Source organism: Podarcis gaigeae, assembly GCF_964106915.1.
Source record: "Podarcis gaigeae genome assembly, chromosome: 14".
NCBI lineage: Eukaryota > Metazoa > Chordata > Lepidosauria > Squamata > Lacertidae > Podarcis > Podarcis gaigeae.
The window spans coordinates 49,532,232-50,546,361 of record NC_139690.1 but is presented as its reverse complement, the minus strand read 5'-3'; the positions used below and the strand labels follow the sequence as shown (position 1 = coordinate 50,546,361).

Sequence of the window (1,014,130 nt, the reverse complement as noted above, 5' to 3'; positions counted from 1 at the left end):
AGCCATTCCCGCAGGTGGCTGGCTTCCATGAACGTGGGGCTCTCTCGTTCTCACCGGGGTCGCCCTGCGACCGAAGGCCGGTTCCCACAACCATGTCGGCCAGTGACAGCTGGGCAGGCTCAAGGAGTTTTGGCACCCGAGGTGGGAAACACATCTTGTGCCTCCCACCCAGCACGATGTGTGGGAGAGATCTATAATAAGAACAGCCTAGATATTGGTGAGCATCACTGCAAATGGACTGATCTGTCCCATCATAGAAGAAGAGGAGGAGTTTGGATTTGATATCCTGCTTTATCACTACTCTAAGGAGTCTCAAGGGACGCGGGTGGTGCTGTGGGTTAAACCACAGAGCCTAGGACTTGCCGATCAGAAGGTTGGCGGTTTGAATCCCCACAACAGGGTGAGCTCCCTTTGCTCAATCCCTGCTCCTGCCAACCTAGCAGTTCGAAAGCACGTCAAAGTGCAAGTAGATAAATAGGTGCCGCTCCGGCGGGAAGGTAAACGGCGTTTCCGTGCGCTGCTCTGGTTCACCAGAAGCGGCTTAGTCATGCTGGCCACGTGACCCAGAAGCTGTATGCCAGCTCCCTCGGCCAATAAAGCGAGATGAGCGCCACAACCTCAGAGTCGGCCATGACTGGACCTAATGGTCAGGGGTCCCTTTACCTTTAAGGAGTCTCAAAGCGGTTCACAATCTCCTTTCCCTCCCCCCCCCACAGCAAACACTCTGTGAGGTGAGTGAGGCTGAGAAACTTCAGAGAAGTGTGACTGGCCCAAGGTCACCCAGCAGCTGCAGGTGGAGGAGCGGGGAATCGAACCCACTTCACCAGATTACGAGTCCACAGCTCTTAACCACTACACCACACTGGCTCACAGGAACATAGCAGTGTGCTTTATGCTCAGTCAGGGAAGTGGTCCATCCAGTTCAGAGCTGTCCACACCAGGAAGGGGAAGCTCAGGCCCAGGGGCTGGATGTGGCCCTCCAGGGCTCTTTATCTGGCCCTTGGGAGCCTCTCCAGGCAGTGCGGTTGCTTGAAGAAGGCTGGAAACTGTTGCAAGGGAACAACAAATGTTTATCTGGTTTTACAGGGGAAGGAACCTTGTTTAGGATGAATCTCCCAGCTTTGACGGCTTCCTGCTCTGCTCAGGTATCTCCCAGGCATTGTTGGGTGGTGATGGAAGGCGAGTGGCAACTTCTGGGCAACCAAGGAAGAGTCTGTTGGCACTTTAAGCACTCCAGTTACAAGAAAGGAGATTCCGACTGAACATCAGCAAGGGCTTGCTGGTGGTAAGAGTTGTTCAACAGACAACCTCAGAAAGTGGTGGACTCTCCTTCCTTGGAGGTTTCTAAGCAGAGGTTGGATGGCCATCTGTCATGGATGCTTTAGTTGAGATTCCTGCATTGCAGGGGGTTGGACTAGATGACCTTTGGGTACCTTCCAACTCTACAATTCTAATTCTATGATTGCATGATAGGTCTCTGAGCACAGGTGTCATATGGTGACAAGACCTCACCCCTTTCAGCAATTGTGCTGCAGCATTCTGCATTAACTGCAGCTTCTGGATCAAGCCCAAGGGAAGCCCCACATAGAACATACTGTACTGTCGTAATCCAGCCTTGAAGTAACCAGTGCAACTAGCTACTGTGGCCAGGCTTCCCAGGTGCAGGAATCTTTCCATTTCTTCTTCCCTCAGTGGGCTCCTGTTCTTCCATAATTCTCAGAGGCTAAACAATGGGGTGGCTTTCCTTTATTAGACTGCGTGGGCACTGCTGAGTACGTTCGAAGCACATTTCTCCCCTCAAAGAATTCTGGGTGCTGTGGTTTGTTAAAGGCTGCTGCGAATTGGAACTACAGCGCCCAGAATTCTTTGAGGGAAATAATGGCTTTGAATGTGCTTTGAAGGTACAGTGAAGGTACGCAGCCTCATGTGTCAGGCTGAGTTAATTGAGATCAGTGAATGACTGTGTAAAAGAGGAGAAGGAAGGAAGGAAGGAAGGAAGGAAGGAAGGAAGGAAGGAAGGAAGGAAGGAAGGAAGGATCTATTCCTTTATCCCTGCAATTCATCTTTTGCTTCTTCAACCCACAATAAGCAAAACCCCACTCTCCGCCAGTGAAAGGAAGCTGATTTCTTCCCTTTATTTCTGTCTCCTTCCCCACTTTCTCTTCACCCCCTTAGGAAGCCACTTGCTTGAGACTAATTCAATTTTCTGCCCAGGGAAAGAAAGACAAGACGAGAAGTGAGTTAAATTCCTGACGTCAGGACACGGATGAAGAAGGAGCCGTGTTAACCGGTGCCGGGAACACCCCCCTTCCAGCTTAACAAAACCGTTTGATTCTCTCCCCTCTTGTTAAGGGGGAGGGTGAAAGGAGGGGATATTTATTCTGCCCCTTTCTAAGGGTTTCCCTTTCAGGTCACCAAGCGCCCCTTTGCATGGGGGACGGAACCCCACCCCGCCCTTCGCTGGTCTTTTGTGCCAGCGGCAGCTGGTAGGTGGCGAAAGGGACATGGCATTGTCCTCAGACACACTTTAACATTTCTTTACAGAACTGGGTAAAAGGCAGAGGGTTGGAGGGGGGAGGAACAGCCCCCCCTCACCTTGCCCTCATTCAAGGGGGAGTTTTATAAGAAGCAAAGGAATGAGGCTGGGGGGCAACATGTCACAAAAAGACTGTGTGTGTGTGTGTGTGTGTGTGTGTTGCTTCTTTCTGTTTGGACTGGGGTTTTTCGGAGAGCAGATGGTGCTGAGGATGTGAGGATGGGATGGGCGAAATTATTTCATTCACAGGAGGCCTTGCTTTGAGCAACCCCTTGAAGAAAGGCGGGGGGGCGGAGGAAGGCCAGAGCCCCATAAATGAAGAGCTTGGGGAGCTGTTCCTTCCAAAAACCAACAAAGGAAGCTCTTTTCTCTTCAGTCGCCCACCACTCAGCCTCTCATTCGTTCATCGCCACATGTGTGAGCGTTGCTCAGTTTGAGCCGCAAGGCTGGGACCCAGGTTTCCTCAGCGGAGATGTTAAGTCAGAGAGAGGCAAAAAGCTTCTCCCCCCGTCAGACGCTTCGCAAGCTCTGGATTCAGTTGCATCTGTGAAGTCTTCGCTTCCCAAAAGACGTAGGCCCGAGCCGGACCTCTGTTGGGTTGGCTGACGACAGGGTTGTTGCTGGACTCTGGGCCCCATCATCATGCCCGACCATTGGCCACATGGCCAGAGGTGAATTGGAGATGGGACGACGCCTGGGGGGACACCAATCCCCCATGTTGAGTCTAGCCTAGCAGTGCCCCTTGGAATTGGTGGGGCGGAATACTGGTGGGGCCCAGCAATAGGTGGCTCCAGAGCCAATGGTTGGTGGCCACTGGAACTGGTAGGGCAGAAGGCAGGGAGTCGGACAGTAGGTGGCGCCCTAGCCAATAGCAGAGCTGCCTAATTCTAGTTTTGTCCCCATTGCCCTCCCTGCTCACTTCTTCAGGGTCAACACTGAGACTAAGGAGGAGGAGGAGGGAGCAGACAGCCAAGGATACGCCCTGGGCTGATTGTAAGAAAAAAGGCAGGCATATGGAATGGCCAAGAGCAGACGGAGGGCTTATCCACACTTACCTGTCCTCTGCTCTTTCGAGGCACAGTCTGCAGTGCAAAGCTCTGTGCCCAAACATCCATGGTTTTGCTCCAGAGCTTTCCCCGCAAAACATTACGAGCTTTAAAGCAAATGTCAGTCTGCACAAAACCCAAATTGACATTTGCTCTGATTCAGCTTTAAAGAGCGGGTTTTCACTGGGGGGCTGGGACCCCGCCACCACTCGCAATCAAAGCTCTGCCTGGAAAAAGCAGGGCCAAAGGATCAGCCCTGAGGCTGGTAGATCAGTGCCCCATGTGCCCCAAAGCCTAGCCTCCATTGCTCCAACCCAGGTTTCCCCAAACTTGGGTCTCCAGCTGTTTTTGGACTACAGTTCCCATCATCCCTGAACACTGGTCCTGCTAGCTAAGGATGATGGGAGTTGTAGTCCAGAAACAACTGGAGAGCCAAGCTTGGGAAACCCCGGGCCAGCCTAATGTTGTCTGTTTCAGCCTTCCCCAATCTGCTGCCCACCAGATGTTGCTGGACTGCACCTCCTGCTCATCTTTGACCTCTGGTCGATCTTCTATTCTATTATGTCAGGAGTGCTCTGATGGTGTTTCCTGCTTGGCAGGGGGTTGGACTCGATGGCCCTTGTGGTCTCTTCCAACTCTAGGATTCTATGATTCTATGATTCTATGATTCTAATGTTGTTCGATGATATCAGGAGGGCCAGAGGTTCTCCATACCTGGCTCACACCCTGGTTAAGTAAAAGACCATGTCTATTTGAAATATACTCGGAGTCGAGAGTGGATTTCATGCTCTTTATTCAGCTCATAGTGGTAAGGAGGAATGTAAATTCCCCCAAAATATCTGCATTATATACATTATTTACACAATGGGCCCCACGTGATTGGCTAATTCCGGGATTCTCCTGTAGGCCAATCAGGTTGTGGATTCACTTCCACCTGGAGCTGGATTGGGTGGCTCCTGTGGACCAATCATACTGCTGTATTGTTCTAGGACCAATCAGACTGCTGCATTCTGAATCCTATTGTTCTAGGACCAATCAGACTGCTGCATTCTGAATCCTATTGTTCTAGGACCAATCAGACTGCTGCATTCTGGATCCTATTGTTCTAGGACCAATCAGACTGCTGCATTCTGAATCCTATTGTTCTAGGACCAATCAGACTGCTGCATTTTGGATCCTATTGTTCTAGGACCAATCAGACTGCTGCATTTTGGATCCTATTCAACTCAGTACATAACACTATTCCAGCCCAAATTTCAAAAGGGTTGCTGGGCATCACCCACACCCAACACATTTAAAGCACCTGGTTCTGGCAGCCCCTCTCCAGGGCTTCAGGCAGACCCAGCCCTACTTGTAGACAGCAGGAATTGAACCCAGAACCTTGTGCATGCAGAGCAGATTCTCTCCCACTGAGCTGCACGAACCTTTCTCCTTCTTTTCTTGCCGCCTTGCATGACAGGTTGACGGCAAAGTTCATCTGACAGCTTGTGTTTTTATTTTGCCTATGCCTAAACTCAGATGCAAGCAGGACTCAAATTTCTGTTTCCCATTAGCCTTTCCCCTAGTTCTCACAAGCCACCGTCCGGTCAAACCTTTCTATTTAAAAACCCAGCACCATGCCTGGCCGTCCATTGAGCGCTAGGACAGGCGAAAGTATAAATATTTGCCGGAGCTATTCTTAGAGCAGGAGTGTGCATGCAATCACAGTTGCCGTCTCCCGACCACTTGCAGTTGCAGCCTCTCTGCCACTTTGCTTCCGAAGGTCTATTGCTCTGACGCCGCGACAATCTTACATTTTTTTTGGTTGCTTACCATAAAAATGTCTCAAAGCGACACACAATCGTAAAAGCACATGGAAAACAAAAATCTAAAAATGCATTAAAAAATGAAACATTAATGCACTAACAGTGTTTTGTGGAAAACAGCACTTTCATGGAATCATAGAAGTGTAAGGGACCCCCAAGAGTATGCCCTGCGGAGGACCTTAAGGTCCACAAATGGCAACATTTTGGAGGTCCCAGGTCGCTAGGTGGTTACATTGGTCTCAACTAGGGCCTTTTCAGTACTGGCCCCGACTTGGTGGAACGCTCTGTCACAAGAGACTAGGGCCCTGTGGGACTTGACATCTTTCTGCAGGGCCTGCAAGACAGAGCTGTTCCGCCTGGCCTTTGGTTTGGACTCAGTCTGACCCTTATGTTTCCCTCCCCTTATGGTCTTGATCTATTGGCTACTTTTAAAACTAGACTGCATTTTAAATTGCATTTTAACCTGTATTTTAAATTGGTCCCCCCCCCATTATGTTTTTACTGTGATTTTATTGGTGTTAGCCACCCTGAGCCCGGCTCTGGCCGGGGAGGGCGGGGTATAAATGGCCATTCAAGTTCTACTTAAAAACCTCCAAGGAAGGAGAGTATTTGGCTCATGTTTTACTGGAACTTCTTCGGTATGAGATTCTAAGGTGGGATGGAGTAGACTAAATTAAAGCAATCAAAACAATTTTTTTGTTAAGTTGTGGGTGAACATATCAGACGACACAGCGATTTTTCAAACAGCTCTTGTTTATTCAGAGGCCAGAACAGAACTGACTGAAGGGCTCAGTCAGCCTGCTTATATAGAGCTCCAGTACAACGTTACTGTAGCAACTTTCTAAAACTATCCAGTCACTGAACGTCACTTTCGATCCTTCATTTGCATAAAAACTATCCAATCACTGAACGTCACTTTCGATCCTTCATTTGCATAACTATCTACAGTATCCCCCTGCTGGCCCAGGATGAGAACTTCAGTACATAACAATTTTGCAGGAAGGTTCCTGAGATCAAGGAGAAGGGTTTTGTCCATGGCTGTGCAAACACACTCGCTTGTACCTCATCTAGTGTTCTTCTGCAGCTGGTTTGGGAAGAGGTACAGAATCGACATTCGCCTTAATCCATATCTAACCCGTATCTGTCCTTTTCTTTACAAAATACTGGTGTGTTTTTACTCCAAATGAGCTTTGATCCTCAGCGATGCATTTGGAGACAGCTGGATATCATTCTTAGTGCGTGACAAAACAATATCCGAGTTGTGATAAATGTTTGGCCAGCATATTGCTCTTGTTAAGACAGCCATGCTTGAGAAAACCTCGGAGGAAGGTATTTCTCTTTCTGAGCTCCTGCAGCTAATGATTTTCCTGGAGCAGAGACAGAATTTATGAAATCACAGGCGTCGTGGGGCGGGGTGGCGCAACACATCTTCAGCCCTGTTGCTTTCCAGCACTGACAAGGGACGTCCCCACGAATGCATGCAATATTTCTGTTGCCATCAGAGCAAAGGAGAAACCCAAAGCCCTTTGCTCTGCCAAACTTTAGCACATTATCCTGCAGAAGACATTCCAGCCTCTCCCTAATATGCTGCTGGAAGAAATCCATTTTAACCAAAAGAAAACATGCGGTTGATCCATGACCTGGAAGTCTGGATATTGGACCAGATATTGGATACCAATACAGTGGTACCTCAGGTTACATACTGTCAGAGCTGCCCGAAGTCCCAGCTCACAGAGGACCAACGCCAGGTCGTTGTTATATACAAAAGTCTTTATTGAAGTTCAGTCTCTATTTCAAAACCGTGGCGCGCAGCTCTACGTCTTAAACCCTAGACCGCCGAAGCTCCGTCTGAATCTCCTCCCCTCTGACACCAGTTTAAGACTCTAGCCCTGCTCCACCTCTTCCTCTGCTCTCTCCTCCTCTGGGTCCTCCTGTCCGCTGGGGCATTCCCCTTTCTGGACTCTTCTGACGCTGAGTCCCCCGACTCCTCCCCCTGCCTCCGGCGGGCTTTAGGACCTGGTTCCCAATCCGGGTTCTCTGCTGTCCCGCGCGCCTGTACATTTGAACTTGGCGCTCGCGCCAACCCAGTGACCTTCCTCCTGACCGTTACACTGCTTTTGTCGCTGCTTCCCTCTTCCGGGAGGCTAGCTGGACCTGACCTCCCCTCCGTTCCCTGACTCTCCGATGGAGGCGTGGTCAGCCCTAACTCATCTTCTCTCCCTGCTGGGGAAGACGCTGGCCCCGATACCTGGGACTCTTCCCCCCCACTACGCTCTGGTGGGGAAGCTGGTCCTGATCTCCAACTGCTGCTCTGGGAGTCCCCGCTGGCCCCTTGCTTCTGGAGTGTCCCCCTTGGGCCCCCCCTTGCTCTGGCCACCGGCGCCTCCTTCTGTGAATCTTCTGATTTGCTGAAGAGGCTCATGGAATCTCTTGGGCCACTGTCATCTTCTCCTACGCTGCCCTCAGATTCTTCCCCTTCGCTCTCCATTTCCTCTCTTCCCTGTGCCTCTGCTCCTGAGCCCCTGACACATACGCTTCAGGTTACATACGCTTCAGGTTACAGACTCCGCTAACCCAGAAATAGTACCTCAGGTTAAGAACTTTGCTTCAGGATGAGAACAGAAATCGTGCAGCAGTGGCGCAGCAGCAGCAGGAGGCCCCATTAGCTAAAGTGGTGCTTCAGGTTAAGAACGTACCTCCAGAACAAATTAAGTTCTTAACCCGAGGTACCACTGTATATCCAGGACAAATTCATGGGCAACCAAGGAGAAGCTCGACCTGGGACCTATATAAACCATGTGTGCATGTGGAAACTGTCCCAGTTGATGAGTGTTAGTCCCATTCTGCCTGGTCCCCTCCTCTGTTGACTCAGCTATACAGCTGCAAGCAAAACGTTTTAAATGTGTTGTTAAGTGCAATATACAAAGGTGACAGTAGATGGCAACAGAGAGCTATGCCAAATCCAATGTATATTTCAAAACGCTTTTTTTATAAAAGCATTTTCACAGGGGTTTTTTTATATGTGTAGATTCCACCTGTGTCGCTGTCACTACTTCCCCCTGGGTCATCCATCTCTTCGTCACTGTTGCGGCTGCAGATCAGTCAGAAGGCAGAACGTAAGATGAGCCTGGGGTTGGATCAGGCCAGTGGTCCACCTAGTCCAGCATCCTGTTCTCACAGTGGCCAGCCCAAGGGGAAACCCACAAGCAGGACTCGAACCAAGCTCCCTCTTCCCTCCTGTGGTTTCCAGAAACTGGTATTCAGAAACATTGGCTGCTTCTGGAGGCAGAGCATAGCCATGGTTGCTAGTAGCCATCAATACCTCTCTCCATGAATTTGCCTAATTCTCTTTTAAAGCTACACAATTGGTGCCCATCATTGCGTCCTGTGGGTGTGAGTTCCATAGTTTAACTATGTGCTGTGTGAAGAAGTCCTATCCTTTATCTCCTCTGAATCTTCAATGTTCAGCTGCATTGGATGTTGCAAAAGGGGTAGGGGGGAAAAACGTTCCTCTACCCATTGTCTCCGTGCTGTGCATAATTCTATGAATTTCTAGCATGACATCACTTGCTCACCTTTTCTCTGAGCTAAAAAGCCCCAAACGCTTTTCGTCTGGTCCCTGCCTCTATATTCACCATCCCGTTCTTTGCCAGCATCCTTCTCTCCCTCACTGCGCAGGCAGGTCGGAAGGCAGAAGGAGAGACGTATCCTTTGCCAAGCAGAATGTCGTGCCAGGAACCTCCTTTCGCCAGTCTGCCCTTGGCACCGGCGGGGTCAGCGCTAGGAGGGCGCCAGCAACCCTGTCCTGCCCCGAGGTGGGTGCTGTGCCTTGCCCTTCCTCTCCCCATCCTCTTCCTTCCTTTCCTACAGTTCTGGACAAGCTTTCAGGAACAGGAAACACCCTTTTCCTGCTTGGCACCCCACACGTGACACCGCCTGCCGGGAGCCTGGTGTTGTGTCGCTGCCGTTTTCCGGCTACTTGACCACAGAAAGGTCACCTTGGCCCAGGGGTGGGGTGTGTGTGTGTGTGTGTGTGTGTGTGTGTGTGCAACACACACTCAACCACATTTTAAAGCTCAAAAGCGCCTGTTGAAACAGAAGAGTGTGATGAACCTTATATGAGCTTCTGTTTTTATTATTTATCGATATTTAAATGAATGTTTTACTGACGGCTTCTCTGTTTCTTCCAATATATTTCTTTAGGGTTTTTTGTTTTGTTTTAAACATCCTATATGCATTTTTATTTCTAATGCTCTCCCTGTGTTTTATGGAAACCACACAGGGATTCTGCATATTAAGTGGGATGCAAATAATATTAATGATGAATGTTGCAGCAAACAATAGCTGCAATCGTTTCCATGCTCATTTAGGGCTCTTCTATACTTCCACTTGTACTGTGACTAGAAAGCATGGATCTGAGCAGTTTTCTGCTTGACCCATGCTTTCTAGGCATGGGTTTGAGTGGTTTTCCTCCTGCCCCAGTCCTTTTCTAGTGAAAATCCCCTCTTTAGCTTTAAATCAGTGCAAACATCAAACCCAAATGGCTGTTTGTTCCGATTGAGCACTAAAGATCAGGTTTCCCCAGGGGAAAGTGTCGGGGAAAGCGGAAGTCTGGGTGAGCCCTTAGTGAGTCCTGCCAAACAAATCGGGGCTTTCATCCCAAGCAAAGAGTAGGCGACCGGGGCTGCGAAGGCATGTTTGCATCGTGAAGTGTGTTGCACTTGAACGGCAGTGATGAACTTTCCAGACTGTGTGAAATGCACCCTGCAGCAAAACTGGATTGCCGGAGGGAAGACAGCTTTTCCACATGAGAAGTCCTGATGTGGTCCTGAAATATACTCGGAGTCGAGAGTGGATTTCATGCTCTCTATTCAGCTCATAGAGGTGAGGAGGAATGGAAGTTCCGCCAGAATGTCTGCTTTATATACATTATTTACACAATGGGCCCCACGTGATTGGCTAATACCGGGATTCTCCTGTAGGCCAATCAGGTTCTGGATTCACTTCCACCTGGAGCTAGATTGCGTGGTTCCTGTGGAGCAATCAGACTGCTGCATTCTGGGTTCTAGGTGTTCTAGGACCAATCAGACTGCTGCATTCTGAATCCTATTGTTCTAGGACCAATCAGTCTGCTGCATTTTGGATCCTATTCAACTCAGTACATAACAGGTCCCCAGGTACCTACTGGACCCTGCTCAGTGCTGTGAAGAGGAAGAGAAGGAGCACACTTCTCTCGCCCAACTAGCAGACTGCAGAGGAGAAGTAGCAAATGTCTCAGAGCCCACCCAGTCCCTGACACTTTTCTTCTTCTGAGAGCCAATTGTTGCTGGTTTCTCAGGTAAACTGATGGAGTGGCCTGCATCCCTTCCCTTCCTCCCTCTGCTGCCGTCTGATGCATCAGTGCTGCCAGGGCCACAGTGTTTGTCCCCAATGGGTCTAGTGCCTTTGCTGGTATCCTGGATGGCTCCTGGCACTCAGAGTTCTCAGGCAGGGCCAAAGGGGGTCTTTCGCATCACCTGGAGCCTGGAATCCTGTTAGCCAGAGGTACTAAGGATTGAAAGTGCAAGCAGGAAATGTGCTGTGTCCTCCACCACAAACACACACACCCAAATGTGGGGGCTGGGGGACTGCAGAGGGGCAGCGTGTGGGGAGATGGGCTTCTGCAATATATTTGCCTTGCAAATATTATTCATTCACATGCCTCATCCAATATTCGTGTGGGAGACGTTTACATTTCAAGATGTTGGAGCCTCAACTTTTTTTGAACAATGGCCGGGCAAAGAATTTGCAAAAAGGAAAGGAAAAGAAAATGCTTATGATCAGAAAACACAAAATATGAGAGAGAGAGAGAGAGAGAGAGAGAGAGAGAGAGAGAGAGAGAGAGAGGAGAGGAGAGGAAACTTTGGCTCATGTTTTCTAAGATGCCGAGAGAGAAAAAGCGCACATATTTGGCTGACGTAGCGGCCAACAATTTTCCCAGTGGAGAGATAAGAAGTGACAGAGAGGGAGAGAGGGAGAGAAATATTACAAATATAGATCTTCCCAAGTTGATCGGGAGTCATCTCTGGGGGTGGGAGACATACTTTAAAAATAGAGTCACTCTGGAGCTGCTCCAATAGGCAATCCATCAAGCAGCAAATTAAAAACAATAACTGCTGCCCCAGCTGCCTAAATAAAAAGTCCTGATCTGCCTGGATTTTATTTTGCTTCTGTCCCCACACAAACAAACTCCTACTTGCCCTGTGTGAGCATAAAGGATTTGAATGAAGAGTCCCAGTTTCACCCTGATAGAAGAATGGTTTAGAGACATGAAGGAATTCTACGTCTCATGAGCTGTTCAGTGTTTCAAGCATGCTTCTTCTCTGGCCAAACACAAAATTAATCCCCCCACCCAACTCTCAGAAACCAGGAGTGGGAAACCCCAGGCCTGCAGGCCAAATGTGGCCCTTCAGTTCTCTTGAAGCGGCCTCTAGGACTCTCCCCAATCCACACACCCCACAGGTCTTTCTTTGACCCCCACTCTTGCTTGTCTGGATATTGCCATCAATGACACTTCCATAAATACAGCAGAATTTAGAACAACTATGGTGCTTGTTTAGATGGGATGCGGGTGGCACTGTGGGTTAAACCACAGAGCCTGGGGCTTGCCGATCAGAAGGTCGGCGGTTCAAATCCCCACGACGGGGTGAGCTCCCGTTGCTCGGTCCCTGCTCCTGCCAACCTAGCAGTTCAAAAGCCGTCAAAGTGCAAGCAGATAAATAGGTACCACTCCGGCGGGAAGGTAAACGGCGTTTCCTTGCGCTGTTTTTGTTCGCCAGAAGCGGCTTAGTCATGCTGGCCACATGACCAGCTGTACGCCGGCTCCCTCGGCCAGTAAAGCGACTGGACCGAATGGTATGGGGTCCCTTTACCTTTACCTTTACCTTTACCTTTACCTTTACCTATGGTGCTTGTTTCTGTGTTACTTGCAAGCTGTTTATTTTTTTTCTGGAAGAAAAGAACACAGAAACGAGCACAACATTTGCGCTATATTCCAGTGCATTTATAGAAGTGCCTTTTATGCCATGTGACAGCTCAAATACAACATGGAAATTAACAGTAAGAGCTCATCCACACTTCTCCTTGACTCATATTTTGATTGTATTATGTACTGATTAATTCTCCCAGGTCCAAGAGCTTTTCCCGTTGTTCTGCAGCTGGGTCTTGCAAAAATTTGATCTTAACCGCTGAACCGGATCTTATTTGACGTGCAGAAAACCCAAAGAGAGATTTTGCTTAACTGAGCTTCGATCCGGCGGCTAAGATCGGGTTTTCACAAGGCACAGCTGCAGAACAAGGAGAAAAGTTCTTGGACGTGGGGGAATTAATCAGTACACAATACGATCAAAATAGAGATCCAGCAAAAGTGCGGGTGTGTCGTCAGGGAAACGTCGGGAAAATGGGATAAACTGCTGTGTTAGGGGTTACAAGGACGGCTACTTGACGCAACCACTTATCTACAATACAGTGGAACCTCAGTTCTCGAACGTAATCCATCCCGGAAGACCGTTCGACTTCCGAAACATTCGACAACCAAGGCGCAATTGCTGGTCGGCAAAATCCATTGAAAAAATGGAGAATTCGACTTCTGAGGCATGTTCAAAAATGGAAGCATTCACTTCTGGCTTGTCGGTGTTTGAAAGGCGAAGTGTTCAACTTCTGAAGCGTTCGAAAAATGAGGTTCCACTGTACTTACCTCCGCCTGTTCCCTAGAATCTGCTGCCTGAGGCAGCTGTCTTGCTGGTGCAGTGCCGGCCCTTCCATTAGGCAGCTGCCTCGGGCAGCAGAGGCTGAGGTGTGGCAGCAAGGTGTGCAGAGCTCACATGCCTTGCATTGCCTTGTTGTGAGTGTTCAAATAAGAGTCAACAGCCAGTGCGGCCAACTCCTGAATGGAGAGGCAGGCACCACCTCATCCTTTGCCTCGGGCAGCAAAATGCCTTAGACTGGCCTTGTGCCAGTGACCTGGCATCTGTTAGGTACCCAACACATGGGGCAGATGGGTGAGGATGCTTGACCAGCTCAAGGCAGGATTGTGAGTGGAGAATAGAAACCAGGCCCTGCCCCGTTTCTCCTCCATCCCATTCCCTCCCCATCACAGACACACAAATACCATGCAGGGTCTGAGGAAGCACAAGGCGTCGCTTAGCTCTGGCGCAGAGGCAGCCGCACGGCTGCAGGGCATGTCCTGTTATCCACAACTTCCTTCTAATAACAGTAATAATCATAACCATAATTTTTCAAAAGGCCAAGCGGGGGATATGCTTACGGCGGAGGGCATACTCGCTGCCCTCTTTTTCATCAAGGAAATTGAACAGAACAGAGTCCATCATCCTCTCGGAGCCGCTCCAGGAGGAAAAGGAGCAGCGGAAAGAATCAATCTCTCCCCACAATAGGGCACTGAGGGGGAGATAAGGCTTCTGCAAACCTTGCCAACCAAACGCCGCCCAGGATTCATGCCACAAACCACCCGCACAGTGGCTGGCACCCCCCAGAGAGAGAGACACTGTGTGTTTTCATGCCCCGATGGGGCAGACCTAAACTATTCTGAACCCCTTCAGAAATAATAATAATAATAATAATAATAATAATAATAATTTATTCATTTATACATACCCCACCCATCTGGCTGGGTCTCCCCAGCCACCCTGGGTACCTCGGGTTAAATACTTAATTTGTTTCAGAGGTCCGTTCTTAACCTGAAACTGTTCTTAACCTGAAGCACCACTTTAGCTAATGGGGCCTCCCGCTGCCACTGTGCTGCCAGAGCACGATTTCTGTTCTCATCCTGAAGCAAAGTTCTTAACCTGAGGTAATATTTCAAGGTTAGCGGAGTCTGTAACCTGAAGCGTATGTAACCTGATGTACCACTGTATTAAAATACAGCAGTCTGTTAAACATTAAAAGCTTCCCTAAACAGGGCTGCCTTCAGATGCCACCAGAAGGCCTTTGGAAGCAAGTCCGTTGGCTAGCCACTTAGCTCAGCTTTAGAGTTTCCAGGTCCTGGAGCATCTCAGAGCCTGAGACCTGGGGGTGTTCCCTGGTGAGGTCATGGATGTGAGTCCTGGAGACGGAGGTTAATTGGGAGAGGGAAGTGAAGGAGGGGAGACTCCCTTGGAGTGTCTCTGCCATAACTTGCCCATGTTGGGCAAAAAGATTTCTGCGTTGCAAGAATTTGGACTAGATGACACTAATTGTCCCTTCCAACTCTACGATTCTATGACGCTTGCAAGCCACACACACAGTCTTCTTAATAATTTTTATTGTTATTAAAGGTTCTCTCGCCCACCTGGAGATTCAAGGTGTCCATTTGCCACCCACAGAGGGCCAGACAAACCTGAAGGCTTCAGCTCAGATGTGGATGTCTGGTAACCCTAGTATTACCTGCATGGACTGGCAATGGCTCTCCAAGGTTTTGTGCTTCGGTCTGTCCCAGCCCTAACTGGAGATTCCTGGGACGTTTTGCAATGCAAAGCGGGTACCCTTGGGCCGCAGCACATTCCATACCTTCAACCCTGCAACAAAAAACGCCCCAGTGTTTGCATATTTTGTATCGGGTCTAGTGTCCACACGCAACAGAACGAGGTGGTAAATCGGATCGCTCCACTTCAGGGTGCAGGGTGTGCGTGTGCCAGTTCGGTTCGTTCCCCATATCGATACTCCATGCAAACTGAAACAACAACAACAGCTTTTAAGGGAGAAAGGTTCTGTTCTCCTGGTTTTATACCAATAGGGAGATTTTTTTCTGCAAGAAAGCATTTCAAACTGTGGTTTTCTGACCTGCAGTTTGAAACGAAACAGTCCTCTAACACCCAAGCATCTGCCACCTGAGGCAGCCCCTTTGGTGTGAATCCCTTTGGAATAACCTCTTTGGGACTGACTCTGCCCCCAGGGCAAGCAGGCTTTATACAGCTGCCTTGGCAAGGAGTGCATGCCTAGCTGCCAATGCTGCCCGCCTGTCCAGGGTCCTGGTCCAGAGATCCAACAGAGGCCAGGTGTCCCACTTTACACAGGAGAGTAGTTTTTGGAAGGGCTGTCCAAGCCCAGTCTAGTTTGAAGACCAGGGCTGTCTTCAGCAGATGCGGCGTCGGGGTGCAAATATCCACCCAGTGCCCCCAAATCACCGCGGATAGTGTTGCACTGCCAGCCATTGGGGGGCACAACTCTCCCCTATGCCACCGCAGGAGATCAATCCCCACAGAGGCCTGGGAGTGAAGTTGCGCCCCTCCCAAGCCTCCTCGGGAGGAGAGCGATCCCCGCAGAAGCTTGGGAGGGAAGCTGCATGCCCGCCAGCCTTATGGTTGGTGGGGCACAGCTGGCGGGTGTGCAGGGAAAGGGGAGGCTGCTGGCTAAGCCGCACAGCTCCCCCACTTGCTGGGGCGCCCCTGAGAGGCTGGCGCCCTGGCGCGATGCACCACTAAGCCTTATGGGAAAGACGGCTCTGTTGAAGACAAAGAAGGAAGACCTTGAAGAATGCCAGTCTGCAGTGAGCCCCTGAACAGCAGACTGAGCAAGTCTGTCAATCACCTGCTCATGCAGTCTCCCGCAGACGGGTGAGGTGGAGAATGATAGCCATCACTTCTAAATCTGCATTCAAACATGCAAAACAGGACGTTCAAATTTTATGCAAAACTGTGTCTTTTTCAGTGATGGATAAATGGCCACCCTAGGCCCTTTCTACTTCCATCTTGTGTTTGCCTAGTTGTGGCCATTCAGCAGTCGTCAAGAAGCACTCTGTGCGTGCTCAGAGGCGCACTATTTTATCAACAGTAGAACGTCCAACCTTTCTTTATTTGCCGCCAACAGACGATTATGACATTTTATAACAATGGACAAAAACACATATGAATGCCACCAAGGAACACTCTTCCCATCTGTGATTCCCCAGGGATTGGTGTAGAGCAGAGCACAGACATTGCAGACAGTAGTTAATGGGATCATCTCAATAGATGGTCCTGGTTGTGGGCAGGTTCTCAATCTGGTTCCCCCCCCCCCCCGGCGTGGGTGAAGCTATCACGCACGCCGGGTTGCACCACAATCACCCAGGGCTATTGCCCAATCATGTCATGGGGTGATAGTGGGGGAAAGTATAAAAGCAGCAGTGCAATGTGTGCCAGGCTCCTGCTTTGCGCTGCTGAACACCCGCCCACCCTCCCTTTCATTTAGATCCTTTGGCCTTGCTTTGGACTTTGGTTGGTTGCCCGGCTTGAGTCGGGGGCTGGGTAGTATTTTTTCCCATTTGGCAAATTTGCACAGGCCACTTGGTTTTTGCCTACCTCTTAGCAATCGTCACAACTTTGTAAGGTTTGGCAGTTAGGCATTGGCTAATGGTGAACAGGGGAGGGGAGGTCGGCCATCGCCTGCCCCTCCAGTTTCAAGGGTATTCCATTAAAGGAATCCGGGGCCTGGTTCCTGTCTGAAGTACACTTGAGGGTGAGGGCCATGCCAGGCCTCTGGGAACACCAGGGGAGATGCAGGCAGGTTCCCCCAATTTCCCTTTGGGTGGTTTACCCTTACAGACTTCCTGCAAAGGGGGCAGGAGTCAGATATAGTCTTGCCTAAGCCAATACCGCTGTCATTCCTGTAATCAATAAAGTTGTGGCCAAATTTTTTGCCCCAAAACCTTAAACAAAATATCTGTGTCCCTGTGAATTTATTTATCCTAATGGGGGGGGGGTTTGGCTTGAGGGTCTTGCCACACAATTGATAGCCTTCTCCTCCATGAATTTGCCCAGTCCTCTTCTAAAGCCATCTGAGTTCGTGGCCATCACTGGGTCCTGTGGAAGTGAGTTCCGCCGTTTAAGTCTGTGTTCCTTCCACCTTAAGCCTGGTTGCTGAAGCAACTGCAGTTCCTTGCCTGGCTTCAGGGCGGAGGGGAGCTTTTGCACAACAGCATCACACACCTCCCTTGGGAAAGGTTCCTGTTTGGAGGAAGAGAAGAGACACAGGCCCAGCCCATCAGCAGCCTGGGCTGTTGACTTTGCTAATAGAAACCCTCTGTGTAAACACGGAGGGAATCTAACAGAGATCAGAGCCCTTTTCTCTTTCAAGAAAATTAAACATTTCAAACATTTTGGAACACACGCCCACACACCCCTGAACAGTAATTAACTTCTTCCTGTTCTGTACGCAGCACAGTTTCCAAAAACAGAGCAAGATGGATTATTTTTCAAAGGAAGTGTTATTGAAAAGCTCTTCTGTTGTGTCCTAAGGAGAGGGGAAACAATCACGGTGACCTTGGAAGTGTGGGCTGGGGACATGGGCATTCATCCTGGATACCCAAAGCCCTCCATCCAACCCAAGGGACAGAGAGGCCTAGCATAAACTGGGTGTGGATCTGGACAGCGGGGTGGCTATTGCCCTATGAGGTCCAAGCCCCAAATCTCTTTCGAGGCACCAAACGTGTCTAGACTGGCCCCCAGGATTCAGTCATTGCAGTTGGGCGTGGGAGAGGTGCCTTCATCAAAACAAGCAGCGGTGAGAGAACTTCTGGCAAGCTGTTGCAGGATGAGACAAGGGTGCCCTTTTCCTGGAGAACATCAGTGAGGTACCACCTCACTCTCTGGCGTGTTGCCCGACTGGTTTTAGAGGAATCACAAGTTGGGCCTACAAAATGTCACCGCGCAGACTGCTCCTGTGCCTGAATCTCCAAACGGCGAGAGATTCCAGGGGTTCCAAGCCCTTTACCAGGTTCGGTTTCCTTAACGCAAAGGTCAGAGGAGATGGTGGTGCCGTTAGGACATGTGGTTTTATTTACACTGGTGTACAACCTGAGCACAGGGACACGGGTGGCGCTGTGGTCTAAACCACAGAGCCTAGGGCTTGCCGATCAGAAGGTCGGTGGTTCAAATCCCTGTGGCGGGGTGAGTTCCCGTTGCTCAGTCCCAGCTCCTGCCAACCTAGCAGTTCAAAAGCACGTCAAGTGCAAGTAGATAAATAGGTATCGCTCCGGTGGGAAGGTAAATGGTGTTTCTGTGTGCTGCTCTGGTTCACCAGAAGTGGCCCTTCTGTTCCTCCTCCCGCTTCCCAGGAGAGGCGCTTCTGCCAACCTAGCAGTTCAAAAGCACGTCAAGTGCAAGTAGATAAATAGGTACCACTCCGGTGGGGAGGTAAATGGTGTTTCTGTGTGCTGCTCTGGTTCACCAGAAGTGGCCCTTCCATTCCTCCTCCCACTTCCCAGGAGAGGCGCTTAGCTGAAGGGGCGCTGCGCAGCTGTCCCTCTCTGCGCAGCGCCTCTCCTTGTCCTCATACGACGCCTGCACACTGTACAGGACTCTCCATGCATACTTCTCCATGCAGCACGTGGTTAAACTGTGGAACTCACTTCCACAGGATGGACAAATTCATGGAGGAGAAGGCTTTCAATGGCTATTAGCCATGACGGCTCTGCTCTGCCTCCATGGTCAGAGACAGAAATACTTCTGAATCCCATTCTCTGGAAGCCACAGGAGGGGAGAGCGGCTTTTGTGCTCAAATCCTGCTTGCTGGCTCTTCATAGGCATCAGTTTGGCCACTGTGAGAACAGGGATCTGGACTAGGTGGGCTATTGGTCTGATCCAGCAGGCTCTTCTTACATTTGTTATGTTCTTAGGTCAAAAGAGGAGAGTGGTTTGCATAAAATTTGCATCTATATGCAAATTTAGAATGGCTGTACTTTAAGTAGAAACACAAAACATCTCACTCTACAGGTGACCAGGTGCTCAGTCATGATAGGCAACTTTGGGACTCCCACCCCCCCTCCCCTTCATAGGCTTATACATGGGATGCAGGTGGCACTGTGGTCTAAACCACTGAGCCTCTTGGGCTTGTGGATCAGAAGGTTGGCGGTTCGAATCCCTGCAATAGAGTGAGCTCCTGTTGCTCTGTCCCAGCTCCTGCCAACCTAGCAGTTCAAAGGCAAATCAGTGCAAGTTCAGTGGTGCCTCGCAAGACGAAATTAATTCGTTCTGCGAGTTTTTTCATCTTGCGAATTTTTCGTCTTGCGAAACACGGATTCCCATAGGATTAACGGTTTTAAGAAAAAGGAAACAAACTTGCAAGACGTTTCCGTCTTGCGAAGCAAGCCCATAGGGAAATTCATCTTGCGAAGCAACTCAAAAAATGAAAAACTCTTTCGTCTTGCGAGTTTTTTGTCTTACGAGGCATTCGTCTTGTGAGGTACCACTGTAGATAAATAGGTACTGCGGCAGTGGGAAGATAAATGGCCAGAAGTGGTTTAGTCCTGCTGGCCACATGACCCGGAAAGTGGTCTGTGGACAAACATCGGCTCCCTCGGACTGAAAGCGAGATGAGCGCCGCAACCCCATAGTCACCTTTGACTGGACTTAACCATCCAGGGATCCTTTACCTTTTTTTTTTTTTTTTAACCTTCATTGGCTTATTAAAATACTTCAGATTGGTGGATTTAGCTTTGATTCCTGCATTGTAGGGGGTTGGACTAGATGACCCTTGGCTCCCTTTCAACTCTACAATTCTATGGTTCTATAACTCCTTTGAACAGATGGCTGTCCCCTGACGCCTCCTTCAAATAGAGGAGTGCCTTTGAGAAAGCGGGAGATCTGGCCACCCTAAATCAGAACTGTGGAGCTGGAATAGAAACTGTATGCAAGGGAACTTATTCCGCAAGTAGAAAGTGTGCTCGGAGTTTCTCCCAAGAGCTTTGTCGCCTTGGCCCTTTGTCCCAGTTCCTCCTCCTGGTCTGGATGGAGGAGGTTCTTGGAATGCTTTCTTGTCTCTCCAGCCCAGTCTGCCGCTCTTTTGAATAACCAGAGCCGCTGGCTGGGCCACGCTAATCCCACTGTTTCAAATTACAAAGCTGCCAGAGTCCCACGGAGCCACCTCCGATCGTGCCAGGCAGCTTTGAAATCTAGAAATCTTTCCAGGAAGACTCCTTCCCCCCCCCCCCTCCTCCTTTTAAGAAAGAAAGAAAGAAAAGCTGGACTCTTTCCCAGCAGGCAAAAGTGCCCACCGAGGAGGCTGAACTCAAAGCAGAGGAGAAAAAGGCATCTCTCTTCCGCCTGGTTTCTGGGGCAACAGGAGGGAATGGAGATTTTCCTAGTTTGGACCTTAAGGAGTTCCTGAAGCTCATTCACAGAATTAATGGTTTGAGCTCCTTGCTGAGCTCAGCGTTCACAGTTCTTTCATTCAGAGCAGGGTGGTTGCCGTTCTTTTTTGAGTTCTTGGGAACTGGCTGGTTCTCTGGGTCCTGGCCGGGCAGCCAAGACCATCCAATATCCTGGCAGCGGATGGTCAGGTTCTGTAAGGAAATTGGCATCACCTGGCAGGAAGGATTTCACGTGGCTCAGGTGATCTGGGTTCACAGTGATGGTTCCCGGTGCCTGGAGAATATCAGTGCTTACTAGCTGTAATCAGTGGTGTAGTGTGGGGGTTGCAGGGGGGCCGGCAGCACCGGGCGCAACATCTGGGGGTTAGGGTTAGGGGGCGCAAATCCACGGATTAGGGGGCGCAAATCCACGGGTTAGGGGGCGCAAATCCATGGGTTAGGGGGCGCAAATTACTTGCCTTGCCCCGGGTGCTGACAACCCACGCTACACCACTGGCTGTAATGGCTGTGCTTTGCCACCCAACCTGCTTCTGGGCTTCCCATTGGAGAAGTGACCATTGGGTTGGTCACTGTGAGAACAGGATGCTGGACTAGATGGACCACTGGCCTGATCCAACCACAGGGCTCATCTTTTAAATAATATTTTAATAATATTCCATTTTATAATGAGAGAACAGTTATGACAACAGAAACAAGCTAAAAGGTGAACAACAATACTGTAAGACAGGCACATAGAATTAGTATTTGCACATGAGTTAACATAGCAGTCCAAGTAAAGGTGATCAACTTTCTCAGATCATCAAGCCATAGTTCCAGATTTCCCAGGCTTGTGACAAGAGTCTTGAAAATGATGGTTCTGTTGTATATGTCAAAAATCATATAAGAAGTATCTGGAGCTTCTAGTCCAGGGGTCAGCAACCTTTTTCACCCGTGGGCCAGTTCACCACCTCTCAGACCATGTTTTAAATAAGACTATATTTTGAATTAAAAAAAAAATGAATGAATTCCTATGCCCCACAAATAACCCAGAGATGCATTTTAAATAAAAGCACACATTCTACTCATGTAAAAACAAGCTAATTCTTGGACCGTATGCGGGCCAGATTGAGAAGGCGATTGGGCCGGATCTGGCCCACAGACCTTAGGTTGCCTACCCCTGTTCTAGTCCTTGTCGAAATCTCAAATTGTGTATGATTTTCTCCATTGTACCTATATTCCAGAGTGAGAGATACCAGTTACTCAGTGTTAGATTTTTGCACTGTTTTCCATTGAGTTGCAATTACCAGTCCTGCTGCCAAGGTCATATATATGACCAATTCTTTCTACAGTACATTTACAATGGTATCATCAAAAATATAGAGCAACATTAATTTTGGACACCGTACAATAGTTTCTTTAGTAATATTTATCATTTCTGTCACACGTAAATTCCAAAAATATCACACCAGCTGACATTCCCACCATAAATGATAATGTGTACCAAGTTTATTGCAACCAATTTTATTAGGTGATATAGAAGAAAACATTTTTTACTTTTGCAAAGGAGTGCAGTACCACCTGTATAATAATCTGATGGAGTTTTCCCTTAGAAAACTGGAAACAGAATTTAAAGGTCGCGGTTCCCAAATTTTATTCCAGTGCTTGGGAAGAACGTGTGTGCCAACATCAGCAGGGCTATTCTTATATTTTTTATGCTACTATGCGATGTCTACACTGGCTCAGAGAATGGAAGATGGCAGGGTCCCCAAGGAAGTGTTCTGGTTTAAAGCACCAGGCCTGCTGGCACACCAACTATGCATTACAGAGATGTTTGCAAACATGACATGAAGACTGGCAATGTTGTGTGGGCTGCAGCACCTGGAGAGAGACAGCCAGGTTGTGCATCCATAGCAACCCAGATGCCTTCACCTGCCCCAGCTGCAACAAAACATATCTCTCCCATATTGGTTTCTACAGCCACAGTGTGGGGTCAGAAATGATTAGTGATCTGTTTTTATATAAAATAACCAGCTTCTGTATAAAATTGTGCTTGCTGTCTCTGTTTTCCTGCTGGAGTACCTATCAAGTGTTATGCTAAAGAAAGCTAGTTTGCAGTCCATCAACCTGGTCTTTTGAAGTTGAATCTCTTCCTTTGTCTATTTGTTAGGGACTCCTTAATTACCTCTTATCAGCTCTTGCTTGGAATGTGTTAAGGAGGCATTTTATTGCTCAAGGCCTGTAGAGTGAAAGATTTACAATCCGAGATAACAAAAAGAAATAGCAGGTGCTACTTTGGGGACTCTGCGCATGTTCTGGAGCCTATTAGGACATCATTAATATTAGAAGACACACCCAGGGCAGGGCTAAGGCTAATCTAAATGAACATGCTATGTGTGTGCTCCACTCCTTCACATGCCAAGCAGTAAGACATGAAATGGGTATTCTGGGAAATCTTTAAGCTGTAAGTCTCAGTGGCGTAGCATGGGGGGTGCAGGGGGGCCAGCCGCACTGGGCGCAACATCTGGGAGTTAGGGTTAGGGGGCACAAATCCACGGGTTAGGGGGCGCAAATCCACAGGTTAGGGGGTGCAAATTACTTGCCTTGCCCCGGGTGCTGCCAACCCACGCTACGCCACTGGTAAGTCTTAACCTATCGGAATGCAGACGGAAGAAAGGAGGAGAGAGGGGAAAATGAATGTTTTCCTTCCCTTTCTTTGGAGATATTTGTGCGCTTTGTTCAATTGAATAAACACAAGTATTTTGGATCTCCTGTCTACAGGCTCTTATTAGCTCTTATTAGCAGCGCCTGGGACAATAAAAAGGTCTGATTAGCAGACCCAACAACAGCAGGTCCTGCATTCATCCAAAGCCACACACCTCCTGAGAAAGACGGACGCCAATCAACAATTATGGGAGAAACCCTTCATTGCTTGAGACCCTGTCAGTCAGGGTAGACCAGTCTCCTCCAGCCTAGTGCCCTAGGGATGTTTTGGACTACAATTCCCATCATGCATGATCGTTTGCTGTTCTGGAGATCTAGGGCAGGCTGCTAGTATTGCCTGGTATCATTTATCTCTCTCCAGAAGCCTGTCTCTGGGGGAGGCAAGCTCTCAGCCCTACAAGTGGATGATGCCCTCTTACCTACTAGCAAGGAATCCTGCCTTTGCAATCTTCTCACTCCCCACCCCATCCCTTTGGGGTCGCCCTCCACTAAACCTCAAAGGACCAGAGCCCAAGTGGATGGGGGTCAGCAGCACCCAAAGGCCTGTTGAGCATTTTGCATGCATGACAAAAGACTGGAAAACTATTAGAGCGTGTGGGACCCGGTGGGAAGGTGAAAGGAGAAATGATCTTATGATGCTCAGGCCCAGCACTAATGCCCCAAAGCAGATTAATGGCTCTGGAAGCTTTGAAGAAGAGAAAAAGGAGAGGGGACGCTAATTGGAGAGTTATGCATGAAGGGAAGAGGGAGCAGAGTGCATATAATCCTTCCTCATCCTCCAGCCAAGAAACAGAAGCTCTTGTCTTCAGTCACTTGCCTGGCTAATAAAGGGACAGGGAAGAAATTTGGTTCCGTTCTCCTGTTAAAGCGAGCTAACCTGATTAGGGCTTTCCAAAACAATGCACAGACCAAAATGCAGCGAAGATCTTTCAGAATTCTCCGTGTTTCTGGACATTTCTCTAATGCAGCAAAAATGTATGCAAAGCAGCATAGATTTGGGGGGATGGGTGTGAAATGCAAGTAATGGGCAAAAATAATGTGCAAAATGCATTATATTAGGAAAGGTTTCTTGTAAAAATGTGTGCATTAGGGACAGCCACAGAGAGAATGTGCACAGTGGAATAAATTTGCACGTTTTGGGACTTCACAGACTGATGTGGCAAAGTGGAGAATTGGGTTTAAGAAGGGGAAAGCAGAAATGGAGAGAAGCAAACCATTTATTACTCATTCTTCTCCCAAATGCTAATGGTGGTAGACACGGTCCTCCCCCTCCTCATTTAATTCTCACAGCAATCCTGTGAGGGAGGTCAGGCTGAGAGAAGACTGGCCCCCAAGGTCACCCAGCAAGGTTCACTGCAAAATGGGGATTTAGTCTCCAGATTTAGACCCTAGTCTCCAGCACTCTGGGACGCGGGTGGCACTGTGGGTTAAACCACAGTGCCTAGGACTTGCCGATCAGAAGGTCGGCAGTTCGAACCCCCACGACGGGGTGAGCTCCCGTTACTCAGTCCCTGCTCCTGCCAATCTAGCAAGTCGAAAGCACGTCAAAGTGCAAGTAGATAAATAGGTACTGCTCCAGCGGGAAGGTAAGTGAGGCTGAAAGACTGTGACTGGTTCAAGGTCACCCAATGAGCTTCAAGGGTAAGTGGGGATTTGAACCCTGGTTTCCCATGTCCTAGTCTGACACTCTAGCCACTATGCCATGCTGAGTCTTCATGGGAAGATTTGCCCATCCATGCTGCCCAATGCTCTAGAGAAGCGAGGGATGTTCCAGTCTCTGCTAGTGCTCTAACTTGACCTGTAAGGAGCCTGTAACTTTGCATATTTCCTGTTTTAGGGGGTGTGCTTATGAACATTCCACACCCATTCTTGGTGTGTTCCATTCTCACAAACTCTCCCAGACCAACACAGGGACCAGCCTAGGGGTTTCATAGGTAGACTCTAGATACCCCATTGCGGGATGCAGGTGGCGCTGCAGTCTAAACCAGTGAGCCCCTTGGGCTTGCCAGTCAGAAGATTGGCGGTTTGAATCTGCACGACGGGGTGAGCTCCTATTGCTCTGCCCCAGCTCCTGCCAACCTAGCAGTTGGAAAGCAGGCCAAAAAAGTGCAAGTACAGTGGAACCTCGGGTTACAGATGCCTCAGGTTACAGACACTTCAGGTTACAGACTCCGCTAACCCAGAAATAGTACCTCGGGTTAAGAACTTTGCTTCAGTATGAGAACAGAAATCGTGCAGCGGCAGCGGGAGGCCCCATTAGCTAAAGTGGTGCTTCAGGTTAAGAACAGTTTCAGGTTATGAACAGACCTCCAGAATGAATTAAGTTATTAACCCGAGGTACCACTGTAGATAAATAGGTACCACTGCAGCGGGAAGGTAAACAGCATTTCCGTGCGCTCTGGTTTCCATCACGGTGTCTCGTTGCGCCAGAAGCGGTTTAGTCCTGCTGGCCACATGACCCGGAAAGCTGTCTTTGGACAAACGCCGGCTCCCTCGGCCTGAAAGTGAGATGAGTGCCGCAACCCCATAGTCGCCTTAACTGTCCAGGGGTCCTTTACCTTTTTTTACCTAAATACCCCGTTATAGGATCTGGCCTCTTCAGCCCCTTTCTTCTTGACCCAGTCTATTGTAATTGATCTCTGTTTGCCCAGATGAAACCAGAAGAGCAAATTAAGTCATCGCCATGAAATTCAAACCCCACCACCTCTCTCCCCAGGCTCAGTAGCAATACTGGAATTCTCCTGTTTGATGGCTTTAAAGGCTGGGATGCCTGGAGAAGCCTTTAAGCCCATCTCTGACAACTTCCTTGGCTTTAATTTAATTACCAGCCCTTTTCTTATCTTAATCACCCTGCCTCTGTTTATAAACAGAGCAGGGACTCTCTGTGCCGCCCTCTCCCACAGGACTGCAACCTGAGAGAAGCTCCGCCATCTGCAAAACTCATTACTTTCGAAGTCACGCTGGCTGCTCTTCATAAATCCAGGGATGCCTGCAGATAAATCAGCAGGAAGGTCAGTCAGGGAGCCCCGTCTTGTGGTGTAAGAAGAGTACCCCTGTGAGCTTTCTATGTTTATGTTTATCCTGAAAAAACAACAACACACCATTTCTAAAATAATCCACTTCACCAGGTTACGGTTTTATCTGTGTATAAATAAAACCATATATCCCAAATACGCCATCATCTCCATTGGCCTGCCTTCCAAGGAAACCAAACTGTGTGCAACTGCAGAGTCTCTTGTTGTTCAGAGTCTGGGGTTGCACTTAACAAGATAACTGGATGTCTATACAACTATTTGGAGAACACTTTGTGAATATCCAGCTTCAAAATAGGTTGTCGATCTGAAATGGGACTGTTGCAGTTGGAGAAGAGAGCAGCTTTGTTGTTGTTGTTGTTTAGGCATTTAGTCATGTCGGACTCTTCGTGACCCCATGGACCAGAGCACGCCAGGCACTTCTGTCTTCCACTGCCTCCTGCAGTTTGGTCAAACTCATGCTGGTAGCTTCAAGAACACTATCCAACCATCTCATCCTCTGTCGTCCCCTTCTCCTTGTGCCCTCCATCTTTCCCAACATCAGGGTCTTTTCCAGGGAGTCTTCTCTTCTCATGAGGTGGCCAAAGTCTCAGCTTCCAGATCTGTCCTTCCAGTGAGCACTCAGGGCTGATTTCCTTCAGAATGGATGCGTTTGATCTTCTTGCAGTCCATGGGACTCTCAAGAGTCTCCTCCAGCACCAGAATTCAAAAGCATCAATTCTTCGGCGATCAGCCTTCTTTATGGTACAAGAGAGCAGCTAACCATGAATTTTTTTGGCTCCCCTTTTGCCCCTCAAAAAATGCTGATCTCAATTAACCCTAAGCGCCCACTTTGCAGAATGTCAAGGATGGTGGTATGTCAAGATTCGCTTGTCTCACGTCCGCCCTGAAGATGGTCACGCCTTGTTAGCTGGCCAAAGCTCCCCCGGAGAGGGGACTCAGGAGAGGGGTGTACAAGCCAGACCTAGACAGCCGCAGCTGGATGACACATGACATCTCTCGCTGACAGGCGGCTCGGCCCCCACAGTGATGCAGATTAAATGGTAACCTGGGAGACTAGCTCAAAAAACCTCTGGGAATCAATAGCATTCACATGAGAAAAGAGTGGGGGGCGGGGGAATGTGAGACCCAAAGATGCATTGGTTCAAAATGTCTCTCTGTAATGTTGATGTATTGGCCCAGCGTGGCAGGAAAGATGATGATGATGATGATGATGATGATGATGATGATGATGATGATTATACTTTCCCTCCCCTTAAATAATGTCAATCATTTTATCTGTCAAATTGCTTCCAGGACGAAGTCACCGTTATGAAACCCTGAGAGATCTAGTTAATATGCTTCCGGAAAGACATTCATTTATTGATTTACTGATCACATGTCATAGAATCATAGAGTTGGAAGGGGCCACAAGGATCATCTAGTCCAACCCTCTGCAATGATGGAATCTTTCAACAAACGTGGGACTCGAACCCACAACCCCTGAGATTAAGAGTCTCACACTCTAGTGACTGAATAATAATAATAATAATAATAATAATAATAATAATAATAATAATAATTTATTTATACCCTGCCCATCTGGCTGAGTTTCCCCAGTCACTCTGGGCTGCTCCCAATTGAGTGTTAAAAACAATACAGCATTAAATATTAAAAACTTCCCTAAACAGGGCTGCCTTCAGATGTCTTTTAAAGATAAGATAGCTGCTTATTTCCTTGACATCTGATGGGAGGGCATTCCACAGGGCAGGAGCCACTACTGAGAAGGCCCTCTGTCTGGTTCCCTGTAACCTCACTTCTCGCAGCAAGGGAACCGCCAGAAGGCCCTCAGCGCTGGACCTCAGTGGGCTGAATGATGGGGGTGGAGATGCTCCTTCAGGTATACAGGACTGAGGCAGTTTAGGGCTTTAAAGGTCAGCACCAACACATTGAATTGGGCTCAGAAACGTACTGGGAGCCAATGCAGATCTCTCAGAACCGGTGTTATGTGGTCCCAGCAGCCACTCCCAGTCACCAGTTTAGCTGCCGCATTCTGGATTAATTGCAGTTTCCGGGTCACCTTCAAAGGTAGCCCCACGTAAAGCACATTGCAGTAGTCCAAGTGGGAGATAACCATAGCATGCGCCACTCTGGCAAGACAGTCCACAGGCAGATAGGGTCTCAGCCTGTGCACCAGATGGAGCTGGTAGACAGCTGCCCTGGACACAGAATTGACCTGCGTCTCCATGGACAGCTGTGAGTCCAAAATGACTCCCAGGCTGCACACCTGGTCCTTCAGGGACACAGTTACCCCATTCAAGTCCTATTATAACCACTTTTTCCTCCCAAGAGCTTGAGGTGGTGTGCACGGTTCTCCTCTCATTTAATCTACACAACAACCCTGTGAGGTAGGTAAGGCTGTGACTGACTCCAAAGTCACCCAGTGATTTTCATGGCTGAGTGGGGATTTGAACCCTGGTCTCCCAGGACCTAGCCTGACTAACCACACCACCACCCTGGCTCCCATGACATCATGCATTCGCAAGGTGCCCAGATGCCCAGCACAGCTAATGGAGCTGGGAGGGTATGGCAACAGTGAGGCCAAAAATCCTTGGAAGGGGAAGCATGGTCAGATATTTAGCTTGGCCTAAACCTTTGGAAACCAAACATGCCTTCAACTGCTGGCAACGGGTTACCTGTCAACAGGATCCAGGATGTGTCTATAGATAGATAGTTAGATATATTGGGCTCCCAGACAAATCTGGCCAGCAGCCAGAAGGAAGGGAAGAAGAAAAATCCCAGGCAAATTAATCTACATCCTTGGGTTTCTGGGCCAAAATCTCGGCCTCCAGTCCCAAATGGAGTTTGGCATTAGCCTCCTCCTGATTATATTAATTGGAGTCTCTTACCATATCGTTGGCAGATTAAGGGAACCCATTTCCACTTGTGGTGGGCCTGTACCAGATTTTTGGGGAGACAGTACAGTGGTACCTCGGTTTACGAACTTAATCCGTTCCAGAAGTCTGTTCTTAAACTGAAACTGTTCTTAAACTGAGGCGCGCTTTCCCTAATGAGGCCTCCTGCCGTTGGTGCCCTTCCACCGTTCAGATTCCATTCTTAGACCAAGGTAAATTTCGGAAACCGAGACACTGCTTCTGGTTTTGTGTAGTTTGTAAACCGAATTGTTCCTAAACAGGGCTGTTCTTAAACCGAGGTACCACTGTATTTACCCATGTTAGTCAAATCACACAGCAACCAGACCCCTTGTTATCTCTTCTTTGTTTTGACAGACATTCTTTGACCCACCGAGATCTGATCATTACATGACTGCCTGGAGCCCGTCTAGAAATTGGGTGTCATTGGAAACTTCTGAAGGGTCTTTTAGTTAAATTTTGGTTTGCTCAGATCAGGCAACCAGCTATGAAGGATGAATTGACTCAGGGATGCAGCCCAGCCAGGGGAGAGAAAAAAGTAAGCAGTGCCATTCCAGTTTGTTTCTGATATAAATCTGAATGATGCATCCATTTTACCGCCAGCTTGACTTCAGTTCATTCTTTTAATGCAGCTTAATTGATGGTTCCTTTATAGAATGCTTTCAGGATTGTTCACAGGCACTTATCGTGTTCTGCATTACTCAGTGCGACTACAATGCTATGGTTTGCTGTGTTTTCTTTCCTTTTTTTACAGTTTGCTGATTTTAATCCTGTTATGTTAAAAATCCCAATAAAAATTTACTTACAAAAAAGGGAACCGAACATTAGCCCTTTTTGAGCAAAGGAACATGACAACCAATGAATGGTATTCAATACCAACAGAGGAATTTCACTATCACATATAATGATAGCTTTGAGAGGAAGAGGCCATCTCTCACACTGGGGAGATATCCCACCCCACCCCCCTCATTCCTTGTGCCTGCTTCTGAACCCACATTCTTGTGGCCGATGCTGGGAAGGTTGAACGAGGACGTGGAAAGCTTCCTGTAAAATAGAAATCTAAGCAACAGCCCTCCCTGCAAAAATAAAAAGAGTCAGGACACCAGGCATGCTAAATGCATTAATATTTGCAGAGTTCAGTATTTGCAAAGCCAGTTCTTTGCGGCCTTGTTGTGAGGCTAGGGGGAAACTAGCACATCTGAAACTCAAACGCATAATGAGCAATGCATTTATTGTTATTATTGATTTCTCTTTTTCCTCACCCTAAACTGTCTTCTTTTTTTGGAAAAGGAATTTCCAGATCTTCACTGGAATATGGACAGCCTCTATTTGAGAATCCCAGTGTGGTGGTGAAGATGCCAGCCAACTCCCAAGGAAGCCACTTGTTGACCGTTCCTTTCAGACATCTTTGGGAGCGACCCAGCAACGAATTAAAAGTTTCCTGGCATGACTGAGAAGAACAGAGTGTCCTTACTAGCATCCAAGGATGTTCCTGAACTTTTGGCATACAGAAAACGCATTCATGGGGGTGATGCTCAATGCAAGGACCCAGGTGGGAGACACCAGCATGCTTGTCTTTTACCCCTGATTTGGCACTGGGGAGCCCTCCAGGAAGCTGAAAATTACATAAACGAAAATGAAATTGCATCAGTAATTAGAGAGAGTTAAAAGCCAACCTAATGGGCGCATAGGTGCCAACTTCCTGGGGACCTCGGTGCTCGAGCACCCACAAAATTCCCATGAAGGGGCTGGGCACCCACAAATTTCGGTGCCAGGGCCATGCACGCTGCATGGCACCCACGACCCCAGGACCAAGTTGGCTCTCCTGAATGGATGCAGAAGAGCAAGGGTAGACAACCCTCTGTAGGCTGCGTATGACAAGAAAAAGCCATTGTAAGTGGCCTGCCAGTTTATCTCCTGGTCCTGTTGGGAGATAAAGCCCTCTGCCTGCTTCTTAGGGGGAGCAGAGAATTAGAACTGAACTGAATATTGTGAGGGATCCATCTTTAAGCTAAGAGCTGCTTTCTCTAACTTAGTGTCCTCCAGATGTTTTGGACTACAATTCCAAACCAACTGGGAGGTACCAGACTAAGGAAGGCTGTTGAAGAACTTCAAGGGTCTTCCCCCTTTCTTCTTCTTCTTTAAATGCTTTAGCCTGCTGTCTAACCAAGCAATTGCTCAACAGGCAGGGAGTTCCACAAGGAGATGTGCAGCTGCAGTCCTCAAGAAGAAGAAGAAGAGTTTGGATTTGATATCCCGCCTTTCACTCCCTTTAAGGAGTCTCAAAGCGGCTAACATTCTCCTTTCCCTTCCTCCCAAACAACAAACACTCTGTGAGGTGAGTGGGGCTGAGAGACTTCAGAGAAGTGTGACTGGTCCAAGGTCACCCAGCAGCTGCATGTGGAGGAGCGGAGACTCGAACCCGGTTCTCCAGATTACGAGACTACTGCTCTTAACCACTACACCACACTGGCTCTCAAACCCACATACCAGGGAGTAGAACACAATTAAGGCTGCTTACAAATGCAATAGGACTTTCTTTGAATGCAGTGGGACTTCCTTCGGCTCAGACAGGGTTCGGATTGTGCTGTTAGCCATGTGCCTAGCATGTGAGAAGCTTTCTCCCTCAAAGCCGTTGCCAACAATGATCTGCAATGGTGCTCATCTGAAGCACATCATCCCTGGAAACGCGGCGGCAAAAATTTAGGTTGGCGACAAATGCACAAACCGGCTTGCACGTCGGGTGGTCTTTGGAAAGCTCTTCTGCTTTAAATTTCCCAGACATATGTGTGGAAGAATCGCCTTCACGGTTCTGTAGGCCATCCAGCTGTTTCGTCCAGCCAGAAAGCTTTCTCTCCTTCTGCTTCCCCACCTTCTGTTTCGCTCCTTCGCCCCCACCCCATCTTCCATCCCTCCCTGAACTCCAACCAGGCCAAGCAGACTGCCTGCCAATCACACCATGTGGGGTGCTTCTTAAATGTGTGTCCCATCACTCCTTGGAACCGAACATAAATCCTTCAAAGCTCATTTCCTGAGTGATGTCGGGATTTGAACCCAGAGCTCCAGAGGTGACGCTCCAGTGCATTAAACCCGGCAGGAAGCCCTCTTCAACCCATTTCAACTGTAAGAAATAAATCTCAATCCAATTCTGTGAACTGTTCCAGATGTGTGTCTTCCCCCCCAAAAACCTCATTACTATCCAGCCACCTCCATGGACGTGAGTCTGGGGCTCCAAGTCCTGTTTGCAGGATTCCCAGAGGCATCCGGTCACCCCCCTGAGAAGCAAGACTTCACACCAGATGGACCTTTGGGGCTCTCCTGGCGTTCTCATGTTCCACCAACACAATCAACAGCGTGATGTGTATCTTAGCCGGTGCCAGGGCTGTTACGCTCCAGGCGAGGACCAACCTTTCGAGACAAAACCTGAAACCCTCCGATGATATCCTGGTCTTTGACTTGCACATCCCTGTTCCCGGGAGGGGGAGGCAGGAGAGAGAAAAGGAGCGATGGGTGTTGACAGAGGGGTTTTCACCTGCAGCCACTTTCCCAGGTGGTTCTGTTGGCCCTGAGGTCACTGTGTCAACAGCCAGGGATGGAAGGCTCCTTTGTAGGTAAACAGCATTAGAGTATATACCTCGTTTCCTGGCAGACAGGCAGGGAGGGGGGTGAAGACGGATTATGCATGAATTAGAGACTGGCAGAGGAGCTCAAGCAATTTGTGTCAAACTTGTATTGGCGTTAAAACGATTATGCTTACTAGGGTGGCCTTTTGCTTTGCGTTACACCAACACCACACATCTATTTTTATTTATTTTATTTTTTTGAAATATATTTTTATTAAGATTTACATAACACACTTAAATTCAAACACATCATTCACCTCTTCATTTAGGATCCTCTGAATCCTTTCACTTCCCTCCAGTGGCATAGCAACATCTGGGGGTTAGGGTTAGGGGGCGCAAATCCACGGGTTAGGGGGCGCAAATTACTTGCCTTGCCCCAGGTGCTGACAACCCACGCTACGCCACTGCTTCCCTCTGCCCTTCCATGGACACCATTGTCAATCTCCCCCCGCCAACTGTTTATCTTATTTTTTCTAATTTGTTAAAAGAATAATAAACCATTTCTCCATAGTTTTTCGTACTTTACAAGCATTACTCAGATCCTGCCAAAGGGTTTTTAGTTGCTTACTGTGTTCTCTTAAATACATTATAATTTTCCCCATTCCTTCTTAAAATTATTCTCTTCCTAGTTTCTAATTTTCCCACTCAGTTTTGCCATTTCGGCGTAGTCCATCATCTTCATCAGAACTTTCTTTCCATCTCTGTGCCAGTAGTATCCTCACTGCTGTCGTCACATATATTTAAAGCACTCTTATACTACTTTAAGAGTCCTGTCCCATATAACCCTGGGAACTGCAGTTTATTCAGGGTGCTGAGAATTGGTGCTCTCTAAATTTTCAGCACCCTTATCAAGGTATATTTCCCACAGTTCTATGGGGAGGACTGTTCAAATGGCACAAGAGTGCTTTAAATGTGTGGTGTGCAGGATTTTATCACATGTGGTGGAATTGTAAATTTATTAAAAATTATTGGGATATGATTTATAATGAGATGAAAAAAATGTTTAAAATAACTTTTGTAAAAACAACAACCGAGAAGCCTTTTTATTAGGTATTATAGGACAAGCTTTGCCAAAGGAGTTGAAGAACTTATTTATGTATGCCTTGACTTGATTCTATTAGGCCAAAGATGGAAAGATGATAAAATACAAACGAAGGAGGACTGGCAAGCCAAAATGATGGAATACGCAGAAATGGCAAAACTGACAGAAAGACTAAGAAACAGAGACAATAGAGACTTTTAAAAAGATTGGGAACTATACATGTTGTATGAGCAGAAATATTGTAAAGAAATGAATTTAACTGGCAGGGTTTGATTAAACACTTACAATCACCAAAAAAAGGAAGGTATAAGATACAGAACAATGTTCTGAAGACAATTAAGTAAAAGAGAAATTATATGGTAATGATATAAAATGATAGTAATGAGAATATATGTAGATAAAAGACTATGAAATTAAGATATAGTAATGTAAGCAGTACTATTATATTTACAAAGAGCCAGAGAAATTTAAATTGTAAAACTTAATAAAAATAAATAAAAATGTGTGGTGTGCATGTAACCCTGATTTATGGAAGATAGTCCTCTGTTTGTGGTGCTGCCTGGTCCAGGCCAACCTAAAGATAGAGAACCCTCAACAGTGAGCAGCCATAGGAAGTCACAGTCCTCTTGACTACGATGGGACACACTGCATTTCTATTCAAATCATAGTTGCTCTTTCTAACTTGGTGTCTAAATAAAACAAATTAGGACATGCAAATTCTGTGCAGACCTGCATCCTTCTTTGCAAGTTTCAGGAGCTCAGCAGGGATTTGAAACCCGAGTTTCTTCAGCCCTAGCCCAACATTCTAACCACTACGCAACACTGCTTTTCGATGCCCACAAATTGCAACCCACAAGCAAATTTGTATGGGGTCCTTAAATGCAAGGACCCCTAAAACTGAATTTACTGGTGCATTGCTGTCGCTGTCTTAAGAGACAAAAATTAGACAGAGAGAAAAATAGTAAAATTAGATGGGTTGCTGCAGCGAGGTTCATTCTCCCAAAAGCTATGTATTTGTTTATTTGATGATATTTTGTAGCTGCTTCTCTGGGCAAGCCAAATGCCCCCCCCCCAGTGGCGTAGCGTGGGGGGTGCAGGGGGGGCCGGCCGCACCAGGCGCAACATCTGGGGGTTAGGGTTAGGGGGCGCAAATCCACGGGTTAGGGGGTGCAAATTACTTGCCTTGCCCCGGGTGCTGACAACCCACGCTACGCCACAGCCCCCCCCCCATTTATACCACCATGAGGACGCCTGAATGCTACCTCCGGGGGCACAATATTTAAGTAGCATGCCCGGCGGTTAAGGATTTGCTTTCTTTCCCTTCTTCTCACGCGAATCCTTAATCTACAAGATTACGGGACAGTCTCTAATGACAGTGCAGTGACTGGAAAGACTGACAGATCTGAAACCCGCAAAGGATGAATCATCTTCAGAATATAATAATTACAGTTAACTATAGGCCTGAAAAGTCACAGATCCTCTTTGCAAACACTCAGCAGGGATGCAAACAGGATTTCCTGAGCTGGGTACAGCCCACCCGCTGCAATCTATTGGAAATAACTGGTGCTGATGTACATATACTAACTTAGCCTAGCCTACCTCACAGGGCTGTTGCAAATAATAGAAGGCAGGAGGAGAGGAAATCAAACACATCCTTGAGCTGCTGGGTACAAAAGCAATATATGTCACACGGCACACAGTTAACTTAAACTATGGAACACAATCTGATGGGAGGCAGGGATGACCACCAATTTGAATGGCTTTAAAAGAATCGTATAATTATAGTGGTACCTCAGGTTACATACGCTTCAGGTTACATACATTTCAGGTTACAGACTCTGCTAACCCAGAAATATTACCTTGGGTTAAGAACTTTGCTTCAGGATGAGAACAGAAATTGCGCGGGGGTGGCGCGGCGGCGGCAGCAGGAGGCCCTATTAGCTAAAGTAGTGCTTCAAGTTAAGAACAGTTTCAGGTTAAGAACGGACCTCTGGAACGGGACTATATGGAACTGGCGGAAATGACTGGCAGAATCCGAGACCAGGGAGAAGAGTCGGTAGAAGAAGATTGGAAGAAATTTAAAGACTATCCACAGAAACACTGTAAAATTAAGGAATGCTAAAGGATGTTGGAATTATGTAACGTGGTTTTTGCAGTAATGCTATATCGGGTTAAGGAAGAATGGATTGTTAACAGGCCAGAATGTAAAGTTACAATATATTAAGATAAATTAGTAAGATAAAAACAAGAATGGAAAGGATTTGCTGAAATAATTAATTGAGCTAATATACAAAAAAGGGAGGTGTGAGGAGGTCAAGGAAACAAGTAAATGAAAGACAAGACATGGAAAGATGGGTTTTTAAAAATTGTTTTTACTTTTTCTGTACTTTGTATTTTCTGTTTTTCTTTTTTATTTTTGTAATCTTTTTGAAACTTTAATAAATATTATTTTTTTAAAAAAAGAACGGACCTCTGGAACGAATTAAGTACTTAACCCAAGATACAACTGTATAGAGTTGGTTATGAGCTGCAAGGGTCATCTAGTCCAACCCCCTGTTGGGGCAGGAACCTTTTTGCCCATCATGGGGCTGGAACCCATGAAATTAAGAGTCTCATGCTCTACCGACTGAGCTAAAGAGGATTAAACAAATCCATGTAGGAGAAAGGCTAGTATCAATGGCTACTCGAAACTGTGGCTATGCTCTCCTCCGCAGTTGGAGGCAATGATGATAATAGCAACAATTTTCTTATTTATACCCCACCCATCTGGCTGGGTTTCCCCAGCCACTCTGGGCATCTTACAGCACGTATAAAAACATAGTAAAGCATCAGACTTTATAAACTTCCCAATACAGGGCTGCCTTCATATGTCTTCTAAAAGATGTGTAGTTCTTTATCTTATTGATGTCCGATGGGAGGGTGCCAATGCCAAGAAGGCCCTCTGCCTGGTAGTATGCTTCTGAATACTAGTTCTTGGAAACTGTAGGAAGGGAAATTGCTATTATGCTCCTGTCCTGCTCACTGCAAGGGCTGGCCACTGTGAGAACAGGATGCTGGGTTAGGTATATATATATAAGAAGCAGGCTCTTCTTATACCATTAACAGATCATGTAAGAGCAGCCGGAAAAGCAGCCTCCTTGCTTTAACTGCAAGGTTTCGTAGCCCTGGCCTTTACAGCAAAATATCAAAACAAACACACAAAGCGTATGCTGGCCTTGATCCACAACAAGCAAAGTTTCAGAAATTTGGTGTCTGAATTGCCAACTGTCAGCTTAGCGAACCTCACAGGGCAGTTGTGAAAGGGCTCCAGTGTTCCTCAAACTTGGGGCTCCAGCTGTTGTTGGACTACAACTCCCATCATCCTTAGTTAGCAGAACCAGTGGCCAGGGTTGATGGGAGTTGTAGTCCAACAACAGCTGGGGACCCAAGTTTGAGAAACAAACCATCCCAGTATTCTCCTCCTGAGAGCTTAGTGATTAAACATCCCTAGAAAATGCTGCTGCCCGAGTGACAAAACTTTAGAGTTATCAGCACATTTTGTTTCATAACTTTCTTTAGAAATGTCCAATAGATTTACTTTTTTAATTTTATTTTAAAGAAAGCCAAGAGACTGACATGGGGCCTGATACATGTGTACCCCTGTACCCCAATCAGCAGCCCTGACACACAACATCCTGTGTACCTGAAGGAACGTCTAACCCCCATTGTTCAGTCCGGACACTGAGATCCAGTGCTGAGGGCCTTCTGGCAGTTCCCTCATTGCGAGAAATGAGGTTACAGGGAACCAGACAGAGGGCCTTCTCGGTAGTGGCACCTGCCCTGTGGAACGCTCTCCCATCAGATGTCAAGGAAATAAGCAGCTATCTTATCTTTAAAAGATATATGAAGGCAGCCCTGTTTAGGGAAGTTTTTAATATTTAATATTTAATATTTAATGCTGTATTTTTTTTAACACTTGATTGGGAGCCGCCCAGAGTGGGGCTCTGGGGAAACTCATCTCTACCCCTCCTCTCTTTCGTTTAGTTGGTACTGTTGTTACAGAAAAGATACCAGGGACTGAGCCGCTTTTGGAGACAAATGACCTGGCCACATCTGCAGAACAATGCAAACACAGTGGTAAAACATTTTCAAACAGAGACCTGTGCTAACAGGTGCACCTCTGTTTGCCCACCTGTAGATTCTTCCTCGTGTTGTTTATCTTTACAATGTTTTATTCCATGAGGAAAGGGAGGGGGGAATGTAAATATGATAAAAAGATTAGACAAACACAGTGCTGAGGGGACCTGGGATTAGCAACAGAGTCTCCAGCTGCTTAGTTGGTTAAGCTTAGTGGGGATCACCAAATGCTATGTGCATGGGAAATCCAGGGTTAGCCCTGCCCCCATCCCAATTTGCTTTCACACCTGAAGGTGTATGTGGGCTGTTGGCATCCGTCTGTCTCAGGAGACAATGGAGGAGTGCCGTATTAGGAGTGAAGTCAAACTGTTGGAGAGTTACAGCGCCTGCTGTGGCTGTAGAGACCGATATGGAAGAGACAGCAGCTGGGGCACAAGAAGGCGTCCAATTTTGTTGCACGGCAGTTCTTCTCTCTGCGCTCCTCCTAGCGGTCTGTCCCCTTCTGGCCACTGCTATGGATGCACAGCCTGACTGCCTGTCTCCAGGCTCTGCGGTCCTCTGCAAGGGGTTCCCACAGGTGGGGTTCATGTTGCCAGCCTTCAGGTCACACTTGCAGACATCTTTGTAACATAGAGTTGCATGGGGCGGGGGAATAAATACAAGAACCTGCAGACTTCGGTGGTTTTAAAGCAGGATTAGGCAAATTCACAAACGAGGTCATTAATGGCTCTTAGGCAGCTTTGCCAAGTGGAGCCCCCTTGTCCAGGAACAGTGTACCACAGAATAATAGTGCATGGGTAGAACTATTCAGCAGGAGAATGCTGGGTGCACAGCTACATGGGCCTTCAATCTGATCTTGCTGGGCTACATTTAAATCAGGAATGGGGAACCTGATGCCCTTCAGATGCCAATGGAGTACAGTGGTACCTCGGGTTACATACGCTTCAGGTTACATACAGGGTGAGTTCCTGTTGCTCCGTCCCAGCTCCTGCCAACCTAGCAGTTTGAAAGCATGCCAAAAAAGTGCAAGTACAGTGGTACCTCGGTTTACAGACGCTTCAGGTTACAGGAGGTTAAGGGGTGATATGATAGCCATATTCAAATATATAAAAGGATGTCACATAGAGGAGGGAGAAAGGTTGTTTTCTGCTGCTCCAGAGAAGCGGGCACGGAGCAATGGTTCCAAACTACAAGAAAAAGGATTCCACCTAAACATTAGGAAGAACTTCCTGACAGTAAGAGCTGTTCAACAGTGGAATTTGCTGCCAAGGAGTGTGGTGGAGTCTCCTTCTTTGGAGGTCTTTAAGCAGAGGCTTGACAACCATATGTCAGGAGTGCTCGGATGGTGTTTCCTGCTTGGCAGGGGGTTGGACTCGATGGCCCTTGTGGTCTCTTCCAACTCTATGATTCTATGATTCTATGAACCCAGAAATAGTACCTCGGGTTGAGAACTTTGCTTCAGGATGAGAACAGAAATCGTGCAGCGGCAGCGGGAGGCCCCATTAGCTAAAGTGGTGCTTCAGGTTAAGAACAGTTTCAGGTTAAGAACAGACCTTCAGAACGAATTAAGTTCTTAACCCGAGGTACCGCTGTATGACTCTCATCATCCCATCATACTTGGTGGGGATCAGCAGCAACATCTGGAAGGCCACAGTTGTTCCCAGTTCTAAGCCCTTATGCAGTTTGGCTCTCAATTGACTTCTGGAAGCACTGATAACAATTTTCAAGAGGTGGAGGAGTCGGCTATTGATGACTGGTTGGAGGCCAGCAATGTTTCTGAATACCTGTCGCTGGAAACCACAGGGCTAGCAATACACTTGTGCTTGAATCCTGGTTGCATTGGAGAAATTGGAAGGATCTCAAAAGAGAAGATAGACAGGGACTGGAAGGTGTTTAAAGGATACTTGCAAAACTATATTGAAAAATCAGAACTCCTATTAGAATAAACAAGTTCCGTTATAAATACTAAATAAGATGGATAACAATGTGTAACAGAAAAAGAAGCAGAAAACGGGTTTAAATGTTTGTGAAAGAAAGTAACAGAAGTGGAAAGAAATTGCAGTTGAGTAAATTGGAAGTCTAACACAAGGGTGGGGTGAGGGGTAAGGGATGATGGTGGGAAAAAGTAGTATCTGTGGGACTGAGTGTGGGTATGTATGAATATTTTAAAGGATTGTATGAAATGTATGTTTGTATATTCGTAACATGTGTGTATTAATGCTGAATAATAATAATAATAATAATAATAATAATAATAATAATAATAATAATCCTGCTTGCAAATTTCCCACAGGCATCTGGTTGGCTGAGAAAACAGGATGCTGGACTATGTGGGCCATGGGCCTGATTCCATAGGCTCTTGTTATGGTGTGGGTTTAAAGATGTGTTCCAGCCTTTCCCAGAATGTGGTTTCTACAAGGACTGTTCTTCTGGAACTGTTGCAAGCTTCCCCCTCACTTCCCCAGGGATAAGGCCTATTCAGGCCTGGTGGAGCAGAGGCAATAAGATGTCAAAGCCCTTTGGGAAACCCCACAAAGGACACCACAATGACTTCCTTGTTGAAACTCTTATGAGAATTCTCCAGCAGCCCAGGACTTTCCTTATGTTGGCCTATGGCGCCACCTGCCATTCAGAACGGGCACCACAACTAAATCTTACCTGGTGGCGTTGTGCATGACCGTATCTCATTTAAAGCAGAATCCTATCACTTTAACAAGGGGTCAGCAAGGTTTATCTTGCCTGGGCCGGATCGGTCCCATGGAGATCCCTCCGTGGGCCGGATCGTGTGCGCATGTGAGTGTGCGCACCCGTGATTTTTGGCGTCTGCGTCTGTGCGCCTGCAATTTTCAGTGCCTGTGCAGACGTGATTTCCGGCACTGAGGAAGCGAGTCCCCATGCGGCGCTGCACCAGTTTAGCGCAGCATGCAAGTGGGCATCTCAAATTGGGCGGCTCTTGGGCTGGTCAAACGACCTCCCTGGGACACTTCCAGCCCATGGGCCTTGGTTTGCTGACCCCTGACTTCAACAGTCATGGTTGACCCAGAAACAATTATGGGAAGCGTAGTTTAAAAGGTGCTGAGAAACATTAAAAAGGTAAAGGTAAAGGTATCCCTGACCATTAGGTCCAGTCACGGACGACTCTGGGGTTGCAGCGCTCATCTCGCTTTATTGGCCGAGGGAGCCGGCGTACAGCTTCCGGGTCATGTGGCCAGCATGACTAAGCCACTTCTGGCGAACCAGAGCAGCGCACGGAAATGCCGTTTACCTTCCCACCAGAGCAGTACCTATTTATCTACTTGCACTTTGACGTGCTTTCAAACTGCTAGGTGGGCAGGAGCAGGGACCAAGCAATGGGAGCTCACCCCGTCAAGGGGATTCGAACTGCCAACCTTCTGATCAGCAAGTCCTAGGCTCTGTGGTTTAGACCACAGTGCCACCTGCTTCCCTCTGAGAAACAGTAGGAGCCCCGTATCTCTCTCGCAGAACTACAGTTCCCAGAGGGGTTCAACCATTAATCCCCTTTCCCGAGGAAATCCAAGAACTGAGAGACCTCCTAAATCCTCTCAGCACCCTTTACAAACTACAGTTCCCAGGACTCTCTGAGAGAAGCCATAACTATCTGAAGTGGAATGACAGTAAGGTAAAGGTAAAGGGACCCTGACCATTAGGTCCAGTTGTGACCGACTCTGGGGTTGCGGTGCTCATCTTGCTTTATTGGCCAAGGGAGCGGGTGTACAGCTTCCGGGTCATGTGGCCAGCATGACAAAGCCACTTCTGGCAAACCAGAGCAACACACGGAAACGCTGTTTACCTTCCCACTCTAGTGGTACCTATTTATCTACTTGCACTTTGAGGTGCTTTCGAACTGCTAGGTGGGCAGGAGCAGGGACCGAGCAACGGGAGCTCACCCCGTCGTGGGGATTCGAACTGCCAACCTTCTGATCGGCAAGTCCTAGGCTCTGTGGTTTAACCCACAGCGCCACCCGCGTCCCACGGAATGACAGTGCTTCAGCTTAATAGTTGGATGGGACCTAGCCAGCTTCCTTCTCCCCATTGTTGTTGTTGGCATTTGTCTCGAGAGACAACGGAGTGTGCGTCCGGGGGGTGAAGTAAAACTGCTGTGCTAACAGCACCAAAGTGACCTCTCCGGGGTGCAAGCCTGGGCTGTGTGTCTGGAGATCCTGGGCTGCCCAGATGACCTCCTCTCTGCCTCACTGATGTGGTCCAAAGGAAAGCAGAGCAAGATGTTTGGCACCAGATCGGCTGCAGGAGTTGCCGGAAGGAGGAGTACAAGGCACCATCCAACCGTCTTAGGGTCAGAGTTGTCCTTCATGGGCTACCTTCCCAGGTAGATGAGCCCCATCTGCCCTAGAATGGTTGTTGTGGCTTTGAAAGGGCTCTGCTCCCCAAATGGGCTCTGCTGAGATTTTGATCAGTGTATGGTCCTCTTATCAATTTGTTTGTTTGTTTAGTCTTAGAAAGGTAAAAGGTAAAGGACTCCTGGACGGTTATGTCCTGTCAAAGGCAACTATGGGGTTGTGGCACTCATTTTGCTTTCAGGCCAAGGGAGCAGGCGTTTGTCCACAGACAGATTTCCAGGTCATGTGGCCAACATGACTAAACTTCTTCTGGAGCAACGGAACACCAGAGTGCACGGAAACACCGTTTACCTTCCCGCCAGAGTGGTACTTATTTACCTACTTGCACTGGTGTGCTTTCGAACTGCTAGGTTGGCAGGAGCTGGGACAGAGCAACGGGAGCTCACTCTGTCACGGGGATTTGAACCGCCAACCTTCTGATCAGCAAGCCCAAGAGGCTCAGTGGTTTAGACCACAGCGCCACTCATGCAATGTTAGACTACGGCCTCGGGGACCAAAGGTCAAACCCCCACTTAGCCATGAAACTCCCTGGGTGACCTTGCACCAGACACTCACCCTCAGCCTAACCAAACTCACAGGACTGTCTTGAGGCTACAAAGGGGAGATGCCATCTGCAAAGTTGATGAGCACCCCAATGTTGTTTTAAGTTAACACAACATGCAATGCCAAACCAAGTACTGAAACATCCACACCCCTTCCTTCCACCTCCAACACTTTCTTCTGCACACAAAATAACAATGAACTCATAATTCAAGGAAACATGACCTCTCCATATTGCAAAAGATTAGTCTGAAGCCAGTTCTGTCCAGCGGCCATATTACATCACTTGGCCCTCTTAAGTGATGTTCCCAATACATTTTTTGATGGAAATTGCTCTTTAAAAATAAACAAATGCCAATTTAACTTATTTTCATCACATTTATTTGTTCTGATGCGTTCAGACTCCCCTTCTGACAAAGCGAGCCTTGTTTGTTTTTCTTTCTGCGCTGAAATCTTCCAAGGCCCTTGTTTTGCTGATGTTTCCCCTGGCTGTGATTCTGAGATTTTGGCAGCAAAGCTATATAACAAGAAGAGAAGGTTTTCAGCTGGCAGCGTTGCATCATGGGTAACGAGTACACCACAAGGGCATTTAGGCACAGACTGAGATATTGCATTTAGAAGCGGGGACACTTCTGTCCTTAGCATTTCAGCAACTTGGCTGCTGTCCAGAGCATCGCTTTGCACCATGCGGTGCTTTGGCAGGGAAAATGGAAGCACCGCTCTCATTGCAACTGCCCTGTTCCAAGTTCTTTGCTGCCCTGAAGTGTATTGCCACTCTGGGCTCCTGCAGGATGAGCAGGAATGAATTAAATGTGTCGTGCTGCTGCATGAACTGCTTGGGGGCAGCGAGAGAGAAGGGGAGGGAGCCACAGGTTAAAAGGGCAGCGTGACATTGCCACAGGGATCATCTTTGGAAAATGGAAAACAAACAGAGCTGCTTTAGACATGTGTGGGGTGCCTAAATTATACCAGCCTCTCTACGCCTGATTTGCTACCAGGCCAAGTTCAGGGAGTTGTTGGCGCTAACATATAAAGCCCTTTGCAGCTCAATAACAGGTTCCCTTGTCCCTGGTAAACGGCCTTGGCCCAGGATACCCGAAGGAGCGTCTCCACTCCCATCAATTTGCCCGGACCCTGAGGCCCAGCTCCGAGGACCTTCTGGCGGTTCCCTCCCTGCGAAAAGTGAGGTTACAGGGAACCAGGCAGAGGGCTTTCTCGGTGGTGGCGCCTGCTCTGTGGAATGCCTACCCACCAACTACCTGACTTTTAGAAGACATCTGAAGGCAGCCCTGTTTAGGGAAGTTTGTAATGTTTGATGTTTTATCGTGTTTTTATTATTTTGTTGGGAGCCGCCCAGAGTGGCTGGGGAGACCGGGACAGATGGGCAGGGTATAAGTAATAGATTATATTATTGTTGTTGTTCTACACCAGCAGTTCTCAACCTGTGGGTCCCCAGATGTTGGACTACAACTCCCATCATCCCTGAGCTCTGGCCTTGCTAGCTAGGGATGATGGGAGTTGTAGTTCAACAACATCTGGGGACCCACAGGTTGAGAACAGCTTGAGAAAGGCTGTTCTACACCCTTTAGTAGATTGCTGCAGCTGGCCAAGCATCAATCTGAAAACTAGCTCTTTTGAACCAGGCAGAGGGCCTGCTCGGTAGTTGGGTAGGGAATCAGGCAGAGGGCCTTCTCGGTAGTGGCGACCTCCCTGTGGAACGCCCTCCCACCAGATGTCAAAGAGAACAACTACCAGACTTTCAGAAGACATCTGAAGGCAGCCCTGTTTAGGGAAGCTTTTAATGTTTGATGGATTACAGTATTTTAATGCTTTTTTGGAAGCTGCCCAGAGTGGCAGGGGAAGCCCAGCCAGATGGGCGGGGGATAAATAATAAATTATTATTATTTTGCTCTACCCATCTTTACAAAACTCAGGCATGTCTACAGTGCCCCACCACCAACAAGCTGGGCATCATGGATGCCTGCGGGAACGGGTACCAGTCGCTGGATGCCATGGGAGGAGAGAGGGCTCGTGTGCTCAGGTGCTGCTTGCTGGTTTCCCACAGTCATTATTTGGTCTTCCACTGTGAGAACAGGATGCTGGACTGCTGGGATCACTGACCAGATATAGCAGGCTCTTCTTACATTCTTATGGGGTGATGGGAGAGGTGTTCCACCCACTCCAGACGAACCATAACCCCCCATTTTCCAGCTTTCATTAAGGAGGAGAGAGAATACACCACTTAGAAAAGCATTTACAGCTTTGAGTTTTCAGTGCATGCCCTCCGCATATCTAACGGGAAGCGTCAATACCACCCCTGTGTACCAAAGACTCTGGATCTGTTAGTCGGGAGAAACGGAGGACATTCAACACTATTTGTTACAATGCCCTTTATATACATCTTCTAGACAAAAATTCCTCAATTACATCCTTTGCTCTCTCTTTCCAGCTGACCACCCCTTGAGCAAATCTCTATTTTGCTGGCTGGCAATAATGGATTTATGACTGCACGGGTTGCAAAAATTGCCTTGGCTGCAAGTAAATTAAGAGCTAGGCACCAAGACAAGTATCATAAGGGGGAGTGTGCGATGTGGAGTGCTTAACTTATGCAAGAGTGATTTTTGCATTTTTGTATGTTTGCTTTGCTGCTGCTGCTGTTCGCTTTTAAATCAATTATTTGTGTCCTACGCATTGGGACCAATTGGGACGGCTTATAGCTTTTAGCAATAAGGATTCATTCAAGGAGAGAGTTTCTAGCATTTGTAGAACCCGAGGTACAAGGCAAAATGTACCTGCATTATTCTTTTCAAAAAGTATTGTGAGAAGCTAGCCTGCTCCCCTGAACACACTTACAGTGTTTGACTTTGCTGCCTTTCCCAGCTAGAAAAATTCCAGCGGACACTCACAGCTGAACAGTTGCAGCGAAAGATGGTGCGCCCCTTTATTCCCATTCCACAACACTGATTTGTATTAAATATTTTAATATATTAATATTCTCTCTTTCTCGTGCTCTCTTTTAATTTAAAAAATGCATTAATAAAAAGCACCCGAAAGAATACAGCTGGTGGAGTGGACAAGCTTATATCCTAACAGAAAAAAAGGTACATTTCATAAAATGAATCGGAACGAGAGGAAGGGGAAAGTCTTCCTGCAATGGGAGATTCCATGCGTCCGAGCAATGGGGTGGTTTTGTTTTTTTAAAAAAAGACTATAGAAAAAAGTTGCACTTGTGTTATGTCAACGGAAGGGCTCTGGAAAAAGAAGAGGAGATATTTTGGTATTTCAAATGCTCTCTTTCCCTCCGTTCTGCCTCGCTCAGTTCTGAAGCAAGCTTTCTGGCTTGGGGTAACCGAAAAGGACGAAGTCCGCTTCGTACAGCTTGTACAGCTGCCGCCTCCAGGCCACGGGGATTTTGGCAAACCAGTCGTCCTCCCAGCTGCTGGCTGTCCGGTTCCGGTAGCTGGGAGGGAAGCGAAGAAGGTGTTCCACCTTCAGGAGCTGCAGCAGGTGAGCTGCATCCTCATCCAAAGTCTCCAGCTTGCCCACAAAGTCGTACTCGATCTGGCACGGGTGGCAGAGGCGGTACACCTGCCTCCAATGCTCGTTGAACGGGGCCAGCTTCTCGGTCCGGGGGTCCAGAAGGTACTGGATGAAGTCCGAGAAGGAGACCCTGAGGCCCGCCTCGAAGGCGTCACTCACCGAGGTCGGCAGGCTGGTGTGGTTGGAGTAAAGTTTCAGCATCGGGATGGCAAACCGGCGGTAGAACTCCTCGTTCTCCAGCTCGAACTTGCTGCGGAAGGCCGAGATGAGCCTCACGAAAGGGTCTCGGACGAAGAGGAACTTGGTGTACTTCTTCAGCTTGATCTTCATGAGGTGGCGAGAGAACTTGCCATAGCGGCGCCAGAACTTGTTGAAGGTGAAGTGGGTGCTGGTGTTGTGGACGTGCTCGCGGGGGATGTCCAAGGGGTCTGCGTACGGCACGCCCTGGTCCATCAGGCTCTCACTCAGCACGATCATCACCCGCTTCCAGTTGGTGCAGGCCACTTTGGGGACGTAGCAGTAGATGACGCCGTGGCGGTCATCCACGATGAGGTGGTTCAGCTCATAGTTGGGGATGTCGTCAAAGGAGCGCTCCTTGGTGGGGAAGGCGAAGCTGGAGTTGGCGCACAGCTCCCTCAGCGTCCGGCGCCGCTCCGCCTGCAGTTGCTCCTGGTCCAAGATCTCGCCAGCGTCACGAGTGGACCAGTCGTAGCCCCTCACGTTCTCCTCCAAGTTGCCGGCGACGGGCCTCGCGGAGGCATGCGGGGCAGGCGGCTCTGTCTTCTGACCGAGACCCACATCGCGTTTCAGGTCAGAGCTCAGGAGCTTCTCCAAGAACTCGTCAACGTCCGACATCGAGTCTTGGCCTCCGTCCTTGGACACGGTGGGGAGGACCCCGTGAGGCCTGGAGAAGGTCGTGTGCAAGTAGAAGTGGGCCGTCCCCACGTTGTCCCAGTAGACAATGATCAGCAGGATCATGAAGATGGAGCCCAGCACCACCGAGAGGCGGAAGAGGCGTGCTTTGGTCATTCTGGCCGGAGGCGTCGGCAGTGGCTACCTCATGCCGCGCTCACCTCCAGCTCTGCTGGAAATATCTGAGAGCCAGCATGGTGGTTTGAGGACAGTGGGGAACCTGTAAGGAAGTCAAATACAAGGTTAGTCTCCTTCTCCACACAAGATGGTCAGAAAGACAGAACGGAAGAGGCGAGCGGCTGCAGTGGGGAGGGGCCATTCAAAATGAAGTACCCAAATTGGAAATATGGGAGGGTGATTCAAGGAAGCCGAAGAGAGATCCCCCCCTTCTTCCCCCGCCTTATACTGTATTCAACACTAATGTCTCACAACAATTGCAACTAAATTGTTTTTTTTTATATAATATTTTTTATTAGTTTTATGAAATACAGAAAAAAGAACAAAGAACATATTATGAAAGTAGAAAAAGAAAGTTACAAATTTTTCTTACTCTTTTTTCCAAATCTGTTGGACTTCCCCACGTCCTCCCAACCCTGCATTCTCTGTGATGCATAACGTCTGCAATTTGTTAACTTGTTTCAATACTTATTGTATCTTCCTTTTTATCATGTTACCCAATTTCAAATAAATTATGACCCAAATCATGTACGTTTTCATTTTAACACAATAAAGTTGTTTCATTATTCTATCTCTGACTCCTTGTACCTTAATTTGCATTTCTTTAATTTAACATTACTGAAGCTAGAATTTCCTAGAAGGTGAGTTTTTTCATACAACTTATAATGTTTTTCCAAATAGTCTTTAAATTTTCTCCAATCCTCCTCGAATGTTTCTTCTCCCAAGTCTCGGATTCTGCCAGTCATTTCGGCCAGTTCCATATAGTCCATCAACTGCGTGTGCCATTCCTCCAGTGTGGGTAAATCTTGTGTCTTCCAATATTTTGCAATCAGGATCCTTGCTGCTGTAGTAGCATACATAAAAAAGGTTCTGTCCTTCTTAAGCACTCTCTGGTCCACCATGCCCAGGAGGAAGGCCTCTGGTTTCTTAGGTAGGGTAAATCTAAATACCTTTTTTAGTTCATTATGGATCATTTCCCAAAAGGCCTTCACTTTCGGGCAGGTCCACCAGAGGTGAAAAAATGTCCCTTCCGCCTCTTTACATTTCCAGCATTTATTATCAGACAGGTGATATATCTTAGCAAGCTTGACTGGGGTCATGTACCACCGGTATATCATTTTTATAATGTTTTCCTTCAAGGCACTACATGCCGTAAATTTCATTCCGGTGTTCCATAACCTTTCCCAGTCTTCAAACATAATGTTATGCCCCAAATCCTGCGCCCACTTTATCATGGCGGATTTGACTGTCTCATCCTGAGTATTCCATTTAAGCAGCAGGTTATACATTCTCGAAAGTAGTTTACTTTTTGGTTCTAACAATTCTGTCTCTAGTTTCGATTTTTCCACCTGGAATCCAACCTTCTTGTCTACTTTAAAGACCTCTTGAATTTGTGCATAATGCAACCAATCTCGCACCTTGTTTTTTAGTTTTTCCAAGCTCTGCAACCTCCAATTGTCTCCAATCTTTTCAATAATTTCCTCATATTTAGGCCAATTGGCTTCCATATTAGGTCTCTTACGTGCCTTGGCCTCCACCGGTGAGAGCCACCTCGGAGTCTTACTCTCCAATAAGTCTTTATATTTTGTCCAGACCATTAAAATTGCTCTCCTGACAATGTGGTTTTTAAACAGTTTATGCACTTTGACCTTGTCATACCACAAATATGCATGCCACCCAAAGGCGTTATCAAACCCTTCCAGATCTAGGACATCAGTGTTTTCCAGTAAAATCCAATCTTTCAACCAGCAGAAGGCTGCCGATTCGTAATATAACCTCAAGTCTGGCAGGGCAAATCCCCCTCTTTCTTTCGCATCAGTTAGTATCTTAAACTTTATTCGGGGCTTTTTGCCCTGCCAAACAAACTTAGAGATATCCTTCTGCCACCTTCCAAAGCATTCCACCTTGTCCACGATCTGTAGGGTCTGAAACAAAAATAACATTTTTGGCAATACATTCATCTTTATAGCTGCTATTCGGCCCAACAAGGAAAGTTTCAATCTTGACCATGTTTCCAAATCTCTTTTGATTTCTGACCAACATTTCTCATAGTTGTCCTTAAACAGATTCAAATTTTTGGAGGTCAGATACACCCCTAGGTATTTTACTTTTTTAACCACATTTAATTCTGTTTCTTTCACAAACTCATCTGTTTCTGTACTTGTCAAATTTTTTGCTATAACCTTAGTTTTTTGCTTGTTCAGCTTAAATCCCGCCACCCGACCAAAGTCCGAAATTAATTCTAACACTCTTTTAGTACTAGAGACAGGCTCCTGCAGTGTTAATACCAGGTCATCTGCAAATGCTTTCAATTTATATTGTTTCACTCCGACCTCAATTCCCTGTACCAACCGGTCCTTTCTAATCATGTTCAATAGCACCTCCAGAACTGAAATGAACAATAGGGGGGATAGGGGGCACCCCTGCCGTGTCCCTTTTTCAATTTTAAACTCCTCTGTCACCACATTGTTTACTATCAATTTCGCTTTTTGTTCTGAATATATTGCTTCTATTCCATTTTCAAACCCCCGCCCCACTCTCATCCCTTCCAAATTTTTCTTCATAAACATCCAGGAAATATTGTCAAAGGCTTTCTCCGCATCAATAAAGATTAGCACCGCTCTAGTGTTTAGCTTTGTTTGTAAAAGCTCCAAAATGTCAATAATGTTTCTTGTGTTGCCAAACAAATGCCTACCAGGGAGAAAGCCAGCCTGGTCCTTATGGATCACTTCATTAAGCACTTTTTTAAACCTACTTGCCAAAATGTCTGCAAAAATTTTGTAATCCACATTTAGGAGTGAGATGGGGCGGTAGTTCTTAAGCTGAGTCTTTTCAGTTTCTAGTTTGGGTATCAATGTGATGAAAGCTTCTTTCCACGTTTCCGGTGCCTTCCTCCCCTCCATAATCTGGTTACAAACCTCCAACAAAGGTTGTATCAAATAGTCCTTCAAAACCTTATAGTATTTGGAGGTAAGTCCGTCGGGGCCTGGAGATTTGCCTAATTGGAGGTTCTGAATGGCGCTTTCAATTTCTTGCTGAGTGATATTACTATTCAGGGTTGTTCTCATTTCCTGAGGTATTTTCTGTAATCCGTTGGTTTTAAGAAATTGGTCCACCTCCGAATCTTTCTGTGGCCCTTGTGAATAAAGCTCTTTGAAGTATCTCTGGAAGCACTTTCTAATTTCCTCGGGTTTCTGTACCATTCTCCCTTCAATCTCTAGATTTGTAACTGTATTAAGTTTTTGTCTCTTTTTCAACTGCCATGCTAGCAGTTTCCCACACTTATTTGCTGATTCAAAAGATCTTTGTTTCATTTGTTTAATTCTCCATTCCACCTCTTGATTTATCAATTTCAAATATTATGCTTGGAAAAATTTCACTTCTCTCAGCACTTCCTTCGACTTGGGCCTGGATCTTAGTTTTTTTTCTCCATCTCTTATTTTTTCCAATATCTTCTCCTTCTTTTCATTCCAGAGTTTTTTCTTGATCGTGTTTTGTTGTATTAGAAACCCTCTCATGACTGCTTTACTTGCGTCCCAGATTATTCTTTTTTCCACGGTGGTATTTAAATTTATCTCAAAATAGTCCTTTAAAGTTTTTTGGGCCTTCTTGACAATCTTCTCATCCCTTAGTAGGGTGTCATTCATTTTCCATCTGAAGGATCCGGTTGTATTTAGTCTAAGTTCCATTTTCAAAGCATTATGGTCGGAGCAGGTTTTTGGGCAGTTTTCTTACAATTTACAACAATTGCAACTAAATTGTAAGAAAACTGTACAACCTGAAAAAACAGACAAGGCATGTACTTTTGTAAACCAAGGAAATCTTGTGTGTGTGTGTACACACACACACACACACACACACACACACACTAAAAAGGAAGCTAAAGAGTATAATTCATACAATACAGTGGTACCCCTGGTTACGTACTTAATTCACTCTGGAGGTCCGTTCTTAACCTGAAACTGTTCTTAACCTGAGGTACCACTTTAGCTAATGGGGCCTCCTGCTGGTGCTGATTTCTGTTCTCATCCTGAAGCAAAGTTCTTAACCCGAGGTACCACTGTATATGGAAGATTCCCTTACCCATATTTGCCCACTTGACAGCTCCAAAAAAGACCTCTTTCGCATTTGTAAGAAAATCACCTTTTAGTGTGGCAGCCCTCACACTTTGGAACTCCCTGCCAATTGACGTCAGCCAGGAGCCTTCACTGTGCTTTTCAGCACCCTGCCCTTTGCCTTGGGGCCAATCAGCATCTAAAGCAGCGGTTCTCAACCTGTGAGTCCCCAGATGTTGTTGGACTACAACTCCCATCACCCCTGGCTAGCAAGGCCAGAGCTCAGGGATGATGGGAGTTGTAGTCCAACAACATCTGGGGACTCACAGGTTGAGAACCGCTGCTTTAGATGCTGACTGGCCCAAAGGCAAGGGCCAGGGAGTGTGTGCCCCCTACGGTGACTCTTAACCTCAGGGTTATAGGTTCAAATCCTATGATGGGGAAAAGCTTCCTGCATTCCAGGGGGTTGGACTAGATGATCCTGGTGGCCCCTTCCAACTCTGCAATACTATGGTTCTTCCTAAGATGATGCTGGATTCCAACTCCCATCAACCCCAGCAAAGCATGACCAATGGTCAGGGACGATGGGAGCTGGGGTTCGGCAACATCGGGAAGGCCAATGGTTAGTCATCCCTGTTCCAACAGACAATCAGGTGTGATGGACAAGCAACTTGCCATTACTACTGATTTCCCTTCAAACACGTAGCCACAACTGCATATGTCTGGGTTTTTAAATGTCTGTTTTAAGAGGAATTCTCGCCTTGCGCAAGACAAGACAGAGGCCCCAGGGGTTTGGTAGCACTTTCCATCAGGGGATGGAAACTTTTAATTCTGTCAAAAGCCACATTCCCTCAGGGTAAGCACTCAGAGGCCAAAGGCCAGCAATGGATGGAGCAAGAGAAACAAGAGTCCTGGGTTACTAAAGACCTCTCTGTTATAATTTCCACCATGGCTACTTCAGAATAGAATGCCCAATGCTATACCGGTCTACTCAGAAGTAAGCCCCACTGAGTTTAACTTTCAAGGCTACTTTCAAATAAGTGCACTGGGTTTTATTTTAGTAAAGCAGACCAATACAGCTAGAGGTCTGAGAAGCAAGTGAAAGTAACACCTTTCTGGCTTTGGTGTGCTACATACACAAACATATATACATAGCTGGCAGAAGTCTACCAATTTGCTCTCAGATAGCTCGTGGGAGGGGATTTTTTTTATTTTTTATTGTCAACCATGCAATTATAAGCTATACAACCAGGGAAAGGTTTTAAAAGAAACCACCCATTTATTTTTATCAGATAAATTATGGCCCATCCGTCCAATAATTGTCCTGAAACTACAACAGAAAGAGGGGAAGACACACTTTAAAAACTGCAGAAAATGAACAGGAAGGAAGGAACTCTGAAGAATAGGGCAGCTTCAGGAGTCACCGGAGGCCGTATTGAGTGCCCAGCCTAGAACATGTCCCAGATACCCCTGCAATGGGGAGGGACCACAGGCCAGTGGTTTAGCACGTGACCAGCTTACAGAAGGTCAAGACTTCCACTTCCAGTTAAGAGAACCTCAAGCCGCAGCCTGATGGGCTAGAGAGCCACTGCCAGCCAGAGGAGGCAATACTGAAGTACAGTGGTGCCTCGCAAGACGAAAAGAATCCGTTCCGCGAGTCTCTTCGTCTTGCGGTTTTTTCGTCTTGCGAAGCAAGCCCATTAGCGGATTAGCGCTATTAGCGGCTTAGGGGCTTAGCGGGTCAGCTGATAAGCAGCTTAGCGGCTTAGCGGGTCAGCTGATAAGCGGCTTAGTGGATCAGCTGTTAAGCGGCTTAGCGGATCAGCTGTTAAGCGGCTTAGCGGATCAGCTGTTAAGCGGCTTAGCGGATCAGCTGTTAAGCGGCTTAGCGGATCAGCTGATAAGCGGCTTAGTGGTTTAGAAAAAGGGGGGGGAGGAAAAAACCCCGCAGGAACTCGCAAGACATTTTCGTCTTGCGAAGCAAGCCCATAGGAAATTCGTTTTGCGAAGCACCTCCAAAACGGAAAACCCTTTCGTTTAGCGGGTTTTCCGTCTTGCGAGGCGTCCGTCTTGCGGGGCCCCACTGTAAATGGACACATCATCTGACCTGGTATGTGGCAGCTTCTTCTATTCATCAGGAGCATCCGTCGTAATGCTTTATGTTCTGCATGCAGGTGGTCCCAGGTTCAATCGCTGGCATCTCCAGAAAGGATGAGGAACCAGGAAAGACTTCTCTGCCCGGGAGATTAGCTGCGGAACAGATAATATTGGGATAAAGGGATCAAGGGTCACCCTGAGTATAAAGCAGTGTTCCGAGTTCCTAACGTACAAGGGCTGGTGTGAAACTGTATCCCTGAAGTCTTTGTTTGTTTTTCAAATTTTATTTATACTTTCCAAGTTTATACCTTTCACTAATACTACAATCATTTTAACATTTCAAAACTTGACTTCCTTCCTTCCCCCTCTTTCTGCGGTTTCTTAAATTTATTTTTAATATCCTCTGCATATGCAAATTAACTTAATTTGCTCATTTACTCATCTACTTTAAAGATATACTTTTATAAAACTGCAGGTTATTACAATAATCCTGCCAATGATCTTATCTGTAAATATTCGATAAACCATTTCCATTCTTTTATTTTAAAAAGTTTGTTATCTTGATTTCTTATTCTTCCGGTAAATTTCGCCATTTCTGTGTATGCCATTCTGAAGGTATTTTTTGGCTTGATAACCAAAGTATTCCATGTTTTTCTTAAACAAGCAAACAAACAAACCCTCTATTTTTTCCAAGGAGTTGAGAATGAGCTCACAGTTCACCCCACTTTTCTCATCATAACCAACAACCCTATGGGTTTGGCTGGGCTGAGAGTTAGCGGTTGGCACAAGACCAACAAGCCAGTTTGAACCCAGCCTAAATCCAGCTCACTAACCACTATTGCTGGCTCTTTATGCAACGGTGCCAGAGGAAGGATGGGAGAGCAATTAGAGTTTGGTTAAGTATATAAATCTGCATAAGAAGAGCTGGCTGGATCAGGCCAATGGCTCACCTTGTCCAGCATCCTGTTCTCACAGTGGCCATTCAGATTTCCCCTGGGAAACCAACAAACAGGATCAGAGCACAGAATCGCTCTCTTCTCCTGTGTTTCCCAGCAACCATCATCCATATGCATTGCTACTCCCAGTAACGAAGGAAGAATATATAGACACACGGCCTCTAGCCATTGACAGCCCACAAATATGTCAATATTGTTGTTGTTATTAATATGCCACCCATCTAACTGGGTTGCTCCAACCACTCTGGGTTGGCTTCCAACAAGTTAAAACATTAAGCACAGCAAAATGCCAAACATTGAAAACTTCTCTACACAGGGCTGCCTTCAGACGTCTTCTAAAAGTCAAAGCTTCTTTTAAAGCCATCCAAGTTGGTGGTCAACACGGTCAAAACTGTGGGAGGGAGTTCCACAGTTTAACTATGCGCAGCGCGAAGATGGACTTTTATTAAAACCTGCCCTGGATCTTCGAGCATTCGGCTTCAATGGATGCCCGCAAATTCAAGCGTTACGAGAGAGGAAGAGAAGAGCTTTTGATACCGTGCCACGCACAATTTTATAAACTCCAACTCCTCCGACTCTCATTTCCTCTAGAAAAGCCCCAAAATACTGCAACCATCCCCCAAGGGGGGGGTTCCCTCCACCCACTTGGCCATTTTGCTTGCCCTTTCATGCCCTCGCTGCTGGTCCTTTCGGCACGCAACGTTTTCGAGGCGAGAGCCCCATTTAAACAGCGATGGTGCAGCTCCCCAAGGCAAAAGGAGGGGGGGAGGCAGCTGACGTAACCTTTTTCGGTCTCTGGAAAACGTGGCAGGTTGGGGGGGGCAAGGAGACCTCTGGAACAAGCAGCCCTCCTCTATAGACACTGACCGTTGTCCTTCGCAACCGAGCCGCTCCCTTGCAAAGCCCTTATGAAAAGGAGAGAGCAGCAACTTTTTCCAGCGTCGCCTCCGCCTGACAGACCTCTTTTACAAGCCTGTCTGCACATGTGCCTCTGCCAGCTGCTAGGAAGGGAGGGGCGCCATCAGCTGACTCTCAGGAGCAATGCCGAAAAACAAATGCCGTTTTAAAGTTGTGCAGCTGTTCTGGAATGAGAGGATGGGGCAGAGGCAAGTAGGAGCTCTCCGCACAACCCCGCCCCCATGGTTAGGGGTGGAATTTTTGTTTTTTATTAGTTTTTCCTTTATTACTCACAGGTATTTTTTTACATCATGACTTGACTTCTTACAATTATACATATTCTTGTATAATTAGGTAGTCTCCTAATCTGGGGAACCGGGTTCGCGTCTCCGCTCCTCCACATGCAGCTGCTGGGCGACCTTGGGCCAGTCACACTTCTCTGAAGTCTCTCAGCCTCACTCACCTCACAGAGTGTTTGTTGTGGGGGAGGAAGGGAAAGGAGATTGTTAGCCGCTTTGAGACTCCTTAAAGGGAGTGAAAGGCGGGATATCAAATCCAAACTCCTCTTCTTCTGGCTTCCGAGGTCACCCCAGTGAGCTTCGTGGCTGAGCGGGGGATTTGAACTCAGGTCTTACTCTGACAATCTAACCACTATGCTCCATTGTTTGTGGTTTAGTCATTTAGTCGTGTCCGACTCTTCGTGACCCCATGGGCCAGAGCACGCCAGGCACTCCTGTCTTCCACTGCCTCTTGGTCAAACTCATGCTGGCAGCTTTGAAAACACTGTCCAACCATCTCGTCCTCTGTTGTCCCCTTCTCCTTGTGCCCTCCATCTTTCCCAACATCAGGGTCTTTTCCAGGGAGTCTTCTCTTCTCATGAGGTGGCCAAAGTATTGGAGCCTCAGCTTCAGGATCTGTCCTTCCAGTGAGCACTCAGGGCTGATTTCCTTCAGAATGGAGAGGTTTGATCTTCTTGCAGTCCATGGGACTCTCAAGAGTCTCCTCCAGCACCAGAATTCAAAAGCATCAATTCTTCAGCGATCAGCCTTCTTAACGTCCAGCTCTCACTTCCATACATCACTACTGGGCCACATGTTAGGGTATTCTCTTCCTAACCAGCTACCTCTCTCCCCGCCACTCCTCCCTTCTTGAATTGTTAAATAAAAAGTCAGCTTCCTAATGTTTTTTGCCCTCCATGTTGCTGCAAGAGAGAAGCATCTCCCTTCTCCTCTCACGCAACTATTATTATTATCTTTATTAATATTATTATTATTAACAGTATATCCAAAGACCACAGGGCGGTTCATAACATAAAAATACCAAAGAGAACACAAAACACATCGTGAAATAAAAACAAACCAGGAACTGTGCTCCCAGGACCCAAGTTCCTCCTGTAAGATCTTCTGCGACGGGGGCTCTTACAAGGACTTTATGTTTCCTGTTCAGTGCAGTTTTTTTCTTTAATTGCCAGTTTCTATTTCTCTTTGTGTGTGCCTTACTTCTTCAATAAATATACTTTAACTGGAGCCCTGGAGCTGGCTACATTCCTTTGCAGAGCCCCAGACTTACCCACACTCAACTACTCCACCCAGACCAAGCATTAAACACAGCTTAAAACCTCTAAAAGGTCTGTTCTTCTCCATAAATTGTCCATTGCAAATCTGAACCATCCACTTTCCCCCTGGCATCTGGGATAGACTCTCCATCTGAAACCCTGAAGAACAGCTGCCAGTCAGTGTAGACAATACTGTGCTAGATGCACCAAGGATCTGACTTGGAAGAAGGCAGTTTCCTACGTTGCTCTTAATACCCAAGAGTACAAAATGTGCTCTGATGATGCTTAGCCAGTCCTCTGGAAGGGACAGATGAGAGAGCAAGAACGTCAGAAGAGACCTTCTGGATCAGGCCAATGACCCGTCTAGTCCAGCATCCTGTTCTCACAGTGGCCAACCAAATGCCTGTGGGAAAGCAGAGAGCAGGAGCAAATCTCCTCCGGTGGCAACCTGCAGTTAGTAGCATTTACAGTTTCTAACTCTGAAGGCAGAGCGTACCTCTCAAGGCTAGTAGTAGCCAATGATAGACTCCACCTCCATGAATGTGTCTAATCTGCTTTTAAAGCCATCCAAGTTGGTGGTCATCACTCCCTCCCGAGGAAGTGAGTTCCACAGTTTAACCATGCACTGAGCAATGAAGCGTTTTCTTTGATCCATCCTGAATCTTCCAACATTCAACATCATTGGACACCAAGCGTTAGGTGTTGTTGTTTAGTCGTTTAGTCGTGTACGACTCTTCGTGACCCCATCATTTGACTCTCCTAACCCCATCATTTCTATTGTCTTTTTCCTGAAAGTCCAAGAAACATTATCAAAAGCCTTCTCTGCGTCAATAAACATCACAGCCGCTTGCTTTTCGTTCCTGGCCTCCAGATACTCTATTATGTCTGTTATATTCCTTATATTATCTTTCATCTGTCGACCAGGTAGAAAGACAGCTTGATATGTATGTTATTGATATGAGATGTGTGGGATGTAAACACAGGAGCAGTCAATGACAACATTCCTAGAGTGTACATGTTAGAACATGGGGAGGGATGTCTGTCCAGCAAGCAGGTAAACTTCCTGGGGACGGACTTCCTCCGCATGTGACCAGAGGTGGGTGTGGCCTCACCTGTGCAGGTAAATGATAAAAGCACAGGGCAGGCAGCCATTCTCTCTTGCCTCTTGCCTCTCTGCCATCTTCATCTTCTGAAGGAGCAACATGCCCTCTTGGCTCTCAGCCAAGAGAGGACAGTACTATCTTCCTATAAGATAGTTTCTAAGTGTATGTAACCTTTTTAAGCCTGCCTACCTTCTGGGATCATATTGTGAACAGAACGTGAGTAAACTCTTTTATACTTTTATAAAGACTGTGTCGTGTCTTGTATTTTAAGAGGGAACAAAGGGGAAATTACCAGAGTAATTATTATAGAGGTTCTAGCGAACCTGTGCAAGCGTTACCGTTGCGTACTTAAAGGGGAATGTCTATAAACTCTGCTGATATTTTGGGAACTTGTTAGTACAAGTTGGATAAGGATATTGTCAGGACTGCCGCTAGGTCCCAGCTCACAGAGGACCAACGCCCAGTGGATATTATATACAAAAGTCTTTATTGAAGTTTAGTTTCCATTTCCAAGCTCTGGGCGCGCAGGCCCACGTCTTAACGCTAGACCGGCTAAGTCCCCTCTGACTCACTGCTCCACCCACACCAGTTTAAGATTCTAGCCCGGCTCCACCTCTTGCGCTGCTCTTTCCTGCGTTGGGTCCTTCTGCCCTCTGGGGTTCCCTCCTTCCTGGACTCCTCTGACGCGGAGCCTCCTGAGTCTTGCCCCTCCCTCCGGCGGGCTTTAGGACCTGGCTCCCTTCCCGGGCTCCCCGCTGTGCCGCGCTCCTGTACATTTGAACTTGGCGCGCGCGCCCAGCCGGTGACTTTCCTTCTGACCGTTTCCCCGCTTCCTGATGTGGGTGTTGCCAAACCTGACTCCTCTCCTCCCTCTGGTGGTGAGGACACTGGTCCCGACTCCTGGGACTCCCCCTCCCCACTGCGCTCTGGTGGAGACGCTGGCCCTGATCTCCAGCTGCTGTTCAGGGACTCCCCGCTGGCCCCTCCCTCTTGAGGTTTCTCCCTTGGAATCTCCCTTGCTCTGGCCACCGGCGCTCCCTTCTGTGAGTCCTCCGATTCGCTAGAGAGGCTTGTGGAATAACTCTGGCCACTGTCACTGCCTGCGCCCCCCTCGTACTCCTCCTCCTCACTCTCCATTTGCTCCCCCTCCTGTGTCTCTCCTTCTGAACCCCTGACAGATATAATTAGTCAATATATCCTCTCCTGCACCCCAGAACATTCCCACAAGATGTTTGTAATGATGGAAAAGAAAATTAATTTTAAAAAATTAGAAAAAAGAAAAAAGAAAGCCAGCTTGATCTTGGTGAATTAGGTCTTTTAGTACTGCTTTTAATCGATTTGCCAATATATTGGCAAATAATTTATAATCATTATTTAATAGTGAGATCAGCCTATAATTTCTAACGAAAAGTAAATCTGCTCAGTGGGCACAGTCAATCTGGTTTTTCTTGGCTAAGAACTTTGGTTCACTTGCCTCGGAAGACACTGGGGGAACATGATGAATGACTCAGGAGAGGCCAAGCAAAAAACATTGAACCTGAGGAGGGGCTGAAAGAGGAGGTTTGCAGGCCACTGTCAACAGACAAACAGACCATAAACTGTTCCCCACTCTGTGCAAACACCAGTGAGCAAATGAGCCTTATTGCATTTGGTGGTGCAGGCTTTCTGGAAAGTTTTGAACCAGGATTCCCCCCCCCCCCCAATCATATAAATCAACTGGAACCTGAATCTGTTTTGCACCTATCCTTTCTGCTTGTCATTTCAAAACTATTACAGATTGCAGTCTTTTACATCACACTCAGCTTCTTCTCTCTCCTTTCATTTTCTAGTTACAGGTAGGTAGCCGTTTTGGTCTGCCATAGTCGAAACAAAATAAAATAATTCCTTCCAGTAGCACCGTAAAGGTAAAGGTACCCCTGACCTTAGGTCCAGTCGCGAATGACTCTGGAGTTGCGGCACTCATCTTGCTTTACTGGCCGAGGGAGCTGGCGTTTGTTCACAGACAGCTTCCGGGTCATGTGGCCAGCATGACTAAGCCGCTTCTGGCGAACCAGAGCAGCGCACAGAAACACGTTTACCTTCCCGCCGGAGCGGTACCTATTTATCTACTTGCACTTTGACATGCTTTTGAACTGCTAGGTGGGCAGGAGCAGGGACCGAGCAACGGGAGCTCAACCCGTTGTGGGGATTCGAACTGCCGACCTTCTGATCAACAAACCCTAGGCTCTGTGGTTTAGACCACAGCACCACCTGCTGTCAATCACCCATTCCCACCACCCTTCTGAGTGATACCCCTCCCCACCCTCTCACTATATATAAGGGTCTTCTGACTTCTGTTTCAGTGTATCTGAAGACGTGTGCATTCACAAGAAAGCTCATTGCAATAACAAACTTAGTTGGTCTCTAAGGTGCTACTGGAAGGAATTTTTTTATTTTGTCTTGCCTTTTCTGTTTTATTTTCTGTTTTTATTCTTCCATTTATACCCCCATCATTCTTCCAAGGAGGCATATACGGTTTTCCCCTCCCCATTTTATCTTCACAACAACCCTGAAAGGTAGCCATGGCTGAGAAATGATGACTCACTCAAGGTCACAGAATCATAGAATCATAGAGTTGGAAGAGACCACAAGGGCCATCGAGTCCAACCCCCTGCCAAGCAGGAAACACCATCAGAGCACTCCTGACATATGGTTGTCACGCCTCTGCTTAAAGACCTCCAAAGAAGGAGACTCCACCACACTCCTTGGCAGCAAATTCCACCAGGTCACCAAGTTGGCTTCAAGGCTGAATAGAGATTTGAACCCAAGTCTCCCAGCTGTCTAGACCAACCATTGCACCACACTGGTTACATAAGAAAGATGTTCTACATGTTTCTAGCCTCTTGAACTTAAAAATCTGCCTCTACATTGGGACATTTGAATTGCTTCCAATAAAGGCATTGCACCACTCAGACTTTTGGATTAAAACTTTTAAGAAGTGCTGCATGCCAATTTTACATGCTGGATAAAATCTTGAAAAAGTTCTCTCCCTAGCCAGAAAAAATGATTGATGGGGCTGTCAATAAATGTGCTTAAATGTGATTTAAAACATTATAATGAAACCTATTCACGCAATCACTTGGAAGTTACTGGGATATTTGTTCACATAGTATGAGACAGAAACCCAAATATATACATGGAAGGCATCTTAGCATGCCTAAATACTTTTGCGTGCTTTCAAGTCACATGAAAGAAGTCACAGACAACTTTAAAACAGTTCAGATCCAGATGCTAAATCATTCTTGTGTCTACTGTGGATTTAACAACATCATCCATTGCATCAGGGTTTCATTCACAGACCCACCTTCTAATGTGTATATTCCACTATCGGTCTGAAATTAATTTCCTTTCTGCATACGACATATCACAAACAGGCCAGACTCTATATGCAAGAGAGTACACAAATCTGACACCATCAATATCCATAAATCCAAACACATCAACCTCCCAGGCCACTGTATAACTAAAGTGGTCATCCTTGAACCAATGAACTTCAAAGGGAGATTAAAACCCGAACTAAGATTTGTCAAGATCATGGGTAGGCAAACTATGGCCCATGGGCCGGATCCGGCCCAATCGCCTTCGAAATCCGGCCAGCAGACGGTCTGGGAATCAGCGTGATTTTACATGAGTAGAATGTGTCCTTTTATTTAAAATGCATCCCTGGGTTATTTGGGGGGCATAGGAATTCGTTCATTTCCCCCCAAAAAATATAGTCCAGTCCCCCACAAGGTCTGAGAGACAGTGGACCGGCCCCCTGCTGAATAAGTTTGCTCGTGGGCTGAATCAACAGCTTGGATTTTTATTATGCTCTCTGTGCTTATTGGCTTATCGATGCAAGGACGCTTGTGCTATCGACACCAGTGCTCTGCAAATTATCTACTACCAACATTTTGCAAAATTGCCACTGTTAGTGGTTGTCACAGATGGTACAATCCGCATTTCATTCTCCTCTTATCTCGCAGCTTACAATTCCTCTCCCGCCAAGTGTAACACAGGATAACAAGTCATGCACTGAACTGTTGACTCCATGAAAGCTCATCCCATAATATGCTACCCCTGAGCACTTTGTTGTAGTAAAATGAATGTCCTTAAGGGACCGCAAAACACTTTTTCAATTTTTGTTATTTATTATGTCACTAATGAATTTTAGGCAACAATTCATGGAAATGTTTCCACAGAAAAATTCCACAGTCATACAAATTTTCCACTCCGTAGTCACTGGCTGCATTTATGTTTACGGACAAGGCCTGCCAATATGCTTGCCTTCCAAATTTTGTAGGACTTCAGCTCCCAGAAGCCCCAGCAGCCAATAGCCAAGAATGATGGAACTTGCAGTCCAATAATATCCCAAGGGCACCGACTGCTTTACAGTTATAGCTACAGATTTACTACTTCTTTCTTTATCTCAACTTTCAGCCGGACACTGTAGTATAAACACCGAGAATTGAGAAACACTGGCCTGCGAGCGCTCCAATTGGAGAACAGCCTTTACCAAAGGTGTCATGGGCTTTAAAGAAACTTGAACTCAGGACGCAAGGGAGAAACGTGCTAAGAGGAAGGCACGCTTGGCAAACCCTCACTGTGATCAACTCCTGCCCGGAAACATATGTCCCCACTGCGGAAGGACATGTGGATCCAGAATTGGCCTCCACAGCCACTTACGGACTCACTGTTAAAACTGTGTATCTGAAGAAGTGTGCATGCACACGAAAGCTCATACCAAGAACTGACTTAGTTGGTCTTTAAGGTGCTACTGGAAGGAATTTTTTTGTTTTGTTTTGACTATGGCAGACCAACACAGCTACCTATCTGTAACTGTTAAAACAGTGTTTATAGAAGACAATCTTACTTGACTACAAGGGATCGTCAAAGAAGACAGCTATAGGTACAGATTTATCTTTCTTTATCTCACATTTCAGTCGGACAGTGACCTATAATGCAGCTCACGGCTGAAATCAACAATACTGTAATAAGAGCACAGTGGTACCTCTGGTTGCGAACGGGATCCGTTCCGGAGGCCCGTTTGCAACATGAAAAGAGTGCAACCAGCAGTGGCGCGTCTGCGCACACGCGGGTTGCGATTCGCCACTTCTGCGCATGCGTGTGATGTCATTTTGCGCTTCTGCGCATGCGGCAAAACCCGGAAGTAACCCTTTCCGGTACTTCTGGGTCGCTGCGGGACGTAACCTGAAAGAACGTAACATGAGGTATGACTGTACAATATTTTAAATTATTGTGTATCTTGTGTGTTGTTGTTGTTTTATTAGGGCCAGCATTCTGTCCTCATAGTGGCCAATCAGATGTCCTAAGGCCAACTCTTCCTTCCTGTGGTTTCGACCAACTGGCATTCAGAAGCATCGCTGCCTCCAGAATATGTCATAATAGGAACACATTCTTTCTTTTCTTCAAGGAAGTTGTCTGTGCAACCTAGATATGGGGGCTGTTATGTACTCTGCCCAGGAGAAGCAGCGTTAACCTTCTGGTTTCTGCACCCCATATCACAACTCTTTCATCCAAGCGTGGAGGAAACACTTCTGCAAGTTCCCCCTTTTCACTTCCCCTAAGTAACTGCAGCAACCTCACTCCATCCCAAGTTTCACAACCTGCCCTACTAAAAGAGTCAAGCTACAAGATAAATATCCAAGTAATAGCTCGTTTGGTAAAGAAATGGACTTTTAATCTCAGGATTGTGTGGGATCGAGCCCCACATTGGACAATAAATGGCCCTTGTGGTCCCTTCCAGCTCTACAATTCTATGATTCTAAATTAAATGCGTAGTGTCAAAATTCAGAGCCTGTTGCTTGATCCTGGTCAGAGCCTCCTGGATCAGACTCTAGTCATTTTGCAAATGCAAATGTGAACTTATGAATCATAGAAGTGTGGAGTTTGAAGGAACCCCAACGGTCATCTAGCCCAAGCCCTTGCAATGCAGGAATCTTAGCTAGACCATTTAAGGATCTCATTTTCAAACTACAAGTCCCAGAATTCTTTGGGGGAAGTCCTGATTAATTGAAGTGGTATCATAGTGCTTCAAATGCACAGTGTGAATGTGACCAGTGGACTAATACTGTACAGTGGTACCTCTAGTTGCGAATGGGATCCGTTCCAGAGCCCCGTTCGCAACATGAGCAGAACGCAACCCGCGTCTGTGCATGCCGTGATTCGCTGCTTCTGCGCATGACATCATTTTGAGCGTCTGTGCATGCGCGAGCAGTTAAACCCAGAAGTAACCCATTCCGTTACTTCCGGGTCACTGCGGGATGTATCCTGAAAGAACGTAACCTGAACCGAAGCGAACGTAACAAGAGGTATGACTGTACATGCTTCTTTAAAAAATAATAATAATCAATGGGATTATTACAACCATGTTAATTTACAGGCCACCTTGAAACCACTGCCCTGCTACGAGCTCTCATGCAACACCCCTGGCAGCATCTGGAATGAGTGATGTTCATCATTCCACCATCTATCAGTTTCTTAGACATTAGAAGCCACAGCCTGGAGCTAATGTCGCAACTTTCCATGTTGAGCTCCTTGCTACAGCAAAACTCTTTTCAGCCTCTGCATGACAAGCAATTCCAAGAAAGTGCGGGGTTACGTCCGCTCATCAGACTCGTTGCCCACCCAGAGTTTTTGCTCATCAGTGTTTGAAATTAGCTGGGCACCAGTTGCATTTTGCAACAGGTGACCGGCCTTTTGCGAGGAAGTGGAGGTGTCTGGTCGCCAGGTTTGGCTGGCTGGTGTGGCTGCGGTGCTGCACCACTCAGCTGGTCTGTTGGGCAGCACAGCCCCAAAAGATACGCTTCTTTTGGTGCTGCGCTGCCCCGCAAACCAGCTGATTCACGTGGCAGCACAGCATCCAAAGACGTGTGTCTTTGGGTGCCGCACTTCCCCACAGACCTTCGTAATCCTGCACACACACAAAATGGGTGTATCCTTGTGGCAGCCATAACCTAGATTTAAGGTGCCATTTGGCTCCTAGATTTTATAGCTGTTTCTAACACTGGCTCAGATACACCGAGTTAGAATATGCAGTCCCTGGTAGCCACATGGGAGCTGCACGGGTTTATTGAGGGTCCACATGGCAGATGGAGAGGGAAACTGCAGGATGCTAAACTCTGTTTCCGACACCTCTCACTTGGAAGCAAATTGAGAGTGGGGGAAGCCCTTTCCCCCTGAGCACATAAGAGGTATTACTGCTTACGCACCAGTTCTCATTTTAACACTCCTAATTTCACATTCTCATTGATTTTCAGTCCGACTCAGAGGAGATAGCTAGGCAGATGCCTGAGTCAGCTTTGGCTATTGCTAACCACAAAAGGATTTCTAGGCCTACCAGAACAAAAAAGAAAAAGGGGAAGGGGGATATTTCTCCATAAGACACCAACTGCCGACAAGTGGAACAAGCGCCACCAGCACCAAGGAACCAGCCACCAAGCCTGAACTTCATAAACAGGTTGGAAGCATCCACCCCCAGCACAATTCAAAGTGGGACCCACCACAATCGAACCTACAGCCAGCCGCTCTTACTCTAGAAAGACCCCGAACAAACTCCCAAGCCTCCCTCATTCTATGGAAACAGCCCCTAGCTTCCAAAAGCCCCCAACTTCGCATAGCATGCTAAGTTAGCTGGGCTTATAAATGTTCAATTAAATGAGTCGAGAGCCAAGCAAAGTTTCACAGGGAGCACTGTGCTGCACACCAGGGTTGGAGAAATCTGAGGTCTGGGGACAGGTGCGGCCCTCCAGGGCTTCCTATGTGGCCCCCGGGACTCTTCCCAGTACATACCTTGCACTAACCCTGCTCCACACCTGGTTGGCTGGGGTCCTTGAATTTGCCTGTCTCAATGGAGATACATGTGCACAGGAATCTGTGGGTTTTGTGCCCTGCCCAATTTTGTTTCCTCTGGCCCCGCCCACCACTGGCATGTGACCACCAGGAGGCTGTCCATTAGGGAATGCTGCCCTGGGGTGAATGGAGACGCCCCACCCTGCTGCCCACTGTGTCGTCTCTCAGAAATGCTGCTCTGTCACAGTGAATCTGGGTTATCATTTACAGTGGTACCTCAGGTTACATACGCTTCAGGTTACAGACTCCACTAACCCAGAAATTGTGCTTCAGGTTAAGAACTTTGCTTCAGGATGAGAACAGAAATCGCACAACAGCAGCAGGAGGCCCCATTAGCTAAAGTGGTGCTTCAGGTTAAGAACAGTTTCAGGTTAAGTAAAGACCTCCAGAACGAAGTCCTTAACCTGAGGTACCACTGTATTGTGTTCTGGTGTTGTAACCCACCCTGTGACCTCAGAATTAAGGGCAGCTAATTAATAAGAATGATAATGATAATAATCAAATATTAACAGTTGTCTATATCAGGGGTGAGCAGACTTCGGGTTTGTGGGGATCTACTTTGCTTTTTACAAGCACCCCAATATTCACTACACAGAGCCAGGTGCAAAAGCCTTAGAATCAGAGAACAGAGAGTAAATTTCACTGTTAGAGAACCGGAAGTAATAAAATGTTGCTGATCTACTTTGAATCAGTCAGAGGCCCTGTACACACCACACACCTGCCCCCCTAATAATGGGAACTGTAGTTTACCTCCTCACAGATCTACAATTCCCAGCACTCTTGTCAAACTATAGTTTCCAGGCACTAATTGGATGTGTTGTCTGCTTTAAACATATGATATGCTCACAGATATCTTTGATCCTAATCTAACATCTGGGGGACGAAGCTGTTTATGAGTCTTAAAGTAATAACAATAAAAGACCACTCCTAACTTCATGTGGTACAATGCAGTCGCATTTCCCATTAAAAAAACAGAAGGAAAACTAGAACCAGCAAACTAGAAGCGAAGTCCACAGAAACCAAAGCACAAAGCCAGCACCAGGTGCTGCTTCTGCCCATCGCCGGCTGCTATCTAAGTGTGTCCACAGGTGTCTGTTCGGCTACCTGGCAACTTGCAAAGGCGACCTGAGCGGGGGAAGAAATGATGCCCCGTCTTCCTTTTGAGCGCAGATATCAACCGAGAACGAAGTGACCGCGATAATAAAAAAAATCCGAATTAAAACAAGGAGGTCTTTCCTCCTAATCCCGAAGACTCAGACGGGTCTTTCGCAAACGCGCTTCGGCGCGGGAGGAAATCCTCTCCCGCCCCATCGCGGCGCGCGACTCGGGCAGCCTCTCCAAGTCCCGGGGGGCGAGACGAGGAGAAGCAGCACCCCCTCGCCACCCCTGGCGCGCGGCGTGACCTTCGGCAGCCCTCTGGGGACGGGGAGCCGGGCCCGTCCCGCGGAACCCGGCCGGCTGCCGTGCGCCTCCTGCCCCGTTGCGCACGGGCTGGACGGAGACGCGCGCCCTCCTCCTGGTCACCGGGCAGCCCCGCGCATCCACGTGGGTGAGAGCTCGGGGCCGGGGGAGTTGGGGGGCAGCAGCATCTCTCCGCTCAGCCCACCCGCGCCCCACCCCGGAAAAGAAAAGCCCGGTGGCTCCTCCATCCAGCCGGCATTACGCGCAGCGCCCACCCGGATCAGTTGCCCCACCAGCGCGCCCCGCCGCGCCCAGCGCCGCCTACGGCTCCCCCGAGCGCCGGTGCCCATCTCACCTCCTGCCCGGTGCCGCTGGGCCAGCGGAACCTCCCGCCGCCGAGGCGCCTCCCTGCCTGCCTCCCTCCCTGGGCCAGCCAGCCAGACAGCGCGCCCGCCCGCCCGGCAGCCGCTCCACCTCCGGCTCGGCCGGCGCCGCCCCGTCTCGCGAGAAGGCCGGCCCGGGGGGGGGCTCCGAGCGAGCAACGGAGCGCAGGCGCCTGGCAGCCCCTCCCAGCCGAACAGGGGGCGCCTCGCCGGCCTTGGATCGCGCGCGCCGGGGGACGGGGCGAACCTACGCGTCACCGGAGGATCCCCGCATGGAAATCGAGGGTTGGAGAGGAAGGAAGGGGCTTGGAAGAGGCGGAGGCGGACGAGTCCGGATGATGAGGGTTTATTGCGGGATCGATGCTGCTCTGTCGTTTTGCAGCGTCCGCATGAAGCAACTGGCAGCATCAAGATGCCAACGCGTGTTCCATATTAAACCAGTTTAACACTTTTTGCAGAAAATGCAGCAAGGGCGCTGCCATGCCTGAGTGTATTGAGGGGGGCAGGATCTTACGCGACATTTTTTATACCTCTTGATTGTAGAAAACCTTTACAAACTACTGGCCTGTAACACCGCGTTCTCCCGTGCAATTCACATTTACTCTTTCTAGGAGAAATTCAATGTATGTGTGTGTGCGTGTTTTAAAAAATGTTGCAGCTTCATTAACTATGAACCCCAAAACCTGGGATCCCTCCGAAACTGGTGCCAAAGTTTAGTACTGTAATCATTTTCTTATCTAATCCAAACTGATGCCACACTTTGGCAGAAGTTTTGCAGTGGGGGGATCAGACAACGTTGGGTTTTTGGGTGACCCTGTGGCCACCATGTTTGACTGTCTCTTGCTCTGATTTATTTATAAATGATTTACAAATGTTTGGGGTGGGGCTCCTCCAGAGGGTACCATGGCAAACCATCTCCCAGAGTCTGCGAAACCAGCAAAGGGCACCGTGCTCCCCTAAATTCCATCGTTCTCACTTTCTCTGGAAAGTGCTTGCTTTGCACAAGCCCCCCCCCCCCCAATTCTGGCACTATGGATTGTCTTTAGGCGGGTTTCTTATGTGGAAATGCCTTTCCAAGCATGAGGGCAGAACCACTTGGTTTGACTCAGGTCATGATCTCCAGCCAGAGGGAGAAGCAGCTCATTTGCCTTTGCTTCTACAGTTTCATCCCAGCGATAAATTCTACTGTAAAGAGGGGTTTTTTTTGGGGGGGGGTGTCAGTCTGGAGGATACCTGGGGTCCCTTCCAATCCTGCTTGTAATCTAGTGGAAGAGGCTTCTGAACCAGCCAAAGCAGTTCCTCTGTTAAGGGTATGTGTGCTGATCCTGGGGGGAAGGTTACCGTTGGCGTAGTCAAAGTCCGGTCCTGGGTCACTAGCCTGGAATCAGTTCACAAGGAGCGGGACGAGGTCTGAAGCAGGAAGACGGGCGGGGACAGGAGCACTGGAGAGTCAGGTCTGGGTCCGGGCAGGAACAGGTACTCAACAACGACGTTGCTCCCACAACCTGGGACCGGGCTGACTGGCCTTTATCTTCTCTGAGGCCAGGGGCGGTCCTGGCCCCCAGGAGACCCGCCTCTCCTGGCCTTAAGGCGAGCACTCCTCCCGGGACAAACCAGTTCCCTTCACCTCTCTGCCCTGAGTCTCTGCAGTTCAGGAGAGGCTGAAGGGTTACTGGGCCCAGGGGGAGACTCACCTGCAGGCACTGAGTCCTCAACCACCTCTGGAGCCAGAGTGGAATCACCTGGTGTCTGCTCCTGAGGATCCGACACAGGTGCAGGCGCTTCCGAATCAAGGCCCTGCCCCAGTTCAGCTGGCCCTGGAGGCGGGGACTCCTGTGCAGGCTGGGATTCCTCTGGTTCAGCCTCTGAATCGGAATCCCAGGCCATCACACCATGGCTTTGGCCCATAAGTACTGCCATTTACATATCCAAAGAGGTTCACAGAGAAAATGGGCAGGGCTTTCTCCATCTCAAATGGCTGGATGCCACATCATCCTAGGATGGAGAACAAGAGATGAAGAGCAGCTGTGTCTATGAGAGTTGTGCGTGTGAGTCTTGGGCTGATACTTGAAGCTGCAGACACAGACACAGCTGCCTCTTAATGGGCACAAGATTAGAAACCTAATGAGGGAGCAAGATCTGTTGAGGTGTTAATGCTCTGAGCACCTCCATCCTATGCCCAGGTTGTGTAAATAAAACCACCGTATCCTAAAGACATCACAGTCTCTGGTGACCCTCAGTCCAATGAAACTGAACCCTGGGTAAGCGTAGGCACCTCTGATGTTTCTCACCGCTCAGAGATTGGGGTGGCACAGTGTAAAGAAATCAAAGTGTTATGGGAGGATATCTATATAGAATTGGAAAAAATGTTAAAAACATTCTTTAATAAAAAAAACAGAAGCTTTCCGTTTGGGAATTACAGATTTGGACATTCCCAAAAAGGAAAGGGTGCTCATCGTGGCAAACTGGAAGAGTGACAATGTCCCATCAAGATTAGAATGGATACAAAAATTGGCTGAATATGCAGAATTAGAGAGCTTGTCAGAAAAAATAGAAAATAAACCAATACAGGTATTTATATCAAAATGGGAAGTCTTCAAAATTTATCTGAGAAATAATAAGTCCATCGCAGCATTCGAATAATTTCAGTAGCAGTTCTAAGTATGATGTAAAATTTAAGATAGACTAAAGATTATTAAACTTTAATTTAACTTGTTATGTCGTGGCAGTATACAACGGATGTGAAATTGAAGTAAGGAGTAGGTGGGAAGTTGGGTCTATAGAAAAAAACCATTTTTACTTGAAGGTTTTGAGATGATTAGTTGATGTATTGATGTTTTTTTTGTTTTGTGTTTATGGGTATTTTTTCTTTTTGGTGTGCTAGAGTGAACAGTAAAAAAAGAGAGAGAGAGAAAGAGATTGGGGTATCATGCAACAATGCAAAAACGCCCTCCTCTTCTCCAGGCACCCACACCTTATCTCCTGCACATCAGAGTTCCTCCTCTCCCTTCACCACCATGTGAAGTCCAAATGATCTAAAGCCTTTGTGAAAATGTTTTGACAGGGGCGCAGGCTGCATGATGTAAACCCATCATCGGTCCAAGCCGCTTGGACTCTGGCCATGGGGGATGAAGGGCTCTTCTGTTAGGCCTTGTTGGCTGAGTCCTCTCTTCACCCTGCAGAGCTCCAAAAAGTTCTCTCTCCCCCCACACACCTCCCTCCCGCCTCCTGGGAGAGCTCAAATCGTCTTCTGTAATTCCTCCACATCTCTTTCATGCTTCAGAGACTTCCTAACTGAATCGAGGTTGTTTTCCCTCACGGCTGGCTTCCTCTCTCCCCGTTCTCTGACCAAGCAAGCGAGAGAGCAGAGGAAATTCCCTTCTTGTGTTGCAGGAGGAGGTCTGCATGTTTCAGGCCTGACAGCTGCAACCAGCGAACCAGAGCAGTGCTTTAAAAGCCTGCTGGTTTGGGGAATGTTTGCAGGATGTATTACCCGAACTGTGTGTAAACAGACATATTTGACTGCAAAAATAAAAATAAGTGGCCAAGACTAGAGAAGGAAGGAGGAGGAGGTGAATATGCCGGGCAGTGTGAATCACAGCTGTCAACCTTCCCTTTTTTTGCAGGAAATTCCCTTATTCCAGCACCGTTTCCCACTGCTATCCCGGATTGTTAGATATCCCGTAGACTGTCCCCAGGACCAGTGAGGCTGCTGATCCCTTATTTTCAGATCTGAAAGTTGACAGCTATGGTGTGAATATGGAGGGAATTTTTGCTTTTCTTAATGTTATGCTATGAAAATCCTAATAATTTTTTTTTTAAAAAATGCAATTTTGCATGTGTGCTCGAATGTGCTCCATGTCCTGATTGTGTTTATTTATCATCTTGCAAAATTTATAGACGGCACACATAATGTAGCAGAGCGGTTTACAAATAACCAAAGCTGATGCGAAATGTAAACCATGATGAATACACCTTTAAGTAAAAGCCCAATGCTACAAGATGATCTCTGGGCAATAATCTAAAAATTCATTCTCGGCATCCACAAATGCCAATATCTTAAATACATGTTATGCCAAGTAGAACCCGTCTGCATCTGGGTGGCAAGAGAGGAGCCTTCTCCCATCTTCCGTTAGCCTTTATTTTGTCTTTGCTGGATTCCTCGAGTTGGGGACTTGCTGCTGCTGCTGCTTTTTCTGCCCACTGGTGTTTTCTGCCGGCCCTGGGTGCAAAAGCAGATGGCTATTGGGAGAAATCTCCTGATCCTGAACCAGAGGCTGCTCAGCTATTGCTTATTTCCCTAGTACCAACCACCCCAAGCCCTAGGTTCTGCCTGAGAGTTCCTGCTGATGGTCTGCCTAGAAGGCAAGGCAGTGACCCAAGGTAGGGCATTCTCTGTGGTGGCACCCTGTTAAGGGAACTCCCTCCTGAAGGAGGCAGGGCAATCCAACACACTAATTAGGTGGAAGGGGAAAAGGTTCCAGACCTTTGGATCCTGATGCTGATGGTTTGTGCAGTTTGGAGTTTTATGCCCTGCCCATTCATAGTCCCCCATACTGACCTTTGACCCGCTTCTGGAGAATCTGACCTCGCATTTGACCTGCGTTGCTCTGCTGAATGGTGCTGGGGCCAGCGCTGCTGATAGCCAGAATCTGCAAGGGGTTTTCTTCTGGAGAGGAACAGGAAGAGGAGGGAGAGTAAATGCAGAAACGAAAGCGCCCATCACTAATTTATTACAGTCATACCTTGGGTTTCAGACGCTTCAAGTTGCGTGTTTTCGGGTTATGGACCGCCGAAACCCGAAAGGACCGGAATGGGTTACTTCTGGGTTTTGGCGGTCACGCATGCGCAGAAGCGCCAAATTGCAACCTGCACGTGCACAGATGCACAGACACGGGTTGCAAACGCTGCAGGTTGCGAACGTGCATCCCGCACGGGTCACATTCGCAACCTGAGCGTCCACTGTACTATGCTATATCTTTCCTCCAAGGAGGCTCAAGATGGCAAGCATGTTTCTTCCCCCCCCTCCTCATTTTTTCCTTACGACCCTGTGAGGTAGGTTAGGCTGAGAAATGATGGCTTGCCTATTTTTTTTTGTGTGTGTGTGTGTGTGTGTATTGTGGGGATGAAGAGTAACTTCATCAAATCCATTGGGGTTTACTTCTGAGTAGACCTGCCTAGACCAACGTCAAGAGACCCATCGGGGGACGGTTTACCTGTTTCTTGGCCAACAGAGAATTTGATTTTTGTGGCAGCTGGAAGGATATGGGGAAGGCTGCTCATGACGACATCGGGTGACTTGATTTTGGGCAGCTGAACATCTGGTCCATCACCTGCATGGCTGGAGGGAACCCGGTGCTTTACTTGGGGAGCCTGCGGGACAGGACAAGGAGGTGGGGAGGTGGGGAGAAAGTTGTATCTCAGGCAGGGGGCTTTTCCAACACCAGCAGTGTGATCTTTTTAAAAATGAAAAACTAGGACTGAACATGGCTCCTTCAGCCTGTCAGACATTTGCTCTGCCATTGAGCCATTAAGTCAGGGCTGTGGAACCTATGACCCTCCACATATTCCTTTATTTATATACAAAAAATATTTATAGACCACTAGTGTTTCCATTCGCTGCTCTGATTTCCCCAAAAGCGGCTTAGTCATGCTGGCCACATGACCCAGAATAACTGTTTCCGGACAAACGCCGGCTCCCTTGGCCTATAGAGCGAGATGAGTGCCGCAACCCCAGAGTCGTCTGCGACTGGACTTAACTGTCAGGGGTCCTTTACCTTTAGTATTGCATAAAAAAAATCACGGTGCACATCTACGAAAATACATAAAACCTTACAGCAAAAACATGTTAAAAAGTTAGAAAAGCAAAAATCAAGTACCCATTGTGGAAGGATGTATTCTTAATTGCCTGCACAGGCCTGGCAGAACAGAAATGTTTTCAGCAGGCGTTTAAAACTTGAAATGCAAAACATCTGCAGAATCTGCAGCAGCCTCAGCAGACCGCGAGTTCCCTACTCTGCAATTTAAACAGTAGAGTTCCTTGTCCTTTCCCCTTGTTAATACAGTCGTACCTTGATTTTCAAACAGTTTAGTTCTCGAGCATTTAGGCTCCCAAATGCCACAAACTCCAAAGTGACTGTTCTGGTTTGTGAACTACTTTTGGGAGCCAAACATACGACGGGGCTTCTGATTGGCTGCAGGACCTTCCTGCAGCCAATCGGAAACCGTGCTTTGGTTTCTAAACGTTTTGGAAGTCAAACGGACTTCCGGAACGGATTTAGAAGACATCTAAAGGCACACCTGTTTAGGGAAGCTTTTAATGTTTAATAGATTATTGTATTTTAGTGTTTTGTTGGAAGCCACCCAGAGTAGCTGGGGGGACCCAGCCAGATGGGCAGAGTATAAATAATTTATTATTATTATTGTTGTTGTTGTTATTCCATAAACGACTGTAGAAGAATTGGTGCAAAAGAGTAACAACAACAGCAAGAAAAGAACTGCGCAACGAATTGGAAGCACGTGCATGTGCTTCAGTGCGTAATTTATGCATGTTGCAGAATCTCGCTTTTCGTGGCACAGAATTTGGCCTGTGTGAAGCAAAATGCTGGTGGCTGTTGTAGCAGTGCAGAGTACACAGCAACTGGAACGATCCCTAGCAGACACTATTTAGATACTGCTCTCCCCCTTTGCCTCGTTTTCTATTGAATGGACCTGTGAATACACACATTTTCCCCCAGAGCAGACATACCCTGGGAGAGGTAGGGTCAAGAGAGCGCGATCTCTTCTTCCCGGCTTTCCATTCCAAGAGCTGCTTCTTCTGAGCCTTGTGCTGTGGCCGTTTTTCTCTCTGGGGCTCCATGCTGAGGCCATGGACGCTCTCCGTATCCTTCAAGAGGTGCCCTGGAGGGGAGCTGGGATGCAGCTCCAGAGTCCCTTCCTCAAAACCATGAACGGAAGAGACCTCTCCACTGGGGTCTCTGTCCTGAGCTCGGGAACGGCGACGGGCAGCAATCAGAGCAATCCGTCTGGTGCCCTCAGCAATCTCCCTCAAAGCTTCCTGGCTCAGAGAGCTGCTGGAGATGTCCTCGTCGGACTTTTTGAAACCGGAGTCACGGGAAGGAGGGGTCTGCAGCTTGGAGGCCACCTTTCGCAAAGGGATGCCTGAGGTCACCTTCTAGAAACCAAAGCAAGCAACACTCAGCATTTGCTCTCTCTGTGTTTATTACTTAGCAAATATTTTAATGCAAAAGGCAGCTCTGCTGCAACACTGAGCTCAGTAGCTCAACAGTGCCATCTAGGCTGCAGTACCGCCCTGCCTAAGCACCTGGTCAGCTGACCCTTCAGGGCCAATCCCTGTCCACTAGGCCCTATAAAAAGGCTTAGCTTCAGGGCTTGCTCCTCATCCCAAGCAACTTGTCTCTGGTGTGAGGACTTTGCCTAAGGTCCTCTTCCCTTGGGTCTTGACCCCTGTTGGGCTTTGACCGTGCTTCTCTGAGGCTTCAGCCTTGCCTGTTTTGGACCATACGCCTGCTCCCCCTGAGCCCTGAAGCACAAGAACATGGGAGAGTTTGGCCACTGCATCAGACCAAAGACCTACCAAGTCCGGCATGATTTAGCAGGAGCCAGACGATGCTGCTGAGCTTTTGGCAGGAAGTAGAATAGCATCCGTTTCTAGAATCCAGATAACATGCAGCTCACCAAGTGGGAACTGCCTCTGTCCCCCAGACCCAAATGTTTATGTGTTAAGGATTGACCTCCATCCCATTCCCTCCTGCTCATGACTATCCTGCAGCAACTGGGGCAGAGAGAGAAGGATACAGAAGCACCACATCTGATCCCTAAAGAAGAGAGACAGACGACAGGGAAGGAAATAAAATAGCTGGAGCACAATTTAGAACAATGTTCTATGTCACTCTCCACCCACATGCTCCTGAACTCCGAGTCCCACCATCTTGGACCATTGGCCATGATGGCTGGGACAGATGGGAGTTTGAGTTTGCAACATCCGGAAGGCTACAGGCTCCCCATCCCTGATGCAGAAGTGACTAAGTAATCCATGAGGGCCGTAATCCAGCCAGAATATCAGTGGACTGGATCCTCTATGCCTGGAGAAAGTGCAAAGGTGTTCCATTGAGTTAAAAAATATAGTCAATATTTAATTTTCAAGGGGAAGCGGAAAAAAGAGAAACTGAACAGGGGAAAAAGAAGAGGGAAATATTTTGCTAAACAGAGAATTGTAGAGTTGGAAAAGACTACAAGGGTCATTTAGTCCAACTCCATGCAATGCAAGAATATTGCCCCCATGTGGGACTCAAACCTATGGTGCTGAAATTAAGAGTCTCATGCTCTACTGACCAAGCTATCCAGTTACATGTTGTGAAGTTGCCCTGTTCAAAAAAGGGGGTTAAATGAAATATGGCTATTTGAGAGTAAGCAGCCATTGTGAAAACCTAGAAGCAGGGCCTGAGGACAACAGCCCTCTCTCTTTGTTGCGCCCCAGGGACTAGAACCTTGGTAATGCTGGCTGCCCAGAGCCTGACAGGTTGCCCAATGTTCTCTTGCAGTCTAACCTCCCAAGGGTTGTTGTCAGTGCTATGAAAGGGAGAGGATGATGTTGACCAACTGACCTGTTGGCGAACAGGAGTTCTTAGCAAGTCGGCCAAAGCAGGGGTGTGGCTCCAGTCATGGCTCCTTTTGGCCGGGGTGTTTTTAGACGATCTGTAGCTGTCGCTAAGAACATCGAGAGAAGAGAGAGGGAGAGATGGACAGCCAGGAAACCCAACCCCTCTGACTCATTAAGCAGACAACACTGGATGAGCCCAGGCAAAATCAGATGGAAAACAGGGAATTGGCCATTTCTGCGAGTGGAGTGGCCGTTGTGTTAGAAGAGCCCCAGGCCCTTCCCAGAGGGAGGTGTTTGACTGCAAGAGTGCAGTGGGGGGAGGACCAGAGAGGGCTTTGTAAAGAATGCAAGTACCTGTCCGATTCCACAACAATGGGGGGTAGCTCAATTTTTGACCCCCAAACAAAATCTTTCTTGTGCTCCAGCAATCCTTTTTGGTTCTCTTCTTTGTTTAGTTCCAGCGGCTGAACCTTATCATGAGCAGAGCCATCCTATCAGGGAAGGAAGACAAGAGGGGGAAATCTCTATCACCCGGTGGATATGCACTCTAGAATCGACTACCTTCCCATCACAGATTTTAGCTGGGTGGATAGTTGCTTCCGTCTTTTGTTATTTTGTGCAATTGTACTCATTCCACATCTGCCTATTCCATAGTTCTGTCTTTCATCTTTTAATTTTCACCTGTTGTTATAACCCCTCTCTCTGTTTTATATACGTTGCAAAATGAAATATAAAAAATCTTATTGTTTGCTTCTTCAGACAACTTCCCTGGCAACTGTAGTTGTTCTAGAACAGGAAACCACTCAGAGCATTTTTCCCCCCTGGCCCTCTAAGAGCCCATCCTATTTTAGCAGCAAAAAGAGGGAGGAATAAAATAGACAATGTGCTGGCATAGGCCCAGGGGCGTCTCAACCCAGGCTGGCAGCCTGATAATGTGGCAAATCGCTGATCATCAGATAGACAGACAGGAAAAGGGGCAGCCACACCCACAAATGGCGTACAGCTGCCAGAAGGCTGGTCAAGGCTGATCCTTCACACTAGGGCAGGGAGATTGTGATCTACTCACAGAATGAAAAACTGGCAGTGATCTACCCATGGCAGGGCAGGTCAAAGAAGTTTCTGAGCTTTTTTTTTAAAGAGGGAAGACATTATTGTCTACCTTTGGGGGGGGTTCAGGTCAAAGTTGTTGAGCTTTTATTAGGGAGGAAGGTCAAAATTGTCAACCATTTTTTAGGGGGGACAGTGATGACACAGACAAAAATTACCCCACGATCGGCTTCTAACAACTGGTGCTCAACCACTCGACCTGTTGGATATTCATGTACCAGGGCATGTCATTTCAGGGGTGGAACTTAATTTTTTTAAATTTCTTCAGTAGGGGGTCTTAAAAAAATGCTCTCGGGTGTGAAGAATTCAAATCTGCTCTTGTTCTTGTGAATGGACAACATTTAGCTTGGTAAGTCTATGTTTGATGGAGAAGCACAGAAACTGCTTTCGGAAAACAAAAGGATTTTAATTTCACCTTCTGATAATGTCAGGCAATGCTAAATAATAACAAATGAATTAACAATATAACTGACAGTACAGTCGTACCTTGGTTTTTGAACAGCTTAGTTCTCGAACGTTTTGGCTCCCAAACATCGCAAACCTGGAAGTGACTGTTCCGGTTTGCTAACTATTTTTTGAAGCCGAACGTCCAATGGGGCTTCCACAGCTTCTGATTGGCTGCAGGAGCTTCCTGCAGACAATCAGAAGCCGCACTTTGGTTTTCAAACTTTTTGGAAGCCGAATGGACTTTCGAAACAGATTCCGTTCAACTTTGAAGGTGTGACCATACCAGGCAATCATTTTCAGTTATTTTAATGCAATGTTTCACACATTTTACTTACCAAGCAAAAGTAATTTAATCAGAATATCTTCTGAGTTCCCGATTCATGCTACAAGTTTTTAGCACCCCTCCTTTTTGGAATTTGAAAGCTGGAAAATCCAGCATGCCCTACCTTTGCACTGCCTGGCCCCAGGTTAATAATAAATAATAATAAATTTTTATTTATACCCTGCCCTTCCCGGTTCAGAAAACTGGGCTCAGGGCGGCTAACAACAAATATAAAACACTTAATTGATGCAACAAAAAACAGCTTAAAATACAGTATAAAAAGTGAATAACAATAAATTCAGAATTCAAAAATCAATTTAGGGGGAAATCCATCCAATAAACATTAGATGATCACCAGGGCTAGCTGGCTAAATTAGTCCTATTTGGGCCAGTGAGGAGACCAGGGGAGAATTAGCTATGGGATCCCAGAGCGGGTAAGGGGGAGGGAAGAGAAGGGAAATAAAAGATCAGGCTGAATTCAAATTAAAGGCCAGGCGGAATAGCTCTGTCTTACACAAAGGAGATTAAATCCTGTAGGGACCTAGTCTTATGGGACAGAGCATTCCACCAGGTCGGAGCCATCACTGAAAAGGCCCTGGCCCTGGTGGAGGATAGTCTGACTTCCTTAGGGCTCGTGACCTCTAAACTATGGTTATTCATGGACCTCAAGGTCCTCTGCGGGGCAGACCAGGAGAGGCGGTCCTGTAAATATGAGGGCCCTAAGCCACAAAGGGCTTTAAAGGTCAAAACCAGCACCTTGAACCTGACCCTATACTCCACTGGGAGCCAGTGCAATTGGTAAAGCACTGGGTGAATATGCTCCCATGGCAGAGACCCTGTGAGGAGCCTTGCTGCAGCATTCTGCTCCTGCTGGAGTTTCTGGGACAGTTTCAAGGGCAGCCCCACGTTTTGTTTTCCCTTCCTCCCTAGAGAACAGTGAGGTATGGGGAAGGACCATGGCTCAATGGTAGAACATCTGCTTTGCACTCAGGTTCATTCCCTTGGCATTTTTAGTTTGGGGCTGGGGGAGCCTCCTGCCTGGAGATCTGCTGCCAGTCAGTGCAGACAGTACTAAGCCAGATGGACCAATGGTCCTGTCCCTGTTGAGGACAACTTCCTAAGTCCCTGTTCCTATTTCGAAAAAAGGGAGGATAGTTCTGCCTCACCTGGAGCGCTCCAGACATCAGTGAGTGAAGTGCCAGAAGCCGGCGCAGGGTCCCTTCCTCCAACTCACGGATATGCAGCTGGTACAGTTTTCCCAGTGGCTCTGGAACGGGGATGTTGTGGTCTGGAGAAAAGGAGGGAAGTTTACACAAGTGAGGGCACAAAAACAGATGGGTTGCGTGGAGCTGAGTTTGTACAGCCTGGAGAAGGGAAGACGGAGAGGTGATGTGACACCCATTTCCAAATATCTGTATTCCAGTATCCCTGAAGGAGCGTCTCCACCCCCATCATTCTGCCTGGACACTGAGGTCCAGCTCGTGACATTTAGAAGACATCTGAAGGCAGCCCTGTTTACGGAAGTTTTTAATGTGTGACATTTTAATGTATTTTTAATCCTTGTTGGAAGCCACCCAAAGTGGCTGGGGAAACTCAGCCAGATGGGCAGGGTACAAATAAATAATAATTATTATTATTATTATTATTATTATTATTATTATTATCTGAAGGGCTGCCTCATGGAAGACGCTTGTTTGCTCTGGTTAAGAGGGAAACATTTTCACAGAAGGGACCCGTTCCTCAGGTGGCAAACAGCTGTCCTCTTCTGCTGAGGGTGAAGAGCCCTTGGATGGGGACGGCATGGGCACCAGCGTGGAAGAAAGATGGGCAATCAATGTAAGATAGCAACAAATACCCCATTGGGTCCTTCCAGAGGGGAGGCTTAATTCTGCAGACAAATGAGGTATCACAAATGGACCATTGGCAACATTTTCTTTCTTTCTTTCTTTCTTTCTTAAATTTTGTTTATGCTTTTCAGGTTTATACATTTCATTCATTTTAAAACCATTTTAACGTTTCAAAACTCGACTTCCTTCCCCCTCTTTCTGCAGTTCCAAAAAATTATTTTCAATATCTTCTGCATATCCAAATTCACTTAATTTGCTCATTTATTTATCTACTTTAAAACTCTTATAAAACCTCAGGTTATTACAATGATCCTGCCAATGTTCTTATCTGTTTACAATTTATCTGTAAATATTCAATAAACCATTTCCATTCTTTTATCAAATATTTGTTAAAACACACAGAGGTTGGAGGGCCACCTGTCAGGAATGCTTTGAGATTCCTGCATTGCAGAGGGCTGGACTAGATGCCACTAGGGGTCCCTTCCAACTCTACAGTTCCGTGGTTCTATCTATGGCACCCCAGGACTGCCCACAACCTCTCTAAAACACAACAGTGACCAGGGCTGGGCAAGTGCCTCCTCCTTGTGTGGTCTTTCCTAGAAACCTCTGTCTTGGGTGTGCCTGGAATCTGGTCCAACAGGTAAGGGCCCCGCCCACTTTGGCCTCTGGCTCCGCCCACTCACCCCTTATCAGCTGCTGCTGCTGCTGAATTATCTCTTGGCAGAGGTGCCTGTGCTGCTGGTGGCTGTGGAGGACCAAGTCCTTCTGGCACAGCAGGGTCTCCTTGCGCAAGGCGTTGGCCTGCAGCTCAGTCTTCCCGACTTCCAGCTCGTGGGCTTTGCAAAGGAGCCTCAGGACTTCCCTCTGGTCCTCACTGGTGATTTGCTCAGGCAGCAGCTTCTCCATCTGCAAAACCTTCTTTTTGGCATTTGCCAGGCGCTGCTCCAGGTCGGCCTAAGTTAGGAAGGGGAGAGGTGCCGTGGAAAGAAGAATGGCAGACAAAATTAATGGACTACACAGAATTGGATAAAATGACAGGAAGGATTTGAAACCTGCGGGACCAGAGATTTACAGAAGATTGGAAGAAATATATGAACTGTTTGAAGAGCAACTGTAATCAACAAATTACGCTAGTAGGACTACAAGTTTTGTAAGGAGAAATATATGAAATATTGCAAAGAAGAGAAAGACATGAGTTATGAGATTTAAATGTAATTAGTGAAAGTAAGAAATGTACATTAACTGAAAATACTAGAAAATGTTCAGATGTGATTGATGGAAATAAAAAAAATGTACAGTGGTGCCTCGCAAGATGAAATTAATTCGTTCTGCAAGTTTTTCCGTCTAGCGAATTTTTCGTCTTGTGAAGCACGGCTATTAGTGGCTTAGCGGCTTAGCGGCAAGACGTTTTCGTCTTGCAAAGCAAGCCCATAGGGAAATTTGTCTTGCGAAGCACCTCAAAAACGGAAAACTCTTTTGTTTAGCGGGTTTTTCGTCTTGCGAGGCATTCATCTGGCTGGGTACCACTGTATAAGATATAAAAGCATGTTTAATAATTGTCGAAAATGTTATGTTAAAAAACTAATAATTTTTTTAAAAAAGGAAGGGGAGAGGTGACCCCCGCCATGAGTCAGGCTCCTAAATAAGCCCACATAAGAAGAGCCTGGGGGATCAGGTCAGCGACCCATTTATTTTATTATTATTATTAGTAGTAGTAGTAGTAGTAGTAGTAGTAATTCAACATATTAGTCACTTGTGACCAAAATACCTCCAAGTGACTTACAGCAAAGAAAAATATACAATACTGTATATAATACTAAGGGGGAAAGGGAGGAGATCATATAATATGTTGACATTTCATATAATATGGCATTTATGGACGAACAAAAAGAAAATACTAGCCGTATAAATAATACAAACAACATTAAGAATACTCAGGAAGCAAAGCAATACTCTGACCCTCTAATTAGCAACTAAATGAAACCTCAGCCAGCACCAGCATCATCATTACTACCATGATTATTGTTGCTATTATTAAAATTTGCATCCTGTCTCATACCTGCAGATCTCAGGGCAATTCACAACACAAAATCACTATACACACACACACACACACACACAAACAGAAAATATGTAAGAAAAACAAGAGCAACCCAATAACGTGCCCCCCTTCCGAAACACATGTAAAAGGGTTATGAAGCACCTGTCCCGAATCTGGGACCTGGGAGAAACCAGGATTCAAATCCCCACTTGGTCATGAAGCTTGCTGGGTGACCTTGGGCCAGGCATGCTTTCTCTCTCAGCTCAGTCTACCTCACAGGGTTGTTGTGCGAATTAAACGAGGAGCGGGACACCGTATCTGGCAAAGCAGAACTTCCAAGGTCTAAGCGTGGACTCTAGCACAGTGAGGTTCCAGGAGCATCCTGTAATGGTTGTAAGGGGGTTACTTGTGCGTAAGTTGCCTGCAGTTTTAGTTAGATTGCCTGGCCAACCATGCTTTGGCTGACAGCTCACACTCCGTGGCCGGTCAGTCACTTGCAGAATCCGTCAGTGGGCGTTTCTTGAACCTCTTCCAGCATTAGAGCTGTTTGACGCCAAGTCTCCTCCTACTTTCCCTGCGCGGAACTCGTCTGCGCAAGTAAGGGGAAGGCAGAGGCGTGCCCACGCTCTCCCCACTAGTCTCAGGTGAAGAGTCTTGGAGCCCTGTCTCCAATTCCTCCATCTCCCTCTCTTCTCTACTGGTGTTACACTGAATTCCTTCCCCCCTGCTGGTCCCGTCTCCGGCATCGCTCTGGAGCCCTGCCTCCGCCTCTCACTCTGATGTCAGTTCCCTGACACATTCCTAATTAAAAAGCTCATTTCCAGACATGCATATCTTTTTAAATAATAATAATAATCTTGTTTTTCAGCCTCAGGTTTGGCCCATCACGAAACAACAAGAACACGGCTTTCATAGAGAGATGGAGTGCATTACCTTCAAGACAGCTGTTTTCCGCTGCTCAGATAAGAACATGCTGATCTCCTCCTTGGCTACCACGACTTCGTGAGGCTCTGGTGAATCTTCTTCTTGCTCTGCCTCCTCCATGGCTTCCTCGTCTTTCGCACCCACCTGCTGCTTGCTGGGATACCTGTCAGCCTGGTGGGCCTTTTCTTGTTCCCAGCTACAAACAAAGGACAGGTAGATTAAGGTTGTTTACACCTTGGCAAGGCCTATTAGTGTATAAAACTCTGAACAACTTGGGACCAGTTTACCTGCGGGATCGCATTGCCCCATATCTGCCCCCTTGAACGCTTCCATCTGTGGAACCGGGAGCTACAGAACACCAGTTCTGGATTTGTAAGGAATCAATCTTTAAGTGTGGCAGGAGCACGTAACTTTGGAACTCTCTGCCTGTTGACATCGGGAGGCCCTCTTTTTGGTGCTTGCCAGGAAAAAATAACATTTTTTCTTTAGACAAGCCAGCTCAGACATGTTGGTGTGTGTTTTAATCCATTTTTGAGCTTATTGGTAATTTTAATTTTTTAAAATAGTTTTAAAATAGTTGTTTTCAATCACTTTTATTAATAATGTGATTGTTTTAATATCTTTATAAACTGCTTTCAGGTTTGTTTGTTGTTGTTTTTTTAAAAAAGATCAAGCAGCGCATAGATGTTTAATTAAATAAATATATTTTTTTTCTCCTGGCATGATTATTATCAAGACTACCAGTAATTGGGCAGCTTCCTTTATCAGAGGCCACCGTGCCCTCTAGTGGTCACCCAAGAACTTTCACAACCCCTGGAACTGCTGTTATAAAGACAAGGTGGTAGCAGCAGGGATGGGGTGGGATCGGGGGGGGGGGGTTGCACTTTGGGAGCCAGGGATTAAATCTTGCTGCCTTCACTGTGTAACCTTGTTCCTTGCTTGGGAACAGGATCACGTAGCCAGTGCAGAATTGAACCCTGTCCTCCTACCCACTAGCTGATGTCGCCAGTGACTTCAGCTGATGTGTGTGGTCTGGGGAAAATGGCCTTGTGGATTAATTGAATCCCTTGAAGGGCCAAAAACAGCCTGCAGTGCCTGGTTCAAGCAGGAGCCCTGAAGCTGCCCTTCCATAGTGAGCACCTGGGAAGCACACCGCTCACCAATTCCCAGCTTTGCCCAATAACCTTAGAATCATAGAATCATAGAGTTGGAAGAGACCACAAGGGCCATCGAGTCCAACCCCCTGCCAAGCAGGAAACACCATCAGAGCACTCCTGACATATGGTTGTCAAGTCTCTGCTTAAAGACCTCCAAAGAAGGAGACTCCACCACACTCCTTGGCAGCAAATTCCACTGTCGAACAGCTCTTACTGTCAAGAAGTTCTTCCTAATGCTTAGGTGGAATCTTCTTTCTTGTAGTTTGGAACCATTGCTCCGTGTCCGCTTCTCTGGAGCAGCAGAAAACAACCTTTCTCCCTCCTCTACCTTGAGACTGTATTTCCCTCAAATTATTACCTACTATATATTAAGGAAAGAGGGGCACGGGTAGCGCTGTGGTCTAAACTACAGAGCCTAGGGCTTGCTGATCAGAAGGTTAGATGTTCAAATCCCCACGACAGGGTGAGGTCCCGTTGCTCAGTCCCTGCTCCTGCCAACCTAGCAGTTCGAAAGCACGTCAAAGTGCAAGTAGATAAATAGGTACTGCTCTGGCGGGAAGCTAAATGGCGTTTCCGTGCACTGCTCTGGTTCGCCAGAAGCGGCTTAGTCATGCTGGCCACATGACCTGGAAGCTGTACGTTGGCTCCCTCGGCCAATAAAGTGAGATGAGCGCCGCAACCCCAGAGTCGTTCGTGACTGGACCTAACGGTCAGGGGTCCCTTTACCTTTTTATATATTAACGAAAGCTCTCTGTTTCCCAGTTTGCTGGGCATTTGGTACAACAGGTAAGGACATTTGGACATTGCTTCCTATATTTATATCTATAATAATAATAATAATTTATTATTTATACACCACCCATTTTGCATGACGGTTCCTAAGATGAGGGAGCAAGTTTTTTGTCCATGTTTGGATACCACAGAGTGCCATTTCGAATTAAGATGTTGGACCGCACCTTTCAAAACCACAATGAATTTAACCACCTGCGCTGATTTTTTATTATTATTATTTTGGTTCCTCAGAATTCCTGAACAACGGCAGGCATGAGCCTGCTAGTAGTAACAGTTTCTATATTTGTACCTGAATAAATAAAAAATTGTCCAGTAGCACCTTAGAGACCAACTAAGTTTGTTCTGGGTGTAAGCTTTCATGTGCATGCATCTGAAGAAGTGTTGGTCTCTAATAATAATAATTTATTATTTATACCCCGCCAAACTGGCTGGGTTTCCACAGCCACTCTGGGCAGCTTCCTCTGAATACTAAAAACAATACAGCATCAGACATTAAAAACTTCCCTAGACAGTTGTCTTTTAAAAGTAAAATAGTTGTTTATTGTCTTGACATCTGCTGGGAGGGCAGGTGCCACTACCAAGAAGGCCCTCTGCCCGGTGCTCTAAGGTGCTACTGGACAATTTTTTAATTTTTTTATTCCGACTGCGTCAGGCCAACACAGCTACGTACCTAAATCTATATTTACATCTGTTGATATAAATTAGCACCGGCCAATTTTATGCAGATCTCTCTCTCTCTCTCTCTCTCTCTCTCTCTCTCTGGGTAGAAGTAGCCACCCTTCTTAGGTGCATCGTTAATACCACCCAGTTCTTTTCACCTTAGAGGACCCCCCCCCCCGAAAAAAAGCAAAGTTGCCCATCAGTCCCTCAGCTCACTCGGCAATCGTTAGCAGATGCCTGGAGGTGTCTACATGCAGCTCCATGTCTGTCTTCTCCAGCTCCATCAGGCTGTGTCTCATGTCCATCTGCTCCTTGAAAGCCCCGACCAGCTGTTCCCGCAACTTGTTCATTTGCTGACGGCTGTACTCTCCAGGGTCGTGGGAAGCCTCCGCTGTGGGAAAACAAGAGCACAGGCACTTTCCCACCTCTGCTTCCACCCCCTTTTCTTTTTTAAGGGTGTTTCTAGCACCCAGGGCAGAGAGGAGCAAGCCGCAAGCCTTCCAGATGTTGCTGCCCTACGACTCCTGTCATTCCTGGACCTTGGCCATTGGCCAAACACAAGTGTCCCTGAGACTCTGGAGAGGTCGTGGGGACCCCATGTCCTCCTGCACTGCTCCTTCTACTGACAACTGTGCTAAACCTTTATCAAGCCCCTCTTACTAAACCGGCCAGGAGGATCAGAAACGTCGTACGTTCCTTTTAATCCTTGCAGATCAAAGAGCATCTATCACTCTCAGGGTGGCCATGTTCTGTGCTGAAGCAGGCAAAATCTGCCAGGACCCAAAATCATGGAATTTCTCTCTTTGGAGTTGGTGACAGGACTAAAACTTTTTTTTTAAAATGGTGCCTGTTTTATTTCACTCATTAGCTGGGATTCCTGCCTTGTAGGGGCTTGGTCAAGATGATCCTTTGAGTTCCTTCCAATTCTACAATTCTATGATTCACTGCCACATTTAGTTGTTTTATTTTATTATTATTATTCCCTATTATAGACACATCTGCTTCTTATTCTTTTCTTAATCCTGGTCATTGCCTCACCCGTAGTTTTAACATGAATAGAAGTTATAAATATTGCAGCTGTTGTATAAGGGATTATTATGATGACTGGAATGTAACTGAAATCATGAAGATTTTGGAACACAGAAATAAAGAAAATAATCAAACCATCAATTCCAGCATGTGGGGGCTCACCTTATCTAAATGATATAATTTGGTATTTGAATGATTGATGTTACTGATTGCATTATAAATTGGTATTGTTATAATGAGGCTATTATTGGATTATAATTGAAAATTAATAAAATTATTGTCACAAAATGCTGGTCATTGAACATGACAATAAATGTTTGGTTTGGTTTGATCACTGGCCACATGGTCTAGGGCTGTTGGGAGCTGGAATCCGACAACAATCTGTAGGACCAGTGAAAGAGCCAAGGGCGTGAGGGAATTTGCCGCAACCCATCCATGTGGGACGTACAACTCTCATCATTCCTGACCATTGCTGCCTGGTACTGATGGGAGGTGGCGTCTGATAACATCTGGAGTGCCACAGTTTTCTCCACCCCAGGCTTAGGGTGCAACTCTGGGCATCCTAGAAGCAAGCCCTACTGGACAGAGCAAGACAGTGAAGAGGACAACCCAACCACCTCCATCTCCTCTGCCTTGGACATCTTTGACTGCAGGACTAAGAAGACGCTTCTCCCTCTCTTGATTTTCCAGCTTCGCCTTCAAGCATTCGATCTGCCGGCGCAGGTCCGAAATGATGCTGGTGTATTGTGCAATGTGGTATGAGACGTTGAGGAAGTTGCGCTTCACCTGCCGGGGCAGAGAACACCTGGTGATGCAATCAGTTTTAATAACAACAACAACAACAATTTATTATTTGTACCCCGCCCATCTGGCTGGGCTTCCCCAGCCACTCTGGGAGGCTTCCAACAAGGATTAAAAATACATTAAAATGTCACACATTAAAAACTTCCCTGAACAGGGCTGCCTTCAGATGTCTTCTAAATGTCAGATAGTTATTTATCTCTTTGACATCTGATGGGAGGGTGCTCCACAGGGCGGGCGCCACTACCGAGAAGGCCCTCTGCCTGGTTCCCTGTAACCTCACTTCTCATAATGAGGGAACCGCCAGAAGGCCCTCGGCGCTGGACCTCAGCATCCAGGCTGAACGATGGGGGTGGAGATGCTCCTTCAGGTCTACTGGGCCAAGGCCGTTTAGGGCTTTAAAGGTCAACACCAACACTTTGATTTGTGCTTGGAAACATACTGGGAGCCAATGTACCGTAGGTCTTTAAAATACTACCTGATGCAAACAGCACCTGTGAATGAAGAATTATCACTTCTACTGAAAATCAAGTACAGTTGTACCTTGGTTGACAATGCATTCCGGGAGTCCGTTCGACTCCTTGAACCTGCAGCGCCACCCGCGTCCCTTTTACAGGAGATAACACAGCTCAAACCCCATATAAGTTGCCTTTTGTAGCAGCCAAGCTTGTAATAGCAAGATACTGGAAGAATTCAGGAGTTGCTTCTTTGACAAACTGGTACGATAAAAGAACGGCAAATAGCACTCGTGGAAAACCAATAAAATCAACTCAAGGTTTGAAGAACAGACTCTTTTCCAGCTGATTGGTACAGCTTTATTATGTACACAGCTGAAAAGGAAAACAGAGGACTCACCTCACATTTGTAAAACCTTTTGGGCGCCATAAATTGTGTACTGCCTTCTATACAAATGGTTGTCTGGAATAGACGCTAATCATGTCATTTGGATGTAATTTTGGATGTGTTGCCGACACTCTTATCTTCTGGGCGAAGGTGGGGCATTTTATTTCGTGTGCACATGGTGTTGCAATGTGTTGTAAGAATCTAATAATCAATAAGTCGTTTTTAGAAGCAGGAAGCAGAACAGAGCACCTTACCCTAGTTTTGATGTTTTTTGCTCGATAGGCGTAGATCAAGGTGGTCCGAGATTCTTCAAAGGAGGTGCTGGCCGGGCTGACGTGAGCAATCATCACCGTCCTGCTGTTACCTCCCAGCGAGTCCTACATGGGTGACATTTCCATTTATAGCTGGCTAGTAATGGCTGGCCAAGCTCAGCTCTCTGAAAGCAGTGCTATTAAAGACTCTCATATATAAGCAATAATCTGCTACATTCCTGAAGTATTCCTGGTATGCCTTGTGGAGGACCTTAGGGTCCACAAATGACAACATTTTGGAGGTCCCAAGTCGCAAGGTGGTTAGATTGGTCTCAACTAGGGCCAGGGCCTTTTCAGTACTGGCCCCGACTTGGTGGAACGCTCTGTCACAACGCCCTAGTCTCTTGACTAGGGATCTGCGGGACTTTTGAGATGCCTCCGTCGCCTGGATTCATTCTGCCAGTGGCTCTCAAAGGGTGTGGCAAGAGAGGATGGCGACTGTGGTGGGGAGATTCAAGGGCAATCAAAGAAACATTTAAGTGCAGTACAGTATCCAATTTTTTTTTTGTTATTTGCAGAATACTCAAAGATATTCAATATGAAACATCGGGAAAGAGAAAATCTTCTTTGTGTTGATGAAGAGATCAGAGTTTGTTTGTCTCAAATCAGACCTAACATAAATGAGATCACACAGCATAAGCAAGCTCTCGTTGAGCCTGTACACATACTTCAGGTACCTATGTAACAGGCTTGTTTATAATTATATTTGGGGAATGATTCATGTTCTTATGCAGCTGCATTCTTTTATACTTTCTAGATGTCCCCTTACCATGTTATAAAGTAGTTGTGATCTTTGTTCTAAATCAAGCACTGCTTTTCGTTCTCCAGTGTATTCTTTACCAATAGAAAATTCTGCGTGGTGCAAGCCGATTTTTATTCAGAAAGCCTGGCCCAGAGAAAAAAGTTTGAGAATGGACTTTCTAATTCCCCCAAGCAGGAAAGCGGCAGTACCTTCAGCAAACGCGTGAGCTTGCTGTCTCGGAAATTGACGTACTGGTTCCGACTGGCCCCCTTTTCACTCAGCGCATTGATGCAGTTTCCCAAGGCGAGCAGCGACCGATTGATATGGGCCCCCTCCTTCATTCGCTGGCCCCGGTTCTGTGTCTGTGAAGGATGCAGCGGGTCAGTTGTTTTCAATGGGGAAAAGAAGGGATTTTCAGATAGCTCAGCCAGCAGAGCATGAGACTCTTAATCTCAGGCTACTGAGTTCGAGCCCCACATTGGGCAAAAGAGTTCTGCCTTTCAGGGGGGTTAGACTAGATGAGCCTCGGGGTCCCGGGTCCCTTCCAACCCTATATTTCAATGGCTTCCAAGCCAGAAGCAGAGTCATTACAGTTGGGAGGTGAACAGATTGGAGGGTGGGTGGGAGGTTGAAATAAAAAAATAAGGTCTCATATATATAATAAATGTTCATAAATGTACCAAGCAGACACGTACATAAATATATAAATCACATGTCTGAAGCAGCACGGGAAAACAGCCTGGAAACCATTTTGACTCCCAAACTGACCAAATGATTTCTCTGCAAGGTCAAGGAAAATGGAAAAGCCTCCCCATTGTCTTTTCATTCACAAATCCTGTCTGAAGGGTATGCCTGTGTATTAATAGGGTGAGCCTGTGACCTGGCTCAGGAGCTAAGTATTTATCATTACAAAAGACTGGCCAGGCTCCCTGGGGTATCCAATCAAGTAAGCATTAACAGGTAAACTGACAGACAGGAGGTAAACAATGCACTCAGATTTCTGTTGTAGACCACCCCTTTCTGTGATGTATGTATGATGTTTCTGGGGGTGGGCTTGGACTCCAGGGCTGGCAATTTAAAATGTCTATATAAGGGCGGAGACACCTGGGTTCTGGGTCCTCCTCCTTCTCCTGCGTGTGAAGGGGGCACCCTGTTGCAACAGTTTAATAAAGATCAGGCTTACTAGCTGCTTTGCTTCTCAATATTCTCTGGTTGGCCTCCGATTGATGGAGAACCTGCAAAGGGCTCTATAAGGCTCTTGTGTTCCCCATAAGGGAATAAGGGCAGGTTTTTGTTTATTACAAGGTAGAGGAGGGAATAGTCAAGGTCACCTGGGCTGCTCTTTCCGATCCGGCCAGGTCCACCATGAAAAGCTTTCCCACCCTCACTTCCTCGTTGATGTCCTTCACCCGACTCGTCTGCTTCACCAGCACTTGCAGGACTGCATGGGACCGCGAAGAGGTCTTGTTCGCTGCCGTAGGCTCCTGAGTCCGTTCCTTGTTCCCTTTCGTCAACAGCTGCATGATCTAGCAAAAGCCATATGAGTGGGGAGACGGAGGGCCAGGATCAGCCATGGATCAGGTCAGGAACTTGTACAACCATGTTTTTTGGAGTGAGCAAATTTGGAAAGAAGGGGGGGCTCGTAGTTCTTGGAGATTCCTATTCCGTCACCCACCCTGGGCTACAATTCTCAGAATTCCCTGTGGAGAGGGATTGATTGTTCAGTGTGGTGTGGTGGTTCAGAGCGGTGGACTCGTAATCTGGTGAACCGGGTTTGATTCCCCACTCCTCCACCTGCAGCTGCTGGGTGACCTTGGGCCACTCACACGTCTCTGAAGTCTCTCAGCCTCACTCACCTCACAGAGTGTTTGTTGTGGGGGAGGAAGGGAAAGGATATTGTGAGCTGCTTTGAGACTCCTTAGGGTAGTGATAAAGCAGGATATCAAGTCCAAACTCCTCTTCTTCTTCTTCAACCACTCCGAGAATTGTAGCTCTAGCATTCTTCCCTCCCCCACTGAAGGCCAGTCCAATTTACCTCCTGTGCATTAGTGGTGGAGACTTCCGTTATCCCTGCAATCTGAATGCTCCCCTTGGAGTCCTCTCTCAGCTCGAGAAATCCCGAAGACGGGTTCAGAAGGTCTCGGATGACTTCGTTATAAATCTTCGAAAAGGGAAAGGAAGGGCAACAAAGGAGAGAGATGGGTTTAGGGCAGAGAGAGTCCAGTTCCAATGGAGTCTCTCCAGTCCTGTAGCCTTGGGGGCTCACTGCACGAGGCAGCTGGGGGTCCCCACTTGCAGCCTAAGTAGGTACAGGGGTAACCTAAAATGCATCCCTGGTGTTGTTGCTGAGAAGGGCTGGAGACCATTTGTATTTTCCATCCATAAGTGATGCCACTTAGAACATAGGAAGCTTCTACTGAGTCAGACCACTGGCTCATCTAGCTCAGTACAGTGGTACCTCAGGTTAAGTACTTAATTCGTCCCGGAGGTCCGTTCTTAACCTGAAACTGTTCTTAACCTGAAGCACCACTTTAGCTAATGGGGCCTCCTGCTGCCACCGCACCACCAGAACCCGATTTCTGTTTTGATCCTGAAGCAAAGTTCTCAACCTGAAGCACTATTTCTGGGTTAGCAGAGTGTGTAACCTGAAGCATATGTAACCTGAAGCATATGTAACCCGAGGTACCACTGTACAGTCATACTTCGGGTTGAGAACGTGATCCATGTGGGAGGCACGTTCGCAACCTGCAGCATTCACAACCTGCAGTGCCACGTCTGCGCACGCGCATGATGTCATTTTGTGCTTCTGCGCATGCGCAAGTGGCGAAGCCCAGAATTAACCCATTCTGGTACTTCCAGGCTCAGCGCAGTCTGCAACCCAAAAACCCGCAACCCGCAGCGTTCGCAACCCAAGGTATGACTGTATTGTCTACACCAGGTTTCCTCAACCTCAGCTCTCCAGATCTTTTGGCCTACAACTCCCATGATCCCTAGCTAGCAGGACCAGTGGTCAGTGATGATGGGAATTGTAGTCTCAAAACATCTGGAGGGCCGAGGTTGCCTATGCCTGATCTACACTGACTGGTAGCCTTTCTCCTAGATTTCCTGCAGGAGTCTCTTGAGATGCTGGGGGTGGAACCTGGGACCTTCTGGAAGTCGGGCAGGTGAGCCACGGCCCCTCATTTGCCAGCAGGTGTCTCCACCCCCAAGTTGAACCCGAAGTCAACCTGGAGCCCCTTCTGCCTCAGATCTACCTCTGACAGCTCACAGCCCAGCCATCTCACCTCCAGGTACGACATGCAGACGGAATAATCCATGTCCCCACTGGTGGCTTCTATAGCTCTGAAGAGGTCGTTGAGGGTGCGGATATAAATGCCGGGTTCGGAATCGGTCCCCAGCATAGTGTAGGTTTTCCCAGCACCTGGTTAAAAACACAGGGGAGTTGGGGGAGGGATGTAAGAAAGTCAAACATTTTGGAAATGACTCTTATTCCCAACTTGCAAGTCTTTGATGCAGCCCACAAACTGAGAGGCTCAATCCACTCCCAATCCACTCCTCAAAATGAATCCCTAGCATTTTGTTTTTTTAAAAAATATATTTTATTAAATTTCAAGAAAAAGGAAAAAATTTAACATATACACTCCAATACCTATTGATTGATTGATTGATTGATTGGTCAACTTCCCACCTCGTCTTCCATGGTAATTTTGTTTGCTGCCCTTTTGCTGCACCCTGTCATAACAATATTACAGTACAGAGGTACCTTGGTTCTCAAACATCTTGGTACTCAAACAACTTGGAACCCAAACACTGCAAACCCGGAAGTAAGTGTTGCAGTTTGCAAACTTTTTTCGGAAGCCAAACATGCTCAGTTTTGAGTGTTACACTTCTGATTTGAGTGCCACACTCCGGCCTGAGTGTTTTTAACCACGTACCTTCTTGTTGTTCTCATTTGTGCTGCTAACAGTATATCAGGTTTGTTGCCTTTTATGAAATATCATCGTTTTTAATATTTCAAATATTCTTTCCACCTGAGCACAATTTATGATAGTCATTGTTTTCTTATTGTTTCCATTTTTCTGCATGGTCTGAGGGAACAAACTCTTCTGTGCTCTTGATCTAAATCAGCTGTTTGGTTACTTCTTAGATTTTATTTCAAGTTGAGAGGCTTTCTGTATTAATTCTCCTCTCAAACCTCCTTTAGAATCTTCCCCTATATCAGCTGGATCTCATCCAGGGTTATGACTAAATGGGGGGGGGGGGTGGAAGAATACCTTGCAATCTTTTAGCCATTGCCCAACCATGCCCACCTCTGACACCAACATCGCGTATCTCATCCTCCACTTTACCTGTGGGGCCATATGCAAAAATGGTAGTGTTGTAGCCAGAAATGACTCCTTCGACGAGATTTTTTGTTGTGGATAGGTACACTTCCTCCTAGGAACGATAAGGAGCAGCAGATCAAGCTTTCAGATCGAGCTTAATCATAGCTGTCAACTTACAGATTTGAAAATAAGTGACCAGCACCCTCGAAAATAAGGGATCAGCAGCTAAAATAAGGGATTTCCAAGCACAGTTATGTTCAACCTCTGAGCCCCTCTGAGCCAAAGGCAGAAAGCCCAGCCAGCAGCCAAACGAAGCCTCAAGTGGTGGTTCCCACAGCGCAGCAACCCGGCAAAGGGGATACAGCAAGGAAAACCACCGTCACCTCTCTGCTGGGAAGCACTGAGCAAAAGCGAGTTCCCAGGCAATGCGGCCAATTTGATCAGCACAAGGCGTGCAAGCTCCACCCCCCAGTCGTTTTTAGACTCCTTATTGGGTGAGCAACGCAGCCAAGCAACACAGTTGGAGCCTCCCTCCTCCCTGGCTGGCAGGGAGGGAGGGACAGGAGCTGCTTCCTTTGAAATCCGGGAAATTTAAGGGACATCATCAATAAGGGACAGCAGCGGGACACAGCGCTGGGATAAGGGACTTTCCCACCAAATAAGGGACGGTTGACAGCTATGAGCTTAATGCAGAAGTGGGGAATCTGTGGATCTTCAGATGATGCTGGACTCCAACTCCCATCGTTCTGTGTGCTGGGAACTGGAGTCCAGTAACACTTGAATACCAAGTGGGTTGCAATAATACTGTCAGGTGTGCGTGCAGGAGCCAGGCCCTGTGACCAGGACTGGGGCCTTCCTAAGTTTGTGAGGTGAGGCCAATTGGTAACTCACAGCTCCTGGTGGCAAGAGCTGGGAAGGGATATAAGGGCAGCATTTCCCTTCAGCTCTTTGCCACAGCAACACATTCCCTGCCTTGCTGCATTTGGTTCCTTGACTCCTTGCTCCTTGCTCCCTTGACTCATGACTCCTTGCATCCTGACCCTCGGACCCTTGGCTTCTTGACTCCCAGCTCTCTGACCCTCGGACTCTTGGCTTCCCAACTCCTGGCTTCTGGACTCCCGTTCCTGCTCCCACCCTGCCATCTTGCCCCTGGTCCCGACGTCCCCAGCCGGGACTTCAATCGCTCATGAACCGGACCATGACAAATACTTTGACACAGAACCTGCAGGCCACACACTGCCTTGTCATGCAGGTGAGGAGGAAGGCCAAAATTTGGCACCTGACCACCTTGCAGCCCTCTCACTGTCTTCCCAAAACTTTGGGAAGGAGGCTCAAGGCTCTGTAGGGTCCTAGAGGCCTCCCACCTCCTTCCCAAAGCTAGGAAAGTACAAACTAAGGTTTGGGAAGATGGGAGGAAGATTCTAGGGCCCTGCCTGAGCCCTCACACCTGCTCCCCAAAGCCCTACGAAGGGGGGCGGGGATACAAAATTATACAACCTGGCCTAACAGGGCAAGTTTCAGATCAGCACATTCATCTGTAGAACAAACCTGTAGAACGAACAGGCAAGGAAAATATGACCTCATTCGTTCCCCAAGGAGACCTCCAGGTCTCAACTCTGCTTCAGGCTTAGAATTTGGTAATGCCGTCCCCAGTGAGTTAGACAGAAGATTCAGGATGAATACAAACAGATCTTGCTAAGAGAAACTGCTCAGAGCAAATGTACAAGGGAGATGGAGGTAGAGAGATCCTTCCCCACAAATACCTCTCTGTTTTAAAATTAGAATTCAGAAAGCTATTTCTCAGAAACATAGAACTGCAGAGCCAACTTCCTGCAATGCTTCTAACACGTTTGCTTGCTTGCTTGTTTATTGTGTCATAAAATTTATACACTGCTTGGTTGGGGGGAGGGGAAAACAACCCTCAGATTCATTCACAAAAAGTTAAAACAATAACATCAAGCAAAAAAGACCAAAATATTATAAAACATACAAAATGTTTAACTAAAGCAGGTTAAAATTCACATCAGCATTTTTAATCCTTTGGCTTGTTTTTGTCTAAACAAGAATGTTTTTTATCAGGCTCCAAAAATAATGCAGTGAAGGAACCTGGCTGATATCAAGAGGCAGGGAGTTTCAAAGTGTAGCTGCTGAAGCAGCACAGATTTGTTTTAGATCAATAGACACAGTGCAGGATTACCCAGCAGGCAGACTAGGCACGTGCTCAGGACACCAGCGAAACAGGGATACACATTTATAAAAGCTTTTTTATTATTATTAAAAATAAATGGGCAATTGATATTTCAATGAAAATAATCAATGGAGTCATCTTAGGAAGGATCAGAAGTTTGTTAGATTTCCTTACACTGCTCTCCACACTCTTCCCCAACTTCTCTGTTCCCTTTCTATTACTTATACCCGCTTAAACCAGGGGGGTTTCCCACTAATGTAGATTGGATTCCTGTCATGTGTTGCACGTCATATACATGCACGTATGTTTCAGCACACATGTAAGTTTTGTGCGATTTCAAAAAATAAAATTTCATTTGACAGTTTGGCATTTTGCTTTGAATTACATATGGTAATCATTTCAGTGCTCTGGGCCTCTAAAGTTCATTATTATTATTATTATTATTATTATTATTATTATTATTATTATTTATTTATTTATACAACAAGAAAAAAAACACAAAAAACACAAATACCAAATTACACACAAATTACAAAAATAACCATAGACACATAATTTTCTTGGCAAACAATAAAACCTCTAAAGTTCTTAATTGGATTTTATACCTTGCCCTCTGTCTCCGGTGGCAAAACGCCTTTGTCCCGGCCCTGCCTATGGCATCCAGGTTGCTTAAGAGATGGGTGGGAAATCTAATTTTACCTGGGTTGCCCTGTGGCAAAACACCATGTCAAAGATGAATGCCTTCTCCCGGGACCTGTTGGCTCGCAAAACGTCATCTGGGTCTTCCATTGGATCCATCAAAACCACCATCTGTTATGGAGAAATGGATTCACACCTTGAGTTTGGGCAAGTATAGTGATGGTGCCAGTTTAGAGCCAAACCAGCTGTTAACTTCAAGCACTGAATCTGGCGCTCCCAGGATAGCACTGGATACAGGCTAAGTCTCCAGTGTAGAACCATCCCCTTTTGTTGTCATATGCCTATTAATGCTTATGAAAAGCCGTCTTCACCAATCTGATAGGAGGTGCTATCCAAAACTTATCAAGGACATCAAGTTGGTGAACACTGGCCAAAAGCAATAGCTTGCCCGAACAGTCACAGCCATTTACCACATTTCCAGTTTAAGTGCCTAATACTCGGTGGCGCTGCGGATTAAACCACAGAGCCTAGGACTTGCTGATCAGAAGGTCGGCAGTTCGAATCCCCGTGATGGGGTGAGCTCCCATTGCTCGGTCCCTGCTACTGCCAACCTAGCAGTTCGAAAGCACATCAAAGTGCAAGTAGACGGCGTTTCTGTGCGCTGCTCTGGTTCACCAGAAGCGGCTTAGTCATGCTGGCCACATGACCCGGAAGCTGTACGCCGGCTCCCTCGGCCAATAAAGCGAGATGAGCGCCGCAACCCCAGAGTCAGCCACGACTGGACCTAATGGTCAGGGGTCCCTTTACCTTTACCTTTACCCTTGGGTGGAATTAGTAGCTTGGTACTGGGTTCAAAATGTTTCCATGAAAGAAGTATGCATTGTGAACCCCAAAGAGGTAATTTTTGCATATTACTTCCCTTTAGAATGGACACCTTGTCCTAAAGAGGTAAGAAATGGTTGCAAAATCTCAAAAGCTGGAGCACTGCTTAGAAGAACTGGGGTGGAGAGCCATGACACAAATGCGCACAAAAGTTGCACATGCTAATTTATATAGCTGCACATTTAGTCAGCTTTCAGGGGGTGGAACACACAGGCTCCTTGTCAGGGCTTACTCTTAGCTATTGGGTACTGTTGAAAATAAAGTAAAAAAAAGGGTTTTTTGGGGGGAGATCAAGAGATGAAGACCTGATGTAAAAAACCCTTCAAAGAACCCTATCTCAGTGTCTTCATAATGCAATGTGTGAAGGATTAAATGCTTTAAGCAAGGGTGCTTGGAATTATAATACTACAAGCAACCCCATTCTCAGGGATTCGGTTTCCTTTGAATGAAGGTCACAGGAGACTGCAGTGCCTTTAGGATATATGGTTTTTTATATATACAACCTGAGCATAGGATGGAGAGGGGCTCACAGCATTAACACTGCAACTGATCTCGCCTCCCCATCCCATTAAGTTTCCAGGGAATTCCAGGACAGAGCAAACATGTCTTTGTCTCTCCAGCTTTTAGCCAGCTCACTCAGACAGCAACTCCAACTTGGGCTTTGGGTGATGTGGCATCCGGTCAGGTAAGAAAAGGCCCACACATTTGTCTCTGTGGCAAGCTTTTTAGACATATAAATCACAGGCCAGCCAAAACCATTCCATTTACAAAGGAACTGATTTGGTGGGTTTCCTCTTATGGATTCTGTCACACATACAAAGGACCACAGATGTGGAAGGGACACATAATATCATCCAGACTGACCCTCACTTCCCAGATTCTTAATAATTCAGTTAGGGGCCGCCTAACAACTTTCCACACACCCTTTACAAACGGCCTTGGTCCAGTATACCTGAAGGAGCATCTCCACCCCCATCGTTCTGCCCGGACACTGAGGTCCAGCACTGAGGGCCTTCTGGCGGGTCCCTCGCTGCAAGAAGTGAGGTTACAGGGAACAGGGCAGAGGGCCTTCTCAGTAGTGGCACCCGCTCTGTGGAACGCACTCCCACCAGATGTCAAGGAAATAAACAACTATCTGACTTTTAGAAAACATCTAAAAGCAGCCCTGTTTAGGGAAGTTTTAAATGTATGATGTCTTATAATGTTTTTAATATTCTTTTGTGAGCCGCTCAGAGTAGCTGGGGAAACTCAGTCAGATGGGTGGGGTTTAAATAAAATTAATAATAATAATAATAATAATAATAATAATAATAATAATAATAATTCTCAGAATTCTTTGGAGGGAGCCATGACTCTTGCCGTCTTTAAAATGCATGGCGTGAACGTGACCTTGGTCCCATGCATAGTTGAAAATAGAAGTTTGAGTTCTTAAATGGAAAGTTAAAGTTACTTTGGATTCTTCTGGGAGTAAATTTCCCCCATGCTGAAGGAAAAATATATTCCTTTCTCTCCGCTGAAAAAACATCAGGAGAAGCCACATTCAGCCTCAAGGGACTGCTTCAAGGAACCATTTGCCCCAATGCTCCAGAGAAAGTTTGGCAGCAACTTGGATAAATGCACAATTAGGGAATTGTTTGCAATAGATTAGAAACTATATGCCCTTCTGAAAAGGAAACAAATTAGAGCACAGATGCCAAGCAGCAATGAAAACATGGAAAGAAGCAAGACAGCAGCCACCAAATTATTTATTAATTTCATTTATATGCCACTTTTTCTCCAAGAGTCAAGATGGCATACTTGGTTTCCCCACTCCTCATTTAATCCCCAAAACAACCCTGAGAGGGAGATTAGGCTGTGAGGCAGCGACTAGCCCTAAGTCCTGGCTGAGTGGGGGATTTGAACTCCCACATCCTAGTCCAACACTCTAACTGGTACACCACACTGGCTCTGAATATCGGTACTGTGTTAGGATGTTGGTCTTGTCGCTAATCATTTGCACAGTTAACAGCTATGTGTATGTCTCAATGGGCACCAGTGGGTAGAAGACGTTTCTTCAATGGTTTTTGATGGCCGATCGAAAGGTCGGCGGTTCGAATCCCTGCGGCGGGGTGCGCTCCCGCTGCTCGGTCCCAGCGCCTGCCAACCTAGCAGTTCGAAAGCACCTCCGGGTGCAAGTAGATAAATAGGGACCGCTTACCAGCGGGAAGGTAAACGGCGTTTCCGTGTGCGGCTCTGGCTCGCCAGAGCAGCGATGTCACGCTGGCCACGTGACCCGGAAGTGTCTCCGGACAGCGCTGGCCCCTGGCCTCTTGAGTGAGATGGGCACACAACCCCAGAGTCTGTCAAGACTGGCCCGTACGGGCAGGGGTACCTTTACCTTTACCTTTAGCAACTAGCAGCAATGCATGCCAGCTAGTCTTAGTGCGGACTGAAATCAGTGTTCTGCACCTAGAATGTAGCCAGTGAAAGAGACAAAAGTATGAATGTTTGCATGTGTGTGCAAGGTTCAAGGGGTAGTCTGTTCATGCATTGATAGACCAATAGTGTTTGAAAGACTAAGACTGAATTTCCATTGGTTCCTCCAAAATTAATTTAACAGACATAACAGGAACACTCTGCAACAACCACTCCCTGGATTTTGGACCATCTGGGACTTAAGCTGATGCTGATTTTGCGGCAGATGATGCTGATCATTTATTGCTGATGATTCCTCTTTGATTTCAGGCTGCTTTTATTGCATTTTGTAATATTGTATTTTGCATTGTGTATTCTGAGTTGTGAGTTACCTTGTGTTGCTATCTTGGAAGAAGGGCAGGCTGGAGAAAGGGTGCAATAACTAATAAACGGAGGAACACACATACACACACCACATGATTTTACTGGAGGCATATGAATTCCTGCATAAGAAATTCTGCAACCAGAAAATTGCAATCTCGGTTTGCAAATATGCATGCATTTCTAAATGTGATGTTCTTAAAAGAGAGCGTCATGGTTAGTGTTGGACTGGGACTGTGGAGGGCCAGGTTCAAATCTCAACCCAGTTAAGAAGCTGCCTTTGTTTCCTTGGGCCAGTCACTTCTGTTTAGCTTTACCTACTTCACAGGGTAAAAAAAAAATGGAGGGGAGTGTGGCTGTGTATACTGCCCTGATCTTCTTGGATAAAGAGTGGGATACAAATTTAATAAGCAAAATATTCTTCTCAGCCCTACCTGGAGATGCCAGGGGTTGAATCTGGGGCTATTTAATAACGTAAGAGTCAGGTTGGTGGATCAGGCCAAAGACCCATCTAGTACATACAGCATTCTGTTTCCATTGGTGTTCCAAACAGGGGGCATTTCATCTCTGTTTGGAGAAGTAATGCCAAACGGGTGCTTTGCCACTGGGCTATGGTTCTTCCCATCCAACCCGCAGCTACCTGCCCATCCTCTCACCTGGTCACCTAATCTGTGAGCTATAATGTTTGCTCCTTCCTCCACCTCAGCTGCGTTGATGGGACGGATCCGGAGAGCTACCTGCAGGCAGAAACAAGAATTGGGTTTCCTGTAACACACGAACTGTCAAGTTACTCAGGCTAGCAGACTAAGTAAAAGGAAACCCGCAATTTGAGGACTGTGCATCATCACCACCACCATATTATTATTATTATTATTATTACCATCACCATCATCAACATATATTATTATTATTATTATTATTATTATTATTATTATTATTATTATTAACTAATTAAATTTATACATCACCCATCATCCAAAGATCTCAGGGCAGTTCACAAGATAAAAATACAGGATAAAAGCACAAATGAATAGTCAGAGCAAAAAAAACAAAACAACTTCCCCTCCCACAATCACATTTAAAAGGCCATGGAAGCTTAATCAGCCAAAGGCCTGGTTGAAGAAGCACGTTTAACACATATACAGTGTTAAAAGGCATTAGCCATAAATAATTCTGCACAGTCTTGTTTACTTAGAAGTGGAGTTTCTTGTTGGGAAGAAAAAGAGATCCTGCATGAAGCAAACTAGTGTATCAGGGCAAAGACCAGACTAGTAACTTTTCCCTTGACTCGTCAGCATGAAGGGGATTTTAATTGTATGGCGCAGGATTCCATTATGTGAGCCCCTTTAAAGTGAAATGTTCACAGCCCAGGCAGTATTACCACCTCTGTGAAGGTAAAATACTAAGGAAAATGGAGCAGGAAAATGAGTGTTTTTCAAAGTAAGGCGTTTTGAGCAATACAAATATCCAAGCAATAACACGATGACAAGCCACTCTTGTGCATATCTGGACTGTTTTGAGCACCACACTTTTAGGGTTGCCATACAGAATTTCCCACATGTATGGATTTAACCAGTGAAATTAGCGTCTGGAGCAAAATACGGCAACCCTACACACTTTCAGTGATATGCAGTACATTCAGTGCCAGTTTTATGGTCTGCAGCTTGCTCTTCTCTTCTTGCACAATTTCCCCCTGTACTAATTTTGTGCTGGGGTAAATATGTGTGGTTGGTGGTGCCACATTTTGGAAAGAGAAACAGTCTGGATGTAGAGAGCAACTGTCCCAACCCACCCGTGTTTGTCTGAAGTCACTAGAAATACATCACTACTACAGAGACTGGCCTTAACTTCACTTCTCTGTTTGTCTCTCCCTTATTGGATCTAATAAATCTTTGCAAAATCCAGAAGGGTGGAAGAGAACAAAATGTGAAAAGCAGTGGACATGTTCAGATCAGGGAATTGACTTTAGCTCTTGGCTGGATTGTCATCAAGTTGGGAATATGCCAGAGATTGGCCCTGGAGCTGCAAGCGCCGTTCCTACAGGGAACAGAACTATTTTCACAACAACAAGCCTTGATTAGCTGTTGCTTCATGAGAAGAGGCCTTGAGAGCTAGAATTTCTTTGAGGGCTGTTTACCCGGCTCCTTTGTGCAATACCCCAAACTGCCAGGGCATTCAGATGAAATGGCACATAACCAGGAAATCCTACTGCCTTTCAGATTTTTCTTTTTAATACTTCAGGTATGAAACAAATATTTTTGAATGATAGCAGAGTTTGATGGACTCTTTCAAGCAACCCCTCTCCCAGCAACGTAAGAAATTGCACCTTACAATGGATTTATTATTTAAATGTGTTTGCATACACCTGAATATAATAAACACCAGATCACACATGTATTAACTATCCCTGGGATATGTAAAACGGTGTGGCTGTATCTGAGCATGAGGGAAGTGCTCGTTCTCTCTGCAGAAGGATCTCTTGAATTTGGGGGTGGGACAGATCTTCCAATCCTATGAGCTCTACAAGAGCTGTTGGGTCAGTGGTAGAGAATCTTGGTATACCTGCAGATGATCCCAGGTCCAGTCCCCGGAATCACCAAGTGGGGCTAGGAATTTGCTTGAGTTCCTAGAGAGCTTCTGCCAGACAGTGTAAGTAATACTGAACAAGATGGACCAAGGCAGATTCTTACAAGACCAAAACACCTGGAAGGCTGGAGAGAGCCAGTGTGGTGTACTAGTTAAGGATGTTGGATTAGGATCTAGGAGACCAGGGTTCAAATCCCCACTTGGGCACAAAACTCACCAGGCATGACTGTGGAACAGTCACAGCCTCTCAGCCTAACCTACCTCACAGGGTTGTTGTGAAGATAAAATGGGGAGAAAGAGAACCATGTACTCCACTTTGAATTCTATGGAGGAGAAAAGATGGAATATAAATGCAACAAATAGAAGTCTGCTCTCAAACCAATCGAAGATTTATCAATTCCCTCTCTTTCACCCAAAGAATTGTACATCACTTATTTATACATTTAAAAAGCAGTGACATCACTTTGCCAACAAAGGTCTGTATAGTTAAAGCTATGATTTTCCCAGTAGTGATGTATGGAAGTGAGAGCTGGACCATAAAGAAGGCTGATCGCCAAAGAATTGATGCTTTTGAATTCTGGTGCTGGAGGAGACTCTTGAGAGTCCCATGGACTGCAAGAAGATCAAACCTCTCCATTCTGAAGGAAATCAGCCCTGAGTGCTCACTGGAAGGACAGATCCTGAAGCTGAGGCTCCAAGACTTTGGCCACCTCATGAGAAGAGAAGACTCCCTGGAAAAGACGCTGATGTTGGGAAAGATGGAGGGCACAAGAAGAAGGGGACGACAGAGGACGAGATGGTTGGACAGTGTTCTCGAAGCTACAAACATGAGTCTGACCAAACTGGGGGAGGCAGTGGAAGACAGGAGGGCCTGGCATGTTCTGGTCCATGGGGTCACGAAGAGTCGGACACAACTAAATAACAAATTACATCTGACTCAGTACAAGGAAACTTCTTAAATTCCCATTTTTTTTTCTAAAAAGAGAGATCTAAAGGGGCCAACGAGTTGCAAAAGCTGCTGTTGCTGCCAAGACTCACCACCAACTGCTCCTCTGCCCTCAAATCCTTCATGGTAGCTGAGCTGGGGGTGTTTGTAGCAGTAGCAGAACCCCTGGCAACCCTCCTCTCTGCAGGGCTGGGCGATCTGGGTGATGAGATACCCATCGCGTCAACCAAAGAGACTCACTCAGAGCAACTCACAAAGGCAGTTGCTCTGCTGGCTTGGCACAGCTTAGAGCTGCCAGGTGAAAAAGCTACCATTTCCCCACGGGTAGCAGGTGGTGACATCAATGGAGGGAGTAGAAACAGAAGGTACACACAGCTGCCGGAGAGAGAAGCAGCAGCCGGCAGAGATTGAGATTCACAATTGCATTCCACTTTCCCATTTGAATTCAGGGTGATATACGCGGCCCTATTTTTATCCTTGTCACAACCACCCTATGCAAAAAGGTTGTTACAAGAATGTGACTTCATGGAACACTATGTTTACATCAAAATGTGTCATTTCCCCCCAAATCCACTGGTGACAAATATGCTTATTCAGAAGTCTTGAGTATATAAAACTGGTGCTCAGAAAGCAAAATGGGAAACTAAGTTATTACTTCTCCCAAATCACATCGTAGGAGTAAATTGGGGCCTTGAGTTCCTGCATGTTTTTGTCAAGTTAGGCAGCTCATTTAGGAAGTGGAAATGTGTACCATTTTGGGTGGGGTGGGGGAAAGAGATGACTTTGGGTCACCTCTTATGTCATTTACAGCCTTATTTCTTCCATGGAAATCAATCTTCCATAAAGCTATTCAAAGGCTTATTAACAAACCTGCTTGGCATTGTTGCACTAGCGGATTTTTAATGTCTCTGAGTAATCCCAATTTGTAAGCAAAATGTGCTACCTTCTTTGGAGTGCAGACAAAGGAACGGCATGTTTTAATGTCACCCTGCTCCCTGAAATATATCTTGATGTAGACAAGTGCAGACACAGGAATGCTGTACTATCCATTTACCTTTCTCGAAATATGTGGATCAGTGCCAAGATTACTGCACTAACTTCAAAGCTGTTTGTGCAGCAGAAGGAATTCTATAATCATTACCTATTATAATGCCACAATGTGTTTGATATATTGGAGGTCAACCACCTTTTAGTTTCCAATGGAAGATGCTCCTTTATGGTTCAAGAGTTCCTCTTTTCCATTTACTACTACAAGGCACTGTGCTCTGACCTGCCTCTCTATACCTGGCCCAGGATGGGGCCTGACAGGCTTCACAAGAACTGCTGCTGGAATATTTTGGGAGTTTTGTCGGGAGTTTTTGCTGTTACTGATAATTTTTTGCAACTTTATTTTTATGTGGAAATTGTTCAGTTTGGTTATGTAAATTTTTGATGTGTTTTATTTATTCCTATGACTACTTTGCTATGTTTGTAACTATGTAAATCTTTTCGTATTGTAAGCCGCCTTGAGCACTGTTTTAACTGTGGAAAGGCGGCATACAAATAAAATGACGACGATGATGCTCAGATGGAGCTGATCTTAGCAGCTCTTAGGTACAGCTTTGCCTTCCTCTTCAAAGTAGGCAACAAATGGCCCCCTACATTGGTCTAATACTCAAACAGCACTTTTGTTTTTGGGTTTTTTTTAATAGACTCAAGCTGTTTGCAAATAAAACCCCCAGTGCATCTGATTTTGTTGCTGCAGAGACCATGTACCTTGAGATTATGTATCTGTAACTCACTTATTGGTGGTCGGGCATGGAGGAAGCATATGAAATCAAATGAATGTAAATTCAATTTGCAGATAGCAAGATGTTACTTGCTACAGGCAAACGCCACAAGAATGAGTCTGAAAGTGAGAAAGCTTCATATAACACAGCCCTCTTTATTAAGCATACAGGTTTGCTTTATTTCCAATGTTCAACCTGGGAGAGCTCCAGTCACAATCTGAATGGAGGAGGGTAGAGCCCACTGTAGTGCTGCTTCCGCAAATTAAAGCACATAGTATGAAGTACAGTTTTTTCGGTGATCTTCCCCAACCTGAAACCAACTTCCACCTGTGTGGTTTGGGCACAGGAACAGTCTTCAGCAAACAGAAGCATCATGAGTTTGTGGCAAGACACTGAAAGTTGCGCCAAGGCTGCAGTTGTAAGGGCCACAGTTCCACGTTGCTCAGCTGAGAGCAGCACTGCTGGAGTGTCAAGCAGCAAATACTGGTGGTAGATTTTTTTCAAAATTAAACTAAACCCTCCCCCAATAAAGGATAAAAATTTAAAAGCAGTGCCTTTCGAGTGACCCCACGGTAGGCAGTGGGGACTAGAAGGCACTACAATGTGTCAGAATGAACGAATCCTGCGCATTCACCGTCCAGAGAGAGAATATGGATTTTAAAAAAGTCCAAAGTTGTGTAGACCTTCTGGAAATGAACAAATCCCTCCTCAGTACGAGATATGGTGGTGCTGCAAAGGAAGAGAAGGTGGTAACTCTCAGTCTCCAGGATTTCAACAAAGCTTCCCCTCCCTACCACCCCAAGTACACAATGTGAATGGGTTTTACCACGGCTTTCGGACTACTCTGGCTCTGCAACTGTAATAATTTCTTCATTGATAAAAAATTCAACAGTTTCCTCCTCCCAGTCATCCACATTGCTGTCCAGCTCATCTGTGTCCACTCCTGTAAAGAGAGAAAAAGTTTTAGACCTGGATGATTTCAAGGCAGCATTATGCTGGCTCCATAATGAAACAGAATCTTAGCTGTGTTGGAACAGAGCTACAGCTGCCATCTCATTCAAACCAACTAGTTCTGCCACGTATCAACTTTTTTGTTATATTTTTCGCTCTATAAGACGCACCAGACCACAAGACGCACCTAGTTTTTGGAGGAGGAAAACAAGAAAAAAAAAATATTCTGAATCTCAGAAGCCAGAACAGAAAGAGGGATCGCTGCGCAGTGAAAGCAGCAATCCCCCTTGCTGTTCTGGCTTCTGGGATAGCTGCACAGCCTGCATTCACTCCATAAGACGCACACACATTTCCCCTTACTTTTTAGGAGGAAAAAAGTGAGTCTTATAGAGCAAAAAATACGGTAATTATTTTGCTTATCATTTATTTTGTTAAGGTAAGCCCAACACTATTTCAGTAACAGTTCTGCCAATATTTTTCCCTAACAGAGACTTGCCTTCATGTGGCTGCTGAGTTCACTGCAGCTTACTCTCCGGTAAACATGCACAGGATTGCAGCCCAAGACAATGAATGCTTGGAAAGCCAACTCACCTCCGCGGAGCTCCAACCGCTCATTCCTCTGCTCCATGTACAGCTCTTGTGCCATCTTGCGGTATTTTTTGAACTCCTCCATCATTGTTCGCCTTCTATCTACCAGTTCCTATAGAAAACAAGAGGTTGCTATTAAACCTTCAATCAAAATGCAGCTAGAAACCTCCCCAGGAGTAATCAAGATGGGGAGAGAAGCTGGACTTTCCAAGGCTTTGATCCCAAACATGCTTACTTAAAATTACCAAAGAGACTTATTTCCATGTAAATATGGGAAGGACTGGGGTGACAAAATACCTTTCACTAGTGCAAACAGACGGCTTCGCTTTGCGAAATTCATTGCATCAAGATCTGGGCCAAATGATGCCACAAGGAGGAAAAGGCATTTACGGACATTTCCCCACACTGAATACTGCTAAAGGTTCCATATTCTCCAGCAGAAGAATTAAGAGTTCTCAATTACTGACTTCCCTGCTCCAATATTGCAGTGTGCTCCAACCTCCCTGTCCCAGCACTCCCTTATTGTACAACGTTCCTGCCAGAAGCAGCTTTGGAAAATTAATCCAAGGGTTCTAGATCTGGAAATAGGTGTCTGAACTCAAAACCAAAGCACCAAGAGATCAAAAGGTAGCTTACCTTTGAGGCTTTAGACTGGCTCAGGCGATCTTTCTGTTCAAATATTTTGGAGTATCTCTTCAGATCTTTCTTGATTTGCTGTTTCAAGAAATAAGTGTTATATATTGTATTTTTAAATGATTTTATGTTATTATTGAGCAAAATCTGCCATTTCATATAGCCCCAGCATATTTTGAGAAGAAAAAGTGGACTAAGCAGGATGTCAAAGACATGCCTTTCGAATACCGTGCACAGGATACTACAGCAATCCATCAGACATGCTTAGTTCTACAGTGGTATTCCACTTAGTTTTACTCAATGGTAGACTCAATAAAACTAATGAACATAACTAATACAAGTTTATTCATTTCAATGGGTCTGAGTAAAAGGTAGTTGACTACATTCCATGAATAGCAAGACAGCATTATGGCCCTAAGTCTTTCTCTGGCTTGGATAATTCCCCAAACTCCCCAAATCCCCTCCCCCAAGCCACTTACTTGTAACCTGCTCTGGGAGCAAGTATCCCTTCTTCAGCAGCTAAAGTGCAGCGACCCAGACAACAGTAATTGAGAAACAGGTTTTTCCCAAGACTACTTAATGTTGGTAAACTGGGAAAAGTACACTTCCCAAGAGCTGTAGGCAGCACACCAGGAATCAGAATGGGGCTGGATCAACAAATGTCATGCTCCCAATGTAATCAGGGGAATGAGGTCCACTTCAGTGGGAAAGGGATAAACTCAGCTGGGCTCGCTGGAGGCAATTGCAAATTGAACTGGGGGAGTGGTTTGCGGACATGGCAAGCTGCTAGGTTAAGCCACTGACCCATGTATTGCAATACTGACTACTTTGACTGGCAGCAGCTCTCCAGGATCTCAGAGATTTTTCTCATCACCTACCACCTGAACATTTAACTGGAGATGTCAGGGATTGAACTTGAGATCAGACACACATAAAGTACCTGATCTAATGCTGACCTATGTCTCTTCCTTATCCCCAGCTTGTGGTGAGCTTCAACTGTTGTCTCTGTTATAATTCCCGAAGCATTAGAGCTGTTTTCCTAATACCGAGCTTCCTTCTCTTAATATCAACCCAAAAAGTTACACCAAACCTCCCACCGTAAAGGACACCATACCTTTATTTGATCCTGGGTGAGCAACGTAGGTGGCCTGGGTCTCCAAAGTAACTGGCAGAACCGGTCTTTATTATTCTTCTGTAGGAGGCGACCCTGGAAAGTCCACAGCCAATAGGCGTTGTCCACCTAGAAAGAGAGTTCAGTGAAGTTGTGTCACATGTGGTGCAGCATTCTTCGCACCCAGCCGCTCACTTTGTAGTCCTAAAAAGCTGAAAGCGTTCAAATTCCCTTCCGTGGTGTTGTGAAAGGATTTCTAATGACCATCAACTGATGCCTTAACTTGCATATGGCAAATGTTTACTATAAAGATCTGAATTACATATAAACAAGGTACCAACACAGAAAGCCAAGCACCAGAGTAACTAAGGTATCTCACTGTTTTAGGAGCACACATTAAGTAGTTGAGTACACATTGGAAGTCCCACAATTATCTCCTCCCCTTTACCCAAGCCTCTTCTACAATTAAGAGCAGAACCAATGCACCGGGCCTACCAAGGCATGAGAATGACAAGAAATAATGAGCAATGCTATTAATGATGATATTAATAGGTAAAAGGTATCCAAGCTAAAACAAATACAACACAAGGCCTCTTAACAGGCTCAAGATGGATAAGGGTAAGGGGTGGGGAAGTATTGATAATACCTTGTGACTCCACCAAGAGACAGAAGTCACCAAATAGCGGCCTGTGGGGTCCCATTCAACATCTGAGGCTGTGTAGTGCTCAGCAATGTTCATCATGGTGCAGTCAGATGTATCAACGAAAGCTAAGGCACCATTCATGCTGCATAGAAAAATAATTAGAATATTTTATATATTACATGCAGGCAACTTTTAAGCTGTGAAACAATCGAACAAACATTTCTTTGGAAACTGGGTATGAGTCAGGTGCCATCATCTAAAAGCTGAGAAGTTGGATATGAAACAGTCTTCATAAAGTCCTTTGTCTGGGAGAGGGCACAAGTTTCCTTTATATTAAGGTAAACTAACCTGCCGATCACTCTTACTCTGTAGGATGAAATAAAACTCTACAGAACCATTTCAAATTAAACAGAGCTCTGTGTGGTTTTTGCTCCAGTGGACCAAGATGGCACCCTCTAAGGAACCTGTTTTAAGAACCAACTTTTTTAAAAAAAGCTTCTGTTACTCAAGATATGCTTGCCAAGAAACAGTACTCACCTCCTGAGACCAGCCAACACCACAAATTGCCCTTGAGGACTCCAGAATATCGTGTTTGCCTGCTGCTTGTCAAACATTTCTGAAATAAGATTTAAATACATGAGACAAATATCCTTGCTTTATAAGGTTGATATTATGCCTTTGCAATGAAGATTTTAGCCTTACAAAACAAAGTAATCAAAATATTCATGCCCCCGTTAATGCTGCCTCCTGAGTGTTGACAAGACCAGGAATAACTAGGATACACAATCTCATTCATATAAGAAGCCTTACTTAGCATCAATAAGCTTTTACAGCAGATCTGCAGTCACAAAAATGACCAAGTGCTGCATTGTCCAAGTTTCAATAGTTGAGAAATCCAAGAGGTCTTGCAAGACAAAGATATTTGGCCAAAATGAAGTTCAAATGAATTTTAAAACAGATTGTAACAACACACAGAGAACTCCTCAAACCCCAAGCCCATGCACAGCCTCTTGAATTCTACTTACTAATGAGCTCTATTTTCCCATTGTTTTTCACATGGTAGAAAGAGCACGATATTCGTGGTGGCTCTCCATGCAACACAGCAAACTTGCTTCCATTTGGCTCCCAAGCAAACGCTATGATGCTTTCTGCAAGAGATGAAGACCTACATTAAACCTGTAAAATTAGCCAGATCCTCTCTGAAAAGCCTTCCAATTCATGCGGGTCTCCTAGACATTCAAAATGCTGCTGTCCAGCAGCATTCCTGATCAGGCTGGTAGTCTCTGGGATATTTTCAGAGGACTCTAAAATGATAATCATGGGTGAGTTCAATATCCATGCGGAGGCTGCTCTTGGGCCAGCTAGAGAATTCAGACTCCATGACAAACACGGGTCTCTTTCAGATGGACTTTGGTCCAACACACCAGTCAAGGCACTCTCTTGATGTGTCTTTACCCCAAGTGATATGAAGGATGGACTGAAGATGGGGGAACACAATGCACTTCCTTGTGATGGTCAGACCATTATCAGGTTAAGTTTTGACTGGGGGTGGCAGGTCCCCACTGCAGGAGGGCCATGTGGATGGCCCACCCTCTAGACTGATGGAACCAGATGTGTTTCTCAATGCTCTGGGGGATTTTCCAGCGGAGAAAGCTGGTGATCCTGCCTACCTATAAAATGGCGATATGAAATGCAAAGTTGCCATGATCACTCATGAGCAGGCATGGGCAAACTCGGCCCTCCATATGTTGTGGGACTACAGCTCCCATCATCCCTAGCTAACAGGACCAGTGGTCAGGGATGATGGGAATTGTAGTCCCAAAACATCTGGAGGGCCAAGTTTGCCTATGCCTGCTCATGAGCATCCTCTCTGGTGTTGTAGAGCCTGAACAGCTCCTTGGTACTCTGAAGAATGTTGGACTGTGAAACAGGCCAGAGGAAGACTGGAGCGCAGGTGGTGCAAATCTTGCTCTGAAGCTGACCCAACACCGGTAAGAACACATAACCGTGCCTGCCATGTGGCAGTGTGGTCTCGCATTGCATCCCCTAGAGTGGAGGGACCTCTAGAACTTTCTAAGACCCATCATGACCAATTGGCTGCACGCTTGAGAAGAGCCTCGACTTTGGAGTGATCTTGACTCCGCACCTGTTGCAGCTCTGCTTGATAGTGTCATTATCGGGGGTGTTTTGTGGGATCAGTTTCACCTTATGCAATCAGCTGGTGTGACAAGCTGCTGGCGGCAATGCGCACCACCCCATTTCCCCTCGACTGTAGTCACTCTTGGCTTATCAAATCTAGTCCAGGAGGGCTGACTGGTTAGGTCCAGAGTGTGGTTAAAGCTTCACTGCATGAGGGGATGTTCCCTGCTGCATTGAAAGAGGCGGTGGTGTGGCTGCTCGTAAGGAAACTGGTTCTGGACCCTTTGGATTGGAACAACTATCAACCACTTGCAAATACCCCCTTTGGGAAAAGGTGGTGAAGAGGGCTGTGGTGGGGCAGCTGCAAGCGGTCGCCCTGATGGATGACCTTTACAAAGAGCAGAATGGGGCAGTGTGACCTTGCTCCTGCTTCTTGATTTCTCGTAGGCATTTGATGCCATCAACCATGGTAGTCTCCTGGACTGCCTCCAGGAAACGGGAACTGCAGGCACTGTGGTTCTGATCCTAGAACAGTGGTTCTGATCCTAGCTTCAGAGAGTAGCATTGGAAGAATACATTTCAGCACCCTGGTGGCTACATTATGTGGTGTTTCACTTCTGTTATATTTCATATGCTATAAACTCTAAATTAGATATACACTGAAGGACAAAAAGTAGTGCATAGAGAGCTGAAGCTGTGTGAAATGTGTCCTTTACCTTTCATTTCTACCACATCAACAGGAACCTGCTTCTCTCTCATGCGAAAGATTTCAAAGTTGGTCACTACACCCTGCAGGTGGGGAGAAAAAAGGTGATGTGGGCATGTCATCTACTCAGGTAGGGACTTGAGATGATGTGCATTTAATACAAAGCAGAAGTAGCTGGCCTGCTGCTGTTTAGGGTGCCTAAAATCTCATAACTTAGAGCAAGATGCACTACTGTTATTTAATACAAAGTGTCTTGCAGCACTTTAGAATTAGTCTTTAAGGAGCCACAAGTCTCTTGCAGCAAAGAAGAACCAAAATAAGGCTAGCCTTCCAGACACTGTTATTTATTCTCTTCTACAAGGCTGAACTGCAAAGTATTCAACTGAAATACATATTAGACAAGGCTATTATGGAGTAAACCAGTCAGAGTAAGATACAGCCATCTCCAGGCACACATGACATCAACTCTGAAGAATGGAACTATTTGCACTCAGGAGGGGGGTGGGGACACACAGGAGACTGTGTGGAAAACAGGTCCATGCCTGATGGGATAGCTTCATTTTAATCTCAACCCCTGTAATTGTAAACATGAGTCATTTTCTATTCAGGAGGTTTTATAGCAGCATGTGAACTACCTATATTTAGAATAAAATTCTTGGATTCTTTAATATGTTCTCTGGTAATCCTTGCAGTTCTGTGCTAAGAGTTCATTAAAAAGCTTTCGCCCAGTGCAGGAACTGGCAGTCCGTAGTTAAAGAGCAATGGGGCTTACACAGAGTGCAAACAGAAAGGAGGGAATAGACAGAAACACAAACCATGCAACTTATATGTGAGGAGATCAGGCACCATGAAGCTGCTGCAGGTGGAGGAATAATAATAATAATAATAATAATAATAATAATAACAATAATAATAATAATAATAATTTATTTACACCCAGACCATCTGGCTGGGTTTCCCCAGCCACTCTTTGAGCAAGAATGCTTCAATCAAAAACAGAAAAGGCTTTCAAGTGTTCTCTTAGCTTTGATAATATAAAGGTTGGGATTTCAAAATCAGAGAGTTTAACAGTTCTGTAAGGAAGCTTTGGAGCCACGTACCTGTGTGCCTTTGGGGGTCCTGTCTACTTTCACACAGAGATAATCCCCATTCTTTTGCCAATGTAGCTTGCAGTCCACCACATTGAAGAGATTCCGCACTCTGATTTCCTGTCTGGAGGGCAGCTGCATCAACGTCACCCTTGCTGGTATATCTTTGTCTTCAGGCACCCAAAAAGCAATTATGTTGCCACCTGGAGACCAGGAGAAGTCTCTGAGGGATGGTAAACAGAACATGCAACCATTTAGTAGTTTAAGGCACATTTTTTTAAATAAAAAACACATACATCACATGAGCCAAATGAAATCTATTTCTCACACTTTGGAAAAGGAGAGGGAGCCACTGTGAGGAGGACAATTATATATCGCAGGCAAAAATAACAGTAGCAGCAGTAGCAGCAAGGAGAGTAAGATCTAAAGAAAAATACTCACTTGATCCCATTGATTTTTAAACTTTTCTTGTCCAACAGACCCATTGACTAGAAAGAGAGAACATAAAGTCAAAATGATTCTAGTACACACCTATCTATCTCAATTTAAGTTTATAACATTTATGTTAAAGCTTATAGTCTACTTCTCTGCCTAAGAGAGCCCCCCAATGTGATGTAAAACAAACCATAAAAACATTGTGAAACTATAAACATAACAATCAACGAAGAAGAAAATAACATCTTAACATAAACACAAGGACAAGAAACAGAAATGGGGAATCACTTTAATACTTAAGACATGTAAAAAAACAACAACAAAAGCCTTAAGTGGTCTTTATTGGACATAAAAGGGCCAATACACCTTTTCCTCACTTTTGTTGGGGAAAGAATACTATGAACAAACAGTATTTCAAAAAGCTTAACGGACAGCTACAAGAAGGCTGTCCCACAAGTAATTGTGGTGGTTTCTGGAGGTTTTGTGTGAGAGAGAAAATGCAACCTCTGTCCAACATTTGAAGCCAAACTAGCAACATCTTTTAGGTTGCATTAGTGGGTGATGTGCAAACACTGCAGTCAGAATGGGTATGGGATGAATGCTTGCACATCGCCCACTAAGTTTATATTCTTATTAGCGGTATACCTTTTGGCACATTTTGACTGCGAATAGGCACGTTACAGAATCTATCATATTACATCAGAAAGGAAGGGAGACTTACAGGTGTTTCATAGATGCTAAGAGTGTCAGATGTCATCCGAGCAAAGAATTTACCATCATGACTCCACCTAAGCAAAGAATTTCAAGAAATCAGATATGTTTCTCTTTCCCATTACAAAACCATGTTTGCTTGTTTTTTTTTTAAAAAAAGCAATTTGTTAACCATCTGCCCAACCTACTTAAAAATGGGCCAGTGGGCTGAGCTTTCACAGTGGAATCCGCGCTTCTTCTGTCCAGTTAGGGTATCCCAGATAATGATCGCTTGAGGGTCATCCTGGGTGTCCATTAGAGGGCTGAAGGTGACCAGGTACCTTCACAAAGAAGAATAGATCAATTATACAAACATAAAAGCTGTGGTCTAATGTCAAGTTTAAACATTTGAGTTGCTTTGAAATTCATTAGAGGGGCATGTTTTATCTTTCTTAGTTTCTGTTCCCAGAAGACAACTTCACAGGGGGGAAGCATACTTTCAAAACTGCAATGCTTAGCAGACGTTTTGTAAGACAGCAAAGCACATCTTGATGTATGGTGAAGAATCAAGAAAGTTTTTTCCATTAAAATGCAGATTTTGTGTTTTACATGGTGCATCCAAGATACTGTATTCTTGTTGCCAGGGCCTTGTCACTCAAGCAGTACTCAACTTTGCCAAATTCCAGAATTAAAATAACAAAACACTGGTCAGTTTCATAACAGCTATTTAGAGTTCCTTGGACTGCAGAAAAGCAGGCAATAGAAAGACAAATAAGTGAGTGAATGGCAGAGCCCTCAAAAACATCAGCATCTAACATCCTGTCTCCCCCTTTTAAGGTTTATGCATTAATCATATGTGGTATGATAGTGGTTTGTAGCACAAAGGCTTCAAATATAACATTCCCAACAGCTTCAACCCTTCAGCAAACAAATGTGATTCAACACAAACCACAACACAAATGTCTGTGACCAATTATGTTCTCACCTCAAAGCCAACAAAAGGCAGGAAGTCTTAGCTAGTTCAAGGAACTGAAGAGGCAACCAAGAGTTTGGGGTGGAGGTACACCTGAGCTTTCCAAACTTTTCATGTTGGCGACATACTTTTTGGAAATGCAACTTTTTGCAACACAGTAATTCACTTTTCCTAGCAAACTGGAGGTTAAACTAGCCCCTTTCCAGCCCCAGGAGGAGAGTGGGGAGCAGTCACACAACACACAGTTTGGAGAGCTCTGCACTACACTATCAACTATGATAGGTCTAGGAAGCTGCTTCTAGACCACTTGGAATTCTCATAGAACAAGAGTTGAACTCTCTAAATGGCAGAACTGTTTTGAATCATGCTATATAAAAGACCTAGTTGCTAGCTAGAAAGAAAAACAGACAAATACAGACAGACAGAGAGAGAGAATTGGGAGCAAAAGGCCTTGAAGAGTCCCTGCCTCTCCAGGAGCCAGGAATGTATGTAGAAAAGAGGTAGAAGACAAGGGTGAGCCATAACACCTTCCCTTCCGTGCTAGGAGGCCGAGTGAGGAAGCATTCTGTGAGACAGGGGGCCCTCACTCAACGACGTTTTCCCCAAACTATTTCACACAAGCTATGCCAAGAAAGCATGAGCATGAGAACCTTCACAACAAGAAAAAATAGCTGCAGTTTGATATTTCATACCCTGCAAATTCTGCTTGCTGAAAGTCTAGAAACGTATTAATAAATTTAGCCAATGTTTCCACCAAGGGGCTATGGAAACTGCTCAGACCTGACTGGTCCTGAATGAAAAGATCTCTTGAAGACTGAGCTACAAGTGCAAACAACAACAAACAGATCTAATGTAATCTACTCATACATTAACATATCCTGCACAGAGTCTCCTTTGGCTGTGCCTGTCACCTGAGGGTCTTCTTGGAGGTGTTGCTTCAACTGTGATGTGAAATGTTCTTCCCAGAGTGGTTAGCCTGATATGTACTTTATTCTCTTTTCATTTCAGGCAATGTTTTGTACTACTTCCATGATCCTTTAAGTTTTAGTTTAGTGTTTTGTTTGTAGTTGCACGTTGTTTTATTCTATCTTGAAAACCATAACAGGAATATGGTTGAAATGTGGTATAACAGCCCCCAATAGGTAAATCAATAAATAGAATGCGTAACTGTAACAGGCAATATATTTTATACACCCGATTCCCACAGTAACACCACCAACTAATTTCATACACTACCTTTCGCAAGGTGAGAAGTCAATGAGTTGCACCCCCTGGTGGCTGAACTTCTGAATCTGCTTGAATTTCTCTCCACCCCACAAAGCAATGCCCCTCATATGGAATGTAGCCAGATAGGTACCCTTCGGAGACCAGCGTACATAGGTTTCTGTCCATCGCTACAAGGGGGAAAGTGCATAGCATAACCATTTGAATCCTATTTCATTTGCATATTGGTGCACAAAAACTTATCTGGGATTAATCCCTTACTCTGGTGCATGACATCTAACTTCAATCGACCTCTAAATTTATTTGTGGCCCACAGCATTCTAAAAACAGAAATCTCATATGTGAATATGGTCAACTGGTAGCCATGTAACTGATGTGATTCACTAATGTATTGAATAGCTATTACGTTCATTGAATCATTTGCTAACTGAATGTTTAGTCACATTATATATTTTATTTCCTTTTTACAGACACTGCACAAAAAACTGCTCTCAGTAAAGAGATACTTCCTAGGGACACTCACAGCTCTCTCCTCAATTGTGACAGGATCCTTAACATCATTCCAGTAAATAGAGGTTCTGTCTCCAGATTCAAAGATCACACTGTACTGATCTCTACAATCTGGGTCTTCCAACCAGTAGCGCAAATTCCCCTGGAAAAGTCAAAAGGAAAACAGTTTAAGAAGATAGGACCTATAAAAAAATACTATTTGGTCTTTATTTGAGACAGGGTTATTTGAGACAGGGTTAATAACGATGGGAGGGGACGCAGGTGGCACTGTGGGTTAAAGCCTCAGCGCCTAGGACTTGCCGATCGAAAGGTCGGCGGTTCGAATCCCTGCAGCGGGGTGCGCTCCCGCTGCTCGGTCCCAGCGCCTGCCAACCTAGCAGTTCGAAAGCACCCCCAGGTGCAAGTAGATAAATAGGGACCGCTTACCAGCGGGAAGGTAAACGGCGTTTCCGTGTGCGGCTCTGGCTCGCCAGAGCAGCGATGTCACGCTGGCCACGTGACCCGGAAGTGTCTCCGGACAGCGCTGGCCCCTGGCCTCTTAAGTGAGATGGGCGCACAACCCCAGAGTCTGTCAAGACTGGCCCGTACGGGCAGGGGTACCTTTACCTTTACCTTTACCTTTAATAACGATGGAAAAGCTAATATAAAAGCTCAACTTGCTGGACACAACATTTCCTGAGTATTATACTGAATTTGTGAAATTTGGAGAACATCCAGATCTGAATTCTGACACACCTAGATGGGCTTTGTGAACTTCCCATGGTTCCAAGACACAACAGTGAAAGCCAAAATTCACCATATTCATCTGCATTTGTTGAAAGACATAAAACTGCAGACGTTCACTGTAACACGGGCAAATGTTATATCAGGATCATTGACAAAAGTTTGCAAACACTTAACATTTTTACAGGCAAGATTATTTTGCATCTTGCAGTCATATATACAAATATTTATTTTTTAAAAAGAACACTGGGATGCTCAGATTTCAGTAAGTATCTGATTGCCTGTCACAGTGTATCATTCACATTTCAAGCTGAGCTGTGGGGGTATTCTTTAACAACCTACAGTATTAGGAGTTCATGACCCGCAATGGAGGGATTCCAAGCCTGCGCAGGTACAAACTTAGTATTGCCTCTTGATGGACACAGTTATCTTTAAAGTCTATACATGCATCTGAAAACTCACCAGGTCTTTAAATGGCTGCTTTTCTGGGATTTCCCACTCATCACTGATTGTCATGTATCTGAAAATGTGATTCAGTCAGTTATACTTCTTTGTATTTCAAACAGTCAATCTTTTCTGCTTTTAAGAAATGACGATACTCACTTGTCAAAGTCAGTGAAAAGGTTGACCCTGAAAGTGTGCTGCTTGTCTAGCTTGTAGCCATCTGCATTTTTAATGGCATCTGAAGCATGAGTTGGAGACATGTACTCCAGGAAAATATACCTGCAGTAAAACATCTAGTTAGTTATTGCTGACAACTTAATTTGAAATTGCCCAAAGAGCTGATACATGAAATGAAAGGCCCAATGCTCTGGATTCAGCCGTACCTCAACAGTGACATCAGCTACACTTCAACTCAACGGAATTCAACACCAACTGTTTCCCTAAAGTCATATTTCAGGCTTGTTTATATAATTGTGCCAAATGCTATGTGACACTGTGCAATGAGTGAAAGTTGGGCCTGCAGCTGCTGCCCTGAGAATTATCTCTGTGCAAGAATCCCTCATGCGTGGCATACACCATTTTAAGGGCAGGATCAAGGTGCATTTTTTTTTCAATTTGCATTGTCTCAGAGACAATGGCAACAGCTGAAAAATAGAGCTATGGCTCCATATGTTTGCCACATTAGCATATAATGTACCATCTGGAAAGAGGGGAGACACAAAAGGGAAAATGAATGAGGGGGGAAAGGCTGGTAGATGATTCTGAATGTCAGGCATTTCAATGCACAAGAAAGCAAGATCTCTGATGCTCTTGATCTGGCGACTAGTGACAGGCAGATTTTGTACCTGCTGGTGGTTCATTTGGAGGGGTGAAACCACCCTGCAGACCCTGGCTAATCTTAACCTCCCTCCTCTACTTGATAATGTCAGTACTTAATTTACAAAAACTTATTCTTCTACGAAATGTTTGTTTAATTTCACAGAGAACTTACTTTTATCAGGCAACTCCCCATAGCTTAATTTCGAAAAGTATTATCTGTCCATGGGTAATGCAGTGCCGTAGCTACGGGGGGGGGGGGGCACTCTAGGTGAAGCCTCCAGAGGGGGTAACTGCGTGTGTTTGTGTGCATGTATGCAAATGTGCGTGGGGGATGCCAAACTGGGTGACCCGGGTGTAATAAAGCTAGTTTCGCCCCTGAGTAATAATTCATAGCATGTGCCCACTGTTGGCAAAACAGTTCTTATATGTTGCAAGTTCATTGAAACTTCAGTCCCATATCTCACTGGAAACCCATAATCATAGAGCAGGGATGTCCAACCAGTAGATCGTGATCTACCCCGGTAGATTCCCGGCTGATCAAGGTAGGTTGCAGGATCCTTATTGTGTACAAAAAGTGGGAAAAGCTAAAAAAAACTCAGTGCAATCCTTCCCCCTAAAAGCTCATCATCTTTGGGTACTTCCCTCCTAAAAAAAGCTGCGCAATTCTGGACACCCCCCCCCATGCACGCTCCTCCCCCCCTCCAATGACAACGGATGGATCACTGCCAGTTTTCTTTTTAAACTGGGAGTAGATCACATTCTCTTGGGAGTTGGAGATGCCTGTCATAGAGGATCTGACATTTTCATTTTCAGCCACCGTGTTCACTGTGGTGACTGCATCAATAACCTCTGGTAAGTATGACAAGTGACCAACTAGGCTTCCTTTCAAATTTGAAGCTGCTGAGGTATGCTGGGGTGCCCTAACAATTGTGTGGCAATCCCCACAGGCTCCTCGGCTAAAGGCTGTTTGCCTGCTTGGTAGCGTAGCACCTGGTGTAACTCACCTACCCAAGAAAGCATACCTTCCTTTCCTCACAGGAAAAGGTAGTGACAAGTTTTCTAGGGAGAGGCAGCTTTTCAAGATCTGGCCATGCTGGCGTTCAGGGCACCATCCACCATGTAGTGGCCAAGCTAGTAGTTTCCCTACCTTCCCTTTCCTACTGGAAAGGTGGGGGGGGACCTCATTGGAGAGGGAAGGATTGGTCAATTAGTTTTTAGGCTGGCTAGCAATGACAGCTAAAAAAGACAGCCACTCACCCTTTAGTCTGCCCATCAGCTTCTGGGTAAAACTCATTGGTAATTTTTCCAAACTTTGAGAAAATCTTGTGGATAACATTCTTCAGTTTCTCAAGTCGGTCTGGTCCAACCTGAGGAACATTATCCACCACAATCACTGAATCGATTCCATCAGCCTCCTGTGGACGTTCTTGCAGAATATCTCCAAGTAATTCTGTGGAAAAGATAAGTATGCGAATGAGAGAGACAGCAAAGCCTACAATTTATTTACAAGATAAAAGAAAACTAATTGGGATATTCTAGGTTTGGTTAGCCATGTGTTTGGTAAAGGCTGAAAGCAGAAGTGCAAACTCCATATTGGAATCAGTCTTCTGTATTTTAGCTATAGAAACTAATAGACCTTTAGCATAAGGATCACAGAATTGCAGAGTTGGAAGGGACCTGGAGGTCCCTTCTAGCCCAACTCCCTGCAATGCAGGAATATGCAGCTGACTGAACCTTCAACCTTGGCATTATCACCAACCGAGCTATCCTGCTGCTAGAAACATACTGAGTAAACAAAGTAATTTGTTACATGCTTTTCTAAACTTCATTCTCTACTTTGCTGCGTCAAGAGCTCATTCTCACTGCCTTTTGTATAATAAGGATTTGCTTAGAAGAACAGTCACCCATCTGTAGACCATTTAGGGGCAAGCTGTTCTTCCCAGTGGCTGCCTCTCTCCTTGAAGTCTGCCACTTAAACCAGGACAAGCAGCCACCACAATGCTAAGCTGTTTTTCTTCCACTATCCACATTTTTATGGAGCTTGCAAACTCAGTTCTCTATATTCTGATGGGGGGGGGGATCTACTGGGGCAGAATGATGCTATTACAAATGTTGGCTGCTATCCTTCCACACCACTACAAAAAATTAACAAAGTAACCTGGCACATCCAGTCTTTCTCCAAACTGAACGCTTTGAACATCGAACATGGCTTTATTTATAATTATAAAGATGCTACAAACCCTTTAATTATAGCAGTTTAACAAGTTTTCCATGGGTTCAAAGAAGCCTTTGTTCTAATCACAGAGCAAATCAAGACAAGTGCAAGTCTTCATCCTCTAGTCTATAAATTTGTATGCCCCTACCACAATCTTTCCCTTTACAATAAAAGAAATTCACTTATAAAGCATTAGCCTCTAACACAGTATTTACTATCAGGGCTGCTGAATGACCAAAACAACCAACAAAATACCTTATTTACTCAAATCTACTGCTCACTTTTTTTGGCCAAATTATGTTGTAAAAATCAAGGTGTGCATTAGATTCGATGGCACATTTACATTCGCCAGCAAATAATTTTTTTTGGTTTCAAGGTTCTGAAAATTGAGGTGTGCATTAGATTCGATGACGCATTAGACTTAAGTAAATACAGTATTCTAACATACTGATGATTTATACAATCATGGCTTAAAACTAGTTATCACTAAGAATATTTTATTCTGCACTTACATGCGATAGACTTCCAATTTAAAATGGCCTTTTGAAACCTACTTTTCACTTTATTTTTAAAAAGTGTCAGGGACAAATGCCCTTCTCTATGTCCTCCCTAGAGTAGAAGCACATTTCAGTGTGATAACCAGGCAGTCCTCCTCAGCAGCTGCAGCTAGATAATCAAACACTTTGTCTCCTATTTTTAGTCAATTAAAGACAATTTATTTACAATCTCTTGTACGCGGCAGATAATGTTTCTATACTTCATTTCAACTGCTGATCCCACCTCCTTGCTTGGTTATTTTATGTTTTTATAAAATTTTAAACATTGTAAATCATCTCAAATGGTACTTCTGTGTGAGTAAAAATAAAGAAACAGCATATTTTAAACAACACAAGCATTTGAGAGTTTTAAGATTGGAAATCTCTTTATAGATTCTATCAATGCCAATGAGACTTAGAACAGGCAAACTCACCTGTTAAGACAACTTTACACATATGGCTGTCTAAAGCTGTCTAAAACAGATAAACTAAGAAGCTGCCTTATAATCTAGCTAAATAAGGTCTATCCATCAACAGACAACAGGTCTCCAGGGTTACAGGCAGGTGTCTCTCCCAGGCCTACCTGGAGATAACAGATAGTGCATCACTAAAAACTACAGTTGCTAGGAATCATAAGAATACCAGAAGTGCCCTGCTGGATCAGACCAAAGTCCCGTCTAGTACAGCATTCTGTTCCCACAGTTGCCAAACAGATGCTTCCAGGAAGCCAAGCAAGACCCGAGCACAAAGGCCTTCTCATGCTATCCTGACGCATACTGAACACAAAGCCCTGCATGTAATGGGGCAATATATCTTTGCACCACAATCCGGAGAAAAGACACAGGAGAGGGCTAGTGCCCTGCTGTGAGATTTACAGATACCGGTACATCTGGCTCAACACAGTTGAGAAACAGGATGCTGGGCAAAGTGGGCCTTGCCGTCCAATCCACCAAAGTGCCTTGCATATTCTTCAGTCTGATAGACCAGGACCTTCTAGAACAGCCCTTCTCCACACTGGTTCCCCAAATGATGTTGGACTATGACTCTCATTATCCCCAATGAGAAGGGCCAGCAGTCAGGGATGATGGGAGTTGGAATACACTCCCCATTTAATTCCCCCAAAGTCCTGAGACCTGTGCAAAGCTTCATGGCCAATTGGCAGGATTTAAACCTTGGCCTCCTAGGCCCTAGTCCAACACTCTATAACCACTATGCCACACTGGCTCTTTAAACCCTTTGTTTGATGGGAGCTGGAGTAGGCGAACAAGATGGCGAAGTGACCCCCTCACTTTTCCCTGTTCTATCTCAGAAGGACTATGCTGGAAGCTTGTCTTATGGCCAGGCCACAAAGTCATCTTGCTCACTATGGTCTACACCAGTGCTGCTCAACATGGACTGGTCCCAGACCTTGTCAACTTCACTACAGCGAAGGTGCTGCTCCCTGGCACGCTAGTGGTGGGGACTGCCAAACCACCACATCCCACAGCTTGAGGTACTACTCTGCACCAGTATTCTTCAACGCAGGATCCTCAGGCGCCCTTGAAACTTCGGTGGCTGTCACCCTCAGCCAACTCACATCTGTGGTCAAGGATGATGGCAGCTTTAGTCCCAACACCTGGGGACCCCCTCCCCCAGGTTGAAGAATACTGGCCTAGACTCACCCATGACACTGTCTCCACCATTTCAGGCAGTGGGATGTGACAGGCCCTTCCAGGGGACCTTCTGCAAGCAAAGCAGAGGCGCTGCCACCCCTTCCCAAATGGCCACACCGACCCTCCCCCCCTTTCTTTTAAGGATCAGAAGGCTCTCTCCCCCCACCCCCACAAATGTCCATATATTACCTGTCAGCTTCTTCGAGTTCTTCTCTGGGGGGAAAGGCTACATACAAAATTACACATAACAATAAAAGCAATATTTATTTCTACCCCACTCTCCAGGCGGCTTACAAACACGTGTCGAGGAAGGGCGGAAGAGGCTCGCCGCCAGGCCTCTCCCTCCTCCTCCCTCGGCCCACCCACCTTCCTCGTCGATGTCGTCCACGAAGTCCTCGGGGTCGCTGAACGAGATGCCCTCATCCTCCTCTTCCTCCTTGCCGCTTCCCTCCTCCTCCTCCTCCTCCTCGTCCTTGCTGGGCTTCTCGGCCTTTTCCTCCTCCTTCTCCTCGGCCTCCTCCTGCTGCTCCTCTTTCTTCGCCTCGCCGCCTTCGGATCCCTCCTGGTCCCCCTCGGGCTTCTCGGAACCCCCTTCGGCCGGAGCAGAGGCAGGGGCTTCGGGGGATTTCTCCCGCTCCGGCGGCTCCTCGGCGGCGGCTACAGCGGCAACCTCGGGCGACTCCTGAGGAGGCGAAGGCGGCCCAGCGGCCGGAGGGGGAGACGGTTGCGGCTGCTCCCGACGCTCTCCAGCGGCCTCCTCGTCCTCGCCGGCGCTGCTGCTTCGCGGCTTCTCCTCCTCCGCCTCCTCCTCGCCGCCGCCTTTTTCGGGCTCGGGCTCCTTCTTCCCCTCAGGCTCCTCCGCGGAAGGCCCGTCCGGCAGCTCGGCCTCCGAGTCGCCGCTGCTGCTGCCGCCGCCTCTTTCTCCTCCTCCGCCGCCGGGCTCCCCTCCTCCGGGCCCCTGGTCCTGGGCGGGCAGAGCGGCGGGGGTCTCGGCGGCCGCCGGGCTCTCCTGGGTCTCCTGCATGGGGGGCTGCGCGGCCTTCCCGCTCGCCTCACACGCGCGGCGCACGAACAGGCAAGGCGGCGCGCTGGGCCGAAAAGGGGGAGGGAGGGGCCACGGAGCGCGCAGGCGCGCGCGCAGGGGAGGCGCCCTCTCGCCGGGCCATGTGCGCGAGAGCGGACCCGGCGGCCAGTCTCGCGAGAGGGGCCAGGGACCAACTCGGCAGAGGAGGGGGGAGGAACGGATTCCAAAAGCGGTGTCTTACTGCGTTGTATATGTTAATCTCCTATGTTAATGGGCTAGGACAGGGTTTGAGATCGGTTAGCGCCCAGTTATGCTTTCCCCCTAGGAATTGGGCGTTTCGGTCTTGAGGTACGCTCGCTTCACACCCCACCCCCTCGTTAGAACAATCCTGGTGGTTAAGTCCAACATGGCGGCTCGAGGCCCCGCATTAAGCCCGCCCTTAGGTGGGGTCGGATGGACCATCCCAGAGGGAGGGCGGAGGTGGAAGTAGTGTCGTGAATAGCGGTATCGTCACCGCGTACTTCTACTCATATTATTATTGTCGAAATATATATTTTTATCCTCCTATTTTAAATTCTAGCCTATATTAATCGTAAGCTGTCACTGTGGAGGAGATAGTAGCAAAGGGGAATCAAGCACCCCTTCAAAAATGACCGAAATGGGTCCAACTGGCGAGTCATCCTCCTGCCAGGCGCGTGAGCTGTACTAAGTCTTTCCGCAAAAAAGGGGGACGGTCTGAGCATGTCAAATGGACACATAGTGGGAAGCCTAAGAATAGGGAGGTGCAATTGATCTAAATAATTTTTTGTTATTAAGTTTATTAGTCGCTTTTTTCCCCTAATGCAACCCAAACCAACTTACGGCAACATCCCTTATCACAATAAAAAGATATACATAAACTACAAATCGTGTTCGGTTTTTTTTTTTTTTTTTTTTTTTTTTAATTTCCTTCGCTATTAATGAGCGCTGCGGCTTAACGAGCCCTGCCATAATCAGCTTCTCCGCCGCCGCTTAACTGTCAGCACGATCTCTCCAGTGCCGGATTTACGTATAAGCTAAACAAGCTGTAGCTTAGGGCCCCACTCTCTCTGGCCCCCCCCCCAAAAAAAAAAATAAAGGGGAAAAAACTTATGGCACATTTCCAAAATATTTCACTATTAATATACTTTTTAATTGTATTTCAGTTCAACAATTACTTTGATAAAATACATATTTTGTTATGTGCAAATGGCTTTAGATGCCTATTAGGTTCATAAATTAGCATATGGCATATATTCAACACAAAAAACAGCGACCATTTGTTGTTGACAAAGGGCAGCTGGAGATATAAAGGGCCCCATTACCTTCAGTAGCTTAGGGCCTCATCAAACCTAAATCCGACCCTGAATGCTCCTGAAGAGGACCTGCAATAAATGCCAAAGGGAAATGGATCCTCACGTGCGATGAATTGGGCCCTCTCCAGATTTGTGTTTTCTTTGCAAGTGAATTCTGTGGCATTTCCTTGGTGCACGCTGCATTCTTAACCATGCATTTAAAGCCAATGGTAGCAGTTCGAAAGCACGTCAAAGTGCAAGTAGATAAATAGGTACCGCTCCGGCGGGAAAGTAAATGGTGTTTCCATGCGCTGCTCTGGTTTGCCAGAAGCGGCTTAGTCATGCTGGCCACATGACCCGGAAGCTGTCTGCGGACAAACGCCGGCTCCCTCGGCCTGTAAAGCGAGATGGGCGCCGCAACCCCAGAGTCAGTCACGACTGGACCTAATGGTCAGGGGTCCCTTTACCTTTACCTAATACCACTTCAAACAGGCATGGCTTACCCCCCAAATTTTTTAGGAAATGTAGTTTGTTCAGGGCGCTGAGAGTGGTTAGGATACCCCAATTCCCCTCACAGCGCTACAGTTCCCATACATGTCTCTCCTTCCATTCTATCCTCACAACAATCCTATGTGATAGGTAAGTATGTCACGCACCTTATTTCCCCCCCTACCCCGTTTCTGTTTTCCTGTTAAAGGGTAAAGGGACCACTGACCGTTAGGTCCAGTCATGACCGACTCTGGGGTTGTGGCGCTCATCTTGCTTTATTGGCCAAGGGACCCGGCGTACAACTTCCAGGTCATGTGGCCAGCATGACTAAGCCACTTATGGCGAAACCAGAGCAGCGCATGGAAACGCGTTCACTTCCCGCAAGTTAATAAAAACACAGGGGCATTGCCCATGAGAGACCAGTGTACCAACTTGGGTACAGGGAACTTGCCTCTGATACATACAGTAAGTGACTTGGTACAGATTCAGAGCATAAGAGGGAATATTCTTCCTGTCCCCTGTCCATTGTTTATGGTGTGCTATACTTTTATATGGGACGAGTGGCGCTGTAGGTTAAACCACAGAGCCTAGGGCTTGCTGATCAGAAGGTCGGCGGTTCGAATCCCTGCGACGGGGTAAGCTCCCGGTGCTCGGTCCCTGCTCCTGTCAATCTAGCAGTTCGAAAGCACGTCAAAGTGCAAGTAGATAAATAGGTACTGCTCCGGTGGGAAGGTAAACGGTGTTTCCGCGCGCTGTTCTGGTTTGCCAGAAGCGGCTTAGTCATGCTGGCCACATGACCCGGAAGCTGTACGCCGGCTCCCTCGGCCAATAAAGCAAGATGTGTGCCGCAACCCCAGAGTTGTCTGCGACTGGACCTAATGGTCAGTGGTCGCTTTACCTTTACCTTTATACTTTTATATTGATCTGCTTTGTGCTACAAGTCTGCAAGCTGCACTGATGTTTTGCAAAGCTGATACTTCCTTTTACCTTTTTCTATGCTGAGATAAATTTTCACAAAGATATTTAAAAATAATTTACCCGTAAACTGTAATAATAATCCCTTTCACTTGCCTGGATGGGGGATGGAGAGGTGTGTATTTGTTTGTGCATAGGAACCTCTGACTTATGTGTATCTGCCATGTAGCTTACTGCACAAAGGCAAGGGCCACATCCATTGCTTGTCCACTAACATGTAATCCCTTGTTGCTAACAAGACAGGGCCGGCCCATCCATGAAGCAAGGTGAGGCAACCGCCTTGGGTGGCAGGATCTACAGAGTGGCCAATGTGGCCTCCAAGGAATGTGTTGCCTGATGCTGCTGTTGCAGTGACAGCATGGCTGCAGTGGTCTCGGAGACCAGAACTGCTGGCAGCCACCTCCAATTCTGCCTCTTGGTGAATAGGAGATCCTGCTGGTCTCCTCTCCCCCCTAGAGAGGAAATGGTGGGGGTTACCTCCTGGGGTCTGCATTCATCCGGTGCAATTCAGAGCGGGGCCTTTTCCTATCCTGCAACAGCCTTTGATTCCCACTTCTGTAATGATGTAGAAATGCATTACCCGCCTTGTTCTTGATGCTGATCTTCATCATCATCACCACCACCATTTTATCTGTATGCCGCCTTTCCATAGTTAAAACAATGCTCAAGGCAGCCTACAACATGACAAGATTTACATAAGTTCCAACATAACAAAAGTCATAAGCAATAAATAAAACACATCAAAAAGGACACAACCTGGTACCAAATAGTATGGGAAACAGCCATACTAGAAAAATCAACCAATAAACTGAAACTGACACGGGGACAAATAGAAGAAGACACCTTCACCCCTGTATGGCTCCCCTTAGAATCATAGAATCATAGAGTTGGAAGAGACCACAAGGGCCATCGAGTCCAACCCCCTGCCAAGCAGGAAACACCATCAGAGCACTCCTGACATATGGTTGTCAAGCCTCTGCTTAAAGACCTCCAAAGAAGGAGACTCCACCACACTCCTTGGCAGCAAATTCCACTGTCGAACAGCTCTTACTGTCAGGAAGTTCTTCCTAATGTTTAGGTGGAATCTTCTTTCTTGTAGTTTGGATCCATTGCTCCGTGTCCGCTTCTCTGGAGCAGCAGAAAACAACCTTTCTCCCTCCTCTATGTGACATCCTTTTATATATTTGAACATGGCTATCATATCACCCCTTAACCTCCTCTTCTCCAGGCTAAACATGCCCAGCTCCCTTAGCCGTTCCTCATAAGGCATCGTTTCCAGGCCTTTGACTGTTTTGGTTGCCCTCTGGACACGTTCCACTTTGTCAGTGTCCTTCTTGAACACCTTTATCACATACACAGCCCAAGAAGACAATGACAAAAATCCACCAACAGCATACAAATCAATACAAATCAATATGGCTAACCTGATCCAAAACACCCACCCACCCCACTCACACATGAAAACAAAGACCACCACAGCCAACCACAAATGAATAACCACACCCTAAGCCAACCCCAACCTCTCTCACCACCAAAGGAACACAAAGAACCTGTACAAGCAACGCTGACACAAAACCCTACATAATAGTAAGTAAAATAGAAACATTGCCACCCGACCCCACCCCCACCCATCTTCCCCCCCCCACCTCTTTCCCCCTTTTCTTCCCAATGTTTCAACAAATAAAACTGATTTATAAAAATGTTACATGGGGGGGGGGGGACGAGAGAGAGAGACATTGCACACTTTTGTAAATCAAGAAAATCTTTAATAATAATAAAAAAACATAAAAAGTACACAACCAAATGGAAAGCAATTTCCACATAAATCATAAAATCTAAAACTAAAAATACAACATTAATATCAATAACAATTTAAAATGACATAGATAAATCGTAAAACAATTAAAAAAGGGAGCCCTCTCTGTCAAGCAGCAGCAGCAGCCCTTTATGGAGCCTGCCAGGCCCTGCCCCAAGCCAGGTGGAGAGAGGGAGGGCACTTCCACTTTTCTTCACGTATCCCTTCTTCCTTTGTGGGGGAGGCACCATTTTTTGGTTCGCCTCAGGTGCCAACATGTATTGGGCTGACCGTGGTCGCTGGCAGGATGTAGAACTGTCACCTCCATCCAATGCCACTCATTACGTATCACAATAAGGTTAATATGTCAGTGAAATTTCTCCCGTCGCTCCTTCTTCATACCTGGAAAGTTTTATCAGAATCCTGTTGTGCTCACCTTGAAGCTGTTAAAAGTACATAATTGTGGAATATAACAATAACAATAATGATTAATAATAGCATGCAACTGTAAAGTGCTCATGGTTACCCTGGATTTAAAATGTGCTCTGTGCATTCTTTAGGGAGGCTTCAGTCTGGATAGTTTCTTTTGGGTTCTTCTTGGTTCCAATACGTAAATCCCAACGTGAAAAGTTATCTGGAAGTCCTGCTCTGTGAGCCCTGAAGTCTCCAGTCTATGAGAATTTGAGTGGGGTTGTTATTATTTAAAAAACATTATTTGTATTAAACATTTCAGAGTTACAAAACAAAGGCGGAGATAATGAACACTTAATGAGCTCTCTTGGGTATTGTTTTCTGCAGTGCAGCAGTTTAAGGCAATGCAGATCACAGGCTGCAGTCAACTGTGTTGTCAAGGCAGGACTTTGGAGCAGAGATCCAGGGCCCCACTCAGCCCCATAGGGCTGTCTTACCATATTTTTAAGTAACTGAAGTACTTAAAACACTGACAACTAAATGAGGTGTCCCTGTAAGACCATTTTAAGTACATGGACTGATATACACTGTTAATATCAATCAGGACCCCAAGAACTGTTATCGTATTCCCACTCTCAGATAAGGCCTGTGAATCCAGAGTCAGAGAATTACCTGTGCCATCTTATAGATAGACCAACTTCTTGGGGCTGCTGGGAGTTTAGCAGAACTTACTTCCAAGGAAGAACTGAAAAAAATTGAATATGGAAAAAGGATGGGCAACATACAGTATAGAGAACTACTGGACTTCACAGACACAAGCCTGAAGAAGATGGAAGAAGTTGGTAACCAGGTGACAGACTGGTTGCAATCATACCGTCAATTGAATGAAATAATTAAAGTTGATAATGTGGTTTTATAGAACAGACCTCAGAATTTGAGGAAGATTTGATAGATAATAATGAGAAGTTAATTTCTAAAATGTGCAAGTTATTATTAGAATAGGAGACAAAGGATAGCATGGTGAAAACAGCAATGATCAACTGGGCTAGAGATGTGGGCCACAATAGAGTTAGATTTGTGGGGAAAGCTGTGGGAAACAGGATTAAAATTCACAGTCTGATATGCTCTTAAGGAAAATTATTGGTAAATGATTTACAGATGGTACTTGATGTCAAATAAATTAGCGAAAATGTGTAAGTCACAATCGGGTAAATGTTGTAAGAGCAAAGCTACAGATGGAACTTTTTACCATATGTGGTGGACCTTCAGAGTAGTTAAAGAATAATGGTAAATGATATATAATGAATTAAAAAAAATATTTCAGAAGAGCTTTCCCAAGAGGCTAGAGGCCTTTCTGTTAGGAATAATGAGGTCCGAGGTACCAAGTAAACAAATAAATTTATTTGTGTATACCACTTCAGCAGCGAGAATCCTATATGCACACAGATGGAGAGAGGAGATAGTACAGTGGTACCTCAGGTTACAGACGCTTCAGGTTACAGACGCTTCAGGTTACAGATGCTTCAGGTATCAGACTCTGCTAACCCATAAATAGTACCTCAGGTTAAGAACTTTGCTTCAGGATGAGAACAGAAATCGCGTGGCAGCAGCGGGAGGCCCCATTAGCTAAAGTGGTACCTCAGGTTAAGAACAGTTTCAGGTTAAGAACGGACCTCCAGAACGAATTAAGTCCTTAACCCGAGGTACCACTAAACCTACAAAGGAAGAGTGGCAGATGAAATTGATGGAATATGCAGAATTAGCAAATTTAACCAGCAAAATTAGAGAGGAAGAAGAGAAAAGTTTTTAAGAGGAATGGAAGCCGATATGGATTAAGCTCAGCAGTTATAGCTTATAATGAGAAGAATTTGAACGTTTAAATAGTTAGAAAAAATAGAATATGCAGCAGGAATGGGAAACTTTAGGGAGCCATGGAAGGATAGACGGGATCTTGGTGGAATAGAATTAAGGATTGATGTAATGTATCTATTTTTTCTTTCATTTTTTTCTTTTATTCTTCAGCTCTGTATTTTGTACTTTTATAAATTCAATAATGATGATGATGATGATGATGTGTATTTAGGCACTAGCAGGTGGTAACATTTTGACTTGGTGCTGCTGCAGTTTTTAAGCCCCATTACAAGGTGGCTTGTAACGTGCCATGACACATGTGCAGAGTGAAAAGATCAGGCTTTGAGGCAAACAGATCTGCAAGACTTTGAACAGTTGGTTGTTTCCCCTCATCCCTGTTCTTCTCGTTGGGAGAGATGCTCCCTTCAGCAGGCCATGGCTGCAGCTGAGGAGAGACTATTGCTTCACATTTTCAGCACCAAGCCGTGCACTGCAAGGGTGAGGGGTGAGAGACTCGGTGTTGCCCAGCAGGTAATGGCTTTTCCCACCTGCGCTGCCCCACCTTCAGCCAGAGGAACCTTCAGAAGAGAGCTGCTGCCATGGGCATTATGCGGATGTGCATTTTAATGAGCTAAACGGAGCAATTATGAGTCATGGGGATGTGGGGAGTGTGCATGAATTAAACAATACTTAATTCAATTTTTTGGCAGCTGTTTTGTTAATGTTGCTAATATTTTATAGATTATGAACGCTGCACTGATTTGTTAATCACATAACATGACTTTTGCTTTAATTGTGATGTCTAGCTTATTTTTCAGTTGGTGCTTTGTTAACGGTGTTTTAGAGATTGCTTTGCAATTGCTTCGCTGACGATTTTTTAATCAGTCTACATAATTTATACCGTATTACACTGCTGGATGAACAGCTCAGTAGGTAGAGACTCTTAACCTCAGGGTCCTATATTCGACAATGTTGGGCAAAAGATTCCTGCATTGCAGGGGGTTGGGCTAGATGACCAGGGGGTCCCCTCCCAATTTTATAGTTCTACGATCTATGCATTTGTGATGTGCTATCATGCTGTTGTTGCTTATTGTTTGTAAGCTGAGAAAGTGAATGAATCTTTGTGTCAGCCATCTGTCATAGCAATAAAACAAAAATACGATATAAAAAGAATCGAAATAAAAAATAAATTGTATAAAATACATTTTAGGGTTCTGAATCAATAGTCAAATAGTGGATCTTATTCTGATTGCCCCAGCAAAAAACCCTGCAACCTTGTAAGCTGCTTTGGGATTCATTGGGATGAAAAGCGGCATAAAAATATAATTAATGAACCTAAGGCATTTTCCCCCCTGCCAAAACTCCTTCCCGGCACCTCTCAGGTGGGCACCATTGCCATTCTCGGAGAACAAGGGAGGCGTTCATGGTGAGTTCCGGCACCTCTTTTTCTAGAACAGCCCCGAACAGATAGGTAGCCGAATAACAGATAGGTAGCCGTGTTGGTCTGCCATAGTCAAAACAAAATAAAAAAATTCCTTCCAGTAGCACCTTAAAGACCAACTAAGTTAGTTCTTGGTATGAGCTTTCGTGTGCATGCACACTTCTTCAGATACATATATACATACATACACATTCTTCAGATACATATATACATACATATACATGTATCTGAAGAAGTGTGCATGCACACGAAAGCTCATACCAAGAACTAACTTAGTTGGTCTTTAAGGTGCTACTGGAAGGAATTTTTTTATTTTGTTTTGAGCCCCGAATAAATCAATCCAATAAATAAAGTATGCTCTGCTGTTCTCGGACGTGCGACACGTGCGCCGGCCAGGAAGCTGGGCAGCAACTGCTGCTGCTTCTTTCTCCGTCCGCAGGGAGTCCTGCGCGCCGCAGTGGACCGAGCCCCCCGCTCCCGTTTTCAGAACCCCCCGGACGCGCGTCTGGCCCGCTGCACGTCTGAACGCAGGCTCGGGAAAAGGCGCGGCGGGGCTCGGCTCCAGCAGCAACCAGCCCCTTCTCCCCTGCGCGCTCCTCTTCGCCTCGTCCCGGGCAGCAGCAGCAGCCAGCGAGCCTCTCGCCCGCCCCGGCGCCGCCTCCCCGGCCGAGGGGGAGCGAAGGCGGGCGGGAGGAAGGGGAGGGCGCCAGGAAGGGTCCCGAGGCCGCCGCCGCCGCCTCCTCCTCCTCACATGACTGCTGAGAGAGAAGGAGGCGAGCCATGGACGAGGAGCCGCCCGCCGCGGGAACGGGGACAGCCGGAGGGACCTCAGGTGCGAGTTGCGCTGAGGGGAGTCCAGGGCCGCGCGAGGGGCAAGCGCGGGCCGTTAGCTCTTTCCTGTTTTCCTGCACCGCTGAGGTATTATTGCGGCGGCGGCTGCACCTCTTGTCGGGGAAGGGGCTGAGGCACCGGGAGGACCTCGTGAGGGCGTCCGCCGCCCCGGCACCTACTTCGCCGACAAGCCCCCACCCCTGGGCGCCCTCCGCGGCATTTCCACGCCGCGCTTTCGCCGCTCTCTGAGAAAGTACAGCGGTAGTCCTTGCATTATATAGATAGAGATATATAGCCTTGCAGTTGGCGGAGTCGGGAGAAGAGGGCAAAGGAAGCCTTTCTTCCTCCGCGCAGTGCCTTGTTAATCTGCGGAACTCGCTCCCGCAGGGCCAGCGGCGGCCGCCCAACTTGGGTGCCTTTCAAAGGGGAGTAGACGAATTCCTCGGAGGAAGAAGAGGAGAGGGCGATGGGTGGCTACTGGCGGGATGGCTTTGCTCCGCCTGAACAGTTGGAGGCAGCGATGCTTCTGAAATGACCAGTTGCTGGAAACTACAGGAAGGGGAAGACGGCATACATTATTATTATTAAAACAAAATTAAAAAATTCCTTCCAGTAGCACCTTAAAGACCAAATAAGTTAGTTCTTGGTATGAGCTTTCGTGTGCATGCACACTTCTTCAGATACCATACAGTACAGTATTACCGAACAAAGGCTAATTTGTTCAGATATCGTATCTGAAGAAGTGTGCATGCACACGAAAGCTCATACCAAGAACTAACTTAGTTGGTCTTTAAGGTGCTACTAGAAGGAATTTTGTTTTGACTATGGCAGACCAACACGGCTACCTACCTGTAACTGGAATTATTATTATTATTACCGTATTATTATTATTACCGTATTATTATTATTATTATTATTATTATTATTATTATTTATACATGCTATTGGGGGCAGAAAAGCACTGCTTGTGAGAATTATGTAAGGAACAGTGGCAATTCATAAACGGTTCTTGATGGCCTTGGGAAGACAAGGAGCACCCATGCTAAAAATTTTTCTTGTCTTAGTTCAGCCCCTTTATGTATTGTCATGCGGCAGTTTCACATTTTAGAACCCCTAAAGCTACTGTGGGAAATAGTCGTTTATGAATAGTTTATTTGAAACAGTTGTGGTTATTAATCTACATAGAAGTATTTATATATGTCACTTTATTTCTACGTGGCTATCCTCTCTGCGATATTATTTCTTTAACTTCTGAGAGCAATCCTTTCTTTTTAGGGTTACTCAGGCCCACTGAGTTCAATGGGGTTTACCGCTATGCAAGTGTACATTAGTTTGCTGCAGCAAAAGAAGTTGTGTGTTAACCTTATGGCTAGCAAATTAGCCTTCGTTCGGTAATACTGTACATTCTTCTACAGGTACCACAAGATACTTCGTAGTATTTCTATACTATGGCATGGGAAATAGTTGTTTTGAAATAGCTTAGGTCATGGTGGAGTCTCCTTCTTTGGAGGTCTTTAAGCAGAGGTTTGACAACCATATGTCAGGAGTGCTCTGATGGTGTTTCCTGCTTGGCAGGGGGTTGGACTCGGTGGCCCTTGTGGTCTCTTCCAACTCTATGATTCTATGATTCTATTCTATGATTCTATTCTATGATTCTATTCTGCTCTGGTCAGACCTCACCTGGAGTACTGTGTCCAGTTCTGGGCACCACAGTTCAAGAAGGTCACTGACAAACTGGAACGTGTCCTGAGAAGGGCAACCAAAATGGTCAAAGGCCTGGAAACGATGCCTTATGAGGAACGGCTAAGGGAGCTGGGCATGTTTAGCCTGGAGAAGAGGAGGTTAAGGGGTGATATGATAGCCATGTTCAAATATATAAAAGGATGTCACATAGAGGAGGGAGAAAGGTTGTTTTCTGCTGCTCCAGAGAAGCGGACACAGAGCAATGGTTCCAAACTACAAGAAAGAAGATTCCACCTAAACATTAGGAAGAACTTCCTGACAGTAAGAGCTGTTTGACAGTGGAATTTGCTGCCAAGGAGTGTGGTGGAGTCTCCTTCTTTGGAGGTCTTTAAGCAGAGGCTTGACAACCATAGGTCAGGAGTGCTCTGATGGTGTTTCCTGCTTGGCAGGGGGTTGGACTCGATGGCCCTTGTGGTCTCTTCCAACTCTAGGATTCTATGATTCTATGTTATTTTTTATTATTTTATTTGAATTAGTAGTATTTCTATAACTACAGTACTGTGGGAATCAGTCTTTTAGCAATAGTTCCTCTGAAAAAGTTATTCTGCTTAATGTGGAAGTAGAATCTGACGCTGCTTCTTTTGAAATAGTATTTCTAGCAAATGTGGAAGTCTTTGTAATCTGCTTCATTCATGGAAAAGGCCTGGTAAAACCCAAGCAGGTTTTGAGATAAACATTTAACAGTACAGTTTTTATAGGCCGCCTGACAATGCTTAATGTTCACTTGTGTGAATAATGCCGGCGCTGTGGGGGGACGCAGGTGGCGCTGTGGGTTAAAGTCTCAGTGCATAGGACTTGCCAATCGAAAGGTCGGCGGTTCGAATCGCTGCGGCGGGGTGTGCTCCCGCTGCTCGGTCCCAGCGCCTGCCAACCTAGCAGTTCGAAAGGACCTCCGGGTGCAAGTAGATAAATAGGGACCGCTTACCAGCGGGAAGGTAAACGGCGTTTCCGTGTGCGGCTCTGGCTCTGGCTCTGGCCAGAGCAGCGATGTCACGCTGGCCACGTGACCCGGAAGTGTCTCCGGACAGCGCTGGCCCCCGGCCTCTTGAGTGAGATGGGCGCACAACCCCAGAGTCTGTCAAGACTGGCCCGTATGGGCAGGGGTACCTTTACCTTTACGTTACGCTAATTTCCGTATCTTCAGCTGCACATATTATTCTGTTAGCACCAAAGTGATGAAATGTGCCTTAGGAGCCTACTTAGCAATATGCTTTTGCAGCTTCGTAGGTCAGATAACTGAGATGTTTATATGCTGAGGAAAATGGATGTCATTGATGGAGGAAGAAGGTGTGTAGCTTGTTAGCAGAGCATTTGTTTTGCATGCAGAAAGTCCCAGGTTCAGTTCCTGGCATCTCCAGATAGGGTTGGGAAATTTCGCTGTTTGAAATGCCGGAAAGCCTCTGCCAGTCAATATAGATGGGGCTTCCCCCCCCCCCAGCTGGAACTTGCCGGAACTAAGTGGACGCCACTGCCATTATAAGAGAACAAGGGAGGCATTCGTGGTGAGTTCAGGCACCTCTTTTTCTAGAAGAATGGTGCTGAATATAGACAATATTCAATTAGATGGACCAATGTGGTCTGACAGCATCCTATGTTTGTTCCCCAAAATTGTTTGGTCAAAGGCTGGAAATAACAGAATTGTAGAGTTGGGCCATCTAGTCCAACCCCCTGCAATGCAGGAATCTCAGCTAAAGCATCCATGACAAATGGCCAGCCAACCTCTGATTACAAATCTCCAAGGAAGGAGAGTCCACAACTTCCTGAGACAGTCTGTTCCACTGTCAAACAGCTCTTACTGTCAGAAACTTTCTGCTGATGTTTAGTCAGAATCTCCTTTCTTGTAACTTGAAGCCATGGGTTCAAGTCATACCCTCCAGAGTAGGAGAAAACAAGCTTGTTCCCTCTTCCATGTGGCAGCCCTTGAGATATTTGAAGATGGCTATCGTATCTCTTCTCAGTCTCCTCTTTTCCAGGCTAAACATACCCAGCTCCCTCAACCGTTCCTTATAAGGCTTGGTTTCCAGACCCTTGATCATTTTGGTTGCTCTCCTCTGCACACCTTGTCCACATCCCTCTTAAGTTGTGGTACCCAGTGGCGTAGCGTGGGTTGTCAGCACCCGGGGCAAGGCAAGTAATTTGCGCCCCCTAACCCGTGGATTTTAGTAGGGGCAGAGAGCTGCGAGTGCGAGCGCCCCCCCCCGATGTTGTGCCCGGTGCGGCCGGCCCCCCCCTGCACCCCCCACGCTACGCCACTGGTGGTACCCAGAATTGGATACAGTATTCCAGGTGTCATCTGACCAAGGCATAATATAGTGGTACTAACGTCCCTTGATCTGGACACTATACTTTGGTTGATGCAGCCTAGAATAGCATTAGCAAATACATTTGAGGAAAATATATGAAAGTTCCAGGAGGATGGAGCAACTAGCACTGAAAGTGTGCTCAACAGCATGCAAGCCCAAGTGACTCAACATGATTTTCAGATGCGTTTTACTGATTGCTCTGCCCGCCTTTTGTGTGAAATTAGAAGAGAGAAGGAATTCTTGATTTGAATTGTTTCGAAATGCTTATTTCTTGTAAAACAGATTCATCCCTCTATCTGTTGAATGGCCTTTAATGTCCATACACGCAGCACCAAAAGATAATATTCTGCTCATGTATGCTGAAATCCATATCTTTTCTTACCTCCTGACTCTCTATGAATCAGCTTCCAGTATCTTGCATCATGCAGGCACAATCCTATGCTGACAGAGCAATCCAAGCATACTTGCTTACTCAAAAGGAAGTCATAATGAGTCCAGCGGGTTTTACTTCTTAGTAAGTGTGTAATAGGGGATGCGGGTGGCGCTGTGGGTAAAACCTCAGCGCCTAGGACTTGCCGATTGCATGGTCGGCGGTTCGAATCCCCGCGGCGGGGTGCGCTCCCGTCGTCCGGTCCCAGCGCCTGCCAACCTAGCAGTTTGAAAGCACCCCCGGGTGCAAGTAGATAAATAGGGACCGCTTACCAGCGGGAAGGTAAACGGCGTTCCGTGTGCTGTTCTGGTGCCAGTTCGCCAGAGCAGCTTCGTCAAGCTGGCCACGTGACCCGGAAGTGTCTGCGGACAGTGCTGGCTCCCAGCCTCTAGAGTGAAATGAGCGCACAATCCTAGAGTCTGGCAAGACTGGCCCATACGGGCAGGGGCACCTTTACGTTTTTTAAGTGTGTAATACCATTTCTTAAAGGAAGGATTTGCATCCTTTTCATTCATTATTACGTTGAAGTTGGTAAAGTTACTGTGTCGTTCCACCCTTCTTCCAAGGATTTCTGAGATGCATCCATGGTTCTGCTCATCCTCTTATTCTCACAGCAACCCTGTGGGAGGAGGTTAGCATGTGACTGCGTGAGCTTCACTTCAGCAGGGATTTGAACCCAAGTCTTCCAAGTCCTAATCCGGCACTCTATGCACTATGCCATACTGGCTATAATTTCTTAAACTGTTTTCACAATCTGTATGCCGAATCCTTGGCAACAATTCTCTCTGTTCAATTTTACGATGCAAATTTGTAAGTGGAAAATAGAAGTGAAGGAGAGTTGCTTAAGGCCACCCAGTTAATTTATGGCTGTCATGAGATTGGACCAAGGTCTTCCTAGTCTTGATTTCTACATTGGCTATTAAAAATGGCTTGGCCAAACAGAATATTCCGAATAATCCAGCTGTTTCATATTGAAGGTTGTTTTTGGCAGAGGGAGTGTGTGATTTTCCTGGCGTGAGGGGAAGTGAAGAATTGCAGAAGTGAGACAGTATGTGTCACTTAGTGAAACTCCATGTAAACTTGTAGGCGGTAGTTTTGCCTTCTGGTGAATTCTAGCAATGCTGATGTGGTTGGGGGTTTCCGGGGGGCGGGGGGGGAACCCCCCCCACAAAACCCCCTAACCCTTTCATAGGAGTAAGTTATTGATGGACAGTTGTACATCTTCCTACGGGATTGTTTACTTCTGGTTGAAAGTTGCTTTGAGAGCTTTTTTTTAAAAGGAAGCAGGATTTTAAAAATGATAATCTGGTGAATACTTAATTGAGAGTAAACTGTGCTGATTTCTTTGGAACTCACCACCATGTAATCCTGATTATAGCCTCTGTCAATAGATAGAAAGTCACGAGCTGGAAATCTATCTCTAGAATAAGATAGGGAAGAAGGAGGAAAGGAAAGGCTGATGAATGATCCTTCATTATTATGTTCAGATCCTTGGCTCCAAATTGGCAGGGAAACATCTGGTTTTGCTAAGGGGAAATCTAGACTCGCTGCATTATTTGGACCCAGAGTCCCCACCCCCCATAGGTCACGGCTTGAGATAGTAAGGATGAAACCTTGTCTGTTCTTCCTGGTGGACTAGTCACATTGCTTCCTGAGGAATTCCCCCCACTTCCCATGCTCTTTGGGATTGTTGATTTGCTGAGGTTGCTATTATGATGCCCATTTTCTATTTTACGGTACCCTTGAATATTTGCGTCTTGGAAAGAGTTTGGGAAATGCAGCAGCAGTCGTTTAGACAAACAGTTTTGTCCGGACCCCGAACCCTAAGATAATTATGTGTTATGCTTGCTTTTATGCTTGCGTAGGTTCTGTCAGGCTCTGTGCCAGATAGCTGGAAAACAGAGTGACGCTTCTCAAAAGCATCTTGACCCAAACTAGCTTTCCCTTATAACTGAAATTAGTTTTTCCTTTTAATATTGTGTATAAAACTGATGCAGCCTAGCAGTGTACTGTTGTGGGGCGTGCATGCGACGGGGATGAAGTATCTCAGCATCATGAACAACAGCTAAATTTGTTGATCCTCCTGTTCATTGAGCCTTGGTGGGTAGCTCTGAAAGACAGGGCCTTCTGCGTTGTGACACCATTGGATTAGAATTCCCTCGGTGGTGGGTGTACTTGGCTCCATCTTGTCACCATTTGGTCAAGATGGGGCAGTTTTGAGAGGTCTTGGTTGACTCAGGCTTGTGATGATGGTGTGCTTTTACAATTGTGCTTCTGTGTAATTTGGTCGTTGTTTATATGAACATTCATTCATTCTTTTAAATTGTTGAGCTAAATCATAAATGGAGGAATCTTACTTTTTCAGTAACTTGCTGTAGATTTTAATTGTATCATTGTAAAATATTTCGAACATATAATATGTATGGCAGTTGATTATTCTGCCAGTTTGTTTTAATCATATTTTGAGTGGCCCATTTATTACTGTACTACTGTATGACTCCTTGGCTTCCACCCGCACTGTGCCAGGAAGATTTTGGGCATCACATGGCAGGACAGAATCTCAAACAAAGATGTTGTTTCCCAAGCCCACAATCCAAGCATGTTCACACTCCTGTCTCAGTGACGTCTACGCTGGCTAGGTCATGTTCACAGAATGGAAGGTGGCAGCTCTATGGGAAGCTGGTTTTTGGTACTAGGCCTGTCGGCAGACCAACTCTGTGTTACAAAGATCATGACATGAATGCTGGCCACATTAACCTTGCCATGTGGAAATCCCTTGCAGATGACCTCTGTGCCCGGAGACAGTTGGTCAGGTTGTGTATCCACAGCAGTGACTGGAGGAGAAATGACCACAGGGAGGAGTGCAGAAAGAAGAAATGCCATAGTACCCCTGCTTCAACACAACTGGACACCTTCCTCTGCCCCAGCTGCAACAAAACATGTCTTTCCCATATTGGTCTCTAAAGCCACAGCAGGTGCTGCAACTCTTCAACTGTTTGACTTCATCCCTGAAGGTTCGCTCCTCCATTGTCTCCCGAGACAGACAGATGCCAAACAACCTTATGACTCTGGCTAAGCACTTGAGAGCAGGATAAATGTAAATGGGTTCTCCTTAGGATTCTTTTAAATTTTTGTGTTAGCCGACTTGGAATTAAGCAGCAAAAGTTGTACACTCATCCCAAGCTTTGCATGATGGTATAGAGGTAGAAGAATGGGGAGAGGAAAACGGTCTGGGTCAGCATTGGTCTAAAACCTATTTGGCATTGAGGAGCTTAAGAAGACGTTTGGGGTGGAGGCTAAAAGCCTGGTGAGCAAGGATGTATTACAGTGACAGCTTGGAGGAAAAATAAGCCGTTGACTAGGAAACCATGTAGACGAGGTAGTTGTCTATGCACAATGTCATTGCACTGATATCATAGTCATTTTGGATAAATGGGATGCTGAAGAGGATTGGTCTTGGGGAAGAAAATGCTTGCTCAACTTTCTTGTTTGTTTTTCACGCTGGGATGGCTCACACAAAGGGATCCTAGTGTTCCCAAATTGATCTATCAATTTATGTTGCACCATGTATTATTGCAGGCATATGCCTATGCCTGTATTATTGCATCAAAGGAGCGGTGTTGGCAGCAGCAGGGATAGTAGGAGTTGGTGCTATTCACGTCTTCTGTTGATTTTGAAGTCTGCACCAGCAGTAGCGCTATAGGCCAATTTTATCTGGTAGGCAGCAGATGACAGTTCTTAACCTAGTTTTCTGCAATCTTTGGATAAGCTTCAAGGTAAGGTGGTGTTTGGATTTGGAGGGAGGGCTCAGGATTGTGAAGATTTATTGAAACCTGACCTCCTCTTGAGTATGGCATTGGTGTTTCTCCTCTCAAAGTTGTGCAATACAAAGATAGACAGCAGGAAACGTAGGGCTGTTTGGGGTGCGATGTTTTGTATTTGCCTGTTTTTATTTTATTGTCTACTACCATGACACTGTTTGAATGAGCTGGCGGTTTGGAAATACTCTTACAAATAAATAACTAGGAAGGCATGTGCGCAGAAACAAGTATAAAACTGTCAGAAAAGTCAGACATAGGCCTGACCTTTGAAGCTTCCAGAGCAGCTCTCACAAGATATATGTGCTTGTAGAAGATAAGTATAAAGCGTAGTGTTGGAACAAGAACGTGCTCTGACTAGGATTATCTTGATTTCACTCGCTTCCTCTCTTGGCTTCAGTCATCGTGAATTCCATCAATAGCTCCACAAGAACCATTCACAGCTCTATTTATTTATAATTGCTTGAAATGGAAAATGCAAGCCACAGTTTCACTAGTGTGTATATATTTGCGTTACAATTAATTGCATTGTGTGATTATTGTGTGACATCTATTGTGCGACGATTCCTTTGGCCATAGGAGGTGCTGAGTAGCGTTGTGTTTTAACACAACGGCCGTGTTGTCCAAGGTCTCCAAAAATGAAAGGGGCCTGCCATTGCGCCAGTCAAAGTACATGCAGCCTGCGATGTGCTCACATGGAGATAGTGCTTTTCAGAAGGAAGCAGTTGTATGTCATCCAGTTCATTGAGGTTTTTGCAACTTAAATAAATAACTCTGCCTGGTTTTGGAAACAACAGTTCATACCAATGGTCTGAGAGCACTGTCCATCCTGGTCTTCTTGGCTGGTGATCCCGGGTTTGTTCGCCACTGATCTTTGCCAGCCGGATGATAGATGTGCTTCTGAAGAGCTTCAGAGGACATTGTCCTCCAGACTTGCCATTCATTCCCTGGCAGTGGACTTCTCTTGATGTTATTCCACAACACGTCAATTGACTCCCTTGAGGGGCTGCTTTGTGAGTTGTGTACTTGGCAAAGGGATTAGTCTTGGCATCAAAGCCTGAACTTCATACTCAATGACTTTGTACTAGGAACTGTACCGCCGGATATAGTAAATATTTGATGTAATAATGAAGAGGCAACTTGTTTATTTATTTCTGTCCCCCCCCCCCCCCGTTGTGGCCTATGTAAACTTGGCCTTGATATTGAAGACTCCCAAGTACAGATAACAGTTCTGGACATGAGCATTCAAAAGGAAAGACTGCTTAGAGTCATATGATCCGCCTGGCAGCTGGTATTATGCTTCATTATCTCAGCATTTTCTGTATTCTAGAGCCAGCAGGACAGATTTAAAGTGCACTCACTCTCTTTCTTTTGCAGGCATATCTAATCTTTAACAACCATTCTGTTGTTTATTAGCTATCTAATGCTGATGAGGCTCACAGTGCAGTGGAAGAAAGCTGCCCAGGTAGTAGATAAAACTACATTATTTCTTTGAACGGCTTCCAGTTAGATTCACTTCTTATCTAGCTTTGGACAAACAAGGATGGATGTGTATTTAGGTGATATGCCTGTGCCAGAAAAATACTGAAAGGTGAAAATATGGTGTCAGGTTTTTTTTGGTGTGTGTGTTTTTTGGTAAATGGCAGCAAGTGTTAAAAGAACTTCATAGCAGAAATGCACTGGTGTGGGCCTGACCATTGAGCTGGTGATTTCCCTGCCTTTTAGCTAGGAATGAAATGTTGAGTTGACATGAAAACCAGTACTTGGTGTTGGTGCTGACCTTTAAAGCCCTAAACGGCACAGTATACAGTGGTGCCCCACAAGACGAACGCCTCAGAAGACGAAAAACTCGCTAGACGAAGGAGCTTTTCGTTTTCTTAGCCGCTTCGCAAGACGCATTTCCCTATGGGCTTGCTTCGCAAAACGAAGCTTGCCCCGCAAGCTCCGGGGATAGCGGGGAAGCGCAGCGCGTCTTCCCCGCTGTCCCCGGACCTCTTTTGAAGCAAGGGGCGGCGGGGAGAAGATCGCTTCTCCCCATTGCCAGCCCCGCAATCTCCGGGGACAGCGCGTGCGCCTTCCCCTCTGTTGCTGGACCTGTTTAAAGCAAGGGGCGGCAACGGGGAGAAGCGATCTTCTCCCCTCCGCCCCTTGCTTCAAAAGAGGGGACAGAGGGGAAGGCGCACGCGCCTTCCCCTCTCTCCCCGGACCCCTTTTGAACCAAGGGGCGGCAACGGGGAGAAGCGATTCTCCCCGCTGCCCCTTCCCTTGCTTTAAAACAGGTCCGGGGACAGAGGGGAAGGCGCGCGGCACTTCCCCTCTGTCCCCGGACGGTCTCCATAGGAACGCATTGATTGATTTTCAATGCATTCCTATGGGAAACCATGCTTCGCAAGACGAAAAACTCGCAAGAAGAAAAAACTTGCGGAACGAATTAATTTCGTCTTGTGAGGCACCACTGTATCTGAAGGAGCGTCTCCACTCCCATCGTTCAGCCCAGACACTGAGGTCCAGCTCTGAGGGCCTTCTGGCAGTTCTCTCCCTGTGAGAAGTGAGGTTACAGGGAACCAGGCAAAGGGCCTTCTTGGTAGTGGCCCCCTCCCTATGGAAAGCCCTCCCATCAGATGTCAAGGGAAAAAACAACTACTGTATCTGACTTTTAGAAGATATCTGAAGGCAGCCCTTAGGGAAGTTTTTAATGTTTGATGTTTTATCGTGTTTTTAATATTCTGTTGGGGAGACCCAGCCAGATGGACGAGGTATAAATAATAATAATAATAATAATAATAATAAGATTATTCAAAAGCACGTCCTAATTTCTTCATTGGTTATCGGGTTGTAACCTAAATCAGTTAGATAAATGGATTAAAAACATAACTTTCAAATCAGAAGCTGCTTCCAATTAATAGATCAGTAGAACATACTTTAAAAAATGCTTAGAAAAATTGCAGGTGTGAAGTCCCATCTTAAGAGCTCTTCTGTGAGTGAGAGAGAATGGGAATGCTGTTTCTTAGGGCATCGTTACTGTAAAAAGAGCTGTGCTTCAGCTAAAAGCAAAGGTTGGCTTTTTTTCTTCCTCACAGCTTTTGTTTTTCTTGTGAGCAAATTCGTGCAGTTCTTTGGGTTGCAATCCTGCGTGCACCTCTGTGGGAGCAAGCCCCATCAAACATGGTAGAACTTGGGTCTGACTACACATTGAATTGTGCCATTGATTAATTCACAGACCAAAAAAATCAGTCCAATTATTTGATTAACATTTGTGTAATTGGTGACAAATCTGCTTCAACAAATTAATAGATATGTGCACTATCAAGACCTGATAATACGTTGGCAAAAGTAGAGGGGCCGCAACATTTCTATGAACAAAAGCATCAGTTGCTCAGAAGAAAGGATGTGTCAGTTCCTCTTGTGACAATATGTCGGAGCAGTTGTATTTGGCGAGGGTGGTGAGGGTGCCCATCAATCTTGGCTTTGTCGAGGCATAGCCCAGGGGTGAAGGCATTTGCTTTGTGGGCAGAAGGTCCCAAGTTCAACCCCCTGGCATCTCTAGGTGGTCTGGGAATGCCCTGTCTGAAACCCTGGACAGCTGCTGCCAGTCAGTCAGAGACAGTTAGATGGGCTGGTGCTTTGCCTTCTGTATATGGCAGCTTCCTGGGGTGCTGTAAGTAATAGATGTTATCGATAGATTGAAGTACACTCTCCTTCTTTGCATACAATGCCGTATTCAGCTTCAAGGCAGGGTGGATAAAAATGAATGATTTAAAAAAAAAAATCAGAATTTTTTTTAATTAAATAGGATTTTTAAAAATTTAAATCAGATTTTTTTCAATTTAAATTTGATTTTTAAAATCAAATGCTTTTGGAGGAAAAATCTTTCCAAAGATAGTTTTCTATTTAGGTTACATTATAGTCCAAAGGCTATTTCATCAGGAAATAAGGATTTGTTTTAAGTTTTTCATGTGTGCTAAAACCCTTAAGGTTTTTTCTTTTTTGTTTGAAAAAGTTGTTCAACCACGTCAGTTAACAAACATGGATACATATCCTATAATGTTATTGTTTCAGTTAAATAAATTGTTTAAATTGTTACTAAGGAAATGATTTTTCTCCTTCCAATAAAGTGCAGCAGAAAAGTTGTCCGAATATAAACAGTTAACTTATTAAACCTAACAATGATTCCATAATTATCTATGTATTTCTAATAGTATAACCAGTTCAGTAATTTTGATATGAACTACCGTACTCTGAAAATTTATTATTCCAAAAATGAAAACTTCATCTGGTTGTAAATATTAAGATTTCACCAGCAAGAATGAATCTTTCTGTAAAAAAAAAAAAAAAAGATTTAAATCAAGTCTTACTGACTAGTGATTTAAATAGATTTGATTAAAATCAAATCCACCCTGATTCAAGGTGCGAGAGTGTTAATAGATCAAGGCATCCAGTACCTGTTCATGTGAGAACTTCTCCTACCTGAGTGGCTTATGTATCATCACTGGATGAATCTGATGGCATGCCTTGGAAGATGGCCTGAGGGTCACGAGCAGGAGAGGCAGATTGGGTGTGATGAGGAAAAGCATTTGGGTGGAGCAGAAAAGCTCAGGGTTGTGGAAGAAGACAAAACCACAAGTATCTAAGTAAGCTTGCATTTCTTAGGCATGTTTGAAGCTGAAGGAGAATTAAGGTTTTAACGTTTGGGAGGCACGAAGAGTTGTTGCTTGGGAGAAGAAGAAGAAGAAGAGTTTGGATTTGATATCCCGCCTTTCACTCCCTTTTAAGGAGTCTCAAAGCGGCTAACATTCTCCTTTCCCTTCCTTCCCCACAACAAACACTCTGTGAGGTGAGTGGGGCTGAGAGACTTCAAAGTAGTGTGACTGGCCCAAGGTCACCCAGCAGCTGCATGTGGAGGAGCGGAGACTCGAACCCGGTTCCCCAGATTACGAGACTACCGCTCTTAACCACTACACCACACTGGTTGTTGCTTGGGGTTTTTCTAAAGGAAAGGCATATTGCAAATGCATCTCTGGTCCGTGGATCCAGCAAGTGTTAACATCTGATCAAGCCAGGCTAGCTACCACCCGCCTGGGTGATGGGCCATTAAGATAACAAAGGAAAGGGAGCACTGTGTCAGATGACAAATGGGGGGAGCCCTCCCTTGACTTGCAGACAGTGAGAAGGACAAAAGCTAGAATTCAGAGTAGGGTTTTGGGGCTGTGGTGTCAACTAGAGGCAAAGCAGCAAGCTGGGGAGAGAGTCAGAGAGCAATGTTTGATTTCTGTTTGAATCCGAGGCTGTTCCTATGAGAGAAGCAAGACCCCTTCAGGGTGTTAATGCTGTGAACCTCTCCATTGTAGGCTCATGTTGTATATGCAGTGGTACCTATGGATGCCCCGTTCGCATCCTGAGCAGAACCCGCGTCTGCGTGGGTCGTGATCCGCCGCTTCTGCGCATGCGTGTGACGTCATTTTGAGCATCTGCGCATGTGCGAGTGGCGAAACCTGAAGTCACCCATTCCGTTACTTCCGGGTCGCCACGGAACGCAACTTTAACCCAAGGTATGACTGTAAGTGTAAATAAACTTATATCATAAAGTCACCACCATCTTGTTGTTAGCCGCTCTGAGCCCGGCTTTGGCTGGGGAGGGCGGGATATAAATAATTTTTTTTTATTTTTATTTTATTATTATTATTATTATTATTATTATTATTATTTATCATCATCATCTCGGCTGTGCCTCATCTCCAAAAGAAAACAAACCCTGGGCAATTGCCTGGAACCCCTGGAATCTTGCCCTGCTCAGAGATCGGGGTGACATGCAACAGTATGAATGAGTCACAAGCAAAATGAAATGGCTGTGAGAAATTGGGGCTCTACGCAGTGATAGTAATTTTGTGAGAACAGTATTGGGGAGGAACACAAATAAAGACTACCTGTTGGGGTGTATGTGTCCCCCTTTGCTGCAGAAGCACGAATCTGTGCCGGACGTTGCCTTACCCTTTCCTTTCCCCCTTGCACCTTTGCTAGGCCAACTCATTTGTGCCACCTGTCATGTAGGTGGAAGAACAAGGACTGGAGATCTTGGGAGATTTGAGAGGCATTGCTATCAGCTTTGAGTTGCAGTGTGCTCAGTTCATCACTTCACTTGCCATTATTCCAGGACTCTGATAACTTCCAGGAATCTCGATGTGGCGTTGAATACATTTGCTTTCTGTCCGGAAGGGCTCCTTGCTTACAGCTTGCCCGATCAGCATCCTGAACAATGCAGGCTGAACATAGAAGCAATATAGCTTTGCAGTTGTGACTTTCTGAAGATGGTGTATGTATGGAGAGCACGAAGCCTTAAATTGTACCGGTGGCCTGGTGCAGTGCCTAAGAGTTCTGGCTGTGTGAGTGAGAAGTCCGATGTTTACACTAGGGGTGGGAAACCTTTTTCCGGCCAAGGGCTGCACGCTCATCTGGGCAACCACCCAGGGGCCACATGCCAGGGGTTGGCGTGGCCAGATGCAAAAGGGGGAGGGTCAATGAATGTTAATTAGGGGTGACATATGTCCAGAACTTAGGGACGCAGGTGGCGCTGTGGGTTAAAGCCTCAGCGCCTAGGACTTGCCGATCGAAAGGTCGGCGGTTCGAATCCCTGTGGCGGGGTGCGCTCCCGCTGCTCGGTCCCAGCGCCTGCCAACCTAGCAGTTCGAAAGCACCTCCGGGTGCAAGTAGATAAATAGGGACCGCTTACCAGCGGAAAGGTAAACGGCGTTTCCGTGTGCGGCTCTGGCTCGCCAGAGCAGCGATGTCACGCTGGCCACGTGACCCGGAAGTGTCTCCGGACAGCGCTGGCCCCTGGCCTCTTAAGTGAGATGGGCGCACAACCCCAGAGTCTGTCAAGACTGGCCCGTACGGGCAGGGGTACCTTTACCTTTACCTTTTATGTCCAGAACTTACCGGACGTAGCTGGAATACGGCTGTCGGAAACAGTAAACATTGTCGGAGTCCAAGGGCATATGCAGAGGCATTCGAGGAGAGTGTGAAGCAGGCACAGGCAAACTCGGCCGTCCAGATGTTTTGGGACTACAACTCCCATCATCCCTGATTACTGGTCCTGTTAGGGATGATGGGAGTTGTAGTCCCAAAACATCTGGAGGGCCGAGTTTGCCTATGCCTGGTGTGAAGGGATATGGCCTTGGGAAAGAGAGAGGTCAGGGGAGGGGGTGCAGCCTAGGAAGAATCTTAGGGCTAGATAAAGAGGACTAGACCAGTGTTCCCCATCCCCGTTACAGCTTTCCTTAACTCTGCCAGCCTTCATTTTTTACAGCATAAGGAGACTAACTAGTGATGATCTTACAGGATTCGAATAGCTTCACTCCTTTTCACTGCCTCTGAAACTTTGCTATGCTTGTTTGGTGTTCTGCAGAAAGTTTGGGGGGAAAATACAGTAGGATCCCTTGTCTGGCAAGGTCCCCTTACTCCCCCCCCCCCCCGTATATCATGGCTCAAATTCACTGCACGGATGCTGTTTGCCCATATACCCATCTTTTGTATCTGGGCTTGACATTGGAAGGCACATTTAGCCAGTAGCTTGCGAGTTGCTCTCCTGGTCTGCATTGCTGGATACAGGGACTTCAGAATCAGGAATAAGCCTGTGCTCTGTCTGAAAGGCAAAACATCCGCTGTGCTCCATTGACACAGGGTTCCTGAAGGGAGACCTTGCATTCCAGGGATTCTCCTGCAATAAGAAACAACCTTTTAAAAAGGAGGTTGAAACTAGCAACACTCCACAGCAGAGCAAGTGCATTCACCGTGGTGGCCCCTGAGTCACAGAAACACCTGCCTTCTCCGATGCACCAGAGTTGGGTGCTAGGTCACTTGTAAAAGCTTCTCTCCTTAGACAACCTGCTTTCATTTTATTGAACCTTTTTATTGGCCGTTGTTGGGTTTTTCTGTTTCTTGTCACCTTGCGTTGTGATTTCAGCTGCTGCATCTTGCCTTGAGAATTTCGGATTGAAAGCTAGCCCAAGCGTTAATAATTAATTAATTAATTAATTAATTATACCCCGCCCATCTGGCTGGGTTTCCCCAGCCACTTATAAATGAATGATACGGATCATGGGTAGGCAAACTAAGGCCCAGGTGCCGGATCCAGCCCAATCACCTTCTAAATTCAGCCTGTGGACGGTCCGGGAATCAGCGTGTTTTTACATGAGTAGAATGTGTGCTTTTATTTAAAATACATCTCCGGGTTATTTGTGGGGCATAGGAATTCGTTCATCCCCCCCCCTTCAAAATATAGTCTGGCCCCCCACAAGGTCTGAGGGACAGTGGACTGGCCCCCTGCTGAAAAAGTTTGCTGACCCCTGATATGGATAAACTCACCTCCCTAAGGGGGGCCAGGAGAGGATGAAGCGGAGATTATTAATTAGGCTGCATTAGTCTTGGTGACATAGTCAAACCAGGGCAGAGGAAACCCTCTTACCTTGGTCTAACTGAGGGTTTGGCTCTCCCACTGCCCTCCCTGGCTTTCCAAGCTGCATGAAATGAAGTGCCTTCCCTTGCTTTGGGGAACTGTTTTAGGATGCTCATTCACAGCCCAGAGAGTTCAAATAGGAGTGCCTTTCCTTCCACAAGCTGTTGTCCTTAGCAGGATCCAAGAATGCTGGGACTCGCTCAGATTCTTGTCTTAGCGGGAGCAAACCAGGCAGGAAATACCGGCCTCTTGGCTGGCTTGCAGCATAAGAGTTTTTGGCACGCGTCCAAGAAGAGCAGCCAGCTTCTTGCTTAGGTGTGAAATTAGGGATCTCCCAGAGTGTTGCAGGGAAGGATTTGCTGAGTCTTCCCTGCCTGCCCAGCTGCTTCGGAAGGTTGTTCCTGGCTTCTGCTTCGGGGACAGAGGAAGAAATCAGAAGCCCGGGCTGTTGCTCTCGCAGCGTTTTCCTCTTTTGATTCTCCTCTTTCTTCTAGACTCTGCAAAACCTTCGAGTGATCTGAAGGAGCCGGAAGAGTCTCTGATGCAGACTCCCCAGGGGAACCCACTGGTGCTTCCCCACACCCTCCCAGAGCTGTTGAGCAAGGACACGGTGCAAGTGGAGCTGATTCCTGAGAAAAAGGGTCTCTTCCTGAAGCATGTGGAATACGAAGTTTCCAGTAAGGTAATGAATGCCACTCGCTGGTGAACCGAAGAAGAAAGAGTGGGGAATCCTTTCCCTGCATTAGTTTCTGTGTTGGGCTGTCACCTGCTTGAAAAGTCATGGGAGGTGGAACATGTCGTTCCAAAGGGTTGGGGGTGACTGCTTCCTTTGTTTTGAGATAATGCACCAGTGTAGCAGGAACCATTTTGAAAGAGGAATTCCCTCCTGTCAATAGAAGAGTTGAGGTGATGAAGAATACTCAAAGATATTTCATCCATGCCTTGCTTGTCAATTCCCAGAGGTGTCTGGTTGACCATAGTTTGCTGGCCTACTTGGTCCTTTGGTCTAATCCAGCCTTTCTCAGCCTGTGGGTCCCCAGATGTTGTTGAACTACAACTCCCATCACCCCTAGCTAGCAAGGCCAGAGCTCAGGGATGATGGGAGTTGTAGTCCAACAATATCTGGGGACCCACAGGTTGAAAACCGCTGGTCTAATCCGTCAGGGACTCTTGCTAAAAGGGAATTAAATGTTTGAATGTCTTGGAGCACTAGCTGCTGGGGAGCCAACAGTAAGGAACAGTTATTTCCTTTGAGCTCTGCATTTCTTGCAGGCATCTGGCTTGACATTTCTGGAAGTAGAATGCTGGGCTAGATGAACTTTTGGTCTAGGTTCTTCTCATGCAGAAATGCAGTGCGCCTGCTGAAGCACTGAAAGGGTTTCCTCCCTCTTTTTCTTCTGTAGCGTTTCAGGTGCTCAGTGTACAGGCGGTACAATGACTTTGTGGTCTTCCATGAGATGCTTCTTCAGAAGTTCCCCTACCGTATGGTTCCTGCTCTTCCCCCCAAAAGAATGCTAGGAGGTACGTCTTGGGCTACTGAGATGAGATGCGCTTGAGGAGGGATGGTCAGAGTAGCACAGGCTCAGAGGCTCTGCAGCAACAACATTATTCCAATTCAATTCAATTCAGACATCACATCAAAGGGTAGTTCGTGGTAACCAAAGCTAAGAACCTACACAGTGGCTTGAGTTTCCAGGTGTATATTAGGCAAACCATGGTTTGGAGCTGGTTGTGGGATTTCCTTTTCCATCTGCTCAGCACTTCTCTTAATAAATCCATGCCTGCCTCCATGGTGTAAGCCAGCCTTTTCAGATTTTTTAGAAATCTGTCAGTGGTTTGTGAATTCAGACGTAATAGCAAACTGTGAGGATAACTTCGGGTGGAAAGCCCAACCATGGTTTGGCATTATGTGTGAATTCAGCCATCATGTCTGGAGGGGAAGCTAAACCAGCAGTAGAGACCAGCAACTGGCAGGCAAACACAATGCCGTAATTTTGTCCAAGTTCAAAAGCATCTTTTGCCTCCGGGGTGACTCAGATGTTTCTGTGCTACAGATCCCATCGTCTCTGATCATTAGCCATGATGGCTGGTGCTGATGGGAGTTGTGGTATGCTAGATTTTGCTGAACCACATGTTAGCTCCCTCTGAGCTATATTCTTCGGATTGTCTAGGAAATCCTATATTGAGAGAACTCCAGTTTTAACAATCACTTATGCGGATGAAAAACACATTCTTAAGAGTACTCAATTTGCATGATTTGTTCCGAACCCAGAGTTTGTGTTTTACATGATTTTCTGCCCCCAACTTCTTACTGTTTTGATAAGAACGCTGTATGCTTGAGAACATGAGAAGGAGGAAGACTTCTATGAAGAGCAAGGAAGGTCTTCATGCTCCATTTTGGAGTCTCTAACTGTGTACACACTTTACCTTCAAAGCACATTCGAAGGATATTTTCTCCCTCAAAGTATTCTGGGCCCTGTAGTTTATCCCTCATAGAGTTACAGTTCCCAGCGACCTTAAGCAAATTTGTTTTATGTCTAAACAGAGGTGGTAGAGGAGGTTCTTGGGGCTGGAGGTTTATTTTTTTTATCCTGCACCGTGTTCCTTCTCAAAGCTGACCGAGAATTTATCGAGACGAGGCGACGCGCATTGAAGCGCTTCATTAACCTGGTGGCTCGGCATCCTCCGTTCTCAGAAGATGTGCTTTTGAAGCTCTTCCTCTCCTTCAGCGGGTCGGTGAGTACAATGAAGCTGAACAATGAAAGATTCAGGGTTAAACTATGGAACGCTGTCCTGCAGGAGGCAGGACCAGACAAATTCATGGAGGAGAGGGCTGCTGATGGCTATTAGCCAGGATGGCTATGCTCTGCCTCTTATGGTCAGAGGCAGTAGTGCTTCTGAATACCATTTGTTGAAAACCAAATAATGGGCGACTGATCATATAACACCGGTTTTGAAAGACCTACATTGGCTCCCAGTATGTTTCCGAGCACAATTCAAAGTGTTGGTGCTGACCTTTAAAGCCCTAAATGGCCTCGGTCCAGTATATCTGAAGGAGCGTCTCCTCCCCCATCGTTCTGCCCGGACACTGAGGTCCAGCTCCGAGGGCCTTCTGGCGGTTCCCTCACTGCGAGAGGCCAAGTTACAGGGAACCAGGCAAAGGGCCTTCTCGGTAGTGGCGCCCGCCCTGTGGAACGCCCTCCCATCAGATGTCAAAGCGATAAACACCTACCTGACATTCAGAAGACATCTGAAGGCAGCCCTGTTCAGGGAAGTTTTTAATATGTGACATTTTTGTGTATCTTTCATCTTTGTTGGAAGCCGCCCAGAGTGGCTGGGGAAACCCAGCCAGATGGGCGGGGTACAAATAATAAATTATTATTATTATTATTATTACTTGTGCTCGGTTCCCGCTTGCCGGTTTCCTAACAAGCATCTGGTTGGCCACTGTGAGAACAGGATGCTAGACTGTGTGGGCCATATTGGCCTGATCCAGCAGGCACTTCTTATGCTCTTACTCCTGAGTAGTGCATTACAGTGTATGTTGGATGCATCTGTTCTGTGTGGACTAGGAAACTGCTCTGACTAACCTTTGTCTAGTTGCAAGTACCGTATTGGCCCGAATATAAGCCGCACCTTTAAAATTCAAGGGGGGGGGGGGAGGAGAAAAAAAGACAATACCTGAATACAAGCCACTCCCTTATAATTCCACATGCACTTACACCTGTTCCGTTTTACCGTATGTCTGTTTCAGCAGCGATACCGTAAAAGCCCATTTTTGTAAGGTCATGAATTTAAGCCGCACTTTTTACTTTTCACGGTCAGAATTTGGGGGCGGGGGGGGATGTGTGGCTTCTATTCAGGCCAATACGGTATAATATTGCTAACCAAAGGGAATATAGAATAATCTTCCTTATAGCAAAGGTGCTTCTGGATTTGGGCCATTTATATGGTGATTCAGATCTGATTTTCCCCCCTGGTATGTGCATTTGGCATGTTAGCTTCTACACCTTTTCAGTCAAAATGTTCATTGCTAATCTGCCGCTTGCTGTCCACACCAATGGACAGAGTTTGATGGGATATATCTGGACTGTGTGTCTCCTCCACTCACCCAAACTACCTTTTCCATTCTGGACATGTGCACATGCATTTAAAAAACAAATTCCCAGGAAGTATGTACAAGCAAACATTGCCAGTCCTACCTAGCTATTCATCATGTTTCACAACGTGCAAAATGGAGGCTTGTGCTTTGGAGGGTTGTTTGTTAAGAGTTGGTGGTGTGCACATTCCCTAAAGGAGTTAGCCAGCATTATGGCAGAATTAAAATGACTTTGAAAATGGCAGAAGGGATGAGTGCAGGGGACAGAGCAGTCTTTGCCAGCCTGCTGCTCTCCAGAAATTTTGGACTGCGACTCACATCGGCTTTAGCCGGAGAGCACCGGGTTCCTGGAAACTAGGACAGAGGGGCCCTGAGGTCTGTGATGGAATCTTGTCTATGGGTTCTATGAGGAATGCATTTTTTATTTTTAATAATGGTTCTATCCAAGACATTCCAAAGATTCCAGAACAATAGAGTGGAGATGCTGTTGCACATTTCCAGATTTCTGTTTTGGCAACCTGGAGGGCTGGAAAAATGCTTTTAAAGGGGAGCTAAGATTGTCCACAAGGTCAGCTTTGCAGCAAAATCCATGGCTTATATGAAATAGAGGCACTCTCGATGGCATGTCTCTTGCATTGATCACTTTGGATTGTTTCCAACTAAGTCCTGCCTAGAGTAGATCCATTAAAATTACAGATCCTAAGATAACCATGACCACTAAATTCAGTGGGTCGGTACTGAATGGGACTAATACTGGATACAACCCTTTTGAGCTTCATTAAAATACCTTTCAGAGGGTCTCATAGTTTTAAAGTTGACAGTTCTTTGTATCCTCCAGTAGTTGTTTGGAGTGATTTCTAAAAACCCTTTTGTGTATCCCATTCAGTCTGCCTTAAAATGCTTGCCCCTTCTCTCAAACCCTCTAGCAATGAACAGACCACACACTGTTAAGTAACTTTAAAAGCCTTACTAAATCCAAAGGTCTGATTCATGCATTGTTCTACGCAGCAGTAAGGAGAACACAGGTAGTTTACTCATGGGTGCAAAATACAAAATATAGTTTCAAACATGTGGGCTGATGTTTGAGCATGTTCAGACATGTCCATCCTGGTCAGTTAGATGGCATGGAGAGAGTAAGATTAAAAGGCAGAGAAACAGCTTCACTTCCTCCCTCAGGAAGATAAGGGGGCATGACCTACAGTGGTGCCCCGCAAGACGAACGCCTCGCAAGACGAAAAACCCGCTAGACGAAAGGGTTTTCCGTTTTGGAGGCGCTTCGCAAAACGAATTTCCCTATGGGGTTGCTTCGCAAGACGAAAAAAATCTTGCATCCCCCCGCGGGTTTTTTTCGCTTTTTTCGCCCTTTTCTTAAGCTGCTAAGCCGCTTATCAGCTGTTCCGCTGATAAGCCGCTTAACAGCTGATCGCTGGAAGCTGCTTGACAGCTGTAGCGCTAATCCGCTAAGCTGTCAATAGGCTTGCTTCGCAAGACGAAAAAACCGCTAGACGAAGAGAATCGCGGAACGGATTATTTTCGTCTTGCGAGGCACCACTGTAGTTGAGTCTAGGAAGAGACCTCTCTGATCTTTTTTTAAAAAAATAATTTTGCATTTTCTATTTTATATAAACAAGCAAAATAAAAACATAAACATATAATCCCCTTTGACTCCCCCCTCCATTATAGATCTTAATATAATGATTGTTCCCTTTGCATCTCTTTCATAACTCTATTCTTATAAATCCTTTATCATTCCATAGTTCAAATTTTTGCTACAAGTTTTCTGTCAATCCTACCAATGTGTGTAATTGTTTACAATAGTTTTTCAAATAGATTATAAATTTTCCCTATTTTTTATTAAAGACCTCCTCTTCCTGGTTTCTAATTCTTCCTGTAAGTTTTGCCATATAGGCATAGTTCATCCATTTTATCTGCCACTCTCCTTTGGTCAGAGTTGTACAGTCTTTCCATTTCTTGGCTGACAGAATCTGCGCAGCCGTAGTCACGTACATGAATAGTTTCATTTGGTCCTTTGGGATCTCTGGTCCTGTAATGCCTAAAAAAGGGCTTTTGTTTTCTTAGGTTATTTTCAACACCCACCCCCCCAATTCATTATATATCATTTCCCAGAAGTCTTTTATCATCTTACATGGCCACCACATGTGATCAAAAGTACCCTCTTTCTCTTTACATTTCCAGCATGTTTTAGACTTTGTTTTATACATTTTAGCTAATTTACTAGGAGTAAAATACCAATGATGCATCATTTTCGTATAATTCTCCTTCAAAGTGTAACATGAGACCTCTCTGATCTTAACCCTTTCATGCACTAACTAGCAGTTATACATAGTTATGCTTGACTGCAATGTCCCACATGAAGGCCTTTCCTGTTATTGGATATTCAAACGTATTGTTGTGCCAGAGCATAGAAGGTTCACTCTTGAAGAAGCCAGACTGGAATTGGAGTGCTCTAAGATAACAGTGCTGTGGAGTTCAGCAGGAATCTGGCGAAATAGTTGATTTGGGAAGAGGGTGTTTTGCAAGCATAGCCAGTGCCAATACTTTGCAAGGTCAGATTGCAGCCTGTCTCTTACGGTGGAGGGAGCAGGGAAGCGCTGCAGGTTTCCTTCCCGGAACTATCTCGGTGCTGGCCTTGCTTGGCAGCGTTGCTTTTGGTGTGTCAGCTTGCCCCCCTCCCCCACAAGAGGCAATTAACGGTTGGGACACATGTTTGCTTTGCCTAGAGAAGCAAAACACACTGGCGTGTTCAATAAGGTTGTGCAGTCACAAGACACGGACTGAGGGTAAGTCACCTGATAACACAAACACACACACTCTCTCCCTCCCTCCCTCTGAAACAAAATCTGTTTCCATTGCTTTTCCAGGATGTGCAGAACAAGCTGAGGGAGTTGGTCCAGGGTGTGGGAGACGAATTCATGACTTGCAAGCTCGCAACTCAGGCCAAGGTATTTTGTCTCATGTAGCTGGAAAGTCTCCTACCTGCTTGGAAACAGCAGCGGTTTTGTTTGAGCAGGAAGCTCCCAAAGGCTTCTTTTGTAACAGCAAAGAGAGGCGCTGGCTGCAATTGCGCTCATTTAGGCTGCTTCGATCCCACTGACTTTGGCATTTCAGGAGCTCAGCCGTGTGTGGAAGGCTCACACCCACTGTTTGCAGCTGACTCCTGGCTCTGATTGGGTGAAAGGGGAGGAGGAAAATGGTGGTCCAACAATATTTATTAACTATGTAGCACCTGCACTTACACAGTGTACAAGAATATATTAACAACAGACTCTGCTTGCAGTTTTGCAATCTACAGCGCACTTTCTAGCAGCTAGAGATAATTAGCTGGTTGTCTTTGTAAAGGGGGGGGGGAAGTGTCTGTAATGGCGCCATCTGCTGGATCAGAGCGATCACTACAAGGTGGACTACTTTTTCCAGTTAACATTTAGGGCAGGCATAGGCAAACTCGGCCCTCCAGATGTTTTGGGACTACAATTCCCATCACCCCTGACCACTGGTCCTGTTAGCTAGGGATGATGGGAGTTGGAGGGCCGAGTTTGCCTGTGCCTGATTTAGGACCAAGCTATAAATGTGGAATGTGTTTGGTTGGATCTCCTGTCTCCTTAAATGCATTCTAAAAGGAGCTGTGTTGTGGAGCGATGGGGAGCAGATTGCATTACGGCTATTGCAGCACAAGAGAGGGGGTGCTTAATCCTCATGGCTGTAGCACTTTCCCCAAGGACAATTTTTTTTACTGCCCTTTTTAGTACCGTATATACCTGAGGGTGGTTTGCCCTCTTAGGGATAACATACAGGTTCACATATGTTATCGCACGTATGGACCTGTGTGTTTTCTCCACTGGGGTACCTAGTAGGCTGCTAGCCACGGTGGCTGTGGTCTGCCTCCACAGAGGCAGGAATGTTTCTGAATACCAGTTGCTGGAAACCACCAGGTGTGCTGCTGTGCCCAGGTCCTGCTTTTGGGCTTCCGATAGGCACCTGGTTGGCCCCTGTGAGAACAGGATGCTGGACTAGGTGGATCACTGGCCTCATCCAGCAGCCTATTCTTATGTTCTTACAGGAGCTAGAGGAGTCCAGTTGGCATCAGGAAAATGGCACGGGGTAGGGAGGATTAACCTTGCCCTCCCCAGTTCTGCATTCTTGATACAATTGGGGCCCTGCTGCTCACTTTTAAGAAGATGGGAAACCCAGTTGCAGATCTCCCACCTTGCCTTGTTTGGTTGTCTGGCTTCACGAACCCCAGCTCTATTGCAACCCTGGAAAATTTTGCAAGAAATCATCACTTGGGCAACACACCCGCCCATTTTTTTGATTCCTGCTCCACCTTCTTGGAAAAAAAGTTGGATGCTTTTCACCCTTTTGTGATCCATGTATTGGTAGAGCCCCAGCTTAACTTTCCACACCTCCCTATGTTTGCGACACTGGTAGCTGGGTGTGTGAGCGTCTGCTTGTAATTCTCTGCTTATCGGAAAAGTGGGTCGTGTGCAGTTGCAAAGAGATTCCTAATTGACATACATGCTGTCTGAGCTTGTAGGCAACTTTTCTCTCTCTCTGTGAAGCTCTTTTGTAGGACCGGTTGTGAACTAATTTGTGTTCCACTCTAGGATTTCCTGCCAGCTGACATCCAGGTCCAGTTCGCTGCCAGCAGGGAGCTGATCCGAAACATCTACAACAGCTTTTACAAACTGCGGGATCGAACGGAGAGGATAGCCTCCCGAGCAGTTGACAATGCCTCAGACCTCCTTTTGTTCGGGAAGGAACTAAGGTGAACTGGATTCGACTGAACTATCTCTTTTCCAACCTCAAATGCAGGATAAACTAGATGAGATGATGGAGATCTGTCCAGTCACTTTTTACATGATGACAAATTGCAGCTGTCGAGGGGCCCTGATCTGTTTTGGGACTGTGGTGCTGTGGGATGGGAGAGTAACTATTCCCCTTTGCACTGTTTTTCTGAAACAAATCACATCTCCCCATCACCCTCACCCAAAACCTGTTTGTTCCCTTAAGCTCTGTACACAAAGGTGTTCCCTGAGTGCATGAATGCTTCCCCAAATGGGGCAGATAGCAACTTCTTTAGAGGGTGGGACTGGAGTCATAGAAACTTGGGGAAATGCTGCAGAGAGAGAAGGTGTTGCTTTCCTTCCTCTGTGCTGCTGCCCTGATCCACATCATGTGCCCCACTGCTTCTGTTTGCCAGCGTTTGAAGAAATTCCACAACAGGTGACCTTTATCTCATCTGGTTTGATTCTTAGTGGCAGAGGCGCGATACCTTTTTGCAAGAACTGTGTGTCTGTGTGAGCTCACAGTCCTGTTCCATGCGGAACTTTGGAGCTAGTCTCCCACCTTTTCTGATGGAACATGAATAATCTGAAGAAAGGTGTGCTTCCTGATCATTCCATGCGCCCTAAAAAGGCTAGGACAACTTGAGTTTAATATACACAGAGCTACCAGGGAAGACTGGAGAGTGAAATTGAAATATGTGGCTGCCCTCAGTGTGGCCACACGGGGCACTCCCTGCACCAATTGATTTAAGTCTTTCTTTCTGCTGGCTGCTATGTGTTGCCCTATGTTAGATCTGAACAAGCCTTAATTTTGCAGATGGGTACAATCACTGGCGGAGAAAAGGGGTGTGGTGGGTGCGGCCCGCCTCAGGTGTCATCCCTGAGGGGGGGGTGACATTGCCGCTTTGCCCCCCTGGGCCGCTTGCAGCACCCCCCTGGCACACTCGCCATGGGTGGCAACCCCCTGGGATGCTTGCTGCTCGTGGCACCTCCTCCCAGGTGCACAGCATGAGCGCCGCTCCAGGTGCTGAAGCAGCCAGCTCTGCCTCTGGGTACAATGACCAAGGCTGTGTGAACATTGTGATTCTGTGATAGCACTGTCCAAGCACAGGATTTGATGGTGGGTGCAGAATTTGGAATCTGCTTTCATTTTGTTTAAAGCAAGTTTTTAGCACCTGGGGGTGGGGTTGCAATGATGTGCTTGGAAGTGTGTAAACAAATTAATCTTTACACATTTTGCTCAGTTTGCAAAATGTGTGCAAGTGGCAGGATCCTGTTTACGTTATTGCAAATTTTTTGTTTTCATTTTTGATCCAGATCACAGGCAACTCTGACAATGATCACTGATCACTTTATCCTCTGTAGCTGTCAGCTGCAGAAGAAGAGGGTGTGCACTGGGGGTGGGGTTGGGGGAAGGGGCTTGAGTTGCAAAGCATAATCAGGGTCTAGTTAAAGAAGAAAACAGAGCTGTCCTTTGGGACAGGGGACCCTTGGGCAGCCTGTGGGCTTTGTGGAAGTCTCTTCCTAGACCCTCTTGCATGCTTCTTTTCTTCCTGTAGTGCTCTGGGCTCCGACACAACCCCACTCCCTTCCTGGGCTTCTTTGAACAATAGTGCTTGGGGAAACCTCAAACAGGCCCTGAAAGGCCTTTCTGTCGAATTTGCACTGCTGGCTGACAAAGCTGTTCAACAGGTGAGCTCCTGCTGCTTCTTCCTTGAAGAAAACGGGCTTTGTGGTTGTGCCTCTTTTTCCCCATAGCACTCCCCCCGCCCCAATAACAAAATTCAGGGCCCTGCAGGATCAGACCTGCAAACAGCCATGTTTCTGGTTCATAGGGATACTGGTTTTCATCTGGAGGGGTAAGAAGCAAGTAGCACAGCCCAGACAGGTTCTAAAAGGCCAGTGGCCCAGAGAAAGGAAAATGAGGCACGGGAGTCATAACTTGAACTCCACACCCACCCAGATTTGCGTACCTGACACTTCTCCATCTCCTTGAGAAAAGGAGGAGGATCTGTGCCCTTCTGTGACCTATACATCACTGGAAGGAACCCGACCTAAATTCTCCACGCCTTGCTGAGTTTGCAGCACTGTGGTGGCTTGGTGCATGTGCATGAATATGTTTAAGGGGGAAGGTGCTGATTATTTGAAGAGTGGTCTTGGCACACATGCTCTCTCTTCTCAATCACTCCTTTTTCTCTCTGAACTTGGGGACACTTTGCTCCTCTCTCTTTCTGCTGTGAAGAGTCATCTGTTTGTCTTGACAGCCATCTGAAGCTCCTGTAGAGCGGCCAGCCTGGCTGTCAAATGCCTTAGAGTGGGGATTGCAGTCGGAGGGTGTGGTTATTATATAAGGCCGGGTGTGCCCCTGGTGGCTCCTCAAACCATCCGATTCTGCCTGGCTGAACACAACAGTTTTCAGTCATTATTGGTGTGGCGCTGCAGAGTGGCAGTGGTCTGCCAGGTCATCCTCTTTGCAGCCCTGGTGGCTTAAAGAGCAAAGCACCGAACCCTGTTTCCAGATTCCCAGTCGGAGCCTCCTGGCTCATCACTTCCCTTTCTCAGGCCCTGCTTAGATGGACAGCCTTGGCATCTAAGTCTGTTAGTCCAGGGCACTCCCACTGTAGGTCTTTGAGACTGGAGATGTTGGGACAAGAGACTTGGAAATGTCTTTTCCCATGTTCTGTGCCTGGATGGACTGCAGCCCAAGTCCACCCTGTTTCTTTCACTCATTTGCCCTTCTGCTTTCTAGGGTAAACAGGAAGAGAATGATGTGGTGGAGAAGCTGAACCTTTTCCTGGACTTGCTCCAGTCCTATAAAGTAAGCCCTGCTTTCTCTCTGCCAGTGTGTGAGTGAATGGCTCAGAAACAGCTGTGTGTGCTTCCTTGAGGGTGTTACACGAGGCTTAATGGAAAACTATCCAAGGAATGAGTTGGGAGGCCAAACTAGACATTTGGGAGGTTCTGGTGGCAAGTTGGGCCTTTTTCAGGGCTGTGGGCTGGCCCTGGGAGGTGGAGCAGGGTAGGAAATACGGCCAAGGTTATTTTCAGTTTCAGATCATCTCAGTTTAGTGCTACGTTCAAAACCAGGAATCCTGGTTTACATAAACTATGGTTAGTTGCTAAACAAGCCATCTTCAAACCATAAATTATGATGATGTCTTGTTTTAACTAAAAGTTGTCTGTTTTAAACAAGGGTTCCTGGTCTGCATGCAACATTAAACTGCGGTTCTTTGAAGCTGAAAGTAATCTCTGTTTTGCTCTGGGTCAGAGGCTTGTCTAAGTATTGCAAAGCCATGGTTTAGTGTAACATGTGAACCAGCCCCTTATCCTACTCACATCCATGTATCCTAAGATTTTGTATTGCATTTGTATGATGTATTTTAACTTCCTGTGGTGTTTTAATTCACTATGGGAGCCAATTATGTCTGATAAGTGGGGTAGTACGTCCCCCCTATTACAGATGGGGGGGGGGGGATAGAGGCTGAGAAAAGGTGTGTTGCTTAAGGCCCACATAGTGAAATTGTGGCAAATATGAGATCTGAATGAAAAGCTTCCCAGCTCAAGGGATCTGTTTCATTCTGATATTGGGAAGTGATACAGGTAACCATTCAGACTGTGCTGGCGGAGAAGAAACTCTGCTGTGCTCATTATTTTCCTCCCAGTGTGCTCATTATTATTGCCCTTGACAACCTCCTGTGTCTCCAAATGCTACCTGCTATTTAACAAACCTTTTTTTTAAAAAAAAAAAAGATTGTAATTCTTTTTAACTTCTTTGAATTGACTGCAGCATAAAAATAATAATAATAATTTCTTGGAGCAAGATGGGCCAAGATGGTCTTTTTGCAAATCTTTTTATTAAGCATTTTAGATATATGGCACGAAACACAGAGCATAAAATACAAAACACACACACACACACACACACACTGCTGGCAGCGAACAGTTTCCTGCAGTGCATTTAAAATGCAAACTGGAGAGTCAAGCAGTAAAAGCCAAGTGGTGGTAAAACTCAATATCTACAGACCAAAAGCCTTTTTGAAGCAGGGAGGTCTGTATGCTGCAGTGGAAGGAGGCCACCCTGAAAGATGGCATCTCTGGGTGCATTCGCAGAAAAAGCCCTCTCCATTGTTCCAACCAAACAAGGGTTTGGGATGGATGAGGTCTTCTGAATCCTTTAATATATGGGCGGGCTTATATTAGCATTGCAGAACCTTTTATTTCTTTTCTTTTTTTTAATGTTCTGTGGTTCTCCCCCCCCCCATTTTTATTTTTTATTTTGACAAAATAATAATCATAAATAAATAAGAACAAAAATTTTCACCCCGCCACTGAGACCATTCCATTGTAACTATCTAACCTCCCAAAATTTCAACACCTCTTGTGATGGTTTGATCCCTTTCTGTTTTAACAGTACAAATTCTAAAAACACCTTCTATATCTCCTCGAAATCATTTCTCCTGTGTATTCCCCATCTTACCTTAATGGCACATGCTAATTCATCATTAATAGCTATAGCCCACACCTCTTTATACCACTGTTATGTGGATCTGAGCTGTATAGAAAGCATCCTCTTTTATAGGATGACCTGACTTTCCTCTCTGCGATGTAGGATCTTTGCGAGCGGCACGAGAAGGGAGTTCTGCACAAGCACCAGAGAGCCTTGCATAAATATAGCATGATGAAGAGGCAGATGATGAGTGCCACAGTGCAGAACAAAGAGCCAGAGTCTGTGGAGCAGCTGGAATCCCGAATAGTGGAGGTACAATCTCCTGCTTCTTCTCCCATTGTACAGTGGTACCTCGCATTAGGTTATATACGCTTCAGGTTACAGACTCCCCTAACCCAGAAATAGTGCTTCAGGTTGAGAACTTTGCTTCAGGATGAGAACAGAAATCGTGCTCCGGCGGTGCGGCGGCAGCAGGAGGCCCCATTAGCTATAGTGGTGCTTCAGGTTAAGAACAGTTTCAGGTTAAGTACGGACCTCCGGAATGAATTAAGTACTTAACCTGAGGTACCACTGTATGTACTTTCTAAGCATTCAGGGCTTTGTGCATTCTGTCCAGACAAGTATCTCGCCCACCTGGCTGTGGGCAGTGCCTTGTGAAACTCCTGCTAGTCAAGATTTCCAATGGTTCAGAGTGGTTTTGGGTTTTAGGCACCTTCAGTATCTGTGCAAAATAGGGTAATACTGGTGGGCTGGGTGAAAACAAAGACACACTCTGAGTAGTGTAGAGTTACCTCTTTGATTTAGTTGTGGATTGTGTGTTCTGACCATAACAATGCCCAGAGTGGTATACATGTGACACGTTAAGAAAGGAAAATGGTAAAACCATCTAAAACTCCTGCTAAAGTCTCTAAGAACACCCAGGAATCAAGCATTCCCAGGTTAACCAAAACCAAACAGGTAAAACCAAAAAGTAAACTGGATCTGACAATTGACTGCATGCATTTGCTTCCCCTTCATGGATCACTGCCTTGCCGTGGCGAAGGGGCTTGAAGAACTCAGAGAAGCTATGAACTATGCCGAGCAGGGCACCCAAGATGAACAGGTCATAGTGGAGAGTTTTGACCAAACGTGATCCACCTGGAGGAGGAACCGGCAAGCCACTCCAGTATCCCTGCCAAGAAAACTCCATGGACAAAGACAACAGGCATATAAAAGATATGACGCTGGAAGATGAGCCCCTCAGGTCGGAAGGCGTCCAACATGCTACTGGGGAAGAGCGGAGGGCAAGTACAAGTAGATCCAGAGCTGATGAAGCGGCTGGGCCAAAGCCGAAAGGACGCTCAGTTGCGGATATGCCTGGAAGCGAAAGGAAAGTCCAGTGCTGTAAAGAAAAATATTGCATAGGAACCTGGAATGTAAGAACCATGAACCTGGGTAAGTTGGAGGTGGTCAAAAATGAGATGGTAAGAATAAATATTGACATCCTGGGCATCAGTGAACTAAAATGGACGGGAATGGGTGAATTCAGTTCGGATGACCATCATATCTACTACTGTGGGCAAGAAACCCGTAAAAGAAATGGAGTGGCCCTCATAGTCAACAAAAGAGTGGCGAAAGCTGTACTGGGATGCAATCTCAAAAATGATAGAATGATCTCGATACGAATCCAAGGCAGACCTTTTAACATCACAGTAATCCAAGTTTATGCACCAACTACTTGTGCTGAAGAAACTGAAATTGACCAATTCTATGAAGACTTACAAGACCTTATAGAAGTGACACCAAAGAAGGATGTTCTTCTCATTATAGGGGATTGGAATGCTAAAGTAGGGAGTCAAGAGATAAAAGGAACAACTGGCAAGTTTGGCCTTGGAGATCAAAACGAAGCAGGGCAAAGGCTAATAGAGTTCTGTCAAGAGAACAAGCTGGTCATCACAAACACGCTTTTCCAACAACACAAGAGACGACTCTACACATGGACATCACCAGTTGGGCAGCATCGAAATCAGATTGATTATATTCTCTGCAGCCAAAGATGGAGAAGCTCTATACAGTCAGCAAAAACAAGACCTGGAGCTGACTGTGGCTCAGATCATCAGCTTCTTATAGCAAAATTCAAGCTTAAACTGAAGAAAGTAGGAAAAACCACTGGGCCGGTAAGATACAATCTAAGTCAAATCCCTTATGAATACACAGTGGAAGTGAGGAACAGGTTTAAGGATTTAGATTTGGTGGACAGAATGCCTGAAGAACTATGGATGGAGGCTCGTAACATTATACAGGAGGCAGCAACGAAAACCATCCCAATGAAAAGGAAATGCAAGAAAGCAAAGTGGCTGTCCAAGGAGGCCTTACAAATAGCGGGGGAGAGAAGGCAAGCAAAATACGAGGGAGATGGTGAAAGATACAGGAAATTGAATGCAGACTTCCAAAGAATAGCAAGGAGAGACAAGAAGAACTTCTTAAACGAGCAATGCAAAGAAATAGAGGAAAGCAATAGAATGGGAAGAACCAGAGATCTGTTCAAGAAAATTGGAGATATGAAAGGAACATTTCGTACAAAGATTTCCATAATAAAGGACAAAAGTGGAAAGGACCTAACAGAAGCAGAAGACATCAAGAAGAGGTGGCATGAATACACAGAGGAATTATACCAGAAAGAAATGGATGTCTCGTATACCCCAGGTAGTGTGGTTGCTGACCTTGAGCCAGACATCCTGGAAAGTGAAGTCAAATGGGCCTTAGAAAGCACTGCAAATAACAAGGCCAGTGGAAGTGATGGTATTCCAGCTGAACTATTTAAAATTTTAAAAGATGATGCTGTTAAGGTGCTACACTCAATATGCCAGCAAGTTTGGAAAACTCAGCAGTGGCCAGAAGATTGGAGAAGATCAGTCTACATCCCAATCCCAAAGAAGGGCAGTGCCAAAGAATGCTCCAACTACCGCACAATTGCACTCATTTCACACGCTAGCAAGGTTATGCTTAAAATTCTACAAGGAAGGCTCAAGCAGTATGTGGACCGAGAACTCCCAGAAGTGCAAGCTGGATTTAGAAGAGGCAGAGGAACCAGAGACCAAATTGCAAACATGCGCTGGATTATGGAGAAAGCTAGAGAGTTCCAGAAAGACATCTACTTCTGCTTCATTGACTATGCAAAAGCCTTTGACTGTGTCGGCCACAGCAAACTATGGCAAGTTCTTAAAGAAATGGGAGTGCCAGATCACCTCATCTGTCTCCTGAGAAATCTCTATGTGGGACAAGAAGCTACAGTTAGAACTGGATATGGAACAACTGATTGGTTCAAAATTGGGAAAGGAGTACGACAAGGCTGTATTTTGTCTCCCTGCTTATTTAACTTATATGCAGAATTCATCATGCGAAAGGCTGGGCTGGATGAATCCCTAGCCGGAATTAAGATTGCCGGAAGAAATATCAACAACCTCAGATATGCAGATGACACAACCTTGATGGCAGAAAGTGAGGAGGAATTAAAGAACCTTTTAATGAGGGTGAAAGAGGAGAGCGCAAAATATGGTCTGAAGCTCAACATCAAAAAAACGAAGATCATGGCCACTGGTCCCATCACCTCCTGGCAAATAGAAGGGGAAGAAATGGAGGTAGTGAGAGATTTTACTTTCTTGGGCTCAATGATCACTGCAGATGGTGACAGCAGCCACGAAATTAAAAGACGCCTGCTTCTTGGGAGAAGGGCAATGACAGGCCTAGACAGCATCTTGAGAAGTAGAGACATTACCTTGCCAACAAAGGTTCGTATAGTTAAAGCTATGGTTTTCCCAGTAGTGATGTATGTGAGAGCTGGACCATAAAGAAGGCTGATCGCCGAAGAATTGATGCTTTTGAATTATGGTGCTGGAGGAGACTCTTGAGAGTCCCATGGACTGCAAGAAGATCAAACCTCTCCATACTGAAGGAAATCAACCCTGAGTGCTCACTGGAAGGACAGATTGTGAAGCTGAGGCTCCAGTACTTTGGCCACCTCATGAGAAGAGAAGACTCCCTGGAGAAGACCCTGATGTTGGGAAAGATGGAGGGCACAAGGAGAAGGGGACGGCAGAGGACGAGATGGTTGGATAGTGTTTTTGAGGTTACCAGCATGAGTTTGACCAAACTGCGGGAGGCAGTGGAGGACAGAGGTGCCTGGCGTTCTCTGGTCCATGGGGTCACGAAGAGTCGGACACGACTAAACGACTAAACAAACAACAACAACAACATTTGCTCACAAGGCCAGGTTGTAGTTTGGTGGAAAGCCAGAAAAGATGGGGCTAAGCAGGCTCCTGTTGACAGAGCACCACCAAAGAGAAAGCACTTTGTAAAAGACGAGACGTGGAGCTTTGTCCCTAAAAGACATAGAGAGTCTCATAGGGGATTAGGTGCTCCTACAGTCCGGATCTGGGGAGCCTGGGAAGAACAGGAAGCTGCTTCAGCAGAGCAAGGAAGGGGATAATAGGCTTTGTATGGCCTGACCTGATCAAGAAAAAAAGCCATCTGCTTTTTTCTTGCTGCCCCCTGCACTCTCAGTTATGTTTGTATCCTGCTGTATATGTGAGTCACTGACTGGTTGGGTAATAACAGCCTCCCCTTGTTGATAATGACTTGCTGCCTCATCTTTGTGGTTGCTTACAAACCTCTGGGGCTCTTGCTGTTGTGGGTGCTCAAGCTCCAGAAACAGGGGAGCTTAAATCGCCCCATTCTAGCATGAGAGACAACTGTTGAGTTACATATATTGCATCCATCCTGCCCTCTGTGTCTGCTTCAGGAGCATCCCACCAATCTCTCCTCTTCTTTTAACAGCAAGAGAACGCTATTCTGACTATGGAGCTGCGGAATTACTTCTCTCTGTATTGTCTGCACCAAGAGACCCAACTGATCCACATTTACCTTCCTCTAACATCTCACATCTTGGGGGCTTTTGTCAATTCACAGATCCAAGGTCACAAGGAGGTGAGCGCTTTAAAAAATAATTGCCGTTACAGTCGTACCTTGGATCCTGAACGCCTTTGTACATGGACGTTTTGGCTCCCGAACGCTGCAAACCCGGAAGTGAGTGTTCCGGTTTGCGAATGTTCTTTGGAACCCCATCATCCGATGTGGCTGGCGCAGCTTCCGATTGGCTGCAGGACCTTCCTGCAGCCAATCAGAAGCTGCACTTTGGTTTCCGAACGGACTTCCGAACAGACTTCCGGAACGAATTTCATTTGACTTCCAAGATACGATTGTACAGTGGTACCTCGGGTTACATACACTTTAGGTTACAGACTCCGCTAACCCAGAAATAGTACCTCGGGTTAAGAACTTTGCTTCAGGATCAGAACAGAAATCATGCTCCAGCTGCATGGCAGCAGCAGGAGGCCCCATTAGCTAAAGTGGTGCTTCAGGTTAAGAACAGTTTCAGGTCAATTACGGACCTCCAGAACGAATTAAGTATTTAACCCGAGGTACCACTGTATTACTTATTCAGTGGTTTCTCACAGAAGCCCAGGATGGGAAAACAAAACAGCACAATTTTTAAAAAATATTTGCAGCCTAGCTGTATATCTTTCTGTGTCTATATAAATAGATACTTGATGGGCGATCGTTCCTTTCAGCTTCTGCCAGTTTGGTTTTTTTAAGTGTCCCCCGTGAGAATTCCCAGTTCTTTTTGGGTTTGGTGAAGGCAGAATTCTCTCTAAGCCAGTGTGTATTTATTAATGAATGAATGGGACCTGCAACCCAGTGCTGCAGAGTAGAGAGTTCCTTGTTCTGGGTTTTTGCCAGTCAGCCAGGATACTCCACTCCCACCCCCTCCACAACATTTTCCATCTCTCTCTCCATATTGCTGTTTCCAAAAGAGCAATTTACCAGTGGCAACAAGTGGGTTGCTTTGAAGCAGCACAAGGCTTGAAAAAGTCGGGGGTTCAGTCTTCTGTAAAAGTTTGGCTTACTCTTGAGGCATGCTTCCCACAACGCTGCCTTGGGTGCAGCCCCTCAAGAACCTCGCTGACTTGCCTGAATGCCAAATTGTGCCCTTCTCTCCTCTTCTCCGTAGTATGCCCCATGGAGGACCTTAAGGTCCATAAATAGCAACACCCTAGGGGTCCCGGGCCCTAAGGAAGTCAGATTAGCCTCAACCAGAGCCAGGGCCTCTTCAACACTGGCCCCGGCCTAGTGGAACACTATGTCTCATGAGACTAGGGCCCTGCATGATCTGATTTCTTTCTGCAGGGCCTGTAAGACAGAGTTGTTCCGCCTGGCCTTTGGCTTGGAGTCAATCTGATTCTCTCCCCCTTTTTTCCTTTCTCCTCCTGTGATGAGGCTGTATTTTAATGTTGTATTTTAATCTTGTTTTTAAGTTGTATTAATTCAACTTGTTTTTATTTTTGGTTGTTAGCCGCCCTGAGCCCGGCCTTGGCTGGGGAGGGCAAGGTATAAATAAAATTTATTATTATTATTATTATTCTCCTCCCTTTTTTTAAAAATAATTTTTTATTAATTTTCCACACAAATAAAAACAAAACAGTCAACACACACAAACAAACACCAACATATAAACATGTATAATTTCAAATCTTTTTTTTTTTCATAACCTTACTTCTCGGACTTCCCCCTCCCTCCCATTCTCTGCTTCCCTATTTTAAATGTATCTTCAACAACCCTTCAGATCGGTTAATTAATCACTTATTGTCTTTTTAAATTTCTTCTGGTAATTAATCTATCAGTCAATTACAGCTGTAATTCCATATTTTCCTTTACCTTGACATTTTAACATTCATCAATATTACAACGGTTCTTAAGATATACTTTAAACTTCTTCCAATCTTCTTCCACCGTCTCTTTTTCTTGGTCACGAATTCTGCCAGTCATCTCTGCCAGTCCCATATAGTCAATCACCTTCGCCTGCCATTCTTCCAGCGTGGGTAGTTCTTGTGTCTTCCAATACTTTGCTAGGAGAATCCTTGCTGCTGTGGTGGCATACATAAAGAACGTCCTATCCTTCCTTGGCACCAATTGGCCGACCATGCCCAGGAGAAATGCCTCTGGTTTCTTATGGAAAGTACATTTAAGTACCTTTTTAATTTCATTATAAATCATTTCCCAGAAGGCCTTAATCCTCGGGCAAGTCCACCAAAGGTGATAGAAGGTACCTTCAGTCTCATTGCATTTCCAACATTTATTATTGGGCAAATGATAGATTTTTGCAAGCTTGACTGGGGTCATGTACCACCTATAAATCATAATCATAATCATATTCTCCTCCCTTTAGATGAGCAAAGTCTGGAACGAACTGAAGCCGAAGCTGAGCTGCCTTTTCTCCGGATCAAGCAACTTGTCAGCTCTACCCTTGTCCTCCCAGGAAGTCAACTTCTTTCCTAGTTAATGCCTTTGGACTGTGGGGCGTGGCAGGGAGCGAAAGGGAGGAGCTTGTTCTCCTGCGCATACGAATGTCGAGAAGTCTCCTCCCATTGGCTATATTAGTCCTTGTTGTTTCGTTTTGCTGCTTTGAGCTGCTCCATGATATATGGGCTGCCGGGAAATGTGACAGTGCCTAGAGCGAGAATGAGCAAGTTCAAACGGTTGTTATCTCCGCTTCATCAGTTTTGCTTGTGCGCACAGCCCCTTCGTGCGACTGATCAAACACAGCAGTGACTCTTTCACTCACTTGTTTCCCATTCATCCGAACCAGGAAGCTGTGGTTAGCAGCTTTGGAATAAGCCACAATAGTAAACCATGGTGTGATGTTGCCTTAATGTACCGGCCTGCTCTGAAGCTGTTGACCATACCGTAGTTTGCCAGTTTGGGTGAAATGGGAAAATCACATTAATGGAAGACTTCCTGACTTGCTCAAGTAGAAGGAGGCACAACAAGGCTGTTTGTTAGCCAAAAGGCTTATTCAGATCTTGGTATTAAGCAGAGAGTTGAGAGTCAGTCTCTCGCCTTTTATATTGTTTTTGAAGGACTTTGGGGCAACGATGAATTTCTTTGCTCCAAAAGCTTTGGTTTTATTCTCTACTAGGAGCCTTCTGTTGCTGATACACTCTTCAATTTGAATATTTTTGGAGTTTATTGATTGGCCCTAGGAAAGCAACTCTTTTGCAAAGTAACTATCCTCAAAGGATTCTTGTGAGTTTTTATTTTATTTTATTTTATTTTAAAGGGAGGAATCAGCGCTCAGTGGTTACAGCTCCCAGATCCAGGGCTTGCCCATTAGAAGGCTCATGCAGCAGGTGAAGGTTGGGGAGGGTCCTTCTCTGCCTGAGTCTCTAGAGGGCCACTGTCTGCCAGACAAGACAGGACTGGGCTAGATGGGCAATAGCCTGATCTGGTATAAGGCAGCTTCATGTGCCTTGCTTGATATGTTCCTGAGAATGTAGGTGGCAAATGTGAGGGTGAGCAGAGTGCCATGGGCCAAATCTGTCCCCCAATGGGTTGCTACCCAATCGCCTGGCCAAAGACACAAAGGCTGTGTACATGCTCCTATTTACTCTGCATCAAGTGTGCTCCTACAGTGTGTTTGGGAAGTGGTGAGCATGCAATGTGAGCCACAAGCCATATCTACGGCCATCTGCCATGGATGCTTTAGTTGAGATTCCTGCATTGCAGGGGGTCAGACTAAAGGACCTTTGGGGTTCCCTTCCAACTCTACAATTCTACGATCCGTTCATTCCTTATAGAGTACTGCAATTTGGTGCATTTCCCTCCAATCCGGCTTCAATTTGAATTGAGAAAAGGACAATTGAGTTGTTTTTTAAGCCGGTATCATATACACAGTCACAATGTGCAGAAAGGGAGCTGCGTCTGTGGCATTAGGGCATCCCAGCAGTTCATACCTTTGCCACCTCCCACTTCTTAAAAGTGGTTCTCCAGCAAAACCAACTGCTGGCCAGGGACCAAAGGGACAGTTGAAATTAGACCTTTTGTAGCAGAAAACTTCTTTTGCATATGCTTCTGTTCCAGCGTGGTGTGCTGTCAGTGATGTACACACGCAAGGAAGCTGTATCCTTTTCTGGGTAAACATCCTCTCCAAAATATATCAAATGCAAATGGTGAAAACCAGGACAGGAAGATGTAATGTGGAATATCTACATTAAAAGCCGTCTTTAGAAAGCTATGCAGAATATAAGAATAATTTGTATATCAAATACACACTTATTTCCAAATGGGACTAATGAAGTCAAAAAAGAATTTAGCATTCCACAAAGGAATGAGGCACAGATTTCAAAGTTGCTAAACTGAGATAGTATCAAATACTACTCAACCAAGTATAATGTCTTAAGGATGAATTAAAGAGAAAATCAACAATGAATTGAGCAAGCAAATATATTAACTTCGCACACTTTAGTGTTTGCTATTTTACTGGCTGGGAGATTTATTAGTCCGATTTAGAGATAAAGATAAATACATTTTAATATATTCTGAACTGCTTTCTGATATGGTCTGTTAATTCAGATATCTTTATATTTTTCACTGGTATGCATTTCATATATTTTATCTGTTTGGCTGTGTTTTGTCTCCCACATTTTCGGTGCTTTAAAAAAAATTATCGCACTGCAGTATGGAAGTATGCAGCCATCAGCCGTTTTTCAGAAGCAGGGCATGGGGATCACATTGGAAGTAGCCACATTATTTCCAGCTTCAAAAGGTGTGTGAAGCATTTGCTTCATTCTTCCCTTTAGAATTGCAAGATACTTGTGGTTGAGGAGGAGGGTGTAATGGTTGTCCCTCACTGCCAGATACATTGGCAGGAGGCTGTATCCTTATCAATAGATCCCAGTACAGAATGCAATGAAAGCCCCTCTATCTGAATTTCTAACCCAGCTCTCCTTCCATTTGATGTAATGGCGGCTTGTTTCAATTACTGGGGAAGATGGATCTTAACTTTGACATTCAAAGGGGCCTCCTCCTCTCCAGGGTCAGGCTCTGGAAAACAACCACCGCCCCCCCCCCCAAGTTTGCAGCAGGAATGGTGTCTATGATGTCACCAGGATAACTTCCCTTTAATCCACACAGTGCGTAGCAGGTGAGGGAAGGCAAAGGATAAATGTGTAGCCAGGTTAATGGTACAGTGGTACCTCTGGTTACATACGCTTCAGGTTACAGACTCCGCTAACCCAGAAATACCTCGAGTTAAGAACTTTGCTTCAGGATGAGAACAGAAATTGTGCTCCAGTGGTGCAGCGGCAGCAGCAGGCCCCATTAGCTAAAGTGGTGCTTCAGGTTAAGGACAGTTTCAGGTTAAGAACAGACCTCCAGAACGAATTAAGTTCTTAACCCGAGGTACCACTGTATTGTGCTGGGTTTTTTTTTAATTACGAGACTAAAAAGCAGGCAGCCCCACTGTAGCATTGGGGGTGGGATTAAACTAGTGGGTGAAACATTGTTGGATTGACTGGTCTGCAATCTTGCAAATTGCAGAACCAGATTCATACTGCAGGTGGACATTCTGTTGTGACTTTTTGTGCTAGATCTGCCTTCGTTGAGGGATGTGTGTGTTTCATAGATAAAATATATAAAAGGAGGGAGGTCCTGGCTCCCTCTCCACAGGCTTCTTTGCCTTCTTGGGACCACTTTTTAAAACAAATCTACATGTGCCTTAAGAGTACACTTGCCTCAATGTAAATATAGGTCTGTTAGTTTTTGAAGCACACGTTTTGCTCTTTATGACTGGAGGAATCAGGAGCATTTTCTCCAGACTTCCCTCCTTTCCTTGCCTTGTCCCCCCCCCCCCCCCCGAGGGGCAACCTCCTGGTTTCTCCTCCTTTAAATAGCTATCAGAAGCTGCAGGCCTCTCCCCGATGCAGGGAATAGCTCTGACCAACACAAGGACCTCATCTGTGTCCAACTCTGGTGTAGAGATATTTCACCTGCTTAGGACCAAACCGATGGCTCAGGTAGGCCTTGGGGCTTTCTCCTTGCCTATAAGTTAAGGGCTACTTGTGCTGGCAGGGCCTGTTTTCCAAAACATCCAAAGGGCACCAGGTTGGTCATGCCTGGTTTAAGCACGCTGCCTAGGGGGACTCGGGCTGCAAACCAGCCTGAAGGCCTGCAAAGTGCACATTTCTACTTTTCTTTGCAGAAAAACTGACCTGCCTTTTCTTTTATATGTTAAAATAGTATATTTTTGAAAGAGTTTATAATGCAAATTAAAAGTATTAATCTTATTTCTTCAAGCTTGAGCAGCCAGCAAGGTTTTGTTTTGTGTGTTGGTAACAAAAGAGGGCAGGCATAAGCTGCCCATAGTGCCTTCCCCTGGGGGGCTTCGCCTTCTTCAGGAGGACCAAACTGGCTTAATTGTGCATGCGCCCCATGAAATGGATGTTTTCGCAGCATCCGAAAAGCCAGCTGCTTCTTCTATTCCATTTTATACTCAAGTCCCTTTTGAACTTGGTGGGACTTGCTTCCCAGTGAGCACAGGAGTGCGTGGCTCTGAACGTACATGTTTACTCTGAAGTAAACCCCACCAAAATCAGTGTGGTTTACTCATTCATGTGCACATAACTTTATGGCATTAATGGGTGACTGAAACAAACGCCTTTAATGTGGTTTTAGTTTTCCTCCAGCTTTGCCTAGTCAAAGGATAGCTGCCTAAAACTTCTAGTCCAAGGCTCTTGTTGGACAGAAAATCTAGTCTCTACTTGGAGAGCAGTTTTTTATGTGTTCACTCTTTTGGGGAAGCCACGTCCATGTAAGAAATGAGAATAGCTCTGCAGTGTGTAAATGTCTTAAGCCTTAAAGGGAAGTTATATTTCAACGGCAAAACTCTGAATGCCAGGTGGAACAACTGGCAAACTCTCAACTCTTTAACCTCTCCCCTCCCCTTTAGAAACCGCCAGTTGATAAGGGGTGCTTTTCTTCCCAGTATTTTTGAAATTTGCAAGCTTCATGTCTCCTTCTCACTTTGCATAGTGTTTTTTGTTTTGTTTTTTAAAAAATAAAGCACTTTATCAAACTGCAGGAATTGGAGAACGTCTTACTACAGCTGATAAACTAAAAAAAATGTTTACAGATTTTATGACTTTCCAAAAAAAAAAAAAGAAGAATCTATCAAATGTTACAGAAATGTGTGTTTGTGAATGATGTATGAAACTTGTATAAAAAAAATTAAAAGTTTATTTCAGTTGCAAATTTATTACTGTCTTTGAGATCGTGTCAGGGTGCTTAGTTACTCAAGCCTCTTGATGTGTGACTGGTTATTTCTTGGCTGCGTGTGGAGCAATGAACACTCAAACTGAGGAGATTGAATGACAGACATTTAAAACCGAAGAAATAAAAGGGCACATTAAGACTGACGTATTCTCACTGGCTTTTAGTTATGATAAGAGGGATCTCCCTTGGGCTGTTTGCCCTCTTAGATTTTCTTTCCTTAAGCCTATTCTTCTACAAATGATGGGAGACCCCCCCCCAAGCCTAAAGATAGCTTCCTCTTTGCATGTGGATGGCACATTTTGGTTCTATGCAGATTACCATATAGAACTGGGATTGCTATTAGAATATCTACATCCCCACATGTTCAGAAGCAAGATGCTAGTGAATACTAGTCACTAAGAGTGGGAGAAGGCTGGGTGTCTTTTATGCACTGCTAGCAGGAGCACTGCTAGTGCTCACTGGAAGGACAGATCCTGAAGCTGAGGCTTCAATACTTTGGCCACCTCATGAGAAGAGAAGACTCCCTGGAAAAGACCCTGATGTTGGGAAAGATGGAGGGCACAAGGAGAAGGGGAGGACAGAGGACGAGATGGTGGGACGGTGTTCTCAAAGCTACCAGCATGAGTTTGACCAAACTGCGGGAGGCAGTGGAAGACAGGAGTGCCTGGCGTGCTGTGGTCCAGGGGGTCACGAAGAGTCAGATACGACTAAACAACAACAACAAAGTAGGTGTTTTGAAATCCTCTAGTTGGCCACACTGAGAAAAACAGTATATTGGGACTTTTATTTTTAACACGAACTACACCTGGAAATGCCTCATGCCCTGCAGCGACTCACTAGTTTCTCTCCTGCTTGCCATTACAGTCAATAAAACTTCTGCATAGAAGTGGTCGCCTTTGGGATGTGTAGCTTCTGTCCATAACCACTACCGGGAAGGAGAAAAAAGCTAAGCCACTAACGTGCAACCAGTTTAACATCTACTCAAGAACGGAGGAGCTGGACCCTAAACACAATACAGAAAGACAACACTATTTAAAGAAGGCACTAACCCGGCTTTTGCTGCAAAGTGAAATTGTTGGCCTATGTGTTGAAATAGGAACAGTCAGCAGTTAGACAGTTGTGCATGCCTAAGAAGTGTTGCCCTATGTCTCCTGCAAGAGAGCAGCTGCCCTGCTTTGTCGCTAGCCTCGCACTTGCCGGAGAGAGTTGTTTCCTTCGTCGTGGAGCTGATGGAAAGGGTCATTTGTGTCAAGTTCTTAACTGCTTGGTTCTCGGCCAATATGGCCAATGGTTCACATCTCAACTGTGAAGTGCTTAACGTCCTTGGCCTGCTCTTATATCTTCTCCACTTCTTTCAGGGTGTATTCTAAGATAGTGTCCTGCCCCTGGAACTTAAAGTAGCCAAGGAACTTCTTCTTCTGGAGCAGAAGAGGAAACCAGTAGATATCATCTGGCCACATGTTCTTGAAAGGCACCTGGTCCAGGTCAAACCATTGTGGACGCATTTCTGCAGGGAAGCGGGAACATGCACACAAGGGAAGAAGGATTAAGGACCAAAACAGATCTTCTTTAAATTATTTTTGGTCTCTGCACTCACCCCACGTCTGCTAAGTTTGTGGATTGATGAAAAAACTTTCACCAGAAACAAAGATGAAGCAAAGGAAAATTGTATGCACACACCAGGGGACATGCTACATCTCTCTCAAACCGCTTTCTACAAAATATCGGATCCTGGTGTTCAAGTTGGTTGGCCTCTAGAAAGGACCTCCCCTTCCCTCCTGTGGTTCCACCAACTGGCATTCAGAAGCACTTACTACCTCCGACCTCGGAGACAGAACACAGCTATGATGGTTTGTAGCCACTCCTCCCACACTACACAGTCTGCAATAGCATTAAATGAGGTGTGCTCATTTAATGCATGATGCAGCCTTACTCCTCACAAGTTCTAGCCAAATAATTACGTGAGCTGGTTGGGTGATGGAAAGATGAAACCATCCTGTGTCCCCGGTAACCCTGGCGGTGGGTGGAAGGAATTCTTTATCTGAAAGATCCAGCACTTCATGCTTGTAAGATTGGGGAACAGTAGAAAGGAATTAAACGGACAAGTATTCCTATGACTTTTCCACTCCCAACCACATTCCTACCCTCGCTTTCCGTGGGGTCTCCTTGAAAACTGTCGGTGCGGAAAATATGGACTTCCATCAGCTCAGTGTTGCCCACAAACTCAAAAGTTATCTGTCCCATCTTCTGCAAGGTGTCCACCATCAGTCCACTCTCTTCCTGTAGCTCCCTGAATATAGCAAGGTTAATTTTGCAGTAAGAGTGCATGAGCTAATTGATGCTTCTGTTTTCCAGAAAAAAAGACTTCCCCAACAATAATGACACAGATCTCATTGAAAAACAGTGGGGCATTTGGCCTGGATTCTTGCACTTGACTTCACCTGATTATACCAATGCCAATATACCGTATTGGCCCTAATATAAGACGCACCCGCAAATAAGCTGCACCCTGAATTTTAAAGGCTTATTTGTGGGTATGGCCGGCCTCCTGGCACTCCCACCCTGAATGGGGTATGGGGGGGCGCCCAGTTCCGAGCGTGCTGTGCACCTGCCTCCCGGCACTACTTCCCCAAGCCAGTCTGGCACCCAGTTTTGAGCATGCTGTACACCCGCCTCCCGCCACTACTGCCCTGAACGGGGGGCAGCCAGTGCAGGCTTGGGGAGGTAGTGCCGGGAGGTGGCCGTGCAGCTTTGCCGGCGGCCTCCCCCCGACAGCTCGGGGGAGGCTTAGGAGCGGCGTGCCATTGCCCCACACTCCCAGGCTGCTTCCAGGGGTGGGGGCAGAAAGCTGTGCCGCTTTGGTGGCGGATATAAGCCGCACTTTAACTTTTCCCTGTCGGAATTTGGAGGAAAAGTGTGGCTTATATTCGGGCTAATACGGTACAACAAAGCCAGCTACTGTAAGCATACTTAAGAGCTGGTTCAGATGCTATTTGGCATTATATGGGAAAGCCTGGTGTGAGTTTTAGAATCATGTGCTCTTGCCTTATGCCCATGCCAGTGGGTATCTATCACTGTGTTGCCCATACTTTGGAAGCAGGCATTAATTGCAGTTTAAACTGTTTACTTTGTACCTGATGCTGGCAGATGGTTGTTTCTCAGCTCCCCTATTATTCTTCCAACTGAGAGAGAATTGCTAATACTCTGAAAGCCTGTGGATGTTTAGCTGATGCTGTTAATGAGACCTGTCTTTAGCTATGAGTAATGTGTGCTGTTGGATATTTCTGGCTTTCACTCCCCATCAAGGATAATGGGAACCCTGGGCAGGGTTTTCAGCATCACTCTGGCACCTCTCTGATAGCTTCCATTTTTCAGAATTATCCCTTTGATTTAATGTTTTGGCTAGTTTTAGAAAACCTTCCTGGAACGTGGTGGCAGCCTCTAAAAGAAGGCATTTCCCTCACAACAGAGTGAAAGCTTTGCCATATAACACCGGTCTTGAAAGACCTACATTGGCTCCCAGTACGTTTCCGAGCACAATTCAAAGTGTTGGTGCTGACCTTTAAAGCCCTAAACGGCCTTGGTCCAGTATATCTGAAGGAGCGTCTCCACCCCCATCATTCTGCCCGGACGCTGAGGTCCAGCGCCGAGGGCCTTCTGGCAGTTCCCTCATTGCGAGAAGCAAAGCTACAGGGAACCAGGCAGAGGGCCTTCTCGGTAGTGGCGCCCGTCCTGTGGAACGCCCTTCCAGCAGATGTTAAAGCGCTAAACAACTACCTGATATTCAGAAGACATCTTAAGGGAAGTTTTTAACGTGTGATATTTTACTGTATTTTTGCTTTCTATGGAAGCCGCCCAGAGTGGCTGGGGAGGCCCAGCCAGATGGGCGGGGTATAAATAAATTATTATTATTATTATTATTATTATTATTATTATTATTATTATGTACACTGCAGCAATTAGGAAGAAGAAGAAGAGGAGGAGGAGGAGGAAGAGGAGTTTGGACTTGATATCCTGCCCTTCACTCCCCTTAAGGAGTCTCAAAGCAGCTAACCATCTCCTTTCCCCTCCTCCCCCACAGCAAACATTCTGTGAGGTGAGTGAGGCTGAGAGACTTCAGAGAAGTGTGACTAGTCCCCAGGTATGGAGGCTGATCTTATTGACAAGTAACATATTTTTATTAGAAGCTCAGCAATTCCACATTTGAATTCTTTGAAAAAATTTGGGTTAATGCCAGCTGGACCCAGCAATTTGTCAGTTTTTATTTTGTCTGTAAGGCCTAGAAATTCATCTCTCATCATCACCATTATCTGCGTCAGTTCCTCAGGCTATCCCTGAAGGAAGGAATTTTAATACATAAGGATATAAATGTTTGTTTTATACATTAAAATGTATATTTTTAAATGTTATTGTTTATATGACTGAATGTCTGTATTTTCTGTAAATAATATTTAAAACATGCCTATAATGAATAAACAATCTATTACAGGCACTAGGAAGACCTGTGTTGGCCTGGTGTCATTTCAATCTTACCTTTTTGCTGCCTGCTCAACTGTCTCGCCAGGCTGCACCTTCCCTCCAAATCCATTCCAGAGCCCAGCCCCAAATCCGCGTTTTTTCATGCCCAGCAAGACTCGCCGTGGTTGCACCACCAGGACCAGAGTGAATACTTTTGTTGTCAGCATGCTTTAAGCTCTACAAAGGCAAGGAGACCAGCAGCAGATCATGTGTGCTCAGAATCAATGATGCTTAGCAGACTACAACAGCTAGCAGATTTAACAACAGGTGTGGAAGGCGCAGTGGAGTCACCGCTCTTCAGAAGCCCACATAAAGCCAATGCGGTATGCTTGTCAAAGTGCTGGACTGGAGGATTAGGGTTCAAATCACCCAGCTCTTACCTTTTGTCAGTTTCTCAGCCTAACCTACCCCACAGGGTAGTTGTGGAAAATAAATGCAGGCTTATTGGCCAATTTATTCACCACACCAATCTATATATCACAAAATCATCATTATTATTTGTTAAACTTTATTAGTTGCTTGCCAGCCAAAAAGTCTCCAAAAGATGTACACTGAAATATAACATAACTACATTATACCATAGAAAGGGAGGGGAATCATGTCACTATTTGCATATAAGGCCCATAACAACTTGGGACCAGTTTACCTGTGAGATCACTTTACCCTACATGTGCCCACTTGACTGCTTCGATAGACGGAATTGGCACTACTACAGGTGCCATACAATACCCATTCTGCATTTTGCAAGAACTCAATTGCTTAGTACGGCGGCACTTGCACTTCAGAACGGCCTATTAGATCAAGCAGAAGCCTTCACCCTACTATTTTCAGCGCCTGTTAAAAACCTTCTTGTTTCAACAAGCTGATCCAGACGTTAAGAAAGTTGAGGTAATTTTAATCGGTTTAAGTATTAAACCTTTGTATGTTTTAAAGTAGGGTTGTGAATTTTTCTTGATTGTTTTGCCTTTCGTGAAGCACTTTGAGGCTTTTTCTTTTTCTTAAAGCAAGCGGTGTATTACATTTTATGAAATAAATAAACAGATAAATAAATAGCATATTAATATTCCATGCATAGGAGCCAACGACCTAGGGGTTGAGGCCCCTTTGCCCCTCCCAATAAAATATTTCAGGGGCTGGGCCCCCCCAAAGTTGATGGGCATTGCCATTCAAATGGTGTGCATGTGCCATGTCACATGCTCAATTATGTGGGGGTGGGGCTTACCTCCCGCCAATATTTTATTCAAGTTGGCATCCCTGATGCCATGCAACATATTGGAGAAACAAGGCCCACCCCCCCAGTCTCCCCCAATAGTAATAAAAAACATTAGCGGTGCACAAACAATAAAGGAAACAATAAGCAAAATAATGCTCCCCCCCAACTACCAAATAATATGAAGCTACTTCGAGGATGTATTGGCTGCCCTAAAGAAGCTGTTGCCCTAAGAGGGGATTGAGGAATATCGCATCCTTTAAATAATAATAATAATAATAATAATAATAATTTTTAATTTATACCCCGCCCATCTGGCTGGGTTTCCCCAGCCATTCTGGGCGGCTTCCAACAAAATATTAAAATACAATGGTCTGTTAAACATTAAAAGCTTTAAAACATAGTTTTTCCTACCAGGCCAAAGATCCCTGTGGCAGCTTCTCCAGCAAGGCGGGAAAATGCAACCCGGCGAGCAGGCGGGGACCCTCTCGAGGCGGTGCTTGCTAAGGAGGAAGAGGAAGAGCCTGCTCAGAAGGAGAAAAAGAAATGATATATTTCTCTCTCTCTCTCTTTCAGCCCCGGTGCCAATGTGCGGCGGAACCCAGCGTACGAGGCGCCGTTCCCCGGAGGGAGCGTCCCAGGTTGGTGCAACACCCAAATGCGTCCCCTCTCTAAGAAGCGGCCCTCGCGGAGGGAGAAGTCATGAGCCGGTAAGCAGCGGGAAGCGAGGCCAGACTCCCGAGAGCAGCGAGCGGCTCTTTTCCGGTCCGGGACCGGGGTGCTGCATCCTGAGAACCCGCTCAGGGCGGCCGGCCGGGCGGGCGAAGGGTTGCCAGGCGGCGACCCGCCTCCCCTTGACCCCTCCGGGAGGGCAGCCTCAGCGCCCGCTTCCTCTCGCCGCCTTCCCTTTCTCTGCACCGCAGCTTCACGCGGCTAAAGTTGCCTTGGTCGGCCGCTTGTGTGAAGTTGTTGCTTGGGTTTGCACGTGGTGGAGTGGAAAACATTCGCCCTGTGACTCATAGGATCATAGGATTGTGCGAGTTTGGAAGGGACCCCCAGGGTCATCTAGTCCAACCCCCTGCGATGCAGGAACCTTTTGTTCGAACCCGCGACCCTGAGATTAGGAGTCTCGTGCTCTAGCAACTGAGCTTTGCTCTTGGGTAGGCCTCCCCAAACTCGGCCCTCCAGATGTTTTGGGACAACTCCCATCATCCCTAGCTAACAGGACCAGTGGTCAGGGATGATAGGAATTGTAGTCCCAAAACTTCTGGAGGGCCGAATTTGGGGGAGCCTGCTCTTGGGGATAGCACTTGTTTGTGTTGCAAGAGGGACCGTTTGGGGGGAAAGGCATCAAATCAGCTCCCTCCCCCACCATGTTCCTCTCTCCTCTAAGGTGCTGTCTGCAGTTTCCATAAGTATTTAAACCATACTTTGCCAGCCCGGTGACCTCCAAATGTTTTGAACTACAACTCCCATCAGCCCCAGCGATCCACCTTAAGTAGGTGGCCCCTCAAACTGGCGGTGTTAAAAGGAATAATGTGAGTTAAAAGGTGGGGATTCTACCCCCCCCCCCCATCTGAAATTATAGCTGCCTTATTATCAAATTGACAAGCTTCTGCCCCTTTAAGATCAGTTTAACTTCCAGAAAGGCTGCAACCAAAGCTTTCTCCATCCCTGTACCTACTTGCTGGGAGTAGCTTCAACTGTTTGTTGTGTAGGATTGGGACTGCAGTATTCCAACTATGTCTGAGAAATTCTGGACATATGGCAGCCCTATTGTTGTGCAGCTTCTAAAGTTATGGGACCGCCTGCGCATAAAGGATTATATACTCCATCTCGCCACACTATCAGAATGTTGACCTGAAAAAGTTAGCCTGATAAAACAGTAGTAATCAGGAAGTTTATACACAGGGGGTGTTGGGACTCCACATAAAATGATCAGTGATAATGCTACCAGTGTGAGGCAGAACAGCAAGAGCCAGAGTTTAATCTAGGAAGCCTGGCTTCTGGTCCTTCCTCTGCTATGGGTTCATTGTGTCACCACAATGCTGAGCAGACCTGGACAAGTCTGTGTCAGCTGCATTTCTCTTCTGTAAATTGGGAAGAAATAGTGGCAGGTTTCACAGGGTATGGGTGTTTGTGGGGGGGAATGTTCTTTAATGAATGTAAACTGCTAAATTGATTGTTTTTAATAAACACTAGCCACCTAAGTACAGGGGCTGGGAGAGGTCTTCTAAAAGTATGTTGGACATTCAAGGTGCTAGGCTATTTTTCCCTTTTCAAAACTATGCTGTATTAGGTCATTTTTACTAGAAATGTGATTTGAAAACTACCTGAATTCAGCATTTTGTTTTAAACTCGGCTGACCTTACTTGATTATCAAAGCCATTTCAGTATGGTTTTCAATCTTACTGAAATCTTTGTCACAATTTTATATCTTGATCAAAGCCATAAAACATAACTTGTAGTTGGGGGAATGTGTACATTAAAAGTACAACACTTTGCAAATTAAGATTGCAATCTTACATCCTGATCCTATGCAGAGTTAGGGGGCAACAAAGTTACCCTGATCGACTATGGGGTGGCATAGCCATTGTCACATCCATAGTCCTGCTACTTGCACCAGCCAGGATAGAAGGGTGGTGGGAAATGGGTTAAAATTCAGTGGGTCCTGTGCCAGCCCAGCTCCACACCCTCCCTGCCACCAAAGTTTCCTATTTTCTAGTCTTCCTCTAGCAACTTCGGCCCACCTTTTTGTTGGGCTCACTGGCAGGGGCACTGCCTTCCCTCCTGTGCCACTCAACGCATGTCACAGGAGCATACTGATGTGCCGTGCGGATTCTCCATGGCATGCGCATGCCACCACGTCAAAATGGGGAGGGGGGAGAGACCCCTTCATTGAAAATTTGGGGAGTCCTGGGCCCTGCCAGCCCTGCATAGATTGCACCTATGCCGCTAAGATGCTCCTTGCTGGCAGAGGCCAGTGGATCCTGCCAGGGATGAGCAGAAGGACACCTCATTCTCATGCAAACCCCTTCCAGCATGGTGGATTTGGGGGTTGGATTACAGAAGTGCATTTATTTTAGAAAGAGAAATTGGGAAGGGTGCTGATAATCCAGACAATCAGGTGCCAAATTCTAGATTCGGGTCCATAGTCATCAGATGGGTTGTGCCCATTGAGCAGTAGAATAATTTGCCCTTCCCTCCCCAATAGATACTGGAAAATGCCAAATCTTTTGCTTCAGCACCAGAGGATCCACACTACTGTACAGTTTCTGAAAAGCAAAACGGGAGCAGAGCATCGTTGGCTGGAGCGGCATTTCAGTGACCCTTATGTGAAGAAGGCCAAGAAGGAGCACTATCGTTGCCGGAGTGTCTACAAACTGCTTGAAGTAGATGACAAATACCGCATCCTTTGCCCTGGGCTGCGTGTGATAGACTGTGGCACGGCCCCTGGTGCTTGGGCTCAGGTTGCAGTCCAGAGAGTCAATGCTACGGGTTCTAGTGAGTGCATTTAGAACAGGAGCAGAGCACATGCGGCTCTACAGAGGTTGCTGAACTACAATGCCCATGACATCCGATCATTGTGATGCTGTCTGGGGTTGATGGGTATTGGAATCGAGCAGCACCTGAAAGACTGGACGTTTCCCATTCCTGAATTAAAATTATAGGTGGTCATAGCCACTGCTGACCTGCCTTGTAATCTGTGACTCATTTCCACATTTAGTATAAGTGCTGTGGGGCAGATGTGTCACAACAGTGTGGACACCTGGCTTTATCACTTTTAATTCCAAATAAAGCCACAAGTATTTAACCCTCATCGTTTTGCGATTTTTTAAAATGTCCAAGCAGTGTCTTTTGAATCCTTGGAGACTGGAAAATGTTTCCCCAAGAAATGAGGCTGCAGGACTTATTTTGTCTCCTTCAGGACCTATGACCCTCCTTATGTGGCTGATCTGGTCAATGCATGGATACCCCCTAAAGTCCCATGTTGGAAGAGAGGCAGGCTATAAATTAAATGAATATATATTCATTACTTGTTTCCTCCACCACCTTTGTTTCTAGTTGTCCTTTCCCATAGTTTATTTTAGCCTGTAATCTCTGTAGGAGTAGGGACCTGTCGTTATGTTTGTGTGGTTTTGTGCTTGTGAAAGCTCCCCATAAGATGTCATGATGGTCCTATAGCTTCTTGTCTATTTATAGCCATCTATCTTTAGCTAAATAAATAAACAATGTGACACATGATACTTGGCTAGGAACACTCCCCCTTCTCCCCCTTGTCTTTTATAAATGCTGTTTCCATCCTTGCCAGGGAATTAATTTACTATCATGGGTTCTCTCTCTGGAAAACGAAGGCGAGGGTTGTCTCGGAGGAACTTGGTTTAATTCATTAATGTCAGTAAAAGTGCTCTGAAAGGGGAAAATGTTGTTGCTGGCTGACTCTTGAGTGGCTTGACGACAATACGAGACAGTGATAGATGAGGATGATTTCTGAAATATTGATCTTTACAGAAAGGCTTGCTTCTCAAATAGCTTGTTATGGGGAGGCTTGCTAAAAATATCGTTTATGGGCTGGAATGGATTCTTGTGCCAGGCGTGGGTGAGGCTGACAGAACTTAGTCAGCATCTGTGTAGGAAGGTTGTGGATAGTGAATGCAATGAAACTTTCTAAGGCAAGTTGAGAAGGAGGTATTCATTCCCTGGTCTCTCCCAAGTCCTAGTCTGACACTTCAACCATTGCCTCCCACTGGATAGATTGCACATTTAAAAACTGCCTTCTTAGTTTGACACTTCTGTTTTCTAGATCCAGATGCCCCAATCGGCTTTGTTCTTGGAGTTGACCTCCTTCATGTTTTCCCTCTGGAAGGAGCAGTCCTCTTACCTCGCGCTGACATCACAGATCCAATGACCCAAAAGAAAATCCTTGAAGTGCTCCCTAAAGGGATGGTGGATGTTATCCTGAGCGACATGGCACCCAATGCTACTGGTATCCGTCAACTAGATCATCATAAGCTGATCCATCTCTGCTTGTCTCTTTTGGATCTGGCTCAGCACATTTTGGAACCTGGAGGAACCATGCTCTGCAAGTACTGGGACGGAGGGGAGAGCCATCTCCTGCAAAAGAGACTGATGCAAGACTTCCAGGAGGTGAAGACCTTAAAACTCCAAGCCAGTAGGAAGGAATCTGCCGAGAGATATTACCTGGCGAAATCATACAAAGGAGCGGCCCACAGGGCATCAAAAACATGAGCCACTGTGTGCGTGCTTTGTGTGGTACATTTGATGAAAGCTGCAGAATTGGTTTTAGTTGGCAGAGAGCTGTAAATCCAGAGTTTTTGAAAAACAAAGAGCATCTTTGGAGGGATGTGGACCTCATTTGCCAGCTATTGCAACAGATCTTCTTCCCTTTGAAATAACCAGGAAATATGATTGAAGGGTGGTATATTTTTTTTTTATAATAACTAAATAAAATCTAGAGGTCATTAAGAGCCCAGTTCAGCTTAACAACACACAAAATAGCACCAAGTGTTCGATAGATATTAGCCAGCTAGGAACACCAGGGTTTCAGGCAAGAGTTCTTTCCAGACCTACCTGGAGACACCTAAGACCTTCTGCATTCAAAGTAACTGTTCTGCCTCTGGATTGTGCCCCTTCCCCGCTTATTTATTTAAAATTGGAACATGGAGACATATCAGTTGACAGATGTTTCCTCTGAAATAACTTTTTTTTCTTAAGTGCCATTTGTACGAAGTGTAAAGCTTATCAATGCAACGATGCTGCACTCTACAGTTATGCAACTTTTAATAATACATTTTTTTAAAAAAACATCCATGCCGAGATAGACCTTGTGTCATGTCAAACCCATCAGCTGCTTGTTCTCATCCTGCTTCCCTTTCCTTCAGATGGGGATGTTCAGAGGACACACTGAGGAACTTATTTGGGGAGGAGCACTAGAGGTTTAGCAAACCCATGTTGAAATGTGGTGGTTCACAGATCTTTTCAGAGGAAAAGGAATTGTAATCCTGACTGTGAGGCTGCCCTGCAAACAGGCTGGGGCAGAGAGGTCCTTAATTTGCAGCCTTTACTCCAAGAGGGGAAAGCTTTTTCAGGCCTGTGACCAACGCTCCCTCTTTCCACACAATTGTCTTTCATCTTCTGGTTTGGAGGAGAGGGGAGAAGGCTGCCATCAAGGTTGGAGTGGGCCCAATGGTTGCTAGTTGCTACAGATGACAGGAAAGCAGCCATTGCATGGGGTTGGCATTAATCAATTTTGGTTGCTTGGATATGGGCAGTGAGAAGAAAGTGATCTGCCAAAATCTCGTGTGTTCCTATCCTGACATGAGCGCAGGAAAACAACAATTACGCTCCTCTGGTGCGAAGTCATGGAGGGACGTCTTGCTGTCATGAAGCTCCAGTTTAAAGGACCAGGTAGAAGGTGAGAGGATAGACCAGCAACATCTCTCCCTCTGTCGAACGATCAGAATGTCTTGCCTGTGATAACCTTTATTAAAATTTATGGATTTCTTCAGTGTGCAGAGTTCTCTGTATTTCTCTATGGCCTCCAAAGCCACCTTACAGTACTTAATGCCCCTCTACCCACCCATCTCACTTCCTTGCTTCTTACCATTCCTTCTATTTTTAATTAATTTAATTAACAACAGAAGAAGAGCCTGCTGGATCAGGCCAGTGGCCCATTTAGTCCGGCATCCTGTTCTCACAGTGGCCCAAGTTCAAGAGCTCTCTCCCCTCCTGGGGTTTCCAGCAACTGCCTCTGGCAGTGGAGGCAGAGCATACCCATCATGGCTTGGAGCCATTGACAGCCTTCTCCATGAATCTGTCTAATCCTCTTAAAGCCATCCAGGTTGGCAGGCATTGCTTGCTCACTGTGGCAGCGAGTTCCATAGTTTATTCTTCGGCATCATGAACAAGTCCTTGGTGAACTGAGCCTTGGTGAAGACTTGGCGTTTTTATCCCCAAAAAACTTTTTGATTCAGTTTCCACTGAAATGAGGCTGCATTTTAATGTTTTAATGTATTTTAATCTTGTTTTTTAAGCTGTATTTCATTCAATTGTTTTTATATTTGATGTTAGATGCCCTGAGCCCGGTCTTGGCTGGGGAGGGCAGGGTATAAATAAAATTTTATTATTATTATTATTATTCATTTGCGCTGATTCTTCCAGCATTCGGCTTCATTGAATATCTGCAAATTCTAGTGTTACAAGACAGGGAATCTTTTCCTCTGTCCGCTTTCTACATGCCACACATAATTTTAAAAAGAAAGCCCTTCCTAACGCAGCACATAATCTATGAGCCTTGCTCCCACAGGAAGCAGTGATTGCCACCAACTTGGACACTTTTAAGACTATTGGGCAAATTCATGAAGAAAGATGATAATCATAATAATTTATTGAAATTATATACCACCCTTCATTCGAAAATCACAGGGCATTTCACAACACAAAAATACAGGATGAGAACACATGATACATAATAAGAGCAAGAACAAAAACAAACCAGGAACTCCCCTCCCACAGACACATTTAAAAGGCCGTAGAATGTTTAATCAGCCCAAGGCCTGGTTGAAGAGGAACACTTTTGCCAGGTGCATAAATATACGTAATAAGCTGCCAGATATACCTCCCTGGGAAGAGCATTCCACAAACGGAGCCACCACAGAAATGGCCTGTTCTTGTGTTCCTCCCCTCTGGACCTCTGATAAGCCATTAGTTGCCATGGTGGCTGTGTTCAAATGCTGTGTTGTGTGTTTGCAGATAGCTCAGTTGGTAGAGCATGAGACTCTTCATCTCAGGGTATGTGGGGCAAAAAGGTCCCTGCGTTGCGGCATGTGTGGACTAGATGACCCTCGGGGTCCCTTGCAACTCCACAATTCTAGGATTCCACCTCCATATTGGGAGGCAGTAAATGCTTCTGGGTACCAGTTGCTGGAGACCACAGGAGGGGAGCGGTGCTTTTGTCCTGCTCCCTAGAAGAGACATCTGGTTGGCCACCGTGAAGACAGGATGCTGAACCAGACGAGACCTCTTGGTGGACCTGATCCAGCAGAATGCGCTATATTATTCTCACGTTCTCATCATGGCTTGACAGTGTTTACTCAAGGGGAGGTGAAGCACCTCAGGGCTGTGGCCAGGGCCGGATTTAGGTTTGATGAGGCCCTAAGCTACTGAAGGTAATGAGGCTCTTTATATATAAACGGCCTCGGCCCAGTATTCCTGAAGAAGCATCTCCACCCCCATCTTTCAGCCTGGATGCTGAAGTCCAGCGCCGAGGGCCTTCTGGCAGTTCCCTCATTACGAGAAGCAAAGCTACAGGGAACCAGGCAGAGGGCCTTCTTGGTGGTGGCGCCCGCCCTGTGGAACGCCCTCCCACTAGATGTCAAAGAGATAAACAACTACCTAACATTTAGAAGACATCTGAAGGCAGCCCTGTTCAGGGAAGTTTTTAATGTGTGACATTTTAATGTCTTTTTCATCTTTGTTGGAAGCTGCCCAGAGTGGCTGGGGAAACCCAGCCAGATGGGCAGGGTACAAACAACAACAACATGTCCAGCTGTCCTTAGTTAACAACAAATTGTCGCTGGTTTTTTGTGTCCAATAGATGCTATATGGTAATTTATAGACCTAATAGGTATCTAAAGCCATTTGCACATAACAAAATATGTATTTTATCAAAGTAATTGTTGAACTGAAATGCAATTAAGAAGAAGTATATTAATAGTGAAATACAATTAAGAAGAACTATATTTTTTGGGGGGGGGCAAGAGAGTGGGGCCCTAAGCTATAGCTTGTTAAGCTTATACGTAAATCCGGCACTGCGGCCGCTGCGCGCTTACATCAAACCAGGCGGGCGAGCGGGCAGCGGGGATGCGCGCACATTCCCGACACGACGGCGGGAAGAGAAGCATGGGGGTTAATACTCGCTGAATTACGGTAGGAGGAGGGGCGAAAGCGAAGGACCGGAGGAGAGAGAGAGAGCGGGAGCAAGCAAGCAACCGAGCGCTGGGCGCGCGCGATAATATCGCGAGAGCTTCGCGGGGAAGTCTCGCAACATCTCGGCGCCCGGGCTGAGGAGGGAGATCCAAGCGGGGAAGAGAGTCGAAAGCGGCGGCCGCTTGGCGTCGGCGAGCGCGAGGGGGACATGGCCGGCTGGGGAGAAGGGTGAGTAGGCGAGGCCGGGAGCAGAGACCAGAGGGCCCCGGGCCCGGTCAGCTGGCCCCGGAGCGCCTCCCTGGCCGCGGGCGCGGAGGGTCCCCCTGAGGTAAAACTCGCCGCTGGCGACGGAGCGCTGCCGGTTCCCTCTCCGGCCGCCGTTGTGTGAGGGAAGAGACGCGCCGCCTTTCTACGAGGCGAGGTTCATCCCGCGGGGGGGGGGGAGGGAGGGGTTCGTGCCTGTCTGTAACTCTCGCACGACGCTTCCGAGGGCAACCTGGAATGAGAGAGAGAGAGAGAGAGAGAGAGAGAGAGAGAGAGAGAGTGCTCCGAGGCATGTTCAGAGTGCGCTTCTCCTCATCGAGAGCGGGAGTTTTCCCGAGCCTCGACTTATCACGAGAATGAGTTGCTGTCCAGAAACTTCAGCGCCGCCCCCAGGCTTGGTTTCTGTGGTAAAATCGAGAGTGCCTCTGGGCATGTTCAGAGCGCGCTTCGCCTCATCGAGGGTGCTCGAGAGGTGGACGCCTCCCGCCCCTTCGCTTTCCCACCCTGCTCCCTCCCGGAGAACTTTTCCGTCTCGAAAGTTGTCATGTTTCTGGTCAAATGTTTATAGATGTAGAAAATTTCCAAGATCACGACTCATGAGCATGTCTAGAGTGCTGCTGCCTTCCCTCCTCAGCTGTTCAAAGGACCTCTTTTGTCCTCATGCAATCCAGTAGGCTGATAAGGAGCAACTACTCTTGGGTTGTATTCTTTACAAGGCTTGCAGCAGAATTTATTTTTACAGAAAATCTTTATTATTTACAAAAAACTACACTGGTCAAATAAAACAACTTAATTCCTTCTCTAGCCATCCGGCTCTGAGACTCAATTGCTGACTCATTTACAACTCTGTTCATTTACATACTGACTGACCTTTATTGACCACATGCCCTTATTAAAGGCACCTGTTGCTGGGGAGATTTTCCTCTCCTCAGAGTGAGGGTGGGATGTAGGACTCCCCCCCCCCTAAATCCTTAACATAATCTTTGGGGATATGGTTACAGGGTGGAAACAAAGATAAGACAGGGATAAAGCACATTGGCAACAGATATGTATGGCATGTGTGGTGTCCAGCTGTAACAAATAGCAAAAAATATAGGAAGGTGCTTTATACCAGGCCAGGGATAAATTGTCATTTTTAGTAACATGGCTCCCCAGTACTGATGCTTCTTTCTCATCAACCCATTACCTGAGCTGTGGGCTGTTTAGCACATTAAAAATTAATATATTCTTAATTTCATTTGTACAGTGGTACCTCGGGTTACAGATGCTTCAGGTTAAGTGATTTCGGGTTGTGCACTGCGCCAAACCCGGAAGTACTGGAACGGGTTACTTCCGGGTTTCAGCACTTGTGCATGCGCAGAAGCACTGAATCACGACCCGCACGTGCGCAGACGTGGTGCTGCGGGTTGTGAACATGCCTCCCGCACGGATCACATTCACAACCCGAGGTTCCAGTGTATGCTGCTTTACAATATACACACATGCAGATCGTGTTTAAAAACAACCTATGACAAAGAAGGCAGGAATACACCCCAAATCAACTATGACAAAAATAATTTCATAAGAACATACAAAAACAACATTTCAGTTCTGTAGATATAACAAGATTACATTAACAACATTGGAAAACTACTGACAAGAGAGCTTGGCAGTTTCACCTTGGTCCTGGAAACCTCCCTTCCCATGATGTTGCCCACAGTCCCTGTCCTGCAAAAGATACTTATGGTTGCCCTCCTCTGCACACATTCCAGCTTGTCAGTATCCTACAGTACTCCAGATGTGGTCTGACCAAGGCAGAATAGAGTGGTACTCTGATCTGGACACTATACTTCTGTTGATGCAGCCTAGAATAGCAATAAATTTTTTTGCTGCTGCATCACACTATTGACTCATGTTAAGACCCCTAGATCCTTTTACATGTACTGCTGGCAATCCAGGCATCCCCCATTTTATATTTGTGCATCTGGCTCCTACTGCCTAAATGTAGACCCTTACATTTGTCCCTATTGAAATTCAATTTTTAAAAAAGTTTTGGCCCAGTTCTCCAGTCTGTTTAGGTCATATTCAATCCTGATTCTGTTTTCTGTGGCAATAGCTCCCAGTTTGGTGTCTTCTGCAAAATTGTTGAGCATCCCCTCCATTTCTTTATCCAAGTTGTTTACAAAGATGTTGAACAACAACGGGCCCAGGACAGAACCCTGTGGTATCCCATTTACCACTTTTTTTCAGGATGATGAGGAACCATTAGTGAGCACACTTTGGGTTTGGTCAGTCAACCAGCTACAAATCCACCTATCAGTTTACCTTATCCAGCCTATATTTTATCAGCTTTTCCAGAAGAATACCATGGGGACTTTGTTAAAAGCCTTACTGAAATCTAGATACACTACATCCACAACATTCATCTTATCCAGCAAGCTTGTAAGTCTATCAGTAAAGGAATTGAGATTTGTCTGGTATTACTTGTTTTTGAGAAACCCATGTTGGGTCTTAGTAAACACAACATACTTTTCTAACTGCTCACAGAGTGACTTATTTAATTATTGGTTCTAGGACCTTTCCTGGTACTGACATCAAGTTGACTGGTTGGTAGTTACCTGGGTCTTCCCGCCCCCCTTTTGGAGGATGGGGGCATTTGCCACTTACAGTCTGCAAGGACCTTACCTGTTCTCCAAGAATTCTCAAAGATTATAGACAGGCTCTGAGATTACATACATCCATAAACTCCCATCCATCTTGGATTCCCTTCTCTTTTAAGTATTTCTGACCATAGGATCCCATCCAGTTTCTTAAGCTTTTTGAAGACAGCCTTAAAGTCCAGAGTGCATTTCTGATTACACTCAGCTTTCCCTTGTCTCATGAACCCCAAGAGGGCATTATTGTTTCCTCCCAAATTTCCCAGTACTTCCACTTCATTGATTAGTTGCTTCTTGTTTGTTAAGACCAGGTCCAAGATAGATGATCCCCTTGTTGCTTCTTCCACCATCTGAGAAATGAAATTGTCAGTGAGGCAATTGAGGAATTTGTTGGATCTTACATTCTTGGCAGAGTTGGCGTTCCAACAGATATCAGGGAGGGAAGCTGAAGTCTCCTGTGACTACTATATCTCTCCTTTTTGAATATTTTGTAATCTGCTCTAGGAAGGCATCATCCGAGTCTTTAGTCTGGTTAGAAAGGTTATAGCAGACACCCACATTGATGCTAAGTCTTTGTAAGAGACTTTTAATGACTTCAGCAACTGCTGCAAATAGACTGGAAGATGGTTCAAGTTGTAGGAGAGGATAGGTTTTGCTTTTAAGAGGAGGCTGAAAAAATTATGTTTTCAACTTTCTAGATGCTGTATTCAAATTATTACATGCACACATCAACTTTGTTGGTAGCAGCTCTATTTATGACTGAAGAAGATTCTTAAGTGCAAGAACAAATTCTTATTTGCTTATTTAGTTTTATGCAGTCCTCTTGTATTCACCTGGTAGGCATAGATGGCCAGGAATTCAATGTAGAATGAGCAGGTTGGTAGAGGAGGGACAGGTTTTTGTGCTAGCAAAGGAGGGGAAAGAGCCCTATCATTTATAACCAGCATGGAAATCAATCTGGCTGACACCACTTTGTGTAATACAAACTTTTAAAAATGTATTAATTTACTGTAATCCACCTACACAGCAGGGACTTCCGTTCCTCTGGAGCAATCATGCAATGCAGATGAGTAACTTTTGAAGACTGATTTACGAGGCTGATCTTAGATATCTCCTTTGGCTCCCTCTTCATCTTGTGATCTTCTGAACTACCTTGCATAGGACAGTTATTTAAAACACTGAAGCACATTTGCAACAAAACCACTTACCTCTATTCCACTGTTTTTCAGTATTGTGTCTTTGGGGAGCACTCTACATCAATTTTCTTGCCACTCTTGTGTAATCCACTCTTGTGTAGTCCACAAACCTTGGCTTTACTGATTAGCCAGCCAGTACTTAAAATTACTGCTGACCCTGTCCACTTAATAGAGGAAGAACCTGATGGATGGGAGATTGTGATCCTTTTTCTGCTGGCTTTGAAGAGTATAGAGGTAGTGTTAGAGACTTGCACTCTTTCTGCAGATGCCCTGTGGGAAATGAAAGAAGCTTCTGGTATGTGAAGAGGACTATGGAAGTGGGAAGGTCTTTCACATATGTGCTTCTCTAATAGAGACAAGAAATGGCTTATGGCTTTCTTGCTGCATCACTGTCTCCAAGGGCATTTTGTTTTGTTTTGCATGGTGCTTTTACATCTCTATCAAATATATATCCCACTCTTCCTCTCAAAGGAGCCTAGGACAGAAAACAACAAGCACATTAAAGAGTAATTGATCTTTTCATTGAGGAATCCCAGGGTTTCCTGAAACATGATATCTCTGTTCTGCTCAAATGATTCACATCCTCTTCCTTACATCAGCTTCACATATTATGGGGATCATGTATTTTCCAGAATTTGACCTGTTGTGCTGTTGGCAAAGATGAAGTGTAAAGGGGAAATGTGCATCCTCAACATTTTTGATAGCTTGTGTTCAGCTGCTGCAAAAGTTCATACTGCAAGGACATTTTGTTCGAGTATTAATAGTGCTTTAGTGTCAATGGGAAAGTCTGGACTATTCATCTCTGTGTTATGTTTTTATTCCATCCCTTTCTTCAAGGAATGACTGTCCCAAGGTGACTCTGAGATCTTCTTAACTGAGCAGGGTTTCAAACATGTGCCTCCCCAGATCTACTCTTAAGCACTACCCCAATTGTTTTCAGACTTTCTCCCTTGTTGTCATTTGAAAATCGGCAGGGCTATTGGTGGACCATGTAATTATTCTATAAGTCAAAACATATAACTTGTATTTTAACAACTTTCTTTCTCCAGTACCGGCATAATCATCAAAATCAACACTGTGAACAGTCATGAGCCCTAGGCAATTGTTTAATATTATCAAATGCTTAATGCTACCACATATTAGCCTGTTTAATAATCAGCCCTGGTCAAAATGGCCTCAAGCTTTGTTGTCAGAAAAAAATAATTGGAGTGCAGGACCAGGTACCAGTATTCTTGACTTTTCCGCAACCTTTCCATGGATCACATGAATGGAGCTCATGGACCATAGTTTGAGACCTGTACCACACCAGCTCTCATTCACTTTATGTTATCTGGGAAGTGGTTCATTTATTGGGTAGTGGTGGTTTGGATATAACTAGTTGCACATTGAGATTTGTCTATGATCTTATGTCTGCAGAGGTCCGGTGCACGTGGATGAGGAGGAAGGAAATACAGTGGTCTTCTCTATTCTAAAATCATTCAACAACTACTTGTCACATCCTGTGGAAGATACATCTGAATTGGCTACCACACAAGTACCTCAAGGTTCTCTGCAGATGCAGTATGAGCAGATGATGAAGGTGAGACTTCCTTAAATTCATTTGTTCTTCCGTAGTTACAATGAGCAGGCAAAGCAGTCACCTTCACTGTCAGAGCCTGATCGGAGTAGTATACTAAATCAGCTTTCCCCTGACCTGATGGCCTCCAAGTGTTGGCCAAAGTGGATGGGAATTTTGGTCAAAACGTCTGGAGGGCACCAGGCTGAGTAAGGCTACTCTTAAATGAATGACATGTGCCAGAATGCTTAAGTTAGCAAGAACATCAGGATTTCCTAGACAAATGGAAATTTCATTCATGACTAAGTTAAAACATGGAGGGGGAGGGGGAATAGAGACCATTGCTTTTGAATTTTTTCTTCAGTTCTTATCCTACCATTCCTCCAAGTTGTGTTGGACAGTGTGTATGGTCTCTGTTTAGAATCTCCGGTGAGATTCCCACCCTGGGAGTTGCTCTCAAAACCAGTCACCACACAGAAGCAGAGAAAGGTTCAGATAGTTTACTGTTATAGAATATAAGGCTCAGTTAACTGATCTGAGTTTTGTTTGTTTTTTGTTACCTAGTTTATTAATTTTTTAAAATATGATAATAAAAAGAAATGATGTCATGCAGTCAAAAGTGTTTGTGATTACATCACAACATAGATCCATGAAGTTATTTTATTTACTTAGGTTTTGGCCCTACTTTTTATCATAGAAATCTAAAGCAGCTCATCATGAATATTGCAAAAAAATAATAATGATGCAAATAAGCTTTTTTAAAAATGTAGATGACAACTCTTCACAGTTTGCTGCTATTGCTGCATGTTCTTTTTAAAGAGCATTTTGTCTTCCAGTATCTATTCTGCCAGATGCTATTTGTAGAATACTGTGCCCCTCTCTTTTGAACTGTTTTTACTACATTTTTTCAGCAGTGGAGGTAGTTTTTCTCTTATGTGCAAATCATAAGTATTTGATATAGGCCTTATTATTCATGCTAATGCATATTAGGATGACTTGGATAGAAACCAAAGGCTTCTGCGAAGTTGGTATGCTATCTCTGCACTGTGGAGAGTTCTTACTTGAGCCCACTTGTACATCTGAAGAATAATTTTCTAGTTGGTATGAGGAAACATTTTTATTTATTTATTTAGAGGGCAGAAATAAAACAATGTAGAATAATTGTCAATAATAGATAAAATCAGGAAATAATAAAAGCAAGTATATATAACTAAATTATGTGTCTGGAATACATTTTCTGAAATAAAGTTTTAAGCATGTGTCTAAGACAGCATAGTGAGGGCGCCTTTCTAATGTTAATAGGGGGCCTTGGGAGGAAGGAATGAGAAATCTTACTCTTTTCTTTCCAGTCTCTCATTTGCTTATGTTTGGATGTTTAAAAAGTTATTTTTGTGGAATTCAGCATAGTGCTAAGGCAATTGTTCCACCAGTGCAGGGATTTCTGCTTGCACAGTGTTGTTCCTGAATCTGTTGCACATTTGTGGACGGTGTATGCGAGAGCATGGGTGGATGGGAAGTCCTGTTACACAAGTGGAAATCCCTATTCTGATGGAACGTTGTTGGAATTGCACCCTTAACCCTTTGCCATAGCTTCGTCATGTATAAGATGGTTGTAAGACCTATTTGGTTTCCTTTGACTAAAATGTTTCAAGTTTTAAAAAAGGGCTTTCTGTGACCTCCCATCCAAAGGTGTAATCATGTCCACACATTCTTTGCTTCTGGTTTGTTATACTGGGCTCTTCCTTCAGGCAGAAGTTAGGGGGCACAGGGAAGTGACAAAACATGCAGAATTCCTAAAATGCTTAGAGTGCCTTCAGTAGAACGCTTTGTGCTGCTGCTTATATTTATTTTTTCTTTCCTCATCAGCGTGAAGATCAGGCTGGGCAAATACGTTCAGAGGCACAGTTTTTGCAAATGGAGCGGGAGAAAATGCAAATGGAACTGAGTCACAAAAGGGCTCGAATTGAGCTTGAGAAGGAGGCTAATGCAAATGCAAGAAATTTTGAGGTTAGTTTGCTAGTAATACACCGTTGATTAGTAGAGACATCAACCAGAGCCTCTTTTAGACCACCTCATGATTGAATTGGTTTGATGGTAAATTTCTAGGACCTTGTGATCATGTTGTTAATGCACAGGAGAGTTGTGTGGCTTCTTTTAGAAGCATTTAAAATGGGGGTGGGTAACTGGATCTTGTGGGCAGGCTGAATACTTTCCTTTCCCACCTCTTGCAGGTTGCTCACCTGTTAAATACCATGGCATTACAGTGACATTAGGTGATCGTTTTTTGCCCTCACAGTCAGCTGATAGTTGGGTCTTCAAAGCCCTGTGCACCAGTTTTAAGCGTAAGAAAAAGTGGCCTTCACCAGCCTGGTGCCTGTATGGAGCTAATGGGAGTTGTAGTCCAAAATATCTCCATTTTGGACTACAACTCCCATTAGCTCCATACAGCATGGCCATGCTGGTTGGGGTGAATGAGAATTTTAGCCCAAAACATCTGAAGGGTATTAGCTTGGTGAAAGCTAATGTAGAAGATAGTGAATTGAATTGGGGAAACCAGATTCAAATCTCTCTTTAGCCATAAATTCACTGGGTAAGCTCTTAACCTTGTTTGCCTCACAAAGCTTTTGAGGACAGAATGGGATAATCTCATGTGTGCCATTTTGAGCTCAATGGATGAAATTCAGGATACAAGATTGATAAATCTAGCATGTGAAACGGAAACTGTGCTGTGCTATGTGGCTAGCTCTGCCTTCTAGGTTTATGCCACAAGGAGGATGCACTTTATCCTGTAAAGCACTTCAAGAATTCAGAGGCTTTTATTAAATCTTCACATAACAACATATGCAGGGAGATGGATCTCTATTGTAACTCAGAAAAAATGAGGAGGAAGTTCCTAGTTCCACCTCGAGTCAAGTGATTTTGTGGATTATTCCGGTGTCACTTCAACCCCAAAATCTAGCTGAGTCAGTCTCAGAAACACTTAAAACCCTGAAATGTAAAGGGAGCAGCACTAATCCAACAGTGTGGTAATTACCTTGCTCAGATTCTGCATTTCGGAAGTGATGTGGATAAAGGGTTTAGGAACCTCATACTGCTTTGCATAATCCTTGCTTAGTATGTAAATCCGTAGCTTGTTTTGCTTTGATTAGCAGAGCAATTTGCTACACGTTTTCCAATAAGAGTGAATTAATTTGAGTTGGAAGCAAGTGGAAACTGGACTGGAAATGCTTTGAGAGTTCAGAAAAAGGAAGAGAAGGAATGGAGGAGAATTGGGCAGGGGAAATTCAATACAGCAGTGTGTATTGTACTATTTTATACTTTTCCAGTGAAATATTTTGGTCACAGAGTAGAATGATTTAAATCACCAAGGAAAAAGGTCAATTTAAGTCAAATTTCCTGTAGCTATTACTTCATATATTTCATAAACTTCATACATTTCTAAACAGAGGTGCAAATCAGACCACAAAACTATGTTAATTTACAACTAAACAGAAGTATTATTTACACCATGGACTGGAACCTTTTTATGTTGGGTGGTGCTGGTGGTTTGTATCAGGAAGTGTGGAGCCAAAGCGTGCAGTGATTCTCCCTCCCCCCTCCTCTCAATCTCTTGTTTCTTCCCCTTTCCCAAGTCTAATTGCCACATGGTAGACAATTTGGGTGGGTGATGAGCAGAACATGGGAAGGGAAGAGTTGTTAACCCATCACTCTCTAGCTCCTCCCCAACCCCCGAATGTGGTATTTAGACTTAGCTAAAACCCTAATTGCTGATGGGGAGCTAGGTCCAAGGAGGAAATGCTGTGGTTTGAACCCATTTGTTCCTTGGTTTACAGGCAGACTTTGCCTCTCTTTGTCACATTATATATATTTTTCATGGTTTCCTTGAATGTCTCTAAAATATTTCCATATAGGGTCTTCATTATATGGTCCATTACAGTGGGCAAGCACCTATGGCAGTTTCTGCCGTGGTGCAAGGGGTGCCACAGCAATGCTGTATACCAGTGTGTGAGAGCCCCATTCTCGAATTAATAGCATTGGCAAAGGGCAATGAAATTCCCAGGATGTTTTACAGAAAATGCAGAAAACCATAAAATAACAATACTAATAACACAAACTGAAAAGACTAAAAACCTTGGTGAAATAAAATGTTCTTTGTTGGGTGCCAAAATGATGTTGGCATGTCCAATTACTTTTCAGGCTTGATTTTTATATGGCGATGTGTGAATTTGGGAATTTGACCATTTCTCAGTTAAATCCATTGAGAGTCATTCAGTGATGGCTAGTCACCGTACAAGGGGCAAATTCTGAATCACTTTTTGCCTGCTTATTATTGTTCCTTCATTTGGCTGCTGAGTGTGTTGCTGTGGTTGCATTAAGTAAATTGGGAAGATCTATGGGAGCAGATCTGTAACTGTGTCATGAATGTTGCTCTGTGAGCAGTAACTAGAAAATGTGATAGTGATGGAAGGAAAAATACTGGAAATCAGTATGCAAACCATTTCCATTTGGAGTAAACCAAATGCAGGAGATGAGTTTCTAAGTGAGATGGTTTATGTCATCCTAGCATTGAAGAGCGTGCTATACTTCCGGGTTAGCGCCATCGTCTAATGGCGGATTCCCTCCGAGCTCCGGAGGGAATCGGCTCAGTGGGGGTCGGGTCCTGCCGTGGCGGCGACGCGGGGACCCCTAGAAACCACAGGCGTGGAAGCCTGTGGACTTGGTGACTCGGCGGGCACCATTTGCGCCCCCCCGACCAGCGAAGGAGCCTTTTTAAAGGCTACGAAACCAGGGACGGGAAGCGGCGTGGTGCTGAGAGTTGACTGCTTCCCCTACTGAGTGCAGCCGCATGCCATGGACGGAGAGCGCTGACTTCTTCCTTTGAACATTTGGATCAAAAGTAACAGCCCGTGAGTGATACGGAAATTGGACTTATAAAAGGTAAAAAAAATTCTTGGATTTGGCACGAACGGGGAAGGCGCAAAGAGGAAGTCCGTCTCCCCGCCTTGTAAACATCTTAAAACAAGGACTAGATAACTAAGGTTGAGAGAATATCTTTCTTTTAGTGGATTAAAGCAAGTAATTTCATGTTTTGGCAGTAAAAAGTGATCTGGCTGGAGGATAAAAGTTAATTTTGAGAGTGGAAGAGTCACCCCCCCCCCCTCAGGACCCGGGAGTGATCCGGGAGAGAGCCTGTTGGAGAGATACAGAAAATTTTGACAGCTGTCAAATTAGCTGTCAAAGTTGGGGAATAAAAAGAGAACTTTGTTTCTAGTGCCTTTGCTGGTTAGATTTGTTACAATTTGGATACAAATTCTTGAAAACAAAGAAGAACAAGTTATTTTGACTTTTGGGTTGGAACTGGAAGGAATACTAAGTAACCATAATCCAAATCCCTCTAGAGGGGGTTCTGGGACATTACAAGAACGGCTGAATTACAAGTGGATTACAATTACAATGGCCATTACAAGTGGAAAAATACTGACTGAATTGAACAGGACTTTCTCCTGGGAAAGTTACAAGAACAAAGTGATGTTTTGGCTACAGGAGTTATAACACTGAATGAAATAGTAAACAAATTTACTGAATTTGGAAGGGACTTGTCTCAAGTCTTTGCAACTGAACAAAAAGTCCTTGTAGCTGAACAAAAGGCTTTTGCAGCTGAACAAGAAAAGAAATTTGAGAAAGTGGAAAAAGAGATGTATGATGATCTGGAGGGAAAGGAAGCAGGAGCTATAATGCTGCGGAAGATTAAGGAGAGCCAGAAGCCTGTTAAGATGGATGTAAAGGAAAATAAGATCTGGAGGATGAAAATCTAGTTTGAATCGAAGAATGAAGAATTGAGAGATCTCCTTATGTGGGGATCTGAAGACCTATGGATTACAAATTTGACCACGGTGGAAGTTGGAGCTTTTGGGACATTTGGACTCAAAAAAAGTAATATACAAGATTTGGGCTCCATTCCTAAATATGGAGGTTTGGCTGGAAGAAAAATGGACATTATGGGGACAGAGCTTCTCTGAGACTTGGTGTCTAATATAAAGGACTATCAAAAAAACCAGCAGAGAGGAACTGAGAGAGAATTAAGGGCCTCAGACGTGAGATCTCCAGGCTGATAGCAGTTGGATTGATGAACATTTGTTGGGGATCAAAACCGGGAAAGGGGGGGGGGTGAGGATTGGGAATCCAAAGGGTATACAATTATATCATGTTTTTAGTTTTTCTTGTGGGGGTTTGTTATCAGTATAAAAATTGGGGAATTCGTGGAAGGGAATTGAGGTCAACCTTAGAAAAAGATTTCAAGAGTGATGCTTATAAGTCAAAATTGGTTATATAAAATGAACGAAATATAATAATGAATTAAATATAATAAGGTTAAAAAAATATGGATAAGAACTTGTTGAACAAAAAATTGGAATTGGAATGCAAGGAGGGGAGGCATGGGGAAGTCATGGAAATAAGTTATTGAAAATAAGGTTTGTAATTGATTGGTTTTTTTGTTTTTTAAATCTTTTTCTACTTTTTTGTCTTTTTTTCTTTTTTTGTACCTTTTTCTTTTTTCTTTCTTTTTTCTTGGAAAATTTCAATAAATATCTTTTTTTAAAAAATGAAGCTCGTGCTATAAACCAAAACCCTGTTCAGACTGATGCGCTTGTGAGCACCGTGTCTTTGAGCAGTGCAAGCCATGCTGTCAAGTCTGACAATATATGAATATCCCATTTGCCTCCAATTTATTGTAAACATTTTGATTCAACATCTGTTGAAAACATATGGTGCAGCCATGCCCCAAAGATTACCGTATTTTTCGTCCCATAGGACGCTCCGTCCCATAGGACGCACCTACTTTTTTTGGGGGGGGGGGAAATAAAGGAAATTTTTTTTCCTTTATTCCCCCCCCCCCCCAAACCAGGTCGGGGAACAGGGGGATGGCGGCGCTGCACCTCCCCGCTGTCCCCCGAGCTTGTGGGGCTGGCCGATGTCTGTCCGGCGCGCGGGGCGCTCTGCTTCAGGGCGCCCTGCCCGCCGGGCGGCAGGCTGCTATCCGCAGGGTGGGGAGCCCTGCGGGGAACTCCTGCAGGGCTCCCCACGCTGCGGATGTCTGTCCGGCGCGCGGGGTGCTCTGCTTCAGGGCGCCCCGCCCGCCGGGCGGCAGGCTGCGGATACCTGCGCGAAGCACGGGGCGTCCTCCAAGGGGCGCCCCATGCTCCGCGCTGCCGGCTGCCGCCCGCAAGCCATGCGCACCCGGGGGGAGTTCCCCCCGGGCGCGCAAGGCTTGCGGACACCTGCGCGAAGCACGCGGCGTCCTCCAAAGGGCGCCCCTTGCTCTGCGCTGCAGGCTGCCGCCCGCAAGCCTTGCGTGCCTGGGGGGGAGTTCCCTCGGGCACACAAGTCTTGCAGATAGCTTCCTGGAGCATGGAGAGCGAGAGGTGTTGGTGCGCACCAACGCCTCTCGCTCTCCAGGCTTCAGCGAAAGCCTGCATTCGCCCCATAGGACGCACACACATTTCCCCTTCATTTTTGGAGGGGAAAAAGTGCGTCCTATAGGGCGAAAAATATGGTACTTCTGTGATGCACTAGACATTCATAACCAGGATGGATTAAAAAGCAATAATTTTAAAAACCAAAGCCAACATTGATCAAATTCTAAAATTTCAACTCTGTCCTGTGCCAATGCTGTAATTCGGGAGGGGAGAAAATCTGTAAAGTGTCAGACATGTTCAGTGGCTGCAGAATAGAAATAGGTTGCATGGAGACTGTCCACTAAGTTCACAAAGGTTCTATTTCACTAGTGAAATGGATGAAAAGGCTTGGGAAGACTTTGCTTGGTGGAGATGCCAGCAATATATTACTGTAGTTATTTGATGCAAGGTTCTTTGAAGTTTTTTTCTGTTTTTCCTCTCTTTCTAGCGGGAGGCTGACCATAACAAAGAGCTCCTCAAGCGTATAAAGCAGTGTCAGGAAAGAGAAACTGAGACCGAAAATAAGCTTCAAGAACAAATTGAGATTAACAAATCCTGTCAGAAGCACACAGAGTCTCTGAATAGGAAGTTGCAGGAGAAGGAGAACAAGCTTGCTGAAGCTAATGAAGTAAGAAAAAAGCAGTTTATTATTTGATTCCATACTATATGTACTTTCCAATCGTCCATGAATATTAATAAATAGCTTTGTTGCAGCAGTTGTGATGCACAGTGGAATGGTGATACGCACATTCTGCTCATAGTACTCAATTTCTTAATGGATGATAATGGTGTTTATGTTTGAAGGAGAATGTGGGTATTGATAAATATTGAAGTGTTTCTACAAAAGTCTTCCTCAGCCTGGTGCTTTCTAGATGTTGCTGGGTTCAAATGTCTCTCAGCCCCAGCAAGCAGGATTAATGGTCAGGAATGATGGGAGTTGTAGTCGAGAAACAACTAGAGGGCACCAGGTTGGGAAAGGCTTTCTAGAGGAAGCATTTTTCAAAGCCAAGATGGCAAAGGAATCTGAATTTTGCATTGTTGATGTTGGTATCTTGTCTGTTTTGAGATACAGTGGAAGTGTGCAGCATCAGATGTAAAGTCAAACCATTGGACAGCTATGGTGCCTGCTGTGGCTGTAGAAACCAATACGGGTGAGACATGTTTTATTGCAGCTGGGGCAGATGAAGGTGTCTGGTATTGCTTCTACGGATGCACCATGCTGTTTCTTCTCTCTGTGCTCCTCCCAGTGGTAATTTCTCCTCTGGTCACTGATGTGGATACATGATATGACTGATTGTCTCCAAGCACTGCAGTCGTCTGTAAGGAATTCCCATATGACGTGGTCAATGTTGTCTATGAAGGAGGTGTATAAGTGGTGTCTGCTTTCAGCATGTCTCCTGCAGCTGGTGCAATGAGAAAATGATGTTGATTGTTGACCTCTGAGCTCTAAAGCTGCATTGTGACTCGGGATAGACCCTGCCAGTGAGTGACTGTAATCTGTTGAGAACTGCACGGGCGAAGGCTTTTCCCACAGTACTCAGCAGTGGGATTCCATGGTAGTTACTACAGTCATGGCAGTCACCTTTGTTCTTATAAAGGGTAACAATGCTGGATTCGCACATGTCTTGTGGCACAGATCCTGCTTCCCAGCACTGCAAGAGAAGGCTGTGGAGGTGCGTCATGAGGGAGGAGTTGAGGCTGGCTTTCAGCACTTCTGTTGGAATTCTGTCCTGTCCTGGGGCTTTACCACATGCCTGGGAGTTGATGGCATTCTTCAGCTCATTAAGTGGGGGAGGGACATCCAGCTGTTCCAAGGCAGGCAGAGTCTGGATACTGTTGATTGCTGTGTCAGAGACTGTGTTTGAGTACAGTTTTTGATAGTGCTCTGCCTGTTACTTCATCTGCTTGCTGCAATCTCTTATGATCTCTGCAGACAAGGTTTTGAGTGGTGCAGTTTTTCTGCCTGTAGGTCCAAAGCCTTCTAGTCTTTGCATATTTTGTGAGTATTGCTGCTTTAGCCAGTAGTCATGGACACATTGGCAATCTGCTGGGCATCACTCCTTGCTTTTCTCAGTGCAGCAAGTGTCTCCCTGCAGGGTGCACACTTGTAGTTCACAAGAGACTCTTACTTCGTGGCCTTAACAGGCTCCGTGTCCTTAATGCCGGCCTCAAACCAGTTGGGTATCTGCTGCTCTCAAAGGTAGCAAGGGAATATGGATTTTGCATTGTTATCAAACAGCAGTAAGGTAATTGGGAGGTGTAGTGAAGGGCATAATAATACAATAGGGCCCCAGGAAGTAATGAGTAGTTTAGGTTATTCTTGGTCAGTTACTGCTGTGGTATCAGTCACTGCAGCGAGATTTTAGGGCCAAATTATTTCTGTTTTTTTCTGGCATCTCCAATATGATCTGTTCTGTGTAATTTTTAACGCAGCAGCTGTTTCTGAAACTGTGATGTCCCTCCCAAGAGTGTGCATACCTAACTGAATATTTAGGAAATTATAATGTCATAAATTTAGTACAAGAGCTAATCTTGGAGAAAAGGGCTGTGTAGGCATAGAATATGGAAGAGGGCAAGAGAGGAGAGACATTCAAGGCACAAGAAGTGATCGTTCATAAGAGTGACTAAGTTAGTCTTTGCCAACCTGTGCCTTCCACAAGTTCTGGATGGCTATGCTGACTGGGGCTGCTGGGAGTTGGAATTCAAAAAATCAGGAGGACCCCAGATTGGTGAAGACTGGACTAAGTAATTGTTATTTTTATAATCAAGCAATAGCCTAATGATAAGCTGATGTCCTTTCCCCCCTGCATCTAACCTAGTTCTGGTAACTCTGAATTGTACAACTTTATTGAAAAGTTAACACTGCCATTGTTACTTGTCTGTTGGGAAAATTGATGCAGTTTTGAAATTCCACTGCAGAGAAAATATTCATAAGGTGCTGATGGAACAATTTGCATCCCTCTGATGCATCCTAGTGTAGATAGACATTCTAACTTTGAAACTTGCTATTTGCATGCCAGCGTGAAGTTACTTGCTTAATGGGTGGTGACAATTAGGGTGACAGATAAGAGAGCAAAGAGTTGCTTTTGCCTTTCTGAGGTAACTTTTTAAAGGTCTGATTTCATGTATTATTGGTTCTTCACATTTAATCAGTAGTGTTTGATCAGAGGTGGTTCATTGTCCTTGACATCTAGGTCCAACCATATATTTGTGTATTCATTCTTTCTCTCTCAGACAATTAGTGTGTTGAAAGGAAAGATATCGGAGTTGCAGTGGAACTTAACAAATCAGGAGATGAAAATGAAAACCTGTGAATCGCAGAAGCAGGAGCTGACTGAACAGCTGGATGTACTACAAAAGTGAGTAGGGGATTAACAACTGCCAGGAAATAAAACCTTTAGTCTTTGGCAGCTGGTGTCACTCAGGAAGGGAAAGTTTCAACAGCTTTTGATTTTTGCTGTTCAAAGAGCTTCTTTGATCAGGATGTGTACTGCTGAAAACTTGATAAATGGGGAGTGGGGGAAATAACAAAATAAAAAGTAGATAAAGTAATTTTATGGAAAATAAATAAATAAATCTTAAAATATTTCCCATTTCTCTTGTGCAGGAGATGGGAAAACACTGAGGATTGGAGGAGGCTAATTAACTTTTCAGTCTTTTATTAAAACCTGTAACTATCATTGATGAGGCAGGGTTGGTTATAATTCCTCCCCTCAGTTCTGTGTTGTAACACTGATTTTGGGCATAACTTTTGAAGCAGCATTTATGTAATAACAACATGAGTTGTTTGGTGGCCAAATAATTGGAGTACGGAAATAACAAGTGATTTGCGGGATTTGTTACTTGGGTAAGAATATTCAGTGCATAGTCTAAATTTTCTGCAAAGGAAAAAAGATGTCCGCAGCTACAATCAGATGGATGCTTAATTACTATTGAATTCAGTGAGACTTACCTCTGAATATAGGATTGCATTACAAGCAATGGTATCATGATAGCAGTTTTTGGAAAATACTGGCAAAATGCCACTGGTGTATTGGGTTGCATTTGGTCTCTGAATATGTCCTTGCTGTTTCAGTACAGCAGTGTGTACTAAGAGGGCAATAGCCCATGCTTCAGCAAGGAGATAGAGCTATACAGTCGTACCTTGGTTCTTGAACTGAATCTGTTCCGGAAGTCCATTCGACTTCTGAAAACATTCGAAAACCAAGGTGCGGTTTCCGATTGGCTGCATTCAATCGGAAGCTGCAGAAGCCCCGTTGGATGTTCAGCTTCCAAAAAAAGTTTGCAAACTGGAACACTTACTTCTGGGTTTGCAGCGTTTGGGAGCCAAAAAGTTCAAGTCACAAGGTGTTCGAGAACCAAGGTACGACTGTAGTGGGGGAGAATGAAGTCTCTTCCCTAATGAATTCTGGACAGGCCCTTTGCAATGTGATTGTCTTTGGGATGGGAACCCAGTATGAAGGGAAGAACAGACCTGTAGGTTGGACACTGCTTTGGAGACAGGCAATACCCATGTCTCTTGGTTACTTGGGACTCCTTGAGCATGACAGGATAGACAGGAGAACACATTGAAGTGGAAGTTTAATGTGACCAAGAGATCTAATGTGCATATCATAGAATTGTCAAGTTGGAAGGGACTCCAAGGGCCATCTAGTCCCACCTCCTGCAGTGCAGGAATCTTTTGCCCATTGTGGTGATGAATGGTCTGGAAGTGAATAAGTAAAGTGCTGCAGGACAGGTGCAATCCAATGGTGAGTGGTTGACAGTGGGTTCAAAATAGACACCAGGAAGTATTTCTGTTGATGGGCACAAGCTTTTAGAAAGGATTTGGCAAGGTTTGTCAAGGCCTATTAGCTAGTATGGTTAAAAAATGAAACCTCTTGAGGCAGAGACAATGGATGGGAGTTAACTAACAAGTCCCATCAGTGCAAGCCCTGGTTAAGGTTTTCACTTGTGCATCAGGGTTTTCCCTTCCTCTCTCTACTGGCATGCTCTGAAATTGACTGGAGGTGTGTGTTTGTCAGGAGAACGGTGTATGAGGGGCAGGAGGGGGTTCTTTGATTCTATCTGGCAAGCCACAATGCTTGTGCTGACAGGATGCTTACCATAACAGAATGTTGAATTCTAACAGTATTTATTTCTTTTTATTGTTTTTAAATAATTTGCCTCTTAATAACACAATATGGTGAAGAGTAGTATATAAATGTTTTACAGTATTTACAAATTGCACACATACTAAACACTACAAAACTATAAATGTTGCAAAAATGATAAAAGTCATTGAAAAACTTTTCTTAAAAGCTGTAGATTAAGTCAAAATAGACAAATGAAGCACCAAAAGCAGTTAAACCTGACAAGACTTGGTGCCAGGTGGATAGACCTAATCAATTCTAGAGATGAGTGGGATGACTGTCTCCATCACAGCCTGCTTGTTTGCTTCCCAGCAATGCTGTTGAAACCAATGCCAGGCTACAAAGCACTTTGCTTATAGCAACTTCAAAATGTTTTGCTTCTAGTGGGAATGGTTCTATAAGTGACTCATATGTCTTGTATCTTCTCTATGTCACTATTGTGATTTATATACCCTCTGCCTAGTAATGAGATACATGATTACCCACCATGGCTAGAAATTCCTGTCTGTCTTTCAGAGGTAGGCACATATAAACATAATTGTTGACTCAGGAGAGATTTTGATGGGGGAAGTAAACTTGACTTAAAATTGTAAAAATTAAGAAATAGCTTTTGCAAGCATGTGTAACAGTTTTGTTCAGCATGTAGTGAAGCATAACCATGGATGGATGATGAACAGGATGCTTCCAAGGTATGTTTTTGTGCTTTCAAATGTTCCTCTTTGTTTTAAATACATATCTTTATGTCCACATACAATAGAAAATGGAGAGAGGCCAGTCAACAAATTCAGTCTCTGCATGCAAAGGAAGCACTGATTGCTGAGAAGGAGCAGAAAGTTCAGGTGAGAGCTTCTCCTTTTTAACAGTGTGAAGTTATCTCTTTACTCTACAAAACTATTCTTAGGAAAGCTCAGAACCCCTCTATTACCACCTTGTGACTGAAAAATATAAACAGAAATCATGGAAACTCTTCATGGAAACAAAAGTTGCACAAAACATTTAATTTGTACCAAACTGGCCACAAAAGGCACTTGCAATCATGTATTGTTTGTTTGGATTAACAGTGAAGTTAATGTTAAAATGACTGCAGAGATTTCACACATGTCATGTCTTCTAACTTAGCCTTTCTGATGGTTCTCTTGGTCCTTTACTTTCCAGGACCTGGAGCAAAAGCTCGCGTTGCAAGAACAAGATGCTTTAATTGTGAAGAACATGAAGATGGAGTTGGCACAATTTCCCAAAATGGAGCGGGAGCTGCGGGAGCTCAGGGAGGAGAATGCTTACCTTAGGTCAGAGGACAGCAGTTGTGCACAGTGGGAAAGATGTGCACCTTTCACTTGCTCCTGCCCACCTGTGGCAGCTTCTGCACTGAGGCTGTAAACTCCCCTTTTCCGATCTTGATGCCCTGTCTTCAGTATTCACAACTGATTCTCAACAGTCCTCTTTCTCTACACCTGCATTATAGCTGTGTGCTCATTTTGGCTCTGCAGCATTGTAGTTGTTACATTTAATAAAGAATAAAAAATGGGTTGACATTTGCTTTGCAAAAAGCAACTAGTGTTAATATCTTAATAGTGTGTTTCCCCTTCTTTCCCCAGGGAAATAAAAGAAAACAATGGATTGCTCAAAGAGGAGGTAGAAGGTCTCCAGAGGAAACTAGTGCGCTATGAAAAGGTCCAGGCAGAAATGGTAGCCTTGGAATTGGAGAAGGAGGTAAGGTCACAGTAACGCAACCTGTATAGGTGGGGTTGGTCCTTCTGCCCCTAGTTGCAAATTATTTTTCTAATAAGAACATAGAGGTAGCATCTGTCAGATCTCTAGGCCTGTTAGGCTAATGTAAGAATTAGTATTGTGTTTGTGTTTAAAAAAAAATCTGTGAAAAGCTCTGATCTCCATGGTGGCAGCTTCTGTTTTAAGCCTGCCTGCATTGTCTTCTGGAATACAAGAGTTGAACAGGGACAGTAGCACTTGATGGACATTTAAAGGCTTCTGTTTACATTTGGGTTGTAATTGCTATGCATGGGACTAAACACAGTATGGGATCAATACATTGCTTTTTTGTCTTGGTGTGAAAATAGTTGTTTGAGCCTCGAGCTGCAGTGGTGTTGTTAATTATTGCAAATCCAGTCTATTCAGTTGCCTGGACTAGAAGGAAATAGAGACCGGAGGTAAATTCTCTTGAAGGAAGAACCAGAGCTAGCAAGCACAGCTGACTTGAGATGTTGGGAATATGGATAACTTAATTAATATAGGATCAAAGATAGGTGCTGTAGAACAGAATTTCACTATTAATTTCTCACACAATGCTACTTGCGGTACAAATAAATTGTATTCAAGTTTGGGACATTTTACCCTCTTACCCTTTCCCGCTACAATTGTAACATGTTTTGGCATGCACTTACCATAACAAGTTTTGCAAAACAAGCAAGCGAGGGGTAGATTGTTGCCAAGTACAGTATGTGCTATTGAGAGCCAGTGTGGTGTAGTGGTTAAGAGCGGTGGACTCGTAATCTGGTGAACTGGGTTCTATTCCCCGCTCCTCCACATGCAGCTGCTGGGTGACCTTGGGCCAGTCACACTTCTCTGAAGTCTCTCAGCCCCACTCACCTCACAGAGTGTTTGTTGTGGGGGAGGAAGGGAAAGGAGAATGTTAGCCGCTTTAAGACTCCTTCGGGTAGTGATAAAGCGGGATATCAAATCCAAACTCTTCTATTTATGCTTAGGTAGTATAGTTTTGGTATGTGTTGATAAATATTTTTAAAAACAAATTACTAAACCTAAGAGGGATGAATTTAAATTTTTAACACTGCAGATGTTCAGATATAGATGTTTTGGTTTTTGTTTTAATTCAAATTCTTTTGTTACTTGTTTCAGAGACTTCAGGGAAAGCTGAATACTTGGGAGAAACTGGACCAGAGCACTGGCTTAGATATCAAGTAAGTAGAAACTGACAGTAACAATCTGAGCACCAATGTTCTTGTTTGTGCAGGACATTTTAGGATAGTCCATTATTCCTTCTTTTCACTATAAGAAACCTATTTTTTTTAAGGCAGATTCGTGCTTTGTTTAATGTAGGATGTCTCTGAAAATTCACTGGTCTTTCAATTAATCTACCACAAATATACAAAAAGGAGAGTAAATGCAGTATTCATTATAAAACACAATTCAAAACGGTTCGAAACAAGCCTGGGGAACTTGTCACAAAGGAAGGGGAAGTCGTGGGGCAAGGCACCATGCACCTGCACATAAATAAGGAATCAAACAAGCAAAGACTTTACCATGCCTTTTTGAGTTGTTGATTAATCTACCAGCCAGTGTGGTGTAGTGGTTAAGAGCGGCAGTCACATAATCTGGGGAACCGGGTTCGTGTCTCCGCTCCTCCACATGCAGCTGCTGGGTGACCTTGGGCCAGTCACACTTCTGTGAAGTCTCTCAGCCCCACTCACCCCACAGAGTGTTTGTTGTGGGGGAGGAAGGGAAAGGAGGTTGTTAGCCGCTTTGAGACTCCTGAAGGGGAGTGAAAGGCGGGATATCAAATCCAAACTCCTCCTCTTCTTCTTCTTCTTCTTCTTCTTCTTCTTCTTCTTCTTCTTCATTTGCCATAGTTTAGTTTAGTTCTTAGCTCTAGATGTTTTGCTTGACTCCTGGTGAAGTGGAAGTATTTTCTGTGACAATTATCTGATGTTCAAGGAGTTGCATTTACTACTTTTTTGTGACTAAATTTTCTACTAGTCCTGCAGTAGCTCCCACCCCCATTATGGAATGCTCTCCCCAAGATGCTTTCTTGGTCTTGGGTTAATATGTTTTTGTTCTTGGGTGTTTGGCTAATACTAATAGAGCTTTTTGTTGGTAGATGGCTTCTGCATTTTAGCCTGGTGTTTGTTGCTTAGATTTGTTAGAAGGCTGAGAGACCTTTGAATTTCTTCCTTCTGGTCCTCATCTGTTTAAATTTGCTGCTTTGTGGGACTATGAGTGTTGGTTCAGCTGCAGCCATCTGAACAACAACACACCTTGACCACTCTCTCCTTCCTCTTATACACCATAAGCTTTATTACTTCTGTTCTCAAATGTGGCTTTTCATTTCGTTGTTCTCTTTCACCATTGTCACTTACTAATCGCAGAATATTCTTCTTAATACCAGTTAATTGGGTTTTTTTTACTGACCTTTCACCATAAAGTCCTGTCACCCCCCAACATATGAAGTCCTACTAAGTGGAGAACCATTGAAATTAATGGACCTAAGCTTGTCCATTAACTTCAGAAGGTCTCCTTTTAGTAGGACTAGCATTGGATACAACTCAATATCAAAATCGGTTAAAACAATTTACAATAAGAAGAATATGGTTTGTCCTAAAAATATAAAAGTGGATGCTGGAGGCATCTCTGTGGAAAGGGAATCCCAGAATATAGGATAATGGTCCCAAATGTGGCTTTACCCTTCTAAGTGGAGGTTTCCATCTTCTTAATTGATAAGTATCAACTTATGTAGTGACCTGCCCTAATGAACAAGGCTTTTAATGGGTAATTGGAACCAAAAGATATTAGTAGGTGACATGGTGTCTTTGTTAGAGAGCCAAATCAAATTATTGTCTGCTGTCCTTCCTTTGCTTTTCGGTTGTGTACTGGGGAGGGGGGATCAACCATACTACGGTGCTACTCGTATTGTCTTATGGTGGACTCTGCTTCCTTGGGGTTTTTAAGCAGAGGTTGGGTGGCCATCTGCCATGTATGATTTAGTTGAGATTCCTACAATTCAAGGGGTTAGACTAAAGACCCTTGGGGTCCCTTCCAATTCTGCAATTCTATGGTTCTACAAACTAAATAAAAATCAGTTATATGCAGGCACCTCAAGATTCTCATACAGAAAATAAGAAGCCATGGGACATGTTTTTGTGGGTGTGTTCACTTTTTTGATCTCCTACCATTGTGTACAGAGTCAGCTAAGGAAAAGTATTCTGTGCTATTGTTGATGCTTTCCAAATAAGGATGAATGTTGCTTGTTGGAATGGTATAGTACAAGGATGTCCCAACTCCTAAGAGACTGCGGTCTACTCACAAAACAAAAAAGTGGCAGTGATCTACCTGTTCAGGTTACAGTCTGAGAAGACTGTTGCTTTGTGTGTATTGGTATGGATAGTAAAAAAATTCACTGATAAAATCTGAGTCTTCAGCAAATTGCTTTGATGTCACAGGTGCTAGGCCTTGGAAGGCTCAAATTTCTCCTGACTGGTAGTTTCTACTGCCTTTTATCAACGTCCAGCTTGGGTTACTCTTGCAAAGGTCAATTATGCAACATGCACAATTTTAATGGCCGTTTACTTTTTATTGCAATGCAAATTAAGTCAGCACCCACTAGATGGCACATTTCCTCCAACAGGACCAGGAAACCCATTTCTTGCTACATTGTGTTTTCCTCTGATACCCAGCCAGGGGAGAAGACAAAAATCTACAGGTGGCCAGCCTTCCTATCATGCAGGAAATTGACCAATGAGAACAGCTTCCTGGCTTAGCCTTCGAAGGAATGTGAACTGTTTTGTGCTGGTCTTGGAGAGTTTTATCTCTATGGTGCACTGACTTGTGTATGTTTGTGAACCTGTAATTGTACATTTTTGCTGATGTGAATCAATGGACGAAAAAAAGTCCTGTTTTGTCATCTCTCTTCTTAAGTAATGTTTAGCTGTAGAAAACCATGAGCATGGTCTGAAGGGAACTTTGCTGAAGCCTAGCAGAGCTGGATTGGATCAATGCTTAGATGGGAGAATCCTATCTATGCTGCCTTGAGTTCCAACATGGAAGATGGAAAAGTGTGGTGTGTCATCACCACATTTTGTGTTTTCCTTCTTGTGTAACAGCAGCCCAGATCAGTGGCACACTGAAACTTGCATTATTATGTTAAATAATTTTGTTTTACTATACTTACTGGGAGTGAGACTTGTGGAGGGTACTCTTGCATTTGTATCCTCCTTGTGAGTTTTTCATGGACACCTAGTTAGCCACTGTGAGAACAGAATGCTGGTCTTGATAAATCTTTGGTATGATCCAGCAGAGATCTTCTTAGGTTCACTGATTTCAGGATCAGTCACACATTGGCTGCAAGTGAAAGAAGCTTCCTAATTGCAATTAATCATGTGCGGCTTTGTCCATGGTATGTTGTCTTGTTGCTTTTGCTACATCAAGTGAAAGAGAGTGCAACTTTCCTGCCTCTCCCCACCCACCACCCCGCTCATGCCAACCTGGCCTTCGTTGTGCCAGGATGTACAATTATAATCACTTTCTCTCTTTTTTGGAAGAGAAGAAGGTGCAGCATTCTGAGGAGTTGTGGCCATGGTGCCTGACTTTGAGGCTGGTAGAATGTTTCATTTATTTAAAGGGGGGGGGCAGAATTAATGTGCTTTTTTGTGAATGACCCTTTATAAAGCAAAAGGCCTGCTGTTAAAATGAAATCCATTCTCTGTCATTATAGTTGCCTTCGTATTCTTCTCGGCAGATAAAGATCACAGCAGCTACCACTGAGATTACAATCACATTTCCATTTGCACTTCTTGACTTAACAATGTCAATTGGAGAAGGGAGCTGGTGCACTCTATATTCCAGCCATCCTGCCCATGGTTTTGATGCACTCAGGAGTAGCTCAGCAGGAGAGGCAGCCTTGCAGGAATAGTAATGACCTAACAGAGCATTTGACAACCTGGTGCCTTGAGAAAACTTTATGGCCCACAACTTCAAGCCCCAGCCAGCACATCTGGAGGACACTAGATTAGCATAGGTTGGCCTAACTTGTCCAGCTTTGCTTCAAATGATATGGACAATGTGGCTCATTATGCAAGTTTACAGCAGAAACAGAAGTGCCAGTATTATTGCAGGGGGCAAAATGTCAGAACCTGACTGGTTTGAGATCTCACGCACACACTTTCACGCCTTACAGCTACAAATTCAAATAATTTAAACTTGAATTTTGTAAGCCAAACTGGGAGGTAGTTTGAAGGGGGAGGTAGAAATCCTAATAATATTGCTACTATTAGCAATAATAAAAATAACTACTAATACAAAAATAAACTAAACAGTTGCTAAGGCCTATAAAAATACAAGATGAGCACTTCTGGATCAGGCCAAAGGCCCACCTTGTGCAACATTCTGATCTCACAGTGGCCAACATGGTGCCTCTGAGAAGCTCACAAGCCGAACATGAGTTCAGGAACCCTCTCCCCACTTGTGTTCTTCAGCAACTGGTATTCAGAGACATACTGTTTCTGCTACTAAAGGTAATATAATTGCCATGACTAGTAGCCTTGACATCCTTCTCAGCTGTGGATTTGTCTATTCCCCGTTTAAAGCCAACCAAGTTGGTGTCCATCACTATATTTTGTGGTAGTGAATTCCACTGTGCTGCATGAAAAAGGACTTCTGTGGTGGTTGTGATTTTGTGGTGGTAGTGATTCCCCCAATTCAGTATAAGGTTCAAGAAATGAACTTTCATCCTTTTTTGCTGTATCACGAGAGAGGTTGTTCAGTGGCTAGCTAGAGCCAAGAGATCTTTTACCCAGTCATCTGTGATTGGGGTTCTTGTGGAGAATTTTGTTACATAGTTTTGAGTGGCTAGAGCAGAGAAAGCAGAGACAGACTACATTAATGGGGTTTAGAAATGATTGAAAAGTAGCCATGACCAAAGATGATGTATAATGTTTAGGATACATGAGTAAGTTGTCTTTAGCAGCCACTTTAAAAATAAAATAAAATTGCCCAATCAACTGTGTCCTCTAGGTGGCTCACAACTCAAAATGAATGAAATGCAAAAACAGCATTTCTTCCCACTGCTACTGCTGTCACCACCCTTCTACAAACTATAGTATTAATCTCAATATTTTGAGTGAACTGCTCAACTCCTTTAAAATACTCAATTTGTGGGAAGTGCGGCTTCTCATGGCATAGGATGGCAACATTCATTTTTTCTTTCCCCCCATATTTTATTTATTTGCTTTTCTGATAAGATTCCATATCAACAAAATATGAACAAAAATAATACAATAAGGAAAAATTTCTGAAATAAAGAAAAGGTATCTTTTTTTAAGAATGGCAACATTCAGTTCACTAGTCACATATTTCTCTTAATTCAGGTAGGTAGCTGTGTTGGTCTGATGCAGTCGAAATAAATGAAAAAATGAAAAAATTATCCAGTAGTACCTTAGAGACAATTTTTTAGTTTTTTAATATATTTCTCTTAAGGCATATTTAAGTGACTCATGAACTTTAGTTATAATTGCATCCCAGTCTCCATCTGCAGCAATCCCAGGGTTCATTTAAAAGTTTGCAGTTCTCCTGATTACTAATGGCAAAATATATTTTTAAAAAGCCGAAGCACCATAAATAAATAACACCATAAAATAAATAAATAAATAAATAAATAAATGAGACAAAAGCTAATTATGATTCAATACATTTATGAAGCGCATCTGTTTGGATTTCCAATACCTGATTCAGATTTTCCACATTTGAGGGAAGCAACTTTAGATGCAGTGCAGTGTGCCTATTAGCTGGAGTTTGGCATGTGTCAGTTTTGTGAAAATGCTATGCTAGACAGCTAAAATTTCCTAAACCAACTGCCATCTCTCAATCCAGCTGTGAATGTTTTTAATATTCTGTTCTGAAGAAATTACTTGCCTATAGTCCGCTGTCTGGATTTTCTGAATTTTCTGTGAAGCTTTTAAGACTGCCTAGATTGAAGGAATGTTGGAAGGCTTTTGAGATGTTGACCAGGCTATGCAGGGCATACAGGAACAGGAAGAGGGTGATGATGGCTGACAGCTCCAAGATATGAGGACTTTTATAGTCCCTGTAATTTTTCAGTGGTTTGCTGTGATTTATGAGCTGTAAAAAGATTGTAACTTCATGGTGGTTGTTCACAAGCTTCCCTATGTAAAACAAGCTGTCACATCACAGTGGGGATTTTCTGAATATAGAAAGGAAAAAATAAATATTAAAGAGGAACACAGCTATTCTTTGCTTTTGTCTTTTGCCGCTTGTCAGAACACTTGCAGAATAAGGGCTTGCCTTGTCTATTTCATAATTTTTAGTTATGACCTAAATCATCTTCTGTGAAGGAATAAAGGTAGAGTTTGTGGACTAGGTTGAGAGAAAGGGGTTTGGACAGCCACCATATTTTGACAGTGCTCTTCATATCTACCATGCAGTATTTCCAGCTGATGCTATCACTTGATATCGGGGAGCGAGGTTCAGTAATAACTATTACCAGTGTAGTTTGACATGCTGAAGTATGTCCCCAAGCTCTGTCAAGAACTGCAGGAAGCAACAGCCCTGAAGTGGAAGGGGGGGGGGGGGAGCAAAAGAGGAATCTGAATAAATTGCTGAAGTTGGTGCTGTTTGGTTGGAACTAGGAACAGAGCCTCTTCTGCCAACCGTGATGCATATGTGGACAAGTAGCAGGAAAGCCAGTCTTTCAGATATGATGCCTCTTGCAGCCCAGAGGATCCTCTAAATTGGAACCAGCCACAGGTCATGTTTCAATTCCTGACATCTGACTCATGGCTATTGTACTGAAGCAGAGCCTCAACATACAAAGGAAGTATCTCTGAATTCTGAATTCCTCCATTCTGTTTTTTTAAAAAAATATTTTTTATTAATTTTCCAACACAAATTAGAAACAAAACAACACACATACATAAACAAACAAGAACATATAAACATGTATAATTTCAAAAACTCTTTTTCCTAAACCTTATTTCTCGGAGTTCCCCTTACCTCCCCTTTTCTGCATCCCTGTTTTAAATTTCTTCAGCAACTCTTCACACCAATTAATTAGTCACTTATTTTCTTTTTACACTTCTTCTCATACATAATCAATTACAGCTGTAATTCTATATTTTCCTTTCCTTTGACATTTTAGCACTCATCAATTTTACAACAATTTTTGAGCTGAATTCCTCCATTCTGAAGGAAATCAGCCCTGAGTGCTCACTGGAAGGACAGACTGTGAAGCTGAGGCTCCAATACTTTGGCCACCTCATGAGAAGAGAAGACTCCCTGGAAAAGACCCTGATGTTGGGAAAGATGGAGGGCACAAGGAGAAGGGGGCGACAGAGGATGAGATGGTTGGATAGTGTTTTCGAGGTTACCAGCATGAGTTTGACCAAACTGCGGGAGGCAGTAGAGGACAGAGGTGCCTGGCGTTCTCTGGTCCATGGGGTCACGAAGAGTCGGACACAACTAAACGACTAAACAACAACAACAACATCTCTGAATTTACCAGTGCCAGAGATTCAGCCATGAGGGCCAGTCCTGTTGATGTCCTTCTTGTCAGAGGCACCTGAGAGTTGACATCAGAATTCTGGACCAGGCATAGCAAGGCAGCTCTTACATTCTTGTGCTTTATTTCCAGCAAGTGGGCTGTAATAAGAGTAGCCCTTTTTTCTTGCAAGTGTGAAGTGACCCTTGAAAAATGCAAATAGCTTGAACCTGAGTGCTCAATATGCTGTGAAGAAGAGAGTTCCAGTGTGTACTCTTTTTCCATAAAAAAACACTTCTAGGCAAACAGTCATGCCTAATGTAACTACAGTGGAATTATCATTTAAATAGCAGAGGCTAATCAGCAGAAGGACGGAGTGCTGCTGTCAGAAGGCTCAAATGCTCACATCTTATTTTTATTCAGCCTGTCTCTTTTTGACATATCTCCAAACACAATAACTGCCAAAGTCTTGGAGTAATTTATAATTTTAAGTTTCCCTATTTCCATTTAATTGTCCTTCATTTCATTTCTGTGCTGGTGTGTGTGTAACCATTAAGTGCTGAGAAATTGATTGGAATTTACTAGGGCCCAATTTAAGGGCCCAGTTCTGTTCTTTGTGCCAGTTGATGCTGAGAGATTATAGCTTGTAGATCAAATTGAATGTAGTTCAGTTGTGTTCACACCACTTTGGAAAATATGGATTTGCTCATGGCACCATTAACATATTTAACCATTCTGCAGAAACAAGCATGCACAATCACTGTAGGAGAAGTCTGGAATTCTCTTTCCCTTTTCCCCTCTGGTAAATGTTTATGGGTTCTATGGGGGATTCAAATCTGCTTTAGTAACTATGAATATAGAACCAAGGTGTGGTGGTAGCGAATAAATGGAAACTTTAAAAGGATTTGATCTTGTGTATATGGTGCAGGTTCACTCTTTTATTGTGCTATTTTATCAAACACCTTTATTGCAGTGTTCCGATTTATAATCTTTGACAGAAGTATTTTTTTAAAGTAAAGTACCAATGACCTCTGAAATACAAAGGTTTGGCTTAACGCTTTAAATTGTAAATTTACCTTACACTCACACCTTCTGGCTTCTTTCCCTACTATTTGATCCTCTGTTTGGTGTTCTTTTGGCTATGTGCAGTGTGCAGGTTTGTTGGCTTCCTTCTCTTTGAGAAATACTGGAAAAGGTTTGCAGGCTGGGAAGACGTTTCTCCTTGAAGTTAGGAAGCTACATGAAAGCTGGCACAGGACTGGGTCATTTGGGGAATTCTTGAAATTTGTGAAGACTTAGGTTTTAAAAGCAAAAATTGGAGGTGATTGAATTTGTACATTCAGCAGAAACACTGGAAATGGTTCTTAGTAGCAAGTTTTAAACTGCTGACCTAGAAGGTTAAAAATGAAAGAGTCGGTGCTTCTTCATTTCTTTTTTTCCTTTTTGTAAACAAGGCATTTTGATGAACTTTGTAGAGATTGGAGCCAAACTCCCCACCTCCAAGCTGGATTGAACTTAACCTTCTTGGGGCACAATACTTCCCAGGACAATTTCACACATTATGCAACAGTGAACTCCTGTTTGCTACTATGCATGCATGCACTCAACTGTGGCTCCTTGCATCTGTCTTCATTGCAGCAACTGTTGGGACATCCACCCATGCATGAACTGCTTTTTTTTAGGGAGGATATCTGAAGAACTGAGTCAAACAGTGGTGACCAGATGAAGTTCTCGAGCAGGGGTGACCAATATGGCCCCCTTCAGATGTTGGAGGACAAAAATTTCTATCAACCCCAGTTGACATGACCAATTGTCAGGGATGATGAGAGTTGTAGTCCAACAATGTCTGAAGGGTGTGCCATTGACTACCCCTGTTCTAGGGGCTAATTGAAAAAAGGGTTACAGTGGAAGCCAGGAAATTGCAAGTCAGTTGGCTTGAATTGCTAGAAAGCATTATTGAAGGTAGAATTATTAAACATGTAGATAAACAACCCTAGGTAAGTAAGAATAGAGATCATCACCAACCTTTTTAAGTTCTTTGAGAGTGTCAACAAGCTTATAGATAGAGGTGGGAAGATCTGGTTGACATGTTATAATTTAGATCGGAAAGTCGGCAGTTCAAATCCCTGCGATGGAGTGAGTTCCCGTTGCTCTGTCCCAGCTCCTGCCAACCTAGTAGTTTGAAAGCATGCCAGTGCAAGTAGATAAATAAGTACTGCTGTGGCAGGAAGGTAAACGGTGTGTCCGTGTTCTCTGGCACTTGTCATGGTCCTCCATGCACCAGAAGCAGTCTAGTCATGCTGGCGACATGACCTGGAATGCTGTTTGTGGACAAACGCCGGCTCCCTCGGCCCGAAAGCGAGATCAGCGCCGCAACCCCATAGTCACCTTGGACTGGACTTAACTGTCCAGGGGTCCTTTACCTTTACCTTTTTACCTTACTTTAGAATTCGAAAAAGCTTTGACAATAGTCCTTTACCACAGGCTTCTGTGTAAACTTAGCAGTCATGAGATAAGAAGACATGGTGTTTTATGGATCAGTGATTGTTTAAAGAACAGTCAGCCATCGTTTAAAGAGCATGAAGCAGAGGGGTAGAAGTAAATGGACAGTTCTTGAAAAAGAGTGAAATAAGCAGTGTACTTTCCTCCGGAACATGCACTGTGACTGTTGCTATTTAACATTTCCATAAATTACAGTGGAACCTTTGTTCTCGAACTTAATCCATTCCGGGAGTCTGTTTGATTCTCGAAACTGTTCAAAAACCAAGGTGCAGCTTCCAATTGGCTGCAGAATCTTCCTGCACTCAACCAGAAGCTGCGTTGGACATTTGGCTGCTGAAACGCGTTCACATATCAGAACGATTACTTCTGGGTTTATGGCGTTCAGGTGCCAATTTGTTTGGGAGTGAAGCTGTTCCGAAAACAAGGTAACACTGCATCAGCAATTAGGATAAGCAGTGAAGTGATCAAGTTCGTTGATGACACAAACATGAGAAAACTCAACTTCTGAAGAGCTCCATAATGGTGAATGGGCAACAGAAAGGCAAATCGGGTTCCATGTAGGTAACTGCAAAATGATTCACATTTAGGTAGAAGATTCTGACTTCACATGACAGGGCCTGAACTGAAGACAACAAACAAGTCAAGAAATGTATCTTGGGGTCATGAAAGTTAGCTCACTGAAATCATGGGCTCAATGTGGTAGCTGTAGAAAAGGAAAAACTATTTTAGGGATTGTGAAAAGGGATTAAAATGTGACGGTCAATATTGTGATCTTCTTAAATATTTAACAGCATTTGGAATATTGTATTGGGTACGGCTGTGATTGTCTGCTCTCAGGTAAAGTTTTCTAAAGCTTGAAAAGGGCATCCAACATCACCAGGGGGTTGAAGCATTTTCTCTCTGAAGAAGGGCCAAAGCAGGGGTCCTTAGCCCAGGGTCCATTGATGGGGTTCAGAGGGTCTGTGAATTGGGGGTGGGGTGGGGAAGAATATTTCCAATTCAGTAAAATAAATTGCATGCAAAATTAAGTGTGTATGTGTTTGTGTGCATTTTTCTGGCGAGGTGTCCATAGATTTCATCAGATTCTCAAAGGGGTTTGTGTCTCCAAAATGATTATGAATCACTAGGCTACAATGTTTGGGTCTTTTTTCATTTCAAAAAGAACCTCCCACAACCCATAGTTTTCTTAGCTATAAGATGCTTGGATGATTACAGGGGGATTAGTCAAAGTAATGGAGGACATATCTATAAATGGCTATTGCCCAGCTTAGCTAAATGGCACCTTTCATTCAGAGGCAGTCTGCCTTTGAATGCTAGTTGCTGGTATCAACAACAGGGGATGGGTTGCTTCCTTCATGCCATTTTGCTGGGTGCTGTGGGAAAGCAGGTTCTGAACTAAATAGGCTCACTGCTAAGACTGCCTGACTGATATGGGAGTTCGTAAGCACTTAACATTTCACATTTATGCTTAATGCTTTTAAGTGTATATTTAAGGTCTAGATGTTCATGTAGAAATGCAGTGAATGTAAATAGATATGGAGAGTACAAACATGCATTTAATTATTTTCTTTGAAGTTGGAACTTAATGGAAAAGCATGATGCTTACTAATGTGCTTGAATTTCTCAAGCCTTTTCTGTTGTAGCCAATATATTCTGTTCTAAGTATTTAGTAGCATATATTAATGAATTCTGGATCAGCTGCACTTGAAGACATTTCATTCTACTTTCACTTAATGAAGAAAAATGTCAAGAGTCATCTGGTGCTCTTTCGTCCCTTTGCTATGTGTTTTCTGTAGAGCAGCCTGTCTTGTGTGTGTGACACGTTTGTCTATCAGCTTGTCTGAGAGGCTGGCACTGGAGAATGCCATTGCTTTTGCTCATCGGTGTACCTGGAAAGCCAGTAATGAGAGGCATTTCCTGGGGGAAAGTACATGCTAACTGTCTGCAGCATTCTGCTTAGTAGTTCAAATAATGTAGAAAAAATTCCATTAGCACACTCTTCTTATAGTACTTCTAGAAATGCATTGTTTCATAGCATTAATTAGTAACGTAATGAATGAATACATTAAGGCTGTGTTTGTATGTCATAGTAAACCATAGTTACTTATTGTTTTTTTGTGAACGCTCCCTTACTGCAAGTGGGAACAACAAACCATAGTCCTTGGCTTAGTGCCATGTCCAAATTGGGGGTCGTGGTTTACTGCTCCTGATAGGAGTAAAGTAGGGGCCATCTCTGGGTTCACTGTAATCCATTAACTATGGTTTACTTCAGCCACCCCCAATCCAATGTCCTTCAGATGTTTTGACAACAACTTCTCTCAGCCCCAGCCAGCACAGCAGTGTGAACTAGGCCTATGAATCAAATTGGACAACCAGAATGAATACAATATCAGTCTTACCTAAAACCAAAGTTGTAATTTAAACCCTCCACCCTCTACTGGTGACTACTCTAGAATGTGTACATATTTATAAACAACTTTTCAGGCATGCTAAAATTAGTTAGTAGAAAACTACTATTTTTTTCTTAATATCCAAGTAAAGTAAGGGAAGTGTGTTCTACTGTCATGTATAAAGCATCAATAGAGAAGAATTCCAATTAAAATAATTTCTAAGTAAATACTTGAATTTGTTTGAATATTACATTAAACCCAAGATAAGTCACATTATTTTTTCTTCCCAATCAAATGTATTTCAGTTCAACTACTTTTGGCTAGAAAGCTTTTGAAATACATATGCAACATGCAAAAATTAAGGCAACATACTTCTTAGTATGCTAAATTTGATCTCGCTCTGTTTAGGGCAGTCGAAAGTTTTCCTGGAAAACATGTTTCAGAAGTCTTATTTTTAATTCTATAAGACTTCTGACTACATATTCAGTTGCAAATTTGTCTTCTCTTTCTTTAGAAATGACCCCCCCTTTTTCTCATTTGTGCACAATGTTTGATTGCTCAAAGCACAGCTTAGAATTTAAGCCATGATTAGCACAAGCTGTGGTTTGACCGAATGTCTGAATTGACCCTCTGTTTTATTCTCCAGCATTTGCAACACGGGGATAACAGTACCGGTCTGCCTTATGCAGCAGTTTAATTGATTTTGAGTTGATGTGTGTGGAGTGCTTTGTACAATGCAAAGTGCTATGTAAATGAAGATGATTATGGTGGTGATTCCTGGAGGACTGCGTCTGTCTTTTTGCTCTTTACTCCTGCTCCAGAAATAGCTTTGTTTCCTCTCTGTGGTAGCTCTGGATTCCTTTGTGTGGGTTTTTTCCCCTTTTTTCTGACTACTATCTCCTGGGCGACTTTAAGAAGCTTGCCCAAAGAGGTAATGCAGGCCATGCTATCACATCTGCTCTCCATAAGTTGTTGCTCCTTAGAAGCAGCTTGAGGGCTGGTTACCTTCCTGTTGTAGAAGACTTCAGATTTCCCCCCTGCCTGAACAATAAGCTTTGAATCTGTTTGTACAGTAATGAACTGCTTTTGTTTCTTTCAGAAAAGTGTTTTGCTGTCTGGAATGCTTCCATTTACAGAAAACCCTTGCCAAATTAATTTTATTTAATTATCTCCTAGGGCTAAACTTGAATAAATTTTGTGTTAAATTTGCCGTTTCTCTCTCCTCTGAATGAAATGGAGTTAATATCCTTGTTAATATCTGATTAAAACTAAAATTGAGTTTTTTGAAGTCTGATTATCCCATGAAATGGAATTTTTAAACCTAATTATGAATGGATTTGCATACATTTTTCAGCACCATTCAAAAGAGAGTTGAAATAAATTTATTAATGAAATCCTTTTCCTCTGTCTCTTTGGCGGATGATGTGATTGCAGGCGGATGGTGTATGTGGGGAAAGAGTGGTGAAAAGAGAAACCCTCTTCTCTCCCCCTTCTCCCCTGTAAAAAAACAAAACAAAAACAAACCACAACTGAGGAGTCCTGAGCTAGCCTTTTCAAAAAATACTTTTCTCTGCCATCCAACTAGTGTAGGTAATCGATAGAGTTTCTGAGGCTGACTATAAGCATGAACAGTGTTGCTTCTTTTGTATGTTTTATACTTGCTGAAAGGAGCATAATGGAAATACTTTTTAATTAAAACTCTTAGTTTCTTTAAACTCCCCCCAGTATGATAGTAAGGATTCATGTTTTCTCAATAGAGCTTTTCAGACCATACCTATATAATGAAAAAGCACTTTACCTGAGTAAAGTGGTTGGATTCTGCTTATCTCTAGCAGTGTGCCCATTGATCATAAGTGCCCTGCAGAAGTAGCTGGAACATCTGAGTGTGGGGCTCAAAGTTGTTTAATGGCTTCATTTCAGAGAGCAGCTGTTTTCATTTTATTGTGCAAGAAGAAGACCTACTCCTTTGACAACTTAGACACATGCTTTTGCACTCAGATATATTTGCCATTCTGTAGGATATCGCATTAGAAAGGACCACAGCTCCATGACAGAGCACCTGCTTTTTTTGCAGAAGTTTTATTGTTCAGTCCAAAACATGTCCAGGAAGGGATGGGAATGTCCACTCCCTGAGACCCTGGAAAGCTGCTGCCTGTCATCATGGACAATTCTTAGCTAAATAGTATTATGGCCTGATCTGTGTTCCTATCATTCTTTGTCCTCTATAAGTAACATTCAGATGACCACAGTGTTCTGTAAACAAAGCATAATATATGAGAGACACCTTTTCATAGAATCATATAATTGAAGAGTTAGAAGGAACTCCAAGGGTCATCTAGTTCAACCCCCTGCACTGCAGGAATTGGAACTCAATCATACATGACAGATGGCCATCCAAACTCTTCTTAAACACCACCAAGGAAGGAGAGTCCACCACCTCTCGATAAGGAGAGCAGCACCACAGTGCGGTTGAACTTTTCAAGGCAAAGGAAGTAGAGTAGACAAACATATGATTTGGTTCTCCAATGAAATCACTGTGTCACCTACTGATTTTTGTTTGTTGGTTTGTTTCAATTACCCATTTAAAGATTGCTCATTCTGGGAGGACACTGCATAAATTGATGCTTACCAAATTAAAAGATGGAAACCTTCACCTAGATGGGGGAAGCCACATTTGGGACCACTACCCTAAATTCTGGAACTCTCTTCCGACAGAGGTGCCTCCATAATCAGCACTTCATAGCTCCCACTAATTCATTGTGAAGCAATCAAATTCTAATTGAGTTTCAACAAAAAGTGATAAGTCAAAGTAAAACATGGTCCTGTTTGTGTTTTTCAGATGCACCCAGCATTTTAAAAAGCTATAGCTATGTTGCTGTGGCATATGTATTTAGGCAATTAAAGTTATCAAAACTTCATTTCCAGGAGCCAAGCTGAGGAGATGTCAGCATGCCTGACAGTGATCCACCCCAGATCTTAATTCTAGATAGAGGAGCAGTGGTAAAGATGCAGGGAGCTGTAATTGTGTTTGGCTGATTTGAGCTCTGTGCCAGATTCAGGCAACTAAACAAATGTACCAGTTTGTTAGGGCATGAGCTGGCAAAGGAGAATAGTATGCCACTGTTTACAGCTTTAATGTGATTACTCTCCAGCAGTTTCACTTTCTATAAATGAATCTTCAAGTCTGTTTCAATTTCTTTCTGAATTATTCATTATTTATGGATGATAGTGCTTCTTCTTAAGGGTTTATTATATCCACTTAGCACTGAATGCCTTTGGCACACAGATACTCATTCTTTACCACTTGTTCTAATGTCCATCACTCCTTTGGATGCGGAAGCTTTCACACTATGTACACAGCATTAGAGCATACTTAACTAAAAGATCAAGTTGTTATGGGGTGGTTTCTTCTCTTGCAGGGGGAGAGAGAATGTAAAATTAAAGTAACTGCATATTTATGAAATGTAGGGTATTTATTGCCTTTGTAGAATGGGCAGCATACTCTGTTGGAACAGGAAGAGCTCTGCAAATTCTGCAGCTGGGAATTCTCCAGAGGATTAATACACAGGCTTTGGTGTCCGTAGCATATGGAAGTCTTATACCTTTTATAGAAAGGGTGACGTATGGTGGCTGGTTTTAAATTATTAACATGACTTGGGATTTTCTACTCTTATTTGTGTATACCCTGACATTGATGTATATGATCATAGAATCATGGAATTGTAGAGTTGGAAGGGGCCCCAAGGTTATCTAGTCCAACCCTCTGCAATGCAGAAATCTCAGCTAAAGCATGCTTGACCAATTGGCCATCCAACCTTTGCTTAAAAACATCCAAGAAGGAGAGTCCACTACCTTCCGAGGGAGTCCATTCCACTGTTGAACAGCTCTTACTGTCAAAAAGGTTCTTTTTGATGTTTAGCTGGACTCTCCTTTCTTGTAACTTGGTTTGAGTTCTTAACTCCAGAGTAGGAGAAAACAACCTTGCTCCATCTTCAATGTGACACCCCATAAGATATTTGAAGATGGTTATCATATCTCCTCTCAGTCTCCTCTTTTCCAGGCTAGACATTTTCCAGCTCCTTCAACCGTTCCTCATAAAGCTTGGTTTCCAGATGCTTGATCATCTTGGTTGCTCCTCATCTACACATCTTCCAGCTTGTAAACATCATTCTTAAATTGTGGTGCCCAGAATTGGATACAGTATTCCAGGTGTGGTCTGACCAAGGCAGAATAGAATGGTACTGTTACTTCCCTTTGATCTGGATACTATAAATCTGTTGATGCAGCCTAGAATAACATTAGCTTTTTTTGCTGCTGCATCACACCGTTGGCTCATGTTAAGCTTGTGATCTGCCAAGACCCCTATATTATTTTCACATGTACTGTTAGTAAGCCAGGTGTCACCCATCCTATATTTGTGCATCTGGTTCTTCCTACCCTAAGTGCAGAACCTTACAATTTGACATTCATTTTGTTAGTTTGAAACCAGCTCTCCAATCTGTTAAGGTTACTTTGAATTCTGAATCTGTCTTCTCTGGAATTAGCTACCCCTCCCAGTTTGGTGTTATCTGCGATTTTGATGAGCACTCCCTCAATTCCTTCATCCAAGTTGTTTATAAAAATGTTGAACAACAATGGGCCCAGGACAGAACCCTTTGGCACCCCACTTGTCACTTTTTTTCAGGATGATTAGTGACCATTAGTGAGCTACAAATCCATCTAACAGTTTCCTCGTTCAGCCTGCATGTTACCAGCTTCTTCATAATATCATGGGGGAATCTGTCAAAAGCCTTTCTGACATGAAGATACACTATGTTCACAGCATTCCCCTGATCCACAAAGCTTTTAGCTCTGTCAAAACATGTGAGATTCATCTGGCATGACTTGTTTTGAGAAACCCATTCTGGGTCTTAGTAATCACAGCATCCTTTTTAAGTTTTCACAGACTGTTTGTTCTAGGACCTTTATTGGTATTGATGTCAAGCTCACCAGTTGGTAGTTGCCTGTGTCTTCTTTTTTCCTTTTTTGAAGATAGGGACAGCATTTGCCCAGTCTGCAGGGACCTAACCTGTTCTCCAAGAATTCCCAAAGATTATAGACAAAAGCTCTTGGGATTACATCCTCAAGCTTGGGCATTCCATGTCAAGTGATCCAGTGACTTTTACCTTACCATTTTATATCGTTTTCAGTTTCAGTTTCCTAAAGGTAGTATAAGAAAAGGTTCCAGATCTTAGGTTTTTTTAAATTATACCATTCTGTTTTTGAGTTATGAGGGTTGAAATTTCAAAAATATATATGACAAATTTGGCCTTAAAATCTCAACCCAGAACTGAGATATTTCAAAACCAAAAATACCAATCTCTTCAAAACGTCATGGGCTTTAATATGATGGATTTTTTTTGAAATATTAGAGTTACAAAATTTTTAATTTTAAAAAGTGATATAAAATCAATATGACTAAAAGTCTCTCCCCCATTGTATTAATTATTTAATATTCCTGCAAAATTTCATCTTGGGATCTCAGTGGGATCACTTTTTTTAAAAAAAAAAAACCCATACATGTCAGCCATGGGTTCTATTTAGGATAAATGGGTCTTCTTGGGGAACACGGAAAGCTGCCTAGTATCAAGTCAGATGCATATTATCTGCTGTGACTGGGGGCAGCTCTCCAGAGTCTCAGGCAGAGGCCTTTTCTATCACCTGCTATCTGGTCCTTTTCAGCTTTAGATGCTAGGAATAGAGCTTGAAACATTTTGAATGCAGTGCACATATTCTACCATTCCTCCCTCCTCACTCAGTGATCCACTTAACACAACTGAGCTGGTGAAAACTATGTTTAACCTGTCTGCTTGACTGCCATTTATTTTGTCCAGTCAGGCGAGTCTTTAAGCAAAACAGAAAAATGTGCCATTGGTGGTAAAGTCAACCAGTTGGAGAGTGACAGCGCTTGTTGTCGCTGTAGAGACCAATATGGGAGAGAGATGTTTTATTGCAGCTGGGACAGATGAAGCCATTCAGTTTCACTGCTACAGATGCACCATGGCTTTACTTCTCACTGCCTTCTCCCAGTGGCCATTTTTTGGCCACTGCTGTGAATATACAACCTGATTGTGTATCTCCAGGCACTGCTGTCATCTGCAAGGGATTCCTGTAGCCGGGTTAATGTTGCCAGCCTTCATGCCACATTTGCAGACACCTTTATAAAGCAGAATTGGTCTGCCAACAGACCCGGTGCCTGAAACAAGCTCCCCGCAGAGCACGTCCTTGGGGATCTTACCATCTTGCATTCTGTATACATGGCCAAGCCAGTGTAGATGTCGTTGCTGTGACAAAAGTGTGAACATGCTGAGAATGTGGGCTTGGAAGAGCACATCTTTGTTTGAGTCTCGGTCCTGCCATATGATGCCCAAAATCTTCCCGACACGGTACACATGGAAGGCCAATATTGAGGCGTTTCTCCTGGTGGATGTAAGTTGCCTACGAATCATTTCTATAAAACAGTTTTAAGTCTGTAGGAAAGCATAGAAAGGAGCTTTGGTTGATTTTCAGGTTAGTCACGGGGAAGGGCTGTAGCTGACTGGTAGAGCGTGCAGAAGATCTCAGGTTCAGTCTGTGGCTTATCCAGATGGGGCTGGAAAAGTCTCTGGTCTGAAATGCTGGAGAGCAGTTGCCAGGCAGTGTATACAGTACTGAGCTGGATAAATCAATGATTGGACTTGATATAAGGCAGCAGCCTCATGTTCCATGTAGCTTGTCTGCTCTGGCCTAATCACAGACACAGTCCATTTGAATTGCAAAATCCAGCAAACTCTACAATTCTACGACTCTTTGATTCTAAACTGAGAAGGTAGTTAATTTAGGGACCATCTATTGTACTGTGATACTTGCAGGAGTTCTTGTGGTTCATTTTGTACTTTTAGATCCGAAGCACTGATAGTTGACCTATTAATGAGTTTCCATGAGGCTTTTGACCTGAGCTGTAATTTGTTCTTGTTTTTAAACATTCTGAGGGTTTTTTATTTAAAAAAATATGCTTAAAAACCCACAGAGAATTAATGCATTTGTTTAAAGTTCTGAAAACCTTTTCCTAGCTAAACAGTTCAAAGAGTGCATCTTGCTAATCAGAGGAATATTCTTGCATCCCTGGGGTGGTCACACTGGTTTAATTGGAGCTTGGGCTGCTTTGAAGTCCTCTTAATCCTCCCTGAGCTGGAGAAGGGGGTTTGAAGGCAGTGACTGTAAATCTGAAATTTCTTCATTTTATTTACATGTGTCTGGGGATCCGTATAATTCATTTTTCGTGAAGTTCTTAAGCTGAGTTGCTAGGTTGTGGACAGCTGAATGAGACAGGCAGAGACAGAAGACAGAGGATGGCAAAGTATGCCTCTGTGTGTGTGTTGCATTTAAATTAAGTACAGCACCTGACCTGTGTGTTTATAACAAGCAAATAGGCCTGCCAGCCAGTTAAAGAATTTTTAGTTGATTACTGATTAATTAAAATATATTTACATATTTTAAATCTTAATATAAGATTCAAGTCTTTTAAAATAAGGCTGCTATAGAAAGACAGTCTATTATATTGTGCATGTAAGGTGTTGGTTCTAAGTTTATGTAAGTGCATATAAATATAAATTTCAGGTAGGATCCAGAAGTTAATTACTAAAGTGTCCCATTGATTTCAGTGGAATCAGAGGTGTAACTAAGTTCCTCTGGATTCAACTGTCAGGGTCTAAATTGGTTATATCCAGGTAGACTTTCCAGGAAAAATAATTTATCAGCAGTATCAGATGTAGGGATGGGTAGAATTTCCTTGGCTTCCATTGGATTGGCCCTGAAATGAGCCAAACAATTTAAATAGCTGGATAGCCAAGTCAGTCTGGACAGCTCAACAAAATATCCCTTAGCAGAGCAATGAAGAAATCTCTCTCTAGCTTTGATAGGGGATGATTTGATGATTTGCTTACCGAAAAACTGGAGGTGGGAGCCAAACCTACCCTGTACCAAGGATCTTAATTGTCAGAGGCTTTTGGCCTGCATGCTAAATATTTCAGGGGGCAACTTTTTCAAACTAGCCTCCTAGCAAAGACATAGAGAAGTTGTCCCTGAAAAAACCCAGGCTGTGGAGTGGGTGAGGAAGCTTATCCCTGCTTCCCAATGAGGGACCCCTGACCTAATAGTTTCCACTGTGAGCATAGTCCTACTCTTCCTAGGGTCAGCTTTGTCTCAGGAATTAATTTGCAGCTACAATTTTTAATCCAAAGAATTTAGAGACTTGCATTGCTTGCCTCTCTTTTATGGTAAGCTGAGTCCCAAAGATTGTTTCTAAGGTTGAGCCTTTAAACCACAGGAAACTAGGATCCTGATTTACAGATTATTTTTAACTGACAATGGGTGGTAGGTGGTATTGTGGATCATATTTTGTTTGTGCATGTGTGGTTTGTTAGAACCAGGAGTTAGAAAATTTTCTGCAATTTCATAAGTATCAGTGAGATATGGAGAATTTTACCTTCCTATTCTTTATGAATGAATAATTTGTTTATATGTGGAAGCTCAGAGAGGTGTATAGCAGGCCTGCTGCAACAGACAGGAGCGTGAGAGCAAGGCAAGCATGCCCTCTGTCACCCCAAATTGGGTCAGCCCAATTTCTGTGAGTTCTGGTATTGTGCAACAACAAAGTAATTAAAGTGCATCCCTGTGCGTAAGCTTTTGCTACAAATTGAGCTTGTACGCACATGTACTTGCATCATTAAGAGCTGAGGGGTCAGTCTTTCTATTCATTCCTAGCAATTTATATTTGTACTGAATTAATTGGAATAAACGTGATTTCCCAGATGTCTCCATAAGGCCAGATAAAAAAGTTCTTTTCCCAATAGACACTGCTCTGAGGTTGCACGCATTGACTGTTTGTGTGATTTGGGGGTCACCTGTTGGCTACTAGTGAAATCCACCCTCAAATCAGAACAGAGTCAATGGTACAGGAAATATGTGTTATGATTTCTTGCTCAAGCTAATGCAGCAGAATGCATCTGTCAGGATTTTGTTTGTTTTTGTAAATTTTTAATAGTAACCTCAAACAAATCTCAAGCAGAGGGAAAGAGGAGAAGCAAAGTGCTACAAGAAGAAGTCAGTTCTGCTTGTTTAATCTGATACTTTACTTCTTGCTGTCCTTACTAGATAGGTACCACTATTGGAACGAGTAATTGCTGATTTGGATATGAGACTGGAAATTCTTTCTTTTGTTGTTTACTGCTGTGAAAATCTCAAAATCAATAGCCTTATCGCATGGAGGTCCATGACTTCTAACTTGAAAATAAAAAAATATCAATTTTTATGATTTTTTTTTGCTGGTGAGGGGGCGTTCTGGTGATGTTATACTATACAGTGTTTAAAGTTGCAGTCCTCTTGAACTCCTGGCTTTATTCTTGCCCAACTCATAGACGACAGTCTTATATGTGCTCCCTGGTATATGTATACAATGTTACTCCATTGCCACTGAACCAAAATTGTGATTTTGAGTGGATGTTTAAATAAATATTAATTTTTTCAAAACTAAAGGATTTATCATGTAAACCAGGACTAAAACATATGATGGCAACATCATATTAGCATGTATATACATTTATCCAATAATCAACCTTTGGTTGCTCGTTTTATATGGAGTAATACTCATATTATTCATCATAAGCTTATGTAATTAAGGAAAAAGCAGGCACAGAAGCTATAAGGCCAGAAATATTAATACCACCTATAAAGTTAATTAAAGACATTATTATACTTTAAAACAAAATGAAGCCACAAGATCTGCCACATATGCTAGTTAAAACAAAACAATTTAGGGAAAAATAATCTGGGAAGAATAATGCAGGTTGCTGATGAACATTTAGGTACTAAAAGGGTAAAAAGACCAATCACCATTCAAGATTAAGTGTCATTCCCACATTTGAACCGCCAATAATTGGACTACAAATAACAAAAAGTCTTGGAATTTGGGTGTGTAGGAGGTTGCTTCTTTGACAAAGACAGCAATAAGATGCCTCTGTGTGTGGAAACATACCCTGTGCATATAAGAATATGCTACTTGGCAGATTGTATCCATTATAGTTTTTTACTTTTCTTTAGAATAAAAATAAATTCAGATCCTACTTGTTGAACTGAAAATTACCGGTATCTGAGTTCATGTTTTAGGTGATTCTCCGCTGAATCTATATAAATACTAGATTGTCCATACTGGGATCTAGCATATGGAAAGTTTGTTTGGTCTGAAATCTGCTGGGCTGCATTTTGCATATTGTGTTTGCAAAGAATATAATATTTCAAATACATATTGCAATGTTTACGCTATGTGAACTCTGATTATTTCCCTTAAATCTAGAGAAAGCTCCTGATTTTCCACTGGAATGATCTTTACATGTGTTTATTTCCTTTCTGCTACATTAAGTACCTACTCAATTAACAGCTATTAAATTATTTTTATTTGTTTAATGGATTTGTGGGCTAACTTTTAAGAAATTCATGGCATCGGTATCTAAGTAACCCCTTCATCAGTAGTGACGTTCTCATATTGCAGATAGGGTGCTGAGGTTTAGTGTTGCATGCCCAGGGCCACTAAATAAGTATATGACCAAGGTCAGGTCTGAATGAGGATTATCTAGCTCACGGGCTTTATGCTATGCAATGTTTTAAAAGCTAGTTCCATAAAAAAGAGGAGCAATTATGATTGGGACTGCTTGCCGCCAAGTTAACTTCTCATTCGTTTTGAGTAGTTTTAAATTTCCAAAAATCATCTTTAAATTATTCCAATTCAAATTATCTACACTTCAAAGAAATTCAAAGAGCTTTGCTTTAAGAGTGATTTTTGTCTTTTTTGTGCCTTAAACTCGTGCTGGGTTAATGTGTACCTTCAGGGCAGAATCTTTTCCTCTGAATTCTAAATGCTGGTTATTTCTATTCAGATAATGAATAGTGTTTGCTGGAAGGCTTATTCTCCAAGTAGAAAAATGCCATCTGTACTTGAGCTCCTTTCAGTTGGCTCAGAAAGAGGTAGGCAGAAGCTGTATTTGGTAAAGCCTTGTATATAAGCTTCCAAAGTTACTAGCCTACAAAATTTTTACTAGTCTCCTGGGGGCTGGCAGAGAAGTTATATAGCTCAGAGCTTATGCTGGGCATAAGCGAGTGGGCTTCTCTTCTCTGGCAGCCTGCTTAGTTTCTATTCTAGCTTCAGAGGAAGAATGGAGCACTGTGGATATTGTAGGTTTTGTTTTTTTCTTTGTAAGCAGCTTTGACACACACATGCAAAGTGGGGTATAAATTCAGTTACAGTGGTACAGTGGTACCTCGGGTTACATACGCTTCAGGTTACATATGCTTCAGGTTACAGACTCCGCTAACCCAGATATAGTACCTTGGGTTAAGAACTTTGCTTCAGGATGAGAATAGAAATCGCGCAGCGGTGGCGCAGCAGCAGCGGGAAGCCCCATTAGCTAAAGTGGTGCTTCAGGTTAAGAACAGTTTCAGGTTAAGAACAGACCTCCAGAACGAATTAAGTACGTAACCAGAGGTACCACTGTACCTCTGGATACGCACACCTCTGGTTGTGTACGCAGCAAACCCTGAAGTATTTTTCCGGATTTTGCCGCATGCACAGAAGCAATCCAGAAGCAATCCTCCGGTTGCGGAAACCTCGGGATCTGACCGGGGCTCTGGAACAGATCCTGTCCACCCAGCTTAGTACTACTGTCCACCCGTTGGGCCACCCAGCTTAGTACTACTGGCAGTGGCTCTCCCTGCCACACAAACAAACAAACAAACAAACAAACAAACAAACAAACAGCTAGTAGCCATTAATGGATTTGAAAGACAAATTCATGGAGATAAAGCTGTCTTAGTTGGTGACCATCACAACATGCTGTGATTGGGAATCCCATAGTTTAACTATGTACTGTGTGAAGAAGCATTTCCTTTTATCTGCCTTGAATCTCCCAGTGTTCAGCTTTGTTGAATGACCCCAGGTTCTAAGAACCAGCAGTTCTTGCAGCATAGGAATCTGTCGTTATGCCTTGTCAGAGTATTTTTAAAAATGCATTGTTTCATAATATTAGTTAATATTATAAAAAAATGAATACTGTAGATGTCAAATTGGGAAGCTGGAATGGCTTGCTAGTCAAATGTAAAATCAAAGTTATAATTAACTTTTTTTCTGAAGACTATTCCCAGGGAGTGCATATGCAAGCAGCTCTTCAGGCATGTTAAAATTAATACGATAACAGTTTTCAGTGTCTTCATCACTCCACACCCCCAGTCTAAATTATGTAAAGGAAGTTCATGCTATTGAGTTGTTACATCTTGAAATATTTATAGATGTTCTAATAAAAATAAATCCTAACTAAAGCTTTGCATTCTTTGAATATAACCTTTAAACTACCCTTTGTGTACTTGATTTCCCTCCCCCCTTACAAAGTACCGTATTTTTCGCTCTATAAGACGCACCAGACCACAAGACGCACCTAGATTTTGGAGGAGGAAAACAAGAAAAAAAATATTCTGAATCTCAGAAGCCAGTGAAGCACAGTGAAAGCAGCAATCCCTCTTGCTGTTCTGGCTTCTGGGATAACTGCGCAGCCTGCATTCGCTCCATAAGACGCACACACATTTCCCCTTACTTTTTAGGAGGGAAAAAGTGAGTCTTATAGAACATAAAATACGGTAGTTCAGTTCAATTACTTTTGGCCATTGGTAGTGGTGGGAGAAATTGAGATGTTGATTCAGCACAAAACATTGACAATGACATACTTTTTCGGTTTATTAACATGTAAGTGAAATAAACATGACAAATGAGATCTCAGTTAATTTAGGGCAGCCAAAAACCTTCTGGAAAATCCATATTACATTTTTTGTTGCAACAAACTAACACAACTGCTCTTTCTGCAAGTTTTTATTAGGGTCCTAATCTGTCAGCCAGTTAAACAATTCAGTTTAAGCCTTGGTAATCAGATAAATGTATCTGCTTATCACTGCAAAGTCTGTATACTGGATTATTAAAACATATTCCTGCCCTTGCCAAGCTGCTGCTTCTTCTTCTTCTTCTTCTTCTTCTTCTTCTTCTTCTTCTTCTTCTTCGTCTTCGTCTTCGTCTTCGTCTTCGTCTTCTTCTATCACTTGTAGCTGAGTAAGATTGTCTTTCATGAACACGGTCTGAACAGTGGGTCTGTAAGTGACTGTGGAGTAAGATTGGTAGTACGATAGCTTTGTAAACAAGCATTTTGGTTTCCCTACAAATGTCCTGGTCTTCAAACACTCTGTATTTCAATTGGGAGAAAGCTGCACTCGCAGAGCTCAGGCGATGCTGGATTTTGGCATCAGTGTCGGCCCTTGTGGAAAGACAACTGCCCAGGTGGGAGAAGTGATCAATACTTTCCACCGTTACACCATTGAGTTTGATTTGTGGTGCTGCAGACGGGTTGCTTTGTTCTTGTTGGTGCAGCACTCTGGTCTTTTGAATGTTGAACAATTGGCCAAGCTTTTTGTAAGCTACCGCGAAGATATTTAGGATGGCTTGGAGGTCATACTCTGAGTGTTCACACATTATGTTGTCATCAGCATACTGAAGCTCTATGACGGAAGTTGTGGTAACCTTACTCTTTGTTTTCAGCCTACTCACATTAAAGAGGTTTCCATCTGTTTGATACATGATTTCTACTCTGGTGGGGAGTTTCCCTTTGACAAAGTGTAGGGTCATGGCAATGAAAATAATTAGAGTTGGAGGGTTAACACAACCCTGTTTAACACCTGATTCCACTGTGAATGGTTCACTTTGAGAGCCATTGTTATCTGCAATTGTTCCTGTCATATTATCATGGAGGAGCCAAAGGATGTTCACAAATTTATCTGGGCAGCTGATTTTCAGAAGGACAGTCCACAGGGCATACAGTTTATAGTGTTGAAGGCCTTAGTCAGGTCAATAAACACCATATACAGGGCTTGGTTTTGCTCTCTGCATTTTTCTTGGAGCTGTCGAGCTGTGAAAATCATGTCCACTGTCCCTCTAGATAGGTCAAAAATCATTTTGAAATTCAGGAAGGGTAGCCTCAGATATTGTTAGGAGACGGTTTGCTAAGATCCTTGCAAGAATTTTGACTGCCTCAGCTAATAAAGAGATGCCTGGATAGTTTCCACAACCATTCTGTCACCTTTTAAAAAGAGATTGATAATTCTGGTATCCCTAAAGTCTACTGGGATCTCCTTTCTCTCCCAGATTTTTTCAATGAGCTTGTGCAGTTGTCGTATAAATTCAACTTCACCCACTTTGAAGACTTCGGCAGGTATCTCATTAGGTTCACTGGCTTTGTTGTTTTTATTCGGTTAACTCTCCCAGATTTGGAGATACTGCAAGCTCATCTCTAATTCGCTTTTGTGGAATTTGTGAGAGGACCTCAGCTACGGGGGAGTTGCGTTAAGGAGATGTTGGTAATGTTCTTTCCAGCACAGTGCAATAGCTTTATCTTTTAAAAGTGTGGTACTATCTGTTGAGAGCTGGACCATAAAGAAGGCTGATTGCTGAAGAATTGATGCTTTTGAATTATGGTGCTGGAGGAGACTCTTGAGAGTCCCATGGACTGCAAGAAGATCAAACCTATCCATTCTGAAGGAAATCAGCCCTGAGTGCTCACTGGAAGGACAGATCCTGAAGCTGAGGCTCCAATACTTTGGCCACCTCATGAGAAGAGAAGAGAAGACTCCCTGGAAAAGACCCTGATGCTGGGAAAGATGGAGGGCACAAGGAGAAGGGGACGACAGAGGACAAGATGGATGGACAGTGTTCTTGAAGCTACCAGCAAAAGTTTGACCAAACTGTGGGAGGCAGTGGAAGACAGGAGTGCTTGGCGTGCTCTGGTCCATGGGGTCACGAAGAGTAAGACAAGACTAAACGACTAAACAACAGCAACAACAGCAACAACAACAACAACAACAACAACAACAACAACAACAACAACTGTCTTTTGAGCGTAGGGGACATATGTCATGATATATTGGCCCATAGATGGTCTTTGTGGTGTTAAAGAAACTCTGTGTATCATGAGGTGCTGGATCTCTTGAGCTTTTTTTTATCCACCAGGTGTTCTTTAGATCTCTAGTTCTTTGAACCTCAGCCTTAGCATTGGCATAGGTTTTTTTCTTAGTGCACATTTTCTACTTCTTTGCCAGATCTGAAAGGCCTTTCTTTACTTGCCAGTAATGTGTTCTATCTCACTGTCATTCTCATCAAACCACTCCTGGTGTTTCTTGATCCAATAGTTTGTTCACAGGCTGCAATAATGGATGTTTTTAGCTTGTTCCAGTGTTCCTCAGTGTTGTCAGGGAACTCTGAAAGCAGATGGTTCTTAAAAGTCATTTGGAAGCAATACCGCTTAACAGGATCTTGAAGGCCTTGAGTGTTCATTTTGCGCCTTGGTTTTTTTCCTTGAAGCCTGCGTTCAGGTATAATCTTGATAGTCATTGTGGAGCGTATTAATTGGTGACCTGTCCAGCAGTCATTGGCACTTGTCATAGCTCTGGTAAGGAGCACATCATGACGATCTTCAGCTCGGACAATTGCATAGTCTAAGAGGTGCCAGTGGTTTGACTGAGGGTGCCTCCATGATGTTTTCAATTTATTTTGTTGTTGAAAGAGTGTGTTGATAATAATAAGGTTGTGTGCTGCACATATAGTCAAAAGTAAGATATCTTTAAAATAATTGCATACATATCTGTCTATCTCTTTGCTGAACACTGTGCTGCAATTGACTTTTGCATATGTAGAAAATGGGCTCTCTTTGCCTGTGTGTCTGTTTCCAGTGTGCCTTCAGCTAACATTTTTAATTAGATATACTTGAATCCCTGCACTTCTGACCCTTGAGTTGGAGAAACACAATTTGACGAAGGCAATTAAATCTCTCCAACCTTCCTTTATCCTCTTTCACTTAAATTATTTCATTCCTATTATGCTCCATCTGTTAATTATACACCCGTATTCAGTTTTTAATGCTTAAGTCCATAACATAATGGTCAAGAATTATTTCCTGTCTTGTAAAGGAAAGGCCTCAGGAAAGGGTTGTATGGAGGGGATGCATGTCTGTTGAAAGGTTTGTTAATTGCCTTCTCTTGCCATGATTGGGATGGACTAGCTTAGTACCATTCGGAGACAGTAGCACAAGGAAGAGATGCACTATTAGGAAGGTGACAGCTCTCCTACCTTGGCAGCAATGTGGAGCTGAGAAGAAATTAGAGTCCCTCAAGTGAAGTCTTGCTGCATCTGCTGCTACTTCTTCCCTTTATCCTGGGCTAGCCTAGAAGGGCTACAGGGCAGCATGGGGAAATAATTCTACCAACTCCACAGAGAGTGGAAACGGGCCTGTTAGACTGACTAGGATGTGAGCCTCACCAGGGAGAGGAAGTAGAACTGACTCTTTTGTCCCAAAATGCAAAAAAGAGGCAGGCGTATACATTGAGTTACATAGACTTTCACATAACAGGTAGCAATTTTTGAGAGACTTTCTGTTGATATTATTTGCTTTCAGCTTATACCTCTCAAGGTAGTATATCCAGCAAGGCTTTGAGTCCTGTATATAAAAATAATCCAGCTGGTGTGAGTTTCCTACTCCCATCTGAGGGAGACTGTTGAATGTGTCTGTGGGAGACAAGATGGTGATGTGGTCTTGAAGTGCTACATGTGATCCATTTAGTGGGAGAAAGCAGAAGAATGCAGGTAGATGAGCCTTTTTAAAACTAGTTGATATATTTTTTCTCTCAACTGTTTTCTAGCAGAAATGGCAAGCATGTTATCAAATCACACCTTTAGAAACAAAATTTCTATATTGACATTCTGGGAATAAAAAGAGTGCATTGAAGAAGAGAGAGAGGAACAAATTCTAAGAAAGATACTTTTGTTTCAAATTTCTCCTGTGAGAAGTTTGCTTTTTTACTAGCTTTTTCATTTTCAATACTGGTTTTTATTTCCTTCATTTGTTGTAGAAATTGTCTAGTACTTGGCAACAAAAATATTTTTCTCCAGTTATCTGCTGGAATGAACACTTTCCAGTTATTGTCTGTTCTTGTCCCTTCTATTAGTTTTTAAAAATCCTACTTGGCTTCATGCACCTTTTTCTGGTCTTTGATTCGACAGAGGGCAGTGCTGTACAGTGCACAGAAATCTGCTTGAAACCCAAAGGCTGCGTTGCTCTAATTCACCAGTTAAATTATACTAATTCAGGACCTTATTGAGTTTTAGAAACATATGGAACATTTTTTGCACTCTCGTCTGCTGGCTCAAATCTTTGGTGAAAATACCTGTATACACTTACTGAAAGTTAACTAAACATATACCATCTTCCGGTTTATTGGTACTTTTAGAAAAGATTAAAAATAACTATTAAAAAGTGCTTTGCCTGTTTGCCTGCATGTGTTTGTGGCCTGTTGATCAGCATATGTGGATGGTAGGGAAAGATCAAATATATTTCAATATGCAGAAAGTTCTCTGTCTGCTTGACTAGAGATAATTCATACTACAGAAGACCAGACAAGATGCAATTTACAAGCATGTATTAGTAGGTACAGTGCATTTCAAATAGTATTGAACACATAAACCACTGACATAACAATATTTGCTTTTGTCCAGCAGAAACAAAAGCACATGTGACTGACATATTTGGTATTAAATGAGATGTGATGAACCACCTAATGCATGGATAGCCAATCTGGCACAGTCCAAGTTAACAGGCACTCTTTCAAGTGGCTGGATTCTGTGGGGTTTCCTTATGCTGGTGCTAGCATGTCCATGGAAGTGGAGTCAAGGCCTGCTCAGCAGTATACTCTCAGTTACCTCCCCAGAAGCAGGAGGCTCTCCACCTGCAAGAGGAGGCTCCAGGGATGCCTTCATGGCAGGAGATGTTAGACTAAAGGGTGTCAGATGTTGTAGAGACGCTGTATTCCTCAGACAACCTGCTGTCTGGATCTCCATTCCTCAGACTGCTGAACCCTTCCCAGTATCAGACACTTATTGGGGCCCAACTCCACCTCCCCCATCCTACTAGGATGTTCCTCAGGATCCTCCAGTTCCAACTTGAAGCTCCTTCCATTCCTTCTTGGGAATCTGACCATTCCCTCCATGACTCTTCCATGGGGTTCATGGAAATATTTAGAATCTTTCTAGGATATGAAACAATGTTTTTACCCTTAGTATATCTGGTAGCCTTTAACTGTGAATGTTGTGTCCTCCAATTACTTAGGAGCCCTGATGATCTCTCCAGGCACATCATTGCCCTGCAGCAACGTGAACTTGTTCTGAAAGAACAGAATTCTGCCATCTCGAGCAGGTATGGCTGTCAACAGACTGTCTATTTTACTTGTTATGTATAAGAAGAAATGGCATGAATTTTGGCCAAAATCCACCGAAACTTGCTGCCACTTTTGTGTGTGAGTGTGTGTGTGTGTGAGAGAGAGAGAGAGAGAGGGAGGGAGGGAGGGAGGGAGGGAGGGTGTCCATACCATTGCAATTTTCAGATGAGACTGAAAGTCATTGGACATGCAGGATTTCTGAATGGTTTGAGTTCTTCTCGTGTTTGGGAAATAATTAATGGCCAAGTTTTACAAAACTCTTTTTTGGCTTGCAGTCAAGCATCCTTTTTGTTCACTAGGTCAGTATGCGTGTGCCTGGCAGCTGTGAGGTTACTGATAAAAAAATAAATGGTGTACTTTTCTGTGGGCATGTATATTTTTTGCTCTGGTTCATGAGTTACTTTTAATTGTAGGAATACTTCATTTCGATATGTGGCATGAATGAGGAAGCTGCTTGATATTCCCACTCTTTATATTGAGAACCCTTTACATTATGAAAGTTCCTGACCACATAGTTCATCTTGGGTCTGTTACTTGAAATCAGTGCAGAATTATCAAAATGCTGCCAATAGAACTGATGGGGATGTTTCTTAGTCTGCTTGTTTAAACACATGTTTTTACAGCAGTTTGCATTGTCTTTCCTGTGAAACTAGACAATAATCACATTGAACTATAAAGCTTTGCTGTTAGCCAGTAGGAAGAGACCCAGGCAAAGTTGTTCTAGATAAATGTGGTGCAAGTAAATGTCCATATTGCACTTTCCAGATTTAGAGTGAAAGCAATTCTATTATGTTTCTATTAGCTCAGTCTGAATTCACCTACTAGCTATTTGCAGATTCCTGTCAAAGAAATATCACAAATGAAGGGGGCTTTGTGATGGGATGCTGTAATTACAAAAGTGTCATTTTTGAGATCTGAGTTTGTTTGATATGTAAGCAATTGATGCTGGAGGTTAGGATGCAAATTATGTAATGTCAACACATTTTACCAAATTTGTGTATGCTTTTACATTTTCAGTAAAAAAAGAAAAAGAAAGTGATATATCTTAAGAGAGTTTACATGTTTCTTTGTTAGGATGAGTTCAGGTAGCAGTCCTGCTCTTTACCTTGTTGCATTGGAGAAATGCATTTTTCCATTGAGAGTCTAAGAATAAGCATTGGTGTTCTGGTCCATGTGCAGCTGATTCCCAGGAAAATTTCATTTTCTGGTGGTAGGCTGCAGTGATGTCTATTCTTCTTATTCTCCCCACCCTGGGGAGTCTGCCAGGGCTGATTACCCCCACACCAGCCCTTTGTTAAAAACAATGCTGTAACAAAGTTTTTAAAAAATCACCTAGGTTTCTGCTGCTTTGCATTTATCAAACATTTTAGTTTGTTCTTTATAAGTGTTGTGCCCAAAGCAGTCAGGCAGAGGTTGTTTTTCAGCAGCGGTTAAATGCACTTCCCTGAGTCTCTGCATATTCTATGCTACCTCCTAAGGGTCTCTTATAAATTCTGGTTGATTATTGCCTTTTCCCTGTAACCTCTTGCTAATGGCAAACAAATTCAAGCTGGGCAGTAAAAGCTTAAAGTGTGTTTTATTAAGAGCAGCTAAAACTGCTTAGCCAGTTGTTAAAATTGCTAGCCAAAGTGTAAAATTCAGTGATGCAGCCAAGATTAACCTTTTCTTCATGCTTGATATCAAGAGTCTTGAGAAGCATGTTTTGCTTAGTATCTTAAAAGAAATAAAAATAATTGACTGTGTATATATTTTTTAATGGGTGTGGATCATGATCCCACACAGAGAAAATGTTGTTATTTCATTTATTAATTGCCTGGGCTGATGTTTTTGTTGACAGAACAGTTTTATGTAAGTATCTCTTCATGCTGGACACAGTCATGCACTAATTTTTATGCAAGGAGGGGAAACAAAAAATGATCAAGATACCCTTTTGAGTACAAAGAGACCAGTAACTGCCACTGACGTAAAAGCTCTTTCAAGTTAAAACTTTCATGTTCTCCAAGACACTATAATTAGTTCAGATTCCAAGTGTCAAGTTCTCCTTTTAGCTGCAATATTTTATTCTGCCTTAAGTGACATTTGAATGCCTGTATTTTAACTCTTCCATTGTTTCCAAATTCCCAGGAGAACTTCCTGTGCTGCTTAAGAGCAAATCTAATCACATAGTGCCCAGTGAATAATGGAATCACAGAACTGTAGAGTTGGAAGGGACCATGAGGGTCTTCTAGTCCAATCCTCTGCAATGCAGGGATCTTTTGCCTAATGGGGGCTCGAACCCATGACCCTAAGAGCTATCCACAGAACTGATAGGATGAGATGAGATGGAGAAGAAAGAAATGGCTTATAATAGTTTCTAAAACATTTATTATTTACTGTAGTTTTCACTCTATAAGACGCACCAGACCATGGCGCACCTAGGTTTTGGAGGAGGACAACAAGAAAAAAAAAATCTGAATCCCAGAAGCCAGAACAGCAAGAGGGATCGCTGTGCGAAGCCTTTTCAGGGCAGCGGGATGAACCCTAACCCTAACCCTAACCCTAACCCTAACCCTAACCCTAACCCTAACCCTAACTGTGCAGCGGTCCCTCTTGCTGTTCTGGCTTCTGGGAAAAGCCCCCAAGAGCCGTGCTCCCTTTAAAGAGCACGCGGAGTGTGAGTACGGCTCTTGGGGGCTTTTCCCTGAGGAGGGAGAAGGGCAGCCCGTCAGTCCCTTCTCCCACCTTGCAGAAAAGCCCCCAAGAGCGGCACACATGCTAGGTGCGGCTCTTTAAAGAGCATGCGGCTCTTGCTAGCTTTTGCGGGAGGTGGGGGAAGGGACAGAGGGCAGCCCGTGACTCCCTTCCACCACCCCCCTGGAAAAGCTCCCAAGAGCTGCGTGGAGCTCTTGGGCGCTTTTCCCCGAGGAAAAAGTGCGTCTTATGGAGCGAAAAATACGATACTACTGAAATGCATTGGCAACAGTGGGTAACAGTTGTGATCATGATGGTTTCAGCTATTTATTATGTAGCCATCTTGAAGTGTAATGGCTTTGTTTAATGGCAAGATTATGGGTCCAACTGTTGAAGCTTGTAGGTTTAAGTTCTAACTGAGAACAATGTTGAAACTTGGCTTGATAATAGGAAAGCTATGAAGACATAAGCAAGATGCGGCTTATTTCTCAACGCTGTAGATTGCCTTCTATGATGGGGAGGTGTAGATTTCTTTCAGTAGATGGGGATTAGTTTGCAAGTGTTCTGTGGGGCCTTCAGAATGGTGTTAATGGCTTGTTTTGCCTGCCTGTAGTTTTGTTTACCTGGATGTGTATTCCTAAAGTGTTTTTTACCTTTTAAAGCCCTTAAACATTTGGTTGGGAGTACTTAATACAAAAGACCCTTCTCCAGGTACCCCAACACCTGAGATTAAGCTGATATTGACAGGCTAGAGACAGAGACCCTTCTATAGTAGTGCCCAAACTGAGTCCAAATTCCTCCCATAACCACAAAGCTTATTGGGCTTAATTCAAGTCCCTGTGGCATCTCCTATATTCATAATGTTTGGAACACCCACCAGTGGATGTAGTTTACCAAACTTATTTTCACTCCTTGTTTCAGATGGGTAATGCACTGTCTTTTGCTTACAACCTCCCCCCCCCCCCAACCATGAAATGGAAATATGGCTGAACATGTTAGTACTGGTCTTGCTACCCCCCTGCCCACACCGTGCTTTCATTGCATTGGCTTTAGCTACCAGAATGATAGGTGAATTTGATGCTGTCATACTGTTCTTCTTTTGGCTGTATTTAAAATGAACATTTAACTTACTTAGCATGGCTAGCAGGTGGTCTGAGCTGTTTTGGCATTCTTAGGTGGGAAAGGCTTCTGCTTAAAAAGTTCCTTGCTGTTCTAAGTGCAACATGCACTGGCTTGACACAGATAGTTTTGAATGAAATTATGTTCTCCTCTGTTTCTTCCCATGTAATTCTCTTTCTTTCATTGCCCTGATCTTTTATTGTTGAGCAGCCACTTGCAATAAGTAGGCTAATTGTTATTAATTCTCAGGTGGTTATATAAAGACTAGCTCTCATACCGATTGTCTGTGCAGAACACAACAGAGGAGAGGCTTATATATAAATATGCAGTTCTTTAAAAAAAACAGGATGGAAATATGCTCATAAATGTGAAGCTTTGATTCTAGCTTCTCTGTAAGTTTTGTCCAGAAGCCTAGGAAGGTGCAGTTTTCTAAGCTAAATTTATAGTGAAGTTTCTTTAAAGCTGCAGATAAGTTTTAGATCTTCCAAATTAGGCCCATGGTTTTGGGTATTTAGCTGCAGCTAATAAAAGTTTGTTCCCAGACATTTGAGAAGCCTGGATAGATGGACAGACTCTTCCATACTAAGTCCGGCACTTATTTCCAAATCCATGCTACTTTATTACAAGCCAGCTGTCTCTCATCTTCCCTCCAGGAATGTTGCAGCCTCTCCACCATTTTTACCTTGTGTGTTGCTAGCAACTTGATGCCTTCCTTAGACCTTTGGACATTGCTACCATACATCGCCTCATATGAACTTCAGCCCACAATTTATACCAAAAACACTTTAGAGAGCCATGCTACTAACCTCCTATGCAAGGAGCTGATTTTTAAAAAATTTTTTAACAGTGAAAGCCCAATAGGAAATTGTGCTGCATTAAAAGTCATGTCGCGGGACGCTGGTGGCGCTGTGATCTAAACCACTGAGCCTCTTGAGCTTGCTGATCAGAAGGTCGGCAGTTTGAATCCCCGCGACGGGGTGAGCTCCCGTTGCTCAGTCCCAGCTCCTGTTGACCTAGCAGTTCGAAAGCACACCAAAAAGTACAAGTAGATAAATAGGTACCGCTCCATTGGGAAGGTAAACAGTGTTTCTGTGCGCTACTCTGGTTTCGGTGTTCCGTTGCACCAGAAGCGTCTTAGTCATGCTGGCCACATGACCCAGAAAAACTGTCTGTGGACAAACACCGGCTCCCTCGGCCTGTAAAGCAAGATGAGTGCTGCAACCCCAGAATCGTCTGCGACTGGACTTAACTGTCAGGGGTCCTTTACCTTTAGAAGTCATGTCAGAGATATTCTATTGACTGTTAGTTCCCAAACAGCATGGTGACTGGAAAAGGTTAACTGAAAAATTTACATATAAATCTAGGCTTTAGAAAAATATAGTTAAGCTGGACTCATTTTATTGCACTTGATTTCCATTTATGTCTTATATTGGGGATTGGCAGCCTTTTGCCCTACAAATGATGCTGGACTACAACTTCTGTTATCTCAAATGATTGGCTCAACTGGTTGGGGCTGATGGAACCATTTTATTTATTAAATTTCTATCCAAGTTTTCTTGCAGCAAATAGCAGGATAGCAGAATACAATTTTAAAATAAAGAAAAACATCAAAAAACTTATAGAAACATTTTTAAAGCATTCAAATACCCTAATTTCAAAGATGCTAGGAAATTTGACAGATCTTTCACCCATCCTATGCCTTGGTAAATAACATCTGGAGGATCACAGGTTCCCTATTCCTGTCTAATGTAAGCTGTCACAGACCCACAAAACAACTTCCATTCTGTTATATGTCTTTGGAAAGATCAGTTGGCTATGTCAGTTGAGGAGAATCATAACTTATAGTTGCACATTTTCTGGTTCAGAAGTGTTATGGGGTTCTGCTTATGGCATCTTTTATTTTTGGATTAACACATCCCTATCATGTGTATGTACTAGGACGCGGGTGGCGCTGTGGGTAAAACCTCAGCGCCTAGGACTTGCCGATCGCATGGTCGGCGGTTCAAATCCCCGCGGCGGGGTGAGCTCTCGTCGTTCGGTCCCAGCTCCTGCCCACCTAGCAGTTCAAAAGCACCCTTAAGTGCAAGTAGATAAATAGGTACCGCTTTATAGCGGGAAGGTAAATGGTGTTCCGTGTGCTGCTCTGGTGCTGGTTCGCTGGAGCAGCTTCGTCACACTGGCCACGTGACCCGGAAGTGTCTGTGGACAGCGCTGGCTCCCGGCCTCTAGAGTGAGATGAGCGCACAACCCTAGAGTCTGTCAAGACTGGCCCGTACGGGCAGGGGTACCTTTACCTTTACTATCATGTGTATGTAGTGTGTGTGTGTATGTGTATGCATACATACATTTCTGTTTTTTACCAGTATTTATACTTCGATAGGAATGAAATCCTGTGTGCACTGTGGCATTGAATCAACTGTGTGTAAAATTTCTCCAGCAAAAAAAAAATGTTCTACTAACTTGCTATAAAGGATTCATTGTCAGAAGTTTCATTAGGAAAAAGTCTTGTTTTTAGCTGTGTGTGGCAAAAAACTCAAATTGTCGAAAGTTGCAGAACAGCTCTCTGCTGCTCTGAAACGTAAATGACTAATGTGCATATTTTATTTCAGCATCTGGGCCTGAAAAGTTGCATACCAAATTTTGTTTGATTTGATCAACAATGGCTGAAAATTGGGATTTATCATGGAAATGCTGACAGATATGAACATGTGTCAACTAAGCGTGTGCCTGACAAACCTTCTTATTGTATGGTGCTGGTGGTGAAATGTTAATTTTTTGCTGCTTTAATTGCATTTTTTCTTTGCTCAATCTAGTCTTTTCAAAGTCTGGCTGTTTGGTTGCACTTCAGCTTTGTACTAATTTTTCCTCGAGTATGCAGAAAACTTGTCAGGTGCCTGTGCTGCTTTTTGAGCAGAAGAGTTTCCTAAAAGCTCTGGATTACCTTTCTTAGTATACAAGGATGAAAAAAGCAGCAGCTGCACTAGCAAGTCCATATTTTGCTGCAGTAATGTGTTCCTGACAGAAGATGGTGCCTTCAGCCTTCACTCAGATTCTTCCTAGTCGTCTTCCACCACTCTTTTTTTTATTTTAAAAAACATTTTGTGCTGCACAGCCAGAATGCTGTCACTAGGATTATAAATTCTGAAGCCAATTAGATAAAAAAATGTTACAACTGAAAGCGAAGAAGCTAAAAGCTGGTGAATATCTTCATGTTAGTGTGCCAGCCTTGGAGAGCAGTTTCTAAGGAGCACTCAGACGTGAGCTTTCTCCACTGCTTTCAAACATACTTTTGCACAACATAGATCTGAAGCATCTGCCGAATTAACTGTGTGAGGGAACTTGGAGTAAGGCGTGATGATTTAAGGGTTTTATTAGATTCCATAGGACAGTAGCTTGGACAACTGATTTAATTAATTTAGAGAACTTTTATAGACCACTTAATCAGAAAAGTAAGCAGTGTAAATAATATGGCTACCGATAAAATGCAGATAAAATCAGCAAAACTGTAAAAACAGCAACAACTAGTATACATAAATAATTTTCAATAAAACACAATCTGCAAAACTTGTTAAAACAAATATATATCTAAATTATATGTCTGAGTATGTCTAAACCACTGAGCCTCCTGGGCTTGCCGATCAGAAGGTTGGCGGTTCAAATCCCCACGGCGGGGTGAGCTCCTGTTGCTCGGTTCCAGCTCCTGCCAACCTAGCAGTTTGAAAGCACGCCAAAAAGTGCAAGTAGATAAATAGGTACTGGTTTCGGTGTTCTGTTGCGCCAGAAGCGGCTTAGTCATGCTGGCCACATGACCCAGAAAAAACTGTCTGTGGACAAACACTGGCTCCCTTGGCCTGTAAAGCAAGATGAGCGCCGCAACCCCAGAGTCGTCTGCGACTGGACTTAACTGTCAGGGGTCCTTTACCCTTACCTTTTAGACTTACTGAACTAAAAGTTTACTGCAGATGTCTAAAACAGGTCTAAAACAGTACAGCAAGGGTGCCTGCCTAATGTCAATAGGCAGAGAGTTCCAAAGCATAACTGGAGCTGCTACACTGAAAGATTGACTCCTTGCCAATGCCGAACAATATATAGCAGTTTCACAGTTCCATAGATGGAAGCCATTAAATAGGTATATATGGGGCAGTCTCTCAAGTGAACTGGTCCCAAGCCACTAAAGACTTTATATATGAATACTAAAAGCCTGAACTTGCCCCCAAAATCAGGTAGGTAGCTCTGTGTGTTTGATGCAGTAGAAATATATACAAAAAAATTAAAAAAAATTGTCCAGTAGCACCTTAGAGACCAGCTAAGATTGTTCTTGGTATGAGCTTTTGTGTGCATGCACACTTCTTCAGATACACTCAAATACACTCAGATACACTTTTGCCCCAAAAAGAAAGTGGTATCCAGTACAAATATTTGAGCAGAGATGTAATATGCTGACAGGAGATTTCACTCTTGGCAGCAACTGTTGTGCAGCATTTTTCATTAACTGCAAGGTAAGTCTTACATAGAGCACATTGCAGCAATTCAGTATTCACATTACTGATAGCTGGACTACTATAGTCAAGCTATGATGGTCCAGGAATAGTTGATGAAGCTAGTAAAGATGTTCCTAGCTCTGAGGGCCTCCAATGACAAAGCTGCATTTAGGAGCAACCCAGGTTGCATACTTGCTCAGAGGGAATGCAACCCCTTCCAGGGCAGGTAGTTGGCCTGTTTCTCAGACACATGAGCCACTCAGGCACAGCACTTGCTAGCTAAACCAGCCTTTGACTGTGCCCACCTGACATTTTCAAGAGGAGGAGTGGGAGAAGAGACCCCCCAGCAAAGCTGACCTTGGTCCCATGAAGAGTGTTTTTTAAAATTTCCCTCCAAAGTGAGAGGCATAAAAGCAGAATCATACTACGCTGTAGTACAGTAATGTGGGTTCCTTATGACCATTTACATCTGGCTAGCTTGTGAGAGTTTACTGACCTCGTGTATCATTAGAGATTGGAGTAATATTTTACGTAAACAGAATTCCACTCCATTAATATTATGCTGACTTGCTAGGTTCTTACACATTCTCTCTCTCTCTCTCTCTCTCTCTCTCTCTCTCTCTCTCTGTAAATAATTTACATATTCATGCTTCTCTAAGTTTTGCTAAAGCAGGTGGAAATGGATACAATACAATACAAATATTTACTGAGATAAAAGAAGAATCAAATTCCTTTTGGTGCAGTAAACTTCAGAGTAGCTCTTTCTTGCTTAGCCAAGGATTTTGCAATATTTATAAAAAATAAAACCAAAGTTTTTTCTCTCTTTTAGCACATGCACTTGAGAAACATTATATACAGTTTGCGGTCAACCCACAATTTGACGACATAAATTAAGCTGGGGAAAATAACTAAAGATGTGAAGAGAATATGTTCAAGTTAATGTTAATAATTTTCATTATTAGCACCTGTGCAATATTTGCTTAAGAACAAAAGAAGAAACCTCTGTATCATACCAAAGGCCATCCTGTTTTCACAGTGGGAAGGCCACAAACAGGAGCTGTGTGCAATAGAACTTCTTACTTGTGATTCCCAGTACTGTAACTGGTATTTAGCGACAAACTGCCTCTGATGGAAGGTACAGTGGTACCTCTGGTTAAGAACTTAATTTGTTCCAGAGGTCCGTTCTTAACCTGAATCTGTTCTTAACCTGAGGTACCACTTTAGCTAATGGGGCCTCCCGCCACCACTGCATGATTTCTATTTTGGAGCAAAGTTCTTAACCCGAGGTACTATTTCTGGGTTAGCGGTGTCTGTAACCTGAGGTGTCTGTAACCTGAAGCGTTTGTAGCCCAAGGTACCACTGTAATATGCAGCAATGACTACTAGCTATTGATTGATACTCCCCTTTAAAGCTGTCCTAATTGTTGCCAATCACTACATCTTTGGGTGGCAATTTTTCTGTGCACTGTGCGAAGAAGTACTTCCTTTTGTTTGTCCTGGTTCTAAACACAGCTGGTCATGCTCATTTAAGTTATTTTCTTGAGACTTTGGGTCTGTATGTTTTTGTAGCAATGAATAAGGACTGTTCTGCTGGATCATATGTGCTGAACACTTCGGAAGCATGAAACCTCTAAATTCTTCCAGCCTGATGTAAATAGCTGGTTTTCTGTATTGGACTTGTCAACAGAGCAAAATATGCTACTTGATGTTGCACTTCAGAATCAAACTGTATCCTGCTCCAGTTCTTATTTCTGTTAGGATATGGCTGCTTATGGCACCAGCCTGGTCCTTTCCTAGTTTTGGTATGCCAGTTGATTGACCACTCAGATTTTGTCCATTGTTCAAATGCTTCTAACATTAATTTATTAAAGCTGAACCAAAGAGGCAAGCTTATGCTAACTCTAATAAAATCAAGATGGTCACTCTGTTATGAAACAATGGCATTAAATTCCAATCATGTTGGAGCAAGTGATCTTTCATTCAGTTATTCCCCCCCGCCCCGTTGTGATGTGTTATTAAGCTCCTACCTTCTGTATCTCATGGTTGTAATTATACAAACTTCCTCACCCTCCTTGTTAGTAGTTTGGATAGGGACATACCTGTGAAAGATAAATATTTATTACAAACAGGCAAAGAGTTGACAAAGGGTAACAATTCATTGCTGTTTTTGATTATTAACAATGTGACAGCATTACAGAGAATTTAAAAAGACCTTCCCATGTGTGACTTTGTGTGAAACACTGCATTGGAGCAATAATTTTATATGAGAAGCCCAGATGAAATGACAGAATAGGTGTACTAAGGTTCCAGCATGGAATGAAGAAATCGGTTTTATTGATTTAGAATAATTTCCAGAACATGCATTTGATTATTGCAAAGCACTTTCAGCTCAGTTGCTTAGTGCTTTGTGGGTTTTCTGGAAATGTACCTTTTGAGAAGGGTTTTCAGGATAATTCATTCCTGGTCTTCATCATTTTGGTGCAGTGCATCCAAGGATAAACATGCTCAGCTAAAAGAAACCATTTTATGTCTTTGAAACTTGTGAAAATAGTATTTATATTATGCACCACGTACATAATTCTAAAGGTCAGGTGCTTTTTCACATGAGTGCTATTTCTCTTTCCCATCAGAGAAGGCCCATTGTGATTCACTAGTTCTAGAAGTAACATGTTTTGCAGCTTAAAACAAAGAGGAGAAGCAGAGATTTTGACAGTGGTTATTCTGTCATAGGCAGACCTTAGTTTAGGGTTAGCCAGTGTTGTTGAACTCTAGCTCCCATCATCCAGCATGCTTAGCAGTTGGGGATGATGGGTGTTGTACAGTGGTACCTTGGGTTACAAACACCTCGGGTTACAGACTCCGCTAACCTAGAAGTAGTACCTTGGGTTAAGAACTTTACCTCAGGATGAGAACAGAAATCATGCGCCAGCAGCGTGGTGGCAGCGGGAGGCCCTATTAGCTAAAGTGGTACCTCAGGTTGAGAATAGTTTCAGGTTAAGAATGGACCTCCAGAACAAATTAAGTTTGTAATCAGAGGTACCACTTTAGTTCTGGAGGGCACCACATGGGCTACTAGTGACACTTTTAATCTCTTGATTATCCTTTGTCCTAGCAGTTATTGGCTCACTGGGTAAAACGAAGGGGATAGCAGACATTTTTGTCTTGTCCCTCTAGGTAACTTAAATATACTTGATGAAATGCCATTCATGAAAACCTCTGCTTTGGGATCAGTATAAATCAGGCACCCCCAAACTTGGCCCTCCAGATGTTTTGGGACTATAACTCCCATCATCCCTAGCTAACAGGGCCAGTGGTCAGGGATGATGGGAATTGTAGTTCCAAAACATCTGGAGGGCCAAGTTTGGAGATGCCTGGTACAAATAGTTTGGACCCTAGTTGTGAATTTCTTTCACCATCTTTCATTTGGAAGCCAGCTAATTCACATTCTTTCCTCTCCCCACTCCCCGGCTGTTCTAGTCTTACCCCTAGGGTGAGCAAGCCTAACTATAGTAGCCCAGAGGGAATTCCTTTGCCCTCATCACACCCTGAAGCTGTGGCAGAGCTCTTGCTCTTCTCCACAGATGGGACTAGTTGGTCAAACATTCTGGCTCCTCAACAAGCTGCTGTTCACTGCTTTTTGTATAAAACAAAGAAGACCTCTGCTCTGAGAAGTTGGGCAGTATTGTGTGAATAGTACACAAAACTTTCCCATCAAAATACAGCAGTGTAGGCCTGTATACTGTATTTTTTTTTTCCTATTGTACTTTTCAGTAGCCATACTGTGTTACAGTTTTCATTATACCACTAGGTTAGGCCAAGAGAGAATGACTTAAGCAAGGCAACCCTGTGAATTTTGTGGATTTGAAATTAATATGCCTTCACTCCACTCCAGTGTTTCTTGTGCTCTATATCACAGTCTAGAAAGAAGGGATCTCTGTGCAAGTATCTTGGGAAGCAATGAGATGGTGCTTATCCTAACAGTGCTTGGCATTGGAGCAAGGTATTGCTGCCCTTGTCCACTAGTATGAGATCTGTGATTCATGTTACAAATAAGCTTACATAAAGGCACAGGTCAGCTTGAGTAGCTTAGCCTTCATACAACAGAAGAATTGAAGTTCTGTGACTCTTGTTATTCCTTCATATCCAGTATGTATGGATAGGAATTATGTACTGTACTTGAATCCATAACTCTTGTTTCCTTCAGGTAAGAGTTGCCACTTGAAACCATAATAGAATGTTAGGGTCTGATTACACAGGTCAATATTTTTATTTGCCTAGACCATCTGTGCGTTGTCTTCCTATTTTCATTGTGCCTAGAACCACGTGCATGGGCTGAGTTTCCCTTTAGAGATATCTGCAGTTGCTTGTGGAGGGATCACCTTGCTCCAGGGATAGACTGCAGTCCAGTGCAGCGTACATAATCATACTGTACTGCATAGCCAGCCACTTTCCTTGTCAACAGTAGGACTGCAGTGGTGAAACTAAACAGGGCCAACGGCACGTGTTGCTTCCTTACACATATGTAAACATTGTCATTGGATACTGACCAACATTTCTGTACCTTGTAGGGCTTGGAGGATTCTTGACCAAACTACTGATCTTGTAAATGATGATGATTGATGATGATTTATATACTGCCCTATACCGGGGAGTCTCAGGGCGGTACTGTATTTTTCGCTCTATAAGATGCATTTTTTCCCTCCTAAAAAGTAAGGGGAAATGTGCATGCGTCTTATGGAGCGAATGCAGGCTGCACAGCTATCGCTGAAGCCAGAAGAGCAAGAGGGATCGCTGCGCACTGATCCCTCTAGCTCTTCTGGCTTGAGGGATAGCCATGCAAAGCCTCTTGAGTGCAGCAGGAGCACTCCTACCTCTTCTCCCAAGAGGATTTGCATTGCTTTCTTGTTTTCCTCCTCTAAAAACTAGGTGCGTCTTATGGTTGGGTGCGTCTTATAGAGCGAAAAATACTTTCCGCTCTGCTAATTGTTAGCGTGATGCTAGGTGATTTCTCCCCTTCATGGATCACTGCCTTGCCGTGGCGAGGCTCAATGATCACTGCAGCAGCCACGAAATTAAAAGACGCCTGCTTCTTGGGAGAAGGGCAATGACAGGCCTAGACAGCATCTTGAGAAGTAGGGACATCACCTTGCCAACAAAGGTTCGTATAGTTAAAGCTATGGTTTTCCCAGTAGTGATGTATGGAAGTGAGAGCTGGACCATAAAGAAGGCTGATCGCCGAAGAATTGATGCTTTTGAATTATGGTGCTGGAGGAGACTCTTGAGAGTCCCATGGACTGCAAGAAGATCAAACCTCTCCATACTGAAGGAAATCAACCCTGAGTGCTCACTGGAAGGACAGATTGTGAAGCTGAGGCTCCAGTACTTTGGCCACCTCATGAGAAGAGAAGACTCCCTGGAGAAGACCCTGATGTTGGGAAAGATGGAGGGCACAAGGAGAAGGGGACGGCAGAGGATGAGATGCTTGGATAGTGTTTTCGAGGTTACCAGCATGAGTTTGGCCAAACTGCGGGAGGCAGTGGAGGACAGAGGTGCCTGGCGTTCTCTGGTCCATGGGGTCACGAAGAGTCGGACACGACTAAACGACTAAACAACAACAACAACAAGGTGATTTCTCCCTCCACCTGGGAGAGGAGGAAGGCAAGTGAGCTGAATTGGCTGGTGAACTTGAACTGCCTCAAAAGAAAACAAATATTGAGAGCCACTGATCTCTGGCAGCCTTCAAAATGGACAGCTCCCAACAGCTGCTGCCAACACAGCCATGCTGATGCATACAGATGGGAGTTTTAGTCTACAACATCTGATGGGCACTAGGTTGGCTAAGACTGGTTTAGAGGGATAAATCCAGGGAGGAGGGACCGTGACTTTGCCATTTTACATTATTTTGATTGCTGTTATATTTATTGCATGTATTCTTTACATTAATATGCTGTTCAGTTCTCTGGAGGCCGTTGATCCAAAACACAGTATATAAATAAACCATAACAACTTCCACTGTAGCACCAAGAGGATAGTATTTTCCACTTAAGAACAGGATTTTCCTTCCATAAAACATAAAATGGTTTGCATAGCAGCAGCAGAAGTGATTCATGCAATTTGGCAATGTAATCATATGTCAGTTTGGTTTTCATGATGCTTTTTCTTTGCATTGCAAAACACTTGTTTATTGTGTGCAAAGAAGGGCTTGGGTGTAAATGTGGAAGCACAGAATAATGACAGAGGAGATTTAAAAGTAGTGGGGTAGAAAACAAAAATAGAGACATTACTAAGCTATGGACATCACTGCAAACCAGCCAACACTGAGAAAAGACATGGTAGAGGGCAATTTATAAAAGAATGCATGAATATTTGAGATCACTATTCAAGAAACAGTTTTCAGAATCAACAAGTAAGAGAACAATGTTTTCTGTCTCCTGAGGCATAGTATGTGGGTAGTAATTGTAGTTTGACTTTAAAATTGCCTCAAATTTCCTTTTGTTTTGCAATCTGTCCAGCTTATCATATATGGACCCAGGAAAGAAGCAAGAGGAAATATTTAAGACTTCTTCATTTCTGTGCTCTGCTGACTTTATTGCCCTCCCATATTTTCTAGCAGTAAACGTTACAAACTTTATTACATTTAAACCAGTTTTAATATAGTTGATCATAAAAAGCTAAGGAACAGAAGGGTCTGTCCATTGCAGAGGTGTACACTCTGAGCTGCTGCTCCCGAGTCACTGAAATAGCTACTTTTTATATCCTGAAGGATAAACATGTAGATAAATCACTTGACTACAAAGATGGCAAAAGGTCTAGAAAACAATCCTATGTGGAAATGCAAAGGGAACGTAGTATGATTAGCCCTGGAGAAAAGAAGATTATGGAGAAAATGCTGACAGCTTTAAAATAACTCAAAGTATATGGAGAAAAACAATTGCTCTTCAACTGTGAACAGGATGGGGTGGGGGAGAAACTATTTTTAAATTGCAGGGAGGTAAAATCTGGAAGAGTTAACACTAGACATCTCCCTTCTCTAGAGTTTTTGAAAAACAGCTTTACTAGGGTTATTGAAAAACAGTTTAACAGTGACACAGCATATCCTGATAGGGTTGTAAGGATTGAGGGGTCCAGATTCAATCCAAGTTCTTCGGATTGGAAGGTTGCCATCAGCACCTATGGCTTTAAGGTTCAAGGGCAAACCTTGCTGGTTAATCAGACCCTTAGGAAATTTCAGGAAACAAGATCCAACTTCTTGCTCTCCCTCCTGAAACCTTCAGTACAATAAAAGATGTAGATGGTTGATAATTGTGATCCAAGCAGTCTGAGGCACTGGATTTGGACCCCCCAAAATTCTAAATAATCCACACTGAAGTGTAGAACAGGCATCCCCAAACTCGGCCCTCCAGATGTTTTGGGACTGCAACTCCCATCATCCCTAGCTAACAGGACCAGTGGTCAGGGATGATGGGAATTGTAGTCTCAAAAACATCTGAAGGACTGAGTTTGCCTATGCCTGGTGTAGAATATAGATTTATTTGAAACTACTAAAGTAGTTACCCTGTTACCCAATGAGAATAAATGATTTTGAGGAAAAGGTCAGATAAAGCTTTAGGAACATTTGGGGGGAAATGCACACACAGAGAATAAGAAAGCTATACTTTACTGTCACTCTCTGACCCTCCAAAGAGAAATGTCTTGATGAGTCTGTCGAGGAATCAAGTCTCAAGGAAACAATATACAAATACTGGGAGGCTACCAACAGACCCACAGGGGCTTTCAGCTACTTTTATTAATTTAATGGCCTTTATACTTTTCTGGCCTAGTAACATCATTTTCTGTTGTCACAATAAAAAGCTCCTTGGCTTCACAAGTCTCAATCACAAAGCTCCTTGGCTGCAACTTTTCACAGCCCAAGTGGGGTGAAAAAGCAGCCCCATGACAGCCCAGCTGCAGAGTGTTCCTCAAATTAGTGGAATGTTCAGTCTGGGCTTGGGACACTGAAGGCAGCCGCAAGCTAAGCAGGTGTTGTAAATCGTGGGCCTGCTCGCAGTTACTGGGGGAGAAAGGTGTTTTCTCATAGCCCAGGTCTACCCAGAAGTCCAAGCTTTTCACACAGACCAAAGTTTTACCCAAAGGTTCTCCAATTTAACCCATGTCCAAAGTATGAAACACAAAACCCCAAGTTCTACATAGGCATGGTGCCGTATCCCAAAGTTCTGACAGGAGTGTTTTCTTCTGAGCCAATGCAGTGCTATCCAGCTCTTGATGAACTACAACTCAGTCTTGACCGGTATGACTCGTGGTCAGGGTTAATGGGACTTGAAGTATGGCACCTAAAACCAAGATGCTACTGTAGCAGACACTTTTTCTTCCTTGGATACAACACATGGTTGGTTTAGGCATCTAGCACATTTTTGTTTCCCTAGGATACATTTGTATTATCACTTGCTTAAACGTTGTTGTTGAAAAGTAGGTAGGCTATTGGAATGGAGGAACAGTTGAATGGTGACACTGGGTCATATTTCTGTGTGGCTTTTTAATTAGAACTACTTGGGATTTTTGGATATAATATTTTGCATGATGAGAACATTTCAGCGTTCATTACAAAGAAGACACTGCAAGTGTATAAAGACATTGCATTCTCCAGCCATCAAGCACAATCATATAAAACATGATTTTAAGATTGAGAAGTTAGCGACAGAAGTGTCCTGCAGAATAGGATGCAACCACAGGTGAAAAGTAGACCTTCTTCACACAATAAGAATTAAACTAATCTTGCTACCTGTAGGCAGTTTTTCCTCCCATTGTGATTGTTCTGTGGCTTGATCCAAAGAGTAAGAAATCAAAATGACAAAAACAGTACCATTGTCTGAACCACCATCTATTTCTTGAGGACCACGCAAATTTATACTGCTGGGTAATTCAAATGCTTGCATATCTATTTATCAGCAGAAGGTACTGTAATAAAAATAATAAAAGATGTTACAGTAGCTACCACCTAGCCATTGGTCATTGTCCTGAAAGGAAATTGTTCTGTACCCCTTTATGGCTATTTTTGAATAAATATTTTATTCCATTTTGTGGAAACTGCATTTTGTGATTAAGCCATAGAAGTCTTCTAAATAAATAAATTACATACTCTGCAGACAAGGCCTTGGAACAGATAATTAAAAACAAAACATGGTTCCTATGAATGAAGATTGTGGTTCATTTAGTTACTTCAACAGCTTGTTTTTGGTGATCTCTGATGGCAGCACTTATTTGACCTGCCGGAGCTTTGAGATTAGAACCCTGTTATGTTCAGTTTGTATTCTCCAACTGCTAACTCTTGCCAGGTAGTTTTATCACAGTTTATCCACAAAGCATTAAGAACAAATCTGCGATGCCCCAGAACTTGCAAACAGCTGCTTATCTAACGAACATTTTCCAGTGTTGCACCTACTTTGTCTCCTGTTTTACATTCACACAACAATGTTAATACCTTGGATAGATAAAAAGAAAGCAACTAGATAATGAGAAAAGTTGTTAATGGATAGTGTTTTGTTGCAATACTGAACATCCCTAAAGAATTTCAACACTAAAAAGTAATGCAGTCTTTAAAAATAAAATAAATTGCCAAAGAGCAGCAGCAACAAAAAATTAAATGAAGAAGGAAAAAACCAAAAATAGAATACTAGAACAAATTCAAACACCACGCAATGCCAACAGTGATAATTGTAAAACCGAACAAATTTGACACTGATGTTGTGAATCACTCTTTCCAAATTATTACTGTATTCCAGTTCCTAATACAGTGGTACCTTGGGTTGCATATGCTTCAGGTTACATACACTTCAGGTTGCAGACTCCGCTAACCCAGAAATAGTACCTCGGGTTAAGAACTTTGCTTCAGGATGAGAACAGAAATTGCCCGGCAGCGCGGCAGCAGCGGGAGGCCCCATTAGCTAAAGTGGTGCTTCAGGTTAAGAACAGTTTCAGATTAAGAACGGACCTCCGGAATGAATTAAGTATGTAACCAGAGGTACTACTGTAAGTAAAAAGGGGTGCCGCTTTTACACCAATAAATGCATTTTGATCTTTAAAGTTTATGTAATGTAAGGTAATGAAATGAAATGTGGACTATTAATAAATATAGAATCTTTATAAAAGGATTAATGTTATATCAGCTCTATGGAAGGGTCATTTAGAAGGGTAAATTTAGAAATTACCGTATTTGTGTCCTCCAATTCACCACTGACACCAGCTCTATTTGACTCACAATTTTATAGAAACGAAAGAATAACCAAATTTACAGCATGACAGCTATCAGAAACGGATGGACTTGTGACCTGGGTTAATGATAGCAAAGTTAAAATAGTTAGCAAGTTGAAAGAGAAAAATGCCGAAGACAAAGAAAACTCTTTTTGTATTTGAATATTTTCAAATAATATACTTTTTAAATAGTTGGTTAAGAAATCCGTAAGGAAGGTTGAGACAGACAAACAAATTTGCAAAGCTGCTATGGAACAATCCAGGTAAGATGCTGTCTCAAATACAGCATACCAAATAAAAATACTTGAGGAAATAAAGGATCGGATTATACTTCAGAATTGAAGAAAACGTTGGGATAAATAATACCAGAAGAAACACATGGGTAGATTTGGAATAAGATGAATAGGAAAGTTGAGTCTATGTCTTTAATAGAAAACTTGATAAAGCATTGGACAGTGTGGTATGAGACTCCTTTGAGATTATCTATGATCTCTGGAAACTGCAACAACAGGGAGAATGGAAAGGAATAGGCAGATTTTATACATTGTATAAAAATGTTTATCAAGCTATGGGAATCAGCAATTTGTTAGCAAAATAGCATTGACTTGGTGGGAAAGCAAAAGGAAAGCAAAAGCTGAACCAGTTTGAGCAGACATGGAAATGACAGCATGTAAACCCTTGCCTTTGCTGCAAGGGGAAGGGAACTTTTTCAGCCTGAGGGCCCTATTTCCTTCTGAGAAGCCTTCTGGGGGCCACATGGCAGTGGTAAGGGGGGGGCAAAGGCAAAAGTGAGTGGAGCAAGAAACTTAAATTTCACCTTTGTACAGTACACTAGTGTTCTAAACATGCTCATACATCACTCTGTACCCCCACTCAGGCAAGCAAGAGGCATTAATGATTAAAGGACACATTCAAGTCAGGCAAACGCTGGTTTGGAGTTTGAATCAGGGTCATTGAGGGGGCGTGGTCTGGAGGGAGATGGTGTGGCCTTGGAGGCTTTCCAGGCCTGAGGTTCCCCATCCTTGCTTTACTGTCATGTTCAAATTGATTTATGCATTTTATGTTGGTTTAGCTCCCCGTCACTGTACATAAGTAAGGATGCATGTACAAGATCCAGAATTTTAAAGCTCATGGCAAGTAATGCTTTTTTCAATATATATCATAACACTGGATAATTATATGTAATTATGTGTAATCTCCTCTTTTGCATTCATAATAATATTTGAATTCAATGAAATAAAGAAATGTATTAGAATTCATATAATCATAACAATGGCAGTAAAAACTACAGCCAGCAAGAATAACATTGTTAAAATCATTTCCAACCAGTGAAACAATGGGATAATAAATAGTACAATAATTTAAGTAGTGTGTCTGTTAATGTAGTTTTTAAAGTTTGTTTTCTCATTTGGTTAGCCATGTATTCTAGCTTTTTCTTCATCATTTCCTGTCATGTGTTACTTTAACTTCCCCTCTCTGCATCGATCAAGTAATACATTGAAAGCATTGCATCTGATACTGTCTTTCAAATACTGATGACATATTCCTAGTTTAGCTGTTCGGATGAGCCATTCAGTCACTTCAGAGCTCCACTGCTTATGAACTGCCTTATCCTACAGGAGCCAGAAGTTATTGTAAGGCAATTCATTCCTTTTCTGCACTCAGCATAGACTCAGACACAAATCTCAACAAGCGATTCCAGTATAGCAGCAGGAACAGAGGTTTTCATGAGGCTGCGGTCATTCAGTCAGTGTTTAACTCTTTTAACACTCTGCTGTCCTGCCTGTCAGATACATTTTCCTTGTTTTGAATTGCAGATAGCTTCGGTTCTCCTTGTTCAAAAGGGTCTAGGAAGATTTTTAGCATTGCATCCAGCTCATTGATGAGTTGCCTAATTCCCTGCCAGTGATCCTATGGCCAAAGACCAAATCTAGAAAAACCTCATATTTGGGATGATAGTATTAAAAGTTAGGAAAGAGGACAAGATGTGATAGAACAGAAGAAAGGCAAAAGAAACAGCTGGCAATTAACTGCACAGCATCTGCATATGAAAACCTTTTGCATTTCATTAGTAGTAATTGGTGTATCTCATCAATGCATGTGGTGATTCTACAGTTTTAAAGCAAGCAAAATCTCTTCTTTGAAAGCTTCCAGTTTAAAAACTTGAGACATGCTGAACAATGTGGATATACAACTTATTATTTATTTACCATTTTGTTCCTTTTTTTGTTCCACATGCACAAATATTCTTAGGAGTGCATCTTGAATTTTGGTCCATGAATTTGCCCCATGCAGAACGTTATCTGCTACTTTTATGCTCTCCTAACCTGTGTAAAAAGTGGAGGTTTCCCATTGAAAGTGGAATTATTACCTGAAGGTCTGTATCTGGTGTAGAGGTTTCAGCATGTGAAGTGACCTCACTGGAGAGACATTGGTGATAGTCAGCTCAGCTCAGGAGTTCTTTTGAATGCCACCTGATATTTTTCTTGACTTGGTCAAAAATTGGATCTAACTTTCCTGAGAATTTTATATGAAAAACAGTATGCCCCACAAGGAGGTACACCTCCTCCCAACTTACCTTTTTTATTTTATTTTTACTTGTGATGACCCTTCCCTCAGTTTTCAGTTAGGTGTGTCTATCTCCATGTGTTCCTCCTTGTCTCCTTTCTCCCATCTTGGCATGATTCAGTGGACTCAAGGGCATCCTGATCAAATTTGCAGATAACACCAAACTGGGAGGGGTGGCTAACACCCCAGAGGACAGGATCACACTTCAAAACGACCTTGACAGATTAGAGAACTGGGCCAAAACAAACAAGATGAATTTTAACAGGGAGAAATGTAAAGTATTGCACTTGGGCAAAAAAAATGAGAGGCACAAATACAAGATGGGTGACACCTGGCTTGAGAGCAGTACATGTGAAAAGGATCTAGGAGTCTTGGTTGACCACAAACTTGACATGAGCCAACAGTGTGACGCGGCAGCTAAAAAGGCCAATGCAATTCTGGGCTGCATCAATAGGAGTATAGCATCTAGATCAAGGGAAGTAATAGTGCCACTGTATTCTGCTCTGGTCAGACCTCACCTGGAGTACTGTGTCCAGTTCTGGGCACCACAGTTCAAGAAAGACACTGACAAACTGGAACGTGTCCATAGGAGGGCAACCAAAATGGTCAAAGGCCTGGAAACGATGCCTTATGAGGAACGGCTAAGGGAGCTGGGCATGTTTAGCCTGGAGAAGAGGAGGTTAAGGGGTGATATGATAGCCATGTTCAAATATATAAAAGGATGTCACATAGAGGAGGGAGAAAAGTTGTTTTCTGCTGCTCCAGAGAAGCGGACACGGAGCAATGGATCCAAAGTACAAGAAAGAAGATTCCACCTAAACATTAGGAAGAACTTCCTGACAGTAAGAGCTGTTCGGCAGTGGAATTTGCTGCCAAGGAGTGTGGTGGAGTCTCCTTCTTTGGAGGTCTTTAAGCAGAGGCTTGACAACCATATGTCAGGAGTGCTCTGATGGTGTTTCCTGCTTGGCAGGGGGTTGGACTCGATGGCCCTTGTGGTCTCTTCCAACTCTATGATTCTGTGATTCTATGATTCAGTGCTCAAGCAATTAATGATTTTGCATTAGGACTCTAAGGAGCTCTGAAACACTGGGCAGGATTCACCTAACCAGTCCTGGTCATGAAAGCCCTGTGCAAGGACTTCTGCTTGTGCAATGGACTCCCCTCTTGTTTCCCTGCCCACCCTCCTAATATTCTTTAGAGGGTCTCTTCTCCAGAGTAGCTGGAAGTGGGGAGGCAGAAAAAGGTCCTCCTTTCCTTCAACTTTATAGTTTTAATCTGAAATCGTAGGTGCAGTACTGCACCAAGATATCAGAAACTGCTTGTGCTAATTAAATCCCCTGTTGCAAAATGTGCCTAGAACAATGAGAGTTTTGAACAATGCATTCTGGGTAGCAGATAAAAGATTTCTGGTTGAGACTTTTGGTGTGTGTGTACCGATTTAGTCTTGCACACCTGTCTGTAGAAAGTTTTTTCATCAGACTTTTTTTTTTTTTTTGCTTCTGTTACCAGTTCTTCATCTGGTAGGTTGTGATCCCAGTTTGACTGAACTCAGGATATGACTGAACTTAAGGTGGATTGCGCTCGTAACATATCATCACTATAAAAAGAGTGAAAAGGAGATTTAGCAGGAAAATTCTTGATGTCTGTAGTTTTGAAAAAATGCATAGTCCAAAAAATTATAGTCCAATGTTGGAACTAAAGGTTGAAGACCTTGCTAGTCTAGATGTGTCCTGACCTTCACTTTGCAAAGCAAACAGTGTTAATCTCTGTCTTACTTATTTGTTGAGCCTTCCAGAATTAGTTGCAGCCCTCCAGTGTTGCCATTGTAGTCACAACTTCTTAATTCCCTTTGCTTATGCTCTCTTTTAGCTCACCCTCTTTTTGAGCTGCAGATTTGACTTCTGTGTAATGAATGGGTGTCTGTTTCTCAGCTTCATGTTTGTGATGCTGCTCCATAAATGTGTTAAGAAATTAATTTGGAGTTTAGTTTAGCATCCTTCTTTCAGGGATTTATGCTTCGGAGCTCAAGGGCAAGACTGTTCTCCCAAAGGGATGATGGTTAGGAATTACTGATGAGAACTGAATATGAACTTTTGTTTTCTCTCCTGATTTGGTTCTAGAGATTTGGAGGAACAACAAGAGACAAGAATAGCCCTCTCAGTAGCTCTGGATCCTAGTTGTCACCCTCTGATTTCTATGTTGTCTACTTCTGTAAATCCTTAGGAAACCTTCGTGCTCTGTAACTTGTATTGGCCTACCATTGCATTTCACTTTCTAAGGCCAGCAATTCCATCTTCGATTGCCCAATGTCATAATCAAAGTAGAATATAAGGCATTCCATATTTGCCATCAAGAAAAGGTAGAAAAGAAAATGGCCACAGGGCAAGCATCAACCAGTAGTTAGAGGATAATTAGGTTTTTTTTTTAATAGAAAAAAATGTTCTTAGGGTGACTGAACAAATTGGGCACTTACTTGATTTCTTTAAACTTGTTATTTGTTACTTTTCAAGCTGGCATGTGTTGACTTTCTATCTGTGCTTGAATGTTTATGTTGCCTCTTCACTAGGATGTTCAGTTTCCTTATTTTTGTTTACTTCAAGCCTTAGTTATCTCTGTGTTGCACAACTTATAAAGAGGTTAGGAGAAAATTGTCCTAAATGAAGGCTGGCTAGGGGGGGACACCTTTTGAAATATTCCTCTTCCCCCCTGCAGATTAAAGGCTTTCAGCTTTATTTCTTTTCATCTGTCCTACTTTATAAATGAGTTTTCTGCAGGACATCCAGGTGCTTGAACTGGCATTTAATCACATTTTGGTTGCTGTGGTTTCTGGCTGAAATGTAAGCACACATTATTCTCTGTAAAGGAAAAGCTGAAAGGCATCTCAGGAACAGAAGGACTACATCAAATGGCCGAAGAATAGGTAGACGGGTTTCAGCAAAGAGTCCAGAGCCTAAGAAGGTCGTCTTGGCTGTCCAACAAATCTTTCAAAGTGTGAAAATCCTCTCAAGGCAAATCTTCAGCATAAGTATGCCTTTTTTAAAAAGGCTTAAAAGTCATGTTGTTGGAAAACATTCCAGTATCCCTAGGAAATCCACTCCCACCTTTGTGTGGCATGTGTACAACATGGAAGGCAAGATTAATTGCTTTGTTAATGGCATTTCCATGCATACCTGTTGCAGCTAGAGCAGCTTTTCAGATGGAGTTGACAATGTGCCCTGTTTTTCGTTTGTTGCAAGCAGATATCCCATTGCTTGCTTTCTTGTATGTGACTCAGTCAGTGAGATGAAGGCAGCTAGTTTTGCTTGGTCTGTATATTTCGGGTAGTCCAAGCTAGCCTGCCTGCCTGCCTGCCTGCCTGCCTGCCTGCCCGCCTGCCTGCCTGCCTGCCTACCTACCTACCTACCTACCTACCTACCTACCTACCTTCCTTTATATGCTGCTTGATTGTAGAAAAAAACTTCAAAAGTGGTTGGGATGCTTGAATCGTCAAATATGGGCAGCAAAGCAAATGCAAACTGCACAATGTGCTCTTGACTTGTATTATTTTAGTCTGATGCAGGTGCCAGTGGTGAGAGTGCAAAAAGGGGTGCTTGTTTGCCAGAAAACGACAAGGTGCAACTGCACTCATTCTTTTTCAGAACCACAAGTCTGCACCATTAAGCCTTGAATAATGTGGGTGTTAAACCATACAATTCAGTTGACAACCTGAAGTTATAACTAGTAGCCTCTTTTCATTTCAGATAGACTCCCCACAAGCCTTGCAGCATATATCACAATCCCTGCCTTTTGTTCTTTAAATGACTTATCTCATACACCTAGAGACTGTCTCACAAGAACATAAGAAGAAGCTGCTTGATAAAGCCAATGGCTTATCTAATCCAGCATGATGTTCTTACAGTGGCCAACCAGATACCTGTGGGAAATCCACAATTAGGGTTTGAACACAAAAGCACTCTTCCCTCCTGTGTCTCCTCACATATCCTTGACAATTTCTGAAAACTACTGAGGGCATACTCTTACTGTGATACCTCTTATGCAACAAGTACAGGCAAGGCACTCACAAAAACATTTTTGATTCTCTGTTCCCCCTGTTATGAAGTTTGGTCCAAACTCAGACTTGCCCAGTTCAGATCCTGATTACTACAGTGCTTTCATAATACAAAACCAACCTTTTTCAGTTGCCTTGATGCCCATGGTTAAATCACGAGAGTGAAATTTCAGTTTATTTCATGATTTTAATCTGTTATGCTAAAGATGTATACAGTGGTACCTGGTTATGAACGCTTCAGATTACGAGCTCCGTTAACCTGAAAGTAGCTGCTCCTGGTTGCAAGCTTTGCCCCAGGATGTGAACAAAAATTGCGTGCCTCTGGCGTGCACACAGTGGGAAGCCCCCTTAGCGAAAGCGCACCTAAGGATAAGAAGGGTTTCAGCTTAAGAACGGACCCCTGGAACGAATTAAGTTCGTAACCAGAGGTACCACTGTGTGTGTGTGTGTGTGTGTGTGTGTGTGTGTTTATTTATTTACCTGCCCTGGGCCATCAAGATTTCATTCCATTCACTTTTGCCAGCAAGTATGTTGGGGATGGGGAACCTGAAGCACTCCAGAAGTTGTAATAGAATCTAGAGGGCCACAGGCTCCTCATTCATGCTTTACAACATGCTGCTCTAGATGACCACACAAGGTTGGCCAGTGGGAACTCTGGAATTACTATTCTATACATTCCTGATTGTGCTCGATGCTGATTCGTTTTAGCAGCATAAAGATGTTGTAAATTCACCTTTTAATGGAATGTGACTGCTGTGCTTGCTACTCTGCCCTGTGTTAATTGCGCTGACTCTGGAAACAAAGAGATCCTGGCTAATTCTAAGGTTTTGCTTATAGGTTTTTGTTTGCTCCTGAACTGCAAACAGATTTGCTTCCTCTGTGGAGACAGTGAGGTGCTTGATTGATCTGCTAGTTGCAGGGACACACAACCAAGGGAATCTATTGATTGTACACAGCCAGCTGAACCTATTCTGTAATGCATTTAATTGTCCTTCATCAGAATGCATGTTACCTTGCCTGTTTTCTCTTTAGGAGGGGATTTGCTGAGTGTCTATTTAGTATTTTTTCTTTATTGCTGATGCAAATCTAATGTCTGAGAGTAGTCATTCTCTCTAACCCAGAGAAAATGTAGGGATTTTATTCTCTAGAAAGCAATTTAAAGACTTCTCTCTTGTGCAAGAGGATTTATTTTTTAAACAAACATAACTATGCTTTGCATACCATTTTAAAAATTGGCTCTTGGGGATTGGGACTTTCTCCCTCTTAGCAGCCAGTTTTATTATTACAACTAAAACAAAAGTTGAATAAACCTAGTCTTAAAGAGGTGCTTCTTTTGCAAACAATTATTTTTAAAAAAATCAACATTAAAAAATCTAAGCAGTGTATAATACACACTAAAATATAATATATGAGCATGGTATATCATTAAGCACATCATAAGAAGATTTACACTCACATGTAATAACAGAAATATTAGAGTTATTTTGATGATACCAGGGGCTGCCATCCCTGCTCACTCCACTTTCCAAGTTCGCCACACTCCACAGCCCCTTGCCTTCCCCATCCTTTCACAGTGCCTTCAACTCCCATCTCCACCCCCTCTTCAACCCCATGCCTCATCTTCCCCTCACACATTGCGCCAAATGTTCCCCTTCTCCTCACTGCTCATTCCAACCCCCTTCCTTTACAGATTACACAAAACCTTCTGTCCTTTGCTTCAGCAGTCAGGCTGGGAAAGAGAAGGTTGGATCAGTGTGGATGGGCATGAGATCAGGCCTTCCCACTCTCCCCCTGCTACTACCACTGTGATAAGCTAGAGAAGGAAGGCTGCATTTCCCCCTTCTCCCACAGCAGCCTGTGGTGTGGCAGCAATGGGAAGAGTGGTGCAGCTGATGCACTTGCCTCTGGTTACCTCCTCACCCTCAAGGTTGCTCACCTGCTGAGGCAGATCCCCACCTATTTTCCAGCTTTGTTGCTGCTGTCTTTTTCCTCAGTCTTCTTGACAGCTGAGGCCAAAATGGTGGTGCAGTGGCAGGAGAGCAGGATGGCTACTGGGGAGCTGCCCTGGCCTCAATATTGCCGTGCAGGTTGTTTGGGCTGCCCACCAGCTATGCCCCTTCTTGTTGACCTCCCTGCTGTTCTCTCATCCCATTGTAGTTGGTGTGGCCATGAAAACTGCAGCAAATCATTTTTTTGGCTCTGTATATATATAAAGAAATTCTGATCTATGATTCAGTGTAATAATTGCATTTCTGAACCTTTATGATGGATGCAAATGGATACACCAACAAAATATTAAGGATGGGGTACAATATCCTCTTATTGGCTTGCTTCTAAAATATTTATACTATTTTTATTTTGTTTAACAGTCATCCAGTAACAATCACTGTCTTGGTGACAGGGTTGGGTTAACCAGTAAATTCTATGCTCTGCTGGTGTTTCCTAAACTTGGGTCTCCAGCCATTTTTGGACTATAATTCCCACCATCCCAACCTTTGATGCTCTCCTGCTTTCTGTTAAAGTGTTGCGCAGTGCTATTTTTCTAGAGAAAGTGGTGCCATGAACTCACCCTTTTTCTCTTATAATGTCAATGGCGCCCACCTAAGAGGTACCAAAATTGAGTTCTGAGTGAAAAAAGGGCCTTGTATTAGAATAGTAGTTCATCCAAACTTTTGATGCTCTCCTGCTCCCTGTTAAAATGGCCTAGCCTCAAATTCCTTGCAGTTTGCCCTTTGAGCATTTGGATGACATTTGCCTTATACCAAAAGCATAAGCTAGACCCTTTTCTCTTATATTGAGACACTGAGTGCCCTTGATACATGTTGTTGGAAAATTTCTCTTTGGATATGCAGGTTCTGTGGCAATTCCAGCAGTGGAATGGAAAGAAGCAGTTTTTAGATAAGTGTCCAGTTTTTTATCTTTGAAATTCAATTCAGCTGTGAGTGTTATGGATAGATAACTTTGAAAACAAGGGGATATGTCCTTTTCCCATCTTCCCTCAAGAGACTGTTGAACGTGTTCTTAAGACAACATACTTCTAAGCGAGCCCGTCTGCAGGACTTGAGATTTCATATTGCTGTTTAGCTTTTTGATTAAAACAACATGTCTTGCCACTGAAATATGTAACAGAGGGATGCTTTAGTTTGTTTGAAAAAGCTGCCTGTTGTTACTTTGAAGTGTGTGGGTTCTGGCAGGCTGTGGTACCACTTTCAACTCCTATAACTTTTAATGCAAGGCCACAACAGTTAGAGACCTCATGAAGCATGATTCCAAGAAACGTATTCCTAGCTCTTCTGCCTGACGTATTTCCTTCTCATTAAGGAATTAGAGATTGAAAGAAATAAGTGAGCTTGCCACTTCCACCCCTAGGCTCACTAAACAAGGAAATGCCCAGGGGGAGGGGTATAGAGCACTGGCTTCTGGACTTGGGCTCTTTGTGACAGGTTGCTGCTCAAGGATCTGGAGAGTCTCTGCCATTCAGAAGAAACAGTACTGGGCTAGATGGCTAAAAGGTCGGACCTGGTATGAGAAAACCTATTATATACTGGTCCAAACTCTTGTCTTCTTTGCAGAATCAAGATTCCTAGCAGTGGCTCAAATGAGTGGGACAGAGTTGCATTGTTGAACTGTGTGGGAATTGAGTAGACCATGGGGAACTTTAGTTTTGAGATGGACTGAACAGTTTTTCTGGTAGGGGACAGGTGATATTAGGTGGCAAGTTTTCCATATAATTGTGTGGATTGGAAAAACCTCTAATCCTGAGTGATTTGGTCATAATAAAAAATTTTATTTATATCCCGCCCTCCCCAGCTGAAGCCGGGCTCAGGGCGGCTAACAACACTAAAATAGTGCAACATTATAAAAACATTATAAAAATTAATTAAAATCAAAATTGATGGCAACCATAAACTAAAGTTTTGTAAAGATTGCCAAAGGAGGGAGTCAGACTACTCCCTGACCAAAGGCCTGGTGGAACAGCTCTGTCTTGCAGGCCCTGCGGAAAGATGTCAAGTCCTGCAGGGCCCTTGTCTCTTGTGACAGCGTTCCACCAGGTTGGAGCCGCAGCTGAAAAAGCCCTGGCTCTAGTTGAGGCCAGCCTAACTTCTCTGTGGCCTGGGACCTTCAAGATGTTTTTATTTGAAGACCGTAAGTTCCTCAGTGGGGCATAACAGATCTTGGAATAGCTTTGCTGAAGATGGCAAATTCTAATTCTAATAATAATAATAATAATAATAATAATAATAATAATAATAATAATAATTATTTATACCTCTCCCATCTGGCTGAGCTTTCCCAGCCAATCTGGGCAGCTTCCAACAAAATATTAAAATACAGTAATGCATCAAACATTAAAAGCTTCCCTAAACAAAGTAGTGCATCATAGTACTGTTTATATGGTTGAAACAGTTTCTCAGACATAATGAAGATCTGATGGTTCTCTTATAACACCCCTGTTATATTGCTTGTGACAATGGAATTTTCATGTAAGTATAACATACAGTAGGGGACTTTGCCCACTGTCAGTTATAGCTCTTGCTCTTCTTGATATGATATACAATCATGGGGAAAAGAAAGTGCACCCTCTTTGAATTCTGTAGTTTTACATATGAAGACATAATAACAATAATTTGTTCCTTAGCAGGTCTTGTTGTTGTTGTTTAGTCGTTTAGTCGTGTCCGACTCTTCGTGACCCCATGGACCAGAGAACGCCAGGCACCTCTGTCCTCCACTGCCTTCCGCAGTTTGGTCAAACTCATGCTGGTAACCTCGAAAACACTATCCAACCATCTCGTCCTCTGCCGTCCCCTTCTCCTTGTGCCCTCCATCTTTCCCAACATCAGGGTCTTCTCCAGGGAGTCTTCTCTTCTCATGAGGTGGCCAAAGTCTTGGAGCCTCAGCTTCACGATCTGTCCTTCCAGTGAGCACTCAGGGTTGATTTCCTTCAGTATGGAGAGGTTTGATCTTCTTGCAGTCCATGGGACTCTCAAGAGTCTCCTCCAGCACCATAATTCAGGTCTTAAAATTAAGTAAAGACAGCCTCAGATGAACAATAACACATGGCATATTACACTGTGTCATTATTAACAAAAATAAAGTCAAAATGGAAAAGTTGTATGTGAAAAACTAAGTACACCTTATGATTCAATAGCTTGTAGAACCACCTTTAGCAGCAATAACATGAAGCAGTTGTTCACTATAGGACTTTATCTGTCTCTCATATCATTGTGGAGGAATTTTGGCCCATTCTTCTTTACAACTTTGCTTCAGTTCATTGAGGTTTGCTGGCATTTCTTTATGCGCAGCTCTCTTAAGGTCCCACACAGCATTTCAATTGGGTTGAGGTCTGGATTTTGACTGGGTCATTGTAACACCTTGATTCTGTTCTTTTTCAGCAATTCTGTTGTAGATGTGCTGGTGTTCTTGGGATCCTTGTCCTATTGCATGACCCAATTTCAGCCAAGCTTCTGCTGTTGGGCAGATGACCACACATTTGACTGTACAGTGGTACCTCGGGTTAAGAACTTAATTCATTCCGCAGGTCTGTTCTTAACCTGAAACTGTTCTTAACCTGAAGCACCACTTTAGCTAATGGGGCCTCGCGCTGCCGGAGCACGATTTCTGTTCTTATCCTGAAACAAAGTTCTTAACCCGAGGTAATATTTCTGGGTTAGCGGAGTCTGTAACCTGAAGCATATGTAACCTGAAGCATATGTAACCCGAGGTACCACTGTTGAATACTTTGGTGTACAGAGGAGTTCATGGTTGACTCAATGACTGCAAGGTTCCCAGGTTCTGTGGCTGCAAAACAAACCCAAATCATCACCCTTCCACCACCGTGCTTAACAGTTGTGCTGACATGCTGTGTTTGGTTTTAGTTGTGCTGACATGCTGTGTTTGGTTTTAGTTGTGCTGACATGCTGTGTTTTAGCCAAACATCTCCACTTTGGTCTCATCTATCCAAAGGACATTGTTTCAGAAGTCTTGTGATTTGTTCAGATGCAACTTTGCAAACCAAAGCTGTGCTGCTATGTTCTTTTTAGAGAAACAAGGCTTTCTCCTGGAAACCCTTACAAACAAACCATACTTGGTTCTGTCTTTTTCTAATAGTACTGTAATGAAAATAAATAAATAAATAAATAAATAAATAAATAAATAAATAAATAAATTTTTATACCCCGCCCATCCACTCTGGGCAGATCCCAACGGCTCCTCCCCGGCTCCTCCCAACACCCTGATGTCATGTGCACAATGTTGGCTCCCCAATCACCCTTGCAAACTGGGGTCTCTGGTTAGGGGAACCCTGTTCCCCTCACAGAGTTCCATGGGAAGACAGATGAACTGGTAAACCACTCTGGGAGCTAAAGTTCTGTAAAGGGAATAGGGATCTTCTAACAACTCACTATGGGACGCAGGTGGCGCTGTGGGTTAAAGCCTCAGCGCCTAGGACTTGCCGATCGAAAGGTCGGCAGTTCGAATCCCTGCGGCGGGGTGCGCTCCCGCTGCTCGGTCCCAGCGCCTGCCAACCTAGCAGTTCGAAAGCACCTCCGGGTGCAAGTAGATAAATAGGGACCGCTTACCAGCGGGAAGGTAAACGGTGTTTCCGTGTGCGGCTCTGGCTCGCCAGAGCAGCGATGTCACGCTGGCCACGTGACCCGGAAGTGTCTCCGGACAGCGCTGGCCCCTGGCCTCTTGAGTGAGATGGGCGCACAACCCCAGAGTCTGTCAAGACTGGCCCGTACGGGCACGGGTACCTTTACTTTACCTTTAACAACTCACTGCACCTATAACAAACTACAAACAACTGTATAAAGTAGTGTGATACTATTGTGATACTATTTTAGCTGTACAGTGCAGATAAGGCCTATGTCTATATATGAGAAGGCAAACATATTGTACAGTTGGGCTGTCCAGTGATCTCTTGGTTGCTCTGCAAATACTTGCTCTATATTATTTAGCCTTTAATTAACAATGAAATGGATGGAGGCTCCCCTGAATACTGCTGTGGTTATGTTTCATCCTCTAAAAAAGAAAAAAACAGCAGAACAAGTGCTTATGGTCTATTTACCTAGAGAGATCCTTTTCCTTTTGCCCCTGAGGGATAGTGGTGATTTGGCTATGGAAGAATTGTCAGGAGTAAATGAAATACTGTAGGAGTGGAAATCTGCCTGCTCAGCATGAGGTGATGTTTCTTTGCAAAAATACCACCTAGTTACAAGGAATGTAAGATTTCTACCTTTTAGTGTGGGGAAATACATGGTTGTTCCTTGTCAGCCACTTAACAATCTGCAGAGAAGGGTATGAAACCAACTATTAGTTTTATTATGATTATTATTTTGTCTTGATTGGTACATTTGTTGAGACCCAAGGGAAATAGCTGGCTGGTTAGGTGTGTTCCCTGTGTTTTGTTCTGAGGTGCTCTTTGCTACATGTCGTTCAATGATATTGAGGGGAAAGCGGCGTAATTACATAGTAAGGAAAGCTCTATATGTAGCCTAGTATTTGGAAGACTATATATCTACAGTAAATTAAATTCTGTAGGTTGCAGAAGCTCTTTCTTTTTTTCAAAAAGGGATCAATGGAAAAGGCAGTTCTTGGGATAATCTGGACCTCTCAAGTTGTTGCAGAGGGAATGATCTGTAGTTTATCTGAACATAATATTGTTGTCATGTGCACCAAACTTGTCTGGTATTTAGTGTGCAGCACCTATATACAAATACAGGTCAGACATGCAAGGCACCCAGAGGTATGGTCCAAAAATCACTTGAGCTAGCTAGGCATTTTTCCTGTTTGCGCATCTAAAGGTCAAGCCCTTACATGCTTCTATATCTTTCCTTTTACACAAGTCTCTGTTCTCTCTTTGATTCCCTCTTAAGCTTGCCTTACAGCATGATTATAATATGATTAAAATTATTATATCAGAATCATAATTATATGAAAACAAAATGGTGCCTATGTGGTTCAGGATGGCGTTTGTCTTACTTTAACAAAGTTAAAATTGGATAGGTTTAATTGGCTTTTAAATAAATGCAATTAATTGTTACTATTTTGGGTTTTATTGTGTCATTATCTTCCTTAGTGGGTCATGCAAACAGTTATTGTGAATAATGCTTTTTATTATGGTAAGGGTCACTAGGGAAGAGTTATTGCATGAAAGGAGGAGGTGACCTGAAAAAGTTGGGGAACCACTGCTTTAGAGTATAACTGGAGGAGGAGGGGAGAGGATGACCCTAAGACTCACTGCAACTCCTTCCTTTTTATGTAGGAACAAGCTCAGTCTGTTTTTCTTCTTGAACTTAAACAGCATAGGGATATGTCCTTTCTCAAACAATGAAATACCTTGTGTTGCGCAGAGCTAAATATGTGAAAGTAAAGTAGGGAGTTATCTTGCTTCCTATAGAGCAGATATGTAGAATCTTTGGCCCTCCGGATGTTGCTGAACTACAACTCCTACCATGTTGCTGGATGGTTTCATGGGAGCCGATTGGAGCTAAATCCTTCGAAGATAGAGGTCCTCTGGCTGGGTCGGGATGAGGGACCAACTCCCTTCTCTTGTGGGGGCCCAGTTAGTGTCAGTGCCTTCTGTTAAGAGCTTGGGTGTAATCCTTGACATCTTGCTTTCCACAGAGGCGCAGGTTACAGCAACAGCTAAGGCGACATTTTTCCACCTTCGCCACATTAAGCAGTTGATCCCTTACCTTTCCCGCCCCAATCTGGCCACAGTGATCCATGGCAGTGGTCACCTCCAGGCTTGACTACTGTAATTCGCTCTGTGCGGGGCTGCCCTTGAAACTGTTGCAGAAACTCGAGCAGGTGCAGAATGCTGCAGCAAGGCTCCTTACGGGGTCCCTGCCATGGGAGCATATTCACTCAGTGCATTACCAGTTGCAATGGCTCCCAGTGGAGTATAGGGTCAGGTTCAAGGTGCTGGTTTTGACCTTTAAAGCCCTTTGTTGCTTAGGGCCCTCGTATTTACGGGACTGCCTCTCCTGGTATGCCCTGCAGAGGACCTTGAGGTCCATGAATAACCATAGTTTAGAGGTCCCGGGCCCTAAGGAAGTCAGACTATCCTCCACCAGGGCCAGGGCCTTTTCAGTGATGGCTCTGACCTGGTGGAATGCTCTGTCCCATGAAACTTGGGCCCTACAGGATTTAACCTCCTTTTGCCGGGCCTTTAAGACAGAGCAATTCCATCTGGCCTTTAATTTGAATTCAGCCTGATCTTTTATTTCCCTTCTCCCCCCGCCCTTCCCTTTTATGAAGATCACCCGCTCTGGGACCCCACAGCTAATTCTCCCCTGGCCTCCACGCTGGCCCAAGTAGGACTAATTCAGCCAGCTAGTCCTGGTGACTGTCTAATGTTTATTGGATGGATTTCCCCCAAATTGATTTTTGAACTTTGAATTGTATTGTTATTCATGTTTTTATACTGTATTTTATGCTGCTTCTATGTTGTATTACAATTAAGTGTTTTAAATTTGTTGTTAGCTGCCCTGAGCCCGGTTTTCTGAACCGGGTAGGGCGGGGTATAAATAAAATTATTTTATTTTATTATTATTATTATTATTATTATTATTATTATTATTATTATTAACAACCCTAGCAAGTATGGCCAATGGCCCGGGTTGATGGAAGTTGCAGTTCAGAAACATTTGGACGGTGACAGATCTCCCACGACTGCTAGAAAAGGAGTAGCTTTCCTACCTCTACCGGAAAACAGGGAAATGAAACTGAATATACTTGAGAGAATTCCTTCTTAAGAGCAGTGCCACCACTTGCTTTTTAAAATAGTAAACAGAGATGTCCTTTTTACACATTGACTATTATTCTCTCATTAAGAAAATAGAACCTAGCTGGATTGGCACATACCCACCCAGTGTCCAGCAATGGCTATCCAGATTTATTTGGGAAGCTTACAAACATTTAAAGCCCACATTTAATTTAACTAGTTTCTATCTTACTAGTAACTTTGTACCTTTCTTACCATATTCTCACACTATGTTATTTACCTCTCTATTTGGCTACATTGATTTATGTTGCCCTTTCAGCTGCTTCGATTTTACACCGTAGAAGTTTGATTTGTAACCTCAACTGGTTCTTTAAACACTTCTAACCTTCTCACTGTTTGTTTCTCATGCATATTACTATTGAGCTTTACACACTGTCTTTTAGGGTTTAGAAAATAACCCTATTTCTTTAGTTCTTGCAGTGCTTTTCGTCATTGATCTTTTGACATTTCGTAGTTCTTGCGCTATGTCCTATCCGTTACTGTAAGATTTCAGCATTGCTGCTCTGAAAACCAGGTTTATATTAAAAATTTAAAAGGGACGTGGGTGGCGCTGTGGGTAAAACCTCAGTGCCTAGGACTTGCCGATCGCATGGTTGGCGGGGTGCGCTCCCGTCGTTTGGTCCCAGCGCCTGCCAACCTAGCAGTTCGAAAGCACCCCCGGGTGCAAGTAGATAAATAGGGACCGCTTACAAGCGGGAAGGTAAACGGCGTTCCGTGTGCTGCGCTGGCTCGCCAGATGCAGCTTGTCACGCTGGCCACGTGACCCGAAGTGTCTGCGGACAGCGCTGGCTCCTGGCCTATAGAGTGAGATGAGTGCACAACCCTAGAGTCTGGCAAGACTGGCCCGAATGGGCAGGGGTACCTTTACCTTTACCTTTACCTTTATGCATTTATTTTGGATTTACAGTCGAATGTGTTGGCTGCTGCTCTACCTTCACTTTCATCATATGGACTCTCTGCCAATACTTCCATTTGTAAAAGGTTTTTTTAAATCCATAGTTTGTTTTGTTTATCTAAGGAATTAAAATGAGAACACAGATAGTAAGAGTCTACCCCAAAATGTTTTTCAATCAGGATGGAACTTTTCGTTCTTGCCTAAAGTACATCTGTCATTGGTTCCATGTTAGGAAAGAGTTCAAAGATAGATCTGCCAGTATAGCAATGCCTTTATACAAATCTGTGGTGTGACCACACTTAAGAGCACTGTTTTATAGACCCATGGTGTGAAATTGGCTTTTTCTCCTAAGCTGTTTTTAAACACAGTCTGTTTGCATTCAGGTATTTAGCTGTGTTGGTCTGGTCCAGTTGAAATAAATAAATAAATAAATAAATAAATAAATAAATAAATAAATAAATAAATTTCCAGTAGCACCTTAAAGGTAAAGGGGTAAAGGGACCCCTGACCATTAGGTCCAGTTGCGGATGACTCTGGGGTTGCAGCGCTCATCTTGCTTTATTGGCCGTGGGAGCCGGCGTACAGCTTCCGGGTCATGTGGCCAGCATGACTAAGCCGCTTCTGGCAAACCAGAGCAGCGCATGGAAACGCCGTTTACCTTCCTGCCGGAGCAGTACCTATTTATCTGCTTGCAGTTTGACGTGCTTTCGAACTGCTAGGTTGGCAGGAGCAGGGACCGAACAACGGGAGCTTACCCCTTCGTGGGGATTCGAACCGCCGACCTTCTGATCGGCAAGTCCTAGGCTCTGTGGTTTAACCCACAGCGCCACTCGCGTCCCCTAGTAGCACCTTAGAGACCAACTTAAGTTTGTTCTGGGTGCAAGCTTTCGTGTGCATACAGAAGTGGTGCTGAAAACAGCCCCCTTTTTCTCTTAGAAAAGATACATTAATATCTGCTATCACTTGGTCTTATTTACATATTACCTCTGTGTTTATATGTTTTTTTTAGGTCCCTGAAGCTTTCAGTGTTTAAGTTGATCTGTATTTGAAAGAGTCAATCAATATTACTTGCAATGAGTAAGCAGCTGTCATGGTCTGATGACTCATTGATTTTAATACAATTTGTTCCTTAGTCACCTGTTGATCATTCCTTATGATCATCAAGTAATATGTTCTGTGAAAAATCTTACTTAAGTGCACTGCATTACATTATTGCAAATTTGAATACTATATACTTCCCTCTGAAATGTATTGAAGTATAGAACTTAGGAACTTTATACAAAGCTTTCCTTCCAAATTCACCAAGGAAAGCTGTAAGAAATATTGCAATTTTTTTTGCAGAATTGTTAGGTGAGTTCCTGTTTTGTTTTGTTTTTTAACACAGAAGCTCTCAATTGGCATGAAGGTGCTATTTTTTGCTCTTGGTGGACTTTGATAAATAACACGTTTACCTTTAAGTTTCGTGGCTTCTGTGGCTTGATACTGTATCCAAGCAATTATTTTGTTTTATTATTATATATTTATTTATTTATACCCCACATTTTCCCCTGAAGGGATAAGAACAAGAATCAGTAAAACTATAGAAAAATAAATCACTAAAATACAATTAAACAATGCTAGAATTAAAACTATATACATATATAAAATCTGTTTAAGACATACCAATAATCACAGTTTTGTACCTTACTATTTAATAAAATAAATGCTTCTAAGAATTCTGGTTAATTTCAAACACAGCACAGAAACTTCGTGACAGCTACAGTTTTGCTTGTTTATTCTCATTTTTATTAATAGAGGTGATTATTTTGAAAAAGGTTTGTTGGGAAATCCTTCGTGTATCTTTCTTTCTTTATACCTTGAATGTGTTCACTTAGCAAAATATATTTAGTCTTTGTTGTGGAACATCTGAAAAGGGGTATGTGGTTTTGTGTGTCCATGTTGTTTTTTTTTAAAGAGAATCCTAATGCTAAAAAAAATAAAAAATAAAGTGATGGATTACTTTGAACACTGCCTTTCCTGGTAATCAAGTGTTTACAGAAAGATGCTTTGTTCAGACCCTTTCCTGCAGCTCTGTATGCTTAAACAAAGAGCTTTTAGATTTAAACACAGCTGTTCATTTGAAAATGAAAAATCAAATTAAGCGGAACCAGCTTTTGAAAGTTAATGCTGTATAGCGACTGAAACAAAAGAAGAAATAGTGTTGTATGTTTCACTTAAATAACTTCATTTTTAAAAAGTTTTTCAAAGAAAAAAGTATGGTTTCAAAGATGCTCATCTCTCACATTATCCCCCAATAGAACATCTGTGCTCATTCTGATGCAGATGAATGACAGGAATTAAACTAAAACCGTTGAACTGCTCTTTTTAACATAATTATACCTTGTTCGTTTTGGAGACACAATGCAGGGATGAAATGCCAATTAAGACCGGTATGTTAATGAGATTGAGACTGAATAGTGGATTAGTGTGGACACAAATCCAACTGGAATTGATTTGATATAATCCCTGAAGTTCATTCTGTTTTAATAGAAATGTTATCACATATTTGAATGTCTCCAGTGGTGGAGTTTAGAAAAAATAAATATGGACCTGTTTTGATTTGTTTTTTGTTACATATAATGCTAGTACAATTCTAGTATAAATTGGATGGACATAGTTGAATTATTTGCAATGTTCATTTGAAAGAATGCATTCAGTATGTGGCAGAGCTTTTTCCCATCTGTCCATTCAGAATACCCCTTTCAATGCTCCTATGATTGATACACACTATAGCTGCCTAGGACTCAGACTGGAAAAAGGAAGCTTCTGAATTGCCTTCAATTTCTTTTTCATGATAATGCTGTCTAAGAATTGAGAATCCATTCTTATAATGTCAAGATAACAGAAATATGCATTTAATAAAAATGGCCTATAATCAATGCGTGCACTTCTCAGTGTAATTGTAATTTTTGATTGTTTCATCCCCAAATACTCCAGTACAACCATGTATTTGGTTTTTCATTTTAAAATATGCACAATTTGACCCTTCTTTGAGTTGCGGTGGGTGGGTAGGCTCATTCTTTTAACGCTAAACCATGGCTTAGCATTAGATCCAAATGGTGACATTGCCTACTCTTGGCAGCAGCTCTGCAGGGTTTAAAACTGGAGTTTTTCCCGTCCCTAACTGGAGATGCCAGGAATTGAACAAGAAATTGTGTTCATGTAATGCATTCAAATGTGGCTGATTGCATGATCAATATGGCCAGATCTTGTACAACAACTCAAAGACGCCAAAGCATTATTCAGGCAATGGGTCTGTATATTAAAGACCAGGTGACTACTAGGTTTGTATACAAATCCATTGATACAGAAGATTTTGAAAGATGAATGTCCAACTTAAGTTAGAGCTTTCCTGCTGGGCCTTATGGATATACAACTAGAAATAAAATATAGAAGACTATGGCAATATATGACCACAGTGTTGAGATTGTTATATGCACAGAGATGGAAGGATTGTTTAATACCTACTATGGAATAATGGTTATTGAAATTAATGGATTTGGCTGAGATGGCAAAGTTGATGTGTTTAATTAGAGAAAAGTCACTGTTGACATTTATTAATTATTGGAAACCCCTTATGGACTTTCTGTGTAACTAGGAAAATGAGCTTGTGGTATAAAGGTTTGGGGACTGGGGGGGGGGGAGAGAAGATTGGTTTATTGGAAGTAGAAGAGTTTAATGTTATTAGAAAGTAAGAATTTTATACTTTTTTAAAGAGCTTGATATTTGATATTTATCTTTGTAGAGTATTTTTTCATTGTTCAATCAATCAATCAGTCAATCAATCAATCAATCAATCAAGAGGACTTTATATGAAGTCACAGCGTGGTGCAGGAAGTGGACTTTGACCCTCCTCAGATATCTCTACGTGCTGAACAGAACCATATGTGTGATATAGAAATGATGATAGTACAGTGGTGCCCCGCAAGATGAACGCCTCGCAAGACGAAAAACCCGCTAGACGAAAGGGTTTTCCGTTTTTGGAGGCGCTTCGCTAAACGAATTTCTCTATGGGGTTGCTTTGCAAGACGAAAAAATCTTGCAAGTTCCCGTGTTTTTTTCTCGCTTTTTTCTGCCCTTTCCCTAAGCGCTAAGCCGCTTCTCAGCTGTTCCGCTGATAAGCCGCTTCTCAGCAGATCGCTAAAAGCCGCTAGACCGCTAATAGCGCTAATCCGCTAAGCTGTCAATGGGCTTGCTTCGCAAGACGAAAAAACCGCTAGACGAAGAGAATCACGGAACGGATTAATTTCGTCTTGCGAGGCACCACTGTAGAAACTTGGGTAATGTCTCCAGTTGCCAGATCAGCACCAATTTCTTGCAAATGTTGTTGTTGTTGTTAGAAGCAGGAGGAGGAGGAGGATCAACTTTTTCTCCAAACGTTGATGTAGTCTACATGTTAGGTTCAAATTTTAATAGCATTTGTGGTTTTTCCTCATGTGGGGCAACCATGAGCAGAATGGTAACTGGGTGCAGTTTCTGGATATCTAATTTTGTTTTATGCTTTTACATTAATTTATGCTTAATTTATGGAAACTGCTATCTCAGCATCTGTATGTTTTTAATACAGGCCGCCTCACTTCTGTACATTTTGGCTTGCAAGAGAAGAATACAAGGATCGTTTGTTGTGTGTTAGTGTAAAACTTGTTATTTGGTTTAGAATTGAGCAAGGAATACACTAGTTTATCAGGAGACATCAATTAACAAAGTTAAGGAGAGGGAAGGAGTGCCAAGTTATAAAATGTAACTTTTCTCTTTCATGTTTCTATAAGCAGGCTGCAGCTATGAACTCCATGTTTCTGTCTTACTCCCTTATATTTCTGTGAAGTCACATGTGAAACTTACTGTGTGACCTTTAGAGTGGAGTCAGTCCCTCTAGTCTTAGATGCTCATACTGATTTGCCTTGGAATGGTTCCTGCTACCAGCTCTTGTTCACCTTTCCCTAGAGGATATCAGTACCAAAATCTGTTCTTTAAAGAGAGCAGGAAAAAATTGAATGCTTTTGTAATCCCAGATTCACTGTGAGTTGCTTTGTCTGTCTTGAATGCAAGGCATATAATTTTCAGAGAGAGGACCTGCTTTTGAACAGCTGGGGTTAAATTACTGTGCTGTTGGCTAGTGAGGCACTGTTACATGTGGTGTTTTTTGTCACCTTTCACTTAAAATCAGATTGTCTTTACAGTATTAGCTTCAAAACAGGTTTTTGGTAATCGAAGCACAGTAGCTTTAATAACAGACATTGCCTGTACAGTTGGTCTGTGGAAACTGTGGTCGTTCCTTACATGGCTGGGGATGCTTCACTCCAGGCATCTGGTTAGATAAATCCCAGTCTTTATCTCTAACTATCTAGACACCAGCTGCATATTTCCATCTCTGTTTCTACTTTTCTTGACTATATGGCAAATAATTTTTACAGGGTGGTTTCTCAGCACCGAGCACCCCCTTCCCCCTGTGTTTTGAGTTTTGTCTGTAGACAGTACTGCAGGATATGAGCACTACTTGCTAATTACTACTGTGGTGTCTGTTTGTGTTAGTGCGATTTCCATGTGTGAACTCAGCCCTGTACATTGTGTGGCATTATTTTAAAATTGTGTTGCAAGCAATTTGACATGAAATAAAGAATTACGGAAAGAAACCAATGTTTCCTTACTGTGAACTTCTGTTCCTGGTGGCACATGGAGGACATTCCTCTCCTGAGGACCTCCCTCATGCTGAGACAGGCAGGATCCAATCTTCAATCTTCCCCAGTGGGAAGGAGGGGTCATCCTGCCCTCCACCCAGACTGGCAGTGCAAAAACACAGTGTAATGAGCACTGTGAGGGGTTGCAGGCGCCAGGCCCTAGCTATGCTGACCTTATACGAATCAGGTGCAACCCGTGTAAGCATGATTGGATTGCCTCTTCTCCCGCTACCCCTGTGGATTCATGTTGGCTACTTGGGCTGTCTTTGCTACCAGCGCCACTGCCTGTACCCCGGTCCTGGTGTTCCTGCCCAGGACTCTTGCATCTCACACCCAGGAATTACTCATCTGGGGAACCCAACTGTAATTCAGAAAGTAGTAGCTGTAGAATGTGCAATGAACTACATACATCACTAAGTATGAAGCTGCCAATAGGACACCTCACTAACTCCATTATCTAATACACTGCCAGAAACCCTAGAATTCTTGCCAAAATTCCCACCAGACAGCTGATCTTGAAGAGACGAGAGGGCTGTCCTCCATGTGCCACTGGGAACAGAGATTCATGGTAAGGAAAATCTATTTTTTCTCTAGTGCCACATGGAGGGCAGTCCTCACCTCAGGATACAGCAAAGCAGTTCAGTTCTTGGGAGGCTTCATGTGGAAACCACTTTCCACAGTATCTTATGCCCTAAATCTGCATCTCCAGAAGGAAAAAGGTTTTGGGCAGAGAGACATCAGCACTATGCTTTATGAAAAAGCAATTTCACCTTTGGATAGAAGGCTGGGTCTGGAGAGAGTGCTACTTTTTTATTATTAAATACCCCTAACTGCAGGTTTGAGGACAAGGTCCCCCCTGGCTGAAGTGATTGACATTAGAAACTACATTTTTAATGTAAATGCTTCAAGGAAAATGTGGCCAATAAGTACTGTCAGAACTTGGTTCAAATTCCACATAGGAAACCTATGGACTATTGCTGAATTTCTCTGAACTACTCGTTTAAGGAAATGCTTACAAGGGTGAGTACATAAGACATAATTTCCCGTGTTCCCCAAAGTTCTTGACCTCTAATGGTGCTGGTACTAAGACTAACTCCAGCATGTCTGTGATGTCCCTGGATGCTGGATTCTGGCCACAACTCCTGCACCAATCCAGAAACACTCCATGTGGACCCATAAGCCCTATGTTAGTGATGCCAATAGAGCTCCAGAACCAACTTGGAGAGCCCCAGTGTTTAGTTTCCTTCTTGTCAACTGGAAGAAGCCTGGGTGAGGATGGAGGACCTCCTCCACGAATTTATGTAAATTTGGCAAGATACTACCTCCTATCCTCAGTTTCCCATCTGTATAATAGCAATTTCTACATCCTACCTCGCAGGAGTATTGTAAATAAACAATAGTAAAGTATTCAACAGATGCACTATGCGAGAATTGTACCCCTGACTGATTTCACATTACAGCAGTAATCAAAGTGATTTATGGGAAATATTTTCTAGAAAAATAGTGCTAGGCTTAGCTAGCGATTTGAGCAAAGTAGTCCTTGCAGTCCCCAGAGACTCACCTTCACACTGTGAACTCGCTTGACAAGTTGACTTTTTTGTTTTAATTTTTATCATTGATGTTACAGCTGTGTTATTAACGGATTCTCATTTACACATGTCAGAGGAGGAGAAAAATCACCTAATTAAATGCTTTCCCCATAAGGAGAAGGGGAGGGATGTGGGCTGCCAATTTATTCTCTACTCCTTTCTCTTTCCCCTACCCCACTTAAATGTGTGATTTACAACCACCTGTCAGATATGAGCTGTAAGAATCATTTTCTAATTACCATGATTTCTACCATGCCTACTTTGAATTGTTGGAGTTTTTCTGTTCCTTTTAAATTAGGAAAAGATTCCATTACAGCATTGCTTCATTTTCAGTGGCTCCAGTAAGAGCCTGCATCTTTTCAGTTTGTAATTGATATTCAATATACGTTATTAATGGCTCATGGGCAAAGAACATGGGCAAAGAAAGCAAGTAAACACACTAATTTCAGTAACTTAACAACAATCACAATAAAGAAGAAGGGACAAGCAGTAATAACTGCCTGTGTTGGGGCTGCAGTATTGAAGTTGTTCATCTTCTGAAGCCTCTTTTGGATTGATTGTGAAGCTTCTGCTTTCATTTTTCTGAAGAGGACAGTATGCCCCTCCTCTAACTTGATGGTTTCCCCTTAAATCAGAAGCCGCCCACAGTTTTCCTTTTCAGTTGACCGTTGCTTGCTTAGGTTTTTATATTCAATTCTCCTGTTCTCTTAATCTCTATGGCCTGTGGTTGTTTCTGTGGAATTTGTGATGCCAAGTCCATGACTTAGTAGATTTTTGGAAGAGAGAACTCAGGGCATACTTAGAACATAGCCTTTATAGGCAATGAGTAAAGGTGGCCACAGTTCATCATTTACTATTCTATTTTGTACAGATAACGTTGTAAAGCATACTGTGTCAAATAATGCAGTGACTAGTCCCCAGAGGTAGTAGTTCTTGATCAAGGATTTATTGAAGTTGGGCAATAGGGGCAGTACAGGATTCCTACTGGTGTACCGACCTCCCCGCTGCACCAAGGATTCCCTGCCCGAGCTGCTTCAGGTCGTGGCGGATATGCTCCTGGAGACACCTAGCTTGGTTGTCCTGGGGGATTTTAACATCCATGCCGACACGACCTTACAAGGGGCCGCTCGGGACTTCGTGGAAAGCATGGCCTCCATGGGGCTGTCCCTGAATAAGTCTGGCCCAACTCATAGCCACGGACATGCCTTAGACTTGGTGTTTACCTCTACGGATGTTGGTGATCTGACATTAACTAAAAGCGAAACAAAAGAAGTGCCATGGTCAGATCACTTCCTGGTGCAACTGGACTTCTCCACAACCCTTCCCCTCCGCAGGGAGGTGGGACCGATTCGGATGGTCCGCCCCCGCCACTTAATGGATCCAATTGGCTTCCAGAGAGTGGTAGGGGATGCTTTATCCCAAGTTGATGGCCTTTCAGCTGATTCCCTGGTGGCACGCTGGAATGCGGAGTTAACCAGGGCTATTGACTGTCTGGCTCCGAAGCGCCCTCTCCGATTGCATGGAGCCCGGACAGCCCCGTGGTTTTCCCCGGAGCTGAGGGTGATGAAACAATCGTTGAAACGGCTAGAGCGCCGGTGGCGGAAAATTCATTCTGAATCAGACCGGACACGGATTAGAGCTCAACGTCGAGCCTACCAAGTGGCAATGGCGACGGCGAAGAGGGCCTTCTTCGACGCCTCCATTGCATCTGCAGAAAACAGCAGCAGGAGACTTTTTCAGGTGGTTCGCAATCTATCAGAACCACCTGTACCACCGGGGCCTGGTAGGGACCCCAAGATCTCCTGCAATGCTTTTGCAAAGTTTTTTGCAGATAAAATCGCTCAGATTCAGAAGGAGGACTCCACTGTGGGAGCAGGGCCAGGGCGGGAGAGTGCTAGAGTTCTGTCTGGTCCTGTTACATGGGATCAATTCCAATCTGTTACCTCCGAGGATGTGGACAGGCTGCTTGGACGAGTGAAACCGACCACCTGTCTCCTTGATCCTTGCCCATCCTGGCTGATAAAAGCGAGCCGGGAAGGGCTGGGCGATGGGCTCTGCGGGGAGGTGAATGCTTCCCTCTGTGAGGGAGCCTTCCCAGACCCGCTGAAAGAGGCGGTCATTAAACCGCTTCTTAAAAAAACATCTTTAGACCCAGCCAATTTGGCCAACTATCGCCCAGTCTCAAATCTGCCATTCTTGGGCAAGGTGATTGAGCGGGTGGTTGCTGAACAACTCCAAGCACGCCTGGAGGAAACGGACCATTTGGATCCCTTCCAATCGGGATTCAGGCCTCACCATGGGACTGAAACTGCCTTGGTCGCGCTGGTTGATGATCTCCGGCGGGCTAGGGACAAAGGTGAGAGCTGTTTCCTAGTTCTGCTGGATCTCTCAGCGGCCTTTGACACCATTGACCATAACATCCTTCTGGACCGTCTAGAGGGGCTGGGAGCTGGGGGCACTGTCATACAGTGGTTCCGCTCCTTCCTCCTGGGCTGTGTCCAGAAAGTGGTGGTGGGGGGTGAGTGTTCAGACCCCTGGGCTCTCACTTGTGGGGTGCCTCAGGGTTCTGTCCTCTCCCCCATGCTTTTTAATATCTATATGAAGCCGCTGGGAGAGATCATCAGGGGGTTTGGACTGGGTGTTCATCAGTATGCAGATGACACCCAGCTCTACCTCTCCTTTAAATCAGAACCAGTGAAGGCGGTGAAGGTCCTGTGTGAGTGCCTGGAGGCGGTTGGAGGTTGGATGGCGGCTAACAGATTGAGGTTGAATCCTGACAAGACAGAAGTACTGTTTTTGGGGGACAGGAGGCGGGCAGGTGTGGAGGATTCCCTGGTCCTGAATGGGGTAACTGTGCCCCTGAAGGACCAGGTGCGCAGCCTGGGAGTCATTTTGGACTCACAGCTGTCCATGGAGGCGCAGGTTAACTCTGTGTCCAGGGCAGCTGTCTACCAGCTCCACCTGGTACGCAGGCTAAGACCCTACCTCCCCGCGGACTGTCTCGCCAGAGTGGTGCATGCTCAAGTTATCTCACGCTTGGACTACTGCAACGCGCTCTACGTGGGGCTACCTTTGAAGGTGACCCGGAAACTGCAATTAATCCAGAATGCGGCAGCTAGACTGGTGACTGGGAGTGGCCGCCGGGACCACATAACACCGGTTCTGAGAGATCTGCATTGGCTCCCAGTACGTTTCCGAGCTCGATTCAAAGTGTTGGTGCTGACCTTTAAAGCCCTAAACGGCTTCGGTCCTGTATACCTGAAGGAGCGTCTCCACCCCCATCGTTCAGCCCGGACACTGAGATCCAGCGCCGAGGGCCTTCTGGCGGTTCCCTCATTGCGAGAAGTGAGGCTACAGGGAACCAGACAGAGGGCCTTCTCGGTAGTGGCGCCCGCCCTGTGGAACGCCCTCCCATCAGATGTCAAAGAGATAAAGAATTACCTGACGTTCAGAAGACATCTTAAGGCAGCCCTGTTCAGGGAAGTTTTTAATATGTAATGCTGTACTGTTTTTAACACTGATTGGGAGCCGCCCAGAGTGGCTGGGGAAACTCAGCCAGATGGGCGGGGTATAAATAATAAATTATTATTATTATTATTATTATTATTATTATTATTATTATTATTGAATAGCAGATCAGTAATAGGTACAGTCGGACCTTGGTTGATGAATGACTTGTGAGTCGAACATTTTGACTCCCGAACGCCGTAAATCTGGAAGTGAGTGTTCCAGTTTGTGAATGTTCTTTGGAACCTGACCATCTGATGTGGCTTCTGTGGCTTCCAATTGGCTGCAGGAGCTTCCTGCAGCCAATTGGAAGCCACGACTTGGTTACTGAACATTTTGGAAGTCGAACAGACTTATGGAACGGATTCTGTTTGGCTTCCGAGGTACAATTGTATTGGTTTTGAGATGGGAGGAGGAGAACAGAGAGATGCTGCATTGTATCAATCATTACTGATACTCAGGGTGGAGCTATTGAAATTAATAGATGTGACTGACAAAGGTTAATTGATTTCAGTGTGTCTACTCTGAACAAAACTTTGCTGGATTTGACTGGTTTCAGCACTGGCATATTTGTCACTGAGGTTTTGAAAACACTTGTATTTTAATTGAGAGGCAAAATGCATTTATTGATAGTAGCTCTTGCAAAGGAGAACTTCCAACCCATGGAGCTTTCTTTGCTGTGAACTTGCTGTTTTTGTTTTGGCCGCAAAACAACTGGTGACATGTGGGTATTTAAAATGTATTTTCTTTTCTTGTTTACACTCTGCCCTATTTACCTATTAAGTGGTGATTGTGTGTTGTTGCAAAGGCAGTCAAGTGTAAATTTCATTTAATGCTACTCTTAGAGGTGGATTTACACATCTGCAAGTATTTGTTGACTTGACACAGGAGCGTGAGGATCGATAGGTAGAGTTGAAATATGTGGTCTTGATGTTCCCTGTTGATTACAGAACCATTTCAATTTCTACTGCTTACCCTTGTGCCCTCTGGTAACAGTTGCCATAATTCCAATTTTGTGTTTATATTTTGAAAGATTTTTTTTACTCCAAAGGAGAGCCGGATTTAGGTGGGTTATTGGTAATGGCAGTAACAGGATTATTTTTCCTGAAGTATTTGTTAGCCTTGCAGATTCTGAAGATTCAAAAGATGTTGTTGAATATAAAACTAAACTAGACAATTTGCACAGACTTTGATAATGGAGTGAATAAACAACGTAAGACACTATCGTAATGTTCATAAACAAAACACTGGCCATATTCAGACATCATGCTAAATCATAGTTAGCATAAGAAGAACTTAATTATCGGTTATATCCAATGTTAGTCCTACTCAGAGGAGACCCATTAAAATCAATAGACATGGCTATCTTAGGCCCAGTTATTTCATGGGTCTATTAGTTAGATACAACTCTAGGTGATCCTCAGTTTGTGTGCTTCTCACCTCTTCCAACCCAGATGTGAGAAGTTCTGAAGCTTTTACTCCTTTAACTTACACATGTAGCATGTTGTATTGTTGAAACTGACAAATTTTGGTTAATGTTACCTGTGGTTTTCAAACAACATGCTGGAGGGTCCCCATGTGGTGCTTTACAGATATTTTGGACTCCAGCTCTCTCTCATCTGCCAATGTGGTCAGTGGTGAAGTATAATGGGGTTTATACCTCAAAACGTCTAGAGAGCACCAGATTATGCTACCCAAACCTGGGCAATAAAAAGGACTAGCTGAATTATTCATAATTTTGATACAAAATGCTTATGGCATTAGTGAAGAGCCCTGTCAGGCTAGGCCCATGTAGTCCAGGATTCTGTTCTCCCTGGGAAGCCCACAAGTGACTGGTGATCCCCACCGACTGATAATCAGAGGCAGAGTGCCAGTATTATAGTCACAATGACAGTAGACGTTGTTAGCCCTATCCTACATAAATACTAAAACATGAATAGAAATTAAATTATACTTTGTTAGTTTCTAGGACAATAAAATAGATGATGAAACAAAATACTAAAAAAACCTGAAAAAAGGAACAAGCTAAGATCAAATATGATTATAAACCCAAAAATTGCTTGCAAAAAAATCCTGAAGCCAACTCCCAGTAGACCATGTTCTTGGGGATCCTGTCATCTTCCATTCTGTGGACATAACCAAGCCAGTATAGACATCACTGAAACAGGAATGTGAACATGTTGGGAATGTGGGCTTGGGAAAGCACATCTTTGTTTGAGACTCTGTCCTGACATGTGATGCCCAAAATCTTCCTGATACACCATATGTAGAAGGCACTCCTGGCGGGTGTAGTGATCTAATTGGGTGTTCATGGTTCTGTATTGGCATTTAATTTTTGCTGCATAATACTGTATCACTTTTAGAAATTTTAAACTAGTGCATGAATGCAAAGGCAAATTTCTATTTCTACAACACCTTAGGATTGAATTCATCCTGCCCAACCTTCTGTCACCCAGCTGCTTGCCTCCTTACTGTGATTTTAATTCACAAACTGTTCAAATAATCTGTCATCCTTCAAAGGAACCTTAGCACTTAACAGCTCTTCTGTATGTTAAACTTCCATGGAAGTTTTCAATTAAAACAAACCTTTTTAGAGCTCACACTGTTTATATATAAAGAAACTTATCACCATAAAAAAATCCCAGGAGGGAAGCTGAAAAATGCAGTAAAATCTTTGCACTGTTTAATGGTTATCACCCTTGGGTATCTTGTAGGTTTCAACTAATGAAATGTGAGTATGAATTTCATTTCCTTCCCCGAAAAAGTCAGGCTGAATCTATTTTTTCCTGCCTCTTTGCTTGTATTGTTGCCCATAGAAAGTGTTGAAATCATTGCCCATACAACCTTTTGTAAGTATATTGGATGGCTTTATTCCCCCCTTATCATATACCATTCTGGTTTTCTCTATCCCACATCCAAGAGGTTTTCTGGTGAAGGAGATGGTGCTTTTATGGACAGTAGCATCAGACATGCCCCCCATTCTAACCTGGTACTGTACCAAGTATCCAGGTGAGTACAGCTGGATAAGTTCAGGTCCATCCAACTCCCTCACACAAGTCTTGGTAATACATGCCAGATCAGTCCATTTATCCGTGATCAAGTTGTGGATGAGCATGATCTGACATTCAATAACAACACTACCAAACCAGAGAGCTCAGCAGATATGCTACCAGTACCTTCCAGAGGAGTGGGAAGGTTTGTATAAGGAATAGAGATCAAACATCTAGGCCTCTGCCCCAGATGGTAGTCAGCCTTCCCTACCAACCATCACTGAGATTGGAGCAGCACTTTGCAACTCCTTGCTACCTTCCTGCCCACCCAGACACATTTGAGCCCCATCATCCATCACCATATGCAGGTAGGTGATTAGGGCCACAAACAATAAACCAAAGCCCAGTAGTCAGGAGGAAGATAGTACGCCCACTTCCAATTCTCTTCCCGCTACCTTTTGCTCAGGGAACACTACCAGACTACCCCTCTAAAAGGCTCTCCCAGACCTGTTCCCCACAGTACCTGACCTACAATTCTATACCTTTACTGACAATGGAAAGGGAACCCAAAGCAGTGAATCCCTTTGGTGTTGCCCCCTTCAGGGACAAACTTACCACCTACAGCAGAGCCTTTTCTTAATGCAAGGAAGCACCTGTACCACACTTCACATCTGAGGCATTACTAAGAATTTAGGAAGCTGCCTTGCTCCAGCTGGCACATCTCGTTCAGTATTATCTAGGCTGACTAGTAGCAGCTCCTAGAAAAGACACTGTGTCACACCAGTGTCTTTTCTAGCCTTAGCTGGGTATGACAAGCTTTTAGTCTGGGGTCTTCTGCATACAAAGCATATCTCAATCAATAACTGAGCTACAGCAGCCTGGAGAATCATCCTGTGTAAGGACAGATAAATAAACACCACACATATACTCACACTTTACTAAAGCTCTGATCTTTTCACCCAAAAGGTTGTACAGAGAGATAATAGATTGGAGAAGGTAGGATTGGATCTTTATCTTTACTTGAGCCCCTGTTCATACATGAAAATGGCTTTGGGTCAGTCACTTGTCTTTCAGCCTACCCCTACCCCACAGGATGGTTGTGAAGATAAAATGGGATAACCCCAAACATGCAGCAAAACGGCCTTACTGTTTTAATCTGTTTCATTGCAACGCTAAACATTTGCAAGTCACCCAGGGAACCTGTTGAAGAGTGGTGTACAAATCAAATCAATAAATAAAATGAAGAGTAGAGTAGAAATGTGGAAAATAGTGTCTGTCCAAATCAATTGCTGCATGCGTTGCTAGACCAGATAGATGAAGAATAGTTCTTCTTGTCACATAAAGAAAAAATAGTTATACCTGCCACCTGCTGCTCCCATCACTGCCACCTTCTCTCCTGTCCAATAAATCACCATCATTGTGTACCCTTTGTCTCACAGATTCCAGTGTTATAATGAGGAATACCCAGCTGCTCATCTATAACTTAGGAACAGTACTACTAACCTTCTTTGACTAATCTCATTTGTCTTCCCATATCTGAAATAAAAGACATTCTTCCCCCTTCCTCAAGCTGACTGTCAACATAGCAGGCTGTTTCCCATTAATTTGTTTGTGTGTGTCTGTGCTGGTGTTGCAAATATTAAGAGCTGAGAGAGAGAGAGAAACCAGTTCCAGTCCCCAGCATAGCACTGGGATTGTACCCTTTCAGAATATGGGGGAAAGTTTCATGTTTGAATGCCCCTTCTCCATAAATCTACATATTAAAAATACAGAAATTAGTGAGAGACTTGGGTAGAATTCTTCTCCTTGGCTTTTCACTTGTTGCTGTCTTGTTAAATAATAAAAAATCAAAAATATATACAAGGAAAGATTCAGATATGAGACTCTTCCCTTGCATTTTTAAATGGAACCTTTCTCCCTTTGATGCATAGGAAGATTTAGGGGTGTATTGGGGTGTGGGATTTACATGTGATCTCTATGTGAATGCCAAAATAATGTATAACAGTAGAATAGTATTTTCTAACCTCGTTCTGCTATGAGGCCTGGGCTGATGGGAATGTTTAAAACACCTGGGAGACACTGGGTTGAGGAAGGCTGTACTAGAACCTGCCCTTCCTCCAAAACATGGGGCAAATTTCTGTCCATAATTTTGAGGCCATTTATTGGTCTCAGAAATCGGATTAAGATCCTCTTCATAACGAAGTGGGCAGTCAAGCAACCTTTCTTTACTTGCAAAAGATTGCTAATTTGCAAACCTTGAGCTGAAAGATGCATATTTCTCTATCTGAATAACACAGCACTGGGCTACTGTGGTTCAGTAAGGGCTTATCTATTATTTTAACACACAAACGTGTCACTCAAACTTCTTGTTTGGAGCAGCAGGCCGCTTAAAACACATGCCCCAAATATACTGCTAGTTTTTCACTGATGCCGTGAAACTCTCAGGAAAAAATGGTTTCAGATGTGTCTTATAATGAAGGACCTGGTGTTCTAATGGGATTGTGGTTTGTTTGCTTTTCTAAAACATGAGTGTTTCTCTCTCCCCACACCTCCCAAACATAGCTGACCACTCAAGAGTTTCCTGAGGCTCTTTCCTGCTGTACCATTACTTTACTGTTCTAAAACTGTTGAGAATAACAGCAATTAAATGAGGCAAAATCAATTTCTCTGTTTGCACATTTCAGCAGGGAGTCTCATGAAAGTGACTACACATCACTCAGGCTACTGTATTGGATTTGTTTCCTTCTCTTTCTCTCCCAGCCCCTCCCCTTTTCTTTCTTTCTTTCCTTCCTTCCGTCCTTCTATGCTGGTGATCAGGATTTGGCTGATGTTTCTAGTTAAAACCTGAGGGTTGGATCCAACTAAGAGCTACTCAGACTAGATCCACTGAAATTATGTTAGCCATGCATATTAGTTTTGATGGCTCTACTTTGAGTAGGGCTACCAATGGCTACAACCCAGAATATGGTTGGAGAGAGAGAGGCTCTAGCATCTTCACTAAAATGAACAATTTTTTATTTTTATTTTTAGAAATTGTTTATATAAACACACATGATATTTAACTTAAGAAACTCATGACTAATACATGCAAAAAAGGAAATTGATTGTTACTGTGAATTTCTATTTGTAGATTAGGTTGGATGACATTCTGTGAATAGGATGATACCTCCCTCTGGTCTTCATATGCAGGGTCTTCAAAGTCTCTTGCCTCTTCTTCCTGCGGGAGGAGTCATCCCACCCTCCGGATCAAACTGGCAGAGCAGAAACAACTCTTCCCTCTCCCGCAGTGCAGGAACTAAAAAAAAAAGAAAGAAAGAAAAAAGAAGTAATCTGTGTTTGGACCTTAGGCTTAGTGGCAGGGTATGGCTCATGAAGCCTCCGTTTGACCCTTGGGGCTTTCTTCAGGCAGCCCCTTCCCAAACTACTGGCCTTGTGTCACACCGTTCTTGCAGCTTTCAGTATAACTTGAGTTGCATCTTCACAGCCGTCCAAGAAGATGCAAATCAGTTTCACCCTTCTGACAAAGATATTCAAATTCCTGCTCCTGGGATTTCATAACTTTTTCTTGGGCCCTCTAGACTTTATCGTGATAAAGGCAGCAGTTGTGAGAGCAGCTGTGGCATACAGGCCAACACCTTATCAGATGCTCTGCATAGCAACATTATGTATTCCTAATGTGTTTTTACTCCGTCTTTTTATTAGAAGTGGAAGCCGTACTTGGTTTTCCTAATGTCAGTTCATAACTTCTATCATTTCCATCTTGGGCACCAGCTATTTGTTCTTCATTTTCATTAGCATAGAAACTTACATCATTTCATGTATTAAAGCATTCTGCTTCTTTCTCTGCTTATATTCAGCAAGCTGCCTTCTCTCGTCTTCTTGCTGCTTCCACTTCTTGACTTGTCTTATGTTCAGGCATATATAATGTAACTGCAAATATTTGGCAATCATTTTTAATGATTTCTATGTACTTTACCACACATTTTTCCATGGAAAAAGTAAGACAAGTTTAAAATTATTGGAAATTCTGCAAAAACACATAAAAGTCAATATTTTTATGTAGTTATTTACCAACCAAAATGACAATATCTTTTGAATTCTTGGGTCATGTTGCAGCTTTTTAGGACCCCTCATTTTTGGAATTAAAAAGCTGAAAAATTCAACACACACTATTCTCCATCCCTAGTTTAGATAGTACAGTTCTTGCTGAGGTAAAACTATTGCAAAGAGTCTGTTAGCTCTTTGTCTTGTGGACGGGGAACCTGTGGACCTCCAAATGTTCCTGGGCTACAACTCCCATCTCCTCTGATCATGGGCCAAGCAGTCCTGGTTTGTCTCCAAGTTTGGGGCAATTAATTTTTGTTATGGTGTAATGTCATTGTAGATGCGTGTGTGGGGTATTTGTTTGATGGAAGTAACTAGTTGTTTTTTTCTTTTTTGTTAGCTCATTATTTCATATTTAGCAATAAGAACCACATTTAATCTCAAACTTCCCTTTGCTGTCTTTGTAGATGGTAAATTGTTTTGTAGATTCATAACACAGAAAATACAAGGCCCCCACATTTATATTCGTGCAGATGTTTCAAAAACAAAATCCCTGCTGAATATACATCCATCTGGCCAAACATATTTTGAAAGTTGAGACGAGGTGCACTCTGACCTGCATTTTTGCTTATTACCAATGTATTGCTAACATATATGAATATGGGATACCTGCAGTGTTTGAGTGTTAATCTTGCAGACAGATGGTATACTTTAAAGACATTTTCAGCAAAGCAATTGTATAGATAGATGCTTTCCCCATTATAATTAGCATGATTCTCTTGCCTGGTTCATACAAAAAACCTTTTCTTATCTGTAATCCAGAATTAGACAAACCTTGGCTTGCTCTTCTTGCAATTGCTGTATTAAATGCAATTGTTAAGACTGGATCATGAGTCCTCTGTAGATGTCATAGAGGTTGGATGGTTGGATCCTGAGAAGGAATGGGAAGAGCTCAGGGAGTTGGACTTGGAGGACCTGGGAAGCGTCCTAGAAGGATGGAGGAGGTGTAATTGGGACCCCAAGAAGTGTCTGAGCTTGAGGAGGAAGCTAGTAGTTGAGGGAGTGGAGTACTGGATCCAAGGGAGGGACCAAGCAGGTTGGCAGCAGCGTGTTCTCCTGTGAATGGGAAACAGCTAGTCGGAAACCTCCTGCTGTGGAACTGCCCTGGAACCTCCTGCCAAGGAGGAGCCTCTTCTTCCACACAAGACAACTGAGTAAATCAGAAGCTGAGCCGGCACTGACTTCAACTCCAAGGACACTGAGATGTCAGTGCAAGTATGAACAAACCTCACAAGTTCAGCTCACTTGAATAAGTGCCCGTTTACTTGCCCAATCCCAAAACTCTGGTTGCTTGCTGTGCTGTGACTACCCTATCCTCCAAAATGTCTTAACTTGCATTTAGCCATGTATCTTTACCTCTTATGCACCTACTGTACCTTGTTACCTGTGCCTTGCCCAAGTACAAGTATGATTTATGTGGTGTTAAAGATTTTGGAAGAAACCAAACTGGGAATTTGATTTTTTCCTCCGCTGCCATTATTGAGGGGAATCATACTAGTGATGATGTCACCAAAGGCCAAAGGCCACTTCTTGTAGCCATAATACTAACAAGAGAGATATGATCTGCATGAAGGTCACTTGTCACTTCTTAGACTTTTTCTTCCTTTTACATGCTTTTCCTTTGCAAATGTAGTGGAATTAGTTTCAATCTTTTAAGTTGGGGATGGGGAAGTTGTGGGCCTCCAGATGTTGGACTCCCAACTTCTCTCATGCTTCCTATTGACCATGCTGGCTAGAGCTGATGGAAGTTTGAGTCCAACAACATACAGAGGGCACAAGGTTGGAAAAAGGTGCTCTCTGCAGTCTCCTTTCCCCTGACCAGTTAGCAGCTTCCTAGTGGTTGCTTGTTTCTTTAGCTGAAAGTCCTTCCCCTAACTTATCTGGTTCCAGGGGAAATATTGCTGCAGGCAAGTGGAAGTCTCACATTCCTTTTACATGACCACACATCTTCAGGTTGGCTTGACAGCATATTTCTGTATATTCGAAGATAGCTTCCCCCTCTGATGTGAGCCTAGTTAGTGGGAGTGATTTGTTAGTGGGAATGATTTGACTTAGAGAGCAGCCTGGAGTGGGTAATTGCAAGGCTGTGTGTAGATTGTTCCTATTGTACCCTGTGTTGGTAATTTCCTTATTTGTTTTTATAGTATGGCGTTGAGAAGTCACAGGTCTTTTCTTTCCTCTATCATGAGGGCTAGAAACTGCTACAAAAAAAAAGTAAAGAAAAAAGCTGGCTTACTTAGGCATTCATCTAATAGCAGACATACAAAACAAACAGACAGCAATTATTGTGAGACTGGCAACAAAATCACTAGAGTCGATGGCTCTAATTAAGTCCCTAAGGGAATTGGTCAGGAGGAGAGCCAACATCTCCAATGAAAAGAACTGTATTGCAATATTTAATTGCCTCAATTACTGTGTTGTTAGCAATAAGGATAGATTTCTTAATTTATCTTAAATGATAAAATTGTACTTTCATATGTGTTGATTCTTGTGGAAGTTTATATTTAGGAAACAGGACCCATAATAGTGAGTATTTTATAAACAAATGCTTTACAGTCTAAACAGTTTGTGTATTCTTATGTGGAACACAAATGCAAAATTATTTAAATCTGATGTGAAGTCTGATGATTTAAACTCTCTTAAGTAATAAAAATAATGCTAACAGTAGCAAGGATTTGGAAAGTCTAAACATTCCAGTAGTGAGCCTGTAAAGTATCCAGTGTTGTTGTTGTTTAGTCGTTTAGTCGTGTCTGACTCTTCGTGACCCCATGGGCCAGAGCATGCCAGGCACTTCTGTCTTCCACTGCCTCCCGCAGTTTGGTCAAACTCATGCTGGTAGCTTCGAGAACACTATCCAACCATCTCGTCCTCTGTCATCCCCTTCTCCTTGTGCCCTCCATCTTTCCCAACACCAGGGTCTTTTCCAGGGAGTCTTCTCTTCTCATGAGGTGGCCAAAGTATTGGAGCCTCAGCTTCACAATCTGTCCTTCCAGTGAGCAAAAAGTATCCAGTACATTGCTGGATTTATTGAGATTTGAATACCTCTGTGTAACTTCGGATAGTCCTCCATGCTTCTGGAAACAGAAAAGCCCATGGGGACTATATTGCCAAGAATGCACAGAGAAGTGCAACTGCCATACTTAAATATCTTAGGACCCGCAGCCCTTAAACTGTTTGAAACAAAGTCAGTTGCTCAGCTTTTATATGGATCCCAACTAGGCCCCTTCACTAATCTCACATCACTGGAACTAGTACAATCTAAGTTCCTAAGATCAGTTCTTCAAGTGCCAAAATATGTTTCTAAGGCCACCTTACGTCTTGAGACAGGTGTTGTAAGAGCAGAGGCTAGGGTGTGGATGGCCATACTTAATTTCTGGCTTAGACTATCCTTTTATCCACATGGCCTTGCCTGACTAATTATAAAGGATGACTTTCAAAGAACATGGAAATGAGCAGTGGTAGACAAAATGTTAATTCTAAGTCTTACCCCACAGCTTTTACTTAGCATGGGCCATGCTATGAACAGGTCAGAGAAACCATTAAACAGTGTATGGTTGATATAGAATGTCAGTCAGATATAACCAGGTCCTCCAATTACATTACCAGTGAAACCTCACCTCCCCAATGGCATATTTAACTAATCTGGAAATACCAAAACAGCGAAGAGCTTTCATTCTTGCTTGTTGCCAGGCTCTCCCTTCAGCCATCCAGGAAGGTCGTTTCAGAAAGACACCTTATGAGGGGGCGGGGGGGGGGGAATGCCTCTGTGGCTCTGGGCACATAGAAACAATTGAACATGTTTTTCTCCACTGCCAGTATTACACAAACATATGTGCTAGGTTTATCCTGCCAATAATACCTGAATTTCCAGGACACACAGGGTAACTCTGTATCTCCTTACTGCTCCAAAATATAAATCCTGATACAACATATTCAGTTGCCAGATATTATTCTGCTCTAGTTGACATATGTCAAAGGATAGTATGTGCCACACAGCAGGTCTAAAACTGAAGATTTGATTTACATGATTTATGTGCTTTTATCTTATGCTGGTCTAATGCAACTGAGAGTATGAGTATGTGCACCCTCTACGTCTGCAGTTGCCCTATTGTCTATCTAGCATGTTTTATTTATGTATGGAGGTGCTTTTATCTTATGCTGGTCTATGACCGTAATAAAGATTTGGATTGGATCTGTGTAACTTCTATTGGCAATCTTACTTTATTTCAATAAAAGGTAATTTTTTGCAAAGATAAAGTTGAAATGCAGAAGGCAGTGGTATCTCTCTGCCCTCTTTCTTCCAGCCCTGCTTATACCATTTAAACACTTTTGAATTTTTATTTTATTTGTTGTTGTTGAGCTTTGTGGGACGCCAATGTGTGTGTGAGTGTGTTGAGGAATTTTGAAAGCGTGAAATTTTTCAGTAGGTGGAATTTCACATATTAGTTGCAGCTCTACTCATGAAGGAAATGGTTGCTTTTGGTCCATGTACTGCCCTGCATACATGAGCAGAACTGAGAAGCAGGAGCCAAGACACAGAAGTACCCTAACAAAAACCACAGCTTGCAGGCACTTCCTTAGAAGAGGCATTCTGTCTTCTGGTTTTCACATAGCATAGGGTTCCCCTAAAGTGCCTTTGGAAGTTTGTCTGAAATACAGCTTGCAGTTGGTCCAAAATAGAGCTACAATATTATTAACTTGGGACGGTGCATCCACTATATGCCATCATTAGCTTTATCAACTATTTCAACAATCTATGTGATTTTAAATTGTGTGTGGTGGGGTATTGCTTTTTTTGCTATTACTGTAAGTTATTTATCTTTGTGTTTTTATACTGTAAACTGCCCTGTGATCCTCTGATGAAGAGTGGTATATAAATATAACAACAACAACGGTCAGCTGTACTACTTCTAAATCCATTACTGGGTCCTATATGAAGTGCTCATTTTAACCTCTAAAGACTTTAGTGGCTTGGGATGAGGTTATCTGAAAGACTTCTTTCTTTCACATATGCCTGCCTAAAAAGCTTAAGGTCCTTTTTAGAAGCTGTGTCCCTCCACCAAGTGAAGTGAGGCTAGTGACCACCAGAGGGAGGGCATTTGTAATAGCAGCACCCCAGCTGTGTAATATCCTCCACAGCAAGGCTGTGGACTGTCTTTATGGGTCCCCCTGCCCCCCGTATACTGTAGAGACCTTTTAATCCACCCCAGCCATTTAAACAACTTGGTAAGGGGTGGTGGTAAAAAACTCCAAAAGAAAACAGTTCTCAAAGTTAGAGCTTTGTGTATGAATAAACAATACTTTAAAAGGAGAAAAGCATGCACTCTTTGTTTTATAGATGATATTACAAACATTACATCAGACCCCTGTCTTAGAAAAGGCATTTGGATATAAACAAAATAATTGATGCTTTGAGCAGTCTTCTGTGCTGCCTGCAGCTCTACCTTGCTTTGTGCTCCACCCTCAGTTTAACTAAAGAGATTCTAACAGATCAGTACAGTAAGCCCACAAGTTACACAGGTATTGTGTTTTGGGGACCGCCCCACAACCAAAATGGCATATAGTCAAAACACATTTGTGGGTAAGATTGCCGAAGTCCTTCTCCCCAGACACCCACCCCCTTTCCACCCCTCATTCATTCATTTGCCATGTATGTAAAGCTGAATATGCACAAGTTAAATGTGTGTAAATTGTGGGCTTATTGTATTGGCTGCCAACTGCTGGAGAGTGCTGTACTACTGATCTTTTTGTGATCTCTCCATCAACATCTGGTTAGTCACTGTGGGAACAAGATGCTGACATAGGCGCCGACTCCATGGGGCCTGAGGGGGCCCGAGCCCCCTCAAAAATTCGTTTGGGGGGGCTCTGCCCCCCCAATAATTTAAGAAAATTATTACCGTATTTTTCCTTCTATAACACACAGACTTTTTCTCCTAAAAAGGAAGGGGAAATGTCTGTGTGTGTTATTGAGCGAATGTGTGGTCCCTGGAGCCAATTGGTGCAAGGGGAGGCAAAAAAAAGCAGGCAAAAATCAAATCGCGCTCTCCTAGAAGGGAAATCTGAAAAGAGGAAGCGGCTGCTTTCCGGCATTCTGCCTCAGGGTCTTACTGCCCACCCTGCTCTGTTTCCTTGCTGTGTTTGCTCAAACGGAACAAAGAGCAGGGAAAGCCCCTCCCCTCCAGGCAGAGGGAAAGCAGAGTGTGTCTCTGTGCTCTGTGCAGGAGGGAGAGAGAGAGAGCGAGAGAGAGCGCGCGAGCTGGCTGACTTGGGTGGGTAGGTGAGGGAAAACTTTTGCCTTCCTTTCCTCCCTCCCGTTATACCCCTCTCCTGCATTCTTAGCCAGCTGCTTCTCTACACACCCCTCTCCTGCTCCTTGTCCCTTCTGTGTTTTTCCTTCCCTCCCCACTTAAAATGTGGTTAAAAAGCATGGATCCACATGGATCCTCAGGATCTTTGCATTGGGTCAGCCCAAATTCACCATCAGATCACATAGCATGTCCATGGCTACAGCCTGCCCCCCAAAAATCACGCACCCACTGTTGCCTGGGGCTGCAATGGTGCAAAAATGTGGTTAAAAAGCATGGATCCACATGGATCCTCAGGATCTTTGCATTGGGTCATCCCAAATTCACCATCAGAGCACATAGCATGTCCATGGCTACAGCCTGCCCCCGCAAAATCACGCACCCACTGTTGCCTGGGGCTGCAATGGTGCAGAAATGTGGTTAAAAAGCATGGATCCACATGGATCCTTAGGATCTTTGCATTGGGTCAGCCCAAATTCACCATCAGAGCACATAGCATGTCCATGGCTACAGCCTGCCCCCCAAAAATCACGCACCCACTGTTGCCTGGGGCTGCAATGGTGCAAAAACGTGGTTACAAAACATGGATCCTCAGGATCTTTGCATTGGGTCAGCCCAAATTCACCATCAGAGCACATAGCATGTCCATGGCTACAGCCTGCCCCCCAAAAATCACGCACCCACTGTTGCCTGGGGCTGCAATGGTGCAAAAATGTGGTTAAAAAGCATGGATCCACATGGATCCTAAGGATCTTTGCATTGGGTCAGCCCAAATTCACCATCAGATCACATAGCATGTCCATAGCTACAGCCTGCCCCCCAAAAATCACGCACCCACTGTTGCCTGGGGCTGCAGTGGTGCAAAAACGTGGTTACAAAACATGGATCCACATGGATCCTCAGGATCTTTGCATTGGGTCAGCCCAAATTCACCATCAGAGCACATAGCATGTCCATGGCTACAGCCTGCCCCCCCAAAATCACGCACCCACTGTTGCCTGGGGCTGCAATGGTGCAAAAACATGGTTACAAAACATGGATCCACATGGATCCTCAGGATTTTTGCATTGGGTCACCCCAAATTCACCATCAGATCACATGTCTGTGGCCACAGCATGAAGCACAAAAATGATACATCCACTGTTTCATTCAGAATGTTTTTTTCCCTTGTTTTCCTCCTCTAAAAACGATGTGCGTGTTATGGTCAGGTGCGTGTTATAGAGCGAAAAATACGGTAGTTATATTATGCTTTGTAAAATCACAAAATTATGTTGGTATTTTTTATTTTCCTTGTTTGATGATAGTTACCTTTTAAAATACATTCAGTAATGAGTTAAAACAAATAATTATTACGGTAGTAAAAGAGGCGGCTCGAGTAGTTTTGCTCGGTGCGTGCGACTGGCCCAGCCCCTCTTTCCTTTTCCTCTCTTCTGCTCTCCCGCCGGGCGCCTGAGGGAGAGTTACTTAGCGGTTCTGAGGAGCCGCTGTTGTTTCGGCAGGGGAAAAACCGCCTGCGAACCGCCGAGCTCCCTCTCTCTTTCCAGCCTCTCTCTCTCTCTCTCTCTCTCTCTCTCTCTCTCTCTCTCTGGCCAAGGAGGAGGAGAAGCCCTTCAGCCAGTCTATGGCCGAGTGGCGGAGGTTCATCTACAACCCCAACAGCGGCGAGTTCCTGGGGCGAACGGCCAAGAGCTGGGGTGAGGAGGGCGAGTGAGCGAGCAAGCGGGGAAGGGAGGGGAGGGGGCGGCCGGCACGAGGGGCGGTGGGAGGCGAGGCGCGGCGGGCACTTGCCTTGCCCACCACGCATCTCTCTCCTTCTCGGTCTCTCTCCCTCCCTCAGCTGGCGAGGGGGCCACGAGGCGGGTGGCAGCAGCAGCAACGGGCCGGGAGCGGCTCTTAGAAAACTTCCCGGGGCAGGACCCCGGTATGGGCCCCCCCAATATTTTTTATCAGTCGGCGCCCCTGGATGCTGAACTAGATAGGTCTTTGCTCTATTCTAGCAGGTCTCTTTGCATTCTTATAGAGCTGTTTTTATATATTTCCTTGCTTGAGCTTTGCATATTAAGTCAACAGATCTTGCCACAATAGAACCCCTGCTTCTTAAGCTGAGGGAGCCTGTATTTCTGTTAGCTCCTGAAAAGAATAAGTGTTTGCATATTGGATTTGTTTAGTGTGTTTCCATACTGTGTAAGCAGAAAATACGCCTATCATTTTTATATAGAACTAGCCATGCCTTTTTAAAGGTCACTCCTATCTCAGTCAGTTCTTAAAGTTCAGGAGGAAATAAACTGCTTAGGGTTGGCATTTTCAAGTCAAGTGTCAACTTTCTGAGCCCCAAGCCAAGGAACACAGATGAGAGAGAACAGGAGATTAATAAACCAGCTGCATGACTGATGGATCTAATGATTGGTGTGTAGGAACATACCCTTGGTCTTTTGTGTTTTTCTCCTGTGTGGGAGAGATTTGGAGGCTCCACTTTTCACTTTGCAAGCCTTTTGTATCACCTGTTTCCTTACTCATTAGTCTGCTGATGCAAGCATAAGATTTGTCACTGCTGATAAGGAATGTTTCATGACAATGTCACTATGTGTAGTCCTTTAACCACATGGCATGTGGTTAGTAAAGGTAAAGGTACCCCTGCCCATATGGGCCAGTCTTGCCAGACTCTAGGGTTGTGCGCTCATCTCACTCTATAGGCCGGGAGCCAGCGCTGTCCGCAGACACTTCCGAGTCACATGGCCAGCTTGACAAGCTGCATCTGGCGAGCCAGCGCAACACACGGAACGCCCTTTACCTTCCCGCTGGTAAGCGGTCCCTACTTGCACCCGGGGGTGCTTCCGAACTGCTAGGTGGCAGGTGCTGGGACCAAACGACGGGAGCGCACCCCGCCGCGGGGATTCGAACCACCGACCATGCGATCGGCAAGTCCTAGGTTAGTGGTTAGTAGGTAGGGCAAAAAAACAACAACACACCTAGTAGTTTGGGAGGCACTGGAGTAGGAAAACTGCCAAGGTGGACTTGGACACCAACTGCATTGACTTCTCTTTTGTATGTGGGGGGGACAGGAAGATCAATAAGGAAATAAACAGAAAGAATGGGCTTTATTAATCGGCTGTTTTGGAGGCAGCAGGGAAGATTATAATGGAACACAGGTGCTGATCGAAAGGAGCACTGAGCTTAAGCTATCTACTGTTGGCTGCTGAAGTGTTTGTATTGATTGTGGGAGATGTAGGGTACAGCAGTATCAGACCTGCTAATTGGGATCTGGGGTTGCCTCAGGGACAGGAAGAAACATGGGTTTCTGTTGTCACAGTTTTCTTCTTTTGCCTGGCTTCATATGTACCACTCTGGGGTTGCTCAGCAATGGGCATGGACTGAGAGGCCGTCCGCTCTTGAATATCCAGATTTGATAACTTGGGTCATGCTGCAGCCTCTCAGCTCCTTGGTGATATGTGAAGCATATTCAGGGGGTGTGCACTCCCCAGGCACATTTGCAATATATGCTGTAGAAGGGTCATTTAAAGATACTAGAAAAGTCTTCTGCCTCTTATAATATAAACTGCCCAAAAGATTACAGTCCAGGTACATGCACATTAAGTCAGTCGTAAGTCAGATATAAAAATCTAGCATTTATAAATGCTATATGCTTATCTAGAAATATTTTCTCCTGTAGGGAGGAAAGGATCCTATTGTGGGTTGTCTCCACTCACTCCACTCTGCCAGCACAAACCTAGTTATTAGTTATATAAAAGTTTAAAGGTATTTTAAAGAGAAAAAGAAAGGCTTGTGGCATCTATTTGCAAAGAGTTTTACCACCTATGTAAGACAACCCTTTTTGTTCTATATAGAAGTGTATGCACATATGTGTGTTCTTGTGCTTGCTTGTTTGCTTGCTCCTATGTGCACATATGCATTGGTGTGCGTGTTGATCTGTAGAAATGTGGGCCATCTCAAAATGAATTGCAGATTATTGTGATTCAGAATGGCCTCCTTCAGTGAGATTGTGTTGCTTTTTAATCCCAGTATATTCGACCAAAGTCTATGAAAGGGTGGGAGTAGCAATTTACTCCTCCTGTCCCCTCCCCTAAGTTACCAGTTACCTTTACAGATAGGTAGCCGTGTTGGTCTGCCATAGTCAAAACAAAAAAAAAATTCCTTCCAGTAGCACCTTAAAGACCAACTAAGTCAGTTCTTGGTATGAGCTTTCGTGTGCATGCACACTATCTGAAGAATCTGAAGTATCTGGAGGCGGCGCGAACGGTAATGGCTGCCCTTTCCTAACCGGGAGAGGGAAGCTCCGCTGGAAAAGGGTCGTCCGCTACGGCGAAGCGGAGACCCATTTTGGAAAACCGCAGGCAGCGGAAGCCTGCGGTCTCGGGACCCGGCGGGCGCCAGGAGCAACCCCCGAAACGTTGAGGGAACCCCGTAAGGGGCTCCGGATCGCAGAGGGGGCAGCGGCGCTGTGGGTCTATGCGCATTCAGCGGAGCGAAGCCGCGCTGCTGTTGCCGGTGAGCGCCGACCTTTCTTCCTGCAACACAAGATTCTAAAACGCAACAACCCGTGAGTAACTGAGGACTTTACTAAATTTTGGGACTAAAAATACTGAAAACAAGCTGAAAGCGGAGTGACGAGGAAAAGGAAGTCCGTCTTCCGCAGCCATTGACTTTTAAAGCAAAGAGCAGGAGGAGTGGAGGCACAGAGAGAACTTTTGACAGCTCAGATTGAGCACCCGCAGAAATTACTTTCAATTCCCTTAAAGACTGTAAGTAACTGATTTTTGGACTTTTATCAGGACTTATATATCCTCTTCTTTGTGGATTACAACTTTACTTAAGAAGCCCAGGTGTCAGAACTGCCTGAGCAGTAGAACTGTCAGACTGCAAATTTGGATACATTGTGTTTAAACTTTGAGACAGTTTGAGGGAGTTCAGAATGGTTACGTTCTTGCACTATGGAACTCCAGTAAGCACAACTTGAAATATTGTGGCAAACTTAAAACCAACTCTGCTAAAGCTACTTTTGTGAAGATCCCTAAGTATTGGTTCAGATTTTGTATGATTGGAATGGACTCTTCTTCTTAGGACATTTTATGCTCCCCCTAGAGGATTGAGGATTTATAACAAAAACATTGTTTTACTTTCTATTTCCCGGCCCTCTGTTTGACTGCTACCACCTGGGCCGTAGCTTTCTCATGGGAACAACTCAGCTTGACCTTGACTGCTAGATAACTTTGGAATGAGTGGCGCAAAAAGAAAGGGATTAAGAACTAGACAAACAACTCTGACAACCTTAACTGCAGCCTCACAAACACGCAGATCATCTGTGCCTACTCTGCCCTCGGAGGAAAAAGCTACCTCCCTGTCACAGGCAGGGGAGGGAGAAACTGAGGAATTACAACTAGAAGAGATGGCCTCAGGAGGATCTGGTTCTGTATTAGAGAGAATTCTTGAGAAATTGGAGTCTTTGGACAGGAAAGTTGACCAACAAACTGCGAAAATTGACCTTAATACAGAAACTTTAAACAAATTAGCTGGGCAAGTTGCACAGAATGCACAAGCAATCGGACAACTGAAGGAGGCTGCAGGTGAAAATCAGAAACTGGCCGAAGAGACCAGCCAAAGAGTGGGAGAGTTGGAAAAAGAAGTAAGGCCGCTCAGCAAGCAGGTTGGGGAACACCAGACCTACCTCTCTATGTTGGAACTTCGGAACAGGGAGACTAACTTAAGGATAAGATCGATACCAGAAGTGGAAGAAGGCAATCTAGCTGAGTTTTTGACCAAAGAATTCTCCAAGTTCTGGGGTCTAGAGGAGGAAGACTTTAAAATTGTGTCAGCCTTCAGACTTGGAAGACTCATAAAGAGAGAGAAGCCCAGAGACTGTTTGATTACGTTGAGATCAAAGGAGGAAAGGGACAAGATTTTGGGCCTGCACTACGGAAGATCCCTGAACATTTCGGACAAAAGAATTGAGATTTTTAAGGACATTCCTAAACAGCTGTTGGACCTCAGATCTGAATATTTGGACTTAGTAAAACTGCTGAGAAGCAACTCAATCATCTTTAGGTGGGACTTTCCCCAAGGATTATCCTTTACCTTTAGAGGGAAGAAGATTAAAATTAGAACTTTGGAAGATAGGGATAAGTTTTTGACTGCCTACGGAGAGGACCTTCATAAAGGACTTGAACTACCCTCAGGGCCTGAACCACCACAGGTACCTGTACCACAGAACCCTGAAGACTCACAGAACAAAACACCATCCCAAGGAAATTAAACAGATCCATCCAGGATGTCTCTGCAACTTTTAAGCTGGAACATAAATGGCTGTAACAGCCCGGAAAAAAGGAAGAAAATCTTTCACATATTAAAAAAGGAGCAACTAGACATTACTTGTCTACAAGAAACACATGTGACTAGGCTCCACAGAAAAATATTGGTAAATAAAAGGCTAGGCCAAGAATTTATATCTTCGGATTCAGTTAAGAAGAGAGGAGTGGTGATATATGCAAAGGAGAGCCTCTCACCAAAATTTCTATTTAAAGATGAACATGGAAGAATTTTGGCAATTGAAATACAGCACCAAGGAGAGAAAATTTTGATATTAGGAATCTACGCTCCAAATGAAGGGAAATCAGAATTTTACAAGAAGTTGCATGAGATTATGCTGGACTATCTGGACTATGATAACATCATCATGATGGGAAATATGAATGGGATCGTTTCAACGAACATGGATAGGTCACAAAGCCAAAAGGTTACTAAAGATGGCAGACTACCAAAGACCTTTTTCGAAATGACAGACAACATGGACTGGATTGATATATGGAGGACAAAGAACCCCTTGGGGAAAGAAGGAACATTTTTCTCTGAAGCCCAACTGACTTGGACAAGAATTGACCAAATATGGATTTCTAGAGGTCTGGCTCCTAAGGTTAGGAAAGTGGAAATCTGCCCAAAGACCTGCTCCGATCATAACGCGTTGAAAATGGACATGACACTATTACCAACCGGCTCCTTCAGATGGAAGATGAATGACAACTTGTTTAGAGATCAGGAGACTATTAAGAAGGCCAAAAAAACAATAAAGGACTACTTTGAGATAAATTTGAACACTGCAGTGGAAAAAAGAACAATCTGGGACGCAAGCAAAGCTGTGATGAGAGGGTTCTTGATACAACAGAACGCCATAAAGAAAAGACTACAAAATGAGAAAAAGGATAAGATTTTGGGGAAAATCAAAGAGTTAGAGAAGAAACTAAGAGTAAACCCGAAGTCACAGCCGATCTTGAGAGAAATTAAACTTCATCAGGCACAATATTCCAAACTGATAAATCAGGAAATAGAATGGAAGATTAAATTAATGAAACAAAAAACATTTGAATCGGCTAATAAATGTGGGAAACTGCTGGCTTGGCAGTTGAAGAAGAGACAAAAGTTGAACATAGTAACAAATTTGGAAATAGAAGGAAGATATACTCAGAACCCGGTGGAAATTAGAAAATGTTTCCAGAAATATTTTAAGAAATTATACACTCAAGGGCCACAAAATGAGGAAGAGATTGCAAAATTTTTGGAGAAAAATGGACTTAAAAAACTATCACAAGAAAATAGATCACTCCTGAATAGTAAAATAACACGATTAGAGATAGAACATGCCATTCAGAATATGAAGCTGGGCAAGTCTCCAGGGCCAGATGGCTTGACCTCCAAGTACTATAAGACATTAAGTGACTATTTGATTCAACCACTGATGGAGGTCAGCAATGAAATTATGGAGGGAAAGAAGGCGCCTGAATCGTGGAAGGAAGCTTTCATCACATTGATACCAAAATCAGAAACTGAAAAGACACAACTTAAGAACTACCGTCCCATTTCCCTTTTAAATGTGGATTATAAAATATTTGCTGACGTTTTGGCAGGAAGACTCAAAAGAGTTTTAAATGAGATAATTCATAAAGACCAGGCAGGCTTTCTCCCAGGAAGACACTTGTTTGCTAATACAAGGAACATTATTGACATTTTGGAATTTTTGCAAACAAATATTAACACTAAAGCAGTTTTAATTTTTATAGACGCGGAGAAGGCCTTCGATAACATCTCTTGGAAATTTATGAAGGGGAATTTAAAAGAAATGGGAGTGGGGCGGGGTTTTGAAAATGGGATTGATGCGATTTACTCAGAACAAAAGGCAAAACTGATAGTTAACAATGTGGTTACAGAAGAGTTTAAGATTGAAAAAGGGACACGACAAGGCTGCCCGATTTCCCCCTTGTTGTTTATTTCTGTCCTGGAGGTGCTCTTGAACTTGATTAGAGGGGACCGGTTGGTGCAAGGGATTCAGATCGGAGCGAAACAATATAAACTTAAAGCTTTTGCAGATGACCTTGTTTTGACATTGCAAGAGCCAGAATCTAGCACAAAAAGAGTGTTACAATTGATTCAGGACTTTGGTCGGGTAGCGGGCTTCAAACTAAATAAACAGAAAACTAAGGTGTTGGGAAAAAACTTGACAGATGCAGAGTCAGAACGGTTTCAGAGAGAAACAGAACTAACTGTGGTTAAAAAAGTAAAGTACCTAGGGGTAAACATAACAGCAAAAAATCTGAGTCTATTTAAGGACAATTATGAAAAATGTTGGTCTGAAATTAAGAGAGACTTGGACAGTTGGTCAAAATTGAAGCTTTCTTTGCTAGGCCGAATTGCTGCTATTAAGATGAATGTATTGCCTAAGATGTTGTTTTTGTTTCAAACATTGCAAATTGTGGACAAGACGGAGTGTTTCAGGAAGTGGCAGAGAGATATTTCTAAATTTGTCTGGCAGGGCAAAAAGCCCAGAATTAAGTTTAAGATATTAACTGATGCGAAAGAAAGAGGGGGCTTTGCCCTGCCAGACTTAAGGTTGTACTATGAAGCCGCAGCTTTCTGCTGGCTAAAAGACTGGCTACTTCTAGAGGACACTGATGTTTTAGATCTGGAAGGTTTTAACAATGCATTTGGTTGGCATGCATACTTATGGTATGATAAAGTTAAGATCAATAAGGCCTTTAAGAATCATATTGTCAGGAAAGCAGTGTTTAATGTCTGGACAAAATACAAAGACCTATTGGAAAATAAAACTCCAATATGGCTATCACCTCTGGAGGCCAAGGCCCGAAAAAGACCCAATATGGAGGCCAAATGGCCGAAATATTGGGAAATAATAGAGAAAGAGGGTAATAATTGGAAATTGCAGAGTTTGGAAAAAATGAAAGACAAAGTGCGAGACTGGTTACACTACGCTCAGATCCAAGAAATTTTTAAAAACGATAAAAAGTTAGGATTCCAGGTGGAGAAATCGAAGTTGGAAACAGAACTGTTAGAACCTAAGACCAAAGTACTCTCAAGAATGTATAACTTGCTGTTGAAATGGAATACACAAGATGAAACGGTTAAGTCGGCCATGATAAAGTGGGCACAGGATATTGGGCATAATATTATGTTTGAGGATTGGGAAAGGTTGTGGACCACGGGGATGAACTTCACGGCATGTAATGCTCTGAAGGAAAATGTAATGAAAATGATATATAGGTGGTACATGACCCCAGTTAAACTTGCCAAAATATGCCATGTGCCAGACAATAAATGTTGGAAATGTAAGGAAAATGAAGGAACATTCTTTCACCTCTGGTGGACTTGTCCCAGGGTGAAGGTCTTCTGGGAAATGATATATAATGAGCTGAAAAAGGTATTTAAGTATACCTTCCTTAAGAAACCAGAGGCCTTCCTCTTGGGCATTGTCGGCCAGATGGTGCCAAAGAAGGATCGAACATTCTTTTTGTACGCAACAGCAGCAGCAAGGATACTTATCGCTAAGAAGTGGAAAACTCAAGATCTACCCACGCTGGAAGAATGGCAGATGCAGCTGATGGACTATATGCAACTGGCTGAGATGACTGGCAGAATTCGAGACCTGGGAGAAGAGAGGGTTGAAGAAGATTGGAGGAAATTTAAGACTTATTTACAAAAATATTGTGATTTGGTGGAAAGTTAAGTAGGATGTTTGATCATAAATAATTGGCCACCACAAAATCGGATTGGAATGGGATGTAAAGTGAGATTAAAAGAAATAAATTTGCAGAGGACTATATTTAAATAAGCGGTTATAAAATTTGCAAACTAGATGATAAATTGCATGGAAAAAATTTATGATGATGAAAATGGCAGCGGGAGATGTGAGGAAGTCCAAAGAAGTTATGAAACTCTGTTGAGATAAAAGCAAGGTTGTTTATTGTCTTTGTACTCTATTCTGTAAAAACCCCTAATAAAAATTTTATTAAAAAAAAAGACTTAGTTGGTCTTTAAGGTGATACTGGAAGGAATTTTTTTTGTTTTACCAGTTACCTGTTATTTTAACCACTGAGTTTAAAAGTGCCGCAGTCTTCTTGACTATATGCAAGAGGGGGAAAGCACTAATATTAGCACATTAAGAAAACTTGGAAATATATACTCTAATGACATAAATTCATTTTGTATATTGGTTGTTGTTAAATTAAAAAAAGGAGGAAAATGCCACAATCTGGCATAGAATCATAGAATCATAGAGTTGGAAGAGACCACAAGGGCCATCGAGTCCAACCCCCTGCCAAGCAGGAAATGTATTACATATTATGTGTAACATTAAATAAAATGAGGGAAAGCATTATCTTTCAGCACCCCAAAATTGAACTAGTGTCCCAGTAACAAAGAATGTTGGACAGTCCTGAACAGCTAAGTGTCAGGCTGCATAAATGTATGTTTTTATTATATTTGTACCATATACAGGCAACTCCCCATTTACACAGGGGTTGTGTTTTGAGGCATCGTGTTTCATCAGGACATGAGTAAGCCCGCCCCATTCTGCCCACTTCTGGTGCTGAAAATGGCACACACATCAGAGGTCACACACAAATGAGGAGTTGCCTGCACCCACTTTTTCCCTTACAATAACCTTGTCAGGTAAAGCTAGGTTGCAAGCATGGCAATTTGCCAAAGGTCACATTGGGGGCTTCATGGTTTAAAATGGAAGCTTGAATTCAAGTTCCTCAAGTTTGTAGTCTGACATTCTAACCCAGCGCTTTCCAAACTTTTCATATTGGTGACATACTTTTTAGAGGTGCATCATTTCACAGCAGAGTAATTCAGTTTTACTAGGAAACTGGAGGTTAAACTTACCCTTCTCCATTCCTGGGAGGAGCACAGGGAATGTTTGTGCGACACACCTACACACTGTAGCTGACACACTAATGTGTCGCAACACACAGTTTGGTAAACTCAGCTCTAGCCTCTGTACTATACAGACTCTTGTTCAGAAGGTTGTCTTCTAATTTTGAGTGTCTGTGTGCAAGTTGAAATGTTTCCTATTGGAAATATCATAATAATGCTGGGTGAGATTTATTTTTGTGACATATTTTCCCCCTTCCCTTATTGAATTAGGTGGCTCTTTCCCTCCCAATCATATGTTTGCATTCTCATCCTGCTTGCTCATTTTCTACTGCCTGTTTTCACTGTTGCTATCATTTGTGAGGAATCATCTGTTAGAAATTCTGAGGTTGGTACAACAACTGTGTCTAGTATCCAGAGACTAAAGGCTGCAGTGTAGTTACTGAGTTGAAACAATATCATTTTATTCAGGGTCAGTGAAGAGGCATCTCACAGATTGATTGATTTCTTCTCTCTCTCTCTCTTTCTCTCTTTCTCTCTTTCTCTCTTTCTCTCTCCCCCTCTCCCAATTGCAAAGGACTAGCATTTTGTGAAATAAAAACACACAGATCATAAAACTGGGTGACCAGCAATGTGTAATGCTCATTTCCTGCTGGAGGACAGTAATATGCATTCAAAATTAAGTCTGATTGAAAAAGGTCAGCTCAGACAGTCCTGTGGAGTATTCATAAAGCAGTAATGAGTCATGATTCTGTGAGGGCTTTTTGTCACTAAAGTACCGTGCTGGTTTTAAGGTTTTGGGGTTAATGGTTTTTTTGTTGTAAGTTCTTAACATTTTTCTATTACTACTTTAAAAAAAAAATAAGTTATTGTCCTCTTGTCAGGAGCATTGCAACAAGCCTCACTGACAATCTTCCATTCAGCAGTGTTAAATCTCTCCTTTTTTTGCAGCCGCTTTCCTGAACGCCAATGTAAATGCAGTCTCAAGGCTTTTACAGTACCAGTGAGGTGTCACAGCTGCTCTTGTCCCTTGTCTCCCAGAAGCTTCTTGTACTCTCCTTTCCTTTGCTTAAACACTGTGGAGCTGAACTGCATACCTGACTGCTCAATCTTGAAAACAGCTTTTATTTCAGATTTGGCACTTGTGTTGCTGTGTGTTGTGTCCTGAAGCATGATTTCTGCTGTCTGACCTAGTGACATGAGCTAGGTAACCTGGTTACCAGCCCCGGGCCTGCAACAATGACAGGGGAGTTCTCCAGTCTTGATTTCTGCAAATACTTTTATGCATATATCAAAACAAAATGAAGCCTTTTATGTCATCGTCCCAGTCCCATGGAATGTTCTGCCAAGAGAGATTCAGGGGGTGCCTTCTGTTTCAACCTTCAAATGCCTGCTGAAAACTATGCCAGGCTTTATGTAGGCAATTACAAATACATAGTTAGTTGATGGGCTTTGATCTTAATTTTTTATGTATTTTGTTCAATATAGATACTGTTGTAAATCACTCTGATATTTTTTGTGATATAGCATTTATTTTTGTAATTAATTAATTAATTAATTAATTAATTAATTAATGTCTAGTCTGATAGCCATGTTGAAAGATATACAGTACTGGCATTCTGTGGGTGAGAATAACTTGTAGAATTTACCTTCTGGATGTCTCAGACAACAGAGAGAGCACAGTGGGTTGAAGAGATGGGCAGTTTTCTTGAAGTCTGCTAGGGAGGGAAAGGGGCACAGAGGCTTCTGAGAAAGACAGGATACTAACTCAGATCCTGCATCTGGAGAAGCAAGGTGGTTGGACAGAAGGCTGAAGGGCCACAGACAGCTTATGAAAATTATGACTTACAATGTGGGTTTGAACTCTAGTGCAGAAGTGGAGAACTTGTAGCTCTCAGATACTGTTGGATTCTCAACTCTCATCAGCCTCAGCCAAGCATTGCCAGTGGTGAGGGATGATGGAAGTTGTAGTCTATACATATCTGGAGGGCCACATGCTCTACATCCCTGCTATAATTGATGCATGGTTTTAGGGTACACTGTTTGTTTGTCCCCACTGTTTATTCTATGGTTGTTCCTAGTACCTTGTGGAGGGCACACTATTAAGCGAATAGCTATATTTTCAAAGTGTTCTGCAGCAGGAACAGACAACAGCTAGGAGGTAATGGTATGAGAAGGGATTGTGTGCTTCCATGTTGTGCCTAGGCATCAAAACTCATTCCTGAAGTGCACAACAGTGTGATTGCAGGTAAGGAACTAATGGGGTAAATTGGATTATTTATTATGGTTTGGATTGAGTTGAAATAGTGGAGGACAATTTTTCTCTCTTTCTCACTTCAAGGTCAGATGAGAGTATTTACTATTCTCTCTGTTTATCTGTGGATGCAAATTGAATTTGGTGATTCAAATTGATGAAATGTTAGAAATAAAAAACTCATCAGAGGCGACACGGAGAGAAATTACTGGGTTGAAATGGCTAGTGGGTTCACCATTCCATGTCCTGGCCTCTCCTTTGATTAGTAATTATTTCAATCTCCCCCCCTTCCATTTCATTCTCAGTTTTGTTTCAGTTGTTTTGATTTCTGTTTTTCAAGGGGGAAAATGTAATGACACTCTGAAGCATTTAGATTTGGAATTGGATGGTTGCAATAGCCAGCTGCAGGCAGGCAGCTCAGACTTCAACCTGAGGGAGGCACTGTTCAACTTTCACTTTTATAAGTTGATTTTCACTTATTAGCATCTGCGTTCAGGCTTATAAGTCTGCCATAGTAAGCTGATGAACTTTCGGGTCCCTTCCCTCAACTGAAAGCAGGAGAATGTGAGTCATATTTTGCAGCTGATATTGGAAGAGGGACCATAGCTCAATGACAGAGCAATGCTTTGTGTGTAGAAAGTCTCTGGTTCAGTCATTGGCATCTTTATATGTAGCTGGTGATGGATAAACAAAAAGCACTTCTGCCTGAGAACCTGGAAAGCTGCTGCCAGTCAGAGTAGAGAATATTGGCCTAGATGGACAAATAATCTCACCATTTATAAAGCTGCTTCCTATATTAATCACAGATCAACACTCCAAATGCTTAATTATTCAAAACTTTTTGTCCAAGTGCTTGACATTCACAACTTACTGTACATTTCCTTGTATTAGACAAGGTTTTTTTTACTCCAAAATAAAGTAAAAAGTGGGGTGGGTGGGTGATCTTATACATGGGTAGTGCAGAGGGGGGACAGGTGATTGGTTGCATCTGCGAGCAGGATCTAGCGATTGGGTGGGTGAAAGGTGTCTGCTGCAAGGGTTGCTTTGTTTTGGCTGCTGCTTTGTCAAGTGGGTGGGTTATTTGTGGATGTGTCAAAGGCTGCTTTGGCAATTTGGCTTGCGTCACTTGTGATTGTTAGCGTTTGCCAGTTGGGTGAGTGATATTCGGTTCGGCATCCTCCCCCCTGCCCCCCCAAAATTGCTCAACAACTGTGGGCAATCCTTCGCAAAAAGAAGCTCAAGAACCCTGTGCCATCTCCCCCCATTTTCTTAAATTTGAGCCCCAAATTGGGCTGCATATTCTGCCCTTCCTCCCAGAAGAGCCCAGGGCAGCAAACAAGTGACAAAACAGTAAAAATATATTTAAAACAATTCCAATTTTGTGCAACCTTCTTGGTGTGTGTTCTACTATTTTATGACTGTCATTTATAGAAGTCCCTTCTGATCTGCTAACCCTGGCATTAACACCCCCACACCAGATTTTTTGTTGTTGCTGTGCAACTCTCACTGTGCCCTTTTGCACTTTTTCCATTATCATCCGTACAATAAGACAGTCACCTCAATTGCTGTTATAACAAGTAGTTAAGCAGAACAGGGATTTGTTTTTGTTTTTAGTCATTACTTTCAGTGACACCCATTGCTCTGTCTATGGAGTGGTGGGTTACTTAAAAGAAAATTATAGTAGATTGTTATGTATTTGATAGCCTGCAGTGACTTCTGTAATTTTTTTGAGGTGTGAGGGAAACTATTAAAACGCACGTAATAGCCTCTCTATTCATTATGTCACTCATTGTCCTTGGAAAGACTGAGGACTTCTTGAAAGTGGAGTTTTATCATTAAGATTATATTAAAGTGGCCTGGAGAAAGGGAAGAGCATAGCATTAAAAGAGATACTCAGCTTGGAGCACAAAGAACCTTCATTCAATAGACTTGGGGCAGTGTGGAGCATTAATAGACTGATAAACAGAAATGGCTTTTCCTCTTTAAGGCCAGGAATATGTACTTTGAACTTGCAAAGATTTCTGGAAATGCCAGTGCTCTCATAGTTCAATGCATCCCTCAGATGTGAGGTTTAATTTTTTATGAGTTTTGAAAAAGAAAGAAAGGAAAGGTTTGGATCATGTGATGCATTGGACTTAAAAGAGCCAGGCGTTTATCCAGCAAGGGTGTGGAGGGTTATGTCTCCTCTGGGCAGTGACATACTGGATTGCTATAACTACTGTAAGCTTGCTGGTTTTCAATATGATGAAAATAATTAATCTAACTGCTTTTGCTTAGCAGCTAACCTGGGGACTTCTGCTGCGCCTGGTTCTTCCTTTCTGAAATTTAGGCAGTAGAAAGACCCATAGTTCTGGGTGGAAGAGGAGTGAAGCGTATTGAGCTAGGCAGCAGACCGCCCAGTTGTCATAATGTGGAGTGTAATTGGATGACAGTCAATGGGAACAGGCAGAAAGGACTTAATGATAAATATTTTATTATTTTAAATCAGAACCAGTTAAGGCAGTGAAGTTCCTGTGTGAGTGTCTGGAGGCGGTTGGAGGATGGATGGTGGCTAACGGATTGTCCCTTGCTGCGACAAGTGAGGTTACAGGAGACCAGGCAGAGGGCCTTCTCAGTAGTGGCACCTGCCCTGTGGAACGCCCTCCCAGCAGATGTCAAGGCAATAAGCAACTATTTTACTTTTAAAAGACAACTGAAGGCAACCCTGTTTAGGGAAGTTTTTAATGTTTGATGCTGTATTGTTTTTAATATTTGGTTGGAAGCCACCCCGAGTGGCTGGGGAAACGCAGCCAGAAGGGCGGGGTATAAATTTATGATGATGATGATGATGATGATGATGATGATTATACTTTCATGGAGCAATAACAAGTGTTGTCAAAGCGATTGAAAAAGCACCCAAATGTAATTGCATTTGATTGACTCTAATCAACTTTGGCAATTTTTCTAAACTGAAATGTAGAAAGGAAAATACATATGAAAACATTGTAACATTATCATTTTTGGAAACTCTGTTTCTACACTAAGCTGGGGAACAGAATGTATTATTTATGATGAGGGTCACCAACCTCATGCCCACAAAAGCTTTCATTGGCACACTGCCAGGGACACCATACTTTGAGCTTGCTTTCTTTTTTTTAAGCAAGTCTCCAGCCCACTTATAAAGAAAGTTATGAAGCAAAATGTTCAGGTACCCTTCTACATCCTGGCTTCTGTCACCTGTCAGTTTGCAAATGAATGAAGTCAAAGCTGTGATTGATAAGTGAGTTGTTTGAACACTGGTCAATAGGAATCTCTGGGGTCCTAAAGAACTGCTGTTTTTCCCTTTAGTTCACTTTTCCTGCCTCTGTCTTATATTATTGTCCTTTGATCCACCCATTTGCTGCTATATAATATTAATAATAATAAATTTTATTTATATCCCGCCCTCCCCAGCCGAAGCCGGGCTCAGGGCGGCTAACAAGAATCAAATAATCCCACATTCTAAAAACATTTCATTATAAAAATTAATTAAAATCAAATTGATGGCAACCGTTAAGCAAAATTCTGAGCAGATTGCCAGAGGAGGGAGTCAGGCTGCGCCCTGACCAAAGGCCTGGTGGAACAGCTCTGTCTTGCAGGCCCTGCGGAAAGATGTCAGGTCACGCAGGGCCCTGGTCTCTTGTGACAGAGCGTTCCACCAGATTGGAGCCGCAGCCGAGAAAGCCCTGGATCTAGCTGAGGCCAGCCTAACCTCTCTCTGGCCTGGGACCTTCAAGATGTTTTTATTTGCAGACCGTAGGTTCCTCTGTGGGACATACCAGGAGAGGCGGTCCCGTAGGTATGAGGGTCCTGGGCCATATAGGGCTTTAAAGGTTAAAACCAGCACCTTAAACCTGATCCTGTACTCCACCGGGAGCCAGTATAGTACCAGATGAATGTGATCTCGCAGCGAAGACCCCATAAGGAGTCTCGCCATGGCATTCTGACCCCGCTGGTCTTAGCACTGGGGTGCTTAGTGCTAAGATAGGAGGTAAGAGATCTCTCTGGCTACTTTTTAAAGAGGACCTCTTTTTAAAGAGGACCTATTTAAAGAGGAGCCAGTGTGGTGTAGTGGCTAAGAGCGGCAGTCACCTAATCTGGGGAACCGGGTTCGCGTCTCTGCTCCTCCACATGCAGCTGCTGGGTGACCTTGGGCCAGTCACACTTCTTTGAAGTCTCTCAGCCCCACTCACCTCACAGAGTGTTTGTTGTGGGGGAGGAAGGGAAAGGAGATTGTTAGCCGCTTTGAGACTCCTGAAGGGGAGTGAAAGGCGGGATATCAAATCCAAACTCTTCTTCTTCTTCTTCTTCTAAAGAGCAGCCAGAGGGATCTTTTATCTCCCTAAGGGCTTATCTCTGATCTTAGCATTGTGGTGGTTAATGCTGAAATGATAGATAAAAGATCACTTTGACTGTTCTGATCTTCCTGATCGGGAGATAATGCACTCTGTCTGCTCTTCAGAGATTCTTCTCTAAAGAGCAGTGACTTTTGTTTCATGAGCAGGCCATAAGACAAAGCTTTGTAGGCTGAATGGCCACTTTCCATCTTTTCATTGGCTGGGTCTTTAGTGCAGAACACGGGTTAGCCACCTTTGCTCTTAAACCAGTTAAGTTTAAGACGGGTGTTGTTTCTTTAACAATTTATGCCAATTATTTTAACTCCCACATAATTGAAACAGCATAAGTAAAATAAAATGGCACCGGCTCAACTGCTGTGGCTTCAGTGTGGATCATGGCCTGCCAATTCTATGTCCTCTCATTTTGCCAACTAGAATGAAAATTAATTGGAAGTCCAATTTTGTTTTCAGCTCTATGCATTTTTTCTCAGTTGTATCATCTAACAGCTAGTTTATCCAAGAATGACCATGCATAAAATTGGGTCTTTTCATCTGTGTTTTGATATCTTAGCAGTTGGAAGGGGGAGAAAAACCATCTCTTCCCCCTTTTGAGAGTCTTTTTTTTTCTTTCTTTTTTTGAAATTCTGGTATTCATAATAGTTTCTTAAAAGAAGATGTACATGCTACTCTATGGCAAAGGTTTCATTTTCTGTGTAACTAATTAATTAAAACAGAAAAGGGGGCAGGGGCATAGTGATGTTCCGGTTATTAAATTAGCCATTTTCTGCAGTAGATTTATAGTCTTTATGATTAACTTTCCCACCTGGATATGACAATGGAAATAATCTATTTTACACTCTATTAAATTGGTATATGAATAGCTTCAAATTGAACTGGAACTTTCATATACATCTTTGATTCATTGAAAGATTTAAGATGTAAATATGGATCAGATGGCGGATGGAGGAGGATTTGATTGACATTCCTGGTCAGTACATGCTTAGTTTCCTATGATAACAAAAAAACAGGCCTGGAAAGAGAAAAATTATTCAGTCATATTAGAGTTGTGTTTCGGTTTGTCAGAGATACATACATACATAGTTTAGACAGAAATATCTTGTTGTAAAGAAACATATGGTTATTTATATTTATTTATTTAAAAACATTCTGCTTTTCACCATCTAAAACAATCAAAATATACAACATAAAAATTAAAACATAAATTAAATATTATAAGTTTTAAATATCAGAATTTTAAACAATATTATGAGAAAAATTTCAGGTAACACACATTATTTTCCCCAGCATGCTTGGGCACTGATAGAAAGTGTGATGTTTTAATTTTCATTCATAAATGCTATGGTTCTGAGATCTCCGGTATAGAAGGTCCTCCTCACACAACTATTTGAAGTGTCTTGTGGGCATGGCTATGTTAGAAGAGAAAATACTGGAGCCACATAACAATATATTCTATTAATGGGTCTCCAAAGCCCTTTTGTACACACCCAAATAAAAGTGGGATGCAAAGGTTTAATAATAACATTATGTGAATGTGCAATGCAACAATATGCTTACGAACAACTCTTTGCCTGGTTTCTGGTGGCAAGTGAGAGTGGTTAGGGAATGAAGTTTAGAAGGGAGTTGTAAGTGGTCAGTCCCATTTTAAATGCTTTTATCCCCTGCCAATTGCAGTAAACAGCCAAGCATCAGGTTGATAGAAGTTCAATGTCGGTAATTTTGTCTTTCCTAGTGCTAGACTATTAGAGAAGGCACGGAAGCAACTGCAAGAAGAGTTGCTGAAGACCCAGAGCCAGCTACTGGAGGAGAAGAAAAAACGTGAGCAGCACGAATCTATGGCCAGGTGCTTGCAAAAACGAGTGCAGCTGCTTATAAAGGTATGGCACCTGTATGGATCTTGTTTTTGCTCTCCATTTACTTGTTGGGAAGTCCAGAAAAGGATGAGGTTGCTACTCCTTTCTTTTATTTAGTTTTAGTTAGCTGTGCGCTTATGAAAATGTGAGAAACTCTCCTACGTTTAATGATAAATCATTATTCCAAGGCAGATCACAGAAGTATAAAATAACAATAAAGCCACAAAATCAAAGTGTATTTAAATACATTGACTTCTGTAAAGATAGGTGTGATGTAAGGTTAGCATCCTATGCACCTGTATCCATAAGTTGAGTTCAGTGGGACTTACTCCTAGGTAAGTTTTTCTAAGATTGCAGTCTAAAGCTTTTATGTATTTACTGTACTTACCTACTTGTAGCCTGTTCCATCCCAATGGCTCAGGTTAGTTACTTACGCTAAAACTAATGTCATCAGGGCGGTGTGTGTGTGATCTATCACAGGTGATGTAGAGATGATCAAATTCATTGTTTATCGTTAACTTCTGAATCTTGGTTTTGGGTTTGGATGTGACCTGAAACTATGGTTAACCGTGGCTTTCTCATGCACATGTTTTGCTCATGCACAAAGGGAGGAGCAAAGTGATTAAAAAGAAGAAGAGGAAATGCCAATAATTACAGCAAATCACCATCAATTCACTTTGCAAATACAGCAACCTTCAGTACAGGGATCGTAAATTAAACATATAAGTTAATAAAAGTTGTGCAGGTGTCTAAATAGGTATGTGTCAGGATGCTGTCAGTGGCTCCCGGCTGATTGCCCAGGAAAGTATAATGACAAGGAAAGGTTTCTTACCATCTTCTTTTTATTTCAATATTTACAGAGAGATGCTATAGAAACCAGCCTCTTGGATAATGGCATTGTCCTGAGTGAATCTCCACCCCCTGTCTCTTCCACATTCTTATTCGTCACTTCTATGGGTACTGCTACGTGCCCTCTGTCTTTGAGCTCTTTGCTCACCTACTTTCAAGGTTCTGGGAGATGGAGGGTCTGGGATGCTTTCTAATGACACTGTGTCAGTCAGCTGCTGTTCCGCTTCTGCCTCCTCCTCCTCTCCCATTATTTCCCAACTTTTCCCCTCATCTGCCTCTGAGCTGTGACCTCTCACAAACCACTGTTGTAAATCTATACTGTCTTCCTCTTCCTCCTCCCTGGAAGGTTCAGGATGGGGAGGCAGTTTCAATCATTCCTCCTCTGCCCAGTTCCTGATAGTATCCACATGAGATTGATGCATATATGAAATATAGGTAGGTAGCCGTGTTGGTCTGCCGTAGTCGAAACAAAATAAAAAAATTCCTTCCAGTAGCATCTTAGAGACCAACTAAGTTTGTTAAGAGATCCTTATTCAAGCAGTTGAAGAAGTGTGCATGCACACGAAAGCTCATACCAATAACAAACTTAGGTGGTGCTACTGAAAGGATTTTTTAAATTTTATATGAAATACTGGCATCTTCACCGCTTACACACATTCTACTTGCATGCAACCGCTGTATGATGCGGCAAAATAAATTAATAATTAGAATCGTATCAGGAAATGGCAGGAGAGAGCTGAAGAGTTATTGTGGCTCACGAGGAGACCCTCCCCAGAGCCCGAAGAGGATGTCTGTGAGGGTAGAAGAAGCCTCAAAGAGACTGCCATCGGAAAGGGGGAGGGAGGCATGGGAATACAGAGAGCCAACCACACTTCTGAGGAGCAGCTCCTCCTCCAATGGTGCCAAAAGCCACACCTCCAGTGGAGCAGAGGGGGAAGGGGAAAGCCGGGCGAGGGGAGGGCTCAAAGATGTGACTGAGAGCCCAAGCCCCTCACCTAGCCTGCCCGGCCAGGAAACAGTCACACCGTTTCCATCGCCTAGTTTATGCAGAGGGGTGAAACATAAGGAAGGGAGGCAGAGATTTGGGGTGTCTAAGTTCTTATGCTAAGGGGGGGACCGGAAGGGGCCACTCCCGGAATCTGCAAGTGACTGAGACAGACATGAACTTTCTGATTCTGCACTGTAAATAGTTTACACAAATAAAAACCTGCTAAAGACAGGTTGGGGTCCTGCCTGGTTACTCGTGAGCAACCAACACACCGCCTGACAGAACCTTTTAAAACTGCACTGATTTTAACAACTGACATCAAAATTGCACTGATTTTTTGTTTGTTTGTTTCTTAGAATTTGTGTGTAGAGCCAAATATGAGGTTCTAGCATTATACTGTATAAATGAAATGGGCATTTATTTTCTAATTAGTTAAAGGAAAACATACTTTAGTAGCTGTGATTCCAGAAGATACTAAATGACACACAGGGGAGAAAAGTAGTCAAACAATGCAGAGACTACAGATGTTGATATGCCAGTGACCTCAATCTACCAGCAGTCTTTGTAATCTATATCTGTGATTTTTTCATCTCTGTCTTTCTAAAAGCACGCACCTGACATCTTGTTCAGATATTGGTTTTATCTTCTTTGCAATATAGGAGGATTCAAATGACAAGCTGACATGGGGGGTTGATTTAAATCTGATTGCATGAAGACTCTTTGGAGAGTTGTTTGTGTACTGGCTCACCACACAGAAGTTAACAGTTTTTATCATAGAGTTGCAAACCATCCATCTGTGACATAGATGTAGACCAGGGGTCTGCAACCTTTAAGACAAAAAGAGCCACTTGGACCCATTTCCGAAGAAGAAAAAAAACTGGGAGCCGCAAAACCATTGCGACATTTAAAACAAATATATCTCCAGAGCCGCGATCTGACAGCGGGTGGGAAGGTGACGTCGGGACAGTGCGTGACTAACGCACGCACCGCCCCCATGCGACATCACAGCCAGTACAGCGCCCGTCACAGTGGGGAGTGTCAGGGCGCACAATGCGCCTCCTCCCCTCGCTAGTATCCGCCCCGGAGCCGCGGCAAAGGTGTAAAAGAGCCACATGCGGCTCCGGAGCCGCGGGTTGCAGACCCCTGATGTAGACAGACTGTAACATCAGTGTTGTGAACTACTAAACATATCTTGAATTCTATGCAGTCCGCATTAAAATATCCACTCCATCAGTGGTCATTTTATTCCACCTTTTCAACTGATACATATAATGAAATATGGGATAAGTACATAAACACTGTTTTCTTGGCACAGCTTGCTATAACCCTAGGACAAAGGTTTTCATTTTAATTAAAATAAAATGATCATATAGTTTGATATTAAATTGAGCAAATATATCACCTGTTAAAAATAATAACTTTACACTGAAAGCTTTATAACCCAGACTGATATTTAATGATCTAATTAGTAGCTTCTCTGGTAGACTGTGTTGCTGTGAGTATCACTGAAAATGGAAAAGGGGAGGGAAAAATAAGAAACTTGATTGTCCTTGGCCAGGCATAGGCAAACTCGGCCCTCCAGATGTTTTGGAACTATAACTCCCATCACCCCTAGCTAACAGGACCAGTGGTCAGGGATGATGGGAGTTGGAGTCCCAAAACATCTGGAGGGCCAAGTTTGCCTGTGCCTGTCCTTGGCTCCTTCAGAATAATATAGTGAATCTTGTAAACACAGAAATGCATACTTGGAAGAAACTGTCTTATTCATGGATAGTGATGCATTTCTAAGCCATCAAGCTTTCGTTGAGGATAAGGCTATTAATGGCTACTAGTCAGAGAAGCTATATACTAATTTTGGAACCAGCATTGCTTTAGATACACTGTACAAAAGGTGTATAGATGCATGTTAGAATACACCAAGTAGTCAAGCAACCAGTTCCCCAAAGTGGTCAGCCAAAGCATGCCTAATTATCTTCTCACTTCTCCCTGTGGCAGAATATTCCATTTGATAATTATGCATTGTGTGCAGAAGCATTTCATTTTATCTGTCTGAACCTACTGCCAATCACTTTTCTTCATGAATAGAATGAAATTGAATTAATTTTAACTTTTGCCTCCACTTTTAACAACAAGGAGACTTAAAGCAATTTAAAAACACAATATACAGCAATATCACCATATTAAAATGCAACTAATAGAGCTAAAAGAAATTGGAACCAGCAACAGAAGAATAAGTAAGATAAGCTGAACAACTGATGAAACAGGAATGCCTGAAGGCAAATAGCTAGGGAGCCAACCGGGCTTCCCAAGGAAAGGAGATCCATAACCTTGGTGCCACTGCCAGGAGATTTGATCCTTAGGCATTGGAGGGTGGAAGAAAATGTAGCTGCAAAGATACTCTCACTTGATTTCTTTCCCATATTTCAAAGACTCTTCATTGTGGATTGTTTTAAATTAGCTTTATAGTTGTGTCCATTGCTAAGACTATGGGGAATTTAATATGGGGAAAGACCATAGCTTAGTGGTGAGTAGGCTGAAAGCAAAGAGTGAGGTTACCACAACTTCCATCATAGAGCTTTAGTATGCTGATGACAATGTAGTGTGTGCACACTCAGAGGATGACCTCCAAACCATCCTGGATATATTCGCAGAAGCTTACAGAAAGCTTGGCTTATTGTTCAACATTCAAAAGACCGGAGTGCTACACCAACAAGCACAAAACAACCCGTCTGCAGCACCACAAATCAAACTCAATGGTGTAACTTTCGAAAGTGTTGAACACTTCTCCTACCTGGGCAGTTATCTTTCCACAAGGGCCGACACTGATGCCGAAATCCACAATCGCCTTGGCTCTGTGAGTGCAGCTTTCTCCCAATTGAAGTGCAGAGTGTTTGAGGGCCAGGACATTTGTAGGGAAACCAAAATGCTTGTTTACAAAGCTATTGCATTACCAACCTTACTGTATGCTTGTGAAACATGGACTACTTATAAATGCTATCTCCAACTCCTTGAAAGATTCCATCAATGGTGTCTCCGAAAATTTTTATACATCACTTGGGAAGACAGACAAACTAATACCAGTGTACTGGAAGAAGCAAAAATCACCAGTGTCGAAGCAATGATTCTTCAACATTAGCTTCATTGGACTGGTCATGTTGTGCAGATGCCTGATTATCATCTTCCAAAGCAACTACTCTATTCCAAACTTAAAAATGGAAAGCATAGAAGAAGAAGAAGAAGAAGAAGAAGAAGAAGAAGAAGAGGAGGAGGAGGAGGAGTTTGGATTTGATATCCCGCTTTATCACTACCCAAAGGAGTCTCAAAGCGGCTAACATTCTCCTTTTCCTTCCTCCCCCACAACAAACACTCTGTGAGGTGAGTGGGGCTGAGAGACTTCAGAGAAGTGTGACTGGCCCAAGGTCACCCAGCAGCTGCATGTGGAGGAGCGGGGACGTGAACCCGGTTCCCCAGATTACAAGTCCACTGCTCTTAACCACTACACCACACTGGCTCTCATAATGCTGGTGATCAACAAAAGAAGTTTAAAGACTCTCTCAAGGCAAATCTAAAAAAAATGTAGTATAAATACTGACAGTTGGGAAACACTGGCCTGTGAGCGCTCCAATTGAAAAACAGCCTTTACCAAAGGTGTCGTGGACTTTTAAGACACTCGAACTCAAGATGAAAGGAAGAAATGTGATAAGAGGAAGCCACGTTTGGCAAACCCTCACTGTGATCAACTCCTGCTCAGAAACCTATGTCCCCACTGTGGAAGGACGTGTGGATTCAGAACTGGCCTCCACAGTCACTTACAAACTCACTGTTAAAGTCCATGTTCAGACAATTTGTCTCAGCTACGAGTGATTGCCAAAGAGGAAGAGTGTTGGAACACATGCTTTGCATAGAAAAGGTTCCAAGTACAAATCCCTCATGTCTCCTGGTTGGGTTGGGAAAGATTTCTGCCTTAAACCCTAGACAACTTCTGCCTGCCAGCATGAGTGATACTAAGTTAGAAGGACCCATGGTCTGATTTGGTATAGGATAGCGTCTTATATTCTGTGTTCCTAGGACAGCACATTCTTCATCTGGAAAACAAATGCTGAAATGGCTCAGTCATTTCTGGGGGCAGGGAGGTTATTCTTGTTGCAGGGTTTTACAACACTAGTGTGAAATCTTCAGTCAAGTTTGAGTGATTCTGCTTGTGGCAGGGGGAAGGTTTTCACATGCAAATCTTGGCTGTCACAGTTGCACATTTAATGAACATTAAGGTTATCAGTCATTTATATGTGCACTGCAAATCAGGAGGCAGCCTGTAGGGAGGAAATTGTTTTAATTAAGACTAGGTTGAGCACCTTGAGGTATTTGATCCCTGGCTGTTTCAAAGTGCCAGTGCTGATAGAGAAGGAACTAACAAATAGAGAATTAGTCTATTATCCAAAGTCCCACCTAGACACAGTCAGTTACAGTTAAGGAGGAATATGTTTCTCTCTGTGGTTCATGTTCTAAAGGAATACTTTTTTTTACATTAAAAAACAGAAAACCCATTTAACTTCAAGAAGTAGTGCATACACACTTTTTTCTTTCTGTCCACGTTTACTGAGCTTGTTTTATAACCTAACAACACCAAATGGAGAGCATTCAGGGTTTCTGCTGGTCACTTTCCTGCCATTTGCCATTTAAATAGTTCTAGCTCACTATGAATCATGCTCTCAGAGCGGGGCTAATTCCTGGTTTGAGAACCCAGACAGGGTGCTATCCTGTGGGCACTATTTTATATTGATGGACTCCTGAAGTTACTTGGCAGTAATGGTGACAGCTGTTCTCCAAGGGTGGATAGGAGCTTCTATTTTAATTTCCCACAATGCTCTGAAGTACCAAACATTGTGTCAATCCTGGCTATTTTGGGAAATTAAAGAGAGACTCACAGACTTAGTTACCTGATGTGGATGGCATATTGGACCCCTGGCTGCTGCCCCAGGATACCATGAGATGACACCAGACCTGTCTGTATTAGTGGCAGTCATCTTGCTCTTATACAACCAGCATTTTGGCAAACAAATAAGCTTTCAGTTGTTGCTGAATTTAGGTCAGGTAATAATAAGAATTCTGGAGCAATTAACAGTGCATCAAGTTCTGTTAAGCCAAACTGGTTAACACTTCTGGACTTGTGTTTTTGATAAACATGACATTTTGCCTGATATTGTAGTTACTGGCTGTATTTGTATGCCATGCTAAACTATAGTTTAGTGAGAAATGCATGAACTGAATTGAGCTGCAATGAGCTTTAAGCAACCACACTCCTTTTTGCTTCTGATTTTCATTATCCACAACTTGCGTATTGTCTGGACCCAGAACTATTGTTAATATTATGGTTCATTTAAACAAGCCAACTTCAGCTGGCACAAGTCTCTATTAAGCAGAAGTGGAAGTTTCCAAAGTCCTCCTCCTTAGCCGATAATGTGGCCAGTGTTTGTTGTAAAGCTGATACCCAATTCTGGTAGATACTCTTTCAAAAACTGAGATGTTAGTCTGTTGCTTGTAAGTATTCTATTTCAATGATAAGTTTTTATAACCAGACAAGAAAGTAAATTCCTTTTAGCTGTGCTGAACCAAAAACATTGTTTGTAATCTGGCCCAGCAATAAGCATGACATAATGTATTTTCCACTTTCTTGAAAATCAGGACAACAAATACACTGGTCAACCAACTGTAGCAGCTTATTTATGCTGAGTATCTGGAAGGCATCTTCTCAACTGCCAATGCTAATTGTATGAATAACCCTTCCAGAGCCTAGAGCTGAAAACATTATCAGAAAATGGTGTTGCAGTATTGAAACTGCTCCTTAAACATGGTTTCTTAAACACTGAGAAGAAAAAATACAAAAATATACTGGATATTAGAGTTGTGTTTTTCTCCCCAGGTAGATTGCATAGCAGATTCTTGTTTTGAAATGTAGGGTGGGGAGAACCTTGTCATGGGAGCGGCCTTGAATGAGTTCAGTGAATTAGAGTTTTACATTTAAAGCTGAAATGGGTTTCTCAAACTGACGCTCCTAGAACCTGCACCATTTCCATGGACTGATAAGGAATTCCCCAGAGGTTAGATTAGGTAGCAATCTTATAGATTTTTGACCACCCTGCCTTGTATTGGCAGAACAGCTCAGGGTGGAAGCATTTTTTGCTGGTTTTCGTGCCTTGTGCAGAACTTGTGTCGAACATGGCCAATGCTATGCACATCACTATCTTGTGTCACTTGTGTCTTTCCATCTAAGAGAATTATGGACATTGCATACAATTAAGTCTTTCTGCATAATATGTTGCACTCCCCAACCCAAATGTAACAGCTGCAAGGCTCATTCTTAATGGCCTTTTTTGCAATCTCCATTCTTGCCAGTACCTTTTCTATTAAAGCTGTGATGAGAATTGCTCAGCACTCCAAATGTAATATTGCTGTCATTTTATATTGTGACAGGATAACTTATGCTGATTGATGGTGTGTTTCATCATTATATTCATCACGAGACATTACTTGCCTGCTTGACATTTAGAAACCTCATGTTTGGAATGTGCAGTTTTATTTTGAGACCTTTATTAAACAACTCAAGTCTAAGAGTTTAATTGTTACTGATAGCTAAGAGTATAATTACCTTGGTGAAATATCATGACTATATTAAGCAAATGGAGATTGGCTTTCCAGACTTAGGTGAACACAAAACCATTTTTCTTGTTTGATATTGGCTGTTTTGAGAGAGAGTCTAATACCATTCTCAAGTGCAGTTTGCAGCATGTCTTTAAGGAAAATGAGCAATGAGATTTAAAAGGGCTGTGTTCCAGGAAGAAGTTGTTGCAATTTGAATTTAATACTTGGGAAGTTTACAAAGCTAAATGTAATTAGGACTGTTCTTCAAAGGGAAGCAAAATATTATAAATAGAGGCATGGTTCCAGACCTCTGTATTTCTGGATAGTGGATATGGAAACATGTCCCCCTCCCCTGCTTTTTATTACTTGCATAAATGGCTGGTGTCCTGGCTCATTCCGTGAGCAACAGAGGCAATGCCACTCTTGGCTCTGTTAAGCCCATGCTAAAGTCTTAAGGGTTGCACATACACATAAGTGGCTGTGCTACTGAACTGCAGGTAAATGAATGGTATTGAATTCTATTTTCCAATTTTAGTGGGGAGTGCTTAGGTTGGTTGGTGCTTAGCAGGAGTGATCCTGCACTGTACAGTGGTGCCCCGCAAGACGAATGCCTCGCAAGACGGAAAACTCGCTAGACGAAAGAGTTTTCCTTTTTGGAGGTGCTTCGCAAAACGAATTTCCTATGGGCTTGCTTCGCAAGACGAAAATGTCTTGCGAGTTCCTGCGGGTTTTTCCCCCTTTCCCCCCTTTTCTAAGCCGCTTATCCGCTAAGCCGCTAATAGCGCTAATAGCGCTAATCCGCTAAGCCGCTAATGGGCTTGCTTCGCAAGACGAAAAATCCGCTAGACGAAGAGACTCGCAGAACGGATTCTTTTCGTCTTGCGAGGCACCACTGTATTGGTCATAGTCCATGTGTTTGTAAACCACATTTCCTACAAATAAATTTGTGCTTTGCAGACTCTTCTTTGGGTGCCTGATAAAATAGTGACTAGATTGTTCAAACTGCTGTTTAGCTTTGTTTCCTCTGGGTTGGTTTTAAAGCCTGCTTGTAAAGATGAATTTAGAAATGAGGCAGCAGAGTTGAGGAAAATAGGAAAGCAAGCATGGCCTCTTCCGCTCCCAGTTTGGGCACCTGTACTAAAAATCCTTGGAAAAGTCATTCTAAAGTCTCAGCTGAAAGAGCAAAGCAAAACTGTGAAAGTTTTAAAAGGCTTTTTAAAATTAAGGTTGAGCAGGGATTAGAGCAAGTGAAGCCACGTGGCTCGCAGGAATCAAACACTTGTGAGTCAGGGCAGCAGAGCCTCCAAGGAGAGATGTATCTCTGTGTGCACATGCCCTGAATCTGCATGCTGGACCCAGGAGGCTCTTGCAAAAGGCGTTATAGTGGCAGTGAATGACCTTTTGGGTTCTTTGCTTTTTAAAGGCAAAGTGTCTCCTTTTCCTTTTCCTCCAGCTTTCACGTTATCTGTTAACATCAATTTATGGCTAAGGTGTTTTAATACCCGAGTGATAGGAGCCATTTATGTAGCATTAAATAAAAATAAATACTGTGGTCCACCCTGCAGGGCTTCTTCAGGGCCTTAAGAGTAGTTCTTCATCCAGAATGGCTAATGGATTCTGCTTTCTCCTGAGCAAAGGGACATTAATATCTTGCTCACTGCTAGAAGGTTAGTTTATGAAAATTAGGAATACATGAACAAGAGAGAGATTTATTTGACCTTCATTATCTATATCTCTCCTGGGAAGCACAATCTTCTGAGGTTCCAGAAGCTAGAATATTTTATATCCAGTAAAGAGAAACCAGATTATTCCAACGTTATGGCTCAGAATTTCAACATACCAGAGTCAGGTAATTCAGAGTAAAGCACTTTATGCATCTGTTCTACTCTATGGCTTGTCACAGTAGAACACTCATACTTCATACTGTCACAGCGGTGTGTGTCTGTGTCTGTGTGTGTGTAAAAGAAGATACTTCTCCAGTGAAATTATTGGTGGTAGAGGAGGAAGAGTCATAGCTGAGGAAAATGGAAGCGAATAAGACACAAAGTGACAGGGGATGTTGGTATTCATACTAGTGGGTGGAAGGTATTCAGACAGACCTGATATGAATTACTGGGTAATTTGTGACTTTGTGGCCTAAACTAAAATTCCTCCACTAGTTGGCTTTGAGTTAGCTCAGATGTAGTTTCTGCGGGCATGTGTAAGGGTGAAGATGAGGATGTGTCATAAGAAGAGGTTGCAATTCCTTGTTTGGAATGACATAGTTCAGTTTCTGGCTGTGAGAGAGAATCGAGTTCCTTGCTTGGGGCTGCAAAGCGAATTAGACCTGAATTTTGCATCTGAGGACTTGGAGGCAAATATATATATTTATCTATATTTAATCCATATATGGAGTGGGATCAACTATGCAGAATGGCTTCATTCAAAACCTTTATCATATGTACCAATAATGGAGAACTGAGGGTGCCGCCAGATGTTTTTGGGCTTACAGCTCAAATAGCTCCAGTTGCTGTGGTTGATGGAAGTTGTGGGCTAGCAACATCTGGATGGCCACAATGGCCACTGATTCGACCATCCCTGACATATATACTTCTCTCATTTTGGACCCCACTTGCTATTACAATGGTACCTCAGGTTAGAAGCATCTCGGGTTACAAACACCTCAGGTTACAAACACCGGGTTACAGACTCTGCTAACCCAGAAGTAGTACCTTGGGTTAAGAACTTTGCCCCAGGATGAGAACAGAAATTGCACGCCAGCGGGACAGTGGCAGCATTAGCTAAAGTGGTACGTCAGGTTAAGAATGGTTTCAGGTTAAGAACAGACCTCTGGAATGAATTAAGTTTGTAACCAGAGGTACAACTGTATTGATTTCTGTGCATTTGAAAGGCACAGCACTTTAAATTGCACAGAAGCTGTGCGTTCCTTTAAAGGAGGAACACATAAAGGACAATCAAATAAGTTATTTATTCAAGACCCATAGCCTTCATACAAGCTTTTGGAGGGTTTGCACAAATAGTGCAGGAGTGGACATCTGGTGACTCAAGAAGTCTCTCTCCCTGCCCTCTTAAAATTGTTCTTCACATGATTTACCTGTTTTTGGGTTTCTGTGTCTTAATTTTGAGTGGTGTTGTAGCTTGCAAATGAAATGTTTTTTAAAATAAAGTACTGCTTTATGATTTGGCATGGGAGAAGCATTTCCCTTCATTTATTTTGCAAATGCTGGATGCCAAAATTTTGCAGAACACTTTCCAGCCTGTCAGTAAAATCTGGCTGGCCACCAGGTACTAGCACTACAGTCCCAGGAGCGGCACAGTTCTGTGAACAATTTCTTGTGTATTTTCTTTCCATGTTAGCAGTTGGGGCATTTATGTTAAATTTGGATTATAATGGATTTAAGTGAGGGAAGCACCCATATGCTTGCATTGTCACCACATTCACATTTCCCCACAGGAATTAGTGGTGGCCTCATGGCAAAAATGCAGCACTTGATATGCTATTGCAAATGGGAGCAGAAGGAACTTTTCACCTCTGGGGACCCCTATAATATAGATAATGTCATAATGATGGGAATTTTGCCAGTTGTACATAGAATAGAATAATCACCAGAAAATTCCTGCATATGAAAAATGAAAAGTTGAACTAGCCCCATATTGCTTTCCCAGAGTCAAGTGGTATTATGGTCATTCTACATATTCTTGGATATAGACTATGGGGTCAGAACATCAGTATGCTTTTTATAGCCACCCAGAGTGGCTGGGGCAACTGTCAGATTGACTGCAAATAAAAAAAAATATCATCACTATCATCATCAGGCTGGCAGGAGAGGCCAGACCAAACCTATGCTTGTTTCTACTGCAGCAGAACATCACCGCTTATTAGAGCAGAGAGAGGTAGGCCAAATCCAGCACACTTGGTTTTTCAGCAGTCATCTTTTTCTATAAGATGATCCTTATATTTACTATAGTTCTGTATTGATTTTTTGTAATTAACTTAGGCACTGGTGGTTTCTTAGCTCCCCCGAGCGTGTTAGTGGAAAGGCAGAACATAAATGTTTTTTTGTTTTCAAATGGGTGTACTGTACCTGGTAACTCCTCTGGCTCTTTTTTTTTACTTCAGAATGTATCTCTAGGTAGATGTTCATATATTTCCTTCCATACCATTATACACACACACACACAGAGAGAGAGAGAGAGAGAGAGAGAGAGAGAGAGAGAGAGAGAATGCGTGCAAAGAGGGAACAGAAAAAGCCCCATCATTTTTGTTATTCTGAAATGCCATTTGCAAAGTTATTAGGCTGACCTTGTTGAAAATATTATTGCATTATTCTTCTGTGAGAGCAACTTGTAACTCAGTGGCAAGGGAAGGGAAAGCAATTTCAGGATTACAACAAAATCAAAACAAAATACCTTTTTTATGCTGCTCCTCTAGAAAGATGCTTATTAAGATAGCGTCTGTGGAAGCTTGGTATGATGAACAGATGCCTGTGACCTGCCTAAGGCGTAGTTTAGAACAAATTTGGATGGGTGGTAGGGGCAAATTGTGACCTTTTTTGTGTTAAGTGAACATGAAAGCAAGTATTGGCATTGCTAACACACCCCTCCCCTTGCCTGCAAGCTGCTGAGTATGTATAGGAGCATATCATTGCTGTTTGGAAATGTTATATTCTGATTTCCTCTAAATCCGGGGAAGGGTGACCTGTGGCCATCTGCAGGACTGGCTTTGGATAAATAGCACACTTGGTGAGGAGTGCCTTTGGTGCTCCCCCACCCCTGCTCAACATTGCAGGACCACTCAGAGGGTTTAGATGTTGGGGCCCTGCTGCTACTTCCTACAAAGACCCATGCATGAGGGCCACATGCAAAACTTACTGTTCCCACTCTAAATTCCCATAGGCTCCATGTGAGAATTCTTGCTTGCAGCTCATCCTTGCCTTGGAATCAAGTAGAACTATGGATGTGTTTCATTTTTTTTCTTACATAGTGATAAGGGAATAGGGAAAGGGTTATGCCTATTCTGAGTACCTCCTTCAAATTCCCAAACCTTTCTGACAGAGCTTCTTTCTGCTTCTGTGTGTTCATGTCTTCTGCTTCGCAAGAAGCGTCAGCTGGAATATAAGGACTAGATTCATATGTTGAGTGCAGTAGTCAAGAAGAAATATTCAAATAGGAGTTCTACATACTTGTTAATGCTGCTCATGTTTGAATTGAGGAGCAATTCAAGCAGCTTGAATCTCACAAAAACACATGTACAGTAGATTCTTTCACAGCCTTAAAAATTTGCCAGAAGAGATGCTTTCTGTCCACTCTATAGAACTACACAGAGGCCTCACCAATGGCAGCCACTCCAACCTCAATAGTGCAGATTTTTGTGATGAGCTGGGCAATCTCCATCACATTCACCACAAGATGCCCTGCAGTACATTGATAATAAACATAATGTCTGATGTTATCTCACATATCTGGGTAGCTACGACTTCTGCGGACACTTCCATTTGCAGTTGCCAGTTGTGAGCATAGCTGCTCAAAATTGAAGCCCAGGGCACTTGCAGTCTCCCAAAGCAGATGAGAGGCCCACATCACTTGCTGTCCTGTCCATAGAGGCTCCACTCTGCTGCAGCTTGCACAAGCTAAACCTGAAAAAGTCACATTAACTATCATAGCTTTTATTTTTAATGTTTTGTAGCGGTTCCTATCTTTCGGTAAGCATTCTTTATTTTAGAATATCCATTATTTTTATCTATAAAAACAATAAAGGGAAGTTATGAATAAAAAAGTATCCAGCTGAGCTTTTACAGCTTATGGCTTTATTTTATTTTCATTTATATGGTGCTTACAGCATTTATAGCATTTGAAGTGCTAAGTACTCAGTAACCTTGTCTCATAGTAAAGCTATGTCCCACTGGGTTTCACCTAGTGCAGATGCACTAAAAGCTCACAGACACTTGCTCTCTGCCACCCTAGCTCACTGGATTTGGATTTGGATTTGATATCCCGCCTTTCACTCCCTTTAAGGAGTCTCAAAGCGGCTAACATTCTCCTTTCCCTTCCTCCCCCACAACAAACACTCTGTGAGGTGAGTGGGGCTGAGAGACTTCAAGGAAGTGTGACTGGCCCAAGGTCACCCAGCAGCTGCAGGTGGAGGAGCGGAGACGCGAACCCGGTTCCCCAGGATTACGAGACTACCGCTCTTAACCACTACACCACACTGGCTCTCTGCAGACAGTGTATTAAAAACAGAGCTTCAGCTCAGCTTGCACCCCAGGTTATCCCCTCACTGGCCCATCCTTACAGCTGCCCTCGTCTGTCCAGATGTTTCTGGGCTCCAACTCCCACCATCCTCAGGCAGCTTGGCCAGTTGTCAGGAGGGGGGAAGTTGAGAGGCCAGAGGTTCCTTATCCTAGTTTGAAGCAGAAGCATTGTTTTAAGAAACAAACAACTTTCAAGAAATCATTTGTACCTACTTGGAGAACAACAAGATGTATAGCCAGCAATTGTGACTTGCCTTGTTTCAGTAGTTGTGTATGCAGTGTTACCTTTAAAGAGAGTCTTTGCTGTAAGGAGATGTTCCTGCCTCTATACATATTTTGATACATTTGAGGTCAGGAAAGCAATCCTAAAAGGGTATTTATCTGCAAGATACATAGAAGATAACAAGGTTCAGCCACTCTGCACAGCTCTGCCCCCCCACCCGCCTTGCTGGAGTAGCCATGAATGCTTTTCATGATCCTTGACCAGGCCCAAGGTCAGGGCTTGTGTGGATGCAGGATAAAAGCAGAGACCAATAGAGAGAACGTGAAGAGGTGTATATCCAAAGACGGATATGAGGAGAAGAAGTGTGATCCAAGTCAGTAATTGAGAACATACAAAATTGCTCCATATTAATTATGTGCCATTCTGACTGACCGTGAGTGACTCTTCAGGGGCAGGCACGGTTCTTTTCCAGACCAGCTTTCTGATAGCTTTTTGATTTGATCTATCAGGGATTGAACCTGGGACCCTTTGCATTCAAAGCAAGTGCTCTACCAAATAAGCAGGGCATTTGTGGTGGAAAGCACTATATACAAATCTTAAAATAAATCAGCTGTAGGCCCTCCCTTATGCTCATGGCCAACCCAAGGCATTTTGCTGCCTGAGGCAAAGGACAAGATGGCACCGCCACCGTGGAGAGTAGCTGAACGGACTAGTTGCTATTTCATTTCTGGCAATGGGATAGTGTCCTCCACACTCCTGAAGGCAACAGACTAGTTACAGACATGGAAGCCAGACCAGGAGGGTATTGGATCCAACATTTAGACCATTTGGCAAAGGAACATGTATACATTTCTGTCAATAAGCACTTATATGCCAGTGCCTAATGCATTCCTTCATCATATGTTCTAGGAGCCATTGTTCTTTCCCTTTGCTTTGTGCTTAGCAAGTTAGCTTTTCAAACTCTTCTGGAGTTCCTTACAACTGTATCTGGGATATGATAAAAATAATACACGGGGGGGCTGGTAAAATAGTTCTTTATACCTGATTAAAATATTTTATTGATCAGTCAGCTAGTGCTACCTTTAACATTTAAAGACTTGTAACAGCCTGCATTTTAATAGCTCCTGTATAGATTAAAGCAATCCTTCTATTGTGGATGCAGAGCCAGAAGTTCAGAAGCCTAACTGAAGCTTTGGTTTTTGTCTTCTAAGGAACTGGTATCATTGCTGCCAATGATAAACAGGATCCAGAATGATGCCTGGCTTCAATAGATTCTAGATGAAGCAGTTTAATCTCACTGATGTCAGTAACCTCAATCTCTCTCCTGATTTACTGCAACTCACATAGATTCCTACCCCTTGAAAATTTGGTTGAGTTGCTTTGCTCCCTCACATGACCGTATGTTCCCCCGTGTGAAGCTCACCCTGTGTTCCTTGAGCCTTTAAGGCCTTGGGGGGGGGGGGCAAGTGACTTGGTGGATGTTCTGAGAAGGGGATAACCTGTTAGTGCTGTTCATGTGGGCCTTGTTCAGCACTTTGTGCAGTTTGACTTTGCAGGGGCAGCAATAACCAGTTGGGCATAGGGTCAGGGTCAGCTTTTGGTGCAATACCACTGGTATTTTGGTTCAATACCATTGTATTGCTTCCTTGCCAATAGCCTAAGAATGCTGCTGCTATTAATAATATTGTATCAAACTAAGTTATGCACATAGGACGTGGGTGGCACTGTGGGTTAAACCACAGAGCCTAGGACTTGCTGATCATAAGGTTGGCAGTTTGAATCCCCGCGATGGGTTGAGCTCCTGTTGCTTGGTCCCTGCTCCTGCCAACCTAGCAGTACGAAAGCACGTCAAAGTGCAAGTAGATAAATAGGTACCGCTCCGGCGGAAAGGTAAACGGCGTTTCCATGCGCTGCTCTGGTTCACCAGAAGCGGCTTAGTCATGCTGGCCACATGACCCGGAAGCTGTATGCCGGCTCCCTCGGCCAGTAAAGCGAGATGAGTGCCGCAACCCCAGAGTCGGTCACGACTGGACCTAATGGTCAGTGGTCCCTTTACCTTTACCTTTACCTTTACCTAAGTTATGCACAAAATAGACCAACTGGAATTAGTTGCATCTTGGTTAGTCCTGTCCATTAATTCGGATAGGTCTACTCTGAATAAAACTTATTTGTATACAACCCACTATCATCAACATCCTTTTGTGATCCTTACATAATATATCTGCCAGCAAGGATCGTTTACAGTTGGTCATTATACCCATAACTGCAGATGTGGGTAGGCGGGGCTGAGAGATGGCAGCGTGTGTGTGTGGGGAGAGAGAGAGAGAGAGAGAGAGAGAGAGAGAGAGAGAGAGTGTTTGTCTTAAAGCTGTATAGCAGTTAAATCCAAGAGGTATGTAGGCTTTGTATAAATTGCTTACAGATATAAAATCTCATGTATGCTTCATTATGGTGTAAATCCATTCTCATTCTTTGAGCTTTTCAAACCAATTTTCCTAATGATCCAGTAAAACATAGTGGTCTGTGATGGAAATGGCTTATGGCCTTCAGCTTTTATTTAAATGGTGGTAATTGGGTGATTGTTGCTTTCCAATTATTTTGATATAGCTGCTGTATTTAACGTTCAATTGCATCTTTTGTTGGCCTCTCAGCTAACCTAAATCTTGGGTTCCTTTAGAGCTGTCAAATTAAAAGGTTTATCTGTTGCCATAGCTTAATTTCTCAAAGAGGTCTGTTACTTTTCTCTTTTGATATCCCTGTAATAAGCTTTTATTGGTTTCGGTTCAGGCTGTGTTCTGTGATGGAGTGTCCCAAGGAGATGACAGCTTGTTAATTTTCTGCTTCTTTCTTTCCTTTTTTAAAAGACAGCAAAACCTGAAGAATTCTGTTAACCTTAAGAGAAGGTTTAGATTGTAGAGTTGGAAGGGCCATCAAGGGTAATCTAGTCCAACCCCCTGCAATGCAGGAATCTCAACTAAAGCAGCCATGACAGATAGCCATCCAACCTCTGCTTAAAACCCTCCAAGGAAAGCGAGCCCACAACCTCCCGAGGGAGCCTGTTCCACTGTCAAATAGGTCTTACTGTCAGGAAGTTCTTCCTAATGTTTCGTTAGAATCTCATTTCTTGTAACTTGAAGTCATAGGTTCGGGTCCTTGCTTCTGGAGCAGAAGAAAACAAGTCTCCTCCATCTTCCATTTGACAGCCTTCAGATATTGGAAGATGGCTTTCATATATCCTCTGTCTCCCTCTCTAGGCTTAGCATACCCAGCTCCCTCAACCATTCCTTATATGGCTTGGTTTTCAGACCCTTGATCATCTTGGTCACCCTCCTCTGCTCATGTTCCAGCTTGTCAACGTCCTCCCTAAATTGAGGTACCCAGAACTGGGCACAGTACTCCAGGTGTTATCTGACAAAGGCAGAATATGGTTGTTCTATTACTTCCCTTAATTGGGACACTGTACTTTGGTTGATGCAACCTAGAAGAGTATTAGCTTTTTTGCTGCTGCATCACACTGTTGATTCACTTTAAGCTTGTGGTCCACCGAGACCTTCTCAATCCTTTTCACATGTACTGCTAGGAAGCCAGGTGTTCCCCATCTTACATTTGTGTGCCTGGTTCTTCTTGCCTAAGTGCAGAACCACACATTTGTCCCTATTGAAATTCATTCTTTTTAGTTTTGGCCCAGTTCTCCAATCTGCTAAACTCATCTTGAATCCCAGTTCTGTCTTCTGTGGCATTAGCTACCTCTCTCAGTTTGGTGTCATCTACAATTTTTCCCGCCTGGTAGATTTTATATACTTGGATCGTCCTCCTTGATATTTGTTAGGTGGGAAATGCTCCTTCAGATCGGAAGAGCTATGGAATGACCAATAAGTGCATGGAATCTGATATTTATACCTGATCTTAAGTATTTTAGTTCTATTTGCTGTCAAAGCATGTTTCTAGCTCTTCATATTAGGGGTGTTGGTGAAGATTCAGAAATCAATACTTGGCTGTCTAAAAATTCTACTAGTCAGGGGCTTAGATGTTGTTGGCTTGCTCAACATCCTATACAGTACTCTTATCTCTCCATCTACCCTTGCATTTGTCATTATCTATCTCTGCTCTTGCTGCCCAGCTCTGAGCTCTCTGCATTTCCTTTGTCACCCAAGAGCCAAAAAGTAGTCCTTTACATGCTTGTTTAGTACATTGCTTTGAAAGAGTTGAAGGAACAAGACAACACTTGTTCATTCCTGTTCTTCATAGATTGTTGGGCAAGCACAATCAAGGCAGTGTTTTCTGACCAACCTTCAAGGGACAAAGCCAACACTATATGTTTCTATGCAAGTACAGTCTGGGGCTATGGGTAACTGGAAGAGCTCACTGATGGTTGCACTAAAGCACAAAAGATATTGTCTTAAAAGAATGTTTGCCTTCCACACTGGAAATTACCTGTCTGTGTGATGGTGGGGTCCAGGGGCAAAGGAAAAGTGGCTGGCAAGGACAGAGCTGTTCTTGCACATTTCACCTGCTTGTTTCCCAGCCAGACTCAGAATAATGATACGCTTGATCAGGCCAGATGGCAGTCAAGGACAGCATTTAATAGAAGAGAGATGTCTAAATATTGTATCCAAGGTTGGGTTGTTCATTCTTTTTCCTCATTTTGTCCTGGCGCAGATGATACTGAGGGACCTCCTAAGAAGATCTTGTGTGGAAAACTGTCAGAGCAGATTGCTGTATGGATTTGCAGAGGATTAAAGTTAATTAAAGAACTCTTCCTTACTTCCATTTCCTCCTATCTGCGAGCTATTTACATGCTAATGTAGGGCCTGCCAGGGAGAATAGGAGAGGTGTCAGCGCTGGGCATATTATCATACAAGGAAACAGTAGAAACTAATGAGATATTTTATATATATATATATATATATATATATATATATATATATATATATATAAAATCTCCACAGCACTGTACTTTTTCCATATTTTCTGGAGTGTGTGAGCTGACTGAATATAATTCACACCATTTAGGGTTGCACCTTGCACCGCATAATAATTTCTTACATTATACACGGTAGTATCTTAACACCAGGAATTTCATAAATAAAGAGAATGAAATAAAGGAGGAAAAATAATCATTTTTGAAATGCAAAACTTTTCACAAGTGATAGGCATTCTCCTTCCCCAAAAAAATTTAATATCAGTTTTAATGTTCCATTTCTTTTTATCATGTAAGCTGCTTTGTGTGTCCCCGGGTAGAAAAGTGGGGTAAATATAACAAGTCAAGTCAATATGATTGCCAGACTTCCTGTTGGAACTGGACCTGCTGATCCTACCTTTTCATTAGCATTATTAATTGTAAATGCACTGGAAGGAAAGAAAGCAAAAGGATGTGGGAGTTTTCAACTCTCTGCTGAATATTTTTTTAAATGGTTTTAAAGGGGAGATACAGGGAGGAATATTTTTTAAAAAAATGACACACACACACACATATATATGGGGTAAAATGCATGTTTGGGTTAAAGTGGGCTTTGAGTTTGAAAAGGTTGAAGATATCTGTTGCAAATGATTTGCACTTGAGCAGATTGTATCATAAACTCCAGGAGACAACTCCTCAACTCCTCCATGTCCCTGGTACTGGGATTGCCTTTCCTATATCTTTGTTGCACTAGGGAGAAAGGTCCCAGTATTGCAGTGAGCTGTGTCTACATCACCTATTAGTGTGGCTTTTTTGGAAGATACTTACTGTTAAAAGAACAATCTCTTGTTTACTGTGACAGGAAAATGTCCTCTGGAGTGCTTTTGAAACTTGAAAGCCAGCTTGTAAACAAGGCAGAGATGTAGACTCCTACCTAAGGAGATTGCTTTCCAAGTATAGATAGGAACAACTGTTGTCTGAAAATTCTCAGGTCCATCTGTGCAGGTTAAAAAAAATGCATTAAGACTTTTTAAACAGATGTGAGAAAAGAGATGAGAGAAGAACCCTGGGATTTTGGTATGTGTGCTTTTTTCTGTAGTCACTACTAAATTCTTTGCTCAGGCAGGCTAAAAAGACTTAATACAATCAGAATAACCAGTCTGAGGCTGAATTCTTCCCTGATGTGGATGCATCAGGGATCCATTTAATCCCAAGTGTCTGAAATGTGCTAAAGGAGGTGACCTGGGTCTGCTGAGGAAGCAGCATTTTTAAAGGATTTTACAGACTCAGTACTAGTTAATTTTGGAGAGAGATCTGTGTGGCCTGAAGGGAGTTTAAAATGTATTGATGGAAGAGGATAGGGAAACGTACAGGGATGGTTAAGATGAAGGTGTGAATGTATAAAGACTGTACAAAGACTTTGCATGTTATACTTCATGGATCAGTATGATGTAGAGAGGAGTGGTTGGTGTGAACAGATGGGTTATTTGAAAATGGGTCAGATACACAACTTGGATAAGTCTCCCAGAAATTTTCAGGCTTCGCAATAGGATGGAGTCCCAGCAGATATACGGACATGCAAACACACACACTCACCCATCCACTGGCTATGCCCCAAACAAAGGAACTGGTAATCTACAGGAATGCTAGGAGAAGGATTGTGTAAAGGGATCTAATTCCATTAAACTCCTGAATGGAGTTACCATATTTTTCGCTCTATAACACGCACCTGACCATAACACGCACATTGTTTTTAGAGGAGGAAAACAAGGGAAAAAACATTCTGAATGAAACAGTGGATGTATCATTTTTGGGCTTCATGCTGTGGCCACAGACATGTGATCTGATGGTGAATTTGGGGTGACCCAATGCAAGGATCCTGAGAATCCCTGTGGATCCATGCTTTTTAATCACGTTTTTGCACCATTGCAGCCCCAGGCAACAGTGGGTTCGTGATTTTTTTGGTGCAGGCTGTAGCCATGGACATGCTATGTGATCTGATGGTGAATTTGGGGTGACCCAATGCAAAGATCCTGAGGATCCATGTGGATCCATGCTTTTTAACCACATTTTTGCACCATTGCAGCCCCAGGCAACAGTGGGTGCATGATTTTGGGGGGGCAGGCTGTAGCCATGGACATGCTATGTGATCTGATGGTGAATTTGGGGTGACCCAATGCAAGGATCCTGAGAATCCCTGTGGATCCATGCTTTTTAACCACATTTTTGCACCATTGCAGCCCCAGGCAACAGTGGGTGCGTGATTTTTTGGTGCAGGCTGTAGCCATGGACATGCTATGTGATCTGATGGTGAATTTGGGGTGACCCAATGCAAAGATCCTGAGAATCCCTGTGGATCTATGCTTTTTAACCACGTTTTTGCACCATTGCAGCCCCATGCAACAGTGGGTGCGTGATTTTGGGGGGGCAGGCTGTAGCCATGGACATGCTATGTGATCTGATGGTGAATTTGGGGTGACCCAATGCAAGGATCCTGAGAATCCCTGTGGATCCATGCTTTTTAATCACGTTTTTGCACCATTGCAGCCCCAGGCAACAGTGGGTTCGTGATTTTTTTGGTGCAGGCTGTAGCCATGGACATGCTATGTGATCTGATGGTGAATTTGGGGTGACCCAATGCAAAGATCCTGAGGATCCATGTGGATCCATGCTTTTTAACCACATTTTTGCACCATTGCAGCCCCAGGCAACAGTGGGTGCGTGATTTTTGGGGGGCAGGCTGTAGCCATGGACATGCTATGTGATCTGATGGTGAATTTGGGGTGACCCAATGCAAAGATCCTGAGGATCTATGCTTTGTAACCACATTTTAAGTGGGGAGGGAAGGAAAAACACAGAAGGGACAAGGAGCAGGAGAGGGGTGTGCAGAGAAGCAGCTGGCTAAGAATGCAGGAGAGGGGTAGGGAGCAAAGGAAGGCAAAAGTTTTCCCCCACCCAAGCCAGCCAGCCAACCATCTCTCTCTCTCTCTCTCTCTCTCTCTCTCTCTCTCTCTCTCTCTCTCTCTCTCCCCCCCTCCCTGCCTCCCTCCCTCGCTCCCTCCCCCCCCTCTCTCTCCCTCTCCCCCAGCAGCACCGGAGCTTGCCTGGAGGGAAGGGGCTTTCCCTGCTCTTTGTTCCGTTTCAGCAAACACAGCAAGGAAACAGAGAAGGGTGGGCAGTAAGACCCTGAGGCAGAATGCAGGAAAGCAGCCCGCTTCTCTGTGCAGCGTGCAGCCCCGCGATTTGATTTTTGCTTGATTTTTCGGCTCCAGGGACCACACATTCGCTCTATAACATGCACAGACATTTCCCCTTCCTTTTTAGGAGAAAAAATCTGCGTGTTATAGAGCGAAATTTACGGTACTTCTTTTCAAACTACTTGAATTGGGCTTTAGTAGGTTTTCGTCTTCTTGCCCCTCATCCCCAAGCCATCCCACACTTGTTCTACACAGCAGTTGTTCTTCATAATTACTCATGCTTCAGAGTGACATGAGGCCTTTTTCAGCACCTCTGTTTTATGTACAGGAACAAGACATTGAGCATTTTAAGATGAGAACAGATCAGAAATTGTCTCAAACCTACTCAGACTGTTGGCCCATCTCACTCAGTGTTATCTACACCAGGAGTGGGGAATCTTTTTCATCCCTTGTGAGGGCATGCCAGTAGTGAGTGGACCCAAAGGCAAAAGTGGGCAAAGAAACAGATGTAAGTCTTACCTTTGTCCAGTGGTACCTCGGGTTACAGATGTTTTAGGTTACATACGCTTTGGGTTACAGACTCCGCTAACCCAGAAATATTACCTCGGGTTAAGAACTTTGCTTCAGGATGAAAACAGAAATTGTGCTCTGGTGGCACGGCAGCAGCAGGAGGCCCCATTAGCTAAAGTGGTGCTTCAGATTAAGAACAGTTTCAGGTTAAGAATGGACCTCCGGAACGAATTAAGTACTTAACCCGAGGTTCTATTGTATAGTAGACTACAGATTACCTATGCAAAAGACAGTTTCCTAACTTCCCAACCATACATCCTTCCAGCTGGCCAAGCAAGAGGCATGTCACAGTTTAAGGTTCAAAAGCATTGGAGGAGGGCAGAGAGCAGGGCCTAGGGAGGGGCATGGCCTACGAGAGAGGTCTGCAGAACTTCCCCACTCCTGGTCTACAATGATGGGCAATGGCTTCCTGTCACTGTCACAGCACTATGTGTAGATGCCACAGTTTGAATCTGAGACCTTCTGCATGTATTCTGCCATTGAGCTATTGGGCTTATTTGTGTTCTCTCTCATTTATTCCAACCAAATATTAATATTTTCATAATGGGAGTTTTTTTTCTTATTTCACTATTAGTTTTTGACAAAACCTGAGATTTTCACTTTGCCCCTTAAGCCACAGCAGGAGAGGAGGAACACCTTTGAGTCTGTGAATTACAGACGACCAATTTTCTAACTGAGTCTATTGTGAGTTACTGAATGACTGTAGGGAATGTGTGGTGGGGTATATATAATTGAGCCGGGGCCAACTGTAGGCAATTCCATTTGTTTTTCTCCTTCCCCGTTGAGTAGTCTTAAGTAACAAAATTCTCTCTGTCTCATAAACTCTCCCTGCACATTTTAATTTTTAATAAACTTTGCCCAAGTAGGATTTAAAGCTTATCTTAAAAGACATATTTAGAGTGCTGCCATGGTAAAGTGATTTGTGTGTGTGTGTGAGGGGGAAATACATACAGCTGAAAATAGGCTATTTCTGCTTGCCTGCTCCAAACTGCGGCAAGAGTTTTCAAAACAGGATGACTTGTCAAGGCAGATGCTGTGCAAGCCCATAATTATTAATTAATAATCGGGACTTGTGGCTCTTGGACTGCCAGAGACGGATTTTGTTGCATCTGAGAGCTCTGTGGGGATGAATCAGTGAGGCAGCCAAACTGCATTGATGTGCGGCAATGGCGGGAGGAGGGAAGGGGAGGGAAGAGAGAGCAGATGCTGTTGAAACAGCAGAGATGAGTTGGAAAGGGTAATCTGGAAGCATGGTGCGGGCAGGTGTTCTATGGGTTGAAAGGAGGAGGGCCATGTTGGTGGAAAAAACGAAGCTTCTACAGCAGGCATTACAGAAGGGCAGCATGTGAGTTAGGTGCAGACATGATTCACAGTAAGTGGCTTCTCCACTTGAAAGTTCTAGGGGCCCTGCCTGGTGCTCCTGTAGGAAGTTCCAACCCAATTGTCTGCAGTGACCTTTGGTATCCACAAGTGAACAAAGCCCACACTTAAATGGTAATACAGTGGTGCCTCGCAAGACGAAAAGAATCCGTTCCGCGATTCTCTTCGTCTAGCGGTTTTTTCGTCTTGCGAAGCAAGCCCATTGACAGCTTAGCGGATTAGCGCTACAGTAGTCTAGTGGCTTTTTGTGATCAGCTGTTAAGCGGCTTATCAGAGGATCAGCTGTTAAGCGGCTTAGCGGCTTAGGAAAAGAGGGGGGGGAGCGGAAAAAACCCGCGGGAACTCGCAAGATTTTTTCGTCTTGCGAAGCAACCCCATAGGGAAATTCGTGTTGCGAAGTGCCTCCAAAATGGAAAACCCTTTCGTCTAGTGGGTTTTCCGTCTTGCGAGGCGTTCATCTTGCGGGGCACCACTGTATCTCTCTTTTGGATTTGTATGTAAGCATATGTATCTATCTGTAATTCTATCTCTGACCAAGTGCATGCACTCCTTAGCTATGATGCTCCAACTGGTAGGTGGTCCCCCTTGATTATAGACTATAACTATTTCTAGTTCTGTGGTCTTTGTGAGCATAGAGACTGGACATCCATATGTTAAAGTACGACTGACCAGCCCCTACACCACTGCTGTCACATAGGCACAGACAGCTGAATAGTGTGTATGTGTCATGTCTCTGAATGGGATGCTAAGGGCCTTCTCCCTATCCAAATTTCACTCTGGATTTTGGAATTTCAAATTATTGGATCTTCAGTGCATTAGCAACCTACCATTCTTCTTCTATTCCGATTTCCTGCCTTTGTTCAGGCGGTACATTGGCGGTTTGTAAATGGTTACCAGTGCACATGAGGGCACATGGACATTGATTAAATTACCACACACGGACAAGAAATCTTGATGTGATAGCGCAATTGCATTAAGATCCCCATTTTGTGTGCAGTTTTAATCAAGAGTGCATTGTTAATGTGTAAGTAGGGAATACACATGAACTGAATACTGCTCATGTTCTGATTCCAAAATTATTTTTAGTACTTCTCCAAATTAAAACAGAAGGCAGGCAGAATGCGATGCAGAGTACAGCCAACCCATGGAACAATAATGGAGTGAAATAGGGGACATCAGCACATTCCTAATTTGTGGCATGTTGGACATCTGACTCCCATCAGCCCCAGCCAACATGGCCAGTGGTCAGGGATCATGGAAGTTGGAATCCAATGACATCTGGAGGGCACCAAGTTAGAGAAGGTTAGTCCAGAGGCAAAAACAGCCTTGAGGCATGAGATGGCATGCACATACTGTACTGTACATTGCAATAGTGCTGTTAAATAGTTGTGTCACATCTTTGCCAAAATGTTGACCACCATTGTCCCAAATGAGGTACCAATTTATTAATGCAGTGTGAGGTACAATACATCAAACTGGAAGAGTGAAGAGGGAAAGAGTGAGTTATTGTGTTCTGTTCCTGGCCTGAGTGAGGAGAGTCTAAAAATGTTACAACTGCTGAGGGTATAAACAGGACATTCCACAAATCTGTTGTTTATCAGCAGCTATGAGAGAGCCTGTAATGAATTCAAAATAATTAACCTTAAGTGCATGAATGGCAAAGGGAAAATTTAGTGTATCTGTTTAAAATATTGTTGAAATGATTCCGGCAATTTATTATCTAGCAGCTCACTCTGTGTTTTGTTCTGCCAGCAGTTAATCATGGACAGTATAGCTCCCAAACAGAAGTTCTTGGTTAGTTCTGCAGAAGAGATGAGAAGACAGCCTGTTATTAGGACAGGTGGTCTAAAGTTCTAAGCCTGGGACAATCAACATGGTGTGTGTCCCCCCCCCCCCATGTTGTTTGGCTATAATTTCTTTGAGCCCCAGCAAGCATGGCCAGTTGTCAAAGATGATGGGACTTGCAGTCCAGGAACATTAAGAGGGCACCATGTTGGCGGCTACTACTCCCAAGTTTTATTACACAATGGGTGAAGTGCATTTATATCTTCTCCTATGTTTTCCCCCTCATAGACTACCTGGAACACTAGCTTGTCTAGGCATCTACTTTGAATACTGATTAGGGAGGTGTATGTGAAAGACATCTAGTCTCATACACCTTCCAGGCACATGATTATTCTTGAGGGGCATCTGTATTAAGAGGTTAGAACACTAGCTACAATAAACATTCTTACACACACCTTTCTGCAATTCCTTCTTGAATTGTATCCAAGAGCCTTTTAACCTTTTTATATCGTGAACCACCCTGATATCTGGTGGTCTATAAATCAAATCAAATCAAATCAAATCAATAAATAAAAACATTGCTGTGAATCAGGCAACCTCCCTGCAATTAAAAATTCCCCCCTTCCCTCCACTGAAAACGGCAATGTTGCCCCAAATACAGTTCTGTTTCTTTCCAAGTAATTTTAATTCATTGGGTTTTTTAAAAAATGTATCTTTAAACTATATGTTTTATTGGAAGCTATAACTATTGCCTTTTCTATTTGTCTTTTGTTCTTATTCATCAGGGAACACTGTAAAGGAAAATCCAGTAGTAGTTCTTCGCAGTGTGATTTAAAGTGTTTTCTGCTTTCCCCCATTCCATCTCTCCCTTCCTCAGTAAATTGCAATAGCTTAAATGAGAGACTATGGTATGGTATAGTTTAAGAAGCGGGGAAAGATATATTAAAAGATTAGTCATAATATGGCTGACTGATACAGTCCACATAACTGGGAGTTGCACAATCCCAAGGAGAGGCAAGTGACATGCACTTCTCTGGTAAGAAGTGATCCTCCTGAGACAGGAAAGGCTGCATGTTTAGAAGGGATTTTTAAGCAGATGGGAACTTACTGCAAAGTGAAGTTATGTGTTGGGGGGAAAGGGTGGAATGGCCGCACAGCCTCTTATATCCTTGAAAGTAGGTCCACAATAGCTAGTTACCATCATTGTAAAGAAATTATACAGTGGTACCTCGGGTTAAGAACTTAATTTGTTCCGGAGATCCGTACTTAACCTGGAACTGTTCTTAACCTGAAGCACCACTTTAGCTAATGGGGGCTCCTGCTGCTGCTGCTGTGCCGCCGCTGCACGATTTCTGTTCTCATCCTGAAGCAAAGTTCTTAACCCGAGTTACTATTTCTGGGTTAGCGGAGTCTGTAACCTGAAGCGTCTGTAATCCGAAGAGTCTGTAACCCGAGGTACCACTGTATTTGCTTTTTTGATAGACTATCAACCACAAAACTGAACAGTTACATGAAAAGGCAGAAAAACAAAAACAGGATAAATTGAGATGAATTGAGTTTCCTGCTTGGCAGGGGGTTGGACTCGATAGCCCTTGTGGTCTATTCCAACTCTATGATTCTATTCTATGAGTTGTGGTTCTTCACTTGGTTCTCTGTAGCATTTCCCGGCTGGCTCACTTGCCACCCAACAAACTAGGATGACCATTTTTTTGTGGCCTAGGAACTTAATGATGGCAGTAGATGAAGTAATTGAGATTTTGTTTAGTATCATGTATTTAGACACATCCGCCTTTAATCTATGATGCCCTTTACATTGCCTATTATGGGAGCTTCTAAGACTCAAGAAAAAAAATGGAAATAAGCAAACTCCTGTTCTCCTAGATCAGAGCTTTCCAAACTGTGTCGTGATATGTTAGTGTGTCGGCTGCAGTGTGTTAGGTATGTTGCACGAACAGTCTCTGTGCTCCTCCTGGGGCTGAAAAAAGTTAGTTTAACCTCCAGTTTGCTAGTAAAACTGAATTACTGTGTCATGAAATGATGCATGTCCGAAAAGTGTGTCACCAAGTTGAAAAGTTTGGAAAGCTCTTCCTAGATAATGTTATTGACATCCCTCTGGTGAACAGAGAAACTTATAAGAAGGTTTGTGATGTAAACTGAGTTAACTTTTCCTGTTAATGACTTTCAATCTCCGATAATTTTTGCCCATACTAAACACTGCACATTATGGAACAAATAGCATTATCTTATGTTTAAAGATTGAATCTAAATCTCTTAAATTCTCTGGAATGTGTGTTAATGTGAGAATTTATAAGGGTGGGAGTTTTGTCCAAAATATCTGAAGGGTACCAGGTTGTTGAAGGGTGTGCTGGTGAGTGAAAGAGTAGACCATCACTAACACCAGCATTAGGTCTTTCTTGGACTCAGTCCTCTGAGCATGCTTCATGATGCCATTTCATGTTGCATGAAGAGTGAGTCCTGATTTCTATACAATAGTTTTCCTCCTGCAGACGGTGAGCTTCTAGTTTAAGAAACTTCTCACCAGTCCTCTAGTGAAAGGGGTGATTGATTCCTAGGACTGATGTATTCAGCAGGTAGATGAAAAGTTTGGTGGTTTGGGAAGAGCACTGAGATAAGTGTAGGATGTAAGGGTGAATGGGAACATTTATTGCAAAAACAATTGCTTCTCCATTTGAAGTTTGCCTTGAGTTCTAAAGTGATTGTGAGGTTCAGAATAGCTTTGGGTAGAAAATTCCCCATGTGGGGATCCTTGTATCTCCATCCCCCCCCCCCTCCGCCCATGCACAAACCCATGTCAATCTGCCAGAGTCTTGCAGTAGCAATCCTCTCTGGTACCATGGCTTGCTTCCCATCTTTCTCTTTCTCAGGGCTTTAAGCCACCAGGGCGTGTGCATTTCAGTGTTAATTTGTCCCAGTTCGCAGCAACAGCATCATTAGTGGAATAATGTGGCTGCTGTAATTACTGTGGGATTTGTATGCAGCAGCGCACTATTTCATTGTGGCAACCCTTACTCTTTAATCTGCATGGGCCATCTGGTTTATTTCTTAACTAAAAGTTGTGTGTTTCATTGCTGTTGCGGTAAGAACGGTTACTCAAGCGGAAAAGAGCAGCACCACCCCCCGTTTGATAGGCCTTTCTCATTTTCTCAGTAAGACTTTTTCTGGTTTATACTGTGCAGCTGAGTTGTGCCTATGTCTGGCCATTGCTTCTGTTTCAGTGACATTTTGAAAGTGTGTGATTGAGTTTCAGCATCTTTGGCAGTGGTTTACAGACACTTGAGAAAGTGCTTCTAGATGTTAGGGCAAAGTACAAGGGAACTCTGTCATTTTACCTTAAGCTCCTGCCTCATCATAGAGCCATTAAAGTGGTGTACTGTACTATGAAACATCAAAATGAAGTTAAGAATTAATTTAAATAATATGCACTATTAAGCCCAAGAACCACAAGTTACATGGCTAGTCGTAGTACTTGTAATTTTCTTTTTATTTTACAACTTTAATAATTTTTGTGTGGGCATATAAATAAAACTGAAAATACAAAAACAAAATAAGAACACATAATATAAACTTGGAATGCAAAATACGTGTACATAGATGATTATAAGAAACCACAATACTACAAACTAATTGCATCATATAGCAAAACATAATCCTTAAAAGAAGATATACCCACACCAGTGCAGTTTATGCCTGCCCTATAATAGTACTGGTGAATATTATTGAACTGAATCCAGACACTCGTTTCAAAAATGCTTCCTTATAATTCCTACCTTTATTCTATAAATCTGGTCTGAAATCTTGACCATAGCACCCAAGTACCATGGAGGGTTAAGCTGCTCAACTCTATATCATTTCATGGGGGCTTGTGTGGGATACACCTGGTTCCCCTGGGTTTTAAAATATGCAGATTTTACCTCCAGTAGCACCCCTCCCCCCAAAATCACTGCCATCTTGCATTTGTGCTGTCCATGTGCTACATGACTAATAAATGCACCTGGCAGATCCTGTGAGCTTGCTTGTCGATCCTGCTGAATCTGAGAAAAGTAGGATCAATAGCACTCTAAATGTAGCTGTCAGAGCCAGGAATGTCTGGCCAGTGATGGGCCCGTTTGCTTGGAGCAGCTGGTTATGTGTAATTCTGAAATGGCAGGGCAGCAGCCAGAAAAGATGAGAGGATTACTCTGGAGTAACAGCCTTGAACAGATAAATGTGACCCTTCATGCATCTTATTGTACTGTATTAGAGAACTGCAAGGGGAATGGAGCCAGCATGTTCTTGTCCGATAGCATGGGAGTAATGTCTGTTCTGTATAGCGTATTCATGAGGAGTGGAGTGCTGGTCTCTCAGCTGGATGCTTCTGTTGAATAATCACAGCTGTCTAGTTCGCTTGATACATAGTATTTCTCTGTATTACTTGTTTAGAAAATAAACTTTGAAAGTCTTGATAGTTGATTTTAGAATCTGTTTGTTTATCCACATGTGGCTCTGAAGCAGATGTTTTGCCACAGGCAAGCTCTTTGTTTCCTCATGGCTTTGCATGAGCTCTGGTTGCATCTTGGGTCCTGAAATGCGCATCCACAGATCACAGCTCGCTCAGCCCTGAAAAAAGCTGCAGAGCCCTGAACTGCTTTTAAAAAATACATTTCTTCCCAGCAGCCCTCAGTCTTTTCTTTGCAGTAGGGCAGGAAGTCTCCTTTTCATCAGTAATGACCCATATTCACCGATTGCTAATTTATTCATATCTCCAGTGTTCCTGTAGTATATTGAGTAGGAATTGTTGAACACCAAGCTGTTGAGCTTGGACTCCACACACATTATGGACTATTGTCATGTAATCTCTGTGTTCATTTGATGGCAAACCCTATTTCAAGCCATACATACTGTATTTTTCACCCCATAGGGCGCACCTAGTTTTTTTGGGGTGGGGGAAATAAAGGAAAAAAAAATATTTACCCCCCAGGCCCGGGGCTGGGTCAGGGGAAGCCCGAGCTTCCCCCGACCCCAGCCTCCAGAACAGGCTGCTATCCGCAAGCCTAGGGAGCCCGGCGGGAAGTCGCGCCAGGCTCCCTAGGGTTGCAGAGAGCTGCGCGAAGCCTGGGCGCACTCTTCAGCCCGCCCCAGGCTTCAGAATGCAGGCAGCTCTGCGCAACCCTTGGGAGACCGGCGCGAAGTCACGCCAGTCTCCCAAGGGTTCCGCAGAGCTTCCTGAAGCCTGGAGAGCGAGAGGGGTCGGTGCGAAAGCCTGTGTTCTCCCCATAGGATGCACACACATTTCCCCTTCATTTTTGGAGGGGAAAAAGTGTGTCCTATAGGGCGAAAAATACAGTACATTTCTGTGGCAGGTGGGAGGGAAAAAAAACGATGATCTGGATGGTTTAGGAGCCCACACTTGTTATGTTTGTTGGAAATTTGCAAAAACAAAACCTGTGACTGTAAGAGAATTTGCAGCTACTATATTTTTAATGCCTCAAACAATGATAGTAACGATGTTGTGAACACATCACATAATCTCCTTAGGGGAGGGGGGAAGTAAAGGGATTTGTTCTTTTGCCATGCATAGGCAGTGCTGAATCCTATTTAAATAGTTTAAAATGCCTGAGGAGTGTATCTGATTATGGACAAAATGTGAAGACCTCCGCTATGAAGTTCACTAGGTGAACTTGAATCTAGTCACTGTTTCTCAGCCCAACCTGCCTCACAGGGTAGTTGTGAGGATAAAGTGAGTAGTTGTGAGGATCAAGTGATGCTTATTACCTCGAGCTCATTGGAAGAAGGTGGGATATAAATGTAAAATAAAGATCTCGTTCATGCATTATGTTCCTGAGTTAAATTTTTCCCTGAAATTAATGACTGTGTGTTTTAAAATATGTTTCATAATATTTTAACCTGCCAAGAACCTTAACTGCGGGGTAAGTCTATTTTGAAATAGACACAAAGGTTGGGCAGCAGAATATAGATCATGTAAGTGTGATTATTGGAGTAGACTTACATTTGTTCTAATTTTCTTTCTACTCCATTTTCTCTGAGCCGATATTTTTTGTTATTTTAGCATTAAATGAGTTAATATTGACTCTGCAGGCTTTATGAACAATTTGGGGTGAGTGCTGAGGGAATCCTATTATGGAGGTCTTTGTGAGACCAAGCATCAATAATTGGCTAATTTTGAAATGCCAGTGCCTCTTGGAAATTAAGTTGTATTGGAAAATGATTGTGCTAAACAACTGAGTAACACTTACTCATTTTTTTCTTGTTCTGCTTCCAGGTGGAAGGTTTCAGAGTAGGGATTCAGTGCACTGATTGAGAAACTCAGATTTTGATGATCTCCAAACCGATCCCCATTTAACCCAAATTATAGATCAGGGAAGCACATTTAATTGCTTGTACTTTTTCTCTCCCACTTTCAGTTTAGGACAAAAGCTGAGAGTGTGTAGTCAGAAGGTTAATTTCTTGTTCATATTAAATGAGATGCTGTATTTCTGCCGTCTTGTAGAATTCTCCCTTTCTACCTGTACTGTCTGCCTAAATTGGTCCAATATAGCAATCTCACTGATAAGAACTAAGCTGATGGGTTTCATTTTCATGTGATCTTAACACATCTGATTGATAAACATATCCAACTAGCAAATCAGGATCTGGAGTTGTCCATAGTGGGTGCTGGAATACTGGATCAGCAAAAGAGATCTCTGAACACACCCAGTATTCAAATAATTTCTAGGCCAGCATCATCATCATTTTTTACACATTTTTATGACCTGAAGAGGGAAAGAACATCTGATTGTTCTGAGTGCTGCAGACATTCCTGTGGGGAAGGTTCGGTCTGTTCATTTTGTGTACATCCAGTGTACTGTAATGCACTCAGTAATGTTATCACATGGAGGTGGGCATTCTGCCAGCCTTTTTCCTCAGTTCAGCTTCTGCTTGCACCTCACATATGGGATGGTAGGCAGGGAGAGATGCTGTTTTTTTCTGTTTGTTCTCGTCTATAAACAACCCCTCCCCCCTTTGCTGTCGCTGTTCTACACTGTTTTTCAAACTCCCTTGTTCTTGTGACATAGTTTTACATTTCATGAGGCAGATGGCCTATGAGGCTCATTTCTTGCGTGGATCTCTGGGGCCCATATTGTGGTTCAAGGAGTTCTTATTCAGCTAGCCAGTCTGGAGGGTGGGATAACCCTTCCCCCTGGAAGACTCTGAATTCTGCCCTTTTCAGCTCGAAGTAGAATCTACCCCAGTGAGAGGAATGCTACCCCCCCCCCAAGAAAACTGGGAACAGAAATCCTCTTTTTTTTCTTAGATTGCTGACTCACCTAACTGTGTTATCCTTGGCAAAGACTACACAAGTTGACTTTATCAAATAATTGAATATTAAGTGCAACCAGTAGTACAAAGTTATGCCCTGGGAGTATGTTAGTGCATGAACAAGATACATTTCTATTGTGTCAATTTATGTTGAGGTCTCCATTTACAAAATTGTTGTGTGAATCATCATTCTCCACATTGTCCATGGGAGAATGCATACATACACAATTTACATGAATTATTCCTGGTTTTTATTTTATTTTATTTTATTTTATTTTATTTTAGCTAGGCACATATCCAAAACTTTACCAGAATGAGTAGTAGTAATTAAAGTGGCATTCAGCATCATCTGGTATGTATGAATTTGTATCTGCTAATGTAGGTCCCATAGCTCTGCTATTAATTTATTTATGTCATAAAATGTATACACTTCTTGATTGTAAAAAACAAACAAAAACAAAAAAGAACAACTCCAAAAACCTCAAAGCTGTTTACAAAAGATAAAACAGGAAAATCAAGGGGGAAAAATACAACCCTACTTTTAAACATACAAAAGTTAAAGTACTTGAATAGATTAAAATTACCTCAACTTTCTAATCATCTGTGTAAGCTTGTCTAATCAGAAATGTTTTTAGCAGGCGCTGAAATGAATGCACTGAAGGTGCCTGCTAAAATTTAGTTGAATACACAATACAAGAAAACAGTGGGTATGAGCGCTTATAATTTTGCATTATGTTTTTAATTAAAACCAGGCCTGGTTGCTTTGTTTTTATACTTTTTCATTGTAATGCCCTGAAGGATTTTAAAATGGTACATGTTCATGCAAATATTTTCTCCTTTCTTCTTCGCCTAAATTTATTTTTCCACTTATTTTAACAAAGCTTCACTTTCAGCCTGGTTACAGTGGTGGCTGGCAGGAAGTGCTTTGGCACCATTGTTGGGCGAGCTTGACCATAGTACTAAAGGGGTCATGTGGCTGACTTTCCTATGAGTTTCCTTGGTGCAGCACAATTGTATTAACAGGAATAATGCCTTTCTCAAAGCACATGGAAAATGGTTAGAATTAGTGATGCCCCTGGAAGGTGGTCATTATGCTTGGGATGGCTCCTCTCACAGGCTGTGCAGGCAGTCATTGTTTAGATGAGCTCATCTGTGGGGGTGTCAGGATGCTTGTGTCGCTGGAGCATTGGAGCACTTTCCCCAGAAGGCATTCACATGTCTAAATGGAACTTACATATGGCTAGGCAACAGTCAGCACTGGATGGGATGGAGATTGCTCTTCACTGACATTCTGAAGCCTTTGCTCATGCCAAAACCCATGACCCTGCCTGGAAAGTAGCCAGTGGCTCAAGTCTTCTGTGTGAAGAGCAGGGGAACTCAGCCTGGAGCCAAATGTAGCTCTCCAGCCTTTTCTGTCTGCCCCTTAGGAATCTCCTCTGCCACACTTCCTTTCCCCATGCCGCATCCCTCACCATCACTACTTTTCCTGAGTGGTTTTGCCTGGCTGGAATAGGGTAGTGCTTCTTTGTTGCCTGATTGGAGAGGGGTGTGCATGTATGGATATAAATTAGCCTGTTGCACAAAGGTAAAATTTACATTTGTTGTCTTATCCAGTGTTGCCTCTGGCTCCACCCATCACTATCATGGCCCCCAGAATGTTGCCTAGATGGGAATGTGGCCCTCAGACTAAAGGTGCCTGACTCTTTTTTCTGTCAATATGAAGTAGTTCTTTTAAAGTTTTGTTGGAGTTTTCAAAGTCCGCTTCTGTTCCTGTTCCTTGTGTGGATAATAGCACCTCTTTCTTGATCTTCTTCCACAGCAGGTTAGATAGCAATACCTGGCCAACTGAAGATGTTTCATAGGCTTCAGACTTTTGTGATCTGCTTTGTTTTTTATTAGAACTATGAGAACCATAGTTCTCATGAGCACTTTGAATTAAGCAATTCTGAGCTCAGGAGGTTGTTTTGAGTACCAAAACGGAACTGAGCACATAGTCCTTCCACGCACAAATCCAGTCCTGATTTCTCCCCCACCTTCTGCCTCTTCATTTCAGTGGTAGAGGTGATGAGCCATTTTGTTGTTGCCTCTGTTAAAAATAAGGAGTGGAAAATCTTTGCTGATCTACTCTTAAGTCACCAAGAGTTCCTGTTCTATCTATCCCACATTCCTACTATAGAAGGGTAGGGAGAGAGAGACTACAGAACTTTGATTTATTGTGGACTCTGGAGGAAGAATGGAGCTTAATGGCAGCATTTATAAAACAAATTCCCCTTAGCCAGGCAAGCTTTTTCAAGATGGATATGTTAAATTATGGGGAGGGTGTGTGTTTTAAAATAAATTGGCCTATTTTGTTCGTAGGCATATGATTTCCCCCCCTGACCATTATGTTCTCTCTCTTTCTCTTAAACTGGGTACATTGAATGTAAATAACTCATCTGTCACCACTTCCTGTTGAAAAGCTATTATGCTTTAAGGGTTGTTGTAGCAGAGATCAGGTCCTACTTCAGAGGATGGAAAGGTGGGCTCACATCCCAAGTGGCTAAGAGTGATCACTCTGAGATGTCTGTGCCACTTGGATCAGATAGACTACCTGACCGGGGAGGTGGGGGGATAAGGAAGGGGGGAGTTTGATCGAAAGAGTCTATTTTTAAATTAAAGTCCCAGTGTAAACAGAATTAGCTTATGCCAAAGAGGAACTTGATATGTGCGGGAGAAGAAACAAATGGGGTAGACAGGTCTGAATGACTAATAAAGGTAGGGGTTAATGGAACAAAACACAGTACATTAACTTTATTTCTCACATCAGTGTGGGTAACATTAAAAGAAAAAAAAAGTCTTCCCTGAAAAGCACACATACAGCTGAAGCCAGAGAACTATAGGAAGGAATTTTTTTGAAGAAGCAACAGAATCTTGTAGCATATAGGATGTGTCACATTTCATGTTGCTGCATTCCGTTGCAAGGCCCTATATTATATAACAAAGTTTCCTTTACTTTGGGGAAAGACATTCCACAGACTGACTTAACAAGGAGAGCACCCTGCTTCCTTCTGCTCTCTGACATCCTCGGGATGTAACAGCTTTAACATCCGCTTGATACAAGACTCCTAACTGAAGAGTTTGGTGGTTTCTCATCCTTTTTTGGTTGGAGAACCCCTGTAGCATGTTATGATATCCTGCAGAACTCCTCTTATTCCTCGCTCCCAAAGTAAAACAAATCAAGTAAATTGGTGGTAAGTAACCTAAATAAAATATACATCGCTTGTTTTGTTGTAACACTCACAAAAGCTGGTTTGAACATTCAGCATTGAAAGGTTGAGGGCCACAAGAGGCATTATGGGCCTAGATATGACCATGTACTACCCATGAAGTGGAGGTTGTTTATCAGTGGGAGAGGGGGAAATGGGGTTCTTGTTATAAAACTCCACAGAATCCCTAAGAGATATCTGTGGATCAGTTACAGATAGGTAGCCGTGTTGGTCTGCCATAGTCAAAACAAAAAAAATTCCTTCCAGTAGCACCTTAAAGACCAACTAAGTTAGTTCTTGGTATGAGCTTTCGTGTGCATGCACACTTCTTCAGATACACTGAAACAGAAGTTTCATATGTATACACTGAAACAGAAGTTTCATATGTATATCTCATTATACATGACAAAGCCATTTTTCACCTTTTCACCCCTTGCTTCTTCCTGTAAGACCTATTGCAGTCATTAAGAGTCGTCAACAGGCTCATCACAGCTATCTGCCAATCACCCATTCCCACCACCCTTCTGAGTAATACCCCTCCCCACCTTCTCACTATATAGAAGGGTCTGGAAACTTCTGTTTCAGTGTATCTGAAGAAGTGTGCATGCACACGAAAGCTCATACCAACAACTAACTTAGTTGGTCTTTAAGGTGCTACTGGAAGGATTTTTTTTTGTTTTAGATATCTGTGGAACTGTGGTTGAAAAATGCTGTTGACATTCCCCTCTCTGTTTTTAGCAGGCTTCTCATCTTTGGACCACAACTCTTCTCCTGCTGTCTCCTGTGACTGGTGGCCACTTAGGGACTTTATGAGCTAGTTGGGAGGAGCTAGTTGGAACGCAGGTGGCGCTGTGGGTTAAAGCCTCAGCGCCTAGGGCTTGCGGATCGAAAGGTCGGCGGTTCGAATCCCTGCGGCGGGGTGCGCTCCCGCTGCTCGGTCCCAGCGCCTGCCAACCTAGCAGTTCGAAAGCACCTCCGGGTGCAAGTAGATAAATAGGGACCGCTTTCTAGCGGGAAGGTAAACGGCGTTTCCGTGTGCAGCTCTGGCTCGCCAGAGCAGCGATGTCACACTGGCCACGTGACCCGGAAGTGTCTCCGGACAGCGCTGGCCCCCGGCCTCTTGAGTGAGATGGGCGCACAACCCCAGAGTCTGTCAAGACTGGCCCGTACGGGCAGGGGTACCTTTACCTTTACCTGGGAGGAATATATCAATGTATTTATTTAAGCATTTTTGTTCCACCTTTCATGTGGTACCCCCAGGTATAAACATATTAAGCAATATAATACAGTAAAAATCCACACAACGATCAAACATATCAGTTATCTTGGGCAAAATAAAACATGATACCATATACTGGAATAAAACATCAGCAAAAGTTGGGAAGCAGAGGGATGTCTACATGAGGCACCAACATTGCAGTAGAGTTGGCATCTGCCTTACTGAAGGGGGAAATTGTTCTATTGGGTGGGTGCCACCACAGAGAAGGCCTTCCTCTTGGTTACTGCCAAGTCCACCTCTCTGAAGTCTGGCACAACCAAGAGGGCCACCTTAGCTAATCATAATGAATATGTCCCATTTTATTCAGGACAGTCACTCAGGAGTAACAGGATGTGCTGCAGATATTATTTTTTAAAGCAGTTTTACCATCTAGTCTCTTGTTGAAAATCTCTCATTTGGGCTAATTGGACTTACTTGGTAATCTGAGACGGGGAGGTGAGGGAGAAAATTATTTTCTTGATTTCCTACTAATGAAACCATCTATTAATATTCTCTTTAAATCATTGTTAATTAAGCAAAATGCAAGTTTAATGCTAGGAACAGGACTGCTTCACACTGTGAAACAGGCACTGGGTGGAAAATAGTTTTACAGTTGTTCTTTCCAAAGTGGTGCTTTCGGCTTCTGCGTCTGCTGAAGTCAGAGAGCAAGTGAGCTGTGTGTTTGTTTTTGGATTAATAGTTGAAGTTCACTCATGTGGAAATAAAGCAGATTTAACTGTGACTAGAATTTGTCATTAAAAAGTCATTATGGAAGCCGACCAGTAAAGTTCCTTCTCTTTTACCGTTAATGACAAAACAATCTCTCTCTTAACAAAAAAAAAGGAAAAGAGGAAAACACTATATTTTCACTTGGAAAATGGTGCAGAAGACATAATATAATTGAACTGTGGTGAAGTGAGTCAGTTTGGGAGATTTATTGATCAATAATGTAGACAATTACAGCTTGTTTATAAAAGGAAAAGCCCCTCCTTGGCCCTGGAAACAACACTGAGACTTTAATAATGATAACTCTGGCATCTAGCTTCAACCGATAAAAGTCAATTGGAAGATATAGGATTTCAATAAAATTATGACACTAGATAAACCTGCCCCAGGAACAAATTTCCCCCGGGCATCTGACTTTAGTTAGATTTGTAACTTCAATTTTGTTTTCATTGATTGTGTGTGTGTGCCCGTGTGCGTGTGTGTTAGTGTTACAACTAATTAGAAAGTTACTGTCAAATAGCACATGTCTTTGAAGTATTTAAATGCAGATCCAAGAATAGGGGCAAGATTCAGTTAAAAGACTAGGTGACTGTGTTTGATAGGTATAAAATTATGAAACAAACAAACAGAAATACATGGCACTTTGTTACGGGATGGGCAAGGGTGGGGAGTCTTAGGTATGTCACTTTGAGAAATCTTTTTTAAAAAAGGATTTGGGAGCGATAGTTGATTTTTATAACTTACTGCTTCTCCTTTTGAGAGAAAACACATATAGGTGACTTGTGGAAGGGTTGTAGGTAAGTTGTAGAGCACGTGAATTTCACGCAGGTGGTCCCAAGCCAATCCCTGGCACCTGTGCTTGAAAACCTGCAGAGCTGCTTCTAGTCAGTGTAGATAAGCTAGATGCTGGCTTTTCGAAGAGTGCAAGGAGACAAGAGAAGGAGAACCTTCTTCTTCCAACCTCACCCATACTGGAAGGGTCAAAGGGCTCCACATGCATGCTGCCAGCAAACTTTTGCAGGAGAGAAGAGCATCCAGCCAGGGCTAGGAGGTTGAAGGGAAATAAGTGCCATCTTAATCCAAACTTGACACCCATATTCACCACATCCTGTTGGCTCTACATTGTTATGGAGGATGGTGTGGTCTGTGCTGTTCTACCTGTTGCATCAAGGGCCTGATGATTGGGGTGCTGTGCTGAAAGAGGTGCTGTCATGAAAAGGATACTTGGAAAGGTGGCTAACCTGGTGCTTTGAACCCTGCCCGCCCAAAGTGTGCGTGTGTTTTTAAAATATTTTATTTGTTTATTTGGAATAATTTAGAAGCTTCTTAATCAAATAAGCCATAAGCAGTGTACATGAAACTAAAACAATTATAAATATAGAAATAAGATTAGCATTAAAAAATAAATAAAAAACAGGATTATATACCGTATTTATCTGTCTATAAGACGCCCACATGTATAAGACGCCTCCTATTTTTCGGACTCCGATTTAAGGAAATGGGGGGAGATGGCCCCCATGTATAAGACACCCCCAAATATTGGACATTATTTTTTAGGGAAAAAACCCTAGTCTTATACACGGAAAAATACGGTATTTTTTGTAGATGCCTTGATAAGCTTACTGAAACAGAAATGCTTTAACAGGCATCTGAAACAGCATAATGAGGGTCCCTGTCTAATATCAGTAGGCAAGGCACAGGTGTTGCCACACTGGAAGATTGACTTCTCACAGATGGTACTTGCAAGAGTTCAAGTTCTACAGACCGAAGCAATTTTCTTAAGGTTACCTGGTCCCAAATTGATAAGGGCTTTATATACAAATAATAAGTAGCCAGTGGTAGAACTGAGGAGTTGCACCACAGCTTTCTGTGTAGTTTTTGGGCCAACTGCAGGGGAAGCTCCATGTGGAATGTATTGCAGTAATGCAATCTTCAAGTTATGAACACCTGGACTTACATAAGACCAAAGGCTTGTCTAGTCCAGCATCTTTCCTAACAGTGACCAAGCGAATCGGAAACCCGCAAGCAGAGCATGAGCACACCAACACCCTTTCTGATGCCTTTTGCTGTGCTTTTATTTTAGAGTGTCACCTTCAGGTTAATTGCAGCAATCCATGACCCTTATAGGACCCCCCTTTTTTAATCAGAATCCCAATTTTCATCTGGTTGCTAAGACACATCTAGAGAAGCAGGTTTTGGACTGCTAGTTTGAGAGAGCAGCACTAGCTAGCATGGAGTTGTACCTCAATAACACTTGAACATTTGTATCAAATCAAAAGTTAGCCAAGAGACATTACACCGTAAATGAATGATAGCCCTTTTATTTGTTTGATAGCTTATAATAAAGGCTTGTCAATTCCTCCAAGTGTCTGCAAAGGGACTATCAAGTATTTGATTTCAGAAAACAATATATTTTGAATATATCCCTGAAGCCTGCAGGCTTGAGATCTTATGGTATAATCAGGAGTTGGTAGGTGCCCACACTAAGTAGGCCATGTTGAACTGCCTTCCCTATGCATAGTTTCCTTTTTGCCAACACTTTGAAGCAAAGGGAGTAGTTGGTGATGCCATTTCGTCTAGTCCACTGTGAAAGGCGTCTCCTTTCCTGTCCTCCTTCATTAACTCAGTTTCTCTAGCCCGAAGCTGTCCTTTGGTTCCACTGATGAGCCATCTCCAGCATTTCCAGATTGACCTTTCCATACCAAGAGTGTTTTGAACACATCAGCAACATTTCTAGCAGGTATTTCCACCTTGCTTTTCACACCGCCTCGAGTTTATATGCTCTTCCTCAGCCTTTCTCAGACACCAGGCTATTAAGCACCTGACATTTTGACAGCCAAGTTGGAGGCGCCCCAGAGTCCATATGCCTAAAAGTGTGTGTTCAGGGTTATATGCTGGCCTCATAAGTACTATTTCTGAAGTGCAACTCTTTTTAAGGGGGTGGGGGACAGCAGTTCCTTTTGAGATCCTGTCTTGTATGGACAAAATACGTCAACAAGTTCTCCTGTGAAGCTTCACCCCCCGAGAGAAGGTTTATGGGCAGCGTTTTCCAGTGCTGCTCAGTTAGCAAGCATTGACATATTTATGCCAACAATCTATAGGACTATAGTGAGAGGAGAGAGTTTAGATAATAAAAACCTTTCCTGGAATTTAGTAGTGTATCCATTTATTTTACTGTAGCCAGTGAGCTGTGGAGGTCCATCACAACTTCCTGCCATGTGCACAAGGAGTTGTGAGGATACCCTGTTAATGAGTGTTAATTTGAGTGTGGGTACAACCAGTGAATCAGCTAAATCTGTAAGGTGAAAGCACTCCAAACAAATTATTAAATAAGCTCTGAGTCTGCAAAAATCTCTCTTGTTGTGCGTGTGTACTATCAAATTGTGAGTGGGATGACTTAGTACTCACAGTTAGTCTTTATCGTCAGATACAGTCTCACTGGATGCTGTGCAGGAGTTCATTTTAGCTTTTGGTTTCAGAGTAGCATGTTGCTGCTTTTCTGGGCAGTCGTAGTCACATAGGCCAAATAGTTTCCAAGAAGTTATTTCTGTTTGAGCTCTGAGCCTTTTTCTACTGTCACTATGTATTTGTAGCATGGAAGAGGTTGCCCGCATATCCCTTTGCAATCTCCTTGCTTCTCTAGCTAAACAGTTTATTTAATGCAAATGTGTTCCTCTATTTCAATATATTTGTTTAATTATAATTGTTAATACTGGTGAGAATGGAATGCAACAGAACTGAACAGTGGGAAAATGGCCTAGTCTCCAAGGAGGAACGGGAATAAATTATACCAGCTTCAACGCAGCCTGAATTTATTAATTAAATTTGTATATTGTCCTTCATCCGAAGATCACAGGGTGGTTTACAACATAAAAATAATGAATGGAAGTCATAAAAAGCTAATTGTGTTTGCTTTCCTTTTTGTCCATTTCAACAGGCACGTGATGGAATGAGAGGAATTCTGGATTCCTATGACAGTGAGTTGAACCCATCAGAACACACTCCTCAGCTGAACTTCCGTGTGCGGGAGGCAGAGGACATGGTACAAAAAATGCAAGTGCACTGTGGTGAAATGGAGGTAATGTGGAGTCACTATATTCAGTTGCTCTTTCTGCATCAGTTCTCCATCTGTAAAGGGGAAGAATACAGTAGTGACCTACCTCACAGGGTGGTTGTGTCCATCAATGGCTGACATCAATAAGGCTCCAGCATGTGGATAGGGAGCATGGCAATGAATACCAGTTGCCGGAAACTAAATGTAAAGGAGGGCTGTTGCTTTCATTCTCTTGCAACTAGAGGCAGTGTCCTGGCTGCTGCCTCAAAACACACAGGCAGAGTTTCTTACATACAGTGGTACCTCTGGATGCGAACGGGATCCGTTCCGGAGCCCTGTTCGCATCCAGAAGTGAACGCAACCCTCATCCGTGCGTGTGACATCATTTCGACCGTCTGTGCATGCGCGAGCGGTGAAACCCTGATGTAACACACTCCGTTACTTCTGCATCGCCGCAACGCGCAACCCAAAAATACTTATCCCGAAGCTACTTCAACCCGAGGTATGGCTGTATAAGGTAGAAAGAGATCCTTATTCAAGCAGTTGAAGAAGTGTGTATGCACACGAAATCTCATACCAATAACAAACTTAGTTGGTTTCTAAGGTGCTACTGGAAGGAATGTTTTTATTTTGTTTCTTATTGAATTAATGGGCTAGACTCAGCAGCACACATAAGGCTCAAGCTGGCGCAAGATGTTAATAACTGGATGGAAGTGACAAAGATATCTCAACAAGTTTCCATGCCCAGCCCACCAAGCTTTTAAAGACTATGTGTGGTGCACTCCCTTGCAACATTTACTCGCCCTGCAAGGAATATCAGGATTGCAGATGTGCCGTCTTTCAGGTTGAGTGGGTCTGCTCCCTTGCATGAAGGTGGTGCCTGTTTCTAGATGACAAGATTGCACCCTCATATTTTGGATCCTATCCAGTTCAGTTCTATTTCCCCACTCAGCTGCTCAAAATACCCCCCACCCCAAACTCTCTGCAGGGGCTCTCTGCTCTGCTGGAAAGTTGGGGAGGAGAAATGGCATCTTTGTAAGGAGAGAGGGGATCCCGGCCTCCTCCATTTCAGGTTCCCATCATTCAGCATGCCCGCTTTCCTCCTCCTCCTCCTATGTCAGAGATTATCAACTCAAGCTGGATCCCAACAATGCGGTGAGGCACTTGACAGGCATCTGCTTGGCCACTGTGGGAATTGGGGTCTTTGGTTTGATCCAGGTGGGTTCGTTTGTTCTGAACATTTAAAATAATAATTGGAAAAAATGTTAAAATATTTAAAGCTGGTATGCATAAACTATATAGTATAAATTTGCCCAAAACAGATCAATATATTTTGGAGAGGGATTGGAGAAAGGTAGATATATTTATCAGTGTGCTCTACTTGTTCTGTAGTTATGAGTCTATACAATGATTTACTTTGAATAGACGCAAATTAGCAAAGGTTTTACTCAGTCTTCTGGGGGCTGGGGCAGAGAGATGAATCAGTGCAGTTTCAGTTTCTGCTTTGAAGATTGCCTTTTAAAGCAACTTATCATAGATTTCCCCTGCAGTGCATACTTTATTTAGTTTTTCATAGTTATCCAACTGTTACTTATTGGGGTGGCTTTAATACCTCTATTCATACAATCTTGGTAAGGTGAATTGAATGTTCGGCTTCCAGGTTTCATTGTTAGCCTTCCACATTTCACACCTTTTTGCTTAAGGGAAAATCTCCTTTTCTGTCTTCTTTGTTTTGGCACTGGTCTGTTCAGTCTTTTCTGAAGGAAGCATGTGGAGAAAAATATTTTTTTTAAATAAGAAATGCTTTTAAAAATTCAATTGAATCTAGCAGCTGCTCTCTGTTAGACAGAACAATACCAGATGATAATGAGCTGCTGGTTGCTGATACAATATGGTGATGATGGTGGGGGAACTGTGTGGGAGCAGTAGGGAGTCTGGGCATTTGTTCCCAACATCCAGTATCCAGCAAATGGAAAACTCTTATTTACCTATAGGGTGTGCTGTAACACAGACAACAGAAATCTCAAACAGATGATTTCCAAAATGTCATATTTACTCCTTTGCCATAGTCCAGCTACCCTCTTACCTAACTTGGACTCATTCTAAGCCAATTGATTTCCCTTCAAGCCTTTTTTGAGCAAATGTTTCATTGAACACAATTGCTGCCTTTCAAACTTCTCTGTCTTCCTTTCTGTCACTTTCCCCAAATTTATGTTCAAATAAATAACGACTTCATTTGCTCCCTGATTTATTTTTCTACCTTTGTATAAAAAATCTTGTTCTCTGCATAATGTGATGCCATGAGTTCCCTTGAGGAATATGGTAGGTGGAACCATATTCATTTAAGTTGGTATGGGAACATGTGGCGCTCCATATGTTGTTGGACTGCAACTCCCATTGTCCCTGACTTATGGCCACATTGGCTGTGGCTGATAGTTGGAGTTCAATAACATATGGAGGGGCGCAGGCTCCCCATTCCAAATTTAAGTAATTTAGATATTTTCAAATATAAAAGCTAACAGACACACCAGCTTCCCAATAGATGTTATTCTCCTGATGGAGATTTCATGATGACCTTTGTGCAAATAGAGCTCTGGACCTAAGGATTTAATGAACAAGGGCTTATGCCAGCGTGGTCAGCCAAGGCACCTGTGATGATACTGGTTGTATTTGTGCTCCGTTGACACTGAGTACGCTCTTCACAAGCAGGCTTTACTCCTTGACGTAAGTTCCTGACAATTGTTTTGAGAGAGCACTGTTAAATTTAGGCTTGGGAAGGTTAGCACCAGTAACGCAGCATCATAAATGTAACTCCATTAATAGTCTTTTCATTACAACACATTTGGCTCGGCAGGAAACATTAATGAAGAGAGATTTGCCAGGGAGACTCATGCTGACACCTTCAATAGCCCACAACATCCTTTTATATCGAGAGATTTATACTATCTAGGAGCTCCATATGTACTCTAATCAGTTATACAGGCCCAGCAGTTTTCACACATCAAATGCCATATGTTCTAGTTTTGTTTTCCCATTTTTGGGGGGAGGGGGGTTTGAGTGTCCTGAAAACTTATCAGCCAAGTATTCTCCCCCCTTTCCAGCCCCTAATAACTGTGGCACATCTGCTGATCCTGGCATCTGGGCACTGCCAGTGCTTGCAGTAATCACAATGAAATAGATCTCCATGAAGTGTTAAGCCTCTTCTCCTGTTGGTATTCAGAATTTACACATGGAGATGATAAAGTATTTATCTGGGCAGTTTACAGCTTTTTTCACATTAGGAGCCTGCCTGCCAGTCATTGCCGAACACATTTGCAGCACCTTGTTTCTCCTTGTCCTCCTCCTGTTATTTTCTGCCCTTCCTCCCAAAGGAACCATTTTTCTTTTCTCAGATTTCTTCTTAGGCAAATCTTGGTATATAAATCAACTATCAAATTCCATGCAGCCTATCTTTGCATTGTATGAACCATAACGGGGGACTCATCCATTCATTAGTTGGTATTCATTAGTTGGTATTCATTAGTTGCTTTTCAGGGCTAAGCCCTCACAAACCAACCTCTAAGGAGAAATAAAACATAGAAACTGTGGTAGAATGTGAAGCACTGCGTGGACACAGACAAATAGTAGCAATACAGATACAGATCACCAAAGTTCAGGTGTTCACGCCTGAAATAAAACACATAAAAAGCAGATACATATATGAAACAGAATTCTGACAGTACCCTTTAGCTTGAGCAGCCTCTGACTAGAAAGGTTTGATTATTCAGTTATTCTTAGCATATTTAATTGTATTATACAAAGCTGTGGTGGTTTGTGTAAATGTGGGAAGCTGCATGGTTCCCCCCTGCCCCTTTTAAACAATAAAACCTAAACAGTGGTACAGCTTAGCGTAGTTCTCCTTGATAGCAATTCCAAATTTTAAGTGTCCTGGGCCTGGCCTATATTCTGCACAGCTAAGATTCATGAGGTTGTGAGTGAGTGAGGCCCTAAAAGTAGATCACAATACTCAAACATGTTTATATTGGAGGCTGTACTGGAGATACTCTGGTCCCAAGTTGCTTGGGTGGTAAAGATCAAAATCAGCACCCTGAAGAATCAAATTGGCACTGTAAAATGAGAGTAATCTAAGGTTCTGCAGAAAGAACTAGATGCACAATTATAAGATGGGGAACAACTGGCTTACTAGCAGTACATGCGAAAAGGATCTAGGGATCTTTGTGAACCACAAGCTTAACATGAGTCAACAGTGTGATGCCGCAGCCAGAAAAAGGTAATGCTATTCTAGGCTGCATCAACAGAAGCAAAGTGTCAAAATCAAGGGAAGTATTAGTACCACTCTATTCTGCCTTGGTCAGACCACACCTGGAATACTGTGTCCAATTCTGGGCACCACAGTTTAAGAAGGACGTTGACAACCAAGGTGATCAAGGGTCTGGGAACCAAGCCTTATGAGGAATGGTTGCAGGAGCTGGGTATGTTTAGCCTGGAAAAGAGGTGCTTGAGAGGAGATATGATAGCCATCTTCCAATATCTGAAGGGGTTTCACATGGAAGAGGGAACAAGCTTGCTTTCTCCTGCCCCAGAAGCAAGGACCCGGACCCATGGCTTCAAGTTACAAGAAAGGAGATTCCCACTAAACATCAGGAAGAGCTTCCTGATGGTAAGAGCTCTTCAACAGTGGAACGGTCTCTCTTGGGAGGTTGTGGACTCTCCTTCCTTGGAGCTTTTAAAGCAGAGGTTGGGGGGTTGAACTAGATGACCCTTGGGATACCTTCCAGCTTAAGATTCTATGACCAGCTTAAGATTCTATGACCAGAGTCTAGTAGTTCCAGTTGAAACCCAGGCAGCTACATTTTAGGCCAGCATAAGTTTTTGAGTTGTCTTCAGTGGCAGCTCTACTTTCAGGTTTCTTTGCTCACCCAGCAACTGATTTGGCAACAGTACATTTGCCATGTGTGGTGAATCATAGAATAGAATCATAGAATCATAGAAGAGTTGGAAGAGACCACAAGGGCCATCGGGTCCAACCCCCAGCCAAGCAGGAAACACAATCAGAGCACTCCTGACATATGGTTGTCAAGCCTCTGCTTAAAGACCTCCAAAGAAGGAGACTCCACCACACTCCTTGGCAGCAAATTCCACTGTCGAACAGCTCTTACTGTCAGGAAGTTCTTCCTAATGTTTAGGTGGAATCTTCTTTCTTGTAGTTTGGAACCATTGCTCCGTGTCCGCTTCTCTGGAGCAGCAGAAAACAACCTTTCTCCCTCCTCTATGTGACATCCTTTTATATATTTGAACATGGCTATCATATCACCCCTTAACCTCCTCTTCTCCAGGCTAAACATGCCCTTAGCCGTTCCTCATAAGGCATCGTTTCCAGGCCTTTGACCATTTTGGTTGCCCTCCTCTGGACACGTTCCAGTTTGTCAGTGTCCTTCTTGAACTGTGGTGCCCAGAACTGGACACAGTACTCCAGGTGAGGTCTGACCAGAGCAGAATACAGTGGCACTATTACTTCCCTTGATCTAGATGCTATACTCCTATTGATGCAGCCCAGATTTGCATTGGCTTTTATAGCTGCCGCGTCACACTGTTGCCTTATGTCAAGTTTATAGTCAACCAAGACTCCTAGATCCTTTTCACATGTACTGCTCTCAAACCAGGTGTCACCCATCTTGTATTTGTGCCTCTCATTTTTTTTGCCCAAGTGCAATACTTTACATTTCTCCCTGTTAAAGTTCATCTTGTTTGTTTTGGCCCAGTTCTCTAATCTGTCAAGGTCGTTTTGAAGTGTGATCCTGTCCTCTGGGGTGTTAGCCACCCCTCCCAGTTTGGTGTCATCTGCAAATTTGATCAGGATGCCCTGATGCTTCAGCAGGGCCTCTGGCTAATTTAAACACATGCTTATCTAGAAGAGGGTTTTAATGTGTATTTTCCCTCCACCCCCCTTTTCAACCTCCCTAGTGGTTTTGTTCTCAGTGGATCCTCCTGCTGGGGTTAAAAGTCTCTCAGAAATGATTGTCTTAACTGCCTTTCCTATGGGTTATTTGACTTTAAGACTAAATAACAGCACTTAGTTGTGTTGCACTTCTTACCATCCATTCTCAAACCCCTTTTGGTGCCTCTTTTGAAATGTTAAACGTGTCCCCTGCTTAAAGTGGTCTTGTCAGCAGTAACACTGGTGCATGTCAGCATTTGTAGAAGTTTTTTTTCCTCTTTCCCCCCCCAACCTGGGAGTTCGGCTCAACTCCTTAAGTCTACCTGACTGTGGGAGACTAGCAGATGATAACAGAGCCTGGCTTCTATAGAGGATTTAAAATTGGGTTCTTTTCCAAGGAAGGCTTGGAAGGAGGAGATAACTAATGTTCATTTACTATTCATTCACATTTTGTCACAAGGGGAGACGCAATTTCAGTGTGGAGGCTGAGTGCTTGAATGTGGCTGTGTTGGAGAGTGTTGCCATCTGTATCTGGTGATAGACTACTGACAATATAGATGCATTTCCATAAGGGAGGTAGGAGGCTTATTAGTCATGACTGCAAGTCTTCAGCCGGTCCCCACAAGATGGCAGCAAAGAAAGACTTCTCACTGAGAGAGCTGCCTTTTCATTTTGCATGACTTGTGCTTAGTTATAAATAGGTAGGTGTATGAGAATTCTACGGGATGCAAATAGTCTTGTAACCAGAAGACTCTTTTCCATGTTACGCATTAGAGCAGAGTTGGTCAGTTGACTTCAGCTTGTGGGGCCAAATGTTACCCAGCCAAACTTTTCAAGGGTTCTCTACCTGGCCAAAGTGTTGACATTTTCTCTACTGTCCTGAGCACTTTGGCTAGGGAGGATTCTGGTTTTTTTTAAAATAGAATTAGCTGGCCTCCCTCGATCCCACAAGCATATCATACATGAAAACGGGACAGCCTTGTAACACCTTGTTGTCATGCCAAGGACTGCTTCCCAAGTCTTCTCTCTTCCTTGCTACACATTGGTGAAAGTTCTGCTGCATCTGCTGTGTGCTGTATTACATTTACTCTGCAACAGCCTGTCCACTGATTTAAAAGGGTGCGATTATCCTTTTGGTTAAAAAGTGCAAAATGTACACTTAGCAGCTGCAGCGTATTAAACTGTATCTATGCCGAGGGCCTTCTGGTGGTTCCCTCATTGCGAGAAGTGAGGTTACAGGGAACCAGACAGAGGGCCTTCTCGGTACTGGCACCCGCCCTGTGGAACGCCCTTCCCTCAGATGTGAGAGAAATAAGTAGCTATCTACATCTGAAGGCAGCCCAGTTTAGGGAAGTTTTTAATAGTTGATGCTGTATTGTTTTTAACATTTGATTGGAAGCCGCCCAGAGTGGTTGGGGAAACTCAGCCAGATGGACGGGATATAAATATATTATTATTATTATTATTATTATTATTATTATTATTATTATTATTATTATTACTACTACTACTACTACTACCACTACTACTACCACTACTACTACTACTACTACTATTTGTACATAAGAGCAAAAATACATTACATTTCATCCCTTTCTCAAATAATTAACCTCCAGAAACCCCAGGGAGGCAGTTAAACCCTGAATAATGACAACTGTAGCATCACTTGTGTAAAAAAATCAGTCTTTATCATGGAAGCATCTACACTTTGGAACTTCCTTCCCACTGACATCCGGCAGGGACATCTGCTGCAGTCTTTTTTGGTGCCTGCTTAAAACATTTTTGTTTACACAAGCCTATCCAGACATGTAGATGTTAACATGTTTTTATCTTTTGCTGTTAAAATTAATTATCTTTTATTTTTTTTAATTACTTGTTTCTAACTGATTTTTATTTATAATGTTAATATTTCTTTTAAGCCACTTAGAGAATTTGCTACATAAAAATCTTGTTAAAATAAACAAAAAATAAAATACAAGTTAACAACACTTTTGCAGGCAGGACATCCTCCCCAAAAATAGGGACAATAATTTATTGGGAGAGTGACCAGAAGGACAAGGCTGTCCTTGTTAAACAGGGCCAATGGGAGTGCATACCTTTTTGGATAGAGGTGCCTGATCAAAGTTGTTTGGCGTATAACAGTGGATGTCAGCAGGTTGCCCTGAGGATGCTCTGTGACTATTGTACCTGCTGGTTGCGACTGAAGGGAGTTGTAGCCCATAACATCTGGAGAGCACTATTTTTCTTAGCTCTGGCATATAAACTTCATGGAAATAGGGGTGTGTGTGTGTGTGTGTGCGTGTGTGTAGGGGGCGGAGATATCAGGAGAGAGATATATATAAGGGGAGATGAAAGCAAGTAGACAAGAAACCTGTCAGCATTGGGCATGGTCTCCAAGAGCCAGAGTTCATTAAGAGAGTGACATTCTCAGTGAAAAGAGGAATACAGAATATTATTTCATACAGATCACATTAATGCCTTGCACATTAATGCCTTGCAGAGGGCTACTGTTTGATGAGCTGTGTGTAGCAAATGTTGGCAAAGGGTTCTGCACTCATAAGTTTCTCTCTGTGCATAATAGAGAGAGGGGCTTCCTGCCTCTTGGTTACCAGTTGTCCATTAGAGAAAAAGAGCGAGAGCGAGAGCTGTGAGTACAATTCATTTTTAACTGAACTCTTGTGTGCTTGCTGTGACTAAACACTAACTCGAAAGTTCCATCCCAGAACTCTGTGTCTATATAAGCCAGTTTCTCTGAATCACTGAGGATTAGCTAGTTGTTCTTCAACTGATAGGTCAAATCGATCATGCCTAGATCTCAACTGGGTCAGAGGGGTATCTTCACCAATTACTATTTTTTTATTTTTTGCTTATTTAGGAAATTAATCATAGGAAGAGAGGATAAAGAGATGGTGTGTGTATGAATGAGGCCCCCAAAGTAGCCCTTGTGAGACCATGGTATCCTCAGACACATCTATTGGCACACACCCCTTCCATATTTTTAAGTTGATGGTTTTTTGGGGAGGCGAGGGTTGGCTCTGTTTTGTGAGTATTGCCTGATATTTTGTTGGCCTTTCTCAGTCTTCTCCCTTCCCCCGAAACACTCTGTTTTGGGGTTACACTGCCTACCACTGGTGGGGATACTCTTATCTGTAGCGACCGCCTGCTTGCTGATTAACCAAGTGCATTGGGGTGCTCATTGCAGAGGCAGATTTAGGGGAACACAACCAGTTCAGTTGCACTGGGCACAGACCCTCTTGAGTGCCACAACTATGATGTTGACTGGAAGGCAAGAGGTGTCTGTGTGTCTGTGTCTTTGTGTGTGTGTGTCTTTGTGTGAATTTTGTCACACAGGGTGTCACTGAAATTCAAGACTCTAAGGCAGGGGTCAGCAAACTTTTTCAGCAGGGGGCCGGTTCACTGTCCCTCAAACCTTGTGGGGGGCCAGACTGTATTTGGGGGAAAATAATGAACTGAATTCCTATGCCCCACAAAGAACCCAGAGATGCATTTTAAATAAAAGGACACATTCTACTCATGTAAAAACACTCTGATTCCTGGACCATCTGTGGGCCAGATTTAGAAGGCGATTGGGCCGGATATGCCCCCGGGCCTTTGTTTGCCTACCCATGCCCTAAGGCAGTGGTGTCCAAACTTTTTTCAGAGAGGGCCAGATTTGGTGAAGTGAAGGGCTGTAAGGGCCAACCAAAGTTGCTGACCTTTTTTTAGGATTGAATTAAAGTTGTTGAGCTTATTCTAGGAGCTTTACCTCAGAAAATAAACTCCCGCAGGCCCTGGATTAAACGGGACGGATTAGGCCCCGAAACGGACTTTGGACATGCCTGACCTAAAGTCTACCCCTGCCTCATTCCTGCCCCCTCAGTAGGTTGTGGGTTTGGATTACTCTACCTGTCATAAATCCTCCCGGGTAGCGTGTAAACAGGAACTTGTCAAAGCACTATGCCCATGTCTAAATTTGAGTATTTCCCTTTATTGTGGGAAATTGAAGAGAAGGCTTACTCGTGCTCTGAGATGCGGAGAATATTTTTTAAAAAGCAAATCTGTTTTCTAGCGCCTTGTGCCTAAACCACCAGCAAACATTAAATTGTAGATTAATATCTATGCCATTCCATAAAAACATAACAGGGTCTCAGGGAATTTGTCTGGCTCTATTCAGTTCTTTGGGTTTTGCCACTTATCCTTTTGGCTTAATCAGTGTTAAAGTCAAACAAGCTTTGGTTGCTGCAAAAGCTTTTTAGCAAACAGAAAGGCTTGTGGTTTAGAGCAAATCGGCAGTCATTCTGCAGACGCGGCAATGCAGTTTCTCAAATTTTATTTTATGCTAAATAAAACAAGTAGTACTATTGAATGGTGCATGTGCTGTGAATATTACTTTGATAACAGCAGGAAAGAGATGGGTTGCGTGAGACTTCAGGTTTGCACATAGTACAGATTTACATGTTTAATTTATTCAGATGAGTGTTCACACCATCGTAAATAGAGCATTGTGATGCTAGGCCTGTCTGTCTGTCTCTCTGTGATCACTCGTGGCCGAGTAAGATTGTCTTCTGTGAACGCAGTCTTAGCTGTGTGTCCGTAAATGACTGTGGAGGCCAATTCTGGATCTGCACATTTTTCCACAGTGGGAACATAGGTTTCTGGACGGGAGGTGATCACAATGAGGATTTTCGAAATGGGCTAAGGCATCCCATAGAGGACACTAGCCTGGAAGTACAGGTGTATTATGTCAGGTGGCCCAAAGCTTGGACTGCATCTGTCCACTCCTTCTCCCAAGCTCTTTATCTGGGTCACCACTGGATATAGTCCCCCTGTCATGAAGATTTTATTTATTCATATCCTGGCCTTCCTCATAAAGAAATTGAAGGCGGCAAACACCAACAAGCTAGATATTTTTATTTTATTTAGTTTTGTTTCAACACCCATTTAAAAAACCACTAAGAACATGACATTTACAAACAATCACAACTAACATTTTTAAGATTGCAGGTTAAAATGCAATAATTTTAAGTTCTTCTTGATGTTAATAAGAAGGGAGATGAATGTACCTTACTGAAGAGGGCAGGGAGCCACCACCAAGAAGACCCTGCCATGCCAACCAGGCAGCAGCCAGCAATATATGATATGGGGTTTCCCAAACTCATTTTGGGATACAGGGGCATATATACTTCAGTTGTTTAGCTTTCTCTTTCAGCTTTTGTTTTCAGACTTTCAAGGGAGTAAGCAACTGGGAGTTAGTAACCAACTTTAGCCCTGTAACTGATACAGTCATAAGTAAACGCGAAGCTGTGGTGTGTACAATGCATAGTTAACCCAGGGGAGTTATCCCAGGAGAAGTGCAGGTCTGATTTTAATATAAATGGGAGTTAAATTAAAATATTATTTGTGCATGAGGAACTTATAATAAATTCATTGTAGTAACCTTGGTTTATGTAAGGCATATCTGTGAGGTTCCGCTGTAACGAAACACACGTGAAGTAAGAAGCATGGCACAGACATAAAGGACATAGTAGTAGTAGTAAGTAGTAAGTAGTAGTAGTAGTAGTTGTTGTTGTTGTTGTTTACCCTGCCCATCTGGCTGGGTTTCCTCAGCCACTCTGGGCGCCTTACAGCATATCTAAAAGTATAATAAAAACATCAAGTTTTAGAAACCTCTCAGTACAGGGCTGTCTTCAGATTTCTTCTAAAAGTTGTGTAATTCTTTATCTGCTTGACATCTGAAAGGGAGGGTGTTCCACAAGGCGGGCACCACTACCGAGAAGGCGCTCTGCCTGGTTCCCTGTATCTTCGCTTCTCACAGTGAGGGAACCAGCAGCAGACTCTTGGAGGAGGACCTCAGTGTTTGGGCTGAGTAATGGGGGTGGAGATGCTCCTTCAGGTATACTGGGCCGATCAGCTCCAACACTTTGAATTGTGCTTGGAAACGTACTGGGAGCCAGTGAAGATCCTTTAGGACTGGTGTTATATGTGTGCAATGGGAGTGAGTTATTTAATCAAAAAGTTAACATAAGAGTTATATTTTATACTTAACAAAATTATAAAGGTGGTGACATATGCATAAATGGGAAAACCCAAATTTTATTTTATTTAAGTAGCATAGTATGTGGGGGCTTCAGTCTTTCTAGATCTAGAATTTCTCTGATTCATATTTCTGTGAGTGAAGGCAGAATTGTGCCCAATGAGAGATAGCAATGATATTTATTTTCTGTAATTCAAGCACAATGCTTTAGAATTCATTTCTGTCTGCCCCTCTCTCACATGCACATCTTGGATAGTAAAAGGGATACTTCTGAATCTATAAGAAGTCAAAGTTCATAACATCCTTCATAAAGTTCATTACCACTTCACAACAGCTCCTTGATTTCACATTCTCTGTATATTATTGTTCTTAAGGTCAGCAGTAGTTTCCATTTACCAGAGCGCTAAGCTTCACTTGCTCTTGGAATTTATTTCCATGCCTGAGTGTGGGAAGGATCAAGGGTGGAAAAGAGATCACCTCCCAAGATGTATCCTCATGTTCTCAACCAGGCTGTGATGTTCTTAAGAGTTGCTTTATGGCATATATCCAGAAATATATATTAGCCTCTTAGGTACATTAGCCTGTTTACCTTTGGCTGTTAATTATGTCTCTGAAACAGGCAGCCTTCAAGTTTGAAGTCCTTTTTCTTTGACTTCTATGTTTAGACACCTTAATGAAGAGAATAAATGTGAAAAGTGGAGACTTGAAAATATTTAAAGCATAATGCATTTGCTTCTCTCATTTACTTTGTAGTAGATTTTATTGTCTGTCTGCTCAGAGAATGTAATAGAGAATGCAGTGGAGAATATAAAACTCACAACTTGATTGACAGGACCCAGCTTCTCGTTGACAGATCCTCATCATGTGTGATTGGGTTGTTGGCTTCAGGTAATTGGCATGCAGAAAACGGTGTGATAGAGTTTTGCTGAGCTTCCTTCAGTGACACATGGATATTATTGACTTGATGATGCATTTCTTTGGGGTTGCCTTATCAGTGCTTTCAATGTAGATCCAATAAGATAGCCTTGCAAGCTGCAGGACATTGTGTGAAAACTGTGAGGACATCAGAAACAGCTTCAACATATTGGGAAATACACCAGATCCATTCCCTCCCTCCCACCCAAAATCTATTTGTTTGTTGTTTCATCTTCTTCCAAGGAATGGAGAGTGATGTGTATGGTTTCCCTTACATCCTCACACCAGTCTAGTATGGTAGGCTAGGCTGAAAGATGGTGACTTGGCCCCATGAATTTCATGACAGGGGAGAAATGAATCTGGATTTCCCTGGTTGTAGTCCAGCTCTCTAATAGAGTCTTGTCTACTACAACATGCCTATTTTGGTTTGTGTGTTTTTCTTCTGCTTGGAAAAGGAGTTACTTGTACCCACAGGTAAGCCTTGTCTATACATGAAACACTACAAGTGATTGTACACAACCTTGCCTGCTTAGGAAAAAATACTGAGAATCCAGAACTACTTTTGTAGAACTTGTATCTTTCTCCAAAATCGGCACCTGTGTCAGTCTTTCCAGTGCAGAATTTTTAGATGTAGTTTCTGACAGAGTTGAATGCAACATGAGAAACATCCCATGACCCTGCTAGTCCCGAGTCTGTCTTCTCCTTTGTGCCAGTCCTCTAGACACAACTTTATGTCAGCTCCATCAAAGTGCTGGTCTCGAGTCAGGCTACTCTCTTTTCACAAATCAAAGTATGGGATCACAGCTTAATTCAACCTCTTATCTCATGGAGCACTTCACCGTGGCAGAATTCTAATTTCCAAGGCACCTGGTATTGTGTTATGCCTGATAATGCCACTAAGCTTAGACTGAGAATGTGTCTATTTACTGGTGCCCTGCATTATAACTAGCCCTTCCATTTTTTCTTTCAGAGCATTTAAAACCATATTACCCCATTTTCAATATCTTTTGCAGCTTCAGACAGAGGTGTGCACGTTTGATTTGCACCCTTCTAGCAATGTTCTCTTTCCCAGCCGAACTCTCCCCCCTCGCCCCCAAAGGTTGTTTTAGCTCAGTAGCACCCTCACCTTCTTTTCTAGCTCAGTCCTTCTTAATGTGCTTTCGTCTCTCCATTCTGTTTCCCTGTTTCCTATTTATAGACTAACTTGCTTCAGCGGCAGTCAATTAGAACAGCAGTGAATCCTTTAAAAGGAGGATGCCAGGAGGGAATATATTTGTTGATTTGCTTGCTCCCGGGGAATCAGATTGATAGTTTAGTTGAAGCCCTTGCAGCACATTAAAAATTCTCTTGGGTTTTGTTGATTTTTGAAATACATTTTCATATATTAGGAAACAAAAAGAGGGGGAACACTTCATTTCCATGCAGTGCAGAATGCAAAAATATCAAGAGGCAAGTAGTGGGGTTCTTGTTTTTCTTGGAGCCTTTAACATAACATAAAAAATCTTGAGGAAACTTACTGGTTTGTTTCCTATTCATTCATTTATTTTTACATTAGTATCTCACTTTTGACAAGTTAACAAAGTACTCCCAACATTAATGCAGTTCTTTTGCATTTAAAATCTTTAAATGCAAAGCTAAAATCAGAAAAGAAAATGGGAGGTTAGATGGGTGGAAAAGTGGAGAGCTGGTTGAAAAGCAGAATTATAAAAGATAAAGCACAGCAAAGGGGTGATGGTGTGTATGACTAATATAGTTTCTATTGAGTTGCATCTCCTTGTTATAATTTTATGAAAGTGTAGTCTATAAATATTTATATAAATAAATATCATCTTCCTACCCGTCCTGTTTATTGTTGCTGGTGGTTATGTTGGAATTATTTTCCTCTTTTCCTTCAACGAGCTCCTTCCCATTTCATCCATCATTAAGAAACAATTAGGTCACCCATTGAGCTTCGGGATTTGAACCTGTTTCTCCCAGATCTTAGTCCAGTACTCTAATCACTATGCCATATGGGCTCCAGGCGCCTTCTAGGAATCTCAGATCTAGTTTTTATCACTATAATATTAATGTTTCCGTTTATATACCACTTACAGTCTGAAAGATCTTAAAGCAGTTTACAATATACACACTCATAATATGTGTGTATATACATACATATATAAACACACCCACACACCAATAACACTATGTCAAATGAATCACATAACAAAGTACATAAACAGTATCAGAGTGTTACAAGGCAGTATAATGCAGTTTTTCAAACAACACAACATTCATGCAATGTAACTCCATCTGTTTCACACAGCCACTACAACCATTCACTACTTCGAGCATTACCTTTGCTCATACATCATTTATTGTTAATAATGACAAAAAATAATAATAATTGTCGCTCTATAAAATATGAGTGGGTATCATGTCTCTGGAGAGTTTATGATCTAAAATTTGACAAAGAGGAAACAACAGCATAAGGGTCAGAATATATAGGCAGGAATAAATGGGAATTTATTTGAGTTAAGCATCCTCAGGCTTGGTTACAGTAGGATGGCGTGGAGTGCCTATAATCCTCCACATAGTGCTTGGCCCCAGTTCCCATAACCGCTGGCTGTATTGGCAAGAGCTGATGGGAACAGGAGTTCCAAAAGGAATGTTACAAGTTCAGTAGGGCATGGAACTAAGATGTTTTATCAAGCAAAGGTTTCACATAAAAGGTAGGTTTAAAGAAGGAATTGAAAGAGAGCTAGCTTCATATAGACTTAAGAGTCGGACAGGGAGAAATGGTTGAGCTGTTTGAGGGAGCATGAGACTTGTGGACAGCTAAAGGGGATGGAATTGAATGGCATATACAGGAGTGAAGAAATAGAGGGACAAGGCCATGGAGTTTGTGCTGTATCAATGAATGAATGAATGAATAGGAAGCCAGTGTAGGAATTTAAAGAGGGATGGAGCATGTCTGAGTAACGAGAAGTTGAAGCCAAGTCTACATACTTGTTCACCTGTGTTGATGATGCCATTTATAGGAGGTTAGGATAGATGTTTGGTCCTGGGCATGGATATGTGGAGTTGTAGCAAGTGATAGTCCTACTCAGAGTTGACCTATCAAAATTATAATGCACATGACTAAGTCCTACTTTTGCTTTTCTTTACTGTTCAGTTCTCTGGTTAGCCCTCTTCATATCCATTTATGCCAAGGGAAGAGGAAAAGAGATGGTAGGCTGTTAATAGAAAAGTTACATAGTGAAGGACATACAGTGAACCGAGTGGGATGCCCTTGTTCTTGCATGCTAAGCATGTAAATTGCCAGCTGTGATTTGTGTGTGTATGCATGATGAGAAGAATTTTGTGTCCGGTATGGGGGGGGGGGGCAGTGCTTTAGCATCAAGCTTCTTGAGTCCCAAGGATGTCAAATGACTCCCTTGGAGTCCATCAGTATCAGAGGTTCACTCAGCCGTGACTGCAAGATGCTGTCCTAGCTGCCTTGCAACTCCAACAGCAGCTGGCTTGGCAGAGTTTCATCAGTCATGTTGCCTTTTTCTGTCAAGGAGAGAGCTGCAACCCGACAGTTTTGCTTGGCAGCATGCTAGCTCCCCAGAGGCAACAGTGCCATTGGCTTGGAATAGGGGCACCATACAAAATAAGTGTGTGTTTACAGAAAGCATAGTATTCCCAGGAGACTCTTGCTGATCCTTTTGATCTTTGTATTTTGTCTTCTGTGTAGCCAAGGCTTCTGAAGGAAAACAAGAAGGAAGAAATGAGCAGGCTGTAGTGCTGGGACTTGCTCTCTTTCCTCCCCCAATGAGATTTAGAATCTGTATTTTCTTCTGCAATAAAGAGTGTGTGTGAAAGTAGAAACCCAGAAACACCTGAGTTGCACCTCTGTACCTTTCTGCTGGAAGGTGAAGCAACCTTTCCTTCTTGAACCCAGGAGATGGGCAGATGCAGCCCATGAGTAGGAAGTTTGTTCGTTTGCTTGTTAACAGTTACACCCACTCTTTCAATCATATTTATCAGGTTGGCTCGCGATAAAATAACAAGCACATAAAAATAAACAGATGGTGATAAAAATAAGCTAAAACAGCAAAACTGTAAAAGCAAGATAAAAAAATATTATGCAGCAGAATCCAAGAGATCAGCAAAAAATCTAAAGCCTGGATTATTATTTTTAAAGTCTTCGCTTGAAAGGGTGAATACCTGGTGAGCCTATCTGGAAACAGTGTTCAAAATCAGGACACCACTACTGAAAAGGCCCTTTCCTCAGTGATCCTGGAGGACAGACATGAGACTGGGATTGCCGCTCCCTCTGCCAGGACAGGGTTCACTTTAATGATCCTCCTGGGCCAAGGGCCATTGTAGTCTCCCCAGACCAGCTTTGGTCGAGGGCAGCTGAGCTGGAGCTCTGTTGGAGCTCTGCATGAGCAGCACTTTCACTTCTACTTTTTTTGGGTGGGGGATCTATTTCCTTCTCCCCTTCCTTCTCCTTCTCCTCCTCCTTCCTGCAAGCTCAGCCCCTTGGACACCTGGAAAAAGCACAGGCTCCCAGCCAAAACCTGTGCAGGAGCATGCAAAAGTTGTGAGATGGGCACTGATCGTGACCACTTGGCAAACAAGCTGGTGCAATTGCTCCTTATATTTGCAGACAGACACTTTGAAGTCATGCGGCCAGGAAAAAACAGTTGGAGAGCTTGCAAAGGCCTCAGCGGGGGACAAGCCGCAGCACAAGTTTCTCACCTTTCAACCCTTTCAGGGCAACTCTAAACTGCTTTTCCTTTTTGAACATATTCCAGATGTGCTGGAAGACCTTATTTGGCTTTCATGGTGACATAGGCTAGGACAAGTAGACTGGAATTTTGGTGTTCCGTGTGAAATCTGTGTGGATGTGTATTTGTAGTATTACCGTTACTCATCCAGAATTGGGGAGGCAAAAAGATGTACAAAACTGAAACCAGAGCCCAGTATGGTTAGCCAAGTAAGAGAGATATTATGGGTCTAGTGATATCCCTGGTTTCTAAGGTACACAGGAAACTGCCCTAAACTGAGTCTGTTTTAAGTCGGTTTTATCTACACTGACTAGTAGTGGCTCTTCAGGATTTCAGATGAGGTCTTTTAAAGACCTACCTGGAAATGCCCGTGGAACCTAGGGCTTTTTGTATCCAAAACATGTACTCTACCACTGAACCACAGCTCATTCAAAGTCACTTGAATGGCAGATGTGCCTGGAAGATCTCAGGGTCACGAATGCAGGATGTTCAGTTTGTACCACCATCTCCAGTCCTAAATATGTATGTTTTTGACATCACAAGAACCTTGAAGTTTCATGCTTATTGAAGCTCTCTGTGCAGTGAATTTCAATTTTATGTCCCTGACTCAGCTTGGCTTTTGTGGCAGCCATGTATGTAGTTATGGGTGGGATCTTCCCTCTTCTCTGTATGGTTATTGCAAGGAGGCCAGCATGCTTCATACCAGGCATGTTTTCAAAGTTAGCACCTGAAGCAAGCAAGCAATTAAATCAAATCAAATTAAATTAAAGAGAAAACATCTCTCCTATTTCTCACTTATATGATACATTATCAGGGATCCATAACATTCTCGGTTCCTTAAAGTAATATGGAAAACATTTGTCTAATATTCTCTGTTTTTCCAGTTGACTTTCTGAGGAAGTCTGAGAGTTAAGTAATAGGTTCAAAGTGCAGTCATCAATTGATGAGTTGACATGGATTGCTGAATTTATCAGCATCTACCCTTTGGGGGTATTTGTCAATGATGGGAAAAGACGATGTTCTGTCCGTGACTGCCACAAGACTATTGATGCTCAGAATTCACACATCCAGGTTGGCATCCATGTGTCTCAAGAGACAATGGAGTGTGCCTCTGAGAGTGAAGCCAAACTGCTGTGGCCGCAGAGACTGGTAACTCATAACTGCTGCCTTCCACATTGCTTTTGCTGCAGTAGCAGCACCAAAGCGACCTCTCTGGAGCACAGGCCTGGGCAAGAAGCATGGAGGTCCTGGGCTGCCCAGATGACAAGACTTCCTTCTTGGTCTTGCTGATATGGTCCAGAGGAAAGTAGACCAAGACATTTGGCATCAGCTTGGCTGCAGCAGTTGCTGGAAGGAGGCATACAAGGTGTCATCCAGGTAATAACTCCAATTTCTACATGAGTAATGTCATATGTGAATCCATTCTGATCATTTCCAACCTGTAGCTTTAAAATCAACATCAGCTAAACATGCTAGTGCTGTTCCACAGGATGTATTCACTCATACTGTTTTACTTCTGAATCTTTCTTCTATTTAATTAAAGGTACTGGGTAATTTTTTTTGTGACGTGTGGTACGAAAAGGCTAATTCGGTAGCTTTCCCTATTGAAATTTATTTGGCATAGTACTATAAATTGGCATGTTTTACTGGTGGAAATTACTATTCGTACCAGCCTTCACAATATTTTAATACACTGAATTGTACTATGCAAATAAACTGAAGTCTAGCAGTGCAACTGTTGGAACATACTTTTGTCACAATACTTTCCACCCACACAATCGAGCTTTTCGCAGCTGTTTGAAATCAATTCTGAAAATACCACATACAAGAAGGTGAATACATTTTTTAGTGTCTTTTAAAAATGTTATATTGGCACCTTTTTCAAATACAAGACTTGTATTTTTTTAAATGATATTTATTAAGTTTTCCAATTTAACAATCCAATAAAAACCACATTAAATCATTCCAAATTATAATACAACAAAACAGCCGAATAATCATGCCAAATTATGTATCTTTGGGTGACTTCCCATGCTCTGAAATTCCTTTAACAAATTAAGCCATTCCTTCCTTGATTTTAGCTGGAACCCTAGATTAGCAGAACTACTTTTGCTTTTCTTATAAGAAAATGAGAGAGAATGGCGCAGCTATATCACCTTCACTGGTTTGTCCAGGGTTCTATTTTTTTCCATAGAGGACAGCAAATGTAGATGTATTCTTTGAGCAGGTGGTTCAGCTGTGATTGTATTATGCTCAACACAGGTATGAACCTAGCTAGACAATGTTGCTGTTTCCCCCAAGTCAAAAGATTTGTGATTGTTTCAGAGTGGTTGCAAGATAAAAAGAAAAGGAAATAAAAGTTTTTTGGATTTCATAGCAAACAGCCACTTGCTTAGCCTTATTGAGGTTCCATGTTTTTGAAACAAGATGCTGAAATAGGATTGGCTTGTGATTTCTCCAGTATAATTTTGTGAGATGCCTTTTTTTATTGAAAATGTAGAGACTAAGAAGTGACTCCGAGATATTGATGAAACTTGACTGAGCTTCATTTCAAAAACCAGGGATTCATATTGGGTCTGTGACCTTGTAGGTAAAGAGGCCAATAATCACCCAAATTGACTTGCTAGGTCTGTATACAGCTGTCTTATTAAGAGGAGGAAAATGCTGTGGGCTTTTGCTGTGTTAAAAGCCTAGAATTATGATTTGTATGTTGACTGTGCTCTCCAGAGCAGCTGTGTTACCATAGTGAGTGCCTCCCTCTTCTACTTCAAGTTGGAAAGCAAATAGATTGAAAAATGGATTGACTGACTTGACTTGGTCATGTACCTGAGACAAAGTGGTGCGAAAGGGGAAGAGATGTGGGGGTCCCTGTTGGCATCTGTCTGTTTTGGGAGTGTGCCTTTGGAGTAAAATTGCAGAGTTATAGCACCTGCAGATACGGGAGAGACATGTTTTATTGCAGGTGGGGCAAATAAAGGCCATCCAGTTGTGCTGCTGCAGATACACATGGCGTTTCTTCTCTCTGCACTCCTCCCAGCAGTCATTCCTCCTGTGGTCACTGCTGTGGATATAAAACTTGATTGCCTGTGTCCAGGCACTGTGATCATGGGTTCACGTCATGCTTTAAAATATTTAAAGGAGGAACCCAAGAAGGCCCCTTGATAATAACTTGGAATTGCTCTCTGGGCCCTAAGACTCTAGGTTTCACTGATTTCAGGTACAGGCCTTGCTTAGTCAAAGATAAACCATGTTTAAGTTCAGGGAGGAGAAAAAGTGTCCAGAGGTTGTCACTGTTGTTGTCATCTACATGTGCTGGAGAATTGAGCCCAGAAGGAACAGACCAGTTGAGTCATGATGCCCCACAGGGCAGATGACACATATTTCATTTATTTCATATACCTTTGTGCCCCAGGGAATTAGTAAATAGGCAGAGAATCAAAACTTGGAATGAAATAATTTATAGTTTATTAGAAAAGGCAGAATGATTACGATGCAGATTCTAACAGAAGTGAACAAAAGAATGGAGATGGCTATGCTCTGCCTCCACAGTAGGAGACACCAATGCTTCTGAATACCAGTTACTGGGAACCAAGGGAGGAGGGAGTGTTCTTGTGCTTATGCTCTGCTCACTGGTTTCCCACAGGCATCTGGTTAGCCACTGTGAGAACAGGAAGATGGACTAAATGGGCCATTGGCCTGATCCAGCAGGCTACTGTTATGTTCTTATGGTTATTGAGGCAAAGTTCAAAGTGGACTGTCAATGTTTGGGGTTAAAGCTAAAAGGCAGTAAAGATAGGAGGTATTTAATACCAAATATTGTGAGAAGGTAGCAGACTCTAAGTTAAGGTTACAAGGCGTCCCCGTTTCCCACGGACAGTCCCCGGATTTACAAATCAGTCCCCATACAAAATCCCATCATTCCTACTGAAGTTGAAAAGTGTCCCTGGATTGAAAAAAATCTGGTAACCTTACTCTAGGTGTAACTCCTATTGAAGGAAGTGAGAATGGAAATGCCCATTTCTACAAAGCAGTGTGGGTACCTGAGGGAGAGAGGGGAACAAACAGATGGAGAGAAGCACAAATATTGACCATGCAGAGTGAGGAGAAGCTCTTCTGTGAGAAACTGTAGTAAGTCACAAGGCTGTCCTTGGTACTCAGACTCTGGGGGTTGCTTATGAATTTTTGAGGATCAGGCACCCTGGCACATAGATAACAAGATGTTTCAACCAGAGGCAATAAGCATCCAGTGAAAAGGCTAAGATGGGCGAGTGAGGGGGATTGAAGCCTGGTAGGTTTCATTGAGCTGCAAATGTAATAAACTATGGTGCCTCTTCTGGAGCTATAGCTAGTCTGAGCAAAGAACGCAACAGAGCTGGAAAGGCGGTAAGGAAATTTGGAGGACAGGGGTTGGAGAACAAATAGCAAAGGGATCCAAGCTGATTAGGATGTGTTGCCCAATGGCCAAAGACTGCCCTGGAACATTTGGTTAGAAAGGCTAAGTATTTACTAGAGATGGAGGAGCCCAGAGCTTCTGTGATAACCGCACTCTGCTCTGGAGCAGCATAATCCATCAAAAAAGGCAATTGGCTCCCAGTCAGGCTCCAGAGAAGCAGTTGGGAGTGTTGATGTGTCCAATTTAACCACCTATTTGATAATGAATAGATTGTGCCTGAAACAATTTGTTATTTCTCAGGGATTTTCCATTGCAACTATTTCAAATTCAGTGGATGGGCCTTAATGGCTGCTTCACAGATTCTCGCCACAGATACAAGGAGAACAGTGCTCCTGGTCCTCTGTGATTTACTTACCTTTGTGTAATATTTCTCTTAGGTTTGTGTGCAAGTTTTATGGGAGAGCAAGAGAGAACAAACTGATGTAGCTACAATTACTGTTCCTTAGGAGATGCTTGAGGAGGGCCATTGAACTGAAAATCTTCAGAGAGTAAGATAAGCAGAGAAATGTTCTCTCAGTGTCTGAAAATATACTTGTGCTTCAAGTTAAGCTGCAGCACTGAGACAAATTGCATCCGCTGTGGCATTCTCTAGAAGGCTAGGCTGAAGCTCTGTGGTAAATTAGGAGCAGGGATCTGATCATATTTTCATATATACAATTAATAGGGCTGTCCACCAATTAAATAGTTGTTTGATTAATGATTACTATAACAATTTAATGATCATTTAATTGATTCTTCAGTCTGGAAATTCTGCATGCAGCTGTGCTTACTATTTTGTTTTTGTTTGCAAGTATTGTATAATAGGCTCAGTAAGGCTGCCTTAGTTAAATCTGATTTTCCAAGCAGAACATTGGGCTTTGAACTAACTCAGCCTCCTTTTGTTTTGGAATTTCTGTCTGCTTTCATAAATGAGTCTTCCTGTTCCATCTTGCTGCCCCTTGGTACCACGTACAACTCCCCTTGGTACAGCCACTTTCAGATATTTCCCCTAAATACGCTCCCTTTATAGGCCATTTATTTCACAAAATTTATATTCCACTTGATGGTAAAAAAAAAACCAACCACAAAAATACCACACCTCAAAATGTTTTACAAAAAGAATAAAGCTGTCAGTAAAAATATTTAAGAACAACTATTCTGACAACCTTTTAGATCTCCATTCCCCATGCTACTGGGTCCCTCCCTGGGATCAGACACCTCTTGTGGCCCAGAATTGACAACTTACAACTCTTTGAAACTCTCCAACTCCAATTCCTTGGGCTCTTCCCACTTTTCCTTTGGATCTGGGCACTCCCTCCATAACACCTTTGTCGGACTTATGGGAATATTCTTATTTACTTCCACGAGGAGTCCCCATTAACTTATTTTGATTGTGATTGCACTAATGGGAATACAGGTATTTCACAGTGCTTCCATGTGTATTAAAATCATTTTGAGGCTTAGCTAGGTGCTCTAGAGAGCTGCAGAATAATGGGGTCATTTCTTTAAATCTCTGGAGCTGTGTATGCACTGCTTTGGACTGGTCTTGAGCTAGGAGACAGCAGTGTCCTTGCCAAGTGGTGCTTATTTTGGGACTTACAAGGATGGTCTGAAGGGTGGTCTGGCCATGCACACAAAACCACAGGACCTTAAAAAAAATGCAGCAAACATTTTGGTGGCATTGTTCACGTTGTTGTGCTTACCAGAGATGAAGTCCAGTGTATATTAGCCAAGAGCTGTCCCTTTTTGTCCCAATAAAATTAATGGCAAGTGCTTCATGGGTATGTGTTGAAAACTGAAAGTGCTATTAAGATATCGAAGACCATATAATGCAGCATGTTGGCTTAAGGTGCAGTTTGGCAGATATTCATGACATGGAAAGCCAATCTGTTCCACCTCTCTGAAAGACAAGTTCCAAGGAACAATGGTGTAATTTCCCTTGGCTTTCTCTGAGGCTGCCCAGTACAACAACAGTCCAAGTGTGCCAGGATCAAGGGGTTCAACAGGCTGCTTTGTGCCTTCCCAAGTCTCTTTCCAGCTGCTGCTTTTAAGCTGTTACACCGGCTGGCAGCTTTCTTGAAGCACACTGATTAAATGATCCATTGGTTAAGTTCAAAGGTAAATTTCTCCTTCATAATTAACAGTGTTTGTGTGTGGCTGTCAGGCTGTTTTTGATTACTTTTGCATTTTATGTACCAAGATATAGAGCCAAAGGCAGGGAACCTCAGGCTCAGGGACAAAATGTGACCCTCAAATCCTCTTGGAGCTTTCCCTAGGCCACATAGCCCTGTCTTGTCTCTTTCTGGCACTGCTCTGTACTCTCTTAAGATGCTTTTTCCTAGATGGAATGTGTCTTTGAACTGTGAAAATGTATATTGCTTGCCTAGATGGAGGATAGAGAGGGGTGCACGCCTGTGCACAAATAGAAACCTGAGTTTTATGTGACTGGAATGTAGCCTATTGTACAAAGGCAAACATCACATCTATTACTCTGTCCCCTTTGGTCTTTGACTCCACCCACTGGCACATGTCCTCCTCTAGGTTTCCAAAGGAGGGAATGTGGCACTTGGAGTGAAAAAGGTTCCTCAGCCTTGATATGGACCAATCCAAGTTGGTAAAAGCCTAAGTATGCTATGTCAACTGGACCACCATTCTCTATATGCTTGTTGACCTTGTAGAACTCTAATATGTTGGTGAGACAAGACTTGCCTTTGCAGAAGCTGTGCTGGCTCTGCTTCAGCAAGGCTTGCTCTTCTGTATGCTTGTTTATATTATCCCTAACAATACTTTCCACCAGTTTTCCTGGGATAGAGGTTAAGCTCACCGGCCTCTAATTTTCAGGAAAACTACCCCGTTTCCTGATACCAACAATTATCTGACTTTTAGGGGACATCTGAAGGCAACCCTGTTTCGGGAAATTTTTAATGTTTAATGTTTTACAATTTTTTATGTGCTTTAAGCCACCTAGAGTGGCTGCGGAAACCCAGCCAGATGGATGGGATACTATCATCATCATCATCATTTTCAAAATTAGTGTTACATTGGCTACTTAATGGTTCTCTGGTATGGAGGCTGATCTGAGGGGCAATTTACACCTTTTTGTTAGAATATTAGCAATTTAGTTGTTAGCTGACGTTCAGCACCTGTTGTTCGGATGGATACTGTACCAATATCAGTTTACTTACTCATTTTCACTGTGTTTATGTAAAGTCAGTTCCTTTCTTTGAAGAACTTTGTAATCACTGTTGCCAACAAAACTTATGATCCTCCTCCTTGTATCTCATTGTTGACTCCAGCCTCCTCATGTAATTCAACCTAATTAAATATTGAGGGATAATTTGCTTCTAGGTGTCCATATATTTACACACAATCTCCCAGTATTTTAGCTCCAAACTTATCTGTAATTTAATTAGGACTCCCCTCTTTCTCACCCTCTACTCGCTGTTGTCTGCACAGGGCAGGCATATCCCGCAGTGTTTAATGAGTGTGTTTCCGTTTTCCCACACTGGGCTCCAGCTTTATATTAGAATCACATTCATTTTGTTTGAGCACCTCTTCATTTTAATAATCTGACATGATTGCAGGGTGTGCACAGCCAGGTTCTTTGACTTCACGGTAGCTCCCGCTGAACCCTGGGACCAGTGCAAGCTCATAATTGCGGTGTTTGCTTGAGAAGCTGAGCAACACGTTTTATGTTGAGCTCTTGAGACTATGATTTCTGTTTTGTTGCATTTCAGTGTGATTAGCTTTCGTGGCTTGATGCCCCCTCCCCACTATATCCAAAACCAGCACCATTTCTTTGTAGTGAACTACTTGCTGTTCACCAGTGTTTTGGATGCTGTGCTTGTAAATACCATTTCATGCAGTGAAGGGCTGCTGTTCTAAAGACCCTGGAGAGTTTTAATGAGTATCTGCCTGGAATGACATGAATTAGTTTGTATGAAAGGCTTCCGTTCTCGTTCAGCTTGTTTATTCTGGTTTAAATGGGTTTCTGTGTCATCCGCTGAGATTATTTTTTAATCTTTTCTGTGTAGCTATAGGGAAGATGATTGGTCTCTGACATGATCTCATGAAAGAGAAGTGTGGTGGTGGTGGTGGGAGAACATGTTTTTATGTTATTTCTAAAAGAAGATAAGAATGCCAGCTTTTCTTCTGAAATTCCAGTTGAAGACCTTCCATCCAAGTGACTTGATACAGAGATTATTTCTATGATGTATGAGTCCCTTCAACAGAACTGAGCAGTAGTGTTCCTTAACCAAGAGACCGTAATACTCCAGACAAACCTTTATTGCAGTATTTCTTTCCCCTCCTTCCCTCACTTATGGTTCTTCCTTTGAGTCACCTTCTTCTGAAATGTATGCTGAGGTAGTTTTCCCATGAGTGCCTGTCAGCCTCAAAATAAAATAAAAAGTACTGCTCTAAAAGGGTGACATAATTATCATTGATGACTTGCGTCAGCTTTCCCTAGCATTCTTTCTCTCTTCTTGAAGTTCTGGCTGGACCTCTGTTCATTTTAATATTGGCTTTTGAGGAGAAAACACTCAGACCCTAACATTTTTCAAATTTGGTCAAAATTTTGAGAGAAATTTTGAGCTGAGGAGTGCAATGGGGAAGGTCATCTTGTGATGATGCCTTCCTGTTTACAATTGATATGTAGCCCTAAGCTGAGCAGAGGTAACATGTTCATTGGGGTTCTTGAGTCAAAGCTGAGCCCCTTTATCACTTTGTTATATTTACTCTTTCTTCCTCTCCACTTCTGTTTTTGCTATTGTTGAATTCTTGAACATTCTCTTTCTTTCTTTTTGTATTGAAGGTTCAGCTGTCCCAGACTTTAGAAGAAGCTGGGAATCAGAAACAAAGAGCAGACCTGGTAAGTGTTAGAGTTTGCTGGTTTTTAAAATTATTATTCTTTGCAATACATGGTAAAAATGGACTTTGGGGACAAGAATAGTCTTTGAGCCACACCCATTCACTTAAAATACAAGATCTGCTCAGCAAAAGTCTAGTTAGCAAAGCAGTGCTCCAGTCAGCATGTCTATATGATGGTAGGTCTTATGGAAGCATGACCTTGCTGGCTGGGACTGATGGGACTTGGGCTCTAAAATAGTAGCCTTCTGCATTTTAAGGCCTTAGAACCACCATTAACCCAAACATGCATTTGAGAACCTATCCCAGTTTTCTTTTCTTTTTTCACCATATGCAGTATCTATATGGTTGGTAGTGCTGCTGTTGTAGCCCATCTTAGATATACCCGTGACCTCATAGTGGGTCATGACTTGCCAGTCAAAGACCACTGGTTGAAAATATCTGGTGGGTACCAGTTTGGCAAAGGTTGATCTAGAGCAGTGTTTTTCAACCACTGTTCCGTGGCACACTAGTATGCCGCGAGATGTTGCCTGGTGTGCCATGGGAAAAATTGAAAAATTCGAAAGATTTAAAAATAAAGTATTTTATAAGTTTTCATATTTCTGTTTACTTACTATTTCATAATAAAGTAATTATAAAATACTTTCTTTGTGTTCATTTGATTCCTATTCAAGGGAATTACTTTATATATAGTCAATATAGGCACAGAGTTAATTTTTTTAACATTTTCTAATGGTGGTGTGCCTCGTGATTTTTTACATGAAACAAGTGTGCCTTTGCTCAAAAAAGGTTGAAAAACACTGATCTAGAGCACGGGTCAGCAAACTTTTTCAGCAGGGAGCCGGTCCACTGTCCCTCAGACCTTGTGGGGGGCCAGATTATATTTTGGAGGAAAAAAAAGAATGAATTCCTATCCCCCCCCCACAAATGAATGAATTCCTATGTCCCACAAATAACCCAGAGATGCATTTTAAATAAAAGCACACACTCTACTCATGTGAAAAACACCAGGCAGGCCCCACAAATAACCTAGAGATGCATTTTAAATAAAAGGACACATTCTACTCATGTAAAAACAACAACAGTTGACAAATCCCTAAACTCTGGTGAGATAGATTATGCTGTGCTGCTCTGCGGAAGAACCTCTGTTTTTGCTTTCTACATGCCTTCTTAGAATAGAGCTGGAGGGCTGCATTTAATTTTCAGTAAAGGAGTACTTATTTCATGGCGTAAAGATTTGCAAATTTCATGGCACATTGTCTGAACCCGCGATACTCTGTGATTAAGCATTGACGTATTAACGTAGGAAAATTGCCTTGTCATATTCAAAAATAAATGGTGAATGCCCTGATGACTTTGAACAGAAATGCAGCCCTTTGTTTAATGTCAGATACTTTTCAGAGGTAGCAGTTCATTTATCAAAGCTATTAAACGGGGGCAATTGGTGTGATTATGCAGAATTTTCTGCAAACTGATTTCTATAATGTTTTACACCCCCCACATGTTTCTTGATTCCATTTGTTTTATCCCCTTCCACACATTCGTTGGCTGGAGGAACTGGGCTCTGGGTGGCTTGCTGTAAGAAAGAAAACTGTAATTTGTTTCTTCAGTATTGTTTGTTATATTCATCTGTTACTTCATTGTTTGACTGTTCAAAACCTGCAAATAAGCAAAGTAAAAGGTTTCACGGTCAAAACAGTTCAGTTCAAGCAGACCTAAATAGTGCAAAACAAATAGCATGAGCACCAAAAGTTCATGGGAATCTGCGTTTTTTTTCATGAAAGTGAAAGGGACTTGTAGCACAGTCTGTCACTAAAAGAAATGTATGCAGCTGTTAGTGGTTAAATACTATACCAGTTGATGCAACTACCTGTTATAAAAGCCACATGCCTGGAGTGTTCACAATATCTTAAAGTCTCGACAGGTTCTCTTCACATTTGCAGACCGACCCATGTTCAGGGACTCTGGGGATGGAATGGGGAGCCACATAGCCTTGTAAACTAGAGCAATGTGTACCTGGATCTCAGAACCCAGTTCATGCACAGAAACCAACTCTTCCAATTGGTAGGCATTATGTGGCATCTAGATTGGCCAGACCTGGTACAAATATTAGAAGCTTGACCTTCTGTCCTTCTCTTGACTGGTAGAGGTTCTTCAGGGTCTGCTGCAGAGAGAGGTTTCTCAGCATCCACTACCTGATTGTTTAACTACATGGTAGGGATTGAGCCTAGGAATTGCCGTATGCGAAGGATGTTCTCTGCCACTGAATTATGATGCTGAATTATGATGCTGACAGCCACAGTGGTATAAGAGCTATGAACCATGCCATTGACCATATAGATATAAAGGTGTGACCATTGTACTGTGAAAATACAGTACCCTGAAGATATTTACAGAATCCAAGGAGATATCCTCAAGAAATTATATCCCACATATAAAACATCTGTGGGAAGTGCTGGTCAGTTCTGCACAAATAGTTCATATGAAACTTGGACAACTCCTGCAGGCCTCATTTTCAGACCTTGGACAGCTCTATTAATGCACTTTTGGTTTGGCTGCCAGCATGCTTGTGATTTCAGTAATGAGCTGCCATATGCATGCCAAGGTCTTTCAGCTGCTTGTAACCATCTTATAGTTCCAATTTTGGGCTTTCTGTAAGGACAGCCTGCCAGCTATGTCAGACTGTGCAATGGATGGTGTTTCTTGGAGGATTAGCTTCTTTCAGATCTGATGCAAAAATGGCTTTTAACTGAGATATTGAAACGGCTGTGATAACTCCATTTGACAACTAGTTTGGCTGCTCTAGGCGTACATATTATATTTTTCTTTTCTTTCTTTAAAATAGCCAGCATCTATTATGGGGCCTGTGTGTATGAAAAATATTTGAGTAGGAAATAGATGTACTCATTCACAAAAAAATATTTTTGTAAGCATTCCGAGGGAGGGAGGGAGAGAAAGAGAGAGAAATACAGTGGTACCTCAGGTTACAGACACTTCAGGTTACAGACGCTTCAGGTTACAGACTCCGCTAACCCAGAAATACAGTGGTGCCCCGCAAGACGAATGCCTCGCAAGACGGAAAACCCGCTAGATGAAAGGGTTTTCTGTTTTGGAGGTGCTTCGCAAAACGAATTTCCTATGGGGTTGCTTCGCAAGACGAAAATGTCTTGCGAGTTCCTGCGGGGCTTTTTTCCTCCCCCCCTTTTCCCCAAGCCACTAAGCCGCTTATCAGCTGATCCGCTAAGCCGCTTAACAGCTGATCCGCTAAGCCGCTTATCAGCTGGTCCGCTAAGCCGCTTATCAGCTGATCCGCTAAGCCGCTTATCAGCTGATCCACTAAGCCACTTATCAGCTGATCCGCTAAGCCGCTAATAGCGCTAAGCCGCTAAGCCGCTAATGGGCTTGCTTCGCAAGACGAAAAAACCGCAAGACGAAGAGACTCGCGGAACGGTACCTCGGGTTAAGAACTTTGCTTCAGGATGAGAACAGAAATCGTGCAGCGGTGGCACAGCAGCAGCAGGAGGCCCCATTAGCTAAAGTGGTACCTCAGGTTAAGCACAGTTTCAGGTTAAGAACGGACCTCCAGAACGAATTAAGTTCTTAACCAGAGGTACCACTGTAATTAACTCCCTCAGTTATGCAATTGGGTTTGAGTTGCCAGCCTCCATTTGGAGAGCTGTTGTTGCTAGTGCAAAGTGTGTGCAGTGTCTGTTTATTCCATCTGGAGCAGTTCCCTTCAAATTCTAGTATGAGAAAGCTGTTCTATGATGCAGGATGGAATAGAAAGTGTGCAAGAGCACATAAGGCCTGTGATGAGCTGCTTCTAAACCTTGATGGCTCCCTTTCTTATTATTTTCCTGAGACAGATGTGACTTAGCTTCCTCTGTTTTCTGCAGTGAGAGTTCATTTCATAGATGCTTCCTTCTCCGTGATGCACCAAACTTACTTGTATGAACAGGAACCGGGGGGGGGGGGGATTTTTTGCTTGGATGCGGCCATTCCTTTGGATGACCACCTGGGGACTCCAGTAATTTTTGACAGTAAAGGTAAAGGGACCCCTGACCATTATGTCCATTCGCGGATGACTCTGGGGTTGCAGCGCTCATCTCGCTTTATTGGCCGAGGGAGTACAACTTCTAGGTCATGTGGCCAGCATGACTAAGCCTCTTCTGGCGAGCCAGAGCAGCGCACAGAAACTCTGTTTACCTTCCCGCCGGAGTGGTACCTATTTATCTACTTTAACGTGCTTTCAAACTGCTAAGTGGGCAGGAGCTTGGACAGAGCAACGGGAGCTCACCCTGTCGCGGGGATTTGAACTGCTGACCTTCCGATCAGCAAGCCCTAGGCTCAGTGGTTTAGACCACAGCGCCATTTAAACATTAAATAGTTCTTAACACGATGGTGTTGAAGCAGACATCCTCTTCCTACTTTTTTCTGTAATGTTGTGCTGAAACCCAGCTAGTTTTTTTCTTTCAGATTTGCTTTAGGTGGTAGCACTCATTTGTCTGATGTTGGATACCGTATGACTCTTAGTCTCTCCCTTCCCTCTCTCCAATCCCTTTTCAACGCCTCCTCTCCATTATTTCTCTGTTATCGAGTCCTTGTTAGTTTGATGCTAAGCTGCTGTGGCTGAAACGGTATGAAAAATGCTGCTCCCTGACCAGTGTTCTGACACATGTTGATATTGCTTTTCCACCAGTCACTCTGTGTGTGGGCTTACCACCGTGGCTGTCAGTAAAATGGCAAAAACACTTGTCAGGTGCTATCACATGGCTCAGTAGATTTTTGGGCTGCTCCATGTAATAAACAGCTCTACAAGCGACATCCCACATCTGCCCTGAAGAAAGTTTAACTCTCATTTCAGAGTCGTGGATCTAGTGATGTTTACCAGGATCCGAAGTCTGGTTGGCTTTGTTTCACATGGTTTCAGTGAGGAGTTGGGAAGCATATGTATGATTCCTGTACTAAGATATATTTCAGAAACATACATAACTCTGATCCATGTTGGAACGATCACTTGAGATGGAAAGCATACATACATTAAAAAGCCTTTAAAAGTGTTTTTGTTTTTTATTTTGTGTATTTATGTTGTGATACAACTTGAGATCCATGGATGAAGGGTGGCATATAAATTAAATAAAGAAATAAATAGCAAAAAAGATAAATAAATTATGTTATCCTGATATGCAAGTAAATATGATCTGGAAAGAGAGGCTGGTGCCATCGTTATAGAACAGGGATGGGGTACCTGTGGCCTTCCAGGTGTTCTTGGACTGCAAATCCCATCATCCCTGATCACAGGCTGCGGCTGGTGCTGATGCGAGTTGTAATCCAGCAACATCTGGAGGATCACAAGTTCCCTAACCATAGTATAAAGCTAATGTATCTAATCCCTCATCATAGCCATTATGCTCCTGATATTGAATAGGCAGCAATTACTTCAAATTACACTCATAATCTAAGAGCATTGCCAGTGTTCATCTCCTGAGTATCTACTGAATTAAAATCTGCCCGCAGTGTATTTGTGTATGCTTATTTTGTAAGGAGCCATAGACTGCAGGTATGTTTTCAAAATAAAGATGCTGCAGTAAAGACCCTGCTTAACCTAATACTTACTTAATTTTGATATTGACCTCAAGAAGCATTTTAAGATTGTCAGCAGTGAAGCGGCAGTAAATCTATATATCTCATGTGCAGCTCACTTTTTCCCTAAATAGTTCAGGACAGCATGCTCTATCTTATCCCCTCAGTAATCCTGTGCAGGAGATCAGGCTAAGAGAGGATAACTCTCCCAAGGTCATCCAGTGAGTTTCGTGGCTGAACTAAGGTTTGGAACTTGGCCCCAGGCTAATGTTCTTCTCAGCTACACTCCCTTGGTTCTGGGAGAGTATTCCAAAAGTAGGGTTTCACAGCAGCAAAGAGCCTACCCTGCGTTCTAGCCACCAAAGGTGAGAATGATATTAGTATTAGGCAGGGTGATACATGGCCTTTTTCACCTTGGGAATTTTGGATTACCAGAACTTTTTTATTCACCTACTGAATGCTCTGACACAGCTCTGGCCAGTAGTCATTGACACATCATCTGGCAATCTGCTGGGTTTCACTCCTTTCCTTTCTCACTGTAGCAAGTGCCTTTTTGCAGGGTGCACACTTCACAAGAGCCTCACACTTTGCAGTAATAACAGGCTCCATGTCCGTTATGCCCACCTCAAACCAGTCAGGGAACTGTAGCTCTCTTTTGCTTCAGTGCTATCTCTGGGGCAGTTCAGTAGAGCTTGTTGGGCAGAATCGGAGAAGTATTCACAAACTTCAGGTATGACTGTTCTGGCAAAGTTGATCCAAAGCCATACTTTCTGCTTTGTACTGTGGGTCCTCTTTATCTGGAGATGAATCTTGCTCACCTTCAGGGAGTGATCTGTGTTGCAGTAGGTACTGTGGTAGCTCCGTGTGACATGAACACAGTTCAAGTTCTGATCATCTGGTGACAATCAAGTCCAGTTGCTTCCAGTGGCCTGACCTTGGATATCTCCAGGACACTCGGGGTTTGCCTTGGTAAAGAAGAATGTGTTTGTGATGCAAAGGCTGTGATAAGAGCACAGCTAAAGCAGCCTTTGTCCATTCTCATTCATGCTGCCAAAACCAAAGGGCCTATTCAGTTGTCCCATGTGAGATGGTCGTTCCTAACTCTGGCATTGAAATCTCTCAACACTAATTAATTATTGCAGCAACTTTGAAAGTACCTTACTTTTGGTTTTATTGTTTAATTATGCTTATGAGATAACCTGCTAATGCTAATGATTAAGGTTTATGTTCTTCTGTTGCACAGGGAAGCTACCCTGGACTAATGCCTGGCTGGTTTGTAGTGCCAGGCAAAGTCACATTGACTGAGCAGCTGCTAGAAGGCTTGGTGGTATCTGCCACCAAATGACATGTCATGTGTGTAGTTCAAAACTACTGTATCAAAGAGTAATAAACCCGCAAAGCTAACTGACACAGTGTATTCCAGCGCATGATTCAATTACTTCTCTGCAGAAAGTCAGTTTACTACTTGAAGAAAAGAGAGAAATTTAAACAGCTCTAGCTAATTGCAGTTGACAAGACAAAGGCAGTTTGACTTTCCAGTATTAATTAGCAAACCCATACTAATTAGCTTGTATAAGCACAATTCATGCTTCTTTCTCTAAATGCAATTAATATTGCAACTGAAGACGTCTCTGGGCTGTGCCGCCGTATCATTAACATACTTCAGCCTAATTAAGTATGGACAGCAGAGGCTGCAGAAATGAGTTTGTGATTATAGCCATATAGAAAATCCCTTCATGTTTCATATCTATAGTGAACTTGAGCCTGAAATTTATTTTCTAGTTTACGATAAATTAAGCTTCATTCCGGTGCAATAAAGGGACTTTTATTTGTCTTGCTTTGTACTCTGTGCTTTTTCTCCCCTTGTGAATCCCCATATACAGCAGCACCTTGGCTTACGTTACCCTCGGGTAACGTAAACTTTGGGTTGTGAAAGTGGCAAACCTGGAATGTTTCGCGGCGTGCGCATGCGCAGAAGTGGTCCCTCCGGTTGTGGAAACCCTGTGATCCAACCGGAGCTCCGGAATGGATCCCGTCCGCAACCAGAGGTACCACTGAACTTGTACAGATACATTATTTGTTCCTTTAGTTGTGTATCTGCACTTCCAGAAAGGGGGGATCAAGGAGTTTTTAACCTTACTTCTCCCACACTAGCAATACTTTTGTTCATAAGTGATAATCAAAAACTGTAATCTTGGCTGCTGTCCCTTATTGGAGCTAATGCCAGAGATGTTATCACACCAGTAAAATTGCTTTTGTGTTTAATGTTGCTTCCTTGCTGCAGAAAGTCCACGAGCACCTCATATATGAGACTTGCTGGCTCAGCAGCCCCTCTGCTATAAAGAGTCTATAGCATAGTTGTAAAGCATTGCTTTACAGTGTCAGGTCTCTGGTGCTTCAGTTTTTCAGGTGATCTCAGGTGTGTGGGTTGGGAATAACCTCTGACTGAGGGGGCTGTACTACCACCAATCAGAAGAGGGCTATTGAGAGTTAGATCATTAATCCATTTGAGATAGATTCGTATGTTCAGGCAAACATGTTTCTGCACTGTGGTAGTTATTACTAGTTCTAGCTACTTTTATGATACTCAGTTATGCACACACTCAGTAATACCAGTGGTTTATACTACCATTGCAATAACTAGTGTAGAAAGGGAAAAGTAGGTATATGAGGTCAATATCAGTTCACATGTTGATCAGCATTGTCATTGTCTACACATAGTGATTTTGGGCCTGGGCCTTAAGATTGTGCTCTTCTGTCACTGGGCATAGGAAGTAGTGTGTGCCTCAAGTAGACATACCCAGATTCTAGCTTTCATTTTATCCCGTTTTAAAGTGAAAGTACCTTGGGAACTTGACAAGCTGCCCTATAGCTTTGCAAATATATATTCTTGAGGACAGTTATTCCTTCCTGTAGTGGCAGAAGAACAGAATCTGATCACCCAAGAGCTGCTACCTGCCACATAGGCTTTTAGGTTGTCCATCAGTTCCTGAACTGGCCCAAATTTTTAAGGAATTTAGTGTCAGCTAGTGTTTCTGTTTTGATCTGGTAAAGAGTTGATTAGAGTTTGATTATCAAATGCTTCTGTTCTCGTCCTTAATGGGATCTAGTTGAAGAGTCAAGCCCCTAGAGAGATTATTTTGGACCAATTTGCACGATCCCAGGATCTTGGATACCTAGGAGCAGTGGTGAAGCTGCATGCTCCGCTACTGGGGCGGAGAGCAGGCGGGGGCATGGTTGGCGCCCCTCTGGGGCGTGCGGCGCCTGGCGCAGGATGTGTGTGTGTGGCACATGTCCAGGGGGGCCACTGCGATGGCACCCTACCAGAATAGTGGTGCCGGGGGCGATCCGCTCCCTCTGCACTCCCGTTCTTCTGCCAGTGCCTAGGAGCAATTTAAACCTAATTGCATATAGTTGACTGAAAGAAAATGTGGAAAGTAGTACAATATTGTGGAGTGCTTCAGAAAACAGATTCAGGCTTTAGTAAGTGGATCCTCTCACTTCACGTCTGCTGCCAGAATGTAGATTTCTATTTCCTGAATTTCAGGGATAACTTGGCAGTGAATCATCAGAACTGTGTTGCCTGCTGACTCTGATATTAAGTTTGGAAGATAACAAGACGGTATCAAATGTTTTTATTGTGCCAGATTTAGTGCAACATCCTGAAGTAGCAGTTAAGATCTACAAAAGTTTATCAGAAGCGATGGGAGAGATAATTTAAGCAAATTTGTGCTCCGAAAATCAATACAAGAATGCAGGATTGTAAATTGCAGTGTGGGTGGAGGAAGAAGAGAAGAACAATATAGCAAACAAGAGAAGTTATATTCAGTAACATTACTATAAGCAAAGTGTTATTCTGTCAAACACAAGGAAAAATAAATATTTTAAACCCAAAATTTGTGAATCACTAATGTCTAAAAATGGAGAAAAACATGAAGTGCTCCCCTCAAATAAAAATCACTACTTCACATTCTCACAACAGCTTATGATATTTTAAATGGCTTCATTCCTCTTCCTTCAAGCTACTTAAAGGAAATCTCAGTTCCACAGAGTCAAAATACACGTCCATACAAAATATTTTTACTTGGGAATAATCAACCTTAATAAGAATTGCTGCTCCATTCATAAGTATGCTTTGGAGGGATAGAAAGTTCTCTCTGTTCAAGTTCTTTATTACGGTCATAGACCAGCATAAGCAAAACAAAATAAATAACATAACAGTATGAATCTAAGTGAATAATTATTAAATAATTGGGAGCAAGAACCAAACGTAGATTTAAACATATACATAGAATACTTAATTAAGCATAGATAATGTGTGAGTACAAATTTATAAGAAAAATTAAAAGATCAGTTAACACAGCTGTATGGGGTGGGCTTCAGAAGTGCAGATCTAACAATATGGGCCTTCAGTTTAGGATTGATTTGTAGCATCTGTTTAATCACTATATTGTCCATGTGCTTAAATCATGTTAAGAGCATCCACCCTAACTAACCAGCCTGTTATCGCTTGACCTCCCTCCTGCTCTAAATGTATATAGCAATTCCATGTTTTAAAACAATCAAGCAGTAAAGCAGTCATCGTTTAAAAACATAAGCATACAAACCTCCCTCTAGAGAGGTCCAAGCACTGTGCATCAGTTGAACTGATGTGGAATGGGACATTCCTTCAGGTCTGTTGCTCACGGCTGACCTCAGTGTATCACTTTGCAAAATGGTAATTTCATAAAGCAAACATTGCCTGATCCAGTTTAATATTTCTAGATGAGAGCATTTTTTGCCTGCATTTGTTAGATTGTGTATACAAATCTAGCCATTGTTTCTTTCTCTGTTGCCTTTTGTGTATGCAATAACCTCCTGCGAGCAAGCATTGCACCATTTTTTTGTTTCCTGCTCAAGCCAGTTGAAATGAATGGTCCCTGGAAGAATTCCCTCTGGTTGCTACAGTGCATCTGCCTCATGTTCCCTCTTCAGAAATTGATGTTCCATTTAGAAGACCCTGGCAAAATTGGAACCATCTGTTGTAGATTCCTGGAGGTGGAACAAATATAGATGCAGAAACACCAGGACCTTGATGAGGTGAATGTTAATGAAACAAAAGTGACACCAGGTTAATAATCAATGATACTGCATTTCCATATTTTGGCAACACCAAATTATGCATAGAACGGTCCTCTGTGTTCAAGTGCACTTGCTGCAAAAAAGAAGTGAGGAGTTAGATAAAATTACTATGAATTGCAGTGATTCAGAGGTTTAATCTGAAAGCTGGATTTGTGTTTGTTAGTGTCCCTGGTAACTTCTCTTTCTTGCATCATGGATGTTGGCAAATTGAGTTTTTAAAAGGCCAAATAATATTAGAATTGGATCTGTCAGAGATGTGGCGAGGAAACTGTGTTTAAATGCTCAGGAGCATGGCAAGTAGTATTTTATATTACAGAGTTTTATATTATGGATGTGCTTTCTGTGTTACTGTACATTCTGTATGGTTCCAGGCAGCTGAAACTCCTCATTTACTTAGAGAGATGATTGGTAGGGTCTTTGGTTAATACTTTGCTTTTGGAGTTGTTCTTAGACAGCCTTCAGTTTTCCAGATGGTGGGTCTATTTAACAGGTTATAAAGGGGATAGTGGGAGAATGATTGGAAAATGCTTCATTTCAATTTAAGGACCAGTATGGTTCAGTTGGACTTAGACCCAGGAGGCCTGTTGTGAACTCATTGTGATGTCTCTGTTCCTGGGCTGAAAATGTGTAATACTTTTAACTTGCCTTACGTAGATGTAGGAAGTTGCCTTAGGCCAGGTAACACACTGTTTGTCTATCATTCTTAGTATTGTCTACTGTGGTAGCGGCTCTCCAGGGTCTTAAGCAGAGAAGGCTTCTTTTTCTGTCTTCTGATAGGTGCTCTATCTAACTCAAGGATGGGGAGCCTGTGGTCCTCCCAATGTTATTGGACTCCAACGCCCCATCAGCACCAGCTTGAATGGCCCATGGTTAGGAATGGTGGAAGATGTAGTCCAGCAACACCTGGAGGACCACAGGTTTCCTAGCCTTGCTCTAACTGAAGCTCAGACATTTTTCATGCTTGCTTGCAGGAGGCTTTACAGTGGTATTTGCTATGGTTACATGGGAGCACAAAATTTGTAGCATGGTATTGGGCACAGGATTCAGCTTCCTAAGAATCATTGATTTGTTGTATTTTTAAAACTGGCTCTTCTGGCTACAAAGTTAGGCTTGAAGATGTGTGTGACACCCTCTCCTGAGATCTCACTAAGCAGAGCAGAGATTCCCTGTGGTTGGGGCTTCTTTCTTGCTCATAGCTCTCCATGACTAGCAAATCCAGAATGGATAATAAAACCATGCGAAACGGGCATAATTTTGTTCATGATGCTTTATTTGCATTACTTGCAGAATGTACATTTCTTTGGCGCAGCATTCAATTCATTTTGGTTCAGATAAGAACAAAAAACTGTTGGCACAGTGTGCATTGGGAGCAACTGATAATACAAAAGGGAGTTAAAGGTTACTCAGCCCTTCCCCACCCCTGCACTGATGAAGAGAGGTAGCTTTCTCCCTCCACTGCCTGATCCTTTGCATGTCTAGTGGGGAAGAAGTCCTGCTAAGAGGCTCACGGCCCCAGCCCATCCCTTCTGTGGCTTGGTTGCTTTCACTTTAATATCTGTGCAGCTGGTGGGCAGGGGTGGTCCCATTGGGACAGGTATTTTTTTCCAGGAGTTGCCGCGTCGCCTCTCCGAGGTGAAGAGATCTCGCGGAGGCACTTTACTTGTGACCTTTTGATAAATTATTAACGGCCTCCCCCTCCCTATTTGGAATCACTTAATTGAGGTTGACAACTCTTTGTTGTATTACAGGCTCTGGCTTGTCAGGAGAATTTTTTTACTCATCTATGAATATTTCATTAACCTCTAAAGACAGGCTGCTTCATTCCGAGCTCTTGCCAGGCCCCGTCCTGTTGGAGTTGCTTTCAGCTGTGGCATCTTTGCAGAGGATCTTGCACCCTCTTCTCTTCCACTTGGTGTTCAGTCCAATTCCTTGGCTGAGAGCAGTGGGGCTGCGAGAGTCCCAAAAACGATTTGTACATTTTAGCACTGTTTCTAAGCATAGTTTATTTTCATGTTCCTCCTTGTGGCTTTTTAATTTCCACGACATAGTATTGTAGAGTTGGAAGGGACCCTGAGGGTCTCCTAGTCCAGCCCCCTGCAATGCAGGAATCTCAATTAGATCATGCATGGCAAGATGACCATCCAACTTCTGCTTAATGGGAGCTTGTTCCACTGTCAAATAGCTCTTACTGTCAGAAAGTCCTTCCTGATGTTCCCCAGTTGTATCTGCTCCCTCCCAGGGAGAATGTTGTGGCAAGGGGCAAACCTTTGTTCTAAAAGGCAGGATATAAATGTCCCAGACAAATAAAATCCATAAAAAGTCCACCCCAGTCCTAATCATTAATTAGAAAAAGTTGCATTTTTAAAAAAAATTAGGAACATAGGCAGCTGACTTATACCAAGTCCTCCATGGTTCCTTCTAAGTTAGTACTGACTACAGCAGGAAAGGGGAACCCTCCAGATGTTGAATTCCAGCTCCTGTCAGCCCCAGTCAGCATGAATAATGGTCAGGGGGTGATGGGAGTTGGTGTCCCAAAACATCTGGAGGGCCACAGGCTTACCCTTTCTGGTCTACATTGTTTAACTCTTCAGGTTTTCAGGCAAGGGTCTTTTCAAGCCCTACATGGAGATGCCAGGGATTGAACTGGGTGTCTTGTCTTGCACAGTTCTTACTCCCTGCCAAAAAAAGCTTTGCTCTGATTGCCCTGGGACTGTACAAGCAAGACGGATGACACTTGTTCCTTTGTCCAGTTGTTGAGGCCAAAGTGCTCCTGGGCTGTATGTGTTTCTGTTGCTATAACCCTTGGGTAGTGAATTGCTCACCATGCATTTCTTTCCTTTGCCTGCCAGCCACCTACTAAATTTGCCAGCTGGATCAGTGGCAGAGACCATGTTGCTGCTAAAGGGTGTCTGTTTTAACGGTGTGGATCTTAGTTCCCTGCCTTTGTGTGTGCATTCTAGTGGCCATGCTAGTTTTGACCATGCCTACCCTTGGGAGACCTGGTAAAGAGGCAGTTGGACCCTTTGACCCCAAATTCTCATCACCCCTGTTGTCATCTATTATGAGCTGCCTTTTCAAATAATTTGATCAGAAGACAGAGTATGAACCTTCAAAATATGAAGAGGTGTGCATATAAAGCGTGCTTCTATTATTTTAGAATGTATTCTCTGCAAAAATCAGCTTGCATTAAAAGCAAAATAAGATACTTATAGCCTTTATGGCTAGAGAGTGCTTGAAATATATGTGAGTGGTTTGGTGAAATCTGGGAAGCCAAAGGAGTGTCTTAATTAAGATTTCCAGAACTCAGTGGATTGTTGTTGTTGATTATAGTGTTTTAGGGCCCTGAAGATCTCCTTGCCCTGTGTTGATGACAAGCAACAGTTGAATAAACCATGCAAATTTGCATGATTATATACCGTTCATAGAATTTAGGTTTTCTTGGCATAGAATTTGGTTAGTATTGGTATGGGCGGTGGGTGGGGGTTTTTTTGGTTGGTTTTTTTATAGAAATGGTTCCCCACAAGTATTTGCAAGTCCAACTTTCTTTGCTACCCTGGAAATGGTAAGAGGAGTCATTGCCGTTCATGCTTTACTGGTAGTGACAGCATCTTCACACACATGCTATGGGGAATCGGGGTATTGTTGCAGTGCATTCTGCCCCTTGCTTTAGAACAGTGTGGCTATGCCCTTGGCACATTGCTGCGTTAAGATTATCGAGAATAGGGGGCATGGGCCAGCCTTCTTCAACTCCCTTCAGCCAGAGCAAGTACAGCACTGGCTATGTGACTCTTTCTCTTGCCATTTGTGTGTTTGAGCATAGAGTTCTTCCCAAGACTGCCTGGTTTATGTGCACTTAAATATTTATGGCTTTAAATACCTTCTTGAATTGTGTTGAGACTTGTAGTTAAACATGGCCTTTCACTTCCAAGTATCATGCCATCTCTACACAATTCACTTCTTATTTATCTTTGACCTTAAAAAAAAAACACCCTGCTCTTTTTCAAGGAAGCTTTTGGAAATCTTTCCTCAGCCCTTTTCTGCTGTTTGCTGAACTTTTTAAAACGTTTGCAATAGACTCTCTGCTTGTGTGTGTTTGTAGCTTCCAGGCATTTATGGGTGGCATTGTTCTTCATAATTGACCACAAATATGTTGGGCTCTGCACTTTATTTACATTTTACAAGGGTGGCAGGAATTACATCAATAGTTCCACCAGTAGAACAACGTCTTTTGTTTGAGCAAATTTGTTTGATTTTAAGTTTGTTAAAGACTTAGGATCTAGCCTAAGACCTTAGCAAAGGGTGGAAAAGAAATCTGCATTAATAGAAATGCTTGAATTATTTCCTCTCTCTCTCTCTCTGTGTGTGTGTGTGTCATTAGCAAGATGTTTCTTACATTTACGCCCCACTTTTAAGCTAAGACTGTCTCCTAAAGTAGCTTTACAATCCTACAACAAGAGACAACATTCTAGGGGTAATGTAGATTTGTTTATGGCATACTCATCTCATCTCTGCAGTTAGGGTCGTAATCCAGGTTCCAGGTTTTTGCTGGAACATGCTCATCCCATTATGAGATAATTGCAACAGTCATAGAAATTTCAACCTGACTGGGATAAGGAACATTTTGCTTGGGTCAAAACATATATTGCCGCATAAGCCCCCCACCCTGTTTGTTCTGCTTGGCAACATTTGAAAGTGCAGAAGAACGGGAACCCTGCCTGCCAAGATATTCAGAGCCTTCACTCACACTAGAAGTACTTAGTGATGGTTAAAGCAATACAAAAGTAGCATAGGACCAAACTGAATTGGGCTGATTTAGAATCTGGGTTAATGGCATGGAGCAACACACCAGTTTCCATGCTAGCATGAAGAGAGGGTTAAATGCTTCCTCCAGCAGGTTGCTGCTTATAGTGTATGTATAGCGTAGACATAGATATTTGGATATACATACCATACATGCTGACTTCAGCTCCTCTCAAATATAGCATGTATTGTGTCCCCCCCCCCACTCCTGTTGCTTTTAGAAGAGGGCAATTTTTCAAGTTTATACCAAATGTCACTCTATTTCATTTTCAAATATATTCTCCGGGAAAGAAGGCTCGCTCTACCCATTTTCAATCTCTAAAGTTAATACATGAATTTATATTCTTTTCTCCCACTCGCTCTCTTAAATTAAGAGGCGTAATTACCAGGAGCGCTTGCTACAAACGAATAAAGTGCCATGGGAGGAGGAGCTGTCACCACTGGCTGCCTGGGGCAGCTGCCCCCCTTCCGACCAGGCTCCTTCCTGCTCCCCCGAGGATTCTGCTTATACGGCAGTTTCTCTCTAACATCCAGAGGCAGGAAGCAACCTTTCCCCACATCAGGACCATCATAAAATTTCTTCAAGTTTATAAACCACTGTTTTCTGTGAGCATCTTTCCTTTCCACATAAACTTACCTATTTGCTGAGATAGCTGGCCGGCTACCTAGCAGGGATGCTGTAGCAGTGGGTTTCCTTCATAGGCACACTGTTTAGACTAGGTGACTTTTGAGGCGCTGTCCAGCTGTATGATTCTACTTGTTACCACAGGCACAACGATCCAAGCAACCTCAAACATGCACCACCAACTGCCAAAAGGAACAGACTTTTCCAGTAATAAGATTCAGCACTTGCATAGCACAATCTTTGGCAAGGTATGTGCAGTCATTTAGTGTTCCATCTAATTTTAAGATTTTTCACACTTGGCACACATGCTTCCAGATGATGTGTAATACTCAGGACAGACACTAGAAACTAACGTGTGTCAACAGCACTAGGTGCAACATAGAAGAAGAAGAAGAAGAAGAAGAAGAGGAAGAGGAATTTTTTTATTTATAGTCTGCCCATCTGGCTGGGTTTCCTCAGCCACTCTGGGTGGTTGACAGCATATTAAAAAATTGTAAAACATCAGATATTAAAAATTTCCCTATACAGTACTGCCTTCAAGTGTCTTCTAATAGTCAGTTTATTCCCTTGACATCTGATGGGAGGCGTTCCACAGGGTGGGCGCCACTACCGAGAAGGCCCTCTGCCTGGTTCCCTGTAGCATCACTTCTCACAGTGATGGAACCGCCAGAAGGCCCTCGGAGCTGGACCTCAGTGTCTGGACTGAACAGTGGGGTGGAGGCGCTCCATCAGGTATACTGCAGTGCCTCATGTTGGTTTAAAAAATAAACAATCTACATGCTCAGGAGTTTGGGGAAATTGTAATAATTTGTATAATGCATATCAACCAGTGCTTGCCACACATTATTTCCCAGTAATCCTGGCTCACAAATCAGCTTCTCAGCTACTACACTACACTCTGTTGCTCTATTGACATCTGCCTGCCTCAAGAGACAATGGAGTGCGCCTCTGGGGATGAAGCTGAACCGCTGTGCTAGCAGCACCGAAGTGACTTCCCCAGGGCACGAGACTGGGCAATGTGTGTGGAGCTTCTGGGCTGCCCAGATGACAAGACCCCCTTCTCGGCCTCGCTGATATGATCCAAAGGAAAGCAGAGCAAGACGTTTGGCACCAGCTGAGCTGCTGGAGTTGAGAAGGAGGCATACAAGGTGCCATCCAACTACCTTAGGGACTCCAGATTTGTATAGGGTTTACTCCTTAGCCTTCTCTTCTCTCAAAGATATCCCTCAAGGCAGCAGTGGTTTAGGCTCAGTTTTCCTTCTCCTAGATCTGCCAGAACCTGCCTTTTTGTGTAGGGAAGTGTAGGGGAAGTCCCTAATTCACCGAGGGTTTGAGACCCTCACCTGGTTGAGCTGGCCAGTCAAAGCCATTTCCCAGGGTGTGGCTGCTGTCACATGCTGACAGCTTCTAGGAGCTGCAAGTGAGAGCTGAGTGCAGTGTGGGGGCCAAAGGCAGACAAACTACCCCAGAAGGAGCATGACATGTCACCCATGCCATGGGGGTACTACCACTGCCCTAACCGCCCATACACCACTACATTACATTACACTATACTAGTTGTTCCTTAATATAGGACTGCTCTCAACAGTATTGAATAATGTAGTAAATTTAAGATTTCTGCAGTGGCATTTTTAAAAAGACCATATTTTGCTTTATATCTAGTTGTCCTATTAGTCCATCTAGCCCAGTGTTTTCTGCTCTTAAGGGCCAGTCTAGGCAAAATGTCATCCATGTAATTTGCTATTGTGTGAATTTAAAAGTATGTAAGTGTAGGGGCCCTGATCCCTGTTGTGACCAGGGTGGGTGGTAGGGGGATTTTAATCTTTGCCTCCTCTGCAGATTGGGGGACTCACACCTTCTCTTTACATTTAGAAAAACTTCCATTGGTGCAGATGACAGCTTCTTTCCTGTGCAGCCATGTGGGAAGGGGTGGTCTGGATCAGAATCAGAGTGGGGAACGGTTAAATCCTATTTACAAACAAACACACACACCACCAGCACAGGATCCTGACTGAGATCAGAGCCTTTACACTTGCTATCTACACTTCAAAAAACAAAACATATACCATATTTTTCAGTGTATAAGACTAGATTTTTTTAAAAATCAGTGGGCGTCTTATACATGGATAATAATAATAATAATATTTTTTTATTTATACCCCGCCCTCCCCAGCCAAGGCCGGGCTCAGAGCGGCTTACAAGCAATAATAAAAACAAGATGAATGATTACAACTTAAAAACAAAAATAAAATACAACATTAAAATAATGGAACATTAAGGTATTAAAATGTAGCCTCATCGCAGGAGGAGAAGGAAAAGAAAGGGGGAAAAAAGAGAGGGAGGGAATCAAATTGGCTCCAAGCCAAAGGCCAGGCGGAACAACTCTGTCTTACAGGCCCTGCGGAAAGAAATCAGATCCTGCAGGGCCCTGGTCTCATGAGGCAGAGCATTCCACCAGGCCAGAGCCAGAGTTGAAAAGGCCCTGGCTCTGGTTGAAGCCAATCTAACTTCCTTAGGGCCTGGGACCACTAGGGTGTTGTTATTTATGGACCTTGAGGCTCTCCGTGGGGCATACCAGGAGAGGTGGTCCCGTAGGTACGAGGGTCCTAGGCCGTGAAGGGCTTTAAAGGTCAAAAGCAGCACCTTAAATCTGACCCTGTACTCCACCGGGAGCCAGTGCAGCTTGAAAAGCACTGGGTGAATATGCTCCCATGGCAGAGACCCCGTGAGGAGCCTCGCTGCAGCATTCTGTACCCGCTGGAGTTTCTGGGACAGCTTCAAGGGCAGCCCCGCATAGAGCGAATTACAGTAGTCAAGCCTGGAGATGACCGTCGCATGGATCACTGTGGCCAGGTCGGGGCGGGAAAGGTAAGGGACCAACTGCTTGATGCGGCGAAGGTGGAAAAATGTCGCCTTGGCTGTTGCTGTAACTTGCGCCTCCATGGAAAGGGAGGCGTCAAGGATTACACCAAAACTCTTAACGGAAGGCAATGGCACTAATTGGGCCCCCGCAAGAGAAGGGAGTTGGTCCCTCATCCCCATGCCATCCCGACCTAGCCATAGGACCTCTGTCTTCGAAGGATTTAGTTTCAATCGGCTCCCACGAAACCATCCAGCCACAGCTTCCAAACATCTGGTCAGTGTGTTTGGGGCCAAGTCAGTGTGGCCATCCATCAGCAGATAGAGCTGAGCGTCATGAGTGTGGATAGTGCCGAGGGTGGACTGGCAATTGGTTGTTGCCCAAAAAATAGGGGGCGTCTTATACATGGGGGCATCTTATAGCGGAGAAATACGGTATTTGCTAATTGCACCAGTGGCATCTCATCTAGTCTTCCCCATCTACCAGTTGCTCTCAAGTGGAGCCCCCCCCCCAACCTGCCACCTGATCCTTTTATTTAGTGATACCATGGATTGAACGTGGGATCTTCTGCATGCAGAGAATGTGCTCAGCCACATAGCTATGGACCTACCCTGGAGTCTTCCCTGCTAATCATAATGGGGCATGTTTATCTCTGCCTCCTTCTGCTGTATAAGAAAAGAACAAACATGAATTCTCTCTCATTCCCTTAACTAGCCTCCCATCACATCTGGCCTGTAATGTATTACCATGGCCACCCAAATGGCATTTGTTGATTTTAGTCACAATAGCGGGAGATGCCTGAGCCAACTCACTGAGGTTTTTCCCCTGCACTAGTCAAAGAGCTCATCGAAACCCCACATTAATTGACTGTAACCTTTAAGATGCCTTTAAGATCTACTCATTCCTCTCAACTCCAATTTCAAGTAGGCTGTTTTGTTTAAGTGCTACAAGAAATTCCTCTCAGTAGGAAGTGCAAGAAAGCTGGTGCCCGTAGAAAAGGTAAAAACACGTTTGAGGTATTCGACTTTAGCAGTGGATCACCTATTAACCCTGGTAAAGAACAATGTAACCAAATTACAAATACCACAGGGAACCGCATAGAGATGTTGCATCTGATAATGAGACATCCAGTTTGAAGTAACTAGAAAGGGATATCTCTGTGGGGAGTGGGGGTGGCTACTCTACTTTTAGCTGAAGCTATTAAAAAAATTACCTCATGAACTGAGCCAAAGCAAATAAGTACCTATCAACACACCATTCAAGGTTCTGCATTGTGAGGAAATTGCATTTTAATTGCAATTAAACACACATGCGTACATGAGCACATGGATACGCAACACAGAGTTATTCTACCTTGCTAGTGTTGCATCTCTCTGTGCGACCTAAAGCATCAGTTTTGTTCATGCCTCTTGTTGAATCTGGTGTGACTTATTGTTGAGCAAATGCATATTGAATTGTGCTGAAAACACAATTGCAGGTGAGATATTACTATATTTAGCCAAAGAGGACTACTATGACAACCTTTCATTGTGCTTAGGCAAAGGAAGACGTTGTCATTTGGCAGCCCAAATCTAGTTACTTTGAATAAGAATCATGTAAAGTCTACTACAGCGGGTGGCGCTGTGGTTTAAACCACAGAGCCTAGGGCTTGCTGATCGGAAGGTCGGCAGTTCGAATTCCTGCGACGGGGTGAGCTCCCGTTGCTCAGTCCCAGCTCCTGCCCACCTAGCAGTTCAAAAGCACATCAAAGTGCAAGTAGATAAATAGGTACCGCTCCGGCGGGAAGGTAAATGGCGTTTCTGTGAGCTGCTCTGGTTCACCAGAAGCAGCTTAGTCATGTTGGCCACATGACCTGGAAGCTGTCTGCGGACAAACGCCAGCTCCCTTGGCCTATAGAGCAAGATGAACACCGCAACCCCAGAGTCATTCGCGACTGGACTTAACTGTCAGGGGGTACCTTTACCTTTACCTTAAAGTCTACTGAGACTTTGCTCTAAGAGTAAGCTCTGAGAGAAGAGAAGAGCAGCAGTTCAAGTACAAATACAAATGTATTGTGCTCCCATTTCTAATTCCTTATGGATGACAAGATGCAGCAGGCACTGTGGAACAAACTGAGCTAGACGAGCACATCCCACTTAGCTCCTGTGGTTTAAAAAGCCTATAGTGGGGTTAAGACCCTAAAGTTCATTTGGCCTGCGGCCTTTACTGTACTCTGGATGCAAGCAGTGGTGTGGCAGAATGCAGGGATATGAAACAGTAAGTGGGATGAAAGGCAATGACAGAGCCAACTAATTTAGTTTTGCCCTCATCCTCTACCTAGAGAAGAGGAATCTGAAAACCGGGGCCAGCCCCTGGACTGGAGGAGTTTAAGAAGGCAGGCAGGTGGGGCTAGCTGAGAGCAGACTGAGGTTGGTGGGCACTGCCCCTTTCCCAAAAGGGGCAGCCTCCACTGGTTGGAAGTTGGAGGAATGATTTAAAAAAATTGCTAAATGAAAAGCAAAACATTATAAGCAATGATGGCGCAAGTATTTGTGGATGCACGGATACAGTTAGGGAATAAAATAAATGTATCTGAGGGGAAAGGAGTGACAAAATGTATAGGCCTGCACCTGGAATAGGGTTGAATTAGCTCCAGGCTTCAACTCAGATGCAGCCACCCACATATGGCCCACATCTTACTACATAGCCCATTTTGCGCTCATCAAGTCCTGGATTAATTTGATGTTTCCTAACTGGAAACAACTTTTTCAGGCTTCAAATGGAGGATCTTTGCCCAAGATCAGGTTGGATAGTCTTGAACTAATGGTCCCCATTAGGTGAATGTAAACTAACTGTATGTCCATCTCAAAAGGCAGGTAAAGTGGAAATGAATGAGGCAAGAACAGCTAACCCATAATGCTATTATTTTATTCTTCCAGTCATGTCAGAAATGTTCTTGGTTTCTGCCGAAATGCATATATTATTTCTGGTGCATCCAGCCAAAATATTCTGGTTTTATTGTTTCCCTGAGGATTAGCATTGGAGGTTGGCCCTGAATGGTACATTCTCACAAATAGAAGACCATACATTTTCAGATTTGTTTTAACATCTTCATTAATAGAAAGGATAGAAACTATGTGAGATAATTATACTGGAAGTGAACTAAAGAGTGTTAGGCAATTACCTACCACTTACCCATTGTTTGGCAAACTGTTAGATGAAATTCAGTGTTGGTGGGTACAAAATGGTGCATATTGGATTTTAAAAATAATAATAAACATTTTCCTTTCACCACTCCTGAAATATATTTGAGACATTCTGTATAGCACCCTGGAAATGCCAGCTGAACATACTACAGATGCAAAAAAGCAAACACAACATTAAGCATGATTAGGAAAGGAACAGTAAATCATGCCAGTGACATTTTAATGTCTCTGTTTAAATGAGTGGCCCTTACATAAGTTTGACACGGCAGCCTGGTTTGCACATATCATTAAAACTATACAGTGGTACCTCGGGTTAAGTACCTAATTAGTTCCGGAGGTCCATTCTTAACCTGAAACTGTTCTTAACCTGAAGCACCATTTTAGTTAATGGGGCCTCCTGCTGCTGCTGCGCTGCCGGAGCACAATTTCTGTTCTCATCCTGAAGCAAATTTCTTAACCCGAGGTACTATTTCTGGGTTAGTGGAGTCTGTAACCTGAACCATATGTAACCCAAGGTACCACTGTAGTTAAGAATATGCTGTGGATGAATGCAAGCAAATAACATGGAGAATGGAGCTATTACAGTGCTTGTTTTGCTCTTTCAGTATAATAGCATTATGGGTTAACTGCTCTTCCAACTGCTGACTTTGCTCCTTGGCTTCTGCTCTTGGCTATTTGGAGAGATCTAATCTGGCCCAAGATCCCTTCAAGATCCCTCCAAGACCCCTCTGCCTGAGATAGCTGCTTGCTGTTCTTCTGCTCATATGCTCAGCTTCCCACAAAACCACTTTATTTCCCTCAGGATCTGCTGCTACTTCCTCCTTGGTTTCTGACCCTCTGTCCAGGCAGAAGGTCTTGTTCTGTTGAGCAGGCAAGGGCAGGAAGTTTCTAACATGACAGGCCTGGCCAATTTCAGGACCTAATTCACATTCTCATACTATAAGAAGATGCAAACACTCAGTGTGTCTTGCACTGATGGAGAGTAGTCATATATTGTAGAAGTGGCTTGGTGAAGCCAACAGAAGACTCTCTAGCACAGTCCAAAAAACTGTACTGCATGGTCAAAACACTTCATCTTGCTTTCATTTTACACATGTATCACAGCTTAGGATTTTACTTATGGATGTGCCCTTAGTCATGTCATAAAGGCCTTGGCTGATATAAAGAATAGGCTGTCCATAATAGCTTTCAGTATAGCAGGTGTTATGGGGGGGGGGCTGATTCTGAGCTGTGGAGTGCTGTTAAGTGATTCATCAACTCAGTGGGATTGGTGACCCACTCACAGCATTAGGATTCTCATTTGTCCAAAGATGAAATCCTGCAATTCAATAAATTATCAAACAACGCTTCCATTTTTCAAATGTGATATCAATTCCTCATGGAATCTTCTGTTTGAGAGACTATCAGGTAAGTAATAATCCCTTTGGGGCAGTTTGTTTTTATACTAACAAGTCTTTTTGCCATGAAGGGAGGATGTAGAAATTGCAGCTTCCATCAGCACCACTAGGAACACCTTGTTTACTTGTTTATAGGATCCGTGAATCACCTTCCTTGACAGAGCCCAAGGCAATACGCAGCAAAAGATAAATAACAAAATATATCAATAATTAAAACACATAAAAGACAAAAAATCTTATATAAAGAAACCAGCCATTAAAACACAAATCCACACATTGGGATTTGTTTGGGAGTAGACATTGCCTTGTTAGTATCCTTCCAATGTTAACATCCTTCGCTGTATCACTCAGGAATATACAGGCTATTCCCTCCCACATATATATGCACACTTTCATAATATGCTCAACCTCCTTCCTTTGGCCATAAACACACAATCACAAGCCACAGCAATCTATTACTAACCCCTTGCCTTTTCCTCTAAAGGGAGCCAGGAGCAATTTATCTGCTCATGTCAAGAGAGCAGGTGGCACTTGGACTCAAGGCTGAGGCCGCTTAGCCAATGATAAATAGCCTATTTACTGGCGCTGCATCTTTGGATGCTGTCCGCACGCAGACCAGAGAACAGCACAGAACTATAATAACAAACCTCATTGCAACCTTCGGCAGGAATGGGAAGACAAAGCACATAATAAATGGCTTTGTGCTAGAATGGTGGGGTGGAATTGAAAGTTTCCTTCCAGGCCTGATGCCTTGGAATTCACATCCCTGGAATTATCTAGGGCACCTGCTTTATCCTGGCCATCTGTAATGGGTTGTGCTGGGAAAGAGAGAAGCTCTGTAATCAGAAAATTGAGAGAAATGTTTCTTGCTGTGATAATCTTATCCGGCCAGCCAATATACATTAACTTTATTTTATTTTTATATTGTGGGGATACAGGTGCAACTGTACTCCCCACCCCTCTCCATTGTTGTGACTGGATTTGGGAAGCAATCAGAAGTTAGGTTTTTTGGGGGGGATGGAACATCCTGAATCTCCTTTCCTTGTTGGCAAAACAGGCCCTTAGTGATGCCATTTCTTTTCCACACTCTGAGTTCTAATAGTTATGCCTCTGCGTCCTTTATGCCTTGAAAACCTTTGATATGCTCTGGCAGCTTCATTTCTGACAGCTTCCTACGACGAGGAGTGGCTCTACAGTTGTCAACAAGTTGCCCTTTCCCCACCCACCCTTCTTGCCCTGCCTAATGAAGCCAAAGCCTCAGTACCATCTGGCTTCACTCGGACCCACTCCTCCTCCAGTGTGGAATTAGAATGCTGTGTGAGTCTCGCCAGCACTGCTGAAGGATACTGTATGCTAATAGCTTATCTCCCTTGGTGCTGAAGACTGAGCCCTTGGTGTGTGGTTTTTCCCCTGGTTTGCATCTCTAATTAGGGCAGCGCTTGCTCGTTGTTTTCCTACGTGTGCAGAAAACACTACATTTTTCCGTGGAGCTTTAAAGAAATGGCAGATGGCAAAGAGAAAAACGGAATAGGAAAGAACAGTCTTTGTTTTGGCTTGGGTGGGATGGGATGGGAGGGCTGGCCGGGAGGGTGGGGTGGCATTGAAGGATGTCCTAACATTTCCAGACAGATGTCCTACAAGCCAGTGTGATCTATAGTCAACCCAAAACATTTTCTCTTGTCAGAGTTTAATCAGATATGTGGAGGCAAATGCTGTTTCAGCATGCCTTTATTTTAGAGGAGGGGATATGTACATTTTTTAAAAAAATCATTTTTATTGCAGGATATTCATAGACAGCAAGGGTACATACAACATCCCTGTTCCCAGTTCTTAGAGTTCTTTCTATGGGTTAGTTACATTCGATGTGAGACACTGCTGTCATAGACATTAGGGGCGGGGGAGAAGCAAGGGTAATCATTTTCCATTCCTTTGCTTAGTGTATGTGTCAGGGTTTTGTGTCAGCATCATGAGGATATGTTCTTTATTTGTCTGTCTGTTTGTTTTGGTGGTGCAAGATGTTGGAGAGCCCAGAGAACATGTGTTAGTCCTTGAAGCTCTACTATCTTGTTCCTGTTTGTCTCCAGGAACTGAGGAAACAAGGAAGCTTCTGGCTTGTCTTTCCCTTTTATAGTCACAAGGGGAGGAACTGGATGGAGTAGTCTGGCATTTGCTTTGGTGGCAGACCATTTTCTTTTAGAGGAAGATCAGTTTTGAGGACCCTCAGCCTTCTCTAGGCATTTATTTGATTACTATACACTCAGAACCTATGCCCATTTCATTTGTGTGCATTCAGCTTTATACACTTAGCAAAGATAGATAGATGATAGATGATAGATAGATATAGATAGATAGATAGATAGATAGATAGATAGATAGATAGATAGATGATAGATAGATAGATAGATAGATAGATAGATAGATAGATGGCAACCCCACCTACAATTTCCCCAAATGTGTTTTGACTATACAAGATTTTGGCGTCAGGCATGACCTCCAGAACGTAACTCCTGTGTAATTTATGGGCTTACTGTACAGATGCCGCTAAAATGTCATTACTGCAGAGATCCTGTTCTCCCTGGAAGTGGCACTAGTGGAAACAAATTAAGCCTGACTAAGTCTCCCTCTTCTGGTTAACCAGTAGTGTATGATCCATAAAGCAGTGTTTTGGCATCTATTTACCAAGGTGAGAGGCATGACAGGTGAGGAGGTGCTTACTCAAACCTTCAGGCCTGCTGCTTACTCAGGAATGGACACAATTTCCCTTTTGATTATACTCTTCCCATCAACTTGTCTCCTCCATCGCTTTTTGTATCTACGTGTTCCTATGTAAATCTATGTGTCTTTGGGGAGTGGGAAACAAAGAGGGAGAGATTCACTTGCATCCCTTTGCTTGCTTTGCAGTTGGAGGCAGAGCTACAGGTGCTGAAGAGCCAGACAGGCGCCCATCATCAGAGTGTCTTCATCACTAGAGAGGAGGTGAATGCGCTGAGGTGAGCCTCCTCTCCTGCTTTCAGGGCACCCAGGGAGAAGAGAAGAGACCAAGACCTTCTAATTAGGAAGAAGAAATCAAATTCCTTAGTGATAGGGCTGTGAAGTTTAATTGGTATGATTAATTAACTAAACTATAATCTCAGATTAAAATTTCTCTCCTGACTAATTGGCAGGCTGAAAACAAGAGGGCAGAACTCTTGAACAGTTTGCCAACCTGTGTGGAAAAGCAGGCATTTAAAGGTGGCTTTTCAAAGGTGGCTTTTCTTTCTAGTAGGGACGCAGGTGGCGCTGTGGGTTAAAGCCTCAGTGCCTAGGACTTGCCGATTGAAAGGTCGGCGGTTCGAATCCCTGCGGCGGGGTGCGCTCCCACTGCTCGGTCCCAGCGCCTGCCAACCTAGCAGTTCGAAAGCACCTCCGGGTGCAAGTAGATAAATAGGGACCGCTTACCAGCGGGAAGGTAAACGGCGTTTCCGTGTGCAGCTCTGGCTCGCCAGAGCAGCGATGTCACGCTGGCCACGTGACCCGGAAGTGTCTCCGGACAGCGCTGGCCCCTGGCCTCTTAAGTGAGATGGGCGCACAACCCCAGAGTCTGTCAAGACTGGCCCGTACGGGCAGGGGTACCTTTACCTTTTACCTTTTCTTTCTAGTTTGTAATACCCAAAGCTAAGAGATGAGATGTCTGTCAAAATGATATCACTGAACTTTGCTCCTCTGCACCCCCCCTCTCTATAGAATTTGTTGGCTGCTTTATCTTGGTTGGTTGCTTTATCCAGGGCAAGCAAACTGACCAAAGAAACAGACCCAACCCCCCCGCATTAAAACCAAAAGGAAAAAAGAAGAAATAACATTAAAAACATACCAACTGCTTCCAAAGAGTCACAGATTGTTAAAGGTCAAAGGCCTGGTTATAGATGAAAGCTTTTGCCTGATGCCTATATATAATGAATTTAAATGTGCATTTTATACTTTACTTCTTTTGGTAATGTTTTCTTCTGAATTTGGGGGGGGGGGTTAACTTTGGTGTGTTAAATCTGCATTCTGTAGTTGACATCCTTTGCAATGTTTTATTTTGAAATCTTTCAGATAATATTTTAGTTTCCTGTTAATTATGTTGCCTTGATTGTATACTTTGATGTTTTAATGTGTTGTTAACCGCTTTGAGATTCCCCCCCCCCCAAAAAAAAATAATGAAGTGGTATAAACATGAAATGAAATGGTGCCAGGTGACCTCCTTGGGGAGAGCATCCCATGAACAGGGAGCCATTTCAGAAAAGGCCCCTTTTTGTAGCCACCCCACCTCTGGGCATCTTGCAGAGGGGGAGCCCAAAGATAGAACATTATTAGAAAGTGCTGAGCTGAAATTCGCATTGCTGCTTCCTATAATCTCTTAACTTCCATAGTACTTCATTAACCTTCCTCCACTCTCCAAAGATACTTTGACTGTTGTGTGGTTCCATATTCCTAATGCAGATGGTAGCCTGAACTGCAAATTATCCCACAATTAATATAAACTGTTCTCTCACTTCAGAATCCTCGTACATGCATCTTCACCCATGGTTTTCAGGGATTGTATTTATTGTGAAATAGGTAACTGATAATTTAAGATTGCAGTTAAATCAGTTCTGGGACCGCAAGTGTGGAGAGCAAAAATGCGAACTAACTTGGATATGCGTGATGAGCTCAAAGGAATCTTAGTTAATTCAAATCACATTGATGATTAAACCGTGCTGTACTTTGCACCGATATAAGTATAAAACTATTCAATCTTACTTTGCCATATTTTTGTAAGAAAAAATGTTGTCACATTGCAGTTTGCCTTGTCACCACAAGGCAGCCGGGCCAACTGTGGTGTGAAGGCAGAATGGCAGGCAGGTGGGCAAGTGAGCTGTCAGTGCAGATAGCAGGCATTGAAGATGAACCACACAAGGAGGAGCAGGCTGGGGCAGCTCCCCACAACCGTCCTCTGCTCTGGCTTCACATCAGGCACTGATACCACTGCTTTGGTCTTAGCAGGGAGGAAGAAGATGGCAGTAAAGTGGGGCAGTTGCTGGGGAGCTGCCCACAAGAGAGAAATGGTTTCTGGGATGAGGAGGAGGTAGCTGCAGGCAGGTGGGCAGCAGGTCAATGTGGGTGTGATGGTTGTTGTGAAAGGCTGTTTCCTATTCACTCTGCTCCCCATTGCCAGTGACAGTGTTACTGTCTGCAGCTAGGGATGGGCAAAGGGGAGAAAGACTTCATCCTCTCCATTACTTTCTTCCCTGACCAAGGGATCTTGGAATTGGAGTGAGCTGTGACAGGTGGGGTGGGAAGTTTTGGACCAGTTGGGGGGGGGGAATTGGCAATGGGGCATCAACAGGTGAGGATGGAGGGGTCAAAGGAGCTCTGCGGGGTGGGGAGGTTGGGTGAGGTGTAAAGGGAGGCAGGTTGGCAGCGTGGTGCGTAGGAGCAACACAGGCAGGGAGGGAAGCCCCTAGTACATAAGTAATTGCTGGTGTGAGCTCCCTATACAGTAAACAAAAATGTTTTGAAATGTTTATAGTAACAAACAAATTGTCTTGACCTCTAGTCTCCCTAATATTGGTGTCATTATTTTATAATTTATTATTAGATTTATATACCGCCCTTAATCATAAGATCTCAGGATAGTTTACAGAATAAAATACAAGATAAAAACAAGTAAATAATTAAAAACAAAGCAGCTAAAGAATAACCATCCCTTCCCACAGACAAATATTGTTATTGAAACTGATTTCATAATAAACTAATCTATGTCCATTTTACAGTGGTGCCTCGCAAGACGAAATTAATTCGTTCCGCAAGTTTTTTCTTCTTGCGAGTTTTTCTTCTTGCGAAGCACGGTTTCCCATAGGAATGCCTTCCCCTCTGCCTTCCCCGCGCGCCTTCCCCTCTGTCCCCGGACCTGTTTTAAAGCAAGGGGCAGTGGGGAGAATTGCTTCTCCCCGTTGCCGCCCCTTGGTTCAAAAGGGGTCCGGAGATTGCGGGGCTGGCAACGGGGAGAAGCGATCTTCTCCCCGCCGCCCCTTGCTTCAAAAGAGGTCCGGGGACAGCGGGGAAGACGCGCTGCGCTTCCCCGCTATCCCCGGAGCTTGCGGGGCAAGCTTCGTTTTGCAAAGCAAGCCCATAGGGAAATGCGTCTTGCGAAGCGGCTAAGAAAACGAAAAACTCCTTCGTCTAGCGAGTTTTTCGTCTTCCAAGGCGTTCGTCTTGCGGGGCACCACTGTATTTGCTGACACTATCTCCCTTTCATATTTTTATTAAATTGTTACGGCTGTGTGTTGGCATGTTATTAGTGTTTGTTATTTGGGTTGCCATCTACCTCACCCCTTTTTTATGAGGGCGGGACCTCTTAAATCTCCTGTACTGTCTTTGTTGCCATTGCTGCGGCTCCCTCGTCGCTTATCCCTTGCATTTACTTTCCTCCCCATGGAACCAGCCTTGCGGTTTGTTTTTGATTTTTACTAGGTGCCTGCCTTTTAAACAGAGGATCTGTCAGCATCCATGTAAGAAAGACTCAAAGTCTTGCCTTTTTGTAACACTGATGTGCTTCCAGCAGGAAAAAAAATAGTCCCCCTAGTGTGCTGTTGCAGATGGCAGAGGTGTACATGTTGTGATTGAATAAGAGAGAAGTTATAAAACAGCATTCCAGCAGAGGGTTCGGAGGCCCTTATAAAAGCTGTGGTAGAAATAGATAACTCCTCGTTCTGTTATTAAAGCTTTTACAGCTCCCTTTCCAAGGCAGTTGTACCAATAACTGAGCAGCAGCAGCAACAACAAAAGTTTGGTTGTTTTAATTTAAAATAAAAAGCTCAGACGAAGCCTGTTAGATCTGTGATGACTTGCATTAGTGTCCTGGTCTGATGGGAGACTTTGCAGTTGTGTTTTCATTGCTTTACATTCAAATGTGCTTTCTCTGTTGTCATTTTTAAAGTATGGATGTCTCTGTGGTATAAAAGAAAGATTAAACTACGCATTTCTCCCTTGCAGCTGACTGTGCAAAAGCTGAACTTTAAAAAGTTCTTCTTAATGTGTAGTTTGCTTGGTCTCTAGGCTGGTAACGCAGTGTTTCAATCAGTTTGATATAAAAGAGGGGAAATGCAGCAAAAAAGCGTCCCGTGTTCTGCTCAACTGTCCCAGTAGAACACAGCTTCAGAATTGGCCACAGGAATGTCCCCCTTTTTGCTTTACAGCTAATGATCTACCAATTGGGTTGTTTTTTTAAATGAGTCCATCTGTTTAGGGGCCATTCTTTATTTCACCCTGCAGCTTCTGCCTCTCCTCTTATGGGTTTATTATGCGGATTTTTGAGACAGATGATCCAGTTCTGTGACTCTGTTGATGGCAATGTTTATGTTTCACCAGCCTGGGCATACTGATTTTCAGTCCAAAACATGTGAAGGGCAGAAACCTGAGGAAATCTGTTGTAGTAAATATAGTTTTGGAGAACTGAATAAAGCAAAGCGAGTCTAAAGTTCTCCTCCTTTTCTGAAATATGGTATGCATGATGTTACAGGGAAATTTAAAAATTCTGCAAACAATACGCATGCTCTTCTTCTGATTGATATGGTGCAGCTCTATCGGTAAAACCAGCCTTCTGTTCCTTGCCTTCTGGGAGCTGGAAGGTTTCAAAACATTTTATCAATGACTAACCAGATCTGCTGGCATGGACTGCAGCACCTTCCCTTCCAAGGCCCATTAATGAGTGTTAATCTTCATAAATCAACATTTGCCACATCCATTTGCCAACAATGTCAAGGACAGAAGAGGAAAACAGTTGGATTTTCAAGTATTCCCAGGCTTGATGACATCTCTGATGCCTTTGGAAGTATCAAGTTTATAATTTGCACACTCTGTCCATTCCTCCTCCCTCTTTTGCCTGATACCTTGAAGAAATGTAGCTTACAACAAGCCCTTGTCAGGACAGAGAAAAAAAGTACTGACACCTGTGAGAACAGGATGCTGGACTAAACAGACATTTCATTTGATCCATTGGGGTTCTTTAAGTTCTTATTTCTGTCCCATGTTACCTCCAGGCTAACCTAAGCAGGTAGGGAATGTATTCTATTGTATCTTACATTTGCCCCCTCAGCTACCATCTGCTGTTTCCTGTTTAACTCCAGAAACTTCTAGAAATTCAGTATTCAAATACTTCATCCTGCCTTTGAAAAGAGGGGCGGGGGAATTATTATTCAATGATAATACTGCCAGTATTCACCCTATCCATGGCAGTGTTAAAATTTGTGACCAACCTACAGTGCTGGAGCCAAAGGATGTGAGACTTCCTTGGTTCCACACCTGTAGAATAATGGTTGAGAGATGAAGCTATGAACTAGGTGGTCCTGACTTCAAATCTACCATAAGTAGGTAAACCACTTTCCCTTTTATCAATCTATCCTACCCCATCCATATCACATGACCAGTAATTCGGTTTTTTTTAATCCTTTATTGTATCTGAGGGAGGCTCAAGAGGAGGAAGTATTCTGTGCTTTTAGCAGCCTTCAGCAATCTGGTGCTCTGCATGTGTTTTGGATCCCAGCAAAATGGTCACGCTGACTGGGACTTACAGGAGTTGCAGTCTAAAACATCTGAATGTCAGGTCACCAGGTTGAGGAAGACTATTATAGGTGTCTTCCATACAGACCTTGTGATTAAACACACACTTTTGAAAAACAAATGCAGAAATGGGAGGACAAAGACACCCTGTGTTAATCCCCCAAATCTGTATTCATAGCCTATGTGTGAGGGCTCTAAAAAGAAAGATAGAAACCCTTTGTTTTCTTTTTCTTTAATATGGAAAGTAAATTTTCCCTGGGAAGCTTGAAAGACTTTATCTATTTCCCCTCCTCCCTTCCTACTCATGAGAACAAAGCACTCTTTTTATCAAACATTTTATAACATTAAATGTGAAATTCTTTTCCAACATTATTACTTCTGAGGAGATGACAAAAGCAATATTAACACTGTCAGTCCCTCACTTACACCCTGCCTCCCATAAAGCACATTAGCTGTGTGACTAAAGGCTAATTTTGGCATTTGATTCTGTTGACCATGCTGTACTGAACAGGTTTGCAGAGTAACAGGTTTTACCTGAACGAGGAGGAGGAGGAGGAGGAGGAGGAGGAGGAGGAGGAGGAAGAGGAACATGACTATTAGGTTGGCTTTGTTTGTTTTTTAAACCCCCGAAGACTTAAGTAGCAGCAGATGAAGAGACCTCTTCAGCTGGAACAAATCTTAACGTTTTCTTTCTGCTGTCAAACAAGTACTCCAGTAAATCCTAAATGTTGTCTATGGATTTAGTACTGGGTAGAGCCTCAGTAATTCTAAAGAAAGTCGTGTTCTTGCCAGTGTCCATTAGTCACACTTGCTGGAGGTTGTGCTGCTCCCAACATCCCGTGTTGCTGCTATTTGGAACGCTTAGTCTGAAGGGTTGTTGCAGCCACAGGGTTCATTTCCCCTCTGTTTTATGCCTGGCCACAGCACGTGCTGTTGTCTTTTGAGTGTTCTACCCCCATCTGTGTTTCTCATAATGCTGATGTTTCCTTTGTGGCTACTGAAAGGTTTGTGTGATACAACAATGAAGACAGTGATTTTTCAGCCGGCTAGGTATATATAGCTTTCTGGGGATTTCCCAACAAGATCAGTTAAGACAGAAAGCGTTCCCAGGAGACTGCCTCACCATCGCTGCAATCCTGTCTCCTCCTTGCTCTAGAGCAGGGGAAGCCCATGTGCTACCCTCCAGATATTGCTGAACATTGATATCCACCGGCCCCAGTCAGGGCAGCCAGTGACCAGCACTGATAGGAGTTGTAGTCCAACTTCTGGGGGCACACCATGTTTCTTCTCCCTAAGCCAGGATGTGTTCTCAGTTCATACAGGATAATGGAGGTGCCCTTGGCAGTGCCCTCTTTTCACAGAGTATCCATGCTCTAGAATCATCTATAATGGTGTAGGTTTCATAGTTGATAGATTTGGGGATCCTTGGAAGACAAATTCATTTGGGTTGGGTTCTCTGAAGACAGAGAAGTTGAGAGAGAGAGAGAGAGAGAGAGAGAGAGAGAGCGCATTAAAGTGCTAGGGACACAAAGCAAGCTCATTGACTAGCCACAGTCCAGCACATAATTTATTCAGATTTATAGGTGTTCCTATACCAAAGACCCATAGGGCTTAAGAGCAGTGGTATGTGAACTGGTCTCTATCCCCAAAGAGCTCAGTTTGACTGGGCATATAGATGAACTAGTACTTGTGTTTTTTCTCTCTCCAAACAAATCCCGATTCATATATAAAACTGAACCAGTGCTCTGGTTTGTTTCCTTCTGACTTGAGCAAGGAAGGAGTGGGGTGCACAAGCTTGTTCTTTCAGAGTAAACCATAGTTTGGCTTACCATAATGTGTGAGCCACTCTAGTTTTGACAGTCAACCCCTTTAGTTTCTCCACACTGAGCATGTGCTGTACCATCAACCTGTGGTTCCCTCCCAAATCCTTTGGCACGTTACGACCCGCAATCAACCTACTGAAGCAAAGACTGTGTGGAATTTCCCTGGAAAATTATTTATATCACCAGAATAGCACCGCACTTAGGCCAATGGCCAATTGGTGCTGCCTTATTTGGGGTATAACCAGGATACTGGAGAAGGAACTTGATCCTAACTTAGATTATTGAAGTGGACGAGAATGGAAAAGCTAGCAGATTCTGTCTCTTGCAGAGATGGAGATGGCTCCACACCAGAAATAGTTCACTCCCATGTTTATGACCATGTTTGCTAGATTAATGTTTCAAAAAAGACAAGCACTCAGTACTTTGCTGTCTGAAATAAAGGATGATCATTGACATTCAGGGGAGTTTTGATTTTCTGTAAGGGGCATGCAGTAAGACTAGCTTAGGAGCACCAGGTAAATTAGATGAATGTCGGATGTGGGTTTCTTGCTTCTTAATAAACTGTTGTAATTGTTGGATACAGTATATGCTTTTTATCTTAACTTCTGAACATTTCAAGTGTGTGTGTGTGTGTGTCTCAGGAGGCCAACCTCCTGGAAAAAACAGATTCACAGCTCAGAGCAGAGGCAGTATGGTTGAGTTCTTGCCTTCGAGCTAAAATGCTCTCTGAGGGCCATGGAGGTGCCTTCAAATGCTGCATTTTTATGCCTTCAGAGCCTGCTTTTTGGGATAATTTTAATTTCAATTACATCTGTTGCAGGAAAACCCTTCAAGGGATTTGAAGCACTATTCATAGCTGAAATTCTTTTTTCCTATTTTCCACAGTCTCTTCTTAGAAAGGGGTGGGTGGGGGGAAGCGGTTTGTATTCTTTAACAGTGTTGTCTGATTCATGGTGCAATTTGAACCACAGATCTGCAGTAACTGGCCAAGCAATACGCCTTCAGCTCAGCCCTGAAGCAGAAATACTAGTGAAGAAGAAAGCACACTTGAACATGTGTAGAGTGCCTGTTCTCTCTGAGAACATCTTCAACTGGGGCATGACTACCAGTCAGTGGAGAGAAGACATTGAAGCTTAGAGTCAAAAATAAAACTGCCAATACCACAATAACTTTATTCAAATATGTGGTTTGACACTTGGAATACTGTGCACAGTCCTGGTCACTTAATCTTTAGAAGAAAAGGGCAAAACGTTCAGCAGGTTGGATAAGTTTCCTATGAAGAAACATTACAATATTTTAGGCTTTTTTTTGGTCAGAAAAACAGTGAGTTGGTGGGAGGCGGAGCTGATAAAAGTGAGAAATTATGCATAGTGTGTGTGTGTGTGTGTGTGTGGAATGATAGGAAGTCCCTTTTTTCCCCTGCCTTCCCTCGTAATTCTAGAAACTGGGGCATCTGCTGGTGCTGAATGTTGGAAGACCAAAGGAAGTGCTTCTTCACAGAACACATAGTCAAACCATGGGGTTTTATTCCACAAGATGCAGTGATGGCCACCCACTTGAACAGCTTTAAAAGGGGATTAGGCAGATTCATAGAGGATAAGGCTCTGTGTGCACCTACCCCCAGGATTAGAGGCATGTGGCCCTGAATATCAGTTGTCCTCTTGCCCTTCTTGCTGGCTTATTGGTATCTGGTCGGCCACTGTATAAAAAGGATGCTGGAATGGGCCCTTGGCATGATCCAGCTGGGTTTTCTTTATGTCCTTATGAGCTCTACGTAGGTTTAGAAATGAAGCCCTAAAACACAAAAATCTCAAGCACTGAAGGATGGGTGAGTGGGGGGGGGGTGTGTTTCTTCCATAAGGCAAGCAGGTCCTTGAGAAACAGACTCCTGATTGTGATCAATTTTGTAGTGAATGGGGTGAAAGAAACACATTATTTTCTGCTGTTAAGTGCTGAAAATATAAATAATCTACAATGTAGCAATTCCGATGACCGGCTTCTCATAAGGTGTCAGCAAGAAAATCTTACTTGTCTCCCAGGAAGCTTACTTAATCCTACTTGCTGACAAATAGGCTTTGCTGATTTAAATAAACATTATGAATACCATTTTCAAAGACATTTTTTTAAAAAAACCTTTCTAGACAGAACAATCAAACAAACTCTTAAAATCTTAAAATCACAAAATGAAAGCCTTTTGGTTATTTCTTCATTATCCTGTAAAAAGGTGGTTATTATAATCATCACCATCACCACAATTATTTGTTTATTTATGCCCTACCTTTTCCCCTGATGGTACTCAAAGCAGCTTATGGATGAAAACAAAAAATGCTAAAAACATAGGGAAAACGATCATTAAAGAATAATTAAACATTAATAGACTTAAACTATTTGCATATATAAAATATGTTCAAAACATACAAATAATTACAATAAAAACAGCAGAGCTTTATTATGGAGGCTCTCAGTATTGGAGGTCACTGGACTGACAGGGTTGTTTAGACTGTGGGCCTGCAGACAAAGAGCCTATCTCCCAGCATATAAGAATCCAAAGATTTTAATTGTTGTTAACTATCCTGGGTAAGGAACCAATGATTTGCTCAATTCATTGTGACTCTTGAGCAGGAGTGGGAAGATGTGGGACTCCAAATGCTGTTGGACTCACTCTTATTTGCTCTAGCCAGCATGCCCATTGGTCAGGAGTGATGCGGGCTGGGAGTCCAGTAAAATCTGGAGGGTCACAGGTTTCCAATTTCTGCACATGAGAAATGGGCATCCTCTTGGGTAGGATTTCTACAGGATGGAAACCACCATTCTTCCTTCTTGCCTGTTCAATAAATATGAGGCAGTAGAAGACCTTGGTTGGCCTTGGCCACATGTGATGTTCACTGCTCAGCATTTCTCTCAGTTATTATGAGACTTATATGTGGCACAGGTATCAAAAGCAAAGGTTCCAGTTTGTCTCTTTCCCCCCTTAGATTAAAGATTGAAGAACTGGAGACTGAACGAAGCCAGTTGAAAGAGGAGAACAGAAACCTGGAGATGAAGATGGAACAGATTACTCTTCAGGTAATAGCATCAGGAAGCTTGTCATGGTCTGGCTTACAGCCCTTGGACTGATGACTGGGGGTGGTATCTGGTATTTCTGCCCTTCCTCAGCCGGGAACAATGTTTCAGAAGCTGAACCCATCCTGCACTCTCATCTTTTCGTAATGATTTCATGCTAGGATATTCCTCATAATATTTTGTACACTCCAATAAAGACCCTGGAGTATTTTCTGTTATTGGATAACTGGATAATGTTTTGTTCAGAGGCCTGGAATGCTTAGAAATAAGAATCTGAGTGCAGACTAATAATCAGATGTAGAGTTTAATGTTACAATTAATTCATTGAATGCAGGCATAAGCAAAGTCCTATTTTTCCATACATCCACAGCTTCACATTGAGAGTCTAAGGTGCCCTCAGATATGGAGCATCTCTTCTGGCTATTATTTCTTGTCTCTACTGACAGATCTGTCCTCCATGGATGTATCCTGTCTTAAAAAAAAAAAAAAAAGTGACATGGATTGTTGGCCATTGTAGCCACCTGGAGGAGTGAGTTCTATAGTTTGTTAGAAGTACCACTTTTTCCATTGTCTCTGATCTGCAGTTACATGGCTGTTTCCAAATTTCTTCTGCTCTGATTGACTACATTTCTTCATACTCTCCCTACAGTATTTCAGTTATGGTTTTATAAATCTCTTTCATGTTCCTGCATTGTTTTCCAGCTGGGGGAAAAATCTGTTCAAAAGGTGTGAGGTCCTGCTGTTGATAATCCCCTTTGTGCTTTCCTGTACTACATACATACATACATACATACATACATACATACATATGCACTTACGAATGTACATACATAAATTTGTTTATTATGAGGCTCAATTAGAGTTGAACAAGTGTCTTAAATATGGATGCACCATCAGTGATGGAAATATCCAGTTATAACCTCTCATAGAGATAATGGATTTTGAGTAGCAAAATTTGCTAATTTGCTTTCTGTAACTGTCGGGTCCAAACTCGACCATGTTATTTTCCCCTCCATCTCATTCATGAAAGTGTTATGGTGTAATTTGAGACTGCATAGGATTATGTCCATCATCTGATTATGTGGCTGCCGCCCCAGAGAAGGAGGAGGGAGCAGTTCCTTGTGTAAAGTGGTTCCCCACCCCCAACACGTTCATGTCCTCAGTAGGCCCATGAGGTAGGTCACTATTGTTCCCATTTTGCAGGTGGGGAACTGAGTCTAAGAAGAGAAGTGACTCGCCCACGGCCCACCTAGTGAGTCCATGGCTGAGCTGGAGCTTGAACCCTGGTCTCTCAGGTCCAAGTGCAACTCTCTGTCCACTGGAACGAATGGACTTCTACTGCTGATATTGATCCCGTTACTAATTGCAAACGTGTGTTTTGTGCAAGCCTGATGCGTCTCTTGGCTTCTTCTATGTTCTTGAAATCAGACCACTGAGGACAGCTTCCAAGATTTCCTTCTATAACTATATTCTGTTCACTGTTTGATTGTTTTGCTTGTATTTGAAATGACACCAACACATATCCTAAATGCATTGATCTTTCATCTCTTCTTTCCTTCTTGAAACTGACAAGGATTCTTAACTGAAAGTTAGCAGAGAAGTAGACACAAATTTGATGCAGAGGATCTTGTAGTATTGTGACACAAATACTTTGCAAGCGGTGGGGTGGGGTGGGGTGGGGTGGGGGAGCCTTTTTGCACACTCTTCCTTTGGAATCCTTACATCTGTTACGATATGGATGCAATGCTGCTGCAAAGGACTGCCTGTGGGAAACAGAGGGACAGTCAATTCACAGTGCGAAGCACTGGAATTAGCTCAGAGTGTAATATGAGCTCTTCCGTTTGTTCCTGTCCAGGAAGTGTTTGTCACTACACTGCTGGAGTTTGAAGAGAGCAGTCATGTTTTTTGTAATGCTGCAAAGACAGAAATAAAGGCATGTAAATACGTTTCTGTCTATCTCTTTCCCCTGCCGGGGGGCAGGAAAGAGGGGGTGTGTTCTTCTCACGTTTGAGAAGAATCGCCGATCGAGACCTAGCCTGCGCTTGCTGGGGAATGCAGCCAGGGAGGTCAACAGGGAATCAAGCCGGGTGCCTGGGATTGTTGCCAGTTTCTCCTGATATGGGCTTGAATTCCCAACAACATCCACCCCAACTAATCTCATTTTATGAAGGCACCACTTACTTTTTCCCTTCTGAAACAGTGACATGTGTGGTGGTGGTGGTGATGGAATAATTCTTCTCAGAACATAGATAAACAATAACCAGCTGTTCATTTTGAAATTTGGTTTTTTTAAAATACTTGCTGTTTGTGAAGAAGAGAAAGCAGAAATTGTTGTAGAAGTAAATGATATTGTGTGTTTTGCTTCCTTACTGCCCATCTTTCCTGTTAATAGCAACTTCTAAGGTGTTTATTGTTTGAGGGCAACTCATGAGACTGAGGTTTTTCCTTCTCAAAGTGAAGGTGGGGCTGTTGTCTCTGCTTTTCTTACTTCTCCTAGGTGCAGCAACCACAAAATTGTTGTGGTGTTCTGTTCAATTTAATTTCCATCCCTTCCACTACTCCCCATTGCTTTGTACATTGTTTTGTGGTGGTGATGTTTTTGTTTTTCTTCTCTTAAACAACCACACACACACACACACACACACACACATTCTATTACTCAGATTTCAGGCAGACCAGACCATTGATTTTATCTTGACACCTATTAGAGGGGAATCAGATTTCTTTTTTATTATCAATCTTGAAGATTGGGATGTGCGGGGGGCGGTGGCAGTGGTCAGAGCAGGGAGTGATGGCTTTGATAAAACAGGGAGATGAGATGTGCTGAACGCCTTCCCCAAGCCATGTTTGGTGTGAATCCTGTCATCCAGCTCTCCTTTAATTGGGTTGCTGTCATAAAAAGTTGATGAAAATGTTGGGTTTGTTGTTTGGATGCAATAGTCTCCAAGGAGTGCTTATAGCAGCTTTGGTTCTCCAGCAGGTTACAAGCTCATTTGTCTCATATTTCATGTGATTTCCTTGTCTGCAGATAGCTGTCAGTTCACAGCTCTGGGGCAGCATAATCTAGTCCTCAGCCATTCTCTGTTTGCATTTGGGAAGTTTGGCAAGGCCTTCTCTACTCACAGTCCGTGCCTTTAGACCAGTCCTTAACATCCTTCAAGCAATTAGCTTCCCAGGTCTGCCTCCAGCAGGAATGATTGAAATCTTTCTGCTCCCATTTTGCTAATTATCCCATCCTTTTACACTCTTCTAATAAAAGGAAGATGTTCTTCCCTGATCCAGCCACACTGGAAGCAGGACTAAAGCATCGAAAAGGATTGCCAAAGAAGATTTCAAGTGTTCTTTAACTTAAGAAGGTTAACACTATCCTATGAAAGTGCTTAGGTAGCTCATAAAACCCACTGATTTGAACATCAAATTTATTGTTTGCAGATTGCAGGTCCAGTTGTGACTGAAGCAGGCTGCCTAGGATGGTTATCATCATCATCACCATCATTTTATTTGTATGTCGCCTTTCCATAGTTAAAACAATGCTCAAAGTGGCTTACAACATGACAAGATTTACATAATTACCAACATAACAAAAGCAGTAAGTAAAACACATCAAAAAGTACACAACCAAATGGAAAACAATTTCCACATAAATCATAAAATCTAAAACTAAGAATACAGCATTAATATCAATCACAAAACAAAAACGGAGCCCTCTCTGCCGCCCAGCAGCAGCAGCAGCAGCAGCAGTCCTTTATGGAGCCTGTCAGGCCCCGCCCCAGCCAGGTGGAGAGAAGTAGGGCAAGGCCCTTCAGGCTCCTAACAGGCCAGTCCAGGGCAGCAGCAGTAGCAGCAGCAGCAGGTCCCAAATGGTACTATTAAGCATTTGGGGTTGCTCTTAGTAATCCCACTATGGTTCTGCTGCAAATGTACACGCCTTCTGGGCAGGTGCAACTGATACCACGTATGAAGGCAGCACTTGGTTCTTGGTGACAAGACTGTGGCCTGCACCTCAGCCTCCAACTCTGCTGCCACTTCCTCTAGTTCATCCCACCCCTCACTTGTCAAAACCCCCTCACCCTGAGGAGGCTCTCTGTTCTGCAGGAGAGAGAGCCAGCAGATCTGCTTCTGCTTTGACATTGAGAGTCTCAAGAGGAAGAACTTTCTCCTCCATCCCTAGGTGCCCACCTTGCATCCCATCTGCTTCTTCCTCCTCTTCTCCTTCCTCTTCTTGGCAGTCTGGGGCTGCCAAAGCATGCCAGATCCTGATGGAGCTGAAGGGCCCATGATAAGAGCTGGTATGCTCAGCATCCAGGTGATAACTGTTCCCCAGATCTGCTATTGACCATACACCTATGTCTTCATAGGGACAAAATCAGGCTCTGTGGCACCCCATAGATCAACTGCAAGGAAGCTAAGGCACAGTCACCCATCAGATTCTCTGTAATTGACTAAAACTACTGTAACATAGTGCCCTAACCTACTGGGTTTAATCAGAAGGTTATTGTGGGTAATGATATCCAGAGCCACTGAGAGCTCTAGGAGAATCAATAAGGTCCCATCCCCCCTGTCATTCTCCCTCCCGCTAAGAAGGTGATCAAGGTGACCGAGGCCAATTCTGTCCTCCAAGTGGGTCTGAACCCTGACTGTAATGGGTCAAGATAATTAGCTTCATCCAAGAGTAGACCATCTGCAGTAGAACCACCAACACCCTCTCAGTCACTTTGCCCAGAAAATGTGCATTGGTGACCAGGCAGTAATTGGCATAAATGTGTGGTTCCAGGTGAGTTTTCTTCAGGTATACCCGTACCACTACCTCCTTGGGCTAGCAGGGACCATCACATCATGCAACAAAGTGTTTGCCATGCCCTGGATACATCCATAAGCCTGAATTTGTGGGGCCACCTATAAATAAGCCTGGTAAATTCATTTGGCTGTGTTAGGTGAAGCAGTAAATTAGCACTGCTTTAAATTCATTCCGTAATATGGTATTTTATTTATTTATTTTGTACAAATAATTAAATCAGAAATTTTGTAGGTATCTTTTTACTGTGTGGTTACAGTCTTCTGCCACATAAACACACTGATGCTGTAGAGAGGGGTTTGTCCTGCAAAGGTGATACAGAGAGTAAGAGGAGATGGTGGTGATAATGATGATGATTCGTACCATTGCTTTAGAGTCAATTGCACAGGAGAGGCTGTACAGATACAGAATGGAAAGAAGAATCAGCTTGTGCCTTGAGGGCTTGTTGTCTCATTTGCTCCAGAGGAACCTAATTGAAGATCCAAGTTCACTTCCAAATGAAATAAAGCCTGAATTCCCCATAGGCACCAGCAGGCTTTATCACAGAAGCATATCTCATAGCCTTTCCACGTACTAAATATCTATTTAATTCTTGTCTCACCTGCGACATCAGCACCACACACAGCTGGGAATCAGTGAAGGCACTTGCAATTCTAAAAATATCCCAGGCAGCAGAGTGTGGAACTGCACTGCTTTGGAATATGTGCGGTGGAAAATATTGCATTAATCCCTGGAGTTGGATGCTGCAGCTATGGCAAATGGATGGAGCTTGTTGGGTGTTGCATATTCCCATTGGCCACTACTTGTGACCAAGAAAGAAAGAAATGTACATTCTTGGCTGCAGGTAGCAGATTTTGAAATATTAAAAGGCAGCAAATTGTCAATTGTTTTTCCATATTTTTACTGTTTAGATTATCTCCCTCAGGCACTAAAGTATAGTGGGCTGCCTCTTCCAATGTGTTTTGACTTGACCTACAGCTTGTTAACTAGTGTGTGTTTGCCATTAAATTACAAGCCCTCAAGGGTTCAGCATGAGTTATTTGAATGTTGCTGTGCTGTTTTGCTTTTTTAAAAAAAACAACAACAACCAACAACTCACTTTTATTTGTTGTGTGTGAAAGTCCTACAAGTCTAGGCATATCTGTGGTTCTGCAATACATATATTCTCTTATGAAAATAAATCGCATGGATTACACAAATGTATTAGGTTGATGTAATTTATATAGATGCACAATTTGGGACAAGTTAGGTTGGATGTTTGTGTGTGTGTGTGTGTGTGTGTGTGTTTCTGTCTCTTTGTATAATGAGCACAATACATAGTAAAAGGAGCATAGTTATGCAATTGTCTGCTGAAAATTAAAAGAAGGCAGTATATGCAGCAGGTTGTTTCTGTTGTATATGTGATTCAGGCACATGCCATGTTTGCAGACACCTTTGTCTGCCATCAGCCTTGGGGCCTGAAGCCAGCTCCCTGTAGAACATGTCCTTGGGGATACTGCCATTTTCCAGTTGGTGGACATGACCAAGCCAGTGGAGACGCCATTGAGACAGGAGTGTGCACATGCTGGGAATATGGGCTTGGGAGAGCACCTCTTTGAGATTCTCTCCTGCCATGTGATGCCCAAATTCTTGAGACATCGCTTCTGGTAATTGTAAGTTGCCCCTGACACACTTCCATAAAGCAGCATGCTCGATACACAAGCCTGGCAGACCTCCATCTTGGTATTGGACATTCGCACCATATTCTCCCACACCCTTTTGGAAAAGCAAGCCATTGCTGTAGCTGCCTTGCAAATACACTTGTTCAGCTCAGCATTGATGGAGAGATTGCTGGCTATGGTGTAACCCAGTAGAAAAAGTCGCTTACCACCTCAGGTGTGTAGTCACCAATGCTCATCCCTGGAGTACTAGTGACGTCCTGATCCAGGACATTGATCTTCGCCAGGGTGGTGGTGAAGCCAGACTCCCTGCAGGCAAAACCACAAACCAGTTGCTGACCCCTGCTGTAGAGCTTCCTTGGAGTGTGTTGTCAAGGCTGCATCATCTGCAAACAACATCTTTCGGTTAAAGACCCTTGATTGATACTTGGAAATCCAGAAGTGAGTTGAATATTGATACTGGCTTTGCAACAACCAGCATTGCATTGCAAACAGTTTGATTTTCTTCCTACTTTACTCAAAACTTGGTATTAGCAAGTGATGAAATTGAGATATTGATGACTGTGTGCAGCAGGCTGTATAACACCTGACATTTGTTCATACTCTTGCCTTGTGTGGGGACAGGTTGAATTATGGCTGGAGGCGCCATCCACCTCCACAGCCTTTCTCTCCTGCCTACCCCCTTGGCTCTTGACACCTAGCTGCAGGCGGCATTGATTTTCCTTCACTCCTATAAAAGTCTGTAGCATGGATATTACTCACTGTTCAGATCTTTACTGCTAATAAAAACCTCAGGTTACAGGAAGACGGGAAGAGTCAAGAATTGCCAGGTGATGGTGCCCCTGTGCACCCTAAATCTTTGATAGCTTTGAGGGAATAAGACCGGGTATGTGTGGCTAGAATGATGGACAGAAATAGGTCCTAGTATTATTTAAAATTGTTCCTTTGTCTCCCGGCTTCAGCGGCTGCTGCCAGAAAGAGGATAGCCTGTGGTGACTGCTTTGCAATTGGCTCTTTGGGCGGGCATGAGATATTCCAAAAAGTGGCTTAGTTTTAAATCACTTTCAAGGCAGAGGCCTCTTCTGCAACATCTCCCTCCCTTCCAGGTCCTTGAAAGAGCTGGCAACTTGAAGCCAGGAAATAGAGGATTGATCAAATCAGTGCTTCTTGGTGAAGTGGGAGGAAAGACTTCTGAAGAGTTCTCAATTAGCATTTATTTCTGCAAGGAGTCCTGTGTTTACAGGCTGTGGGGTGGCTGGTAAAGTGTTCCTTATGCAAATACAATTCTCCTGCCTTTCCTTCTTCAGAGTTGTAGGGGAATATACATATATATATATTCTTCAAGTTCTGTGGCTGCTTCAAGGAAGATTTATTTAAAAATCAGCTGTGCTGTGACTTAATTGGATCCATATGCTTAGAGAGGGAGCTTCCACTAGTTAGGGCCACTTCTAATTTGTTCACAGCTGGTTGGTGGAGGGAAAATTCTGGTTGCAGCTCAGAGGGGGGCGGGGACAACAACATCTCTTAATCTTTAAGACTCATAAGGCTTCGAGCATGGAAAGCACTGCTGCTTCTGGAGTGTGATGTTTATCTGCATTTCCAGATGCCTTGCAGTGATGGTTTTATTTCTGCTTGAGAAGGATTAGCAGGAGGGTGTATAAGTAAACATGGATAGTTAAGTGAAGCTATCCTTTCCCAGAAGAGGACCAAAACTCCAAGATTTGGAGGATAGACCTCCAACAAGTTGGTAAGACATTTCTCTAGCCGGTAGGCTCCCTCCTGTTCCCCACCCTTAAACCCACCTTCATAGCCCTGAAGACCTCTGGTCTGTACTGGTGCTGAATAGCCCTCCACAATGAAGCACCCACCTCAATTCCTGGTATTGGAGGGGTGATGGAGTGAGTCTAGGCATCTTTGCCAACCCGCTGCCCCCCAGAGGTGTTGGACTGCAACTCCTACTGGCGCCAGGTTAGTAAAGCCTGGTGCAGAAGAGAAGAGAAAGAAGAAGAAGAAGAGTTTTGGATTTGATACCCCGCCTTTCACTCCCTTTAAGGAGTCTCTAAGCGGCTAACATTCTCCTTTCCCTTCCTCCCCCACAACAAACACTCTGTGAGGTGAGTGGGGCTGAGAGACTTCAGAGAAGTGTGACTAGCCCAAGGTCACCCAGCAGCTGCATGTGGAGGAGCGGAGACGCGAACCCGGTTCACCAGATTACAAGACTACCACTCTTAACCACTACACCACACTGGCTCTGGTGCAGGTGTAGATGCAGGTTCTCTTTAGGGCAGGCATAGGCAAACTCTGCCCTCCAGATGTTTTAGGACTACTACTCCCATCATCCCTAACAGGACCAGTGGTCAGGGATGATGGGAGTTGTAGTCCCAAAACATCTGGCAGTCCGAGTTTGCCTATGCCTGCTTTAGGGGAATCCACAACAGATCCTTCTGCATACAACCAGAAATTCCCTCTCTATACACAGCTTCTCCCTTAATCCAGTCTTTGATAACTTATTTAGAGGTTAGGACCTGGTGCAAATGTGAAGTTACTTGACAGATTCACTGTTAGGCAGTAAGCAGGACTGACAAGCACATGCATCCATTTACACCGCCAGGAAAACAAGGTGAGAAGCCATCCTGTCAAGGTGCCCTTCTGTTAAGCCATTAAGGACTCCCTTCAGTCTCCCCCTCCTTGCCCCTTTTCACAGACTTCTTTTTCACAGCTTGGACTCCACAGCACTGACCAGCCTGTTACCAGAACTTCAGTCACTTAGGAATGAAGGCAAGCTGCATGCTAACCTGGCAGTTTAAGAATTCGTATGTGAATTTTGTACAGTGTGAGTCAGCAGACTGTTGGGGCGGAAGCACCTCTGCTTGAAGAACCACGTAGGTTGATTAGGATTAATTACAAATTATCAGGAGCTGAAAATACACAGCAGGGGACTCGGTATGATTGTCATTAAAGAAGGAAATATGCACATGGGAACAAGCCTGTGTGTGTGTGTGTGTGTGTGTGTGTGTGTGTGTGTGTGTGTGATAATTTCAGTACTCCTTTTGAAAGTCAGAATATAAATGTTTTAAAACTAAAGAAAACTGCTTGTGCCCCCCCTCCCCAAACACGTACACTAGAATAATCGGACTTGTAAATAGCCACTCACCTGTTGTCCTGTGCCAATTAAGGCAACCAAGCAAGGAAGTCTTTGCAAATTGGAAAGGAGATGTGTTTTCTTGTACTTCTTAAAAAGAAAATAAAAGCAAACTGTTGGTATGCCACGAAAGGAAAACTTAAATATTTGTGAGCAGACAAACTAGCGAAATTTCCTGTGGACTAGTAGCATTTGTTTGCTAGTGTGATGTTTGTACCAGAATGGGGAGACCCAGGTTCGAATCCCTCCTTTCTCTCCAGATGTGCTTGGGCCGGTCAATATACCTCAGCCTAACCACATAGAAAAGTTTATCTGTAAACATCTCTAATATGAAACACCTTGGTGCCTATACGTTAATTCATTTTTTCCCCATGTTAAATAACACTTGCCCTGTTTATACTCGCAGTATCCGTGTTAGGTGGGCTGTGTTGAGAAATAGTGACTGTCACAAGGTCAGCCAGTGACTGAGCAGAGATTTGAGCCCAAGTGTTGCCTGGCTCTCTTCTGCCACTAACTACCACACCCCTCTGGTTCTCTTGGGCATGGAGTTTTATATTTGCAGAGCAAAAGTCTTCACAACATGCACTGACTTAAAAAGGAGTGAATTTGTCTTCTATTAAATCCACAAAGTTCCCAGATTCATGGCTCACGAGGGAATCTGTTTTAGCATCTTTCTGTAGCTCACTTCAGTGCTGGTTAATATTCACCTTATACATTTCACATGATGTTGCCAAAATGCACAAACATTTTAGCCTCCTACTTCAACCAAATGATATATGACGAATCCCTATCACAGGAGTAGATTGACCGGGGTGTGTGTGTCTGTTTTCTGGGAGAGAAGATATACTCTCATTGGCTGGGGATGTTCTTGATATCTGCAATGTACTACACCAGGGGTCCTCAAACTTTTTAAACAGGGGGCCAGTTCACTGTCCCTCAGACACTGTTGGGGGCTGGACTATAGTTTGGAAAAAGGGGCGCCTTTAGGCGCCAGGCAAAAACGTTCCATTTTAGCCAGACTTTTGGTTGTATGGTTGACATCCAATGCCCTTTTTAAATGTAGTTGTTTTCGGGGGGGTGGGAAGATGTTATTGAGTTGTTGTTTTTATTTTGATTCTATATAGTGGTTTTAGATTTTGATTATGTTCTGTGAACTGCCCTGAGACCTCCAAGTATAGGGCAGTATATAAATTCAATTATTATTAATAATAATGACTCAGTGGCAGTCCCAAATTCAGCCCCTGGCATCCCCAGGTGGCATTGGGAGAGCCTCCTGCATGAAACCCTGGAGTGCTGCTGCCAGCCACGGTAGGCAATAGTGAGCAATGGTCTGGCTTGATATAAGGTAGGCCCCCGTGCCTCTTTCTCCTCCTCCTCCTCCTCCTCCTCCTTCTGCTCACCGGTCTGTTGCAAGAGCTAGCTGCTTGTCTGGAGAGGCTGTCTGTTCTCTGGGCTTCATTTGGCTCCTCCGCCTCCAGCCCAAGCATGGAGGCAAGTGCTCTTGAGCTGCCATGGTGACCCAGGCACCATGCGGCTCCTGCCTCTCTGCAGGAGGTGCCTGTGGGCCGAGGGGACTCCGAGGACTAAGCGGCACTGCTGTGACTGCAGCTGCAACAAGGCGGGCAGAATGGAGAGCCCAGAGCCAAAGGGTCCGCAGTACCATAGCCAACTGGCGCCTCTGCCATACTGGGGAGTAGGCAACTACGGGAAGGCAGAGGGGTCAAGAGCAAAGTTCAGCAGAACACTTGGAACACAGGTGGAGGGAGGGAGAGATGCAGAGACGCCCCTCTGCCTTAGCAGAAAACTATGAATTCCAGCATGCAATGCAGCCGCAGAGAGTATGGTTAGGCCGGGTGCGGAGTTGTTGCCAGATGCTTTTGTTGCATTCAGTCAGAACACTTCACTGCTTTGCCGCTCGCCCCTGCCGGGCGGGCCGGATTCCAGACCCTGGCGGGCCGCATCTGGCCCACGGACTGTAGTTTGAGGGCCCTGTACTACACCAGGCAGGTGGTTGGGCTGCATGGCCTTCAAGAATGCTTCCAATTCAATGATTCTCTGAGGATCACCTTGATGGATTGGACTTCGCTACTTCTTGACCCTCCCTGCAGTTCTAACAGCAGCCTCGGTTCTGGCCTAAAAGTGCTTCTGGGTTACCTGGATCTTTAGAAGATACCCCACTTTCAATGCAGCATTGTTCTGGCATCTCAGATGCTGCTTCTGGGGCTGTCAGTAATGTGTCTAGATATCAGTACCTGGTGCAAGGTTGCCTAGCTACCTCCCAGGCTGTTTGCATGTTGCCATTGAAAGTTCCCCCTTTCACAGTGCTCAGGTGGGTCTCTGCAGATTCTAGAACTTGGAGATCGGTAGAATAGAATCAGTAGTGTTGCATGATTCAGCTACATGTTAAAGTTATTTTTATATTTGTCTGCAGTCCCCTTTCCCCTCTCCTGCTACCACTCTCAGTCACTCAGAGCCCCAGGCAGAAGACAATCCAACCTTAGCTGTGAGGAGTAATCATAGGTGAGGCAAGAATCTGCACCCAGACAAGTGAGGGTTGATTTGCTGAAGTGAAAAACCTTTTGGCCCATTTTGGTGCATCAGTCACATGGATGTCCAAAGGCCTCTTAAGGGTGCTGGTGCAATCCTGGTGGAATTTTTTTTTGGGGGGGAGTGTGTTTGAAGAAGAGGATGAGCTGAAGCAACCCTGGTATATGCTCTGAGGTTGTTGGGCGCAGAAGTCTTCACTCCTCATTCTTTGGAAGGATCATGGCCAGCTCTTTGCATGCTTCTCTTCTCTAGAATTCTCTTCGCAAAAGGATTGTGAGCCCTGAATCCTTCCCTCACCATGCCACTTTTGAGCAATGAATAAAGCAGAACAGTAATAGATGGGGAGAACCTCCTCCTCCTCCTCCTGATGTTAATTATGTCTGTGTACAAATTTCAGAAAGTAACTTGCTGTCTAGCCCTTAGAGGGTTTTTTTTCAGGCAGTGGGGAAAAATGGATTATGTGATGTTCTGAAGTGTGTTCATTCTATGGTAACTGCTGTTGCAATTTAATTGCTTGCTCTCATTTTACCCATATGAATTCTGTTGTGATGTTGCAGAACACACAGAAAAGTAATTTGAAACCTTTGGTTGGAGAGGTAAACATTCTGAATGGTTCTGTTTACCCCATTTTTCTCTTAGGTTCAATGATTAGTTATTCCCCCATTCACAGAGAGAGAGAGACTGAGAGGTGATAGGGCTCTCTGGACAGCCTTGGCCTTTATTTTTGAGATTCTTTCATGTTACTAAAGCTTTTATTCCATTGCCCAATTGCTTCTGAGTTTTCAGTGGTGTGATTCAGAAGCAGATACTCTTTTTCTGGCATTTTGTTTTATTATTTTTTCCTATTATATATTACTTTCCTCTCCCAGATTTGTTGCCACCACTTTCTGTAAATCGAGGTTTAGTGCAGCACTCTTTAGTTGCCTCAAGTCTCTGATAAAAACAATCTCTCCCCATTTAATATTGGATTTTGGTGAAGGTTTGCTTGCAAAGCATGATTTTTGACCCACAGCCTCCTAATGTGCCCAGCCTTATACCGTGAGAGAAGGATGCAGATTTAGTAAACCTAGAATGCAGCTGAAATCATAATACCATTTACATGAGAGCAAGCCCTGTGGAACATACGTCTTTCTTTCTTTCTTTCTTTCTTTCTTTCTTTCTTTCTTTCTTTCTTTCTTTCTTTTTGAATTTATAGAGGTCTCAGGGCGGTTCTTAGAATAAATGTCTGAACAGATATGCCCCATGTATGGTGTGTCTAGTGGCTGAAATCAGTGCAACTTACTGGTAGGATTTTCTCAAGGCTGTATTGTGGGGCAGGTGGAGGGAATAGTATTCAAGGGGGGGGGGAATAGTACAGTGGTACCTCGGTTTTCAAATATAACCCATTCCGGAACTCCGAGTTCTGAAACGTCTGAAAACTGAAAGTGGAAGCCTCAAAATGCAACCTTCAAAACGGAAAACTCAAAATGGAAGCCGCACTTCCTGTTTGACTTCCGAGGTGCATTTGAAAAATGAGGCACTTACTTCCGGGTTTTCGGCATTCAAGTTCCGAAAGGCTCGACTATGGAGGCGTTTGAAAACCAAGCTACCACTGTATAGTCTTTCCAGCAGTGTCCCTGTTTAGACTACAGGAGGGGACGTTTCATGTTTAAATTGTCCCTCGTGCAATCCTCTTTGCTCATGGAAACCTAACATGTTAAGTAGAGAAACTAGACTCAATTCCTTCCTGATGAGCTGCATTTCTGGTATCTAGATGACATGTGGCTATGGTGCTTATGATTCTAGGGGCAGGGGAGGTGTTACACAATATGTTAATGCTTGCCTGATTTAATCTTGGCTAAATTACACAGCACCATTGCCTGAATCTTGGAAGCAAAACTAGTTTACTCTTGGTACTAAATAATAATAAAGTTTAGTAGTAGCTACAGGCAGGCTGTTCAAAAATAAGAATCCACTGCCTTCTTTAGAGAGGCAAAGTGGGTAATATGATGATTTCATTGCATTAGTTTCTGTTGATGAAATAGAAGGCAAGTTTTCCAGTTTCAGAGAGCTGCACTTCAGGCACACAGAGAGATGTTTGAGCTATCTAGAAAATTAGATAAGAATGCAAATATTACAATCACTTCAGGCAGGTTTTTCAATCACACGAATCACATGTCTTTAATACATCAAGCTGTGGTTGACAATAACGGGTTTTGTGTTTGCCTTTCCTCTCTGCAGGAAATATCAGCTGTATGCAATTGTTAAAGGAACCATATTCTCTCTGTTCTTGAAAGCATGCATAGTTGTGGATTTTGCGCTCTTATGAACAGTGTTGTGTGGCTCTGGTCTGTGATAAAGGTTTTTGAAGGGTCACTTTGAGAAGAGGTGACAGCTGGATGGCCAAGCCTCAATCCCCAAACGTAGACTTTTCCTCAAGACCTGTTCCCAAAGATGCTTCCCCCCCCATGGCTTGTTCTCTGTTGGCAACTTCATTCAGGGTGTAGGATTTGGCTTAGGGAAGTGCAGTGTCTGATCCCTAGCACCTCCAATCCTTTTATTATTCCTGAGAGTTTCTTTCCACTCTCAGGTATTTCCTGATTCTCCCACATGGTACTGAGAGCCCTTTATAGATATATAGAAGGTTCTTGGCATAAATGAAAAGGGCACTATATATTTTCTGTTTGTTTTGGCTCCTGCTCATGGGGCTACTCAAAGTGAGCAGATACTGAAACAAAGGTGTTTTCAGTGCTCTTTCCTGGGATCGCCTAGGAAGCACCTCTACATAATAAGTAGCATCTCTGTGTGCCAAACTTGCAGTTAAAGCCAGATGTTATGTCAGTCTCAGTTATGTGCCATTGCCATAGCAATCACATTTTTGCCCACAAATGTTAGGCCGGCTTTTGTAGCTGCTAGAGCAAATAAAGTTGCTGTCATTTTTGTAATCTGCATCTGTGTGTGAATCTGGCAGGATTAAAGCAACAAGAAACTTTTGCTGGTTGCACAGAAATGATCTAGTTGTCATGTTAAAAAGGCACTTCAGTGTTGTTGAAGATTGTGTGACCCTCTTCCTGCAAATGCATAGCCTAGCCTAGATGCATAAGGAAATTTATTGAGTGATATAGAAACTCCTGCTGTACACTGCATTGTGGTTGGTATTATTAATATCATCATTTATATAAATGCTCAACTTTCTCTCTAACTGCTGAATCTGGTTATAATATAAAACCATGCATAAAATATCCCAAATACTGCAGCTGCCCTTAGAAAGTAACTTCAGCTCAGCTGCTCTCATTCTCTTAACAACTTGTGCTGCCCACTGGATGCACTTATTCTGTATAGCAAGGAATCTTAGGACTTTCTTAAGGCTGCTGTTTGCGCTTCTACCCTTTCTGCCAGAAGTTTTTATAGTTGAAAGTTGTCTTGGTTTTGCCCTACAGTCATTCTCTTCAACATTCTGGCTTATTCCCAGGCTGTTCTTTGAACAAAGATGCTTTCCTTTTGCCATTTGGAAAAGCTGCTGTGTTCCTTGGGGCTGCCTTTGTGAGGCTAGGAAGATGTAATAGCGCTTTGACTTTGCATAGAGAAGCCAGTAAGATCGTTGTATTTTCTTCTGCAAATGCGGTGTTGTAGTCTTTGCTAATGAGTTTCTAGCACTGTCTGACAAGTAAATTCAATTCCTCTGGCTGCTGGGAAGAAACGAAACACATGGAGAGTTTTTATTTATTTTTCTTGTTTTGAAGAAAAGGCCCTGAACTCTGCAATAGGAAATTGCAAGAAGGTTGCTATTTGTTGAATCATTTATTTATATATTTCCACCTCACATTTTGACTAGAATGCCCCAAAGCAACTCACAAGATCCATAAAATACAACGGCTGAGCTTACTGTTAACAGTCTTAAAACCATGAAAGAAGTAGACCCATGTGAGGAGAGGAGGGGAACTTGTTGAAACAATAACAATAAGCCGCAGCAGCAACAATAACAACAACAATAAAACTATGCTTGATGCAATACAAGATGGGGTTCAGGAAAGAGGTACTGTATGTATGTGAAGATGAACTGCAAACATTTTGGGGAAGTGTCAAAAGAGATAAAGTCATGCATGCGTTTGGATAATCTCTGAAATATTGTGGGAAAGCCTGCAGCCTGGCCAGTCCATCCTACCATTTAACCACCCTCTAAAACCTCTGTGGTCTCTTCACTTCTGTGTTACCCCCAGATTTGCACAATGTGCTCTACATTACTTCATCTGCATCGCAGGCCAGCACCATTGCCTATTGACTCTGCCACCCACAATGTATAGTGCTGCAATAGTGTCTGCAGCTGGAATCAGTATTGGCACAGGTGTGTAACTGAGCCACAGGATCATTTTTTTTACAATAAAGAAAAGCTCCAGGGGAGGGAAATCTGTAGCTGACCTGAAACATCTCAGTTGTGGTCCAACCAACGTGGGAAGTTGAGCAGACACAACAGCTCAACTCAGATTCCCTTTCATACCTTGCATCCTGATTGCAGCATCTGGCAGGATGAAGCATGTGACGCTCACCTGTGCTGAGCCTACTCCAGCTGAGGAATCACACACCTCCTCCCAGAGCTAACAAGCCCCACCTGGCCAGCTAGGGAGCCTGCCTCTGTCTCCTTCCGCTGTTCCTTATGCCTCAGAGTCTGCTGTGTTCATGGAGACAAGGGCCCCTCTGGTGATGGGTCCTGCTGCTCTGGTTCTTGTGCACTGATCCCCATCCCTTCACCACCCTCCATCGCCTGTGAGTACTTTATGCACCAGCCTCTCCTTCTTCACCCCCAGCTTGCCCTGGTGTGTCCCAATCACAGCTACACCTCTCACTGGGATCCTCTTCCTCCTCTATCCGGCCAGTTCACAACAGGCATGGGTGCTAGCAAAGACACTTTTAGAACTTTCAGGGGGAAATATGGGTGGGTGTGGGTGTGGGGTTGGAGTAGAGAAATAGAGGGAGAAAGCGTTTAAACAGTCTCCCTATTCCTTTGCTCTAAGTTTCTCTCACTTGAAACTGGAATGAATGAATGAATGAATGAATGAATGAATGAATGCTGTTGGGGCTCAGTTACACATGTTTGCAGATTAGCAACCCTTATTAATGTCTCTGGTTTGCAGCACCTCTTATTTCTGAAATACCTGCCTTCTCTTTGAGTACTTTGAGCGGATGATGACTTTGTCATCCCTCCAAGATCTTGCCAGGCTGCTAGACCCTGTGCCAAGTTGGTTGTAAGCTGCTGGCTATTGTTTGTAGTCTGCAGCTAGCTGCAGATCATGCTACTACAAGCAGCTTACATTTTCATGGCTATCATACCCTGTGCATCAAGTGCTGCCAAGGATACAGGTTAACAGATTGGGCAGGCTCTGGCATGAGAGAGGATTGAGTTAATTGCAGATGCCATTCTTCAGATGCTTTGGACTAAAGCTCACATTGGACCCAGCATCTTACAGCTGTGCTGGCTGGGATTTACGGGAATTGTAGTCCAAGCCATCTGTAGGCTGGTCTACAGAATGCTTCATGAAGAAAAGCTCCTGAACTCCCCAATTCTTTCCTTCCGTATGTTCCTCTTTTTGAGTTTGCAAGATGTTTTAAGGATGTTGAATTAGTTGTCCTCGAGTTAAATGAGTAGTGGCTCATCTCCTTTCGTAGCAATGAAAAGATGAGCTTGTGATAAAAATAGAAGAGGAGGAATTGCAGTCATGCTCTGGTGCGGTGCCTAGGCAAAGCTCATTCAGTGTGGTTTATATTTCCTGGATTATTATGTATCTCCTCTGAGCCCCTCCTTGGAAGAAATGGTTGCACTTCAGCCATTCCTCCAGGCTATCAGAATATAGCAATCTCAGTCCCTGGAGTTGCTGAAGCCTGGCATACAAAACAGCTATAGAAAGAAGGAGGCAAAGCTCTTAATGGCGAACAACTCCCATAACAAGAGGGAAAATGAAATGACAGCAGAATATGGCTGAATGAAATGCATTGGCAGTCATCTAAAATAACCATAAAAGATGTAAAGTTTACGATCAAAGGCTTACCTCAAAGCATATTTAATGACACAGTCATTTAATTCTTCTAATGCAGATCAAGGTGGCGTTAGAAATCTACAGCCATCTTACTCCCTCTGCCTCATTTACAAACTTGATGCTGGCTATAGATCATTCTAAAAGGCTTTGGATCAGCAATTATTGGATCCTGGGTAATAGGGAGACCAGTGCTGATTAAAATACGAGGTCAGCAAGATTTGAAAACAAAGAATTAAGGATTTGATAGAATCATATGTTAACTGGGCAGACATTGCACTCACACTCGCCAAAAAGCGAGGAGACACTTGTCATTAGCTTAACTAGGGCTGCAACTTGTATTAACCTTTCCCTCAGATGTTATTCCTGCTGTTTTCTTATTGTGTTGTTTATTTTATTTTGTTGAGAAGGGCCTCACCCTGTGTCTCTCAGCCTACCTTCTCACCTCTTTCAAAGCCCTTAAGGCTGGATGCATCTGCCAGGCTGCATCTATGCCAGGTGGTAAGCATGTCTAAATGGGCTGAAATCCTGGCCTCCCCACTTGTGGCCCATGTACAGCTGGAATGGGGTTCCCTGTGGCTGGTGAGTTGAGCTGGAGGTTGAAGTGCAGAAGACTGAAAATGCAGCTCTGCTGACTGGGAAAAAGCCAGATTCCTACTGTCAGTGACTAAGCAGTACTAATCTAGGGGACAATATTTCATACCCATATTCCAGTATCTAAGGACTATAGATTAAGGTTACCAGACGTCCCTGTTTCCTGGGGACAATCCCCGGATTTACAAGTCAATCCCCTGACAAAATCCACTGAATTCAACTGAAGTTGAAAAGTGTCCCTGGATTCATTGAAAAAAATCTGGCAACCTTACTATAGATACAGACTTCTAGTGGTTTTCCTGCCTAGTTCTCAAGCTCCACCCTTGAAATTCATTACCGGAAGACTTGCTGTGAATCTACCAGTGTTGAATCTCCATCTTGCATGACTCATCTCCACCCAATCTTATTATGTGGTCCCTAATTTCTTCTGTAAGATGGGGGACAAGGATGGTTAGGCTTGGTCTGTGTACTCAGTAGAACAATGTTCAAAAGACTCCCTTCCTTTGCTGTTTATGGAAATGCAAGCAGTGCAGTTGAATGGTGAGGCAGGTGTTTCTTTTATCCTCTTCCTCCATCTCGCTTCCTTAGAAAAGAGTGACACTTCCTTCTACAAAATGCTTGCTCAGTGCACACACAGTTTTCACAGCTGTAGAGAAGCTAGTGGGAGGGGGATGTCTTTCTTTATTCTCCACTTTAGCTTTTTCAAGCGGCTGGAAGTGGAGAAAACTGCCGTGGCTGCATTGTCTAGGGTTGTGTGACTGGATTCTCTGTGTATGATTGAGACCTGCTGGTGGATACTGTCAGGCTGGTAAAGGACCAGCTGAACTGCCCAGGGGTTGTGTAGTCCACATTGTCTTGTTCTTCCAGGGATGTGTTTTGTCCTGGGGCTGTATCAATTGACTGATCTTGGAAACAGGATGCGATGAATGGAGACCTTGGGTTATTTTGGGAGATGTCACTGTGATGGGTGGAACAGTCTGAATTTAGCCTAAAATACTCCTTCCTATGTATTGCATTCTTCAGACCCCTGGACTGGGTCTGTCACTTCATTACAAAAGGCCCATGAATACTGATACATGTCAGGCTGGCTAAGGTCAAATGGTACTCAGTCACTCTTACCTGCAGAAGATGGCTTCATGCTCTGAGGTAATGTCACATGCATTTTCCTTCTACTCTTTCTTCATATGGTACAGTAGTGCAGACATCTAGAATTGCTTCAGATATTATATACGGCTCGAGGTTGACTGTTTTAAGTCAACTAGGAGTTCATTAACTCCTAGTTGACTTAAAACAGTCTTACAGAAAGAGATCAAATCTTGATCAAGACACTTAGGTGACAGAGTTTCCCCACATGCTGGTTATCAGTTTCTTAAGTCCATTTCCTTCCCTGTTAAAAAGAATTGCTGTATTTCCAGCATGAGCTTTGCTGACTTAATTCCATGGTATGTCTCTGTCTGACAGATTAAACTGCTTTCTCATATCAAATGTGTTTCCTATGTTGATAATTGTAGACTGTGATCAAATTGCCTTTCAGCTTTTCTTTTGGCAACTTTGATTTGGGGGGGAGAATCGGCTTCTCCTTCTCCCTGGTTGTCACTGATAAAAGTTTGGAAGCACAAGTGAGCTGCAGGTGTGCCACCACTTTCTTGCTCAAACAACCTTGGAGCATGGATGGAACATGTAGGTTGTTTTTTCATATACCACTGGCTTGGGCACCTTTCTTGTTCCCAATGCCTGCTTATGGCTCTCAGGGTCCGATCCAGGTTTCTGGGGGCCTTTGGGTACAGGGCACCAATGGGCCCCTTGTTGTCATGAACACACCAGCTCCAAGTGTAATCTTGCAGCCGGTTGCAGAATGCAGTCAGGAACAGGGAGGCTGGGCTTTCATGCCAGCACAGGAGAGCCTGCAGCTGCCAGCGTCGACTCCCCCTGAGCTTGGATGGCCGGCTGATAAGGGGGGAACAGAGAGCAGGCTGGAACACAGCCAAAGCTCCCCGGAAGCACAAACAGGTGTGGAAAGCCACAGAGACAGCTTTTCTGAATAGGAAAGGGCTGCAGCAGGCTAAATAAGTCTGAGGCGTAGGCGTATAGGGAAGCTGCTAGACAGCAAGCAAAATAAGAAACGTAAAGGTTGAAGGTTCAGTCTCTTCTGTCGACACAGGAAGAACTCCTCAGAAGGGTCAACTGAGTGATGGGGGCCAGAGGCGTGCTAGAGCCATCTGAAGATAGTTGCTTGTTTTTTGCAACGAATCCTCCTTTTTAATTATGTACGCTTACTTTGTGATCAAGCCGGGAACCTGGACTCCTCAAGGCACACCTGGCCTTACCTTTTCCTTTTTACACTCTCAAATATTTTTGTCCTTTCTCCCACCCCTACTTCCTTTCATCTGTTGGTGTGGCCCTGTTTTTTCCTTACTCCCACATTCCTTTTTATTTTGCTCACTTTTTTCTGCTTTGTGTCACATTCTCTGCCCCTTTATTTGTTTATTACATTTGGATCTCACCTTTCCTGCAAGGAGCTCAAGGTAGCGTACATGGATCTCCCTCTCCCCGTTTTATCCTCACAACAGCCCTGTAAGTTATGTTAGGTTGAGAGACAGTGATCGGCCCAAGGTCAGCCACAGAGCTTCCTGACTAAATGGGGGCAGGGACCTTAAAGTGTCCCCTTCATTGCCTCCATTAAGAGAGAACAGCCACTGCCTGCCCATGTGGGAGAGGGTCCCCACCCAACCTGCAAGTAATCAGGCAGCTGCAATACTGCACCTCGGCCTGCTCACCAAAAATTGGATTGTAACCTTATCATTGTTCCTTGTTGCAGCATTATCTTAAATAGTTCTGTGCTCTAGCTTTATTCTGTGTACTTATTTTTGGTGTGTGTGTGAGAGAGAGAGTGTGAAATTTCAGACTAAACTCTCCCAGAGTGCTTAGATACGTGCTCTGCTGTAATGTTTTAACATATGTTGTTTGTTTTTTCTTCTGTCAAACATCACTGACAGCCAGTTATCGAGTGTGTCTTTGTTTGCCATCCTTGTATCATCAACAGACACTATCAGCAATGGATTTCCCCGTTCTCTTCTGCATCTGTCAGTTTGTCATTTCAAATCAATTTTTTGTATGCTTTTGATTATTTTTGTAGCATTCATTTTTTTAATCAGAATGTCATGATGTTCTTAGTAAAAAAAAAAAGTCCCTTGCTGGAGCATTAAGTACATTGTGTCAATGACTGCCTGTTTCAAGCTGAACTTGAAATGTTGTCAAAGAATGAGATCCAATTAATTTGTGAAGTCTTACTTTTTATTAACTTCAATTGGTAATAATTTGTTTCATTTCCTTATACTTCGTCTCTAAAAAAAGGAAAGGAAAAGAAAGACCTCATGCCAATTCTTATTTTGTGTGCTCTGATTAAGCAAAATTTAAGTTGCTACAACCAAAGAACTTTTTATTCTCTTTCTTTCTTTCCATCAAAAGATTCCAGAGATGTGTATAAAAGTATGAAAACAATTCACGTAACATGAATACAATGCCATATTTTAAGACATAATACATAGCCAAAGTTACTTGTTTGAGTGTCCCACCCAGAAGACTAATCATGGTTTGTTTTCTGGCAGCAGGCTATGATGTAAAGCTATGGCTTGCTGTTTGCTTATGAATTATGGTGTTGGTTGTTGTTACTTTTAAAAAAACACTTACAGTTGGGTGTAAGTCAACCAAAACTCAACGGTTTGGTTTGTTTGGCCACCCCAGTGCACATGCCAACCAAGCTGCAAAGTCAGAAAGCAAGAGAAGATAGAAAACAAAACCAAGCTGTGGAGAAAAAACTGGTTTCCGCTCACGTCACGAATCAATAGTGGTCACTCCTCTCTGCCCTCCAAGGGGTTCAAGCAGGGGAAAGCGAGGATTTATGAGACAAAAATTATGGCAATGTTCCCCAATGGGGCCTGGAGAGCTCAGTGCATCCTGCTGTGCCGCGCAAGCCCATGTCTGCCAACTTGAAAGGCAGAGTGGGTGTGACCTCTGAGTGTTGCCCAGCCGTGGATGAGCCTCTATCTCCAGCATGATTTGTGGTTGGTTCCTCCATAATTTGGACAATTGGAATTAATTAAGAGGCGCTCCTGGACCGACAGATGCTAAAGGACTGCAGTCAGCTGCCTAAAGGACTGGGCCTGGTTCTTTGGAAGTATCTGAATGTTTTCTTTGAAGCTTGAGAATCCTTACAACAGCCGGGAAAGGAAGGGGGAGGACAAGGTGCTCTGTGCTTTCTTATGCTTTTCAAATGGTCTCCTTTTTTCCTGTCCACCCCTGCATAATGAAAGAGACACGTGCAGCTGCTGCTATGTTATTCTGTATGTTACTTCGGAAAAGAGTGGGGAAGGAATTTAACTAGGTTTTATTATGCCCTCCACTCTCCACCGAGGTTGAATGGACTTCATTTAATATTATTCCTGGACTGCTGTTGGAGGAATGCAGTGGGGGGGGGGAATGAACTGCTGCTGAACAGATGTGTTAAGAGACTGAATTTGGGAAAAGATTTTGCTTTTAACTGTGCCGAGGAAGAACTCCAGAGCAGAATTTTAATGGTGCTGTGTGTTGAGATTCCTGCATTGCAGAGACCTTGGGATCCCTTCCAACTTTATAATTATATTATTATCTCCCTCCCCCCCCTACACACCAGCAAAACAAAAGCCACACCATGAACCTAAAATGAAGGTCCACAAAAGTACTGGCTACACTTTATATGTAAAACATCTGGGCAAATAGGAAATAATGTAGTGTCAGCACAAGGCATGTCTTCTCAGGAAGGGGCCAGCACAGAAAAGGCCCTCCCCTGGTAACTACATAACATGCCTCTGTTAAAGAAGGAACAATGAGCCAACACTGACTGCATTCACACCTTCCCACAAGAGGTTAAGCACAGCCAGTATCTTCAACTTCTTATGTACTTCTTCCTATTATGTACTTCATGGATACTTGATTCCTGGCCAGGTGGGATGTAGGCAAAGGCCTCTTGAAGTGCTAGTTTGAACATCAGCAAAAGCTTTGACAGGACCTTCTCCCTTATTTTGCTTCTCAGCTGGTTGACCACCTGTCTCTTAGCTCATGGAACTTCGGCGTGGACAAGACCGATTACCTTGTAGTGTAAAGAATTAACTAATTTTCCAGCCTTCACAATGTTGCATTCAATGGAGTATATTTTTCATTCTGAAATTCTGGGTGCAGTAACCAAAAACTGCACACATCAGTTCTGCAAATGAGTAATTAACCACCCGAAAACATGGATGTGTGAATTTACTGTGAATCATCAGGCCCAATTTTAAAGCAACCAGTACTGTTGGGTGTAGCTAGATAATGATCACCAATAATTTTAAGAGAAAAGCTAGAGCAGCTGCATTTTTTAAAAAACAACCCCCCCCCCACACACAACCTGATTTGTGCTCATTTCATGAAGTTGTGTCTGGATTCTCCAAGATCAAACAGCCACTTCAAAGGAACTTTGTTGAAGGAGAAGGCATTAGATGAGTTTGATTATGCAAGTGCGAGACTTTCCTGACAATGATGTAGCAGTATATGTATTTTGATGATGGTGTGAAGCTGTCATTCCAGGTCAACCTACTGCTTCTATTCCTCTTCAGCTTAATTCAGCAGCTGTCTCTTTTTATTACGGACATGTCCCATCCAGAAGTCCAAGATCAATTGCTAATTATGTCATTGCAAATAGAGGAAATGAAAATGCTTGAATCTGATAGCGGCATCCGCAATCTTCCTTCATGCTAACAATATCATCATTTGTGCAGCCCCAAACTGACAATTTAAGGAGATACTTGACCCAGACATGCTGCCCTTCTCCTCCTTGGGATTGATTCAACCCCTCAGCTGCATGAAGTGTAAATTGAAAAAGAAATAGAGTAAAAATTAAACAACAAAGTTATTCAACATAGACATTATGGCAAGATTGCTAAGTAACATAAGGCACATCACGGTAATGCTTCCAGGCATCTGTTTAGGAGGGAAATGACTTCTTCTGAATGCTGCTGATATTTTGTCTTGATGAAAATCATGGTGACTATTACAGCACTGAAAAATGGCAAGTGAAACTATAGAGATATTCTGGAGTCCGGTGCCATTTGATCAGACAGTGGGGAAGTTGGAAAGCCAAGGAAATGCCTGAAGTCCACTTGATGTAAGGCTCCATATTTCATTTACCTTTTGTTTAGTTCATCTTACAACCTGCCCAAGCCACAAGGGCAGGAGGCAGGTAGCAAATGTTAGTTAAATACTGTTGTAACATAAAATACAACCAAGTAAAAATAGTGGGTTGTGTCCAACTAAGTTTTACTCAGAGTAAACCCATTGAAATTAACAGACCTAAGTTAGCCATGGCCATTAATTTTAACAAGGTCTACTTGTGAGTATGACAAACATTGGCTACATCCCACTGTATATAAAGAAATTGGCTTAAAAGGTAATGTATATCTATCACAATGTTACTAAAATAATGGAGAAATAATAATAATAATAATAATAATAATAATAATAATAATAATAATACCCCACCCATCTGGCTGGGTTTCCCCAGCCACTCTGGGCGGCTTCCAGTAAAAGATTAAAAATACATTAAAATTTCTTCCCATATCTCCCACTGTGACTTCTGACGATCCTTCCATAACACTACCTTTGCAGTGTGGGAACTGCTGCAATCAGGCCCCTTCCCAAAGGGCCAACGGGCTTGCTGTATCTGTCTATCTTATCTGTCTGATCCTTCCTTCTCTCTCTGTCTCTGTCTCTCCCCCCCCCCCTTTCCCCAATATTCCTGACAGAAACTGACTGCAATGATAAATTCATAACACCCTGCTGGAGTGGCATTTCATCTGCCATCTAACTTTGTTTGCCTATGCACCATTTAAACCTTGGTAAGAAAAAAATAAAGCATCTAACAGTACTGAAAGTACTGTCAGTTCAGACTTACAAAGCTTCTTGAAATTTCATGGCTGATTGGTTGCAAATTAGGATTGATGGCACATCTTAAGTGGGAGAGATACTTGGGATGAGTAATGCTTTCTTTTCACATTCCTTTCACCATAAGTAAGTTGGAACTTGTGGTGTGAACCATGGATTTAAGAGATAAAATGTGTGCCAACCTTAGTGAATGAGAGATGTCAAAAGAGACACAATTTCAAACAGGTTTTGTACTTCATAGATCATTGCATTACTTGGTTGATTGGAACTTTGCAGTGATGATCAACCAGAAATAGTTTCATACAAACACAAAACTTAGGAAGAATTCATAGGAAATCTAAAAGGTTCCTATTGTTCAGACACTGTGACAGATTCAATTTTTTCCTCATGGATCAATGCTCTGGTAGAGAATAGAAGACCACAGCCTTTGATGCTTTGGTAGCTTTTAGAATTCTAAGATCCAGAGATCTATGTGCTTAAAGAAGGGTTTGTCTCTTAGTTCTGTGCAGCAGTGTAGCAGAAAAGTGGTCCTGAAATTAGCAGCTGAAGCAAATGCATTTGAGAAGTAAAAGTTGTACTTTTGTATCCTACAAGGTTTTTGTGGTGGTGATGAAGCCTCTGTCAGTGATTGACTGAGTTGCCGTAGTGTTAGAGAGACAAGGGGCAAGATGAGATTGTGTCTGGCTGCAGCTGGAAAAGCTATTTTCATCCTAGAGAGGATGCTTGTGACTATGCTGACTGGGGGTGGTAGAAGATAGGTAGTCTGAAATGTCCAAAGAGCTCCAGGTTGGGGAAGGTTGTCCTAGGTCTTCAACTGCTGGGTTATGGCCTGATCTGTATTATGGCCTGATCTAAGATGGGTTGCCATATCCGCACTACCACTGCAAAAATAAATGGTTAAAAAAAGAAAAAGACTCCAAACCCATCTGATCTGATTTTTTATTTAATATAATATTCGTATTCTACTTTTCCAACAGATGTTGAGCTCAAAGCGACTCACAATAATCACAGTAGCATCAGGAGGGGGGAACCATTTTAAACACTATAACATATCAAACACAGCAACATATAAATAATGCAAACAAGAAGTTCATCAAAACAATTAATACAATTCAGTAAAATCATAATAATTCAAAATATCAGAAAGAGCTGCTGAGCACCAGCCATGGGACAGATGGCATCTTCTGTCTGGGAAGGGGCTTCCTCTTTGCTCAGTGTACCAGGCACTAAGATCCTTCATTGTTTCTAAACTTTTCACCCTGCTGCCCTCGTGCTTGAACTGGGCGCAAGGCTAGGCTCATTCCATCTCAAGCTTCACAATTTCTGTGGAAAATGGTTGGTGGAGGTAAAGGCTGAGGTCCTGAAGAAGCAGCTCTGGATCAGAGTTTTGGCCTGCATGACACTTTTATCCAGAGAATTGCTGAGATTAAACAGTGTATTTCAAGATGCCAGGTATTTTATAAAGAGCTCATTTCCATACATTGTGAGGTGGGGCATTGCAATTAGAGGTTTGAACAGTACTACCCAGCTCCTGTTTGCTGTCCTCTCAAAAATGGTTTCTGCCAGCTGTGGAATATTCACATCCATCTCAGTTGGGCACTGAATAAGATGGTTGAGGTGCTTCTTCCTGGGGCCCATGACTTTGTTGTGGGTCATGGCCTTGCAGATGGCTTTGGCAGTTGCCGAGTCCAGGAGTTAAGGCTGGGTTCTGCATCTGAAAACTACCATCCAAGGAAATGAAAAAAGAAGCCTAGGAGAGATGAAAGTAAAGACAGAAAAGTCATTGAGCTACTGCAGCGGAGAGACCCTAGCCTTATTGATTAGGTCATTGTATGGGCCCAGATGACAAGTGTAGGGCAGCTGTGTGGTATGTAGTCAACACTGAAGCATTTTCATTGGTACCCACTTCACCATGACATTAACATTAGACCTTTGTTATGGTACATACATTTATCAGAAGCTTAGCAGAACAAGATTTAGTCATCTCTGTCTTTGTTATGGCTCTAACCCCTTTCTCTTTCTCTACACTCTTTTTATTATTTGTTGCTACATGAAGCTGTATAAGCACCTCTTAGAATGGACCAGTTCATTCCCATGCTATAAGTTTTTCCAGGGCTTCAGTGGGGGGGGGGGGGGATATAAAGAAGCTGTATTACTGGATCTTACTTTTCCTGAGCTGTACGTAATGAGCAAGGGAGGAGTATTGATTTAGCCTCGTTGCCATGTCGCCTATAAATATGCATGAGGATTTGGGGCTGTTTAACTGTGCTTTTTAATTCTCCTTGCATTGCTGACTCTTTCAGTTGAAGGCTCTTTGCACGCATAGCGAGCTGCTGGGTGACAGCCCTATTCTCACAGTTTGGGACCTTTCCAGTGTGTGTTAATCCCAAGCCTGCAGAAAACTTCAGTACGTAAAAAATAAAAAGGGTGAAGAATCTCTCTCCAGTATAGAAATTGGAAAAAAAATGTGGTGGGAAAAGTAGAACTTTATAGGCCACAGAAAGGTCTGAGAGCACAAGATATTTTCCCAATATTAGAGTTAAATGGGTCTCAGCCTATACACAATTCCAGAATGGGAGATTGTCTGGGGTGCCCATGTAAGATGCCCTGAGATTTCCAAAGCAAGACCCAACTATACACTTAGTAAATCAAGTCACAAAAAGACAGAAATCACTTGTCCAAACAATTCCTCCCATCATACCTTAAAATCATTGCCAAACTTGGCTGTGATGTAGCTTCACCTGATCATAGTTTTTGAAATTATTGGTTTCATATCTGTGATGGGGGTGGAGGGTGGCATTCACATGGAAGGATGATTGGCAAAGTGTGGTTATTGTGCTGTCTTTTTCCACCTCCTCTGCTCATGACAGGAGAGGAGTGGGAGGTGATAATCCCCCGGCAGCTCATCATTTAACACCTGTCCAGATGCTGATAACTGTTTCATTACAAGGGGATTATCTCAGGGGAATAGAAGTTTACAATGGAATGTGAGTCCACCCTAAATCCCTGTATAATGGGAAAACATGCCCTTTGGTGACCATATTTCCCAGCCATGGAGCCTCCAAGCTATTCACTTGCAACAATGGTGCTGTAAGCATTAATATTTTTTTTTAATGCACTTACTGGTGCCTGGAGTCCTGCTCCCTATAGAAGTAAAGAGAGGGGGGAAAGGTTTTGAGTAATAAGTGCAATACTGTAGATGGAACACAGCTACTGACTTTTATTTAGTGAATTCTCCGGGAACTTGAAAAGAACGTCCAAAAATCCTGGTCACTGTTTTCCCAAAGCTAAGATGCTAGTGCTGATGTAACAAAAAGGCTAAAATTATAAGACAGTTGCCTTCCAAAAAAACTATCACTCGTAGATTAATCTCACTATCATGAATCTTCCCTCTAAACTAAGAACCACTGGGTTCAGTGGGTCTTGCAGCAGAGTACATGTGCACAAGACTAAGATCCAAATTGGACAGGCAGGAATGTGTACAAAACTGAAATGAAAGCTAATAGTCTCCCATGTAGATGTGATGTGTTCTGTATAACTAGGGCAGTATGTACTTGGTGCTAAACATCCATCCATCCATCCATCCATCCATCCAATACAGGAATTCCAAATTCTGTTCTAGGGAAAGATTAATTCTGTGACCTGTATAAACTATGCAACCATCTGTCACAACACACATCAGGTTCTGCTTACAGACTTCCCCCTGAGCACCTGGTTGTATACTGTGAGAATAGGATGCTGGACTAGATCAGTCTTTGCTCTCATCCAGCAGATACCTTCTTATCTTAGTTGTGTTCTGCACTGACAGAAGTGGTTGTCAGAGCCACTTAAGTTCTGGATTAATGAGGTTGCAATTGCTGTGGTTAGGCTGCAGTTCTTTACACACCCGGGAGTTAGTTCCACTGAACTAAATAGGACTTACTTCTTACTTCTTGGGTTTAACAAATCATAGAGAGTCAAGGGACCCACACAGAATTTCACAGTGAATCTCAGAACAGTTACCAATACCACCTCATGAGAATACAGAAATAACTTTCTGTATTATTTTATGCGCTGCTGGGGGGGTGATTGAGCACCATATACCATCAGACTGCCTCCCCCAAACCCCCAAGAGGTACCTGGGGATAAATCAGACAGTGAGCTGGCCCTGTCATCAAGGATGCAGAGACAAATGCATCAGAGTTGGAAAACCCAACCTACTTGGAGGAGTGCCTGCTTTCTTGCCTAGTCCTGTGACTCGGGACACAAACTCTTTTTCAAAAGGTGAGCTTGGGGAGTGTGTCAATTGTTAGAACATCTTAGCTTATGCCTAGCCATAAACTTAGATTGCTGCAATACCTCTTAACCTGAATGCTTTGAAAACTGACTTGTGTATTGTGTACATTAAAGAGGAGAGAGAGATTTCTTAGGTTTTGCATAGGTCAGCTCAGTGAAGAATTATGTTATGGTTCTGCTTAATCTGAAAATAATAGCATCTGGATCAACAGAAACACTTGATACTACCTCCTCTCTTATTACTAGATTGTGTTCTTTTAAGACAAATTTTGATCTGACTGATCATTCCTCTAACATTAATGGTAATAATAACACGTTTCCCCTTTCCCCTTCTAAAGGCAATATTTTCTTTTTTTTAAAAAACCAAACACAACACTATGACTATTAGGTGTCCTAAGCAGTAAAGCTCATTACACTGAAGTTTCTCTTTCCTTTAAGAGATGTATCATTTAGAAAGAGGAGGCCTCTCTACCCCATACTGCACTATAATTCTTCCCTTCATGTTTGAATAATAAGGATTCCAGGCTAGCTTGGAGGATTTGTGCTACTTTTCTCTCCTGGGATATCCCCTTTAAAATCCCTTCTGAATTAATTCCAGAAATGAGCTTTATAGGAAAACGCAGAATTAAGTCCAACATGAAAGAAGGAATTATGCTGCACAGCTGGGAGTTAGCTTGAGTGGTTAAGTTTCTCTTTTGGAGTCAACATGGGCAGGCAGGGCTGAAGCGGGGGGGGGGGGATCATTTAGAAAGGTACTGACTGGGATCCAAAGAACAGAGAGCAGGACCAGTGGGACTTTTTTGCCCTCTGTTTTTGTTCAGCAGGCAGGATCATCACAAGGCATTTTGCTTCTTGAGGCAGAACAGTAAATTCTCTTTCCCGTTCCCAGCGAAGGTGCATAGCACACAAGTACGGCCAAGTTATTGGGGCATGTGAGGCAGAAAATCTCCCTGGAAATGAAAATGGAGTAATCAAATAACTAGCAATCTGCTGTGATTACACTCTGCCTAATGATAGGACTGGTTCTGGCAGCAGGCTCCCTGTATGATGCAAATGCCTGCTTATTTCTTTTACCTTTATCCAATGCTTCCTTTAGTGTACAGAAGTAGCTGTCAGTTCTCTGGATCCTGGACGTTGTGTTTTGCTGGTGTTCCTGTAAGAATAAAATAATATTCCCTTTTGGCTCAGTCTGAAGGCCCATCTGTATTGCTGTATTGTTTTTAATATTCAGTTGGAAGCCACCCAGAGTGGCTGGGGAAATGGACGGGGTATAAATAATAAATTATTATTATTATTATTATTATTAATTGTTATTAATTTTATCTGCTTTGACATTTGGCTTCAGACTGCAGTCAACTAGGTAGTCCTAGGAAGCTCGCAAACAAGCCATGGCCTCCAACTGGCTGTTGCCCTTTGAGTACTGGTATGCAGTGTCTCTGAAGCTGGGTGATCTGTCATGGTTACTAACTATTAGCCAACTTCCCCTTCTGCATGAACTTGTCTACTCCCCTTTTAAATGATTGGCCATTGCTATATATCCTTTGGCAGTGAATTTCCATTAAAAAAGGTGTTGCGTGAAATACTGTATTTTACCTGAATCTCCGGCCAGTCAGTTGCATTGGATGACCAGGAGTTCTAGAATCCTGTGAGACAGACATCTTCTGCCCCCTGCTTCTGCCTGTGTGCTGGCTGTACTGTTTACTTGTCAGTCATTTATGTGCACATGTCATTTGGGTGGAAGGTTTTGCTTGATCCCCCCCTGAGTGTGGTCATATGCCATAACAGAGAGTTGGGTGGTTGGTGAGCATGTTTGCCTTTTGTACCGAGGGCAAGATTGGGATGCTGTTCCGATAAGAGCAGATCAGGCTTTTCCTCTAATCAGTTGAACAAGCCTGAGCAAAGCAGCAGAATGAAGGAGCTGCTGCTGCAGCAAAGCTCAGTTTTTAGGGAGAGGATTACTCTTCGTTTGCAGTTGCCATGCGATGACTGAAGGGATGAGTTCATCCAACTCCTTAACATTTGAGGAGTAAGCCAAAGCAATCACAAAGGGAGAGCAGATCCATACAATCAGGAGACCGGCTGTTTAGTGCTTTCCCCACCCAGCCAGGCTCCCTTGAATCAGCACAGCATGCAAGGATTTGATGCTCTGCAAGGAAAAAGCTGCTGAGGGACCAGTGGCTGGGGAATGGAAATCATGTATCTGTTCCATAGTGGTGGAAATTTTTGCAGGGATCATGGTTAAGGTGGGAAGAGTTAACCTCCTTCCTGTGCCCTGCAGAGGCAATGAATGTAGCACCCCTGCATCTTATTAAAAAGCAAATTAAATCTCTCCCCCCCCCCGCAATGGTTCTAACTGTGTGATTAAAGTAACATCTAGTTTGACTCTAAACATTAATGGAAAGGTAACTGTTCCCAACCTTCCTTGAAAAATGGCTTCAAAGATTATTTGGATATTGGTCACAATCCAGTTAAGGTTGAATAAGCCATTGATTTCAATGGAAAAACTTGAAGCATAAGCACATTTTTTTTGAAAACCCTCTGGTTTTTATTGAACTTCTAAATCCCAGTGACTTTGAGTGAATTACAATACATTTTAAACACGACAAATCCAACTTGAAATGTAGATAACTAAGTATAGTTTTAACCCCACCCCACCCCCACCCGTCTTTACTCCAAGGAGCTTACAAATACATTTTGGCAACAAAAGAAAAGGAGAGAAATATGAAGAAATACTCTCCAGTTGCATGACCTTTGTTTCAGTTGCAAGGAAGGATAAAGGCAAAGCCTTGACCAGTAAGCTAGTCATGAGGGTCAACAAGGGGAAATGGCAGCAGGTTTTATTTTTCTTACTTCTTTAAGTACCGACATGCCTTTCCTGCTAGAGCACCGAATCAGGCTAGTGGTAGATTTAAAACAAACTCAAGAGCTCTCAAGGAAAAGTTAATTCACAAAACTTGCTTGTGTCAGCCACACCTGATAGGAGTGACTCAAGCAATTTGTTAGATCAGGCTGACTTGTGCCATTTCTTGCCCATGCCTGCCATGTCTGAAGTACCAGGTCAACCTTATTCCTTAGAGGTGGCTTCAAGGAATTCCGTTGGTTTCTGCCTCTGCATTAGCTATTCCCCACCATCATTGCATTCAAAACTACAAAAATGCTCAATAAAACACTGAATGAAACAAGTTCTGTGACCCTGATGCTCATCCCGCCACTCTTAACTAGTGGGGAGAAGCAGCTCCAGCTCCAGAGTGTCTGCATAATGTGGTGTTGCAAAACAAACGAACAAACAAACCTCTTCTTGATATGATTTCCGAATTGTCAAAACCTTATCTTTTGCCATTCTTCCTGCAAGATGGTTGTAGATCTTCTATTACGGCATTTCTCTCTTTCTCTCCAAAACAGTGCTCCAGTCATGTCTGTATTTCACAGCTGCCTGGAGATGATGAGATAGATTTTTCATTGAGTCAGAAGCTATTTTGCTTCAGATAGACACCAACTACTCTGGTTCACTTCCAGAAGGAGGCAGTGTCAACAAGAGATAGTTCTGAAACAGTTATTTAGGACTTTTTATTAGAACTTATGTATGGCACTAACAACATTTTGCAAGTCTTTCTCCTGTGCCCTCCTTTTCACTTGATGTAAGTATGTTGGACATGTACTGCATTGGGTTAGGATTATTAGCAATTTCCCCACGTGACCATCTGCTGCTATTTGAAACAGTATAAAATTCCATCACAGAAATTGCCTCATTTCCTTTGCCTTATCCAGTTGCCTCATCAGGTGTTGAATTGGGTATGGGAGCAGCAACAAGGGAGCAGCAGCAAGAATCCCTAGTGGAATTCTCAAGAAAAATACCAAAGCTTTTCACTAACATGGAGAAGTTAGCTGCTCTCGTGCCATGTGATTCCCAGGATTGAATTGTTCCCAGGATTGAATTGCTGATTGAATTGTTGCACAGGGGGCCTTAAGTGTGATTTGGTCATATGGGTTTTAGGAGCACAAATTAGGGCTGGACTGCTGCTCAGCTATCCTGCTTGTCAGCTTCCCATAGGCATCTGCTTGGCTGCTGTGAGAACCAGATGCTGGATCTGGCAGTCAGGCACCTATGGACCCAGGTGAAAAAATCAGTCATGATTTGATTTGTATTTGACCTTTGCATTTATAATTGACCTGATGCCTGAGTAGGAACAGCACAACTTATTTACTGCTGGACCAAGGATGAACAGCTTTGGAAAATCCCAATTTGATGTGACAGAATCCATCTTGGACTTTTTGAACCATTGCTTGAAAAAGGTCTGTCTGGACCTGTCTTGTTGGCCTTGTACATCTTTGTCAGCAAAGTAATAAGGCAGTTTAAATATTTCTTCGTCACCATGATACAACCTGTGCTTTCTCTTTATTGTTGAACTGCTTTATTAGGTAAGAACTTGCTAGTAGGTATTAAGTTTGTGCTTTTCGTTTATGAAAGACACTCCTTGGCTTTATGCTTACTTGAAGAGGTCTGCAGAAGACCTGCTTACTTGAAGAGAAGGCAGAATTCAGGCTGTAAAAGACATATCCTGTCTCTCTGTGTGTTTGTGTCACCATAAAGCAGTGCACTGAGGAAGGTACTGGATCTGTTCTGTTCCTCTTGGTTCAGCAGCTAGTGCAAAAGGACTCCAAGCTTCTGTTGTCCTTTTTCTGCAGGCCCTTTGTAGAAGGGTTTCTGGCTCCTCCACAGTCAATTGTATACAGTGGAAGGCATCCTCAGGCTGTGAGCTTTCAGATGATAGAAATACATTAGTGATCTTTCCCGAAAATTTAAAATGAGATTGATTCTGTTACAGCCCTAAAGTATTGGCTCGGAATCGCAATGTGTTTTCCAGCAGGCGTCTGTCTTTAAATGGAGTAAGAGCTGGACCATAAAGAAGGCTGATCGCCGAAGAATTGATGCTTTTGAATTCTGGTGCTGGAGGAGACTTTTGAGAGTCCCATGGACTGCAAGAAGAACAAACCTCTCCATTCTGAAGGAAATCAGCCCTGAGTGCTCACTGGAAGGACAGATCCTGAAGCTGAGGCTCCAATACTTTGGCCACCTCATGAGAAGAGAAGACTCCCTGGAAAAGACCCTGATGTTGGGAAAGATGGAGGGCACAAGGAGAAGGGGACGAGAGAGGACGAGATGGCTGGACAGTGTCCTCGAAGCTACCAGCATGAGTCTGACCAAACTGCGGGAGGCAGTGGAGGACAGAAGTGCCTGGCGTGCTCTGGTCCACGAAGAGTCGGACACGACTAAATGACTAAACAACAACAATCTATCCCAAACAATGACTTGAGTGTGGAAAACCATGTAAGAGTAGGATGAGCTCCACCACCGGCTAACTTGGGGTGCCTGCAAGTGCATGTTCTTGCAAGGTCTGTGCTATAAAAAGAGGGGGGTGTAATGGGATAAGAGATAGAGAGAGATGGAAACTGGAAAACTAGGCTCTGTCATGGGGATGGGGAACCTTTTTCAGCCTGAGGGTCATATTCCTTTCTATGGGCCATGTGGCAGTGGCAGATGATGCCAGAGGCAAAAGCAGGTGAAGCAATGCATGTAAATTTAACCCTTGTACAGCTGTCTAATTTCTATACGCATTCACACCCCTCTTTATCCTCCACCCATGGAAGGAAGAGGCATTGTCAGAGTTCAAGGGCACATTCCCACCAGGCAAAAACTCAAGGAGGGTGTGAAGCAAGACCAGCGAGGGAAGTGACTGGGAGAAGGTCCTGATGACCAAACAAAGGAACTTCGAGGGCTGCATGTAGTCCTTGGGTCAGAGGTACCCTCACCCCTGCTCTAGCAGGCAGTTACAGGAAAGGTATAAACCAGTCTTCACCAGTATGGTGGAGCTGATGGGACTCCAAAACATCTGTAAGGCATCTGGTTGGCAAAGGCTGGCACCTATACTTTCTGTTTGTTGGTGCCTTCCTTATTTCACCAGCAGGATCAAGGTGGGACCTCAAGTACCTCAAGTTGGGCCATTGTGGGGCAGAGCATTTAGTTCAAGTATGTGTTATGTTGCAGTGGTGGCCTCAAATCACAAGATCTTGCGTCTTAGCATCCCAAATGTGTGGGCCGACTGTATTCTTGGGCTGCTTGTCTGAAGGGAGGATGCGGATGTTCCACAGCCATCTCCCAAAACTCTACAAGCTTTTGAAAAGCTTAACGTTCAGTAGCATTCACGTTTTCTATTTCGTTTTCATTTTCGACATGTTATCAGTGTGAGCAGGGAAGCTTTCACTGTGCTAGATGCAGGTAGAGTCAGGGGCAGAAGTAAATCCTAATATACCTGATACGATTGTTACCGTAAAATGTAATGCATAACCTGTAGTCCTTGAAATCAGCGACTTGTTTGAGAGGGTGAAACATTTTGGCTTCCTGCACTTCTTAGATTCCTAAAGATAGATGCCTTGCAATCTAACACAGTTTCCAAAGTTTGCAGAAGTGGCAGAACAAACAGACGTCATGGCCATTTATGACTTGGTCCTGATCCGCAGTATCTTACCACTTCAGTGAGGCGATGGGGGCAGGCAGGCACATGCATTGTTATTGGCTGCCCCTGAATGCTGTCATGGCATAGGTAAAGGTACCCCTGCCCGTACGGGCCAGTCTTGACAGACTCTGGGGTTGTGCGCCCATCTCACTCAAGAGGCCAGGGGCCAGCGCTGTCCGGAGACACTTCCGGGTCACGTGGCCAGCGTGACAAAGCTGCATCTGGCGAGCCAGCGCAGCACACGGAACGCCGTTTACCTTCCCGCTGGTAAGCGGTCCCTATTTATCTACTTGCACCCGGAGGTGCTTTCGAACTGCTAGGTTGGCAGGCGCTGGGACCGAGCAGCGGGAGCGCACCCCGCCGCAGGGATTCGAACCGCCGACCTTTCGATCGGCAAGTCCTAGGCGCTGAGGCTTTAACCCACAGCGCCACCTGCGTCCCTGTCATGGCATACATGCCGACAAGATGGTCTCGCACAAACACAGGACACTTTCTCTACTCTATCTCTACTAATCCTCCTTTGTATGCTCTCCCTCTCTGCCTTATGACAGTTCCAGGGCACTGACTGCTTGAGCGAGGTTTTAAGTCTTGCATTGTGCTGGTGATTTTTAATACCTTCCGGGGACCCAGCCTCCAACGGCATTTTACATAGCTGTGCTCTGTTGTTTAAATGAGGTGTCTGAGCGGCTGGATACGTGTCACTAGAGGGCACTAAAACAGCTGTGAGATATTTAACCTATAAGCTTCTATGGTGTTTGCTGCCACCTCTGAGAAAGGAAGGAGTGAAAAATGGTCTTTTATATTTCCAGCTTTGCTTTTGAAATGGATCAACTGTGAAATCATAAGCTATAGTACAGATTCTACATAAGGGTTTATTGCTGGCCAGGGAAGCGTCGGGCTGCTGCTCTGACCATGCATTTTGTTCTTTGGAAAAAGAAAACAAAGTAAAACTAGCTACTTTGTTTTCAGTTTATTGAGCAAGCCGAGTGTTGCTAACAGCTGCCCAGTTAGCGATGTAAGACTTCACCTTTTTGGCTTCTTACTTTTAAAACAAAAACTTGGAGGTTTACATGACTTTTCTCACAGAGGCTCAAAGCGGATCACAAAGTGGCAAGGGACTTTTTTTTGCCCTGGGGGCTGCATTTTCTCACTAGCAGCTTTTCGGTGGGTGGGCTGGCTGGCCCAGAGGCAAAAGTGGGTACAGCAATGAGCATTACTCCTACTTGGGACAGTAGGTATGGTTCCACTCAAAAAGTCAGATTTCCACATACGAGAGGCAAAAGGATGTGGGTCAAAGACCCAGGTTTTTTGGGGGGGGACCCATGCACATTTATGTACACAGAGAGAGAGAGAGAGAGACAGGCTGGGAGCCTCAAGGGGACCCCTCTGGAGGCATCACCTGGGGCAAAAAACCTGGCTAGCTGCCTCCCCCCCCCCCCCGTAGCCACAGCACTGCCACACACTCACCTCTGCCCTCTTTCCAGGCAAGTAAGAGGCATTATCCCAGTTCACGGACACATTCCAGCCAAGCCCAAACACTCCAAGGGTGTGGAGCAGGGGTAGGCAACCTAAGGCCCGGGGGCCATATCCGGCCCAATCACCTTCTCAATCCGATCCATGGACGGTCCGGGATTCATTCAGCATGTTTTTACATGAGTAGAATGTGTCCTTGTATTTAAAATGCATCTCTGGGTTATTTGTGGCACATAGGAATTTGTTCATTATTTTTTTCAAAATATAGTCCGGCCCCCCACAAGGTCTGAGGGATGGTGGACCGGCCCACGGCTGAAAAAGGTTGCTGACCCCTAGTGTGGAGCAAGGCTGTCAATGAGCATGGGCGAGAGGGTGTGGCCTGGGGAAAAGGCATGGGCTCAGGAGAGTCTCAAGGGGTGGATTGTGAGTCAGTGAGAGGCCCATTCAGCCCCCTCCTCAGGTCCTCCCCTCCCCCACTTCCAATAAATCAAGCAAATCAAGCTTTTCCGTTTTCATCAAATGGATACTTTGCAACTCCTCATAGTCTTTTGTTCTCTTTGTTAGCCCAGTGAAGGGCTTTCTTTTTTGCTCTGACTTTGCTGCCAGCTTCATTTTGCTTTCGCTTTGAGTGCCGCTAGAGAGTCAAATTGCCAGTTCCACCTGAGCATCTCGTGCTTTATTGAGAATCACAGGGGCCATGAGAAACTCAGTCACCATTACCAAATGCTCCAAGACAGTTTCAGCAAATGGATTAAATTTGTCCCCTTTACCCTCCCCAAGGGGCCAGCTCCTGGATGCAGAAAACCACTGGACATCAGTCTCTTGAGTTTTACTGACTGGGTGGATAGAGTCAGGGCCAGTGGCGGCCAAACTTGGTTGTGGGTCCCTGTGTGAAATATATCCCTCCTCTCCCAGTCTAGTTCGATTATACTGTATATATAATTAATACACCAGTATCTAATGCATACCTTCTGATCTGAGATGAAACATTATGAAAAGGCGTTTAATTAAATATGAAGTACATAACTTCAGGATGTATATAAATTATACATGTGTCTTTATATGTAATATTAATTGATATGGCAAAGTTTTGTTAGAATATTAATATTTTGATTTTTAACACCAATAAACATTAAACTTTTCCAAAGACCAAATCAAGGGAGTTTTGTGGGTTTGCTGGGCCCCTTATAACCTGTGGGCCCTTGTGCACAGTACATCCTATATGAGCACCACTGAGTAGGAGAGTTTGTTTATTATTTTATGTATTTATTGCCTCTCTATCGCACTTTTTCCTCCAAGGATCTCAAGGTGGCGCACATGGCGCTCTCGCTCCTCATTTAATCCCACAACAACAACCCTGTGAGGTAGATTAGGCTGAGAGGCAGTGACCAGCTCATGGTCACCCAGTGAGCTTCATGGCCAAGTGGGGATTTGAACCCTGGTCTGCCAGCTCCTAGCGCAACACTCCAGCCACGACACCACACTGACTTGTGGCAGGCAGATGGTCTCATTCCAGCCTCCAAGGCCTGGATTTGGAATGGCGTTCTGCTGGTTTGTGGAGGCTGAATAGTCAGGACAGTTAATGAAGCCTCTAGCTGGTGGGCTGAGCTGATCTCCTCCTTTCCTTGAACCACTGGAGGCGTGATCCCACCACTCTGTGTGGATCTTCCTCCTTGCACGTGAGTCTCCTGCTGTTCACTTCCTTTCCTTGCTGTTGGCAACTCTCCCACAAGCAAAGAGAGCTGTTCACATGGGACCGGTGTGTGCGTGCCGAACACCACACTTGAGGAACAAGTGTGAATCAAACTCTTAGTGCATATGTGCAAAATGTGATCATGTGACATGCCTTTGAGACTTTATATCTAGACTAACAGAATCATTGCTCTTGTTTTCGTTTTTCTTTTTAAACAAAGCTCTTTGCCTGCTTTTTCTGGAGAAGTAAATTTAACTTCACTGTTGTCTCACTTTGAAGGGAAATTAATCAGCTATTCTAGGACCTGGCTCATCAGCTAAACTGTGTGTGTGTGTGCGCGCGCGTGTGTGTGTTTCACCTCTTGGGGAAAGTGCAACATGAAATGCCTTTTAGTAGTTTGCTCAGGAAATGCCGACACAATTCAGTGACAACGGCCATGTTTGAGTTTTGTGATGAAAGGGAACAACAGTACTAAATTAGTCTGGTGCTGTGCCCTTCTGCAGATTGGAAGCTTTGACTTAAAACAACAACAACAACAACAACAACAACAACAACAACAACAACAACAACAACAACAACAACAACAACATATACAACAGACAAATGCAAAAGATCCAGTAATAACGCTTTGATAGAATGAGTAGCCACTCTTGGGCTGACATGGAGTTTGGGATTATCCTATAATAAATCCAACTGTTGTTATCATTTGATAAGTTAAGCAAAAATGGCCCTTGCTAGTCACTCTACAATCATAGAATTGTAGATCTGGAGGGCAACCCCAAAGGCCATCTAGCCCACCCCTTGCAAGGCAGGAACCACAATTAAAGAATCCCTGACAGATTGCTGTTCTGGAGTGCCTTTAAACTTACATGTTAAAATAGCAGAATCAAGGCCCAGGTTGCAATCCCATGCACACTTGCCTGGGAGAAAGTGGCACTCATGTTCAACAGGGCTTACTTCTGAGTAGACATGCTCAGGGCTGAAATGCACCACGGCAAAGAAGGCGCGCAGGAAAGGGCCAGCCAGATGTTGCAGTGTTGTGTATGTGAGCAAAGTCGGAATGGGGGAGAAAGGACTGGCAAACTCATTAAGGCAGCTTCCTAATGGCAGTGGATGCTGTAGTAGCGCACACCGGGAAAGTGGCCTGTAGAATGCATGGTGCCACCAGCCAGCAACCTGGGCACAATTGCGACACGGTCGCAAGGGGAGGGGAGGGGGACACCATCTGCCGTCCCACATAGTGCTACAGCCCAGCTCCACCAGGAGTGGGGGTGCCCGGTGCCCAAAGGGGGCCAGCGAGTGAGGCGCAGTTTCAAGGCAGAAGCAGAGTGGGGGAGGCTTGGCCAGGAAAGCTTTTTAACTGCACGAATGCAGACCATGGAAGTAAGTTCCAGGTGATCAGCTTATTGGAAGGTTCACTTCAACAGATAGGTCAGCCTTTGCTGAATCCTAATTTTGAAATGCTTGTGTGCAATTCTTCCCCTCTGCCTGCACTGCTGTGCTGTGGTTGTGGGTAATCCCCTCTAGTAAACTGACCCTGTCAGTCCTAATAAGCTCCTTTTCCCATGTTTTGTAGGGGTATCACGATCCCAGTAAAACTAAAGTTCTCCACTTCAGCTTGAACCCAGCAAGCCTGGCGAAGCAGCAGCGTCTTGAGGAGCAAACGCATCTGCGGGAGGAATGCCAACGCTTGAGAGAGCTGGTCAGAGTACTGGAAGCAGGAGACTCTATCCCAGAAAAACTTGAGGGGGCGGCAAGTCTCCAGTCAGCTCAAGAAATTGCAGGTATGCGCTTGCCTGCTCAATTACTCATTCATCATAGTGTTGCTGTGTAGCAAAGGGCAGCATTTCAGAGTGCATTGAGAGCCATTTAATTGTTTATAGTCACAGTCAGTCTAGCGGTTTAGAGTGTTTAGCTTATATAAATGCTCCTGGGTGGAAAGGGAGATTCTCCAAATACACCCTCCTTAAATGATACGTCTGCCTGATAAACAAAGGTCTGCTTGCTGTCTGTTGACCTATACACATGAACCTGTATTTTACATGTGTGTTCATAAGAAGTGTGACTTTGGAGATCTGTAATCTGGAGAGAGTTGCACTGCTCACCACGGGGGTTATTGCACAGTAGAGTGAGTTCACCAGGAGTCTCTGGCCATATAACTGAGGAGTCCCTTATGGAGAAAGGGGGTGATATTTCCCAAGAAATGTAAATTGACCCAACCCAGTTCCCAGTGGAAGATGCTTGCTGCAGAAAACCTTCAAGGCCAAATCTGAACATAGGCTTGCATTAGATGTGGCAAAGGTTAAGCTTGCACCTATGTTGTCTTTCATCCAGATGCTCAATTGTTGCTTCCTCTGCAGTGGCACCTCATTCATTGCTCAGAGCAGAGCCAGAATATATATACAGTTTTAAGATGCATACAGAGTTGTAGCTGAACTGAGCTTCTCATTGTGCTCCATTGTGGAGCACAAAATCCAAATAGGATAACACCTTTGTCAGTACCAAACAAAACAACACAAAGTAGTAAAACTTCTGAGCCTTGCAGAATTCTTCCACTGACGTTGGGGGTTCAGTGTAGGGGAAGACTGACGTGCTGCTGATAGGCCTTGTCAGAGCAGGTGTGGGTGTGGGTGTGATGTCTTGTCTCTGACTAACAAGTTGGGCACAAGGTTTATGCAATGCTAAAAGGGTTCAGGCATGCAGCAGCAATAAAAGGAACATGGTGGATGGATGTTGCTTACAGAGACAACATATATTTCTGTACTGTGCTAACAAGGACCTTGTTTTTGCAAGAACTGCAATCTCTGAGTTCATTTTAGTCGTTGAAAAATGGCCCAACCATCCTTGATACATATCGGGCCGCTTCTCATCCAGGAGGGAGGGATTGTGTAAACAATTGTAGGCTAGTTAATCTCTGGCAGGTGGAATTTGGAGTTCCTTAGATAGATAAGCAAAGTGATTTGTGAATGAACCAAGATAGTTGGCTGCAGCTGGAATGCCCCAGTCCCTGCTCAGTGCAGACAAGGCATATCAGGATAACAACCCTGTGATGAAAGTCTCTGAGTCTTAATTATATGAACAATCCTAAGAGCAGACAAGAAACCTTTTCTTTTAATAGCTTTTTTGGGGTGGGGAGAGAAATCGGTTCCAAAGGTCTCCATCATCAGCATTTGCTTCAGTTGGCCAGTTGGAGGTAGTGGAGTGGTAGCTAGGGGGAAGAGATGATAGACCAATTTATCTAGCTTTACTTAAAAGGCAAATTTATTGTTTTCCTGTGACTCATGGAGGGCCTCCCTCAACCTCAGAGTGATTCCTCCTCCTCAAAAAAGAGCAAATGGCCCAAGTCAACATTTTCAATCATTTGCGGGGGTGGGGGGGTCCTGCTCTCCAAGGTTGTCCCTGCCTAGCAAACTGAGCAGCTGGGTCACTTGTATTGTAATTTATTGCTGAATGCCTCTCTTTAATTCATTTCTAAGTGTGGCCGTGTGTTTTATCTAGCATGTCTTAATGTGTTCATGACCCAAAGGGCTTGTTTGTGCTTTGGATTTACTGTGGGCTGGTGACGAGTGGAATTTGATTTAGCCCTCAAGTGACCTTTAGTAGTGGCATTGACAATATCTGGGCATCATTTTAGGCACTGTCCTGTTTTGCACAACCTTAGGCACCAGTGGAAACCTATATTGCACAATTTAGATTGCTGAGGGGCAATTTTTTTTTGTTAAACTTGTAACATAATGAGACAGAAATTCTGTGTGGACTCAGCTTGTATGTATGTATGTATGTATGTATGTATGTATGTATATTAAATTTGTATACCGCCCTTCATCCGAAGATCACAGGGCAGCTCATAACATAAAAGTACAAAATGAAAACGCTAAATACATAATAAAACAAAAACAAAGCGATAACTCCTTTCCCACAAATTTAAAAGGCTATAGAATGTTAATCAGCCAAACATCTGGTCGAAGAGGAACCTTTTTACCTGGCATCTAAAGCTATGTAATAAAGGTGCCAGGCAAGCATCCCTGGGAAAGCATTCCGCAAACAGGGAGCCACCACAGAAAAGGCCCGTTCCTGGGTTGCCACCCTCCAGACCTCTCATGGGGGATGCACCCATAGAAGGGCCTCAGAAGGTGATCGCAAGGTGTGGGTTGGTTTATATGTAGAGAGGCGGTCCTTGAGGTATTGTATTCCTGAACTGTTAAAGGCTTCCTCCATCATTATCTAGAACACTTGGCAAAAAAGTTGACCCAAGCAATCCTATCTTCTACCTGCTTGGATAATAACATTATCAATGGTTTCTAGTCATAACGGCTATGTACTACCTCCAGCATCAGAGACAGTATATACCAGTAAATACCAGTTTCTGGGGGAACACAGTTTGGGGGAGTGCCATTGTGCTGAAGTCCTACTTGTGGGCTCCCCGTCTGTGCATCTTAATGGCCTCTGGGAGAACAGAATGCTGGACTAATTTGCCTTTGGTCTGATCCAGCATCCATTTTTTCTTCTTACTGGAGTCTTGTTGAAATGGGGCCTTCTACATATCCACAGATCTGCAGCATGAGCTTCTGTCATTGTGAAGCTCCCACTGTAATGGGCATATGCAAGTGTGGATTTCTCTGTGATGTAAAGAGTGTGGCAAGAGTGGACCCCACACTAATGCAGCTTATGGTTATGGGACAATCAAGGGCAATGCAAGTTCACTTTTAACTCAGAGGCAGTTAAGCACATTATGAGTCAGATGCAAATGTATTGCAAATCCTCAAAATGCACATATGCAGGGCTTGAACTGTTCAGAGCCCCCTCCACCTAGTGTTTGAGGAATTGGTTACTGCCTCGTATCAGTCATAGAAAGAACACTGCAGTGAGCTCTCGCCTGTGACTGTCCCAATGACACCCTGGGGTGTAATCTGCTCTTACGATTCCATTCCCTCTGAATGCCTGAGCCTTCTGATTCATCATTCATTGTTGTCATTTCCTCCAGTTTTCCTTCAGCCATGTGTCTGGCTTGTCCTGACCTCTCTAAAAGTTTGTGCCATGTGATCGACTTTTTGTAGCATGTCTCAAACAAGGGATGGCTCTAGGCCTGTTATGTGTTGGACAGACAAAATTCCTCGAGATTCCCAAATGTTTGGAGGGAGCACAGGTGGTGTCTGAATAGCTCATGTCAAAGGTTCCCCTCAATTCTTGTTATTATTTTTGCTTTCTGCAGTTCAGCCTGGGTAGGTCATTGCCGTTATGTTCTGCTTATGGACTTCTGGGAGACATCTAGCCGGCTATTGTGGGAAATTGGGCTAGATGAAGCATTTGGTTTGATACAGGTGTGTGTGTGTGTGATGTGAGCCTTGGCATTTAGGGATGCCTTCAAAGTATTTGGGTGGGTTAAAAGGAGGTGGCTTACCCTTCCTAGGCATTATGTACTGAGCTGCCCCATCTTCTCAGGGCTAGAAGTATGGGTGTACCATAGCCAGCCAGGAAGCTGGTTGTGATCCATAGCTGTTTAAATTTAAGGTTCAGTGGATTATAATTACAGGAACGAAAAATAATCAGACAAACATTAAAGATGCTGCTGCTGATGGCTTTGATGATAATGTGTTGGCTGCTATTAAACCTTCTGAGCAGACAAGAAAGCACCATGTGCCCGCTGATGGTGGTTCTAACTTGTGGGCGAGGTAATAAGGAAATTTTTATGATGGGTGCTAAAGCTCATTAAATGCGACTCCATTAAAAATCAAGGTTACGCTGGACTCTAAATCTCTTTGAGCACAGCCAGTGGAGGCTGTATCGTGATCTTGGAAACTTGCCATGGAGTTCAGTGGTGCTTTTCTCTCATTTGCTTTGTAATAGTCTCTATTAAAACGGGTGACATGGTTATTGAGAAGAAGCATTTTGAACGGTGTGCCTTATGAACGCTGGTCCTCCCCCTTTCCCCATTTTGTGGTGTGAAAATGGCAAACAAGATGGTCCTGAGCTTATTAATGGGGCAGAGCTGCAGTGGCTCCATTATTCAGAATGGGCTGCAATGCTCCAGAGATTTGGACTCAATTATTAAACCTGGCCTGTGAAACAGCATTGGCCAAAGTCAGGTTGTTATGTGATGAATAGCTCTTCGCAGTTCTCTTGTCCTTTAAACAAAAGTTCAGATAAGCAGTTTGTGACAGGTTTTTTTTTCCATTTTCAAAAGAAACTTTATTGAATAATTATATATATTCTAATTACAAACAGTTAGAATATTTTCTTTCCAGGGCTACTGTTCATAATACATACATTAATCATAACTATGAATATTAATTTTTTAAAAAGGCATCATTATCTATCCATTGCTTTACAGAAATATCTAATAAATCATAATTCACTGCGCCCATCAAGTGTGTCTGGACTCTGAAGTGAAGAAGTAGCTGACATTATTGGTTCCAGACAGATAACAGTTTGAAATGCAAGAAGGGGTGTGTGTATTCTTTACTCTTAGTCTCAATTTCCTGTATTTCACTCTGTACCTCACATGCTTTTAAACTATTTCTCATGCCAACTTAAATAATTCCGATTATTTTATTTTTGGCTGCCTTAGTACAACCCCTTATAGAATTCCTGTTTAATCATAGTCACTAGTGAATAGGTCTGTTGCACTGCAGATCAATCTTGACAATTAATTCCTGTCAGGAAATGACAAGGAGTGAAAGCAAGGCAAACCCTTTGGAAGTATATATTACTCATGTCTCTTGGCTGTGTCAGTCTAGTGTCGATGTGTGGGAGTGAGCGAATATGTTTCTGTGGTGGTTAGGGGTGATTGACTCAACTCCTTAAGATGCTTCATTCAAGAGTAATCTGATATTCTTTCCCCACCCACCCCCATTCCCAGGTACTTCGGATGTTGCAGATTTGTCTTTCCCACACAAAGACCCCAGAGCAGGTGTGCCTGAACTAAACCTCTGCACTTGCCCAACAGCCAAGAGGGGCTTAGACAAAGCCTCACGCTCTCTTGGGAAGTCACGGCATTGTGAGAGCAAGGTTTTTTTGTTGTTGTTTAGTCGTTTAGTCGTGTCCAACTCTTCGTGACCCCATGGACCAAAGCACACCAGGCACTCCTGTCTTCCACTGCCTCCCGCAGTTTTGTCAAACTCATCCTGGTAGCTTCGAGAACACTGTCCTACCATCTCATCCTCTCTCGTCCCCTTCTCCTTGTGCCCTCCATCTTTCCCAACATCAGGGTCTTTTCCAGGGAGTCTTCTCTTCTCATGAGGTGGCCAAAGTATTGGAGCCTCAGCTTCAGGATAAGTCCTTCCAGTGAGCACTCAGGGCTGATTTCCTTCAGAATGGATAGGTTTGATCTTCTTGCAGTCCATGGGACTCTCAAGAGTCTCCTCCAGACCATAATTCAAAAGCATCAATTCTTTGGCGATCAGCCTTCTTTATGGTCCAGCTCTCACTTCCATACATCACTTCTGGGAAAACCATAGCTTTAACTATACGGACCTTTGTTGGCAAGGTTAGCTTCCCTCATTCAAGAGAATGAGGCCCACTCATAATATGCACTGTGTAATGGCTAAGGACACAGGAAAAAGCAGAGATGAGCTTGCACATCTTTCCTTGATTTGCAAAGAATTCAGCTGCTGGCTGGCCAAATTTGATACCATCATCATACAAGTTAGAGAATTCCAGTATTCCCATTGCCACTGCTGCTTCTTGGAAATGTCAAACTGTGCCCAGTTCTTGCTAACTTTTCCCCATAGACTTTCCAATTTTTGTTGGGCATCGGATGTTAATTGGACTATTTGCTTGTTTATGAATTCAAAGCTAACTGTGCCTTTTTGACTGATACCCATGACTCTGTGAGCTTTCCTGTGTGTTCTGACTGGGTTATTCCATAGGCACCCCCAGAATGTGAACCTGGTGGCAGCAAATGCTGAACTCTGATACTGATGTTTCCTTCATTTTTATTTTATTTAATTTAACAAAATGTATATACCACTTGATTCTTAGACGCACACACATACCTCTAGGCATTTTTCCTTCCCTCTAGCTGAATATGTGTGCTTGAAACTTCATTATCATTTAGGTTCAACTGCTGTTGATAATCTGGAGTGCTGAATGGCAGCTCCTTTACTCCCCAGCAAGAGCCTCCCTAATGCCAATATTAACATCCTTTCAGCCCCAGATTAAGACATACCTCTTTTGAGAGATTATGATAATCATGCCTGTTGCTGTTTCTGTGTGCCTGTGGGGTTTTTTTGGGGGGGAGGGGGGTATTGTTTTATTGTTAAACTTGTTTGCTTTTTAATTACGAAAGTCACACATCAATGTTTTATGATAGGCGACAAATAGTTTAAGACGTAGTACATACTTTTATTTACATGGGCTTCTTAAACCTAAATGAGTCTTGTAGAAATGTGATATTTTGTTTTTAGAACACATAATAATGAACAGAGCAACCAGCCCGTTCTGTAGCTACAGTGTGATTTGAGCATTGTCTGAAAGCCTCAAATCTTTTTCTTTAAAACTATCAATTGCAAAGTGAACTGACAGCTTTGTCATGAATTTAGACGTTTAGTCTGAACAGAACTTAAGCAGAAAATTTACTCGTGATCGCTGCCATGGTAAACCCTTGTAATAGAGATTATTAATTGGAATTAAATTGGGTAATGAATTAACATTAAAATAATCTAATCTTGTTGAAGTGACAAGCCAGAGACAGTAAAATTAGTCACTGTCCAGCCTGCCCGCCCGCTCTGCTCATGAGGCTGTGCGCAAGTGCCATTAAATGAGTGTGCTAGAAAGGGCTTTGGGTGGCATTAAGAATGTTCATGGCTGGTTTCTCATACTTTCTCTGCAATCAGTGCAAGAGGAGAAATGTTCACATATGGTGCATGAGCCACTCACGCTAGAGTTGTTCTTGCAGAAGACCCTCAGTTGCACTCAGTGGAACCCCATTTTCCCTTGCGCACCACACAGGTAATGAGACAGGATATTTGCGAGAACAAGAGACCTATGTGTGTCCTCTATTTATCACCAAATGAGGCCCTCTGGCTCTTTCTGCTTGACCCTTGGGACTCTCCCTTGGCCATGCCCCCTTCCACTAGACCTCAGCCTCTTTTGCAAGGCCTGCTGTATGCACTCCTTGAGTGCTTCTTGAACTGTAATAGTATGTTTTGCTTGTTAGGATAAAAGATGGAGATACTGTGCATGTATGTACAGAAATCCTGGAGTTTTGCTGCCTACTGTTTCTTTCTTTTTGCCTTAGGAATGGTTTCAGCTGGCCAGGTGAGGGTGAGAGTGAAAGTAAATGATGGATCTCAATCCCTTGCTGAGTTAGGGACTTCGACTGCATGCAAAGACAGGCCCCGGAGGATTGAGCAAAGCAGACCAATAGTGGATCCAGTGGTCAAGAAGGCAGTTTCTGCATAAGCTGTAGAGGGAAGCGAGGGGCAAATGAGGCTCATCAGCCTGGAAAGGTAGCCCACATAGGAGAAGGAAACCTCTAAATCCCAACCTGCACAGCCTTGCAGCTATACTCATTCGTGAGAAAGGCTTTGGGAGTAAACTCTGAGGAACTATCCATACCCACTGACTTGCAGAATATTTTTGGGAGAAGAAAAGGCTAAGGAGCAAACCCTACACAAATCTGGAGTGAAGTTGGATGGTGTCTTGTATGCCTCCTTCCAGCAACTCCTGCAACTAAGATGATGCCAAATGTATATTGCTCTGCTTTCCTTTGGGCTACATTAGCGAGGTCAACAGGGGGGCCTTGTCTTCTGGGCAGCCCAGGACCTCCCTACATATCGCCCAGTCTTGCGCCCAGGGGAGATCACCTCGGAGCTCCGAACACCTTCCTATCACCGGCATTCAGCTCCTGGAAGGTGCCTACAGGATGCTATTGCAGCCATGATCCTCCAGCCCTGCCATATAGGATTTCATTTTGCTTGCTGTATCTTTTAAAACAAAAAACCCATCACTGTAGAACAGGCACCCCCAAACTCGACCCTCCAGATGTTTTGGGACTACAATTCCCATCATCCCTGACCACTGGTCCTGTTAGCTAGGGATGATAGGAGTTGTAGTCCCAAAACATCTGGAGGCCCGAGTTTGGGGATGCCGGCTGTAGAATTTTCTATGATGCGGCTTTTTCTATAATTACAAGCAGTTATATCATTGTTTTGCTTTCATGTTTTAATTTTATAATGAAGTCTTTTGTTACGGACTCTGACTCATACAGGGAATGGAGATGATTATTATTAGTAGCAATATTGCTGGAAAGGGGTAAAATATCATCCAAAGCTTACTCTCCAAAGTCAAAGCCATTGTGTGCTCATTCTGTAGATTCCTCAATATGCACATGGATACATAAGCATGGAGGATAAGGCTGTCAATGGTTACTAGCCATGATGGCTATGCTCTGCGTCCATGGTCAGAGGCAGTACAGTTGTACCTTGGTTTGCAACTGCTTTGAATTACAACCGTTTTGGATTACAACCACATCAAACCCGGAAGTGCGTGTCCCTTTTTGGGGGGGAGGCCTCTTGGCGAAAGCGCGACTTGGGTTACAACCTGTTTTGGTTTACAACCGGACCTCTGGAACGGATTATGGTTGTAAACCAAGGTACCACCGTAATGCTTCCGAGTACCAGTTGCTTGAAGCCACAGGAGGGGAGAGTGCTCTTGTGCTCGGGTCCTGTCTCCTGGTTCCCCACAAGCATCTGATTGGTCACTGTGAGAACAGCAGGATGCTGGACTAGATGGGCCATTGGCCTTTCCAGCAGGCTTTTCTTACGTTGTTATGTTCTTAAGCATCTAATGTAAGGTTCTGCTTTAAAGCCACTTACAACCACAGATATTTCTGTCTGATGTGTATTACATTTGTTATTATGTAAGTATTTCATTTGAGTTACCCAACAGAAGAACAGGACCTGGCATTTTTTTTCTTTAAAAGTGTGGACTTGGGGAGGGCAGTGCCTTGCAAAAGGTGCCTTGTCTTTGAAGAGGTTAGTGCCTTCATAAATAGTGTCACCATTAAGTCAAAGTGGTGGGGGTATTGCTTCCATCTACTGTCCACAGAGCCAGAGGTGATTTTGTATAAAGAGAATATATAATAGTTGGCAATAATCAAAGGCTACCTAGTGCACTTATCCTTCCATCAAGAGCAAAGGATCTACAGATTTTTGTTCCTCTCTATGATTCATGACTGTGTGAGAAGCAAAACAAGGAAGAAAAAGTTAAACTCTACCTATATTAAAAGGGTAGATGTTACTCTTCAGATGTCCTTTTTCAGTACAGCTTTACCATTCCCTGAAGCACAGTACAGCGCACCATGGATTCTTTGTGAATTCTTATGCTTTATTTGCTTTAAAAAACACATCTCACAATCTCTCAGGGCACTCTGTGGCAAGGATGAATGTAATAATTAAAAATAAACAGGACTTTGTGACTCTGGAAAAAGCAGCCACTTTGCCGGAAAAAGGTAGGTTTGGGGGAGGGGCAACAAAAAGAACTTAAACAGGTGGTGATGGTGAGATCCATCCAGATCCACAAGCAACAGAGAGTGATCTGTGTGCCTAAATGCTATCAAATAATTGAGGCCTTGACAAAGAGTGATCTGGTGGAGCTCAATGGATCTGTAGAGGGGCAACGACCCATCATCAATGTGCTTAATCACAGCAGTTATGTAAATAAGATAGGTCAGTGATGTTACCCAAAATTGTAATTATGGGGTTGAGGGAATGATGGCTTGCTCAAGACCGCATAGGAGCTTAATTCATACATAATGGGAGTCATGGCTTACCGTTATAAGACTATGACATGGTGAACCTTGGGCTCACACATTCCCCTCTCTTCCTCTTAACACCTGAGGGAACATAAAAAATCTCTGTATTTTGTTTAGAATAAACCACTGTTTCCTGTTACATCCAAACTTGGGAACTATGCAAACAAAAGAAACAAAACTGTTCCAGTTTGCATGAAATGTTGAACCATGGTTTAGCCCTCGGAGTAGAAAGGAATCAGGGACTTGCATGCTCTCCTGCCCCCTCTGCTCCTTCTGTGCAGCCAGGAGCAGGACTTTGGTACAGATTCAAACAATCTTTGGTCAGCTTCCAAACAAGCCAACTTCAAACCATGGGTTATGAAGCTGGCTTGTTTAAGCAATCTTTGATTTATAAGCACTACTCAACTGGGCCTATGTGAAACTGAAGGTAAAGACTAGCAAAGTCCACCTCTCGGTCACGCAAGGGGAGTGGTAGTGCACGAGTCCCTGCTGCAGAGAGCTTAAGTTCAGATTGGAGACTCTGGCTCTGAAGCATCCACAGAACAGGGCATAGGATATTTGGCAGAGAGAGAACAGTTGAGCAGGGATCATACAAGACCATGGAATGTTTGGAGGGGTCTTATGAAGGCATTTACAAGAGACGTTGCCTCTGTAGGAAGCGGGAGCCAACTGAAGCTTTATGTATGTGTGCCAACAAGGCCTGAAGTGTGGTAGGCTGTGCCTTCCTGGAAGAGCTAGCTGGCTGCTTAAAGAGCCTTTGGCGTCTATGAGGCTAGAAAGCCAGAGGCATTGCAGGGAGCTGGCTGTGTTTTCCACCTGGAAAGACCACAAACAAGGTACTGGTGGTTCTCTCTCCAAGGAAGTAGTCTGAAGCTTGTCTCCATCCCGTGTGCTCCACCAGGATCTGCAAAGTCCCCAAGTCATGAGATATGGCTTCTAATTTATTTGGCGGGCTCTTCTGTAAAGAAAAGGGGATTGTGGCTTTTGTAGTGGTGGCACAGCTTTGGCCAACACCTTTGAAAGGGGAAGGCATGAGAGCTGGAAAGGCAAGGAAACTTATGGGTAATCAGAGTTGCCAAGGAAAGAAATGGGAGACGGAGGGAACACAAACAGGCTTGGCAGCCCTGTAAAAATATGCAGAATAGGAACAAGGCCATTAAATGTTTTTGAACGTTTAAGCTCCCCTGGGGCCAGGGACTGAGGGACGACATTTGTTCCTGGCTCCCAAATTATGACAGTAGTTGAAAGTGTGCCTGTGTTTGGGGAGCAGGGTGGGTTAGAAGAGACACGGACGGAAGAGAGAAATGTTCTCTTTAGCTGTCATGCCAGTCCCTTTGGACTCCTGAAGTTGTGCCATCCATCTCTCCATAGCCAGAGGCAGTTCTGCCTTCAAGGAGAGAAAGCATAATGAGCAGTAAAGGGACCTGAAAGCCCCTTCTGCTCATGTTGAAAGACTCTACTGAAGAGGAGTTCCTTATTTTGCACTTCCCAGTTGCTGGGGATCTGGCAGCTTCATTATCTCATAACACACAGTAAGATTTGGACAGAGATAGGCTGATGGTCTTGCATGGTCTGCCTTGTTTAACCAAACAAACAAGGATCCCTGCGTCCAGCCCGGTGTTACAGAACAAGAGTATGTAGTATTTTTCAACAGGAAGGATGTGAATAATCTATTTTAAGGGTTCCTCACTTAAGAAGCTAAATGCCATGCTGGGTCAAGTCACTTAGTCCAGGATTTTTAAAATAAGAATCCCTACCCAGAATTGGCCAGTTGCCTGCTGGTAGACTGCAGCCTTGCTTCTGCCCACTCCTGAACAAGGAAATGGCAATGTGCTCATATAAAATTGCTTTATGCAGAGTCAAACCTTTGATCCATCTAGCCCCTTGCCTTATTCTCAAATTGGGTTGCAGCTCCCCAAGGGTCTCTAACAAAGGCCTTTCCTAGGCCTGCTACCAAAGATCCTTTCTGAGGTGGAGGTCAAAGTTTTGAACCTGGGTGATAGAAGCAACTCCATGACTAGCCCTATTAAATATATTCCAGGACAACAACACACATGACAAGGAACTTATAAGTCATTTACTCTCAACTGCCAGAAACGTCATAACTAGACACTGGAAGTGAACAGAAACGAACATAGACCACTGGTACTTAAATGAATGGGAAATCACTCTACTAGAATAGTTAACCAACATACTTAAACTAGCACTGGGCCAAGCAAAGGAGGATGCCTTCACCCTAGTGTGGCTCCCCTTTTTCACATATATAGCACAACAAGACAATGACTTACTCTCCCCCGCCCCCCAAAAAGTATTGAATCAATATGGCTAATCTGACCCAACACACATGCAAGCAAAGCACACTGCAACCAACCGATCCATGTGATGCTGGAATAAACCCCTACACAAACACAGTGCAATAGAACAGAAGACCATTACCCCTCCCTCTCTTTCTCCCCAACTGCATGATGTCTATGGCAATAGTGTCTCATACTGAACGTAAGCGAACTGTGAAAAAGACTATGAATTGACAATGGAGATGCTATATGTAGTTTTCGTTGTTTTGAAACATAAGAAAATCTTTACTAAAAACAAAATGTAAAAAGTTTTGAACCTGGGGTCTTCTGCATCTGGAGCAGGCTCTCTCTTCCTCCCATAGATGATGATGATGATTAATAATTTATTATTGATACCCCAGCCACTCTTGGCAGCTCCCAACAGAATATTAAAAACATGATAAAACATCAAACATTAAAAACTTCCCTAAACTATGCAAATGGTAAGACTCTTGGCAGAGTCCAGAATTGACCTGCATGAATTTAAGGCAGCGCACGAACACTGGTGTTCATCTTCTGCCTTTGTGTTACTGTGCAGAGTTCTGGAGCTCCCTGATGGAGCTTTCTTCAGTGCTGCCCAGGCCCCCTTAGGGGTGAGACATGCCGTGCGCTCCCCAGCTGTCCTTCATACCCTGTAGGATTGCAGTCGAGCTGCTGGTTAAAGCTGTTTGCATCACAGGCGCAGCCTTTGATTAGGTGCGAAGTGCCATAAGGGCTGCTGGATTGTACACAATTGAAAATGCTCTTTCATTCATCAGCAGGAAGGAGAAGAAAGACTTGTGCTGATGTCTCAAATTCAAGCCGACACAAATTCCCTGACATTAGAAAAACCGGCCTGCCAGCATGGCAGAGCACTCTGATGTGCGTGTGGCATGGGGGGGTGGGAGGGTGAGGAAGAGCCTCAGATCTTTGCTCAGCATGTTGTCAGTGTATTGTTTCCTCTGTAAATCAAAGCTTCATGTCTCAGTGAACAGCGGTGCCTGGTAGAAACCTATTAGTGAGGCCCTGTGTGGGAGGGGGGAGGTTGGGCATGTTGAGTAATGGAGGGGGCATGTTTTGGTCTGCTAATGTCAAGGAGGTGATGGGGCATTCAGATTTTAATAAAACCTGAGAGGGTATAAATTTTTAACCAGGGGAAGGTAAAGTCCTAGGGTTATTGAATATACACCCGCCAGATCCAGGGTAGCAACACAGCTGATCAGCAAAAAAGTTTACTCAACTCCCATTTGGTCTTCAGCTCCTTGAATTTTCAATTTCCAGTTAAACACAGTTAGCAAGAGCTGAAATTTGTCTGCATCCATGATCTTCAGTAACACCCTAAGGCTGCAATTCCCAAGCAACTTATTTCAATGGAAATCTTATGTGCATTAAGTCAGCAGCTGAAAGACTGAAAACCTAGGTTACTAGTACTGTGCCCTTAATGTATCCTTATTCAAAAGTACCACTATGGCTGGGTTCCCAGGTGCAGGTTTCATTGCTCAACGATGACAACATCCAGTGGTGAATTGTAAGTGTAATACGTTATCATGGGTCAAACAGCACAAAGATGTATTTGATAAGACCCCGTGACCCAGTTGTGATTTGTATTGTGCTATTAGGGAAATGAAAAGGTAGCAAAGGACAAATGCTGCTTCAGTTTATTAGGTTTGGTTACAGTTGTGTGTGTGAGAGAGAGAATTTGAACAAGGGTCTGAAGGTGGAGAAAGAAGTGACCACACATGTGTTTTGAGTGGGAACTAAAGTGCTCTGGGTTTAGGCAAGTAATCCTGTTGCAAGAAACCACTCAAGTGCAAAGTTTAACTTTTTATCTTTCTGGGTTTCTGGCCTATGAAGCACTTGCTTTTGCAGCTAATTTGTCTATTTAATTAAACAAGAACTTGACTGAATATTACAAAGAGCTACAAAACAGGGTTTGCCTTGAAACCGGTGCCAGGCGAGCAGGCTGAAGCAAGGACTGTATTTAAAGAGTTTGTATTTGACAAGCAAAGCAATGACAGTGCATTATGTGAATCTGATATGCAAAGTTGTCACTAAAAGTGTAAACATGGTGACAGCAGGACCAGCAATTCCCAGACTAATCAAGTAAACGGAGTAACACGTCCTTTTAGCTGTGGGATGCTGGAGACTGATTTCCATATTAAACGAGGGAAGCTACATAAATCCAACAATTAGATTGATATTTTAATCAGAGAAAAGTCGAGACACAGAGAGTTGTATGGTTCCCATGTGACTGCTGCCGTGACCTCTATAAGCATATGTACTGTTTTCAATCTTTTTTTTGTCATTTTATGTGCTCAAAACACACACACGAATGCAGCCAACTTGCAGCTGCTTTGGGGAAACAATTTCAATCATTCTGAATTTGAATTTGGCTGAAAACTTTAGTAGTTATCTGTCTTTTTCTGCGAGGACTGCAAGCTTTAATCATTTTAACTGGTCAGGGAATCAGCTAAAGGTTGCGTTGATTAATTGTTGGGCCTGAGATTTAAAGGTACACCACTTAGTTTTAAAAAATACAATTTTTAATCTCTTGCAATTCTACCATAGGGTGCTAAATAAAGATGGGACTTCCTTTTAGCAATGAGAGCTAGCTTTTATTTATTTGTACGCTGCTGCGCACTTCCTTCAAAGTATCAAGAAAAGCTTAGTAGCATTCACGCTTTATTTAATTCAGTGTTGGCTAACCTGCAGCCCTCCAGATGTTTTGGACTCCAACTTCCATAAGGCCCATCTATCATGGCTAGTGGGTAGAGATGATGACATTATCTGGATGGTCAGAGGTTAGCCATCCCTGGTGCAATCAGTTGCAAGAGAAAGTCAATTAAAACTTAAATGTCACTCCTTGGTCATTTCCAAGGCAGTCTGCAGCTAGGATCCAGTTTTGGTGTGGGTAGATGGTGATCAGAAGAACCAGAAGCAATGGACATAGTCAAGGACAGGTTGGAGTCAGGCACCAGATAGGACAGGTGTGGGGAAGGCATCTGAAATCATAGGGATGAGCCATCTTGGCTACCAGTGTTTTATAGGGCCTGGTGTGTCAAGATTGACTTGTAGTGTCAGGTTGGGAGTATTAAAGCTGGGACGTCAGCTGACTCCTTCTTCAGGCTAGAACTTCAGCCTTACGGGTGCCCTTTCCCCTAAGACATATCCTTCCTGGCCTCCTGCTGAACCATTGTGTTGGTGTCATGTGAGTATGAAGTGACTACTTCAAGGCAGCTGATGACAAAGGCAGCAGTGGCAACTGTCTTGTCCCTCCTAGGCATCTCATCTATTTCTCTCTGTTGAAGGAGTGATCAATATATGACTGCCCTCGTCCCCCTAAACTTGTCTGTCATCTCTTGTGCAGTGGGGGATGCTTGCCCATCAGCAGTGTTGAAGTAAGAATCCTTTGCCAGTCCAGTTCACTTCTGTATATAGTGACAGGTGAACTCTTAACAGGTATACATCTATATATGACACACCAGATAGCCAGATTTGCAGCCAAGAAGCTCCATTCCAGCTATGTGAATGCACTCCAGTTTTAAAATTTAATGTTGTAAATTTCTTTTTATGTTGTAAACTGCTACAGGCTACGTTGCACGATCTTAGAGGAAAGTTTTCCTTTTATTCTCTGCTGTCCATTGTAAAGGCCTTTGGCTATACTCAATAAAATTGACCACTTTGGTATATAGAATGGGGAAGCAGTGCCTTCACTGGAGGTAAGGTCCTGGAGACTGGACACCCCTGTTCAACCCCTCTTTAGGTTGGTGCACTGCGCTATTCTGATGATCTGTCAATAAACTATACAGGGAAGTTTTGAAATGTTGGAGTGGAGAACATGATATTGGGATAACAGGTTCAATTACCTATTGAAACCTGTGACTGAGCAGTGTTTAAGTGAATCTTGGTTTGGGATTAGACTTTACCTGTTGCAATGAAACACAGAGAGAGATGCCCATAGGTAATAAAATAACAAAGTTTTTTATTGTGGGAAATACATAACTTGTTTCTAGTTCTAGCCCAACTAGCTAGTCTAGAGAAGAACATGGCGACCTTGCTTGCTCTTTATTCTCTCAAAGGATCGTCAAAGAGGATCTGAAAGAGAAGTGGGAGGAGGAGGAGATAAACAGGATACAATTTAAGACCTATCTGTCTAAACAGTAAGGAGTCAGGGAGACAAGAAGGTTAACAAGCTGATAGGTTAAGAGTACAGGGCTAGTCTGGGATTGTGGATGTCCCTCACTCTATCTGTCTTAACCCGTGCAAACCCCACTTCTGCAAGCTGAGTTGTACCCAACTTCCAACACATGATCTGTGGGCACATAAACATCATGGATCTGCTTGGCTATTGAATAGTTTGTCCAAGAATAAAACAGCCATTGCTTTTAAATTCAAGCAGTGCTGCTTCTGTGTGCTTGCGCATGGATTTTTGCTGTGGGATAAATTTTCACCTTGCCTCTGGGAATCTCTCTTATTGGCTTTTTGAGCCTGCTTCTGAAAGCTGGACATTGTGTAGAGGAAACAGGTTCAGAGTTAAAGGCACTGCTTTGCTGCATTTGTCATTATTTGCACTTAGCACCTTGCTATTCTGCTGAAGAAGTTGGGGAAACAACGTTTTCCCTTCAGGTGGCCCTGGATCTGTATTGAGCAGCATTTGATGGAAAGGTAGGATATTCCTTTAACAAAGAAACAAATAACTACTTAGCTTCCTCAGTAGAACTGTGCCGGGTTCCTTCTGGCCTGCCAAAATGCTTATGCCCCTTCCAGAGGCTTTTTTGACACACTAACCTGTATTGCAACGAATGTTCAGACTCTTCCTTCCATAGGCTCTCACAAACACATTTTATTGTGAGGCAAAAGGTAACCAAGCGGATGGAAATAAAGAGGAGCATTTTCTATTCTGTTTATTTAATTATTCATTCATTCATTCGCTTTACCTTTAATCCCGCTTTCCAGACAATTGTTGTCTCCCAAAATGGCTCACATCCATAAAAGAGAAGGGGGCGGGTAGAGAGAGGCCCTGCTATGTATTTCCCAGACTAAAAAGACGAGAGACACCAGAAAAAGGGAGAGGAACTCTTCAAAGTGATCTATTGGAGGGCATTCATATCTTGCTGGGGCCAGACTGATCTTCCTTTTCTGCTGTTCTTTCTTAAATGGCAAGGGGTGACTCCTGTTCGTCCAGCCAATGTATGGAGTCTGACCCCAGAGTGGCCTTTCCCCTTGCTTGCTTCTGCAGTCCCCGGGGCAATGAGCAGGTGGAGTGGAGTGTCCTCCCAGGTAGAGAGAAAGAAGCAAGCTCCTTGCAGCTTCTTCTTCTCTGGCTGTAGCGTGGTGCCAGGCTGGTCTCCCGATTGCCTTAATGTTATTGGGTGGAGGGTAGCCTCCTAGTGGCCCTGGGGTCCTTGGCCTGATAGCAGAAGCTGGAGTTGTGTTTCCCTTCTGTTCTCCAGTCCCCATGACTTTACATTCAGAATGTGAATTTTGTTTCATTTCAGGAAAAACAACAACGCAGGAATAGGGAGGCCTAGGGCAACATGAATTACAATAGTTGTTCTCTGTCCCCTTTTATTTGCCTAAGCTAGTGGTTAAAAGAACTGTAGCAGGTCTTGGTAATAATCATTAACTGCATGGTACTCTGTCACTGACTCTTCCCTCTCCACTTCCAGTCATTCTTCTGCCTTGGGGATGGGAAGAGAGGGGCCAGTATGACAGTCGAAATCGAACAAAAGCGATTGCTTAGTTACAGGCAAATAACTTTCAGGGTGAGGTTGGTGCTTGGCTGAATGTGGGCCAGTAAATTGAAGCTGAATCCTGAGAATGCAGACTTGTTAGATGTCTCAAATTCTCACATCCAGGAGATGGGGAAATCGCCTGTTCTAGACGAGGTTGCACACCCTTTAAAGAATCAGTTCTACAGCTTGGGGGTACTCTTGGGTTCAACATTGCCATTGGAGGCTCAGGTAGCCACCTGGCTGGGAGTGCTGTTTTCTAGCTCTAGTTGGTTTGCCAGATACGGTTGCTTTTAGTTAGCAATGCACTCTTAAGGACAGGTAAAAAGTGTTTGGAAATAATATATTAATAGGAAAAGACGTATTTTAGGAAAAGACGCTTGTAAAAGACGTATTTTCACCACTGCATTAAAATGGCGAGTATGTTCAAAATATATTTTCTTAAATCTGTGTCATGCCACTTCACTCCCCGTATGCTTGGGGAACAGTTCTAAAGGTAGCAACACATTTTTGCTAATTACAGAGTTCCTTGAATGATTTAACTTCCCAACAGTTTGAATGCTAGTTGGTTTTCATGTGTCATCAGTGTTGACCATCATGCTTGCAGTTCTGTCAGTGTAGATTCTGTTTTGCTCATTAGGAAACTGAAGGTGAGCCATGGAAAGGAGAGTCTGTGATGTAGAAAGCTGATTGTTGGCCCCAAACAAGTTAACAATTTTAGTACTGGCTGCAGTGGCTTTAAATCTAGCACTATGTAGAATGAGTCATTAGGATGGCAATGAAGATACACTGAACATTGAAGTTCCATGGCTTTCCTTAAACTACAGTAGTGCATTCAGCCAGTTGCACTACGAAAGCCTGAAATAGTCCAGTGCCTAAGAAATCAGACAGGGCTGGTTGCTAATCTGTTGCTTTTCACAAGAGTCATTGATTTCTCTGTTGTTGTATTTGTGAACAGCTCTCTTTTTTCTGTGCCAAAGAATCTTCTTCCCTTTCCCCCCAATTTCTGGGCATACCATGTGCTGCTTTGTTGGAAGTGCTTTCATTTGCTCTCTCTTTACATAGTCCTTTCTGAAGTAATCATGGAGCCAAATTTAATTAGTTGTGATTTTATTTCATTACATCTGATGACACTATTGGGTCTTGATAGGGATTTGAAAAGGAAGCTAGCCCCCCATTGTCTACTAAAAGGAAACAGAAAAACAGCCATTTTCTCTTAAATAGCAAAGCATATGAGTAGCAAGGGAAAGTGTTGTTCTCTTTTGTCACCAATATGACTCCTCTGTAACCGGGAAGTAATGACATAGCATTGGGGGGGGGGGGTGTCCCGCAAAATTGTTAGGAGGCACAAAAATTCAATGCCCGGTACTGGTCTCCATTGAAAATGGCTTCTCCAATGGCAAACCAGGAAGTGACCTCTCCAGACAATGGAATGAATTTTTAAATCTCTGCGTCTGTGATCTCCTGTGTGACGTAGATGCCATTAGGCAGTTGAATGTGCATGCGTACGCCATCCGTTTCCCTCCCCTCTCCAACCCCGCTTCATGTGGCACCGGGCGCTTGCAACCCATGCTACGCCACTGCCAGGTAGTGTAGGAATAACCCTAACCCAGTCAGATGTCTGGCATGTAAATAGTAAATTACTACTACTACTATTTTCTAATGTGCTTTGGAAGGACAAGTGCCTTGTCCCCAGTTTCAATGTAATATTATGGATTAAGACCCTCCCTTCACCCCACACGTTCAGATGTGCATCCTTTAAATTTTGAGTGTTGATCATGCGGACAGAATTTCAGTTTATGATGGGATCAATATGGAGCCCAGATGAATGGAATTATGCTTTTGAGTACCCCTGTTCCATTATTATTATCATCCAGAAGTTCAAAGAGGGAGAAAACAGTTGGTATTTATTTATTTATGTAGTTAGTTATTAAAAAATGCATTACTACTCCTCAGCTAAAAAACAAACAAAACCCTCTCAGGGCACCTTAGAAAACTGATAAATACTATAGTCTAGACTGACAACACAATAGCAGAAAAATACACCACCATAAAACTATGAGTACATCAGAAAACAATAAAAGCTTGCCAGATGAAAACAAGCCAGATGACATAATGAAAGGCATGGGTAAATAAAGCAGTCTTTGCTTGGTGCCGAAAAGATACTAGATCAAGCACCAAGCAAGCCTTCCTAAGATGACTGTCCCACATATGTGGAACACTGAGACATACTGGCTTTCCAAATGTTGTGTTGAGCATATTTGGCTGATCAGACAGTTCCCCTCAGAAACCTACAGATAATGGACTTAAATGGTCAGAGCAATTTCTGAGCTTAATTATTGATAAGCAGAACATGCTCTTCTGTCATTTATTTAATCTTAAAATGCCAGGTAATAAAGGACATCTGCATCTGTTAATTAGTTAATTGGACTTGTAAAGGACTCTTACAATTTAGTCATCCAATTTATAGGCACACAAGAAAAAGAAAACCCTGGGGCTCTGTTTTCTGCCATTCCGTTCATTGCTCCCCATGTCTATCATTAGTCTTTATAGCACAATAGAGGGTCTCTTGAACAGCTATCCATTCTCTGCTAGATTGTCCTGTTTTCTGACTACCTCTGTACGTTTCTGCACTTCTTCGCTGCCACCTGCTTTACTCTGATACTAGCTAAATGTATTTATTTAAATGTGAACTAAAGCTTGCCTTTCAGGTGCTCAGATTGAACTCTGTTCTTACCAGTCTATAGCAGGAACCCAGCAAGCATGGCAGCTGGAGCATTGGCCTTCAGTTGATGGGTCAGTACTAGGTTTTCATGATCAGGGACACTGGTACCATTTTTTCTGTTGGTTAATTGAAGGAGGGTTTAAGAGGCATGGAGAGGAGATGATAGAGGAAAGAGGTGGGAAAATATGGACATTGACAGAAAAAAATACAAGTGGGTTGCATGTTGTAGTTTAGGATCAAAGGTGGCTCCCAAATCTGGGGGGAAAATAATGAAGATGACTATAATAGACATCTTCAAATATCTAAATGACTGTTACATGGAAGATGAAGCAAGCTTGTTTTCTCCTGCTCCTGAGCACAAGACCCAAAGCAATGGATTCAAGCTACAATAAAAAAGATTCCAACTAAACATCAGGAAGAACTTTTTGATGGTAAGAGGTGTTAGACAGTGGAACACACTCCCTCGAGAGGTGGTGGACTTTCCTTCCTTGTCAGAGGTTGAGTGGCCATCTGTCATGGATGCTTTAGTTGAGATTCCTGCCTTGCAGGAGTTGGACTACATGACCCTCAGGGTCTCTTCTAACTCTACATTTCTATGATTCTCTGACTGGTATGGAACTGAGACCAGTGGTGCTCATCTGCTGACCACGCAAAGAGTTTCTTATGGGAACTGCTTGTCTCTACAAATATGGCTGAGCCATGATGTGGTACATGTAGCCTTATTTTACTTGATGGTAGGAGCAGTCAAGACTGGCAAGGTGTGGTGCTGGTCTTGGATAGTACTGGCTACTTCAAAAATATATATATAGTGGTTATGAAGGAGGATGTAGTCTAGCAACCAAGCCACAGATTCAGTGGTGGAAGATGCAAGGAAAACAGAATGTGGTGCTGACTGGCATTTGTGCAGGGAAAGCTGCAATGAATGAAATTTCCTACTTTGAAAGTCATTGGGCTCCATCTAAGAATGCTGATATCTTTAACAGTGTTTTAAAAAACCAGTGTTTTCGTTACTCTTTTTTATTTATTTGTTGAATGTCTAAATCTCCTTTCATTCAAACAAATCACAAGCCAGTTTAGAAAATAATGGGTAATATACAGCTAAAAATAGAAGTGATCAATAAAGCTATTTGAAACAATAAAATGTATTTCAAATGCAATGAAAATACAGCAATAGAAATGCTGCTCCCCACTCTCGGAACTCTGGAGAGTCTAATCAAAAGCCTTGATGAACAGATTTATTTTTGTTTGCTGCCGAAAACTAAGCAAAGTAGAGGCTAACTATGCTTCTAACAGTAGAGGATTCCAAAGCCAGAGTGTCACTACAGAGCAGGCTCTTTCTCACGTCACCATATAACAAACCATCCCACTGGTGGTCAGGAAGTGCCTCTTCTGCTGATCTCGACGCCTGCACCATCTTGTAAAGTAAGAAGCACTAGAACATGTACTGGTGTACCCATCTCCTGTACTCTCTTGAATATTTCCAACATCCAGTGACCCGTGGCAGTTTCCCAGCACATACCACTCTATTACCTCTCAGCTGCACTTTGCTGCTGCCTAAATGTTTGGACTGGTCATTACTTCATTCCTCGTACTGTTTTCCTTTAAGGCACTTCCAGGCATTTTCTTCCCCAGTGATTGTAGCTGCAAAGCTGGAAGGCAAAAGTACCTCCTGGAAGAGAGACACATTATCACAGAAGTTTGGAGGAATTGATGTTCCTCTTCCTTAACCCCAGTTTAGTCCACTTCCCATTGTGGTTTTCTGTCCAAAAAGAAACCAGTTCATCCTTGTGCTACAATGCTCCTATGTTCCAATATTGGTTCATTCTTGAGTTATCGTGGCCACACCACACATATACACACACATAAAAACTAAATTAATGATTTTTTAAAAAAATCATCCAACCCCAGCCTGGTGCCTTCCCGATGTTTTGGACTGCAATTCCCATAATCCTTGCTTTCTGGGGCTGAAAGGAGTTGAGTCCGACAATATTTGAAGGGCAACAGATTGGGGAAGGGTGGCTAAAAGGAACAGACCTATAAAAATACAGTTAATCCTCTAATAATCTACATTCAGCAAAAAATCTGAACATATCATGCCAAGAGAATTCCATAACAACTCTCACTTAGGTTGAGAAATGTTTACCACCAAATGTAGACATAACACCCACTGTGGGCTCTGTATGGAGAGGTATTCATGTGGAGCACGGTCCACTTAGCTCTTATTTATATTGCCATAAAATGGTGGACTTCCTCCATTGCCAATCACGCTACTTGGGCCTTCCATAGAATCGTAGAGTCTAACCCCCTGCAATGCAGGAATCTCAGCTAAAGCATCCATGACAGACGGCCATCCAACCTCTGCTTAAAAACCTCCAAAGAAGGAGAGTCCAACACCTCTCTTGGGTGTCTAGTCCACTGCCGAACAGCTTTTACTGTTAGAAAGTTTTTCCAAACGTTTAGTCGGAATCTCCCTTCTGGTAACTTGAAGCCATTGGTTCGAGTCCTACCCTCCAGAGCAGGAGAAAACAAGCATGCTCCCTCTTCCACATGACAGCCCTTAACATATTTGAAGATGACTATCGTATCTCATCTCAGTCTCCTCTTTTCCAGGCTAAACATACCCATCTCCTTCAACCGTTCCAGACCCTTGATAATCTTGGTTGCCCTTTTCTGCACACGTTCCAGCTTGTCAACATCCTTCTTAAATCCACCAAGACCCCTAGATCCTTTTCACATGTACTACTAGTAAGCCAGGTGTCCCACATCCTATATTTGTGCATCTGGTTCTTCCTCCCTAAGTGCAGAACTTTTTCATTTTGTTAGCTTGTTCCCAGTTCTCCAATTTTTAAGGTCATTTTGAATTCTGATTCTGTCTTCTGAATTCTGACTCTGTCTTCTGCAGCATTAGCTACCCCTCCCAGTTTGGTGTCATCTGCAAATTTGATGAGCACCCCCTCAATTATTTCATCCAAGTTATTTGAACAACAGTGGGCCCAGGACAGAACCCTGTGGCACCCCACTTCTTTCCATGATGGTGAGGAACCATTAATGAGTACTCTTTGGGTTCGGTCAGTCAACCAGCTACAATTCCACCTAACAGTAACCTCATTCAATCAACATTTTACCAGCTTCCTTGCAAAAATATGATGGGAGACTTTGTCAAAAACCTTACTAAAATCAAAATACACTATGTCCTCAACATTTCTCTGATCCACCAAGTTTGTAATTCCATAAGAGAGCCAGTGTGGTGTAGTGGTTAAGAGCGGAAGTCTCGTAATCTGGGGAACCGGGTTCGTGTCTCTGCTTCTCCACATGCAGCTGCTGGGTGACCTTGGGCCAGTCACACTTCTCTGAAGTCTCTCAGCCCCACTCACCTCACAGAGTGTTTGTTGTTTGGGAGGAAGGGAAAGGAGAATGTTAGCCGCTTTGAGACTCCTTAAAGAGAGTGAAAGGCGGGATATCAAATCCAAACTCTTCTTCTTCTTCTTCATAAAAAAAGGGGGGAAATCAGATTAGTCTGGCAAGAGTCCTGACAAACCCATGCTGGGTCTTAGTAATCACAGCATCCTTTTCTAAATGCTTACAGGCCGACTGTTAAATTATCTGTTCTAGGACCTTCCCTGGTATTGATGTCAAGCTCACCAGTTGGTAGTCACCTGGGTCTTCCTCCCCCCCCCTTTTTGAAAATGGGGACAACATGGTGATGTGTATCTACTAGTAGTGTATAAACACTGACTAATTAAGTGTATATAACATGCTCCCAAAGTATGTTAAATGAATACTGTAGTGGAATATCAAGTAGTTGATCACTGCTTGATCCAACGTAAATCCTGACTTGAATCACTAGTTATTCTCAGAATAACGGCGCCTAATGATATGCATCAAGAGAGGAAGGTTACAGCAGCAGTTAGGGAAAACTCAAAGCACTAGAAATGGGGAGACAAGCTAGTCTGTGCCAACTTTGCCCTTTGGGTGTTTGGATGCAAATGGGTAGGGGGAGCCTTGCACTCATGTGCTTAGCTGCTGCTCCCTGATCTTATCTTTCCCTGCTAATAAGTTTAATCAACTCTGCATTTCCTTTTGGTATTTTCATTAAAATTGCAGGACCCATGATTACACAGCTGCCTAATTTAAGTCAGTGGGGATTTTGAAACATGTTCAGATATTTTTAAATACTGCCTTAACTTCCTTGTTTACAGTGTTATGATTAAGTGGAATTCTCTGTAGTTGTTTTCAAGTACAAAATCCTTGCAGTTCCCCTTTAATACTCTTCCCCTCTCCGGATTGGAACACTTGCAAGCTGCCTTTGAAATGAGAACAGGAAGTGAACATTTTAGGTGCATCCCATAGGTAAGCAACTGGGCACATGTGCATTGCACCAAACCTGGAAGTGACCCGAAAATGACACAAAAAGGGGCGGAACAGAGTAGGGCGGGGGCAGAACAGGGTGTTTGCAGGCTTTTTCAGTGGTGTTTCAAATATACATGATTTCAGTGGTGCCTTGGAATGTAACCCCCACGTAAATTGGGAGTTGCCCATGTTGTGTTCACCACCAGTGACTCTCAACCACCATACAGTGGTACCTCTGGTTAAGTACTTAATTCGTTCTGGAGGTCCGTTCTTAACCTGAAACTGTTCTTAACCTGAAGCACCACTTTAGCTAATGGGGCCTCCTGCTGCCGCCGCGCCTCCAAAGCACAATTTCTGTTCTCATCCTGAAGCAAAGTTCTTAACCTGAAGCACTATTTCTGGGTTAGTGGAGCCTGTAACCTGAAGCGTATGTAACCTGAGGTACCACTGTATTGATATGACAGGGCTTCAAACTCTGATGGGTGGCTAAAATCAGACAGGCAACTATGTAATACTTTTGTGATTCTTTCTACTATCACTGTATTTGGTGCTGCCTCTTCCCAGAATCTAGCATTATTAAAAATGACTAATAAGATGTTGTGCTGCTTTTGTACTCTTGGCAAATTCTTGATTGTATGATATCCAAGTCAGATCAGGTGAAGGCAGAAGTCAAAATGTTTTGCCTGAAGTCTTGAATATTTCTGTTACATTTGCCACTGTAGTGTAAGTGGTTTTTACTGATTAACTGCCTGCTTCCAGGATCCAGAGCAAACTTGTCTGAAGTGCTGTTTGATCCTTTAAAAAGTATATGCGCAAATAGATAGATATATGGATAGGGAAAGAGATTGCAAATTGATTCATATGACTTGTCTCATTTGGCCTCAGGCAAGCCTGGATATTCTGTGCAACCGTATAGTAATGTGCTATGCTGTTTGGAGCGGGAATGTTCTTCTGGAGTGAGAAGTGTTAATCTTCCACGTTCACCCTAACTCTCCACACACCCCTTTCTAGGACAGTTGCCTTTTTTAGGGGGAGGGGGCTGGCTGTTTTCATCATCTCTTACCCCCTCCCCCTAATCTGTCACTATCTGAAGAATTCATTACATTTCAAATCAGAGGCCTTGCTGCATACATTAGCAGGTTTTAATAGACTTGCCACGATTCAAAAAGGAGGAAGAAAAGAGAGAAGATTTAAAACTCTTGTCTTGCCGAAAGCAGACAGATTGACTCTAAAATGACTCAGTCAATAAAAGATGAGTTTTGAAAAGACTTCCCTCTGCTCAAAGGAAACCCGTATTCCAGGGAATTAGGTTTTTCTAAGCCCACTGTCAGAAATTAATAATACATACAGCATGTAAAATGGATTTAGCCTTCTACAGCCTTCTACAAACATATCTTTGACTTGCTAAATGTGACATGACTACCAGGATTTTCCTTTATCCCAGGAGCTTGTCATGTCTCCAGAATGCGGTAACCTCAGTAATATTTTTTTTTTTAAAATAAAATATTGAACACATCAAATAAACCTCTAGATAACATTTTCATTTGAACGTGTGTCACTGTTCAGTCCCGTCCACCTAGAAACATCTTATTTGGATCTAGTTTAACTCCCAGTGTGTACTCTCCCCTTGCTAGCTAATTGTGTATTTTAATGGTTTTACAAATAGCTAGGAGAAGATGAGCTCGTAACATTTGTGACCATCTTCTGCCAGATGCCTGGAAGTCTTCATCATGATTGTTTGTTTTTACAATTCTTTAAACAACTTGTCTACTTCAGAGGGCTCTACAAATATGGCCTAAGTTTAACATCAGTGCCTGCATTGTCCAACCTCTTTGCCCAGTCTTAACAGCTGCTTGAGAGAAGGATCATGAACTGTGTAGGGTGGAGGAGCTCTACTGGAATCCACCCCCTTCACCACAACCATCACCACCTAAACTTACCCATATTGCTTCCTGAGCCTTTAACAGCTATGGGCTTTAGTTTACTTCCACAATCATGAGAACTTTCCTCAAGTCATCAGGACCTCCAAATTCTCTGCTGCATATCATTCCTTGATATGTAGCCTTAAACTAAGATATCTGAATAACAGTAAAGGAATTAACATGATCAGCTCTTGCTTTTTGCCCTAAGAGCAAGGAAAGTGAGCCAACAACCTTGGACATCTTAGAAAAAGTATTCTGATGCTGAATTTTACTCTAAAATTGCATACCAAAAGGAAAGTTGGAGTCGAAGCTTATACAGTGGTGCCCCGCAAGACGGAAAACCCGATAGACGAAAGGATTTTCCATTTTGGAGGCGCTTCGCAAAACGAATTTCCCTATGGGCTTGCTTCGCAAGACGAAAATGTCTTCCAAGTTCCTGCGGGTTTTTCCCCCTCCCCCCCTTTTCCTAAGCCCTAAGCCGCTTATCAGCTGATCCGCTAAAAGCCGCTAAACCGCTTATAGCGCTAATCCACTAAGCTGTCAATGGGCTTGCTTCGCAAGATGAAAAAAACGCTATATGAAGAGCCTCACGGAATGGATTAATTTCGTCTTGCGAGGCACCACTGTAATTCAATAGAATATATCTTCTAGCTGGTAGACAGCAACATTGGTTCAGCTGCAGCCAAAATCACTTCCACCAGCACAGTTTCCCTTCTAGGATTTGTTTCTTGATCCTTTATTGCAACTATTCTAATAAATAAAACAAACCAAACTATGTTTTACTTTCAGAACATGGGTTAAAGCACAATCCCTTTTCTGAGCACTGCCGATTGTCTCCTACCCAGAAAGCTATACTGTTTTTCTGCATTCCTTGTTGGTGGTGGATTGTACTCCTGTGAAAATCATGCTCCTTAAGCAGCTTCCTTGAAATTGACTGGATTTCTGTTACCTGTAGAAAAGGGTTGCTTTTTAAATATCTTTTTTAAAGCTCTTCCCATCATATGTGGACTCCAGATGTTGTGCAGTGGGTGTTAGAATATATCCTTTTGCTGTGAAACTGTACTGTAAATTTTGCTTCTTGCAGATTTCCAGAAACATTGGGTAAGGCCTTGTATGGCAGCCGGTTTCACTTAACAGGACTTAAAAAAGGAAACATCACTAAGGACTGGTGCTCAGCTCCTTCAACGTTGAGGTTAATCACCTTATAGCAGTCCAGATCAACAAATCAAAGCACGCTCATGTTTAGTAACCCTTTAAAGGCTCAATAACCCTCCATTGTTTTGTTTTCTCTTTGGATCTGTAAAAGTGTACGTGTTAAATATCTGGCAGACAATAATACAGTGGTACCTTGGGTTAAGAACTTAATTCGTTCTGGAGGTCCATTCTTAACCTGAAACTGTTCTTAACCTGAAGCACCACTTTAGCTAATGGGGCCTCCTGCTGCTGCCGCGCCTCCAGAGCACAATTTCTGTTCTCATCCTGAAGCAAAGTTCTTAACCCGAGGTACTATTTCTGGGTTAGCGGAGTCTGTAACCTGAAGCATCTGTAACCTGAAGCATCTGTAACCCGAGGTACCACTGTATAGAAGTTGGGCCGCATACAGATTGGTGAAGTACAGGTCTGTCTTTGCTTTTTTTGTAATTTGTAACCTACCCCTGAACATAAATATTACCAGAGTGACTTACTATGTCAATAAATAAAATCAAGTGATAATAAAATAAAGATAACAGCAACTTATTCCATGGTACCTTTCTGGACTGGCTATTGGAGTCGCTGTGCTGCAGAGGCTCCATTTGTATCTGTATGGTCAAGTCAGTAAGATGTTGCTGGGGGACTACTACTTTCTACAGGCCAGAATCTTAGTCAACATTTACATGAAACCACTGGATGAAGTTGTCTTGGTGTGATGTCATCAGTACCCTGATGGTTCAGGATCCAGGGCATCTTCTTATTTGATGCTTTTGGAACTCATTCCCCCCGGGAATCATGTGTGTGCTGCCTTGGGTTCCAAGATGGGAGAAATGTCAGGTATTAATGTATGAAAATAAATAATAAATGCTCTTTTTATTATTTCCTGTTATGGGATACATCAGAACGAAAATCGCCTTCAAAACAATGGTGCTAAACAAGGGAGTTAACCAGTTTTTTTCTTGATTTATCTGTCAGTTAAAAGCAACCAAAACTTGCAACTTCATTCTCCACATGGTAGCTAGTAGGCAGTGCCCTTTGAAGTTGCCTCCTTGAAATATAATTGTCTTCCCGTCTCCCAGCTTCCTCACACAGATGATCAAGAAAGCTTGTTCAGTTTTCCTTTTTCTGTGGGTGTCTAGACTAGCTTTTGCTTGATGTTCCTTTTGACTTGGGGAGCTTCCCAGTGAATATTATGTCACTTCGCTCCCAAACCACAACCCTAGGATGTAGCCAACCAGTAATCTCTTTGGGGGATAATTGCTGGTGCTTTTTCAGATAATTTTTATGAAAGGTGACAAACTGTTTGCTTTAGTGAGACGTTAATAATATGGATATGCCCCTTGTTTGAAAGCTGGCACAGAACTTATCTAACACGGCTGTTGGAGAGCCAGCAGTGTCTTTGTAAGATGTGAAGAATGAGTCTGTTCATTTGCATATAATTTTAGGGCTTACATGACATCTTTTGTGTAAACCGTGCAATTTATGGTGCAATAGGGAAGGCACATTCATAACAGAGAGAGATATGGGAAAGTGGGCTCTCTCTCTTCGTGGATCAGGGTTGAAACAAAGCCTTCTGTTCAAAAGAAAATGGAGGTAGCAGTTCTGTAGAAAGACATGGGAGATGCTTCCGTGAATCCAGCTCAAGTGTAGTGTAAATGTGAAGCATCCCACATCTATATTCAACCACTGTTTTACAGGAGTTGTTTTTAATCTGTTTGGGAGAACCCTGGGATTCTTCAATGAGATAGTTGTTAATTGCATACAAGGTTATTTGAAATACATCTTTTTCATCACTACTTGTCTTTCCCTGCATTGAATAGCACAGGAGTGTTAGGAGCATGTTTGAGTGTGCCTTCTCAGTTCATGCAGGGTACCAAATGCATTAGGTCTGGCCAGTGCCCCATGGGAACTGAGAATACACCATAGAATACCTCCCCCCCCCCCAGTATCATTTATAACAGGAATTCTCTGGGGTTCCTCATCAGACAAACTGATACTGAAAGCCACTGTGCATAGAGAATAGGGGAAAGCCACATGCCTTGTTATATATGAACATCCTGGCATTTGGTCTCATGCATCACAGTCTGCTAGCATTTATCTCAATGGGCCCAACACTCGTCGGCCTTTTGAATGAAGGTGTTGTTCCACATCTACTGTTTGCATCTTGTAAATGTCTCATAAGCATGCATCACACATAGTGCAGAGTTAATTTAAGATGAATTCTCACTGTGTATCGCATGCTGACTCACTGCAGATAATCCAGATTTGCCATTTCCCCACAGAACTGCATTTCCTAATATGAGTAATGTGAGAAATACCATGAGAGGTTTTCAAGGTTTTGTTTTGTTAACATCTTTGGTATATCAGTGGGTAGCATCCTGAGAGTCCTGACAATTTGATGATTTTCTTGAGGAATAAGTTTCTGGTTCTCACTGCTTGTGCTTGGATTCAGTAATGAAAACTAAGAAACTTAGGGAGCTCTTGTTGAGCTTCTTGTAGCCTGGAGATAACCTATGTTCTAAACAGCTCCATACAAGCATCCTATATTTTGTGCTAGTCTTGTCTTTCACCTCACTTGTCTATAATTATGATACACAACTTACCTGTGAAGTCTCCACACATTTTGGAACTGCAATAAAAAGGAGAAGCAAACTAAGTAAACTTAAAAACAATTTTACTTGATCCCCCCCCCAAAAAAACAAACCCATAGTGCCTGAGGCTTTAGTTAGAAAGAGGAGGGGAAATAAATGCTGTCCCCCTTGCCTTCCAGTTTCTATTTGGGCTCATACTGTGCATGATACATTATCCACAGGAACCCTGAAGACACAGGTTCGCAGTTCAGTTGTGCTGCTGGACTCAGCTCTGAGCATGAATGCCCAGGTCTCTGTGGTGGTCAGGAGTGCATTTGCGCAGTTAAAACTAGTGCACCAGCTGTGCTCATTCCTCGAGATGTCTGATTTGATCACAGTGATACACACCTTAGTTATATCCTGCTTGGTTTACTGTAATGCACTTTATGTGAGGCTGCCTTTGAAAAGTGCTCAGAAACCTCAGCTGGCTTAAAGAACTGCAGCCACGTTGCTGACCGTAGCTGGTTATAGGGGCCATATGACTGCTTGCTACAGCAGCTCAACTGGCTATTGGTCTGTTTATAGTCAGAATTCAAAGGACTGGTTATGACCTATAAAGCTCTACATGGCTTAGGTCCAAGCCATCTGAAAGACCCTGTTCCCTCCTACGAACCTGGCCGGGTTTTGAGATCTTCACGGGGCTGCCCTTGAAGCTGTCCCAGAAACTCCAGCGGGTGCAGAATGCTGCAGTGAGGCTCCTCACAGGGTCTCTGCCATGGGAGCATATTCACCCAGTCCTTTTCCAGCTGCACTGGCTCCCGGTAGAGTACAGGGTCAGATTTAAGGTGCTGGCTTTGACCTTTAAAGCCCTTCACGGCCTAGGACCCTTGTACCTAAAGGACCGCCTCTCTTGGTATGCCCCATGGAGGACCTTAAGGTCCATAAATAGCAACACCCTAGAGGTCCCAGGCCCTAAGGAAGTTTGATTAGCCTCCACCAGAGCCAGGGCCTTTTCAGCACTGGCTCCGGCCTGGTGGAATGCTCTGTCTCATGAGACCAGGGCCTGTGGGATCTGATTTCTTTCTGCAGGGCTTGTAAGACAGAGTTGTTCCGCCTGGCCTTTGGCTTAGAATCAGTTTGATTCCCTCCCCTCTTTCTTTTTCCTTTCTCCTCCTGTGAAGAGGCTGCATCCTAATGTTTTAATGTTGTATTTTAATCTTTTTAAATTGTATTTTAATCAACTTGTTTTTATTATTGGTTGTTAGTCGCCTTGAGCCCGGTCTTGGCTGTGGAGGGCAGGGTATAAATAAAAATTTATTATTATTATTATTATTATTATTATTATTATTATTATTATTATTATTCTCTCAGTCCCACCACCTTCATTCCCGTCACCCTCATCAGTGGCAATGCCCGAGAGGGTTTTCTTGGTGGCTGCTCCACGCCATTGGAACTCCCTCCCTAGAGAAGCCAGACTAGCTCCCTCCTTGTTGTCCTTCTGCCAGTAGGTGAATACTTTTTGTTCCAATAGGCCTTTGGGAATTGTCTGCTTTTAATGAAAGGGCTAGTGCCATGCTGTTTTAATTGCAATTATTTCAGGTGGGGTATAAATAAATATGTTGTAATAATAATAATAATAATAATAATAATAATAATACACAATCAACTTTAAAATCCTCAATTTGGTTCCATCTTTTCTCTGTTTCATGAATTAAAGCAACTCAAAGTTACATAGGACAGTGTGGCAAATTTGATTCAAAGCATTTGTAAGAAAGTTTGAGACTTTTCACTTCATTTGCCTAATAGAACAGATTTCGAAGCCAGTAGCAGGGAGCTTCAGACCTGGTGGAGGTGTGTGTCAAATGTGGCTCCCAGGTCTCTCTATCTAGCCCCTCACCCCATTTTTGCACTCCAATTATTATTTATTGCCTGGTCAGTGTGTGTCCTTGAACTCTGTTAATACCTCTTGCTTATTTGAATGGAGGATAGAGAGGTGTGTGTAAACCTACTGCACAAAGGTAGAATTTAATTTGTGCTCTGCTCCCTTTTATCTGTGACCTCACCAACTACTGGCCTATGGATGGATGCCCAGAAGAAGATGCAGCTGTAAGGCTAAAAAAGAATCTCCATCTCTAATCTAAGCAAGCCCTTCACTTCTTCCCAATATCCTACAATTAAGGCTCAAGCTAGTAGCTAGATACATGAGTGAGTGGGGAGCAGAGCCAGGCCAAGCAAGGACATTCATTCATTCATTCCTTCATTCCCTCAGAGCATACTCGGTCCCTCTTAGGGGACAGGACTTAGAACTGCTCTTGTTTCCCACTCTTGGACCAAAGAGCCCCAGTTCTTCAATGTGTTTGAGGGACCTTCTTTGCCTTGGTGCCCTTGGCCAATGCCCACCCTGTCTAACTAAACTAAACATTCCCTAGCCAGATGGATGGGCAAACCGTTAACTATTAGGAGGGCTGTCCCTTACTATATTCCATCTCTCTACAGAGAGATCGATAGGCACACAATCTCAGACAGTCCACTTAGCAGAGGTTGTTTGTGCACTGCAGCCTTCCCCAGTTCCCTGAGCATTTGGTAATTTACTTGACTCTCTTCTTCCCTTAATAAACTCGGAGGCTTCTATGGGCACCCAATCAGTTCCCAATGATAAACTTAACAATTAGATCCTTGCTGCCAAACTTCCCCCAAATTTTCTAATAAAATCACATGAATATTTAATACACAATTATTAAATATTTAAAAATTTAAAACTGAAATAGTTTTTGAAGTGAGCATGTGATGAATAATGCATCGGCTGCAAATGAGTCTCAGCGTGGCACGGCACTGCGGATGCTACGTTCCAGATTTTCAGCCTACCAGTGGGGTTGGCCAAGTCCAAGTGAGGCTGGTTTGGGGATGGTTGCAGCGGAGTTGGTGGACTTTGCCAATCTTTGTGCATGTGTCTGAGAATAATCTCTCCCTTGCAGAGTCATGCTTGAGGGAACAGGTTACCTGCAGAGGTGCATGAGCTCCAAAGACACAGAGGCATGACTGAAAGCCTTCCAAGCATCTTCCTACTCTTGGAGTGGAAGATGTGATTGCTTTCCCCTGTGTTCCTTTCCGGCACTTTTGTTCTTCGGCAGAACTCCCCCCCCCCCCCGTTGCTCTTTTCTTTCTGTTTCTCTCCTCTGTGAACCATCAGATTTCCTCTGCCTCAGCAGTATTGTCCTTAAATGATTGTTTTCATAAAGTGGACTCCAGGAAGCGAAGGAGAACATGACAAATATTCCAATAAACAGGGAGCAGAACCTTCTGATCTGGGCTTGAGCAAAGAGGTCAGGGGGCCGTCATCTAAAAGTGGCCCCAGAGGAGCAGTTCTGTGTAGAAAGCAAGCCAGTTAGATGCAACAAAAGGAACAAAAGAGGGTTTGGGGCAAGCGTGAATGGTTGACAAGAGTCTTTGAGCTTTCTCAGCTCAAGACATGTTTCACTTCAACGTAGTGGCAGGAATTTGGAGGAGTTGAATTAAGGGAAGAGAATTTCTGATGGCTTCCCAGAGGATTAGCCAAGAGAGCCTACCTCAAAATTATAGAGTGATGCTTTTGCCGGAACAGCCTTGATGCCTCAATGTTGGCAGTGGAAGCAATTCCATTAGTTTGAGCCATGCATGTGAATATAAAATTCCAGTCTGACCTTTGAGTAAAGTTGACTTACATAGCTGATGGTGGGATCAGACCATTATGTCTGTGGCTAAGGATAGGAACTAGTCAGCTGACAAAGAGAAGGGCTTCTGGCTCGTTTGTAAACCATGGGCTTGACTTCAAAGACATGCACACTCTAGTCTAGTTCCTGGTGCTTCCACTGAGACACAGCTAAGTTATTAGAGCTTGGTAATACCTCTGCTCAGGGGATGCAGGTGGCGCTGTGGGTTAAAGCCTCAGCGCCTAGGACTTGCCGATCGAAAGGTTGGCGGTTCGAATCCCTGCGGCGGGGTGCGCTCCCGCTGCTCGGTCCCAGCGCCTGCCAACCTAGCAGTTCGAAAGCACCTCCGGGTGCAAGTAGATAAATAGGGACCGCTTACCAGTGGGAAGGTAAACGGCGTTTCCGTGTGCGGCTCTGGCTCGCCAGATGCAGCTTTGTCACGCTGGCCACGTGACCCGGAAGTGTCTCCGGACAGCGCTGGCCCCTGGCCTCTTAAGTGAGATGGGCGCACAACCCCAGTGTCTGTCAAGACTGGCCCGTACGGGCAGGGGTACCTTTACCTTTACCTTTTAATACCTCTGCTCAAGACTTGAGGGAGTGAATTACTGCTTTATCTATGTCCAATTTGATCTTTTGAGTTTTGGCTTGGGCCAGAGACACCTACCTGGCTGTTTGGGCCTCAGGTTATCTGACAGTGCCTACAGGTTGGAGGAATAATGAAAATAGCAAAGTAGAAACTAAACCACGCCAAGAAGAAACATAGAGCAATATATTGATAACTTTTTGTCAAAGACAGCAGATCAAAGACAGATCAGAAGAGATTCTGCCTCCTCTCCTATTAGCTTTTGCTTAATATAATGCAGTTTGTTTTTATATAGTGTCCTTTGTGCACAGTATTGCAAAACTCTTTGTGTCATTAACTAAGCCTAGAGATAAGCTTTCAGCTCAAGACTTAAGCAGGGGGAGTGACTCGGTAGCTCAAAGGGCAGCATAAGAAAGTAATTCAAATTTCTGGAGTACTGGAATAAATAGAATAGGTGGGTGAGAGTTTATAGGTGCAGAGAACAATGGCTGTAAACAAGTCTGTGCAGAGATTTGTGGAGAAACAGGCAGAGGCCATGACATATGAAGTAGCAATAGCTTTTTAAAAAATCTGTATGTAGAGACAGTATCATCATACTGGTCTGCCTCCCAGCGTTTGCCCCGGTATGCAGAAATCACATCTGCTCATGAACTTTATAGGTACTGAACCAGAAGAACCTTTTGCCTGATAATAGTAATTAGGAAGGGTCCTATATGTTGTGAAATGGAATTCTCCCCCCCCCCCCATTTCCAGTCTCCAGGTGTTACTGCTGTTGTTCAGTTAACCAAAATGGCACCATTCACACAAATGAGAGAGGTATCAGCAGACTGAAGGAGCACCGGGGTTTGCAAAGTGCAAAAAGTGTTTGAAAACAAAACCCCAAGTTGGCCGGGTGGGGGGGACTCTACAACATTTTCAGTGGCCACAGAATGGTGACTAATGGGCAGGACAGGGGCAGTGATGAAATGGAGCATTGCGGAGGAAGGCATGGCTGGCTGATGGGAACAGTGAACAGGAGTACGGCACACCACAACACTTGGTTTGCTAAATATTTCCCAACAGCATCGTTTTGAGGGAATAAAGGCAGGTTCTCTAATAATGCATGATGCACTTTTTCTTTTTAGACAAGGCCATGGAGACAAACTCTCTTGGAACAATGCCTCATTTTAACTAGCATGTTAAAGTATGGTTCATTTGCTTTTAAATAAGAAGGATCTCCCTTGAGCTAGATTTGCTATACATTTCCTAGGTTGCCTCTTTGCTCTTGAGGCACAAAGCAACACAGCTAAGAAGTTGCGTTCAAATTAGAATTGCTGTGGAGAGGTTGGTCAGTAGTTAGCTTATTGGGTCAAAGTCAGTGTTCCTTATGTTTTTCTAAAGGCCAGTAATATGCTTATTGACCAGACTCTAATTGGGTGAAGCATCGCTGAAAGGTTCCCCAGCTGAAGTTCTGTTCCAAAAGCAGTGACATTTTCATTAGAAGGTGGAAAAGACCCACCCCATACTTTATTCAAATTACAGTGCATTATTCATTAATGTTCATGTAAGTGTTGCATGAGTAGAGAGAGTGTTTGGATAGGAGAGAAACTAAAGTTTGAAGGGTAGTTATTATAAAAAGAAAGTTTATGGTTGAGAGATCTTGATTTCTCAATAAATCCATAAGGTTAACTTTATCAATGTCATCTTGTTCACCCACATCTCTCTGCCTCTCCCCTATCTCTCCTTGCCTCAGGCTCATTTCAGAACAGGTTTGCTTACCTAAAGACATTGGCCAGAGTCCAAACATCTTGGAAACTAAGTCGGGGAGCCCAAAGCTGTATGACAAACCACTTTCGAAACAGAGCAAATTTTCAAAAGCAATTTGTGATCAATGGTATGTTCAACAGTGGAAAAGTCAAACAGCATCTTAAATCCTTAAATCTTAAATTCTACCCAGATGGTACATTTCTATGACAATCTCCTGCCCTCTAGCTCATGTCTTCTTCCAGAGGCATATGGAAAATGAGAAGCCCACTAAGCTTTTGGTGTTGTGAAAGATCCCGTCTCGAGCTCTCAGCTCTCTCTGTCAAAAAAAGGCAGTAGAGAGTTTATGCCAGGGAGTCTGTTCTTCTCTCCCTGACCCATAGAAATTGTTTTCTCCTCATAAGGGCAAGGAGGATTGATTTACAAACTGGGGGTTTAAATTGCTGCAATTTGGATGGACTGTGAGTTTTCCAGGCCACTACGTTCAGGAACAAGCCCATATTAATAAACATTGTGTATGACCTCTTGTTGCTGCATTTATAATGCTTGACCTCAAATGGTAGATATTGTCTCCCTGAATCCTGTCATAGAAAACCAGCCTTTTACAGAATGGATGAGGGTCTACTTAACCCTGTTACTCCCTACCATTTTTTCATTCAGAATCCTTCCTCCCAAGCTGTCTTCCCACTTGTAGAAGTAAATATATTTCTCCTTTCCCTTCTTCTGCTCAGACTAGCAGCCTTCTGGAGGCTGTTCATCTATCTCAAATTTTTTGTTTCATTTGGGCCTGAAAGATGGCTGGTAAAATCAGTTTTAAGGTATTATCAATGTATAGATTTGGCTTTAATATTACATTCAGATTTGATTTGAAAGCGGACCATTTATTTATTTCTTGCAAAAAGAAAACAAAGTATAATTGAAATGTAAAACAAAACAAAATCCAGTGTGAACCAGATAGTTTTGCCTTTTGGTTAATTGCTTTTTATTCACCCAGGTGAAGGCCTCATTGAAGTTCTGTTTACAGTGCTTCCTGTGTATAGCAAACAGAATGCAAAGCCGCCACAGCTCCCATAACTGTACTCCAGTTGTCAAACAGTGCTTTTGAAAGCTTCAATTTAAAGGAAATTTCATGAAAATATTTGGAGTACAAGCAACCAGGGTTCTTGGCTGTTGTGAGTGGGCAACGGCAGCTCTGTTGCCAACATCCCTTCGTTTTTCAAATATACCTTGGTGCTGATGCAGAGTAGATACACCCACACACCCACCCACACACACACACACACCCTGCAAAGCATTGGCATGGCTGCCTTTGCTAGTTCAGAAAGCAAGATGTAGGAGTCCTATGTATTGTGCAAGCTGCCTGTTCTTTAAGTCTGGCACCAGAGGTCATTCTCTAAATATCCCTGCCACTCTGTAGGTTTTCTTAATAATAATAATTACTATTATTTATAAGCCGCCACCTGACTAGGTTGCCCAGAGAGCCATGTTTTAAGCATTTTAAAATCAACAACAACAAAAAGATTACCCAGGATTTTAACTTAATTTATATCTACTGCTTTTTGTATTTTTACTGTTGCTACAATAACTGCTTTTATTTCTGATTTTCCTTTACCTGTTTTATATTTGTTTTATGGTTCTCTTTTGTAGGCTACCTTGGAAATCTAGATTAATAAAATTATGTTTAAATACAGTGGTGCCCCACAAGACGAACGCCTCGCAAGTCGGAAAACCCACTAGACGAAAGGGTTTTCCGTTTTGGAGGCGCTTCGCAAAACAAATTTCCCTATGGGCTTGCTTCGCAAGACGAAAATGTCTTGCGAGTTCCTGCGGGTTTTCCCCCCTCCCCCCCTTTCCTAAGCTGCTAAGCCGCTTATCAGCTGATCCACTAAAAGCCGCTAAACCGCTAATAGCGCTAATCCGCTAAACTGTCAATGGGCTTGCTTCGCAAGACGAAAAAACCGCTATACGAAGAGCCTCACGGAACGGATTAATTTCGTCTTGCGAGGCACCACTGTAATAATAAAATGATTAGATGTGGTGCCCTTGTTGTGTAAAATCCTATTGTGCCACTGTTTGCTTAATTGCTAGATTTTTTATTTTGCCCAACTTTCATTTTCAAACTAGTTTACAACATCAAGTTGCTAATATAATAAAATGATTGCCAGAACAGACCAAGCAGTAATAGGATAAAAATTGCAGCCCCAAACTCAATAAAAAAGTCACGCCGTAACAACAATAATGTTTTTAATTGTCTCCAGATGGAGATGGATGGTTAGGACTACATGAGCCTTCTGGAAGAAGATAATAATCTATAACACTGGCACAATTCCCAGGAAGACCTGCTCCTGGTAGACACTCACCTTGCATCCAAGGAGTTGATGGCCCCTTGAGCAGGCCCTTGTGGACAGATCTTAAAGCACTGGGAGGAGTATGTTCATAAAATCGCAGAATTGCAGAATTGGAAGGTCCTCTGAGGGTCATCTAGTCCAAAAGGCTACAACGCAGGAATCTCAGCTAAAGCACCCATGACAGATGGCCATCCAACCTCTGCTTAAAAACCTTCATGGGAGGAGAGTCCCTAACCTCCCGAGGGAGTTTGTTCCACTGTTGAGCAGTTCTTACTGTCAGAAAGTTATTTTTGTGTTTTTTGTCAGAATCTTGTAACTTGAATCCATTGGTGCAGGTCCTAATCTCCAGAACAGGAGAAAAGGAGCATTCTCCACCTTCCATGTGACACCCCTTTAGATATAATATATAACCCCTGTTAATATATTAAAGCATAATCCAAGATACTCCAAAGCCTCTTTGATGTCCTTGGAGAAAAGACGAGGTATATATGTAATAAATTGTTACGTGTAGTAGAAGAAAGTAGTCACCTTTATCCTCTGAATGTTGTTTTCATTGTTGTTTTTAAAGTTTGATAATGTTTATCTTAGGCATTATGTTATGCTGTTTTATTTATGCCTGTACCCATCCCTGGGTCCACTTGGTGAAGGGCAGGTTATAAATATTGTAAATAAATAAAATTAAATAAAGTGCATCATGCTCCCTTTTGGCTCATATTTGTCAAAAGCAGATTGGCAGTCTTTTGAAGTCCAGAGTAAAAAAGCACCCCATTTGCAAGATTCAGTTCATTTTCTTGTGCTATTATTTTTGTCCTGGGTGTTTTCCATTTTGCCAGACTAAAATAGTAAATTGTAAGTGGTTTAAATTCACTGAGATTGTTGCATACAGGTGGCAACAAATGAAGAGAACTATCTTGTAAGTGGACTTCTGTATATTGTCTGCAATGAACAGTGACTCTGGGGTAAAATCTAACTGTTTCCTTGGAAGAAGGTTCCATTTCTGGAGCCTTTTCAAGTGCAGTTCTGCAAAAAGCGGCTTTAAATAGTTTTGCTGTGTGCTGCCTATCATGAACAAGGAAGCAAGAACATGCTACTTATTTGTTCCCCCTTGAGTAGGCAGAATCTAACATGAATGCTGGAGATTGTGAGCCTCCTATTTAGGAAGTAGCACTTAACCTCTTCTTCAGCTTTTCTCCAAGTTGTTAGGTCTCCTCTTGAATAAGGGCAATGCTCAGTACTTGATCTTACAAAATTTGGGCAAGGCAACTTCTGCAGTCAGCTGGAAAGAAGGACATTTGCTCCTCTAAGACTGGATTGTGTTTATTCCAAACATTTTTAAAATTTATTTTTTTTAAATCCCATTTGGACGTCTGAGATATATTAAAGCCCACACAGTCTCTGACAGTGGTGAAATATTGCTTGCTACTGAAACATGGGCAACAGATTTGGGTTTGTTTTTTCTTTCTCAATTGTTCTGGTTTAGGGATGGCAGATGAATGCAGAATTGGGAGAATATTGAGGTCAGAGCTGCCAATTAACCTCTTGATTTCAGTTGCTGATTACTCAATTAATCAAGGGGCTAGAGTCAGCCAGGAAAAGGCATCAGATGCACAGATGCAATTCCAGGAAGCGACTGGCTTGTTGTGTTTGGCTGAGATGTATGTGAATTTACACTGGTCTGCAAGTGGGAGAAATGCATAAAGCACGATGTTCACTCCCAGGGGACATCCATAAAACATTTCCCAAAGGAACACAAGATGAAGAAGAGAAGAAAGTTTTGACAATTTACAGCAAAGGATGGGTGAGGCAATTAGTCAGCCTGTAATTGCTTCTGCAGCACAGTTGGGTTTAATGTGTGTTTACTAGGTGACCATAAGACTGCCCTTCTCAAACTTTTTGAACTTGCCACACCTGTGATACCATCTCTTTTATATCCTGCAAGCCCTTCCTCAGATGCTCTTCTTTTGTGGAGACTTACTGTAACTAGACCCAAATATACGTAACTGAAACATTATATATATATATATATTTCTTCCCTTGCTTGTTTCCCCTGATTACTCTGCTCTCCAATCAGATTTTAAATGGTAAGCTCCTTGCAACAGGGTCCTGTCCTCTTAAATACTTAAAGTGCCATGCTTATTAGTGCTGCTGTATAATTAATGATAAAGAGCAGTCCTAGTAGTGATACAATAGTGAAACAGAATTTGGAAGCCCAAATCACCCCTTGGATGCCTACAGATGTTCAGGTTTAACTTGAGTGGCCTTTGCATACATCAATCTGGCTGAAATCACAATGTGGCCAAAGAGAGAAAGCAGGAGGAGAGGCAGAAGGTTTCAAAGAATAAGTGTCTCTGTTTGTTTTCTCTGGAAATGTGTATCTCTTTGCTCACCCTGGACTGTTCTGTTGATAAAACAAGCTGACGTAGGCGGCATCTCTGACATGTATTTAACTAAGACCGTCTCTGTAATTAATGGGGGGATAAATTGTGGTTTAATTACTCAGAAAGCACCTTGGGTGAAAGATTCATGGTAATTGTTGTGTATCCTCTTGAAGGATTCACAACACGGGCAGCAAACATGGTAGCAATAAAATACTGGTTGAGTGGCAGCCAGTTCCGTGGAGTTTTCCTTACCAGGATTCTGCCACTGGAGAGGGAACGTGAGCTGCTGTCCTCTAGGGCTGGATTTCATTTGTCTTTGGAATGCACACAAATTCCCTCTCCCCCATCTCCTGCACTACTTCCACATCTTGCAGCACTCGCTAACTTTGTGATTTCCCAGGCTAATAAAACAATGCAGATCAATACACAGTGGATTAAGGTGGCAGCAAGTTGTTAAATCCATGCTGGAAAATATCAGATGGAAGTCATTACCACTTGCCTTCCAATTAACATTTGGACCCATATTGGCTTGTTCTGCATGATACGTTGCCAACCCTGAAATCCTCACTCTGGTTTTATCCGTGGCCAGTTTCATGAGCAACTTAAAGAAACACGAGATAGCATGACCATTCAGGTTCATAGAATTTATAACCAGGCTTGAGGCTGCCAATTAGTTTCTGCTTTTGACTTACAAAGACCTAAATGGCCCCGGATCACAGTATCTCAATGACCTCCTCTCCCTATATGAACCGACCCATACGCAGTGAGCATCATCCGAGGCCCTTCTTCATTTGTCTCCTCCATGAGAGGTCCCTCTTGTGCAATGCTCTCCCCAGGAGCGTTTCTTACATATCTTTAGACACCAGGCAAAACCATTCCTCTTCTCCCAGGCCTTCAGCTAATTAAACAATTTATTGTCTTTTAAGCTTGGGGCGGGGATTGTTTTTGTTCGTCACTATGTTATGTATTTTTGTTTTTATATTGTAAACCACCCTGTGTCCCTCGGCAGCGTAGAGATGATGATGATTATGCTTCTCTGAATAAATAAATGTTTAGCTTGCATGGCTTTCCATGCCAGTGAGGGCAGAGGGTTTGGTTTCCCCCTTCTTCTCTACTGGATTTCCCTGCCAGCTACATTTCAGCATATGCATCTGTTTTTATCTGCCAGACCTAGATTGAGAACTGTCATGCAGCAGCTGAGGTCTTGTTCTGGAAAAACAGACGAGGGTCACATGGGCTAAAAGCAGAAGGCATGATCCCCAGTGGCCTGGCGTTGTATTAGGAAAATGAGAACTAAGGACCCCAGATCAGAGGCACAGCCTGAAGACAGGTTGAGTGTTGGCCACTGGCTTTGGCTGATTAAAACCAAAGGGACAGAGGCAGGGACGGAGGTCAGATACCAGATACGGGTGAAATCATCTGTGCTTTTGTTCCATTAAACGGGTTGCTGAGGCTGAAAAACATAGCTTGGAGCTGGAGTTTTCTACAGTTTGTCAGGCCCCTGTTGGTCCCAAGTCACATGGGTCTGGCTGGACAAACTGCTTCAGGGTCAGTTCTGGCTGCATGTGGGTGGCAAAGCAGCATAGCACAGATCAGGCCAGTAGTGTCCTCCAACTGAGAGCTGTCCTAGTGGTGTAAGGATAGAAAGCAGCTGGGATTTGCTGCCTAAGACTCCGGTGTCTTCAGAAACTCTGCATGGAAGCTAGCTCTCTTTTCAGGTGGGGCTTTCTGTTCCTTTACTGCTTTGGTTTCCCCTCTTCTACCTTGTCTTTCTTTAAACCTACCCCCCCCCCCCCCATGGAAGCAAGATACAGAACTTACAAGCATAACTGTCTCCTCTTTTCCAGAACTAAAGAAACAAATGGAGAGTGCCGAACTGAAAAACCAGCGCTTAAAAGAAGTGTTCCGGGCAAAGATCCAGGAGTTCCGCAAAGTGTGCTACAAGCTGACCGGCTACCAGATTGACATGACTACAGAGAACCAGTACCGGCTCACCTCGGTTTATGCTGAGCACGGTGAAGACTGCTTGATCTTTAAGGCAAGTTTAATTTATACCCCAATGCATGTGAGGATGCTGTGTGCAAACATAAGCATTATAGGGCCCTCTTACTCCACTTAGTAATTTATTTGCTGAGATGGTAGTAGCAAAGACAACTTTCTTGTTGAATTTCACAGATGAATTTCACAGACAACTCTGTTGTCAGGAAGTGGGTGCTGGAGCACTTCCGTGTCCACAGGGGAATGCTTGCAACTGACTACAGCAAACTGACATTGGTGTAGACCTGGTAGGCCGCTCCAAAGGGTCTCTCTCGGGCATAGGAAGCTGCTTTTACTGAGTCAGACCGTAGGTCTATCTAGCCATACCGGCTGGAGCCATCATGTTGGGGGCGGGGAGGCTTCTCCGGTAAATTACAAATCTTATATCTTTGCATCTTTTTAATTATGTCTTGGAAAAGGTCAGGATCTGAATGAGTTAAGCGTCTGCCAGCAATCCCAGGGGACCTGGTGCTGTGTGGTGGTGTGCCCTGATCCATGTGCGGGGGTGAGGATGTTTTTGGTGGAATCCCCATGGCAACTGTAACTTGTACTCCAGTTGTTAAGGTTGTGTTGGGGGGTGTTGCATGCTGCCTTTTGCTCCTCCCCAGAAGCTGGGAGCATTTTGCTATTGAAGACTGAGAACAGTTGCCAGTCAGGATGGAGAAACTGAGTTTTGCATAATGTCAACTTATTCCTCTTGTTGTTGTTGTTGTTGTTGTTGTGCTTCTTCTTCTTCTTCTTCTTCTTCTTCTTCTTCTTCTTCTTCTTCTTCTTCTTCTTCTTCTTCTTCTTCTTCTTCTTCTTCTCCTCCTCCTCCTCCTCCTCCTCCTCCTCCTCCTGCTGCTGCTGCTGCAAAATTCAAACAAATTGCTAGTGTTAGTAAGGGGATCATTTCTGACCATTTCCCTTTACAAACAGTGCCATGATTCTAATGCTTTGGGGTGTCACTTCTGTTATTTACTGAGATAGATGGCTGGGAGGAGTTTTTGACCAAGCTGGAAATCAGAATATACATATAGGCAAAGTCTTGTTGAGGCATTTGTTATTGTCAGGGAATAGGCTGCTCTCAAATCTTTCTCTTCACTTCCCCCAGAGATTATTTGTTATGGCATTACGGTGTTGATTCACAGCCTCTTCTTCTTAAAGTCTCATTTTATGGCTCCTTTACTTTACAAATTTATAAATATTTCTGCAGACTTGGGTGTTGGTTTCCTGAGTAACTGTTATTGTCTTCCAGAAAACCTCCTTCATGTGTTCATTTGTTCTCTCACTCTCTGTAAGCAATAAGTAAGAGAACAATGGTGTTTTGTGGACATCGCTGTTGCGGATAATAAGCAATAGTAGTACTCACATTCTTTGCGAAGGGGAAAATGAGCTGCCGGTTTGGTTATATGGTTTCATCTTGGGAAACTGATATTAAAGGCATCATTTTGCTCCAGTAGCTTGTTTTCTTGCCTGCAGTACAGCTGCTTTGCCACAGCAGATATCTAAGCCAAGGCATTAATGGCATCAGTTTTCTTAGCCATATCTGCACCCTGGGTTGATGCTACTTTTTGTAATATTTCCTATACTGTAAAATGGATTTTGGAGCCTTTGTGTTCTTCTTATCATGGTTCTGAGGGCTTGTGGGCTTCTTAATTGTTAGCCTTCTGGTCTAAAGCCATGGAGCAATTATGTTAAAAATAAATTGCAAAATGCACCAAGCCATCTTGGTGTTGACTGGTGTGACTAAGCTATTTGATGCCAAGTTGAAACAGAACAGCAAGTGTGGGCACATCCTAGGCCAGTCCTCCAATTACCCCAGGGGCACACAATTGACCCCTCGGCATTGACTGGCATCAGCTCTCTGCACTTCAACATTTGCTCCCTGCCCTGAAGTTCAAGAAGCAACATTCATGCAAGAGAGGTATAGAAAATGTGGTGTGTGGATTTTTGCAGAATGATAATTTGGGAATCCTTGATTTGAAGTGTACCTCACCCCCAAATCCCCCTGCTTACCCATTCAGAATGCGGGGGGGGGGGGGGAGAAGAAGAAGAAGAAGAAGAAGAAGAAGAAGAAGAAGAAGAAGAAGAAGAAGAAGAAGAAGAAGATTTATATTAGATTTATACACCACTCTTTGTTAAAAATATATCAGGGTGGTTCACAAGATAAAAACACAAGATAAAAGCACAAATAGTAAAAACAGAAACAACAAAACAATAACACCCCCTCCAAAAAGATATTTAAAAGGCTGTGCACCATTATTATCCCAGCTACAAGTTCTATTCATTCATTCATTCATTCATTCATTCATTCAAACATGCAGGTATTTTATTTATCTTATTTGTTTATTTATTTATTAAATTTCTATACTGCCTTTCATCCGGGAATCACAGGGCTGTTTACAATATAAATACAAAACAAACAAACAGAACATCGAAACGGACAAAATTACTAGTTTTCAAAATACTGTATATCGTGTTTTTATTTTGCAGTTCCCAAGGGAGTTCTGTGTGGTTACGTTCTGACCACATTTTGCTTTACAAGGTTTGAGGCAGATCATTGCTAGAACCATTAACATGCTGCAGAGGGGGAAGCTGCAGTGGGGAGAGAGAGAAAGTGCAGCCTGTCCAAAGGCAGCCAATGCAATTTGTGACTGAGCAGGGATTTGAACATTTGCTCCTTCTTCTGACGCCCAGCACTGCTGGCATCTGTGCTCCGCTGGGCTGTGACAGGCGGTGGGTGTTTCTGTGCATGTCATTAACTGGAAGCGTCTGAAAAGCAAGAAACGTTTGTGCTTATCTCACTTGTGTAATTTATGGAGCAGGTTCAGTGCAATTAAAACAAACAAGTCCTTTGGCACCTTGCAAATTTCCACGGCTCACCCATAAACTTTAGGGCGAGTTTCAGTTTATGCTGCTGCTGGCATTTAATTTTCATGGCTTTGCTGATGGACAGACGCTCAAGAGGGGAAGCTCAATTTATGCCTGTTCTGTTCCTCTCAAACAGAATGAGTGCTGCCTCTTTCCACAGTGTGTCTGCAGCCTTGCAGCCACATCTCGTTCACCTTTATTTTAAAGTGTGTAGTTTCTCAGGCACGCTTGGTACCACTTTTGATTTGAGCAGTGTTATTTCAGTCATGGATTGTATTACAGGTAGACGAAACCCTTAGCCTTGGATTAAATGAAGCCGAGAGAGTGAGGGCTGTTTTTGTTTTGAGGTGACACCGGAATACTGAAGATCCTTTTCTGTACATCTGCTGTTGCTGGAGACTTGTTTTGTTTTCTCCACTCAATAAAGAAGTTGGGCTACATGTCACCCAAACACTGCTGCTGTAGTACATCCAGTCTCCTCTCTCACACACACTCACACATGCCCTTAGACTTGCTCGCACACACAGGCTCCGGTTTTGAGATGCTGCCCAGGATTTGGAATAAAATACCTGCTCCCTCATATTTCCCCACTTCCAAATATTGCCTTTTCCAGTGCCACTGATTTTTTAGCTTGTTCTGGACTCAGAGCATGATTTCCTGCTTCCCTTCTTACCCAGAAGTAACAGATTCCAGCCTTTCTGGATTTTTGAACCAGAAGGAAACACAGAGAGCCCATTCCACAGAGCTGACTCGGAAGGGTGCCATTGCCAATGAGAGCAAAAAGGCACAGAGAGAGCAAGAAGCAGGAACAAGGTTGCACTCCCCATTTCCTGCTGTCTGTACAAGTCACCCATTAGGATGACCAAGGCCAACGCAGTCCCATGGCCAGGCCTGAATCCAGATTGGAATGGGTCCAGATAACTCCCAACCCACTCTTTAGCAGGCTTTTCTTCCTTTGTCTGGTACTTTACAGGGCTAGTTCTGCTTTACTGCACCCTGCAGTCAAGGGAAGGTATGCTTCTTATACCTTCTTATACAGACAGCTTTCCAGGTCATGTGGCCAGCAGGACTAAACTGCTACTGGTGACGGAAACCAGAGCACACAGAAATGCCGTTTACCTTCCCATCGGAGCGGTACCTATTTATCTACTTGCACTGGTGTGCTTTTGAACAGATGTGCTCTGCATACTGAAAGGTTCAGATGGCTTTTTAGAACCCCTGCTGGTGCATATACAGGGTAGGAACGTCTCTGTTTTATTATTATTATTATTATTATTATTATTATTATTAATAATAATAATAATAATTTATTTGTACCCCGCCCATCTGGCTGGGTTTCCCCAGCCACTCTGGGCGGCTTCCATAAAAACCAGAAATACACTAAAATATTATTTTATCACAGATTAAAAACTTCCCTGAACAGGGCTGCCTTAAGATGTCTTCTGAATGTCAGGTAGTTATTTATCGCTTTGACATCTGATGGGAGGGCGTTCCACAGGGCGGGTGCCACTACTGAGAAGGCCCTCTGCCTGGTTCCCTGTAGCTTTGCTTCTCGTAATGAGGGAACCGCAAGAAGGCCCTCGGCGCTGGACCTCAGCGTCCGGGCAGAACGATCGGGGGGAAACGCTCCTTCAGGTATACTGGGCCGAGGCCGTTTAGGGCTTTAAAGGTCAACACCAGCACTTTGAATTGTGCTCGGAAACGTACTGGGAGCCAATGTAGGTCTTTCAAGACCGTTGTTATGTGGTCTCGGCGGCCGCCCCCAGTCACCAGTCTAGCTGCCGCATTCTGGATTAGTTGTAGTTTCCGAGTCACCTTCAAAGGTAGCCCCACGTAGAGCGCATTGCAGTAGTCCAAGCGGGAGATAACTAGAGCATGCACCACTCTGGCGAGACAGTCTGCGGGCAGGTAGGGTCTCAGCCTGCGTACCAGGTGGAGTTGGTAGACAGCTGCCCTGGATACAGAATTGACCTGCGCCTCCATGGACAGCTGTGAGTCCAAAATGACTCCCAGGCTGCGCACCTGGTCCTTCAGGGGCACAGTTACCCTATTCAGGACCAGGGAGTCCTCCACACCAGCCCGCCCCCTGTCCCCCCAAAACAGTACTTCTGTCTTGTCAGGATTCAACCTCAATCCATTAGCCGCCATCCATCCTCCAACCGCCTCCAGGCACTCACACAGGACCTTCACCGCCTTCACTGGTTCTGATTTGAAAGAGAGGTAGAGCTGGGTATCATCTGCATATTGATGGACACCCAGTCCAAACCCCCTGATCTCTCCCAGCGGCTTCATATAGATGTTAAAAAGTATGGGGGAGAGGACGGAACCCTGAGGCACTCCACAAGTGAGGGCCCAGGGGTCTGAACACTCATCCCCCACCACCACTTTCTGAACATGGTCCAGGAGGAAGGAGCGAAACCACTGTATAACAGTGCCCACTGTATAACAGTATGGCTCTACTTTTTAAAAAAATTAAATGCGGTAGAAGTTCTCATCTAAACACTCCACCAGGATTTTAGATGCAGATGATTTTGTGGAAAGCAATATATTACAATTATCGGTCCTTTGGCAGCTATAGTCTATTACCGTTGCTGCTTCATTAAAGGTCTTAGTTGCTTGTACATATTCTTGCATTTATGTAACTGACTGTAATGTGCAAGCAGCTCAATGATGTATACAGAGACTGTGCTTATTTAGTTTTCCTTTCTCCCTCTGCCCCCAGTAGCTGAAGCTGTTCATTTCCTTATAATTCGACTGAGGACTTTCCAGTTCTTAGAACCACTTGCTAAATAAGAGGAGGGCTCTTAAGAATTTTACTTCCCCCAATGCCCCTCACCTCTACAGCCTAGCTGAAGCAATCAGTAGGATGAAGTGACAGAACAAGAAGCCGATGTCAAGCTCATGCATCCCCTCCCTGCTCCCTTTGCCATCCCGATGAGTTTTGTGGGAAGAGCCCTGAGCCCCAAATCCAACTCCCAATCTTGCTACTAGATGTAGCCTTCAGTTAGGGAATCAGATTAATCAGTTAAAATTCATTTTTAATTTTTCTCCGTTTAATTGTGCAACACATTTTTAAATTGCAACTGCATATGTAAACTACAGGTGGCAGTTTATTATTATGCCAGTCTATAAGAGACATTCACACACCAGGCATGTCTCTCTCTTTTCTGAGATGGCAGCTGCCGTAACATAGTCATGCACCATCTAAAACAGAAAGAGCATGCTTTTTGGCTTTTTGACAAAGGGAAATATATACATTTTATAAATAAATAAAAGGAAGAGGACCCAAAATGCCTATAGGTTTTGCTGGATATTGGGTCCATGAGAAAGACTCCCAGAGTCACCGTCATCATCTTCGTCATCTTGCAACCTCCTTCTAGCCTTTAAGACCATGAGTCCTCTCCAGGACTTCACAGTATCGTCTGCAGGAACAAAGATGACAAGAAACACGATCAAAGGCTCCCCCTTCTAGCATTGCCTGTTTGGGAAAGTCTATGCTTTTTTTCTGAATGACTGGCTGGACAGCTCCCCTGTGGTTCCTATGTGATCCATGCTCCTACTGGACTGCTCCTTTCCAGATTTCAGACTCTGGCCTGCACAATTTGGTGGACCTGAGTGGATGAACCAGTGAAATTGAAACATGAATCAAAGAGATTGTTTCTCTGCAGAACTCCGACAAGCCTTCCAAGTGTGTTTTTAACAAGGACTAATTTATTTACTGACTCAACCTCACAAAGAGAAACGTTCACAATTTTACAAACTGTGCTTATATTTTATTCAAAAGTGGCTTACAACAGCTTTCATTTTCTTATTGCCCATTTAGTATTGGAAATATTCCCCCCTGCATATATCGGAGGACAGCAAATCTGAAGTTTCTGGGTCAAAATGCAATAACTGGTACCCCTAACTGCGTGGATACATACTGGCTTCTAGACCTAGCAAATAGGAATAACCTGTTCTTTTCAAGCAACAGAAAAGATCTCCAGTAAAAGCCAGTCTGTCAGGTTTCAGCCAGAAACACAAGTCCAAAAGAGAGCAGGGTTAAGTTCCAGATCAGCAAACATATAGGTGGGGGGGGGGGGAGAGCAGAGGTCAAGACCAAAGGCAACATTCGGGGAGAAGAGGCAGGATGCTCAAACTGACAAAGAAGTTACAAAGCTGTATAACAGGGGTTGCTAATCCATCACCCACGGTGCTGCCTCTGGGAAGTGCCCTGGACTTTGGGCATTCATCAAAAAATCAAATCTCTATCCCTCCTAGAAAGAAAGTTATGGCACAAAATGTGCAGGTAACTTTTTTTCCAACTTGTAGGTACTTTGAATGCTCATTGTTCCATACTAAAAAGTATTGGAGCTAATGCAGTTAGTGATTTTGATCTGATAGTGATTCATTGAGAAACAAGCCTCTAAGACTGAGATATTTTTAGAATAGGAAGGGTGGTTGTGTGGGAGGAAGCCACATTACTTGCAGTGTGTCTGCTGCTGCATCTGTAAAATAAAATCTTTATTAGTGTCCAGCCTGAATAGTTCCTGGTGTGATAAAACCAACAGCTTTGTCCCCGGAGCCTGCTAAATTAACAATGAGAGCAGACCCGGACATTCGATTTGCATTTGTTTTAAGGAGCTACTGAAGGGCATGAAGTCTTACGATCCAAACAGAGGCCAAATTGGAATACAATTTTAATCTGGATCACTGAGCCTGACTTCTTATGGGGGTCGGAGTTCTTAGTGTGAACCAGTAGTATTTAAAAACTGCAAAATTAACAGAGCACGGAAACTTCTTTGAGGCATTGGCAGATATTAATAATGTGCATTAACTTGCATATTTATTGTGTGAGCCTGAAGGGAAAGCTTGTGATGGCACAGCCACGGTTGGTAGCAATAGATAGCGAGGCTCATTTTTCTCTTTCTTACGTACTTTACATGGCATCCCTGATGGTGCATATAAATTCAGCTTCCTTGTCATTTTTGCCCATATTTCCTGATCACTTTGTCTGATCCTAAACCCATTTGTACTTTTAAGGGAGTGTGGAATTCCTCATTCCTTGAGTCCAAGGGCTGGTTGGAACCCCAAGCTTAATACTGCAGTGTCTAAAATTAGGTTATGTATCAGCCTGGTGTCCTCCAGCTGTTTTTTCTGTAACAACTCCCATCAGCCCATGCTGGTTGGGGTACCCAAACGGGCTGAGGTAGGGATGGACAAATCCATCAGTTTGAGTTGCTCATTATCCCAATTTTAAATTCAGGCTTCCACATCAGTTTTCGATTTAGAACAAAACAAAGCAAAAAGCTCCCATTGAAATTGGTTAGCATTTCTCCTTATGTGCACCTGTTGATGTACACTTTCCCCTGATATTTGTATGTTTGTATGCATTGTTTAGTTGAAGAACTGCATTGAAATTCTGCAGAAATATGAATTTAGGGGGGAGTCTCCATTTCAGTTCTTCTACTACTGTTTTGAATTAGGTATGTTTGCATGTAAATGTGAACTGTCCCCAATACCCCCTCCTCTCATCCCAAGTTTATTCCTCACACCATTCAAAGCTGCTACTTCACAGTACTCTCCATAAAACTGGCATTGCCTCATAGGAGGGCATTCTTAAAATCGGCCCTGTCATGTCCACTTCTTTCTCCGATTTGCCACTTTGGTTTACCTTTGCTCAGTATGGAAAGGCTGAAATTAAGGAACAGCTATTTGCATTGGAAACAGATGACGCCTTCATTTCCACCACTGTGGAAATCCACAACAATGGAGTCTGTCTTCACATTCCTAATAGCATGTAAACAACAACAACAACAAAGACCTTTGTGGCATTTTAAAGGTCAACAATTTGTCTTGGAATAAGTTTTCATGGACTAGAGTCTACTTAATCAGATGTGTTATCCTCAAATGGCAGGAATATATAAACATGGATATAAAGGAAAATATATGTACACAAGGATTGAATAGCAATTAAATGCAAAAGGTACCGCCTGTGACGATTCAATTAAAGCTTGAATGTATGCATAAAACTGGATTTAGTAGCTGTCAAGCTCTGGAGAGCCAGAGGTTTGGATTATGGGCACTGAGTAGTTAAAACAAAGTGGCTTGTATTAAACCCCGAGAACCACAGCTGGGCAATACGGTATCTGATGATATATGTTTTGAGATGTCTCTGGTCACACTGCCTTTCTAAATATATTGATTTCTGGCCAGAGAAATGAGTGTGTTCATTTTAGTCTGCTTCAGCATGTGTAGCAGGAAGCAATGTCAGATGCAGCAGTGCACTCTCAGAGGCCATTAAAAGGAGCTAATAAAGCCACTTGTTGGGGACTTGGATTTGGCTTGAGGACTTGGCTGGGACCTCAAGTAATGAACTGCATAGGGCAGTATGTATGTAGGCCTTGGATCCCTCTGCAGGCATAGAAGGAAAAGACTTATGAAATGTTGGCCTCTGTGATTGGCAGACAATATATATATGTAGTTGCAGCTATCAAGTGTGTGTGTGTGTGTGCACGTGAGAGAGAGAGTGCATGTGCATATATGTGTCCATCTTTAAGCCCTGTGTTACCTAGAGGAACCTGAATGAAATGCCCCCTGGATAAATTTACCCAAGGTCTCATTTTTCAGATGTTCCTTTTGACAAAGTTATTTATTCCCCTACTAGAAAATATAATGGAAAATAAAATTAGGAGGTTAAAGTGGGAGTCAGAAGTAAAGTGCTGAGAGTGTGTTTTTGTTTTATAAAGTTTTTAATATTTTCTTTAAGTGCAAAACTTGGTCTAGACTTAGTAATGTAGTCAGTAGGATTCCTTCATAATGCAAGTCTCAAAGGGCTGGGAAAATAGATTGCATCAAGGACCTGCTTGCCTGTCTAAGCAGTCTGACCTAAACTTTACATATTTTTATGCTCTCCGTACTTCTCCAAGCGGTGAGAAGTTCCAGGCGTGCAGCATTTCTCCTGTTTTGGTTTTTCTTTGGTTTCCTTGGGAGGAGGTCTTTGGAGCCTTGTGGCCTGTTGTAATATTTGAATTCAGGTGGAAGCAAAGCTTTAATACTTTCACAGGCAGTCAAATCCACTGCTCCACATCAGACCTCCAGAAGTAGTCAGCACCCCAAAATGTTGCTAGCTTACAGAACCCCAAAACCTAGCTCTTTGTCTCACTCCAAAACAGTGGTCTGCCCTTTTGCTCCCTATCACTGACATCTAGGGAATGGGAAAGGTCTGTTTTTGCCTATTCAGAAAGTTTAAGCATGAGTCCTGGCTTTCTAGAGAAATCACCTAACCATTGGCTCCTGTAGGAACACTTCATCTGACCATCAGAGGCTAGTCACATTCCTTTGTCAAGTCTAAGACTCTGGCCAGCCATTTCCCTATGACAGCTCTCAGTGGTTCTCCTAATCATAGAAATTTGGTAGGAAACCTCACATTGGATTGAAGAGTAAAATCTTTGACTAATAGTTCTTGCAGTCTAGAGTGTTTTGAGAACTCAGCAGACATTGGTTTAGTTCAGTCAGTGTTTTGGAGGATCCACCCCCCCCCCAAAAAAATGTAGGTTCTTGCACTCCTTTCCTGTTTCCCTTCCACAGTTGGCTTCCCTTTCTTTTCTTCCTATTTAGTGCTGAGCATAGTTTGCCATGATATCCTAATCTGCAAATTACAACTAATAGGTGTTTCCCAGTAAGCTACAATCAAGGAGGGCAGGTAAAGGTAAAGTAACTGACCATTAGGTCCAGTCGTGACCAACTCTGGGGTTGCGGCACTCATCTCACTTTATTGGCCAAGGGAGCCAGCGTACAGCATCCGGGTCATTTGGCCAGCATGACTAAGCCGCTTCTGGCGAACCAGAGCAGTGCACGGAAATGCCATTTACCTTCCCGCCTGAGCGGTACCTATTTACCTCCTTGCACTTTGATGTGCTTTCGAACTGCTATGTTGGCAGGAGCAGGGACCGAGCAACGGGAGCTCACCCCATCGCGGGGATTAGAACCGCCGACCTTCTGATTGGCAAGTCCTAGGCTCTGTGGTTTAACCCACAGCACCACCTGCATCCCATTAAAAACACAATAAAACATCAAACATTAAAAACTTCCCTAAACAGGGCTGCCTTCAGATGTCTTCTTAAAGTCAGATAGTTGTTTATTTTCTTGACATCTGGTGTGAGGGCATTCAACAGGGCGGGCGCCAGTACCAAGAAGGCCCTCTGCCTGAGATAGACATGTTCCCTTTCATGTATGTTGTATTAAACATAAGTCTAGGTAAGAAGGAACCAGGAAGCATTGAAGAAATGGAGCTTAGCAACAGAGAACGTGAGTGATGAGTGGGGTGACCAGTCCCCCCATTGCTAGGCAGGGTGGTGTAGTTCTAGGACTATTCCAGTTCAACACTAAGAAGGAGTCACACTCATTCCTGTCTCCTTGATGACTATACCAGCATATTCCTGTTTGCAGACACCTTAGTTGCTTTACATTTTTAGATAGCGCATGAAAATATCAGGCATGCAGCTGAAATCAGAAGAAGGCACTATGACCATTGAAGGAAGAGTGGGGTATCAGTGTGAGAAATGATTTTGCCCCCTGAACGTTCAAGTGCATAGTTTTGGAGCTATTATTTGCAAGATTAGGGCTATTGTGCCGAGCATCTTGCAGTCTTCGTCCTTTTCCATTCCCTCCCCTCCCTCCCTCCCTCTGTATTTGACCAGGTGGCAGGGGCAGAGTTTAGGAGTGGCTGTTTCAAAGCTTGAGGTCTGGTGCTTGCACAACTAGTTATTTCTTTACAGCTGAGACAGAGAGAGAGAGAGAGAGAGAGAGAGAGAGAGAGAGAGAGCGCGCGCACCCTTCAAACTGCATGTCCCCAGCTGGTTTTCTCTGACTGTGCTCATGTCTTCATGTTTTGCCTCTTCCCACCCCCTGCTGCTCAGCGAGTCTCAAGTCGCATTTTTGATAGAGCGCTGTTCTCTCAGCAGCCGTCCCGCACCCTTGCACACACAATCAAAAATAACAATGGAGCTCATCGGTGGAACTGGCCAGGCGTGGAGAGATTGATTAGCGATTGCGGGCTTCTATTAAGTCCTCATTCTTGTTAATTACACATTATTTTATATTTATATTTCGTTTTCAATTTTCTTGTACTGTTTCCAAAGATTTAGTTTCTGCTCAGCTCCAGGAGGCACATGCCATTTGTGTGCGAGCGAAATGCCTTTCTGCCAAATGAGCTGCATCAGATTTTGCGGGAAAGGTCAGACGGGGGTGGGGGGCAGTGAGAGGGTGCCTTAATCAGTTGCTCCCAAGCAGGATCCTGTCTGCCAAACATCCTGCTGTGGAGAGGAGGTCAGAGTCCTGCATTTTGGCCCCCTCACTCCCTGCTTTGTTCAGTTGCTACCCAGGTCTTCATCTCCTCCAAGCCATTGTCTGCTTGATCTCCCGCTGCAGTTTCTGTCCTGATGCATGTCTTATGTTTGTTTCTTTTTCTTTTGCTAAACAATTTCCTTACCTCCTGGTGGAATCTTAAGTGGATTTTTTCCCCTTTTTAAATTAGTCTGATCTCCTAAAGAATAGCTTAATCTAAAAGAAAACCCAACAGAAAGATAATCCTTTTATCACAGAGCCCCAGAGGAATAAGAACTGAACAAGATATCTGTTCAGTGTTAACTTTAAAAAATAGGCATAAGACCTGCTTGCAACTCCAGTTATTTTGAAACTATCAAAACATTGCCATAAGTTACTTTGGGGTGCAAGGAAAATTGACATGGGTGTCATTGTGATTGCTATAGAACTGGTGTTTTTTTGTTTTATTTGGTGGAGGAGAATTCAGTTCTCTGGGGCTTTTTGCTTAGCTCGTGTTTCAAACCAAATACTTACCAGTTTTTTAAATGCACACACATCAGAAAGGGTTACAGTTTGAAATAATGGAGAACCCTTAACCACCATAAACTCTCCTTTGTGCATAAATGTAATTTTTTCCTCTTCCCATGATAGTCTGTCAGCTGATAAAATAGAGTGGATAGTTGAAATAGCATTTTAAAAGAAAAACAATTCATTATTTTAAGGACAGAAATGCAGAATATGAGTGTTGCTTAAATAAATATATAGCAGCATCTTTCTGTGAGCAGGTAGTCCATTTGATCTCACTGTAAAACAGGTGGGAAATCTATGGGCCTTCAGTGGGTCTGGTGGGAGCTTCAATCCAACAACATTGCTGGTGGCTTCCCGTACCTGCTGCAAATTTTCTCTTAAGTTTGAAATCAGAAGGTAATCTTTACCTGCAAAGGGACAAAACAGAGCAAGTCAGACAGAGGCACAGGCACTCTCATATAAAGTACCTGTAATGGATGCTAGATAGTTTTAGAGTTTCTCAAGAAGCATCTTCTAGGAGCCTCCCTCTTCACAGATTCATCCCTGTATGCTTTCAGCAATTGCCTGCAAATGCTGCAATTTTCCTGTTTGCAAGTAGAAACTCTAGTCGTGATCCACCTTGACTAAAGGCCTTCTGCTGCTTTGTCCAGCATCTGTCTCTCTCATCCCTGCCATCATAGTAATTAACCTAATTATAAGCCTGCTGCTGCTCTTCCCAAGTCAGGGCTTTTGTTCCCCTTCATCTCTTTTTTTCCATTCTCATTAAAACATCATTATTTAATTTGAATTGGCTGCTGTAGAGAGAAGGAGCCATTCTTATTGAAGATTGTGGCAGATGGCCCTTACACTCTTGTCAGGGATGGGAAGGGGAAGATGGCTAATGTACCATTGTGCCAGTATGTGCAGGCAGGCAAAGCAATTGGATCAGAGGTGAGCAAATGAGGGCCACTCAATGCCCCACTTGCTTTGCCCAAGGAATTCCAAGAGCCCCATTCATGCTGAACCAGGAGACTAATGCATGTGCTTTGTAAGCATGCCAAAGAGGGCAAAACCTTCTTTCTTTGCTTACAATTCAGGTGCCTCCTGAGATGTCAGGCTCAGCGTGTAAGCAGCCTGGGAAGTCATAGAAATCTGGGTTGGTGGAGTCACCCTGGTGCCTGGTTGTGGGGAGATGATCTCATAGCCCTAGGAGCCTTTTAAGTCTGTAACGTAAACCACAAGAAACAGCATAGCGTAGAACCAAAGGATCCAGGTTATTAACACTGATGGTTTCCAACAGTTATACACTTTTAAATGCTGCTGCAGTGCATGTTCTCCTTTGATTTCAAGTTGTCACTTCTTTATTGGGAGCCAGTGAATGGTGAGGATGTTTGGAAGCACATCACAGAGTGTTATCAGTCTGAGCTTGCTTGTACTGCATTTTCATGATCCACGCCTTGACCAAGTGGGGTGGGGAGGGAAGGGCTTAGTCACAATGCACCATTGATCCATGTATAATGTGCCATATCATTGCAGGGTATGGATTTGCAAATCCTCGTATCTTTGGTGGGAAGCTGCATCTATATTACATGCGCTCAGAAGGCAGATGCCAAAGAGAAAAGCTTTCATCAGAACTTGAGCACATGGGTGTTGCTTGCTCTAAAAAAGGTTTTACTGGCTGATGTTTGGAAAGGAATCTCCACCCCCACCAGTCTTTCTAATGCTTTGTTATTGAAAGAATGTTAATAAATCACAGAGGTGGCACCTCCCAGTTAAAAGGAGCTTGCTTCAAAGCAAGATAAATACAACAACAACAACAACAAAACCTAGGAATAATGCAAAGAATGCAACCTCATGTAAATGGAAATCTTTTTGGATGGTGGCTTCATGGTCTTCATTGTGAAATTGTATAGGGAAAACAGACAAAAGGAGTGGACACACTCATGGAGGATAAAGCTATCAGTGGCTACTACCATGTTACCAGATTTTTTTCTCAATGAATCCGGGGACACTTTCCAACTTCAATGGATTTTGTATGGGGGCTGATTTGTAAATCCAAGGACTGTCCCCGGGAAACGGAGACATCTGGTAACCTTATACTAGCCACAATATTTATGTACTAGCTCTGAATGTCACTTGCTGGGAAACACAAGTGGAGAAAGTGATATTGCTGTCAGGTCCTTCTTATGGGCTTCCCATAGGAATGAGGCTGGTTGGGCATTTGGACTATCCAGTTGGGCTGCTCTTAGGTTTTTAAGACCAGCGGCAGAGCGTATGCCCCTGCTGCTCGGGGTGGGTGTGGCTCCGAGGGGGCTAGAGGGTTCCCTCCCATGCGCCATATTTCAGGGTAGGAGAGGGGTGGGGAAGCTGCTGCCCGTTCCCATCCTGCTCTTCTATGGATCTACAGATGAAGGGTGATATAAGAATTTAATAAATTAAAAAATACGGTGTGAACTGCCCCAAGATATGCAAATTTAATATATATAATAATAATGAATTAATAAACTTCACCACTTATGGTGCTGGGGTTCAGGAATGGGGTTCTCTGGCTCTTTGGTCCTGTGCTCTGCTCTGAAACTGATCTTGAGAAGTAGCTTTCCCCAACCTGGTGCCCTTCAGATGTTGTTGGACTATGACTCCCATTGGTCCAATCCAGCATTGGCGCTGGTCAGGGATGAGCAGAATTGCAGTCCAAAACATCTGGAAGGCACTGTTTTGGGAAATGTAAAAACTATATCTGATCTCAGCTAAGATAACAACCTGATAAATGTTTCCTGTTTTCTACATTGCGAACTGGGCAACTTTTCATCTCCTTTAAAAATAAAAAAGTTTTTGGTCCATAAAACGTTTGTTGTTCACAGCATGACCCCAGCCATGCATCACGGTGTGGATGCAGATTCGTGCAATCAACATATCTTTAATGGCACAATAACACAAAGCCCACACTGGGCTAAGGGAGCATGATGTATCTGCCTGTTGCCCTCTCTCGGAAAAAGGCAAGCAGACCTTGTCATTTCTTCTGTAGGAGAAGTATTTAATCATGTTGCAGTGGGAAAGGAAGAGGAGATGTCCTTGGGTTTTTTGGCAGGATAGTCAAATAAGTCCAACAATGCTACTCTTTGCTTAAATCCATTAGAGAGATGATAGTTTGATGCCGGGACAGAGAAAGACCTGATGAAAGGGCCACTTTGTAACAGAGAGAGATGAACAGAATGGAAACGGGGTAATAGACTGTGGTGGATCTATAATCTCTGAGGTCGCTGTAAGCAGTAAATTCCTAAATAGTGTCCTTTCAGCCTTAACCTATTTATTTGTAAAATGCTAAATTTAATTTTGCCTTACTCTGCAGGAAGGCAGCAGCCCAGGAACAAAATCATGGAGGCTGTGCCAAGGCATTCATTTGAACATTTACATTTTCTCCTGCATCTTCCCCCGTGTTGCCCTTCTCTGAGTTAAGTCTTGGGAGAGCGCATATCTTTGGAATTACTTATCCGGGTGTGCGTGAGTACATGTGTGTATCATGAGAATGAAGCATTGTCCTCACATTTCAGCCTTCCCAACCTGGTGTTCTCCAGCTGTTTGTGCACTCCAACTCCCATGCGCCTCATGCAGAATGGCCAACAGTCAGGAATGAGGGAAGGTGCCTGGGTGCAGGGCACAGGTTGGGGAATTCTGTTGCAGGAGGCCTATAAGCCGTGAGGGCTGCTTGTCTGCTGTCACTGCCATGAGGTGCTGAGCAGTGTCAGGCAATATGAAACAAGCAAAGCAGTGTGCCTATAGCGATGGAAGGCCAGGTTGACAGGGAGAAGAATGGGGGAGCCATTTCTTGGGGCCAGCTCTGGCTGCAGGATTCTTTAAAGCAGCAACTTAGCTTGGATGTAAAAGGTGCCCAAATAAAAAAGTTAATAGTCATACTACAGCCTGAATCAGATTGTAACCATGGTGCTGGGTGAGAGGGGGGGATTTAACCCTTTCCTTGTATGTGTTTCTCCCCCCTCCCAAATAAGCTGCTTTTTGCCAAATATGCTAGTGTTTCAGGGTACCTGTATGTTTTGTCCCGCAAAGCAAATAGTAGAAATGGTTATAACTGAGAAACAGCACTGAGTGGTGGTAGCTAATTTTCTAGTGGGAGAATAGAACCTGCTGTTGACACTTGGCAGGAATATTGCTTTTGTTTGTAATTATGGTATGTATTTTTGTGTTTTTAGATTGTATCTTAATAAATAAAGATACATCATAATCCTTGTTACACCGCAGAGAAACAAGATCAACGAAGATAACAACCCTCAGTAGACATGAGAAAACAGTGTTGCTCTCCATTCCCATATAAACTGTCACAGCATTTCACGAAGTCCTAAACGAAGGTCTTGTTGACCTGAATATCTGTGGTTTATGGGATTTGTGAACAAGAAGCTCTGGGACAGGATTTCCTTTTAGGCCAAGCACTCAACTTTGTGCAGTATTGGAGGCAATCAGGATTCTGTCTCTTGTAACCAAGGGGCAATAAGGGAGAAGCAGTAACTGCAGGAATGTAAGGTTAACACTGAAAAGCAGCCCACCCCTGCCAAGTTTTTTGCTCTGAGATTAATCTTTGTGAGAGAAGACTGCACAAGCGAGCACCAAAATGGGTTACACTCCAGTGCCTGTGTACAACACCCCCCCCCTCCAACTATAAAATGGCAAATAGAACTTGCTTGGACTCCTTATATACTGTAGGGATTGAAATTTTAATCACCGAATTAATTTTTCAGGAACCAGAGTGCAAATTTGTAGCAGTATTAATAATGAATATGGGGAAAGAGAGGGAGGGGAGAGGGGCAGGGAAATATGGTTTGGGGATCAGGCGTAGGATTTTCTTACTTCAAACTTGCAACAAATGCCTACATTTAGAGTCTTAAGTGAAATCAGTGTATCCGTCTCACACCTTATTCCTTAAGTAATTGTTTCTCTCCAGGGTATTATTGGTTGTTCCTTCTCTTTCCACTGTCCCAAGCTTTCCTAGGCTGAATCAGGTGCCCTGCACCACCTCATGAATCTGGAATAGCTCAGTTGGTAGAGCATGAGATTCTTAACCTCAGGGTCCTGGGTTCAAGCCCCACACTGGGCAAAAGATTCCTGCATTGCAGGGGGTTGGACTAGCTGACCCTCATGGTCCCTTTCAACTACAATTCTATTATTCTATTTGGTCGCATTTGGCATATAATGTAATGTTTCTCTTGCGTAAGCACAGCCATATTCTGTGATGTCTCATTGGTTCTTGTGCGGTCCCCCCCCTGTAATTCCCATCCCTTAGCAACAATATCTTGTATTACTGTTCATCCTACAACATCTAGATTTCCCTGAAGTATTTATGACATTGCATTTCTTTATGATGTCAACGGCTCATTGCCAGGAACACTATGTGTCTTTGATAAGCTTGAGCAGTCACATATGCCCTCCCAACTGTGCCTCAGGTTAAAAATGGGGAAAGGGTAGCCCTGGCATGGCCACAGCTTGTATCATGGTGGAAGCAAACCTTGTCTGTTGCTTCAGGGCAATTGCAAAATACACATCTAATAACGTGGGTCGTATGTGCTGCAGGCATGTTTGATGGTCCGCCAACTTAAGAGAGACAAAAGTCATTACTTTGTCACACAATGCATGATTAACTTACAGAATTAATTGCCTGGAGATGCTGTGATGGTCAGTTGCTTAGCTAATAATGGGGGAATTAGATAAATTCCTCAAGGGAAGGTCACAATAGTTGAATGATCTTCAAAGGCTGCGTAGTTCAAAATACCAGCTGTGAGGGGAGCAACAGTGAGAGAGGGTTGTTTCCCCTAAGTCAGTGATGGCCAAACTTGGGTCTCCAGCTGTTTTGGGACTACAACTCCCATCATCCCTAGCTAACAGGATCAGTGGTCTGGGATGATGGGAATCAGCTGGAGGGCCAAGTTTGGCCATCACTGCCCTAAGTCCTTCTTGTGAGCTTCCTAGAAACATAAGGCTGCTCCTATGTTCTTACACAGTGGTTCCCATCAACACTATGAGGGCCAGAAGGGTCAGTCCCCAAAGGATTAGGATGGAAGTAGATGCCTTGCTGAGGCAGATCTCCTGGAGGCAGAGTCCATGGTAGGGTTGGAAGTCATGAAGTCCAATTGTGGAGCTTCTGTAGAGACTTGTATGATCACTTAGATCATCTGGGGGAAATTTTACTCATTGCTCTGCACCCTACAGAAAATCACAAGGAGATGGCCCCAAAACGGGAATTTTCTGCCATTGTTCCTGCATTCTGGAATGTCCTTCCCACCACCATATGTGAAGCAGAGTTGATTTAGATCCTTTATAAAGCCTTACATATTTTGCCCATTCTTCCCTGGCCCATAAAAATGGCCCCTGTTATTACCAAATTTACGTCTCTGTGATACTCTGAGATTGTTTTTATGTTGCATTTTTTCGTATTCAGCTTAGAGATAACTATTTGGCGGTTTAGAAATGCTTTTCAATAAATGAAAGAGGATTCTGGCAGTCAGAAGCGCCGGCAAAAAGATAGTGTAGTGAGCGGACTGTGGTGGGATCAGTTAGAGGAGGAGCAGGCAAGATGATGGATGAAGTCACCTTGAGCATGCTTGGAGAGCCATGCAAGCGAGGCCAGAATTTGGCTACCTTCCCAGGCCTGGCAAGTATAAGCAGACCAGGTCAAGAGGAACCAATGAGCTGCTGTGGGTGGAGAGAGTGAGGGTAAAGCCATGCCGGGACATGGGAGGACAGTCCTGTTCCTTCTTCCTTTGCTCAGCAGTCTCAAGAGACTTGTCACAAGCAGGACCAGCGTGCAGTGCAAGAGACTCCCAGTCTGTCTCTGCCAGTCCCTACAGTGGCCTCTGTGGCTGTGGCAGCAGCTATACAAAGGCTGTTTTTTCACCCACTGCATCCGATTTGCAGAGGGCTAGTCTTGAACAGCAGCCAAGATTTCACTTCTTTCATCTTAACTGCTGGCTGCTTTTCTGACACTGAAGGTGTGAATTACTTTTTTTTTTTAAGGGCGCTAAAAAGATTATATATTGGCAGATTAATTAGAAATTAAAATTTCCCCCTTTACCAAATCTTGTGAAATCAATGTAGGCAGGAAAGAACTAGGATTTCTCCTGTCAACGCTTTTGCAGGCAATTTGCCTGTGGACAGCTCTCTCATAAATTATGGATACTGTCACACTTTTCCGCATACTGTTTCCACTTTTCTGCATAGTCTGTGCAGGTGGTCTTATTTTTCCAAGATTTATTAAAATATATATATTCTGGTAAGCAAAAAAGGTAACGATTGCCCATTCACTGCAGAATTACAAAGGGAGCAGTCCCATCAGCATAACGGAAAATTATTAACCCCGTCTGAAGCTGATGGAGTCTTTTCATACTAAAGTCCTCAAAAAACCCAAAACCCCTTCCCAAAAAAGTGTTGGGTTCTTCTTTCCTTCCATCTTCATATAATCCTACTAGCATGGAGTAAATGGGCCACCACAGATGGGATTGGCATGTTTTGTACTAGTCGGAGGTCTCTTGGCTGTTATACAGATGGCTGAACATGTGGTTCTGTCTAATAGACATTTGCCAGTGGCCAAAATGTAGGTCAGAACCAGGTGTGTGTCATTCAGTGCTGATGAGCACACAGTGGTGGAGAAAGCTACAAAAATTGATTGGAACTGCTTTAATCCACTCAGCTAAGTAACCTGCTTCTTTGTGCTGTTGCGTTCATGTTGAAAATGGGGATTTGGCTACTCAGTTAATTCTCGTTTCACTAAGGCCTTGCTCTCTCATACAGCCATAAGGAGGTAAACCACTGATGTAAAAATTAGGGTTTTGCTTTTGCTGCCCAACTCCCCATGGGACTCTGAGTCCCTTAAGTCCATGATCGGTCAGAGAAGAATGGATGGAGGCAGGATCCAGTGGAAAAGCAAGGCAGATAGTTATTTTTCTGTTGCAGCAGAGTTCCCTCCCCTCCTTCCAAGGAGGGAGAGTCCCTGAACAAAAGTGTGCAGGAATCTTTAAAGACTTTTCACATTGCCCAACACCCTTAGCCAAATACCACCCCAGAATCATCATACATACATCATAGGATGCGGTCCACAGCAGAAATCCTGTCTGCCGGGATACCTCATAATGGTCACTGATTGCATTACCTGGGCACCTAGCCATTCTTTTGTGATGGTTAATATTTTTAGTTCCTGAGTCCAGGTCACAGGCTCAGCCTATTCATACACAAATATGCCCTTAAGGCAGGATTTGTAAGCAAAAAGACAATCGGAAGGCTTTCCCCATTTGCCTCCCTTACTGCAGAGGAATATTTGAGGTCATTGGGAGAGTCAAAATGGCTCCAGGATTGCTCTCCCATACTATTTCAGACACATGGTTTATATATTTAGATATGTGTGCATTTATGAATATTCTATATTTGAGATCGTAAAATTCTTATAACAAAACAAGGTGAGAAGTCACACTGGGACATAGCAAACAACCATCCAAGATACGCTTGTGTACATTAAAAACTGGTGAGGGGATTCCTTCACCTAACTTTCTCTTTAACATGCTACACATCTCTGCATGGGATCTATAGATGGAAGAGCTCCCCATTGTGCCATCTTATCTAGAATCGAGAACTGCTCTCTCTATAGCTCAATGTGGCATGAATGGGTGAATCCATCTATTTTGATTTCTCCCAGTTTCTCAATTTTCAGTTCTTAAGTTCATTTCCACACATTTCTACATTAGTTTGTATTTAAAACAAAGACAAGCCCCTATGAAAATTCATCAGATTTCAAAGAACAGCTGCATTTGGGTTCTCACAGTGTTTAGGAAAGTGTGAATTGTGTTTATTCACCTTTAAAGGGAAACTTAATTTAATTATGATGAGCGAGCAGAACTGTGCTTTGGAGCCTCTTACTGGCAGCGGAGTATCTACAGGTTTTGGACTGGTCACTGTGCACTCCTAGGCAAAAATGTATGAAAAGCTTCTCGCTTGGGCTGGGACTTTGCATGAGCAGCAGTGGTGTGTCTTTGTGTTCCTGAGAGCCAGTGTGGTGTAGTGGTTAAGAGCGGTAGTCTCGTAATCCTGGGGAACCGGGTTCGCGTCTCTGCTCCTCCACATGCAGCTGCTGGGTGACCTTGGGCCAGTCACACTTCCTTGAAGTCTCTCAGCCCCACTCACCTCACAGAGTGTTTGTTGTGGGGGAGGAAGGGAAAGGAGAATGTTAGCTGCTTTGAGACTCCTTAAAGGGAGTGAAAGGCGGGATATCAAATCCAAACTCTTCTTCTTCTTCTTCTTCTTCTTCTGGGCTCTGGTACTTAGCCCGGTTCCTCCCTGTCAGGAACTGCTGGCCACTGCTCCATGTGCTTAGCTGTGGCACTGCAGCTTCTTAGGGAAATACCTTCCAGACTGACCCCACCCATGCTGGCCATTGGAAGGAGTATAAAAAAAAAGGGCTTCCTGTTTCAGTGGTACAAAGTCATTGGGAACAGTGCTACTTTCTGCTAGTTTGGCTGGCATCTTTCTATTCAGAGGTGAAATCCATTGCAGTGACTCACATCAGTCACAAGGCATTCTGAAAAGAAGAGGAGTCCTCCCCACCTCAAAGTGATATTGAATGTGGGCCATTTGGGTGAGGGGTCTTGAGAAATGTTGTACACCTTGCTTGGTATGGCATGGCCCAATCACTGCAGCTACCACCTCTCCCCAGCAGTGGTCTTGCCGTTTTGGATGCTTGCGAATGCTTTGATGTGTAATTTAATTTAGCTTTCAGCTATGTAAAAGTCATAGGAGATTCTGACATCCCTTGTTTTAATGGTGATGAGGGCAAATAATGAAAGGTGGGTGAAGGCAAGCTTAGAAATAGCTCGGTGTATGTTTCAGCTTGAGCTGTTTTCACAGCCTAGTGCTGTGGTAATTGAGGGACTGCAGTTAAGACCTACAGATAGGTGCCAGAGGAAAAAACCTTGCTTTACCTGCACATAATACTTAGACGTTTGCAAAGGCTGCTTCCATCAGTATCAGGAGAAAAGATACTATATACGCTGAAGGCAAGAGATGCTCCTGTAAAGGAAATGAGGACTCTTATTGGCAGTTTTGCAAGATTGTGAGAAGTGCAGATAGCATCTGAATGCCAAGGACTTAGCCTGAATTTTATTTTCTAATGCAGGTTTCAAACTGGATCCTAGGGAAGCCTGGGATTTCTCAGAGGTTTACCAGGTATTTTTCAGTAAGAAGAGCAGTAACAGCAGATAAGCTTCCATGAAAGACTGGTTCCTAACCCACCACTACTGATCTTCCCTCATAGGAAATGAGGGGAGCATTGGAGAGTTCCAGGCCATATTCTCAGTTTGCACAGGGAAGTAGTGGCCAATGCAAATTATATGTACACCTTAGAAGATACCACCCTGTAGGATCCCCTGCAACAGAAAAAGGGGAAAGGTCCATTGGCAGACAAGTTGACACAGGCAGGTAGAAACTCTGGAAATTACAGCTTTAATCAAATGCCTTTCATGGACAATGTTTGTCTTGGCATTCTTGGGGGCTTGGAGTGGATATGTGGGCAAACAGTCTCCAGAGAGCCTTGTAAAGGTGAAAGTCTCTTGCTTTTGTTGTTTACTCTCCCTCCTCTTGCATTGCTTAGCCCTGTCTAAGAGCCATTCATTGGAACTGAAGAAACAAACAACTCAAAACTTGTGACACCTACCTGACCACTGGCTCAAGTATCTAGGGAGATGGTGCCATATTGCAATGGAAACTCAACAGCTGAAGCCTTGACTTCTTTTCCAGGTGTGCTCTTCAATGACATTATATTTTAAAAGATGTACTGGTCACAGCTGACAGGACTTGGTATTTCTGCAAATGATAAGTTGTGATAAGAAGACATCCTTTAGTAAGGCATCCCTGCTTAAAATGTTTGTGCTTCCCGAGGAAGACATGAGGTGGTTGAGGCAGAGAACTAGACCTTGCTAAAGTGATAACTCGAGAGTAAATTAGACCAGCTATAATGATAACCAAGGATCTTTAGGCTCAAGCCTAGAAGCTGCTAGTTCGAAGGGTCAGAGGTGAGAGTACAGTCCAGGTGAAGCTGAAGTCAAAAAATGAGAATATTTAGAGGTGGATGCTCAGTCAGAATCATGCAGTTGGTGAAATTCTGATAGATGGCCAACAGCCCAGGGAAGGAGAGACAAAGGACAGTCATCTAAACGACTTCAAGTTGCTTAGATTCAGAAGCTAAGTTTGAAGCACCAGTTATGAGGCCTGTTAGTTCCCCAGATTGCTTGGTCTGGCTGGGAAGATTATTATCTTAGCGATACCGAAGTGCAGAGGTAGAAAGCAACATCCTTCCTCCTGCTCATTCCTGGCATTGCCAACCTCCACCCAGATGCAGCTCAAGCCCAGCAACTGAATTCTGGGACTGTGGACAGGGATGAAACTCCCTCCCAGCCTAGATACTGCTGCACACTGCCCCAACATGCATTCGGAGCTAGGATTTGTCTCCCTGCCATTTGCTCCTTCAAATAGCTCAGTACCTCTAGCCTAGAAATAGACTTACATCTCTATGCGCAGAGTTGTGCATGATGAATATTCACTCCATCACCTCTTTTTGTTTTCTCCACTGGGAAAGCTCTTGGGTAATGGCAGAGATCCTCCAGCAGCTGCAGCCTTTCTTCCATCTGCAGACAGTTCAAAGCTATAATGATGGTGAGCCTGTAGCTGATAAGGAGAATATTCTCCATTTAGGCTTGGCTTGCACAGAGTAAATTGAAGGGGGAAATGATTAAATTTCTCTATAGTTCCGTAGTGGTGGTGGTGAGGAGAATTTGCCCATCATTTGCCTTCTGTATTTTAGATGCATCACAACAAGATTAATGTTCAATCTCGGAACCCCTTCATGTTTTAGAGAGGCCTTATTATCTGCTCTCCTTGCTGTTCCTTTTAATTCATTTTTGAGAATGTATTCTCCACTGTGAATTCTGTTGCCCTTTGGTCCTGAGCAGGTCTGCTTACAGTACTTGGAGAATCATGAGCTGGAGTTCTCCTGTTAATATTATTTCTCTTTGTGTTTACATTCTGTCGCTTATACTGAGGTGTTTTGCACGTCAGATGGCTTTAAAAGAGGAATCAACAAATCCATGGAGGATAGGGCTATGTTTTAGCTCTAGTGTCAAAGGCAATATGTCTCTGATTACCAGTTGCTAGGAATCACAACTGGAGAGAGTACTATTGTGTTCATGTTCTGCATGTTCTTGTTGGTCAGTGTGAGAACACAATGCTGAACTAGGTTGGCCTTTTGCCCAATCCAACAGAGCTTTTATTATGTTCTTATTACAACATCCTTATGCAATGCTGGATTTCAAGCATCCTGGTACCATATCCCCTCAGATTTCAGTGGATTCCTGATTTCTTGAGGTAGAAATTTAAAGAGTGAAGTGTTAGGCATGGACTCTTGGGTGACCTAACTATGCCAGCTCCAGGAAGTTGGAAGACTTTAAGTATTCTTTCCTTAGGTTGTAAATTCAGAGCTGGGAATTCAGTTCAGATTTTTTTTAAAAAAAATCTCTTTCTGTTGACATCTCTTTTTAGGAACAACGCCATTCAATGTGTTAAGAATGTAGAAGTCCTGTTAGGTAGGATTTTGGAAAGGTGGTGAAGATCTTTGTAACAGAAAAGACAGCTAGGAAGTAATAAGATCAACAGTAATACAGCACAGGGTGTTAAATATGAGTTAGCAGTCTAAATCTTGCCCTAGGGATTTCCCTGAAAATGGCAATACCGCTTAGCGGAATTAACAATGGCTGCAATATAGCAATCATGCCTTTGTCTCTTCTCACTTTCCATTGACAAGTTTCAGGCTTATTGCTCTCCTAGGGAACCCTGAACACTTGATTAACTTTACTCACTAGTTCATGACACAGTGAGCTGAACCTTCCACTCTAATTATCAACTATCATTAATCTACCCCTTTCCTACTCCATCCTCATTCATTCTGGAAACATCAAGCAACTATAGATTTTTAAGGCAATGTAAAGCCAATGTTTTCTTCCTCAAGTTTCAGATGTCCAAGATTGTGAGCTTCTGCATTACACAAGGAAGTATCGTTTTGCAGTAGATTTAAAGTCTGTTATGCTAGAAATCAAGCCACATTTTTACAAATACGTGGCCTTGAGGAGGAGCCCAAACCAGCAGAAATGTTATCCAAGTGGGAATGGGAGCGGGAGCCCATTTCGGTCTGGGTTCAGGCCTGATTTTAGGACTGAATCAGGCTTTAAACTTATGACTTCTCTGTAGCTGGAATCTAGACTACGGAACACAGGTAAGAGTCACACTTCCTGGGCATGTCCAGTTTTGCCCTTGTGCCTGCTCACCTGTGGCATGTAGCCCATGGAAGGTTTCTATGAGGAATGTGGCCCTCAGTTTGGAAAAGGTCCCTCACCCCTGGTTAAGAGCCCTGGTTCAAATCTTACCTGAGTCGCAAAGTCACTGTGGCCTTAGATAGGTTGCTGTTTGTCACTCCAATAAAAGGATTGCCACACTGACTCATCTTACAGGTCTTGGGTAGGGATACTGTATGTGAAGCACTTTGAAGATAGCAAACAAACTAAATGCTAGTTGTTATTACCAAGAGAAAGTTGAAGAAGGCACTGAACAGAGGAGAATTCAGATAACAGTCCTGCCTCCAATGTTAGCTCTGCTATATCTGAATGCTTGTTGAACTTAATGGGCTAAACTCCCCTATATTATGCAAAATTCATCCTTCTTACCTTCCCCACAGGTAGGTTATGAGCCTCAGTAATTGTAAAGGGTTTCAAACATGAAAGTTGTTCTCAAAGTACTAAGTGCTGTTACCAGCAGGTTAAGCTGCGTTCTCCCCCCCCCAACAGATAACAAAGAGCTCTAATATTTGTTTTATATGCAAATCTAGAGGCAGCCTTAATTAGTGATACCTCACCTTTATAATCACATTTTCTCTGTGATTTTGCTAACACTTGCTCAAAGAATGTAATTTTTAGCCACTGTAATTAAACATTTGTGAGTGTTTGTACTTGATGATGTTTCTACAGGAAATATGGTGAAGGCAAGAGAGGGACTCCTGGAATCCCGCCTTTCTCTTTGATTGCCTGAATATACCATTCTAGAATATAGTATGTAATCCTGCACAAAATTAGGTTTGTTTAACGCTTCTCATGGAACTGGACTCTAAATGTGATTTTTTTGAAAAATCTGGCCACTTCTGGATTTACAGAAGGCCCTCTTAATATAAATCCTGTGAGTGGGGCTGTGTATATACTTGGGGGATCACCAGGGCTGTCCCAGTGAAATTATGGGGGCAGAAGCCTCTGCTGTGTGAATATCTTGGAGAAAAAGCTTCTCCCTTTCCTCTTGGTAGGAGGCCACAGACGCAGCTTAGCAGATGGCTGGCGATTGGGATCAAGAGCCCACCAATCTCCTCTGACTGCTTGCGGCAGAGACATCTTTGTCAAAGGGGAGGGAATTCAGAGGAATGCTGGACAGTAAAAATATAAATGGGGAAAACTGGATCAGTCAGATCTCGATCATTTATTGTGCCATTCTGGTGCTGCTCAGCCTATGATGATAAGACACCAGAAGAGGTTGTACAGCAGAAAAGTTTTTATTTCCTTTGGCAGAAAAATGTATTGGCCTGCACTTGGCTAAAAGGTCTTGTGCCAGCAGCAGTTACTGGGCAAAGGTGGCCTGCTGCTCTTCATGACACTATGCATGTTACACACAGGACTCTGTATGTTGCTTGAATCCACTGGGAGGGAGGGGGCTTCAGTTCCTTTCCCCCTTGGATACAGTTTCCTGCCCTCTTAAGCTCTTCTGGTCACCAAACCCAGTGAGCAATGAAATTCCCCATTTTGTGGAAGCCGGAGTGCTGGAGGCAATTAAGGAAAGCCGACATTGACACACATTTTTAGGAATTGTGTGGGGTTTTTCTAATGGATTTGAATGCTCAAGGCCCTAGACAGTAGCTGCCAATCAGAACAGACAATACTGGGCCTTATGGACAAATAGTGTGACCTGGTATGAGTCAGCTTCCTATGTCAAGCTCTGTGTTAATATAGAGAAAAACACAGCTCGTTATGGCAACCCCTATATGCCTATTGCACTTAATACAGAGACTTGAGTACATGGTGGATCCAGGATCCCAGAGCATGAGGAGTTTTAGGTTGCAGATCAGCACAACATATAAAACATCCCTGCAGACCACCAACAAACTCCAGCTAAAGGAGGGGAACTCACCAGACCAGCAAAGGAGCTTATTGCACAAGAAATGGACAGAGTACCTCTTGTGATGTCCTGCATCAAGAAGTCTCCATTGCCATCCTCTGCTAACAGAACCGTTTCATTGGAAATGCTGGGGTCCAACCTGGGACCTTCTGTGTGGAAAACCTGTGTTGGACTCTTGAGCTGTGCTTCTGGCCTCCTGTTCTCAGCAATAGAGTAGGGAAGGTCATGTGGGAAGAGTAAACCACCATGTGTTTATTTATTATATACCGTATTTTTCTGTGTATAAGACAATGTTTTTTTCCCCTTATACATGGATTTATACAGTAAGTCTTGGGTGAGCTGGTGGCTCCTAAGCCACCGAATGCCGAACTCAGGACCGCAGAGCTAGCTGGAGAGAGAGGCAGTGCCGAGGCAAGGAGGGAACTTAGTTGTGCTCTCACCGTCTGAGGCTCAGCTCCGTGGATCACCCCAACAAACTCAACAACTTTTTGGGTGATTTCCCCAAAAAGCTGAACAACTTTAAAACACTGACTTCTTAATTTTGGGCTCCCCAAAGTAGAGGTCATCTTATACATGGGGTCATGTTATACCTGGAAAAATATGGTCCTTGAAGTATTTTACCCCATTCTTCAGCCCAAAAAAGGCTCCTAGAGTAGTTCTTCAAAGATAAATAATAAGGCAATCTCTATTCTCAGGCTTACCATATAAAAGACATGTCACAAAAAGGAGGAGTGGGAGGGAGGAGGGAAACAAACAAACGCAACCACTAGTTCTCAACTACAAAGTTCTTGTAATGACCAGGAGGAATGGCAGCAGTTCAAGGAGAGGCAGAGTTAACAGCAGCTGGTCTTTCAGCTAAGCTAATAGAGTGAACATGCTTCCCTTTTCTTCCTCCCGCTGCTGCAGGAGGAAGAAACAGGCTATCTTTCTGGTTTGAGCAAGGAGACAACTCGACTGCTTATTTTTGTATTTCACTTTCTATGCCCTGCCTTCCTGTGATAAAACCCAACTGAAGATGGTTCCCACCAAAAAAAAAAAAAATAGCTTTCACTATTCCTACAAATATTGAAAGATGTCTTGAGATGTGGGGACCTTGGCTTTCTTAAGTGGTCTATGGGCAAGTTCACCCATACCTAAATACATCCACCTCTAAAACCAGAACAAGTTTCGTGCCTCACAGGGGTTTTTTTTTATTGAGATGAATGAGGATTGTTGTAAACCATTTTGCCCATTAATGGTGCCATGTAAGCAATCATTGAAAGCATAGCTATGCAAATAGAGAGAGTAGTATGAAATTTATGATTAATAGTGCTGACATCTCATAATTCATAATGTATAGCAATTAGGTGTAGGCACCGTTCAGTTATAAATTTCATAACAGGAAATGGCACAGTTGTAAACACTTATTTAAATGCAGCCAATTTCCACACTCAGATGGCACTTGACAAGAGGGTATGAGCTTAATAATATGATTTCCTTCCTTTCCTGAGACAGAAACCAGTTTCTCAGTTCAGCCATTGAAAGAAAGAAGTGCTGTTTATTGGAAGAAAAAGGAAAGGCTATCTAATTTTAAACTCCTGCTACATTAAAATTTATTCCAACTCCTTAAAAAAACAACAACTTGGATCTGTATTAGTGAACAGATGTTTCCATTGAGCTGTCCACAATGGATTCCCTGGGTTTTTCTTCCTGGATAGTTACATTTAATTTAAAGCTAAGCTACCTGAGTAAATAGTCAGTTTGGTTCAATGTGCACTATGTTTTATTTGTCAACTCTGAATATCATCTGCCAATCAAATTGCCAGGTCCCACTGCAGTTTCCTAGTCTTGATTAACTTCATAATTTATATTGTAAAAAGGCATCCAAATGACTTGCTTTGTGCAATGAAGACAGGGCATTAACAGTCTTTTTCCTTCTCTGTATGGAAAACCTCAGTTTCTGCAAGAAGAAATGACCCATGAGACTTTTAAACTGATCTTTGTGAAGATGTTTAAAGTGAAATATTCATGGTGTTTGTTGGAATAATAAATTAAAAATTTGCCAAGAATTTGCTAACCTTTATTCTGATATTCATAGAATTGTAGAGTTGGCAGAGCCCATGAGGGTCATTGAATCCAACTGTAAGGGAGGAGTCTTTTTGTCCAATGTGGGACTTGAACCCACAACTGTGAGATTAAGTGTTTCATGCTCTACAGACTGAGCTATCCACATAGCAGGACTCAGACTCGTTCTCTCCAAAATCCATTGTGATGAGGTTTGCTTTATACATTCTTGAGAAATAATTCTTTATTCTAATACTATGCTGGCACTGATATTCGGTTCAGAATGTTTACCCAATATTTATTTAGTTCCATTGGGTTAATTCTGCCCCTTCTTCCCCATTGGCGTTTATACTTTTCAAACAACTGGCTGATATTCTGCAACAACTGTATGGTGTTGGAAGGAGCAGTTCTTTGTTGTTTTATCAATTGCATTACCTTTTAGTTTCAAAATTGAATTCGTTTCTGCCTGTGTTTCGAATCTTTTCTCATTAGCCATTTCATTTCCCCCGCTTTATTTGTAACATTTCTTCCAGCTTCCATAGCACCTGCATTTATGCCTCCTTCCAAATACTGATGGTGATAGAGACTGACCTTAACATTGGTTTCCATTATACCCTTATGAAGTATCTGTGGTCAGCTCATTGTGTGTGTAGTTCTTTTCATTCCTCTTTATTCTTTTTTTTTTTTTAACCTGCATCACACTCTTCCTATCCCTGCCAGTTAAACTCAGGGGCTACAACAAAGAGCCTTGGAAAGAGTGTTAATTCATCAGTCTGTGCTTGGAATCCCCATTCCATCAGTACAACTTCTATTGTACTGATGGAATGGGGATTGCCTAAAATATCCCCTTTTTTTGCCTCTGAGAGCTGTTCTAACCATTACTCTTAGCACATGAATGCCACCAGCAAATGTCCTCCAGCGTAGAGTCAGAATAGCTTAGAAAACAAGCCACATTATTTCCAATTTGGAGTGGGAGGGCGAGCAATATCTTTGCACAATTTTTTCTGCAGCATTTTGTACTAGTTGGAGCTTCTGAATGTTTTTCAAAAGTGACCCCATATAGGATGTGCTATAGTAGTTCAAGCTAGAAGTAACCAAGGCAGGTATCACCATGGCTGAGCTGTGGGTGGTGCAGGTCACTGCTGTGAGTTACTGCTGTTCAATTCTACAAGAGAATATACTCTACCCACCGAATTTCAGCCGAAGAGCAGTCAGAACCTTGTGGATCATTTTTCTCATGGATGACCTTATCTGTTAAAGAACCCACCAACATCAGGCTCAACTCCAGATACCAGCTTGTTGAGTCTGACAGTTTTTCCACTTTATGAGTCTCCAGGACACCTCTTCCAATTCCATCATCTTCTGAATAGTGCATGGATAGCATAATCAAAAGCAGGAATGGACAATAGTGTGGCCTGCAAATGTTGTTGAACCACAACTATAATCTCTGACCATTGGCCGTTCTGACTGGGTCTGAAGGGAGTTGGAGTCCAAAAACACCCGGAGAACACCATACTTGAATACAACCATTTCTGTTGTAGCAATCAGAACATAAAATGGGTGGCTTATGTTGTAAATTTTATTGGGAGAAAAGCAATGACAAACCTAGACAGCATCTTAAAAAGCAGAGACATCACCTTGCCGACAAAGGTCCGTATAGTTAAAGTAGTGATGTATGGAAGTGAGAGCTGAACCATAAAGAAGGCTGGTTGCCAAAGAATTGATGCTTTTGAAATATGGTGCTGGAGGAGACTCTTGAGAGTCCCATGGACTGCAAGAAGATCAAACCTCTCCATTCTGAAGGAAATCAGCCCTGAGTGCTCACTGGAAGGACAGATTCTGAAGCTGAGGCTCCAATACTTTGGCCGCCTCATGAGAAGAGAAGACTCCCTGGAAAAGACCCTGATGTTGGGAAAGATGGATGGCACAAGGAGAAGGGGACGACAGAGGACGAGATGGTCAGACAGTGTTCTCGAAGCTACCAGGATGAGTTTGACCAAACTGCAGGAGGCAGTGGAAGACAGGAGTGCCTGGCGTGCTCTGGTCCAGGGGGTCACGAAGAGTCAGACACGACTAAACAACAAATGTTGTAAATGTTTCATTTGGTCTCCACTTCATTCTGTTTTGTTTTCTGGCTATCACTTCATGCTTTGGCTCAGTTTACCTGGTTGTGAGCCAGCACTTTAGGCTTTTCTTTCTTTCGTAATGTCCGTCTCTGTACTAGCTGACTAGATGAGACCATGGATATCAGTGGAAGCCCTGGCTCCAAGGGAGACGGAACGTAATTGTAGCAGATGAAGGGCACTCTCGGTAGCTTTTCCAAGAGTGCTGAGATTAGACAGTAATCATTGTTTGTAAGCAGATGAGAAGAAGGGGTAATCAGCCTGCCAGCCCTGACTGATTTTTCATGGAATGAATGTGAGCTTCCATGAGCAGCTTAAGAACTTGCACTTGTGTAAAGCTGCACAATTATCAACAAACCTTTCCTGGTGCAGCAGCACCAAGCAAGGAAGAGCCATCGCCAGACAGGCGGAAAACTATGGCTGCAGAAAATGCTGAAGAGTTGAGATCTGGATCATTAAAAACTATATGTTAGTCCAGACCAAGTGAGTGTTCTGAAATCAATGGGCTACATTAGTCATGGCCAACTTAAGTCAGGCAAGCACACGCTCTCCTTTAGAGACTTTTTACCACAAAGCACATTGGAAACTTATTAATATTGCACTTAGATCTTTCTTTTCTTTTCTTTTTTCTTTTCTTTATGCTTTATTGAAAATAAAGAAAATATTACAAACAAGCATATATATAGTCGAAACAAAAATACAAAAAAGATAACATTTGTTCTCTAGACAGTCTTCTTAATTCCCCAGTGACTTCCTGCCACCCCATCATGTATTTACTGTCTATTTTACCTGGTGCACTGTTTTAGATCTTGCTTTTCATTGCTTTCATGATTCCAAAGCTGCCTACACAAAGAAAAACAAAGGGAACACCCTGTGGTACCTGTAGACACAAAGTTCCTTATAACTGATTTATCTCTCCCCGCCCCCCGCCGCCTCCACATGAAAGTTTGTTTAACTCCAGGAAATTTAGTGATCTTGGATTTGTCCATATTGTCATGATCCCTGATCCTGGACCCTTCCAGTGTGGAGCAACCAACTTGAATGAGGATGAGATTCGAGCTTCTTCTTTGGAGGGGAGAACTGGCAGACCCGTATTTGTGTCCCTTCCAGCTAGCAGAAACAGCCTTTCCACCATTTCTGGACTCGGACAATGAGACCCCTGATGTACAGTGGTACCTCGGGTTACATACCCTTCAGGTTACAGACGCTTCAGGTTACAGACTCCACTAACCCAGAAATAATACCTCGGATTAAGAACTTTGCTTCAGGATAGGAACAGAAATCGTGCTCCAGCGGCGCGGCGGCAGCGGGAGGCCCCATTAGCTAAAGTGGTGCTTCAGGTTAGGAACAGTTTCAGGTTAAGAATGAACCTCTGGAATGAATTAAGTACTTAACCCGAGGTACCACTGTATTTCTATTTCTCCAGTTTCTCGGAGACTGCAAAATCAGGCAAGGCCCTTTAGCAACATATCCAACTTCTTTAGGGAAACAGAGACAATTACATGGCAGGTCTTTTCAGACAATATAAGGTTTCACCTCCCTGCTGGGACAGCATTTCCTTTCCCTAGCAGAAGAGAGCTTCTGTCAACACGACTGAACCTATTCCAAGGTCCTGTTCTGGTTGCCCTCTGCATAAGAGAGGGAACTGCCATGATCTGCCCTTGGCAGCCATACCTTGACATATTGCTTGCCTTGACTGGTGTTTACTTGCTTGGTCTGACCCTGATTTGACTTCACCAGATACTACCTCTTCTCCATTGAGCCTCAAGCTCCCATAGAACAGGATACACATTGGATGTGACATAGATCAGAGGCTTTTACAGACATCCCTATTGTGTCTAGTTCAGTTTTCTGTGGCCTTATAGACAGAGTGGATTTATTGATAGGAAACAGCCCTTGCTGTGGAAGAGCAGGAATTGGTTAGAGTTTCCCCAATTCTTTTTGTTTTTGTTTTATTTTAGATCAGCTCAAAATGTTGGCAACTAATATTCTTTGACAAGTCTTGGAAGATACCCCACATGAGGCAGAAGCAAGGGAAATTTCATAGCTTTCTGAGAAATGTTGCAAATAAGCTTGGAATCTCATCTGTAATTATGAACACTGCAGGTAGCCATGAGTGCAATTCAGTCATGATACAAAGCCAAGCACCCAGCAAAGCGGCTCAGTGTTCCTCTGATGTGAAATGAGAAGAGCAATTAAATAACCGTCTCTGAAAATTCAGCCAGATATTCATCCAGGGGAAAGGAAGGGCCTTTAAAAAAATGAGCGAAGAAAAGAATTAAAGACTGGCAAAGTGGCTAGAATGTCCCAGCATAATCCCTGACCCTGTGGGGTTCATTGGTGGGGGTTCCCTCCCCCATTTGAAACTGCCTCTGTATAAACACAGCTGGAAACAACTGGAGATTTTGTAATTATTTGTTGCCAACTCAGACTAAGAAAATGCCATGGCTTAATTGCATATGTTAATTAATTTAAATGTATGCAGATTTAAAATTGCAAAGCATTGAGTCTAGGCATAAAAAATAAATAAAACCACAGAATTTCAAATGAGCTGAGATATGTAAAAGACAATACAATTTGGTGGTTTTGGAATAGATCTGCATATAAGGAAAGATGAGTTACACTGAAAACTGCCTTATGCTGGCCCATCTAGCCTAGTATTGCCTATGACGACTGGCAGTGGCTCTCCAGAATTTCAGACAGGAGTATTTTCCCAGCCCTACCTGGAGATGCCAGGATTGAATCTGGGACCTTCTGCATGCAAAACAGATGCTTCATTGCTGGGCCATGACCCTTCCCGCCATCTGGGATAATAATGTTTGGTCGGTGAATGTTACAGCTAGTAATGGAGATGCTGCAACAGAGGAGTAACTGGGAAAGTGGGCCAGTGCTGTGGAGTCATCCCTCCCATCTCACTGCTGACTACCAGGACGGTGCAGAGCTGGGACAGGGTGGCAATGAGATCAGGACTGTTTGGGTTCCACTGATGTACCACAAACCCTTACTCCTGCCTGAATCTGGTAAGCAGCAGTTAAGAACAGCTCTGCATGAGCCTCTCCTGCTGCACCAACTGAGGTAGTTCAGGACACACACGTATCTTCTACCAAGCCATTCTCCTACTGTTGTTGGAACAGTCTGAAATGCAACAGACCAACAACTCTCAAAATATATTTGTTTAGTGGGAATGCTGTAGCTCAGTTGTAGAATACAGTAGTATCTCGGTTTATGAACAGCCCTGTTTACAAACTATTCAGTTTATGAACTCCTCAAAACCAGAAGCATTGTTCCGGTTTGCAAACTTTACCTCGGTCTACAAACGGAATCCGAACAGTAGAAGGGCACCAGCGGTGGGAGGCCTCATTACGGAAAGCACACCTTGGTTTAAGAACAGATTTGGTTTAAGAACGGACTTCAGGAATGGATTATGTTCGTAAACCGAGGTACCACTGTACATGCTTTGCGCACAGAAAGTCCTGAATTTGATCCCTTGCATCTCTAGGCAGGGCTAGGGAAGAACAGCCCCACAAAGGCCTTATGTGTAGATACGTATGATAAAAAGCATATGAAGAAGTAGTCCCCAAGTACAAATTTGGGCTATAGGTGAGTCTTGGGTCTGAAAGGGATGAAGGCTGTTGGTGTAGATAATACTTAACTAGATGAACCAATGATCTGACTCAATGTAAGGGTGCTTCCTATGTGCATGGCAGCATTGGATGAGGATGCAAGTCTTTTCTTTAAAATGAAGTGTGTTTTCCTAAGGCAGCATGTTTGGTTACTGGGAGAGGTGAGAATCTTAGTACTGTCAAGAAAGCGCAACATGGACATCTTCAGTAGGACCTACCTCTGTTGCATAGGAACAAATTGGTTAACTGAGTGAAGAAGGAATACCATTTTTCTCACCACCTTACACTATTTTCACAACATTTCCCAAAGCTCAAGATGGGAGACCAATTACAATCTCAGTGCATCAAAAATATATATAATAATAATCACACACAAGATCACAGCAGTCAATGAGTTATGTGAAAAGTTAAGCAATAGTGCTTAGTATCTAAATTTACTCCAAAACCAATCAGTTTTGCTTCTAGAGAGATGTTCAGGCAACGAGTGGACAAGCTTCTTCAGCTGAAATGTAATAACTTCTAATGGTCTTTATAGATTACCACATCCTCATAAAATGCATCCTGCAGCAAACCTTTACTACCAAGTTCAAAGAACAAGAGGCTTAATATAGAAAAAGATTCTTGAAGGTACAAGAATTTTGTTTTTTTATATATATAATATTTATTAAAGTTTCAAAAAAGTTACAAAAATGAGAAAGAAAAAATGAAAAAAGAAAAGAAACAGAAAATACAAAATACAGAAAAATAATAACAATTAAAAACATTTCCCTCTTTCCATGTCTTGTCTTTCATTTACTTATTTCCCTGACCTCCTCACACCTCCCTTTTTTGTATTCTATTTCAATTAAATATTCCAGCAAATCCTTTCCAGCTTGGTTTTTTATCCTAATAGTTTATCTTAATGTAGTATAATTTTACATTCTCGTCTTTCAGCAGTTAAAAAATCAATTTTTACCTAATCTTTTATATCATTTCTGCTAAAACCTCATTACTTCATTCCAACATCCTTCTAACATTCCTGAATTTTACAATGTTTCTGTAGATAAACTTTAAATTTTCTCCAATCTTCTTCCACCAACTCTTCACCTTGGTCTCGGATTCTGCCAGTCATCTCCGCCAGTTCCATATAGTCCATCACTTTCATCTGCCATTCTTCCCAGGTGGGTAAATCTTGTGTCTTCCAATGCTTTGCGATGAGTATTCTTGCTGCTGTTGTTGCATACATAAAAAAAGTTCTGTCCTTCTTTGGCACCAATTGGCCGACCATGCCCAGAAGGTACAAGAATTTTGGTTAATGTTTTGGATAATGATGCATTTGGCTTTCCCTTGCATTTGTGCCTTATTATCACCATGGTCAGTGCTGGTGCCTGGCAAAACTCTTAACGCATGTATCTGCTGAAGGACCATTATCTAATCTCAGGAGAGTGGTGTGCTGAGGACTTTGGGGTGAATAAGTAGCCATGCTCCCTCAATAGAGACCACTATAAATCTCTTGCCCACAAACACACAGAGCCAGCCAGTAATTACTGCGCTGTGTTCATGATCACAGTGTTTGAGCATCTGTGTGGTGTCCCTCTGGCTCTGTGCGATTGGTGTCACAGTTATTTCTGATGGATTGTTAATACATCCCCAACTTCTAGCAGCTGGGCTAATAAAAGTAATAAGTTCCTTGGTAGTCAGCTTGCACGACTGCAAGATTTATGGCTCCAAACAGCGGAAGAGCAGCTGGGGAAGTGGAGAGGCTTCTCAAAGAAACTTTAATATTTCAAGCTCTTGCCTTGCTTCGCTTCTATTTTCCCTTCTCCGAGGAAAGGATCAAATTAGAAGACCTAGTGGGAACAGAAAGAGATGTTACATTCTCGTTGCACTAGTCGGGGAGCTGTCTGCAGCCCTTATTAGAAACCTCTGTTTCCGGCCCATTATAACTGCTGTGTTGAGTTAACTCCAGGCAAAAGTTTAACACAGTGGGTCCCCACCTGAGAGCAAGGATTTTAATTTAGCTTCACATAGGTTTTAATTTATATGAATTAAAGGAATGATGTGGAACAGTTCGGGCTCCTGCTTTTCACATTTTTTAAAAAAACGCACCAGCTGGGTTTGCAAAAATAAAAATGAAACATATTAATGGCCAGTGCCCAGCATTATGAAAATATTGAAAGAGCCTAATCTGTATTCATGTAATTTTAGAAATGTCAGCAACCTGCTGCACGCATAAAGAATAGACCTTCCTTAATCATGGTTAAGAGATGGAGAGTTGTCCACAGAATGTCATGCCTCCTCTGCTTCTTGAAACAAATTTCCCCCTCCAACCTTAACATTAATTGTGGCTAATGCTGTCTGAGGTTCTACTTAAGTTGGGATGGCAACAAGGGCTGGTTTCCAATTCTAATCAAGTGGGGACCCTAGTTACCTCTTCACCGGCAGTTCATATCATCCTTGATGTACCGTGTACCCATAGTTAAGGCAAGACAGTTCAATCTGCTGTGAAGGAAGAAAGGGCTAGAAGGAGGGAATGCAGGGACTCTCAGTTCATAAATCTCTCAACCACTGTTAAGAGGGCCTGCTCATGATGCCTGCACCAACACTTTGTGTTTAGGCTGAATAACAGCTACTAACATGTATGGCTGGAGAACCAAAGTGTCTTCTGCTACTGTTATCTACATACCTATTAGAACTGTGTGGTTCAGCTGTCTTCTGGAAGAAAATGCAGGCCAGCTGCAACTGGATGCCGTGGGGCAATTCTCCTGAAGCTCAGCAATTGTCAGTTTTGCAGTTGATGCTGAAATGGACCCTCTGTCCCTTTGGGGGTCTTTGCAAGGGATGTAGCAAAGTCCAGTAGAAGGGCCTTAGAAACCTTCATCTGTGGTGGAGAGACATTAGCCCTGGCTTGTGAGGCTCCACGATAGAGACCAGAAGTATTGCTGATTTATGCAGCAAGTGCTTCCAGAGCGGATAGCTTGCATTGTTAGCCCCTGCCTCCTCCATCCCAGAGTTAATCACTTTGCAGAGCTTCCAAGGTACACCAACTTTGTGTGCAGCTTAACAAGCTTTATTGGCAAAACTTGTCAGCTTCCTTCTGTTGAGCTAATCAGCATACACTTGCTCCAGAGCTAATGGACCTGTGGGTTTTAGCTATGCTGTTAAGTGTTTGCGCTCACCACTTCCTCTTTTAATTGCACAGCTAAGAGCCTAATAGAATTTTCTGTTGCATATGGTTCTGCTCGTTTCCAAACTTAGCTGTTTTGAACCCAATTTTCCCAACAAAATATATTTAGCTCATTAAGGACTACTTGCATGCCAAGTCTCTGTTTCAGGAGTCAGCTATTTTCTAGTTATTCTTAAAGCCAGGCAGCTGGCCAGGATCCTTTTTGCCTCCTCCAAAACGAACTTAGTGTGGATGGAACTTGCCTTCTAATGTCATCCACTTCACTGGTTGCAAAGAATGCTGCTCTCCCCCCCCCCCCCAACATACACTATGTAAACTAAAACCCATTCCTTCTTTTTATCAGGGTTCAAGTGTGGGAAATGCCTACTCCAAAAAATGTAAGAATGTGCTCAAAATCAGCATAGTGTTGTAGGGAACTTGTGCAAATGAATTCATTACTTCAGGTAACATTTTCAACACGTAATCTTGTCAGATTCAGGTCTCCCGCGTACCTCTGAGCAATCAAATTATGTCGTTCTGAGCTGTAATTTTCTGATTTTCTCCTGCATGGTGTTATGGAAGCGAGGCATGAGAGAGTATGCAAGGCACAGAGATATTAAAGGCACACAAAACGCTGTCAAAAAACACGACTTCCCCACAGACCAAGCACATAAGCTGTTGCAGACCGATTATTTATAAAACTTGATATAATTAATTTGATTAATTCCAATGGCCACAGCCAGCCCCTTTAGTTTGTCTAATCACTCACTGTGGCTTCCGTCTCTTTCCTTCCCAGGGTCATTTCTCTCACCTTTCTCTGCTCTTCATCCTCCTGTGCAGTTTCTTAAGGATACTTCGTCCAAGGCTGGTCCCACCATGAGGCAGAGTGGGGTGGCTGCCTCGGGCAGCAGCCTCCTGCTCCCCCCCTGAGCTCCCCAACCATTTCCCTGTGTTGTCACTTGGTCTGTCCTAGTGTGGCCTTCTGCCTCAGGTGGGGTGGAGAATGCTACCCCATCACCAGTGCGGAAGTAAGGTTCAGCTCCCCATCCAGTTAGCTTCTGTATGTAGAAGGAGCCATCTTGTTCTTTACTTGCGTGTGTCTATGTATAGCACCCTGAGTACATCAGACATAGAGGACTGCTTCACAAGCAGCCACTCAAAGGCCAACCCTGCAGTGTGAGGAACTATACATAGCAAGTAGAGGCATATGCAGAGGTGGCTCCGTCAGTGCAGCATCTGACTCTTTGGCAATGCATTTGGTGACACCATCAAGGCAAATGAATAGAATCATAGAGTTGGAAGGGATCCTGAGGGTCATCAGGTCCATCTCCCAGCAATGCGGGAATCTCATCCATGACAGATGGCCATCCAACCTCTGCTTAAAAACCTCCAAGGAAGGAGAGTACACAACCTCCTGTAGGAGACTGTTCCACCGTCGAATAGCTCTTGCTGACAGAAAGATATTCCTGACGTTTAGTCGGATTCTCCTTTCTTGTAATTTGAAACCTTGCCAGATGGGCGGGGTATGTATGTATAAGTAAGTAAGTAAGTAAGTAAGTAAGTAAGTAAGTAAGTAAATAAATAAGTAAGTATAGTCCTACCATCTGGGGTGGGAGAAAACAAGCTTGCTACATCTTCCATGTATAGGAATAGGAGACAGATAAGCCTGGGCCATGGGACCCAAGCTGCTGGAAAGTTTACCATTGAATTGAATGGGAGCTGTGCTAGAACATAGTTGTGACAATGTTGTTGTTTAGTCGTGTCTGACTCTTTGTGACCCCCTGGACCAGAGCACGCCAGTCACTCCTGTCTTCCACTGCCGTTTGGTCAAACTCATGTTGGTAGCTTCGAGAACACTGTCCAACCATCTCGTCCTCTGTCGTCCCCTTCTCCTTGTGCCCTCCATCTTTCCCAACATCAGGGTTTTTTCCAGGGAGTGTTCTCTTCTCGTGAAGTGGCCAAAGTATTGGAGCCTCAGCTTCAGGATCTGTCCTTCCAGTGAGCACTCAGGGCTGATTTCCTTCAGAATGGAGAGGTTTGATCTTCTTGCAGTCTATGGGATTCTCAAGAGTCTCCTCCAGCACCATAATTCAAAAGCATCAATTCTTTGGCGATCAGCCTTCTTGATGGTCCAGCTCTCACTTCCATACATCACTACTGGGAAAACCATAGCTTTAACTTTGTGACTTCAACTGTTGTGTCAATACTGAACCACAATCATGGTGTCCCATTTTCCTAAGTAGGTAAAGCTTCTCTTTGTAACCATTCTTTTCTAGCACTGATTATTTCAAGCAATTAATTCCAATTTCTGCTTTTTGCAAAGTGAAAAAGTCTGAGACACTCAGTGCAAGACCCTTTAAGTAATGATGTAAGCACCTAGGCTAGCCTTCTGAGGTTATAATCTTCTGTTCCTATTTGATACTTCTTGTTGCTTCCCCAATTCTTAAAATCTATTACTGAGCCTCCAGAATCCACAGTTGGGCAATTCCTTTATTATGGCTAACCAAAATGGTTTTGTACAAAGAAGTACAAAAAATAGGATGGATCTTGAAGCCCTGAGGTCTGCATTTGGACTCAGCCTGAATATGAAGATTGCAGACTGAATTAACTTCTGCTAAGTAGTTGCAGCTCTCAGGTTGCACGTAGGGTTTCTGTGAGGAAGAAGCACTTGCTGTTCCCTATTTCATTACGATTCAGCAACACCTTCTTTGGATGAACTTTGTTCCTTTATTTTATACATTTCCATCCCACTTTTATTTGACATGGGGAACTCCAAGCAACAGACAGCACAGAGAGACAAATAATCAAGGCAATATCAAGCAGCATGATAAAATATTATCAACATTGAATCAGCAAACAGAGCTTCAAATCAGCTTTATCAGAAAGCCATTTGAAACTCTCAAGAAAGAGACTCCCGCAGGTTCTCTCCAGCTGCCATTTGGTTAAAACTCTGAAAGTGGATGGAACAATTACAGAGGCATAATTAACCTTCCACAAAGTCATTCAGATTTTCCTCATCATGCTAATATGGCAGTGGCTTCATCATTTTAAAATACTTTGTTTTTATTGTTGGGACCAGAATATAATTTGGCTGCTATCTTTTCTAAGGGGGGAAATGTCATCACTACCTTATGTGTGCATTGGAAGTCAAGGGGAACTCAAGGTGAATTGCCTTTGCTGTTTACTGTGCAAATAAGCATAACCTTTTAAGTAACATTTCCGTTGCACATTCCTTGAGCATTGTTCATTTATTTGACTGTTTGTATTTATGCACCCATCTTTCCACCACATAATATCCAAGGCATGTGGACCAGTTCCCACCTCATGGCTTGCAGCTCAGTTAGGGTCATCTTGAGGACACAGGTGGCACTGTGAGCTAAACCATAGAGCCTAGGACTTGCCGTTCAGAAGGTCAGCGGTTCGAATCCCCGCGATGGGGTGAGCTCCCGTTGCTCGGTCCCTGCTCCTGCCAACCTAGCAGTTTGAAAGCACATCAAAGTGCAAGTAGATAAATAGCTACCACTCCGGCGAGAAGGTAAACGGCATTTCCGTGCGCTGCTCTGGTTCGCCAGAAGCGGCTTAGTCATGCTGGCCACATGACCCGGAAGCTGTACGCCGGCTCCCTCGGCCAATAAAGCGAGATGAGCGCCGCAACCCCAGAGTCAGCCACAACTGGACCTAATGGTCAGGGGTCCCTTTACCTTAATTGCGTGGTGATTGATGGTTAGCTTGTCATCATGAAGCCAGAGCTTATGTTCGAGCTTTAGGGCTCAACCTGGCTCAACCTCAGAACATGTGGAAGAACGATGAAGTTATTGTTGTTGGGGCACAACATAGCTTCCATAACACCAGAGGGAATTGCATAGCAGAAGATGGGAAGGGTCTGAGTACCTGCTATGTGTCCAGAAGGTCCCAGGTTGAACCCCTGGCATATCCATCACAGTCAGCAAAGACTCATGTCTGAAACCCAGGAGAGCTGCTGCTCCTAGTCAATGTTGACTAGGGGTGGGGAACCTCAGGTGCCAGAACTAAACATGCCCCTCTAGGCCAGCCCCACCTCTCCCCTGGCGACACCCCTCACAAGTCCAGCTCCATGCCCTCCTTGACTTCTTTTGCTTGGCAAGAAGGTGTTTGGATTGTGATAAAGCCTCTTGGCTGGAAGGAGTGGAGAATGTGGGTAAGGCTCTGGTTCTTGACTGATAAAATTGCAGAGATGGAAGGGACCCTGCGGGTCATCTAGTCCAACCCCCTGCGATGCAGGAATCTCAACTAAAGCATCCATTCCCAGAAGGGTATGCAAACCTTGAGCTGAAAACATTTATCCATGTTTTCCAGAATTGTAGGCAATTCTGACCTAGAGGGGTGAATGACCTGGCTCAGCATTATTTAAATTACATGTTTTTATTTTAAAAAAAACATGCCACCTTTCATATAGCTATCACAGTGGATTATAAGAAAAGATCAAATAAATTAAATTCAATGAAAAATACATTAAAACAACAGACAGGGCAGGGGGGGAATAAATGCTCAAGCAAACATAAATATTTTTAATTGCTGGCAAAGGCATAATATCAAGAATCATCACGAGTTCTTGGACAGGGTCTGTCCTTCAAAATAGGTGCAACCACAGGGAATGCCCTTTTTGTATCCCACCCTTCCTGCATGATACCCCCTTCTCGGGGTTTCATACATGGTCTCCCTCCCCACTTGGTATTCAAACCTAAGTTAGGCTGAGAAATAGGGACTGACCCAAGGTAACCCAATGACCTTGTGGCTGGGTGGGGGCTTGAACCCAGATCTCCCCATTTCTAAATCCAGCACGTTAACCAAGGAATGGGGAGTCAGTGTCCCTCCAGATGTTGGACTCTCAGCTCCCATCATCCCTGACTATTGACTGTGTTGATTAGGCCGAGAACCCTGCAGGAAGCGTGGGATACAGCTTCCCCATCTCTATTTCCAAAGGAATTCATCTTCTGCCAAGTACTTTTTATTTCAATCATCTTCCCAAGAACACTGAGTGTGTGTGTGTTTTGCCCCAGAGTTTTATAGCTGAGGTGGGATCCAGACAAACTTTCTACACCATAACTGTTGGCACGTGAGGATCAGAAGAGGCCTTCTTGTCCCTGATAGTTTCCATGGCGCTGCTGCATCCGAAGCTCACGGCATTTGGCCGCTGCTGGTACATTCTTTAGAGATCAATATTTGCAGACTGCCTGTACAGGAGGTCTTGGAGTGTTTGTGTTCTGTATCCATAAACCCAATAATAACATGCTTGGATGGAAGCATCAGTGAGATGGGGAGGGAGAAAGGAGACTTAACACGGAGCATGTTTGCAATTAATAAGGCCGGCAGTGCTAGTCTACTGACTCCCCTCTGTTCGTTTCAGGCTCTGACTTGATGGTGCTAATTGATGATTGTAATTCATTACAAATGTGCCCTAATTAAATTACCCATCAGTGGCTGTGAGATTAACGATCGTAATCTAGGTGAGTGCATGATTAAATTTAGGGTTGTCAAATTTTTCGGCTATTATGAAAAGGTTGAAGGAGGGCAAGAAAGAGGAATGTGTCGCAGTATATTGACTAGAGACACTCATCCCCTTTATGGGGAGAGCAGTAAGAACAGGCGCAGATAAAAGTCAGGCTCTGCCAGCATGGAAGAGTGCTCTCTGTGAGATGCTTGGCAAGGTGGAGCTTCCAGGTGTTTAAGAAAGGTGTGGCTATACCCCAAAGGTGTAGAATTATATGTTAAAATACTTCCCATCTTGGGACCAGACTAAATCATGGTGGCGAACGAAATATGGGGCATTGATTAGAGCAGGGGTGAGAAAGCTCAGGCCCAGGGGCCAAACACAGCCCCCTTTGCCTCTCTGCCCAGGTCACACCTGCTCCCCAGATGCCCCCCACCCTTACCCCTTGCTTTTGTCTGGCTGCAGTGTATCTTTGAACTGTGTCAGGGCCTTTTGTTTGCCTGAATGAAGGATGGAGAGGTGTGTGAAAGTAGACTGTAGAAATGTCTGACTTCCATATAGCCTACTATACAAAGCAAGCAGTTGTGTTGGTTTCTCTCTCCACTTCTTGCCTCTGGCCCCATCCAACACTGGCATTTGCATACTGGAAACTTGCCTGTAAGGGAAGGAGGCCCTTAGGTTGAAATGGATTTCCCACTTCTGGGCTGTAGAATCAGACTTGGTCAGAAAGTCCTGGGTTTGAATGCTGCTCAAGCCTGCTTGATAGTTATGCCTATTGTTGGAAGCCTTCCTCGAAGCACCTTTGCCTTCAGAGGTGGTAACAAGAGACCAGACCTTTTTCATTGGGGCCTCCCATATCTGGAATGCCTTTGCTACAGAAGCACGTCTGGTATCAAATTAGGTCTCTTCACTGCCCAGACTTTTCAGTTTGTGACTTTCAGCCACTTGTATTAAGAGTGGAATATAAATAGCTGGATTTAATTTGCTGATTATTTTTGTTATTATTTTTCTAATGGCAACGTTACTCATTTTTTGTCTCTTGCTTTTTTATTATTATTTTGTGTTTGATTGGTTTATGCCTAATTTTAATATTTTATTGCAATATCCTTTGCTACTCTGAGAGCTTTTTAGCTGAAGATCAGCATGCAAATATTTGAAAATAAATAAATGTGCACTGCCTGGAGCTACTCCGGATATAAATGTGAGAAATAAATAAGCTTCCCAACAGCGGGTGGTGGTGATTGATGTTTAAAAAGTTAAGCATATTTTAGAGAAAGCTTATGGGGATGGGGGTCCTCTTTTGCAGGAAGCAGAGTTGGGGTCTCCCAGTGAAAATGATTGATTGGCAGAAGATTCAAGACAAGTGGAAGAAAATATTTCTTCATGCAATGCATAACATTCATGGAATTCACTGCCTTGAAATGTGATGGTCACCATCTTAGCTGACATGGAAAGAGAATTAGACATATACTGGTAGCCTTATTCTGCTCCATGAATAATAATAATAACAATAACAATAACAATAACAATAACAATAACAATAACAATAACAATAACAATAATAATAATAATAATAATAATTTATACCCCAGCCACTCTGGGCAGCTTCCAATCGAATATTAAAAACAATACAGCATCAGACATTAAAAACTTAACTTCAGTTGTCTTTTAATAGTAAAATAGTGGCTCTGGATACCAGTTGTTGGGCACTGCAGGTGGGAGAAGGGTTGCTACACTTGCATACTGTTTGCAGCTTCTCTTAGGCATCTGGCTGGGCCATTGGGGGAAACAGGATACAGGGCTAGATGGCCCCCTTGGTCTGTTTCAGCAGGACTCTCCTAATATCCATATATGCCCTTAACAGGTAGATGTTGATGCAAGGTTTTCAGGCAGGATATCTTGTCTGGAGAAGATACACTGAGCCCTTGGGCTTAAATGCAGTTTAGAGTTAGTAAAGGTAAAGCTAAAGGGACCCCATACCATTCGGTCCAGTCGTGACTGACTCTGGGGTTACGACGCTCATCTCACTTCATTGGACGAGGGAGCCGGCGTACAGCTTCCAGGTCATGTGGCCAGCATGACTAAGCTGCTTCTGGTGAACCAGAGCAGCGCACGGAAACGCCGTTTACCTTCCCGCCGGAGCAGTACCTATTTATCTACTTGCACTTTGAGGTGCTTTTGAATTGCTAGGTCGGCAGGAACAGGGACCGAGCAACGGGAGCTCACCCTGTCGCGGGAATTTGAACCACCGACCTTCTGATCAGCAAGTGCTAGGCTCTGTGGTTTAACCCACAGTGCCACCCGCATCCCCCTTAGAGTTAGTATGATGCATTTAATTTTGGGTTCATCCTGTCTTCTTTACCTAATGACCTTAGGTTCGTAAAATAATGCCTTTTCCAGGCAGTGAAGTTATTTCCAACTGTTCCTATCATACCCCAAAGTTCTCCATTGAAAGAGGACAGAAGTGATGGAGGGAAAGTACAGGTCAGCCCAAGATTAAGCACCTCCTCAGTTTATCTCCAACCCTCAACAGCCCAACCCAAGCTGCTCACTAGGAGCTATCCTTGGTGCTGTAACAGTCTTGTCACGGCCTCATCTGTGGGGTCAGGACAGGACAGGTTGCTTCTGCTACTGAAGTTGGCCACCTTCTCCTCCTGTAAATGCTGCATTATAGCTCATTGCATGATTATTGTGTTGTTGTAGTCTGTGAGCCCCACAGAGAGCTGTTTGTTATGAGATGGCCTGTAAATAATTTCAGAGATACAGTCCCCTCAAAGCAAATGGAGGATGGAGACCAGTGAGTGCTGTTGGATCTGAGGGAAGAGGGTGGGACTGGTATTCTTTGGCAACTCAGTGCAAATCATTGGGCAGACCATCTCCAGCTCTGTGGCCTGCTGTCGGTTGTCAGATCAATAGGCTCCCTTTCCACCGAGGCAGTGCAGCCTGTCGACTCCGTGCACCGTAAAGGTAGAGAAGTAGCCTCAAGCGCACGTTGTCCTGGTCACGTCATCTCTCCCTCTTTTCTCTTCCCCTTTGAAACTCTCTCTAGCGCTTTCCCCACAATGCAAGGAAATGCAAATCCCTGTGTAGCAAGTAGCTCTACAAGGAAGAGCAACCAGCTGGCTTCCCAATCAGAGGCAGCCTAGCCCACAAAACCTCTTGTTTCTGCAGGCGAGTTCTGTCAGCTGCCATTGCCGTGCCGTGTGCTTGGCCCACTTACTTCTCTTCAGAAAGCTGCCTTGCCCCGCTGCTGCGTTTTGTTGTTGCACGTTGACCTGCCTTGTTATTGCCTTGCAACACAAAGCATTTTGAGTCACCTTTCCAGCGTGTTTGTATGTCAGCCTGTGTATGTGGCCTTTTTCGGCAGCTTCTCCTCTGCTCTCCCTTCCCATGTTCCCCTCCCCTTCAGCATAAAACAGGAGTGTTGGAATTGCGGAAAAGAGGGATGGCACAGGTAACCTTGAAATCTTTTGCACTGGGCAGCAATCAAAATTAGTTAGCCTGGAAAAAGCTTTCTGACTCATCATCTAAAGACTGTCAGATATCTGCCCTTGACTAGTAACTTCCTTTTCCAGTCGCTCCCCTTTTGGTTGCTTCTTTAACATTGAATGTGAGGGTTCTGTGAAACTGGCAAGTGCTCTCTCTTTCTCTTCTGTGATTTTTCACTTGGTCCTAATAGGCATGCTGTGCTATGGCTATTGATATCCGCCATTATTCCTACTCAGAGTAGACTCATTGAAATTTATGGACACAATTAATTTTTTTAAATGGAGCAATGTGACTGTATCCCCCCCCCCAATTTTTTTTTGGCTACATAGCCATATAGTACTCCCATATTCCCAGCAGCCCTTGCAAGAGGAAGCCGCTGCTCACTGTGGGAGAACAGTCCTGTGATGGTCTTTATCAGCACTGCCAATTTCATTCACTGAATGAAACTGGTCTCCTGTTTTCAAATTGCCCATGGAAGGGATAGAAGGCTTTCACCATGAGATGGGAGGACGGAGCAGTAGCTGTCTATTCTTCCATAGTCTTGTGGCACCGTGAACATTGACACATTTATTATAGCTCAGGCTTCCGCAGACTAAAGCCCACTTAGAAGTTATCGTTAGTTGACAGGAGTACATATGTACACATGGGTGCAGATTTTTTTAAAATGTAAGCAGTGAGGTAAGAGGAAAATGAAATGCAGAAAGTATAGTCTCTGACAATTTAATTGAAGCTTAAATATATGCAAACCGAGTACAATGACCAAACAACAGTGGGAATGGGTATAACACAATCTTCCTGGACATTGTTGAAATAATTAACACCTAGAGTGGTGCAGGAAACTGTTATCTCTGTTCATTCCCAAGTAGACAGAATTAAACTTCATGATAAATTCTAATTCAGTACTTTTGCACTGATGACTCCTTAATGTTCTTTTGTTGAAGAAGTTATACTTTTAGGTCAGCAGTGGAATGTCCTGAGATTTAAATGTTCTCCTCCTAGTTTCTGGATGTTGCCCCTTTTGATGTCAGATTTGTGTCTTATTTTGTATGGAGACCGGTCCAGTTGTCCTTTGTAGCAGCCCAAACAGCATAGCTAGCAAGTGATAGCACATATCACAATGAGCCAGTAAATAAATATGTGATGTTTCTGCTGATTAGGTCCTGTAATGGTTACCCTGTGTAAATATGGGAACTGTGTTAGCTTCTGAGTTTGTTGCAGTGACCAGTTATTGTGTCCATACCTCTGGTGGGTGACCTGTTGTTGCTACTGAGTTTTAGATTATGAGACTGGTTGTGTGCCATTCATGCAGTGCATAGCTGAACTAGGGGATTTGCTACCACAGAATGTAGTGATAGCCACCAACTCCAGATGCCTTTAAAATGAGTTTAGACAGAATCATGAAGGGAAAGGCTTATTAGATACTTGATAGATGGCTATCCTATTGTCACAATGGCTGTATTATCTCCAGGATCAAATGCCGTGTGCCCCAGAATGCCAGTTGCTGGGAAACACGAGTGGGAGACTGTTGCTACACTCATTGTTAGGCAGACTACTGATCAAATTATCCCTCAATTTTAGTTCTGAACAGCAGTCGTGATTGATCCAAAGGGATGTTTTAAGACCCCAGTGACAACTGGAATTAATCTAGTCAAATCCAAGAGGACATACACAGAATGCCTTTTCATATGCTTTATTCTTTGCACCACATATATTTTTCCATCGAACTCCAAACCTGCATATCTCATTCTAATAATCTAACACCTTTATAAGTATTAAATGAAATATTCCAACATACCATAAAACCTTACTAGATGGATTAATAGCTTGGTGGTCTCTGGTGGCAGATGTGTCCCTTGATAATGATAAGGAAATGAAGTTCTCCACAGACTAATATGGGGCCTTTTATAGGATTTTTATCCCATGATCCCTGGGGTTTTTCTTACTATATTATGTCAAAGGCTGTGATCCACACATGTACTTATCACATCATACTTGACACTCTGTAAACATGTTTGCTTCTCTGTCATGTTTCATGACACCTAAAATGCTTCATAATCTTATTTGCTTCTCTAATATAAGAAAAATAGAATCTATTTATTCCAGTAATACTAATTTCCTAACAATCCCAATTTCATAATAATAATATTCCTGCCATGCTAAGTTTTGCACCTAAACTGGATTTAGGTCATTAGGCAGCTTTAGAGATCTCCTTTTCATAGAGCATATTTCTAGGGTTTTCCTTTATACAAGTTTCATGCCCTGCTCATGGGCTTCCCATAGGCATCTGGTTGGCAAATGTGAGAACAGAATGGTGGACTAGATGAGCTGACCCAGCAGGGCTATGCTTATGGTTTTATGACAGGCCTATCACCCAAGGCCTATAAGAGAGTGCCATGATTGCCCAGGATGGTCTGTAAGGTAAAGGTAAAGGTAACCCTGCCCATACGGGCCAGTCTTGCCAGACTCTAGGGTTGTGCGCTCATCTCACTCTAGAGGCTGGGAGCCAGTGCTGTCCGCAGACACTTCTGGGTCACGTGGCCAGCGTGACAAACTGCATCTGGCGAGCCAGCGCAGCACACGGAATGCCGTTTACCTTCCCGCTAGTAAGCGGTCCCTATTTAACTACTTGCACCCGGGGGTGCTTTCGAACTGCTAGGTTGGCAGGCGCTGGGACCTAGCGACGGGAGTGCACCCCACCACGGGGATTCGAACCGCTGACCTTTCGATTGGCAAGTCCTAGGCGCTGAGGCTTTAACCCACAGCGCCACCCGCGCCCCTACAGGATGGTCTGTAGATCATCTATAAAAAATTTGGTGCAAAAAAACCAACATGAACAACTCCTCCAGGCCTTATCCCTTCACAGAGTATCATGGTCAATGTTGTTATTCAATTTATTACCAGAAACTCAAGTTGTTCTTTACTCTAGACTTGTCTCTGTATTTCTGGCAAGCCTATTGAGCATTCTGGCTCCCATTAAGCTCATGTCACTGATAGTCTCATCTGCCTATTTGGTCTGTTGTGTCATAAAAAAATAATAAATCTTTCCATGTATATTTGCTGTTGTTACCAACACCAAGCCTTCCAGCACAAGCACAGGGCAGGACAGAACACTAAGAAAATGGCAGAAAAGCAAAGCAGACTCTGGGATGCTTGTGTCTCTTTCTCTGGTTCCCTTCCCAAAGATGCCTGCATTCAGTGCTTATGCATGAGCCTTCAAAAGACTTTGGATGAGGAGTTTTCAGAAGGCAAATTTGAAAGTACATTCTCTTTATCTCTTATGTTGCTTTCCAATGGTGTCCCCTCTAGGACAGAGCCAAAGTTATTTGGCTTAAATCAGCAGCTGAGACCCCCAGGGTTGGCTGAAAATTGCAAATTAATTCCATGGTTAGGTCTGGCCTCCTCCAGCTCCTGGCTAATCAGCATGGGACCTCACTAACCAACAGATGGATGGAGTTCAGGCTGTTTCCTACTTCAGCCAGAGGAGCTGTGATGTCTCATTCCATACGGTGGTGCCTGCTGCTGCTCTCTTGTGGGAGAGGCTACAAACAGCCTTCTGTTCTTGCAATTAACCCCTGTTCTTTCATTACAACAATGGAAACGCTTCCCAAGTCACTGTTGAGCAAATGCTAAATGCCAGCACTGACACTTGACATCTGGTCCTCGTGTTGCATGTGATATTGTACTCTCTCCTCTTCAAAGGCCTCTTTCTCTCATTGCCTGCCCCCAAAACTTGACTTCCCATGGTGAATGGACCCTGTCTTTGCTTCCCACTCTCAAAGCCAATAGTAGGTTAACGAATATGCCTTCTGAAAAGCTGTCTGGACCTTTTCCTGGCTGCCAGAGAAAGAGCCGCTTCAGTAGCGCTCGTTTTCTTTAATTTATGCTTGTCATTGTTACCTAGAATAAATTCTGGATACAACTGTAGGATTTCCTTGGCTGCTGTAGGATGCATTTATTTGGTAAGTTGTGGCACCCCCATCTCGCTCAGCAGTGTTCTTGGATCTGAAGGAATAACTCTCAGAATAATCACAGGAGGAAAGGACTTGTGAGTGAGAGGAAATTTGAGGTTGGGAAGACATGCTTTGCTCTGGAGGAAGAGATGGAGGAAAAGCTACACAAGATCAGTAGCAGAACATGGAGCAATAAAGCAGTGATAGGTGTGGAGAGGAATTGTAATTTATATTTGGGGTGAACTCTCCAGGCTTTAAGGATAACAGAAGAGCATAAGAAGAGCCTGCTGGATTAGGCCAATGGCCTGTCTAGTCCATCATCGTATTCTCACAGTGGCCAACAAAATGTCTGTGGGAAATCAGTAAGCAGAACAGGAGCACAAGAGCACCCCCCCCCCTGCAGTTTCCAGCAGCTGGTATTCAATTATTAGGATTAAGGTAAGGATGAATATGTAATCTCAGCCACCACATTGCTACCCTTCACCTTCTTTTCTGCCACGACTTCCCCATCAGGCAAATTTGTGATGGTGTCCATCATTGGTCACCTTCATTCCCACTAGCAAAAGCAGTTATCTATCGAGCTATTTTTCAGTTCTCCACCCTGCACCCGGCATTGGCTGCTTTGGGGGGATTGAGAGGGTTTTGTGCACGGGCCCGGGACCATGTCTTAGAAAGTGCTGTTGCATGGATCAGTACGGCTGCTTTGTCTGTTTAAAAAGAAGCTTTTCAACAGGAAGTGTAGGTCCGGCCCTTTCTCAGGATAATTTGCTCAGTGTGGCAGCATTGGTGTGCCTTCCCCGACCACAGCAGACAGGAACAGCAAAATGCAAGCAACTAGTTACTTGTCCTTCTCTGAGAAATAAGGTGCAGGGATTTTGTTCATTTTTCACCTGGGAGAGAAGACAGAAGCAGATCTCTGGGTTAGCTCCTTCCTGACTGATTGAGGACAGAAAGTTCTGAAGAGCACTCGTCTGTAGAGCTGTTTGGCTGTCCCCGCTTTCAGCAGAGGGGATTGTAATGAGCTGAACTTCGCAGCTCTGGATAACTCTTTAAATAGCAGCCTTCTTCAGCCTGAAATCCCTGGCTCAGTGCCCAGATTGAAAATCTAAACCACTGTCTTCCTCTGCATTCTGTATTTAATGTCTGTCTGTTTGGAAACATTGGTTGTGGCCCTGTGGCTACTGGCCAGAGATTTCCAGCTTGCCCTGTGCACTTTATCATTTGGGAATCCCTGCTGGATTGAGGGCAGCAAACAGGAGAGAGATAGAGGCTAAATGGATAAGCAAGTGGTCTGATGAACTGTCAAGTCCCAGGCAGACACTGAGCAAACATGGGAGAAGAGGAGTGATGTGGTGTACTGAGGCGTGTTGGCTGATAAGTTACTCCAGCTGAGGCAGACAATGGCTTGGATAGAGGAATGGCATTTTTCTGAGGATGGTTGTTCAAACATTTGTATCTTGCCTACTAGTCCTCCCAGGTCTCTTGAGGCAACTTCCAATACAATTAAAAATGCAATATTAAAATGTAAAACCCAAAATAAACAATGTTGAAACAAACTACCGCAAATGCCCTGGATAGAATCAGAAACCCAGAGGAGTCTCTGGAGAGAAAGATATTGGCTTTCCTCCGAAAGAGGGCAAGGGAGTGGATCTGAAATTCCACCTCAGGCCAGGAGCTTCACAAGGGAAGGGTTTGTTGCCGAGAAGGTCCTGTGTCTTGTGGCCTCAAAACAATGGGTTCAATTGGAAGCAGAACTAATTGGGGGAATTCCAACCTCAGCATATCCCTTCTTAAAGCAAAAATTAGAACCAGCCTAAAAGTTCAAAACAGATTCACACAAACCATGCTTAATGCCTAGGAAGAAAAGGCAGGAATCCTTACTCTAGCACTTTCCCCACTGACACCCCTCACCTCCCATCCACTGTTTCACAATAATTTGATGTGACTGGATGGAGATGAAAATGTATTTACCAGTTATGTGATTTCTATAACAGAAATACACACCTATCAGCCCAAGAAATACAGACTGAAGTGGGAAATTTACAAAGCCATTGACTCCACCAAATCTGCACTTTTTTTCTTTTTTCTTTTGCTAACCCAGTTACTAGTAAGACAGCCACAAGACCACTAGCCCCATTTGAAAGACTTGTAATATCCACAAGGATAAGGTCCAGATATAACATCTGCAATCTATAAAATTTTACTTAGTGCATCAGTGGGTTCACTTGACCCTACTAAACATCGATGGGAATGTGATTTCAGCTATGAACTTGACCCAGGTCAATGGAATAGGTTTTGGACAAAATCAACAACCTTGTAAGTCTATTTCACCAAGCAATAGAGAATTAATTCCCAAGCTCATATGTAGGTGGTATTTAACCCCTAAGAAGCTGGCAATGATCCATCCTGGTGCGTTGCCACATTCTTGGGGGAGCTGTCCCACACCCGGTACATATCTCCACATGTGGTGGAAATGTACAAAAATTCAGCCTTTCTAGAATTCAATATTCCAAGAAATTAGTAAAATAACAAAACAATTGGAAGTCAAACCAGAATTTGCTTTATTTAATATATTTCACCAACACAATCTGAATTTATGTATTAACCAATTAATAACCCATTTTTTTACAAGCGGCAAGGCACAATATAACCAGACAGTAGAAAAACCTTTGTGGCACAACGTTAGACAATTGGTACATTACAGTTTGGGAAACAGCACTCCTTGAGAGATTAACAAATAAACTATGGTTGGCACGTAGACAGATCAAGAAAGATAGTCTTACCTCAGTGTGGATAAATTTCATAACATATGCCAATATTCCAGTGAATGGACAATATCCTGCCATCAGCATTTGGCTCAATCTGGTTGATCTAAATTTAAATTTAAACATGAATTATTATCCTCACTTTGAACCCCCTCCCACATTCATTAATATACCAGCACTTTATAGTGTTTCATTGGTAACAAAAGAGGAAAATGACTATTATTCATACTTAATCTAAGCACCTCCACAAGGGCTTCTGATTAAGTGTTTAGCTATGTGATGTTGAATGTTACCTGTTAACTCTGGCCAACCCTATTTCCCCTTTGTTTTTGTTTAAAACAATTCACGGACCAAGAACTTTTACAATCACCACTAATAATGAACCATATGTTGTTGACATTACTGCAAATTTATCATGTTATGACAGGAGAAGACTTGGTGTATTTATTGGTATCATTTATTATTCCTATGAATCTTGTTTATAAAAACCCAACAAAAAAGCCCAGGCTTGTGTTGAGTATTCTGTCAGTGTTGGAAGTGCAGGTGGGGCTGCCAGTCAGTGTCAGTCTCAGATGGTGGGGGAGGGAGTTAATGTGGCAGCCAGCTCCTTCCCTGCTCATGGAGCTTATCGCTCACCATGAGCCTGTGGCAAATTGTTCCTGGTTTGCTTTCCCAAAGCTTCTGAATAGTAGTAAAGGTAAAGGGACCCCTGACCGTTAGGTCCAGTCGCAGATGACTCTGGGGTTGTGGCGCTCATCTCGCTTTACTGGCCAAGGGAGCCGGCATACAGCTTTCAGGTCAAGTGGCCAGCATGACTAAGCCGCTTTTGGTGAACCAGAGCAGCAGGAAACGCCCTTTACCTTCCCACTGGAGTGGTACCTATTGATCTACTTGCGCTTTGACGTGCTTTCGAACTGCTAGGTTGGCAGGAGCAGGGATCGAGCAACGGGAGTTCACCCCGTCGCGGGGATTCAAACCGCTGACCTTCTGATCGGCAAGACCTAGGCTCTGTGGTTTAACCCACAGCACCACCTGTGTCCCTATGCTGCCAAGTAGGGTCTCTCTCAACCCATACAAATAACGCTGACATAACCCCTCACACACACTAAGTAGAATAAAGGGATAACCACCCCACCCCACTCCCCCTCTTTCCCCCTTTTCTTTTCTTTTCTTTTTCTTCTTCGTAATCGTATAAACCAAGAATTTATACATTGACCACTAATAATGAAACATATGTTGTAGATATTTTCCTACATTTATTATGCTATTTTTGTGATATACAAATGACATGAGAAAACTTGGTATGATTATTTGTATAACATTATTCTTGTTTATAAAACCCAATAAAAACAAACAAACAAAAAAGCAGGGTCTCTCTCCCTCCGCATGCTGTGATGTCCAAAGTGCCTGGTCCATGTTTGAGCTTCCTCAGCCGCCATATGTGTGCCTGGTCTGCCTAGTCACCTCTTACTCCCCAGATGGCCTAGTTAGACACCAGTGAACACGCAGGCAAGTTGAACAGAAGGAGCCTTGCTGCCATTTCTCAAGCAGCTGATCAGGAAGTCAGCAGGCCATTCATAGCACGGACGCTACTTTTGAACAGCAGGTGTGGAACTATTGAGTGAAGAAAGATTCCTGCCAGCATCTGGCCTGTATCTCAAGTTTGAGGATTTGTACAAGTGGCTAAATCCAACGCACAAGATCCGGACCGATGCGATTTCCTTACTCCTTGATAAACAATTACGGAGATTAGGCACTTGTGAACCTTTTCACTTCCAGTATGCTTCACCCCAAGTACGCTTAGAGGAAACACTCTGCGTGGCTCTTGAGAGCATAAAGAGGGTGTTGGGGGGGGGGAGTCTCTTGTTCTTCCCACCCTTTTATTTCCTTCTGCTTTTGAGCTGAGCAAGAAGACGACTTAAAAAAACAAAAAACAAATTTTGCTATCGTACTTTTGATTGCCCTTGGGGTGGTCTTTGGCTGCAGCAGTTGGATTCCTTTGCCTTCCTGAGCTTCCTTAGGTATCGAAGGGCTTGTGTGCTGTGCAGAGCCATCTGCTTGAGTTCTCTGATGAGGCAGCGTCCCAGTTCATGCAACACTCGGGACGGCAGCTTGTTGCTTCTTTCAGTTTCTCAAAGGTTTTTGTTATTCCAAACTGTTACTGTTAACTACGTTTCAGCTTGCAAAGTGCTTTGAAAACATTGTTTGTTCTCAATAATAAACCTTCGAAGGTAGGCCACAGTCCCGTCCCTCCATTTTACAAATATGGAACTGAGCCGGTGGACATATGGCCATGGAATGAGTAGAGGGCTGAAACTAGGACTCCTTGCATCAAATTCAAACCTATCTTTTGGGCCATTAGATAGGGGAGGCCTCATGTTTTGAACACAGGTGGCCCCCAGATTCATTTCCTTGCATATCTCCAGATCAGGCTGTGAAAAAACACTTGCCTGAAGTCATGAAGAGCTACCGATAGTCACTGTAGACAATACTGAGTTAGAGGGTTTCATGATCTGACTCTAGAACATAGGAAGCTGCCTTATTCTATGTGTTCTGGTTTTAAACTTTAGGTAAAGTGACTCTTTCAGCCGTCCCCAAAATTCTTTTGCCTCCTGTAGACTGCCTGTCTTTTCCTTTTTTCTCCTACCAGTGGCAAATCTGCCTTTACCAAGGGCTTGATGGATCAAAGATTTCCCTCCTGCTTCCACTTCTTCCCTGGACAGTATTTGCAAACAGAAAATAACATGAGCAAGACGCAGGCAGCTTTCTTCCCTGTCCAACCTTTCGCCTGGAGATCTTGCAAGCTCACCTTTCCATCATCAGCACATCACGTCCTCCAGGGTAGCTTTAATAGTCACTGGGCTGTGGATAAATCAGACCTGGCAAGAGGAGGCAATTGAAGTACGGTAGTGAAACTGGAGGTTTTAGGGGGAGGACCGTCAAATGGAAAAGCTGGGAGTAAATAGAGATGGAGGTGGGGGATCTGTATCGGAGCAATTTCGGATTTGGGGCATAAATCTTACAGAGGGAGAATTGTAGAAAGAAAGCAGCCAGCTCTGTGTTGTTATTAACCACCTTTGGTTTTCTCCCACACTGTTCACTCTCCTCAGCACAGACGGCATAGTTTGGATCCCAAATGTGAGAATTTTTTTAAAAAAGCAACAACATCCCATTGGTAAAACTGTCACTCGGCTTTCTTTGTTCACCCTTATCTGAAATGGAGATTGGCATGGCCAAGGCTGTCATTGTCCTCGTTCCGCTGCTGTGGTCTCTACGAGGGGAGTGTCTCTTTGGGGAACTGGTCCGGCTAGGCTGTGTTGCTATGGCAAAGCCTCCACAGAAGCTTCTGCGTTGCCTTTAATTGCTATTCGGTGGCCATCTTGAGGCGCCTGTGTGAGCTAGCGCATATAATTCCCTCCCAGGCCACCGCCTTCGCCTGAGCTGGTCTCCGACAGCCGAGATGCATTAACTTTCCAACTCTGGTAATTAAGCAGTCTTGAGATGCACGCTTTGTCGAAAGTTTAAAAGGGGTGGGGAGGGGCAACAACTTTGAAGATCCATATTGCAAATGCAGTCAGGGTGGGAGGGTGCCATTAGCTTCTTCCGCAAGGACTATTAATTCCTCTGAAGTGCTGTTTGTTAGGCAGAAGAACTTGGGAGCCCATCAGTGGATTTTAAACAGGTTCGGTAATGAAATGTAAATGGTGTAATTGGGCTTGTTCTGGAAGTATTTATTCTTCACCTGCGACCTGCTTGATTGCGGTTTGACAACACGAAGGAGTGTGCATCTCTTCGTTAATGACAGCTAATTCCCCAGAGTTAATGGAGTGGGACACCGGGGTGCTTGGTGCCGGGAACGAGATGGGTCGTGCTGGAGCTCCAGTGTGATTGGCACCGATCCAAATACAATGTAACTTTAATTACAGTCATTCCGATTCCAAAGCAAGCATTTAGCTGCCAGGGAGAGACTCTTAATGATGCAAATGAGATGCCGTCTAATGGCGCTGACCTTAGATTAGGTAAATATTGGGTTGGGCAGGCACACTCTTCTCCAAAAGGCAGGTAGCATTGCTGCCTGCTATTACCTCGGTGAAAACTATGGGGTGTGGTTTCATCACAAGGTTAACCATATGGCTTTGCTTGTAAGTGTCAGATGCCAGGAGGGAAATGTGTACTGTCTGACTGTTAAACACCATCTCTGCACCCAGGCATAAAATGCCTTCTCTCGAGACTCCTCATTTTCTCCAAACCTGCCATGTTTCCCATTTTTGTTTTGCAAGGTGCAGGGATTTTGTTTGCTTCTAGGAAACCTTTGCCTCCAAGCCTTGAAAGATGCAAAATGTCTCTTCAGACATGTGACTCTCTCAAAGGGTAGAGTGCAGGCACGGAGTTGCATCCTGTATGCTGTTCTTCACCTTCTTTGGATTAGTGTCATTCCTTTGTAAGTCTCCAAGTTTTGGCTGAAGTCTGCCTGGAATACTATTGCTTCAGCTTGGATATATTTCCTTACAGGGAAAGCAAATGGGGCTTTGCAGCAGTCATCGATACAACTAATCTCACAGTAGGAACATAGGGAACTGCCTTCTACTGAGTCTGACCTTTGCTCCATCAGTCTCCATGTTGCTGTCACTGAATGGCAGCAGGATTTCAGGCAGGGGGCATTCTCAACCTTATTTGGAGATGCCAGGGACTGATCTTCTGCATGAGAAGCATCTGCTATCCCACAGAGCTACCATCCTTCTCTCGTTGTTGTTTAGTAGTTTAGTCGTGTCTGACTCTTCGTGACCCCATGGACCAGAGCATGCCAAGCAGTCCTGTCTTCCACTGCCTCCCGCAGTTTGGTCAAACTCATGTTCGTAGCTTTGAGAACACTGTCCCACCATCTCGTCCTCTGTCGTCCCCTTCTCCTTGCGCCCTCCATCTTTCCCAACATCAGTGTCTTTTCCAGGGAGTCTTCTCTTCTCATGAGGTGGTCAAAGTATTGGAGCCTCAGCTTCAGGATCTGTCCTTCCAGTGAGCACTCAGGGCTGATTTCCTTCAGAATGGATAGGTTTGATCTTCTTGCAGTCCTTGGGACTCTCAGGAGTCTCCTCCAGCACCAGAATTCGAAAGCTGACTGTAAACCAGTCCTAAAAGTGAAAACAAATGTAGCTTCTGCGGTGAAACTAGAAAGCTCTTCGGATGTAACCAGTTTCCCCCTTTCCACCCGGCTGTTGGAATTCCCTGAGAGCCCCTGTGTTTAGTTTGGCCAGCCCATCTCTACAGACTGGTCAGTTCGGAGCAGCATTCAAGGACCCAGCAGGAGAGGGTCGTATTTTCTGATATAGGCAAAAACTAAGATTTCACTTGGTTATTTTAAAGTCAGCTCAGAGACCCAGCATCAGGGAAGATTTAATGTGTGGAAGCTGCAGTTGGAAGGTTTTCATATCTGATGCCGTTAGGGAAAGTAGCAGGAGACTGCCTAATAGGACACGAGACTTCAAAAGCTAGTAAGAGAGAGCGCCTTATGAAAAATCACTAAAGCCCAGGTATACAGGTGGGCACGGTCGCTGCAAGGCCCAAATGTGTCACTGTTTGCTAGTAGGTGGCTTCTCCTGCAAATTAATTTATCATGATTGAAGGACCCCCTTCCCCAGCTGCAGTCACACTCTTGTTCATGCCTGTGAAGCTCCCTGCACCTCCTGAGAGCTCATTCCATGCCTCACAGAGACAAGGAGAGAGGGCAAGCTTGAGGTTGCGCACCTGAGGGGACCTGGTGCTCCAATCAGCAGCAGGGCCAGAGACGGCAATGCCACGGATCATCCCTTTACCAGCCGCAAAAACGACTTGATGGCTCCTGGCTCTGTTCCCGAAAAACACGCAGGGATGCAGATGTGGTGCCAGCTGCCAGGCCTCAAGGGAAGGGCTGACAGGACAGAGGCAAGGAGGAATGGATTAACATGGCAAAGAGCAGATTGCCTTAGCAAGTGCAGCACCCACAGGTCCCTGGGTCATCTCCAGCCCGCAGCCCTCTCCGTTTTGTACACCAGTCTGTACCTTTAACAGCTCCCACCCTCCATCTCATTTTCAGAGGCATGTTGGGCCTGCTCTGACTAGGCTGTGAGCTCTGCGCTTGCTGTCAGCTAGGCCTTCAACAACTGCACAATTTTCTCCCTCACTACTGCTGCCAAATTGTTTTTAACAAGCAGACCTAAAACCCCAGGCTAAAAAACCAATTGGAGCTGCAGGTGGCTGGCACTGAGAGGCCAAAATAGAAATGCTGTGCATCTCATATGGTGCCGTCACGTCTCTGGAGCTGTTGTTCAAATCCACAGCAACTTCCCAGACAGTGCTTGTGGCCATCCTGGAGAATTTAATTCCTCCAACTCAGACACAGGGTTTTGTTCAGGCTTTGTCTGTGTGTGTGTGTGTGTGTGTGTGTGTGTGTGTGTGTCCCTCTCCAATCCCCAAAGACAAGAGAATAAGCAGGCTATGGGATGTGAGCACCTGAAACAGAGGGACTTCTTATTCAGAAGTTGCTTGAGTAAGAGTCATAGGTGCTGATTTTCTAAGTGGCACTTGATCAAACACCCGCTGTGTTGCCTGAATTCGTATACAGAGGCAGCGCCACTTCAAGCAGCTCAGGAAATTTACTCCAGTGTTTCTCTCACAGAGATCAAATGGAAGCAGCATTGTTGAACAGCTAGAGCAGAGACCCCAGGGGGCATGGGGGGGGAGCGGGGCTTATGGCTGTGGTGGCAAAGTGCCCACATTTCTATTTTCTGAAGCTGCATCACCATCCACAAGTTGCGTGACATAGCCACTTTCACTCAGCCTTTTCTGAAGCTGCTTTTTATCCTTATGGCCATTTGGGTACAATTTCATCCTGCACACCCCCTTCAGATATTGCCACACAAAGAGAGAACAAGGGTAGAGTGGGGCTGTACCCCAACCCTACCTTACCCCCCCCCCACCACACACACACACTGTCCAGAGCTGTACAACCCCTCTGGTGCTTTGCGTGTTCACATTGAACTTCCTCAACAGGGAGTCTTGTGTATCGTCCCGAGTTCACACTCCCATGGGAAGCCTGCATGGATGCAGAAAGCACACAAAGAGCCCAAAGGCCTGTGCAGTTCCAGCAGGGGAGCAAGTCTAAAGGTGGAGGCACACAGCTCCCATCTTCTCTCATCAGGTAGTGTTGCTAAAAAGCAGCTGATCTCATGGGGATCATTTATGAGTACAGGAGTCTCATAGCCGCAGAGGTTCACCATACAACCCGTGGACGGCGATGGGGAGGAGCTTAGTCCCGACTGTCCCCAACGTGGTGCTATGGGTCCCTTTACCTTTACCTTTTAATGCCTTTTAATGCCTGAATAATGCAAGTAGATACATAGGTACCGCTCCAGAGGGAAGGTAAACTGCATTTCCATGCGCTGCTCTGATTTCAGTGTTCAGTGTTTCCATGCGCTGCTCTGGTTTCAGTGTTCAGTGTTTCCATGCGCTGCTCTGGTTTCAGTGTTCAGTGTTTCCATGCGCTGCTCTGGTTTCAGTGTTCTGTTGTGCCAGAAGCGGCTTAGTCATGCTGGCCACATGACCCAGAAAAGCTGTCTGCGGACAAATGCCGGCTCCCTCAGCCTGTAAAGTGCCGCAACCCCAGAGTCGTCTGCAACTGGACTTAACTGTCAGGGGTCCTTTACCTTTAATGCCTGAAGAGGGCTCTCAAGTAGAGAATTCTTGGGAAGCCTTGGCATGACACTCAAATTACAGAAGTGGGGAAGTAGTGAGGCCCTTAGTGACATTCACAATCCCTAGCCCTGACTCCTTTTACTTTTAGCAAAACATGGGGCCCACTTAGCCTCCTAAAAACAGTAGTTGGGGAGCATCACAACAGATAAATTTCTAAACCAGTGTTCCCTCTCTAATTTGAACACTGGTTTAGCAATTGAGCCTTTTCCTTTCTCTCAGTGCCTGCATCTTCAGAGCACATCCCAGACATATTCCCTCCTGAGCCCAGGCTACGTCTGATACTACCTAGCTTCTGGAGCAATGTCTGTTTCCTGCTTTGGCCTTTAAGAAATGTGTGGATAGATGTGCATTAATCATACACTCCTACAATGAATTGATTCTGCTTTGGTCAGCCCAAATTACAGCTGATCTCTGAAGGCATGCTATTTATTTTGAGACTGAGACATTGAGGAAATAAGGTGGACTTGGTCTGAGTTTCTCTCCTTTCAGGAATGAATCAAAAAAACAGATTGGCAGTAGCTGATGACAAGGCTGGACTTCGTCACATAAGCATATGAGTCTTTTTGGCTAGGGTGGAGTCAAAACCTTCAGCCAGTTTGGTACGCAGGATGAACACTGGTTCTAGTCATTGGTCTGCAAGCTTGATATTGGAAGCAATAGCTTATTCCTTCTCCTTAACCTCCTTTGGCAGGTGATGCCAGTGACAGACTGATAGCAGTAAACAACGGTCGTTTGGAAAGCCGCCTCCTGCTTTTTACGGAGATTAAAACTCCAACCGGGGGCCATTGGAAAGTCCTCAGCGATGGAATGGCAGGCAATGGGACCAGGGTGGGCCATTAATAAAAGAAAATTTATGTCCAGAGGGTTGAGCCGGTAACAGGGAGCTAGCTCTTAGAAACTGATTTGCTTCTGTTCCCAATACTGCTTTCGCCTGGACTCAGACTAGGGAGACACAGCATCCTTTTAGCGCTCAGCCCCTTTCTGTAGGGGCTGTGTGGGTCTCTGCTCAGCATCTTGGTGCTATTGAAAGTATGTTGTGAGCTCAGATTATTTCCTTTTGTGCTCCCTTCCCCCTGCCTGCCTTTAACCATGGTTAAGCGTTGCATCAGCACTGGCATTGACTGTGCTTCCCCATTCAGCCGGGATTTGAAGCTGGTTAGCAAACCCTGCTTCAGTGGAAATCTGGTTAATCTTAATATTGTTGTTGCTGGCACAATGCAGCCACATTTAAGGATGCAGTGCTATTTTCTCCACATTGCCTAATGTTGCTCCAGAGTAGAAACTGGAAGGTAAGCAGAGACTTTAGTCCAGAGTCAATCACCTACAAAGGTGTGGGCTGCTTTTTTCTGCTCCATCTAGCCCCTTTGAGGCAATGTAGTTATGCTACTGTGCATATCCAGTGCAGGAACAACACCCGACTTCCCAAGTTGAAAAGATTGGCCCAAGCACTCATGGCTGTAGGCCTATCTGTCTTGTGGAGATCAACGATTTAACCATAATGGCTGTCCCCCCTCCCCGCCCTTTATTTACAGTCCATTTCCATCAATCATCACCACCACCAGTTGAGGAGACAGCTTCAGAAGCTACAGGAAGAGCCCTCCCTTTTTTTTGTAGGAGTCCAAACTAGTTGCTGTCTAAAGTTCCCACCTCCTCAGCAATATTATGTCCTGTTGAGCTAAGTGTCAGTTTATTGTTTACAGTGTACTAAGCGAGGGTTTCTGGAAGAAAAGAGCAGGGAAGGAGGCAGCTGAATGTTCTAAGGAGCCCAGCCTGCTGTCTCTGCCAGCATCTCTCTTCCCTTTATTTACACCAAGGTGACCTCTGCTTTCCCGCCCAGTTCTGCGTCCCTCTCACAAACAGATTAACATTACAGAGAGAGAAAGAATCATCTGCCAAGAGCCTCGTCCAACCGTTTGTGTCTCGCTGGCTTGTTTCTGTCCTGGTGTTGTTGCCCTAAAGTTGGCTCCTGGTCTGCTTACTCCAGAAATCCTATCTTCTGACAGTGGGTTTATTTTTAATTGTCCTGTTCTTTTCTGGTTTGAACTGAGAGGCTGCTATGGACGGCTGTTTGGGTTTCTCCCCCCCCCCCGCCCGCACCCCAAGCCCTGAGATCCCTCTCTTTCCTTCTCCTGTGCTGTCATAACCAATGCACAACTGTTCAATGCTGACAGAAGAGTTAATTAAAATAATTTCTGATGTCTGGGGTGACCATTACCAGTCAATTTAGAACAAATCAAGATATGCCTGCAACTGCGCTCTGGTCCAGTGAATGAAGAGAGGTGATTAATGGCAAACGAGGCCTGCTAATGCCTAGTGAGGAGTTAATGTTGGTTGCTGGAAGGAAGGAAGAGGCTTCTGCTGTGATGAAGCCATGTAGAGGTGAGCTGGGAATCAAAGATGCTCTCAGTTCCAGCTTTTCCCCCCTTTCCCTTGTGTGAATCAAAGTCCTTTCAGGCACGGCTTAAAGGCAGGTAGTGTGATTGCAGTTGCTCCCCTCCCATCAATCTCATTGCTGCACTCATATTGTTGCAACCAGAGAAACCCAGCAGCTAGTATTTGTGGTGTAAGCTGTGTGGGGCAGGGAAACAGAGGTTTATTAGCATAAGAGGTGGTCTGGGGTCTCTTGCTTCATGGGCTTATTTGTGAAGGGGAGGTCTGTTGGCCCTGACAGCTAATTCAACTGACTTCCATATGTGGAGGAGCAGGTTTCTCGGTCACCAGGGCTGGGGTGTGGGGAGAGACAGGGGATAGCTACCGCCTAACTCGGATATTCCCTAACTTGGATATTCCCTCTAGCTGCCACCCCCTCCGCATTTCTGTGATCCCCTTTTAAATATGTTCAAACCAGTGTCCATCAATGCATTTTGTGGCTACAAATTCCCATATTTTAATTCTGCACCATGTGAAGATATCCTTTCTGCTGTCCTGATTCTACTTCCTGTCAAGTTCATTTGATGCCTCATAATTCTTGTTTTAAGAGAGACAGAGAAAAAAAATATCTCTGCTCACCCCAACTCCCCTTTTTCCCAGACATAATTTCCATCTCAGGCAGTGCAGGCAGGAGAAGAGAGTCTATGTTGTTCATGGCTGCAGGAGGCAGAATTCGAATCCTCCATTATGCTGCTTCTCTACACAATCTGTTAACTGTGGCAGTAACTTTGCAGCACTAAAAGCGACAGCGTGCAAACCAAAAGAGACAGAAGTGGAATGGTTAACTGTTGCCCTGGGACAAAGCCAGAGCTCCAGTAATGACTTGTGTGTCTGTCAACCCAGATCTCTGGTGAGGAAAATCAAGATGAAAATTAAATCAAATATCAGATGTTAAACCAACCAATTAAAAAGAGCAATCACACAGAAACATGCATTTTTTAAAAAGTTTTTGTTTACTCTGGCATAATTAATTCAGCAAGAAAACTTTTGTTTGTGCAAAATGGTTGTTAAATTGATCATGAGCTTGCTGGGGTGACAGAGTGTTGCTCTCACCCACAGAAGCATATGGAGGCTTAAAAAAAGAAAAGTAAACAGACCTCAGCAGTCAGGCATAACATCTGAAACCAGTCTTGTCGGAACAAACCCACATGTCTTGGTTTTCAACCATCCCACTGTGGGCACCTAACCTTTCTTCTCTCCCAATTATATAACCCCACCCCTTTAATTTGACCTGTTGATTTAGATTCAGAAATGCTATGTTCAAGTTACTTATTTTCTTATGCCTGGGCTTTCCTATATAGTTGTAGGCAGTCATTGTCAGTGTTTGGAAAAAGCAAAGGTCCTGACTTCCTTTGGCTCCTCAGCCTGGTCCTCGGACCCTTGTCGGCATAAAAGAGTCCACGAGAAGAGTGTCCTTGCAGAGTATTTTCGGCTTTTATTCTTAAAAGTCTTTATCTGCAAAACAACCAACTGTACACACATCAACACTACCAGCTTTCACTAACTAACTAACTAACTAACTAACTAACTAACCAACCAACCCACACCCAACACTAACATTGACCACTCTATATATACAGGTACAATTTGGTGAAAGGTTGCATGAATCATTGTAGCCGCTGACTCATGCTGACTTAGTTCTTTTAGCATTAAAGAAACAGCGGCCAATTTTTAGCCGTGACAGTCATCAACCCAATTCATACACAATGTGATATTTTACTTTGCTGTTAAATGCACTATGAACCCCGAGCTTCAGGACTCCCCCTGCTCACCTCCCTCTCACCCAAGGCACACCAGGATGGGCAGTAAAAGGCATATAATCCAAGTAAGAACTTGGATTATATAAGAAAGAAGTTTATGATCCTGGTACTTTTCTCTAACCCCCACTTTTCTTCCACCCACCCCTGGGAAAGTTGTCCATCCCTACTCTCATAACGCTAAGATTATGACTGGAAGATTATGACTAGTAAAGCTGCCCAAACTTGAACTTTGTTAAGTTTGTAAATGCCCCAATATATACTTTGCCCCATGCTTTATCTCAATGAACTTTAATATTATTCTAAATCAAACTGTCTTTGATTACAAGTTATTTTCTAGTATCTGTACATACACACTTTGCATGAAAGCACTCCAAAATGCTACCAACCTTGCTCCTGCTCAACAGAGCCCTCCCAGCCATTAGGCTGGATGAGGCCACTGCCTCAGGTGACAGAAGCTCCCAAGGCGACGCCCCACATGCCCCATTGCTTCTACCAGTGGCAGAGAAGCACTACTACCATTGGTGCCAATTTCAGGCAAGATCACTTCCATCTCACCCAAAATTGGTGAAATTTTGCCTGAAATCGGCACCAATGGCAGTGCCACTTCTCCACCAGTGGCGGATGTGGCAGGGTCTGGAGCGGCAGCAGGAGCAGGTCGGTGGCGGTGGCAGCAATTCAGGGCAGCACTTATTTTGCTTTGAGCAGTGAAATGGGACGTGCCCTGCTGCCCCAATGCTTATTGTCATTCTCCTTTGCTCACAAAGGAAGCGTAAATGCCCTGTTTTCAGTGCAGATGCATGTGGAACCATTTTTGCCATAATCTTTCAGTTATTCTTTGACAAACTATAATCAGTTTTAGTATTTGGATCTGAAATCTTTCAGCAACCACATTTGAAGAAGCAAGTCATGTTGATTTAATACACATCTTTGTTCAGCATTTATTTCTCACTCATTGTTTGGTCTCCAGTTGACTTTGGCCACTTCTCTTGAGGATCTCAAGTAGTCCTGCTGGGCATCCTCCTGCACCTTGCTGCTGGCCACTTGACCCTTTGGGCTTGTATCCAAGACTGCTTCATCTTGTCCCAGATGCTCTATGTCAAATGGACAGTAAACAGAGAGAGTTTGTGCAGACCGCCAATCAGGAGAGAGGAAATAGTGGTTATGGAATCCCTGCGGCGGGGTGCGCTCCCGCTGCTCGGTCCCAGCGCCTGCCAACCTAGCAGTTCGAAAGCACCTCCGGGTGCAAGTAGATAAATAGGGACCGCTTACCAGTGGGAAGGTAAATGGCATTTCCGTGTGCGGCTCTGGCTCGCCAGAGCAGCGATGTCACGCTGGCCACGTGACCCGGAAGTGTCTCCGGACAGCGCTGGCCCCTGGCCTCTTGAGTGAGATGGGCGCACAACCCCAGAGTCTGTCAAGACTGGCCCATACGGGCAGGGGTACCTTTACCTTTACTATTCCCATATATACTTACAAGATCTTGAAGTATTGTCTGAACTTTTGACATGAAATTTGTAACTTGAGCTAATTACACTTTCTGATGGGATGAGATAGCACTTCACTAATTATCACTCTCTTCTTTCCGAACCAGCAGAAAATAACTGTGAATTGCTTGAGTGAGAATTTGCCCTAATGGTTCTTTCTGTGTTGTTTGTTCAATACAGAGCTTAGACTGCAAGCAGTTGCTCTCTGTTAGCATTCTTCAGAACATTTCTTTATTAATTAATCCTATCTTTATTCACACAGTGCTCTCTCTGCTGTAGACAGCAGGTAATAAGCACAGATCAAGCAGGCGGAGATGATAAATTATCTATTGAATAATTAACAAATTATCCCCAACAGATGGAACCAAAGCTCAGATTTGTGTAGATGCACACCACAGAAAGAAAGCACAAGACTGGTTCTTCCTTCTTCACCAGCCATGCAGGATTCCAGGGCATTTTAGAGCAGTTTTGCCAGAGCATATTGCCTGTGAGTAGCATTTATGGCAGTCACCTGAGGCTATTGTACCAATCTCGGAAGCTCAGTGTGTTTCAGGTTGAGAGGGTAAGAAGCAGAAAGGTTTAAGGGTGAGAACAATGAACAGTAATAGACTATTGGTAGAAATTACTGTAATACTGAACCAATCTAGAAGCCTCCGCACAGACCCTTGCAAGAGTTGCCTGTCTATTTTGATCCATCACAAAGGAGCAGTAGACATTCTTTTCTCTCTGACGCCTCTGCTGTTATCCTGAAAAGAGTAAAAAACTCAACATGCACGTGATATAATAAGTATGAGGTTGCACTGCTGTCATCTGAACTGCAGCAGCCCATGCTCTACATTATTTACCAATGCTTTATTTTCCATTGCCCTTCCCAAGCCACTGTTGTGGCTCCGTTATTCATAAATGCATAAGGTCATCAATAATATGTTGGTATTAATAATGTATCTTCAGTAACTCATTTGGCTATGTTTACAGGATTCATAATGCATTCAAGTAACTGATTATTTGAGATGTCAAATGAAATCCTGGATCGTTTTGGGACTCCCTTGGCTTTGTGTGATTTTCAGAACTTTTTTACCTTCCTGTAAGCGCTCCCTTTTTGTCCTGCCACATCTTCAGGACTCTACTGAGTAATGACTTGCACCGTGCTGCTTAGAATGACCTCAATTTGGAGCAGTAAATGGCATTATTGAATGAATTTGAAATCAGAGGGAGATTCAAGCGAATCATTGTTGACAATGTCACCTATAGTTACTAGTGGGCATATGCTTGAAAATACAGTTGTTTCTTTAAACTTTATTGTACTCTTCATTTTTCTGGGTAATAGTAGAATGGCTAAGAAAGAGGTTTGTCATGTTTCTCTCTCCTAATTCATCCTGTTTTATGGAGAGCATCTCATTCGGCATGGAAGCAACATTTAGCCAGTATCAGGAAGACGTTTTGGGGAGGGGGGGGGGGAAGCATGAAAATGACGTAGGAATATAATGTAATTCTCCTTGAATGTTCTCGCAAAGCATAAAACATAATTTAAATTAGTAGAAGTGATAAAGGGAAAGGATATAATTAAAAGTCATTTGTTTTATATATAAAAAATGCTTATTTCTGTGGAGGATACTGCAGCTTAGCACCTGAAGGGCAACTCTCATTTCCTAGAAAATTGGGAAAGAGTTACTTGGTTGAATGAGCAATATTTTCCAGGGTTTGGGGGGGCAGGAGGCCTGGGTTATTGTGAAACAGAAAGTAATGTAAGCTGTTGGAAGATATGAACTGCTTTTAGAAAAGATTTTATTAAGCCTTTTCATAAGATATTACAAACAAAAGAAAACTTTTTTTAAAAAAAAAAAAGGCAAGAAAAAAGAATGAGGAGAATACGAAGTCCTCTTTCACAGCTAAATCTCTACTTGCCCCACACAGAAAAAGGTGAACTCTCTCTACTCTCACCTGGGAGCTGCCCTTTTTTCAAGAGAGATCCTGTCAGTTACTGAATGAATGTGTACATAGAGAAGAAAAATTATGGGAGTGGATGGCGTTTTAAAGTAGGGATAGACTACTGAATGGAAGTTGGGAGCATTATTGTTTTGGGGGCCTAATCCAGTTTTGGGGGGCCTAATCCAGTTTTGGGGGCCTAATCCAGCCCACCAGTCAATTTAATACCCCAGTATATGTCCTGGAGTAAAATCCCTAAAATGTCAATCCTAAACAATCCCTAAACAACTTTGGGGTTAAATCCTTTTAAAAAAGCTCAAACCTAAAAAATAAATAAATAAAAGTCATTAACTTTGGCCAGCCCTCACACATGTTCACTTCTTCAAATCTGGCCCTCTTTGAAAAAATGTTCGGGCACCCCAAACTAAACCATAGCTTTGCAAATTGATTGGGCTCCCAAAGAGGAGACAGTTGCCCATCATTCATCCCCTGTTGTTTTGCTCCTGCACCACACTGACAAAAAAACATAGCTTTATGTCTTGACTGATTCTGGGCTTGTTGATTTAGCTTTCTCCAGATAAACCACAAGCTGTAGCCAAGGCTTGTTCTGTGGTTTACAGCTTGTGGTTTGTCCAGGAAAGCTAACCTACAAGCCCACTGGGTTCAGATGATATGCTAAGCCATGATTTAGCGCAATGCAATGCAGCAGCAATGCACCCACAGAATCTCCAGGAGCCTGCAAGCTGATGGGTTCACACCTACCTATGGCATAGCTCAGCATGATGCGCCAATCAGGCCAGTATTTCACCATGGTACCTATAGGTGAAATGGAGCTTCATGCAGACAAGGGAGCAGACTAGCACAGGAGCACTTTGTCCCCAGAGCTGGCGTAAGGTTATAGAACTGTAAACCCTCGTTTTGAAACCAGCTTTGAGTATATGCAAAAACACACAAATTCCTGGAAGTGATGGCAACAGTTGCGAAAGAAAACCACAACTACCAAAGCGTCTATACAAAAAAAATACACAAACAATAATGACAAATTCTCAGACGCAACAAGAAGAGAAAGCAAGGGCTACAAACATGTATGAGCTGCTTAGAAGCGTCCAGAACAACCACCTTCTGTGATAGCTAATGCCTAAATGCTGTTTTGCCAGGGCAGCAGCCGAGCTGATTGGATGCGCATGCGTTCCGAACAATTGTCTTCCACAAACTATTGTCTCACCAGCAGGTCAATAAAAATTGTACAGCACTGTTCGCAGCATCATGGAGTGTCTGTAGGCCTATGAATTTTGCCACCTTTCAAATTTTCCTACCCTTCTAATTTTGCTGCCCAAGGCAACCACCTAGTTCATCTACAGGTTTAGCAGGCTCTGCCTGTCCCTCCTCTGCTCCCAGCAGAGGGAAGCCCCTTCCTCCATGCCCAGTGTAGAAATGGCAGTGGGCTTCTAGCAGGAGGGACAGAGCTCTGTCAGCTCCTAGCAGGCTAATAACATTTTTTGGAGGCTTATTTTTATGGGCTTCTTTACAAGCCTGCATTATCTCAAAGCACAATGAACAGGAATATTTGGGGCAAATAGGTTTTGAGCAGGATAGTGCTTTTGACTGAGCTTGGAGCAGACAGGCGGCTGGTTTGATTTAGGCCTAGGAAAGCACTAATTGGTTCCCAAGACTGGATCCTTTTTATTCTGTGTGCTTCAACCTTCTGCATACTGCTTTCAAAGGGTCCTGGTTCTTTGTCCAATGTAACTGCAGGAGAGAGAGAGAGAGTTGTTTTTCTTTTTTAAAAATGATTTAGATCAACCTTGGTACATTGAAAGAGCAGACCTTTTATGAAGAAGAGTGGATTTTAAGGGTTATGGGGATGTGTGTTCTTTGCCTCTTGGACATAGACCTCAGTTTTATCTGAACTTTGTGTAATTCAGAATCTGATAATTCCCCCCCCCCAGTTGAGAAGACTAGCATCTCAGTCAACAGAGTGCTAACATGAACCAGCTTTGGGGGGTGGGAGTTATAGGTAAATTGAAAACTGCTTGTTTCTCCTTGTGCTTTAAACTCTCATATAGATATATAGAGAAGGAAGGATGTAGAGCAGATATCAATCTGAATGCATGAGTAGTTTCATACAGACTCGTGCAGAGCTTGTCTGTGGCCCGCAGCCGGAGTCTTGTTAGAATAAAGTTATAAACTCAAGCAAAAAAAGCAGTCAGTCCCTCGTGGGGGCCCCGTCCAGCTTAGCCCTCTGAGACCCAGGGCAGGTGTACCCAGCTGCCCCTACCCAGCTCCAAACGGGCCTGGTTTCATGAGCTATGTTTACCACATGCATTCGTTTATACTCCAGTATAGTCAGTGGGCTGCCAGCCATGTTTCTTATTGTACAGATCCTGGCAATAAAATGTATTCCCATCAAAAGGATTTGTACAGAAGATGAGCAAATGTGAGACCCAGCATGAGAGGGGGCCGCCACAGAGAAGCTAGAGCAATTTGCCTGGGAGATGCAAGTTGGCAAGTCCTGGGCCATTGTTTTGACTGTTCATACTTTCAGCAGCAAAGGTGTGGGTGCCACTCATCGTACACATAGCAAAGAACCCCAGCTAACCCTGATTCCCCGTCTTGGGTGCCCAGTGTGGTAGATATGCTTGTTGCCACTATTATATATGCACAGTTTTTTAAAAGAAAAAGTTACGTGCAAAGTGACCTTTTGTGGTTTGATTGAGGTACAGATGTAGAATATTGATTCAGTGCCCCAAGTAGACAATATATGTGCTCTTGCACTCATTGTAGTAACTGTGGAAGGTTAACCAGCTCTTGAGGGTGTTCAGAAACCAGTACAGCCCAGAAATCCAGTAAAGGGTAGTATACAAATTTAATAATAAATAATAATAATAAATAACATTGGCCTAACTTATCCTGTGCTTACTCCAGCCCAATACTGAAGAACTTACTCACTGGGGCACAGACAACTTCACGCATCAGTTGCCGGGGAGGGGTGTCTCTAGCCCAGGTGAGTCTTGATTGACATGTGGCCTCGTCCAGCCATAAGTCATAGCATGTTTGCCAGGAATGTAGTGTAAGACCTTTTGACAGCTGGGGAGATAGGCCTCCTGGAGGGCTGAGAAAGATCGCTGTCATGGGGTTAATTTCCATTGGACTTCTCTAATCTCACAGCTTGACAGAATTTAATGAGAGGCTTTGTGTATTTAGGAAGGCAGGTGCTTTATTCTCTATGCATAATGGTGAGCAGAAAATATTAATTTTGTCTCACCTGCATATGAGAGAGAGAGAGAGAACTTTTATGCATTATCTCAATACCATGCATAGTTTTATACACCTCTACCATGTTGCCTTTGATTTTCTGTTAGAGCTAGTGTCAGCATTTGGTGTGGTAGGGCACCTCTAGCAGGGGGCGTAGTCAATGATGTCCTCCATTGCTGATTCTTTGTCTCACTGCTGCTGCCCACTCACTTGCCAGCCCTCTCCTTCCATGGGGGGGTGACCACAAATGATAGGGAGAAGCAGTCCCATTTACTCATCCGTCAGTCAGTTGGTCCAGTGACGGCATGGCCACATCATGGGAGGGCGTCACCAAGAGCATCTTCTGTGATTTGTTGTTGTTGTTGTTTAGTCGTTTAGTCGTGTCCGACTCTTCGTGACCCCATGGACCAGAGAACGCCAGGCACCTCTGTCCTCCACTGCCTCCCGCAGTTTGGTCAAACTCATGCTGGTAACCTCGAAAACACTATCCAACCATCTCGTCCTCTGCCGTCCCCTTCTCCTTGTGCCCTCCATCTTTCCCAACATCAGGGTCTTCTCCAGGGAGTCTTCTCTTCTCATGAGGTGGCCAAAGTACTGGAGCCTCAGCTTCACAATCTGTCCTTCCAGTGAGCACTCAGGGTTGATTTCCTTCAGTATGGAGAGGTTTGATCTTCTTGCAGTCCATGGGACTCTCAAGAGTCTCCTCCAGCACCATAATTCAAAAGCATCAATTCTTCGGCGATCAGCCTTCTTTATGGTCCAGCTCTCACTTCCATACATCACTACTGGGAAAACCATAGCTTTAACTATACGAACCTTTGTTGGCAAGGTGATGTCTCTACTTCTCAAGATGCTGTCTAGGCCTGTCATTGCCCTTCTCCCAAGAATCTTCTGTGATGGCCTCACTCAAAACCTGTTCTCTATTGTGGATGATTTCCTCCACCCCAAAGTATAACAGCTCTGAAGATCTTGAGGAAAGCAACATTTCCTGCTGTTCACAGCTCAGGTCCCTGGTCCTTAATCTTCTTTTCTGAGATGGTGCTCACCACCACTTCATATTGTTTAGGTTCAGTGATGTGCCCTTCCTCCCTTCATTGATTTGCCAATCGGCTCTGAAAGCCTGGGTTCTGCTGGCCATTCTCTTAAAGTGATTTAAGTTTTCCGGGGAGCTTTTGAGCTGGATCTCTCCACTGGATGACATTGTCAGCGCAAGCCTGCTGGTGACTGATGTGGTCTCGAGTCTGCCAGGGTATGGAGTGGATAAATGTGCCTGACGCTTTGTGATAGAGCTGGTAATTACATTTCTCAATGAGTGATATTAATAGTGAAAGGAAGCTTCAGCACGCTGCATGAGAATTGGTTATATGAGAGGCTGCGGAGAGAGATGGAGTCATTTATTAACCTGATGAATTACAGAAAAATGGACTTTTCCTTAGAATGCCGAAAGGCTTTCTTATATGTGATTCCTTCCAAGTTCCTGCTGTGGCCCTAGAGCTGATCCATCCTCTGTCACCAGTGTGGATAAAGAACGCGGCAGAGTCGTATGATCTCTCATCCTTTGAGGGACTGGAGTGCACATGTCATAAGAGAGAAGCAAAGTTGTGTATGGCCTTTAGATCACCTCAGAAATTATTCGTTATATGTTTAGCCTACTTCTATCTAAATAGCATTTTCTTGCCTCATGCACTCTTTAGAAATCAATTCTTCCTATTTTTAAAGATAATAATAATAATAATAATAATAATAATAATAAATTTTATTTATATCCCACCCTCCCCAGCCGAAGCCGGGCTCAGGGCGGCTAACAACAATCAAATAATCAAACAGTCAAATAATCACACATTCTAAAAATATTTCATTATAAAAATTAATTAATTAATTAATTAATTAAAATCAAAATCAAATTGATGGCAACCGATTAAGCAAAATTCTGTGCAGGTTGCCAGAGGAGGGAGCCAGGCTGCGCCCTGACCAAAGGCCTGGTGGAACAACTCTGTCTTGCAGGCCCTGCGGAAAGATGAAGATTCTTCCTGTTTTTGAAGTCAACCATGAAGTGAATTCATGGCTGAGCTGATATTTGAACCCATGCAAAACACTACTAAACCTTAGGTTACAGATATTCAACCCATACCATATTGTGGTTATTGCCAATATGCCAATTTAGGAACTGAATGGACTTTCTCTCCTGCCCATCCATTGGACTTTTAATTTCTCTTGATATGTTCTGTTTGTATTGGTCTATGGGATTATACTTTGTGAGATATTATATGTTGAATTGTGTTTGAAATAGAAGTTAGGTTGTTACGTTATGTGTGTTGTTACCAGGATATTTGAACCCAACCTTCCTACACCAAACCCTGAGTCACCACCAGGTTGTGTACATCCTTGAAGATGTTTCCTCAACAAGTTGCCACAGTAGATTGTTGCAGCAACTCATCAAAAGATTAAATACCTTTGGCCTCTGTTTAGGGTTTGAGCATGTTCTTCTCTCTCCATATTCCTTCTACCTCCAGTGGCTCAAAAGAAGTGTTTGTGTCTGAGGTTGGCTGAGTTCAGAGCAGCCAAGGCTCTACTGCCACTCCCTTATTAACCTTCAGTCTCTCCCCACTAGTGATATGTGTTCCCTTCTCCAATTTGTTTGTTGCTTCATTTCACATCCCAGCAGCAACTTCCAGGGAGCTTTTCTCATGTTCATTTCTCCTGTAGTAAATCCTGAGGCATCTGAGTGCTAATGAGGGAAGCGATAGCTCTTTTTTTTTTCTGAGGAGATTGTCATTAATGTCTCAAAAGTAGCAGCACCTGTTGAAGTTCTGTATCCACACATCCTTTGCTTGCACCTGCTGCTGCCATGCGGCTCCATTTCTATTGGGGCTCCTTGAGAGCAACAACCTGCTAGCCCTGAGAGGAGAGCAGTTGAAATGAGCCTGAGCCTGAGAGGAGAGAGACAATGGGAAGTTATTAGAAGTGTTTCAGAACCAGAATGATTTAGCGGCATGATTACTTCTTGATGTGACACTTCATGAGGCTTTTTTAAAATATATATATTGGATTTCCTCCCCTCCTGTGACCGCCCTTCTTTCTTCTTCCCTTCCAAACGATGTAGAAATATGCTAGTTGGAAATAAACACCTGAGGCTGTTATACTTTATATCACTCTGTTAATTAACTTTTAAATCATAGGGTGTCACCGGATGGCTTTAAATCCCCATTCAAAGAGCTAGACAGAAGTGGCAGAGACTGTGCATCTCCTCAGAATGCCAACCCTGACAAAGGCACTGCCAGGGGCCGGGATGAGAGATTCCTCGACTTTCTAGCAGCTGACTGCTTAATGCATGCATTCCGTTAAGTTTCTCAAGAGATAGCTGTAAACAAAGGAGATGAAATACCTGCCTTTGGGGGCTCGTGCCCCCTTTGTGCTAAAAGAGGAGATTCAGTGATAGTTGAGTCTTTCCCACCATATATACAGTATTCATAAATGGAAAGAGGGGCGAATTTGACTGTTTTAAAACAGCAAAACCTTTATTTGACCACCTCACTTTTGATTCTCACTCTGCCCAGCATATAATGTACTTTGGTGTCTGTTCTGTTAGCCGGTGTCTGTGTGCCCCCTTTTGTGTGTGAAGCCTGGAGCAATGTCCCCTATTCTCCACCCATCCCCACTGACTTCATGGCCCTCATGTGGAGAGTGAGGTCCGCACAGGGGATGAGAAAGGCAAAAAGCAACCTCTGAAGATGGAGGTCGTAGAAATTAGGAGAGCTAAATCAAGAAAGGTTGTAACAACACTGCAGAAACAGACCAGCTCTTCTTGAGTGGGAGAACATCATCTTTGCATGCAGAAAGTCTTGGGTTCAGTCCCCAGCATCCCTAGGCAGGGCCAAAAAAACCCAACAAACCCACACTTCCTGCCTGAAACCAGGAATTACAATGTATTCTACAAATGTAAATGTAAATTTACAAATGTAAACTGCTTCACAGCCTGAAGCCGTGGAACAAAAATGAAATAAAATACCAAATAAATAAATAAATAAATAAATACAGTTTCTGTAGAAGTAGAACTTATATTTTATAAAAAGTCTGAGTCACTTCTCAAGGAAAGCCTTCTTAAGCAGAAGTGTCAGTAGACATCTAAACAACACGACACTAGGTGGCTGTCTAATTTCAAGTGGTAATTCCAGAGGACTGAAACGACAGTACTTAAAGCCCAGTTTATTGTACGTACTAAGCATATTTTTAGGACGTGCAATAATCCCAGCAGAGCCCCATTTGAGGGGTGCAGTTTCTGGGCAAAGTTATCTGGGGCAAGGCAGTCCATTAGGTAACTGGGTCCTGAGATGGGCCATTGGTCTGATCCAGAAGACTCTTCTTGTTTTCTTATGTTCCCACCATCTTTATCCTAACTCATTTTTTAAGAGTGCTAGTTATTATTGCTTAAGTACATTTTTTTAAAAAAACCAAAAAGAAAATGCAAAATGTATAATCTCTTCTCAGTTGCCTGCCATTCTCAAGCCGTCCTGTGCCATTTTGTTTCTTAGGAAACTGCAGAAATTAACTGGCTCTAGATGTAACCTTCAGATAATACATTTTGCCAGGAAGCCACAAATGCTACAATATCTGGCTTTTCACGTGTTCTGTGAAATTTAATGTTTGCGAGCAAGGATCTCTGATATTTAATCTAAAATGCCAAAGCTCTTGCCAGCTGACTCCATCTCTTGGCAACAGTCAAAAGGGGCTATAATTATCACAGGGCTTTGGCCAGCCCAAGCGCAGGAAACCTTTCTAAGCCTGAGGGCCATATTTCTTTCTGAGCAACATTCCAAGGGCCGTGTACTAATGGGTGGGTGGGACCAAAAGCTAAAGCAGGCAGAGCAACCAATGTTGCTCTTGTGCAGTAGTCTGGTATCTACACTCATACAAACACACACACACACACACACACACACATCTCTATTACCTGCCCAGTCAAGTTTGAAACATTATCAGAGTTCAAGGATTCATTTCAGAGAGGCAGAAACACCTAAGAGGTGAAGTAGGGTCACTGGCAAGAGCTCGGGACGCATGATCAAAAGCTGTTGAGTTATTGTTGTTTTTTACAAAAACATGTATTTTTTGAGTGACTTGCCTAAGATCGCCACCTTTCAGAGATTCCCACCGGACGTATGACAGTTGTACCCCCAGTGGGGCCTGCACATTACCACCCTTAAGTCAACTTCAGGCGAAGATAAGGATAGATTTGTGGGGTGTAATCAAGTTCCCTAAACTTATGTGGGGGGTTTTATGTCCTGTTAGTTTGGCTGTTTGGAGAGAGATGGGTGATTTGAAAGGAAGTCCTCAAGGTGGTGGGGTGAAGGGATGGGGTTGATTATAACTAGATATGCAACCAGGCAGAGGGCCTTCTTGGTAGTGGCACCCGCCCTGTAGAACACCCTCCCATCAGATGTCAAGGAAATAAACAACTGTCTAACTTTTAGAAGACATCTGAAGGCAGCCCTGTTTAGGGAAGTTTTTAATGACTGATGTTTTACTGTGCTTTTAATTTTGTTGGGAGCTGCCCAGAGTGGCTGGGGAAACCCAGCCAGATGGGTGGGGTATAGATAAATTGTTGTTGTTGTTGTTATTGCTATTATTATTATTATTATTATTATTATTATTATTATTATTATTATTAGATAGAAGCTATTCATCACCAGCATGGTATGTTGATCCCTTTCTTTAACTGTATTTCAGGCCTGTGTTTTGTCTCCATCTGTTCCTCCTCTGCCTGTGAAATGGGAATGAGCAGGAGCTGCCGTTTCCCATCTCTCTTTGGCAAAGGATGCATCTGACTTTGTCTTTAGCTGTTCTTTGGGGGAAGGTCAGAGACGCAGCTGGAAGAATTATTTTTAAAAAGCCTTCCCAGGGCTCCAAGGGGGAACACAAAGGCAGGCGTGACGATAGCATCTTGTCCTAACCCACGTTTCCTGAGGAGCGGAAACTGGCCAAGCTGAAGGAGGGAGGCCGTGTTTGGGTGAGACCGTCTGCGATAATGAGGCTGTGATAAGCAAAAGCGATATGTCGGCGGCAGGGACTGGCTGACTTGAGAGTGTCCGTCTTTTCCATTCCAGGCAGGTATTGCTGCGTCTGCAGCTGTGGCTGCACAGGAGGGAGAGAGATGCTCCTATGAATACCGGAGCCAGAAGACAAGATAGAGTGGGTGGAGGGAGAGAGGGCAGGGAAGAGGCTGGTAAAGTGTTGGAGTGCAACTGTTTGTATCTCCCCACCCCAATGAAAGAAAGATGGCACAAATCAAGCAGATCGGCTGGCCTGGGATTCTTCATGGCTATGGTTCTGCAACTACTTAGGCATGCAATAAGGCCTTTGTTGTGCTATTGTGGAACCAGGGCACTTGTTCAGAATCTTGTAGTGAAACTTGTCCCTTCTCTCATGCCACCTGTCTACAGTGATGCAGAAGAATAAATGCCTCTGCCACATCCTGGAGGCTGTTGACTACTCTGCACCTACCTCTGTCTGATTAAATAGCTGGCAGACTACAGCTAAACTAGTATCAAGTTCTGCTTTCCACGATGGCAGAGGTGGGAAGCTAGTCCCCCAGCAGGTGATGTTGGACTTCATCTGCCATCATCCCTAAGCATTGGCCATACTGGCTGGAGCTGATGAGAGTTGGGAGTCCAACAGCACATGTAGGGCCACAAGTTCACATCCCTCCCAACCCACTCCTCTCCAGCAAATAATTCTCACCACTACTGGTAACATTGCTTATAGATCTACTGTTTCCTGGAAAGGGGAACAACAACAACAACAACAGCAACAAACCACTTTGATTTCTCTCTCTCTCTCCTCCCCTCCCCCCAATCAAGCAGTGTATAAATTTTATAAGATAATATATATATATATATATATATATATATATATATATATATATACTCCAGTCAGCATATGGTGGCCTCTTTTGCACTTGCCACATACTGTCATTGTGTATGCCTTTGCCTGTCCCCAGCATCTGATTGCAACGTCACAATGTTGGGCATGTGGGATAGTGGCTATGAAAATGTGCTGTTCCGTGGGGCTGACTGCTCCCGATGGCCAGCTGCCCAGGCTGTTGAGGGCTGTCAGTCATGAGTTTATGAAGTGGCCACCCTAATGCAAATGGAGATCCATTTTTTACCTTGGGCTTTCTTTTCTGAAAAAGTAAGTTAGTGATGTAAAGCTCAGTGAAGGAATTTTATTGAGATACCCGTTTTTATATATTGTGTTATAATATGGGTTGGGTGGTCATGAATTTGAAAGACTGTAGCATAGAATTCCAGACCTTCTGAAAAATCAGATGGCTTTAAAAAAAAAAAATCTTACCAATGATAATTGACCAGACCCTTGAATCATTGATTATTTTTTCTAGATTGTGGCATTTTTGGCCTAGAAGTGCCGTCGTACTATCAGTCTTAATAAGCAGGAAAAATATAAACTGCTCCATACTACAAAAAGGCATGCTGTTTTACTTGTCCCTTGACAAGTAATTTTTCTATGTAAACTTACATTTGATATGTAACTTGATAGTCTGCTTGTGGGCTGATTCACTGTGCCTTCAGTCTTTTAAGAATCACTCATGGAAGGAAGTAGGCAGGAGGGGACTTGCATGCCTCTCCTCCCCCTGCTGGGATTACTCCATTCCAGGGGTTGGACTAGATGACCATTGGGATCCCTTCCAACTCTACAATTCTGTGATTCTATGAATTAGTCTTTTTTTAAAAAAATATGCTCACTAGCCCTTCATCCTTTCTTCAGATGGAACAGTAGCCAAGTTAGAAGGCGGTCATTGAGCACTACCCAGAAAATGTGAGTCTCATCTCAGTGGTTAGCTATCAAAACTGCGATATTACTGCCTGTTCATAAATAGATAGTAATTGTGCTGTGTGTGTAAATGCATGCAACTAGAAACTATGGTGTGTCTTCTGCAGATTAAGTGATATTGTCGGGCAGTTTCTCAAATCCTTCCTAATAGTTCAGACCCAGAATCTCACAGGAGGGAGTTACATTTCCTTGGAGAAACCAAATGAATGAGTCATCCCTTCTGCTTGGTCTTCACCCCCTTCAAGTGGGGTCATTGTTTGGATAACACTTCTCAGGCAAGGTTTACTGAGTTTGTGTTCTGGGGGAGCAGTAGCTCACCCATCTGTTTGCTGTCGCTGCAAGAGCAAAGCTCAGTTTTGTATTGAGAAATTCACCATGAAGGGATCGTGCCATTTGTTGGACAGAAAAATTAGAAGCATGTTGATATGTCTGTGCAAATCACCTAACAAAAGACTTGGTGCCAACTGATACCAACTGCAGTATTTGAACTGGCAGCTCCATATTGACAAAGTGAACACAAAAGGGGCTTTACTGGATCAAACCAAAGGGCCATTTAGCCCATCTTCATTCCTTCTCATGGTGGCCAATCAGGAAGGCCAGAAGCGAAAGACACTTGCAAGAAGCAGCTCCTGTCGATGCTCCCCAGATATTGGTATTTGGAGGCATACTGCTTTTACACCAAAGAAGAGCACCTTATACTGGGGAGAAACCCTTAAGAGGATAGGTCAAGCATCTTGGTGCATCTCAGTTGCTTAATGGGAGACCACCAAACAACACCTGAAAATGCCAGCCAATAACAATAACAAAGGCGGCATTTTTTCATCTCCGCCAAGCTAAGCAGTTGGCTCCTTATCTCTCTCGCCCTGACCTGGCCACTGTGATCCACGCGACGGTCACCTCCAGACTGGATTATTGTAACTCGCTCTATGTGGGGCTGCCCTTGAGACTGACCCAAAAACTCCAGCGGGTGCAGAATGCTGCGGCGAGACTCCTTACGGGGTCTTCGCTGCGAGATCACATTCATCCGGTACCATACCAGCTGCACTGGCTCCTGGTGGAGTACAGGATCAGGTTTAAGGTGCTGGTTTTAAACTTTAAAGCCCTATACGGCCTAGGACCCTCGTACCTACGGGACTGCCTCTCCTGGTATGTCCCACAGAAGAACTTACGGTCTGCAAATAAAAACATCCTGAAGGTCCCAGGCCACAGAGAGGTTAGGCTGGCCTCAACTAGAGCCAGGGCCTTTTCGGCCACGGCTCCAATCTGGTGGAACGCTCTGTCACAAGAGACTAGGGCCCTGAGGGACCTGACATCTTTCCACAGGGCCTATAAGACGGAGCTGTTCCACCAGGCCTTTGGTCAGGGCGCAGCCTGACCCCCTCCTCTGGCAATCTGCACAGAATTTTGCTTAATGGTTGCCATCAATTTGATTTTAATTAATTTTTATAATGAAAGGTTTTTAGAATGTTGGATTATTTTGATTGTTGTTAGCCGCCCTGAGCCCAGCTTCGGCTGGGGAGGGCGGGGTATAAATAAAATTTATTATTATTATTATTATTATTATTATTATTATTATTATTATTATTATTATAGTTCAGCTTGTGGAGACTAAGAGGGCCTGTTAAAGGGTTTGGTTTGGTTTGGTTTGGTTTTTATACTTCCAGGTAGATCTTGGGGAGGTTCACAGTATAAAAATACAAGATAAAAACCACAAAATATAGAATGAAAACAAAACAGAATAGCCCTATGTATAACGCGTTAAAGTAATCTAACCTAGAGGTTACCAGAGCATAGGCAATAGCAGTTAGGCTATCCCTAACCAGATAGGGGTGCAAGGGCCCATCATCCAAAGGTGGTGGAAGGCACTCAGTGCCACTGAGGACATCTGAGCCTCGAGCAATGGCAAAATATGAGCTTGGAGAGCTGTTGGAGCCTCCTAAAAGATGACAAAGAAACTCAGGCAGAGAGAACTCACTGACTATAAGGAATAAGAAGCTGCGTAGACCAATCTCAGTCTACTTTGGGGCATCTCACTAAAGGGCTACCAGCCTTAGGCAAGAAGGGATAACAGGAGACATATTCACCTCTTCCAAAGCTCAGCATGCCTGGGCTACGGGCAACAGACTTGAATGAGTCAGGCTATAGAAACTGGGAGTCAGAAGAGTGATGAGCAATTCAGATAAGAGGGCAGTCCAGAAGGCAGGACTAGAAAACAAGGCAGGAGTCTGGCTCAAAGAGCAAGGCCAGAAGCACAAGACACATAGAATCATAGAATCATAGAGTTGGAAGAGACCACAAGGGCCATCGAGTCCAACCCCCTGCCAAGCAGGAAACACCATCAGAGCACTCCTGACATATGGTTGTCAAGCCTCTGCTTAAAGACCTCCAAAGAAAGAGACCCCACCACACTCCTTGGCAGCAAATTCCACTGTCGAACAGCTCTTACTGTCAGGAAGTTCTTCCTAATGTTTAGGTGGAATCTTCTTTCTTGTAGTTTGGATCCATTGCTCCGTGTCTGCTTCTCTGGAGCAGCAGAAAACAACCTTTCTCCCTCCTCTATGTGACATCCTTTTATATATTTGAACATGGCTATCAGGTAGATCTTGGTGCCTGAGCAAGGCCTTGCTGGAAAAGGAAACCTTTTATATTCTTCCTGCCTAGAAAGGTCCCTTGTTCAGCCTGCATGAGTGGAGGTGGGCTGGATGAATAAGAAGACTACCACTAGCAGCTGAATGGTTCAGCATATGGAGCAGCAGCACTCAGAATTCAGCTGCTCCTGAAGCCTAAGGACTTGGAGCCTTGATGTAGCCTCTTTATTAGTAAGAATAGAAAGGAGGCATCCGCATTCTGTAGGTGGTTTAAACTTTTTGGTTTGTGGAAATGACCGGTCCTTTTGATGTGGAAGTCCCCAGTGGCCCCGTCCATGACAGCCAAAAAAAGTTACTCAAAAATGACTTTGTATCCAAGATAACTCATGGTGAGGATGGCACCGGTGGTTGTTGGGAGCAGGGCCACCTCCAAGGGATGGAAAGATCAGGTAGTTTCCAGAGTGCAAGGAGCAGCAAAGTGTTGCCCACCCTAAAGAAGTACCTCCACTTTTCACTTTGTATGAAGCCCCTGGGAAAGTTAGAGGAGGTATGCAAGAATTCTCTTTTGCCTTGCCTCTTTCTGACACAGATCCTCAAATTCTTCCTGGAACCATCCCCAGCATAGAAGAGAAATGTGACTCCTTTCCTTTCCAGACCAGAGTTTCTCAGCCGCCATCAGCCAGCTTTGCTAATGTCACAATACACCTGTGCAGCTGTATGCATGCCCAGGTGTTTAGCTTGACGACCTCGCTGAACACACCTTCTGCCAGCACATAATCCACAGCAATTTAAAACCTCCTTAGAGCTAGGCAGCAGAGAGAAATCAAAATCTTTCAACTTTTTTAAAAAGGACAGAATCAGCAGCAAAAGAGATTATATTCAACAGCATCCTTTTAATTAGAGATGTAATTAATTCTACCCTGACACATACAGAGATTATTCTTTTTATAAAAATATATATATATATTCCTATATGAAAGAAAATGTCTTAAAGATACATAGAGGAGGCAACCAGGGAATGGAATACAGATCACAAGGCTCTGAAATGAAATCCAATGTGGGATGACTGTAATATGTTAAATTCATTTATATATTTATTTTAATTAAAGTGATCAAGGGCTGATTCAGTTCTGGTCATCCGGGTGTTCTGGGTAAAGAGAAACTGTAAATCCATGTGACAGGGCAGAAAACAAATGGCAGCTCGGTGGCAGCACTTGGGAACAGTGAAGCACAGCATGCAGTTGATGCATTGTGCATACACAAATCTCATTCTACATACTTTGTTTTCATTAGGAGGTGGGATGCGTCACTTGCGTCTTTCTTAGATTTTAAGTGGGAGGCGTGGCATTTTCCTGGGAAGTTGATCTCTTAGAATGGCTCCATTAGAATAACAGCCCCACCACACAGATGAGAGGAGAAAGGTGATGATGTTACCCTTTGAATCAAAAGCCCTCCTTTCTTTGACAATGCCATTAGTTGTTGGATTTTGTATTATCTAGCTTGAAAATATGACTCCTGGTGGCTCATAATTCTCGCCTCACATAAATTCTTCCTCAGCTTGGAATCTGAATCTGAGATGGTGGACCAAGCCCTTCTTCTCTGCCTCCCACACTCTTACCTTTCTTACCTGTTGAGCAGCGATGGTCAGGAAGAGAGGGGGGGCTCTTTCTCTCCTTGGCTATGTACCAGGAGGACTGGGAAATGCAATTCCATCAGTGGTGGTGAGACGAGAGGGAGAGGTCTCTCCTCTTTTCGTCTCTTCTGACACCTGGCATACTGCTACGGCAGAGCACTGAGAAATGTAGTTTTCCCAGCTCTATTTCCAGTAGTAGGAAATTTGGTAGGTGAGCCTGGTCTGGAGGGGTTGCACCCATTCACAGTCCTCAACACCATTATGTGACAGGATCTGCTTTGGTTCAGAATTGTGCTTGAAACAGAGAACTATTTCTCTGACCTCAGGGGAAGGGAACAGTTCAGTATTTCAAGCATGACTATGAGAGTTTTCCCCATCACTGAATGCAATTCTGATACTGCGATGCTCTTAGATGCACCCAGTCTACTCAGTGATGCTGAAAGTAGCAGGCACATTTGTAGTTAGTTCTCTTCAGCTGTCTAATCTCCAATGCTAAGGGCAGATCTACCAATATTCTACCATATTCTCTCCAGTTTGATTTATTGGCAGTGTTTGAGGGTCCAGATTTCCAGTTTGTATTTGGTGGAGGCAGTGCTTTCTCCGTGAGAGTAGTCACTGGTATGGAGTACTGTCATTGCTTCCCCCTCTCCCTGCTCATGGCAGACATCTTATGTTGGCACCCACAACACTTTTATCACGAGTACTACCAGCACCTCATTTTTCTACCAAAGAAAGGACTGAGTGGAGACATCCTAGCTTAGGGGTTTGGCTGAAAGAGCTGTTTTTGTCTCTGCTTTAAAGGGGAGTGGGGCACTTCCCCAATGGCTAGACTTGTTAGATTTGTAGAGGAACCAATGTTGTTGAAGGGAAGGAAGCTCTTGCACCCCTGCTTTGGTAGTTGGGCTCATGGAAATGGAGGTGAAAAGAAAGGTGCAGCCAAAGTATTTGTATGATGGATATGCAAGATGGAGGAGAAGCAGGACTGTGTTCCCCTCAGTTGTAGAAAGAGTGTGCTGTTGTCTGTATATGTATGAAGCCCTGCAGAATTATGGGTGAGTCTCTTATTATTGGTCTTGTGATGAAAAATCTATATCAACTATTTTAACAGTGCTCACCTTTTAACCCGCCCGTGAAAATCTGTCGACGTTCCTATTTTGTGCAGTAGACTAATAATGCTGTGTTTTAATCTGTCTTGCTACTGTTTTTGAACCTGACCCTCTGCTATCTAGTTTGCTTGTCCTTTGCGCCTGTTTCATCTGAGGCTTTAGACTTTAGAGCATTGGGGCTGCGGACTCACGGGCTCACGGCATGCAGAATCTCAAATGGAAACCTGAATCTAGCCTCTGCCAGTGCATCTCAGAACAACAATGGATTCCTGCAGATATTCTGCCCTCCTCCAGCCAGGCAGCTTTCAGTGTGAGGCCTTCTCAGCCAGGGCAGACCAGGACATTTTAATGCCTGGAGTGAAGGACAAGATAGGGCTTATGCACACACACCTTTCCTATACAGAAGCTGACTGGACTGTCACTTAAATCTTATTTCAGCCCTAGCAACAAGCTAGCATCCACCAGCAGACCCGAGAACACAAGCTAGCATAGTGGACACAGGACAGGCTATGGAGCATCCGCGTCCTTGTCTTCCAACCCTTCACTGGCACTCCCCACATCCCTCAACATCTGCTTCCTCACTCTACCTCATGGCAGAGCCGGTCCTGTTCTTGGCTTTAGTATTATGGCTGCATTGGCTACTTTCAGACCATTGTCTGGGACTTCACTACATAAGGAGAAATGGCAAGATGTGGCCCTAAGCATGGAGCCGCTGGACCTATGGAGAATGTAGGGTACCAAGGCCTTTGAACAAGGGACTCTGGTCGCATAGCCCAGACACCAGCCTCCCTTCTGCACCAGGACAGCTCTCAGACTGAGAGAGTTCCTGAGCTGATTTTTTTTCTGCACTACAGTGCCACCCCTGTTAATGGCAAGAGAAGGCACTGCAACTCATCTGTCCAGCCGAACTAGGTTAGCTGAGGAACAAGTAGGGGTCTGTTGTTCCAGGTCTGAGCAATTAATCTCACTAAAAGGGCACACTGACTCTCATGTTTGCCCTGGTCCAGAACTTGACCACCAGCCCTTCTTTAACCATGTCATCTGGCCTGCCCTGGAACCTGACCACTGGCCTTTCTTAGACCACATATTTGCCTACCGGGCCCTGGCAAAGCTCATCTCCCCTGCCAGACAAGAGAACTATGAACCAGCTCTTCAACCCTGAATGAAGGGTTGTCTTGTCCTTGGAGTATTTTCATCTCAGCTAGCCATTACAAGAACTTTGTATATAAGAAATAGTGCCTAGGTGTTCTTTTTCCTCCTCCCTCCCAATCTTTTTTCCTTTTGTGTGCTGTCTTTTCGACCTCCTTATCTTTGACATTTGTAAGCTGCACTGGGAGTCCTTTTTGACTGAAGAGTGGGATAAAAATGGTGTAAATAAATAAATTAAATACTACATTGACACAAATTCCAAGCAGTGTACATTTGCTACATCTTGATTAGAGTGATACAGAGGGAGCTCTGGAGAGTCACAAAATGCTTATTTTCAACTAGGCACGTGTCCCTAACGAAGGCCTCACTAAACGAAGCCTCTTGTCAAATCTGCCACCTTTCTTGAAATGTTTATTTGTTTTTACCCTTTTGCCCTGGAATTAGGTTCCAGGCATACCGCAAAAAGCTGGCTTTAGAATGCTGTGTTTACTTTTACACACAAAATACTCTGCAGTCAGCGTAAAGGATGGAAATAAAAGCCTTGCACATTTTGCTGTTCATGTCAGTAATGATTCTCCCTGCAAAATGCATTGTGTTGGTCTTGGCATCCAAAGCCGAGCTGCGAGGGCACGGAGGGGGAATCGCCCGGGTTGCATTGGGCAGCTTGCCCAGCCCCTGATATCCGCTAATGAGCCACACCTAATTAGCCTTCACTCACATGCTCAGCACCTTGGACAGTGGGCAGCTTTCTTCCTTGGCACAGTGGGTTTTATCTATTAAAAAAGCATCGGGAACAGGGTCTGGCAAGGGAACAAATGGCCAAAGATGTCCTGGCGTGACCTCAGAACAATTATTTTTATGTTGATGGCTCTTCGAGGCTCCCAGGACAGCTGAAGGTGATGGAGATGGCAGCTTAATTGAAGAGGTCCAGAGTGCTGCTCATCCCTCATCCATTAATATTCAACGCAGATCTCTTCCTCAACCTGAAGGCTCTGCCCATTGTTCCTCGCTGGCCTTTGCTGGGAGGCAACGGATCCTAGATAGGAGTGCAAAAGAATAGGGAGAGGGAAGGAATTAAAGATCCAGGACAAATTACTGGCCAGGGTGATAAATAGCCGAGACAGAAGAATCTGTATACCAAAGGTGGGTTATTTCATTTTGGAGGCTGGCGTGTAGGTAGCCTTGCCCGAATGAACCCCTCCAAGGAGAGAGCTTGCAGGAGCAGGCCCATGAAGACTTGGGGCAGGAGCAAGCCTGCTCCCAGGCTGAGGGGTTCAAAATCAGGAAGACACAATAAATGCCTACAAGGAGAGCAGTGTGATAAAAGGTAGCACATCTTAATGTCAGACTTGAGGTACCTTGTCAAAATTTTGAATGCTCCCCTATGTGCAATTTTTAAAGAAGAATTCATTACCTATAGTAATGCAGGATTTCAGGGAGAGGCCTATGCTAAACATTTCTCACTGATGGGACAGTAAGTGTTTTACATGCCGTTATTTTTATGCAGGGAATAGTTTTCTTTAAAATGTACACACTCTCTAGCTACATTCTCCTTGCTATAAAGTACAGAATTCAGATTTGTTTATCAGCTTATTTATATCCTGCCCTTTCTCCCTGATAGGTGCCAAAGGTGGCAGCAGCATAACAACCAATGAAAATATAACCAATATATAGTAATTAAAATGACAGTTATAAAAACTAGAGTGCCAAAGGGATAGGTTTGGATTTCTTCATAGGAAGCTGCTTTGTACTGAACCTGACCATTGGTCCATTTAGCTCAGTGTTGTCTACAGCGGTTGGCAGCAACTCTCCAGGGTTTCAGACAGAGGTCTCTCCCATCCCCACCTGGAGGCAACAGGGATGGAACCAAAGACCATCTACATCCCCCGAGCTTGAGACTTTCCCCCAGATTCCACATGAACATGGCCAGTGCAGAGAACTCTCGGGGAGTCATTCCAGAGACACTGGAGGCATCACAGACTTTAAAATCCTCTCCTTATTATGCATAACATTTGGAGCAACAAAGTGAGGCAGATTGTGTCAGGGAGATTTTATTCCCCTTTGCCAACCCTGGAGAGTAAGCAACCACTCTAATTTAGACCTGATTATTGTATTGGGCATTTTGGTCAGCAAGGTTGGGGTGGGCATGGAAATTCACACCACTCTCTGAACACTGCCTGTCGCTTTTGCTATGCTACGTTTATCTTGGAGCAGGCATCTGCCCCCGGTCGGGGTAATTGCCAGTCTCGTACGCACAAGGCCATTGTGCATATCTTGTTGATGGGATATGAAAGTGAGCGAAATGTCAGTTCAGCATTGCGTGGAGGCCTCCCTGACACACAGGCTGCCTTTGCAATCGCTGGCATTTTTTTCAGTTAATTGCCTTTTTAATCATAGCGAAATTGCTCCCATTTGCATGAATATTCCAGCAGCGGAATTGGTTTGCTGTTGTCACAGATATTCACTACATATCATATTCATAGTGTTGTTTAATATACCTCATTCTGGAGAATCAAACTTTGCGGTTGTTCGTTCTGCCTGCCAGAGGATAAGAAATGTGAGCACTCTTTTTATTTATCATTTGCCTTCCCCCATCCGCCTACAGGCACCTCGCAAATTGGAAAATAAAGTACATTTTAAAACAAAAGCGTAGACGACTTGACCTAATAAGTAAATGCTGAAGCCAGCTCTGAAACAGAACACTTCATGCGTGTGCACACGCCTCGGCCGTCCAATAAGCAGAGCATCCCTATAAATGGTCGGAAATGGGAAAATACAAAACCCATCCCAACCATCACTTTGAAAGGATTCCAGGCATTTCATGGCGGAGGTGCATAAAAAGCAAAGGAAGCCTTGTTGATCCCAACGAAAACAATCCAAAATCCATAGTCAAGCCATACTTTTATCAAGGCCAAGCAAAATGTCACAAAAGAGGAAGCAAGCTTTTGAGTTCCCTAGAATTTTTCATCAGGCAGGGCATTAAAGTACAAGAGAAGGAAAGAGGGTAGGGAAAATAGTGGCTTGATGTTGCAATCATGGAATCTGCATTTATAGTCTCAAATGGAGATAGGTTTATCTAGATTAGGTTCTGCTGGGTGCTATGTGAGATTTGAATTGCATCTAGAGCTTCCCTAGAATTGCTAAGACAAAAAAACTTGCTGTAGTTCATCCTATGATTCCAAACTTGGGGAAGAGTTGTTGTTCAGTGGTGGATCCCATGCAGAATTCACAAGTTCAGTCTTCCGGCATTGACAGTTAAGGGCTGGGAGAAAGACCCTTCTTAAGACTTTCAAGATGCTTCCAGTCAGAGTAGGTGGGGTGGTGCACGCTGTAGTCTATATCATGAGTGGGAAAGGAAGCAAGCAAGCAAGCAAGCAAGCAAGTGTACTATCCAAACCAACCACTTATTCATCTTAACTTCATTGTTTGCCACCAAGTGGATATCTTTACTACTCTCTGATTGCTTCCAGTAAGCAACTCTTCAACCTTCCGAATTTCAACTGGCCCTACATATTCTCAATACTGGATAGCGTGGTATGGCCCATAGCATTTCCCTCAAAAAACACAGTATACTTTTACCTAAGGATTTAGCAGGTAGCAAGTTTGTTTTCACACAAATGACTTTAGAAAATAATAATTTTAGAATATGAATAAGGTAAAGGTAAAGGTACCCCTGCCCGTACAGGCCAGTCTTGACAGACTCTGGGGTTGTGCGCCCATCTCACTCAAGAGGCCAGGGGCCAGCGCTGTCCGGAGACACTTCCGGGTCACGTGGCCAGCGTGACATCGCTGCTCTGGCGAGCCAGAGCCGCACACGGAAACGCCGTTTACCTTCCCGCTGGTAAGCGGTCCCTATTTATCTACTTGCACCCGGAGGTGCTTTTGAACTGCTAGGTTGGCAGGCGCTGGGACCGAGCAGCGGGAGCGCACCCTGCCGCAGGGATTCGAACCGCCGACCTTTCGATCGGCAAGTCCTAGGCGCTGAATATGAATATGAATATGAATAATTATCCATAAAAGCAAACAAAATTAAAGAGAACAAAACGCACCCAGCCATGCCAATTTTAGACTGTTTCCCTAATCAAGCCAATTCTTATTGATTTGCATCCTTCAGCTTTTCAGGTTTCTGTGTGGTCTTCTCTAGGCCTTCACAACTATGCACTTTGATATTTACCAAAATCCCATTTCTCTTAAGGTGTCCCAGCCCACTTTCCCTCCTGCAGCTGTTCAACTCCAGCTCTTCAAGTTTCTGACTCCACAACCTTCTTACTAACTACTTTGTTTTGGCTTATATACAAAATATTCCCTTCCCTTCCCAACCTTTAACCAACTGAAAGGAGAGTAGAATCTTAGTTGTTTCTATTTCTCCTTAATTGCCCAGTTCCTAGAATGATTTTTTGCCCTCCTGCGCAAAACATCCTTGGGGAAAACATCCTCTCAAACTTTTGACCTTTTAGAGAACAACTTCACAAGCAAAGCAACCTCTTATATTTTTAACCTTCTTGTGAATTCTCTCTGCAGGAGGGGCCATCTTGCTCACATGGCCACAAGGGCAACCTGAGGGGCAGGAAATTATATAGCAAGAGGTGGCATTGGCTCTAGGTTTTTCTTCAACCTCAGGGGGATCAAAGTACTTCAGAGGGAAAAGAGGAAGGAGAACTCTTGGAAGAAGAACTGGAGGCTCCTCCTCCTAAAGTCGGAAAATTATTCACAGCCATTGTGACCAAAGCCAGTTGGATTTTAGAATTGCCTGATCAATCTAACCCTACAGAACCAACAGTGGCAACTTCATCCAAAGGATGAAGTACTTACCCAACAGAGTATTTATGCAACAATGCAACAATGAATGGTCATGCAGCCGTTCCCAGACTCCTTTTCTGAGGTGTGGAATACTGAATGGGCCACTCCAGCTAGGCACAAGGTCACACATAAGTTGGTCGATAAATATTACATCTTTCCAACTATGATCATGAGTCAGCTGACCACACCGGTGGTGGACTCACCAGTGGCCATTCTTGCCTCTTCTGAAGTTATTCCAGCAGAAGGCGAAAGTGAGATGTATTTGCAGGAGAGTAGACACAGCTTTATGCAGGGACTCTGAAGTGGAGGAGGCGGCTTTCAGAGTTTCAGCTGTGGCTTCAGTCATGGCAAGAGCCACCACGCTGTGGGTAGAGGAAATGGCATTCGGGGATAAAAATTCATGGTAAGAATTTCAATTTATCGCAAATAATTGTTCACGCTTCTTAACTTCTACTGGGCCACAAGTTCCACATTCTGGTTATTAACTAATTCCAAAGAAATCTGAGGAGGACCACGGGAGGACTGTACCCCACTAAGTTAGACCTGAAAGGCAAACCACACTGGGACACCTGTTCTGTTCATCTCATTTTGAATGCAGAATCTACATAAGTTGCAGAGTGAGGTGGTAGAGTCCTGCAGTGGTAGAATGTCCTGTACCACTTTACATTGCAAATGTGAATCACTTTTTTTTAATGCGCCTTCTGGCAGGGATTGGTACTGGCAGGGATTGGTACAAGAAAGTTGGATCCAAACCCTTTTCCTCCATTGACATGTCATGGGATGTAGATGAATTTTGAAAATGGCCGGAGGTGACTGCTACCCAGCCTCAATTAAGGTGCTTGGGGCCTGTGTACTCCACCACTCCCCACATGAACCAACCCATCCTCTGAGATCCACTGGGGAGACCTGCTGTTAGCTGCGCCTGTAACCACAGCTTGAGCCACAGTGGCCCACAACTTCTTGGCTACTGAATGTGGAATTCCCTCCCATGGGAGATGACATTCATTCCCCTCTTTGTTAGTGTCTTCCCATTATTTACTGAAGACATATTGGCTTCTCCTGGCCTTTGGTGCTTCATAAGATGCTCAGCTGTTTCCCCTGTTCTTGGGTTATATGCTCTGCTGGTGGTGGCTTTATAGCAATTGCATTTTAATGGTTTTATAGAAACCTTAAATACAGTTCTATTCTGTGTTTTTGTCACGAATTTCACCCCGCCTTGAGAACTTCTGTTGTAGGATGGTTTAAAAACACAGTAAATAGATAAATTGCTGGTAGGCTGGCAAGCACGAAGTAAACTGGACTGGTTGTAGATTTCAGGGCAGATTCTTACTTGTAGCAGAGTGAGGTGACAAAGTACTGGTACAGTGGTACCTCAGGTTAAGTACTTAATTTGTTCCAGGGGTCTGTTCTTAACCTGAAACTGTTCTTAACCTGAAGCACCACTTTAGCTAATGGGGCCTCCCATTGCTGCCACACTGCCACTGCGTGATTTCTGTTCTCATCCTGAAGCAAAGTTCTTAACCCGAGGTAATATTTCTGGGTTAGCGGAGTCTGTAACCTGAAATGTATGTAACCTGAAGCGTATGTAACCCAAGGTACCACTGTACATCAGTGAGCTGTCATATATATATATATATATATATATATATATATGCTTTCGTAGATTTTCACGGGTACAGGAATGCAGGTTTTGGTGTCCTCGGGTGTCTTCCCGTGTAAAAGTTGGGGTGTCTAGGCGACGTTTCGACGAGGTCTCACTCGTCATCTTCAGGCTGGTGCTTTCGGCTTCTTGTTACTGGAACAGAGCGGGATCTCAATGTTTGAGTTCCTATAAATACTGTAGAGGGGGTGTGGTGTCTAGCCTCCAATGTTCTGGGCAGAGAGGAAGTTCCCAGGCTAGTGTGCCTTTTCTTCTTTTGTTCCTTAATTACTTGAGAGATACCTTGAGTGATTTCTTGAGTGATATCCTGAGTACCACTTAGGTGGGTCATTAGGTGTGGATTAGTTGCTAAAGTCTTTGTGTCTTGACCTCTTGAACTTTGTGAAGAGTTTTCCTGAGAAGATGGCTGTATTGCACTTAGTTGTGCTTTGGCTTGGCTTCGTGTATAGGGGCGAGCTGTGGTTTTGTGGCTTGTGTCAGCCAGATCTGTGTAGGGATTGCAGGGGGGTGCAGCATCCGGAGGTGCCACCATGGACTGGCTACTGGATGGTGTCAGTAATTCATCTGTGGAGAGGGTCTGGGTTTGGGTCTGGTGTGGTTGATTGGTGTTGGCGTTCTGTGTGCCTCTGGATCTGGTGTCAGTTTTTGTGGGGAGGGCTAATTTCCAGATGTCTGGCAAGCGGAATGTGTCGTCACGCTTGTTCATGTTGTGAGGGTGTTTCTCTATCTCGATGGCTTCCATGATTATTCTCTTGTGGTGATGTTCCGTGTTAAAGAGCAATTTGGAATCTGCAAAATTAATTTCGTGTCCTGTTTCTTTCATGTGTTGGAAAAGACTAATCTACAAAAAACCTGATGGCTCCCTAGGACACACTATCTACCAGAAAAAAACACACACCAACCGCTACTTACATGCACAATCACACCACCACCCTGCACAAATAAACTCCGTAGCCAAGACTCTCATCTCCAGAACCAAACGCCTGGCTGACAAAGACCACTTGACAACTGAGTTACAGAATCTCTCAAATGTGTTAATTGCCAATGGATACCAGCAAAACAGGATTACGAAGCTAATCCAAAAGGAAACACCCCCCAAAAACCAAGACACAGAAGAAAACAATGGCATGGCCCTTATATATATATATATATATATATATATATATATATATATATATATGCAGGTTTTGGTGTCCTCGGGTGTCTTCCCGTGTAAAAGTTGGGGTGTCTAGGCGACGTTTCGACGAGGTCTCACTCGTCATCTTCAGGCTGGTGCTTTCGGCTTCTTGTTACTGGAACAGAGCGGGATCTCAATGTTTGAGTTCCTATAAATACTGTAGAGGGGGTGTGGTGTCTAGCCTCCAATGTTCTGGGCAGAGAGGAAGTTCCCAGGCTAGTGTGCCTTTTCTTCTTTTGTTCCTTAATTACTTGAGAGATAAAGATAAAAAAGAAGAAAAAACTTCCTCTCTTTTCCAACACATGAAAGAAACAGGACACGAAATTAATTTTGCAGATTCCAAATTGCTCTTTAACACGGAACATCACCACAAGAGAATAATCATGGAAGCCATCGAGATAGAGAAACACCCTCACAACATGAACAAGCGTGACGACACATCCCGCTTGCCAGACATCTGGAAATTAGCCCTCCCCACAAAAACTGACACCAGATCCAGAGGCACACAGAACGCCAACACCAATCAACCACACCAGACCCAAACCCAGACCCTCTCCACAGATGAATTACTGACACCATCCAGTAGCCAATCCATGGTGGCACCTCCGGATGCTGCACCCCCCTGCAATCCCTACACAGATCTGGCTGACACAAGCCACAAAACCACAGCTCGCCCCTATACACGAAGCCAAGCCAAAGCACAACTAAGTGCAATACAGCCATCTTCTCAGGAAAACTCTTCACAAAGTTCAAGAGGTCAAGACACAAAGACTTTAGCAACTAATCCACACCTAATGACCCACCTAAGTGGTACTCAGGATATCACTCAAGAAATCACTCAAGGTATCTCTCAAGTAATTAAGGAACAAAAGAAGAAAAGGCACACTAGCCTGGGAACTTCCTCTCTGCCCAGAACATTGGAGGCTAGACACCACACCCCCTCTACAGTATTTATAGGAACTCAAACATTGAGATCCCGCTCTGTTCCAGTAACAAGAAGCCGAAAGCACCAGCCTGAAGATGACGAGTGAGACCTCGTCGAAACGTCGCCTAGACACCCCAACTTTTACACGGGAAGACACCCGAGGACACCAAAACCTGCATTCCTGTACCCGTGAAAATCTATGAAAGCAAATATATATATATATATATATATATATTATATATAAATTTTCCAATATAAAATTATACAAAACAAAACATCCAATTTATCACCAAAATCATCTTTTTGGACTTCCATCAACTCGTCTGATAATTCTCCGTCTTATTCACTTCTTTCACATTCCCTCATTAATATTGCACTATAATAATATTTTAATCTACCTTATTTTTTATACAATAGTTCTACTATTTATTTTCACAGAACTTCCTGAAAACTTACAAACGTTGTCTGATCATCACATCAGTGAGCTGTCTGGGTGGGTGGAGTCACCCTAGTGTTGGGAGGATGTCATAGAGCAGGCATCCTCAACCTCGGCCCTCCAGATGCTTTGAGACTACAATTCCCATCATCCCTGACCCCTGGTCCTGCTAGCTAGGGATCATGGGAGTTGTAGGCCAAAAACATCTGGAGGGCCAAGTTTGAGGAAACCTGTCATAGAGTATGGCACCTTTTGATCTACAGCAGGGGTGGGAAACCTCTGGTCCGTGGGCTGAATGCAGCTCTCTAGGTCTCTCTTTCCAGCCCTCAAGTTTCTCTCCCGGCCTCAATCCTCTTGTAGTGACTTTGCCCATCTGGAATGTTCCCTTGAACACATTCAGTGCCTCTTCCCGGCCTGGTTGGAGAAAGGTAGAAGCTTCTGCTCTTTTGCATGGCTGGAATGCAGCCTCTTGTTACAAGGCAAAGAGGTACATCTGTTGCTCCACCCACTTTTGGCTCTGCCCTGCCCACCTGGATTCACCCCCTGGAAAGTTTGCCTACAAAGCAAGGTGGCTTCTGAAGAAGGTTCCCGACCCCTAATGTACATCCCTCAGAGGCAGCATTCCTTGGACCTGAACTTTGCCAATTTATGCTATTATCTGCTTGCAGTGTTCCCCTCTCCCTCTTTTGCTGAAAATTCAGGCTTCCAGAGCCACTGGCCAAGACAAGCAGTAAGGCAGTCCTTCTATACGACGCACGAGGAAAATTGGTTGGGGGGGGGGGGAAGCCAGCTCAAGTGCCAGTTCTGAAAGTTACAGTTCTTTTACCAACCAGCGGGGATGGAAACTGTTTTGATAGCCTGATAGAATTGCTGCCACTAGTTGACAGCTGAGAGAGCACCAAAGGTAGCCGGTTTCTCAGCAGAGGCAGCGGAACAGCCCTGCTTCCCTTTCCTTCCTCTGCCTCACTGGCTGCTGACAGTAGTTGAGATTTTAAAAAAACGAACTGGCCTACAAGAAGCAAACTCCCCCCCCCCCCCCCGCTTCACACACACAAAGCACACCCCTTCCACTCCTTTTCACCTTAGTGGTTCTGTTCCTAATTAACTGGCTTCAGAGCATTTTTCCTTTCCATGATGATATCATGTGTTAGTTGCTGGTTCCCCTCTGACCTCCAGTAAGCATCGCATTGTGTTCCCCCGTGTGGATGCCATGACCCCAGATTGGAGCGGAGATGATAGATGATAGATGATAGATAGATAGATAGATAGATAGATAGATAGATAGATAGATGATAGATCTGTGAAGGGAGAAAAATAAATCATGTGGTCTTGTGGGGTGTTGAGAGCTGAGTCCTTGAGGTTCAAGAATATGAATGAGGGAAGAATATTCTCTCTCTCTAGGAGCTGTAGCTAGTCTAAAATTAACTAAATACCTCAGACTGCCAATATGCAAACGGTGAATCCCTGTGGATTCTTTGCACTGCACAGAGCTATAAATACATCAGTTGAGGAGTGGGCTGGGATGTGCTTTGTGCTCTGAATGTGTTGAGTGTAATACATTCCCTGTACTTGGGGCTCACCATGAAAGTGATATTGTGGGTTGTGCTGCGATGGGGGCTATGAATGGAGACTCTTCTCCCCCTTTTTTTCTGAAATGCAAAATTTGCCGCTTCTGACTTAATTACAGTTGCTATGTTGAAATGTTTCTTTAAAAGCCTTTGTGAGTAATTAGTGTCAAAAATATAAGATCTACAAAGCCATAAACTCACAGCTTGGTAATATTACCAAGTACTAATTAAAAAGAAGAAAGGGGAAAAGCCTCTCTTTCATGATCAGATTTCCAGCATAGCAGAAAGATTAAAATGATGCAATCTTTTTTTATTTTATTTTTTGCAAAAGGTTTTTTGCAAAATGGAAAGTGTGCAGGGTGTGGTGGGAGGGTCGGAACATGGTGCTTGACTGGGGGTGGGGGAGGCTTTAATAAAATTCACAAACCCCATCTCGTCTCCTTCCACTTTTAGGCCCCACTATCACCAGTAGTCTTCTAAAAATTGTAGCTAAGAGGGCAACTCTACAGGAGCATCAGCCGGTGGATCTGCTCTCTGCCAGCAAGTGTGTGTGTGTTTTGCCTGCATCAGTCTAAGAGCTTGTCTTTCTTGTTGTGATTTCTGCCCGCCTGCAGATAATAGGTTTTTCAGGCTAACTGCAGTGTGTGGTATTCTTGGGTTGCTGGTGGAGTGGATACATCTGGGATGTGGTCCAGAGCCTGCCTTCACAGAAGTACAGGCTGTGCAGCAGGTGGCAGGATAAACCACAGCAGGGTCTTCCCAGAAGGGGTGACACTAATGGGGCTGGTCTCTTTGAGGATTATCGCCCTTGTCTGTCAGGCTATGGAACTATGGGCCAGGCACTGTGGGTGACAGGCCTGTGACACATACCCAGAGTGAGAGCCTGGCAGAGAGTTGTGCTGGTGGTCCAGCTGAGTGAGAGATGGGAAGGAGTGTTGTAGTGGCATTACTGTCTTCTACTTGACAGTGTGGGATTTTCCTGCTACAGGACCTTATTTTATTAACTGTGTCCTTAATTTCCCAGCTATTTATAGTGATACCAGATGATGGTGCTAGGCTGTACCTGGGTAGCCAAAGTGGCAGGAAGTTACAAAGATGCTACTCCAGTTTCAGTGGTGGTGGGCAGGGAAAGGTAGAGTTGGAGTGGAGGACCTGACCACCATCTGGGGCAGAAATCTAGATGTTTAGCCTCTGTCCCCTGCTTCAGCCTTCCCTCACCTCTGGAAATTACTGGTAGCTTATTTGTTGAGACCTCTGGTCTGGTGGTGCGGTTATTGAATGTCAGGCAAAACCTTGCCCATCCAGAACTTGATCATGGATGAAGGGACTGACCAAGATTTGGATGGGTGAGCTGGATGGGTCTAGCCTAACTTAGAGTTTCTGAGCTTCTTGAGTGAGCATTTTTTATATATGTCCTCAGGCCGGAGACCATTTGTGTTCCTTCTGAGTGGTTCCTGGTATACTCTTGTTGTTGCTTGTTGCTGTTGTTTAGTCATTTAGTCGTGTCCGACTCTTCATGACCCCATGGACCAGAGCACGCCAGGCACTTCTGTCGTCCACTGCCTCCCGCAATTTGGTCAAACTCATGCTGGTATCTTCGAGAACACTATCCAACCATCTCGTCCTCTGTCGTCCCCTTCTCCTTGTGCCCTCCATCTTTCCCAACATCAGGGTCTTTTCCAGGGAGTCTTCTCTTCTCATGAGGTGGCCAAAGTATTGGAGCCTCAGCTTCAGGATCTGTCCTTCCAGTGAGTGGTATACTCTTAGTACTAACTATATGTTTCAATAATACCAGCAATAGTTGTAGGGGTGAACTCAAAGAGACTATGAGCAAACTATGGTTTTCAGAATCCTAAAGGCTTCATTGTAAAGCTGTCATTGCTTGCAGTCCACGCATACTTTCAATTTGGTCCACTTAGTTTCATCATTCTCATATCTTTGTAAAGCATCTTTACCATCAGTTGCAATTTAAGAAAACAGAACAAGCAGTCCCCCCCTCTCTGATATCAGCCCACCACAGCTCTCCATGGTTTTCCCATGGTCATCAGGGTACAATTTATGGTTTATTTCCACAGTAGTGGTATGGGAGAAGTTGTTTCAAAGAAAACACAGTCTGCATAGCCTGCAGCCCTCTCAAGATAAAGGGGTAAGGAATGAATAGTTTTGCACAGTGGTCAGTTTGTGGATCTTTATTGGTACACTTGTCTGCTGTGCTGTAGCCTCCTCAGATCTGCAGGCTGCTTTCAGAGGGGTGAGTTTCTGGAGAGAGCAATTACCTGAGAAGAAATGTGTACTTTGTAGTTTTTTTTTAGTTTTCTTCCAAAGCACAGCAGATTCTCTCCATGCTCTGAATGCAAAGGTACGAGCTCCCGTGTTCACCTTGGCCATGGCTTTGCAAAGGAGTCATTAGTATGGGTGGCAAGTCGGTGAGAGGCAGGATTTCCCCCCCTGCCAGTTAACAAGTCAGCCCTGTGCGACCTTGAAGATGGTGTTTGTTTCCCTTGCATAGCAAATTAAGTGGTGTTTGGGCCTTATGGTTCAGGAGGGCACCAGGATCCTTGCACAAAGGGCTAAGATAGCGCCTGCATGAACAACCTTGGGCTATATGTGATTTCCATCATCCCACTGGCACATGCTTTTCTCTACAGTGCATTATACCAGCTGAGATGCTTGTGTATATTGATTTCCCAAAATGGCTGCCGGGCTCCAAACAGCTAACAAGGGTTTACTTGCAAGCTAGAAATCAGCTTGCAGAAAAATGAAATGATCTGAATGCTCTGAATGCAAAGGTACGAGCTGCCTGGAAAAGGCCTGGAAACGATGCCTTATGAGGAACGGCTAAGGGAGCTGGGCATGTTTAGCCTGGAGAAGAGGAGGTTAAGGGGTGATATGATAGCCATGTTCAAATATATAAAAGGATGTCACATAGAGGAGGGAGAAAGGTTGTTTTCTGCTGCTCCAGAGAAGCGGACACGGAGCAATGGATCCAAACTACAAGAAAGAAGATTCCACTTAAACATTAGGAAGAACTTCCTGACAGTAAGAGCTGTTGGACAGTGGAATTTGCTGCCAAAGGAGTGTGGTGGAGTCTCCTTCTTTGGAGGTCTTTAAGCAGAGGCTTGACAACCATATGTCAGGAGTGCTCTGATGGTGTTTTCTGCTTGGCAGGGGGTTGGACTCGATGGCCCTTGTGGTCTCTTCCAACTCTATGATTCTATGATCTAACCACCAATGGCCCCATAACTCTAGCTGTGAAACCATTGGGAGAGGCAAGAAATGATAACACAGCAAAGAGAAAAGGATGCACAACCTAGTTGGGCAACTAGTATGTCCATGCAGCGTGGATGTGGGTTGACCAGATGAGCAAATTTGGTGGTTGCTTGGGGCAATGACATTTTGGGAAGATGGCTCTGCACTCTAAGAAGGGTGTACATTCATGAGACACTGCAGAAGGTACTGGGATGTAATCACCAGATCGGGTAGCACAACCTCTTACTGCCTCACTGCCTGTGGCACCGAGGATCAGCTTACATGGGGACTCACTCTTGTTTCTCTGCTATGAATGACTTCAAAATGTGAGTGAGCAATACTCCTATCTTCTCCAGATGCACTTGCACTAAAAGTGGAATGCTGGACAAATTCTTAGAAGAGAGCATCAGTGGTTAGTCACAAAGGCATGGATCCAGTGGTAGTGTTGTTCCTTTGTTTTAAGCTTGTGCTTAAAATTCTTTCAGACCGGAATAGGTATTACACACAATTACAGTGTTGACCATCACCTCACCCCATTACAACAAATTCCCAAAAACTGTGAGCCACATGAGAGAAAATTCATTTTATTCATCTTAAACCCTTAATTTTCAATCTTGGTTTTGTTAGGCAGTCACCCTGGGTTCTATAAAACAAAGCAAGTATCTTTGAAAATGGTTTTGCTGTGTACTGTCAGTATGTGCTAGAAAAGGCAGGCTCCGCTGTGCCTCCTTTCCAAAAAATGATATGAACTCTGGGTGAGCGCCTGGAACCCATGGAATCTCACATTGCTCAGAGATGGGGGGTGTTGCGTAACAATTCATGTTTTGATTGTTCGTATGTCACCCAAATGGCTGGGGTGTGTGTGTGTGTGTGTGTGTGTGTGCGCGCACACACACACACACACACACACACATGATATCAACAGGCTTGGAGGAGGTCCAAGGTTTGCAGAAGTATAAAACATCTTTCTCGGGGGTGGGGCTGAAAAATGGCCCAGTGAGGTCTGAACATGCTCATTGGCCGTAGAATGCTGACTGACAGTTGAGGAGGGAGAATGGCTGCAATCCTAAACAACAGCAGTGCAACATTTTGTTGCAGATTCCACTATTTAATAGTATATATGTTGTTGTTGTAGTTGTTTAGTCGTTTAGTTGTGTCCACCTCTTTGTGACCCCCTGGACCAGAGCACGCCAGGCACTTCTGTCTTCCACTGCCTCCCGCAGTTTGGTCAAACTCATGCTGGTAGCTTCGAAGACACTATCCAGCCATCTCGTCCTCTGTCGTCCCTTCTCCTTGTGCCCTCCATCTTTCCCAACATCAGGGTCTTTTCCAGGGAGTCTTCTCTTCTCATGAGGTGACCAAAGTATTGGAGCCTCAGCTTCAGGATCTGTCCTTCCAGTGAGCACTCAGGGCTGATTTCCTTAAGAATGGAGAGGTTTGATCTTCTTGCAGTCCATGGGACTCTCAAGAGTATATATACCACTTAATAAACAAAGTTTCCAAGTGGTGTACGTTAGAATTGTGAAATGCTTACAATGGATAAAACCAATTAAGATTAATCATAAAAAACTTCCTTAAAATGCCTGCTGAAAGGACAAGAGTCCTGATGGAAAGCCAGAATAGGCACACCTATTGTGTTCCTGTCCATTCTTTTTCATCCATAGAAGGAGGCTCAGCTCGATGGGAAGACATTCATCTGTTTGGGCTGGGAGATTTAGCAGGGCACCATTCTTTGATAGGTTGCAATCCTGTGGCTCAGAAAAATAAGCCTTGTCTTGTTTTGTAACATTAATAGACCCAGTAACTGTGTTTTATACTGAAAGTTCATTTGCATATTGCATTTTTCTGCTTCCCTCTTATACACATAAAATTATTACAGAATTTTGGAACTAAATTCCTGTTGAAAGCAATGAAGACATGAGTTAAACTCCTCTCCAAAGAAACTATAACCAAATTTTTCTACCTGACAAAAGAGTTACTGAATCCTGTATCTCATTTTTGTATACTAATGGATGTATAAATCTTATTGTGGTGTCTGTTGACACAGATCCTAGATCTCCAATAACGGGGTCGTGTCGGACACCTCCCTATGTTTCCCCCCCCAGCAAGCAAGTCTCCTGCTGGCGCTTTCCCGGGGGCCCAAAGCCACCCCCCCAAGCCTTCTGCTCAGTTTGAGTGGCAGGTTTTGTCTGATCCTCCTAAGAGCCTGGAATGGCTGTTTTGAAGTCTCACGCCTGTGAACATGAAAGGCTTCCTTTGGCACTAGTAGTGCAGAGGGCAGGGCAAACTCTGCCTGCCCTAATCAAAAATGTAATCAGCAGATCCTCACTTCGTGTTTCGTAAAAAATGCATAAAGGAGCAGCCGCAGCAGCCACGGTTTTACTCTTGGCTCTGCAGCCAGTTTCCTCCACCTACCGCTTTCCCACCCCTTTCTCCCCCACCTAAGGAGGGCTCCATCTTTTGCTTTTCTTGCTGCTGGGAGATGGACATTAGAGGCTTTAATTGCAAACAGCGGGGCTCTGGATTTGGCAATCATTGTATTTGATCCCAGTACAGTATTGATTGTCCTTGAGCTACAGCTGAGCAGATATTGGCTGCGTTTTGTTAGCTCCAGCACAGTTAGCAGGCAACTTGCAAGTGAGGAAATAAATATTCCATTTGGGAAGGAGAAGGAGGAGGGTGGATAAGCAACTGCTGTGGCCCCGTCACTCCCTTGCACTTTCAAGGAGGTCTCTTGACCTCGTGGCGAGGCTGCCTGTTTTCCCAGAGGCTTAATTTCCCTTCAACGAGCAGCCAAACCAGCGAGATGGAGTGCAGATTTGCAAAGCATCACCAGAATGAAATATCAGAGCGTACCGCATGTGTGCAATGATTGGGAAGGCACCTCCATGTGACAATAAAAATAGAGTGTGTGGACAGTTATTCTCGCTTTCCCTCCTTCCTTTTCTCTCCCCACACCAATGAATTTCATGAAACATCCTCTACCTAACAATATCACATGCCAGGTGTTCAAGCAGAGGTCAGTGTCTCGCTGCTGCTATGGCTGGGTCCTCGCTAAGGGGCATCGTTGCAGGAGGTCTGAAAGTGGACCTTGCGGAAGAGTTGACTTGGCCTAACAGAATCCCAAATGGCTTGGGCTGAACATAGAGATCACATCCTACTTTGTGTTCTCTAGCAATCTTTATAATGAACAAAGAACATTCCCTTAATGCAGTTTAGGGTGCATGATTTGCATGCAGAAGATGCCAGGTTCAGCCCCCTGCATCTCCACTTAACAGGATCTCAGGAAATCTCTCTTCCTGAGATCCTGGAGACAGAGCAGCTGCCAGCTGGCTCATCGGGCACATATATTTAGGCACCAGGTGAAAACTTTTTTATTTTCATAGGTCTTTGGCTAATTAAACAATCTGTGGCCTTTTAAACTGGGGTGTGTGTTTTGTCTATTGTTTTGATTGTTATTATGCTATATATTTTGTGTTTCCATACTGCAAATCACCCTGCCAACCTTGGGTGAAAGGTGGCAGAGCTTTTTCTCAGCCAGAACTCACCGACACCTCTTTGGTGCATCCCAGCACCTCTGTAGCATTGTAGTACTGTTCCCCAGCATGGCACTTGGGGCTGCGCAACAGGTGGTGGGCGCACAGGGGTTGAGGCGGTGAGATGGCAGTGGAGGCGGGTGGTGGCGTAAGGTGTCAATTTACCGTATTTTTCCTTCTATAACACGCAGATTTTTTCTTCTAAAAAGGAAGGGGAAATGTCTGTGCGTGTTATGGAGCGAATGTGTGGTCCCTGGAGCCAAATGGTGCAAGGGGAGGCAAAAAAAAGCAGGCAAAAATCGCGCGTCTCCTAGAAGGGAAAGCTGAAAACAGGAAGTGGCTGCTTTCCTGCATTCTGCCTCAGGGTCTTACTGCCCACCCTTCTCTGTTTCCTTGCTGTGTTTGGTCAAACGGAACAAAGAGCAGGGAAAGCCCCTCCCCTCCAGACATGCAGAGGGGAAAACATGCAGGAGGGAGAGAGAGAGAGAGAGAGCGTGCGAGCCGGCTGGCTTGGGTGGGTAGGTGAGGGAAAACTTTTGCCTTCCTTTCCTCCCTCCCAGTTATACCCCTCTCCTGCATTCTTAGCCAGCTGCTTCTCTGCACACCCCTCTCGTGCTCCTTGTCCGTTCTGTGTTTTTCCTTCCCTCCCCACTTAAAATGTGGTTAAAAAGCATGGATCCACATGGATCCTCAGGATCTTTGCATTGGGTCACCCCAAATTCACCATAAGATCACATAGCATGTCCATGGCTACAGCCTGCCCCCCCAAAATCACGCACCCACTGTTGCCTGGGGCTGCAATGGTGCAAAAATGTGGTTAAAAAGCATGGATCCACATGGATCCTCAGGATCTTTGCATTGGGTCACCCCAAATTCACCATAAGATCACATAGCATGTCCATGGCTACAGCCTGCCCCCCCAAAATCACGCACCCACTGTTGCCTGGGGCTGCAATGGTGCAAAAATGTGGTTAAAAAGCATGGATCCACATGGATCCTCAGGATCTTTGCATTGGGTCAGCCCAAATTCACCATCAGATCACATAGCATGTCCATGGCTACAGCCTGCCCCCCAAAAATCACACACCCACTGTTGCCTGGGGCTGCAATGGTGCAAAAACGTGGTTACAAACCATGGATGCACAGGGATTCTCAGGATTTTTGCATTGGGTCACCCCAAATTCACCATCAGATCACATGTCTGTGGCCACAGCATGAAGCACAAAAATGATACATCCACTGTTTCATTCAGAATGTTTTTTCCCTTGTTTTCCTCCTCTAAAAACGATGTGCGTGTTATGGTCAGGTGCGTGTTATAGAGCGAAAAATACGGTATATCTTTTTTCCCCTGGCAGTGGGGCAAGCGGCCTAAAAAAAGCTCCACAACATTGGTTCTTCTGGAAAAAGCCCTGAAACGCGGTATAGAAATTTAATAAATACATAATACCAGTCAAAGTAGACAACACTCCGTGAAACCGACCAACAGTGTGCCTCCGTATAAAGTAGATGCATGTGTTCGGTGTGTGCCAAGCCAGGATAGCTATGGCATTTCAAGAGGTGCCCTTGTTCCCTGCCATTCACCCCCCTATCCTAGACATTCATCAGACCTCATGATGGGATGGGTATCCTTTTTATCCAGCATACCATAGGGACACACTGCATTAACCTTGAACATTATGGGGGGTTTATGATAGCTTTTTCATTAGCCATTTTTACCTGTGTTTTAACGTGACGTCTTTATTTAAATGCATTGTCGACCTGCAAGCTCTGGGGTGGAGCAGGCCGTGGGCATATATAAATAGTAACTGTGCAACGAACCCCACACTGTTCCATCATGACACACTTCTGCTCACTACCAGTTACTGAGCCTTAATTTGCCCTCTCCAAAGATCCCTACCCCCACCCCTGCTTTTTCATCTGCACTGACCTGGCCGGTCTTGTTCTAGAATAGCAGCATAGCAACGTCAGCCTGGCAACAACAATCAGTGCATGAAAGGGAAATAGACAAATAGCTTAACAGACAGGTTGTGTTTCTGGAAGTCTGTTGTTATTGGGGGATGTCTGTGTGGGCGCACAGCTGAAAATAAGTGAGAAAATAGCTTACAAATAATTCATGAGAGGCTTCAATTGAGAAGACACCTTAATGACTTGAGAAGCCTCCTGGCCAGCCTTCCCCGCACATTTCCTTCCTGATTAAAGGTCACATCATACCCAAGCTCTTGTATAAACTGTGAGTTCATAGATGGGCATGTGTACTCTGTTCCAGGCAAGAATCAGCATTAATGAAGCATTAAGGCTGAGTAATCCAGCATTTAAAAAGTCAGGAAATGCAGAGTGTCAGCTCTTCCAGTTCTGCCCCCCCCCCCTTTCCTCTTGCCTTTGGAAAAAAGGTTTATGAACCCGCAGAAGCACAGTGCATATAGCTGGCTTGGGAGCGTGCAAAAAAGTGGGTGGGTCATCATGCATCATGCATTCCACCTATGCTGTCAGCCCAGATGTCATTTTTAAGTCCCTCATTATGGCTGTGGCTGTGGCTGTCCTTCCTTCCTTCCAGCTGGTTTATCAGAAAAGAATAACAAGGCTACCAGAGGCTACTTCCACAGTTGGAAGTAGTAATGTGTCATGGACTGGCTGGATGCAAAGGAATGGTGGGAGGCATCAACTAGGAAACCCCCAGGGAAGAAGGCTCAAAGCCAGGGGATTGGTGGTGGGACAACAATGAGTGGTCAGAGGGAGAAAAGGGAGCAGACTGGAGGGAGGGGAGGTGTCGGAAGCTGAAGAGGCAACTGGATTTACTGAGCAGGAAGAGGTGGTGGCAGAGAGCAGTTCAGAATCCAGGGTAGAAGCAGAGGCTGGGGGGAAGTGGGGTCAAGAGGGCAGTGTAGAGGCAAACTGGTCGTGAAGCCAGGGAATCTCCCCCTCCTGCTGTGATCATCTCGCCTCCTCTCGGTTATTGTTGTCTTGCTCCTGGCTCCTGCCTTGAAATAAGGCTTCCGAATACCAGCTGCTGGAAGCCACTCTTGTGCTTGAATCCTGTTTTTGGGTTTCCCATGAGAAGCATCTGGTAGGCCACTATGAGAACAGGATGCTGGACTAAGTGTCAAACAAAAGGGGAAAGAGGTGCTTTTTCAGCATTTTCCAGAGAAAGTGCCTGATACAGCTCTGTGGGGAGGGGCAATATTCTTTTCTGCAGGTGTGTGTGGGGGAAACCATGTCACCAAAACTTTCTTATTTGTAGATGGGACAATTAGAGAAAATCAATGCACACTGAATGAATAACTCTGTTCTCTGAACAAAAAAAAATTCCTTCCAGTAGCACCTTAAAGACCAACTAAGTTAGTTCTTGGTATGAGCTTTCGTGTGCATGCACACTTCTTCAAATACACTGAAACAGAAGTTACCAGACCCTTCTATATAGTGAGAAGGTGGGGAGGGGTATTACTCAGAAGGGTGGTGGGAATGGGTGATTGGCAGATAGCTGTGATGAGCCTGTTGACGACTCTTAACGACTGCAATAGGTCTTACAGGAAAAGGCAAGGGGTGAGAAGGTGAAAAATGGCTTTGTCATGTATAATGATATAAGAATCCAATGTCTTTGTTCAGACCAGGTCTCTCCATGGTTTTAAGTTTGGTAATAAGTTATTATTACCATAATAATAAATAATAAGTAATAATAAGTAATAAGTTATTACCAAGCTTAAAACCATGGAGAGACCTTGGTGCCCTGCTGATGTTTTGAACTGCAACTCGTATCATCCCTGATAGCTGCGCTGCTCGGAGCTGTTAGGAATGAAGACCAAAGTACCTGCAGGGCACCAAGTAGAGGAAAGCTGGTTTAAATATATACCACCTCTTCTTATTTCCCTCTATAAACATTATCATAGAATTGTAGGTTTGGAGGATTCCCTGCTGGGTGAAACCCCGGGTCCATGTGGCCTAACATCCTGTTTTCAACAGAAGTCAGCCAGATTTCATTGAAAGCTCCCAAAGAGGGTGTCATGGCAAAAGCTCCTTTCTGTATGCATAACGTACTCTCCATAAAGTATGTACAGACTTGGTCCAGATATAAAACTGCCTAACCATGGTTAGCAGATCCACAGTGCCATGGGACTGGTGCACTTTCAGGGTAGGATTCTGGAGTCTGACTTGGGAGAGAGGGTCAGCAATTTGTGAGGAACTGTACTGGCTAGGAGGGAAGAGTCAAGAGGCAGAAGAAGCTTCAGAGCTGGAGGGTGGCGCACAGGATGGGTCAGGAGAAGAAGAGGAAGAAGCAGGTCAGGCAAATGAAGAGCCAGGTACTTCTCCACTCCCTTGCACCACTGTCTCCCTGAACCAGAAGGGGGTTGAAAAGGAATGAGCAGAGGAAGCTTCCACAAAGCTGTAGTCTCCAGCAGTGAGTGCACCGTCTGTCGGGGAAAAGGTTCATAAACTGGTGGAAGGGAAGTGGTCCCCTGTTTCTGCAACTGCTCCTTAGAGCGCAGACCTGGAAATAGCTTTGTCGATGCTAGATTGGTGTGCGTAGGTCTCCGGAGGTGTAGAAGTGACTGTAAGTGTTATCTTTGCCAATATAGAGTTAGCAATCTGCCCTGTGCATTCCTTTGTCCCTGAAGTGCCCTTGACAGGCACTCGTCCCTTTTCTTCCCAGCTTGGACAAGCATCCGTCCCCCTTGTTCAGTTTCAGAACTAGCTATGGTTTGTGTCCTGTGGGCACAGGAAAATATTATTTCTAACCACGATTGTACAACGTGATTTGGTGCTGACTACAGCTAGTGAGAACACCAGCACAGGTGTAATGCGAACTCTTATCAATTTGCAAACTGAAAGGGAGGAGGGATGCCTGCCATGTGGATTTTTTGAGTCAGCACACCCCGTGTCCTTACCCAGTTTAGGGGATCAGGCACCATCACATCTGCACAGTGCTGGCCATGGCAAGCTTTTGCTACTATTGCCTTTTCATTGCTGCCACTTGCCAGCCAGTGATATCCCGCTTTATCACTACCCGAAGGAGTCTCAAAGCGGCTAACAATCTCCTTTCCCTTCCTCCCCCACAACAAACACTCTGTGAGGTGAGTGGGGCTGAGAGACTTCAGAGGAGTGTGACTAGCCCAAGGTCTCCCAGGAGGAGCAGGGAGGCGAACCCGGTTCACCAGATTATGAGTCCACCGCTCTTAACCACTACACCACACTGGCTCTCAGTGTGAGAAAGCAAGCGGTGGCGTCTCCTGCTCTTCCTTCCCTCCACCACCATTATCTGGACCAGGGTAAGCAGCAGGTGAAGAAGTTGCTGCGGTGAAGAAGAGGCGGCAGGGCCGAGAGGGCTTTTCTCAGTGCCTGCTCTACTGGGGTGGGGCCCTTGGCAAACGCCTCACCATGCCATCCCTGCGTCTGCACCAAGCCGCTCTGATTTACAATCATTCTGTCATCCAAAACACTGAGAAGTTTCCAAAAAAAACTTGATCAGCTGGGAGTTTTCCTGTTGGAACTGGGCTCTCCATTCAGTGTGATAAACAAGTCTGTTTTCCTGTCTAAAAGCTGTTTGGGGCATTGTGACGAAATACTAAGCCTAAGTGATTTTTGACTGACAGGCAATTGTTATTTCTGTTTTTGCCTTGTCCTCCCATCCAAAGGCAGCGCCAGTATCAAAGATAACAAGGCAGAGGCTGGGATGTGAATTCTCCCGGCTTCCACAACTAAAGCTGGTTAAAACCCTATTGAGAGACAGGCAGCATCTAATGAGCTTCAGGTTGGAAAGGTGTCATGGTGGGGAACTTTAAAGTGGGTGGTTGCCAATTTTGAAAGGGATCTGTCTGGGTCCTGAGCCTGGATGATTTTGGCTGCAAGATTAGGGAGCAAGTCTGACAGGCAGGTTAGACCCTCAGCACATAACACAATTCTCAAAGTTTTGGAGTGGAGCACAAATTGTGTTTTGCTTGGGATTTCCCTGCTATCCTATCCTACTTGAGAAGAAGCCATATTTGCTGTCTCTTGTTAATACTAGCAAGAGCATATTGAGCTAATGGGGGGGGGGGGGAGAGAGAGAGAGAAGAAAAAAGAGGAGGGAGGGAGAGAAGCCACGAAGAAGCTTCCTTCCACATCTCTCTGAAGGATGGAATTAGTCACTCGCTTACTTGAATGGCACCTTACCTGCCTTTTAACCCAGCTCCTGCCAACCTAGCAGTTCAAAAGCACGTCAAAGTGCAAGTAGATAAATAGGTACCGCTCCGACGGGAAGGTAAACGACATTTCCGTGTGCTGCTCTGGTTTTGCCAGAAGTGGCTTAGTCATGCTGGACACATGACCCGGAAAAACTGTCTGTGGACAAACATCTGTTCCCTTGGCCAGTAAAGCGAGATGAGCGCCGCAACCCCAGAGTCGTTCACCACTGGACTTAACTGTCAGGGGTCCTTTACCTTTACACTGATAGTGAGATGCTGCTATGGCTGGCTATGGCAGCCTTTGTATGTTGCAATGTAACAGGCCACATATGGTGAGTAAAGCTGTACCTGTATCTTGACTAGTAGCCATTTTCTGGAGTCAAGTTCAATTTAGTTCTTTGTAGGGATGCCACAAATATCTGCCTTTTTGCTCACATTGAGAAAGCTGCATATTTTTTGTTGTTGCAGATAAGCTTCCCAAGCAGGCAGCAGGTTTGAAAACATTGTCCAATGTCTATGGAGTGAAGGAGGCAGCTATGGAAAATTGCATACAAATGTATTAGGAGAAATACATACAACAATGTGCAGACTGGGTTTTTTTAAATGCAAATTGATTCATAAATGGGGTTGGCTGAATGGGGTGGAATTGAAAAAGCAACTGAGAGAAAATGAAATGGACAAATTTGTCTCTTGCTAGTGTCCAGTAGGTAACGTTGAAGCAAGGTATTGCTTTCCCCGCATTATATGTCAAACCGCAAGCTGCTGTTATCACAATTACTCACCTTCTACTTTTTGGATGTGTGAATGGTACAGGAGGAGGCAGGGGAAAGAAGTTCCTGATCTCCACGGAGCTTGCAAAGAGGAAGCGACAGCAGCTAAAGTGTTTTTTTGTTACCTCTGAGGTCTGAGCAATAACCTTAAAAACAAGCACATGAAATGGTTGAGTTTAGAACAACTTTCCTCTTCTTGTAATGCATTTTCTGTCTTCATTTATTGCCTCTTAACATCTTTGTTTAGGGAGCTTGGGAAGTGATCTGGAGAGGTGGCAAGATCTGGGAACAGGTTGAGAGCAGCTGCTTTCGGCTGCCAGATTTGACTGGGCTAAACGTGAACATGGATTAGCAGAAACAGACCGCATTTCTAGACTGACGATCGCTTGGAACATTTTGCTATGGGTTCCCAAAAAGAGGTGCCTGTCTTGGGACACTGCACCAGTAATGCTAGGACCATGGTGACCTCTGAGACATGAAATGATGTAGGAGTTTCTCTTGTGCGCCTAGGGAGGAAAGCAGGAAAAGTGGACAAAAAAGGTAAAACTGGACTCCTGTCGGCTTCTGGACTTCGAACCGTTAAGACAGCCTTGGCCTTTCAAGATGTTTTGGGCTACAACTCCACATCAGTCCCAGTCTGCAACAGCCATGCTGGTTGGGGCTGCTGGGATTTTGGTCCAAAACATTTGGGGGGCACCAGGTTGGAGAAGGCTGTATGATCTGTTTGCTGCAAACATCACAATTATAAACTGTTGTATCTTGAAGGACCATTCAGAATTTGTTTTTGTTTGTTTAAGGAACCTGGAACTTGGTAAGGGGGCATTAAAAGACTTGTTGCTTCTTGCAGTAAAATCACTAGCCGGAACACTGGAGAATACACGGCAGTAATTTTATTAGCTTTTCTTTTCCATATTTGGGGTGGTGGCGGCGATAGCATAATGAAAAATATTTTCCTGGAGCTCATACTTGTAGTATAAAATTACTGCTCCACTCTGGTGCTTGCTAATTGAACTGGAAAATAATCACAAGGCATGTGTGAGAGTCACGTGACTCCCGATAGCCAGAAGCTTATCTGGGCAATGATGAAGGAATTGGCGGGCGGGAGGATGCAGTAAACTGAATTTTATCTCCACCATTTGGCAGTATTTATAGTTAATCAAAAAGGAGGGTACATTGTGATCACAAAATGTGGCAAAAAGATGAAATGGTCAGATTGTTAAGGGCTGTTCTAAGGGCCCCTTTATGCATTACATTTTTCAGGTGTAAACCCATGTTTTAAGTCTGCACCTTAAAGTGTTGCATGTATAACGTGTATTGCAAACACATATATTAAACAGGGGAGCCATGATTGGCTGCAGCTCTGATCTCAGTATGTGTCTCTGTACAAACTTAGCACAGGCCAGAGTTGGTGGTGGAGTACTGTTCATGCTTTGCAGGTTCAGTCCTTGGCATCTCCTGTAAATGCAGCTGCAGTGCTGGAATAAACCTTTGCTTGAGCCTGGTCACAGCAGACAGAGATTGACTAGTGAACTGGCTGGCAATCTAAGGCTGCTGGAGTTTGCCTGTAATGTGCAAAATGGCCCCTAGGCGGCAAGGCATGTGATCCATGTTTTGTTCTGTGCAATTTGTCAAGATCTACCCAGTTTTGCCTTGTGCAATGTGCAAAAGCACATTGCTTTCTTTACAGTGTGTTAATGCCTGTATTTTACACAGCTGGATTTTCTACAGAAACACAATAAAAGTGCATTCCCTTGTAATCGATTCTGAACCATAAATACCAAACAGTGATACCATCCTGGGGCTGCTAGAGAGACAGAAAATGTCTCAGGGCCTCTTAGTATAAACATTTTTTGTGTGGTTCTGATGGAAAAGGGTTGGATTTATGTCTTTCCCCCATCCAAACTTTAAACAGCCTGTTTTATTTATAAGTTTTTTCTTAACTTGAATCCAAAAGTCCACCATAGTCCACCATACTGGAATGAAGGAACAGCCTCTAACCTAAATACTTACCAGATAAATTTCAACAATAGGTAAAGAGCTCAACCCACGTTGTGCAGCAGTTTTGTCCATCACAGAGAGTTCCACACACCTTTAGGGGCTTGGGATATAATTCCTGTACAACACTCCTGCAGGCAAAGTTCTGTTAGAATTGAAGGGGATTATCAGTTTGTGATATTTCATGAGGCTGCTGTTGAGAGCAGGGCAGGAAATCACACTTAGCTTGCAAAAGTCCTCACAGAGCTCTTTGGATCCTGGGCACAAATGTTCTTTGCATATCAAAGATGATATATGAATGATGGAAAATAATCTTTAGCAGATATTCCCAATCGTAGAAAATCATTGCTGAAAGGATTTCAGGTCTAGTGATAGTTGTCTAGAAGAAACCATGTTTCTTCTAGTTGTCTAGAAGAAACCATGATCATTGGTTATAGATCTGGTGGCTTCAGTGGAATCTATTGCCATCTAGATTAATTCCCTGGATTGTGCTTTTCCAGCATCATTCTGTCTGACCTTGATTCTATGGAGGTGCTGTTGTGGTTGGAATGCATATCAGCACCCCGTCTGGAAGACAACATACAATCAAGATCAGCCGTAACCCGTGCTGTAAAGAACTTCTGTTGTTACTCAGAATCTTTCATCTGACGGAAGCACAAAAGCATCCATCGCAGAAAGCTGTTTAAGGCGCTTATGTCTCTAGATGAAACATATTTGGAAACATTTGATTTTTCCTCCTCCTGGCTAAAACCCATTTGATGCCAAAAGGAGGTCTGTTCCGTAGTTAATTTTAGAACAATAAAATATATTGGCAAGAATGAAGCTAAGACTGGAAAGCGGAAGATCAAGGAGGAGGGGGCTGTTGGTCAGCAGAGATTATTGAAGAGGCCTGTTCCCACTCCCTTCAAAATAAATAACTGCTCAGGCTCTCCCCAGATCACCTTGTCACTTTCTTAGCCCTCTTCAAGAGGTAACAGATTGTCTTATTTGGGCATCAGGGATGATTACTGAAAGATGTGATGCAGTGAGAGAAGCCAGATTTTAAAGAATGCCCAAGGGCTGCAGAGATTGCCTTTTGAGCGGTTTGGCTGCCTCTAGGTCATTGCTAATTAGCTACGTGTTGCCGAAAGAAATAAGCATTAAAAATGTAACACCATGTGATGGAAACAGTCACCAATCACACCATCTCCCCTTTGAAGTTGGGACGTTTCCTGTCGCCCTGAGAAATTTGGTGAAGAGAATACAGTCACATGGGGAAAGTGGCAGGGAAGGGAGAGGAGAGCATCTATCTGAAAGAGCATTTAATAAAGCCAAGGCAGTATTGGAGCTCAGACGAGACCGGAGTGTGACAGCTGTTACTGGATCTGTGATGCATACAGGCCTGCTGGCAAAAATGCATCACTTTGTATGATATCTGGGCGCCTTTTCTGCTGTCCATAATTGCAGAGATGGTGTCTGCATAAATCTTTTCCCCAATGCACCTCTAGCAAAAAGGAGCTGAGCTGGGGAGGGGGGGGTGGCAGCCCCGTCAGGAGAGGAGCTCTAGCACGAAGTGAGAATTATTCACATCTCCGAAAGCTGCAGTAGGCTTTCAACCAAACAGAGCGCTAGATAGCTCCAACAGTGGTGTGAATACAAATGTTGGCATTTGTGTGGATTTACCTGTTTTTGTAGGATCCATCTCACGGTGCCTCCACCACCACCCCAACTGAAGGCAACAAATCCCAAATGGAAGGGCTATCTATAAGTATGGAGTGTGTGGTTTTCTAGGTTAAAAGCTGGCTGGGCTTAAGGGTCTATCAAACCAAAGAAAGCATGAACTGGGACCTTGTGTGTTTAGGCTAGGGCAGCCTTTCCCAAGCAGATATTTTGGGCTATAATTCCCAGCCAGCATGGTTGGTGGTAATGGGAGTTGGAATCCCAAAAATCAGGAGGGCATCAGCGTGGGTTAAATTTTTTTCCTCTGAACTAAGACTGTGGCTGTTCAGAGATGTCAGGGAACTGCCATCAGTGCCAGAGGGAGAGAGCAAGAGCCAGAGGGATTCCAGAGAGCGTCCAGGGATCGGGAGAAGCAGCCCATCTTCTGGGCAAGGGAATCAGCATAGCACCAGTGGAGAAGGGGGGCAGATGGGGGAAGCGGCGAGGCGGTCCCATGACTCCTTGCCTGGGACCAGCGGGGAGAGTAGGGGTCCTCTGCTGCCAACGCCCTCCTTGCGCAGAAGGCTTTCGCGCAGAGAGAGTAGGAGGAGACTAGGCGTCAAAGAGCTTCTTTGCTGGAAGAAGTTTAAGAAATGCCTACTGACGGATTCTGCCAGCGATTGACTCAGCCACGGGTGAGTGGCTGTCCGGACAGAAAAGGTTCACTTTGGCAACCCAGCCAGGTGTTTGCACCCAGCCAGGGAGATAAGCACCTGCTTACGCACGAGCAACCCCTAGAACCATTACAAGAGCCTTAGCAGCAGTGGGCAATCTCAACTCCTGCAATGTACAACCAGTAAGAAGCCCTTGAATTGGCCAGACCTGGTATATTATTACTCATATTTATTATTTAATATATTTATAGCCCAACTTTCCCCAAAGTTTGGATTCAAGGCAGCTTACAACATTTTAAAATATCTGTTCTAGATGTCCGGATAGGTATCAAGAGCTTCGCCTTTGCCTTTTGCCAGATCAATAACTGCACCCTTCTGCTGGCTACAGATTCTCACTCAAGCCCCCAGTAAAGAGCCTGGATTTGGGGAAAATGTTTCACTTCTAGTTCCTGAAGGAGAACCCAAAAGGTAGAAATCCCAGGCCAAAATAAAAAATTCAGGACAGGTTCCCTTAGTTAAGCAGTCGAAGCCATTCCGTTAGGACACCAAGGAGGTAGATAAAAGGAAACCTTTTCTGGAATGGTGAGTTCTGTTATCTGAAGACAACTTATATGCGTCTGTCACTCAACCTTCCGTCTAGGGGCTTCCTTTGCTTGTCTGTTAACTTTGCTACTTTCCAGTACTGAAATTGGCTGTGGGTTTCTTTGTAAAGCTGCCGGGAGAGCCATCCTGGAGAAGGCAGCAGTCACTGGAGCAGGAAGGGATTTAAGTGCTGCTGTGTCTGACTCCCAGCCTCCAAGTATTAGCACAATAATGAATTTCAGGCCTGGCTTGGGAGAGAAAAATATCATTGAGGGCTGTCAAATTAATTGATCTTCCCAGCATCCCACTTTTCTGTTTTCTGTCATGCACGGCTTGCTGATCTTGTTGAATCATTTCCCGAGTCGACTCGGTGCCTTGTTTAAGACACTGAGGCTGGTTATAGCTGCTCAGTGCCACACCAAACTCATAAAATAAGGCTGAAATTAATTAAGGCGATAACATTTAAGCTGGCTTGACGAAAGGTGTCACCTTACCTGTTAGGTTAGCTGAAACCATTCTGATGTCAAAGTAGGTGCTTGGCGAGGGCAGCAGGAAGTTAAATGTGATTTGCAAAGCACTACAAATCAACAATGTGAATGGGCATTTTGTGATGGGTAAGATGCTGTCTGGATCAGCCTGGATTCGAAGTGGTCTATGCATTGGAGAGCAAGCCCAAGACTCCAAGGAGGGGGAAGAAGAGACAGTCTTGTCCTCCAAGGGGCCAACACAGCACCACAATGATCCAGATTTAGGAAGGCTGGAGTCAGACAATATGTCAGTTTAGCTCAGTATTTATCTACACAGACTGGCAGCAGCTCTCCAAGGTTTCAGACTTCATAGAATGAACCAGGGCCCTTCTACATGCAAAGCAGCTGTTCTACCACTGAACTATGGCCCTTCTCCCAAACAGTTACATGGGTTCCTCCTGACTTGCCCTTTCTATTGCACCTTCCTGGTCAGGCCTGAGTCTTTGACTGGACAACAACCAGCCTTCCTCTGGGCTTACTTCCCCAGTCATGGTCAAGGTACCTTCACTTGTCAAGCTGCTTCTTCCTGCTCTGCCTCTCTGCCTGGAAGTTGCTCTGCATATTGGCAGGCCTTTCTGATCACTTCTTCTCTCCCATCCCAATGCAGATGGACATCTTGGCACAGCCCCCTGGCTCCTGATTGAGGGCCACGTTAGATGTAACATGGGTCAAGAAGCCGATCCTTACCCTCTCTTCCTTGTGATACAAGTTCTCTGTGATGGCAAGGGCAGCATGTCGCATTGTGCAGTATTCTCATGTGGCGTTGGGAGAGCAGAGGAGACATGAGGGGTTACCAGCTCCCTGTTGCTTACTGCATCTAGTTTAGTTCCCACTTTCCATCTAGACTTACCCTCCTGCAGATCTTCTCCAGGGCTCCATCCAACTTTGATCCCAGCTCTGTGGGACACAAACTTCATCTCCTCGCAGGCTTGACTGCATCTGTATCATGGTTCCGGTGCTTCTATGGGCAGCCACTAGGTCTAGAACTAAGAAACCCCCGTTTTCTGTACAGCTACCCTGGGCCATCTAAAGCCTTCCTGTTCAGGAATTTGCTTGAGTAACTATGGCCGTTCCTGGCACCAGCTCTCAGCTTCTTTTCTGGTTCCCTTGGCTCAGACTCAGTTCAGTTCCTGGCTCTGGACTCCCACTCAGTAGCTGCCTATACAGCTCAGCTCCGACAGTGTCAGCTCTTGGCAGGATGCAGCTGGGGTGTCCCTTGGGCACAGATAGGGAAGGTGCAGAGGGGCAGTAGATCTGGTCACAGACAGGTCAGAGGTCAGGCACCAGGCCAAGCAGACAAAGGTCAAGAGCAGAAAGCAGGAGAGTAGGCAGCTCATGCATAAGATATGTTCCTTGGACGTATGAGCTGGCTTGGCTTTTAGAGCCTGGTGTGCCTTGATTGGCTTGGAGAATCAGCTGACAGTATTCAAGCTGGGAGATCAGCTGACTTCTTTGGAGCTAGCACTGCAGCCCCAAAGGGAAAAAGGTTGCCATGTGTCCTCTTTTTCCAGGACACAAGCCCCTAAAGTCTAACTAGCCTGAGCTTCTGAGGAACCACGGTGTTGGTGACCCAAGACGTGACGTGCTAGATCCTGGCTGGTGGAGACCTTCGATCAAGGCCACCCTCCCACTCCTTTAGAGAAGTAGCAGCTAATATCATGTTGAGTTTCCCTTTTTTCTTTTCCTCATCTGAAGAACAATAATTCTTCCCCCCCCCCTCTCTCTCTCCCCCTCTCCCTCTCCTTCCCTCCCTTGTAGACCTAAATCCTCTTCTTGGTGTCTCTGACTTTGCATGCAAGTGATGAAGCACATGCTGCTGTTCTTGTTTCTTAATTTATACTGAGGTTCTGCCTAAGGGCACTAGGCTGAGACGAAATAAGAACGTAGAAGAGCAAAGATGACTAAACCTAGTGTGAAGTACCAATGAGATTTGCTATCAACCCCGTATGTTGCTTTTACAAAACAATTCCTTGTGTCTTGGAGACGGGTAGCCAAAGTGCCCGTTCTTCTTCTGTTGAGACAAACTTTTCATGCAATTATTTCCTGTCGAATCCACGTGCTTAAGCGTCAGTGGACTCCCTACGCCAGCATCAGTCCCCGGAGCCTGGTGCCACCCGCCCACTCCATTCCACCTTTGCAAGGATAGTTACACTGTGCAAAACAGCTGCCAAATGGATTAATCATACCTGCTCTTCTTCAGCATGATTGTAGAGCAACTCACCCATCATGAGTAAAGCACCACTTTATCCCCACCCCCCACCCCAATATTCACCCCCACAGTCTCTTTCAAAGAGAGGAGCCTGTCACAAGAAACAAGGGAAATGATTTCTATTTGGCAGCCGATGAATCCTGAGGTCTTCAGCAACCCACCTGCATCATGAATCACCTAGAAGGCCCTTCAGCTGGAAGCTGCAGGTTGTCACCCTCACTTTTTTATTTTATTCTTTAACTACCTGGAAGGAGGTCAAGGAGGCAAGCCAGTGGGGCACAAGGGAGAGAGATGCAGGAAATATAGCAACACCCCTAAAATAGCATCACAAACTAAGAAAGCTATTCAAAAATATCCCAGAGAAGTAGGGCCGTGTGGCCTCTTTTCTCAAACCAGGCACAACAACCTACAATGTGCTATCTGCTCGTTAAAAAAAATATTCATTGTTTTTTATGTCCTGCCCCTGGGGCCTGATGAAGGAGCCATATATAAGAAATAAAATGTTCTCAATGTGGTTTTATGTTATCATCAATGAACATTGGCCTTGACAAGCCAAAATAGAGCTTCTGTAATCAGAGGCCATTTGTCTCTGATCACAGGATGCTCGGGGTGAACAGCAGGCACATCATGCTCTGCCTATGAGCATCTGCAGCCTATTGATGTACGGAAGTAGATCCTTGGGGCAGGGAGGACCAGAGCACAGCAGTGGGGTGCATGTTTCACACGCCAAAGGCCTCACACTCAATCCTCTGCATGTGTATTAAAAGTACCAGGAAGCAGGGGAGTTCCCTGGGTACCTAGATGGACTCTTGGTCTGATCCTGCAATGTGGGTCATTAATGTTTGCTTGGGGATTGATGCCTACCTTGGGAGCATCTCCTGAGAAACTGATTTCCTTTCTGCAGTGGCTGCTGTGACCATATCTATCATCTATCTATCTATCTATGGCCTCTCAGTTCTCCTTCGTTTTGAAACAAAGGTAGGATCTTATTACAAGATGGATCAGAAGATGTGCAAGGATCACGCAGTGTCTTCTTCTTTATGTTGGAGAAGAGATCTTAGTGAGATCAAATACCCTGAAAAAGCTCGTGGGATCATTGCAAGTTGGCAAAGCTTATCAAAGCAAAAAAATTGAGATTTTAACTGTGTGCTTCTGCTGCCCTACAAATGGCTTCTTTGGTGTTACTGATGTTGCAGACAGATGGCCTGGCAGCCCCCTTTATAGGGCTTGGATGGGAGAGGGAGATGCTGCTGCTGCTGCTGCTAGTGGTAGTTTCTCTTTTCTAGTGTGAGCTCAGATCAATATGGCAGGCTCACAGATGGTCAGGAGATGCAACACAGGCATGCTCAGAGTCGTCAGCAATGATGTGCTTTCCTTCAGCAATGGGGTGCTTCTGTCAAAATGGCCTTGCGCCTATAAGTAGGCAGGAGAAAGTTGAAAGGTCAGAACCTGCTCCTGTTTCTGGGATCAGGATTTCGCCTTAGTGTTTATTTTTAACTAAGTCTGAGCCAAATATTCTTCTTCTTTGTTTTTGAGTCTCAAAAGTACATATTTTTGAGGGCCAAACCAGCACCAGTCCAAATCCCTTAATCATATTCCCCCCCCCTTGTCTCCTCAATCTGGTGCTGCTTTCTTGGTCATTTCCAACCCTGCCCCTCTTCTTCCACGCCCACCCCCCCCCCCCCCGAGGTTCCATCCCTTTCCAAAGTGATTCTAGTGAAATGCCTTTCTTCTTGGGCCAGTGTTTCTGCTTTTGTAGAAACATGTGGGGCTGCTACTGAGGGCACTTCCCCTTTCTTGCTCTAGGCCAGGGGTCCCCAAACTAAGGCCAGCGGGCTGGATAAGGCCCAAGGGACTTGTTTATCCGGCCCGTGGCGACCCCTGCCGCCCGCTGCTGTCACCCGCTCTTATCGGCGCTGCGCTGCGCGGCTGCCCACTTCCGGGTTGGAGGAGCACTAGAAATATCTTGTACACATGCGCAAGCATTATTTCCGGTGCACATCTGGGTCGGAGGAGGCCCATGCACATGCACAGAAGCTATTTCCGGTGCTCCTGCAACCCGGAAGTGCGCCAGAAATAGTGTGTGTGCACGTGTATGGGTACCCGCTCCCCCGCCCTCCGGCCTGCCACGTGATCGGTGCTGGAGACACCTGCCCGAGGCACGGCAAGTTTGCTGACCCCTGCTCTAGGCCCCCATCCTCATCCCCAGAAGATTAGAATTCTGAACCCAGAGTCATTACTGTCTCATGACCAAGGAGCGCTGCACAATCCCTGCCATGTGCTTACCTGTAGCAGAAATAACTCCTGCCCAGCATCCATCCTGTTCCTGATTTGGGAGCTATGGCGCTACAGGTGCAGGTGTGAGCTCAGTTGCTTTCTATGTGTGGGTGTGCCACAGTTGGGTGTCATTCTCTTATTTTTTGTATGTGAAAGCTGGTTCATTACTCCCCTGGTTTTAAGGCAGTATGCAGGGGTCTCCCATCCTAAAACAAAGAAGATATGGTGGTGGTGGTCAGGTGGTTTTCAGACGCTGAATAAGAAGTATAAAGAGAGTGTGCAGTTGATAGAAATCTTGCTTTGTACTTCAGATTGCTCTTTGCCTCTCTCACACAGGTATTCAATTTCCTTTCTAGCCCTGTCAGCCAGCTTCTCCTTTCTTGCTCACCCTGAAAGAGCAGCTTTTTCATTGCGTTCCCTGGAAGTCATTTTAATCGCTGTCCACTCCCTACCCCCTCTTTCTTTCGTAAATTCACTTTATATATCAAGCCAGCGACATGGGGTCAAAAGTCTTGGCAAGAAGCAATTATTATAAAGAACTGGCTGACCACTTTTAGCTTACAAAGAGAATATTATAGTCAGGAGGAAGCTAGAGACACAAGCATTACTGCAGGGAAAAGCTTCTTTTTTCGGATGGATGGATGGATGGATGGATGGATGGATGGATGGATGGATAGAATCCCTTGCATGTCACCTGGACACTGCAGTTCACAGAATCATACAATTGTAGTGTTGGAAGGGACCCCCAAATGTCATCTAGTCCAACCCCCTGCAAGGCAGGAATCTCAACTAAAGCATCCAGGACCATCCCACCTCTGCCCTATTGGAGCCACATTGTTAAGCTGTCCTGTGGGGGGTTGGAGAGAGGACTGTGCAAAGTAATGTCACAGAGGCTTCAAAATCTACCAGCTGCTAAGAAGAAAAATCAAGAAAAATACTGCTACTGACAACCTCATAAGTATTGTCAGCCTGAACCCCATCACGTGGACCAATTTGTCTTGTTTGGTGTTTTTAATATTTCTATCACTTTAAATGAACACCTCCTAATTATAGTGATTTACTAGCTACCTAGGGACATGATATTTGAGCAGGGCCTAATGCTTAGGAGAGGCTGATCAGTGAGGCATGATTCAATTTGGGGATTTTGATAATGATATCACCACCCAGGAGAGCAAAGTTTTGAGCAATTATTCCGCTTCTCAGAAGTCTCCTCTGATTGCATTGCAGAACTAACGTGCCTGTGTCTCTCCCATCGCTTCCTCTCCTGCCCTTCCATCATCCTTATGTTTTGGGACAATAACTAGGAAAATCCTTTAGAAAGACAAATTCACATTTTGGTAGCTTTATGTTCCCACTTCTAAAAGTTATAGGATCATAGAATTGGAAGGGACTCTGGAGGTCATCTACTCTGATCCCCTGCAATGCAGGAAGAGAGAGCGAGAGCTTCGCAGTTTTCAACACAAAGCAAGGCTGCTTTTCATTATCTGAAATACCTGTTGAGGCTTACACTCTTGACCACTGCCCCTCACTGGTTCATCTCTCCTTAGAACCAGTTCATCTCTCCAGACAAGACCCTGCCATGTCATGGGTCTAGTTTCTATCAACCTATTCTTTGCAGCTGGAGCCCTCCCTGCCTAGTGCCTGTCTCTCAGCTCTGCCTTCACTTGTTCCACTGTGCAAAGGCAACACACAATAGTTACCCGCTTTTCCCTCATTAGATCAGCACACTTATAATGTGGACCCCACAAAATTCTCCTCCAACCCTAGTAAGGGCCATCAGGATCTAAGCCACTCCCTTTGTCCTTCCAGATGTTGTTGGACTACAGCTCTTGTCATCCCTGACCACCAGCCATGGGCATTGGAATCCAACAACATCTGGAGAGCCACAGGTTCCCCATCTAAGCAAACGTGTGTCCTTTGATACTGACAGCGTTACATCTGACCATGTGCTGACCCCAATCACACCATTTGACCCAAACATTTGGAATCGGCTCTCCTCTCCTTTGTTATCTCAAGGTCCTTCTGCACCCAGAGTTTTCGGTTTGAAATGGTTGTGACTTTCAAGACTAGATATTGTGCATACACCTGAGAAGCCTGAAAGAGGATTGTGTGCCTTGCATTTTGTTTCATGCATCAGCTTTGTTTCCTAGGCTGCCCTTTCTGTGTGTCGACATTCCAGAAGAAGCTGGTGGTCTCTCTGTGAGGCAGCTTTGCCGTTTTCAGAGACAGCTGCGCATAGACAGTTAGCTCCTGACATTTAGAAAAATCTTAGAATCTAAAGCAAGAGGCAGAAACCAAAGGATTTTCCTGCTAAAAGGTCAAAACTGTGGGTTTGTGTGCTTTTTTCCCAAATAAAAGAAGGGAAGGATGTTTTAACATTGGTTTGTTGGTCTGTGACAAGATCTAAGCCTGCTAAAGTGGAGATTAGAAAATACAGACCATGGCAGGGCAATGAAAATGGCCAGCAGCGGGAGGATGTTGTGAAGTGAGGGAAAAGGTTAAGAAAATGCAACAAGGGGGTTGCTTTGAAAAGAGTGCCTTTGTGATGCTGATGCAATGCACCAGGTAATTCCCCTGGGCAAACCCCACTGAATCTGCCTGGCCCTGTTTAATGCCATCCGAGCTAGTGTCCTTCATCATAACCCTTGGAAGTTAACTCCATCAGGGGATCACGTATTGCGCAAATTCCTTTCATTGTGTCTTTCCTAAAGCAAACTGCACAATCTCCACACCTCTATTTGTAAAAAAGCAACTCCAGGGGTGCTGTGATCCAAATCAGGACCATGGCACGGCGGGAAAGGGGAGCGGGTTAACCCTTCACAAAAATACACACCCCAGTTCCCACTGTGATTTCTATAAATAGCAGCTTTGGGGAGAAATGCTTCAATTTTGGATGGGAATGTGGCGTATGTGTGAGGAAAGTGTTAAACCTGCCCCACCCTCAAAAAATTGTGCTCAGTGCCCCCCCCACCCGTTCCAGCTGCATTCTATAAAGAGAAGGATGTGGGGGATCCCAGGCATGATATTCAAATGCACCTTGACACACACACACACCCAGCACTCTCCTCTCTGTTAATGGTTAAGAATGAAGCGCCCCTTCCTGTTCTCTCAAATGAGGTTCAGAAGGTTACATTTTCTAAATCTCCACCAACGTGGCATACTTGTCATTCCAGTCGTAAGTCGCGCGACACTCACATGCTCTGGAGTCGTGTATGTTTCATTGCCGAGTGACAACACTGATCCTCCTTTGTGTTTCGCATGTCGCCGCATTGTCTTTCGAGATGTTGGCATGACCCTGCCAGTCGGATGCAGCAACCTCTCAACACGGAGGGCTTAAAGGGAAAAAAATGTGATGCAGCATCTGACACCCGTCCGCACTGAATGTGCGCTTGACTTCCCACTTGGCTTGGGTCAGGAAGGAGGGCGAGACTTGCTGTGCGTTGACAGCTAGGAAAGCTATTCAGGCTTGTCGGAAGAGCTCTGCCGCACCACAGGGGGATGAAGAAGCAGAGATGGAAAGGTGGGATGAGTTAGACTCTTGGGCAGCAGTAGCCACACCGGTGCCCTCCAGAAGTCGGACTACAAGTCCCATCAGCCCCTTTGTCAGCATTGCCAATGGTCAGGGATGCATGGAGTTGGTACCCTTTCTCTAGGCTGTTTGATTCCATCTCAGTTGTGTGGTAAAGCTTTTCTCGGCTGGGCACCACTTAAGGTGGGAAGGCAGAGGCTCACATCGAATATCTCTTGTGCAAACAAGGAAACAAAATGAGATGGAAAATGGGTGTGGCAGGGAGAAGGCTAGTCCGGGTGCCTCTTTATGGCATCCTAGTTTTCTGTGCACAATGTTCTCTCCCCCCAAAAAACAACTTATGGTGAGAATTACAAGAAAATACAAATTTTCACCTGCAGACTGAAATGGTACAGTCCAGGAAAAACTTCATTCCTAGATTCTATTGATTGTAGATACTGGCTCTATTCCTGTACTCAGAGGGACAAACCAAGCAACAGCACCTCTGCCACTGCCATCCCTAGACATCCTTACAGGGCTGTGAGATCTCTTTGGCAAAATTGACTAATCGGTCTTAAGACTGGTGGATCACTACAAGGTTGTGGCTAGACATGGGTGATGTGTTGATATATCACCTGGGATCGGTTTGGTGGCCAGAGCGCAATGGCTCCTTCACCCAGCGGTATTTCACTCCTGAGTCAGGAACGGTGGTGGTTTCACCCATTATATATCACCAGGTGAAGGCGCCATTGCGCTCTGGCCCTCAAACCAAGAGACAAATGAGCCTTGAGGCGCCAGAGCCAATGCAGCTCATTCTTCCTTCAGCATGCCTGGCATTGGCAGAGGAAGGACTCCCTCTGCTGCTGGCACCTGAAGGAACAAAATGCATCGGCCCTGACCCCATGAGGTGCTGGGATGAAACCACCGCCGCTCCTACCAAAGGAGCTGAGGCGGTTTCAGCCCACTGTCTTGTGGGGCTGCGCCCGATGCAGTTTGTTCCCCCTTCTGCTGGTGATACATTGCAATGTTGAAAAGCTGATATTGCCCAGCACTAGACCTGATCTAAGGTGGGTTGCAACAGCATCACCAGCATGACAGAATTGTTTGGTAGGTCCCCAAATATGTATTTTGCATATAGGTGGCTTTCAGGTCTGTAGTGACTGAAGAGTAATCTCAACCAAGTCACCTGTGTCTGCTGGTATTGGAGCTTATGTGCATAGGCCACGTGCAGACATTACTTCCCCCCATGTTGGTCTGGTGACATTGGAGGATGTGCAGAGGAGACAGGTGCACTTTTGTTCTCTCTGTGTATGGGCAGGACCAGGATCAGGTACCATCCAAACCAGCCAGAGAAACTAGCCGTCATTAGAGGACACAAAGAATGAATGGGCTGGAAAGTTTATTATGCAGCTAAGAGAGAAAGGGCAGTTGGATCATGGGCCGCTCCCTTCTCTCAGGCAACCATTACCCACCACTGAGCTTTTGGCCCCTCGGCAACCTTCCTCTCCTTCAGTGGCAGGTAGATGGAGTGGAACGAAAGCCGAAAGGCACTATTTCCGAAACAACTGGCTCACTCAACGACTGAGAGCTGGTGCTCTGCTGTATCTGTAGCACAAGCCTTCCAAAAGGAATATATATTAAAAAATATAAAGCCCTGAATAATTTACCAATATCCAGTGTTAAAAGGAAGATTGATGGTGTTTTCCTTCTCTCCGAAGACAGCTAATCTTGTCTCATGCAGAAAAGCAAAGGCAGCTAAAGCCTCTTCTCTCCAAAGGGATGCCAGGACATGGCACCATCACGGGCTGCAAATTCACACACACACACACACACACACACACACACACACTGCCCTGCCACGCAGGCAGAAAGCCAGCTCTGGATTTACAACCAGCGTGTCAGAAGAAGTACAGGCTGGAAGTGCCAAGGAGGGAGTGCAATTCCGTGGGGAATGCCTGCTGTCTGTGCAAAAGGCTCCAGGATCTCTTCCTGGCATCTCCAGTAGAAAGGATCTTGGGCTGCAGGGCCAGGAGAGATCCTTGAAGCTAGAGGGGGGATCATTTGACTTTAAGAGAATGCTAAACTGAAAATATAGTTTTGCCATGCAGTAGACAGCAGTGTGTGTGGGCATGTGCATGTGTGTCAAAAATGCTTATCAAGATTTTTCATGTGTTGGGTTCATATGGCTTCTTGAATAATGGAAAGGCTGTTTGCATGATCAGGCGTGTAACACATTTGCGCAATTTACCATTTTACATCATTCACTTGGGTTTCGCTTGTCACTGGCAGCTTCAGGGAACTTTGTCCCCAGCCCATAAAAAGCCCATTCAGCCACCATTGAGGTTTTCATAGAATCATAGAGTTGTAGAATTGTAGAGTTGGAAGGGACCCTGAGGGTCATCTATTCCAAACCCCTGCAAGGCAGGAATCTCAGCTAAAGCATCCATGGCAGATCACCAGTCAACCGCTGGTCCAAAACCTCAAAGGAAAGAGAGTCCAGCACCTCCCAAGGGAGTCCGTCCCACTGTCAGTCAGCTCTCACTGTTCTTTCTGATGTTTCCTGATGGAGGTTCTTCCTGGTGTTTGCTCCCCCCCTCCACTGCCTATGCACTTTTGAGCCTATTTCCATCAACCCGTGGCCCTCCCAACATCGTTGTGGGACTCCAGTGCTGATCAGCTCCAACCAGCATGCCCAATGGTCAGGGATGGTGGGAGCTGCTGCAGTCCATCATACATGGGGTGGGGGCACAGGCTCCCCAAGCAAGGAAGGAAGGAAGGTGAGATTTGGCACCTAATACTATCATTGGGGGTGGCAGGGAGTTAGGGGCAATCCTGCCACCACCCCATCAACAGACAATATATTGGAAGGCAATTGGGCAATTTCAGAACACACAAAATTGAGTTGTATCCAACTATTTTCTACTCTGATTAGACCCATTTAAATTAATGGACATGAGTCCCAGTGCATTTTTCCTAGAAAAATAGCTGTCGCTACTCACCATGAATTTAATATAGTAATTGCCACACTTTTTAACAAACAAACAAACAAACAAACAAACAAACAAACAAACAAGAGGTGCTGGTACTGCATACCTTGAGTACCCCCTGAAAAAACCCCACTGGATATGACTAATTTGGGACAATTAATTTCGGTGGATATACTCTGGGTAGAACTTAGACGGATACAAGCCATTCTCCAAAGGTTTTGGAGGAGGGTTATCAAGGCAATGGTCAACTCTTCTTTGATTTTAATAAAGGACCTGTAGGGTGAAAGGGTCCGTCAGCAGCTCTGCCTCTCTGCCCTCAAAATCCCCCCTTCAGCCTTGCTCTGCTCTAGCAGGATGGATGGTGGTGGCTTCCTGGGTTGGCAGCAAAGGAAAGGTACATTTGAACTGGGCCTGGGGACCCTTGCTAATGGCTGTTTGGGTATTGCCACCTCAAGAAAGCACAAAATCAGGATGCATTTTTCACATACTGTTTCTGATGTGAGGCTTAAATGCATGAAGCAGCTCTGTGGTTGCTTTTTAACAAGATGCCTTCCTGATTAAAAAAAACAACAACTCATCAAAACCGACTTGGGTGTATATGCCGCTGAGCTATTTAGAAATCTAATGGAAGTAGTGAAGGTTGAATTATCAGATCTTCGGGAAGAACGAGGGGAGGGGGCTGAAGGGCTAAGACCATCAATCTTTCATGGAGACAGGGGATAGAGCTGTTTGTATATTCCAATCCCATTGAGACTGGTTTTTTTGATAGATTACCTTCAGTGGCGCTCCTTTTTCTGCACACGTTAACTCGACAGCCGCTTTCAAGTTTGTTTTCAAAACGTTCTCAACATTCTTCCCACTGCTCGGCAATTCATTATTCATCTGAGGCTTGCGCAAGGGAGCATTGTTCAGAGATTTTGGAAATGCAGAATCTTAATAATGGCCCAATTAAATTGTGTGTTGAACACCTGCCCAGCAGTAGATAACACTACCTTGATTAGAATAAGATATGCTGTAGGAGTCTCTGCAGCGTGGGTGCTGGAATGTGCTGGCGTCCTGGGAGAACAACACTGGCAGTCATGAATTAACAGCTTCGCTTCCCTTCTCCCACCCACCCTCCTCTTGTTTCCCCCCTACAGGCATCCAGAGCCCCCCATGCGAAGATGCAGCTACTGGAAACTGAGTTTTCACGGACAGTCCAAGAGCTGATCGACCTCCACCTTCTGCAGCAGGACAGCATCCCAGCCTTCCTCAGTGCTGTCACCCTCGACCTCTTCAGTCGCCAGACGGTGGCCTAGTCCTGCGTTGGCTGTTCTGTTTCTTCTCACCTAAGTTGAAATTTTTCAGTTTCTGCCTTTAATGGTTTCTCAAAGAAGGGGCCAAAGAGATCTCTCCACCCCACTCTTCTTACACATATTGGATCGTTGTGGCCAATGATAGCTAGGGAATGGGGGACAACATCCCCTCCCCCAAAAAAGAATACATTTATGAGGTTTCAGAGGGGTTATGGAGAGCCCCTGCTGGCTGGGCACCCAAGCCAGAGGGAATGATTGTCTGGTTGCAGCCCATCTTGTTAGCTGGTAATGACAAATGCAAAATAAGTGCCCTGTGATCCTTCAGGTTTCTTTAATATCCGGACCCCTGAGCACACATTCTGCTCTGAGGCTGTCCTTTCTCTCCCTTTGGCCCCAAGGCTTCTCTGACAGTATCTGAAATCCAAGGACTGGGAGGGAATGCTTTGTGCTGATTTAGTCTGCAGTAGAAGATTGAGATTTTGACCTTTACCTTGTGCCGGATGAGTCCTCCTCACCTTCTGTTAATTGCTCTTCCTGTACCCTTTCGAGACAGGGGTTCTATGAATAAAGTGTCACTTTTATATCAACTGTGCAGTTTACATGGAAGCCTGCAGTTCTCACTTGCAACCTGACACTCGATTCTAGGGCTGTTTTGACAATGAGACCTGGATGCGCTCCAGAGTTTGGCTCCCCAAGAATGAACACAGGTAACAGTGATGAATCAGAAGCAGAATTTTATTATGTCAAAAAAGGAAATTGGCTTATTATCTCAAAAGTAAATTGGCACATTTACTAAAAACATTAAACGCAATCAGCAAATAACACATCAATACTAGGCTGAGCTTGGGAGAATTAAAACCAGTACAAGAGTTATTGTTAGAAGCAATCCTAGGAACACATACAAAACCTAGGAGAAATTGGATGAATGGGGTGGAGAGGAGATTTGACTGAGGTGGTAAAAGTGGTACTGGAGAGGGGGAAATGGGGGCTGATTGTAGCGGCATGTTGGTAGAAAGAGAATGAGGATGTCAAGTGACTAAGCAAGGTCTGGGTGGTGATTTTAAGGTGCTTTGGGAAAGGTTTCAGGGCAAGCAGTTGAAAGAGTTTGGGGCAAGATGAATAAAGAGAGCAGGTCTCCCCAAGAAAGAGGGAGACTTGAAAGATGTTTGCGAAATGCCTTCTCGAAATGCATCTTATTCGGCTATCCAGGCAAGATGAGGGAAAGTGATTAACACATCTTCGGGGCTCTTCCGGCAAGAACCTCAAATCACAGAAAATTACTTGGTCAGTTATTGTGATTTGTGTGAAAGTAAAGAGTGACATTTTGGAGGCCTTTCCTTGGCTGAACTCCTCTAGAAGGTAGTCTGATGCTCTTCTGTTTATTTTTAAAATTTACAAATGAGAAGGAAGGAAGGAAGGAAGGAAGGAAGGAAGGAAGGAAGGAAGGAAGGAAGGAAGGACAGAGATTTACCATGAAAGGAGGCAATGGATTTACCAGATTCTCTTGCTACTCAGCTTCCTCAGACATGTGAGCCTGACCTCCTGTAATGGAGTCTCTCTTGAGGCCTCACCAGGCCAAAATCAAAACTTCCTTCTGCTGTGCAGGCCAGTGTAGCAAGAGCTGGATTTTTTTTGGGGGGGGGGGCTTTGTAACCCACATGTGCTCTACACGCCTTCATTTCCACGGTGCAGCTGCTCTTCTCTTCTACGGCATCACAGCTCTCGCTGTGATAAAGGATGATGGATGGTGGTGCTCAGGCTGATATTACCACACAAAGAGAAGGGCGCCTTGCTCACCAGCACACAGCAAGCCCATCATTTTTCTAGAGGCGTCTTATTAGGGTCAGTTATGAAGCCAGCTCCTCCTGTTAACCTGCCAAGGTCTCCCCCGCCTGTCCTTTTTGAAAATTCAGAGCAAAACAAAACATGGCCGTCGGCAAAATAATTGGAAGCTTGGCAATAGTTTGTTTACTTAAACATTTCTTCAATATTTTTCTAAAGATTATAATTCTGGTGTTGTTTGCAGTAGCCTATAAAGCAGCAGTAATAAAACACAGTTGATGACAGTGAAAAGTAGCGCTGAAAACAACTGCAGTCGGCAAAGGTAATACATCAAGTTAGTGGCTCCTATTGCATTCTGTCACAGCCAGGCCAAGGCTGTGGGTGGCCGTCCCCATTGCCTAGAGTGGTACATGTGTTTTATTTCTTTTTAGCTACTGTGGATGTTAATCGGAATATTTTTAAATAGCTGCTTTTTAACACTTTTAATCAATAATTTCTGGGTTTTGTATTTTTAGAGGTTTCCTTACAATCAAGCAATATCGGAATTGTTAACGTAAGGTTGGAGGGTTCATTCTTCAGCCCAACACCCCGTGTGCTATGGAACTAAGGGAGGCTTGAGTTGGAAGCTGTGGAAGCTGAACCGAGTGTGTTGCAGACAGAAAAATCCTGCTTCCAGGCAAAGGCACGCCAGGATCCTGGTATCCATCCCAAGCTTGGCTGATCAGGGGCAGGTCACAGTCCTGGCAGTGCAGACACTTCCTACTACCTGCCAACCAGAGAGCTGGTGTTGCATGGTGTCCTTCCCTCCTGTATATTGGGCCCTGAAGCCTGATCATCCACAGTCCCAGGTAGCCTAACTTAGCATCCTGAGACCACAAGGTTCCTGGTTCACCTGCCGTGGCCTATTCTACTTGATGATGAGTTAGCTCTGAGCAAATTCATTTGTATTGCAAACCGGTGCTACAATCCTTTGTTTCCAATAAGGGAATCTGGGAAACTTAAGTTGGAGCTACCATTGCTGCTCTACTGTCCTCTTACTGTGCAACTCCACCTGGTACGCAGGCTGAGACCCTCCCTGCCCGCGGACTGTCTCGCCAGAGTGGTGCATGCTCTAGTTATCTCCCGCTTGGACTACTGCAATGCGCTCTACGTGGGGCTACCTTTGAAGGTGACTCGGAAACTACAACTAATCCAGAATGCGGCAGCTAGACTGGTGACGGGGGGCGGCCGCCGAGACCATATAACACCAGTCTTGAAAGACCTACATTGGCTCCCAGTACGTTTCCGAGCACAATTCAAAGTGCTGTTGTTGACCTTTAAAGCCCTAAACGGCGTTGGCCCAGTATACCTGAAGGAGCGTCTCCACCCCCATCGTTCTGCCCGGACGCTGAGGTCCAGCGCCGAGGGCCTTCTGGCTGTTCCCTCATTGCGAGAAGCAAAGCTACAGGGAACCAGGCAGAGGGCCTTCTCGGTAGTGGTGCCTGCCCTGTGGAACACCCTCCCATCAGATGTCAAAGCGATAAATAACTACCTGACATTCAGAAGACATCTTAAGGCAGCCCTGTTCAGGGAAGTTTTTAATCTGTGATATTTTAGTGTATTTTTGGTTTCTATGGAAGCCGCCCAGAGTGGCTGGGGAAACCCAGCCAGATGGGCGGGGTACAAATAATAAATTATTATTATTATTATTATTATTATTCTGAAACTGGCATGAAGAGCGGTTGCCATCGCAGGCACCACAGCAGCGCCTGGAGCGTGGCTCTGGGGAGCCAGTGTAGCAATTTGTTTGGAACAATCGCCAACAGCAAAAGTTTCCTCCCCTCTCTCTCCCCCTTGGCCGCTCTGAGTGGCGGTGTGAAGATGGATTGCCTGGCATTCTGTGCCAGGGGAACACTTCCTGATTCGTATGCACAACGTGGCATCGAGAGCCGCCTTCATCAGTCATGGGGAAAATGAATCGTGACGTCAGCCACGAGCAGCTCCTGGGCCGACACAATGGCAGAGCCTCAGCTGCCTCTTGAAAAATCATTCCGCAGGCTTCTTACTGGAGAAATGAAGTAATTAATAAATTGACAATAAACCCACTATCTTGGCTAAACAGAGGTGGGGGGCGGGCAGGCAAAAGCTGCCTTGGAAATTGACTGGCAGTGGGGGGAGCCTGCCCATCAGGCAGCAGATTCCCAAAATGTGCATTGATGATAAACTGAATTAAATAAATATAGAAGTAGACCTTTTCCAGCTTTATGAGGAAAGCTGCTGGGGGGGGGGCACATCAGTCTAGATATATCAATCACTTCCAAACGTTTTATCTAAAGACGAGGTGGGACTTTGAATGGATGGGGCTCAAAAGGGGGACTCTCCCCGCACACTCCCCACTTTAGATTACTGCCTAGAATCTTGACCAGGATCACTCCATGGTGCAACATTTTGTTGCACACACCCCTTGTTCTTTCTTAAAAAGCCATCTTTATCTAGGTGCCGCCGTCACCCCATCCCGCTCTGTTGCGGCTTACGTGTCGTAGAGAAGAAGGTGGGAATGTACCAGTTATTGCCAGGCTTAAATCTGCTCAGCTTGGTAAGGCACGTTGAGCCTCATTCCCTGCAGTATCCTCTGTCACCAATCAGCATGAACCTGTGGGGAGGAGGTAACCACAAATTGATCATTTAGGACTGTCACATGTCTATTAGTCGCTTCCATCTCCAGAGGCATCAATTGCTGTAGAGAGTCAATTCAGTTTCTGCTCTGATGTGGTACCTACAGGTAGAGGCACCCTTATTTCTGCTTCCTTCTTGATCCCTTGCTCTGGCTATTTGAAAGACAGTGTCACATTTTGTGTTCCTTCTTAGAATGATCCTCTCCACTAAGGGGGTGGCAAGGGCTGGAAAGCCGTAGCTTCATCTCCAGACAACTAAAGCCTTCTTTTTATTCACCCTTGCATATTTTTTCTAAACCCAGAGGAGAGGGGATAGGGAGTAGGATGGGGGACAGATTGCAGAAAGCCTTTAATTCCAACTTGTTTTGTACTTTTCATCTCTTCTTGGGGTCAGCACTGGGAGCAAATTTAATCCGGCAAAATGGCCAAACCCCCCCCCCCCATGTTTAGGAAGAAGCTTCCTTTTATAGCTTCTCTGCTGTGCCTGGACGAGTTTAAGAGCCAGGTTTTTGGCTACAGTAGTACACTCTGCTTATGGAGCTTAATGCCCATTTGCAGAGTCAGGCCACAACATGGTTTTGTAGACAGAGAAGCCACCCAAAGTGCTGGCTGATCCACAAGTTGGGAGCCGGGGCCACAGATTAATTTAAGCCTCAGTTGCTTCCTGGAATCCGTTTGGTGAAAGAGGAGGATAAGGGTCCACAGCAGCAAAGCTGAGCTCCAGAAAAAGCTGCCAGCTCAAATTAAATCCCTGACATGGGCTGCAGCACAGAGAGCAGAAGGTGACGGATTCCAGGGATCTTGCTGAGGCTTCAAACTGGAGTTGAGTAGGTTTGGAAATAATGAGTTTTTAAGGAGCTGGTCCATTTGAATCTTGGCTTGACTCATAGATCAGTCTGGCCCCTTCCAAACTGCTCAGTCCCTTTCCCAAAGTCTGCAGTCTTTCCTAATATTGTTTTAAATTGTTCTACACACCCTGTTTGACTAAGTGGCTTCTTGGTTCTTCTGAATAAAGATATAACATAAAATACATCTTGCTTCCATTGCTGGACTCTGTTAGAGCTGCTGGAGCCAGCACAAGACATTTTGCTGCCTGAGGCAGGATAGCAAATGAGCCCTTGCCCCCCACCCCCAGACAGAAAATCCCATGTCTGGCTTTCCCAGGGAGTAAAAATATAACCAATAACTCACAGTTGGCTGTCCTTCTGTGGCACTCTAAACCAGCTGCCTTAAGGCAGCTGCCTCCCTTTGCCTAATGACTTGACTGGCCATGACAATCGCATGGCTTGGGCCCAGAATACCTGACCGGGTGCTAAGATCCTCAGGTGAGCTCCTTCTCTCAGTCCCTTCAACATCAGAAGCATGGTTGGTGGTGACATGAGAGAGACCCTTTTCTGTGTTAAAATCGTGTTTATGGAAGACAGTCTTACTTGGCTACGAGTGATCGCCAAAGAAGAATTGTGGAATTCCCTCCCAGGAGAGGTTAGAGACGAACTAAGACCTTCCTCTTCAGACAGGTCTTTGGAAACTAAGGTGGAGGTGGTCCTGATCGCAGGGCTACTCTCAGAGCAAACTGCATTTTGAATGCTGGTTCTAAATGTACTCTGATGTGTTTTAAATAGTGTTTTTAACTAGTTTGCATTTTATAATGTTTTTACAACAGGGGCCAAATGCCCTCGATGAAAAATTTGTATCATTCTCCTGACTTATAATAAAAGGGGATAGGAAAGATCCACAAAACTATCAGCCACTTAGCTTGTTAGACATCTCCTCAAAGTTATAAGCACGACGTCTCCTTCAAAATCTATCAGACTGGTTGCAAAGTAACAACATTATCCATAAGGAACAAGCAAGATTCAGAGGAGGACACAGTTCCATTGATCAGTATTTTGCTCTGAAAGAAAATATACTAAGAACATTAAGGATAATTCTTATGTGGCCTTTATTGATCGTTCAGCTGCTTTCGACTGTTAATTGGAATAGACTGTGGGAGACATTTCAAATTGCCAGCATTGACCGTAAACCTCTGCTGTTGATCCAAGAACCATACAGCAACACAGAAATGAGAGTCAGAGTAGGTTTAAATGGTGGTATGACTGATGCTTTAAAATGCCACGAGGAGCGAAGCAAGGTTGCATTCTGGCTCCCACTCTCTTTAACTTTTATATTAACGATTTGGTGTCATATTTTGCCAATGCAAGCTCCCCCTCTGCAGCAATTAGGAGCAGAAATATCTCAATCTCGATGTAAGCAAACGATTCAGTGCCCCTCTTTCTCTCTCAATTGGGCCGCAAAAATCTGTTGGAGGTATTACGACCTACTGTAAACAGGAAAGCCTATCTATACTCTTAAGAACAAGATGGTGATTTTCAGCGGACACAGTCTAGGATGGTGTTTGCATCAGCAGGCTGCTGAAAAAACTTGCTCATTTAGATACCTGGCTGTACTCTTTAATGAAACCCTCTCTTGGAAGTGTCAAATGCAGGTGGTGAAACAGAAAACCATAGGGGCATTGATGAAGTTCTGTTAAGATAAGGAAGGGCAGCTAATGAACCTGGCTTAAAGTAATTTGGTAGCAAAGTGCTTACTCAAACGCTCTGCGGCGTTGAAATCTGGAACTCAGATTCAAACTCCATTAAAGTTTTGGAAACTGTTCAGATTATTATTTTTCTGGAAGCTCTAACATCAGAAATATCAGCAGCTCCTCTTTGTACAAAATCTGGATGACCAGCAATTAAGGCAAGAGTGGACTGCGCTCAGTTAAAGTCTATTTTAAAAATTGCTGCTATGCCTATTGAAAGTTTTCCTGCTCTCTGCTATATGGAATTGGATGATAGCCAACTCTGGAAAGCAGCTTGTCAAGATGTACTACCAGTATTTTCTAGAACTGAGCTCTGCTTTAACCTTGAATAAGTGTCAGCTAAGGGATTGGACCTTCTGGCAGAATCCAGAAGGGACCTGCAACTAATTAGAAACACCAGATTTCTCCCTTGGTATCTACTCTTGAGAACAGAGCATTTTAAAGCTTTTATCTGGCCAAACCTTCACCAGCTTCCTTAAGAAATGCCATTATTGAATTGCACTTCTTTTAAAATAAGATTTAATTGAAGTTTTTTCATAATACAATAAAAGAAAAGAAACTAATCTAAATAAAAAACTAAAAGGAGAGAAAGAGAAAACCAACGGAAAAATAAAGAAGAAGAGATAAAAATAAAAATTCTTCCAATTTTATGTCTGTCAGTTACTTAAAAGAAATTATTCAAAATATTCACTCTAGAATGACACTCAACTGACCTACTTTCTGTTAGGCAATATTTCCCCAATCTTTTGATCAAAATAGATTAATTCATTTTCCTTTTTACACAAAAAGTCCAAAAGGGGTTCTATTATTATTATTATTATTATTATTATTATTATTATTATTATTACAGCAATAGTTTTTTTTTAAAATGTATCAACTTTGTCTCCAATATCTTCAAGAACCATTTTTCCATACTAAACAATAATAAGTCTTCCTGATTTGTCCACATAAGAGTATCTTTGCTGTGACCGTATATCAAAATAATATTCCATAGTTCCTTATTTACTACGTATTCATTAATTTGCATCCAGTTCCATATCTTCCATTTCCATTTCCTGTTGTATTTGCCATGCTTTTCCATCTTGATTTTGAAGAAATCATCTCTCCCATTGCGCTTCTTCCATTCTTTTTCCAGGAAAAGTGCCAGAGGTTTGATAGCTTTTTCCTCTAAAGCCACTCCAAATTCTACACAGTCCTTTCTATTGAGTTGCATTTCTAAGTGATGCCTACTGCAGTTTTGGATGACTCCTACAACAGGGTCCTGTACACAGACAGACTTCGTATCTGTGGCAACCTCAGGTGGAAAACATTGCTCATTATCTGTTAGCCTGCCCTGTATATGGAGACCCAAGACATTGCTTTCTGAAACATTTGTTCACACCAGCAAACAGGCACACCCCAGCAGAAATGGTCCCATTTCTTTTGAGTGACAGTAATAGCTTCATAACATACAGAGTGGTCCTCTATGCACTGCCAAAAATAGTCATCATAAAAAAGTTAGATAAAATCACTCTAAATTGCTACAATGATTTGGAGGTTTGATTGAAATCAAGCTGGATTTGAGTTCATTGGTGTCTTTGTGTCAGGGAGTGGCTGGACGAAGAGGAGTGGTGGGAGGCAGCAGTCTGTGAACCCCCAAGAGAAACCCCAGAGGTGGAAGGCTCAGAGGCAGGGGATTGGTGGTGGGACACTGAAGCCAGGTCAGAGAGAGAAGAGTGAAAGGAGGTCCTGGATTCTGAAGGGGCAACAGGACTGAGTGAGCAGGGAGAGCCTCTGACAGGGAGCAGTGCAGACTCAGAGACAGAAGCAGAGGAGCTGGGTCAAGAGACTGCTGAAGAATCCAGGAAGTTGCCCTCTCCTGCTGTGACAAGCTCCCCTACTACCTGGTCTCCAAGAATGTGCAGAATAATGAGAAGTTCAGAGGTCAAAGGCACAGTTTGAGATTGCTAGATTAGAGGGCCCTTTGAAAGGGTGAAAGGCAGGAACCTTCAGCCCTGGCAACTGCTCCATAGAGGCAACGTGGGAATGTTCAGGGTGGCAGGAGAGGATATATTGTTTATTAATATCCTTCCTAACTTGCGCTTGCAAGTTCCTTTACTTAGCAGAGTGCATTCCCCCTTTAAACAGCAGAAAACTAGTTGCAAACTCGTGTGAGTTTCTGAAGATAGTACACAATTCAATCTGGCTTGTCCACAGTCTTATTCATAAGCAATAACAAGAAAGTTTACTCACGATCAGGCAAAGCACAGTACTGATTCCTGAAGGCAGGCTTTAGGCTTAAAGTTACCAACGTATAAAAACAGGTTTACCCCATAAGGGAGATGACCTGAGGGACTGCTTGGCTGGCAGCCAGCAGTTCATTCCAGGAAGTTTGCAGGACGAAAGGAAGATGGAAAAAAGAGAGAGAGGCAGAATCCCATGTCCTTTTACCAGGTCTGGAAAGGTCACGCCCACCCACTAGTCCCATGCAAGGAAGGATGCTCCAGGCCAGGAGGAACAGGAAGTTTCAACTGGCTGGACCAAGCATTCCCTTGCATGTCCACTCTAGGAAAACAAGGAATGCTGTACTTGACTGCTCTCAGTGGATTACATCCCATAGGCAAGACCTACTGGGAAGTGTGCCAAGACCACTAGTTGTATGTTTGTTTCCTTGACTAAAGTGTTAACTTCACTGACAACAGAGATCTGCTTTTTTCCTTGCTGACCTGCGTCTGAATCAAGCCCTGACACTCTGGTAACCCCTCTCTCCCATCATGGATATGAGATCATATTATGGATGTATGATCTGTATGCTTCCAGGTGTTACTGTTGCTGCAGGTTTCTCGTGGCTTTTGGCTAGAACAAGAAACTTATATTGATTTATGTTGTTTTTAAGTATTGTAAGCCCCTTTGAATCTCAACTTGGGAAAAAGACAGCATACTACTACTACTACTACTAATAATAATAATAATAAGGCGACTCCAAGACTTCCCTGTAGTTTTGCTCTTGCAAAACGGAAACCTTTCTTGGTTCCAAGGCAAGCAGGTGAGCTGGCTGCAATTAGCTGGAAAGGAATGCTGGCAACTTGCCTAACTTTGGTTCTAGGCAAACTGGCCTTTGGTGGCAGATTGGGATTTAATTGAAACAGTACTTAAAAATTCCCAATATTTATATGCAGCTAAAGGCTCCTGGAACAAATTTGTGAGAGAGGCTTTTTTCATTCTGATATATATAACCCCTTTATTAGGAACCCCCCTCCCCAAAAGAAAGCCATCTTAAGTTACTATGTGGCTTATGTTGAGCTTGTCATAGCACAAGTATCTAAAAATATACTATGAATATCTTATTTCTCCCTTCTTGAGCAACAGCCTTCTGGGCTAATACAGAGTCAGCTTGAAGTTCCTTCTGTTTTTTTAATGGGGCAGCAGAAGCTTGTTGCAAAATTTATGGAAATCTGCAATTGAGCTCAGTGGCTTTTATGCCATTTTTACATCTTTGTCTGCGGAGATTCCTTCCTGTTAACTCTACTTGCCCAAAGGGAGAGGGTGGGGAATGACGCAACGGCAGCATCTAGAGGGAGTTTTAAGCCTGAAACGGACTTGTGAACTGAACCGGAATCACCATTAAGCAAAGTGATGTGGTGCCATTTTGTGTGCTGTGAGAAAGAACTGGCACACGGGAGGCAGGATTCATCTGGAAGTTGGAAGCCATTGTGTTTGTTCTGTATCTCCTATTGGTTTCAGGGCTTATCCACACCTCCGTTTGCCCGGCCACTTTCCCCCAGGAAAACCCGATCTTTAGCACTGCATCGGAACAAAGGGCAATTGAGTTTTCTGCAGATTGCTGTTTGTTCTGATCTATCACCAAAGAGCAAGTTTCTGGGGGGAAACCGCAGAACAAAGGCAAAAACGCCATGCCTAGAAAGTGCAGGATTAGCAGAAACCCAATTGGACCCATGCTGTCTAGGCACGGGACAAACAGAAGTGTGGAGGAGCCATCAATTGGGCTTGCTTGGGGAAACGTAAGAAGAGCCTGGCTGCTGGATCAGACCAAAGGCCTATCTGGGCCACATTCATAGCTTCCCCCAAATAATTCTGGGAGCTGTAGCCTGTTGAAGGAGCGAAGAGTTGTTAGGTGGTCCCTCTTCCCCTCATAGAACTTCAGTTCTCAGAGCTTCCCAGGAAGAGGGATTGATTGTTAAACAGCTCTGGAAATATATTATAGCTCCCAGAATCCTTTGGGAAAGCCAAGACTGTTTGAAGTGGCATCATAGTTCTCTCAATGCACGGTGTGAATCTGGCCATAGGCCTAGCATTCTGTTTTCCACAGTGGCAAAGCAGATGTGGCTTTGCAAGCAGGAGCTCCCAGCTTCAGCCCCCAGCACCTCTGAGTAGGTCAGGGAAAGACTCCTGTCTCAAGCTCTTGAGTGCTGCTGCCCCAGCTAGATGGACCAAGAGCCAGGAAGCTGCCTAAGGTGGGTCAATGTCCTTCTGTTCCTGACCCACAAAGGACTGAAGTCCCATCTTAGTTTTCTGCCTCACTTCCTCATTGCCCAGGTGGAGTTTATTAACATCGCTATTTATTCTTGCTATTGTTCCAACCTTTCTTTTTGAAGTTTCTGGCTGATGGATGGATTGAGTCCTCATTAATCTTGCTCTTCATGTTGGTTTTGATTTGATCTTTCTTCCTTTTCTCCCCCTCTGCCTCTTGTTTGCGTTTGGGGTTCCCTCCCGCGGCATCTCTACCCGCCACTTCCCTCCGCGCTCCGAGGTCCCACAAACTCCTCCTCTGTACTTCTCCACTGCTGGCGTGCTGCCAAAGCCCACTCAGAGGTCATCTTGATGCAGATGGGAGCTGGGTTTAAATAAGGACTGGGTAATTTTATGACCATTAGCAGCGTTTGCTGCAACGCAGGCTTGGAATAATAAGGGCAATTGCTTCTCATGCTTCAAGGAGCAAGCTGATTGCCTGCAGGGACTGAGAAGGCGACGCGACGCCACCACTCCCCACTCCCTTCCCCAACTTTGCTCGGTTAGCTCAGTTGGACTGGCTGCCGGCATCTCCTAAAGCATCCGCTCGCCAGCTGTGCAGTGACCTCTTTCGTTCCAGTGGGGTGCTGCATAGAATCATAGAATCATAGAGTTGGAAGAGACCACAAGGGCCATCGAGTCCAACCCCCTGCCAAGCAGGAAACACCATCAGAGCACTCCTGACATATGGTTGTCAAGCCTCTGCTTAAAGACCTCCAAAGAAGGAGACTCCACCACACTCCTTGGCAGCAAATTCCACTGTCAAACAGCTCTTACTGTCAGGAGGTTCTTCCTAATGTTTAGGTGGAATCTTCTTTCTTGTAGTTTGGAACCATTGCTCCGTGTCCGCTTCTCTGGAGCAGCAGAAAACAACCTTTCTCCCTCCTCTATGAGACATCCTTTTATATATTTGAACATGGCTATCATGTCACCCCTTAACCTTCTCTTCTCCAGGCTAAACATGCCCAGCTCCCTTAGCCGTTCCTCATAAGGCATTGTTTCCAGGCCTTTGACCATTTTGGTTGCCCTCCTCTGGACACGTTCCAGTTGGTCAGTGTCCTTCTTGAACTGTGGTGCCCAGAACTGGACACAGTACTCCAGGTGAGGTCTGAGCAGAGCAGAATACAGTGGCACTATTACTTCCCTTGATCTAGATGCTATACTCCTATTGATGCAGCCCAGAATTGCATTGGCTTTTTTAGCTGCCGCGTCACACTGTTGGCTCATGTCAAGTTTGTGGTCAACCAAGACTCCTAGATCCTTTTCACATGTACTGCTCTCAAGCCAGGTGTCACCCATGCATGCAGGAGAACCCAGAGCTTGCGGCGCATGGAGCAAGTTGGCCCGCTTGTCATGGCGGCTGCTGATCACGGTGGCCATATGTTACGCCCAGGTCTCTGAATACCAATTACTGGAGGTCACAATCGGGAGAGGGGGTTTTGTGCTCATGCTCAGCTTGTGGCCTTCCAGAGGCATCTGGCTGGCTGCTATGAACAGACTGCCAAGCAAGATAGTCCTTTGGACTGATCCAGTGGCCAGACTCTTCTGACACTCTTCTCCCATGGCCTGTGATTTGCACTAGATCACCGCAGGTTTCTGATGTCCTGCACCAAATGCAATTGCACGTGTATTATTATTATTATTATTATTATTAACAACTGCAATTGCATTTGCTGCCATGACTTGTTTTGCTAAGCAGTCATGCCACTTCTGTAAAATTCAAGTATTAATTGGTCGCCTTTGACCCGGTTTTTCTGCAGCTCTGCTGGACAGCTTTTGTCCAGTATAGTATAGATCCCTGATTTATACTAGTACAGTGGTACCTCAGGTTACAGATGCTTCAGGTTACAGACTCCGCTAACCCAGAAATAGTACCTTGGGTTAAGAACTTTGCTTCAGGATAAGAACAGAAATCGTGGGAGCCCCATTAGCTATAGTGGTGCTTCAGGTTAAGAACGGACCTCCAGAACGAATTAAGTTCTTAACCCGAGGTACCACTGTAGCTCAGTTGTAGATTTATGTTTGTATAGGCAGCAGGATGCAATTGCTGATTGGCTCCACCCACTGCACCACCATTCTACATTACTATTTTGCACCACACATTTAAAACACACGACTTCCACAAAGAATCCCGGGAACTGTAGTGCTTGGAATTACCGTATTTTTTGCACCATAACACTCACTTTTTTCCTCCTAGAAAGTAAGGGGAAATGTCTGTGCGTGTTATGGAGTGAATGCCTGCGGGTGGCAGGGGGGATCTGCTGCAGTCGTGAGCAGAGGATCCATGGTTCCCCTTCCTTCCCGCCTCCGCAGTTACAAAGCATGGATCCACCTGGATCCTCGGGATTTTTGCATTGGGCTACTCCAAACTCACTGTCAGATCACATGTCTGTGGCCACAGTGTGAACCACAAAAATCATATATCCACTATTTTGTTTAGAATATTTTTTTTCTTGTTTTCCTCCTCTAAAAACTACGTGCGTGTTATGGTCTGGTGCGTGTTATAGAGCGAAAAATACGGTATATATCTCTGGTTGGTAAACTATGTTTCCCAGGATTCTTTGGGGGAAGCCTTACACTTTGAATCCATGCCGTGTTGGAAAGGACCCAGGGGATCATCTAGCCAACCCCCTGCAAAGCAGGACTATGCAGTTGTCCCATAGGAGGATCGAACCTGCAACCTTGGTGCTACATTATCAGCACCACACTCTAACCAGCTGAGCTACCCAGGCTGATTATGTTCTTTAACACAGTTGCCTTCGACTGTTGTACTTTTAAATGACAGCTCCACTTTCTGGGATGACGGGGACTTCTTTGTCTCAGGAGGCTGGGAAGGGAAGGGGGAGGGCAGGAAGAAAATAAAATAAAATTTTATTGTCAGATACTTGGGAGCAAGTGGGGTTGATAAACGATCCACAGACAACAACTTTCTCTGTCTCTCCTGTGTGGATTTAATATAAACCCGCACTTACATTTATGTCATATCCACTCCATTCCAGCTGCCAGGTGGGGATTGAAATAAAATAATTCATTGTGGAGCCAAGTGTCACCACCGTGGGATAAGCTGTGACCTGATCTAAATGCCAGGGGCACCAGAGCGGCCACTGCCCAGCCTGTGCCCTCCCAGGCATCCGGTTTACAGATTCCTTCTACAATTAAGCCTCCTGGCTTTGCCGTTTGGCTCTTGGAGGGCAGAGCATCGAGCTGCCACTGTTTGTTAGTTAACAACCCTGAGGTGGTGTTTGGAGAGGATTATAGCTCTAACAAATCACTCGTTAACTACGCTAACTCATTAGAATATGCCACATACAAAATAGTTCTTAAGCGTGCTAATGACCGATTTTAAGGGATTATTGCCGTGGTAAGCCATAATTAAAAGTTTATAACGGTGCTTCCTATTTAATTATACTCAAGCCATGCTGCAGGGAAGGCTGGGCAGGGGTTAGTGCAGGCTCAGCGCCCTCAGCCCAGGTGCCTGCATTGGGGTGGGCAGCCAGCCAGCCAGCCTGCGGCAAGGGATCTGCGCAGGTGAGGATGGCTCTGCCAGCGACGGGGATAGACCAACTGAAATGTCAAATGCAGCATTTTTCACCTGTTGTTGTTGTTTAATTTTAGTTATTGAAAATCAAACTAGTGCATACCAAAACCCCCCAGATCTATAGATTCAGCCCAACACAATCTCACACTCTATACAGCTTGCCTTTGGAAAGATAAAAAGAAAAGGGAAATCAAAATAAAATGCCGAAAAAGGCAACGGAGGGCTCACAAACAAAGCTTACTGATATACTAATTAGGTTCAAGTTCGAAGTTCAGATTGTCATAAAAGAAATGTCTATCCATGCCAGTTTTCCATTTTGCTGGTATTGTTTGTAAAAGCCATGTAGCTCTGTACTCTTACATGCTTAAAAATGTGTATATTTGTGTGCATTGCAGTGAGCTCCTGGTTAGAAGGTGAAACAACTAGGCTTCAGCTCACTGGTTTTGAAAAGTTAAGAAAGTATTTGCTTTTTGATCCCATATATAGTGGAGTGTCAGGGCTAGTTCAGCTGCAGAAACGAGCAGTAAAGTTGATTCTTTATTCAAGGAAACAGAGAAACCCACAGGCAAGTGGATGTAGCCTACCTTGATTTCAGCAAGGCATTTGACAACGTGCCCCATGATATTCTTGTAAAGAAGCTGGTAAAATGCGGTCTTGACTATGCTACCACTCAGTGGATTTGTAACTGGCTGACTGACCGAACCCAAAGGGTGCTCATCAAGGTTCCTCTTCATCCTGGAGAAGAGTGACTAGTGGGGTGCCACAGGGTTCTGTCTTGGGCCCGGTCTTATTCAACATCTTTATCAACGACTTGGATGATGGACTCAAGGGCATCCTGATCAAATTTGCAGATGACACCAAACTGGGAGGGGTGGCTAACACCCCAGAGGACAGGATCACACTTCAAAACGACCTTGACAAATTAGAGAACTGGGCCAAAACAAACAAGATGAACTTTAACAGGGAGAAATGTAAAGTATTGCACTTGGGCAAAAAAAATGAGAGGCACAAATACAAGATGGGTGACACCTGGTTTGAGAGCAGTACATGTGAAAAGGATCTAGGAGTCTTGGTTGACCACAAACTTGACATGAGCCAACAGTGTGACGCGGCAGCTAAAAAAGCCAATGCAATTCTGGGCTGCATCAATAGGGGTATAGCATCTAGATCAAGGGAAGTAATAGTGCCACTGTATTCTGCTCTGGTCAGACCTCACCTGGAGTACTGTGTCCAGTTCTGGGCACCACAGTTCAAGAAGGGCACTGACAAACTGGAACGTGTCCAGAGGAGGGCAACCAAAATGGTCAAAGGCCTGGAAACAATGCCTTATGAGGAACGGCTAAGGGAGCTGGGCATGTTTAGCCTGGAGAAGAGGAGGTTAAGGGGTGATATGATAGCCATGTTCAAATATATAAAAGGATGTCACATAGAGGAGGGAGAAAGGTTGTTTTCTGCTGCTCCAGAGAAGCGGACACGGAGCAATGGTCCCAAACTACAAGAAAGAAGATTCCACCTAAACATTAGGAAGAACCTCCTGACAGTAAGAGCTGTTTGACAGTGGAATTTGCTGCCAAGGAGTGTGGTGGAGTCTCCTTCTTTGGAGGTCTTTAAGCAGAGGCTTGACAAGCATATGTCAGGAGTGCTCTGATGGTGTTTCCTGCTTGGCAGGGGGTTGGACTCGATGGCCCTTGTGGTCTCTTCCAACTCTATGATTCTATGATTCTAAGTCTGGCCCCAGTAAAGCAGTTGCCAGAACTGACAATCTGTGCCTCATACTTCCCTCTAAGTCTCCTCCCCGGCCAGTTGTTTTCTCAGTGGTCTTGAACTCTATTAGAGAGGGGTCCCTTGTGCCTTTTGTGCTCCTTGTTCCGCTACATGCAAGACCCTCCAGGCCCTTGGAGACAAGGGAGGAGGGAAGCTGAATACAGTAGGACCAGCAGGCTGCTACAAATCCGTTGCAGCCTCAGTCCCCACCTCCTCCTCAGCTGCCTGTCCTGCATCTGCAGTGCTTTCTGCCTCTTCCTCTCTGTCACTCAAGCCTGTTGCTTCTTCAGCATCCCACCATTCTGTCCCTCCTTCCTCCTCTGACCTTTCTTCTGTGCCCCACAACCAGTCCCCTGGCTCTGAGCCTTCCTCTTCCGAGGCTTCTCTCGGGGGTTCTCCAGCTGGACCCCCCCCCCAGCCTCATCGTCCAGCCATTCCTTGACATGGAGATATATCTTAACCTTCTTATTTAAGCTAGCCCTTGTTCCTTCCCCTTGTGGGCAGTCTTGTCAGATTGTCAGCATTTTTCACTTGTGATTTAAGAATGGGATGGGAGGCCCGTGGAGACTAGCTCCCTATAGTCTTCCGACCGGAGATTCTGGGAACTAAACTATAGACTTCCTACACGCCATGCATGCACTCTGCCACCTAAGGTACCCTTTCCCATGACAGGGGAAGCTGCTGCCAGAGGTGGATTTAAGGCAGCGTGGCACAGAGGGCATCGCTAGGCACTGTGACTATGACGTAGCGAATTGAGCAGAATGGAAGGTGAGAGGTGGGGGGGATGCCAGATTTTGGCCTCCCACAGGCCGCTGCTGAAATTTGAAAGACTAAAGTTTGCCCTGCTGCTGGCTGATAGTGGGGGGGGTTGGGCTTGATGCTCACCCCATTCCCACCCCCAATTCTGTGGGGCCTTTGTCTATCTCGCCCAGCCCCATTTCACCTGCAGAACTTCCTGAAGCAATTAAATCTTTAAATACCAATAAATCCCCAGGCCCTGACAGGTTTGCTAGTAATTTTCACAAACAATACAAAGGCACTCTGATTCCAATAGTGCATGGATTATTTAATGTTATATTAGACAGACTTCCCCCATACCCGGTACTTGGAGACATTCAAAAATTACAAGCTTTCGTAAGCCACCCAGAAACCCAGGAGAAGTGGGAAATTATAGACCCATTTTGTTTCTTAACCAAGTCTATAAGCTCTTTTCTTTCGGCCTGGTTAACAGGCCGAAATTGTATGTCCGTGAATATTCCCAACCTCATTGCCACCTGCATTCCTTTAGCTGAAGAGGCTGATTAATGAGGGTCACCAATGAGGGTCACCAGTGAGTGATGACCCCTTGCGCAAAGAGCAAAGGTCAGAGCTGGATTATCCTAGCACAAGTCTGCACAGCCTGTTGCCCACCAAGCCAACTGCTTCTCACCAGCTGTACGTTTTGTTCTGCCATTGCCCCTGCTCCTGCAGACAAGGCAGCGGAGAATAAGAAGGGGGCACATTGAGCCAGCCTTCAATGCCTTGGTTGGGTTGGTGGGTCATGAGAGGTGGCCAGTGAGCAAAGAAGGAGCCACGGCCTCTTACTCGTTGGCTCTCTACCTGGCAAGCAAGCAGGTGGCATCAAGGACAACGCTTGAGGAGGAAGAGGCACAGCTGGCAGCGGGAGCATTGAACAGGGTAAGATTACTGGCATGGGGCTCATTGAGGATGTCTTATTTATTACTTATTTGCGCCATCTTTGCTCTTTTTTGTAAGTATCTTTTTCCAATATCATTCCAGTAACAGCCTCATCATAACAATGCCAATTTTACCCAATTAATACAATTATTAAAACCAATTATTTATCTACTGCATTTTTGGTCCCATCTTTCTTCCAAGGAGGTAGATCTCCTCCCCATTTAATCCCCACAACAACCCTGTGAGTTGGATTAGGCTGAGAGCGAGTGACTGACCCAGGGTCATCCCAGCAAGCTTTAGCTATGGCTGAGTGGGGATTTGAATCCTGGTCTCCCCGGTTGTAGTCAGACACTCTCAACACTACGCCCAAGGCCCCCCCCAAAAAAACCTGGATCAGTGCTGATGTCACCGAATGCCAGTTGTTGAGGAGTGAAACTGCAGGAAAAGGTCATTTCCTTTTTAAAATCTTAAAAATCTAAACCACGCTTATTGCGTATTTGCTCAACACCTTGACATATCACCAGTATACTCCGAAACAGCTTCCAGGGCCTTCCTTCTGACCTTTTGATATGGAGCTCGCTGATTCCAATATGGCATTAATTTCCCTTCTTGTTTCACTGATTCCTTTTTTTTGGCATGCACTCTTCCTAAAGACTTTAGCACCAGTATTCATTGTTATGCATCCACTTTCACACTCTCTAAGAGATGGAAGGTTCCCCCCTCCCTAGTTTCCCCATTTATAATCCCCACCATGTTTTAAACACTGAGCTGAAATCAAGCCATTCAGTCTACCAAGTTAGCAATTTGTATCTTTTGGCTTTTCCTGTTTGAATTATTTCCACGCACCTTAATTTCCTGGCATTCACAACAAATGTGCAGAATCTTGTGAACATTTTTGTATTGCCTTCATGCCCTTGCGGGGTGGGAGGGAGATCTGTGGGGAGCATGGGGCTTGACTCCTGGAATCTTTGGTCTTATTCCACCAGGACTCTTATGTTCCATTAGAGGGTGATCTTTCTCCTTGGTCCCATTTGATGGGAGGTGGGGTAGAATTTGAGGGAATGGAGGCCTGAGGGCAGCGGGGAGACTCAGACAGTTACCTTTTTTTAAAAATGAAAGTTAAGTTGCTCGGACATTTCTGAAGAAAGTTAGAACAAAGAAACCAGAGGCAGCTCTAGAGCTTTGGTACTCAGCAAGTAGCGCCATTGCTAGGGATGCTTAATCACTGTTGCTAAGCAACCAGAGGAAGGAATGTTGACACCCCCACTTCAAAGTGGGGGGGAGGCTCCCAGAGCAGCTCATCCCTGGCATTTGACCCACAGTCCTTTCTGAAATGCCGAGACTGTTCTGGCGCAACAGTGATGGGACCAAATCCTGCAGGATCTCCAGCTTTGCGCAGGCCTAGATTATGTTGTCTTGAATCCCAGATAAAAAACAGTTCTGAGAACTGGAAGGCGGTTGTGCTGCTCAGTTATTTGGACCACAAATCCAGAATGGGGATCCCAGCCCCCGGGGGAGGGGGATGTGCCGTTGTCTAATTTCCTGACTCCAGACAGACACAAATCCTAGCCTTTGGCTCCCTTGCTGGCATTCAGCGTAATGAATGATCTGTCCTCCTTGTTTCTCTCCTCTTCCACTGTAACACTGTAATTAACTTAATTACCAACAGATTCTCTTTTTTTATGGAACTTAAAATGGAAATTAAATTTTGCACCTAGGTTTACAGACTGCTAACTAGACTCGAACAATCAAGCTAGGCGCCGGGTCCTTGAGAATGTATGATTTGCATATTCATGATGTTAATAGGGTTCAGAAGGTATATTTGCAACTGATGAAAAGGATAAATTAAATCTCATTTGCATATGGAGAGTTGTTTTTAACTGTTCGCATCCCAGCAGTGCTGGCAACATTGATAGGCAAGGCTGATTGGCAGGCAACCCTCTTTCTCCTGCTCGGGAAAAAATGGAGGTTGCGAACATGCTATGCATTCTACCCTACCCTTTCCCAAAGTGAAGTTCCAGGATGAGTTACAGCCTCAGTTTTCTTCATCTTGTTATGTGCCTAACTAGCTAGAGCAGGGATGGGGAACTGCTTGCAGTCCAGGGACCACATTCGCTCACGGGGAAGCTTCTGATATGATCATATCACACTGATATGAGAACATAGCAGCCATTGCAATGCTCTTTGTGGGTCTGCCCTTGCAGTTAACTCAGGGGCTGCAGTTAGTGCAGAATGCTGCAGCACGATTGCTGACAATGAACAAGCCCCCTGTCAGCTTCTGGATCAATTACAAGGGAAGCCCCGCACAGAGCATTGCAGTAACTCTGCCTTTGAAGTTAATAGTGCTTGGACTGCTGCTGTGGTTAAGCTGTATTGATCCAGGAGCAGCCACAGCTATCATGGCAGCTGATGCTGGTAAAAGGTGCTCCAAAACTGGAATTTCCCCCTCTGAAGCCCCAGTTTGGGTCCAGGCAGCTTTGAGAGGTGAATGCCATTCTAATGCCTCCTTCGCAATTAACACCACCCATGCAAAACGTAAGGTAAAATCCTTACCTCGCCAGGAACAGTGGAGTTGAAGAGAGCTTGCACAGGTGGCCCTCAAGTAGACAGCTTTTGTAGGGAGGGGCAAATCCTGTTAGGTTTGCTGAAAGCACTTCAAGATGTATACAAATGGACATCTTCCTTAATGTTGTGATTACCCTTTGCAGCCAATCTGTTGGTGCTGATGGGAGATGGTTTTCCTAGTACCTATCACAGCGCAGGTGGCAATTTTCATTGGGGTTGCAGCTGGAGAGAGGAAGGTTCAGTATCCCCACCCAACATGCTGCTGCCCCAGTGATACCTACCCCACAGCAAACTTTTAAAAACCCAAGCATGGCTACCAGGGTTTGCATCCAGTGTCTGTTTTGGCTCTTGGTGTAGCTGCTTGGATGCCATGCAACATCTTGACATAGCATGGTGCTGATAACACCAAGGCTGCAAGTTTGATCCCTGTATGGGACAGCTGCATATTCCTGCATTGCATGGGGTTGAAGTAGATCAGGGGTCAGCAAACTTTTTCAGCAGGGGGCCGGTCCACTGTCCCTCAGACCTTGTGGGGGGCCGGACTATATTTTGAAAAGGAAAAAAAAAAATGAACGAATTCCTATGCCCCACAGAGATGCATTTTAAATAAAAGGGCACATGTAAGGGCACAAAAGCTTTTGAGCTTTTGACTGTGTCGACCACGGCAAACTATGGCAAGTTCTTAAAGAAATGGGAGTGCCAGATCACCTCATCTGTCTCCTGAGAAATCTCTATGTGGGACAAGAAGCTACAGTTAGAACTGGATATGGAACAACTGATTGGTTCAAAATTGGGAAAGGAGTACGACAAGGCTGTATTTTGTCTCCCTGCTTATTTAACTTATATGCAGAATTCATCATGCGAAAGGCTGGGCTGGATGAATCCCTAGCCGGAATTAAGATTGCCGGAAGAAATATCAACAACCTCAGATATGCAGATGACACAACCTTGATGGCAGAAAGTGAGGAGGAATTAAAGAACCTTTTAATGAGGGTGAAAGAGGAGAGCGCAAAATATGGCCTGAAGCTCAACATCAAAAAAACGAAGATCATGGCCACTGGTCCCATCACCTCCTGGCAAATAGAAGGGGAAGAAATGGAGGTAGTGAGAGATTTTACTTTCTTGGGCTCAATGATCACTGCAGATGGTGACAGCAGCCACGAAATTAAAAGACGCCTGCTTCTTGGGAGAAGGGCAATGACAGGCCTAGACAGCATCTTGAGAAGTAGAGACATCACCTTGCCAACAAAGGTTCGTATAGTTAAAGCTATGGTTTTCCCAGTAGTGATGTATGGAAGTGAGAGCTGGATCATAAAGAAGGCTGATCGCCGAAGAATTGATGCTTTTGAATTATGGTGCTGGAGGAGACTCTTGAGAGTCCCATGGACTGCAAGAAGATCAAACCTCTCCATACTGAAGGAAATCAACCCTGAGTGCTCACTGGAAGGACAGATTGTGAAGCTGAGGCTCCAGTACTTTGGCCACCTCATGAGAAGAGAAGACTCCCTGGAGAAGACCCTGATGTTGGGAAAGATGGAGGGCACAAGGAGAAGGGGACGGCAGAGGACGAGATGGTTGGATAGTGTTTTCGAGGTTACCAGCATGAGTTTGAGCAAACTGCGGGAGGCAGTGGAGGACAGAGGTGCCTGGCGTTCTCTGGTCCATGGGGTCACGAAGAGTCGGACACGACTAAACGACTAAACAACAACAAGGGCACATGTAAAAACACGCTGATTTCTGGACCGTCCGCGGGCCGGATTTAGAAGGCGATTGGGCTGGATCCGGCCCCCGGGCCTTAGGTTGTCTACCAACTCTACCAGTTCTGTGTGAGCGAATTTACTTGCATGGCCCTGCATCAGAGAAACAGAGAAGGGAGAGAGAAGTTTAACCTCTGCAGACCTGGATTAGGAGAGCTGGTGCACTCCAAAGAATGACAAATCACACAACTCAGAGTAACAAACGGTTAAGAAAGCCAAACTAGGAGAAAGTAATTTACCAGGGATTGCTCCCAGAAAATAGGGACTATTGCTGCTAATTAAGGGCAGCTGAAGAGTCTGCATCTCACTGCTTATTGTTAATGGAGAGGGTGGGCTGTTAGTGATTTTGGGGACTTGGAATTGCAGCAAGCAAAGACTCGGGTTTATTAAAGCGATGTGGCTTTGATGTGGCACTTGGAATTAAAGCCGGCATATATAAACAGCTTTTTTGTGCCCTGGAGAGGATAGACCTAAATGTTGCATGGTGTGGGGGTGGGGGTGGAAGGTGAGTGCATTTATATATTTGTAGAGTTGGAAGGGACCCCATAGGTCCTCTAGACCAACCCCTTGCAATCCAGGAACCACATTTGAAGAATCCCTGACAGATGGCCACACATAACCTCTGTTTAAAAACCTCCAGTGGAGGAGAGACCACCATCTTCCAAGGGAGCCTATTCCACTATTGAATAGCTCTTACCGTCGGAAAGTTCTCCTCGATGTTTAGTCGGAATCTCATTTCTTGTAATTTGAGTCCATTGTTTTGGATCCAGCTAGAACTCTGGAAGATTCAGGGCAGACAAGAGGTGCTCCTTCACATAGCACATTGTTAAAACTCTGTGGGAATCTCTTCCCACAAGACGTAGTGATGGCCACCAACTTGGGTGGTTTTAAAAGAGGGCTAGATAAATTCATGGAGGGTAAGGCTATCAAAGGCTACTAGCCACGAGGGACACTGTTAGAGATACTGTGCCTCTGAATACTGCCTGCTGGGACTGGCAGGTGGGAAGAGAGCTGTAGCAGACATGTCTTGCCTATAAGGACCAAATACCGTATTTTTCGCTCTATAAGACGCACCAGACGACAAGGCGCACCTAGTTTTTGGAGGAGGAAAACAAGAGGAAAAAAAATTCTGAATCTCAGAAGCCAGAAAAGCAAGAGGAATCTCTGTGCAGTGAAAGCAGCAATCCCTCTTGCTGTTCTGGCTTCTGGGATAGCTGCGCAGCCTGCATTCGCTCCATAAGACGCACACACATTTCCCCTTACTTTTTAGGAAGGGAAAAGTGAGTCTTATAGAGCAAAAAATACGGTATGTGCTCTGTCATGGAGTTATTCCCCCCACCACACCATTTTCCACCACTGATTCAAAACCAAGATAGTGCATGCTCTATTGGTTGAAGATGTACTAGAAAAACATAATCACCCTACAGTATGTTATGTAGTTGAAAATGTATCTCGGCAGTTCACACAGATTATCCAGCAATCTCCAACATTATGCTTTCCCTTTCTTTTCATTTTTTAAAAACCAAACCCACTTCATCGTGTGCTGTTCGCTGCATCCATTTAGTCTGAAATGGCCCTCTCCAGCTTCGTTTTAAAAGCAAAGAGGGTGATTTGTTGTATTTGTTGAAGAAACACCGTTGTCCAAGAATGTGTAATCAGCAATTCAACATGAAACTCACAAGGTACGGTCTGTTGTTACATTGCAAACTGAGTGTTCCTGCGCTCATGTCCTGCTTTCTGGGCTTCCCATTTATTTATTTAAAATACTTAATTACCACTATGTCATAGATCGATAGATAGATAGATAGATAGATAGATAGATAGATAGATAGATAGATGATAGATAGATAGATAGATGATAGATAGAAGAGCTTAATAAAACTTAAGACTGTACAATACAGACCATATTTTTAAAAGTTAGCATCAGTAAACCATTGTAGAAGGAGTTACAGGTAGGTAGCCATGTTGGTCTGCCGTAGTCGAAACAAAATAAAAAAATTCCTGGGAATGGGTGATTGGCTGATAGGTGTGGTAAACCTGTTGATGACTGTTAACAACTGCAGTTGGTCTTACAGGAAAAAAGCTTTCCATGGAGAGACCTGGTCTGAATAGAGACACTGGATTCTTATCTAATTATACATGATAAAGCTATTTTTAGCCATCTCACCCCTTGCTTTTCCCTGTAAGACCAATTGTAGTCATACCAATAACAAATAACAAACCTAGTTGGTCTCTAAGGTGCTACTGGAAGGATTTTTTTTTTTTTTTTTTACATTGTAGAAGGATGCATTCTTAATTGCCTGCATAGGCCTGGTGGAATAGAATGGTTTTCAGCAGGTTTTTAAAAGTTCTGTGAATCTCTGCTGGCAGAGAGCTGCAGGGATCGTCTGATGTTCGTCTTAAATAGGGATATTCCATTTGGCTTTGCAGGCTGATCGTTGCCCATCAACCTGTTCCCTTGCTCAAAGAGGCCTGGAACTTTTTAAAAAGATCTATAAACCACTAGTCCTCCCTGCAACCTAAGGCGATGAAATGCCCTTGTGATGGCATCCCTATACAGAGTGATTTGCCAATAATGTGTGAGAAGATCCCTGCCCCAAGATGCTTCCAAACCAGTTAGAGACACAGGGAGGCAACCAAGGAAGGAGTCTGGAATGGCAGTGAGTAGATTGTTGTGACGCATTATCAGAATTAAAATCGCTGGAGTTTACTTTGTTTTTTTGTTTTAACTACAGTGGTACCTCAGGTTACAGACTCCACTAACCGAAATAGTACCTTGGGTTAAGAACTTTGCTTCAGGATGAGAACAGAAATCGCGTGGCAGCAGCAGGAGACCCTATTAGCTAAAGTGGTACCTCAAGTTAAGAACGGTTTCAGGTTAAGAACGGACCTCCGGAACGAATTAAGTTCTTAACCCGAGGTACCACTGTATCTGTATCCTGCTAGCTGAAATTGATTTGCACTGTGTGTGTTTTACACATGCTTTTATTACTTATTGGTATCCTGAAGTTATTTTAATGCAGAGGTAGGGATCCTGTAGACGTACAGATGCTGTTGGACTACAACTCCCATCATTCCTGGCCAGCCAAAGTAATTAACAAAGGAACTAGTTGGACCAGTTCGCCAGGTGCCGACTTATCCATTCTACCTTCATATACACAGGATCACAGGTCTTCCAAACTGGCCCCACCCCCAATCTATAACAATACATATCAGGCTTTGGGTTTTTAAACATTCCAATATGTGGGAGTTTGATTTGTATGACAAACTGAGAATGGACGCATCTCATCTCTTGTCATCACCTCAAGGCATTTCTTTCTCTCCCAGTAGTAAGGAAAGGCACATGTTGAAGGAGAGAGCTCTACAGTTATTTGGGCACAGAAGCCAGAAACTAGCCTCTTGGGAAAAGGTTTGATTTTCTGCCCTCTGCCTACCTGGGTACCATCCATCCTTGCATTAACAAGCATGGCTAATTGGATGAAATGGAGATGTCTCAGGTGGGAACCCTATTCAGTTGGAGTTTGGCTTGATGGGGTTGTGTGGCCAGGGGAAAGGATGTTGATCCACAGTGAGGCATTGTGCATATGCGCCTCACCCAGCCCTGTGGCTGAACTCTGTTTCCATTGCCAGGGACGGACGTAGCCAATGACTCAGCCTCCAGTGCTCCATATTGATTGAGTCCTGTTCCCTTCCCCAGCTTGGCAGCGGCTGAAGCCGGGAGGTCCTGGGCACCCATTCAAGCGGCAATAAAAATTGAGGTATTTTGTGTTTGTTTTACTTACAAAATAAACAATTCCCCACATTTGATGAGCAAGCAATTTCATAAATGCCGCAGAGCAAACAGGCCACCAGAGTTTCACCTCGCATGTTTCCGGCTAGTTTCTCTCAGCTGCTGCTTGGGAAGGAAAGGGAACGGCTGATGCAAGATAGCCGGGGGCAGGAAAGGTGCAGAAGCTACAAGAGGGGAAGCAGGTTTGACTCAGGCTTTTGTTTCACAAGGCTATCAATGCACCTGAAGTTGGCTGTTTATTTTTCTCCAAAGACCAGATTGGGCAAATCCCACAATTAGGCTTTCCAGGCCAGGAGCATCTTGGATGTTGAGATTTCAGGGCTGAAATCTGAGGCTGAGGAGTGAGCCCTGGAGATGGAGCTTAACTGGGAGAGGGGAAGAGGGGAAGAGGGCAAACCTCCGGTCTGCAGAGTCGACACAGTGATTTGCAACTGGCTCCTGCCAGGCTGAAGGTTGCAAACTACGCACATCGACTTCTTATTGTGCAGGTCAATGTGGGGGTTATGCTCCAGGAATAGCACGTAAACATATTGGGTGCAATGGCAGGTGTGGCCACCCTATGCATCACTCAGTATGTGGAGAATGCAGGACATTGCCCGCCTCAAAGCTGTGATCCAGCCCATGAGCTCTGCCTCCCTGCTTTCTCCCTGCCTTCCATGTTGCAAATGCTAACTCTCTTGTGCTCACTAGCACAACCCTCTTAAGTTCAGCTGAGGGGGAGCTTTGGTCCCCTTTGGCGTCATCCAGAGAATAGTTAATAAATGGCCAAAGGGGAGAGGTGAATCTCCCACCTGCTAGAAGTTGTTGTCCAGTCATTTAGTCGTGTCCGACTCTTCGTGACCCCATGGGCCAGAGCACGCCAGGCACTCCTGTCTTCCACTGCCTCCCGCAGTTTGGTCAAACTCATACTGGTAGCTTTGAGAACACTATCCAACCATCTCGTCTTCTGTCGTCCCCTTCTCCTTGTGCCCTCCATCTTTCCCAACATCAGGGTGTTTTCCAGGGAGTCTTCTCTTCTCATGAGGTGGCCAAAGTATTGGAGCCTCAGCTTCAGGATCTGTCCTTCCAGTGAGCACTCAGGGCTGATTTCCTTCAGAATGGATAGGTTTGATCTTCTTGCAGTCCATGGGACTCTCAAGAGTCTCCTCCAGCACCATAATTCAAAAGCATCCATTCTTTGGCGATCAGCCTTCTTGATGGTCCAGCTCTCACTTCCATACATCACCACTGGGAAAGCCATAGCTTTAACTATACGGTCCTTTGTTGGCAAGGTGATGTCTCTGCTTTTTTAAGCAGAGACATTTTTAAAGCAGAGACATTGCTAGAAGTGCAACGCTTTATTTCCTCTGCACATTTTAACGTGTGTCCTCACTGCCCCCACCGCTGCCCAATCTTCTGAGCCTTTAATTTCCCCCTCGCCTACTGACTGCATTAACGGCTTCCATAAATGCTCCTTCGATTAGATGCAGCTTCCTTTAACCAAGTGCATTTCACCAAACGGGGCCCATAAACATTATCATTCCTTTGCCGGCCTTTTGGGGTGAACCGCTGCCCGTCTTCTGCTTTGCCATCTCCAAGCAGTGCTCTCTCTCTCCCCCACCATCTTTCTCCTTAAAATAAAAGCCCATATTGGTCTGCTCTTGGCAGGAACAAGATGTACCTTGACCTAAAGGGTCCCATCTTTCCCCTGGCATCTGCATGCTTGTTTTCGTGGCTTAACAAGGGAATCTTTAACAGGGCTTTGCTTTTTCCCCCCTTTTCCTTCCCTTTGAGCTAAATTGGTTCCCTCCTTTCAGCAGTTTCCTCCCCCTCCCCTGCCTCCCTTCCCCGGCTTCCTGCCATTCTGCCCTTAAGGCCGGGTGTTTGTTCCGATCTCTTCTCTTCTGAAAAGGGCAACAGTGTCAGGCGCCGAAAGGGCAGCTCTGCAGTCATGTCTCTTCCCCCTGAGAGAACCTTTCGCACCTTGGGAATGTGAGAAAATCTCTCCTGGGAGGGCAGCACAACCTGTGGGTGTCAGCCAGGCCCATTCACAACTACGGCCTCCAGGTGGTAGCCCCCTGTGGACAACCAACTCTTTTTAATGGACCAGCCCCCTGGCCACATGCCAGGGATGCAGAGACCCAGTTGTTGTTGGGCTTACCCCTGCCCAACCACCATGGCCAGCAGTCAAGAAGCACTATGGGCTCCACTGAAGCAAAGAGTCTAATTGGTCAACGTCTAAAAGATAACGAGCATCAGAACAACCTGGCCACTATAAGGAAATCCTGCCCTTGGTATGTTCAGTTCCCACCTCTCCATTTTGATTCTCTGGCCCCATATCTGCACAAACTTAGTATCCCAAAATACAGATGTGCTTTTACACTTGCAAGACTGGATGTTTTGCCATCTGCGGTACTTGAGGGTCGATTCCAAAAGATCCCGCCAGAAAAACGTCTTTGCCTCTGTGGAGATTGTAGCACCAAAACAGCGGCACACGTCCTCCTGTCCTGTACTCTCTACAAAGGCCTGAGGAACGGGATCATCACCCCACTCGTACTAACCATCCCAGGGCGCTCAACCATTGCCACAATGTCCTTTCTTCTATCAGATCAAAATGAGCAGATAACAGCAAAGGTTGCTAGGTTCATAGCAGGGACAATCAGAATAAGTGCCACTAACTGACAGCTGATTCAGGACTTTAAATTGTGCTTTTATATCAAATTTCCTTTTCTGTAATGTTTTAGTTGCTATGGCCATTGGCTAATGCGAATAAAGTTTTATCTCTCTCTCAAGGAGGACTGGAGTTGGAGAGCAGCAATATCTGTAAGGCTGAAGGTTCCCCTTTCCTTGCCACAGGCAACCAGGAACCCCATGCCAATGAATGAGTAGGCAGGCCATGAAAGAACAGTAAGCTTCGCATTGCGTGACCGCTCTCATCCAAAGTCCTCCTTCACACAGTGCGTAGCTGAACTGTGGAACTCCCTCCCACAGGAAACAGTGATAGCCACCAACTTGGATGGCTTTAAAAGAGGAATAGACAAAACCATGGAGGATAAGTCTCCCTGTGGCTAGCAGCTTTGATGGCTGTGCTCTGCCTCCACCATTGGGAATTGTGGGATGGGAGCGCTCTTGTGCAAGATGCTGAACTAGATGGGGCCTTGGCCTCATCCTGCAGGCTCTTCTTTTGTTCTTAAGCTGCCTGAGAGTTGTTAGGCGGCCCCTTATTCCCCCACACACCCCAGAAGTACAACTTTCAGAGTGGTTTAACAACCCCACTTCCCAGGGAGCTCTGGAAATTGTAGCTCTAAGGGCCTCCTAACATCTCTCTTGGCACCCTTAACAAATCCACCTCCCATAATTCTTTGGGGGAAGCCATGGCGGTTTAAAGTGGAGCCACAGTGCTTTGAAGCTGTGGCGTGAAGTGCTGGGTTGTCAGAATAACAACAGAGCATCAGGATGCCACCCAGGTGTGTGTGGAAATGATGGGCTTGTTTTCCCTGCTCTTATCGGTCCTCCCTCTGGTGAGCTCTCAGAAATGTTAATAGATTCTGAGTTGGGATTCCAAACTGCTGCTGTGCTATAAATAGACCAGCGCACTGCGCCCGGTTTTAAAGGACTCTCATTGATCCATCTTCTCATGGTCCTGGGCCAAATGCCTTCCCTGGGCGAGTCCTTCCACATCCTCCTGGGTATTCCTTCTTTTGCCCTTGCCAGTTCCTTGTTCTGGTTCCTAGCCTGGCTTCCTTTTCACATGGGAATGAGTGAGCCCCTGGAAATGTATTTAAGCGGCATCGTTTTCATTGACAATTTAGAAATGTGACATCTTGCTCCTCAATCGCAGTCCTGCAAGGACCTCAGACCAGGAACAGTGTGAAGTCCTCTCTCTTAGCCTGATTAAAATGCCAGGATGCAGCTAGACGGGAAGGCCTTAATCCTTAAACAGGCCTAGAATCTTGATCCTGGCTTCTGTAAAGGAATCTCTCGACTCTAGTTTCCCATGGACTGGCAGCACTGATTGCCCTTTAGGACTTTAGGAGTGTGACTGTGTTGTTGGCTGGGTCCTGCCCACATGCAAACACTTCGTAACCTAATGTTAAAGCAATGTACTGTCTTTTCCTTGCAATAAGCCACTTTTCTGAGCGTTTCTTGGTGTGAAGAGTTCTTCATCGGGTAGAAAGGCAAGAGTTTACATGCATTTAAAGAAAGCATGACTGTCTCCATCCTGTATTTTGGTTCTCCCATAGAAAGTGCACATTTGGGCCATATGTGCACTGGATATACATGTGGATATACATAATACACCTGGGGCTCAGAGGCAGACTGCCTCTGAAGATGAATACCCTTCTCCACTTTCCTAGAACACAGCCCACAGAACACAGGTGGTGGGGGAGTTTCTGTCATGTGCCCTTTACCTTCAAGAGTTAATCCAGGAAACAGGTTGGCCTGTTCTTGACAGTGTGGTGTAGAGCAGGGTTAGGCAACCTAAGGTCCGTGGGCTGGATGTGGCCCAATCACCTTGGACAGTCTGGGAAGCAGCATGTTTTTACATGAGTAGAATGTGTGCTTTTATTTAAAATGCATCTTTTGGTTATTTCTGGGGCACAGGAATTCGTTAATTTCCCTCCCAAAAAAATATAGTCCAGCCCACCACATGGTCTGAGGGACGGTGGACTGGCCCACAGCTGGAAAAGGTTGCTGACCCCTGGTGTAGAGAGATTCCTTGGATTGCTGTTTTCTCCCTGGCACCCAGAGCCACAAATAATTCAAGTGCACAAAAACTTCCCCACTAATATGTACCAGAAGCTGCAATTCCCAGGAAACATGAGCATGCTTTGAGCTCCCGTGCCTCTTTTTTTCTTAGAAGACCTGAAGATTGACCCTTCTGTCAACCGGCACTTAATTCCTGAAGCAGGCTGTGTCTGCGTCGTGTTTTCAATATTGCCCAGGATTGGTGTCTTGCTCCTAAAACTCAGGATATGAAAGCAAGGCTGTCTGTTTGACTTCCATCTGCTTTGCTGTTTCCCGTAATCACAGCCTTCTGTACTTTCCTGCCTTCGTAATTCAACCGAGAATATTCTTTATGAGGCTGGTTTTTAGGTTTTGTGGTGGTGGTGGTGACTGCCGTTACCAAACTAAGAAAGATGGCAAAGGATAACTAAGGTAGTTCATAACGACACCTGGCCATTTATGTTTTGTTTTAGAGTGAGCCAAGGGTTTCACATACTTTTCTCAGATTTCAGCTACCCCGTAATGCAGGCCAGAATAACTATTGTGTGGAAGCGGAGAGATTGCGGCCAACCGGAGTGTGTGTGTGTGTGTGTGTGTGTCCCTACACCCTCGCTGGGGTGGTCCGTCTTGTTTCACCACCTGAAGCAAAAGGGGAAGGTGTTGCCAGGTGTGCCACCCCCTCCTGCCACAGCCTCGCTTAATGGGGTCTTGGGAAGGGCCAGCAGAGCTCTCATGAGATTTCACAGGGCTTGTCCAATGTCTCTCCAGAACCCAGAAGCTGCTGCAGCTGCTTCTCTTTGCTCTTCCACACATGTGGTGATGCCCCTTGGAGTCTACCGCCCGAGGCAGCTGCCTCAGTCTGCCTCATGGATGGGGTGGCCCCGCTCCGCTGGTGACCTTGGCACAAGAGGCAAAGCCCAGCTGCCTTTCATGCTTTGATCCAAGCCTCAGTTCTGAGGTAACTGTTAAAGCCGTGGTTTCCAATGTGGGGCACACACCCCCTGCACAGGGGGGCAATTTGATTTTTTAAGGGGGGCAATTTGAGAATGAATTATAAACAGTGAATTTTTTGCAAATGTCCTTTCGTTCTTTTGCTTTTCTCTTTCATGGATGCCACGTTCTTTGGAAGTTTGTTTAGACCAAGTTAATGAATGGCCTTTTAGGCTTCCCCATGTGAATAGGAGTTCACTTCACGAATAATAAAAATTATATGTCATGGGGTGGGCATCTTTTGGTGAGCGCCTTTCTCCTTTACTGTACAGTGGTACCTCAGGTTACAGACGCTTCAGGTTATAGACTCCGCTAACCCAGAAATAGTAACCTCGGGTTAAGAACTTTGCTTCAGGATGAGAACAGAAATCACGCGGTGGCAGTGTGGCAGCAATGGGAGGCCCCATTAGCTAAAGTGGTGCTTCAGGTTAAGAACAGTTTCAGGTTAAGAACAGACCTCCAGAACGAATTAAGTTCTTAACCTGAGGTACCACTGTATTTCGGAATTTTCCTCTCTAGACCTGGATTTGCCTGTAAAAAAGGCTCAACACCTTTCGCCAGAACCCCCCCAAAATGGGTAGAAAACTGCCAATCTACTGTGAGTAGATTGCAGTCTCTTGGGAGTTGGCTGTCCCTGGGCTAGACAGACAGTGAGGTAGAACTGAGACTTTGACTAAGAGAGGCTGGGTTCAACTTCTGGCTTAACCATAGTTCCAGTTACAGATAGGTAGCCGTGTTGGTCTGCCATAGTCAAAACAAAAAAAATTCCTTCCAGTAGCACCTTAAAGACCAACTAAGTCAGTTCTTGGTATGAGCTTTCGTGTGCATGCACACTTCTTCAGATACACAGTGTGTACCTGAAGAAGTGTGCATGCACACGAAAGCTCATACCAAGAACTTAGTTGGTCTTTAAGGTGCTACTGGAAGGAATTTTTTTTGTTCTGGCTTAACCGTGAAGCTCACTGTCTGGCCACCAGCCAGCGACTCACTGAGCCTTGCACTTGGCTACACACCAGACATATACGGCACATTCTCCCCCCTCCCCTCCCCAAAGAATCCTGGGAACTGTAGTTTACACCCCCCCCCAAGAGCTGCAGTTCTCAGTGCTCTTAAGAGATTGCAGTTGCCACGATTCTTGGAGATGGAGGAAATGTGCCTTAAATAGTGTGTAGGCAGCTGCTGTTTCACAAGGTGGTTGTGAGGCCACGTAGGCTGCCACCAATTTCCTCAGAGAAAGAGCAGATAATAAATACAAAGGAAAGAGAAAGACAGAGGTTAGATGGAGAAGGATGTCTTGACAGCTTTCTAATGCCTGAGAGGATGCCAGGAAGAAGAGGGAGAGCTATTTCCTGCGTTGTCCTCTGGCAGGCAGCAATGGCCTTGAAAAAAAGAGTGCCCCACTTTGGGCCTGCCAGATGTTGGACTACAAATCCCATAATCTCCCGCCATCTTTTCTTTTCTTTTTAATTGGTGTGTGCCACTTTTGGATAGTTGTCTGAAAAGTGGGATGAAAATACAGCGGTACCTCAGGTTAAGTACTTAATTCATTCCGGAGGTCCGTACTTAACCTAAAACTGTGCTTAACCTGAAGCACTGCTTTAGCTAATGGGGCCTCCTGCTGCCGCCGCGCCACCGGAGCACAATTTCTGTTCTCATCCTGAAGCAAAGTTCTTAACCTGAAGCACTATTTCTGGGTTAGCAGATTGTGTAACCTGAAGCGTATGTAACCCGAGGTACCACTGCACAGTATATAAACATTTTTTAAAAAAATAAAAAAGCTAGATACGCTTCCCACTTATTATAAATGGTGTCCTCTTCTGTGGTGGCCCCTAAGCTGTGGCACTCCTTCCCCACAGAAGTGCGCATGGCATCTTCATTATGCAGTTTCCGAAGGATTCTGAAGAGGCCGCTCTTTACCCTGTCTTTTGACACACGAGATGTATATTTTCAGGACCCAACTTATTTTTTTGTGATTGTAAGTTGTTTTAATCTCTCTCTCTCTCTCTCTCTCTCTCTCTCTCTCTCTCTCCCTCCCCCTCTCTCCGTGTGTGTGTGGGGGGGGGGTGTAACCTGCCCTGGGACCTTAGGAGGAAAGGTGGGTAATTAATAAACAAACAAATAAAAAACACCCTCCTTCCACACTGGCCATGCTGATAGGAGCTGCAGTCCAATAACATCTCCAGGACACCATTTTGCAAGAGTGGGAAGTGCACCTAGATTATAGGAGCTTTATGACATTCCAAAGCAATAAATGGTAAATGGGATTTACATGAGGAGAAGTCTGACCTTCCATTTGTTTTTAAGAGAAAATGCTGATGGTGGAACAGAAAAAGAGTCTTCCGAGTTCTGTGTACTGCATGTGTTGAGTTTGAGGATGTGCCGGAAGGCCTGAGTGGCACATTCAGGAAAACACGCGGTACAACACAGTTTGGGAACACACGGTGGGCTTCTGTGTTTGAATGCTCTCCCTCGTGGCAAAACCTTTCGCCCAGTGGAAAGCTGGCATGATAGCAAAAAGGCGCCTCTCTTTTCTATGAGCAAAGTGTTGCGTTGTTGTTGTTTTTAATGTGGAAGAGCATTAAAGTATACTTCACCCAAACTCTGAATTGGTGCATTCCCTAGAAGACTGCGTGTTGTTGCCCGATGGATTGATCAGTTGGTCTCTGGGATCCAACATAGGGTTGGTCACATTTTAGAATACAGTATTCTTCTCAATTTATAATCGTATCTGTGGTGTAGTCAGGAATTCAGGCACACACTAAGCACCACCAGTCCTGGGCTATCCACATGCTGTTGAGGTTGCTGGTGGCTATTTTGGAATCAGGGACTTGTGCCTCAGGCAAATTGTAGCTGTGACACTGGGGATGTTTGTGCATAGATGCGGCTACCTCACCCCCTTGCAGTGAAACAGATAGAGGAGCTTTGGCAGTAAATATCTATCAATTGGTTCTGTCACACATTGGTTCTGTCATTTGGCAACTGGTGTACCTCACCGTAAAGACGGATCCCATTTTATTACCAACTTTCCCTGTTGCAAACTGAGCAAAAAAAGTCCGTAAGAAAAAGAATAGGGGCTGCGAACATAGTATTGAGATGGAAATCTCAAGTGGGTTCTGCTTTCCATCCCTGGGAAGCAAATAATTGCTAAGGCTGGTGTGTTAATTTGGCGCACACAGAGAGGAATTTGGGTCTTAGCAGTGAGAAAACTTTCCCACCTTTGCTGTGCTCCAATTTTCAGAAGCTGGTGTCTATGTGGATAGTGCTGTTAAATGGTTTAGACACTAGGGGGCGCTGGACCCAACTGAGTGGAATCAGGGGATTTCTTGTCATTCCCAGAAGCTGATACTATCTACACAAGCATGGGAGAGAAGGTGCTCTCAGGTCCTGCTTGCAGGCTTCCCATATGCACCTGCTTTTCCAATGTGAGGACAAGATGCAGGAGCTGTTGACCTGATCTAGCAATAGGATATTATTATTCTAGTTGCTAGGGAACACTGGACTCAGTTGTACCTGGGTGGGTTTTTCTGTGTGGGTCATGTCATTCTATAGTTTAGTCAGCAGGTGGAGCAGGACTTAGCAGGTGTATCCAAGAGTTATATTTTGGAGAGAGAGCAGAATCCTTGACCAGCTCCTTTACTAGTGTATGACCTGTCAGTCTTCTGCAACATGGTGCCAGAAGTCACATTTTTAAATCCATCGAATCCTTATTAGACAAGGAAATTGGGCAGAGCTGCCTGACCTAGAAGCCTCCTGCTTTAAGAATCATGCAGCCCAGCCTAAGTGGAGGAGGAAGATTTGCTTATACATGTCTTGGTGACCCTCAGAAATGAGAGGAGCGCTGCCATTTTCTCAGCACACTTGGAATTGACGAGAACTGAAGTCAGCAAACTTCCATGGAACGCAAGGCACACCCCACCCTCCCAACAGAGAACCAGAAAAAAAGTCAAGCCAAGGTAGGGTGTTTGGTTTTTTTTTCTTTTTTCTAAAATCCATGATTAAAACCTGGTACAAACAGGTGAATATATAGATATATTTCTTTTAGTAGATGTAATATTTTTTTTCCTTTCTCTTTCTCTCTCTCTCATTATACAGCAAACATTTGCAAATATAGAATTTCTTTTTCTCTCTCTGTACAATAGAGCGGTGTCGGTTTTTACAAGGCGACACACAGTACCTTTTCACGAAAGAAATGCACAAATGGGACTTCAGGCGGTTCATAGTCTAAACTGGAAGACTCCATTTGCAAAAGGCCCAAAAAGAATTATATTTTTAATGTTTATTTTTTTAATAAAAAAAAAAAACACCTTCTGCTAACTTCTTCTGATTTACCTTTTTGTGTGTGTGTGTGTGTTTCGTTTTTTACTTTTTGGTTACTGAAAGGAAGAAGACAAAACTGTACACAGAGTCCACAAGAAACCACAGATTCATGAGTCATGCGATGCAGTCGTGGTTACTCCAGTATTCCTTTCATTTTGTGCCTCTCTCTCGTTCCCTGTTGTTTTTCACTCAGGTTTTTTTTTTTTAAATTCAATTTTTCTGCTTTTTTTTATAAAAAGAAAACATTTCTCCCCCACTCCACCATTTACCTATTAATTTTTCAACATTGTAGGTGTTTCCCTCCCTTTCTCTTTTCAGATTTGGTGTGGATCTCACGAATGCGAGACAATATTTTAATACCTCTCTCTCTCTCTCTGTTACATTATATAGAATAATTATAGATAAGTTATTTACTTTTGTGTGTGTATGTGTGTTTTTAAAGACAAGTCTGGATTAAAAATAGCTGCTGCTGATTTCGTTTGTTTTGTTTTGGTCCAGTATTAAGTCACGAGTTACAGGTTTTGAGGACTCAGGACTTGTGCTGGGCAGACACCCCTTTCCAGTAGTCTAAGATGTCATGCAGGTCCTCGTCTTTGGCAAACTGGACCTTTTTGCGTAGGGCGTGGCCAGCCGCCATGTACTCCTCCTCGTCTTTGTGGCGCTTGCGGTTCAGTTTGAAGCGCTCCCAGATGCTGTGGGAAGGCTTGCAGGTGTACTCTGGGCTAGAGGTGTAGCTCAGGTTGTGGTACTGCGGCGAGAGCTGAGAGTAAGCCAAGTCCCTGGGCCGCGGCCTGGTCAAAGGTTCCAAGATGGAAGGCTTGCGCACGCCCATACTCTCGTGCTGCTGCTCCCCCTGGTGGGACCCTGGGTACGAGTGCCGGTGCTCGCTGTACTGGCGGATCTTCTCGGCCTCGGCCCGCAAGATGGCGGCCGCCGGCGTCACAGTGAGGATGGTGTCTGTGGTTGGAGACGTCTTCTCGATATATTTGGCTTCGGATTTGTGGGCGGAGCCCTCGGAGCGGAAGGATCGGGGGCTCCGGACGGAGCCGCTGGAAGAGGTGCTGGAGCGCTTTGGGGGGCCCTCCATGCTGTGGTGCCTCTGCAGGGGGTGGTTGTAGCTCTCCTTGTAGACCGGAGCCAGGAAGCTGTGTTTGCTGGGCATCTGTTCAGACAGGAGCACCAGCTGAGGCTCAGCCGTGGACACCGCCCCCGACTTCACCCCCTGGAAGGAGGTGGACTCCGATTTCAAGGCATCAATACAGTTGTTGATGATCTGGTTGACCTTGTCCACCTCCTTCGTGATGGTGGAGATCTCCGCCACCGAGCTCTGGCTGTCGGGCTGCAGGGGCAGCTCGCAGTCCCTCCTCTCGGGCTGCTCGCCCGTCCGCACCTCCATGTAGTTGCCCTTCGTGGCCTTGGGGGTCTCGCTCTTGTCGATCAGCTTGTACTGCTCGACTTCCCCCACGGAAGGGAGGTAGGGGATGCGGGTCATCGTCTCTCCGCCCAGCATCTGCCCTTGGGACAGCTGGGAGATGCTGGTCGCCTCCATCTCCGGCCCATACTTCAGCTCGATGATGGTCTTCTTCATGTTGATGGCAGCCTTCTTGTGCTTCTCCTCCTGCTGGCGTCTCTTCCGGAGGCAGTAGTACACCACCCCAAGGACAATCACCATCCCAAACAAGCAGCCCAGGATCGTCATGATGTAGTGAGTGGCCGTCGAAGGGCTCGGCACAGGCTCCTCCCGGTTATGCTTGTTGAGGTTGATGGTGAGGCAGGTGTAGTTGTACCTGGAGACGCGGTTGGAGGACATCACGCAGTAGGTGTAGTCTTCGTTGGGGCCCAGGTCCGTCAGCGTGATGTCCTCCTTCTTCTTCAGCAGCTTGGTGAGGACGTTGTAGCGGCCGTTCTCAAACTGCGCCAGGGTGTACATCTTGCTGAAGGGCACCGGGATCTGCACGCTCAGGATGGCCGAGTTGTGGGTCAGCTGCTTCACTTTCATGGTGGGGAAGAGGCCCGGGTCGATCACGGGGGTGTGCAGCGAGGCCTGGGGCGTGGTGCCGTCCCCAGAGAAGCACTCCTCCTCGGGGCACGGGCTCTCGGGCGGAGCGGTGGTCACCGGGTTCTTCAGCGGGATCAAGTAAGGCGGCATGGTGTAGGGGCCCCCGGTGCAGAGGGAGGACAGCATGCCCAGGGCATTGCGGTACCCGCTCCGGCCTTGGCCCAGAAGGTAGTAGCCAGAGTAGTCTGGCGGCGAGTCACACTGCATGCGGTCGTAGGTGCGGGTCATGTTGGTGAAGCCCTCGAGCCACTGGAGGAAGCCCAAGAGCTCGCAGGAGCAGTAGAAGGGGTTGCTGTAGAGTTCGCAGACAGACAGCTTGGCCAGGCCCCGGAAGGTGCTGCTGTCCAGTCTCTGGATTCTGTTCATCGACAGGTCAATGTTCACGATGTTGAGGCACTCCCCGAAGGCGTTGGGGGTGACGGTCTCGATGAGGTTGGCCTGGAGGTAGAGGTACTCGAGCTTCCCCAGGCCCCGCAGGATCCCCTCCGTCAGGTTCCTCAGGCGGTTGTAGCCCAGCTGCAGCACTTGCAAGTTGTACTGCCCGGAGAAGGCACCGTCCTCGACGTAGGAGATCTCGTTCTTGGTCAGGTTGAGGTATGTGAGATTACTGAAGCGGCTGAGGGAGGAGAACTGCACGCTCTTGATCTTGTTGTCGTTCAGCCTCAGGTCCAGGATGGTGCTGTTGATCTGCTGCGGGATGGACTCATAGGGCGGCTGGTTCTGGCTGCAGATGGCGAGCCACACAAAGCCCTTCTCGCCCTCGATCAGCCAGCAGTCCGCCTGCGCCTTCCCCACGTACAGGAGGGAGACGGCCGCCACGCAGGTGCACAGGGCTGACGTCGCGGCCCACCGGCGGCCTGCCATTTGGGAGGGCTGGGCGGGGACGAGGGGCCTGCAAGGGGAAAGGGGCGACAGTCTGCCTCACAGCACAAGACCCCGCCTTGGGTTAGTGTTCGCCATTCTCTCCTTGCGCTCCATGGTTTCGGACCATGAAGGGAACATCCAGTCGGAGGAGGAGGTGGGAAGGGGAGTCCTCGTCCAGCGCTGATCTTTCCCAGGGTGCCCCCTTGGGCAAAAAGCTCTAGCAAAGGGCTTTCTGGCAAGCTGTCTCTCCTGCCATCCTATTGGGCTTCCTTCAGGGGGCAAGGAGGGACCTGGGCGGAAGAGGGAGGTCCGGCTCAGGCACACACTTCTCTCTCCCTCTCGGCAGGGCGTTTCCCGGTGCTCGTCTTGCCGCCGGCTTCTGCTTTGAGGCTCGGCACCTTCTCCATCACCCTTCCTTGTCGCAACTGCCTCTGGTAATGCTGCTTCCGCTGGGTTACTTGGGTCTCCTGCCGACAAAGAAGCAGAGAGGGGGGAAGGCAATTAGTGGGATTTGTCAAAGTGAAAGGCAGCCCCTGTAAAACAGCACACTTCCCCCGCCGGGTAGGAATAATATAGGGACACTGGAAACTGCCTTTGTCAAGCAGTCTAGCTTACTGTTGTTGGCACTGGCTGGCAGCAGCTGTGCAGGGGTTTCCTAGCCTCACCTGGAGATTCTGAGCACTGAACCGCAGGGACCTTTTGTGTGCAAAGCAGATGCCTTACCACCAGACTCTGGATTTATTTCAGTTCTCTGGATTTATTTCAGTTGTTCGAAATTATTTCACAAGTGTCCTTTATATATTGGGATGTTGTTGTTTACAACAAGCTGGTGTGAGTCTGAGTGGGGACTGGTAGCCCTTTGTCCCCAAACACAGTTTTGATCCAGTCCAAGGCCCGCATGTCAGCTGTTCTCAATGAGAAGAAAGGGCCCATTGATGTCGATGGGAGTTTTATAGCCCTCTTCCCTTGCCCCATGTAACACTCCCAAGCCAGCTCCTATTGGAAACAACAATCACCAAGCCCAAAATTATATCAATCACACCACACCTAGTTTGGCCCTCTATCTCCAGCATTAATGCAGGAAGTCAGCTTTCTCTGTTGATCTGCAGGTAATTGGTTATTCACTCCAGACCACCTGTCCTCTAAGGCCAAGAATCACGGGCAAAGCTTTCATTTCATAGTTCAGTGTAACCCACTAGGATTTCAGCGATCTGAAGGAGCTGTGTTTGTGGGGATGAGCTGGCTCTCTGCATTATAGGCAGATGTAAAGTTGGCTTTCATCTGCTTGCATTTATCTTCCTACCTAGACATTTGTGCCTCCCCCTCTACCTGCATCCAAGTCCATCTCCTGCCTCCCTCTTTGTCAGCTCCTCTTCCGGATCCTCTTTCCCTGTTTCCCAGGTCAGTTTATCAATAAATGAAGGAGCTGCTTGTTACCAAAAGAGAGTAATGACATAGCAGGCCACGATCCATTACAAATGATAAATGTTTAATCATGCAAAGAGATGGGAGAGGTGGGGGCGCTTTTATTTTTATTATTTGGCTTGCAGGCACCAAATGTTAGAATGAGCCAGAGCTATTCATTATGTGTAAAATAATCAGAGGAGACATCTCTAAGATGGTATAGCAAACATTTATTAATGGTGAAGCCTCCGCTAAATGGCTGGATGTCCATTTCGTATATGTCAGGTGTGGGAAGGAGGCTCTCAGGCCCAGGCTGCTGTCTGGGTTCATTTTCTCTCCCTCTCTTTCTCCCCCCTTCTCTCGCCCTTGTGCATATTCCCAGATCAGCCTCCACACACTTGCATGGCGAACTTGGTTTGAATTGCAGCAGAGTTGGATAATGAGGGGGCCTTTGATTCCAAACCTGAATTAATTTCCAGTCGCTTAGTTCCTCTTACCGGGGTTGGGTGCTCAGAGAGGGGGGCACGCAGAAGGTAGATTGGGATCGGGATGCACTGTGATCCACAAACTCGCAGTGTTTTGTAGAGTGAGGTAATATAAGCCAACCGCAGCCACCTTCTAGCATTCCTCTCTCTCTCTCTCCTAGCTGTTGGGAACTCAGCAAAAGCAGGGAGGATGTTGAGCGAGAAATGGCGGGCAGGGAAAGCATAAAAAGCTCTCCAGATATACCAAAGAAGTTTCTAGATCTGGGATGTGGGGAAAGGTGAGGTGCAAAGTGGCCAGGAGGCATCAAAGGGTGATGCAAACCTAGGCCAGAGCCCAAGGCTGTGTCCGCACCATATATTTAAAGCACATGACTTCCCCCAAAGGAATCCTGGGAGCTTTGGTTTGTTAAGGTTCTGGGAACTGTAGTTCTGCGGGGTAGTAAACTACAGTTCCCATCCTTTTGGGGGGAAGTTCTGTACTTTCCCCGTAATTTAGATGTGTGGTGTGGATGCAGCCCAAACCAGAGCAATAGCTGGGGTGTGGGGTGTGGGATCTAGCCAGGGTTTCTGCCCCGGGCGAAGCCTCCAGAAGGGCGCCATTGAGGCTCCCAGCATGACGAAAAAGTGAATGGCAGCTGCCAGCTCAGTCCTTCAGCTTCTGTGGGGAAAGAGGAAGAAGGCTCATTTACAAGGGGATGCAGGGAGAGGGAGAGCTGGAAAATCTGGAGAGGCTGCGTGGCTCTCCCCAGTGAAGCAGAAGACAAGGATCCCCTGTGGGTTTGCAACTATGTGAGAAAGAAATTCTGGAGGGACAGAGGGAGGGGTGGGAAGCTGAGGAAGAGAATCAGTTGGACTAGATCCTTGGGTCCTTTCTCACTCTTATTATTCTATGGTCCCTTCAGAACCTTGAATGTGTTTAAATAGCTAAGGTTGAGTCATTTTACAGACCATACATGATCTATGCACAGGAAAGTAAGGGAGGTGTGAGCATTCTTCCTGCCAAAGGCAGTTCCCTGGCAAACTCTGCTCAGCTCAGCTGCATTGGATTGAAGTGGATTTTCTACTTCAGACTCGCAAAAAGCATTTCTTCACCCTACATAGAACCTAAAATGGACTACAAAATTATTATTTCCTAAAATGAGTAATCAAACAATTTTTTTCTGAAAGGAATCTTGTTGAAGTCTACTCGGGAGCAAATTTACACATCAAAACTCATTGAAAGGGGTTTGCACAGAACCAAGAAGAGGGGTGAGTGGCAAAAAGCCTCAAGGTGGGGGAGACACCAGAAGGTCTTTGTTGATCTTATGGAAATGCAGTCTTTTAATGATCCTGTGACCAAATAAATCCAATTCAAAACCTGACCTCAGATAGACAATTGCTGCACATGGAAGTTCTACTTTTGACAAACCGTTTGCTCTCACTAGAAGAGACGCTCATTTCCACTTTGGTCATACAGTCATCACACCTCGTAGGACTCCTTTGTAGTCAGATTATATATTGCCTACTTTTTTGTGCCCTTGTGTGTTGGCGGCAGCAACAAGAGGAGGCGCTAGGATTCTCCAAAGCATGGCAGTGTCTCACCTGCTGGAGGTACCACCTTAGGAGCTGCCTGATGCTGCTAGCCCAGGGCTATGCCTGCCCCAGTCCAGCCTTCTCACCCAAGACAGGGCTAGCCTTGTCAAAGGAGCCGTGCTACGTTTATGCCTCTCATGAGCGCGCTTGTCATTGCTCTCATCTGAACGAAGCTTATCGCTGCTCTGATCTCTACTGATGTGTGCCATCTTGTGCCGCTTAGCTCATAAAGATCTAACAGGATCACAACCCACAGGTAGCCTAGCTGAAGGCCACTGAGGATAATTACACGTAGCATCTGCTTAAGAGGCGAAGGATCATTAGCTCCCTGGGTGATCCCCCCTGCTGGCTCCCTCCGCCTCAACTTCGGCCTTTTGAAATATCAGAATCCGAGCGAGATGGAATGCCACGGGAGACTCGTTCATGCCCTGTGACACTTTCCTCATTCTGATCAAGGTAGGCAATGTGAGTCATTGCAATCTTCTGCTTTTACATTAAACATGCTTGATATGCATACCATTACAGTCATACCTCATGTTACGTCTGCTTCATGTTACGTCCCGTGGCGACCCGGAAGTACCGGAAAGGGTTACTTCCGGGGTTCACCACTCATGCATGCGCAAAATAACGTCACATGCATGCGCAGAAGTGCCGAATTGCAACCCGGACGTGCGCAGATGCGCTGCTGTGGGTTGCGCTCTTTTCATGTTGAAAACGGGCCTCCAGAACGGATCCCGTTTGCAACCAGAGGTACCACTGTCTTTTATTATTTATTAAATTTGTACGCCACCTTTCATCTGAAGACCGCAGGGTGGTTCACTACATAAAAATGCAAAATGAGAATGCAAAATACTCAATAAAAACAAGAGCAAAAACAAACCAATCATAACACATTTAAAAGGACACAAAACATTAATCGGCCAAAGGCCTCGTTGAAGAAGAACTTTTTTGCTTGGCAGCTAAAGAGATGCAATGAAGGCACCAGGCAAGCAGCTCTGGGGGGAGTATTCCACAAACGGGGAACCGCCCCAGAAAATGTCACTACCCTCTGGATCTCTTGCAGCAGACGCATATGACAAAGGGCCTCCGATGATGATTGCAGGGTCCAGGTTGGTTCATATGTAGAGAGGCAGTCCTTGAAGTATTATGGTCCTGAGCTGTTGTAAGGCTTTATAGGTCAAAAGCAGCACTTCGAATTGGGCCCGGAAACTAGTTGGCAGTCAGTGCGGCCGGGCCAAGATCTATGTAATATACTCAAACCACTTTGCTCCACTGAACAACCTGCCTCCTTCAAGCAGGCAGAGACCATCCTTTCTCCCAAGGAGGCATTCCTCACCTCCCTTGCCCAGCCACCTGTCCTGTTAGTTTTTTTTTCAACCAAAAAGAACAAGGGTCCAGCACCTTGTCCACATCCTTAAGCCTAACTTAACTGAAACTTGTCCAACGTAACAGGACTAGGCAGTGCTCTGGGCACCTCTTGAGAGTCAGCTGCTATAGCAGTGGAGTCAAGGTCCTGGTGGATGCAAGCAATTTTATCCTCAAAATACTTTGTAAACAAGTCACAGCAAACACCCTCGGTTCTACCAACTCTTTTGGGCCAGACTTTATTGATGGCATTTATTTAGCTTATGACTGGCACAAAGGAGCCGCCACCAACATCCCTGTCAGGAATGTTTTTATTTGGCTCAGGACCCCAATACCTCAAGGATCGCCTCTCCCTATTTGAATTGACCGAGAGCCTGCAATTGCCAGAGCAGCCGCAAAAATCTGGAGGGCACCATTTTGGCAAAGGCCGGTCCACACTTTGCGAAAAGAAAAGCCATCTCCAACCAAACTCCTGACACGGATTCTCTCTGGAGGAATTGAGTTTTATCGTTAATAACCTACCGCTAAAAGGGTAACATCTGTTTTGGGCAAACTGTAATGAGATTTAAACCCCAGGTGGAAGGAGAACTCTGCAGTAATAAATGGCGCTGTATGTCTAAATAGTTTTAATTTTTTTCACTGGCAGAGATGGCTGCGTGTTGTTGTTGCTTTTACCTCAAGGCCCACTTCGCCAGCTTTCTCCTCGCACCCCCTTTTGTTGTTGTTGCTGCTGCTCCTTAATGATTGCCATTAATTTCCAGCGTGGCAGATGGAGTCTAAATCTAACCTAGTGGCATTTGAAATGAGAACCGTGGTGTGTCAAACGTATGCAAGAGGGTGCGCTGCTGTCTCGGAGCAAGTCTGCTCTGACAAAACCCTTTTAGCTTTCCGAGCGAGATTCCCCTTTGAGGTTTGCGCTTGCCGCTTCCTCTTTGGAAGCAACACTAACAACGCAAGCCCCATACGTGTCTGCTCACAGATAAGAATCGGGGAGACATCCATTCCAGGTTGCGTTTTAATGGGGACTTACCGCACCAACACTTCTCAAAGCAATGCATGAAGTAGAAATGCAGGTCCCCTTTGAGATCTGTGGCACAGTCGGCCCATCGGAAAATGGGCACGTTAGCAAAAAGTGCACACTCACGTATGCAGACTAGTGAAAATAACATGCAATTATGTTAGGGGTAAATTTGAACCGCTGACCTCCTGATCAGCAAGCCCAAGAGGCTCAGTAATTTAGACCACAGCGCCACTTGCATTTCACATTCGAATCCCCGCGATGGGGTGAGCTCCCGTTGCTCTGTCCCAGCTCCTGCCAACCTAGCAGTTCAAAAGTACGCCAGAGCAAGTAGATAAATAGGTACCGCTGTGGTGGGAAGGTAAACAGCGTTTCTGTGCGCTCTGGTTTCCATCACGGTGTTCCATTGCACCAGAAGCAGTTTAGTCCTGCTGGCCATATGACCCAGAAAGCTGTCTGTGGACAAACGCCGGCTCCTTCGGCCTGAAAGCGAGATGGGTGCCGCAACCCCATAGTGGCCTTTGACTGGACTTAACCGTCCTGGGGTACTTTACCTTTACCTTTACCTAGGGGTAAAATGCTTGCCAAAATGTGTGTACTAAGCCAAGCTATGCAGAACAATACCTATTTGGGGAGCTATGTGTATGAAAATGCAGGTCAATTTTCTTGTAGACAATTGCAAACATGTGGAAATAAGATGAACCAAATTAAGATTGGAAAAATTAGGAACGGAGCTAGACACTTCTAGCCGTCCCCACTTACAAGCACCATTGAGTCCAACGGGGACTTCTCCCAGGTTAGTGATATGGAATTATAACCCAAAATGTCTTTGAGTTATGCATTGGTGTGGGGAAGCTTAAGGCTAAGCAACAAAACCCCCATAGGTGCCAATTCCCTGGGGCCCTGGGTGCCTGAGCACCCACAAAATTCCCTAAGAAGGGACCAGAGACACCCACAAATGTTGGTGCCAGGGCCATGCACACTGCATGGCACCCACGGCCCTGGGCACTCATGGTCATGGCACCAAGTTGGCACTCCTGCCACCCCAATTGGTTGGCCCCACTTGTAGGCCATGAAAGCTGGGTACGATTTTCGTTACTGGGTGCAGAATATTTTTTGAGAGACGTTTACCAGAGCTCCCTTGTAACTCTGTTAGATTGGAGGCTACCATCACCCCCAGAAATGCCACTGAGCAAGAAGTGTGTTGGGTTAAAAGGTTTGCTGCAGGCGAGACCACGTTTATTTTGGTGGCAGCTGCCCGGTGTCAAGATGCATTTTGGGAGAAAGATGGTGGCTTCCAGCCAAGAGACCTCTAGCAGGTTTCAACCCACTTGCACCTGAAATTCACAGACCCCCTAGCTAAAATGCTAAAGAGAAGAGAACATTTTAACACAAACATGTTGAGGCTGAACTTCCAAAAGTTTAATCCAGTCCTCATCAAAGAGAGTTATTCACATATGCCAGGCACAAGACTTTGGTATGTCTTAACTGCTGGAATATGCAGAAAGATCTCAAAACTGGCATGAGGTCAATGCTGAGTGTGCGCCCTGTGTCTCTGGATGATGCTCTGCTCTGCTCTGATCTCTGCCCAACAAACCTACGCTTGCAGATGAGTGTTTGGGATGCTGCTCTGCAGTAGAGTGTGATTGGCTCACCCAGTCACTTGCAGCGCAAAGGTAGAGCAGCAGGATTGCCCTCAGAGGAGGCTTTCTGGTGCTTCTCTGTGCGACTCGCTGGACTGGACTTCCCTCCTTCTACGCAGGGAGCTTAGTTGGAATATTTTCTCCCTCTGAAACCATAGGGGGCTGGCCTCGGTTGAAGACAGGTCATTCTGACTCCTAGCCACTCTAAATGAAAAACATTTCAAGTAGAAGAACAAATTGTGCCTCCAATTTAGGGCAGGGGGAACAACAACACAGATGGGTCAAGGTGACCATGTGTCGGGGGGAGGGCAGCAGGAATCCTGCACATTTCATGGCTGAGACAAAGAGGACATTTTTGGAGGCTTGTGACAGAAGAGCTGAAACTGCCCCCCCTTGCAAAAGGAGACACAGTCCTAGAGTTCTGACCCCCCCCCCATATTCATGGAGGGGTCCTATAGGCTCTCTCTGTCCCCATTTTTGCCACATGTGGGTGCCCATTCCCATGTGGTTGTTGAGATGCTAGCAGAGTTACTCTCTAGGATTCAGCTGTTTCCTCAGTATGTTGGCAGATCCACACCATAGATTTAACCCCCATTTAAAGCATGTCCAAAGAATTTCAGGAACTATAGCTTGCTTAGGGTGCTGGGAATTGTAGCTCCGTGAGGGGGAAGCTACAGTTCCCAAGTCTCTTGGGGGGGAGGGATGTGCATGGGTTTTCTTTAGATAGAAACCTCTTGTGCATAAAAACACAGGCATGTGAAATGTCAGATAGCTTGTAACCTGCTGGAAATGATAAAGTGGTGGCAATGCATCAACCCTCCAGCAAAAAAAATGGGGACATGCTTGGAGCACTCCTAATCTCATTGCTAAGATTGCCGTGCCCTTAAGCAGGGCATCCAGATTGGCTGGAGGTCCCTCGGGAGAAGAGGCGAGGAGTGAGAAGGTTGGGGGGGGGGGAGGAATTCAATCCAGTTCATGTTTAAAAGGGAGTCCCCCAAATTCTGAATCAGATTGCAGGCTGAAACACTGCTATCTTTTGAAATATGTAATGCAGTTTTCTTGCCAAGCAATGCATAGAAAAATGCATAAACTGGAGGAAAGTGTACATTAAAAAAATCATATCATACAAGAATGCACTATATTCCCAGACTTCCCTAGGAAGCAGGATTGATCGTTAAACCACTCCAACGAATGAAGAATGGCAAGTCAAGCTTATGGAATATGCAGAAACGGTGAAACAGACAGAAAGAATTAGAGACAATGATAATGAAGAATTTAAAAAAGATTGGGAACCCTTTATGTTGTATTTACAGAAATACTGTAAAGATATGGACTCACGAGTAGGGTTTGAATAAACACTTACAAGTAAGAAAATAAGATCAACGGTTAAATAAGGACAACATGGAATGATATTGACTGCAAGATGTAATCATGAAGGAAAATTTGGTATAAAACTGAGAAGAAAATAAGAGGATTAACATATAAGATTATAAAAATAAGATAATAATTAAGCAGAAGTAGTAAATATTTGAAGAACCAGAAGGGGAAGTTGAGGGAAGTCATGGGCGGGGGGTGTTTTCTTTTTCCTTTTATATGACAAATGCTATATTGTGTTGTTTGATTGAATATAAAATGGTAAAAAATCCAATAAAATCTTCTTTTTTGAAGAACTCTCAGGACCCTTAACAAACTCCAGCTGCCAGAATTCCATGGGGGAAGCCATGACTGTTCAAAGTGTTCTCATGGTACTTTAACTGTATTGTGTGAATGAGACTGTAAAAAGGTAAAGGGACCCCTGACCATTAGGTCCAGTCGCAGACGACTCTGGGGTTGCGGCGCTCATCTTGCTTTATTGGCAGAGGGAGCTGGCGTACAGCTTCCAGGTCATGTGCCAGCATGACTAAGCTGCTTCTGGCGAACCAGAGAAGTGCACGGAAACACCGTTTACCTTCCCGCTGGAGTGGTACCTATTTATCTACTTGCACTTTGACGTGCTTTCGAACTGCTAGGTTGGCAGGAGCTGGGACTGAGCAACAGGAGCTCACCCCGTCGCGGGGATTCGAACCGCTGACCTTCTGATCGGCAAGCCCAAGAGGCTCTGTGGTTTAACCCACAGCGCCACTCGCGTCCCTTCTGAATGGGACTGTAGTTGCCCCTATATTGCAGAAGACCAACAAAAGTTTTGCTGGGATAGGAATGCCGCCTAATCCAGAAGCTCTGGGGAGTCTCCTAATGACTATTGGCACCCCTAATGAACTACAGCTCCCAGAATAATTATTTTGGGTTGGAGGGGAAGCCGTGTCTGTTTAAAGTGTCACCACAAGAGCTTTAAATGTTTGGTGTGGGTGTGGCTGGTGTTTGGTGAAAGACAGGTGCCAAAATGAACCACTCTGTGTTGTGATGCAGGATGTTATTCACAGCCAAAAGGAGGCCCCCGCAGTTGCAGCACAACTCCCCATTCGGCTCCCCATTCAAACCCTTGGCCTGTAGTGGAAAGCAGAACGGCAACTCCTTGAGCCGTTCATACCAGCATCTGAACAAAAAATCCCCAAGAGGGACACAAAAATCGATAGCAGTTCACGAGGGGCAGGCTGCAAAAAAATCGGGATTGTCCTTGGTAAATGGGGGAGCAGATGAGATATGCAACAAATGTGAAATCTGCAACAAAATGTTGCAGCGTGGAGTGGTGACCATTCCAGACCCTCTATTCCAATCTAGTCAGCATTCAGTAGTCACTAAGCATGCCCCATCCTCTTCGGGCTGTTTCTCACATGCACACAAAATCACCCCACCCCCCAAACAACCACACCCCAGCCCAAGAGTCTCATAACTTTGGGGTTTTCCCCAGGCCTGCATAGATGTCCCTCATATGAATGGGTGGTGCTGTTTCGGCTGTGTAAACATCGGCACTCACAGCCTTAACATTAGAGAGAGAATGAATTACGACTAGGCTAATTCTGCAGGAAGATCATGTTTTCCCAGCATAACCAAAAGGTAGAGAAGTCCTGTAAGAGATGAGACCCAATGTCCAAGTTTTCCTGCATTTTGTTCCCACAGTGGCTTGCCAGATTCCTCAAAAGAAGCCTACAAGAGGGCAAGCGACAGCTGTCTCCCTGGCTTGCCCTCTTCGCTTTGAAACCAGGGCACTCTCAAGGGCCTTTTCAGACAGAGAGAGATCATCCAGGCTCAGTGATCGCTGGGCAAAAACCTCCCTGCGTTCCCAGCCCTTGCTAGCAGTCCCTTTTATAAACGGAGGACTCAGAGACCACGTTGTGCTGTGGGCAGCCAGCTGCTTTGATCCAGCCTGATCTGGGGCTTTTCCCTCATGTGCAGCAACAGGAAAGGGGGGGCAGGGGCTTTAGGGGAAGAACCAGGAGAGGAAAGAGGCACAGAGGTTTCCTCCATCTGCAGGAAGCAGGGAAACCAGCGCAGGCGAGCTGCTGGCCAGAGGAGGGAGAGGGAGGGAGAAAGGAAGAAAAAAGGCAACATCTCAGGTGATGTAGATAATCACTTTTAATCTCCTGCTCAAAATAGCCCAAAGTCAAGTAAAGGAGGGATTATGGGGCTTAAGCCACTGGTATTGTCAGTGTGTAACAGACTTAGTCTTCCCCTGAAAGGAGGAGAGAAGCTGCAGCAGACTTGCTCTTAAGAAGGCCCCTTGGCCTCTGAGGTGAAGGCTGCCCTCCCTCTTGCTGGAACCAGGGTGGCAAAACAACACAGAATTTTGCCACATCTCCAAATCTCCAGATTTGCCTGGCCTGCTCCAGGCAGCAGAGGGAGGGCTTGAATCTCCCGGTGGGAGAGAGTGTCTACACACACACACACACACACACACACACACTCCCAGGAGGAGCTGACTGCAAATTATTGCATGGACTCTTGGGGGGGGGGCAGGTCTGCCCTCCTTCCCTCTCCCAATTAACCTCCATCTCCAGGATTCAGTCATGCTTAAGGACATCACTGGGGCCCAGACCCTGTGAGATCAATGGGGCCCTCACCAGCTTCCCTTCCCCCAGCTATCAGGTTTGGGCCTTGAAATCTCGGGGTCTGAGATGCTCCTGACCTAGCAGTAGTAGCCCATCTGTCTAGTCCTGTCTATTTTGATTGACAGTGGCTGAGGTCTCATGCTTTCCTGGGAGGCTGCAGATTTGGTGGGCTACGACAAATCCCAGCAATGCCAGAGTCGGAGTGATGGGAACTGGAGACCAGCCAAGTTTGGGAAATATACCCTTGATCAAGAAAACAAACCTCATCCATATTCCACATTGAAGCATGCACAGGTGCACACATCTGCTGTAGTGAGCCTTCACCACCACAAGGGGCGCTGCTGATCCAGCTTTTTTCTGCCTTATTGGATAAAGTTCAGGGGAACCGAAGGTGATGAAAGGGGCAGCAATATATACTACAGTTTTAAATGGGTTTCACTGTTATCCCCCCTCCCTAGGGAACCCTGGTAAATGCAGGTTTGACAAAAAGGTCGAAGCTCACTAAGAACTTCAATTCCCATAATTCTTAGAGCAGAACCATCGGCTCTCTAGGTCTAGAACTACAACTCCCAGCAAGCATGCCCAATGGTCAGGGAAGGTGGGAGTTGTAGTTCATCCCCATCTGGAAGCCCAGAGGTCCCGTCCCTCCTGATTTAAAGAAAGCCTAACAGTACAACTGGAATAAAATACGATTTGTAGAGTAAATGTCCCCAGAGTAAGTCAAACATGTGAATGTTTTATTTCCTTTACTTTTACTTTCTAGTCTGTGCACGACTGCAGATAAAACTAGCAGAGATAAGCAAACCTCCACAAGCACAAACAAGCTACATATTGCAAATTGCCTGTTGCAAGTGGCGCGCTGCAACATAATGTTGCAGCGCGGGTCACTGCTGTTTAGGATTGTAGCCATGCCATTCCATCCCCATCCCACTCCACTGGACAGTCAGCCAGCATTCTACGCCCACTGAGCATGCTCAGTCTTCGTTGACCTGTTTTGGCAGTTTTCTCAAGGTTTTTGTACTTCTGCAAACCTAGGGGTGGTTCGCTAAGCCTTCTGAAACCCATCACTCTTTGTTCATGGACGACACCGTTCTGGCTGCGTAAGCAGGGGGGGGTAGTCCAAAACATCAGAGGGGGCACCAGCCTGGGCAAAGGGTGCCTTGCAGGGTTTAAAAGGAGGTGATTGGCAGGACTGTTTTGTACAGGGGGCAAAACAAAGGCCCCCTTCATCACAGGGACGGGAAGTTTGCTCATACCAAAAAATAATGGGGGAGATTTCCCCCTCTCTGTAAGATCCCTCCTACTCCTTATCTGTATGAGTGGTGTTGAAGAGAGAGAGAGAGAGAGAGAGAGAGAGAGAGAGAGAGATTGGCATTAGACTGGGAAATGGAGCGCAAATGTTAACTTGCTGCCCACAGGCCACTGAGACGCCACCAGCTGGGAACATTTCTCGGCTCTGCAGGAGGAGGCTGGTGATTGATGCACCTCTAAAAATCAAGCCTGTTGCCTCAACCTTTCCTAGGAAGGAGAGGAACACTCAGCTGTGCAAATCCTTCTACTGGCAGACATGGTCACCTTCCCAGTTTTTTTTTGGCGGGGAAAGGAGAGGGGTCGCCTGCACCTTGTCCTCCTTTGCCCCTGTGCCAAACTGTGTCCCAGATGCATGCCACTGGCTTGTTACAGTCACCTTCTCAGTAAAATTTGTCCTCTACTTATTTCAAACCCCCGCCCCACCCCCGGTTATGCTTCCTCGTTCCCCAGGTCCCATTGCTTTCGAAAGATAAGCAGATGCAGCCCAGCTGATGCCAGGCAGAGAGCACTGACACTCGCTGTCAGAAAAGACAAAGCTTCGTGGAAACTTGTGATGCGGTGAGTTTGGAGCTGGGGGAGAGTTTGGAATATGAACGTAGCCTGCCCCCGCTTTAATATGAAACCAGCTCTGATCCTTCTGGATTTGGGTCTGGGCTCATATATCCTACATGATTATGGTTTACAACATTAAAACAGGTTTTGGCGGTCGTGCATGTGCAAAACCACTAAATTGTGCTTCGCACATGCGCAGAAGCACCAAATTGCAACCTGCGCGTGTGCAGACACACAGATGCAGGTTGTGAATGCTGTGGGTTGCAAACATGCATCCCGCATGGATCACATTTGCAACCCGAGCGTCCACTGTATTGGTGTTTGTTCCACCCTCCTGCTGCTTCTCAGTCCCCCCCTTCTCCCCAGAATTGCTCCCCTTATTCTAAACTTAAACAGTGGCAGGATAACGACAGCAAGGTCTCTGCCTTTGCCCCGCCATTCCTTGGGTGCCTAGGCTGACATACGGTAGCTGCACTGGGCCATTCACACTGAGCACTGGTGAATGAAGTTCTCCAGGGCTCCTGAGAGTCAGGAGCCCTGGAGAATGATGCTTCCCAAGACCCACTGGTGTTATAGCATTCCATGGCGTCACAGAATCTGAAGGGATGTGAGGCTTTGCTTCCACAGCTGGTCTTCAGGTGAGTCTGGGAGAAGGGAGAGGTGGCCTCAGGGAGGTTCACAGAGAGTGGGGGCTGGAGGAAGTGATTTTAATTTTGATGATCATGATGATAATTATTATTATTATTATTATTTATTATTTATACCCCGCCCATCTGGCTGGGTTTCCCCAGCCACTCTGGGTGGCTTCCAACAAAACACTAAAAGACAATAACCTATTAAACATTAAAAGCTTCGCTAAACAGAGCTGCCTTCTAATGTCTTCTAAAAGTCTGGTAGTTATTTTTCTCTTTGACATCTGGTGGGAGGGCATTCCATAGGAAGGGCGCCACTACCGAGAAGGCCCTCTGCCTGGTTCCCTGTAACTTGGCTTCTTGTAGGGAGGGAACCACCAGAAGTTCCTCGGAGCTGGACCTGCACTGCTGATGACATCGCTCCTAATAGGATGTGGTTCTTAAACTTGGATCTGGCCTCAGGAAACGGACCACTATCTTCCAACTTTGGAGGAAAACCTTTTCAAAGCAGACATTTGAATCAAGTCCAGGGGAATCCACTCACTGATAGTGAAAATCACACAAGCTTGGGCAGGAGCAGAACTGTACAGTACTATGAAATTCCAGTGGGAAAGGTGAAACACAGGGTTTTACGTGTGTAAAAATAAACATTAAATGTATGTCTACTGCATCCTGCATCAGGACAGTTTTGATCCTTTAATCAGAGGTTGGATCTGTCATGGTTCTTCTAGTTGAGATTCTTCCATTGCCAGAGGGTTGGACTAGATGACCCTCAGGTTCCCTTCCAACTGCAATGCTATGATTATTCTTAACTTGTACTGGTTCAGCAGATATGCACATATTTGCCTAGGCCTCTCTAGTCATGGGGACAGGCAAGCAGCTTGGTAGGATGCTGAAATAATCAGAATGTAAGCAGGAGTCCTGCTAGATAGACCACGCCAAGGTGGACCCAGCACACTGTCTTGCAACAGAGGGCAGCCAGAGGGCAGCCCATAGGAAGGATGCCCCACTCTTTGACCTTGCACTGCCAGGTCTACTACTTCTGCTGATGGGTGTTCCATTTTCCTCTCGCACATTGAGATTTGAGCACAGAGTGTTTGGGGAGCCTATTTTAAGACGTGCGTTTCTGCTCCATGCAAAACCACTGGTGCGAAATGTCCAAGATCCGCTGGAAGTCCATTTCCAAAGAGAGTGCTCTCCTCCTCCTCCTCTTCTTGCAGGGGGAAGGCTGACTCACTCTTTTTAGCAAGAACGACTTTTGTTTTAGAAGCTTTAACTCCTCACCTTGGTTCACAGATTCTCAATCACCAGCTGGGCGAAGGCCCTGCGCACTCTTGCTTTCTGTGAAAAGTAATTCATTTCGAGCTCAGGAACTGTTTCTTACTCCACTCTTACACATGCTTTTGGGGGGGGGGAGGGAGGGAGAAACACAAAATAGCAGGGCATCCCACCCAGCAGCGCAGCACCTGCCCACTGCCATTCTGTATGGATGTGTGGTGCTTATAGCTTTTAATGGAATGTTTCCTGTGGGTATACATGTCAGCTGTTGCTCCTGCGTAAAAGCAGTAATGGATGGCTTCTAGACCGGTTGTCTGGCTTCAAGGGTTTTTTTAACTTTTAAATTGGGGGGGGGGGGGAGAGAGAGAAGTTGTTTCTAATAGGCTATACCAGAGCACCACTTATTTTTTTAACACTTGGAAGGTTAAACAGTCCTTTCCGGAAGCCATTAACACCCGTTCCCTAAATTCCCAGCTAAAGCTTGAATGTCGACTAAATTCCCAGCTAAAGCTTGAATGTTGACTGCGACGTTTAATTTGGCCAATCCATTAGATCAGAGGGGAAGAGGGAGAGTTTTTCAGCCTGTCGTTCCCTATGAGACCCAGCCAGATCCATTATCACAAGTTAGACCTTTAGCTATCTACCTTTGGTATTGCCTGGTCCAAGGTGGGTCACAACAAGAGCACTATCAGGCAGGAGATTAAGAAAAGCATCACCACATGCATGTTTGGGTTAAAACTGGGCCCAGTGTCTGAAAAGGCTGAGGACTGCTGCTCTACTCGGTGTGCGAGTTTCATACAGAGGTCTTGGCCAGCCCTGCTTGGAGGATCAGTGCTGGCGATTGAACCTGGACCTCCTGCGTCCAAGTGAGGGCTCTGCCACTAACCTACAGTCCTCTCCTGGTTCTGGGATGGTGGTTCAGTTTCTGCCATAGCTCTCCGCCCCTCCCCATAAACACCGTAAGTATCAAAACTGGAATAAATTATGCAAACAGAGAGAGAGGGAGGGAGGGAGTGAGGGAGAGAAGAATAATGATGCAAAAGAAAATAAATCACTGCCATCTGTATAATTTATGGAGGTTGCTGAATTTTAATGTTTTTAAAGCCCAGAGTATTCACAGCTCTGGAAGCCACAGCATGTTTCATGCATGATAGGGCTTCTCAAACTTTTCTCTACAGTGACCCACAAGTCCAAATGTACTCAATACAGTGACCCATTGATTTATTGCTTGTTTTGTAACCGTTACTTAGAATCATAGATTCATAGAGTGGCAGAGTTGGAAGGGACCCGGGGGTCATCTAGTCCAACCCCCAGCAATGCAGGAATTGCAACTAAAGAATCCCTGACAGATGGCCATCTGACCTCTGTTTAGGAACCTCCAAGGAAGGAGAGTCCGCCACCTTCTGAGGTTGTCTGTTCCACTGTCAAAGAGCTCTTACCATCAGAAAGTTCTTCCTAATGTTTCGTCAAAGTTGCCTGCCTTGTAATTTGAATCCATTGGTTTGGATCCTTCCCTCTGGAGCAGGAGAAAACAAGCTTGCTCCATCTTCCCATGTGACAGCCCTCGAGATATTTGAAGGTGGCTATCATATATTCTCAGTTTCTCCTTTTCCAGGCTAAACATACCCAGCTTCTTCAACCGTTCCCCACAAGGCTTGGTTTCCAGACCCTCGATCATCTTGGTTGCCCTCCTCCATACAAGTTCCAGCTTGTCAATATCCTTCTTAAACGGTGATGCCTAGAACTGGACACAGGACTCCAGGTGTGGTCTGATCAATAAAGTGGTACTATGATCTGGCCCAGGGGTCAGCAACCTTTTTCAGCCGTGGGCCAGTCCACCGTCCCTCAGACCATGTGGGGGGACGGACTATATTTTGGAAAAAATAATGAACGAATTCCTGTGCCCCACAAATAACCCAGAGATGCATTTTAAATAAAAGCACAGGTTTTACTGTAAAAACACCAGGTAGGCACCACAAATAACCCAGAGATGCGTTTTAAATAAAAGGAAATGTTCTACTCATGTAAAAACATGCTGATTCCCGGACCGTCCACGGGCCGGATTGAGAAGGTGATTGGGCTGCATCCGGCCCCCAGGCCTTATGTTGCCTACCCCTGATCTGGAAACTATACTTCTGTTGATGCTGCCTAGAACAGCATTAGATTTTTTTTCCCTTTCCCTTTTTTTGCTGCTGTATCACATTGCTGACGCATGTTAATCTTGTGGTCCACTAAGACCCAGAGATCTGTTTTGCACGCAGTGCTGTCAAGCCAGGTGTCCTCTGTTCTGTATAATGAGGGTCACGCAAGCAAAATTGACTTTAGATCCCTATTAATGCAAAATTATTGTTATTATTTTACACAAAATGGTAGATTTTGTTGAAATATTTGTAGCACTTACAAAGTTATAGTTACCCGCAGATAAGATTGCGATGTTGTGTGGGCAATTCACACTGGTGTGTGGTGCTCTTTGTGTAGGAGTTTCGTAAAAAAAACTCCCTTACATGCAGCAAGAAGTCTTGGGGAAAGACTCCCATTGCCTCCAGTGGAATACCTTTTCTGGAGTTACACTGCTATGCATGGGGGGGCTCATCACAGCTGGAGAGTGACCCCTTTGTTTCCACTGTGCTGCCCCACTGCACAGCAATTAGGCTTGAAAGAAGCCTCTCATTGGTTTTAATTGCTGCGGATGGAGGGTGGTTCTGATCTTCACGGAGTTTGCAGGTGGAGGAGGCAGTATTAACCTTCGCCTCTCTGTGATCTTCACTCCCCCTCTAGCAATTAGACTCACGAAAAGACTCCAGTGCTGTTTAATTGCTGCAGTTTCTGCATGTGTGTGTCTGAGAGAGGGGGAATGTGTGTGTTCTGTGTGCAAATGGATGTACAGAGGTACCTTGGTTATCAAACTTAATCCGTTCCGGAAGTCCTTTCCAAAACCAAAGCGTTCCAAAGCCCAAGGCACACTTTCCCATAGAAAGTAATGCAAAACGGATGAATCCGTTCCAGACTTTTAAAAACAACCCCTGAAACAGCAATTTAACATGAATTTTACTATCTAACGAGACCATTGATCCATAAAATGAAAGCAATACTCTATGTACTGTACCATAAAATAAATAAAACAGTATTGTAGATGATAAAAATTAAAATTTAAAAATTTTCTTCCCTGCACTGACGATAGTCATTGTTTGGATGAGGGGCTTTTATCCATTTCCACAGTCAATCAAACAATCAATCAGGAACTGAACTGGGTTCCACATAGTCACAAAAACAAATTAACCGAAAAAGCCTCAAAAACAAAAATGCAAAATAAATAGCAAAAGCACCAAACTTAATCAGTTCTGGAAGTCCGTTTGACTCCCGAAATGTTCGAAAACCAAGGTGCAGCTTCTGATTGGTGCAGGCGCCCTGGAAACAATAGCCGACAGTCACATCAGACGTTCGGCTTCTGAAAAACATTCAAAAACCGGACCACTTCTGGGTTTGTGGCGTTTGAGAACTAAGGCGTTTGAGAACCAAGGTACCACTGTATTGGGACGTACAAGGCTCTGAATGAAGGCATGTGGATGAGCAAGAATATGAGCCCCCTCCTCCAGAAGGCCAGGAAATGTGTCCCACTGAAAAAAGATTCCCCAGCCCTCCTATAGATCTGTTCTGTTTGCAGGATTTACTGTTAGACAGGGCCTTGCAGAAGCACCTCCTTCATTCCCATGATCTCTTTAGAATTGCCCATCTGTCAAGTTCCTCTCCTTAATCAAGGAACAGCAGGCAGAGGCGTCATAAGGTTTCTGCAGCTGTATGTCTGTGTGCGAGAGATCAAGTCGAGAGCTGGTGCTCCGAAGTTGAGCCACGTGTGATTTCAAGACCAGTGTGGCCAGTGGTTAGAGCAGGCATAGCCAACCCTCCAGACACCGATGAACTACAACTCCCATCATCTTGTATCACTAAGCGTTCTGACAGGGGCTGAAACGGGTTGGGAGTCCAACAACAGATAGCTCCAAGATGGCCAATCATGAGTTAACGTGTTGGGCCAGAACCTGGGAGACTGGGGCTTTACTCTCCACTCAGCCCTAAACATAAGAAGAGCCTGGCGGATCAGGCCCATCTAGTCCAGCATTCTGTTCCCACAGTGGCCAACCAGATGGGAAACCAGAAAGCAGAACTTGAACATAAGAGAACCTTGCTCTCCCTTGGTTTCCACCAACTGGTATTCAAAAACATCGCTGCCTCCAGCTGTGGAGGTAGAGCAATATTCATTGTGGCCATCATGATGCCCATGGGGTGACCTTGGGCCAGAATTTAGTGGATCTGCTCACCAAGCTGGAACAAAAGCAAAACGAGTCAGCTTGTTCAGAATGCAGGAGCCATACAGCTGAGATGAAGGAATAGCTGTAACGTAAGACTTCTAGAGAAGGTCTAAAGGCTCTCAGAGGTCACCCAAGGAGGAGAACTCTGCCCCTGTCTTCCAGGAATGTCAATCTACTGCAAGTGGAAAGCAGAATTTAATGGGAAGAGCAAGTGCTGTTTAGTTTTGAGATAATCTGGCTCCACGGACAGCTCTTTGTTCTCTGAAACCACAACATCTCTGGCTCAGGGTATTTTTTTTTTTAATTCAACTCCTCCCCCCCCCCCCCCAATTTGAGCCTGGTGGGTCCTGACAGCTCATCAGTCTTCTGAACTTTGGAAAGAACAATGATTTAATGGCTGGAAGCTAAAGTTAGACACAGCCAGCCTTGAAATCAGGCGCAACCGCATCACGGCGGAGGTAATTAAAATGTTGGAACTCTTTGAAAGCAGAGGCGGGCGGCTCGCTGATAGGTTGACACCTCCAAGTCAGGATCAATCATTCTTTGAGTTGATTGGCTTTGGGATAAATCCAGTGGATTGTCGGCACTGAGGAGCTGCTCAAGTAATCCTCTTCTAAAGATTCAGCGAGACAAAAGCCCACTTGGGAGGCCAGTGGAAAGAGCATTGAGCAGATATTATGTAATAATATTTGTCTGGAGACGTGCGGATCCTTTCTGAGAAATGTCCTTAATTTTTTCGAGGGTTGGTCTCAGGACAGATGAGAGAAAGAACTTCTTCACACAGTTAAACTATGGAACTCATTCCCTCCGGAGGCAGTGGTGGCCACCAAGTTGGATGGCTTTAAAATAGGACTGGAGAACTTCGTGGAGAAGGAGAAGGCGATGGATGGCTACCAGCTCTGCTTCCATAGTTGGAGGCAACAATGCATCTGACTATCAGTTGCTGAAAGACAAAGGAGGGGAGAGTTGCTTTTGGGCTCATGTTTCCCACAGTCCTCTCTGGTTGACCACTGTGGGAACAGGATGCTAGGCTAGGTGGGCCATTGGCTTGATCCAGCAGGCTCTTAGGTCCTTATGGTCTGAAGGCAAATGAGACTAAGCTGGCTGGATACCTGGAAGGGTGACTGGGAACCAATCACCAGGAAGTTGCCTCGGGCTCAGTTAATGGAAGAAAGGCAGGGTAGAAATGTAAGAAGACGAATACATTAGAGCCAGTGAGGTGCAGTGGTTAGAATGCTGGAGTTGGACTTTGGAGAATGGGATCTGAATCCCTGCTTAGCCATGAAGCTCTTGGAGTGACTTTGGGGCAGTCACTGCCTCTCAGCCTAACCTACCTGGCAGGATTGTTGTGGGCATTAAATGAGGAAGGGGAGAACCATGTACACCACCTAGAACTCACTGGAGAAAAAGGTGGGATATAAGTGCAATAAATAAAAATAAAATAGCCAACCTCCCATTTCACTTGAGCCAAAGTCTAGTGATGCCAACATTAGAATCATTGCTTATGTTTTGGGAAATTTCCAATGTCCCTTGAAATTTCCGACATGTCTAAATAAATGACAAATGCCCCAAATATGCTTCAAATTTCACTTCAAATTGGCCCTGCTGAGATTCCCCCTTCTCTGGTCTGTCACTAAGGTAGATTAGGATGGTAGGGAACAGGGCCTTTTTGGTGGCGGCTCCAGGGTTGTAGGATTTATTCTCACAATTAGTCCGCTTGGGCCTGTCTCTTGTAGTCTTTCAGTGGTCAGAAAGACCTTAGGTTCTACCAAGATTTGTACTGATTTCACAGCTGGCCCTTCTATATATTAAGGAAGGGCCATAACTTAGTAGAAGAGGACTTGCTTGGCATGCAAATGGTCCCCAGTTCAGTATCCACCATCTCCAGATAGGACTGGGAATGCTGAAGCACTGGGGAGCTGCTGCCCATCAATATTGACAATATTGAGCTGTATGGATCAATGGTCCGAGCTGGTATAAGTCAACTGTAAGGTAAAAGTAAAGGGTCCAGTCATGACCGACTCTGGGTTGCGGCGCTCATCTCGCTTTATTGGCTGAGGCTCATAAGGCCAGCATGACTAAGCCGCTTCTGGTGAACCAGAGCAGTACACGGAAACACCGTTTACCTTCCCGCTGGAGTGGTACCTATTTATCTACTTCACTTTGATGTGCTTTCAAACTGCTAGATTGGCAGGAGCAGGGACCAAGCAACGGGAGCTCACCCCATTGCGGGGATTCGAACCGCCCACCTTCTGATCGGGAAGTCCTAGGCTCTGTGGTTTAACCCACAGCGCCACCCGCGTCCCAAGTCAACTGTATATGCTCCTAAATACACCTACCCAATGCTGCTTTATGGCATGCATGTTTTCTATTGCTGTGTTGCTTTTAATATTCTTATGCTAAGCTTCCTTGTGGAGGGTTTGCCCTGAGAGGCGGGGAAGAAATCAAATCCAGTACGTAAAGATAAACAAACATTTGCCCGAAAGCAGGCAGATTCAGTTCTCTGCAAGGCTTCCCAGCTGCTCTCCAGAAATCGGAACCTCCCCAGTTTTCTTTCTTGTTGACTGACTCAGGCACTGTCTGCTTGGCAGTCAAGATGCTGCAGACCCCAACTTTAACGCCTGCTCCCCATTCGTTTTGCCTTCCTCTTCAGCTTTGCCTGGGTCTCCTGCTAGATCTGCCTGACAGAATTTCCTCTATTGCTGATGTTTGGGCTCTGAGTGCTGCTGTCTTATAAACCGCACCAGGAAGGAGGGAGGCAGGAGAACCAGCCAAAATACAATATTGCAGAAACACAAAACATTTTTTGGGGAAACCTGCCTCTATGCACAAGCAGCCCAATGTGGACTAAGTGTGCTCAGTAGCTTCATAAAGCTGACAGAGGAGATATAGAAAACTGGGTGGGAGGAAGGGAGTGAAGTGGCTAGGACCCTGAACTGCAACATTCAGCACTGCAAAATCTCGCTGCAGCATCTCACTTGCCTTCTCCCAGTGGGGCTCGAATCTCCATGCGTTCCGGGTTGTTCCAGTCCCTTCCCTGATGTTAGTTTTGCTACCTAACTTTGAAAGCTTCTCTGTCTTCCTAATACAGCCATTCGGGAACTCTTGTTAGAAGGAAATCACCAATCTTGTTAATTTATAAAGGAACTGTTTGGATAAGCAGTGGAATGAGCTCATTTTGTCACATTAACTCTCCCACTCGCGCTGATGTTAATGAAATAAAGAAATATACGGCAGTTCCAGACTTTTAAACTTCTCCCCCTACTGGATTTGCATAATGGGCCCGGCTGCCCAGGAAAAGGAACGGATCTGTCTGGGGAAATGGTTTTGCTCCTCGATCATCTGGCTTGGGGTGGGAATCCTCGTCAATTGGACGGTGCAGCCTGGTTTGGGTGTTGTTCTTGGTTTTGCTGATGGGACAGCATATCGTCAAATGCTGAATGTTTTGGGTGGGGGTTTAAAAAAAGAAAGGAAGTTTAAATTAAGATGCAGCCCAGTCTTGGGGAGTGTGCGATGGGGGAGAAACAAATTTGTGAGAAAGTTTATGGATCAATAGTGGTTAATGAGACTATATTTTACCGAGAGAGCACATTTACTGTTCACACTGAAAGCACCAACCTTTGCTGTTTTTTTACGGAGCAAAATTGTGTGCCTTGGAAAATTACAAAAACAGGATTAAGGAAGTGTTTGGGTCTCCACAGCAGGGCAGGTCTACTGGGAAATCCCTGGCTTAAAGCACAGGGACACAAGCCTGTGACTCTCCAGGTGTTGCGGAACTCAAGTTCTGATCATTCTTTTGTATTAATAGTGAAACTCTGGCCTCCAAGGCAGTGTGGTGCAGTGGTTAGAGTGCCGGACTAGTACAAGAAACAAATAAACAAATAAATAAATAAATGATAATATTGGTCTCATTCACTTTCAGATCCTGCAAACTATTTACACACCACCAGGGGTTTTCTTTTTTTGGGGGGGGGGGGGAGAGAAATTATTGCTTTCTTTATTTTCCCAGTGAAGGCAATACCCTCTATACCTGGCAATACCCTAAAACAGAGGTTTTTAATCTTTTTGAGTTCATGGCTCCCTAGACCAACTACATTCTTTACGTGGCACCCCTGTGGGGCTCAGGAGCCCAGCTGTGTCACCCCTTGCCTGCAGAGCTGGCAGCCCCTTACCCTTTTTTGAACCCCCTCCCTTGTGGAGTGTTCCCTCAGCCTCCTCTCCTCTCCCCTCTCCTTGGGAGTCCTCCGGGCAGCCACAGCTGCTGCCCCTGGTCTCTGAGCTGCCCCCCTCCGACCCAAGGAGAGGTGCCTCCTCACACTGCCCCACAGGGGTTAGGGTTAGGGTTACCGTTCACCTGCGGAGCTTGTAGCCAGGGCTACAAGGGACCTGAGGAAGTCAGACTATCCTCCACCAGGGCCAGGGCCTTTTCAGTGATGGCTCCGACCTGGTGGAATGCTCTGTCCCATGAGACTAGGGCCCTACAGGATTTAACCTCCTTTCGCCGGGCCTGTAAGACAGAGCTATTCTACCTGGCGTTTAATTTGAATTCAGCCTGATCTATTATTTCCCTTCTCTTCCCTCCCCCTCCCCTTTTATGAAGATCACCCGCTCTGGGACCCCACAGCTAATTTTCCCCAGCTGTGCAAGCCTTTGGGAGGCAGATACAGAAGAGGGTATCATAGGAGGGAGGGAAAGAAAGGGGGACAGAGGGCAGTGTTGCCCACAGCACACTGACCATCCTTCAAAGCACCCCATGGCACACTGGTTGAAAACCACTGCCCTAAAAGGTATTTAAAAGGTGGTCCTGGCAGTATCATGATACCCTGTCAACGCTGTTTGCAATTTCTAAGGGGAATAATTTTGCGTGGGGTTAAAAGTGGGTCCTAGCAATACCGTCACACCCTGTAGCCTGTAATTTCTGGAACCACCAGAACAGCAGCTAGGATATAGGAAGTGCCTTGGTGTTGAGGAAAAAAGGCAGCTGCATCCACTGGTGGAAAGGTATCTATTAATTTTGCCTGTTGGTGGTGGAGAAGCTGAATCCCGCTTTTATAAGGGGAAAGGGATTAATCCAATAATGGAGACTGTGGCAGTGGAGTGGTGATTCATGAGCTTAAGTGTTTTGCTGAATTGTGGCCAAGAGGAGACTGTCCTGGATGGCGATTCCTTACAGATAGCAAGCAGAACCTCCGTGCAAAACAGAGATCTGCGTTGCTCCGAGGAGTACGAGTGTGATCTGCAACAAAATGCAGCAGGGCAGTGCTCCTCTTCTAGATTCCAGATTTACTGCAATAGGAAGGAGCCTTGCAGTGCTGCTAAGGCTTTAAGAATGTAGGTAAAGGACCCCTGGACAGTTAAGGCCAGTCAAATGCGACGATGGGGTTGCAGTGCTTATCTCGCTTTCAGGCTGACGTTTGTCCACAGACAGCTTTCCGGGTCATGTGGCCAGCATGACTAAACCACTTCTGGTGCAATGGGACACCGTGATGGAAACCAGAGTGCATGGAAGCGCCGTTTACCTTCCCGCTGCAGTGGTACCTATTTATCTACTTGCACTGGTGTACTTTCAAGCTGCTAGATAGGCAGGAGCTGGGACAGAGCAACAGGAGCTCACCCTCTTGTGGGGATTCAAACTGCCGACCTTCCAATCGGCAAGCCCAAGAGGCTCAGTGGTTTAGCCCACAGTGCCACCCGCGTCCCTTAAAAATGTAAGAACATTAGACAAGCCTGGCTGCTGGATCAGGCCAAAGTCCCACCTGGTCCAGCATCCTGTTCTCCAAGTGGCCAAACTGATGTTCACGGGAAGCCCACAAGCATGACCTGAGCATGGCAGCGCTGTTCCTGCACCCTCTTCCCAGTAGCTGGCATTCTGCCTCTGACATCGCCATCATAGCTGGGGGCCACTGGCAGCCTGATAGTGCACATCGTACATTTAAAGCACATTTAAAGTATATATAAAGTACATTTAAAGCACCATGAATCCTGGGAACTGGATCCTGCACAGATCTACCATTTCCAGAACAAACATGAGTAGAATGTGTCCTTTTATTTAAAATGCATCTCTGGGTTATTTGTGGGCCATAGGAATTTGTTCATTATTTTTTTGTCTGGCCCCCCACAAGGTCTGAGAGATGGTGGACCGGCCCACGGCTGAAAAAGGTTGCTGACCCCGGTCCAGATCATAGTACCACTTTATTCTGCCTTGGTCAGACCACACCTGGAGTACTGTGTCCAGTTCTAGGCATCGCCGTTTAGGAAGGATATTGACAAGCTGGAACTTGTACGGAGGAGGGCAACCAAGATGATCAAGGTGTGGAACCCAAGCCTTATGGTTGAAGGAGCTGGATATGCTTAGCCTGGAAAAGGAGAAACTGAGAAGATATGATAACCACCTTCAAATATCTCAAGGGGTGTCACGTGGGAAGATGGAGCAAGCTTGTTTTCTCCTGCTCTGGAGGGAAGGACCCGAACCAATGGATTCAAGTTACAAGGAGATTCCGACTGAACATCAGGAAGAGCTTTCTGACAGTAATAGCCCTTCAACAGTGGAACAGGCTCCCTCAGGAAGTGGTGGACTCTCCTTCCCTGGAGGTTTTTAAGCAGAGGTTGGATGGCCATCTGTCGTGGATGCTTTAGTTGAGATTCCTGCATTGCAGGGGGTTGGACTAGATGACCCCAGGGGCCCTTCCAACTCTACAATTCTGTGGTTCTTTGGTGGGGGGGAATAGATGGGTTTAAAGTATATGGTATGTACGTAGCCTTATTCTCCACAAACTAGATACAGTGGTACCGCTAGTTATGGACTCAATCTGTTCTGGGGTACCATTCGCACCCCAGAAAGTCCATAATTAGAGCACCGCTTCTGCGCCCGTACGCGGTGTGATAGAGTGCTTCTGTGCATATGCAAAGCACACAGGATGCTTCTGCCCACACGCGGTGAAACCCAGAAGTATACACGTCTGGGTTTGCCACGTTTGCAAGCCGAAAAGACACAACATGAACCTAACACAACATGAGGTATAATTGTATCATTGCTGGAGGCTGCCCAGTTGTATGAATGGGGAAGGGGGTCAGAGATACCTTCCCCCCTCCCTCTACTGTGCTGTGCAATACCAGAGAACTGTCTGCCCCAAACCTGAGTCTTAGAGGGGATGAGGTTGCACAGTTTCAGATGTGGCAAAGGTGTATCCTCTCAACATCTTCTCTTTTAAACTATCAGGGACTTGAACAAGTCAGTTCCCTCTTTTTCTCAGCCCTGCTCCCTGCAGCAACACATGAACTGGCTCAACACATTTTGCTGCCCGAGGCAAAGGACAAGATGGTGGCAAAAGCCAATCAGACCAGCAACTGAATCTTATTTTGACCCTGGGAAAGGGGCACACATCCCCCAGTGCATCTGAGTTTTGCTTAGGCTCGCTTAGCAGGTTCAGGCCAGACGACGTGGCACATACGCTTGCTTATTCCCCAGGGACAGTTCAAAATATTTTACTGCCCGAGGCTGATGAGCAAATGCCACTCCACGCTGCCCTGATTCAACCCAAGGCAGGGTGAATTGTTCTGAGAGCTGAGGCAGGAAATCCTGCAAGCAGCTCTCCCTTGGAGCAAAAACTCTATAGCAATACATTAAATAGCAATCTGTTGCCCATTTATGATCACCAGAATCAGCCGCCCATGGTAGCTGCCTCACACCGCCCAATGATAGGGCCAGTCCTGCCAATATGAAAATTAAAAAACCAAATGCAGGGAACATAAGAACATATAAGAAGAGCCCGCTGGATCAGGCCAGTGACCTGATCCTGTTCGCACAGATGCCTGTGGGAAACCAGCAAGCCGGATTGGAGCACACGAGTTTTCACTGCCTGATATTCAGATGCAATAGCTGCCTCCAACTGTCCTTTCCTCCATCAATTTGTCTAACCCTCTTTTAAAGCAACAGACCTGCATGTGATATTTTGGAAGGCTTCCTACTATAGGCCGTAATACGGTGTACTTAGCATAATAGGTAATCTGGCCTTGGCATCCATAGATGATCACCATGCCTGAATTCCAGAAGCCATCCTTTATTTAAAACTGTCTTGCTCACTTTGCATTTATCTATAGGCTCTTGGCTGAGACTCATGAAGAGAGAGAGAGAGAGACAGAGAGAGAGAGAGAACGAGAACCGCAGTTCCTTCTGAAGGCCAAGTTTCTAAGCCAGCTGACTCAGCACAGCCATGCCTGATTGAACCTGTGCCAGAGCAGAGGCTGCACGTAAGCCCTGGGCAGAGATGAAACGGACAAGGCAAAACAAGAGATGGCCACCAGACCCCAAATGAGGACGCTGGCTCCCATCTCTGATAAGCAGGCAGCAAGCAAACCTCAGTGCTACCTCCTGGGATAGATAGGTGGAAATAGGGGGGAGGGAGGCTTTGAGGAGGGTCAAGGGGAAGTGGAGGGAGGCGGATGGAGGGGAGAAGCTGGTCCTGCGTTGCTGCGTCCTCTCTCTACCGCCTTGATTTAAAGTTCAGGGGAACTATGATGAATAATTAAGAAACAACAACCATCCCCGTAAGCAATGCAATTTCAGCTTCATTGCTCGGCTCCGGAGGTCGGGGAGGGGAGAAGAGGCTGCAGAAAATGAGCTTGTTAAAAGCCCATCCTGCCTGTCTGTCCTCCAGGATATTCCTAGATGAGGCCTCTAGCAAAGGCTCTGTGGTTTGGGGGAAAGGAAGCCATGGCACTAGAGCGGCACTTGTGGGCGGGCATCATAAATCGGTGTGACACAGCAAAACTCCCTCTAAATACAAGGAGCTTAATATGCCTCGGATTATTATTCAAGTTACTAAATCAGTTTGGTAATATTAAAAAAGGCACTTTAATACAGTCATTTTTTAAAAACAACAGCACCACCAGACTAACTGCTTCTCACTTAGTTCAATGTCGCCAGAGTCACACCGTACTTTGAAAGTGCAATGAAAGCACTTTAAGCAGCCATGGCTTCCCCCAAAGAATTCTGGGAGCTGTGGTTTGTTAAGGGCACTGGGAGTGGTTAGGAGGCCTCTATTTCCCTCCAAGAACTGCAATTCCCAGAGTGGTTTAACAGTCAGTCCGTCCTTATTCACAGGAAACCCCATCGCCAGTAGGGTTGCCAGGTCAGGAGCATTGCAGTCCCTGAGATCAAAATCTAGGGGTGACCCCTGGTGATGTCATGGGGAGATTCCACAGTCATGTCACAGGCTGGGTCCTGGAGATGGAGGTTAATTGGGAGAGGGGAGTAGAGGAGGGCAGGTGCCCCAGGTGGTCTACTATAATTTGCAGCCAGCTCTTGTCAGGTTGAAAATTGTGTGTGCATACACACACACACACACACACACACACACACACACATAATATTCATAAGATGACTCCCTGTCCAGTTCATTTGCAGGAGTGACAGTGGGGTGGAGCCCACAAGGAAAGGGTGTGCGTCATAATGAGACTCTCCCATTCTTTTTTCTTCCTCCAAATTGCAAAGACGGTGGTGCAAAATGAGATCTTCTCCATTGCAGGGAGGAGTGGGAGAAGGAGAGATGATTCCGTGGCATTCAGCTTGGCGGGCGAGATAACAGGCACTACTATCTCAGCAACAATTGCTTTGCTAGTCATAGCACATTAAGATGATAGATGCTGGTCGTTTACATTCGATAAGGAAGTTATATTCCTGCAAAGAAGTTAGAGGCCCTCGTGGCTTAGCGCTGGGAGGCTGAGTAGCAAGCTGGGAAGCTGTTAGAAGACCCACCTGGTCCCCTCACAGAGCTACAATTCCCAGAGCGATTTAAGAGTCAACCCCTCTTCTGTGGAAACTCTGGAGACTGAATGTTCAGTGAAGGGAACCCTTAACAGATTACAGCTCCCAGAATTGTTGGGGCGGAAACCATGGTTGTTCAAAGTGGTGTTGTAGCACTTTAAAAGTAGTGTGTGGATGTGGCTTTGATGAGGTGGTCAACGTGTGCTTGGGACACGGCACTTGGGATTGAAGGGAGCTGGCTTCAGGCAGCAGGCCCTTTGGCAGACCAGCTCTACATTACAAAGATGTCTGAAAAGGTGACATGAAGGCTGTTCAGGGAAGCTTTTAATGTTTAATAGACTGTTGTATTTTAATATTCTGTTGGAAGCTGCCCAGAGTGGCTTGGGAAACCCAGCCAGGTGGGTAGGGTATAAATAATAAATTATTATTATATTATTATTATTATTATTATCAACCCTGCCATTTGGAAATTCCTTGCAGACGATTGCAGTGCCTGGAGACAGATAGTCAGGTCGTGCATGCACAGCAGTGACCATAGCTGTCAACTTTTCCCTTTTCTTGTGAGGAATCCTATTCAGAATAATGGAATTTCCCTTTAAAAAAGGGAAACGTTGACAGCTATGGTAGTGACCAGAGGAGAAATGACCACTGGGAGGACTGCAGAGAGAAGAAAGGTGCATCTGCAGCAGCATAACCGGGTGGCTTCATCTGCCCCAGCTGCAACAAAACATATCTCTCCCGCATCGGTCTTTGCAGCTGCAACAGGCACTGCAACCTTCCAACAGCTTGACCTCACGCCCAAAGACTCACTCCTCCATTTTCTGCCAAGACAGACGGGTGCCAACCATGCAGTGCCCCCTTCACATCAAGGATCTCCCCGACATCCTGATTTTCTATGCACAGGAAATTTGGGCTCCTCCCTCCCTATCCCTCCATCCCTTTCTTCCTTGGAGCGTTCTGTCCCGTCAGCCCTCCCCTGCCGGCTTGCAGCCCAGACAACCTCAGTGCGAACCCAAGGCTCACTTTACTACCAAAAAGAGCATTCGTGAAGCCACCATCTCTCTTGGCTTCAGCCCACTCCAATCTGCAACATAAGGAATAACATGAACATACTGTGCAGGAGCGTCGAGATCTGCATACTCTAAATCGCTAAATATTTATACGTGCTTATCATCAGCACAGAGGTCTGGTGGGAGAGTTTAGACTCTGAATTTTTAAAAAAATATGTCACTTCTCTTCCCGAAAAGCTCGTGCATTGCTTGCAAAAGGCTCCAGGTTCAATCCCAGGCAGATCCAGTCAAAAGGATCAGGCAAGTGATGGGGAAGACCCTTCTCTGACCTAGACCCAAGTAGGTAACACTGCGCTCAGTGGGTAACTAGGCTAAAACTGGCATGAGGCAACATCCCAGGGGTCAGCGAACTTTTTTCAGCAAGGGGCCGGTCCACTGTCCCTCAGACCTTGTGGGGGGGCTGGACTATATTTTGCAAAAAAAATACTGAATGAATTCCTATGCCCCACAAATAACCCAGAGATGCATTTTAAATAAAAGAACACATTCTACTCCTGCAAAAACACCAGGCAGGCCCCACAAATAACCCAAAGATGCATTTTAAATAAAAGCACACATTCTACTCATGTAAAAACATGCTGATTCCCAGACCATCCGCGGGCCGGATTGAGAAGGCGATTGGGCCAGATCCGGCCCACGGGCCTTAGGGTGCCTACTCATGTCCTATGGTAAGCTGTTTGCTAATACAGAGAGAAGCCTTGCTCTTCAAAGCAAGAGTTTTTACTACTTGGGGGGGGGGGAGTGATAATGTTTCCCTCGCAAATTCTGTTCTTTGTTGGGGCGACTCAGAAAGGCTGACACCGAGTCCTGGGAAGTCTTCCACTCAAGCACTGAGCAACTGTGACCTGCTTAGCTTCAGCAACACAGGATAATACAACAGATCCTTTCACCATCTGCTAGAATGGGGCTTTCAGGGGAAAAATATTTCCAGTGTTAGTGGAGGAGGAATCAGAAACACATCATATGTTATTCACATGGGGGGGGGGGGCGCAGTGGCGTAGCGTGGGTTGCCAGCACCCGGGGCAAGGCAAGTAATTTGTGCCCCCTAACCTGTGGATTTGCGCCCCCTAACCCGTGGATTTGCGCCCCCTAACCCTAACCCCCAGATGTTGCGCCCGGTGCAGCCGGCCCCCCTGCACCCCCACGCTACGCCACTGGGGGGGGGCGTGAGATACCTTCCTATGGCCCATTATCCAAAGGTGGTTTTATTTTTTTTAAATTGGGGACAAACCTCACCTCCCTTCTGAAATATGGGGAGGACTTGGTCCCTGTTTTTCTCCAGACCTCTAATACTATTCTAGGCTGCACAAACCAAAGTATAGTGTCCCAATCAAGGGAAGTAATAGGACCACTTTATTCCGCCTTGTTCAGACCAAACTTGGAGCCCTGTGTCCAGTTCTGGGTGCCACAATTTAAGAACGATATTGACCAGCTAGAATGTATGCAGATGAGGGTAACCAAGGTGATAAAGGACCTGGAAGCCAAGCCTTATGAGGAATGGTTGAAGGAGTTAGGTATATTTAGTCTGGAAAAGAGGGGACAAAGAGGAGCTATGATGGCCATTTTCAAATATCTCAAGGCTGTCACATGGAAGATGGAGCAAGCTTGTTTTCTCCTGCTCTGGAGGGTAGGACTCGAACCCATGGCTTCAGGTTACAAGGAAGGAGATTCCAACTAAACATCAGGAAGAGGTTTTTAAGCACAGGTTGGATGGCCATCTGTCATGGATGCTGTAGTTGAGATTCCTTTCTTGCCAATGAAAAGATGTGCAGAAAGGGAGCTCCTAAGAAAGCGGGCAGCAGCCATGGGGCTAGTAATGGATGGTCTGATGAATAATAGAATTGTATAGTTGGAAGGGATGCCGAGGGTCATCTGCAATGCAGAACTCTTTTGCTCAATGCAGGGATCAAACCCTTAGCCCTGAGATTAAGAGCCTCATGTCCTACCAACTGAGATATCCCACCTTTTACATCCCAGCTTCTTTCTCCAAGGACCTTGAGGCGACATACATGGTATTCCTCCTCCCCATTTTATCAGGTAGGTAGGTAGGTTAGTACTAAATCGGAGGTACTCTCGACTTGCAGGTAGGCGGAGGGGGCGGGAAGAGAGATTGTGTACAACACAGCGACTGCCAAAATGGCGAGTAAAAAGCATTTTCACTCCCCGAAATCAGCGACTAAATGCAACGGCTTTTGATGCAAAACATCCCCTGCGGACATTTAACCAAGTGTTTGTTCAAAAAGCATTTTGTTTTTGTTCAAAAAGCATTTTGGAACCCGGCGAGGCGAGGGTTGTCCAGCGTGCCGCTGGAACCTTTTTCGCGCTCCGCGTCGTGGAAGCTTGTCTAATTATTTCCCCCCTTCGTTTAGGAGTTTTTAATTGAAAAATGTTTAACATCTGCGGCTGCTTCGCAACACCTGTGCTTGACAAGGCCTGCTTTTCATGCACCTGATTGTCTTGGTCTTTCTGCTTGGAGAATGGCAAGATGGGGGCTTTGGAGGTGACTGCGCCACTCGAGCGGCACATGAATCACGACACTCAGAGGGCATGTAATTAACAGAAAACACAAAAGGAGATGCAAGATTCTTTTAAAAAAACTTTTTTTTTTAAAAAAAAGGCGGTGTTAGTGGCAATGGCTTGCAGGAAAAAGAGCCCAAAGGCAATTGGAAAATGATGCAAAGACATTTCTCTCTTAAATGCATTAGAGCAACAAACAATTACAAATGGTGCCAGCAAATAATCTGTGTTGGCCTGACAGAGATGGGAGGTAAGGAAAGATCAGATATTTGGAAGACGAGTATCTTGGGCTGCCAGGCCTTATTCTGCAGGAGAGTCTGGGCAGGGTGGAGGGGAAGGAATGTGAGAACTTTTAATTCTGGGGGGTTTTTAATATAAAAAAACAATGTTACTAGTCCTCATGACTGGGGCATAAGGTAAAAAGGTAAAGGGACCCCTGACCATTAGGTCCAGTCGTGACAACTCTGGGGTTGTGGCGCTCATCTTGCTTTATTGGCTGAGGGAGCCGGCGTACAGCTTCCGGGTCATGTGGCCAGCATGACTAAGCTGCTTCTGGCGAACCAGAGCAGTGCACGGAAATGCCATTTATCTTCCCACCAGAGCGGTACCTATTTATCTACTTGCACTGGTGTGCTTTTGAACTGCTAGGTTGGCAGGAGCTGGGACTGAGCAACGGGAGCTCACCCCGTCACAGGGGGGATTCGAACCGCCAACCTTCTGATCGGCAAGTCCTAGGCTCTGTGGTTTAACCCACAGTGCCACCCGCGTCCCTTGCGGCATAAGGTAGTTGGTGCCTAAAGCTCAGAGGCCAGAACATGGAGGGAATAAATTTTTTTAGCTGTTGGGAAAGAGACAGGATTTCAGTGTCTCTGCCCCTCCCAAGATGACCACCTGATCCGAAGAAACATGGCAAACTAGGAAAGCAGCAGGGAAGCCTGGGGGAAATCTGGAAGGTTCTGGCATGAAGGCACAAGCAGACTAGGAAAGGGGCGTGGAGTTCAATTCAGTTCACACTTAACAGTAATCCTGCTTAATTTGCGCTTTCTGAAACAATGTGTGGGACTATGGAACTCGCTCCCACTGCAATGATGACCGCCAACTTGGATGGCTTTAAAAGAGGATTGGACAAATTCATGGAGGAGAGGGCTGCCCATGGCTACTAGCCATGATCTATAAAGTTAAAGGGACCCCTGACCATTAGGTCCAGTCATGACCGACTCTGGGGTTGTGTCACTCAACTTGCTCTATTGGCCGAGGCAGCCGGCGTACAGCTTCCGGGTCATGTAGCCAGCATGACTAAGCCACTTCTGGTGAACCAGAGCAGCGCACGGAAATGCCGTTTAGCTTCCTGCCGGAGTGGTACCTATTTATCTACTTGCACTTTGACGTGGTTTTGAACTGCTAGGTTGGCAGGAGCAGGGACCGAGTAACGGGGATTCGCGGGGATTCAAACCGCCAACCTTCTGATTGGCAAGTCCTAGGCTCTGTGGTTTAAACCTGTGCCACCCGCTATAGTCGGAGGCATTAGTGCTTCTGAATCTCAGTTGCTGGAAACCGCAGGCAGGGAGAGGGCCCTTGTGTTTGATCATAGCTGTCAACATTTTTTAAAGGGAAATTCCCTTATTCCGAATAGGATTCCTCGCAGGAAAAGGGAAAGGTTGACAGCTATGGCTTGGATCCTGCTTGCTGGCTTCCCATTGGGGCATCTGGTTGGCTGCAGCAGGGACAGGATGCTGGACTAAATGGGCCACTGGCCTCATCCAGCTGCAGGCTCTTCTTATGCTCTTACGAAACACAAACTTTCTTTGAAGTCTGCACTTTTGCAATGCGGTTCTGCAGTCAAGGAATGCATAAAAGATATACATACATATACCTGATATACTTGGGTAAAGTGTGCATAGAAATGCACACACTGGAGAAAAGCAACACACACGAATGCATGGCCTTTCGGGGAAATCCCAGAAATGGGATTTATTAAGAGGAAAGTGCAAAATACAAAAAATGCTTATGTAAGAAATTCACACTAAAATACTGGACTTAAAAAAAATAATAATTAATTAACGAACTGATGGGGGAAATGTGGAGAACTAAAGCTGATGCTGTTGTTGTTTTTCAAATTGGGAAAATGAGAAATGAGTAGACAGCACAGACAGAAGGCAGGTCTGGTTTGGACAGGCTTACCGAAACAGGGCTTCCTGGAAGGGACTTTTTCAAAGAGTGGCCACTTCCAGGAAAATAGTTTGCGCCTCACTCAGTTGGCAAAGGGCACCTCGGCTGCCAGGGGCTCCTCTTCTGGCACTTCACAATATCAGTTGCCATCCACCTCCCCTTCCCAGGTCCAGTCTATAAATTCCTCTCATCTTTCAGAGTACATAAAAAAAAAAAATCAATGTAATTATACAGCAAACATTAATTATAGCCGAAAGAGCACTGGAAGGGAATTGATCTGGAGAAGAGCGCTAATCCCCAGTTAGTGGCAAGAAAAAAATCGACAGGAGAGGCAAGAAAGTGAAGTCAGGGATGCAAGAGTGAGGAGGCACAGGGAGGGTGCAGGTCTGGCAATGGGGATAAGATGTTTGCAAACATGTGGCCGGCGGACCTTTGACCCCATTGCTGATAAAAGTTAGGTACGGATGGGTGGGTGGGTGCATGGCTGGGTGGGTTCAGGGAAACACAGCCAGGTCAGGAGCATCCCAGACTCATATTTAAGGGCGGCCCCTATTGATGTCATTAGGCATGACTGAGCCCTGGAGACGGAGGTTAATTGGGGGAGTTTGGATTTGATATCCCACTTTATCACTACCTGAAGGGGTCTCAAAGTGGCTCACAATCTCCTTTCCCTTCCTCGCCCACAACAAACACTCTGTGAGGTGAGTGAGGCTGAGAGACTTCAGAGAAGTGTGACTGGCCCAAGGTCACCCAGCAGCTGCATGTGGAGGAGCAGGGAATTGAACCCGGTTCACCAGATTACGAGTCCACCGCTCTTAACCACTACACCACACTGGCTCTGGAAGCACAGAAGACTCCATCCAACCATCTTAGGGATTTGTGTGGGTGTACTCCTGAGCCTTTTCTTCTCCTGAAGGCATCCCACAAACAACGGCCAGGGGCAGATGGAACCTGGAATCCAGAAACATCTGGAGGGGATCTTGTTGGCTGCCTCTATGCCTTTGCCATCCTTCAGCAGCTGGGCTTGTTCCTCCCTCCTGCTTCCCATCAACTCCTGCACCCATCCTCTTGCACTCCACAACAATGAAGCAAGAATGCAGGACACCATCCAACTGCCTTAGGGCCTCCACTGTGGATTTGTATAGGCCTTTTTTAAGCCTTTTTCTTCTCCTGAAAATATCCCAAAGGTAGTGGAGGTTTAGGTTCTCCTAGATGGGCTCCCTTCCCAGGTGGGCAACCCCCGTCTGCCCCTCACTTCCAGCACATGCAGAGACCGCCTTCTTGACCCTTGGAACCACTGTTGGTCTCATCTACTCAATCTGCCGGAGTCTGCCTTTACATGAAGGGAAGTCCTTAACTCATGGAGGGTTTGAGACCTATCGGCAACCGTAACCTGGTTTAGCCAGCCAGTCGAAGGTGTTCACAGGTTGTGGCCACTGTTTCATGCTGACAGCTTCTAGGAGCCACAGGTGAGAGCTGAGTGCTGGGTGGGAACCAAAGGTGGACAAACTACCCCAGAAGGAGCGTGACATGTCTCCCACCAGAGGTTCTACCCCTCCCCACACATGCAAAAGAAGAGAGCTTGCAGGGATCGGAATGAATGGGCAGCACTTTTAATAACCAGTTGCCGGGCAGCACTTAAGCATGTTTTTAGGAGAGTGTCTGCTTTGCTGTGGATGAGGGCCATTGAAGCTTTACCTGCCTGTTGATTTGTTCTGTGTGAGAGCTCGCCTGCCTAATATTCTTTGCATCTCGTCTCCGGAGAGTTGATTGCTTTGCATTGGCAACCGCCCGTCTCTAATCATCCTCTCCCCAACCTTCTCAACTCGCCAAGCACACAGGGATATGAGAGTCATGGAGGGCTTTTCTAATTGTCTTCACCAGAGCTTATCAAACTCTCCAGTCTTTTGAGAGGAGCCCCAGAGCTGGGATTGGCTTCTTGTGGCTGGGAAATTGAGGAGCGCTCCAAGAAGCCAGACCTGTTTTTGAGGGCACAGGAGATTCCATGGATGCACACCTAATTACTGTGCTGAGAGTGAATTTTAGTTATGGGATTTATATCCCACCTTTTCCAAGGAGCTCAAGGCGGTGTACATGGCTCTTGCCTCCTCCTCATTTAATCCCCACAACAACCCTGGGAGGTAGGTTAGGCTGAGAGGCAGCGACTGGTCCCCAAGGTCACCCAGTGAGTTTCATGGCAGGGTGGGGATTCAAACTCTGGTCTCCCAGCCCAACACTCTAACTTCCACACCACACTTATCATCCAAACAGTCTTGTTCCCGTCCTCCAGTTTTCTAACGTGCTTCATTCAAGAGTGGACGTCCACATCTCCTTTGCACGGGACCTTACATTCTGCCACCTTACAGGACTGGCCCGCCATGCAGTTATTTCCAGCAATCCCTTCAGTAGACCATTTAAAGGAGTCAGTGTTTTTATGCCCATTTTGCAGATGGCATGGCCGAGCCTGAGAGAAGAATGGCTTGGCAACATTCTGCCTGTCAACAGGACCAATGGGAGGTATGGCCTGGGTGAGAAAGATGAGATATGAGAGAGTGTCTTGGAGGGGAATGGTGTTCTCTACCTGTGACTTACACCCCTGTAGTCCTATTGGGTGTGACAGGATGACATCAGTGTGCATTTTGTCCTCTTTACCCCAAGAATGCCAGGTGTACAAATAGCAAATGCAAGCGATGAGATGGCCTGTAGGAACTTCGCCAATAAAAGGGGCTGGGATGGAAGGCGTCAGGGCTGTGGGAGAAGCCCATGATAGAATACTTTCCCCTGCTGAGGGACTCGTGACTAAACCCCAATACATGTGATGGGTGACCTCTTGCCACACTCCGCATCTTAGTTTGGAATGGTATTGCCTGAAACAAATTTTAAAAGTTCGTTAAAAAAATGCAAGCTAGTTTGGAGGGGAGTATGGAGGGCTCAAAGGGACACGGGTGGTGCTGTGGGTTAAACTACAGAGCCTAGGACTTGTCGATCGGAAGGTCAGTGGTTCAAATCCCTGCGACAGGGTGAGCTCCCGTTGTTCAGTCCCTGCTCCTGCCAACCTAGCAGTTCAAAAGCACGTCAAAGTACAAGTAGATAAATAGGTACTGCTCCGGCAGGAAGGTAAACGGCGTTTCCGTGCGCTGATCTGGTTCGCCAGAAGCAGCTTAGTCATGCTGGCCACATGACCTGGAAGCTGTACGCCGGCTCCCTCGGCCAGTAAAGCGAGATGAGTGCCGCAACCCCAGAGTTGGTCACGACTGGACCTAATGGTCAGGGGTCCCTTTCTCGAGGGCTCAAGGGCTGCCCCCAAATTTCCCTCTACCTTCTGCTTTCCGTTCCTCATACCATTTTTGGCATGCTCTCAGCTCAGAAAACAGGTGTTGGGATCCCCCCCCCCATTCAGCACGAGCACTCTTCTGAGGTTGCTGCGTCATCCTAGCGATACACTACTTGGAAATGTGGTGTAACAGCACTGTATCCTGCAGTGATACCCCAGCCTCCAGGATCCATGGGAAATGCTGTTTCCCAGGGTTCCTGGTGCTTGCATTTGTATTCTTGGGCATAACAGAGGCCTCGTCACCATTCTATTCTTCCTTTCCTTATAGTGATAATAAAGCTGTTTATGGAGAACATAAAAAGATATGGGGGGATATAAACTGACAATGCCTCTTGGTGATGTAGATGTTGTCTCTGGCTGCCTCATAATTGGATGAAGAAAAACTGACTAAGAACTGCCAGGATTTCCTAGGCTGTGGACCACAAAGTAAAGACAGTGTTAGGAGAGGGTGTTGGGCTTTGCATATGAAACGTAAAAGAAGCCCTCCTGTTTCGGAGCAAAGCTCTGTCTATTCCACCTTCCTGTTTCATAAAGACACCAACAAAAGGCTTCTGGGAAGCCCGCGAGCAGGCCGTAAAAGCAACAGCCCTTTTGCCCAGCAAGCAATCTTTAGTGGTAGGCTGCTCCTGACTGTGGAAGTTCTCTGGGAAGAGTGGTGGTTTGTTTGTTTGTTTGTTTGTTTTTACATTTATTTCTGCTTTATTAAAGATTTTCTTGTTTTACAAGACATTAGGGGGAGACATTGTTGAGACATTAGGAAGAGAAGAATAAAAAAGGGGGGAAGGGGGGTGGAGGGAGGAAGATGGATGGGGTCGGCCTACTAGAAAAATTAACCAATAAACTGAAACTGACACGGGGACAAATAGAAGAAGACACCTTCACCCCTGTATGGCTCCCCTTTATCACATGCACAGCCCAACAAGACAATGACAATAATCCGCCAACAGCATACAAATCAATATGGCTAACCTGATCCAAAACACCCACCCTCCCACCCCACTCACACATGAAAACAAAGATCACCACAGCCAACCACAAATGAACAGTCACACCCTAGGCCAACCCCAACCTCTCTCACCACCAAAGGAACACAAGTGAACAGCACAAGCAATGCTGACCCCAAACCCTACATACATTAAGCAAAATAGAGTTGTTGTTTGTTAAACCACTCTGGGAATTGGACAGCGACTGTCCCATGTAAATCGGGAATGGCGGCAGCATACAGGATGCAAAGATATCTAGCCATCTGCTGAGTCCATTAGCAACTTGTGGAAGAGCAGAAAAGGGTGTCCGCAGAATATTTTGCCTGCGTAGCCAGCAGACCAGGAACTCGTAACATCAGAGGGAAAGGAAGCTGAGAGTGTGAGCGAGATGATAATGGGTCCCAGTAGGACTGGAGCATGATTGCTTGCTGTGATACTCCGGTCGGGCCAGTGTAACTCAAGGCTTTTAGTAAATTAAAGACTTTGCTCCCTGGCGAGAGCTGCGATATGGATCTACAAGTCCAAGTCTGCCTGTAGACGGTTTCACCCTGTGCAAAGCAAGTTGCATTTAATCCTCCCCTTTCGTTCTGGCTGCAGTGATAAAGGGCAACCGTGGTCATTCGAGGCATCAAACAGCACCCAGGAGTGGCAAGGAGAAGAAGTGGTCACCAGGAGTGGCGATTGGCAATTGGGCGGCTCTTGATGCAGTAATCAAGAAGGGCATTTTATGCTGCTAGCTAACGGAAGGGGCCCAAGGAATGCAAGTCACACATCATACAGTCGTAGAATTGTAGAGTACAACCCCCAGCAATGCAGGAATATGCAGCTGCCGCATTTGGGGATTGAACCTGCAACTTTGGCATTATCAACACCATGCTCTAACCAGCTGAGCTATCTGGTAACTCCCAGATTTTAGGTGGGAAGAAGCCAGCCCACTTAAGGAAGGGAGATGGGGGAAGACTGGAACAACCTCAGAATGGCTTGTCTTTGAGGGGCAATATTCTTGAGTTAAACATTTGTAAGCTGCTTTCCTGGACGCGGGTGGCGCTGTGGGTTAAACCACAGAGCCTAGGACTTGCTGATCAGAAGGTCGGCGGTTTGAATCCCTGCGACGGGGTGAGCTCCTGTTGCTCGGTCCCTGCTCCTGCCAACCTAGCAGTTCGAAAGCACGTCAAAGTGCAAGTAGATAAATAGGTACCGCTCTGGCGGGAAGGTAAACGGCATTTCCATGCACTGCTCTACTTCACCAGAAGCGGCTCGCCCAATAAAGTGAGATGAGCGCCGCAACCCCAGAGTCGTCCACGAATGGATCTAATGGTCAGGGGTCTCTTTACCCTTTACCTTTAAGCTGCTTTCCTGGACTACGGTGGTCAAGAAAGGCAATAAATCATTCTTTTAATGTGAACTTTGGAATTCCCTGCCTAGTGACATCAGGCAGGGGCCTTCAACTGCACCCTTTTCGGCTCCTGGTGCAAACATTTTTTGGCTAGGCAAGCCTGCCCAGACACGTTGAATGTCAATGTGCGTTTTAGCTTATCATCAGTTTTTTATTATTTTAGGAATGTTTTAAACAGCCGTTCGTAACCATTTCTATTGATTGCAGTATTCCCTTTTGTAAACTGCTTTTACGGTTTTTTTCTTACAGTCAAGTGGCACAGTGTATAAATTTTAAGAAATAAAATAAACAAATTGCTTCTTTTGCTATCTGTCATGACACATGGCTTGGATGATAGTACAATTATATAAAAATAATAAAAATAATTTATTATTTATACCCTGCCCATCTGGATGAGTTTTCCAAGCCACTCTGGGCAGCTCCCAGTCGAGTGTTAAAAACAATACAGCATTAAATATTAAAAACTTCCCTAAACAGGGCTGCCTTCAGATGTCTTTTAAAAATAAGATAGCTGCTTATTTCCTTGACATCTGCTGGGAGGGCATTCCACAGGGCGGGAGCCACCACTGAGAAGACCCTCTGCCTGGTTCCCTGTAACCTCACTTCTCGCAGGGAGGGAACTGCCAGAAGGCCCTCGGAGCTGGACCTCAGGGTCCAGGCTGAACGATGGGGGTGGAGACGCTCCTTCAGGTATACTGGACCAAGGACGTTTAGGGCTTTAAAGGTCAGCACCAACGCTTTGAATTGTGCTTTACAATTAGGTAAAGGGTCTATGACAATTAACAAGCAGGTGGTGGGTGGGGGCCTGGGTGCAGGAGTGACCCCCCAGAAGGCCTCTTCCTGCCAGAGCTCCCTGTGGAAGAAGGCGTAAACTGCTGGATTACGTCTCTCTTTGCCTCTTCTGTGGTCCAAGAATTTATATGGAGTGATTTGCTGGGGAAACAAGCCCATACCCTCCAACATTTCTCTGATGAAAATAGGGACGTCCCATTCCAAAATGATAATTTTGCTATTTATACCCCACACATCTTCCTGGGTTGCCCCACCCACTTTGGCGGCTTCTAGCATATATAGAAAAATAAGAAAACATTAAACATTTTTTAAAAAAACTTCCCTATACAGGATTGCTTTTGGATGGCTCAGGAGTTGGATAACTCCATACCCTCCAACATTTCTCCCATGAAAATAGGGGCATCCTAAGGAAAAGTGGGAGATTCCAGGGATCAAATCAGAAACGGGGACGGCTTCTTTTAAATCAGGGACGTCCCTGAAAAACAGGGACACTTGGAGGGTCTGCTAGCTTTCTCTTCTTCTGTGAAATTTAAATTCCAATTCTGCATGCATCCAGACATGTAAATTGGCATATGCAGATTTTATTCCTGCATTGCAGGGGGTGGACTAGATGAATCCCAGGGTCCCTTCCAACTCCACAATTCTCTGATTCTGTGATGCTTATGGGCCTTAGACCATGAACCTCAACAGCATTCAGCAACGTCCCTAGGATTGCTTAAAACACCATACAGTGCAGTTCTAAACTTCCCCATGCGGAAAGTTCTAATGGGTTCAATGGGGTTAACCACCTGCAAGGTATATGTTGATACAGGATGAGGGCCTTAGTGGATCCATGCCTGATTCAGAGAGATTTTGCCCAGCGCTTTCCACACAGTCCCAAAGCAGACATAAAAACAATACATTCACGGTGCCGACTTTAAAACCTAAGTCGTTCATGAATAAATAACTATCTCTTAGTCCCAGAGCTATAATCTATATTTAATTAAGAAAATGACTAAACAGATGAAGTTTTTAAAAAAGACAAAAAGAAACCAAGAGGAAGAAGCTGTGTATAAGTGGGCAGGGGTAGGGGGGAAAAAACACCAGAATTAACTTTACAAAAAGGCACGCTCAGTTCTCATTATTGCTGAGATTCCAGATCTCTTGCAACAGAAAAGCCTCAGTGACTCACTCAAGAGCACGTAGGAGGGAAGGCAGGGATCTGCCTTGCACTGAGTCAGCCCATCTAGCTCAGGGTTTTCCACACGGACTGGCAGCAGCATTCTAGGGCTTCAGGCAGGGACATTGCCAGCCCTACCTGCAGATGCCAAGGACTGAGCCAGGACATCCCCCCTGGTTTCTGAAACCTAAGAACCGAAGAAAAGCCTGTTAGATCAGCTCAGTGGCCCAGCCAGTCCAGCACCATCCTGGTCTCACAGTGGCCAAGCAGGTGGGGAACTGGCAAGCAGGATCCAAGCACAATATCACTCTCCCCTCCAGCTGTTTCCAGGAAATGGTATTTGGGAGCATTGCTGCTTGCAACTGTGGGGGTTGAGTGCCCGCCCTCCAGCATTTCTCCAAGGAAAACAGGGGCATCCTATTCTATTATTATTATTATTATTATTATTATTATTATTATTATTATTACTACCGTATTATTATTATTTCTATCCTGCAGGTGTAAAGGAGAAATAGAGCTGAGTGTCATCACCGTACTCCAAACCTCAAGATAACCCCACCCAGTGGCTAAAGAGATACAAAACTCCATACCTTCCAATGAAAATAGAGATGTCCTACCATACCCACAAGGGACGCGGGTGGCGCTGTGGGTTAAACCACAGAGTCTAGAGCTTGCCGATCAGAAGGTTGGCAGTTCGAATCCCCGCGACGGGGTGAGCTCCCGTTGCTCGGTCCCTGCTCCTGCCAACCTAGCAGTTCGAAAGCACATCAAAATGCAAGTAGATAAATTGGTACTGCTCCGGTGGGAAGGTAAACGGCGTTTCCGTGCGCTGCTCTGGTTCGCCAGAAGCGGCTTAATCATGCTGGCCACATGACCCGGAAACTGTATGCCGGCTCCCTTGGCCAATAAAGCGAGATGAGCGCCACAACCCCAGAATCGGTCACGACTGGACCTAATGGTCAGGGGTCCCTTTACCTTTACCTTTTTACCATACCCACCAACATTTATAGGGGCGTCCTAAGAAAAAGCAGGACATTCTGGGATCAAATCTGAAACTGGGACAGTTTCTGTAAATCTGGGACTGTCCCTGGAAAATAGGGCCTGAGAGCAAAGCCATCCAGGCTTGTAGCCTTATCATACATGAATTTGTCCAATCCTTTCTTAAAGCCACTCAGGTTAGGGGCCAGCATTGCTTCTTACAGGAGAGAGTTTAACTATGCCAATAGTCCGTGCAATAATTTGCCGCTGGGTTCTGCCGGCTGCATGCGCAGTCTTTTTAATACATATATTTTAAGTTAAAGGCACTCTCACTCATCTGAAAATGCAAGCCCTCCCCTTGTCCCTTGGAGGGGGTCAGGCAAACCTGGAGACCTCAGCTCAGCTGTGGGGGTTTGGCAACCCTAGCAGTGAGTGCTTCTCTTTGTTGTTGTTTTTTAATATATTTTATTAAGGGTTTTCTTGTTCTACAGTGTAAGTGTAATGCCTCGTATTTCCCCCCCCCCCCCGTGTAACATTTTTACAAATCCATTTCATTTGTTGAGGCATTAGGGGGAGAAGAAAAAAAGAAAAGAAAAAAAAAGAAAGGAGGGTGGAAGGAGGGGAGATGGATGGGGGTGGGGTCGGGTAGCGGTGTTTCTATTATGCTTAATGTATGTAGTTTGGTGTCAGCGTGCTTGTGTTGTTCACTTGTGTTCCTTTGGTGGTGAGAGAGGTTGGGGTTGGCCTAGGATGTGATTGTTTGTTTGTGATTGGCTGTGGTGATCTTTGTTTTCGTGTGTGAGTGAGGTGGGTGGGTGTTTTGGATCAAGTTAGCCATATTGATTTGTATGCTGTTGGTGGATTATTGTCATTGTCCTGTTGGGCTGTGTATGTGATAAAGGGGAGCCATACCGGGGTGAAGGTGTCTTCTTCTGTTTGTCCCCGTGTCAGTTTCAGTTTGTTAGTTAATTTTTCTAGTAGGGCTGTTTCCCATACTATTTGGTAACATTGGTCCATGATTACTCCTGACAGGTCTCTCCAGTGTCTGGTTATGGTGTTTCTGGCTGCTGAAAGTAGGTGGGTTATGAGTTCTTTGTGGTGTAAATGGGCATTGTTGTCTTGGAAGATGTTTAGTAGGGCCAATTCTGGGGTGAAGTCTAATACTTGCTTTGTTATTTTACATATTTCTTGTATGGCTGTTGTCCAGAATAGTTGGATTTTGGGACACTCCCACCACATGTGGAGGTATGTGCCTGTGGAGGTGCACCCTCTCCAACATTTTGGTGAGGTTCCTGGGTGTATTAGCGCTAGTTTCCCTCTTAAACAACCCAACAGTAAAATCAGCAGCAACTAGGCCCCTGACAACCTTTGAAAACCTCCTCCTAACAACAAAGGGAAATGGTAAAGGGACGGTATCCGCAATATACAAAATACTACTCCAAAATCCCACAAATCCCCTAGACGCAATCAAAAAACAATGGGAGAATGACATAGGTTATGAGATTAACCCCACTCAATGGACCAGAATGTGGTCTAAACCCCCCTTTAAATCCATATCAACGAAAAGAAAAGAACTCACACTGAAACTCACCTACAGGAGTGCTTCTGTTTTATGGCTGCACGAGCAATGGCACGCCAGCACCTGAACATTGGAAATAGATGGGATTATCGGCAGCGTTTTCTTATCTCTGGAAGTTGACAGAAGGACTCAACAAGACTGGCTGGGTACGTGCAGACCCACCAACCCTGTAGATCTCCAGCGGCCCCTTCCCAAACTGGTCTGCGGGTTGGAACTGGCCAGAACAGACTGCAGAGGGTTAAGTGCCATTTCTTTGCAGAGGAAAGCACCTAGCAGCCTTCAACTCTCCTTCCCTCCAGGTATGAGCAGAGCGATTCAGGCACGTTAAGACTGTTGAGGTGGAGTCACCACCCGCACTTCAAATGCTTTCATGCTATAAATAGGCTTCCTTACTTTCTACAGCAAAACAAATGCAATCACAACTAAAAGAGGGGCGAACAATAGCTCTTGCGCCACCACTGAGATTCATTCATTTTTTACCCAAAGTAGCTTAGATATGTGTGCGTCTACTCCCCCACCTGATTATTCCCAGGCTCCTCCAGCTTCCGGAGTCTCGTGGCTGCAAGTCAGTGATGGGATATTGTGTGGCAAGAGTCCAGGAAGTGTGGGTGGACATCCAAGCTGCCTTGGGCCCTGCTGTTAAGGGTGATTGAAGTGGCAGACGTAGGCACATATGTCTATGTGAGAGAGCTTTTTCCATCCCCACAAATAATCAAGGTGAATGACTACTCCGATCAGAAGGTCGGCGGTTCAAATCCCCGCGACAGGGTAAGCTCCCGTTGCTTGGTCCCTGCTCCTGTCAACCTAGCAGTTCAAAAGCACGTCAAGTGCAAGTAGATAAATAGGTACTGCTCTGGCGGGAAGGTGAATAGTGTTTCCGTGCGCTGCTCTGGTTCTCCAGAAGCAGCTTAGTCATGCTGGCCACATGACCTGGAAGTTGTACGCCGGCTCCCTTGGCCAATAAAGCGAGATGAGCGCTGCAACCCCAGAGTTGTCTGCAACTGGACCTAACAGTCAGGGGTCCCTTTACCTATATATTCCAGGGCTGTGTTAAATTGCTTTTGAGGACATTTCTGGAAGCATCAAAAGCACCCCCACTTGGGGGCAATTTTTCAGCACATACAACATTCACTTAAATGTCCCTCACTTGCCCTTGCTTTCAATTGCCTTCACTTGTAGAGTCTTTCTTGTACTGCATTCTCCCCTGATGACAGCAGCCAACTCACGAGGGGCCTCAGAGCCCCCAAACCTCACCTGCCCTTCAGAGAGGTTGTGGCTCCCTCCATGGAGCTCTTTCTCCCTTCCCTCTTCCCTCAATACCTTTCCCCGGAAGATGTGCACTTTCCTAGCTCAGCAATGGGTTGTAGCCCAGAAAGTGTTCCCTGTTGCTTTCCACTGAAGCAATCCTTCACTTTCTCAGAACCTCTTCCTTCCAAATCTCTACTGGTCCTCTGGCTGCTTTATCCTCCCTGTGGCAAGGGGAAAAAACTGTCTCCCACATATTTGTGAAGCTTAGGGTTGCCAGGTCAACAGCATCACAGACCCTGAGATTTCAGGACCCAAAGCTGAGACCTCAGGGTGCCCCTGGTGATGTCCCCAGGGGCAGACCCCAGGTGATGTCATTAAGCATGACTTATCCTTGGAGATGGAAGTTAATTGGGAGAGGGGAGGAGGGAGCGGAGGAGATCAGACTTCTCTCACCCCAGAGTCTGCAATAATTTGCAGGTGGTACATACTGGGATGGAGCTTGGAAGCTGCATGCATAGTTATTATTATTATTATTATTATTATTATTATTATTATTATTAGGCACTCTTGCCCACCTGGAGGCAGCCAAACCTGGAGACTTCAGGTCAGCCCTAGAGGTCTAGCAACCCTCTGTAGAGATGAGGTTCAGCTGTTTCAAGCCCTTGACAATGACGTTAAGTCATTTATTCATTTCTTTACTGTAAGCTCATGTAAAAATATATCCATGCGGTATGCAAAAATCACAAGATTTTTTGGTGATCTCATTCACCTGTCCATTCCGCACTGAGTGGGCTCATGTGCCTGTGACTCATTCAGAAAGGTGGAAGAAGAAGCAACAACAGGACAAAAATAAGTGGATAGTCACACATTCTGACTCTGGTAGATTCAGCCTGAAAACTGAACATGTCTCTATCCACTGTACCATCTACAGTAATATATTTGTTCCTGGAACAGAAAGCTTTAATTCATTTAAGTAATAGATCAGTCAGCTGAAACTTTAGTTGATTTATCAACAAGGGCCAATTGAAAGTACACATGAAATCACAGAATTTAGAGTTGGAAGGGACTTAAAGGGTCATCCAGCCCTCTGCAAAACACATATTATTTAGTCTAGTTATGAGTTATGACACACACTTTTGTATATGTTGAAACATCAGCTGGTAGGTTGTCACTCAATTAAGGAACTCTTAGTTATCAAAGAGTTCCTTAATTGAGTGACGACCTACCAGCTGTCCTAATCTGGTTTAGCCAATAGAGGCTGCTCCCTTAGGGTGGAATGGGGTTCCACCCCACTAAGCCAAGTCTGTCCTCAACCAGTGCCCCCTCCCTCCCTCCCTCCCTCCTTCCTTCCTTCCTTCCTTCCTTCCTTCCTTCCTTCCTTCCTTCCTTGCATTGATTCTTCTCCAAGGAGTTGAAGGTGGCATACATGCTTCTCCTAACAACAAACCTGTGAGGTTAGGCTAAGAGGCTGGGACTGGCCCAAGGCATGAGCTTAATAGCTGAGTGAGAATTCAAACTCTGGTCTCCCAGTTCCTAGTCTGACACTTAAGCACGCACTATGCTGCTTTCTCACACTAACATCTAGTCCCTGCCAATCATTTTACTCCTCCTCCTCCTTACTCTCAGTGTTGCCTTTGTAGGGTTCAGCGGGGAGGAGGATGGAGACAAATCCATCATTCATTAGCTCTGCCTATTATTGGTTCTAGCTCTGCCTGTCATTGACTCGGGCTCCTCTTACTGCGGGTCTCACTGCCTTCTGGCCACCTGTCCCAGGGGGCAGCAGTCTCCACTGGGTTTAACCTCATGCCTACAGCAACTGTGACTAGGGATGCATGTTTGCAAACATGCTGGAGCATGCCTTAGACATGTGCCAGAGAGAAGTGACTGGTCACTAGCATCTCACTCTAGGACTGGGGTGCATTTCCAGGGGTGCATTTGGAATCTAAGAAACTTCTGTGGGCATCACGAAATATCCACTTCAGATAATAAAACTAACAGTGATGATTAGGAAGCACTGATTGGCTGGGAACCTGTAGTTAATTATATCAAACAAAGAGCTTGATTATATAATGTATGCACCTCTGAAAAAGTTATAAGACAATGCAGAAGATTATTACATTGGAAGCGTCTGTGATATAATTTTTTAAAATCAAGTATTTTGCTTTGTAATGAAAAGCTCTGTTTGTTGAACTGTTGTATTGTGATTGTTATGTGTGCCTTCTTTTTTTATACATCTTTTATAAACTATTTACAACTCCTCTGTAATCTTTAAAAACTCTTTGCTAGTTCTTTGCAATACCCATTTCAGAGAATGGAGATTGACAATGCTCAGAGCCTCTGTGCCATGTTGGGAGCCTCAGTTAAAGCATGGCATGTACTGTGGCAAACATAGATAGATAGAATTAGGGTTGCCAGGTCAGGAGCATTCTAAACCTGAGATCTGAGGGCGACCCCTGGTTGTATCACGGGGCAAGCCCTGGAGATGGAAGTCAGTTGGGAAAGGGTATCACAAGGCAAGCCCTGGAGATGGAAGGCAATTGGGAGAGGGTATCACAGGGCAGGCCCTGGAGATGGAGGTCAATTGGGAGAGGGGATCAAGGGAGGGCAGATCCCACATGCTATACTTTGTTGCCAGCTCCTGCGGGCTGAAGTTTGCAAGCTGCACCCCCAATCTTCTTAATATCTATATTTTAAGGGCACTCTCTCCCACCTGGAGATTCAAACCCGCCGCCTGCCGCCTGGAGAGGGCCAGGCAGACCTGGAGACTTCAGGTCAGACCTGGAGGTCTGGCAACACTACACACACTTGCACTCATGCACAGCGCATAAATCAGGCGTCTAATCCCGAAAGAGGCTTCTTTCTTTTCTGGAGTCTTCCGCGTGGCTTGTTGGGCTTGACTGATTTTTCCGCACACCATGCAAGTGTCAAAACAACAGCAGCCAAAGTAAATTTGGAAAGGGCAAGCTCTGTTTCCCCCCTCAACGAACCTGATAAATTATAGGCTCCAAGGCATCTCTTTTAATTTCCTTTATTACCAGCGAAAATGAGTGGTAGTCTCCCCGAGGGCCAAAAACTCCCCCACCCGAGGCAGGCTAAATCTAATCTGTCACGGAATGGCACAGACACCCTCGAACCCAAAGAGGCTGCGATACGAGGCTGATCGCTTAAGCTGAACCAAACAGCTCGAACCAGTGGGATCCTGGGGCAGCAGTGGAGCTAATCTGGTTTTATTTCGCCCTCAGGCTAGGAGGATCAGTTTCTCAACCACCGAGGAACCCAGCCCTCAAAGAAACAGAGCTGAAGCGAGAGAAACTGAGGCAGCTGCATGAATTCTGACACTTTAGTGACTGGTGACTTAAAGTGACACGGCCATTACGTGAGAGCAGGTGTGCGGTCCTGGAATTCTGACTGACGGGGACAGATCGCTGCTGTGAAAAATCTCCTCACCCTCCTGGAGATCTGACTGACACCAACCCTGACAGGATGTGACTGCAAGGAACCTGGTCCCCACACGCAATCCTGATGGATCTCGACGGGTGCTACTGTAGGGAATGCACCCTCTTGAGTGACACTTATGGCATGTTGCTCAGAGGGCACTAAGTACCATTCAGTCCTGACAGAAAGGGGGCTACTATGAAGAGATTTGCCCTCGTGCCTCTTTTGTGCCATAGAAGTCAAAGGGGAGTGTGTGATTGGAACCGACTTCGCCTCTTTCTTAATAGCCCTGCCTTGGATTTGTTTGTGAACAAAGAGAGGGAATCGACCCACTGGCTTTTGTATATTTGATTGACGCAGCTGACACTCAGAACACATAGTGCAAACACAGGTAATGGTGCCATTTAACAAAGCTGATGGCCGGAGGATTCAAGATGGAGAAAAGGGAGCAATGTTGCTTCACAACATTGCTTAACCTCTGGAACTTTCTGCTACTTGAAGTGTTGATGGCCACTCATTAGATGACTTTGAAGAGGGACCAGACCGTGGCAGAGGAGGCTGTCAGTGGCTACTAGGCATGATGGCTACTGTTGATCCCATTGGGGATCAACAATAGGAGAGGGTTTTGGCATTTGTGATCTGTTTGTGGGGTTCCCACAGGCATCTGTCTAGCTCCAAATCACTGTTCTTCAGTCTGGGGTCCCCAGATGTGGGTGGACTACAACTCCCATCATCCTTGACCATTTGGCTAAGCGAGCTGTGGATGATGGGACTCGTAGTCCACTGACATCTTGGTCACATGAGGTGTTGAGAACGTAAGAAGACCCTGGCTTCTGGATTAGGCCAAAGTCCCATCCAGCCCACCTCTTAGAGATGCCCCTTCTGGGAAGCCCTCCAGCAGGACATGAGCACAACAGCACTCACCCCACTTGGTATTCCTGGCAACTGGTTATCGGAACCATACCATCTCCAACAATGCAGGTAAAATATAGCTATCATGGCTAAGAGCCACTGATAGCACACTCTCCAAGTGTCCCAATTTTCCAGGGACAATCCAGGAATTACAAAAGCCCGGTTTCTGATTTGACCCCGGAATGCCCCAGGTTTCTCCGTTTCCTACCCTCCATGTCTTGGAGAAGAATTAAAAGTTTTCATCCTGAATGGAATACTCAGGATGAATTGGTGAAATCTGCTATGATAAAATGGGCACAAGATGTTGGACATAACATTATGTTGGCTGACTGGGAACAGTTATGGACCACAGGTATGAAATTTACGGCATGCCATGCCTTTAGAGAGAATATTATGAAAATGATATACAGGTGGTACATGACACCAGTCAAGCTTGCAAAAATTTACCATTTGCCCGATAACAAATGTTGGAAATGTAAAGAAAATGAAGGTACATTCTTTCACCTTTGGTGGACGTGCCCAAAGATTAAGGCTTTCTGGGAGATGATATACAATGAAATGAAAAAGGTATTTAAATATACCTTCCTGAAGAAACCAGAGGCCTTTCTCCTGGGCATGGTTGGCCAATTGGTGTTAAAGAAGGATAGAACTTTCTTTATGTACGCCACAACAGCAGCAAGAATACTCATCGCAAAGTATTGGAAGACACAAGATCTACCCACCCTGGAAGAATGGCAGATGAAGGTTATGGACTATATGGAACTGGCGGAAATGACTGGCAGAATCCGAGACCAGGGAGAAGAGTTGGTGGAAGAAGATTGGAAGAAATTTAAAGACTACTTAGATAAATACAGCAAAATTAAGGAATGTTAGAATGATGTCGGAATGAAGTTAAGTGGTTTTGGCAGCAATGTTATAAAGGAGTATGTAAAAATGGATTGTTATTAGGTGAGAATGTAAGGTTATAATACATTAAGGTAAAGGATTAAGATAAAAACAAGGAAGGAAAGGATTTGCTGAATTAACTAATTGAACTGGAATACAAAAAAGGGAGGTGTGAGGAGGTCAGGGAAACACTGGTCTGGGTCCTGCCCTAGAGAGCTGGGGAAAACAAGCTTGCGCCATCTTCCACATGACAGCCCGTCAGATATTTTAAGATGGCTACCATATCTTCTCTCAATCTCCTGTTCTCCAGGTTAAACATACCCAGCTCCCTAGGGCAGGAAAGGAAAATGTAAGGAAAATGAAGGAACATTCTTTCACCTCTGGTGGACCTGCCCTAAAGTGAAGGCCTTCTGGGAAATGATATATAATGAGCTGAAAAAGGTATTTAAGTATACCTTAAATTAAGTATACCTTCACCAAGAAACCAGAGGCCTTCCTCTTGGGTATTGTCGGCCAGGGGGTGTTAAAGAAGGACAGAGCCTTGACCATTTTGGTTGCCCTCCTCTGCACATGTTACAGCTTGTCAACATCCTTCTTCAGCTGTGGTGCCCAGAACTGGAGTCAAGACTCCATATGTAGTCTGACCAAAGCAGAACATCTTGTGGTAGCAGATTCCATAGGTAAACTATGTAAAGGTAAAAAAAACTCCTAGATGGTTAAGTCCAGTCGAAGGTGACCATGGGGTTGTGGCGCTCATCTCGCTTTCAGTCCAAGGGAGCCAGTGTTTGTCCATGGAGAGCTTTTCGGGTCATGTGGCCAGCAGGACTAAACCGCTTCTGGCACAACAGAAACCAGAGCACACAAAAACACCATTTATCTTCCCACCACAGTGGTATCTATTTATCTACTTGCACTGGCATGCTTTCAAACTGCTAGGTAGGCAGGAGCTGGGACAGAGCAATGGGAGCTCACCCCGTCACGGGGATTCGAACCGCTGATCTACTGATGGGCAAGCCCAAGAGGCTCAGTGGTGTAGACCACAGCGCCACTCACATCCGGTGAACTATGTGCTGAGTGGAGAAGTACTGAAGAAGAATGTAAGAAGAGCCTGTAGCTAGATCAGGCCAATGGCCTATCTAGTCCAGCCCCTGTTCTCTCAGTGGCCAACCTGAAGCCTCTGGGAAGCCCCACAAATATCTCATGAATGATACAATGCTCTCCTACTTGTACTGTCAGCAATCAGTATTCAGAGGCACTCTGCCATACACAGCAGAGGTAGTGCATAGCCATCATGGCTTGATCATCAGTGTGTCTAAACCCCCTTCTAAAGCCATACAAGTTGAAGGCCATGGCTACATCTTCTAGGAGCAGATTCCATAGTTTAACTTAGCACTCTGTGAAGAAGTCCTTCCTTTCATCTGTCTTGAATTTCCCATCATTCGGCTTCAGTCAATGGCCCCTGGTTCTAGTATTCCCTGACAGCCAGTGTGGTGTATTGGTTGGAGTGTTGGACAAGGACCTGGGAGTGACCAGGGTTCAAATCCTCACTTGGCCGTGAAGCTCACTATGTGAACTTGCAAGCCAGCCATTGCCTCTCAGCCTAACCTACCTCGCAGGGTTGTTATGCGGATTAAATGAGGAAGAAGAGAACCGTGTACAGAACCTCAAACTCCTTGGAGAATATGGTGGGATATCAAGGAAACAAACAAACAAGAGGCAGGGAGGGAGAAGGGGGGGAAACATGACTCCATCCACTTTCTGCACAAGAAAGGTCAGGCTCCAGCCGAGAATTAAGTGGGCGTAAGCTTGCTGAAACCAACGGGTTTGGAAGTGCCTTGGATCGTGGCCCAAGTGTGAATGAGGGGGAGAGGAGGCAGAACTGCGGTGAAAGGAGGAATAAAAAGGGAAATCAATTTTGTAGCGAATGTATTATGCAGGAGTGCCATGCCTTTTGCCTCCTGGCATGGCTTAATATCCATAAATCAAAGAGGAAGGAACTCTTTTTAATGTAGATATGGAGGCCGGTCCTTAGAAAATTGCTCAAGGAGTATTAATAAGGAGAACAAGCTCGGAACGGCTCCAAATGAATTGGCTCCGGACACCAGGGGATTCTGTGAATGTTCCATTGTAAGCTAAAATACCCTTTGATTGCAAGGAAATTTACAGGGTAGGATGGATTTAATCCCAGGGAACCCAGGACTGAGAGACAAAGATCCTAGCCGAGGCTGGCTTCTGAACTTGTGAGTATGAATCCTCCTACTTCTCTGTAGACCCAAAGTCCTCTTGGCCTCATAACCAACTCCCTGGCTGCCTCTTATGCTTTGATCACTCTCCCTGAACATCTAAGTAGTACCACCTCAATCTCTCTCCCTCTCCCTCTCCCTCTCCCTCTCCCTCTCCCTCCCTCCCTCCCTAGCATCCAAAGTGTGAGCACCTACTACAAAAAGTTGCAGTGGGTAGTGCTTCTGGTCAGTTTTCCAGCCAGCTAGCTATGCCCTTTTTCAAGATACTCCATTCCTTTCCACCTCCCCTTTAATTTTCCATTCTCCCACTCACCCACCAACACATGTTCAGAATTCTGTGGCCACTGAGCATGCTCAGCCCTCATTGGGCTGTTGGAGTCCCCACTCTTTAAATATTTTTCTACTTCTGCCAGCCTTGAGGTTTGCTCAAATGCACTGAGGTTTGCCCAAACAATTTCCCTCGTTTTTTCCCCTCATGACAATCCTGTGTGGCAGGTTACACTGAGAGAGAATGCCTGTCCCAAGATTGCCCAGTGAGGTAGGGATTTGAACCCAGGTCTCACAGGTTCTAGCCTAACAGCTCCACCATGCTGGGAGGTAGGTGCCCTCTGAGCCTAGCATTTTCCCAAGCCTGGTCCACCCCCCCCCAGCCGTCTCCCCTGAGTTGCCTTCCTCTAAGTCCACCCCTACTCACGTTTCCCCATGCTGATATTTTGATCGCGTGCTGATTTATTTCAATTTGATTGATTAATCAGTTAAACAGATGATTAATCAACCGCAGGACCATTAATCACCAATTGACAGTGCTATTATAATTCTTTGTGGCTGCTATAGAAAAATGAAATATTTAAGATCGAATTATGCCAAAACGGCTTTTCAGTCCACTTCACTTTGAGAGTAGCTTAATGGGTAGAGTTTTCCTTCTAAAGTTTCTGGTTTTGCTTTTTGAAAATGTCAGAGATTTAATAATGTTGTCAGCCCTGGTTGGAGGATGTTCTGAAGTTCGTCAGGGCCTCAGATGCTCCTTCCAATCCTCCCAGCTGCACAGGGACGTAATTTTACATCACCCGGCTTCATCCATTAAAATCCTCGTGCATATTCAAGGAGGCAGAGCAGGCCTCTTTGCAGCTGTCAGACTGGGTGCAGGCGTGCTTTGGACCCCCTCCTCGCCAAATAAAAGCGGCTTGAAAACAACCCTTATTGGAAGCAGCCATTTAAAAACAACTTAGACCTTTGGGATCCTGTAAACATGGATTAGCTGGAAGGCTTCCAACAACCTCCCTCCCACTTCCCTGTTCTTTTCGTTTCCCCCAATATTCCAAGCTGAAATCTGAACTAGAGGATATTTCTGCACAGCTCTGTAGATTTACAAGAGAATTTCAACGAGTTCTGTGTAGCCAAGTCGGAGGCTGGCAAAAGGAGGACACAGATGGAAGGTGGCTTGATGGCTAATAGGCTGAGTGGAATTAATAAGAAAGTTCCGGATTCAAATCACAAGCTCCTTAGGCAAGGTGCAGTTCTCAGGGCCTCAGTTTCCCCAATCTGTGATATGGGAATAAAAAGACGACTGACCGACCTTGCATGGATTAGAAGATGATGCATAGGACAAGCTCTGAGTCCAGATATTTCTGGTTCACCGCCCTTTACAGTTTCTGGAAGATGGCAGTCCCCTCACCCCTCATTCCAGAGAAATATAATTCAATGGGTTTCTTCCAAGGAAGGCACTGAATTGCACAAAGCATTTAAAGCAGGGGTCAGCAAACTTTTTTCAGCAGGGGGCCGGTCCATTGTCTGTCGGTCCTTGTGGGGGGCTGGACTATATTTTTTTTGGGGGGGGATGAACAAATTCCTATGCCCCACAAATAACCCAGAGATGCATTTTAAATAAAAGGACACATTCTACTCATGTAAAAACACGCTGATTCCTGACTGTCCATGGGCTGGATTTAGGCAGCGATTGGGCCGGATCCGGCCCCCGGGCCTTAGTTTGCCTACACATGATTTAAAGCTTGGCCATAGTACATTATGCATTGGATATTTCAAGACTGGATTACTGCAATGCACTATTTGTGGGGCTTCCCTTGATCTGGAAGCTGCGGTTAGTGCAGGATGCTGCAGCACAATTGCTGACAGCCATGAGGCCTTCTCAGCAGATTTGCACTGATTGCTGATATGCTACTGAGCGCAGTTCAAGGCGTCACTATTTGTATATAAAGCAGTGAGCAAGCAGACCACTTTACCTACGAGACTGCCTTGCCCCAGATCCGCCCACTCGACTTCTGTGTTCTGTAGAACTGGCATTGATACAGGGGCCACAAAATACCCATGCTGCATTTCTAATAACTGAATATTTTAGTTGGCTGCAAATACACTTTGGAACTCCCTGCCTATTGAGATCAAACAGGTGCCTTCACTGTACTCTTTTTCCGGCACCTGCTAAAAACATTTTTATTTCGAAAAGCCAACCCAGGTATCTAGAATGTTGATGTGATCTCATAGAACCACAGAATTGTAGGGACCCCAACGGGCATCCAGTCCAACCCCCTAGGCGTGCCATACGCCAGGAAAATCCCTGACATGTCCTGACATGGTGTCAGAGGGGAATTTCCCTGAACTGGCAAAATGTCAGGGAAAACACGGATGGAAAAAGCAGCAGGGGGAAAAGCTCAATTCTGGTGGTTTTCTTTTAAAAAGTGGAACAACTTTGTGGGTGTGAGGAATTTTACTTTTTGAAATATGGCAACCCTATGTAAACCACTTTTAGGGTTTGTATTTTTAGTGATTTTTAGAGAAATGGAGGTAGTGAGAGATTTTACTTTCTTGGGCTCCATGATCACTGCAGATGGTGACAGCAGTCACGAAATTAAAAGGCGCCTGCTTCTTGGGAGAAAAGCAATGACAAACCTAGACAGCATCTTAAAAAGCAGGGACATCACCTTGCCAACAAAGGTCCGTATAGTTAAAGCCATGGTTTTCTCAGTAGTGATGTATGGAAGTGAGAGCTGGGCCATAAAGAAGGCTGATCGCCGAAGAATTGATGCTTTTGAATGATGGTGCTGGAGGAGACTCTTGAGAGTCCTATGGACTGCAAGAAGATCAAACCGATCTATTCTGAAGGAAATCAGCCCTGAGTGCTCACTGGAAGGACATATCCTGAAGCTCCAATACTTTGGCCACCTCATGAGAAGAGAAGACTCCCTGGAAAAGAACCTGATGTTGGGAAAAATGGAGGGCACAAGGAGAAGGGGACGACAGAGGACAAGATGGTTGGACAGTGTTCTTGAAGCTACCAGCATGAGTTTGACCAAACTGCGGGAGGCGGTGGAGAACAGGGGTGCCTGGCGTGCTCTGGTCCAGGGGGTCACGAAGAGTCAGACACGACTAAACGACTAAACAACAACATTTTTAGCGGTCAGGGAGTGTGTGAATTTTATGAAATATAAAAACTACCTGACCCTGACCATTAAGTCCAGTTGTGACCGACTCTGGGGTTGCGGCGCTCATCTTGCTTTATTGGCCGAGGGAGCTGGCATTTGTGCGCAGACAGCTTCCAGGTCATGTGGCCAGCATGACTAAGCCTCTTCTGGCGAACCAGAGCAGCACACGGAAACGCCGTTTACCTTCCCGCTGGAGCGGTAGCTATTTATCTACTTGCACCTTGACTTGCTTTCGAACTGCTAGGTTGGCAGGAGCAGGGACCGAGCAACGGGAGCTCACCCCGTCGCGGGGATTTGAACCGCCAACCTTCTGATCGGCAAGTCCTAGGCACTGAGGCTTTTACCCACAGCGCCACCCACGTCCCCTTATAGAAACTACACACACTTAAAAATAATCATAATAGCCATCACGGTTTTGTAACCAGGCTGCTCCAGAGCCTTGGAGCCGTGAGTTGTGCCTCACCGGGTGAATTTTGAGCAGGCAAGGAGATTCAGCAAACCCAGGGCCAGAGAGGGATTCCTGGCACTTAATGCACAGAGAGGAGGACAAATGACCTCCCTGCCCCTTCCCTCGCGAAAGTCTGAAATAATGAAATTATATGCCTTAACCTCAGCGCCAGGCCAAGAGGCAAGAGATTCGCAGCACCAAGAGCTGGAAGGAAACAGATCCAACAATATTCTCCACTCAGATAGTTAATATCTTATCTTCCCTGCTTGTTACAGACCAGAATCCGATGTAACTGTCACAGGGAGAGCACAATTTATTCTGCCTTTCCTTCGGAGTGTGTGTTATCGCCCCATGCTGATAGTTGACAGGCAATAGGAAATGGGCTTTTTCTTTCCCCCATCCCTCTGCTTTGTGCAGTGAGATGGAAGTTGGCTAGCTGTGGCTCAAGGTCTAGATGTGAAGGTTGTTGTCAGATGGGGAATGGAGGCCTGGGCTCCGCAGGGGTGAAAAGAGGCTTTGAGGGAACAATCCCTTCTTCTCTGTTCTCCTTAGGTGCTCTCAGACACCATCAACTGAGAAGTATTAAGCCTTGATTAACATTGGTCCAGAACAGCAGTTTTGAAACTCACCCCCACCCCCTGGCGATAACAGCTAACCTTGGAACTTAAATAATAATAATAATTCTGTAAAATGCTAAAGAAGCTCAAGGCTGGTGCAAAATATTATTTAGTTGTTGCTTTTCCATCCCACAGAGCTCAAAGTGGCAGGAAGAATTCTCCCTGTTCCTCACAACAACCTTGCGAAGTAGGTTCGGCTGAGAGGCAGTGACTGGTCACCCCCTTTTAGTGATCATTTTCAGGTGGCAAAACAAAAAAAAAAAGAGGGGGGAGTATTGGAGTGATTTGGGGAAGCGGGGGGGAAATGGGGGTGACCATTCTACCAAAGATCTTCAGAAGGTATACATTGTGCCTCCCCCCCCCCAATTTATCACCACAACAACCCTGTGGTCAGATGCAGAGAGGCTTGCTGGTGCAACAGGGTAATAATAATAATAATAATAATAATAATAATAATAATAATAATAATTTATTTATAACCCGCCCATCTGGCTGGGTTTCCCCAGCCACTCTGGGAGGCTTCCAACAAAATATTAAAACACAATAGTCTGTTAAACATTAAAAGCTTCCCTAAACAGGGGTGCCTTCAGATGTCTTCTAAAAGTTGTTTAGGGTGTGTCGTTTTAGCAGGTGAAACTGAATTTTCGCAAACTTCTTTGTGATTGGTCAGCATTTATCTTGGTAAGTCTATGTTTGTACATAAACTGTTTTTGGAAAACCAAGTAATTTTAATTTTACCTTCTGAAAATGTCAGGTAATCATATCATATCATATCATAATATTGCCCAAGTAACTTGGCAACCAATTCCCATGATTTCTGTGCCATTTTACACACACTTCATTCCACCAAGCAAAACTAAATTATATTAATTTAACCAAAATTAAATCTTTTGAATTCCCATGTCGTTTTACAACTTTTCAGCACTCCTCCTTTTAACCATCAACCCTCCATCCCAGGGAACTCTGGGAAATGTGGCTCTGTGAGGGGAATAGAGGTCTCTGCACAACTCTGCACAACCTTAACAAGCTACACTTCCCAGAATTCTTGGGGCAAGCCGTGGCTGTTTAATGCGGTATCATAGCACTTTAACTCTCTGCTGCGAATGTGGCCTCTGTCTGGTTCCTTTGTACAAAAAGGGCAATGAACCCTGGGATTTTCTTAATCGTATTTAGCTAATTTCTAATAAAATAAGGAGGGGAGTAACGGAGAAGCCAGAAATCTCCCTGACCTCTTCCCTTCAGGATCATCTCCTCTCCAGCTCCCTTTCCATCGTCCTCCTGCCTTGCGCCGCTTTCTGCCAATCACCGCCCGGGTTCTCCGTTTTGCCGCTGCCTCTATTCCCTGGGCCGCCTCCCTCCATACGCGCTGACCCACTTTAACTGTCAGATTTACAGCCGAGCAGTTCACTGGCGGGGAGAAGATGGATTCGCAGAATAAATTTTACAGAGCAAGGGGAGCCAGCCGTAGAGGAATGAGCTGAAACGGTGTGCACTTGTGTCTGAGAGAGAGAGGCACATATGCACACACACACACACACACACACACACACACACAACACACACACACACACACACAGAGAGAGAGAGAGAGAGAGAGAGAGAGAAGGAGGATGACATCAGAAGAGAACAAGGAAGCAATAGAGGCTGGGAGACGGAAGGGGACATGCAGCTGTCGAGATGCACGGGTAATGGGCAAAAGAGACAAGGAAAGCGGACTTGGAGAGCATCACTCAGGAGGCTAGAAAGAAGGAAGGCGGGGAAAATCTTATCTTCTGTGCAGCGATGCCTGCAGCTTCAGGGAAGACAAGCAATTGATGGAGGAATGGGTTTTCTCTTTCGGCAGAAACAGGAAGATACAGTGGTACCTCAGGTTAAGTACTTAGTTCGTTCCGGAGGTCCGTATTTAACATGAAACTGTTCTTAACCTGAAGCACCACTTTAGCTAATGGGGCCTCCCGCTGCCGCCGTGCCGCCGGAGCATGATTTCTGTTCTCATCCTGAAGCAAAGTTCTTAACCTGAAGCACTATTTCTGGGTTAGCGGAGTCTGTAATCTGAAGCGTTTGTAACCTGAAGTGTATGTAACCCGAGGTACCACTGTAGAAAGTTGGCCCATCTAGCTCAACAGTGCCAACACTGACTGGCAGCAGCTCTCCAGGGTTTCAGACAAGGGTTTTTCCCAGCCCTAAGACAGAAAAGCCACTGGGGACTGGACCAGGGCCCTTCTGTCTGCAAAGCAAATCCTCCACCACAAGGGATATCGGAAGGCATCCATTTCCATTCCAAACCATGTTCATCGCAAGGCGTGCTGCTTCCGTTCTGCTGCAGTTTGGCTTCCGACAAAAACCTTATTGGTCCTGCTGTCCACTGTGGCAGAATATTATGCAATCGCCTATGCAATTAATGACACGCTTGCCGGTACATTATTCCACACCCTTCATTTTGATGCAAAGGACACAGAATGGGGAAATAAAACCATAATCAATTACGTGTTGTTTGCAGACAGAAAGCAATGGTGAATAATGATCATAGCATCTGGATTGATTTCTGTTCCAGACATGGGGTGAAGAAGCGAACACGTACAATGTCCACTCCCATTTCTGTTGGAATTCTCCAGTATACCTATCTGCTGCTCACTCCCCTCATGGGTTTTCTGAGCTCTTCGAAGTACGGATATCTCCAGGAAAGTTTGAGAGCCAATATAGTATAATGGTCAGAGCATCAGATTAGGACCTGGGAGACCAGGATTCAAATTCCCACTCAGCCATGGAGCTCACTGGGTAACCATTCACTGTTTCTCGACCTGGCCTACCTCACAGGGTTGTTCTGAGGATAACATGAGGAGCAGGAGAACTATTATGCTACCCTGAGCTCCTTGGAGGAATGGTGGAAGGTAAATACAGTAGTACCTTGGCTCCCAAACGCCGCAAACCTGGAAGTGATTGTTCCGATTTGCGAACGTTCTTTTGGAACCCAAATGTCTGACGGGGCTTCCTCAGCTTCTGATCAGCTGCGAGAGCTTCCTACAGCTGATCAGAAGCTGTGATTTTGTTTTTGAACGTTTTGGAAGTCGGATGGACTTCCAGAACAGATTCCATTTGACTTTCAAGGTTTGATTGTAAATAAATTGAAATGAGATGAAATATTCAAGCCGATCTACCATGCGTAATTCGCACAGGTTGCAGGATTGAGATTCTCTTGGACCACATTTTGGGTTGTATTGGCAAAACATGTCACTTTCCCTTTTATTGTGGAGTACCTAATCGCTCATCCAAAGTGGGTGTGACTGTTAGTCTGCACAAAAAAGGCTTTTCATCTCATGTCCACATATCAATTGGTCATTGCTCAATCCATGGATCCAAGGTCAAGCCGTTGGGCTTGAGGTCTCTAAACCAGGAGTCAGCAAACTGACCGCGTCTCGGGGCAGTGTCTCCAGCACCGATAACACGGCGGGCCAGAGGTGGGGGAGCGCGTGCCCATATGTGTGCGCACATGCTATTTCCGGCACACTTCCCGTTTGGAGGAGCACCAGAAATAGCTTGTGCACATGTGCACAGGCCTCCTGTGACCCGGATGTGCACCAGAAATAATGCTTGCGCATGCACACAATACTTGCACATGTGCACAAGCTATTTCTGGTGCTCCTCTGACCTGGAAGTGGGCAGCTGCGCAGCGCAGTGCTGGCAAGAACGGGCGATGGCAGTGGGTGGCGGGGGTCGCCGTGGGCCGGATAAACGAGTCCCTCGGGCCGTATCTGGCCCGTGGGCCTTAGTTTGGGGACCCCTGCTCTAAGCCCTGGGAAGAGGCCAGCCAGCCAAGTCTCTCTCCCTGCCCTCTTCATTTCCCTTGGCAAAAAGCATCTGCCGAGTGTTTTGCTATCAACTTCGCCAGAGTTTGCTCCTGTGGTCCAGTCCCGGTAAACAACAACAACAACAATATCTCCTTGCCCCAGAAGCAGTCTCTTCTCCACTGGATGGACGCTGTAAGATGTGCCTGGGGAACTTTTATTAGCTCAAGGGCTAGCTGCAATCTCCATAGCTGTCAACGTTTCCCATTTTTAAAGGGAAATTCCCTTATTCCAAATAGGATTCCTCGCAAGAAAAGGGAAAAGTTGACAGCTATGTGCAATCTCCTATGGGCAACCTTGGTGTGTATGTGTTTGTGAACTTGCCTGTTTGCTTGCCTGCCTGTGGTGGGTGGGGCCAGAGGCAAAAATGGGTGGGGCAATGAATATGACCCCAAGCCTGTGTACATAGATATCATAGAATTGTAGCATTGGAAGGGACCCTGAGGATCATCTAGTCTAACCCCCTGCAATGCAGGAATATGCAGCTGTCCCATACGGGGGATCAAACCTTCAACCTTGGCATTATCAGCACCACGCTCTACCCAACCAAGCTATCCAGGCAGAGGGCTAAATTCCAGTCACACAAAAGTCAAGAGATTTCTACATGCACACAGCAAAGTCTCCAACCTCCACCCACGCCAGAAGGAAGCATGATCACAGTTCACAGAGACATATTTAAGCCCTGAGGCATGTTCAGAAGGAGGGGAGAGGCGTGGCCTGGGGAGACAATCAGAGAGGGCCCGTGGGAGAGATCTGGAGGGCCGTATTCAGCCTGCAAGCTGGAGTTTCCTCATACCTGGATAGTAGTTTAAGACGAGTCCAGAGTACTCATATGCCAGAAATACTTAAGGCAGTGTTCTTCAACCTTGGATCCCCAGTCGTTCTTGGACTACAATGCCCATCATCCACAGCCAGATGAGCCAGATGTCAGGGATGATGGGTTTTGTAGTCCTACAACATAAGGGGACCCAGTAGCACTGATTTAAGGGATTCTGCCACCCTAGGTCAATGGGAAATCTAGTGCACCATCCGAATAATAATAATAATAATAATAATAATAATAATAATAATAATAATTTTATTACAGCTCTCACAGTGGCTAACCAGATACCTGTGAGAAACCCTTAAACAGGATCTGAGCACAAGAGCAACTCCCCGACTGTGGTTTCCAGCTACTGATATTCAGAAGCATTGCTGACCCTGCATATGGAGCCATTGATAGCTTCTCTTCCATGAGAATGAAATGCTGTTTCTTAGACATTGGTTTAGATGCTTAGTGCCTGAGTGGTGTTCCAGGGAAGTCACACACTGGGGAGAGAATCATAGAATTTTAAAGTTGGAAGGGACCACAGGGTTCATCTAGTCCAAGCCCCAGCAATGCAGGGGTCTTTTTGCTCCAGGTGGGGCTTGAACCCATGACCCTAAGACCAACACGAGTTGTATGGGATGAACTGGGGGGGGGGGGAATCCGTCCTGATGACGGATGCCTGGCCTCCCTCACAGGGCTGTTGTTGTGAGGCCAGGCTCTTCGGAAGAGGAGCGGAACTACGAGTGCAATAAACCCACTTCATCCACGAGCCGCTTTGCAAGTCTGGTCACATCAGCTTCGGCATGCAAATGGGGAATCGCGCTGGCTGAGCCACAGTCAAAAACAAACCGAGGTTCTCAAAGGTGCCAAATATGAAAGAGATGAATGAGATGAGAGGATTTGAGAATGCAAATGCTCGCAGAGTGAAAACACCCCATTAGGATCTATGAACAGAGAGCAGAGGAGACTTTGCCAGTGATCTAATTTGCACAGCAAGTGTAGAGCGACACTATATTTAAATCTTAAAGATGAGCAGAGGGTGGTTTTTTCCCCACCCCCACCCCGCTTTAATTAAATGGATGTGAATTTAAATGGGTTTTGTTTGTAAGCCGCTCGGATGCAGGTCTCAGCTGCTGGGTCAACACCTGAGCTAAGGGGTGCAATTGCACCAGAAGCTCCACAACCATCTTATGGAGGAGGAGGAGGGAAGAACGGGCAGGAGAGACCCGCTCAGAACCCGCCACTGTTTGTTTCAACATCAAGTTAAAACAATTTTAATGGCAGGCAGCTTGGGACCCCTTCTGCCGCTGCTTAGTTAGTCTGCAGCCAGCCCATCAAATAAAGTGCAGGTTGAATTATAATAATATAGTAGGAGATCACTTTATTTGATGGGTTGAATCCGGACTAAGTAAGCGACACTTCCGGAATCAGGGTTGTTGTCCCACCAATTTCATTTTGAACTAAGTGCATCTAATGTAGTCTGGATTTAGACCTGTTTATATTTCGCTACCTTGTAGATCAGGGGGTGGGGAATCTCAGCCCCGATAGCTGAGTGCAGTGCCGGATTTACATATAAGCTAAACAAGCTATAGCTTAGGGCCCCACTCTCTTGGGGGCCCCAAAAAATTTTAAAGGGGAACAAATAAGATAAAAATCAAATAAAATAAAACCAACATACAGTTAGAGCTTAATAATTATTTCACTGTTAATACACTTCTTCTTTATTGTATTTCACTATTAATATACACAACACACATGCAAGCAAACTTCTTAATTGTATTTCAGTTCAACAAATACATATTTTGTTATGTGCTAATGGCTTTCGATACCTGTTAGGTCCATAAATTACCATATAGCATATATTCAACACAAAAAAACAGCGACAATTTGTTGTTGACAAAGGACAGCTGGACATAGAAAGGGTCCCATTACCTTCAGTAGCTTAGGGCCGCATCAAACCTAAATCCGGCCCTGGCTGAATGCAGCACCAAAGGCCATGTTATGTGGCCCTCAAGTCCCCACCCCCAGGCCCTCACCACCCTCAAATTTCTACCCCAGGTTGGAATGCCTCCTTGAACTGGAATCATGGCTCTTTTCCTCCTGGAGGGATGTGAGAGTGCTCTGGTGCATGTGGAGAGTCTTCTGGCCTTTGTGCAGCTGAAATATCACCTACTGTAGTCATGCTTAGGGTTGCCAAGTCGACAGCATCCCAGACCCTGAGACTTCAGGGCTCAAACCTAAGACTTAGGGGTGGACCCTGATGATGTAATGGGTGGACCCTGGTGATGTCATTAAGCACGACACGTTAAGCATTATCTGCGGCGGCTGAGAGCATGTCATTCAAATAAAAAACCCACAAAGTCTGTTGCATGTTGCTGGTTGGAAATCAAGATGGAAACCTTTGCTAAAGCGGGAGCTCCCAGGTGCAGTTGATTTGAGGGGACGATTCCTTCTCACATGTTTAGGGAGACTGGATAGGGAATATCCCACGGAGGACCTTACTGTCTTCAAACAAAAACATCTTGGAGGTCCCGGGCCACAGGGAGGTTAGGCTGGCCTCAACCAGAGCCAGGGCTTTTTCAGCTGTGGCCCCAATCTGGTGGAATGCTCTGTCACAAGAGACTAGGGCCCTGCGGGACTTGACATCTTTCCGCAGGGCCTGCAAGACAGAGCTGTTCCACCAGGCCTTTGGCCAAGGCACAGTCTGACCCCCTCCTTTGGCAATCCTCACAGAACTCTAGCCCAATGGTTGCCATTAATCTGATTTGAATTAATTTTATAATGAAATGATTTTAGAATGCTGTATTTACTTTACTGTTGTTAGCTGCTCTGAGCCCGGCTTCGGCTGGGGAGGGCGGGATATAAATAAAAATTTATTATTATTATTAATATTCAGGATAGCCTACTGCAGCGGTTGTCAACCTGTGGATCCCCAGATGTTGTTGGACTACAACTCCCATCATCCCTGAGCTCTGGTCTTGCTAGCTAGGGGTGATGGGAGTTGTAGTTCAACAACATCTGGGGACCCACAGGTTGAGAAAGGCTGGCCTGCTGGCTTCAGAAGGGTCCCAGTGCTCACCACTGGCCAAGCACCTCCTGAGCAGAGGCAGATTTAGGGCTGTGCAACTGGTTCCCACGCACTAGGCGCTGAGCCAAGGGGGGCGCTGCAACTATGACACAGTGCATGTGCAGCATGGAAAGCAGTAGGGTGCTAAAATTTGGCTCTGCACAGGGGCGCTGCTGAAATCTGAAAGACCAAAGTCTGCCCCTCTCATGAGAAATCTATTGTACGAAGAGGAGAGCCTAGGCTGGTGGTTTTCAATGAGGACATCCCTGGAGAGTTTGTGCTATAATTTGCAGGCAGTTCCTGCCAGGCTGAAGCTTGCAGGCTGCGTGCACAGTCTCTTTGGTAAAATCTGTTGTATTAGAGGCACTCTCGCCCACCTGGAGATTTAAGCTCTCCCTCTGCCCCCCTGGAGGAGGTCAGGCAAACCCGGGGACTTCAGGTCAGCCCTGGAGGTCTGCCAATCTTAGCCTGATGCACGAACCGCAGCTTCCAGGCCAGCCACAAGGGAAGATGGACACAGAGGGCCTTGCATTGATCTTACTTTGGCGTTGCCAACGGCGGCGGTCAAGCCGTGCGCTTTTGCGAACCTTCGCAAAATTCATCTGTTGGGATTCCCAGCGTTGAGCACTTTGGGGATATTGGCTGCAACAGGGTTGCTCTCCCTAGTGAGGTGTAAGGGAGCGTTTGCTGGTAGGTGGCAGGATTAAAGTGTTATTCCTTGTAAGCCGTAATCTAAAAGAGCTCACTCTGACTCTCTCGGGCAACCCAGGGTCAGGCGGCTGAGGATCGTGGGAGGAGAATCAGGTCACTAGATATTATGAGGCAGGAGCAAAGGAGTGCTGTTTCTGGCAGAGAGCAGAGGAGTTAGCAGCTAAATTGCAGAAAATGTGCAAATGTTTGCGAGTGTGTGTGTGTGTGTTCATTTTCTCTAATTAATTTCAAGACTGCCCTCCTTAATGAATGGTAGCAGGGCAGCTGACTCACAGAAAACCGATATGAAATGTACAATGCTCCTAACACTTCTGTGCTTTTTTCCCTGATTCACGTTTGACTGACAGACTCTTGGTAGAGAAAACTGTTATTTTCATAAATACGTTGGAGGGTGAGATGCACTGTGTTTTGAAGCGCTTCCGCTCGGATTGTGATTCTCCCACCTGGAAGACTGAGCGGAAACAAGCCAACAAAAACCCCTTTGTTGAAATGCGGCTCTTATCTCATGGAAAATGCTAAACGAATTAAAACCCTGCGCCCCGGCAATTTTATTTGAGAGCCACCAAAAACAAAAAGAGGATTTCTGACCCCAGCCGAAATCACGTTCATTTGCATAATTTATCCAGTTTGCATAATTTATTCTCCATTTTATTTTACAACTTGCATAATTTATGATCAGTGGCGTAGCGGTAAATTCTGATTCCCCCTCTCCTCTCCCACGCAATCGGCTGCGATGTGCTCTAGGTGCCTTCTACAGACTTCTCTCTTAGGCATCTCTCTCCTGTTAATTTCTAGATTGTATTGATCAGGAGTGTTTTGATTTCGGAATTTTTATTCACACTCCGCATTTTCATTTTATTTGCATCCCAGCCTTGTGATTTTATGGCTCTTCCCTTTGCAAAACCACTTACAGATCACCCATAGTCCATAGGCAGATTCAATAAATGTTGAAGCCCCCTAATTTTGAAGTCGGCAAGAGTCCTCTGATTTTTTAGGAACAGCATGACAGCAATCCTATGCAAAGCCATCTGGGAATAAAGCCCTATTTGATGCCAGAGATGCTTGCTTCTGACTGCATTAGGTAAAACTGACTGCATTAGGTTTAACAAAGATCTTAGACTGGCTGAAACCTTGAGCAAACAATACTGCAAAGAAGTGTTGCAGTTTAAATTCCTAGTGTGAACAAGGAAGCCCATCAAAGGAAACCGAGAGTACGTCCATTCTTCTGCTTGGCCTGTGCCTAGAAATTTAATTTAATTAATCATGATTATAATAGAAAGTATGGGTACAGTGCTTTTTAGGCATGGGTCCGAGTGGTTTTTCATTTGTCCTGCCACTTTCCCCAAGAAAACTTGTTTATTGCTGAATCGGAACAAACATCAATCTGTAGGAACATCGATGGATGTTTGTTCTGATTCAGCAGTAAAGAGCGGGTTTTCCTGGTGGGAAGTGGCAAGTGTGGGGTGTGATATGTAAGTAGCACTCAAGTACAACATTCCTTTTTTTTTATTAAATATTAATTGGGTTTTATAACAAATAAAGATGCAAATCTCATTCATCAAGATATATACAAATGTTCTGCCTCTCGTCCTTCGGATTTCCCTCAACTCCCCCTCTACTGAGTTATTTAGTTTTGTTTATTGTATCCTGCTTTGTATCAAAGTAAATTCCTTTATCATTCTCTAAAATGTCTGTTACTCAAGTACAACGTTCCTTGTTTTCCTAGAGTGGACATGTGGGGGAATGTTTGGTCCAGCCAGTCAAAAACTTCCTGTTTCTTCCTGGGCTGGGACATACTTCCTTTGCATGTGACTAGAGGTGGGCGTGACCTACCTGTCCAGGTAACAAAAGGGACAAGGCACGCAGCCCTCTCTCTCTTTTTGACTTCCTTCGCCGTTGGAGCAGCTTTTAGCTAGAGATGCTCTGTTGACTTCCATCCAACAGAGGACATTGGGATTATCCCCATATGGGATAGCTTCACATGTATATAATTTGTAACTAAGTCTGTCTTCAGGGATCCATCTGTGAACTGATGTGAGTAAACTACTTTTATATACTTTACACAAGATTGTGGTGTGCTTATTCTTTTAAGAGGGATATAAGCGGACTTACCAGGAACCTGATAGTGAGAGGCTTACACAAGCCTGCAACCAGCTACCCGCTGTGTGTTTAAAAGGGGGATGTGAAACTTTGCTAAGTAAAGGAACTTGCCAGCACAAGTGAGGGAGGATATTAATAAACAATATATCCTCTCCTGCCTCCCTGAACATTCCCACAGCAAGACAAGCGGAAATGTGGAAGAGTGCTGAAAGGTCAGGAGTTGAACCCGGGATTTCACTCACAGACTACCTGGGCTTCATTCAGTGAGCTGTTGCCAGGGCTGATCTGCAAGAGACAAGTCAAGGAGTCTGAGCTGAGACAAGCCCACCAGAGACTGGGAAGTTGCTGCTGCTCAACAAAGTCCCAGCCTTTCACAGCTGTGGACCTCCAAAGAAGCTGAATGCTTGCAGATTCAGGGCACACTAAGTGCATCTTCACACAGTGCATAGTTGAACTACGGAACTCCTTGCCACAGGGGGCAGTCGTGGCCACCAACTTGCCATTTAAAGAGGCTTACACAGATTCCTGGAGGAGATGGCTAATCAGCAACTCCCAGGCATGGCGGCTATGGATGCCACTGGATGGGAACTGGTGGGGAGAGTTGCTGTTGATCTCAGGTCCTGCATATGGGCTTCCCACAGGCATCTTGCCCACAGGCAAGAACAGGATGGGCCACTGATTCAACAGGGCTCATCTTACATTGTTTCTGTCCAGGAGGGCCCAGTGGTCAAGGTGGGCAAGGCCAGACCAGAGCATGGGAACATATCACTGCCAGGAAGGTGCCCAACTGAGTTTCAGGGAGCTCATCACTCAGGGCAGCTGCACAAAGACGTTTCCCTGCTCTAAACCCCAGCAGCTCTGACCATGATGGTCCTTCTCCTCTGCCAGGCCTGCTGCCCTTACTAAGCCTCCAAGCAAGCTGATATCTGCCTTCCCATTAGTTCTCTTGGAAACATACCCAGTTATTTAAACAAGCAAAGAAAATACTGCACATCATAACAGCATAACCACAGCTGTTGTGTTACTGAGTGACTGTTTTGCAACCCTGCACTGGCTGCATTCACAGCTGGACTTGGGGAGGGTAGTTTAGAGATGTCGCTTCCTCTGTCTCTGTGAATGCTTTGAAAGGGATAACAGTCTAAGAACCCTGCAGGAATTGTTTGCTAATTAGCCAACTTCGCTCCCCCAGTTCTGTTTATTTTTAGTCTCAAGTGCATTTCTGGGCAGGTCAGCGGCACTTCCATTGTTCCAGAAAAGCAGCAAGAGAGAAACTTCTGGCTTACAATTTGCTTTCTGGGCCCAAAATATGTGAATACTTTTTATAGGGAGATGCAGGTTTGCTTGGCGTCAGGTGTGAACCAGAGATTTTTGGGTGTCAGCAAGGCTGGAAAACCCAAAGCGCTTGTCCCCTTCCCCATGCACACTGACTGACTCAATCTTCCCCGACCCTTCAGTGACCTTCAGATGATGTTGGACATCAGCTGCTATCAGTTCCAGCCAGCATGGGCCAACGATCAGAAGTGATGCAAGTTATGGTCCAAAACATCGACAGAGGATCAAGTTGGGGAAGCCTGTCAATGGATTTGTCTTAGAGCACCTTCAGAAGTTCTTTCTCGGGTGAAACTGCGTGGGAAATTTCAAGGGTTTCCAATGAGACTCTGGGAATTTCTCACTGAGGTTCTGCGTGTCTCTGGCACAGGAAAAAGGGGGAATGGCAGCATGGTTATCGCTTTGTCTTGTTAAGTTTGCATGAAGCCGAGACACAGACAATGTGTTTTGACACACTGGTGCAACAGGGGAAATACCGTATTTTTTGCTCTATAAGACTCACTTTTTCCCTCCTAAAAAGTAGGGGGAAATGAGTGTATGTCCTATGGAGCGAATGCAGGCTGCACAGCTATCCCAGAAGCCAGAACAGTGAGAGGGATTGCTGCTTTCACTGCGCAGCAATCCCTCTTGCTGTTCTGGCTTCTGAGATTCAGATTTTTTTTTCTTGTTTTCCTCCTCCAAAAACTAGGTGCGTCTTGTGGTCTGGTGCGTCTTATAGAGCGAAAAATATGGTAAATGCATCCTCAGCGCAACTCCCTGCTCTGTGCCTTTGCAGAATGTTGGTTCAGAATGGCAGCGAAGAAGCCGCCTTGCCATAAACTGTGAACGGGAAGCACAGATGTCACAAATCCCCTTTTGAAGAGGCACGTCTGCTCTCCATCTTATGCTGGAGTAGCTTTAAATCCAGTGTTGAGTAGAAAGTCATGTCTTCTTGATGTTATGATAAAAAAAAATGTTCCAATCTCTTTCATTATGAATTATTTGCCTACTGGCTAACTAGCGCATTAGGTCACATTTAATCCATCCATTTGCATATCGAGGTTGGCTAAAACAGGCATGGTTCCCACCCACCTCCCAGTCCACCTGTGTGGATTTTTCGGCCCATGGCTCATCAGCATCCCTCTGCCATGCAATGAAATCCCTGCCAAACCTGGCTGGGTCACCTGGGGCCCAACCTGAGGCTCTTCTGCCCGCAAACCAAGAACGTTCGCCAGTGAGCCATGGCAACATCAGGGATTCTGGGGATTCAAATTAAGACGATGGAGATGAGAGGCCAGGACTTAACTCAGTGGGCTATCTGGGACCGCATAATAGGCAATACGATTCAATCCCGGTCATGCCCAGGCCAAATCTGGCTGTTTGGCAAGCCCTCTCTTCTCCCTCAGCCAGAATGCAAATCTCTTCACGTTGCCAAGTTAAATAGGCTGTGTACTGGGCTAATGGTCAGCATGCAACCTTCTGTTTCTCCCCGTCTCATGCTAAATAATGACAAGCTGTTCTCATCCAATTATTTCCCCGCTGCATCCAGATGATAGAGGAGCAAAGGTCCACCGAGAGCGTCAAGAGTACAGGTGCTCTTGACCAGCGTCCAGTTCTGGAGGCAGCGTAGAAAGGTTGTGAAGAAAGGTTGCGGAGCCTGGGGTTTTTTAGTTCAGAGGAAGAGGCACCGCAACAGAAAGTTACCAAATCATGCTTGGCACGGAAGACATGGCGAGAGAAAAGCCCTTCATTGTCTCTCTAGAAATCTTGGCCGTCCAATGAAGCTGATGTTTGGAAGATTCAAGAGGAAGGAATTCTTCATGCAATGCATAAACTATGGAACTCGCTGCTGCAGGAAGCAGTCATGGCCACCAACTTGGATGGTGTTATAAGGATTTTAAGGTCTTAGATATGTAATAAATGTTCATAAAAGTACCAAGCAAACATGTACATAAATATATAAGCCACATGTCTGAAGCAGAACAGGAAAACAGCCATGAAACCATTTGGCTCCCAAACTGACCAAATGTTTTCTCTGCAAAGTCAAAGGAAAATGGAAAATCCTCCCCATTGCCTTTTCCTTCACAAATCCTGTCTTAAGGCTACATTTAAGATATGAATAGGGTGTGAGCCTGTGACCTGAGTCAGGAACTAAGTATTTATCATTACAAAAGACTGGCCAGGCTCCCCAGGCAATCCAATCAAGTAAGCATTAACAGGTAACCAGCCAGACAGGAGGTAAACAACGCACTCAGGTTTCTGGTAAACAATGCACTCAGATTTCTGTTGTAGACTACCCCTTTCTGTGATGTAGGTATGATGTGTCGGGGGTGGTCTTGAGCTACACCCCTTCTGTGATGTATGTATGATGTTTCTGGGGGGTGGTCTTGGACTCCAGGGCAATTTAAAATGTCTATATAAGGGCAGGTACACCTTGGTTCGGGGTCCTCCTCCTTCTCCTGCGTGTGAGGGGAGCACCCTGTTGCAACAGATCAATAAAGATCAGGCTTACTAGCTGCTTTGCTTCTCAATATTCTCTGGTCGGCCTCTGTTATTTTTCTCTGACCGATGGAGAACCTGCAAAGGACTCTACAAGGGCTCTTGTGTCCCCCATAAGGGAATAAGGGCAGATTTCCATTTATTACAATGGCTTTAGAAAAGGACTGGAAAACTTCATGGAGGAGAGAGCTATCAATGGCTACCAGCCAGGATGGCTCTGCTCTGCTTCCATAGTCGGAGGCAGCAATGCTTTTGAATGGGAACAGGGTTCTTGTGCTCAGATCCTGCTTGCTGGTCTCCTGCACGTTGGCCACTGTCAGATCAGGAAGATGGACTGGACGAGCCATTGGCCTGATCCAGAAGACTCTTCCTATGTCCTTATGGTGGACAGAAGGGGCATGACAGAGAAAGGCATGCCCACTTATCTCTCTCTTTTTTTAAAAGTAATATTTATTAAGAGTTTAAAGATTACAAAAAAAGAAAAAAAGTTAAACAAAGCAAAACAATACAATACATGAAAAACAAAAAACACTCCTTATCTTAACAAAACAGAAACAAAAAACAGAAAGAATTAAAAACACATCCAATATTTCCATATTTTATCTTTCATTTACTTGTTTCAATGACCTCCTCACACCTCCCTTTTTGCGTTCTAGTTCAGTTAGCTATTTCAGCAAATCCTTTCCATCTTTCTCAATTTTTGTCCTTTAATTTATCTTAACACAATCTAACCTTACATTTCCCCCCTTTGGCCCGTTAATAATCTATTTTTACTTAATTCTTTATAACATTTCTGCTAAAGCCATATAACTTCATTCCAGCATCTTTCTAACATTCATTAATTTCACAGTGTTTTTGTAAATAGTCTTTAAATTTTTTCCAATCTTCTTCCACCGACTCTTCTCCCTGGTGTCGGATTCTGCCAGTCATCTCTGCCAGGCATGCCCACTTCTCAGAGATAAACATGAGCAAAACAGACTTGTAATTACTGGTCTCTGCTTTCGGACAAGAGTAGTTCTGTGTGTTTGGCCCTGGCAAAATCTTAGTCCTCTCCTGCTTGAAAGAGAAGTTCCTGCTGCAAGAACTGGTCAGAAAGGGACAATAGCCAAGGATGAACCATATTGCATTAAGATCCGCTTTGGATATCATCTGTAGGTGCAGAACCTATGGCTGGCTTTTTCATGCGTTTTGGAAAACTGAAAGCAGGCACACACCCCGTGCGGATCAGGGCCACAGCTTTGGGTGAGGAGGGGATGAAACCTTTTCCCCAGAAGTGCTGTACAAAGCAGCTATTTGCCCTATGGAGGAAATCTTTGCCAAGCTAGCTGAACAGATTCCACAGCTGACCTGCCTTCTCTTGCAATAACTTGGAAGAAAACTCAGTTTCTTGAGACTGGTTCCACTTTTGGCCATCTTAAACTCAAAGGGACAATCTCTTTGCTGGGGCAAGAGTGAAAATGTAGGTGCACCTCTGACTTCTGTTCACACTTTACTTGTCTTGCTGCATTGGCAGAAACCGATCTTGCAAAGCAGACTCACTTTAGACAGTTCCCTGTCTGCACAGTTGAATAACTGGTGCCTTTTGAAAACATAGCAGGCCATCCAGCTGCCTTGGAGAGATCTCAGGAAAAAAATCCAGTTGGCACAGATAACCAGCTATTTGTGCCCACTATGCTCTGGCCAATCCCATCTTGGGGAGCCAAAACCCCAACAATGCAGTGGCAGAGCAGCTGATGGCCTCTCTGTAAATTGACAAATATTGGTCGCACAATTTGATACCCAGAGGCTCTAGACGCAGATGGATTAACTCGCCCCAACCCTCACTCACATTTCCCATGGCAAACAGAATATAGAATTTGGGAATCAGTCATGTAAGCCGGGGGGGGGGGGGGATATAATCGTAGAATTGTAGAGTTGGAAAGGACCCCAGGGGTCATCTAGACCAACCCCCCGCAATGTAGGAGCCCCAGCTAAATGCCAGATGGGAGTGGCACAGGGCACAGAAGGGCTGCAGCTCAGTGCCAGAGCATCTGTCTTGCAAGCAGATCCCAGATTTCTCTAGATTTCTTGCAGTGCCCTATGTTCCTGTGTAAGTCTGCTGCCTGAGATAGACACTTTCATCATAAGAAGAGGGTCAAGTTTCTAGCCCTTATGGATTACGAAGCGATGCTTCAAAACTTATGTGCAATGCCTGGTGGGAAATCTCAGGAGTGTTGCCGAGTGCGATTCCCAGCATCTCGCTTCAGAGCCCCGCGCCTCTCCAAAAAGACCTGTAGCAAACAAAACATTAATTTATTGCGCCACGAGCTTCTGTGATTGAAGATGTTCTCGCCTTCGCTTCGCAAGAGCCTCGGCTGCACGCTAATAGTGAAAACGCCGCCATAAATCCTTTTCTTGGCTTTACAACCTCCAGGTTTGGGAATGGGCCAGGAAGATGAAATTCCAGCTGAGCGGTAAAATTCCGCCCGCCTGGCAGCCTCAACCTCACAGCAGAGACGGCAAAGCGACGAAAAGCTTGCAAACCACAAGCCCCTTGATGCCAAGCGAGGAGGAGGGTCGAACCAAGCCAGTGTGGCCACATAATTCCACCTTTAGGGAACAGGCAGCCTTAAATCTCCTGCTCATTGTCTCAGCCCACCCCCAGTGCTGTTGACTAGCCCACCTTCCACTGCCCAACTATTTAAGCCTTGAGCTGCAACGCACACAGGGAATTTGTGTCTGCACAGCAAATCCATCGCTGTCCATATCTGAGTCATTGCTGCAAAACGGAAAATGGGGGTGGGGTGGGGGAGAGACCCTGCGAAAAGCAGGATTAACACCCCGCCATCAGGGCCGCAGCCACTTGCAAGCATACACAAATCAGTTTTAATTGCCAGAGCAGAGTGGCTATTAGGAGATAAAAAATGTGCAAAGTGGCTTCCTCTTTTGGAGGAAAAGAGACAGTATCACGGAAGGCTTTAATGGGCTCTGTTTCTTAGAGATGTGAGAGAGATGAGAATCTGCTGGTGACCCATCAAGCTGAATGCAGATTACTTGTCGCTGGCAGAAGGCCTGGGCACCCGGGAATTGTTTCTGGCAGATAGCAGGGGCAAAAGTGTCATTGATCCGGGTGGGCCACCAAAGTTAGCTGGTCCAATGTGCTCAGAACTCTCTCTCTCTCTCTCTCTCTCTCTCTCTCTCTCTCTCTCTCTCCCTCCCCCCCTCTCTCTCTCCCTCCCCCCCCTCTCTCTCCCCTTTCTCTCTTACTTCCTGTCACCCCTTTTCTCCCTCCAGAGCTGGATTAAGACTTTTAGAGGCCCAAAGTACTTAAAAGATGTTGGTGCTCCTGTATATTTTTAATTCAAAATATAAACAATAATAAACCGTAAAAGAACATTATAGTTTTCAAAACAAAACAAACCCTACGGTAAGATGGGAAAAAATGTTTGTTTGTTTACACTTCCTGTTTTTTTTTTAAAAAAATCTTCTACTTATTTGAATTGCAATGTCTTTGATTAGATTCTCAGAACTAATCTTACGTGACACGTCTGCCTCTATACTTAGTAGAGATAAGGCATTCAGCCTGCCTCATTCCATAGTGGTTCTGTGGGGATTTTTTTAAATATACTTCGAATGAGAAAATGAATGCTCAGCTGAGAAATTTGTGATCATTAATGTTAAAAATCCAGCAATGGAAAATTTCTGTGGTGCCTCCCCTTCGCTTGATGCCCGAAGCATGGGCTTATTTCGCTTAATGTTTGACCCAGCTCCCCCCCTCTCCACTCCCCCCCCTCCTCTCCCTCTGCCTATACATACCCATCCACCCCAGAATTGCCTCTCTCAGAAACTGGGCTCAGACTGCCCTGGGAAGGAGCTGCCTCTGATAGCTCAGTCTGGAGAGCATGAGACTCTTAATCTCAGGGTTGTGGGTTCGAGCAAAATAATTCCTGCATTGCAGGGGGTTGGACTAGATGACCCTCATGGCCCCCTTCCAACCCTACAATTCTATGATTCTATGAGCTCATCCTAAGGCAGCTGCCTTGGTTCCTATTAAAAAGCTCTTCATTCAGAATCATGAGGACTAGCTTCTTACTTTATCTATAGGAGAAGGGCCTGCACTCAGTAGAGGAGCCTTGCATGCTGAAGGAACCTGCCAAGTTCAATCCCCGGCCTCTCCAGGTAAGGCTGGCAGAGACCCCGCCTGAAACCCTGGAGAGCTGCTGCCAGTCAGACCAGCAGGAAGGACCAGTGGTCCGACTCAGTATGCAACTTCCAATATTCCTAAAGTAGCCTGCAAGGAAAGAGTCCAACTCATTGCCCCACCCACTTCCACCTCTGGCCTGCCCACCAGGAGGCCTCCATCATCATCATCACCATCATCATTTATTTATATCCCGCCCATCCGGCTAGGTTCCCCCAGCCACTCTGGGCGGCTCCCAACAAAATTATTATTATTAATACAGTCATACCTCGGGTTACAGACACTTGAGGTTGCGTTTTTTGGGGTTACAGACCGCTGAAACACAGAAGTACTGAAACAGGTTAGTTCCGGGTTTTGGCAGCCACGCATGAACGGAAGTGCTAAATCACGTTTTGCGCATGCGCAGAAGCGCCGAATCGCAACCTGTGCGTGCACAGTCGCGCCGCTGTGGGTTGCGAACGTGCATACCTCACGGATCACGTTTGCAAACCATGCGTCCACTGTAATAATAAAGCAATCAAACATTAAAAACTTCCCTAAACAGAGCTGCCTTCAGGTGTCTTCTCAATGTAAGATAGTTGTTTATTTCTTTCACATCTGATGGGAGGGCGTTCCACAGGGCGGGCGCCACCACCGAGAAGGCCCTCTGCCTGGTTCCCTGTAATCTCACTTCTCGCAGTGAGGGAACCGCCAGAAGGGCCTCAGCGCTGGACCTCAGCGTCCGGGCTGAACAATGGGGGTAGAGAGGCTCCTTCAGGTATACTGGGCCGAGGCTGTTAGGGCTTTCAAGGTCAGCACCAACACTCTGAATTGTGCTCAGAAACGTACTGGGAAGCTCCTCCAGCTCAGTCAATAGAGCACGAGCCCCACATTGGGCAAATATTCTTGTATTGCAGGGGGTTGGACTAGATGGCCCTTGTGGTCCCTTACAATTGTGGCCCCCAGGAAGGTCCAGTGATACTGAGGGCAGTTCCTGAACCTCCCTTGCCTGTGCTTTCCAAGACAGCTCGAAAGCAACCAGCCCGAAAGCCAGGATGGACGGAGCAAGCTGCCCTCCTTCTGACCCAGGAATCCTGTGTTCCCTTCCTCTGCTTGACTGTAGACAAGCAACGAAGGCTCCGCAAAGAGACACGGCACAGCCGTCAACCAAAGCCGTTTCCCACCACAAGCCTTCGTGCAGCAGGGCCTGGTTCGCATCCCTCACTCCTCATTTGGCTGGCGCTCCTGAGATACGCGGAGGAGAGCAAGCCTGGCTGAGAGACGTCAAGAGGATGCTGCCGTCCCAATGATGCGTGCCACCTCCGCTGCATCCACGACGGGCACTATTGAACCTGACACGGGCGACACGGCTTTCAGGGAGGAAGCGCAGGAGAGTTGGCAGGGGAAAGTGTCAGGATGTCATCCCTCTGTCACCCCGACACTGTCTCCCCTTCCTGCTCTACAGCTCTCTGCTTCCCCCGTCATTACAAGGACCTCATCTTGGCAAGCGAGTCAAGACCTGCACCGTGTTCGTTCCTCCCATACAAGAGTGATAGAGGAGCCATCCTGACGGCAGCAGTACCGCAGCCATTACTGACAATGGAGGATTAATGAGGCGTGCGCCCCCGACCTGCCGCTCCGAGTTTGGCTCTCCTTGCTGAGCACGCCCTGCCCGGGGCTTGCTCTCTAGTAACGGGGGCCCAGGGAGGCACGGAAGTGTTGCCTGCCTGCCTGATCTGATGGGCCTTCTTCCCTCTTTGCAAACAGCAGCAACTCAGAGCAAGGTGGGCTGTTGTAAAATTATGCATATACCAAGAAAAAAGCACACGTAAGAACTCAGGCCAATGTAAGTAGTGGGAGTGGTCCCTACTTGAAAATCAATAGTCAATTGTAACAAAAACTAATCAGTTCAAAAGTATGTATTCTGACAAGGATTACAAACTCAAATAGAGTTTACAAACTCTAACAGAGGTTACAAACTCTAACTCTTTTGAATGGGTTAGTTTTTGTTACAATTGACTATTGATTTGCGAGTAGGGACCCCTCCCACTACTGAAACTTACATTGGCCTGAGTTCTTGGTGTGCTCTTTTCTTGGTAAAATTATGCATGGCACGTAGGAAGCGGATACAGAGAAGCCTGCCTCCCTCTCTCATGACACCGTCAGTGAAGCTGAATGTTGGAAGATTCGGGGCAGGCTAAAGCCGATCTTCACGCAGTGCATGGTTAGACGGTGGAACTCTCCGCCACAGGAGACGGTGAGGGCCACCAACTTGATTGGCTTTGAGTCTATAGCTCAGTTGGTTAGAGTGTGGTGCTGATAACGCCAAGGTTGCAGGTCTGATCCTGCATATTCCTGCATTGCAGGGGGTTGGACTAGATGATCCTCAGGGTCCCTTCCAATTCTATTATTCAATGAAAAGAGGACAAATTCATGGAGGAGAAGGTCGTGGACGGCTTTGCCCTTACTCCACATTCCTACTCCACAGCTAGGTTAAGCACACAGACACAAATAATGTGACGTGTAGCTTGGACCTAGGAGAGGGGCAGTTGCTCAGTGGTGGTATGGGAATGTTGTAGATACTAGGAGAGGATATATTGATTTAATAGTATCCTTCCTGACTCACGCAACATCCCCCAATATATAGCAGGAAGCTAGTTGGTCGATTCGTTTGAATCTCTTTACTTAAGCGACCCAATCTGGCTTTGTTCCAATTGGGTTCTGTCCCTGGTAAGTCCCCTTTTATCCCTCCTAAAAAGAACAAAGACACACAAAGCTTCTTTTAAAAGTAACAAGAAGTTTACTCACATTCAGTTCACAGTTGGATCCCTGAAGGCAGGCTTTAGCTTAGAGTTACAGAAGAGGGTTCATCCCGTATGAGAATGAGCCCGTGTGCTGCTGGCTGAGAGCCAGCAGACAGCAAAATACATCAAGAGGAAGAAGAGGGAGATGGCTGCATGACTGGCCCTTTTACGGGATCTCCCAGGGTCAAGCCCACCTACCTGGTCACATGCAGGGGGAGGAAGCTCCAGACCAGAAGTGACAGGAAGTCCTCCTGGCTGGAGTAACGCCCTTCTGCGTGTCCACTCTGGGCAAACAGGAAGTGTTGTACTTGACTGCTTGTGTTACATCCCACAGGTCCCAGGTCCCGTCCTCAGCCTCTCCAAGCAGCTACCTTACTCTTCCTCACTTACTGAGGTATTCGGATGGAACCAGACGCGCCTGCATCTAACACGCTTGCTCCCCCCACTTTCTCTCTGCCCCTAGTGAATGTTCCTCTCCTCCTCATTTCCTCATATGTGTAAACACACAGAGGAATTACAGCGAAGAAACTAATGCCTTTAGCGAGGTTTATTGACCTCGTTCTCGAGTAGCGTACATTTATGGGGGGGAATAGTATCATTAAATGCAAACAGGCAATCATCGTCGCAATCTCAGAACGGTTAGCTTTTTAGGAACAAATGTGCTTAATGGAAAGTGTTTGGGGGATTTGTTATTTATTTATTTATTTGCCGTGTCAAAACGTTTAGCGTTCATTTAGCACTGCCAAGCATCTTTAAATAATGTAATGCAGATTTAGAAACCTTCTTGTTTCTAAATGCAGATTTAGAAACCTTCCTGTAATACAAATTACCTCAGCGTCGCGAGGAAGACTTATCAGGAGGTGACCCGTACCTGCTTTCCAAATATCAACCACCAATGAGAGCTTTCAAGGCCCTCTGGGTCTTCCTTCTTCTGGTTTTGTGGCTTCGAAGCAAACTTTGGCTACAGCCACACCATATATTTAAAGCACTGTGATACCACTTTGAGCAGCCATGGCTTCCCCCAGAGAATTCTGGGAGCTGTAGTTCATCTAGAACGACAGGGAACCTACGCAAGGCTGTTGTTTGTGGACTACAGTTCTGCCTTTAATACAATTCTACCAGACAGGTTATTCCTTAAAATGACCAATTTGGGTATACATCAGAAGATCTGTTTGTGGGTAAGGAATTTCCTGACCGATAGGCCGCAGACAGTGAGAATGGGACCTTACTATTCTTCTACTCTAGTATTAAGCACAGGAGCCCCTCAGGGGTGTGTGTTAAGCCCCTTTCTCTATTCCCTGTACACATTTGATTGCACCCCACTGCATAAGTCCAACACAATCATCAAATTTGCGGATGATACAACAGTGGTGGGGCTCATTAGTGAGAATGATGAGGCTGCTTATAGGAAAGAAGTACAGGGGTTAATTCAATGGTGTAAAGAAAATAATCTTATGCTTAACACCAAAAAAACCAAAGAACTCATAATTGATTTTAGGAGAAAGAAAAGTGTATTTTTACCATTGCACATAAATGGCGAGGAGGTGGAGAGGGTTGGTAGTTTTAAATACCTGGGCATTTACATCTCTGAGGACCTCTCATGGACTGCAAATATTAATATGGTTGTGAGGAAGGTGCAGGGGAGGTTGTATTTCCTGAGAATGCTCAGGGGATTGAATCTATCTCAGCACCTACTTCTGTCCTATTATCACAGTACCATTGAGAGTGTCTTAACCTATAGTATATTATCGTGGTATGGGAGCAGCTCTGAAATGGATAAAAAAGCTTTACAGAGAATAATTAAAATTGCCCAGAATGTTATTGGGCTCCAACTACCAACCCTAGATGAGATCTTCACGTCTCGCAGCTTGAAGAAGTCACACAATATCCTGAGAGATCCCACCCATCCTGCTCACAACCTCTTTGAACTGTTGCCTTCGGGCAGAAGATACAGGACAATGAAAACACGAACCACACGCCTTCTGAATAGTTTCTATCCAAGAGCTCTGATTGCACTAAATAATGATCTCAGGGCCAGTTGTAAGAAATAGCAAGCAGTGAGTAGTAAGGAATGAGATAGGTTTTAGGTTATGCTATGCTTCAAATAGGTTATGTTATATTCTGGATTATGTTATGTTCTAATAGATTATGTCTGAATAGGATGAGAGTGTTGGAGATACGTGCGAATGTGTATGTGAATCCGGTCTCGGGTGTTTGATTTTCGTTGTTGTGTATACTGTGTATATACGGACAATGACAATAAATTTATCTATCTATTGAGGATGCTGAGAGCCGTTATGAGACCTCTCTGTTCTCCTCTCTGAGCTTCATTTCCCAGAGTGGTTTAACTACCAAGCCTTCTTCACAAGGAATTCTGGGAATTGTAGCTGTGGGAGGGGGACTAGAAGTCCGCTAACAAACTCAGCTCCCAGAATTCTTTGGGGGAAGCCATGGCTGTTCAAAGTGGCATTGTGGTGCTTTCAATGTATGGTGAGGATGTGACTTTGGACTGGACAGCTCTTCAAACAGAAAAAAGAAAAAGGTAAAGGACCCCTGACAGTTAAGTCCAGTCGCAGGTTGCAGCGCTCATCTTGCTTTACAGGCCGAGAGAGCTGGTGTTTGTCTGCAGACAATTTTTCTGGGTCATGTAGCCAGCACGACTAAGCCGCTTCTGGTGAAACCAGAGCAGCGCACGGAAACGCCGTTTACCTTCCTGCTAGAGCAGTACCTATTTATCTACTTGCACTTTGATGTGCTTTCAAACTGCTGGGTTGGCAGAAGCAGGGACCAAGCAACGGGAGCTCATCCCGTCATGGGGATTCGAGCCGCTGACCTGATCGGCAAGCCTTAGGCTCTGTGGTTTAACCCACAGCGCCACCTGCGTCCCTTATTTGGCTGTAATAAACAGAGCTAATAGGAATCTGCATATGTTTGGATACTCTTCCACATTAAAGGCACCAGCTAATTCTTCAGAGTGGCCTATATGAAACCTTTCCCTGCTGTATGCTAATTTTCCACATGCAGAGAGGGTGTGTGTGTGTGTGTGTGTGTGTCCCCTTTAAAGTGGTTTTTATTTATTTAGAAAAGTCCATTTTTTTCCACCTCCTTCTACTGTCTCTTTCAGCAAGGAGGGAAACCAAGGGGTGTGGCTGTCAAATTTACGACCCATCAGAGGGGGACTTTGGGTCCCCGTTGCTACTTGATTATCAGGCGGCTCTTGAAGCCGTAAATAAATAAATATTGTCGCCTGCCTTCATCTCGAGGTGCCTTTTAATCTTCCTGCTATATTTTACACAATGCGTCTGACTCCCAGCTGGCTTGCACAATATCTCATTTTAGCATCTGATACAAGGGACTGGATTAAACCCAAGGCCATTGTGCTGGATGTTAATCATCCCAGTGAGGAGGAAAGGAAGAAGATGAACCGCCATCAACTCACTGCTGCTGCTGCTCAAGACTCAGGCCCCAATCCTCCCCTGCTGGCATTACGCAAAGCTGACTCACCTCTTGGTCTAAGGTGGGCCTTTTCTGGTTCCTTATAGAATCATGGAATTGTAGAGTTGGAAAAGAGACCACCAGAGCCATTTAGTCCAACCTGCTGTGATGTAGAATCTTTTGCCCAATGTGGGGCTCAAACCCCACAACCTTGAGATTACAAGTCTCATGCTCTACAGAGCTGACATGGCATCTCCTCAACCAATACCTGTAGACTAGGGCAGAGGGGATGCCCATTCAGGAGCTTCTTTCAGAGGGTAGCACTGCCAATCACCCAGTACCTGCCTGTGTAAGGGACGCGGGTGGCACTGTGGTCTAAACCACTGAGCTTCTTGGGCGTGCTGATTAGAAGGTCGGCGGTTCAAATCCCTGTGACAGAGTGAGCTCCTGTTGCTCTGTCCCAGCTCTTGCCAACCTAGCAGTTTGAAAGCACGCCAGTGCAAGTAGATAAATAGATACTGCTCCGGTGGGAAGGTAAAGAGCATTTCCGTGCTCTGTTCTGGTTTCAGCAGAAGTGGCTTACTCACGCTGGCCCCATGACCCGGAAAGCTGTCTGTGGACAAACGCCGGCTCCCTTGGCCTGAAAGCAAGATGAGCGCTGCAACCCCATAGTTGCCTTTCACTGTCCAGGAGTCCTTTACCTTTACCTACCTGCCTGTGTGTTACAGGTTCACTTCCGAAGGCTTATACCAAGTCCCTCCATCCTGAGATGTACAGTGGGTGGGCCTAACAGACAGGGCTTTTTCGGTGGTGGCACCCAGAATTTAGAACAGTCTCCTAAAAGGGGACTTTCTTTCCTCTTAGTCACCTTGGTTATAGGCGATTAGAACTCATGGACATACAATTAAGCTGAATGTTGGAAGAATGCCAGGTTTCCCCCAGGCATCTGGTTGGCCAGTGTGAGAGCAGGATGCTGAACTAGGTGGGCCAATGCCTGATCCACCAGGCTCTTCTTATCTTCTTATGCTGAAGGCGGGCATAAATAGAAGAATGGATAATATTTTACTACTTCAGCAGTCAAAACGGAGACCCTGAAAAACTTCTGAACACTCTGCCAGTGTTTCACCTTCCTGGCCTGCCAAACCTTTCCCCTGGCATCTCCCAAATCTGCCAGGAGCACATTCAGGAGAGGTCCAAAGCTTTGTGAGCGAAGTTGCTGTATCTATCCGTTAAATGGCTGCTGTTCCTGGCATGGGCCCCGACCAGCTCCACATTGTCACTGAGCTGGCAGGAGGGCACTGAGATGATGCCGCTCCCATGCCAACTGCAGCCTTCCCAGCTAATACTGTTCCTGGCCCCAAGCGCTGCCAGCAAGCCTCTATTTTAGCTGCCTCGTGGCAAGAAAGCATAACAAGACAAGGCCCAACATGGTTCCAAATCGATAGTTTCTGATATGGCAAATGAACGGCCAATGCTTTTTGACAACTTCGTTGGCAGTGGATGTAAGAAGATCAGAAGAGTGTGCTGGGTAAGGCCTGTTTTCTATCTTCACGAGTGATCAACAGGCTCTCTCCCATGGCGTGGAGAGATTACTGGCTTGATAACCACTTTAACACATCAAAAGAGTTCTGCTCGCTCAGGTCAGTGGTCTCTCTTTGTGGGATGTAATCCTCTGGAGCAGTCAAGTACAACATTTCCTGTTTGCCTAGAGTGAACATGCATGGGGAATGTTGGTCCAGCCAGCTGAACTTCCTGTTACACCTGGCTGGAGCATCCTTCCTTTCCATGTGACTAGTAGGTGGGTGTGACCTTTCCAGACCTGGTAAAAGGCCAAGTCACGTAGCCACCTCTCTAATTTGTTGTCCTGCCTGCTTCCTACTTCACCTGGACCTCACTGCTGGCTACCAGCCAACAGTCCCTAGGTTATCTCCCATATGGGAGATAACCTAGGGACTGTTGTACATATTTGTAACTTTAAGCCTTAAGCCTGCCTTCAGGGATCACACTGTGTTCTGCCTGATCACGAGTACAGTGGTACCTCGGGTTATATACACTTCAGGTTACATACGCTTCAGGTTACATACGCTTCAGGTTACAGATTCCGTTAACCCAGAAATAGTGCTTCAGGTTAAGAACTTTGCTTCAGGATGAGAACAGAAATTGTGTTCCAGCGGTGCAGCGGCAGCGTGAAGCCCCATTAGCTAAAGTGGTGCTTCCGGTTAAGAACAGTTTCAGGACCTCCGGAACGAATTAAGTACTTAACCCGAGGTACCACTGTAAAACTACTTTTTGTTACTTATGAATAAGACTGTTGTGTCTTTATTCTTTTAGGAGCGATCAAAGAGGTTTTACCAGGAGTAATAGAACACATCTCAATCTGGACAAGCCAGATTGAATTGCTTATTATCTTAAGGGACTCACATGAGTCTGCAACCAGCTTTCTGCTGCGTAAAGGGGGAATGGACTCTGCTAAGTGAAGATACTTGCTAGTGCAAGTTAGGAAGGATAATATTAATCAATATATCCTCTCCTGTTACCCACAACATTCCCACACTCTTGTCCATCATCCTGCCACCTCAGTGACCAACCAAACATCCCAAGGGAAAACCCACAAGTAGAAACCAGGCACTAAAGCAACTCTCTCTTCCCAGGTGTCAAAAAAGGTTATTTATGTATGCCACCATGTTTTGTTAGCCCCAAAATGGAAAACGAGCGAGGTCCCAACCAAAGAAGAATGTCAGCTTAAACTGTTGGAATATGCATAGCTTGTGGACCTAACTCATAGAATAAGAGAACAAGAAGAACATTCATTTAAGGAAGATTGGAAAATGTTTATTGCATATATGGGGGATAATTGTGTACACTTGAAAACGTCGGCAGCATTAAGATAAATTCAACAGTGTAAATAAGTTTTGACAGAAGAAATAATGGAATACTGAATGGTTTAGTTTATGTAAAATATGCAGGGGTTTATGCTATGCAAAATGAACCATGGAAAGAGAAGAAGGGAAGTCATGGATATTTTAAGGTTGTCTAAATGAATATTCTAATTTGTACAACAGAAAATTTAATAAAAATATATGAAATATATGAAAGAGAGCAACTCTCCCCTGCTGCGGTTCCCAGGAACTGGTACCCAGTAGCATTATAGCCTCTAGTTATGGATGCAGAGAATAGTCATCATGACTAGTAGCCATTGATAGCCCTCTCCCCACATGGATTTTTTGAAATATGGCAACCCCTATTGGTAGTGGCCATTACTGCCTCCTGTGGGAGTGAGTTCTGTAGTTTAGCTACGTGCTGCAATGCCTCTATATTGCAAAAGTCCCAGGCCCTAAGGAAGTCAGATTATCCTCCACCAGGGACAGGGCTCCGACCTGGTGGAATACTCTATCCCATGAGACTAGGGCCCTGCAGGATTTAACTTCCTTCTGCAGGGCCTGTAAGACAAAGCTACCGGTATTCTGCCTGGCCTTTAATCTGAATTCAGCCTGATCTTTTATTCCCCTTCCTTCCCTCCCTCTCCCCTTTTTGTGAAGATTACCTGCTCTGGGATCCCACAGCTAATTCTCCCCTGGTCTCCTTGCTGGCCCAAATAGGACTAATTTAGCCAGCTACCCCTGGTGATCATCTAATGTTTATTGGATGGATTTTTTAATTCTGAATTTATTGTTATTCATGTTTTATACTGTATTTTATGCTGTTTTTTGTTGCATCAATTGTTTTAAACTTGTTGTTAGCCGCCTTGAGCCCGGTTTTCTGAACCGGGAAGGGCGGGGTATAAATAAATTATTATTATTATTATTATTATTATTATTATTATTATTATTATTATTATATCACAGAAGCAAAGAATTGCAGAGTTGGAAGGGACTCAAAGGGTTGTCTAGTCCGAACGCCTGGAATGCAGGTATCCCATCTAAGTGGTGTCAGGGGTAGCTATTGTGGTAAGCTTCGGGTGTTGTTGGACTACAGTTCCCATCTCCAGAGAGAAAGAGGCGTGTTCTGCTCTCTACTTATTCTACTCCAGCACCAAGTAAGTCAGTCAGTTAGTCAGTGTGTTGGAGAGAGAGAGACTGAGTGTTACAGATCGTGTGTAGAGATAAGGTTGCTGCTAAGAGCAGCTGCAGACACTCAGTGCAGTGCAGCATTCATTTATGCTTAGAACCCATTTAGCTCTGTATATAGTTGTATTTGGGACTCTGTATATAGTTGTATTTGGGACGCAGGTGGCACTGTGGGTAAAAGCCTCAGCGCCTAGGGCTTGCCGATCGAAAGGTCGGCGGTTCGAATCCCTGCGGCAGGGTGCGCTCCCGTTGCTCGGTCCCAGCGCCTGCCAACCTAGCAGTTTGAAAGCACCCCTGGGTGCAAGTAGATAAATAGGGACCGCTTACTAGCGGGAAGGTAAACGGCGTTTCCGTGTGCGGCTCTGGCTCGCCAGAGCAGCGATGTCACGCTGGCCACGTGACCCGGAAGTGTCTCCGGACAGCGCTGGCCCCTGGCCTCTTGAGTGAGATGGGCGCACCAACCCCAGAGTCTGGCAAGACTGGCCCGTACGGGCAGGGGTACCTTTACCTTTACTTATAGTTGTATTATAGTTGTAGACAGAATAAAGAAGATATTCTACAGAGCTGCTCTCCAAGTCGTTTGTATACTCTGCTAGACTCTGCTAGACTCTGCTGTGTGACGACTGTCTTCTTGTGGAAGTGAATCCGGTGCTCACAACTCTAAGCTGTGAGTCCACAGCACTTTGACTTGTTCCTGTGCAGAAGGTGGTCTCTGGAAGTGCTACCCAGCTCGCCTAGCCCAGTCGGGGCTGAAGTGTATGAGTCCAGTTGGTGGCACTGGCTCAAGGGCGATGCTGACATCCTGCTCTCATGGTAATTAACCAGATGCTTGTAGGAAACATGGAAGCAGGATTCGAACACAAGAGCAACTCCCCTCTCCTGTGGTTTCCAGCAATGGCATCCAGAAGAAATACAGCTTCCAGTTGTGGAGGCAGAACAGAGCCATCCTGGCTAGCAGCCATTAAGAGCCTCATCGCCCATGAATTTGTCCAATACTATTATAAAGCTACCCAGATTGGTGGCCATCACTGTCTCCTGTAATGTTCAATACAACATAACACATGTCCAATATAATAAATCCGGCACAACACATATCCAACACAAGTTCTCCATCACCTCCCACTCTTTGGGTATTTTGGGAGCTACAGTCCCTTCTCTTTCACTTGGACTCTCGTGCAAAGGGTTTATCTCAGCTCAGGGAATTCTAAATGACTCCATCTGCCAGCACCAGCAGGCATCCTTGATAGCTTTGCAGGTTATGTACCACAAGCGAAACATGCAACAAAATGTTGCAGCATGGGGTGCCCATGTTCAGGGAGCTATTTACTTTTTATTTTTTAAAAAAACCAACACCATTTCTATACTGCTTAACATATATAAAATACAGTGGTATCTCTGGTTGCGAACAGGATCCGTCCCAGAGCCCCATTCGCAACATGAGCAGAATGCAAAACGCGTCTGCGCGTGTCGTGATTCACCACTTCTGCGCATGCGCGTGACATCATTTTGAGTGTCTGCGCATGCGCGAGCGGCGAAACCCAGAAGTAACCCTTTCCAGTACAGTACTTCATCCTGAAAAGATTTAACCTAAAGCAAATGCAACAAGAAGTATGACTGTGTATCTAAGCAGTATACAGAAAACCTGAGCAACAACAATGTAACGAACAGCAAATATTACAAAACTACAGTTAACATAAAAACACACTGTATTAATATGCTAATACCTTCTTCCAGGAAATTGCATTCCATTCCCCCTCCATTCGTGTTAACAGCCCCTTTTTGCCATCTCCCTCTGGCCCTGGGCTCTGAGAAAGGGCCAAGCGATTGGGGGGGGGGGGTGTCCTTCTTCTCAAGGTGGCAAGGAGATTTCCTGCCCTACGGACACCATTTGCCATGGTGGCTAGAAATGCATTTTAAACACACACACACACAAACAGACACACACACACACAGACACACACACACACAGACACACACACACACACACACACACACACACACCCTTTAAAAATGTAAAGGCCTCTATAGCTGCTCTGGCAAACCCTACTGCTGGTGCAAGCGGTAGCTAGCCACCTCCTGCGCAATGCCTGTCTTCAAGAAGCAGGACCCCGCTAGCCCCTCCCCTGACAAATGGAGAAAGGGGTGCAGGAACTGTAGCCGATGGAGGAACCTGGCTCTAATTGATATCTCATAGCCTTCATTGGCATTTACTTCATTGACCATCAAGTGGATTTCCTTCTGTTTGCTCGTTCGACCTCAAACGACGGCAGGGACTGAATGATTTCCACCTTCCTTCTCTACTACCCTAAGGAGTCTCAAAGCGACTAACATTCTCCTTTCCCTTCTTCCCCCACAACAAACACTCTGTGAGGTGAGTGGGGCTGAGAGACTTCAGAGAAGTGTGACTGGCCCAAGGTCACCCAGCAGCTGCATGTGGAGGAGCGGAGACGCGAACCCCGTTCCCCAGATTACGAGTCTGCCGCTCTTAACCACTACACCACACTGGCTGTCACTAATACTGCAAAAACGCACCTCCTTAACATGCACACGCCCTACAGAAATGGGTACACAAATTGCTTTGCAATGTATATATTTGCATATTCATTGATGTGTAATGCTGAGGAGGAACCTCTTCACCCTAGCTCAGAAAACTTGAGGTGCATATTTTAGGACACACCCTATGTTTGTAATCTTGAGTTGTTTTATGCTGTTTTTTAAATAATTGTGTCTTAATATTAATGATGTTTTTAAATTGCTGTAACCGGCTCTGGGACCTTAGGGTGAATTCTAATAATGATGATGATAATAGTAATAATAATTGCTGCTCTCCTAACTGGTGCCTCACTGGTTCTCATTTTTCTGAAGGGCTTTTCATTGACTTTGTTATTCATTGCTAGAGGCAGACTCTATGCACTAAGGCTACAACTCTAACCATGTTTTCTCAGAAGTAAATCCTCCTGGATTCAATAAGGCTTACTCCCAAGTAAATGGAGTAAGGACTGCAGTCTCATGCCTCTTCTGACAGTAAATAAAACAAAAAGAAAAAACAGTGAAATTTGTACTGTTCGTTTCACAAGGAAATTAGAGCATTACGTTTCAGCAGAAACATGCATACAATCATTTTCTGGGGGGAAATGTGCATTTATGAAATAATGCGTTGAAATGGCATATGGTGGGAGTATTTCATACAGTCCAGGACACAAAGAATAAGATATTGCCGGGATGCTAAATTGCCCCTCCCTAGTGCCTGTGTGAGGGCAAAGAGACAGGATGACAAACTGTGAAATCAAGCTACCTTTATAAGCTGGTCATAACCACATTCACATGAGAGCAGGTCCCACTAAATTAAATGGGACTTACTTCTAAGCAGACATGGTTAGAATTGCAGCCGTGCATAGCTTTGTGATGGGCCATCAGCCACCTCCTTAATGTGCCACAAAACTGTGCTGTTTTTGCTGCTGAAGGCTAGCAGGGCATTCAACAGCTTTGAAAGGGAACATGCAGAAACGGCAACTGATGTATAAATATCTGTTGATGGCTGAGACTGCACATGAGTTGTGCACTGTGAGATACGTATTTTTTAAAAATACGTCTATTTCTGCATTTGCAGACAATGAAACAGGGGAAAAGTTTTGTGCAAAATAAACCAATTGCAGCAGAATGAAAGTGCAAAGGAATGTTGGAACAGACTGAGGCATGTTCATCCATCCTTAATTGACATACAACCAAACTGACACAAAAAAGAGCTAATGGAGGAAGAGATTTGGCTCCGTTCATGTTTTTTGATTAACCCTTTGACGCAGATGGGTTGAATATGCAGGGTGACAGGAAACGAGAGAGCTTCCCATTTCTCATCAAATGCAACCAATTTAATCTTCGGCTCACAACAATTTGCTGGTGTGACATGTCAACTCACCAAGTGTGTGTTTCGTCTGTCCAACAAAAACTTACAAGTCTTTTTCTTCTGCCACCATCCGTCATTCCAAATTAAATTGCACGCTTTGCAGCCTGCAAAATTAATGTCATCAACAAGGCTTGGATCTTCTCAATGGGCACAGTTTACTCAATCAGCAGAACTTCGGGTTTTGTGGTTGTGGAATTAGGAGGGGAAGTTGCACAACGTCAAGGCATGCTTGGTCCATGTGGGACGCAGCTTTACGCCTCTCGTTACATGTTGCCAAATATGCAAATGCTGCACCTGGCATGGATTAATTCCTTCCTGATGCTCACGAGGAATCATCAGCTTATGGCCGGCAGCTCTGATTATTCTTATCTGAGCCTGCATAACAGTAACTACACCTTGGGCACCAAATCCTTTGCAGGCCTCTTTAGAGTCAAGCTATAGTTAGCCAGCTCTCTGCATCAGTGGAGTCCATATACTGGCTGGGCTGACTGTTACAGGGTTGCCGGGTCAAGAAATCCCCAGATCTTGGGATTTCAGGGACCAAACCTCAGATCTAGGGACAGCTCCTGATGATGTCATGGGGTGGACCCCAGGCTTATCACAGGGGTTGGGCCCTGGAAGGTCTATGCAATAATTTGCAGAGATGGGGGTTAATTGGGAGAGGGAGAGAAGGAGAGGAGGAGAGCGGCCCCTGCCAAAAAGTGTTTGCAATAATTTGCAAAGATGGACATTAACTGGAAGAGGCAAAGAAGGACAAGAGGAGGGCAGACTGTTCCCCCACTGGATGATCTATATAATAATTTTCAGGGACGGAGGTTAATTGGAAGACGGAACAGAGGAAGGCACGCCCCTCCAGAAAGTCTATGTGATAATTTGAACCTGGGTAGTGCTGGCCTGAAGCTTGCAAGCTGCACACATAGTTTTCTTAACTTATATTTTAAAGCAAAAAAATTCCTTCCAGTAGCAAGGAATATATATTTTAAAGGTGTTCTCTCACCCACCTGGAGATTCAAGTCCTTCTCCTACTCCCTGGGGGGCACCAGGCAAACACCGAGACTTCAGGTCAGCCCTACGTAGCTTCTGCAACATGGAAGCCTCCTCTTCCTTCAGACCACCCCCAGGGACCATCTTGTTATAAGTTTGAGAGGGGTGAGTCTGAATCACTACCAAACCCTGGGCCCCTTCCAAACCTGTGATGCTGTGAGGTTAGAATCTATCATAGGAAACCTGCCAGACCAGTTTCTTAAGGCAACGGCCTTAGCTCACCAACTGGGTGCTGCCATTTACATCAGTAAGAGGCTGCCCTGTCTCCAAGGAGACGAATGTGGTAGCACCCACCCCCATCAGAAGCAGTATCGCCTTGTAAGGGAGAAGAACAAAAGCCAGAGTTTTGGGTGTGAGTTTTGGCTGATGCCAGAAGCTGGAGAGATAGAGGCTTGTCCTGCTCTGTGCTAGACCCAAGAGCTGTGATTCAGTGCCTCCCTGGAAACTTAATGGGGAAGCAAAATCTCTTGGGGTGTTCGTGCTGTGAGCCCCTCCATCCTGTGCTCAGGGGCAGTGGACCGCCCCGGGTGTCACCACTGAGGGGGTGACAAAATGCCGGGCAGCACTCACCGTGGGGCCTGCAACACGCCTAAGCCACACGTCTCTCCTGGGAGTGATGTGGTGGCTTGGGTGCCCGCTGGTTCACCCGCCACCTCCCAGTGTGGTGCCAGTTTGGTGAAGTGGTTAAGAGCGGTAGACTCGTAATCTGGTGAACCGGGTTCGCGTCTCCGCTCCTCCACATGCAGCTGCTGAGTGACCTTGGGCTAGTCACACTTCTCTGAAGTCTCTCAGCCCCACTCACCTCACAGAGTGTTTGTTGTGGGGGAGGAAGGGAAAGGAGAATGTTAGCCGCTTTGAGACTCCTTCGGGTAGTGATAAAGTGGGATATCAAATCCAAAATCATCTTCTTTTTCCCCTCAGCTGTAGGGCAGCTGAGTGGGAGGAGGCAGGCAGACTCCTCAGAGGCCCCATGGAGTGTCCTGCCCCGACTGGCCCCACCGCACAGGCGGCTGGCCCCATCCCTAGGCGCCCGATTGGCCTTCTCTGCCGCTGCCTGTGCTCAGGTTGTATATATGTGTAAATAAAACCATATATCCTAAAGACACCACCATCTCCATTGACTTTCATGCCAAGGAAACCAAACTCTGTGTAAAGCACAGGGACCCTGGAGTCTCTCGCTGCTCAGAAATTGGGGTTGCAATATCTCCCAATATGTTGGAAGAGTATGAGCATCAAAGGCACACTGCAAATACAGTGGGACCTCGGTTTTTGAACGTAATCTGTTCCGGAAGTCCATTCGAGTTCCGAAATGTTTGAAAACCAAAAACTGAAAGTGGAAGCCTCGAAACGGAATCCTCAATACGGAAAACTCAAAACAGAAGCCGTGTTTCACTTCCGAGGTGTGTTTGAAAACCAAGGCACTTACTTCTGGCTTTTCAGTGTTCGAATTCTGAAACAGTCAATTATGACTATGGAGGCATTTGAAAACTGAGGTACCACTGAATATTTTGAACAAATAAACGGGGGGGGGGGGATGCTGTTCTTTTCCTCAAAGGGAGATTTTGTGAGCAGCTAGCCACTCTTGATTTCTTGGCCCAGCAGGACTGACTGTATCCCGGCAGATAAAAAGGAGGAGGAGGAGGAGAAGAAGGAGGTGGATGGTGGAGGAAACAGATGAGCCTGGTGCCATTCATCATAATTAACAATTGTGCTATGAGTGAAATGAATCCATTTCTTCTCTTTGCACATGCCTGTCCAAAAAGACAGATCCCAAAACTACTCCGCTTAATAATTGTCAAAACACACGCCGCCCCCCCCACCCTCCCGGCACCATTCGTCATGCCGAGACACAGCTCGGATCTTCTCGTTGTCACAAGATCTATTTTACATCCACTGGTAACTCAATGATAGACTCTTGCAGCACTCAATTGAAGGAGCCCTGTGGGAATCTTTCATCTCAATGTCGGTGAGATGCAGGAACATAAACGCAGATAACAAAACTGTCTTTTGTCCTTTCCATACTGGACAGGCTTGTCTCGACGCTGAAGCCTACAATTCGCCTTCATCTAGAGAAGACGACAGACTTTCTCTGCCGTCTCTTGTCAGTCTGAAGGTGCTACGAAGGAAGCGACTCCTGGGGCCCTGGGAGGTGCACTGACTGCCCTCCCTTGATAATAGGTCACAAAGTTTCTGCCTCAAAACCCAGTTGAGGAAGCCAATTGATTGCATGAATTTTAATCAATTGATTAAGCCATCACATTTGCATATATTTGCACGAGAGTGAAAACAGCCGTCAAGAACGGAAATAACAGGCTTACGATCAGAGGCAGAGAAACCATTCTCAGCCCAAGAATTGCATCCTTCCATGAACAAACTTATGGGAGCAGCGTCCTGGTGGGGGAAGGGGCCAGAGGCAAAATTCGCATAGCAACGGATGTGACTCTTGCCTTGGTATGGAAGGCTGTGTTCCAACCACGCAGAAGTCAGTGGTTTCTACACATTAAACACACACACCCCTCTGTTCAAGCAAGCAAGAGAGGATCACAGCTCAAGGCCACAGTAAAAAGGTAAAGGGACCCCTGACCATTAGGTCCAGTCATGGCCGACTCTGAGGTTGCGGCGCTCATCTCGCTTTATTGGCCGAGGGAGCCGGCGTACAGCTTCTGGGTCATGTGGCCAGCATGACTAAGCCACTTCTGGCGAATCAGAGCAGCGCACAGAAACGCCGTTTTACCTTCCCACCGGAGCGGTACCTATTTATCTACTTGCACTTTGACGTGCTTTCGAACTGTTAGGTTGGCAGGAGCAGGGACCGAGCAATGGGAGCTCACCCCGTTGCGGGGATTCGAACTGCCAACCTTCTGATCGGCAAGTCCTAGGCTCTGTGGTTCAACCCACAGCACACAGAGGTGAAGCAAGGTGGGGGCAGTGGAGGCGGCTCGCCCCAGGTGCCATCCCTGAGGGGGGTGACATTGCCGTGGGTGGCGCCCCCCCGGGACGCTCCCTGCCACTGGCACATCCCCTTTGGATGTGCACTGATGCCGACATACCCCCCTGGGATGCACGCTGGCACACACCCCAGGATACACGCCGCCGCTAGCTCCTCCTCTGCCCATTCCTATGGGCGCCGCATGGTGACCCCATCCTTAGCCCCTATGGGCTCACCACCCCAGGGTGCCTGAGAGGCTTCCTTCGCCACTGCAGGTAAATGCCGACAAGGAAGTCCCATGTAGGGCATTGCCTGGGGACAGCCTAAAGGTAGCTCTTTCTTGCACTATTCGCTTGTAGCGCTGGGCGAATCCTCTACACATTAGTCACTATTTCATGCCCTAAACATCACCCAAGATTCACTATGTTCTGTATGTTCTGGTTTTATAGTTTATTAATAGTAATAAACAGCCGATGAGAATCAAGCTCTCATTGAGTTAGGCACTTCCCCCACATATGAAGACAGGTTCTGTTGGTATTAGTGGACAAGACCAAGAGTGGGTCCAACGGTCAAGAAGGTGATTTCTGCATGTGCTGTAGAGGGAAGAGAGGGGCAGATGGGGCTCATCCACCTGGGAAGATCGCCCATTAGGGAGAAGGAAAACCCTTAACCCAGCCATCCTCTACCTTGCAGGGAATCTTTTGGAGAAGAAAGGGGCCAGTGTTCAGGCTGAACGATAGGGGTGAAGATGCTCCTTCAGGTATACAGGGCTGAGGATAAAGAGGTGCGTCTTCGGCTTACTCCAGAAACTGCATAATGAAGGTGCCCGACACACCTCTGTGAGGAGGGAGCTTCACACTTAGGGGCCACCACAGAGAATGCCCTCTCTCAGGCTGCCCACCCTGAGCCTCTTGACGGAAGAGGAACGACCGAGAGGGCCCCTCTGGCAATCTCAGCACCCAAGAGGTACTTCCCCAAGAGGGAAGAAGACGATACTTCAGAAATTTGGGGGCTGAGTCATCAGGGCTTTAAACACTAATGTGAATTGGGCCAGAAAATGTGCAGACAACCAGTGCAGCTGTTTTGAAACAAGGGTTATACAAGCTCTAAATGGAACCCCAGCCAGAAAGCGGGCGTTTTAACGATTTTACTGCACACCATCTTGATTGCTTGTATGAGGTGGCTGTTTATAAATGTTCTCATTAAAAAGTTAATACAGATTTGCTTTCTGTCCTTTTTTTTTAGGACAGAGGCAATGGAGATGGCGAACAATTGCTTCGGGAACATGGTTGTGGTCTTTGAACCTAGTATTTCCCCCCTCAAAAGCCCTGAACAAAGCTTCATTGCAATTCAGCCGTTATCCTTCTAAAACCCAAAATGCTCTAGAAAAGCGAAAACTACTCCCTCCTTAAAAAAAAAAAGTAGCATCCTTGCATTCCTGAGGAGTAATGGAAATAATCGCTTTATCCAGTGCTGCCACTGCCTAGAGGATTTTGTTTCCACTAAAATGGTCCTCTTTGTCCTTATGAAAAGCATATTTTGAATAACAACGGTACGAAAAAATTGCAGACTGCCAGAAAGAGACGCACTTGACTCTGTACATCCATTCAAAAGTTCTCTCCTTTTCTCTCCCCCCTCCCCCCCCGGCCAAATTCTTCTTTTCCTTTCCGACAGCGGAAGCATGAAACCCCGCACAATGGTCACCGGAAAAGGAGTCGTCCCTAGGCCTTAAGACACAACACGTCGTTTTAGCAGGGAACTGTGCAAGAGTAAACGCCAGTCTTAGGGCGCAGAATTATCACGGGCGATATTTCCTGGCCCAGAAAAATGGAGCAAGCTGTTTCCAATGGAAGAGTCGTGCATGAGCCTTGCAATTCAAGCTGGGACTGAAGATTTCACAGCAAAGGTACCCATGAACTACCACATTTCCTGCCCAGTACTTCTCCGTGTATAGCGGTACCTCGGGTTACAAATGCTTCGGGTTACAAACTCCGCTAACCCGGAAGTAGTACCTTGGGTTGTGAACTTTGCCCCAGGATGGAAATGGAAATGGTGCGCTGGCGGCGCGGCAGAAGTAGGAGGCCCCATTAGCGAAAGGTTAAGAATGGTTTCGGGTTAAGAACGGACCTCCGGAATGAATTAAGTTCATAAACCAAGGTATCACAGTATAAGACTAGGGTTTTTTTTTTTAATTGAAAAATAATGTTTAAAACCGTGAGTTGTCTTATACAATGGGTAGTGCCCAGGGGTGACGTGGGATTGGTTGACGCCAGAAGCCGGAGATGTTCGGCAGCGTGTCATTGGTGTCTGCAGTAAGGGGTGGTGTTGATTGGGTGGCGAGGGAACAGGCGTTAGGAGGTGTTCCATCCCTTTAAAAAAGCTCAGCAACTCTGGACAATCTCCCCCCCCCCCATTTTCTTAATTTTTAGTCCCCCAAAACAGGGGGCGTCTTATACATGGGGGCATGGTAAGTCGAAAGGACATCATTTAAAGGACCGCAGTCTCTAAGCCAAGGATGGCAGTGGCTGATGGGAACTGGAGTCCAACAATATCTGGGAGCCCTAGAGGCGATGGGTTCAGATTTTATTTCAGGGCTATTTCACCCACAGGTCGACCACCTGACGCTGGCAAAAGCTAGGAATGACTCGCCTTGTGTGACAGAACTGCCACCTTGCCCTTGGGTTCGTTTAAGGAACATGTTGTACGCATTTTTGCCATTCAGAGCAACAGATCACCAGTGGAACAGTCGCAACACAGATTTCCCAGTACCAGCAGCAACAACAACAAAACCCCAGATCATGCCTCGACTGCTGTCTATATCTCCAGGCGTATGTTGAGACGCAAACTGCCGTTTCCATTCTGAACCATTGTCAAAGGCCATTTGTATTCCCCGCCTGGGAAGACAAAACAAACAGACCTCCCAGCGCTGTGTGCGGGTTCCTTTCAACGTGTGTTTTATCAGAAAAAGCTTCTCTCCCTCCCCAGCCTCTGACTGAGCTTTGTGTCTCACGCCTCTCCCCATAGACTTGACTGAAAAGGTCACCTCTTACCTTGGTGCCGGAGACTCTGACATCCGAAAGCAGCCGCCAAATGGATGTTCCCCAGCGGAAGTCATGGATTTTGCCTTCTTCTCATCTGTATGTTGCTGGCAGGCACAATGGACTCAGGGTTTCTGAAGGTCTTGGAAGGATGATGACCTGGTCATCAAAGGTGGCCTTTGAACTGCAAAAAAGGAACAGCGACCAAAAGAGAAGGTTAACATCTGGTCAAGGGAGGGAGGGGGGGAAATAGCAGACCTGACATTTCAAACAGACGGTCGATTCGAAGGAGAATGGTCAAGAGTGTACTCCAATGCCAGCAACATCAAGGACCACATGAATGGTTTTGTCTGGTCAGCTGAACCAGGTGGGGGTAGCTGATGGGTCTCAAACCCTTGGTGAGTTAGAGACGTCTCCCTACATGTGAAGACAGGATCTAGCGGATTAAGCAGATGAGACTAACAGTGGGTCCAATGGTAAAGAAGGCGGTTTCTGCACATGTTGTGTAGAGCAGTGTTTCCCAACCTTGTGCCTCCAGCTGTTTTTGGACTACAATTCCCATCATCCCTTGCCACTGGTCTTGCTAGTCAAGGATGATGGGAGTTGTAGTTCAAAAACAGCTGGAGGCACAAAGTTGGGAAACACTGGTGTAGAGGGATGTGAGGGGCAGATGGGGCTCATAAACTTAGGAAGGTAGACCATCTAAGAGAAGGAAAACTCTGATCCTAAATCTCTGCAGCCTTGCGGGGTATCTTTGGGAGAAGCAAAAGGCTAAGGGTAGGCAACCTAAGGCCCAGGGGCCAGATGCGGCCCAATCGCCTGTGGACGGTCCGGGAATCAGTGTGTTTTTACATGAGTAGAATGTGTCCTTTTATTTAAAATGCACCTCTGGGTTATTTGCGGGGCATAGGAATTTGTTCATATATTTTTTTCAAAATATAGTCTGGCCCCCCACATGGTCTGAGGGACGGTGGACCGGCCAGCCCACGGCTGAATAAGGTTGCTGACCCCTGGAGTAAACCCTACACAAATCTGGAGCAGAGTCTCTAAGGAGATTGGATGGCGCCTTGTATGCCTCCTTCTGGCAATTCCTGCAGCTCAGCTGGTGCCAAACGTCTTGCCCTGCTTTCCTTTGGACCCCATCAGTGAGGCCAAGATGGGGGTCTTGTCACCTGGGCAGCCCAGGACCTCCAGACACACTGCCCAGGTTTGTGCCCCCGGAAGGTTACTTTGGTGCTGCTAACACAGTGGTTTGACTTCACCCTAGTAGACACAGCCCGTTGTCTCTCTAGACCAGTGTCCCCCAAACTTGGGTCTCCAGCTGTTTTTGGACTACGACTCCCATCACCCCTAGCTAGCAGGACCAGTGGTCAAGCGTAATGGGAACTGTAGTCCAAAAACAGCTGGAGAACTAAGTCCCAGCTCTATTCCCATCATCCCTGACCACTGGTCTTGCTAGCTAGGGATGATGGGAGTTGTAGTCCAAAAACAGCTGGAGGCCCAAGTTTGGGAAACATTTCTCTAGACAGACATAAACCAACAACAATTAGGTATACATGTGTATATTAGGTATACATGTATACAGTGCACATAAGTTAGAGTTCACACTGAAACGCTAATGAAATTTTGTGAGGACTCTTAAGAAAAATGTGTGATCTTATGCAGAAGCGTCCACCCCTGGAGTCTACATGTAGATATCATTAGCATTTCCTTTGTTCTGCAATGACAAACTGGTAGGGGGGGACCCAGCCCCCTCCTCAAATGCATTTCAAAAGGAAGATATAGCCATTTTGGTATGCAGGGGCCCTTCACATCTGGCGTACTCTGTATGAATTTTGCACTCAGATACCTCCATCTTGGCGTGGCCTTAACCCTCCTGCACATTAGGCAATTTTATTATCTTCAAAATCCATATCTACACATTTCAGATGTATTGGGCAAAAATCCTATTAAGGACAACAAGATTAGAAAAGGCCATTATGATCTAGTGCTGGATGGTTCCACAAAGAGAGTAAAATGCAGCCCCCAAGGTGAATGCCAGAGAAGATGGAGAGACCAAAAGGATGGGGGTCAGCACATCAAAGGAGGCAGGTCGGGGGCTGGAGAGACGTTAATGAGTCCGCGAGCAAATATTAACAAAGAGAATGTCGGCCTGAGAACATCTCTCGGGCAGTTCGCAAAGTATCTGGAGGGAGAATAGCTACAGCATAATCAATCAGATAGATGGGTTACCCAAGGTTTCATGGGAAAGCGAGAAATGCTCAGGATGAGGTCTGACATCTGTGCTAGAAAGAGAAGAACACACGGCAACAATTCCTTAGGGAAAGCAAAGGTGTAGCCAGGTGACAGTGAGATAATTCAGACACCTGACTGCTGGCTCAGTTGTAAGATGGTAATTAGGATCCAGCTGAAAGTACTCACAGATGTTGTTGAGGTGTGGGCTTTCTGGTAAACATCTCAAGCAGTTCCAGTAAATGCCTCCCTTATCTGATGGCTTTTTCTAGACCTTTGTTTGCTTTTTATTTGCCTTGCCCTTGCTTGTCCTCACTGTCCATTCCTCTCGCTTGCTTCCAGTGACTTCTGATTGGCTAGGCTGCATGTGATCCTTGATTGGGCTGGACCACCCATGGGGAAGCCCTGAGGGGAAATGGCACTCAAGCCAACTCCTAAATATTTTTGTATCCTCAAGAGAACTACACCTGGGGGATTGGGGGTCTTGGAGGGAGAGTGTTTTTAGTGCCAGATTTAGGGTGGCGCTGTGGGTTAAACCACAGAGCCTAGGACTTGCCGACCAGAAGGTCGGCGGTTCAAATCCCCACGACGAGGTGAGCTCCTGTTGCTCGGTCCCTGCTCCTGCCAACCGAGCAGTTCGAAAGCACACCAGTGCAAGTACCTTCTCCAGAGAGAAGGTAAACGGCGTTTCCATGTGCTGCTCTGGTTCACCAGAAGCGGCTTAGTCATGTTGGCCACATGACCCGGAAGCTGTAATCCAGCTCCCTCAGCCAATAAAGCGAGATGAGCGCCGCAACCCCAGAGTCGGCCACGACTGGACCTAATGGTCAGGGGTCCCTTTACCTTTACCTTTTTAGGCAGCTGAGGGGCTGCAAAACTGGGAAGCTTCATAAATGAGAAGCTTCATTTGGGGGTGCCAATTTTTGGCTTCTTACAGGTTGCCATCTTTTGAAAGATTACCAAAGCACGCCCCTGGTGTTTGGGGTACAGGGGAGGGCTGGAAGAGTGGGAAGTCCAGAGTTCTTCTACGGCTCAGATTTTAACTTGAGCTGGGAAAGAATTCCCAAAGCAAGCTTTGCAAGCCCCCAGAGCCTGTAAAAACGAGCCCAAATTTGGATAGCTTCACTGGCACCTTTATTAGACATATAAAACCCCTTAAATTGGCAATTAATTGCACGTAACCAACAGATTAGAGCTTAATGGGGCTAATGGGCAGGGAGGGAAAAATGGAGGGGTCCTGGGATTTTTTGAAAAGCAGGGAGAAGACAAAATGACAGAAGAAACTATAGAGATGCAATAAAAGACTGACAGGTTAGGTTCCTCTCCCCTGAAATAGCATCATCCATAAGGTAGAGGAGAACCTCCAGGCAGTGGTCTTTGGGCTGATGACAGGGGATGGATGAGGAGCATTCCCCCCTGTTTTAAACTCTGAAATGTTGGAGGTGGATCAAAAACCTTTCATTGCCTGGACTATGCAGAATTAGATAAATAACAGGAAAGATTCGAAACCTGTGGGACCAGAGATTCTTAGAAGACTGGAGTAAATATTTGAACTATTTGAAAAGCAATTGTAATAAACAGATTACGCCAGTAGGACTGCAAGAAGTTCTGTAAGGAGGATTATGTGAAATATTGCAAGGAGGACTATGATGAGAATTATTAGTTAATGATAATTAAAAGTAATAGAGAAATTAGGAAGTGAAGGATAAGTGATAAAGAACGGAAAATCTTCGGAGGTTGTTGATGGAAGTCTAAAATATTGTATAAGATAAGGAGTTATGTTAAATGATTGTTAGAAATGTTATGTTTAAAAATTACTAATAAAAATGTGTGTGTGTGTATATAAAGGTAAAGGGACCCCTGACCATTAGGTCCAGTCGTGACTGACTCTGGCGTTGCGGCGCTCATCTCGCTTTATTGGCTGAGGGAGCCGGCATACAGCTTCCAGGTCAGCAGACTAAGCCGCTTCTGGCGAACAAGAGCAGCGCACGGAAACACCGTTTACCTTCCCGCCAGAGCGGTAGCTATTTATCTACTTGCACTTTGATGTGCTTTCGAACTGCTAGGTTGGCAGGAGCAGGGACCGAGCAATGGGAGCTCACCCTGTTGCGGGGATTTGAACCGCCAACCTTCTGATTAGCAAGTCCTAGGCACTGTGGTTTAACCCACAGCACCACCCGTGTCCACCACACACTCACTCACTCACTCACTCACTCACTCACACCTTTCATTGCCAGGGAGCAGTGGAGTCTTTGCCCCGCTTTATTTTTCTGACCCTAAATGTGGCATTGTGTCCTATTTGACAGAGGGCAGTCCTGTGTTTGAAGAGCTTTTTCAGCAGACAGAAATACCATCCAGCTCACCATATTGGGTAAGACTGTGACCAGGTGAGCTGCACCCCTGCTCTCTCTCAATGATACACCAAAGAAAACCCCCTGTGTTGCAAAACAGAACCCTCTTTCAATTGTAGCAATCCCTTCTCAAGTGTGCACCTAACTGCATATATCAGAATATGGGTCATGGGGCGAAAGATTCCTGCCTTGGCAAGGGGTTGGACTAGATCAGCCTTGTTGACACCTTCCTACTCTACAATTCTATGATTCTATGGGTCTATGATTCATACAATTCTACGATTCTTTTGTCGTCTATTGAGCTAGTCCATTGGCATCGAACCTGTTTTTAGAAAGATACACAGGGAGCGTGATTTGCCTAAACCTGCACGGGTGTCTGGTCAGGGGTTGGGGATTGTGGATTTCTTAAAGTCTCCCCCCATTCTGTGATGCCTGCATTGCAGCAGGTTGGACTAGATGACCCTTTGATTCCCCTCTGTCTCTACAATTCTTTCTCCCACAATAGTCCAAGCACCAGGTGGAGGTTTTGCGTGTGAGCCAGACTCAGTGCTTTTTTCCTGATGGGATGCAGGGATATGCATACCCCTAAACATTTTGTGAATCTCTATACTTTTGCCCATTTACTGTACAGTGGTACCTCAGGTTAAGAACTTAATTCATTCTGGAGGTCCGTTCTTAACCTGAAACTGTTCTTAACCTGAAGCACCACTTTAACTAATGGGGCCTCCTGCTGCCGCCGCGCCGCCGGAGCACAATTTCTGTTCTCATCCTGAAGCAAAGTTCTTAACCCGAGGTACTATTTCTGGGTTAGTGGAGTCTGTAACCTGAAGGGTCTGTAACCCGAGGTACCACTGTATTTATTTCCCGCGATTTGAACTGTAAAATGGTGATTTTCTTGAGTCAAAATGAGAGTACCCCTAAACATTTTTTTTAGAAAAAAAGCACTGCCTGGATTAATCTGAAAAGGTAGGTCAAAAATGGTGTGGTTAGAAGCAGAAGCATTTTGGGGAAGGGGTGCTTTTAATGGGGTGATCTTTATCGACGGCTTGCCAGCCCTCGGCTAAAATTCATCTGGTGCACAACAGAGACTTTCTGCATTCATATGGCTTCTCTCTCAGCCCTGCCTGACAATAGCCTCAGCCTCATAAGTCTTGAACGGCGGTTGAGAGATGCGCCTGATAAAGATTTTGCTTCTGGAACGCAATTCCGCTGCAGAGGAGGCAGCCGGGATGGATCGCAGCACATTCATCCATCACCGCAGGAGCCCGTGCGGTAATAACAGATGTTAAAAGCTGCCAAACTTCTTTCTGTCACTAAACTAAAGAGACGTATAATCCCCGAAGCACAAAGGGAGCACATCTGATGAGCACAAAGTAATTTTTACATTCACTTTCCCTGAACTTAACCACACTTTGCTAAAAGGTATCACACTGCCGTATGAACAATAGCGCCGAACCGGGCAATCAGCGCTGAATGAATAATTTGAAAACCAAAGCGCCGTTTTGGATTGAACCAGTTCCCTGACACATTCCGATCTGACTTTCTTCTTTTCTTTTTGGGTCGCTGCTGCTGCTGCTGTTACTGGCAAAGCATCTGCAATTTTTATCTCTTCCATCCTGACAGCTTATATGAAACACCATTTAAAAACACATACTGATAGTGGACTGTCAGGACTTATATCTCCAGTTCCTAACACTGTCATGTTCCCTCTTCAACATTCTGTGGAAGTCTAGATTGACTCAGGCCTGCTCCTATCTTCAGGAGGGGAAAAGGCTAAAGCAAGGGTCAGCAAACTTTTTCAGCAGGGGGCCGGTCCACTGTCCCTCAGACCTTGTGGGGGGCCGGATTATATTTTGGAAAAAAATAATGAATGAATTCCTATGCCCCACAAATAACCCAGAGATGCATTTTAAATAAAAGGACACATTCTACTCATGTAAAAACACTCTGATTCCCGGACTGTCTGCAGGCCAGATTTAGAAGGCGATTGGGCCTTCTAGTTTGCCTACCCATGGGCTAAAGAGTCAACCCTACATTGCTACAACGGCCACTCAGACGCTACTAGCCCAGAGATGGAAGGAAGAGGTGACCCAAGCCAGAGAAGAATGGCAAATCAAGTTGATGGACTATACCAAAATGGCAAAACTAACTGGGAAGCTCAGGAACCAAGAAGACAAGAAATTTTAAAAAGAATGGGGAATGTTTATAATGTATATACAAAATCATTGTAAACAGGTCCAAACATTAGCAGGATTTTAAACACACTTGTAACGTATAGATAATCTAGGAAGATGAAAAATTGGAGAAGTACGGATATGCAGTTGAAATAGAATCAACAGGACCCATGGAAGCGGGGGAAGGGGGGGAGAGGTCAGGAAATTCAGAGTAATCTCAATAATTGGTTTTGGAAATGGTTTTGTTGTATGTTTATATTTTGGAAAATCAAATAAAAATGTATTTCAAAAGAAGAAGAAGAAGAAGAAGAAGAAGAAGAAGAAGAAGAAGAAGAGTAGTAGTAGTAGTAGTAGTAGTAGTTTGGATTTGATATCCCACTTTATCACTACCCGAAGGAGTCTCAAAGCGGCTAACCATCTCCTTTCCCTTCCTCCCCCACAACAAACACTCTGTGAGGTGAGTGGGGCTGAGAGACTTCAAAGAAGTGTGACTGGCCCAAGGTCACCCAGCAGCTGCATGTGGAGGAGCGGAGACGCGAACCCGGTTCACCATATTACGAGGCTACCGCTCTTAACCACTACACCACACTGGCTCTCAGTGAGTCAACCCTATTCAGATCCAGAGTGGAGTCCCTAAGGCGGTTGGATGACACCTTGTAGCCTCCTTCCAGCAACTCTTGCAGCCCCCCTGGTGCCAAATATATTGCTCAGCTTTCCTTTGGAGCACATCAGTAAGGCTGAGAAGGTGGTCCTTGTTGTCTGAGCAGCCCAAGTTCTTCTGGAGGAGAAGAGACTTCTCCAGGCAGACAGATGCCAACAACAGTTCTATCATGTCTTGCCCCCAAGGAACTCAAGGTGGTCTCATGGTTCTCCCTCTCCCCATTTTATTCTTACAGCATCCAAACTACCTAAGCTTTGGCCTGCAGCCTGACATGCTACAGCCCCACCACAGGTGGTTCCTCTCGGTGGGAACTAGACCAAGGATGAGGAACCTGTGGACCTCCAGAGGTCTCTGGACTCCAGTTCCCATCAGTCCCTGCATGGCAAGCGATCAGGGGTGATGAGAAGGATCTGGAGGGCCACAAGTTATCCATCTCTGCATAAGACTGTGATCCAAGGCTATGGAACTGCAGGCATGACCTCTCAGTAACAGATAGACTGATTTTTCAAAGGCAGCAAGGTATATGATCCCAAGTACCCTCTGGCATGAAAAGTCTCCACATTGCTACAGTCACTACACTCTGCTTAGCAATAAATTCAGATGTCCGCCTTAGGTAATTAATTCAGGTCCCATTTCCTAGCTTGTAAATAGGGTTGCCACCTGTCCTGTAAAATACAGGATTGTCACGTATTTCAGTGTAAAATGCTATGTCCTGTATTCCAGGTAATGCTGCTTTCTCTCTTTCTCTGTCTCTCTCTGCCAAGTTAGGGATCCTCTCCAATTCAAGTGTTGGAAAGGGTGTGTGAAAGGTCATGCATTTAAGTTCTGGGGAGCCAAGCATGGACAGATTTACAAATTTGTGTGTATGTGTTTGTGTGCACATGTGTGACAGATCCCAGAGGGGCCACCCTGTTAGGCTGCAATAGATTGTACAGTCATACCTTGGGTTACAGACCTTCAGGTTGCATTTTTTTTGGGTTACGGACCACCAAAACCCAGAAGTACCGGAATGGGTTACTTCCAGCTTTGGGCAGTTGCGTATTTGCAGAAGCGCTAAATCGCGCTTTGCGCATGCGCAGAAGCGCCAAATCAAACCCGCGCGTGCGCAGACACGCTGCTGTGGGTTGCGAATGCTGAGGGCTGTGAACGTGCATCTTGCACGGATCACGTTCGCAACCCGAGCGTCCACTGTAATGGCTTGGTTTGAAGTCACTTCAACAACAAATATGAAAAGAAATTGCTCCCCAATTGCCTTTGTCCTGCCCTGTCCTGTATTTTGCCAGGACAAAGGTAGCAACCCTACTTATAAAGCAGGAATAAACACCAGGAGGCCAGGAAGGCCAGGGTTTGAATTCCCACTGAGTGGATTTGGACCGGTCAACATCTCTCAGCCTAACTACTTCACAGGGTTGTTAGGGTAAAATGGAGAGGGAGGGAAGTCTGTATACCTCCCTGGAGGTTGGGCTGGAGATGGAACATAGATGTAATGATGATGATGATGATGATGATACAACAGTAAATAAATAAAGATAGTATTGAGATAGGGTTGCCAGACCTCCAAGTGTGACCTGAAGTCTCCAGGTTTGCCTGCCCCCCTCCAGGTGGCAGGTGCAGGGCTTGAATCTCTAGGTGGGAGAGAGTGCCTTTAATATATATATTAAGAAAACTGTTTTTTTTTAAGTTAAATAAAGTAATTAAAAAAGAAAAGTGTGATTGCAGCTTGCAAGCTTCAGTTCAGCAGTTGCCTGCTGCCAATCATGGCATAGATACTTGTGCTGGGGGCTGCCCTCCTCGGCTCCCCTCTCCTAATTAACCCCCATCTCCAGGACCTGACCTGTGTCATCACTCGGGGCCACTCTATGACATCATCAAGGGCTGCCCCTAGGTCTCAGGTTTGCGCCCTGAAATCTCAAGGTCTTGGGTGCCCCTGACCTGGTAACCCTACACTGAGCTGCAAATCTCTGAGTTGCACTGCGATATAGGTTGTTAAACTATCACGGGAGAAGTCAAAGGTTTCCAAGTCAGCCTTTCCCCACCTCCTTGGCTGTGGAATTTCTCCCTTTCTCCTCCCCACCCCATGTTTCCTGTAACATCAATCTACTTGGTCCAGAAAGACTGGTGCTTTTTTCTTTCAACCAACAGAGGCACGGCCGTGTGGGCTGAGAACTGCTAAAAATTAAAACCCCCTTGTCGCTGTTCTCCCTCTTGAAAAGGAGAGGCATTTATTCAATGCTCTGGAAATAAGCACTGCAAATAAGCGTCTTGGTGAACGACAGTTAGAATAATAGCCAAGCCCTGCACCACCCAGAGAACAGAGGAACGCGCTGGACTCCTGGGAGCACATTTCTATAATAAAGCCTTCTGTTTCTTCTGTCGCCAGCTTACAGTATCTTCCTTAATGTCTCAGCAAAGCTGAGCGGCTCTCCGACCCCCTGCAGATAGATTAGCTATCATTACGCTTTAAGGGCATTGGAATTACAAACTTGCAAAGCAATAGATTGGTACTTATAAACCACAGCTGGACAGCTTCAGATTAAGCCTTTTTGGGGAGGGGGGGGGAGGAATTAAATGTTGAGATTTCTGGATTGTGTGCATGTTTTCACAAACGCCAGGCTTGTGCTCTACAGCCAGCCCATGCTGCTTGCACATACTTCAGTCTCTGTTCTCACAAATTGTTGTTGTTGTTGTTGTATTATTTATTGACACCCCACCATTTCCCCAGACTCAAGACAGCTTACACCAATTAAAACGACGCAGATAAAATACAAAAAGCTAAAAGAAAGTATAGCAGACAATTGTTTTAAAAGCAATTAAACTCTAATAGACTTAGAACGCATCTAGTAAAATTCAGATAATGAAAACAGCACAGCACTATTTAAAAGCCATTTCCTTTACAAAAGAAAAAGAAAACCAGTCAGTTTGTAAACCAGTCTTCACCTGATGGTAGAGGAACAGCAAGGAAGGAGCTAGTCTGGCAGGATTGAGAGGAGAGCCTCCTTTGAAGATCTCGGAGCCCAGGCAGGTTATATGGGAGGATACAGCCTTTCTCATTAATGTATTGATGATGAATTTTGCTGTATTTTGCAACTTAGCAAATTATGTTCTAAGCCAGCTTGAGCATAGTTTGCTGTGGGAATCATTTAAACACTGTGACATTTGATTGAATGTTAGATATTGGGTATATATTTTGATTTTGTCCCAGCTGTCCTAATATTAATTGCATTTAACCTTTTAGATAGAAAGCATTAGGCTCGGTTTTTGTGTGCCTGCGCTTTGTAACTCTCATGCCATCCTCCTACACTGTGCAAACATTGCATGCCACTTCCAGCCTTATCTCACCCTAGAAAGGCAGGTGATGTTTTGTGAAAGAGGGATGCGTTGAGTTAGCATCTGCTAGGAAATTTACAGACTGCTCTTTGCTGAAAGAAAACTACATGAAAATGACGTATAGATGGTATATAACACCAGTACAGTGGTACCTTGGGTTAAGTACTTAATTCGTTCCGGAGGTCCGTACTTAACCTGAAACTGTTCTTAACCTGAAGCACCACTATAGCTAATGGGGCCTCCTGCTGCTGCTGCACTGTCGGAGCACGATTTCTGTTCTCATCCTGAAGCAAAGTTCTTAACCCGAGGTACTATTTCTGGCTTAGCGGAGTCTGTAACCTGAAGCGTATGTAACCTGAAGCATATGTAACCTAAGGTACCACTGTACAGATAGCAAGAATGTACAAAACTGGTTCAAATATATGTTGGAAATGTAAGGAAGAAGAAGGGACTTTTTATCTTATGTGGTGGGATTGTAGTGAAATTTAAAAAAATCTGGGAAATGATATACAATGAATTGAAGAAAATGTTCCAATTAACATTTGTAAAAAAGCCTGAAGCATTTTTGTTAGGGATTGTAGGAAAAGACCTGCCAAGGAAATTGAAGAACATATTCATGTATGCGACAACGGAGGCAAGAGTCTTAATAGCACGAGGATGGAAGAATGAAGAAATCCTGACAAAAGAACTGTGGCAAGGGAAGCTGATGGACTATGTGGAACTGGCGAAATTGACGCACAAACTCCGTGATGAGGACAACTGTGACTTTAAAGAAGAATGAGAACCTTTTACAAAGTTCTTAAAGAAACAACAAAATGAACTGGACTCCTTGGCAGGTTTTGAATAAAGAAACACAAATTTATTATTGGAAATATATAGACAGATAATTTAAGGATCTTTACAATTTTATAATATGCATAGAATAACATGTGTTGAAAAACCAGAGGGAGGAAGTCTGGGTGGGTTTTTCTTGGGGAAGGGGGGGAAATTAGGGGGGGGAATGAGGATGATATGTCTTTGATAAATTGTTATGCTGAAATTCTTAATAAAAATTAGTCTTAATAATAAAAAAAGAGTTGGCATCTGCTAGGGATGCTTTAGCTGAGATTCCTGCATTGCAGGGGGTTGGCGCTAGATGAAACTCAGGACCCCTTCCAACATTTCTATGAAGTGCAGCTTCTGGGTCAAGTGCAAGGGAAGCCCCACATCTTCTAGCTGCCCATGTCAAAGAGGAGGAGGAGGAGGGCTAGGGGTGGGCCCTTGGCAGATGCCCAACTATGCCAGCATCAACACCAGCCCTACCCATTTGCCTGCTCATCGGGAAGCGCCAAAGCCACAGAGAGCAAGTGCCAAAGGCAACTAGTGGAAAAGCCTTAACAAAACCGAAGGAGGAGAAGTGAAAAAGAAGAAGGAGGGAAGGCACAGTTAGTTCATTCTTAATCGGGCCTTCATTATGTCAGGCAAAAAAGAGCCGAATCTACAGCTGTTCCTGCTCTTCGCTGTCCGTCAAAGCCAAAGCGAGAGAATATTCTACGTGGATGAGAGATACGTGGCTGATGGGCTTTCTGACATACAGAAGCAGTCAATTAAACGGGAGTTTGCCTAGAAAGTAAACTCTCAACAAAGGCTGCTTCCTATCCCCCAGACCTTCATCCATTGCACAAGTTAAAGCAGGGAGGTCCTGGCAGCAGTGGCGTAGCGTGGGGGGTGCAGGGGGGGCCGGCCGCACCGGGCGCAACATCTGGGGGGGCGCTCGCTCGCCCTCGCAGCTCTCTGCCCCCTGCTAAAATCCACGGGTTAGGGGGCACAAATTACTTGCCTTGCCCTGGGTGCTGACAACCCACGCTACGCCACTGCCTGGCAGCATCCCTTTTTCTATAATAAAGATCACAACCAGAAGCCCTCTAATATTCATTATTTATTACATTTATTTGCCACTTCCTCCCCATGGCAACTTTCATAAAACCCAATAAAAGTTGTTTGTTTGTTTTAAAAAAGAACATGACTCCCAGTCAAATGATATGCTTGTCCAGATTTTGCAACGCACCTAAAATGTGCATTTTAATGTTTTGGAAAATGCAAGTTTGGGGGAATGGCATACAATAATGCATAGAGTTTAAATGCAAAATTTTCATGCATTTTTTTTTTTTTTAAAAATGGGACAGAGTTTTTTGATTGAGTGCCAGCCAAAATAAAATGGGGTGGGCTGTGGTTGATGTGCCCATATCCCTACCCTCATGCTGGAAGGTTTGTGGGCAAAAGAGAAAAAGCCTGACTGTTAGCTATGGAGGAGAAGAGGGAGGGAGGGAGGGAGGATAAGGCATGAAGCCAAGCCCAGCCTTCTTGGAACTGGCTCCTTCCCAATGCTAATCTCCCATCACATTCCAGCGTTTTGTCACAATGTGAGAAGGAACAAACAGGACCCTTCTTCCTTCCCTTCTGATCTCACATTCAGAGTCGAGGTTTGCTGGTACCGGACTCAAAGGCGAAGCGGAAATCGCTGCACAGTGACACATCTGTGCCGTTCCACTGTCCATTCTCTTTTCCTTCTCAAAGAGCTGCTGTGTGCATTAAGCAAACAGCTCTGCCTGAATCTCCGGTAGAGGAGAGGAACACTTGGGGTGGGGTGGTATGGGGGGGGTTAAGAGCAAAAGGGCAAGTGGGAGCTGGGGAAGACGAGCTCAGGTTTGCCGAGTCCAATACTATGACGATGATGCTCTTCAAAAGAATGTAAGGACAGGGCAAATGTACATCGGCCACATTTTGGGGGGCGATTATCTGTATCACCAGGGCAAAGCATTAATGGTCAGAACCATAGGGTATCAGATCAAAGGTCCACGTAGCTCAGCGCTGTGCTTTGGCCTGGCCAGAAATATGCTTTGATGGAAACCCAGAGCCAGGGCAAAAAAAGTACAGTGGTACCTCAGGTTACATACGCTTCAGGTTACATACGCTTCAGGTTACTCCACTAACGCTTCAGGTTACTCCACTAACCCAGAGATAGTGCTTCAGGTTAAGAACTTTGCTTCAGGATAAGAACAGAAATCGGGCTCTGGTGGCGTGGTGGCAGCAGAAGGCCCCATTAGCTAAAGTGGTGCTTCAGGTTAAGAACAGACCTCCAGAATGAATTAAGTACTTAACCCAAGGTACCACTGTAGTAGCATCCTTCCATTTTTAGCCTCCACCAGCTGCCCTAAAGACAATGGACCAAAAAGCTATAAAACGTTAAAGTAAATAATAAATACGCTGTTGCATGGACCCTAATCTCTGAGTGGCGAGAGACTCCAGAGTTGCTTGCGCTTTTCCAAGAATCGGAAATGGAGACTGAGGCATCTTTAGGATTTATGCTTTTATTTACACACATGCACAACCTGAGCATAGGATGGAGGGGCTCACAACAGCAGATCTTGTTCCCCCATAAGGTTTCCAGGCAAGCTCCAAGTCAAAGCTTAGGGTCCTGCACAAAGCAAATGTTTCTCTGTGTCTCCCCAGCTCCCAATATCAACCCAAACTCACATGTCCCATTCTCTCATGCACAGACCCCCTTGGCCTATTGTTCTCCATCCTAGGTTGATGGGTGAGGTGGGAAAAGGCTCACGCATTTGTCTCTATGGCAACAGAGCAACCTCTTTGGACATGGCAAATGGCAGCACTTCGCTGGCCAGCCAAAGCCATTTCCTTAACAAAGGAACTGTTATGGCTTGTACTGCAGCCTCTTCTGCTAGATTCTAAGTAGGCCTGGAAGGGGCCCAGGATTTTATCCAGACTCATCTCCCTCTCCCTAAAACTCATACCACAACAGTGAAAAAATCAGGGTACGAAAACACAGGACTCAGCTACATTAGTCAAGAAACAGTGTTTTGAATGTGATATAAACATGCAGCATCAGTTGGCACCAGAGAGCAAAAAACATTTCTATGTGATTTTCCATAGTGGTTTTTGTTGTTGTTGGTATAACAATTTAATTTCTGACTTATTTATAGCATTTTCCCCCTTCTGTATAGATCCAGCCACAGAGAACAGGACCCATTTAAAACATCAACTGCCAGAAGTTAGAAGGCCAGGGCAGAGGTTCTGGGTTCAATTCCTGGCATCTCTAGGGAAGAGACCTCTGCCTCAAACCCAAAGTGCCACTGCCAGTCAGTGTGAACATTGCTGAGCTAGATGGACCAAAGACCTGACTCTTTCTATGTTCTCAGCTGCCCTTCTATAAAGCAGTAGAGCTACTGGTGGATTTCTCCAAGAGGCAAGTTCTACATGCTAGGAACCATCACAGAGAAGGCCTCACTGGCCATACACTCCCCCCCCCCAAAAAAAACCCCACAGTGGGGTGCAGGGAAGGTTCTCTGGTGCTGATTTCAACATTCAGGGAGATTGATTCATACAAGAGAAAGCAGTGCTCAAATTGATGACTCCTATACCACATAAGGTGTTTTATTCACTCATCCATTCATCCATTTATCAGCTGCCCAACCGCAACACCTCTCTGAGTGACGTACAAATAAAAATAGATTAAAAAATGTAATTACAATCCAACAAGACAACCGTGAAAGCAGCAAATCAAACTCTGCAAACAAAACCGTTCTGAGGCAGGAGATCTAGCGAGTAAGATATTTCATGGAAACAATCAAAATAAAAGAATTCATTCCAGTAGACCTTAGAGACCAACTAAGTTAGTTACTGGTATGAGCTTTCATGTGCATGCATCTGAAGAAGTGTCCATGCACACAAAAGTTCATACCAATAACTAACTTAGTTGGTCTCTAAAGTGCTACTGGAAGGAATTTTTTAATTTTGTTTCGACTATGGCAGACCAACACAGCTACCTATCTGTAAATGGAAACAATCAGTTCGGTTCATAGGGCAGGCCAAAGGGATAACCGATCATGGAGTTAGAACAAAATTATGCGTGGCTTGGAGAAAGTGGGTAGAGAAATGTTTTTCTCCTTCTTCCATAACACTAGACACTCATGGACACCCAATGAGGCTAATAATAATAATAATAATAATAATAATAATAATTTCTTATTTATACCCTGCCCATCTGGCTGGGTTTCCCCAGCCACTCTGGGCAGCTTCCAACAAAAGATTTAAAATACATTAAGACACCAGTCATTAAAAACTTCCCTAAACAGCACTGCCTTCAGATGTCTTCTAAATGTGCGGTAGTTGTTTATTTCTTTGACATCTGATGGGAGGGCGTTCCACAGGGCAGGCGCCACCACCGAGAAGGCCCTCTGCCTGGTTCCCTGTAACTTCACTTCTCGCAGTGAGGGAAGGCCCTCAGAGCTGGACCTCAGTGTCCAGGCTGAACGATGGAGGTGGAGACACTCCTTTAGGTCTACTGGGCTGAGGCCATTTAGGGCTTTAAAGGTCAGCACCAACACTTTGAATTGTGCTTAGAAATGTACTGCCTGAATGCTGGAAGATTCAAGAAAGCGATTCTTCTTACGTTGCTACCCTTTGACCTTTGAGCAACCATTTTGGGGCAGGAGGCAGGGCACAGGAAGAAATTATAAGGCTCTTGAACGACCTCTGTCACCTTGGCCCCCATCCAGATGTTTTTGGGTGACAACACCCATCTGGCCCAAACATCTGGTGGGCACCAGGTTGGCGAAGGCTGCCCTATGAAGTCCTTTTGACATATGGAAGCTGGTTAAATGCTGCAATGTGTGATTAGCAGATCAGCTTGAAGGGTGGTAGAGGAGGGAGATAGGTTGTAATTTATAAATAGCTTCTGAAAGAGAAATCTTCTTTGCAGAGTTCCCGGCACCCATGTTTGGATCACAAAAGAGCTGCTGCCAAAGCCTCCTGCTGCTAAAATCACTTGAAGAATCCTGAGATAAGGAGAAGGTTTCTCTTTTTTCTTTTCTTCCCCCCAGAGGGCTGACTAACTATTGTGTAAAAACTATGCAAAGAAAAAGGAAAGGGAGAAATAATAACACCACCACATTGTTCACAAAGACCCCTCTGCCTCTTTAGTGAATTTGTTCATCTAACGCGGGAGCTGGAAGGCAAGAGATTGATCGACCACATTACTATGGCACCCCACGAGGCTCAAATTTATGCAAAAGGCCTGTTTCTCCAAAGAACAACCAGTTCTTCCTTGTCCTTTTCCTTCATTGAGCCCCAAGCCTGCCCGAGGTCCAGAGCCTCTGCTGCATTAGGGAAGGGACATAGATCAGTGGTTAGATCATTAGGTTGCATACAGAAGATCCTGGGTTCAGTCTCCAGCATCTCCATGCAGGCCAGAGAGAGACCTCAGTCTGAAACCATTGGTTGCCGCAACCAGCATAGACAACACTCAAGTAAATGGACCAATGGTTTAACAATAGGGAAAAATGCCAATTTACGATACGATAATCTTTATTGTCATTGTCCCATACAGAACAACAAAATTGAAAAAATCTACACCAGACATTCAAAAACCAACAAGCCTGCTACCCCAGCTATCTCAGCCTGGTTAACCCCCTAAAAACTCTGATACCCCATAATTAAATACAATATACTTCCACAGAGACGACCTTACACTGCGTTTAAAACCCAAATCACATTTGGATAAAAACTGTTTCTCCAGTGGCTAGTCCTAGTCTTTATAACCCTGTACCTTCTTCCAGAAGGCAGAAGCTGAAAGAGGTCATTTCTGGAGTGCGCACTATCCTGCGCTATCTCTGTAGTTCTACACTTAGGCAGGAAGAAGCAGATATACAAATATAGGATGGGGGAAACCTAGCTTGCCAGTGGTCCATTTGAAAAGGATCTAGGCGTCTTAGTAGACCGCTAGCTTAACTTGAATTAACAGTGTGAAGCAGCAGCAATTCTAGGCTGATGCAATTCTAGGCTGCACCGACAGAACTTTAGCTCTAGCCTGCCTAGGTCAGACCCCACATGGAGTCCTATGTCCAGTTCTGGGCACTACAACTTAAGAAGGATATGGAAAAGCTGAAAGGTGTGCAGAGGAGGGCAACCAAGATTATCAAGGGCCTGGAAACCTAGCCTTATGAGGAATGGTTGAGAGATTTGGATCTATTTAGCCTGGAGAAGAGGAGACTGAGAGGTGATGTGGGAACCACCTTCAGGAACTTGAAGGGCTGTCCCATGGAAGATGGGGCAAACTCCTTTTCTGCTACTCCAGAGGGTAGGACCCTACCCAAATGGATTCAAAAGGCAGGAATGGAGATTCCTGTTAAACATTAGAAATAACTTTCTGGTGGTAAGCCAGGCATTGCAAACACAGCTCTGTCCCGAAGAGCTTGCCACTGTTTCCCAGCCTTACAGCAGCTGCCACATGAGCCTAAGGGTAGATAACTACTGAACATGGAGTCTTTGTATAGCCATCATGACTAGCAGCCATTGATACTCTTCCTCCTCTACTATTTAATGGCATTGACCAACCTCTGGTTAAATCCCTCTAGGTTAGTGGTACCCTCCCCTGCCACCACATACTGTGTCTGCAAGTTCCATAGAGACGTTCATTTTTAGGGGAGAACTTCCTGGAATTAGTTGCAGTCAGGATTGAGATTCAAAAGGAGAGAGTGAGAGGGGAAGAAGAAGGAGCTAGCACCAGGTAGGTGTTATGGGCAGGAGTTTTAAAAGAGGATTGTACAAATGTGAGGCGGAAAATTACCCCTCTCCAATTCCAGTAGTGTTAATGAGAATTCTCCTCTACAATATGAAATATATAACTTTGTACTGATGAATCTCTGGGTTTCTTGAGCTGAGGCTGCCCTTGAGATCTAACAATCCAGCAGAACATCGGGTGAAACTGATGGGTTTCGACCCAGAAAAAGCCATCAAGCAAAAAAGTGGGATGGGCTAGAGAAACAAATTGGTTTCAGGATGGAACAGGAAGGATCAAGGGGGACTATAAGATATGCAAGCAATATCTCTCTTGGGCTGTGGCTATAATTTGACAAAAAAACCCTCAGTCTATAAAACTTAATATAGCTCCTATTATATTCCTTCCAGATTACGAACCTCGATGCCACTGACTCATAAGCGGTGCTGAAGATGCCATCATGTTGCAATCGAGCCTCAAACATGTAATTTGGTTCAGCGCTAGAAGCACAGACCAATTGGCAGAAAATAGTTGGTGTGTTACCAAAAGTATGATTGGAATCGAAAGCACAGAGGTCTCCCAACGAGACATGCAAACTTAAAAGGAGACCACACAGAAGAAGCAGGGGAGGGGTCACCCTGTTTTCTGGTCCAAGTCGCTTTTGCATGTGGTCACCCATAAACCTGCCCTGTCCTTCTCCCTTCCTCCTTTGCTAAACCTGCGCAGAAATTCATGATTTAAAATTTGCTTTTCTCACACAGCCTGTGTTTCTAAATGCCTTTGGACATACTTTTTCGAGCTGAGAAATGCACTGAAGACGTGCAAAATCCAATGGATAGCTGCCTTCTGATCCACTCATTAGTCTGTGAAGGGCAGCTCACAACAAAATTAGTGGAAACTGAGTTCTTCCAGCATTCTTCAATGGAAAAGCATGTGTGGGAGCTTAAGACCCGACAGCTGATTGAGCGCTGACAGTCCTACAGTCTTAACTGTTGGTGGAGATGGAACCTGGAATACTTTTCATTGAAACATCTCCTCTATAGCCATTTCCCATTGACCTTAAATCTATCAGATATGCGTGAGCTGCAGAGGTGTGGCGCTCAGCACCTCTCTTAGTGGGCTGCTGCCAAAATGCATAGTATTTATTTATCAATCAATTTCATACAATTTATATGCTGCTTGTGGTTTTTTTTAAAAAAACAACAACAACCTTGAAGCGGTTGACTAAAAGAGTAGAACAATAAAATTAGTGCTAAAAGCAAATTGCACAACTATTTAAAACATTCCTAAAATTAAAACCAGCAGGCAACTAAAAACACACACTTCAGCATCCTAGATATCTGGGTAGGCTTGTCTAAACAATTATATATTTTTTAGCAGGTTTGGGGGGAAAGGGCTATGAAGGTGCCTACCTACTGTCAACAGGCAGGGAGTTCCAACATGTAGCTGCTACCATGCTAACAGAGGAATCTCCTACCGACGTGGAGTGGGTGTTCTGTGGCATTGCTGGAGGTATTTGGAAGCATGCGATTGGAACGTGTATCTGCATGCATGGCACATTGTTCGGGGTAGTTCAAATCCACAATTTAAATTCCTACTGATAGCCATGTTCAAATATATAAAAGGATGTCACATAGAGGAGGGAGAAAGGTTGTTTTCTGCTGCTCAAGAGAAGCGGACACGGAGCAATGGTTCCAAACTACAAGAAAAAAGATTCCACCTAAACATTAGGAAGAACTTCCTGACAATAAGAGCTGTTCGACAGTGGAATTTGCTGCCAAGGGGTGTGGTGGAGTCTCCTTCTTTGGAGGTCTTTAAGCAGAGGCTTGACAACCATATGTCAGGAGTGCTCTGATGGTGTTTCCGGCATCGTTTCCAGGCCTTTGATCCTCCTACTTGATCGCTGCCACCACACCGGGGATCGGGGCAGTGGGGGAGGCAGAGGACATTTTCCACCTCCACCTCCCTTGTTTTGGAGTTGCCGGGTGTGTGTGTGCCGGAGGGATCTTTGCACCACGGCACCAGATATGCTTAAGACGGTCCTGGTCAAGAATCAGGCATTCCTGAATGTATCTTGCATCCAAGTTGTGAAGGGCTTTGTAAATTGATGCCACAACCTTGAACCTGGCCTGGTAGCAAATGGGCAGGCAGCTTAGCCAATGGTGAAGGAAGGTGAAAGCTGTAGTCAGGGTAGGACAGTCTTCCGACGGTGTGCCCACTCTGCTGTGATTCCATCAGCAATGGAATCATTGAAGCAATGATTCTTTAACATCAACCTCGTTGGACTGGTCATGTTGTGCAGATGCCTGATGATCGTCTTCCAAAGCAACTACTCTATTCCGAACTTAAAAATGGAAAGCATAAATGGTGGTCAACAAAAGAGGTTTAAAGACTGTCTCAAGGCAAATATTAAAAAATGTAGTATAACCACCAACAATTGGGAAACGCTTGCTTGTGAGTACTCCAGTTGGAGAACAGCCTTTACCAAAGGTGTCATGGGCTTTGAAGACACTCAAACTCAGGACGCAAGGGAGAAATGTGCTAAGAGGAAGGCATGCTTGGAAAATCCCCACCGTGATCAACTCCCACCCAGAAACCAATGTCCCCACTGTGGAAGGACGTGTGGATCCAGAATTGGCCTCCACAGTCACTCATGGACTCAAAACTGTGTTTATGGAAGACAATCTTACTTGGCTATGAAGGATCGCCAAAGAAGAAGAAGAAGAATTCATCAGCCCTAGATGAACATCTAACACAGAAATCCAATGGCACTGGTGAATTCCGAAGAGCACAGAAGCCAGAATTTGGAGGATGTGTTGAAATTCAGAAAAAGGGAAGAGGGGGGAACCCCCCACTTTCCATGCCTAAGTGAGGGAAGTTATGTAAATAAAGGGCAACGAGTGGCACATAATTACATAAAATTGTTACTTAGTAATGGATGTAAATAACCCAAAATATGTAAAGGGGGAAACCGGATGATGAATTAGAACTAATTACTTTAAGCTAATTAAAATAAGAATGGCCGGAATGGAAAATATGTTAATAGCCCTGAACCTGCCATTTCCAAGGGAATTTACATATAAGTAGGAGGAATGCAAATTCGGCTTCAGCGCTTGCCAAAGAGGAGCTGTGAGTTGGAGATTTTCGTTGTTTTCCTAAGGGGGTTTGACTGCAGGAACAGATTAGCGCTGGTAGTGGAGGTGAAATTTCTCATTCTCTGACCAAGTTCCATTTGACAGGAAGTCTTGGATCACAGATGCGAAGTTCCAATAAAACAAACGAAGGACAACTAGGCAGGAAACAAAACCCCAAAGCCAAAGAGATTCCATAAGGCTTTCATCCCAGGCCAGCCTTTCTCAATGAGAGGGCCCTCTGGGTATTTTGGACCACGTGATTCGCTGGCTGGGGCTGTTGGGAGTTGTAGTTCAAAGCACCTGGAAGGCGCCAGGTTGGGGAAAAGGCTGGCCCAGGTGGCAGCAGAACTGGAGAAACAGAGGATGGGTCTGGCCCATTCAGAAGTTATCAAAGCAGGTGTCGCTGTCACCCAAAACTCAGGCTTGGGACATCTTTTCTGAGCTGGGATGCTGTCCTAGCAATCCAAGATGGGATAGTGACTCTGTTCTGGTTGCTACATCTCAAGCAAGGAGCTGTGGAGCGGGAAAAGGTCCGAAAACAGTAACAGGGAGGTTGCAGCATGCTTACTATATGGAAAGACTATAATGTTTGGGACTTCTTATTCAAGTGTGTGTGCATGCAGTAAAGGTAAAGGTAAAGGGACCCCTGACCATTAGGTCCAGTCGTGACCGACTCTGGGCTCATCTCGGTTTATTGCCCAGTGGAGCTTCCAGGTCATGTGTCCAGCATGACTAAGCCGCTTCTGGCGAACCACAGCAGCGCATGGAAACGCATTTACCTCCCACCAGAGTGGTACCTATTTATCTACTTGCACTTTGACGTGCTTTCGAACTGCTAGGTTGGCAGGAGCAGGGACCGAGCAACGGGAGCTCACTCCGTCGTGGGGATTCGAACTGCCAACCTTCTGATTGGCAAGCCCTAGGCTCTGTGGTTTAACCCACAGCGCCACCCGCGTCCCTTGCTTCCAAAATACTAAGTGCATTAACAGGAGATTGAACAGAGGAACCCTTTTTATTGGGACAAGCAGAAAAAACTCATTAAGTTGCAAATAGCTGGAGTTAAGAAAATGCATGTCCTTTTAGACAGACCAGGAGGGGTTGGGGGTTGGAAGCCAATAAAAATGCCCCATGCTGACATTTGCATTTCAAAAGCTTTTCCCAGCTCAACAAATACCAGGGAATGACACTATTTGCATATTTCCTTTAAATACACCCATTTAGGTTAGGTGAGAAGAACCTGTGTGTGTGTGTGTGTGTGTGTGTGTGTGTGTGTGTGTGTGTGTGACTGTATGAAAAGGAACTGGTCTTGGAAAGGCCAAACACCTGTTTCCTTATTTCCCCAGAGCTCCTGCACTTGCTACTCAGAAAACTGGGGGCAATGGAAATTGGGGGCCCCAAATTAGAAAACTGTAGGGTGGGAAGGTGCGGTGGTGCATTCTGGGACACATTTTCTGCCAGAACTCCAGATGCAACACTTTAGACCAGGCTTCCTCAAACTTGGCCCTCCAGATGTTTGCTACTGTTGAGAGTGGAGAGCTAGACATGTACTTCTTATTAGGTAAAGTAAAGGGACCCCTGACCATTAGGGTCCAGTCATGGCCAACTCTAGGGTTGCAGCGCTCATCTTGCTTTACTGGCTGAGGGAGCTGGCGTACAGCTTCTGGGTCATGTAGCCAGCATGACTAAACCGCTTCTGGCAAACCAGAGCAGCGCATGGAAACGCCGTTTACCGTCCTACCAGTGTGGTACCTATTTATCTACTTGCACTTTGACGTGTTTTTGAACTGCTAGGTTGGCAGGAGCAGGGACTGAGCAATGGGAGCTCATCCCGTCACAGGGATTTGAACCACGGACCTTCTGATTGGCAAGTCCTAGGCTCTGTGGTTTAACCCACAGTGCCACCCACGTCCCGTACCTCCCCTTAGTCTGCAGTAAATGACTCCTTACATCCTTTCAGAGCCGTCTTTCCCATTGGGCTTACTGGCGCGTTGCGCCAGGGTGCTGGCCTCTCAGGGGCGCTCCAGCGAGTGGGGAAGCTGCACGATTTTGCCGGTGGCCTCCCCTTTCCCTGTGCCCCATCAATCATATGGCTGGCGGGCATGCAGCTTGCCTTCTTGGGACTCACAGAGGCTTGGGAAAGGGTCAACAACTCTGGGAAATGGGGGGGGGGCTGCCAGCGCCAGAGGGATCTTTGCACCACGGTGCCGGATATGCTTAAGACGGCCCTGCATCCTTTACAACTCTTATCTCCCAAAACAAGAAAGAAATTTGTAAAACCTGAAGACTAACAGATGTATGATTATGGCACAAGCTTTTGTAACTCCACCATAGATTCTATTTCTTGGTCACACAGTGGTGTGACAAAGCAGCATAACTTAACAACTGACTTACATATATGGTTATTTGGTAGCTGCTATTTAAGACTTCTAAAGCGGAATGAAGCGAGGCCTTTCACTGGACCAAACAATACGCTCAAGGTTGCAAGGGCAAGCTTTCAAGCTAATTCTAGGCTTGGTCCAATGAAAGCAACAGCCTTGCTGTTTCCCTGCTCTTTCTGGTTCTCAAGGCGGGGACACTCCTGGTTATTTTTAAAATGTTGCAGCCCCTTCCACTTTGGGTGTCTAGCTTGCTCGCAGAACGTTCCTCTCGCTAGCTTGTGGTGGGCTGGAGGTCGCCTTGGCAATGTCAGAAATACTGCTCCGTTGCAAAACTGGAATAAACAATCACTCATATATATAAACAGAGGGCTCAAATGGAAAACCAGAGGGAGGGGAAAACAGAATGGAGCGTACTGGAAGGTGGTAGGAAACCATTGCTTGGGAACAAAACTGCATCTGGTTTCCCAGGTAGGACCGGACACAGCCCTTGTCAGAAACCCTGGATATTAGAATCTAATTCTGAGATGTCAAATTCTGAAAAGGAATTGATAAGAACTCCATTGCATAAAGCATTATGGTAAGATTTTGCAAAGCAGGATGTTGTTGTTGTTTTTAAAAGGCAATGAGTTGAAAATATGGCATCAGTACAAAAGACTATGGAGCCTGGTGCCTTCTCCCCGAAAAACCAAGCTTAGATGATTTGAAAGTTGACAAAAGATAATAGGTTTTAAAAGGGGGGGACCCCTATTCTTTAGATAATTTTTAGAAAACTGAGATATTCTAATATTAGATAAGTTTGTCAGCTTATAGGGTGGTTTTATTTGCATGGCTGCAAAAGAGTGAGGTGTGAGTTCCTTGAGCAAAAAAAAGAAGCTCTGTCTTTGGACCAGAGTACTGGTCCTTTAAGAGTTCCTCTAGCATTCCATCAAAGGGGGCTTAGGAGCTAAGAGCTGGAAGCAGAGGCTCAAAAGACCCCAATTTACAGCAGCTCATTAAAAGTGTCTCACTAGGAGCTCTCCATGGTGCTACATGGATCCCTGCAGGATCCTCTTCAGCACCAGAGAGGTGAGGACTCCAGACTGAGGATGGTGGAAAGTAGGCATGGTTGAAACTGCATTCCTTGGTCATGGCACTTGGGGAAATATATATATATGAATGAATGACAGGGGCATGAAAAGGGGGTGGTGTATTTTTGGTGGTGGTGAAGGAGCCTCATTCCAGATTTCCAAAAGAGAAATAACACACATTTCACACAAATGCTCCTGCTCTACATGTATTATCTTTGATGAGGTTACAGCCTTTTTAAAATTTCTGGTCCAATTATAATTTGTAGGTGAAAAGTGGTTTTCCTATTTTATAAAATGTTTAAAGACTTAATTGTCCCATATGTGATTAAACTGTACAATGATATCTTAGCTGGAGACTCATTGCTGCCAACCTCGAAACCATCGAGAATTGTATTAATTCCCAAACCCTATAAAGAACCCTCATTAGCAGAATCGTATCTCCCAATTTCTCTACTCAACCGATTACAAAATTTTCACAACAGTGATGGTTAATGGAATGAAAGCTTTTATCAGGAAATATATTCAGCTGGGTTAAGCTGGGTTTGTCCCAGGGTATAAAATAACAGACCCCATTAGGAAATTATTAAACATTAGCTCACCACTGGTGTCTTTATCATTAGATATATTTAAAGCATTCTACTGTGTGGAACTAAAGTGTTTAATCTGAGTGGTTTTTTTAAAAAAAGGAATTGGCCCTAAATTTGTCAGAATATTGGAAGCTATTTATTATATCACACCTACTACAATTAGGATAAATAATACAGATTCACAAAAATGTCAACTTAACAGTGAGACAAAACAAGGTTTCCCATTATCACTTTTATTATTTGATCCGATTATAGAATCCCTGGCAATGAGATTATGCCAAATTCTGACAGGAAAGGGTTAACTACCAATGGAAGGGTGTGTATTCTAGGACTTTATGCTGACAATATTGTTTTATGTACATGAGACCCAGTTAATGCTGGAAGGTTATTGAGTATAGTATAGAATTGGATACCTTCTTTAATGTTTCTGGACTTAAGGTGGGTTTTCAAAAATCAGAAGTAATGTATTTTCATGCTCTCCCTGCAACTTCAGGAAACTTCCTAAAAAAGCTAGAAAAAGCTTAAGATAACTTAGGCATGCAGGTTGCCCATAATTTAAACAAATTACGGTATATCAGACAATTATAGCAAAGTATGGAAAACAATAAATATGGACATACGATGCTGGAAAAAAAAGGAAGCTTTCTCTTATGGACCAACTGGCTGCAACTAAAATGATGCTTGCTACAAAATTATTATTTTTATTTCAAATGTTAGCAGTTTGTATCCCACCGGCCTATATTCACAATTCCAATCAGATAGGCTATTCATTAACAAATCTTTGCTATACCTCCGCCCAACAGTTGGAGGATGGGGACTCGCAATATAAACAGCTATTACAACAGATGTCAGCATAGCAACATGGCAGACGTAAGGTTTGGCAATAAGGGAACTCAATGGAGTACATTGAGTCGCGGGGATTCAAAACGCCAACCTTCTGATCAGCAAGTCCTAGGCTCTGTGGTTTAACAGCGACAGTGGACCTTAGGATCCCCCAAAGTTATTAAGCTTTTTTGGGGCAGGGTCCCACCAAGCTGCTGAGCTATCATTGGGGAGGCTTGCTGTGTGGAACAGGATTTCTGTGGAACAGGAGTGCACATGCAGGCTGACGGGGGTGCGCAAGCCGCCAGGTGGGCAAGCGGCACAGCGCAGAACCCTGAGAGATGACATCAGGGCATGGCGCATTGTCCTGGGAGGGTGTGGGGTGTGCCAAGGGGGTGGCCACAATGTCACCCTTTCCCAACATGGTCCCAGGGTGGTGCGCCCTATCGCACCCCCATGGCTACACCCCTGTTGAACCCACAACCCTGAGATTAAGAGTCTCATGCTCTACTGACTGAACTATCCCAGTCATAGGAACACAGGAAGCTTTCTTACACAGAGTCTTCCACTGGTCCATCTAGCTCAGTATTGTCTACATTGGCTCTCTGGGGTTTCAGCCCAAAAGCAAAAAGGCATGGTCTGGGGGGGTGTGTGTGGCTTGGGTGAGTAATCATAGAGGTCTGGTGGCCACATTCAGCCCTTGGTCCTGAGTTTTCCACTCCCTGCTGGACATGTTCAGACCTTCAGGCAGGTAGATCAATGCAGGATACAACCTTTCCTTCTCAGCGGCACAGAATGCCCTGCAAATACCTTTTAATCCACAGAGCTTTTTACCCCCTTAACAGGATTCCTGTTCATTTCTCCCTCTCCAGTGATACCTATTTCTTTCTCTGATTTCCTCCCCTTCTTGGTCCTCAATGGGCTTGAATTAAGTGAATGGCCAGTGAGCCTGTTTGCCTCTCCACCTGGGTTTTTAAAGAAGTGGAACGGCGCCAGCACCAGTGAATCTTTTCACACCTGGCTGGAACCAGGTCAGGCAGATAATATGTTTCTCGAGCACAGCGGCTACTTGTTGGGACACACACACACACACACACGTACATGTACACACACACACAGAGAGAGAGAGAGAGAGAGAGAGAGAGAGAGAGAAAGAGAGAGAGAGAGATCCTGCTCAGGTATTTAAGTGCTTCAGGCTGAGAGATCAATGCCAACCAGAGGCATAGGTGGAGAGAGGCAGGAAAGGATACCACCCCCCTAAAAGTAATGTGAGTTTGGAAGGAGAGCTACCGCATGTCCAATGTGACGTCCTCCAGCATCTCTCAGGTGGGCTTATAATTGCCATTATAAGAGAACTATGGAGGTGTTCATGGTGAGTTCTGGCACCTCGTTTCTCAGAACAATAGCACTGTATACAACCTCAGTATAGGATGGAGGAGCTCATAGCATTAACCCCCAAACAGATCTTGTCTCATTAGATTTCCAGGGGACCACCAAGTCCCACACAAAGCAAGACACGCCTCTTTCTCTCCAGCTTCCAGCATCCACCCAAACTCTCTTTCACACACAACCACCCCTTGTCTATGGTTCCCCATCCTAGGATGACATGGGCATTCAGCCAGGTGAGGTTGCCTCTATGACAGCATAGTTCATTCTTTTGAGATGCTGATGAGAGCACTTCTCATCAAACCAACTGTTTTGACAGGTTCACTAGGTTGCCTCTTATACCTTAACACCTTCACAGATACAGGATTGCAGGTGTGACCCCCAAACTTATAAGAGGAAAGGCTGAAGTGGTCCACATGTGTCTGGAGCATTTGAAGGAAAGCTAATGTAGCTTGTATCTTGTGCCAAAACAGTAATTACCATTGTTGAACATTTGAGTGTGGGGTCGGGGGATGGGGACAACCCCAGGAAGCTGCCAGCAAAGCTTCAGAACCTTCAGTGGATGAGATGTCAATTTCAGATGATTAGAGAATTAGTCAGCACTGGAGAACTTTCACTGAACCTTCTCACCCTGACTCCACTAGGTTGGACAACACAATAAAGAGCTCCAGATGATCTGGTGAGAGGATGTAAGCCAGTAGCTGAACTGAGGCTCTCAGACAGCCTCTGCCAACCTGTTCTGCAGTTCCCCGAACCAAACAAAGCAGCAAAGACCAGGATTGGTGGCATGAGGCCATTTGGGTATTGCTGGACTCTGGCTCCCATCAGACTCTGCCAGAGTGGCCCATGGCCAAGGAGAATGGGAGCTGTAGTCCAGAACAATTGGAGGGTACTGAGTTGGGAAAGCCTAGCAGGACAGAATTTGTTGCTATTACTTTATTATTATGACAATTGATTTATTAACCACCTTTTAAACCACTGCCTCAAGGCAAATTACACATTAAGTGATTAAAAGCAGCTGAACATCCACCCACCCACCACCCACCCACTTTAAACAAGACTAAAATCTGAGCAAAGTAGACACCCACAACAAAGACCCTCTGATGCAGTTGGGAAAGCCTATAGGAGCAAAAATGTCTTCAACTGTTGCCAGAAAGGACAGATATAGGGTGCTGGTTGCATCTTGAGAGCGATGCTATTCCTCAGAACAGGGGCATCCACACAAAAAGCCCTGCTCTGAGTTCCTGCAGAGTGGGCTTCTGAGATCTTTGAAAGTTGCAGAAGAAACTCTTCCATAGACCGCAGCAATCTATTGAGTGTATAAGGGATAAGGAGATCTCTTAAGTGACCGGCTCCTGAGCTATACTGGGCCTTATATGTTAGTACCAACACCTTGAACTTGGGTTGTTAGCAAATTAGAAACTAGTGTGAATCCCACAAGCAAGGTATTGTATGCTGGTGGTAGTTTGCCCCCACAAGCAACAAAGCCCTTGTGATCTGCACCAGCTGCAGCCTCCGGATCAGCTCCAAGGGAGGCTCCACACAGAGCACATTGCAGTAATCCATGAGACTACCAACACATGGACAACTGTGGTCACAACAAGGAGAACAGCAGAGTCCAAACTGGAATAGTAGCAAATCAGAACTACCAGCTGCGGGAGGATGGATGGCATAAATGCTACCAGGACCAAGATTCTCTTTGTCCTGCTTTTAAAAGTCTGCTGAAGCACCATGTTGAAGCTGGCTCCTTGTCAGCCTTCTGCTCGTGACAAGAGGGAGAATGGCAAAGTTCAGCCTCAGACATGCTTGATGGAGTGGGCTTTGTAGGACATCGCGGGGGGTGAATGGCGAAGCATAAAGCCAAGGGCAGAGAGTGACTTCTCCAAGAATGCAGAAAGAGATTTAGAGGTGACCTTTGGGCTGGTTCTCTCCCCTTCCTCCACCATCACTGCCAATTCTGCAGTGTTGGATACCTTACTCAGTGCTAGCAAATTACGTAGCTATCTCCACAGGGATCCGCAAGTTTCTATCAGCCAGGAGTCAATGTGGAATCAGAGCCAATCCTTCAGTAACTGAATGGACAATGCAGGGAATCTTGTCAGCATTACTACTGCCTGCTATAGAATTATATAATTTCACACTGATAATATATATTTGTCTGATCCTGGTGAATCAGAAGTCATGGGGGGACAGGCTGAATTCACCAAACAGGTGACCAGGAAACAGAGGGCAATTGATGTCCATAAGAATAGCCCATCCAGTGAGCAGGGAGATGTTTTCATGTCCTGCTTGTAGAGTTTCTGTCATCTGGCTGGCCGTTGGAAGAATAGGATGCCCTCAGGATGCAGGAACACCACTAGATGGTCTTATGGTCTAATGCAGCAGGGTGCATCCTATGTTCTTAGAACAAGGATCAAAGTAAGATCTGCAAGCAGGAAGGACAAACGTCAGGACCAAGGACAGCTCCTAGGTAGCTGACAGCTTGCTCCTATGAATTCTGGAGCCAAACAGGGCCCTTCTTTCTCCACACTCTCCTGCATGTCACAAACCTTGTGCAAGACTTGAACAAGAAAACAAAGAGGTGGTAAATGAAGTTCCATCTGAGCAAGGCAAGCCAGCTGTTCTTTATGGGTTCTGCATACAATGTAGCCATCTAACTTACTAGAAGCCTTCCTAAACATTGCTTCCCAGTGAGCTCACAAAGAGGGCTCTCTAGGGAAAAAATTCCACAGGGAGAATTCACATAAGACCCTGATCCCCATTGTGATCTCCATCAGCAGCTGTATGGAAGCAGAAACTCTTCCGTAATGCTGAACGTTCAGAGGAGCACATGCAAGATGGAGCTCACCTTAAAACCTCCTGGACCAAGGCCACTGAGAAAGGAGTTGAGGGAAAGGAGACCAAAAATCTAAGGGAGAAGAGACCTGAAAATGTACACAGAGAGTGACTATGAGACAGAGGCCCTGCAGTTCTTATGGAACTACAACAACCATCACCCCTGTTGGCCATGGTGGCTGGCGCTGATAAGAGTTGGAGTCAATAGCATGTGCAGGGCCTCATGTTCCCCACTGCTGACTTAGATAGTTGTGTAAATGAAAGCACTTCTTCATACAACACATGGTTAAACTATGGAACTCCCTCTCACAGAAGGTATGAATGGACATCAACTTGGATGGCTTGACCATTTCATGGAGGTGAGGGCTATTGGCAGCTACTAGCCACGATGGCTTGGCTTTGCAAAGTCCAGGGTTGGAGGTAGTAATGTTCCTGAGTACCAGTTGCCGGAAACTGCCAGAGGGGAAGAATCCTCTTGTGCTTGGGTCCTTCTTGTGGGTTTCTTGCAGGCACCTGATTGGCCACTGTGAGAACAGGAAACTAGATGGGCCATTGGCCTGATCAGCAAGCTCTTCTTGTGTTATTCTGTTCTACCGCTCCTGAAACAAGAACACTTTCGCCCTACCCTGCAATTGTCAAAACATGCCTTGGGGTCATAGAATCATGTAGTTGGAAGGGACCCTGAGGATCATCTAGTCCAACCCCCTGCAATGCAGGAACATACAGCTGCCCCATATGGGGATCAAACCTGCAACCTTATCAGCACCATGCTCTAACCAACTGAGCTATCCAGGCTCAGTTTGGGGGTAACTCTCTTTGAGATCTCCTCTTCCTCCTCCTCTTGCGTTTCCTTCTCCATGTAAGAAGTGGGGCAATGAGAAAAGGGTCTGTGCATCGGAAGAGTCCATTTTCCAGCTGCAGAGCAAAAGGCCCGCAGAGTGAGGTTGCAGGAAATGGCACAGAATGCAGAATATTAATTCTCTCCCCAAACCAATCTGTGGAAACGCCTCTCCCTGCCGAACTGTGCTTCTAAATAAATGCAGCTAATTAAGTAATTGCCCAGATTATTAGAACTATTTTTGCTAGTGAAGCTCTCATTGTTGCTAATTTCTTTGGTGTTCAGCTAAGAATCGGCAATGGAGGCTCCGTGATGATCTGAAAATGAGCATAATTGAATTTGAAGTAGGGAAAATGTAGGGGTGAGAAAAAGATAGGGTTTTTTGTTTTTTGAAGAAAGATTGCCTTTTTCAGCTTAAGGGATAGCTGGGGAAGTCTGAAATTAAAATCCTCAATTTTGTCTCAGACAGAGCTGATCTACACATGCAGGCAACTGATGGGATATGACCTTTCCTGGGCAGTAGCACACTGGGGGAAATCATATGTTTAAACTGGGGTTGACTCTACAGAGTCCAGCTTCCTTCAGCCCCAGCCCGCATGGCCAGTGGTCAGGGATGATGGGAGTTGTAGTCCAATAACAACAGGAGGGCCACAGGTTCCCTCCGTACTTGGTAAGGATGCTCCTTCATGCAATAAAATCTCCTTGTTTTAGAAAACCAGCATATCAAGGAGAAAACCTGACATGCTTGTGTTCTATGTGCAGGGAGCTTGTGGGCACAGCCTGGCAGAGTCTGAACTTCACTGGCTTTCCAGAGAACAGCATGTGTAACCCAAATCATGCCCTTTTTTTCCTAGCAAAAACAGCATATGAACACAGACATGCTATGCTAGGCCAACAAAATAGATGTTCCTCTACCCCAGTATTGTTTACACTGACCGAGAGCCACTCTGTGGGATATCAGGCCAAGTAAGGTCTGCTTTAGTCTTGCAAATGGAGATGTCTGTGACTGAGCTTCGTATGTTCTTTATGCAGACCTTATGCTCCACCACTGAGCTACGGTCTCTCCCCTAGCAAAACATCAGGTGTTTAGCAAGCGTATCCCTCTGACTTTCTGAAAACAGAAAATCTGAAATCAGAGACGAGCTGGAAGAAAAGGGGCAGGGAAAAAAGCAACAGAGAAGTCCCAGTGGAGGGCCTCATCTAAGGCTCTCCTTCAACTGGCTGCTATCAAACACAGAGACCTCAAAGGTACGCACATGTTGTGCCTGTCCTCCCCATTCCCTAAAATCTGTTACGAGCTGCCTGCTCGGATCCACAGCAGAGCATGAACACTCCTGCAGCAGACCTCAAAAATAAACAGTTTACAAGCCTAGTTGCTCCCCCCCCTGCTGCCTTGGGGAGTGGAAATAACTGCCAGCTCAAGCCTTGCGTGGCCTGCTTCTGAAGCTACTCACTGGAATAACCGTCAGCGGAGGCTTTTGGAGCTCCAGAGAAAGTACCCAGACATAATAGCCCACATGAATGCACCGGCAATCCAAAGGCAACAGAATCCAGAGCCAAGGTTTAAGAATCGACATACAGCCTGGAAACTTGGGTCTTCTCCAGCTTCTGAGCATTTCTGACAATGCTTGGAGAGACAAAGCAGCAGGCTTGAATTTGGGACACAAGAACTGTAACAGACAAGCCACCTCACGACAAGCAAGTAGACTTGCTAGGTCAGGAACATACCAGGCCCTGATATTTCTGGGTCCAAACCTGAGACCTGGGAGGCGGCCCCATGTGATATCATGAGGGCAGATCTTGGAGATGGAGGTTAATTGGGAGGGGAATGGAGAAGGGCAGCCCCCTCCCCCAACCAAGTGTCTATACTAGAATTTGCAGTAAGCTCCTGGCTAGCTGAAGCTTGCAAGCTGCATGCACAGTCTTCTTACTAGATATATATTTATTAAAGGCACTCTCAGCCACCTGGAGAGTTAAGCCCTCCACCTGCCACCTGGAGGGAGAAAGGCAGACCTGGGGACTTCAGATCAACCTTGGAGGTCTGGCAACCCTATTCTATGGGAACCTTGCAAGCAGAACCTGGGTGCAACTGCAGGAGCCAGCTGCAAATTCTAATACAGACTCTCGGGGCAGGGGAGTCCTGCCCTCCTCTGCTCCCTTCTCCCCTCTCCCAATTAACCTCCATCTCCAGGGCTCAGTCACGCTTAATGACAACACTGGCGCCCAGCCCTAGATTCCACTAGGCACTGAAATCTTAGCGTTTGGGCATCTGGTTGACCACTGTGAAAACATGGTGCTAGACTAGATGAGCCTTTGGCCTGATCCACTAGATCTCTCTTTATGTTCTTAGGCCACTGATCCCTGCAGAATGGTGGTGGCAGCATGGCAGAGGGTTTTCCTGTGGCAGCACCCCATCTGTGTAATGCCATGCCCCAAGAGTTCTTCTCTATTTGTGTCCTGTCCCTGTCTGCTTATTACTCAAGGCTTTGATAGCGTTGCTGCTAGATGTGATTGTTAGTTCTGTCTGGCTGTCATCTTCATAACCTTTTCTGGGTTTTTTGAGGCAGCATTAATATCATGACTATTTTCCTCCTAACTGTTTTAGTATTAGGTTATATTTTTATTAATACCTTGTGGGACACTTTGAGCAACTCCTTTTTGGAAGGGAAATGCTCAATGTCCAGTTTTCTTATATATATATATATATATATATATATATATATATATATGCAGGTTTTGGTGTCCTCGGGTGTCTTCCCGTGTAAAAGTTGGGGTGTCTAGGCGACGTTTCGACGAGGTCTCACTCGTCATCTTCAGGCTGGTGCTTTCGGCTTCTTGTTACTGGAACAGAGCGGGATCTCAATGTTTGAGTTCCTATAAATACTGTAGAGGGGGTGTGGTGTCTAGCCTCCAATGTTCTGGGCAGAGAGGAAGTTCCCAGGCTAGTGTGCCTTTTCTTCTTTTGTTCCTTAATTACTTGAGAGATACCTTGAGTGATTTCTTGAGTGATATCCTGAGTACCACTTAGGTGGGTCATTAGGTGTGGATTAGTTGCTAAAGTCTTTGTGTCTTGACCTCTTGAACTTTGTGAAGAGTTTTCCTGAGAAGATGGCTGTATTGCACTTAGTTGTGCTTTGGCTTGGCTTCGTGTATAGGGGCGAGCTGTGGTTTTGTGGCTTGTGTCAGCCAGATCTGTGTAGGGATTGCAGGGGGGTGCAGCATCCGGAGGTGCCACCATGGATTGGCTACTGGATGGTGTCAGTAATTCATCTGTGGAGAGGGTCTGGGTTTGGGTCTGGTGTGGTTGATTGGTGTTGGCGTTCTGTGTGCCTCTGGATCTGGTGTCAGTTTTTGTGGGGAGGGCTAATTTCCAGATGTCTGGCAAGCGGGATGTGTCGTCACGCTTGTTCATGTTGTGAGGGTGTTTCTCTATCTCGATGGCTTCCATGATTATTCTCTTGTGGTGATGTTCCGTGTTTTGATATTGTGTTTATGGAGGCCCTCCTTCCTTATATCAAGGGCACTACAGATAAAATTAGCAAAATCCTCCATAAACACAATATCAAAACAGCCTTTTGCACCAACCAAAAAATAGCCAATATCCTCAGAAACCCCAAGGATAAAATCCAGTTGGAAAACCAAGGGATCTATGAAATACCCTGCAAAGTCTGCCCAGCCACGTACATTGGACAAACAAACAGACGAATAAATGCACGTATCGCAGAACACAAGAATGCCGTCAAAAAAGAAGAAAAAACTTCCTCTCTTTTCCAACACATGAAAGAAACAGGACACGAAATTAACTTTGCAGATTCCAAATTGCTCTTTAACACGGAACATCACCACAAGAGAATAATCATGGAAGCCATCGAGATAGAGAAACACCCTCACAACATGAACAAGCGTGACGACACATCCCGCTTGCCAGACATCTGGAAATTAGCCCTCCCCACAAAAACTGACACCAGATCCAGAGGCACACAGAACGCCAACACCAATCAACCACACCAGACCCAAACCCAGACCCTCTCCACAGATGAATTACTGACACCATCCAGTAGCCAATCCATGGTGGCACCTCCGGATGCTGCACCCCCCTGCAATCCCTACACAGATCTGGCTGACACAAGCCACAAAACCACAGCTCGCCCCTATACACGAAGCCAAGCCAAAGCACAACTAAGTGCAATACAGCCATCTTCTCAGGAAAACTCTTCACAAAGTTCAAGAGGTCAAGACACAAAGACTTTAGCAACTAATCCACACCTAATGACCCACCTAAGTGGTACTCAGGATATCACTCAAGAAATCACTCAAGGTATCTCTCAAGTAATTAAGGAACAAAAGAAGAAAAGGCACACTAGCCTGGGAACTTCCTCTCTGCCCAGAACATTGGAGGCTAGACACCACACCCCCTCTACAGTATTTATAGGAACTCAAACATTGAGATCCCGCTCTGTTCCAGTAACAAGAAGCCGAAAGCACCAGCCTGAAGATGACGAGTGAGACCTCGTCGAAACGTCGCCTAGACACCCCAACTTTTACACGGGAAGACACCCGAGGACACCAAAACCTGCATTCCTGTACCCGTGAAAATCTACGAAAGCATATATATATATATATATATATATATATATATATGCAAATAATAATAAGGGACACCTGCCGATATAGCAGGGGTCAGCAACCTTTTATAGCTGTGGGCCGGTCCACCACCCCTCAGACCATGTGGTGAGCCGGACTATACTCTTTTGGGGGGAAATGAACGAATTCCCATGCCCCACAAATAACCCAGAGATGCATTTTAAACAAAAGGACACATTCTACTCATGTAAAAACACGCTGATTCCCAGACCGTCTGCAGGCCGGGTTGAGAAAGCGATTGGGCCGCATCCGGCCCACGGGCCTTAGGTTGCCTACCCCTGTTTTAAAAGCTAGCCTAGCTACAGGGATGAGGGGAGTTGCTTTGCAATTTGCCTGAAGTGCAGATTTCCCACCAGCCCAAACAAGCCCCTCTTTAGAAAAAGCTTCCTGCTGCAAACAGCCTCCTAGTGGCATTCAGCCGCAGCGGCCCCAGAGCCACCCTCCTGCTCCTGCGATATGAGTCGCCCTTTAATTAGGGACCTCATTTCCATCACGGAGACTTTCCCTGCGGCGGCCTCACTGCAGGCTTCGCTGCAAGGTGATGGCAAAGTGGGGTTCAGAATCAATTTGCCGCGTGCCACTCTCCAGCATGGCTGCGAGTCAGATCCAATTTCCTGCAACTGCCCTTCTGCATATTTCATTGACATGGAGATCTGAATAGCTTTAAATACAATGCAGATCGAATCCAGGCCTTTCCCCCAAAGTTTGAGCAATGCCTGATAGCAGGACAGGGCCTGGGCAGTTGGGTGCTCTTACTGCCCCATTTCCTGGGTTGTTGTTTTTATAATTAAATAATAATAATAATAATAATAATAATAATAATAATAATAATAATAATTTATTATTTATACCCTGCCCATCTGGCTGAGTTTCCCCAGCCACTCTGGGCGGCTTCCAATCAAGTGTTAAAAACAATACAGCGCTAAATATTAAAAACTTCCCTAAACAGGGCTACCTTCAGATGTATTTTAAAGAGAAGATAGTTGCTTATTTCCTTCACATCTGAAGGGAGGGCTTTCCACAGGGCGGGCGCCACTACCAAGAAGGCCCTGTGTCTGGTTCTATAATTGTATTTCTATCCCACATTTACCTCCAAGGAGCTCAGGGGGGCATACAACAAACCTGCGAGGTAGGCTGGACTGAGATGCAGTGACTGGTTTCCAAGGTCACCAGTGAGATTCATGGCTGAGTCAGGATTTGAACCCTGTTCTCCCAGGTCCAATCTGACACCCTAACCGCTATTCCCCAGTGGCTTTCTCAAGGATGTGCTCAGTAGCTCACCATTCTAGCTTCTCATGACAGCTGTTTCTCAATCTGCCTTCCCCCCACACAGGTGCTGCTGCCACAAAACGATATATTTTACCCACAGATGACAAAGAGCATTACAGTAATTTAAAATTCAGGCTTAAAAGCAGTTGGAACAAACTGCAGTCACAGGGAAAAAGCGAGTCCTGAAAATACACCTCTCAGGTGTCAAAAGTCAGGGTAAAGAGGAACACCTGTGTCAGCGCTGGGTTCAGATGCAGGTCAGCCTGAAGATGATGTAAATTTTTATTCAAGGCAACAACATACATGCAGCAACACTTCCCCATAGGTTTTGCCCCTATGGAGCAGCTGTCTGGACTGATGGTCCCTGCCTTCTATACCACTAAGGCTCCTCCTCTGCCAGATGTTTCCCAAGCAATCTCAGTCTGCATCTGGGCATCTCTGATCTTTGTTCTGTCCTACACATGTTCCTGCACATCCTTGGAATCAAGGGGAAAGGGGAGCTTGTCATAATAGGAGAGGGAGACTCCCTGGATTCTTCTGCAGCCTTTTGCCTCCTCTGCTTCAGCCTCGGAGTCTGAACTGCTGCCTGTCACAGGCTCTCCCTGCTCACTCAACCCTGTTGCCCGTTCAGCATCCCACTCTTCTCCCTCTGGCCTCTCCTCAGTGTCCTACCACCAATCCCCGGGCTCTGAGACATCCTCCCCTGGGGTTTCCCCTACTGGCGTCTCCCACCACTCCTGGTCATCCAGCCAGTCCCTGACAATCTTCAACATTTGCCAAAAGCTGTATAGCGAGGGTGCCAGACGCACTTCTGTGGGGAAGGAATTCCACAACTGAGGGGCTGCTGCAGAAAAGGCCCTCTCTTGGTTCACCACTACCCCTGAATTTCTAAAAGAAGTCTAAGTCCAAGAAGGCCCTCTTTTAACACCCAAGAGGGTCTGTAAGGAAGGGAGGGGGTCTTAGGACTTCAAACACTTGCATGAGCTCCTTAAATTAAACCCAGTAACGAACTGGCAGCCAATAGCAGGGGTCTATGAAGGAGAAGAGGAACTCATTGGCAGTAGGATGTGAAACTGTCAAGCACAGAAAACGGCCCAGGCATCCTGACCTGGGAGTGAGGTCAGGGGCTTTAGCTCTCCATATGCTCCTGTCCTCGCCAGAGTGGGCAAGCAATCGTGAGGAAGAGCAATTTGGTCCTCTCTGAGCCTGTTTACACTCTGGAGAGTTAAAACAAGGCAATTTGCTCACATTGGCCAAGCTGGCCGGGGCACTGAAGTCCGACAACATCTGGTTCACACAGCCAGGAGGTGAATCCGAGGAGGAAGTGAATCGATGGAGAGGTGAAAGCCCCAGGCAAGATCAGAGACTCTTGGCTTACCTCTCTTTCACATCCCTAGACATCTGCAGTTCTATGATTCCATGACTTCTTGTAAAATAAGAAACAAGTGGAATGTAACATTTCATAGAGATGCATGGTGACTTGCGGATCGGCCAACAGAAATACCCCAGATGTCCTCATTCATGTGGAAAGGGATTGCTACCTTGGGATAACAACCCCGGAGGGTCTTCATCCAATATGCGCCTTCCTGCTTTGGCAGGTTGCGCAAGTGCAAGACACATGAGTGGTGCACAGACCATCTATTTCCGGTATATGATCTTTGAAAATTCACATTCATACAGGCGTTTGGAAAAAAGGGGTATTTTTGTTGTCTCAAAATATATATTTCTAAATGCATTTCTCTTGGAACATACGTTTCAACATGCATTGGGTTGTGGGTTTTGAGCTAGCAACTGAGTTCGAACATTTGGCGAAGGTTGCAATCAGTGGACAACATGGTCCTCCTAACCCACATATTTTTCTGGGAGAAGCTCAGAACATTTTGTATCTGGATTTGTGAAGATCAAATTTTTTGAGCATCATTAGTGCTGTGCATGAGGTATACTACAACTACTGAGGTCCAGTGCTGAGGGCCTTCTGGTGGTTCCCTCACTGTGAGAAGCCAAGTTACAGGGAACCAGACAGAGGGCCTTCTCGGTAGTGGCACCCGCCCTGTGGAACGCCCACCCACCAGATGTCAACGAGAAAAACAACTACCAAAATTTTAGAAGACATCTGAAGGCAGCCCTGTTTAGGGAAGCTTTTAATGTTTAATAGGTTATTGTATTTTTGTGTTCTGTTGGAAGCCGCCCAGAGTGGCTGGGGAAACCCAGCAAGATGGGGAGGGTATAAATAATAAATTACTACTACTACTACTACTACTACTACTACTACTACTACTACTGCTATTACAGTGGTATCTCGGGTTACAGGCGCTTCAGGTTACAGACTCAGCTAACCCAGAAATAGTACCTCAGGTTAAAAACTTTGCTTCAGGATAAGAACAGAAATCGTGCAGTGGCGGCACAGGGGCAGCGGGAGGCCCCATTAGCTGCAGTGGTACCTCAGGTTAAGAACAGTTTCAGGTTAAGAATGGACCTACAGAACGAATTAAGTTCTTAACCCGAGGTACCACTGTACTAATAAATCTTCATGCTCATGGGAGCCCACGAGGCCTGCTGTTGAACAATCTTCCCGACCACTTGGATCTGCCATCTCCTCAGGAGTCCGAGTCATCCTGCTGCTGGGCTTAGCCCGCCCCATGGTGCAGCCCAAACCCCATTTGATAACAGAGTCTCCTCCCAACTGAGAAAACAAAACCTCTGGCAGTTTCTCTCTCTCTCACTTAAGTTTCACGGGAATACCCTGCTGGTTACAAAGAGGCCAAGACTCTGAAGCTGGCAGAGGCAGAGGCCTTGAAAACACACATGTTTTCTTTCCTTTTTTCCCTTTTTGACAAAAGACACACTACCTCAGATGACTTAAATTCCCTCCTGGATGTGCAAGGAAGCGGTGCATTTAGCGTACTTGTAAGAGCTGTAAAAATACAGCCACTTGTCGGAGGAATAAACGCCGCTTTTAGCAACCAAGAGCGGCCAAGGCAAGGCTGTGTGTAAGGAGCTCCTCGCAGATGCATAGCGCTGGAAGGGAATATGGAGGTCCCCTAGTCAAACTCCTTCATTGGAGGTCCTATGCGGGATTGTAGCTACAGCAGGGGAGGAGGCCACATTCTCTCGTGGTGAGCTTGCCAGGGGCCGCTTTCCAGAAGTGAGTGGAGCCAGGAACAGAAGTGGCCCGGCCAAAGGATGTGACTTGTTGTTCGGAAGACTACGTTCCAGGCGTGGAAAAGGCAGAGGATCCCACCTACCTCCACCTCCACACAGGCATTGCAGGGGGTGGGACTAGATGACCATTTGGGTCCCTTCCAACTCTGCAATTCTGTGCTTTTAAGGGAGAAGCACCATCACTGCTCAAGTCCAGACAGCAGAAGTTCTCAAGGAAGGCTAATGAGGGGTGTGGCGTGATGGTGTGGCCTGGCTTGGGGAAAGAGCCAAGGAATGAACAGGAAAACACCAGATTCCTGTCCTTGAACCACATCCACCCAATCCAGTATTTGCATAAACTAGGGTTACCAGATGTCCCCGTTTCCTGGGGACAGTCCCCAGATTTGCGAATAAGTCCCCGGAAAATTCCATCCCCGGAATGTCCCCGGATTTCATCTAATGTCCCCAGGAAATGCAGCAGTGGCAGTCTCAGCAGCCCAGAGCAGTTGGCTCTGGCTGGCTTCAGGAGCTGCTTGGAAGTCCCCATATGGTGCAGGGGCTCAAAGATTCAGCTTCTGGGCTGCCTCCACCTTCCCTGACCCCAGCAACTAAGCTGTGAAGGGAGGCTTCATGCTGCCTATCGGAGCAGCCTCCCAACTCCTACTTGCGTGCAAGCAGGAGCAGGGATTTTCACGCTGCCTATCAGAGCTTGTGTGCAAGCAGGAGGGGGCAGGGATCTCTCAGTTAGGCAACGGGAAGCCTCCCTTCCCAGCTGAGGGATCCCCATGCCCTCCTGCTTGCACGCAAGTAGGAATGGGATTGGGGCTGCTCCGATGGGAAGGGAGGCATTGCGCTGCCCGAGCCTCGCCACCACGACCGCTCTCGGCCCTCCTTCTCCACCTTGCATGCCTGACCCACCACGCACTGCACCACCACCACCGAAGAACCAACAACTCAGGAGCTGCCCAGGCTCATGGAGAAAGGAGACAGAAGCTTCAGAGGAAGGGGAAACGTGGCGGTTGAGGTCAAGGCAGCGACTGCCCCTCTGCCACCACCATCACTGCAGCATCAACGCCCCAACCGTGTAGTTAGTATGTATGTATGTATGTATGTATGTATGTATGTATGTATTTATTTAAAGTGTCCCAGGATTCATTGAAAAAAATCTGGCAACCTTAGCATAAACACCTCCAGCAAATGAGAGCTGGCTACGTCCCAAGGCCCCCAACTCCACTGTCAGACAGCTGTTGCCATTAGGAAGTTTCTCCAAATGTTCAGCCTAAATTTGCTTCCCTGTGATTTCCACCCGGCTAGTTTTAAGTCCTGCCCTCTGGAGATTTCGTCCGCCCCATCTTTTGCCTGCCAGCCCCCTTAGAGATCTGAAAGTGGCAGCTCCGTCTCTCCTTAATCTTAACTTCTTCGGGCTAAAACGCACCCAGCCTGAAACAAATCCACCATAACGAGGTAAGCAAGTTATAAGGCAGATCTGACTGCCCGCAAAAGGCATTTGGTTTGTAAAAGGGTGTCCAGCAGAATGACTGCATGTGGGCAGCCTTTTGGCAGCAAAGGGTGGAGAGAGCAACAGCTACAAGCTGCAGCTACCCGATAGTAAGAAGGACGGCACCCGGGGCAAACAGAGAGGAGCAGAGCAGAAAGGAAAACAAAAGACCAGAGAGGGAGATGCCAGCAACTGGAGATGGGAAGCAGTTTAAGCCCCAGTGCCTCACACCCAGCTCTTAATAAGGCACCACATGGAAAGAAGCCTCTCAGTGACAGTAGTGGCTGTTGGACCCAATGCAGCTACAGGCAGCTTTTCCTCAACATCCCTTTTCCATCCCTCACCTCGCCTTTGGTTTGTTGATGGTAACAAAGGGCTCTTGGGCATGTTCTCAGCTGGCATAGGTCCAACAAAGCTGCCCAGCTGCCCCTAATACCATCCAGGAACCACCAAGATGGCAATGCAGAACTTCAGGAGACCCCCTCACCTGCCCAGTTTTGTGTTTGAATGTTCTAGAGCAGCAGTTCTCAACCTGTGGATCCCCAGATGTTGTTGGACTACAACTCCCATCATCCCTAAGCTCTGGCCTTGCTAGCTAGGGGTGATGGGAGTTGTAGTTCAACAACATTTGGGGACCCACAGGTTGAGAAAGTCTGTTCTAGAGCGACCAAGCATGTCATAAATTAGATTTCAATCCTTGCATCCTCCCTCCACAAACTGGCAAATGATCCCAGTTGTCTAATAACCAGCTCGGCTCTGGGTGCTTCTTCCCAGGCAAGGCTGTAGATTCACATCCTCTGGTTCCGCCGCTCGCTTTTCTCCCACACATATAGCGGGACCACGCGGCCCCCCCCTTCCCCGTCTGTGAATATCATTTATTTTTGCTTGATTCATTCATTCATTCCCTGAATAAAGACATCACAGCGATTATTATTCTTATTATTCCCTCCGTCATCCTGCTCATCACACTATTATATTATTTGCATCGCGAAGCTGGAGGAGGTTTCATGTTGAGGCAGGAAATTTGTGCAAGTTGTTATTACTGCAATCAGACAGAGTGAGAATTGGATTGGTGAGGGGTTGGCAGAGGGCACCTCTCCAAGCGGGACGCCAAGGCTCCGTCCAATCTCAGCAGGGCTGCGGTTACACCAAGCGGGGATCCAGCCCCACCAGCAAGACATATCCTTCTGGAAAGCATAAGCAGCTGGGCGCCTGCTTGAGTTGAGCACATTTTCTGCCTTGGCAAGGAAAAGGAAAGTATTTGCTTTGTTAACGTTTGACGTCCCACAGAAAATGTGCCTTTGCTTTTAATGGGAGGGTTGTTAGAGGGTGGCCCGTGGGGTCCCAATCCCAGTTACATGAGGCCCTGAATCCACTGCCCCTTTCCACTGTTTCTTCCTTTTTTAACTTTGCTTACAGAGTAGCTGGGCACTCTGGTACCTTCAGTGCTTGGGTGCTCTGGTAAGCGCAGGGCTGGTGTGGATCCAGAGCTGTTCTAAGCATATCTGGCACCGTGGTGCTAACAGATTGAGGTTGAATTCTGACAAGACAAAAGTACTGTTTTGGGGGGACAGGGGGCAGGTGGGTGTGGGGGACTCCCTGGTCCTGAATGGGGTAACTGTGCCCCTGAAGGACCAGGTGCACAGCCTCAGAGTCATTTTGGACTCACAGCTGTCCATGGAGGCGCAGGTCAATTCTGTGTCCAGGGCGGCTGTCTACCAGCTCCATCTGGTATGCAGGCTGAGACCCTACCTGCCTGCGGACTGTCTCGCCAGAGTGGTGCATGCTCTGGTTATCTCCCACTTGGACTACTCCAATGCGCTCTACGTGTGGCTACCTTTGAAGGTGACCCGGAAACTACAACTAATCCAGAATGCGGCAGCTAGACTGGTGACTGGGAGTGGCCGCCAGAAACACATAACACTGGTCCTGAGAGATCTGTATTGTCACCCAGTATGTTTCCAAGCACAATTCAAAGTGTTGGTGCTGACCTTTAAAGCCCTAAACAGCCTCGGTCCTGTATACTTGAAAGAATGTCTCCACCCCCATCGTTCAGCCCGGACATTGAGATCCAATGCCGAGGGTCTTCTGGCGGATCCCTTGCTGTGAGAAGTGAGGTTACAGGTAAATAGACAGAGGGCCTTCTTGGTAGTGGTGCCTGCCCTGTGGAACACCCTCACTTCAGATGTGAAGAAAATAAGCAGCTATCCTATCTTTAAAAGACATCTGAATGCAGCCCTGTTTAGGGAAGTTTTTAATATTTAATGCTGTATTGTTTTTAACACTCGATTGAGAGTCACCCAGAGTGACTGGGGAAACTCAGCCAGATGGGTGGGGTATAAACAAATTATTATTATTATATTATCCCTCCAGTACCCCCTCTTTCCCAGAGTTGACCGTTTTTAGGGCTGGAGGAGGCGGGCAGCAGCTGGAGGGAGGCTCCTCTGGAGGGGAAGAGGTGGAGGCTGAACACGTTCGTGCCACGGTGGCCATGGCAGGCAGCAAACCAAGCGAGCAGGATTGTGCCGAGCGAGCGAGGGCGCGTGCGCCACTTCCGCCAAGTGGCGGCTTGGTTTTGTCCCTTTTAGCCTTCTGGTGCCCTGCAGAATTCGGCACCTGCAGGATAAAAGGGAAAAAAACCAAGCCGATGCTCGGCGGGAGCGGCGCTCACACCCTTGCTCACTCAGCGTGCTCATTCCGTGTTCCCCAGACTCTCGCCTGGCGCCCTCCAGAACTTGGCACCCTGGCGCCCTGTGCCACTAGCCTCAATGGGTAAGACGGGCCTGTGTGGAGCCCAGCTACCCACCATCTTAACTTGCCCAGAAGCAAATTTCTGTGAGAAACCTGAGTGTTTCAAATACCTCAGAAATGCTGCAACCTTTTAAACACAAGAAGAAATCCTCCTGTCGCCCCTCCATGCCAGTGTAAATGAGCAACTCAGGAATGCCCAGGGCTGTCAAGGAGTGGAAGCTTATTTTCACTGCTTCCCTTTTAATGGTTGGGTGCCTGTTTAACTATCGTGGCTTCCCCAGAACAATTCCCAGAGTAGTTTAACTCTCAATCCCTCTCCCAAGGGAACTCTTGGAAGTGTAGCTCTGAGGGGGGAATAGGCATCTCCTAACAACTCTCAGCAAACTCCAGCTCCCAGAATTCTTTGGGGGGGGGAGCCATGACTGTTCAAAATGGTATCATAGTGCTTTCAATGGATGGTGTGGATGTAGCCTAATGACAACAAGCTAGCCACTATACCATACTGCCTCTTAAGGGTGATACCAATGAAACAGGCTGAAACCCAAGAGGCTAATGGTTTTCTAAAGAAGCTGGTCCACTTGACTATTGCTACAGAATCTCTCTGAGGAGTCCCTCTGCCCCACTCCAAAGTTGATTAAGATCATATTTGGCACCAGCCAAATGTGCCCTCCAGGTGTTGCTGAACTATAGTTCCCATCAGCCTCAATATAATAATAATAATAATAATAATAATAATAATAATAATAATAATAATTTATAATATTTGTACCCCGCCCATCTGGCTGGGTTTCCCCAGCCACTCTGGGCGGCTTCCATAGAAACCAAAAATACACTAAAATATCACAGATTAAAAACTTCCCTGAACAGGGCTGCCTTAAGATGTCTTCTGAATGTCAGGTAGTTATTTATTGCTTTGACATCTGATGGGAGGGCATTCCACAGGGCAGGCGCCACTACCGAGAAGGCCCTCTGCCTGGTTCCCTGTAGCTTTGCTTCTCGCAATGAGGGAACCGCCAGAAGGCCCTCGGTGCTGGACCTCAGCGTCTGGGAAGCACGATCAACGCTCAGGGGTTATAGAAGCTGTGGCCCAGAACATCTGGGGGGCACCAGGTTGGTGGAGGCTGGTTTGGTGAAATAAAGTACAAAAAGGGGGTGTGGTGGGAAAATATTTGTAAGTCTGCCTGCAATCGCCTTGGACCAGCAATGGCAATGGAGCAGCAAGCATAAAGGATGATCATCCCTTTAGATCTTCCATTTAGCAGCACTAAACCTCGCCAGAGGCTTATGACATGGAATCGTTTCATGCCTAGATACATCCTGACATTAAAGCCCTTAACGCTGTCATAGAAGCTATTACTACCAGACTCAAAAAATACTAATAAAAAAAAAAAATAACCCACATCAAGCAACAGTGATAAAATACCGGTTCCCTGCTGGAGCAACACCTGTTCCAGTCAAAGGATATAATGTCATGCTATCACCAAGCAAAATGGCAGCTCCAAATTGAAAGGGGTTGATTCGGACAACTCTGGCCTGTTGCATGAACTCTGGGGCCTCCTCCCTTTTCCATCACGCTCATCTTCGGTTGCTTGTCCTCCACACTCACTCTCCAGCTTGCTAAGAAGCAGCCAAACAAGCCTCTTAGAACAATAGAATCATAGAGTTGGGGGGGGGGACCCAGAGAGTCATCTAGTCCAACCCCCTCCCCTCATATTTTGCCACAACAGGCATTGTTAGAACTGGGGAGGAGGGAGAGAAGGAGAGGGAGAGGGAGAGGAAGAGGGAGAAGGTGATATATGACCAGTGATGGCCAGGAACTGTATACTGCACAATAAGAAATCAGGATTGACGTTAACTGGCAAGAAAGTTTGGCTGAAATCCAGGGTTCACTCTAAAGGGTGGGTGTCAGAGGGAGCCCCCCCCCCTCTGTGCTGAATATTTCCATTTCGGTTTGTCTCAGTGTCTTATTTTCCAATCATAAGTTCAGCTCACCCCATTTCCACATCAGTCTTCAATCTTTTTTTTTTAAAAGTCCTCACAAAAATCCATATGCATTTTCATGCACTGTTCCCCCGATGCACGCACTCTTGCGTGCAATTTTGTCTGATGTATGTACATCGCTTTGCAAGCTGTTTCCCATAATATCATTCTTTCCTTTGCATTTCACTTTCGCTAATATACCCATGTTTGCACACACTTTCTCCAGAAATACACTTCTGAATGTGCATTTTATTGGTCTGAGATTTTGCGTCGCAAACGTTGGAGGAATGCATGTTTTGAAGGATAGCTGTGTTTCATTTTGTGGGTTGGTTTTTTTGTGGGTCATTGAATGATTTTCTCTCCTTCCTTTAGTTCTGACCCCTTCTCTGTAGTTTTTAGAAGGCCACTGAAGGGTCATAAGTTAGCTAATATTGGGGACAGTTGTGAATTCTCTTAAGGGACTCCTAGTTGTGCCTCTTCTGTGATCTGAGCATTGCTGAAAACATAGACACATGCACGCACTTGTTAAGGAGTAAGTGCCATTGCTCCATTGGGCACGATGGGACTTGCTTCTGGGTCAACAAGTGTGGGAGAGGACCACACATCACCTCTGGACTGCGAGATCAAAGAAGGAAGCCACGTGACTGGGCACATACTCTGCATGCCCAATGGGTTACAAATCAGAGGGTGAGGTTCTCTTAAGAAATTGATCAGAGCAAGGAGTTCCCAAACTGCAGTCTGCAGACCGCCAGTGGTCTGTGAAATTCATTCAGGTGGTTCATGGTGTATCTGTGGATTTGTGGTTGAAGGCAGATGGCAGTACATTAATTGTATTAAATTGTATTGATTTTGATTGTATTCATGCCATACATTTAAAGCGCTATGAAAGAGTCATGGCTTCTGGGAGAGAGAATTGTTAGAAGAGCACTATTCCCTTGCATAGCTGTCAATGTTTTCCTTTTTTTAAGGGAAATTCCCTTATTCCGAATAGGATTCCTCGCAAGAAAAGGGAAAAGTTGACAGCTATGTTCTCTTGCCGTAGCTCCAATTCCCAGAGTTTCCTGGGAAGAGAGATTTGATTGCCAAACCACTCTGAGAATTGTAACTACGGGAGAGGAAGAGGGGTCTCGGCACCCTTTACAACCTGCAGTTCCCAGAATCCTGTAAATGACTGTTTAAAGGCGTATCATGCCGCTCGGAATGCGAATGTGGCCTTAATCGCTTCTTCTGCTTCTTGTATTGTATTGTATCATTTTATATTGTGTTCTGTGGGATTCAAATTGTAATACATTAAAATGAAATCCACAAAAGAAGCAATAAAGGACAAGTAAAAAGGATACGGCATCTAGCCCAGCACATCATGACGGCTACAACAGGCAGAGAAAAACATTAAGTGGTTTGCCAAGACCCTTGTGGGCGAGGGGGGCAGGAGTTTGGGGACCACGAGATTAGATGTAGAAGGCATGCAGCCAGCGGAAGAGAGGGAGTGGGAGAGAAGAGGCTCAAAGGTCAACCAATGAGGAGCCACAGAACAGTTTCCAGCATTCAAATCTGCCAGGAACCCTAATTCTGGGAACAATTTGCCAGGTTCCATTCAATCTATCCCTGCTGCCCATACAGTGGCCAACCAGATGCCCCTGTGAGAAACCCCGAGCCCAAGAGCCCTCTCCCCTCCTGTGGTTTCCAGCAACTGGTATTCAGAAGCATTTACTGCCTCTGACCACGGAGACAGAGCACAGCCTGTGGGATGTGAAACACAAGAGCAGTCAAGTACAACATTCCTAGAGTGAACATGTTTACACATGGGGAGGAATGTTTGTCCAGCCAGCAGGTCAACTTCCTGTTTCCTTCTGGGCTGGGGCAGACTTCCTCTGCATGTGACTAGAGGTGGGCGTGGCCTCACCTGTGCAGGTAACAACAAAAGCACAGGGCAGCCAGCCATCTCTCTCTCTTTTTGACTACATGCATCGAAGAAGCAACATCTGCTTAGCCAAAGATGCTCTCTTGGCCTCCAGCCAAGAAAGGACAGAGGGACTGTCTCCTTGTGAGATAGTTTCCAGTATATATTACTTTTCTAAGCTAAGTCTGCCTTCTGAGATCCGATTGTGAACAGAATGTGAGTGAGTAAACACTTTAAATACTTTTATAGAAGACTGTGTCGTGTCTTATCTTTTATGAGGGAATAAGGGGGGAATACCAGAACAGTTATTATAGAGCCTTTAGTGAGCCTGAGCAAATGCATCCGCTGTGAGTTTAAAAAAGGGGGGGTGTTACTCTGCTTACTCTGTTAACACAAGTTGGAAAGGCTATAATCAAACAATATATCCTCTACTGCATCCCTGAACATTCCCACACAGCCAACGTGGCAAGTAGCCTTCTACAACCCCCTCCTCTATGAATGTGTCCAAGCTTCCAGCTTGGCAGCCCCTCTTGTCTCCTGCAGGAGCAAGTTCCATAGATTAACAACATGACTCATGACGAAATACATCCTTTTATCTGTCCTGACTCTTCCAGCATTCAGCTTCCTTGGGTGTCCACTCTCTGGCTGAGAGTCTCCAGCCTGACAAATTTGCCTGCCATTGGACCTGAGCTCCTGCCAAATCACGGCTGCTATGAAATCGAGAAGGTAAAAAGTCAGGTCAAGAAGATGTCTTGTTTATGTGCTGCCACCGCATCTTATCCTGTGGCAAATGAGCATGCCTCAATGGGAGGCCACAGACTCCTGTGCAGACCACTGGCTTGCTGGTGACACTCCACAGATGCAGCAACGCTATGAGTCGAAGTGCTTGCCGATGATTAAAAGGAAAGTTCCCCTGCTTTGATTGGGGCTTATAGGGCCTCTGTGAAGTCAGACACTCTCGGCTCTAATGATCCGCCAGCATCTCTCCTGCTGCAGCCACTCCCAGAGGGAAGCAGGGAAGCTCTACAGAGACGTAGCCAGATCAGACGGAGGAACGCTTCACTGCCATGTTCTGCTGCACATTTCACCCACAAAGTGAGCCTTAACAAACAAGAGAGCGACACTACCTGTGTATAAGACGAGCCCCAAATTTAAACCTAATTTTTTGGTAAAAAAAACCACCCTAGTCTTATACACGGAAAAATACGGTACATGTTCCCAGACCATCAGATCTTCCTATATATGATTGCTGCAGCATCCAGGGATCATAGGAGCCATGGGAAATGTAGGTGCAGTGGTTCCCTGTATCCCTGGATGCTACTGTGAGCAGGGACTCATAGGCAACATCACAGCAGAGATGGGCCCAGAGCGCCATCACTGCTTAAGCATCTGGAGAGATGGTTTTCCTGAAGCCCTTGGATTTTGCTGTAAGCATGCATAGTCCCATAGAGAGATGCTGGAGAACTTGGACTAGTATAAAGGTAAAGGGACCCCTGATCATTAGGTCCAGTCATGGCCGACTCTGGGGTTGTGGCGCTCATCTCACTTTACTGGCCGAGGGAGCCGGCGTACAGCTTCCGGGTCATGTGGCCAGCATGACTAAGCCACTTCTGGCGAACCAGAGCAGCACACGGAAACGCCATTTACTTTCCCGCCAGAGCAGTACCTATTTATCTACTTGATTTTGACGTGCTTTTGAACTGCTAGGTTGGCAGGAGCAGGGACTGAGCAATGGGAGCTCACTCCATCGCGGGGATTCGAACCGCCGATCTTCTGATCAGCAAGTCCTAGGCTCTATGGTTTAACCCACAGCGCCACCCGCGTCCCTTTGGACTAGTATATTCTGTGATAAATTGCCTGTCAAAGCTTACTACGATGTCATCAGGCATTTGGTTTATGCCAATGCAGCTGGGTTTTTGCGGTGGCCAAGGTGCCCACGAGCCATTTCCAGTTCTGATCCTTGTGTTGCTCCTTGCCATGCCCCAGTTCTGCCCACCTTCCCACCCGTGGGATGGTGTTTTCTTTTTGACGGTATTGCCTCCAGCATCCAAGACTGAGATGCTGGCAACATTCAGTTGCCACATCAGCACACATTGGCCAACTTAAGAGAGCAGCTGAAGGCTAAAGGTAGTTGTATTTTTGCTGCTGCAGCTACTGTTATACCTCCTCCCGAGCATCATTTTACAAGGTCGGGACCCCACAAGGTCATTTCAAGGGTACAGGAACTCCTTTTGTCAAGTGTGCAGTTTGGATGTGTGCGGTTGGCTCCTCATTAGACTGCCTGTCTGAGACTACCCAGTGGAACTCCATCAGTAGGGATTCCTGGTGTGAGATCAGCAACTTTCCCTTTCTCTCCCTGCATCACAGATCATTAACTCCATGGCGCCTGCAACATTCATTTCTGGTGAGCTGGGCATGTCTCTTCTTGCTGCCGCAGTCTTCTGCACAAGTCAAGATGACTGAGAACTCAGATAACATTTTCTCTGTTAGGTCAAAGCTGGATCCGGCACCTGAGAGCTGTGTAATAATAATAATAATAATAATAATAATAATAATAATAATAATTTATTGTACCCCACCTATCTGACTGGGTTGGCCCAGCCACTCTAGGCACAGGAAGGATGTTGCCCAGAAAGGATGATACTGGAAAAAATGAAATGTCTGTATTTTTTTAAAGCATCTTCTCTGAAGGACCCTGGGAAAGCCAATTTGTTGTCAGAAAGGCAACTTTGCGAAGCTTGCTCCTTGGGAAGCAGCGGCAGCAGCACACTGAACAAGACAGGACACATAGAGTGGATATTGGCTCTATATGGGCAACAGCCACATTTGTCTCAGGGAACTGAAGCTATTGGTGCAATTCTAAGAAGGTGGGGTGGTGGAGTGAGGAAAGTTAATTCCTTGAGTTGTGAAATATACTCAGAGTCCTGCAGTGATTTCATGCTCTTTATTGCAGCTTGTAAAACAGTGACTGAATTCCCCCCCCCCAAAACCTCAGGCTTTTATAAACATAATTTACACAATAAGTCCTGTCAGATTGGCTGATTCTGCTTCCCTCCTGGAGCCTGATTGGTCTTCTCCTGCAGGCCAATCAGTTGTTGCATTCTAGGATCCTACCTGCCTATTGTACTAGGATCCAAGCTTGGTACATAACAAGTTGCACAAAGAATCCTCAAGCAGAATGGGTTCATATCACAGAAGCTTGTTTGTTTATTTTTTAATTGGAAAGGATAGAATTATAGCAGAGCACTGGTCACGTTTGCTGACGATACCAAGTTGTTCAGGGTCATTAAAACGAAAAGGGATTGTGATGATATGATGAGGGGATATGATCACAATCTTCAGATAACTGAAGGGCTTCCACGTGGAAGATGAAGAAAGCTTTCTTTCTGCTGCTCCAGAGGGTAGGGCCCAAATCGATGGACTTTAATGAGAAGACAGAAGGTTACAGCCCAGCATGAGGAAGGACTTTGAGGGTGAGAACTGTTCAATAGTGGAATAGCTTGTTTGTTGGTTTCTTTGTTGTTAGTTGTTTTTTTTTCTTATTACATTTATTGTAATTCATATTTAGTGTTAGCTGCCCTGAGCCCAGCCCTGGCCGGGGAGGGTGGGGTATAAATAATTTTTTATTTATTTAGTCCAATCCCTCTTCTTCCCTAATGAGACCCTGCATTCCTTCCTCCATTCCTTCTCTGTTCTTTCTCATCGTCTACTGTCCTCAGCCCCAAGGCACCTCATCCTGCCAGACCATGTGACTCTCATCTCTCTGGAACTGAAGCTTCTGTCATCTCATCTTCTGTTTACACCTGCCATAAAGCAGAAAATGCATGCAGTGCCTTCTGTGGTTCTATGACTAAAGGGGCATTCAGACATGAGGAAGACTGCGATTGTTTTCCTGATTATAATGCCAGCACTTCTGTCCTGTTTTCAGCTGTTACAGTCACACCACAGTGCTGGTAGTTTTGTGGATCTGTGGCTTTTTGACCAATATACCAGCATGTTGCATTAACTTTCATTCACACCAGTGGGTGTGGTATGCAACAGATGTCATTGGACAACTTTGCTATTTCCCCATGCTTTCATTGCATGGGTGCTTCCGTTCCCTCGTGGAAATGGCAGTGATGGCGCTGATATTCCGCCCCAGATCTCATCACTTTAGTCTTGTGTTTTTCCATAAGAACGTAAGAAGAGTGTGCTGAATTAGGCCGGTGGCCCAAATAGTCCAGCACCCTGTTCTCACAGTCGTCAACCTAGATGCCTGTTGGAAACCCACAAACAGGATCTGAGCACTAGAGCAACTCTCCCCTCCTGAGGCTTCCAGATACTGGGTTTCAGAATTATTGCTACCTCTGACAATGGAGGCAAAACAGCGCCATTGCGGCTGGTAGCCCTCCATAGCTTTCTCCTTCTTGCATTTCTCTATATCTCTTTTGAACCCATCTAAGTTGGTTCCTAGGGATGTGGGTGGCGCTGTGGGTTAAACCACAGAGCCTAGGACTTGCCGATCAGAAGGTTGGTAGTTCGAATCCCCGTGACCAGCTGAGCTCCCGTTGCTTGGTCCCTGCTCCTGCCAACCTAGCAGTTCGAAAGCATGTCAAAGTGCAAGTAGATAAATAGGTACCGCTCTGGCCGGAAGGTAAACGGCGTTTCATGACCCGGAAGCTGTACGCCGGCTCCCTCGGCCAATAAAGTGAGACGAGCGCCGCAACCCCAGAGTTGGCCACGACTAGACCTAATGGTCAGGGGTCCCTTTACCTTTAAACTTGGATCCTAGAACAATAGGCAGGTAGGATCCTAGAATGCAACAACTGATTGGCTTGTTGGTTCCTATACCTGTCTCCAGGTTAAAGGCGGCTGCAAACATATGTGTTTTCTGGAATCCGAGAACACGGAAATGGGCACTAAGGAAGTGCTAAATTCTGTTCGTTTTCCAGAAATGGCTTTTACATTGCGTGAAAACTCAAATATAAGGTGGTAATGAACAATTCAGAGAAACTTGTTGGGGAAGTGTAATAAACTGCTGGGGATACAGCTGGTGAGGAAGCAGAGGGGCTTCCATTTCCTGTGCAATCATGGGGACCAGACTTTATTTATGGACTTTAAAAATTGAAGCTGGAGTCTTCGGGATCCGAAGAGGAGGTGGACTTTCTGCATAAACATGGCTAGGAGGCCAGCTTAGGAAAACCAGCAGCACAAAAAGGCATGTGGAGAGATGAAGGGACTGTGGCGATTAAACCAGATCTGCTGAAATCCTTCCAAAGTCGGCTTAAGAAGTAAGACCCAACAATGTCACCCTGAGGGTCATTCTCTGCAGGACATCTCAGGCCCTGTGGCCAGATTTTCGCCTCCTGTGCATCCCGTGAAGGTTGAAGGGGTCTGTGACATCCCTGCTCTCTCTGGCTGGGTCAAAGCAAACTCTCAGCCCTCCTGGCTTTCATGTCAGGGAGCTGCCAGCCGCCAGGGGATCATGCCCCTCTGCTTGGCTTTGTGTTCCTCAGGAACTTGCCGGCAATGAGGAAACTGTGAATTTTATTTTTAAATTGAGCATCGTAACTGCTGGAGTTGAAATCTCACCCTAGTGAGCAGGTGGGCGGATCTGCAGCGCTGCCAGTGACAACAGAATATTGTATGAAAAACAATGAAGATAAATGTTGAGGTGGAAGAAAGAAAGAAAGAAAGAAAGAAAGAAAGAAAGAAAGAAAGAAAGAGAAAGAGAAAGAACGAAAGAAAACATGCAGAGATGCAGACCTACATAACTTAGGTGCAGCCCATAAGTCACATTCTTCTTCTTATTACAATTGATTTATTAATCACCTTGTAAACCACCAGTTAAACAGTTAAAAACACAAAACCAGCAAACACATTTAAAGCAAGACTAAAATCCTAGCAAGTGGACATTCATGGTAGAGACCTAGGTGGGAAAACCTATTGGAGCAAAAATGTCTCCAACTGTTTCCTAAAAGTGCAGATAGGGGGCGCCAGTTGCATCTTGACAGGGATGCTGTTCTTCAGAACAGGGGCCACCACACTAAAGGCCTTGCTCTGAGATACTTTAGAGTGTGCTGAGATCTCTGGAACTTGCAGGGGAGACTCTTACAAACTGGGTGTTTAAGGTAACCTGGTCCTGAGCTGTGTAGGGACTTAAATGTTAGCACCAATGCCATGAACACCAACACCAGTAGCAAACCAACAGTCAGTGTGAATCCTTCAAACAAGGTGTGCTAGGCAGGTGGCACATAACAATTTCCAGGGTTCCCTGTGAAGAGGAATTGATCATCAAACCACTTATGGGACAGCAACCATTCTATCAGGCTGCATCAGAGGCAAGAACAGATTCAGGGCCACTCTAGGGGTGCAGCCAAGAAATAAGCAACCTTTGAACCTCCCCTCTTCCAACTTTTCCATTCCAACTGGTCACTAGAACAACTTGCAACTAAGAACTTGGGTTTTATTATTTCCTCCTCCCTCCGAATCCATTTTCCTTTTATGTTGTGTCTTTTCCCACTGTAAGCCTGAAGGCAGAGGCCTTTTTTTAAAGTGATTTGTAAACTGCTATGGAAGACTTGTTTTTGCCTGAAGAGGAGGATAAAAATTATTTTTTAAAAATACCGGTAAATGAGATGCCTATCTGCGAGATGGTCCCCTTAGTGGCAGATCGTCTGACCTCACTAAGTCTCTCTGACCCTCCAACAAACCTTGCTAGTTGAGGAATGCCATGTACTGTATTTTTTGCTCTATAAGACTCACTTTTTCCCTCCTAAAAAGTAAGGGGAAATGTGTGTGCGTCTTATGGAGTGAATGCAGGCTGCGCAGCTATCCCAGAAGCCAGAACAGCAAGAGGGATTGCTGCTTTCACTGCACAGAGATCCCTCTTGCTGTTCTGGCTTCTGGGATTCAGAATATTTTTTTTTCTTGTTTTCCTCCTCCAAAAACTAGGTGCGTCCTGTGGTCTGGTGCGTCTTATAGAGTGAAAAATATGGTAATTCCCTTCTCTCTGTGGGCAGCAGCCGAAATCTGGAAATTAACTCCCAATACCCCCCCTTTCTTTATATGATTGCTCATTCCCATTAGTATTGAACATGTTTGTTTGTTCCCATTTATAGTCCACCCTTCAATGAGCTCAAGGAGGCATGCATGGCTTTCCTCCCCCCCCCCTTTATCCTTACAACAACCCTGTGAGGTAGGTAAGGCTGAGAGTGAGTGACTGGCTTCCAAGGTCCCCCAGTTATTTTCATGGCTTAATGGGGATTTGAACCCTGTTCTTCCAGGTCCCAGTCCAACCCTTTAACCATTACCCCCCACAAGGTTGGCCAGGCCAGGGATACCCCAGACCCTGAGATTTCAGAGCCCCAAACCTCAGACCTCAGGACAGACCCTGATGATGTCACAGAGGGCAGCTCTATGGTAATGGTGTAAAATGATAGAATTGTAGAGTTGGATGGGACCATGTGGGTCATCTGTAGCCCAACGCCCTGCAGTGCAGGATTCTTTCATCAAACCTGGAGCTTGAACCCACAACCCCAAGATTAAGAGTCTCGTGGTTTACTGACAAGCATGGCTGAGACCTCGAGGGAGAGATTAATTTGGAGAGGGAAGGAGGGAGTGGAGGAGAACAAACCTCTCTTCCCCACTCCACCAGAGAGTCTATGCCGGGGTCAGCAAACTTTTTCAGCAGGGGGGTGGTCCACTGTCCCTCAGAACTTGTGGGGGGCCAGACTATATTTTGAAAAAAATATATATGAACGAATTCCTATGCCTCACAAATAACCCAGAGATACATTTTAAATAAAAGGACACATTCTACTCATGTAAAAACATCAGGCAGGCCCCACAAATACCCCAGAGATGCATTTTAAATAAAAGGGCACATTCTACTCATGTAAAAACACACTGATTCCCAGACTGCTCGCGGGCCGGATTGAGATGGCGATTGGGCCGGATCTGGACCCCGGGCCTTAGTTTGCCTACCTATGATCTATGCAATAGGTTACGGCTGTCTCCTGCGAGGCTGAACCTTACAAACTTCATGCACAGTCTTCTCTCTCTCTCTCTCTCTCTCTCTCTCTCTCTCTCTCTCTCTCCACTAGGGTGGTTTTTTTTACCAAAAAATTAGGTTTAAATTTGGGGCTCGTCTTATACACAGGTAGTGCTGAGGGGTGTTTTCTTAATTTGGAGTCCCCCAAAATAGGGGGTGTCTTATACATAGGGGCGTATTATACATGGGAAAATGTGGTATGTTTCTATGTCTCCTCTAAGCTGGAATCCCCTTATACTTAGCTGAAGAGCTTAGCTGAGGAACTGAAGCAAGTCTTGCATTGCCTTTCCTTAAATGGCACACGAGGAAGTGAATGACATGATATGGTTGCAGAACAATTCTGTAAGTCATCAGTAGAAGGCAATCTTCAAAATGCTCAGAACCAGCAAAACATAATCGCATTTCTATGTGAATCTTAAATGTTTTGTACAAAGTAACTCCCAACAACATCAATGGGGCATTGTCCTGAGAAGGAGTAGAGGACTGGGTCTCCATGAAGGCACAATGGAAAGCTTTATCATTATGATTTTATTTAAATGATTTTTTAATTAAGTTTTTGTTTAACATCTCAAAATAAACATTTACATAATACCATATATTCCATGACTTCCCTTCTTCCACTTCCCTGGTTCATTTCGTTTATCTATCATTCCTGCATTTTTACTGTGTCAATTTTTGTCAGTTCTCCAATTTTACATCATTCAATGATTAATTAAACTGCTGAATTTATCTTAATGCTGCCAACGTTTTCAAATGTGTACAGTTATTTTCCATATAATCAGCAATAGATATTCTTCTTGCTCTCTTAGTCTACTCATTAAACTTGATAGTTCTGTATATTCTATCAGCCTAAGTTGCCAGTCTTCCTTACTCGGAACCTCTCTCACCTTCCATTTTGGGGCTAACAGAACATGAGCTGTCATTGTTGTGTACATAAAAAAGGTTCTCTGACACCTGGAAACTTCAAACTTCACTATTCCTAACAAAAAATACTTCTGGGCTTTTTGGGAAGGTTGTTTTGGACATTTTTTTCATCTCATTATAAATCATTTCCCAGTATTCTTTAACCTTTTTACATGCCCACCACATATGAAAAAAGTTCATTTTTTTACATTTCCAGCACAAATCCAATTCTGCTTTATACGTTTAGCCAATCTACTCAGAGTTAGATGCCATCTATGAATCATTTTCATATGATTTTGTTTCAATGCATAACATGCAGAAATTTTCAAATCATTCACCCAAAGTTTCCCCAAAGATTTAGGCCTTTATTGTGCCCTAAGTCCATTGCCCAGTGTGTCATTGAAGTTTTGACCAGCTCATCCTTTCTTCCCATTCCAATAATAATTTATACATTTTAGACAATGATTTATCTTTATTCTGTATTAACTCTCTTTCATATTGTGAGTTTTGGTCTGAAAAACCATGTTTCTTATCTAATTCAAACATATGTAGCTGGTGGTAATGTAACCAATACTGTATGTGACTTGGCTTCTTAAATCTTCCATTGGTTTCAGTTTGGGTTCACTCCCTGTAAAATCCAGCAAGTCTCTATAAATCACCCATTGTCTATCCATATTAATTCTCTTAATGGTAATTGCTTCAATGGGGGATAACAACAGAGGTGCTTTTCTTTCCAACAAATTTTTGTATTTCTCCCAGACGCTATACAAATTTCTCCTAATAATGTGGTTCTTAAACTTTTGTAGATTTTTGCTTTCCCATACCAAAGATATGCATTCCAGCCAAATTTTATATCATGACCTTCCAAATAAAAAATGTGTGCATTTTCCAATACAATCCATTCCTTTAACCAACACAAACAGGCTGCCTCATAATATAATTGCAGGTCAGGCAGGGCAAAGTCTCCTCTTTCCCCCCTGCCAAACGAATTCAGAGATATCTCCCCCCCACACACACAATGGAAAGCTTTAAGTCACCTCCTACAAGATGTAAAGTGGAACAGTTTGGTGATCTTCTCCAGAAAGCCAGCTCTAGAATGGAAGCACCACAATAGTGAAGGTTGTGCTGATGAGACCATCTATAAATATGGGGCCCCCGAGTAAGACCTCCTTCCGTGAATGGCGTGGTCCAACTGTGACCCATGGCAGACCTCAAAACCAGGTCAAAGAGCATTTTGCTGAACCAGGAGCTCAGACTGAACAGCCACTGACCTGCATACTGCTTCGTAAAAGCTCAACATTTATTGCTGATCCACTCTACAGTGCTATTTACCTATTGAACATTTCTGCTTTAGCCATGGAGTTTTACATCTCTCATTCATCACTTATATGGCTTAACAATCTAGTCTAGCCTTACCCTCGGTACAGAACAGATTGGCCTTTCTTTGATGATAAATTGCTCTTCTATTCAACCTAGAGCTCCCCCATGTCCCTTTGCCCACCATCTAAGCACCCATTAATAAATTTTAGTGGGGAAGACTCGTCACACGTTGACTTGTTACGATAAATCCTCACACTGGCCTTTGATATTGAATAACTTGACCAGGCTGTTCTGCACTTAGACAGCAAATCTGCCTTATGCAGAGTCAGATCATTGCTCTATCTAGCTAATATAAACAGAGATCTAGCTATCTAGCTAATATAAACAGAGATACAGTCATACTTCATGTTACGCCCGCTTCACGTTACGTTCTTTCAGGTTACGTCCCGTGGCGACCCGGAAGTACTGGAAAGGGTTACTTCTGGGTTTTGCCGCTCACGCATGCACAGAGGTGCAAAATGACGTCACGCGCATGCGCAGAAGTGGCAAATCGCAACCCACGCGTGCGCAGACATACCGCTGCAGGTTGCGCTCTTTTCATGTTGCGAATGGGCCTCCGGAATAGATCCCGTTCACAACCAGAGATACCACTGTAAAAAACTTATTTTTGGGTGCACTAGGTAAGTTTTTTAAAAAGCCAGCAGAAGCCATTTGGGGGTAGCTTTACCTAGCAGTTGGAGGAAATGTTCCCTCAGAGAATAAAGCCCTACCTTCTGGTGGCATAAGATCCGCTTGCTTTCAGTTTAGAAACACAACGTCAGAAGACAAAAATTGGCATTCTCCAAGTCCAACAGATAATTGCATGTAGCGTGTGCACTTAAGAACATAAGAACAATGTGCTGGATCAGGCCAATGACCCATCTAGCGCAGCATCCTGTTCTCACAGTGGCTGACCAGTTGCCATAATGGCAAGACCCCAAGCAGGACCTGGGCTCAAGAGCCCTCTCCTCGCCTGTGGTTTCCAGCAATTGGTGGACTGCCTTGGAAGACCTACATTGGCTCCCAGTACATTTCTGAGCACAATTCAAAGTGTTGGTGTTGACCTTTAAAGCCCTAAACGGCTTCAGCCCAGTAGACCTGAAGGAGCATCTCCACCTCCATCGTTCTGCCTGGACACTGAGGTCCAGCACCGAGGGCCTTCTGGTGGTTCCCTCATTGCGAGAAGCAAAGCTACAGGGAACCGGGCAGAGGGCCTTCTCGGTGGTGGCACCCGCCCTGTGGAACACCCTCCCATCAGATATCAAAGAGATAAACAACTACCTGACATTCAGAAGACATCTGAAGGCAGCCCTCTTCAGGGAAGTTTTTAACGTGTGACATTTTGGTGTATTTTTGGTCTTTGTTGGAAGCCGCCCAGAGTGGCTGGGGAAACCCAGCCAGATGGGCAGGGTACAAATAATAAATTATATTATTATTATTATTATTATTATTATTATTATTGGACCATGTAGGCAGAGCATAGCCTTCATCATGGGTAGTAGCCATGGGTAGCCTTATGTGTCACGATTTGGTCCAATCCTCTTTTAAAACCATCTAGTTTGGAAACCATCACTGCCACTAGAAGCAAACTCCACAGTTTAACTTTTCACTGCATGAAGAAGGAAAACAAAAGATTTATTCATGTATGCTACAACAGTGGCAAGAGTCTTGATAGCACAAGGATGGAAGAATGAGGAAACCCCGACAAAGGAACAGGGGCAAGAGAAATGGATGAGCTATACAGAATTGGCTAAACTGACATACAAACTGCAAGATAAGGACAACTGTGACTTTAAAGAAGAATGGGAACTTTTTGCAAATTACTTAAAAAGACAACAAAATGAATTGGACTTTATACAATTTTATAATATGCAGAGAATAACATGTGTTGAGAAATCAGAGATAGGAGCTGAGGGAAATCTCGGGGGGGAGGGAGGGTTTGATGGGGAGGTAGGGGGGAGGGGGGAATAATGAATGATATGTTTTTGATATTTTGTTATGTTGAAATTGCTAATAAAAAACTTTTTTTTAAAAAAAAATGTTTTCCTTTCTCTGTCATGAACCTTCCCGCATTCAGCTTCGCTGGTTGTTCTACCAGTTCTAGTGTTTTGAGAGTGGGAGAAAAAACTTTCCTCTCTCCGCTTTCTCTATGCCATCCTTAATTTCATAAACCTCTATCACGTTTCCCTCTTCTTTGCCTTTTCTCTAAAGGAGGAAGCACCAAATGGGGTCAACCTTTCCTCCACAGGACTCACTCTGCCCTCTTTGGTTGCCCTCAGGGCCGGATATAAGTTTGCTAAGGCCCTGAGCTACTGAAGGTAAAGGGGGGGCCCTTTATATGTCCAGCTGTCCTTTGTCAACAACAAATTGTCATTATTTGTGTTGAATATATGTAGGGGTGAGCAAACTTTTTCAGCAGGGGGCTGGTCTACCATCCTTCAGACCTTGTGGGGGGCCGGACTACATTGGGGGGGGGAACGAATTCCTATGCCCCACAAATAACCCAGTGATGCATTTTCAATAAAAGGACACATTCTACTCATGTAAAAACACGCTGATTCCCAGACCGTCTGCGGGCTGGATTTAGAAGGCGATTGGGCCAGATCCGGCCCCTGGGTTTTAGTTTGCCTACCCATGTGCTATATAGTAATTTATGGACCTAACAGGTATCTAAAGCCAGTTGCACATAACAAAATATATACAGTGGTACCTCAGGTTAATAACTTAATTTGTTCTGGAGGTCCGTTCTTAACCTGAAACTGTTCTTAACCTGAGGTACCACTTTAGCTAATGGGGCCTCCCGCTGCCACAGCTGCACGATTTCTGTTCTCATCCTGAAGCAAAGTTCTTAACCTGAGGTACTATTTCTGGTTAGCGGAGTCTGTAACCTGAAGCGTCTAACCCGAGGTACCACTGTATTTTATCCAAGTACATCCAGGTTTTCTCCCCTTTAATTTTTTGGGGGGCTCCCCAAGAGAGTGGGGCCCTAAGCTATAGCTTGCTTAGCTTATACGTAAATCCGGCACTGGTTGCCCTCTGTTCTGTACCTCTTCCAACCCTACGTTATCCTTTTCAAGGAGAGGCAGCCAGAACGGTATCCCAAATGTGGCCGCAGCACCTCACACCCTCCTAGTTCAAAACAGCGCCATTGAGGCTGAGTGAAACAGCAGGGCATGGGAAACGCTCGGCTGTCTTTGTGGCTGCCGGGTTTTTGCTGTAAGAGGATTCCCTTTCGGCTCTCGGCGCCCACCGAGACCCTTTGCTGACGGCATGCAGCTCAAATATCATTTGCTTAATTTCTGTCCTGTGTATACACAAGAGAGCTCCTCTTTCTTGTCAACAAAAGGGCATTGGCGCACGCAGAAGCCTGAAGAACTTCCAGCCACTGGCTTTGCACAGCGCATGAAATACTGAAGGCACTTGTCAAAATGCCCTAATGGTTTTTTCCTGGGGGGGGGAGGGGTCTCGTTGCTTCAGCTCCATTTCCCCCCAAGCCTGCCACTGGATCTTTTGAGGGCGTCTCTCTGTTGAAGTCACCTTAGACAACAGGAGCAAAAGGAGTGAGAAAATATGTTGTGTTTCCTGGCAATATCTTCCCCTCCCCGCCTGTTGTTCTTCGGAGAGCATACAGGCATTTGAAATATCATTTTTACTTCTACCTCTAGAATATAAAATAAAACAGATTGATACCCGCAACTTGCCAACCTCTCTGCATTGCCGGCTAAAAGAATTACATAAATATCCACTGTGTCGGCTCCCACCTCGTACGTCTGGGATTCTGTCATTTTGGATGTCTCACTTAATTTGTGTTACTTGGTCACTAGATTGTATCCTTTCACTCCTGATTTGTTTTGAAGTGTGAAATGAAGTAGTGTTCTAATGTTATTTTCATGCTGACTGGGGATAGATAGATTGGTTCAGGATCCGTTTTTTAAAAAGCAAACCAACTATCATGTCTAAGGCAGCAGGCAAGGAAAGAATCACCTTGAATCTAGAGTTTCAAAGGATTTGGACATATTTTGTAGACGCATTCCATAGAAAGGTAAGGAAGGGAGTAAAAACAGGGGCATATCTATGTTGCAAGGTGTACAGCACATCACGTGCACAGTTCAGATGAGACTCTCACATTTCATTTGCAAAAATAAAATCAAGTTTCTAGACCAGGCATCCCCAACCTCGACCCTCCAGATGTTTTGGGACTACAACTCCCATCATCCCTGACCACTGGTCCTGTTAGCTAGGGATGGTGGGAGTTGTAGTCCCCAAACAGCTGGAGGGCCAGGGTTGGGGGTGCCTGTTCTAAACCTTATGACTGAGGATATTTGTATGGTGAGATATTTAAAAACATAGACATTTCCGGTGGTGAGGAAATGAACTTCAGTGCCTTGCGTAACACCTTGCAGAAGCAGAGTAACTTGTGCACAACTGACATAGTCAATTTTTAAAAACTGCAATCATAAAATGCATATGTTTGGCTGGGATCTGTTCACGCAACAGAATGCTATGGTAGAATAGATTTCCAGTGCAATCCTAGGCAAGAACGGGCTGCAAACATCACCACCACTGAAGTTTTATGTGTAAAAATCTCAAATCTGAAATTCAAATAGAGGGAGCTGAAATTTTACTTGGAAATGAGAAATTCAAATCCTTAGACCTGTTGGCATCTTTTGGTTATTGTGATGAGCATGAAATCTCATGTTGTCAAATACAACTCTGTCCTCCCATGAATTCCTTCCATTTTAGGGGTTTTCTAAGGTCTTTGGGGGAAATGATCATTTATACCTTTAAATTGCCATCACTCCACCTTGCTCACCATTGATGGATCCTGAACCATCAAGTAGCCAAATCTGATTCTTCACCATTTTGCCTACTGGGGTCTTGTGATACAGTGATGTCAGGCGTAGCATTGTGACATCATCCTGTTCACCGTGTGATCCCTGTCTGGGTGGAAGAGCCCAGGAGACTAATTCACAATGAGGAAGAAAAGGAGAAACATTGGTTGCATTTATTTTAACGTTGTTCCACCTGCTTTTCTTCCATTAGGGGATCTCAGTGCAACTACTGGGACAGAGATATAATATCAAAAGAGCACGATGAAATAACAATTCAATCAGGAAAAAAATGTAAATAAAGGAGCAATAGCCAGGAAGGCAATGGTGCTGAACAGCGCTGAAGAAAAGGGGAGTTATTTGTAGCATCTAGTTATTTTTAAGAGAAATTTCTACCGCTCTGAAATCAACAGTTTTGACCTGAAAATGGAAACCTCTTAAATATTTGCCGTAGACAGATGGGCAACTATCAGACCCTGTCCAATATTATTATATGCCAACGAGTAAACGATACAAAATGCCACTGCATGTCAGTGATCAAATATGCAACCGTGATTTCGCTCATCATCAGATGTCAAATGCTAGATAGAAAATATTCATTGGGTGTTCTGTGGCAAACGGCTAGTTAACCTTTGCCCCCTTCAGATGTGCAGTTCTCATCAGCCCCAGCCAAGTCCAGAATTTTCAGAGGAGAATTTGAAAGCAGACTCACGCCAGACATCTAAAGCACATCCAGTACACACAACGTCCCTCAAAACCCCCAGAAACTGCTGTTTCCTCCTCACAAAGCTACAATTCCCAGCATCCTTAAACTGTGGTTCCCAGGACTCTTTGGGTGGAGCCATGTATTTTATTTTATTTTATTTTTATTAAATTTTAGTAATACAGAAAATGAAAAAGAAATGCACATACAAAAATAAGGCTACTATTTACATACACATATATCCTTCCCGGCGGGACGCAGGTGGCACTGTGGGTTAAAGCCTCAGCGCCTAGGACTTGCCGATCGAAAGGTCGGCGGTTCGAATCCCTGCGGCGGGGTGCGCTCCCGCTGCTCGGTCCCAGCGCCTGCCAACCTAGCAGTTCGAAAGCACCTCCGGGTGCAAGTAGATAAATAGGGACCGCTTACCAGCGGGAAGGTAAACGGCGTTTCCGTGTGCGGCTCTGGCTCGCCAGAGCAGCGATGTCACGCTGGCCACGTGACCCGGAAGTGTCTCCGGACAACGATGGCCCCTGGCCTCTTGAGTGAGATGGGTGCACAACCCCAGAGTCTGTCAAGACTGGCCCTTACGGGCAGGGGTACCTTTACCTTTACTATATCCTTCCCACCCCCATATCTTCCCACCACCACACCCTTTGACCCCCCCTCCACAACATCTCGACTTCCGTATCTTATAGATTAGATACTATCATTGCAATTTTAAAATTTTAAGTTTTGATCTCATTACGACATTCCTCAGCGTCTTAAAAAGCAGAGACATCACCTTGCCAACAAAGGTCCGTATAGTTAAAGCTATGGTTTTCCCAGTAGTGATGTAGGGAGTTGAGAGCTGGACCATAAAGAAGACTGATCGCCGAAGAATTGATGCTTATGAATTCTGGTGCTGGAGGAGACTCTTGAGAGTCCCACGGGCTGCAAGAAGATCAAACCTATCCATTCTGAAGGAAATCAGCCCTGAGTGCTCACTGGAAGGACAGATCCTGAAGCTGAGGCTCCAATACTTTGGCCACCTCATGAGAAGAGCAGACTCCCTGGGAAAGACCCTGATGCTGGGAAAGATGGAGGGCACAAGGAGAAGGGGAAGACAGAGGACGAGATGGTGGGACAGTGTTCTCGGTGCTACCTGCATGAGTTTGACCAAACTGCAGGAGGCAGTGGAAGACAGGAGTGCCTGGCATGCCCTGGTCCATGGGGTCATAAAGAGTCGGACACAACTAAACGACTAAACAACAACAACATCATGACATTCCTAATTAATATTTTCTACTTTACTCCTTTAACCTAAGCATATCAGCCTATTCATTCTTGAACAGTGTTTGCCCATGTGTTCTTCGAAACATTGCCATTCTAATCTGAATTTTTGGTTTGTCTGTCTTCTTATGTATACAGTTAGCTTTGCCATTTCTATAAATTGACTTAGTTAGTATAGCCAGTCTTCTTTTGTGGGTATTACTTCGCTCTTCCATTTGCTGGCATATACTATCCTGGCAGCTGCTGTTGCATATAAGAAAATTCCTTTCTTTTTCTGTGGTATGTCTTTTCCTAATAAATATGCCTCTGGTTTCTTTTGTAAAGATGTTTTTAACATTTTTTTTTTTTTGAGTTCTTCATGAATCATACCCCAGTAGTGGGTGGAGCCATGTATTTTAAATGTGTGTTGGATTTGCTTTGGTGTGAACCTGCCCTGGGATGGCAACTTTGACCAAAGCAGAGTAACAATTTTCCTTCCCGTCACAAGGAACACCTTACTAGCGTATTCTTCAAATCCATATTTTCGGGGGAAAGCAACGACATGTAGAAACAAATGCAAAGTTTAAACTTAATTTTCTTTGCGCATCCTTTTTAAAGGAATCGCCAGGATCCTTCTATGCTGCTGCTGTTGCTTTATTAAAAGATCACGGAGTGGCAATCAGCAATGTGGCCTCCCAGCCCCATTACCTGGGCCTTGATCCTCAGGGAAAGCAGTAATCCCCTGTTGGTGACATCACGGGCCGTTGCCATGGAAACATCACAACCCCGGGCTTTATTAGTTTGCCACGAGATTATAGCGAGGAGGGAAAATGGGCATGCAAAGACTTGTTGAAAGACAAATATCTCAGGCAATTAGCAAAACCAGCAAGGAAAAATTATGATAATACAGGAGATAGGAACATTAATCCAATTTATAAGTATAATCTACCCCAAAGTACTCCCCAGCGAAAAGGTAGCTCTTTCACAGCCCCTTCATTCTTAAGTAAACTGAAGTTGGGGAATAGCATGCAACAGTATAGTAATTTGCTTCATTAGACGTTTCATTGGGCAATTTGGAAGTTTATTATAAAACTACGGCTTGAAGGTTTAGGAAGTTACACTCCTGCTTGACAACTTATATTCAATATTTTAATATTTTGTTGGAAGCCGCCCAGAGTGGCTGGGGAAACCCAGCCAGATGGGCAGGGTATAAATAATAAATTATTATATTATTATTATTAATAATTTGTGTCTGGAACTCAGAGACGAGGCACTTCTCTCTTTCCATGTGTAGAAACTGGTTCCCAACGTTCCGTCACACTCTTGTGTGACCAAGGGAAAGAACCCAAGATGGTGCTGTATGCATATAGTAGCTGGCTTGGTTCTGGAAATCAGAGATGGGACGTATGTCTCTATGTCTTTGCATACAGAAAAACAGGATCTCAATGTTCTGTCACACTCCTGTGTGACCAAGAGAAAGAACCAAGGATGGTGCTATATACAAATAGTAGCTGGCTTAGAAATCAGATCCAAGGCATACCTATCTGTTTCTTCATGTATATAAAAGCAGGTAGCCAACACTCTGTCACATGCTAATGTGACCAAGAGACAGAACCCAGGATGGTGCCATATAAATATAATAGCTGGCTTGATTCATCATCGCTGAGCACACCAGTTGGATAATGTGTTTAAAAGAGCAGCTAAGTCAACACTCCTCTATCTTTTCCTACCCCATGCAAAGTATTATGGTAGATGTCTGTCACCAACGGTGATCCTGAGAGTTTGTGGACACCGTGTATTCTACGTGCACAGTGACAGTGTGACCCTCATCCTGGTGGTTTTGCAGAAATGAAAAGTCTTGATCATAGATGAACTGCTCAACCTGTCTGCTGGCCCCTCTCTATATCTGTGGCCAGCACTCTTAGCAGGACTAAGGAAAGGATTCTAATATGGAGCTCTAAAGAAAACTGGGTGTGGCTATGCAAGGTTAGAGCAAAGTCCATTCTTGATGGTGCCCATCATTTGCTTCCATATAGGATATTCAGGTTGAGTGCCGCCCTATAAGAGTTTGGATTGGATTTGATATCCCGCTTTATCACTACCTGAAGGAGTCTCAAAGCGGCTAACATTCTCCTTTCCCTTCCTCCCCCACAACAAACACTCTGTGAGGTGAGTGGGGCTGAGAGACTTCAGAGAAGTGTGACTAGCCCAAGGTCACCCAGCAGCTGCATGTGGAGGAGCGGGGAAGCAAACCCGGTTCACCAGATTACGAGTCCACCGCTCTTAACCACTACACCACACTGGCTCTCCATTTTGGACCCCCCCAAAATGGCCCAATGAGAAACCTGACTAATAACGATACAGACAGAAGGTGAAACTTGAAGCTCATGCACACTGGTAAATAGAGTGCAAAGTCAGCAATATACATCACAATGCCCAGTTTCTTAGGATCAGCAAGGCTGCATCCTAAACCTGGGGCTCCTGGGAGCAAGTTCCACTGAAGTTCCTTCTGACAGCACAGGTTCAACTTCTAAAGCGCATCGGACAATAACCAAAGATTTGCAATGAGCTGAAATGCAACCTTTCACTTTTAACTAGAAATGGAAAAAAGAACACCTCACAAAGAAATGTTGCTAGTGTGGACAAGGAACCCCGTGGAAAAGAAAAAAGGGTCCAACCTCTGCTGAATTATATTCCTCTGTCTCAGACTTCTACACTAATCCGTCACAAGTAAACTTGAAAGCCTTGTTATCACCTCATTCACTTGTCAGAGGAAGGAGAATCCCTCTGTTGTCTTGGTGACGGCACCATTGCTCCTGCTCAGAGAAAGTCCTGCTGCTCTGCTCCCCTTCCCCACCTTCACTACACCACTGGCCATACGTCAGTTCATGCCTCAGTAAGCTGAACCTTTGACAAAACCTTGCCATACTGAAACCTCTTTCCTCTGCAAGGACTTCTTGCTTGCATTTGAAGGCAATTAGTAATGTGTACCTGGAGCTTCATCCTTCCTCGCAGAGCAAGCAGCGTTGTGGAACGTGTTGTTGACTTGCAGGGATGTTCTGACATTCTGGTGCCACCAAAGGATTTAGACACCGGTCATGGCTGGAAGTCCTGTGCCAAAGAACAGAGAAAAAGAGTTTTAACTGGAGAGGAAAAACCCACTCACACATATACATGCACTGAAGAGGAACCAAAATGGCCCAGATCTGGAGATGCAGTTGATTTATAGATGTAGTGGAAAAGTTCGCAAAGTTCAAATGAATGTATACAGGACATGTGGCAAGACACAACTCAGGCTGATGGAATAATGCAGTACGGAGACCCTGCAATTTCAAAAGACCAAGCGAGTGATCACCTTTATGATGGATGGGTGATCTAAAACAGGCACCCCCAAACTCGGCCCTCCAGATGTTTTGGGGCTACAGTTCCCATCATCCCTGACCACTGGTCCTGTTAGCTAGGGGTGATGGGAGTTGTAGTCCCAAAACATCTGGAGGGCCGAGTTTGGAGATGCCCAATCTAAAAGTAGCAGCAGGGCTTATGCGGCTGCAAAGAAACAACAATGAAGAGAACTTGAAGAGGCATATGTCCAAGGCTGTGTTTGGTTAATTTTTATTGAAAGTTTTCAACATAAAATACAATAAAAGTTAAACCAATCGAAAGACAAAGATTAATGAAGAGCCAAAATAAGAAAAAAGAAAAATCAAGAAATAGAGAGATGGAAAAGAAAAGGAATATACAGTGGTGCCTCAGTTTACGAACTGAATCCGTTCCTGAAGTCTGTTCTTAAACTGAAACCGTTCTTAAACTGAGGCTTGCTTTCCCTGATGAGAGCACCCACCGCTGCCGCCCTTCCACCATTCGGCTTCCGTTCTTAGACCAAGGTGAAGTTCGCAAACCGGGACGCTACTTCCGGTTTTGCGGAGTTTGAAAACCAAATTGTTCGTAAACAGGACTGTTCTTAAACTGAGCTACCTCTGTATACAAAGGCGTTTCCTCACATTTATGGTATATCATATCCTTTATCGATACACAGAAAGGTAGACCCTCCCAGCTCCTATTTCCTCCCCCAGTCTCCCACCCTGAGAGACCCTTTCTACCCTGCCTTTCATGCGGGGACCAACAGCTTCCAGCTGTATAGCCAAGAGGTGCCTATCTAAGGATGGATGTGAAATGCTATAGTGTAGAAGAAGAATCAAATTAGGAAAGCCAATCAACCTCAGCTTTAAGGCAGCTGGTGACTGTTAGCTGGGCTGGGAGACAGTTGTATTTGACCAACAGGGAAACTGAGGCTCTGAGAAGTCTGAAACACTTGTACGAGGGGCAAGGGCAGAGCTACAACAGCGCATATAAAACCTGGTTGCACTGCTGGAGCAGAGAAGGGTCGCGTTAAATATTTTGCAAGCTGGTGCTGATTTCTCCAAATGCATAAAATTTTCCTTGAGCAGTTATTGCCACCCTGATTTCCTAGGACAACTTCCACCCTCCAAGAGCTTTAGCAGGAGAAGAACTGGATTCTGTGTCCACCCCTCTTATCTAAATCCAGTTGGTAAGGTGGACTGGCGACACCATCCCTGAGTGGCTGGGCTCTCATAAATACAAGCGGGTGGGGGAATTGCAGAAAAGTACCAGCAAGCCTGGGACACAGGTGGCACTGTGGGTTAAACCACAGAGCCTAGGACTTGCCGATCAGAAGGTCAGCGGTTCGAATCCCCGTGACGGGGTGAGCTCCCGTTGCTCGGTCCCTGCTCCTGCCAACCTAGCAGTTCGAAAGCATGTCAAAGTGCAAGTAGATAAATAGGTACCACTCCGGTGGGAAGGTAAACACTGTTTCTGTGCGCTGCTCTGGTTTGCCAGAAGCGACTTAGTCATGCTGGCCACATGACCCAGAAGCTGTACACCGGCTCCCTCGGCCAATAAAGCGAGATGAGTGCCACAAGCCCAGAATCGGCCACAACTGGACCTAATGATAAGGGGTCCCTTTACCTTTACCTTTAGCAGAAAGCCTATGGGTAAAAACAAACACAAAACAGCCTTCAAAAGACGGAAAGGAAGGGAATTTTTTTTTTAACTCTTCCGTAGCCTTTGAAACAACGTCTGCACCAAGAACCAAATAGCGAACGTATTCAGCGCGGCACTCATTTCCATGCACTGCGCCTCGGCACCTGCTGAGGTCATCTCCTCTCTTGCAGATTCTCGGAGGACAATTTGCCATCATCTCTCTCACTTGCATTCCAAATTCTGGTCCCTTCCTTGACGGCGGTGCAGCTGACAGCCCACAGCATTGCATTTGCTGCACTGAATAGTCTATTGACGACTTGGTGCCTAATGCCTACAATGAGAAGCAGAGGAAACAAATCTACCGTAATTTTCCATGTTTAGTGCCTTATTACGGTGGCTGCCTCCACTGATTAGTTTGCATTTTTCCTGCGACGCCTTCCTGAGCGCTCCTCCTGCTCCACATCCTTTATCTTCATCTTCAGCTATCAATGAGCTCTGGCTGGCTGTATCGGCAGACACGGCAGAAGCTTTTGAGAGGGGCTGTGGATGGAGAGACCGGGTCTTGAAGCTCCAAAAACCTCGCCTCTGCCATGAACTGAACAGGGGGCTGGAGCTACCATCGCTCTGCCCATTTATCACATGAAAACAAAGAAGTGGAGCAATAGCGGTGCAGCAATAAAACTGCCGCCACATTTGCAAAGCTAAGCAGGGTCTGGTCCGGTTTCAAATTGGATGGGGGACCATGTGTTGAGATTCCTGCTTTACAAGGGGTTGCGCTAGACCACCCTCGGGGTTCCTCCCAACTCTACAATTATATGATTCTCTGATTTTATTTCAAGCTGGCCAATCTAAAACTCAAACTCACAGCCCTAACTGGGAAGCACTGCCCATCCCTCCTGCAAAGTGGGGCTAACACCTTGCAAGGTTGGTCTAAGGCAGGGCTCAGGTGCCTCAGACCCACAGGGGCTGGATGTGCCCCCCAACTCCATCTACTGCTCATCCCGCTCTAAGTTACACTGCCTTCTAGCCCTGGTTCAGACCTCCCTCAAGTGTTTTTACCTGCCTGGAATATATCCTTGAATTCTGATGTTGCCCCTTGCTTCCCAGGACAGAGAGGGGAATGTGAGCGTGTGTAGAAACTAGCCTGCTGTCCAGAGGTAAATTTTGCATTCATTACCCGGCCCACCAATGGCATCTGGCCCCCAGATAGTTACTCAGAATGGAATGTGGCCCTTGGCCTGAGAAAAGTCTCATCCCTGCTGCAAGATCCCCCTTTGAATCCTCTGTCTCGCCATATCCCAACCCAGAGCATTCCAGATGTTGTCAAACTCCAACACCCATCATCCCTGACCATTGGGCATGCTGGCTGGTGATGACAGGAGCTGGATCTGGAGAGCCCCAGGATGGGGAAAGACTGCACTACTTAGGTGTATGGAGCATGTCTACACTTCTCCCTTTCTGGCTGAGCTCACTGCCTCTCTGTATATTGACACTGTTTGCAACTTGGTTTGGGAAAAGCAAGAAGCGGTTGCATTCTCAAATGTTTGGCCTCAGAAATAAATGGAGGAAATAAAATGGTGGCTAGCAGGGGAAACTGTACAACTGAGCTGGTTCGGAGGAAAAGGTAGTATGATTGCCTTAAGGCACACACACACACACACACCCCTTACCCCATCAGTTAATAAGTTTCATTTAAAGGCAGAGAAAGAGGAGAGAAACTTCTGCTTACTGATTCGCTGCTTAATTGCAGACTCCGCATCTGGGTGGAGGATCGACTCCCATCCAAAAGAAATATTGTATCTGGTTCCTGTGGGATCCATTCCGCTGCCGATGGATCTCTCCAGGCCTCCTCATTGTCTTAACTTATTACCCAAGCAGAGAATGGATAAAGTACTTGACTGAGATCGTTCTCCTTCTCCCCACCCCACAAGTAACATGACTCAGAAGATTGTATTGCTCATCACGAACCTGGTGCCCCCGCTCCCCTTCAAACGCTTTTGGAATTGTTTGCGGCTAATAAGTCCTTCCCCCAGGAAGTTATTGTTCTGTGCGGGGAAATCCTTTTGATGTTCTTTGAGATGTAACGGTACAAGTGTTCAGGCAACAATCCCACTGAAAGTACACATGGTTGTGATGGGCGAGTCCTAAGACTATAAGACGTGGCTGCTGGATTAGACCAGTGACCCATCAAGCCCAGCATCCTGTACTCCCAGTGGCCAACCAGACACCTGTGGGAAATGTTATGTACTGAAGTTCTCACCCTGGGCCAGCAGGGGGATACTGTAGATAGTTATGCAAATGAAGGATCGAAAGTGACGTTCAGTGATTGGATAGTTTGCATGCAAATGAAGGATTGAAAGTGATGTTCAGTGATTGGCTAGTTACAGAAAATGGTTACTGTTGCATTCTAGTGGAGCTCTATATAAGCAGGCTGAGCTGACTGAGCTCCTCAGTTCAGTTCTGTTGCAGCTTACAAATAAAGAGCTGCTTTGGAAGAATCGCTGTGTCGTCTGATATGTTCGCCCACAACTTAACAGGAAACCTGCAAGCAGGATGCAAGCACAAGAGCAATCTCCCTTCCTGTGGTTTCCAGCAACCCATATTCCAGAAACATTGCTGTCTCCAAATGTGGAGGCAGACTTAGCCCTCATGGCTGCTGACCACAATAGCCCTCTCCTCCATGAATTTGCTTAATCCTCTTTTAAAGGCATCTGAGTTTTTGCTCATCAATGCCTCCTGGAGGTGCGAGTTCCATAGTTATGCGCTGCGCAAAAAAGTTGCATTTTGTTCTCTATCATGAATCTCCCCATATTGAGCATAATAATAATAATAATAATAATAATAATAATAATAATTTATACCCCGCCCTTCCCGGTTCCAAAACCAGGCTCAGGGCGGCTAACAACAATTTTAAAACACTTTAAAACACTTAATTATAAAAGCATAAAATACAGTATAAAAACATGAATAACAATAAAAATCAAAAATCAATTAGATAATCCCCAGGGCTAGCTGGCTGAATTGGTGTTACCAGGGGAGGCCAGGGGAGAATTAGCTGTGGGGTCCCAGAGCGGGTGATCTTCATAAAAGGGGAGGGGGAAGGAAGAGAAGGGAAATAAAAGATCAGGCTGAATTCAAATTAAAGGCCAGGTGGAATAGCTCTGTCTTACAGGCCCGGTGAAAGGAGGTTAAATCCTGTAGGGCCCTAGTCTCATGGGACAGAGCATTCCAGCAGGCCGGAGCCATCACTGAAAAGGCCCTGGCCCTGGTGGAGGATAGTCTCCTTAGAGCCCGGGACCTCTAAACTATGGTTATTCATGGACCTTAAGGTCCTCTGCGGGGCAGACCAGGAGAGGCAGCCCCGTAGATATGAGGTGATATCCATGAGTTCTAGTGTTAGGAGAAAGGGAGAAATTGGTGGACATCCGATTCAGGCATCTGGTTGGCCACTGTGAGAACAGGATGCTGGACTAGATGGGCCATTGGCCTGATCCTGGCTCTTCTTGTGTCCCTAATGTTTGTAATAGAGAGAGAGGTGAAGTCTGCAGGCTGCAAAATGCCTAGAGAGGGCCTTTCAAATGCCACAGATGTCATGGCACCAAGCTTGCTTGCTGCCAAACAGGAGCCACACGCGAAAGAGAGAAAAAAGAGACTCACGTAGAATGTGATCCAAGTTGGGTCATTGTCTCCCTCTTACACCCTCTGAAGAGTCAACATCTTCTGGTGCCAGGTATCTGTAATACCACCTCCTTCTGGAGTGGGGCTTGGTAGTTCCACCACCCTCAGAGGTAGCAGCCTAGGAAAAGATCACATTCTGTGGCAGCCCCTACACTGCATAATTCCCTTCCCACAAAGGTGTGTTTGGCACCATTGCCTTGTAGTTTTCCTCAAATGCTGAAGAGCCACCTCTTTCACACCTGAGTCAAATCATTTGTTAGAACCTGCCCTCTTTCCTGTAACCTGTTTCACCTGAATATTGCATTGCTGTAAACTGCCCTGAAGCCTCACAGTGAGGCGATAGGACTCAGCAAAGTGTGGCCTCACCTTTTAAAAAAAGAAAAAAAGGGCATCTTGCAGCTGCTCAAAAATACCCTCAGTTATAGAGCTCAAAAACTGCCAACTTCCCCCAAGAGAGGCTTCATTTTCTGCTGCTGTTTGTGGTTTGCCTTATTATCATTGGTTTAACATACTGCGGGATGTCATTTCTGGTCCGCAGCTCAGTGACCTTTGCAGGTCTGCCTCCATCCATCAAGGAATTTTCGTAAGTAAATAGCCAAAAGATCCCACTCCACTTTACTCTAGATGTTCAACATTTGTGGAGTGGAGAAGACATATTTTTCCTCCCCTCTTTCTAAATCACACATATCAAAGCAGAAGGCAGCACCTTCTTCCTCTTTGCTTTGTATCTACTAAGGAATACCAAACTTCCTTTTGGGGGGGAATTAAAGTAAAAAGTTGCCAAGCGCAGCTTGTATCCTTTAATGCAGAGATAAGCAAACTTCCTGCTTGCTGGACGTACTTATTGCAATCCGAATATCTACCAACCAGAGCTGAGTGCAAAAGACATACAGTTCAAAAAGAGCTCCTCTGAGCACATCCAGACTTCTTTCTCAGTAAAGGTAAAGGGACCCTTGACCATTAGGTCCAGTCATGACCAACTCTGGGGTTGCGGTGCTCATCTCGCTTTACTGGCCAAGGGAGCCTGCGTACAGCTTCCGGGTCACGTGGCCAGCATGACTAAGCTGCTTCTGGTGAACCAGAGCAGCGCACAGAAATGCCGTTTACCTTCCCACCAGAGCGGTACCTATTTAGCTCCTTGCACTTTGACATGCTTTCGAACTGCCACATTGGCAGGAGCTGGAACCGAGCAATGGGAGCTCACCCTGTCATGGGGATTCGAACCGCCGACCTTCTGATCGGCAAGTCCTAGGCTCTGTGGTTTAACCCACAGCGCCACCCACGTCCTGCTCTTTTTCAGTACTTTCACACAAAAAGTCCATTCTGGGTTTTCAAGTGCTGTTGCAATCCACGGAGAAAAGCTTGGGATATGCTCAAACCACGTGTTGAAATCAGTGGGGCATAGAATAAGGCCTTCCTTTTGACTGGATCATGCCCAACACAGCAACCGAAAAATGAAGATTAAACACCCCACCATCCCAAAACTTACTAAGCAATACAGAATCAAAGAGAGGAACTAATAGCCAGTGGCATAGCCTGGGTTGTCAGCACCCGGGGCAAGGCAAGTAATTTGCACCCCCTAACCCGTGGATTTGCGCCCCCTAACCCTAACCCCCAGATGTTGCGCCCGGTGCGGCCGGCCCCCTCTGCACCCCCCACGCTACGCCACTGCTAACAGCTTGCCATCTTATATACTTATAGAAAACGCATTCAACAGGTGTCAAAATGGCACCATCAACACATGAGAAGAAGGTATTAGGATTTGGGGGGAGGGGAAAAAATACAACAAACAATAATATACAAGAAAACACAACAAACATGGGGAAGAAACCCTAAGGTTGGGGCAAGAGAGCCACACAACAGCTCAATGTGGGCATGAAATGCTTATTGTTTGTGATGGTGATGGGTTGATGGCAAGGGGTGGAATGGAGTGCCCTGGCAAAGGGCATGGCTGGCTATCTGGCCTCCTGAACAGGAAGACTCTACACCAGGGATAGGCAACCTAAGGCCTGGAGGCTGGATGCGGCCTTCTCAATCTGGCCAGTGGACAGTCCGGGAATCGGAGTGTGTTGACATGAGTAGAGCGTGTGCTTTTATTTAAAATGCATCTCTGGGTTATTTGTGGGGCATAGGAATCTGTTCATTTTTTTCTTCAGAATATAGTCCAGCCCACCACATGGTCTGAGGGACGGTGGACCGGCCCATGGCCGAAAATGGTTGCTGACCCCTGCTCTACGCTGAAAGCTTTTCATAAATGGAGCAAAACCAAAACTGGCAGGTTTATCCATCCCTGTCAAAAGCCAGGAGTTGTGCAAGTCCAAAGAGGACACAGAAGCACACCAGGCTCAGGAAGTCAGTTGTGCATACAAAGGCCCATCTCAACAGGAAGTCCATTGTAGCCCTTCCTGTCTCGAAGGACCCAGCGACCAGGCATGGGGCAGGAAGAGATTCCAGAGTTTGCAGACACTTCACTGCCAGGAAGACGCTCCACATCTTGTGGTGAGCTTCCAGATTGCTGAAAGTTCCCAGTCCTAGCCCAACACCAGTCTGACCACCAAGTAGAATACTAGCTGAGTTAAGAAAGGTTTAAAATAGTTTTACAGTGTTCTCATATATCCCTTAGGAACCCAAAACAGCAAGGGATTTCTTGAGCTACTCTGAAGGGCTTGGGTTTCTTTAGAACAGCTGGAGGACTATGGTGTCCTCAATATTTGCTTTATTTACAAATATCAAAGCTGAGCTGAGAGGATACAAAACGCTCTCAAAAGCGGAAGGCATGGCACCTAGGGCCGCTGTGCCCTGCTTTCTGCCAACACCAGCTAGACCAGCCTTTGCCAACCTGGTGCCCTACAGAAGTTTGGGGCAGCTCTCTTCTTCTTCATCACCCTCACCACCAAGTAATCATCATCTCCTCTGCTGAACAGGCTCATTGAGGCAGAGTAGCGAGCCCAGGAAAAAATGCACAGAGGTTTGCTGCTCTCGACTATCCAGCATAAAATGCGGAAGATTAAAACAAATGCCGGGGGAAGAAATTATATGCTAAATTTCAGCTTGACGCGATTTGAAATGGCTGAGCCCTTAAGCCCTGGAAGTTAGGATTTTAAGAACACATAATGAGGGCGGGGAAAGGATACTGTAATAAAATGCAAAGTATAGCATTACAGAGGTATTCTTTAAATTTTTTTTTAAAAAAGACGAAAGGAGCTGAGCCTGCTAGCGACCGATTTTCAAATATCGGTATCATTACCTTCTGATTACATCCTGCTTTTTATTAGAAATGCAAAATATTAAAAGCATTACAGTGGGAGAGGAACATGAATTTCCCTGCAATTGATGCCTCCCAGCTCATTCTCTTGTTCCTATCTCGTAAGACCAGCCACACAAAATTGAAAATATATGTTGCGAGGGGCAGGGGGGGCGGAGAGAACAGGATCACAGAACCATAGAATTGTGTTGGAAGGGACCCAGAAGCAAATCTAGTCCAACCTCCTGCAATGCAGGAATCACAACTAAATAATATAGTAGGCCAGCCCCTTCCCAGCTTAATGTCAAGAAAGCCTACATTCATTCTGCAACCTGCCAACATCTAGAAGCCACCCCTCTGGCTCCCCCACCATAGCGCATCCCTCAAAACTGATGGGCTGAGGATGCACCTCTTGGTGCTAAAGGCAGTACGGTGTAGTGGTTAGAGTGCTGAAAGGTGGCATATAAATGTAATAAATAAATAAATGAAAGATGATGATGATGATGATGATGATGATGATAATACCCCACCCATCTGGTCGGGTTTCCCCAGCCACTCTGGGCAGCTTCCAACAAAATATTAAAACCACAATAAAACAGAAACATTAAAAACTTCCCTGAACAGGGTTGCCTTCAGATATCTTCCTAAAAGTCAGATACAGTGGTATCTCTGGTTAAGAACTTAATTCGTTCCGGAGGTCCGTTCTTAACCTGAAACTGTTCTTAACCTGAGGTACCACTTTAGCTAATGGGGCCTCCTGCTGCTACTGCACGATTTCTGTTCTCATCCTGAAGCAAAGTTCTTAACCCGAGGTACTACTTCCTGGTTAGTGGAGTCTGTAGCCTGAAGCATCTGTAACTCAAGGTACCAATGTAGATGTTTATTTCCTTGACATCTGGTGGGAGGGAGTTCCACAGGGCAGGTGCCACTACTGAGAAGGCCCTCTGCCTGCTTCCCTGTAACTTTGCTTCTCATAGTGAGGGAACCGCCAGAAGGTCCTTGGAGCTAGACCTCAGTATCCGGGCTGAACAATGGGGGTGGAGACATTCCTTCAGGTATACTGGGCCGAGGCCGTTTAGGGTTTCAAAGTCAGCACCAACACTTTGAATTGTGCTCGGAAACATACTGGGAGCCAATGTAGGTCTTTCAAGACCGGTGTTATGTGGTCTCTCTGGGAAGAGAACCTCACTAGAATCTTGCCTCTGACTTTCCAAATTGGGGCGGTGTCCTATCAGCATTTGTTAATAACCCCTAAAGCCTGGGGGTGCGTGTCGCTTCCATTTGATCGATACAACATTGCGGGTCACATGTCTGAGCCCGCTTGGCTGCCACGGAACAGCGGCTGGCAAATACTGCCGTTTGACAGAATTGCAGATATTCATAATGAAAAAATATTGTTCTAACCAAGAGGGAATTAAAAAACAACAAGAATCCAATCTTGAAGAGCCGGGCAGGAAATGAAATAAACATCTTGGAGATTAGACGGGGGCTGTGCATGTGATGTACCTAATCTCTTTCCCTGCTATGGCAGGGATCTTCTCCATTGCACAATTTCCTTTATTGACTTGGTTCATTTCTGTAGCATCAAGCGATGGCGATTTTAGTGTGTGCATGTCCCCCACAAACGGTGATGTAGCCTTACAGGGAAACCAGTATATTTTGGGTTCCTTCTCTCTCGGAGTGAGGTCACAGCAGCCAAACTGAAGTTTCAAGTGCAATCTACCTCAATGTTCTCCTCATAGCTGCCCAGTGTCCCTTATTTGAAGGAACAGTCCCTTATTCCAGCGCCATGTCCTGCTGCTGTCCCTTATTGATGGATGTCCCTTAAATGATGTCCCTTAAATTTCAAAGGAAGCAGCTCCTCTCCCTCCCTCCCTGCCGGCCAGGGAGAAGGGAGGCTGCAACTGTGTTGCTTGGTTGTGTTGCTCACCCAATAAGAAGTCTAGGAACGACTGGGGGTGGAGCTTGCATGCCTTGTGTGTGGCTAGTTAATGCAAGCTGAGGAGGTTTTTGAATGCTGGATGCCATTTTGTTGCACGTGCTGCTGCAAACTTTGCAGTGCAAAGCCAGGCGGGGGAGCCATCTTAAGTTGAGGCTGCATAGGCCTTGTGGTGCATGTGATTCAGATTCTATTCAGTTGAACCTCTGGTTGCAAAGTTGGTTGGACAGTGTTCTCGAAGCTACCCAGCATGAGTTTGACCAGACTGCAGGAGGACAGGAAGACTGGAGTGCCTGGAACAGGTGAGGCTGCAGGTCCCTTATTTTGGCTGCTGGGCCCTTATTTTCAAGGCTGCTGGTCCCTTATTTTCAAATCTGTAAGTTGACAGCTATGGTTCTCCTGCGTAACGGCACTGCTGTTTTCTTGTGTCATTCCTTCTCAGTTCAATAGGACACCTTTGGATTGTGGCCTTAATGCAAATCCCTTCACAAATTAATAAAGCACCACGGGGAGCTGTAGTAGTTCAGGGATGGCTGCCAAGCAGAGACCTGCCATAGGTTACACAAAGAGTTGGTGGCACAGCCAAATGCTTCTACCTGCTTCTGGCCCCCTCAGTTTATCTTCCTCCTCATACGATCTTTTTTCCACCATTTGGGTTCCTGCCATTATGCATTAGCCTTCCGCTTACCGACATTTAGCTTGGCTTTCAATCGGTGCCGACGTGCTCCTCGCCCGAGCCAATCTTAAATTGATTTCTTTCCCCCACTCTGAAGGAAGATTTTCGCGAGATACAATATGAAACGCCTTTCTAAAAATAAAAATAAAAAAATCCATAGACACGATGACAATCTCCCAGGTAAATAACAGCGTCGACAGCGTGCTGCCACAATGTAGGACAAGCGCTCCTGATTTCTGATAACTCTGAAAAGATATCCGGGCCCTTGAAATGGGGTTACGCCAGGAGTGGCTGATGATCAAAGCCAAAATGAATTGAATCCTGTTGTTGAATAGTTTTTGGGTGCTCAAATATGTGATGAATCTTTGATTTCCCAGGATATTTCCAGGGCTGTGATGTTTGTGATCAGTTAGGCTAAAAAAAGAAGATGACTATTCGATTAAATTGGGTGGCAGATTCCCACCCCCCAATAAAGAAATCATCATTTCTAATACAAATGCTTTTAAGAACTACAGCTGGCAAATGCCTTTTTCTCTTTCATAGGAGATTATGCTAACTATAGCGCAGGTGTGCCTAGTCTAAAAACAATGAGGGGATCCTTCTGGGTTTAGAATTATTGTTTGTTATCTATCTACGTGTGTGTGTGTGTGTGTGTGTGTGTGTGTGTGAAGGAAACAAGTGAGGAGAAGATTCTAACACACAAGTGGAGGAAAACTCATTCAATGCAATCAAACACTGGCAAGGACTCATCATTGAGTCTACCTAGTGGCCACGAAGACAGCAGCATAGAAGACATACTTTGCTGCCTCCATTGTATCCTCATTGTGTTGTCCTGCAGAGCTTTTCTGCGTAGTGTGGGGCCTTTTGGGTCCAGAGGAGGTGACAGAACCAATGATAGTTCACTGTGGCTTGTTCTCAAATTGCTTGCATCCACCAGGACCTCGACGCCACTGTTACAGCAGATGAATATCAAGAGGTGTCAAGTCTTGTTATGCTGGATGAGTTCAGTGGCCAGTAGCCATCAATAGCCCTCTCCTCCAGGAATTTGTCCAATCCTCTTTTAATACAGTCAAAACTGGTGGCCATCACAGTCTCCTGTGGCAGGGAGTTCCACAGTCTAACTCTACGCTGCATGAAGGAGGATTTTATTTTAACTGTCCTGAATCTTCTGACGTTCCATTTCATTGGATGCCCACAAGCTTCTCCCTCTCTTATATCACTAGTGGAAATGAATTGTTACTCAAAGAGCTACTGGCATCGGCAGGTGGCCAGCATATCAGAAACGGGAGTTCTTGATTAAACGTCTTAGGCTTGAGTCCAGGTATCAGATTCCCATTGAATGTCCCAATTGCCATGCACATTCCTTTTATATAACAACAATTAGGAGTGCAGCAGGCTTTCTAGTTAGACTAATCAGAGATGTTGGGAATGCGCTGAAAATCGTTCAAGAAGGACTCCTAGGAATATGAAGTAATGCTAGCGAAACCTTGAAACAGAAGATACTCAGAAGAGGAGGAAATTCTTGCAGCAAGGAAACACATAAATGAGTACAGGGTACGCATAAATGGGATCCTCACAGTTCCATTAGCAAGAAGCCACCTTACCCATCAATACCTCATTAGTTTGAGGATAGAGGAAACATCAGCACTTGACATATTTGGACAGCTCTATTTGCAGAAACATAACCCACGCTTTCAAATGAATTTATTCTGTGCTGCCCTGGAAGCAACAGCAAAACAGGTACTGGATGGGGTGGCAAGGGGGGTTATGTATTTGTTAAGAATGCAGCCCCACATTGTGATGGCTCCAAGCCTGTAGGAAGCCAACCTCTGACCAAACCTTCAGGAGGAATGGTTGATGGGACGGGAGGTGGGCAGGTGTGGAGGACTCCCTGGTCCTGAATGGGGTAACTGTGCCCCTGAAGGACCAGGTACACAGCCTGGGAGTCATTTTGAACTCGCAGCTGTCCATGGAGACACAGGGTCAATTCTGTGTCGAGGGCAGCTGTTTACCAGCTCCATCTGGTATGCAGGCTAAGACCCTCCCTGCCCGTGGACTGTCTCACAAGAGTGGTGCATGCTCTAGTTATCTCCCACTTGGACTACTGCAATGCACTCTACATGGGGCTACCTTTGAAGATGACCGGGAAACTACAACTAATCCAAAATGCGGCAGCTAGACTGGTGACTGGGAGCAGCTGCCGAGACCACGTAACACCGGTCTTGGAAGACCTACATTGGCTCCCAGTACGTTTCCAAGCACAATTCAAAGTGTTGGTGCTGACCTTGAAAGCCCCAAATGGCCTCTGCCCAGTATACTTGAAGGAGTGTTTCCACCCCCATCGTTCAGCCCGGACACTGAGGCCCAGCGCCAAGGGCCTTCTGGTGGTTCCCTCACTGTGAGAAGCCAAGTTACAGGCAGAGGGCCTTCTCTGTAGTGGCGCCTGCCCTGTGGAACGCCCTCCCACCAGATGACAAAGAGAACAACAACTATCAGACTTTTAGAAGACATCTGAAGACAGCCCTGTTTCAGGAAGCTTTTAATGCTTAACAGACTACTGTATTTTGATATTTTGTTGGAAGCTGCCCAGAGTGGCTGGGGAAACCCAGCCAGATGGGCAGGGGTATAAATAATAGATGATCATGATGATGATTAAAAGGGCTGGGGAAGTTGAGCCTGCAGAAGAAAAGATAAAGGGGAGATGTGATGGGCTGCCCTCAAATATATGAAGGGCTACCACAGAGAAGATGGATTGGCTTGTTCTATGTTGGTCCAGACAGGAGTATAGTGAAAACTGCAGGGGAGAAGACTTCGGCTCAACCACAGGAGAAACTTCTTGATGGTGCAAGTGGTTTGATGGTGGAATAGGCTGCCTCAGGAGGAGATGGGCTCTCCCTCACTGGAGGTTTTGTAGCAGAAGCTGAATGCTAGGAGGGATGCTGTGAGCATCCTGTACTGCAGAACAGGAGATCAGGGGTAGACAATGTGGTTCCCTCCAGATGTTGGTGGACTACAATGCCACCTATGACTGTCAGCCAAGCTGGTTGTCACTCAATAATATCCAGAAGACACCACATTTGACCAGATGGTCTCCAAGGTCCAGTTCCATTTTATTATCCCCAGCATTGCCCCAAAGCACATAGTTAAACCATGGAACTTGCTCAAACGGCAGGCAGTGATGGCCACCAATTTAGGTGGTTCCAAAAGAGGACTGGGCAAATTCATGGCGCAATGGCTAGGCTGGTTGTTTCCCCGATTTGCTCTGCCTTGCATCCTGCTTCTTCAAAATTCTGGTATAACATGAGGATTTTCCACAATTAGTTCTGGAACCAGAGCACAAGCAATTTGCTTTGGAGTTCAGTGACATCAGTTCATTTGCAGGTGTCACCTTCGCATTACTGATGTGCCTTGATGAAACACCTGCAAACCAAAACCAAAAACCCCAACAAACGGAAAGTAACTTTGATGTGCTCATATGTGTGGTTCCATGAAAATTCTGTTTGAGGGGGTGGGAATGCTTTACAGATGTTCCTGTGTGTTCCCATTGTGAGGGGATAAAGTCACCCACACAAAAGAATCTGGATATAATTGTAAGTATGGATGGACACATCATGATTTCTTTTCTGCAATGTTTTCATCAGCACAGGGACATTAGTCATTTAGATATGGAGGGGAAAGAGGAGACGTAAAGAGGTGAACTGTGGGAACTAAAACCTGCAGCAAAACTATGTCAACAGCACTGGGAACAAAATCTAAAATACGTATTCAGAGGTTGTTGGGGTTTTTTTGGTTTTTTAATGCTTTTAAGCTCATATTCACCCTATATACAGAATTGGCACTATTGCAGGTACTGCATATTATCCATTCTATATTTGTAAATTAATATTTTAGTGTAACAGCACCTGTTATTGTTTTTATCTTTTTGCAAACTACTTTGAGGATTTTATAAACAATCAAGTGGTGTATACATTTTGCGAATTGAATAAATAAACACGTACATAAGATAAAACCATCAAGACTTGCTAATGCGTCAGCTCCGTTTAGAGGGGGTGGGAATGTAATTCTGGACCATTTCAGAAGCTTCTCTACTTTATTCTAGTCTTGAATAAGGAACACTATTGCCCTCTGGGATCATCAGCTCAGATCCATTTTACACAGTCTTAATTAACACCTTTTGTCTGGGAGAGAAAAGCTTTATTTTGCTTCACACCCCAAATTCCTCCTTGCGGTTTCCTAGTCTTCTTCTCCCCCACCCTTTACCCATCCAACGCAAACAAGGAAAGACCTTTTCAGAGCCAGCTGGCCCACCCATTGAATGAATGGAGCATTTGTCCCAGACTTCATCCCCTCAACGAATGCAGAAAAGCTCTTCTCTGCAGCCACACAGAAGAAGATTCTAATTTCCCTAATGTTCAGAGGCAAATCTCCGAGTACCAGATCCAAATGGCACTCCAGACCAACTCACAACCACTATTGTTTTCTCATTTTTTATTTATATTTAATGATTCACATCATTAATCCTAAAATGGCAGTTCGCAGAGCAGTATACCTTAGTTTTAACACCAACTGAAAAGCAGTGATTTTTACACTTAATCTTAGCTGAAAGGCTGAGAAGCTATTGAAAACTAACGATTTTGCATGCCGGGAGAAGTCTAGAAAGCTATAATAAGAGGCTAAAAAGTGAATAGAGTGTCCCTGCACTATATAGAGCTCCTTCCCTAGAAGCATAGATATAAGAGGTGGGGCACGTGGCTGGCCAGAAATAGGCATTTTATTGGGGATAGGATGGCTCGTGCCTTTCTCCTGCCATATTGCAGCACTTGTGGAAATTGATGAATGTCTCACCCAAAGAATGTGTCCTAGCCTAGACACTGTATGGAGTGCTGGCAGGAACTGATGAGAGTTGGAATCTAGGAACACCTGGGAGGCAGCAGGTTCGGTATGCCTGGTACATTGCTTGGGAATATTTTATGTGAAAAGGATCTAGGGGTCTTAGTGGACCACAAGCTGAACATGAGTCAACAGTGTGATGCAGCACCATAGAAAGCTAATGCTATTCTAGGCTGCGTCAACAGAAGCCTAGTGTCCAGATCAAGGGAAGTAATAGTACCCCTCTATTCTGCCTTGGTCAGACCAAATCTGGAATATTGTGTTCAGTTCTGGGTGCCACAATTTAAGAAGGATGTTGATAAGCTGGAACGTGTGCGGAGGAGGGCAACCAAGAAGATCAAGGGTCTGGAAACTAAGCTTCCTGAGGAACAGCTGAGGGAGCTGGGTATGTTTATCCTGGAAAAGAGGAGACTCAGAAGACATAGGATAGCCATCTTCAGATATCTCAAGGATTGTCACATGGAAGAGGGAACAAGCTTGTTTTTTCCTGCTCTGGAAGATAGGACATGAACCAATGGATTCAGGTTACAAGAAAGAAGATTCCAACCAAACATCAGGAAGAACTTTTTGGCAGAGCTGTTTGGTTCCCTTTGAACATGGTAGATTCTCCTTCCTTGGAAGTTTTTAAGTATGAGGTCGGATGGCCATCTGTCATGGATGCAATAGTTGAAGAAGAAGAAGAAGAAGAAGAAGAAGAAGAAGAGGAAGAAGAGGAGGAGAGTTTGGATTTGATATCCCGCTTTATCACTACCCTAAGGAGTCTCAAAGCGGCTAACATTCTCCTTTCCCTTCCTCCCCCACAACAAACACTGTGGGGGAGAGAGACTTCAGAGAAGTGTGACTAGCCCAAGGTCACCCAGCACTGTATGGGGAGGAGCGGGGAAGCGAACCTGGTTCACCAGGTTACGAGTCCATTGCTCTTAACCACTACACCACACTGCATTGCAGAGGGTTGGACTAGATTACCCTTGGGAGCCCTTTCAGATGTACAGTTCTATTTTATGTATATTGTTGACTATCCAGATTCTACTTTGGAGAGAATTTAGGCTGGGAAGCAGAATTAAAAAGAGAGGAGGAGGATCTCTGAGTCAGGGAGTCCATTTCACTCCACTGTGTGTGTTCTCCTACTTCATTTTGATCCAACGTTTGTTCCAGCAACAAGTTCACTTTCCCCCCTTTCACTCCTTTAACTCCCAAAAGCAAACAAAGCATGTGCCAATATCTTCAATTATGTGACAACTGGACACGCTGCAAGATCCATTGTCCCTGACCCCGCGGGTCACATTTCAAAAGTGGCTTTAGCGATCGTTCAGTAGCGGCGTTTTGCTTCGGATCACTTGCTGAAATGCCAACACCACTCTCAGACAATTTAACCAACGGGATAGTTAATCCTTTTCTTCATCATCTAATGTGGTCAAGTGATGCCTCCATGGATGTGCATCGTGTAGCTCTGCCGGGATTAAATATCACTTCAGTCGGTATTGATAGTCATCAGACAACACAGCTTGATTGTTTGACTAAGCAAGGCCCAAGTATTGTCTTACGGGTTAATCATTAGCAGTGCCTTGTGCTGTAGAGTATTATAACAATGCAAGGGGACGGTTTGAGGTTCACATTAATTCTAGCCAGGAATCTGACCTCTGAATACCAGTTCCTGGGAAACATACACAGAGAGCTGTCTCTTGACTGTGTTTTGTTTGCGGGTTTCCCAGTGGCATCTGGTCATAAGTGTAACTCGGCTCCATGGCATCCTTTGCAATGAGATGTATTGGTGCCCCCATCCCAGGCGCCCTTCACTGAAGTCAGGAGAGACCATGGAGCAGAAACTCAAAACTTTTGCTTTCATGCTCTGCCAGGAATTTCCTCCATCAGGGTCAGGTCTGCTCTGTTCAGCCTCCCCTCCTCCTCCATCACTCTATCTGTCCGCCTTCCTGCCTCCCTCCCTTCTTTTTCCCTCCTCCTGCTGCTCTCACCCGCTCTCCCCATTTTTCTTCCCTCTGAAATAAATAAATTAAGGTCTTATATATATAATAAATGTTCATAAATGTACCAAGCAAACACGTACATAAATATGTGAACCACATGTCTGAAGCAGTGCAGGAGGGCAGTCCTGGAGCCATTTTGGCTCCCTAACTGACCAAATGTTTTCTCTGCAAAGTCAAAGGAAAATGGAAAAGCCTCCCCATTGTCTTTTCATTCACAAAACCTGTCTTGAGGGTATATCTGTGTATGAATGGGGTGAGCCTGTGGCCAGGCTCAGGAACTGGGTATTTGTCACTACAAAAGACTGGCCAGGCTCCCCAGGGTAAGCATTAATAGGTAACCTGCCAGGCAGGAGATAAACAAGGCACTCAGATTTCTGCTGTAGACCGCCCTTTCTGTGATGTAGGTATGATGTGTCTGGGGGGTGGTCTTGAACTACACCATTCTATGATGTATGTATGATGTTTCTGGGGGTGGTCTTGGACTCCAGGGTGGGCAATTTAAAATGTCTATATAAGGGCGGGTACACCTGGGTTCGGGGTCCTCCTCCTTCTCCTGCATGTGAAGGGGGCACCCTGTTGCAACAGTTCAATAAAGATCAGGCTTACTAGCTGTTTTGCTTCTCAGTATTCTCTGTTGGCCTCTGTTATTTTCTCCGACCGATAGAGAACCTGCAAAGGACTCTATAAGGGCTCTTGTGTTACCCATAAGGGAATAAGGGCAGATTTTCGTTTATTATACCTCCAAGCCCCACTGGGCACTCTGTTCACACTTCTAATAGCCCCATCTGCTGACTGGGGAGGGGCTTCCACAGGGCTGTTACCCATGCCAGCAGCTGGATTCCTGTGTCAAGACACCCAGGGGAGCCTGCATGTCTTGCCTGGTCACCCAGAGTAGTAGAAAAGTGAGCAGGCTACTATCCACTCCAAGCCAGAGTGAGGAGGTGCAATTTTGGGCAGGGGCCAATTTGCATCCTTGGCAGGGGCTAACTTGCCCAGGGCTAACCTGCATCTGGTCAGCCACTGTCTGAACAGGATCATAGAATCACAGAACTGTAGAATTGGAAGGAGGGATCCTAAGGGTCATCTTCTCCAACCCCCTGCAATCACAACATGTGGTCCCCCATCCAATCTGAAACCATAGCAGACCCTGCTTAGCTTTGCAAATCTCAACTAAGGCTTCCATGACAGATGGGCATCCAAACTTCTGCTCGAAAACTCCCACCAAAGGACAGTCCACCACCTCCTGAGGGAGACTGTTCCACTGTCAAACAGCTCTTACCGTAAGAAAGTTATTCCAGGTGTTTAATGCTGGGCTTAGATGGGCTTGATCCATCAGGCTCCACTTATGTTCTTAACTGGGCCATAAAATTCAGAGAAGTGCAAATTTCGAAGGAGAGCCGTGGTTTCATTTGCACACTTGTTCAGAAACTACGAATTAGCCAGCCGAACTGAATTTCTTTCCCCATCCATATTGACTCAGATAGCTCTTTCGCTGGTGGAATTTATCCAAAAGAAATCAAATTAAACATCCACCTTGAATACATTCTCCAGGAAACCCAAGGCATTCTGCACAGAATGGAAATGGAGGACGTATCACTTTCCTGCCTCTCCACATGTGGCACTTCCCAAGTGTGAAATCCACATTTCGATTTGTTACGCAGGTTTCTGATTTTATAGCATTCGGTTCAGAGCCATATCTTGGCATTTGCAGCTGAAAATGCTTTTAACAAAATGCATTGAGCGGGAACAAAACTAGTCTTCAGCTGCTATTGATCTGGAAAAAAAATTCATGAATTTTTACTCCAGTTTAAGGATATAGGCAGACGCCTTCACAGGCATTTCGGTGAAACAGAGTTCAGGTTGAGATAAGCTCAGAACTGCTTGGTGTCTTGAAACCTAAACTTCAGTAAGAACGAACAGAATTTGATTTTTTAAAAAATAAAATGTATCTTCGACCTTAACTAAATACTTTTGACTACTGAAGATTACAGAATGGCCTTTGAAAGATATCAGAGTGACTCTCTCCACAGCAGAAATGAGAAAAATAACTCCTGAATTTCAACCAAGTATTTCTCTATCCTTTAGGTATAAAGAAAAAGAAGCTTTGCAAGGTCTGTTTTATAAATGACTATAAAAAACGGCCAGAAAATATAGATATAATAACTGCCAATGTCAAATTCACTTCCCATTTACATTAGAATTATCCCTAGAGTGTTAAACTGTAATGCAGATTGCACTCCACTTAACTGGATTGCCAATATCCTTTCTGAATCCACGGCAGACGGCGTCATTTTTTAAAGTATGCCTTTACCATTTTGAATTCATAAGCTGTTGTAATCTGTAAGTCCCTCAAAATTATTTATGACACTCCAAAGGAATGCAAAGCACAACAAAGGAGATGTGGGCTCTGATCTGAGAAAGAATCTCATCCAAAAATGTTATTGGACTCGGACAACCTGTCTGATATGCAATGCAAGAGGCTTCCAAAGGGGAAATGCTATCACGCTAAAGGTCCAGTTCTGACTTCACAGGCAATGGCATAAACTAGTGGCATAGCGAGGGTTGCCAGTGCCTGGGACTATGCAGAGGGAGAGAAACGCACTCTGTACACCTGCACATTCAACTGCCTAAGAGCACCTGCATCACCCAGGAGATTGCAGCCGCAGAGATAAGAAAACAAGAGTCATTCCATCATTCTGTTGTCTGGAGAGGTCACTTCATGGAAGCCGTTTTCCACGGAGCCCATTCCCAGCAATGGAAGTGCGCAGCTGTATTGAGGCAGCACCAGGTGTTGAAATGTTGTGCCCCTAAAAATTTTGCACCTGGGGCAACCGCCCCAGAGCCCCCCCCCCCCACATCGCAACAATGGACCTCCTGATAGAATGGTATTTGCAGGATGCCCTCTCCTGCGAAATGCAATGATTGGTTCAGTATACAAGGGACAAGGTGATCTTTTAGATACAGTGGTACCTCAGGTTAAGTACTTAATTCGTTCTGGAGGTCTGTTCTTAACCTGAAACTGGTCTTAACCTGAAGCACCACTTTAGCTAATGGGGCCTCCCGCTGCCGCTGCATCGCCGCTGCACGATTTCTGTTCTCATCCTGAGGCAAAGTTCTTAACCTGAAGCACTATTTCTGGGTTAGCGGAGTCTGTAACCTGAAGCGTATGTTACCTGAAGCGTATGTAACCCAAGGTACCACTGTATCTTGGGTCCAAGTCATACATGGCTTTGAACACCAGAGGTAACACCACAAACCTAGTCTGGTAGTTGGTTGGCAACCCATGCAATTATTTCAGCAGGGGTGTAATATGGTGGTGATATTCCATTCTAGTGAGCAGTCAAGCTACCACATTTTGCACCAGCTTCAGCTTCCAGAACAGGCTCAAGGACAGCCCCACATCGAGCACAAAGATGAGATAATTCCCCATAGGCTGGATTTAGTGCTTGATCTGATCCTAGAGACTTTGCTTACTCTAAAACAACAATTTAAGGCGTGGAAGTGGGGCATTTTCATGCCTGAAACAAAGCAAATGTATAACATCATTTCCTCATTATAACAAGTCACACTCCAGCACAGAGTAAGTCACACCGTGCATGGGAGACAATTCTGGGTCACTTATTTTTATTTATAATGCACGTTTTATGCCACCTTTGTACGGAAACTATCAAAACAGTTAAGAGCGTTCAAAGCTGAAATAAAAAGGCAGAACCAGATAAAATTAAAGGGATGTTAGAAGCTTGGCGGAACAAAAATACCTCAACTGCTAACCTAAAGGACAAGCAGAGAAGCAGCCGCTCTAAGCTCCCTCGGGGGTACCACTGAAAAGGTCCTGTCAGAGGCCTCACCAGTCACACCAAAGCCTTGTTCACACCATGCATTGAAAGCACTAAGCTATCACTTTAAACCAGGGGTCAGCAAACTTTTTCAGCAGGGGGCTGGTCCACCATCCCTCAGACCTTGTGGGGGGGGGGACTGGACTATATTTTGAAAAATATATATATGAATGAATTCCTATGCCCTACAAATAACCCAGAGATGTATTTTAAATAAAAGGACACATTGTACTCATGTAAAAACAAGCTGATTCCCGGCCTGTGCGTGGGCTGGATTTAGAAGGCAATTAGGCTGGATCCGGCCCCCGAGCCTTAGTTTGCCTACCCATGCTTTAAACAGTGATGGTTTCCCCCCAGAGAATTCTGGAAGGTCTAATTTGTTAATGGTGCTGACAGCTGTTTGGAGGCCCCCACATTCTCCTCCCAGAATTTCAAAAATTTCCAGAGTGCCTTGACAGTCCATCTCTCTTCAAAGGGAACTCTGGAAGTTGTGACTCTTTGAGAAGAAGAAGAAGAAGAAGAAGAAGAAGAAGAAGAAGAGGAGGAGGAGTAGGAGGAGGAGGAGGAGGAGGAGGAGGAGGAGGAGGAGTTTGGATTTGATATCCCGCTTTATTACTACCCTAAGGAGTCTCAAAGTGGCTGACAATCTCCTTTCCCTTCCTCCCCCACAACAAACACTCTGTGAGGTGAGTGGGGCTGAAAGACTTCAGAGAAGTGTGACTGGCCCAAGGTCACCCAGCAGCTGCATGTGGAGGAGCGGGGAAACGAACCCGGTTCACCAGATTACGAATCTACCGCTCTTAACCACTACACCACACTGGCTCTCAGTGGTTCCCCTCTCTTGAGGGGAAAAGGGGGTCTCCCAGCAAACCTCCGCAAATCTCAGAATTCTCTGGGGGAAGCCTTGACTGTTCAAAGGGTTATGATAACACTTCAGATGTGTGGTGTGAATGTGGTCCAATTTTGGTGACCGGAACACAGAGCACCACTCCCTCTTCACATCATAGCTGTCAACTTTCCCCTTTTCTTGCGAGGAAGCCTATTCGGAATAAGGGAATTTCCCTTAAAAAAGGGGAAACGTTGACAGCTATGCTTCACACACTTAGCTTGGACTAGGGGAGGGGAAGATTTGCCATGGCCCCCACAAATGTATTCATGCCCACAGAACACAAGGTAGAGTTCCTTCTATTAAAATTATGAAGGTCAGGCCTGTATGGCTGTGACTGCAGACTATTACTGTGTGTCCAGCCAGTAGCAAGGACCAAAGGACTAACCAGGAGTGGAATACTCTGCCAATAAAGATTCAACAGGCACCTTCCATGCCAACTTTTAAATACCGGCTGAAAACTTTTCCACTCCACACCCCCACGCCCCAGTGACAGGCTTCAGGGAATCCTATCCCTCCCACGGTGGCGGCCAAGGAGCACATAAACAAAAAGAGTTCTTACCAAGTAATTTATTCCATAATTCACAGAGAGACACGAAGGAATGTAGTCCCCCTAAGATAATGGTGTTGCTCCAAGTAAAGTCCCACCCCCTACATTTCTCCTATTCTACGTCACCTCTGTGTCAGCTAATCTGAGTTTTGTGCCTCTGAGCTTTCTGTTCTCCTACCCTCAATGCACGCCAGGTCCTGGGAGAGTGGGGGGGGGGGTGAGGAATGCTTTCCAAGGACACTGAGTCTGTCAGCTGTCTCTCCCCTGTGCTTCTTCTTCCTGCTGTTCCTCTCCTAATATTTCCTAGCTTCTCCCCTGTGCAGCCTCTGAACTACAGCCTTCTGCAAACCACTGTTCTAAATCTATAATGTCCTTCTGTTCTTGGGAAGGTTCATGAGACAGGGGGCGGCCCTCACTATTTATCTTCTGTCTAGTCCCTGACACCCAGGCCTATGCAAGCCAACACACACACACACACACACACACACACACACACACACACACTGGAGGGTGTTGAACTAGATGATCCTCAGGGTCCCTTCCAACTCTACAATTTTTTGATACTATGACATTCTGCCACAAGGGTTGACTGATGTCTTTACAAAACTTTTAAATAGTTTTATTTAGTTGTTAAGGAATGCAGCTAATGGGTTAATTCTCCATGAGTCAGAGGAGATAGTGCACTCCCCGCAATGTACCTGCAGGAATCTTGTGACTCTCTTATCTGTTTCATAGGGCAGATTTGGCTAGTAATTTTGTATATAAGTGGGCTCAGGTCACAGCATACTGCGTGGTGGGAGATTTCAGGAACAGTTGAAGGCTATCTGGTGGGACTGTGGATTTGAGTGAAGACATTTTGAAGAGATCGTTTGAGGAAGCAGTTGGGAAATTGCCAGACTTCTGATCTCAGGGAACTCTTATCAGTTGCAGGACTTTGCAGGCAACTGAACTAAGGACCTGGGTGTGGACTTTAGCACAGCAAGGACTTTGAAGCAAAGAACCCTCTCCAGGCTCAGAGAAAGAAGGCTACTTTTAACACTGCAAATAGTTTGTGTGCATGTGTAGTGGTGAATGTTGTTGTTGACCTAGTACAGATAACTCTGATAAACAGCTGTTTTCTTTGGGAAGCTTAACCATTTGAGTGAGCTCCTTGCATACTGCAAAAAACCCCAACAAAACTGCAAAAACAACAACACAAAAATATGTTTTTGTTGCTATAAATAGCTTTGATGTATATTTTTTATGGTATAGCAGGGTAAAAATACTTTTATATAAATAAACTGTGTCCTGTCATGCTTTCCTCAATTTAATTGCCACTGCTACTGTTCGTTCAGGCGTGAGCAAACGTGAAATGTGGTTTTATACTGGTTATTGTTGGTGTCTAGAGGGTCACTTTTTGGGGATCGAAAGGCGGGGTTACGGATATTTCAATCCATCCGTTCTGTCACGGCTGCTTTGTTCCTTGCAAATGTCTCTACCTCCCCACTTCCTCGCAGCCATGCCTCTCGTGGGTCAGCCAGCAAGCTCTCCAACGCGGATGGAAGAGTGGCGGTGGGAGGGGGGCAGGGAGAAATCCAACTTCAAAAGGCAAAAGCCAGGTGCTACAATGATGGGATAAGCAGCTTTTGCTGTTGAGAGTCAATTCTGGACGGATGCCCAGGCCAGACAACTGGGAAGCAGCCATTGTGAGACTGAAAAGGGCAACATCCTTATTAAGATGGTAGGCCAAAATCTACTCTCCAGAGGTCCTTTGATGTTGTGCTCCCCAACTGTTCTTCGTTCCAATTGGCCTGTCCAAATCCCATAATGACGCTTGATGAATGCAAAAAAGTAGGAAGAAAAAAAGAAAAAGGTGACCTGAATTCACTGGGTCTGTCTGAAGCTCAAGGGGCACGTCCAGATCTCCACTCTGCAAATTTCCTTTTGAGTCAATTTAGTGATGGCGGTGTCCAAGTAAGCTGCATGTTCTCAGAGGCTGGCCACCTGCACACCGTCCATTTTTAAAGCACTATGGTGCCATTTAGAGCAGTCACGGCTTCCCCCCAAAGAATTCTGGGAGCTGGAGTCTGTTAAGGTGCTGAGAGTGGTTAGGAGACCTCCTTATTCCCCTCTCAGGGAGGGTTTAACCCTCTACCTCACTGCATCTCTGCATGAGATACTGTTCATCCAAGGGCATGGCCAAAACTGTGGTTCACCCAGGGAGTGGACTCTTCGAAGAGTGGGCATCATCATGCTCAAGAAAATAGCAGCTGCAAAGGGTTCACACTTTAGAGTGAGGGAAAGGATACAGGGGAAGTAAAAAAGTTTGATGCCCCCTTAACACCAAAGCCATCTCTCTGATCTGATTCGGTGTTCTTCTGAAGTTGCTTTTATTTTTTATTTTTAAGTTGGAGATCTGAACATAGATCACCGAGCATCTTCTCTCATTTGGTCCTAGACCCTTGACTCCAGATAGGCATGGCCAAATCAGTTTCCCTTTCTCTCATTTTCCCAATCTAAAATTCATCTCTCTACACTTCAGCAATTTGTGATTTTCTTTTAAAACCTCGTGAAAATAACTCAGCATCTTGGTGCAATTGTCTTCCAATGAATGCAATTTTGCATTAAGTACATCATTTTACAGTTTCCTCATATATATGCATTTTGGTACACATTGCATGGTTGGAGAACTGCAATGCAAATTTCGAGGAAGAGCAAATTTTGAAAACTAGCCACTTTTTGGTACATGCCTTGGTTTGAGAAGTGTGAATCTGGTTGTTTCTCATTAAAATGCAACCGAAACCTAATCTCTTCCCCATCCCCTAAGCCTAGCCCAGGGATGGTGAACCTGAACTTCCTCCAAATACTGCTGGCCTCCAACAGCAAGTGGATAGCTCAGCTGGTTAGAGCGTGGTGCTGATAATGTCAAGGTTGCAGGTTTGATCCCCGTATGGGACAGCTGAATATTCCTGCATTGCAGGGGGTTGGACTAGATGATCCTCAGGGTCCCTTCCATCGCTATGATTCTTTATCAGCTCCCTTCACTCCTGACGAATGCCCATGCTGGCTGGGGCTGATGGGAGCTGGTGTCTAACTACACCTGGAGTGCCACAGGCTCCCTATCTTTGCATTAGCTACCGCACCATGCAAACACACCAATGGGACCACTTTCCCCATTTGTAACACGTGCAGTGAGTAACAAGCTAGGCTCCCTGGTGCCCACAGAGCTATTCTATGGACGGCACATACCTATTGCAAGCTATACATGCTAGCTACAGTATGAATGATATTTCTGTATGAAAAACCATCCTTTACATTTAAGTGGCGTACGAGCAAGTTGAAAAGTGAGGGGGGAGGTGTGAAAGCCTCCATCGCCGAGGCCGCAAATGCATCACATTTAGCTCTAATTCATCCCGAACTAATTAAAATGGAAAAAGTGTATTATACTGCTTCCCCCTAGCAAATTAGATTTATAATGTACCAGAGGGTGCGGTACCCAAAACAACTGGAGGGTACGCACACAGTTTATTATTCTGATGCCGTTTCCATTATTAAAGGAACGGGGGAAATGGTGCAGGATATCATTAATCTCTTTTTCAGAAGTGAAGGGAGTCAAAACGAGTTTGGAATAATGTGGTGGGGGCCGGAAGGTTGGAAGTGGCTAATGTGAGCAAAATCTGAGGTGGGGGGGGAGAGAGATAAGGGTGTCAATTTTGTATTTCCATGATTCTCATCCCTTGAGATCCTGTCCTATCTGGGGAAGAGGCTGAGTGGTGGGTGCAAAGGAGTGGAATGGTGATGTGTTGGGAATGGAATTGAATCCCAACAAGATAGAAGTACTGTTTTGGGTGTGGGGGACTCCCTGGTCCTGAGTGGAGTAACTGTTCCCCTGAAGGAGCAGGTGTGCAACCTGGGAGTCATTTTGGACTCGCAGCTGTCCATGGAGGCGCAGGTCCATTCTGTGTCCAGGGCAGCTGTCTACCAGCTCCATCTGGTACGCAGGCTAAGACCCTACCTGCCCGCGGACTGTCTTGCCAGAGTGGTGCATACTCCAGTTATCTCCTGCTTGGACAACTGCAATGTGCTTTATGTGGGGCTACCTTTGAAGGTGACTCAGAAACCACAACTAATCCAGAATGCGGCAGCTAGACTGGGGACTGGGAGCGGCTGCCAAGACCACATAACACTGGTCCTGAAAGACCTACATTGGCTCCCAGTGCGTTTCTGAGCACAATTCAAAGTGTTGGTGCTGACCTTTAAAGCCCTAAACGGCCTTGGCCCAGTATACCTGAAGGAGCATCTCCACCCCCATTGTTCAACCCGGACAGTGAGGTCCAGCTCCGAGGGCCTTCTGGCAGTTCCCTCCCTGTGAGAAGCGAAGTTACAGAGAACCAGGCAGAGGGCCTTCTTGGTGGTGGTGCCTGCCCTGTGGAATGGCCTCCCGCCAGATGTCAAGGAGATAAAACTATCTGACTTTAAGAAGACAATTGAAGGCAGCCTTGTTTAGGGAAGTTTTCAATGTCTGATGATTTATTGTATTTTTAATATTTTGTTGGAAGCCATCCAGAGTGGCTGGGGAAACCCAGCCAGATGGGGAGGTTATAAATAAATTATTATTATTATTATTATTATTATTATTATTATTATTATTATTATTATTAGGAAAGGCCCATTGTTCAGTGACAGAGCATCTGTTTGCATCTCCTGTTGTGGTTCTGATTGTCCCCTGCCTGAAACCCTGAAGAGCCACAGCAGGTCAGTGTAGGCAGGCAAGACTGAACTATTTTTTAAAAAATAAGATATTTATTAAAGTTTTACAAAAAGAAAGAGGTTACAAAGTAAAAAAGAATAAAAAATAAAAATAAAAAAGTACAAAAATACAAAGAAAAAATACAAAAAATAGAAAACAGTTAAAAACAAATCAATCTTTTCATTTCTTATATTTCATTTACTTGTTTCCCTGACCTCCCCACGCCTCCCTTTTTTGTATTCCAGTTCAATTAGTTAATTCAGCAAATCCTTTCCCTCTTTGTTTTTATCTTAATCCTTTACCTTAATGTATTGTAACTTTACCTTCTCGCCTAATAACAATCCGTTTTTACATACATTACTGCCAAAACCACTTAACTTCATTCCGACATCATTCTAACATTCCTTAATTTTGCAGTATTTATCTAAGTAGTCTTTAAATTTCTTCCAATCTTCTTCCACCAACTCTTCTCCCTGGTCTCGGATTCTGCCAGTCATTTCTGCCAGTTCCATATAGTCCATAACTTTCATCTGCCATTCCAAGCAAGACTGAACTAGATGCACATTGTGTCCGACTCAGTATAAGGCTGCTTCTTATCTGCAGAGGGATAGGCTTTCCAGAGCCAGTTATTGCTTATTTGAGGACAACCAAGGAAGGCCTCCCAAAGCAGCTTTCAAGTGTCACTGAGAAGACAGCCCCTGCCCTTATTCTCTAAGAGACATGGCACAGAAGGGAAAGTGTCTGGGACGGAGGAAGAAAAAAGCAAGCTCAGATACGAATTGGTGGCTACAGAGACCTTGTTGAGAGCAACAGGCTGTTCTTTCAGCAGAGCTGGTGGAGAGGTCCTTCAACAACGCCCCCCCCCCCCCCCCCGACAGACAGACGGCGAAATATGAAGATTGAAGGCAATAGTCTTGCTCCACTGTTGTTCCCAACTACTGGTATTCAGAGGCATGTTATCACCTCTGATCCTGGAGTTAGCATATAGCCAACATGACTAATTCGCCATTGAAAGCCTTGCTCTCCACCCATTTCTCTAATCCCCTTTCAAATCTGTCGAAGCCAGTGGTCATCATGCATCTTGTGCTGGGGAGTCCCACTGTTTCAAATGTGCTCTGTGCAAAGAGCTGTTTCCTTTCTATACCTAGATATTTCCTCTTGCATTTTCCTGGAGCAGAGAAACAAGAGATATCTGAGCCACCTGCCTTGGTTCTTAATTTCATTCTGCTTGGTGTGTGTGTGTGTGTGTGTGTGTGTGTGTGTGTTTAATGTTTGCAGGATGTGTGGAAATTTAGCCTTCATGAAGTCCGGAGAGCATTTATACCAATGAGAAATGAAAGAAAACATCACTAAATCATCCCGTGCCGACAGTCTTCCCAATTTACAGAATAGCTCAGAGCAGAGAGCTAGGTTTGCAGAGCTGAATTATATTTAAAATGTGGGGCGGGGGAGTCTCAATCTGTTTGAAGCACAGTTATTAAAAGTTGCGAGGAAAACATACACTCTCCAGACAACAGGGTGCCTTGGAGGCTAAATGCTAGAGGTGTTCTTCTTAATGCTTAAAGTTTAACCTTCGTAGACTATGTCTGAAAAATGGCCATCTACTTACTTGTATGGCTGAGAGACTCTTGTCTGAAGGGTGACCTATAAACTCTCCAGGTTTATTTATTTTAAAAATCTGGTCATCATTTCAGAGGCTCAGCTGATAAAATTGTTTACTGCTTTTCTTTCTTCCAGTTCAGTGCTAATCCTGTGCAGCAGTAGCGTATTGGACTTGGATGAAAAAAACTGGCTTCGGAATCTCGCTCATGGCACAAGAAAAACCAATGATCAATGTGCAGAGGCTACAGAAACCCCCCCAGCAGCACATCACATTCCCTCAACCTCCGTAAAATCTAAACAAAGACCACCTTCCCCTTTGCAAGTCTGCCCAGACACTGAAGTCACCAGAGGCCCTCCTTTGAGCAAAATGGGGTTCACCGGATTATAGTCATTCACTTCCTATCTCCTCCAACCGGTGCATCACCAGGCATCGCAACAACAACGGAGATGATGATGAGATATTTATCCCATGTCACTCTTCCGTTGTGATGACTTCATTTCGATGCTGCTGCTGCATGATTAATGATTAAGGCGGCTGTCACGCTGTTTGATGGATTCTAGTAGCGGGGAGTGACATTTGTGTCTTGTATAGCTTCCCGAAAAGCTGAGTTCTTATTAGCATTGAGAGACACCATTTGGTTTGGCTCTCCAGCTAATCAAAGCCAGGATATTCATAGAATCATAGAGTTGGAAGAGACCACAAGGCCATCGAGTCCAACCCCCTGCCAAGCAGGAAACACCATCAAAGCACTCCTGACATATGGTTGTCAAGCCTCTGCTTAAAGACCTCCAAAGAAGGAGACTCCACCACACTCCTTGGCAGCAAATTCCACTGTCGAACAGCTCTTATTGTCAGGAAGTTCTTCCTAATGTTTAGGTGGAATCTTCTTTCTTGTAGTTTGGATCCATTGCTCCGTGTCCGCTTCTCTGGAGCAGCAGAAAACAACCTGTGACATCCTTTTATATATTTGAACATGGCTATCATATCACCCCTTAACCTCCTCTTCTCCAGGCTAAACATGCCCAGCTCCCTTAGCCGTTCCTCATAAGGCATTGTTTCCAGGCCTTTGGCCATTTTGGTTGCCCTCCTCTGGACACGTTCCAGTTTGTCAGTGTCTTTCTTGAACTGTGGTGCCCAGAACTGGACACAGTACTCCAGGTACTTCAAGAAGGGATCATCTCAAGGCTCTGGGTATCGTTAGACTACAACTCACTTCATCCCTAACCACTGGCCAAGCAGGCAATGATGATGATGATGATGATATTTGTTTGTTTGTTTGTTTGTTTGTTCATTCATACCCCGCCCATCTGGCTGAGCTTCCCCAGCCACTCTGGGCGGCTTCCAACATAATATTAAAATACAGTAATCCATCAAACATTAAAAGCTTCCCTAAACAGGGCTGCCTTCACATGTCTTCTAAAAGTCTGGTAGTTGTTGTTCTCTTTGACATCTGGTGGGAGGGCATTCCACAGGGTGGGCGCCACTACCAAGAAGGCCCCCTGCCTGGTTCCCTGTAACATCACTTCTTGACTGGGCTTAACCGTCCAGGGGTCCTTTACCTTACCTTACTAGAGAGAATGCCTTGTCCCTTATGCACCCTGTAGGTTTCTACAATGTGCAGGAGAGCCTCATCTGCAGGTTCTAAGGATCTCAGAAGCCCTCCCTGTAGTTAAATCAGAGCAGGGCTTTTTGAGTGGTGGCCCCTATTCTGCAGAATAGTATTCTTGATGAGACATGACAGCACTTTCAGCACTTTCTGAAAACAGTTGAAGGCAGCTTTTATCTGATAGCCTTTCCCAGCTGAATAAATAGGTCTTTACCAGAAGTGTCTATTTGTTAGAGTTTTAATGTCATCTTAAATACACATTTGTTGTACATTTGGTGTTTTTAAATATCTTACATGCAGATCGCCTTGAGATGGTGGCTTTAAAGGCAGCGGGTCTGTTTCTATGCTGCTGAAGGAACTGACAAAAGAAGCCACATGATTTCTTTTGTATATGCATGATAATACGAATATGTTAATGCGGCTGGGGGAAGAGATTTCAGAGCACCCCATAAGCAGACATTTGAGGCTGTGTTTCTGGACGGGTTCCTTCTGAAGCTCAGTGGGATTCGTCATGGGTAAGAAACTTCAGGCTCGCAGCCTCCATCTGTCTGCCTTCCCCCATTGGTAGAGAGAGGATAACAACCTCTCTCTCCCCAACAGAGGTGTCGCCAAGACTTTTTTAATTAATCAGCTAATTAATTAATGCAAAGTGGTTGGAGGCCTCTAGACAGAGCTGGCATTACTCTAAGGCAAGAAGCTCATAGCTTATACCCAATGTCATCATCCTCACACAGCTAACTTTCTGTGCTCTTTGCAACAACTGCCCTTCCTCCTCCTTAGAGACAGCCAGGAAATTGACCGCAATCACAGAAAATATATTTAAATGCTTCTGGATTTGGGATGAAGACGGGCAGCTACAGACTCTGGGCCAAAGCTGGCCCTCAAATGCTTCACACATACCCTCTTCTCTGGTGAAAATAGGGACATCCTTTTCAATAATAATAATAATTTTATTATTTATACCCTGCCCATCTGACTGGTTGCCCCAGCCATCTCTGGGCAGCTTCCAACATATATAGGTAAAGGTAAAGGGACCCCCGACCATTAGATCCAGTCGTGGCCGACTCTGGGGTTGCGGCGTTCATCTCGCTTTATTGGCCGAGGGAGCCGGCGTACAGCTTCCAGGTCATGTGGCCAGCATGACTAAGCCGCTTCTGGCGAACCAGAGCAGCGCACAGAAACGCCGTTTACCTTCCCGCCGGAGTGGTACCTATTTATCTACTTGCACTTTGATGTGCTTTCAAACTGCTAGGTTGGCAGGAGCAGGGACCGAGCAACAGGAATTCACCCTGTCACGGGGATTCGAACCACCGACCTTCTGATCAGCAAGCCCAAGAGGCTCAGTGGTTTAGACCACAGCGCTACCCGTGTCCCAGTCCAACATATATAAAAACATAATAATACATTAAACATTTAAAAGCTTCCCTGTACAGGCCTTCAGGTGTCTTCTAAAGGTTATATAGTTTAAGGTTACCAGATTTTTTTCAATGAATCCGGGAACACTTTTCAACTTCAGTAGGAATTATAGGATTTTGTATGGGGACTGATTTGTAAATCCAGGGACTGTCCCCGGGAAACAGGGATATCTGGTAACCTTAGTATAGTTACTATCTCCTTGGGCCGGGGGTGGCATAACTTGTACCCTCCAAAATTTATCAGATAAAAATAGGGGCCTCCTATGCAAAAGCGGGACATTCTGGGATCAGATCGTGATGGCTTCTCTAAATTTGGAAATTAGGGACACTTGGAGGGTTTCACCCACTGCCACAGACCTACCTTTTACCAGGTAAAAGTGGTTTCAAATGTGCAGAGAAACACCATTTCCTCTCCACCCCCAACAGTCATACATTTCCCCCCCCCCCCTTTCATGCTATGCTTCTGCAAAAAAAGGCCTTTCCTGAACATACGTGGTTTTCAAAGGTTCTTGCTGCTGGCACAGCCAGTCAGTCTGACACACCACCACTAACTTCTAAAAGAAAGGGGAGTGGAGAGAGGAATATTCATTATTTGAATGAATGCCCCCCCCCTCTCTCTCTCTCTCTCTCATATCACTGCAAGTTGGAGAGGGAGCCAGCAGCTAAAGAAGAGGAGGAGAAAGGAATAAGGGTGGGGAGGTGGAGACCAAGGAAAACAAGAACAGTGATCAATCTGAGATGAAACACAAGATAACATAGGGCAGGGGTAGGCAACCTAAGGCCCATGGGCCGGATACAGCCCAATTGCCTTCTCAGTCCAGCCCATGGACGGTCTCGGAATCAGCGTGTTTTCACATGAGTAGAATGTGTCCTTTTATTTAAAATGCATCTCTGGGTTATTTGTGGGGCATAGGAATTTGTTCATTCCCCCCCACACACACAAAATATAGTTCGGGCCACCACATGGTCTGAGGGACGGTGGACTGGCCCACGGCTGGAAAAGGTTGCTGACCCCTGACATAGGGGGTGCACAGCCATGTGGGTCAAGATGGCAGATTGCTCTCTTGAGCCTTTTTTTCCCCCCCAGAGAGAAGAGAGATAGCATGATAACAAAAAGGAGTGTGATGGCCTGGGATTCGACATGGATGCTGAACCTGAGGGATCCCAGCCTGCACAGGATTCCTCCACCTCCAGAACCAGCTGAGCCGGGGCTGGGGCATGAGCCTGAAGGGTCCTCACCTGTGCTGGATCCTCAGCTGAGGATCAGCTGAGTCTGCTCTGGCTCCTGAGGTGTTGGAGGACCCATTGCCTGCAGGTGCTCCACTCTCAATCCCGTCAGGGGAAGCTGAGGTTGCCTCTGGGTCTGGTAACCCTCCAGCCTCTCCTGAGCTGCAGAGGCTCAGGGCAGAGAGGCGGAGGGAACTAAGTTCCAGCATGAAGAGTGCTCGCCTCCAGGCCAGGAGAGGTGAGTCACCAGAGGATTGGGGCCGCCCAATGCCTCGGTGCAAATAAAAGCCGGCCAGCCCCAGTCCCAAGTTGAGGGAGCAACATTGTTGGTTGCTAGTTCCTGCCTGAACCCTGTCCTGCTTTCCTGCCTGAGCTCCTGACCCGCCCTGGCTCCCTGCTTGCAAGCCTGTTCCTGACTTCACCGACTCCCTGCCCTGCACCCACCTTCAGCTACTACGGACTGCCTCCACGTTGCACCTTTGACCACGGACCGGACTTGGACCTCGCCTCTCGTGTAACCCAGGGGACCAGGACAAGGGAGGGATAAACCAACCCTCCAAAACCGTCCTACACACCCCCAGAAGAAAAATGCTCCTCAGGTGGGTTTAAGTTTATCTCAGTTTCTCTGTATTATTTACAGAGTTTTCTGAAAGGGACAGGGATCTCTGAAAGGGACATCCTACAGCCTCAGTTCAAACACACAAGTGAAGGTGTTCCAGAAGACATCCACACACATTCCCAGCCATATCCAGATCTCCAACGCAGGGAATATTCTTAACAAGCACCAGATGATTATACAACAAGGTAGTCAACTAGGGCTGGGCCAGGACATTTGGCAGCTGCAGTCAAGCTGCAAATTACCCAGGGCTGGCAAGTGTTATTTTAGCACCGCTTATGTTATTCTTTCATTTTTCCCAGTTTGCATCAATTTGTGATTAAAAATAATAATACTAATAACCATAACAATCTGGAATTTTCATCAGCCTTTAAGTGTGATGGAGGGCGTTCTGTCCCTTCCCAGGGTTGAAAATATTGAATCTCTGATTGGTCAGCTTTTCGGCCCTCCACCACATGCAGCAAAGCATCATGGGCCAGCCCGGTTTCACAGGCCTGTTCCCTCCCCATCTAACCTTGCTGTGATGGGGGGGGGGCTGTTGGGGGTTGCTGAGGAACATCCACCTTCTAAATGCAACCACAGAGGAAGCAAATGTCTCTTAAGTGACACCATGATGGATTGGGCTCTTTCCCCCCTTCTAATTATTATTGGATTTGCTTCGCACAGCACAGCCTGCTAGCATTAAAAACATTCATAATACATAACTGAGATAATATCAAAGGAGCAGCGGCCCATGGTTTTTTTGAACATCACAGCTGTGCATTACGAGTTTGACTAAGCCGCAAGAAAAATCAAAACTGAAATCACCATGAAGCACGCCAAGCAATAAAAAATAAAAGGCATGCCGGATTTGTGTGTGTGTGTGTGTGTGTTATACAAAAAAAATGCAGCAGAATTAAATTAATGGTGCCACTCTGATTTGAACAAACATCAATATCAAACAATGTGCAATTGAATTCATGGGTTATCTCACACAGAGATAGAAAGAAAAATCCCCTACTCCCTTGCTTGATTAGACCAAAGACCCAAAGAGATAATCAGTCTATTATTAGTGGCCAACCAGATGTCTATAGAAAGTCCACAAGGTGGGCACAAGAATGCAACAGGTGTTGATGGACTACAACTCCCATCATCTCTGACTGCTGGCTGTGTTGACTGGGGCAGATGGGAGCGGAGGTTCAAGCAAGTTCTGAAGGGCCACAGGTTCCCGTCTCAGGTTTACACCAGTCTTCTTCAACCTCGGGTCCCCAGATGTTGGACTACAACTCCCATCATCTCCAGCCAGCTGAGTCCAATGGCCAGGGACGATGGGAATTGTAGTCCAACAACATCTGGGGGGCCCAAGGTTGAAGAGCAAGCACTAGAGTAGACAATAAGGTGCTAGCTACATCAGGGATGGGGAACATTTGGTTGTCATTTGACTCCAATGCCCATCAGCCCCAGTCAGGGATCATGGGAACTGTATTCCAGCAATATTTGGAGGACCACGAGTTCCTGCCCTGCTCCTGAGCTAGATGTCTAAGGGTTTGACTCAGTCCAAAGGCAGCTCTCAGTGCTCATCATATCTGTTTAAGAACCCTTATTCACATAGTTGGAAATCCACCAAGATGATACCAAGCTTTGCCACGAGGCAATTGACCCACGTGGGTTGTGGCATGTAGGAATTAGGTCTTAGGAAACAGATATGGGTTCCCTCTCAAAGCCCAGGGGATTACTGCTTGGGGTCAGGAATTAAGGGCCTTCATCCAGGTCAGATGCTAATGAGCCCAGGTGCCCTCTTCCCCATTGCGTGTGGTTGGGTGTGACCAGAAGCTGCCGGCTCTTCAGCTATCTTTGCACTGGTGCCTTTGCCAACTGGCTTTCTATTTGCAGATCACTGTAGTCTTGATAAAATAAAACGTTTTGTGTTTAGGGTTGTCTGGTCATCTGAGACCCTGAGCTTTCAGGGCCCAAACCTGAAACCTAGGAGCAGTCTCTGGTGATGTCATGGGGGCAAGCCCTGGTGATTCTTCCTCTGCGCTCCCTCCCATCACAGAACACTGGAGATGGAAGTTAATTGGGAGAAGGGAGGAGGCAGCAGAGAAGGGCAAGCCAGCGCACCCACCCAGCCCTGAGAGTCTATGCAATAATTTGTAGCCAGCTCCCTCTGGGCTGAAGCTTGCAAGCTGCACACATTGTCTTCTTAATTAAAATAAATAAATACAGGCACTCTTAAACGTTAAAGACAACCTCTTAATTTGGGTCCTTACCTAGACAACATCTAAAGCTCGTGTTTCGTACATAGAAGGCTCCAGCATCTAAAGACAAAATCATCAGGTGCTGGGATCTCTGCCCAAGCCCCTGGAGAGTTACTCCCAACCAGAGTAGATAAGACTGGTCCAGTCTGACCCAATGTAAGACACCTTCCTATGTTTAGGTGCAGTGTATCTTTTAACAGGTTGATCAGGGAACGTATTGTGTGGTACCCAACTAAGGTTTGCTCAAAGCAGACCCACTGAAAGTAGTGAGCGTGACTAAGTTAGGCCCATTAATTTCAATAGGACTACTCTGAGTAGGGCTTGGCTGCATACAACTCAGTCACTCCTGCTATGGCAGGAAACATGAACTAATTAAGGGCTGATGTAGGAATGCTTTGGCCATGCAGTGAACAGGAAGTAACTAATTAAAGGGCCAGAAGTGAAGAAGGAGAAGGTAGTTTAAAAGAACGGAGCAAAAAAGGAAGCCACAAAAAACCCCACTGAAATTAATTAACTAGGCTTAGGTAGGCCCATTAATTTCAATAGGTCTACTCTGAGTAGGGCTTGGCTGCATACAACTCAGTCACTCCTTCTATGGCAGGAAACATGAACTAACTAAGGGCTGATTCAGGAATGCTTTGGCCATGCAGTGAACAGGAAGTAACTAATTAAAGGGCCAGACGTGAAGAAGGAGAAGGTAGTTTAAAAGAACGGAGCAAAAAGGAAGCCATAAAAAAAGGCCTGCTGAAATTAATTAACAAGGCTAAGGTAGGCCCATTAATTTCAATAGGTCTACGCTGAGTAAAACTCATCATTTCCTAGTTTACTGCACAAGTAAGAGAGAAAGGACATCAGCCAGAGGAACAACAGCAACTGGAAGCATGTACTGCCTTCCTTCTTCCTCCCAGGAAGAGCTTCTGAGCACAGGTAGGTCACCTTGACTCCAACCAGCAGGCTGCTTGCTTCCTGCCCTCACACCAGAAATAACCCCACTACAACCACCCTAGGATTGCAAAGGAAAGTCTAGCCTCAGATGGACAAATTGCACTTTCTCTGAATTTCTCTCTTTCCCCATCTTAAATGCAGTTTCCTGTGTTTCTGCATCAGTTTGCAACTGTGTTTGTTTTCAAGCCCCACATGAAAACCCATCAGCACTTTTTCTCCTAATAGGATATCCTTTTGCAAGCACCTTTCCCTAATACAATGCATTTGTGTGTGCATTTTTTTGCCAGTATGTACAATATTACACATGAATTCCTCCTGTGTATGCTTTCCTTTCGCACATCTTTTTTTGTGGGGGCGGAGAGGTGTTGAATTCCTAAGGACAGCTGCATTTCAGTTTGTATACAGTTTCCAGGAAGTGCAGATTAGGGAAATTCACATTAAAATATGACCCAAACTGAATTTATTGCTCATCCTCAGACTGGCCTCAGCTACCAGAGCACCAGTGAGCTGAAATTCTTCCATCCAAGCCACCAGAAAGGGGAGATCTGCCTGGCTCCACCCAGATATAGAAGATTGTTTTGACTGCAACCCATCAACTCCATTCGGGAACCATACAAATGATCTTCCTTTGCTTCCTTTCCCATCCACTGCGCTGGCCTTGAACATTTTCTTTTTACAAAGTTTGTGAGTCTGACAGCAAGCCCTGCCTCTCATTTCTAATTGCCTCCAATACAGAACTGAATTCATGATTGGAGGGAGCCACTTTGGGAAAACAATCTTTGCCTGAGAAGCAGGATAAAACCATAATAGGTTAAAATAAAATAAAAAAGGTAAAAGGCCACTGGACGGTTAAGTCCACTCAAAGACAACTACAGTGGTACGTCGGGTTAAGTACTTAATTTGTTCCGGAGGTCTGTTCTTAACCTGAAACTGTTCTTAACCTGAAGCACCACTTTAGCTAATGGGGCCTCCTGCTGCCGCCACACCACTGGAGCACAATTTCTGTTCTCACCTGAAGCAAAGTTCTTAACCCAAGGTACTATTTCTGGGTTAGCGGAGTCTATAACCTGAAGCGAATGTAATCCAAGGTACCGCTGTATGGGATTGCAACACTCATCTCACTTCAGGCCGAGGGAGCCAGCGTTTGTCCACAGACAGCTTTCTGGGTCATGTGGCCAGCAGGACTAAACCGCTTCTGTCACAACAGACACCATGACGGAAGCCAGAGTGCATGGAAACGCCATTTACCTTCCTGCCACAGCGGTACCTATTTATCTACTTGCACTGGTGTGCTTTCAAACTGCTAGGTTGGCAGGAGCTGGGACAGATCAATGGGAGCTCATCACCATCGTGGGGATTTGAACCACAGACCTTCTGATCGGCAAGCCCAAGAGGCTCAGTGGTTTAGACCACAGTGCCACCCACGTCCCTAAACACGGGTCATCTAGTCCAGTGTTTCCCAACCTTGTGCCTCCAGCTGTTTTTGGACTACAATTCCCATCATCCCTTGCCACTGGTCTTGCTAGTCAGGGATGATGGGAGTTGTAGTTCAAAAACAGCTGGAGGCACAAGGTTGGGAAACACTGATCTAGTCCAATCCCTTACAGATGGCCATCCAACCTCTCTTTAGAAACCTCCAAGGAAGGAGAACCCACCATCTTCAGAGGGCGTCTGTTCCACTGTCAAACAGCTCTTGCCATCAGAAGGTCCTTCCTAATGGTTAGTCAGAATCTTCTGTTCATATTTAAGTCCTTGATTCCATTTGACCGCACCGTCAAATTTCTAACTACAGGAAAATATCCTCTCCTTGTTTAAACCAACTCTTACAAAGATTACTTGGGGAAACAGCACATCCTTGAGATCATGGATCTCCTTTTTTAAAAAAAATGTATTGTTATCTTTTCAGGAAATCCATCTGGAGTTTTTAGGGGGTCCATGGAGCTTTCTATGGTTGCTCCATCAGATTTTACTCTGTCCCTTCCTCTCTCTTTTGCCTAAACTTCATGGGCTAAAATGATCTCATCTGCCCAAAATGCTTACAGCTGCTGCTTCCGTGGTGCTGATGATGACTCACCATCTCCCATTCGCACTGACATCTGCCTCCAACTGGGCACTTTGCTGAAGTGTGATCCATCACAAACTGAATGAAGCCTGGGTAGACTGAAGTCTGGTCTTTTACAAATTAAGTTCCTTCTGGCTCCCTTCCTTCCTTCCTTCCTTCTCTCTCTCTGACACTTTTAAGCACACCTCCATTTCCTCTGTCATTCAAAGGCAATCCAGGTGCATTTGCTGGGAGGCATTCGTGTCCAGGAGACGTCTCAATCCCCTGCTGTTTCACCCACCAAGAAGAAGAAAACAACCTTGAGCATTTCCCTCTGCCCAGAGAGCATAGCTGTCAAGCGTCCCTTATTTGGCGGGACAGTCCCTTATCCCAGCTCCATGTCCCGCTGCTGTCCCTTATTGATGATGTCCCTTAAATAAGCTACTGAAGGTAATGGGGCCCTTTCTATGTCCAGCTGTCCTTTGTCAACAACAAATTGTTGCTGTTTTTTTTGTGTTGAATATATGCTATATGGTAATTTATGGACCTAATAGGTATCTAAAGCCATTTGCATGCAACAAAATATGTATTTTATCCAAGTAATTGTTGATCCCTTATTTTGGCTGCTGATCCCTTATTTTCAAGGCTGCTGGTCCCTTATTTTCAAATCTGTAAGTTGACAGCTATGCCAGAGAGCCAAAATGCTTACCATAGCTCATGGTATATCCTGCTTTGAACCACAGAGACTGCTCTGTAGGAATGTAGCACATGGTTTCATAATAGGTTGCCAACTTTTTTGACTGGTTCTCCTCCTGACATGCCAGTATTATTAGATAATGCTTTCCCTGGTATATTCTTTCTTCGATTCGGGAAACCTGCCCAGTGCCTGATTTACGTATAAGCAAAACAAGCTACAGCTTAGGGCCTCACTCTCTTGAGAACCCCAAAAAAATTTAAAGGAAAGGAAAAAGTGGATGTACATTTCCAAAATATAAGATAAAAAACAAATAAAATAAAACCTACATACAGCAACAGTGTTTTGTGTTGTGTAGGCTCCTTTCTGTTATGTGCAAATGGCTTTAGATACCCATTAGGTCCATAAATTACCATATAGCATATATTCAACACAAAAAACAGCGACAATTGCTGTTGACAAAGGACAGCTGGACGTAAGACAGCTGGACACAAGAGACTCGGGCCCTACGGGACTTGACATCTTTCTGCAGGGCCTGCAAGACAGAGCTGTTCCACCAGGCCTTTGGCCAAGGCACAGTCTGACCCCCTCCTTCTGTAATCCTCATGGCCCAATGGTTGCCATTAATTTGATTCTGAACTGATTGATTTTATAATGTATTTTAATTACTTGATTGTGATTTTATGCAAACTGTGTTACTTTTACTGTTGTTAGCCGCTCTGAGCCTGGCTTCGGATGGGGAAGGTGGGATATAAATAAATATTATTATTATTATTATTATTATTATTATTATTATTATTATTATTATAGGGCCCCATTACCTTCAGTAGCTGAGGGCCTCATCAAACCTCAATCCGGCCCTGAACCTGCCCACCATTTTTAAGGCATCAGGCTACTGTTAAAAAGCAGAGGGGTCAGAGCCACTGAAAAAGTTGGGGGATCTGCTTGGCTAAACTTACATCATTCCATCAGTGAAGCCAAGAGGGGTTTTTTTGTCACCTGGGAAGCCCAGGACCTCCCTACACTGCCCAGGCTTCCACCCTGGGGAGGTGACTGTGGTGTCGCTCACACTTTCCCCCCAGCGGCACACTCCATTGTCTCTCAAGACAGACAGAAGCCAGCACCAAGCCAGAGAAGGAAGAAAATAAGACGCTGGTCTTTCTTTCCTTTTCCTTTTTTGTACTAGGCACTAATTGGTAACACTTCCTTGGAAGATTTTTCTTGCATTTCTAATTAAAAGCTAAAGGCTGCATGTCAGCCGGCTGGAAATCTTACGTTAGAGTTCAAAGCCCATTTACAAGCTGAATTTATTTTACAAACCTCTTCACCAACCTGCTGCCCTCCATGCGTTTCGGATGGCATCATGTGCAATTTGTGATCCAGAACATTTTAAGAGTACCAGGTTTGGGAAGAGTGATCTTTTCAATGATTGTTCATGTGTGTGTGTTGGATATTACTGCTACTGCTGGAGGGAAAGGGGAGAAATGATGGATAGATGGAGGGATGGAGGGATGGATATGTATTGGATTGAGACAATGTTGTATTTTTGGACTTCCCTTGGGGGCCTAGCTATGAGGGCCAAAGTGATAAGAACATAAGAAAAGCCTGTTGGATCAGGCCAATGGCCCATCTAGTGCAGTGCCTTGTTCTCACAGTGGCCAACCAGATACTTATAGTAAGCTAATAATAATAATAATAATAATTTATGTATTTATTTATATCCCACCCTCCCCAGCCAAAGCCAGGCTCAGAGCGGCTAACAACAATAAAAGTAACACAGTCACAATCAATCATAATCAATTAATTGAAACACATTCTAAAATCAATTCATTCTAAAATCAATTCAAGCGAGGGCACTCTCCCATACCCTCCAACATTTCTCCAATGAAAATAGTGACGTCCTAAGGAAAAGTGGGACATTCCGGGATCAAATCAGAAACCAGCTTCTGTAAATCTTGGATTCTCCCTGGAAAATAGAGACACTTGGAGGGTCTGTTCTCTCCCAACCCAGTTCTCCTTTATAGCCATCACTGTCTCCTGATGGAGCGACTTCCATAGTTTAACTAGAGTCCTTCCTTTTATCTGTCCTGAAACTGTCCTGATGGGCTCCTGGCACTTTGAAATTTACCGCTGCACCACTGGTGTGCATAGGATTATAGCCTGATCCTATGCATGTTTACTCCAAAGCAAGTCCTCCCATGTTCGGTGGGATGCAGCCTGCAAAAAGTATGGCTAGGATTACAGATCTCCGTTGTCTTACCAGCGTGATTCACATCAAAGCTCCTTTCCAGAGTCCAAAATAAATAATTTGTACAAACAACTCCACTCCTCCCGTGTGTTCACACAGAGAACAACTCCCTAAACCTGACCTTTCCGAGTTAATCTTTCCTTCAGGGGAGGCCTCAGATCTTGTTCCTCCTAATGATCAAACAGGATTTCTCTAACCAGACATGGGAGAACAAACCCTTATCTCAGGCCTGATCTCCATCCTCTCTCCAGGGCTCCTTGCCTTGTATTTCAAGGTTTTTCCTCCCCAGTTCTCCCTCCCCCATCTCCTTGAAACCAGCCAAATCCACAGTCTAATCTGGAAGAGTCTCAAAGGCATAAAGTAAAGGGGGGGGGGAATTAAGAAGAGAGAAATAAATCCAACCCTTAATTCTGTCATGCCTCTGAGTTGCAAAGGGAGAGGTTCAGTTCAGTTCAATTCAAAGAGAGACTTTGGCCACGATCACACCATACATATAAAAGCACTGTGGTACCACTTCAAACCATCACGGCTTCCCTCAGAGAAGCCTGGGAGCCGTAGTTTGTTAAGAGTGCTGAGAGAATTGTTAGGAGATGCCCTAGACCCATCCCAGAACTACAATTCCCAGAGTAGTTTAGCAATCAATCTCACTTCACTGGGAACTCTAGGAATTGTAGCTCTGTGAGGGGAATAGGGGTCCCCTAAAACTCTCAGCACATTATTATTATTATTATTATTATTATTATTATTATTATTATTATTATTATTATTCCCCGCCCATCTGGCTTACAGCATATATAGTAAAGGTAAAGGGACCCCTGCCCATTAGGTCCAGTCATGGCTGACTCTGGGGTTGCGGCGCTCATCTCGCTTTATTGGCCAAGAGAGCCGGAGTACAGCTTCTGGGTCATGTGGCCAGCAGGACTAAGCCACTTCTGGCGAACCAGAGCAGCGCACGGAAATGGCGTTTACCTTCCCACCAGAGTGGTACCTATTTATCTACTTGCGCTTTGATGTGCTTTTAAACTACTAGGTTGGCAGGAGCAGGGACCGAGCAACGGGAGCTCACCCCGTCGCGGGGATTCGAACCGCCGACATTCTGATCGACAAGCCCTAGGCTCTGTGGTTTAACCCAGTGCGCCACCCGCATCCCATACAGCATATATAAAACATAGTAAAATATCAAACATTAACAACTTTCCGATACAGGGCTGCCTTCAAATGTCTTCTAAAAGTTATGTAGTTCTTTATCTCCTTGACATCTGAAGGGAGGGTTTGGAAAATAACAGAATTATTTGGGAGAAGCCATGACTGTTTATAGTGGAATCATAGTGCTACAAGAGTAAGTGTGAATGTGGCCTTCCTTGGATTGGGGACGAAGAACTGACTTGCCATAGCTTCTGGTAATAGCAGACCTCAGGAGTGAAAAGTTGCCATCTGTACTTTAATTAACCCCATCCTATGAGGGATGGGGGGAAAGTCTTCTTGGTTCATATTTGAATGTGAATCCCTAATGCACACTTCTCAAACTGATGCATAACCTGAAATGCAGCAGCGCTTCAAAAAATTGCTCTTCTCCAAATTTCGTGATGCTCTGAGCTCCCCGGCCAAAAAATTGCATGCCAAAATGTACGAGTGTTAGTGGGAAATGTGCACACACACATAAATACATTAGATTTGGGGAAATGGCTTGCAGTCGTATACTACTTAGGCAAAAATGCATCTAATGGGGAAATGTGCACTAAAATGTATTTTTAAAATTGTGAGTTTTTTGGCGGGTCAGTCTGGATGATATCCTGGGTCCATTCTAGGCCTGCTAGAATTTAGCAGAAGAAATGTGATAAAGCAGCCAAACCCATTCCTTTGTTAAGGGAATGGTTTTAGCTGTACCACCATTTATGTATGGAAGTGAGAGCTGGACCATAAAGAAGGCTGATCACCGAAGAATTGATGCTTTTGAATTCTGGTGCTGGAGGAGAATCTTGAGAGTCCCATGGACTGCAAGAAGATCAAACCTCCCATTCTGAAGGAAATCAGCCCTGAGGGCTCACTGGAAGGACAGATCCTGAAGCTGAGGCTCCAATACTTTGGCCACCTCATGAGAAGAGAAGACTCCCTGGAAAAGACCCTGATGTTGGGAAAGATGGAGGGCACAAGGAGAAGGGGACAACGGAGGACGAGATGGTTGGACAGTGTTCTCGAAGCGACCAGCATGAGCTTGACCAAACTGTGGGAGGCAGTGGAAGACAGGAGTGCCTGGCATGCTCTGGTCCAGGGGGTCATGAAGAGTCGGACACGACTAAACAACAACAAATTTACATTCCCAAGAAGGTTGTCATAGAGACAAGTGGGTGGGCCTTTTCCCACCTGGCTGCACGCCATGTCATTCTAGGATGGAGAACAATAGATGAAGGGCAGCTTTGTGTATAGAGAACTCTCTATAGCAGGGCTCAGCAAACTTTATCAGCAGGGGGCTGGTCCACTGTCCCTCAGACCTTATGGGGGGACTGGACTATATTTTGGGAGGGGGATGAATGAATTCTTATGCCCCACAAATAACCCAGAGAGATACATTTTAAATAAAAGGACGCATTCTACTCATGTAAAAACATGCTGATTCCCGAACCATCCACGGACCAGATTTAGAAGGCGATTGGGCCGGATCCAGCCCCTGGACCTTAGTTTGCCTACCCATGCTCTACAGTGGTACCTCGGGTTAAGAACTTAATTTGTTCTGGAGGTTGGTTCTTAACCTGAAACTGTTCTTAACCTGAGGCACCACTTTAGCTAATGGGGGCCCCGCTGCTGCCGCGCTGCTGGAGCACAATTTCTGTTTTCATCCTGAAGCAAAGTTCTTAACCCGAGGTACTATTTCTGGGTTAGCAGAGTCTGTAACCTAAAGCGTCTGTAACCTGAAGCGCCTGTAACCCGAGGTACCACTGTATAGAGTCGAGGCACCCTGTTCACTTTCCAGTCTGTTTCTATGGCTTTCCAGAATGCAAAATCGCTGGTTTTCAATCACTTCTCAGCCTTTCGGCTAAGATCAAGTGTTTAAAAATCACTGCTTTCCATTTGCTAGTAATGCTCAGGTATGCCTCTCTGTGAATTGCCATTTTGGGATTAGTTATGAGAATTGCTAGCATTATTCAGTAAAAATCCAAAGGGGGGGGGGGAATGTGAACATGGGTCCCATGTTGGCGGTTGTGAGTCAGAGGCAGATCTGGACACAGGATTTTCTGGGCTTTTAAAGCAGGTGGTGTAAACAACATCACCTCCTACATTGTAAGCCTGTTATTAAAGGTGCTCCCAGGTCTTTTGCAGCTGTTATATGCTCAGTCCCTTTAACAATAAAGAAACAGACTGGAGATGGAAGGGATCGAAGTCAGTATCCTCTGCATACAAAGGGTGAACTACAATGGTACATCGGGTTAAGAACTTAATTTGTTCTGGAGGTCCGTTCTTAACCTGAAACTGTTCTTAACCTGAAGCACCACTTTAGCTAATGGAGCCTCCCGCTGCCGCCGCACTACCACCACACGATTTCTGTTCTCATCCTGAAGCAAAGTTCTTAACCCGAGATACTATTTCTGGGTTAGCAGAGTCTGTAACCTGAAGCGTCTGTAACCCGAGGTACCACTGTATTGCGCCCAACACACTGAGCAGCTGGAAATGTATTTCAAATCTGGGCTGTTTTCTGCTGCCTCTAACACTGCCTCTTGCAGCAAACTTTCCCTCCTGACTTTTAGTGTGTGCATGTTTGTGTTTTATTTAAATTATTTTAAAACACTGTTTCATTTGTCAGCTGCCCAGGGAATATTTACTGATGAGTGGCTGTATACATTTAATAAATATATGGAATAGAAAAGAGGGGCATTAGCAAACCATCCTTTCCCCAGTGGCTTGCTAAAACCAAGTTATATTTTGCACTTCTTGTGCTTTGGCGTTCTGTTTAGTTTTTTGAAAATGGATGAGTTATATATAAATAGGAATATGAGGAACTTGGGACCAAGAATCTGGACAATTGCCTTTCTAACTCGATTACCGAGGACTAAATGCAGTTGGCCTTTTAAAAAATTGGGGGGGAGAGGGAAACCTGAAGCCAAGAATTAATATGGCACCCTTTTCATTTTAGGGCACAATCCTATGCACACTTTTTACTGAGTAAACCCCACTGAACACAGCCGTGCTTACTCCAGAGTAAACCCATGCACAGGATTACACCATTAAAATATCAAATAGAAATGAAGATCAGAGGCATGAAAATAGGACCCTATAATCAAGAATCTATTCCTGATAGCAACTCTTAGAGGTCCTTTGGTGGCCAACTTAATTGAAATTTGCAGAAGTTCAAAACTGAGCCTTCCCCTTTGTTCCCCTCAAATTTAGTCACTCAGCTTTTGTGGGTTCAATTAAAATTCACCAGATTTCAAAATCACGAGAGTTCAACGTTCAAAGTCTGATTTGCAAATCCCACATCTACCCATTTTTTTTATTGGTGGACAGAGGAACATCAATACAAAATTGATGGGGTTCTGTTCTCAAGACATCTCTCAGGTAGTTTTTGATAGATATTGCTACACAGCAGCAGGGAACATGTGAAATATTGGCAAAGGCTAACCCTCCGCATTGTAAAGCGACTGCGACTCAAAGGCCCTTCTTGGACGTGGTCAAACATGGACAGCTTTGTGCCAGAGATTGCAAAATGGGGGCGGTGCTGAGATGCAGAAGAGGCTTGAAGACACCCACTGAAATATACTCAGAGTCGCAAAGTGATTTCATGCTCTTTATTCAGCTCATAGTAGTGAGGAGGAATGAATGAAAGTCCCCTCAAAGTATCTGCTTTATATACATTATTTACACAATGGGCTGCACATGATTGGCTAATTCCGGAATTCTACTGTAAGCCAATCAGGTTGTGGATTCACTTCTATCTGGAGCATGATTGGGTGTTTCCTGCCAACCAATCATACTGCTGCATTGTTCTAGGACTAATCAGACTGCTGCATTCTGAATCCTATTGTTCTAGGACCAATCAGACTGCTGCATTTTGGATCCTATTGTTCTAGGACCAATCAGACTGCTGCAGTTTGGATCCTATTCAACTCAGTACATAATACCCACCAATGGCAAAAAGCTGCTTTGAACAGAACCCAAAACTTCTTTTCTTAAAAAAATGGTGGAGAATCCTTAATAATAATAGTAGTAGTTGTAGTAATAGGAAAACTGTATTTATATATAACCCTGCCTTCCCCCCCTGACAGGACTCAAGCAGGTTTGCAGATAAAAATAAGAACCACTAAAAACAGGGGGGATCATTTTTTTATATTAAACATTGATAGAATTTAAACAGCTTAGTTCCTGAATGTTTTGGCTGCCGAATGTCGCAAACCCAGAAGTGACTGTTCCGGTTTGCAAACTATTTTTGGAAGCCGAACGTCTGAGGGGTTTTTCCGTGGCTTCCAATTGGCTGCAGGAGCTTCCTGCAGCCAGATCCGTAGCTAGGTGATCTTGCACCCCCTACGCATGGACAAATTAGTTATTCTTTCCACCTCTCCTCCAACCTCGCCCCCTCCACTCATTCAATTCACCCTCTATTTAAAACCTTTTCCTATGAGGCAATAATCAATATTTTTATTTATGGACATATTTTAAAGCCGATTTTGTGCCCCCCACTTGCCTGCAGCCCTGGCAGGGGCCCACCTCACCCCCACTAGCTACGGCCCTGCCTGCAGCCAAACAGAAGCCACGCTTTGGTTTTCAAACATTTTGGAAGTCGAATGGACTTCTGGAACGGATTCTGTTCGACTTCCAAGGTACCACTGTACATATACTGCATATATACGCGGAATGAGCAGAACGCAACCCATGTCTGTGCATGCGCAGGTCGCGATTCGCCACTTCTGCACATGCACGTGATGTCATTTGGAACACTTGAGCATGCGCAAGTGGCGAAACCCGGAAGTAACCCTTTTCGGTACTTCTGGGTCGCTGCGGGACGCAACCTGAAAAGACGTAACAAGAAAGAAGATTCCACCTAAACATTAGGAAGAACCTCCTGACAGTAAGAGCTGTTTGACAGTGGAATTTGCTGCCAAGGAGTGTGGTGGAGTCTCCTTCTTTGGAGGTCTTTAAGCAGAGGCTTGACAACCATATGTCAGGAGTGCTCTGATGGTGTTTCCTGCTTGGCAGGGGGTTGGACTCGATGGCCCTTGTGGTCTCTTCCAACTCTAGATTCTATGACCCAAACATAACAAAAGGTATGACTGCATAAAATTACTATAGAAACAGCATGCCAGCAGCCTTTTCATTAAAAGCAGTCAGTTCCCAAATTCCTGTTGGAACAAGAAAGTCTTCACCTGCCGGTGGAAGGACAACAAGGAGGGAGCCAGTCTGGCTTCTCCAGGGAGGGAGTTCCAGGATCTGCAAGCATCCATTTCATTTCAAAAGCAAGACCAGGTGATTTGAAACTCTAGAATATGAACTTTCCACTATGTTTCACTAAGGGCCCTCAGTTTAATGTGGATTGTGAATCCCTTGTGCCTCTTTTAATTCCCCCTCTTTCATGTCTGTGGCGCAATGTCTGTGTCTCTGGCTACTGAGCGGAAGGTTAGTGGTTCGAGCCCACCCAGGGGTGGCGGAGGGCAAGATTCCTGCCTTGCAGTGGGTTGGACTAGATGACCCTTGGAGTCCCTTCCAACTCTACAGTTCCGAGATCCTATGCAGCATTCGCCAGTTACTACCATTCCACACTGCCTAACTCCTGAGATTTCCAAAGCCATCAGTCCAGCTTTCGTATTTGGATTTTCAAAGCATGAGGAATCTCCAGATTTAAGCGAGGAAAAAGTGTGGGGCAGCAGTTGTTGGAGGAGAACGCTGGCTGGGCAAAGGGGAATTAAAGGAGGCAAAAGGGGTTCGCCATCCACATTAAGCTGACGGGGCCTGTGTTTCCCTAAGAGAGACAGTGTGGTGTAGTGGTTAGAGTGTCGGACTGGGACCTGGGAGACCAGGGTTCAAATTCCTACCACCACCACCAAGCTCACTGGGTAACCTTGGGTCACTCACTGCTTCTCAACCTCACAGGGTTGTTGTGGGATTAGATGTGGAGAAGGAAAACCATCTACTCCACTTTGATCTCCTTGGAGAAAGGATTGAAATATGCGATCAATATTATGCTGCCTGCATAAGAATATTGCAGAAGTGTTAACTTACTGACCTTATTAAACCTTTGCGCATTCACACACACACACACGCACACACACACACCAGTCCCACCTATAATCTTCGGAAAGGGCTTAATTATTCCATGCAGAAAACATCACAGCCTTGAATATTTATTTTGACGACTGGTAATAGGTTTCCTCGCTGGCGTTTTCCCTTTTGCAGCGCAGCATCCTCGTCATGCTGTTCCTTTAAGATTTCTTGCTTTATTTAAACAAACAAGCAGGCATTGAAAGCGGGGGGGGGGGGACGACTGAGAGAAAAGGGGGTCCACATGTTTTTACTGGCTAACTATAAACCATTCTGACAGTGAGGAGGGGAAGATAGCTCTCAGGAATGTTAAGGGGGAGCTACGAAATCCAGATTAAGAGGTTTGGTAGAGTCAATCTTTGGATAACACGGTCTTCTGGGACAATACGTTTCTCCAATTTCCAGTTCCAGCTGTGCAACCAGGACTTAGGGGGCAGAAGCCCCAGGTCCCACTGAGTGTGTGCAAACACATCGGAGACATCAGAGACTATACATTTAAACCACATGCCCAGCGGCGTAGCGTGGGTTGTAAGCACCCGGGGCAAGGCAAGTAATTTGCGCCCCCTAACCCGTGGATTTGCGCCCCCTAACCTGTGGATTTGCGCCCCCTAACCCGTGGATTTGCCCTAACCCCAGATGTTGCGCCCGGTGCGGCCGGCCCCCCCTGCACCCCCCACGCTACGCCACTGCACATGCCTCCCCACCCCCACCTCCCCAAGAATCCCGAGAACTGTAGTTTGTTCTGGGAACCGTAGTCCTCTTAGAGGTGAACTACAGTTCCCAAGGTTTTTTTAGGGGGAAGCCAGGCTCCTTTAAATGAATGCCGTAGGTGCGACCCACGAAGTCCAAAGAGACCTGACTCGCCGGCTGCCCAGGACCGATGGATTCGAATCAACCCCGAGTCGTGTAAACGCGCCAACCCTGCTAGAGAGGAGCCGTCCTGCGCTCGTAGCTCTTTTACAACAAGACTAATACGTATCTCTCCCTTCCAAGCTCCCACTCCTCCCGACCATCAGCTTGCAGCCCAGGGGCTGGAGTGTGTGCTGGGGGGGGGGTAGGAAGACTCCCCCCCCCCCGCGCCGCGCGCGCGCCTTTCTATCCTCCGCGCCCCCTGGAGTTTAATGAAGATGCAGTCCACTGCGAGCCCAGATCAATGCCGTGGGCAGCTTCACGCTGCGTTCTTCGATTTAGCGGGCTAATGACATTTCACATTTAAGAGCAAAGAACGGGGGCGAGCGGGGGAGGGAGGTCTGTTTGGCGAGGAAGGGGGGCAGAAGAGCAGGGAGCCCCCCCCCCGCTGTTTTAAAGACAAAGATCGCCTCTTGGCCCATTTGGAGAGGCCAAACAGGGGACCCAACTAAAAGCGAACAGAACACACACACCGCTTTAAGGCAAGGCTTTCTGGCCTCCTTGACACCTCCCGACCCCACTCCGACCGACAAAGAGATCGCTTGCTTTGAGCCAAGTACGCCCCGACGCCGGGACTCACCTCCCCCGGGCCCCCAGTCAAGGCTGGCTCCCTTGCTCCTGAGCTTGTGAAGAGCGCCTTGCCCACCGCCAGTCTTCTCATACTCCACCTCTCCTTTAGCCAAGGTGAGAGGCAGTGTCATTCTCCCCACCCAAAAAAAAACCATTTTCCCATCTGCACCTCCTTCCAGCGTCCCTCTGACACATCTCGGTTTATGCCCCGGTACCTATTTGCCTCCGCCTCCCCGTGACCTGGAGGTTTTACAGTTGCAGTGAAAGATCAAACGCTTGTTGGTTTGTGTAGTACACACACACACACACACACACACCCAACACATGTGTACATCCCCTGGCTTTATAGTAACACATCCACTCCTCACTTCCAAAGAGGACTAACTTCAAAAAAATCTAAGCTGAGCAGAGTATAACTTCAGGGAAGATAGATCAAGAATTTTTTTTTTTATTTTTTAAAAGCCTTACTGAAAAATTCAACTTGGCTGCCCTTTCCCTTATCTTTGATGTGTCCTCGTCGCTATTTTAGGAGCTTGACCCCAAACCCTGCCTGTCTCAAAGGTCTCAGTGTTGGAGTGACGTCGATGCGAGATCGTTATGGACCCAGAGCAGATACCCAGCTCTGAAAAAATCTCCATTATCTATAACTCAGAGTTATCCAGCTCCAGCTGTGCCTTAGGTTGGGAGACAGGTGGGAAATGGTCATCAGAACATATCCAACACCCTTTAAATAAAAATAAAAATCATGGTCCCCATCTCTTCTTAAGAAAGCAACTGTGTGTATCTCCTCTTTGCTGAAGCCTTTGGGATGGGCACTCACATTTAACTGACAAGGCCTCCATGATCTAGGCTGGCTGTTATTAGCACATGGGGACATAGGAAAAGAGGAAGCAGCCTTCTACTGAATCAGACCATTGGTCCATCTAGTTCAGTAATGTCTACTCTGACTGGCAGCAGCTGTCCAGGATTTCGAGCAGGGAACATTCCTAGCCCTACCTGGAAAGCCAGTGGGGATTTAAACTTGGACCTTTGGCTCTACCTGAACAGCCACCTGTTGGGGACATTCTCACCTGGCGTTCCTTGCTTCCAACTGGGGGAGATTGACTTAGATCAGGGATGAGGAACCTGTGGCCCTCAAGATGATACTGGACCACATCTCCCATCAACCTTGACCTTGGCCATGATGGCTGGGTCTGATGAGGAGGTCAAGTAGTTCAACAACATCTGGAGGTCCACAAATTCTCCATCGCCAGCTTTAGACCCTTGTGCATAGAATCGTAGAGTTGGAAGGGACCACAAGGGATATCTATACCAACCCCCTGCAATGCAGGAATCTTTGCTCAATGTGAAGCTCAAACCAACGACCCAACCGTGTGTGGACTGAGCTATCACATATTTCAGGGATGGCCAGTGCGGTGTCCAGAAAGATGCCACCCAACATGGTCAGTGGTCTGAAGTTAAGGGAGCTGTAGTCCCCCAAAATATGGAAGGTTCCACATTGGCTGTGCCTGCTGCATTTAAATCCTAGGACAGACATGGCTATGTGTGCTGTCTCATAGGCAAATAGGAATCCGTCTTGTTCTGAGTCAGACCCATTGGCCCATCTAGCCCAGAACTGTCTACACTGACTGGCAGCAGCTCTCCAGGGTTTCAGGATAAAGTCCCTCCCTAGATATTGAATCTGAGATCTTCTGCATGCAAGGCAGATGCTGTACAATAGAGTTGTGGCCCTTTCTGCTCCTATCGCCAGAGGCAGGGATCGCTCCAGTGTGGACTGAAGGCCATGAGAACATAAGAGGTGATTTTAGGATCAGACCAATGGCCCATTTAGTCCAGCATTCTGTTCTCACAATGGCCAACCAGATGCCTGTGGAAAATCCACAAGCAAGCCCCAAGCACAAGAGCACTCTCTCACTCCATGACTTCCATCAGCTGGTCTTCAGAAGCATCTCTGCCTCTGCCAGTACAAGCAGGGCAAAGTCATTTAGCCTTCTCCTCTGTGAATTTGTCCAGTCCTCTCTTAATGCCACCCATGTTGGTGGCTATTCCTGCTTGATCAGAGTCACGGGAACCCCCTTGCACCCCAGAGCCTGGACTGAGTCTCTGAATTTCTAACCTTCATAAATGCCAACTCCAAGATTCAGCTCTAAGGGACAAGGGATTGGGCTAAAGCCCAGCTTGCATCATGGTGCATTCCTCCTTTCTAACATTTACTTGGGAGTAAGCTCCCTTCAATCCAGGGGCTTTGGAGTAAACAATGCAATAAATCCTCTTCCTGCTTCCTACATCTCAAAAGGTTCTGGCTAAGGAGAAGAAAGTTATATGACTGACAACAAGGCAAAATAAATTTAAAAATTGTCCAGCATTTATTCATCCAATGTCCTTTTGGACCAGCATCTCTGACCTTATGTCCCCTTCCCCTACAAATGTTTTGGACTTCTATCTATCTATCTATCTATCTATCTATCATCTAATCTATCTATCTATCTATCTATCTATCTATCTATCTATCACATTTACACCCCACCTCCCAGGAACTCAAGACAGCATACATGGTTCTTCCCCCCCCCCCAGTCTCATTTAACCCCCACAACAACCTTGTGAGGTAGGTTAGGCTGTCAGGTTGAATGGGAGAGGATTCGAACCTAGGTTTCCCAGGTCCTAATCTGGCCCTCTAACCACTACACCATCCTGGCTCAATTGCCAGGCTGGCTAGAACGGATGAGAATTGAGGGCTCAAGGCACGATTCTTACATTGTTTTATGCATTTTTTAAAAAATACTTAACACATCGTTTTCTTTCCCCTTCAAGTGGCTCAAGGTGGCGTGCCTGGCCCCCCCTTCCATTATATCATCACAAGAACCCTGTGAGGTAGGCTAGGCTGACAAGCAGCGACTGCCCCCCCCCCCAACATGGTCACCCAGTGAGCTTCCTGGCTGGCCGGGATTCGAACTCTGGTCTCCCAGTCGGACACTCTGAGCAGGAGACCACGCTGGCGCTAGAACTCCCACCGTGGCTGACCATTGGATTCGCTTGCTGGGGGGGGGGGTTGGGGTTGGGAATTGGGGTCCAAAACCAGAGCACGAGGTGAGGGGGGCCTGTATAGGAGCCTGGCTATATAGTTCCGAAGCCGCCGCTGCCCCCACTTTCCTCTTTAGATCTCTCACAAAGTTTCTAGGTCGGTGGCCGGACTGGGCAGGAGAGACGGGGAGGGTGGGTGGCCGCTGGCCGCAGGGACTCCTGCTCCCTTACCTGTCTCTCCCTGTGCGAAGGTAGCCAGCCCAGGTGGGTCGAACGACCGTTCCTCTGTTCTCCTGGACGGCAGCAGCAGCCGCCGCCGCGCCTTAAGCGATCTTCTCTCCGCGCCCGTCGATTCTCCGCGGCTGGTTCTCCAGCGCCGCCTGGCCGCCCCCTCGCGGGCATAGGGGACCGGCCAGCAGGAGGGAAAGACGGGTGTCTGGACCCCCCACCCCGCGCCCAAATCTAAGAGAGAATGAAAGCAAGAAGCGGGCGCCGGAGGTCCAGAGCCGATGCCGATTTGACCGACGGTCGGGTCGGTTTCTACGCCGCGCCCATCGCCGGGTCTTCGGATCTACGAAGTTAGAAGCCCTCCCACCAGCGCCGCTCCCTCCTCCGATTCAGCGGAGGCGCTTGTCCCGGGATAGCCTCGATCCTGAGCACGTTGCTTCGCGAGGAAGCCTCGAGGGGACCAGCCGTCTCGGCGGGGCTTTCCTTCTGAGCAGAGACGCCTAAAGCTGGAGCCGTCCAGCCGCAACACTAAATGCTCCGTTCCCTTTATCTTCACGGAGCCCATAGGCGGCGCCGGAGAACGGGCGGGGGGGCCAAGCGCCCCCACAGCAAAGAGCTCGCTGCTCCACTCCCCCCCCCCTCCATTGCTGAACTCCTGTCATAGACAAATCCAGCTATTTTCTTTCAGGGATCTTAACACATGAGGCACAGTTCGCCTAGCTAGAAATATACATTCTCCCTTCTTTGCCCTCCATTATTATTATTGTTGTTGTTGTTGTTGTTATTATTATTATTATTATTATTATTATTATTATTATTATTATTTACTGGTGCCGCCACTAAGTAAGCCCCGTTGAATTCAGTAGAACTTACTTCCGTGTAAACGCTCATCAGAAGAGACTGCGAAGCGGGGGGAAACTGGATCCGACTCCCCCCCCCCATAATTTTTTTGCCCCCACCTCTTCTGAAACATGCCCCCCTCCCTCGTTTAGGTCGAGGGGGGAAGCGTTGGTTTTCCAGGTTCACCTTTTTGGCTTTGCAGCCCCCTCAAAGCTCCAGCTAGAAAATAGAAATCGCTCTCCGCCCCCCCCCCCCGCCCCCCGTTAATTCTCGGCGCTCTGTATCCGTAGCACGATCTCAGCGCCTCTCTCGCTCTCTCGGCAAAGCAGCTGGCCAATTCAGCCGGCATACAAAGGAGCTGCCTCGAGTCCAGCGATAGTAAAGGGAGATTTTTATTTTTTTAAGGAGGAGGGGAGGAGAGAGACAGTAATAAAATCCTGGCGTGGACAACCGGGCAAGGAAGAAGCATTTGTGGTGATCAAAGCCAACCATCTCACCAGGTGTGTATCATGAGATCAAGATCAAGGAACATCCGGATTTGTTTGGGGGTGGGGGTGCGTGCAGCGTAGAACTCCTACATCTGAATTATTCTTATTTATTCGTATTAAATAACATGTTATACATGAGATACGATTTGGCGTAGTACTTTAAAAAAAATTAAACCGCCTTGGATGCCTGGGCAGAAAGGCGGTATAGAAACGAGATGAAATGAATTCATTCATTAATTCGTTTCGTTTCTATACCGCCTTTCTGCCAAGGCATCCAAGGCCATATTTCGGAGTGGGTGGGAAGGAAGGAAGGGGGGCAAGCTAAATGGAGGAGAAATGACGAAGGTGCAAACCTCCCGCCCTCACCTCAGACTGCAAATTCACACCAGCACCAGTACATTAAAATAAGGGACATGTGAGGAAGCAGAACCTGCTTCCCCAGAAGAGGCAGCTGGTTTCTCAGAAAGCAGGCCTAAATGACCTCGGATATCTTGAGTTTTCTATTAGCCAGCAGGTTGCAAGCTTTGGAAAGGCACAGAGAACTCCGCCTGAAGAAGAGCCCTGTTTAATCCGAAAGGTGTTTTTATCTGATAGAGATCAACAAAGTAACCCCGGTCCGTTCAGTGCATGTAGTGAGGTGCAGCTAAGCTTCCTTGCGCCGAACGAACCCTAGACCAGGTTCACACGTGGCCACTGCTTCCAGTTCACCGCCACCGCCTCTAGACCGTATCCCCCGCTCTCCCATATCCCTGCATTGGCTAGACGACCCTTTGGATCCCTTGGCATTGCAATCAGAGGAAAGAAGCTAAGCGGGTTGGACTGGATGATCCTGGGGTGTCCCTCCCAACACTACAGCTCTGTGATTCTTGAGATGCGTACCCGAGCCCTGGAAGCTGCTCCCTTTTCATTCTAGCTTTAACCGAATTGTCAAATGCTGCACTTTTGCCTTTTGCATCTCATCACCAACCCCAGGAGTCTCGTCTGCTTGCCAATTTACGATCCCTCCTTATGCATCTGAAGGAGTGGACTCTGGCCCACGACAGCCCAGGCCGTCATAGATATCCTCCTCCAGGCGTCACGGGACTGTTCGGGTTTTTCCCGCGGCAATCAGAGCTCGGCCTTCTCTGGAAGCTGCTCCGTTTGAAAGAGGCGACCTCACACGCCGGGAGTCCCCACACGGCATATGGAATTCCAAAGCCATCCCTGATTGAAGGGGAACGGGTGGGGAAAAGACGGGAGACTTTCCTTCTGTGTGGTTTTTTTAAAAAACCAATCTGATTGCCAGGCTGTAACAACCGCAGGGAGAACTAATCCAGCTTTTCACACAGCTCAATCCTGGGCATGTTTATTCAGAAGTAACGTCGGGGGCCTAGATCCTAGGAGGAATCGAACCCGATGGGTTTTCATTTCTGAGTAGGATAGGATCGCACTCCATCCCTGCGCCTACTCATCAGGCAGGACTGTTGACCAGGAAAAGCGTAGGGGTGGTGGTGGCTTACTTGTGAGTAAAACTTTTGCTGGTGCAACTTAGAGTCATAAAATCTTAGAGCTGGGAGGGTCATCTATAGTGCAACCCCCGAAAATGCCGGCATCGCAGCAAAAGAATCTCTGACATGGCCACCCAGCTTCTGTTTAAAAACCTTCAGCGAAGGAGAGTCCACCACCCTCAGAAAGTTCTTAATGTTTAATACGAACCTCCTTTCTTGCCACTGGAATCCATTGGTTCGGGTCCTGGGCTCTGGAGAAGCAGAAAACAAGCTTGCTTCGTCTGAAAGCCTTTCAGATATTTGAAGATGGCTATCATATAAGCAATGACAAACCTAGACAGCATCTTAAAAAGCAGAGACATCATCTTGCCGACAAAGTTCCGTATAGTTAAAGCTATGATTTTCCCAGTAGTGATGTATGGAAGTGAGAGCTGGACCATAAAGAAGGCTGATCGCCGAAGAATTGAGGCTTTTGAATTATGGTGCTGGAGGAGACTCTTGAGAGTCCCATGGACTGCAAGATCAAACCATTCTGAAGGAAATCAGCCCTGAGTGCTCACTGGAAGGACAGATCCTGAAGCTGAGGCTCCAATACTTTGGCCACCTCATGAGAAGAGAAGACTCCCTGGAAAAGACCCTGATGCTGGGAAAGATGGAGGGCACAAGGAGAAGGGGACCACAGAGGACGAGATGGTTGGACAGTGTTCTCGAAGCTGCCAGCATGAGTTTGACCAAACTGTGGGAGGCAGTGGAAGACAGGAGTGCCTGGCATGCTCTGGTCCAGGGGGTCATGAAGAGTCGGACACGACTAAACGACTAAACAACAACAACATCATATAAGCTCTCAGCAGGCTGAACACACTCAACTCCCTCAACCGTTCCTCATAAGGCTTGGTTCCCAGATCCTTGATCATCTTGATAGAAATACCCTTCTGGAACCGGTACTCCAGGTGCGGTTTGACATATATAGGGCCACCCACACGTGTCCATAGGGTCCCTCCCTTGTCACAGGTGACGGGGTGGGTCGGTGGGTTTCTACAGCCATCAGCAGAAAGCCCTAGATGTCTAAGGTAGCAGCAGGACTCTGGAACGCGGGGTCGGATCCTGGATACGTTTACTCCGAGGCAACTGGCACTACGTTCACGCAGACCCTCCGGGGCAGCCAGACATCCAACTCAGCGGGGTTTCCCCCACTTCCCTTCCCTTCCGAAGCCTGAGGGATTCGGCTGTGTGTGTGTTTTAGGACCACGGTCGTGCGCAGCCCGATCCTAACGCGCGTTTACTCGGAAGTAAGAAGCCAAAGGAGCTTCTAGCTCGTCAGAAATCCTTTAAAATCCCACACGTGGAGGAAGGAAGAGAGAAGATAGGGAACAGATATGAAGCTGCCTTATACTGGCTATTGGTCTATCTAGACCCTGGATTGAACCTGGACCTGAAACCTTCTGAATGCGAAGCAGGTGTTTTCCCACTGGGCTACGGTTCCTTCTCAAAAGAGGAGGCTGTGTGTTATGAAATTAGCAAGTAACTTGTAAGTTTCAGCCTCGCTGCCTCCCTTTCTCCTCCCTTAGTCCTCTCACCTTCTCTTCCGGTTAGGCAGACTTGGAACAGCGTCGTTTCCTGTCTCACGCCCCATAAACTCTCGGATTTGTGGAGCGTGGTTTTTTGGTTGAGTTTTTATGGGATGTTTCTTGGCTACAGTCGCCACTTTGGGGAAGCAGCAAGGCGAGAGGCTGTAAAACTGTCTCAAGGCAAACGAACCTGACAGCATAATATTTTTCTTTCTCCACCTCACTGAAGGATCTCGCGTCTCTCCCAGCGCGGCTTCGCCCCCCCCCCCGCCCCTCCGGTGCCTAATAGGCCTTTGCAAGAAAGAAGACGAAGAGTCAACCCCAAAGAGCTTGCCCCGTTTTCTTGTCGGAAGTGTTCTCGGTGGGTCAAAGAAAACCACTGATGATTCCACCTCTGTTGTAATCCTATGGTCTTCAACAGGTCTCCTCGTTTAGGAATCGCCTTCTCTTTAATTGGAGAGCCAGAGGTCATTGATCTGGAGGGATTTGATAATCAGTCTGCTGTCTGCGGGGTTTCTTTTCCTGAAACTGCAAACTTGGGGAAGAAGGCCTGGTTCACACGTACATATCCATCACTGGGCAAGAGCGTCAATTGCACGTGTGAATGGGAGCCATCACAGATAAGGCTTTCATAACAGGATTATCTGAAACGCAATGGAGTTTTCTTTTCACACATTCTGCTTCCTGCCAAGCCTCAAGTGTTGAGGAATGGAGTGACGTTTTGCACGTGTGAACACTTCCCTTTGTTCAAAAGTAGGCCCACGGCATAAGTCCCAAAACTCACAGACACATACAGAGAGACTGTGACCTGAGTACTTCCCTGCTTACCCACCCCCGCATTCTATCCGGTTTCTCTTTCTGCCCAGTCTTTCCCCTAAGACATGGGGCAAGTTCACACGTGTATGACCATCACTTGATGAATGCAACACACAACCTTATGCCCCTACATGTACGAAAGGCTCATTCCTTATGAACCTTTCCTCGCACCTAGAGCTTTTCAGTAGGGTCGGTTCACACGTTCGAGTGCGCTCGCCCTTACATCGCGTGTCTGCTGCTGAACATATTGTCCGGTCACCGACCGGTTTTATTCAATGAGAAGGGCCTTGGGCGAGGGGCAGAGCTTCCGCCCCGCATGCAAGAAGGAAGGTCCCAAGCTCACTCCGCAACGGCCTCTCCAGAGAGAGCTGGAAGAGACTCGTGTTTGTCCTTCCTTTCGGAGGATATTTGGGGGATGCGTCGACTTAATTGAAAATGCGCCTGTACCGGCATCAGCTCTTTCGGGTGCCTGGAATAGATGTCATTTATATACAGCGATGGCAACTCCGTTCCCCTTTTGCTTGGAAACATTGGATTCAATTTATATTAATGATCTCTTTATTCACCACTGCAAACTTTTAAATATTTCATGCGATGCAAGCGGGCAGCGAACTGCGTCGAGCGCACAGGGAGGAAGGAGGCGCTCCGCGGCCCTCGGCGTCAATGTGGTCGCGGTGGAAGGGGGGTCCCTGTCGCTACAAGAAAGGCCAAATCGTCAGGACGCGAGGCGGGAGGATTTCGCCCCGAGGTCGTGGCCGTCTGGAGCTGCCGCACGATGGGTTTGTTTGACAGCGGGAGCCGGGGACCCAGACGGCGCCTGGGGAGGCTGTTGGCGGCGGAACCAACCCAGTCAAATGGCTCAGCTTTGGAGGAAATGATCGCCCCCTGGAAGTGAGCCCTCGAGATCTCGAAAGGCGGGGAAGGGCTGCTGCGTTCCCACGTTCGCCTCCCGTCCCGTGACGGCTGCAGCCTCCAGTGTATTGTGTGGACAAGCCAACGGATCAGGGATCAGTGGTCTCGTCAGGAGATACCCTTTGGGGGGAGAGATTTGGGACCGAAATGAGCAAGACAATAACCCCCACAACTGCTACAAAACTGACTTGCCAGGTTGAGAAGCGAGGCCAACAGCGTGGTGTAGTGGCTAGAGAGCTGGGCTAGGACTTGGGAGGGAAAGGTAAAGGGACCCCTGACCATTAGGTCCAGTCCTGGCCGACTCTGGGGTTGCGGCGCTCATCTCGCTTTACTGACCGAGGGAGCCCGCTTACAGCTTCTGGGTCATGTGGCCAGCATGACTAAGCCGCTTCTGGCAAACTAGAACAGCGCACGGAAACACCGTTTACCTTCCCTCTGCAGCGGTACCTATTTATCTACTTGTACTTTGATGTGCTTTCGAACTGCTAGGTTGGCAGGAGCAGGGACTGAGCAGCGGAAGCTCACCCCGTAGCGGGGATTCGAACCGCCGACCTTCTGATTGGCAAGCCGTAGGCTCTGTGGTTTAACCCACAGTGCCACCTGCATCCCTTAGGACTTGGGAGACCAGGGTTCAAATCCCCACTTGGCCATGGAGCTTGCTGGGCCAGCTGCTGTCTCTCAGTCTAACCTACCTCACAGGGTTGTTGTGAGGATACAACGGAGAGGGGAACAGCTATGAATGTCATCTCCATGGAGGAAATTTTAGTGGGATACATGTGTAGTAATAACAATATACCCATTGCCATCTGAAATAGTCTTCACCATCCCGGTGTGCGCTAGATGTTTTGGACTACAACTCCCATAAGCCTCAGCCACCTGGTTAGGGCTGATGGGAGTTGTAGTCCAAAACATCAGAGCACACCTGGTTGGTGAAGGCTGGGAGATGGAGAGCTGTAAGGCTATGGAACTAGCAATCTAAAATCACATAATTTCCCCAACACTAACTTGTGGAACTAGCTCCCACAGGAGGCAGTGCTGAACACCAACTTAGATGGCTTTCAAAGAGAACTGGAGAAATTCATGGAGGACAGGGCTATCAGTGGGTACTAGCCAGGATGTGGCTCTGCTCTGCTCTCCCTCCCTGGTTAGAGGCAGTAAATGGTTCTGAATATCAGTTGCTGGAAGCTGCAAGAGGGGAGATTGCTCTTGTGTGCTGGTCTTGCTTATGAGTTTCCAACATGTTTCTGGTTGGCCACTGTGCAACCAGCAGGCTGTTCCTCCTTCATTGGAGGCTTCTATGTATTATTATTATTATTATTATTATTATTATTATTATTATTATTATTATTAAAAAATTAATATGCTGCCCTATACCTGGAGGTTTCAGGGTGGTTCACAGAAAAGATCAACATAAAAACCACAATACATATAATCAAAATAAAACAACAACCCAATAGCACCCCCCCCAAAAAAAAGAATGAGGCACATTTTAAAAGGGCATAGGTTTCTAAGTAGAGGTTAGATGGCTATCTGTCATGGATGCTATAGCTGAGGTTCTTGTATTTCAGAGTGTTGTACTAGATGATGCCTTCCAATTCTACAATTCTATGATTTTTTCCTAGAGTGGGAAGTTCTTACCCAGGCATAGGCAACCTTTGGCCCTCCAGATGTTTTGGCCTACAACTCCCATGATCCCAGTGGTCAGGGATTATGGGAATTGTAGTCCAAAACATCTGGAGGGCCGAGGGTTGCCTATGCCTGTTCTTACCCATTCTTCTGAGTGGATCCATAGACTTCTGCCTCACTGACCTGCCAGCATCCTTCTTCTCATAATGGCCAATCAGATGCTTCTGGGAAGTCCACAAGGAAGGCTAGAAGGGTTATCAGTGGCCCACTACTTCTGGACATAATTAGAAGCTCAGACAGTAATAGCTGCTTACAGACCTCACTCCTCCTCCTCGAGTTTGTTTAATAACCCTCTCCCTCTCCAATCCAGTGGTTCTCATCACAACCTTCAGCAGGAGAATTTTAAAGGTCAGTTGTGGTGTGGTGTGAGTCTCGAAGGAAATGCTCTTCAGGGGTGTCACGTTCACACATTCAATGAAGGTTGAGATACCAATGCAGTGTAGACATGGCTGGTTGATCTCAACAAGACTCTACCTCCTGGGTCTCAAACATCAGACCTTTGCAAGCTGGTGCCTTGCAGAAGGTCTGGAGTCCAAATCACATCAGACCCAGTCAGCATGGCCAATGGTCAGGGATGATGGGAGCTGGAGGGTACCAACTTGGGGAAACCTCCTCCTCACCTACACCTGTGTCACTGTGCATCATAGGTATGGAACTTCCACATCTGGAGACAATCCTATGTTTCTGATTTTACCAACTGGTGGTCAGTCAAAGGTGCTCAAGCTTACCTGAATGGTTCCTCATTTCGAAAAAGCAAACAAGAATTGTATGCTCATTGGATGTGTGTGTGAACAAGTATGATGCCTGAATGTCCAAGGGGCCTTTTGGATGAGAAGGTGGAATGGAGGGTGGGACTGCCAGTCTCCAAAGAAAAAGTAGGAGCTTAGATGGAACATAGGAAGCTACCTTATACCAAGTCATTATACCATTCATGTATCTTGCTCAGTATTGTCTACACTGACTGGCAGGCTCTCTCAAGGGCTTCAGGCAGGAGTCTTTCTCTATCTGAAAACAACACGGATTGAACCCAGGACATTCTGCACACAAAGCAGATGCTCTACCACTGAATTATAGCCCTTCCCCAAATGAATAAAGAGGGTTTTTTGGGGAGTGGGTGATGTTGGTGTGGTTGGTAAGCATTTCTCAGTGGCCGTGCTAGAAGCACCCGTGGAAAGCTGGAGCCTACAGAGGGGAAGGTAACCCCATATGTCTCAAAATACAGAAGGAAGGCTGAAAGGTGATTCCCCCCTCCATGAGAATTAACAGAAGGAGGGCGCCATGTCTACTATTTACTCCAGTGAAGTTCCTTTATAGCAAAACTTTGATGGTTCAATAGAAAGCACTTGCACACACTATTGGAAACAGATTGATGGAGGCAGTCCTCCCCAACCTGATGCCCTCCAAATGTCTCAGACTACAACTCCCATCAGCCCTGGCTAGCACTACCAATAGTAAATGGTGATGGGATTTGGAGTCCAGCTGGAGGGCCACAGGTTCCCCATTCCTGCTGAAATGCAGGTCTACAGGTGCTGTCCAAGATTTGAGTGCTGAATGACTCCTCCTTCTGAGATCTGTCAGACACTTTCTTCCACCACCAGATATTGTTGGACTCCAACTCCCAACAGCCCCAGCCAGCACAGCAGATGGTCACCAATGATGAGAGTTGTAGTCTGAAACATCTGGTGAGCACCAGCTTGGAGAAGGTTGGGTTTGGGCTTGGGGACGTGGAGGGGATGTCCTCAGGGGGCGCTGTCAGCTATACTTATTTTTGTCCTCAGCAACTTGTGCATCCCCAATGGAAACAAGCGAACTTGGATATGGGAGACCTAAATTCAGTAGAGAATCTGGGTTTCTGGACAGGTCACACACATAGCTGTGTGCACCAGTTGCAGGTGAACTTGTGAACAGGTGGCACTCCAAAAGATCTGTTCAATGTGATGTCATGTTATTCTTTGTTTATTACATTTATATACCACCTTTCTTCCATCATGGAACTCAAGGTAACATACATGGATTCCCAAGTGGAAACCTTGATAGCTCAGTTGATAGAAAGAGCATCAGACTTCTAAATTGTGGTTCAAGTCCTTATTTGGGTGGATTCTGTTTTGGGAAGATCTGTACCTCAGTGGTAGAGCTTTGCATGCAGAAGGTCCCATGTTCAGTTCCCAAAAGCAGATCCAAGTAGGGCTGGGAATGTTCCCTGCTTGAAATCCTGGAGAGCTGCTGCCAGTTAGTGAAGGCAGTCCTGAGCTAGATGGACCATGACTTGGTATCAGGCAGCTTCCTGTCCTATCTTCCTAAATGGTCTCCTGTCCAAGAAGTGTCCAGACCTCAAACCTACATAGCTTCCTCAAGGTGGCTATCCAATGCACCTTCAAACCATATCTGAAGGCAATTGGCAACAGAAATAACAACAGAAGAACATGAAGCTCCTCCTGGGTGAAGGATTCTGCCTTGGCTCACCATCACATTTCAAACTTGATTAAAATCTCAACAGTACTTACACAGGCAAAGAGCAGCCCTGAACATATAGTCTATATAGTCTTCTTTAACCTCCCCAGACGTTCTTGGACTACATCTCCCATCTTCCCTACTCATCTTAGATCAGGGATGATGGTAATTGTGGTCCAGCAATATTTGGGAGCCCAAGATTGATGAACACAGAGGTAGTCAACATCATAGTGACTTGAAAAGCACAGCAATACATAAAAGGGGGCAGAGGTTATGTGAAACTTCTGCCTGACCCATGATGGCTGTTTCTCACATTAATAATAATAATAATAATAATAATAATAATAATAATAATAATAATAATTTATTATTTATACCCCGCCCATCTGGCTGAGTTTCCCCAGCCACTCTGGGCGGCTTCCAACCAAGTGTTAAAAACAATACAGCATTAAATATTAAAAACTTCCCTAAACAGGGCTGCCTTCAGATGTCTTTTAAAGAGAAGATAGCTGCTTATTTCCTTCACATCTGAAGGGAGGGCATTCCACAGGGCGGGCGCCACTACCGAGAAGGCCCTCTGTCTGGTTCCCTGTAACCTCACTTCTTGCAATGAGGGAACCGCCAGAAGGCCCTTGGCACTGGACCTCAGTGTCCGGGTTGAACGATGGGGGTGGAGACGCTCCTTCAGGTATACAGGACATTCAAGCATTCACACGTTGTTGGAGTCACAGAGATACGAAATCAAATTCACTCGGCCTTTTTCAAATTGCTCCCACCTCTGGTATAAAAATCAGGAATTCAGTAATATACAGAGGTGCTATGAGATCACAGAACAATGATTGCAGAGGGCTGTCCAAATCAGTCCTAGAGCTGATTCACATGTGCATGTCCATCACTGACTGCATCTCCACCCGATGACTTTATACGTGAGTGAGCTGTCATAAAACAAGCACTACATCCAGACTTTCATATGCCCCCAGATCGCTTTAAATTCAATCCTCTCCAGTGGAGTTAGTTCACACATTGAACTGTCAGCCATCAAGTGTATCCAGCTCCTAAATCATGAGAGATCTAGTGATGTAACATGCACCTGTGGACTAAATCACGGCTGCCTCCCTCAAATATTTAAGCTTTGCGTCGTTAGTCTCGTGGAAGGATTCAAGTTTAGACATTAAATGAACCCTTCATTCAGGGAAAGCTATCAGGATAAATTAAATCATTTGCTGCCCTTCATTGTTGCTGTATCCAAGGCCTTGCTGTGAAAAGACTGTGTGCTCACCTTGTCCAATAGCAGAGCCGGCTCTGAAATGTGTGGCAGCATAACTGTGGTCCACAGTGACCCCAGAGCTAAGAATGGAAAGGCTTCCTAGTGCAACTGGCACACTGTTGTGAAACTGACTGGCATTGGGATAGGCAGGCAGTGGCCTTGAAAGTAGTCTCCAGAAAAGCAGGTGACAAGAATACAGGAGCAAACAGTCAGAAGACGGATCCAGCTAGGCAGATCTGGGGTCCCCCATCTTTTACAGAACTAGGAGTACCTGGAGAAGCAGAAGGAGACTTTAGTACCTCTGTTAGACTTGCTGCCAGAGGCTCACCCCTCTCCCTTCTTGCCCTTCGGGAACAGGGTGAGATGTTGCTAAAAGGTATTCTGATTTCTGACATCCCCAAAGAGAGATCAGTAACCTGCCAGTCAGACTTCTCATGCCAGCTTTCCCCTCTCTTTCTTTATCTGGTTCATGTAAACAAGATGATCCCTGAAGGAAGGAGCACTTCATGCCGTTACACAAAGAGGAACAGTTGTTACGTTATGGACCCAAAGTCCATATTCGGGTGATACCTTTCTTAGGCCAAGCATAATGTCCTATAATAGTAGGCCAGCTTTCAAGTTCCTCAGAACTCTTCCTCATGCCACTAGATGTTTTTTTTAAAATAAATGAGTGAGGGGTGGGGTGGAATAAGGCTGTTGGTATTAGCTAAACCATCCAGATTTGCAATAGCCATTGCTCTCTTCCTCTGTCTTAAAAAAAAAGTAGTCTGCTGAAGAGTGCTGTGGAACTCAGAAGCTTGCACACTATTATGTAACATTTTGCTTGGCCGCAATATGGATTCATATGGACTTTTGATCCTGTGGAGCATAACAGTCATGACAGCGTGGAAAAAAGAATCTATTTTGTATTAGGATCATAGGAAGCTGCCTTATCCTTGAGGTCAGATCTTTGGCCTGTCTAGCTCAGTATTGTGGCTCTCTGGCTTTCAAGCAAGAGTCTCTCCCAGCCTAGGGCATGGGGCATTCTGCATGCCAAGCAGATGCTCTACCTACAAACTATGGTCCTGTTTCTGAAAATAAAATTTCCAGTCCTCATGGCTCTGGATACAGGGCTGAATTCCGTGGGAAGCTTCCATGCATCGGGTCAAGCCAACATTGTCTACACTGACTGGCAGCGTCTCTCCAGTGACTCAGACAGGGGTTTCTCCCAGCCCTACCGGAGGATTGAAACTGGAGTCTTCTGCATGCGGCCCTTCCCTCGCCCCCCCCTTTCCTCCTTCATTTTTGTCTTCACCCACATTTAAAGCTTCTAGGGCAGAAACAAACACACAAAAAGGGAAGGCAATCGATTCACGTTTTCTCTCCCGCATCTATATTGGGGGGAAATGAGGCCAGGCTAGAGGGAGAGGCAGAGGCTTGCAACAGACTCACTCGCCCGCTGGAAGCCGCTTCCCCAAACTCTCCATTGCCCTCTTGGTCTCTCGCTCCAGCAGGAAGGAGGAACGCGACCCAAACCAGCCCTGACTGTACTGTCAGTGGCTCCTAGTCTTGGGCGAAGGAGACGGGCTGCGAGCTGGAACTCAGCTGACGGAGGACCGAACCTGCCTCGTTCTATCCGGACACTGGACCCACCAGAAGGATCGGTTTAGCAGGATCGCTTGCACTGTACGTACAACACACACCCTATAAAGGCAGGGTTGGAGATGGTGATTTACAGAATTGTTATATATAGGGTGTTTTTGGAATGAGGGAGGGGGTGATCAAAGCACTTGAGCCAGCCAGAAAAGATAAGGCCACCCTGATCTGAGGCTTGACTCCGCATCGCTCTCCCTACGGGGATGAATGAAAACCCTTTCCTTTCTACGGAATGCAGAGGGAAGCGGGTGGACCCTAAATCTGCACAGCGCAGCCCAGGAGAATCACGTCTACTCATCTGTGCATAACCTCATCCAGGTCGAATTTCTGGAGCATCGTAGGATGGAATAGAATGATGGGAGCCGTGTGTGTGTGTGTGTGTGTGTGTGCTCTCACTACCACTGAGGCCATTTCTCAGCTGAGTCACGAATTGCAATCCATAGGCACATGGGAACCTGCTTTGTCAGTATAAAGACCATCGGCCCATCTAGTTCAGCACTGCCCACTCGGACTGGCAGCAGCATTCCAGAGTTTCAGACAGGGAGCCTCTCCCTGCCTTCTCTACACATGCTGGGGTTGAACCCGGGAGTTTCTGAAGACCAGGAAAGCACAACTTCTGAGAGGGGCAATCTGTGTTAGAGAAGGACTCGACAGGATAGTTCAGGCCTGTTTGTTAGGCGAGGAGTCTGCATAACCTTTACTCATCCGAGGCACCGATTGCCCCACCGGCTGGGAGCGGCTCCCCAGGGGTTCAGGCGAGGTCCTCTCCGAGAACTACCTGGAGATAGGCTCGAACTTGGAACTTTCTGCATGCCAAGCAGACGCTCTATCGCCGAGCTGCGTCCCTTTCCTGAATTCAACGGAAGCCTTTGCAGAACCCATTGGCTCGGCACTCTTTGGAGGATGACGGAATCACTAAGTTCTATGGGATGCAATCTGTGGCACAGCTGAACACATACGAAGCTGTCCATCTGTGCAACTGGCGGCCCGCTGCTGCGCGTGCCTTGCGAGTCCAGGGCGAGTCAACCAGACAGACTCGTAGCCACGGTGTAATAAGCTGGTCTCTCTCTCTCTCTCTCTCTCTCTCTCTCTCTCTCTCTCTCTCTCTCTCTCTCCCACATGTTCTGGGGGGCGAGGGAAAGAGGGCAGCGTTTCCCTCCCTCTCCATTTCCCGTTTCTGCCAGCCTTTTGCAGCCCAGCTGGGGGTGGGCTTGGGTAGGCCGCCCTGTTGGCTCGACTTCATTCAAATGCAATCAAGGATCTTTGGCAAAAGCTCCGCTGGATGTCGAACAATAGCCGCCTTGATTGGCAAGTTCCTCTGTGTTTATCATTAATTCTGTGGAACTCTACGGCAACATCTGTCATTTTAATTAAAGCTGCAATACAGACACCGGCTAAGCATCGTACGCCAATGTATAGATATCATATATAGGTATTTGGGCAACAACCGAGAACCCACCACACGCAAGACATTTAGAGGGAGACATAAAAGGCACCCGGGAGCCACCGGACCCAATCGGGGGCTGACCAGCTGTCCGTCTCTCAACTTTGGACCGTCCATCACCAAGAACCCCTCTCTCCTTCGGCACGATTTCACCGCCCCCAGCAGAATCGATTAGGGGAAAGGGGTAACTTTGCCAAGGACGAGAGAGGATTTTAAAATATCTATCTGTGCTTTTTCTTCTTTTTTTAAACAGGCTATAACTCTCCTCTGGCCTCGTTTCAATCAGCTCTGCATATTGCTGGCTCGATGTACGCAGGAGAAGATGTGAAGACCGTCTCTGGACTGGAAGGAGAGCGGCCGAAGGAGGTCTGCGCGCGCGCTTCTTAGCTAGCGGGGCCGTTAGGGCCGGGCTATGGGGCAGATGTCCAGGCCTCCATTCAGCAGACTGGGGAGGGAGGGGGGAGGAGGTGCTCATGCGCAGCAGGGCCGGCTCTTGCCACATTTTTAAGCAAGGGAAGAAGTAAGACTTCGAAGCATTTAAAGCGGGTGTTGGGGGTGAACAAGGCCGTGATCCAGAGTGTAACATGACCTACAGCACAGGGCAATTTAATCAAGACGAGGTGTGTGTCGGGTCGACTGCAAAAAGGAAGCCCATATTTATTTATTTATTTAAATTAAATTTATTTATTTATTTTGTTTTGGGTTGTTGTTTTTTTTTAAGGGCGCGTGAGGAGTGTTGTATGGGAACACCTTGAGCTCACAGCAAGTTGCCAAGGTGAGGGGAATGAGCAGTCCTCTGAGCGGCCAGGAAAGCAGCGATCCTGGGATACAAGCCCGATTCTTGAGCCGTTTCATCCATTCATTCATGGGGAATGAAGTGGCTTGAGAAAGGTTGAAGCTTAAACGGATTGTGGATCGAGGCTGACTGGCCATCTGCGGATGGCGGTTGGAGCGGGGTGGAAATGAATGAATATAGGTCAGTCGTTAATTTTCACACCGAGTGTCCTTTGGAAGCGTTTTCTAGTGGCTTTAACCCACCCGTATTCGACCCAACTCAGTTCAGTCACCTGGCTTACTCGGCAAGGAGCGCGATTCAAACTGTACGTGCTCAGAGACACACAGACCTGGAGTTACTACATTCCTAAGCAAGATGAGCTTGGAACCTAAACATTCCTGGACGACAGAGCTCTCTCGGAGAGAAAGGAAACGTTTGCGTTCAAAGTCTGCGGGCGGAGTGGGGCGGAGAGACAGAGAGAGCGGGGGAGGGGGTCTGTTCATGCCCTCCTATGAGCTTTCCAGAAGTGTCTGGTTATTCATTGTCGGTGACACAACATTGGGGTGGGGGCTTGTTTCTCGTGTTGGATCAGGTTCCGGAGCACAGCCATAGGTGAAGTTAAAGCCTGATGCTAATCAAGGAAAGTCCATTAAAGAATTTTTAAAAATCTAAAGCAAAATACATTGCTACTACTGTTATTATAATCATTATCGTTTTCCTCCATTTATACCCTTTCTTTCTCCAGTGCTGAAACTCAAGTCGACGTGCATGTGGTCTCCTGGCTCCCCCTCATCCAGACACTGCCCAGAACGAGAGCGGCTTAGCTTCAACGAAGGAGATGGCCTCGTGAGCCTTCAGACCTGGGAAATCTAGCCGATAGGACTCGAGAGCTAAGCTCCGGGAGTGCCTCATTCTCTTGGTCTCTCTCTCTCTGTCTCTCTCCCTCCACTTTGACAATCAGGGTCATTAATCATTTTCGACAAGTTCTACAGCCACCAGTAAACAGCTTTATCCAAGGCGCAAGTTAACCTGTCAGGGAGATTTCAAGCGACGGTTCGGAGCCAGTCGCCCGGGCAAAAAAACACACATACTTGCGGGGGCCTCCTTCGCCCTAGGAACACTTCCTCTTCTTCTTTCTTTAACCATCAGTACCCTCCCGACTTTCTAGGACAGACGCCCGTGCGCAACAACCTCAGGAACCCCCTCCCCACCTACCAACGGAGGACGTCTCATCCACCTAGCAATTTTTTGATTCCGGACTGAAACCTGGGTGGAACTGTTACGTCCGACAGTCCCGATGCCTTTGAGTTGTAGACGAAACCGGCAGCGGAGCCTCGATCTAGCCGGTTCCTTCCCCTTTCCAGAGACACCGGGATTGCAAGGTTAGCTCGGGGGCAGGACGGCTAGCCGTCCCCCGTCCCCCGCGCAACAGTTGCATTAACTTCCCATTAAGTGACGAGGCTACTTGAGGACTTAGAATGGGGGAACCGGACGCCAAGAGAAGAAGGGTGGGCGTCGAAAGCAGGAACGAGAAAGGAGAAAAGTGAAATATTTGTACTGTGGGTATTAAAGTGAACTACCTTTAAGAGAAATTGGGAGAGCGGTCGAGAACGGCGGAGTCTTTTATTCGCATCGGGGAGCTGTCCGCTCCCCGCTGGTGCTGAAACAGGCCCACTTCGCGAAGAGTCTCTGCGCGCTTGGGTGCCAGCACCTACAGAGCAGCTCCTCCCTCCCTCTCTCCTGGTTCCCTCCGGGGGGTGGGTTGGGGAGGAGTGGGGAGCCTTGGTTAAGCTCCCAGTTCGCCCCAGCTGCACCCAGAGCCGCCCTGCACCCCAATGTCCCAACCAGGCCACGGCGCGGCGCAGAAAAGTTTTGGGCGACCCGCAGGGAGTCAGGCGCCACCTTCCCAGCTTGTGTGTCCAAGGAGGCAAGTTTGGACCCAGAAGGAGAGGAGAGGTTGCGGGGGACCCCGAACCCTTTATTCCACCCCCAGCACATGGAGCGTCTAGGAAAGGTTCGGCTGGGAGTGGGGGAGCTGCACAGAAAGGCTTAGCACTGGAAACATCTGTCACGGAATGATTGGGGGGGGGGGGAGAATCCAGGGCAAGGAACAGAAGTGGCTGGAGGCTGAAGATGGTGTGTGTGCTGTTTGTGCGTGTTTCAATCTGCAAATGAATGCCTAGAGTAGGTGGGTTTGGGCGGCGTGCGCCCCTCAGGCTCAACTGATGCAGGAGGCTCACGATCTGGCAGAGAGGAGATCCACAGGGGACCCAGCCTGCACCCGCTCCTCTCTGCTTAAGGCAATACTACTCATAATCCTAGCGGTTGACATCTCTCGTTCAGCTATTGCGGCGCCGGTGGAGGTTGGGGGGGGGAGAGAAAGACGAGCTATATATATATCTATATATACACACACACACCTTCCGAGCTGAAGCCGGAGCTTCGCCCCCCGCCAGGCTTACCTACCTGCCTCCGGCATGGAAGAAAGAAGGAAAGGAGCGGCTCTCCAGCCCCGACGCCCTCTTGAAACACGACTGGGAGGACCCGATGGGCGGCCAGCCTCGTTCGCTCGCTCGCTCTCCGGTGCTGCGCCTCCGCCTCTTTGCTCGCTCGCTCGCTCTCTTGCGCGCTCCCTCTCTCTCTCAGCTCCCCTCCCCAAGCGTCCTCTCCCGGCAGGCAGCCTCTCTCTGCCCCCCTCCTCCTCAGACAAATCCTTTGGCGGCCTGAGAGAGAGAGAGAGAAGGAGCGAGAGCCGCAGCTTCTCCCTTCGGCCGCCCTCACTGCGTCAAGGAGCCGGCGGAGAGCTCGCCACCATCCCGGTCGTGGTAAAGCGAAGGAGCCCGACCAGTCTCTGGATCCCGGAGCGCCGCCTCGCCTTGAAGGATTCCCAGGAGACGCTGAGGGTGGGGCGGGGGGAGATCAGAGCTGGAGGGGGGGCAGTCAGCCTTTCTCTCTTCCCTCCTCCTTTCAGTTCTTCTTCTTTCTCTCTTCTTTTGCTGTTGGAGAGGCCCCAAGCGGGAGGGGACGACCGCCGCTTACGGAGAGAGTCAGGCAGAGAGGGAAGAGCGAGCGAGAGATTCCGTCTGGTTGCAAGCGCGATCAAAGGTTTAATGTAGGAGTCCACCGAGTGGGAAGGCGGTGGGGAGGAGGGAGGGGCTGAAGAGAGACTCGTGTGTGTGTGTGTGTGTGTGTGTGTGTGTGTGAATGGATGGGTGGAAGGGGAGGGGAGGAAGAAGAGGGTGTGTGCAGCTCCTTCGCCGGGGAGATCCAATGGAAGTTAAAGCCTTCGAAGCGTCTCCGAGCTGATTGTTTGGCGAGGAGAACCGAGCCGTCAACGGGAGGCGGCAGCGGAGCCAGCGAGCAAATCGCCTTCCACGGGGAAACCCCCCTCCCCCAATCCGCGACCCCCCTTCCTTCCTTCCTTCCTTCCTTCCTTCCTTCCTTCCTTCCTTCCTTCCTTCCTTCCTTCCTTCCTTCCTTCCTTCCCCTGTTGTATCAGTCACTCCAACAAAGAACCGCTGCAAACTTGGATTATTATATTTTTAAAAAAATTCTTCAGCCAGGCCTTCGATCTCTCTCCAGCTGAATATTGAGGATGTGGGGGAGGAATAGGGAAAAGGAAACAATAGACTGAGGGAGGCAGTGCACGCGCGCACACGCACACACGCGCTTTTAAATCGCTTACTTCCTGGGAAAATTTCTTGAAGGAAACTTTACGCACATCTCTTTCCATTCATTCAAGTTGGAAGGGGAGCCGGCAGATACAGTGCTGGTCTTTAACAGGGAATAATGCACCCACCCACCCACCCCGCGTACGAAAACATAGCACCTTTGTATCCGTCACTCTGCCTCCAGCCCCGCACCCCAAAAAAACCCACGCTGCTTCCTCTGTGCCGAAGGTAAAAGCCCACAGCCCCCTAGAGGCCTCTTTAGCAAGTCGGTCCCTATTAAAGAACCGTCTCTAGCTATTTGTATGCAAATATCTTCCGGTAGCATTTCACTTCGTGTGTGTGTGTGTGTGTGTGTAAGAGAGAGAGACAGACAGAGAGAGATGCTCAGCAAGAGTGCTACAAAAGTTGAACCACTTCTTGATTCTGAGGGCAAGGATGGGGGATGGGACCCCTTGTGGTCCTCCAAACGTTCTTAGAGTGCCATCGTCATCCCTGACCACTGGTCATGCTGCCTGGGGGCTGAGGGGAGCTGGGAGTTCAGTAATACCTAGAGGTGGGTGTTCTAGGTTCCCCCACCCGTGGCTTAGAGGGTTCTGATCCCGCCTGTCCGGGCTCCTACTCAGCCCAGCCGCCCTTAGTAAGCTCGCAAAATCAAGGGAGTGGTTGTTTAAGTAACACGCTAAGGAAACGCTCTGATTCATCGCTAGGAGCTTCTGCGGACAACGGTTTGCAGGAAGCGGGCAGAAGAGCCGATGGCTCTCGATGGGGGGAGAAGGGGCCGACAGGAGCAGCTGAGGAGCAGTGGAAGAATCTGGCTGCAAGTTATCAAGGTGAGGGCGCGAGATCAAGTTAACTACAATTCTCTGAGCACCACTGAGCAAACACTGGCTATGCCCCTGTATTCTGGCCTGGGTGAGTCAATCGTTTGAATAATACATAGACAAATATAATCGATAGTCTTGCGTAAGCTTCATTATTCAATCTGTATATCTCCCCGTCTCTTGTCTTCCATGGGACTACGTTTATGAGCCGCCGAAGGCAAAGCACTGGGGCACACAGACCTACCCAACTGCACGGGAAGTGACCCCACCCTCTCCTTCACTTCTCCTGATAAACCACTCCTTCCGGTATCTTAAGAACATCAGAAGAGGCCCAAGGCCAGGCAACAAGTTCAGCATTCTGCTTCCCACAGGGCAGGACTAGATGCCTTGATGCCCTCAGCTGGTATTCAGAAATAAGCAGCTAAGAATAGAAGAAATGAGATCAGCCTGAGAGTCTAGCACCTCGCTTCTCTCAATGGCCAACTAGGTTCTCCAGGAAGCCCACAGGTAGGACGTGGAGGGAGTAGCCCTCACCCAAGTGGTACAACCCTCACCTGGTGATGTCCATCCTTTGAACTGGGAGGTTCAATTTAGCTGTCAGGGCTGTCATAGGGATTGTGTTGACAGACATTCTCTCTCCTGCCCTCCTACATTCCTCTTTCTCCATGAATGCCTCTAACTCCCCGACCTTGGAGCCATCTTGTGGCAGTGAGTTCCACAGATTATCTGTGCTTTTGGAGAAGCCAGTCAGTTTCACTGAGAATAAATGTGATGACCACCTTTCCTTTCTCTAAACTACCCTCACCCCCGCCCATTTATTCATCTGTTGGCTTTTTCTTAAAGACAATATGCGCTGACCTCTTGGCCATTCTCCTTGCCCTTCCCGCCTCCCTTTATCAGACCCCTGCACCACTGCAGCTGCTTGAGCCTGAGCATAATGAAGTTTATTTGAGCACAGGGCAAAAGGGCCATAGCTCAGTGGAAGAGCATGTTCTTTGCATGTAAAGGTTTAATGTCTGGCATGTCTAGGTGGGGATAAGAGGCACACTACCTGAAATCCTAGAGAGAAGCTGCTGCTAGTTGTAGGAACATAGGAAATATTTTGTAGTGAGTCAGATCATTGGTTCATCCAGCTCAGTATTGTTTACTCAATGATGGGTAGAGGATCTCCAGAACTCTCTTCCACCCATACCGGGAGATGCCAGGGAATGAACCTGGGACCTTCTGGATACAAAGCATGTGGAATGTAATCCACTGAGAGCAGTCAAGTTCAACATTCCTTGTTTTCCTAGAGTGGACATGCCGGGGAATGTATGGTCCAGCCAGTATAAACTTCCTGTTCCTCCTGGCCTGGAGCATCTTTCCTTGCATGTGACTAGTGGGTGGGTGTGTAAAAGGACAAGCCATGCAGCCACTCTCTTTCTTTTCAATCTTCCTTTTGTCCTGCAAACTTCTCAGACTGCTAGCTGCAGTCACTAGGTCAGCCCACACATGGGACAAACCTGTTTGTATATGCTTGTAACTTTAAGCCTTTAAGCCTTTCTTTTTACTGCTGATGAATAGGACTGTGGTGTCTTTATTCTTTTAGGAGGGATTCAAGGGGTCTTACCAGGAAAATATTAGAACACATTTCAATCTGGACAAGCCAGATTGAATTGCATATTGGCTTAAGGAACTCACACGAGTCTGCAACTAGTTTTCTGCTGTGTGTGAGAAGGGGAATGTAAACTCTGCTAAGTAAAGGCACTTGCTAGCGCAAGTTAGGAAGGACATTAATAAACAATATATCCTTTCCTGCCACCCTGAACATTCCCACAAAGCAGATGTTTTGCCTCTGAGCTACAGGCCTTCTGGTCATGGATTTGTCTGAGATCAGGCGTTCCCTAGAAGTCACCGTATTTTTCGCCCAATGGGCGCACCTAGTTTTTTGGGGGGAAATAAAGGGGGGAATTATTTCCCCCCCAGGCGCGGGGCTGGGGCGGGGGAAGCCCGAGCTTCCCCCGACCCCAGCCCCCAGAACAGGCAACTCTCCGCAAGCCGCGGGAGCCCAGCGCCGGGCTCCCGCGCCTTGCGGAGAGTTGTGCGAAGCCTGGGCACACTGAGCTCAGTGCACGCAGGCTTCAGTGTGCAGGCAACTCTCTGCAAGCCACGGGAGCCTGGCTCTGGGCTCCCGCGCCTTGCGGAGAGTTGTGCGAAGCCTGGGCGCGCTGACCTCAGCACGTGCAGGCTTCAGCGTGCAGACAACTCACCGCAAGCCACGGGAGCGCAGTGCCGGGCTCCCGCGCCTTGCGGAGAGCTGCGCCAAGCCTGGAGAGCAAGAGGGGTCGGTGCGCACCAACCCCTCTCACTCTCCAGGCTTCAGCAAAAGCCTGCATTCGCCGCATAGGATGCACACATATTTCCCCTTCATTTTTGGAGGGGGAAAAGTGCATCCTATAGGGCAAAAAATACGGTATTTTCTGCAAATAATACTGCAGTCAGGGTCAACACTTTTTAAAGAAGCTATTTGTAGCCTGGCAGAGGAGCTCAAGAGAGCAGATTATTGAGTGAGGTTGCAGGGAGGGAGGAAGCGGGGGTGTTGGTGGTGGTGGGGATCAGTGATTTCCCCAAAGGTGCTTCACCCCAGCCCTGTTTAGGAGGTAGTAAATTTTTAATGCTGTTTGCAGTGTTTTGGATGTTAAATTTAAGAACTGCATTTTTTACACCACGAGGGGAGAGGTTGAAATAGAGCAGGATAAATAGGCGGACTTTTTGAAGGGTGTATTATTATCTCTCCCACCCACCCCATTCACTTACAACCCTTCCTTCCCAGAGGTCAGCTTCGACAGGTTCAGTAAGCTCATTACAACACAGGTGGTGGAAGAAGGTTTCCAACAGATGGTCGTGTGTTTACAGCAGAATGAGTATTTCAGAACTCAAATCCTGGACAGCTCCTTTAGACCCGTGCTTTTATTTGTTTGTTTGTACTGGCATCCCACCTTTTACTCCGAAGTGTTCAAGGTTGGGCACATTGTTCTTCCCTACCTTCCTCATTTAATCCTCTCAACAACCCTGTGAGGTAGGTTAGGACAAGAGGAAGTGACTGGCTTTCAAAGTCACCCAGTGAGAGCTCCATGGCCAAGTGGGAATTTGAACCCTGGTTCCATAGGTCCTGGTCAAACCTTCTTGTGCTGGTCCCCTGGGTTACACAAGAGGCAAGGTCCAAGGTGCAATGTGGAGGCAGTCCGTAGTAGCAGGGAGCCTGGGCGGGTCAGGAGCTCTGGCAGGAAAGCAGGACAGGGTTCAGGCAGGAACTAGCAGCCAACAATGTTGCTCCCGCAACTTGGGACTGGGGCTGGCCGGCTTTTATCTGCCCCGAGGCATTGGGCAGCCTCGATCCTCTGGTGACTCACCTCTCCTGGCCTGGAGGCGAGCACTCCTCCTGCGGGAACTTAGTTCCCTCCGCCTCTCTGCCCTGAGCCTCTGCAGCTCAGGAGAGGCTGGAGGGTTACCAGACCCAGAGGCAACCTCAGCTTCCCCTGACAGGACTGAGAGTGGAGCACCTGCAGGCAATGGGTCCTCCAACACCTCAGGAGCCAGAGCAGACTCAGCTGATGTCTGCAGCTGAGGACCCAGCACAGGTGAGGACCCTTCAGGCTCATGCCCCAGCCCCGGCTCAGCTGGTTCTGGAGGTGGGGGAATCCTGTGCAGGCTGGGATCCCTCAGGTTCAGCATCCAAGTCGAATCCCAGGCCATCACACCTCTAATCATGACACCACATTGTCTCTGCATTCCACTTTAGCAGGAATGGAGAACTTCTCCAGATGTTTCTGGGCTCCAACTCCCTTCAGCCTTGACCATTCATGCTGGCTGATAGGAGCTGAAGTTCAGGTAACACCTGGAGAGTCACAGATTACCCCATTCTTATCTTAGAATTATTTTAGGTAGTAGAGTTTGGAAATATGTCTGGCAGAGATATTGAAGGTCAACTGCCAGTAAGAGTTTACTGGGAGTGGGGAATTTGTGGTTCTCTGGATGCTGCTGGACTCTACATCCCATCAGCTCCATGTAATATGGCCAATGGCCAGAGATGGAGTCTAAGAGCATCTGGAAAGCCACAGGTCCCTCAACCCCTGGAGTCCAGGTGGACCAATGGGCTGGCTCTGCACAAAGCAACTTCAAAGATCCCTTGGGCAGCTTTTTGACACATTCAAGTATATGAATCTAAAGTATTTTTTTACTCCATGCTTCAGCCAAAGCACTTCTCTGAGAGCGGCTTATCACATTTGATAAGAGGATGGCCCTTGCCTTCAGATTTATAATCTAAAAGTCAGAACAGGGGAGGGAGATTTTGTCCTGGCTTTGCCCACCTGCCTTGCCGCACCCTCCAGCCCTCTAGGAGCCTTCAGAAGGGAGCTGTTTCCAGATCAAGAACTGTGCCTTTGTCATTTGGTTTCCCCTCAGCTGCCCCACCTCCAGCCCGTGGAAACTTCAGAAGGGAGTTGCTGCCATGGGCTTTATTTGTATGGGTATTTTAATGAGTGATGGGTGTGTGGAGTGTGTGTGTGTGTGAATTCAACAGTGCTAAGTTTACTTTTTGGTTGCTGTTTTGTTAGTGCAGTTAATATTGTTTTATAGGTTATGAATTCTGTAGTACTTCGTTAATTCTGTAATATGACTTCTGTTATAATTGTGATGTTTAGCTTATTTTTGTAGTTGTTCTATGAGTAGACTTTTATGGATTGCAATTGTTTTACCGGCAGTTTGTCATTGTTTAATTCAATTTGTTAATTGTTCTATATCTGTGATATTCTTTTATACATTATTGCCATTAATTTTTTTGTAAGCCTCTTTGCAAGTCATTTGAATGTAAAGCAGGATAGAAGTAAAATAAATCAAACATAGCAGGAAAAGGGACAGAGAGAGAGAGGAAGCTTTTAAAACACACACACACACACACACACACACACACACACACACCAAAACAGCAGTAAACCTGGGCACCAGTTCTTAATAACAAAGCTGTTGTGCATGTTCTTCTTGGAAAGGAACATTGAAGCATGTTCCCTGTGGCTTCTACATTCATTCTTTGGCTGGTGGACCGGGTTAGGTTGGTTTCATGTGAAGTACCGTATTTTTTGCTCTATGACTCACTTTTCCCCTCCTAAAATGTAAGGGGAAATGTGTGTGCGTCTTATGGAGCGAATGCAGGCTGTGCAGCTATCCCAGAAGCCAGAACAGCAAGAGGGATTGCTGCTTTCACTGCTCAGCGATCCCTCTTGCTGTTCTGGCTTCTGAGATTCAGAATATTTTTTTTCTTGTTTTCCTCCTCCAAAAACTCAGTGCGTCTTGTGGTCTGGTGCGTCTTATAGAGCGAAAAATACACTATTCGTTTGAAAACCAGACCATTTGATGGCCCTGGCTTTGGGGGAGCCAGCGTAGAGGGCCTTAATGCAGAATGAGATTTTGCTTCCAAGGCTTCTTTTGCTATTAGACAAGAGTTTCATGCAATAAATAAAAGTAGGAGGGTGGTTTCTGTGTGCCTCTGAGTCAGCAGATTGCATCCCAATAGAAAAGAGCATGAACTCGCATTCATTCAGATGCCGGCATTTATTTCTGAAAGGTAAATCTGCATTGATAAGGTCGGATCGGAATATCCGGCCCAGAAATTTCCCTGTTCTGTATTCTCGCTGCTGTGAAGTGACAAAAGGAATCTCTGTCAGTCAGCGGTGGAAATAAAGCTGGGATTAGCCGAGAGAGAATTCCCATGAATAATTGCCCCCCACCCATTTCCCCGATCGCACATATTTTCATTTGGGCTTATTTGTATGGGTTGAGATACAGCAGCAAACACAACTACAGAGAACTTGGAGCCAAGATAAAAAGTGTAGCGCTTAATGGGCATTTGAATTTAAGAATAAAAGGTTTCTTTCCTCTCCATTACTCTTATCATTTTAGGAAAGTAATGATCTGGCATTCTCATGTATATTTTGGAGGCGACTCCAGGAGGCATCGAAATAAATCTTCAGAAATGCATTCAGAGCAGAGTTATGTGTTTTAGAGCATTAATCTCAGTCCTAAAATAAGAGGGACTCAGAATAGTCACTGGGATGTAAACAATGGCTGAGATGCTCCTGGGGTTATGTATCCCCCAGTAAACTGGACATACGCAACCCACCAAAAAAAGACACCAGGGAAAGGAAGGAAAATAAAACAGAAGAACATCTATTCCAGCATCCTGTTCTCACAGTGGCCAACCAGATGCCTCTATTGAGAAACTAGCAAGCAGGATTCAAACACAAGAGCCCTCTCCCCTCCTGCAGTTTCCAACAACTGGTCTTCAGAATACGGTAATAATAATAATAATAATAATAATAATAACAACAATTTTTTATTTATATCCTGCCCTCCCCAGCCGAAGCTGGGCTCAGAGCGGCTAACAGCAGAAAAAGTAACACAGTTTACATAAAATCACAATCAATTAATTGAAATACATTCTAAAATCAATTAATTCTAAAATCAGTTCAGAATCAAATTAATGGCAACCATTGGGCTAGACTTCTATGAGGATTACAGAAGGAGGGGGGTCAGACTGTGCCTTGGCCAAAGGCCTGGTGGAACAGCTCTGTCTTGCAGGCCCTGCGGAAAGATGTCAAGTCCCGCAGGGCCCTAGTCTCTTGAGACAGAGTGTTCCACCAGATCGGGGCCATGGCCAAAAAAGCCCTGGCTCTAGTTGAAGCCAGCCAACCTCTCTGTGGCCTGGGACCTCCAAAGATGTTTTTGTTTGAAGACCGTAAGGTCCTCCGTGGGACATACCAGGAGAGGCGGTCCCGTAGGTACGAGGGTCCTAGGCCGTATAGGGCTTTAAAGGTTAAAACCAGCACCTTAAACCTGATCCTGTACTCCATCGGGAGCCAGTGCAGCTCCTATAACACCGGGTGAATGTGATCCCACAACAAGGACCCCATAAGGAGTCTCGCTGCGGCATTCTGCACCCGCTCGAGTTTCTGGGTCAGTCTCAAGGGCAGCCCCACATAGAGTGAGTTACAATAATCTAGCCTGGAGGTGACCGTCGTGTGGATCACAGTGGCTAGGTCAGGGCATGAGAGATAAGGAGCCAACTGCTTAGCTTGGCAGAGTGAAAAAATGCCGCCTTTGTTATAGCTCCAATCTGGAAAGGGAGGTGTCAGATATTACACCCAAACTCTTAACGGACAGTGCTGGCACTAATGGCGCCCCCACAAGAGATGGCAGTTGCCCCCCCCAATCCCATATCATCCTGACCCAGCCAAAGGACCTCTGTCTTTAAAGGATTTAACTTCAACCGGCTCCCACAGCATTTCTGTCTCCACCTGTGGAGGCAGGGAATAGCCATCATGGCCAACAAGAACTGAGATACATCATGAGAGCAAGTGCAGTGTTGGCGCATCTCCAAGTGACAGCTGGCTACCCAGATTTTTTACTTATTTACCTTAATAATACAGGCCTTTGAAGGGCAATTCCGCACGGCCCAAGCGAGAACTTGCGACACAGTGATTGGCAGGCAGGGGAGACGATGCATTTAGGTCAGTTGGACGCAGCAGGCAGCGGGCAGCATCACAGAGTCCTGGCTGGGCATGTGGCAAAGGCCAGTGGTGAAAAGAAGGGATTAAGTCAGTGGTACAGAAGGGGGCCTGTTGAATTTGTCCATGGAGTTTTCTTGGCAGGGATACTGGAGTGGCTTGCCGGTTCCTCCTCCAGGTGGATCACGTTTGGTCCAAACTCTCCACTATGACCTGTTCATCTTGGGTGCCCTGCTCGGCATAGTTCATAGCTTCTCTGAGTTATTCAAGCCCCTTCACCACAGCAAGGCAGTGATCCATGAAGGGCATCATCTTAAGACAGCATCTTAAAAAGTAGAGACATCACCTTGCCAACAAAGGTCCGTAGAGTAAAAGCTCTGGTTTTCCCAGTAGTGATGTATGGAAGTGAGAGCTGGACCATAAAGGAGGCTGATCGCTGAAGAATTGATGCTTTTGAATTATGGTGCTGGAGGAGACTCTTGAGAGTCCCATGGACTGCAAGAAGATCAAACCTCTCCATTCTGAAGGAAATCAGCCCTGTGTGCTCACTGGAAGGACAGATCCTGAAGCTGAGGCTCCAAGACTTTGGCCACCTCATGAGAAGAGAAGACTCCCTGGAAAAGACCCTGATGTTGGGAAAGATGGAGGGCACAAGGAGAAGGGGACGACAGAGGATGAGATGGTTGGACAGTGTTCTCGAAGCTACCAGCATGAGTTTGACCAAACTGCAGGAGGCAGTGGAAGACAGGAGTGGCTGGCCTGCTCTGGTCCAGGGGGTCACGAAGAGTCGGACATGACTAAACAACTAAACAACAAGAGAAGGGGGCAGGTTGCAAGGAGAGCGCAGGAAGAGGCAGGAGGCCCCAACCAGATCCAGGGATCCAGTAGCCCCTTGGGCAAGGGGGAAGAAGCAACCGGCTCAAACAGAGCACAACACAAGTCTTATATCCCAAGAGCAGGTCTTGGCGGTTGTTGGAGCACTGGCATCCTTAATAACATAAGCGGAGACTGCAGGATCAGGCCAATGGCCCATCCAGCACAGCATCCCATTCTCACAGTGGCCATTTATTTAGAATCATAGAGTTGGAAGGGACCCTGAGGGTCATCTAGTCCAACCCCCTGCCATGCAGGAATCTCAGCTAAAGCATCCATGGCAGTCCAACCCGTGTCTGAAAACCTCAAATAGAGTCTAAAACCTCCTGAGAGAGTCTGTTTCACTGTCAAACACGATATGATATGACACAATAATCTTTATTGTCATTGTCCCATAGAGAACAATGAAATTGGGAGGAAAAATCTGCATAAGACATTCAAAACCAACAAGGCTGCTATCCCAGCTATCCCAACCTGGTTAGCCCCCTAAAAACTCTGATACCCCATTTTGAAAATACAATACACTCCCATAGAGACTCCTTACACCACGTTTAAAACCAAAATCACATTTGGATAGAAACTGTTTCTCAGGCCTCTTACTGTCAGAAAGTTCTTCCTGAAGTTTAGTCGGCATCTCCTTTCCTGTAACTTGAAGCCATGGGTTCGAGTCCTACCCTCCAGAGCAGGAGGGCTTCTTCCCTCTTCCCTGTGACAGCCCTTGAGATATCTGAGCTTGTTCCCTCTTCCCTGTGACAGCCCTTGTGATATCTGAAGATGACGATCATATCTCGTCTCAGTCTCCTCTTTTCCAGGCTAAACATACCCAGCTCCTTCAACCGTTCCTCATCAGGCTTGGCTTCCAAATTTATTTTCTTATTATTTGTTACTCTGATATCCCACCTTTTTCTCCAAGGAGCTCAAGGTGGCATATATGGTTCTCCCCATCCTCATTTCATCCTCACTACAACCCTGTGAGGTAGGTTAGGCTGAGAGGCAGTGAGTGTTCCAAGGTGAGCTTCATCATGGCCCAGTGGGGATTTGAACCCTGGTCTCTCAGCTCCTAGCCCAGCACTCTAACCATTGGCTCCTCCGTATCCAGAGGGCAAGCAGAGAAGGCTATTCCAGAGCAGTGGTGGATCTTGAGGTCTCAAATTTCAGTGGTGCCCAGTGTGACACCAAAATTCAGCACCCCTTCACCTCTCACGATCCATTCTGAGTCGTTGTTGCGGCGCCCCCTGCAGCACCCCCAAGGCTTTGCGCCCAATGCCCTAAATCCACCTCTATCCAGAGTCAACATGACTGGGACAAATGCATTCAAGCAGACCCTGTTCCTCTGAATTTGTAGTAGTAATAGTAGTAGTAAAGGTAAGGGACCCCTGACCGTTAGGTCCAGTCGCGGACGACTCTGGGGTTGCGGCGCTCATCTCGCTTTACTGGCTGAGGGAGCCGGCGTACAACTTCTGGGTCATGTGGCCATCATGACTAAGCCACTTCTGGTGAACCAGAGCAGCGCACGGAAATGCCGTTTACCTTCCTGCTGGAGCGGTACCTATTGATCTACTTGCTCTTTGACGTGCCAGTGTGGTGTAGTAGTTAAGAGCGGTAGTCTCATAATCTGGTGAACCGTGTTCGCTTCCCTGCTCCTCCACCTGCAGCTGCTGGGTGACCTTGGGCCAGTCACACTTCTCTTAAGTCTCTCAGCCCCACTCACCTCACAGAGTGTTTGTTGTGGGGGAGGAAGGGAAAGGAGAATGTTGGCCGCTTTGAGACTCCTGAAGGGGAGTGAAAGGCGGAATATCAAATCCAAACTCTTCTTCTTCTTTCGAACTGCTAGGTGGGCAGGAGCAGGGACCGAGCAACGGGAGCTCACCCCGTCACAGGGATTCGAACCGCCAACCTTCTGATCGATAAGTCCTAGGCTCTGTGGTTTAACCCACAGCACCACCCAGTAACAATCATAATACAGTTGTACCTTGGTTCTGGAACGGAATCCATTCTGGAAGTCTGTTTGACTTCCGAAAACATTTGAAAACCAAGGCACAGCTTCTGACTGGCCTCAGGAGCTTCCTGCACTCAATTGGAAGCCACGGAAACCGCATTGGATGTTCGGCTTCCAAAAAACTTCCGCAAACTGGAACACTCACGTCCGGATTTGCGGCGTTCAGGAGTCAAAACGTTCAAGTCACAAGGCATTTGAGAACCAAGATATGTCCGGAAGAAGAAGAAGAAGAAGAGGAGGAGGAGAGGAGGAGGAGGAGGAGGAGGAGGAGGAAGGCTTTAGGAAGGCTTTTGTTTTGCTGGAGAGTATATTGGTTTGCAGTGGGTGGATGGTTAATTATGAACATAATGCTAATATTGCAGAAAGTCTGCCCAACAATCTAAGTAACAACTCAACAATGTGGAAGGTACTGTCATTAAATCTCAAAAGAAAGGTTTGGACAACAGCCCGGATTGGAGTGGTTTAACAGCTTGGGAGTTGCTGCGTCATTAGACTTCAAAGGATAAACTTGCACAACAGTCCGGATTGGAAGACTGGAATGAAGTCAGGAAAAGCTGCGCTGCTAAATAGACAGTTGAAAAAATATCTATTTACAAATAAAGCTGTATTCGATGGATGAAAGGATATATGATTTTGGACATGACTGAGAATTGCATAGCCAGGGATGGAGAACTTTAAAGTGTTAAGATCAGAAGGCGGAAAATATGAAAGCAACGAATGAAGATTTGGAGATATGCTTCAGAGGTCCAGACTATGGGTAGCCCGGAAAAATTAAGAATTACAATTTGAACTACAATTTGGTTGTTTTCTTTATTTTAGTTTATTATTTCAAATTGGATTATGGTTCGGATATCTTGATTGGCTGTTTTGATTGGAAAATCAATAAAAATGATGTGTTTTTTTTAAAAAAATATATGAACACAATGCTCAATTGGAGTCTAAGGAGCCGGGTACCAAACCCCCTCTTTGCATTTCAGATACTTTTCCCTTCTTTAGAAACCGCAAACAGCATCCCGCGCCTACAGAGGTATCTACAAAGACGTCTTTCTTCCTCTTTCCCCAAACGACTAGAAGAGCAGCGTCTATCACTGGGAAGAACATCTTTACAAATCCGAGACAGGGCTGCAAAATAAACAAGCGTTTCTCCACCCGCCTTTCACAGCGCATTCATCTGAAAAGGAGCCTGGGCTCTGGAGTGGCCTTTTAGACCTATATTTGGTCAAATCCAAAACAGATGCTGCTAACTGCATTAAAGAGAGGAAGGAATAAAAAAGACAAAGTGATTGCTTGGAAGATGTCTCCCCATTAGAGACCGGCTAAGAAGATGTCGGGGGGGGGGGGAAATGCAGGGTGACGGTTGGGATTCGTCAGACTGACAGGTCTTCTCTACAGCTCAAGAAAAGCCACTGTTGACACTGCAGGTTCAGAGAAAGGCCTAACAAGGCGAACGAGGGAGAAATCAGTTAATAAAACATTTGCTGCCTCACCCAATTATCTGGGAGCGCAGCAGGGAAGGTGTCAGTGCCTCTGTCAGGCCCCCACCTACTTCTGCAGGAAGGCCAAAAGATGCGATTTAGATGTAATCAGGAGAGAGGGGAGACAGAGGGGCTGCCCCCCTTGTTGGTTCAGCCCGGGGGGTGGGCAACAGCTATTTGGTTCCCCAGGATGAGGACGTGCTTGGGCGTTTTGGGCAATGCATAGGCACCTTCCTGAATGGATAGGCTTGTGCGCTGGGGGGGGGGGTCTTTTGAATTTAGAGAAAAGGGACGAAGAGAAAAAAGGGGGAATGGCAGAGCTTTTTTAAAAAGTGTGCTATTCCCCCTCTCGGGGAGGCGGGTGGCACTGTGGGTTAAACCACAGAGCCTAGGACTTGCCGATCAGAAGGTCGGCGGTTCGAATCCCCGCAACGGGGTGAGCTACCGTTGCTTGGTCTCTGCTCCTGCCAACCTAGCAGTTCGAAAGCACGCCAGTGCAAGTAGATAAATAGGTACAGCTCCGGCAGGAAGGTAAACAGCGTTTCCGTGTGCTGCTCTGGTTCGCCAGAAGCGGCTTAGTCATGCTGGCCACATGACCCGGAAGCTCCCTTGGCCAATAAAGTGAGATGAGTGCCGCAACCCCAGAGTCGGCCACGCCTGGACCTAATGGTCAGGGATCCCTTTATCTTTATTCCCTCTCTCAGAGGTTCTGGTGAGGCTCATTTGACAACCAACCAGAAACCGAGTCTTTACAGTCATACCTCGTGTTACGTCCGCTTCATGTTACGTTCTTTCAGGATACGTCCCAGAAAGGCTTACTTCTGGGCACTTCTGGATTTCGCCGTTCGTGCATACACAGACGCACAAAATGACTTCACGTGCATGCGCAGAAGCAGCAAATCCCAACCCGCGCATGCGCAGATGCAGGTTGCGTTCTTTTCATGTTGTGAACGGGCCTCCGGAATGGATCCCATTCGCAACCAGAGGTACCACTGTAGTGCCTTAGGCTCTGTCCTGTGGAACTCTCTGCCAATAGAGATTCAGTGGGCGCAGGGGCAGAGGTAGCTGCTCAGGCACCCGGAGTGGGGGGGGGGCAGGGTGAGCCGCCCATGGGGGCACCGCGGCAAGCTGCCCACAGTCCGCCTGGCAAACGTAAGCTCCACACTGCCATTTTAGGCAGCACAGGGTCTTCAGCCACCATGTCACTCCCAGGAGAGATGCGTGGCTCAGACGCGCTGCAGGCCAGGCCCCACAGTAAGTCCCCCCCCCGCAGTGTGCCATTTTGTCACCCCCCTCATGGATGACACCCGGGGTGGACCGCACCCCCCCCCCCGCACCCCTCTTCCTCCGCCCCTGAGTGGGCGCCTTCTGTGCCAATTTATAGACGTCTGGTGAGAACTGTTCTACTCCACCAAGCCTGTGTAGGCAGTTAAGAGTACATCCTTCCACAATGGTCAACTGATGCCTGTTTTGAACTTTTAAAACTATTTTCATTGTATGTTTTATGTTTTTATTGCTGTAAACTGCTTTGATATGTTTTTTATGACACAACTGCATACACATATTTTAAACAAACAAACAAACAAACAAATAAAATACATTTCCAGAGTTCCTCATGAAGAGGGATTAATCGTTAACCCAGTCCAGGAAATGTAGCTGTGGGAAGGGAAGTCTCCTCACAACTCTGAGCAATTGCCTTTCACGCAGGCTTGTCTGCCTACAAGAGGCAGGCAGACAAGCACCGCAGAGAAGGGGAAACCATAAGGGTTGGGGACCGGGTGTGGTTGTCAACCCAAGGGCTACCGTTCAAGGGAGGTTGTAAGAAATTACGGCCAAGGCGACTGGGACCTTTCGAGGTAACACAGCAGGTGAACCCTGTGGCCTTTAGGCTCAACTTGCCGACTAACATGAAACTGCACCCGGTGTTCCATAGGTCCTTACTCTCACCATACCAGGAGGGGAGGGAATTTCCGGGGCGAGAGAGAGAGATCCCCACTCACCCACAGGTGGAGGAAAGGGAACTCAGCGGTCAGGCCGCGGAAATTCTCGATTCAAGGTGGAGGGGGAGACAGGTGGAATATTTGGTGGCTTGGGAGGGGGAGCCCGAGTCGGAAAACACGTGGGTTCCTGCAGAAGGGATCAGGGATGAGTATCTGCGGGAGGAGTTTCGCCGCAGGTTCCCAAGGAAGCCGAAACCACTAGGGAGGTTCTGGGAGAAGCAATTTGGCACCACGGATGATGAAGAAGAGTTTATGGGGTATCCGACCTCCGAAGAGGAGGGAGGGGAGGTATCAGGGGGAGAGGAATCCGACTGGGAAGATTGGCCAGCGGAAGGAGACAGCAGCAGGTGGAGAGCTATGTTTGAATCATCTGAGGAAGATTCCCCGCATCGCCATCAAAGGAACGGGCCGGGGGTGAGGAGGGCCCTGGGGGGGAGGTGGATGTCAGGGAACTGCCATCGGAGCCAAGGGTGGAGGTACGGCTCCCCAATGACGCCGGAGAGAGGGAGAGGGAGAGCTTCCTCTGAGGAAGGAAATCAGCGTGACGCCAGGAAGAAAGGGGAGGCTGAGAGGGTTTCGGAGGGAGGGCTCCAAGACTCTTCCACCAGCGGGGAGAGCACAGGACCTCCGCTGGGCACGCCCACTCTGCGCAGAAAGCTTCCGCGCAGGGAGGCTAGGCGGAGACTTGGTGTCAAAGAACTTTTATGTTGGAAGAAGTTCAGGAAACGCCCACTGACAGATTCTGCCAGTGATTGAGACAGCCAGGGTGTAAGGGCTGTCCAGCCAGGGAAAGGTTTTAGCCAGACAACCCAGCTTGGAGCAGTGGCGGTTTACACACAAGCAACCCCAATTCCCATTACAGGAGCCTCCTAACAGCTCCCAGCATGCTTAACAAATTGCAGCTCCCACGATTCTCCAGGGCAAGCCCTGACTATTTAAAGCACAGCCATAATGGATTACAGTGGCACCTCTAGTTACGAATTTAACTCGTTCCGGAGGTCCGTTTTTAACCTGAAACTGTTCTTAACTAGAGGCGTGCTTTCGCTAATGGGGCCTCTTGTTGTCGCTGCACCGCCGGTGCACAATTTCCATTTTCATCCTGGGGCAAAGTTCTCAACTTGAGGTAACTTTTCCAGATTACTGGAGTTTGCAACCTGAAGCATTTGTAATCTGAGGCATTTGTAAGTTGAGGTACCACTGTAAATGTATTATTAATATTATTATTAAATATTATTTATACCCTGCCCTCCCCAGCCAAGATATAAAACAATTGATTGAAATACAACTTAAAAACAAGATTAAAATACAACATTAAAATGCAGCCTCATTTCAGCAGAAACTCAAAAACTTTTTTGGGGATGAAAATGTCAAGTCTTCACCAAGGCTAACAATCCAGACTGGTCCTATGTGGGTCAGAAAAAAAAGCCAGGGAAATCCCCAAATAGGAGTTCCATTACAGAAGGAGAAAAGGAAAAGGAAAGAGGGGGAGGGGATCAGGCTGGTTCCAAGCCAAAGGCCAGGCAGAACAGCTCTGTCTTACAGGCCCTGCGGAAAGAAATCAGATCCTGCAGGGCCCTGGTCTCATGAGGCAGAGCGTTCCACCAGGCCGGGGCCAGTGTTGAAAAGGCCCTGGCTCTGGTTGAGGCTAATCTAACTTCCTTAGGGCCCAGGACCTCTAGGGTGTTGCTATTTATGGACCTTAAGGTCCTCTGTGGGGCATACCGGGAGAGGCGGTCCCGTAGGTACGAGGGTCCTAGGGCTTTAATGGTCAAAACCAGCACCTTAAATCTGACCCTGTACTCCACTGGGAGCCAGTGCAGCTGGAAAAGCACTGGGTGAATATGCTCCCATGTCAGAGACCCCATGAGGAACCTCGCTGCAGCATTCTGCACCCGCTGGAGTTTCTGGGACAGCTTCAAGGGCAGTCCCGCGTTGAGCGCATTACAGCAATCAAGTCTGGAGGTGACCGTCACATGGATCACTGTGGCCAGGTCGGGGCGGGAAAGCTAAGGGTCCGACTGCTTGATGCGGCGAAGGTATGGTGTGAATGTGACATATAACTACATAGACCACTGGTCAGTGGATCGACAGGGCAAACACCAATGCAACTCTACACTGCGCAACCCTCCCCCAATTATTTTAAGCAAAAGCCACACATGGTAAAGCAGCCTCTGTTGTCAACAAGGCGTCTTTTTCTTCTTACGTCGGGAATGTGTTCAAACGGCGCATCTTTGAGATGGAAATAACGAGGCCCTGGAGCCTCCTTTCCTTTCCCCACGCAAGCCAGCAGAACAGATCTATATTGTTTCCTTCACATCTAGAAGAAAATATTTGCTTATAAAGCAGCGTGTGTGTATACAGACCGGCGCTCCTTTTTGTGGAAGCGCTCCAGCCCTCTCCGCTAACGTGAGCGCCTGTAGAGTCCCGTCAGCATCCTCGCTACAAGCTACACTCAGCAAAGGGATTCTTCTCAAGGTCTCAGAAAGGTGGGTGAGAGACTTGTTTATCCTCTGGTGCTCATAAGCCAGTGTCAATAATGTCCCTTAAAAGACAAGATGGGAAACTGAACCCACCAGCAGCGTTTGCTCATGAAAAAATCATGGGGAGCGACCTCAGGTCACGTCAAAACAAAGTGAGGCCCACTGACACCAGATCGGCTGGGTTCATTAATAAGTAAAGGAGGAAAGCGTCAATAATTCAATTCATAAACAGCATATTCTTTTATGCCATGGTGCTGGCGGGAGCCCAGACCCTGTGCGGAAGTTGTCAGGGGGACCGTAGCATAAAGTGCAGGGACTTGTCAGGACAGCCCCACCTCCAAGGGGGACCTCTGCCTAGCCACGCCCCCAAAGACAGACCATAGCCCAGGGGGTGGGAAACATTGTTAACCTGTGGAACTCCCTCCCACAAGAGGGCAATGATGGTCACTGACTTGGACGGCTTTGAAAGAGATTTAGGCAAATTCAGATATACAGTGGACCCTCTAGTTACATACCACTCTGGATACGTAACTTTTGGGTTATGAACGCGGAACTCGTGTATACTTCCGGGTTTCGCCACGCACACATGCGCAGAAGCGCTCTGCGCACCATGTGTGCAGAAGAGGCGCCTCTGCCTATGGACATTTCGGGTTGCAGACGGATCCCCGGAATGAATTTAATTCATATCCGGAGGGTCCACTGTATACATTTCACTGATTTTACAATCCTTTTGACATTTTGAAACTTGACATCCTTCCCCCTCTTTTTGCAGTTCCTTAAATTTGTTTTCAATATCTTCTGCATATCCAAATTCATTTAACTTACTCATTTATTTATCTTTTTAAAATAAATACTCTTATATAACTGCGGGTTATTACAATAACCCTGCCAGCGTTTTTATCTGTTTACAATTTATCTGTAAATATTCAAGAAACCATTTCCATTCTTTTGTAAAAATAATAATTGTTAACCTTGATTTCTTATTTTTCCGGTAACTTTTGCCATTTCTGCATATTCCACAAGTTTTTTCTATCCATTCTTCCTTTGCTGGGACTTCTTCTTCTTTCCATTTTTGGGCAAGTAACATTCTTGCTGCTGTAATCGTATACATGAATAAGTTTCTATACAATTTAGGTAGTTCTGTCCCTATATTTCCCAAGAGAAAGGCTTCTGGGTTTTTTTGCAAACATTATTTTGAACATCTTTTTCATTTAATTGTATAACATTTCTCAGTAAGCCTTAACCTTACTGCAAGACTGCCACATATGATAAAAGGAAACTTCTTTCTCTTTACATTTCCAACACTTATTTGATTTAGAGTTATACATTTTGTCAGTTTACTCGGTGTTAGATACCATCAATATATCATTTTCATATAATTTTCTCCTAAACCATAGCATGCTGTAACTTTTATATCCATATTCCATAATTGTTCCCATGTTTCCATGTCTATATTATGACCAATATTCATCTTTATCACTCCACCTTTGACAGGTGGGCAAGGGAAAGCTCCTGTCAGTCACTTGACGTCACAATGACATATCCAGCCTCTGCTTGGGATATTTTTCTCATTCTCTGATTTCCTCTGCGCTAATCAGTCCCAAACAGCAAAGTGTAGACCTATTTAAATTAAAGCACCAAACTTACTCAGGCTCATTCATCTCAGTGGGTCTTACTCAGAGCAAAACCTACTCAGCTATCACCTCCAAATTTTAAACAAGATAATTCTAAATACATCGAAAGCATACTTAAAACAATGTAAAAATGTTTCAAAGCGATCACATATCTTTACACAGTGCTTTTTTCTGGGGGAGATGTAGGGGTACGCATACCCCTAAACATTTTGTGAATCTAACGGGAGAAGAAACTATTTTTTTTTCATTAACAAAATTGTTTCTTCTCTAGCACGGTGAACCGTATGTTCCATTGCTATTCCCGATGTCCATTTACTGTATTTATTTTCCCCAGTTTGAACGATAAAATGGTGATTTCCTTGAGTCAAAACGACAGTACCCCTAAACATTATTTTTAGGGGGGGGGGAGCACTGTCTTTACAGTTACTGATTTGAAGGTGTTTGTGGAAAGTATCCACCAGTCATCAAATGCCTGAATTAGCAGGGCTGTCTTTTCAGCAGAAATTCATGAGAGAGAGAGAGAGAGAGAGAGAGAGAGAGAGAGAGAGCTCACCTTGCAAATAATAATTAAAAACAACATTTGGGAGCATCAGGAATAACGTTTGGCTGGATCCAAAAGTTGTTTCATTGTTATATATATTTTTTCCTTCGCTGGGGTTCTCATTTGTTTAATTGGGATTTATTTTTTTTTGTAATCTAGCTTAACTGGAAAATGAAAAAACGATGACATTTTACAGGCTGTTAGTCTTCTAAGTGGACTGTGCCTTATGGTATTTAAAAACTGTTTTGCAAACAGCCAAGTTATTTTACATTGGTGGTGGTGGGGGGGAAGCTTGCCAAGTTTCACGCGTGTGAGAACAGAACCCGCCCCCCACTGTACTGCTGAACATTTCTTCTGAATATGCTCCATCATAGAGATGCCAAATATTTGCCATGCGTCCCTTCTCCAAATTTCCCAGGGTGCAAATTTCTCATCCCTTGCAAATTATATCAGCTGGGAAACTTGGCAGCTTGCATAGGCTGGGTGATGGAACTGGGGGTTAGGGAAGGGTGTTTTTAATTTTTGCTTTATTTGATTCTTTCTTGGCTTCTCATGACTTTCCATTGCGAAATGAGGGACATATTTAATCAGAGCGGCAGGGAGGTTTGCTAGGCTGGGAGGCCAAAGGTTTGCCATCTACGTACTCATCCCGTGAATAATGGAAAGGGGCATTTCATTGTACGGCTCACCAGACTGGGCCAAGCCTGACATTTCCTTTTTATTTATTTGGATTTTATGTATTTAATACACCGTTGGGTTGGGCATATCAACCTCAAAGCGGTTTCTAAAAAAGATAAAACAATCAAATCTCCAATAAGGAAAATTAACGGCAATAATTTTAAATGTTTGAAATAGATTAAAACTTTCACCAGCTTCCTAAGTATCTGGGTAAGTAAAGGGTAAAGGGACTCCTGACCATTAGGTCCAGTTATGGCCAACTCTGGGGTTGCGTCGCTCATCTCGCTTTATTGGCCGAGGGAGCCGGCGTACAGCTTCCGGGTCATGTGGGCAGCAGGACTAAGCTGCTTCTGGCGAACCAGAGCAGTGCATGGAAACGCTGTTTACCTTCCCGCCAGAGCGGTACCTATTTATCTACTTGCACTTTGACGTGCTTTCGAACTGTTAGGTTGGCAGGAGCAGGGACCGAGCAACTGGAGCTCACCCCGTCGTGGGGATTCGAACCTCCGACCTTCTGATCGGCAAGCCCTAGGCTCTGTGGTTTAACCCACAGCACCACCCGCATCCCCCAAGTATCTGGGTAGGCTTGTCTAAAGAATGTTTTTTTTGCAGGCCCCGAAAATAGTGCAGTGAAGGTGCCTGCCAGGTGTCAATAGGCAGGGAGTTCCAAAGTGTAAATGCTGCTGCATGAATAGATTGATTTCTCAGAAAAGTTACGTTGATCAAAGCAGTCAAGTGGGCATATCTTCTTCTTCTTTGGCGATCCCTCGTAGCCAAGTAAGATTGTATTCCATGAACACTGTCTTAACAGTGAGTCCGTAAGTGACTGTGGAGGTCAATTCTGGATCCACATGTCCTTTCACAGTGGGGACATTGGGTTCTGGGCAGGAGTTGATCACGGTGGGGATTTCCCAAGCATGCCTTCCTCTTAGCACGTTTCTCCCTCGCGTCCTGAGTTTGAGTGTCTTCAAAGCCCATGACACCTTTGGTAAAGGCTGTTCTCCAATGGGAGCGCTCACAAGCCAGTTTTTCCCAGCTGTTGATATTTATACTACATTTTAAAAGATTTGTCTTGAGAGAAGAAGAAGAGTTTGGATTTGATATCCCGCCTTTCACTCCCTTTAAGGAGTCTCAAAGCGGCTAACATTCAAAGCGGCATAACAAACACTCTGTGAGGTGAGTGGGGCTGAGAGACTTCAAAGAAGTGTGACTGGCCCAAGGTCACCCAGCAGCTGCATGTGGAGGAGCAGGGAATCGAACCCGGTTCACCAGATTACGAGTCCACCACTCTTAACCACTACACCACACTGGCTCTTTTGTTGAACCTCTTTTGTTGACCATCAGCATTATGCTTTCCATTTTTAAGTGGGCATATACAGGGCAAGTCGACCTTGACATGAAGGGAATCATAGAATCATAGAATCATGGAGTTGGAAGAGACCACAAGGGCCATCGAGTCCAACCCCCTGCCAAGCAGGAAACACCATCAGAGCACTCCTGACATATGGTTGTCAAGCCTCTGCTTAAAGACCTCCAAAGAAGGAGACTCCACCACACTCCTTGGCAGCAAATTCCACTGTCGAACAGCTCTTACTGTCAGGAAGTTCTTCCTAATGTTTAGGTGGAATCTTCTTTCTTGTACTTTGGAACCATTGCTCCGTGTCCGCTTCTCTGGAGCAGCAGAAAACAACCTTTCTCCCTCCTCTATGTGACATCCTTTTATATATTTGAACATGGCTATCATATCACCCCTTAACCTCCTCTTCTCCAGGCTAAACATGCCCAGCTCCCTTAGCCGTTCCTCATAAGGCATTGTTTCCAGGCCTTTGACCATTTTGGTTGCCCTCCTCTGGACACGTTCCAGTTTGTCAGTGTCCTTCTTGAACTGTGGTGCCCAGAACTGGACACAGTACTCCAGGTGAGGTCTGACCAGAGCAGAATACAGTGGCACTATTACTTCCCTTGATCTAGATGCAATACTCCTATTGATGCAGCCCAGAATTGCATTGGCTTTTTTAGCTGCCGCGTCACACTGTTGGCTCATGTCAAGTTTGTGGTCAACCAAGACTCCTAGATCCTTTTCACATGTACTGCTCTCAAGCCAGGTGTCTTGGGAAAGATAGCAGACCACTCCGTTGCAGCTTCTCCCTTTCCCTGGGCATTTTTCTCTGGCATTGCATGAACCCCCGTGGAGTCAGGATGGATACTGGGAGATGTTTCCCCATCACTTGACTCTCATCTCTTCCTGGGAGTTGCTGGGATCTGTGTGTGTTGCTGCCCCCTGTGGCAGGTCGCTGAACCTCAGGCTGCAGCTTTTCAGCAAGCTGTACAGTCATACCTCAGGTTAAACGTGCTTCGGGTTGAGTGTTTTCAAGTTACGCTCCTCAGCGACCTGGAAGTAACGGAGCGTGTTACTTCTGGGTTTTGTCGCTCGTGCATGCGCAGATGCTCAAAATTATGTCATGCACATGCGCAGAACGGATCCTGTTCGCATCCAGAGGTACCACTGTATAGGGCAGGGGTCAGCAAACTTTTTCAGGAGGGGGCCTGTCCACCATCCCTCAGACCTTGTGGGGGGCCAGGCTGACGCTCTCCTGAAAGGACCCCCCTCTACCGAAAGGACCCACCGACGCCACCACTCACGCCACAGCCACCAACACCACCTCGTCTTCGGCAGCGTCGCCGTCATCCTCTGCCTCAGCCAGGGGTCCACGAGGCGCAAAGCCCATGCCACTGGGCTAGGCAATGGAGGCAGTCTCCCAGCTGCCACCGCTTCCTCCTGCTCAGCTCTTGGCCATAGATGGCCGCCTCAGCAGAAAGGAAGGGACCTTCCTGCAGCCTATCTGAAGCTGTGCCAGTGTTGCAGAAGTCAGTCCCCACGCAGCAAGGCCTCCGCACCACGTCGGTTTAGCGCAGGGACTGACAGAGCGGGACGCAGGGTCCGCAGGCCAGATTTACGAGCCTGGTGGGCCGCATCCGGGCCGTAGTTTGCCGACCCCTGGTATAGAGTTTAGGATTGGGCTGTGGTCACATGACGTCCACACTAAAAGCAGCTGCAGTGGTACCTCTGGTTGTGAATGGGATCCATTCTGGAAGCCCGTTCGCAACATGAAAAGAACGCAGCCCGCAGCGGCGCGTCTGTGCACATGCGGGTTGCGATTCGCCACTTCTGCACATGCGCGTGATGTCATTTTACGTGTCTGCGCATGCGCGAGCAGTGAAACCCGGAAGTAACCTTTTCCGGTACTTCTGGGTCGCCACGGGACATAACCTTAAAGAACATAACATGAAGCGGACGTAACATGAGGTATGACTGTATTATACCACTTGAACAGTGATGGTTTCCCCCCCTGCAAAGAATCATGGGAACTGTAGTTAAGGATGCTCCGCGAGGATTCTCCTAACAACTCTCAGCACCTTTAGCAAACTACGCTTCCCATAATTCTTCCATTCTTCCCTCCCCATACTTCCTACCCTTTTGCTGTGACCCAGGATTGGCCACAGTATGGGAAGGGCAAGAGCTCTATGATAGAGCACCTGCGTCGCGTGCATAATAACATAATAAGAGCCTGCTGGGTCGAGTCAATGGCCCATCACCAGGTGCCTGTGGGAAACCAGAAAGCACTCCTGCAGTTTCCTGCCACTGGTATTCAGTAGCATTGCTTCCTCTAACTATGGAGGCAGAGCATAGCCAGCATGCCTAGTAGCCATCAATAGCCCTCTCCTCCATGAACTGGTCCAGCCCCCTTCTGATGTTCTTACGTTCCCACATGAGCCGTCATGTGCACCAGGCAGCGTGCAGCTCACAAATCCTGCTCAGGCAGAGAGGAGTTTCAGCTGCCGAGCGGTGCTCAGCCCTTCCAGCGCTACGGAAGAGGAGTAGAGGAGGCTTCAATCTTCTTTTGCACGGCAAGTTTGACATGCACAAGGCCGTTGGGAGATAGCCACACAAAGCCACCCGAGAAACAAATGGCCAATATAAATCCTGGCTCTCGATGGGGGTAACGGGCGCAGAGATGGCTCCACGTTGCCGAGAAGGACAGAAATGGGCAGTAAAGAAAATGCACAGCCATCCGAGCGGCGTGATCTTGTGCGATACGGTATGGGAATGAAACTGCGACGGAGCTGACGTGTGGCAGGTGGGAGGCTGCAGGAAGCGGGAGATAGCTGTCTCCATGGGCTCAGCAGGGGCCCACGTTAACATTAATAACTCGTTTGTTAAAGAGAAGGGACCGGATCATCACGGTGCAGCAAACTGCTTCTTTATGGCGTCGCTGCCAATTTGTTCCAGCACGGCCCATTTTTTCTCTTTCGCCTCATTCCACCCCCCACCCTCTCAAACTGAAACAAAAGGACAGAAGCACCTGAGTTGCTGGAGGGCAGAACTGTGAATCAGGAGCTCTGCTGGGACTGAAAGTGAAGCCTTGGCTTAATGGAACGAGCTGCTTCCTTATTATATGTACCGTATTTTTCGCTCTATAAGACGCACCAGACCACAAGACGCACCTAGTTTTTGGAGGAGGAAAACAAGAAAAAAAATATTCTGAATCTCAGAAGCCAGAACAGCAAGAGGGATCTCTGCGCAGTGAAAGCAGCAATCCCTCTTGCTGTTCTGGCTTCTGTGATAACTGTGCAGCCTGCATTCGCTCCATAAGACGCACACACGTTTCCCCTTACTTTTTAGAAGGGAAAAAGAGAGTCTTATAGAGCAAAAAATACGGTAATAATTGAACCCTGTCTCCTAGAAGAGAACCAGCAGGAGCTGCAACAAAACGTTGCAGCATCAACTGCCTCTGCTCACTGTCACTGGCCTTGTCTGTCGGTCATGGCCTCAACAGGCAAGCAGCTTTCTGTGGCTGCTGAACATCCTTGGGCCCCAGTGAGTTGCTTTGGACTTTTTGCCTCTTCTTCCAGAGCTTATTGTTTCTAGAGTTCATTCGTTTATTTGTTTCGGTAATCCTGCAAACACTGGAATTGCCTCAACTTGCCTCTTGGCTATTTTGTCATGGGCACAGTGTCTAGAACATTTAGGACCAAGGAAAAACTGTTCAGGCTCCCTTGTTGCTGTTTTCTTGCTACTGCCAAGAAGTGTAATGTTGCTACTTTTACTAGTACAGTGGTACCTTGGTTGTCGAACTTAATCCATTCCGGGAGTCCATTTGACTCCTGGAATGGTTCAACAACCAAGGTGCAGCTTCCAATTGGCTACAGGAGCTTCCTGCACTCAATCGGAAGCCGTGGAAGCCGTGTTGGACGTTCGGCTTCCAAAAAACATTTGCAAAGGGGAACACTCACTTCCAGGTTTGTGGCGTTCAGGAGCCGATTTGTTCAGGAGCCTAGCCGTTCGACAACCAAGGTACCACTGTACTGGAATTTATGTTTGCATGCTGTTACATTTGCTATTAGGGACACGGGTGGCACTGTGGGTTAAATCACAGAGCCTAGGGCTTGCCTGTTGACACAAGGCGAACGAGGGAGAAATCAGTTAATAAAACATTTGCTGCCTCACCCAATTATCTGGGAGCGCAGCAGGGAAGGTGTCAGTGCCTCTGTCAGGCCCCCACCTACTTCTGCAGGAAGGCCAAAAGATGTGATTTAGATGTAATCAGGAGAGAGGGGAGACAGAGGGGCTGCCCCCCTTGTTGGTTCAGCCCAGGGGGGTGGGCAACAGCTATTTGGTTCCCCAGGATGAGGACGTGCTTGGGCGTTTTGGGCAATGCATAGGCACCTTCCTGAATGGATAGGCTTGTGCGCTGGGGGGGGGGGGGTCTTTTGAATTTAGAGAAAAGGGACGAAGAGAAAAAAGGGGGAATGGCAGAGCTTTTTTAAAAAGTGTGCTATTCCCCCTCTCGGGGAGGCGGGTGGCACTGTGGGTTAAACCACAGAGCCTAGGACTTGCCGATCAGAAGGTCGGCGGTTCGAATCCCCGCAACGGGGTGAGCTACCATTGCTCGGTCCCTGCTCCTGCCAACCTAGCAGTTCGAAAGCACGCCAGTGCAAGTAGATGAATAGGTACTGCTCCGGTGGGAAGGTAAACGGCGTTTCTGTGCGCTGCTCTGGTTCGCCAGAAGTGGCTTAGTCATGCTGGCCACATGACCCGGAAGCTGTATGCCAGCTCCCTCAGCCAATAAAGCAAAATGAGCGCTGCAACCCCAGAGTCGTCCATAACTGGACCTAATGGTCAGGGGTACCTTTACATTTGCTATTAGGTAACAATCAGTGCTATTTTTCTAGAAAAAGAGGTGCCAGAACTCACCATGATCGCTTCCCTTGTTCTCTTATGATGGCAATGGAACCCACCAGAAAGGAGCCGAGTTCTGGTGAGTTCCAGCTGGGAGAAAAAGCCCTGGTAGCAATTATAATATTATTTCATATTGCTGTTGATACAAAATTGTTCTTGTGATTACTGATTTTTGTGAGGTATTGCTGTTCCCATTGTTGTGAACTGCTTTGAGCAAAGTGGGAAGGCCCCTACAAAGCAGGGATGTTGACCTGTTGACCCGCTTCTGCTCCTCCCTCTTCAATTCTTGCCTGGTCCTGGAGTCCAGTGGCGCAGAGAGGAGGAGGTGTGGAAACGCTTGACTCTTAACCAGCTTGACCCATCTCTCCCTCTTCTTGCACCTGTACTTTACTCTCCACTCTTGCAGCTTCTCCTGCCTCTGACTCTCGTCTCCTGGCTGTTACTGATCCCTCCTTCCAAATCCATCTCCAACCCTCTTCACCTGGTGCCCACTCATCTGTGGGATGTGATCCACGAGAGGCAGTCAAGTACAACATTCCTTGTAATGCTAGAAAAGACATGCGAGGGGATGTTTGGTCCAGCCAGTTGAAAACTGCCTGTTCCTCCTGTCCGGAGCATCCTTCCTTTTGCATGTGATAGAAGGTGGGCGTGACCTAACCTGTCCAGGTAACAAAAGGATGAGTCATGCAGCACACCTTTTGACTTCCTTCTTCGTTTGACCAGCTTTTAGCTAGGACTGCTCTGCTAGCTCTCAGCTAGCAGAAGCACTGGGATTATTCCCCCATATGGGGTAGATCCACATGTTCATATTTATAACTAAGTCTGCCTTCAGGAATCCAACTGTGAACTGATGTGAGTAAACTTCTTTTATCGACTTTGAATAAGATTGTTGCGCCTTTATTCTTTTAAGAGGGATTTGAGGGAACTTACCAGGAACGTACAAATCAATCTGAGACAGACTGAATTGTATAATAGTGAGAGGCTCACACGAGCCTGCAACCAGCTGTCTGCTGTGCATGTATAAAGGGGAATGTAACTCTGCTAAGTAAAGGAACTTGCTAGCGCAAGTTAGGAAGGATATTAATAAACAATATAACCTCTCCTGCCACCCTGAACATTCCCACATCATAAGTATCCGGCCCCCTATCCTCTGTGTCCAGCCTGACACCAACTACCTTAGGGACTCCACTTTGGATCTGTGTAGCGTTTACTCCCAAAGATGTCCCACAAGGCAGCGGGTATGGATTTCTCCCCAGGGTTTACTCTCAAAGCCTTTATCACAAATGAATATAGCCACAAGGCATGGATTCTTCTTCTTCTTTATTCTATTTCTATAGTGCTTCATGCGGGACGCGGGTGGCACTGTGAGTTAAACCACACAGCCTAGGACTTGCCGATCAGAAGGTCGGCGGTTCAAATCCCCATGACGGGGTAAGCTTCTCTTGTTCAGTCCCAGCTCCTGCCAACCTAGCAGTTGAAAATCACGTCAAAGTGCAAGTAGATAAATAGGTACCACTCCAGTGGGAAGGTAAACAGCGTTTCTGTGTACTGCTCTGGTTCGCCAGAAGCAGCTTAGTCATGCTGGCCACATGATCCGGAAGCTGTACACCGGCTCCCTCGGCCAGTAAAGCAAAATGAGCGCTGCAACCCTAGAGTCAGCCACGACTGGACCTAATGGTCAGGGGTCCCTTTACCTTATACTGCTTCATATTTTCAAGAACAAATCCCAAAGCCGATTAAAACATGTTAAAACATCAAATAAGACTATCCAGAATAAAACTTCAAGGAAAATATTTTCAGATCCTCATCTAAGTGACATTTTGAGTTTTCCTTCTCCTAAATAGGCCACCTTCCCAGGTGGACAAGCTCCATCTGCCCCTTGCTTCCCTCTACAGCTCATGCAGAAACCATCTTCTTGAGCATTGAACCCACTATTCATCTCACCTGCTCAACCACTGGAGCCTGTCTTTCCACCTGGGCTATTCAATGTTTCTTTTCATAGAGGAGGGTGGGTTTGGAGGAGCGCTTTCTGGATGAAGTCACAGGCTTAAGGGAAAACACTTCGAGACCTTTTCAGGTCTTTCCCAGGACATCGGCTCTCCGAAGGGCCTTCTTTGCCTTCCCCCAAATCAACACTTTCAGTTGTTCTCTTTGGAGAGCCGTTCACAACCTTGAGTTGCAAGCTGAAATGATGATGTTGTCTACGTCACTCCAATCACTGTTGAGGCAACAGAATGCCTGTCGGCAAGGTGAGAGAGAGAGGAGAGAGAGAGAGAGAGAGAGAGAGAGAGAGAGAGACCTCACCCTTTACTTGCCAAACCCGGTCTTTTTGAACTGCAGGTACGCACCCCCCCCCCCAGGTGGAAGATGCATTAGAGCAGAAAACAGGGAGAGGTGTGTGTGCCTTGCAGGAACATATCCTGGCATTTGCCACCAGGAAAGAGAGAAAGAGAATATCACAAGGGGATTTCTCAGGGGGTGGGGAATCAGATTGCCCCAAAGATGGAGGGATGACCCATTGGTGGGGTTCCGGAGTCAGAAGTGGGGTGGGATTGCAAGGAAAGGACCTGGAGCTTGAACATCATTGAGGGAGGGGTCAATGATGTATATGCAGGGGTGTCTATCAGTTCACTTGCAAGGGGAAAGTATGCAATGGATCTGGGCTGCTTCATCATTGGGCAGGAGGCAACACAGCGGGGAAGGTTATAGGAGAAGTGGCCTCGCAACATGGGACACACACACACACACACACACCCATCCCAGGACAGCAGCAGTCATTATAACATATAGCAAGCACCTTCAGTTTAGGAAGCATCTGGCAGGAAAGACCCAGGAGACTTGAGACCCCAGGCAAGACTGAGCTAGCCAGATCCAGAGTCTAACCTGGTCCTAGGCAAATTCGTCCCTGACCATCAGACACCGACAGCCTCTTAGCATTTCCCAGATATCCTGAACCCCACACTCCACCATCCTCCAAGTCTTCAGCTTCTGTTTTAACTCCCCAGTTCCAGGGGCATTGTTAGAAGGTTCATCCCCTCCTTCCATTTCAGCCCCCAAATCTTCTGCCCCTTCCCATCCCTTTCGTTTCTTGCCCCCTTGCTTGCATGGCAGCTGGGTTCTCTGCAAAGCACACATCCCAACACCTGACACCTTGATTTGCCAGAGAGTGCCATGCGTATAAATCAGTTTATGCAAACGGCATGCAAATTTATGTCCTGAGTCTTTGAAGCACCTAGCAATGCCCCTTCCATGGGTAGCCACAACCTAGACTGAGCCAACGCACACCATGCATTGAAAGCATATGGAAAGCACAAGGAACCCTTGGGACTGAAGCTTACCCCTCATAGAGCCAGTGTTCCCAGCACCCTTAAAAATCTAAGGTCCCAGGATTCTACAATTATAATATAATTTGTTAATTGCAATGTATTTACATACAGCAAAGGGAAGCCTAGAGCAATTAGACATATTTTAATTTAGGTAATCTATAGGGTAAGAAATGGAGGCAGTGAGAGATTTTACTTTCTTGGGCTCCATGATCACTGCAGATGGTGACAGCTGCCACAAAATTAAAAGACACCTGCTACTTGGAAGAAAAGCAATGAGAAACCTAGACAGCATCTTAAAAAGCAGAGACATCACCTTGCCAACAAAGGTCCGTATAGTTCAAGCTATGGTTTTCCCAGTAGAGATGTATGGAAGTGAGAGCTGGATCGCCGAAGCTGGATCGCCGAAGAATTGATAGTTTCGAATTATGGCGCTGGAGGAGACTCTTGAGAGTCCCATGGACTGCAAGAAGATCAAACCTCTCCATTCTGCAGGAAATCAGCCCTGAGTGCTCACTGGAAGGACAGATCCTGAAGCTGAGGCTCCAAGACTTTGGCCACCTCATGAGAAGAGAAGACTCCCTGGAAAAGACCCTGATGCTGGGAAAGAGGGAGGGCACAAGGAGAAGGGGACTAGAGAGGACGAGATGGTGGGACAGTGTTATCGAAGCTACCAGCATGAGTTTGACCAAACTGTGGGAAGCAATGGAAGGCAGGAGTGCCTGGCATGCTCTAGTCCAGGGGGTCATGAAGAGTCAGACACAACTAAACGACTAAACAACAACAACAATCTATGTAATAGGCTTATGTTAGGAAATGAATATGGATTTCAAATTTGATGTGTGTAAATTTTTTTGGTTTTGAAATATTATTTTTATACAAAACCTAAGGTCCCAGGATTCTTTGGGACAAAATCATGTGCTTTAAATGCATGGTGCATAGGCAGCCTTAGTCTACTGTGGGCAGGTCCACACAAAAGAACATCAGGTGCCCATTTCATGCACATTCCTCCTGCCAAGAATCACGGGAACTGTAATTTCCCCCTACAACTCCCAGCAAACTCAACAAACTACAGTTCCCAGGATTCTTTGGGCAGAGGTCAAGTGTTTTAAATGTGTGCTGGGCGTGCTTTAAATGTATGGCATGGATCCGCCCAGGGTCACGCAAGGACAGGGCAAGCCCCTCAGCTCACACTCAGTTACCCCCATTGACCTGACATTTTCAAATCCACTTATTAGGAGCACTGATTCTTACTTGCAGGCACAAAAGTAGCCTTCGGCTCCCGAGCTGATCTCTGCTTTGGTAATTCCCTTTGCTTTTATTGAGGCTGCATTTCCCCCACAATACAGCACACTGTGGGATGCGAGGCGCTTCTGTGTACAGCAAACACATTCTCTCTAATTCCAGAGAAAGAGAGTCGACGCCGGCTCATTTGGCATTGTCAGGAAAATTCGATACATCTGCCGGGTGCGCAGAACGCTGTCTAACCAAAGCAAAAAAAACAGCAGATGCAACAACCCCGAAAAAAATAAAATGGTCCCAATAGCTTTTATTCCAAGGTTTGTTCCTGGAAATGCCACTCAACAATGGGCCTGCAGCTGGGGTCTATTATGGATATATATACATATGGTGGGGCGCGGGTGGCGCTGTGGGTTAAACCACAGAGCCTAGGACTTGCTGATCAGAAGGTTGGCGGTTCGAATCCCAGCAACGGGGTGAGCTCCTGTTGCTCAGTCCCTGCTCCTGCCAACCTGTGCCGATCCCGGGGGGAAGGTTACCGTTGGCGTAGTCAAAGTCCGGTCCTGGGTCACTAGCCTGGAATCAGTCCACAAGGAGCGGGACGAGGTCTGAAGCAGGAAGACGGGCGGGGACAGGAGCACTGGAGAGTCAGGTCTGGGTCCAGGCAGGAACAGGTACTCAACAACAACGTTGCTCCCGCAACCTGGGACCGGGCTGACTGGCCTTTATCTTCTCTGAGGCCAGGGGCGGTCCCGGCCCCTAGGAGACCCGCCTCTCCTGGCCTTAAGGCGAGCACTCCTCCTGGGAGAAACCAGTTCCCTTCGCCTCTCTGCCCTGAGCCTCTGCAGTTCAGGAGAGGCTGAAGGGTTACTGGGCCCAGGGGGAGACTCACCTGCAGGCACTGAGTCCTCAACCACCTCTGGAGCCAGAGTGGAATCACCTGGTGCCTGTTCCTGAGGATCCAGCACAGGTGCAGGCGCTTCAGAATCAAGGCCCTGCCCCAGTTCAGCCGGCCCTGGAGGCGGGGACTCCTGTGCAGGCTGGGATTCCTCTGGTTCAGCCTCTGAATCGGAATCCCAGGCCATCACACAACCTAGCAGTTTGAAAGCACGTCAAAGTGCAAGTAGATAAATAGGTACCACTCCGGCGGGAAGATAAACGGCGTTTCTGTGCACTGCTCTGATTTCACCAGAAGTGGCTTAGTCATGGTGACCACATGACCTGGAAGCTGTACGCTGGCTCCCTCGGCCAGTAAAGCGAGATGAGCGCCGCAACCCCAGAGTTGGCCATGACTGGACCTAATGGTCAGGGGTCCCCTTTACCTTTATATATATGGTATATTCTCTCCTATTATATGGAGGAGGAGATGGAGAAGGGGACAACTCTCCTGCACAATATGGTATTCAAGGCCATTTGGTATTCAATATGGTATTCAAGGCCATCCATCCGGTGCAAGCTGCCCTTCCCTTTCGGTTGGTCAGGGGGTGCTGATGGCCGCCCTGGCAGGGGCAGAGCAAAATGGTCACTCTCATGGCAGTCCATTCGTGGTTTCATCTTGCTGGTGGCTTGGATAGAAGTGGGGCCAGTAGATGATAGATGATAGATAGATAGATAGATAGATAGATAGATAGATAGATAGATAGATATAGATAGATAGATAGATAGATAGATGATAGATAGATAGATAGATAGATAGATAGATAGATAGATAGATAGATAGATAGATGATATAGATAGATAGATAGATAGATAGATAGATAGATAGATAGATGATAGATAGATAGATAGATAGATAGATAGATAGATAGATAGATAGATAGATATAGATAGATGATAGATAGATAGATAATAGATAGATAGATAGATAGATAGATAGATAGATAGATAGATAGATGATAATTTATTATGGTCAAAGACCAGCTCGCATAACACAATAAAAACAGTGTTCATAAAGATAAAATATACAATCAGAGCAGACTGCAGCAATAGCTCATGAGTTAAAATTGAGATATATACATACACCCATACAACTGAGATTTGGGCTACCATAAAAATTGACCCTGAGGCACCCCAAAGGGCGACTTCAGCATTTCCCTAGTAAGCTATTGTGGGGCCCGTATCTAGGAGCCCCTGGCCCTATGGCTGAGGACAGCTTAAGACCACATCCATGCCATACATTTCATGCGCTATGGACACCACTTTAAACAGCCATGGCTCCCCCACCCACCCCCCAAAAAAAGAATTATGGGAGCTGTAGTTTGTGAAGGGGGCTGAGAGTTGTTGTCAATTCCCTTCCCAGAGCTACGATTTCCAAAGTGATTTAACAATGAATTTTTCTTCATGGGGAACTCTGGCAATTTTAGATTTGGAACAATTTTGGAACAGAGACCTCCTAACAGCTCTCAGCTGTTAAGGCACAGCTCCCAGAATTTTTCAGGGGAAGCCATAGCAGTTTAAAGCAGTATCATGGAGCTTTAAATATATGGAGTTGGTGTGGCTTAGAGATGGGAGAAGAATTTGGTTTTGTTCTCCTTCTCTAACATGACCTCAAGGACCGCCTCTTCCTATATCAGCGGTTCTCAACCTGTGGGTCCTCAGATGTTGTTGGACTACAACTCCCATCTTCCCTGACCACTGGTCATGCTGGTTAGGAATGATGGGAGTTGTAGTCCAACAACATCTGGGGACCCACAGGTTGAGAAACACTGTCCTATATGAACCAACCCAGAGCCTGTGATAATTTTCTGAGGCCCATCTTCAGCTGTCTCCTCCAAGAGATGTCTAGAGGGTAGTACAAAAGTATGGGCCTTTTCTGTGGTGGCTCCCCATTTATGGAATGCCCTCCCCAGGGAGGCTCACTTGGTGCCTTCACCACATATCTTTAGGCACCAGGTGGAAACGGTCGTCTTTTCCCAGGACTTTGGATGATTAAACAATCGGTGGCCTTTTAAACAGTTTGTGTATGGGGGACTTCCGGTTTGACTCGCGGACAGCGAGGAAGCACCGAAAACCTCGACGGGGTTTTCCAGCAACACGGGGGCTTGGGGGAGTCACTAGGGCACTGCGCACCCCAAAAATCTCAAGGGGGAGACATAGGTGTACATAGGTGTGCATGGGATGCGGGTGGTGCTGTGGTCTAAACCACTGAACCTCTTGGGCTTGCCAATCAGAAGGTCGGCGGTTCGAATCCCTGCAATGGAGTGAGCTCCCATTGCTCTATCCCAGCTCCTGCCAACCTAGCAGTTCGAAAGCACGCCAGTGCAAGTAGATAAATAGGTACTGCTCCTGCGAGAAGGTAAATGGTGTTTCCATGTGCTCTAGTTTCCATCACGGTGTCCCATTGCGCCAGAAGCGGCTTAGTCATGCTGGCCACAAGACCTGGAAAGCTGTCTGTGGACAAACACTGGCTCTCTCAGCCTGAAAGCGAGATGAGTGTCACAACCCCATGGTTGCCTTTGGCTGGACTTAACCGTCCAGGGGTCCTTTACTTTTACCTTTGTTATGTCTCCTCCTTCCCAGGGTTTCCCCCCCCCCCCAAGCAATCAGAGACTGTGCCTGCAGGCAAACAACCTCTCCCCTGCCCTTTTCATGCCTCTTCTGGTTCTGGGAGACCAGGCAGAGAGGGGAGCTTGTCGCAGCATGGGGGAGAGACCCCTGTGACTTTTTACCTTTTACATTGGTGTAAATAAACCATATTTCATAGAGACTCTGTCCCTCATTTCAAGGGAACTGAACTCTGTGTAAGTGCCTGGAATCTCGCATCGCTCAGAGACTGTGCAACAAAAATATGTGCAACAAAAATATGTGAAAATAACTCAGAGAGAGAGAAAATGTGTAAAGAAATTATATATCGGCATTGTATGAGAACTTGCTTGCAAAACTGCATTTTTTAAAAAGAGTGTGTGTTCAGGAAAAATGCACAGTAAAAAGCTGATTTCTTTTAAAAATTGCAAGCTGATGTGGAAATTTCAATTAAGATTGGAAAAAGGGAAAAAGGAGTAGCAGCTGAAGCCACCCAAAGGATGTAAATTTGACTGGGGAGGGGATCAACAAAGTTGACAGAGCAGGCAGATATTTTGCTTTCGGGGGCAGACAAAGAAGGAAGTGAAAAAGAAGCTCAATCGATTTTAATCTTTGGGTCCCCGTGACCTGCTATTGTCAAGGTATCTGCCAGGTAAGAACCTCACTCACTAGTCAGGTAGGGAAATCTCATTGGGATGCAATTAAATGGCTCTTTATCCAATTGCATTGATGGAGTAGAAACAGAGGTTTTTGCAATCAGCTGTCAAGTGGTCTGCAGTTAAAATCCCGACCAAGGATGACAGCGGCAAACCCTTAAAAGCCTCCAAGGTTTCCTTTTATCGACTGGAATTTTTCATTTCACATTATATTATCTTCCAGACTAACTGGCTACAATCAGCACACTAAGGGAGCTGAACGTGAGCAGGGGGGATATGTGTGTGTGTGGTTGTATGAATCCTAGAGTTGGAAGGGACCACAAGGGTCATTTAGTCCAACCCCCCACAATGCAGGAATATTTTGCCCAGCATGGGGCTCGAACCCACGGCCCGGAGATTAAGAGTCTCATGTAAAGTGGTACCTCGGGTTACAGACGCTTCAGGTTACAAACACTTCAGGTTACAGACTCCACTAACCCAGAAATATTACCTCAGGTTAAAAACTTTGCTTCAGCTGCCAAAAATGACAGATAGACTAAGAGAAAAAGACAACAGAGACTTTGAAAAAGATTAGGAACCATTCATATTATATTTGCAGAAACAAAGAAAGTCAATAGACTTGATGGCAGGATTTAAACAAACATTCATATTATCAGCATTAGAAAATGTTTAGAAGATACTGATATATGATGGTGTTTTTACCTTTATTTTTATGTTTTTAGGCTTGATGTTATATAATCAATAACTTTTTCTGTTAAGAGATAGCAAAGTAGGTGAAAATAAAAACAAACCAGAGGCGGAAGTTGGGGGAAGCCTTGGAGGGAGGGAGGAATATATAGTAAATGTTAAGAAATTGAGATGTATGTAATTAATGAAAAAGAAAAATGATTTTTTTTAAAAGAACTTTGCTTCAAGATGAGAACAGAAATAGGGCGGTGGCAGCGGGAGGCCCCATTAGCTAAAGTGGTACCTCAGGTTAAGAACAGTTTCAGGTTAAGAACGGACCTCCAGAACGAATTAAGTTCTTAACCAGAGGTACCACTGTACTACCAACTGAGCCATGCACTTTTGAATGTCTGTGATGGACAGCAAAAAGACCCATTGCTCACCCCAAGTGGAATTCTCTCAGGGACTCTCATGCCAGCCCCTGCACCTCAACTGACTGCAGGGTTAGAAAACCCCAGTGAAGAGAATTACTGCCTTTTTCCAGAAGGCAGAACGCCCTCCCCTCCCAGTCCCACGGCGCTGGGCCTTGTGATTTATCATGGCACCCTCGGAGATCGCAGGCTAGAAAAATAATTGCAGCGCAGGCAGGGATAAATTATGCAAAGCAATGAGTTATTTGGAAGCTATGCAAATGGGCATGCACACCTCATTGATCTATCGTTCTTCATGCAGATGTTTCGCCGTAGAGACATTTTAATAAATAAATCAAAGCCGCGTTGCCTTGGTCTTCTTGGCTGGAATGGCAGAGAGAAAAGAGGCACCGGTCCCTACAGGATGAGGCCCGGCTGGCTGGCTGGCAGAACTGGCTCCAGTCTTTCCCAGAAGAAACCCTAGACTTGCCAACCAATTAAACAATTTTTAATGGACGAGTCATTTGCCTGTGAACCAATTAATCGATCAATCAATTCATTTTAAATAAATGTTGCATGCTGTCCAAACGTCTGTCCTTTTCTGAGGCAGCTTCTGAGATACTCTCTGAGATTGGAGGAAAACCAAGCCATCTTCTCCTCCTTTTTTCAGTTCATATTACTGCTAAAACACATTAGGATAAAAATGCCTTGAAACAGGTGGCGGTGTAGTCCAGGGGTCAGCAAACTTTTTCAGCAGGAGGCTGGTCCACCGTCTCTCAGACCATGTGGGGGGCCAGACTATATTTTGAAAAGGAAAAAATGAACGAATTCCTATGCCCCACAAATGACCCAGAGATGCATTTTAAATAAAAGCACACATTCTACTCATGTAAAAACACGCTGATTCCCGGACTGTCCGCGGGCTGGATTGAGAAGGCGATTGGGCCAGATCCGGCCCCCAGGCCTTAGTTTGCCTACCCATGGTGTACTGTATCCAGTCAACTGACCCTGGACCCCTTGAATTAGAATAAATAGCAACTAGATGCAAATACACCCCCTTTTGGGGGAAGGTGGTGGAGAGAGTTGTGGAGGGGCAGCTAGATGCATGCTCAGATGATGTGTGATTACCGTATTTTTCCCTCTATAACACGCAGATTTTTTCTCCTAAAAAGGAAGGGGAAATGTCTGTGCGTGTTATAGAGCGAATGTGTGGTCCCTGGAGCCGAAAAATCAAGCAAAAATCAAATCGCGGGCTGCACGCTGCAAGGAGAAGCGAAACCTGAAAAGAGGAAGCGGCTGCTTTCCTGCATTCTGCCTCAGGGTCTTACTGCCCACCCTTCTCTGTTTCGTTGCTGTGTTTGCTGAAACGGAACAAAGAGCAGGGAAAGCCCCTCCCCTCCAGGCAAGCTCCGGTGCTGCTGGGGGAGAGGGAGAGAGAGGGGGGAAGGGAGAGAGAGGGGGGAGGGGGAGGGAGAGAGAGGGGGGGAGGGAGGGAGGGAGAGAGAGAGAGAGAGATGGCTGGCTGGCTGGCTTGGGTGGGGGAAAACTTTTGCCTTCCTTTCCTCCCTACCCCTCTCCTGCATTCTTAGCCAGCAGCTTCTCTGCACACCCCTCTCCTGCTCCTTGTCCCTTCTGTGTTTTTCCTTCCCTCCCCACTTAAAATGTGGTTACAAAGCATAGATCCTCAGGATCTTTGCATTGGGTTACCCCAAATTCACCATCAGATCACATAGCATGTCCATGGCTACAGCCTGCCCCCCCAAAATCACACACCCACTGTTGCCTGGGGCTGCAATGGTGCAAAAATGTGGTTAAAAAGCATGGATCCACATGGATCCTCAGGATCTTTGCATTGGGTCACCCCAAATTCACCATCAGATCACATAGCATGTCCATGGCTACAGCCTGCACCAAAAAAATCACGCACCCACTGTTGCCTGGGGCTGCAATGGTGCAAAAATGTGGTTAAAAAGCATGGATCCACAGGGATTCTCAGGATCCTTGCATTGGGTCACCCCAAATTCACCATCAGATCACATAGCATGTCCATGGCTACAGCCTGCACCAAAAAAATCACGCACCCACTGTTGCCTGGGGCTGCAATGGTGCAAAAATGTGGTTAAAAAGCATGGATCCACAGGAATTCTCAGGATTTGGGCATTGGGTCACCCCAAATTCACCATCAGATCACATGTCTGTGGCCACAGCATGAAGCCCAAAAATGATACATCCACTGTTTCATTCAGAATGTTTTTTCCCTTGTTTTCCTCCTCTAAAAACAATGTGCGTGTTATGGTCAGGTGCGTGTTATAGAGCGAAAAATACGGTATTAGAGCTATTCCAATCCAAGTTCATGTCTTAGTTAGCCTGGTGGATGACCTTTCCAGGGAGCAAGAGGAGGAGAGTGCAACCTTGCTCTGGCTTCTGCATCTCTTTGCATCTTTCAGCACCTCTGGCCATGGTTTTCTCCCGCTTGGACTTCTGCAATACACTCTGCATGGGGCTACCTTTGAAGGCGATTGGGAAAACTACAACTAATCCAGAATGCGGCAGCTAGACTGGTGACTGGCCGCCAGGACCATATAACACCTCAAAGATCTACATTGGCTCCTGGTGATTTTCTGAGTGCAATTAAAGTGTTGGTGCTGACCTTTAAAGCCCTAAACAGCATCAGTCCTGAAAACCTGAAGGAGCATCTCCACCCTCATCATTCAGCCCAGACATTGAGGTCCAGGTTGACAGAATAAACCTGCTGTTCTTGCAACACACACCCTCCATCCTCAGCACTGTGAAGACCTTGGTGGGGGCTGAGTCTGAATTTGGGAAAGGGTTTCTTTAATTGGCTTTTGGGGCTCCCCTTTTTTGCCTACTACACACAGTTCCATTGGCTTTGGGGGGGAGTGGTCCTGGCTCAGTTATGTTCTTTATTGATTGGCATTTACTGCATGCAAACATAGATTTAAGTGTATGCAAATATAAAATTTTTGAACTCGGGTGGCGTTGCGGTTTAAACCACAGAGCTTAGGGCTTGCCGATCAGAAGGTCGGCGGTTCGAATTCCCATGATGGGGCGAGCTCCCGTTGCTCGGTCCCTGCTCCTGCTAACCAAGCATGTCAAAGTGCAAGTAGATAAATAGGTACCGCTTTGGCGGGAAGGTAAATGGCGTTTCCGTGTGCTGCTCTGGTTCGCCAGAAGCGGCTTAGTCCTGCTGGCCACATGACCCTGAAGCTGTCTGCAGACAAATGGCAGCTCCCTCGGCCAGTAAAGCAGGGTGAGCCACAACCCCCAAGTCATCCATGACTGGACTTAACTTTCTGGCCCTCCAGATGTTTGGGACTACAATTCCCATCATCCCTAGCTAACAGAACCAGTGGTCCGGAATGACGGGAATTGTAGTCCCGAACATCCAGAGGGCTGGAGTTTGCCTATGCCTGATATAGGCGCATAAACCCACCATCTCTGGAAGATGGTTAGGGTGAACATGCCCAGAGGGACAGAAGGATGTCTGCCTGCCTGATTTATCCAAAATCCACCTGCCCACACTTTCATAATGGATTGAATTTACTGCAGATCTTCTTATTAAGACAATTTGGTATAGTGGTTACCGTGTTGGACTACGGTCTGTGTGCTGGTCCCGGGGGAAAGGTTACCGTTGGTGTAGTCAAAGTCCGGTCCTGGGTCAATAGCTTGGAAACAGTTCCGAAGGAGCAGGGCGAGGTCCGAAGCAGGAAGCCGGGCGGGGACAGGAACACTGGAGGAACAGGACTGGATGCTGGCCGAAACAGCTCTTCATCGACGTTGCTCCCGCAACCTGGGACCGGGCTGACTGGCCTTTATCTTCTCTGAGGCCAGGGGCGGTCCCGGCCCCCAGGAGACCCGCCTCTCCTGGCCTTAAGGCGAGCACTCCTCCTGGGAGAAACCAGTTCCCTTCGCCTCTCTGCCCTGAGCCTCTGCAGCTCAGGAGAGGCTGAAGGGTTACTGGGCCCAGGGGGAGACTCACCTGCAGGCACTGAGTCCTCAACCACCTCTGGAGCCAGAGTGGATTCACCTGGTGCCTGCTCCTGAGGATCCGGCACAGCTGCACTCACTTCAGAATCAAGGCCCTGCCCCAGTTCAGCTGGCCCTGGAGGCGGGGACTCCTGTGCAGGCTGGGATTCCTCTGGTTCAGCCTCTGAATCGGAATCCCAGGCCATCACAGTCTGGGAGAGCAGGGTTCTAGTACCCATGTAGCTACATGAATCATAGAATCAATATAATAAAAGGAAATCAAATAAAAAGGCTAAATAATGGATTTATATCCGATAACACGCCTCTCAAGACTTCTTTCTGAATGGGTGGGCAACTCATTGCCGAGCAATGTAGACCATCCTGCTTTCTTCGCAAATGATGGTGTGGGTGCAGATTGGCCGCCAGAACCTTGGGCACGAATGGTCTTTGGGGAGGGTTGAAGCTCTCAGATGGTCTCAAGGTCTGAGTCTTGTACCAGCTCTGCATTTTCAGAGGCTTGGTTCCGAGACCCACTCACGAAAGAATGATGGGTTTTGGCATTTCCCTCCGCCTTCTCAGCAGAAATTGAGTGGCGCGTCGTGTCTTCCTGTTCCACAAACTGCAACTCCAAGCAGAAAGTAGCAACACAATCAGAAATGTTTACTCGGAGAAATTCCAGAGGTTGCAATTAAATGCCTAAGACAGGAATGTTATTGCCTTGGACAACATCTGGTGACAACTTTCAGTTTCCTGTGGGTTCCTTCCTCCCCGCCCGCTCCCTCCACCGCAAACCGCCCAAGATCTAGACAGCATGTGAAGGAAACAATCTTCCGGCCTCAAAGCAAAGTCGCAAGAATAGGATATTCAGCTTAATTAAGAGAAGGTTTGTTTTATGAATCGCTGGAATGGCTGCTTGCATGAGGAGAGCTTCCCATATGGGCCAATCAAAGACTGTAGAGGCAGTAATTAATAAAAATGGGTAATGATGGACCATCTGGCCACTGCGTTTGTTCTCTAGTGCAGGACTGGCTCCGAGTCCTTATTAGATATTCACCCTCTGAGCCACTACAGATGTTTGAGGTGGTCGAGCCCATTGGCTCCTGCAGACAAAAATGAAATTACTCCGGCACCAGAAGGTGATTTAATAGACCAAAGGGAGGGGGTTAGCAGAAATGACAGCACGGGGAGGGGGGTGGATGTGTCATCGGCCCGAATGCTGGTGTTAATTGGAGCTCGCTGTCGTACTGATCAGACTGGTACATCAAGAGGTCAAGGGGAGATCGGAGGAAGAGAAAAGAAGGGTGAGAAGCTGGGAGAGAGGGTGGGAACAGAGGGATTTAGCTGTGATTCCTGCAGTGCAGGGAGTTGGACAAGATGCAACTTTTGGGTCCCTCCAAACTGTGATTCTAAGTCCCATAGACCAATGCAGTGGAAGCTGGTTCATTTGGGCAAATGAGGCATGGCCCCACTAGCCTCAGTCAATGCCCAGCCAACTCCCATCTGCCTGCCTTCCTCCAGGGGGCAGATTCTTCCTGTTCAGTCTCAGTGTTGCCATCATAGAACTCAGTAGGGAAGAGGAAGATGGGGACAAACCAGAGAGAGTTGGCTCTGCCTCTTATTCGCTCTGGCGCCACCTGCTGTTGGGCTCCCTAGCTTCCACCCCACCAGTCCCAACGAGAACCAGCCGCCGTTGGGTTTTGCATCGTGGATGTCGAGCAAGCGACCTGCCCTCAGTTCTGCGGATTTGCATGCCTTGGCTAGGACTCAAACGAGGAATTCCTGCAGAGGTGAAGCCAGAAGCTTTCCGAGACAATTTCCCTTTGGCAGAGTCCCTGATCCTGGTTTGCAGAATCCAGGAGGTGAGCAAACTCAGGCCATGCTCTGGAGCTGCCCGTCCACCCATCCACGAGGCTGGCAGAAGTCCTGCCAACACCCCCAGGGGGCCTCCCTGTTGCTCACCCAAATTGGCTCCTGCCATATAGACTAAGATGGCATTGGCGTCACCACCCTGGCAGAGCCGTTCCACGTGGATGACGTCAACCGCGAAGATGGGATAAATAACGAGAGAGAGTCCAGATTGGAATGAGCTGGCAAATGTGGACAGTTTCAACACATGTAGGAGAGAGAGATGTCATCTGCCGCTCCTGACCCCAGAGGCTGATACTCAAGAAGAAGCAGATCCGTCACTGAAGGATCTGGACAACTTCCATCCTGATTAAAGGAATGGGTGACTCATCAGAGAGCTTCTTCCACAAACGACTCCATATATACGAATTCGATTGCCTTGCAGTCATGGTAATCAGAGAGCTCTTCCTGACCAGCCTCAGGGAGGCTGTGAAAAATAAATTAAAATGTGTTTGGTACAGACAGCACAGGACTAGCCAATGTTCTGCCCATCAGACATTGCTGGACTACCAGGTCCCTGTTGGAATTCTAGCCCGGTCAGAGGTATGTGCCTATCTGTTCAGGCACCGGCTGAATTCCTTTGACCTCCCTCCGGCGACTCCCGGCAGGAAAAACACGAGGTCCGTTCCGGCGATTTTCCTCAGGCTGTGAGAAAAACACACCAACTGCTTCTCCTCCTTCCTGCTCCCTGCATATCCCCAGGGAGGGGAATCAGACACAGACAGAAATGTAACTACATGCTTTCATTCCTGTCTTTAGCAGCCATACAGTAAAAAATGTCTGCTCTCTTCAACAAACAGAGAGAAACTTCAAACTCCACCCATGTACATCCTGTACAGGTCATATGACACATCCTGAGCTCACATCCTGTGCTCAATAAGGAGAATGGACTGCCCCTTCGTTTTCATGGCAACAGTCACATACTTCCTGTTTGGCTTTCCAGCCACAAGCAGCAGACTGAGCTGCTAGAGCCTTCGCTTGCTGCAGCATTGCTGCTTTAGAATAACAGTCCCATCACCCCTGACCATTGGCTATGTTGGCTGGGGCTGACAAGTGCTGGCTGCCCTTGAATTAGTGGTCTTTGTTGGGTGGGGAGTGAGTTAGTGCTGATGTTGAGGTGCAATTCTTCAGCTTGCTGAGAGCACTTTTGCATGGGGTTAAAACAGATAAGAGTTGGGGTTCTCTAGATCCCCAGACTACCTCTGTACCACTGACCTCTTTGCTGACCGCCATATTGTTGTTTAGACCGATACAACATAGGTTGCATCATATTTACAACTTCCTCCTCCTCACACTTAGAATCATAGAATCATAGAATAGAATCATTGGATCATAGAGTTGGAAGAGACCACAAGGGCCATTGAGTCCAACCCCCTGCCAAGCAGGAAACACCATCAGAGCACTCCTGACATATGGTTGTCAAGCCTCTGCTTAAAGACCTCCAAAGAAGGAGACTCCACCACACTCCTTGGCAGCAAATTCCACTGTCGAACGGCTCTTACTGTCAGGAAGTTCTTCCTAATGTTTAGGTGGAATCTTCTTTCTTGTAGTTTGGATCCATTGCTCCGTGTCTGCTTCTCTGGAGCAGCAGAAAACATCCTTTCTACCTCGTCTATGTGACATCCTTTTATATATTTGAACATGGCTATCATATCACCCCTTAACCTCCTCTTCTCCAGGCTAAACATGCCCAGCTCCCTTAGCCGTTCCTCATAAGGCATCGTTTCCAGGCCTTTGACCATTTTGGTTGCCCTCCTCTGGACACGTTCCAGTTTGTCAGTGTCCTTCTTGAACTGTGGTGCCCAGAACTGGACACAGTACTCCAGGTGAGGTCTGACCAGAGCAGAATACAGTGGCACTATTACTTCCCTTGATCTAGATGCTATACTCCTATTGATGCAGCCCAGAATTGCATTGGCTTTTTTAGCTGCCGCGCCACACTTTTTTCTCAGATTTCAAGATGAGAGGTCACCTTGGGCCTATCCTCTGAGATCTTCTTTGGCAATCACTTGTAGCTGAGTAAGATTGTCTTCCATGAACACGGTCTTAACAGTGAGTCCATAAGTGACTGTGGAGTCCAATTCTGGACCCACACGTCCTTCCACAGTGGGGACATAGGTTTCCGGGTGGGAGTTGATCACGGTGAGGTTTTGTCGAGCGTGCCTTCTTCTTAGCACATTTCTCCCTTTCGTCCTGAGTTCGAGCATCTTCAAAGAGGTCAGCTTGGACCTATCCTCTGAGATAACAAAGCAGCAAGCACAGCTTTCTTCCCTAGATCAGCTAGTTAGATTAGAATGAGAAGCCCTTTCTATCCAAGCCATGCATTTCCTATAATAAACTACCTTGTTGTTTTCTTACACAGCAAGCATCTCACAAGCCAAATGCTGCACACTTTCTGCATACCAAAGAGCTCCAATAGATTATGGAGCTCAGTTTCAATCGTTAGCATTACACGTCATGTAGAGCTGGGCTCAGGTGGGCTTGCTCCTGGAATATTTGCCTCTGCTCTTGCAGGAAATTCAGGCTCACCATAGCTGGAGCAGCAGCCCAAAAGGTAAGAATTGTAAGTGCTCCTGTCCGGCGGCTCTCAACCAGGGAGAGGAGCACCTCCGCTTTTTTTTTGGGGGGGGGGGAGATTTGATATCCCGCCTTTCACTCCCTTTAAGGAGTCTCAAAGCAGCTAACATTCTCCTTTCCCTTCCTCCACCACAACAAACACTCTGTGAGGTGAGTGGGGCTGAGAGACTTCAGAGAAGTGTGACTGGCCCAAGGTCACCCAGCAGCTGCATGTGGAGGAGCAGAGACGCGAACCCGGTTCCCCAGATTACGAGACTACCGCTCTTAACCACTACACCACACTGGCTCTCTGACTTCCATCCCAGAGGACCACACTGCTCTGAAAGGTCACAATGCTTGAGACCATTTTAGTTTAGAGAGAAGGTGAGTGACATGATAGAAGTTTATCAAATTATGCAACACACAAGGAAAGCTACTCTCTCTCTTGTAACACCAGAACTTCACTGATGTTCAATGAAGCTAATCGTTAGGAGACATTTCTGGCTGAAATGAGAAGATTAAGGACAGATAAAAGAAAAGAATTCTTTTTTGGCTGAAATGAAATTGAGCATGTGAACTGAACCGAGTTCCTCCCATGCAGCATCCATATATGAAAATCATCTGGAGCTCTCGAGAGCTGGAGTTGAGCTGAAGGTGTCTCTAGGTACCTGGGTACACCTCACCTTGCCAAGGACGTTTTACTGCAGACCTCTGGGCCTGGTGGCAGTGGCTTGTCTCATTTCATCTGATCGCTCTCTTTCGAAAGTGTGCTTTCTCTCTGTGGGTATACAGATATACACAGAGGTGTGCCAGCACAGAGCTTTTTAGGAAAGCATCCTTGCCCATGTCGAGGAACAGAAACATGCAAAATGCCCATGAGAAATTTGCTCATTTTCTCCATGTTGTGCTAATTTCAAGACCCACACAGGTTTGGATCAGGTCATCTGAAAGAGGCCCTTCTCCCATAGTTCTCCCTAGATGAACTTTTAAGAACATAGGAAGCGCCTGGTGGATCAGGCCATTGGGGGCCTACCTGGTCGATCATTCTGTTCTCACAGGGGCCGACCAGATGCCTGCTCAATATGATAGGATGCCCACCTAAACTCCACAAGATAGAGTCCTCCTCCTCTTCTTCTTTGGCGATACTCGTAGCCGAGTAAGATTGTCTTCCATAAACACAGTTTTAAAAGTGAGTCTGTAAGTGCCTGTGGAGGCCAATTCTGGATCCATACGTCCTTCCACTGTGGGGACAGAGGTTTCCGGGTGGGAGCTGATCACAGTGAGGGTTTCTCAAGCGTGCCTTCCTCTTAGCACGTTTCTCCCTTGTGTCCTGAGTTTGTGTGTCTTCAAAGCTCATGACACCTTTGGTAAAGGCTGTTCTCCAATGAGAGTACTCGCAGGCCAGTGTTTCCCAGTTGTCAGTGTTTATACTACATTTTAAAAAAGATTTGCCTTGAAAGAGTCTTTGAACCTCTTTTGTTGACCACGATATAAACAACTCTGAACTATTATTTAAGCCTGCTTAATGTTCTACCTTGCACGTGCATGGGAAGTTTCTTTTCAGGGGGAGAATATGGGGGTGATTCGTTATAAGTGTTTTTTGGAAACTGAAAAAGAAAGTTTGCAAAAAATGGTTGTTGTTGTTTTTTTTAAAAAATGGATTCACTTCCCTAAATAAGTATACGCTTTTGTAGTTTATAAGAAATCTCAGGCTGAATACCTTCTAACTAAAGGCGTGCTCCAAGCAAGGCTGCATTTCACTAACGTTAACTTCTTCTGCTGCATACTAAGTCTCTATGCTAACAGAAATCACTACAGCCCCCCTCAAAATGGGCTTTCGGGAGGTTCAGGTGTCGCCTGGTGTTTTTTTCCTGCTTCTGACTGAGAAAAGAAAAGAAAAAGACAATTAATCAGGGTAAAAGATCTCTCCGTTTCCTGGGATGAAAAAAGCAGAGTCTCATTATAGTGTTTAGACATGAGATTTATTGGCCATTGCAGAGCGTAATTGACGTTTGAAAAGCCAGAGGGGATTCTGAGGCCAGCTAGGAGGGGAAAGGAGCAGAGGGCCTTGGATGAGATGGGGTCAAGGGGCCAATCAGATTTGTGGTCACCAGAAATGGATGAAAGGGACTGAATACTGTCCATGCTGGTCCACAAGCAGTATTTTAAAATGAGCCAGCAGCCAGGAGACAAGGGGAAGATTCGACACCATATATATTGAAAGCATACCCAGTGCACATTTGAAGCATGGGATTTCCTCCAAAAAAATCCTGGGAGCTTTGGAAATGGATTAGACAAATTAATGGAGGACAAGTCTGTCAGCAGCTGCTAGGCGTGGTGGCTATATTCTAGCTCAGGAGTCCCCAAACTAAGATCCGCGGGCTGGATAAGGTCCAAAGGACTCGTTTATCCAGCTCAGGGTGACCCCTGCTGCCCACTGCCGCTCGTACCGGTGCTGCGCTGAGCGGCTGCCCACTTCTAGGTCAGAGGAGCACCGGAAATAGTTTGTGCGCATGCACAAGCGTTGTTTCCGGTGCACATCCAGGTCGGAGGAGGCCCATGCACAAGCTATTTCTGGTGCTCCTCTGACCCGGAAATGCGCTGGAAATAGCGTGCATGCACGTGTATGGGCATGCGCTCCCCTGCCCTACCGCGCAATTGGCGCTGGAGACACCAGCCCGAGGCGCGGTAAGTTTGCTGACCCCTGTTCTAGCTACAGAGTCAGAGGGCAGTAATGCTTCTGAACACCAGTTGCTGGCAGCCACAGGAGGGGAGAGTGTTACTGGGCCCAAACCCTGCTTGCTGTTTTCCCACAGGCATTCAATGGGCCACAGTGAGAACAGGGTGCTGGACTGGCTGGGCCATTGGCCTGACCCAGCAAACTCTTACGTTCTCAAGGCTTAGGTTGGCTGATCAGACCTGAGGAATGGGAGACTCCATCTCTGTGGAGGAGCTGGTCAGCTAGTTAAAAGGTCCTTGCTATGTTTTGTAGGCTTTGGCTTCTTAGACTTCGGCTTCTGCAAAGCTGAGGAGATGGAGGTACTGCCATGGACTTGTCCTCTGGGTCAATGGATGGTGGCAGGGCTGTGTCCTTCAGACAGGAGGGCCCTGAATGAGGTGTCAATGAGGTTCTTTCCTAAAAGTAGTCTTAACTGAGTTGTAACCTGAGCTCTGCAGGAAATCAGTCCTGAGTGCTCACTGGAAGGACAGATCCTGAAGCTGAGGCTCCAATACTTTGGCCACCTCATGAGAAGAAAAGACTCTCTGGAAAAGACCCTGATGTTGGGAAAGAGGACGACGAAGGAGAAGGGGACAACAGAGGACGAGATGGTTGGACAGTGTTCTCGAAGCTATCAGCATGAGTTTGACCAAACTGCGGGAGGCAGTGGAAGACAGGAGTGCCTGGCGTTCTATGGTCCATGGGGTCACGAAGAGTTGGACATGACTAAACCACTAAACAACAACAACTTGAGCTCTCTGCATTGTAGGTTATGCCAACTACCAGTCATGGCGGTTATATGGAACCTCCAAGTTCAAAGGTCTAATGTCACGGAACTCTGGCTGCTGGAGAAGAGCAGGGCAAGGGCTATTGCTTTCATGTCCTTCTTTGTAGACTTCCCACAGGCATCCAGTAGGCCAACATGATAAACAAAAGCCTCTGTGCCAATCCAGCAGGTTTCACACAAAACAAGTGTTATATTTGCTTCCTCACAGATTAATCTGGCTGCCACATTCCTAACCCATTTGCTGTTTCTGAACAGTCTTCAAGGGCTGCCCCATACAGAGCACATTACTGTAGTCCAGCCGAGGAATTGCCACAAAATATTATTCAAACCTTTCTCGTTTCCAGGAGAGGGCATTGATGGCCACTAAGGCAGAACTTAGTGATGTATGGAAGTGAGAGCTGGACCATAAAGAAGGCTGATCGCCGAAGAATTGATAGTTTCAAATTCTGGTGCTGGAGGAGACTCTTGAGAGTCCCATGGACTGCAAGAAGATCAAACGCATCCATTCTGAAGGAAATCAGCCCTGAGTGCTCACTGGAAGGACAGATCCTGAAGCTGAGGCTCCAATACTTTGGCCACCTCATGAGAAGAGAAGACTCCTTGGAAAAGACCCTGACATTGGGAAAGATGGAGGGCACAAGGAGAAGGGGACGACAGAGGATGAGATGGTTGGACAGTGTTCTCAAAGCTACCAGCATGAGTTTGACCAAACTGCGTGAGGCAGTGGAAGACAGGAGTGCTTGGCGTGGTCTGGTCCAGGGCGTCACAAAGAGGCGGACACGACTAAACAACAACAACAACAACAACAACAACAAGGCAGAACTGATGTTGGGATAGCTCAGTTGGTAGAGTGTGAGACTCAATCTCTGGGTTGTGGGGTCAAGCCACATGGACAAAAGATTCCTGCATTGTAGTGGGTTGGAGTAGATGAGATTTGTGACCCCTTCCAACTCTACAATCCTATGATAAAACTTGTTCCTGGCTGAAACCTCAATACTTCAACCTGCCCACGAACATGCTGCAAAAAGAATACATCATGCAAATATGACAATGGCTCACACAGACATTCAACTGCTTCTTAAATTCAATCCCCACCCAACTCCAGAAGAAAAAGACTCCAAACTAGATTTCTTCACAAAACAAGGACTTTTGACATTAAGTGGCAAAGAAAAATAATTGCAAATGGTGGCTTTTATTAAAAAATAATAATAAAAGGAGGAAGATATTCTAGAAATTCTTCCCAATTATGAGAGAGATAGAAATGTAATAACAGGGTGCCTGAGCGAGGCCGTTATGGGTAAGGGAGGGCGGAGGAACAGCAACGCGTGTTTTTAAAAAGAACAAAAGATATCAAATAAGAAAAAACATAAATATCTCTTAAGTCAATAACACCCAGACTTAGAGCCTGGTACTGCAGTTTGCTGTAATGAGATAATGTTTGCATGCCATAAACGGGCTCATATTATGCCAGAATCAAAATGAAAACAGAGGAGCAGGAAGACAAAGTGAAATATGATAATTTAAGAAAGGGTGCGCAGAATGCTCCATCACTGTCAGAAGAGGATCCTCGAGCCTCGGAAACGGATGCATTCGCAAGGAAGGAGCCTATGCTCTGTGGCTGGGCACTCATGTCTAAGCAGGGTGTGTATTTTTCACTGTGCATATACTAGACCAACAGTCCCCAAACCTTTATGGGCCAGCACCCCCGTGGTCCCATAAACCCATCCCCAGTGCCTGCTATACCACCCTATAAAAAGCATTATTCAGAATAGTGGCTTGCCTGATCCACTAAGGAAGATAATAATGCAATGAAATTCAGTACGCTAACAATTAATTGCACATTTATTCAAAATCCAGTTAAAACTATTTAGTTTAATTAATTCAACAAAACTGATTGTGAAAGAGCAAGCAGGCCATAAATCACACCATTCAAAGTTGGAGTTAACTCTTTATCAGCAAAAACGCAACTTGGCTGAGTGTCAGGTCTAATAAGCGCAGCAGCTCATCCCTGGTAGGTCTGGCCCCGTTGCTGAGACTGAAAGTCCGCACTTCCTCACAGCCGTCTAAGTCCCCTCCTCTCCAAGGCTTCTTCCAAGCAATCGGAGACTGCGCCTGCATGTGGTCTGTCACTGCACCGCCCATTTCAGCCCGCTTCTGGTTCTGGGAGACAGTGGGGAGGGGAGCTTGTTGGAGCAGAAGGGGAGACACCCATGACTTCGAACCAGCCTGACTCATCTCTGCCTCTTGGTCTCTTACTCGCCGGCTTCAGCTTCTGCCTCCAATTCTGGACTTCTCTCTGCCACAGACTGTCACGGTCTAGTCTATGGGCGATCAAAGTCCCGGCTGAGGACGTCGGGACCAGGGGCAAGATGGTGGGGTGGGAGCAGGAATGAGAGTCCAGAAGCCAGGGGTCCGAGGGTCAGGAAGCAGGGAGTCACAAAGTCAAGGGTCCAAGGGTCAAGAAGCAAAGAGTCACGAAGTCAAGGGTCTGAGGGTTGAGAAGCAAGGAGTCAAGGAGCCAAGGTCTGAGGATGAGGAAGCAAGGAGCCAAACACAGCAAGGCAGGATACATGCTACTGTGGCCAAGAGCCGAAGGGAAATGCTGACCTTATATCCCTTCCTGGCTCTTGCCACCAGGTGCTGTGAGTTACCAATCGGCCTCACCTGTGCAGCTGCGCCTTGCCTCTCCAGAACAAACTTAGGAAGGCCCCAATCCTGCGAAGCCCTACTGGTCACAGGGCCTGGCTCCTGCATGCACTCCTGACACAGACTCTCCCAGCTCAATAAGCCATTACCTCTTCAGCTTCCGGCACCTCCTCTTCCCAGTCTTCTCCCTCTGACCACTCATCATTGCCCCACCACCACTCCTCAGGCTCCAAGCTTCCTTCCCATGGTGATTCCTTAGCTGGTTCGTCCCGCCATTCCTCTGCATCCAACAGTTCATGACACTGGTGAACTTAATCCAGCGATGCCGGTTTTTCAAAGGCCGATAGTCATTTACACCTCCAGTGCCTCCCTGCCACCTCCTTCCTGTTCAAAACAACAACAAACTTCTGGTGACGTGAAACATATTCAATAAACACACAAGACGTAACTGGTTGTACATTTGAAAAAATAATATACTATTCATTGTATTGAACTGTAGATAAATTTGCAAATTCATGAAGCATTCCATATTTTTATGAAGCCTAGGACGGTGAAACAAGGCTAATATTCCGGAAATCCTTGTCTTAGGCTCTGTGAAAGGATTCTGTGGTACTGTAACAACCTTTTGTGTGGATTGTTGGACTCTCTGAACAGACAAGTGGAAAAGACACACATACATGGACCTTATGCATAAACTGATTAGAGAATAAATTAACCCACTGGGTCTTCTACCTTTTTCGTTGAACTTTATGAGCTACTTCTGTTGAAATCTACAATTCAATACAATGAATAGTATATATTATTTTTTCAAATGTACAGCCAGTTACATCTTGTGTATTTATTGAACCTCCTTCCTTATTGAACCTCTTTCCTGTTGGCATCATTTTGTTTCGAGACACAATGGAGTGCACCTCCAAGGATGATCTCAGACTTTGTAATTACCACTCCGGGTGCAAGCCTGGGCAATGTGTGTGGAAGTCCTGGGCTGTCCAGATGACAAGGACCCTTCCTACCCCAGCTTCACTGATGGGGTCCAAAGGAAAGCAGAGCAAAATGTTTGGCACCTGCTTGGCCGGAGGAGTTGCCAGAAGGAGGAGTACAAGGCGCCATCGAACCGCCTTAGGGACTCCACTCCAGATTTGTGCAGAGTTTATTCCGTAGGCTTTTCTTATCCCCAATACTGCATATACTGTAATGTTTTACTGTTGCTATGGCCATTGGCTAATGCGAATAAAGTTTTATTTATTTATCTCCCAGATATGCCCCTCAAGCACCAGGTATGGATTTTTCCTCAAGGTTTACTCTCGAAGCCATTTTCTCATGAAAGAGTATAGCCACAAGGTAGCTGAGGTTTAGGAGCAAAGGGGCAGTTCAAGGAGTTGTCAGTGACTTATAGGGTGGGTAGCACAGCACACCCTTCTTTGCCTATGACATGTGGTTTCATTTCTTTCTTTTTTTAAAAAAATAAATTTTATTTGGATTTATAAATAGAAATACACATAAATAGAAATATCACATTTTTTTTTTGTCCAAAACAAAAACACTGATCTGAATACACTAAGAACATAGAGGGGAAATAGAGAAAAGGAAAAGTAGGACATATGTAACAAGAGAGAGAGAGAGAGAGAGAGAGAGAGAGAGAGAGAGAGAAGAAATAGACAGATTAAAATGAGAGAGATGTGGTTTGATTTCGAACTCCCTGAGCCAAAACATGTCAACTGATGTCACCAATGTCAGCTGATTGACAGGTGGGTGGCTTGCAAAAAACCCCATGTGTTTGGCAGGCAAAATTCCATACAAACATTCTATGTTAGGAGAAATGGGCTCTAAAACGTTGGCAAATTTTTGTGAGGATTTTTTTAATTTAAAAAAATGGCAAAGCAATGCAGGAATGTGGAGAACCGAGTCCTGCATACAGGCCATGTGCCTCTTTGACAGTTAAGGTATTTTGCTTTGAGGGACACACCTCATTTGTTGAATTTACACTGTTCTGCTTCTGATTTGGAATGGTTTTGTGTGTTTTCTAACTGCCAAGCTTTTACCTTTCTTAATATAATACATTATGTGATTGTAATGCAAGTTGGGGCCTTATGGTAAAGGGTGGGGAAGAAATTTAATCTCTCTATATATCTACATTTGCCCTCGTCTGTCATCATGCTGGTTGCATGACCAGAAGATAGACCAACTCTTCTATGGCCGGTCTATCCCTAGCGGAAAAAGCACAAGTAGATTTAAGGATGAGGCAATACGAAGGAGAAATCAGGGACTTGATTTTGCTGAACTGCTTAACAGTGACATGTGTGGAAAGGAGGAAACAGAACAGACGGCAGGGACGTATATTTTTGCAGCGGGAGCAGGAAAAAAAGAAAAGGAAATAAATTAAGACTTAAAGAGCTAGCAAAAACAAAGGGACAGATTTAGTTTGAATTTGCAGGCTCAGCGGCAAGCGGAGTAAATAGGAAGAGAGGATTATTTCACACAAAAAATCCACGGCTGGCATCTGTGTCAAAAAAAAAGTATTATTTGGTTGGAGAAAACGCAGAGAAGCAAAACGAGCTGCAGCTTCATTGATGTTTGGCAACAGCAAGCTGGAAGGAGATGCCAGGGGCTGGCTCAGTTGCAAACAGGGAATAATACACAAACGCACATCCCCAAAATCTCTCACAACACACCCCACCACCACCATGGACTAGACTGACTGACCAAAGACAGTCAAATAATAATAAAGCAATATTTTGCTACAATGACAAAGGGCAGAAAGATGTGGTTTGCAGGATTGGGCCTTCATTGTACATGGTACTGGACAAAACACAAAAGGAGAGGTCCCTGCTCCAAGGAGCATGCAATCAGTACTTTGCTATAGAGGGCAGGGAAGGATTGGGAAACAGAGATAGGAGCTAAATGCTAAATGCAAGTGTTGCTGTGCAATGCCAGGTCAATGATTAATAAAACCACTGCCATCCACGACCTGATTGTGGATGGAGGATTTGATCTGGCATGTGTGACAGAGACCTGGTTGGATGAAGCAGATGGGCCTGTCCTTGCCGCTGCTTGCCCACCAGGTTTCTCTTACGCACAGCAACCCAGGTCATGTGGGCGGGGAGGGGGGGTTGCAGTGATTTTTAGGAAGTCATTAGTCTGCACCAGGCGTCCTATTGGGAAGACCCAGTTTTCTGAGTGCATGTTCTGGAAGTTGGGCAATAGGGGCAGTACAGGATTCCTACTGGTGTACCGACCTCCCCGCTGCACCAAGGATTCCCTGCCCGAGCTGCTACAGGTCGTGGCGGATATGCTCCTGGAGACACCTAGCTTGGTTGTCCTGGGGGATTTTAACATCCATGCCGACACGACCTTACAAGGGACCGCTCGGGACTTCGTGGAAAGCATGGCCTCCATGGGGCTGTCCCTGAATAAGTCTGGCCCAACTCATAGCCACGGACATGCCTTAGACTTGGTGTTTACCTCTACGGATGTTGGTGATCTGACATTAACTAAAAGCGAAACAAAAGAAGTGCCATGGTCAGATCACTTCCTGGTGCAACTGGACTTCTCCACAACCCTTCCCCTTCGCAGGGAGGTGGGACCGATTCGGATGGTCCGCCCCCGCCACTTAATGGATCCAATTGGCTTCCAGAGAGTGGTAGGGGATGCTTTATCCCAAGTTGATGGCCTTTCAGCTGATTCCCTGGTGGCACGCTGGAATGCGGAGTTAACCAGGGCTATTGACTGTCTGGCTCCGAAGCGCCCTCTCCGATTGCATGGAGCCCGGACAGCCCCGTGGTTTCCCCCGGAGCTGAGGGTGATGAAACAATCGTTGAGACGGCTACAGCACCGGTGGCGGAAAACTCATTCTGAATCAGACCGGACACGGGTTAGAGCTCAACGTCGAGCCTACCAAGTGGCAATGGCGACGGCGAAGAGGGCCTTCTTCGCCGCCTCCATTGCATCTGCAGAAAACAGCAGCAGGAGACTTTTTCAGGTGGTTCGCAATCTATCAGAACCACCTGTACCACCGGGGCCTGGTAGGGACCCCAAGATCTCCTGCAATGCTTTTGCAAAGTTTTTTGCAGATAAAATCGCTCAGATTCAGAAGGAGGTAGACTCCACTGTGGGAGCAGGGCCAGGGCGGGAGAGTGCTAGAGTTCTGTCTGGTCCTGTTACATGGGATCAATTCCAATCTGTTACCTCCGAGGATGTGGACAGGCTGCTTGGACGAGTGAAACCGACCACCTGTCTCCTTGATCCTTGCCCATCCTGGCTGATAAAAGCGAGCCGGGAAGGGCTGGGCGATGGGCTCTGCGGGGTGGTGAATGCTTCCCTCTGTGAGGGAGCCTTCCCAGACCCGCTGAAAGAGGCGGTCATTAAACCGCTTCTTAAAAAAACATCTTTAGACCCGGCCAATTTGGCCAACTATCGCCCAGTCTCAAATCTGCCATTCTTGGGCAAGGTGATTGAGCGGGTGGTTGCTGAACAACTCCAAGCACGCCTGGAGGAAACGGACCATTTGGATCCCTTCCAATCGGGATTCAGGCCTCACCATGGGACTGAAACTGCCTTGGTCGCGCTGGTTGATGATCTCCGGCGGGCTAGGGACAAAGGTGAGAGCTGTTTCCTAGTTCTGCTGGATCTCTCAGCGGCCTTTGACACCATCGACCATAACATCCTTCTGGACCGTCTAGAGGGGCTGGGAGCTGGGGGCACTGTCATACAGTGGTTCCGCTTCTTCCTCCTGGGCCGTGTCCAGAAAGTGGTGGGGGGGGTGAGTGTTCAGACCCCTGAGCTCTCACTTGTGGGGTGCCTCAGGGTTCTGTCCTCTCCCCCATGCTTTTTAATATCTATATGAAACCGCTGGGAGAGATCATCAGGGGGTTTGGACTGGGTGTATGCAGATGACACCCAGCTCTACCTCTCCTTTAAATCAGAACCAGTGAAGGCGGTGAAGGTCCTGTGTGAGTGCCTGGAGGCGGTTGGAGGTTGGATGGCGGCTAACAGATTGAGGTTGAATCCTGACAAGACAGAAGTACTGTTTTGGGGGGACAGGAGGCGGGCAGGTGTGGAGGATTCCCTGGTCCTGAATGGGGTAACTGTGCCCCTGAAGGACCAGGTGCGCAGCCTGGGAGTCATTTTGGACTCACAGCTGTCCATGGAGGCGCAGATTAACTCTGTGTCCAGGGCAGCTGTCTACCAGCTCCACCTGGTACGCAGGCTAAGACCCTACCTCCCCGCGGACTGTCTCGCCAGAGTGGTGCATGCTCTAGTTATCTCACGCTTGGACTACTGCAACGCGCTCTACGTGGGGCTACCTTTGAAGGTGACCCGGAAACTGCAATTAATCCAGAATGCGGCAGCGAGACTGGTGACTGGGAGTGGCCGCCGGGACCACATAACACCGGTTCTGAGAGATCTGCATTGGCTCCCAGTACGTTTCCGAGCACGATTCAAAGTGTTGGTGCTGACCTTTAAAGCCCTAAACGGCCTCGGTCCTGTATACCTGAAGGAGCGTCTCCACCCCCATCGTTCAGCCCGGACTCTGAGATCCAGCGCCGAGGGCCTTCTGGCGGTTCCCTCATTGCGAGAAGTGAGGCTACAGGGAACCAGACAGAGGGCCTTCTCGGTAGCGGCGCCTGCCCTGTGGAACGCCCTCCCATCAGATGTCAAAGAGATAAAGAATTACCTGACGTTCAGAAGACATCTTAAGGCAGCCCTGTTCAGGGAAGTTTTTAATATGTAATGCTGTACGGTTTTTAACGCTGATTGGGAGCCGCCCAGAGTGGCTGGGGAAAACTCAGCCAGATGGGCGGGGTATAAATAATAAATTATTATTATTATTATTATTATTATTATTATTATTATTATTATCAGCTGCAGGGGCGTACGAAGGGGAGTGCAGTTTGCCCTGGGTGTCACCCTGATGAGGGGTGACAAAATGGCAGGCAGCACTTGTCACAGCGGGGCCTGCAGCACGTAGGAGCTATGCATCCCAGTGCCCGCAGGCTCCGCGTGGCCTGCCTGCTGCCTCCTCCTCAGCTGTAGGGCAGCTGAGGCCCCATCGCACGCCCCACACTTATGGGTGCTGTGCATAGGGCATGCCACGGTGCCCATACAGACAGCACGGGACACCGAGAGCACCGTTCTGCCCCTATGGGCATCGCGCCATGCCCCTATGGGCAGTCTCGCCCCTGGGCATACCCCCCCCCAGGTGCCTGAGAGGCTTCTTCCACCGCTGATCAGCTGACCAGGTTGCTCTCTGCTGGTAAGTTTGACGTCATAATTGTGAGGTTTAGCCTTTTTTGTAGTTTTTTTTTAAAAAGTTTTTTATAGATTGAAACTGTTTTATTGACCCTTTGTTAATTAGTTTATATGATGGATGCTGTATTTGCGATGTGCTGTTATGTTTTATTAAGTTATGATTATTTATTGCTTGTAAGCCGCTTTGAGGGACGTGGGTGGCACTGTGGTCTAAACTACTGAGCCTCTTGGGCTTGTCAATCAGAAGGTCGGCGGTTCGAATCCCTGCTGGGGAGAGGCAGGACATTGCTTGATTTCTGTGGCTATGGAAGAAACAAGACCTTTTTGGAGTGCTAAGGCTGTGTACATAGGTGTGCATGGGATGCGGGTGGTGCTGTGGCCTAAACCACTGAACCTCTTGGGCTTGCCAATCAGAAGGTCGGCGGTTCGAATCCCTGCAATGGAGTGAGCTCCCGTTGCTTTATCCCAGCTCCTGCCAACCTAGCAGTTCGAAAGCACGCCAGTGCAAGTAGATAAATAGGTACCGCTCCGGTGGGAAGGTAAATGGCGTTTCCATACGCTGCTCTGGTTTCATTGTTCTGTTGTGCCAGAAGCGGCTTAGACATGCTGGCCATATGACCCAGAAAAAAACTGTCTGTGGACAAATGTCGGCTCCCTCGGCCTGTAAAGCGAGATGAGCGCCGCAACCTCAGAGTCGTCTGCGACTGGACTTAACTATCAGGAGTCCTTCACCTTTTTTTAAGCTGCTATGAGATTAATTTGAATGAACGGCAGCTTAGAAATACAATAAATCAAATCAAACAACAACAACAACATTCTAGAAAATGTCAGAGCCAAGAACTAACATCTTGGCCTTGCCATCAAATGATCCTAGGGCAGACTGCTTTCTAATATATAATATATATAATTTATTATTTATACCCCGCCCATCTGGCTGAGTTTTCCCCAGCCACTCTGGGGCTCTTTCTAAGCAGGGACATCCTTGGATTTGTAAAATACACAACAATACTTGATGGTGGTCACATTCACAAGTTGCCGATTAAGGAGATTTGACCCTAGATCAAAGGATTCGGCCAAGCAGACACACAGCCCCTTCCACCTCTGGACTTCTCCTTTCGTATCGGCCCACATTTGACCGTGTGACCTCACTGGAGCCGTGCATACAAAAAGCAGCACAGGTGTGAGAGCAGCTGAGCCACAGAAACCCAGCGCTGAACTGTGACCAGGTTGCTGCCTCTGGGTAAGCCTACAAGTTGTGAAACGTGAGACCAGCAAAAATAAATAAACGTTTCCAGATCTGTGGGGCAAGTGAGTTTCTTTGTTTTGTTTTGTTTTTAAATAATATTTATTCAAATTATAAAGGTTACAAAAAAAATCAAAAAAGGAAAACAAAACAGTACATAAAAGCAAATCACATCCAGGAAAAAGTAAAAAAGCGAAAACAGATAAAAAAGGGGAAAAAAGATTTAAAAATACATACAATCAAAAAGAAAAAAAGAACAAGTCAAACCTTTACATATTTTTATTTCTTTAACCTATTTCCTTGACTTCCTCACACCTCCCCTCTTTGTATTCTAGTTCAGATAGGTATTTCAGCAAATCCTTCATCTTTGTTTTTATCCTAATAATTTATCTTAATATACTGTAATTTTTCATTCTCTCTTTCACCAATTATCCATCCATTTTTACTTTATTTAATCTTATTTCTCATTAAAACTGATATATTTGAACTTATTAAGACGTTTCCCCTAAGGTTATAAAAATTTCATTCCACGATTTTTCCATTTTTCATTTTAAAAAAATTTTTTAAAAAAAATCTCAATATATACATTTTAAATTTCCAATTTTCTTCCACCGTCCCCCCTCCCCGATCTCGGCCCCTACCAACAGTTCCATCAACCTCCAACAGTCTATCAACCTGGAGATCTTAAATCCGAGGCTCTTAACTCTTCTTCATGTCCCGTCTGCCGATCTTCTTGATAATCTTTGGCATTAAAAAACAGCTCTGGGGGGGGGGGGGGCTCGTGAGTTTCTTTGTACCCTGGAGGTGCATCGGGAATGGCACAGGAGAGGCTTGCAAACTTGCAAATTACCCGTATTTTTCGCTCTATAAGACGCACCAGACGCACCTAGTTTTTGGAGGAGGAAAACAAGAAAAAAAAATATTCTGAATCTCAGAAGCCAGAACAGCAAGAGGGATCGCTGCTTTCACTGTGCAGCGATCCCTCTTGCTGTTCTGGCTCCTGTGATAGCTGTGCAGCATGCATTCGCTCCATAAGACGCACACACATTTCCCCTTACTTTTTAGGAGGGAAAAGGTGAGTCTTATAGAGCAAAAAATACAGTACTTCAGAAGCTGGAAGCCACAGGAAAGAAGAGTTTCTGTGTGCTCAGATCCTGCTTGAAGGTTTCTCATTGGCATCTGGCCTGATCCAGCAGGCTCTTCTTATGTTCTTATGAGGGGGTGAAGGGAGGAAGGAAAGAAAGATGTTGTTCTCTCCTATATTAGAAGTTCTCAAGAAGTTTTTTGGTGTAGATGATGACGATGGGGGTGTTATGTATTCCGTGGTCTGTGTTTGCCAGAGCTTGAGTCTGGATTCTGAGCTCCTGTGTTCTGATTCGATACATGTTGTCCAATCACAGAACATTTCAGGATTTGGGCCTCTGCCATTGGCCCTTAAACTCTGACTTATAATTCGCAGCTTGGAAGTTTAGACAGCCAATCACGTTGGGAGTGGGAGTGGCCCAGGCTTTCAGGAATGTATATAAGCAGCTGCTTTGCCCCTGTTTCCCAGTTATGTAGTTCACTAAAGGTTCTTGCTGTTATCACTGTGTCTTGCCTCATGGGAACCCACCTACACTTCAGGAGTAACCAAGGTGGTACCTCCATAAGTTGTCGGACCACAGCATCCCTGTCCCTTGGCTATCCTGGCTGGGCCTGAGGATGCTTGGAGTCCAATAACATCTGGAGTTCACCAGAATGGCAATCCCTACTGGAACATCTGGATCATTTGCTTCAAGGCTTTATGTTAGTGTCATGCTGAGTTTCTGATAAATTCTTTCGGTTTATTTTTTCCCCTCTGGATGGTGTGTTACGTTTCATATATTTAAATTTTGACGGCTGTTGATTTTAACCATTTTGTATGTTCATAGAATTGTAGAGTGAGAAGGGACCACAGGAATCATCTAGTACAAACTGCTGCAATGCAGGAATCTTTCGCGCAAGGTGGGGCTCAAACCCACAATCCTGAGATTAAGAGTCTGGTGCTCTCCGAGCTATGCTGTGAAACCTGTTTGTAAATCGCCTAGGATCTCTGTTAGGCAACTGACAAATTAATAACAACAGCAGCTGTTATGTACTGAGTTGAATAGGATCCAAACTGCAGCAGTCTGATTGGTCCTAGAACAATGCAGCAGTATGATTGGTCGGCAGGAGCCACCCAATCCAGCTCCAGATAGAAGTGAATCCACAACCTGATTGGCCTACAGGAGAATTCCGGAATTAGCCAATCACGTGCAGCCCATTGTGTAAATAATGTATATAAAGCAGATACTTTGAGGGGACTTCCTTTCCCTCCTCACCACTATGAGCTGAATAAAGAGCATGAAATCCACTCTTGACTCTGAGTATATTTCAGCAGCAATAATGGAAAGAAGCCAAACTGGGCAACATTACCTGGTTTGGGAGGCATTCCACTCCACCCTTAAAACTCCAACATCAGTTGACAGATTATCTTCTTTATCTAGTTTGAGGGTTACCTCCAAAGGGGACCAACATGGCTCTCGTTTCCAGGGCAAGCCAGCCAGGCGAAGGAATGTCACTGGAGAAATCTCTATATTTCTTTGGGCTAACATGCTTCCGGTATGTTTTGGCCTAAGGGCAGTTCCCTAGCTGCACCACAAACTTGCCTGCTTGCGACGTAGTAGGTATGACACAGAAATTTAGCCTTTCCCTAGATATTTCTGAAAGTGGAGCTGTGCACACGCTGCGGTCTCGAGGGGGCAGAGAGAAAAATGCAGTGTGTTAAATTGGGAGCGAAACTATTGTTGATATATTGTTGATATGCAGCGTCCTGAGCACAGCGGAAGGATGAGGAGTACGTGCCACATACTCTATATTGCTTTATTTACATTTCAAAGCTGGTAGGTTACAGAAAAACATCTTGCCTCTGCTGGAGCAGAGAATGCATCCTCTCTCCTCTAAAGCATGGAGAGAACAACAACTGAACTGCAAAGAACAGTGAAAAACAGGAAACCAGTGTACGTCACATCCAGTCTCCCTTTCCCGTGGGAAAACCCAACAGTAACTGACTGTGGAATGTAAACATTGTCTTGTGACAAGCACTTTCGCTGCACAGTGAAAGAGAGCAGAAACCAACATCCTCCCCCTTTCTGTGAACATCACTGGGCAGCGTGTTCGTACAATATCAGTACAAACCCAACTTCTGCACATAGGTACAGTGTTGATCCCTTGACACAATCTTGGACAATACATCAGCAGGAATTTCATTACCTGGCATATAGGACACCGTTACGAGTCCCTTTTGAATACGTTCCCTAGCATGTTGCACCTTCAATTGCAAGTGCTTCGTGCTTTGCTTACAACCTTCAGAATTCAGCAAAGCCAAACATGCTTTGTTGTCCTGGTAAACCTGGATTGGACATTTGACAGGAATTTTCATGTCTTTGCACAATTGTAACAACCATTCACAATCTTTAAGTGAATAAGACAGTGCATTCAGTTCAGCTTCACAAGTACTTAAGCTAACTGTTGTTTGCTTCTTGCATGACCAATCAAATAGACCCTGATTGTACATATAGCAAACTCCAGACGTACTTTTCCTGTCTGTAGTGTCACTTCCAAAACTTGCATCTGCAAATATCTCAAGACCACCAGACTTCTGATTGTTAAATCTCAGTCTGTAATGCATAGTGCCTTTCAAATACCGCGCTATGCGTTTCAGAGCTTTCCAATCCTTAACAGTAGGATTGTTGACTTGTCTGCTTAGCAAATTACAGCTAACAGCAATGTCAGGTCTTGAACATCTGGCAATGAAGTTTAGCTTGCCTAGCACACTTCTGTACAGTGTAGTGTCAGAAAATGCTTCTTCAGTGTCATCTACCTGATAACCTGTTGTCATCGGTGTGTCCACAGGGTTAGCATCCATCAGGTTTAGTTTGCTTAACACATCAGCAATTTTCCGTGGCTGGTGTGCTAGAATGTTACCATCTTGATCTCTCTCTATTTCCAGAGATAGGTAGTTGTTTACCTCAACAAGATCTTTCATGTCAAAGTGCTCTTTCAGTTGAGCTAGGGCGTTATTGTACATTGTGACATCCTTCCAAAAGAATAAAAGATCATCAACATAAAACAAACAATACAGTTTCTTTTGCCCCTCCTCTTTGACAAATACACATGGATCAGCTTTCCCTTGCTTAAAACCTAGAGAAAACAATACTTCAGTGAGTTTTGTGTGCCAACACCGTGCACTTTGTTTGAGACCATAAAGGGACTTCTTCAGAGCACAAACATATCCCTGTTTTACCTGTACGCCATCAGGTGGAAGCATATAAAGTGATTCATCTAGAGCAGTGTTTCCCAACCTTGTGCCTCCAGATGTTTTTGGCCTACAACTCCCATCATCCCTGACCACTGGTCTTGCTAGCTAGGGATGATGGGAGTTGTAGGCCAAAAACATCTGGAGGCACAAGGTTGGGAAACACTGATCTAGAGATCCATACAGAAAAGCTGTATTCACATCATGGTGACTAATGTGTAGATTCTCCTCTGCAGCTAGCTTGAGCATAAGCCTAATGCTCTCATACCTCACTGTGGGTGAGTAGGTCTCGTGATAGTCTTCACCTGGTACCTGTGCAAAACCTCTGGCTACCAATCTGGCCTTGTGTCTGACTATCTTGCCATTTTGATCAGTCTTCGCTTTGAAGACCCATTTGCTTCCAAGCAGTTTCATTCCTGGAACTACTGGAACTAGGTCCCATGTTTTGTTCCTTTCCAAGGAATCAAGCTCAGCCTTCATGGCATTTAACCATGGCTCAGCTTCCTTTGTATCCAAATCCTGGATTTCTTGGAAACTTGAAGGTTCAAATACCTTCTTGGAGCTTTTAACAGCTGTTACTGCTATCTTAGCAAACTCATCAGCAAATCTCTTTGGAGGTCTGCCTTTTGTGGCTCTCTGTGACCTACGAATTAGCCTTAAGTCTTCAACACTCTCCTCTTCCTTCTTGGGAGAAAAGTGACCTATTGTGAACAATGGTTCCTCCAACTCTTGATCAGAGCTTTCAGAGGGTCACATAGAGGCTTTCGCACTCTTGAAATCCTCTGAATCACCCGATTCAGTGTCAGACTCAGAATCAGAACCTTCATCAGTGGGTGTTGGTTGTTGCGGTTGCTTTTGACTATCCTCAGTCTCATCACTGTCATCAGGATAACATTGGAAAATTCCCACATTCTCCCCCCACTTGGCATTGTACTCAACACTTCTTGTGAAGTTAATTGTCTTAGAGTCAGTCATCATTATTCTGTAAGACCCTTTCTGATAACCTAGAAAGATACCATGCAATCCACGCTTGTCTAACTTGGAGTTTTGTGGTGAGTGAACCCACATGTCAGAACCAAAAATTTTCATGTGTTTGATGTATGGTTTCTTGCCAAACATCTTCTCATAGGGGGTACAACCAATCGCTGAAGATAACCTGCGATTATAACTGTAAACAAAACACAAGAGAGATTCGGCCCAATAACTCTCTGGAAGATTGGCATCATGCAGAAAGGTTTTTAACCCTTGAAGCAATGTCTGATTTGCCCTCTCGCAAAGTCCATTCTGCCATGGCGAGCGAGGACTAGACAAATCGTGTTGAATTCCTTTCTCAGTCAGAAAAGCTTCAAACTGCTGAGAAGTGAATTCTCCCCCGCGATCAGTGTAAAGAATTTTTATCTTCTTACCATGCACATTTTCCAACCAAGCACAGAATTCCTTGAACCTTGGAAAAGCCTCTGATTTCTGCTTGTGATTGTACACATAAATATATCTGGAAAATGCATCAATGAGAACCATGAAGTACCTATTTCCACCCAAAGAGGGCGCTAGTGGCCCAACCAAATCAGCATGAACAACCTGGTATGGCTCTGTAGCTTGCCTACTAGACACCTTACCTTTTGCAGCCATTTTCACCTTGTTTGCTGCGCATGCCTTGCACTTCATGTGGTACCTGCAGGGTTTAATAGTCATACCTTCAACCAAGGCAGGCATTTTAGATACTGCCTCAAAATGCAAATGACCAAATTTTCGATGAAAATCATGAATACATTCTGCATGCAAACTTTTGTTAGTACCTGCAATGCAACAAGTGTCATCCTGCACAACATCATCAAAATACAAAACATACAAACGATCAACATATTCAGCATGCAATACATAATCATTTTTCTTTGTGATGATGCACCTTTTGTTCTTAAAGGAAACGTCAATTTTCCGCTCATTCAGCTGTCCAACGCTGAGCAGATTATGTTTGGCATCTGGCACATAAAGTACATTCTGTATCGATAAGTCCAAACTGTGAAGAACAACAGTTCCGTAGCCTTTACTGGGGATTGTGTGGTCATCCGCCTGGTGAATCGCACCTTCCTGCGGTGTAAAAGACACGAACAGTCGCTTATCGTTGCACATGTGATGGGTTGCCGCTGAATCAACAACGAAGAAAGATCTAGACGTCTTCTGGACCTCTGCAACCTTTGGAGTGAAGCGTGAGACCATTGCCTTGTGCTGCGTTGTCCTGGACACCGGATCTTTGCCTTTGCCTCGGCCTTTTCCACGCGATGAGCTTTCGCTGCGCTGCTCTGTCTTGGCCCTGGGATATTTGCATTCCCTTTTCATATGGCCTAGACGTCCACACGAGTAGCATTTTACTGCCTTCAAAGCTTTGGCGCCATCTGGTGGTTCCACTGCACTATGGGATGACGTCTGTGAAGTCTCCCCCTTGCCCATGCAGCTAGCACCCCGGCGATCTGCTTCATTCTGAATCATGGCAGTATCACTGGCTACTGTGAGTTGAGCATTTGGCTGATTGGCATCAAATTCCCCACTTGCCTCAGCCAGCCTTCTGCAGCTAGCCATCATGACTCTGGCATTAGCCTTCTGCGTCATCTCTGCTGCTTTAAATCAGGCTGCGTTTATACAAGCTGCATCTGTGTACAGCTGCTTCATTCCAAAAGCAAGTTCAAAACAGCCTCTGCCTGTGAGCCTGTGCCACTCTGCTTAATTGCAGCTGCTTCAAACCTCATTCCAAAGGCAAGTTCAAAAGTGCTTTCTCTCTGCTGCCTTAATTCGAGCTGCATCACTGTTTTCTGCAGCTGCTTTATTCCAAAAGCACTTTTAAAAGTTACTTTCGATTTCCCCAGCATAGGAAATTGTTCCTTTTAGCCTTTGCCTGTGCCCGGCAAAATGGCCTTAAAAGTTCAAAGTCCAGCCATAAAGCCATTAATTAGAAGCTGGCAGGCTGCCCGGAGCAGTAGCACATACCTCATCAATCATCTTGACGCGCAGAGCAGATACCGTTTCGATCCGTCCCTCTGCATTCCGATCCTTTGCCAGCACTCCGATTCGACTTCTGGAGCCCATAACCATGTATTTTTGATATATTGTTGATATGCAGCATCCTGAGCACAGCGGAAGGATGAGGAGTACGTGCCACATACTCTATATTGCTTTATTTACATTTCAAAGCTGGTAGGTTACAGAAAAACATCTTGCCTCTGCCGGAGCAGAGAATGCATCCTCTCTCCTCTAAAGCACGGAGAGAACAACAACTGAACTGCGAAGAACAGTGAAAAACAGGAAACCAGTGTACGTCACATCCAGTCTCCCTTTCCCGTGGGAAAACCCAACAGTAACTGACTGTGGAATGTAAACATTGTCTTGTGACAAGCACTTTCGCTGCACAGTGAAAGAGAGCAGAAACCAACTACTTCGGAATCTCAGCTTCGTTTGCAATTAAGAAGCAATTAAGTTTCCAGATCTTGTGAGGGTGAAAGTGGACTTGAAAGGAGCCAGGAGAGAGGCTGGATGAGGCTGCAATTCTGCACCCACGTACAAAGGAGTGAGCTCAAAGGGGCTTACAATGGTACCTTGTGTTAAGTTGTGGGCGACCATATCAGACGACACAGCGATTCTTCCAAGCAGCTCTTTATTTGTAAGCTGGAACAGAACTGAACTGAGGAGCTCAGTCAGCCTGCTTATATAGAGCCCCACTAGAATGCAACAGTAACTATTTTCTGTAACTAGCCAATCACTGAACATCACTTTCGATCCTTCATTTGCATACAAACTATCCAATCACCGAACGTCACTTTCGATCCTTCATTTGCATAACTATCTACAGTATCTCCCTGCTGGCCCAGGGTGAGAACTTCAGTACATAACACCTTGGTTCTCAATCGCTGAAAACCCAGAAGCAAGTGTCCCGGTTCTCAAACATTTTTTGGAAGCCAAACATCCAATGTGGCTGTCAGCTATTGTTTCCAGGGCGCCTTCAGCAATCAGAAGCTTAGCTTTAGTTTCTGCACATTTTGGACTTCCGGAACGGATTAAGTTTGGGCTTTTGTTTTTGCTATTTATTTTGCGTTTAGTTTTTGAAGCTTTTTTGGTTAATTTGTTTTTGTGACTGTGTGGAACCCAGTTCAGCTACTGGTTGTTTGATTGTGTGAATGCAGAAATGGATAAAAGTCCCCCATTCGAACAATAGCTTACATCAGTACAGGTAAGGGAAAAAAAATGTAATTTTAATTTTTGTCATCTACAATACAGTCTTATTTATTTTATAGTACAGTACATTGATTATTGCCTTCATTTTTTTGTATGGCTCAGTGGTCTCACTAGATAGTGAAATTCATGTTAAATTGCTGTTTTAGGGGTTGTTTTTAAAAATCTGGAATGGATTGATCTGATTTGCATTACTTTCTATGGGAAAGCGCACCTTGGTTTTGGAACGATTTGGTTTTGGAACGGACTTCTGGAACGGATGAAGTTTGAGAACCAAGGTACCACTGTACTTTTAAGAAGACGCATATAGGATTGTATCATAAATCAGATTTCCAGTGGCCGGGGGTGTTGCCTCTCCCTATGACTAGCAAAAGCAAAATTATTGTTGTTATTGAATTGATTTTTGGTTGCCTAAATAGGTGACTTACAACCGGATAAAAAAAACCAAGTTTAAAATGCAAGCAATGGTCAGCACACTATTAAAACAGCAACTTCAAGAATCACAGCAAGAACAGCGATAGTGAAGCATCAGCCATTGTATGACCCTTGGGTCCCTTCCATTTCTTACAGATCTATGATATGGCCCATGGTAATGCAGTATAATAATGGAGATTGTGCTCTCAAAAGTTTGATCGCCCATGTGCTTAATTTCAGTTTTTAAAGCACATGTTTTTCTTTTCTTTTCTTTTTTTTAAAGAATATTTATTCGTATTTCAAAAATAGTACAAAGACAAAAAAAGAACAAAAAAGAACAAAAATACAAAACTAAAAACAATTAAAAACAGATAAAATTTCAATTGCTTATTTTCTTTTAACTTATTTCCCAGACCTCCTCGCACCTCCCCTTTTTGTATTCCAATTGAAATTATTAGCTCAGCAAATCCTTATTATAACTTATTATAACTTATTTCTCAACCTTTACATTACAGCTGGGAACCACTTCATTTCTGTCCAACATCATTCTAACATTCATTAATTTTACGATGTTTCTGTAGATAGTCTTTAAATTTCTTCCAGTCTTCTTCCGCCGACTCTTTTCCCTGGTCTCGGATTCTGCCAGTCATTTCTGCTAGTCCCATATAGTCTATCGCCTTCATCTGCCATTCTTCCAGCGTAATGCAGTATAATAATGGAGATTGTGCTCTCAAAAGTTTGATCGCCCATGTGCTTAATTTCAGTTTTTTAAAGCACACGTTTTTCATCTTTGTTAGGGGAACCACATTGAACACTGTGGGGTCGGCTCTGCATTGTAGCCTCCAGCGTTTTTTTGCATGTGGAAAAATTCAGTCACAGAAGAATCAAGTACTGACCAGGCTGGATAGGGAAACAAACAATCAAGCTGAATGTTCTTTTGGGTTTCAGATGGGCATGTATATTTGAAAAGACCCTGTAAAATTGCCCAGTAGCTACTAGCCAACAGCTTCTGGTCCAAATGGCTATAAATTAGACCAGCTGCTGGGGATTATGCGTGGGAGATGGTCATTGTGCTCCTTTTTTGTGAATTTTCCATTGGGACAGGCTGACCACTGTGAGTTGAGGGGGTGGAAATGCAACCTTGCGCCCTCCAGATGTTTTGGCCTACAACTCCCATGATCCCTACCTAACAGGACCAGTGGTCAGGGATGATGGGAATTGTAGTCCAAAACATCTGGAGGGCCGAAGGTTGCCTATGCCTAGACTACATGGACCTTGGTCTGAACAGGACTCTGTTCGTAGATAGCTGGAAAGCATAGCATAGCTAGATAGATTGATGATAGATTGATGATAGATGATAGATAGATGATAGATAGATAAATGATAGATAGATAGATAGATAGATAGATAGATAGATAGAGATAGATAGATAGATAGATAGATAGATAGATAGATAGATAGAGATAGATAGATAGATAGATAGATAGATAGATAGATAGATAGATAGATAGATAGATAGATAGATAGATGATAGATAGATAGATAGATAGATGATAGATAGATAGATGATAGATAGATAGAGATAGATAGATAGATAGATAGATAGATAGATATAGATGATAGATTAGATAGATAGATAGATAGATAGATGATAGATAGATAGATAGATAGATAGATAGATAGATAGATAGATAGATGATAGATAGATGATAGATAGATAGATGATAGATAGATAGATAGATAGATAGATAGATAGATAGATAGATAGATGATAGATAGATAGATAGATAGATAGATAGATAGATAGATAGATAGATAGATGATATAGAATATTTCTGAAGGAGATGGAATGAAACTAATAATTTCTGGTTGTAAAATGTTATTCCTCTGATGTCACAGGAGTTTTAAGAAATGACTAATATAGAAAAGAGACTGTCACTCCCAGAAGGATTTTTAATTCACATTTTGTATTAGAACATGGCAACCACCCCCAAAAAACATTATTTCTAAGAAAATTGCACTATTCAGCTTGAAAAATGGTCTGCGTGCACAAGTATCAGCCAGCTCTATAAATAGCACCAAATTAAATAGAAGGAAGATTGAGTGAATGGACTGGGAAGAGGTCCAAGGAGAGAGGGAGAGGGAGATGGATAATGAAACAAGAAAGAAGGCTATAAAATGGATGGAGAATGGAGAGTCATTGGACCTTTGGCAACCCCAAGAAAAAGATACGATCGTAACACATTCAACTTGGGAGTGGACATGGCCAGCAAAACCAAGACGGAGCCCAAATTGCAGAGTCTGAGTTTTGTTTCAGAGATATATATAGGAAAGATGGGAAGTTGTGCCAACAATTAAGTGGTCTGTAGTAGAAGAACGTGGGTGGGAGCCCTGCTGGTTCCATCAAGCCCAGGCTGTGGGGGACATAGCTGTCAAGCGTCCCTTATTTGGCGGGACAGTCCCTTATCCCAGCGCCATGTCCTGCTGCTGTCCCTTACAGATGAGGCTTCGTTTGGCTGCTGGCTGGGCTTTCTGCCTTTGGCTCGGAGGGGCTCAGAAGCTGAACATACCTGTGCCCAGAAAATCCCTTATTTTGGCTGCTGATCCCTTATTTTCGAGGCTGCTGGTCCCTTATTTTCAAATCTGTAAGTTGACAGCTATGGTGGGGGACCTATAACAGGACAAGAATCGAGTAGGGCAGAAAGTAAAATATCAATACTTTGCAATGGAAGGGAAAGAGAAGAAGTGGGGGGGGGGCTGAGGAGACTTTGTTTCTAAAAACTACTCCCAAAGCCTGATTAGAATCTGCTCCTAGCAAAGGCACCATTTTCAAACCACAGGATCATATTGCGGTTTTGGTTAGGGCGAACCCATAGACTTTGGCAGCAGCAAACGGTGGCTTGAGTGCAGTTTGCTGGATCGTGGCCACCCCCATCCTGCTGCCTGTCCCCACCCCAAAGGATTTCAACGAAATACCCGTTTTATGTGAATATTCATTGTCTTCCTCGGGTTCCCATTATGCAGATTATCGTGATTTAGGGTGGCATTATTCAACAGCTCCCACCTTGCCGTTTGATTTGATGAATTATTAACCCATTAATTCATTATTCCGTATGTGTTAATTTGCTAGTGTCTGATTCGGGGGCGGACTCCGTGCTTGCAGAAACACCGAGTGATAGGACTAGTAAAGGTAAAGGGACCCCTGACCATTAGGTCCAGTCGTGGCCAACTCTGGGGTTGCGGCGCTCATCTCACTTTACTGGTCGAGGGAGCCAGCGTACAGCTTCCGGGTCATGTGGCCAGCATGACGAAAACGCTTCTGGCATTTGATCCCTGTGCCACCACTCTATTTCTCGCTGCCACCACCCAGGCCCTACCTGGTACAATACTGAGTCCAGTCAGGGTTAAATTGGAACATAAACTTCTGTTTATTTATTGCAGTTTAACAAGCGTGTGGTTTCATAAACGGTATCGGTCAATTACAATCATAGGGTGCCTATCCAGACCTGTAACTTCTGCTACCTGCTCTCACTCACTAAACCACCTCTCAGATATTTACTTGTCTTCCTAGCTCCTAACTGTTCCTGACTCAGCTTATTTCGCTACACTAACTCAACCTACCCCCGGACTCTATCCCAATTCACTCCCACTCCAACCAACCACCCAACTCCCAATGAACTCCCCCCTTCGCCCCTCCCAGAGCTGGTTTTATAGTCCCTCTGACTCCACCCCCCTGGGTTCTGATTGGGTAACCTGTTTAACTATTTCACCTCCAGCACTCTCATATGTTAGCGTCACATATGGCTTCCCCATCCCTAATGTACCGTCTTCCGAAAGCTTGTCTGTAGGGCTAGGAAGTCCCCTGAACAATGGGGTGAGGAGACAGAATACTTTCTTAATTTATGAATTTCCTTAAGTTACCTTGTGCTCCAAGCCAGGGATGGAGCTTCATGCTTGGCACCGGGGGGGGGCAGAGAGCAGGTGGGGGAACTGCCGCTCATCCTGGGGGCGCTGCATGTGTCCTGGGGGTGTGGCACGCTGCCCGCAGGGGTGTGGCCTTCAGTGCAGGCTTGGGGGGCAGCCGCAATGGCACCCCACTGGGATCGCGCTGCCGGGGGCAGTGTGCTCCCCCCGCACTCCTCTTCCTCCGCCAGTGCCCCAATCCTCTTTTTTTGGGGGGGGTGAGACACCCACCAGCCCTCTGCAGCCACCTTGCCCAGGAGAAGCCCCTGTCCCTCTGACTGGGGGGGGGGTAGAGAGATGCAAGTGGAAAGGATAGGAATCTTCCCCTCTGTCAATTCAACTTCTTGGATGGTGGCTAATGGATTGAGGTTGAATCCTCACAAGACAGAAGTACTGTTTCGGGGGGACAGAGGACAGGCGGGTGTGGAGGACTCCCTGGTCCTAAATGGGTTAACTGTGCCCCTGAAGGACCAGATGTGCAACCTGGGAGTCATTTTGGACTCCCTGCTGTCCATGGAGGTGCAGGTTAATTCTGTGTCCAGGGTAGCTGTTTATCAGCTCCATCTGGTACGCAGGATGAGACCCTACCTGCCCGCAGACAGTCTCGCCAGAGTGGTGCATGCTCTAGTTACCTCCCGCTTGGACTACTGTGATGCGCTCTATGTGGGGCTACCTTTGAAGGTGACTCGGAAACTACAACTAATCCAGAATGCGGCAGCTAGACTGATGACTGGGAGCGGCTGCCGAGACCACATAACACCGATCTTGAAAGACCTACATTGGCTCCCAGTGCGTTTCCGAGCACAATTCAAAGTGTTGTTGTTGACCTTTAATGCCCTAAACAGCCTTGGTCCAGTATAGCTGAAGAAGCGTCTCCACCGCCATCGTTCTGCCCAGACACTGAGGTCCAGAGCCGAGGGCCTTCTGGAGTTTCCCTCGCTGCAAGAAGTCAAGTTACAGGGAACCAGGCAGAGGGCCTTCTCAACGGTGGCACTCGCCCTGTGGAACGCCCTCCCACCAGATGTCAAAGAGAACAACAACCACCAGACTTTTAGACGGCATCTGAAGTCAGCCCTGTTTAGGGAAGCTTTTAATGTTTGATGCATTACTGTATTTTATTATTGTGTTGGAAGCCGCCCAGAGTGGCTGTGGAAACCCAGTCAAATGGGTGGGGTATAAATCATAAATTATTATTATTATTCGACTCTAAACCAACATGTGACGATCATCTGGACAAGAGAGCTCTCTGTTTCTTTCCTGCCACCGTTCTTCCTCATTACTATTTTTAAAATGTCATTTGAAAGATTTGTTATCAAGGAGGAGCCAGGCATTACCTCGGGCCTCAGGGCTGCAGTCAGTGGCAGGCTGGGAAAGCTAGCGGATAGCTCAGCGGCGATGTTGACCCAGCGTGGCGCAGCTGCGGAAAAGGCAAATTCCATGCTACGGATCATTAGGAAAGCAATTGAAAATAAAACTGCTGACATCACAACGCTTTCATACAAATCTGTGGTGGATACTGTGTACAAATGTGGCCACCTCACCTCAGGAAGGATAATGCAGAGCTGGAAAAGGACCAGAAACGGGCAAAGCAAAATGACGGAGGGGATGGAGTGAGGCTCCTGTGAGGAAAGTTTGCAGCATTTGGGACTTTTAGGCTTAGAGAGAAGGCAAGACATGTGATGCAGGTGTGCAAAATAATGCATAGTGTTGAGAAGGTGGATGGTGAGTATTGGACGAAAATTTGAACAGTACAATATGTGAAGGAATTGTTAAAGGATAAAAATTAATAAGAATGAACTTGCTAAATTAATTTCAAAGTGGAATACAAGAAAGGAAGGCGGGTGGAAATCAGGAAAATAAGGTTATGAAGGATAAGAATTTGAAAAGAGTTTTTTTCTTTTTCTTTTTTATGTTAAATTTTCAAGTTTTTAAAGTTTGTAACATTTTTCTTTTTTATTTTTTGGTTGTATTTTAACTGCTTATATTTGTTGTTTAAATGTTGGTATTTGTTGGTGTTTTGATGTTTGTTGTATGCATTGTTTTTCTATTGTAATTTCTCTCTTTCTAAAATCTAATAAAATATTATATATATAAAAAAAGAAGAAGGTGGATGGTGAGTAACCATCCTTACTCTATTGGCTGAGCTAGTCTCTGTGGTCAAAAGAAAGTCCTTCTTCACACAGCACGTAGTTAAACTATGGAACTCGAACCTCCAGGAGGCAGTGATAGTCACAAATGTGCTGGGCCCGGGGGTAACCCTTGAAACGTGGTCAGAATCCGAACCTTCCAGAATCCGAAGGTTCCACTGGGAGTCAGTCTGACAGGGCCAAGGCAGGACACGAGGCAGGAAACCAGGCAAGAACAGGTACAGGATCTCAGGCAGGATCTAGAATACAGCAATGTTGCTCCCGCAACCTGGGACAGCCTTTTATCTTTGTCAAGGTAACGGCCGGTCCTCATCCCCCAGTGACTTACCTCCCTGTCTGGCCCAAAGGTGAGCACTCCTCCTGCAAGCACTCAGGTCTCTCCTTCTCTCAGACCTTAGTCTCTGCAGCTCAGGAGATGTTGGTGGGTTACTAGACCCAGAGGCCGCCTCAGCCTCCCCTGACCAAACCGGTAGTGGAGCAGCTGTAAGTGACGGCCCAGCTGGAGGCAACGAGGTCATCCCCGCATCTGGAGCCAGGGCAGGCTCAGGCCCCTGACTCGGCCCAGCTGGTGCTTGTTGCAGGGGAGCCTGTGCAGACTGGGACTCTTCAGAATCAGGCCTCACTCAGACTTGGTTCTGATGCCACCTGAGGCAAAGGATCCGGTGCAGACTGAGTCTCCTCTGGTTCCGAGTCTGAGCCCAAGTCCCAGGTCATCACAACAAACCCAGATGCCTTTAAAAGAGGATTAAGCAAATTCATGGAGGAGAGGGCTATTGTGGTCAGCAGCCATGATGGCTAGGTCTGCCTCCACAGTTGGAGACAGCAATGTTTCTGAATACGGGTTGTGGGAAGCCACAGGAGGGGAGATTACTCTTGTACTCAAGTGCTGCTTGCAGGTTTCCCACTGGCCACTGGGAGAACAGGATGTTGGACTTGATGGGCCACTGGTCTAATCCAGCAGCCACGCCTTACAGTCTTTTGACCCACCCATCACAATCATGTGTACTTTCAATGGGATTGTTGCCTGAACACTTGTACCGTTACATCTAAAGAACATCAAGAGGATTTCCCTGCACAGAACAATAACTTCCTGGGGGAAGGAATTATTAGCCGCAAACAATTCCAAAAGCGTTTGAAAGGGAGCGGGGGCACCAGGTTCATGATGAGTAATACAATCTTCTGAGTCATGTTACTTGTGGGGTGGGGAGAGGGAGAACGATCTCAGTCAAGTACTTTATCCATTCTCTGCTTGGGTAATAAGTTAAGACAATGAGGAGGCCTGGAGAGATCTGTCGGCAGTGGAATGGATCCCACGGGAACCAGATACGAAATTGCTTTTGGATGGAGAGTCGATCCTCCACCCAGATGCGGAGTCTGCAATTAAGCAGCGAATCGGTAAGCAAGAATGCTTCTGAAGGGGGATTTAGGGGAGCGCGACTCGTTCAGTCGCACTGGGCATGGAGGGTGCTGATGCAGGTGATGCCACAGCTATAATTCAGAATGGGGCATGAGAAATGGGGGGCACCAAATGTTGGCATTGTGTACAGTGGTGGAGGAAGACACTCGGACACCTGGGGCGCTCTGCCCATAGGGGCAGGGCACACTGCCGGGCCTCCAGAGTCTGCCTGCCTCCTCCCACTCATCTGGGGGGGAGGCAGCAGGCGGACCATTTGGGCAGAGCGGAGCCTGCCCGTGCCCAAACTGTCAGGAGTTCAGCCTACACTCGAGTAGTACCCTGGCAGAGACACATGCCTGACTGGCATGTTCCCTCCCTCCTGGTCAATCATTTGGGAGCTTCATAAGCTTTCTTCAGCCGGAACATCACAGCGACCGGTGCTAACCGACACCGGCACACTTAGGGATCCGCAGAGTTTGCGCATCATGCACGTGACAGACCTCAGCAACTCAGCATTTTGGCTAATCTACTTTATTTACATCTAAACACACACAGAGCACTGCAACATGGCTCCCTCTCTCTCTAGCATCAAACAGCAAAGAGAAAAAGAACAAAGGACAATAGTCCCACTTCATGGAACACAGTCACACAAACATTCTGTCTCCATCACTTCACACTCTGTGGAGTCAAAACATATAACGTCATGTGAAAGACAACAATCCCATGACTGCAATCACGGAGCAGGAATTCTAACACAAGCCACCCAGGAGAGACGCAGGGCTAGGGAGCGCTGCAGGCCCCGCAGTGAGTGCCACCAGGCATTTTGTCACCCCTCTCAGTGGTGACACCCAGGGCAGACACCCCCACCGCACCCCCCTTCCTCCTCCACTGATTGCATCATGTGCCGTTGAAATTTGAGACTCTGCCACTGCTGGTTGGCCACTGTGAGAATAGGATGCTGGACTAGATTTGGCCATTGGCCTGATCCTGCAGACTCGTCTTATGTTCTTGGGTTCATTTACACTTCCCGCTTCTGGCCAAAAGGAGGCCAGTGCTCTGCTAGCTGAGTCCATACTTGGCACCTCAGTTTGCCAGGTCAAGACTCACTCTGGGCTCAAGTCTTCCTGACACCAGGCTCTTTTCCTCTTCCAAACACTTTGGAATGACTTTTGATACATGTCGTATGAAAGATATTCCTCCCTCCCTCTCTTTCTCTCTCCCTGCTTCCTGTTCCTCATCCCGTAAAAAATCTTTTTGCTGAGCTGCCACTGGCAATAATCAGGCAGAGTGACAGTTTGCCGATGGGACTCTCTAAGATAACAAGTTCCAGCATTGATGATTAACTAGATTCACAAAGTTGATTGGAGGAAAGACAAATATAAGGATATAAATAAAGTATTCCCGTAGATCTCTCACCCCCTGCAGTTGTGAACTTTGAATAATTGGAGGGAATTATGCTGAGTACTAATCAAAAGGAGGTGTTTTTTTAATTTTAATTTGCTAATTACTACTGGGTTTCATCAGTGACAAGCTTTAATCATCTCAAGACATCTTAATTGACCCTTGGGAGTTGTTTACCTGGCATTGGGAGTATTCAAGGGGGTCACACAGTCAGGAAAATATGACAGTGAGTCAAGTTAAGAAGCTAAAAAAGAAAAGAAAAATAACTAAGCATTTTTGGGGGTGGGGTTAGCTTTTAATGTCCCAGTATGCTGGAGGGGACAGGTAAAGGTATATTGTTTCCCTGGTGCTTAGAAATTTGCACTAGGTCCAGAATCCCAGCTTCCTGGAAATCTCATCCTTCATGTTTCTAGTCCATAGCACAGCAATATTTTATTTGCCAGTTGCATCCTGCACTTCCTCCAATTAACTCAGAAGACTCTGCATTTCTGGCACTACATTCTTCTTGCCCAAGAATGCTGTGGGAAGGTTAGGCTGAGGGTTGCCATATGTCCTCTTTTTCCAGGACACATCCTCCTTTTCATGATGGGAGTCGCCATAGAGATCCATAGTTGAAAGCAGAAGTCGGCAAATGTGTCCTCTTTTCTTTTGCTCTTCAAAACATGGCAACCCTACGAGGGCACAACAACTAGCAAACAGACTGGGCATCAGCAGGAGGCATCTCGGGCAGCTTTTGGGAACCCAGGGCCCTGGCAAGGCCCCAGTGCTGGCACACTCTCTTCAAAAGTATCCACAGCTGGGTCTGGGAGCTGCCGTTTTAATTTCCCACCATACTGTTATAAGAAAAAACTGCTCCTTTTCCCTTATGGGGTATCCAAGAACCTGTTTAGGGTCCTCATGTGGGTTCCCTATCAGTAGGAGAAAATAACAGAGGCCAACCGCTCACCACACGCAGGAGGGAGGAGAACCCAGAACAATGGTTCGCAAGCCAGGGATGGTGGGAATTGTAGTCCCAAAACACCCGGAGGGCCAAGTTTGGCCATGCCTGCTTATGGGGTATTCCAGAACCCGTATAGAGTCCTTAAGTGGGTTCCCTATCAGTAGGAGGAAGTAACAGATGTCGACCAGAGTATATTGAGAAGCAAAGCAGCTAATAAGCCTGATCTTTATTCAAGGAACTGTTGTTGCAAGAGGGTCTCCACTCACCATACGCAGGAGGGAGGAGAACCCAGAACAATAGTGTGCAAGCCCTTACATAGACTTTCGAAATTGGCCACTCTGTAGCCAGAGACCACACCCCCCCAAAAAAAAAAAAATCATACATACATCACAGAAGGAGGTGGTCTACAGCAGAAATCCTGCCTGCCAGGATACTTGATAATGGTCACTCATTGCATTACCTGGGCAACCTGGCCATTCTTTTGTGATGGTTAATACTTTAGTTCCTGAGTCCAGGTCACAGGCTCACCCTATTTATACACAAAGATAATAATAATAATAATAATAATAATAATAATAATAATAATAATAATAATTTATTTATACCCCGCCCATCTGGCTGGGCCTCCCCAGCCACTCTGGGCGGCTTCCATAGAAACCAAAAATACACTAAAATATCACACGTTAAAAACTTCCCTGAACAGGGCTGCCTTAAGATGTCTTCTGAATGTCAAGTAGTTGTTTATCACTTTGACATCTGCTGGAAGAGCGTTCCACAGGGCGGGCGCCACTACCGAGAAGGCCCTCTGCCTGGTTCCCTGTAGCTTTGCTTCTCGCAATGAGGGAACCGCCAGAAGGCCCTCAGTGCTGGACCTCAGCGTCCGGGCAGAACGATGGGGGTGGAGACACTCCTTCAGGTATACTGGACCGAGGCCGTTTAGGGCTTTAAAGGTCAGCACCAGCACTTTGAATTGTGCTTGGAAATGTACTGAGAGCGAGTGTAGGTCTTTCAAGAGCGATGTTATATGGTCTCAGCAGCCGCCCCAGTCACCAGTCTAGCTGCCGCATTCTGGATTAGTTGTAGTTTCCGAGTCACCTTCAAAGGTAGCCCCATGTAGAGCGCATTGCTTAAGGCAGGATTTTCAAGCAAAAAGACAGTGGGAAGGCTTTCCCCATTTGCCTCCCTTATTGCAGAGGAATATTTGAGGTCATTGGGAGAGTCAAAATGGCTTCAGGAATGTTCTCCCATACTATTTCAGACACGTGGTTTATATACTTATGCATGTGTTTGCCTTGTACATTGATGAAGATTTAATTAATATTTGACACCTTAGAATTCTTATAGCAGTATCTCGGATGTATCATTCCACCAGTGCATTGTGGGCCCTGAAAACGTTGCCCACCAACACCCTTTCATTTCCATCACCAAATGAAACCATTAGCAGGTGTCAACCAACATGGGAGGTGGCCCATTGGAAGGTGTTTGGCCAAAGCCTTTCTCAAGCCTGGAACCAATTCCCAGGCGAACACCACAGCATAAGACTCATGTTCATGTTGGAAGAGCAATTTTCTCACCCAAGGATCTCCAAAATTGTGCTGGGGGATGCAATGGTACCCTTGAGGTTTTCCCCTGGTACCCACAATGCCTCTGAACTTGCCCTCCCCTCTCTGCCCCTTGGTCTCAAGTTGGTGTGGGTGGTTACCTCCAGTGCTATGGTCTAAACCACTGAGCACCTGTAAGGCATGGGTGGCACTGTGGGTTAAACCACAGAGCCTAGGACTTGTCAATCAGAAGGTTGGCGGTTCGAATCCCCACGACAGAGTGAGCTCCCATTGCTTGGTCCCTGTTCCCTGGAAATTTTGTTGTTCTTTAGTCATTTAGTCGTGTCCGACTCTTCGTGACCCCACGGACCAGAGCATGCCAGGCACTCCTGTCTTCCACTGCCTCCCACAGTTTGATCAAACTCATGCTGATAGCTTCGAGAACACTGTCCCACCATCTCGTCCTCTGCCATCCCCTTCTCCTTGAGCCCTCCATCTTTCCCAACATCAGGGTCTTTTCCAGGGAGTCTTCTCTTCTCATGAGGTGGCCAAAGTATTGGAGCCTCAGCTTCAGGATCTGTCCTTCCAGTGAGCACTCAAGGCTGATTTCCTTCAGAATAGATCGGTTTGATCTTCTTTCAGTCCATGGGACTCTCAAGAGTCTCCTCCAGCACCAGAATTCAAAAGCACCAATTCTTTGGCGATCAGCCTTCTTTATGGTCCAGCTCTCACTTCCATACATCACTACTGGGAAAACCATAGCTTGACCTACCGGTACACAGACCTTTGTCAGCAAGGAAATAGAGGCATCCCAAGGAAAAGCAGGACATCCTGGGAGCAAAATCAGAAACCACAATGGCTTGTGTAAATCCTGGACTGTCCCTGAAAAATAGGGACACTTTGAGGGTGTGTGGCAGCTCTCGGGGCCCTGATCCCATTGGCCCAGAGTTTGAAAGGATTTGTAAGCCTGGCCAATCCCTTGAGAGCCAGCAGTGAGAGAATCACATGCGTTGAGAGCTGTGCCCTGAAAAATGCAAAATATTAAATAAACTGAAATTCCATTTTGCATTCAGGAAACCCAGAAGAAAGCTGATGTGGCTGTGACTCATGGAGGGTCTGGCTCCCAGCCACCCCTTGAAAAGCTCATAGAATTGACACTCTTTCTCACTCTTTCAACTCTATGGTGCTTTTCAAACTCCAGATTAGTTCTACTGGATATGCCTTTTCTCCAAGCTCTGTTACAAAAACAAAGTGGCCCGGACAGCGTGGCGACAGCAGGACAAGCTCAAAGATGCAGTTGTTCCCCAAAGCCTAAAATGGTTGGTGAACCTTATGTAGCCACTACTCCAGATGCACTTGATAACATACAGAGAACCCTCAGATGCTGGGCAGGGAAAATTATTGCAGGACCAAAGCACTCTGGAATAATTAACCAAATACATTCATGGCATGCAAGACAGTTCTTTTTTTAAACGTTTGAATTGTTAACATCTACGCTGGAGCCATGCAAAGGTCTTGTGACAAAAAAGAGGGAAAACATTGACCAACATGAACCAAACTGATGCCCATTAAAAGATAAAATAAAAGGTAAAGGTAAAGGGACCCCTGACCACTAGGTCCAGTTGTGGCCGACTCTGGGGTTGCGGTGCTCATCTCACTTTATTGGCCGAGGGAGCCGGCGTACAGCTTCCGGGTCATGTGGCCAGCATGACTAAGCCGCTTCTGGCGAACCAGAGCACGGAAACGCCGTTTACCTTCCCGCCGGAGCGGCACCTATTTATCTACTTGCACTTTGACGTGCTTTCGAACTGCTAGGTTGGCAGGAGCAGGGACCGAGCAACGGGAGCTCACCCCGTCGCAGGGATTCAAACCGCTGACCTTCTGATCAGCAAGTCCTAGGCTTTGTGGTTTAACCCACAGCACCATCCGTGTTCCTAAAATAAAAATGTAGAGATGTGTATTTTAAGAGAAAATGTGTTCAAAATACCTTTTTTTATATACCTTTATATTTTTTTATTGAAAAGAAAGCAAATTAATGTGGAAGCAAGATAGAATGGGCTTAGGGTGTGGACACACATGAAAAGTTCAAAGAGAGATGGTTTCTTGCCTAGGACCCTGTCCTCATCTACGTCCGCACTGTGGCCCCCAAACTGGTTTTAAACTGGGTTTCACTGTCTTGATTTTCTCCCGGAAACTATAGTTCTGAGAGTTATATAACTTGATATATCCAATTTATTTTTGCAGAGGGAAAGGGGGGGTGATTACAATGTAGATGTGGAAATTCCAAGTTCCTCGTTCAAATGTAATTGCAGGTTGAAAGGAAGCCACGGGGATTGCAGGAGACGGCTCTCTGCCTTGCCCGATCCAGCGCCAAATCCTTTAAATCTCTTTTTCATTTGACTTGCTCTTCCTTGCTCATCAAGGCAGGCTAACAGAGATCTCCTTACTGAATTTGCTCATTCCTTTTCTGAATGCAAGGCAACGCAGCTCAAGATCTCTCGGGGATTCCTAGGCCTACTTTAATAACAACACGCTCATTATAGCAAGATCATCCAGGGGAGGGGAGGGGCTAAAATAACAAACTTATCTTTCCAATTAATGTTGCCTTGAAAACATGCAAAACTTTACGGAATATGAAATATCATACCCATGGGGGGCAGTGTTGAGAATTAGGGCTGTACCTTTTAAAGATTTTGCACCTCTGAGAACTTCGGGGTCACCCTGCGGATGGCAGTGCCGGAAACTTTCTGCGCAGGGTGCTGAAGCGAGAGTCCTGGCAGGATCAGGGCCAGAGTTGGATGGGAGCATGGGCCAGATCCTCACCACGACGAGCAGCACAGTTGACTGCGGGGCAATTTTGCTGCCAGATTTCTGGAAAAGTTGCCCTTTTGTTGGCTACAGACAGCAGCCTCGGCCATCCTGCACCCACAGGAATGGCAACGAAATTCTCAAGCGACCCTTCGAACGAGGCAGAAAAACAAAAGCCTCTTCTGCAGAGGAAGGAAGCATTCAAGAAACCGGAGAGCTGTTCTTGGCACAGTGCTGAATCATAGAATCATAGAATTGCAGAGTGGAAGGGACACCAAGGGTCATCTAGACCAAACCCCCCAAATGTATGAATCACAAATAAGGAATCCCTGACAGGTGGCCATCCCACCTCTGTTTAGAAGCTTCCAAGGAAGGAGAGACCACCACTTTTGAAGGGAGTCCATCCCACTGTGAACCAGGCAGAGGGCCTTCTCGGTGGTGGCACCCGCCCTGTGGAACGCTCTCCCACCAGATGTCAAGGGAATAAACAACTACAGTGGTACCTCTGGTTGCGAACAGGATCCGTTCCGGAGGCCCGTTAGCAACCTGAAAAGAACGCAACCCGCATCTGCACACGCATGGGTTGCCATTCACCGCTTCTGCACATGCGCGTAACGTCGTTTTGAGCGTCTGCGCATGCGCGAGCGACAAAACCCAGAAGTAACCCTTTCTGGTACTTCCGGGTCGCCGTGGGACGCAACCTGAAAATGCAGAACCTGAAGCAAACATAACATGAGGTATGACTGTATCTGACTTTTAGAAGACATCTGAAGGCAGCCTTGGTTAAGGAAGTTTTTAATGTTTGATGTTTTATCATGTTTTTAATATTCTGTTGGAAGTCGCCCAGAGTGGCTGGGCAAACCCAGCCAGATGGGCAGGGTATTAACAACAGCAGCAGCAGCAGCAGCAACAACTGTTATTATTGCTATTATTGTTATTATTAATACACTGTGTATGAAATGTGCATACAACAGATTTATGGGGGTGCAAAGATTTGGGGTTGTTGCTCCCCTCGGGCATGGCAGCCATAAGTTACAGCACTAATTCAGTCTTCTTTCTCTCCCTGCGTCCCTTGTTCCAAGGCCTGAATTCCCCACCGTGGAGTTTGCTGAACAAGGCTGTACGCGGCGAAGATTTCCGTTAAGCAATCCCTTTTCCGTGCTGCAAAATGAAATCGGCTCGGAATGTGTGCGGAGGGAGCCTCCAAGCACCGAGCTGTTATATTTGTGGGACCCCAGGCAGCGCCGCAAATGAGACAGAGCTCGCCAAAACCCAGTCCTGCCGTTTGAAGATTATTCTCCCTGTCTCCCCCCCCCCCCCCAACTCACGTTGCTTTCTTTCTTTCCCTTTAAAAACATGAGATTGCAGCAACAGGCAGCTCCCTGCCTCTTGTTTCCACTGCTGTGTTGGAACAATGAAAGAGAACCAATGAGACATATCAAAGAGAGACTAATTTACTGGTGGGCCCAGGAAGATGGAAGAATAGGGGGAGCGGAGAGCCTTTATTGAAGATCTTCTCCGCAAAAGTTCCTGCTGGAATTTACCTCTGTCACCTCCAGTCCATTCTCCTTTCCCCTCTCCTGTGATATTAAATTACTTTTGCCCCTGGAACAAACCACGGGCATTTCGGTTCCTCTTTGAAGTTCATGATTTACCAAGAGGCTTACAGAGCAGCTGGGATGGGTAGGAACTGAGTCTGTCAGGAAGAAGAAGATGATGATATTTATTGACTGCATTTAAAGTCCACCATTGTCTCCAAAGAGCTCATGGCTGCTCCTCGATTCTCACCCCCTGCTCATATACCGTATTTTTCGCCTTATAGGATGCACTTTTTCCCCTCCAAAAATGAAGGGGAAATGCATGTGCGTCCTATGGGGCGAATGCAGGCTTTCGCTGAAGCCTGGAGAGCGAGAGGGGTCGGTGCGCACCGACCACTCTCGCTCTCCAGGCTTCAGGAGAGCCGCAGTGCCAGTCCCACAAGGTCGGGAGACAGCGGGATGGCGCAGCGCGTCTTCCTGCTGTCCCCGGACCTGGTCTGCAAGCGGGCGGCGGGGAGAAGAGCACTTCTCCCCGCCGCCAGCCCCGCAAGCTCCGGGGACAGCTGGGAGGCGCAGCGTGTCCTCCCGCTGTCCCCGGACCTGGTCTGCAGGCGGGCGGCGGGGAGAAGAGCGCTTCTCCCCACTGCCGGCCCCAGAAGTGCCTGGGGGGGGGAATAAATTTTTTTTCTCTTTATTTTCCCCCAAAAAAACTTGGTGCGTCCTATGGACCGGTGCGTCCTATAGGGCGAAAAATACGGTAATCCACAACAACCCTGTGAAATAGGCAAGGCTGCGAGACCACGACAGGTTTTCGAAGCCAGCCAATGAGCTTCATGGCTGAGTGAGGAATTCAAACCCTAGTTCCCCACGTCCTGTGGGAATGTTGTGGATAGAAGGAGAGGACATGTTAGTTAAATATTATCCTTTCTCACTCACGCTAGTGAGCTGGTAGCAGAGCACATCCCCCTGTACAGTGGTACCTCGGGTTAAGTACTTAATTCGTTCCGGAGGTCCGTTCTTAACCTGAAACTGTTCTTAACTTGAAGCACCACTTTAGCTAATGGGGCCTCCTGCTGCCGCTGTGCCGCCGCAGCATGATTTCTGTTCTCATCCTGAAGCAAAGTTCTTAACCTGAGATACTATTTCTGGGTTAGAGGAGTCTGTAACCTGAAGCGTATGTAACCTGAAGCGTTATATCGCAGGAAGCTAGTTGGTAGATTCGTTTGAATCTCTTGAGTTAAGCAATCCAGTCTGGCTTGTCCAGATTGGATTTGTTCCTGGTAAATTCCCCTTTGTTCCCTCTTAAAAATAATAAAGGGACAACAGTCTTCTCTTAAAAGTACAGTGGTACCCCAGGTTACATACGCTTCAGGTTACCTACGCTTCAGGTTACACACTCTGCTAACCCAGAAATAGTGCTTCAGGTTAAGAACTTTGCTTCAGGATGAGAACAGAAATTAGGCTCCGGCGGCACAACAGCAGCAGGAGGCCCCATTAGCTGAAGTGGTGCTTCAGGTTAAGAACAGTTTCAGGTTAAGAACAGGCCTCAGGAACGAATTAAGTACTTAACCCGAGGTACCACTGTAATCAGTTTACTCGCACTCACTTCACAGTATGATCCTGAAGTCAGGCTTTAGCTTGTAGCTGCAGAAGAGAGTGTGGGTTTATCCTGTATGGGGATTGAGCCCATGCGCTGCTGGCTGAGAGCCAGCAGACAGCAGAAGCATCCAGATGGAATAAAGCGAAGAAGGAGGGTCAAGAGAGAAGGGGGCTGCATGACCAGCCCTTTTATGGGGTCTCCCAGGGTCACGCCCATCTACCTGGTCACACGCAGGAGGAGGAAGCTCCAGACAGGTGTGGCAGGAAGTCCTCCTGGCTGGAGCAGCATTCTTCTGTGTGTCCACTCTGGGCAAACAGGAAATGTTGTACTTGACTGTTTATGTTACATCCCACACATCCTGATCCACCTTCGCTTTTTTCTTCTTCCTCCTCCTCCTCCTCCTCCTCTTCCTCCTCCTCCTGCTCCTCCTCCTCCTGCTCCTCCTCCTTCTTCTTCTCCTCCTCCTCCTTCTCCTCCTCCTCCTCCTCCTTCTCCTCCTCCTTCTTCTCCTCCTTCTCCTCCTCCTCCTCCTCCTCCTTCTCCTCCTCCTCCTCCTCCTCCTTCTCCTCCTCTTCCTCCTCCTCCTCTTCTCATTATTTACCCGCTGTTCCCCCTTAGGTCCTGGTGGGGCAGGTTACAACAATCTAAAACACAATATTGAAAACAGTCCCAAACAACTCACAATCACAGAAAGAGGGTGGGTCCTAAAATATACATCACATCAGGTGTCAGAAGCCAGGGTAAAGAGGCCTGTCTTTGGCATTCATCAAAAGCCGTACTGTACAATGAAGGTGCCAGACGCACCTCTGTGGGGAGGGAGTTTTGCAACTTAGGGGCTGCCACAGAGAAGGCCCTGTCCCCAGACCACTACCACCCTTTGAGCCTCTGAAGGTGTAGGAACTACAAATAGGGCCCCTCTGCCAATTTTAGCCCTTGAAGGGATCTGTAGGAAAGAAAGAGGTCTATCTGGGGCCTGAGCCATTTAGTGCTTTAAAGACTAGCATGAACACCTTGAATTGGGCTCAGAAACCAACCAGCAACCCATCTTGTTTCAGAAGCACAACACATGTATTCTATATCCTACTCCATTGCTCCATTTCTTGTTCTAAAAGAGAGAAACCAGCTATTCTCCTGTGATGTTATATTGTCCTGTCCTCTTGCCCTGTCATCTGTCACTTGACTCACTTACTTGAGCAACCCACATGCCGGCTCCGGAGGTTACTTGATTCCACCTCTGTCACTCCAGTTCCTTGGTGCTATTTGTTGCTGAACAAGGTGGCTGTTTTGAACCTTTGTCCTGGGGTTAATTTTGCAAACAAACCATGCTTTTTCCTCTCTTTGTTGAGATATACATATATTGCTATGAGTTTGGTGGGGGTCAGTCTGGATGATGCCCTGAGTCCCTTCCAGTTTGTGGGATCCTGTATCTGGGGGGATAGAATGCAGAAGAGCAAACCAGTTCCTTTGTCAAGGTAATGGCTTTCGCTGACTTGTTAAGCACCAGAATTATCATAACCAAAAAAGTTGCTCTGTATCATACAGTGGTACCTCGGGTTAAGTACTTAATTCGTTCCAGAGGTCCGTACTTAACCTGAAACTGTTCTTAACCTGAAGCACCACTTTAGCTAATGGGGCCTCCTGCTGCTGCCGCGCCGCCGGAGCACGATTTCTGTTCTCATCCTGAAGCAAAGTTCTTAACCTGAAGCACTATTACTGCGTTAATGGAGTTTGTAACCTGAAGCGTATTTAACCTGAAGCATATGTAACCCAAGGTACCACTGTATAACAAATGGGTAGACCTTCTCCTCCCCACCCTCACCTAACTGCTAGGTAGGAGAACATAAGCCAAAGTAGTGTGACAGAGATGAGCTAGAAGCAGCTTGGAAGCTGGAGGTACAGAGACATGCCTGCTCTGAGCTGCAACCAAATCTGCGGCTAATGGAGAAGGAAGCTCTTTTGGGGTGATGAAGCCGTGAGCCCCTCTAGGAGTATAGCATCTAGATCAAGGGAAGTAATAGTGCCACTGTATTCTGCTCTGCTCAGACCTCACCTGGAGTACTGTGTCCAGTTCTGGGCACCACAGTTCAAGAAGGACACTGACAAACTGGAACGTGTCCAGAGGAGGGCAACCAAAATGGTCAAAGGCCTGGAAACGATGCCTTATGAAGAGCGGCTAAGGGAGCTGGGCATGTTTAGCCTGGAGAAGAGGAGGTTAAGGGGTGATATGATAGCCATGTTCAAATATATAAAAGGATGTCACATAGAAGGGGGAGAAAGGTTGTTTTCTGCTGCTCCAGAGAAGCGGACACGGAGCAATGGATCCAAACTACAAGAAAGAAGATTCCACCTAAACATTAGGAAGAACTTCCTGACAGTAAGAGCTGTTTGACAGTGGAATTTGCTGCCAAGGAGTGCGGTGGAGTCTCCTTCTTTGGAGGTCTTTAAGCAGAGGCTTGACAACCATATGTCAGGAGTGCTCTGATGGTGTTTCCTGCTTGGCAGGGGGTTGGACTCGATGGCCCTTGTGGTCTCTTCCAACTCTATGATTCTATGATTCTATGATTCTATGATTTTATGATCCTATGCTCAGGTTGTAAAGTAAAGTAAAGGTAAAGGGACCCCTGACCATTACGTCCAGTTATGGACGACTCTGGGGTTGCGGCGCTCATCTCGATTTACTGGCCGAGGGAGCCGGCGTATAGCGTCCGGGTCATGTGGCCAGCATGACTAAGCTGCTTCTGGCAAACCAGAGCAGCGCACAGAAATGCTGTTTACCTTCCCGCTGGAGCGGTACCTATTTATCTACTTGCACTTGCTTTCAAACTGCTAGGTTGGCAGGAGCAGGGGCAGAGCAATGGGAGCTCACCCCATTGTGGGGATTCGAACTGCCGACCTTCTGATCGGCAAGTCCTAGGCTCTGTGGTTTAACCTACAGCACCACCTGCGTCCCTGCTCAGGTTGTATATATGTGTAAATAAATCCATGTCTCCCCAAAACACCACAGACTCTGCTGACTTTGATTCCAAGGAAGCTGAACTTGGGGAAAGTGCTGGAACCCCTCAAATCTTTCATGGCTTGGGGACAGGAGTGGCGTGTCACAATATGGTGGGGTTCCTGCCATGCTGCGTCTTATTTAACTTTTCTGGATTCACCTTGGCTCTTTGACAAACCTCCAGAGGAGGTAGAAGGGAATTGATTGGTGTTCTAATGAGATAGGCTTAAAAGCTTTCCCCAACAAGTATTTAAAAGTCACTCCGTTGCGATGCCAGAAATAGATACTGCAAATTGTTTAGAGCAACAATGACATCCAGTGGCTGTGTGGTTCGCTCTTTCTAATGGGTCCTGAAAACAGTTCCAACTGGGAGCGAGTCCAGCTTCCTAAGAAACGCAGCCTGCCTGCATGAATGGGCTGAATTCCTCTCATATCTTGCTAAGGAGACACCACAAATTGGACTTTTCCCTATCCATTTCCTCTATGCCATGCATACTTGCGTAGACTTCTCTGGTGCCAACATCTATCAACCTTTTTGTGTGTGTGAATGGCTGCTGTTAATAATGCAGTTCTTATTCTCAGTGCTTCTCTTCCCTCTGACATCACTGTCCACAATTCCTTCCCCCCATCATACAACTCAGGATAACATGTCAGGCACTGGTCCACAAAAGCTGGTGCTATATAACCCTTGTCAAGGTGCCACAATATCCTTTCGTCTTTGGGCTACAGCAGCTGATACGGGATTCCCCTATGGAAGCCAAGAACATAAGAGGAGCCTGCCGGATCAGGTCCAATGAGCCCAGCATCCTGTTCTCCCAGTGGCTAGCCAGATAACCTTTGGGGAAAACCCCAAGCAGGATTCGAACACAAGACCCGTTTGCCCTCCTGTGGTTTCCAGCAGCTGGTGAAGGCAGAGCATGGGCACTGAGGCTGGCAGCCTTCCATATAGCCCTGTCCTCTGTGAATTTGCCCAGATAGTTTTGCTCTCTGCTTTCTCACAAGATACCTGAATGCAGCCAAGACTCAATCTCTCCCCTAATTAAAAACAATGACAACGGGAGATAGAAAGCCTTTTAAAACTAATGAGCAACCGGCTGCATCTTTTCAAAGGCTGCAGGTTCCTCTGGGAACAGTGGGTGTCCCAGACTCACAGGGGAAAGGCTGCTCCTTTTCCACCCCAGCTGACGATTACTGGGTCAAGCAGAGGTTTCATTGCGGCGCGGAAAAGATTTACATGCTTGGATGTTCTTGCTTCCCCCTCAGGGTGCCGACTGCAAGGAAAGCTTACCTAGCCTTGAATGGGCTTTCCTGCAGAAGGGGAAAGGAATACTACACAAACCAGCAGCGAGATCGTAGAAAGAATACAATTATGTCATCCTCAGAGTGACTGAGAGCCTTGGCCTTGGGGGCTCAGCCTCCAGATCTTATAGTGTTGTAAACAAAAATCTGTCCTTTTCCCCTTATGGGGTATCCAAGAGCCCATATAGAGTCCTTATGTAGGTTCCCTAGTGGTAGGAGAAAATAACAGAGGCCAACCAGAGAATATTGAGAAGCAAAGCAGCTAGTAAGCCTGATCTTTATTGATCTGTTGCAACAGGGTGCCCCCTTCACACGCAGGAAAGGAGGAGGAACCCCGAACAAAGCTGTGTCCATCCTTATTTTAAATTTTACATTGCCCGCCCTGGAGTCCAAGACCACCCCCAGAAATATCATACATACATCACAGAAGGGGTGTAGCTCAAGACCACCACCCCAGACACATCATACTTACATCACAGAAAGGGCGGTCTACAGCAGAAATCTGAGTGTTTTGTTTATCTCCTGTCTGGCAGGTTACCTGTTAATGCTTACTTGATTGGATACCCTGGGGAGCCTGGCCAGTCTTTTGTAATGATAAATACTTGGTTCCTGAGCCAGGTCACAGGCTCACCCTATTCCTACACAGACATACCCTTAAGACAGGATTTGTGAAGGAAAAGACAATGGGGAGGCTTTTCCATTTTCCTTTGACCTTGCAGAGAAAACATTTGGTCAGTTTGGGAGTCAAAAATGGTTTCAGGTCGGTCTTCTTGTGTTGATCTATGTAGGTGCTTGGTTTTATGATGATGATGATAATGATAATGATGATGATGATGATGATGATAATAATAATAATAATAATAATAATAATAATAATAATAATAATAATAATTTATTATTTATACCCCGCCCACTCTGGGCAGCTTCCAACAAAACACTAAAATACAATAATCTATTAAACATTAAAAGCTTTCCTAAACAGGGCTGCCTTTAGATGTCTTCTAAAAGTTTGGTAGTTATTTTTCTCTTTGACATCTGGTGGGAGGGCGTTCCACAGGATGGGCACCACTACCAAGAAGGCC

At 45.1% G+C, this 1,014,130-nt stretch overlaps 8 protein-coding genes and 4 long non-coding RNA genes across 21 annotated transcripts; 6 read left to right on the top strand and 6 right to left on the bottom strand.

Annotated features, from left to right (window-relative positions):
- Positions 1-39,328: 39,328 nt before the first annotated feature.
- Positions 39,329-175,980, top strand: LOC310831366. Its single transcript, XR_014557813.1, has 2 exons — positions 39,329-39,435; positions 174,090-175,980. It is a non-coding gene; the product is annotated as an uncharacterized lncRNA (long non-coding RNA).
- Positions 45,744-67,884, bottom strand: CHST12 (carbohydrate sulfotransferase 12). 4 transcript variants are annotated; one of them, XM_083711700.1, is made up of 3 exons: positions 67,770-67,884; positions 53,623-53,765; positions 45,744-47,503 (listed from the first exon to the last, which is right to left on the bottom strand). In XM_083711700.1, exon 3 carries the CDS (start codon positions 47,398-47,400, stop codon positions 46,147-46,149), a length of 1,254 nt encoding a protein of 417 aa, XP_083567826.1. In that variant the 5' UTR covers positions 47,401-47,503; positions 53,623-53,765; positions 67,770-67,884; the 3' UTR covers positions 45,744-46,146. The 4 variants fall into 4 exon arrangements, with proteins under 4 accessions (XP_083567826.1, XP_083567828.1, XP_083567827.1 ...); XM_083711702.1 differs by lacking the exon at positions 67,770-67,884 and adding an exon at positions 67,118-67,767; XM_083711701.1 differs by lacking the exon at positions 67,770-67,884 and adding an exon at positions 55,352-55,710.
- Positions 71,646-104,208, bottom strand: LOC310831120 (kinesin-like protein KIF19). 2 transcript variants are annotated; one of them, XM_083711365.1, is made up of 20 exons: positions 103,877-104,208; positions 100,909-100,989; positions 96,656-96,766; positions 93,793-93,880; positions 92,728-92,864; positions 91,479-91,604; positions 90,775-90,969; positions 89,653-89,805; positions 88,645-88,767; positions 87,364-87,532; positions 85,934-86,108; positions 83,118-83,304; positions 80,827-81,097; positions 79,463-79,584; positions 76,775-76,911; positions 76,425-76,527; positions 74,546-74,971; positions 73,014-73,170; positions 72,359-72,466; positions 71,646-72,019 (listed from the first exon to the last, which is right to left on the bottom strand). In XM_083711365.1, exons 1-20 carry the CDS (start codon positions 104,000-104,002, stop codon positions 71,937-71,939), a joined length of 3,078 nt encoding a protein of 1,025 aa, XP_083567491.1. In that variant the 5' UTR covers positions 104,003-104,208; the 3' UTR covers positions 71,646-71,936. The 2 variants fall into 2 exon arrangements, with proteins under 2 accessions (XP_083567491.1, XP_083567492.1); XM_083711366.1 differs by lacking the exon at positions 88,645-88,767 and having other exon boundaries at positions 103,877-104,113.
- On the bottom strand, positions 105,689-124,742 carry EIF3B (eukaryotic translation initiation factor 3 subunit B). Its single transcript, XM_083711472.1, has 19 exons — positions 124,000-124,742; positions 120,488-120,680; positions 118,571-118,690; positions 118,430-118,487; positions 117,258-117,386; positions 116,747-116,904; positions 114,747-114,878; positions 114,569-114,635; positions 113,854-113,900; positions 113,425-113,635; positions 112,335-112,407; positions 110,505-110,627; positions 110,017-110,095; positions 109,483-109,621; positions 108,840-108,965; positions 107,729-107,806; positions 107,096-107,204; positions 106,380-106,496; positions 105,689-106,282 (listed from the first exon to the last, which is right to left on the bottom strand). Exons 1-18 carry the CDS (start codon positions 124,655-124,657, stop codon positions 106,393-106,395), a joined length of 2,604 nt encoding a protein of 867 aa, XP_083567598.1. The 5' UTR covers positions 124,658-124,742; the 3' UTR covers positions 105,689-106,282; positions 106,380-106,392.
- SNX8 (sorting nexin 8) lies at positions 133,622-175,980 on the top strand. Of its 2 annotated transcripts, XR_014557788.1 has the most exons (12): positions 133,622-133,764; positions 151,004-151,191; positions 151,913-152,030; positions 153,124-153,245; positions 157,491-157,571; positions 159,231-159,391; positions 160,970-161,102; positions 162,160-162,228; positions 164,020-164,169; positions 168,673-168,822; positions 171,122-173,915; positions 174,133-175,980. XR_014557788.1 is itself a non-coding variant. In XM_083711663.1 (11 exons), exons 1-11 carry the CDS (start codon positions 133,713-133,715, stop codon positions 171,233-171,235), a joined length of 1,338 nt encoding a protein of 445 aa, XP_083567789.1. In that variant the 5' UTR covers positions 133,622-133,712; the 3' UTR covers positions 171,236-175,980. The 2 variants fall into 2 exon arrangements, 1 of the variants encoding a protein (XP_083567789.1); XM_083711663.1 differs by having other exon boundaries at positions 171,122-175,980.
- A 786-nt stretch (positions 175,981-176,766) lies between these two features.
- NUDT1 (nudix hydrolase 1) lies at positions 176,767-182,278 on the bottom strand. Of its 2 annotated transcripts, none has more exons than XM_083711904.1 (4): positions 182,144-182,278; positions 180,535-180,696; positions 178,146-178,291; positions 176,767-177,508 (listed from the first exon to the last, which is right to left on the bottom strand). In XM_083711904.1, exons 2-4 carry the CDS (start codon positions 180,684-180,686, stop codon positions 177,336-177,338), a joined length of 471 nt encoding a protein of 156 aa, XP_083568030.1. In that variant the 5' UTR covers positions 180,687-180,696; positions 182,144-182,278; the 3' UTR covers positions 176,767-177,335. The 2 variants fall into 2 exon arrangements, with proteins under 2 accessions (XP_083568030.1, XP_083568031.1); XM_083711905.1 differs by lacking the exon at positions 182,144-182,278 and adding an exon at positions 181,166-181,187.
- Positions 182,188-188,258, top strand: MRM2 (mitochondrial rRNA methyltransferase 2; the record flags this gene model as incomplete). 2 transcript variants are annotated; one of them, XM_083711782.1, is made up of 3 exons in its annotated part: positions 182,188-182,439; positions 184,975-185,233; positions 186,534-188,258. In XM_083711782.1, the coding sequence occupies 3 exons, from the start codon at positions 182,188-182,190 to the stop codon at positions 186,977-186,979; spliced, it is 957 nt and encodes a 318-aa protein (XP_083567908.1). In that variant the 3' UTR covers positions 186,980-188,258. The 2 variants fall into 2 exon arrangements, with proteins under 2 accessions (XP_083567908.1, XP_083567909.1); XM_083711783.1 differs by having other exon boundaries at positions 182,336-182,439; positions 184,944-185,233.
- A 2,490-nt stretch (positions 188,259-190,748) lies between these two features.
- MAD1L1 (mitotic arrest deficient 1 like 1) lies at positions 190,749-644,410 on the top strand. The gene is made up of 18 exons (XM_083711565.1): positions 190,749-190,906; positions 196,191-196,353; positions 198,196-198,336; positions 204,235-204,414; positions 207,021-207,145; positions 209,676-209,757; positions 210,074-210,204; positions 210,514-210,628; positions 211,790-211,851; positions 242,308-242,394; positions 321,976-322,120; positions 365,362-365,502; positions 392,368-392,424; positions 418,893-418,981; positions 429,352-429,442; positions 470,670-470,877; positions 514,239-514,429; positions 643,668-644,410. Exons 1-18 carry the CDS (start codon positions 190,887-190,889, stop codon positions 643,824-643,826), a joined length of 2,187 nt encoding a protein of 728 aa, XP_083567691.1. The 5' UTR covers positions 190,749-190,886; the 3' UTR covers positions 643,827-644,410.
- Positions 644,411-667,983: 23,573 nt separating this feature from the next.
- LOC310831376 lies at positions 667,984-680,675 on the top strand. Its single transcript, XR_014557824.1, has 5 exons — positions 667,984-668,332; positions 669,081-669,310; positions 670,348-670,408; positions 679,962-680,090; positions 680,277-680,675. It is a non-coding gene; the product is annotated as an uncharacterized lncRNA (long non-coding RNA).
- Positions 680,676-680,868: 193 nt separating this feature from the next.
- ELFN1 (extracellular leucine rich repeat and fibronectin type III domain containing 1) lies at positions 680,869-923,720 on the bottom strand. 2 transcript variants are annotated; one of them, XM_083711491.1, is made up of 4 exons: positions 923,078-923,720; positions 850,215-850,334; positions 781,629-781,800; positions 680,869-683,844 (listed from the first exon to the last, which is right to left on the bottom strand). In XM_083711491.1, the coding sequence occupies exon 4, from the start codon at positions 683,375-683,377 to the stop codon at positions 680,984-680,986; it is 2,394 nt and encodes a 797-aa protein (XP_083567617.1). In that variant the 5' UTR covers positions 683,378-683,844; positions 781,629-781,800; positions 850,215-850,334; positions 923,078-923,720; the 3' UTR covers positions 680,869-680,983. The 2 variants fall into 2 exon arrangements, with proteins under 2 accessions (XP_083567617.1, XP_083567618.1); XM_083711492.1 differs by lacking the exon at positions 923,078-923,720 and adding an exon at positions 905,246-905,763.
- On the top strand, positions 684,233-705,735 carry LOC310831381. Of its 2 annotated transcripts, XR_014557830.1 has the most exons (6): positions 684,233-684,778; positions 686,434-686,514; positions 687,095-687,294; positions 695,004-695,144; positions 696,612-696,719; positions 705,584-705,735. It is a non-coding gene; the product is annotated as an uncharacterized lncRNA (long non-coding RNA). The 2 variants fall into 2 exon arrangements; XR_014557829.1 differs by lacking the exon at positions 687,095-687,294.
- Positions 923,721-985,336: 61,616 nt separating the features above from the next.
- Positions 985,337-990,161, bottom strand: LOC310832027. Its single transcript, XR_014558109.1, has 2 exons — positions 990,074-990,161; positions 985,337-985,453 (listed from the first exon to the last, which is right to left on the bottom strand). It is a non-coding gene; the product is annotated as an uncharacterized lncRNA (long non-coding RNA).
- Positions 990,162-1,014,130: the final 23,969 nt, after the last annotated feature.

Bases quoted from the DNA above. Each gene is read 5' to 3' on its own strand.
- EIF3B (XM_083711472.1), bottom strand. From the start codon at position 124,657: ATGCAGGAGACCCAGGAGAGCCCGGCGGCCGCCGAGACCCCCGCCGCT. The intron at 120,681-123,999 runs GTGGGTGGGCCG...TCTTTTCCACAG, and splicing joins GGACGACATCGACGAGGAAG to AATTACTTGGAGATATTCTG. The intron at 116,905-117,257 runs GTGAGTGTCCCT...TCCCCCTTGTAG, and splicing joins TCACAATTGAGGAGAGAGCT to CGATGGACAGAAACCTATGT.
- NUDT1 (XM_083711904.1), bottom strand. From the start codon at position 180,686: ATGCTGACAACAAAAGTATTCACTCTGGTCCTGGTGGTGCAACCACGG. The intron at 178,292-180,534 runs GTAAGATTGAAA...TGCTATATTCAG, and splicing joins GTTGAGCAGGCAGCAAAAAG to GGAGCTACAGGAAGAGAGTG. The intron at 177,509-178,145 runs GTAGGAATGTGG...GCTTCCCTGCAG, and splicing joins AGACCCCACGGAAAGCGAGG to AAATGCGTCCACAATGGTTT.
- ELFN1 (XM_083711491.1), bottom strand. From the start codon at position 683,377: ATGGCAGGCCGCCGGTGGGCCGCGACGTCAGCCCTGTGCACCTGCGTG.
- MAD1L1 (XM_083711565.1), top strand. From the start codon at position 190,887: ATGGCCGGCTGGGGAGAAGG. The intron at 392,425-418,892 runs GTAAGTGTTAGA...CTTGCTTTGCAG, and splicing joins AGAAACAAAGAGCAGACCTG to TTGGAGGCAGAGCTACAGGT. The intron at 418,982-429,351 runs GTGAGCCTCCTC...TTCCCCCCTTAG, and splicing joins GAGGAGGTGAATGCGCTGAG to ATTAAAGATTGAAGAACTGG.
- CHST12 (XM_083711700.1), bottom strand. From the start codon at position 47,400: ATGACCAAAGCACGCCTCTTCCGCCTCTCGGTGGTGCTGGGCTCCATC.
- SNX8 (XM_083711663.1), top strand. From the start codon at position 133,713: ATGGACGAGGAGCCGCCCGCCGCGGGAACGGGGACAGCCGGAGGGACC. The intron at 133,765-151,003 runs GTGCGAGTTGCG...TCTTTCTTCTAG, and splicing joins GACAGCCGGAGGGACCTCAG to ACTCTGCAAAACCTTCGAGT. The intron at 159,392-160,969 runs GTGAACTGGATT...TTCTTCCTGTAG, and splicing joins TTGTTCGGGAAGGAACTAAG to TGCTCTGGGCTCCGACACAA.
- LOC310831120 (XM_083711365.1), bottom strand. From the start codon at position 104,002: ATGGGTATCTCATCACCCAGATCGCCCAGCCCTGCAGAGAGGAGGGTT. The intron at 92,865-93,792 runs GTAAAGTGGAGG...GTTTTTAACCAG, and splicing joins TTTTGCATATGGCCCCACAG to GTGCTGGGAAAACCTACACT. The intron at 90,970-91,478 runs GTAAATTGGACT...GGCTTTTGCTAG, and splicing joins CCACCACTAATGCACAGGAG to ATCATGCAGCTGTTGACGAA.